The 1,043,529-nt window shown below is 41.5% G+C and overlaps 14 protein-coding genes and 1 long non-coding RNA gene across 29 annotated transcripts; 9 read left to right on the top strand and 6 right to left on the bottom strand.

The window, feature by feature from the left end:
• Positions 1-11,620: 11,620 nt before the first annotated feature.
• On the bottom strand, positions 11,621-13,765 carry LOC134215112 (nuclear envelope integral membrane protein). The gene is made up of 2 exons (XM_062694366.1): positions 13,583-13,765; positions 11,621-13,521 (listed from the first exon to the last, which is right to left on the bottom strand). Exons 1-2 carry the CDS (start codon positions 13,650-13,652, stop codon positions 12,107-12,109), a joined length of 1,485 nt encoding a protein of 494 aa, XP_062550350.1. The 5' UTR covers positions 13,653-13,765; the 3' UTR covers positions 11,621-12,106.
• A 2,984-nt stretch (positions 13,766-16,749) lies between these two features.
• On the top strand, positions 16,750-17,754 carry LOC134215107 (uncharacterized). The gene is made up of 3 exons (XR_009980029.1): positions 16,750-17,122; positions 17,231-17,320; positions 17,388-17,754. It is a non-coding gene; the product is annotated as an uncharacterized LOC134215107 (long non-coding RNA).
• A 19,959-nt stretch (positions 17,755-37,713) lies between these two features.
• LOC134215097 (nose resistant to fluoxetine protein 6-like) lies at positions 37,714-40,521 on the top strand. Its single transcript, XM_062694349.1, has 6 exons — positions 37,714-37,889; positions 37,948-38,140; positions 38,201-38,377; positions 38,454-38,736; positions 38,795-39,881; positions 39,936-40,521. Exons 1-6 carry the CDS (start codon positions 37,748-37,750, stop codon positions 39,953-39,955), a joined length of 1,902 nt encoding a protein of 633 aa, XP_062550333.1. The 5' UTR covers positions 37,714-37,747; the 3' UTR covers positions 39,956-40,521.
• A 13,234-nt stretch (positions 40,522-53,755) lies between these two features.
• LOC134207663 (ATP synthase lipid-binding protein, mitochondrial) lies at positions 53,756-66,664 on the top strand. Its single transcript, XM_062683444.1, has 4 exons — positions 53,756-53,811; positions 54,567-54,668; positions 56,507-56,711; positions 65,318-66,664. Exons 2-4 carry the CDS (start codon positions 54,621-54,623, stop codon positions 65,479-65,481), a joined length of 417 nt encoding a protein of 138 aa, XP_062539428.1. The 5' UTR covers positions 53,756-53,811; positions 54,567-54,620; the 3' UTR covers positions 65,482-66,664.
• A 13,224-nt stretch (positions 66,665-79,888) lies between these two features.
• On the bottom strand, positions 79,889-80,988 carry LOC134207662 (large ribosomal subunit protein eL15). Its single transcript, XM_062683443.1, has 2 exons — positions 80,516-80,988; positions 79,889-80,314 (listed from the first exon to the last, which is right to left on the bottom strand). Exons 1-2 carry the CDS (start codon positions 80,822-80,824, stop codon positions 80,009-80,011), a joined length of 615 nt encoding a protein of 204 aa, XP_062539427.1. The 5' UTR covers positions 80,825-80,988; the 3' UTR covers positions 79,889-80,008.
• A 3,333-nt stretch (positions 80,989-84,321) lies between these two features.
• LOC134215070 (uncharacterized) lies at positions 84,322-87,661 on the top strand. Of its 2 annotated transcripts, none has more exons than XM_062694331.1 (3): positions 84,322-84,452; positions 84,593-86,091; positions 86,160-87,661. In XM_062694331.1, the coding sequence occupies exons 2-3, from the start codon at positions 84,672-84,674 to the stop codon at positions 86,285-86,287; spliced, it is 1,548 nt and encodes a 515-aa protein (XP_062550315.1). In that variant the 5' UTR covers positions 84,322-84,452; positions 84,593-84,671; the 3' UTR covers positions 86,288-87,661. The 2 variants fall into 2 exon arrangements, with proteins under 2 accessions (XP_062550315.1, XP_062550308.1); XM_062694324.1 differs by having other exon boundaries at positions 84,335-84,487.
• A 2,687-nt stretch (positions 87,662-90,348) lies between these two features.
• Positions 90,349-91,692, top strand: LOC134207392 (uncharacterized). The gene has a single exon (XM_062683117.1). It carries the CDS (start codon positions 90,349-90,351, stop codon positions 91,690-91,692), a length of 1,344 nt encoding a protein of 447 aa, XP_062539101.1.
• Positions 91,693-94,556: 2,864 nt separating this feature from the next.
• On the bottom strand, positions 94,557-156,691 carry LOC134207661 (uncharacterized). 5 transcript variants are annotated; one of them, XM_062683440.1, is made up of 5 exons: positions 155,581-156,691; positions 122,892-123,184; positions 122,430-122,740; positions 96,733-97,516; positions 94,557-95,680 (listed from the first exon to the last, which is right to left on the bottom strand). In XM_062683440.1, the coding sequence occupies exons 2-4, from the start codon at positions 122,960-122,962 to the stop codon at positions 96,753-96,755; spliced, it is 1,146 nt and encodes a 381-aa protein (XP_062539424.1). In that variant the 5' UTR covers positions 122,963-123,184; positions 155,581-156,691; the 3' UTR covers positions 94,557-95,680; positions 96,733-96,752. The 5 variants fall into 5 exon arrangements, with proteins under 5 accessions (XP_062539424.1, XP_062539421.1, XP_062539422.1 ...); XM_062683437.1 differs by having other exon boundaries at positions 94,557-97,516; positions 155,581-156,690; XM_062683438.1 differs by having other exon boundaries at positions 94,557-97,516; positions 155,606-156,690.
• A 21,096-nt stretch (positions 156,692-177,787) lies between these two features.
• Positions 177,788-270,255, bottom strand: LOC134207660 (TATA-box-binding protein-like). Of its 6 annotated transcripts, XM_062683431.1 has the most exons (5): positions 270,138-270,255; positions 269,234-270,054; positions 189,969-191,713; positions 189,650-189,902; positions 177,788-178,957 (listed from the first exon to the last, which is right to left on the bottom strand). In XM_062683431.1, exons 3-5 carry the CDS (start codon positions 191,070-191,072, stop codon positions 178,512-178,514), a joined length of 1,803 nt encoding a protein of 600 aa, XP_062539415.1. In that variant the 5' UTR covers positions 191,073-191,713; positions 269,234-270,054; positions 270,138-270,255; the 3' UTR covers positions 177,788-178,511. The 6 variants fall into 6 exon arrangements, with proteins under 6 accessions (XP_062539415.1, XP_062539416.1, XP_062539417.1 ...); XM_062683432.1 differs by having other exon boundaries at positions 189,969-191,450; positions 269,582-270,213; XM_062683433.1 differs by having other exon boundaries at positions 189,969-191,447; positions 269,582-270,213.
• Positions 270,256-278,147: 7,892 nt separating this feature from the next.
• On the top strand, positions 278,148-281,661 carry LOC134207656 (BTB/POZ domain-containing protein 9). The gene is made up of 4 exons (XM_062683424.1): positions 278,148-278,351; positions 278,608-279,543; positions 279,626-280,455; positions 280,536-281,661. Exons 2-4 carry the CDS (start codon positions 278,712-278,714, stop codon positions 280,782-280,784), a joined length of 1,911 nt encoding a protein of 636 aa, XP_062539408.1. The 5' UTR covers positions 278,148-278,351; positions 278,608-278,711; the 3' UTR covers positions 280,785-281,661.
• A 20,331-nt stretch (positions 281,662-301,992) lies between these two features.
• Positions 301,993-304,299, bottom strand: LOC134215059 (complex I assembly factor ACAD9, mitochondrial). The gene is made up of 4 exons (XM_062694317.1): positions 303,296-304,299; positions 303,011-303,173; positions 302,621-302,945; positions 301,993-302,562 (listed from the first exon to the last, which is right to left on the bottom strand). The coding sequence occupies exons 1-4, from the start codon at positions 304,179-304,181 to the stop codon at positions 302,038-302,040; spliced, it is 1,899 nt and encodes a 632-aa protein (XP_062550301.1). The 5' UTR covers positions 304,182-304,299; the 3' UTR covers positions 301,993-302,037.
• Positions 304,300-314,524: 10,225 nt separating this feature from the next.
• On the top strand, positions 314,525-316,989 carry LOC134207391 (uncharacterized). Its single transcript, XM_062683115.1, is given in 5 exon segments — positions 314,525-314,710; positions 314,765-314,947; positions 316,061-316,426; positions 316,429-316,649; positions 316,701-316,989. Coding segments are annotated over 5 exon segments (1,245 nt in total).
• A 44,302-nt stretch (positions 316,990-361,291) lies between these two features.
• LOC134207658 (protein tramtrack, beta isoform) lies at positions 361,292-1,016,911 on the bottom strand. Of its 5 annotated transcripts, none has more exons than XM_062683425.1 (8): positions 1,015,913-1,016,911; positions 629,137-629,297; positions 472,525-472,716; positions 471,539-472,460; positions 471,115-471,488; positions 470,837-470,917; positions 370,875-371,131; positions 361,292-363,443 (listed from the first exon to the last, which is right to left on the bottom strand). In XM_062683425.1, exons 2-8 carry the CDS (start codon positions 629,275-629,277, stop codon positions 362,009-362,011), a joined length of 3,402 nt encoding a protein of 1,133 aa, XP_062539409.1. In that variant the 5' UTR covers positions 629,278-629,297; positions 1,015,913-1,016,911; the 3' UTR covers positions 361,292-362,008. The 5 variants fall into 5 exon arrangements, with proteins under 5 accessions (XP_062539409.1, XP_062539411.1, XP_062539410.1 ...); XM_062683427.1 differs by having other exon boundaries at positions 471,115-471,470; XM_062683426.1 differs by having other exon boundaries at positions 629,137-629,294.
• Positions 659,623-661,297, top strand: LOC134215048 (NADH-ubiquinone oxidoreductase chain 5-like). The gene is made up of 2 exons (XM_062694308.1): positions 659,623-659,991; positions 660,022-661,297. The coding sequence occupies exon 2, from the start codon at positions 660,198-660,200 to the stop codon at positions 661,164-661,166; it is 969 nt and encodes a 322-aa protein (XP_062550292.1). The 5' UTR covers positions 659,623-659,991; positions 660,022-660,197; the 3' UTR covers positions 661,167-661,297.
• Positions 873,776-875,828, top strand: LOC134207655 (heterogeneous nuclear ribonucleoprotein A1-like). The gene has a single exon (XM_062683423.1). The coding sequence runs from the start codon at positions 873,870-873,872 to the stop codon at positions 875,730-875,732; it is 1,863 nt and encodes a 620-aa protein (XP_062539407.1). The 5' UTR covers positions 873,776-873,869; the 3' UTR covers positions 875,733-875,828.
• Positions 1,016,912-1,043,529: the final 26,618 nt, after the last annotated feature.

Here is a 1,043,529-nt window from a genome sequence, read left to right as displayed (position 1 = left end):
TACCTAGCCAGAACCCACGACGGGTTCGATACTGTATGTTTAAATCGCCATACTCAGAACCTGTTACTCTTCAGACAACATCGATCTCAAGAAGTGAAGACGGTAGAGTGGTATCAGAACGGGCTATCACTCTGCGGACCTGAGTTCGATTCTCATGTTAACCGATTATTTTTATTTATATGGCATAAAATAGAGCATGTAAATTTAAAACCACAGATGATAAGTGATGTAAAGATAAAATGAAATGTAAATTTCTATCGTTTATCATGCTCCAATTATGTGCATGATATTTGATGTAAATGTACATGATTCGTTCGAACAGTGTAGGCTTTCCTAGGCGCCGAGTCAGGTCCGGGGTATTGAGTCAGGTTCTACCCAACACCAATACTTGGGCTAGCGTACTTTAAGCGGTAGAAGGTCTCTTTAGTAGAGCCTACTTAAGGATACAATGTAGGTACTTGAACAGAGATCATTTTTCAAACCCAATCCCCATCCTAAACAATCCCCACAACTTGCAGTGACCAGAGGACGGTTTCTCAAGCACTTTACTTGTCATAAGACGAGTTTGCACAATTCCGTTTAATTCCACTTTAATTCCGTTTAATTGTACCTTTGACAGATACGTATTTCGACCTCAACAGTAAGGTCGTCTTCAGTGTCTCGTACTTGACTCGACTTCCGGAAATCCGCTAAGTTTCAAAGTAGTATTAATTTATTCAGGCCTCTTACTAGTATTAATAGCAGTTGTTGATGACATTATTTTAAGTTGTGGCCTTTTTCCGAAGAAACTACGAAATATTTTCCAAGAAAATTCTGAAGAGATTTCTGACGAAAATTCGAGGAGATTTCAAATAATTTCCCAAAAAAATTCGGAATGTTTTCCGAGCAAATTTTGAAACGTTTTTTGAGAAAATTCTGAAGTTTTTCGATGAAATTTCGAAGTGTTTCCTGAAGATATTCCGAATTGTTTGTCGAGGAAATTTTGAAGCGTTTTCCCAAAGAAATCTGAAGAGATTTTTGAATAAACCAATAAACTCTGAAATGTTTTCCGATCGAATTTTGAAGCGTTTTTCGAAAACACTGAAAAGTTTTTTGAAGAAATTTAGAAGCGTTTCCCGAGAGATTTTTCGACGAAATATCGAGGAGATATCAAATAATTTTCTGAAGAAAATGCTTTCCGAGCAAATTTTCAAGCGCTTTTTGAGAAAATTCTGAAGTTTTTCGAAATGGAAATTTTCGGTGTGGAAAACTTTCTGTAGTCCGTAACTTTTATTGCGTGACTCAAAAGTTAGTATTCTTTTTAGTTCGCAATTAGCTGGCTATCATAGGGAGGAGGTAAAGTTCGAGGTTAGGTGCACCGAGGTTATGTGCTGTACAGTAGATGTGAAATTATTTCAGATTTTACAGGATCGATGTGCCTTAGTTAGTTGAATCAACGAGTTTGAAAAGGTTTTTTCCTCACTTGATAAACATAAAGATAACAATAAATAGTCCAACTCGCGATACTTCAATCTTAGGCTAATAGTTTAACTAATCGGTTAACTTGTTTTAATTATAGAGAATTTCTTAGTCAATCAACGTGAAAAATATGACTCCACGCTTTCTGTTGTAGTTTGACAGATGCAGCGATGTGGAAGTTACACAAAGGGCCTAGGCTCACTTCTCGCAACATCCCCGCCCGTAATGCCACTCCATTAATCGGCTTTACCATTACTATCCAGTATATCCAGAAGAGCGACCTTTGTGGCAGGACGTTGCATCACTCCGGAGTTCGTTTGGACATCCACTTTTCGTACCTGCCCGTCTTTACTTGGGTAGACCTTTATTACTTTTCCTCTAAGCCATCCGTTCCTCACCTGCTCGTCTACAATAACTACCAGTTCATCAACCTGTAAAGGACGTACTTCCGAAAACCATTTCGTTCTTCTCGCGATTGTGGGTAGGTATGCTTGAATCCAGCGTTTCCAGAATTGATTGAGGAGGTGTTGCATCAATTTCCAGTTGGTATTGAGTGATAGTTGATCGTTGACTGCAATTCTCGATGCACTGTTTGACCCATCTGAGCTCATGAGGAGAAAACTATTGGGCGTGATGACTTGTTGATCTGGAGACTCCAACGGTACAAACGTTAACGGATGGGAATTTACAATCAACTCGACTTCTGTGAGAAGTGTCACCAGCTTTTCATCGTCCAGGCGATCCTTATGCGAAAGTACTTTGAAAGCTTCTTTAACCGACCTCACTTTCCGCTCCCACACTCCTCCCATGTGTGGGGCCGAGGGCGGGTTGAAAATCCATTCTGTATCCGCATCAGTAAACGTGCCAGCCACCTCTCGATTGATCGCTCTTATTTCCTCAGCGAGCTCGCGTGCAGCGCCCTTAAAATTAGTGCCATTGTCACTGTAAATTCGTTGGGGAGCCCCTCTTCGGGCTACGAATCGTCTAATGGCCATCTTACAAGATTCTGTAGTCAAGGAATGAACAACTTCCAAATGAATCGCGCGCACAGAGAAGCACGTAAAAAGAGCGACCCAACGTTTAACTTCACATCTTCCTCTTTTGATAGTTAGTGGGCCAAAATAATCCAATCCGGTAAATGTAAATGGACGTACGTACGGATTCACTCTATGTTGGGGAAGAGATGCCATCTTCGGTTCGCTTGGTTTGGCTCGATATACACGGCACCACATACAGCGACGTACTACTTTTCCGACGACTGACCGCATCTTGGGAATGTAGTACCTACGACGCATTTCATTCAATACAGTATCTGTATTAGCATGTCCAAAGCGTTGATGAAAACGGCTAATCAATAGTGTTGTCACGTGGCTCTCCTTTGGAAGTATTACCGGGTTCCGAAAATCGTACGCATAATACATAGCACCGGGATCGATTCTGCTTTGCATCCTGAGGAGTCCATCGCGGTCCACATATGGAGACAGCTTAGCTAATGGACTGGATTTCTTTATTTGCTTACGTGTTGGTGTTGTTCCTTTGATGTTTTGTTTCAGCAAATCGATTTCTTCGGGAAAATGCTTCGACTGAACCATACGCAAAATACTTGTCTCAGCCTGTTCATAATCCCTTTGAGACAGAACTAGTTTTGTGGCTTTGAGGTTAGTAGGATTGTTAGGTTTTGACTGACACCGGTGTATGAAGTGGTACAAAAAGGCTACTCTTCGAAGCAGGTCATGCCACAGTGAGAAATCCTCAATGTTTACGATTGGGCTATCATTCAGATGAAGATTCACGCGACCTGGTCGTAACTCCTCTCTAGCGTCCAACGATATAGGATTTACTATATCCCATTCGGTGTCGGGCTGATAAAGGAACTCTGGTCCTTTAAACCAAGAACTTTCAACATCAAAACAAGGTCCATTACCCCATTTCGTCGCCAGGTCAGCGACATTCACTTGAGATTTCACCTTACGCCACTCGTTTATGTTACTATCGTTGAGTATTTCCACTACTCTTAGTGCAACGTATTAACGATAACATCGTGGGTCAGCATGCAACCAAGCCAACACTGTTGTCGAATCGGTCCAGAAAAATCGTTTTGAGATCGGCAAAGTATGGTGCTCCATTATGCTTTTCATTAGACGCACACCAAGTACTCCAGCATTCAGCTCACATCGCGGAATCGATTGAGGCTTCAATGGAGTAACTCTAGATTTGGCAGCAATTAGCGTACACCGTGGGACTCCATGCTCGACAATGCGGAAAAAGGCTACACTGCAATAGGCTTGCTCACTCGCATCTACAAAGAGGTGTAACTGCAAATCGTTGTAACTTTCAATCGACCGGTTCGGGAAATAGCATCTGGGTATACGCAATTCATTCAGACTCCTACTTCGCATAATCCATCGCTGCCAATTCAAAAGTCCGCATCGTTTATTGGATCGTCCCACTTGACTGCAGATCGCCAGATATCCTGAATCATAATCTTTCCATGAATTGTATAGAATGAAATCAATCCCAGAGGGTCGAAGAAACTCATCACCACTCTAAGTACTTGTCGTTTCGTTGGAATAACTTCGCCGGATATCAATGGTTTTAGATCGTCCTTGAACTGTACATTGAAAGTGAGAACATCTTCGGATGGGTTCCAAGCGATGCCTAAGACGCGCTCTGTCACAGCTGTTTTATCGGCTGTGAAAGTCTTCACCAGTTCCTCACTTCTATCTCCCATGTACTGGAGGACTTCAGGTGCATTTGATTGCCAATTACGTATTTCAAATCCTGCATCGCTATGGATATTACGTACTTGGGGTCTTCCACGAAAGGCTGAATCACATAAGGCTGAAAACTCGTAAGGCTGAACACGAAAGGCTGAAAAGTAAAAATCTCACATAAGGCTGAAATAACAAAAGGCTGAAACTCGAAAGGCTGAAAATCGGGAGAAACCAATATTAGTGGAAGAATTCACATTTGACGTTAAAAGGGGCACATACTAAAATGATCCGCAACCTTCTTGTGACTTCTTGTTGTCTTTCAATTTTTATACGGAATTCTTATTTTTTAGTCTATACAGTTCATTAAATTTTGAGGTACCGTCGTCGGGGGTGACAATGGGTCAAATGGGGGTGAGAATGGGTCACTGAATGAATGCTTCTAGAATGCATTGGATATATCTGAGGGCAAGAAGACTAAAATATAAGAGACCTTTTGAACGATTTTTCTCTACGACCTCCGACCTCCGACCTAAGAGCGATGATCCATTCTCACCCAGAACCATTGTCACTCCTGATGGCGGTAACATAGAAGGGAACAAGACTTAATTATGATATGGAAATGCTAATATCATCTTCCAAACTTGAACGTACGTATGTTCATGATAGCATTAGAGCCGAAAGTATAGAATTGATAGTTCCGTTAGGATACGGCAGGCATGAAGAATGTTTTATAGAAGTCGATTTGAAAGCGAGCGGAGGGCAATATTTGTGATGGCACATATCACACGACCTTCCTTCTGCCAAGCTCCCGTATGAAGGGGGAGGGAAGAATATCAGTGTGGAAGCTGATATATCTCCACTGGCAAAAGGAAGGTGGTTTGACTTGCTCATATGCCATCGCGTGCGGAAGGATTTGCTATCGACGAGTACTGTCTCCAAAATCTCCTATGACATCAGCATTTAGTCGAATAGGATTTTTATTGCACAGTTCTGTTTTCTCATTGCGTCCTTAACTTACTTAATTGTTCTCGGTTCTTGTATTTGGTTTTTGATTATTGCTAGATTGCTTTCTGTTTTTTCTTTATTCTTCTCTTTTCTTCCTTCTTCTTTTTCCTTTTTTATTCTTCCTTCTTTCTTCCTACTCCTGTTTTCTTCTTCCTCCATTTTCCTTCCTTTTTCCTTCTTCTTTCTTTTTTCTTCATTCTTGTTCCTTCTTCTTTCTTCCTTCTTCATTCTTCCATCTTTATCCTTCCTTCTTCTTTGTTTCTTCTTGCATCATCATTATTTCTTCTTTCATCTTTATCTTACTTTTTCGTTCTTCCTTATTCTATGTTCTTTCTACAATCTTTCATCTTTTTTTCTTCTCCCTTCTTCCGTCTTCTTTCTCTCTTCTTCCATCTTCTTTCTTCTTCTTTCCTCCTTCCTTCATCTCTGTGAAATTTTTATTTTTTATTCTTCATACTTTATTCTTTATACTTTATTCTTTATTATTTATTCTTTATTATTTATTCTTTATTCTTTATTCTTCATTCTTTATTTTTTATTCTTTATTCTTCATTCTTTATTCTTCATTCTTTATTCTTTATTCTTTACTCTTTATTCTGCATTCTTTATTCTTTATTCGTTATTATTTATTCTTTATTCTTTATGCTTTATTCTTTATTCTTTTTTATTCTTTATTCTGTATTCTGTATTCTTTATTTTTTATTCTTTATTCTTTATTCTTTATTCTTTATTCTTTATTCTTTATTATTTATTCTGTATTCTGTATTCTTTATTCTTTATTCTTTATTCTTCATTCTTTATTCTTTATTATTTTTTATTCTTCTTTATTCATTATTATCTATTCTTTAACAATTATTCACTATCCAACCACTCAACATAGTTGGTACAACATATCTTATGGTTGGGATTCATTCCATCCCATCAATTTCTAGCCTTTCGATACGTTTCAGCCTTCTGATACTTTCAGCCTTTTGAGACTTTCAGCCTTTCAGGATTTCAGCCTTTTGAGTTCAGCCTTATGAGCATTCAGCCTTATGTGTTTCAGCCTTTCGTAGGACACCCACGTACTTGGGTGGCTAATTTCACTAGTTCATCGATCGTATCCCTACTATCCAAGTAGTCGTCAACATATGTGTTTTGTATAATAGCTTGTGCTGCTTCAGGGTACTCGGATGAATGTTCCAGGGCATTCCGATTTTTTACGTGTTGTGCAGAGCAAGGCGAGCATGTTGCTCCGAAGGTAACAACGTCTAACATGTAAATATCCGGCTCTGTCATTGATTCTCGACTGTACAAAAATAACTGTGATTGACGATCGATCGGTCTCATTTGCAACTGTAAAAACATCTGCCGAATATCTCCTGCGAATGCGTACATCTTTGACGGAACCGGAAAACAACCCCGAGCAGTGAAACCAACATATCGGGTCCCTTTAACAATTCAGAGTTCAGCGAAGTATCACCAACTCGGGCCGCCGCATCCCATACGATTCGTATTTTGCCTGGTTTGTGGTGATTGCGAACTATAGCGAGGGGGAGGTACCATATGCGATGCCGGTCAAATTGCTGGATTTCATCCTTGGTCACTTTATGCGCATAGCCATTGGCGACAAACTCGGCCACTTGTTCGTCAAATTTTGTTTTAAGTTCGGTATCTTTCGATAACTGCCTTTGAAGACATTTGAATCGCTGTAAAGCCATCGGATGGCTATTGGGTAAGATGACTTCATCGGACTTCCATAGTAACCCTGTTTCAAATTTACCATCCTTAGTACGTTTAGTCGTTTCTTCAAGGATTTTCCGAGCGCGTTGATCATCCGGTGATTCCGGAAGGACAACTGTATTAGTTCCAATTGTTTCAATGTCAAAGTAATCTTTAACCAAATCGTGTAAAGATCGTGACAAAGGCGGATTGCAAGCGTGCACGTGGATACGATTTGGCCCATTTTTGTCGATTTTTCCTCCACATACAGTCCATCCAAGTCTCGTTTTTGTTGCAATTGGTTCTCCTTTTCGACCTTCGCGTCTGGTGAGGGGAATCGTCAGTTTGACGTTATCCAAACCTATCAATAGCTTAGGATTTGCTTGAGCGTAACTTTCTATCGGTAGCCCATTCAAGTATGGGTACCGTCTCGATAGTTCCTCGTAATTCAAACTTTGCTTAGGTAAACCCAGACTTTTAACAGTACGCACGTCGGACAATGCGTATTTTACTCGGCTATTATTGCTCGAGATATGAAATTCAACCCGCCGAGAACTTTCCTCATTCCTTGTTACTTCACTGGTCCATTGGAGACACAGAGTACCATCTTCACCGTCTAATCCGAGTTCATCAGCAATGCAAGATTCCAAAAGCGTAAGCTCGGAGCCATCGTCTAGAAAAGCAAAAACGGTCATTGACTTTCCCTTAGCTTCTAGAGTTACTGGAAGTATCTTGAATATAGTTGATGATTGTTTGTAGCTATGTGTAGTGATTATTCCTGACACATCCTCTACCGCAGCTGTTCTAGTGTTTTCGGGCTTTCCGGGATGAAGTAACTTATGATGCATTTCTTCGAAATTGTCGACCTCGCAGCATTGCTTTGTCTGACAAGGCCATTACCCATGACCTGACAAACATCGTTGACAAAGATTATTCTCTTTCACGACCTTCCAACGTTCTTCAAGCGGACACGTTTTGAAAGTCTTACAGTCTCGGATTTTATGACCGTCTCGCTGACAGTAGATGCATGGTCGCGGTTTGTTCTTAGGCTGGGATCTAAATTCACGATTTCGCTCATCATCAGTAGAATGCGCATTGACGAATCCTCCCTTTTCCTTTTTGCCACTTTGTTTCATATGGTTTGGAGATACCGTGTCAGAAGCTATACGGACACTTGACAAGCTGCGTTTTTGATGACCGATACGAAGTCGCTGAAAGCTTTCAGGGTTGCTGAATGATTACATTGCAGATGTATACCCCAGTCCAATCGCAAGCTCGGTGGGAGCTTTCCGACCAATTCCGAAAGAAGCATTGGATTCGAAAGATGGTCATTTAGTTTCGCCGCTTCAATGTACGTCACCAGGTTTCGAACCTCTCGCCCAAACGTCACTAATGTTTCAAGTTTATTGACGTTAGGAGTGGGTGCGTTGCGAACCTTTGCTAGTAAACAATGTACAAGTTGGTCCGGTCGTCCACATTCGTCGCGTAAGGTTGCTATGATGTCCGGAATAGCTTCTGGGAGTGTGAGAATACTCAGTACTTTCTCTCTCGCATTTCCTTCTAGGCTTTTCTGTAACCTTGCAAGGTTTTCATCCGGTTGGATTCCGCACATCTCCGTTGTGGATTCAAATGCCTTCAGAAACATTGGCCATTCAAGAGGATCACCGGAGAATTTTGGCAGATCCCTAGTAGCATGCTGCATGAAACGATCTGGAGTGTTTACAACAGCGCGATTCGTTTCCGAGGTTTTGTGAAATTCTTCGCCCTGACATGTTTGATCTCTTATGCCAAATTGGACCGATGGCGGCGGGTGATTTATATTCGACGAAATTGCTATTGCACCGGCGACGGTGTGCTCACCGGTTTCAAAGTTCAGCCTGGAAATATCTGGCATTTGCTCGATATTTTGTTGGGCTACCCACTTTTGAACGTCTTCACGGCGTCGTGTCCGCATATTGGAGCTCGTGGAGCTAGCGTTGCTGATCTCGCTTTTCTCCTCAGCTTCGAGTTCGGCCTCCAACTGATGTTTTGTATTAAGGTATTGTCTCTCATTTTCAGCCTGTTCGTGGCGTAACCGATCTTCCAATGCCTTTGATTCTTCTAGCTGTTGCAATCGGAGTCGCGCACTTGTTCCCGTTGTCCGAGTGGTTCTTGACGAGGCAACTGAGCCGTACAAAGAAGGCTTATTGCAGCTGTTGCAGCGCCACGAACGGTTACCAACAGAGGCTCCTACTCCTGCGCAGCTGTAATGCCACCACTGGCTACAATTGTCACAAGCTATTATGCATCCCAAGATAAACACTCAGATCGTGATCATCTCAATCAGCCTCCGTTGAATTGCGCTGGAGCGCGCCCATTTACTTTACACACGGCGGCTATTCAACTATGGCAACCCCATTCGGCGGCTTATTCAATTAAACAGCACAGACTCACACCCTGTGTAAAAGCTTATGGGCGCGCTGCTGCGCAATCTTTGCTTGCGCGTTATCACCGCGAAGAGTTGAGCGTTTAAGAAGAGCGCGACAATACCATATCGTCAGCATCTTCCGGTCGAGTGCAACCTCGGCAACAATTATTCCCTTGAGAGCTCATAACTTTTGAGCTTGTGGAAAACTTTCTGTAGTCCGTAACTTTTATTGCGTGACTCAAAAGTTAGTTTTCTCTTCAGTTCGCAATTAGCTGGCAATCATAGGGAGGAGGTAAAGTTCGAGGTTAGGTGCACCGAGGTTATGTTATGTACAGTAGATGTGAAATTATTTCAGATTTTACAGGACCGATGTGCCTTAGTTAGTTGAATCAACGAGTTTGAAAAGGGTTTTTCCTCACTTGATAAACATAAAGATAACAATTAATAGTCCAACTCGCGATACTTCAATCTTAGGCTAATAGTTTAACTAATCGGTTAACTTGTTTTAATTATAGAGAATTTCTTAGTCAATCAACGTGAAAAATATGACTCCACGCTTTCTGTTGTAGTTTGACAGATGCAGCGATGTGGAAGTTACACAAAGGGCCTAGGCTCACTTCTCGCAACATTCGGTGTTTACTGAAGAAATTTCGAATTGTTTTCAGAGTAAATTTTGAAACGTTTTCCAAGAGAAATCTGAAGTGATTTTCGAGGAAATTCCGAAGTGTTTCTCGAATAAACTCCGAAATATTTTCCATGGAAATTTTGAGCCGTATCCCGAAGAATTTGCGAAATGTTTTCCAAGGAAATTTTGCATCATATTCTGAGAAAATTCTGAAGATTTTTTCTAGGAAAGTTGAATTGTTTCCCAAAGCAATTCCAAAGCGTTTCCCGAAGAAATTCCGAAATGTTTTCTAAGGAAATTTTGAAGCGTTTCTCGATAAAAATCTGAAGTGACTTTCAAAGAAATTCCGAAGTGTTTCTCGAACAAATTCCGAAATGTTTTCCGAAATTTTTAAGCGTTTTTTGAGAAATTCTGAAGCGTTTCCCTAAGAAACTCCGAACCGTTTCTTCGAGAATTCCCGAAATGATTTCCGAGGAAATTTTGAAGCGTTTTCTGAGAAAATTCTGAAGAGATTTTCGAGGAAATCTCGAAGAATTGCTTGAGAAATTTCCTAAGGGTTTCCTGAGGGAATTCCGAAGAGTTTTCCAAAGATATTCCGGAATTTTTGTCGATACCGTAAGAAACAAGTTCCTAGGGAGAGCTACGGAATATCCTGCAGTATAAGAGGAACCCGCTGACAGACGATACTACCAGGCTCGCAGTCTTCATTTGCTTCCTGAAAAGAGGAGAGCTGGATCGGCAAACTTTGAGTCTTCTTCTGTCATCATTATTATGGGCGCATCCACCACCCCGTCAACTTCTTCTCTTCCCACTCGTTTAGACCTAGAATCGGTAAATTTAATCGTTAGCACGATTTTGATTATTTGGTCCATGTCCTGATTCTTACGTCACCAGCTGTGTACGCGATCGCTTGTCTCGCTTCACTTTAGCAGAATTCTTCTTGAAAGTAAAAAAGATTCTGATTCCGCTCACCAGCAGACTTTATAATCATACTTAAAAGAGCAGTCCAATGATATACCCTATTTTCTAGGACCAAAGAAATTAGCCCTAATTAACATTCGGCCAGGAAGGCCTCTACCGTTTTTCAGTTCACATCTTGTCCCTTGTTTTGCCATCCACGTATATTAATGTGACCAGCAAGCGCCCTGCGAAACGCGGGACGCCTATCTGGATTGCGTCACTGGCTTGAAAATGGATCCTCCAAAAATGCGTCCCGCGAAACGCGTACATTAACCTATATCAATATTCTATAAGCTATGTTTTAACTTTATTCTCCGCTACAGAGCCTACCACTCGAGGAGTATCTCAAGAGGGGCCCAGGTTGGGCCCTAGGGAGGCCCTAGAGCTAATATGGCTTATAGTCTTTATGATGGGTGAAGCAATGACCCAAAATGACAAAATTCATAATAAGGCCGATACAAATATTTAAAATCTGTTTTGTCTCCCCCCCCCCCTCGGATTTTTTTTTTTCCAAAAAATAATATTTTGAAGGGGCAACAAAATAGAATTCGGATAATTTTGAGGATTTTCAATACATTCTTTAACAAATCCGAGGAGTTTTTTATTATTTTCATTTTAATATTTATTTTTATTATCCCCCCCTTGACCTTTCGGAGACCAGTAGGACAAAAAGTGAATTAAATATTTGTAACGGCCTAATTAAGAAAAAAACAAAGTATTGAAAAATGTAATGTAATAAAAAAAATGTAATCATTTTTCACAATAAGGATCTTTTTCATTTAAGTAATTTTTACGAGTTATCAAAAATTCATTATTATAAATTACCTAATTTTTATGAAATGTATCTCAATTTATGGAAGGATATCGGACACGTTTGTAGGAAATAATACTAACACAAACTGTTACAATTTACAAAACGTACGTTAGCTCTATTCCAAAAGCTCCTATTAGTATCAAGATCTCAAAAGTGCTTCTGTGCTTCCTTCGAGCTTCGAAACTAGATTATCGTTAAGAGAGAACACGCAGCACATTTCGAATGAATGCCTTAAATCTATATCTACGTTTGGTTAAGTTCGAGTAGCGACAGCGAGTGGTTGAATTTGAACAAAACTAGGCAAGAAAGAAATCAGAAAAGCAGCGGAACGAAAAACTTATTTACAAAAAAAGCCTTACTTGGAGAAAAAAAAGTTCCTATGTATTCATAAATAACCCTGCGATGCTTCTTCCTCATCGATATCACTCTTCATCTTCACTGAACTCATAATCGTTTGGCGGAGGAGCAGATGGCGCCGGTTGTCTGCTCCGGCTGCGACTGCTGCGGTTCCCATTCAGCATTCTCACCGAGGTATTCGTCGGTGTGCTGGTACTGGCCAGGCTTCGTCCATTCTGGACCATGGATCGTTGTTGAGCGAACTTCCTGTAGTTGGTTGGTCCTCGCGATGGGGTCACGCGAGCCTGTGGTCTTTCCGTCTCTTCTTCTTCGTCAGAATGATCGTCAGATAGGATGTGTGGCGAATCGCCCTGTCCCTTTTCCCCGTCCTCCTCGTCGTCACTAATTTCCTGATTGGCGTTGGATGTCTCGTACTCGAGGATTTCGTCGTCCATCAAATGGGATGTACCTTCCATGAAAGAGGCGAAGCGAGAAGGATCTCGCAGTTTCAAGACCGTGCTCCATTGTTTACAGTCAGGGCTGTTGCAATAAGCTCGCAATTCGTCAAGAGCCTTGGTAGTTTCCCGTACTCCCTGTTCGTAGTACTCTTCATTCGTCAGGAAACGACGCTTTGGTGGAAAACGTCGTCGATAGAATGATCTAATCCGCAATAGAACACTTCTAGGAAAATAGTAAAATACTAACATTGCGATACATAGTCCAGTAGTTGCTTCCCGATAGGCGGATGAGAAGAAAACTGCCCCCAGTGCAGCCAACTGCAAGCTCCACTTGATGAGATCCTTGCTGCGTTGATTCTTCGGTGGTCCCATCCGATAGCAGATAACGAAGCTGATGAAACCCGTGGTCAGAATATACCAAAACACGTACACCTGGTACGTTACAAAAATCAATCGCAGATTGTCCATCAACATCTGGGCGAAGTAAATTCCCAAGGTCCAGCCTCCCAGCATCACTCCGTACATCATCGGCTTCCGGGGAAACAACTTACTGGCCATGTAGACCACCACCAGGAAACTCGCAAACACCCCCAGGAAAATGCCACAAATGTAATAAAACAGCGCATTGTCACTCAACTTGGCCGACGACAAGAACACGAACACCCCCACGGCCAGCATGATCATCCGCCAGAAGTCGATCCGGATCAAGTTCAGTCGGACCGTGTACTCGTCCCCGGAGACCACCCCGATGCAGCTCTGATTGAATGGGTCCATTTTAATTACCTTTTTGCGACTATTCGACAACAGGTTGAACGAGAACAGACTCTGCTCCGTTTCGTGGTGGGCCCGCACTTCCTCCGGGGTTCCGCCCTCGTACTGACTGAAGTCATCGTGATCGCACTCGAAGTTCAGGAAAACCGTCTCGAACATATGCATCAGCTGTTTCTCCTTGCCGCGGTAGCAGTACGTTCGCAAACCCGGCCGGTAGATGTTGGACCGGTCCGGTTTGTACTGGATGACGCCATCCGGCAATAAGTAGTTGACTGTGGAGCAAAAAGGATAAAATCATCATCAGGGTCTGTTTACTTCGGTGAATTTACTTACTCGTTGCAGCTGAAGTTATCCCCAAACCTAAAGCTGTTAGCACAAAGAGACTTAACACTAGTTTTAACATATTTTATCGCATTTAATAAAAGATTTTGTTATGAAACTGGATGCATCCAACCGATGCCGATTATGCTGCGGTGCAATCACATAAACGTAAACAAACCGTTTTTGAAAATAAACGCATTTTGAGGTTATGTGTGGCTGACAGCTGAAGATATGGAACCGAACAACAGCAGAGCAGTGATGCCAAAAGTGATGAAAATTAAAAAGAGCGTTACTATTCCCACCTTTATAATGATCGTAATCAGTTTACATTATATTAATACCCAGCAAACAAGGTTACTCTAACTTGACCCTAACATGAGTGTAACCTGTTAGAAAGTTACTCTAATTTTCTCACTAACATTAGGGTAAAATGAGACTAAAATTAGACAGATCTGCAACACTTTTGTTAGATATGTTTATGTAAGTTGCATAATTTAATCTAACCTGTTAGCCTCACTTTAGTATAACGTTAGCAATGTTTCGCAGTGAGCGGTTAGGGAGTTGTGAGGGTTGTTTTGAAAGGGCTTTCATGCTGATTTATTTACATTCAGCTGTCATCCGAGGCAGAATGTACATAATATACATAACTGCCTCGAGTAACAGATGAATGTAAATAAATTATCAATAAAAATCGTCTTAGAAATTTTCTATATTTACCAAAATAATTGTTATACATTTAGATTAACCACATTTAGCTTAATTAAGGTAATGTATTATGAAATTATAATTTTATCTTAGATCCCTGCACAAGTTCCTGCGGAGATTCTTCCAGGGAGGAATCTTGGAACTAATTCGGAGATTCCTCCAGGAGTTCCATCGGAGATTCCTCCAGCAGTTCCTGTGGAGATTCTTCCAGGAATCCTTCCAGGGAGGCATCTTAGAATTACTTCGGAGATTCTTCCAGAAGTTTCTTTGAAGATTCCTTCAGGAAGTCCTTTAGAGATTCCTTCAGCAATTCTTTCAGAGATGCATCCAGGAATTCTTTCGGAGCTTCTTCCAGGCATTCTTATTGAGATTTTCCTAGCAGGTCTTTCAAAGCTTCATTCGGAATTTTTATCTTAATACTTTCAGTAGTTTCTTCGAAGATTCCTCTAGGAGTCCCTTGAGAGATTCCTCCAGGAATTCTTACTGAGATTTCTTCTGGAATAATTCTAGAGATTTCTTCAGGAGTTCCTTTGGAGATGCATCCAGCAATTCTTTGAAAGAAGCATTCAGGAATTACTTCTGAGATATCCCAAGAGTTCCTTCGAAGATTCCTCCAGAAGTTCTTTCGGAGTATCTTCCAGGAGATCTTTCGGATATCTCTGCACGAGTTTCTATGGAGATTCTTCCAGAAATCTTTCCAGGAATTCTTTTGGAGATTCCTCCGGGAATTCCTATTGAAATTCATCCTGCAGGTCTTTCTCCAGAAATTTCTTCCTTATACTTTCAGTAGTTCCCTCGAAGGAAGATTCCTCCAGGAATTCCTACTGAGATTTCTCCAGAATTCTCCAGGAGTTACTTAAAAGAAGCATTCAGGAATTACTTCTGAGATTTCGCAAGAGTTAAAATTAAATTAAAATTAAATTAAAATTAAATTAAAATTAAATTAAAATTAAATTAAAATTAAATTAAAATAAATTAAAATTAAATTAAAATTAAATTAAAATTAAATTAAAATTAAATTAAAATTAAATTAAAATTAAATTAAAATTAAATTAAAATTAAATTAAAATTAAATTAAAATTAAATTAAAATTAAATTAAAATTAAATTAAAATTAAATTAAAATTAAATTAAAATTAAATTAAAATTAAATTAAAATTAAATTAAAATTAAATTAAAATTAAATTAAAATTAAATTAAAATTAAATTAAAATTAAATTAAAATTAAATTAAAATTAAATTAAAATTAAATTAAATTAAAATTAAATTAAAATTAAAATTAAATTAAAATTAAATTAAAATTAAATTAAAATTAAATTAAAATTAAATTAAAATTAAATTAAAATTAAATTAAAATTAAATTAAAATTAAATTAAAATTAAATTAAAATTAAATTAAAATTAAATTAAAATTAAATTAAAATTAAATTAAAATTAAATTAAAATTAAATTAAAATTAAATTAAAATTAAATTAAAATTAAATTAAAATTAAATTAAAATTAAATTAAAATTAAATTAAAATTAAATTAAAATTAAATTAAAATTAAATTAAAATTAAATTAAAATTAAATTAAAATTAAATTAAAATTAAATTAAAATTAAATTAAAATTAAATTAAAATTAAATTAAAATTAAATTAAAATTAAATTAAAATTAAATTAAAATTAAATTAAAATTAAATTAAAATTAAATTAAAATTAAATTAAAATTAAATTAAAATTAAATTAAAATTAAATTAAAATTAAATTAAAATTAAATTAAAATTAAATTAAAATTAAATTAAAATTAAATTAAAATTAAATTAAAATTAAATTAAAATTAAATTAAAATTAAATTAAAATTAAATTAAAATTAAATTAAAATTAAATTAAAATTAAATTAAAATTAAATTAAAATTAAATTAAAATTAAATTAAAATTAAATTAAAATTAAATTAAAATTAAATTAAAATTAAATTAAAATTAAATTAAAATTAAATTAAAATTAAATTAAAATTAAATTAAAATTAAATTAAAATTAAATTAAAATTAAATTAAAATTAAATTAAAATTAAATTAAAATTAAATTAAAATTAAATTAAAATTAAATTAAAATTAAATTAAAATTAAATTAAAATTAAATTAAAATTAAATTAAAATTAAATTAAAATTAAATTAAAATTAAATTAAAATTAAATTAAAATTAAATTAAAATTAAATTAAAATTAAATTAAAATTAAATTAAAATTAAATTAAAATTAAATTAAAATTAAATTAAAATTAAATTAAAATTAAATTAAAATTAAATTAAAATTAAATTAAAATTAAATTATACGCGTATTAAAGTACTATGTAGTAAATAACTAGGGATCCTATTGACTTCTCCAAATGAATGGAGGTGTGCGTGACTTCGCAGTATTCCTGTCAATGTGTGCTGTCTTCCTCCAAAAGTATTTGTGATATTTTTGCCGCAACAAGATTACCACCCACCCCATAAAAAATTTGACAGCTCCGAAATTTCACCATCATCCGACGAAATCGGGTACCTTCCAAGTCGACCTATTTTTTCACCGACGACGTCGATTACCGTAGGCTACATATTTTCGTCGTCAGATTTATTGAACGATTAAGTCGCGAGCAATCGGTTGCCTATTTAATCGGTTAAATATTCGATTGATTGTTTATTTGGTGTTTATTTTGATCGTTTGATTGATATACAGATGAAATCGGATTCCTGTGTTCATAAACATAGAATAAACAAAGTAAGTATATGATATTTAATTATTGAAATATGACCTTATTTGTAAGATTTTCAGATCGAGACATATTCAAGAATGTTCCGGAACATCAAGGAAGACCGGATAATCAAGGTAAGTGATCAAATGTAGTTCTGTTCAAGTTCTGCAGGATAATTCATTTTAGGTCACCACCAATGAGCAAATCCGATATTCACAAAAATTATAATATTTCAATTTCAGGTGAAAGAAATGAAAATTTGTTTGGTGTGCTCATTTGTATCGGAATTGCCTACATTGGCATGTATGTAAAAAGAAAAATGGCTATCTAAGGTAAACTGTGGATTACTGTTTATAGAGCTGAATCATTTTCACTATGCTGTTCATTCATCATTTTCAGAAGTTGGAGAACGATGGTAACACAGGGGAGGTTAGAAATGCCGAATACCCTATATTGAAATTCCAAAAGAATCCGGTGCTATGATACCCAGTAGTCCTAGTAATGTAAGTCTTTCATATACTGCACTCAATCAAGTAAAATTTTATTAAATAATCAATTATTTTCAGCTACCAACCGATAATCTTCTAAACCAAAGTCCATTTAATATCTCGACCTGGACAGATTCAAGTACTGTCACACATGCCATCCGTTTTAATAAATCGATTAAACCCTCGATTTGGTTTGTTTTCATTATGTTCCATGCCGACTAATCTATGGATTTAGTCGGTTCTGCTCTATGATAAAATTCAATAAACAGATTAAACACCATATTTCGTCTATTATCATTATTTTTTACACCGATCAATCTATAGATTTAGTCTTATCTGCTCCATTATGAAATTCAATAAACCGATTAATCACCCTATTTCATCTGGTTTTGTCACACATCATTTAAAATGAAATTGACCTATTGTTCATTCGATTTAGTTGATGTTCGTCTAGCGATTTCGTTTGTCGTCGCGTCGGCTGCCTTCCCTGTAAAAGTCCCATAAGGCTCGGTGAAACAATTTATAAATTCGTCGGGAACAAAATCGGTCGACCCTACCGACGTGAACCGATTTAGTCTTGGGGAAAGTCGGGAGGATTTTTTATGGGGCACTTTTACTTTATATATTCTATACAGTGACGTTAGTGTACGAAAAACTGCGCTTGGAGAACTCAATAATGAGAGATCTCGCTTAACAATTGATTAGGGCCTACAATGAAAAGTAAACAATTTCAATTTTAACACCCTTCGATAGCATCCTCTAATAGCTACTAATAGTATAAAAATGTTTCGCATCTTCAATTAAATTACTTAGAAAAAACTAATTTTTGATTGGGCCTACAACGTGTTATTTTCAAAATATGTGTAGGTCCACCCTAAAAAACGGCCAAGCCACTCGTTTTTTTCTGTCTGGGATAAGCCTTCTCCAACTTCGGGCCGATAACGGGAATTTTTTCCGAACCGTCATCGGCCCGACCTCGGAGAGAGAAAATTTCCCCTCCCGAAAAGCCTTATTCCGTGTTTACTTTCGAAACAAGCCGTAAACAAAGGGTCTATGAATGACAAGCAAATGCAGAATGACTTATCAAGAAGGCCTATTCCGGAGAAAAAAAAATGAAAATAGACTTAAAATTTTAGTTTAACGATTTCGATACATTTTTGCATGCTTTCGATGCAATTAAGGTTATGGACGGATAGATAGTGTTGATTATGTGCTTTTAGGAGTTTTTGCTGCCTAAGACGATCCCCACCAATGTGCATCCAAATGAGTGTCTAGTATAGGAACGAAATGCGTTCATATTTTATTTATGCACTTGTTCTCGCACCGGTTGTTTCTATCAAGGTTGTTGAAGTGCAACACGGAGAAATGATAAAACTCAGAAATGGGTGATTTTTCACCCACCTTCGAGAAAAGTGGACTAACCCACAAGGTGGGTAAACCGTCGTTACCCATAAGTGAGTACGAACCTTGTACGTCAAAATGGATGTGCATTTTTTACCCACCTTCTCAAAGCAAAATTTCCGCCAGGTGGGTGAAAAATACCCACCTACATAAAAATAATATTGTGAAAATAATGTAAGATAATTCTCTCTATTATTTGAAACTGAAAATCACACGATATGCTAATCAATTGTTTTTTTTTTATTTAAATACATCTTTATCTTGAATACATCCTCATCTTTACCATAGTGTTTCCGATACATATATTCTTGTTCACGTTTTGTTGGATTGGTTTGTTCCTTGGAGGGGGAAAACTTCAAATCCTTTCGGTGGCGCAGGACGACAATCTGTGCACATTCGGGAGGGACCATATGCTATTCGCGGAGCAGCAGGGCTTGGACAGGATACCAATACGCTTCTTCTTTTCTCCATGACGAATGATAATCCCTCAGATCTTTAAATTTTGAAAATAAGAGAAATCTCATATAGAAATGGAAGAATTCATATTTAGAAAACGCTTACCTGTAAGCCGCTGATATTATATAAACGATTTTTAATTATTTTAAATAAAAAGCCGATATTTTTACGAAGTTTTCGAAAAATTACATTTGTTATGCCGCGACGATCTTTTGGCTTTTGTCAAAATTGTTAAGTTTTTTTTCAGCCAAAATAGAGTGGAAAAGACCCACATTCGTGACCACATACAACATCTTCAAGATGGGTGCTTTTAGCACATTTTCATAAATTTGAAATCACCCACCTTTTTGACAGCTCCATATATCTGTTCAAGGTGGGTGATTTTGAAACATAAAATGTGTAATCTCGAATCTCCGTGAATCATGCTTCGCACCGGTGGTGAATATCCGGTTGCTATTGAGGCAAACACGGAAATAAATAAAATCAGGAAAAAATATTATTTATTTTCAGATATTTCAGAACGCGCGAGCAACTTTTGTAATACAAATATGTGCGTAATACATTTTGTGACTATCAGATTACGGGCAGCAGGGACTATGTCCAAGGGCTTGACGATCCCTCCCCAGGCCATCTGCGAGTTGTGGGGCTTGCCTAGGATGTGGTGGGGTTTGACAGTGGGCCCTGTTAAACCTCTATAAAAGCTGCATGTATCCGCAAGTAGGCTCCACCAAAGCGACCGTGTGCCGCTCAAAGCGCACAAGCCCAAGTCCTGGTGTTAGGTGGGACGCTAAACAGCCCTGACACGACGGCCCTCCGACGAGACAGGAGGTTTGCGCAGGCCCAATAAGCCGCCTAGAAAACCAATCATTACGAACAATATAAGAGATAATGCGACTCGATATAATCGGCAAAGACCTAGGCGACGAATACAGGATCACGATTGGAAGCTTGGAACATGGAATTGCAAGTCGCTAGGTTTCGCAGGTTGCGACAGGATGATCTACGATGAATTACATCCCCGCAACTTCGACGTCGTGGCGCTGCAGGAGATTTGCTGGACAGGACAGAAAGTGTGGAAAAGCGGGCATCGAGCGGCTACCTTCTACCAAAGCTGTGGCACCACCAACGAGCTGGGAACCGGCTTCATAGTGCTGGGTAAGATGCGCCAACGCGTGATTGGGTGGCAGCCAATCAACGCAAGGATGTGCAAGCTGAGGATTAAAGGCCGTTTCTTCAACTATAGCATCATCAACGTGCACTGCCCACACGAAGGGAGACCCGACGACGAGAAAGAAGCGTTCTACGCACAGCTGGAGCAGACATACGATGGATGCCCACTGCGGGACGTTAAAATCGTCATCGGCGACATGAACGCACAGGTAGGAAGGAGGAAATGTATAGACCGGTCATCGGACCGGATAGTCTGCACACCGTATCGAATGACAACGGCCAACGATGCATAAACTTCGCAGCCTCCCGCGGAATGGTAGTCCGAAGCACCTTCTTTCCCCGCAAAAATATCCACAAGGCCACATGGAGATCACCTAACCAAGAAACGGAAAACCAAATCGATCACGTTCTAATCGACGGTAAATTCTTCTCCGACATCACGAATGTCCGCACTTACCGCAGTGCGAATATTGAATCCGACCACTACCTCGTTGCAGTATGCCTGCGCTCAAAACTCTCGACGGTGTACAACACGCGTCGAAGTCGGACGCCGCGGCTTAACATTAGGCGGCTACAAGACGGTAGACTAGCCCAAGAATACGCGCAGCAGCTGGAAGTGGCACTTCCAACGGAAGAGCAGCTAAGCGCAGCATCTCTTGAATATGGCTGGAGAGATATTCGATCCGCCATTGGTAGCACCGCAACCGCTGCACTTGGCACGGTGCCCCCGGATCAGAGAAACGACTGGTATGACGGCGAATGTGAGCAGTTAGTGGAAGAGAAGAATGCAGCATGGGCGAGATTGCTGCAACACCGCACGAGGGCGAACGAGGCACGATATAAACAGGCGCGGAACAGACAAAACTCGATTTTCCGGAGGAAAAAGCGCCAGCAGGAAGATCGAGACCGTGAAGAAACGGAGCAACTGTACCGCGCTAATAACACACGAAAGTTCTATGAGAAGTTAAACCGTTCACGTAAGGGCCACGTGCCACAGCCCGATATGTGTAAGGACATAAACGGGAACCTTCTTACGAACGAGCGTGAGGTGATCCAAAGGTGGCGGCAGCACTACGAAGAGCACCTGAATGGCGATGTGGCAGACGAAGATGGCGGTATGGTGATGGACCTGGGAGAACGCGCGCAGGACATAATTCTACCGGCTCCGGATCTCCAGGAAATCCAGGAGGAGATTGGCCGGCTCAAGAACAACAAAGCCCCTGGGGTTGACCAACTACCAGGAGAGCTATTTAAACACGGTGGTGAGGCACTGGCTAGAGCGCTGCACTGGGTCATTACCAAGATTTGGGAGGAGGAAGTTTTGCCGCAGGAGTGGATGGAAGGTGTCGTGTCCCATCTACAAAAGGGCGATAAGCTGGATTGTAGCAACTACCGCGCAATCACATTGCTGAACGCCGCCTACAAGGTACTCTCCCAAATTTTATGCCGTCGACTAGCACCAACTGCAAGGGAGTTCGTGGGGCAGTACCAGGCGGGTTTTATGGGCGAACGCTCCACCACGGACCAGGTGTTTGCCATTCGCCAAGTACTGCAGAAATGCCGCGAATACAACGTGCCCACACATCATCTATTCATCGACTTCAAAGCCGCATATGATACAATCGATCGGGACAAGCTATGGCAGCTAATGCACGAACACGGTTTTCCGGATAAACTGACACGGTTGATCAAAGCGACGATGGATCGGGTGATGTGCGTAGTTCGAGTTTCAGGGGCATTCTCGAGTCCCTTCGAAACCCGCAGAGGGTTACGGCAAGGTGATGGTCTTTCGTGTTTGCTATTCAACATCGCTTTGGAAGGTGTAATACGAAGAGCAGGGATTAACACGAGTGGTACAATTTTCAATAAGTCCGTCCAGCTATTTGGTTTCGCCGACGACATAGATATTATGGCACGTAACTTTGAGAAGATGGAGGAAGCCTACATCAGACTGAAGAGGGAAGCTAAGCGGATCGGACTAGTCATCAACACGTCGAAGACGAAGTACATGATAGGAAGAGGTTCAAGAGAAGACAATGTGAGCCACCCACCGCGAGTTTGCATCGGTGGTGACGAAATCGAGGTGGTAGAAGAATTTGTGTACTTGGGCTCACTGGTGACTGCCGAAAATGACACCAGCAGAGAAATTCGGAGACGCATAGTGGCTGGAAATCGTACGTACTTTGGACTCCGCAAGACGCTCCGATCGAATAGAGTTCGCCGCCGTACCAAACTGACAATCTACAAAACGCTAATTAGACCGGTAGTCCTCTACGGACACGAGACCTGGACGATGCTCGTGGAGGACCAACGCGCACTTGGAGTTTTTGAAAGGAAAGTGCTGCGTACCATCTATGGTGGGGTGCAGATGGCGGACGGTACGTGGAGGAGGCGAATGAACCACGAATTGCATCAGCTGTTGGGAGAACCATCCATCGTTCACACCGCGAAAATCGGACGACTGCGATGGGCCGGGCACGTAGCCAGAATGTCGGACAGTAACCCGGTGAAAATGGTTCTCGACAACGATCCGACGGGCACAAGAAGGCGAGGTGCGCAGCGGGCAAGGTGGATCGATCAGGTGGAAGATGACTTGCGGACCCTCCGTAGACTGCGTGGTTGGCGACGTGTAGCCATGGACCGAGCCGAATGGAGAAGACTCTTATATACCGCACAGGCCACTTCGGCCTTAGTCTGAATAAATAATAAATAAGACTATCAGATTAGCTAGACACACATCTGCTAGGTGGCGCTAGCTTATATGCAATAATTTAGTGAGGTGGATATCTCGAGATCTATAAGACTTAGAAAGATTTTGTCTTCTACAACGTTGTTCGTGTAACCATAACATTTATGATGGAGACTAGTTTAGTTTGGAATTCATACGCATAGCGGCGCTAGTATATGAGAAATAACATGTTAGGTTAAATATTTCTAAATCCGTTAGAGTTAGAAAGTGGCCATCTTCTACAAAGTTATCCGAATTATCTGTAAGGTTGGTTATTATGTAAGATTTAAAAGGGGAGTCAAAACCAGAAGTTTAGTTTGAAACCGCAATACTCGTTGGCGCTCGAGTTGAGTCGAATCGAGTCAAGTACGAGACACTGAAGATGGTCTTACTGTAGTATCTGTCAAAGGTACAACCAAGTGGTGGAATTAAATGGAATTGTACGAACTCGTCTTATGGCAAGTTACTTTGTAGAATACGGCAATATTCTGAAAATTCCAGATTTTGAGATATTTAACCTATCAGTTTTTTTTTATACACTAGCGCCGCTAAGCGATTGTGTTTAAAACTAAACTTGCTAGCATCATGACGGTTTTTACCATCCGAACAACTTTGTAGAAAACGGCAATATTTAAAAAAAATCAGTTTTCGAAATATCTAACCTTGCAGGTTATGTCTTATACACCAAGCGGTTAAATCTTAATCTAAACCTGCGTTGGTCATAATGGTTTTGACCACCCGAACAACTTTGTAGAAGGCGGCAATATTCTAAAAATTACATATTTTGAGATACCTGACCTATCAGGTTATTTCCAATACACTAGCGCCGCCAAGCGGTTGTATTACTAACTAAACTTGCTTTCGTCATGATAGTTTAAATCATCCGAACAATTTTGTAGAAGACGGCAATATTCTTAAGATTTCAACTATCGAAATATCTAACCTTTTAGGTTATTTCCAATTCACTAGCGCCGCCAAGCGGTTGTATTTCAAATTAAACTTGTTTTCGTCATGATGGTTTTGACCACCCGAACAACTTTGTAGAAGACGCCAATATTCTAAAAATTCCAGATTTCGAGATATCTAACCTATCAGGTTATTTCATATGCGCTAGCGCCGCCAATCAGTTGAAATCCAAACTAAACTGACCTCCATCACAATGGTTTTGATGATTCATACCCGAAACATTTTTCAGCAGACGGCAGATTTTTTATTTATGGGTTACTTTATATTTCCGTGTGATGGTTTGGCAACGGTTGGAGCGGGTCGCCAAATTTGCCAACTCGCTATTCACCGAAGGTTGCGTTTACATTTCCCAAACCCGTTTACCAACGACCGGTGCGCGTTCGCGTCATGATAGAGGTTGCTAGTTTGGCTTTATTTACGCACTGGTGGGCATCGTCTAAAATATCATAAACCTGGGAAATAGGAATAGAAATTGTGATGCATTTTTTTCGAACGGCATTTTCTCAGTATTTACGTTTTGGCTGTAGGCCCTTTTCAAATGTTACGCGAGAGATGTGCAAATACTTTTCCAGACGATTTAGCAACGCTGTTACTTTTGTTAGCAAACGCTTCCAGCACTTGCCGCAGCGCAAAATGTTGAAGCTTGTATATGACTTTGCATTTGATAACAATTTGGAATATGTTTGTCTGTGCACTAACAGCGTTCAAATAAGCATTATCACTAGAATAAGCGTGCAATACAAATAGACAAAACGCGATACATAAACTAGATTACTTCTACTCGCGAAAGTAAAACAAATTGTTTATTCGATGAAACTTTTCTTAAAATCTATCTCAATACCTCTCAACCTCGCCTCAATCTGCAACAATAACAATGTTCATTTGGCTCACGTTTTGACAGTTCTCAGGATCTGTCTCAATTGGATGATTAAACTCAAATTAAACTTAAAAGTGACAGTTCAATAATTATCGAATAACCCTGCTGGATGAGCAGGATTACTTTTGACAGATATCGAATCATTCTCGATCGATGTCTTATTGGAATTACTGGGTAGCACGCAGCCATTCTTATGGCCGGGTGATTTTTAAATTTTCGAACTGTCAGTTTTAAGTAAAATTAAATTTGATTCGGGAAATGAGACAGAGCCTCAATGCTCGATTGGCTTACAATGGCCGCTTTCGCATATCTCTCATTATAGGATCCCTAGTAGTAACTAACGAGCCTGGATTAATGCAGTGCAGCCTCTTTAGTAGTAACGAGCCTGGATTAAAAACAAAGAGACGCAATACTCCTACCTTTAACAACCTTGTGCTCGATTGGAACAACTGATTTGACAGCAAATGCGCTGTTCCAATTTTGACACTTCATCTCTTTGTTATGAGTGCAGCCTCTTTACTATGTAGTATTTATTACTAGAGGCCTGAATAATGCTACGTTTAGACCAGGTTTAGACAAGGCAAGTGAATTGGGTTGTTTAACAAAGAAAAATATGAGTTTTTTTTAATAGTTTTTTATAGTAGAGCATGCTTTTCTGATCTCCAACATATTTTTATTTTGTTTGTAAACCTTTTATTTACATTTTTATACAGCAAACAATAAGCCATTTCAATCGATAGAATGACACTAACATTCATAGAATGACAGGTAGCCCATGCAGCATAAGAACAAATTTTTAGTCCCATATAAATTTTAAATGCAAATTAAAAATAGTTCCGGGGTTCCAAAAATTCTGAAAAATTGGGGTTCGGCTCAGTTTTATATGTAGATTCAGAATATGTAAAAACATATATACCGCTAAACAACCCAATTGAGCAAGTTGCTTGAATCGAACGCGAACTGAACGTGTAAACACCTTAATTCAATTCAATTGAACGGAATGAAATTTGAACATGTTCAACTTTTGGCAAGCCAATGAATCGCCTGCTTTGAGCGTGCTTACAGCGGCACACTTGGAGTTAACTTTCTGAAATCAGTATGGCGAAAGGCATCTAATGTTCGATTTCTCAAAATTAAGCTCTTTCATCAAAAAAATATTTGGTAGGCATGGTAGCGGACACCTTCCTACATAATCGGTACCAAATAGTTTTTCATGAAAAGTTTCTTATTTTGAGAAAACCCGCATTAGATGACTTTCGCCATACAAATTCCAGGCGGTTAACTCTTGCTGGCTGTTTTGCGCATATACTATAGCGCCTGGTTGTGACAGCGGCGAGTAGAAAATCAGCTACTGCCAATAATTCATTGAATTCAACTGAGTTGTTCAATTCACTTGCCCTCACCCTATCAAAACGTAGCATAAGAGAAACGCGGATACACCTCGGGAATTTAGTCCGCGGATTTTTTCCCCATGCATTTTTGCATATGCGATGTTTTCGGGATGTGGGCACGGAAAATCAAAATCCCGGTCCCATTTAAAATGCACAACCAAAATCCGGCGGAAAATTATCCCGAGGTGTAAAGGCCACCTTATACCTCGGGAAAATTTTCCGCTGGATTTTGGTCTCCGTGCATTTTAAATGGGGCCGGGATTTTGATTTGTGTAAGGTGTAAGGTGGCCTTAAAGGCTGCCTTACACCTCGGGAAAATTTTCCGCCGGAATTTGGTCCCCGTGTATTTTAAAGGGGGCCGGGATTTTGATTTTCCGTGTCCAAATCCCGAAAACATCGCATATGCAAAAATGCATGGGGAAAAAATCCGCGGTTCAAATTCCCGAGGTGTGAGGCTACCTTAAAGGCTACCCGGATAAAAATGTACTATTGGTTCAATAGTGTAAACAATTGAATTACCATACAATGTACGGTATACAATGTGATACATTGTTTCTTAATGGTTATCAACACTGAGGATACAATACATCAACATATTTCTCTAATGTAACAATACTTGCAGGGGGGCCCTCCTTAGCCGTGCAGTCTAGGCAATTTTTGGATTGGAAATTGCCTCGACTTCCCTGGGCATAAAAGTATCATCGTGCTAGCCTCATGATATACGAATGCAAAAATGGTAACCTGGCTAAGAAGCCTCGCAGTTAAAAACTGTGGAAGTGCTTAATGAACACTAAGCTGCGAGGCGGCTCTGTCCCAGTGTGGGGATGTAATGCCAAGAAGAAGAAGAACAACACTTGCAATTGTTTTTGAAACGTTTTCGTACATAAGATTCATACATTGATAACTTTTGAAAAGTTTCATTACATTGCATATAAACTATTTAACAATATTTGCCTCATAGCGAAAAATATGCATTTTTCCCTTTAAATTGCATTGTTGAACAGTAAAGCTGTCTCAACTGAGAAATCAAAAATCGTATTGTTTTACTATACAAATACAATACAATTCATTGTATTTTGAACAGTTTTGTTCGGATATTTCAACAATATATTAACCATACACTCTATTGTGTGACGAAAAAAATGTATGGAAAAATCTTAGATTTTGTATAGTTACGATACTTAACAACCCGTACATTCTATTGCGAAAACTTCATTTACATTTGAGTAAATGGTTCATAATAATGCAGCTGTCATTGAGTCTGACATCAGTTTGAAGTTTAACGGTTCGATAACTGCAAAACTGTTGCAACTATCGAATTGCAGTTAAAAGGCATTGCAGTTAAATGACTTGCAGTTATCGAACGTCTACTGTATGTGAATAAAAATAAGTTTATCTATCATCTGTGACACACAAACACTAGTTTCAAATCGGGTCATGTTTACAACAAACCAGTCGAGCAGCTGCAAATCAGTTTCAAACAGTGCTCGAATAATAAAACTGCAAGTCTGCGTTGCGAACGGAGATTTTTAGTTTGTTTTATTTTCAAGATCCTAAGAGCCTAAGATCTTTGTATTGTTCACAAGAAATTCTTCAGAAAATGTACGGCAAAGGGTTGTTTGTTTATTCGGCGGAAAGCCATATGGCCAAATGCAACTTGGTCGAATAACACGTTAGGCCGAAAGTCAGCTAGCCGAATTCCATTTGGTCGAAAACGGTTTGGCAGAAAATGTCATTTGACCCAAATCGACATACGGAAATTTGGCTAAAATAGCCATTTATTTATGCCGTTTGGTTAAAATGGGTTGAAACGTGGCTGCAAATTCCATTCGGCAGAAAAGGCCATTTCGCTGAAAATGTCATTTGGCCGAAAGGGTATGACATTTTCGGCCAAATGGCACTTTCTGCCAAACGATCATTTCGGCCAAACATTTTTTCCGGCCAATAAACCAGTTCGTCCAAACGACGTTTTCGTTCGTATACTGCCGCTATCCGCAAGTCGAGCACATCTGTATAGGGAGCCGATAACTGCAAAATGTTTACTTTTCAGTTAACGAATGCCGTTCGAAAACTGCAACGCATTCTAGACGTCAAACGATTGTTGTGGTGACAGGTATCTCGTTGATATATACGCCATATCATGTTGATCTGCTCTAGGTAGTACCTATGAAGTACATCCACGTATGCCACACTATCGAAGTAGTAGTGCAACAGCAATTGCATGCTGGACAGTGCAATTGAAGAGAACTTAGTCTTGTATACACCTTCGTGCTTAACACACGCGGATACCACAAATGGCGACGAGGAGAAAAAACAAGTCACAAGTGTTTTGCTGGATAGAAGCATCATTGTTATAATATTGTTTAATACCGAAACAATTTTAAGAAATTTCATAAACTATTGTTTAGTTTGGTGGTTCATAGTGCAAGAAAACGCGTGATCCAAAATGTGCAATGCTCGCTATGGAGGTGATCATGTTCGCACAAAAGAAGGAAAAAAAATAGAATTGAAAAGAAAGCTTTCGCTTGCCGCGTGGTTCGTGGCTAATGGGCAGCAACAGGTGGAAGAGAAGTGCGGAAGAGCGCATTAATTTGTGTTTAGTGTTACCTATATCGATTGATGGTGACATTGAGACGGATGGGGATGTGATGAAGTTTTTAGTGTCTGATACTTGAAAGCGCAATTACATGTGATTGTATTGTCTTTTCTTGTTCAGTGGTTACAGGATGATGTATTTAGCAGCTGCTGCCGTAAGTGTTGAATCATTCGTTCTGGAATCAAGTAAGTCACGAATAGAGCATGACGAAACTAGAGCACAGTTTACACATTAATATATATCGAGAAAGGTCGAGCTCATGATTATTAATTATTTTATGTAGTTTGACGTGTTTATTTTGCAGTTCCGTGCTGCAATATGCACGGATTATAGACGTAGAATTTGGTTCACAATTTTCTTGAGCTCATCGTTATGAAGTATGTTTGATATCGTTGCTTTTGATCTCGAATAGAGAATCGTCATAAGTAGTCGGCGAATGTAAAAATAGTTACAAGTTATAAGTTATAGTTATAAATAGTTATAGTTACAGTTTTCCAATGATAGATGATTGCTCTCATTTGCGCCTGTTGGGTCCGGCTGGGACCATAACAAGTAATTATATAAGCATGAAAGATGATGGTTGTAGCCATGCATGATGGTTGCAGCCATGCGTGACATTAACGGGTCGTTTTTTGAGAGCATCTTCCAATAATGATTGGATGAAAAAAAAAACAGTAAAACGTTATGTAGAAATCATGGAAAACCCTGTCATATTCTTCAGCATTGAAAGGTGTTTTTAAACATGTATTTCGAATGATTCATTTGAATTCATGGCAATTAAAATACACGGTTAAGATTTATTTCTACGTTTCAATAAAAATATTGCAAACCAAAATAAAACAAAAAGTTTTAGTGATGAGAACAATTATATAACAATAATCATCGTCATCGTCATTTCTAACTAACGGCGTGGTCAATAATCGAATAAATATAACTGTGTCGGAAATGGTAATCTTCATCGTATGTAGCTGTGTTACAACATGTGGAACGTTGAAAATTTAAAACAAATGATAGTGTTACGCTAATTTATTCATCAGGTAATAAATGTGATTAGATTGTGAAGTGAGTTGATTCAATGATAAATGTGAAGTTAGATGCAAAACTGGTTTGTTAGATTGTGATTGATGTGGAAGATAACTCAGGGAAGTACTTTAAAAAAATATTGTGGTACAATTGATTTCACGTGTCGGTTTAAATTATAATAAATGTCTTTATTGTGTGAAATCTACACACTTAATTTTTTTTACCGGGATCTCAGCAAAATGTTGAACTTTTACCGAGAATCGCACAGCCGTGCCCCAGCTAACATGTTTTTTTGCCGAGATTTCTGTCAAAATTGCTAATAATCAGGAAATAATTTGCCGAAAATTAGTTAACAAACGCTATTTTTGCTGGAATATCAGTATTTATTTTGCTGGCGCACGGCTGTGCGGATTTTTGCCGAGCTGCAGAAATAAAAACTGAGTGTGTACTGATAGAAGCTGAGAGTGTTGTGATTAAATTCACTGAGAGTGCAAAATGCACTGTGATTGAATTCACTTGGAGTGCAAAAGCGCTGTGATTGAATTCACTGAAAGTGCAAGATGCACTGTGATTAAATTCACTAAGAGCGCAAAGGCGCTGTGATTAAATTCACTGAGAGTGCAAAATGCACTGTGATTAAATTCACTGAGAGCGCAAAAGCGCTGTGATTAAATTCACTGAGAGCGCAAAGGCGCTGTGATTAAATTCACTGAGAGTGCAAGATGCACTGTGATTAAATTCACTGAGAGCGCAAAAGCGCTGTGATTAAATTCACTGAGAGTGCAAAATGCACTGTGATTAAATTCACTGAGAGCTCAAAGGCGCTGTGATTAAATTCACTTAGAGTGCAAAAGCGCTGTGATTAAATTCACTGAGAGCGCAAAGGCGCTGTGATTAAATTCACTGAGAGTGCAACATGCACTGTGATTAAATTCACTGAGAGCGCAAAAGCACTGTGATTAAATTAACTGAGAGTGCAAAAGCGCTGTGATTAATTTCACAAAAAAAATGCAAGGCGCACTGTGATTAAGTTTACTAAGAACGCAAAGGTGCTGTGAATAAATTCACTGAGAGGTCATTGCCATTAAACCGAGTACTGAAATTCAGTATATAAAATGTGAATGATGTAGTTGTAGTCCATGGAAAAAAAGGTATACGTTAAAAATGAAATTCTAAAAATCAAGATTTGTCCACTAATACTCCAACTAGTCTTTAGGGGTACTGGGACCTGTTGAGGTTCTTTTTATATTACTGAACACGGTCAACTAAGTGTGCTCATATGTCAACTCCCGTAGCACATATATGTTACTGAGGTGGGCCCCACTGCTTACAATGGTAACCCATGGATCATATGCGACAACGGTGAACGGGTGAAGGTAAAACTTAATTATCGCAACACCACACTGCAGCTGTTGTTACAGTCAATCACAGAAATGATGAGTGAACTCTGAAGAAGAAGTTCGGGTTGACTTAAAACTACTAGCGTATATTAATGGTAGCATGTTCTTACGGCATCGAACGCATACACAATATTTATCATAGATTGCTGAATCTTTCGACGAATCTAATCTGTTGAGCTTGTTGTATGAAGCTTAGAACATAGTAATATTGTACTGGTACTACGACAGCATACCAAGTACTATCGAGTGGAATGCGAGAATTTATCTGTAGGTTTACTATTGATATTAGCTAGTCTAGTAGGTATTAATATCTTTTATAAACTATTTCTCAGTCTTAGAAACAATGTTACATCTACCTCTACCATGGACCCAGTTCATGTGAACAGCACATGTGCTATCTTAGGATATTCAAGATATCATCAGTTTACATTCACCAAAACTTAAGCAGTTAGAATAAGATAAATATAAATAACATATCAGTTATAGAGAAAAAGCAGGGGCAGCAGGGACTATGTCCAAGGGCTTGACGATCCCTCTCCAGGCCATCTGCGAGTTGTGGCGCCTGCCTAGGATGTGGTGGGGTTTGACAGTGGGCCCTGTTAAACCTCTATAAAAAGCTGCATGAATCCGCAAGTAGGCTCCGCCAAAGCGACCGTGTGCCGCTCAAAGCGCACAAGCCCAAGTCCTGGTGTTAGGTGGGACGCTAAACAGCCCTGACACGACGGCCCTCCGACGAGACAGGAGGTTTGCGCAGGCCCAATAAGCCGCCTTTAAAAACAACCATTACGAACAACATAGAAGATAATACGACTCGATACAATCGGCAACGACCTAGGCGACGAATAAAGGATCACGATTGGAAGCTTGGAACATGGAATTGCAAGTCGCTAGGCTTCGCAGGTTGCGACAGGATAATCTACGATGAATTACATCCCCGCAACTTCGATGTCGTAGCGCTGCAGGAAATCTGCTGGACAGGACAGAAAGTGTGGAAAAGCGGGCATCGAGCGGCTACCTTCTACCAAAGCTGTGGCACCACCAACGAGCTGGGAACCGGCTTCATAGTGCTGGGAAAGATGCGCCAACGCGTGATTGGTTGGCAGCCAATCAACGCAAGGATGTGCAAGCTGAGGATTAAAGGCCGTTTCTTCAACTATAGCATCATCAACGTGCACTGCCCACACGAAGGGAGATCCGACGACGAGAAAGAAGCGTTCTATGCGCAGCTGGAGCAGACATACGATGGATGCCCACTGCGGGACGTCAAAATCGTTATCGGTGACATGAACGCTCAGGTAGGAAGGGAGGAAATGTATAGACCGGTCATCGGACCGGATAGTCTGCATACCGTATCGAACGACAACGGCCAACGATGCATAAACTTTGCAGCCTCCCGCGGAATGGTAGTCCGAAGCACTTTCTTCCACCGTAAGAATATCCACAAGGCCACATGGAAATCACCTAATCAAGTAACGGAAAACCAAATCGACCACGTTCTAATCGACGGTAAATTCTTCTCCGACATCACGAACGTACGCACTTACCGCAGTGCGAATATTGAATCCGACCACTACCTCGTCGCAGTATGTCTGCGCTCAAAACTCTCGACGGTGATCAACACGCGTCGGAGTCGTCCGCCGCGGCTTAACATTGGGCGGCTACAAGACGGTAGACTAGCCCAAGACTACACGCAGCAGCTGGAAGTGGCACTCCCAACGGAAGAGCAGCTAGGCGCAGCATCTCTTGAAGATGGCTGGAGAGATATTCGATCCGCCATTGGAAGCACCGCAACCGCTGCACTAGGCACGGTGGCTCCGGATCAGAGAAACGACTGGTATGACGGCGAATGTGAGCAGTTAGTTGAGGAGAAGAATGCAGCATGGGCGAGATTGCTGCAACACCGCACGAGGGCGAACGAGGCACGATACAAACGGGCGCGGAACAGACAAAACCCGATTTTCCGGAGGAAAAGCGCCAGCAGGAAGATCGAGACCGTGAAGAGACGGAGGAACTGTACCGCGCTAATAACGCACGAAAGTTCTATGAGAAGTTGAACCGTTCACGTAAGGGCCACGTGCCACAGCCCGATATGTGTAAGGACATAAACGGGAACCTTCTTACGAACGAGCGTGAGGTGATCCAAAGGTGGCGGCAGCACTACGAAGAGCACCTGAATGGCGATATGGCAGACAACGGTGGCGGTATGGTAATGAACCTAGGAGCACGCGCGCAGGACATGCGACTTCCGGCTCCGAATCTCCAGGAAATCCAGGAGGAGATCGGCCGGCTGAAAAACAACAAAGCCCCTGGAGTTGACCAACTGCCAGGATAGCTGTTTAAACACGGTGGTGAAGCACTGGCTAGAGCACTGCTCTGTGTGATTACCAAGGTTTGGGAGGATGAAGTTCTGCCGCAGGAGTGGATGGAAGGTGTCGTGTGTCCCATCTACAAAAGGGCGATAAGCTGGATTGTAGCAACTACCGCGCAATCACATTGCTGAACGCCGCCTACAAGGTACTCTCCCAAATTTTATGCCGTCGACTAACACCAATTGCAAGAGAGTTCGTGGGGCAGTACCAGGCGGGATTTATGGGTGAACGCTCTACCACAGACCAGGTGTTCGCCATACGTCAGGTATTGCAGAAGTGCCGCGAATACAACGTGCCCACACATCATCTATTTATCGACTTCAAAGCCGCATATGATACAATCAATCGGGACCAGCTATGGCAGCTAATGCACGAAAACGGATTTCCGGATAAACTGATACGGTTGATCAAGGCGACGATGGATCGGGTGATGTGCGTAGTTCGAGTTTCAGGGGCATTCTCGAGTCCCTTCGAAACCCGTAGAGGGTTACGGCAAGGTGATGGTCTTTCGTGTCTGCTATTCAACATCGCTTTGGAGGGAGTAATACGAAGGGCAGGGATTGACACGAGTGGTACGATTTTCACGAAGTCCGTCCAGTTATTTGGCTTCGCCGACGACATTGATATCATGGCACGTAACTTTGAGAGGATGGAGGAAGCCTACATCAGACTGAAAAGCGAAGCTAAACGGATTGGACTAGTCATCAACACGTCGAAGACGAAGTACATGATAGGAAGAGGCTCAAGAGAGGTCAATGTGAGCCACCCACCACGAGTTTCTATCGGTGGTGACGAAATCGAGGTGGTTGAAGAATTCGTGTACTTGGGCTCACTGGTGACCGCCGATAACGATACCAGCAGAGAAATTCGGAGACGCACAGTGGCTGGAAATCGTACGTACTTTGGACTCCGCAAGACGCTCCGATCGAATAGAGTTCGCCGCCGTACCAAACTGACTATCTACAAAACGCTTATAAGACCGGTAGTTCTCTACGGACACGAGACCTGGACGATGCTCGTGGAGGACCAACGCGCACTGGGAGTTTTCGAAAGGAAAGTGTTGCGTACCATCTATGGTGGGGTGCAGATGGCGGACGGTACGTGGAGGAGGCGAATGAACCACGAGTTGCATCAGCTGTTGGGAGAACCATCTATCGTTCACATCAAAAATCGGAAGACTGCGGTGGGCCGGGCACGTAGCCAGAATGTCGGACAGTAATCCGGTGAAAATGGTTCTCGACAACGATCCGACGGGAACAAGAAGGCGAGGTGCACAGCGGGCAAGGTGGATCGATCAGGTGGAGGACGACTTGCGGACCCTCCGCAGACTGCGTGGTTGGCGAAGTGCAGCCTTGAACCGAGCTGAATGGAGAAGTCTTTTATGTGCAGCACAGGCCACTCCGGCCTTAGTCTGATGATAAATAAATAAATCAGTTATAAAGTATTTGGCACTATATGCTTATAAAAACTTTTGAATTGAGTTTGCTACTGTGATTTCAGCAATAAATATTCAAGATACTTGCTCACACATGTTATGTGCGATCAGAATTGTATCTATTTAAAAAAATATATATTCAAATACAGCTTAAAGACATAAATACGAATTTGTATAGTTTGTGACGTGGTTGGAATGGTTGAAGAGCTCGTGTACTTGGGCTAACTGGTGGACTCCGATTGCGGAGCTAGCGGAGAAGTTCGTTGTAGCAGGAAGTCGTACATACTTTGGACTCCGATCGAATTGAGTTCACCGCCGTACTAAGATGACTAGTTCCAAAACGGAGGTTAGACCGGTGACCATCTTCGGACACGGAACCTGAACGATGCTAATAGAGGATTAAGGAGAATTTGGAATTTTCGAAAGGACAGTGCTTAAGAAGGGCGAATGAAATACGAGTTCGGAGACGAGTCAGCCTAGGGCTGAAGATCTCCGTAATAAAAATATAAAAAAAATACGAGTTGCATCAAAGTTGGGAGAACCAGCCATCGTTCACACCGCGGCGGGTGGTCGGAGGACTGCGGTAGCCGTAGCCAGAATGTCGGATTGTCACCAGGTAAAAATGGTTCTCGACAGCGATCTGATGGGCACAAAAAGGCTGTTTGCGGACCCTCGGAAGACTGCGTGGCTGGCGACATACAGCCACGGACCGTGCTGAATTGAGGCGACTAAAGCCACCATGGAATGTACCAATGTTGAGGCAAGGCTTGGATATACAATAAACTAATTGTAATGCGTTGGGTATAATTATCAGACAAATGTTACTACCAATTGGAGATAAGCATCAAAGAAAGGTATGTTGGCCATACCTATTTTTAAGGGATATTTGGTATTAAAGCAGAGTAGAATAGTTAAAATAATTAATTAATCAATTTAAGTTGCAATACAAATATTAAACGAAACTGAGCCTAAAATTGCAATTATTTTCAGTTTGATTATCGAAACACCTGCGTCGAATTCTTTTAGTCAATATACCACGTATTTCTGGATACATCAATCTGCTTGAAAATGGTACAGGTGTTATCATCTATTTGAATTTTACTTGATTGCAATTTACCAATCAGTGAGCTACGCTTGAAATGTAATGTTTGAAGGTTCTAACGAAATATTATATCGATACTCTCGAGTATTTATCCTTATTATGGATTGTTAACGTGACTCAAACGAATGACGCACAAGCTGCTGAACGTTTAGTGTGTTATGAATGCTTTATTATATTTGACTGCTATTTGTTAATATATAATTTATAGAAAGGGGATGTGGTGACAGGTATCTCGTTGATATATACGCCATATCATGTTGATCTGCTCTAGGTAGTATCCATGAAGTACATCCACGTATGCCACACTATTTAAGTAGTAGTGCAACAGCAATTGCATGCTGGGCAGTGCAATTGAAGAGAAATTAGTCTTGTATACACCTTCGTGCTTAACACACGCGGATACCACAATTGTCAATCGACGTCAGATGCAATAAAAGTGCATCTAAATGTGCAGCGCAATGCAGCTGCCATTGAGTCTGACATCAGTTTGAAGTTTAGCGGTCCGTTAACTGCAAAACTGTTGCAACTATCGAATTGCAGTTAAAAAGCATTGCAGTCAAATGACTTGCAGTTATCGAACGTCTACTGTATTTCGGCCAAATGACATTTTTAGCCAAATGGGTTTTGGCTTAATGGTTTGTCAAATGACATATTCGGCCAAACATATTAAATTTTCTGCTTTGTGGCTTTCGGTCAAATGGTTTTAGGCCGGAGACCCTTCCCGTCGTTTGGTCAAAAGCCACTTGACCGAATAACGCGATGATCTGAAAGTCATCCAGCCGAATTCCATTTGGCCGAAACTTCGTATGGCTGAAAGCGACATACGGCCAAAAGGGACAAACAGCCTATTCTACTAAATGACCATTTCGGCCAAACAGTATTTTTAGCGTCATTTCGGACGAACGACATTTTCAGCCGTATGTCGCGGGTCAGGTATTAGCAAACTTTAAAACTGTTAATTATAATTACATCTGCTACGCTGATAGTTTTTCGCGTTGCGTTTTTCTTATCTATTCCGGAGCCACCTAAGAGACAAACTATTTTATTCTACTCAATACGATACGATGACGTCGATTGAACAATGAATGAGCATATACTCAACTGCGCTGATAAGGTTCTTATCATTCTTATCGCATGATCGCTATATAAATCAAATCCGCCACTCCATCCATCAATGTGACACGACAAGTGGAGCATTTTATCAATAATAGCCTATTTCGTATTTGCGATTGTTCTCGGTCAATGACCTACAAATCTTAATTTATTGGATGACTTTGAGTAAGTGCATCCAATTTGCTCAGTTGCAAGTCTACTTTCCGGGAAGTTTGTTCTCTTTCCGATTTTTATCGTTTCTTCAATGAACCAATCCGTGAAGTTCACGCTGATCGCGTTGTTGATCGTTGTAAATATGGTGAAAGCTCATGACGATGGCCTTTGCAGTCAACAGTTGCAGGCTTTTCTACATGGAGTAAATGCAAGTGAAATATGGGCTTTGCGACGTGAGATGTGTTACAAAGTAGCGACTACCCATGATAGATAATCAAACTTCATTTGCAGTGTTCGATTCCTGGGGAAGGTGGCCTTCGGGGCAGTTTTCCGGCAATCGATACGACTTCGGCGGATATGATCAGTGTGATGAGTATCGCTACCAGCATGCGGAAGTTGGATTAATCACTGGAAAATACTGTATGGCGATCGTGCCAAGACAGTTACCTGAGCCTGAAAATCGATTTTTCATCGACACAGGAGGGCAAGAATTTTTTAAACTTATTTAAATATAAGTTTATTTGAAGTACTTTGATTTTTTCAGGAACGACGGAGTGGTAGTGGGCTTATGTGTCCCACGTCACTGTAGTGAGCAGATTCTAAAAGAACCAGTAGCTTTATTGTTAAATACAATGTACCATGTTAATACTAATGATGTTCTTATTCAATGTGAAACGGATGAAGATATCTTCACCTTTAATGCAGCTAGAATAACAGCAATGTGAGTTTTAATTTCCTCATAACTTTTTATATTTATATTATACATAACTCATTATTTCATGATCTTTCAATTCCAGAACACTTTTTTCGGTAATCCTGGCGTTAGTTATTGCCAGCACTGTGTACGAAATATTTAGATTGGGAAAACCTGGAAAATCTAGTCCTGTTTTCATCGCATTTTCGATATACTCCAATTGGCTCAGCTTGATGAAAACGTCAGCAAGACCTGCGAACGGTAGATCAAACACAATTGATTGCATTCATGGTGTGCGAGTGTTGGCAATCACGTGGATCATATTTGCCCACACTTACCTGGTTTATAACTCTTCACCATTGATCAACCCGATAGACACTCTTAGAGTGAGTTCCGTAGCTCATTCCAACTATGTTCAAGTAATCTCTAAATTCTCTTTCGCAGTGGATCGATTCGTTTCACAGCACTCTCATCATTGCCGGACCCCTCTCCGTGGACACATTTTTCCTGTTGAGCGGACTGCTCATCGTTTGGAGTCAAATGAGGGAACTTGATCGGACTAGGTTTCTCAATGTTCCGGTGATGTATCTTCATCGGTACATACGGCTAACGCCGGTCTTCGCCGCGTTGATTCTGTTCACAGTAGGAATAATGCCTGGCATTAGTTCAGGTCCGCTGTGGAGCACTTCATTCGCGTTATCTGTTAATCAGTGTAACCAGTATTGGTGGTCGGCGTTGCTTTATGTGCAAAACTACGTAAACTCTGACCAAATATGCCTCGGGCATTCCTGGTACCTCTCCGTGGATATGCAGCTGTTTCTAATTTCACCATTGTTGATTTATCCTCTGTGGAAATGGGGGAAAATAATGTTTATACCGGTTGGATTGTTGATACTAACATCAGTGATCAGCAGCTTCGTAATGTTCATGGTGTACAATTTGCCCGGAAGTGTACTTATAACGGACATAAACCGTGATAGTCTCACATATGTGCCTACGCATACGCGGATGGGTGCATGGATGGTTGGAGTCATTACCGGATATATTTTTCATCGAAATAGATCAGCAACCGTTCGTTTGAGAAAGTCACGAGTTGTCCTCGGATGGACGCTTTCAATGGTGGCACTAGTTGGAATTATCGTTGGAACCCATTATGTCAATCAACCCGTCGCTGGAACACATCCTCAGATCTACGACGCACTATTTGAGTCCCTGAAGCACGTGGTCTGGGCTTGCGGTGTTGCGTGGATCATCTTCGCTTGCGCCAATGGATACGGCGGACCGGTGAACAGTGTTCTCTCGCTACGAGTTTGGCAGCCGCTGGGTAAACTATCGTACTGCTTGTATTTGTTGCACTTGCCAATGCAAACGGTGCTGACGGCTTCGACGCGAACCGTGCGTTCCTTCAGCGATTTTCGAGCCATACATACCTTCTGGGGAGAGTTCTGTTTGACGGTTTTGGCTGCTGTTGTGTGGACATTGTGCTTTGAAATTCCGTTTGGAAATTTAGATGCATTAATCGTGCGGAAAGGTGAGTCGATGCCAAGATGATTGGCTTTTTCACTTATGATTGTCATAATTTCAGATAAGAAGTCATCGTCGTAACATGAGATTTGCGCAACAAATGCATGGCAACAAACGGGAAAATCATATTTCTAAAAGAATAATGTAATAATTATTTGTTTATCTTCATTTATGTAATACCAAGCCTATTCAGATTACGCCATAATAAATATCATGTTAAAGTGGAGAAAGCAAATTAAATGTATGGGGATTGGTATCAAGTTATTCTTTAGCATGATATTTATTATCATAAATGGCGTAATCTGAATAGGTTATAAGCCATGTGATAGCAGTATAGGTCAATACTCCTAATTATTCACACACTAGATCTAGATATATTCTTGCTTCAAATTGAGTTTCCAAATATTGTAGATAATGTCCACATCAAGTGGCTAATACTGAGAAAAGTTGACAATTGACAAACATTTTCCGCTCAATTCTTGCGTAAACCGTGGTTACGGCTTAATTATCCAAAGGTAATCAAAGCTTTTCCTCACTGATTTGTGTGCGACATCTTACTGTAGACGAAAAATTGATTAGAAGTAAACGGCAGTAGATATGGCTGTGTTCTTTTGTAGAATAAGTAATTACTGTTAATTATGTATTGTATATACTGCCGCTAACCGCAAGTCAAACTTATCTGGATATGGCGTCCATATACAGATAAGTCTGACTTGCGGTTAGCGGCAGTATACCTGTTATTTAAATAAAGAGAACTGCAGTTGATGTTAGTATATAGCCTGTCCTGTCCTGAGTTACCGGAACTATAGTTTTTCTTTGTGAGTATAGGGTTCTCTTCTGTTCAATAGGTTATAGGCCCAATAACGGTACCGGATTAAAAACTTAGTGAAGGTGGATTGGTTGCATAAGACGTAATCGCAGTACGGGATTCAATACAAGTGATTTATACAGTGACGCGTCCTGTACAGCCTCAGTACAGCGCACTACCAGTATAGGTCAGTTCGATTTGTTTATGCTAGCTAGATTAAGCAGCACCACGTTCTGTACGCGCGCACCGAACCCATACGGCTGCTTGATGGGTGCGGGCAGAAAGGCAATACCCAAAAATTGTTAAAATTTAGAATAAGCAGTCCTGTATATATATCCTGAAGCATTATTAAAGTTCGAAGTTTTCGTTTTAGTCTGAAGATGGCTCTGATGATTGAAACCGAGAAATTTCCTGACATCCAGTAACACCGATTTCTGCAGCATAGACTTTCTGAGAAAAGTATACTAGCGGATAGATCAGGAAGGAATGTATTTCCACTCGGTAGTTCAGTCTTGATTTAGATGAAACTCTTTTCATGATTATATCGCATAGTATTGACCTTTCCCGTTAAAATTTGTATTTGCTCAATCGATTCTTTGGCTTATTTAAGGTCAACTTTTAAAAAGAACCCATATGTTTTGACGCCTCTAAGCATTTTTAAGGTCTGAGGAAAGGGTTTTCCGTTAAAAATGTACGTGGTAGCACTCTCTGAGAGAAAATTGCCCAATTCAGCCCGCCAAAATGACAAAAGACAGGATCACCGTCTTCGACCAGAGGTCTCACAGACTGAACACTTAACATCTAGCATGGGACAACGGACAGGACATTTACACAACACCCAGTGGACCAGTGGAGAACTTTTCGTTTTACGAAAAGTGTTGTGGAGAAGAAACGCTTTTCACCCTAAACTACATATTAAGGTCTGAGGGAAGGGTTTTCCGTTAAAAAAGCACGTGGTAGCACTCTCTGAGAGAGAAAATTGCCCAATTCAGCCCGCCAGAATGACGCTGTCAGTGTCGCCAAAATTATTTCATCATTATGCAGTTTACAATTGCTTGAGAATTTGCGTTAACGGAGAACAAAAGGAATTGGCAACAATGGAGAAGAAATTTATCACTCATGCAGTGGTTCGGCGCAGTGTTGCCACATATAAAGATTTATCTTATTTATAAAGATTTTTTAACATTTTTTGATAAAGATATCTTTATATAAAGATTAAAGATTTTTTGAAATTTTTGATCTTTTTAAATTATAGTTTTCTTTTTTTTCCTATCTTGGCCGTTAAGTTAGCTTTCACTCAGTCAAAATGTCGCTTTCAATTTCTGTTCAGTTACTTTGTACTTACCAGATTTGATTTATTTAGATATTTATTATTATGTGGGAGATTATTTCTACAAAGCGGTAGAACTTCACCTATCCAACAGTTGAACCATCTACAGTGTCGTTGTCCAACAGTTCCATGAAGGTTGATTTTTTTATAAGAAACATCTCGTCGGTTTCGGTTCGAATGGTGCAGTTATGATGAGGTCGAACAGGTCTGACATGCGACTGCTGAATAACGACTTACCTGCTTTGATTGTTCTTTGGCTTTCTGTGCAAGTTACGCGTTTGTAAAGCTGCCGTCGTATTCGGGGCAGTTGAGACACGGCACGACACGATATCTACAGCTACTTGTCATGCAGCCTAAAACGTTCGAAGGAGTATGCCATGATTCAAAGCATTCTGAAGGTCAGCCGATGGAACAATTGCATCCTTCAGCAACTAGATGGCAAACGCTTCAATCAGTATAGTCAAAAGGAAAGCCCTGAGTTCACGAACATGTTACCATCATTTTTGCTGATTCGCCTTTCCAACATCTGTGAAGATGGCTTTCTTAAAAACACCAAAGACAACTGTTTTCCAAACTTTGAACAATATTTCCGTGAGAAAACGAAGAAGAAGAAAACTTTCTATTCAATCGCATGTAATTTCTACGAGGACTTGGAGAAACAAATAACCAAACGCTTTAACTTGAATGCTTCGAGAGAGAAAGAAAAAGTTCTCAGGGCCGCAATCATTTGCAAAGTAATTCAGATTGAAGAGCAGGACGATATGATGACAAGATGGGCGAAATTGCTGGATAGTTAACGGTGAGATGGAAAGCTGGCATTTCCATTGTTAAGAAAGTTCATCAAAAATTTTCTGCTAATCCCTCATTTGTCAGCAGCTGTCGAAAGCACAGAAAAATTATCGAGTTCGACGAGCGAAATGATGAACGGATGAAATGCGCTTCAGCCTTAACTACATCAAGATTTTTTTTCAAGATTTTTTGCTCACATATAAAGATGAAAAAGATTTTTACGCCTGAAAATAAAGGTGAGGTTAGAAAAATATGTGGCAACACTGGTTCGGCGAGCGAACAGCAGCAGCGCCGACCAATCACGCAATGAGGAAATCAAAATAAACAAACTCCAGCTGGTTTTGAAAAATGAAAACATGAGCCGTTTCTAGAACAACATTAGAAAATATCGTGAGAGGATTTCTGTACAAGGTTTCCACACAAGCTTTGAAAAGTATTTGTGTGATAACAGTGGTGCTGGTGTAAGTAAGACAAATAAGAAAAATAAGACAAATTAGACAAATAAGACTAATAAGATAAATAAGACAAATAAGGCAAATATGACAAATAAGACAAATAAGATAGATAAGACTAAGAAGAAAAATAAAGTAAGTTTCTCCAAGCATTCCTTCGGAAGTTCCTCCAGGAATTCCTTCGGAAGTTCCTCCAGGAATTCCTTCGGAAGTTCCTCTAGGAATTCCTTCGGAAGTTCCTCTAGGAATTCCTTCGGAAGTTCCTCCAGGAATTCCTTCGGAAGTTCCTCCAAGAATTCCTTCGGAAGTTCCTCCAAGAATTCCTTCGGAAGTTCCTCCAGGAATTCCTTCGGAAGTTCCTCCAGGAATTCCTTCGGAAGTTCCTCCAGGAATTCCTTCGGAAGTTCCTCCAGGAATTCCTTCGGAAGTTCCTCCAGGAATTCCTTCGAAAGTTCCTCCAGGAATTCCTTCGGAAGTTCCTCCAGGAATTCCTTCGGAAGTTCCTCCAGGAATTCCTTCGGAAGTTCCTCCAGGAATTCCTTCGGAAGTTCCTCCAGGAATTCCTTCGGAAGTTCCTCCAGGAATTCCTTCGGAAGTTCCTCCAGGAATTCCTTCGGAAGTTCCTCCAGGAATTCCTTCGGAAGTTCCTCCAGGAATTCCTTCGGAAGTTCCTCCAGGAATTCCTTCGGAAGTTCCTCCAGGAGTTCCTTCGGAAGTTCCTCCAGGAGTTCCTTCGGAAGTTCCTCCAGGAATTCCTTCGGAAGTTCCTCCAGGAATTCCTTCGGAAGTTCCTCCAGGAATTCCTTCGGAAGTTCCTTCAGGATTTCCTTCGTATGTTCCTCCAGGAATTCCTTCGGAAGTTCCTCCAGAAATTCCTTCGAAAAGTCTTCCAGGAATTCCTTCGGAAGTTCCTCCAGCAATTCCTTCGGAAGTTCCTCCAAGAATTCCTTCGGAAGTTCCTCCAGGAATTCCTTCGGAAGTTTCTCCAGGAATTCCTTCGGAAGTTCCTCCAAGAATTCCTTCGGAAGTTCCTCCAGGAATTCCTTCGGAAGTTTCTCCAGGAATTCCTTCGGAAATTCCTCCTGGAATTCCTTCGGAAGTCCCTCCAGGAATTCCATCGGAAGTCCCTCCAGGAATTCCATCGGAAGTTCCTCCAGGAATTCCTTCGGAAGTTCCTCCAGGAATTCCTTCGGAAATTCCTCCTGGAATTCCTTCGGAAGTCCCTCCAGGAATTCCATCGGAAGTCCCTCCAGGAATTCCATCGGAAGTCCTTCGGAAGTTCCTCAAAAAATTCCTTCGGAAGTTCCTCCAGGAATTCCTTCGGAAGTTCCTCAAAAAATTCCTTCGAAAGTTCCTCCAGGAATTCCTTCGGTAGTTCCTCCAGGAATTCCTTCGTAAGTTCCTCCAGGAATTCCTTCGTAAGTTCCTCCAGGAATTCCTTCGTAAGTTCCTCCAGGATTTCCTTCGGAAGTTCCTCCAAGAATTCCTTTGGAACTTCCTCCAGGAATTCCTTCGGAACTTCCTCCATTAATTCCTTCGGAACTTCCTCCAGGAATTCCTTCGGAACTTCCTCCAGGATTTCCTTCGGAACTTCCTTCAGGAATTTCTTCGGAACTTCCTCCAGGAATTCCTTCGGAACTTCCTCCAGGAATTCCTTCGGCACTTCCTCCAAGAAATCCTTCGGAAGTTCCTCCAAGAATTCCTTCGGAAGTTCCTCTAGGAATTCCTTCGAAACTTCCTCCAGGAATTCCTTCGGAAGTTCCTCCAGAAATTCCTTCGGAAGTTCCACCAGAAATTCCTTCGGAAGTTCCTCCAGAAATTCCTTCGGAAGTTCCTCCAGGAATTAGATCAGAAGTTCCTCCAAAAATTCCTTCGGAAATTCATTCAGGAATTCCTGCGGAAGTTCCTCCAGGAATTCCTTCGGAAGTTCCTCCAGGAATTCCTTTGGAAGTTCCTCCAGGAATTCCTTCGGAAGTTCCTCCGGAAGTTCCCCCAGGAGTTCCTCCGGAAGTTCCTCCAGGAATTCCTCCGAAAGTTCCTCCAAGAATTCCTCTGGAAGTTCCTCCAGGAATTCCTCCGGAAGTTCCTCCAGGTATTCCTCCGGAAGCTCCACCAGGAATTCCTCCGAAAGTTTCTCCAGGAATTCCTCCGGAAGTTCCGAAAGAATTCCTGGAGGAAGTTCCGAAGGAATTCCTGGAGGAAGTTCCGAAAGAATTCCTGGAGGAAGTTCCGAAGGAATTCCTGGAGGAAATTCCGAAGAAATTCCTCCGGAAGTTCCTCCAGGAATTCCTCCGGAAGTTCCTCCAGGAATTCCTCCGGAAGTTCCTCCAGGAATTCCTCCGGAAGTTCCTCCAGGAATTCCTCCGGAAGTTCCTCCAGGAATTCCTCCGGAAGTTCCTCCAGGAATTCCTCCGGAAGTTCCTCCAGGAATTCCTCCGAAGTTCCTCCAGGAATTCCTCCGAGTTCCTCCAGGAATTCCTCCGGAAGTTCCTCCAGGAATTCCTCCGGAAGTTCCTCCAGGAATTCCTCCGAAGTTCCTCCAGGAATTCCTCCGGAAGTTCCTCCAGGAATTCCTCCGGAAGTTCCTCCAGGAATTCCTCGGAAGTTCCTCCAGGAATTCCTCCGGAAGTTCCTCCAGGAATTCCTCCGGAAGTTCCTCCAGGAATTCCTCCGGAAGTTCCTCCAGGAATTCCTCCGGAAGTTCCTCCAGGAATTCCTCCGGAAGTTCCTCCAGAATTCCTCCGGAGTTCCTCCAGGAATTCCTCCGGAAGTTCCTCCAGGAATTCCTCCGGAAGTTCCTCCAGGAATTCCTCCGGAAGTTCCTCCAGGAATTCCTCCGGAAGTTCCTCCAGGAATTCCTCCGGAAGTTCCTCCAGGAATTCCTCCGGAAGTTCCTCCAGGAATTCCTCCGGAAGTTCCTCCAGGAATTCCTCCGGAAGTTCCTCCAGGAATTCCTCCGGAAGTTCCTCCAGGAATTCCTCCGGAAGTTCCTCCAGGAATTCCTCCGGAAGTTCCTCCAGGAATTCCTCCGGAAGTTCCTCCAGGAATTCCTCCGGAAGTTCCTCCAGGAATTCCTCCGGAAGTTCCTCCAGGAATTCCTCCGGAAGTTCCTCCAGGAATTCCTCCGGAAGTTCCTCCAGGAATTCCTCCGGAAGTTCCTCCAGGAATTCCTCTGGAAGTTTTTCGAGGAATTCCACCGGAAGTTCTTCCAGGAATTCCTCCGGACGTTCCTCCAGGAATTCATCCGGAAGTTCTTCCAGGAATTCATCCGGAAGTTCCTCCAGGAATTTCTCCGGAGTTCCTCCAGGAATTCCTCCGGAAGTTCCTCCAGGAATTCCTCCGGAAGTTCCTCCAGAAATTCCTCCGGAAGTTCCTCCAGGAATTCCTCCGGAAGTTCCTCCAGGAATTCCTCCAGGAATTCCTCCGGAAGTTCCTCCAGGAATTCCTCCGGAAGTTCCTCCAGGAATTCCTCCGGAAGTTCCTCCAGGAATTCCTCCGGAAGTTCCTCCAGGAATTCCTCCTCCTCCTCCAGGAATTCCTCCGGAAGTTCCTCCAGGAATTCCTCCGGAAGTTCCTCCAGGAATTCCTCCGGAAGTTCCTCCAGGAATTCCTCCGGAAGTTCCTCCAGGAATTCCTCCGGAAGTTCCTCCAGGAATTCCTCCGGAAGTTCCTCCAGAAATTCCTCCGGAAGTTCCTCCAGAAATTCCTTCGAAAATTCCGGAAGTTCCTCCGGAAGTTCCTCCAAGAATTCCTTCGGAAGTTCCTCCGGGAGATCCTCCAGGAAATCCTCCGGAAGTTCCTCCGAAAGTTCCTTCGGGAATTTCTTCGGAATTTCCTCCAGGAATTCCTCTGGAAGTTACCCCAGGAATTCATCCGGAAGTTCCTCCAGGAATTCTTCCGGAAATTCCTCCAGGAATTCTTCCGGAAGTTCCTCCGGGAATTCCTCCGGAAGTTTTCAGACGAACTTCCTGGAGGAATTCCTCAGGAAGTTCTTCCGGAGGAATTCCTCGGAAGTTCCTCAGGAATTCCTCCAAGGTTCCTCCAGGAATTCCTCCGGAAGTTCCTCAGAAATTCCTCAAGGAACTTCCAGTGAAATTCCTGGGAAGTTCCGAGGATTTCCTGGGGAAGTTCCTCCAGGAATTCCCAGCATAACTTCCGGAGGAATTCCTCCGGAAGTTCTTCCAGGAATTCCTCGGAAGTTCCTCAGGAATTCCTCGGAAGTTCCTCAGGAATTCCTGAGGAACTTTCGGAAGAATTCCTCGAGGAACTTCCGTAGGAATTCCTGAGGAACTTCCGAGGAATTCCTCGGAAGTTCCTCGGAGGAATTCCGAATTCCTCGGAATTCCTCCAATTCTTCGGAGGAATTCCTGAGGAACTTCCGAGGAATTCCGAGAATTCCTTCGGAAGTTCCTGGAGGAACTTCCGGAGGAATTCGAGAACTTCCGAGGAAGTTCCTTCCGAGGAATTCAGGAACTTCCGGAGGAATTCCTCGAGGAATTCCGGAGGAATTCCTCCAGGAATTCTTCGGAGGAATTCCTCGAGGAATTCCTGGAGGAATTCCTCGAGGAATTCGGAGGAATTGGAGGAACTTCCGGAGGAATTCCCGAGGAACCGGAGGAATTCCAGGAACTTCCGGAGGAATTCCCGGAGGAACTTCCGGAGGAATTCCGGAGGAACTTCCGAGGAATTCCCGGAGGAACTTCCGGAGGAACTTCCGGAGGAATTCCTGAGGAACTTCCGGAGGAATTCCTGGAGGAACTTCGGGAGGAATTTGGAGGAACTTCCGGAGGAATTCCTGAGGAACTTCCGGAGGAATTCCTGGAGGAACTTCCGGAGGAATTCCTGAGGAACTTCCGAGGAATTCCTGGAGGAACTTCCGGAGGAATTCCTGGAGGAACTTCCGGAGGAATTCCTGGAGGAACTTCGGAGGAATTCCTGGAGGAACTTCGGAGGAATTCCCGGAGGAACTTCCGGAGGAATTCCCGGAGGAACTTCCGGAGGAATTGGAGGAACTCGGAGGAATTCGGAGGAACTTCCGGAGGAATTCCTGAGGAACTTCCGGAGGAATTCCCGGAGGAACTTCCGGAGGAATTCCCGGAGGAACTTCCGGAGGAATTCCTGGAGGAACTTCCGGAGGAATTCCCGAGGAACTTCCGGAGGAATTGGAGGAACTTCCGGAGGAATTGGAGGAACTTCGGAGGAATTGGAGGAACTTCCGGAGGAACTTCCGGAGGAATTCCGGAGGAACTTCCGGAGGAATTCCCGGAGGAACTTCCGGAGGAATTCCTGGAGGAACTTCCGGAGGAATTCGGAGGAACTTCCGGAGGAATTCCCGGAGGAACTTCCGGAGGAATTCCCGGAGGAACTTCCGGAGGAATTCCGGAGGAACTTCCGGAGGAATTCCCGGAGGAACTTCCGGAGGAATTCGGAGGAACTTCGGAGGAATTCCCGAGGAACTTCCGGAGGAATTCTGGAGGAACTTCCGAGGAATTCCCGGAGGAACTTCCGGAGGAATTCCCGGAGGAACTTCCGGAGGAATTGGGAGGAACTTCCGGAGGAATTCCGGAGGAACTTCCGGAGGAATTCCCGGAGGAACTTCCGGAGGCATACCAGGAGCAACTTCCGGAGGAATTCCCGGAGAAACTTCCGGAGGAATTCACGGAGGAACTTCCGGAGGCACTCCAGGAGGAACTTCCGGCGGCAATTCCGGAGGAACTCCCGGAGGAATTCGGAGGAACTGAAGAACTTCCGGAGGAATTCGGAGGAACTTCCGGAGGAATTCCGGAGGAACTTCCGGAGGAATTCGGAGGAGGAGCTTCCGGAGGAATTCCGGAGGAGCTTCTGGAGGAATTTCGGAGGAACTTCCGGAGGAATTCCCGGAGGAACTTCCGGAGGAATTCCCGGAGGAACTTCCGGAGGAATTCCCGGAGGAACTTCCGGAGGAATTCCCGGAGGAACTTCCGGAGGAATTCCTGGAGGAACTTTCTGAGGAATTTCTGGAGGAACTTCCGGAGAAACTTCCGGAGGAATTCCTGGAGGAACTTCCGGAGGAATTCCTGGAGGAACTTCCGGAGGAATTCCTGGAGGAACTTCCTGAGGAATTTCTGGAGGAACTTCCGGAGAAACTTCCGGAGGAATTCCTGGAGGAACTACTGAAGGAATTCCCGGAGGAACTTCCGAAGGAATTCTCGGAGGAACTTCCGGAGGTATTCCCGGAGGGGCTTTTGGAGGCAGTACTGGAGGCACTTCTGGAGGAATTCTCGGAGGAACTTCCGGAGGAATTCCCGGAGGAACTTCCGGAGGAATTCCCGGAGGAACTTCCGGAGGAATTCCCGGAGGAACTTCCGGAGGAATTTCCGGAGGAACTTCCGGAGGAATTTCCGGAGGAACTTCCGGAGGAATTTCCGGAGGAACTTCCGGAGGAATTTCCGGAGGAATTTCCGGAGGAACTTCCGGAGGAATTTTCGGAGGAACTTCCGGAGGAATTTCCGGAGGAACTTCCGGAGGAATTTCCGGAGGAACTTCCGGAGAAATCCAGGAGGAACTTCCAGAGGAATTTTCGGAGGAACTTCCGGAGGAATTCCCGGAAGAACTTCCGGAGATATTCGCGGAAAAACTTCCGGAGGAATTCCCGGAGGAACTTCCGGAGGAATTTGGAGGAGCTTCGGAGGAATTCCCGGAGGAGCTTCGGAGGAATTCCTGGAGGAACTTCCGGAGAAATTCCTGGAGGAACTTCCGGAGGAATTCCTGGAGGAACTTTCTGAGGAATTTCTGGAGGAACTTCCGGAGAAACTTCCGGAGGAACTTCCGGAGGAATTCCTGGAGGAACTTCCGGAGGAATTCCTGGAGGAACTTCCGGAGGAATTCCTGGAGGAACTTTCTGAGGAATTTCTGGAGGAACTTCCGGAGAAACTTCCGGAGGAATTCCTGGAGGAACTACTGAAGGAATTCCCGGAGGAACTTCCGAAGGAGTTCTCGGAGGAACTTCCGGAGGTATTCCCGGAGGGGCTTTTGGAGGCAGTACTGGAGGCACTTCTGGAGGAATTCCCGGAGGAACTTCCGGAGGAATTCCCGGAGGAACTTCCGGAGGAATTCCCGGAGGAACTTCCGGAGGAATTCCCGGAGGAACTTCCGGAGGAATTCCCGGAGGAACTTCCGAAGGAATTCCCGGAGGAACTTCCGGAGGAATTCCCGGAGGAACTTCCGGAGGAATTCCCGGAGGAACTTCCTGAGGAATTCCTGGAGGAACTTCCGGAGGAATTCCTGGAGGAACTTTCTGAGGAATTTCTGGAGGAACTTCCGGAGAAACTTCCGGAGGAATTCCTGGAGGAACTTCTGAAGGAATTCCCGGAGGAACTTCCGAAGAAATTGTTGGAGGAACTTCCGGAGGAATTCCCGGAGGGGCTTCTGGAGGCAGCACTGGAGGCACTTCTGGAGGAACACCTGGAGGGACTTCCGCAGGAATTTTTCTTGTCTGTCTTATTTGTCCTATTTGTTATATTTGCTTTATTTGTCTTAATTATTTTATTTTGCTTATTTGTTTTATTTTTTTATTTGTCTTATTTATTTTCAATTGTTTACCTCATCTCATTCCTATGTGAGATTTCAATTTATATATTTGGTATCCACGTGTTCACAAATAGGAATACGCTTTTTCCTTGTGTCACGCTAGATACAAAGTTGACGGACTTTCTATCGCTATCATCGCTCCTTTCCTGCCGTGCGCCACAAGAAAATATGCTGTTGGCTGCTCTCCCGAAATGGTAACTTTTGTATGGAATTTAAAAAACTTGGTTGAAGTAAAAAGAGCTTCCTGCAAAATTTATTGCGGTGACATATACTTTTTATTACATCAAAATGATCGTTGGAAAAATTCAAAACTTTTGTCAGTTTGGTTTTGCGAAAATCGGTTCCTTTGTGTCTCAAATCCTCGGAGAGAGGTACTGAGAAGCGAAAATTTCAATTCTACAATAGTTCAGTATTTAGAGCTTAAGTCAAATTTGGGAAATAGTAGGTCCATGAAATTATCTAGGAACATTCCTTGATAAATTTCAAAGAGATTGTCAGTTGGGATAAGCGAAATTCGTTCCCAATTCCGAGTTATAGACATTTTAGTACGAAAATAGCGCTCTACCGCGAGAGAGCTTCCCTCAGACCTTAACTACGAGCCTACATCTGTTGCTGCTGCTGGCAGAACAAAGGATTTCCTGCGGTCCAGCAAGCTATCATACGGCAGGTCAGCTATAGCTATATCTTTAGCAGGAATGGAGTGTGGATAGCAGGCGAAAGTGACCTGACAAGGTAAACAATCACCCGAGTCTATCAATACCTCCGGCAGGCGATGTGATGTAGGGAGAGCTCTGATCGTTACCTAAGAGAACGCAAGAGAGCGCGTCAATCCGGAACTGCAGTGGTGGCTGTTGTGGGTATGTTTGCGCGAGATTAGGGGTTTTTCGTTAGGAGCAACGGCTAATTCCTGAGATTCGTTGTTCATCTTTATTCCACTTTTGTAAACATAAGATTGAGTGTGGGTTCCCACACTAACGAGCCTGGATTAAAAACAAAGAGACGCAATACTCCTACCTTTAACAACTTTGTGCTCGATTGGAACAACCGATTTGACAGCAAATGCGCTGTTCCAATTTTGACACTTCATCTCTTTGTTATGAGTGCAGCCTCTTTATCCCACACTTTACTGCCCTTGTTGAGTGGTTTTGCTCTTTATTCTCTGAGAACAGAGGGAAGAGTAAGGAAGATGCAAGAGGTACAGTAGACGTTCGATAACTGCAAGTCGATTTAACTGCAATGCTTTTTAACTGCAATGCTTTTTAACTGCAATTCGATAGTTGCCACAGTTTTGCAGTTATCGGACCGCTAAACTTGAAACTGATATCAAACTCAATGACAGCTGCATTGCGCTGCGCATTGAGATGCACTTTTATTGCATCTGACGTCGATTGACAACCGTTTGACCTCTAGAATAGAGATGTCGCAAATTAATCGATTACTTCGATTAATCGATTCATCGTTGTGATAATCGATTAATTTTGAATCGATTATTACCCAACGATTAATCGATTCAATAATCGAGAGGAATCGTGAGTAATCGATTAGTTACTAATCGATTAATCAGAATTTACGACATCATAAGGATGTCGAAAATTAATTGATTATTTCGATTAATCGATTCATCGTTGTGATAATCGATTAATTTTGAATCGATTACTATACAATGATTAATCGATTCAATAATCGACAAGAATCAAGAGTAATCGATTAGTAACTAATCGATTAATCGGGATTTTACGACATCTCTACTCTAGAATGCGTTGCAGTTATCGAACGGCATTCGTTAACTGAAAAGTAAACATTTTGCAGTTATCGAACGGCTACTGTACTTTTTTCTAACCGTGTAGATGACACACTAGTGCCACACACACATGTACCATGGTATACAAATACCACCAGCACAGACAAACAGACATAACACTCGTCGAATTTCCATCGTTCACTGATTAACTGGTGAATTCAAATAATCATTAGTTGGCCAATCGATCACTCGTGGCGCGCGCATCGTTTTTGCTCGAGTTTGACGTTTGCTCACTACCGCCATCTGGTTCGTGATTTGCCCAACTAACTTAAATCAACAGATGTCGTTAGTGTTTGAACGACGATGAATTTGATGAGTAAATGTTCAATGTGTTATGTCTGTTTGTCTGTGCCACCAGTGTGTCATTACAATACCAAATTTTCAAAGCAACTTATCTGCTTTTGTAAACAAAGATTCAAACAACGATTTGTCGAATCTGAGAGCACTCCCACGCAAAATTACACCATCAACAGGTAGCAGAAATCTTCACCTGTGTTGATGGCGTTGGTTTGCGTGGGAGTGCTCTCAGATTCGACAAATCGACGTTTGAATCTTTGTTTACAAAATCAGATAAGTCGTTCTGAAAATTTGGTATTTAAGTATTATATATTTGCCATCATTTTCACATTTACTTCATGTGTGCTCTACTTTACCGATTACATGGCGCATATTCCCACCTCGAAGCTAAAATATGTACTAACCTTGAAAATAATCTGTCAAAAAGCCGGTTTGACAGCGAACTTTCTTCACCTCGGCGAAAAAGTTCTCTTGACCGCTGGAGAAAATTACCGCCATCTCTTGGAAGTTTTGAATCAATCATCGTTAATTTTGCAGCATTCGAAGGTAATTCAACTTAAAACTATAGATTAAACTAAATCTGACTACTTAAATTTTCATACGCATACCTCACTGGAACAGTTTTCCGCGAATTTCTTTCGCTTTTCCGCAAAAACACTCGCGTAAACAAAACAACGACGACGTCCCTCTCGCGTCAACGTAAACAAACTACTCGCGACAACTTCCGGTGAACTGTACGGCTGTGTGCGTTTCGCCACTCCGATTCGCCTATCGGTACACGTCCGCTGACACGCACACCCCCACAGCAGGGCCGGACCGGAGCCTCGAAGCTGCCGCAATTTTCCATCACCGTTCACTGTTCTTCGATAAGTTGTCCGACCGCATTGTAAAGTGAGTAGCTCCTGGTTGGCTCTCTGCGCTCTCTCTTCGTCTTTGACCCCCCTTTCGGTGCAAAGGCAGAAAAAAGTGTAGGGCAAGTCGGAAAAATTGAAGTCAATTTTCCATGAAATTTACGGAACCCGATCAGTGTTTGAGTTGTTTTTCCGGGTCCCCGGCGCCGGTGGCAATCGAAGCAGACTGGTAAACTGTTTGCGGCAAGTGAATTGTGCAACCGAGTAGGTGAAGACTCTCCAGTGGGAAAAAAATGACGAGGCAGCCATCTTATGCAACGACGAATCGATTTTGAGGGGCAAGTTCCGGCCGGGATAAATTTTCCGGTTGAATTTCGGCAGTGAAATTGATGGTGAACCGGACGGACCGATGCGGATGTTGGAAGATTTGGCCGATTGTTGGGACTTGATTTTTTTTCTCAGACGACCCGGTGCAACCCGGTTACGTATTCATCGCCTAGTATAGTGTTTCGTTACGTAACGACCTCCTTCGAGACAGAATCTTCTCTATACGAATGGGCTGCTTTAATGGGAGGATAGCCGGACAGCTCGGATGATTAAGAACCTACGGTGACGACAGCAGTCTTAGCGCCACTTCTGCTGAGGATAAATTTCGGAAAACAATTCACTTGCGGCAATCAGGGCGGACGGAAGGAACTAGTCTACTTTGATTCGGGGATCATCGGAACCTACTGTGAGACGGAAGCAGCAGGAAATCTAATACCATTTTTCGTTTCTCCTTCCAATCGATTGCAGATCCTTCGGAGGTACCAGACCAGGTCAATACATCAATACAAAAACAGCTTCAAAATGTTCGTCTCGTCAGCTGCCCGTATTGCTCCAGTCGCCCGCAACTTGGTGAGTATCCGCTGTTGGAACCGGGATGTGGATCGGCATATTCAGCTCCGGTGCGAAAATGTATTTTGTGTTCGTTGGTTTGTGCGTTACATAATGATAGTGAAAAAATAGTAGTGGCATGATTTTCATTCAGAGAAGGAATCGGAAGATTTTTCGCATTACATAATTGTGCCGTGCCAGAGCAATCGATTTTGCTTGAATATGAAAAATGTGTTAACGACTAAAGATTTCAAATTTGGAAATTTTTAGCAAAATTTTCCTCTCAATCTTGATCAATGTGTTGTTATGCAACTTTTGTTCATGTGAGCAAATTTCGCAGGGCTAGTACCTAACGAGTTGTTTTCTATATGATTTTATCAAGTCTGTTTTTTACCCTTTTATTGCCAAGAGAGCAAAAATCCATTAAAAAAATATTTTTTTCTTTTTTTAGTTTAATAGTTTATTGAATAGAGCACGCAAACCTTTTACAATATTTGTTTCAGTGAGGTCAAGGTCTTTTGCAATTGAGTTGTAATTAGTTTGAGTATGAAAATTATATAAATTAAACAAATCAAATTATTGAACTGAAAAATTTAGTTAACAGATAAGAGAGCATTATATTATGTTTGTATTATGTTTATTTCTACGATAGCCTGCTAGCTTATAATTTTATGTCAGGTCAAGGAGAATTAAAACTAGTAAAAGTTATATTTGATTCTATTCAACAAGCCCGAAAAAAATATGAATGATATAATAATTGATAATAGAATATTTTTTATGTTTACAAGGAGGCAAATGACTCAAGATCTACTTTACACATTTGCTATTTTATTACAAAGTAGACAATAGCCCTGTACAATGGAAGCCTGAGGCAGATTACATCGCTTTTAAAATTTAAATCATCTATGTAAATGGAGTCTCGAAACAGATTGAAAGTTCTGTCAATTTGAAGAAAAAAACGAGAAAGGCAGAACATTGGCATTCCTTGAAAATAGAACCTGAACTTTTAACTTGATTGTAATTGTTTATTTCTTTTTAACGATAACCAGTTAGCAGGCTTCGGAATTCTCACTCATATGAATAAAAACCCAGGATTGATCCCAACAGCGGAGTGCAATTTTTCCATATTCTCCTTTGAGCAAGTGTTCTCACACAATATTTTATCCGGATAGAAAGGCGGGCGATAAACTCGCGAGCAGCGGCTTGCCAGATAATTTAATTTTGGGCCTCCAAATTCTCCATCTCGCCACTTCTCCAGATAATTTTAACAAGCATATTCACAAAAATGTAGGTCCGCGACGGGTATTCGAACCCAAAACAATTTTAAAATGCATAGAGCGCCCACTATAACCACGCCACCACACGAACCGATTGAAAGCAAATAGAAAAACTGCTGTCTTGAACCTACTACTTATCGTGGCGCATAGTCGTATGCAATCAATTCGGAGAAGCAAAGTAAGCAGCATTTGATTTTCACGAAACATGGGAAGAGGGATAACAATTTTTCGCACCATCGCTTGTGCCGGAGTTTATCGCACTGTAATTTATCCGGATAAAATGGATGGTGGAGCGATCTGTTGTCGCGTGAGTGAGTGAGAAATCCGAACCCTGCCAGTTAGTATATACATACTTTTTATCGGGTCAAGGAAGCAACTGTCTTAAAATATAATTACATTTAGATATGTAGACTGATAGTTTAATAGAATTGCGGGTAAAGCAGGGATACTTGATACAAAAAGTGTCACATTTAAAAAAAAAACCGCTGTTGTAAACAAGTCAGAAATCAAATTTGTGTCTGTTTAACATATTTTGATAGTCATTTTAGCTAATACTTTTCATTCATGTTTCTTCAACCACAGGTCCTCAATGGAACAAAGGCCTACCTCCGACCATTGAGCTCCGCCGTCATCAGCCAGAGCCAGACCCTGGCCGCACAGAACAGCGCTCCAGTTGCTCTGCTGCCACAAGTCCGGTCATTCCAGACTTCCCAGGTCACTCGTGATATCGATTCGGCCGCGAAGTTCATCGGTGCTGGCGCCGCCACCGTCGGAGTTGCTGGATCCGGTAAGAAACGTTCATCATTTTATTGATCACTCCGCATTAATACCTACTAATCACCATCATGTTAATGATCATCAAATGCACAATTAACAAACCCTGCATGCCTCATCCCACCACCATCGCTTAGGTATCGGCATCGGTACCGTGTTCGCTGCACTCATCACCGGGTACGCCCGCAATCCATCCCTCAAGCAACAGATGTTTTCCTACGCGATCCTGGGCTTCGCCCTGGCCGAAGCCATGGGCTTGTTCTGTTTAATGATCGCCTTCCTGATGCTGTTTGCTTTCTAAATACTTCTAACCAAACCTGTCCCCATGTCGAATTCCAATCCACGGATCGATTCATCGAATCAAGCGCTCCAGTTTCATAAAAAAAATAAAACTCAAGAACAGTCATCCCATCATTCCTCAAGTTTCAAAAGCATGATTTAACCTGTACATACAAAATCGCATTTATTCGTTTTAAGTTAAGGTAAGCCAAATTAACTCAGTAACGGCGCTTCATCTAACGATCTCACATAATTTCTAGTGTTAAGTAATATACAGAAGAGAAGGTTGGTCCATTACGTAGTGCCAGTTGTGATCGATTCGAATCACGGACAAAAATAGACACATGCTTCTTGGATTCGATTCTGCTGCTCAATTAGCAAAAGCTGTTGTAGCCGAAACGACGATGACGAATTTCAGTCTCGTGCTTCACCCCCACGCGACTTCAGCTTCAAAATTTTGATTACATCGTTGTCAACAGGAGGGAGGGATTGCACAATCGATCTTATGACATTAGTGTCTGCTTCTTAGAAAAGAATAAAGTATACTCGGCTAGAAGAGGACGAATTTTAGAATTTGTCAAGCTCTATTTGGTAAAAAGAGGAACTTCGCTGGAGAAAACTATTTGTAGACCTTTTTGCCTCTTTTAAATAGGTAATAAGTGACAATGATTTTTTTTTTACGGGTCATCATGTGGGAATGGACGTTTCATTGTTTTCTATCGCTCTGAGGAGGCCAGGCGCAAGCAAATCTGCTGTTTGTCACTAAAGCGCGGTGTATAGAACATTTTCTTGCGACATTCGTCTTTATTCCAAATATAGCTTGATTTAGACTAATTTTAAATTTACTGCAGTCTGACAGAACTTTTCAACAGTTTGGTTTGGTCTCACAACTTTTAGATGGGCGTATCCGCGGCTCTATCGCACCACGAATGGCGTTCGACGATACACCTACAGCTCAAGAATCTTGATTATCATTCGAAACAAGTCCGCAAACCAGTAGTTTGTTTTATAGTGATAGGTGGTGATAGTCTAACAGGTTATGAGTTCAGCAAAAATAAATTCATACCTATTATAGTGGTTATCATAAAAAAAAATTAACCACCTAGTAGTGGTACTGCCTTCCTCGCATATAGCCAAGACGCCTATCTTTTTGGTTTGGTACACTATTTTCTTAATAACTTTTGAACGCAATGACGGATCGTTTTCAAATTCAATAGCAATCGACAAGGCTTTACCAACTTTCAAATGCAACTTGTTTGGAGAAAATCTACGGTTTACGAGCCTTCTAAAAAAGTTCGTTCTCGGAGTGAAATGATAGCCTTTCGGTACAACTTTGTTGGCAAAAAACAATGTAATTCATCTATTAGTGATGTGATACTACCTTTCTCGAATTTAGTCACGACACCAATCGTTTCTCCCATTACCTGGAAGTAGATTAATTTGGTGAAATTGTTTCAATATATTTTTGCCTTTCTCGTACAACAAAGTTGTACCGAAAGACTATCATTTCTGTCTGTGTGTATGTATGTGTGTGCACAAAAGCTAAGAAAAACATTAGACAACTTTTCATATAGTAATCCTTAACCGATTTCCTCGCAACAAGTTTCATTCGACAAGGTTTTTGATCACTATTAAATTTTAAAACGATTGACCGTTTCGTTTAAAAGTTATAAAGAAAATGGTAGCGCCGCACACTTGAATCATTTCACAGATTTCGGTGAATTTTGCTTCAATTCACCGAAATCTCAACAACAGAATGGTTCGGTAATTATTCCACCAAAATTTCTGCGATTTTTCCTTTGTTTTTTTTTTTTTTTTTTTTTGATTCTTTATTTAGGTGTTTTTTTAATTCTAGATTAAGTTCAACACCGGATTTTTCCTTTGTTCAACTGTCAAAACCCCCGGAAATCTGTAACATTATTCACGTTCTACTGTTGAGATCTCGGTGAAATTTCACAGAAATCTGCGATTTATTTTGAGTGTGCAGTTACAGCAAGTATGATATCAACCTCAAGCACTCGTCAGTCTAACTGGCCAATCTAGAAATTAGCCATAAGTGGTTTCCTGGAATTGAAAAATTTGTGGGAAACGGTGCGCCAAAAGCGTTCGAGGTTACCGGACTGACAAGGCGGGTTAGCTTATCACGACTAGCCTTGCGACATGTGATAGTGTGGACACTTATGTCCATCATCGGCACCTCACACCAGCTACATGGAGCAGGATTTGATATTCCTAAAGAGTAGGGCGATACTTTACTCCTCGTACGACTTCCAGAGTAATGTAAACCGATGATCATTGTTGGTTCATCACCTAGGACAACATCAAAACCAAAGTCAAAGCTCAGGCTAATAAACAGCTTTTTTGGACGTAAACAGTGCCCCCAAGACAGGGGAATTAATAGCGCAAACAAAAACTGACCTAAATGAAGTGCAAGCGATGCAGTAAGTACGGTCACATAGCCAAAAGGAGTGCGCGCGAAGGAAGGATCCTCCTTCTGTACAGTTCTTGCTACGGAAGGTGGTGTGACTGGCAACATGATTTTTTTGATTCAGGCGTCCCAGATCAAGCTTCAAGTTTGGTCATGACCGGCGTGGCGACAAACGAGCGATGCATATCGTTGCAACTCGTCCTGTGAGTTTAACGCCGAAGTGTTGGATCGATAATCCTATCGGCTTGAAGAACGTGATGCATTTTTTTATTGTGTCCCATACTTCTTTCGGAGGACACCGAGTGAAGTTCAACATTCAAGCCAAAAATGCGACAGGCTCGAAATAGTCGCGACCGATAGCCGTACCGTGAAGAACGAGTAAGTCTTGTTCCAGGGACACGAATTGCTACTCCCGTCTCCACCCGAAAATTATGTTCTCTGGCATAGGCGGATGGGTCACCTTGAACATGTTGAAGAATCGCCTCGCATCCGGTGCATACTTCAAAGAGTGCTAGGTGCGAATTGTCCCAAAGGGAAGCGGTTTCGTTTACTTTCATCGGCGAGCGATCAAAGTTTCGGAACTAGTTCACACAAACTTATGTGTAGCCCATGGATGAAGCAGATATTACGTTTCATTAACCGATGAGAAGACGCGGAGCACTCAGGCAAATTGGCTATCGAATATCATAATTCTGCCCAGGGGTGCGAATTCTCAATCTCAGTGACTGAAATTTGTTGGATATTGATACCATTCCCTCTTCACACTCACTTCCTAGCAGTGAAAACTGAAAATGGTTAGCAGCAACAATCAGAGATAAAGTAAACAAAAGACCTCTCTTCTCATTGCACACGCAGCCCGCACTGACAGTCTATTCAGTTCACTCGCTGCTGTGTGAATGTGACGGCCCTATATAAATGCATGGGTGAATACTATCACTTGAAAGACAATGACAGGAAATTTGTGCCGAATGATCATCAGCTTCAGCCCATTGTTGGCAAACCGAGTTGGCAATGCTATTTCTGCTTTGTCTTTCTGAATGAAAGGCTCCATTAAAAAGGAGCAGAGAAAAATACAAAACAAAAGGATCACACTCAGCGTCTCAGCAGGCATTGTTGATAAATTGCACCACTGATTCTGCCTATTAAAGTTAAATAAAAAAAGTTATTTCATTATTCTCAATACACGTAACATTATTACTTCCCGGTTGTACCGAAGACATCATGGGAATGTATCGTATTGACACCACTCTATCTTACAATATATCAGTTCCATGGACAGGACATGTATTAAGAAAAAAAAAAATTGCTAACACTAAAATTCATATCATATTTTCACAAGTTTTTCGTGAAGATCGTGAAGCCAAATTCGATCTTTCGTGTTATCCCGAGCGCTCCCGCTTCAAATATTAGGATAATTGTTAGCATATGCAAAAGTAATAATGAAAATTAGAGCGTAATATATTAATATGATTTCCGGGGCAGTGGTCTTTCCTGGTACTGGCGTTCGGGGTAGTGACATTCGTGTTAGTGGCATAGAGCCGAATAAATAACAGGTGTCGAACGTGTTCCAAATGTCTTCATGTCGTTGATTGCATGATTATTAGTTACACATTTTTAATAATAAAACTATAGTTCCAGTTACAACAGTCGCAGATTTCGCGATTTTCGCTTTTTTTTGCGAATTCCGCTGATTTGCTCTTCCAGTCGCAAAAATCGCGATTCCTTTAAACGTTGTGGCGAAAATGGCAGATTTATTTTTACACTCTGTCAGAAATTCAAAATTTCAATGTTTATTATATGAGTTTATGGAGAGTACGCAACACTTTGAGATCGGGACACATTATCCTAATAATATTTTAGTTATCGTATGGTTGATAACCGCACGATACTTGTTAAACCGTTTTTAATTGTGGATTGTCGGGACGCCGAATTGTCCTAGAAATTAGTTTTTGTTTTCAATATTTTTGAGAGTGGTTTCCATGAATAATGTTACAAATATCGTGGGTCATTATTACTCCCAGTACTCCAGGCTGCTTATTCCAACTATCCACTGCTTGCAATAGATGAGTAGTCAATAGACGACCCTGCGACTGGGTACTTGTACGTTCATGGGGAGCAGAATCGCGCAACTCATGTAACCCCTTCTATTCTAATATGAACTATGCAGTGATGATAACTCCATTCTTCACTTCGTGGAAAGCACACGATATATTGACAATTTGTTAAACACACTTATTTCTATTAGCCTCTGCATCTATTTATCAAAAAGTTCTTCAAGCTGTTTCGGGTGGATTTTAGGATTTCTCTCTGGAGAATCAGTTTGCCAAATCGAGGTCTTAAGAATTCTAGTCCTCTGGGTTTGTAAATAGTTAACGCATTTTAAGTTATTGCTCTCCAATTGTGATTTACATGTGATCCAACGCTATCTGAACAACCTACTTTTTTCCTGTTCCTGTTATTAGATCTATTTTAGCTTTACCCGTACCGTAGTGTTTAGGTGCATGTCGAATTACTCCATTACTATTGAGAAGCAATGCAGTACATATCGGTTTCGAGACAGTTATTGTGACATGACAAGGTCCCGCTATGTAGACTAGAGTGGAGCGCAGTTGTAAAGAAAAACGCAAACTTCGTCCGATCAAGGTTTTTCTGAATCGTTTTAGGACCCCAATCAACTATGCAAAATATGGACTCGATTGGTTGCGACCGCGCATGCCGCATCGCGTTTTAAATTTACATACATGGAGATTAGTATGGGAAAACGTACTTTTTTACATGATTGCTATTAGCGGCTTCAATTTATCGTCAATCACGTGACTCAATACGTTAGTATATAGTCTGAAAGATGCCGAAAGACTTTGCCGAAGAAGGTACGTAGCTGGAAGGTCTACAAAAAATGTTATTACGCTTCGAAAATTGATTGTTCAAACCATATGCAAGAAATTAATGTTTCAGCACTACCGGGCGGCCTATGGTTATCGAAGGGCAAAACGCATCTTCCTTTCTTGCCGGATTTTTTTTCTTTGTGAAATGAAGCCCTATAAGATCAATTATTTTGAATTAACACTCAGTTAAATTATTGGTCTACGTAGTTTGGCAGTACTGGCAGAATAAACGATTTTTTGCATATGGTTTGAACACGCAATCTTCCAAGCGTTTTAACTTTTTCGTGGACGTTCCAACAACGTACCTTCTTCAGCAAAGTTTTTTGGCATCCTTTGGGTTATATTTTGGCGCAATGTGCCACTTGGTTTACGATGAACTGAAACTCCTAGTAGTAGACCAAGACGCCCCACTCTAATGTAGACCCTTCACAGAGAGCGCCCCTTATCAATAGAAAATCAATTCTGGTTGAGAAAACAGAACAGTAATATTGTTTTTGGTCATGCATCGGAGACCTAGCCACATCCTTGTCTTGCTTTTAGAAAATCATCAGTAAAACTGTGAAAACGCGGTACTTAGCTCTGTCTACAAAACCATTTCAAGCTAGAGAATTCGTTCAGTAATAAGAACTTCCTCGTTTTCCTCTCCTTACCATTGTTCACCAGTTCGTTAAGAGTTAGTACGTATTTAAATACAGTTAGTTTTTTTTTAACTTTATTAATGTGTTTTTTAAATTCTAGGATTAAGTTCAACACAGCAAATACGGTTAGGGCCGACTTCTTCACCTTCGCTTAACTCTTAAGCGGTGCTTACCCATACGTTTAAACATGGTTTAAGGCTTAAGCGGAGGTGAAGAAATTGACCCTTAGTGATAAATCACTGAGCGGGTACCAAGGAAGCAACTTTTTAAATGCTTAAAAAGTTGCTTCCGCTGCAGACAGTTTAGCCTCAAACAAGAGGAATTCGAGTCTTTCAACTGTCTGCAAGGTAACATTAATTACGTTTTATTTCTGAGACTGCTGTTGGTAGCGGGGAGTAAATACGATGAATCCTTAATTACCACAACTTATTGCCCTAGCTAGAGAAATGGATTAAGATATGGCACTGTTTGGTAGATCTTACACCGTAACACACTACGTCAAAGTGATCTACCGTGTTACCGGGAAACAACCTGCATAGAAGTTAGAACCTCGTATCGATGTCAGTTGGATAGGCAGAGGCGTAGCCACGGGGGTAGTTTTGGGCATAAACCCCACCCCCCCTGAGACAAAATTTTTAGAAAAAAAATTTTTTCAAAAAAAAAATGTTCAGAAACCCCCCAAACTTCAACCCCTCCCCCCATCCGAACCAATTTTCTGGCTACGCCACTGAGTGTGTAGAATCCAAACTGGCGGCTTCTCACTTTGGTTCCACCATGAGTTCGGAGTCAGCTGTTCTTATCACACTAGATTCAAATTCATGCTATTACAGGCCTCGAAACCCTTCAAGTGACTTATAAATTGATTAATAAACCATGACATTATTTTTGCATTACCATTCCAAACATTATGCGGCATAAATTGTTCATTTTTTCTATCTATCTATCTAGTATCGATAGATTAAAAGCAACAGTATTAAAATTTTTCATTGAAATGTGTTTATCGCGGTTTTGTTTTTGTATTCGCATATTTCATTTTGTTAGTCGGATAAGAATGCGTAATGGCGAATGTATTACAATTCTAGTAAAAATTTCTCGAAACAGTTTTAATAATTGTGCTATTTTAAACAATAAAAATTGTACATAATATGCATGGCGATCAGTAAAGGCAAAGAAAGACTTTTGAACCCGGCCCACCCATGTGTGGGATATGGGACAAAAGATCAAAATGACCATAAGTTGAATAAACAAATTTTAAAAATCTTCGATGTACCTGGCCGAGACAAAATGTTGAAGATGTAATTGAATAAATGTAGGTAATAAGATGTAAAAATATGCTTCTGAACAAAAATCTAGAATCTAAAGGTTTCGGAAGTGTCAATTTGAGAGACATGAAGGTCCTTTTTCCGAAAAGCACAGTAGCTTCATTACAAGAAGCTTGGAAGCCTCCTTCTAAGTGTCTCGGAAGCCTGCTTCCATGCAGTTCAAAAGTTCCAAGAGGCTCCGAGGGGATCCGAAGCCTGTTTTTAAAAGCCATCCAAAGAGCTTTTCAAAATGCTACAAATCCGTCTTTCAAAAGGCTCGGAGAGGATCGAAAACCTCCTTTCTATAAGCTCGGAAGCCTCATTTAAAGAGGCTCGGAATCCGTATATCCCAAAGAGCTACATGTGTTGTAGGACATCCTCAGTTACGGGGTTGGGGGATATCCATTAAAATTGGTTATCAATTAAATCTGTTAATCAATTAAACTTGGGCTGAAAAATAGTTAATTTTTTGAAGGCGATTGGTTTGGTATGATTTACAGGTTAAAACAGGGGGTAGGTGTAGGTACATCAATGAATGCAAAAGCTCGAATGGCTAATAAAAACTATCTATACAAATGCGGATATCAATCACTGTCAGAGCACTTCCACGCTAGCACTGAATATGTGTAGCGAGACCCTTCACTGTATACAGAAGCTTTCTCCTAGTTTTGGCGGTAAATAATAAGTATTTGATGAATCATGGACTTGTAGTAACGGGCTTGATAGTTATATGGCTACCGCTTCTACATTATACGCAGGAGGGTTATCGATTCAAACAGTTGCTAAAACATCGGAATTACTATATGAAAAGTTGGCTTATATTTGGTTTTGCTATGAAGAAGGCCTAGTATGTAAAATCATTTTACGTAAACGTTGGAGTTATATCGTTAATAGCAATGAGATCTACCTTCTCTTTCTAAAAGAACATCAGAACGTATCAGAAGCATGCGTCTAATTTGAACTGACACGACCAACAAAAGAAACTTCTCTCCATCATTCCTATTTTTGCTTTACTAATCGAATCACGATATTTGTTCTATCTCTTCCCCTTTTCTTTCGTCGAATCCGAAAACAAACCAAAAAAACAGGTGCCGGTATCGGAACAGTATTCGGTTCCCTCATCATCGGTTACGCCAGAAACCCATCGCTCAAGCAGCAGCTCTTCTCGTACGCTATCCTGGGATTCGCCCTGTCTGAAGCCATGGGTCTGTTCTGTTTGATGATGGCCTTCTTGCTGCTCTTCGCTTTCTAAGCACCACCACCACCAACTACAACATCTTTAAAATAAAGCGTAATAAGAAACAAAAAATCTTTTTAATGCTCTTTAAAAGTAACATCCAATATAAATCCGTAATAAGTAAAATGAGAAATGTGTGTGTCGCTGTCTAGCAACTTCAAAGAAAAATTTCTTCGAATCAAAAACACCGAGAGAGAGGCAAACGAAAACAACAAAAGTCGCACGAGGATCGGAAGGTGTGCGCCTTTCTGCAATAATAATTATTGCGATCGGCCCCCTTCCCGCAGCAAGAAACAGTAAGAGAGAAAATGATTAGGAATTAGATACCACGCCCTGCCATCGAATAACACTTATTAGACCCTACGCGACTATACTACGACGACTAGCCATGAAACAATTATGCTGGAAGGTGGAAGTATTATCGAATGCGTTCGTCGTTCCCCATTTACGAGCAGCGTACTCCGAGCGTTAATTATTTCATGGAAATTCCTAGGCGAACCTCCGAAGATCTATCAACAGTCTGAATTGAGAGAAAAAAAATCGTGAAAAAAGTTAGGACAAAAAAAGGTAAAGCGAAGACGCTTGAGGGCTCTAGACGTTTGAACCGAAATTGAAACTGCTGGAAAAAGCATGCGAGAAAGGATTTGGGCAATCCACGAAACATCTGTGAGCAAGAATAAAAAGGGGAATCTTTTAACAACAACTTCGAGAAAGCAGTCACCTCCACGGACGCGGCCTGCAATCAGGAAAGCAACCCGCGCGCATAAGCTCCCCCATAACCGTCAGTTCATCCAACAAACCGGAACATTCCCCGCCCGGGACGCTTAATTTGGGAGGATTACGAATCGTGGCCGGATGTTCGGAATAGGACGAACCTGGCGAGTCGGGACCCAAGCGAATGTTCGACGACCGTTGTTTGCGTAAAGAGATAGGAACTGTGATAATAGGAACCCGAACAACAACCCGGGGATGCTTTCGTTGCTGCGTCCGTGGAGTGTTTCCAACTGAACAACACTATCTTACTAGAATAAACTAAGGGAAACGAAACATACACTACCATTATTCGTTCTGCTTTTCAAACAAACAGGCAAAAATTACCACAAACAGCGCCAGGGTAATTGTAAAAATAAGAATCGTTAATAATAATAAAAAACAAAATGAAGACTAGTTACTGGTACAAAAACCGAGGATAAGAAAATTGGCACTTTGTATTCGAAAGAACAAGAAAAGAAATAATTCCTTCGCCTTGTTTCGTTAGCAGAAGTTTTGAATTTAGTTCTTTCGTTTCCCAACTGAGCAAAGGAGCTATCAGCATCTGACGTGTTGATTCGTTTGCAACATCAACAGGCTCTGACCTCTAATTATGGTCTCAAAAATTAAAATACGTTTCGAACTGAACCCCAAATCGCAGTCAATACAAAATGAGTGTTGAAAAAGGAAAAAAAGATGCGACGTAGTATTTTGCGAGATTGTGCGACAAATAGCACATGCTATCAAAGTATTTACCGCCAGAAATCGCCACGAGGCGACTATCTGGCACTTATTTTCCGTTGCGACTAAAAATATGTGGAGGAGTAGACTTTGTTATAAGCGGTACAACACCCATGACAAAACGCGCTTGTTGTACACAACGCGAATGAGACTGCGTTCATGATCCTGGTCCTGCATGTCCCGGAAGGAAATATAGGTTGCTACCATACCATATGTGAAAGTGCTAATCGCAGGAATCGACGTTGCAACGATTCGATTCTTTCGGCAGAATTTGCTGTAAGCTTCAAACCGCAAAGAGGAGCGCTCCAAAGTGGAACCAAACGGGAGCAGTAATAAACATCGGAAAAATTCTTGGCAATCGTTAATGTGAGTCCCAATATCCGAGAAGTTTTATCAACAGCGTACGAGATGTGCTGCTCAAATGTTAGCTCTGAGTAGAAGGCCTTGAGCGTTGGAGCACTATTTACCAATCTTTTTGGGATCGCGACCCCCTTCACGATTAGCCAAGCGGCCCACGGTCCCTGAATATGTCATGCTGAAATCAAGAACAAGCGTACGCCCAACCAGTGATTGTTAGATGTTTTAACCATTCTGTATAAAAACCTACCGAAACAACTGGGCATATGCGAAAATGCTAAATTCTCATAGGGGGAATGACGGCTTTGGCAGGTTTTGTTCTATTATTGGCAGGGGGGTTTTTTATGTCTGACTAGGTTGTCCGACATTTCGCGGTAAAACATTCCGCGGTAAACCATTTCGCGGTGTACCATTTCGCGGTCTGTATCATTTGGCGGTAATCTGTTTCGCGGTTTATATAATTTGGCGGTATTCCGTTTCGCGGTTTACAATTTCGCGGTGATCCGTTTTGCGGTATTCAAACTTACCTTATCTTATTAACTTTTTTTTGTATTTTTAAGAGTTTGCCATTCTTTTCTACCAACTCCTAATTTTCTCTTCTTTATATGGCCGTTTCTTTCATTGCGTTTCCCTTTCAATTATTTTTCTCTTTTCTTTTACGCATTATTTTATGTTATTTCCAAAAGACATATACATTATTGTCAATATGATAATTAGATGTGTGAGCTTTGTCACCAAGATACACTATATCATATGATAAAGGTCGCTGTCTTAATATCTTAAAAGGCTATGGTATTCTGGTAGAACTTAGAAGATGAAAAAACTGAAAATTATTCATAAGGCAAAATGTATCTTCCTTAAATGTTAGCCGGCATTAGGCGAAATATCATGTGCTGTCTTCTTCAAATGTTCGCATTTGCCCGGTATAAGACAAAATGTGTTGTTTCGTCTTCTTTAAATGTTCGCATTTGCCCGGTATAAGGCAAATTGTGATGTTATGCCTTCTTTAAATATTTGCATTTACCCGGTATAAGGCAAAGTGTGGTGTTTTGTTTCTTCAAATGTTTGCATTTGCCCGGTATAAGGCGAAGTGTGTTGTTTCGCATTCTTTACATACCATCGTAGGGGGTGACAATGGGTCAAATGGGGTTGAGAATGGGTCACTATTTCAACCACTTAGAATGCAAAAAGACTAAAATATAAGAGACCTTTGGACGATTTTGCTCTTCGACCTCCAGACTGCCGGTGAAAGTGATGACCCATTCTCACCCCAGGACTGCTGGAATAATGTCAAAGCAGCCATTAACGACGCAGCGGAGAACAACGTCGGGTATATGGGTCGAAGTCGACGGAACGATTGGTTCGACGAAGAGTGCAGACAGATTCTGGAGGAGAAGGACGCAGCGCGGGCGGTCGCGCTGCAGCAAGGTACCCGGCAGAACGTGGAACGTTATAGACGGAAGCGGAGACAGCAGACCCGCCTTTTCAGGAGAAGAAACGCCGCCTGGAAGAAGCGGAGTGCGAGGAGATGGAACAGCTGTGCCGTTCTCAAGATACACGCAAGTTCTATCAGAAGCTCAACGCATCCCGCAAAGGCTTCGTGCCGCGAGCCGAAATGTGCCGGGATAAGGATGGGAGCATCTTGACGGACGAACGTGTGGTGATCGAAAGGTGGAAGCAGCACTACGAGGAACATCTGAATGGCGCTGAGAGTACAGGCAGTGAAAGTCAAGGCAGCGGAGGAGATGACTTCGTCAGTTCAGCGGACGATGGAAGCCAACCAGCCCCACCTTGAGGGAAGTTAAGGATGCCATTCAACAGCTAAAGACCAATAAAGCAGCTGGTAAGGATGGTATCGGAGCTGAGCTCATCAAGATGGGCCCGGAAAAGCTGGCCACGTGCCTGCACAAACTGATAGTCAGAATCTGGGAAACCGAACAGCTACCGGAGGAGTGGAAGGAAGGGTTATATGCCCCATCTACAAGAAAGGCGACAAACTGGAGTGTGAGAACTTTCGAGCGATCACCATCCTTAATGCCGCGTACAAAGTGATATCCCAGATCATCTTCCGTCGTCTGTCACCATTAGTGAACGAGTTCGTGGGAAGTTATCAAGCCGGCTTCGTTGACGGCCGCTCGACAACGGACCAGATCTTTACTGTACGGCAAATCCTTCAAAAATGCCGTGAATACCAGGTCCCAACGCACCATCTGTTCGTTGATTTCAAAGCGGCATACGACAGTATAGACCGCGTAGAGCTATGGAAAATTATGGACGAGAACAGCTTCCCTGGGAAGCTTACCAGACTGATCAAAGCAACGGTGGATGGTGTGCAAAACTGTGTGAAGATTTCGGGCGAACACTCCAGTTCGTTCGAATCGCGCCGGGGACTAAGACAAGGTGATGGACTTTCGTGCCTGTTGTTCAACATTGCGCTAGAAGGTGTCATGCGGAGAGCCGGGTGTAACAGCCGGGGTACGATTTTCAACAGATCCAGTCAATTTATTTGCTTCGCGGATGACATGGACATTGTCGGCCGAACATTTGCAAAGGTGGCAGAACTGTACACCCGCCTGAAACGTGAAGCAACAAAAGTTGGACTGGTGGTGAATGCGTCAAAGACAAAGTACATGCTTGTGGGCGGAACCGAGCGCGACAGGGCCCGCCTGGGAAGCAGTGTTACGATAGACGGGGATACCTTCGAGGTGGTCGAGGAATTCGTCTACCTCGGATCCTTGCTAACGGCTGACAACAACGTTAGTCGTGAAATACGAAGGCGCATCATCTGTGGAAGTCGGGCCTACTACGGGCTCCAGAAGAAACTGCGGTCGAAAAAGATTCGCCACCGCACCAAATGTGTCATGTACAAGACGCTTATAAGACCGGTTGTCCTCTACGGACACGAAACATGGACAATGCTCGAGGAGGACTTGCAAGCACTCGGAGTATTCGAGAGACGGGTGCTTAGGACCATCTTTGGCGGTGTGCAAGAAGACGGTGTGTGGCGGCGAAGAATGAACCATGAGCTCGCCCAACTCTACGGCGAACCCAGTATCCAGAAGGTAGCTAAAGCCGGAAGGGTACGATGGGCAGGACATGTTGCAAGAATGCCGGACAGCAACCCTGCAAAGATGGTGTTCGCTTCCGATCCGGCAGGTACGAGACGGCGTGGAGCGCAGCGAGCGAGATGGGCAGACCAGGTGCAGAACGACTTGGCGAGCGTGGGGCGTATCCGAGGATGGAGAGATGCGGCCTCGAACCGTGTATTGTGGCGTCAAATTGTTGATTCAGTGTTATCTGTTTAGATGTTAACTAAATAAATAAATAATACTCACCCCCAGACTCATTGTCACCCCCGTTGCGGTGCCGGTAGTCGTATTTGCAAATATGTTTTGCTTCAAAACATTGTTTTTGTTGGGATTTGAATTTATATAAGTCTAATGTAAACTGGCTGGGTTCGATTCCCGGTGCCGGTCTAGGCAATTTTCGGATTGGAAATTGTCTCGACTTCCCTGGGCATAAAAGTATCTATCATCGTGTCAGCCTCATGATATACGAATGCAAAAATGGTAACTTGGCTTAGAAACCTCGCAGATAATAACTGTGGAAGTGCTGAATGAACACCAAGCTGCGAGGCGGTGCCAATAAGAAGAAGAAGAAGAAGAAGAATGTAAACTCAATGATTATTCGCTTTACATAATAATTAGGTGAATTTTGAGGCTTTACAAAGCTAAAGAACACATTATTGAACTACTTGTAACATTAGTAAAATTAAACCTGCAAATTGGTATTGACCGCGAAAAGTTTCACCGCGGAATAGTACTAACCGCGGAATGGTAAACCGCCAAATGATATAAACCGCGAAATGATACTGAACGCGAAGTGGTAGACCGCGAACGGTTCTATGACACTAACCCGAATGTCACTACCCCGCATATTCCACTACCCCGAATACCCCACTACCCATAAAGGCCATTACCCCGAAAATCATATAAATATATTACGCAATAATTTTAATTATTACTTTTGTATATGCTAACAATTATCTTAATATTTGAGCCGGGAATGCTCGGGATAATGCAAAAGAGCGAATGCCAGAGACCAACAAAGAGAATGAAAGCACGACCTTGGCTTCACGACCTTCACGAGAAATTTGTGAAAACGTGATGTGACTTTCAGTATAAGCAACTTTTTCTTTAACACATGTCCTGTCTATGGAAGGGATATTAATATCTTCAGCAACAATTAATGTTAATGCGCTAAGTACAATACACGCACTTACCCGGGACAAGGCGAGAGAGTTAATTACTTTTTACTTTCGTACTTGCCCAGAATAATCCGAGGGAGTGCATGCCTCCTTCTTTTGAAGCACGCATCTGTCCGGAAAAAGAAGGGAGAATGAATGATACCTTCTTTTAAAGCACGCTCTTGCCTGGAATAATGCAAAAGAATGAATTTCTCCTTCTTTTAAAGCACGCATCTGCCCGGAATAAGATGGGAGAGTAAATGACACCCTTTGAAACACGTGCTTGCCCAGAATAAAGAGGCCTGTACATAGGATACGTTTGCGTTGCGTTTTGCACATTTCATATGGAAAAAATTGTAAAACGGAACGCAAACGAATCCTACGTGCGAGGCTCTAAATGCGAAACAGTGAACACTTCCTCCTTTTAAAACACGCATTTGCCCGAACTAATGCGAAAGAGTAAATGACACCTTCTTTGAAAGCATCCGCTTCTCCGGAATAATGCTTCCTTCTTTAAAACTAATGCTTCCTTCTTTAAAAGCACGCATCTGCCCGGAATAATGCGAAAGAGTGAATGCCTCCTTCTTTTAAAGCACGCATTTGCCCGGAATAAGGTGGAAGAGTAAATAACTTCTTTAAAAGAACGCATTTGGCCGGGATGCTTCGAAAAAGTAAATGTTTCCTTCTTTTAAACAACGCCCGGAATAAGACGGGTGAGTAAATGACATATACTGATTATTCTGAATGTTATTTTTGACTGATTAGTTTCTATTTTCAACTTCATTATTGAAACGCAATCTAATAAAGACATAAAGCGAGCAAGAATTTTTTTGACAAATTCGGGGTAATGGTCCTTCGGGGTAATGATAATTCGGGGTAGCGGGTTATTCGGGGCAATAGCCTTTCGGGGTACTGGCGTTCGGGTTAGTGACATTCGGGGCAGTGTCATAGAATCACCGCGAACTGGTACACCGCGAAAAGGTTAACCGCGGAATGTTTTACCGCGAAATGTCGTACAATCGTCTGACTATGCTCAAATTTGGCCTCAACATTCTTTGCATATCAAAGAACATTGAGGCCAAATTTCATAAAATTTGGTCGACAAAAACCCCCCTGCCAATAATAGAACAAAACCTGCCAAAGCCGTCTTTCCCCCTACTTATATTGTATGAGATCTTACAATTGTGCAAGCTCTCAATATTTGTTTGTTAGCTGACATTTTTTTTATCTTTTATCACTTTAATATTCTTCAGCGGTAACTCATTTAGTGCGATTTTTGTGCTTGCATATACGAGGTTGCGTGTCTGAAAAAGCCAATTTCAAATCCTCAATGTAAAATCTGTTTCTGCTTTGGTATTTTTATATACCAAAGTATGTTGAATTGTATATTGGTATATGTTAAAAATCCACTCTCGCAGTACGTGATGACACGTTCATGGATGGTACCTACTAAAGTGAAATTTTATTTCTAAATAATTAGTTTAGTTCAGACTATTCACATAGGTTTCTTCGATGTTCATCTACAGGCCTTCTCAACCTATTGAACTTGGAATTCCCATGGCGCATCGCTGGATTTCTATCTTCGGTTTCGGTAGTGGCCGTTCTTAGCAATAGATGTGGTACTTTGGTTGACATGATAGAGTTTCACTGCTTCATCGTAATCAAACATGGCTATTAGACGCTTCCACCACAAAGCTTCTTGGACAGCAGCAGAAAGTTTCATATACTCAGCATCGCATATTGAAAGTGCCACGGTCTACTGATGCTTGCAACCCCAGGAAACTGCACCTCCTTCTGCGATGAATACGAATCCGGTTATAGATCTGCGATCTTCACTGCTCGTAGCCCAATCTGCATCAGAGTATTCTGCTATTTTTGGTTCTAGGTACGTCTTTAGTGTAGGTTAAACGATACTGTGATATGTCTGAAACTCAATTATGCATATGCACAATATGTGATAGATTTAGTTCGGAAAAGGTTTTGTAGGGTAACCGCTCTTTTCGGTGGGGTTTGATCCCACGAAACCAGTACGCTAGACAGGTGCTTTCCCTACTAAGCTACGAAGGACCTCCGTCGTCCTCCGCAGCTTAGCGGGTACTGATGAAATCAAATTTCCAGCACCGGGCACGTAGCCGAACTCTCGCAATACATAGCTTACATAGCATAGTAGGGAGAGCACCTTTCTAGCGTACTGGTTTCGTGGAATCAAACCCCACCGGAGGGAGCGGTTACCCTCCAATACTTTCTCCGAACTGATAGTATAGTTACATTTTAATAGGACAAGTTAAAACACTGCGATGAAATGATTAAAAGACAGACTGAACTGTGCAGTGAAAATTGTTTTCAATTATTCTTCCCGGTACTGTGTAATCAGGTGCCCGAAATTTGAATCTTTGTGTTCGAAATATGAATACAACCCCTCCGGTGTCCGAGGTTTGAATCAAACAGAAGCCGGACATTTTCATAAATTGCAAACATTCTTCGCATATATTAAATACGTAGCTAAAAGATGAATACTGTACTTAGTGATTGCATGGGGAGATTTAAACGGTGTGATTTAAAATGTGAGTTAACAGGATGATTGTACATCAGAAGCGTCCGAAGTTTGAGTTTGCACGGTACTAGATCCAAAAAAGCTAATTGCGTTGAAAAGCTACAACAAAACAAAATGTCGTTTCCTGTTGTTGATGTGTTTGTTATTGTCCAAAGATGGTCTAGTAGCCTAAAAATTTGAACATATCGACATAAGGAGTGTGAATCCTGAACAAAATATGATCAGAAGAACACATCGAGATAGGGAGGTTATCGAGATATAGGAAGCTCAAATGTATGAAGATTGAAGGCAATGAGGAAACCATCGACATAGGGAGAGATATCGAGATGTAGAGAGTCGACTGTAGTTAAGTTATATCAAACAAACTAACATCATATTTTTCTATTCTGTTAATTCTTTATTCTTTATTGTTTGATTCATCAACAGACAACTTAGGTCCTAATGATGCTCATCCTAATTAATACTAATAAAAGTAATTATAATAAAATCATCGTTAATTATGAAACATGGCAGAGTAAGCCCATGCAAAATTACGACGAATCGTCTGTCGAGATAGATTAAAATCAAAACATGGGGCAACCTCGTTGAATGCCCGCTGTAGACCCACCATCGCTCCACGTTGTCCGTAATTCGTTTTTCAAAAAAATATCCTCAGCATTCCGTTATTTCGCAGTGCCCTAGGTCGAACGTTCAAGTTTACTGATTCCAGAATTTCAGGGCAGTCGATTCTGCCTTGGAGCGTATCAGCAACGACCATCTTGGTAACCGGAATGGGTTTCGTCATGGAAGCAACCGAAGAGCAAAACGAATGAAGCGGCGTTGAACAGATTCAATTCTTACTGATCCGTTCTGTTAATTAGGATGCCATACAGCGGAACAATATTCCAGCGTAGATCGAACCAGCGAACAGTACAGTGATTTCAAGCAATAAACATCGGTGAAACCCTTGGCGACGCGAAAGATGAATCCTAATGTTCTAGAAGCCTTCTCAATCACGTAAGAGGAATGATGCTTGAATGTTAGCTGCGTATCTAGAATAACACCAAGATCCTTTATACAGTTCACACGTTGCATCACAATTCCATTGAGCTCGTAGTTGTAAATTATTGGCTGATGTACACGAGTGAAAGAGATCACGGAACATTTGCTAGGATTGACAACCTTCCGGTTCAATGTGCACCAAGCCGCAAATGAATTAATATCTTGTTGTAGGTCCATTGCGTCAGAGATAGACCGAATTAGTGCATAGAGCTTCATATCATCCGCATACGACAGTCGCGGTCCTCGAAGCACATTGTTTACATCGTTGAAATACAAGAGGAATATCAAGGGGCCAAGATGTCTTCCCTGAGGAATGCCTGAGGTTGCCAAAAACTCAGTGGACTGAGAATTGCCTACCGTAACAGAAAGTCTCCGTCCGGTGAGATATGAATGGAACCAGCGCAAAAGATAACCAGCAATGCCAAGTCTTTCCAATTTCGCAACCGTGATAGCGTGGTTAATTTTATCGAAAGTTGCAGATAGGTCCGTATATACAATGTCCGTTTGTGCTTTCTGCAAAAAGCTGTCGGTAATGCTCGAAGTTAGGCACAAAAGATTAGTGGTCGTAGATCTGCCTGAGATGAACCCATGTTGATTGGCACTCAGATGTTGCTTACAGTGAGATATGAGTGGTTCCGTTATAACTAGCTCGAATAATTTGGATGCAGCGCACAAGGATGAGATGCCGCGATAATTGTTGACATCTTTTCGATCGCCCTTCTTGTACACGGGAAACATTGTAGCGGTTTTCCACACGGACGGAAAAAGTCCACTGGATAGCGATTTGTTGAAAATCAGTTGAAAGGGAGCGAGCAGAAGTTCGATGTGCCTTTTCAAGAACGCAGACGGAATGCCATCCGGACCTGGACTCATGGATGATTTTAACTGCGAGTTAGCTCTACGGATCATTTCTGCATCTACGAAAAACGTGGCCCAGGTGATCCCGACTGCAGGAACGTTGTTAGCAGCCTCAGCGATTGTGACATCAGAGATGACTTCGTTACAATAGGTGTTAATGGTAAAATATGTTATTCTTTTGCTATTTTTGTCTACCCGGGGCAACGACACTCTGTCTTCTTTAACATAAGATTAGGGCTTAAAACCTAAACGTAAGCAAAGCCCTTGTTTCGATGATTCTCAGCCCATGATGGCTCGTTCGCGCAAACTAACATCACTAGCAGAAAGATGAAGCCGATACATGATTGTCTCGTGGTACTTGGTAAACCAAAAAAAAATTGGCTCAAAATCACCGAGAGAAGGCTTTGTTTACCATTTGTCTACGCGAGGTTTACGCAATGTGGTGTGTTGCGTTAGTGCAACGAAGAACACGGCACTGTTTTCAAAGCAGATCTGAAGACAATATGTTTGTTATTGATCTGCTTTGAAAACAGTGCCGTGTTCTTCGTTGCACTAACGCAACATTCTTGAAAATCAACAGAGCTTGTATTCATTCCTTATTTTGGTTTCAAATCTATTACCGTGACCTGCCCTAATTCCGCGCATCGCCTAATACCGTGGTTTTCATAAAAAAAAATCAGAACCTGGCTACATTATTTGGTGAAATGTTCATTCACAGGGCGTCGACTCAAATTTGAGAATAAAATTCCCTGACTTTCCCTGACTTTCCAGACCATTTCTCGAAAAATTCCAGTTGTGAAAAATGTTTTTTCAATTCCTAGCAGTATATGAAAATATCTGCAAGTTTGAATCCCTGAAGTCCATACGAGTTTCTGTGTTACTGGAAGCCTAATCACTCCTAGAAGCAGTACCTTAAGAATTTATAGGAAATCGTAGGTAAATCTGGTCGTTCACAAAGACTCAAGAATGTGCACAGAACTCTATCATGTTATAGACCTCTGGGGCTTTCATCCACCTTCCGGAATTCTCATGGACTCCCTCGAGTCGCAATAGAGCTCCAAGACTACTGACGGACTTCTTCAAATCGTTGACGTTTCCATGATCATTTGGGAAACTTATGTGAAATCTTGCATAATTTGACAAGACTTTTGAAATCTTTCCAAACAATCGAAGGAGCTTCTAGCAATCCTTTGAATTCCCTTAAAATTGTTAAAAATTTGCAGATAGTATCGTGGACGTTAAGAAACCTCCATTGGCTTTCAAGTATACTTATGGAGTAAGAATTGTTGTTCACTCTCTGTGGGGTTTATGGGCTTTTAAAAATAGTCACGAACTGCTATTATTATTATAATCTTTATTAAAGAGGTTTTTAGCCCAAGGCTAGTTCACCTCCGTCACGAACTGCTAGCAATCCTCCAGATATTCAAGAACTCAGTACCTACAAGCTTCGATAAATCCATTCAGCACTTACAGTAGACCCAGGAAAACATTCTAACCACTGCGATTCTTCAAATATTTTGGTCAGTATACACTGGTCATGTTTGTAAGAAAGTGGCATAACTATCCTCAAATGCTAGGGGAAGCTACATCTACCCCATTTATTTTACCGATTTTTAATTGTTTGCCAAAAAATTCAAAAGTGAATCAATCGACTTGTAATTCCAACATTGTTTATTTATAGAAATTTCAATCTGCTATCTGCTATTAACTCGACGTCAGTCTTTTTCAACAATGAAACTTTATAATAATTATCTAATGGAATTTAGTGAACAATTCATGAAGAAATGTTTGAAGATTTCTTGGCATGGTTTCTGTATGAATCCCTTCATGAGGACATTTCAATTCTAATTTGAGTAAACACCATACAATGTACTAAGCTATTGGAGCGGTGTTTTTGAAAAAAATCTACTGAGCATCCATCGAGGAACGTTAGGTAAAAACTATCGAGAGAACTCTTGGAAATCCTGTTGGATTTTTTTTTGTTTCAGGGAGAATTCTGGAATAGTTTGGAAAATTTTATAAGGGAAATATTCTTCAGAAGATATCTTACAGCAACCTCACTGAAGTAATTTCTAAACAAAATTCTCAAACATCAATCAAAATTTTTACTGATAAAATTGGTTGAAAAACATCAAAAGCAACCAATGTAAAATTGAAACATTGCCCTCCTCCTGCAAATATCGGAACAAATTAAACTCGCAACAATCGATTATCCCTAACTGCAACTGAATATGTTCGTATGTCGCGCATCTAGGAAAGAAACAACTTGATGAATGATAACTAAATTAATTGAATTGCGTCCGAGTATGGTTACACTAGCAACCCTATAACCAGAGACCGGCGGAGTGAAAAACTGTCGAAATGGCAACGTATGAAAATGCATGATATCGTAAAAATAAGACTGGCAGCACTTGAACTTTTTGCTTGCTTCTTATGGAAGCAAAAAGTAAACAAGTCGAATTGGAACCGCTTTTGACGGTTCGATTGGAAACAAGATGGCGTCTTCGCCGATCTCTTATTCTAGTATTTCTAGGTTACACTACTAAACAGTACTTAAGTAAACAGTTTAAAGCAGGTAACATCAATTGGGCCCTAAAGCCCTGCATCATTGCAAACGATAAAGCACCGCTCAAGAATACATGAACCGATGTTATCTAAATTCTAATAATAGTCTAAGTCAGTAAAAATTATATTTTTGTGTTTGAGATTTTTTAAGACATTATTTGGGCTGAGCAACATCTGTTGCTGAAAAGGCGCATATCAGAACGATTAAACCATCAGGCCAAAACGTCAGGCCCATATATTAACTGTCAAAGGTTGAGTCAAGTGCCCTGCAGTGTTTTGCTAGTGCGCTTGAATCATATTATTTCGTGCGTCAAACAAGACCGAAAATGTCGAGGAAGCATTTTCCATCTATTTTTAATTTTCAAATTAAACAAAGTTTCTTTCGACTTCGATGATTAACTTCATCGTTCCCTGAAAGAAAATTGAATATCAATTCTTCATTTTTTTTACCCAATTACACAAAAATTCGTCTGATATTATGTGCCAAATTACAGAAAATATAATTAAACACTTGGTACATCATACCTCCATGCTAAATGATACGTAGAGATTATATCGCATGATCTAACAATATAAAACCACATTTTTATAAGAGCTATTTGGCCCCAACATTGACCATTTGAGAAACGTGGCTTAGGAACGTCTTATATTGATCTCAAATGGAGACTAATGGAAGCCAATTAGATTACCGTGGGGAAAATGGAATGGGTCCAGAATAGAATTTTAATCTCCAGACTGAAAAAAAAATCAGTGTTTGGGTTGCATTTTTTTCCCTGACCTCATTCAAAATTCCCTGACATTCCAGGTCCAAATTGAAATTCCCTGACTTTCCAGGTAGTCGACACCCTGATTCATAATATGTTTGAACATTTCACCAAATAATACGATGTACATGATAGCCAGGTTCTGATTTTTGATGAAAACCACGGTATTAGGCGATGCGCGGAATTAGGGCAGGTCACGGTATTTATTTATATTTAATTCAAATTCACTTCCAGTGACGTCGCATCTATCTCCTTTTCATTCTACCTCCTTTAATCTTCTCACTCACCACAACGGCTACGCTTGTATAGGGTTACCATCTCGTTGTTATCACGGCGCCAACATGGTGTCACTACTCACTAATCATTTGGCATGGATTTATAACCAATTAAATTTGTTGCCTCTTGGTAGAACAGGGTAGAACATTATCATCGTGTTTAAGATTATTGATCGCTGACCAGGTTAAATATTGAACAAAACGAAGATTCAGTGACCAACCTGCTGGCAAAAATATTTATCGAATTTCGGATACAATCAACCAATGGACGTTGTAGATTTTAGAGATTTTTGTATATTGTTATGATTATATACAAACAGTTTCCATTTGCACATTATATTACGGAAGTAATTACTAGGCCGCGGCAGCAGCCTCAGCAACAACCACACGCTTAACGGTAACGGCGCATGTGCAGACGGTTGCGACGGCGCCAGCACGCCCGTCGGGATCCTCCAATGGTCTGAGCGTAGCGGTAGCCTTTGCCCAGTCCACGGCTGCTCTTGCCAGCCGAGGTGAGACCGCGCAGTTCACGGTGCTTGTGCACGGCCCTTGTGATCCAGTTGACCTTGGCGTCACGACGGATGGCGTTGTGGGCGGTATCGACCATGATGACCTCGAAGTATTTGTAGGCGGCATCCTGGGCCACCCAGTAGGAGTTCAACACACGCAGACCTCCAACGCGACGGCCGACACGTTCCTGTAGGGATAAACAAGGCATAAAAGTTACACATTGGAAATAAAGAGGATTTGAGCGTACAGATCTACAGTAAAGGTAGAGATGTCAGACATCCAAGGAAGAAAAAGCCTTCATTGTAAAAACTCAGTGTGAAATTGTGAATAAACGTCATCATGGGAATCGATTTTAGAAGCTAAGTGCTTCCACAAACAAATAACTTACCTCAGCAACGGACTGTAGACAGCGGTATGGCTTCAGCTCGTTGACACCATGGCTCTTGGGCTTGCCGTAGGTGCATCCCTTGGCGACTGGGCGCTTGCGGCCACCACGGCGCACCCGAATACGGAAGATCGAGAATCCCTGCTTGGCCTTGTATCCAAGACGACGGGCCTTGTCTGGGCGAGATGGCCTGGGGGCGCGGTGGAACTTGGTCAGCTGGCGGTATTGCCAGACGCGGACACGCAGCAGGTAGCGCATCACATCGCTCTGCTTCTTGCGGTACAACTCCTGCACGTAACGGTAGGCTCCCATCTTGAGCTAGAAATGAGTGAGGATAGACCCTAGTAACGAAATCAACGCAATTGGTTTTGATCAGAAGTCACATCATCGGTCTATCTCACTGCCTCCCGGGGAAGTGTACCCCGGGGTAAGTAGCAGTATTGAAGCGGGCCGAGACGAAACCATCTTTTCCCCTATATCAAAACTGAAACGGAACCGGAAATTAATCTTAATCCAATTTAAAACTTATACAAAATTTCATTTCAATCTAGAAATTCTCTCGTGTTTGCTTCAGAAGCATGTTAGTTTCCGTTTCATTCCAGAGCACTTCGGAGGGGTGCATGGCCATGCTGAATTCATCATCAGTAAACACAGAGAACGTCTCAAATCTATTATCCCGTATTCCGATCCATCTCTCAATTCCGTTTCGGAATTTGCCATATACATACCTATCCTGAAATTAAAAAGAAAAGAACGCTATTAGTTTCACTCGTTCACTCCATATACAAATTACAAAAAATCACTACACACAACCGGTTGAATGTGGAAAATGTAACATGGCTGCCACTATTGAATTAATGAACACGCGGTTTTCCTGGTATTATGCATTTTTTTCCTCAAGATTTAAAAAATATCGCAAATTTCGATCAAGCTTATTATATTTCTATGTTACACACTATTGAATACTATTTTCAAAACACTCATTGCCTTTCTAAACGCAACAAAACTATTTTACTCGCCAGCCACAACTAAACACAACCTACCTTCTGAACGATTCGTTGACAAAAAGAAAGAGGAAGTTTGGTCGCTTCGGGAAAAGTCAACTCTCACATTCGGGTGCTGGATTCTGCATTTGCGAGATTGACATTGACGTTTACGCTCGTTATGTTGGCAACGTGTACCCAAGCACCCTTCAGAGAAATCTCGTTCAGATTAAGGGCATGTCCGCACGTACCGGTTAAAGGCTGCCTTATATGGGGGACACACTTGGGGTATTCATATACCATGGTACAAAAATCTTGAAATGAGTGTCATACCAATTATTGTCTTCATTAAAGATAGCCTTGAAATTATTTTCTTGTCGCCTCGTACCATGGTACGAATACCACAAGTGTGTGCCCCGTATTAAGGCTACTTTACACCTCGGGAAAATTTTCCGCCGGATTTTGATCCCCGTGTATTTTAAATGAGGCCGGGATTTTGATTTCCCGTGCCCAAATCGCAAATGTGGTAGGCGGATTTTTTCCCCATACGCTTATGCGATATAAATGGCGTATAATCTAAACAGGCTATCAATGAAGTCATCGAGAATGTTATGAATTACCGAGAAGTATGTAAACTTTTACAATTTACCAAAAATTATTGTGATATTGAGATTTTTGTTTTCAATAAATTAAGTGATTCAATCTGGATTTAATTCTTTTAATTTACTTTCTTTTATTTTACTCTATCATGATACCGTGGACCACCCATAATTTGAACGGTACCTCATTCTGGTTACTCTATTTGCATCACAAAAACTGGTTTCTGGCTGCTCTCTTTGCTGATTTGTTTTGATTCTGCGTTCCGGTTCCGTTTCACGATGTTCCATTTTTATTTTCTCGATTCCACGTGCTAAATGACGTTTGAACCATTTTTAATTTGAACGATGTTGGATTGGATTTGGATTGGATTTGGATTGGATTTGGATTGGATTTGGATTGGATTTGGATTGGATTTGGATTGGATTTGCATTGGATTTGGATTGGATTTGGATTGGATTTGGATTGGATTTGGATTGGATTTGGATTGGATTTGGATTGGATTGCATTGGTTTGGATTGGTTTGTATTGAATTTGGATTGGTTGGATTGGATTTTTATTGGTTTGGATTGGATTTGGATTGAATTTGGATTGGATTTGGATTCGATTTGGATTGGATTTGGATTGGATCTGGATTGCATTTGGATTGGATTTGGATTGGATTTTGATTGGATTTGGATTGGATTTTGATTGGATTTGGATTGGATTGGATTGGATTGGATTGGATTTGAATTGGATTTGGATTGGATTTGGATTGGATTTGGATTGGATTTGGATTGGATTTGGATTGGATTTGTATTGTGGGGAATAAAGTGAGTCCGAAGAATGCATTTGCATTTGTTGGTGACATTGATGGATAAAATGGAACGTATTTCTTATTTCATGATAAAAATAATGAAATAAACTAAAATATTTAAAAATGACATTAATAGAAAAAATGATAACGAATTTGAAATTCAATCGTAGTTGGCATTTGAAATGCCAGCATACTAAGAAGCTAATGAGAAGAAATTTGAAATTCAATCTCAGTAGGCTGACAGGAACGGTGAAAATAAACGATCATTCAGTGTTCTGTTTTTGAGGCGTGAACATGCGAATTATCCTTCGGTGTTCCGCGCTTGTTTTCGTTGGTGAGAGGCAAATCGGAAGACGGATTTGCTTGGCTACGACACGGGGATCAAATTAAAAAGTGTTCAGATTAAAAACGGTCATATTACCGGGGGTCCACAGTATTTATTAAATATATATATATATATATATATATATATATATATATATATATATATATATATATATTAAATATATTGTCAACGTAGCACCAACTTAGAATTCGGAAGTCGGAACTTCCGAACCGAACTTTCTTCCGAAGTTTTTTCTGTCAAACTAATTGATGCGTTGTTTAGCGCATCTTTAGGCGAATCCAGCGCACTACTTTCGAAGTTGGGTTTCTCAAAATTTAACGCGGCGTACCGGTCAGGAAAGGTATCGCCGCGCTTTCTGCATCCCTACCTTTCGACAGTCATTAGCCGCGTGAAGTTTTGTGCAAGTACCCATTTGGGAACATTATAGAAAAGCCGCGCAGTGTAATAGTACGTTCAGATTATGAGCTATATCACTTGATATAGCAAATCTTGACATGAGATGCCATATGCATTATTTCCAGTGAAAACTAGATGTACAAACACTGATGTCAAGATGCTCTATATCAAGTGATATAGCTCATAATCTGAACGTACTATAAATATCATATCCAGAAAATCTGACATTAATATCATACTAAATAGACTAACGCAAAATGAACTCCCCCAAGAAATTATGACGTTTGAGCGGGTCGCATAATGAACGCAAAATGAACTTTTGTTCGAGAAGACGAGGGAAGATCCATTAATTGCGTAACGCAAAAATTGGTCATTTTTACCCCCCTCCCCCCTATGTCACACTTTTTGTATGAACCATCCGAAAATTTTTGTATGAGTCGTCACATTTCGCTCAACCCCCTCCCCCTCTAAGCGTTACGTAATTTGTGAACGCTCCCCGACCCGCTCAAATGTCAAAATCCATCGGGTGAGTGAATTCGATGAACCGCTGCACATGTGTATGGCGTATAATCTAAACAGGCTATTATTTAGCTCGGCTATTAGCAACAAACAAACGCGTGTGAACCAGCTCTAAAAAAGAAACTCAATTTTTCTAAATAAATCCTTATTTTCTATTTTTCGTGTATGATCGCAACAAATGTGTTTACTATTTTGCGATTTTTGCAACAAAAGTCAATCTTTCCAGTGATAGAATGCATGTAGAACAGTGAAAAAATACGAATTATCAAATATTCATTGAATTTTGGCGATATTCTTGCAAAGGTAATTTGTGAAGTATACAAGTTTTTGTGTATTTTGTAAGTTTTCAGTGATAATTATCCCGGTTTGATCTCTCTAATCGATAACCGGGGAAAATGTTAGCGCCATATTTGATTACTTGAAAATATTTTAATGGTTTCTAGGACGGTCGTGCATTCATTTCGATTCTTACTTGCTGGAATAGATTATGTGGTGAACATTGTTGAACATTGAACATACGAAATGGATCTCTCGGAAGCGATGAAGATAGCCTTAGCAAAAAGTCATTCCGCACAACATGCCGTTGCTGCAGGCAACAACGGCAACGCCTCGGCCCATGGCAGCTCCGGTGGGGATCAAACTGGAGCCGGGTACGTGACGGAAAAATTGTACATGCTGCTGCAGTTGTATCTTCAGAACAAGGGTTGGAGTCCTTCGGTTGAGCTGCTGCAGTGTTTTGCTGAATTGAAGGATACGCCGGTGCTTCCGAATGCGGCTTATCTGCAGATGCTGGCCAGCCGTGTGGCACTGGATGCTCAGGGTCGGTTAGTTTTGCGGGAGTCCGGAAAAATCATCCTGCCTTTCGAGCATTTTGCTAATGCTGTTATGTTGAAACATATGTCCGGTCCGCACGGATTGCATCTAAGTGTCGAAGCCACAGTCAGGGCGGTTGTGGAATCCTACACAATCGGCCGGGAAAACTTGGGAATGGAGAAGGAGTTCATAGTGGAGGTGGTTCATTCGTGCCCTAGTCCAGCTTGTCGCTATTACAAAGGTCAGATGGGAGTAGGGCCTTTCATAGACCAGTCGTTTAATCCGGGATCCCACCTGAACTCGGACTATCTAGCCCATTTGCAGCAGATGGGTCAATCAGGATTGGATCTTGCTGCGGTGGAAGCAGCTGGAAAAGCCATTAATAATCAGGTAAAGATACCGAAAACCACTCCAACACAGCAACAGCAAATTACAGCGGCGATAATTCAACAACAAAATAGAGCTATGGCCCAGCAATCACTTGAAAAATTCGGAAATTTATCAAACATAGAAAAGCAACGAGTTCTCCAGCAGCTGGACAAAAAGCATTATGAAGTTGCCCAATCACAGGTTGCTAGCTTGCCACCACAATTGGTGCCTTCGGGGAACAGCACCCCGATTCCAGCTCAAGTGTCTGTAGGCAACCAACAAGCGGTGGCTGCCGCAGCGCTTTTACAACAACAACAACAGCAGCAGCAGCAACAACAACAACAGCAGCAAAGTCAAACAATAGATATGACCCGTACTCAGCAAACATCGACTCCAATCTTGGCTTCGCAAACAATCCAACAGCATCCAAGTGCATCATCGTCTCAAATTGCTCACTCGCACTTCTTAAACCAGCCGCCCTTACAAACGGTCAATATGGATACTGGGCACAAACTGTCCGATTACATGCGAGGGGCCGTTGATCCCCTCGAAAATGTGTCTACGAGCAAGGATTTGCTAACGCTACATAGCGGCGCTTGGCCAGGCCAGGATGGCCGCGGTGCCGATGGGCTAGCCGTTAGCCAGGATAAAATCATTCGAGCATTCAGCGAGCTGATGCGCAACATTGGCCGCATGAAAACGTTCATACGTCCGAGCATGTGCAAACCGTACGGGAAGCAATCCGAGAGTTTGCAGAAGAGTGAGTACCAGATACAAGTCCTCCCACACCCAATGAACAAAAAAAAATTGAACTTATTTTCGTTTCAGCCCTGTTTGACACTATCCAGTTGGTGCAGTCGCTGAGAAATTGCCTACCGGCATCACATATCCCGGTTACATCTTGGAAAAGTGAAACACATGGCCAGGGAGGGGCTAGTGAGGGCGAAACAGTTTAGAGAGTCAAAGGTTATCTTAATCCGGTGGCAAATTGATCATTTATTCACTCTGTCCTAGGTCGATGTCACCTAGAAGGAGAATAGAATAGACGTAACGAAGCAACAAAAAATCATAACTTGAAAGTATTTTTGAGATCGTTTTCATCTATTTGAGATTTGTGATTCTTCATTTTTTTGAGTAAATGCTAATAGAATACTAAGTTGAAAAACAGGCCAAGTTGCAGTTGGAATGTAGATCCATAGAAGAAAAAGATTATAAAATGCTCATTTTGCCCTTGGATTAAGGCAATAATGCATAGCATTATTAGTATTACTCGTCGCTCAAAAGAAACTCACAAATGCTATCGAGATTAACGATTTTCACTAAGTAACTCGAACCGATTAACAACAATAAATCTAAATACTCATTAACTCATATTATTCATCAGTAATCCTCATAGTTATCAACAACAATATTATACTCAAATTTAACTGCTTAAGAAAACTATTTGTCACTGTCGCAATGTGACAACTGCTCGTGTAAATCACAAAACCGTTCAACGTAATCTACCAGGATGTAAAGGATAAGCAAAGCGCTGCTATGCATTTAAAGTTGTCATTTGATTTGTTCCTTTGGTGCCATTTGGCAACCATACTCACTACATGAAAGTTAACTACATTATGTTTACTTACGTACAATATATATTAAATGTGATAGTTTAAACACAACAGCAATCTCACTGAACGTACTTATTATTTTAGCTTACTTTTAGTAGATGTATTCTAAATTTAATCAAGCTTGTAAAGTATCTATGAGTTATGCCTAACTTATGCACCCTCTTCATCTCGCTTTTATTTGTTAGGCAATGATAAAATTCGACAACATTTGATAATCCAAATTGTGAGAACTAAACAGAAAAAAAAAACAAATTATGGGAAAAACTGGCAATGAACCTGTGATAGCAAGTAAGAATCGGAAAGCAAATACATCGAGAAAGAGGAAAAAAATTTAATCGAATTTAATTAGCCAACAAGATAAAAACAAGTGCAAGTGTGTTTTGATTAATACTTATAGAACCAAATTGAAGATGAAAATTAGAGTAAATCTTTTAGAATAAGTTCTTTTGATATTTTATTGTTCCTTCTCTAAAGATCTATAAAAGTCAAGTTGTGTAGGCTTCAAGTTAGACACTTTAGAACACAATTAGATAAAGAAAAACTATAACTGTGCAATACCCTGAAAAAGCAAACTCTTTCAAAAACGCTATAAAAAGACTTGGAAATACCTATTCAAAGCAAGCAAATAAACTAAATGAATGCTTCATTGAAGCTGCACTAATTGCATTTGTGAAACTCAATAAAACATATTTTAACCGCTTAGGTGTTTTACTGGCACTTCCAATGAATAAATGAGAAAGCAAATCCATCTGTAACGTGAAAACCCGTGAAAAACTATCAATATACATAGCTACGTATGTACATTGTACTTACTAGCCTTACATATTAAATGTTAGTTGAGATCACTTTGTTGACAGATCTGTCTATCACCCTGTGCATACAAAAGTGCTATCCAATGAGAGCTTGAAGTAGCTCGAAGTTTCTCATGCCCATTTGTTGACAAAAAAGAACGAGCAGGACGGGAACAACTTCGAGCTGCTCATTAGACAGCACTAATTAGTCATCGGTTCATGTTTGTTATTGGTAAGGCGTTTTTCGGTGAGTATAATTTGTTATTTTGTTATTCTTGTTATAGTCAAAGCATCCCCGGGCCGTGGCCAATCCTAAACCAAAACCCTTTCGCCAGCCCGTATCCGAAGGCCCGCAATTAAGCAATACATTAGGGGAGGACTATTCAGAACGCTCACGCCTATGCTAAAGCACTCGACGTTATTACACATCGACTTCAATGGTGGTAACCTCACCACCCGTCGACCACAAGCTATGATAGTCACTTATTGGCAGATTGGCAGTGAGGTTAGAAACGAAGGATCATCATTCTATAAATTAATGATTGACGCGTCCTACGCAATGTTTGTTGTGATTAAAATGGAAGAAAATGCTTTCAAATGAAAACCCTGCTTTGCTTCTTACAATTGAACTGATAAAAAACGTAAATTTTGATTCCAGTTTTGAAATTTTTAGTAACCTAACCTCACTTTTAATTGCCAATCGGCCTGTATCATAAACTCGCGTAGGAGACGAGCACCCCGACAACAAACACCGCGCGGTAACCGCAATGACCTTGATATCTACGTACGAAGGTCACCGCATCCCACCCGCAACGTTTTTGTTGTCGGGTTGAGCATAATGTTCACTGCATCACAAAAGACTCTACTGCAGCTACTGGTTTTGTTCAAGACGCCACCAGCGCTGTAGTTTCGACATAATCTGTTGAGACGCTGTGTTCACCGCATTCCATATAACCTCTTCCCGACACATCCTCTCAACGAGGTTGTCTGGGGTTGTATCCATGCCGCTGACAAGCAGCATGGCATTGCGTTCAACAAAAGATATTTTAGTCACTAGATAAAGATTGTCGCTTCGGTTCCCTTTGTTCTGCTGTCCGGAACATGTTGGGTACCAAGCTGTCAAATCGTATGGATTTTCCTTCTTTGACATTTAGCTCCCATATCCTCGCCAGCAAAAGATGTTCCGAACAGCGACGACAGCGACAATCTTTATCTAGTAACTAAAATATCTTTTCGTTCAACATCACATGCTCTGCAGATTCTACCTCACCTACACATTCCGGGCACTCCGCAGAATCAGCGAACCCGAATCTATGCACGAACTTTTTAAAGCAGCCAGGTTCAGACAACACCTGTGATAGGTGGAAGTTGACCTGACCATGCTTCCTACTAACCTAATTCGACACATCCGAAATTAGCCTGTGGGACCAACGACCTTTGACTGCGGTGTCCCATGCTCTCTGCCATTTGAGCAACAAGACTGCTCTCTTGACACGTCGCACTTGTACCGAATCCTTTTCGTTAAAGCACTCCACATCTTTCTCTAGGAGTATGTCAATCGGCATCATCTCAGCTATCAGTACCGCTAGCTGCTTCCTGCCTACACACAATCGCACTGTTTCCTGCCATCACAGTCGTTCTGGCTCTGCAATCGAGTTTGGTGTAGGGGTCTCCCAACCACCTCAAGTTTTCGTTTCTCCGACGTCTGATGCCGATCCACTTTTCAGTATCCTGCGCTCGATAAATCTACGTGCTGATTTCCCTATATGGCTTACCTCTGGGAATCCGAAACGCGCCGTAGAGAGTCTCAAAAGAGCCCTCAACTTCTACGACTCAGTCAAGCCTCTTGCCATCTCCGCTCATCACAGTCCCTCCGGTCCTGCTGTCGAAAGCGGGGAGAGGGTCGTCCAACAACTTGAATACGTCGAAGAACATGATTATCCGTCAGCTCAACCAAGATATGATATCGCACACCTTGTACCCACCCGCGACGCACTCATGCCGCAAGCTCCGAGGAAGCCCCTAATCCTCCCAACTCAGTCGTGCCATTCCTGCCAGCGATCAGCAGACGTCCCGGTCCTGTGCTTGGGTCAAGAAATGGGGTCTTCCGAACTCTTTATGTCGGCAGGTACTCTCAGTCAATGAATTCTTCTTTGCCTGTCAGTGTTCCGATTTGCAGTGCTTCATCCGCTCCTCGCCACATGCAGTCCGACATATCCATCTACTACCAGAACGTTGGAGGAATTAACGGCCTTCTGGACGAATATCGACTAGCTGTTCTGGATCAGAACTACGACGTCATAGTGTTTACTGAAACCTGGCTTGATTCTCGAACTATTTCGAGCTACGTTTTTGGAGCCGGCTACGTTTTTCGCTGTGACCGCAATACGGAGAATAGCAGGAAAACTACCGGAGGTGGCGTAATTGTTGCAGTTAACTCCAGCTTGAAAGCAAAAATGGTTGAGGACGATTCTTGGAACACAGTTGAGCAAGTATGGGTTGTTATTCAGCTCGGTGACAGGCAACTATTCCTCTGTGCTGTGTACATCTGATCGGACTCGCGACTTGGATTTCATTGACACACACTGCCGATCTGTATCTTGTGCTTCAGATATGGTCGCGCCTTGTGATGAGGTTCTGATTTTGGGCGACTTCAACCTCACGAGCATTATATGGACTCCTATTCACAGCAGTTTCTTCCGTCTGGATCTTGAAAGCTTCATGTTCCACGCAGGTGCCGTTAAACTTCTGGATAACTCCAGTATCGCAACGCTATCTCAAATCAATGACGAGGTTAACGAGAATAATCGCTCTCTGGACCTCTGCTTCGTGAGTGGTCATACCACGGCACCTTCCATCTGTTTGGTTCCTGCACCCTTAGTTAAGGATGTTGCTCATCACCGCCCTCTAGTGATTGCTGTCGAAGATAATGTTATGCGTGATTTCTTCAACCCCCCAGCCGTGGTGTCGTACGATTTCCATAAGGCGGACCATCGCAGTATTACTGAAGTGCTATCAAATATGGATTGGGAACACATTCTCGATCCAGTGAACATTAATTCTGCTGCAGAAACTTTTTCTCACATCATGGTGTACATCATCGACAGGCATGTCCCAAAAAAGTCCGTTCGATCTGACTCTCGGATCCCGTGGATGACGAATGCTCTCCGGTCGCTGAAAAGGTGCAAGAAAGCTGCACTCAGAAGTTACACGAAACACCGTACGTTGCCACTCAAATTCCACTATGTCAGACTCAACAACGAGTATAAGCGGATCAGTCGTTATCATTTCCTACGCTACCAAAGAGGGATACAGCGACGACTAAGATCTCACCCAAAGTCCTTTTGGAGCTACGTAAATGAACAGCGCAAAGAGACTGGATTTCCATCGTCCATGGTATTCAATAGTGAATCTGCAAGCACCCAACAAGATATATGCAACCTGTTCTCATCTAAATTCCCCAGTGTGTTTGACGACGAACAACTACCTGTTGATGTCGTGACCACCGCTGCCAGCAACGACCCATTAGCGAATCAATCGCTCGGTGATATCGAGGTGAATGTCGAAGTCATCTCAAGAGCGATATCTAAGCTTAAGACATTATCTAAGCATGGTCCTGACGGTGTTCCATCGATGATTCTCAAAAAGAATATTACCTGTCTGCTTGAACCCCTCCTCCAATATCTATATCAATATCAACAATATCTCTGCGCTGACCAACATGGTTTTACAGCTGGCCGTTCAACATCCACTAACTTGTTGTGCCTAACGTCGTACGTCACGGATAGAATGATTGCAGGCCTTCAAACGGACGTGATTTACACGGAGCTTTCTGTAGCATTCGATAAGCTAAACCATAAAATTGCAATCGCCAAGCTTGACAGACTTGAAGTCGGTGGAAATCTTCTCGATTGGTTTCGATCATATCTGACCGGACGCCAGCTTGTGGTTGCTTAAGGCGATTGTCGCTCAGATAGTTTCCGCACTTCATCTGGTATAACGCAGGGCCACTTGGGGCCATTAATTTTCCTGCTTTACTTCAACGATGTTCACCATCCAATCGATGGACTACGTCTATCCTTTGCGGACGATCTGAAGATATTTCTTCGCATCTGGTCAATAGCCGATTGCCAATCCCTCCAAAACCAGATCACTGTGTTTGCCAACTGATGAACTCTGAGCCGACTTGTGGTCAATCCGGCGAAATGTTCAGTAATTACTTTTTCACAAAAGAAGGAGCCGATCCGGTTTAGTTACTCTCTACTCAACACGACCATGGGAGTTCTTCTGGATTCGCAATTTACATTTACCCAGCACATATCCTTTGTCGTCGATAAAGCGGCCAGAGCGCTTGGCTTTGTGTTCAGGGTGGCGAAAAATATCACCGACGTACATTGCTTGAAGGCACTCTATTGCTCTCTCGTCCGGTCGACGTTGGAATACTGCTCGGCGATCTGGTGTCCTTACTACAACAACGGATCGGAGCGCATCGAATCAATACAACGCCGCTTTGTTCGTTTTACATTGCGCAAACTACCATGGAGAGATCCATTTCGCATCCCTAATTACGAACACCGCTGCTGATCGACCTTCTTCCGTTGCGTATCCGTAGGGACTTAAGGAGAGCACTGACCATCGCTGATTTTATACAAGGAAGGATCGATTGTCCAGACATTCTGCAACAAATTAACATTAACGTGCAACATCGGCCATTGCGGAATAGCATAATGTTGAAACTTCCCCTTCGCCGCACCAACTATGGTTTGGGCAATCAGTATTTGACTACCACTTGACTTGTTTGTTAGGTTTACGAACAATCTGTTGATGTACACCATAAATAAACAAATAAACAAAACGCTCCGATCGAATAGAGATCGCCGCCGTACCATACTGACTATCTACAAAACGCTTATTAGACCGGTAGTTCTCTACGGACACGAGATCTGGACGATGCTCGTGGAGGACCAACGCGCAATGGCAGTTTTCGAAAGGAAAGTGCTGCGTACCATCTATGGGTGGGGTGCAGATGGCGGACGGTACGTGGAGGAGGCGAATGAACCACGAGTTGCATCAGCTGTTGGGATAACCATCCATCGTTCACACCGCGAAAACCGGAAGACTACGGTGGGCCGGGCACGTAGCCAGAATGTCCCGTAGCCAGTAGCCAGTAACCCGGTGAAAATTGTTCTCGACAATGATCCGACGGGAACAAGAAGGTGAGGTGCACAGCGTGCAAGGTGGATCGATCAGGTGGAGGACGATTTACGGACCCTCCACAACCCTTTTGTAATCATATTCTTTTCTTCGAACTTGACCTTCTCGGCTTCCAGCATCGGAGAGAACTTCCGCAACTTCTTTAGCTTTGAGAAATAACCGGACGTCATTGCTCCAGTCCAGGAAATATTCTCCTCTTCCTCACAGCAACGGTATGCTTTGTAAGTTAAATCATTCGTGGTAGTGCTTATAACCTCTTAAGTGCAGTAAAAGCGCGGTTTAACATTAGATACTAACAGTCACAAGCGCTGTTCAAAATCGGGCGTGATCTAGTTCGCATTTTTAATGGTTTACTGTTAGTAGCTAATTTGTATCATGATTATTTTTTTCAGGCCGGAGTGGCCTTTCCAGTATTTAGTAACTTATTTAACCAAGATGCAGTACAAAAAAGTCGTTGGTCCCTCACAAACGGCTTGCAGAGTCCAAAAAATATACTTTTTTCTGTCACAATCCGTTTCCGGATTTCCCTGCTGGTATTATTTTCGGCAGTCACCAGTGACCCCAAGTACACGAACCTCTCAAACATCTCGATTTCGTCACCACCGATATAAATTCGAGGTGGATGTCTAACATTGTTTTCTCTTGAGCATCTTCCCAACATGTACGTTATTCGTCTTCAACGTGTTAATGACAAGTCTCTTTCGCTTAGCACCCATTTTCAGTATGATGTAGACTTCTTACATTTTTTTAATGTTTACGTGCCATAATATATGTCGTTGGCGCGGCCAAAAAGTTGAAAGGACGTCATGAAAGCGTACCACTCGTGTCATTTACTGCTTTTCGTAGGTACCACCTCCAAATGGATGTTAAATAACAGACACGAAAGACCGTTACCGTCACTCGTGAATGCTCCTAAAACTACGCACATCCGATCCAACGTCTCCTTGACCAACCGAATCAGTTATCCAGAAATCCGTGTTTGGTCATGCTTGAAATATTAGAAGGACTTAACCACTACATATACTGCCGCTACTCGCATATCAGTCCCATTTCGGTTTTCGTCACTTTTGAGTTAACACCGTGAATAGCATTTAATTTTAGCATACTTCCACATAACATGATAAAAAATGAGACTTTGTTCGGGAAAAATGTGAAAAAATACCAAACCAACCTTGTCCCATATTAAAAGTATCCGCATACCAGTCCCATTAAGAATTTACATAATTGGATTGCTCACAATTCAATTATTTTTCCATTGATTTGAATCGTTTTGCATTAACTCATTGAATGAGGAATGACTTTACAAAATTTCAACCAGATCGCAGAATGTTTGAATTTATTAGATTTTTTTTAAAGTTTTGCATGGAAAATGCGTTTTGAGACTTTATCGGCTATTATCTCAGTATGCGAAAAACCAATATGGGACTGATATGAAAGTACCGGCAGTATATATGGTATCGATTTTCCACCCTTTGAAGCGCCAAATATGCAACGTTTTCTACTACAAATTACGTTAACAACAGCAATTGTCCTGGTAAAACAATTTAGCAAGGCATTTCTTTTTATTCTATATCATATTGCAGAACTCACGCGGCAAAATACCACCATTTCACTATTCCATTCATCACGAGTAGATGTTTATTCATTTACGTCACAATAGTCGTTACGGGTACACAATTTATGCATTTATGTATGTAGAGTATAGTAAAATCATATCACACACAGTAATATTATTTATAAATATTATTTTTCCTTATTTTCTTTAAGTTGTCCCGCCTACAATCACAATTCTCTTTGCAGTGTGCATGTCTTTTCTAATAATTCCTATATTTTATGACACTTGACGCATTTCTTTTCAACATTAGAAATATTTTCAGAGAACGTCCACACATAAGCAATACAGCGTTCAAGTAGTTCAGTTTTCAGTAAACTTAGCCTAACAATCAATTAATCAAACCAAAAAATCAAGGGAAAAACCCAAATAAAGTAACTAGGTATGTTAAAATTTAGATAGTCATATCCTATGATTGAATTTCAATCATTCGTAATATAACGTAAGTATGATTGCAAATTCTCAGATAAATTTAGGAAAGAAACACAGTTTTTTTTTTAATCAGATCAGGTCATTATAACTAATGTTTATAAGCAAGGAAAATTGACTGTTTTTACCGTGAAAATTGTAGTAATTTACTGCCTCCTGAACTGCCTACAATTAACTTAATATTCGTTTCTCTGGGGCGTGACAACTTTTTTTTTCAAATTCTTAGTGAATCAAATTCACCAATCATCATAGAAGACTTATAAAGCATGATTTCTAGGTAGCATTGTGGTTGGTGGTAGTTGAGTTTACACTATCGTAGTTTGCTCTACTTCTTCAGAGCACTCTAAACTGCCTATTACGGATTGGTGTAATGGTGGGCTGTGTACGATGCCAAAATCAATGTTCGCGATCTTCTGTTTTGTGGAATCGGTTAAAATCTAAAACATCGTAGGGACTAGTTCCGTTTTACTTTCTGTTTACTACAACATGCTGTGCTTCCTCCTTGATGGTAGCACATCGGTAGCAAGGTTTTGTTCTGATCTTCAGGTGTACAGGCCGGATGGTAAACTAACCAGAAATGCTATGATATCGTTTCATCGTTCGCTATGCGGGGTCTCTATACTATGAATGCTAAACACGTTCAACATTTCATTTCTACTTTTCTTTTGTCTAATTATTACTCAAATGGTACTGTAGATAGGGATAATGGTATACGGGAAGGTAATGGAAAACGTACATGATAAGGAAGGATATTGGACAATTATTTACATAAGTCAAAGTTGGTGATCATTTGCTGAGGCAGTGAATATATCAATGGAAAGTGAGCATCTGGTATGAAACAATTAGAAATAATCATCAAACACCATATAAGAGAAAATGACCTATCATTATTAATGTTTTTCAATTCAAACATTCTCAAATTCGGCCACAACATTCAATGACATACAAAGATTTTTCAGGCAAAATTTGAGCGTAATTGGTCATAAAAACCCACCTGGAAGAAATAGGACAAACCTAAAAAGGCTATTTTTACAAGTAACGTTGAGGGAACATTAATTAATTACGTCACAAAGCTGGGGAATTTATAGAACCGTAATTATTCATATAAACGTTTTAGATGCTTCTCATAAAAACCATTACGTAGCTAATAGATGTTCCTTATAAATAATCTAAATAGGAGCAATAGTCCCCAAAAGACAAATCTTTCCTCATTTAAGGAGCGTCACATATTTCTATTCGAAATAAGCTCGCAGTTCAATCTACTTTGCATCAATGCACTGAATTATCAACAATTAGATTTCAAAAATTGCATAGAATAAGTTCCACAGTACCGACGTGTTCACACAAAGTAACGTAACGTGGGTATACGGCATAACGCAATATACATTTTTTGGTTAATGAAAATAATCCAAACACATTAAAGTGCCGTACATTTAATTTGGCTAGATAATGGCCAAAGGGCTCCAAAAAGAAAGTCAAAAAGTATATGCGTCATTTTATTGTGCAACTCACTTTCAACAAAAACAAAACTAATATTTAAAAAATACGTTTTTACGCATTTAACAATAACGTCAATATTAAAGAAATAAACTCAAAATCAGAATTAGTTAATCATAACGTTGATCAACCCATTGATAATTGTGGTTTGATAATTTTATGAAACGAGGTAGGTATACATAAACAAATATAATTCACTGTCGCTCGAGTAAAAAGGATCACCTGTGAGGTTAATATAAAAGTACCTTGCATTTGCAACCACGCCTTATACGTTGTTTAGCTCGTCTGGATTCAGCATTTCAAAGTCGCTATCTTCGTCCTCGTCGGTCGAGTCCCCAATAGCACGTCTATCGCCACTTGTCGAGGAAACCGTCATTCGGTTGGGGTGCCTGCTGAGGCTCGGAGCCGGATGCGACTGGCTCATCGTCGAAGCGTTCGCCACGGCTGAGGTTAAATAACTAAGCACCCCGCCCGTCAGCAAACTCCCGGCTAAACTAGCGAGCTGATCCTGCTGCTGAGGTCGTTGCTCCAGCAGCTGATACTGCGGTTGCTGCGGGTGAGCGTGGGTTCGCTTCTTACTACCCGCCCTATCGGGTACGTCGTCGAAGCTCAAACCCCGCGAAATGCTGTCGTCAGAATCGGAGGAAGTGTTTGCATTGAAATGGCCACTCTTGAACCTGATCTCCCCACCGGATGAGGTACCGGCACTGGATTGGTTCTGTCGGTCGCCACTACCGAGCAACAACTCGTCGCTGCTGGACGCGTTGGACTGCTCTTCTTCGTCGGCTTCGTCTAACTCTTTAATACTGCTCTGTGGGATCAGCAAATCCGAATAGGTGTCATCGTCGTCATCATCATCCTTGTCACCGGGGCCCTTCCGCTCGCTGATGGTGCTGTCCGTCTTGTAGACGGCACTGATATCCGCTTCCTCGCCGATTTGTTTTAGCAGGGACTCGTTGGCTTCGTTGATCTCCGGAAGAAATTCTTCCACATCCTGGTCTAGTAAACCCGCCGACAGTGGGGTTGGAGCTGGAAAAGACAAATATTGAAGATTGTTAAACAGGTCACAAAAAAGGGTGAAAATGAAAATAAGGCCGAGTAACGAATATCTGATAAGCTATCATAAGCTAAGCAACGTAATTTAAAAAAGTGTGTGAAATCCGGTGGTATTAAAAACCTAAAAACTAATCAGCTTGCGAAAAAAAGCAAAATGTTTAATCGTTCGATCTCTATTTTTTTTTCAATTGAATTCTTCAATCCAAATATCACCCAATTCAAACTTTTCCTTAAAACTTCCAACATACATCTTCATTTAAGTTTTTGATCTAAATCTTCAATACCTCACATGCAATTCAGCTCGTCTTCTTTCCTAAGGTGGGGAGAATTGATTACTGACAAATAGATTAATTTAAAAATTACAACGTGTTCTATGGGCATTTAGGCAGCCATTCATATACTTTCCACAGCCTAGCGGTAATGCAACTACAATACAAGACCATGTTGAATTTCTTTGGCCAAAGATGCGAGTATTATCTGGTTAGGGGACGAGTATCATCGTGTTAGCCTCATGATATAAGAATGCAAGTTGATAACTGTGGAAGTGCTTAATGAACACTTAGATAGTCATATGCCTGTCCTCGGCATGACCATGTTGTGCGTTTTGTCGTCTGATCAATTCGTGGCACCAAATTATCGAATTCTTCTAACAGATGTTAAATGGTCAATTTTATATCAAATGCATCCCAGTAACAAGGGGGTTCTGCTATGATGATGATGATGGTGCAAAAATTATCATCCTTGACCGTCCCGTCAAGCAATCAACCACACATATGGTTAAGCTTTCAATGTAGATACCACTTACTGTCCATACGTAGGTATTTATCTGCTTTGCAAGTTTCCCGAATCATCCGACTCGAACCGGTTAAACTCACACATTAACTGTATCGGAAGACGCGTGATTCGGGGGTGGTAAATATAAATTAGGGGAATGTAGGCAATAGTGATTCGTCGATTTCGATCAAATATGTGTAAATGTTGATGTTCAATTTACGTTTAAGTCAAACGGCTTGCTCAAATCATCTGAACCGGTAAGGAGTTATTACAGTTACAGAGCTAAATTATTGCTACAAAGCTGATTCAATTGTGGGCAACATTGGGCGTTCAATCATGTTTGTTAATGCTCATGTTCATATGCATTGAATCGCATCGTGCTGCGGAGTGTGTTCGATTTCCATCTCAGTCGCAGAGGTTCTAATAAAGTTCTTGGCATGCTGATCCGTTGTCATTCAACATAATGCTCACTAGAAGAATGAAGAAAATCAATTGAATAAAAATGTTTGACACGTTCAATCCACATTCAAGTCTAGCGACGTGCTCAATTCGAACTTGAACCGTGTGCCGCTTAGGTGAAATCGATGTGGTTGGTTTGAGGTGATGAACAAAGTGTAGAGTGACCGTTCATTGAGGGCCGTCACAACAAAAACAAAATAGCACAGGCTGCTTGCTCACGCTAATGACTCATGAAAGTTGCTGAAAAGAAAATGTGTTTTGGTTTAGATCGTTCGATGTGTGACGACGTGTGTGGTCGGGCGACACTTAACTAAATGCGACGAAACAAAGCTTTGAACGTCGCGACGCCCAGAATCAATGGCTAGCAAACGTAATTGATTGTATGGACGACACGCGGCATTAGTTCGTTATACTTATAATTGGAGTTTTTAATAGTAGCAAAGGATGTTTGTCCTTGAACTTTCAGTATCATTTCTAAGACTTGATTTTAGTTTGGCTGTAGGTCACTATTCTTTGAACGAAGACAATCAATACTCAATGATTCAACTATTTAGGGAACATCCGCCAGTGAATGCCACCTAAGCCATTGACCGTGAAGCTCTACAACTTTCTGCGCGATTGACAATTCGTCTTCACGTTGCAAGCATCCACCTTCGAACCGTGTCCCAATTAATTTCGCACAATCTTTTTCGAAGGTAGGTTCAGAACCGTGAATTTGTGGTGGGTATTAGGATAAGTTGTGGTTAAAAACAGAATAATATTAGTAACTACAAATAAAGTAGGGCTCTTTCTGATTGGAACCATATGTTGAAATTCGAAATCGGACCAGAATTAAGTGAGATATGGCCGTTTGTTTAGAATCGGTGCCGATCGGGAGTTTTGAAAGGGACCAGGCCACAAATTCATTTGAATCAAGCTTTTTGACCGATCTTCCATTAGGATCACATTCCAAAAGTCTTCTGATACGTCAATAATGAAAAACCAATTAAAAAATAGGATCCTAAAGTCGCTGGGGTGCCCCGGGGAACCTGTAGAAGAGGATATTTCAGTTTTAGCGCCAATACTGGTCATTAGACGGTTCGTTTTTCATGGTTTTCTATCAGGGGGTGAGGTATGAATATAAAATGGAGCACTGACGGCTTTGACCGTTCCCGGGACCTACAAATTGTCCCCGGGGAACTTGTAGAAGAGGACATTTTAGTTTAAGCATCACAGCTAACACTATCCAACAAAATTGAGCTTTTTCTGGCTCCCTTCAACCATTTTTAATGTACTCAATAGATTTTTTTACGCTGAATTCAGGTACGTATTCAGATTTTCTGTAACACGTCCAGTTTTTGAGAAAAACGCATTTTAATTCACGAAAGTACATATTTTCATAGAAGTTTGGTTTCTCTCCCCTGCAAAGCTGAATTTTGGCTCCTCACTTTTAGAATAAAGTTTGAATTTTGTAGAATGGGCCTTGTAGAATGCATGCGGGTTGTTGGATTTCATTTGGCACGTACATTTGTTGTGAAAAACGGAATTTCATTCACAAAAGTACGTCTTTTCATAGAAATTTGGTTTCTCTCCTCTGCAAAGCTGAATTTCGGCTCCTCGCTTTTAGAATAAAGTTTGAATTTTGTAGAATGGGCCTTGTAGAATGCATGTGGGTTGTTGGATTTCATTTGGCACGTACATTTGTTGTGAAAAACAGAATTTCATTCACAAAAGTACGTCTTTTCATAGAAATTTGGTTTCTCTCCTCTGCAAAGCTGAATTTCGGCTCCTCACTTTTAGAATAAAGTTTGAATTTTGTAGAATGGGCCTTGTAGACTGCATGTGGGTTGTTGGATTTCATTTGGCACGTACATTTGTTGTGAAAAACGGAATTTCATTCACAAAAGTACGTCTTTTCATAGAAATTTGGTTTCTCTCCTCTGCAAAGCTGAATTTCGGCTCCTCACTTTTAGAATAAAGTTTGAATTTTGTAGAATGGGCCTTGTAGAATGCATGTGGGTTGTTGGATTTCATTTGGCACGTACATTTGTTGTGAAAAACAGAATTTCATTCACAAAAGTACGTCTTTTCATAGAAATTTGGTTTCTCTCCTCTGCAAAGCTGAATTTCGGCTCCTCACTTTTAGAATAAAGTTTGAATTTTGTAGAATGGGCCTTGTAGACTGCATGTGGGTTGTTGGATTTCATTTGGCACGTACATTTGTTGTGAGAACGGAATTTCATTCACAAAAGTACGTCTTTTCATAGAAATTTGGTTTCTCTCCTCTGCAAAGCTGAATTTCGGCTCCTCACTTTTAGAATAAAGTTTGAATTTTGTAGAATGGGCCTTGTAGACTGCATGTGGGTTGTTGGATTTCATTTGGCACGTACATTTGTTGTGAAAAACGGAATTTCATTCACAAAAGTACGTCTTTTCATAGAAATTTGGTTTCTCTCCTCTGCAAAGCTGAATTTCGGCTCCTCACTTTTAGAATAAAGTTTGAATTTTGGAGAATGGGCCTTGTAGACTGCATGTGGGTTGTTGGATTTCATTTCGCACGCAGATTTGTTGTGAAAAACGGAATTTCATTCACAAAAGTACGTCTTTTCATAGAAATTTGGTTTCTCTCCTCTGCAAAGCTGAATTTCGGCTCCTCACTTTTAGAATAAAGTTTGAATTTTGTAGAATGGGCCTTGTAGACTGCATGTGGGTTGTTGGATTTCATTTGGCACGTACATTTGTTGTGAAAAACGGAATTTCATTCACAAAAGTACGTCTTTTCATAGAAATTTGGTTTCTCTCCTCTGCAAAGCTGAATTTCGGCTCCTCACTTTTAGAATAAAGTTTGAATTTTGTAGAATGGGCCTTGTAGAATGCATGTGGGTTGTTGGATTTCATTTGGCACGTACATTTGTTGTGAAAACGGAATTTCATTCACAAAAGTACGTCTTTTCATAGAAATTTGGTTTCTCTCCTCTGCAAAGCTGAATTTCGGCTCCTCACTTTTAGAATAAAGTTTGAATTTTGTAGAATGGGCCTTGTAGACTGCATGTGGGTTGTTGGATTTCATTTGGCACGTACATTTGTTGTGAAAAACGGAATTTCATTCACAAAAGTACGTCTTTTCATAGAAATTTGGTTTCTCTCCTCTGCAAAGCTGAATTTCGGCTCCTCACTTTTAGAATAAAGTTTGAATTTTGTAGAATGGGCCTTGTAGACTGCATGTGGGTTGTTGGATTTCATTTGGCACGTACATTTGTTGTGAAAAACGGAATTTCATTCACAAAAGTACGTCTTTTCATAGAAATTTGGTTTCTCTCCTCTGCAAAGCTGAATTTCGGCTCCTCACTTTTAGAATAAAGTTTGAATTTTGTAGAATGGGCCTTGTAGACTGCATGTGGGTTGTTGGATTTCATTTGGCACGTACATTTGTTGTGAAAAACGGAATTTCATTCACAAAAGTACGTCTTTTCATAGAAATTTGGTTTCTCTCCTCTGCAAAGCTGAATTTCGGCTCCTCACTTTTAGAATAAAGTTTGAATTTTGTAGAATGGGCCTTGTAGAATGCATGTGGGTTGTTGGATTTCATTTGGCACGTTCATTTGTTGTGAAAAACGGAATTTCATTCACAAAAGTACGTCTTTTCATAGGAATTTGCTTTCTCTCCTCTGCAAAGCTGAATTTCGGCTCCTCACTTTCAGAATAAAGTTTGAATTTTGTAGAATGGGCCTTGTAGAATGCATGTGGGTTGTTGGATTTCATTTGGCACGCACATTTGTTGTTAAAAACGGAATTTCATTCACAAAAGTACGTATTTCCAATGAAATTTGATTTCTGTGCTTTGCAAAACTGTATTTAGGCTCCTCATTTTAAAAATAAAGTTTGAATTTTGTAGAATGTGCCTTGCAGAATGTATGTGGGTTGTTGGATTTCATTTGGCACGTACATTTGTTGTGAAAAACGGAATTTCATTCACAAAAGTACGTCTTTTCATATACATTTGGTTTCTCTCCTCTGCAAAGCTGAATTTCGACTCCTCACTTTTAGAATAAAGTTTGAATTTTGTAGAATGGGCCTTGTTGAAATGGGTTGTTGGATTTCATTTGGCTCGTACATTTGTTGTGAAAAACGGACTTGATTCACAAATATACGTATTTTCAATGAAATTTGGATTCTGTGCTCTGCAAAGCTGAATTTCGGCTCCTTGCTTTGGGAATAAAGTTTGAATTTTGTAGAATAGGCCTCGCAGAATGCATATGGTTGATTGGATGACATTTGGCGCATTGAGAAGTCGAATTTCTATGAAAATACGTACTTTTGTTAATTTCATTCCGTTTTTCACAACAAATGTACGTGCCAAATGAAATTCAGCAACCGATATGCATTCTACAAAGCCCATTCTACAAAATTCAAACTTTATTCTAAAAGTGAGGAGCCGAAATTCAACTTTGCATAGGAGAGATACCAAATTTTTATGAAAAGACGTACTTTTGTGAATGAAATTCCGTTTTTCACAACAAATGTACGTGCCAAAAGAAATTCAGCAACCGACATGCATTCTACAAGGCCCATTCTACAAAATTCAAACTTTATTCTGAAAGTGAGGAACCGAAATTCCGTTTTGCAGAGGAGAGATACCAAATTTCTATGAAAAGACGTACTTTTGTGAATTTTATTCCGTTTTTCACAACAAATTAACGTGCCAAATGGAATCCAACAATCCACATGTATTCTACAAGTCCCATTCTACAAAATTCAAACTTTATTCTGAAAGTGAGGAACCGAAATTCCGTTTTGCAGAGGAGAGATACCAAATTTCTATGAAAAGACGTACTTTTGTGAATGAAATTCCGTTTTTCACAACAAATGAACGTGCCAAATGAAATCCAACAACCCACATGTATTCTACAAGTCCCATTCTACAAAATTCAAACTTTATTCTAAAAGTGAGGAGCCGAAATTCAACTTTGCATAGGAGAGATACCAAATTTTTATGAAAAGACGTACTTTTGTGAATGAAATTCCGTTTTTCACAACAAATGTACGTGCCAAAAGAAATTCAGCAACCGACATGCATTCTACAAGGCCCATTCTACAAAATTCAAACTTTATTCTAAAAATGAGGAACCGAAATTCCGTTTTGCAGAGGAGAGAAACCAAATTTCTATGAAAAGACGTACTTTTGTGAATTTTATTCCGTTTTTCACAACAAATTAACGTGCCAAATGGAATCCAACAATCCACATGTATTCTACAAGTCCCATTCTACAAAATTCAAACTTTATTCTGAAAGTGAGGAACCGAAATTCCGTTTTGCAGAGGAGAGATACCAAATTTCTATGAAAAGACGTACTTTTGTGAATGAAATTCCGTTTTTCACAACAAATGTGCGTGCCAAATGAAATCCAACAACCCACATGCAGTCTACAAGGCCCATTCTACAAAATTCAAACTTTATTCTAAAAGTGAGGAGCCGAAATTCCGTTTTGCAGAGGAGAGAACCCAATTTCTATAAAAAGACGTACTTTTGTGAATTTAATTCCGTTTTTCACAACAATTGAACGTGCCGAATGAAATCCAACAACCCACATGCATTCTACAAGACCCATTTCACCAAATTCAAACTTTATTCTAAAAGAAAGGAGCCGAAATTCCGTTTTGCAGAAGAGAGAAACCAAATTTCTTTGAAAATACGTACTTTTGTGAAATAAATTCCGTTTTTCACAACAAATGAACGTGTCAAATGAAATTCAGCAACCGACATGCATTCTACAAGGCCCATTCTACAAAATTCAAACTTTATTCTAAAAGTGAGAAGCCGAAATTCAACTTTGCATAGGAGAGATACCAAATTTCTATGAAAAGACGTACTTTTGTGAATGAAATTCCGTTTTTCACAACAAATGAACGTGTCATATAAGATTCAACAACTTACATAGATCTTATACAATTTCTTCTATATAATTCAAACCTCTTTCTCAAAGTTATAAACCGAAAACCAGATTTACAGAACAGAGAAACCAAATTCCCATCAGAATACGTAGTTTTGTGAATTTAAACCCGTTTTTCTCAAAAACTGGACGTGTTACAAAAATCTGAATACATGACTGAATTCAGCGAAGAAAAATCTGTCAAGTACACTGAGAATGGTTGAAGGAGTAAAACACTGTTGACTAGTGTTACACTTGATGTAAAAAACGTGTTTAACAATGCTAGCTGGGCAGCTATTGCTGACTTCCTGCACCGATTGAGAGTTCCGGATTACTTGTGCAGGATACTGAAAAGTTATTTTCAGAACAGGGTGCTGATATACAGCACGGATGCTGGTCAAAAGTCGATCGTAGTGTTTGCGGGTGTTCCACAGGGATCGATCCTCGGATCGGTTTTATGGAATATTATGTATGACGGAGTATTACGCTTAAGTCTCCCGGCCGGTGTGAAGATTGAAGGCTTCGCGGATGACGTAATGCTAGAGGTAACAGGAGACACTCTCGACGAAGTCAGACTGAAGGCTTCATACGTGATTGGCAGAGTGGAGGAATGGCTCAACTCGAGGCGGTTGTCCCTTGCACATCACAATACGGAAGTCGTTGTGGTGCATAACCGCCATGGGTTACAGCAAGCGAGGATAAGAGTAGGGACCTGCAAAGTAAACTCCGTGAGGTCTCTTAAGCATCTGGGCGTGATGATCGACGATAAACTAAATTTTCGAGCCACGTCGATTATGCATGTCAGCGGGCTTCATTGGCGATAAAATCTTTATCACGAATGATGTCCAACAGATCGGCGGTGCATAGTCAAGTGCGTAGACTGATAGCTGGCGTAGCATTGTCTATCATCCGCTATGGCGTACCGTAGCACTAAAAGGCCAAGTACAATGTAAAGAAATTGATTGATCAGAGTTCACCGGCTGATGTGCCTACGTGTCGCGAGCGCATATCGCACCATATCATATGAGGCGGTGTGCGTTATAGCTGGGAAGATGCCGATTGACATACTCCTAGAGGAAGATGTGGAGTGCTACAACGAAAGGGACTCGGTGCAAGTGTGACGTGTCAAGAGAATAGCCTCGTTGCTCAAATGGCAAAGAGCATGGGACACCGCAGTCAAAGGTCGTTGGACCCACAGACTAATTCCGGATGTGTCCAACTGGGTCGATAGGAAACATGGTCAAGTCAACTTCCACCTAACACAGGTGTTGTCTGAACATGGTTCCTTCAAAAAATTCCTAAACAGGTTTGGCTTCGTAGATTCTGCGGAGTGTCCTTAATGTGTAGGTGAGGTAGAGTCGGCAGAGCATGTGATGTTCGCATGCCCGCGATTCGAGGTAGAACGCAATGCCATGCTGCTTGTTAACGGTATGGATACAACCCCGGACAACCTTGTCGAGAGGATGTGCCGGGAGGAAGTTATATGGAATGCGGTGAACACAGCATTTCAACAGATTATGTCTAAATTGCAGCGGTGGTGGCATCTTGAATAAAACCAACGAGTGCAGTAAAAGCATCTGTGATGCAGTGAAACTTTGCTCACCCCGACAACCAACATGTCGCGGGTGGGCTGCGGGGACCTCAGTATGTATGTAGATATAGAGGTCATTGCGGTTCATGCGCGGTGGTTGTTGCCGGGGTGCTCGTCTCCAACGTGGGATTATGATACGGACTGATAGGTTACTATCATAGCTTGCGATCGACGGGTGGTGAGGTTACCACCCTTGAAGTCGATGTGTATTAACGTCAAGTGCGTTAGCATAGGAGTGAGCGTTCTCAGTAGTCCCCCCTGAAGTATTGCTTAATTGCGGGCCAGGGGTACGGACTGGCGAAAGGGTTTTGGTTTTAGTGTGTCGGGTAAGAGTTACATGACATACCCATCCCCACACTACCTGAGTTACCTCCTCAGGTGTCTGGTTGCAGATTTCCGTTTACCCTTGCTCAAGAAAAAAAATATGTACATGGATGCTGAGAAGGAATCCAATCCCAGTGCCTTACAGCCAAAGTAATAGAGAGTTATTTTAGAACTTGTTTGGAAGATGTTCTATTTTTCATAAAACTGTAACTCTCAAAAAGCAATGTTGTTTTCAGTGTATCGTACCTTTGCTTGGAGCAAAATAAACGAAAATCTGCAACCAGACACCTGAGCCTGGCCTCACAACTGGATCTCAAACAATGAGCTCCATCGTCGTTGTCACCAGAGGCCGATAGCAACAGAAATTCGGGATCGGAAGTGGGGCTGGGTCGGCCACACTCTACGTAGGGGCGGAAACGAAATCTGTAAACAAGCATTAGACTGGAACCCAGCGGGACATCGCAGCAGAGGCAGACCCAGAGGCTCATGGCGGCGAAGCCTCAATAAAGAAATAAAAGAAGTCGACCGAAATCTAACCTGGCAACAGGTTAAAGCGATAGCCGGGCAACGCTCAGGATGGAGATCTTTCAAGTCGGCCCTTTGCACCACCGGAGGTGTACAGGATCCGTAAGTAAGTAAGTAAGACACCTGAGAAGACATCTCAGATCGTGTGGGGGTTGGCAAGCGCCCGCAGCAACCGCCGTGCATGAGCCAAAATGACCTCCTGACGACTATACAGAAACAACCGCATCTCATCTGCGCATGTTTCTTGCATGGGTGAGTTTAGCGTCCATTGCATCCTCTCTACGCGTTTGTCCGAAATCGTATCTAAGCCACTAACACGTGTCATGGCATTCCAATAATTTTAGGAATGAGGGCGTGCTTCACCGATTCTACTGCAGAACCTAAGCAAGAACTTCACAAAACAGCCATGTTTAGACAACACGACTATGATTTCAAAAGTACACATCTATAATTTCTATATTTCATCTATAAAGTACTTTTAAAATTTTGGTGTTACGGATTCAATAGTTCAGAGTCCATCAGCAAAAACAGGACTTTTCCAAAAAGAAAAAGACAAAATATTCTACAGAATTAAGTTCCAGTACTTTTTTTAATTAAAAATTTGTTTGTATAAATTATAAAAACTCACAACTCGCTGGATATTTAACAAATACACCCAATATTTTTTTACACGGTTGGTCAACCTGATTTTTCTTTTTTTTTTTTTTTTTTTTTTTTTGAGAGTTGACCAGCTGTAGTCTTAATAGACTGGTATCTCGGCTGGGCTCTCCATGTGATACACAATACTAGCAGACGACTCAAGCTATGTTGCTCACTAGGTCACTGCGGCCTGGGTTTGTATTGTGATCATACCGATACATTATTCTTTCTATCTACAGTCTGTCAATTATAAACCGAACAAATAATGGAAGCTCAACATGTACATAGATGTTTTCTGAATAAGTAGTTAACATGTAAATTTAATTATTAGTTACTTGGAGCCGACATCCAATACCTAACAGCAGTCTATGTTGACAACGGGTGGTACTGTTGCCATTTCCAAGTAACAATTTCGAATAAAGATGTAATTATATCATTCTGGTAGGGTAGTTTCAAAATAGATTAATTTAAGTACTATTGTAATAAATGGACACATTGAAGAGCTTCCCTTATTTTAACACGGTTGAGTATCGGATGTTTGTCAATACGTCGTCGAGTTAATTGTATCCTATCAGTCACAGTAATGTCATATGTTAAAGTTTCAGTAGTCTAATAGTGATCATTATACAAAATTTCTGTCCAGTTGTTCCGTAATTGCTTTTTTTGTCAAGTTCTATTCCCTTTTCTAATATTCAAACCTTTATTATTTATTAAAATAATGAGGTCTAAAATTCAGTTATTCAGATTCAGGGTATACAATATTCAACGCATCATATGGTCTATCCTCATTTCCGTAAGTGGTCAAGTTATTAGTCTTGTAGCAATAATAGTGGTACTAGTTATTCTCTATCTTGTGAGTGCAATGGTCTCAATTAACTATTCTAAACAGAACTCTGTCTCTTATCTTTCTGTCCACCGATGGTCATGTATTTATTTTCGTTTTTTATTATTTATTTGATATCTTTAAATTTCAGTCATTTATTTTACTATCGGTCATTTATTTTATTACTAGCAGACCCGACGAACTTCGTTTCGCCTAAAATTGATTTATTTTCTGATTAGATCTCGAGTTATGAAGAAATTGGTGTTTCATTTGTATGGGAGCCCCCCTTTCCAAAGCGGGGAGGGGTCTCGAACTATCTTAAGAACCTTCCCCGGCCCCAAAAACCTCTACATACAAATTTTCACGTCGATCGGTTCAGTAGTTTCCGAGTCTATAAGGCACAGACAGACAGAAATTCATTTTTATGTATATAGAAGAAGAAGAAGAAGATAAGGTAAAGGTCAGCGAATTTGTCTTAATACGAGAAACACTAAGTCATGTCCCCTATATATCCGCTAATTTTTCTAACTAACCTAATAGAAGGAAGAGAGAAACAGTTTTTTTGCGTTGATCCATGCAGCTAGAGAGACTAAAATAAAAAGATTATCGAGAAGATATAATAGATACATTCACTATCTCCAATGCCAAATTAGTAAATCTACAAATTCTACTTTTCACTACTAAAATTCTACTTCAGATACGGGTACAAAATGAATTATTGTTAGCTACTACTACAAGTATAAATAGATGTATGCTATTTGGATAAGCGTTTGTTTCAGGGTCTTGTTAGTATTATAGTTATGTTAGTTAGACCCCTACTGAGCCCTGCCGGCACCTCCAAATTTACCAATAGGCAGTTGTTGTTAGATCGTGCGACACTAACCATTAGTTAACTTGGAGGCATGGTACCTCAAGTGTTTGGTATAACTGTTGACCTTATTTAAGTAAGATGTGATAAAAGTTTCTCTACGGAGCTTATTTTCAAACCATTACCATTAAAATAACGATATTCTTGTGAAGGAGATATAAAAAATGGAAAAATATCTTAATTTTTTAATTTAGTGTTGAACTTAACCTTTGTTTGAAAAAAGCACTCTATTAAACAACAAAAATAAAAATAAAATAAAAATCTTTTTAAGACACTTGAAATATCAACGTCAAGCCCCTTATCCATGGACAGGGCGGTTGGTCAACCTGATTTTTCACAGTTTTTTAAATACCACCTGAATTTTCTTTGATTTTTTTGTGATTTTTTTCATGGGGTTAACTCATAGTTTCATCAACCCTGAAGGTTGTAATCGACTAAAACCCACCCGTGTAAAAAAAGAACCGGGTGTATTCATATTCTTTGCTTTCTATAAATATTTTTTGATATCATTTAACATTAAAATTTCAAATTCTCCATTGAATAATTGCATTTTGGATTTTTTTTCTTTTCCTTGTTATTTTTTTTATCCCCCCCCCCTCGTACCTTCCAAGAGCTGTCGGACATAAAATAAATTTAATATTTGTATTGGCCCAAACAAATAAAAAAAAGGCCGTCTTCAGTGTCTCGTACTTGACTCGACTCGATGTTAAGACATTCTACTAAAAGCTCAAAATAATTTTCTTAACAAAAGTAAACAAATGGAAAAATGGGAGATGACTAAATTCAATTCGCCCGCAGGTGTCAAAGCGTCCATGGTATAATAATGTAGAACAAGGTTTCATTTGCGTCTTTTCCGAGCGGAACCTTTTAAAGGAGAGTCTGTATTTGCGACGCAGATTCGGGTCCGAGAAAAAGTCTATTAGGGAAGTGTTGATCTCGATTATATGTGTTTTGTTCTCCAGTTCTTGGGTCTATCGATGTGCGGGTTTGACCTTTATTTGTTCAATTAGCAACGGCGCGACCCGCTTACGCCACAACCGGCTTATCAGCCAAATCCCACGTTCACATCATGCGACAGCTATCTCTTTGTTTACGTCATAATCAGCACTTTCTCGGAAACCATATAGATTGCCAAAACTCAGAACTGCAACGGACCACCCAAAAGCAGACTCAACATGATCAGCATAAACATAAACATCATCCGTTTGATACCTCTTATAAGTTCCCGTAAGGAACCTTCCTTTCAGCTATAAGCAGAATTGTAAATTAGTCTTAAGTGAACTGTCAATAAAGATGGAGCAAGCTCCAATAAAATCTTTTTGGTAGAACCTCAGGTAGGACTGTTCATTTCCTCTCTAACTCTGTTCCTCACGGATATGTTCCTCTAGTTGTTGTTTCCTAATAAATTGTTGTTTGTTCCGTTACAAAAATGAAACATTGTTCAACAACCTCATAAATTTGAACATATCCTCATAATTTAAGTACCTTACTATCCTTCCTCTTTATACTGTAAAATTGTGTTAACTAACTTCAACTAAACCTTGTCTTGCTTACTACTTACTTATGGATCCTGTACACCTCCGGTGGTGCAAAGGGCCGACTTGAAAGATCTCCATCCAGAGCGTTGCCCGGCTCTCGCTTTAACCTGTTGCCAGGTTAGATTTCGGTCGACTTCTTTTATTTACGGCGTGTGTATGGGGGACATTTATGACAAAAAAATGAGCATCGCCAAAACTTTCACTACGTGAAAATATAGCTCTTAAGCTTTCATTTCGTGACTATTTGAAAAAAATCTACCGAGGGGTCTCGAACAACTTTTTTTTTCTCCTTGAAACGGATCTTTGTAATTGGAAGTCCAACGATTATTATTTATCGCGTCCCATTTAAAATGAGATTCCTGGATTTTTTTATTCCAATAATCGTATATAAACTCAGGGGTACCGAAATTACCAAGTTATAGTCTAAATTAATAGTTTGTTGGAGCTCAAGCATCAAAGTGCATGACGAAGCCGAACTCGATATATTTATGTTATCCCCTGCAAACAGCTAAGAAAGGCTTGGATGGAGATTATGCTCTGCATCGTCATCTTATGCACATATACACCCAATTCTTTCCCAAATATATACCAAAATTGAAACTTTGGTGGTAAATTTGATGGTAAAAAATGGTAACTTGGCTTAGAAACCTCGCAGTTAATAACTGTGGAAGTGCTGATTGAACACTCAACTGTGAGGCGGCAATGCCTTAGTGGGGAATGTAATGCCAAAACGAAGAAGGAGAAGTAATGTAGATACACATAATTCACTTTTTACACTTTTTTTCTGTCGTATTTTTGATTGTGTAACTTCAATTTATCACTAAAAACTATCCAACATGCCCATAGAAATCCTTAATACCTCATTCAAATAGAAATCAGATTTCAATTGATATACGGTAAACAGATGAGCGCAAAAATGAGTCATGCTAAGTGCACAATAAAGGCAAAAATGGAAGTAAATATCTAGCTTTTAGTTTAAAATAAAATCTCTTCTGATTTCAACGAAAAGTAACATGGGTATAAAAAAACTTAAAAATATGTACTGTATTTTGGCCTAGCGATCATATCGCTGCGATGCATAGTTGATGAGAACGAGTGATTCATCCAGACAAGCAAATTCATTTTACTACAAATGTTGTGGCAAACATGAAACTTTCTATGATATGGCACTGCGTGAGCTTGGAGAAATACTCATTCGAAACGATTATTTTCACTCGAAATTCATTACCAATTTAAAAATTAGTCCACTTTTCATTGTGTTGTCGCATTATTGCTATTTTGCTTTTGGCAATCACTTTCACTTTCACGTTCAATTATTTGGTCAAGCCGAATACCACCAACATAAAACGTAAACACAAAACCTGGACGATCAGAACCAGGGTAGTTTTAGAAGTTTTGGGAGAAGAGTTTGAATTTTTAGACACAAAAATCGTGCTGAAGGGATGACTCTAATAAAATCTAAATTGCCTAAAGAGTTCAGAAAAGTTAACCAGTAAACGAAAATCAATCTCCTGCCCTATGCATCAAATGCATCTTCTTCTAAAAAGACACTTATTTTCATGACTCTTGGTACAACCACCAGACTTTGAAGTAATCGATGAGCTTTACTTTTATTCATCTATCTAGTGGAAAAAATCTAGCTCAACAATGATCAGAAGCGTAATTTAGAAAAGCTTTACTAATTATTAGGCCCCGTTGATATTTGTAAAAACTCCATTGAACAAATGTGTTCTTTTTTTTCAAAACCGAAAATACCTTCCTAAAACTATCCCACATAGAAATGCCGAGCAAATGTCCTACCTAAACATTTCCTAGACCGAACCGGGAATACAACTCAGCCACCTCAGCATGGTCTTGGCATGCTTATCTCGGTAGTTTAAAATAGTTTGATATTATCTTGCAAATGTTATAAAAAATCATTAGGTTTTCAGATATCGTTATGTCTTGAATGTCGGAATCCTGTCGTTTTTTGAGCTCAAACAATCAATTTGAAATTTCTCAATTATCTGGAATAATTTCTACGAATTTCGCTAATTTTCATTTAAATCCAAAAAGTATAAAATTGAAACTAAACAAACACTGTTAAAAATATTAGTGGGTTCAACCCTTGCGAAGCAGTATGTTTGCTAGCCAAATGCTGAACTTAATAATTGTGGCTCCGTCATGCTTATCCTTATTTGAGCTTTTTAAATGAGGCTCAAAATAAAAGATCATAAAGAATATTCATTCCTTGCATTTAATTCATGAAAAATAGTTTAAAAAAATAATAAATGACGAGTCAACTCGTGAGGGACTCGTGACTGGCAGCTGGTATTAGATTAGAATGCAGGTTCTATTTGGAAAGGAAAAAAAAAAGTTGTTCGGGACCCCTCGGTAGATTTTTTTTAAATACCCAGGGAATGAAAGATAAGAAGCTATATTTTCACGTAGTTGAAATTTTAGCCATGCTCATTTTTTTGTGATAATATTGTTCTACCAAACATGCCGTGATTTCTTTATTGAGGCTTCGAAGCCATGAGCCTCTGGGTCTGCCTCTGCTGCGATGTCCCGCTGGGTTCCAGTCTAATGCTTGCTTACAGATTTCGTTTCCGCCCCTACGTAGAGTGTGGCCGACCCAGCCCCACTTCCGATCCCGAATTTCTGTTGCTATCGGCCTCTAATGACAACGACGATGGAGCTCGTTGTTTGAGATCCAGTTGTGAGGCCACCAGGCCCGAATTATATACCGCAGGCATCTGTTAATGAACACCTGCAGCCGTTGAGTGTTCTCCACTGATACACACCATGTTTCGCTAACGTATAACAGCACAGATTTCACGTTAGAGTTGAAAATTCGTATTTTGGTGCGTTCACTTATCTGCCTGTTTTTCCAGATATTTCTTAAACTCGCAAAGGCAGCCCTTGCTTTCTTGATCCGTGCGCCTATGTCGATCTTGGTACCGCCGTCTAACGCCATTTGGCTACCAAGATATTGGAAGCTTTCAACATTCTCCACTGGTTGTCCGGCTACTGTGAAACTGGAAAGAGTCACCGTGTTTACATCCAACGATTTGGTTTTGTTGACGTTGATGACTAAACCTGCTGATGAGGAGCGCTCGGCAAGGTCGTTGAGCTTACTCTGCATATCAGAGCACCGTTGCGCAAGGAGTGCAACACGTCATCCGCCAATTCGAAGTCGTTTAGGTGCTCCATGGTTATAGGCTGCCATAAGAGCCCGCGGTTTGGTTCACGGTCAATCACATCTACCAGAATCTCATCGATTACGATGAGGAACAGTAACGGTGATAGAATACATCCTTCCCTCACACCAGCTACGACCCGGATAGGGTCGGACAGGACCCCATTGTGCAGCACTCTACACGAAAAGGCCTCGTACTGTGCTTCGATGAGGCCGATGATTTTCTCAGGAACCCCCTTGCGTCTCAGGGCGCCCCACATATTCTCGTGATTGAGACGGTCGAAAGCTTTGAGCGTGACAATATGGTCCACATAGGATCTTCCGGCACGGAATCCGGCCGGAGAGTCGCATCGATCTTGTCTTGAATCCGGGCTAGGATAATTTTGCACAGAACTTTGAGAACGGTACACAGCAACATAATGCCTCGCCAGTTATCGCATACAGTCAGGTCACCCTTTTTGGGCACCTTCATTAAGATAACCTTGTCTTGCAGTTCTTCAAAACTAACATTATTGTGTAAGGATCAAACTACAAAACTGTAAAACATAGACGAACGATTAAAAACCACGCTCGAAGTGTCATAAAGCTGCAAAATCATAGAGATTTTTTTTTATCAATACAAGCTTCTTTAACCGTTGTGTGACCGGCAAAAAAAACACCCTTAACACCTTAACACCCTTAACCCCTAACCCGGCAGGGTACCCGGGTACCCACGAAACTAAAATGCTAATATCTCTGGAAATTTACAACCGATTTCAACAGTTTTGGGCTTATTCGATTCAGAATTTTCTCTTCTATAAAGATGTTACCAGGATGAACCGATCCGGTCAATTCGATTCCTGGAAAATCCGGATTTCCAGGAACATGTCCTGCATAAATGATACTGATCGTGGATTTCGATAGCTAATCAGCTATACGGGTATCAAACTTCTAGAAATTTCATCAGTAGATTGATTCTTATCGATTTGGGTCCATCAGAAGTGCAGATTTTCGATTGGCCATTCCAGAACAGGTTCCTCGAGGGGTCATAGGTGGCAATGAACATTGTTCAATGGAACATCAACAATATGGGTATCAAACTTCATGAAATTAACTCTTGCGTATGTCCTTAATGATCCTAGGCTTACCAGACAAGTTGACTCAGGAGTGGCCATTCTGGAACAGGCTCCCCGGGCGCCGGGGTTTGGCCAAAATTATTTCTCATTGGAACCCCAACAATATGGGTGTCAAACTTCTTGAAATTGTCTCAAGCGTTTATTTCTGATCTATTTGGGTTCATCAAACAAGTTCACCCCGGATCTCCAATTCCGGAATAGGTTCCCTGTGAAGTCAAGAATATTCATTAACATTTTCAGAGCTTGTTTTAAATCAATTTATCTAGCAGTGTGAGTGCAAAATAAATGCAGGGACCACTCATTGACGCCGGGTGACCAGCAGGAGACCCACCATAAGATTCCGGACACTCGGAGATATGATCGATTCCAGAAATTCTTCTAAACAGATGTGACTTTTCATAAACCGTTTGTTTTAACATTGTCATATCAAAACCAATACATGCACTACTCTTCGATCCTAGGCGGCCTCTATCTGATACTACGCAAGTTTGTTCTAGAAATTTGCGCCTTTTCTTATAAACAATCCGTTGTAAAGTAATTTCCAGGGCCATTAATTGACTCCAGGTGGACACTAAGTTATCCTTGGGAAGCTCCGATTCATCCGGAGCAGTGGTTAATTCTTGAAATTCGTCATTTGTTGTGAGAGCAAAATTAATACAAGGGCTGCCTGGTGGTCCCCAAATGGTGCTTCAGAAGTGCAAAGGCATGCAGAGCTGTGGTCAATTATTGCAGTTCGTTCTAGAAACTTTCGAAAATCGTTTGTAATAGCAGTATAGAAGTAGAGTCTTTGCTCGTGCTTAGAGTCATAGGGGTGTAACTGTATTGATCGATTTCTCTTCATCGATTTTATATTTGCTTCAGGTAGAAGATGCAATCATCCTTCACTACAACCATGAACCATCGGCAAACTACCGCAATTCACTACATTGATAAAAAGAAAACATCGTCGCAGATAAATCGATCAATACAGTTACGCCCCTATGATTCTAAGCGCGAGATTGCGAATATCATCCATTGATTCCGAGTGGCCACCAAGAAGTCCTCCGAAAGTACCGGAATTCCCGATGCAATCGTCATTTCTTACATTTTGTTTTCAACAGTTGCATAATCGTGAACAATTTTTTTGTAACAAAGTAAAAAAAGAAGGAGAAGAAAGCGGGCTTGGTAGTCATAAGGCTACTGCTTCTGCCTCATACGCAGGTAGTCGTGGGTTCAATCCAAAGTCCGTTCCATTCTCCTACTTTGTACCTTTCTTTAAATTTATCTCTAGCAAACGCTAGAACTGGAAATGGACTTCCATACCATTTCCATTTCTTTTCCTATGCCTTCAACTTGATTATTATAGCCGTTTCTGCTTCCCTACATTGACTTGCATTCTGAATCCACTGATAATAGATAGATGATGATAGATGATCAGTAGATGAAGAAACTGGCTAGTCTAATCAGTTTCGTCGTTCCAGTTTCAAAATCTACCTGTCTGGCCGTGAAGGCCGATGAGATGTCGACGGATGAGATGTTTAGCCTGAAGATGATCCTTTATGAATTTCGGGAGTACAACTGGCAGACTCACCATCTGTCTATTGATTTCAAAGCAGCGTACGATTCAGTGAAGTGCTGAGGTAGTGCTTGATGGGGAAGTTGTTGAAGAATTTGTTTATATTTGAACACATGACATGTGACATGTGACAATGACGTTTCCTGTGAAGTGAAAAGACGTATTGCTGCTGCGAATAGGGGCTTCCTCTAATATTGGTAACGAAATTTTCTCTGATTCGTTAGGATGTAAAAAGAGGTGGACCGGAAAGCTATTGGGGTTTTCGAGCAAAAAGTGCTACGTTCAATTCTCGATGGGAAATTAGAAAAAAAAATGTGTGGCGCAGACGCATAAATCACGAGCTGTATCAAGTGTATAATGAAGAAAATATTGTGAATCGTATAAAATACGGCAAACTCCAGTGGGCTGGTCACTTAGTGCGAGTTCCGGAAGAAAGAATAGCAAAAACAATATGCACCAGAGATCCGGATAGAGGCCAGCGAATTCGTGGCTGCTGCACGCGGTGGAATCGGACCTGGGAACCCTAACGGTTTATGAAAACTGGAGGAACATCACCCAAGATTGACAATTATGGAGCTCTACAATACGTCAATCAAAGGTTGTTTAGAGCTTCTTGTGGAGTGTCTTCACTTGTCATAAGACGATTTAGAACTATCCCATTTTATTCAACCACTTGAAGTGAACGATTTATTGAAAGTCGCAGTATTATTGGATGCATTGTGGCCGTTTAGATTGCATCAATTATGCTCTCACATTTCTCAACAAGGACGACTTAAAATTAGCACATCTTCGAAAGTTCGAAGCTTCCAGATCTTCACCTAACGGCCACACGGTGTCAATGAATGATCCTCGAATTGATTTTGATCGCACACAACTACAAAAAAAGTCAACGTTGGTTCTTGAAATGATATTGCTCTCATTTTGATGCATAAATCGTTTTGTGAAACAGTACGGTTTATGAGAATGAATTTAAAATTTGGCCCTTTTCTCAGAATGTTCCGGAGTTCCCGGAGGACCATTTAGCGGAGTTTTGCACTTACATTCATACCAAACCACTGTATTCTAGGACGATTTTCAAACATTTGTCTTTACTATGGGTGTTCCGGACATTCAGCGCCAGATGACCAATGGTGGTCAATGCGTTGGTCATGCAATGATTTTACTCTCACAATGCTACAACAGGTAATAGTTTTTAGGATTTCCAGAATTGGCATTACGCCAACATTAGATTTATAAAAAAAAACGCAGCTTCAAAATATAATCTTCTACGGTGTTAGGCCATTTGGCCGAATGCCATTTGGCCGAACAGGTCGTTTGGCCGAATGCCGTTTGGCCGAATACTTAAACAAAATTACCTTAGTTTACGAGTGGTCCTACTCCCTATTTCCTTTTTCTTTCTTCTTTCTTCCTTCCTCCTTGTTCCCTCTTCCTTCTTTCTTCTTTCTTATTTTTCCGTCCTCTACCTTCCTTCTTCTTTCTTCCTTCTTTCTTCTTCTTTCTTTCCCTTTCTCAATTCTTCTTTCTTCTTCCTTCTTCCCTATTTCTTCCTCCTTCGTTTTCCTTCCTTCTTCATTCTTCTTTCTTCATTCTTCCTTTTTCTTTTTTCCTTCTTCCTTCTTCTTTCTTCGTTCGTCCTTCTTCCTTGGCCCTTCTTCTTCTTTTTTCCTTCTTCCTTTTCCCTTCTTTTTTATTTTTTATTCCTTCTTCCTTCGTTTTTGTTTTTTCTTCTTCCTTTTTCCTTTTTCCTTTTTCCTTCTCGCTTCTTTCTTCTACCTTCTTCATTCTTCATTTTTTCCTCTTCCTTCTTCCTTCCTCCATCTTCCTTCTTCTTTTTTTCCTTTTCCCTTCCTTCTTCCTGTTTCCTTCTTCCTTTTTCCTTCTTCCTTCTTCTTTCTTTTTTCTTCCTTCTTCTTTCTTCCTGCTTCCTTCGTCCTTCTTCCTTCTTCCATTTTCCTTCTTTCTTCTTCCTTCTTCATTTTTCCTTCTCACTACTCACTTCGTAAAGAAACGTATTTCAATTATTCGGTCAAACGGCCAAATGGCGTTCGGCCAAATGACCCTTTCGGCCAAATGGCGTTCGGCCAAATGACCCTTTCGGCCAAATGGCATTCGACAAACGGCATTCGGCCAAATGAACCTAAACCTCTTCTACACCTGGTCATTTCTCCTGATGTTCCAGAACAATCTAAAACCACTTAGTGGCCATCCGGGATGAATGAGTAGTCTTTGTATTGATTTTGTTCGCTCATTGCTACAACACTAAAATTCTAAAAAGTCTCAGTTTTCTAGAATAAACTTTCAGAATCGGCAACTTCTCCGGATGTTTCGGAGCTTTCAGTGGTCCACTTAGTTGCCTTCTGGTGTCATAGGGTAGTCCTTGTAATGATTTGGCTCTCAACACAAACGGATTACAAAAAAAACTGCAGCTTTCTATTTTTTTATTTATATTTATTTATATTGAAAAGTATTTATGGTCACTTAACACCCTACGGGGTCCTGTCCTGCAATAGAAACTATAAAGTCAGCACGTCTGGTGGCTCTAAAATAATCAGAAACACACTGCTGAGGCAATTTCAAGAAATTTGATGCCCATATTGTTGAGGTTCCATTGGAAAATGTCCATGGCCACCTATGACCCCTCGAGGCACCTGTTCTGGAATGGCCAATTGAAGATCTGCACGTCTGATGGACCCAAATCAATCAAAATCAATCTGCTGATGAAATATCAAGAAGTTTGATACCCATATTGCTATTTACCTATCGAAATCCACGATCAGTATAAATCTATGCAGGACCCTAGAAATCCGGATTTCCCGGTGATCCGAGGGTCCGGCCCGGTCCAATTCTAAAACAGCATGATAAAGGACAAAATTCTGAATCGAATGAGCCCAAAATGGTTGAAAACGGTTTAAAATTGCCTAAGATATAAGCATTTTAGTTTCATGGGTACCCGGGTACCCTGCCGGCCATTTAAAGGGTAAAAAAATGTCGGAACCCCTCCCTCCACCCCTCCTTAATCAAAATTTCAGTTAACCCGTACAATCGATTTTGGCCGTCATTATTGTGGAAATGACAGAGTTTCAACCTCCTACTATGAAAATTCATTTAGATATCGCGAATTTAATTCCAAAAAGGTACCCGGGTACCCAGCCGGCCACACAAGGGTTAAATGTGTCAATAATTTATCAACCATGCGGCTCTAATTCAACTATACAGCTATAAAGCAAAATATGCAAAGTTAATACAATCACACTGATGTTTCAGGAAGCGCAGAAACAAACCAGTTTATATGGAATGTGATCGCTAGAATCATTCTAAACTGAATTAGCATAATCTTTATTAAACTTCCTCATTCGGAAGAAAATAAATAGCATCTCATGAAATCTTGTTGGGTAACGGGATAGTCCTCAAAACCAGTTCAGACACATTATTTTACCTAAGCTCCTTATCTTTTCTGCATTGACGTGCATTTGAGATTCAGCCTACTATCAGACGATATCCCAAGGCAGAACTGCCGTAATCTAAAACAGTGACGTATACGCCATTTTCCAAAAATGGTGTTGACGAGTAGTACTTATCCAGCTCTTTAACAGAAAAATGGAAAACATGCATGTTATAATTTGGCGCTTACGTCACCTTCTCAGATTATGGCAGAGAAGGAGACCGTGTTTATATGAAAACCTAAGTAAAGCTAACTTGTTATTTTGCACCTGCTGTATGAATTAATTCTGAAATTTTTCTACACCACATCGCGTAAAACTTAAAATGCTAATATCGTAGAAGTTCGAGGCCAACTACTTTCTCTCATCGCCAGTAAACAGATTCTTGTCCGTAGCATTTAATTAGCTATTTTTCTAAGAACGTAAACAAGTTCTCCAACGTCTTTCTCAATCGAACAGTCTCACCCAAGTCGTAGTTGATGTGATTTGTGTCTTTTCGCACTGTTTCCCCGGTTTCCCCATTTCACTATGAAAAGGTGGGCGGATCAATGAAAACTAAACACAAAGACTAACAGATGCGCGTCAGATTAGCTTTGTTTGCACTCTAAGCATTCTACGTAGATAACATATTTAATTTCATAGATCACAGGCCCCTCAAGTCGTTCAATTAGGAATCTATCAATCATTACCTAGGCTGTAAATCAAGTTAAGCAGCTTCAAATAATAACTTCACAGATCAATAAACTGATTACGCTGATTACAACGAATTTATATTCTGCCTTTCCGATGCCAATAATGGAATCATACGGCCACATAAGTTGTTTTTTGTTTGACCCTCACGAGTTCAACTTGTTGTCAGAATAGGAAGTCATGGCCATTGCGGGTATTAAAGCTACCACGAGCTATCGCCTGATAGCCATTCATTTGTTGATGTTTGCGTAGTCGCGCCGCGGTCGAGCCCCCATCCGTTGCTTGAACGTACCGATGGGTATGCAGTGCGGAAGAGAAGCGCAGTGGAAGCAGAAATAAACAACCTCGTTGTCCCCTGCGCTTGACGCACTTCCAAAGCCCCAACACATGCGTGCGAAGTTGCTTCCAATACGTTTGTGTGTTGCCCGAGAGCTTTAGAAACGCTGCGGAAACATGTGACCGAGTGTTTATATTTTTACTATTCTCGCATATTCACTAAACTTGCCGGCTCGGGACGATGAGAAGGTATAGAGAGGGTGGTACAGCTACCGCTCCATTGTGAATACTAAACAAAAATCAATTCATCCAGTATGTTTAGTCAATTTATTCGTTGCTTATTGAGAAACGTTGATCAGCAATGGTTCATGGATTGCATGGAGGGTAATGTCTAAAAATATGTTATGATTGTGAACGAAAAACCTTTTTTAGTCTAGCTGTCATAATCAGATTTGCAATCTGTGGATGACTAGTCAGATCTTTCTTTGGAAGCGAATCCTAGTACGTACAGCATAGTCCTTCTGTTTAGCATTGTGGGTGAACAAAGGAAGGAATCAAATGAAGATGGGTTGAAAACCTGTAAATCTTCTTTGTTTTTCGCGAATAATTAGAGCATGCTGGAGAACGGCATCGTCATCGCTAGGTGGTAACTTTTTGCTATCAATGATAATATTCCTGCTCGTCAAATTGCAAGGTTGAAGTGTTATCGACCATTGTGACGAAGCATTTTTTTAAATTGTTTTTTGCATATTTGTCTTAAAGTATCACTTATACCTGCAACGAATGACTGCAGAACAACCAACATATGCCTAATCGGAATAATTATAAACGAACCACACTATTTTCCTACACACTTCAAAGAAACAGTAACCCGTTCAAGCATTTGACGTCGTTGCGAGCGTCAATAAGCAGCTGAGAAACGTGAAGGTCACACTGTGTTGCCACTACTGACACATGTATGTACGCGCCAAAACCCATTATTGGTAGCTGCTGTTTGGTATCAGGCCATTGCTAGTAGGTTCAGCAGGTAACACCTTAGTATGCAACTCACGATAATTTTATGGAAATTGAAGCCAAACCAAATGTGGAATTACAAGAAAGCAAGAACGAAAATCGAAGAAAAGCTCTAATAAGTGCTAACAAGGACCGCAAACAAGGTGTGTTTTTTATTACTATACTTACTTTGTCCCCGATCGGCAACGATTTTGATGTCATACTTGGTGGAAATCACGATGGACAGCACCAGCAGTGCGACCACGATGTACGCTCCGGAAACCACGTGACCGATGAAAGCCAACACAACCAAGAAGCCCGATATGAGCGCACAGAACATGCCAGGCTTCTCGTTCCGAAGTTCCAGCGCCCGGCGGCCCCACTGTCGAAGCCTATCCTCGACCAGTGGGGTCATCTGGAGGCGGAGATTGGCGTACTGCCGACACCAAAACACCACCAAACCAGAGAAGAAGAAGATTCCCAACGGTCGGAAGTTGAACCTGCGTCACAAACAAAGAATATTCACATTGTAGCGTTCGTCGAAGTAGTCCAAGTTCACACAGAAATCGCAGTCATGGTCGTACACAGTAGACCGAGAACGGTGCCATTTTCTGCGGGGATTTGGACCATTTGAAGCGTGCACAAACATACCATACGATTGTTCCAGATACAACGGAAACCAGGGCCGCATACGCCCCGGTTGTTTTGGTAACTTTAATCATGATCTCTTCTAGTATTTTCCTACTAGGATTGCACTTGCTTCCTTATCACTATAAACACTAAAATTTCACAAACGCAATTATTTGTTCACTTTTGCAGATTAGTGCGTCGTCGCAGGCGATTCGAACTTGTCACGTTCACATTCACTTTCGTTTTGACTCGTCGTTGCGCGGCGCGCCTTGCTGGTGGCGCTCAACGTTGGCTGTCTTTCTGCTACAATATGTCTGAAAAAATGGAGAGGAGCACAACAAAACAAAAAGATTAATAATAAACCAAAAAATGAGTACGTAATTCTCAATGAGGTAGACATCCGACTGCGTCCTAAATTGTGCCTTCAACAACAATTATTGTATTGGTGGCGGAGCAAACCGGCACGCAATAGGTTGGTCGGTAGTTATTCGGAAAAATGATCTCACACACCGACCGACCAGCTGCTGCTGCTGCAGGAGAACTCCTTGGCAATACGGGCAATACTGATCGACCGTGCCGTGGAAAAAGAAGGTCGACGCCGCATGTTCTAACGAGAGTCATATTTCTCCGTCTTGGGATCAATTCTGCGCCGTCGTTTATACGACCCGTAGCCGTGATATGGTCGTCGCTTTTAGTGGCGAAGGAATGCGTGGGAGATATTATTTTGTAGACTATTATTGTGATTGTGACGGAGCGTCATTCATGATGCATGTGTTTCGAACGTTACTGTTTTGAATATCGAACGATACGGATTGTTGAACGCTATTATATTTATCCGATCGATACCGAATGAATATGTATTCGATAATGGGTTGGTACCGAATCATGGTTTGAATTCAAAAACAAACCATGCGCTATGAATCTTTCGTGGAAATGGTTTAATTAAACGCTGGTTAACTTCGTTATAAGACGATGACAATGGATTCTTATAGAGAGATTGATTTTATATGAATAAAGGTTGCGTCAGAACTATGGTAAAATATTGTTCTTAATAGACTTGATAATATTTATGTTTAACTGCTTAGCCGTGCGGTAAGATGCGTGGCTACAATGCTGAGTGTGTCTGGGTTCTATCCCCGGTTTCAGTCTAGGCAATTTTTGGTTGTGAAATTTTCTCGACTCCCTGGGATAAAAGTATCATCATGTTAGTCTCATGATATACGAATGCAGAAATGGTAACTTTGGCTTAGAAACCTCGCAGTTAATAACTGTGGAAGTGCTTAATGAACAGCTGCGAGGCGGCCATGTCCAAGTGGAGGATGTAATGCCAATGGAGATGAAGAAGAATATTTATGTATTAGAGAATAATATTGACGGCGCCGGTAATGAGCGATAAGCAGACCAACTTCAATTGAATTTTATAAGCATGTCATTTTTCTACTTCATTTTAATTTTTTTTTGACTTTCAACGGGATATTTTGTTTTAATATCCAAGGAAGTTTCTTATGAATTTGGACCGGAAATTCTTTTGAATTTCCGCGGGAAATTGTTGTGTTTTTTGTGTACCCAAGTAACCAGTAAGCATTATATAAAGCATTTGAGTGGCATTATATGCGCCTTTACTGCAAAACATTAAATGCCAATAAGCCCTATAGTCGCCTTTAATGCTATTTTAATGCAGGTTTTGGCCCAATATATGGCTGCTTAAATGCTCAATCCTACTTTATCGATAAAGTAGAAATTTCGCTGAGTTGCATTTATTCAGCATCCGAAATGCTGAAAAATGCTTAATTTTAAAAACAAGAAAAAAGGTTTTTTTAATGGCATTTTTTCTAATTCTTTTTTATATTTTTTCATATTATATCGTTATTGCATTTTCATATTTGAAATGGAACACAATTTTTTACTTTCTTCGAGCGGGATTCGAACTCGCGCTCTTGCCACCTGACGCTGTAGTTGTCATCGCCCTTACCAGCTGGCCCATAAGAGAAAGATGGTAGTGGAAATATTTTTGCCAAATATAAACAAAATCCCTTTCAGGAACATTGAAACTTAATCTAACTCATCTCAGAATGTAACTGTCACAAACGTCATAGCCAGTTGCAATAAAACAGCTACAGTAGTGCTGCTTTAATGCATCCATCAAAAATAGTGCAATGGAATAATAAAATGTAGCGAAACTATGTAATTAGTGGTAGGGTTAGGTTAACGACAAGTACTCCTGTCAATGGTCGGAATGGAAAAAAACATTCTGCACGTACCGATTTCTATTTTCAAATGTAAGTTCATTGGACAAATAGTCCCCGCTTTATGGTTCCATATTGGAAAACGTTTGACGTATGAACACTACAGGCCTTAAAGTGGCACTAATGTAGCTGTTCCATTGCAAACGAAAAACAACATTGTGCATTCAGAATGCTATTTTAAAACTATGCCTCTCATGATGGCTTTGAGAATGCTTATTTAGAACAGCCAAGTTTTCGAAATGCTTATATACAGCAAGGAGCATATGCAATGCCAGTATAATGCTACTATAGTGCTTACTTTAATGCTTATTGGTTACCTGGGTAGTTTCGCCGAAAAATGTTTCTGAATTTATTCGTGTACTTCTCTTGATTTTTTTTTCCGGAAAATTCATCTTATTTTCATGGTAAATTATTCTGAAGGCACATTATTTCACAACATCGCACGGGTCCTTATTATTGTTCTACCTCGAGGCAATTAGCATAAGATAATCTGGCAAAAGCAAAGAGGAGGAGTAAATCTTGGATAAAAATTGACACGCCAACAGGATAATGGCAATAAACAAGAGATTTGCCTGTAGTTAACGATAACCAGGCACACATCACATTGTTTGAGTTAATTCATTCTCTGCTCTGCACTACTTATGATATTAAGTGGCATAGAAGGTAGGACAATAAATTTGTTCTCATCAGTTTTTAAGCCAAATTTCCTCGACAATTATAGCGATTATAGTTTAGGGATATTTCAGTGAGGTGTGAGAAATTAGGATTATCAGTTTATGCTTTATGTATTGAGTTTCGAGGGTAGTGAATCTGTAAGCTTTTGGTTAAGTGGTGTCCATAGTTTTTGTCGTAAAAGAAAAGTAAGAGATTGAGTGCACGGTTAGAAAAAAGTACCCAATACTAGGTACTTTTCACTCAAATCGGGGGTTTAGTGTGGGAACCCAAAATTAAGTATTTTTTTCTTGAAATTAAGTAGAATAAAATTAGGTTATGGTTGGAAGTTAAGGCACCCCAAGTAAAACGTGCGTGGAGCTAATACGGAAGAAGCAAACAGAAAGATTCTTAGCAGGTGATAGTAGAAAGGTGTTGGCCCATAAATTGCGACAGAAGAAAAAAAGATTTTGAAATTTGATCGGTGTAATCAGTGGAATAAGCTAATCAGAAGGTTGATAATCTCGAAAGGCGCAGAGTCGCAGAATAACAGTGGATCAAAAGAGAAGATCCCCGGATCGAATGAACTTGAAGCGACTTCGTCCAAAATGGAATCCACCTGCAATAAACCCGTGAACAGACATTATTTAAAATTGAAGTCATTCAATGGGTTGACTCGACTTCCAAAGCTCTATGCAGACAAACTTTTGTAATATCCTTGTCCTTTGTTAATGCATGTCTTTCTACTCAACTGAGAAGAAATAAAGTAGTCGTTTTGACGTAGAAACGTCTTTGTTTTTGATACAGATAAAGGGGTACATTTCACAAGTTTTAAAAATGAGTGCGTCAAGAAAAAATGATAGGTGTCAGTAGCCAATAAGTCGTACATTTTCAACCTATTTTCAATATTTTTCCACAAATTGTTTGGTAGTTTTTCGTTTGTAAATAAAATTGACCTCTCAGTTAATAAGTTCTAAATCAACAGTTGCGAGGTGGCAATGTTCCAATGGGGGATGTAATGATTGTAATACCAATAAGAAGATAATATCTACCTGTACCTAACGATCTCCCTGATATTCGATTTATTAGAAATTAAAAGAAAATGAGTTCGTTTTACAGTTTTTTTAATCAAAACTCAATTAACCACAATTAGGGGAACTGTTCCGTTTGCCATTTGAACATATATTCAACTCATCGCAAAACAAAGAAATACAGCACCAATCTCGTCGCTAACTCGTTTTTGCTAACAAGCGTGCTCACTGGTGAAAAAAAAACACAAAAATAAGAAACAATACAAATTCTTGTTCATTGCATTGTTTTTGATGGGATGTAAATAGGAGCTATGGGATGAAGTGCCGAACCGGTCCCCCAAATGTTTTCAACAATTGAATGTATGAATTCGTTGGTGTTCTAATAGAATAGGCCTCAAACTTCCTCAAATCCTATAATGGCTTCGTGTTCTACGTCCATAGTTCGTACTGCCTATCACTGGGCTGTCCATTTTTTATTCCGATATTTCTTAAACTAGATGTGAAGCCACTTGAGATTAAGGTAACGCTGTTTATACCCTTCAATAAATGGCGTCGGTGTCTCGAGGGTGCGCTTTTTATCAGTTTTGGATTCAACAAAAAGCTTCTCATGAGGTCCTAATTCGATTCTGTAAAGAGATCTGATTTTATTGATTTTGGAACGTTGTAATCTCACTTTTACACAGATCTCAAACCAGTTTAATTGATGAGCACTCTCGAGCTTGGAGATTCTTGTCACTGTTTTTATAATTTACTCCATGTACAAGGTGGAATGTGTGGATAAGCGGTCGTTGAAAAATGACGTCACAGGTTTTAGGGGGAGGTGTCTAAGATTGTGTGACAGTACACTAAGTATACAAAAAAGCGTGACAGAGGGAAGAGGGGGTCTAGAAATCTCAAAAAGTAGTGGACGTCGGTGTCAGGCCATTAGGCCGGAGGCCGTTAGGCCGAAGGCCATTTGGCCGAAGGTCATTAGGCCGAATGGACATTAGGCCGAACGGTCATTAGGCCGAATGGCCATTAGGCCGAATTAGCAAAAAGAAACAAGAAGTGAAAAATGAAAAGTTCTTTCTTCACCTCACCCCTTCTTCCTTTTCCTTTCTTGAATCTTCTTTCTTCTTTCTTCCTTCCTTCTTCCTCCTTTTTCTTCCTTTTTCCTTCTTCTTTTTTCCTTTTTTTTCTTCTTTCTTTCTCCTTCCCTCTTCCTTCTACTTTCTTTCTTCCTCCTTCTTTTTTCTTCCTTCCGTTTTCTACCTTCTTCCATCTTTATTCTTCCTTCTTTTTTATTTTTTATTCTTCCTTCTTTCTTCCTTCTTCCTTTTTTCTTCTTCTTTCTTCTCTCTTTCTGCTTCTTTCTTCATTCTTCTTTCCGTTTTCTTCTTTCTTCCTTCTTTCTTCTTCCTTTTTCCATCGTCCTTCTTCCTTCTTCTTTCTTCCCTCTTCCTTCTTCCTTCTTTCTTCTTCTTTCTTCCCTCTTCCTTCTTCTTTCTTCCCTCTTCCTTCTTCTTTCTTCCTTCTTTCTTCTTCTTTCTTCCCTCTTCCTTCTTCTTTCTTCCCTCTTCCTTCTTCTTTCTTCCTTCTTCCTTCTTCTTACTTTTTTCTGCTCTCTTCCTTCTTCCTTCTTTCTTCATTCTTCCTTCTTCTTTCTTCTCTAATCATCCTTCTTTTTTCTTTCATTTTCCTTTTTCCTTCTTTATTCTACATTCTTACTTCTTTCTTCTTCCTTCTTCTTTCTTCCTTCTTCCTTCTTCTTCCTTCCTTCTTCCTTCTCCCTTCTTTCTTCTCTCTTCGTCCTTCTTTCTTCTTCTTTCTTTCTTTTTCCTTCTTCCTTCTTCATTCTTAATTTTTCCTTCTTCCTTCTTTCTTCTTCCTTCTTCCTTCTTGCTTCTTCCTTCTCTCTTCTTCCTTATTCCTTCTTTCTTCTTTCTTTTTCCTTCTTCTTTCTTCTTTCTTTTTCCTTCTTCTTTCTTTCTTCTTCCTTTTTCATTCTTCCTTCTTCCTTCTTTCTTATTTATTCTTTATTCTTTCTTCTCTATTCTTCCTTCTTTCTTCTTCCTTCTTTATTTTTCCTTCTTCCTTCTTCATTCTTTCTTCTTTCTTCTTCCTTCTTCCTTCTTTCTTCTTCCTTCTTTATTTTTCCTTCTTCCTTCTTCATTCTTTCTTCTTTCTTCTTCCTTCTTGCTTCTTCCTTCCTCCTTCTTCCTTCTTTCTTCTTTATTCTTTCTTCTTTATTCTTCCTTCTTTCTTCTTCCTTCTTTATTTTTCCTTCTTCCTTCTTCCTTCTTTCTTCTATCTTCTTTCTTCTTCCTTCTTCCTTCTTCCTTCTTACTTCTTCCTCCTTTTTCCTTCTTCCTTTCTACTTCTTCCTCATTGCGCACTACTCACTTCTCACTCCCCAGTTCTCATTCGGCCTAATGGCCATTCGGCCTAATGACCGTTCGGCCTAATGACCATTCGGCCTAATGGCCTTCGGCCCAATGACCTTCGGCCTTCGGCCTAATGACCCAGCATCGTGGACGTCATATTTGAAACGCCCATAACCCAAAAGCAAATAATAGTCGATCCATACTCTTCCATCAATAAGCCATAACAAGAATTATAGTAACAACAAGAGCCAGAGTTGTGCTGAATCATTCTCATGCGATAATGATTGGAATTATCGTTTGATAACTTCTCAGCTGTGAAAAGTAGACGAGTTGTCGTTGGCGATAACTTTTCGAATTTTGAAATCAATTGATTATTCGTAATTCATAATTTATTGGTTCGTTGCTTAGGCATGATTTGATAAATTACGTTTACTGAGGTTTGGTGTACCGTTCAGCAGTAATATTGATTCTTTGTTATTGACATTATATTGGGTTTTAGTTAAAAATTTAGCATGTAAGAAAAAATGCTGAGAAAAAAACATTTGTAATTGCTTTTAGTAGATGGGATAGTTCAAAGAAAATGCTCTTAAAATATAATATCACAGTCAGCGAGGGATGCTGTGTAGCAGAGGATTTTCCGACAAATCACAGCTACTCCAGAATTTTTGTTCAACACAGTGGATCCAGTTGTCAGTTGTGTTGATTTTGGCTAATCTGTGTATCTGTTGGATAATAAGGGTCCAGAGCCAATATCATTTTCAGTACTCGATTCTGCTTCATTTGGAGTTTTCTTCGATGGGTCCTTGTGCGGTTGCTCCACGCTGGAAAGCCAAGGTAATGGTAGGACGAATTAGTGCTTTTGTTGGTGACGCTCAGGCGAGATCGATGACATATCAACGCCCAACGGATATATGTAGGGGAACAGACGGCTTTGGCAGGTTTTGTTCTATTATTGGCAGGGGCGTTTTTGTCGACCGAATTTTATGAAATTTGGCCACAATATTCTTTGATATGCAAAGAATGTTTTGGCCAAATTTGATCATAATCAGTCATAAAAAAGCCCCATGACAATAATAGAACAAAACCTGCCAAAGCCGTCATTACCCCTAGGTACTTTATGATTTTGTCACATTTTTTTTAGCGTTGTTTGTAAGTGCACTTTGAACTTCAGTTTCCGGTCTAGGTTCAAATCGATATTTAACTTCCGTGAACCAATCACTCCCATTTTTCATTTCCGTTGATATCTTTCTAGTGCATTTTGCGCTGCTTGCAATTTGGTGATCACGATTGCAGGATTCTGAATCTGTCGCTATGAGAGCAGTGTCATCAGCGAAGATGTAATAATTCACTCCATCAACCATTTTTATATCCGCTGTGAATATGTTATACAGAGTTGGGCTAAGGACTGAACTTTGAGAAACTCCATTAGAAATAGCTCTTTTAGTCGATGGTGCTCCGTTCACGCTGACTTGGGAGATCTGATTTTTAATGAAGGATTAATCGATTTTTATCAAATGTATCGGAAAAATTGGCACAACTCGTTTTATGCAGTATAGCATTTTGCCATACTGAATCGTATGCATTCTCGACGTCTAACATTAGTGCTGTCCAATGAGCAGCTCGAAGTAGCTCGAAGTTGTTCCCGTCCTGCTCGTTCTTTTTTGTCAACAAATGGGCATGAGCAGGACAGGGAGAAACTTGGAGCTACTTCGAGCTCTCATTGGACAGCACTATTATTCATTCCCGATGATTGTTTGTTGGAGAGATCAGTTTTGACATGAGAGATGGGAGCAAACTGATGAGTCGATAGTTTAACGGGTTTGTAGTGTCTTTACCGAGCTTCGGAATAGGTAAGGGTGCTTGGTGGCCTTGTGTCACTGCTTCTGCCTCATAAGCAGGAGATTAAGGGTTTGATCCCTGGCCCTTTCCAATTTCCTATAAGATAATTTCGTTAATCATATAACTCAATCTCTTTGCAAATCAAATTCTCATTGCTAGCAAGTATGATTCTAAATATAGAATTGTTATAAAAATAGATTGGTATTCATTTGTACCCGCATAAGAATGCTATATACGGTCGCTATGCTCGTGCAGGCCTCATGCAAGTAAGAATGTGTGAGGTTAATGTGCGGGTAGCGATGGTGTGGTAGACGTGTGCGTGGTATTAGAATCCAATAGCATTCAAATTCTAATTGTAAAAAATGAATCCCATTAGAATTCACTTTAATACTTTCTCATTACTCTAGTACTTCTAATTCTCATTCATATATTCCTATCCCATATATCGCATCACTTACCAAAGTGAATCCAGATAATATATCCCTTCATACTAACACAATATCCTATCCTAAGACTATCGTGGAGATGCAGAGGTATACTCGGTCTCTAGTAGCAACGAGAGTTGAACTAATAATCCTTCCTTCCCTTGATGACCGTAAGGACGTGGCCGGCGCCGTAATTGACTTAGTAAAATGCATTGAATTTCCGAAATTTGCACATTGAGAATGATAGCTAAACCCAAGCTCCATTCAATTGGTTCCCTGTGCAATTTCGCAAGTTCTAGTCAATCACGGAGTAGCAACTACGAATTGTACGGTTATCCTGCTCATGCTCATGCTCATGCTCTTTACCGAGCTTCGGAATAGGTACTACAGCAGCGTGTTTCCAAGCATTAGGAAAATAGTAGAGCTGTAAGCATGCTATAAAATCTTTAGCTAGTACAATAATAGCCTTTTGTGGTAGGTGTTTCAGCAGGTTATTTGCTCACAATTTGCTCACACCCAGGTGCATTTTTATTTTTTAATATTGCTATTAGTTGTTTCACTTCCTTCGGTCTGACTAGACGAGCTCCATCCGTATGATTATTATGTGCTGAAGCAAAGCTGTCGGCGAGTAATTCACCTTTAATGTACGAAGATGCAACTAGAACTTCACCGTTCCCCAGAGGGGGAGTGAACTTGCTATTATTACGAAGTGCTCTGCTAATTTTCCACAATTTATCTTCACCAGGAGCTAATTTATTTATAACATCACCGAGCTTATCAAAACATGACTGCGCGCATTCTTCCCGGATTCTGTTATATAGTGCTTCAACAATAAACTTGTAGATTGGATCTTTTGGTCTTTTCCATTGGCGCCGGCACACGTTACGAAGACGAATCAGATTTCTGGTATGGAGCGAAATTCGTGGACGGTCTGGTCGTTTTGGAATGGAAAGACTTTCAGTATCAAGAATGGTGTTGGTGAAAAAGGCTATTCAATCATCGACTGAGGCCGCACCGTTCATGTGCAGGATAAGTGGGGCTGTAAGGTTTATCGAATTGTTGATAATTCTTTGGAATCTTGACCAATTCGCTCAGACGTAATAATATCGGATATTTCTTGGCGCAACTGAAGGACTTGAATCGATTGAGAATACTACTGGCAGGTGATCGGAAGATAGTTCGTCGATAACTGTTGGTGCTAACATGTCTACCAAGTTGTTGGAACGGATAATGACCAGGGACCAGGGTAAACGGATTTCCTCGGCCGGTGGAATAAAATGTTAGGGATGCTGGGGCGTGAACGAAGAAGTTATCTGTAGAGTGTAGCTGCCATCTGACAAAGTTGAGTTCCTGCTTTGTTTTTTTGTTTCGACTGCGCGCATTGAGGTACCCAATCACGAATGTTGAAAAGTCTCCTGCTGTGAGAGACTGTACATCGTTTTTTGGAAACACTGCCAGTTAATTAAATGTCCTGCTCCCGGGAAACAAACTGCAACAACCTTGATCAGGGAGCCATTACATTCGACAATAATTCCAACTGCTTCGATGACGCGCATAGATAAATCGATTTGTTTGAAGACAATCCCCTTGCGGATCGACAGAATTACTCTACCACCTCTTTCGACATCTTCATTTTGTCTGTCTCTTCGAACGTTGGTAGAATTTGGATGAATGAAAGAGTTTGACGTTTTCAACTATGTTTCGAATATGACAGCAACATCGATTTCATGGCGGATCAAGAAATCGAAGAATTCATGTTGCTTGTGAAGAATGGATCTTACGTTCCAATTGAGAGTTCTTAGTTTAGCTTGATCAGGCATTATAGATGTATTTCAGCATCAGCTCAGATAGAGCTGTGAATTATTGTTCTTGCTTGTTTTTGCATGCTTGTAGTCGGTTAAGGGACCCTCTTTGGCCGTGCGGTAAGATGCGCGGCTACAAAGCAAGACCATGCTGAGGGTGGCTGGGTTCGATACCCGGTGCCGGTCTAGGCAATTTTCGGATTGGAAATTGTCTCGACTTCCCTGGACATAAAAGTATCATCGTGTTAGCCTAATGATATACGAATGCAAAAATGGTAACTTGGCTTAGAAACCTCGCAGTTAATAACTGTGGAAGTGAACACTAAGCTGTGAGGCGGCTCTGTTCCAGTGTGGGAATGTAATGCCAATAAGAAGAAGAAGTCGGTTAAACATGTTCCGGGCTCTCCGTTATTGAGAATAGGCTCGATTCCATAGCCTCGTTCATCGGTTCGCCACTACTGCGGGTCACTTTCGAGTAAAGAGGGCGGTTGGTCGGCGGTTGTTCACGAATGCTGAGCGGAACTAGAGTACATACTGATGTTGTACTCGGGTAGCCAGGGCGTGTAGCTTATGATTAGCACATGTACGTTCCTCAATCGATTTCAGGTATGATTTTCTGGCTGGGCATCCTTGGAAATTTGCAGAGTGATTTCCACTGCAGATTGCACACTTAACTTGAATGCGACCGACTGTCACTAAGCTTTGCTTTCACCGGTAATTAATGCTGATTAGGCTAGTGTCGTTCGCAACAATGGGATTCTATCCGAATCCCGAATGGGATTCCATCCGAGTCCCGAATGGGATTCCATCCGAATCCCGAATGGGATTCCATCCGAATCCCGAATGGGATTCCATCCGAATCCCGAATGGGATTCCATCCGAATCCCGAATGGGATTCCATCCGAGTCCCGAATGGGATTCCATCCGAATCCCGAATGGGATTCCATCCGAATCGAATGGGATTCCATCCGAATCCAGAATGGGATTCCATCCGAATGGAATGGGATTCCATCCGAATCCCGAATGGGATTCCTTCCGAATCCCGAATCGGATTCCATTCTAATCTCGAATGGGATTCCATCCGAATCCTGAATGGGATTCCATCCGAATCCAGAATGGGATTCCATCCGAATCCAGAATGGGATTCCATCCGAATCGAATGGGATTCCATCCGAATCCCGAATGGGATTACATCCGAATCCCGAATGGGATTCCTTCCGAATCCCGAATGGGATTCCATCCGAATTGAATGGGATTCCATCCGAATGGGATGGGATTCCATCCGAATCCCGAATGGGATTCCATCCGAATCCCGAATGGGATTCCATCCGAATCCCGAATGGGATTCCATCCGAATCCCGAATGGGATTCCATCCGAATCCCGAATGGGATTCCATCCGAATCCCGAATGGGATTCCATCCGAATCGCGAATTACAGCGTTACGGGTCAAGTTATTCAGAGTCGAGGTCGGACCTGACACCTGGAAAAGGCAGAAAAGGACATACAGTCAATGCTAGTTCTCTTCACTCACTCACCCTTTCAATGCCTGCTGCGGACGATTTACAGGCCAGGCGACAACATAGACCATGATTAACAATAATGAAGAGACTACGTGGTTCGAGTTTCAGGAGCATTCTATAGTCCGTTCTGAACGCGCAGAGGATGTTATTTATGCCTGCTATTCAACATCGCCTTGGAGGGGGTAACACGAAGAGCAGGGATTGACACGAGTGGAAAGATTTTTACGAAGTCCGTTCAGCTATTTGGTTTCTTCGATGACATCGATGACGATGACACGTCAGTTTAGAAAGATGAAGAAAGCCTATTTCAGATGGAAGAGGAAAGCTGAACGGATCGAACATTTTGAAGACAAAGTACATAACAGTGGTGACGAAATCGAGGTTGTCGAATTCGTGTATTCGGGTGCCGCCGGGGACGCATCGTGCAGGGAAACCGTACGTTCTTTGGACTCCGCAAAACGCTTCGATCGGATAAAGTTCGCCACCGTACCAAACAGATTATTTTGGTACAAAACGCTCATTAGACCGGTAGTCCTCAATGGACACGAGACCTGGACATTGCTTGTGGAGGACCAACGTGCACTTGGTTCGTTCGAAAGGAAAGTGTTGCGTACTATATCATTGGCAGGGTACAGATGAAAAACGGTACATGAAGGAGGCGAATGAACCATTAGTTTCATCAGCTGTTGGCACAAATAGCTAGAATGTCGGTCAACAAGCCGGTGAAATGATTCTCGATAAAGTTCCAACGGACACAAGAAGGCAAGGTGTGCTGTAAGCAAGGTAGATCGATCAGGTTAAAGACGACGTTACTGTGCCGTTTACTATATAAATCAAATATTAGGCCTAGTGTGAACAACAACTGAGAGTAACATCATTAGCAATCAAAGCATTCGGGCAATTTGTCGACAATCACATTCAGTGAATAATCAATGACATATGCGTTCCAAATGACTCCCGCTTGCCTACAGTCAGGAAATACTCAACAGTCACGTCCGTAGACTACTGCTGAATTTCCGCGGTAATTAGTTCTGAATTTTCATGGACCTAACGATCACTTCAATTCACATTTGTTGTCCTATTAGGCTATTACCGTTTCCACATGAAGTGAAGTTAATAGATTGTACTCTGTGAAGCGATAATAGAGGTGGAGTGGAAACCATAATAACAGTTTTTGTCACATGTTCAATCCGTAATAATGGATCGCTCATTCAACTTTACATGTGCTTCATTTCACCGTGCAGTGGAATTCGTAATAAGGGCCTTCTCGATTCAAAACTGTTCCAAGCGGAGACAAAATTCGATCATTTTGGTCAAAATAAAAAAAAATATATCCGTGAAACCTGTCGCAAATCTTTAATTTGTGTCTGTAGTATTGATGTTTTGAAAATAGTACGATACAAATAAATCTGTATATGGCAGTCAATTTTATATGCCAGTATTGTTTCTTAACTAAAGGGTAATCAACCGCTATTTAAGCCAAAACTATGACGTTTTCGTGTCAGCTGTTTCCCACTTCACACATCCGACGATGGATGGATGCAGGAAAAGGCACGACGCCCTTCGCTCATTCACGTGAGTTTCGGTCTTTCGTCACTTAATTTCAGCACCAGTTTTCCTCCTACACAGGAAATCGCCTTTCGAGTGATATAAATAGCAAAACTCTATTTTTGCTTCGAACTAATTTCTTTCACTCACATCCACTAATCTACGTATGATGCCTTGTCAACATTTTCCGTCGCAGCACAGGCAGTCAGTGGTGGGTTTGTTCCAATCATAGGTTCACATATTTGCATTCAGAGTTAATCACAATCAATGAGGGATCTTGAATGAAAAACATGCGAGCTAATTGACCCGACTGATTGTGTTATAGTCCAACAATGTCAATATCAACACAACCGCACTTATCCGATGCAGATATTCGGACCCGTTAGACTCTGCGCTCGAAAGTTCGACGACATGGGTGTGTACAAAACAAACGACAACGGCGCGATGCGATTTCCTGTTTTTTGAGGCAAGATGAAAATAATTTTTAGTCACCGTCCGCGTGCGACTGACGACGATAGCCGGTGGGAGTTGGGATGTGTGAATATAAAACTCACCGTTTTTTCGGTTCTACCCCGGTACATAGCAAGAATTTGCTATTAGATTGTAATCTGACACAGGCATACAGGTTTGTTAGCGATTTATAGATGATAAATTTGAGTTTTAGATGGCTGCTAAAAAGACAAAATTCCGAATGAATTGGCTGATGCAGGGACAGAAGAAATAATTTTTACTACACTCAAACAGATGACATCTAGTACACAATCAAGTCGCCAGTCCATTGCAATGTCAGCGGTGGATTGAATAGAACAGCATGTGCATGAAAGCCATGAACGGCAGCAAGCGTCGACTCTCGATATCAACATTGTTATGTGTTGGCATATTGATACTAATTAATTTTGAAATCTCAAAATATGAACATCATTTCATAACAGTGCATGGATTCAACAATTCGAAGTCAGATTTCTAAGATATATGTCTCTGTTGAGTATATAAAGTGATCTAATCATCAGAACAAGATGATAAAAATTCTAGAGGGTTTCACTAATCACTCGACTTATTAATCCTTATGCAGTAGACTTAAAAATTGAAGCGTTGAAAATATTGCTTTTACCGTCTTTTCGAATTCTAACACGCCAAAAAGACTAGATAACTAACAAACGAAAAGTGCGCGATTTGCGTTGTCTTTCTAGATACTGATTCAACAACGTCCGCCCGCCCGTCAGTGACGACTTTTGAAGCGTGGGATAAAATTAAACCCGGCGCAGTTTGTTTACGCGCGGAAAAACCGATGTGAATGCGACTTGTTTTGGCCCACATCCATGTGCTGCGCTATTTGCCCCACTGCCTGTAGGGTATAAGGCCACCACCGCATGCGATAAAATATTAGAACCGCGCTGTGTTGACGCTTGCCATACACACAGTTCAAAGTGTGGTTGATAAATGTTATCTTCTGCCAAGGCAACCTTCCGCATTCTCTGAAGATATCATTTACCAATTACGACTCGAGTAATTATTGCAGTTTTACAAGCCAAATAATTTGTATCAGGTGCTCATGATGTCACCCCTTAATTTTCTTCTCCAGAACAAACTGCCAATCGCGTATTAAGACTGCAAGTGTGCTACTCAAGACTTCAAGTGCTATAAGTTTCGTGTCGACCATGACCAGGAATTGTCGTTATTCGTGTCGCTTGATCGCGGCTGGCGCTCGCGCCGCAATCGTTTCGAATGTCCTTGTTACCGGTTCTGGCGTTTTTCATTTGAAGCACTACATCAGTAAGAAGACTATTTAGTACGCAGTATAGATGACTGTTGCAATTTATTTGTATTTTCCGTTTTTATCCGTCGAAATGGATAGAATTTATAGAAACAATGAAAAATCGTTATCATAAAACGAAACAAAACATATCGAAACGTTTTTATTTATTTGTAAAACGAGATTTGACCTTTCTCGTCGAAAATATTCGCTCAAACGATTCTCTCACTTATTTAAGTCATACTTCTAAAAACTATGTTCTGTTATAAGGCATCTAAATTAGATATATAAAAATAGAAAACAAAAAATATTTTGAGCTGTTGTAAAACGGACTGAACAATCAGATGAAAATCGATTATAATTCCAAAAGGTAGGTGTAGGTTCGAATTAGATTATGAATAAGTAGATGATTAAACTATTTTTTTTTAACGGGATGTATCGTATTGACGTAACTATTTGACGCCGTACTACTTAGTTCGGAGCTTCATCTCTCTATTCTAGGTTGCGCCGCTAGCATACGAAGTCGTTTTGCATGCTGCACTCCACGCATGCTTGTGACAATTCGATCTGGAACAAACATTATCTTTCCGCCATTCTTGCAACATGCCCTGCCAATTATATTTTTTCTAGCTTCTAGGCAAACCTTTTGGAACCTGGGTTCGCCGTAGAGTCGGGTCAAGGTTCATTCTTCGCCATCCTACACTGTTTTCTTCGAGTATGAGTCTTCATTCTTTGCTTAGTAAAAAAACACATGAGCATCTAACGGAAAGAAATGAAGCATGCTTTTATGATTTTGCATAGTTCCAAATCTAGGGAACCTTAGTTACCATGATCGTTTTTGCAAAGTTCAAAACTATGATCACCAAGGCATGCTCTTGGCCCATGTTCTGTTCAGAACCCATAGAACGCAGAAGAGACCTGAAAGCCTTCTTTCAAGAGGCATGGAAGCTTGCTTTCAAGAGGCTCGGAAGCCTCCTTTTAAGAGGGTTGGAAGCTTTTTCCAAAAAGCTCGCTAGGGTCCTTTCAAGAGGCTTGGAAGCCTCATTTCAATAGGTTTGGAGGACTACTTTCAAGAGGTTCGGAAGCCTTCCTTCAAAAGGTTCAGAAGCCTTTTTTCAAGAGGCTTGGAAGCCTCCTTTCAAAAGGCTCGGAAGCCTCCTTTCAAAAGGCTCGGAAGCCTCCTTTCAAAAGGCTCGGAAGCCTCCTTTCAAGAGGCTCGGAAGCCTCCTTTCAAAAGGCTCGGATACCTCCTTTCAAAAGGCTTGGAAGCCTGCTTTCAAGAGGCTCGGAAGCCAACTTTCAAGAGACTCGGAAGCCAACTTTCAAGAGAGCCTTCTTTCAAGAAGCTAGGATGGCTCCTTTCAAGAGGCTATTCAAGAGGCTTTGGGAGCCTCCTTTCAAAAGGCTTTGGAAGCCTCCTTTCAAGAGGCTTTGGAAGCCTCCTTTCAAGAGGCTTTGGAAGCCTCCTTTCAAGAGGCTTTGGAAGCCTCCTTTCAAGAGGCTTTGGAAGCCTCCTTTCAAGAGGCTTTGGAAGCCTCCTTTCAAGAGGCTTTGGAAGCCTCCTTTCAAGAGGCTTTGGAAGCCTCCTTTCAAGAGGCTTTGGAAGCCTCCTTTCAAGAGGCTTTGGAAGCCTCCTTTCAAGAGGCTTTGGAAGCCTCCTTTCAAGAGGCTTTGGAAGCCTCCTTTCAAGAGGCTTTGGAAGCCTCCTTTCAAGAGGCTTTGGAAGCCTCCTTTCAAGAGGCTTTGGAAGCCTCCTTTCAAGAGGTTTTGGAAACCTCTTTTTAAGAGGCTTTGGAAGCCTCTTTTTAAAAGGCTTTGGAAGCCTCTTTTTAAGAGGCTTTGGAAGCTTCTTTTTAAGAGGCTTTGGAAACCTCCTTTCAAGAGGCTTTGGAAGCCTCCTTTCAAGAGGCTTTGGAAGCCTCCTTTCAAGAAGCTTTGGAAACCTCCTTCCAAGAGGCTTTGGAAGCCTCCTTTCCAGAGGTTTTGGAAGCCTCCTTTCAAGAGGCTTTGGAAGCCTCCTTTCAAGAGGCTTTGGAAGCCTCCTTTCAAGAGGCTTTGGAAGCCTCCTTTCAAGAGGCTTTGGAAGCCTCCTTTCAAGAGGCTTTGGAAGCCTCTTTTTAAGAGGCTTTGGAAGCCTCTTTTTAAGAGGCTTTGGAAGCCTCTTTTTAAGAGGCTTTGGAAGCCTCTTTTTAAGAGGCTTTGGAAGCCTCTTTTTAAGAGGCTTTGGAAGCCTCCTTTCAAGAGGCTTTGGAAGCCTCCTTTCAAGAGTCTTTGGAAGCCTCCATTCAAGAGTCTTTGGAAGCCTCCTTTCAAGAGACTTTGGAAGCCTCCTTTCAAGAGGCTTTGGGAGCCTCCTTTCAAGAGGCTTTGGGAGCCTCCTTTCAAGAGGCTTTGGGAGCCTCCTTTCAAGAGGCTTTGGGAGCCTCCTTTCAAGAGGCTTTGGGAGCCTCCTTTCAAGAGGCTTTGGGAGCCTCCTTTCAAGAGGCTTTGGGAGCCTCCTTTCAAGAGGCTTTGGGAGCCTCCTTTCAAGAGGCTTTGGGAGCCTCCTTTCAAGAGGCTTTGGGAGCCTCCTTTCAAGAGGCTTTGGGAGCCTCCTTTCAAGAGGCTTTGGGAGCCTCCTTTCAAGAGGCTTTGGGAGCCTCCTTTCAAGAGGCTTTGGGAGCCTCCTTTCAAGAGGCTTTGGAAGCCTCCTTTCAAGAGGCTTTGGGAGCCTCCTTTCAAGAGGCTTTGGGAGCCTCCTTTCAAGAGGCTTTGGGAGCCTCCTTTCAAGAGGCTTTGGGAGCCTCCTTTCAAGAGGCTTTGGGAGCCTCCTTTCAAGAGGCTTTGGGAGCCTCCTTTCAAGAGGCTTTGGGAGCCTCCTTTCAAGAGGCTTTGGGAGCCTCCTTTCAAGAGGCTTTGGGAGCCTCCTTTCAAGAGGCTTTGGGAGCCTCCTTTCAAGAGGCTTTGGAAGCCTCCTTTCAAGAGGCTTTGGAAGCCTCCTTTCAAGAGGCTTTGGAAGCCTTCTTTCAAGAGGCTTTGGAAGCCTCCTTTCAAGAGGCTTTGGAAGCCTCCTTTCAAGAGGCTTTGGAAGCCTCCTTTCAAGAGGCTTTGGAAGCCTCCTTTCAAGAGGCTTTGGAAGCCTCCTTTCAAGAGGCTTTGGAAGCCTCCTTTCAAGAGGCTTTGGAAGCCTCCTTTCAAGAGGCTTTGGAAGTCTCCTTTCAAGAAGCCTCCTTTAAAGAGGCTTTGGAAGCCTCCTTCAAAGAGGCTTTGGAAACCTCCTTTCAAAAGGCTTTGGAAGCCTCCTTCCAAGAGGCTTTGGAAGCCTCCTTCCAAGAGGCTTTGGAAGCCTCCTTTCAAGAGGCTTTGGAAGCATGCGAAGTCAGTTTGCATGCTGTACTCCACGCATGCTTGTGACAATTCAATCTGGAACGAACATCATCTTTCCGCCATTCTTGCAACATGCCCTGCAAATTATATTCTTCTAGCTTCTAGGCAAACCTTTTTAAACCTGGGTTCGCCGTAGAGTCGGGCCAGCTCGAGGTTCAAGAGGCTTTGGAAGCCTCCTTTCAAGAAATTTACCTACTCCCTTGAAATTTACAGTGAAACAAATAAAATCAACAATTTGAAAAAAAAAACTGGAATCATTGACTACAACCAACTAGTTACCAACGATAATACCCTGCGATTTGTGAATTTTGCTGCAGCTCTAAGGACGGCAATATAGTGCCGAAATATCCGCAAACACACCTGGCAACACCCGAGTGGCTCACATGCAGACCATGTACTGATCGACGGACGGCATTTATCAGACCTTATAGATGAAGGGTCCTTCAACTGCATCTATCGATCCCCCAAATTATTCAATTAATAAGGGGGGAAGAAGAACAGACTACCGGCTGGTTTGTGGTGCAGACGCGAATAAATCACGAGCATGGGGGCCGTACACTAATTACGTAAGCGATTTTCCTGGGTTTTTCAACCCCCTCCCCCCATGTAAGATTTTTCCCATACTAATCATTTATTTATTTGGAGCGTAAGAAAATGGCAGGGGGGGTCTGCCCCCATAAATGCTTACGAAATTAGTGTACGACCCCATGGTTTGCGGAAATCGCTCTTAATAGATTGCGAACAACGATAGAAAAAGGCAAAAAAAATCATAGCAAGCCATGATAACAAATCTATCAAACTTGTATAATACAAGTGCGAAAGAACATAATCGATAAGACAGCTCCCACAGAGAAGTGATGATTCTCGATTTGTTCTCGATCATTTTCTGTAGGGGATCGCACAGCTGTGTAGAACAAATTAAAATGTATCATCAGAACACGTGCTCCCCGCGTTTGGAGCTTTTTGAAAAAAGAAATTTATCATGAGATATAGCCTCCCGAATTAGTTATTTATCAAGACAGCTTGCGAAAAAAAATCTCTCACGCTATGTTACATATCGTATGTGTATACAGAGATGATAAGTGAGAGACTTTTTCTCTTTTGGGTTCAATCCCTGATTACGAGCTGTATCATGAGCAATACTAGAATGTCTCAATATCAATGTCAGATGTCAGTTGCTCTCATTTTTATAGAAACGTGCAGCATGGAAAGCATGCCACAAAAATCTCAACATTTTTTTATTCTGTTACAAGGGCGAAAAATGTGAAATGTCTGCTTTATTATTGTGTTTATAGCCACTTTCAACTTTGTGTATTAAAGAAATGTGATTAACTTATCGTTTAGTCATTGTTTTTTGCACTCTATTAAAATAATTCAGTAACATTAATTCTAATATAAAGCACAACATCGTTTCATGATTGTTCATGAGAAAATGCGCTTTGCTCGCTGTCATAGTCATAGGTTTAATGATGCTGTAGCCAATCAGGTATCTAAAATAACCTTCCTTAGCCTTGTGGTAAGATGCGCGGGCGCGGCTATAAAGTAAGACCATGGTAAAGATGGTTGGGTTCAATTCCCGGTTCGGCCTTGAAAATTTTCTGGCTGGAAATTTTCACGACTCTTCCCTGGTCATAAAAAAGTATCATTGCGCTAGCCTCATGGTATACGACTCCAAAAATGCTTGGCTCAGAAACCTCGCAGTTGATAACTGTGGTAGTGCTTAAAACACTAAGCTGCGAGGCGACAATGTCCCTGTAGGGAATGTAATGCCAATAAGAAGAGGAAGAAGAAGAAGATGTAGTAGATACAATTTAAAACTTGAAAGATAGATCGAAATCGTTTTGAAAATATGCATTTGACTAGACTGCTTATGGTCTCATCTATCCTTCATAACATCCGCACGCTTGCCACTAAGCTCAATTTACCGTCAACAATGAGAATCCGAAACGATAAACGATTCCATCGTGATTGACAACTTACACCTCTGACCATCTCATCGGTGATATCAGCCGCTCGCTCGTCGATATTACCTAATCGTTAGTTCGCGCAGCAGTTCCGATCGCTCGACGAAAGTGAAATCATCAGATTATCAGTACACTGCACTGCATCGCACCAAAACAACATCAACCTCCAACCAACCAGTAAAGCTGTACACTTCTCCAATCATCTCCGTCATTGCAAACAATTAAAGTAGAAAATTTCCCTACCTCTTTATTTCCACAGCGATTTGCAGGCTAATTGCAGTGTTGTTTTGAATTTGCAGTCGTGCGCTCCGACACGGGCGCGGCGAGGTATCGCGACGTAAACAACGCGGCTCTTAACCAGTTAGCAATTACAGTTCAAATCACTTGGTCTTGCAATATAGTTTATACACCGTCGTCGTTCCGACGTGCAAGCTCTGATGGGGGATACACACTTGAGAGCACGTGGTGACGACGCGTTCCTTTAATTGCAATGCCGAATAGGTATGTGCTGACTGCCAGATCGAATCTCGAAAGTGAAACCGTTTTTCCAAATCGGCACGATAATTCACGTATGAATGTATATTTAAGCGACCATAATAGAACGTCTTCCAACTTCAAGAGATGAGCTAATGGAATTAGGTTCGTTGTTCGGTGCCTCATGCGCACGCGGCTGGCGATAAACTGAAACGGAACGGTAGCTGCAGTCACAGTTGCCGGCGTGTTGAGCTTGAGTTAGACTCGTGATGTCCAAGAATAACTACGTATACCCAGTTAGTATAACTTCTTGCACACCACTGCACAGTACTGCAATAGATATACGCTTTTGCATCGAAAACAAAATATGATATATCAACAACACTTCCTCTCTTCGTGTTGGTTCTCGTGCGAGCACATGGTCGTAACTATGCCCAACCAACGTTGAATGATTTGTATTTAAGAACTCAAAAGTTGTAGGAAGTAACGATACAGAAGTGTTCACAGATTTGAAGCATAGCAAGGAGTGAGGTTTGGCCAACTTGCGGTTAAGGCTTTTCGATCTACCCGGAAGTTGGCTTATAAAGCTAGTTCATCTATGTGTTTGGGTGGTTTGGGTAAAGTTGAGTTATACATGAGTTTATTTATATGTCCAATGCAGATAGAATTCTGATCGATTTAGATACTTTGAATGCGGTTAAACAAAACCACGATCGCATAATATTTGTCGTCGAAAATAAAATGTCTAGATTTGATATCATTCTAAAATAAATTCAGAACAAACTTAAATATCAGTCAATCACCTCCTACGCCGCTGACGGCAAATGTCGAACCATATACCATTATAGATCACACGATAGCGAACCGCTAGATATCTACCACTAAGCCTCATGTATTTGTTTGCAAATTCGCGAAAGCCGCGAAACTATAAACCACTAAATATACTTAACGCTATGAGCGAGAAAACGAGACAGCAATAACAGTATAGCAATAACAATAACAACCAGCAGAAGGCTGGATTTTTTTTCTGCTGAATCGTAAGATCTCCCAGCGAACACGCCATAATGATATTAGATTTATGTGTGCAAAAATGCGGTGAACTAAACTGGTTACTTCTCCGCCGCAACAACAAAAAACAGCTCTTATTTAGTTTGCTAGATGAATACATAGACAAACAGTAGGTATCGACCGTGATTTTTTGTTTGGGTTTCCGTTGGATGATTGTTTACCAATCGAATTTAAGTAGTTCCGATACCGGAAGAAGAGAGCCCTCCGTGGCTAATTGTGTTAAAAAATATTCTTGCTATCTTTCAATATCAATAATACTCATCTCAACGGATCTTCAAATGTATGTCAACTGAAACCTGTAAACTATAGCGTCAAGTCCGTTGGATAAACTTTGGAGACCAAACACTACCACCGGGACAGGTATTGTTATATTTCGGTATACGAGGGGATAATGCTACCCGCCACCAAGGAGTTGGTTGGCTACTTAGATTCAGAACACGTGCTAGGATTACCACACGGTAATTCAATGTCCACCCGACCGATGCTGCCGAGAAAGTGAACTGAATTCCGGCGTGGAAAAACTTTCGAAAAGTGGCATCAGGATCTAAATGGGGGTGACTTTAATGCGAAGATCGGCACAACAACAGGGACTATTAGTGTGTCGTGGGACCTCATGGTCTCAGAGAAATGAGCTGTTTGCATAGTAAGTGGATGTTTATTGTTTTCTTTCCACCAACAACCAGTCCGCAAAGTCACGTGGTTCTATCGTCACGGAAATACTGGAAATCAAACCAACCACATCTGCAACAGCTGAAAATGGAGACAGAGCTTTCATGCTGTCCGGAATTAAAGCAGCTCTGAGATCGTGTCTGGTCATAACCTTCTAATTGGCGCAATCCGACCAATGATCGGATTTAGCGACGGGAGAAGAGGCTCGAACAGTAATTTAGAACACACCGACTAAAAGATCCTGCTGTGAAGAGATCGTTCGTTGTAGAACTTGGAACTTGAGCAGCGGATGATTCGGCAAATTGGGTGAGCTGCACAACTAACTAAAAAAGTGGTTGGCGGAAAATCGAGAAGCGCAAAGAAACAAAGGTCGCGATAGAACGGTCAAGAATCAGAGTGGCCAAATACCTATCCAAAGTCCTATCAACTCCACTCGGCTATAGAAAATCAGAGTTTCTACTACCTGAAAAAAAAAACTGGAAAACCTGGAATTATCAGGGATTTTTTCCCCATCTGGAAAAATATTGGAATGATCAGGGAATTCCTTATACAATCAGGGAAAATTTCAAAAATACAAAAAATATCTCAAAAAACACGCCTTCATCTAAGATGAGAAGCAATGTCTAGAGCAGACTACAAGAAATCAGTAGTAAACACTATGTTTCTCATGATTTTTTGTACATATGAACATATTTTCAAAACATGTAGTGTTGTAAAGGCCCTTATTTTTTTTTAACATGTTCCACAAGTGACGTCTACTACTCAAGCTGAAGTGAACTAGAACTTGTTTTGTTTTTGTTCGACCTATTTACTCACCAAAGCACACTCGCCTATAGATCCAGGTCTGGTCATCTCAGACAAGGATCTAGCAATGAAAAGTGTGGATAAACTTCTGTTCATACTACTAACTTACTTTTTACTTATCGAGTCCTGAACACACCGAGTAGGGCAAAGGGCTGACTTAAAAGATCTTCATCCTGAGCGATGTCCAGCCTTACATTTATTATTTATTTATTCAGACTAAGGCCGAAGTGGCCTGTGCGGTATATAAGAGTCTTCTCCATTCGGCTCGGTCCATGGCTACACGTCGCCAACCACGCAGTCTACGGAGGGTCCGCAAGTCATCTTCCACCTGATCGATCCACCTTGCCCGCTGCGCACCTCGCCTTCTTGTGCCCGTCGGATCGTTGTCGAGAACCATTTTCACCGGGTTACTGTCCGACATTCTGGCTACGTGCCCGGCCCATCGCAGTCGTCCGATTTTCGCGGTGTGAACGATGGATGGTTCTTCCAACAGCTGATGCAATTCGTGGTTCATTCGCCTCCTCCACGTACCGTCCGCCATCTGCACCCCACCATAGATGGTACGCAGCACTTTCCTTTCGAAAACTCCAAGTGCGCGTTGGTCCTCCACGAGCATCGTCCAGGTCTCGTGTCCGTAGAGGACTACCGGTCTAATTAGCGTTTTGTAGATTGTCAGTTTGGTACGGCGGCGAACTCTATTCGATCGGAGCGTCTTGCGGAGTCCAAAGTACGTACGATTTCCAGCCACTATGCGTCTCCGAATTTCTCTGCTGGTGTCATTTTCGGCAGTCACCAGTGAGCCCAAGTACACAAATTCTTCTACCACCTCGATTTCGTCACCACCAATGCAAACTCGCGGTGGGTGGCTCACATTGTCTTCTCTTGAACCTCTGCCTATCATGTACTTCGTCTTCGACGTGTTGATGACAAGTCCGGTCCGCTTAGCTTCCCTCTTCAGTCTGATGTAGGCTTCCTCCATCTTCTCAAAGTTACGTGCCATAATATCTATGTCGTCGGCGAAACCAAATAGCTGGACGGACTTATTGAAAATTGTACCACTCGTGTTAATCCCTGCTCTTCGTATTACCCCTTCCAAAGCGATGTTGAATAGCAAACACGAAAGACCATCACCTTGCCGTAACCCTCTGCGGGTTTCGAAGGGACTCGAGAATGCCCCTGAAACTCGAACTACGCACATCACCCGATCCATCGTCGCTTTGATCAATCGTGTCAGTTTATCCGGAAAACCGTGTTCGTGCATTAGCTGCCATAGCTGGTCCCGATCGATTGTATCATATGCGGCTTTGAAGTCGATGAATAGATGATGTGTGGGCACGTTGTATTCGCGGCATTTCTGCAGTACTTGGCGAATGTTGAACACCTGGTCCGTGGTGGAGCGTTCGCCCATAAAACCCTTGCAATTGGTGCTAGTCGACGGCATAAAATTTGGGAGAGTAGCTTGTAGGCGGCGTTTAGCAATGTGATTGCGCGGTAGTTGCTACAATCCAGCTTATCGCCCTTTTTGTAGATGGGACACACGACACCTTCCATCCACTCCTGCGGCAAAACTTCCTCCTCCCAAATCTTGGTAATGACCCAGTGCAGCGCTCTAGCCAGTGCCTCACCACCGTGTTTAAATAGCTCTCCTGGTAGTTGGTCAACCCCAGGGGCTTTGTTGTTCTTCAGCCGGCCAATCTCCTCCTGGATTTCCTGGAGATCCGGAGCCGGTAGAATTATGTCCTGCGCGCGTTCTCCCAGGTCCATCACCATACCGCCATCTTCGTCTGCCACATCGCCATTCAGGTGCTCTTCGTAGTGCTGCCGCCACCTTTGGATCACCTCACGCTCGTTCGTAAGAAGGTTCCCGTTTATGTCCTTACACATATCAGGCTGTGGCACGTGGCCCTTACCCGTTCACTTAACTTCTCATAGAACTTTCGTGTGTTATTAGCGCGGTACAGTTGCTCCGTTTCTTCACGGTCTCGATCTTCCTGCTGGCGCTTTTTCCTCCGGAAAGTCGAGTTTTGTCTGTTCCGCGCCTGTTTATATCGTGCCTCGTTCGCCCTCGTGCGGTGTTGCAGCAATCTCGCCCATGCTGCATTCTTCTCTTCCACTAACTGCTCACATTCGCCGTCATACCAGTCGTTTCTCTGATCCGGGGCACCGTGCCAAGTGCAGCGGTTGCGGTGCTACCAATGGCGGATCGAATATCTCTCCAGCCATCTTCAAGAGACGCTGCGCCTAGCTGCTCTTCCGTTGGAAGTGCCACTTCCAGCTGCTGCGCGTATTCTTGGGCTAGTCTACCATCTTGTAGCCGCCCAATGTTAAGCCGCGGCGTCCGACTTCGACGCGTGTTGTACACCGTCGAGAGTTTTGAGCGCAGACATACTGCAACGAGGTAGTGGTCGGATTCAATATTCGCACTGCGGTAAGTGCGGACGTTCGTGATGTCGGAGAAGAATTTACCGTCGATTAGAACGTGGTCGATTTGGTTTTCCGTTTCTTGGTTAGGTGATCTCCATGTGGCCTTGTGGATATTTTTGCGGGGAAAGAAGGTGCTTCGGACTACCATTCCGCGTGAGGCTGCGAAGTTTATGCATCGTTGGCCGTTGTCATTCGATACGGTGTGCAGACTATCCGGTCCGATGACCGGTCTATACATTTCCTCCCTTCCTACCTGTGCGTTCATGTCACCGATGACGATTTTAACGTCCCGCAGTGGGCATCCATCGTATGTCTGCTCCAGCTGTGCGTAGAACGCTTCTTTCTCGTCGTCGGGTCTCCCTTCGTGTGGGCAGTGCACGTTGATGATGCTATAGTTGAAGAAACGGCCTTTAATCCTCAGCTTGCACATCCTTGCGTTGATTGGCTGCCACCCAATCACGCGTTGGCGCATCTTACCCAGCACTATGAAGCCGGTTCCCAGCTCGTTGGTGGTGCCACAGCTTTGGTAGAAGGTAGCCGCTCGATGCCCGCTTTTCCACACTTTCTGTCCTGTCCAGCAAATCTCCTGCAGCGCCACGACGTCGAAGTTGCGGGGATGTAATTCATCGTAGATCATCCTGTCGCAACCTGCGAAACCTAGCGACTTGCAATTCCATGTTCCAAGCTTCCAATCGTGATCCTGTATTCGTCGCCTAGGTCTTTGCCGATTATATCGAGTCTCATTATCTCTTATATTGTTCGTAATGATTGGTTTTCTAGGCGGCTTATTGGGCCTGCGCAAACCTCCTGTCTCGTCGGAGGGCCGTCGTGTCAGGGCTGTTTAGCGTCCCACCTAACACCAGGACTTGGGCTTGTGCGCTTTGAGCGGCACACGGTCGCTTTGGTGGGGCCTACTTGCGGATACATGCAGCTTTTTATAGAGGTTTAACAGGGCCCACTGTCAAACCCCACCACATCCTAGGCAAGCCCCACAACTCGCAGATGGCCTGGGGAGGTCCAGCCTTACATGTCGCCAAGATATATTTCACTCGACTTTTTAATTTGTGTATGGGGGCTACGAAAAGTGCTGCGTACAATACTCGGAGGGAAACTAGAAAATGATGTGTGGCGCAGACGCATGAATCATGAAGAAAATATTGTGAATCGTATAAAATACGGCAGACTTCAGTGGGCTGATCACTTAGTTCGAATGTCGGAAGAAAAAATAGTGAAAACAATATTCAACAGAGAACCAGTGTAACGTTTTACGTTCTTACGATCAATTCTGATTAAGTCAAAATAAAAATTTATGACGTTTTTATCTTTTAAGTAAAATCATAAATTAAAATTATTTGAAATTAATTAAATAATGAAACATTACATTACGTAAATAATTTGCAAACCGTACGAAAAGAAATTTGAATTTTTAGTTGTATGTCGATTACGAGGTTTGTGTCTTGACTAAATTATTATCCAAATAGAAATTGATCATGTACTGTTGTAGTGTTCTCATGTGCTCGTTTTTTATCGACTCACCGAAGGCGCGCACTCTTTGTCGCCATTTCAAATTTATTTGGCGCAAATTTAAAATGATTGACGACTTTTCAAAAGGATAAGTTTCTTTATAAAATTCAGACAAGAACTCGATCATTTCGCTAAGTGAACGGCTGGTGATCAGAAGTGTTTGCGAGTAGATTACAAAGTTTTTCATTATTTAAAGTTGATTTTGGCTAGTTTGACTAAAAGGTAAAGTGTGATTGGAGTGAATTGTTCTGTGTCTATTTTAATCAAATTTCTAAAATTAACAGTTAACGTAGCAGACGTCATTAGGACGTGTTTTTTGAATTCCGCGAACACCGAGTTAGTTAAGTGAAACGTACAAAAAGGTAAAACGAATTTTAATGTTTAATGTAAAGTTTTTTAATGAAACGAATTCGCGTTGGACTTTTCCAGCGCATCGCGCTTTTTGTAACGGGCTGGATTCGACTGGAGTCGGTTACGGAATACGTGTGGCGTCAACAGGACCCGCCTTTTCTTCCAACGGGCATCAAGAGCTCGAGCGTGCGTTAAGGCCCGCCTGTAAAGGTAGTCAAACGGAGGAGGAGTGAAGTCACTCGTCAAAAAGCGAAACTCGGCGGACAATAAACTGTCGAAGGTAAGATCCCTATTCCAATTCCCTTGGATCATTCCAGAGAGTGCGGCGTCCGTACGTCGTCAATAATTGTACCCAGGACCGAACCCGAACCAACGGTTAGTAGTTTTCCTTTTAGTCCTCGCTCGGTGAACCGGAAAGGTACGCGAAGCCGGGTCGTTAGGGAAAGGAAGCTACTAGCTTGAGGGAACGGTTATTCCGGACTCTCGTTTCCGAAATCGGAAGCCTTCCGTCCAGCCGCCACTCCCTCCGCATCTTTAGTTTCGGCCATATCGCTCGAGCTCGACCTCCATCGCTGCGCGCCAATCTGCAGCATCTGCGGCAAAGCCAATCGGCCGCCATCGCCACAACCTGGTCGGAGGACATCGTCGCCATCTTCTCGGCGGAGTACTTTCAACGCATCAGTGCATCGAGAAGCAAAAACCTGCGCAGGTATGTGAGCTTGTATTTTCATGGCCATGATTAGCTCTCTTTTTCCATTTTGTACCGATACGTCCAACCCGAATTAGAAAATAAATGCCGTTAAGTAATTTGAAGAAGTTAGCTTGAGTTTCAGTTCAGGAAAATTCACTCCCATTGCGTTTGCCGTGGCTACAGTTTAAAGTTGTCTTCGAAAGTTGCTTTCCGTTTTTTTTCAGTGGGTTGAGCGAGTTCAGGTAGGTGGGAAGTGGGGAAAGAATATTAAGCGTAAGTAATTTTGGAGCCAGCGACCGTTCGAGAGTCCCCAGAGGTAAAGGGTCTGTAAAGGTCGGGCAAATAGGGAACACGACCGGTGGTCTCTCTTCGGTTACACCAGATAGGGGCTGGCGACTTTGTGGAAGGCCACGAACACATTGACTGCACGCGGTGGAATCAGACCTGGGGACGCCCTAAACGTCCAGGGAAACTGGAGGAATATCGCCCAAGACCAACGATTATGGAGCTCTACAATACGCCAGGCAAAGGTGTATCGACGCTGTAGCCAACCAGCTATCAGGTAGGTAGGTAAGGAGGCTACACCGGGGGCAGCAGGGACTATGTCCAAGGGCTTGACGATCCCTCCCAGGCCATCTGCGAGTTGTGGTGCCTGCCTAGGATGTGGTGGGGTTTGACAGTTGGCTCTGTTAAACTTCTATAAAAAGCTGCATGTATCCGCAAGCAGGCTCCACCAAAACGACCGTGTGCCGCTCAAAGCGCACAAGCCCAAGTCCTGGTGTTAGGTTGGACGCTAAACAGACCTGACACGACGGCCCTCCGACGAGACAGGAGGTTTGCGCAGGCCCAATAAGCCGCCTTTAAAAACAACCATTACGCACGACATAGAAGATAATACGACTCGACGACCAAGACGACGAATAAAGGATCACGATTGGAAACTTGGAACATGAAACTGCAAGTCATTATGTTGCGCAGGTTGCGACAGGATAATCTACGATGAACTTCGACGTCGTAGCGCTGCAGAAAATCTGCTGGACAGGACAGAAAGTGTGGAAGAACGGGCATCGAGCAGCTATCTTCTACCAAAGCTGTGGCACCACCTACGAGCTGAGAACCGGCTTCATAGTTTTGGGCAAGATGCTCCACCGCGTGATTGGGTGGCAGCCGCTCAACGCAAGTATGTTCAAGCTGAGGATAAAAGGCCGTTTCTTCTACTAAAGCATCATCAACGTGCACTGCCCACACAAAGGGAGACCCGACGACGAGAAAGAAGCGTTCTATGCACAGCTGGAGCAGACATACGATGGATGCCCACTGCGGTACGTCAAAATCGTCATGAACGCTCAGGTAGGAAGGGAGGAAATGAGTCATCGGATCGGATAGTCTGCATACCGTATCGAACGACAACGGCCAATGATGCGTAAACTTTGCAGCCTCCCGCGGAATAGTAATCCGAAGCACAAGACCACATGAAAATCACCTAATCAAGGAACGGAAAACCAAATCGACCACGTTCTAATCGACGGTAAATTCCTCTCCGACATCACGAACGTCCGCACTTACCGCAGTGCGAATATTGAATCCGACCACTACCTCGTTGCAGTATGCCTGCACTCAAAACTCTCGACGGTGTACAACACGCGTCGAAGTCGGACGCCGCGGCTTAACATTGGGCGGCTACAAGACGGTAGACTAGCCCAAGGATACGCGCAGCAGCTGGAAGTGGCACTCCCAACGGAAGAGCAGCTAGGCGCAGCGTCTCTTGAAGATGGCTGGAGAGATATTCGATCCGCCATTGGTAGCAGCGCAACCGGTGCCTCCGGATCAGAGAAACGTCTGGTATAACGGCGAATGTGAGCAGTTAGTAGAAGTGAAGAATGCAGCATTGGGCGAGATTACTGCAATATCGCACGAGGGCGAACGAGGCACGATATAAACAGGCGCGGGACAGACAAAACTCGATTTTCCGGAGGAAAAAGCGTCAGCAGGAAGATCGAGACCGTGAAGAGACGGAGCAACTGAACCGCGCTAATAACACACGAAAGTTCTATGAGAAGTTAAACCGTTCACGTAAGGGCCACGTGCCACAGCCTGATATGTGTAAGGACATAAACGGGAACTTTCTTACGAACGGACGTGAGGTGATCCAAAGGTGACGGCAGCACTACGAAGAATACCTGAATGGTGATGTGGCAGACGAAGATGGTGGTATGGTGATGGACCTGGGAGAAAGCGCGCAGGACATAATTTTACCGGCTCCGGATCTCCAGGGAATCCAGGAGGAGATTGGCCGGCTGAAGAACAACAAAGTCCCTGGGGTTGACCAACTTCCAGGAGAGCTATTTAAACACGGTGGTGAGGCACTGACTAGAGCGCTGCACTGGGTCATTACCAAGATTTGGGAGGAAGAAGTTTTGCTGCAGGAGTGGATGGGACATCTATGTCTGTCCCATCTACAAAAAGGGCGATAAGCTGGATTGTAGCAACTAACGCGCAATCACATTGCTGAATGCCGCCTACAAGGTACTCTCCTAAATTTTATGCCGTCGACTAGCACCATTTACAAGGGATTTCGTGGGGCAGTACCAGGCGGGTTTTATGAGCGAACGCTCCACCACGGACCAGGTGTTCGCCATTCGTCAAGTACTGCAGACACTCCGCGAATACAACGTGCCGACACATCATCTGTTCATCGACATAAACTTTAATATGACATAATCGAACGGGACCAGCTTTGGCAGCTAATGCACGAACACGGATTTCCGGATATACTGACAAGGTGGGTCAAGGCGACAAAGGATCGGGTGATAGGCGTAGTTCGAGTTTCAGGGGCATTCTCGAGTCTCTTCGAAACGCGCAGAGGGTTACTGCAAGGTGATGGTCTGTTGTGTCTGCTATTCAACATCGCTTTGGAAGGGGTAATACGAAGAGCAGGGATTATCACGAGTGGTACAATTTTCAATAAGTCCGTCCTCCTGCTATTTGGCTTCGCCGACAACATAGTTATTATGGCACGTAACTTCGAGAAGATGAAGGAAGCCTACATCAGACTGAAGAGGGAAGCTAAGCGGATCGGACTAGTCATCAACACGTCGAAGACGAAGTACATGATAGGAAGAGGTTCAAGAGAAGACAATGTGAGCCACCCACCTCGAATTTGCATCGGTGTTGACGAAACAAGGTGGTAGAAGAATTTGTGTACTTGGGCTCAATGGTGACTGCCGAAAATGATACCAGCAGAGAAATTCGGGGACAAATAGTGGCTGGAAATCGTACATACTTTCGACTCCACAAGATGCTCCGATCGAATAGAGTTCGCCGCCGTACCAAACTGACAATCTACAAAACGCTCATTAGACCGGTAGTCCTCTAAGGACACGAGACCTGAACGATGCTCGTGGAGGACCAACGCGCACTTGGAGTTTTCGAAAGGAAAGTGCTGCGTGCCATCTATGGTGGGGTGCAGATGGCGGATGGTACGTGGAGGAATGAGCCACGAGTTGCATGAGCTGCTGGGAGAACCATCCATCGTTCACACCGCGAAAATCGGACGACTGCGGTGGGCTGGGCACGTAGCCAGAATGTCAAAATGGTTCTTGACAACGATCCAATGGGCACAAGAAGGCGAGGTGCACAAGCGGGTAAGGTGGATCGATCAGGTGGAAGACGATTTCCGAATCCTCCGTATACTGCGTGGTTGGCGACGTGTAGCCATGGAATTAGTCGAATGGAGAAGACTCTTATATACTCTTATTATTATACAGTAGAAAAAATCCAACCCTGTTTACCGTTTTTAATGAAATTGCTTTTAGAATTTTGAGAAGAGTTTTAAAAACTTCTATGTATACTTTCCTATTGAGATTTTTTAGATTATCATATTTCTGCTTCTTCTTCTTCTTTGTGCAAAACAAGTAATTTGGCTTCATATATTAAATTATGTAACGCCCACAAAATTATTTAAAAAAATCGAATTTCAACTAAACCATCTTAAAACTAATATTTCAAGAACAAGCGTTGAAGAATAAGTTGTATAGCCCTTTTACATCATTGTTAACAATCCCTCGTAATTATAAAATGTGAATATAATGCTCACTTAAGTCATAATCAACGTTGGCTGTCTTGCCCCACTTTCCCCTATCCAGGTTCAATACTGAAGAAAGTCGCAAATAGAAAGAAACAGTATATTCACTTACCAGTTGTAACTTGTACAGCACGTACCAATAATTTTTCGATCCACTGTACTTGCTCCACAGACCGTATTGGTGTGTCTTCGTTTGTTTTACATTCACAAATGCCTGCACCCAGTAGATCTATCGAAGCTTTGTTTATGTTGTACGGCTGTTATGGTTCACTATTTTCACCAACGAAAAGTTTGGCCACAGAAGTCAGCGACAAAGGACTATCCTTTCACAGCTGAACTCGATATCATCGTCCGTCTTTCAGTTTCACCAAAAACCACTTCAAACCTACTACCGGAAGTGGATCCACTACGCTACAATGTTTCGATGTCGACGACTACCTGGTCGTCGTCCTGATGCTTATAATATTTTCTTCGGTTCGTTGGTGTGCGTTTTGCTAGTTTGGCTGGTCAATAATCATCACAACAGTACTTTTGGATATACGACTTTTTCACAACATGCTATGACGACGGAACGGAGCTGTGCAAAAATATAACACACCACACTCGCGGGTCTGGTTCATTATAAATCCAAATCCGTGAATCTAATGCTCTAGGTGTGGGCACTTTCACTCAATGTTTATGATCTTATTATTACTCTCTACGTTTGATTGATTATAATGATCGAATGCAGCCGTAGGGCGGTCGAAAGGAACACCCTCTTGATGTTATCGATCGGAGTTTTATCAACAACCACTGACCACAGTAGAACTACTGACGGAAAGCGTACTAATGTTATCTTGATATCGCTATTACTTTTATATCTAGTGCTGTGTTTCGTTTTTTGTACAACAATCTCCGTGGCAAAAAATACAGCGTAATATATTCAATTTTCACGACGGACTTCTTCAAAGGATCGTTTCTATCACTTAAATTTGGGGTCGCGTGACTTCACATGCGCAACTACTATTCCACTGTTCGCGAATATCAGCATTCAATCAACTTGTATTCACTTGCCTGGCGATACCTGGAACCATCAGCAGATTTTCAAAATAAGAATTGAACGAAAATAAAACTGAAGTAGCTGAACTTTTTTCCTATCCATCAGGAGCAGAGTTGCAAACTTCCCATTGATGTCATCACCGTTCTCCAACTGTGCGAAGCGAGTCAAGTATCGGACCTATCCACTACCTCCACCACGGGCTGTTTCTCGCTTTCGCGTGCCTACCTCGGTTCAATACAAGCTCAACAACAGACATGTACACAGTGAACAGAGAAAGAAATACTGTGAGAGCGCACACGAATCGTCAAGAGAGAGGAACATGCAAAACATGTGCCGGAGAATTCACAGACAAACGGATTGCTTTTATATTGGGTCTAGTGGTTGAAAAATATTGCACAATGTCCATTTTTTTCATAATTACAATTTTGCAAGCTACTTCCATAATCGGCTTGTCGTTCGTTATATTTGTTTGTTACGGAGATCCTGAAATATTTTCCGTGCCAAATCCGCGCCGACTAAAATCAAATCCGCGCCATTTCCGCGCGACATGAAATCCATTCCGCGCCAAATCCGCGCGACTTAGAACTAAATTCTAAGCAAATACACGTGAAATATCATTTTTATTATTACAAATTACTCAACGTCTTCTCTATTCTTCAACGGCTATACATTCCAAATGGAACTCGGTCTGCTTTTCAACTTAGTATTATATTAGCAATTCCTCTATATACTAAGTATCCCGCAGTTAGTATTACAACCACTCTAGATGACCCTATTCACCATCACCACTAGAAGTACTGAAGCTGAACAAGTGAACAAGAACTAAATAGCCAAAACTATTGCAATATGCCCGGGCCCGCTTTTTAAATGAGATGATGGTTTTGGCATGATTTGTTCCGTTATTGTCAGTTGATTTTGTTGATAGAACTTTATAAAATTCGGCACAAGATATACAGATTGATTTGCAAAGAATGTTCAGGTCAGATTTGATCATACACTGGATTTTGTTTTTACGCGATTTACATTTTCTCAATTTTCCACTCATCCTAAATGTTTAACGTATATTAATTACCATGTGATTTTTCTTTGATTTATTCCGGATTTTTTGAAAAATGTTGCGAAGAATTTGGTGGCAAATTGAAGTCACACGATCAAAAATACGAGCGAAAAAAAATCGTGTGAAAACAAAATCCTGTGTACTTGATTATAGCAAAGATGGCAAGAAGCAACAAGATAACCGAGTTCAAAACTTTTCATACATCTCACCGGAGACACTGAAATCAATGAAAGTGCTTCCATCTGTTGCACAAAAACTCAAGCATTAATGCTATTTTTGAAGGTTTTTGTTTATCGTGTATCGAGAATGTGAATATAAAAAAGAACACAAACGTCAGTTACACGGCAACACCATCTGTGTTTTTTGTTTCTGCAACGAGATTGATTCGTGACTTCTGTTTAGACATATTTTTCTGATAGCCTCTTACTTTTTTCTTTAAAACTCTGTTCTCCTCCTACACAATAACAAGTCGCTCCATAGAATTGATAACTCGTTCCACATCCAATGCGTAATCATGATCATGGACCAAATGATTGTCGCGAGTTTTCCTTGTATTTTCGTTAGCTAGGTGTGTTTCCCGATCGATGTCAACATTTCCCAATTCAACTTCTCCAGCAACATCAATTTCATTATCCTCATTTTCGTGGCCTAAATCCATTGGAGTTGCTTCTTTGTTCGATGAAACATATTTCCATCGGAGTTGATATTACTGCTGCAGGATTAACTGGGGAAAGCGATGGAGTTGCGAAATGCCTTAAGCGAAAATGAATTTAATAGCTGCACACTCAACTCATTTCACCGTATTCGGTAAATTTTACCGAAATCTCAACAGCAGAACTGTTCGGTAATTTATTTTACAGATTTTTTGTAATTTTTTCCATTGCTCAGCTGTCAAAATCACCGAAAATCAGTTAAATTATTTACCGAACAGTTCTGCTGTTGAGATTTCGGTGAAATTTTACCGAATTCGGTGATTTATTTTAAGTGTGTGGATTTTGTTATCATTGTTATTTATGATCGTGCCCTTGAGATTCATTTCTGTGATTTATAAAAGAGCAGAGTTGGCAAAATGCTTCGAGCAGATTTGACTGCTCTTATTGATACCCGGGTTTTGACAAAACTCGATGCAGGGTCTCACATCCTTAAGCATAATTTAATATACGCACTTCATTAAATGAAAATGAGATTGGTGAACATCTTTGCCAGTCCACTTTCAAAGAAACTGTTTTTGGCCATCGCCTTGTATAAGTTGTTTGCATGGTGTAATGGCTCAGCTGTTTTTGTTTTATTTTATTGACATTTCTTCTAAAGATGATCGATTAAAATTAACATTGTACTAGTTCGGTTTTTGTTCACTTGGGGCGCTTATCGTGTCTCCGTAAAATCATAGAAGTCGGGTATCTTGTTGCTTCTTGCCATCTTTGATTAAAGATAAATTTGGCAAAAAGACAAATCTGCCAAATCCGTAATTTCTTCTGAAGTAATAAATTATGCAACTTCGGACAAGACAAACTTGCGTAGAGATTAAGGATTAGACAATGCAGAACCGGTTTTAAACAAAACTTCTGTAAAACAATTGTTTGAATTCGTAAAAACCGGCTCGAAACCGCTAGATTTTGAACGTTTATGTTAAGTTTAGATAAAGGCAAGTGAATTAAGCAAGTCGCACAATTTGAACATTTAAACAGGAACGTTCAATTCAATTGAATAAAAAGCAAGTAGAACATGTTCAACTTTTAGCAACTGAGTTGATCATTCACTTTCCCTGTCAAAGCGTATAGCATTATGGCGTTTGCATTCATTTATAGATTTCTTAGATTTCCATTTTAAGCGACTCGGAAACTAGTGTAGATCGGCTTTTCCAAAAATCCCAGATCGCAGAGCAAGATTAATTTTGACAGACATCGAATCGTCTTTGCCTTATTGGAAAGCACTTGTCACGGCCCGGTCTAGGATGTTTTCGGGTGGGAAACATTCTCGGCTCCCTGGGCATAGTGTATCCAATGTACTTGCCACACAAGATACATACTCATGCAATGGCGGGCATAGAAAAGCTTTCAATTAATAACTGAGGAAATGCTAATAGAATACAGTCGGGATTCGCTGGTTGGGTTGGGTTGGCCATGGCCCAACTAAAAAGCAACCGTAAGTCAAAATTCAATGTAAACACGGAAAACGGTATTGGGCGTCACTGGACATCATTTGTGATGTTCAAGTCGAAATACACGTGTTCAAATGGCTGTCAGTTGGCCCAACTAAAAAACTGAATTCGTTAGTTGGGCCGAGGTCGTGGCCCAACCAGCGAATCACGACTGTACTAATTTGAAAAGCAGGCCAAGTTCCAGTTGGAATGTAGAGCCATTGTAGAAAAAACAAGATCACTAGTGTCCATTCTACGAAGTATACCGTAACTATGCTATGCTTGGAAAGCACCTGCCCATTATGACTGAGTGATTTTGGATTCTCAAACTGTGTTGAGGCAAAGGGTAATGATCTAGAATTATTAGGAGAACTTTGATCATAATACCGACGGACATAAATTATATTAAACTTAAATTCTTGCATCAGAGCATCGCAGGATTTTTTACAGGAGTATTCGTGGCTAGTTATTTTTACTTTGCGCGCCAAGTCGAAAAGTTTGCTGAATAGAGTGGAGGACAACGGGAAGTACAGTACGCGGAGGCAATGTGGGCGAAAAAACATGTTGAAACAAAAATCAGTCTACTAGAAGACAGTCGATTAAAATGTCACTTTTCAGGAGAAAGTAAAATTGGCTACCAACAATTACGTGTTTCAAGTTGTTGTTTGCGCTTGGTGCTGCACTACCAGTTACAATTTTGCGGCAGATGGAAAGCGACAAACGGCCAACCGTCCATGGTGGTTCGATCGAAAACGTCTTTTCTCCGTCGATTTTGCGTGGATCGACCTTGCGTGGACCAAGTGTGCACGCAGCGTTACTCGGCGTTGAATCAGGCTAAGGGCCGATGTCCACGTAGCGGTTTTGAACTTGCGTGCACGCGGCGTCCACGCATTTGCGGTAGGAAGTACCCAATATCACATAGAATCATGCACACGCACTTGCGTTAACGCGGCGTCGACTCGCGTCTCATTTGCGGCGAAAGCTACCGCAAAGTCACCGCTTTTACCCACAGGAACGCAGCGTGCACGCGAGTATTTTTTTGACATTTCTCTATTCTTTTTCTTTCCAACAAGATTTCTAGTGGGAAAATCTGCAGAAAGAATCTGTCAGAGCGAAATCAAAACAAACAAAAATACTTCGCAAATCAGTTCATTTTGGTTTCGCAAATTAGTTTGCAAATAACAAAACGTTTCAAATCTAACTTCTTTAAATAATAGTGCTAGTAATAGTTCGGAGCAGCAAGTGTTTCTTTCGCTCCTATGGTAATACCAGCCGTGATCAACACACCTTAAGGAAAGAAGTGATAAGCAAACATCCTAGGGATCCTATAATGAGAGATATGCGAAAGCGGCCATTGTAAGCCAATCGAGCATTGAGAGCTGTCAAAACGTGAGCCAAATGAACGTTGTTATTGTTGCAGATTGAGATGAGGTTGAGAGGTATTGAGATAGATTTTAAGAAAAGTTTCATCGAATAAACAATTTGTTTTACTTTTGCGAGTAGAAGTAATCTAGTTTATGTATCGTGTTTCGCCTATTTGTATTGCACTTTTATTTTAGTGATAATGCTTATTTAGACACTGTTAGTGGACAGACAAACATATTCCAAATGGTTATTAAATGCAAAGTCATATACAAGCTTCAACATTATGCGCTGCGGCAAGTGCTGGAAGCGTTTGCCAACAAAAGTAACAGCGTTGCTAAATCGTCTGGAAAAGTATTTGCATATCTCTCATTATAGGATCCCTAAAACATCCCAGGCTGACGAATAGTGTTAAAGTCAACCGAAATATGTGCGCGATAGTGACGTTGATTGTACCAACTTTATCAGAATAAATTGATTTCCGAACAGACGGCGATGTGACAGTTTTGGACTGAATGACGGAGCAGGCAAAATTCAACCAACAAGGTGTATTCCGCGGGACCCTGTATACACCAAGGCAGACGATACCAGTTCCATGGGAAAAATAATAAATGTAAGTTCGATACCGAGATTCCTATATGTTAGCTTTTTTATTGCTGATAGATAAACATGTTTTTAGGAATGTTGACGGAAGGATGTCGTCAAACAATGTGGATTGCAATTGCAAAAAGAAATGGGACCACATGATGAGATGGTGGCGAGCCATAGTAAGACTCCGGGATCAGTGCGACTCTTCTAGTGTTGTGGGCAACGCTATTGCGATCGGTCCGTGTTGCAGTGGAGTGAAAATCGGCTGCAGTATCTGACCAAAATGTTTAATGAATTTTTATTCCAGAACAAAATGATTCGTCCCTATTTAGCCGATAAATTAAATTAATAAAGAATCGTACCCCAAAGACAACATATGATGGATTCAAGATAAGAACAATTAAATGTCTGGATCCACAATTATTCAAGATTAATCTACCCCTATGAAGTAAAAAATTTAAGTTGAAAATAAAGAATAAAGAACATTATGAAATTATAACAATCATTATTTATTATAATTGTAGAAAATATATTGGGATAAAGCAAAGCAATGTCAAATTTTTGCCTCTTTATTGAAAACGTGTTTTCGGATTGTGTGGCATGATTTCAATTTCACAGCTCTACAATTAATTTCGGAAGTTCGAACTTTTCATTTTAGAAGTAGATTATGGGTGACTTAAATCGACAGTGAATTGATTTTTTTACTCTCTACTAGATAGGTAGATAGTATCAATGGAACTTTTTATTTTGGGATAATACTGAGTTACTTGCTCTAGTCTGCCATTACATAGGCATGTAAAAGCTAATGACATGTTTTTAATAGCATTACCCATTGATTCTTGTTCGGGGGCAATGAGCTTCATACAAATCAAAATCAAACTTTTAAATTTGTAATTCTTTAAATATTTCACGTTTGATGTCTTTATGTGAATCGATAACTCGATTCATATTGGATCATAATGGAAAATGACAAACTGACAACAACTGGCAGGCGGATGACATGTGGCGTGACAGATTGGTTTGACGTTAGAAGATTTGCGGCAAATTACCGCTTGTCGTGTGCATTCATAGCCTGATTCAACGCCGAGTAACGCTGCGTCAACGCAGCTTGAAAAACCGCTACGTGGACATCGGCCTAAGGGTTGCGTTCTTAGTTGGTAGTGTAGCTCAAGTGAGGGGATTCGATCTGTGAGGCATGTGGTGGAGTTTGACATTACTTACTTATAGGTCCTGTACACCCCGAGTGGTGCAATGGGCCGACTTGAAAGAGCTCCATTCTGGGCGATGTCCAGCTACTGTTAACATTACATTTTGCCAAGTTAATTTTTTTTTATTTCTTTATTGAGGCGGCACCACCATGAACCTCTGCTACGATGTCCCGCTGGGTTATAGGCTAGTGCATTCTTTTTGTCTTCGGCAGATCAGCAACACCTTCTCGTTACGCTGGGGTATGGATACTCGGAAGAAGTACGTAACGGTTTAAATTCGGTCATATCGCCAGGCTCAGTACAAATTGAAGCTGACAATATCGCGTCCCTAAACTCGAATCCTAAGGTATCAAGCGACCCGTGCCGAGGGGATGAATGACCTGGGTGAAACAATTAGCCAGGTCGTTAACGGAGCCTGTGGAGGTTCCACAGAGTTAGGGCTGCTTCGGCGGCAAGCGGGTGGTACCCATACACCCCCAAGTGGTGCACATGTGGTGCAAGCGAATGGGAGCTGGGGGTATTACTCGTAATACCCCTACAGAGTGAGGGACCGAGTGTATGGGTGAGCACACAAGGCTTCGCGTGGTATGCATGGTCGGTAGTGTTAGAATGACTGAAGTCTGGTGAGGCAAGGCAGAAGTGTAGGGGGGCAGATACCTCTGCTGTAGCACCTCAGAATTAGGGGACAATAAATCTCGCTTTGCCTGGCAGGAGTGTCGGGGGGTTGATGCTTCTGCGGCACCTCAGAAATAGAAGACATGGAAGGGTCTCCCTCGTAGCTGAGGTAGGAGTGGCATAGGAGCCACCAATCTCGCCTCCGGCTTGGTAGACAAGTGGTGCCAACCTGTTGCAGGACGGGGTGATCACCATACTGAATGAGGACTGTCTGTGTTGTGAGATGGCAGCATGGGGTACCCCTGCAGGTTTCCGTAGTTTCTCTTGCTGTAACTCGAGCAACATAGGCAGGTGAGTGTTGGGGCACATGTGGTGCATGGGGAGTACCAGGAGAGTTGAGGTGCATACGTGCACTTGTGTACGTCATGTAGGAGGCGCAATGCTCAATAGTCATACCCCGAAGTATTGCTTAATTGCGGGCCGGGGGAATGACTGGAGAGGGAGGAGTTGGTTTTAGTGGGTCGGGAGTGGTGATCCCATCCCCACACTACCTGGGTACGCCTCCCCGGGTGTCTGGTTGCAGATTTACGTTACCTCTATGGATCCTTCGTTAAAAAAAGATCGGCAAAATCGGATGGCGCATAACATTGGATTATAGTAAGGTGTTCTAAATATGGCAACGATTATCATTTCATTTAAAGGTTCCCATTTCATAAGCGCAGAGGTGCACAGAATGTGTCTGGGCGCTTAGTAGGAAGTCAACTCCACGATGACGGGGAGCCTGTTCACCCCATACAGAATTTGTCCCACCAAATAAACGAACTTGAAAAAAAAAGAATTTGTCCCGACGGCATTCTGTGTTCTCCAAAGTTTGGCCAAGGGACTCCACTCAGTCCTAGGATATCAAGTGTCATGCGGTGTACCTCATTGGCAAGTTGTGTTGTTACCCGCTAGCTACCGGAGCTAGGAAACGAGACAATTACAGGGTCAATTATTCTTCTGACCGTAATACCTACCACTCACCAAAGAACTCACCTTCAGCAGGAGCATACACACCTCTGTGTGTTTCGCGACACTTGCCAATCAATGGAACAAAGTGGAAATATTGACAAACAACGTCGTAGAAAAGGGAGCTCAAAAGCTGTCCCGGGAGAGAATTCGCTCAGACCACAACGGGCGAGGCTTGGTGACTCCTTTTGAGTCCGGAAAGAGGTCGATAAGAGTGGAAAACTGTGGTGTACTAACCAAGGGAATGCTTGCTCTTAAGGAAAAGCGCTACTCAACGGTATATAATTTTACATACTATTTATTGCCCCGACCTGGGCGTTTCTAATCAGTGACGTCACAACATGCTTGGGGTACTTGCGGTTTGGCCTTTGGGGCTCTAGCTGGCGACGGCCGATGGACCTCGTCGATGGGGCTCCGTTGACAGTAGCGATGTCTTCGATAGGGGCACCAATTCTCTGTGCGGCATTTGAGCGTAACGACCGACTCACGGGATACCGACACCTTATCCCTCCGTGATTGACAGGGTTGGCCGCTAGCAGGTGGGATGACGGCTGCAACGCTTCTCGGCTTCTGGTGCACCGGATAACAACTATTCAGGCCCAGGTTCGGATGGCGCAAGAAGCTTCCAGCTTGGTGGAGGCGCGCGGGCTTGAAGTGGGACGAAATTCCGATGTTCGGCGACGGGTTCGACTCGATGTTGGACGGTACGAAGAGGCTTCGGCCTGGCAGAGGCGCTAGGGCTTGACGGTGGGCGAAATTCCGATGCTCGGTGACGGGTTCGACTCGATGTTGGACGGTACGAAGAGGCTTCGGCTTGGCAGAGGCGCTAGGGCTTGACGGTGGGCGAAATTCCGATGCTCGGTGACGGTTTAGGCTCGATTTCGGCTGGTACGAGCGGGACTTCTTCGTCGGCGGCGGGCAAGCTCGAATTTTGACGGAACAAGCTGGCTGGCCGTGTTCGGCGACGATTCCCGAATTGACTTCCTGGTGGTACGAGCTGGCTTGTGGCGTTGGCGACGGTCCCCGGCTTGATCTTGGACGAAGCACCCTGGCTTGTGGTGTACGCTGACTGTTTCCGGACTGCGAGCTGGCGTGGGGTTCGACGACGGTAAACGCTTGGCGAAAGCAATGGCCGACGGCTCGGAACAAAGGTGCGGTCCGGCCCGTTTCACAATGGCGGAACCTATCCACGTGGCTCGATCGGAACGCCGGCGATGTTGGAATGACCCCAATTCGGTCCGGAACTATCGTATGCGGCGGGAATTTGCGTGCGCTGGTTAGGGAATCGGTCCAACTTTCGCCCTGGGGAATGCCAAATCACCACCTGTATACGCCAAGGAATAGAAGAGCAGAAAAAGGCCCACTAGGACCTGCCCACGTGATTAGACCCCATGTGACGTCACTTTCTTGGCTCTCCTATTAAATATTCGATTGTCTAAAGACTAATTACCTTTTTGTTGAGTGTATATAATTCAAATACACTGGGTTTTTTGTTCTGCTTAAACACTCCTATCTCTATCAACAATAAGAAAAAAACCGAACAATAGTTTTACTACACTTTTGACGTAGGATTTTTCTAACAAAGATCACCGTACTCACAATCTATTCCGTACTAATTTCGTGCCACCACTATTTGCTACTACTATTAACTAAGCCTTTTAGCTAATGACTTTAGTTTTTTATCTTTCCTGAAAAGAACAAGCACAACTTATAGTTTATACACCACATGTGACTTTAAACGTCACTAACTTTTATGAAATATTGGGAAAAACACGGCGCGCACTACTACTCCCGCTTGTAGTCACGGACCGAATAATCTCCCTTGGCTAATAGCTGAGCTCAGCAGATCGAGAAATTACGACGAGGGTAACGATCATTGCCGAAGCTACCACTCATTTTGGCAACACTTCCGGTTCCATCTACTGGCAAGTGAGAGAACTAGGGTGGGCTCTCATATTTTGCCCACGCTCAAACCGCTGTAACGTGAGTTACCGGGTGTCGGAGTACACGGTGGTTTTGCAAGTGACCAAAATATACCTTGCGGCGGAAGCTGCAAGTTCAATTTGGAACCACTGGTTACAGTGTCAATTTACCCTGCTGGGCTAGGATTAAAACATTTCATGTTCTTATTCGTGTCCGTTGTTTTGCACTAAGAGTCGTTGCCGTGAATTCCGTCCGTATTCTTTCATTGGCGGATTCTTGAACAAATAAGGAACAGTAGGTTGTTGGCTCAAAGTTCCCTATGCCCTGGGATGGGCCTGTCATCTTAGATAGCTTCTCGGAAATAGCATTTCTCATTCACCCGCAGGATGCCAGAACAGATGCTGTTGGAGCCTTGGTCAGACGCTCGGTCAGTCGGGTCATTTTTTTTAATGTCTCAGTCGAAATCAGGACTAGGCAAGGGGCAACTAACTCTAAACTTTCTACAGTATCCAGAAATACTAACAAATACTAGCGAAAAACTACGTCGTATCTACGGTAAATTGATCGAAGAGCACTTGTTGGGAAAGCATGAAACACAACGCCACCCAGTCGATACAGTCCACCCAGTTTTAGGCATCGCACGATTTCAGTCTCCTTTAAATTCCTAAAAAATCACTGAACAACTATTTTTATTACTATTACTTTTTGAGCAATCTTTAGGGTCCATGCTTTCGATTGATGGCACTAGAATTATAACATGCGGTTTGAAAGTTTTCTAGAATCTGTAGAAGATAGAAGTCAGGTGTTTCTAATACGGGGGAGCACTGTGTTTCATCAACTAACTGACAAAAGCCATAACAACCGAACTAGCAACCGTTTTTTTTTGTTTGACGAAAATCATGGATACTAGAAATATAACGAAATACTATTGCGCGTCAATAAGTAATATTATTACAAAGTTTAGAGTTACTTGCCCCTTGGGACTAGGTCAATGCGCTTTGAGCGGCACACGGTCACTTTTACAGTGGGCTCAGTAGTTGCATGTATCCACATGGGCCTACGAGTGGCATCGAGCGTATGATGGCTTAATGATACATGTTTTTTCCATGGAAGCTGTACCTATTTTTTTAAATTCTTTATTAGGGTGTTTTTTCAATCTTAAAATTAAGTTCAACACCATAGCTATCCTGACCAGTAGATGGTAACAAATTTTTATCAGAACTTGTTATTCTGTTACAGAATTTTTTTATAAAACAGTTATCATTAATAGTTAAAATAACAAAAATTGTAACAAAATTTCTTCCAGTTTTAACAAAAACGTTACTAAATTTGTTCCGAGAAAAAAAATTCGAAAAAAAATTCTTCTAAAAATTTGGTCTCTGGGGGGTGGGGGTTATGTTCAAAACCACCCCCGTGGCTACGCCACTGGCACTAATATTATTAGCAGAATTTACAAGTAACTGTTGCATAAAGAAAATACAAGTACAAATTATTAGCGTTGGCTTGAAGTTTCGTTTACAAGTATGAATGGTGCTATAATTTAGTTTACAATTCATTTATCCATTTATTTAGTTTATATCTAAACAGATAGCACTGAATCAACAATTTGACGCTACGATACACGGTTTGAGGCCGCATCTCTCCATCCCATCCTCGATCTCACTGCGCCACGCGACTTATGCGGCCGATCCATGATCCCACTGCGATAACGTCGACGGACATAACATCCCACTAAGATGGAGAACGGGAATCGTTCCACGGCAGGCTACTGACTGATACTTCTGCCAGCAGCTGCAGTTCTCTTTATTCAACAATAGGTATATACAATAATCCATAACAAACTTCCAGCGGTTCTCAACCTTTTCCTTGATAGGTATCCCTTCGAATTTTTACATTCATTGAGGTACCTCCTATTGTTTTTTGTTGTAAATGAAAAAAACCTCAAAAGATATATGGAAAACGGACCTGAAAATTAACTCAATATATGGCTCTTCAAAATGTTGTATGAAATCTTCGTTATTCTGTAAAACTTTGCGATTCAAATTAAATTTGCACATCAAGCTTTCTATAAGACTTTGATGACCTTTGGAGGCTTCCGAGCTTCTTCGAAGTAAGCTTGAAAGGAGGCTTCCGAGCTTCTTCACAGTAAGCTTGAAAGGAGGCTTCCGAGCTTCCTCAAAGTAAGCTTGAAAGGAGGCTTCCAAGCATCATGAAAGGAGGCTTCAATACCTCTTGAAAGAAGGTTTCCAAGCTTCTTGAAAGAAGGTTTCCAAGCCTCTTGAAAGAAGGTTTCCAAGCCTCTTGAAAGAAAGTTTCCAAGCCTCTTGAAAGGAGGTTTCCAAACCTCTTAAAAGGAGGTTTCCAAACCTCTTAAAAGGAGGTTTCCAAACCTCTTAAAAGGAGGTTTCCAAACCTCTTAAAAGGAGGTTTCCAAACCTCTTAAAAGGAGGTTTCCAAACCTCTTAAAAGGAGGTTTCCAAACCTCTTAAAAGGAGGTTTCCAAACCTCTACAAAGGAGGCTCTACAAAGAGGCTTCCGAGCCTATTGAGAGGAGGCTTCCGAGCCTCTTGAAAGGAGGCTTCCGAGCCTTTTCTTATCCCGCTTCTTATCCATCTTCGATCTACAGCGAAGCGTCGCACACTACCTGATATTCCAACAACTATCAGCGGAGAACACTCAACGGGTGCAGGAGTTCATCAACTGATGCCTGACAAATGGAACTCAAAAAACGAACTTCATCACTGTATCCCGGGTATCAACAGGGGCCGATAGCTGAAATTCGGGACCGGAAGTAAAGCTGGGTTAGTCACATAGGGAAACGAAATAAACAAACAAACGTTAGATTAGAACCTGGCGAGATATGTACCACGTGTACAATTTAGGGGGAGGAGGTGTATGTCAAATGTCCACGGTTCACACAAATTTTTGAAAATTTATATGAGCAGTTGTCCACGCTGGGAGAGGGGGTATCTAAACCTGACCAAAACCGGTCCACGTGGTATATGGACATCGTGTGTAACGTGTAACGCAATCAAAATCCGGATAACGCGTATGTGACGTCAACGTCTTATCCATTCTTCAAAGGACATGTCATCAAACAAGCAGTTCCATATTTTGCTGATACTTTTTAAATTATTTATTCTTCCATCAATGATTTTTCAATTTATTTTTCGCTATACCATTGATTTTCAAATTTTCCTCATTTTTCCAGCTTGCTTCATTTGATTTTTTTATTTTATCTTTTTCTCTCTTTTCTAGTCTTAGGCATTTTATTTAGTTTTTGTTTTCGTACTACAAACACAATATATAAAATTATTATTTTTTTCCTACTTACAACGAAATTTGTTACTCTTTTGCTTTCTTCTTTTCTTCTTACGTGTATGTACGTGTTGTTTCTTTACAGTGTACGCATGTGTATGTGTTTACCTCTTTCTCTTTTCCACTTTATTATCTTATTCTGATTGCTCTCTTTCCTCGTACAAAAAGGAAACAAAATAATCTTTTATTTAAAAAAGTGAGAAGCTTCAATAAAGACACCAAATTCCTTCAATCACGACCATGTTGCGTTGCGACCTTATCCCACCTTAGCTCACCGAGTAGTATGTGTCCCTTCAAGGGAAAGTGGATACGTTGTTCCGTATTCACTACGCACACAGATTGTTTTCCCTTTCTTAATTTTTTTTTATCATTATATATGTTGTTCCCTATGTTTTAGAAACTTTCTATTTAGACGATTGATTTTTTTTCTATACAAGGAAGTTTCGTTAAAAAAAATTGAATGCTGAGTGAATTGTTAATGAAATATTTTTCATATCCTTGAACGTAATGCTGCATTGAACGGAAAGGGAAGGGGAGAGATCCTTCCATCATTTGGTTTGGTATTTTGGGTACAGAACCGATCTGTTTCCGGAGCCTCCGCACAGGGAAAGTGATATGGGCACTTTGAAAAGACATTCCGTTTTTTAATGCAATCGCACCGCACAGGCGCACACACTCGAATACAAGAGCCCACTTGTAACTAGTGGCGGTGGTGGCGGCAGCGTCGACTTATTCATTGTATATTGTTTGCTTTATTGTTTTTTTATTTATAAATATTATTCCGAATAAAACACATTGTCTATCACTTTCTTGCCGGAATCATGAGTATGTACATTTCTGTTGCAGAATTTTGATGGCGATAGACGTACTACACTGGACGAGTTATTGTACGTATTTAGATGTCGCTTGATCAGGTACTTAGATTATAGCTATCCTGCAGAAGAAATTGATTTTATTCCTAATTCATGATTTTAATTCAGTATTTATTTATATTCGTAAAATTTTATGACAGTAAAGAAACTGTAAATTATCTGTCATTTTCTCATAAATCATAAACTAACCACTAGTAAGAATATTAAAACTGAATTTCCAAATAAAGGCTTCAGAAAGAATAAAAAACTAACAATTTTATAGGAGAGTTACAGAGTCAAGTAACGGAAACTATCACAACATTTTAAAAAAAGTTTTATTGATCTTCGATTAGTTAAAATGCATCGATTGCGTCTTGCTAATTATACAGGATTTCTCACGCTGCACAAATAACTATACGTTATAGTTCATAATCTTATTTTTCTTCAGGCCAGCTATAATTCAAGTTCCTTAAAAGGCTATTTAGAGCCAATCTCTTTGTCTGCTGTAAAAATGTGCTGATGCTCTGACTAAAGGCATTTAATTTGGCGGAGATTTCATATCCGAGCTTTCTGGAGGAAGGGTGAAGGAATGGATGGATAGACATATAGGAGGGGCGATTATAGAAAATTGGTTCTATCTCTCTGTAAATGATACTTTGCTCCTTAGAAGCTATAGTCATTTTTTGTTGATTCTTATGGTTCGCAGTACAATTTAATTGATTATTATTTCATAGTGTTGTGTATTTGATCCTCTGTCGCTAATAGGTTTGTTTGCATTTTTTCACAATGTTTTTTGTTTTGTTTTCTTGGCTTTTTTGTTTTACTATAAATTACTTATAAGTCTTTGGTTTGTCACTTACACTCTTATGATTTTCATTTTTCTCACGTAGTTTTATTTGTTTTCATTAAAGATTTACTTTATTTCTGAACAATTATTATTTTTTAAACATTACCTCTTGTTGCATGTTTACGTGTTGTTGTTGTTGCTTAACATCATGTGTTTTTTTTCCATTATCTGGGATTTATTGTATTCAGCACTGCTGGGCACAACGAGAATGTTTTGCCTTTGGACGGGAAAGGAAAGTAGGGAAAGTAGGATTTTTTGGTTCGTTCGTCGCGCAAATTGGACATTCAAGTTTGTAGTGCATTTGTTAACACAATTGAATGAGTGTCCGTGTGATAGGGAAGAAGGCGTGTTATTATGTTGCTTATCGTTCTTATATGTTATTCTGCACCAATCATGGAGCAGTTATTTATAAACACATCTTACAGATTTCATCTTTATTACGAGTAAATCTATGTGTGTATTGAATAATTTACAAAAAAGCACTTTTGTTTTATCCGTTTCAAATTCCTTTGCTTTATTATATGTATTTACCTTTTCATCCAAATGTTAATGGCAGAATTGTTCCAATCTTTTGATTGTGTCTCCTATTTAGTACAGCTTAATTGTGTGACAATTGTGAGTCTAAGGACGCCTTTTTAATGCACACGCGTATGTGGAACAAAGCAGAGAAAAGTAGAAAAAAACTAGCTATAATTGCTTTTGCAATAAACGATAGAAAACTAGTATAAGAAATTGACGATCTGCCGCTCTATTTAATAGGGAATAATCGCACATTTCCTTCTTGAAAAGGTGGTATTAGTTTTTACGAAAATGTTTCGTTTTCTTTTTGATATTGACTTGGTTCACTTGTCCGATATATAATCGTTAACTGTTACTACACTTGAATGATAATCTCTCGAATTCGATTCCACTAGGAGACGAAGGGGATTGAGATGATAATTGATAACGATCTTTTCGATATGGTTGTTGGAGTGAAATGCGGTAACAGGGACTCGGCTTGAATCAGTACGATAATGAATTGAAGCTTTGGTTTCCGATTATATAAATTATAGTGTAGGAACAGATATGAACACATTTCGAATTAAATTGTCAAATTTCAGGAATTTGTCTATACCAATACAGTGAAATAAATACATATATGTATTGGTTCTGTTAAAAAAGTTTATACAACTCAATTTACAACAATAATACTCACCTTAAACTCCCGATTCTATTGCCCAGCTTAGCTTAGGCTGACTGCATCTTCTTCTTCAATGGCTTTACATTCCAATTGGAACTTGGCTTGCTTCTGAACTTAGTCTTCTATTAGCATTTTCAGTTATTAATTTAAAACTTGTCTAAACCCGCCAATTGCATGAGTACACTGTGCTCAGGAAGCCGTGAATGTTACTCCTTCTTCTTATTAGCATTACATAACCCATTGGGGTATTGTCGCCTCGCAGCTTAGTGTTCATTAAGCATTTCCACATTTATTAAGTGCGAGGTTTCTAAGCCAAGTTTCCATTTTTGCATTTGCATATCATGAGGCTAAAACGATCCGAAAATTTCCTAGAACGAATCGGTAATCGCCACCCAGCCACCTTCAGCATGGTCTTGCTTGGTAGCCATGCATCAAAGAAAGACCGAGAATGTTTGCCATCCGAAAACATGAACATCATCCGCAAACAGCCGAAGAGTGTATGATTCTTTCATCAACAGTACACATTTACACGGAATAAGGCAAAAGAGTAGATGACCGCTTCTTTAAAAGTACGCATTTGTTCGAAATAAGGCAAAAGAGTATAGGACCCCTTCTTTAAAAGTATGTATTTACCTGGAAGAAGTCAAAAGAGCAGATGACCCCATCTTCAAGAGAACGCATTTTTCCGGAATAAGGCAAAATAATAGATGACCCCTTCTATAAAAATATTTTTCTGGAATAAGGAGAAGCGTATGATTCCTTCTGTTGTTGTTAACCTCCCCATCATCGCACACGACCTTAAGACCTCGACAAGGCCGCAACTGTGTACATCCCTGGGTCTTTCAAATACATTTGCCTCGTCATTGTCGACGTTGTGGAGAGTTCTACAGTACTACATCGGAAACTCGTACAAGGCGACATACTCGGGAAACATTGATTTCAGCAAGTTGGCACACAAGATGTTGGGCCGTAACACAGATAAACCAGTCGTCACGATTTCAATGACAGATTGTTTTGCTGCATGTCAATTATGTGCAAGGGCTTCTCTATCACGTAAAACAGTCAGCCATCGAAATACAATTGTCAGTGTTATCCACAAGCAGATTCGTCGGTTTTTTGGTCTGGACTTCTTCTTCTTCTTCTTATTGGCATTACATCCCCACACTGGGACAGTGTTCATGAGGCACTTCCACAGTTATTAACTGCGAGGTTTCTAAGCCAGGTTACCATTTTTGCATTCGTATATCATGAGGCTAACACGATGATACTTTTATGCCCAGGGAAGTCGAGACAATTTCCAATCCGAAAATTGCCTAGACCGGCACCGGGAATCGAACCCAGTCACCCTCAGCATGGTCTTGCTTTGTAGCCGCACGTCTTACCGCACGGCTAAGGAGGGCCTCTTTTGGTCTGGACGGACCCAGCCAAACCCAAGAAGCCAGAGACCCTTGAAGACTACTTGTCGGATCTCGGAGTTAACGACCCACCAGACACACTCCAGGAATGGATGGCATTGTGTATTGACGTCGACAGGAAAATCAATGAGCATGAGATCGCGACCTGAGATGATTATGACCTATGTCAGCGGTTCTCAACCTGGCGTACATGTACCCCTTCGCTGGCCTCCATGGGGTACCTCGAACAAAAATGCGTAATGGCGGATGTATTACAATTCCACTGAAAACTTATTTAAAAAAATCTTATTCCAAAACTTTGTATTATACATAATATGCATGGCGGTCAGTAGTTCAAAGACTTTTGAATCCTGTCTACCCCAAGCAGAGCAGTGTATGAAGGGCTGTGTGGGACAAAAGATCGTAAGGACAAAACGTCAAATGAACAAATTTTAAAAATCTTCAATATAATCTACCTGATCGAGACAAAATATTGAATAATATGCTTCCAAACTAAAATCAAAAATTTAAAGGTTCTAAGGCATCCAGTTGAGAGACATGAAGCCTTTTTTTTCCGAAAAGATCAGTAGCTTCGTTGCAAAAAGCTTGGAAGCCTCCTTTCAAAAGGCTTCTTCCGAAGCAACTCGTAAGCCTCCTTTCAAGAAGCTCCTAAGGCTACTGCCAATAAGCTCAGAAGGCTACTGCCAATAAGCTGCTCGGAAGCCTCATTTCAATAATACTTCGGAATACATCTTTCCAGGGGCTTGGAATCCTCTTTTTTAAGAGGCTCAGAAGGCTAGTTTAAAATAAGCTCGGAAACCCTCCTTTCGAGAGACTCGAAAGCCTCCTTTCATGAATCTCGGTAGCTTCCTTTCAAGAGGCTTGGAAGCCTCCTTGCAAGAGTCTCGGAAGCCTCTTTGCAAGAGGCTCGAAAGCCTCCTTGCAAGAGGCTCGGAAGCCTCCTTGCAAGAGGCTCGGAAGCCTCCTTTCAAGAGGCTCGGAAGCCTCCTTGCAAGAGGCTCGGAAGCCTCCTTGCAAGAGGCTCGGAAGCCTCCTTGCAAGAGGCTCGGAAGCCTCCTTTCATGAATCTCGGGTACTTCCTTTCATGAATCTCGGTAGCTTCCTTTCAAGAGGCTCGAAAGCCTCCTTGCTAGAGGCTCGAAAGCCTCCTTGCAAGAGGCTCGGAAGCCTCCTTGCAAGAGGCTCGGAAGCCTCCTTGCAAGAGGCTCGGAAGCCTCCTTGCAAGAGGCTCGGAAGCCTCCTTGCAAGAGGCTCGGAAGCCTCCTTGCAAAAGGTTCGGAAGCCTCCTTGCAAGAGTCTCAGGCCTCCTTTCAAGAGGCTCAGAAGCCTCCTTGCAAGAGGCTCAGGCCTCCTTGCAAGAGGCTCGGAAGCCTCCTTGCAAGAGGCTCAGAAGCCTCCTTGCAAGAGGCTCAGAAACCTACTTGCAAGAGGCTCGGAAGCCTCCTTTCAACAGGCTCGGAAGCCTCCTTGCAAAAGGCTCGGAAGCCTCCTTGCAAGAGGCTCGGAAGCCTCCTTTCAAAGGCTCAGAAGCCTCCTTTCAAGAGGCTCAGGCCTCCTTTCAAGAGGCTCAGAGCCTCCTTTCAAGAGGCTCAGGAAGCCTCCTTTCAAGAGGCTCAGAAGCCTCCTTTCAAGAGGCTCAGGCCTCCTTTCAAGAGGCTAAGAAGCCTCCTTTCAAGAGGCTAAGAAGCCTCCTTTCAAGAGGCTCAGAAGCCTCCTTTCAAGAGGCTCAGGAAGCCTCCTTTCAAGAGGCTCAGGAAGCCTCCTTTCAAGAGGCTCAAGCCTCCTTTCAAGAGGCTCAGAAGCCTCCTTTCAAGAGGCTCAGAAGCCTCCTTTCAAGAGGCTCAGAAGCCTCCTTTCAAGAGGCTCAGAAGCCTCCTTTCAAGAGGCTCAGAGCCTCCTTTCAAGAGGCTCAGAAGCCTCCTTTCAAGAGGCTCAGAAGCCTCCTTTCAAGAGGCTCAGAAGCCTCCTTTCAAGAAGCTCAGAAGACTCCTGTCCAGAGGCTCGGAAGCCTCTTTTCAAGAGGTTTGAACTCCTTTTTTCAAGAAGCTCGGAAGCTTCCTTTCAAAAAGTTCGGAAGCCTCCTTTCCAAAGGCTCGGAAGCCTCCTTTCTAGAGGTTCGAAAACCTCCATTCAAGAGGCTCGGAAACCTTCTTTCAAGAGGCTCGGATGCCTCCTTTCAAAAGGCTCGGAAGCCTCCTTTCGAGAGGCTCGGAAGCCTCCTTTCAAGAGGCTCGGAAGCCTCCCCTCAAGAGGCTCGGAAGCCTCCTTTCTAGAGGCTCGGAAGCCTCCTTTCAAGAGGCTCGGAAGCCTCCTTTCAAGAGGCTTGGAAGCCTCCTTTCAAGAAGCTCCGAAGCCTGCTTTCAAGAGGCTCGGAAGCCTGCTTTCAAGAGGCTCGGAAGCCTCCTTTCAAGAGGCTCGGAAGCCTCCTTTCAAGAGGCTCGGAAGCCTCCTTCCAAGAGGCTCTGAAGGCTTTTGAGGATTTTACTTATGAAGCAGCCTCTCGTTAAGCCTTACATCAAAGCTTCCTACCCATATAAGGTACTAGTCACCAGAACCATGAACGTCCCCGAGAGAAATAGTTATCATGTTTTTGCCTTACATTGGAGTGCTGGTTACTGTACTGTACTCGAAAGATAATTGGCGAGAATGCATAATTGAAAATTAAGACAGACTCGCTTAACCTTTAAAAAAGAGCTAAGTAACGTTTTTTTCATGAATTTATTTGAGTATTGCAATCAACAGACAAATATGAAAGTTTTTGATTGCAGTACTCAAATTAGTTCATGGTGTTATTTATGTCATTTTGAAAAGTTAAGCGTGTATTACCAATTTATGATAAATCTGTTCTGATTAGCGATTTACCACAGGCATAACTACTTATTGAGTTAATGTGAGTTGAAGGTAAGCACAAACAAGGTCCTGAAAAATGACGTAATCTATACTTACAAATTGATTTACTTCCGCGCATTAAAAGGTGTGACACACACATTCCACTCCGCTTTCAACTGTCACCTTTGATAATTATAATTACATGATATAATTCGATTGATTCAGTTGTTTTTGCTAACCAAATAGTACTAATAAATGTAGATATAAAAAACAAAAATAAGGTACTCACTACTGTATAACAAAGTGTACCACTGGAAAGATATTGAAACGAAACAAAGTTATGAATTTTAACATTTCTCAACTGCACATTCTTTCACATACTACTGAACTGAGACGCAAAACGATATACACGCTTGTTGTAAAGGTTGTTCTTCTGCCGTGGTTTTCATCACGACTGCAACATAATATTCATTTACTACTTCCCCTATGGAATTGGCATATGCTTCATAACAAAAAAAAAAAATTAAAGACCAATAGAAAACAGATAGAATAACAAAACGGGAAACTAAAATCGAATCAAAGTATTGACGGAAAATAATAATAAATCAGAAAGCAATATTTCAGTAGAGTGGCGCATGAGCGCTCGACGTTTGCTTTGTCACTTGATCTAAAATAAATACAATATCTACAAGAATTTATTTGGATGATAAACAACCAACGCGATGGAAATATCAATCGTTTGTGGCTTATGGTCGGCTTCGGGAAACATGATATAGAGACCACCACCCGTCCAAAACGGTACCCCGCTGTCTTGGAATACAATACGACAGCGGGAAATAGTTGTTAGTATTTGATGTGATTAATGCCCGTGCTTATTCCACGTTGTTCAATCGATGATTGTTTCTATGTTTGATGTTGCAGTTTGTTTTAGGAACGCAGTTCTACTGACGTGGCATGGCCTGTATCGCCTGACATTAATTTGCAGGAACCCTTTATTTCATACGATTCATTTCTTGAGAGGTTAACTAAACGATGTGGTCTCAGATAATAAAACAAAGTCGATACACAGCTTTCGGTGTATAAGCAACAAAAAACCGTAAATATCTCAACGCTTTGGCGAACGAGGATCGTTTTCTTTACTATCTGATTCTGGTGCAAACTTGCCAGTAGATTAACAGTTAACATCCTAAATCGTGTCTTCAACTAACGGTGTCGAATGAGAGTATAATAGGATTGCTGTTGCACACCTTGAAGTTACGCAAGCGAAACTTCACTATAAAATAAGGCTACTCTATTTTGGCTCAAAACATTCACGAAACTGAACAATTTCGATTCCATGCTGATTATTTTTTATACATAATCGTAATTATTCACAGGATTTGTTGTAGTTTATAGGTAAATGTGTATCAAGGAGAGGCTTGTTCAATTGCTCAACGTTGTGTGTGCCTTTGTCTATGACCAGTGTTCCTCACATGAAACCACACTTTTTTCTATTAGAAAACAATAGAAAACAGACGGGTGAAACATACTAAAGATAACGTTGTTGAACAAGCGTATATATTTATGATAGTCCACTCGGGCCGGGATGTACCTTGGACACGATTGTGCACAAGATGAGTAAAGCGAGAGGAAATTAGGAAACTACGATTGAATAATTATCGGTCTACTCATCGTCACTTTCGATCACCTCCTCGATGACGTCTGCGTCGTCATCCGACACGAACATCGCGTCCTCGTTGGGATCATTATCCGCCTTGCCGGCAGGACGCCGCCGACCCCCATTCCTCGAACTGCTATAGCGAGACTTGCAAAATCGGCTGCGATTCCTCCGCAGGTGGTTTATTGCTTTGGTGTCGTTGCTGATGATGCAAACATCTTCGTCGTCGTCGAATGCGTCTGCATCGTCATCGTCGCCATCTTTGTTATTCTCCCCTTGGGGGAACGTGGTGGCCGACTCGATATCACATTCTTCCTCAATCAGCGACTCCGGATCGAATACAGGCAGCTTCATCATTTCCATCTTTTCCGCCGGGGTTCGTTTCTTACGAAATTCGTAGACCAGCGGGAATATGTGCTCGATGGCGGCTTGTACGTACGCAACGCTGGCGGCTGTGGATTGGATGAAGAAAAGTCGATTACTAATCAAACACATGTAGTAGGGGAAACCGCCAAATGTTGAACGGCTAATTTTGTCGCCTATTGTTGAACTCCCATAAGAAATGCACATGCGTTCAACAATAGGCGAAGAAATTTGCCGTTCAACATTTGACGAATTACCCTAATAGGCTTAAATGTATTTTATACTATTTCACATTTTTCTGAACTTTGCATTGTCCTGCAAACCAAAAACGAACTTTTTACAGGATGCACTGGGATCCATCATATATCATATACCCAACTACTACGTTAGACAAACCGTAGTAATGTCTGTATGTGTGTATGTGTAAACATTTTGTAAGCACATTTTTTGTAGCTTACCATTGACCCATTTATTCACAACAGGTTCCATTAGACGGGCAATCCTGTTCCTGCTATTAAAATTGACCAGTTCAGACTATGGGTTTAGAAGATATGATCAAAATGCTATTATTTATACGCAAAACATTCTGAAAACATCTCACTTTTATTTTTTGGTATCTCTGATGAACGAAAAGGGGTGCACCAGCGCTTGATTTTGAACCAGTTTTTCTACTTATTTTTTTGCCAATTTTTTTATATCTTTATTAACTCAGCCTAAGGCTGGCAAGGGGGCCTTCTTAGCCGTGCGGTAAGACGCGCGGCTACAAAGCAAGACCATGCTGAGGGTGGCTGGGTTCGATTCCCGGTGCTGGTCTAGGCAATTTTCGGATTGGAAATTGTCTCGACTTCCTTGGGCATAAAAGTATCATCGTGTTAGCCTCATGATATACGAATGCAAAAATGGTAACTTGGCTTTGAAACCTCGCAGTTAATAACTGTGGAAGTGCTTAATGAACACTAAGCTGCGAGGCGGCTCTGTCCCAGTGTGGGGATGTAATGCCAATAAGAAGAAGAAGGCTGGCTTGTCTGTTTTTTGCAAATTATTTAATACATACCTACATTCATTTCTAACACTAGGTTTTACATGTTTGATCAACACTATCAAATAAGAAATTTGCTATGATACCTACGGTAAACTCGTTATATTCTATTTCAACAAGCAGCAGCGTAAATTCTTGAGTGAGCCCAACGGGCTACGATGAAGTTTTCGAAAAATATTACTGTTATTTTGACTTTTGAGCATATGCCGGAAATATCTATTCTCTTCGTCGACTTCCCCTCTTTTAAATAAAAGTGACAAGCAGCAGATTTCTGTTTGGTTTATCACCCCAGAACGAAAGAAAACAATGCAAACTTGCATTCTGAGATGATAAAATGCAAAGAAATCCTCAGTTGGTCACTTTTATTCAAAACAAAGGAAGTCAACGAAGAGAATTGTAATACTGCAATGGGATTCACTTCTGCTTAAAAATAGCTATTCTTGCTACGTTTGGGGTCTGCCTAGGATGTGGTGGGGTTCGACAGTGGGCTCTGTTGAACTTCTATAAAAAGCTGCATGTGTCCCCAAGCAGGCCCTATCAAAGCGACCGTGTGCCGCTCAAAGCGCACTAGCCTAGTCCTGGTGTTGGGTAGGACTTTAAACAAATTTGACCCGACTGATCGAGCGTCTGTCCACCAAGGAGGTGCGGCTCCAACAGCGTCTGTTCTGGCATCCAGCGGCTGAGTATGAAATGCTATTCCCCGGAAGCTATACCTAAGATGGCAGCCCCATCCCGGTGGATAGGGAACCTTGGGCCAACAACCTACTGTTCCCGAAACATCAATTTGTTCGAGAATCCGATAATGAAAGAATACGGACTGATTTTACGGCGACGACTCTTAGCGCGAAACAACGGACACGAATAGGAACATGGAACGTTTTAACCCTAGCCCAGCAGGGTAAATTGGCACAACTTGCCAATGAGGCACGCCGCATGAAGCTTGAGATCCTGGGACTGAGTGAAGTCCGTTGGCCAAACTTTGGAGAACACATAACGCCGTCGGGACAAGTTCTGCTATACTCTGGTTTACGAGGTGAACACGCTCCCCGGCAACGCGGAGTTGGCTTCCTACTAAGCGCTCAGGCACACCCTGCGCTTATGAAGTGGGAACCTATAAGTGAAAGGATAATCGTTGCCAGATTTAGAACACGGGTCCGAAACCTTACTATAATCCAATGTTATGCGCCAACCGATGCTGCCGATCTGCAAGACAAAGAGAACTTTTACAGTCAACTCAATGCCGTCGTAGATAGAATTCCAAAGAGTGATATCAAGATCTGTTTGGGCGACTTCAATGCGAAGATCGGATCCGACAACTCGAACCATGAGCGCATTATGGGACGCCATGGTCTCGGAGAAATGAGCGAAAACGGAGAGCTGTTCGCAGAATTTTGTGGTAATAATGACATGGTGATCGGGGGATCGCTCTTCCCTCATCGACCGGTTCACAAGGTCACGTGGGTCTCCCGTGACGGCTTTACAGAAAATCAAATCGACCACATCTGCATCAGCCGAAAATGGAAACGGAGCCTTCTTGATGTACGGAATAAACGTAGTGCCGATATCGCGTCTGATCATCACCTCCTCATCGGCGAAATACGCCTGCGCATTGCGCGGATTCGTCGGCAGGAGGAAAGAGTTGGACGACGATTCAACACACGCCGACTGGAAGATGCCACGGTGAAACGGTCCTTCGTTGAAGAACTGGAGACGCGTGCTGCAGATATTCCGGAAGGTGGCAGCGTGGAAGACCAATGGACCGCCATCAAGAATGCCTTCATCGCTACCAGCGAGAACAATCTGGGCGAACTACGCACCCAGAGAAAACAATGGAGCACCGAGGAGACCTGGAGGAAGATAGAGGAGCGAAAAGAAGCCAAAGCCGCGATAGAGCGATCAAAAACCAGAGGAGCCAAAGTTCTAGCCCGCCAACGATACGCGGCTCTTGAGAAGGAAGTAAAACGCTCATGTCGACGGGACAAGCGAGCGTGGGCAGACTCTCTGGCCGACGAAGGAGAGAGAGCCGCCGCAACCGGGGACATTCGCCTCCTCTACGATATCTCACGACGCTTAAGCGGGGCGAAGATGAATGCAACGATGCCTGTGAAAGACGCGAATGATCAGTTATTGACCGATCCACTGAAACGCTGGTTTGAGCACTTCGAACAACTTTTGCCAGCCAGGCCATCACCACCTCGGCATGATCTGCCTAGGATCCGACGTATAACACGCGTCAATACCGAAGCTCCATCACTGCTAGAGATTCAAACAGCCATCCAAAGCATGAAATCGAATAAAGCCCCAGGGGTCGACCGCATATCAGCCGAGATGCTCAAAGCTGACCCCATGACATCCGCTCAACTACTGCATCGTTTATTTCATAATATCTGGGACACCGCAACTTTCCTGGTCGACTGGATGTAAGGTATCTTAGTAAAGGTGCCCAAAAAGGGTGACCTGACTGTATGCGATAACTGGCGAGGCATTATGTTGCTGTGTACCGTTCTCAAAGTTCTGTGCAAAATTATCCTAGCCCGGATTCAGGAGAAGATCGATGCGACTCTCCGGCGGCAGCAAGCCGGATTCCGTGCCGGAAGATCCTGTGTGGACCATATTGTCACGCTCCGCATCATTCTGGAGCAGGTCAACGAATTCCAAGAGTCCCTTTACTTGACTACGAAAAAGCTTTCGACCGTCTCAATCACGAGAATATGTGGGGCGCCCTGAGACGCAAGGGAGTTCCTGAGAAAATCATCGGCCTCATCGAAGCACAGTACGAGGCCTTTTCGTGTAGAGTGCTGCACAATGGGGTCCTGTTCGACCCTATCCGGGTCGTAGCTGGTGTGAGGCAAGGATGTATCCTATCACCGTTACTGTTCCTCATCGTAATCGATGAGATTCTGGTAGGTGCGATTGACCGTGAACCAAACCGCGGGCTGTTATGGCAGCCTATAACCATGGAGCATCTAAACGACTTCGAATTGGCTGATGACGTTGCACTCCTCGCGCAACGGCGCTCTGATATGCAGAGTAAGCTCAACGACCTTGCCGAGCGCTCCTCTTCGGCAGGTTTAGTCATCAACGTCAACAAAACCAAATCGTTGGATGTAAACACGGCGATTCCTTCCAGTTTCACAGTAGCCGGGCAACCAGTGGAGAATGTTGAAAGCTTCCAATATCTTGGTAGCCAAATGGCGTCGGACGGCGGTACCAAGATCGACATAGGCGCACGGATCAAGAAAGCAAGGGCTGCCTTTGTGAGTTTAAGAAATATCTGGAAAAACAGGCAGATAAGTGAACGCACCAAAATACGAATTTTCAACTCTAACGTGAAATCTGTGCTTTTATACGCTAGCGAAACATGGTGTGTATCAGTGGAGAACACTCAACGGCTGCAGGTGTTCATTAACAGATGCCTGCGGTATATAATTCGGGCCTGGTGGCCTCACAACTGGATCTCAAACAACGAGCTCCATCGTCGTTGTCACCAGAGGCCGATAGCAACAGAAATTCGGGATCGGAAGTGGGGCTGGGTCGGCCACACTCTACGTAGGGGCGGAAACGAAATCTGTAAACAAGCATTAGACTGGAACCCAGCGGGACATCGCAGCAGAGGCAGACCCAGAGGCTCATGGCGGCGAAGCCTCAATAAAGAAATAAAAGAAGTCGACCGAAATCTAACCTGGCAACAGGTTAAAGCGATAGCCGGGCAACGCTCAGGATGGAGATCTTTCAAGTCGGCCCTTTGCACCACCGGAGGTGTACAGGATCCGTAAGTAAGTTGCTACGTTTGAAAAAGCTTTTATTTGATTTAAATTAACGAGGTGTAGCACGTATTTTAGTCACAGCGCTTGCTTTTCCGGCATACTTCAATTCAATTCCCGGCATATGCGATTTTCACTCAATCTCTCCACATCTAAATCTCTCATTCTCTCTCGAGACGGTAGAAAATGCGACGTGAATAAAAATATGCGCGTTCCACGACAACGTGATGCCAGATGGTATTATTCATAATAACTTTTATATGGTTGAGAAGATATTTTCACTCATCCAAATTCCTTCCAAAAACTTAAAAACATTTTTTTTTCTCTATTTGAAATGGAGAGAATTATAAATAACATGATAGTGTCAACAAAAGATATTTTAGTTACCAGATAAAGATTGTCGCTTCGGTTCCCTTTGTTCTGTTGTCCGAAACATGTGTGGTCAAATCGTATGTATTTTTCCTTCATTGACATTTAGATCCCCTCGTCAGCAAAAGATGTTCCGGACAGCGACAATCTTTATCTGGTAACTAAAATATTGCTTTTTGCATTGAAACTTTTCGTTTCGTCACTGAAAGCATTGACACTTGTCTTCAGCGACTGCTTCCGCGATAGAGCATTTGCACATTTCATTCACTCATACATCTATATTGCTGTCAAAATGTACATTTGACAATTAAATTTTCAGCTAAAAGCTCTATTTTTTGACACCGGTGCACTCACACAACCAATCGACATCAGTTGTCAGAAAATCAGGAGTACCAACTTGACCACCATCTCCTTGTCGCCGAGTCTGGCGCTGAGTGCTCGGCGCGGAAACCCAAAGGTGGGAATAAAATTTTGGGGCTTATGCGCAATAGCGTCAACGTATTAGACAGTTTTCCTATTAACGATGAAGGATTATTTTCATACTAAAAAAGGCTTCTGGTCTTTTGGCAGCACGTTGCGGCTAGAAGTTCTTGAGCCGAGGTGATTTTTTGTTCGGTTTGAAGATACATTTTTGAATATACAGATGTACTGGACTTGCGGTTAGCGGCAGTATAGCAATGCTTGGTTAGGTGCATTCATGGTTAAGAAAACCCTGATTAATCCACCTAGCGGTGTTGATGCCTTACTCGTTCATTAGATTACCAAAAAAAATGAGTAAAATTTTGTAGCGTGTTTTATGTATAAAATAGTATTTTGGCCATAATTTCTGATCCAGATAATCCGATTTGGTCATTTTTTAATAGCAAACAACGGCTGCATACATACACACACGAACAGACGTTACAGTTCGTTGAGCTGTGTCGTTTTGTGAGTGACCCTATACTTTTGGGGCTATAGGCTTAAGGTCACTCCTGACGGAATCCAATTTTCAAAGTACTCGCGTTTTCAAGGGCACACTATTCGATTCGGAAGCAACGCAGAACTGTCATTTTTATTTTTTCACGCAGCAAAGACGCGACGCAGCAAAGCTGAAAAAATAAAAATTACAGTTGTGCGTTGCTTCAGTATCGAATGGTGTGCCCTTGAAAACGCGAGTACTTTGAAAATTGGATTCCGTCAGGAGTGACCTTAATGTACACTTACTGTTAGTATAAGAAAGGCAAAATCCTGATTTAAAAACATTGCACGATGAGCCACCACACCGGAAGATTAGGAAAAACATTATTTACACCTTGAAGCTGACATTTTAGCAACAAAGCAAATTTACAATGTTGTGAAAACTCATATGTGAATATGTACGTTATGTGGAAGATGTTGATTTGGAAAATGTTTTGGAGGTAACCAGGGGCAGGGGCAGCAGGGACTTTGTCCAAGGGCTTGACGATCCCTCCCCAGGCTATCTGCGAGTTGTGGGGCTTGCCCAGGATGTGGTGGGGTTTGACAGTGGGCCCTGCTAAACCTCTATAAAAAGCTGCATGTATCCGCAAGTAGGCCCCACCAAAGCGACCGTGTGCCGCTCAAAGCGCACAAGCCCAAGTCCTGGTGTTAGGTGGGACGCTAAACAGCCCTGACACGACGGCCCTCCGACGAGACAGGAGGTTTGCGCAGGCCCAATAAGCCGCCTAGAAAACCAATCATTACGAACAATATAAGAGATAATGCGACTCGATATAATCGGCAAAGACCTAGGCGACGAATACAGGATCATGATTGGAAGCTTGGAACATGGAATTGCAAGTCGCTAGGTTTCGCAGGTTGCGACAGGATGATCTACGATGAATTACATCCCCGCAACTTCGACGTCGTGGCGCTGCAGGAGATTTGCTGGACAGGACAGAAAGTGTGGAAAAGCGGGCATCGAGCGGCTACCTTCTACCAAAGCTGTGGCACCACCAACGAGCTGGGAACCGGCTTCATAGTGCTGGGTAAGATGCGCCAACGCGTGATTGAGTGGCAGCCAATCAACGCAAGGATGTGCAAGCTGAGGGGCATCGAGCGGCTACCTTCTACCAAAGCTGTGGCACCACCAACGAGCTGGGAACCGGCTTCATAGTGCTGGGTAAGGTGCGCCAACGCGTGATTGAGTGGCAGCCAATCAACGCAAGGATGTGCAAGCTGAGGATTAAAGGCCATTTCTTCAACTATAGCATCATCAACGTGCACTGCCCACACGAAGGGAGACCCGACGACGAGAAAGAAGCGTTCTACGCACAGCTGGAGCAGACATACGATGGATGCCCACTACGGGACGTTAAAATCGTCATCGGTGACATGAACGCACAGGTAGGAAGGGAGGAAATGTATAGACCGGTCATCGGACCGGATAGTCTGCACACCGTATCGAATGACAACGGCCAACGATGCATAAACTTCGCAGCCTCCCGCGGAATGGTAGTCCGAAGCACCTTCTTTCCCCGCAAAAATATCCACAAGGCCACAACATGGAGATCACCTAACCAAGAAACGGAAAACCAAATCGACCACGTTCTAATCGACGGTAAATTCTTCTACGACATCACGAACGTCCGCACTTACCACAGTGCGAATATTGAATCCGACCACTACCTCGTTGCAGTATGCCTGCGCTCAAAACTCTCGACGGTGTACAACACGCGTCGAAGTCGGACGCCGCGGCTTAACATTGGGCGGCTACAAGACGTTAGACTAGCCCAAGAATACGCGCAGCAGCTGGAAGTGGCACTTCCAACGGAAGAGCAGCTAGGCGTAGCGTCTCTTGAAGATGGCTGGAGAGATATTCGATCCGCCATTGGTAGCACCGCAACCGCTGCACTTGGCACGGTGCCCCCGGATCAGAGAAACGACTGGTATGACGGCGAATGTGAGCAGTTAGTGGAAGAGAAGAATGCAGCATGGGCGAGATTGATGCAACACCGCACGAGGGCGAACGAGGCACGATATAAACAGGCGCGGAACAGACAAAACTCGATTTTCCGGAGGAAAAAGCGCCAGCAGGAAGATCGACACCGTGAAGAAACGGAGCAACTGTACCGCGCTAATAACACACGAAAGTTCTATGAGAAGTTAAACCGTTCACGTAAGGGCCACGTGCCACAGCCTGATATGTGTAAGGACATAAACGGGAACCTTCTTACGAACGAGCGTGAGGTGATCCAAAGGTGGCGGCAGCACTACGAAGAACACCTGAATGGCGATGTGGCAGACGTAGATGGCGGTATGGTGATGGATCTGGGAGAGCGCGCGCAGGACATAATTTTACCGGCTCCGGATCTCCAGGAAATCAAGGAGGAGATTGGCCGATTGAAGAACAACAAAGCCTCTGGGGTTGACCAACTACCAGGAGAGCTGTTTAAACACGGTGGTGAGGCACTGGCTAGAGCGGTGCACTGGGTCATTACCAAGATTTGGGAGGAGGAAGTTTTGCCGCAGGAGTGGATGGAAGGTGTCGTGTGTCCCATCTACAAAAAGGGCGATAATCTGGATTGTAGCAACTACCGCGCAATCACATTGCTGAACGTCGCCTACAAGCTACTCTCCCAAATTTTATGCCGTCGACTAGCACCAACTGCAAGGGAGTTCGTGGGGCAGTACCAGGCGGAATTTATGAGCGAACGCTCCACCACGGACCAGGTGTTCGCCATTCGCCAAGTACTGCAGAAATGCCGCGAATACAACGTGCCCACACATCATCTATTCATCGACTTCAAAGCCGCATATGATACAATCGATCGGGACCAGCTATGGCAGCTAATGCACGAACACGGATTTCCGGATAAACTGACACGGTTGATCAAAGCGATGGATCGGGTGATGTGCGTAGTTCGAGTTTCAGGGGCATTCTCGAGTCCCTTCGAAACCCGCAGAGGGTTACGGCAAGGTGATGGTCTTTCGTGTCTGCTATTCAACATCGCTTTGGAAGGGGTAATACGAAGAGCAGGGATTAACACGAGTGGTACAATTTTCAATAAGTCCGTCCAGCTATTTGGCTTCGCCGACGACATAGATATTATGGCACGTAACTTTGAGAAGATGGATGAAGCCTACATCAGACTGAAGAGGGAAGCCAAGCGGATCGGACTAGTCGTCGACACCTCGAAGACGAACTACATGATCGGAAGAGGTTCAAGAGAAGACAATGTGAGCCACCAACCGCGAGTTTGCATTGGTGGTGACGAAATCGAGGTGGTAGATTGTGTACTTGGGCTCACTGGTGACTGCCGAAAATGATACCAGCAGAGAAATTCGGAGACGCATAGTGGCTGGAAATCGTACATACTTTGGACTCCGCAAGACTCGAATAGAGTTCGCCGCCGTACCAAACTGACAATCTACAAAACGCTCATTAGACCGGTAGCCCTCTAGGGACACGAGACCTGGACGATGCTCGTGGAGGACCAACGCGCACTGGGAGTTTTCAAAAGGAAAATGCTGCGTACCATCTATGGTGGGGTGCAGATGGCGGACGGTACGTGGAGGAGGCGAATGAACCACGAGTTGCATCAGCTATTGGGAGAATCATCCATCGTTCACACTACGAAAATCGGACGACTGCGGTGGGCCGGGCACGTAGCCAGAATATCGGACAGTAACCCGGTGAAAATGATTCTCGAAAACGATCCGACGGGCACAAGAAGGCGAGGTACGCAGCGGGCAAGGTGGATCGATCAGGTGGAAGATGACTTGCGGACCCTCCGTAGACTGCGTGGTTGGCGACGTGTAGGTGTAGCCATGGACCGAGCCGAATGGAGAAGACTCTTATATACCGCACAGGCCACTTCGGCCTTAGTCTGAATAAATAATAATAATAATAATTATAAAGATTTCCCCTTTTCCTTTCCTATAGGTATTCATTTAATCTTCAAATGTTTTCCGAAAAATTAAAATGTAAAATTTGCAAATAATTTGAATGTAAAGTTAAGTTGAATGCAAAGTTCATGGGAAGAAACGTCGCCTGGATGAAGCGGAGCCCGAGGAGATGGAACATCTATGCCGTTCTCAAGAAACACAAAAGCTCTATCAGTAGCGCAACGCATCCTGTAAAAGGCTTCGTGCCACGAGCCGTGCCGTGCAGGGGTGAGGATGGGAGCATATTGACGAACGAACGTATGCCGATCGAAAGGTGAAAGCAGCACTTCGAAGAACAATTTCGAGTGCGGATGAAGATAGCGGAGAAAACGACTACGTCAGTTCATCAGACGATGGAAACCAACCAGTCCCACCATGGGAAGCTGAGAATGCCTTCCAACAGCTAAAGAACAATTAACTGGTAAGGATGTTGTCGGTGCTGAGCGCATCGAGATGGCTTCGGAAAAGCAAGCCACTTGTCTGCATAGATTCTGACTATCAATCTGGGACATCAACGTCCCCTACAAAGTGATATCCCAGATCAGCTTCGGGTCGAAAACGGACCAGATCTTTACTGTACCACTTTACGGTGAATGCTTCAAAAATGTCGTGATATCACCATCAAGTCGTAATTCATCCCTGAGTAATTTCTCAGGATATATTTTATGGTGGAGTGCGAATGAAGCAATCTGCTCCATTCCTTTTTCTGTTCTTCGAATACTCACCCGTCACTGTAATGCTGCCGGTGGAAAAAATCTTCAGCGTCGCTTTCGGGTTGTACAGCTTGTAGGTAACACCCGGGTGCAATTCCGGTTCATAGCTGGCATCCTTCTTGTACTTTTCAGAAAAGTTCACGATCATTATGCCCCATGGCATACTGCACGTCCCCAGCACGTTCACGATTCGAAAATTCCTAAACCTAACATTAAAACCTAATTTTTGAAGGCATCGCGAGTAACGACGGGCCGCAACCTTTGCCTAAAAAATACGAAACGAAACGTTAGGTTCTGCTCTTGGCATCACTCTAAATAAGCAAACATTAACCTGATCTTCCGATGTAGCACCAGTGCAGGTAATCTTGCCTGAAGACCATATCGATGCGGTCGTATATGGACGCCGTAGTTTCATCGTGACCATTCCGTTCTCTCGACGAAACTCCACGTTGAAGCCTTTAAGGGCAATATCACGCAAGTTCAGATGGCAGCGCACGCTGAACGAACACACTACATTGTTGATAACAATGTCAATCTCGGGCTCCGCTTCCTGCTCTTGGTCCTCTTCCTTTTCACTGGCGGCGGTGACGACCACACCGGATTTCGCATCTAGGCTTCCGTCCGGGGCGGCTTCGGTGGCAGTGGCAGGCTTTTCGTCTGTCCCGTTTCCACATCCACCGTATCCGTCGGCGGAGGCCGCTGTGGACCGAACGGCGGAATCGGTGGTGTTGGCAGTCTGGCTCTCGGATACAGTCTGTTGATTATGAGAATGAAGCAGCAACGACGACGACTTGGATAGCACCGTCGTCGCACTCAGTTGGGATCCATTTATGTACACTAGGGAACTACTGTTGTTGTTTGTTAGATGTGGCAGGGGATGATGGGATGACGAGAAGGATTGTTGGTGCATTGTTGCAGAACTAGTGGTGGTGGGTGATGTTGCTGCTGGACGAAATATTGCATTGACGTCAACGTAGGCATTGTTGAACTGGCTTTGAAAGGAAGTGGTGGGAGTGGCAGTCGTGGTCACTATATGCGGTTGACTACTGCTAGTGCCAAAGATCTGTTGTGTTGAAAGATGGTGATTGCTCTGGAGATGACTGATGAATTGGCTATTGAAGTTGCTCGAGTTGGTTAGGCTGATCGAGCTGGAGGCAGACGAATGCGTCGAGGTGAATGAATTGTTGACTGATGTTTGTTGATGGATCAACGGTTGCTGATGGATCAAGGTGGCTGTCTCGTGTGGCAGAAGCATTCGACTTGCACTGCCGGGAACGGAGGCCATCGTGGTCCCCGCGGCTGCCACCATTGTCGTCGCCTGGTTCTCGTTGGTGCCATTTACGACCACCACGTTGTTTGTTCCATTGGTCAGATTTTTCATAAAACTTTTCTGCTGTAACAGAGTAGCCATACTACTCTGGTTACTGCAATACATAAATATGGGTGCTCTTCCGAGCGGCTAATATTTTTTCGTTGCTTCCTCCCGCACTCTCACTCTTGCGCTTCTTTCTTTTTACTGCAATCACTTTTCTTCGCCTTGCTGTCTTCCACTATCCGCTATAGTTATGGGTCGCTGTTTCTGTTTCCCAGCGTAAAGGTATTCAGAATTTATACAAAACACATACGAACACACCGCTGACTTACAGCAGAACACTGTCTTTCGACGCAACACTGTGATTTATTTTAGCCTGCTCGCTTTTATGCATACACTCACTAAGTCTAACACTACTTTTCTGTGGATATTTTCACCATATAACAACCGATAAAGCGATCATTGGAAAACGCGAAGGCAACTTGCTGCTCACTGCTGCTGCTAGAAAGGAAAACCCATACATAAAGGTATACGTTTCAGGTTGACGCGGATTTTCCCGATATTTCCGTGTGTCAATCGGGGGGCCTCTCTTTGTTTTCTGTTAATCATCCAGTGGTGGCTCCCGACAGATAGTGGTTGGAAGGCTGCTGCTCTTGCCTGACGATTCGGCCTGAAGAACACCGATGGTGCCGACGCTGATGCAAGGTGTTAATTTTATGATGTTGCTGATCTGGATAGCCACTGCAACTGAAGTGGCTCACATACTGTGAAAAGAGAAGAAAAGAAGTAGATGGGTTATTTCCTTGCAAACACTGAGCAATTATTTTCAATAAATTGATTATTTTATGGTAAAACTTGACTCAATTTAAACTAAGGTAAATTATTTTAGTTTTGTTTTGTGCCACTAATAAAATATGCATTGAAAAAAATAAATAAAAACTCAAAGGTACAGCCCAATCGGGTTGTACGCAAAGGTGACGTAGGACTACGTAGCTATACGAAATGGAGGGTATGTTTCATCATAATTTGTGTCAATTTATAAGCATTGCGCAAACTGCTCGGAGTTCAACCGAATCAAGAAACTGAAAGTAGCTCCCAGTTGGATGAACCAACCGTGGAAACCAACCAACCAACCAACCAACCGGCCGCATTGCCACTGAAGCCACTCGTCAATCTTTCAGTCGATATCATCAGAATCCTAGCAGACATTATGCTCAAAAATGCCCGGAATAAAGGAAAAATGAGCAGAATCGGAAGTGGCGTGAAACCAAACATAAATATATTAGTTTGTAACGTTCGACTTCCGCCCGCGATGGAAGCGTACATGCATCGTTTTCTATAGCGCTGGTGGCAAAGTGAGCAGGACTTCAAGAATAAATTACAAACAGTCCTTTTTAGGACTTAAACTATTTATCCAAGAAGAGGTTTTGACCGCAGGGAAAATTGTTTACCCAGATAAACAGACTCTTCGGCTGTTTAAACGACAATGACGATTTTGGAAAGATTTGTTGTTTTTAATAATGCGCCATTTGAAAAACTAAGGCAGCTAAACGACATTTTTCACTAAGGTGGCGTCTTCATCTATTTGGCCGTCGTCGACGGAAAGTGAAATTTTCTGGCAAGATTTTTTGGTTTTGTTTCGTTAGTCATTAGAAATGATATCGATTTTTTCCGGGTTACCATCGTTTGGCGACGACAGAAAGTTGCCCTTTGGTAGCACAACCACAAGCGCGCGTCGGAGGGAGATGATGCAATGAGTTTGTTCAAATGGATGGCGTCAGTAGCAGTCAAATGGAATTTTCTCACAAGATTTTGATTATGTTTTGTTGTAGTAAGTGTTGGTAAAATCATTCATAAATCTCAATCAACGAGCGCTCCTGTGGGATCGAAATCGTCTGCGATTTAAAAGGAATGAATCACGCTTGAATTTTTCATGCTAAAACGCATCATTTCACTCATTTGCCAAAAAAGCATTTTGGTTTGAAAACGCATTTGAAATCAATTGTGGGGCAATTTATTGCTTATACATAAAAGTGTGTCTAATATTTTATGCGACAAACGTCAATTCACTGTTTTTAACGGAGGAGAACAAAAGAAAACCTACGATGATTCAAATTGATGATTCAACTCATCCATGAGTTTTTAGGTGCTGAGTTGGGTGCGTTTCAACTCACGCTTGATTTGAATCATCCTTGAGTTTTGAGATTTTACCAACACTGGTTTTGTAGTTGAGGATTGAAAAGCTCCATTATTTGAAAAATATCGGTTCTTTACAGTACCATTATTTTACACAAGGGTGGATTAATCCGGGATGCAAGAATGTTTATCAAAGTCCAAAATTAATAGTTTGGCGTTAACAGAAAGTTACTCTTCGATAGCAGAATCATAAGCGTGCGTCGGTGAGTGACAACGCAACAAATTTGTTCGAATGAATGGAATCGCTTACAGCAACCGAACTATCATGCAAACGCCAATTCTACCGAAACAGTTTATTTTGCAATCATCCCTTTCTGTTCAGAAGATGCTGGCCCTGAGAAGGACCAATTTTGTGTCCACAATGCACGTTTCCAATAAATAACTGCAACCCAATGCTTGTCGAAACGTTAGGGTTAGAATTCCACTTCGTGCTGTTATTGTTCGACGACCACTCGATGAGTTTTCGCTAAGACGCCACCATTTGGAATAAATTTTCAGCATCGCCACTGCATCGCACGGGATCGAAACAGACGTCATTTTTGTAATCAACTCTTTCTTCACATAAAATGCTGGTTTGTTGAGGTTGAATGACGACCACCAACGCAGACTTCCACCACCAATTCGATGATTTTCCTTTGAAAATACTATCAGAGCGCCTTCGTGCTGCTGTGTTCGCTCCGCTGCGTCGGCTCTGCGTAAAATCTTATTTAACCGCTCTCTGCGAAATCCCGATCAAAATGGCTCGCGCGCGCTGGAAAGCAGCTTTCTTGTATTCAATAAATTAAGCCCGTTAGCTCCGCCCCTTTGTGGTCTGTTATAGGTGTAAATATAATGTGCACTCATAACGATTAATGAAGGGGCGGGGCGAGGAATGACAACAGAAATTTGACTCAAGACGAAGTTTCTCCATACTACAAAACATTTAGTAGTAAAATTCTTCTTTATTTAAAACATTTTTGGTTATACAATTAATTTTAACATGTACAGTGATCGGCCGGTTGGCCCTCCAACTTCAATTTCAATTATTGTTATTATTATAATTATAATGTTTGACTTAATTTTTAAAAAATAATGTATCATGACGGCCTTCAGGAGGCGCTAGTGTTTTTTTTTTTAAATTTGATAACCTAACTACTATGTACACTAATATTTACAATAAAAATTTGATAACCTAGATTGGAACTAGCGCCCTAAGCGCTTGTTGGTCCGAGTGCAAGCAACGGACCCTAAACTTTTCTTTACACTCACCAAAGCGTTCATGTAAGGTTTTTATTCCGGCCAGACGGTGGACCTCGGATGTTCTTGTCCTGGGAGGGGTGTTGAGGATCATCCTCAGGAATTTGTTTTGGACCCGTTGAAGTTTGAGGTGGTGGGTTTTAGCGCAGCTCTCCCAGACCGGCATGCCGTATTCGATCACAGGGAGGATGATTTGCTTGTAGACAGCAAGCTTATTTTTCAGGGACAATGACGACCGGCGGTTGATCAAAGGGTACAGTAGTTTCAACAAGACATTACACTTTGTCACCGTTTTGTCAACCTGCTGCCTGAAAATAAGCTTGCGGTCGAGGGTCAAGCCAAGGTAGTCGGCCTCATTGGCCCATTCCACAGTCGTGCCATTGAGGATGATTTTACAGTCCCCAGGCGGAACAAGTTTAGGGATTTGGAGTGGGGAAAATGATGACCTGGGTCTTCGCCGCGTTGATACAGATCTTCCAGCTGGTGAGGTACTCTGTCAGGGCATCCAGGCCTCGTTGGAGTTTTGCCACTAGCGCTCTGATCACTCTACCGTTGTAGACGATGGATGTGTCATCTGCGAACAGAGACAGAATGCCGCCTTCTGGAGGTTCTGGCATGTCGGAGGTGAACAGATTGAAAAGCAGGGGCCTGAGGATACTGCCCTGGGGAACGCCTGCGACGATGTTGTGCGCATTGGAACTCGCTCCGCTGATTGAGACCCGGAATGTCCTTGCCGACAGGTAATTGTTGATGATTTTCACCAGGTAGCTGGGAAGATTGTAGCGTTGTAGTTTGTACACCAGGCCATCATGCCATACATTGTCAAATGCCTTCTCGACATCGAGTAAGGCCATGGCGGATGTTTTCGAGACAAACTTGTTCCGTCTGAGGACGTTGGTAACTCAGGTCAGTTGGTGTACAGTTGACCGACCGCGTCAAAACCAAACTGTTCCTCGAGCAAGATGTTGAGATTTTCGGCAGACTCAAGTAACCGATGATGAATAGCTTTTTCGAATAGCTTGGATAACCCTGAGAGAAGGCTGATGGGTCGATAACTTTTGGAGGAGGAAGGATCCTTCCCAGGCTTCCGGATGGGGATGACTTTCGCTGACTTCCAGGACGATGGGAAGTAGCTAAGCCGGAGACACTGATTAAAGATCAGCGAGAGGTGCTCAAAGAACGGAGCACTCATGTGTTTGAGCTCGAGATTCAGGATGCTGTCGAAGCCTGGGGCCTTCATGTTCTTCGACGATTTGATATAGGCCGTCAATTCGTCAGCTGAGATCTCCAACTCCTCCGAGAAGTCGTTGGGAATCAAATGGATGTTGTTAGCATGCTCGTTGACGGCTGCTTCGTGTGGACTGACGATGTTCTGCCCAAGATTGTGTGAGCTGACGAAGTGACGACCTATTTCAGCGACCTTCTCTGCAGGAGTTATCAAGCGATCCTTAGAGCCATTATTGTCTAGTGGGATCAAAGGTGGAATGGGCCGAGGCTTGGATTTTAGAATTTTGGTCATTTTCCAGAACGGCTTAGCATAATCTGGGAGAGTGCGGATCTTATTCGAGAAGTCGTTATTTTTGAGGTCCACCATTCTGGCCTTGATAATTTTTGTGATTCGATTGCAGCGTGCCTTAAGCTCAGGCAGTCCAGTACGCTGAAACTGCCTGCGAGTGACATTCCGCAATCGAATCAAATCTTTGGTGAGTGTATCGATGTTTAAGGAGTTGCTTACCTGCCGAGCCGTCGGTACGTGTAGCTCTCGGGCCGCCGTGATTGCCTCCTCGATAGCGCACAGCTGGCGGTCGATTCTTTCCGGCGTGGCGATTTCAGCCGAGTGGGGGAATCCGGGCTCAGGATCGTGTAGTGGCCGTTTCGATTGCCGCGACTGTTGCCCCAGGCTTGATGTTTGGCATTCAAGTCGCCGGCAATGATATACTGGCCTTGCCTCCGCGTCAGCTTGACGATGTCCCTCCGAAGGGCAGCCGATGATCCATCGCCGGCTTTGGCTTGCGTTGGACAGTACGCCGCGATGAGCGCGATTGTGCCGACCGAAGTGGTGATTTCGACACCGATGGCCTCGATGACACTGAGCTGGAAGCTTGGAAGCAGACGACAGTTGATGTTGTAGCGAAGAGCGATGGCCACACCACCTCCCCTGGTCGGCCGGTCGAGTCGCACGATGCGGAAGTCCGGGATGTTGATGTTCACCTCCGGTTTTAGGTGCGTTTCGGTGATGAACGCCACGTCTATTTCCTTCTCCTCAAGGAAATCCTTCAGCTCGATTGTTTTGCTCTTTAGCGAGCAAGCGTTCCAGTTGACCAGGCCCACCCTAGCAGCCATTTTCAATGATGAACATGCCAAGTGTGAAGACCTGGTCGAATCGGGTTTTGCAGCCGCGCAGTCGAGTGGCGAGCTGCGCGAAGATCGGCATCAGTTGCTCCGGAGTGTACAGCGGGGCAGATTCTTCCGGTGGGACGGCTTCGTTCTCCGACTGCCGACGGAACCCAGGAGGAGGAAGCGGAGGCCATTCGCTGGTGGATGGTGCCGACGATGCTGGAGCTTGGACCGATGCAGCTGCCGCCGCCAGTCGCTTGTGCGGCTGTAGCGGTGGGAGTATTGGAATCACACGACGGGGAGCCGGGATAACTGGAAAGTTCACCTCGTTGATTACAGGAACACGGTTCTTCTTCGGAATGGTCCTGGTGGAAGCCTTCTTCCGGATTTCCAGGAACTCGGCTCGCTTTGGGCAGCCCTTTGTGGTGGCCCGATATTTGTCGCCACAGTTGGCGCACTTGGGATCGGCCACATCCATTTTGTCGCACTCGTCAGTCGGATGGGGTTCGCCACACTTGTTGCAGCGCGGCTTCATGCGGCAGTTCCTGGTGCCGTGCCCGAAATTGAAGCAGTTGGTGCATTGCGTGACATCGCGGTGCACTGGCCGATATCGCTCCCAGTCAACGACGGTGTAATTTATAACGCCAACCAGCTTCAGGTCCTTCCAGGTAGTGGAGCCGTGCTCCAGATGGATCAGATAAAGCTGGTCGCGATATTTCCTCGCCTTGTCGTGACGAGCGATCTTGTGGACGGCTACTGGCTTCAGTCCGCAACTTTCAAGCTCTGCTTGGAGCTCTTCCTCCTTCATGTCGTGAAGTCCTCGCAGCAAAGCCTTGAGCGGCTTCGTGCCGGGGTGGTCATGAGTGTAGTACTCATACTTGTGGACCTCGAGGAACTCCACGACGGATTGATGATGGTCCCTGTTGGCCGGCATCACTTTCACGCCCTCGCTGCAGAGCCGAAAAGTACATTTCAGCCCCTTAGCGATCAGCTGGCGAATTTTTGGGCGTAAATCCGGCGGATCGCCCTTCACAAACACGGGCGGGCACTTCTCCTTCCGCTCCGGTTGCACCTGCGGCAGCTGCGATTGCTGCTTCTTCCTCTTTTCGGCGGATTGCCGGCGTCATCAAGCTGCAAAGGCAAGAACACGTTGCTCTGTAAAAGTTGCTTGCCGAGGGTTACCCGCGCCGCCAAGAGCAGTGCGCTTAGGCACTTTTCCAGCGACCGAATCGGCCACCGAGTCTCCCATGACGGGTCCGGGAGAAAATAACGCCAACGCGACAAGCGAAAACGTAAACAGCGAAAGAACGAGAAAAAACACTTCGAAAAAATGCGCGAGCAAAAACACGTCCGTACGTGTTGCTGTCTCGAACTGGAATGAACTACAAAACATTATCTTTCGGCATCTGTCTGTCCGAGCGACGTTCACAGATGGGTGGTTGCTGTAGAAAGTTTCCACTGAGGTGGCGTCTTCATTGATTTTATACACCCAACCGGCGGTTGTTAGATTTTCTAACAATTCTGTATAAGAATTTACCAACACCTGTAAAAGAATTGGGCATATGCGAAATTGTTAGATTCTTATACAAAAAATGTAAGAAAAGCTTACAATATTCACTTGTCATTAATTTTCTTATCAAAACTTACAATATTGTTAGATTCTAATACAATATTTGTATAAGAATCTAACAATTTCGCATATGCCCAGTTCTTATACAGGTTTTGGTCGATTCTTATACAGAATTGTTAGAAAATCTAACAACCGCCGGTTGGGTGTACAAAAGCCACCATTTTATACAAAAGAAGGTTGATCCGACTATCCGAAATAAACTTTCTTCAAACTGAAAAACGAACAGTGGGTAATGTCTGTGACATAACCGCTAAGTGGACGTAGGACTTGACTTGACCATGCCTTTAAGATACATAATATGTCCAAATTTCTCACATTAACTATTTTGGATAAATAATCGGCGTTGCATACCATTCCTTGGCAAAATCTTCTCATCAAACCGACACAGAAATCAAATCTACCTCGAACAAGAATCATCAAAAAAATTCAGGAAGTATCTGTCCGGTCACGAAATATTAGCCTCGACAGTGGCAACCTTCCCACTTAAGGACTGCCTAAAATAAACCACAAGTTGGCTCAGCAGGGGATGTAGACTGTATATCAGCCCTTCCACTAAAGGGCCTTCTAATCCGTGCGATAGCGACTGAAGGAGAACATTATTTTTAACTCAGAGCCTTGAAAAAGGCTGATTGCTTCGGCTAAGTGCAAAATGTAAGAAAACGATCTTTTCAAATAACCGCGAATTTCTAGTGATGGTATAAAACAGACTGAATGCTCTGCGAGCGAATGCACTTTTCTTTTATACCTTATATTGAATCTTCTCTGCTTCCCATCATCATCATCATCAACGCGTTCGAGAAGGGTTTCTTCTTTTTTACGCTTGTTGCTCGCTGCTGGCGTCTATTTCCTAACGGGACTTTTCGCTAGATACAGGCCAATAAGCCGGGCAAGCGAGCTTAGAATTGCAGTTCAGGTGGGAAGTACGTGTTCTTTTCTGAGACAACATTGTTAGAAGTAGAAGGAAGGAAACACCCGGACATGGGATTTCGGGTGATAAGATTTAGAATTGGTAACATGGGACGATCATTCAGTCACGTTCGCTTTGTGTGCGGTCAGTAGCAAACAATGTTTATCTAGATATTTTTGATCAATGCCAAAAACCCAACATTTGATGAAAAATCGATTGATAGTTTATTAATGTTTTAGCTGTAATCGGTGTTTTCTTTATCCAAATAAGATTAAGTGAGAGATTTGGACATCTTATGAATCTTTAAAGGCATGGTCAAGCGAAGTCCTTCGTCCACTTCGCGGTTAAATCAGAAAAAATATCTACTGTTAGTTTTGACGCTATTTATGAAAATCACGCATAAAATTTTATCTCTAGAATATTGGATTTGGCACCCAAGTACAATTTCTATCCCGAAGGGTATTGAAAGCATTGATATTGATCTCTATTATTGGCTCTCTGAAGAACCGTTTGTTGTTTGGACATACATGCTGCATCATGTGGCTTTTCTTCAGCCTGTCTCGGCTCAGCACCGATGCCGGCCGGTCTCGGCTCGACTCTGCTGCTGCTGCCGGTATCTGCTCAGCATTGCTGCTTTGTCGGGTCTGTAGGGTGGACTGCTGATGTGCTGGCTAGGTGTCGGATGATGATGGTCGCTTCGATGATGACGAGCCGAAAAAGCGGTCGGTGCAGACTTCATTCCCTACTAAAAGTGCTGTTCCATCGATGACGCAGTTGCTCGCTTGTCCCGGTCAGAATGAAAGGAAAAAATCGCGTTGCGCTATTTTATGGCTTCTCGGCAGACCCAGCGGCTGCTCATTCGCTGGTGTCTGCACCAATCAGAACGTGGTAATGGAATGATGCAAGAATTATGCGGTACCCATATTTATAGGTTCCCTTGAGCTCAATGTTTTTCATTGAAAACAGTTTCATGCCTATTGAAACAAGTTTTTCGGGTCTTATCAAGCATGGACATGGAAGGCATACTTGAAATCTGTCGATTGAGGGGCTTACCGCAGAAATTCGTCCACTGAGACGAACGCTATTAACGTTTAAAATCTTTCAACACAGCGTAACGCGGTCGATTTGAATATTTTGAAATTACACCCGGTATAGTAAAGAGAGACGTAAGTCCTACGTCAAAACTCAATCGTAAATAGCGAATTTGATAGCGCGACGGAGGGAGATGATGTAGAAAATTTGAATGGATACGATCACTAACAGCAACCAAGCTACCACGCCAAACCCGATGCCACGGAAACAGTCCATTTTCGCAATTAACTTTTTCTTTTCATAAAATGTTGGTCCTGAGAAGAACCAATTTTCTTTTCCCAATTCCCATTCCAATAACTAACTGCATCCAATCGCTTGTCGACACCTTGCGTTACAACTGTCCGACCGCCACTTAATGATTTTTCGCTAAGCCTCCAAAGGTTGACAAAATTTTTCAGTATTTCCACACTGCCACCCACTCTTTCGTGCTGCTGTGTCCGCTCCGCTGCATCGAATGTCGAACCGCTCTCTGTGGAATCCCGATCAAAATGGTTGACGCGCGCCGAACAGCAGCTTTCTTGTATTTAATAAATTGCACCCGTAAGCCCCGCCCCTTTGTGAGCTGATATGGGTGTAAATGTAATGTGCACTTATAACGGTTAATGAAGGGGCGGGGCTAATGGAATTAATTCATTAGATATAAGAAAGCTGCTTTTCGGCGCGCGCGAGCCATTTCGATCGGGATACCGCAGACAACGTTCGGAGAATGACAAATTCTAAGAATCCTGAATTTGGTTATCACTAACAGCAACCAAACTACCACGCCAAACCCGATGCCACCGAAACAGTCCATTTTCGCAATTAACTCTTTCTTTTCATAAAATGTTGATCCTGAGAAGAACCAATTTTCTTTTCCCAATGTTCCTTTCCAATGCGATTGATTTCCTTTGAAAATGTTATTAGCGCCTCCATGATGCTGTGTCTGCTCCGCTGCGATCGCTTTGATGCGTCTGCTCTGCGTGAAACCTTGATCAAACTGAGGATTGGATCCAAACCCGCAAGTGATTGATTTTTGATGTCTGTGCTAGTGATGTATGTACGTGATTGGTTAGTTTACCTATTTCTAAACTTTTTATCAATTTTCGATAATAAATAGTTTAAATTCAGTATTTTCATATAAAAACAAAGAAGCGTTGACTCATCCTTGATCGAATGGTCAAAAAAAATTGAAAATCCATCGATAAACGGCTTAGATATTAAAGTTTAAAGTCTATCATATTTTCGTGACGGTCCCCGATTTTCGCAATCGTAAAGTGTACCCCAATATAGAAAACACAGACGTAGTCCTACGTCAAAAATAAATGAAAAGTGGAGCATTCAATCCAAAAGTTACATCTGTTTACAATAAAATACTTTAAGCATAATACACTTCACGTTGGAGGTTAAAGAAAAAACAACTACATAGCGGTGTTAGTGCCTTCCGCGTGCGATATAAAAGGTGAATTACGTTTAGGAAAAGTCTAAAGTAACACTATTAGGTGGATAGGCTCATTATTCACATTTAATTAAAACCATTTCAAATTTTCAAAAACCCTTGTCGAACGTAACTTGATTCGAACAAATCGGAGTATAAACGCCAGAACACTAAATTTTTGCGCTATAATGCAAGTTATAAAATAACTATTTTGACCATAACTTCTGACCCCTTTTGTTTTTGGAGTGAGCATTACTTGTACTTAGTGTTATACGAGAGAGGAAAAACTATGATCAATGTTTGGAAGAATATTGTGAATGGATAATGATTAATTTGCATACCTTCATTATCGTTGCAAAATATAACCAGTTATATACTGCTGTATCATTCAAGACAAGATTATTCATTTACGAAGATATTTCATCCAACAAAACAAAGCGTTGACGCAGTTACTTTTATGACCATAACAAACATATACAATAAATATTAGGAAAGAACGTATCCTCTTGGTCGATAGCACACCTAGTCATTTTTACATTATTCCAGTCGAGCCAGTGACGTGCAAATGACGAATCACGTTCCTAAGCGAAACAAATTAGTCCGGCGTAGCCTCAGTTCGAAGGGGCCTCCAGCAAATCTTCCGCCCCAATCTTTCCATTAACGAAAGAAGAATCTTGTTATCAGTTCAGTGTCAGTCATAGGAATTAGGCGTACAGATAGACATAAGTAAATACATTCCAAGCACAACTTTCCTTACTGAATTATCTAACAAAAGTAAGCAGAACGAGGTTTTTACTGTACCTAACTTTTTTAATGTACTATGATAATCAAACGCAACTCTGTAATGCATATCGAATTTAATGAATTTACATTCTACACCTTACTCAGATTAGATAAGTCCGTTATAAAAAAAACATACTTGATTTTTATGCGATTTATAATTTGAGCTAAGGTTTTTGAGTTAAGTCTTTCTTGAGATATTATTAATGTTGGCGGTAATAGCTTTAACTTTACACACACTTTTACTGATATCTCGGCAAAAGTTGGCACAAATGCTGCCGCCACATAAAGGTAACTAAAACATGAAAATCCTACAGAGCATGAGAAGGATTCGAAAGTATATCGAAAAAGTAGGTTAAACCGTCCGCTGGGACATAAAGCAAACAAATTACGAATCCACACGTATGGTCCTGACACCAGAACTCATCATCATCATCATTGTTGCTGTGTGGCAGGAGAAAACAGATTTCGGTACACCAAGATAGCACTGCTGTTGTGCACAGTCGGTGGTTTGTGATACGACGAAGTGCAACCGGCGACGTTGATTTCTTTGTTGAGGCAGGTTCTCGAACCAGACAGAGGGAAAAAAGGATAACAACAAGCGTGCAGCACAGCTGGCTACATTGCACGTTGTTCGTAGAAAGCAAACTATCCCTCTTGGCTCATTCGAAGAAAAGAAAAATCAACGTGAGCTGGAGAAAGCCTTTTAGGTGAAAAACAAAAAAAAATAACTGATTGATCGACCTAGTAATCGTACTGCTTTTCTTATGCTTAAACAAGACCAGGGATGGGAAGTGTCATGGCGTGACATTTGACTAATTTATTATTAATCTATATCGCTTGAATAATCGAAAAACATTGTTATCAATAAATATGCTTTTTATAGTGATGGTGTTTTATTATATGTATCTATTTATCAAAAACCCATTTCACAATTCAATCAATCTGAAAACTCATATGTGAATATGTACATTATGTGGAAGATATTGATTTGAAAAATGTATTGGAGGTAACCACTTTCCCTTCGATGGGACTCGAACCCACGACCCTCAGGCTAGAGTTTTAAGAACATTTCACAATAATAAAGCAATAATTTGAACTACAAATTTTGCTATTTATTATTCCACAAGTGAATTAGTAATTTGCTTTTGGAGTGATGTTATAACCTTTCAATTTACTTTAGGCAGAGAAAAAGGCATAAAAAGAAATCAAACTCTTGTCGTCTATGAAGAAGACTTTCATCATTCTTTTAGAAGGAAATTCATGGAAGGTTTCTTAATTCATTGTATTGGGGAGGTCACCCTTGCTTGCTGGTGAGTCTAGGTAATGTGATACACAGCCACATGAACTTTACTATGCAATGAATGAGAACAAAATGATTACATTTTTTGCTTTTTGTTTGCATACATTAACATCAACTTTTTTACTGGTGCAATGGTGCATCACTGTTACGGTGTTGAACTTTATTTTAGATTAAAAAAAAACACCTAAATAAAGTTAAAAAAATGTATCACTGTTGCAATTTTTGCATTTCCTTATCAAGAAGTAACAAACTCATCTAATTAATTATAACGTGATTGATGTTACAAACAATTGCTCTTGTCAATTCTTTAAAAAATGGCAAACAACATTTTTATTAAATTTCTATGCGAATCGACCTCATGACACTGTGATTACAAGCCGAACGCTCTACTAACTGAATGAGATACGCTTGCTGTTGCAGCATGATGTTACCGTTGAATGACATTCTACCAAGGCACAAATGATTACTTTGTCTCAACATCTCAGGTCTCAACCAAAAATATTTGATGAAGATATTATTTTTTTATACTTTATTTTCGTGATTTTTTTTTATTTTAGAGTATAAGTTCATCACGTTGACGATCATTCAAAAACAATGATAACTTGTTAGATGGAAATGCTTGCCAGCGTGCAAGCTTTTGTAATATCGCAATTAATTAAGCAAATTAAAATGTGATTCCCCTTCTAATTTTTCTACACTTTTTTATATTTAGATTTAATACCGGACTATACTAAGATGCAACTTCACGACAAATTCAATACAAACAAATATCTGGATGTAGATTTTATATTTATCATCAAAAAATGTTGATTTTTGGGTATCTCGAAGGGCGAGATCTATTGAAACACATAGAAGATCTGTTCCGATTATAAAAACAATGTTCTACAAAGTTGTCGACGATGGGCATGGCTTTCATTTATTTGTTTTCAGTACTGTAATTTCTCATTTCCAATGACCCATATCACGCGATGTTTACATAGCTACCCCTGTCAATATCTATATAAACGCGAAGGATGTAGGCATCCTACAAAAATCTAAAAAAATGTTTATTCCGTGACAGTGCATGAATAAAATGAAATAGTCAGACGACTACTCCACGAACTCATTCATTCGACTATCACTGAGTATGCTCACTATGTGCAGAAAAAACATAATTAGTATTGTTTATATTGATGTTTACCATTGAAAGTGCTTCACGGATGCAAATAGGATTCAGTTCTATGTGATAAGTTACTTCACTCATTTAAATCGTGTCTAAATTTCAGATAATTTATCAATTTGTAGAATGTGCATAAATATTCAATGACTAATATTCAATCGAATATTGACAGTCCAGAGCCGACTATGAATGCGTCTGAAAGTGAGCTGGCAAGTGAAGGGAGGTGAACTTCGCCAACAAATTTCGATTATTTTACACTCTGTCTACACCTGCTCTATGTACCGCCATCGGGGGTGACAATGGGTCTGGGGGGTGAGAATGGGTCATCGCTCTTACGGGCAACCTGTAGGTCGGATAGCAATATTGTTCAAAAAGGTCTCTTATATTTAAGTCTTCTTGCCCTCAGATACATTCAATCTATTCTACAAGCATTCTAAGTACTTGAAACAGTCACCCATTCTCACCCCCATTTGACCCATTGTCACCCCCGACGACGGTATTTTATCGATTTTTTAGTTTTTTTTAATGGTCTTGGAGTTCCAGCATTGTTTTATTTATAGAAAGTTCTACTAGATGTCAGACAGCTGCAACAACCAAGGGAACTTAATAAGGAACATCTAATAGAGTTTTTTGAAGAACTCGTGGAAATATGTTTGAATATTCCTTTGCATATTTTTATATGAATCCCTTTACGAAGACATTCTATTCAAGTTTGAGTAAATACCATACCAAGTTTTTTGAGCGGAGCTTTTGAAAAAATCTACTGAACATCCATCAAGGAGCTCCAGGATAAAAACTATCAAGACAGTTTTTTTTAAATCCTTTGAGATTTTTTTTATGTTTCAGTGAGAATTCTGAAGTAATTTCTAGACAAAATTCTCAAAGATCAATCACAACACTTCCTGATAAAATTGTTTTATAAAAATATATTATTTTTTTATATATTTTATATATAAAATATTTTTTTAAGCAATGACTCTCGCGATTCATGATTAAGTATTTGAAAGAACTTTCAGAACTACTTTTGTTTAATGGGAACATGACTCAAACGCTACTAATAAAGAAACTGCAAAAAAAACGAAACGACTCCGACACAAAACCATTCAAACTAAATAATCTAAAATATTAAAGGGGACTTTAAAAAAGACTATTTCGATCAGGTCTCAACAGTGATCATTTAAGCAACGTGGCTTTGGAGCTTCTGTTATTGCTTAGAGATCAATAGAAAAAAAAACTCGATTACCATGGGGAACATGAAAAGGGCCAGGAGTAGACTTTAAGTCTAGAGACTGCCAACGGCCACACAAAAAATAAGCTTTGTAGCTTGATAGTGGAAGTGGTTGTCGACTGTAACTGCCTCGGAGTATTGTTTACCGGCTGGATGACCAGCAGGTATATTAATTCTGATTCGACGTTTCAGTACCTTTATTGGTCCGTGGTTTCTCTAGTTTCGGACAGCAGAACGATCGCGCGATCTGCCGAAATATCGCGGTCGGTAATAAAGTTAATCAGTTCAGTGCGTGTTTTTTCGGAGTAGCCATCGAGCAAGCATTGTGCAGTGCGTGTTTTAGTCTTCGCCAAGTAGTTAAGATATCGAATCAGTCTTCAGGAAAATACGTCAGACACGCGTTGCTTATCCGTTTTGTATCATTATGTATATGGCGTCGTTCAAAAGAAATAATTAGTCGCTTACCAAGGCGATTTCCAATATATTTCCTTCTCAACTAACATACTATTCCTTACCAGTGCGCTCATGGAGATGCAGAGGATTCCGCGGTCTCTTGTAGCAATGAGTGAGCGGCATCGTTATTGGTCTTGGATTAAAGAAAATCCAAAGCATGTACACAGTGAGAATAGCTTTCTGGTCCCGAGAAAACTATTCAATTGGTGAGCTTATTTGTTGTTTCTCGGCCAATCACGACTAGCAACTACGATGGGTACAGTCAATCAAGCTAAGCTAAGCATAAGTGTCCTTAGTTTAGTATATTGCTCGAAATTTAAAAAAAAATCACTATAAAATTTCAATATTGGGTTTTGTGATTTTTTCCCCTGACTTCAAGCGAAATTCCCTGACTTTCCCTGACATTCCAGGTCCAAAATGAAATTCCCTGACTTTCCAGGGTTTTCCTGGTAGTCGACACCCTGTTAGTTGATGACTAGGGGTATTTTGGTAGGGGCTGCTCAAATATTGATTCCCTGATAATAGCATATCCTACGAAAATAAGTGCTCCAAACTATTTAACGGATTTATTAGTTTTGAAATGCATTATGTCTGCGCTCAAAACTCTCGACGGTGTACGACACGCGGCGAAGTCGGACGCCGCGGCTTAACATTGGGAGGCTACAAGACGGTAGACTAGCCCAAGGATACGCGCAGCAGCTGGAAGTGGCACTCCCACCGGAAGAGCGCTAGGCGCAGCGTCTCTTGAAGATGGCTGGAGAGATATTCGATCCACCATTGCACAGTGGTTCCATTCCCATAGAAGGGCGGCCATAAATATTAAATATTACAAACAACTAGTATTTTTTATGCTTCGCGTATATTTTGAATTGATAAATCTATTTTGCAACTAAATCACACATTTACAAGGCTCAGTCACGTATAACACTTTGCAGATTTCAGTATTGAATGAAAGAGATCAACTATTTTAATTCTGATATTTTGCAGCATATTTGTTAATAAACCTATCGCGAATCCAGCGTCGATACACCTTTTTCTAGCGTATTGTGGAGCTCTAAAATTCTCGGTCTTGAGCGGTGTTCCAACAATTTCCTTGAACGTTTAGGGTCCTCAAGTCTGATTCCATCATGTGCTGAAATACTTCCACGAAATCGCCGGCATCTATCCGGTTCTCTGTTGAATATTGCTTTCGTTATTCTTTCTTATGATAATCAATTCTTTGATCAGCCCACTGAAGTTTGCCGTATTTTATATGATCCACAACACTTATGGCAAAAAAGTGGTTGATGCCTTCTCTAATTACGAGAAAGGCAGGGTATTTTTTTCAGTTTCATTCTTATTCATTATTTTTGCAAAATAAACTACAGTATAGTCTTATAAAACATCCAGGAATATTTTTTGATTTTTTTTGTTCATTATCAGTTTTATTTAAATTTTTAACTATTTTAAAATCATGTGGTTCCTTGCCAGTTTGGTAATTTTGTTATTCATAACTTGTAATATAATAACATTATATTCAAAATGTGGTAATTATGTGTCCATTATTTTCTAAATAATATAAACTCAGTCTGTTTGAAAAAAAAAACATATATTAGGTTATTAAAATAAAAAAAACAATTCTTATTTATCTAAAACTATAAAATTATATTTATATATTTACAAGGTTTAGTACATCTTCTGATAGATTTTCCTTGTTTTCATAAGGAAGCTTTCTTAATCCAGATATTAATGGATCTGAATACAAAAGAAGCCTTTGCATCAGATCCTGATTTGTTGAAATACGAGAAAACTTTCTCGTAGTATCAATACGAGAAAACTTTCTCGTATTACTTCTTCGAAATTCTTTAATATTGTTGTTGTTAGCTTCTGCACTCTCTTCTGATAGTTCTCCAATTGGTAGTAATGCGTGTTCGATTATGTCAGGTCCGTGTATTAGAACTTTATGTACCGTAGCTGGCAGATAATACCAGGGGTACTCTTTTATCAACATTCTTGCAGTTGTTAAAGCATATTCTCTGAATTTTTCTATTTCAATGTCATAGCCTGAAGCCAAGCATTGCAACACAACTCCGCACCTAAAAGTGTAAGAAATAAAAATTTAGGAAGAAAATAATTGAAAGACAATTCCATCTCACCTGTCTATCAGTTCTTTCTTAAGCCCGGTTATCTCAGCAGATACAGTGCCCGTTCGATTATTGCAAGACCGATTATTGCAACGCTTTTTAATTGCAAGTTCGATTATTGCAACGTGTTGCAATTAAAAAGCAGATAACCGTCACTTTCAGATGTCAAAATATCGGTCTGTCATTTTAAGCGGGGGGCTTTCCAATGGTAATACGTAAAAGAATTTAAAAGCTAGTTGAAAAAACATCATTTTTTATTTCTATGAAAATTTGCATTAATAGCCACAAAAAACATCAAAAATAGATACAAAAATCAACTAATTAAGTATACCAATAGTATTGTATATCCGGTAATGTTGTAAGCAATAATTGGAGCAATGCCATAACTTCAAGGTAAACTTTTAACACTTTACTTCAATTATTAGCTTATTATTAGATTAGCCTTTACTTCAATTAGATATGTACAATGATATGTATAAAATATACAGTAGCCGTTCGATAGCTGCAAAATGTTTACTTTTCAGTTAACGAATGCCGTTCGATAACTGCAACGCATTCTAGACGTCAAACGGTTGTCATTCGGCGTCAGATGCAATAAAAGTGCATCTAAATGTGCAGCGGAATGCAGCTGTCATTGAGTTTGACATCAGTTTGAAGTTTAGCGGTCCGATAACTGCAAAACTGTTGCAACTATCGAATTGCAGTTAAAAAGCATTGCAGTTAAATGACTTGCAGTTATCGAACGTCTACTGTGTACAAAGTACATATGTATGTATACCTTTTCCGATACAAAAATGACCCCTAAATTAAAGAAATATAGAAACATCTGTTATTTTTTATTAAACAGCGCATTGCACTTTTTATTGAAACCATTCGATATTATCACAACAACATTTTCTTGGTGAACTGGGGCCGAAGCTGCGCCGGACACATGATTCGAGGCTGTTCCGGATGCCGTTGTTCCGAATGAAACAGTGCCGGATGCTTTGTTGTTTGCATCCATTTTCAAATGAGCTGAAAGTGAACCACATCTTATTGTTGCTGATCGTTTACCATTTTTGCTATCTAAGCCTAAGAAATCGTAAATCATTAAGGAATTATGCAATCTATTATTTACATACCTGCAATCCGTCGATTCGTTTAAACCACTTTGATGGGCACTGATAAAAATAAACATTGATATGCCCCTTCGCTTTTTTGACGTTCGATTTGGTATCTGTCAGTTGTTGCAATAATCGAATGCCATGTAAATATTTTGCAATAATCGAACGGGCACTGTATGTCAGAATTTCTGAAAAAGGATCTTGCCGTATTGCCATCATTTGAATTTCCGCTTCCTCCACTCCTCAGTTTGTCGATTATTAATCCTAGTTTTGCTCGGAAGTCAAGTTGCACTTGCTTTTTACGAACAGCAAAAAGTTCTTTATCTTTTTCACTTCTTACTTGCCAGGTCTTCACATCTTTCCGATAAGCGACATTTTTTAAATAATCAAAAAATCGAATTTTTGCGTGCAAAGGAGATATTCCAAACTGATATCGATCCTCATGAACGTGATTCTTAAGGCATTGCTCAATGTTGTTCATTTGTTTAGGGTTAGCACCACATATGAAGCACCTAAAATAATATAATTTGAAGTTCTTAAGCCTGCTTAAGGGAAAATCCATTAATTATGTCACACAGAAAAAGATCATTTTCAACCCTTCTCTCTGCCTCTATTTGTTACACTTTATGTGATAGACTTTTTTCAGAACCTTTTCCCTTTATCCTAGAATGTAACATTTTTAATCGATTGTCACTTTTTTAAAGTTGCTATTTTGTCATACTTAGTGGAGGATGTTTCTGTTAATGCGTTAAAAAATTTTCCATCCACCATAGTAAGATTAAGATTATGTTTAACGAATGTTCCTGTTTCGACTTCGGTTAGCTGTAGCTGATTTATCTTCTGCTTATAATATGATTCTTCAGCAATTGATAGTTCAGTTGTTTCTTTTAAGAACATGAGCCGGATGGGTCTGCAATACCGTGTGGATGACGGACGTGGGTTTTTCCATAAAACAACGGAATCATTCAGCACCATACGGAGAGGAACGTAAGACGTGACAAACAAATTTCCGTCTTCTCCTGTGGAATTGATGAACCTCTGCTTATATTCGCTGTATCCAGAACTTCCAACAAAGCCTCATTTCCCTAAAAGCACAATTTCTGCTTGATGATGATTACGTATTTCCTGTGAAATAACTGGATCTGACTTAAATATCCTGGACACAGTATGATCCAGTAAGCTTTGCAGCTCGATTTCAGCAGATGTCTCAGTAATTGTTTCATCCGCAGGATAACAGTATTTTTTGGCGTTAAGAACTACCTAAAAATTAGAAATAGTTTTATTCAGCCTTGGCTTTTAATCAACCATACCATACCTGATAAGATGGGAATACTGGTAAATTAGTTTTTTCATTTACAAAGCTTCGAATCAATAAATGCTGGTGCTTTGTCAACTTGGCTTCAACAAACAAAGAAAGGATTTCGTTCGGGTCGGGTTGACAAAACTCAGATTCACTTGCATAACGTAAAGAGCATAAAGCGGATTGATCATGTTTCGACAGTTCTGCTAACCGCCTTCTCTTTGAACGTTTGCTACAATCTTCAAACCTCTTTCTTGGACGACCACGTGAAGGATTTGGCTTACCTTCTTGGTTTGGAGTAGTTTGAATACTTTCACCTTGTAGAAGTACATTTTCTATGTTCTTCAACCAATTACCATGTCTCTTCATCATTCTTGTTTTGTTCCTGAAAGACGTCTTCCACATGACCGCCAGTTTTTTGCAAACATAAATAATTCTCTTTTTTAATTGAACTTTATTTTTTTCGGGAATTGTTTCAAGAATCGTTTCCAACACAATCTTCTTTTTTTTCAGAATCTGTACCATCTACCGATGTCCATATTTTGTAGATATCCATCCGAGAGAGAGAGAAATACAGTTATTTTGATGATCCATTGCTTACAAGTCTGATGACAATATTTCAGAACACGTGCACGTTCGAGAACTGACCATTTTAGATAGTTAGTAGAATCAATGTGATGGCCTACTGCGATGAACAGGAAAAGCAGTTTAAGCAGATGAATCGAGAGGGAACATAGTTTAGTGGGTAAAGATGGTCATATTCTGCAGAAACTAGTGTTTTGATCAGTGTTGGTAAAATCACTCATAAATCTCAATCAACGAGCGCTCCCGTGCGAACGAAATCGTCCGCGATTTTAAAGGAATGCATCACGCTCAGGGGCGACTCGTCCATACGTTCTACCTGTTCATGGAACAGGTAACCATTTTTAGGTCAGAAGTAAGAAATTAATGTCTTGGCAATTAATTATAAAATATAAATAATTTACTCAGTAAATTTTTTAAGCAAAGCTTCACGTAATATTTTCAATGATTTTAACATCTAAACATCTAAAGAAACAAAATATTTCGTAGGCAGATCAAGTTAACGCCACATGCTTGGCGTACAGTCAAATTGCAGCTAAATGTGTGTTTCTCTGAGAAACCACACCCCATCACATAGAAAGCTTGTGCCAGTCGTACGATCTATAATGAAGAACCAACCGCAGCGCTACCAGAAGTTTAAAGTTTTGCGCCATGACAAATGATTTGAAGTAATTTCCTCCTTGGTATGCTCACTCGTTCTCCGCGCGCAGAGAACCAGCGTGAGCGTTGCCAGCTTTCTCCGTTCTCTCACATCATCCTCTTTCGCATGCGAAGCAAGCACGTTTAGATTCAAGTTCTGCTATGCGCGCAAGAGTCAAACCCGTTCGACGCGCTGCGAGAACAATCAACGACGCGACGCCCCTCTTGGTTATCTTGGTGTCTGGCTGTGCTTTGCCGAAAGGCGCACCGCGCACGCTTTCGCGCCGATGATTGGAAACAGTTTGTTTTTCTTTTTTCTCGTGATGAATATGCAATGCATCAAGAACAATATTAGGTAAATTAATATTTGCGTTTTCAAAAGAGACATTAAATAATGCTTTTTTACGAATACTCAAAATCAATCAACATAGAGAAAAAGGTATAGTTTTAACTAAATTTGAAAAATTAAATAACTGGAACACATTTCAGCTTCTAAATGTGACTCATTGGTCGTCACAATCTGGGGTCGCATCAAACAATAATTGTATAATTATATACTAATTATATACTATAATTATTATACTAATAGTGGTTAATAACATTTCTTTCATAGCAACAAAATATGTGAGAGTTTAAATATTAGCGGCGATGGGACCCGTGTACCCTGAATGGTGGAATGAGCCGATCGATATGAAAGATCTCTATTCTGAGCAATATCCAGTTATTGCCCAACTGTTACCAAGTTACATTTTAGACGATTTCCGAGTCTAAAATTTTAAGTGCATCTAAATTTAAAACATTTTTGAAACAAAAGAGAAAAATAAGTCATTTATTGTTTTGTAAATCTTTTCTATTTAAATTGTTTTTTTTCCTAATATTTGGTTAAGTTGTACAAGAAAAGGTTGTAATATTAGATTAAATGCCCAACTTTCATTCGAAACCACTCAGCTTGATGAATATTTGTTTTTATCAGCGTGGTAGAACAGGTGTAGCAAAAGTCCACGAGACGCCCCTGATCACGCTTGAATTTTTCATGCTAAAACGCATCATTTCACTCATTTGCCAAAAAATCATTTTGGTTTGAGAACGCATTTGAAATCAATTTGGGGGTAATTTATTGCTTATACATAAAAGAGTGTCAAATATTTTATGCGACAAATGTCAAATCACTGTTTTTAACAAAAGAAAACCTACGGTGATTCAAAGTGAGTTGGGTGCGTTTCAACTCACGCTTGATTTGAATCATCCATGAGTTTTGAGATTTTGAGTTTTTACCAACACTGGTTTTGATCATCCATTTTACTGAAGTTGTTATCTTCACTTTTAACTTCGTCGTAGACGGTCGCAGCTGGAATTTTCCTCAAGTGACAGCTGATAGCCTTCATAATTACTCATGTTTCAACATGGAATTGAAGGAGGACGATAATTTATTGGTTGATGAAAATGACCATATTTTGCAGTAATTGGTATTTTTGAGCAACAATTTAACTGAAATTGTTTTGTTCACAATTATCTTGGTCGCAGACGGTCGGAGGTGGAATATCTCTCAAATGACGACTGAGAGGCTATATAATTGCTCACGGGGTGTTTCAGTAGGGGAATCGAGGGGGAAACATATTTTCTCTGTGGATAAAGATGGTCATATTCTGCAGAAATTATCGTCTTTGATCAACAACTTTACTGAAGTTCTTTTGTTCACTATCAAATTGGTCGCTGACGGTCGCAGCTGGATCACCTCTCAAATGACAGGTGAGAGCCATCATAATTACGCATGGGGTGTTTCCGCAGGGGAATCGAGGGGGAAAGATACTTTCTTAGTAAATAATAATGGCCATATTCTACTGAAATCGACGTTTTTGAACAATTATTTCACTGAAGATGTTTTGTTCACAATTATCTTGGTCGCAGACGGTTGCAGTTGGAATATCTCTCAAATGACGACTGAGAGACTATATAATTGCTCACGGGGTGTTTCAGGAGGAGAATCGAGGGGGAAAATATACTTTCTCGGTGAATAAATATTACTATTATTATCAAAAAGAACATGTTAATTTATCTAAATACAACGATGTACAACACCTTACTACAAAGTACTAATAACCCAAAAAGTTTGACGTAGAAACTTGTAGTAAAAGAAAAAAAAATACTCACGACAATATGATCTTGAAAAAAATAATGATAGCATGACGTGTGCAAATATTTTTGTATATGTATTTAAACTGAATATCTAAGATACAGTGCCATATAAAAACTATTTAGGACCAAACTCGATGGAAACGATGTTGGTATATCATAAAAAACATGATAAATCAACGAATCAGGGGTAACTAGTGAAGTTTTAACAATATCATTATTTTGGATTTATGACCTATGGGGGAACCACTGTGCATTGGTAGCACTGCAACCGCTGCACTTGGCATGGTGCCCCCAGATCAAAGAAACGACTGGCATGACGGCGAATGTGAGGAGTTAGTGGAAGAGAAGAATGCAGCATGGGTGAGATTGCTGCAACACCGCACGAGGGTGAACGAGGCACGATACAAACGGGCGTGGAACAGACAAAGCTCGATTTTCCGGAGGAAAAAGCGCCAGCAGGAAGATCGAGACCGTGAAGAGACGGAGCAACTGTATCGCGCTAATAACACACGAAAGTTCTATGAGAAGTTGAACCATTCACCTAAGGGCCACGTGTCACCGCCTGATATGTGTAAGGACATAAACGGGAACCTTCTTACGAACGAGCGTGAGGGGTGGAGGCAGCACGAAGATGTCGGTTAGTGATGGACCTGGAAAACGCGCGCAGGACATAATTTTACCAACTCCGGATCTCCAGGAAATCCAGGAAGAGATTGGCCGGCTGAAGAACATCAAAGCCCCTGGGGTTGACCAACTACCAGGAGAGCTTTTTAAACACGGTGGTGAGGCACTGGCTAGAGCGCTGCACTGGGTCATTACCAAGATTTGGGAGGAGGAAGTTTTGCCGCAGGAGTGGAAGGAAGGTGTCGTGTGTCCCATCTACAAAAAGGGCGATAAGCTGGATTTTAACAACTACCGCGCAATCACATTGCTAAACACCGTCTACAAGGTACTTTCCCAAATTTTATGCCGTCGACTAGCACCAATTGCCATAGAGTTCGTGGGGCAATATCAGGCGGGATATATGGGCGAACGCTCTACCACGGACCAGGTGTTTACCGTACGTCAGGTATTCCAGAAATGCCGCGAATACAACGTGTCCACACATCATCTATTCTTCGCTTTCTTAGCCCCATATGATACAATCGATCGGGACTAGAGTTTCCATCCCGGGACATCCCGGGACAAAAAAATCCCGGGATTTAGGAAAATTTGGGATGTTCCGATTCCCGGGATATTATTTTTGAAATCCCGAAACAATAAATACTGTTTCATTTCAGTGTAATTTTTCTTCTTACTACAAAAGTTATTTGTTTTGAACGCGAAACCCAACTTGGTGATAAACTTTTTATACCTCCCATCTAGAGATGTCGCAAATTAATCGATTACTTCGATTAATCGATTCATCGTTGTGATAATCGATTAATTTTGAATCGATTATTACCCAACGTTTAATCGATTCAATAATCGAGATGAATCGTGAGTAATCGATTAGTTACTAATCGATTAATCAGAATTTCACGACATCATAAGGATGTCGAAAATTAATTGATTATTTCGATTAATCGATTCATCGTTGTGATAATCGATTAATTTTAAATCGATTACTATACAAAGATTAATCGATTCAATAATCGACAAGAATCAAAAGTAATCGATTAGTAACTAATCGATTAATCGAGATTTTACGACATCTCTACTCCCATCAGACATGATTTTTTTCCCAAGTTCGTTTATTTGGTAGGCTCAGGCATGTATACGGCATATCAGGCATGTATAAGAAGAAGGCATGTATACGGAGCCAAGGTTCTTTGTGATGCACAATCGATATCATCTTATTATTAAATTAGTAAGAGAGGAACAGACATGAAAATATCGGAGATAGTTAATAGAACACCTTCACAAAAAATATTAGATACCACTCAATGGAGGGCTACTGACTGATACTTTTTCCAACAGCTATAGCTCTCTATTAATTAAACGACAAGTAGCTACATCTATTTGGTGCCTGCTTCCTACCCATCTCCAGTCTACAGCGAGGTTGTGTTTGTGTACACTAGCTGATATTCGCATTGCTAATCTCCTCGCGCCGCCCAACATTGAGTCAGTCTTCCTGAGCTTCTTGCCTCCAAAACAATTCTTGATCCAATTCATGTCCTTCCAATCGACGTTCGTACAACAAACTTTCCAGCACATGCGCAAGTAAAAGTGGTCCGCCCCGATGCTCTGCCTTATTTTTTTGGTGTATCGCTTCAATCAAAATTAACTCTGGTCAACAGGCTGCAAACAATTTGTCCAATTCTCGGCTTCTGTCAAAATTATATACCAACTTTAATCGCGTAATCTATTAACCCCATTATCGTTATATTATCGAGTTAACTTACGTGCTTTGAAAGTTGAGTTGATTCATCTTTATCACAGCAAGCGATTATGTTGAACACAATTAACTTTATCGGCGATAACGATAAATTAACGATTAACATCAAGATTAGGAAGCAACCTGTTCAAGATTGGGAAGAGCTGCAGCTCTTGGCAAAAGTATCAATTAGTAGCCTGCAATAGGCCCAGTGCGATTCTACTGCGCATCTTCCATCTTTCGTCACTACACACATAGTTTTTATTTCTGCAGCTCGGCAAAAAATCTGCACAGCCGTGCGCCAGCAAAATAAAAAAAAAACTGATATTTCGGCGAAAATGGCGTTTGTTAGCTGATTTTCGACAAATTCTTTTCTGATTTTCAGCAACTTTGACAGAAAACTCGGCAAAAAACATGTTTGCTGGGGCACGGCTGTGCGAAACTCGGTAAAAGTTCAACATTTTGCTGAGATCCCGGTAAAAAAAATTAAGTGTGTAGGGCTATTGAATGCAATCCCAGCAACTGTCTAAACCCAATGCATATTCAAAACAATGCAAACAGTCAAGCCGACTTCAACCGCCAGCGAACCCTTCTACTCGGACTTGGCAATCATATATTCCAAAAGGTAGAGACCTTCCGAGAAAAACGTGAATATTATTTGCTTGGACTTGCAACCCAACTTGGATCAAAGCCACGAGTTGCATCAGCTCTTGGGAGAACCATCCATCGTTCACACCGCGAAAATCGGAAGACTGCGGTGGGCCGGGCACGTAGCCAGAATGTCGGACAGTAATCCGGTGAAAATGGTTCTCGACAACGATCCGACGGGAACAAGAAGGGGAGGTGCACAGCGGGCAAGGTGGATCGATCAGGTGAAGGACGATTTGCGGACCCTCCGCAGACTGCGTGGTTGGCGAAGTGCAGCCATGGACCGAGCTGAATGGAGAAGACTTTTATGTGCAGCACAGGCCACTCCGGCCTTAGTTTGGTAATAAATAAAAATAATAAATTGAAAGAGGTAATACGAAGAGCCCCCCTTAGCCGTGCAGTAAGACGCGCGGCTACAAAGCAAGACCATGCTGAGGGTGTCTGGGTTCGATTCCCGGTGCCGGTCAAGGCAATTTTCGGATTGTAAATTGTCTCGACTTCCCTGGGCATAAAAGTATCATCTTGTTAGCCTCATGATATACGAATGCAAAAATGGTAACCTGGCTTAGAAACCTCGCAGTTAATAACTATGGAAGTGCTTAATGAACACTAAGCTGCGAGGCGGCTCTGTCCCAGTGTGGGGATGTAATGCCAATAATAAGAAGAAGAATACGAAGAGCAAGGAATTAACACGAGTGGCACAATTTTCAATAAGTCCGTCCAGCTATTTGGCTTCGCCGACGACATAGATATTATGGCACGTAACTTTGGGAAGATGGAGGAAGCCTACACCAGACTGAAGAGGGAAGCTAAACGGATCGGCTTAGTCATCAACACGTCGAAGGCGAGGTGGTCGAGGAATTCGTGTGCTTGGGCTCATGATACCAGCAGAGAAATTCGGAGACGCATCATGGCAGAAAATCGTATGTATGGACTCCGCAAAACGCTTCGATCGAATAGTAATGCTGGGAGGCAGTTCTGGGGGGAAACGATGAGCGGAGCCAAGGGAGTTTAGTCGGTATTACCTTCACTGGTCGAGTCCGACACTCCAGTATACTTCTTTACCCAAATAAAAAAAATTGAAAATGTGTTTTTGAGCCACCTTAATGGCAGGGCTGGTAGCGACCGAAGCCACTCAAAATAGTGACTTTAGTGACCAAAGCTGACGAAAAAAGGGACCAAATAGTGACTTTTAGTTACAGAAAAAGTGACCAAATAGTGACTTCCAATTTCAATTGCAGGTTCGATGAGACGAAATCAAGCGTTTTTGGGTCGAAGGAGAATTTTTTTTTTTGTAATTTGTGGCGGAAAACATCTTTCACTCGCCACTCTTTTCTCTTAGAACGAGCTCAGAAGAAAAATGAAAATCGTACTCGGTAACATTTATCTACTCAGTGACTAAGTAAAATTATTGCCCTCTCTTTTAACCCCACGGAAATTTTACTCAATATCAGTAAAAATCAGGACAACTTAAAACTATGAGTAGTCTGCAAGCAAATCAAATTTTTACGTTTTTACTCTTAACACCTGTTTTTCTTTCCTTAAAATTATTTCGGCGAATATCTGCGTGAATGAGCATTCTTTTCTCGTCAGAATAAGTGAAAATTACTATCATTGAACTAGCTGCCTACTTAAGAAAGATGCAGAGAACTCTAACGATTTGTCATAGGTGCCACGGATGTTTTTGGAATTTTTAGTGCGACAGGAACAACAGTAGGATCGTTTCGGCAGAAAACGATACAAAAATTATGAAGATTAATGTACAACGAGCTTGGGATTGAACGCTCGACCTTTTGCTTGTAATGAGGACCATGCTCTCTGAATTTTTAAATATTTTTACTCCAAAATACGCAGATTTTCCGAATTGAGGTGCGTATTCATGAACGATTTTTGCTATGGAATTCGACAGCGCATGCAATCTTCAAAATTGGGGAGACTTGATCGCCTTTCTATGATATCTACTCAATAAATATTTGTTTAGAGCAAACCGTTCATTACATCTGTCAAAATCTACAAAAAAGCCGCTTGAGAACAAATTATATTTTCTTGAATTTTTTAGAAAAATGTTTATATGGATGCCTAATGAGAGATAAAGTCTCCTCAAATTGAGGCAACAACTCAAAATTCAAATATCCTGAAGTTGTGGTGGAATGATGGCATTTTTATCAGTGAAGATCATTTAGCATATTTATGGTCACTCCTGACGGAATCCAATTTTCAAAGTACTCGCGTTTTGAAGGGCACACCATTCGATACGGAAGCAACGCAGAACTGTCATTTTTATTTTTCACGCATGCTGCGACGCAGCAAAGCTGAAAAAATAAAAATGACAGTTATGCGTTGCTTTAGTATCGAATGGTGTGCCCTTGAAAACTCGAGTACTTTGAAAATTGGATTCCGTCAGGAGTGACCTTATGGATCTGTGTGTGTGTGTGTGGGTCATCCTCTATCCCTCACCCAGCCGGGGGTGTTGATCAAGTAGTACTACGAATAATTTGATCATATCTCATGCTCCGTAATGGTGCCCTTTTTGTTATGGACACTAGCGCTGTAAAAAGGAATCACTGCTGAAGCAAAAAGGGTGTCTTCAAAGAGTGTAGGGGATGAGGATGCACTAGCTATCCATAACAGGTACAGCAAAACATCACAAGGACGCCCTTATTCGTACTGACTACTCAGGGAGTAGAAGGTCGAGAAGAGCCACCGTTGCCAACTAGAGCGTGAACCGGATACCTGGGACTCCCACAATATCCGCGGCAATAGTAGCAAACGATGCCCTGTACGTATTTAGTTTTCAATATACAAGAGGTATAAAACATCAATTTAAAAATATAATTAACCCTCTAATTCCCAAGACCGATATTAGACGGGGTATCGTATTTATTTATTAAGTTATCAAATAACCATAATTCATGACTCATTTTGATTTTGTTCAATAATATAGACTTAGATGCGTGATTCAAAGTAATTTAAAGCTAAATTGGAGAATCTAAGTAATAAAAAAAATGTTGAAAATTAGTTTGGTGTTTAAATTCCAATCGCTTTAGAAAGTAAATAATTATAAGCTTAGAATTCATCCACAACTAAATGTAATGGACATCTATATGGTTATACATGATACTTTCTTAGGTCTCGAATTTATTACAAGAAAATTTAAAAATTACAAAAAGACGGAAATTCGGAGATTATAAGCAGATTCAAAAAATTATGTCCGAGGATAAAAAAACAATTAAAAGAAAAAAGTGGTTTGGAGTAAATACGAACATTTGGGTCTTAGAGGGTAAATGGAAACAACTGGAACTTGCTCACCAAATTTTTGGGTCCGTTTTATACTACAGCTTATTTGGATCGTCAGTCATGAATTAAAATTTCTATCACGACATCACATTTGTTGGCTTGAGAAAGCGTCCTTCACTACCTCCTCGATAAATAAAACAGCGAGAGTTGAAGCCAGCGTTTTATGGAGTCATGAATTCTTGATGAAGACTCCCCTCCTCACTTCACACAAACTTCATTAGCACAATAATAATCACTCGAGTGACCTTATGGATCTGTGCTGTGAAAAAATGATAGCATTTGTAACATATGCACTTTGGTTGATTTTGTAAATCGTTTGTTAATCCTCCCCACAAACTCAATAATTTCCAGCTTACCACAGATAAGCAAGATAGTAAAGCCTGTTTTACTGTTGTGGAGTGTTACAAATATGCGATCATGGGCAGTTTTTTAGTTCTTGGTAAAACAGGGGAGAATCAAGTCCTCTCATAAAGTTTGAGTTAAAAAAAAACTCTAAATCGACAGGTCTCCTGCTTGCATTACTGTATACCAATTTATAAACTGTGAGGTGAAACACCTTCAATTAGCTACTGGTGAAATGAAAATAGGAGCAGCGAGTTAAATGGCTGGCGATGTTTCAGAGTGATCCTTTTTCCAAGATCCGTAATTTCATTTCCGCCATAAACAAAACAGCTTCCGATGGATAAAGCTTTATAAAAAAATCTTAGTCAATAGTTTCAAAATAGTTGAAAATAGTGACTTTTTGCGAGAAAAAGTGACTTTAGTGACTTGAAGTCGAAAAAAGAGACTTTTTAGTGACTAGCCCGAAAAAAGTGACCAAGTCACTAAAAAGTGACCCGCTACCAAGCCTGTAATGAACGCGTTATACTTTTGTCTCTACAATCCAATTGGAACTTGACTTGCTTTTACAACTAAGTGTTCTATTAGCATTTCCACAGTTAATAATTGAAAGCTTTCATATGCCCGCCACTGTAGAGTACATATGTATCTTGAGTGCCTACGCCTGCCCCAGCATTGACGAGGACCCCTTTCCGTCTTCGGTCTCGGAACCCGCCCGGTTGACCGACGCCGCGAAAGCGACGATACCATGTTGTTCTTCGCACGGCCACTTGTTCGATAAAAGGATCGAGTTCCATCACAGGGCACCGGTATGACCCATGAAGCCGACTCCGAACCCTTGGACCACCTCTTATTTGCGCCTGGACTAGCCATTCCTCGAGTCCACGCGCCACCTTCTGTGTAGCTCCGAGACGATTTGGACGATAGCCGATAAAACGGCGTTCCAGCCAACTTCATCTTTACACATCCTCCGGACTAGGTTGTCCGGGGTAGTGTCCAGACCACATGTGGCAAGCATGTGGTCACGCATTGTGCGAAAACGCAGCACAAAACCCTGTGACTGGGATCGAACCTATGTGTACTAACGTGAGAGGTAGACATGCTTACCGATGAACCACTTTTAATAGATATTCAATCCTTTTTTGGTTTACCTCATTCTAATAGATGAAATAGGTATCCACACCACTAGGTGGATTAATCAGAGTTTTTCATTCATTTTAAATACCCACTTGTTAATACTTCCTCAATTACTGGCGCGACGCCCGAGTTGTTGGATATACACACAAAAGACATTGACCTCTCGATTCTCGTCCGTTAACGGAAAGGAACCAAACCGAGTTCGAGCACACATCCTAAAGCTGTCTGCTAACCTAGTGCCCATCGCAGTTGCGGCCCAACGCAGACCCGTCATTGCCTTCAATAACTAACTACTTTCTATTCAATAAACTGGATGGAATGATTAAAAATAATAACAATAATAATAATGAACATAGAAGCAAAAAGGAAATCTACAAATGAATTCTCCAATGGTAGTGAGTTCTCACAACCGTGCCGTATGTGCAGTGTAAGTCCAAACTTCAAATCGAACCGCTTTGATTGCGCATGTATTGGGGGAGCGCAGAAGTTCGATTCTACGTGTAGATTAACGAACGTAGCGGCATGGAGAAAAATATTTAAAAAATCAGTGCCAGTCTTGCGAACGTAATGTAGTTTGTAGATGAAGCAGAACATATCTTCGGCTTTAATTACTGCTGGCGCTGGCATTCACGGGAACTATAGATTGAAAACATATCGCTCACTCTCACATTCTCCCCTTGAATAGGAAAGTCGAAACCCGGTAACTGTTGACCTTTTCGCACGTTTCGTCAGACACACCGGATATGAATGACTGCTCACAACATTGACTTTGAACTGAACCCCTAGCGCGATTGATGATCGACATCGTCTCAACAGGAAAAAAATGTGCAGCCGACCAACCAAACTGTAATGTGTTTTCTTTCAAGAATTCAACATGGATCCCACCGTGACGTCACTGAACGTTTCCGCTACATGGGATATGGTTATTCTCGGCATTAGATGCGACGAATAAAAACAAACACCCGGGGTTATGGATTGCAAAACAAAAGAAAATAGAATTTGTGGAAGTGCTGAACGAGACTGAAATCGGGTTGTGAAGGCACAGACAGGGGAAAGCAAAATTGATTGACCAACCGCCAACGACTGCACTGACTAGTGGCGGTAGCGGCGCCGCCGCACACCGACAGGAAACGATCTCCAAATTGGGCGAGCCTCATCGATTCCATCGAATTATCAGCGATCGTTTCGCATAGAAGACGAAATACAAATATGACTTCCTCTTTCGGGTGATGGATAGTTATTTGGCGAACGTTATTTGAATGAGTTATTTGCGCCTGTGCTTGAATTTAATATTTGCTGGTGGGCAATGGTCACGGTGTTCATTCGATGTGGCGATAAATCTGTATATTGAACGAAATCAGTGCCACATTTAGCAGCATGAGTTTGGAAGAATTTCTCAAATATAGTTTGATCAACAGAGGAGCGACCGGTTTTCCCATCCAGGGGTGTTATTTTCGGAACAATAATTAATGACAGCGATATTATTCTGAGAAACCTCCACAGAAATTCATCACTATAAGTTTCAATTCAAAACTGAATTTAACAATATAATTGCTAGTACTATGTAAAACGAACAAATGCTATAACAAAGAGACAGCTAAATTTCCATTTTCAAACTCCTGGCTTTCCTAGCCTATTTTAAAATTTTCTCCGCGTGTCAAGGAATGGTACTTTTTAGATTTAGGGCTTATTTTACGAATCTATCTGTGGAACAATTGTGCAGAGGTAAAAAATATCCAAAACGTTTCAACAAAGCGCTTCTAAAATATTCTGATGTCCTGTAAACGTGATACCTAAGCCTTTTGAACGGCAGTTGAACTTAAAAAATATGTTATCCTTGTCGTCTGCTGAATGGTTGATTTGACCCCTTGAACCATTTAGAACCAGTTCAATTAAACCGTGTTACAAATGACAAGCGATGACATCAGCTCACTCCCATCCACCGCTGCAGCTACTGAAGCATTCTACAGTCTTCAAGTTCGTTCGAATTCCTTTGTCATAGGACTCTTCTCGACGTCCTCCGGCTACACGGTGTGGTCGGTTGCATGGCGTCGCAATTAGTAGAACGAGCGCACCGATTTTACCTCCCAACTCCACACACCAAAAACAACAGTGCTATATTTTAAGCTTTCTAGCAAGAAAGTGTCGGATTTGAACTCAGTCTGCCATGCCGCCTATGCTGCGCATAACAACTTTGTATAGTTGGGTCAAAAAATGCTGACAAAATCGCGAAAGGAACTTGTGCTCGATTGCCGTCGACCGACATCGTCGTCACGTCACCACGAGTTACCTCTACCAAGCGACGGAGACATCGTCGCTCCACATCGCATGGTATCATCGCTTCGTGTGGATTGTTAATCAAGGAAAAATTCGGACTAATCCATCTAGCGGTGTGGGCGATTCAATATAATCATCAGCGTTTGAAAATACTTTGAACCCTTAGGGCAGGTGCGGAGCGAGATTAAATTTCGGATAATGTGAAGAATGCATAAGCGTGACGGAGGAGGATTCAAAACATGTTTTTTTCAGTACAAAAACTCAATCAAAAAAGCGAAAATATAGCCTTTCTGTACATCTTAATGTACGAGAACGGCCAAAGAGAAGCATAAAAACAAGAAAAACGACGACCGAAAAACGTCTAGTGATTCATTTTTGGGTCGACCGACGGAATCAGATGATGCGTCGTGACGGTATGAGGGGCACGAGGCGTTGAGGAAGCGGAGCGAAAAGGAGACGGTCGTCGATCTCAATGGGTGTGTGGGGTAATGGTCGAAAGTAATCTGAAAGAATCGCACAGCACCAGACAGAAAAGACCTTTTTTCGCAAATCTTGCAGCAGCGATGCATGATGGCGATTGTCGTCGTCGTCATCCCCGTGTGTCTGCTCTGCTGAGTTGTTGCTGCTGCTGCTGCGTAGTCTTCGTCATGAGTAGTGCGATTGAACTCATTCGTCGTCCTGCCTGCCTGCCTGCTGCTGCTGCTACAGCTGACAAAAAATAAAAGAAGCGCACTGAATCGGAGAATCGGACGAAACCGTAATAGAGTGTGTGGTATAAGAACGATCTCGCCCGCCCATCAGGATCAACAACCTGATATACGACCGTTTGGTTTCGAGACGAGATACGAAATCGATCGCTTTTTGCACATACACACCACCAAACACCAACAATAGGTAAGCAGACACTTTTAGATAGAGGGTCCAACTAAACGCAAGATGGTTTAGTGTTCGATATCGATACACACTGCATACTGCTTTTTTGGTGTTTGTTGTTTTGTTTCTTCCTTCTTACCTCTTGTCTTTCTTCGCTGCCAGTGCTGGCTGCGGCGAGCGATGATGACGATGTGTTTTGGTGTTTCCGTAAGTTCTCCACCGTCGTCGTACCTCTTTCGCCCATCTGCTGTACCGTCGTCTTTGAACGGGACGACGGTCGGTCGGTCGCCCAATCGGACAAAGCACAGCAAGTCGCAAAACAAGTGAGCAGCTGTTGTGTGTTGTTGCTGTGACTATTCTCTCCGCCGACAAGTTCGTAAAACGAATACCTTTGCATCTGACGAGTGTGTCGCAGAACGTAGCGGCGACGAACATGATGGGTTCAATTTTTGGATTCCCCTACAGCCGAGATATCTGCGCGGCGAGGTCTGATGATGGGCACCACAAGGCTGTGATGCTTACATAAAATTTGGTTATCATCATTGGTGAGTAAGAGGGGGGAGTACATAATAAGTACGTTGAATTGGGTACTTGCTGCAGATTGTACTGAAACCGGAATACCAGGTGCCTCGTGATAAGGTTTGTAATACAGTGTTGACCCGATTTTGTCACTCCCCGATTTTGTCTACCCCCGATTTTGTCTACCCCCGATTTTATCACGTTTTCGACCCGATTTTATCACGTCCCGATTTTGTCACGTTTTCGACCCGATTTTGTCACCCCAAAAAAATTTGTCATTCTTTTTATTTTCGTAAATAATACCAAAAATAACATTGATTTTCATGAAATAACTTTCACCGCCTGTAGTTTATGACGAACGACTTCTGAGTACCTGGGAAATATTCTGTAAGCAATTTCGACAAGAAATAACGGGTACCGTTCACGCATTTGGCCTTTCCAAGGCATAAAATGATTAATATTTGTGGAATGAATTAAAAAAAATGAAAATATTTTTTTTCCAATTTTGTCACATACCCTATTTTATCACCCCAAAATTCACCAGGGGGGTGATAAAATCGGGATATTACTGTATGGAATTATTCAAGCAATTTTATTTGACACGGACGACCCATTTGAATTTCGTACTGTTTGTAATATTTTATTGGTAGTAGTGTGTAGGCTTTCAAATTGTTCGATTTGAACAAAAACATAAACGTTGATTTTTTTCCCATAGATTTTTGGGGTTCCTGGTAATCAACAATTACTAACTTACTTATGAGTTTTTAGTACACTCCGAGTGGCGCAAAGGGCCGACTTAAAAGATTTCCATTCTGGGCGATGTCCAGTCTTATCCTGATGCCAAGTTAGGTTTTGACCGACTTTTTCTATATTTTCTTTATTGAGGCTGCGCCGCCATGAGCCTCTGGGTCTGCCTCTGCTGCGATGTCCAGCTGGGTTTCAGTCTAGTGCTTGTCTACAGATTTCGTCCCTACGTAATGTGTGGCCGGACCCAGCCCCACTTCCGATCCCGAATTTCAGTTGCCATCGGCGTCTGGTGAAAACGACGTCCTGTTGGGAGGCCACCAGGCACGAATTATGAACCGCAAGCATCTGTTGATAAATACCTGCAGTCGTTGAATGTTCTCCACTGATACATACCATGTTTCGCTAATGTATAATAGCATAGATTTTACGATATAATTAAAAATTCGGATTTTGGTGCGTTCATATATCTGCCTGTTTTCAAAATATGTCAGCCCTTGCCTTCATGATATGTAAGCGAATGTCGATCCTAATACCGCTGTCTGATGCCCTTTGTGTGTGTGTGTATGTCATCCTCTACCCTTCACCCAACCGGGGGCGTTGAACAAGTAGCACTACGAATAATTTAATCAGATCTCATGCTCCGTAATGGTGCCCTTTTTGTTATGAATACTAGTACTTTAAAAAAGGATTTTCTGGGATGGGGATGTACTAGCTATCCACAACAGGTGCAGCAAAACTTCACAAGGACGCCCTTATTCGTACTGACTACTCAGGGAATAGAAGGTCAAGAAGAGCCACCGTTGCTAACTAAAGCTTGAACCGGATACCTGGGACTCCCTCAATATCCGCGGCAAAAGCAGTAAACGATGCCCTGTACGTATTTAGTATTCAATAATATAAGCATAAAAGTAGGTGCTGGAACTATCCATCCTCCATTCAGATCCGCATTAGATGCCTTGTCATCGCAATTGCCTCGTAATAGTCTCCGAATGAAAGATGTTAATCTTGTTCTCCTTGCTGGTATCAATCCACCGGAATATTACGCACATGACCACATTCCTGGAAGCCAATCTTCGTACTGCAGTCGACTATGGTCTATTCCGTTACTTCCGAGTATGATGTCATCGTCGGAGTCTCTCAACGTAAAACGATTGCAATTTGAATCAGCTGTAGTTTCTTCTACCAAAACTATGACACTACTAACAAATTGGGAACCGGTTCCATACACCATTCACAATTTACGCCGCAAGCCATTTTTTCAGTCAGAGATGTCCAAATGCGATGATATTTACACATGTTACTAACGGTGCTTTCCATATTTTTGAAATCTAAAGAACGATTTCCATTTTCTTTTTATGGGATTTGAACACTATTTCGTTGAAAAAAATGCAACTGGAAAATTACACAAAAGAAACGTCAAAAAACCTTACCGATCGCTTTGGTTACTACGACCGAACTCCACCGCTGTCTGACGCCATTTGGAGACCAAAATATTGAAAGCTTTCAACATTCTCCACTGATCGCCCAGCTACAGTGAAGCTGGTAGGGATCGCTGTATTCACATCCAACGATTTGGTATTGTTGACGTTTACGACTAAGCCTATCCTAGAGGAGCGCTCGGTAAGGTCGTTGAGCATATCTGAATATCCGAGCACCGTTGCGCTAGAAGTGCAACGTCATCCGCCAATTCAATGTCGTTTAGTGCTCCATGGTTATAGGTTGCCATAGCAACCCGCGATTGGGTTCACAGTCAATCGCACCTACCAGAATCTCGTCGATTACGTGAGCAACATTAGCGGCGATGGTACACATCCTTGCCTCACACCGGCTACGACCCGGATGGAGTAGGACAAGACTCCGCTGTGCAGCACCATACACGCTAAAGGCCTCGTTCTGTGCTTCGATGAGATCGATGATTTTCTCAGGAACTCCGTCACAGGGCGCTTCACATATTCTTGTGATTGAGACCGTCGAAAGCTTTTTCGTAGTTAATGGAAACCAAATAAAGGGACTCTTGGAATTTGTTGACCTGCTCCAGAATGATGCGGAGCGTGACTTTTCTTGAATCCGGGCTAGGATAACTTTGCATAGGACTTCGAGTTGCAGTGCTGTTACAAAGTGAGCAAATTCCAACGATACCGCCAGTACCGCAGCGCTCATCAGCTTCCTGAAAAATGGGGGCTTGTATAGTATCTAGGCGGTTGTGACCTTTTGCGACTCCCGAGTACCAGATTTGATAGAAATGTCCTACTTGGGTGTAAGTACGTCCTCCCTCCCCTTGAGCGTGCAGCCCGGGAACGCCAATACAGGTCTTATGTAGCTTTCCGGTTCTTCAACACTGCATTATTTCAACAAGGCTATTTGAGAGGTTCCCACAAATAAGCCGCCTATAAAACCAATAATTACGAGCAATATACGTTTCTTCAACTATAGCATCATCAACGTGCACTATCCACACGAAGGGAGACCCGACGACGAGAAAGAAGCGTTCTACGCACAGCTGGACCAAACATACGATGGATGCCCACTGCGGGACGTCAAAATTGTCATCGGCGACATGAACGCACAGGTAGGAAGGGAGGAAATGTATCGAATGATAACGGCCAACGATGCATAAACTTCGCAGCCTCCCGCGGAATGGTAGTCCGAAGCACCTTCTCTCCCCGCAAAGATATCCACAAGGCCACATGGAGATCACCTAACCAAGAATTTTCCGTTGTTCGACCACGTTCAAATCGATGGTAAATTCTTCTCCGACATCACGAACGTGCGAATATTGAATCCGACCACTACCTCGTTGCAGTATGCCTGCGCTCAAAACTCTTGACGGTGTACAACACGCGTCGAAGTCTGACGCCGCGACCTAACATTGGGCGGCTACAAGACTAGACAAGACTAGCCCAAGAAAACGCGCAGCAGCTGGAAGTGGCACTCCCAACAGAAGAGCAGCTAGTCGCAGCGCCTCTTGAAGATGGCTAGAGAGATATTCGATCCGCCATTGGAAGCACCGCATCCGCTGCACTTGGAACGGTGCCCACGCATCAGAGAAACGACTGGTATGACGGCGAATGTGAGCAGTTAGTAGAAGAGAAGAATGCAGCATGGGCGAGATTGCTGCAACAACGCACGAGGGCGAACGAGGCACGATATAAACGGGCGCGGAACAGACAAAGCTCGATTTTCCGGAGGAAAAAGCGCCAACAGGAAGATCGAGACCGTGAAGAGACGGAGCAACTGTACCGCGCTAATAACGCACTACAGTTCTATGAGAAGTTAAACCATTCACGTAAGGGCCACGTGCCACAGCCGGATATGTGTAAGGACATAAACGGGAACCTTCTTACGAACGAGCGTGAGGTGATCTAAAGGTGGCGGCAGCACTACGAAGAACACCTGAACGGCGATGTGGCAGACGAAGATGGCGAACAAAGCCCCTGGGGTAGGAGAGCTATTTAAACACGGTGGTGATGCATTGGCTAGAGCGCTGCACTGGGTCATTACCAAGATTTGGGAGGAGAAAGTTTTGCTGCAGGAGTGGATGGAAGGTGTCGTGTGTCCCATCTACAAAAAGGGCGATAAGCTGGATTGTAGAAACTACCGCACAATCACATTGCTGAACGCCGCCTACAAGGTACTGTCCCAAATTTTATGCCGTCGACTAGCACCAATTGCAAGGAAGTTCGTGGGGCAGTACTAGGCGGGTTTTATGGGGAACGCTCCACCACGGATCAGGTATTCACCATTCGCCAAGTACTGCAGAAATGCCGCGAATACAACGTGCCCACACATCATCTATTCATCGACTTCAAAGCCGCATATGATACAATCGATCGGGACCAGGTATGGCAGATAATGCACGAACAAGGATTTCCGGATAAACTGACTCGGTTGATAAAAGCGACGATGCCTTTCGAAACGCGCAGAGGGTTACGGCAAGGTGATGGTCTTTCGTGTCTGCTATTCAACATCGCTTTGGAAGGGGTAATACGAAGAGCAGGGATTCCCACGAGTGGTACAATTAATTTCCAATAAGACCGTCCAGCTATTTGGCTTCGCCGACGACATAGATATTATGGCACGTAACTTTGAGAAGATGGAGGAAGCCTACATTAGACTGAAGAGGGAAGTTACGCGGATCGGACTAGTCACCAACACGTCGAAGACGAAGTACATGATAGGAACATGTTCAAGAGAAGACAATGTGAGCCACCCACCTCTAGTTTGCATCGGTGGTGACGAAATCGAGGTGGTAGAAGAATTTGTGTACTTGGGCTCACTGGTGACTGCCAAAAATGATACCAGCAGAGAAATTCGGAGACGCATAGTGGCTGGAAACAAATATACTCTATTACCAATATAGTCCACTCTGGCTGATTTGAAGAGACAATGCAGTAGCGCCGCGGTGTCACAAAAGGCAAGCAATGTAGTGAAGAGACATTCCGAGGGGTGCTTAAACGTATAATTCAATATGCAACATAACATTTCAAAATAATATGCTAGAAATTATCCCATAACCCTATTTTGATATCTGAGTTTAAAAATAAAATTTAAAAAAATGTAATTCAAAATTTCAAAAATCTTAAATTAGTGTAATTTTTGCAATTAACGCACCCCTTGGCTATCGTTTTTAGGCGTTAGTTGCCTTTTGTGACGCAAGATGGTGTTAATGTCCTGTCTTGTGCCTAATATATGGGGATTTACGAAGTGGACTATATTGTTAATATACTATATTTGCTGGAAATCGTACGTACTTTGGACTCCGCAAGACGCTCCGATCGAATAGAGTTCGCCGCCGTACCAAACTGACAATCTACGAAACGCTCATTAGACCGGTAGTCCTCTACGGACACGAGACCTGGACGATGCTCGTGGAGGACCAACGCGCACTTGGAGTTTTCGGAAGGAAAGTGCTGCGTACCATTTATGGTGGGGTGCAGATGGCGGACGGTAGTGGAGGAGCGAATGAACCACGAGTTTCATGAGCTGCTGGGAGAACCATTCATCGTTCATACTGCGAAAATCGGACGACTGCAGTGGGCCAGGCACTTAGCCAGAATGTCGGACAGTAACCCGGTGAAAATGGTTCTCGACAACGATCCGACTGGCACAAGAAGGCGAGGTGCGCAGCGGGCAAGGTGGATCGATCAGGTGACTGAAGCCATGGACCGAGCCGAATGGCCACTTCGGCCTTATTCTGAATAAATAAATAAATAATAATCGGAGGAGTTGCATCGTCTATCGACCACCCATTTATCACAAGTAGTGTTTGGTCGGATGTGCCAACAACAGTGGTTTCTCAGAAAGTCTCAATTTCTTAAACGACTGAGCAGGCATGAGGAAACGTATAACCAATTGTAGAAACGAGAAATTTTGGATCAAGAAATGGCAGCCCCGCTTGGAATAAATAGCTGACCAATCAATGACAGGCATAATTGATAGCACAAAAGATGGTCGGTGAGATAAAAAACACGACCCTCTCTATCTCTCAACCGAATTGAGAGTTTAAAAAAACAGCGTATTTGAGTGCGGCATCAGCTCAGTCCTGGTGGTATCATGTGCCAATTTCAATACGTTTGATTCGAATTTATTGTCAACCCTTGGAGAGCAAGTTACGCTTATTATCGTTACTCTAAACATAATAATAATCCACGATGGTTGTAACAACATTTAAGGGAATCACTGTCAATAGCTTCGGAAACGAAGACTAAGCCACAAACACAATTCGGCCTTCCGGCCATCTCGAACTGTAATATGATCAATCTGTTCAACAAACGGTCGGCCAAATATTGTTTAAATAACAACAAACATCCTTACGATAATTGGAACGTTATTCGCATATAACGTGTTCGGATCCCAAAGTATTGCTGATCCTTAAACACTTCTACATTAGCGTTTTGAATTTATCCAAACAAATATAGAAATCTGGAAAACCACGGTTACCGAGAGAGCCTAAATATAAATCCGCGAATATCGCGACTGAGAAGGCAAATCTGCGAAAATCGCTGTTGCAGTTGTCGTATATAGTCAGGTAACTCTTGAATCCAGTCGACCGGAAAAGTTGCGGTGTCCCAGACCAGCGTTTTAGCTGGTCATTTGGGTCGGTCAGTTGGTGACCAGTTCTGTCTTTCACAAGCATCATTGCATTCATCTTCGCCTCACTGAAGCGCCGTGAGATATCGTAGAGGAGGTGACTGTTCAGTTGCTGCGGATCTTTCTCCTTCGTCGGCCAGAGAGTCCACCTAGTCTCGTTTGTCGTGTTGAGGCATTGACATGAGCGTTTCACTTCCTTTTCTAGAGCCGAGTATTCGTTGTCGGGCTGGTTCCCCCGGTTTTTTGTCCGCTCTACCGCGTATTTGGCTTCTCTTCGCTCCTCTATCTTCTTCCAGGTCCATAAGTGATCTATTGTTTTCTCTAAGTGCGCAGTTAGCCCAGATTATTCTTGCTGGTGGCGATGAAGGCGTTTTTGATGGCGGTCCATTGGACTTCCACGCTGCCACCTTCCGGAATATCTGCAGCACGAGACTTCAGTTCTTCTGTGAAGGACCTTTTCACTGTGGCATCTTCCAGTCGGCGTGTATTTAACCGTCGTCCAACTCTCTCCTTCTGCTGACTAATCCGCGCAATGCGCAAGCGTATTTCGCAGATGAGGCGGTGATGATTAGACGAGATATCAGTACTACGATTATTCCGCACATCAAGAAGGCTCCGTTTCCATTTTTGGCTGACGCAGATGTGGTCGATTCGATTTTCTGTAAAGCCATCGTGGGAGATCCACATTACCTTGTGAACCAGTTGAGAGGGGGAGAAGCGACCCCCACCATGTCATTGTTACCACAGAATTCTGCGAACAACCTTCCGTTTTCGTTCATGTATCCGAGAAAATGGCGTCCATGCCGTAGAAGTTCTCTTCGTCTTGCAGATCGGCAGCATCGGTTGGTGCATAATAATGGATTACAATAAGGTTTCGTGTCCACCCAACAAACAATTTTAGCTGAATAAGCTAGTTTTCTAGCTGAAGAAAACAATTTTTAGTTGAATAAAGGCTCCATTAGCTTCCAATGTTTGTTGGGCATGATCTAAATCTTGCAACAATTATCCTTTTATTTATATGTTCCCACTTTATAAGCCCAGAGTGTGTCTGGACGCTTAGTAGGCAGCCAACTCCGCGTGGCCAGGGAGCGTGTTCCCCCATAGACCAGAGTATAGCAGAATTTGTTCCGACGGAATTCTGTGTTCTCCAAAGTTTGTGCGGGCGGACTTCACTCAGTCTCATGATCTCAAGATTCATGCGGCGTGCTTCATTGACAAGTTGTGCGTTCCATATTTCTATTCGTTCCCGTTGCTTCGCGCTAAGAATCGATGCCTTCAAATCCGTCTGTATTATTTTATTGTCGGATTCTCGAACAAAATCATGTTTCTGGAACAGTAGGTTGTTGAGATATAGAGAGATATTAGATATAGCTTCCGGGGAATAGCATTTCATACTCAGCCGCTGGATGCCAGAACATACGCTGTTGGAGCCGCACCTCTTCGGTGAACAGACGCCCGATTGCGATTGGTCGGGTCAAATTTGTTCAAAGTCCCAAGCCTTCGAGCTGCACACAGTTGCTTTGATGAGGCCTGCTGGCGGATACTTGCAGCTTTTTATAGAAGTTCAACAGAGCCCACTGTCAAACCCTCGAAAATATCCCATACCTGACTGCGAATCCAACTCGCTGTATCACAGAAATTTCAGTCCAACACCTCTAGTGGCATGCCTAATTGGAGATCCTATATATTATATACAGCAAAACATAAAAAAGACGTATCATGCAGCAGCAAGATAATCTTGTTTACGTTACTCTCAGTTTGCAACGATGCATTCTTGTCTTTTAATCCCACAATAGAAAATTACTATCGCTCTCTACGTTGGCCTGATATCCCGTACAGCTAGTCGCTGGCTTGCCTCGTCCGGCTTCTACGGGAGGAAACGAGAGATGCGAACAATTTATGCAAATAGCACACAGAAAATGGGAGCATGAGTTCTAATATTTCATTCCATCAGCAAGCACAAACCGGCGGTAACATGGAGGAACAAGTATAGCATCGTTTGATACGGCGCAATCCACAGCACATTATGGATGGATGTTGCCTGGGTAGAATCAACGCTGTGCTGGACCACCAGCCATCCCAATTTGCCCTGCCGCTCCAAACTGCAGCTGAGGATGGCAATACTGATGATGAAGTTGATGAGCGGAAGTCGCAACACACGACGGACGACGTTCTTCTCTTGTGTGCCTCAGTGCCGACGAAACATACTCCCCGTTTTGAAATTCCACTCGGTCGAACCGCACATAGCATCTATGTGTGACATTCTGTAGCTATTATTGAATGGGAACACAAACGCAAAAAAAATACATGGCTGGATAAAAATTATGCTTTTATTAGTGAAATATGAAGCGGACACTGTTTCGTATTAATAAAAATGCGATTCGGTTCCCAACATCTCAAACCGGGCATTACTGGTGTTGTTGTTGTTGTTTACTTGTCAGCAGAACGGGGAAATGTATTCCACGAAGCAAATCAACCGTCCGACAATGGTCGCCGAATACTGTGATTCAGATTGTCGGGGATTGCGGGGGCAAAATGAGTCACTGAAAATCCAAGAAACTGAAACTGTTAATAATTATATTTCACATTGGAATCCAATTGAAGACTTATTTGCAAAACTATATTTTTTCAGCACTCAACCAACACGGCATGTCTCGTTGGATAAATGCACCACTCGAGCTGCCGATCATCTTTTTGTATCATTGCATATGAAACTATTAATGCTACATACTCCAGATAATGTAAATATAATTTATTAGGTCATAGACAAAGTGTAATGCACATCGTACCCCAACCACCCCTACAAAAGTCTTTGTCCGTTTCGAGGTTTAATATTTCACCGAACACGCCATCGAAATTCGAACACCCTTTTGGCACCTTTGGCAAAGCAATTTACACTGTTCCACGGTGTGTAGACACAGGGTCCCATGCGGTCCCAATGCTACAACCCTGCCCGCCTCGTCGTGGATGACATTGATATGAAGGTCTTCGCTATTCACACGTGCGATAAGCTTCGTGAGCACAGCGCTAGATATGTTTGCCTCTTAAACCACAATAGAGAGCAGCGAGGAAACCGAGCAAACGGGCGTTCGCGCTCGTACATAACAGTGACGTGAAGTATTAGAACTTCCAATTATGTATGTGTGTACAGCGACGACGAACGTGCCTAGTCCGGTTGACCGACCGGCTTTTGCTCGGCTCTCAAAAGGGGAGCAGCAATTTTCAACATGTAAAATGCTTGTTATCACTACTAACCGACGTCATCCGCGCACCGCTGCGGTTTATTTCAAGTCTTGGGCATGTGCCCGGCCAACGATGGGACGTGCTTCATCCGCAGACAGAGTGGACTAACTAATCAACCACCCGACGGCGGGGGGTGTCATCTGAGGTTTTTTTTTTCGCTGGAGATCAGGGACAAGGCCAGCAACAAGTCGCAGTATTTGGAACTGTCGATTTGACGTAGATTTGTGTTTTTGGAAGATGAGTGAGTTAGATAAGATTTGTCGAAGGTCATTTTCTGGTTCAGCACTATAATAATACATAATAATGAACTTCGGTAGAGAAGTATACAAAAATATGTAAAAAACATAAATGCTGTTTTTACGAACAACTCAACGTGTGTATAGATGAATTGAATTAGATAATAATAATGGGATTCTATTCACAATGGGGCAAATGTTTTAGATTTGAGGATTTGACTGTTTAAAAAACAGAAGACATAGACATATGACATATGTAGTTTTAATTTGATCCCAAAATGATAAATTAAATTAAAAACCTTAACCAAATTAAGTTAAGGCAGCATTGAACAAGTTTACTATAATTATACTATAATATTGCTATAATTTCCAGTGGTGACGTAATAACCAATCAAAGTATGAATGGAAATTGTAAAAACTTCCTGAAAATTATTGCCTTATCCACGGTCGCATAGTGTCCGTGACTCATCTACTTTTGGCGAATGTTCCTCGTCACGGTGTTCAGTTCCCCTCTTTGTCGTCTTCAGCAAATCTGAGTCACTTGATCGTATCTTGCAAAAATCGATTCCCAATTTTTATTCAAAATATTAAAAACACCAACCAAACGAACGGAATGGGAACACTCTCACAATTTCAACAGCCCTCTCGTCGAGCCGGTTTGGAGAGCAAACGTCTCTCCGCTATTTAGGGGGGCCGAACGCAAACATACTACGCCGCCGACTGAGCTGCGGAATTGATTCGACAAAATAAAATCGACAGCGCCACACGAAGATGAAGTCAACAAAGCAGCGGCGCACACGCTGAGAAAAAAGGAACGAACGAAATACCAGACGGAGAGTGGGCAATAAGATAAATAGTTGGAGGAATCTACAGTTAATTAAAGAAGAAAAAAGCTCCTTAACGTAATAGCGATCTGCACCGATTTGTCTGTTGCCAGGAGAGTAAGATACATTATTTTTATGTGTGTTAGGTTTGCGATTGCGTCTATTAAATGCGGCATTCCCGGTCGGAATGTGTTGGGATTTCCTTTTGCGATCACTTATATAGCGAATCGTTATCTCTGTTTTGTGGATTGGTTTGAGTCATTCATGGCGATTCAACTCATTCGATGATAAATCAGTTTATCGTGTGGTGTAATTCAGATTTATTAGCATTGCTCGAAAAAAATACTAGTTGATGGGATCGACCGGGGCCTTCTTTAGTCTAGCGGTAAGACTCGCGACTACAAAGTGAGACTATGGCTGGTTGGAGGAAATTTTCTGGTTGGGACTCCTCTGGACGGATTTGCTGGACAGGACAGAAAATGTGGAACAGCGTGCATCGAGCGGCTACCTTTTACCAAAGTTGTGGCTTCATCAACGAGCTGGAAACCGGCTTCATAGTGCTAGGCAAGATGCACCAACGCGTGTTTGGGTGACAACCAATTCACGCTAGGATGTCCAAGCTGTTGATCGAATGCTGTTTCTACAACTACAACATCATCAACGTGCTCTGCCCACACGAGAGGCGACCCGACGAAAAGAGATAAGTCTTCTATGCACAGCTAGAGCAGACATACGAGGTTGCCCACGTCAAACGCTCAGGTCGGAATGGGGAAATGTAGAGACCGACAACCAATGACAACGGCTGCTGCACACTATTTGCATCACCAAAGCTCCGAAGGACTTTCTTACCCCCGGCAAGAATATCCACAAAGCCACCTTGAGATCACTTAACCAAGAAACATAGAACCAAATCGACCACGTTCTACTCGATGGAAAAATTTTCTCCGACATCTCGAACGTCCGCACTGCGAACATAGAACTCGACCACTAGAGCTCATTGCAATATCAGGATGGCTGCTCATCTGTAAAAACAAAATTCCCTTATTTTTCCAGGTACTTTACATTAATTTCCAGGTAGAAACAAACGTGCCATACCATAGATTCAAATCGAAAACGATGAATTCAGATTTTTTTTCAAAGTAGTAATTCTGAGAATTAACTTCGGAATTCGGAACAAACATTTCCTGAGAAAATCTCTCTTAAATACCCCCGTAAAATACTTTGAAGATTTCTTCAGATAATCTTTTAAAATTTCTTTAAGAATTCCTTCAGAAATTTATTTTAGAATTCTTTAGATTTTAGTTCGGTAATTTCTTTAGAGAAACATTAACAAACTTCTTAAGGAATTGCTCCGAAAATTTGTTTGGGAATGTCTTCGGGAATTCCTTCAGAACTTCTTACAAAAATTCTTCCAGAAAATTAATAAATTACTTAGAAATCCCTTTAGCAATTTCCTCGGAAATATTTTAAGGAATTCCTTCGAAAATTCCTTTATGTCGTTTTCGTTTTTGAGGTGTAGCAACACCGTTTAGTGCAGCATTTTGCACGGCAAAAAAGAACGTTTTGAGTGCAGTTAGGTTTGTTTGTTATGGATACCTGTTGGATACCATAAAAAGAAAACAATAACAACGGGAGAAACTTGACAACAAACTACACTACACGGCACACTCTGATTTTTTCTGGTGCTACACTGCATGTTTCAGTGCAACAAAAATGCTACACTGGTGTAGCACGAAAATAAAAAACGAAAATTTTTGGTGTAAAAGTGTAGCTACACCGCAAAAACGAAAACGACATTAGAAATTCGTTCGGAAATACAGATGACGCAGTATGATGTTGCTAATGTCGTTCCCATACGCCTTGTCAACATTAAGTTTGTGTGGACCAAAGTACCAGTACCGTTAGTATCAATCCAATGTTGGTGATGAAACCTAAACATGCACTTGAACATGATGGACAGCAAACGGTCTAAAAGCTAAACTTGCTTCTATTTTGGTAAAATTAATTAATTTGTTACAGCGCCACTAGCGTATTTCCTCTTGAAATTCCTTTTGAAAAACCTCCAAGATTTGTTTCAAGGACTTATCGTGACAATTCCTCCAGAAATAATTTAGAAAATTACGCTAATAACTTATATCGACACTTCTTCAGAGATTCCATTGGAAAACCCTCCAAAAGTTCCCTTGAAAATTGATCCAGAAATTTCTGCGGAAGTTCCTCCAGGAATTGCTTTGAAAAAAACTTAGATAATTTGTATATTTTAATACATTCCGAGGGAATTCTCAAAAGAATTTTCAAAGCAATCCCAAATTAGTTTCCTTAGATTTATCCAGGAATTCCTTTGAAGATGACAAAACCTTTTTTTTGCCCATAGATCGAAACAACGATCCAAAATGTTCAATACATTTTTAATTGTATGATTTGACATTGACATTTTACATTTATTCAAAGTTGTGGATCATTTTCATCTTTTGAAAAAGTTTCACTCATGATGTATTGATTACCTGTTTTCAGGTAGTAGACACGCTGAATATGTCGACGCTCAAAACTTTTGAGGGTGTATAGTACGCGTTTAATGCCAAGGTTAAACATTGGGCGGCAAAAAGGCAGCTAGGCGCATCGTCTTTTGACGATGGCTGGAGAGATATTTGATCCGCCAAAGGTAGCACCGCTACCGCTGCAATATGCACAGTGCCGTCGGATGAGAAAAACGCTTGGTATTACGGCGGATATGAGTCGTTAGTGGAAGAGAAGAATGCACGAACGAACGAGGCACGATATAAACGGGCGCCGAACAGACAAAACTCGATTTTCCGGAGGAAAAAGCGCCACCAGGACGATCGAGACCGTGAAGAGACGAAGCAACCGTATCGCGCTAATAACACACGAAATTTCTATGAGAAGTTTAACCGTTCACGTAAAGGCTACGTGCCACAGCCTCATATGTGTAGGGAAATGACATACTGACACGTCGAGCGATGCGGCGCGCGTTCAAGCACTCGTAAAGCAGAATATCAGCAAGACAAATTATTTTGTCCTGTACGCGTTCGCGCACGCAAACGCGTGAGTGTGTCATCGGCCTAAGGACATGAACGTTAACCTTCTTACGAACAAGCGTGAGGGGATCCAAAGGTGGCAACAGCTCTACGAAGAACACCTGAATGGCGATGTAGCAGCAGAAGATGGCGGTATGGTGATGAATCTGGGAAAACGCGCGCATCATATACGTTTACCGGCTCCCAATCTCCAGGAAATCCAGGAAAAATCCGGCTGAAGAACATCAAAGCCCCTGGGGCTGACCAACTACAAGGAGAGCTATTTAAACCAGAGGCGTGTGGAGAACCAGCGTGAGCGTTGTCAGCTTTCTCCGTTTCCTCACACCATCCGCTCTTGCATATGCGAATCAGGCACGTTCTGAGATGTTTCGAAGGAGTCCAACCCGTTCAATGTGCTGCGAGAACAATCAACGACGCGACGTACCTTCGGTTTGGACTCGGCCGGAGTGTCGCGCTTCCGCTCATAATCCGATGATATCAAACGGTTTGTTTTTACTTTTTTCTTCTGATGACCATGAATTAAAAACAATTCAGCATCAACAGCAATAATAAGTTTTAAAAAGACACAAATTATGCTTTTTTACGATTTTTTATCATCAGCTAAACATAAAAAAGGTATATTTTCCACTAAATTTCCAAAATTAAATAACTGGAAATCATTTCAGCTTCTAAATGTGACTCATTGGTAGTCACAATCTGGGGTCGTATCAAATGATGATGATACTGATGATGGTTTAAAACTTCTTCCATAACAATAAAATATGTGAGAGTTTAAATGTGCACTCCAAAGCCGATTTGAAGGACTCCATCATTAGCAATATCCAGCTATAGCCAACTGTTACCAAGTTAGATTTCGGAAGACTTGCGAGTTGCGAGAGTTTAAATTTTTAAATGCATCTCACTTCAAAACATTTTTGGGACAAAAGAGATCAAAAGGCTGTTCATTGTTTTGTAAATCCTTTCTATTTAAATTTCTTTTCTTTTTTAATATGTTGTTGAGTTGTCAGAAAAGGTTGTAATATTAGATTATATGAACAACTTTCATTTGAAACCACTCAGCATGTTCAAGCATATTTTTTAGCAGAATGGTAGAATAGGTGTACCAAAAGTCCACGAGACGCCCCTAAACACGGTGGTGAGGCATATGATACAATCGATCGGAATTTCAGATAGTAATCCGGTGAAATTGGTTCTCGACAACGATCCGACGGACACACGAAGACGAAGTGCGCAGCTAGCAAGGTAGAAGACGATTTGCGGATCCTCTGCAGACTGCGTGGCTAGCGACGTGTAGTCATGGATCGAGTTGAATAGAAAATACTTTTATTTACTGCACAGGCCACTCCGGCCTTAGTTTGAAAAATAAGTAAATAACGTTAACACAAAGCAGAACCCGATGCAGGATGAGGTTAGAGCGTGTGTTCAGTTACACGATACCGCCATGACCGCGTCGAAAGTAGATCCCAAACGAAACTCGGAGTGGTGGTGAGTCCATTCCTAAACGCTGAGGATGTATCACTGCCGTTAGAGCCCCGATTCCCAATAGTTCTACTGAAAAAGCATCCTGTGATCGACAAGCTTCTCGAATATTATTACCACTGAGTAGCCCATGGAAATAAGGAGTTTGCCGTCAACGAAATTCGGCAAAGATTCAGCATCCATAACCTGTGAGCAGAACTGACGCATATCGGCAAGTGTTGCGTACGATGTAAAATGAAGAAATGCCGGACGATAACAACGAGAATAAATGGATCCATTGCCGGAATCGTGCGTTATGCCATTCAGTCACACTGGCGTGGACTTCTGTGGGCCGGAGATAGTCACAGTAGTTGAAGATAAAACCTGTTTGTTAACCTGCATGACTACGTCCACCTTGAAGTCGCAAACAGCCTGACGACTGAAGCGTATTCGATGGCCAATCGGAGGTTCATGTGTCTCCGAGAGGAATCGTTGGAATTCTACTTCGCCAATGGCACGATCGTTCAAGCTACAAGAAAGGCGATTATCAAGAAAATTGGAGAAGAATATGAGGCTGAATCTACGAATCTCAGAACCCACAGGAATTTCAATCCTCTGTCATCATGTCATCCAACTTCAATGCTAAATCGTGGCTGCCTGCTTCTGCTGTACGGAAACCCACTTTTTCTTAATGTCTTCCTCAAATTTGACCTTTTCGGGATTGCTCCTTAGTGCCTGTTTCATAGTAGCCCAGTAGTTTTCGATGGGCCTTAGTTCCGGTGCCTTCGGAAGTTCATGTCTTTGGGTAGGAAAGTGACTCCGTTGGCTTTGTACCACTCCAGAACAACATTTCAATAGGGGCACGAAGCAAGATCCCACCAGAAGATCGTAAAGCCCTCGTGTTGCCTCAGCAGAGAAAGCAGACGCTTCCGGAGGTAGATCTTTGCGTTTGCAGTTTCGGTAGTCACGAACGGCGCACTCCGTTTGCCACGACATGGGCTGACGGTTTGCCAAATCATGTATTTCTTAGCAAACTTTGAAAGTTTCTGCTTCCTTTCTTTTTTCGGAACATGAAACTTGTGCTGGGTGGTAGAGAACAGTAGTCCCGGAAACTGCCGGAAGTCCGTCTTGACGTAAGTCTCATCATCGATGATGAGACAAGGAGCTTCTTTCGTTAGCATCTGGGTGTACAGTTTCCTGGCCCGTGAAACTCTGAACTACTTTTTTTTTTGGATATTCGGTTGGAGCTACCTGATAGCTTAGTTTGGAAATGCTGAACCCGTCCCTACGTTTCTCCTACTAGGACACAGACTGACAATGTACTAGTCTATGATGGCCACTTGAACATCGTGTACAGTAGTTAGATCTGGTGCACAAGTAGTTTTTTAAATTTGCATTTTCCCATTAATAGCGTTTGAATCATATTCCCAACTCCCATCAAGCAAAAGAAGCTCAAAAGATCGTTTAATTACCTAGATCAATACCAACTTCTTAAAACGACCCATCCGCTTCTGCAAGCAAAAACTCAAACGTCGATCGGACGATTCTAACAGCAGTTCCAAGCAGACCAACATCATCAACAGGTAACAGAAGCATTATACTACGTATTGATGACTCTGGTCCACGTAAAAGTACTATCAGACTCATCAAATCGACGTTTGCATCCCCACTCACAAAAACAGGGCCGGTTTGAAAAATTTGCGTTGAGATAATCGTCATTTACAAGAGTCACATTCACCAGGCAATAATCAAAAATTTTCAACTTACAGTTTTAATCATTACATATTCTGAAGCTCATTTCAAGAACACCCCGAATACTATCTTTATGGGTCTATGGTGGACTTTAGCGAATCAACATCGCTTCCAAATAAGATCTCACAGTTCATGAGTTTCCAAACATTACATGAGCTTCAATTTGATTATGGGCTTAAGAAGTCTTATTGTCGATCTTCACGTCTCTGGTAGAACCTCTTTATGGTACCGTTGCATAATTTCTTTCGAAGCAGTTTGCCCGCCTACACGGAACATGTTGGAACATAGATGGATCTGTGATGTTATTCTTGTGATTATTGGGGTGTGCGTTCGTTGAATTACTTTGTTTGCCTATGTTATTGATTCTTCATGGTTTTTGTTTTGTGTCAATACTATCAAACTCAATGTAAGTTATGTTTCGTAAAAAGTAAAAACTCTTCGTGCATTTAGTCTATGTTATTGTCATTTCTTTGTTACAAGGTAGTCTAAGCCTATTATTATGTTCTAACAAGTAGCCTAATCGTTTCCAAACAAACTGTTATTATCTAATGATTAGTTATGATTCAGCTATAGGATTCACATATTCATCACGCCTATTCCCTAGCTATTAGTAAACATTATCGAGAATGAAGACGTAATTAGATTATTCATATACAGGCCGCACTCGATTATCCGGAGTGTTGAAAAAAACTTCACTCCGGAAAATCGAACCTTCCTGATAATCGAGCCATTTTTTTGTTGTTGCTGAAAATTTAACTTTTGCTCAAATAATCTCTATTTTGGTTATATACCATCTAATAAAATATTCCGTTGGTCCGTTAATTGATTCTGACTACCGTTAGCGGTCAGCGCCGATCCGAAAATCGTGGGCGGCAACGTTTTTCATAATTTTGGTCGGCGATTTTTCTCAGGATATTTTAAGACATTATCGGGAGAATCCTTTTAATTTCCCCGGAAAAATCTTATGAGCTGTCCCAGGAGATTCTTCCAAGTTTTTCGAATTTTCAACAGGAATTGCTCCAAAAATTTTAACGGGAATTTCTTTGAAGTTGTCACGGAAAATTGTTTAGTAGTTTGCCTATGCCACCGGGCATGCATGCTTCGAATTTAACAGAATTTCCTTGTGATTTTTTTACGGAATTTCTTAGGATATGTTGTCTATTAGTAATTCTTCAGAAATTCGACGAGAAAATTATCGAAAGACGAATGGTCGTTTAGTTGAAAGTCATCTGACCGAATACCACATGGCCGGATAATACGTTAAGCCGAAAGCTATCTAGCCGAATTCCATTTGTCCGATACGGTTATTATGTGGAAAATGATTTGGCGGTACGACCAAACTAGGCAGCTCGGGCAAGCAACACCAATGTTCATTTCGGCCAAATGGCCCTTTTCTACCAAACGACCATCTAGGCCTTTTTGGCTAAATGACCTATTCGATTAGACGACTTTTCAGTCAAATGACCTGTTCGGCCGAACGACATTATCGACCATATGTCTATTTCGGCCAAACGATTTTATGCCATTCGAGTTTCGGAATAATGCCATATTCGGCTAAACAACAAACGGCCCTTCCTCGTCAAAACATTTGATATCAAAGTGAAATTTCGTAGATTTCAACAGAAAACCCTTGGAAATTCACGCAGATAATTCTTCGAGATTCCCAAAATTCTTTATAATTTACCCGGGAAATTTCTGGAATTTGCATTGTTAGTGGCGTCCTGGTGGAAATCCTGTCTTTCTTTCACAAGGGATATGGAAATGGATTTGAATAGCTGAATTGCTGAAAACTGAATTTCTGTGATCATATATGATGTTTTGTAAAATTTGAAAAAGTCTCAAGGGGGTGGGGGAGGGGTTTCGGAAAAGTCTACGAAAGTCTACAGGGGGGGAGGGGGTTTGAAAATGTGAAATTTCGGTCTACGTGGTTTGTGGATAGCCCCTAAGTGGGTTGTTTTGACTCAAAACCGTAGTTTGGCCCAATACCTCAAATTTGAGTAAAATGACTTTTCTGGCACTAGGTAGTTTGCCTTTAATCCCATGTAAACAATTTACCCAAAGCTGAGTTACTTTATCCAAAGCGGACCTTGATCAACTCAAAATTGAGAATATTGAATTCACTCAAATTTGGGTTATTGGGCTGAGCAACCGCGGTGAGGTGTTTGCATCTTGCTCTAGTTTTGACAACAATAATGGGAAATAAAGGCCCTTCGTTGGGAACTAATTTGGATGAAGTGAGATCTATTGCTAGAAAATTTAGAAATATGAAAGCCCTGGGTGATGATGGTATTTTCTACATACTTATCAAAAACTTCCTGAAAGCTCTTTATCCTTTTTGGTTAATTTAATTAACAAATGTTTTCAATTGGCATACTTCCCAGATAAATGGAAAAACGCCAAAGTTGTACCAGTTTTGGAGTCGGACAAAAATCCAGCTGAAGCTTCTAGTTATCCTTAATCAGTTTGCTTTCTTCAATAAGCAAACTGTTTGAAAAGATTATTTTAAATAGAATGATGATTCATATTAATGACAATTCTATTTTTGCTGATGAGCAATTTGGTTTTCGCCATGGGCATTCAACCACTCATCAGTTATTAAGAGTTGCGAACTTAATTCGGCTCAACAAATCTGAAGGATATTCGACTGGAGTTGCTCTTCTTGATATAGAGAAAGCATTTGACAGTGTTTGGCATGAAGGTTTGATTGTAAAATTGATGAATTTTAATTTTCCTCTGTACATTATTAAACTGATCCAAAATTATTTATCAGATCGCTCACTGCAGGTAAACTATCAGAATTCTAAATCTGATAGATTACCTGTAAGAGCGGGTGTTCCCCAAGGCAGCATACTGGGGCCCATTTTGTATAACATTTTTACTTCTGACTTACCTGATTTACCACCAGGGTGCCCAAAATTTTTGATTGCAGATGACACGGGCATCTCAGCCAAAGGGCGAAGCCTTCGTGTCATTTGTAGTAGATTGCAAAAAAGTTTGGATATTTTCTCCACTTACTTGCAAAAATGGAAAATTTCCCCGAATGCTTCCAAAACTCAGCTTATAATTTTTTCCACATAAGCCGAGAGCTTCTTATTTGAAACCTTCTAGCAGACATATTGTCACTATGAATGGGGTTCCAATTAAACGGTCTAGCGAAGCTAAATATTTAGGACTTCTGTTAGATCAAAATTTAACTTTTAAAAATCACATTGAAGGCCTTCAAGCCAAATGTAACAAATATATTAAGTGTCTATATCCACTTATAAACAGAAAATCAAAACTTTGTCTTAAGAACAAACTTTTGATTTACAAACAAATTTTTAGACCAGCCATGTTGTATGCTGTGCCAATATGGACTAGTTGCTGCAATACCAGAAAGAAGGCACTTCAGAGGATTCAAAATAAAATTTTTAAAATGATTCTGAAGTTGCCTCCGTGGTATAGTACCAATGAACTTCATAGAATTTCTAATATTGCGACATTGCAACAAATGTCCAACAAAATAATTTCCAATTTTAGACAAAAATCGTTGCAATCTTCTATTGCAACGATTAGCTCCTTGTACCCTTAGTATAAATTATGTTAAGTTTAGTTTAAGTAGAAAACATTGTAATTCCTACATGGTTTAATTCAACCAGAGGAAATATCCTAACTGCCAAAGGCAATTGAAATGTATTAATAACAACTAAAAGCGTAACATAGCAAATAAGGATGATAGTGTTAAGAAAACACGGAACACCTAGTCTAAGAGATGAATGCATGTATAAGATAATTAGCAAATAAAGCTAGCTAAAAAAAAAAATGGGAAATAAAGGGAAAAATACCCAAAATTGGGTAAATTTTTTCTACGATGTTCTCATCAGTGCGTATATTGAACTCAAAGTTTAGGTTGATTTATCTGTCCGTGTAGGGTTCTTTCACAAAATTCGTAACGCTGAATTTGATAATTTTGGTACCCCACTCTCCCTGTCGCAACCCTTTTCTGTGGAAGGTTTAATTTGTTTGTACGGACCGTATCGCTTGGTCTGACTTCCTACCTCCTCTAAAGCGTTACGTAATTTGTGAACAGTCCCTTAGGAAAACGAGAAAGGCACTATCATTATCATTATATTGGATACGTTACGGATACACACTGATAATACATATTTCTATTTTTGTAAGATGGGTAAAATTATTACTCCGAATAATCGAGCCATTTTCTCCGGATCATCGAGCTTCGGATAATCGAGCCTCCGGATAATCGAGTCCGGCCTGTACCATCATATACCGGACCCGTGAACCTCTAAACTAGGGTAAAATGCCCAATAGTGGACCCCCAACCAATAGTGGACCCTCCAGACATTTTTTTCATTATTACAGCACAATGGAAACATTTGGTTAAAATTCCTTCGGGAGAACCTACCTTACAGTCCTATGATTTGATTACATGCATTGAAAATGCTCTGGAAAGTAAAATTAGTTGATTTTTTACAATTCTATAAAAAATAAACACGAGAGGGTCCACTATAGGAATATTTTGGGGGTCCATAATAGGAAGAAGAACGTCCCGAAACGAAACATGAAAATCAAATGAAGTGTCGACTATAGGGAAGCAATTTCCTATTATGGACCCCCAGGGGGTCTACTATAGGGCAAATTTAGTCCAACTTTACAATGTAAATTCCAAAGAATAACGTCGAGTATTTGAGTGTTTTTTGTATGTATCGTGAACAGGAGATGCAGAGCTTGATATTAGATATGACGCAAAATTAATATTTTGAAAATTTCTCATCCTTATGCCAGGAAGAGCAAAATTTCGCTACTAGGGGATCCACTATTGGGCATTTTACCCTACTTCTACCAAAATTCTCTAGAGAAAATACCCAATGAGTAATTTTCTACAGCGGTTTTTCGGGATGCAATTTGATGTCGGACATTCTTTAGCGCTCGACACATGGGAGCGCTTCTTAGGCGAGCGGTAAAATGCGCGACTATGAAGCAAGACCATGCTGAGGGTGATTGGGTTCGATTCCCGGTGCGGTCTAGGAAATTTTCGGGTTAGAAATTTTCTCGACTTCCCTGGGCATAAAAGTATCATCGTGTTAGTCTCATGATATACGAATGCACTATTGGTATCTTGGCTTTAGAAACCTCGCAGTCAATAACTGTGGAAAAGCCTAATGTACACTAAGCTGCGGGGCGACAATATTCCAGTGGGGAATGTAATGCCAATGAAAAAGAAGAATACATAGGAGGCGTCTGAGAGCGACTGGCCCTCTCAGTTAAAGTGGCGCTGGCGGTGATGGATGATGAGCGATCTATAATTGACGAAGTTCACCTAATAGCCGAGGTCCCCATGAATTCGCTATCGCTGACCTGGAGTCAAAAGCTTAAATCTATTACAGGTTTAAAATGTGTTGTTTTTATAAATATTTTATCGCTTATAAATCGGAGTGCGAAATAGGTAGCCACTGAAGCAATATTGGGTAGAGGAATTTACGGGAAAATTAAAAATGTGAGTAGTAATAAAAACAGTAGAAAAGAAACTTATTTGTTTTGAAAATCGAATAAAATAGTTTCATACATTTAATTTTCGCTGGGAATAATGTATATATCAATTAATCCCAAGATAATAAACAATCGATTACGCTGTAACTAAGCGTATTTCTCCTACAACATTTCATTCAGATTCTCGGGGCGGTGCAACGCAAACTTTCAAGTAGCCGATCAACCCGATGAAGTAGGTCAGCCCCCATTACGGGGACAAAAAAGAATGAATCTTTTCAGCCCACCCGCCCATGTAGGCCACGTTACAGCGCGAACACGCGCACCACGCAAATACAACATCGCAAAACGACACTCTGCCAAACTGAGCGATCAACGTACCGAATATAATAAGCGAACGCGAACCCGACTGGCGCTGCGCGTGTTCCGTTTTCTTTGTTGTCCAAAAATTTGCCCCGATTCTTCGCGTCCCCCCGCGGCTGCTGACTCGATGGGTTAGGAAGAAAGAACGCGACTTGTGAGTATTGTGCGCCGGCGCCGTTATGCGGCGCTCTCACACTTGGATGTGAATAATTCCTACCAGATCCCGCTTTCGGCAGGCGATGATGCAAAGGCCAATGCGGTTCATGCGTGGTCACCGGTCGGTCAGATGCTGCACAATGTGGCAGTCAGTGGGATTATATTTAGCAGCATCCTCTCTGTCCAGTGTGCCTCGCGCGCGCGGCGCAAGGTCAAACGTTACAAGTGTGACTCTCAATGGTTCTTACTGGGGACTGACTGTAGGACCTTGTGCCGCCATGTAGTACAGTACAAATAGTCAGATGTTTACTTTCTATTAGATAACTAATCGACGATGGCAACAAACTGTGCCTGTGTGTGGCTCGCGAATCGGTGTGGCGGTTTCTGTTGTGATAAGTGTTGTGTGCGGAGCGATGAAGTTTTGACATGGTGCGCGCTGCGCGGGTCCGATTTCATGATCGGATGCCATTCCCACTTACGTCGTGTAGCAACAACAACTGTAGCGACCACAATCGCATCAGCAGCAGACGCCCGACACTTGGCCGCCCGCCCGATTGTGAATTATTAATGTGGGTGTGTGTGTTTGTGAGCTCGATCGCGCGGCTGCACATGAATGATTAGCAGCGCTTCTCATTAAAGGTATATGGAAATGCAATAAGCTAATCAAGAAAAAATTGCAAGGTACCATCACTCAATCACCTTCGAGGGTGGTTCAATGTGATTCCAGGAAAACATGGCGGTTTTGGGGTTTCGTTCAATTATCATAATAACTGATTTGATGGAGGAAGTATTCATTAAGCCGATTCTTGTGTCAACGAATTTCACTTTTCTCAATGAAAGTTAACTTTTTCGATACTGCATTGACTTTTTTAGTTATCTAAAGTTCGTTCGACAATTTCCAGGGGTGATTGCATACAAAATACTCAATACCGACAATAATGTAACGATCCGCATCATACTGACTATGAAACTTCTGGCGGACTCAATCACAAAAATATATCGGATGTCCTCATAGACGACAAAGTTATCTCTGAGGAAGACATCGGACTCATTGGGGAAATTGGCAAAATTTTCAAAGGCAAAATGCTGCAAGACTCCGCTCATCGGTACCTCCAAAATGCGATTGTTTACCAAAATTCATGAGATTTTGCAAAACTCTATGCAAGAAGAGAAACAGAAACTTAAATCAAACGATGCAGCAGCGACAGTTTTGGAAGCGCATGGCTTTGCAATTCCAATGTTTTTTTTTAAACTTTATTTAAGTTAAGAAAATTATTTTGAGCTTTTTAGTAGAATGTTTTCACCTGTCATAAGACGAGTTTATACAATCCCATTGAATTCCACCACTTAATTGTATCTTGACAGATACGTATTTCGACCTCAACAGTAAGGCCGTCTTCAGTGTCTCGTACTTGACTCGACGTCGCTCTCACACACGGAAATTTGACTCATTTGTCGATTGATTCACTCATATAACAGCGATTGCAGATGATGTAATAATTGTGGTATTTAAGTAACTTTATTATGATGCAATAAGATTTGCCTTTTGGTGCCTTTTGGATTCTTTGGAGATTTTCAGACAACTCAAGGTTTCTTAGGAACTTCGGAAGAGTCGCTGAACTGCCGTTATACGCGTATAGGGAAGAAATAGTAGCGTTGGCAATGCCCTTCGCAGATAGAAAAATCCACTGAAGTTTACGCTAAAAATAATGCACATAAATGGAACGCCATTTTTAGCGTAATTCCACACGGGATATAGCCTAAATGTATACAATATTTGACGTGAATCTTCGATATTGCATACAAGTTGTAAGCAACCTTGTTGGGAAGAGGACTATTTCAGCGTAGAATAGCGTAAATTTCCGCATGTTAAGTTTTACGCGCTGTTTATTTTTCATTATTTTTTCTGTTATTGTTATATGTTGTTATTATATGAATATTATATGGAAACTATTTGAACCTCACATACCGCCATCGGGGGTGACAATGGGTCTGGGGGTGAGAATGGGTCATCGCTCTCACCGGCAGCCTGGAGGTCGTAGAGCAAAATCGTTCGAAAAGGTCTCTTATATTTTAGTCTTCTTGCCCTCAGATACATTCAATCCATTCTACAAGCATTCTAAGTAGTTGAAACAGTGACCCATTCTCACCCCGACGACGGTACCTAAAACGAAGAGAAGTGTCCATGAAAGCAGCAAAGCAGGCTATTTGGTGCTTTGACGCAATGAAACGCATCCTACTCCTTCGGAAACATATTTCGAAAACAGACTGTGTACATATGAAGATCGAATCGGAAAATTTAATTGTGCTAGTTTTTACGAAAAAAGCGCCGAGGATTAAACTACTAAACAGTATAAAAATAGGATACTTGTGGATAAGCTCTGGCGTTAAGTTTCTTCTGAGTTGGAAGGCAATGTAACCAGTAAGTCGCAATAATAACTTATTTCATAATTATGATATATTTATTTATCATTGCTTAACAGCTGACGAAATGTAAAAGACATGGAAAAATCTCAGTAATACGTTTGGAAAGGAAATGGAAAAGATTCCAGAAGGGCGATGGCTATTTTGAAACTTACACCTGATGGCCCATTTTGAGTCGATGCTGTTTCCTAAAGACCAAATGAGACCAAGAAAATCTGGTAGCAATCTTCCGGTCGGTGGGGAAGAAAATAAGGGATTATTTTGAGGACACCCAGCAAAGTGCAGCTGAAATCGTAGTAGATGAGGCAAATACAGCAGAGAATTCAGAAGCTTTTGAGGTCCATTCCGTAACGGAAAACATTCCGCAACCGAGAAACAAGAATGGATAAAAAGGTGTCTAACAGCAACTTATCTATATTGAATTTCGAAAGTTAAGACTGCTCAAAAGGAAAGTGAAACGACCAAATACAGATGATAATGATGAGGACATAGCTTTTTTTGAAAGCTTGTTGTCGCATCTTCGTAAACTGGAATCGGAAGAAAAGATAGAGTTTCGAATGGAATTACAAATTGTTGTACAGAAGTTTGTTTACAAGAAACAGAAAGTGACGAATAATGACAGTATCAATACATATACAAATCTGAACCAGTACTCCAGTATCTCTGTTCCCAGTCAAAGGCGATATTACTCGTTTATAACGTCACCAATCTCTACTGTAGCATCACAAACTTAAGTATTTTTATAATAAATAATGCATATATTATAATACAATCATTTTTTGGTTAATTAAATACATGGATTCGAATAAAATCTTATAATTTATTCCTATCTGTGAATTCCTTGAAATAATTTCGTACAAAGCGACCAGTTTCCGTTCCTATTTTGCTGTATGTGGGATTTTGCTTCCTTGTGTACATTGTTATTTCCTGAGAAGCTTCAGTCAGTTGTGCTTCGAGTCCTTCATGATCTATGGTAACATTATGAAGAATACTAATCGCTTTTACAAAGTCGGCGACATCCGGGGATGTCTCGATTGATTTCTCCAAAATCCAGCACCTCGAAATCAAGATGCCGAGTGCATACTCGATACATTTTCTAGCTCTAGACAACCGTGCGTTGAAATATGCATGAGAGGCACTCAGTTGCGTCCCTGGGCATGGGCAAATCAAGTTTCGAATCAAAGGGTACGCTTCCTTTTTAACAAAAAACGCACCGCATTCCAGTTAATACAGATTATGATCAGGTTGTTGTGAACCATGAATATCCACACGATACGAAACTTCGGCAGCAAACGAAAATTCGTTCCAGTTTATCTCAACGGTGTCAGCATCAAGCTCTAGCACGAATCTGCTTCCGACATCACTGTCATCTCGGAGCAGACATTGAACATTTTCGGAAGACCAGCTGCTCAAGCTAATGAAGAGCAAGCAGTCACAGCTTCCGTTGACGGACTCAGCCCCATGGCAGGGTTCTGGACAGGCACCACAATTGATAACGTAACCAAGAGAGGACGAACTTTCGTTCGTAGATTTTTAATCCGTGCCGACAAGCAGCCCCGCCAGTAGTGTGGCTCACAAATGATACAACGAAACTGTGGAGCGACTCAAGGAACAATGTCCCGAAATCAACAACATGGTTGCTGGTATACCCGGAATAAAATCCTACTTGGGCGATATCCTTATCGCTGGTCGAACACGACCGAACGCTTCAATTACTAGGAAACTTTGTGCACGAGCCAGTAAAGACAAAAGTCACCTTTCGACCGGTTCAAATATATCCTTTTTTCGGATTTGGACTAGACCGGCGATCATGCCGGTGACGCTTCCAAGTACGGAATGGGAGCCGTGATAATAGATCTTTTTCTATCTTGAGAGGTTAGTTGACGCCCGCACAGGTCAATTACGGTCAGGTGGAGAAGGAGGCCCTGGCGCTGATTTTTACCGTCACGAAATTCCACAAAATGCTGTAAGGAAGACGCTTCGTTTAGCAAATCGATCACCAATCTCTTAAGATTTCCGGTTCCAAAAAGAGCATTCCAATTTTCACCGCGAACAGACTGCAGCGATGTTGCACTTTTTCGATGTACATACAACTTCGACATTCAGCACTTTTCAACAGTAAATACAGGTCACGATGACATCCTATCTGTTGGAGACAACTGGCAACCTTGCGAGAATTTCCACCTGGGCTCTCCGTTGGCAGCTGCGCCTGTCATCCGGTTGACGTCATCGAGTACTGCGCATATCCGGAGCAATTTGCGATTAGGGCGAATGTGCAAAATGTAAACAAACTGTTTTTTGAATGCAATTAATAAATTAAGCATTAAATTAATACTTTACAACCTTCTGATTCGAATCTATTTTAATTTTACTGAAAAACAAAATGTTTTAGCAAAGGGCGTAGTGTTATTATTTTCAAATCAAATACTTTTGCGGTTAACGCCATTTTGATTGTTGACATCTGTATTGGGCGAATTTTTTTATAAACACGAAGACAAACGGGCGAAATTGGTTTTGTTTTGTTTGCGATTCCCTTTAGTGGCCATCGTTGTGATCGTTGTCAACCCGGAAGATTTTATCTGTAAAATTATAATTAATTTGTAGTAGCTAGATTTATTCATCAATTCGATACCGGTTTGGCCGGTCTTTTTTCAATAAAAGTACTTTTTAATAAGTCGAAAAGACGTGAAAAGTGACGATTGCAATGGATTTTGCAAACCTTCAAATGTTACTAGGTAAGCAAACTTAGTGGTATTAGGTAAGCAAAGCAATATCATAAACTTGTTTATTTTATATTTTTAGACGCAGCCGAACTGTTGAGTGACCAACCTGACCAAACGCTATCAACTGTCACAGCAGATCATCCGTCGCTTCAATGCTTTAACTCCAGTTCCGATAGTTCGGTCATGGAAGCAGGCGAACTGTCGTCGGCCGAATACACCGGAACAACCATGTCTGCGATACACGACAGGTTTGCTGAATGCACTGGAGTAACACTACAGGAACAACACGAAGTGTCTCGGAACTCGGTCGATACGGTTGCAAAGCAACGAATAGCTGAGAAGTCGCATATTCAGTTTGCTAATCGCCAAACCACTGCCATCTCTCCGAGTGATTTCGCTGGTCAATTGGGTACGTCTGATGTTACGAGTATCAGTGTAAATATCATAAACTTGTTTATTTTATATTTTTAGACGCAGCCGAACTGTTGAGTGACCAACCTGACCAAACGCTATCAACTGTCACAGCAGATCATCCGTCGCTTCAATGCTTTAACTCCAGTTCCGATAGTTCGATCATGGAAGCAAGCGAACTGTCGTCGGCCGAATACACCGGAACAACCATGTCTGCGATACACGACAGGTTTGCTGAATGCACTGGAGTAACACTACAGGAACAACACGAAGTGTCTCGGAACTCGGGCGATAGGGTTGCAAAGCAACGAATAGCTGAGAAGTCGCATATTCAGTTTGCTAATCGCCAAACCACTGCCATCTCTCCGAGTGATTTCGCTGGTCAATTGGGTACGTCTGATGTTACGAGTATCAGTGTTATTGGATGTAGGCCAGTTTCGGTGCTTGCATCGACATCCCATGCCTGGAATGAACGGCTGCAAAAGACTCCTGGGCGCGAAATGCCAAGCAAAAGGATAAACATGTCGCTTCCAGCAGGCGTCCTCCGAGATTACTCAGGAGGAAACATTCTCGTCACACGCCAGCCGGATGAAGAAAGCTTTATGCCTCGGAAATCACGTAAGCTAAGCAAATCTCTCCCAGTAAACATCAATACATCAAACATCTCCAGTGGCAATGTGCTATTTCGCAAGCACCATAGAATAATGATGAAACATGAAACAGCGATCGTAGACAGGGAAGCAAGTTCGAAACACCGGTCCATGTGCATCACAGATGGAAGAGGTTTTGACGAGATTTCATTCAATACCTCAAACCTTTCCGAAGGCAATGTGCTGTTTTACAAGCACCGTGAAAGCGGAATGATGATGAAACAGGAAACAGCGATCGAATCAATATCGAAACATCAGTCTATGTCCACTACAGATGGGAAAGATTTTGGCGAAATTTCATTCAAAAATATCCAGAGCAGCACCCCAAAACGTAAATCAAATCACGAAAACATATTCGACAAGGATCAAGGAGATCGCACGATTATTGATCACAACCAACTTTCCCAAGAACAACAGGATTTAGCACATGATCATTTGGCTAGCGATGAACAGGATGGCGATGAAGATCCCGAGAATGATGTAGATGAAGAGGACCTAAGGGCGGACCCTACTTTATTAACAGAGTTCAATCTCACTGAGTACTTCGAAGAATTCCGCAACCGCACTAGCGATGATGACCTGACGGATGGCGAAGAGAACAACAATGGAAACGAAGGTATGATGTTGGATTTTTTTTTCAATAATAGATTGTTTTTAGAGATTTTATAGTGGATTTTTTTTTGTAATTTTCCACAATAATCCATGATCGCTTATATTTGTAACATTTGCATTTTTTATACTATAGGTAATTCTCTTACTGTCGGTGCAGAAATTCAATAGCTTTGACGTTTGTCAAAGCGCAATTAGTAAAGAAAATCGACAGTTAGGTGCTGTCGTTCTCCAATTAGCGAACGATCATTGTACCTGTAGCCGATCAGGTTTATGAAGTATTCAGTAAATATTCACTTTACTGTCTTGTGTTGCTGCGTCCCGACAGTACCTATCTGTCTAGTAACAAAGACTGTAATAAATACTAACTCATCTTGGGATTCGTTCCCAAATTACGTAACGATAAATTTGGCAATTTTGGAGCCCCACCCCACCCTTGTAACACTTTATGTATGGATGGTTATTTTTTTGTATGAATCGTAACGCTCGGCCCCCTTAACCCCCTTCTTCCCCTTACAGCTTTACGTAATTTGTGAACAGTCCCTTAAAGAAATAGCTCTTTTTCTTTTTTCTGAATAATTTGTTTTATTTTTTTATATTTTTGTTTCCAGCTGTTTTCGACCAACTTGGCTTCGAGGAGTTGGACAAACATGAAAATAGAATGAAGAAGAAGAAAACAGTATTGTGGAAGTTGAATAAATTGGCCAGAGAACGCGGTGAGAAATACACAAGGGCAGATGGAACGGTTGTGCCTCCAAGGACGATTCAGGAAGCATGCAGCTGTACTGTGTTGAAATGCCACGAGAAGTACAGTAACTTCATTCGGGAAAAGATTTTGGAATGCCTACTTCAGCTTACTAAGTCGGGGCAGAATCAGTTCATCAGTAGCCACATTTCAGTCAGCGCAACCGAACGATCAACGGTATATTTTTTCCTTGAACACAAATTTATGTTTACCGCACATGAAAACTAGGATTGATTTTTGTCAGTGTAGGGTTTCACAGTATTTAGGGAAGATCCATTAATTAGTTAATTAGTTTATTAATTAGGAAGTTAACCCACCAATTCCTCAAGAAGTTTCTCCAGAAATACCTTCGACAGTTACTACAGGAGCTTTTATAAATTCTCTAGAAGTTCCCACAGGAACTTCTTCGGAAACTCCGAAAGGTTTCTCTAGCAATTACTACATCAATTTCTTCGAAGGCTCCTTCAGAAAATTCTCCGGGTGTTTCTCCAGTAATTCATCAGGAAGTTCCTTCAGCAATTTCTCCAGAAGTAGCTACATCATTTTCTCCTAAAGCTCCTCCAGCAATTCCTCAGGAAGTTCCTCCACCAATTCTTCCGGAAATTCCTCCAGCAATTCCTCCTACAGTTACTCTAGAAATTCTTCCGGAAATTCCTTCAGAAGCTCATCCAGAAATTCCTTCGGAAGCTCATCCAGCAGTTCCTACGAAAGTTCCTCCAACAATTAATGCGGAAGTTCCTTCAGCAATTCCTCGTGGAAATCCTCCGGAAGCTCCTACATAGATTTCTCCGAAAGTTCATCCAGGAAATCTTTGAAAAATTCCTCAGGATTTCTTTTGAAATTTTCTCGGCAATTCTCTGGAATTTCATTGGAAAGTTCTACAGAAATTCCTTAGTAAATTTTCCGGAATTTAGGTGGGAAATGATCTAAAATTTTATTGATAAATTGTTCGCTTCTTCGTTTGCTTCCTTGGAAAATTAGGCGGAAAAGAAAACCCGGAGCAGATCTAAAATATCGTGCATATATTGTAATTAGCTGATCACAAAACTTGTTTTATCATTTCAGGTACTGAATTCTCGGCGAATGTATACTCGAAAATATTATCTACCTGCGGTCAACGGTAGGGTCAGAGTATGCAAAATGATGTTTTTGTCTACGTTGAACATTACAGACAAGAAAACGCGCATACTATCGGCAAAGATAGTTAAAAATTATGGAATTTCATTCGAAGATCGAAGGATTGAAAATGGTGGCCAGAATCGTATTCCGATTGAGCATATCAAATATATTGAAAACCATATAAACTCATTTCCGGCGTACACTTCACATTATGGAAGGGAAAAGTCATCAAAAATGTACCTAAGCAGTGATCTAACCATAGCTAGAATGTTCAGGTTATATGAAAAAAAGTGTGCTGAAGACAATCATGAGCCTGTCGAGTACGATGCTTACAGAAAAGTGTTCCGAACCTTCAAGCTGGGATTCCGGAGACCAAGTAAGGACACCTGCCCCGAATGCGACAAATTCTCAACACAAATAAAAGGCGAATCCAATTTAGAAGAAAAAAATAAACTTCAAGCTCTGCACGATGCACACCAAGCGAAAGCAAAAAGATTGTACGACGAGAAAAAAGCGGATGTTCAGGCTGCGAAAAAAATGGGTACTGTGAGAACTGCTTCCTTCGACTTGCAGAAGTGTCTGGCAACACCCCATCTTCAATGTGGAACTGCGTATTATTGCCGACAGATGTATACGTACAATTGTACTATATTCAGCACTGTGCAAAGTGGTAATGTTGCGGATTGTTATATATGGGATAAAACCAAAGCAAGCCGGGGTTCGCAGGAAGTGGGATCCTGCATTCTTCAAGATCTAGCGAAGATAGACCCAACAATTAAGTTTGTAAACTTTTGTTCGGATCGGTGTTCAGAGCAAAACTTAAATTTTGTTGTTTGCATGACATTCTCAAAGTACATTCAAGAGGCTCAGAAAGCAGGAAGACGAATAACTATTCGACATAAATTTATGGTATCTGGTCATAGCCATATGGAAGTGGACTCCGTCCACGCTTCGATAGAAAGGGCCAAACACAAGACAACAGTAAACATTGAGACGCCAAGAGACTGGGCAGTTTTTATTGGTGCAATAGAGAGAAAAGTTCCCTTCAAGGTTCACGAAATGGATCAGAAAGACTTTCTCGCTTTGAAGGAGCTTGAGAGCATCAATATACGTCCCACAAAAACACATGTGGAGACAAAATTAAGTTCCGCGTTTTTTGTATTTTCGATCATCGATCTCTTTAAGCTAACATTGTCTTTTTTAAATATGATATATGTGACGAAAATTTCCATTCTTTTCATGTTGCGACTTTTCCGGAAACGGTAGAACTAAAACCAATAGAGACGGAACCAATTCCGCTAGCCACTGAAAAATTGCACGATTTAAAGAAACTCATGAACTATGTGACGAACAAACAATATTACGAAACTTTTCTGAGAACGCTGGTTCCAAAAAAAAGAGGTCGACGTTCGCAAAAACCGGAAGACGACAATTTCGACGATGATATGGATTTGGATCATGATATGGATTAACAGTAGCCTCAGACCACAATTTGCCATGTTTTCTGTTTCTTTTTTGTTGAAATAAAATAAAATTGTTGAAATGTAACTACTTTTATTTTTATTCTATAAATTCTGAAATGCCCTTGTCTAACCATTGCGCTAAAACACCTTCTTCTTCTTCTTTAATGGCTCTATACTCCAACTGAAGCCGAGAATGTTTCCCACCCGGAAACATCCTAGGCCGGACCGAGAATCAAACTCCCATTTTCCGTCAATCCTACGCCTATCCTTTGCTCAGAAGGCTAACTAACTAACAAAGGAGACTGCACTAAAACACCTCAATAAATCAATTTCTAGTAGTTATTCTCATTTTTGTGTATACTTCGAACAATACTTCTATTAAAACATTGTATAATGATAGTGTTGTCACAGTTAGATGTAACATAAACAGCTAACTAATAAAACTAAGTTGAATATTAGGCCAAGTTCCAGTTGGAATGTAAAGCGATTGAAAAAAATTTGCAATAAAAAATCGAAATGGTGATAATCATCTTTTGCCATAAACGCGAAGGCACTGTATGGCGTTTTAAATCGGTATATCCTGTTATGTGATGTGGCTCGTAATATAAACATAATACACGTCGATTTTATGCTAAGGAGTACTTGTGGTACTGTGGTACTTGTACCATGGTACAAGAGGACAAGAAAATTATTACACGACTATCTTTGATAAAGACAATAATCGGTACGGTACTCATTTCAAGATTCTTGTACCATGGTACTTATACCACCAGTGTGTCATTAGTATTACTGGCGTAATCGAGAACGCGTAACAAGCTCGAACTGTGGACACTGCATAAAACATAGGTAGACATATAATTAAACATCTTGCTGCTTATATAGATTACTTTGGGCAGTAACTCTGTACCCGTTCTCTAGCTATATTAATACTTCATTCCATATCACTATGAGCACTACAATCACCTCACATGATTCTTATCAATTCAACTCATTTTTTTAATGCTGAGTGGTTAGAAATAGAAAAACCCTTATACGGTGAGACAAATTCGTCGAGATGTTCTTAACAATTCCTCAGCCTGTCTGCCTGTCCACAGTACCATTGTACAGTCCTTGAAGTAACATAAAACAGAAAATAATAGTGAATTCTTACTCTGTAAATGTTCCTTTTTTCTATTACCTGTTTGTGAAATCCTCGGTGAAAACTAATCGTTGAGAAATCAACCAAAGAAGTTTTTCTTCATTGCATAACCTGCCGCATAATATATTTCCACTATTTATAGCAATAAATATTATTGGGACATTTGAAACTTATAATATTACTCACAAGAGAATAATCAAAATTATTTCAAAAGTGAAAGGCTTAATTTGAATCAAAACATAAACTTGGCGTAAAGTAAAAGACGATACTGAATAAAAATGAAAACAATGGCGAAAAGCAGAAGGCGAAATTTAAAGAATATCAAAAAACAGGCGAAAAGTATTGGGCGATAGTTTTTCTCGAGTACTTGTGGTGCTAACATTGAAAAAGGCGTAACCAAACTTAATAACATTGGTGGGCGAATATTAAAAATGAGCATATTTTGATGGAAAACGAAAAAAATTGATCGGTGTTATATATGATTCAGTAGCTAGTTTTGCTCTCTGTTCGTATGGTAGATAACATTCAAATTTATAGCTCAATTTGTTAATTACGATTTGAAATTCTATTCGAAATATTACAATCATTATTTTCGTTTTGTTTACACTTTGCATGTTCGCCCTAATCGCAAATTGCTCCGGATATATTGTTGTTGTCATTTTGTATTCGATAAGGACCTACACGTTTTAAAAGTCAATAAAGTTTTTATTATTTGTACCGTGATTATCACTCGTTATTTCGGGTAATGAACACCTCGTTCACACGGTTGCAAAAGTGGCGACGATTTCGCGTGTGATTTCGTTAAATTCGCGAGAGTTCGATAAGTTTTCGCGCGATAAACGAAATTAAAAATAATAACCACGCCGCCGCCTAACAAAAGGCGAAAGCGCTCGTACAGTGCAATGGAGGAGCAACATCATGCAGCTCTGGCCCAAGGAATCAATGCACCTGGCCCAAATGATCTGCAGAACGGACACCCGCGACAGCACCAGCAAGTTCACCTACCAGCATCAATGCAGCAACAGCAACAGGCCGTTACCAATCAGCTTCTTCAACAGCAACGTGAGACTGTTCAACAGCAGCAAGGGTTCATGCAACAGCAGGAAACTCTATTCAGAAATGCTATGTCGGCAATCCAGGTGACTGTTCCTCCCAACCCGGAAGTGATTCTGGACTCATTAGCAGGAAACATCCGTGAGTTCCAGTACGATCCGGAAAACCACATTACGTTCGCTGCGTGGTACGCCAGATACGATGACCTTTTTGCGAAAGACGCAGAAAGGATCGATGACGAAGCAAAAGTGAGGTTATTACTTCGACGGCTGGGGACAAATGAGCACTTTACACAGTTTCGACACAGTGTCGAAGCTCAAAGGACAAGTCAAGAAGCGATACAGTACTCTCACCATCACCAAGGCCCCGACGGAAGACTATGTATCATTGCATGTTGAGTAAATAAAATGTGTGTTGAGTTCGAGCTATCTAAGCTCTCCGAAGAGCATTTCAAATGCCTTATATTTGTGTGTGGCTTAAAATCAAAATGTGATTCGGAGGTACGAACTAGGCTGTTGACAAAAATGGAAGACAACCATGACGTGACACTGGAAGCGCCTATGGAAGAATGTCAACGGATTATCAACCTCAGAAGCGACACAGCGATGATTGAAGGTCCCGCTGGTCAGGTTCAAGCCATCAAAGCGCCTGCATATCATTTCACCAGTCGACTATTCCGAGTGGGCTGCTCCAATAGTTGTAGTGCGCAAGGCCACCGGAAGCGTTAGAATTTGTGGCGACTATTCGACTTGTTTGAACGATCGCCTTCAGACTTCTTGCGCACTATGATCCTAGACAGGAAATTATCGTCTCAGCGGAAGCGTCATCTATCGGAATAGGCGCAACAATCAGCCACAAATATTCCAATAGTCACGTCAAAGTGATCCAGCGCGCATCTCGGGCGCTCACACCGGTTGAACAGCGTTACTCACAAATCGACCCTGGAAGGATTGGCGATAATATATGCCGTTAAGAAGTTCCATAAGTTCATCTTCGGCAGACGGTTGCGGCTTCAAACAGACCATGCACCACTGCTGAGGATTTTTGGGTCCAAAAAAGGAATTCCGACCTATACTGCTAATCGCCTCCAGCGGTAGGCATTAACGTTCCTCTCCTACGATTTTTCGATCGAGTATGTTTCGACCGATAAGTTTGGCAATGCTGATGTGTTGTCCCGTCTCATCGACCAGCGTAACAGGCCGGAAGAAGATGTCATCATCGCATGTACCACTCTAGAAGAAGAATTAAGGTCAGTAGCCATCGATCAATGGCGTTTCCCTAACCTCAATCTACCTGTGCACTGGACTTAAATTTAAGGAATTTTCGTGCGAAAATGTATAAAATAACTAGATTTTGATTAGTTTAAACGACTCTGATAATTATATTTTCCATTTGGGCTGTAGAAATATCCAAATTTTCATTTTTTGTATCAGTGCACAGGTAAAAAGTGAGGTTACGCGACGTCACTGCCATCGATAGCACAAAACAACTGCCCCTTAGTTTTAGCATGGTTGAAAAGGCAACAGCATCCGACCCTATACTACGAAAAATTTTCCGTTTCATCAATGCGAAACTGATCAGGTCACACGTCAACCAGCTTAAAGAACGATCTACTTCGGGGACAACAACGGAGGAGCAGGCGAAGAAACGTCTTCCACTGAATATATTGCTCGACGAGTGGGATCTGCCTTTGCCTATTCCAGTGGCACCTCTGCCCGCTCACTTGTCAGAAGCGACAAACTTCGAGCAATCACACTTCACATTGGTTCCACCATCAACCTCTACATCAGCGAATCAACATCCAACACCGAGGTCGTCTTCGTCGACACCATCGACGGCATTTGAGTCAACCTTCGAAAGCTCACCTACGGTTCAACTACCTCGGCATTCTTCACGGACCAGAAGACCGCCGGAATGGTTTCAAGCGTACCGAAGGTACTAGGAGGGAGATGTTGAAGACAACTGGCAACCTTGCGAGAATTTCCACCTGGGCTCTCCGTTGGCAGCTGCGTCTGTCATCCGGTTGACGTCATCGAGTGCTGCGCATATATTGTTGTTGTCATTTTGTATTCGATAAGGACCTACACGCTTTAAAAGTAAATAAAGTTTTTATTATTTGTACGATTGTCACTCGTTATTTCGGGTAATGAACACCTCGTTCACACGGTTGCAAAACTATCGCTGACATCGGTAGAAGGGAAGTCAAAGCAGACCGGATGAAGACTACGTGATTGGAGCCGTAAACATGCAAACCGAAGGTCAACAGATTCTCCGAGAAATCTTGCAAATTAACCCGAATGACTCGCGAAGCTTCACGAACATTTTATCTGGGTTCGTTTTTCTGTTTGCTCTGCAAGTAGTATGTAGGCAAGAAAAAGGAAAAGCAAGGCTTCCAGATTTCCACCACTGGTTCCTTCTATACGTTTGGCCATCGAACGGGATAGTCTCAAGCTCAAAGGTAACTGTGTGATGTTCGGCGATCGGATCGTCGTTGCTCAAAGGTACCGCAAGCACAGCTGCACTGCGGTCGTTCTGGTATGGACCATATGGAAACCGTTACCCGAAGTTACGTCTACAGACTGAACGTGGAAGATACCGTAAAGCAGGTACGTACAATAGTGCAGAGCCTGTGCTGCTGTAAAATCACCAAGGAATACCACTCTCAAATCCTTGTTGAAATCTACCACCTGACCATGGGCCGAATCATTGATTGTCAGAATGGCCAGAAATGTTTCGGGAACAATCAAATTTCAGTCGCCTCTCCACATTTCGATATTGAAGGGACCATCGAGATAGGGAGAGATTGAGGAATAGAAGGAAAACTGAAATGGGTACTAGCTCCAAAAAAAGCTCGTTGCTATGAAAAGCGACAACAAAACAAATGTCGTTTCCTGTTGTTGATTTGTTTTTATTTTCCAAATATGGTCTAGTAGCCTGAAAAATTGATCATACCGACATGAGGAGAATGAGTCCTGAACAAAATATGATCAGAACACATCGAGATAGAGAGGTTTTCGAGATGTAGAAATCCCAAATGTATGTAGATTGAGAGGACTGAGGAAAACATCGACATAGAGATAGATGTCGAAATTTAGAACATTTGTATGAACAGAGTCGACTGTACTTAGAGGGACGTTCGCCCACTAGATAGGTGACAACAGGAGCATAAAATATTCATCTTCACGAAGCAACTTCGGATCGAATTTTTGACAAACGTCGCATGGTCTATTCAAAACATAGAATGATTTACTCAGTTATCTTCTTCACAGATTAAGAATGGGCACTGCGTTCGAAGAAAACATAATTGGCCTTGATTATATTGACTTTTGCCGCTAAAAGTACCCCTCAGTTGAACGTCGCATCTATGTGAGCATTGTTTAAATCATCCTATAAGTGTTCAATTTTACAGAAATTTATTAGCTTACAAAATTGAAAAAATACTCACTGACTGATATTCGATCGAAAATTGACAGTTTTTGGCTGATTATGAATATGTTACGAAGTGAGCGTGACAAAGAAGGCCGCTGGGCTTTACAAAAAAAACATTCGATTATTTACAGCTCTGGTTACAACACTAGTGTCGGACAACGAAACATATTTCACTGGGAAGAAATTCCAACAGTTCTGCCGTAACCACGAAGTTACAAATCTTGAACCCCAAAATCCCTTCCGTAACTACGCCACTGACCAAGATAATTCAGCTGGCATGAAGCATTTCGGAGGTTCAGGAAATTCATCCGCCAGTTCCCGATCAGAACGAAGATGCAGCAACTGACAGTATTATTGCTCATCACGGAGAGCACTCTTTCCTGGTGGATGTTTCAGCTGAAGGTTCTCCGATAGAACTATTAATTTCGACTGTAGTTTAATGCTTCGGAGATGGCTTTTCAGTCTCGACAAAATTAAAACACTGTTATTTAATCTTGTCCAACGTTTCGGTCCGTTTGGGACCTTCCTCAAGCGACTTAATTCTTACAGGTTTATCCTCAACTGTGTTTCTGCTCAACCATTGATTGTCACGAGGTCAGGATTTTCCCTCTCGATAGCTCTTTCTTATGACAGCTTGCCTGGTTTACTCGTTTCGAGTCGAGGTGCGCAATGCCACCCCTGATTGAACCCGTACGATATGTTCTAAAAGGGAGATGTAGCAGAGCCATAACATTGCTATGCTGTAAGTCAAACATTTTTCTTATACTTAATAACCAACCCTCGTTCAATAAACACGAAATTTAACACTAAGTCTAAGTCTTGTTCTCCACTTCTAGTTGAATTCATTCGCAAAGCATTTTTCATCAGAAAAGATGATGGTCCGTTAAATTCTACAAATAGAAATTTATTTATTTAAAAAAAAACTTGAATTTCCGAAGTGAGTTTTATTTTGCAATTTCACTTTTTTTGTTGACATTACATTCTTAACTGGGACCTTGCCGCTTCGAAGGCTTAGTGCTTTTCAACCAGTTTCGTAGCTAATAGCTGCAAACTACTTAATTACCGGGCTCATTTTCAGCCACCCCCGATATGGTTTTGCTCTATAGCGGTGCATCTTACCGTTGGACCAAAGAAGGTTCCTTTATTTGGCAATTCGATTCGATAATCATCATAAACATAATTTACCCTAATCGATTTTCCGGGTGGTTTGTGATCGATGATCTTCATTCTTTCCCTATTCTATCGTGCACATTGATAAAAAAAAATGACAGCCATTGTCCGGTTTCATGGCCAAACTATTGCGTCAGCTTACCGATGATTCAGTAAAAATTGATTCGATAGCAAAATACGTTGTTATATAAGATTTTAAATTTAAACTAATAATTCAGATTGCATAAAAATATTTTTATCGATTGGCGTAGTATTACTAACAAGAGGGAATTACCAAAAAAATTGAAATCACAATTTTTTTCAACTTGATAAATCTTCAATAAGCCTTTTAAGCAAAGACATAGGACTGTCAATCCAAAGACAGAGAATGTGATTCTTTTTTGGGTCAGAAAAATTGAGAATACAGTCAAACCTCCATGAGTCGATGTTCTATGACTCGATATCGACTCATGGAAGCAAATTTTGCCATATTAAAAATATTTTTTGGGCTACTGTGATGGTCCCTTCAAACAGCTTTCCAATGATTTTATATTCCACATCTCGATATTTCCATGAGTCGTTGGTCCCTTCAATATCGACTCATGGAGGTTTGACTGTAGTTTATCAGTATCATTTGCATTGCGACAACCTGCCATATTACTGAACCATCTAAAAAGCCCAACATCATTTATTCCCATTCTAAATTAATCCTGCTTGTAACCGGGAATATCTTAACTCTCAAGCGCGACAAATTGTGACATAATCCGCTAATTGGTGATCGCCAAGTCGAAATAGAAATCTCACCAAAACACTTCGGGAGTAGACGACCTTATTTCTCCATTGCGTTATTCGTGGCTCTGCTCTGTTACAGGGCTGGTGGCGGCGACTAATGTTGTCGAATCATGCTTTTTACTTGTGGGAATGTAGAAATCATTCGAACTTCTAGACATTTCTAGGGTTCATTATAAATTTTATTTTTCTTCTGCATTAAGCAGAAGGGAATTATAGTCCACACACTGGGCGCTTTTCAAAGTATGGCATCCATAATGGACCAAAATATATAAAGTTGTGGTGAGTTTGGTTGGTTGACATCTTCTGGTACAAGAACAATATGCCATATTCAATCAAATATGCTAGACCCTCCTTAGCCGTGCGGTAAGACGCGCGGCTACAAAGCAAGACCATGCTGAGGGTGGCTGGGTTCGATTCCCGGTGCCGGTCTAGACAATTTTCGGATTGGAAATTGTCTCGACTTCCCTGGGCATAAAAGTATCATCGTGCTAGCCTCATGATATACGAATGCAAAAATGGTAACTTGGCTTAGAAACCTCGCAGTTAATAACTGTGGAAGTGCTTAATGAACACTGTGAGGCGGCTCTGTCCCAGTGTGTGGGGATGTAATGCCAATAAGAAGAAGAAGAAGAAGAAGATGCTAGACCAAATACGGAGTTTATGGTATTCGTCGTGATTTACGATTTGATCATTTGGCACCACTTGCCTTACCAGGCAGACCCAATGTAAAACAGCTGGCAATACAAGTTATTGTCTATCCGGAATAAATTTATACCGCTTTTTATACCGAAGTTGGATTTTTCTCCAGATACAGGCAACTTTCCCAACTTCGGAAGTAGTGCGCTGGATTCGCCTAAAAAAGCGCATCAATTAGTTTGACAAATAGAACTTCGTAAGAAAGTTCGGTTCGGAAGTCTCGACTTCCGAATTCTAACTTGGTGCTACGCCGACAATAGTACGTGGACGAAAGCCCACGGGCCGCACTGTAATTTTACTTTGATAAAATCGTAAGGAGTCATTTTAACACTTATATCTGTTCTAATACCTGAGAGATATTATATTTGAAAGCTTTCGTCTAAGTACTAACTTGTACAGCTTTAACATGTTTATTGTGTGAGAAACAATTTCAGAAATTTGACTTAAACTTTGTTAAAATTTTTAAAATTAAAATTTTCTTGAGATTTTCCTGATATACATGATCAGCTACCTTAGACCTAAACTCATAATTTAATCCGTTATCAGTTTCCCTCTTAGCCTTACTTACTTCTGCAATATGTTCAAATTTCAGAAAATAAACGCCCACTACTGCTCTAATTAACGTGTCCCATATTTTCGACGAGTACACAATTCATTCCATCGATCTTTACTATGCGTGAATTGTAAAGGTTTGCGTATGTTTTATGTAAAAATAGAGTGTACTCAATATTCAAGCGACCATCGACGTAAAATTTCGCAACTACAAGAAACTGATGTAGGGGAAATGACGGCTTTTGCAGGTTTTGTTCTATTATTGTCAGGGGGGTTTTCTATAACTAATTATTCTCAAATTTGGCCTAAACATTCTTTGCATATCAAAGAATAAATGTGGCCTAATTTCATAAAGTTAGGTCAACAAAAACCCCCTGACAATAATAGAACAAAATCTGCCAAAGTCGTCATTTCTCCTATACAATATCCGGATTTCGCAATTGACCTTTCCCGTCAAAACATTTAATAGCTCAATCGATTCTCATCGAGGTCAACTTTTCCAAAGAACCCATAAAACTGTGAAATCTGCTCTACCCGAGCGAAATACTTCTAAACTACAACTCTAAAATCAGGTATTACGATGCTAAAAATGAACTGAGAAACAAAAAACAGTAGAATGACTCACTACTAGCCCTGCGGTAACTATTTTACATGTTTTATATTGGGAAGCGAAATGAGGTCTCACTAATCTACATGTATGCAGAATTGTCGTGTTTGCTCTGGCCTGAATTGGATTGACTTGGGAAAAAAATCATTCACTGCTTTTGAACTGGATTCAAGCTCTGATTCATGACGGAGGAGGATCATCCATCCTCCGAATAAAATAAAACATGTGTAAATGGAATGGTCATTACTTACACTCTTGTCCTGGCCTCTCGGAAAAGTCTCCGCTGCGCAATTGACGGGATTACGTCCAGACACTTCCGGTCTTCGAGTTCCCCGGTCGGGGGCGGTCTCTTCCCTCGGCGGTGAGATCTCTGCTAGATCTGCTGGTCTTCCCTTTACTTCTGCTTTCGCACACAGGCGCGCGAGAACCGTCCGCGGACACACACACTCGGGGAGCCAACCAATAGTCTGGTGCTGCTGATCGCCAACCACCCGTCGTATTCTCTTTCGTCCGTCCAATGCAAGTAGATTCTCTTCTAGGTTGAATACTTTTCACTTTTTCTTCCTCGCTATTTATTACCTTTCTTCGCTCAACTTTACCTCTTTCCTTTAACGGACCACCCTTCCTTAACGACGGTGGGTTGCTAAGATAACTGCTTCTTGAACTACTGAAATACCTCTTGAGGCCACACTATCGGAAAAAATCTGATCCCTTACTTAAAATTTTTCATAACCTTCGAAAGGTTCACACAATTTATCGACTTCGTTTTTTTTCCTCGCGGAAAACTTACTTCCTTTACTTTTTCTGCACTTCACAATTTTCACTGCGAACGAATTTTTCTTTTCTCGGCACACACGGCCAACTTCAGGCACACGAACAGGCAACTTCCGTCGTCGTCGGGAACTAAACTATACCTCAATGACCCTTGGAAAAGTCCAAAAATCAGCGAATAACTTCCACCACACTAGGGAACTGGGGAAAACTGGCTAAAGAAAGGGCTGCAAAACTGCACACTCTGCGCTAACTTTGATATTGTGGACTGCTGCGATGAGCTCGATTTGCTCGACACTACCTACTCGGCCATTTTTGAAAAAACGAATGAAGGAAAAATCATCAGCAACCACATTCACGAGTGCATGACAATGTGCGTGTTACCACAGCAGCAACAGAGAGCACCAGCGCACGACACCACCGACCGAAGGCACACTACCGCGAAACACGGGATGGAAACTGATGAACGACGGACTTGAATTTTTGCGATCGACCGTCGCGGCGTTCTGCGCTGAAGTCGGTGCCAGTGCTTCCACTTCTGCTGTTACCTTTCAGATTAAATTTAATTCCTTTGTACATATAATAATAATATTATGTATACAATTTTATTTATGTAAAGCCTCGGTCAAATGGCCCAAGTGAATTGAACAATAGGCTTAATCAGAAAAAAATATTTTAAGCTTTTTTAGTGGAATGTATTCAACCGTCTAAGACGAGTTTAGTACTTTCCATTCAATTCCACTACGTTTTGTTATCTTTGCAGATACATATTTTGACCTCAACTGTAAAGCCGTCTTCAGTGTCTCGTACTTGATGTCGAGTAAAGTACGAGACACTGAAGACGGTCTCACAGTTGAGGTCAAAATACGTATCTGAAAAGATAACAAAAGGTAGTGGAATTAAATGGAAACTACTGAACTCGTCTTAGACGGTTGAATAGGCATATAAGTTTTGACAAGGCAAGTTAATTGAACAAGTCGCTTGCATAGAACGCGAATTGAACGTCTAAACACCTTGACACTTGAACGATAAAAAGTTAAACATGTTCAACTTTTGGCAAGTCAATTGAATTCTACTGAGCTGTTAAATTAATTTGCCCTGTCGAAACGATAGCATAATTCATAATATTGACAGGGTCGCGAATTGAATAATCTCCATCAATCTCACAAAGCACAAAAAAATGTCACTGTTTATTAAATTTTCTCCAATTCTAGTCGACCTGGCAGACGTTGTCCTGCATAGTAGACGAAAATGTGCGTTTTGAACTGTGTACATAGCCGTTCGATAACTGCAAAATGTTTACTTTGCAGTTAACGAATGCCGTTCGATAACTGCAACGCATCCTAGACGTCAAACGGTTGTCAATCGACGTCAGATGCAATAAAAGTGCATCTAAATGTGCATTCCAATGCAGCTGTCATTAAGTCTGACATCAGTTTGAAGTATAGCGGTCCGATAACTGCAAAACTGTTGCAACTATCGAATTGCAGTTAAAAAGCATTGCAGTTAAATGACTTGCAGTTATCGAACGTCTACTGTATATGCAAATTTCCCAAACTAATCTTAATTTTAGATTTCAATGATTTACTCAACCTTACAACCTTACCTGTCGGAAACTATAAAGAACATATCTGCTGAAGGAATGAATAAAATCCTTCCATCCATTTTAGAGTTATGCGGATCATGACTAGACATTGTATGAATAGGCCAAAAAAAAAAATTAATATTTATTTTAAAGAATGTAGTCACTCTTCTGGTGCAAAATAAAATTTATTGACTTCTGGCATCACTGAACCGTTCGCAACTTGAAAACTTCGTCATCGTCATCGTTGTGATGTGCTCTCTCAGTTACACGCGCTGATCTGAAGACGAAAGAGAGAGACAGACCGCGACCGAATAAACTGAACGAAAAGGGAAAAGTGGAAAAGCCAACACGCACACACATACTTCTTCTTAAATATTGCATTGGTGTGTGCAGTATTTTTCTTTTTCGATTTTCGGGCATCACACACACATTTGTTTTGACAGAACAAATTCGATGATGATGAGGTTTTGCTGTCAAATCATCGATGACAACAGAATGATGTCAAAGTTTGCGTTTTTGGAACGCAAACATCAACTCTAGAGTGCTTTTTGAATAGGTCCTATGGTGTCATACACATAAATCAACCATCGTAGCAACTCAGGGGACTGAAGAGAAGGCTAATACGCCTACCCACCATTCATTCAATATGGCGTACAATGTTTTTGTTTTAATTTTATTTAATTCATGATAACAAAACTTCGGAAGTATCGAGGAGCTATTTTTCGACATAAAGAAGGCTCGATGTACCTCAACTAATTGCAAGTTTTCGCCGGTAATTGGCACTAACTGCGTACGAACCAATCACCCAAAATGAGCGCTGCATTTGGGTATACTACCCAGAAACAGGGTACCAAAAACGATGTTGGGTAGAGTGCCATTGTACCGCGGATGACAGACGTTTCACCCTCCAGGAGCAACTTTCATCGCAGCTTAAAATTTTCAATTCGAAAAATTACTAGACCGGAACCATAAACCTTTTCTGCAGCATTTTAAAAACAATAATTATTTTCTCGTTTCAGTGGCGTTTGCGTTTCGGCCACCAACGAGCTGGGAACCGCCTTAATAGTGCTGGGTAAGATACGCCGTCGTGAGATTGGGTGGCAGCCAATCAACGCAAGGATGTGCAAGCTGAGGATTAAAGGCCATTTCTTCAACTATAACATCATCAACGTGCACTGCCCACACGAAGGGAGACCCTTCGTTTGACAGTGGGCCCTGTTAAATTCCTATAAAAAGCTGCATGTATCCGCAAGTAGGCCCCACCAAAGCGACCGTGTGTCGCTCAAAGCGTACAAGCCCAAGTCCTGATGTTAGGTGGGACGTTAAACAGCCCTTACACGACGGCCTCCGACGAGACAGGCCCAATAAGCCGCCTGGACAACCAATAATTACGAACAATATAAGAGATAATATGCGACTCGATATAATCGGCAAAGACATAGGCGACGAATAAAGGATCACGATTGGTAGCTTGGAACATGGAACAGCAAGTCGCTAGGTTTCGCAGGGTGCGACAGGATGATCTACGATGAATTACATCCCCGCAACTTCGACGTCGTGGTGCTGCAGGAGATTTGCTGGACAGGACAGAAAGTGCGGAATAGCGGGCATCGAGCTGTGGCACCACCAACGAGCTGGGAACCGGCTTCATAGTGCTGGGTAAGATGCACCATCGTGTGATTGTATGGCAGCCAATCAACGCAAGGATGTGCAAGCTGAGGATTAAAGGCCGTTTCTTCAACGTGCACTGCCCACACGAAGGGAGGCCTGACGTCGAGAAAGAAACGTTCTACGCACAGCTGGAGCAGACATACGATGGATGCCCACTGCGGGACGTCAAAATCGTCATCGGTGACATGAACGCACAGGTAGGAAGGGATGACACGAATGCATCCATGGCGGTATGAAGTGTCTCTAATAAACAAACAAACAAATCATGAATGTATAGACCGGTCATCGGACCGGATAGTCTGCACACCGTATCGAATGACAACGGCCAACGATGCATAAACTTCGCAGACTCCCGAGGAATGGTAGTCCGAAGCACCTTCTTTCCCCGCACATGGCCACATGGCGATCACCTAACCAAGAAACGGAAAATCAAATCGATCACGTTCTAATCGACGGTAAGTTCTTCTCTGACATCACGAACGTCCGGACTTTCCGCAGTGCGAATATTGAATCCGACCACTATTTTGTTGCAGCCTGCACTCAAAACTCTCGACGGTGTACAACACGCGTCGTAGTCAAACGCCGCGGCTTAACATTGGGCGGCTACAAGACAATAGACTAGCCCAAGACTATCCGCAGCAGCTGGAAGTGGCAGTCCCAACGGAAGAGCAGCTAGGTGCAGCGTTTCTTGAAGATGGCTGGAGAGATATTCGATCCGCCATTGGTAGCACCGCATCCGCTGCACTTGGAGCACCGTTCCGGATCAGAGAAACGACTGGTATGACGGCGAATGTGAGCAGTTAGTGGAAGAGAAGAATGCAGCATGGGCGAGATTGCTGCAACACCGCACGTGGGCGAACGAGGCAAACGGGCGCGGAACAGACAAAATTCGATTTTCCGGAAGAAAAAGCGCCAGCAGGAAGATCGATACCGTGAAGAGAAAGAGCAACTGTATCGCGCTACACAGCAAAAAAAGCTGTTGAATATTACATCGAAATCGATGCAATCGATCGATCGATTGAATCCATCGGTTGTTGAATATTACACTGCGCGATGTATTCGAAAGCTTGCTGTGTAATAAACAGAAGTGATGTAATTTTTTCCCGATGTAAAAATTATTCAACGGCATTGAGGCGATGTAGAATTAAGTAATGTAAAACAGTCCGTCGTACAAGGCGTTTTCTCATCATAGATTTCTTTCTTCCTTGCTTTCTTCACTATTAAAGAATTCGTAAATTTAAAATAATATTAATGATTCTATATATTTTCTCGCAATATCAGCAGGTCTATCACAAAAGCGCCAGTAGGTCGCATGCAACGGCGATACACGTTGAAGAATCATCGGGAATCCATTAACCAGTATCGATCTGCAAACCCAGGGTAGCTTATGTCTTGCTGGATTCCCTTAGAGTTCGGAGGCGCTCCAAAGCCGCTGAAAACAATGAAACATGTTTAGCATGCAGATCAGTTATGCGGGTGTATGACAATTTCAAATAACGAGGACGGAAATCCTATCAGAATGGCGAAAAAAAATCCCATCGTGATTCCGACGGAATATACCTTTCTGGATTCCGGCGGACATCATATAGGGATACCGACGAGAATTCAATTCCGACGGAAATCCTTTCTAGTTTCCAACGAGAATCCTTTCCAGTTTCCAACGAGACGGGACTCCTTTCAGGAATCTTTTCGAGATTCCGACGGGAATCCATTCGAGGTTCTGACGGAAATCCATTGAAGGTTCTTGGGAATCTACTTCGGGATTCCAAAGGGATTCCAACGCAAATACTTTCATGATTCCGACGGGATTTTTTCGGGGTTGCGGTGGGAATCTTTCCGGGATTCCGACGCGAATTCTTTCGAGGTTCTGACGGGAATCCTTCCAAGATTCCATCACGTATACTTTCGGAATTCCAATGCGAATACTTTCGAGATTACCGACGGGAATCATTTCGAGATTCTGATGTGAATCTTTTTAGGATTCCGGCAAGAATATTTTCGGGATTCCGACGGGAATCCAACGAGAATCCTTTCGGGATTTCGACGAGAATTCTTTGGGGTTTCTGACGGGAATCCTTCCGAGATTCCAACACGAATACTTTTGGGATTCCAACGGGAATAATTTAGGGATTCCAACGGAAATCCTTTCGAAATTCCAATGCGAATCCTTTCAGGATTCTACCGGGAATCTTTTCGGGATTCTGATGGGAATCTTCTTAGGATTCCGACGAGAATCCTTTTGGGGACGGGAATTCTCTTGGGATTCCGACGAGAACCGTCTCGGGATTCCGACAAATCCTCTCGGAATTCTAACGGGAATCCTCTCGAAATTCTGACAGGATCCTCTCGAGATACCGGCGGGAATCCTCTCGGCATTCCGACGGGAATCCTCTCGGGATTCTGACGTAAATCCTCTTTGGATTTCAAATGGAATCCTCTCGGGATTCTGACTGAAATCCTCTCGTAAATCTGACGCGAATTCTTTCGAGATTCTGACGGGAATCCTTCCGAGTTTCCAACACGAATACTTTAAGGATTCCTACGGGAATCTTTTCGGGATTCCGACGGGAATCCTTCCGAGATTCCTTCACGAATACTTTCGGGGTTCCAAAAAGAATACTGTCGGGATTCCAACAAGAATTCTATCGGGGTTCCAACGTGATTCGGGATTCCGACGGGAATCCTCTAGGGATGCTGACGGAGAATCTCCCGGGGTTCCGAAGGGAATCCTCTCGGGATTCCGAGGGGTATCCTCTCGGCATTCCGACTGGAATCCTCTCATGATTCCGACTGGAATCCTCTCATGATTCCGACGAGAATGCTCTCGGGATTCTGACGGGAATCTTCTAGGGATTCTGGCGGGAATCCTCTCGAGACTCGGGCGGGAATTCTTTCGGGATTCCGAAGGAAATTCTCTCGGGATTCCGACGGAAATTCTCTCGGGATTCCGACGGAAATCCTCTCTTGATTCCGACGAAAATCCTCCCGGGATTCCGACGAATCCTCTCGGTATTCCTACGAAAATCCTCTAGGGATTCCTATAGGAATCCTCTCGTCATTCCGACGGGAATCCTTTCGTGATTCTGACGTGAATGCTTTCGAGATTCTGACGGAAATCCTTTCGAGATTCCAACACGAATACTTTAAGGATTCCAACGGGAATCTTTTTGGGATTTTTACGAGAATCCTCTCGGGAATCCTTCCGAAATTCCTTCACGAATACTTTCGGGAGTCGGGGTTCCAACGTGATTCGGGATTCCGATGAGAATCCTCTCGGGATTCCAAAGGGAATCCCGTCGGAATCTCGGGATTCCTAAAGGGGAATCCTACAGTTCTATGAGAAGTTGAAGCTTTCACGTAAGGGCCACGTGCCACAGCCTGATATGTGTAAGGACATAAACGGGAACCTTCTTATGAACGAGCGTGAGGTGATTCAAAGGTGGCGGCAGCACTACGAAGAACACCTGAATGGCGATGTGGCAGACGAAGATGGCGGTATGGTGATTAACCTGGGAGAACGTGCGCAGAACATAATTTTACCGGCTCCGGATCTCCAGGAAATTTAGGAGGAGATTGACCGGCTAAAAACAACAAAGGCCCTGGGGTTGACCAACTACCAGGAGAGCTATTTAAATACCGTGGTGAGGCACTGGCTTGGTCATTACCAAGATTTGGGAGGAAATTTTGCCGCAGGAGTGGATGGAAGGTGTCGTGTGTCCCATCCACAAAAAGCTCCATCACGGACCAGGTGTTCGCCATTTGCCAAGTACTGCAGAAATGCCGCGAATACAACGTTCCCACACATCATCTATTCATCGACTTCAAAGCCGCATATGATACAATCGATCGGGATCAGCTATGGCAGCTAATGCATGAACACGGATTTCCGGATAAACTGACATGGTTGATCAAAGCGACGATGGATCGGGTGATGTGCGTAGTTCGAGTTTCAAAGGCATTCTCGAGTCCCTTCGAAACGCGCAGAGGGTTACGGCAAGGTGATGGTCTTTCGTGACTGCTGTTCAACATCGCTTTGGAAGGGGTAATACGAAGAGCAAGGATTAACACGAGTGGTACAATTTTCAATAAGTCCGTCCAGCTATTTGGCTTCGACGACGACATAGATATAATGGCACGTAACTTTGAGAAGATGGAGGAAGTCTACATCAGTCTGAAGAGGAAAGCTAAGCGTCGAAGACGAATTACACGATAGGAAGAGATTCAAGAGAAGACAATGTGAGCCATTCACTGCGAGTTGTCATCGGTGGTGACGAAATCGAGGTGGTAGTAGAATTTGTGTACTTGGGCTCACTGGTGACTGTCGAAAATGATGCCAGCAGAGAAATTCGGAGACGCATAGTGGCTAGAAATCGTACGTACTATGGACTCCGCCAGAATAGAGTTCGCCGCCGTACCAAACTGGCAATCTATAAAACGCTCATTAGACTGGTAAATCCCTACGGACACGAGACCTGGACTATGCTCGTGGAGGACCAACGCACTCTGGGAGTTTTCGAAAGGAAAGTGCTGCGTACCATCTATGGTGCGGTGCAGATGGCGTCGGTACGTGGAGGAGGCGAATGAACCACGAGTTGCATCAGCTGTTGGGAGAACACCGCGAAAATCGGAGACTGCGGTGGGCCGGGCACGTAGTTGCAGCAAAACTATCACAAACACTTTGAGAGGAATACTGCGGTATCACGAACACTTTTATTCATTTGGAGAAGTCAATACAGATTTACGAAAAATCATCTGACAGCCCTGATGCATGCTTTGCCATATGAAAGATTTTGTTGTTTCTCACCATCGCATGACTAAGTCAGAAGTCTTCTTTTTTCCTCTCGAACTCGTCAATACTTACAACCAAATTTGCTTTTTTTTGTCAGTGTACATAACTTACAGCATTATCAAAAATTCAATCATCATCATTGTTTTTGTCATCAACGTGCATGAAAAGTGGTGCGTGATTAGGGTCTCGCCGACATTTCTCACCAACACGAACGCAGGTTCGTGGTTGCAAACAATTCCATTTGATTTTGCCGTGACAGCTGCTCGTGGTTGCAAACAAACCGAGTAAAAGTGTGAGTGAAACGTGCGTGTACGTACACGATCGCTGAAAGCCTAATGGTCGACGAATCCGCGGAGGAAGAAAGTGCATGAAAACTTGACTGATGGGTGGTAAGTGACAGCAAAAGAAACGTCGCAGTTTGCTGTGCATCTGGTCTGTGTTGAGGAAAATTTCTTCCTGAAAGTTGATCAGAAGTAGACTGTTTTGCCAGTTTCGGTGCGTAACGATCGCGAATATAGCTCAAGATTTGGACGCCTGTGTTTTAATATTGTAGGTGAGTTGTGTATAATAATTGAAAATGGAATTCTGTTTAGCAAAAATGCCGTGAGTCATGATGAGGCGGCGAATTGATGATGATGGTGGCCGAACGCTACCAAGAGAAAGGCGACGCCATCATGACGTGATGATCTGATAGGTGTTTGATAATACAAAATTGAATTTTGATGTTATCGCAGGGCTGGTAGCGAATCACTTTTTTCGGTTACCATAATCAACCAACATTATACTCAATATTTTTATGTGTGTTTCAGACGCGTTGATCAAACTACCGGGCGACGAGATTGCTGCGGCCAGGCCTTTGGATGTGCTGTGTTGTTCGCTGTGCTGCGTCAACGGGCCATCGTCGTCACCAGCGATGAGCAGTCAGAGTCATAAGATGTCCGGTCCTCATGCCCCGTGCTCCAGCGTAAAATCCGCCGTCGAGGAAATTGAACTGACGGCACGATTCAGTGAACAAATGGCTCAGCTCTGTATGTCTTACGACTACTCGGACGTAACGTTCATCGTCGAGAACGAAAAATTGCCGGCGCATCGTGTGATACTGGCCGCCCGGAGTGAGTACTTCAGGGCGCTGCTCTACGGAGGGTTGGCGGAGTCAACCCAGAATGAGATCCATCTGAAGATACCGTTGAAGGCGTTCAAGGCACTGCTGAAGTACATCTACTCGGGCAACATGTCTCTGGCGCAAATGAAAGAGGAGAATATTTTAGATACGTTGGGCCTAGCCAATCAATATGGTTTTACGGATCTGGAGATCGCTATCTCCGATTACCTGCGCCAGGTTCTGTCGTTGAACAACGTTTGCGCTATTTTGGATGCTGCCAAGCTGTTCGGCTTGGAGAGCCTCACTAGTGTCTGCCATGCCTTCGTAGATCGAAACGCGGAAGCCATTCTGCAGCATGATTCGTTTAAGAACCTTTCACAGGATGCGATCTGCAGTTTACTAATGAGGGATTCGTTTTTTGCACCGGAAGTCCAAATTTTTCAGGCCGTACATGAATGGTGCAAGTGCAACTCGGAGGGCGAAAACATCGAATCGGTAGTATCTAAAGTGCGGTTCTCGTTGATGACATTGGAGCAACTGTTGCATGTGGTGAGACCTTCTGGAATACTGGATCCGGATCATCTGTTGGATGCCATCGCTGAAAAAACTGCGTCCACGCAATTGCCATACCGAGGTGCCTTGTGTGAGTATCAAATCCTTTCATAAAAAATTGACTTAGATTTATGGAAACAGAAATAGAAAATTATACATTTTAATCGTTTTAGGGCCGGAGGAAAATGTTGCGAACACTAAGTTCAATTCCCGTACAATCAACGGTGAGTTGCGTTCTGCCCTGTTAGACGGAGATACCATTTCGTACGACATGGAGAAAGGTTATACGCGACACTCAATTAGCGACAACGGCGACTCGCAGGGTATCATTGTGGAACTCGGTAAGCTGTTCATCATCAATCACATTAAAATACTGCTGTGGGATCGCGACACCCGGTCGTATTCGTATTACGTGGAGGTCTCTGTGAACCAAACCAACTGGGACCGGGTTGTGGATCATACGGATTACTATTGTCGATCGTGGCAGTATTTGTATTTTCCATCGAGAGCCGTGCGTTATATTCGCTTGGTGGGAACGCATAACACCGTCAATAAAGTTTTCCACGTAGTCGCACTGGAAGCTATGTTTACCGAAAAAACCGTTCCAGTGGTCAATGGTATCGTTGCTCCCAGCTACAATGTAGCAACAGTAGATCGGAGCGCGGCCGTGGTGGAAGGCGTTAGTCGTACTCGCAATGTACTGCTTAACGGGGATGTAAAGAATTACGACTGGGATTCAGGTTACACCTGTCATCAACTGGGTAGTGGCGTTATCTTGGTTCAATTGGGGCAGCCCTACTGGATCGGTTCGCTGCGATTGTTGCTCTGGGATTGCGATGATCGATCGTACAGCTTCTACATCGAAAGCTCGACCAACTTGAAACAATGGGACATGATCGTCGACAAGCGAAAAGATTTACTGAAATCATGGCAGCACTTTGCCTTCGATCCGAGAGTGGTGGTTTACATCAAAATCGTCGGCACCCACAATACAGCCAATGAGGTAAGTTGTTTCCTAAAAAAACACTGAAGTCGGTTTTTAAATCCGCTATATTTATTATCGAATATGTTTGATTTTTGCAGATTTTCCACTGCGTCCACTTTGAGTGTCCCTCGCAGGACCCCAAGTTTTTGAAGAGCGATGCACGCGACGGGTTGCTCTCGTTGGCTTTGACCGGCGGAAACAACGGCGGCAATTCCCTTGCTGGAGCTGGTCTGCTGGCCCAGGAAATGTTCGGCATAGGGGCTGACGGGGCGATCGGACCGGCACTGGAACCGCAGCCCAGCACTAGTCGAGAAAGCACCGTCAGCACCCGAGAGTTGGTTGACTAGATGAGGACTTCACATCACTTAGCGCGGAGGGTTTTCTCTTCATGCAAACAATTAACTACTTAGATAAGCTTCTATACCCCAGCAATAATTGTAGTTGCGCCACTAATTCAGCGTCCCTGTTTGCGGGGATACACGAGCAAATTGTAGATTATTTTACCATGGTTTGTTCTGCTGGTCGAATTGAGGTAAGGAATGTTGTTTTTTGGCATGAGTCACGTGAGATCATATCGGTAAAGATGCTCATTGCGCTTATGTCGGCATCAACATTTCTTACCACACCAAACTCGCAGAATATTTTAAAACGTTTGTATATTAACCGTGGTAGAATACCAAATTATTTATTTCGTTTTTAAAACGCTGTTCGAGCACCGATTGGAATCGTATTTGATTGAGTCAAACATGTAGGGCATATCGCTTTTGATATTATCTATTTTATATTGAACCCATAGAATATGCATATTATGCATGTGTGCAAATTTATATCAAAATGTCGAATAAAAGTATGATAGAAACTGCTGTTTTGTTCGCAGAAATAAAAAAAAAACATTGCTTGCCTCGTATGGATCCGCACAGCCCTATTCAGAGATTAGCATACAAATAAATGAAGTTTCATTTAAGCAACAGCGACGCAATGGAAAAACGTAAGTAAGAACTTAAACGGTTATTATCTCAACACGGCAGTGAATATTGGGTCTAACATCAATGTTTGATATGTTTTGGAAGTCAGAATTCGATACCAATCTAGCGGTTGATTTTATTACGTTCCAACTTGCTGCTCGAATTAAAATTCCAGTGTATGTTATTTTTTTTTTTGTTATTCAGAAGAAGCATATTAATAAATTGAATAATATATGATACGGAAGTTTTAACTAGTAAACATCTAGTGAGTTCAATTATTTGTATTCGAAACCCCTTATCTTCAGTTGAAGATCATATGAACAAACGGTCAGTGCGAGTAGGTAGTTAGCAAGTAGTAGAAAGATCTCCTTTCTGGGCGATTGCCTGCTCTATCGCCTTAACATGTAATTGGGTTAGATTAGATTTGTCTGCGAAATGGTGAGTTGACATCCGGGAAGGGGCGCCTAACATAGCTCTGGTCCTCACAAGTTCCAATACTCACGCTTCCACGGGTCTTCCGATGACAATTGACCGCCAGCTAAGGGTTGCGTACTTAGCTGGTAGTGCAGCCTGGGCACTGTTGTCCTTCTGACATCAGCTAGAGTGAGAGGGTGCGTACTATGGGGTCTGCCTAGGATGTGGTGGGGTTCGACAGTGGGCTCTGTTGAACTTCTATAAAAAGCTGCATGTGTCCCCAAGCAGGCCCTATCAAAGCGACCGTGTGCCGCTCAAAGCGCACTAGCCTAGTCCTGGTGTTGGGTGGGACTTTAAACAAATTTGACCCGACTGATCGAGCGTCTGTCCATCAAGGAGGTGCGGCTCCAACAGCGTCTGTTCTGGCATCCAGCGGCTGAGTATGAAATGCTATTCCCCGGAAGCTATACCTAAGATGGCAGCCCCATCCCGGTGGATAGGGAACCTTGGGCCAACAACCTACTGTTCCCGAAACATCAATTTGTTCGAGAATCCAAAAATGAAAGAATACGGACTGATTTTACGGCGACGACTCTTAGCGCGAAACAACGGACACGAATAGGAACATGGAACGTTTTAACCCTAGCCCAGCAGGGTAAATTGGCACAACTTGCCAATGAGGCACGCCGCATGAAGCTTGAGATCCTGGGACTGAGTGAAGGCCGTTGGCCAAACTTTGGAGAACACAGAACGCCGTCGGGACAAGTTCTGCTATACTCTGGTTTACGAGGTGAACACGCTCCCCGGCATCGCGGAGTTGGCTTCCTACTAAGCGCTCAGGCACACTCTGCGCTTATGAAGTGGGAACCTATAAGTGAAAGGATAATCGTTGCCAGATTTAGAACACGGGTCCGAAACCTTACTATAATCCAATGTTATGCGCCAACCGATGCTGCCGATGTGCAAGACAAAGAGAACTTCTACAGTCAACTCAATGCCGTCGTAGATAGAATTCCGAAGGGTGATATCAAGATCTGTTTGGGCGACTTCAATGCGAAGATCGGATCCGACAACTCGAACCATGAGCGCATTATGGGACGCCATGGTCTCGGAGAAATGAGCGAAAACGGAGAGCTCTTCGCAGAATTTTGTGGTAATAACGACATGGTGATGGGGGGATCGCACTTTCCCCATCGACCGGTTCACAAGGTCACGTGGGTCTCCCGTGGCGGCTTTACAGAAAATCAAATCGACCACATCTGCATCAGCCGAAAATGGAAACGGAGCCTTCTTGATGTACGGAATAAACGTAGTGCCGATATCGCGTCTGATCATCACCTCCTCATCGGCGAAATACGCCTGCGCATTGCGCGGATTCGTCGGCAGGAGGAAAGAGTTGGACGACGATTCAACACACGCCGACTGGAAGATGCCACGGTGAAACGGTCCTTCGTTGAAGAACTGGAGACGCGTGCTGCAGATATTACGGAAGGTGGCAGCGTGGAAGACCAATGGACCGCCATCAAGAATGCCTTCATCGCCACCAGCGAGAACAATCTGGGTGAACTACGCACCCAGAGAAAACAATGGATCACCGATGAGACCTGGAGGAAGATAGAGGAGCGAAGAGAAGCCAAAGCCGCGATAGAGCGATCGAAAACCAGAGGAGCCAAAGTCTTAGCCCGTCAACGATACACGGCTCTTGAGAAGGAAGTAAAACGCTCATGTCGACGGGACAAGCGAGCGTGGGCAGACTCTCTGGCCGACGAAGGAGAGAGAGCCGCCGCAACCGGGGACATTCGCCTCCTCTACGATATCTCACGACGCTTAAGCGGGGCGAAGATGAATGCAACGATGCCTGTGAAAGACGCGAATGATCAGTTATTGACCGACCCAACTGACCAGCTGAAACGCTGGTTCGAGCACTTTTTCAAGTGCCAGCCAGGCCATCACCACCTCAGCATGAACTGCCTAGGATCCGACGTGTAACACGTGTCAATACCGAAGCTCCATCACTGCTAGAGATTCAAACAGCCATTCAAAGCATGAAATCGAATAAAGCCCCAGGGGTTGACCGCATATCAGCCGAGATGCTCAAAGCTGACCCCATGACATCCGCTCAACTACTGCATCGTTTATTTCGTAATATCTGGGACACCGCAACTTTCCCGGTCGACTGGATGCAAGGTATCTTAGTGAAGGTGCCCAAAAAGGGTGACCTGACTGTATGCGATAACTGGCGAGGCATTATGTTGCTGTGTACCGTTCTCAAAGTTCTGTGCAAAATTATCCTAGCCCGGATTCAGGAGAAGATCGATGCGACTCTCCGGCGGCAGCAAGCCGGATTCCGTGCCGGAAGATCCTGTGTGGACCATATTGTCACGCTCCGCATCATTTTGGAGCAGGTCAACGAATTCCAAGAGTCCCTTTACTTGGTATTCATTGACTATGAAAAGCTTTCGACCATCTCAATCACGAGAATATGTGGGGCGCCCTGAAACGCAAGGGGGTTCCTGAGAAAATCATCGACCTCATCGAAGCACAGTACGAGGTCTTTTCGTGTAGAGTGCTGCACAATGGGGTCCTGTCCGACCCTATCCGGGTCGTAGCTGGTGTGAGGCAAGGATGTATTCTATCACCGTTACTGTTCCTCATCGTAATCGATGAGATTCTGGTAGATGCGATTGACCGTGAACCAAACCGCGGGCTGTTATGGCAGCCTATAACCATGGAGCACCTAAACGACTTCGAATTGGCGGATGACGTTGCACTACTCGCGCAACGGCGCTCTGATATGCAGAGTAAGCTCAACGACCTTGCCGATCGCTCCTCCTCGGCAGGTTTAGTCATCAACGTCAACAAAACCAAATCGTTGGATGTAAACACGGTGACTCCTTCCAGTTTCACAGTAGCCGGGCAACCAGTGGAGAATGTTGAAAGCTTCCAATATCTTGGTAGCCAAATGGCGTCAGACGGCGGTACCAAGATCGACATAGGCGCACGGATCAAGAAAGCAAGGGCTGCCTTTGCGAGTTTAAGAAATATCTGGAAAAACAGGCAGATAAGTGAACGCACCAAAATACGAATTTTCAACTCTAACGTGAAATCTGTGCTGTTATACGCTAGCGAAACATGGTGTGTATCAGTGGAGAACACTCAACGGCTGCAGGTGTTCATTAACAGATGCCTGCGGTATATAATTCGGGCCTGGTGGCCTCACAACTGGATCTCAAACAACGAGCTCCATCGTCGTTGTCACCAGAGGCCGATAGCAACAGAAATTCGGGATCGGAAGTGGGGCTGGGTCGGCCACACTCTACGTAGGGGCGGAAACGAAATCTGTAAGCAAGCATTAGACTGGAACCCAGCGGGACATCGCAGCAGAGGCAGACCCAGAGGCTCATGGCGGCGAAGCCTCAATAAAGAAATAAAAGAAGTCGACCGAAATCTAACCTGGCAACAGGTTAAAGCGATAGCCGGGCATCGCTCAGGATGGAGATCTTTCAAGTCGGCCCTTTGCACCACCGGAGGTGTACAGGATCCATAAGTAAGTAAGTAATTAGATTTGTCAGTTTTATTGAAACTCAAGATTATTTACGATAAACCATTGAAAATTTTAATACCTGTCATGGTTGTCCGACATTTCGCGGTAAAACATTCCGCGGTTAACCATTTCGCTGTGTACCAGTTCGCGGTCTGTATCATTTGGCGGTAATCTGTTTCGCGGTTTATACAATTTGGCGGTATTCCGTTTCGCGGTATATATTATTTCGCGGTTTACAATTTCGCGGTGCTCCGTTTCGCGGTATTCAAGCTTAGCTTATCATTTTAACTTTTTTTTTCTATTTTTAAGAGTTTGCCATTCTTTTCTACCAACTATTAATTATCTCTTCTTTATATGGCCGTTTTTTTCATTGCGTTTCCCTTTCAAGTATTTTTCTCTTTTCTTTTACGCATTATTTTATGTTATTTTCAAAAGACATATACTGCCTGTAATCGCATAACTGTCCCATATGAATAGGAAACCCAGGAAAGATGGGACAACTATGCGGTTACGGGCAGTATACATTATTGTCGATATTAGATGTGTGAACTTTGTCATCAAGATACACTATATCATATGATAAAGGTCGCTGTCTTAATACCCTAAAAGGCTATGGTATTCTGGTAGAATTCAGAAGAAGGAATGACAGAAAATTATTCATAAGGCAAAAAGTATCTTCCTTAAATGTTAGCCGGTATTAGGCTAAATGTCATGTGCTGTCTTCTTCAAATGTTCGCATTTGCCCGGTATAAGACAATATGTGCTGTTTCGTCTTCTTTAAATGTTCGCATTTGCCCGGTATAAGGCAAATTGCGATGTTTTGCCTTCTTTAAATATTTGCATTTGCCCGGTGTAAGGCAAAGTGTGTTGTTTTGCTTTCTTCAAATATTTGCATTTGCCCAGTATAATGAAAAATCTGTTGTTTCGTCTTCTTCAAATGTTTACATTTGACCGGTATAAAGCAAAATGTTATGTTTTGCTTTCTTTCAATGTTTACATTTGCCCGATATAAGGCGAAGTGTGTTGTTTCGCATTCTTTGCATACCGTCATCGGGGGTGACAATGGGTCAAATGGGGGTGAGAATGGGTCACTGTTTCAACCACTTAGAATGCTTGTAGATTGGATTGAATGCATCTGAGGGCAAGAAGATTAAAAAATAAGAGACCTTTTTAGACGATTTTGCTCTTGGCCTCCTGACTGTCGGCGAAAGCGATGACCCATTCTCACCCCCAGACCCATTGTCACTCCCGGTGCGGTGGCGGTAGTCGTATTTGCAAATATGTTTTGCTTCAAAACATTTTTTTTGTTGGGATTTGAATTTATATGAGTCTGGTGTAAACTCAATGATTATTCACTTTACATAATAATTTGGTGAATTTGAGGCTTTACAAAGCTAAAGAACACATTATTTAACTACTTGTAACATTAGTAAAATTAAACCTGCAAATTGGTATTGACCGCGAAAAGTTTCACCGCGGAATAGTACTAACCGCGGAATGGTATACCGCCAAATAATATAAACCGCGAAATGTTATACCGCGATATGATACTGAACGCGAAATGGTAGACCGCGAACTGGTACACCGCGAAATGGTTAACCGCGGAATGTTTTACCGCGAAATGTCGTACAATCCCTGTCATACCCAGTAAAAATCTCAGAACCAATCAATCCCGTTTATGCATTCCCAATACGGACATCAGTTCGATGTAAGCTACGGGCCTTTCATTGCACCGCAAGATTTTATTCGTGAACAAAAGAAGCAGTACCTGTCGCGTGCGAGCCATTTCCATGTTTGATCTCCGATCGGTGAGACGCGTTTTTTCCTAGTGTAATCGATTCTAGGAAATTTTCGAGCGCGTGTTTATCGGACGACGACGAGTAATTTTATTGCCTAGTACGTTAATTTTTTTTCGGTTTCGGCCGACGAAAGAGAGAGAGCCGCAGCAATCGGAGACATTTGCCTCCTCTACAATACCTCACGACGCTTAAGCGACGACACCAGCCAGGCCACCACCACCTCGACATGGATCCGACGTATAACACGCGAAAATACCGAAGCTCCATTACTGCTAGAGATTCAAACAGCTATACAAAGCATTGAAATCGGTCGATTGCATATCAGCCGAGATGCTTAAAGCTGACCCCATGGCATCCGTTCAACTACTGCATCGTTTATTTCGTAATATCTGAAACACCGCAACTTTCCTGGTCGACTGGGTGCAAGGTATTTTAGTGTAGGTACCCAAAAAGGGTAATCTGACTATATGCGATAACTGGCGAGGCATTATGTTGCTGTGTACCGTTCTCAAAGTTCTGTGCAAAGTTATCCTAGTGCGGATTCAGGAGAAGATCGATGCAACTCTCCTCATCACGAGAGTTTGTGGGGCACCCTGAGACGCAAGACGCAATTCTCGGTCTCATCGAGGCACAGTACAAGGCCTTCTCGTGTAGTGTGTTGCACAATGGTATCTTGTCCGACCATATCCGGGTCGTAGCTGGTGTGAGGCAAAGATGTATTCTATCACCGTTATACTTGTGACAGATATATGATGCGAAAATCACTGTACAGCATAAAATCATATATCTGTCACCCAGAATCACGTTGGTATTGTTGGCCGGAGAAGTGAACCCCCTCACAAAGAATAACAAATACTAGGGTTCCCTCTCACTCCACGGCAGGCTACTGACTGATACTTCTGCCAGTAGCTGCAGTTCTCTTTATTCAACAATAGGTATCTACAATACTCCATAACAAATTTCCTTAATCTATACCAAAGAGCAACTACAACTAACCGGCGCTCGCTTCTTATCCATCTTCGATCTACAGCGAAGCGTCGCACACTATTTGATATTCCAACAGGTATTACCCAAGCAATGATGATTCTACGCTGATACGTACCCTGCTCTGCGCCCGTTGTATACAACGTTACAGGTACAGCGCAAAGCAAATTTGAATGAAAGCAATGCTAGTAACGCATACAATGGCGCCATCTGGTTGCGGTCACTACCCATCACAGACGTTAAAACATAATAAGAAAAATGAGTTTTTTCTTGTTGGAATATGAAAACGACCAATGAACGTGTTCGTCACCGATATATTTGTCAGTGTTGAGAAACTCACTCATATGAGTAAAAATTCCTCACTCATTTCTCATTTTTTCCGTGAGTACTCACGCGTGAGTTACTCACGACCTGTGAGTACTCACAAGTGAGCAAACGTGGTTTTGCTCACTCACGAGTGAGGAATTTTTGCTCATATGAGTAATCCAATAAGATTGTTTCTTCCACAATGTAGATGTTAAGTTTTGGCCAATTCTGGTAGTTGCCAAGAAGTACGTAAAAATTTGTGGCATGAATTTATGAAAAAAAAACTGTCAAATTATACGAATAAGAAATTGCTAATATATTGGGAATTACTATCAACATGTTAATTAATTGCATAATAATAAATTTCGAAAGTATGTAGTGCAGGATTGTTACGACTGCGCGGATTTTGCGCATATGGCGCGGCTTTAGTTTCGGGTGAAAATTAAATAAATAAAATTATGGATCTAAAATAATTGAGAATAAATGTGTTGAAGTTAATGTTGAGATATAATTTACGTTTGAAATCAATGTTTATACATGTTTGCCTTTTTCGTACAGCGATATATTCACTTCAAAGACGATTTTTAATAGAAGGCCCCGAGACTCATTGTGGTTAACACCAATTGACGAATAGAGATAATGGTTGTGTGTGCGTGTGTGTTTTTGTGCATGTGCGTGTGTGCGTGTGTTCGTGTGTGCGTAGGTTTGAATTTGCGTGTGCGTGTGTTTGAGTGTGCGCGTGTGTGTTTATGCATGCGTGTGTTTGGGTATGTTTGTGTGTGCGTGTGTGTATGTGTTTGCGCGTGTGTATTTGTGTGTGCCGCGTGTGTGTTTGTTTGTGCGCGTATCTGTTTTTGCACGTGCGCTTGTGCTTAAACTCTATGCAAGTTTGTCTTTCAATTCATAATCTAGACAAATTACATAATGTATTGTTGTAGGGGAAAAGGATGGCTTAGGCATTAAATTTTAACTATAAATTTTAATAACAATAATATAAAGAACATGCAAAATAGTCACCATATCTTCAAAGCGAAGGGTTTCATACTAATGGCGATTTGTTCAGATTCATTCCACTTCATTTTGGTACAAGTGTGCATAGAGCGGCAAATTAGAATGGTATCAAGAATACTAAATTACCAATATCAAGCTATATCTGGAATAAGGGCGAATGTCACAAAAGAGGACTCTCTTCGTCGACTTCCCCTCATTTGAACAACAGTGACACACAGCGGACTTCTTTGTGTTTTATCACATCAGAACTAGCCATCCTATAACCAGAGACCGGCGGAGTGAAAAATTGTCGAAATGGCAACGTATGAAAATGCATGAAATAGTGAAAATAATACCGGCATCACTTGAACTTTTTGCTTGTTTCTTATGGATGCAAAAAGTAAACAAGTCGAATTGGAACCGCTTTTGACGGTTCGATTGGAAACAAGATGGCGTCTTCGCCGATCTCTTATTGTAGTATTTCTTATCAGAACGATAGAAAACAATGCAAACTTGCATTCTGAGGTGAAAACTGCAAAGAAACCCTCTGCTTGCCACCCCTATTCAAAAGAGAGGAAGTCGACGAAGAGAACTCTCTCTTGCGACATTCGCCCTTTTACCAGATAGAGCTTGATATAGTCCATTATGGCGCTACGGTGTCACAAAAGGTAAGCAACGTAGTAAAGAAACATTCTGAGAGGTATCTCAACGTATGATGTAATATGCAATAGACCATGTCGAAATAAGGTAATCGAACAATTTTGGGATAATTTAATTTGTCGTTTTAAGCACTGCTGAAAAAATCTCAAAAGTTCTTGGGTACAAGGAACGAATTCAAGGAGTGGTAATCCTAATATGCTAGAAATCGTGTTTTGATTTCTGAGTTTGGAAATAAAGTTTGGAAAAATGTAATTCAAATAGTTGACAACTGTTAAATTTGTGTAATTTTTCAATTATTGGACCTCTTGACTATCGCTTTTGCGCCTTTTGAGACGTAAGATGCTGTCCGTTGCGTAATGCAGAGAGATTCACCAAGTGAACTATATTGTTAATCTACTATACATATCTGATATTAAAAATCGTTTTTTATATAACGCACTTCAAGTGAAAATAGTCACAATTTTAGTGATAAAAAATGACATTTCACGTGTATTCGACACTAATTTAGTTCTGGGTCGTGCGTAAATGACGCGGATTTGATTTTGGCCGGCGTGGAAAATATTTCAAGGTCCCCGTAACAATCCTGAATGAATACATAAAAATATTATACAGGGTTACCGCTCCATGAATTCATAATTTGATGCGAATGTTATTGATATAGGAGCATGGTATTAAGAATGAAACGATTACTAAATAAAGGCATTTATTTGTTGTTTACAATTATTTTATTCATTAAATAAGGTGGTTTGAAGTATTATCTTTATTTATCAGGGTAACCGTACTTTTAGTGGAGGTAGCACCAATAGTGCACAGCAAATAGTTTTGAAAATTCAACGACGTGTAAAATATCAGCAAGTCCCAACAAACGAATAAACACTCGATGTTCAATTAAATTTAATTGAATTTTACAACCGAGCACGGTTTAAATTTATTTCGATTTAAAAGAACAGTAAGATCGATTGAATGTTACGTTTATTTGCATGCTCCAAATATGTGCATGAAAATACATTTAAAATCACAACATATTTTTATCTGTGTGGAGGTAGTGGGGTTTTAATGAGATTTATCATATTTATAGGCTTTACGATGGTTTCAGTTGATACGTCGTGCTTTAAATATCCTGATAAATGCAACTTGCCCTAAGATTTCGCTTGAAAAACTATCGAAGATAATGGTTCTCCTTAAGAAAATTTACTCCCTTGTACGTATTATAGTGGAGCAACTGAACCAATAGTGGCGAGTCTCATAAGAAATCAATAGATAGCACCCCTATAGGAACCAAAATTAATTTTTACAATCACAAAAGGAACAGTGTACCCATTAGTGGTGCAAACAATATTTGGTAATTATCAATTAATTATCAATTTTTAAAAAATATTTTCTTTTGAGGATCTACTAATACCTCCACTATTGGTACCGTTACCCTATATTTACTTTTAGCCATATTTTTAAACCCCTATACCGTAAAAATAAAAAAATTAACGATTTTTTACTATTCGAAAAACACTGTAGAAATGATCAATTAAGAGTCGAAATAGGGGAACAGACGGCCTTGGCAGGTTCTGCTCTATTATTGTCAGGGGGGTTTTTGTCGACCGAATTTTATGAAATTTGTCCACAATATTCTTTGATATGCTTTGAAAACCTGCCAAAGCCGTCATTTCCCCTACATATACATATCTTTATACGAAAATACATTGGCAAAACTAGAAAATATACAGATCTCATATTTTTAGAATTAACACATTAAAGGGAAGATCCATTAATTGGGTTGTTAAGCGAAGAAAAATATCAGACAAACCACAGACAAACAGACATAATACGTTGAACATTCATTCATCAAATCCATCGTCGTTCAAACACTAACGACATCTGTTAACTTCAGCTAGCTGGACTAATCACGAACTAGGTGGCGGTAGTGAGCAAACGTCAAAATAGAGTAAATTCGATGCACACGCCACGAGTGATCGATTGGCCAACTAATGATTATTTGACCAGTAAATCAGTGAACGATGGAAATTTGTCTAGTGTTATGTCTGTTTGTCTGTGCTTGAACTAAATGATCGAACCACGTCTGGTGGTACAGAAATTTATTGAAAAATTTAAATAATATTGAAAGCTTTGACTATAACGCATGTCCCTTCTAGCTATTTTTATATTCGTAGTCTACGCACCCCAAACACAAACACACCAAAATACAAACACGCAACTAAACACAAACACGCACCTAAACACAAACACGTACCCAAACACACAGCTAAACACAAACACGCACCAAAATATAAACACGCATCTAAACATAAACACGCAACTGAAAACAAACACGCATCCAAAACATGAACACGCAACTAAACACAAACACACACCTAAATACAAACACGCACCAAAATACAAACACGCAACTAAACACAAACCTTCATTCCTTTCACGAGTGGTTGACGAAGGCGGTTGTGTGTCGTTGCGCTCCGCAAGTATTTAATTTTATTTTATTTTCTCATCGTGTAGTCTCGTCGTCCCTAAATACAAACACGCACCTAAATACAAACACGCAACCAGTGTTGGGAAATGTACAGTAAAACACTGTGAATATGCGAATGTTTACATTTAATCCGGTCAAATTTCATGCACCGCACAAACCGAAACAGTTTTCCAAAAAAATGTACGCCTCATTGTGACATTTTTTTTGCCGATAAGGCAAACTGTTTGTTTACTGCTGCGTGAGAGTCGAGCCGTCGGTGCGGTCAGCATTTGCATGAGATTTCTTGTTTCGGTTCGTGCGCAGCGCAAACAGAACAGAATCGGGTTTTATTGCCTGTGGCGCAAAGCCTAGAAAGAATGCTAGCCGTTGGTACTAATTAATTAGTTTTAGTCTCTAAAATGAGCAAGGAGTAATGAAATAATCATTTACTACCAAAAACGGTCATACATCTTGAAATGAGCGTACAGAAACGTTAATTGTGGGGAGAGAAAATAATAAAATCATGTGCTGACTGTCGTCTGCTTGGTCGTGGCTGCTGCTGCGGCTGCCGTGGTTTTGTTTTTATTTTACTGCGTGGCAGAATGAATGATAAAAAGAAATGTCAACCGTTCCCATCCCTGCACGCAACTAAACACAAACACGCACCCAAAACACAAACACGCATCTAAATACAAACATGCGCCTAAATAGAACCACGCACCCAAAACACAAACACGCACCAAAACACAAACACGCAACTAAACACAAACACGCACCCAAAACACAAACACACAACTAAACACAAACACGCACCTAAATACAAACACGCAACTAAACACAAACACGCACCCAAAACATGAACACGCATCTAAATACAAACACGCGCCTAAATAGAAACACGCACCCAAAACACAAACACGCACCAAAATACAAACACGCAACTAAACACAAACACGCACCCAAAACATAAACACGCAACTAAACTCAAGCACGCACCTCAACACAAACATGTACACGTATATTTCATGATCTTCAATTGACTAAGGAAATTCGCATTTTCAATTATTGCTAACCTTACACGGAAGAAAAAAAGTACCCAAAATTGAGTACTTTTAAACTTACTTTTAAGTTATTTTTTCTCTTCGCTTTCATCCACTCTTTCTTTTGTTGTCAAAAACAAAAGAGCCAAACAATCCAACGACGCCAGTTCAATACGGGAAGCCAATGTTGAGTTTTATTACCTGAGGTCGAAATTGAGTGAATTAAACTTAAATTTGGGTCAATAAATTTTCCGTTGGGTACTTTTTTAACATGGGAGTAAAGGCAAACTACTTCGACCCTACTTACTCAATTTTGGCTTCCCGTACGGATGTTCGAGGTTGGGTGAATTAAACTCACTATTGGGTAGTTTATTTCTTCCGTGTACAGTATATTTTTAAATATGTACACCTATTTCCTCACTTACTCACCAAAAAAATCGAATGAGCAGTTTTACTCACTCAGGCGTGAGTTTACTCACGCGTGAGTGCTCACCATACCTGTGAGTACTCACGCGTGAGTAGAACTGGTTCAACTCATATGAGTGAGTGAGTGAGGATGGAACGAACCATGCTCACTCATTTCCCAACACTGATTTGTATATTCTATTTTAGTTCAAACTACTTATTTTACAAATTTATATGCCACGTCATATCACTGAATTTACTAAATGATTTGTTCAGTAGGCATACATTTATAAAAATATTGTAACTGTTTGTCCTGGTTATATTTGATGACCTTAAATAATTTTCTTTTGCTATTGTCAGCTTTTTTGAATTCTGAGTTTCAAACAAGTCTGGAACGCTGATCTAACAGCATGGATATCTCCATCAATCCTTTTACTAATTTTAAGGTGATTATACAATCAAGCCATGTGGTGAATTTCAAACTCACCACACGGTTTCCTACTCCTATTATCAACAGTTCAAATCTAGCGTAATAATTTTCGTACAATGCTGAAATTAAAGTCGATTGTTTAGCAAAAGTAAGCAAACGATATACGGATGTTTCATCCCCATAGGCGTTGTGGTTTTCTAAATTCGTGCTCTTGAAAAATCACCAGAAAAAGCACGTGGTTTCCAAGATGGCCGATATGTGACTTTGTTGTATAACCACCTTAACATTACAGTCCTGGATTCACTGAATCAGCCTGCTTGATCCGAATTGCCCGGAGAATGTCCCGCATTACCACATGATAAATCTGTAAATTCTGGATGAGCTATGGAATTCGTAAGAAATTGGATTTAAAAAAATGGTCCACATCCGAAAACCAGGAGAAAAAAGAAATCTTGGACACTCTAGAGGGTCTACTGAACTTGGAGAATGGAGGTTTAAATAATTTTGAGAATCTAGGCCATTTCCGTATATGTACTGAAAAATCAACGAAAATTGAAATAATTTGTCAAACTCTGAATAACGCAGGAATCTAAGGAATTTTAAGTATTTGATTACCCAGGACGGTTTAAAGAATGTGGGAATATTAAGAATTTGTATGATTCTCAGAGTTAAACGTGTCTGAAGATATTCTGTAAAGTTAAGATTATGATAATGATCCAATCGAAGCTCTAGAATCTAAGAAAATGGGATATCAGAAAAGGTGAGAGTATTGGAGTACCTATCCTTAAATTAGCAAAGATCTACAAAGTTAGGAAAACGCCTTCAAAATCCGAAGAATGAAAAAAATCACAGTGATTGTTCAGACTGAGCACTTACATTTTTTTAAATCACGATAATAAAGAATATAATAATAAATACTTACATATTTGTAAGACAACAGACAATGCCAGAAAATTTTGCATATCGAAGAGTTTCCACGATTGGAGGGGGAACAGTTTTAATAAAGTTTTTGTTAGGGCGTAAATAGGGATTTTACGTTTTTGTCAATCATAATAATCAAAATAGCTGTACATATTGTAATATAATAATTTTGATAACGACAAATTTACTTTTTAGCAGTTTTACAGATAGTAGTTTTTCTTTACATCAATCGAAAATACACCAAGTGTGTTTTGAATAATAATAAAAATGTTCAAAATAATCAGCAAAAGGTCGGATTTTAATATAGTATTTACAGGTCATGTAAAATGGAAAATCAATTTTATTATTTTGTAAAAAAATCTATATGTAACGCAAATAATACTATAGTAACACGGCGAATGGTAAAAAAATATGTGTGTCATCCTGCTGCTGTACGCGTACAACATGGTACGTATATCACTGTACAGAAATCATATGTCTGTCGATAGTATTACTGTTCCTCATCGTAATCGACGAGATTCGGATAGGTGCGATTGACCGTGAGCCAAACCGCGGGCTGCTATGGCAGCCTATAACCATGGAGCACCTACATTTTACATTTATTTAGTTTACATCTAAACAGATAACACTGGATCAACAATTTGACGCCACAATGCACGGTTCGAGGCCGCATCTCTCCATCCTCGGATACGCCCCACGCTCACCAAGTCGTTCTGCACCTGGTCTGCCCATCTCGCTCGCTGCGCTCCACGCCGTCTCGTACCTGCCGGATCGGAAGCGAACACCATATTTGCAGAATGCTGTCCGGCATTCTTGCAACATGTCCTGCCCATCGTACCCTTCCGGCTTTAGCTACCTTCTGGATACTGGGTTCGCCGTAGAGTTGGGCGAGCTCATGGTTCATTCTTCGCCGCCACACACCGTCTTTTTGCACACCGCCAAAGATGGTCCTAAGCACCCGTCTCTCGAATACTCCGAGTGCTTGCAAGTCCTCCTCGAGCTTTGTCCATGTTTCATGTCCGTAGAGGACTACCGACCGGTCTTATTAACGTCTTGTACATGACACCCTTAGCCGTGCGGTAAGATGCGCGGCTACAAAGCAAGACCATGCTGAGGGTGGCTGGGTTCGATTCCCGGTGCCGGTCTAGGCAATTTTCGGATTGGAAATTGTCTCGACTACCCTGGGCATAAAAGTATCATCGTGTTAGCCTCATGATATACGAATGCAGAAATGGTATCCTGGCTTAGAAACCTCGCAGTTAATAACTGTGGAAGTGCTTAATGAACACTAAGCTGCGAGGCGGCAATGTCCCAGTGTGGGGATGTAATGCCAATGAAGAAGAAGAGAAGAAGAAGAACATGACACATTTGGTGCGGTGGCGAATCTTTTTCGACCGCAGTTTCTTCTGGAGCCCGTAGTAGGCCCGACTTCCACAGATGATGCGCCTTCATATTTCACGACTAACGTTGTTGTCAGCCGTTAGCAAGGATCCGAGGTAGACGAATTCCTCGACCACCTCGAAGGTATCCCCGTCTATCGTAACACTGCTTCCCAGGCGGGCCCTGTCGCGCTCGGTTCCGCCCCACAAGCATGTACCTTGTCTTTGACGCATTCACCACCAGTCCAACTTTTGTTGCTTCACGTTTCAGGCGGGTGTACAGTTCTGCCACCTTTGCAAATGTTCGGCCGACAATGTCCATGTCATCCGCGAAGCAAATAAATTGACTGGATCTGTTGAAAATCGTACCCCGGCAGTTACACCCGGCTCTCCGCATGACACCTTCTAGCGCAATGTTGAATAACAGGCACGAAAGTCCATCACCTTGTCTTAGTCCCCGGCGCGATTCGAACGAACTGGAGTGTTCGCCCGAAATCTTCACACTTTATTGCTGCTTTATTGGTCTTTAGCTGTTGAATGGCATCCTTAACTTCCCTCAAGGTGGGGGCTGGTTAGCTTCCACCGTCCGCTGAAATGACGTAGTCATCTACTCCGCTGCCTTGACTTTCACTGCCTGTACTCTCAGCGCCATTCAGATGTTCCTCGTAGTGCTGCTCCCACCTTTCGATCACCACACGTTCGTCCGTCAAGATGCTCCCATCCTTATCCCGGCACATTTCGGCTCGCGCACGAAGCCTTTGCGGGATGCGTTGAGCTTCTGATAGAACTTGCGTGTATCTTGAGAACGGCACAGCTGTTCCATCTCCTCGCACTCTGCTTCTTCCAGGCGGCGTTTCTTCTCCTGAAAAAGGCGGATCTGCTGTCTCCGCTTCCGTCTATAACGTTCCACGTTCTGCCGGGTACCTTGCTGCAGCGCGACGGCCCGCGCTGCGTTCTTCTCCTCCAGAATCTGTCTGCACTCTTCGTCGAACCAATCGTTCCGTCGACTTCGTCTCATATACCCGAAGTTGTTCTCCGCTGCGTCGTTAATGGTTGCTTTGACTGTATTCCAGCAGTCCTCAAGAGGGGCCCCATCGAGCTCACCCTCTTCCGGCAACGCTGCCTCGAGATGCTGCGCGTGTGTAGTGGCCACATCAGGTTGCTTCAGTCGCTCTAGGTCGTACCGCGGCGGTCGTCGGTACCGAACATTGTTGATGACGGATAGTTTTGGGCGCAGTTTCACCATCGCCAGATAGTGGTCAGAGTCGATGTTAGCGCCACGATATGTCCTGACGTCGATAATGTCGGAGAAGTGCCGTCCATCAATCAGAACGTGGTCGATTTGTGATTCTGTCTGCAGTGGTGATCTCCAGGTGTACCGATACGGGAGGCTGTGTTGGAAGTAGGTGCTGCGAATGGCCATATTCTTGGAGGCGGCGAAATCAATTAGTCGTAGGCCGTTTTCGTTAGTCAGCCGGTGAGCGCTGAACTTTCCAATAGTCGGTCTAAACTCCTCCTCTTGGCCAACCTGAGCGTTCAAATCTCCTATGATGATTTTGACGTCGTCATCCGGAGACGAGCCAGCCTCGGGCTGAAAGTCTCCTTAATAAAGACAGAAAAAAAAGAAAAAATTTGACGTCGTGGCTTGGCTGCGTTCCAGCTGCGCGTAGAATGCGTCCTTATCATCATCAGTGCTTCCGGAGTGTGTCATCTGCATGTCAATTGACTAATTCGTTCATAACTTTCTTTAGAAGCCAAATTTATTCCATAATTTTAGATGTGCTCATAACGCTTGAGTAGGGCTATACTTTTGTCCAAGGGTACATTGCTCTAAGTATAACACCTGAGGCTGGAGAGTGAAAACTCTCCAAAATGTCACGTGTCATTTGACATAATATCATTTGAATGACATTTTGCTTCCCAAATTCCAGATAACATATTTACCTCAATGTCTCAATTGTAGGCAAGTTGTAGGCACATTTAAGCGCTATAAGTTTGTCATACCTCATGAATTGATAGCTATCTTCTAAAAAAAGTTCTGGTAAAATTATACAAACGAATGCAAATGACATTTTACAACACTGGTCTTCGCCGATGGTTCCGGTCCGTACTCTCTTGTTGATTGTTCGTTGCGTGAGTTTTTTTTGGATGGCTCGCAGGGCCTGACACCAAACCCCCTAAATTTCCGGAGGACCATTCCTCCTAATTTCCGGTGGACCATGGTGCACAGTTTCACTAAGAGTCCCTCGCTGGCACTCGGACGATGATCAGCCGCCCCTAACATGGAGAACAGACGCTGTTGTGAGCCGATCCTGACATGGAGAACAGACGCTCAATAAGATTTGCACCTCCGGAGAGGAGCAAACCCCCCCCTTCCCTGTCAGCATACGACCATAGTTCCCACCGGGGTTGGTTACCCGATCTTCCCTAAGGTTGCTCGTATCCCGGCCAGCACCGCGGGGAGGTAGGAATAGGAGTTGCTGGGTAAGAGGCTAAGGACCGCGAGATGGGGTCTATTTTATTCCTTCAGGTACGCGAAGTACCAATGGTACGCTTTACCCAGCATTTGCCGTGCCATGGAGCACCTATAAACGACTCGAATTGGCTGATGACGTTGCACTCCTCGCTCAACGGCGCTCTGATATGTAGAGTAAGCTCAACGACCTTGCCTCTTCTTCGGCAGGTTTGGTCATCAACGTCAACAAAACCAAATCATTGAATGCAAACACGGTGACCCCTTCCAGTTTCACAGTAGCCGGGCAATCAGTGGAACATGTAGAAAGCTTACAATATCTTGGTAACCAAATGGCGTCAGATGGAGGTACCAAAATCGACATAGGCGCACGGATCAAGAAAGCAAGGGCTGCCTTTGCGAGTTTAAGAAATATCTGGAAAAACAGGCAGATAAGTGAACGCACCAAAATACGAATTTTCAACTCTAACGTGAAATCTGTGCTGTTATACGCTAGCGAAACATGGTGTGTATCAGTGGAGAACACTCAACGGCTGCAGGTGTTCATTAACAGATGCCTGCGGTACATAATTCGGGCTTGGTGGCCTCACAACTGGATCTCAAACAACGAGCTCCATCGTCGTTGTCACCAGAGGCCGATAGCAACAGAAATTCGGGATCGGAAGTGGGGCTGGGTCGGCCACACTCTACGTAGGGGCGGAAACGAAATCTGTAAACAAGCATTAGACTGGAACCCAGCGGGACATCGCAGCAGAGGCAGACCCAGAGGCTCATGGCGGCGAAGCCTCAATAAAGAAATAAAAGAAGTCGACCGAAATCTAACCTGGCAACAGGTTAAAGCGATAGCCGGGCACCGCTCAGGATGGAGATCTTTCAAGTCGGCCCTTTGCACCACTGGAGGTGTACAGGATCCATAAGTAAGTAAATCAAGTATCTTGAACTTATCGCTGATGACGAGGGAATTCGACCTGATCCAGAAAAAGTTAAGCCAATCATTAACATGCCAGCGCCTCATGATGTTCAATCCCTACGTTCGTTTTTGGGTGCGATAAACTACTACAGTAAGTTTGTGAGGTTCATGCATGATTTACGTCAACCACTTGATGCCCTACTCAAGAAAAATACGAAATGGAACTGGAATCCTCGCTGGAATCAAGCATGTCAGAAATCATTTATCAAGTTTAAGCAGATCCTACAATCAGACCCAGTGAAGCCAGATCTACGGAAAGTTCCGTGAGATTTAGATTTAGAAAGATTTACGGAATTGAATGCTTTCTACGGATCCGTAGATAAAAAATACGGAAATTTTAAAATTTCTGCGGAAATCTACTAAAGCCTACTTTTAGTTTCAATTAGTAAGTATTTCTGTGAGTTAAACCACCAGTGTAGGGGCAGTAGGGGCAATATGAACATACGGGGCAATATGAGCCACCCTCATTTTGAGCTTATTGACAAGTTTTATCATGTAAAAGTTATATGATCTTTAAGAGGATGCTCCACATATGCATCAACGTGAAAACCGCATTAAAATTCAATTCAAACATGAAAATATACTTGAAAATGTAAATTTTCACTGCATAGGCAAAATTATTATAAGATTTCAAGTTTATAAATAAGGTTTTGACACAAAACTGATTAAAATACAGGTCAAAAATACATTACAATCAAAAGATATATTAAAATTGAATATTGTGCACACATGTTTATATTGATACACATCTGAATTTATCATAAAACTTTTTTTTTCCCCAAAACCAGTCTCTATGGGGCAATATGGGCATACCTGCATAGAACAAGATATCTGGCCTTAAAATGCGTATAAGTTCAAATTTCAGTATTCAAATACAAGAATATTATCATATATGTAAGATTCATTACGAAAAAATTACAACAGCGCATTACTGCGATAGAAACAGAAAAAATGACCATTGACCAATTGAAATGTGGCTGTTCAAACGGTGAAGAGTGGCAAATCAGTTCAGTCCGCTGTTGTGCATTTTTTTCATTTTATTTGATATAGAATACTCACAACTGTTGTAGGAATATCGATACTTTTTTCGCCTAAATAAAGGTTTTGGAAGGGTGGCCCATACTGCCCCAAATGGTGGCTCATATTGCCCCGTATAGTCGGGAACACACATTGAAATCAATACATTTTCAAAAGTGCATTCCAACAATTTCCAAACGCATTTTTCGTCATTCATCGACGAAATATGAATGGTAACATTCTCTAGTATAAGTCAACTACATTTGAACGATGCTTTTTTGAGCTTTTCAGCGCTTTTCGGAATGATTTCCATAGGTGGCCCATATTGCCCCGATCACCCCTATCATGTGTATGTTCCATGAAACTTATTTTAAAAAACCTTGTACTTAATTTATTCAGTGAAGTCGAACATTTTATTAAAATTCTTGAAGAACGCTTTTGGAGCTCAGTTTATCCACCTTTTCGCGCATGGTAATGGCGGATTCTGTGAGTTTCAAAGTGTATACGTCCCTGTATTTATTTGACAACTGTGTTGGGTTTGACATTCCGTTTTTCTCCTGTTCAACGCAGTCGAGTCAAGTACGAGACACTAAAGACGGTTTTACTGGTGAGGTCGAAATACGTATCTGTCAAGGTACAATCAAGTGGTGGAATTGAATGGGATAGTACAAACTAGTCTTATTCCAGATGAAGACATTACACTAAAAAGCTCACAATAATTTTCTTAACGATTTTCAACCAAAACATTGCAGTCTATGCACCAGACCATTTCGGATCTAATCTCAAAATAAATCAATTTGTTTGCACTAACATTCCATAACATTTATATTTTCCTTAATTGTATTCTAAAAATTCTTCGTCAGTGGATGTTCGAAGAAGTATCCCTTCTGCTTGAACAGATATTGCGAAAGTTCGATATAATCCTTATCGGTGGTAATGTACTGACCTTGTTCGAGCTGTTTGGCTAGCACCCGCACCTTTTCGCTGCTCTCCTTGCAGAAATTATTCGCCAGATAGATTTCCTGCTCGGCATGTCGCAGTCCTATGCAGTAGGAGCGGGATGCTCGTGACGCCGTAGCTAACATGGCGTAGATCAGCACCGCCATATCGGCCAACCGAATCAGCTCAATGTGCCGACAAATGATGTGGTTGCCGTGTCGCGAGAGGGCACATTCGGTGGCCAGTCGCAACCGTTGAATGGAAAACTCGATCCAGTGCCCAGCGGAATCCAGTGAAGGATGCAAATAGTGTTCCAGGTTGACAAACTGTTTCGGGTTGTCGATTGTATTTTTATCGAACATTTTCGATATCACATGTGCAGGGTTCATTGCCGGGTTGCGATCCTTGCGGATGTTGTCGTGGGTTGCCAACTATTAAATATACCTTCATCAATTACTAGTTTAAATAACGGATACAAATCAAACTTACCCCAGTGTGTTGTAAACCACTCAGAGCGACGAAAAGTTTGACCGAATCGACTGTTTCGGTTTGTCCGAAAAACTGCACCGAATTACGGAACAATGCCTCCAATGGGTGACCCTTGGTCAAAGCTTGCGGTCCGACGAATTTCAATGGCTTTATGGCTATCTCCATTAATTTTTCAGCAGTGAAAATTTTCGTGATGGCAGCTTCCATTTCAGCATCCTGTCCCACGAAATCATCCAGTAATCCAGTGGTCATATATATCATGCTTTCTGCGGCATATATGGCACAGGTTGATTTGGCCAGCTCTTCACCGACATTTTCAATGTCTCTGAAATAAGATCAAACAATCAAAGTTTCGTGAATTCTAGAATTTAATTATTTAACACTTCTTACATGATGTGTCCGTCGCCAGTTTTTGCTTCTGTGCAGTACTTTGTTAGGGAATTGAGGAACTGTTTCATCAGCTGAACTCCTAGAACGCTAGTTTGCACGCGAGTAGATTTCAAAAGTTCTACCAATACTTCTGCTCCGGTACCTTCTTGGCCGATGATATGTTCTACAAAAAGAAATCAATATTTCAAGCAGGAGATAAAGAATAGAATTGCTTTCGTCAATATGATTAATATTGAGAATAACGGTAGGGCAATTACTACCAAACCATCATATTATTTAACTCACCGTCTCCAATTTCAACATTATCGAAGCTCACCGTGACCTGCTTCACATCCTCCAGCCCAAATGTCGCGTTGGCTCCGGTCTTCCGAACCCCTTTCGAATTTGCATCGACCAGGAACGCCGTTATGGTGGTGTCTGAGGAGTTTATTTGCTGCGTCGTCTTGGTCGATGCCAACACCAGAAGCTGGCTAGCCTTATCACCGTTCAAGACAAACGATTTCGAACCATTTAACAACCACCGCCTTCCATCCACATCCCTCGAGGCAATCGTGCTGAACATCGTTCCACAGGGTGCTTCCTCCTCTAACAGAGCACTAGCCACAGTTATCTGACCACTGCTCAATGCTTCCATGGATCGTTCCTTCAGCTGGTCGGAACCAAACCGATTCAGCAAATCAACGATGGCGTTATGTTGGCCGGAAATCAGACCCGTCGCGAAGTCTTTTGCAATAATTTCATTGAAGTATGCCAGCTCCGTTTCGATGAGCTGCTTGCCGCCATGATTCAACGGAGACTGCAGGGCAAACACACCGGCTTGGCGCAACTTTTCCGGTAAATCATTTGAGTCGCTGTTCTCTTGGACCATCTTTTCGAGCGATTCTCGTTCCGAAACGACCCGAGACTGTTCGTCGCGGTTGAGTGATTCCGGGTATACCAGCAAATCGGTGTCCACCACACCGACGAACATGTTTTTCATCAGAGGCTTACGCTTCTCCATCCGTTGGTGTGTCGGTTTGGTATTGATTTTAATCCCACCATACTCGGAATTGAAATCATCTTCCTGTTTTTTGGATGGCACTGACGATTTCCATCGAACGGATAAGGCTTGAAGCATGTGGCGATATGGACTGAACTGTGGTAATAAACTACACTTCGGGATTAGCAACATATTTCTTAAAAGATAATCGAGGAAACGTGATTTTTAGAAGAAAAATAAACTCCTGTTATTCAATCGCCTCTAAACAAAACACCGATTATGCCGATTTCAGCTGCAGCTGATTTCTGATTCTGTCATCCTAGATTCTGTCAAACTAAAAACGTCAAAACAGAGCGGATCAAAAGATTTAAAACTACCTGAGGGGTAGGACAGAGTGTAATATAGGAAAGGAATAGGCCTTTTCATGTGACACTGCCGAGAAAAGATAATATTGTCGCGCTCTTCTCAAACGCTCAGTTCTTCGCGGTGATAACGCGCAAGCAAAGATTGCGCAGCAGCGCGCCCATAAGCTTTTACACAGGGTGCGAGTCTGAGCTGTTAAATTTAATAAGCCGCCGAATGGGGTTGCCATAGCTGAATAGCCGCCGTGTGTAAAGTAAATGGGTGCGCTCCGGCGCAATTCAACGGAGGCTGATTGAGATGATCACGATCTGAGTGTTTATCTTGGGATGCATCCAGCTTTCCACGCTCGGTAATGGCGGCTTGTCGGTGTGTAAAAATCAATCGGTCGCTGTACTGTTTGACACTAGCTGGAGTAAAACTCACTGTCGAAAAGGCCTTTTTTCCCTTCCCCTCACCCAGGAACGTCAGTGGGCTTTCCTCCAGCTAGTGTCAAACAGTACAGTGACCAATTGATTTTTACACACCGATAAGCCGCCATTACCGAGCGTGGAAAGCTGGATAATATTTTAGCAGTGATGGGCCAAACACAATTGATACGTTTGCGTGCGTTTTGACAGTTTTCCCATGGAAAAACTGTCAAAACGCACGCAAACGTACCAATTGTGTTTGACCCATGAAAAATACGACGCTAACGCCATCGCCAAGTGCGCGAATATTGTCTATCCGGAAATTTTTTTTACCGCTTTTTATACCGAAGTTGGATTTTTCTCCAGATACAGGACACTTTCCCAACTTCGGAAGTAGTGCGCTGGATTCGCCTAAAGATTAACAACGCATCAATTAGTTTGACAAATAAAACTTCGGAAGAAAGTTCGGTTCGGAAGTCCCGACTTCTGAATTCTAACTTGGTGCTACGCCGACAATAGTTTTCTCGAGTGATTTTTCCGTGAATTTAGTGGAAAGTGCTTCGATCCATTTAGATTTTGGATGAAGAGAAGTGGACGGCAGTATATAGAGTAGAGAAATTCAGAGGAAAAGCAGGAAATTAGCAGCAAAACAAGAAAGTCAGTAGCAGGCACAACAGAAACGGCAGTTTGTAAATAGAGCAGAGAGGCCACGAGTGGCGCCTGTTACACCCTATCATTATAATCACCTTGATCTCTTTATTAATAACCTCTAGAATGAGCCTTTTCTATTCTCCGTGTAAAAACGTCAGAAAGTAAAAACCCGTTACCGAACGAACGTAAGGAAAAAACATGGTCGCGTGCTTGAACGAATGTATATTTAGTGAATAAAGATAATTTGTTAGTTAGCTGTTGTGTGTTAATTTCTCTCGGCCGTCACAACAGTTCTGGCGACGAGGATGTCGGGTTCGGATGGAGAAAATGGTGCTTCTAGTCGTGCTCAGACTGGGCGCGTTGCTGCTACTAATCGTACCCGTGCTGGACGTGCTGCTGCTGGTGCTGGCGTTCCGCCACCAAGCTTTGCGATAGACCCCTTTGATCGGCGGAAGCTCAAATGGGGGCGGTGGGTGGAAAGACTGGAAAATGCGTTCACTATTTATGCAGTCGTCGACGAAGAAATGCGGAAAAGTTTGCTACTTCATCATATGGGTCCGGAGAGTTACGACATTATTTGTGACAAAATCGCACCGGAACTTCCCCGTGCGAAACACTCTGAAAAATCTTCACGTCATGTTTACCTGAAAACAAATGTGGTTCTCATCCACCACACTTTTCACGTAAGAGTGACCTGAATGACATGTAACCTGAACAAAACTTAGCTTCGGTGAGTTACGTGATTTATCAGGTGAATCCGACTGGATTTTCCAGTACTAATGACGTGAAGTTTGAAAGTAGTTACGTGTTTGATCAGGTGAACCTTACGTGATTGCTACGTACTGGTTACGTGAACTTTTAGTGAAAGCTACATGATACAGTGAACGTTCGCTAATTGGGGTTTTCCTAATTGGGGCGCTTTTTAGTTGGGGGTTCGCTAATTGGGGCGAAACCCAATTAAAAAGCAGCAAAACGTCAGAATGTGATGTCAAAAACGAGTTGACGTTTTGTTTCCGTGTTTGGCGGGATCGATATTTTCTGGCGCGTAAAATTTTCCTTTGTTCAATGCAAAAAGTAAACAACATTGACGCTTGTCAAAACGCCCCAATTAGCGAACTGCATTCGCTAGTTGGGGTGAGGTCGTGCCCCAATTAGCGAACGATCACTGTATCAGGTATGCTTTAAAATATATTACAAAATTGTTTTTTTTTTAAATGAATGCAAAATAAGTTAGTAACTGCCAGCAGCCGTAAATAGGAAACCTCTTCGCGATGCTGATGCGCTTGAAGCGTTGAAATGCATTTGATGCAAAATGATGTCTTTAATATTAGACAAGGAATGCTGTCATTCGGCAATTGCATTTCGGAGTTATCGCTAAAACACTGTTGGAGAACAAATCAACGAATGTCGAATGAAATTTATCAGATTTGGACAGCAATGTTGAAACTTTCACAAACATTGCTGCTATTTCCGATGTTGAACCAATCAAAAGGTAGTCCATCCTTGGACGTTGAAATCTGAAATAATTTTTTTATGCTAACGCTACCGAAAAACTGTAGTTCTAGACTTCATGTAGCTTAAACTTCTTCCAAATCACTTTTCTACGAATCTTCTAAATTTCATGCGACTTCCGTTGATATTTTTCCAAGGAGGGAACTGAAGGTTCGAAAAATTGTCGCCTAGTTGCACCTAAAATATCCTTTACCTCTGCGAAGCCTAACTATGTTTAGGTTATGTATCATTCATTCTTACGTGATTGTCAAGTCACTTCCACGTGAAAAGTATGGTGGATGATAACCACGTTTGTTTTCAGGTAAATCTGACGTGAAGATTGTTTACAATGCTGGTTTTCCGTAAATGCCGAAGCTGCAATCACACTAACACAATCTCACTTAAGTTGTTTACGAGTACATACAAACATATTCACCAAGATTTTTAATAAAAGTTACGTGAATTTCAGGTGAACATTACCAACGTCACGTAACAATCGTCGTTTGTTCAAGACAGTTCAGTTACGTGATTTTTCACGTGAATATGACGTGATGATTATTTAGAGTGAAACATATCAACAGATTGTTGACACCCTGGAAATGTTTTTCAATCCCCGTCCACTGGAAATAAGTGAAAATTTCCGGTGCCGTCGCCAAGGCGACAAAGATGCAGCATCGCCTTCGGTCAGTACTTGGACACTGCACCCCGTGACCAACTGGTGTTTGGCATCAAGAGGAACGACATCCGTAGCCGGCTGCTGGAAAAAAGTCAGCTCACATTGCAGGACGCTCGTGATATCGCTGTGAGTATGGAGTTGTCCAAAAAGGGTGAAGCTGAAATCGAAGGTAGTCAAGGAAAGCATGAGGTAAACAAACTGCAACATCAACCAGGTAAGCGGAACCATTCGAAGTTTCAAATAAACGAAGGGGAAAAGCGTTTCACTCAAAAAGCAAACAGTGGGGGTGGCATTAGTTGCTACCGTTGTGGTGAGAAGTCTCACCTTGCAAATGCTTGTAAGCACAAGCAAACGGAATGCCGGTTCTGCGGGATGAAAGGGCACCTGGAAAGAGTGTGCATGAAGAAATCCGGCTCAAAGCCAAGTGGTGCGCGATCGGGCGGCAAGCAAAACAAGGGGCAAACAAATTTCGTAGACAATTCCGATAATAACGATAATGCTTGCTACGATGTTCGTGAAGTGTGTTCGGTAAATAACATTTCGGACAATGACAAGTTTTGGATGAAAGTGCGGGTAGACGGAGTGGAGCTCCGGTTCGAAATAGATACGGGATCACCGGTAACTATCATGAGTGCGAACTGCTGGAAGAAACTTTTGCCGGGCGCGATCTTGCGGAAATGCGATACCAATCTCGTGAGCTATTGCAACACAAACATTGAAGTGCTCGGGATAACTGACACCTGTGTCGAATACGATGGACAAAGCACTCGTTTACCGTTGTACGTCGTGAAATCGGAAAAGCATCCACTAATCGGGCGCGAGTGGTTGAATCGTATGTCGGTCGATTGGAATGCGCTGCTGCGGAACAGAAGTGCGGTCAATGTAATACAAAACGGTATTTCGCGATCGGATCGAGCTAGTATGACCGATACGGGTACTTCTACTGCTGCGTTGAAGGAATTGCTGCAAATGTTTCCGAAGGTTTTCGATGAATCTATTGGAAAAATCTCGCTGGTACAAGCTCACCTGCCATTGAAGGACGGTGCCCGTCCTGTCTTCCTGAAGGCACGCAAAATTCCGTTCAATATGCAGAGTGTGGTCGAAGCAGAGCTTGACAAACTCGAGGCGGAAGGAGTTTTGACAAAGGTCAATCATAGTGATTGGGCGACACCGATAGTGCCTGTTAAGAAGTCCCACAATCGTGTGCGTATCTGCGGGGATTACAAGCAAACTGTCAACCCGAATCTCGTCGTGGATAAGCATCCGCTTCCAACGGTGGATGAGTTATTCGCCTCTCTTGCTGGTGGGAAGAAGTTTAGTAAAATTGACCTGGTACAAGCGTACTTGCAAATGGAGGTCGCTCCGGAAGACCGCGAAGTTCTCACACTGAGCACTCATCGAGGTCTGTATCGTCCGAATCGTCTTATGTACGGGATAGCATCTGCACCGGCTATCTGGCAACGTCAAATGGAGGCGCTGCTCCAAGGCATCGAGGGTGTCAGTGTATTTTTGGACGACATCAAAGTTACAGGACCCGACGACGAGACTCATTTACGTCGATTGGAAGAAGTATTGCGTCGTCTGGAAGAGCACAATATACGAGTCAACAAAAGCAAGTGCGAATTTTTCGTCGACGAGATAGACTACTACGGCTATCAAATTGATAGCGAAGGGATTCATAAAATCCAAGATAAAGTGGAAGCCATCCAAGAAATGCGGAGGCCAGCCAACAAAGATGAGGTGCGTTCCTTTGTGGGGCTGACAAACTACTACGGTAGATTTTTTCGAGATCTAAGCACGGTATTGTATCCCCTAAACAATCTTTTGAAGAACGATGTGCCGTTCAAGTGGAGCGAACAATGCGAGAAGTCATTTCGGGCAGTGAAGGAGCAGATGCAAGCGGAGACCTGCTTGGTCCACTATTCACCGGAGCTGCCTCTTTTGTTGGCTACCGATGCTTCACCATACGGAGTTGGCGCTGTGCTGAGCCACATTTTTCCTGACGGATCGGAGCGACCAATTCAGTTTGCGTCGCAAACGCTGAATCGTACCCAACAAGCATACCTGCACGTGGACAAAGAGGCGTACGCGATTATTTTCGGCGTCAAGAAATTTTTTCAATACTTGTACGGCAGAAGATTTGTTTTGGTTACGGACAACCAAGCGGTGACTAAAATATTTGGGGAACACAAAGGATTACCAGTTATGTCTGCTCTGAGGATGCAGCATTACGCAACGTATTTGCAGTCGTTCGATTACGAAATAAGGTTCCGGAAGTCAGCGGACAATGCCAATGCCGATGCTTTCTCTCGAATACCCCTTAAAACAAGTGATGCAGAAAATGTGATCGAAGAGTCAGACTTAGTGGAAGTGCACCAGATCGAAACACTCCCGCTCACAGTTGCGGAGCTGGCACAAGCAACTGCTGAGGATACAACCGTGAAGAATTTGATCCAAGGAGTTAAATACGGCGTCCAGGTCGAAGGCAAAGATCGTTTTGGAATTGACCAGAGTGAGTTTGCAATGCAAAAAGGGTGTCTGCTGCGAGGAATACGAGTGTATATACCACCCTCCCTACGGCAGCGAGTTCTGGCAGAGCTACATTCTACGCACTTCGGCACAACAAGGACGAAATCACTGGCAAGAGGATATTGCTGGTGGAACGGTTTGGACAAAGCAATAGAGGAGATGATCGCGAACTGTGTGGATTGCCAGTCGGCGAGACCAGAGCCGGCGAAGATGTCATTACATTGCTGGGAGACCCCTACTGCACCGTTTCAAAGGGTCCATGTGGATTTTGCGGGACCTTTCATGGATACATATTTCTTTATTTTGGTCGATGCGTATACAAAATGGATGGAGGTACGAGTGTGTAGTTCTATCACTGCTGACAGTACAATTCGGATGTGTCGTGAGATTTTTAGTACTTTTGGGATTCCGTCTGTACTTGTCAGTGACCATGGTGTACAGTTTACTGCTGAACAATTTCAGCAGTTCCTTCGAATGAATGGAGTGGTACACAAAATGGGTGCACCATACCACCCCGCCACTAACGGCCAAGCAGAACGGTATGTGCAAACGATCAAGCAGAAACTCAAGACGATGAAGTGTACGAAGGCACAGCTGAACGTGGAACTCTGCAACATTTTGTTGACGTACCGCAAAATGATACATCCTGCGACTGGACAGTCTCCTGCGATGATGATGTTCGGCCGGCAGATAAGATCGAGGATTGACCTGATGCTACCTAAGAACGAAGTCGTTGATACGAAGTTCCATGTAGTGCGAGAATTCAAAACCGGTGATCGTGTACGTGTTCGAGATTTTCTATCTGCTGATAAATGGAAGTTCGGGAAAATAGCTGAGAAGGTTGGAAAGCTTCGGTATGCTGTCCGCTTGGATGACGGGCGGTGTTGGGAGCGTCACATTGACCACATTGTTAATATAGGCGCTGAACTTCCGAACACTTCAACCAACATTGTAAGAGCGGGAGACCTGGAACACTACGCACAAGGTATGACTGCATCTACATCGGGAGCGGTGACTCCGGTACGTGCTAAGGTGCCATCAACGAGTACAGTTGTTCATACTCCGAAGATACGAAGTGATCAACTACCTGATCCTGAACCATCGACAGTTCCTTCCGTGATTAGAACTGTACCAGCTTCTACGACAGAAGCTGAACAACCTTTGAGGCGTTCTACTAGGGCAGTGAAAGCTCCAATTAGATTGGACTTATGATTTTTTTTTGCAAAATACTCAAAGAACTTTCGTTTTACAAAGGGGAGAGATGTTACACCCTATCATTATAATCACCTTGATCTCTTTATTAATAACCTCTAGAATGAGCCTTTTCTATTCTCCGTGTAAAAACGTCAGAAAGTAAAAACCCGTTACCGAACGAACGTAAGGAAAAAACATGTCCGCGGTCGCGTGCTTGAACGAATGTATATTTAGTGAATAAAGATAATTTGTTAGTTAGCTGTTGTGTGTTAATTTCACTCGGCCGTCACAACAGCGCCACCTAGAATAGACGAATCCAAGTAAAAATAAGAAGAAGACACACGACGGTGTTAACTTTGACAGATCCTACAGCGCAGCATAGGGAGATCATTTTAAAATGCTTATAATAAATTCTAGACAAATTGTAATTAAAATCTGATTGATGTACGGTACGGAAAAAGTTCTGAATTACATATCTGGAAGCTTATCTCAATTTTTTTAATATTTTCCAAAAATGTATCTATCATACAGTTCGGAACTTTTTCCGTATCATACATCAATCAGATTTTAATTACAATTTGTCTAGAATTTATTATAAGCATTTTAAAATGATCTCCCTATGCTGCGCTGTAGGATCTGTCAAAGTTAACACCGTCGTGTGTCTTCTTCTTATTTTTACTTGGATTCGTCTATAGTGTAGTGTAGTACATAGAAATACGGAGAGAAAAGTTTTGGTGAGATAAGTTATAGACAATAAAACCGTGAAAATGAATACACAAATTCAAACACGCAAACAGATCGCGACCATCAGACGTATTTTCATGACGCCCGATTTTTGCGCATTCCAAAAATAATTCAAATCCGCCAAAATATTTTTTTTTATTTTGCGCTAAAACAAAATGAGCGAATAAACTAAAAATCAAGCAAAATCTCCAAATTTCAGCGACTTTCGAAAGTTAGATCAAGTTCTGAGAGCAAATATCGAACCTTACCATATTGGAAAACTGGCCAAAGCTTCGCAATGCTATGCTTCGTCTAAGAAACGCTTCAAAAATGAACCAGTATTTAATCCTCATGGAACCTTGGAAGATGATCACGACAAATAAGTTTGAAGAATCTAATTTATTATTTTATCAAAATTCAAATGAAAAAATCTTCAATAAAATATGAATCGTTGGCTATAAGTCTGCCGATACGTGGATCAAGCAAGAGATCGAGAACTCAAGCTCAAAACGAACGACATATACTTTCGGTCGGCCTCTTTTGTACCACTCCTAAATATAACACTGGGAAACGATGCTGAAAAGTGTATCCGGAAATTACCTCAAAAAACCCTCAAAAAGTACCTGGATAGTGGCGATAGTGAACAGGATACTGAACATAGAAAATAGGGATGTTGTTTGATAAGTTTCAGGAGTCTATATCGGCCTGGTAGTCTCTTTATTGACTATACACCCGATTCTGTTTTTACACGGATTTTTTTTACACGGCCGTGTAAAAAAAATTCCATACAAAATTTTTGCAAAGTTGCTCCATTTTGCATGATTCGTCGAGAAATCATAAAACTTTTTTACACGGATTTTCGAATTTTGAACTGAAAACTTTTTTTACACGGAACGCATCCCCCGTGTAAAAAAAGAATCGGGTGTATATCATTGGAGATTCACGAAGGTAAGCATGCAGAAATAGTTAGGTGAGTTTGATCTGGTAGAACGATAGTTGTTCTGGAAGTTCTGGAAATACAGGTGAGTATTACTTTATTCTTAACATTATTTTTGATGACGGAAATTTTAACTTGTTTCGTGATGGACTACCCGTATTATCCTCTCATCGCAGTCCACGGTCCGATTGGCACGTACACGTTTTTAAGATTATGAGATCTAAACACACAGAATCCTTAAATACTATTTTATTGAACCCATGCACAATACACAGTTACAATACTATTTTGTTGTTTTGTTGATCTGCAAATCTTTGTAGTTGAAATAAACCAAGTTGCGCTTCACAGCAAGTTGTTGGTGCACAATCTTAGCAATTTTGTTTGGATGAGTCAGCTTAAGCTGTGCATATACTTTTATTCTTATTTAAGAAGGTATTGGTGGTGATTTATTACCCACAAAGGTTAAGGGTGGGGGGAAGATAATGAGATTTTACCTAATCATCAAGCTCCTTTTTTGTAATATTCATATTATTATTGTCAAAAATTATCATCCTGGTCCGCAGAACAAAACAAACTCATCATCAATTTTGGGGAGTCTATGTTAATCTTTTTTGTATTTAACATATTCCTTCCAGTCTTGAATAATAGTCCATCTAAATTTTAAATTCAGTAGGACTGTTCGCCTAATTGTATAGATTGTGTCGGTATTTACAATGACCATACAATTTTCTCTCTCTACAATTCTATTTCAGAATTTATCAAGGGTTTATGCTTTGCTATGCTATTTGTTAAGTATTGGATTTATTTCCGAAAATTGTCGAATAATGTTTCTATCCTCCATTTTTTTTGTGAAAAATCGGTAGTGAATGAAAACTTTTGGGTTTTTATTTGAGATTCTCCAAAAGTAAAAATCTGGCTCCAGAAAGAAAGCCAATTATTGTTTCTAATGGGAATTATTGTTTGATTTCTACAAACTGAATCATTACACAATGTTCGGTTGTTTATAATGTTGTTCGGTTGTTTACCTGCATTTGAATAGTGCGAACTAACGTTACGTCACAAAATTTATTGATTTGTATATATTTTAAAATCACTGTCAAAATCAAAATCAAAATCACACTTCCTGGAGAAACCTTTTTTGCTTCAGGAGTGAATCCTTTTTTTAGTACTAGTCTTCGTAACAATAAGGGCACCATCACGGAGCATGAGATATGATCAAATTATTCGTAGTACTACTTGAGGGGTAGAGGATGACACACACACACACACACACACACACACACACACACACACACACACACACACACACACACACACACACACACACACACACACACACACACACACACACACACACACACACACACACACACACACACACACACACACACACACACACACACACACACACACACACACACACACACACACACACACACACACACACACACACACACACACACAAATTCAAACACGCAAACAATATATGAAGACAAACGAAAAGACGACAGGAACTAAACCCAAAGCTAGCAGAAAAACCACAAACAGTCAACGAGCGGTGGAGATGGATAGGACGCAACAAAAGACAACCAGGGAGGCGGAGAATTGGACTGGAAACATGGTATATCTGGAACCGGTGGACTTCGACCAGCCGACTCAGCAGCACCCGGTGGATGTTGGAAAATGTCTGAAGCAGAACAACGTCACTGGGTACCAAGACATACAAGCGATCCGGAAATTCCGGTATAGAGTGACATTCCCGTCAGACTAGGAAGCCAGGAAACTCGCAGAGACATCGTTACAGAACCACAACCTGAAGTGCTATGTGCCGGTGATGCTGAAACAAACGGTGGGACTGATCAAAGGAGTGCCATTTAAATACGAGGACAGGGAACTATTGGAGGAGCTCGAAGCAGAAGTACCCATCATCAAAGTAGAAAGGGTTTTAAAAATGGACAGCGAAAAAAATTTGACCAAGACAAAGAACGTAAGACTAACATTCAAGGGGAAGGAATTGCCAAAAACTGTTGCAATCTACGGATACAGATTCGAAGTGGAGCTTTACCTGTTCCCTATTAAACAGTGCCAAAACTGTTGGGGATACGGCCACAAAGCTAGTAACTGTAAAAGGACAAAGAAATGCAACTTGTGTGATATCCAGCACGACACCAGCGAAGAACAATGTCGTATAAAATGCATAAACTGTCTAGTAAAGATAAACCAGTAAAGATTGTCCCGAAAGGCACAAGTAGAGACTGATCGCACAGAAAATGCAGCGGGAAAAGGTGTCCTACAAGGAGGCAAGAAGCAGCTTCTTGCAGAATAGGTTCCAATTACTGGAGGAATAATAGAAGACAATAGGTCGGTAGCAGAGACGAGCACCACGACAAGACGAGCATGGAGACCTAAACGAGATCAAACGAACAGACGAAACAGCAACAAACCAAAATCAAGCAAGGAGGCAGAAGGACAAAGCAGGACGGACCGGAGCGGACTGGAAGAAAACCCGTGCAAATCAACGGAGCGGGATGCGGGATATTAGAGCTTTCTGGAGGAACGTAGGTTTGGTAGGGAAGCTGAAGAAGTTGCAGGACGCTATAAGGGAAGAGATATATAACAAGCAATCAGACAGGAGCTACGAAGAACTAATAATAAGAACGAGCACAGTAATCAAAGATATCATCACAGAATTTGTAAACAACATGGCTACAGACGAAGAAAATAGCAGGAAGTCAACAGAAGAGGACAGCCAAGACAATGGAGAATAAAAAATAAGAATACTACAAAACAACATACAGTCAATAAGACCAACGGAAACAAGGGAAGAACTTTCTGTGTTTCTGAACAGAGAAAATATAACAGTAGCCAGCTTACAAGAAACATGGATGAAGCCAAAGGAAAAGTATAAAATTAAAGGATATAACTTGCTCACAGAATGCAGAGATGAAGGCTTTGGAGGAGTGGGACTGCTACTTAAGGAAGGAGTAACATACGACGAAATCCAATTATATAACCGGGAGCCCATAGAAGTACTGGCAGTAAAAACAAAAAATCTAGATATAAATTTCACGATAGTGTCGGTATACGTAAGACTGGATAGGGAATATACAAAGAGGACAGTAGACGGGACGGAGACGGAGTCGTAGACGGAGTCATAGAAAATTTGGCAGGAGAGATAATATTAACTGGCGACTTCAACGCTAGACACCCATTATGGGAAAGAAATGCACGACCATGTGACAGAGGAAAAACAATAGCAACAGAACTAGACGCATCAAAACTCATACTACTAAACCAGGGACAAGCAACAACAATTCCAAGAATTAATAGTTCACCGACAGCAATAGACCTATCGTTTGCCACACAAGGAATCGCAGCGAAGATGGAGTGGGCAGTAGTTGAGGAAGAGTTTGGTAGCGCCCACATGTGCATTGTCATGGAAATACAAACTACGATACCGATGGTAAGAAGGACGACAAAAAAAAAATAAACGTAACGAAAGCGATAGAAGGCTTAAACTCGATACAACCACAGTTTCTTGACAACCCTGAGGAGATGCAGGAAGTTTTCGAAGAAAAAATTGAAGAGGCCAGCTATGTAATAAGAAATCGCAAAGCCAACTTCCTAAAAAAATGGTGGACAGACACAATTCAGGCAGCATACAACATCAAAAGGGGGAAACTAAGGATGTTCAATAAAAACAATTCGCTGAACAATCAAATGGAACTACAGAAAGCCAGAGCTGAATTTAAAAGGATGGTAAGAAGAGAGAAAAGGAAATACGAACGAGAGCTGAAGGAAAAGATTGATGAACAGACACCACCAAAACAAATATGGAACATAATACGAGGAATAGACGTAGCACTAACGGGGAAAAAGAAAGGAGCTGACCACAACCCAAAGCAACAAATTGCAGAGGAGTTTGTGGCGGTTAACTATACGGAAATAACCAAGGACCTGATATGGCGGCCAGCGGTGTGCAGAGAAAACAATCAGGAAGCACAAGAAAGCCTAGGATATACTCAGTGAAGTATACAATCAGCTCAACACCGTTTGGAGAACGAAAAAGATACCCGAAAAATGGAGGACAAGCAAATTGGTATTAATCCAAAAACCAAATAAAGACCCAGACGACATAGACTCAAAACGAGGAATCGCCCTGATGAACGTGTTCCTAAAAATAATTAATACGTTTGTTAATGACTGGTTATACAACTGGATAGAAAACATCAACCTGCTTCCCACGCGGTCATTTGGTTTCCGAAAAGGACACTCAGCGATTAGTGATGTCAACTACTTAATAAATACGATAAAGGAAGCGAAAGGAAACAAACAGAATTGCATAGTGATATTTTTGGACATAAGCAAAGCATTCGACCAAGTAGACGGGCAAAAGCTGCTAGACGTTATAGGACAAGCAAGAATACCAGAGGATTGCAGAAGATGGATATTCGAGTACCTGAAAAGAAGACGAATCGTTATCACGGCCGAAGAAAAGTTAGTAGAAGCAACCGTTAACAGAGGTGTGCGGCAGGGCTGCCCCTTATCACCACTACTGTTTAACCTGTACACGGCAGACTTGCACCAGATAGAAGAGGAGGGGGTAATACTTAACCAATACGCCGACGACTTCACAATCGCAGTATTAGGAGAAGGGTTTGAAGTTATAGGCAAGGCAAACCGATTTCTACAAAAGCTAGCAACCAAAATGGAAGAAAAAGGGTTGATGATAAATTCAAAAAAATGCGCGGTAATCAACTTCAGCAAGATCCCAGATGACCGAATCAAACTAACAGTGAAGGGAGAACACATCGAACTACAAAACACGCACAAACACTTGGGATACACCATACAGAAGCTTAACACATAGGAAACACATAGAAGACATAAGAACCAATGCGACGAAAAGTATAAATATGTTGAAAATGCTTGCCAACAAAACAAGTCCATCGGACCCAGAAACGCTCATAAAAATCGGAAATGCAGTAGTCAGATCAAAGCTAGAATACGGAGCACAAATATTCGGAAATGCGGCGCAGACCCATAGGAAGAAATTAGAAACAACACTGAACGCATACGTCAGAGTAGCAATGAGGTACATAAGGAGCACACCCGTTAATGTGATGTTGGCGGACAGCGGACTTCCCCCAATGGCAAGCAGAGTGAAGTGGCTAACCCTGAAGGATGTCATCAAAACGCTACAAAGTAGAAACCCGAACAAAAGTTTTCTGGAGAAGGCATTACAGGAAAAGAAAGGCAACGGAACATATATTACACAACTAATAGTAGAACACGAGGACATCATAGCACAACTAGCAAACAGAACAGAGCAACGCACGACAAAAACGACAACCTGGAAACGAAAAAAGGACGCAGTACTTGATTCAATTCCAGGCATAAATGACAAGAAGACGGACGTCAACCAGCACAAATGGCAGCAGGCAGTAAGAGAGTTGATGAACACGAGATACTGTAATTCGAAAAAGATCTACACAGACGCAGCGAAGAATAAAGAAGGAACAGCAATTGCAGTGCTAGACACGAAAAAACAGAACACTTGACAGAGAAAATCAACCCAAATACAAGCATAACCAACGCAGAACTGATAGCAATAAGAGAAGCAGTAAAAATGTGCAGAAGGAATAACTAGGAATAACTATAATAGTCACAGACTCCAGAAGTGCATGCAAAATGCTGCAAGCTAAGAAGTACACAGAAACGAATCACATAGTCAGAGAGATCAGCAACGACATAGTCCAGGCAGAAAACACGAAGCAACAGATTTTTGTACAATGGGTACCTAGCCACGTAGGAATACGCTGGAACGAGGCAGTAGACCAACTAGCAGTGAAAGCAACAGAAGGACAACAAACCAACTTTGAAAAACTGACGATGGAAGACACGATAAGATTAGCAGAATACACTATTTGGAAGGAGTGGAGTGAACAGTACACACTGATATCGGAGACAAAAGGAAAACTAAATACATTTTGAATTTGCGAAGGTACCGGGACGAAAAATCTGGTTCAAAAACATGGCACTAACAACCGACGAGAAGATAACATTGAATAGAATTCGTTCAAAACATTGTATGACAAAGGACAGAAAAGGAAGCTGGGGATGGATTGCAGACACCAACTGTGACCTATGCCAAGAAGAAGAAACGTTAGACCATATCCTGTACTATCGCATCAAGTGGGCTGTCATCAGACCACAATATAGCATACTGGAATCATACAAACCGTTAGCCGAAATACTCAAAGACGGAAAAGAAGCAGAACTCAAAGCGATAACAGAATTCCTAAAGAAAACCAAAACGGAAATATAACGGCTTTCCGGACGACCACAGAAAGAAAAAACGGCAAAACCAAGAAGCAACCAAGCAAACACAGAACACATAGCAGCGGCAAGATGGACCAACACTGGTCTGAGCCAGACAAACAAGCAAAAAAAAGAAGATATTTTAGTTACTAGATAAAGATTATCGCTTCGGTTCCCTTAGTTCTGCTGTCCGGAACATGTTGGGTATCAAGCTGTCAAATCGTATGGTTTTTCCTTCTTTGACATTTAGCTCCCCTATCCTTGCCAGCAAAAGATGTTCCGGACAGCGACGACAGCGACAATCTTTATCTAGTAACTGAGCTAGTAACTAAAATATCTTTTCTGCCGAGACACCTGAGGAGGTTAAAGATTCCCCCAAACACACGCGACGCGACAGTCGCGACGCGATTCTATCGCTCGGCGGCAGCGATTCTGTCGCCGTTGGTATGGAAGCGTAAATAGAACATTGCCTGCAGCGACCTTACGATAGAATCGCGGCGACTAGTTGTCGCCGTCGCGGCGATGAAATCGCTTCGGTCTGAGGGAGCCTTAACTCAGGTAGTGTGGGAATGGGTATGTCATGTAACTATTACCCGACCCACTAAAACCAAAACCCTTTCGCCAGTCCGTAGCCCCGGCCCGCAATTAAGCAATACATCAGAGGGGGACTATTGAGAACGCTCACGCCTATGCTAACGCACTTGACGTTAATACACATCGACTTCAAGGGTGGTAACCTCACCACCCGTCGATCGCAAGCTATGATAGTAACCTAGCAGTCCGTATCATAATCTCACGTTGGAGACGAGCACCCCGACGACACCACCGCGCATGAGCCGCAATGACCTATATCCAGCTTTTCGCGCTCGGTAATGGCGGCTCTGTTGATCTAAAAGTGTATCCGCGTCCCTGTACTTCTTTGACATCTGGCTTGGGTTTGACATTCCGTTTTCCTCCTGTTCCAGGATGAGGGGAGAGGGTAATCGAAATGTCAAACCCAAGTCAGATGTCAAAGAAGTACGGGGACGGATACACTTTTAAATTAACGGAGCAGCCATTACCGTGCGCGAAAAGCTGGATATCTACATACGGAGTTCACGGCAGCCCACCCGCGACATGTTGGTTGTCGGGGTCAGCAAAGTGTTCACTGCATCACAGGTGCCCTTACTGCATTCGTTGGTTTTGTTCAAGACGCCACCACCGCTGCAGTTTCGACATAATCTGTTGAGATGCTGTGTTCACCGCATTCCATATGACTTCCTTCCGGCACATCCTCTCGACGAGGTTGTCCGGGGTTGTATCCATACCGCTAACAAGCAGCATGGCATTGCGTTCTACCTCGAGTCGCGGGCATGCGAACATCACATGCTCTGCCGACTCTACCTCACCTACACATTCTGGACACTTCGCAGGCTCGGCGAAGCCAACCCTGTGTAAGAAATTTTTAAAGCAACCATGTTCAGACAACACCTGTATTAGGTGGAAGTTGACCTGGCCATATTTTCTATCGACCCAGTTGGACACATCCGGAATCAGTCTGTAGGTCCAACGACCTTTGACTGCGGTGTCCCATGCTCTTTGCTATTTGAGCAGCGAAGCTGCTCTCTTGACACGTCGCACTTGCACCGAGTCCCTTTCGTTGTAGCACTCCACATCTTCCTCTACACACAAAGAACAAACATGGTTTTATAGAATATTATGCACTTTTATTTTGAAAAGTGTCTCATTTTCCTACAAATAAGAGTAAAATAATTTTCATTAAAAATTACTTTTTTATTTAAAAGTTGTTTTTATCCTATTCCCAAAGTAACATTAAAAGTTCTTTCTATCAACCTGAAAGTTGTTAAACTTTTAAAGCATATCAAACGATTAACAACAAGAAAAGGAAAATATCACTTCTCATCTCTTTTTTCCTCTCAGTGTCTATATATGACAGCGACGAAATTAGCAGCGCTCGTTAGGAGCAAAGTATAGCCACGTCATGGGTATAAAAAGTACATATTTTGTAATTTTTAACGAAATCTTGAGCCGAAGAAAAAAGAAGGACATCAGGCCATTTCCAGGTAAATCAATTTACATTCCTTTAATCTTAAACGTTAAAGGTATCGGAGTTATCTAAGCGCCCAATTTCTATGATTCAATGGCGTAGTGTAAATCAATACTTATGCGAGATTTTTTTTACAGATCACCTGTTTATTTCGGCGTTTCTGACTAAGAGAAATCCGTGGCGCAATGACCAAATATCTGCACGAAGCGCACCCCAAAGAGCTGAATCATTTTAAGTCGGTTAGCAGCTGTTCGGATGCTGGCCCTTTTGTGTGGAAATCTGACAAAGAATCTAATGTGATCTAACTCTGATAAATTTTAACAAAGCTAACTAATAAATAATGAAATAAACATGCTGAAACTGTATTCTCTGATTATATTATGATTTTGGAGGGAAAAAAATAAAAGTGAAGTGAGCTTTTCTGGAATTAAAAAAATTGCACTATATTTTCCATAATGTAACCATTTTTATTTGACAGTGCTACAATTTTATTTTGAAAGTATAAACTTTTATTTTTAGAGCGGCAAACAACTTTTGAACCATTGGTGTATTAAAAGTGTATGTACTTTTGCTTTGAACACACGCAACTCTCTACGAAAAAGAACCAACGAAACTTTTTATTTTAACCAACGATTTTTTTAATTTGATTAATGATTTTTCTTTCTGTGTAGGAGTATGTCTATCGGCATCATCCCAGCTATAACGCACACCGCCTCATATGATATGGTGCGATATGCGCTCGCGACACGTAGGCACATCAGCCGGTGTACTCTGATCAGTTTCTTTACATTGTACTCGGCCTTTAGTGCTACGGCCCATGCCGGTACGCCATAGCGGATGATAGACAATGCTACGCCCGCTATCAACTTACGCACTTGACTATGCACCGCCGATCTGTTGGACATCATTCGTGATAAAGATTTTATCGCCAATGAAGCCCGCTGACATGCATAATCGACGTGGCTCGTAAAATTGAGCTTATCGTCGATCATCACGCCCAGATGCTTAAGAGACCTCACGGAGTTAACTGTGCAGGTCCCTACTCTTATCCTTACTTGCTGCAACCCATGGCAGTTATGCACCACCACGACTTCCGTCTTGTGATGTGCAAGGGACAACCGCCTCGAGTTGAGCCATTCCTCCACTCTGCCAATCGCGTATGAAGCCTTCGAGAGTGTCTCCTGTTACCTCTAGCATTACGTCGTCCGCGAAGCCTTCTATCTTCACACCGGCCGGGAGACTTAAGCGTAATACTCCGTCGTACATAATATTCCACAGAACCGGTCCGAGGATCGATCCCTGTGGAACACCCGCAGACACTACGATCGACTTTTGACCAGCATCCGCCCAAGCAACCAGAAGTTCGGATAAGAAGGGCTATTTTGGCTTTAACTTTAAAGTTCCGTTAAGGATGCTTGGAACTTGATGTGAACCATAGTGAACCAATTAGTTCGGTTAAGAGTAAATTTAAGTAAAATCTGAACTTCTGGTTGCTTGGGCGTGTCATATACCAGCACCCTATTCTGAAAATAACTTTTCAGTATCCTGCACAGGTAATCCGGAACTCTCAATCGGTGCAGGGAGTCAGCAATAGCTGCCCAGCTAGCATTGTTAAACGCATTTCACCGATCGAATTGCTTCGGCGGTGGAACGACCTTTACGGAAGGCATACTGGTTGTTTGATAGCCCACCAGTATGCTCGGTATTGGTCGACATTCTGTTCAGAATAACCCTCTCAAGCAGCTTACCAGTTCCATCGAGGAGGCAAATCGGTCTGTATGCCGAAGGTTCTCCCGGGGATTTCCCAGGCTTGGGCAATAGCACCAATTTCTGTCGTTTCCAACGATCTGGGAAGTTTCCTTCATCCAGACAACGTTGGAGGCAGCTACTGAACATATCTGGAGCGGCAAGAATCGCGTGTTTAAGGGCCAGGTGCGGAATACCATCCGGACCCGGTGCCTTATTGAGCTGCAGAAGGTCACGTCGATGCATGATTCACCGTTCGATGCTCTGAATGTTGACAATTGGCTTCATTCAGTAGGACTACATTAAGTCCCGCTAGAGACTGTAGCAGAATATGACCTCTAGCATTGGTGAACCGGGATCCCCAGTCCACCGCCCACGCATTGAAGTCACCTGCCACTACTAACGGTTTAATTAATGGATTAATCAAGTGTGTGATTGGCGATAAACTTAAATACACCAATAAGAACTTCTGAGTTTTATTTTCAAAACAAGTTCATTTTGAAACTAAATGTTATAATATTTAAATGTTTTTTATTACAATAGTTTGAATTATCAAGAACACGAATTCGTACAGTTCTTTGAATGTGTTACAGAAATTTTCTAATTTGTTGATGGCTAGTGTTGGCTACGAGGTTGGCAAAGTTTCGAAAGATCGGGGTACTTTTTGAATGTTTTTCAACTATCCTTTGGGAAAATTTAAGGTGCAATTTGTGATGGGACTTGCGAAGGGAAAAGGTAATGTCATCTGCATTCAGCCGAACGCTACCACGAACTATCAGATGTATCTAGCATCTTGAATTCAATATTCTGAATTACCTTTGATTATCGAAGATTTTTCCCCTTTGAAGAGTATTCGAATATAACCGTGATGCCTGATATTCTATAGTTATGAATGTGTTTTACTCCGATATGAAAACCATTGTGAAACATGAAAACACTTTCGCGAATTGGAAACACTTATAGCGCTATGAAAAGTCGGTCAACTGTAATAAGAAGAAGAATAAAAGACAAAACTATGAAAAGGAAAAATCGTTTTCGCATGCGTTGTCTAGGGGAGCGACAGAGTTCAATAAAGAGAGCTTGATTGGTATAGCTGAAGATGAATCACAGTGCTGCGCGGTGAATGTTCGCATTCAAGTGTTTCTTCCTCTGCGTTGGTGGAACGCACTCAAGAAGAACGGTGATATTGTGAATTAGAATGATCACAATTCTGCGTGGTGGGACGCCGCATTCAAGAGTTTCTTCCTCTGCGTTGGTGGGACGCCCGCAAAAAGAACGGTGTTATTGTGGATCTGAGTGATCACAATTCTGCGTGTTGGGACGCCTGTGTTTCTTCCTCTGCGTTGGTGGGACGCCCGCAAGAAGAACGGTGATATTGTGAATTAGAATGATCACAATTCTGCGTGGTGGGACGCCCGCATTCAAAAGTTTCTTCCTTTGCGTTGGTGGGACGTCCGCAAGAAGAACGGTGTTATTGTTGATCGGAGTGATCACAGTTCAGCCAAGCAAGAGTCTCTTGCTTAGCGATGGTCGATGACCTACAAGTAGTTTGGTTTTGTGGATCCGAAATGTCACAGGTACACAAGAGGATTGATTTTACTGATATTAGATATTCGGCCATGATTTGGAGCTGTTCATCGACCTTTTTTTTTAGTTACGGTATCTGGTTTTTGTTGCTGGTTGTATCACAAATGTGAATACACAGTGCATTGGACGTGTGTTCGAAAAAGCAGAAGTAGTGGTAGTGATTTGAAGTACACGTGAAATGTTACTTCACGAGTTGTGAGTACAATTGCGAGTCGAGACGCCCACTGAATGGGAGTTCCTTGAGAGTGGTTTCCCATATGTGAGCCACCATTAGAGTGTGTTCTTCGATTATAAAATGAGATGCACGCAATACAATGGAGTGCCGGGAATGATTGTTTGCTGCAAGATGCTTTTGTATCATGATGAGAGCGTAACCGGATGATACATAATATGTCGTAGGTGTTATTTTTTTCATACAGAAGAAAAGTGTTAATGCATTTTTTTTTGGAGAAGAGGGGAGATGTGTGGCATTGGACAGGCCTATTATCATGAACAGGCCTAGCATGCATGTGTCAAATGACAGATCCTGTCAGTCATCGTGAGTATACACATTCGCGGGCAGTCGATTCCACCTTCCTCGCGAGTGCAGCAGTGCAAACATGATGGGTGGCAAATATGCGCGATGTTGAATTGCACACTACCCAGTTAGCATTGTTAAACGCATTTTTTACATCAAGTGTAATCAATGCGCAGTATCTAATACCTCGCCTGTTCAAACCTCTCGCTATCTTGGCCGTATCCGTTACCGATCGAATTGCTTCGACGGTGGAACGACCTTTACAGAAGCCGTACTGGTTGTTTGATAGCCCACCAGTACGCTCGGTATAGGTCGACAATCTGTTCAGAATAACCCTCTCAAGCAGCTTACCTGGCTGGATTATGCTCAACCTTCTTGGCATCAGCCAGAGGCACTTGGAATGTGACAACCTGCATCCCAGCAAAGCTATTAGGTAACCGAATCTCGGATTTCTGGAGTTGGACGTTGCACTGATCTCTCAGCGCGTCCACCAGGTTCGCAGCTTCGGTTGTTTCATACAGGCCGCGGCACTGGATGACCGATACTGGGCATAGGGCTCTCACTTGAACCCAGTGTTGGTAAAAACTCAAAATCTCAAAATTCATGGATGATTCAAATCAAGCGTGAGTTGAAACGCACCCAACTCAGCACCTAAAAACTCATGGATGAGTTGAATCATCCATTTGAATCATCGTAGGTTTTCTTTTTTTCTCCTTCGTTAAAAACAATGAATTGACGTTTGTCGCATAAAATATTAGACACACTTTTATTTATAAGCAATAAATTGCCCACAAATTGATTTCAAATGCGTTTTTCAACCAAAATGATTTTTTGGCAAATGAGTGAAATGATGCGTTTTAGCATGAAAAACTCAAGCGTGATGCATTCCTTCAAAATCGCAGACGATTTCGTTCGCACGGGAGCGCTCGTTGATTGAGTTTTATGAGTGATTTTACCAACACTGCTTGAACCCCATCACCCACTACCTCCTCTGTCAACTTTTTATACTCAGCACTCTTCTGAGCAGCATCCCGCTTTAGGACGAGAATTATCTCGCCTTTCCGCGTTCGACGTAGGGTTTTTAGTACCGACCCTTTTTGGCGAGTCCCGGTACTACGGTACTGAACCCCTCAGTACCGGGAGTACCGGGAAAATACCGGTACTGAAAGATTTTTTTTTTCGAAAATCATTTAAATCAATAAAAAGTCATAATTTAATGGTAACGATTCAAACTTTATTCATTGCTTTGTATGTATTCAACACTTGGGGCTTGTCCTTATCCTTGAAATATGCTTTCAAAACGCACAGCATATTCAATATTTCGTTAGGTATACGGGATCGTATTTTAGTAGCGAAGCTTCCAGAAACAGAGAAAGCCCTTTCTGAGTCTACAGAAGTAGGGCGAAATGTTTGCTAGTGTATCATGAAGCATTGACAAGTATTTTCCTTTCAGTTTTTTCTGAGTCGTTGTAAGTTAACTCTTGTCTTACACTCTTTACGAATCCTGGTGCAGTAATCGAACTTACAGAAACACTCTTGCCTCAAGCGGGGACGATTTGTAAAAATACTGATGAAGTGTGACGATTTTTTTGGGATGTGACGATGTCGTTGCGGTTTGATTGTCTTGAGGTACGTCATCGGACGCCTGACGTTTGTCCTAATTGATTGTCGCTGTCGTCACTGGCGAAACATCTTTTGTTGGCATGGATAGGACACTAAATGTCAACGAAGGAAAAATGAGTACGTTTTGACAGATAGGTAGCCTAGATGTTTGGGAACTATAACAAAGGGAACCGCAGCGACAATCGTCCTCTATAGTTTATTACCTCTATTGTCAGGTGTTTGAAATTTTAGTAAAAACAATTAATATCTTTCTTGCTAGCTGCTCCATAAAAATAATGTGATTTAAACCATCGGAAGTTTAACCAAAACTTTTTCCTTAGTACCGAAAATACCGGTACTTTCATTGAACCAGTACCGGTATTTCGGTACCGAAAATTGGTCGGTACTCCCGGGAATTCCGGTACCGGTACTCCCGGTACTAAAACCCTAGTTCGACGGATGCAGTTGATGTCGCCTCCTAGGCCAGTAAGCTTATCGTCGCTCCTCATGGCCTTCAAGACATCGGCATAGCTTTTATCGTCAGACTTGACAATGATCGCTTCGCCTCTGTCTTTCCGCTTACCGTTGCCATTGGAAGGCGCACCCTTTGCAACACGGGCTCTACCCTTTTAGCAGATGTAAGCTGCGTTCCACCTGCCTCCTTGCCTGCGGCTTCTTTCGCTCGTCTCTTCGCCTTCTTGGGATTCACAACCACAGTCCAGGGTTGTTCATCGTCTTGGCGTACTTCAGTTGCCCTCCTAGGTGGAGGCACTGACTTCCTCTGTTCCTTAGGGTTGGGAATTTGAACGACCCTCTCCCGGCGTGATACAGTTTCCTTCCTTGGTGGAGGAACTGGTTTCGATTTAGCTTCATTCAGGTCGGCCTGCACGACTTTACTTAGCACGACTTTACTGCCGAGACTGTACCGTTATTAAAAGATACAGTAACCCCCCGCTTATCCGGACCTCGCTAGTCCGACGACTCGTTAGTCCGGATCTCGCTAATTCGGAATTTTCCGGATTAAAAAGTATCAACATCCATTTAAATACATTATGCTGTCAGTTTTCAAATTTGTGCTGTGATTTTGTTTTGGTTCATTTGTATGGATTTGACAGTCGGATTAACGAGAGAAACCCCGGTAGTCCGGCCATACATTTGTCGGATCAGCAGGGGTATACTGTACATATTTTAGTTACTATTTAAATAGATAAAGATTAGTGCTTTGTGCATTTGTTGACAAAAAAGAACGAGCAGGACGGGAACAACTTCGAACTACTTCGAGCTGCTCATTGGACAGCATTATTGTCGCTTCGATTCCCTTTGTTCTGCTGTCCGAAACATGTGTGGTATCAAACTGTCAAATCGTATGTATTTTTCCTTCATTGACATTTAGATCCCCTATCCTCGCCAGCAAATGATGTTCCGGACAGCGACAATCTTTATCTAGTAACTAAAATAACTTTTGTACCGTTGAACAGGCCCGCAAACCTGAAGCTGTCACTTTCATAGAAGAACCACGTATGAATAGCTATAGATTGCTTTCCTTTGAACCGAACTATTTGATTGCGACTGGTCAGATATGCTTCAAGCCATTTAAGGAGTCTGTACATGTTCTTTATTTTACGACAATAAAATCACTACAACGGGAAAACGGAAGTTTTGTGATATTTTCGTAAAAAAACATAGATCGCCGCTACATTTTCATTATACTTTTCTTTTTATTTTCAATAAATATAACATTTATTACAACAAGAATTAAGAAGATTTTTCACACAATTTAATATAGCTTTTTTTCTGGTTGTGTTTTACTTTTTGTTTCATTACTTTTTTCGCAATTTTGCCTTCAAATCGGTTTTTATGCCACAATGTTATTTTGTTTTTGTCAGGAAAAAATTACACTCCTTCGCCGAATTGTTTCTCACCCATCATTTTTTTCGTTTGTTTTCTGTGTGGCGTTGTGTAATCTACCTTTGAAAATTATACTTTGACGAATTTTATGATTTTGAATTTTACTTTCTGTTTTTTCTCTAGCTGGACATTTACGATCGTGTTCTGATTGAAAAACGATAACACAAAGTTCGGAAATCAAATACACGGTGCTTGCATGTGTGAGTGGTTGTTAGTCGCGGGCTTGAAACGTTTCGTTATGTAGTTTGCTATAGAAGCTTGCTTTGCGACTTCCGACTAGTTTCTTTTTTTTATTTCATCTTCTCCATATGCTGTTATTCCACATGCTTCGGTGTATGTTCTCTGCTTGTTGTTCTGATTGCTTAAAAGTTTTGTAAAACACTTGTATCAAAAAATATTATTGTTTATTGTATTTATCCGACTGTAAAAGGTGTATGTGTGTGTGTTTGTCTGTTTGCGTGTGAGTGTGGTTGTCTTTCTGTTTGTCTGTCAGCTCACTCTGTTTTGTGTTTGTTTCTCAGTTTAGGTTTTCGGTGAGAATAGTGAGTATAGGAATAAAAATTCTGCTTAAAAATAAAAACAACAATAGCATTCGATACATTCCGATTTTGCTTTATTTACTCATCCCTTTTGTTTTTATATCCTAACGCTCTCCAAAAACTAGTTTATTTTACTCGCACGTTTTCTGTTCAGGTAACATCGCCTTTCGATTTCTTTCACTTCGTTTCGTTTCATTGCTTTGTTGTTTTGTTATGGAACCTAAACCTAAAGCATTTGATTTGAACTATTGCAAAGTAAAAAAAAAAACATTCGGAAGATTGTTGGAATTTTTCTGTTTCTTTCTTTTTCTTTTGTGTCTGTACGGGACATTGGGACTTGGATGAGTACTTAAAATGTCTGTTTACCATTTTGAAACACGTCGGATGTGGTTAAAAAAAGTGTTATCACTTTGCATTGTTTCTTGGTTATGTTGTTCTAGTGTTTCCCGTTTTAGTCAATGTAAAAATAGTTTGTTTTAATATTTCACTATTTGGTACGGTTTTCTTGTTCATCTATTTTTTATTGGCAGGCATTTTTCGTTTTTTTATTTATTCTTGTTTGTTTGTTTGCTTGGCTGAAGTAACTTAGTGGTTTAATAGTTCATTATGCTTTCCTATTAGACTTTTTTCAAATTTTCTAGTCGCTATTGGTAACTCAGTTGTTTTCCATTTGAGGAGCTGTGTTGTGTTGTTGCTTCTGGAGGGTCAATAAAAACAAATAAAAAAATAGGCTTCAAGAGTTTGTATGGTTTTTCAACTTGGATTCCATTGAAACAACTCTCGATTTTCGGTCTTTCGGGCATGGGTTTTAGGATTGTGTGCGAGTCATAAATTGGACATCGAAAGCTGCAATAGTGCGATTACAATTTGTGGTTTGTTTTCGTTTGTTTAAAATTTACCTAAACCTTTTCTTGTTCCGCATTTTCATCATGGAATCCTCCTAAAATGACTATAAATACTTCCTCACCGATTTCGTTTAATACATATTGCATTTCTCCGCATCCTTCCCGGCTTGGGAAGTTTGTAATACCGAGCTTCTGGTTCAGAGTTAAAATATATGTTATCTTGTAAGAGTTTCTTGTCTTTCGATGGAATATAAAATGTTTTACATATAAGTTTAATTGAATGGTAACACATTGTAGTATTTTGGGCGGAAAATATAAAACATTTCTGACGTGATTTGTTTACGTTTTGTTCTGCTTCCTATTCGCCATTGTTTTATTTTGGATTTGTGTTGTTTACTAATTTGTGATGAAACCGTCAAATCGACTTTCCTACGGAAACAGCGAACCACGCTTATTTGATGAGTTTTTGTTTTACATTAGTAGATTATTTCCTCCATTTGAGAATGAATGTGTAAGTGATTTGTGATTCTTCTATCGCTAAGACGTATGCGTAAGTGTCTCTCCCCTTGCTGGTCTTTACGAATGGCGTAAAATATCTTTTCATCGCAGTTCGCCCGTATAAATCAGTCTCCATTGGCCACTTCCGACTACTTATCCTACTTACTCGGTCCGCAAACATCGTTTCCGTCCGGTTTTTCAGTTTGTATCACAATCATTCGCAAGAAGTTGAATATTCCTATCACTCTGCTTTCGTTTTCTAGATCCTATCTCACAAGAGTTCTTCCTCCGCCATTCCTCAGCTGTCATCCTTTGTTTTAGGTTAGAATTGCTATAATTTTTTTCCTCATTGTATCAATAGTGCTATAATAGTGTATTTATTGTATATCAATGCTTCTTCATTATCAAGTAAGTCACAACACCAAATAATCTTGTTTTATTTTGTCTTAAGAGAATGTTTAACCATCACCCTAATCTCTCGAGTTACACGATCCGCTTTTTGCAACCTTTCACAAACTAATTGTTGCAAACCTATATAGACGAATAATATCGCACAACTGTATTTCTCGTTATACGAGCAGAGCTGTTCCTGGTTTCGCTCTGTGGTTTTGCGCTATAAAACTTTTCACTAATAATCATTTCATCAAATTCTTTTCGTCACTTTTTGCAATTGATTTAACTACTAAGTCTATTGCCCCTCCATAAAATTTTACATGTGGTTTCATTGTTTTTTTTGTTTCATTTTTGCTTAACTTAGGATTTATCAATGTGTTTACATTATATGATTTTGCTTTGAAAATTTTACGTTCCAAATTTAGAAACTATTTCTAATGATTAATAATATTTTTGTTTTAGTGTCAGATTTAAATTACAACGTGCCAATCATTATTTGGAGTCTGCCGTGGTTTTGTCCTGATTATTATAGTTTTATAAACGAACGTTTTTCGCGCAATTTCAAATTCCGTATTTCCAGATTATAAAGTATCCGTCATCATCATCTCCCATGCTCATTACCCTTATTTAACAACTTATTTCAAATGGACATTTTTATTTTCGATAGTTCAATCTTCAGCTGAGGTAAACGAGATTTCTTTTCTAAAATTATATAAACTAAATAAACTAACGTTACCTAACCTAACGGTCGCGTGAAGGAACAAAAGAAAAACGCAATCTTTGAAGCACCTTTGCTGTTCTGCACCTTCATTCAATGTACCTTGCTCGCGATTGCCTTATCAACCAATGATATCTAGTAGGGGCGAGTTTTGCTTCATTGTGTTTTCGTTTCGACGCAACGCGTTGCTACAAATATTACTCTGCTTATCGTGCCTATTCCCTGAACAAAATATATTATATATACTTTTTTGCTTGCTTCTATTTACTCACTACTTTTATGTTTTCTTTAAATAGTGATTTACACATCCAACTACCGTCTCTGCCTATATTTTTTTTTTCATTTTCGTTTCTCTATATTCGTTCCACGTTGTGTTTCTGTTCGTTTTGACCGACTTCTGCTCATTCCATCTATTATTGCTTTTGAATTGTAATGTGAGTTTTACTTGTGTTGGTTTTACGGGATGCTTGTTTCAAAATTTCACATGATTACACGGTTTTTGAAAGATTTACACCAAATAGAACGACTACACGACTGTGCTTACTACTTACAGATTTGAGTATTTTTCAAGGAAGAACACATGTTTTATGGGCTACAATTAATATATAAAACATCAAATCTAGAAACAAGCTTATAAGAAAGGAAAACATTTTACTTAGAACTTATAAAATTATTTATTGTGCCTTGTAATGAAATGACAGCATTTGTACCTGATAGTTTTTCGTAATACAAATGATGCGTGTTATCAAAGCATTCACTGCCTTACTCCACCACGTGGCGGCTTGATTTTCAAAAAATATCAAAGCTGCTTATTACTATAGATTTGCTTCTCTTAGGTGCCTGATAGTCGCCTATCTGATGATTCCACGAGCTTTTTTAAGCTTTATAAACTTTATAAAAATTCTTCACCCATTCTCTTATGACGTAATACAATCGGCAACGAAGGAAGGATCACGATTGGAAACTTGGAACTGCAAGTCACTCGACTTTGCAGGTTGCGACAGAACACCAAATCTCCGTAACTTCGATTCGGTGGGGCTGGGTGACATCTGCAAAACGGGACAAAATTGTTAAAGAACAGGAATCGGGCGGCTACCTTCTACCAAAGCTGTAGCGCCACCAGCTGTAGCGAACCGGCCTCAAAGTCCCGATCGAGATGCGTCAATGAGTGGTTGGGCGAGAGCCTATCAACGTTATAATATGCAAGGATAGGATCAAAGTAGGCCGTTCCTCCAACTATACGCATCACGAACGTGCACTGCCTACACGAAGAAAAAATCGAAAACTAGAATGAAGCGTTCTAGGTGCAGGTGGAGCAGCAACACGACGGTTGTCCACAGCGAGATTTAAAAATCGTTATCACTTACACGAAAGCTCAGATAGGAAGGGGAGGAATGTATAGACCGGTGACTCAGGACCACGAATTAAAAAAAATCCCCAAGAGATGACAAAAAATTCCAATGGAATGAATGAAAAAATCCGAAAAATTCATGAGTCAAATACCGAAGACTTTTTCAAAAATAAAATCCAAGAAAACTAAAAAAAATCCCGTGAAAATTTCGAATAATTTCTCAAAGAAGTTTCCAAACCAAATCCAGATTTTTACGGAGAAATCTCGAAAACTATTCCGAAAAGATTTCAAAGGGAAGGAATTTTCCGAGGAATTTCCGAAAAAGTCGATAAAAATTTGAAGAAATTCCCGAGAGATTTCCAAAGAATGTCCCGTGGAAATTCCGGCGAAATTTCGAAACTATTTCTCGAGAAATTTCCAAAGAATTTTCCGTTGAAATTTATGAGAGGTTATCGATGAAATTCAGCGGAGTTTCTCGCAGCAATACAAAAGAATTTCAAGAAGAAATTTCGACCAGCTTTGCGAGGAAACTTACAAATCTATTGTGAAGAATTTATTTAGGAAATCGTATGGAATTTCCAAAATATTTACCGTAATTCTAAATAAACTATTCACGGATCTCTTGAAGAAATTCCGAAAAGTTTTTTGAAAGATTTTTCTCAAAAAAATCCTTTTCAATAAATTAAGAAAAATTTCTCGAATGACAAATGCAATAAAAAGATTCACGCCGTTCACGTTTCAAGTATTTATCTGAGGCAAATTAGGATTAGTCTCAGAGGTTGTTTTTTAAGACGGTATTTCGGATGTTTTAGGAACAACATTTATGCCTGCATGCAAAGTGGTATTACCTGGGTTATGGGAGTCTAAGAACGCCATAGAGTCAACGTCTGAGGATCAACCTCCGAAATGTAGGCAGTTATCAAAAAATAAACAAGTTGTGTGACCCCTTCTTGGTATTCTTTTGCATTATAAGGCTCCCCCAGACCGAAGCGATTACATCGCCGCGACGGCGACAACTAGTCGCCGCGATTCTATCGTTCGGTCGCTGCCGGCAATGTTCTATTTACGCTTCCATATCAACGGCGACAGAATCGCTGTCGCCAAGCGATAGAATCGCGTCGCGACTATCGCATCGCGTGTGTTTGGGGGAACCTATAAGCAGTTCTTGTTGTTGTCGTGAGCTCCAGGTAGTCTACGAACTGCATAGATTCAAGGTCGGTGGTTCAACCTCCTTAATGGAGGCAGTTATTTGAAAATAAACAAGTTGTGTGACCCCTTCTTGGTATATGATTGTATTCTTTTGTTGTCGTGTGCTTCGTAATGGAGGTAGTTATTGAACACTAAATAATTTGTGTGACCTCTTCTTGGTACAGTAATATCCAGATTTTGTCTTGCCCCCATGTAAATTTTGGCGGTAACGGAATACGAAATTTATTTTCGAAGAGGCTTACAAAACTCTCGACAGGTACTCAGAAATGATTCATTATAAACCACAGGCGATGAACGTTATTTCATGAAAATCCCAACAAACAATTTGAGCTGAACACGCTAGTTTTTTAGCTGAATAAGCTTATTTATTTAGCTTCCAATGCTTGTTGGGATCATTGTTGTTTGCGGTATTGTTAAAAAAAAAACAATGACTAAAATTTTCAAAAATGGTCGGGGTGATAAAATCGGGGAGTGACAAAATTGGATCAATACTGTATATCTTTGCATTCCATGTAGTGCTTGTTATTGTCATGGGTTCCAAGTAGTCTACAAACTCCGTAGAGTGCAGATCAACATTCGAAATTAAGGCAGTTGTTGAGGAATAGACAAGTTGTGTGACCGCTTTTTGCTACATGATTACATTCCGAGTATTTCTTATTGTTATCACTGGTTCCATGTATGCAACGGACTTCATAGAGTCAAGTCCTACTGATCAACCTCCGTGGTGGAGCCAATAATTGAAGAAATAACACGTTGTGCAACCTCATGTGAGTAAACGTTTCCATTCCAAGTAGTTTTTGTTGTTGCCATCGGTTCTAGGTAGTCTATAAACTCCATACAGTAATGATCTGCAGATCAACCGCCGAACCTTTTCATTCATATCACAAATACGAAACTGTTTATTCTTTGGAAATGCAAAATGTGAATAAATTTGAACGAGATAACTTCAAGCCGAGAACGTAAGGGAATAAAAACGGGCTTATATCGCAAAGATCATGTACCATACTTAAAACTAAACAGGTTAAAGACGTTTTAGCTACTCGTGTAAGCCTAGAAGTCTTACTCCATAAATTTCTAGCATATGCAATGAACGCGTTTTATTATACGAACAACAAAGGAAAAGTACCAAATTTAAAACATCTCTGATCACTCGTGTAGATCTTGAGGCCTTTTCCAGTTTTTTTTATGACCATGAGCATATGCAATGGTTGCATTCTATCCTATGTATCACAAAACACAGTAAATAAGGTACACCGGGGCAAGTTGAAATGCGGGGTAAGTGGAAACGGAAGCTGTAATTTATAATGGAAATGACCGAATGATCTGATTATTTTTTCAACAAACTTCTCCTCTAAACACACCTTCTGACTGCCATTCCCGGAAGGTAGCAGCTATTAAAAGCAATCCTTGTCATTGTTTATTTTTCGCCTTTTGTAAAATCTAAACTAACTTTTTGAAGTGCTAATGAAACAGGTCTCAAAATGATGTTTGGAAGAGTTTTTTTTTTTAAATCAAATGTGCGATGCCAACCAGAATGTTTGGTGCATCACCTATGTATCACTAGAGCTACTGTTTCGGTTGAGATATAGGTACTTGTGAGTATACATCCCATGAGAATTCAGATATTCGACGGATGCCCTGAGATATTCGCTCGAAGGAGAATATGCAAGGAGACGCATAGGCTGGTGGCTGATGTGATAGTGACTTTCCGGAAGTACGAAGGAGGTGCACGGTACTTCCGGACGGTGCGAAATTTTCGTGCGTGGATGAATCGAACCTATTTCCCGCAGAAGTACGAAGGAGGTGCACGGTACCTCTCGGACCGGTGGAAAATGACTTGCGTAGTGGTAGAGCCATGGATACAAGTATCGAGATGTAAAAAGCAGTGAAAAATCAGCAGTGAGCAGTACCCAGTTATAAACAATCCTTGCTTTGTGCTGGAATTTATTTCAACTTTTCGCTGTCGCCATCTTATTTGTTTGTTTATATTTTTTCGGTGGTATTTATTAGTATTATTAATTTCTGTGTAACCTATTTTACTGAATCTTTTCACTATTGGTTTTGTCCATGCTTTGTCAAGAAGAGAAAACATTAATAGGTATCGTTGGTTACACGAAGTCTCAAAACAGCGACAACCTGATAATGGTACTATAATTAAAATCCTGACTCGTTTGCGGAAAGCTTTTTTTCTTCGTTAGAACATAATGATTTGCTTCTTTGACTCCGGAACAGTAACAGTATATAACACGCATGTACTTGTGAAGTTTTCAGCTTTTGCGCACTGGACATCTTTCTGGAATATAGGGTTTGTAGAGCCAGCTATCGCGATGCTCACTAAGGAAATATCGATGCACTTGAATATGCTTTCAATTGCTTTTGCGTTCTGAGGCTCAAGATTTACAAACTACTATAACGGTATGAATAGTTCCTACAATTCAAGATTGTGATGAGATACTTTTGCAATGCCTGACGGTCGTGTCGATCTCTGGTCATAACCAGATAGACGAGACTTTCTATTTGACTACTAACGGTACTTTTAAATACAGCCCCTGAATTGGTGGCTCCCTAAATATGTTGCTATCCAGTGTGGCAGAATCGGATGTCCTGATTAGTTGTACAATTATCAACATCTACTGAATATTTTTTAGGCTTTGGTCCGATTCGCGAATTAAAATCAAATTAAACTTAAAAGTAACTTGATTTTTGAACTGTCACTTTTAAGTTTAATTCAATTTTAATTCACGAATCGGACCAAAGCCTTAGGAAGTCCCCAGGGTTTTTCTTGCAAATGTTTAGTTATAATCCTTCATTCAATTTGAATGATTTGTCTATGAATTTCTAATAAAATTTCATAAAGTAAAATCGTTAAAAGTACTCTGAAAATTTCAGTCGGATGTTCACTAAGAATGGTTGTATTTCATGGATGTTCCCATCGCTCATCGCTCCTGTGTGGCCTGGTGCCATCGGAAAAGAACCAGCTGAATACGTAAGGCAATTCTCGCTTAACTTTTCAAAAGGACCTAAGTAACATTTTTTTCATGATTTAATTTGAATAGCGCAATCAACAGAAAAACATGAAAGCTTTTGATTGCAGTACTCAAATTAATTCATGAAAAAAATGTTACTTAGGACCTTTTGAAAAGTTATGCGAGAATTGTCGGAGACAAAATAGTACGTACGTGACGTCTGTAATGTAACTAATGAGGGGAAAAACTGATGGCTTTGTAAATGTGTTGCAAGTCACGGCGTACTGATGTTCAATTCAAATTGAGCGGTTGCGGTTGCGTAAGACGAGTCACGTGAGACGTAAAACCGATAACATAGATATCGGCAATGGATATTGTGCATATAACACACTGCTCTACAAGAATTCAATTAACCATAAATTGATGGCACACAGGTTGTTCACTGCGACACGGTGTGTCTATGGGAAAACATTATTTTTCAAAAATCAGTATCTCTGAAACACCCACCACATGAAAGTATATGCTCTCCTCTTTCATATAGTGGGTAAACTAAAATGTCGAATCGGAACAATTTATATTTTTTTCACTATTTTTGGTGCTAATTCCATAGAAATCTCAAATGATAGCCGATTTAACCCCCCCCCCCAAAATGTATGAAAAAATGACCCCCGATAGAACATTTTAAAAATGCACCTACGTGAAAGAGGAAAACCTATACTTTCGTGTAGTGAGTGTTTTAGAGATACTGATTTTTTTTGAAAATAAGCCTCTTCGGACAAACACACTGTAGCGAGATGTGAAAATCGTTATCCGTTACATGAAAGCTCAGATAGGAAGGTGAGGAATGTACAGACCGGTGGCTCAAGACTACGTATGGCAGCTGGAAGTGATAATTCCAACGTAAGAGCAGTTGGGCGTAGTTTCTTTTAGCGCTGATGGCCCCGAATTACTAAAATTCCGCATGAGGGAAGACAAGGCACGACACAAACGGGCGTGGAACGGACAGAATACGATTTCACGTAGAAAAAAGCGCCTGCAGGAAGATCGGACGATGGGGCAGCTGAGAAGTTAAATCGATCATGTGGAAACACAAACAGAATTAATCTTCTTAAGGAGGAGTATGAGGTGATGCAGAAGTAACAAATAGTACGTTCATGGTGAAATGGCAGACATACCTGGGAACCGTTCAGACAGAGCGGACATGTATTGAATTGGCTTTTTACACGCGGGTGTAGAAAGTGATTTCAGTGCATTTGGCTGACAAGTGGCGTTATTCGGACGGTCGAATCCAGCATTTGGCGGGGGAATTGTGAACAGCAGTGTAATGTGGTGGAAGGAGACGCATAGTACTTAATTTTGGCGGTCGAGATAATGACTTTCGCAGAGGGAGATACGTACTTTTCTAGGTATTGCGAAGGAGGCGCACGGTACTTCTTTCTGCTAGTAGTCATGGCTTACTTCATTTGGTGTACGGCATACATCCCTTTTAAAAAGAGATCGTACGGGGCCGCGTCATTCAAAAACAAGGCACTATCATCACGCACGTAAACAACAATTTTCGGAGTAAACAAATTTCGTCACTGGTATCGTTACAAAAGTCGAAGCAAGCCTTGAAGCAAGCCAATGTTTTGCGACTTCATTTGACTTTCCTTTGTACGTGCTCATAAGCCGATAGTAATCGCGTCACTTTTGAACTATCAGTTTCCCGATGAGCCTACCTTTATTATGTATATCGTGGTCAATCTGGGAGCCTACGTTGTCTTCTTTCTTGTCTTTGAATTTCAGATAGAGCATTTCCAACAACAGGTGCATCCAAGGCCACATCCGACATTCTCCTGGAGTGTATTATTTTGATTAGCAGTAAGTGGATCAAGTTCCAGAATAGGCGTTTCATTTTCTTGAACTGCTTCTGGTGGATTCTCCAGGACCAATGTTCCCGGAAGTTTGAATTCAGCAGAACTGCCAATGGAAGCCGATTGTTGACTGATGGATCAGATACGTTTTCGTTAGAATAGAACTGGGCCAGTAAACAAAACTTCTTGCAAGAGATTTTATTCGATCAGTTCCTTGATGGCCACTGGAGGTACTCAAAGTCAGAATATGTAGCTGGCCTATAAGTCAAAATGATGGCTACCCCAGGAAAGCGCAGTCGATTGCAACTTTGTTGCACTGTCGATCGAGGAAAACAACATAGATGCATATGGCGACAGAATTCCTGCTAAGAAGTCCCTAACGCAGCAGAAAATGTGCCCTCCGAGAATTGCCAGCGGACGGGCACCACCCAGCAACAAGTCGAGCGCATTGTTAGCAGGAAATGCGCACTCAACAATTTGAACTCGATCCAGAATTTACTTCGACCGTGCCGCAACAATGCAGTACCATTCTCACAGCAACGGCAACCAACTACAATGTGGCCATTTGAGGCGAGCTCCGATATCACCGTTGAGAACGAAATCTCCACTCACGAGGCAGCAGGCTACACCATAGACGGCCTGTTGTTGCTGGCGATCATCATCGTCATCATAATCTGGAGATGGCGGCGGAACGCGAGACGAATCCAGGAGCTGGGGGACACAACGAGGCGAATCCGCCTAAACCAAAGCACCGCTTAGCAGCCGAGACGTTGAGCGATGTCACCCGATGCCTGCCTAGTCAGCGATTCTGGTGCACCAGGCATCAAGAAGGACTGGGCAGAAACGGTGCACACGGCACCAGCAAATAAAATTCAAACAATCAAACTCTCTAAGTAAAATTCAATAAAGTTACTCAGTTCTAGGCTAAACGTGTTGGGGATCAGTTCTTTCGATGACAGTTCCCCTAAACCATGAAAGTCCGAACTACAGCCACGGTGTAGTTTTCGAATGATGAACTTGCGAAGTGTGTCAGGAACCACTACTTTTTCACAAAACATTACGCAGCCCTGAGTAATACTTGGAGACCATTTCTTCGGGAGTAGAATTGATGTACAGCTATCGTCGCCATGTACAATGGAATCCCTTTCTTGCTAACCAAAAACTTGAGGAGTGGCTTGTGATGCAGCACGAATTTTCGACCGAAAATCCTCTTATGAAAACGAGTTACCGCGAAAACCAACGCGAGCGCTTCCTTTGACTAAGCCATCTTGAAAACGATGCAGGATCACAGCCCCCAATCCATTCTTGGAAGCATCACCAGCAACGATGATTTCTGTTCTGGGATCGAAGTGTGTCAACAAAAGGTTGGATAGCAGAATCGATTTGAAACGATCGAAGGATTTCTGACAATCAACAGTCCATTTCCAAACAGCGTCCTTCTTCAGCAAACGGTCAAGTGGTTACGAAGTGGCGAACTACCACTATATAATAGGTGCAGACCTATCGGAGAACTGGACTGGAGAGAGGATGCAATTGTCCTGTAGTCCTGGTCTCTTGGGTCAGTATACTGGGCGTGGTTTTGGCTTCAGATAGAGCGTTACCTTTGCTTTGGTGCAGCATCCGATTGTAGACTGGAATACTTTAGGAAACTTAACTTGCAGCTTCTGCATCGTTGTATCTTGAAGTCTGACTTTTGCTTCGTCATCCAAATGCTTTCCGTCCTCCTTGAATACGTTCTCGTATCGAGCGTACGCGTACCACGACCACGAATCAAAGAAAATGCCACCGTCAGAATCGTTTTGAAATTCGTCGATTTCGCTGGACAGTGACTCAACAATCTTTTTGCTTCCAAATTTATTGCTGATACCCTGCTGAAGAGCCGCAATCTGCTGCTGTTGATTCACCATGAGATCCGTTAGCCGAAAAATCGCTTATTTCAAATCTTCGTCGGCCATTCTTAATTGTATAATGGTTTGAAGGATTCAGAAACTTGACGATAATAGTACTTTTCCTAATATAAATATGTTATGTTCTTGTAGAGAATAATAAGATAGTTTGAATTGAGAACCACATTTTCAGTATTCAGAACAAAACTGGAAAACTAAATCTGACATATTCATTTTTTGTTAGTAATCATGGCTTATACTTTATTTGGTGCTAGGCATACACCACCCAGAAAAAAGCGATTTCATCGCTGCGTGGGCGACAACTAGTCGCCACGATTCTACGGTTGGGTCGCTACAGGAAATGTTCCATTACCAACGGCGATAGAATCACATCAGTCGCTTAGGTCTGGGGGAGCCTTTAACTTGCGCGGATTAGTAAAGCGAACTTTTTCCGGAAGCGCGAAGCAGACGCACGGTGTCTCCTGTTAGTCCTGTTCGGTGTGAAAGTGATTTGTACGGTAGCATGAGCAAACTTTTTGTTCTTAAGTGCAAAGGAGTAGCACAGTACTTCTTGGATCGGTGAGAAGTGACTTGCGCGGTGGTGGACCGGCGAACATTTCCTTCGGTGTGAAGGGGACGCGTGGTGCTTAAACCTTTTCCGAATCGCACGTATACCAATTTCATTGCCCCGTCAGCTCCCGCATCTCTGCTGGTTGTGGGTTGCGGGATATTCCAGTTGCATTTACGTAGGTCCAGCTCCCGAAACATGACACTGATGCTCCAATAGAACGACAACAACAATTTCCAAAACAATCTCTGTGACCTGGAGTTGCTGGTGTCCAGTTCCAACCCAGTTGTGATTGCCCTCCAGGAGATCCACCGGAACATCGGTGGTAGGCACAAAGGATGTCATCCTGGGCGATATGAACGGCTACCATCACTCCTGGGGTATTTGTACAAACAACATCCGAGGCAACATTATCTTCAGTGCGGCAACCGACGACGCCGGTCTAATCATGCTGTTCGGCCCACCCGGCATCCCAGTCTACCGACAGAGATCTCTCGTAGATCATGGTGAATCTTTGACCTAGCAGACTGGGAAACTACTAACAGCAGATCGAATGAAAACTAGCCAAAAATCACCAACAAAGGCTATTGAGCTGTCTGCGGTGATACTTCGAGACGCCAATAACTCCATCCCCAAAACGATTCAATTATAATTTTCAAACAAAGCAATCTGTAAAACCTTAGAATAATAAATTACTCATCTAGTACATCAATTTGTTGACCTGTCATTTGACAAAATAAAAGAAAACAGGTTTGGATTTTCCGCAAAATCGGTAAAGTATCATTAAAATACCCCTTTTTTCGGCCTTGCACCAATAGTTGTGGTAGTGTTCCCATAGTTGCGAGTCCCATATGTAAACAATGGGATTTGCAACTATAGGAACAAGGATTAAAAAATATCGCAACTTTTGGAACACTGCACTAATAATTGGAGGTACCATTGTAGGTTGTAGGTAACAATGAAGTTTGCTGCTGCAATTGGAACACTTTTCGGATGAAATATAATTACCAAACTTTCATATGCACACTTGGGGTAAGTGAAATGAAGTATAGAGTGGGAGTGAACCATCAAATAGTGGAGAAAGGTGCTTAGTTCCTCTACTATTCGGTCTTTTACCCTAGTATATGCATTTGGGCCCTCCTTAGCCGTGCGGTAAGATGCGCGGCTACAAAGCAAGACCATGCTGAGGGTGGCTGGGTTCGATTCCCGGTGCCGGTCTAGGCAATTTTCGGATTGGAAATTGTCTCGACTACCCTGGGCATAAACGTATCATCGTGTTAGCCTCATGATATACGAGTGCAGAAATGGTATCCTGGCTTAGAAACCTCGCAGTTAATAACTGTGGAAGTGCTTAATGAACACTAAGCTGCGAGGCGGCAATGTCCCAGTGTGGGGATGTAATGCCAATGAAGAAGAAGAAGATATGCATTTTCTTGGATGGGCACAACATCTCCTCATCTATTCGTACCAACAGAATTCACATTGACTCCAAATGATATAAGCAATATTGTTGCTCGTGCTTTTTCGTCCCCTCCAGTTCACTTCTCCAGGGCAGCTGCGTCCGCTTCGGCGGACGGAACGTCAGGTTATGGGCCTTTAGCAAGTTTAAGTTTTATGGAAGTCTAAAAAAATTGGAGTCATACCTGCGATAGGATGGAACTGAAGAACTCCACGAAACTCAACAACTCCAACTATGAAGCTTGGAAGCTTCGTACCGAAGCGCTGCTGATCAGGGAGAGTTCATGGACGTATGTCAAGAATGATGCTCCAGCGGCAGAAGAGGAAGCAGCTGTCCTGGCGAAGTGAGCTGGAGGGGGGAACAACCTATTCGACGTAATCCGAGCGCAAAGGAAGCGTGGTCAGCGTTGGCCAAGCACCATGAAAAGACAACGCTGTCTACTAGGGTTTCATTGCTGCAACGGATCTGCAAGGATCTGTACACGAAGCTGTGCAGTGTAGGAAAGGACTTGGGAGAGGGTGCCCTCCTTCGGGGGCTGTCCAAATCATTCAATGCATTGACAACGGCCTTAGAGACACGCGCCGACGACAAACTCAAACCTGATTCGAAAGAAGCTGTTGCACGAGGTGAGCAAACAAAATAGAAATTCAAATCGAGGATCAGCACTGAAAGTCACTGGTAGAAACCCCATTGTGTGCCATTTTTGCAAGCAGCCTGGCCACAAACAACGGGACTGTAAGCTGCTCAGATAATCAAAAGGAGGATCGAAAAAAAGAAAGCAAATGTTGGTAGGAATGGTGGTATGTACGCTCTGAATATCGGAAACGGTAAAACGATTGACGATTGATTGATCATCGATTCTGGAGCGAGTTCGAACATGACATCCAACAAACATTACTTTGATGCGTTGGATCCGGTATCAGCTGAGGTTGAGTTAGCAGATTGTCGTGTAGTAGCTGTAGATGTAGATGGTACTGGAACCGGCGTGGTAGAATGCGTGGATAGTTCTGGAAGAACGAACAAAGTTCGATTGCATCACGTAATCTTTGTGCCGAAGCTGTCAGAAAATCTTTTGTCGGTGCTTACTATGACCACGGTTCTTATATCAGGGTTCACTTATTTCGTCAGTAGATGGGAGAGATCAAGATTAATACTCGCTTAACTTTTCAAAAGGTCCTAAGTAACATTTTTTTCATGAATTAATTTGAACAGCGCAATCAACAGAACAACATGAAAGCTATTGATTGCAGTATTCAAATTAGTTCATGAAAAAAATGTTACTTAGGTCCTTTTGAAAAGTTAAGCGAGAATACACTACTCGGTGCTCAATCCTAGGATGTGACAAATCAATTTTGACTGCCATGTTGTTTCCTCTGTCGATTGCTTGTGGTGGCCAGTGCTTCCAATTCACTCCGCCAAATAATTTGTTATTAATTTGATGTTTTCTCGTTCATTTATTCCATCATTCACCGTAAAAGATATTACGTACTAATAGAAAAAAGTTTTTATGTGGAATTATATGAGTTTCAGAGTAAAAATGTTTTAAATGTGATCAATAATGCTTTAAATCGAGTGTTGGTCCAAGGTTTCGCGGACTCGGGCAAGGTCGAATCGACCGAGGGCGTGCCAGCGAAGACGGTGGTGCCAGAGTCTACCCAGACTGAAGCTCTAGTATTCGCGGGCACGTTGGGGGTGACTGCTCCAACGGAGCAGACACAAAAACGGGGGAGACAGTCTCCAGGGAATGAGCTCCCTGGGGGCCGCTCCAAAACGCAGAGGGTTACTACCCCGAACAAGGGTAGTGGGACTGGGAAACTGAACCCCGGCCAGGTACCTCCAAAACCCGGGGAGGAAGGACCTGGAAAGGTCCGGGCGATGCCCTAGTCATCAAAACGGACGAGGCTAAGTACTCGGACGTCTTGAAGGCGATGAGGAGTGACGTCAAGCTCGGTGAACTCGGCGCCGACGTACGTCGAATAAGACGTACCCGGATGGGCGAGATGATCCTCGAGCTGAAGCGGGGCGTCTCGCAAAAAAGCGCCGCCTACAAGAAGTTGGCGGAGGAAGTCCTAGGCGAGACGGCCAAGGTGAAGGCACTCACAACGGAGGTGAATCTTAAGACCTGGACGAGATCACCGAAGTCGAAGAGCTCGTCACGGTACTGCGGCGACAGTGTGAAGTGGAGACGCCCACCGCAGCCGTTCGGCTACGGAAAGGTCCGCCAGGGACGCAGGTAGCATTGGTTCGGCTATCTGCAGCGGGCGCCTCCAAGGTAGTCAAGTTAGGGAGCGTCAAGGTGGGATGGTCGGTGTGCCCTGTGGGCATATACGAGCAACCCGAAGTGCCAAGTGCCACAAGCACTGGGGCTGCAAAGGCCCTGACAGAAGCAATCTCTGCTGACGCTGTGGATTGGAGGGACATAAGGCACAATGCTGCACGAACCCTCCCAATTGTTTGATTTGTTCCAGCAGTTCCTGTGAACAGCAAGCACCCCATGGGGGGTTCGAAGTGCCCGGCGTTTAAGCGTGCTGCAAAATCACAGTGCAGGTAACGCAGCTGGATTGATCGGCCTCGCCCAAGTGTTTGGTGTGCGCAGGTTTAGAGGAAACGGCGGAACACGTGTTGTTCGTGTGCCCACGTTTTCGCGCAATGCGTGACCACATGCTTGTGGTCTGGACACTACCCCGGACAACCTAGTTCGGAGGATGTGTAAAGATGAAGTTGGCTGTAACGCTGTTTTATCGGCTAGCGCCCAAATCGTCTCGAAGCTACACAGAAGTTGGCGCGTGGACTCAAGGATGGCTAGTTCAGGCGCAAATAAGAGGTGGTCCAAGGGTTCAGAGTAGGCTTCATGGGTCATACCGGTGGTCATGTCCTGTGGTCGAACTCGATCACATCGATCATTTATCGAACAAGTCGCCGCGCGAAGAACAACATGGTATTGTCGCTTTCGCGGCGTCTGTCAACCGGGCGGGTTCCGAGCCCGAGGACGGAAAGGGGTCCTCGTCAAGGCGGGGGCAGGCTTAGGCACCGCGTCGGCAAGTCCCTCTATGTGTTGGCGAACCTATCGCAGAGAGGTCAATTTGGGGTGCACGCGGCATCATCATTTTCGATACCAGTCGTGCAGAGGGAAGCAGGCGCGAAGTCGACCCTTCCCACCTTCCGAGGACATAGGGCGTGGTAAGGCCACCTGGAAAGCCGGCAATACGCTGGCACGATACAATGGTGTTCTTCTAAAAAAGCGAGTCACGATGTTCGGTGCTGCAAGGACACGCAGCTAACCTCGAGGGTGCGTTGTGCACTGGCCCCCCTTTGAAGCATTATTTTCTGGTTGTACCGAAGGGACTATGGGCTTGGCGGGTCAAGGGTGTTGTCCTGCCTCCCTTGTTTGCTGTTGGAGATGGTCCCTAACCCCGCACTTTCTGGACAACCCAGGATGTCTGTTGAGCAGATTCCCCCTCCATTGCTTAGGGAAAAAAAAAGACGCAGACTAACATATAGAAGTCGTTTTGTTTGATATCTCGAAAGCCTACACCACGTCCAGTTACGTTACACCGGGTATTCTAAAAAAGCTGGTGCTGGGATCTCCTGGAACCTTTCTTCAATTTGTTAAGAACTTCCTGCTCGACCGCTCGTTCCGAGTCCAACTCGGAGCACACTCCAAGGCAATGAAGGAGGAAACCGGGGTCTTTAAAGCATATGTGATTGTCGTAACACTATTACGCTATTACTGGTGGCCAAGGAAGAGGTGCTGACCAATCGAAGGGGATCTTTAACCTGGTCTACGTGGACAAGATCCTTCTCGTCGCTGTTAACATGCACCCCAAAACCGTTAGAAGGAAGGCTTAAAGACAATACTCACGGAATCCAAAACTAAATGTACTTGCGTTTACAAGAGCACAGCATTCAAAGCGGAAGCCACGTACAATTGTTATGTTTATTATTCCAGCTTCGCTGCTTCGCAACCAATGAGGTATTCCATCTCCCAAAAATCGTTGGTCTCCACCGCGGTGGTGGTGGCGGTGCACCGCCTCGGAGCAAGGAGCTGCAAAGGAGGCAAAAAGAGGTGAGGAAGAACCAAACAAGCAGCAAGCACAAAGCCTATGGGTTGACCCGACTCTTCCTATGCCGTAATGTCCCTACTGATAACGTTTAACTCTGGGCGGACTCATTTAAGATATACACTTTATTAAAGGTCACCAAACGCGTAAATTTCAAACTTCAGCTCACTTAAACTTTTTTCTATATATACATCATCCGAATCTATTTCTTGTAGGAACGAACAAAAAAGTGACAGCAAATTCAAAAGCAACCATCCGCGTAGATGGCTTGCTGCGATCCCGATGTCCCAATAGAGTAATGCCAAAATACCGAGCGTGATGAGCTGAATCATACCAAAGCGGATGCTGCTGGAAGTGAAATACTCTGGAGTTTAACTTGCTGTGTTACGATCAGTTTATTAATGGTCTGATTTTTACGGTTTCGGTCGATGTGCTCATTGCGTGCAGCAAATGGTTCGATAGTCGTCCTCCTGAAATATTGCTTCATTGACGGCCATAGGAAACTCATTCGCGCAAAGCGAGACCGTGTAATAATCAAATCTCGACCGAACTTGCGTGCCGACCGAAGATCAAATTGCCGCTGCAATGACGAAAGGACTTATTGTTCCGAGGTATGGTTAACTGCAAGCAATGCAATACTAGGATGAGGCGATTGATGAGACATTATGAAGGGTAATCGAAAGTCAAAGCTACTATTCAGTTGGTTTAAGGAGATGACCTCGCATATCGGATCATATCCAGCGGGTCGGTGAGAGACTGCGAATAGATGATTGTACAGGAAAGTGCATAGCAGGTCAGCAGTACCGCTCAGAAAGAATAAACTAAAAATACTTTGTTGTACGAGAAAGGCAAAAATACTAACTATACAATACTCAGCGATAGAATTGATTAAAACCATCAGATTGAGAGTAAAATGTTTTCCTTTTTTAAAGCAGTTCTTCGATATTCTTTCTGATTTTTTGATGAATCATTAAAAAATTATAAACCAAACAAATTCTAACATTAAATCCAACTTTCAGATGCAGCAGTACATCCGTACGAGGCTATTGTGCGTGTTTCAAGAAACTCAACTTGTTACTGGCGAAACCCAGAACCGAACTATTTTAACGCGGAACAATACTGTGTGTCTATGCACTAACAATAAATAAGCTTTAAAATGAACACACCACTTTTCGGAATCAAAAGCAAACCGTTCGATCGTGAACACGGCGCCACGGCTGTTGGCTGTTGTTTTTTCTTCTTCTAGTTTCACTTAAAATTATACGGAACGACACCTTAATTGTATAGTTTTGTCCTATTTACACACGCACATTCACAAGGATTTCAATTTCCAGTGGCTTGGTCAGACAGTTTGTTTTCTTGCTCGTTTCATCTGTCGGTGTGTGTGTGTGTGTAGAACTGTAGTATGTGTAGGTAATTTCCGAAAACGACACCAATTTTTACTTTGTTTTAGTAAGCATTTTCTATGCGTTTTTTTTTGTTGTTTTTATACTTCAAACTTCAATGCACGAATGATTCAAATCTAAAGTTGTTAAAATGCTTAGTTTTGTTTTTTTTACGCATCACACCGAGAATTTTTGTTTGTTTTTTTTTTGTTGCTGTAGCTTTTCGATTACACTTTACCACAAATTAAGTGAAATTTTGGGGGACAAGTAAGAAGTTTGTTTACACATCGCTCGAATAAGTTGCATTTGCTCTTGGTAGACATTTATACTTTTTTGCTTTATTTTTAAGTAACAAACCGATGAACTGTTTATAGTTGAGTGAGTTTTGTGTCAGTGTATGTGTTTGTTTGTGTTTCTATTCTGTGTAATAGTGTGAGTGTTGCTCTACACGCTATTTATCTCTTGTTTATTACTGAGGTACATTTAATTTGGCACAGTGAAATTGTTTTTTTTTATTATTATTTAAAATGTTTTACTTTGTTTGCGCTAGGAAGGAAAACGTCTATAAAATTGTTTCGGTTGTTTGAGTGTGTCTCTGCTTGCCGCTGTTGCACGATTTCTACATTATACGATGTGAGTTTATTTAAAAAGTAATATGCCTTAGACGAAACAACAAAACTATTTATTCCGCTTTCGTTGTATGTGGTTGTTGTGTGGGTTGTTTGTTTAGATTTATTCTTTGTCTTTGCTCACCTGCTGGTGGCAAACCCGTTGGGCTCGGAGAATTGAAAACCATTTTACGCCGTTTGGGGCGGCGACGTCTCGATCGGACGCGCTCCACTATTTGATTGTTGTTTTAAAACTTGGTTTCGTTATAAATATAGAGTAAAAAATTAACTAAAAACCTGATTCATTTACGGCTGTAAAAGTCTATTGTAAAACGCTATTGCATCTGTCTTTGTTGTATAAGTATAAATAGTTTAAATCTGTTGAATATATAGAAAACAATCACATTCAGTTTTTTTGCTACTATTACCTTTGCTTAAATATTTTCTTGTGTATATACTATAGTTTTCAGTATGTTTAGACAATCTTTTCCTTGAAACGTACAACTGAAGTGTTTATTTAAAAACTAATTCTATAAATCGAAGATTATAATTTAAGGAACCAAAACACACAGATTCAAAACCGAATAAAAATGTAATGCTCTGTCTTAAGCCGTTAGTACTATTCCAATTGATTCCATTAGGCAGATTTTTTTTAAATATCGTTTTCTTTCTGCGCTCCCCTTGGTTAAATTTTAGGAGGAGGAATTTAATGTTTTACCGATAAAGTGAAAACAGAAACATCATAGAAAATTCATTTAGAAAACTGATAAGTTTTTTTTTATTATATATTTCTTTTTTTGCATTTCCCACTTTCTGATTTTTAAAAGACCAATGCAATAGGACAGAAGAGAAGTACCGACGACGTCAAAGTGTCTTGATTTTGAATGAAGTGATACAAGAACGCAATATTTGAATAATGGAGAGGCAAGATGCCATAGCTTAAAAGTATCTTGAGTGCCTAGTTGTAACGATTTTTACGGGTATGTTTTACCTAATGCAATAGTTCTGATATGGGCAGTTCGTGGAGGCGCATAGTACATTGTAGTCCCACTAGAGCGTTTTACTTCGCCAAAATGTTAGATTCTTCATTCAAATGTGTAACATTTCGACACTTTTTGACCAACCTTCATAAGTTTAGGTTTAGCTTTATCACGTTCATCTGAACCACTATACAAAGGTGTAAAACCCGAAAGGCGTGTTTGCTTTATATGGCCTCTTACTCTAAAGCGGGTTGCTGCAACTCAATTGGACAAAATTGGTAATAGGCCATGTCAACGGCAGATACCAGATAAAGAAATTTGATTCTTGCAGTGCCCTATAGTATGTCATAGCTACTACGAAATCGAACGAAATTTTAAAACATAAAAAATAAATAGTTCGCAAATTTTTTTTTCAATATTTAAAAAAATTGTCCAAATATGATTTTTCTTCGGAAGTTCCAAAATTTCAAAGAAATTTAAAAAAATAGGAAATAGTAAAAAACTTCAAATTAAACATTACGTCGAAAAATTTAAAAAAAATCTCAAATTATTAAATCCAGAAAAGTTAATAAGTTCTGTCAAAACTTATTGACAGTGGAAAAAACTTTATCAAAAATGGGAGATGCTGTGCATCTTATCAATAGGACGAGAACATCTTGTCGGACGAACGTATGGTGATTGAAAGGAAGCAGCACTTCGAGGAACACTTAAATGGCGCTGAGAGCATAGGCAGGCAGTGAAGGTAAAGGCAACGGAGGAAAACAATAAACCAGAAGGTAAAGACGGAGCTTCACTCGTAAAGATGGGCATAGTAAAGCTGGCCACTTGTCTGGAGAGGTTGATAGTCAGAACCTGGGAAATGAGGAGTGAAAGGAAGAGGTCATATATCCTATCTGGACAGGTTGTAATGTGAGAACTTTCGAGCAATCGCCATTTTCAATTCTTTCTACAGAGTTATATCCCGGATCATATTCCGTCGTCTATCACCAATAGTGAATGAGTTCGTGGGAAGATATTAACGGCTTCGTTAACGGTCCAGATCTTTATTGTACGGCAAATCCCCAAAAAAAAGGTCCCCAAAATATCAGGTCCAAACACACAATCTGCTTATCGATTTCATCTAGGGTCTTGGAAAATCATAACCTTTTCGGACAAGCTTACAAGAGTCATAAAACTTGTGTAAAATTGAGTGAAATACGAAGACGCGTCATCATCGGTGCAAGTTGAGCCTACTACGGGCCCCAGAAGAAACTGAAGCATTCGAAAGACGCGTATCTTTGGTGGTGTGCAAGAGAACGGTGTGTTGCGATGAAGAACGAACCAACTCTACGGCGAAGGCAGCATCCAGAAGATGGCAAAAGCTGGGCCATGTAGCAAGAATGTTGAACAGCAACCCTGAAAAGATGCTGTCCGCTTCCCATCCAAAATTTAAAATGTAATTATATTGAACGTTCCATAAACCTAGTACAAGTATTAGAACGCTAGAGGCACTGTTATCCCATACTACAGCATTTGTGATCAACATGATTCAACCATAGTAACCCATAATAGTTCATGAAGGATTCGATAGAGTTCGATCGGAACCTTGAATGTCAAATTTATTGTTTTGGTTTGCTGTTTCTCAAGTATGAGAATTGGGCTACTGTGATGAAAAACATGGAAATTTGAAACATAAAGTACCGTCTTGAACAAAACATGTTGATCACAAAAAGCCCCACTAACAATCTAGGTAATACTTTTGCTATTGTACTGCTCATAAAAAATCTGCTACTCCGTTTATTTTCATTCGCAGCAAAAAATGAGCGCCGGATGTTCGTCTAAGAAAAGCATACCTCCAGGAAAAAAACTACTTTGATGTTTTTGAAAATTTTGTCGCCACGTGGTGGATTGCTTTGATAGCACGTGCTGTTTGTAAATACTGCGGATAAATTTTTTTCACATCTTTGAGAGCCTTGCAAAATGATCACGAAAGTTGTCATTTTGCTGCAAGGAATATACTGCCGCTAACCGCATGTCAGACTTATCTGTATATGACGCCCATATACAGATAAGTCTGACTTGTGGTTAGCAGCAGTATAGGTAAACTTCGACAAAAGTTTTGAAATTTTTGTCGAATGTTTTAAAAATGATGATCGCAGTAGACTAAAGTCGCCAGTTGATGCTTTTTCTCACTGCTCATTTCTTGATTCTTTCAAAAACAATTTTATTAATTTTTTGCTAAAACGCAAACTTAGTCATGGCAGAGAAATCTGTACTATCGTATCAAGATTTCAAGATGAATATCGGTAGTAGTCGGTCGTGACTGTCTACAGGTTCGCCTTATAAGCGGACGGTCATGGGTTCGATTTCCAGCCCCTCCACCAACCCCTTGTCAGTCGCCGGAGGTGCAGTCCAGACCACCCAGCTGCCCGATGAGAACTAACAAATTCTCGGAGGTATTCCTCTAAGGCACCCAAATAAATTGCAACCGACCAATGGAACGAGCAATTGGATTCACAATATGGACAAATGGATATAGTGGACTCACGATGAGATAGACCCGACAATGATAACAATAACGAATGTCTAAAAATAGATTATGTGTGGATTCTGTACAGCAGAATACCACAGTAGATCACGGCACAGTAGCGATTAAGTAACACATAGTGCCTACCAAATAAAGAAAGGAATAAAAAAACAGTAGCAAGAGACAGACGAGAACGAGGACGAGAAAGGCGTTCGATCGAGTAGTGAAGATTGGGACAACAACAGTATGGGAAGGTGGGGAGACTTGATTCCCCCTGTTTATCGAGATTCGAAGTAGTTTTGTTCTAGCATTTTTTTTAGTATATATCCTTTAGACAAATGGTCGTTATGTACCTAGTGAGTTATTTTTTGGATTAACAACCGTATTTATTCTACAGGACCGTTTGTCTGTTTTGACCCTCCAAAAGATTTTTTTAGTGGCCGCGTAAAATTGGAACAACTTCTCCTGGCAATGACCAAATGCTATCATTTTTGCACAGCACAAAGATATAAATATGCTAAATAAACTATACTGAAAGAAATGTCAACATTCTATCACAATTTTAGGTTATTTGGATTTTAAATTGCTGCCTCAAAATTGGGACACTTGAACCCTCATTATTCACCCATACAAAACTTCAACGAAAAAATAAAAAAAATTGTTCTCAGGCAGCTAATTTTTCGTAAATTTTACGGATTTGATGAAGGGTTGTCTCGAAAAAATATTTATCAAGTTGATATCATAAGAAGGGGAACAAATCTCCCCAAATTCTAAGATTGCATGCTCTGCCGAAATCCATAGCTAAACTCGTTCATGAATACGCACAGCAAGTCGAAAAATCAGCGTTCCTCGGGGGAAAATATTAAAAAAAAAATAAGAAAACAGCTTTCTACTTTTATCAAACCGAGTTCTTAGAAAGGGATCAATTCCCCCCGAATATTTTAAAATCCAAATAAACTGATTGTGTATCAATAACAACAACAAATAAACAGGCTGTCACACATCAGTAAAAATAGTTAAAATATATGTTTCTTAGGATTGGCGGATTATGCGGATAGATTAGATTGGAAAAGAATTTCAATTACCGTTTATACAACAGCCGCCCTTGCGAGAAACTGTTGCTTTCCCAGAAAAAAAAAATCAAATTCAAATCAAAAGTGGTACAGATGTTTGACAAAAAGGTTGATATGGGAAATTTTGTAGCTTAAACCGATGATGTTTGATACCGATATTCGTATGATTCCGATATATTATTGTTATTTCCTGGAACTGTTACGGAAATTGTCATATTTTGCTTTGTTCCTGACGAATTCTTGGTCTGCAGCCAGCACTGGATGTCAAATTGGATAAAGCATAAAACATGGCGAAAGTTCCTGTAACAAATAATTACAAATTTTTGATAGTGAAGAAGATCTGATGACACTGATACTCAAGCAGAAACTTCAAGTGAGTTCATGTGAGTGTTTCTAAATCTTCTGAATTAAAAAATTATCAACAAACTGCTGACAAGTGAAGAATCTTCTGTCTATTCAGATGTTCATTGAAGTTCTTTTATGGTCTGTTTCTAAAGCAAAAATACATGAGGCCTGATACTACGGTATTCTAAAAATCGGATTATTTTAGGCAAAGTTATGTTAATTTGAATTGCGTCAAAATGTTACCTATCTTATGTTGCTTTTTGTTTAACCCCTGCGCAGATTTTCAACAAAATTAAAAAAATAAGTCAAAAATTCTCTAAAATTGTCAAAAAACAATCTTTTTTGTAAGAGAAAATATCTAGAAATCTAAAAATCCAAATAATACATTTTTATTATATATGCGTAAATGCAAGGAGATCATGTTTTTCTTTTGCATATCTGCATATTTCGGAAAAGTTTTCTGGATGCTTCTACAGAAAACTAGTCTTTTTTGAATTCGTATTCCGAGCGTAACATTATTTTTCGAACTTCAAGTTGTCTTCATGGGCGTGGGTACAATGAGCATTTTTATCAATCTTTTGCGGAACATCTTGTTGGATCTTGGTTCTCTGAAGTATTCAAAAGTTTAGATCATAAGGAATGTCTACTCTGAGGAATTTGCACCTTTACTCAATGTTGAAGCGAGACTTTTTCATGAATCTGGTTGATTCTGGATATAAAATGTAATTTTTGTTTGTATTTTACAAATAGGTAGTTGGAAGCTCTGGATTATGTGTTCCTTGTAAAAGCTGATCACAATGATCAATTAAAATATTAACGGGAAAGGTTAATTCAGTTTTCATGATAAGTTCACGTAACATATCAAAAGATAAAAGATGTCGGACTAGTTGCTCTAAAGATGGTATCTTCAGAAACAAAATATTCAAAAGAAACCTTTCCTCTTTCCGGCTCAAATTATACACTACCGCAGCTGTCACTTCATACTTTTTCTTTGTTGTTTTGCATGGCATTCTACGATGACAACGCTAAACATCAGGTTTTTGTTTCAGTGTTTCGAATATTTTCATGCTTGCGGTAGAACTTTGACAGCTGTGGAAAAACTTCTGCAAAGTGGAAAATTTTGAAAAGATCCGCAATATAATAATAAATAATAATAAAAGTCGTCATACCAACACCATCCTCAGTAAGTGCATCATACGAGAATGGAGACGCATGGTTGCTCACCAAGGTGTTTATATCTCCATAGAACGTCATCGATAATTTGTGCTGTTGTGTCTTGCAATAAAATGACAGCATTTGTAATAATTTTCTAAAGCTTTCATAGATGACCAAAATTTCTCCGCAATACAAATAGCACGTGCAATCAAAGCATTCACAGTCTTGCTCCACCATATAACGGCTAAATTTACAAAAATATCAAAGTACAAGTCAAAAAGTAGCTTTTTCTTCTGGGTTTGTGTTTCTTAGATCACTATCTGATGCTTATTATAGGCTGCGATTGAAAGCAATCGGACGAGCAGATTTTCTATATGTGCTGTACCATATATTGTATAATATTGAAAATAAAATCAATCATTATATAAAAAACAAGGGCTCGTTGAAGTGTAGTGTAAATCAAGAAAACCAAATTGTTTTTGTTTAAAAGAGCATGAGAATGATGTCCGTACATTGCATAGTTGCTACTTCGTGATTGACCAGAACGAACAATTGCGCAGGGAATCAATGGTCGGGGGCACGGGATTTGCTTGTCACCTAATCTAAAAAAAAATCGGTTTTGATCCTTAGATTCAGTTTCATTCCAAATTTTTGACCAAGTTTAGTTTAGTTTAGTTTGAATCTGGAGCGAAATAGAACAAACTCACCACCAGGTTTCCCCAGCAGTGTTCAACTCATGTTTTTAAAATTTCCAATTAAATGATACAATTATACTGCTACCAAGAAAGGCACCGTAATTGCAAAGTGGGTTGATCCTTAGATAAAATGACGCATTCAAACAACAAAACAATTGCAAAATATTTGAATCTCGTTATTCATTCGTGGTTCAAATCCGCAGAAAATAGAACTGAGTGTTATACCAGTTTTAAGTTTTTGACAGTTGGCTAGATGCAACTTTTAAAGGGTCTGTATCAAGCTCAGCAAAATGGCTTTGAATAATGTTCTTATCCTTATATATGCTGATACATTAGCATAAATTGATAATATTTACGCAATTTTCTAACTGAAAATCCGAATTCCAAAAGAGTTCGGTTCCAAGGAGAGGCTCAGAAAGAATAAATCCGTTTGAAAACCAAAAGAAGAGAACGGGCATCTTTTGGGTTTACAAATGGGGACTTTCGAACTTTGTTGGGCTTTTGCATGGAACTCTTTTTGGTCTTTCGAACCTAAACCTTTTGTGCTTTCGGACAACACCATTTAGTCTTCCGAATCTGGAATCTGTTTAGGCTTCGGAATCCCTTGTACAGAAACAGAAAAATAATCCATTCAGAAGCCCAGATGCCTCCACTCGGAATTCCAAAAGTATTCCCTTCGAAATTCTGAAAGGCATCCGTTTGAAAGTAAAGTCCAAAATAATTTCGTATATTCGGAAACCCAAAAGAATTCTTTTTTGGAAGCCCAAAAGAATTTCGCCCAAAAATATAATAGAGTTCCTTTCAGAATCACAAATAATTTCATTCGAAAACCAAGATGAAGGACTTGATTGTGGTTTACGAACCAAGATTTTTTGGTTTTCTGAACGGAGCTCTTTCTGGCTATCCATAAGCAGAAAAAGATTCCGATCAGAAGCCCAGAACACCCCAATCAAAAGTCCAAAACGATTCCGTATTTCGTTCGGAGTTCGAGAAAGATTTTGCTCAGAATCCCATCAGAACAAAATCTATTTTGATTTTGGAAGTCCAAAATGGTTTCTTTGGGAAGCCCAGAGTGATTCCTGGAAAGCCCAAAAGAATTTCGTTCAGAAGCTCAAAGGGATTTCGCTAGTAAACTCAGAAGGATTACGTTCGGAAGTTCATGAAATTCTGAACGGAAATCCGTACGAACGGATATCTTTGGGTATCCTAATGAAACTCTTTTAAGGGTTCCGAATAGATTTATTTTGCTTTTCTGGATGGAATCTTTTTAGGTTTCCAAAAAAAAATCAAAGTTTTTTTCTGGTTGACTGGTATAAAAAATGAATCTAGCACACCTGCTAGGAAAATGAATGTTTCTGATTCATATTCAAACTGACTGGCCCGAACAATTTAAATCACTGCTGATTTTACTCTTAGACCCTTGGCAAAAAATAAAAACAATGTTTTGTCAGTAACAACTAGACCGCATTCCGCGTCGATTGCATTGCAATCGGTTGCGATCAAATCGAATGACGCTAAGTAGCAAAAAGTGTGCCTCACGCATATTTTTGTACACATACACACGCTGAGTGTTTTTCACATTTTTATAATGCGCGAGAAAGGTTCCACCAGTGTTGGGAAAAACTCAAATTCTTAAATCCCGTCCACGATTCAAATCAAGCGCGAGTCAAACCCAACCCGATTCGTGGCCCAGAGTATCGATCGTGATTCAACTCACGATTTGCATCACGGACGATTTCTACGTGATCTACCTCTTAATTCAACGAATTAACCTTCTTTGCTTAAAACAATAGATAATGAATACATACGGAGACATAAAACTTCGATTGGGCTTACACGCTTTTTGGAGTGAAATCATTTTTCGACAAATGAGCGAAACGATGCGATGCTCTAGCGCGATGTTTTTCTTGCTGAATCGCAAGCGAGTTAGCTCGCGCATGAGGTTTCGATCATTGAGATTTGAGCACGGTTTTACCAACACTATGTGGATTAATCTGTTTTTTTTTTCATTGCTGAGAATATGTAATACGGCACGTGAGATGCAAAATGTCATTCATATGGAATAATATCAAACGACACGTGACATTTTGGAAAGATTTCATTCTTTCGTCTCTGATTTTATACTCAGAGTAATGTACTTTGGACAAATATTTAGCATCGCTCAAGCGTGATGGGTTTATTAAAAACTAGCAGACCCGACGAACTTCGTTTCGCCTCAAATTGATTTATTCTCTGATTTATTCTCGAGTTTTGCAGAAATTTCTGTTTCATTTGTATGGGAAACCCCTTTTCCAGAAGGGAGAGGGGTCTCGAACCACCACAGAAACATTTCTCGCTTAACTTTTCAAAAGGACCCAAGTAATATTTTTTTCATGAATTAATTTGAATACTGAAATCAATAGCTTTCATGTTGTTCTGTTGATTGCAGTACTCAAATTAATTCATGATAAAAATGGTCCTTTTGAAAAGTTATGCGAGATTTGTTGCTTTCCAAAATCTCCACATGCCAAATGGAATCAATTGCTTGAATAATTTTTAAGTTATAACGAACTTTGTGTTTAATTTGTATAGGAGCCCCCCTTTCCAAAGGGGGGAGGGTCTCGAAACATCTTAAGAATGTTCCCCGGCCGAAAAAACCTCTGCATACAAATTTTCACGCCGGTCGGTTCAGTAGTTTCCGAGTCAAGGTTCAGGCAGACAGAAATTCATTTTCCACCCTATCCCCGTCACCAAGAGATGTTTCGACTAGTGTAAACAGTGACAATATTTTTCTTTAGTTCATATTCCCTCTTAATTTTGCACATATTATATTTTTTCTTGATTTCTCAATGCAGAAAAATCCAAGTTACAAAACGTAATTTTAATTATAATCTCCTATTTTTGAAAGTTTTTTTTATTGTCACACCCTCGTCTCGGAACGTCGACGCGCCTCTGACTGTTTGAATAGTCAAGTAGTATAGGACAGACGTCGGAAATGGTATGCAGTAAATATACAAAGCATGAGAATCGAACTGGTCTGGGATTGAATCCACGACCTCCTACATATCAGGCGGTGAAGTAGTTTAACAATTTGGATTGAAAATGAATTTTCTTTGAATTTTTTTTACTATCGTACCGCAAAATTGGTGAAGTCTAATTAATTGAGAGATTTCGCGCCAACTCGAACAAATGTTGGCCGCAACCTCTCAGATTTCAATGAAACTTTGCATACATAGCTTGTTTCTCAAAATTGATCTAGGCTATTTTTTAAAAAGGACCAAACTTTTAACCATTTTTTTAACAAATAAATCTAATCGAAAAACGACAAATCCTCCGATTGAAGTAGTAATATATAACTTTTTTCAAGATTGAAATCCTTTGTAAATGTTATTTTTGGCACTGAAAAAAAAATTCAATTCGGGCTAGAAAAAGTTTTTGTTAGAAAAACTTTTTTCTCCAAAAGTACACACCTTGTGATGTATGGACGGTTAGTAGGGAACAAAAATAGCTATCTTGTGACAAAATTTTGTCCAAATCGAAAGGATGGATTTTTTTATTTTGAATACAGTTGACTATATATCGGGACCAATTTGCGATTTGGGCGTAACTTATTTTGTATACAAACATTGGTTTGTGGATTCCGTAGACTGCAAGCATTTTTCTTCAAAACTAATTCCCTTACCCGCTAGAGGAAAGCCTATTCTATCGGATACATACCGGGGTTTTCTCAGGAAATGCTTGTTGTAGCTGAAATTTGCCTTTCAATGTTTGTTTACAAAATCAGTCGCAAATCAGTCCCGATATCTCGATGTTCTATATCTCGATATCTCTTCCTATGTCGATGGTTTTCTCGGTTCCTCCAATTTAAATATATTTGCGCTTTCTACATCTCAATCTAGGATAGGATGTGCCAAGTAGTCATCAAAATCGTACCGGTTGCTGATTGGTTGAAAATAACAATCGATTACTTCGATTGGCGGCGGCGTGTTTTTCGTAGGGCAGAATGTTGTTAGTTTGGCCGTGTTGCTGGTATGTAAAGTTGATATTAAGCAATATACTTGAATGTTTGAGTTCGAGTTTTTTTACACAAAATTAATGCATATTGAACTGCAAACGCCATATAAATTATGCTCAAGTGTTGTAGAGGTTTCAAACTGTTGATTTAAGGCATTATCATTCACTTTTCTGTCATTTTTGATATCAAAGTCATTTTCTCATTAGCGAAAACTTCCTTCTGTTAGTCTTCCGCTTCTCTTAGATAAATAATGGATGGAACGGAAAGAAAAACATCAACTTTTGATACATGATATTTGGAAGATTTTGTACCAAATTAATTTGGCTGCACTGGCGACCACTTCGTCAGAGCAACCGACTAAAAAACAACAAGGCAGTCTCAATTGAATTGTCACATCCTATCCAGATCTCAATACCCTCCCTATCTCGATATCTCTCTATCTCGGTGTCTTTTGATCATATTTCGTTTAGGATTATCTCTCCCTATGCCGATATATTCAAATTTCTAGGCTACTAGACCATTTTTGGACAATAACAAACACATCGAAAACAAGAGATGACATTTGTTTTATTGTCGGGCAACGAGCTTTTTTTCGATCAAACAATTTTGAAAATACTATCTATGAATAATTCGTTATTTGCATTAATTTGTGCGCGTTTAGGAGCCTCTTCCCCTAAACATGATCTGTAACTAATTGCGTAGACGTTACATTCGGAATAAGAATTATTACGTCTACAATTCGTCAGTGGTATAGTACAGGCCGGGCACGTAGCCAGAATGTCGGACAGTAACCCGGTGAAAATGGTTCTCGACAACGATCCGACGGGCACAAGAAGGCGAGGTGCGCAGCGGGCAAGGTGGATCGATCAGGTGGAAGATGATTTGCGGACCCTCCGTAGACTGCGTGGTTGGCGACGTGTAGCCATGGACCGAGCCGAATGGAGAAGACTCTTATATACCGCACAGGCCACTTCGGCCTTAGTCTGATTAAATAATAATAATAACAGTACAATAATTGGCATTCCTGCTTAGAAGTTGTCTAGATTTCTCTTGGCTTGAAACATCGCAGTTGGTAACTGTGGAAGTGCTTAATGAACACCAGTGAACTATAAAAAGAAAAGAAGACAAGAAATAAGTTTTCCAATGGATTTGTAATACGGCTTGACGTGTCCTTGATCATACCTTTACTCGGTTTTGAATCTACGTATGTTGGTTCAAATAATATGTCTAATTTTAAAGTCCGTGCAGTTAAACGCATTCAAACAACACAACAATAAAATCTCACTATAAAAAAAACATTTAAAACACAATCGGTAATAATATCTTTACGGTTACGTCGTCAACGGAAACTGAAACATCGCAGTGTGTCTGTGAGTCTGTGTACGTTCGCAGCACTGCTCTAAAGGTGTGGGTTAGTGTTGTGACAATGTGTTTGTGTGCATTTGTGTATGTGTGTGTGTGTTCTAAACATTCGCAATAGTTAATGACATAAAATCACAGACTTGTAATTGCGGATTATTCTTATTTTTCTCTGACATTGTTTGCAGATTTAAAACAATTCACACCCTATTGCGTGCGAGAGCGCACGTGTGTGTGCATGAGTGTTTCGTGAGGGCATTACTTGCTTTATTTGCTTTGCAATGCGTGACATCAACGGTGTGTGTGTTCATCTGTTTACGGTAAGTAGCATCGATTACGTTCACATTGAAACCAAAACTTGTTTCCATTGTTTGTCTAGCTTCATCTATTAATCTCCTTCAATACATGAGAAGCTGTCTGTAGGTGTGTTTGTGTGTATCTGTGTGTGATGAGTTTAGTACTGCTATCGCTGTGGTTTTCGTTACATATCTCTTTAGTTTTACTGAGGTAAAGTTGTTTTCTTTTATTTCTCTGCTCACAGCATGGAAGCTGTGTTGCATGACTTGCTTCGTTGAGTTTCATGATTCAGTGTTTGGTTTTGCTTTTGCGTTCACTATAGTTAGGTTATAATTCCATTTTTTTTCATTTGTTGCTGGTGTGAAATAAGACATCGATAAAAATCTACATTTGTTTCTTACTTTGTGTGCAGTCATTTCGGTGAATTATTGCTTTGTTTGCTGTCACTTTTGTAGTTTTGTGTGTGTATGAGTGTGAAGTTCCCCCAATTCCCTTACCGTCCCAAATCCCATTCCAGCATACGCCATGTGTCTCACTTCCGACAGAGGACCATCCGTCTCCTCCGCCGGCCCTCCTCTCAGCGTGGCGAAGTGTTGTGCACGTGGGTGGTCAGATGCTTGGACAGATAGTCCGCTCTGGCGAAGCACTTGCCGCACGCTTCGCAGTGGTACGGACGCTCGCCAGTATGGATTCGCAAATGTCTAGTCAGATCCGACTTGCCACCGAACGCTCGGCCGCAGAACAGACAAACGAACGGACGCTCGCCAGTGTGCTTTCGGACGTGTAGCTTGAGATTCTCCTTCGACCGAACGCACTTTCCACAAAACGGACAAGCGAAACGTCGATCGCGATTCTTCTCGGCCGCGTCTACGCGTAGAAAATTCAAAATAGACGCTTCCTGCGGATTCAACCCCAGCAAATGGTGATGTGGAATGGACTCAGCATTGATCAAACTGTTCAAAGTCTGATTCATCGAAGACGATGTAGACGGAATGCCACTGCTGCTGCTGCTACTGGACTCAGCCTCCATTCGATGGGCGGGTTGGTACTTCTTATACTCGAACTCTGACCCGGCACGTTCAATCATTGAACTACTGATCTTCCCATGACTTTCTTCCATAGCAAATTCTCTCACTCCTTCCAAGCTGGCTGACACGTTCATCGAATCAACTGTATCATCTTGATCTTCAGTATCACTCATGTTTTCATCATCCCGGATCAAGCCTCGCAAATCGACGCTATCACTTTCGTTAGTACTCGACACTTGCTCACTCTCACCTCCTTTATCCTTTTTACCGTGCAGTCTCTCCAACGCGTGATTCAACCGATGCTTCTTGAAGGACTTCAAATACCGGAATTGCATCCCGCAAACATCGCAGGTAAACAGCTTATCGCCTGGCACACGACTACGGCCGCCTTGATCCCGATGCTTCGCCAGAACCGTTCTGTACCTACAGCACGTGTACCGGCTCTTCTGTCCGCACAATCCGCACAAATACGGCTTGTCATCGTGGATCGTAAGATGGGGATGCTGCAGAGCGGAATGCTGCTCCAGAAGCCACACCGATGGAAAATTGGCCATGCATATGTGGCACTTTGTATCACCGCTTGCCTGATTTCCTAACGATTCTGCAACGGGCGAGGCCGAAGCCTTCATCAACGACGAATACAGCGAGAGATCTGCGGGACTGCACGGCGGTTCGTTATCTAGCGCGATCGTCGGGGGTTTTCGCAGCAGCAGCTCCAGTCCGTTGTGGAAGCCCTCCTTGGTGAGCCCTTCCCGTACCCGTATCATGTCGCCCTTCGGCGGTGGAGGGGATGTTATGGTAGTGGTGGTGCTGGCATTACTGGAAGAGCTTTCCGATCGGCGTGATGTGGAAGGTTGTTCGTCGTCCAGCTTGGTGGTGGTTCGGGGCGACATGGTCGCGGCAAGTGCCGCCTGTAGATTGAGGGGTTCACGCTCCGGCCCGGTCGGGGTTGCAGTTCCGGTTCCGAGCAGGAGATTGCGGTATCTGAGGAAATATAAAAGAATGATGAAAGTGGAATGAATTAATGTTGAAAGGTTGGTTAAATAGTAGCAGTGAAGTGTAATATTCCTTTCAATTTTCACAGGAGATTATTCTGATTTTCCACGGCAAATTTTTCATAAGATCTTCCGCAACAAATTCCACTGAATATCCATCGGAAATTATCCTGAATTTTGTTCAGATTTCCACGGGAATTTCTTCAGAATTTTAACGGGAAATTTTTCCTAATTTTCACGGAGAATTTTCCCTTCCGAATTATCTCGAAAAATTGTTTCGAATTTTCTTTGGTATTTCTTTTGAATTTCCACGGCGGTTTCATCCATTGGAAATTCTTTCAAGTTTTCACAGGAAGTTTTTCCGAATTTTCTTGAGAAATTCTTCCGAATTTTCTTGAGAAATGCTTCCGAATTTTCTTGAGAAATTCTTCCGAATTACCTTGATAAATTCGTTTATATTTATGATTTCAACCTTTAAAATTTCAATTTTCAATTTTACAAAAATTCTTCTTTATTTTCACAGAAAATTCGCGCGAATAAAAAAAAATCTTCCGGATTGCCATGGAAATTTTTTTGAACTTGCACTGAAAATGTTCCCGAATCTTCCGAAAATTCAGGGAATACTTAATTCAAATATGATATCTCAATTTCCAAGGGATGTTTCGCCGGATTTTTTTTTTCGAATTTTCATGAACAATTCTTACATTTTTTACTGGAGATTATTCCTTAATTTCCGGGTAAAATACGTACGAATTTACACCGACTATTTACCCGAATTTCCATGCAAAATTATTAAGGAATAAACAGAGGCGTCGCGTGATCAGTTCTCTAACCTGTATACTGTTTGATTAAATTAAATAATTCGAGAAAAACACGTTGAAAAGGATGAAACATCCAATATAAACGAGTCATGTTCTACGTGCTGTCTCTCGAATGTTTGCTGTTTGTGTTTCCTCTGTCTGCTTCTTATTTACGTCCTATTTTCCGAATTACATTAAAACTCAAGTTAAAAGTGACAGTTTGTAAAATAAATATTACCAATAAGAGAAAAAAATTACCAATCTCATCAAAGCTTTTTACGTGGTTTAACCACTTGAATTTTCTTTGATTTTTTGTGATTTATTTTGATGGGGTTGGCTTATTGTTTTATTGATTTTCCGTCAATAACTGAACGTCAGCTCAGGGTGCATCTTCACTGACTTTTTTTTTACATGTTGGAATAGGAAGTGAAAAATAGAAAGGAACAGGAAATAGAATGAAACAAGTTTCTGGGGAAGAAGCTCTAGATGAGGACTTCAATATGCCAAAGGCGAAACACAGAGTAGACTTTAAAAAAACGTGAGTAATGTTTGTTCGTGATCAAGAAATCTAAGCCGTTTTCAAATAATAGATACTCGGAGGAAGTGAGGTTTGTTTGAATTTGATATAAATTTTCTCATTTTTTACTGGCAACTATTTGAGGTTCAAAAACGGACCATAATGATCGGATTTGATCCGTGACATCCGTGACACTTGTATGATCATGAAAAAACAATCTGGTTTTTGTATTATAATTAGAGGTGGGCAAAACAGATCACTTCGCTGAACGGATCAGATCTGGATCATTCACTTTAATGATCCGGATCTTTGAACCGGATCGGATCTTTTGTACTAAACAATGCAAAATGGCGTAGTGGCTGTTATTCAGGCTCACTCTTTTGACACAATCATACAATATTTCCTCCCTCTTTCGCTAACAATCATATACACCCAGGTTTTTTTTTACACGGTTGGAATTCATTAATTTCTCGGTTAACCTAAACTTTCACACCTTTTTAAATACCCCCTGAATTTTCTTTGATTTTTTGTGAATTTTTGGGTGGGGTTAACTTATTGCTTTATGACGCTAAAGGTCTTAAACGACCAAAACCAAACCGTGTAAAAAAAAACCTGGGTGTATAACATGTAAAAAGCACTTACAATTTTCTTTTTCTTAATTTGTCATTCTTCTTTAAATGCTCACGAATTTTACTGATCTGGTGAACCGAGTCTTTCAAAAAGTGATCTACGAATCATTCACTCACATTGAAGATCCGGATCATTTGAACGGTTCCGGATCTGAACGCCAATATCTAATTATAATTCTATATAATCTGGTAAAGATTTAAAAGAGGCACTTATCTTAAGAGATGCAGAATACAAGAATATGCATTGAGGGATTTCAATAATGATGGCAACTGATCTTCTTCAAAGTTGAAATTTATTGGCCTAACCACATCAACTAATGCCACCAAACTACCGATCCAGGGATCCAGGGATTGATATATTTTGATACGTATAGGTATGGATTGGGTTTTTTCTTGATACGACTTGATACTAACGCTATTCCTACCTTCTACCAATTCTCTCCAAAATTGACTTTTATTTAAACTCCAGCAGGCTCGGAAGCCTCCTTTCAAGAGGCTCGGAAGCCTCCTTTCAAGAGGCTCGGAAGCCTCCTTTCAAGAGGCTCGGAAGCCTCCTTTCAAGAGGCTCGGAAGCCTCCTTTCAAGAGCTCAGAAGCCTCCTTCAAGAGGCTCAGAAGCCTCCTTTCAAGAGGCTCAAGCCTCCTTTCAAGAGGCTCAGGCCTCCTTTCAAGAGGCTCAGGAAGCCTCCTTTCAAGAGGCTCAGGAAGCCTCCTTTCAAGAGGCTCAGAAGCCTCCTTTCAAGAGGCTCAGGAAGCCTCCTTTCAAGAGGCTCGGAAGCCTCCTTTCAAGAGGCTCAGGAAGCCTCCTTTCAAGAGGCTCAGAAGCCTCCTTTCAAGAGGCTCAGAAGCCTCCTTTCAAGAGGCTCAAGCCTCCTTTCAAGAGGCTCGGAAGCCTCCTTTCAAGAGGCTCAGAAGCCTCCTTTCAAGAGGCCTGGAAGCCTCCTTTCAAGAGGCTCGGAAGCCTCCTTTCAAGAGGCTCAGGAAGCCTCCTTCCAAGAGGCTCAGAAGCCTCCTTTCAAGAGGCTCAGGAAGCCTCCTTTCAAGAGGCTCGGAAGCCTCCTTTCAAGAGGCTCAGGAAGCCTCCTTTCAAGAGGCTCAGGCCTCCTTTCAAGAGGCTCAGAAGCCTCCTTTCAAGAGGCTCAGAAGCCTCCTTTCAAGAGGCTCAGAAGCCTCCTTCAAGAGGCTCAGAAGCCTCCTTTCAAGAGGCTCAGAAGCCTCCTTTCAAGAGGCTCAGAAGCCTCCTTTCAAGAGGCTCAGAGCCTCCCTTTCAAGAGGCTCAGGAAGCCTCCTTTCAAGAGGCTCAGAAGCCTCCTTTCAAGAGGCTCAGGCCTCCTTTCAAGAGGCTCAAGCCTCCTTTCAAGAGGCTCAGAAGCCTCCTTTCAAGAGGCTCAGAAGCCTCCTTTCAAGAGGCTCCAGAAGCCTCCCTTTCAAGAGGCTCAGAAGCCTCCTTTCAAGAGGCTCAGGCCTCCCTTTCAAGAGGCTCTGGAAGCCTCCTTTCAAGAGGCTCAGAGCCTCCTTTCAAGAGCTCAGGAAGCCTCCTTTCAAGAGCTCAGAAGCCTCCTTTCAAGAGGCTCAAGCCTCCTTTCAAGAGGCTCAGGAAGCCTCCTTTCAAGAGGCTCAGAAGCCTCCTTTCAAGAGGCTCAGAAGCCTCCTTTCAAGAGGCTCGGAAGCCTCCTTTCAAGAGGCTCAGGCCTCCTTTCAAGAGGCTCAGAAGCCTCCTTTCAAGAGGCTCGGAAGCCTCCTTCAAGAGGCCTGGAAGCCTCCTTCAAGAGGCTCAAGCCTCCTTCAAGAGGCCCGGAAGCCTCCTTCAAGAGGCCTGGAAGCCTCCTTTCAAGAGGCTCGGAAGCCTCCTTTCAAGAGGCCTGGAAGCCTCCTTCAAGAGGCCTGGAAGCCTCCTTTCAAGAGGCTGGAAGCCTCCTTCAAGAGGCTCAGCCTCCTTCAAGAGGCCTGGAAGCCTCCTTCAAGAGGCTCAAGCCTCCTTCAAGAGGCTCGAAGCCTCCTTCAAGAGGCTCGGAAGCCTCCTTTCAAGAGGCCTGGAAGCCTCCTTCAAGAGCCTCCTTTCAAGAGGCTCAAGCCTCCTTTCAAGAGGCTCAAGCCTCCTTCAAGAGGCTCAGCCTCCTTTCAAGAGGCTCAGAGCCTCCTTTCAAGAGGCTCAGGAAGCCTCCTTTCAAGAGGCTCAGGCCTCCTTTCAAGAGGCTCAGAAGCCTCCTTTCAAGAGGCTCGGAAGCCTCCTTCAAGAGGCCTGGAAGCCTCCTTCAAGAGCTCAAAGCCTCCTTTCAAGAGGCCCGGAAGCTCCTTCAAGAGGCTCAAGCCTCCTTCAAGAGGCCCAGCCTCCTTTCAAGAGGCCTCAGAAGCCTCCTTTCAAGAGGCTCAGAGCCTCCTTTCAAGAGGCTCAGAAGCCTCCTTTCAAGAGGCTCCAGGAAGCCTCCTTTCAAGAGGCTCAGGAAGCCTCCTTTCAAGAGGCTCCAGAGCCTCCTTTCAAGAGGCTCAGGCCTCCTTTCAAGAGCTCAAGCCTCCTTCAAGAAGCCTCCTTTCAAGACTCAGAAGCCTCCTTTCAAGAGGCTCAAGCCTCCTTTCAGGGCTCAGAGCCTCCCTTTCAAGAGGCTCGGAAGCCTCCTTTCAAGAGGCTCGGAAGCCTCCTTTCAAGAGGCTCGGAAGCCTCCTTTCAGGAGGGTCGGAGGCCTCCTTTCAAGAGGCTCAGGCTCAGAAGCCTCCTTTCAAGAGGCTCGGAAGCCTCCTTTCAAGAGGCTCGGAAGCCTCCTTTCAAGAGGCCTGGAAGCCTCCTTTCAAGAGGCTCAGAGCCTCCTTTCAAGAGGCTCAGAAGCCTCCTTTCAAGAGGCTCAGAAGCCTCCTTTCAAGAGGCTCAGAAGCCTCCTTTCAAGAGGCTCAGAAGCCTCCTTCAAGAGGCTCAGAAGCCTCCTTTCAAGAGGCTCAGGAAGCCTCCTTTCAAGAGGCTCAGAGCCTCCTTTCAAGAGGCTCAGGCCTCCTTCAAGAGGCTCAGGAAGCCTCCTTTCAAGAGGCCTCAGAAGCCTCCTTTCAAGAGGCTGGAAGCCTCCTTTCAAGAGGCTCGGAAGCCTCCTTCAAGAGGCTCAAGCCTCCTTCAAGAGGCTCGGAAGCCTCCTTCAAGAGGCTCAAGCCTCCTTCAAGAGGCCTGGAAGCCTCTTCAAGAGGCTCAAGCCTCCTTCAAGAGGCCTGGAAGCCTCCTTCAAGAGGCTCAAGCCTCCTTTCAAGAGGCTGGAAGCCTCCTTCAAGAGGCTCGGAAGCCTCCTTCAAGAGGCTCGAAGCCTCCTTTCAAGAGGCTCAGAAGCCTCCTTCAAGAGGCCTGGAAGCCTCCTTCAAGAGGCTCAGAAGCCTCCTTTCAAGAGGCTCAAGCCTCCTTTCAAGAGGCTCGGAAGCCTCCTTTCAAGAGGCTGGAAGCCTCCTTTCAAGAGGCCTCAGAGCCTCCTTTCAAGAGGCCTGGAAGCCTCCTTTCAAGAGGCCTGGAAGCCTCCTTTCAAGAGGCTCAGAAGCCTCCTTTCAAGAGGCTGGAAGCCTCCTTTCAAGAGGCTCAGGAAGCCTCCTTTCAAGAGGCTCAAGCCTCCTTTCAAGAGGCTCAAGCCTCCTTTCAAGAGGCCTCAGAAGCCTCCTTTCAAGAGGCTCGGAAGCCTCCTTTCAAGAGGCCTGGAAGCCTCCTTTCAAGAGGCTCAGAGCCTCCTTTCAAGAGGCTCTGGAAACCTCCTTTCAAGAGGCTCGGAAGCCTCCTTTCAAGAGGCTCGGAAGCCTCCTTTCAAGAGGCTCGGAAGCCTCCTTTCAAGAGGCTCGGAAGCCTCCTTTCAATAGGCTCGGAAGCCTCCTTTCAAGAGGCTCGGAAGCTTCCTTTCAAGAGCCTCGGAAGTCTCCTTTCAAGAGGCTCGGAAGCCTCCTTTCAAGAGGCTCGGAAGCCTCCTTTCAAGAGACTCGGAAGCCTCCTTTCAAGAGGTACAGATTAGTTATTTTCAATTCTATTATCGACCGCGCGGTGTTTTATTCCTCAGTAGAAAACAACTATACAACAACAACAAAGCAAAAGCGTTCGTTAAATGCTGGATAATAATGGTTGACATATGGAGGTTGTGAGATGCAAACAACGTGTGTAAATATAAAATTTTGAAATAAAATTAATCGAAAGAAAAATAAATTTTTAATTAAAAAATAAAAGAAAAGAGTGATAAATGTTTTTTGATTTTGGTGCTGGAATGTTATTTTGAGCCTGGAAAACTCAACCCAAGTAGGCATAAGCAAGATCAGCCATTGCTTAGTATCGAGAGATAGAAATTGAGACTTGTGGGGAAAAGAATGATAAACATTTTCTGATTTTGGATTGGTCGATGGCCGGAATCGCCATTGGACCTAGCCGGGTTGAGGAAATCCAACTGTGGAGTGAGTTGGTCGATGGCCGGAATCGCCATTGGACCTAGTCGGGTAGTTCTAAATTTTGGAGTGGGCTGGTCGATGACCGGAATCGCCATCGGACCAGTCGGGTCGAGGAAATCTAACTCTGGAGAGGGTTGGGTATTAAATGGGTTGCTCGATGGCCTGGTTGTTTAGAACTTTCTAATTTTGTTCATTGAAGATATGGCATGCAACTCAACAAAACAACTTAAACCGAGGTAGTACAAACGGTTACCTAGTACTAGTCATCGAAATTATAACTTATGGTGTGAATAATTGTTGAGAGATGGAAAACTAAAATTATAACGTGAAAAATAAAGGATGTGAAATATTTTCTGATTAAGAGCCTGAAAAAAAAACTCAAGAAAGCACCAAAGAAAAAAGCAGTTATTATTAGTTATCGTGAGTTAAAATCTATAAATGGATATCCTGTTAAGAACGTTCATTTTTTTTTATTTTAATTAATTTTAATTAAGGCCTGAAATAATGTTTTCATCAATGAGAATTCGAATAAGGACATAATAAGTGCAGATAGAATTTGATTCACAAAATTCATTGCGAGAGTATATAGAGGTGAATGTGGGATAGCGTTATATATAGCAAAAAAAAATATCAAAAGAAATTCCTGAAGGAATTTTCGTAGGAATTTCAGAAGCAATTTTTTCAGGAACTCTCAAATACATTTTCAAAACTATTGCCTCAGAGTTTTTAAAGTTGTCGAAAATGGTTGGTCGTTTCTGTGGTCGTTTGATGATACAAAATTATTTAAAATGTTGAGCAAAATTGTCAACTTTGTTGGTGTGTTTGGTGGAAAGTTTGTATCGCGGATCGAAGCTAATGAAGCAAGTCATTCGAGTAATGGCACGGAGAGAAAAAAATCTATGGGTTCATATGAATTATGGTAAAAAAATTCTTTTGATAATTCTTGTAGAAGTTAAAAATATTGTATAGTGAAAACATGGAACTTTTCGGAAAACTTCCAAACAAAAGATATCAAACAGTAAGTCCTGGCAATTCTGTAATACTTTGCCATTGCTACTTTACTATACGAACTGAGATTCTCACCTCAACGCTTCCTCGGCCAGGGCCGACTGGTGGTGCAGCAGGTTCAGAATGCGCTTCGGGTCGGTGTCGAACAGGCCCAGCCCGAGCGGCGCGAACGGGAACACGAACGGTATGGCCCCCACAGCTGCGCCGGGGAATCCGATGATGCCGGTGGCAGCCGCGGCCGCCGCCGCTGCCGTTGCCGACGGAGCTGATTTGATTCCGGTTGCCCGGGAGTAGCTGCCGGATGGTGATGCACCGAAAAAGTGGTTCAGTGTCTGTGGGGATAAGGGAAAACGTTTATGAAGGTTGGTGTTTTTTGGGGATTCAAGATAGGTTTTAGACTTGAGGGGTAAGTTCTTTCCATCTCTTGCGTTGGATGAAGAGACAAATAAAACAATGGAAAATTAAATAGATAAAGTTTATTTTTCTTTTTTATTGTGTGTTTTCACTTGTTTTTCTTATCTTTTCATTCTTTTCGTCATCGATTCTAATAATTATAATATTTTTACAGCGTGTTTTCCTTATGTTTTTTTTTCTGGGTTTTTCTTCTTCACTTTCGTCAAAATTGGATTTTCTTTGTTTTATTTTTTTTATTTTCCGGTTTTCTTTTTTTACAACTATGATATGCATTTTAAATTTGTTTTGCTCTCCATGTTCTTGTGTTGTGTATTTATGTGGATTTTTGTTTTGTTTTACTCTGGGTTTGTTGTTTTAAAACGGTATCAAATTCTGCATTCTCATAATTTGCATCAAAACTGCACTGTGTTCACGTGTTTGTGTGTACTTCTTTATGTGTTTGCTTGGGTGAAAGTCATTTATTAAATTTCATCTGCTTACATGTCCATCAAGTTGTTTTTCGCGATGTATTTTTTCAAATTACTTACATAAAGAGAAATCATGCCATAACTCATGTGAGTGTGTGTGTATTGATTCAAGATTTTGGGTCTAAAGGCAGCTAAAAGTTTCTCATAATTTTACTTTTAATTTTTTATAACTTGTTTTTAGTTTTTTTTTCATATCGCTTCAAAGCAGTGTGGAAGTCAATTTTGGTCATTTCTAGGTGTTAAGATTATATATTTTGTGTGTGTGTGTTTTCCGGAAAGTTAAGACATCTCTCCTGAAAGATAATGAAATAAGTGTATCCAACTCAAATGGACATGCTATTGAAACCCAAAAACTTGTCTATTTTGCTGTTGCCTGTGGCCTGACTCCATTGTTGTCGGAGGCATCCACCGTGCAACGAAAACTAATTGAAACTGACGTTACGTTCGCCCAGCAACTGCGCATTATATGAATATTTATGTAAGTCTTCCGTTCAATTCTCGGTTCTGTTTTTTTGTTTCAGTGTCTGTTTGAGTTTAAGTGTGTATTGGTGTGCTGCATTGATGAGGGGGGAGGTTGTACCGCTCACGAACACATACGTAAGGCGAGCTAACAAGTAACGCCCGCTCGCTTTAGCGCCATGTGGCGTGATCTGTCGAACCGTGTCTATTTCAGGTTTTATTTCGGGTTTTGTTCGCCGTTTCTACTTCCTGTGGTGTAAATAAATCAATTTAATCAGAACTCTGTAAATAATCCAGTTTTGTATTGGTTGTTGCTTAACTCGACCTTACTTTAAAGAGAAAAACTTCAACATAACATCAATTTCAATTGTTTTTTTTTATTATTTATCTTTAATAGCTTTTCTTTTTTAGTTTCTATTTGAGTGTGTAAAATCAGAATAGTAGAACAAATCAACTTGTTTTGTTTGTCTCTGTTATCAGTTTTGAAAAATATATTGTTCAGTATTTTTTGTTTTCTTGCACTTTATCTACAATTTTCCATCAAAACGATGCTTTTTAAATTTTATATGTTTTACGATACTAAGTAAAATCGATTTCACTTCGTTCCGCTCTTGTTTTAATTCGGATTAAATATGCTTAAAGTAACAAAAGCGATGCTTCCTACTACAAGTATGTGTGTGTGTTTGTTATTTCGCATACCGTTCAATACGATTATTAACTGACGCAAGAGAATGAAAAAAATCCGAAGTTATTCGAATGGAAAACTAAAACGCCAGTGACGATTCTAATTCGGCTGTCTCATTTACGCCTCTCACTAAAAACTAACGTCTATTTATCAACCGTTTCTCTCTTTCCCAATAACTTTCTTCAATTACTCTTACAGCTTTTCTCAAACGGTCAGGATCATATATCCCAAACAATATTTAGCAATTTTTCATCGCTCAAATTCTTGCTTATTTATTTAATAACTTAAACAAGGGGACGAATAAACGAAGGCAAAGAAATTTGCAAACAACTCGCCTGCAATTCTATTCAATTCTATATGCTACTTAGCACTTAAACTTAGGCTCTATAAAATAGAAAGGAAAATTGAGGGGGGAAAACTCGAGGAGAAATGTTTCTGTTTTGTGTCGAACGTCGTCTCTGCAGAAATTATACGAAAACGAAACGAATGATCGGGTTTTGCTTTCGCTATTTGCTCGCTCTATCTCTGATTCGCTCATTGCCTACTATGCTGCTGAATTCAATCGCGTCCGATGCGTGAGTGTTCGTGTGTGACATTCATGAGCATCCATGGGTTCTCTTCTCCATACTTGTTTTGTTTCACTTTACTGTTTATATCTTTGAATTTTTTGGGAACAGGCACTACAGTGTGTGTTTTTTTTTTCTTTTATTCTCTTATCTCTTATTTCTGTTCATTACAATATTAAATTTATTTCTGTTTAATCGGTAATAATATACTTGTATGTGTTTATGTGATTCTTATGTTCCTTTTTCTTCTTCTTTGTTCTATTTGGTTTGTTCTCACGTGAGACCAAAATTCTGTATTTCGTCACCCTGATCCGTTTGTATCTGCGGACCATTTGTATCTGCGTATCCAGCGTAGGTTTTTGTTTTGTTTCAAACTTTCCGTTCTTTTAGAGAAATTCCTTAAGTCGCTCACTCACAGTACGGCGAATCCGTACTTTGCTAAGGTGTGTTTCGGTTGAGTTCGGGAGAAAACCTTCTGTTTGTTCATTTCGGATGAGTGTCAGCATTGATGTGTGTCAGTATGCGAATGTTGATGACGTCTGTAAGAATGTGTGTTTAGCTTGGCACTCAAATTATACAGTTATTTTATTTTATGTTTGTTTGTTGTGATAAAACAGATTGAGATTGGTTTGTTTTCTATTGAGGATATATTTGATAGGAAAGTAAGTATAATATCTCATATGCAATGTGGTAGGATGCAGACAAGTTGTAGATCTATTTCACATGTGGCATCAGAACGGTTCGGTCTTACGAGTGCTTTAGAATTTACAAAATTAATCAAAAATTGAACTCAAATGTGCTTCAAAGAGTTGCTGGCCTCAGTTTTAAAGTTTTGTACCAGAAGCTCATATTTTTTAATTCATAACAAAAAACGGTCCCTAAATGATACGAAAATTATTTTAAGCTTTTAGTGGAATGTATTCACTTGTCATAAGACGAGTTTGTACTATTCCATTTAATCCCACTACTTTCTTGTACCTTTGACAGATACGTATTTCGACCTCAACAGTAAGGCCGTCTTCAATGTCTCGTACTTATGACTATTGGGGGTCGAATAGCTTATTGACCCTTCCCGTAAACATAATATCTTGTCTCAGTCAAATCTTCGATTTATTTAAGGTCAACTTCTCCAAGAAATCTTTAAGCCTATGCCAATTTTAAAAATCGAACAAAAACTGAAAAGGTGCTGCACGTGTGAACCAGCCTGAAGAATTGGCCTGATGTTGGGTCAAAATCTGGCGTATGTAGGCCAAACTTAGAAAACGGGTCTCTTTTAATTTTTTATTTTAAATTTAAAAAATAGTTAGAGTCGTCAACACATATTGGTTCTTTTGGAAAGTTGACATCAAATAAACTAAAGAATCGATTGAGCGAGTAAAAAAATTTAACGGGAAAGGTCAATTGACATTTTTTTATTCGCTCAATCGATTCTTTATTTTATCTTTACCTCTGGAAAAGAGGCTTCCGATCCTTTTGAAAAGAGGCTTCCGAGCCTTTTGAAAAGAGGCTTCCTAGCCTCTTGAAAGGAGGCTTCCGAGCATCTTGAAAGAAGGCTTCCGAGCCTCTTGAAAGGGGGCTTCCGAGCCTTTTGAAAGAAGGTTTCCGAACATCTTGAAAGGAGGCTTCCAAGCCTATTCAAAGAAGGTTTCCGAGCATCTTGAAAGGAGGCTTCCAAGCCTATTGAAAGGAGGTTTCCGAGCATCTTGAAAGGAGGCTTCCGAGATTCTTGAAAGGAGGCTTCCGAGCATCTTAAAGGAGGCTTCCGAGCTTCTTGAAAGGAGGATTCCAGGATTCTGAGCAACTTGGAAGAAGGCTTCCGAGACTCTTGCAAGAAGGTTTCCGGCAATCTTGAAAGGAGGCTTCCGAGCTTCTTGAAAGGAGGCTTCCGAGCTTCTTGAATGGAGGCTTCCAAGCCTCTTGAAAGGAGGTTTCCGAACATCATGAAAGGAGGCTTCCGAGCATCTTGAAAGGAGGCCTCCGAGCCTCTAGAAAGGAGGATTACAAGCCTCTTGAAATGAGGATTCCAAGCCTCTTGAAACGAAGCTTCCGAGCCTGTTTAAAAAAGGCTTCCGAGCCTCTTGAAAGAAGGCTTCCGAGCCTCTTAAAAGGAGGCTTTCGAGCCTGTTTAAAAGAGGCTTCCGAGCCTTTTGAAAGGAGTCTTCCGAGCCTCTTGAAAGGAGTCTTCCGAGCCTCTTGAAAGAATGCTTCCGAGCCTCTTAAAAGGAGGCTTCCGAGCCTCTTGAAAAGAGGCTTCCGAGCCTCTTGAAAGGAGGCTTCCGAGACTCTTGGAAGGATGCTTCCGAGCCTCTTGAAAGGATGCTTGCGAGCCTCTTGAAAGGAGGCTTTCAAGCCTGTTGAAAAGAGGTTTCCGAGCCTCTTGAAATGAGGATTCCAAGCCCCTTTGAAACGAGGCTTCCGAGCCTGTTTAAAAGAGGCTTCCGAGCCTCTTGAAAGAAGGCTTCCGAGCCTCTTAAAAGGAGGCTTTCGAGCCTCTTGAAAGGAATCTTCCGAGCCTCTTGAAAGGAGTCTTCCGAGCCTCTTGAAAGGAGGCTTCCGAGCCTCTTGAAAGGAGGCTTCCGAGCCTCTTGGAAGGAGGCTTCCGAGCCTCTTGGAAGGAGGCTTCCGAGCCTCTTGAAATGAAGCTTCCGAGCCTCTTTAAAGGATGCTTCCGAGCCTCTTGAAAGGATGCTTCCGAGCCTCTTGAACGAAGGCTTTCGAGCCTGTTGAAAAGAGGTTTCCGAGCCTCTTGAAAGGAGGTTTCCGAGCCTCTTGAAAGGAGGTTTCCGAGCCTCTTGAAAGGAGGCTTTCAAGCCTATTGAAAGAAGGTTTCCGGGCATCTTGAAAGGAGGCTTCCGGGCATCTTGAAAGGAGGCTTCCGAGCTTCTTGAAAGGAGGATTCCAGGATTCCGAGCAACTTGGAAGAAGGCTTCCGAGCTTCTTGAATGGAGGCTTCCAAGCCTCTTGAAAGGAGGTTTCCGAGCATCATGAAAGGAGGCTTCCGAGCATATTGAAAGAAGGCCTCCGAGCCTCTAGAAAGGAGGATTCCAAGCCTGTTGAAAGGAGTCTTCTGAGCCTCTTGAAACGAGGCTTCTGGGCCTCTTAAAAGGAGGCTTTCGAGCCTGTTTAAAAGAGGCTTCCGAGTCTCTTAAAAGAAGGCTTCCAAGCCTCTTGAAAAGAGTCTTCCGAGCCTCTTGAATGGAGGCTTCCGAGCCCCTTGAAAGAGGCTTCCGTTCCTCTAGGAATGAGGATTCCAAGCCTCTTGAAAGGAGGCTTCCGAGCCTCTTAAAAGGAGGCTTTCGAGCCTGTTGAAAAGAGGCTTCCGAGCCTTTTGAAAAGAGGCTTCCAAGCCTATTGCAAGAAGGTTTCCGGGCATCTTGGAAGGAGGCTTCCGAGCTTCTTGAAAGGAGGATTCCAGAATTCCGAGCAACTTGGAAAAAGGCTTCCGAGCTTCTTGAATGGAGGCTTCCAAGACTCTTGAAAAGAGGTTTCCGAACATCATGAAAGGAGGCTTCTTGGCATCCTGAAAAAAGGCCTCCGAGCCTCTTGAAAGGAGGCTTCCGAGCCTCTTGAAAGGATGCTTCCGAGACTCTTAAAAGGAGACTTCCAAGCCTTTTGAAAGGAGGCTACCGAGCCTCTTGAAAGGAGGCTACCGAGACTCTTGAAAGGAGGTTACCGAACCTCTTGAAAGGAGGTTACCGAGCCTCTTGAAAGGAAGTTTCCAAGCATCTTGAAAGAAGGCTTCTGAGCATCTTGAAAGGAGGCTTCCGAGCTTCTTGGAAGGAGGCTTCCAAGCCTATTGAAAAGAGGCTTCCGAGGATCTTGGAAGAAGGCTTCCGAACCTCTTGAAAGAAGGCTTCCGAGCCTCTTGAAAGGAGGTTTCTGAGTATCTTGAAAGGAGGCTTCCGAGCATCTTGAAAGAAGGCTTCCAAGCCTATTGAAAGCAGGTTTCCGAGCATCTTGGAAGAAGGCTTCCGAGCCTCTTGAAAGAAGGCTTTCGAGCCTGTTGAAAATAGGATTCCATGCCTCTTGAAAGGAGGCTTACAAGCCTATTGAAAGGAGGTTTCCGAGCATCTTGAAAGGAGTCTTCCGACCCTCTTGAAAGGAGGCTTCCGAGCATCTTGAAAGGAGGCTTCCGAGCCTCTTAAAAGGAGGCTTCCGAGCCTCTTGAAAGGAGTCTTCTGAGCCTCTTAAAAGTAGGCTTCCGAGCCTCTTAAAAGGAGACTTCCGAGCCTCTTAAAAGGAGGCTTCCGAGCTTCTTGAAAGGAGTCTTCTGAGCCTTTTGAAAAGAAGCTTCCGAGCCTCTTGAAAGGAGGCTTGTAAGCCTCTTGAAAAGAGATTCCGGCCCTCTTGAAACTAGGCTTCCGAGCAGGAGATTGCAAAGCATATTGGCAATTAAAAGTAATGTTAGATTTAAAAAAATCAATATTGGAATCAATATTTACGCTCTTTTATCACATCAATTGCATGAATCAAAATAGGGTTTTCATTTTAAAACATTTTCTTCCATTTTAATTAAAAAAAAAACATTGCGTAGGACGCGTCAATCATTGATTTATCGAACGATGGTCATTCGTTTGTAACCTTTCTTTTTGCCGCCAATTGGCGGGAGGCTTTCGAACTTTTTGAAAGGAGGCTTACGAGTTGCTTCGGAAGGAGCCCCTTTGAAAGAAGGCTTCCAATCTTCTTGCAACTAAGCTACTGAGCTTTTCGGTAAAAAGTCCTTCATGTCTCTCAACTGGAGGCTTCCAAACCTTAAGATTCTTGATTTTAGTTCGGAAGCATATTATTCAATATTTTGTCTCGATCAGATAGATTACATGTTTTCGACCGAGGTATCGGTTTTGGAGTCTCTGGTCTAAACCTTACCAGATCGGACAGTCTAATCTATCAATGCAGCATTTTTTCAGCTGAAGCTGCTGCCATCTTCGTTGTGACTACACATCCGGAAAGTAAACCAATTGCCATTTTCCACCAATTCCACCAGTGCCATTGCAGCTCTCCAGAGCGAGCACCACAAGCATTCCTGGATCCAGGGAACTCTTTTCGGTAGGTGTGCAATTCAACAACGCACATATCAATCACCCATCATGTTTACATTGCTTACACTCGCGACTCACCTCGTGATGAAGGTAGGATTGTCTGACGACGAATGTGCATCTTGTATACGATGGCTGCTGCGATCTGTCATGTGACTGAGGAATAGAGGTATGTTAGGCTTGCTCATATTTATAGGCCTGCACAGTATGGTGCCTAACACCACGTGCTATGTCTTCGAAACATTCTTCGTTTCCTTGCAATAAGGTTGCTGATAAGAGTTTTCGATTCGAGCAAACTAGGCTTCTTAGAATTTGAAATTTGTCATTTAACATAAAATTCACAGGACAGGGAATCGAACCCATCCACCTTCAGCATGTTATATGCTGGAAAATATTAAACAATACTGATAAAATTGATTGAGAGAAGTTGTTTTTGTCAACAACATGGAAGTATCTCACCCGTTCCAAATTCAAACCACCAAATTTTTTGTGTCTTCTTCTAACACACCCGTAAGCCCCAACCGTTACACCACAAGCAATATGAACTGTCGCAAATAGTTTATTGTATTTACTAACTGTCGATTGAGTTTGAACGCAAGATTATGAAGTATAGGTGTTAGGTAGCCATCAACTTATCCCATGTGCTTGAAATCTATTGTTCTGCTGTCCCTGTGTTGGTACACATATGTATGTATAGGAAATAAAAACAATAAAACATGATTGCGCTGAACCTGTTTTCCGATGTAGAACATGATTACTCGTCGCTCGTGCGCCAGAGCTCACAATCAAAAAATGCTTATAACAACACTAACAGTCAAATTCATGCTTTGTTTGCTATTTCCGCTTAAGTGTGTATGTATGTATGTATATAAAAAAATCACCAGTTCTATTGTTTACGTTTTGTTTCTGTTTCTTTTGTATGTGGTTGTAAGGTTTATCGTATCTCACAGTTGTTTTCGCCTCCGTCAATTATGTTTCCTATAAGGATTTATCAGTATGTTATCAGTTCGTACAAGACTATTGCAAATAATTAAACTTGTTTGTTGTGTCTGAGAGATTTGAACAATAATGTTTGTTGTATAAATAACATACCGCCCTGCGGCCGTTATCCGTGAACGTCCGGCGAGGACACGGCTGTGTTAGCAACTGTAATCCTGTTTGTTTGTTTTTTATTCTGTTTAAAAATACGGTTAAAGAACACTTGATGTTGCATCATATTTTTTTCTGTTAATTTCTGCTTGTCTTCATCCTGCTAAACGTCATACGTCCGTTCCGTCCGACGCCATCGAATCTCCACCGTCATTGAAAACTAAGGATTTTGGGTTGTGTGTGTGGGGTAAATTCGATTTTCATCTGTTTGTTTATTCTCGCGGCTGTCAGTTTGTGGGTGTTTTGTTTGTATAACTATTGTTTCGCTATACTGCTCCAGTGTTTTGTTTCCTTTATAAGGTTTGCTATTGTTCTCGATTGGTATATATTTGACGTGCGCGATGTGGTACAAGCAGAGGAGATTGATTTGCTTGAATAAACACTTCTATAAAAGTCACGATGATTACAAGAACTTGGCAGATTGCATTGACATATTCATTAACTTGTGAATAACTATTGTATCCAGTTTTCCATTAATAGCCGCCGCTGGTAAGTAAGAAGATTTTATGATAATGAGGTGTATCCAAGCCTTATTTACTTACATTGATCAGATTTCGCGAAGTCGAAGCAAAATTCTTCACACAACCTATGACAGTTCTTTATGGGTTTTCACAGTAGATGAACAGAGGGGATGGCGGCCATGTTTCACTCAAACTCTGACAGATAGCAATGGGTTTTCCCCTTAGTAGAGAAGAACAGAATTTGCTTCGACCTCGCGAATGCTGGACACAGTAGGCGCAGTTTGTCTCTACAAACGTCAAATCTGAATCTAACTCACTGGCAAATAATTCTTACTGGCGGGCATTATCGCTCACCAAAACTGGAAAAACTAAAACTAACTTGAATGAAGTAATTCATCATTTATTTAGAATCCGAATTCATCATTTATTTAAAATCCGAATCCGATTTATTTAGAATTTTTCATATTCCCTTTCTTATTTAAAAAAAAAAAAAAAAAAAAAATCAAAGACAATGCTTTTTTAAACTGCAATTCGATAGTGACAACAATTCTGCATTGTTATCGGACTTCGAAACGATGTCAACGTTAATAAAAGCTGCATTGCGTTGCAAAATCTGATGCTCTGTCATTGTCACTAATGCTGTCCAATGAGCAGCTCGAAGTAGCTCGAAGTTATTCCCATCCCTATCATGTCCATTTGTTGACAAAAAAGAACGAGCAGGACGGGTACAACTTCGAGCTACTTTGAGCTGCTCATTGGGCAGCATATCTGCTCATTGGCTATCATATCGAATGGCATTCGAGAACTGAAACGAGAACATATGCAGTTATCGAACGGCTAGTGTACACATTTTCTCGTGACTGAGTAAAATTGTATTTCCCTCTTTTTCTTTCCCACGGAAACTTTATTCAATTTCCGCCAAAAGCCGGACTACTAAAAACTATGAGTAATCCTGTTTTTAACGGAAATTGAGTAAAATTTCCCTTGGAAAAAGAGAGACGGCAATACATTCTTACTCAGTCACTGAGTAGATGAAAGTTAGAGTGAGCTGGCATTGTTAACATAACAAAATCAGCTGGTGCTTCGATGTTTACATTCAGTTTCAATGTTCTAAACCGGCCACGTGCATCCTGATCATAGTAGTCCATTGTAGAGTTGACGATATTTGACAATATTGACAATGTAAAAGCCAACATTTCGAAGTAAATTTACTAAATTCTTCAAGTGAAACAAGTGTTTTTGATTTATTTAAGACAGAATTCAAGCTGTTCGACAAATCATCGGACTTTTATCGAAGTGCTTTATCCGTAGTATGTGACAGAAACTCGCAAACTCAAATCGCAACATTCAGACTAAAACACAAAGGAAAACAATCTATAACGGTGAGTGCTGCATCTAAGTAAGTAAAGAACCGTGCTGCTATAAGTGAGTGCTCTTCAACAATGTAAACATTCTCACTATTGTATCGGTAAAAAATATATTCTTTGTATTGCTCTCTGCTGACAAATCTGCTTGCCCCATGATGGTGTGCAAAGCAGCTGTCGGATTCGTCTATTTGTGGCTGCGCGCGCGTTTGTGTGTGTGTGGTTGTATGTGTGTGTGAGTGTCTTTCATATCAGCATTGCTGATCCGGTATTCGGTTTGTCTTGTTTCTCTATTGATATATTATGGAAGAATTTGAGTTGCCCTGAGCTATTATTTTCTTCATTAATCTGTTTGTCCTATGTTGTTGTTGTTGTTGTTCTGGTTGATGCTGTCAATACTTTGTGATTTGTGTTTGTGTGTATGTGAGTTTGAGTGTTTTGATTCATATCATACGGATACTTGTGTCTGAGAACAACTGAAACTTCAATTAACAACTACCGCTGGATTCGATCTATCAAAAAGCATTTTTTTTGTGGGTTGCTGCTTTTACTGTGGGTGGTTGCCATTGGAAACTAATTTCTATTACTCTATTCATTCATAAACTTAAACAACAATCGGGAGAAAGGTACGATTTAAGCCTCGCCGTGTATGAAGAAGAAACTTGGTTCCCATGCGTTTTGTTTGAGAAGCTATTTTAGTCACCCTGTGGAATTTCTCGCTTCTAGCATCGCTTTAGATACAATGTTTTAATTTACTTTTGTTTGTTTTTGTTGTGTCCATTACTACACTTACCATCCAAAATCGAACTAAGTGTTTTGCTTCTATTTGCCTAAACGTACAGACTTAACTAATGTTTGCTCTTCACGGTTACAAGCTACATTATTTAACCTTTTTGACATATTTGATATTTTTTTCAGTGTTCACCTAAAATCTACGTTCAATGCCGAAAATATACCCAGAAACTTATTTTTTCTTCTCATTTAACCTAAAAGGAAATTTGATTAAGATAACAACAATAAAGCTATAATTTTGGTAATGTAAATTTTGAATTTTGACTAGCGCCGTTTGCCGAAATAATAAATGCCAAATAAAGCTCAGTTCCAAAAGTGTTTTTTTTTCTCAGTTTTACAGCCAATTGTTATTGTTCGATAATTTTAATCAGTTCCGAAACGTTTCGATAAATTTTGAATTTTGTCATCCAAAATGAGTCTCTTTTTCTCCCACGCGCAGTTGCTAAAAAATTTCCAAACGTGAGTTTTCTTTTTTTCACCTTCTGCTGCCCGTCGTGTTGTTTTATTTTTTGTTATTATCAAAATCACAGATTATTGTGTATCTTCTTAAATATATTCGAATCGTGAACAGGGGTGAGAACCAAAAGAAGCTTCTATTTTGCAACTGTGTTGTTTTCACTACTTTCGTAAAGATGTACGTAAATTTGAAGTGTTTTTTTTTTTCTAAACTCGCTTATGAACGCTGAAGCAAATTTTTGGTTATCTTCTTCAAGACCATAATTGTGTTTGCTTTGGTTTGACCTAACGGCTTTGCAAAGCGTACATCCGTGTGTCTGTGAGAGAGTGTGTCTTAACGGTAGGGGTTGTGTGTGTGTATGTATGTGGGTATGTGCGAGTGCTTTCCGCTGGTCTCTCGGTATCAGTGTTGCTGTGATTTTGTGTCATTTACGCGGAAACGGTTCTCCTTGTAGTCTCTTTTACTAAAGTTGTGTGTCCGTATGTGTGTATGAGTGTTATTATTGTATCGGTAATATCATCAACCTTAACCGACTAAATGGTTTCTTTTGTGTTCATAGATTTTTTGTTTACTTTTTACACATTTTTCTCTTTTCCATTTATCTCGATCATAATATTGGTTTCAAAAGTAAATTAACTTGTTATATTTTTTTATTTCCATTTTTTTTATTATTTAGAGGCACTCTAAGCTACAAATCGACCAAAACTCGCAGACGCATAGTATTTTTAGGGCAGTATTTCCAATCACTTTTCACTATCTTTTGCAGCGGTCTCGAATTTCAGTCATATTTGCTTCAGTGTATGTATGTATGTGTTATCGGGTTTCATTTTTCAACGGTTTTCGACTTCGTAGATGTGTATGAATGTGTTTGTATTCTCGTGTATGAGGGAGTTTTTTTTTATAAAAATATTTTCACGCGTTTTTTCATCACTATGATACGTCGTTCCTTGAGGAGAAAAGCTGAAATTCTAAACGTGTTTGGATTTATCCATTGAGTCTGTGTACGTGTCCGCCTGAAGCGTGTTTTGAAAAGTCTGGAATGCCCGATTTAAGTGTATTGGTGTAGAGGTGCATTCAATAGCGTCGGCATTCCGTTGTTCAAGGGTGTAAGTGTAATTCTAATTACATTTTCTTTATGTACTTTTGTGTGTTTATGAAACTATTTCTAAACGTGTATCTGTGTGCTGATATATGTTTTGTTTCATGGATTTTCCTTCTTTCATATAAAAGGTATATTTTTCATATAAATACGATCTATGCTCTTATCGTCTAAATCCTAAGGTTTAATCATTCTTTACTTAACCTCTTCTTCTGCAAGATATTGTAAGTGATAATTATTGCTATACTTGTTTTTCTCCTCTTTGTTTTCCGCAACTTGCAGTTTTACTTTCTACTTCTTGTAATAGTACTAAAATATTTTCTAAGTATATGTATATAGAATTAGTATATTAATAATTGATTTTCCTTCCAGTAATATTATCTTATCTTTTTACATACGAAGAGTTACAACTCTCTCTATCTTGACACGTCCCTTACACGCTAGATCACTAATCATCATACTATAATAGCAATATAATGATCCAAAACGGTTAGAATCCGTTTTCTTAATTTTCTCCGTTCCGTTCTTCTAGGTCTGTGTGTGTGTATGTGTTCGCCGCGCTTGGTTCAATTTCTTTCCCGCTTACACAAACTCCTATTTTAGATAATAGCCTATTTTTTCCCCTTAATAAAAAAAGTGTCTCATCCCTTCCTGTTTGATGCTTTCTATTCTCTTCAATCGCTCAACCCAACACTTCTTGCTGTCTGTCGTTTATTTACAAACACACTCTTTACATTTTGCTACGAATGCTGCGATCGGAATCGGGAAATCAGCATGTAAATATATGAAAAAATAAATATATGTATATTTGTTTGTTTACGCCTGCCAAGCTTGTTTCGTCACCATTCAAGTGTGTCTGTGTGTGTGTGACGTGTTTCTCCTCGTACTGAAGTGTGTCCCGTAAGAAGCAACCACGAGCAACGTTTCGAGTGTGTTTGTTTGCTAGCCTGTTTGCGTGTGTTTTGTAAAGTAGTTTCACGGTATTTGTAGTAAAACAAGGGCAAAATAATTTAAGTTAAAAATTATACTAAACAACAGAATATTCATTAACAAAAAGGAACTTTTAGCTATGGTAAACAAATATTTCAGAAATATTTAGTCGCTTCCGGCTTTTGATTTCCTCTCGCAGTAGTAGTGTACGTTAATCTGTTACACGTATTCGTAAATAGTATAAATTAAAAATAAAGTTTGTAAAACAATATAGGTTTTTGCTACACAAATAAAAAGGAGTTTAGTTTTGTGGAACTTTGTTTCATTTCTAATGGTAATCAATTTCTGGTTAGTTTTTTTTGCGATTGATTTTTCTAATCTATGAAATTCGACTCGAAGGAGATTGTGCGGTGCCTCGGAAAGATGACAATTTAAAGTACTTAAGTAACGTAATAAACGGAATAAAGTCACGAATATAATACGTAAGAATCTTCCCAAAAAGAACATTAGCATGCTGCATATTTGAAGAAGCTTAGTCAATTCTTTTATTGGCGCCCTCCCGTTGGGCGCCAACTGTGTAGTTTCGTCTCTTGAGGCGTTGTTAAGCAGCTTTGGTTTGAAAGTCATTAGGCACTCAAAATGTGCCTGAATCTGATTTTAAAAGAACAGTCGACTTCCACTCGTCCTGTTATCTATATTGGAGAAATGATCTGATCATGCTTTTCGCTGGTTATCAACAGCCGACGCATTTCGCGCCCACTCGAATGAATGTTTGCAGCAAAATGGGCGAAAAGAGATCGAGAGTCACAAAATGAGTAAAAAAATCCCAAAAAAAAAAAAATTAGGAAAGAACAGCTACAGGCTGAGGCAGGTAGAAGATTTTTGAAATCAACAGTCGATTAACATTTTTAGTTTGGATGATATTTTGTCCTAAGATAGGTTATAATGTTCCCTAACAACCGTTTTTACATAGCAAGATGGGTATTTTTAAAGAAAAAAAGTATTTATAACAAAAATTTGTCTTGTCAAAGCTGAAATTTTGCTTTTATGGCCCTTTATCCTAAATCTAAATCATTGAGAATCATCTCAGAATAAAATCGTTTGTTGGTTGTTGCTAAGGGTCTGTCTCATTTGGAGAATTAAACTTAAAAGTGACAGTTCGAAAATTAAAAAATGACCCGATCATAAGAATGGCTGGTGCTACCCAGCAATTCCAATAAGACATCTATGAAAAATGTTTCGATATCTGTCAAAAGTAATCTTTCTCTGCGAGGAGGGTTCTTCGATAATTATTGAAATGTCGTTTTAAAGTTTAATTTCAGTTCAATTCTCCAATTGAGACAGACCCTAAGCGATTTATGGCTGAAAAATACGGAGGAGGGCCGTTTGGCCGAAAGCCATTTGCACGAAGGCCACTAAGCCGATAGTTTTATCATTTGGCCGAATAAACCATTAGCTCGAATCCTATCTGGCCGAAATGGACATTCGGCTGGTCAAAAGGGCCATTTGGATGAAAATGTCGTTTGGCCGAACAGGTCATATAGCCGAAAATGTTTTTTTTTGCCGAACAGGTGATTTGACCGAAAAGATAATTTGTTTGAATAGGCCATTTGGCGAAAAAAAAATTGGCCGAATATGTCATTTGGCAGACAGAGGCATTCACATGAAAATGTCATTAGGACGAGCAAGTCCAGTAGCCGACACATTCATTTGGCTGAATAGGTCATTTGGTCGAAAATGTCGTTTTGCCGAAATAGTCGTTTGGCGGACGCCTCACTTCACCATTTAGCCAAACTAATCATGTGGCCGAAAATGTCGTCTGGCCGAACTTGTCATATGGCGCATAATGTCGTTTGGCTAATCTGATCATTTGGCTGAAAATGTCGTTTGGTCGAAATGGTCGTTTGTCAGAAAGCGCCATTCCGCGGTTAATGACATTTAGCCAAACAGTTACTGTGTTCGATAATGTCGTTTGGCCGAATGAATCATATGACCGTAAATAGTGAACAATAGTGAATGTGAAAAATTTGAAGTATTTAATGATAATTGAGAAATGAGGAGTAAGAATTGTTAAGTGAAAAATGATGAGTAAGGGGTGAGAAGTAAGCCGTCTCACTAGTTACTCACATCACATTTCTCACTTCTGGCTCATCAGTTTTAACTTTTCATTTCTCACTTCTTACTTTTCACAGTGTGAAAAGAGAATTGAGAAATGAAAAGTGGAAAATGAAAAGTGTGAAGTGAGGCGTCACGCTTCTCACTACTCAATCCTCTTCTATAACTTCTTATTCCTCGCTTCTCACTTTTCAAAGTGAGAAGTGAAAAGTCACTTCACACTTTTCACATTCACTATTGTTCGGCTAAAAGCCAACGACATTTTCGACATTATGAGCTGTTTGGCCAATCGACATTTTCGAGCGTATGGTTTGTTCGGCCAAATGGCCCTTTCTGTTAAACGATCATTTCGGCTCAAAAGACCTATGGCTTTCGAATGGCTTTCGGCCGAATGAGTTTCGGCCAATCTTTTCCCAAATCTACAACAAAGAAAAGTAAACTATTCTTGAAAGAAAAATAAATCTAAAGCGGCCTTCCTGACAGCAGCGGACTTCAGTCCTTCTCATTCATTTGTGTTAGAACGCCGGATTTCTTCCCAATGAGGAAAAAACGATCATTAAATTGATTGTGCAAACAAACGACCGATACCCCGAGTTGAAAAGTGCAGTCGAATTAATTCGCTGAACGGTTTGTTGACCAACGATCTGGTTTGGCGTCACTAATTTGGTTGTAGCCCATTTAAATAAGACGTCAACATCCAAAAAATGGTTCGTTCGCTACTTTGAATAAGAGCGAAATTAGGGTTTTTGAAATTAAAATCGGCAAAAAATGGATTCATACGGCATTGGGGATCACAGATACACTGAAACAAAAACGTTTTACAAATAAGTTCTGCTAGTTTTTTTTTTAAATATTAAAGTCATCATCGGTGACCGCACAACCGGATTCGAGTCGAAAACTCTAGTGCTTTCAACGGAGACATGAGTGTGTAAAGATAATATTTGTCTTGAGAAGCAGTTGCGTGGTGAAAATAAGGAAATAAAAATGGGTGCAAGAAAATCAGTTGCCTGCAGAAACGGTACAGTTAGCAGTTAGATGATACATACAGTTTATCACAACGGTTCTAACGGAATAACAACATAGAAGAACAAAGGTTGAGGTTAAGATGTAAGCGTGTTTGAACTATTTAACTGTTTAACTATATATGAAAGTGTGTCTGTGCATCTGTAAGCGAGAAAATATTTGCTTCACGTGTAAAATAGTGTGTTGGTGTGTGTTCTATCAAATGGAATGTAACGCTTGAAAGAAAATTGTATTTGAACCAAACGAGTTTTTTTTTTCGATCATACTTAACAATTTTTAGCACTACAACTTAGCACTATTTCCTACTACCCAGTAGCAATTTTTTCTTAATCTTGGATTTTTTTTCTTATCTTTTTTTTTGCCTAAAATTATCAAATCTCGATTCATAAAGTGGAGGAGAAAACGTGTGTCAAACGCGTTGCGCTTTGTTTTTCCTAAGGTTAGAATTCATTTTTGTTGGATTTTAATAGATTTCATTCCGACTAGGGAAAAAATCGCGATACATATTTGCACGGTCGCGTCCGTGCCTTACTTGTTTGTCGTCAATCGCCAACACATTAAATAACTCAATTATGGATTGCCGAAATAATTTTGAATAATTAAGCCTAAATAAAATTTTGATTAGATTCGATAAAAGTTAAATTTTGACTTGATTGGTTGCTTTGTTTTGTTATTCTATCTAAAGCCGAAACGGAAGCCGTTTTCCATCACAATAAATTTTGAGATCCATGAAGTGTTTTCGAAACGAGTACGCCAATGCAGCGGAGGTGGTTTTCCCTATAATTAAGTTACTTAACATTACGTTTGTGTGTGTGTGCGCGCGCATGTTCAGTGAGTTGGGTGCAGCAACTCGCTTTCCACCAAACAAAAATAAAAACGTAAATTGTTCATCTCTATCACAGCCAATGGTTACGCAGAATCTTCTGGTTGCATTTCTTTCAGTGTTTTTCTCCATTGAGTTTTTTTTTGTGTGTTCGAAAAAAGTCGCCAATTTGCCATTTTTCCCGTCGCGTTTTTCTTTAACTAATCTTACTCAACAAATACTACGAAAGATTTGCTTAACTTAACAACGTAAATTTGAACTAGGTTTATCACAACACGTTTTTTTAGTCGTAGCTGGGTGCTACTTTGATTTGCCGAAACGATAATTTTGAACTTTGGTTTTTGGTTGCCGAAACAGTCAATTTTGATCATCTCCTCCACCTTCGATCAGTTGGTTTTCTGGTAAATCGAAAACTAAACCTAAATCGTTAATTTTGAACGAATTAAAAGTGTTTATAATGCTTAACTTAGTTTGTTTTGAATTAGTTCTGTTTTTTTTCTTTTTCAAAGAATGAAAGATTGAAGGTGTGTATGTGTGTAGGTGTGATTACTCTTCTCGTGTGATATGCAACTAGAGTTAATTTTGCCTAAATTTATACTACTTCCGCGCTCTTCCCTGCTTAACGATCTAAATGGTAATTTTTTTTTTTGTATCGACTTCTCCTTTGCCAAAAGCCTTCGAACGAACTCAGAAACTGTTGTTTTCCGGCAACGACCTTTTCGCTTTACACCAAATTGGAAGCTGTTTAAACATTCCCAGCACCGTTCGGTGTTGTTTTTGGGACCAAAGAAATCGCTCTTAAACTAAAATTCTTTACACATTAATAAGGAACGTAATGCTTTCGCTTCTAATCTGCCCTCTCGCTTTTCCTTCCCCATGTATTCGTTCTTCGTCCTCTTCCCGCGCATTTGTGTTTGTGTATGTGTTCAATTGTGTTTCTACGTCTGTGTGTGTGTTTAGTTTGAAATAAGAAAATATATGAATAATCTGTATTACATTAATAACGAGGAAAAATAATCAAGGATATGATTCGGTTTACCATTGATGGCAAACCTATAGAAAAACTATTGCGCTTTGTCCCCTATTTTGGGGGACTGCTTTGAGGAGGATTCAAACTACATGTATGCGAGTACACTGAAAAAAAAAGAAATATTATCGTAGCTTTCGTAATCACACGCGTACCGGTTTGATTTGTGGTTGTTACTACAGGAGGAAAAATGTCGATCTATTGTTAACGATTTTGCTTCACACAGCTTCATCTGCATTTGTCGGGGGGTAGGTAATAACTAACTCAATTAATTAATATTCAATAAGATCACAGATGTCTTTTTCTCAATTAATTATGTGTGTACTGTGTGTTTGTGTGTGGTTGTTGTAAGTAATAAATACATTTCATTTCTCATCGTGCTCTTCAAGCGATCTGATTGTAAGGCTCACGGAGCGAGTTAACGACCGTGCGTTTCCATCGAAACCGCACGCGCTGCCAACTGCGTTCCAGAGTGCCTGTCAATCAGCGAAGTAGTTCGCTCGTCGTTCTCGCGAAAGTGTGTAGTTCAAAAGATTTGAGTGTTTTGAATTCCGTCCTCCGAAAATTGACATTTTGACCGGTAATTTTGCGGTTTTTGTTTTCCTTTTTTTGTCTCGCCTGTTATTACGAAGAAATTTTAATTGGTATAGATAGCACCAATATATTTTAATTATATTATATGTGGTTGTGTCTGTGTTTTCTGTGTGGTGTGGTAGGTTGATTACTATATAAAATTACTCTTTATATGTATATATTGCTTCATTACTCGCGCGATTCATCCTAACTTTACCGTGTGTTTTGTTTACTTCAGGGGGAGGAAACGAAGGGTTCGCTACTAGGGGGGTGTTTTGTTAGTTTTTCTTAATAGCTTCTTTTGTTGTCCCGTAATGGTATATATGTGTGGGTATGTAAGTTATTTTTTAACTCTTAGTGTACGGAGGCTTCTCCTGTGCGTCGCTTCCCGCTATTGTTTGTTTTGTTTTGTTGATTCCCACTGCCATCTGCTGGTATCCTGCTTCATTAGTTTTGTGTTTTACAGTTTGGTTGGTCTTCCGCGATCTGCTTGTTGGTGCTGCTACGATAGTCGCACTATGGAGAGATGCTGAAGGTCGTTCAGGTGAAGCCGTACATATCACAATGATGCTGCAGGTTGTAGAGCAGGAGGAAGTTCAGCAGGTGCAGATCGTCGCACTATTGGGGCTCATCCTTCCCGTCGATCGGCGAGGGCGATAGGAACTTCCGCACGTACTTTGGGTAGTGCGTCTTCTCGTGCGCCTTCAGGATCGTCGATCGGGAGAACGTCTTGCCGCACATCCCGCAGCGAAATGGTCGCTCGCCTGGATAATTATGTGAAAAAAAGAGTTATTCAGGTTAATTTAAAATGATCTTTAAGGTTGCAATCCACATTCATAATCAAAACAGCGTTTTTCATGTTTCAGATTACACTTAACATAAAATTGAAAAGCCTGCATTACAGAAACAGGTTGAACAAATATGAACAATGTTTCAAAATGTTTGTATTTGGTCAAGGGAACAAATTTAATAGAAAATGACTCCAGATTGTCGTCGTACCAGAAGGAATCTACGTCACAAGGTGAGTATTTTATATCTGAGTTCAGGGCACCGTAGCAGCTCAAGGGAAGTAAAAATCTACTGCAAAGATGTTGATTCTGAATTCGACCAAAATCTGGTCTCAGTGTTCTATACCATTTTGTGACGTGTTTGGTCGAATAGGTCATACGGCCGAAAGTGCTGTTTGGTCGAAAGTGTCATCTGGCCAAATTGTTGCCGAAAAAGTCGTCGGCTATAGCGAATAGGCTATAGCCGAAGATGCCGTTTGGCAGAAAAGGCCATTTGGCCGAACGAATCGACTTTTTTGGTCATATCATTTGGCCGAAGGCTCCGAAGGCGAAATGAAGCAACGGCCTCAAGTGTTCGTTTGGCCTTGTAGATCAATGCCGATTGGCTGAAATGGCCGAAAATGCTGTTTGGCCGAAATGTTTGTTTGGCAGATAGGGCTAATTGGCCGAAGATGTAATTTTGCGAAAGGATCTACATTTTTGGCCATATTAATGGATCCAGCAAATGACATTTTCAACCCAATGTGTCCGAAAAAGTCCTTTGACTGAAGTAGTTGTTTGGCCTTGGTCATTTGGCGGAAATCGATGAACGGGTCGACAATTTTGACCATTGACGTTCAGCAAATAACAATTCTGTGCGCCGCTGACGATTTTCTTACTCCGCCGCCGCCGTCTAAAATGAATCGGTACAGAGCCGTATAAAAATTGACTACGCCGCCGAATATGTTTTACCACGTATTTCAAGGATTGAAGCAATGATTAACTATGGAAGTAGTAGGCTATTTAGTTTCGTACATTTTTAAAAGGAGCATTTCATTGTTGAGTACAATTCTTCTGTCAGAAAATCATATTTTCAGCCGAGTTTATAAGACATTTATCTATGTACAATTTGTACAGCACTCATTCGCATTTCTGATAAAATTTTAAAATTGCAAAATCCACGTGACATTTAATCTTTTAGAAAATTAGGAATTGCTCCTTCAGACTTTCCTATTGTAAAAGCTATGGGTTTTCGATAAATAATTTCATTATTCCAGGATTTCGTCATTCTAGAATTTCATTTTTGATTGCAATTCGATTGGAAATTCAACTTTTTTTTTAATTTCAAATAAACTCCCTCTGAAAATACTTCTACTTTAAGAATTTCTCCTGGAACATCTTCTAAACCTGCTTCAGCAATTCCTGCGAGAGTTTCTCCTGAAAGTCAAAAGGAAAATCCACTCAGATTTTCGAGAATTTACTCAAAAGTTTCTTCAGGGATTTAAACCAGGGATACCGTTGCGAATTTCTCCTGGAATTCCATCAATATCTCTTCCAGAATTTTTTTTCGAGAGTTCCTCTAGTCCATTGGGAAATCCACTCGGAATTTCGTCTGAACTTCTTTTCTGGAATTCATTTATAATTCCTCCAGGAATTTAAACCAGTAATTCCGTCGCGACTTTTCAGAAATTTCCTCCAAGAAATCATCCACAAATTACTTATCATTATTTACCAGGAGCTCCCGTGGAGCAGTTTCTAGAGAATGCCTTGAGAAATGTCTGGAAAATTTAAATACAAATGTCCAAAACAAATTTTTGGAAAATTATCGAGATGTTTTATAGAGGTACTTCTTGACATATTTCTGGAACATTCTTGCATTAATTTCCGTTGAAATTCGGGGAGGAATTTTGGGAATCATTTCTGGAAAATAATTTAGAGGAGTTCGCTAAGTAATTATCGGGATGAGTTCTGAAGGCATTTCCGGGGTAAGTTCTATCTGTTAGCAGGATCCTGAAGGGGTTTCTCGGTGAATTTTTGGACAAATTTCGGTAGGACTAACTGAAAACAGTCTTATGGAAATTCCGGTAGGCAATTTATATTAGAGCAATGCGCGTAAGGTGGTACAGGAAGGAATTTCTGGAAGAATTCCTAGGAGGAGAGTGTAAGCTGCATTTACAGGAATTCCATATGAATCTCGGAAGGAATTGAGAGTTAAGTTCTGGAGAGTTTTCGAAGTGTTTATCGTAGGGCTACTGAAATAATTTGTGAAGAGGTCTATCCAGGAAATAATCTAAAGAAATTTACCTAGAATTAACTTTTGGAGGAGTTCCTGGAGGAACTTTCAGAAGAATACCGTGAACAACATCGGAAGAAATTCCTGAAGGAACTTCTAGAGGAATTCCTGAATGAACCTCCAGAGGAAGAGAGTGATTTTAGGCCGAATTACTTCTGCCCAGACCAGCTTTCCCGGCTGAACGAAATGGCTGAAAATGTCATTTGACTGAAATTGTTACGACATTTCCGGCTGCAAGTCATTTTCGGCCAAACAACATTTTCTGCCAGCCAACCTTTTCGGACAAACGGCGTTTCCGGCAAAAAAAACCTTTTCGGCAACAATCCGAACGAATGACCCTATCTGCCAAATGATCGTTTCGACCAAACAGCACTTTCGGCCATATGACCGATTCGACCAAACAAATTTTTCGGCCTGTTGATGTATGTCCATTTTGGTCAAATGACTGCCAAATTGCTTTTTCTGCCAGACGAAAATGTCGGCCAAATGACCTATTCGGCCAAACGACTTTTCCGGCAGCAATTCGGCCGAATGGCCTTTTCTACCAAATGATCATTTCGACCAAACAGTACTGTCGGCCTTTTGACCTATTGAACCAAACGACTTGTTCGGGAAAATGAACGTACGACATTTCCGGCTGTATGTCCATTTCGGCCAGATGGGCTTCTGCCTATTGGTTTGTTCGGCTGAATTACACTTTTGGTCAAACAACATTTGGCTTTGTGGCCTTCAGCCAAATGGTTTTTGGTCAAACGGCCCTTGAGCTTCCGTGGGAATTCCTGGAGGATCTTCCGGAAGAATCTTTGGAGGAATTCCTGAAGGAACTTCCGAAGGAATTCCTTGAGGAATCTTTGGAGGAATTTATGGAGGAACTTCCGGCGGAATTCCTGGAGGAACTTCCGGAAGCATTCCTGGAGGAACTTCCGGAGGAATTTTTGGAGGAACTTCCGGAGGAATTCCTGGAGGATTTCCTTGAGCAACGCCCAGAGGAACTTCCGGAGGAATTCCTGGAGAACTTGAGGAGGAATCCCTGGAGAACTTCCGGAGGAATTTTTGGAGGAACTTTCAGACGAATTCCTGGAGGAACTTCCAGACGAATTCCTGGAGGAACTTCCAGACGAATTCCTGGAGGAACTTCCAGACGAATTCTTGGAGGAATTCCTGGAAAAAAATCCGGAGGAATTCCTGGAGGAACTTCCGGAGGAATTCCAGGAGGAACTTCCGGAGGAATTCCTGTAGGAACTTCCGGAGGCATTCCTAGAGGAACTTCCGGAGGAATTTCTGGAGGAACTTCCGGAGGAACTTCTGGAGGAACTTCCGGAGGAATTCCTGGAGGTTTTCCTTGAGCAACGCCCGGAGGAACTTCCGGAGGAATTCCTGGAGGAACTTCCGGGGGAATACCTGGAGGAACTTCCGGAGGAATTTTAGGAGGAACTTCCTGAGGAATTCCAGGAGGAACTTCAGGAGGAATTCTAGGAGGAATTTCCAGAGGAATTCTAGGGGGGATTTCCGGAGGAATTCCAGGAGGAACTTCCGGAGGAATTCTAGGAGGAACTTCCAGAGGAATTCCAGGAGGAACTTCCGGAGGAATTCTAGGAGGAATTTCCAGATGAATTCTAGGAGGAATTTCCGGAGGAATTCCAGGAGGAACTTCCGGAGGAATTCCAGGAGGAGCTTCCGGAGGAATTCCAGGAAGAACTTCCGGAGCAATTCCAGGAGTAACTTCCGGAGGAATTCCAGGAGGAATTTCCTGAAGAATTCCAGGAAGAACTTCCGGAGGAATTCCAAGAAGAACTTTCGGAGGAATTCCAGGAAGAACTTCCGGAGGAATTCCAGGAGGAACTTCCGGAGAAATTCGTGGAGGAACTTCTGGAGGAATTCCAGGAGGAGCTTCTGGAGGAATTCCTGGAGGAACTTCCGAAGGAATTCCAGGAAGAACTTCCGGAGGAATTCCAGGAAGAACTTCCGGAGGAATTCCAGGAAGAACTTGCGGAGGAATTCCAGGAGGAACTTCCGGAGGAATTCCAGAAGGAACTTCCGGAGAAATTCCAGGAGGAACCTCCGGAGGAATTCCAGGAGGAACTTCCGGAGGAATTCCAGGAAGAACTTCCGGAGGAATTCCAGGAGGAACTTCCGGAGGAATTCCAGGAGGAACTTCCAGAGGAATTCCTGGAGGAACATCCGGTGGAACTTCGGAGGAATTTCTGGAGGAACTTCCGGAGCAAATCCTGGAGGAACTTCCAGAGGAGTTCTTGGAGGAATATCCGGAGGAACTTCTGGAGGAAATCCTGGAGGAACTTCTGGAGGAACTCCTGGAAGAATTGGCAGAATTTCTGAAGGAAGTTTCGAAGGAATTTCTGAAACATCTTTCACATCAACTTCAAGTTGAAATTCCGAAGAAACGCAGTCGCCGACCAAAATTGTTACAAACGCCGCCGTCGAATATTTTCGGATTGGGCCTGATGACCATTCATCCATCCGACCATCAGATGGATCAAATACCGTCAGAACACATTCCCAGGAACTTATTTCGTAAGATCATAAAGTCTGACGAATCGCAAGTCAGGTTTCAATAAACCAGCATTCTAGGGTGTTCCGGAATGTGATCAGATGAATACAATGCCATCGGAGCATATTCCAATACCATTGTGTTGTAAAATCATGAAGTTTCACACGTCGCCTATCAGTTCTCAGAACTGATTAAAAAATGTCGTCTTCCCTAAGGGAACCAGCCGTCTTCTTATTCCATTTGATTTGTTGGCCTGTTGCTATGGACAAAATTTTATTGAAATCAGTCAACGGTTAGGCGATACTGGACTTATTTGGAAGTTTGTCTCCGTTTCAGCTATGACTGTACAGTAGGGTGCCAATTGCCATTGGAATGTATGCGAAAATAAAAAAATGGGTAGTGCTTAAAAGTTTCATCTTCTCGGAAAAGTCCCTATGCAAAAAATTCAGCTCAATCGTTTTTTCAAAGTTTGACTTTTTTTTATACACGAAAAAATGTTGTGGAAATGCATGAAACGTAGAGATCTGGTGTTAAAACGAAAACAAAATTTTGAAAACAATTTTTTTTTCGGACTTTCAAAATTTTTGGGACTTGGACATTTTTTGCCATTTTTGCTCCTACTGTACGGTCATAGCTGAAGTACAGTACTGATAAATTTCGTTTCATTCATATGAAAAGCGTATTGAAGGGAGGCTTCAAATTCGGTTGAAGGGAGGCTTATGGGTCTCTTGGAAGGCGGCCTCCGAGCCCTTGAGAGGGGACTTCAGAGCCTCTAAATAGGAGGCTCCAGGCTCTGATCCTCTTGAAGATAGGCTTCAGAGTCTCACGACAGCGGCTTTCGAGCCACTTAGAAGGCTTCTAAGTATCTTGAAAGTACGTTTCCAAGCCTCTTGGAATTTTTTTTTCATGCATCTTTAAGGGAAGCTTCCGAGCCCCATGAAAGGAGGCTTTCGTGCCTTTCGAAGGAATCTTTTCAAGCCTCTCGAACGGATGCTTCTAAGCCTCTTGGCAGAACAATTTCGTGCCTCTTGAAGGGAAGCTTACGAACCTCTTGAAAGGAGGCTTCCGTGCCTTTCGAAAAGATTCTTCCAAGCATCTCTAAGGAAGGCTTCAGAGCCTCTTGAAAGGTGGCTTTTGAGCCACTTGAAAGGAGGCTATCGAGCCTCTCAAAAAGAAGGTTCTGAGCCTCTTGAAAGTATGCTTCCAAGCGTCTTTAATGAAGAATTACGAGCCTCGTAAAGGGAAGCTTCCGAGCCTCTTAAAAGGAGGCTTCCGAGCATCTTGAATAGAGGCTTCAAAGCCTCTTGAAAGGCAACTTTCGAGCCACTTAAAAGGTGGCTCCTGAGCACCTTGAAAGTACGCTTCCAAGCCTCTTGAAAGAAGAATTCCGAGCTTATTGAAGGGAAGCTTCCGAGCCTCTTGAAAGGAGCCTTTCAAACATCTTGAAAATAGGCTACCGCACCTTTTCAAAAGAGGCTTCCGAGCATCTTGGAGGGAGATTTCCGAGCCTCTTGAAAGGCGGTTTTTGAGGCATTTAAAAGGAGGCTTCTGAGCATCTTGAAAGCACGCCTCTGAGCCTTTTGAAAGAAGGCTTCCGCGCCTCTTGAAAGGCGGCTTCCGAGAAGCGTAGAACGATGCCTCTAAGTCTCTTGCAACGGAGCAACTGAACTTTTTGAAAAAAGGCCTCTATGCCATGACTCAAGATTTTAGTTCGAAGCATGTTGTTAACATATTATTTAATATTATGTTCCAAATAGGTAGATTGCATTGAAGTGTTTTTTTTTCAATTTGTTCTTTCAACGATTTGTCCTTTTGATCTTTTTATCGCACAGCCCTTCATGCACTGTGGAGGTTTTCGAGGACAGGATTCAATAGGCTTTGATATACTAATCGCCATGCATATTTTGTACAAGACATAGTTTTTAAATAAAAAAAAACACAAATATCAAAACTTCATCAATACGTTTTGATTGGAATTGTTATACAGCTGCCATTACGCATTCTTGGCCAAGGTACCCCCCGGGGCCAGCGAAGGTACCCTCAGGTGTATGCACATGTACCCCAGGATGAGAATCGTTGCTATAAATCAATAAAATCGCAAAATTATGCAAGTGTGCGTGCATTTTGAAAAAAAAACGTCTCGTTCTCGTTGTTGCTGTTGCGGGGATGTTTTCTGGCACAACTCCATAAGGCGAGTTAATATGTTACTTATTACCTTTTCCTTGATTGATGACTTGTGAGGGAAGTCAGATTTTTTCTTTTTTTGGAAAAGATGTTTAATTTTGATACACATAGTTAAGTTTGCCATTTTAGGGTGTTTTTATGAGATATTGCGAAAAAAGATTCGGCTACCGGTGGGACTTGAACCCACACTATTCCATTTAGTACACGGACGTATTACCAGTTATACAACAGCTGCCCTTACTTATTACATTTGTAGTATTCTTGAAGAAAAATAGCACGAAAGATACCCTTCGCACTTTTTATAGCAAGCAACTGAAAACTGTGTATGGTTTGTTACACTTCTCATGATTGGGACCTCCTGACGATTGATAATGAGTTTTTCAGTTCTCGATTATTTGAACCCTAATGGTGGCAGCGCGTGGCAGCATTGTTTCTGAATATATGTGCTAGGAAAAAAAATTGGACGCGCGGGCATATGACGCGGATTGTAAAACGAAATTCGTCATTGCCGCCATTGCTAAAATCGTGTGTTTTTGCTAGTTTATTTAATAGCAGCTTTATTGTGTGATCTAGCGTAATGGCGTCTTCGAGATATTTTATCAGTAAGTCGATGCGCTTCTTTGGAGGTATTCAGTCTTATGAGTGAATTAGTGAAATAAAAAAAATATTTTTCCAACTTTACAACATGCAAGGTTTTTGTGAGAGTTGTAGCAGAAGTTCTCCTGAAAAACTTTGTCGAAGACACCAAGTTCGTAATTTCATTACTTTTGGAGATTTATCGCTTTTTATGCCAACAAACTTTCAACATGTTTGACGTATAAGCAGGTGTAGAAGAAAATGGAGACGCATGGTGCATTGGTTCATCAACTCCTTGTGTTGGGAGATTGATTTTTGCTTTGCATAGTAGGAAATGATTTTTGATGAAACATTCCTTACTACTCCACACTTTTTAGAAATTTCAATGTCTTATTTTCAAAGGTTGATTAATTTTTTTGGGAAGCATAACATTTCCCTTGAGTGTCATCGAAACATTTTCGTGAATATTTCAACTGAGGCATCCTTAAGTGGATGATGCACGAAAATTGACGCATGACATAGCTTGCAACCTTAAAGATCCTCTCAAATCAATGAAAAAAATATCCACTTACCTGTATGCACCCGACAGTGGTCCTTCATGTGATGCCGTAGCTTGAACGCCTTACCACAGAACTCGCACTTGAACGGCCGGTCCCCGGTGTGCACCGGCAGGTGCGTAATCAGCGACGTTACGTCCGGAAAGCTTTTACCACAGAACTTGCACAGCACCACGTTGCCCTGATCGGCGACGGCCGCATTGCCGGACGCCACGGCCGCTGCTTGCGCCGCAACGGCTGCCACATATTCCAGCTCCATCGGTGTGGCCCCGTCCGGCGACTCCAGCAGCTGTTCCAGCGGAGGGCCACCCCTGTGCGGTCCGAATTGCGACGACGATAGCTGCGAGGGCGACAGTGATGACTGTGATAGGGAAGCAGCTGCCGCAACGGCCGCCGCCTGGGCCTGCTGGTGTTGCGCCTGCTGCGTTAGTTCGTGGTGCTGGATCAGGGCCAAATGTGACGGGTGTATGTGCATCGATGCTTCGCGATATTTGAGCGTCTCCAGCGAGTGCGACAGTATGTGCCGGGTGAGTTTACTCTGGTGGGGAAACGTCGCTCCGCAATATATGCACGGATAGATAGCGGCACCCTGGTCGGGGCCGTCAGCACCACTACTTAATCGACCGCCGACACGGTCTCCAGAACTGCTACCGCTACCAAGCCCTAACGGTGGCCCCCCGAGAACACTCGAACAGAGGCTACTGCCGACGATACTACCGCCGGCGGAGTGCGGTTCTGATGTTTCCTGCAAACCAAACAAAAATCGGACATCAACTTCTTTTGCTACTTTTGTTTTGTTTAGCTATTTGTTCATATCTTCGAGAAAGTCGCTAACAGTCCTAATGTTATCGTAGGGAAACGAAAATCTGATTCGTACGACAAAGAATATAAGGCGAAAGAATCGTGCCGTGTCACAAAAGAGCACGTCACGAAGAATAGCGTTGGAAGGAGTCAGTTTGATGGCGAAGTGGCAACGAAGAGTTCAAAAGAAACTAATAAAGAAGGAATTAAGAAAAGGATCAAAAGTGCCGCGCACGTCAACAGCTTTCCCGGCTGACTTTTTTTGCAAATCGTTCACTCTATCTCTTTCTCTCCTGCTCAGTATCTTTCCCTCAAAATTTAATGAATGAGGTCCGAAGGTTCTCTTCACTTCCTTTTTACATGATTATGTACGTCCAAAATGTTGATAGTAGCTAGTTTCGGTTTTAACTAGTCCGTGACAGTTAGTTTCTCTCTTAATCCGACAGTAAAATGACTTTTGACTTCACTTTGACGCTTCACTTGGTCGACATTAGTGCTACTACTGACTGGTGTGACAACTGAACTCTGTTTCGTTTTCGTTTGTTTAGCAGGACAAATTTTCTTTTTTCAAAACTTTCATTTAGCTTCCAAAATCAAGCGAACTACGAAACAGAGTGACGGAAATGTGTGTCCATATAAAACCTCAATAAATTAACGAAGATAATATTATTTTTGTTTGATGTTTGCGTTCAAAGGAGGAGAGATAGAGGCAGAGTTGGAAAATATAACATTGTAAACGATAGAACTGAAAAACGTCAGGAGTCGGTAAAACAAAACAATGAGATAACGAAAGATAACTAATAAAGGGACCAAAAAGGAAACTCAAGACCAGTTAGTGGCGTCTGTTTTGGCCGGATGTTGGTTCCAAAAACAGTTTGAAAAACTACATTGTTTTAAAACCTATGGTTGGCAGTAGTTCCTCTAAGTTCTGAGTTGACGTTTGACTGTTTGTAATTAATCAAAAATATATCTTTTTTTTTTCAAGAAGTTGAAATTCGATTTTTGTCTGGTTGTATTGGGCATATTTTTTTGTTATTTTTTTTAGGATTTCAGAAGCGCAAGCGCAACGGCGTTTTTGGTTAGGCTCGATACGGTTGATTTTTTGGTTGACTTGACTGAATGACTGATTTGTGACCGATTCGGTTGATGTTTTTTTTGGGGAGGATAGGAATCGGGGTTGTGAAAGTTCCAAAGCAGAGAGAAGGTTCGTTTCGAATTGGTCTTTTGTTTGGGGTTTTAGAGCCTTCTCTCTTTTTTGAGAAACTTTGCGAGGGGCCGTGGATTGAATTTTGTCAAAAACGTATCAATAGTTCCCATTTGCAGAGAGAATTTGTTTTTTTTTGTTGTTTTGTTCTGCTTAGGTATATACACAAAAATTCGATATAAAAAACTTGATATATGAGAGAAAAACATCTGATAATAAATGGAAAATGCACTCGATGGTATGATAAAAAAATAAAAACGATACTTAAATTTTGAATTATTTGAAAATTGATTGCTTTTTTGAATGAGGTATGTTTTTACCAATTGAAACGAAAAATAAAAAGAAAATGTACTTCGATATGCACTTGGAATAAAAATATGTTTAGCACAGCCATGTTCAAAAAACGGAGATCAACTTCTTGACAGTTAATTAAAAATAAACAAATACTGAAAATTTGTTCCGAAAATAGTTCGCTATTTTTTGCTTTGTTTTTTTTTTGGTTTGCCAAAATGGTTTTGAAACAAAAGAAAGTTTTGCTTATCTTTTTGTTTTCAAAAGGAGAAACAAGTAAATCAAGTAATGAGTTAAAAACAAAACAAACTGCTCGTCACCATACTGGATTACGGAATAAATATAGGGAAATACACACATAAAATTACGTAAACGCTAATATATAAAATGTACACATAGAACACAGAAGAAATATTTACACAATTAGATAATGACATTTAAAGGTACACAGTAAAAGGGGTAATAGGAAAGTACATATTAGTTTATAAACACAGTTTATGCGTTCCTAAGTCGCGTAATTATTTGATGTTTGTTTTTCTAATAAGAACCCAACTTGGACGCCATGAGGTAGTGGTTTTGTATCGGTAAGGTAATCAATTTTTTATGCTTTATTTAGCTCTAGTTAGGTCGAGCATCATAGAGAACAGACGTGTTAGTTTAGTGTTCCGCGTTTGTCCTGTTTCAAAATTCATCGAAACGCCGCTGATAGTTGAGCCGTGTCGTCATGTATATGAACTCCAACAAGAATTATCTCAGAGGTGGCTGAGTAAAAATGATGTCCTTCAGTTCCTTTGAAACGTCCAAAACCGTTTTGAAGCGGGTAACACAAAAAGGAGAGATGTCCCTTAAGCTACTTGGCTACGTCAACGGCATTGTTATTTAGGAACGTAACTTTGAAAAGATCATTCTTAAGCGTGAAATCCACAAAAGTGGCTGAGAACATAGCAGGGATATCAAACTATGCGCTGTGGAAACGATTTTCAAAATAATTCGACGGGTACAAGAAGCAAGTTGGGCAGCTAGCAATGTAAGTCATCAGATGAAGGATAATTTGTGGACCTTGTGGGACTACGGATCACTTTTACGTATTGCACAACATATTTCAAACTTTAATTTGCATAACTAAATAATGTGCACCTATTATCAAAGTTTTTAAGTAGCTTTAACCCTTTAACCCTCTCAGAACAATCAGAGACATGGGAAAGACTAACAGAGAGACATTGATTGATATTTAGAATATTGATTGGTTTCAAATATGTAGCCCTCAACTATCAATTTAAAGTAGACACACAAAGAAACAAACATGCATTTGAATAGGACATAGGGTTTCTTACCCCATTCCCGGCCTAACATGCGTACGACTGCATTTTTCAATCGATACTTATGACAGGAAGCAACTTTTCCTGAATTTTGTGGGCTGTATAAGACTGTATTGGGGTTCACTTCTGCTTAAAAAATAGCTATTCGTGCTAAATATCGTTCAAAAAAGCTTTTATTTGATTTAATTTAACGAGGTGCAGCACTCATATCAGTCATAGCGATTGCCATTCCGGCATATCATAAAACCAGTTCCCGGCCTAAGCAAAATTTCACTCAATCTCTCAACATTTTACTCTCATTCTCTCTCGGGACGATAGAAAATGCGACGTAAACAAAAATATGCACGTTCCACGACAACAAGATGCCAGATGGTATTATTCATAATCATTTTTATTTGGTTGAGAAGATATATTTACTCATCCAAATTTCTTCCAAATACTTAAAAACAATATTTTTTTCACCTTTTGAAATCGAGAGAATTATAAATAACATGATAGCGTCAACGTATTAGACAGTTTTCCTATTAATGATGAAGGATCATTTTCATAATCCTGGCCTTTTGGCAGCACGGTGCAGCTAGAAGTTCTTGGGCCGAGGTGAATTTTTGTTCGGTTTGAGGATACATTTTTAAATGTATTCTAATATGTTTATAAAAGTCCTGGTGAAACAAACAAATAGGAAGGATTGAAGTGCGTTAGTTTAGAATTATTGTGTGGTGTTTAACAGCTTCAAGCAATGATTGTATCAAGAACTGTGACGATTTTCAGGTAGGTGTTTATATGATGATACCGTTTTGTAAAAGTGGAAAGAATCACTCCGGCTCAGTGGTGTGGCATCGGAGAGCGAAATTTTGAAATCTACATTTTTATTTTCTACAATTGGATCAATTAGGAGTAAAACAAGTGATTGAAAAATATTGAGTATTATAAAAAATAAATGGGAGACTTTTTTAAAATTATCAATCATAAACCTACGGCTTCCAAACAGTATAAATCATTAGTTTTTTGTGCAGTGAGCCGGGAACCGGGTCCATAGGCCCAAGTAGTGATTTACCCTACTTCGACGTGAAAGCACTGATGCGTAAACTAAGCCACATCACGAAGCATGCTCGCCAACCACACGTTCAACATGCCCACAGTGGGTGAAACAGTTGATGTCCTATCCAAACCATATCTACCTTGGAAGAGACTTTTATCTGTTGGTAGAGCTCCTTTTCCAGAATATTCGGTCGTTGCGTGCAGGAATAGAGTTATTTATTCTAAGATTTATCTCACTATTTTAAGCTCTGTCTCAATTTCCAAATTTGCTTTGCTTTTACTGACATCTACGAACATCTATGGCTGCTACTCCTCTATTCAGTGAAATTGCGCAATGAATCAACTGAATTTCTGACTGAGATTTGTTAAATATTGTCAGTGTCCAGAATTCAGTGACTCAAACGTTAAAATGATCAACAACTGCGCCGACCAAGCCCTCGTACACAATAAGGAATATAGAAATAATATTAGTAAATGATTTTTGCTGTTTGAAGATAAACACACCTCTGCTTCTCCACTACAAAACTATAGGATGGATCATAAGTTAGTTGTGACCGTGCCAGTTTTTTTTCTACACAATCATTTAACCGAACTACTTACAATACTTTTGCAAACTCTTAAGGATTGCGTTTCTTTCAACGAAGTGACTCGCAATACATGGGCACGATCCTTCAAGCACTAATCAATGACTTCAAGCACTAATCAAAGTTTCGTGAAGAGATAAAAATACACGAATTGGATACAAATCAGAATTTAAAAGAAGGCAGTTTCAATATTTCAAGCAAACTTTATTCGTCGATTAAGGCCACTCCTGACGGAATCCAAGTTTCAAAGTGCTCGCGTTTTCGGGGGCATACCACTTGATACGGGGGCGGCGCACAACTGTCATTTTTGTTGATTTAGCTTTGCTGCGGCGCAACATGCGTGAAAAAATAAAAATGACAGTTTTACGTTGCTTCCGTACCGAGTGCTGTGCCCCCGAAAACGCGAGCACTTTAAAACTTGGATTCCGTCAGGAGTGACCTTAAGGGATGTGCGTTGGTCCGAAAATCAACTGACGCGGCTTTTTCCACCGTCAGAAATGAACAGAGTTTTTTTTGTCACGTCGATGGCTCTTTTGTACATTTTGTTAAGCATTTTTACTAGTACGTTCATCCCATCGGGAACACACAGTTTCAATTAATTTTATAATACATTTATGTACTTCCAAGTTTTTTTTATCTTTATTTAGGTGTTTTTTTAATTTCAGATTAAGTTCAACATCAATTTTTTTAAAGGCAGCGTCTCATTTCCCGAATTAAACTCAAATTAAATGTAAAAGTGACACTTAAACAGTCCCGAATAACCCTGCCGAATGACTCCTGGAGGAACTCGCGGAAGAGAAGGCAGCAAAAGGCTAAGTTAGGGTGCCAGTACCAAGACTGGGGGACTTTCGAAAGGAACTTCTGTAAAAGTTTCTGCTTCATTTTTTCAAATACATAAATAATTATCAGAAAGATTTTCAATTGCATTCCACAGGAATTTGTTTAGGTACGTCCAGGAGAATATATGAAGGAATTACCGAAGAATTTCAAAACGATTTTCAAGAGATTTTTTGGAGGAATGTTTTGGGAAATACCCGGAGGGATTTCCGAGTAAATTTCTGGAGGAATTCATGGATTGTTCGAATTGTCTGGAGGAATTCGCAATTGAATTTCCACAAGTATTCCGAGAAAAACTCCTGGAGATATTTCTGGAAGAACTTCCGGAGGTTGAGTGGAGTTTGTATAGAAATTTTATGTGAGATTCGAAAGGAGTTCGATGGAAATTTCTGACGAGTTCCCGAAGTAATTTATGAAGAGTTCTTTGGGTAATTTCCAGAGGAGCTGTAGGGAGAATTTATGGACAAATACCTTGAGGAAAAACTGGTGAACATTCTAGGGCACCATCTTTAAAATCTAATTAATTCGCAGGTTTCTGGAGGAATTCACGGGGAAATTTCGAAATAACTCCCATGAAATTATCTGAGGGACTTCCAGATGAACTTTGAGGAGCTTCGAAAGGAATTCCTGAAAAAACTTCCGAAGAAATGATTGAAGAAGCTTCCTGAGGAATTCCGGTAAGAATTCTTGAAGGACCTTTCCGAGTAATTCCAATTTCTGAGAGAATCATAGGAAAAATTTCTGGAAGAACTTCCGGTAGAATTCTTGGAGCAACTTCTAAAGGAAATGATGGAGGAATTTCCGGACGAATTTCTGGAGCAACTTCCGAAGGAATTCTCGCATTCTTGGAGGAATTCGTGGAGAAGCGTTTGAAGAAATTCCTGAAGGAACTTCTGGAAGAATTCCTGGAAGAATTTCTAGAGGGAGTTACTTTTGAAGGAATTGTTTCAGAATTTTCCTGAGTTTTGACAGAAACTCTGGAAAGATTTCTTGGAGGAGCTTTTTGAGGAATTTCTGGAAGAACTTCTCAACTAACACCAGGTGGAAATTCGGAAAAATTCCTGGAGGAACTTCTGGAGGACTCTCCGGAGGAATTTTCTGATGGACTTCCGGGCGAACTCTGAGGAGCTTCGAAAGGAATTCCTGATGAAACTTTCAAAGAAATTATTGGGGAAACTTCCTGAGGAATTCTGGGAAGCATGCACGAAGGACCATTCCGAGGAATTCCTGAAAAAGCTTCCCGAAGAATTCCGGGAGGAACACCCCAACCAATTTTTGATGGAGCCTTCGGAAAAATTTATGGAAGAACATCCGGTGGAATTTTTGGAGCATCTTCTAAAGGAAATGATGGAAGAATTTCCGGGCAAATTTCTTGAGGAACTTCAGGAGAAATTCCTGAAGGATCTTCAAGAGGAATACTTGGAGTATTTCCTGAAGGAACTTTCGAAGGAAATCCTGAAATAACTTTCGAAGGAAATCCTGGAGGAACTTCCGAAGAAAACCTGGAGGAACTTCCGGAGGAATTCCTGAGGGAACGTACAAGACTGTCCTGAGTGTATCAATTTCTTGGATGATATTTTAGTAACTGATGCAACTGTAAGCATGGACTACATCACTTTCCTTGGTGTATCCTCCATCTATGCTTCAGTTTTTTGTGCGGTCGAAAGGTAATTTAATTATTGCAAGATCGGTCATGTTTCATATCTGACGCAGAATTTTTCGGGTTTTTATTTTTTGCGCGGTCTGAAAGTTAATTATTTAGTGCAAGATCGGTCGTGTTTCATATCGGACGCTGAATGCTTTCGACTATTTATTTTTATTTTGTGCGATCGAAAAGTAAATTAATTAGTGCAAGATTGGTTATGTTTAATATCGAACGCTGATTTTTTTCCGAGATCCGAGTGTTTATTTTTGTTTCGTGCGGTCGGAAAGCAAATTAATTAGTGCAACATCGATCATGTTTCATATCGGACGCAGATTTTTTCTCGGATTGCATGATTGAAAGCGTTCATAATAGAGCGCAAAATAGTCGCAAAATCCGGGTTTGTGCGATTGATGAGTAAATAAGTTAGTGTACGACTGGACGCGTTCTTATTACGTCGCAGAATAATCGTGAAATCCGGGTTTGTGCTTTGCGCGGACGATGAATAAATTAATGCATGATTGGATGAGTTTCATATGAGTTCGGTGATCTAGTTACTACCGCTTTTGCCTTACAAGCAGGAGGTCGTTGTTCTTGGAAGGAAGTGGAGAATCTAGAAACTCCAACTTATTCGTAATCCTCATGGTGAACTAAGGAGACGTGACCTGGTCAAAGTTTTTTTTTACCGATTTTTTTTTTCAAATGGATGTAATCGTAAAGTCAAGGCAGTCAAGTTTTTAAATAAAAATATTGGAGAAAATCCAAATTGAAAATCCCGCGAAACTTCCTGGAGGAACTTCCGGAGGAAATTCTGGAGGAACTTTATTTGTATCACGTTGGCAACCCGTTAACCAAGAAGAACCTATGCCATAGAGCCTAACCTTTAAATTACAATAAAATTCCACATAAACTCGTGGCGAGTGCAGAGGTATACTCGGCTTACAGTGGAGTGTGACTGCATCATCATTTCCTCCCCATTTCCGATGAACGTAAGGACGTGGCTGCAGATTAAGGTTGGAAAGCAACTCCCAGGCTCCATCCATTGTTTTCCTTGTGAATTACGATTCACGGAGTAGCAACTACGAAATAAACGGTCATTAAACTCAAGTTCAAAGTTGAATATTTGTAGAGGAAATTGTATAACGATCAAGAAGACAGGGAGGACTTCTTTCGTCGGGCAGCTCAGATCCATCGAAGGGGTGCTAGAGTAGATTGGTCACTTGGAAACACCGAGCTAGATCGGTGGCGGAACGGTGTCATGTGAAGCAATCCTGAGTTCCAAGTTCGTGTACAGTGTCTCTACTCAAGACTGGGAGCTTATTGATCCCACATCAGCAGACCCTTCTTACTGTGGACAGCTCATCCTTCACTATGGAAGAGAGGGACAAATGAAAAAGAGAAAAACCGAATTGTAGAAGTACGCAAGCACCAGCGCAGGTCAACAAAAATGTCATAACTATCAATACTGAATGATTTTATTCTGCCCAACTTTGTCTCAAATGCCGAACACCTGTAGTAAAAAATTTCTCAAATTCCGAACACCACCTTAAAAGCACTAGAACGCAAAATTTCAATGTTATCTCATTGTTAAGGTAGCCTCACACCTCGGGAATTTGGTCCGCGGATTTTTTCCCCATGTATTTTTACATATGCGATGTTTACGGGTTTTGAGCACGAAAAATCAAAATCCCGGTCCCATTTAAAATGCACGGGGATCAAAATCCGGCGGAAAATTTTCCCGAGGTGTAAGGTAGCCTTTAGGCAATTATAATTTTCGTAGTCTGTACGCTTGTCGAGAAAATTCGCTTATTTATGCTATAATAACGAAATGTTTTAAATAAATCTCCATGTGTTCGGAATAGCACTCGTACATTCGTCAGTATACAAATCATAGTAATCGTCGGCCTCGGCAACGTGGTAGCCTAGCAACGATGTTCTTGGATCCATCAACCTTCGCCGAATACCGTTTTGATTCATATTCCGAACCCGAACACTTAAGCACACTTTTCATTTCGGAGGTCTTTATGGCACATGAATTGAAATATTTTTATAAAACAATGGTTTTCATCGGGTCGCTACCTTTCGTTTGTTTAAGCGTTCGATAATCATATATTATTGGTTGTAACTATCAATACTGAATGATTTTATTCTGCCAAACTTTGTCTCAAATGCCGAACACGCATAGTAAAAGTTGTCTCAAATTCCGAACACTTTGATTCAAATTCCGAACACCACCTTAAACCTCCATGTATTGAGTGTTCGGGATATGAGTCTGTCCGCGATTTGAGTAAAAATGGTACGCGAAGTGATCCCGCCGATTACCAGAGCTACCAGAAAAAATCCATTTTGGCGATCCTGGTTCTGTATCTAATAACAGTCAAGGCCTCGTGATCGTATAACCATTTGGTTCAAAATGTCCACCTTAGTTAAAATCTGCCTTTTGTATCGTGCTTTCCGACTTTCTTGTTTCCGCCTTTCGAAGGACACCCCATCCACCATTGCTTTAATCCGTGCAAATGCCTAATTTTAAGGAATGGATCACATCCAAAATTGCCTTAAGGGCTACCCTCACGGAACCCAAATTTTTAATTACTCGCGTTTTCAAGGGCACACCATTCAAAACGAAAGCAAGGCACAACTGTCATTTTTAATATTCCAGATTTGCTGCGTCGCAGCATGCGTAAAGTAATCAAAATTACAGATGTGCATTGCTTCCGTATTGGGTGTGTGCCCTTGAAAACGTCAGTACTTTTAAATTTGAATTCCGTGAGGATTGTCCTTAAGCCGGGCAAACGCAAACCAATAGATACGTGATTTTTGAAGAAAAAAAAACACATTTATTGCTTTTCACATTGCTTAAAACAGCCCAATGGATTTCGTGATACTCCTTTATCTATAATAAAATATCCTTTGGCCTTTGATCGGCCAGATGCGTGCTTTCTTGTTGTTTAGTGGGGAGGAGACCTTCCGTAGCTCTGCAATAAGGCATATAGCTTTGCCCGAAGCATACCACGCTGAAGGTGACTGATATCGATACGGTCGAAGAAGTTTTTGAGTGGTAAATTTTCTCGCCATTCTGAATCATAGACTCTGGATGTGCTTAATGGATACTAAGCTAAGAGGCTGCTAGTGTATCAGTTGTGAGATGAGATTACAATAGATAGAAAGTAGAAAAATATGCGGAGGGGCGTGCTGTTAAAGAAGGAATCATATCCCCCTTTAACCTTGACGGGGCAAAGGAGAATAAAATATGTCCTCCCTTACCTCAAACAGATGCCTGTATAAAACTAAGAAATGACAAAATTTGCCTTTCAAAATTCCGCCTTTCGTATTTCCGCCTTTTCTATTTGCGCCTTATAATATATTTCGTCGTTTGTTATAAGTTTAAGAAGGTCTGCCTTTCGAGATTCTGCCTTTTGTGATTCCGCCTTCCGTGTTTCCGTTTTTCGCTAGAGTCCCGGTATATATGATCCTTTCTTAAAAAGTAGGTCTATGCCCGGATTAAGGCTATGGCACATGTGATCGGTTCTTCAAAAGTAAACGCTTGCTCGGTTAAGGCAATGGTGAAAGTGATTTTTTTTTAATAAGCCCGGATTAAAGGATTAGTGGATTTGATCTCTTCTTTAGCAAGAGTTTGCCCGGTTTAAGGAAATGGTGGATTTAATCCCTTTTTTAAAGTATGCGCTTGTCCGGTTTAAAGCAATGGTGGATGTGATCTTTTCGTTAAAAGTAAGCTCTTGACCGGTTGACGGCAATGGTGGATGTAAACCTTTCTCTAAAAGTAGGTGCTTGTCCGGTTTACGGCAATGGTGGACGTGACCCTTTATTTGAAAGAAGGTGTTTGCTCGGGATAAGGCAATAGTGGATACGAATCCTTCTTTAAAAGTAGGCGCTTGCTCGGGATAAGGCAATGGCGGATATTATCCCTTCTTTAAAAGTAAGCGCTTGCCCAGGTTAAGGCAATGAAGATTGCGATCCCTTCGTAAAATGAAGGCGCTTACCCGGATTAAGGTTTAAGATTAAGATTTAAGCAGGTGCTTGCCCGGTTTGAGGCAATGGTGGATTTGGGATTGTGGATTTTAATTCGCAATTTCATCATTTTCACATTTTGATTTTTTAGAATTTTGTTCTATTAGTTTTTCATCTAATAAAAGAATTACTTGATACTATTAATCTTTCTTGATTTTTCAACATACTCAGAGTTTGAAAATTCCCATTCAATACTGACTTATTGCATTTTTTTTAATTTTCAGGGTAGTTTTTTTTCCGTGTAAGAAGTTGAAGAAATATTTTATAGTGTATTTTTCATCACTAGCGCCTTCTATTGAACAATGTTTGTTCTGGAAAAATACTAAATTACAAATATTTCACTCTTCGCAATATTTCACTCTACGAGCAAAAGCACGGAAGAACAAAAAAACTAAATTTTGAATATTTTTTGCCTTTCTCGTATACTAAGTATACGGTAAAGGCTATATGATCGCTCCAAAAACAAGCTTTTTATAGAAGGCCCGGAGACCCATAGTGTTATATACCAATCGACTCAGTTCGACGAATCGAGGTGATGTCTGTGTGTGTGTGTGTGTGTGTGTGTGTGTGTGTGTGTGTGTGTGTGTGTGTGTGTGTGTGTGTGTGTGTGTGTGTGTGTGTGTGTGTGTGTGTGTGTGTGTGTGTGTGTGTGTGTGTGTGTATGGGCACGTACGGGCACTTATCCTCAACCGATTTGCTCGCAACAAGTTGCATTCGACGCAGAATCCTGTCCCATTGTTTCCTATTTGTAATTGGCCAGATCGAACTATGGGATCAGAAGTTATGGCCAAAATACAAATTCATACGAAAAAATCGCGTAAAAAATGTCACTCATTTTTCGGGCACTTATCCTCAACCGATTTGCTCGCAACAAGTTGCATTCGACGCAGAATCCTGTCCCATTGTTTCCTATTTGAAATTGGCTAGATCGAACTATGGGATCGAAAGTTATGGCCAAAATACAAATTCATACGAAAAAATCGCGTAAAAAATGTCACTCATTTTTCGGGCACTTATCCTCAACCGATTTGCTAGCAACAAGTTGCATTTGACGCAGAATCCTGTCCCATTGTTTCCTATTTGAAATTGGTCAGATCGGACTATGGGATCAGAAGTTATGGCCAAAATACAAATTCATACGAAAAAATCGCGTAAAAAATGTCACTCATTTTTCGGGCCCTTCTCTTTAACCGATTTGCTCGCAACAAGTTGCATTCGACGCAAAATCCTGTCCCATTGTTTCCTATTTGAAATTGGCTAGATCGGACTATGGGATCGAAAGTTATGGCCAAAATACAAATTCATACGAAAAAATCGCGTAAAAAATGTCACTCATTTTTCGGGCACTTATCCTCAACCGATTTGCTCGCAACAAAATGCATTCGACGCAAAATCCTGTCCCATTGTTTCCGATTTGAAATTTGTCAGATCGTACTATGGGATCAGAAGTTATGGCCAAAATACAAATTCATACGAAAAAATCGCGTAAAAGATGTCACTCATTTTTCGGGCACTTATCCTCAACCGATTTGCTCGCAACAAGTTGCATTCGACGCAGAATCCTGTCCCATTGTTTCCTATTTGAAATTGGTCAGATCTGACTATGGGATCAGAAGTTATGGCCAAAATGCAAATTCAAACGAAAAAATAGCCTAAAAAATGTCACTCATTTTTCGGGCACTTATCCTCAACCGATTTGCTCGCAACAAGTTGCATTCGACGCAGAATCCTGTCCCATTGTTTCCTATTTGAAATTGGCTAGATCGGACTATGGGATCGAAAGTTATGGCCAAAATACAAATTCATACGAAAAAATCGCGTAAAAAATGTCACTCATTTTTCGGGCACTTATCCTCAACCGATTTGCTAGCAACAAGTTGCATTCGACGCAGAATCCTGTCCCATTGTTTCCTATTTGAAATTGGTCAGATCGGACTATGGGATCAGAAGTTATGGCCAAAATACAAATTCATACGAAAAAATCGCGTAAAAAATGTCACTCATTTTTCGGGCCCTTCTCTTTAACCGATTTGCTCGCAACAAGTTGCATTCGACGCAAAATCCTGTCCCATTGTTTCCTATTTGAAATTGGCTAGATCGGACTATGGGATCGAAAGTTATGGCCAAAATACAAATTCATACGAAAAAATCGCGTAAAAAATGTCACTCATTTTTCGGGCACTTATCCTCAACCGATTTGCTCGCAACAAAATGCATTCGACGCAAAATCCTGTCCCATTGTTTCCGATTTGAAATTTGTCAGATCGTACTATGGGATCAGAAGTTATGGCCAAAATACAAATTCATACGAAAAAATCGCGTAAAAGATGTCACTCATTTTTCGGGCACTTATCCTCAACCGATTTGCTCGCAACAAGTTGCATTCGACGCAGAATCCTGTCCCATTGTTTCCTATTTGAAATTGGCTAGATCGGACTATGGGATCGAAAGTTATGGCCAAAATACAAATTCATACGAAAAAATCGCGTAAAAAATGTCACTCATTTTTCGGGCACTTATCCTCAACCGATTTGCTCGCAACAAAATGCATTCGACGCAAAATCCTGTCCCATTGTTTCCGATTTGAAATTTGTCAGATCGTACTATGGGATCAGAAGTTATGGCCAAAATACAAATTCATACGAAAAAATCGCGTAAAAGATGTCACTCATTTTTCGGGCACTTATCCTCAACCGATTTGCTCGCAACAAGTTGCATTCGACGCAGAATCCTGTCCCATTGTTTCCTATTTGAAATTGGTCAGATCTGACTATGGGATCAGAAGTTATGGCCAAAATACAATTTTTTTTTTTTTTTTTCCAAGTTCGTTTATTTGGCAGGCTCAGGCGTGTATAACACTTTACGGAGCCATGGTTCTTTGTGATATATACAATCAATATCATTTAATTTTTCAGTTAGTACGAGAGGGGTAGAAGCCAGCGTACTCGTGGTGACTCGAGGTTAGTTTACAATGTTTAAGGATGGACAGGGCTAAGGATTTGGGATCAGGGAATTTCAGCTTCTCATCCGGGTATTTGGCGTCAGGGACGATGTGGCGTGTCGTCGTGCTCGAGGAATGGTTCGACTGGGAGCATCTTCCGGATGGCAGAGCTATGGTGCTCTACGGAACAGAAAGCAGAGACTAAACACAAAAAAAAACTTTGAAGAAAGAAAAAAAAAACTATTAGATTTTGATATCAGAAGCACAAAGAAAACTATAAATGGCCTGCATATAGACCACATCACGATCTCCCAAAACACCTCGAACTTCTCTGAAGGGTTGTTTACCTCGAGCCACTAGGGTATCCAATAATTGCTCTCTGGAGGCGTCATTTTCCGAGCAGGACCAAACTACGTGATCGATGTCATCATAACCGGCTCCGCACCTACATAAGTTGCTATCGACAAGGTTTATTCTGTACAGATGTGCGTTTAGTGAATAGTGATTAGACATAAGTCTCGACATCATGCGAATGAAGCCTCGACTTAAGTCCTCACCTCTGAACCACGCTCGCCCAGAAACTTTTGGAACTATAGAAAATAGCCACCGTCCAAGTTCGTTGTGTGTCCAATTATTTTGCCAACTTTGAAGAGTACTCTGACGAACTAATGGGAAAAACTCGTTGCTCGAGAATTGTCTATCATAAACCTCACCTTCCTGTGCGCCCACCTTTGCCAGCGAGTCTGCCTTCTCATTGCCGTAGATTGAGCAGTGAGAAGGGACCCAAACAAAGGTAATCTTGAATGATCTTTCGACCAAAACACGCATCTGCTCTCTTATGTTTGTAAGAAAGTAAGATGCGTGCTTAACGGGTTTCATCGACCGGAGTGCCTCGATAGAACTAAGACTATCCGAGAAGATGAAATAATGGTCTACGGGCTGATTGGAAATTATCCCCAAAGCGAAGTTAATTGCTGCCAGCTCAGCAACATAAACCGAACACGGTTCCTGAAGTTTTTGGAAGGTGGTTGAAGTCACATTGAAAACACCGAAGCCAGTGGATCCGTTGATGCGAGAACCATCAGTGAAATATCTGTTGTTGCAATTGACATGTTCATATTTTTCAGAAAAAGTGAGGGAATAGATATTTGTCGAAGATGATCTGGTATTCCTTGAATAGCATGTTTCATGGACAGATCGTATACAATTGAGGAACTGTCGTTGGTGAAGTGAACTCGAGGTGGATTATAACACGGAAGACAAAGATCTGATGATATGTAGTTGAGATAAACTCTCAGGAATCTTGAATGACAAGTTAGTTCAAGCATATTATCGAAGTTATGTAAGACAAGTGTGTTACTTGTCCCACATTTGATGAGTATTCTAAGTGAGAGCTCCCAGTAACGGTGCTTTAAAGGAGTGACTCCAGCAAGCACCTCCAGGCCCATGTTATGCGTCGAATGCATGCAGCCAAGGGCAATACGCAAACAACGATACTGAATTCGTTCCAATTTGATCAGGTGGCAATCAGCTGCTGAGAGGAAGCAGAAAGAGCCATACTCTAAAACAGAGAGAATAGTCGTTCTATAGAGTTTGATGAGGTCTTCCGGGTGAGCACCCCACCATGTTCCGGAGATAGAACGTAGAAAATGGATCCTTTTCCGGCATTTTTGTATCAAATACTCAAAATGGAGTTTCCAAGTACATTTAGAATCAAACACGACCCCAAGGTATTTAGAAGATAAAGATTGGTTGATGTCATCATTCAACAGTTTTAGTTTCAGTTGAGCTGGGTACCGCTTCCTAGTAAACACAACCAACTGAGTTTTTTGCGGTGAAAACTCGATCCCTAGATGTCTGGCCCAAACAGTCAGATTATCTAGGGTACTTTGCAATGGTCCTTGCAAGACAGCTGCACATGGACCTCTTAGAGAGACCACGGCATCATCTGCAAGTTGTCTGAGCGTGCATTGTCCTTCCAAACAGTTGTCAATATCTTTAACATAGAAATTATAAAGCAAGGGACTTAAACACGATCCTTGGGGAAGGCCCATGTAGCTATTTCTGGAAGTTGTCAGAGTGCCGAGTGTGAAGTTCATTTGTTTTTCTGACAACAAATTATACAAGAAATTGTTCAAAATAACGGGTAATCCACTACTGTGCAGATTGTCTGACAGTACTTCTATGGAAACTGAATCAAAAGCGCCCTTAATATCCAAGAATACTGAAGCCAATTGCTCCTTGTGCGCAAAGGCCAGTTGTATATCTGAAGAAAGCAACGCTAGACAATCGTTTGTTCCTTTCCCTTTTCGAAATCCAAACTGAGTATTTGAAAGCAATGCATTTTCTTCGACCCAATGGTCGACTCTTGAAAGGATCATTTTCTCCAATAATTTTCTCATGCATGATAGCATGGCAATCGGTCGGTATGAATTGTGATTAGACGCTGGTTTCCCAGGCTTTTGAATAGCTATTACATTGACCTGTCGCCATTCAGGTGGCACAATGTTGTACTCCATGAAACAGTTGTACAGGTCAAGTAATCGTCTTTTTGCGATATCTGGGAGGTTTTTAAGAAGATTGAATTTGATGTTATCGCATCCCGGAGCAGAGTTATTCGATGAAAGAAGAGACATAGAAAGTTCCAGCATTGTGAATGGTCCACCCAAAGAACCGGGATCAGTGACTGATTCTCGAAATAGCGGTTCTGCTGGTACGGAATCTGGGCAGACCTTTTTTGCGAAGTTGAATATCCATCGATTGGAGTATTCTTCACTCTCATTGGTGGAAATGCGGTTCCGCATGTTGCGAGCCGTTTTCCAAAGTGTTGTCATTGAGGTTTCTCGTGATAGTCCCTCGACAAAACGTCGCCAGTAGCTACGTTTTTTTGCCTTGAGAAGATTTTGAGTTTTCTTTCGAGCCTCAAATACTCTTCAAAAAGCTCTGACCTTCCGTGTTTACGGAAGGCCTTGAAGGCATCAGATTTCTCAGAATACAACTTAGTACATTCATCATCCCATCCAGGAGTGGCTGGTCTTCTGATGACAGATGTACTTGGAACGCGTCGTTTCTGAGCTTCTAGTGCGCTTTTTGAATCAACTCAGTAAGGAATCGATATTCATCCAAAGGGGGAAGAGTATCAGTTGATTCAATACCAATTTTGACCGCCGATGCAAATTTTTGCCAGTCAATGTTCTTCGTGAGATCGAAAGGAACATTAACTGGCTCAGATTGTTGATAGCCACTCTTAATTGTGGTGACTATCGGCATATGGTCACTACCATGGGGATCTTGAATTACCTTCCACGTGCAATCTAATGATAGTGAATTTGAACATAAAGACAGATCAATACGGCTTTGTTGACCATTTGGTCCTATTCGAGTTACTTCACCAGTGTTCAAAATATTCAAATTGAAATCGTCACACAAATCATAGAAAATAGGCGCTCTATAATCGTCATACGTTTCGCCCCAACCAATACCATGTGCGTTCATATCACCCAATATCAATACTGGAGATGATAGGAGACTGCGCTCCAAAAATGTCGACGATTAATAGAGGCATTTGGAGGAATGTACACTGAAGCTATGCAAAGATCTTTATTCTTTACATTTATTTGGCAAGCGACGATCTCTAGGCCATTAACAGTCGGAATGGGAATTTTGTAGAAGGAGTAGCATTTTGATCCCCAAAAGAACGCCACCATAATGATCATCCCGATCTTGGCGAATAATATTAAAATCGTGGAAGTTGATTTCATCTTCAGAAGAAAGCCATGTTTCACAGAGTGCAAATATATCGCAATCGGAATTGCGAATCAAAACTTGAACACGTCTAATTTATTTTTCAGACTATGACAGTTCCACTGCAGCACAGTGATTGTATCTTGGGTATTGGCCGTATTATCCATCGAAAGATACAATTCCTGCAAGAAGGGCCATGAAACAGTCAATTGCTTCAGATAACTTTCCACTGTTGGTATGAAAAGGTCAATGATAGGCCTCAATGAATTCGGAATATTGAATAAATTCAAAAACGGTCCACAAGGTCCTTAAAGGAGATCAATCCTCGCTTGGACGGAATACTTTTACTAGAAGTGCGAATTACTTTTTTCTTTCGTTGATTCTTCTAGCCGGATGTTTCTTCGAAACATCGGATTTTGGCAATGGCGGGAATGCCTTACTGCAACTAGGATCAAAAGAAGCAGTAGGGACAGGTTGCTTCGGGATTTTAAATAAACCCCATTACCTTCAGATTTTGCCAAGCTTTTTATGGATGATTTTTGTTCTCTTGCGGCGCGATCCCGGGGAAGACGGTTGCTTCCTCTTTTCGGGCACGTGTACCTCCGCAGGATCATCCATATCGGCAGCGTCAGAGTCCAATTCATCAATGGATATGGAATCATAATAATCACTTACACGAACGGTGGCTGAAATAGCAGTCGATGCAGTGGCTGTGGCGGATGTGTCTTGCGACTTAACCATTTCCGCATACGACTGCTTGGAGCGCTGTACCAACGAGCGCTTCACTTTTGGGTGCGCTTTTGTACACCGGGCATTCCTGCAAACCATGGGGAGGATTCAAACCACAATAAGCACATTTTGTTGCCTGTTGCTGGCAGGACTCCTCCCTATGCCTTTCAGAACATTTGCCACAACGTGGTTTGTTGTCACAAAACTCGGCAGTGTGACCAAGTTGTTTGCAATTGGTACAATTAAATACCCTTGGCACAAAAAGACGCACCGGAAATAGCATGTTTTCAATATCAACATATTTTGGGAGCATCGAACCGGCGAACGTCACCCGAAGCGAACCTGACTTGAATATACCTTCTTTCCATCTACCGTGGCTGCTGAATGCAATTCCTTGCAGTCCAGAATATCCACGGTAGACTCCATTGCATTCTTTAGGCGGCCTTTTCCCGCAAGTACATCCTTGCAAGTCAGGCTCGCTGCGTTGATCACACCTTCAATTTCGACCTCTCGCGAGGGGACATAAACCATATATTCAACATTGTACGCCCTGTCGCCAGCAATTTCATTCGCCACCTGGTATGTAGGTGCGGTGATGCGTAGTTTGTTCCTGTTGATCTGGCTAAAATCAAGCTTCGGAAAACGACGCGTCAAATCTCGTTTAATGCCGAGAAAATCTAGGCTTTTACTTTCTGCCGAAAGTAAACAACCCAAGGCCCAGGCGAAGCCGCATGGTACAATCGAGTGCGCCCTCCATCTTTAGCAGGCACATTGCCTTCTCCAGTCCCCTCCTCCATTCTCACCCCGTAAGGTGGAAGGATAATTTTGCTTATACTAACTTAGAACTAATAGCAAATTAGAAAAAAAACTTAAAAAACTAATTCGATTAATTCTAAGCAGTCCCACTATGTATCAAACAGAAGGGAGAACAATAAAAGTTTTGCCACTTATCTGCCCCTGCTGCTGTAGGTAGCAGCAGTAACAATAGCCTGCTTCACTGGCGTCGCCAGAAGCAGCTACTTCACTCGCCGACAGCGATCGCCTTGGATCCGTAGGTAGGAGCACCACACAATAGCCTTTTCACTACCGAACACAATCCGCGATGAGACACAGCACACACGTCTGGCTCGTTCGAACTATCGGCACGGAATGAGAAAATACAAATTCAAACGAAAAAATCGCGTAAAAAATGTCACTCATTTTTCGGGCACTTATCCTCAACCGATTTACTCGCAACAAGTTGCATTCGACGTAGAATCCTGTCCCGTTATTTCCTATTGAAAATTGGCCATATCGGACAATGGGATCGAAAATTATACCATTTTTTGCCTTTCTCGTATACTAAGTATACGGTAAAGGCTATATGATCGCTCCAAAAACAAACTTTTTATAGAAGGCCCGGAGACCCATAGTGTTATATACCAATCGACTCAGTTCGACGAATCGAGGTGATGTCTGTGTGTGTGTGTATGTGTGTGTGTGCGCAAAACTACTCAAAAAATGTCACTCATTTTTCGGGCACTTATCCTCAACCGATTTGCTCGCAACAAGTTGCATTCGACGCAGAATCCTGTCCCATTGTTTCCTATTTGTAATTGGCCAGATCGAACTATGGGATCAGAAGTTATGGCCAAAATACAAATTCATACGAAAAAATCGCGTAAAAAATGTCACTCATTTTTCGGGCACTTATCCTCAACCGATTTGCTCACAACAAGTTGCATTCGACGCAGAATCCTGTCCCATTGTTTCCTATTTGAAATTGGTCAGATCGGACTATGGGATCAGAAGTTATGGCCAAAATACAAATTCATACGAAAAAATCGCGTAAAAAATGTCACTCATTTTTCGGGCCCTTCTCTTAAACCGATTTGCTCGCAACAAGTTGCATTCGACGCAAAATCCTGTCCCATTGTTTCCTATTTGAAATTGGCTAGATCGGACTATGGGATCGAAAGTTATGGCCAAAATACAAATTCATACGAAAAAATCGCGTAAAAAATGTCACTCATTTTTCGGGCACTTATCCTCAACCGATTTGCTCGCAACAAGTTGCATTCGACGCAGAATCCTGTCCCATTGTTTCCTATTTGAAATTGGCTAGATCGGACTATGGGATCGAAAGTTATGGCCAAAATACAAATTCATACGAAAAAATCGCGTAAAAAATGTCACTCATTTTTCGGGCACTTATCCTCAACCGATTTACTCGCAACAAGTTGCATTCGACGTAGAATCCTGTCCCGTTATTTCCTATTGAAAATTGGCCATATCGGACAATGGGATCGAAAATTATACCATTTTTTTTATGAAAAAATCGCTAAAAAAATGTCACTCATTTTTCAGGCACTTTTCCTCAACCGATTTGCTGGCATTTGCATTCGACGCAGAATGTCTCATATTTTCTTATTGAAAATTAGCCAGATCGGACTATGGGCTTAGATGTTATGGTCAAATTACTATTTATTGTGAAAAAGAGATCAAAAAAGTCTAGCTCACTTTCTTAGCACTTAGACTTCATCTATTCCCCAAGCAACACAATTTCGACAAATCTGGTTACAGTAACCATATTGTGACTGAATCCGGTCATATATAAGTTACTGTGATTGATGTGCAATATGTGTGCTTCTCAGGTCGCTCGCAACAGATTGCATTCGACGCAGAATCTTGTCCCATTGTTTCCTATAGAAACTTGGCCGGATATTGGGTCAAAAGTTATGGCGAAAATACTAATTTTAAAACTACTAAATAAAATGCCATTTTTTGCTCTTATGCTCATCCGATTTGTTTGCAACAAATTGCGTTTGGCGAGATTTTTTTTTATGCATATAAACAAATATGAAAAATAAGACCAATCCACATATTGGTGTTATTTGAGATTTTTCCAAACCTTTTGAACGAACGAGAAAGGCACCATCACCGCTAGGTGGATTAATCTGGGTTTTTTATAAATGTGTAGAATTTCAAAAATCAACTTTAAATCACGAGTTTATACAATCCCATTGAATTCCACCACTTAATTGTATCTTGACAGATACGTATTTCAACCTCAACAGTAAGGCCGTTTTCAGTGTCTTGTACTTGACTCGACTTGTCGAGTCGAGTTAAGTACAAGACACTGAAGACGGCCTTACTGTTGAAGTCGAAATACGTATCTGTCAAGATACAATTAAGTGGTGGAATTCAATGGGGTTGTATAAACTCGTCTTATGACAAGTGAAGACATTCCACTAAAAAGCTCAAAATAATTTTCTTATTTAAATCACGTTTAAACATGCATTGAACTTTATATTATTGATCGGCATAATAAACTTTTCGAAATCTGAACAATTGAAAATTACAAAAAAAAATCATCAAATTACCCCGTCTAAAGGCGGTCTTGGGCGTTACAGGTTTAAAGTAGGCACTTGCCTAGTTTAAGGCAAAGGTGGGTATGTACTTTTCTTTAAAGAAGGCGCTAACCCCAATTAAAGTAATGATAGAATTGATCATTTCTTTAAAAGTGAGCGTTTGTTCGGAAGCAAGTAAAGGTGAATGTAATTCCTTTTTAGGAAGTAGAAGTTGGCCCAGAATAAGGCAATGGTGAGTGTAGGCGGTTGTCTAAAATAAGGACGGGTTGAATCGAATTCCTTCTTTTAAAATGAGCGTTTTAAGGATAATACCGTTAAAATAACCGTTTGGGGATAATGTTGGGTTTGATCCCTTTTTCAAAAATGTTTGTTCAGCAACAGGAATTGAGATTCCTTTTTCGAAAGTAGCCGTTTGCCTGGAATAAGGCAATCGTGGATGTGATCCCTTCGTCGGTTCGGAAGTAGTTCTGTCGTTTCGTCTGCTCGTTCTTCCGAAAAATGTCACTGCGTATCTATACGAAAAAATAACCCTCCGTCTTTCACAGTTCTAAATTATGCCAAATGCGCGTTAAGTCAAATGGCCTTTATGCCAAATGACCTTATGCCAAATGCCCCAGAACCGTATTCAACCTTGAGTATTACATTCTTTGGAAGGTCAACTGACACAGGACGACAGTTTTGAAATAATTCTAGGTCATCCAAACTGTCTTTCTTCCTGTCATAGAATTAACGATTTTTAGCTTTCAAAGTTTCTAGTCACTCAATAGCTTGAAATATGTTCAAATCTGTTCATTTTAACTATTGGAAGGTAAAACAATACCGTTAAGTCTGAGTAATCCAAACTGTTCTCGAGTTCGAAACTATCGATCAAAAGTTGACAGTAGCTTTTTTACTTACACAACATTTTGATACGTGTTTAACCACACCTATTGCATCTTCTGGATGTATAACATACATAGCCAGATAGTTTGATTTTCTGTGCCACCAAAACTATCCTTGAGGTGCAATCAACAGTTGTAGCGGTTGTTTTTTCACTACTCAAACTTTTGATGCGTATTCAACTATATCTATTGCGTCTCCTGGAAATCTAAAGACATCGTAAGATAGTTTTAGATATTCTAGCTCATCCAAACTATACTTTTATGCGGTTCTACAAATCTACTGTTCCTAAGGCATATTTTCTCAAAGTTGCTGTATGTATGTGATTATTGAAGTAGCTTCAATATGTGCTTTGAGTGTCGAAAAAATCTACTGCTGTGGCTATAGATCGAAAGCCCTAAACTCAAGAACGGTTTGGATGACTCAGGATATCCCAAAACCATCTTACCATGTCTCCTGGTCTTCTGGAATATGTTATGGACATGATTGAATACATATCCAAGTTCGGAATGAAGGAAAAAGCTTGTGTCGTGGCTGTTGATCAAAAGTTCTGAACTCATAGACGGTTTGGGTGTCCCAAAAAATATTTTTCACAAAAATATAAAGCATACGGTTTTTGGCTTTCTCGTACAACAAAGTTGTATCTAAAAGCTATCATTGTTCTTGTCTGTCCGTATGTATGTATGTATGTATGTGTGTGCAGTGTGCACACAAAAGCAGAGAAAAACATTAGCTCAAATTTGTGAACATTCAGTTTTAGAAATTCCCTGACAACAGTAGAATAAGACTTGCCAGAGCCCCAATTCCCCAAACTATTTTTGTCCATTAAGTGCAAGTGCAAAACAAACTTTCAGTGTACAAGCAAATATCGTGATGGGAACAAAATGTATCCGTCATTTTCCAAGCCTAAAAGATGGAAAGGCACAAACCGAAGACGTGAAGTTACGTACATACGTAGGTGCTTTGTGTAAGCAGTAAACCGTTTTCTGGGAATTTTATGTGCGTGCACTACCGCATTTCGCGTGGGCTTCTTGCTGCTGCAGTTTGAATGTTTTGCGTTGCAAAGCGATGCAAAAAGAATGCTTTTTTGCCTGTATAACTATTTCTTGTACCATCGCCAAGGAAAGGTATAGGTGAATTCCTGGAATGTGTAACTCGCGGTTTGCAAGACGCTATAGTGCGTAGGTTTTAAATGAATTTCATAGTTAAGGGTTCTTGGTACTGATTTAAAGAAACTTCAATGCCTTAAATTATTAAAAAACTGGAGAATTGATGAATATTCAACACGCGAGATGGATTCAACTGATTGGACTATAGTTGAACGTGTTTTAATTATGTAGTTAAATGTCGATGTTTCTTATTCATGTTCATTTGAGTAACCTGTGCTTCACAGCTAACAGTTACTTACAAAGATAAGAAGCACACGTCCGATAATAAAGTACAATTGAATAGTAATACATTTTGATTGCAAGGATTGTTCAGAGTCCACTTTGACAATCGATTCCATATTTGAAATTCAACTAACAACTAACACGTCTTTCCATCGCTGTAAAAATCACAAAGCTTATTTGCTTTTCTTTGTTTTGAGGACCTTAGAAACCGGAACAGTTTATCTGATTACAAGATCTACAATCGTTGTTTATACCCAGAAAATCTTTTTGATCAGTTATTCTAAGTGCCCACAAAATATTTAAGCACGGAAACGGCAAACGTTTCTCACCATGTTTCCGTTGAACATATGTAATAAAAGCATTCTATCCTTTTCAGTTTTCAGTACGTTCAGCTCCCGAAGTGTCACACCTATCCGATCAGCCTCGTTAATAATTGATTCGCCTTAATGCGGGCAAATCCGCACAAATTGTTTGTGATTATACTCTCCCATCCGCATGTGTTATGCTTCTGCATCAAACTCCTAAACCGCAGAGCTCCCCTCCTGTCTGTGACTCGACAAAAGATTTGGAATCATGAATTATGGAAGCGCGTTCCATTTCCGAGACCGCACGACGACCGACGCTACTGCCGCGGTTATTGCTCCACCTCGCCATCGTCGTCAGCATCGAACATCCATCAGTTAGTATGTCACCTGGCTCGTTCGTCGTTGTCTCTATACCAGACGACCATCAGAAGCTCTCGGCAGTCAGTGGCATACGACACACGACATCAGGACTCTACACTGCGACCATGGTAGCGCACAGCGCAACACCACCATAACCTAGCCCAATCCAAACCCGCTGAAGACGGTCTGCCGAACATAAATAGGGATGGGACAAAAGGGAACCTGAAAAGTATGGTGCCTCACCCTTGCCTTTCCTTGGTGCAACTTTGTAGCGTAGGATTTTCCGGGTAGACCTGTTTGACGGAAAATTATTCGTGATTGAACTTGACATTACATTTGTTATATTTTCAGTAAGTAATCTACGATTTGAAGTCCATTGACTAAGTAGATTAATAGAATTAAGAATTCAAAAAAAAAGATTCAACACATTGCACAGGAACCAGTCTAGTGTTCCAGTGACTCTACATCGGAAATAATTCGTGTGTGAGCCAGACGGATCGATACTGTCGTTTTGCAGCCGGTGCCGTTCTCCTCATATTTCGTGTCGACTAGCCCCTGCTGAGGAGGCGGGTACACAAAAAGAATACACACTGTCATTGCTGTCCAATGTTTGGGTGGGATGATGCAAACGGTTTCAGGTGAAAATTAAACAATATCTACAATATGATTAGATCGACGAGGGAGGGAATGGAATGGAACTTCTGGCGGAATGTGACATTGGAAAATACGAAGCCTAAGTTTGTCATGGGCGCACACGTAGAGGTCACGTATGAACTATACGTTAAAGTAATAGTTTTTCGAAAATAGAGGTGAGCCAGTCAAGGGCTGAAAACCTCTTAGATAAAGACGATAATAATAATAATAGTTTTTCGAAAGTATTGAAAATTTTGTTGGTTCATAACAGCAATTGACTTTCCCATCAGAAACAAAAATTCGCCTAATCGATTATTTATTTATTTAAGGTCCAATTTCCTAAAGAACCCATGTTTTTTAAGCGTTGAACAATTTAAAAAATAAAAAACGAAAATGTGCTGCAATTTAGTGCCCAATTTTGGACCAATATCAGACCAATTATTCGGACCGGTTCACACTGCAGCACTTTTTTTTTTAATTTTTCGATTTTTAAAATAGTTTGAGTCTTTAAAAAATATGGGTTCTATGGAGAAGTTTACTGCCCACAATCGCATATTTGTCCCATATGAATAGGAAATCCAGCAAAAATGGGACTGATATGCGATCATAGGCAGTTTACCTTAAATAAGTAAAAGAATCGACTGCGACAATAAAACGAGATAGAATTTTCGACGTTAGGTCAATTATTCCTCCGAATTTGAGGTTTGAGATTTCAATATTGTTAACTTTGCTAGTTTAAGGGAGCCCAAGTACTCGGGACGATTCGAGACGAGAGCTGCCTGCGAGTTCTACAGAATTTAATTTAAAACAAAATCCGTTCGGAAGCCCAAAATACGCAAAAGGCGCAAAAGGAAAGGGAGCCTGTTGAGTTTCTGAACAGAATTCTTCTGGGTTACCGAACCTAGGGCTTCCATTTTTCCCGGGAATCAACTTCCCGGGAAACGGGAAATGAAACAATAAATTCCCGGGATTTCCCGGGATCCCGGGAAATAAAAAAACTCTCGAAGCTAATTCAAAATCGTAGTTTCAATTTTGTAGTAAAATATTTTGAAAATATACATTAGCCAACAGTCATGTGACCAGCAAGCGTCCTGCGAAACGCGGGACGCCTGTCTGGATTGCGTCACTGGCTTGAAAGTGGATCCTCCAAAAGTGCATTTCGCATAGATTTTGGGCCAAAAAAAATTGGAAAAATATTTGTAAGGCTGTATGAATTGTAATAAATTTGTAAAATGAAGTTGAAAAATCAGGAATGCTTGCTATTTTGCCCTCAAATTATGAAAGAGTTGTTGAAAGCAAAAGAATGTTTTTGTTCAGTTCGAAAAGCGTTAACTCCTTCTACAAAACGTTCGCCATGTCATAAGTATTAGCATCTGCTCTGGCTCGAGAGTAAGATCTACAGTGTCCTGATGAGCTCCGCTATGTGCTACTACTCCATATTTTTTTAAACTTTTTCAGGTTGTATCCGCATTTTTTTCCAGTTTTTGGACAACGACGGCTTCGAGAGATTCTCTTCTATTATTGCCAAAATATTCCTAACTTGAACTATTATTATACTCGACGACTTTTTTTTGTGTATAGAATCTTCAGGTCAACTTTGAAGGATAAACCATTTTTATTCATGTACGTCCACTTGAACACATTTTGTATTTAAAGCCGACGAATGAAATATTTGAAATGAAAATTCTTGATTGTGCTTGATTGTCGTACTTTAATGATCCTGACTATAACATTTTTTCAGTCAAACTATCCTTGTAATGCCGAACAGCACCTAAAAATGAAATGAAATGTTTCGGAAATATCTCAAAATACAAACGAGTCTTCGGAATATGAGTTTGTTCAGGAATTGAAGCAAAAAGGATTAAAGGTCTTAAAATTGTTTTGACAATAATAGGACAAACCTGCCAAAGCGGTCACTGCTATTGCCTGAATATCTGCGAACATTGGCAGCTCTGCTGTTTCACCACAGACACTCAATTTTAATTCGACTTCACAACACTTACCGATGTTTGAACCTACTAAATAAACGAACGATAGATACAAACTGATTCTTTGTCTCGCCTCTCTTCAACACGTGTTGGAATGCACCGTATGATTCTGTGGCATTTTCAGTTATAACTTAAATTCTTAAACTTCAAAAGTGAAATAAATAGTAAGATGATGCTTGTAAAAAAATGTAATTGATACCCCAAAATCCGTTATCATCAAATTTAAAAAAATAAGACAATTATTACAAAATATTTTAGTATGTTCATTTCCCGGGAAATTCGGGAAACTGATACATAAATCCCGGGAATCGGGAATCCCGGGAAATATGATTTCCCGGGAAATCGTTTCCGGGAATGGAAGCCCTAACCGAACCGAATCCTACTGGTTTACCAGGTGGAATATTTCTGGGAAGCCTAAAACAATCAACTCAGAAGCCCAAAAAGGATTCCATTCGGATGCCTAAAAGGATTTCGTTCGGAAACACAAAAGTATTCGATTCAGAAGTCCAAAAGAATTCCAATCCATTTAAAAGCCCAGAACGATTTCGTTTGACAGCTCAAGGCATCTGAAGAAAGGACTTCTTTTGAGTTTACAAACGCAATATTTTGGGCTTCCATACGGAATCCTTGTGGCCTGCTGAAAGAAATATTTTTGGACTTCCAAACTGAATCATTGTGGACTTCTGAGCGGAGATTTTTTGGGTTTTTAAACCGAAAACCTTTGTGCTTCCGAAAGAAATCCTTTTATGCAGGGAACGGGTCATTTGGCATAACGCCATTTGGCATAAAGGCAATTTGGCATACAGGTCATTTGGCATGACGGACATTTGACGTAATTGTGAGCAGCGTCAAAAGTGTAGGTAATTTGGCATAACGGACATTTGGCACTTTTTTGGTGTTGAATAAATTAGTTGCTTCACTAAGTGGTTCTGAAAAAAAAAATGGAATGGAGAATATCACACTGGTCGATAAAAATATTAAAAACACTTAATAATTTCGTAGAAAGTTTGCATAGTCGAGGATAAAGCAATGATAATTGTTACTCCTCTATTGCATTCATGATTTGCCCGGTGGAAAGCAATGTTTATCAATCAAGGCAATGGTAAATGTGATTTCTTCTTTGAAGGTAAACGTTTGCTCGGCATAAGGCAATGGTGAATGTTATCCTTTCTTTTAAAGCAGGCGCTACCCGGATTAAAGCAGTGGCGAATGTGCTTTCATCTTGAAAATTAGCCGTTTGTCCGGATTAAGGAAATGGCGGTTGTGATTCCTTATTTTAAAGTAGATGCTCGCCCAGATTAAGGCAATGGTGGATCCGTTTCTTGAAAAGTAGACGCTTGCCCGGAATAAGGAAATGTCGGATGTGAACCCTCCTTTTAAAGCAGGCACTTGCCCGGATAAGGGCAGTGGTGAATATGATTCCGTCTTGAAAATTAAGCGTTTTCCCGGATTAAGGACATGGCCGATGTTATACCTTCTTTTAAAGTAGGCGCTCGCCCGAAAATGTCAATGGATTATGTAGGCGCTGGTCCGGATTGAGGCACTGGTGGATGTAATGTCTTCTTTAAAGATAGGCGTTTGCTCGGAATAAGGCAATGGAGGATGTGATTCCTTCTTCAAAAGTGGGCGCTTGCCCGGATTAACGCAATGTTGGTTTTAACTTCTTCTTTAAAAGTAGGCGTTTTCTCGGAATACGGCAATGGTGGATGTGATCCCTCTTTGAATAGCAGACGCTTGCCCGGATTAAGGCAAAGGTGGATTTGATCTCTTCTTGAAAAGTAGACGCTTGCCCGCCCAAGTAACAATTTCCATGCTTGTTGGATTTATTTAATTCTTATAACGGATTTATGACAGTAATCACCATGGCTAGTTGCTCAGTTTTATTGGCACTCTTATTACCATCAATAAACCTCTCATAAATCTGCTGAAAAAGCCTCAAACGTCAAATTCCGATTGATTTTATGAGCTGCTCTACGGTTGTGATGAAGAGCGCAATAAGCCATATTTTCAAAGCTCGATAAAAGCCAAAATTTTTGGTCGTAATGTAGTCAAATGAATAACCGCAATAAGAATATTTGCATTGCAAAGAGTTTATAAGGGTGTGAAATAAGAGCGACATGTTTCTGATCGGAATTGATGAAGAAGCATTTTCAAATCAGTCAAATTTATCGCTGAAATCCATAATTAGATCATATTTTCGTCGCGTAGAACACTTTTCCTGGTAAATTATTAGAATTGGAAATATATCAGGGTGAAAATCTACAGATTAAGTGGATATTTGCAATGTTTTAATTGATTTCAATTTATTGCGCTGAACTACATTATTTTGCCGGCGCGTAGTATAGAATCTTATTATTTACCTAGCTTTCACCATAAAATCGAAAGCGCAACTTATTTCAATGATAGAATATTGCAGAATAAACCTGAATAAATATTACTGTGTTGACATCCTCATCATAATTTTCATCATCAGTCCATTTTGTTATTATTTCTCCGTAATTTTGTTTCCCTTTTTTTCAAACCAACATTTTTGACAGCAGCCGCAGCCAAATTCCCTTTTTTTGCGGGTGGTTTAAAAGGGATTTCCAAATACGCTTATAAGAGGCTTATAGTGGTCATCTAGAGAGGGCCACTTGGCCATATCTTACTCTTATAGTGGTCATCAGATGGTTGTCCTATAATAATGAGTTTTATTGTGAGTTCTTATAATTTGATCGTGAAAACCATTCCAAGAGTGGAATAAAACTTGAAATGTTACTTGGGCGGATTAAGTAAATGGCGGATGTGATCCCTTCTTATAAAGCAGGCGCTTGCTCGGATTTAAGTAATAGTGGATGAGATTTCTTTTTGAAAGCAAAGCGTTTGCCTGTATTATGGAAATTTCTTCATCAAAAGTAGGCGTTTGTCCAGAATAAGGCAATGACGGATTTGACCCCTTCTTTGAAGGTGAGCGTTTGCCCAAAATTAGGCAAGTAGGGATTTTCCCAGAATAGGACAATGGTGGATTTGATCCCTTCTTCAAAAGAAGGTGTTTGTCCGGCACCAAGCAAACGGTAAACGAAATTCCTTTTTCGGAAGTTACTGTTTGTTACCGTTAAATGTCTTCCATCAGTCTGAATTTATCAGAACGTATCCTCGATCTAATTCATCTATGTGAAAAAATACATCGATTAACCCTACTTTTACCTTACTACCAACCTACCTCGCTAGTTTCACTGTTCCAAATTATGCCATATGTCTGTTATGCCAAATGACTCACTTTTTTGTTGCAGTTCAAAATTATGCCAAATGACCGTTACGCCAAATGGTCTTTATGCCAAATGACCTTATGCCAAATGACCCAGACCCTTTTATGCATTATAAAGCTTTCGCGCTTTCGAACGGAAAAGTTCGGGCTTCCAAATGAAATCCCAAAAGTATTCCGCTCGGAAGCCCAAAAGGATTTTGTTGGGAAGTTCATAAGGATTTTCTACGGAAGCCCGAAAGGATTCGAAAGTCCAAAAAGGTTTCGTTCGGAATCTCGAAAGATCTCCGATGTTCCGCCGAGAAACTAAAAAAAATCATTCAGGGGTCCAACAAAATTTCACACGAAAACTAAAAAAAAGGTTTTGCAAGCCCAAAAGCATTCCGTTCGCAAGCCCTAAAAAATTACTATGTCTGAAAGCTAAATAATGCCGTTTGCAAAACCAGAAGAATTTCATTTAGAAGCCCTGAAGGCTTCTGAACCTAAAACTTTTGTGCTTTCGAACGAAATTCTTGCAATTCCAAACGGTTTTTGGGTTTCCGAATGCTATTCCAGAAGCATTCCGCTTGAAAGTCCAAAAGGATTCTGTTAGGAAGTTATGGATTCTGTTCAGAAGCCCAAAAGGCCTTTAGGAAGTCCAAGAGGACTCCCTTCAGTACGATCCGTTCGGAAGCCCAGAAGGATTCCGTTCGAAAACCCATAATGATTTTGTTTAGAAGCCCGAAGTATTCCGTTGGGAAATTAAAAAAAATCACAAAGAAGTCTTTCAAAATTTCACACGAAGCTAAAAAAATCTGTTTGTAAGTCCAATAAATCCGTTTGCGAGCCCAAAACATTCGTTCAGAATCCCAAAAGCATTCCATTCGGAAGCCCAAATTATTCCATTTGGAAGCCCAACTAATTATTCCGTTCAGATGCCCAAAATTCCATCCGAACAATCCGTTCAGATGCCAAAAGTTCCGGGTGCCTAAAAGGATGTCGATCGGAAGCACACATGTATTCGGTTCAGATGCCAAAGAGAACTCCGCCTGGAAGTCCAAACGGATTCCTTTTGAAAGGCCAGAAGGATTCTGTTTGGAAGCCCAATAGATCTCCGTTTGAAAGCTAAAAAAATCGCTTTTAAAGCCTTTGGTTGTTTAACGAAATCCTTCTAGGCTTGAAGATGGAATTCTTATGGGCTTCTGAACGAAAATTTGTGGGCATCCAATCGGAATTCTTTTGGGGTTGTAAACAGAATTATTTGGGCTTCTGAATGGCGATTTTAGGCTTCTGAATGGATTAATTGGTGACTCTGGGCGTAATAGTTTTGGACTTCCGAGCGGAGTTCTGCTCGGTTTTTGAACATTCTGAACGGATTGTTTTGGGCTTCCGAATGGACTCCCAGAAGTTTTCCGCTCGGATGCCCCAAAAGTATTCTGTTAGGAAGTTTAGAAGGATTATGTTCAGAAATCCAAGAGACCCAAAAAGGTCCATTCGGAGGCTCGAAAGGATTCTATTTAGATCCCTAAAAGGATTTCGTTCGTAATTTCAAAAGGATTTCATTCTGAAGTCCAAAAATGGACCAGAAGTATTCCGTTCAAAGCCCATAATGATTTCGCTTAGAAGATCAAAAGTCTCCAGTTGGAAAACTCGAAAAAAATCATTCAAAAGTTCAACAAAATTTCATTCGAAAACATAAAAAAAAACCCGCTCTCTAGTCCAAAAAAATCCGTTCTTAACCCCGTTCGGAAGCCTGAAGTCGCCATTCAGAAGCCCAAATAATTCTGTTGACAACCCCAAAAGAATTCCATTTACAAGCCTAGAGGGGTTGCGTTAAACAACCAAGGGCTTTAAAAGGGATTTTTTTGTTTCCAAACGGAGATCTATTGGGCTTCCAAACAGAGTTCTTCTGGCCTTCCGAAAGGAATCCGTTTGGACTTCCAGGCGGAGTTCTTTTGGGCTTCTGAAACGAATACTTTTGTGCTTCCGAACGAAATCCTTTTGGGATTCTGAACGGAATTTTTTGGCTTTCGATTAGAACCCCAAAAGTTTTCCGCTTGGAAGCCCAAAAGGATAATGTTCCGAAGCATAGAATTCGGGGAAGGGTCATTTGGCCGAAAGGGTCGTTTGACCGAAAGGGTCATTTGGCCGAAAGGGTCATTTGACCGAAAGAGTCGTTTGGCCGAAAGGGTCATTTGGCCGAAAGGATCGATCTCACTCTTCATTTTTCTCTTATCTCAGTGAGAAGCGCGAAATGAGTAGTGAGACGTCTGAATAGTGAGACGAAATGAGTAGTGAGACGTTCACTTTTCACATTGAGAAGTGAGAAATTAGGAGTGAGAAGTGAGTCGTCTCACTTCTCACTCCTCATTTATTACTTCTCGCTGTAAAAAGTGATAAGCGCGAAGTGAGTAGTGAGACGTCTCACTACTAACTTCGCGCTCCTAATTTTTTTTACAGTGAGAAGTGAGGAATGAGAACTGAGAAGTCTCTCTTCTTACTCCTAATTTCTCACTTTTCAAATGACCTATTCGGCCAAATGACCCTTTGGGCCCAATGACTCTTTCGGCCAAACGACCCTTTCGATCAAATGACCATTTCGGCCAAACGACCGTTTCGGCCAAACGACCCATTCGGCCAAACGACCCGTTCGGCCAAGTGGCCCTTTCGGCCAAATGACTTTCGGTCTAATGATCTGTTCGGCCAAATGGTATACTGGCCAAACAACTTTCGGCCTAATGGCATTCGGCCAAACGACCCTTTTCCGAAGAATTCTGTTCAGAAGCCCAAAAAGCTGCGCTCTCGAGTCCAAAAAGATTACGTTCGGAAGCCCAAAATGATTCCGATCTGAAGTCCAAAAGCATTCCATTCGGAAGCTCAAAATGGTTACAGCCCAAAAGAGAGCTCAAAACGATTACGTTCGGAAACCTGAAAATATTCCGTTCGAGAAATAATTCCCAAATAATTCCGTTGTAAACCTGAAAGAATTTCGTTTGGAAGCCAACAACAATTCCATTTAGAAGCCAGAAGGAGTTCGTTCAACAGCCCAGGGCTTTGGAAGGGTCTTCTTTTGAGTTCCGATATTCCGCTTGGAAGCCCCAAAAAATCTTCTCAGAAGCCCAAAAAGCTTCACTCGGAAGTCCAAAAGATTCTTAAAAAGAAGCTTAAAATGATTCCGTTCTCAAGAGAATTCCGTTCGAAAGCCCGAAAGGGTTTTGTTCGGAAGCTCAAAAGAATTTCCGGATTCCACACAGATAGAAAAATCCACTGAAATTTATGCTCAAAATCATGCACATAAATGGAACGCCATTATTAGCATAATTCCAGACGGGATATAGCCTAAATGTATACAATATTTGACGTGAATCATCAATCTTGAATGCAAGTTGTAAGCAAACTTGTTAGGAAGGGCACCATTTCTGCGTAGAAAAGCGTAAATTTCCGCACCTCAAGTTTTACGCGCTGTTTACTTTTCATTATTTCTTTCTGTGCAGAAGAATGGCTGTTCGGAAGTTTAGAAAGATTCCGTTTAAAAGTCCAAAAGCATTCGGTAGGAAAGCATAAGAAATTTCAGAAAAATTCTAAAATCCGTTCAGAAACCAAAAAATCCGTCTAGAAGAAATCCCAACTGCATTCCGTTCGAAATTGCAAAAACATTCCGTTTGGAATTTCGAAGCATTTGGTTCAACAGCCCAAGGCTTCAGAAGGGAAGTCCAAAAGAATTCAATTTGGAAGTCCAGAAGGATGCCGTTCAGATGCCCAAAAGTATTCCGTTAGGAAGCTCTAATATTTCGTTCGGAAGTCCAACAGAATTTCTTTCGAAAACTAAAAAGTCCGTTCGGAGGCCCTGAAATTCTGTTTAGAAGCCCAAGAGGATTTAGTTTAACAACCCAAGCCTTCGAAAGGGACTAATTTTGAGCTTACAAAAGGTGATCTATTGTGCTTCCAAGTGAAATCCTTCTGGCCTTCTAAATGGAATCCTTTTGAACGGAATCATTTTGGATTTCCGAGCGAATACTTCTGTTCTTCTGAACGAAATCCTTTTAAGCTTCTGAACGAAAATCATTTTGGGATCCCGAAAGGAATTCTCGAAGAATTATTTTCGGAATCCCTGAAGAATTTTCATCAGAATTCTAAAAGGACTCTTTTTATATAATAAAATACTATGAAATAATGACAAATTCACCTTTGGTAAATAATAATATCATAATAAATCTAAAATAAATAATTTTACTGCGGTGAAAAACAATTGTTTAGAAATAAATTTTATTATTTCGATCAAAAAGCTTAACAATCAGAAACTATAACAATAATTGTTTTATGTTCCAAATTAATTTTCTGTTGAATTACATTTGTGTTGTAAAACTTGTACGCGCACTGTTTGTTTTTGCCTTTCTCGAACAACGACGTTGTACCGAAAGGCTATCATTTCACTCCGAAAACGAACTTTTGATAGAAGCCTCTGCTCGACAAACTGAGCACATGTCTGTCTGTCCGTGTGTATGTATGTGTATATGTGTGTGTGTATGTGTATGTATGTGTGTGCACAAAAGCTAAAGAAAACATTAGACAATTTTTCGTACAGTAATCCGATTTTCTCGCAACAACTTTTATTTGACAGGGGACGAAGCCTTGTTGATCACTATCGGTCATTGCGTTTAAAAGTTATGAAGAAAATGGTACATCGGACCATTTAAACCCCATATAAGGTTGGTGTCTTAACTAAATGCGAGAAAGGCACCATCAACGCTAGGTGGATTAATCTGTTTTTTTTGCATTCTGTTCTCACTACATTTACAAACGAAGAACGGTAAAACAGTAAAAAATGCGTTCACTTTCAAACATATCTTTGATTTTGTGAATATTTCCCTATTCAACAATAACAATTTGTTTCACAATAAGAGATGAAACAAATTGTTATTGTTAAATAGTGAAATATTCACAAAATCATAGTAATGTTTAAAAGTGAACGCACTTTTTACTGTTTTACCGTTCTTCGTTTGTAAATGTAGTGAGAACAGAATGCAAAAAAAAAAGAACAAATAGTGCGCGTCGCAATATTCGAAAACGCGCGCCCGAGCGGTCCTTGTCCTTGTTGACTTCATTCCCAACGACCCTCAGCTACTACTGTACTGTGTGATGGATGTCAGCGTGATTCCACACCATGTAGACTAAATTTCACTTCACTTTGTTTGAATGCAGCACGCTGCTTGCTCCATTACCTATATCTAGGTACCTACCCTCACTTGCAACATTAGAACATGAATGTGGAAAACACTGCCGCCGCGAAAAAAAAGCACTGAAACTAAAATCACGGAAGGCGGCGGCATATGAAGGGTACTGTCATGCTCCCGTGTTCTTTTTTCGTCTTCATTTTCCCAGCTATCATTTTTCTCTGGCAAGTACCCCCACGGCGGTGGTAGGCAGGTAGGAGAAGAAGGAGTAAATATGCCGCGTTTGAACAAATCGCTATTGCAATTCCTACATTGTAACTGTTACATTAAACAAGGAATTTACCTTCGGCTGACTGAATTTTGGGATTCTATGTAAAAAATTAGTTTGGTTATGTATTTTGAAAATGGAAAACAATTAGGGACACGGCAGGTATTTCCGTCCATCGTCATAGGGGCTAAAACCATCGAAAGCAACATCCATTTGCTAGAGCTCCACTATAGCAGGACGTATCTCCTGAGCTTAAGATTTGAAACGAATGAGTTTGTCAAAAAAATATCTCTTTTATTGGTTTTCGAGACTATGACGAAAAGACGAAAATTACCGCCTTAACCCTATTTCATTGCGTTTCGAATTTCCCATACATGTGAGAACTGGCGATGGAGTGCATGGTACTTTGTAAACAGTAGTTCTTCAGAAAATCATATCTCTGATACAAATGTTCGTTTCTCTGGTTTGGAGTATCGCCTGCGGGGAGGGCGTCTTGGGGCATCTTCCCTACATGCAATCGATTCAGTGGCAACGTCGCGTCACGTCGCTTGTCGATGCAAGCGCCATCATTGTCGTCATCGGCGTCGCGCGAGTTCGCCATCGAGTCGAGGTTGAATGACTATCCGGACGAGTGACTATGACCTCGCCGGGCCCTATAAAGGTAGGTCGCTTTAGTGGAGGGAATAGATGCAACTAGCGGTTCTGGAATTTGGGGCTAGTGGGAGGGAATGCATTTGGGTTGTTCGGCACTCGGCGCAGTGGCGGGATGCCAAACAAATGATGATCAAAATACTGAATGGTGCTGAATGGAAATTCTAATGAAAACGGCATGGAAAGGAAATCTCCTCAATTGTATTTTCTCAATAAAACCAATGCAGTGTCGTTTGATTGAATAGCAAATCTCTTTATGTACAAATTGGTTTGCTTTTCCTGTGAGCAAGGAATGTAAAACAACAACATTTCCAATGACAGCAACATTGTAAATTGTAAATTGTAAATGTTGGGACAAACTCAACTTGTTTGTCCTAAACTGCAACAGAATAGGACAATGATCGCCTGCCGCGCATTTAGAGAAGTAGTCGGTTTTCGATGATGTTTTTGGTTAAATAAGTATCAGTTATCAATGTTTAGACATAAACATAACCATCTGTTGAAATGATTTTTGTTTTACTTTTGAAATATAGAAGTTATCGCAGTTTGAAAAGTTTACAACAATTACCTCTCCATATTTGTTGCAGATAAAATGGAACGCAACATTGTCTTTATCCTCTGCAGATGAGGACAAAGAGTTATCGCTATTCTCTTTTGTTGCTTGTTTTTTGCATTTTTCAGCGACAATTACATTCCTTGCCTGTGAGAATGTGAGATAATATAACTCCTGAACGGACGGACTGATTTGCAAGATTTTTTCACTAATCTGAAGTCAAATATTATGATATCATTAGAAATGTTGAGACACCCTAAAAGAGTCGTTTTCTCTTGAAAATTAACCCCGAATTTCTATGCTGTTGGGAGAACAATTGCAGTTTTAGAATGCTGAGGAATAACTCCATCATTTAACTCTGGAAAATTCAAGTCTTTTTTTTTTTTTCAATTTATAAGTTTACAATACGATTCTTCATATATTTATGTAAAATTTCAACAGAACTGTTTTCATTCGTTTTCCATTATTAGCAGTTTTCTGATTTACGATTGAACCTCACCATGTTATTATAAATAAATTATTTTGCTGTTTCAATAAGCTGAAACATTGTTCTAGGGCGAAGATGCTCCACAAGAGCAGAATATTGACTGTCACCGCTTCCAACTTAATTACACCCAGTTCTTTTTTTTACACGGATGGGTTTTAGTAGATTAAGACCTTCAGCGTTAATGAAACTTAGGTTTAAAAATCTGTGCAAGATTAGGTTTAATGGGAAATTAAAGAATACCAACCGTGTAAAAAAAAATTGGATGAGTCCATATTCTTATTTAAGGACGACAGCACCTTCCGGAACAATTCAATTCGTTCAAAACCTTTTCTCGTTTGGCCAGAATTTTTTAAATGCGATTTTTTCCAATTACTTTATGGTGATTTATCACTAAGGACTGCGACTAAATAAAGAAGAACGTTTTTTTTTTACCAATTTGATAGGCTCAGTCGTGTACAAAAAAAAACACTTTGCGGAGCCATGGGCATTATTGTTTGTTTTACAATATTATAATTACATTCAATTTGATAACCTACAATTATTACATTACAATGTGATTTGAAACTAATCATGATAGAACTGCATTTTATGTATCGGAATACCGAAAAGAAGAACGTTTATTGAAACACAACATCTTATACATACAAAAGAAACAAAAGGAGACGCATGGTAGATACTGCAGATAAGGTGTTGGCACCACTAGATTCCAATGACATTGATTGCGAATCTAGCGACCAAAGAACAGATAGAATAATGACAGGAGGAAAGGGAAGTATTGGGAAACAACTTTGTTTACTAAAGGCTAGGAAAGCATAGTTAAACAACGTGGAGTGTAGCTCATTTCATTTATTTAGTTAACATCTAAACAGATAACACTGAATCAACAATTTGACGCCACAATGCACGGTTCGAGGCCGCATCTCTCCATCCTCGGATACGCCCCACGCTCGCCAAGTCGTTCTGCACCTGGTCTGCCCATCTCGCTCGCTGCGCTCCACGCCGTCTCGTACCTGCCGGATCGGAAGCGAACACCATCTTTGCAGGGTTGCTGTCCGGCATTCTTGCAACATGTCCTGCCCATCGTACCCTTCCGGCTTTAGCTACCTTCTGGATACTGGGTTCGCCGTAGATCTGGGCGAGCTCATGGTTTATTCTTCGCCGCCCCACACCGTCTTCTTGCACACCGCCAAAGATGGTCCTAAGCATCCGCCTCTCGAATACTCCGAGTGCTTGCAAGTCCTCCTCGAGCATTGTCCATGTTTCATGTCCGTAGAGGACTACCGGTCTTATTAACGTCTTGTACATGACACATTTGGTGCGGTGGCGAATCTTTTTCGACCGCAGTTTCTTCTGGAGCCCGTAGTAGGCCCGACTTCCACAGATGATGCGCCTTCGTATTTCACGACTAACGTTATTGTCAGCCGTTAGCAAGGATCCGAGGTAGACGAATTCCTCGACCACCTCGAAGGTATCCCCGTCTATCGTAACACTGCTTCCCAGGCGGGCCCTGTCGCGCTCGGTTCCGCCCACAAGCATGTACTTTGTCTTTGACGCATTCACCACCAGTCCAACTTTTGTTGCTTCACGTTTCAGGAGGGTGTACAGTTCTGCCACCTTTGCAAATGTTCGGCCGACAATGTCCATGTCATCCGCGAAGCAAATAAATTGACTGGATCTGTTGAAAATCGTACCCCGGCTGTTACACCCGGCTCTCCGCATGACACCTTCTAGCGCAATGTTGAACAACAGGCACGAAAGTCCATCACCTTGTCTTAGTCCCCGGCGCGATTCAGACGAACTGGAGTGTTCGCCCGAAATCTTCACACAGTTTTGCACACCATCCACCGTTGCTTTGATCAGTCTGGTAAGCTTCCCAGGGAAGCTGTTCTCGTCCATAATTTTCCATAGCTCTACGCGGTCTATACTGTCGTATGCCACCTTGAAATCAACGAACAGATGGTGCGTTGGGACCTGGTATTCACGGCATTTTTGAAGGATTTGCCGTACAGTAAAGATCTGGTCCGTTGTCGAGCGGCCGTCAACGAAGCCGGCTTGATAACTTCCCACGAACTCGTTCACTAATGGTGACAGACGACGGAAGATGATCTGGGATATCACTTTGTAGGCGGCATTAAGGATGGTGGAGTGTAGCTATTAACTATTATATTATTTGCGGATTATTATAGTTGCTTGGTGAATTCTGTAGGATCCAGTAAGTAAGCAGTTGTAGTGGATTATTAGAACAAATAGTATACTGTTTTTCCTTCTATAATAGAGCTGATTGCGTCAAGACACCCACGCACTATTGACAGGTTGTTGCATTTGAGGTTCGATAGTGCAACTAGAAAAGTATTAATTGTACGTATAATTGAACTGTTATTATCAAGTGAACTAATTTACAATTGAACTTCCAGTTTGAGCTGAAAATAAACCGAGCTGCTTCAAGAATTACGAATTTCTCGCCTTTTCGAACCTTGTAACAACAAACTCAAAAATTAATAACCTCAAACCGAGATGCCTAGAGGTGAATGCAGTTTATGTGACGGCCAAGATACCAGCGAAATGGTAGGCTGCGACACCTGTTCAGCCTGGTTTCATTTTGGATGTGTTACATGGGAACATTTCCGCAGGCCTGGGGGAAATTTCCAAAACCCCACCCAGTGCCGTAAGTGCCAAAAGTGGGGTCATGGAACCAAACATTGTCACATGGATGCTAAATGCATGATTTGTGGTGGAACCTCTCACGCCAAGGACACATGTCCTGTGAGAGAAGATTCCAATAAATTTAAATGTGCAAATTGTGGGGGCAATCATAAATCCAATTTCTGGGAATGCCCTTCACGCAAAAAAGTTTTGAATTCCCGTGCAAAATTGATGACGGGAAATTCCAATCGGATCCCAGATTCGACGGGTAGAAATTTTTCAAACGCTCAAACTTCGAAACCAAGCACTTCAGTAAATTCCAATTTTTCGAATGTACCTACGTATGCAAACATCGCTGCTGGTAGACAAAATTTCTCTTCTCAAAATGAGGTTTATACCCATGTCCCAATGGAAAATAATGGTCATGTTGCCGATTCAGGTAGCATGACTGCTTCCGATTTTGATTTTTTAACTGAACAATTGCATCACATGATTGATGCAATGTTCAAAGCAAATACCGTACCAGAAGCTGTTCAGGTTGGTATAAAGTACACACAAAAAATTGTTATCGGACTCCGTTTTAATGGATCTAAATAATTGTGTGAAAGTTCTAAATTGGAATGAATTGAATGAATTATTCAGCTTCCTAACAGTTCATAATGTGCATATTGCCATTATAACTGAAACCTATTTAAAACCAGGACTCTCCATTAAAAGAGATCCAAATTATTTTATCTACAGAAATGATCGTCTTGACAGCGCCTGTGGTGGGGTCGCCATTGTCATTAATAGACGTATCAAACATAAATTATTTTCTTCGTTTGAAACCAAAGTTTTTGAAACCTTGGGAGTTTCTGTTGAAACAAATTTTTGTCAATTTTCCTTCATTGCAGCCTATTTGCCTTTTCAATGCAATGGGCAGCAAAAGAATTTGTTGAAAGCTGATCTTCAAATTCTGACTCGCAACAAATCAAAATTCTTCGTAATTGGTGACTTCAATGCCAAACACCGTTCATGGAATAATGCTCAAAGCAATTCCAATGGCAAAATTTTATTTGAAGATTGTTCTGCGGGATATTATACTATTCAATATCCCAATGGCCCTACTTGTTTTTCTTCCAGTCGAAATCCTTCTACAATTGATTTAGTTTTAACGGATTCAAGTCAGCTGTGTGGCCAATTGGTAACTCATGCTGACTTTGACTCTGATCACCTTCCTGTGACCTTTGAAATCTCACAAGAAGCCACTTATAATCCAATCAGCTCTACTTTTAATTATCATAGAGCTGATTGGGATTTATATAAAACATATATCGATAGGAATTTTGATGTTGATATTCCTCTCGATACCAAAAGTGATATTGATAATGCTCTCGTATCTTTGACAAATTTAATTGTCGAAGCCAGAGGCATTGCAATTCCGAAATGTGAAATTAAATTCAACTCCATTATTATTGACGACGATCTTCAGCTACTGATCCGTCTTAAAAATGTGAGGCGAAGGCAATACCAAAGAACTCGCGATCCCGCGTTGAAAAGTTATTTGGAGATTTGCAAACGAAATTAAAAACGTTTCGCTATTCTGAGAAATACCAACTTTGAGAATAATGTCTCGAAGTTGGATCCCAGTTCGAAACCCTTTTGGAAATTAACGAAAATTCTTAAAAACCTCAAACGTCAATTCCAGTGCTCATAGAGGTAAATAAAATTGTATTAACAAATGGCGAAAAGGTTCAACAACTTGCTCAGCAGTTCGAGAGAGCCCATAATTTTAGTCTAAGTCACTAGTCCAATTGAGGATCAGATTACACGCAGCTTCGTGGACATTCTCAACCAAGATTATGTTTTTGACCCTTCGTTGGGAACTAATTTGGATGAAGTGAGATCTATTACTAGAAAATTTAAAAATATGAAAGCCCCGGGTGATGATGGTATTTTCTACATACTTATCAAAAAACTTCCTGAGAGCTCTTTATCCTTTTTGGTTAATTTATTTAACAAATGTTTTCAATTGGCATACTTCCCAGATAAATGGAAAAACGCCAAAGTTGTTCCAATTTTGAAGCCGGACAAAAATCCAGCTGAGGCTTCTAGTTATCGCCCAATCAGTTTGCTTTCTTCAATAAGCAAACTGTTTGAAAAGATTATTTTAAATAGAATGATGGTTCATATTAATGACAATTCTATTTTGCTGATGAGCAATTTGGTTTTGCCATGGGCACTCAACCACTCATCAGTTATTAAGAGTTCCGAACTTAATTCGGCTCAACAAATCTGAAGGATATTCGACTGGAGTTGCTCTTCTTGATATAGAAAAAGCATTTGACAGTGTTTGGCATGAAGGTTTGATTGTAAAATTGATGAATTTTAATTTTCCTCTGTACATTATTAAACTGATCCAAAATTATTTATCTGATCGCTCACTGCAGGTAAACTATCAGAATTCTAAATCTGATAGATTACCTGTAAGAGCTGGTGTTCCCCAAGGCAGCATACTGGGGCCCATTTTGTATAACATTTTAACTTCTGACTTACCTGATTTACCACCAGGGTGTCAAAAATCTTTGTTTGCAGATGACACAGGTCTCTCAGCCAAAGGGCGTAGCCTTCGTGTCATTTGTAGTAGATTGCAAACAAGTTTGGATATTTTCTCCACTTACTTGTGAAAATGGAAAATTTCCCCGAATGCTTCCAAAACTCAGCTTATAATTCTCCCACATAAGCTGAGAGCTTCTTATTTGAAACCTTTTAGCAGTAATATTGTCACTATGAATGGGGTTCCAATTAATTGGTCTAGCGAAACTAAATATTTAGGACTTCTGCTAGATCAAACATTAACTTTTAATAATCACATTGAAGGCCTTCAAGCCAAATGTAACAAATATATTAAGTGTCTATATCCACTTATAAACAGAAAATCAAAACTTTGTCTTAAGAACAAACTTTTGATTTACAAACAAATTTTTAGACCAGCCATGTTGTATGCTGTGCCAATATGGACTAGTTGCTGCAATACCAGAAAGAAGGCACTTCAGAGGATTCAAAATAAAATTCTGAAAATGATTCTGAAGTTGCCTCCGTGGTATAGTACCAATGAACTTCATAGAATTTCTAATATTGAGACATTGCAACAAATGTCCAACAAAATAATTTCCAATTTTAGACAAAAATCGTTGCAATCTTCTATTGCAACGATTAACTCCTTGTACCCTTAGTATAAAATAGGTTAAGATTAGTTCAAGTTGAAAACATTGTAATTCCTACATGGTCCAATTCAACCAGAGGAAAAATTCTAACTGCCAGAGGCAATTGAAATGTATTAATAATAACTAAAAATGTAACATAGCAAATAAGGATGATAGTGTTAAGAACACCTAGTCTAAGAGATGAATGCATGTATTAGATAATTAGCAAATAAAATTAGTTTAAAAAAAAAAAAAAGCGGATTATTATCAACGACAGCAGGAGATGAGAAGGGACTTCGAACGCCGTAGGATCTCAATGACGTCCTTGCAGAATCCAGAGTTCAATAGATTCGGTGCTCAGGTGGATGTGAACCATAAACATCAATCAATCACTGGAGCCATACTGAAAGTTCGTTTGAAAAATCCTGTAGCTGGCAGTTCTCCTAAGCGAAATCCCGAAGAAAATGTGCAGTCTACATACAATTATGCAGCGCTAGGAGATAAACATGGATCGAGAAGATGGGAGCTAGAGCATAGTTCTGGAGAGGAAAGTGATTGCACGTTATTTGACGACCAAGAACAACAACATTACGCTCAACAGCAGTATCGGACACCTCAAGTCGAACAAGGACCTACTAAAGCCCAACGAGCGGCACGTCAAATTTTATCGAAACGGCTACCAGTATTCAGTGGAAGAACAGAGGAATGGCCACTGTTTTACAGTAGTTATGTGAACTCAACAGCGGCGTGTGGATTCTCGGATGTTGAGAACCTTATCAGATTGCAAGAATGTCTTAAAGGACCTGCTCTTGAGTCGGTCCGCAGTAGGTTATTATTGCCAGCAGGGGTGCCGCAGGTCATTGAGAACCTTCGCATGTTATACGGACGACCGGAGCAACTTATCTATGCACTGCAGCAGAAGGTACGGAAGACAGATCCACCTAGAGCCGACCGTCTCGAAACATTCATTCCGTTTGGAATGGCCGTGCAAGAATTGGTCGATCATTTAGAGGCAGCTGATTCGAAGGACCATTTGGTCAAGAGAGAATGGGTACAGTATAAGCGTTTTTCCGATAAAGTAACGCTCCGTACATTTGCCAAGTTTATCGCGGTGATAGTGAAGGAAGCAAGCGAGGTCACACTAATTGTTGACCACAAGACCTCGAGTAACCGTGTGGAACGAACCCGAGGGAAGGATCATGGACACGTGCATATGCATTACAGCGACGAGCAAGAAACTACTGGTCAGCACATTGCACAACGAAATTTCCCCCCTTGTCGTATCTGTGAAGGTGTCGGTCATCGTATCCGAAACCAAGATGAATACACCACTAGGTGTTCCAATCTGCCAAATTCACGATTCAGCCATCTTGGATTTTAGTATGGGAGAGCCAGCCGGTTTGTTGTCGTTTTGCACTGAAAATGAATTTTTCACCCCCGCCTTCTTCTCTTCCACAATTTGAGCACATTGCAACACCTAGCTGTGTATTCATCTTGTCCGAAACTGTGATACGTTCCGGCGCATGGAGCCGCAGCACCGAGTTAAAGCTATCGAGCAATGGAAGCTATGTGAGCGATGTCTAAATCAGCACGAAGGATGGTGCAAATTCAAGATAACGTGTAATGTAGGAAACTGTCGTCTAAATCACCACCCATTGGCCCATGCAGATTCTTCAGCTATCCCCAATTGCGCTCAACTGTCACCAGTAACGGGGAACCCCAGCACGAGCCACCACCACGCACATCTCACCTCGAAACTCTCAGTTATCTTCCGAATTGTTCCGGTTACGATTTCCTTCGGAACTAAATCGGTCTCAACGTGTGCATACTTGGACGAGGGTTCGGACATGACGCTAATCGAGGACAGTCTTGTACACGACCTTGGTGCAGTTGGTAAACCACAACCGTTGACACTAAAATGGACAGGTAATATGCTCCGTCAGGAACCTGCCTCTCAATGTCTGTCCTTAACGATTCAAGGAAGCACTGGCGGTCGTTCATTCGAGTTAGTTGACGCACACACAGTGAAAAGGCTGTTTCTACCACGACAGACGGTCAACTTCAAAGATGTGGTACATCAGTATCAGCACCTTCAAGGCTTATGCGCAGATAATCAATTTGGAGATGAACCACGGTTGTTGATTGGACTGAACAATATTTACTTGTTTGCGCCTCAAGAATCACGTGTCGGTGGAAAAGATGAACCAATTGCAGTGCGTTCACATTTGGGTTGGACAATATACGGTCCAAAAAGAGTTTCTCCGTCAGAAGGCTTTCTTGGGGTCCATGGTTGTCTCACCAATCAAGAATTACACGATACGATGCGGGAGTACTTCACTAGCGACGAAGGAACAGTTGTTGCAAGCAAGCTGCCCGAGTCAAATGCAGATCGACGAGCAAACGATATTTTGGAGAAAACAACGATTCGTATAGGTAACCGTTTTGAGACGGGCCTTTTGTGGAAGTGTGATGATATCCGGTTCCCAAACAGTTATCAAATGGCTCTGAAGCGTCTAAACAACCTTGAAAACCGCCTCAGCAAGAATCTATCACTCAAGCAGGCGGTCTACCAACAGATTCAGAGTTATCAAGAAAAGCAATACGCACACATAGCAACACCTACTGAGCTAGCTGAAGCAGATCCGAACAGGGTCTGGTATTTACCACTGAATATAGTGCTCAACCCCAAAAAACCGATCCAATTATTTCGGCAGCTACCCATAGCATTTGTTGGGGATATATGTGAGATGTATCATCAACTACGAATCAGGAAGCAAGACAAACATTCTCAAAGATTTCTTTACCGTACCGATCCGACAGCACCCCCGGATATATTTATGATGGATGTCGCCACATTCGGATCTGCTTGTTCGCCGTCATCAGCGCAATACATTAAAAACTTAAACGCAACCGAACACGCTGCAAGATTTCCGAAAGCAGCTAAAGCCATAATCTATAACCATTACGTAGATGACTATTTAGATAGCACTGCTACGGAAGAAGAAGCCATGTTCTAATAGTAGGGGAGACTGGGTAGACTTGATCCCCTTTTCTGATATCCGATGTATCACAGCCAAAAATAAATAAACATACGCGATTTCCACACAGACTCTCTAAGAAATATAGTATTTAACTTTACTGATGTATGACAGTCCTTAAATTATTGTTGTTATTGATACACAATCGATTTTTTAGAGTGCTGTCAAAAGTCTACTTTTAAAATATTTGGGGGAAATTGATCCCTCTTCAAGAACTTGCTTTGATAAAATTAGAAAGGTGCCCTCAGATTTTTAAAATATTTTTCCTTCAAAATACGCGCAATTTTTGAATTGCTGTACATGAACGATTTTTGTTATTGAATTCGACAGCACATGCAATTTTAAAAATTGGGGAGACTTGATCCCCTTTCTATGATATCTACGCAATAAATAATTTTTCCTGCCAACCCTTCATCAAATCTGTCAAATCTACCATAAATTAGAAACCTGAATACAGATTTATATTTTTTTGAATTTTTTCGCCAAATTGTTGTATGGGTGACTAATGGGGGATCAAGTGTCCCCATATTGAGGCAATAACTTCAAATCCAAATATCCTAAAACTTTGATGGAATGTTGACATTTTCATCAGTACAGATCATTAAGCATATTTATGGCTTTGTGCTGTGAAAAAACGAAAGCATTTGGTCATTGTTATGAAAAGTTGTTCAAATTTTGCGTGGCCAATAAATAAAACCAATAAATAATCTTTGGGAAGGTCAAAACGTACAAACCGCCCTGCAAAATAAATAAGGTTGTCAATCCAAAAAATAACGCACCACATGAGGGTCATTTGTTTTGAGGATCTATGCTAAAAAATACGCTAGAACAAAACTACCTTAGTTCTCGATAAAACAGGGGGTGATCAAGTCTCCCTGGGGATCAAGTCTACCCACCTTCCCCTACAGCATTGAACTTTTGCGTTTAATCTTCTTCTTCTTTGTTGGCATTACATACCCCTACTGGGACATTACCGCCTCGCAGCTTAGTGTTCATTAAGCACTTCCACAGTAATTAACTGCGAGGTTTCTAAGCCAATTACCATTTTTGGATTCGTATATCATGAGGCTAACACGATGAGACTTTATGCCCAGGGAAGTCGAGACAATTTTTAAACCGGAAATTGCCTAGACTGGCACCGAGAATCATACCCAGCCACCCTCAGTATGGTTTGCTTTGTAGCCGCGCGTCTTACCGCTAGACTATGGAGGGCCCATTTGCGTCCAATCTTTATACTTGTTTTACAGCACGTCTTTCTTGCCCAGAGTAAACTGTGAATAAATCAAACGCTATCTAAAATTTGTCTCTTGAAAGTGGGCTTCTGAGCCTCTTGAAAGAGGGCTTCCTATCTTTTTGAAAGGGGGCTTCCGTATCTCTTGAAAGGGGGCTTCCAACTCTCTTATAAAGGGAGCTCCCGACTCTTTTCAAAAGAGGCTACCGAGCTGGCTGAAAGAAAAATTCAAAAGTTTCCAAGCCTCTTAAAAGGGTGCTTCCGAGCCACATGAAAGGTGTCTTTCGAGCCTCTTGAAAGGAGGCATTGATCATGAAATGACGTTGCTGAGCAGTTTGAAAGCAGGCTTCCTAGTTTCTTGAAAGAATTCCGAGCCACTTGAAAGAAAGGCTTTCGAGCCACTTGAAAGTGGGCTACCGAATCTCTTAAAAGGGGGTTTCCAACCCTCTTGAAAAGGGAGCTTCCGAGCCTCCTGAAACTGGGCTTACGATCCTTTTGATATGAGGCTTCCGAGCCAATTTTGTGGTTTGGCTGAAAGATTTCTGAGCCCCTCGAAAGGAGGTTTCTGAGCCTTTTAAAAGGAGGCTTTCGAGTCTCTTGAAATGACGTTGCTGAGCCTTTCGAATCTAGGCTTCCAAGCTTATCGAAGGAAGATTTCCAAGGGGAAGGGTCGTTTGGCCGATACCCATTTGGCTGAAAGCCATTTGGCCAAGTGCCGCTAGGCCGAAAGGATCGTTTGGCCGAATGGGCCATGTTTCCGAAAGGGTCGTTTGGCCGAAAGGGTCGTTTGGTCGTAAGGGTCGTTTGGCCAATACGGTCATTCGGCCGAAAGGGTCATTTGGCCGAAAGGGTCATTATGCCGGAAGGGTCATTAGGCCGAAAGGGTCGTTTGACAGAAATGGTCTTTTGGCTGAATAGGACATTTGGCCGAATAGGCCATTTAGACGAATAGGTTATTTAAAAAGTGAGAAATTAGAAATGAGAAGAGAGACGTCTCACTTCTCACTCTTAATTTTTGTCTTCTCACTGTAAAAAGGGAAAAGCGCGAAATTAGTAGTGTGACGTGTCACTACCCACTTGACATATTATTCAATGTCAATTGCCTTTTTGTTTTATTTATTTCTTAAAATAAAAATATTTTCCACTTCTCGCGCTTAGTTTCATAGGGGCGTAACTGTATTGATCGATTTCTCTTAATCGATTTTATATTTTGTTAATAACTCAATTGTTTCAAAAGCTACAACCGTGATTATTGATTCTGGTGCAAAATACAATCATCCTTTATCACACCAAACCATTGAATCATCGACAAGCGCAATTCAGTACAATAATTAAAAGAAAACATCGACGAAGAGTAATCGATCAATACAGTTACGCCCCTATGAAACTAAGCGCGAGACTTCTGTTTTCCTACTTCCCACGTTTCAAATGTCATTAATCACTCCATAATTTACTATTGAACAAACAACATTTTTTTTCCATATGCTCAGTTGTGCGAAACGACATGTTCGTCCTCATGACCTGTTGTCGGCCAACTGAGCTTTTCGGCCAAACGACTATTTCGGCCAAACAACCATTTCGGCCAAATGGCCTTCGGTCTAATGATTTGTTCGACCAAAAGACATATACGGCCAAACAACCTTCGACCTATCGGTCGAATCCAGCTGAGGAGTTGGACATTCTGTGGGCGCAACTGCATGCAGTGGCTCAAAGAGGCTTGCCAATCAAAGAGCAGGGTATCAACCAAGAAACTAACCGGATTCCTTCAATGTAGAGTAAAGGTAATAGTACCTTCTCCATTCAAGTCCTTTGATCTATGAATGAAATCTGCCAAATCGAAAATAGGCCTGTCCAAAATCCACTTGAGGTACACCACTGTTCAGAAAATTATTTAGCGCTATGTAGTATGTTCTCCTCAACCAATGTCCAATTTCCGAAAGTTGTTCAAACTCTTTTGAGATATTGTGTTATGGTATTGTGTTGTGGTATCATCGAATGTACGAACAATTTCCCAATCCAAAATCGTCACTACTACTAGGCTCCAGTTGAGAGCTCTCACATTCCAACGTACAATTCCATGACGTGTAGCTGTCAACAAGTGAATTCCTTGAAGGTATTAATCAACTGAGTGCAAAATAGGTTTCAACTACAGATTCAAATTGCGTCGTTCGATAATTTCTTTTATGTAATTGCTATGGTCTTATTCTAAAGTATTGATTAAAAGCTGATTTTGATTAATACTGAATTGAAAGCTTTAAAACCTACTCAGTGGCGTAGCCAGTCTGTCCCTGGGAGGGGTTTATGCCCAAAACCACCCCCGTGGCTACGCAACTGAACCTACTAATCCAAAGCTTGGAAGGCGAATATTCAAATCTATTAGCTGGGTTTTACGAATATTTTTTCGCAGCTATCAGAACGCTAAACCAAACATTTTTATTTATTTTTCGATAATTTTCGGTTGGCCGTTCCATAAAAAATCAGAGATGGAGATAGATCGAGACCAGTGGCTATGAAGATCAGACTAAATTGGTGTGTTTCCGGGTGACGAGCGACGCATACAGCTTCTATATATGCGGATGCACGTGTGATTCAGATCTTCATGATTCGGTGAAGCATTGTTTGAAGGAAATTCCACTAATAAAGGAAGTCGAACGGGCCCTGGCAATCAAGGATGCTACAAATTGGCTTGATGGGAATCGTTTCAAATCGAACTGTTACGCTATGCTATGATAGAACCTTCGTCGGCGACCGCAACTGTGGGGTTTGAGTAAGTTGCTTTCAGCGTGTGATTATACATTAACATCTCAGCGTGTCAATTGGTGAGCAGCAAGCCATGACTCGGCCTTTACTCGTCATATCTCCGTGGCGTGCATACGCACTCGCGGAGGGTTGCTGTCATCGCAATTCGCTCCGGCCATTTGGGGCCATACATTTTGGCTATCCTGCCAGGTTATTTTTTGGATCCTAACGAAGATTCCAAAAGGTTCGTTGAATTCAGATGTTAATGTGCTAATTATTAAAATATGTGATGGTTTTAAAAAATCACAAGGTAAGGTGGTTCTTATTACTACGAAGCGCGTCTGAAGGACCATTGAAAATAGATTGTGGCTTGGAAAATCACAATGCGCTTCTGGACGACCGCTGGAAAACGGATTGTGCTTTGAAAAATCACAAAGCGCTTCTGAAAGACCGCTGGAAAACGGATTGTGGTTTGGAAAATCACAAAGCGCGTCAAAACGACCGCTGGAAAACGGACCGTGGTTTAGAAAATCACAAAGCGTTTCTGGAAGACCGCTGGAAAACGTTTTATGCTTTGGAAAATCACAAAGCGCGTCGGGACGACCGCTGAAAAACGGGTTGTGGTTTGGAAAGTCACAAAGCGCATCAGGAAGACCGCTCGAAAACGGGTTGTGGTTTGGAAAATCATAAAGCGCGACTGGGAGACCGCTGGAAAATGATTTGTGGTATGGAAAATCACAAAGCGTGTCTGGAAGACCGAAGTTTGGGAAATCACAAAACGCGTCGCATCAGGAAGACCATTGGAAAACGGATTGTGGAGAAGTTTGGGAAATCACAAAACGCGCGGCGTCAGGAAGACCGTTAAAAAACGGATTGTGGTTTGGAAAATCACAAAGCGTTTCTGGAAGACCGCTGAAAAACGGATTGTGGTTTGGAAAATCACAAAGCACGTCTGGAAGACCGCTGGAAAATTGGTTGTGGTATGGAAAATCACAAAGCGCGTTTGAAAGACTGATGAACATTGATTAGAATACCAAAAAAAGCGTCTGGGCGACTGCCGAGCACAGGCTTGACGATTTAGAAAATCCCAAGGTGAGTCCTGGTTTTGGTTGAAATAGATTTAGTTTTATATTTATACACTTGGCGGCTTTAGTGTACATGAAACTATCAGTTAAGCTACCTCTAACGAAATCTGAGAGATATGGAGAACTATAGTATGCTATAAAGTTGTTTGGAAGGAAAAGGATAATAGTTAAAGTTTATGTTGGAATTCAGCGTACTGAGGGTCGTGGGTTTGAGTCCCATCGAAAGGAAAGTGGTTACCTCCAATACATTTTTCAAATCAAAAATCTTCCACATACCTAATGTACACAGCCTAAAATATTCATCGTCATGAAGCAACTTCGCTCCGAATTTTGAAAAAAAAAAACGCATGAATATTCAAAACATAGAATGACATAGTCAGACGACTACTCCACCAATTCATTCATTCGACTGTCATTGAGTGTGCTTACCATGTGCAGAAAAAAACATAATTAGCATTGTTTATGTTGATGTTTACCGTTGAAAGTGCCTCACGGACGAAAATCAGATTCAGTTCTATGTGATAAATTACTTTACTCATTTGAAACGTGTTCAGATTTCAGATAATTTATCAATTTGTAAAATGTGCATAAATATTCAATGACTAATATTCAACCGAATATTGACAGTCTAGAGCCGACTATGAATGCGTCTGGAAGTGAACTGAGAAATGAAGAAAGGTAGACCTCACCAAAAATTTTCGATTATTTTACACTCTGATACGTACATTTTCACATCTGAGTTTTCAGAACATTGTGAAGAAAAATATTGTTTATCTTCCCACGGGTCTCGCCTTGGATTTTTTTTCAAAATCGATTTTTTACTAGAATAGTGGCAATGCAGATTAATTAATGTAAAAACATGCAAAACGATAAAAAATGCGAGCTATTCCTCTAAAGTTCTTTTTTTTACTTTTCTAATGTGATTTTTTCAATACATTTTATGATGCACAAGAAAATGATGCCTTTCTTGTGCGCCGCTAGGTGGATTAGTCTGAGTTTTTAAGAACCAGCTTTGCTATATGTTATAACTGACTGTCTGTGAATCTGTGTGGAAAATTTAAATAACAACAAACTAATGGCTTCAATTCTGGAGTTCTGCTATATTTTAGTCTTTTTTTCCATAAAAAATCTTTTCTAAACATCAGGTTTTCTGTTATCCATCCTGCTTCCGGTCACTGTGCGACACGCGAGAGCGTTTTCCTATTTTCGGTTATGAATAGAATTTGAAACCGACCCCCCTTGCATTGGAGGGGTAGGTACCTACAACAGGGAGGACTTGCCGGCAGAAGGTGGGTGAATGAAACTCGGTACCTGACTTCGAACGACGACGTTCGGCAGCAGCTTGCAACAACGTGTTCCAGAGCATGTACCTACCTCTACATTTCAGAGTGCGGCCGGTTGTTCGATTTTGTACGAGAGATATTATTTTACAATTTTTTCAGCAAACATGAAATATTTTTTTCAATAGTTGTTTTTCCAACTTACGGTACAGTTTCGAATCATGTTCGGTTGCTTCAATTTTGAATGGTTCACATTCGGATCGTGAGTGCATTTGGAATTAGAAATCGAACAAAGCAACCCACTGATGGATGTGATTGCGCCGGCAGTCGATACGTCGCCGGTCGGGAGGGGACGACGGAGAGGTCTGCGGACCTGGAAAGGAATGGTGACTGGGTAGGTTTGGTGGGTTTCCTGTTCGGATCGAGTGTGCCAAACTGTGTGACTTCGTCGTCGAGTTCAGGATCGGTAAACATTTACGGAACGCTGCTATTTTAAGTCCACTAAATGTGAATTTTATGTTCAAACAAAGTAGAAAATCGAATGTTATATAAATCATTAATTTGTATTAGATACAATTATTGGTTCATGGGCTATTATATTCAATTTTTCTTTCGCCATCGCCAGTAAAACACTTGTTGTCAAAGTTAATTGCGTATGAACCAAGAAACATCGATTCCTATATGAGAAAGCTCAGATTGTAGACGACAAAAACCCTTTCCTAAGCGTTTGCAAGGGTAATTAAAAATTTTCCACCCAGATAGTTTTCACTCCCTCATATCCTCGATAGGGAACTTCCCGAACGGTGAAAGGCGAGGCTTCGTATTTACTGCGGTAATTTTCTTTCTCCAGCTGTGAAAATGGGGAGTTGGTGGTGCAGCTACTGTGACAATGTCAGTCACCTTCTCCATGTAGATTATTATGTGGTATTTTTTTTAGCAGTGTTGGTTCATCAGCATTGGGGACATTGTCTGTGAGATGGGTTCTAACCTGCTGTGTGGGGTTATTGTTTACGGTTGAAACAAAAGGGAATTTTTAATCTGGCTGCAGAACGCTGGCGACGGAAGTGCCGTTTTTACGCATTCATTGGTAAGTAGCCCGAGTAAAAAAATCTCAATTTAAAATTCTGAGGTTTGGAATGAATGGCCTTTTTGACCTTAAAATTACCTTCCAATGGCATATCTACAGACTTTTTCAAATAACCGTAATTGATGGTGTTCTTAATTTCGACAGAGGTTACCGTTAGTTGAGCAATGGACTGAATAAAATGATTATTAGCCGTCTCGACATTTAAGCATAAAGATATGATACACTCAGTTTTTTATTTCTGCAGCTCGGCAAAATCCACACAGCCTTATTCTTAGCAAAAAAAAATAGCCGATATCTCGGCAAAAATTACGTTCCTTAGTTGGTTTTCGGCTAATTATTTGCTGATTTTCAGCAACAACATATTTGCTGGGGCTCGGCTGTGCGAATCTCGGTAAAAGTTCCTGGTAGATCCTGGTAAAAAATAAGTGTGTACTCCTAGACAGGTTTACCAGTCCGATAATCTTCGGCGGCGGCTATCCTTTAAAAGCAAATTTGGTCAGCGACGGTGTGAGGTTTTTTGTTTGTTCCACGGGGAATTTTTAAATAGAGTTCACCACTTTTTTGGAGAGACAACTTATGCTTACTCTTACGTTGGGTCTTGTAGTCATTATTGGAATATAGGATAAGCGAGAACAACATCCTTAGAAGATCCATAAGGAAAACCCGTTCCCATCTCATAAGGGACTTAAACCCGGACTGTAGTGTCCGGGCTTCATATGGTGGAAGCCGTATCAAATTGAGTAGAACAGCCTCACGTATTTTAAAACACAGAGGAGGTCTGATAAACTTGGTGTTGAATTTAACCTATGTTTGAAAAAGGGTAAGGTAAAACGAAAGATCTTCCAAACTGATCGCTTCATCGGTAAGAGCATTCTCAATGAAGGTTGGGTTCGAAGTTTTGAAAAGGTTTGCTGCTTCTTCAGTTTTTCCCTTTCGGTTTAGGGTGCAGTGGATCCTTCGTTCGACTTTCCGCAATTGCGTAGTATTGGATCTTGTCTTTTCAGAATCGCACATTTTTAATCTAGTTTTCGAGGTCCGCCAAAGCCTCGCCCTGGTAACCCCTGGTAACAATGTTTCCCGGAACTCAGAAGTGCCCGGGATTCAAGTAAAAGTGATGGAACAGGCCATACTTTCGATAGTGATTTTGATTCAGGGGCAGCAGAGTCCGACAGGATCAAATAGGATGAAAATCGCTGCAGGCTAGACAGGAAACACGCAGTATTGGGATAGTGGGCATTGGGATATTGGCACCGTGATGCGAAAAAAGACCCGTTTCGGTTTATTGGTGCTCATGCCCGGCAAATACTGTGTTAAACAAGCGTAGGACCTCGGTATTTCCTCCCCTTTTATGCGAGATGAATTTGTTTACTTTGGCCAGACAGGAGTGCCAGCTTACCGCTCCTGGCTACTGGTGAATTTACGAGGGTATTTGTTGAATTTAGGACTAATTATTGGAACGGTTAATTAAGATGCGGTTTTTGCTGAGTGAAAGCTCTTGAGTATTCCTTTTAGCTATGTAGGCTTTCTTTTATCCTACGTTTAATGACGAAGCGCCATAATCAGAATAATACTAATTTATAAAAAAAATACAGAATCACCGTCTTCGACCAGAGGTCGCACAGACTGAACACTTAACATCTAGCATGAGACAACGGACAGGACATTTACATAACACCCAGTGGACCAGTGGAGAGCTTTTCGCTTTACGAAAAGTTTTCTCCTTACCGGGGCGGGAATCGAACCCACACTCCACAGCACATGGGTCTAGACGATTGACGTCGCTAACCGCACGGCCACGAAGCCCACGTGCAATTCAAAGTAAGCATTTCTCTGTCCTTTGCATGCATGCAAACTTGAAACGGCTTGTGCTAAATCAGTTTTAATCCAAATGAGCTCAAAGAACATGAGACAGAATCAGATGAGCGTTGTGGAGCAACATTGTTTTTTTGAACCACGCTACTGGGTATGTAAACTCAAGCCCACTTTATCCGGCACTAGGTGAACCTGTTGTTTGCTCTGACAAACAGAAGTTTGACAGCCCTGAGTTGTGAAAGCAAGTCAGTTTAGTACCTAAGAAGTTAGCCTCCGGGAGATCGGATGAAGGTCGCTCCACAAATCAGTCCGGTGACGGTGAGGATCGCAGAAGTGTGCCAGTGCGAGAGGTGTGTAACGTGGATGCAAGATTCGGTAGTACTCTTTTCCTGTTGGACGGGAAAACGAAGTGAACTCTAGAATGTAAAACAGGGATCACCTGTCAGTTCCGTAAGGACAACATACCAGTACTGATATTTTTCCAGACTGCAAATGCGTAAAACTAGCACAAGTCTTATAAGCTACTGCGGAGCAAGTACCGAAGTACTCGACACGGGTCGAATATGGTGGTGCAAAAGTTACGTAACCGTTGTATGTTGTGGACTGCTAAAAACTCACTCGACGCGAGTGATTTAACGTGATTTCGATCGATTAGAACACCGTGTTTTACAATCACTGTGCGGTGAATGCGATTACGAATGTTGTTCCCTCTCGTCCTACTGCTTTTAAGCAAATACTGGGAAGTGTTCGGCGAATTATCGGGAAGATCTGTACTGTTCAAACCACTTTACCGTTCCAGTGAAGAAGTCCCTAGGCAGTGTAAGAATGTGCGGGTACTACAAATAGTCAATCTGAATCTGCTCGTGGAACGCCATACACTGCTTATGGTGGATCCAAACTGGAGGACAACAAATATCCAAAATTGATCTCTTATTGGCACATTTGCAGCTAGTAGGAGCCCCGGAGGACAGAGAAATGCTTACTATGAATACGCACCGTGCACGTACGCACGATACAAGATCGTCCAAACCAAGATGAATACACAGCTAGGTATTTCAATCTGCCAAATTTATGGGCGAGAAGAAGGCGGGGGTGAAAAAATCATTTTCGGTGCAAAACATAAACAAACTGGCTGGCTCTCCCATTCTGAAATCCAAGATGGTTGAATCGTGAACAGTGTTGTAAAATGTCATTTGCATTCGTTTGTATAATTTTCCCAGAACTTGTTTCAGAAGGTAGCTATCAATTCATGTTGTATGACGAACTTATAGCGGTTAAATGGGCCTACGACTTTGTCTAACGAGACTTTGCTGTAAATATGTAATCTGGGGCGTGGGAGGCAAAATGTCATTCAAATGACATTATGTCAAATGACACGTGACATTTTGGAGAGTTTTCACTCTCCAGCCTTTGATGTTATACTTAGAGCAATGTACCCTTGGACAAAAATATAACCCTACTCAAGCGTTATGAGTACATTCAAAATTATGGAAGAAATTTTGCTTCTAAAGAAAGTTATGAGCAAATTAGTCAAATGACATGCAGATGACATTTTACAAGCCTGCGTGAATTTGGCAGATTGGAACACCTCACGGTATACAGACAACAACGTATAGTACAAAAGTAAGCATGCTAAGACCGTAGACTAGCGTCTCAGTTCAGCTTGTGCGAAGATAGTACTTACGTCACATGTTTACATTCAAATTAAATGTTTACATGCGTGCTGAGCCTGCCTTGTTTGTTGTATGCCGTGAGAACACCTCGTGGTGTGTTCATCTTGGTCCAAACCGACTCATGTACGGCATCGCGTCGACGCCAGCAACCTGATTGCGTCAGATAGAAGTGATTCTGCAGAGAATCAAGGAAGCCAGAGTATTTCTTCACGATATAAAGGTCACGGGATCCAGCGATGAATTGCATCTTCGGCGATCAGAAGAGGATCAATAAAGAGAAGTACGTGATCTCTGTGGAGCAAATCGACTATTACGGATATGGCATCGACAATAAGGGAGGTATCCTCCTCAAAACACATGTTTCGGTCCTCAGTATCGTTTTTCACATGGTAAGATACAGAAGAAGGTTACAAAGATTTAGGATATGCGTCAGCTCAAGAACAAGAATTTGGTCCGGTCGTTCGTTGGTCTCGGAAGATTCTTCGAGAACCTTAGTACGGTTATTTATCCTCAGAATAACCTTCTGGAAAATAATGTGCTGTTCAAGTGGAAGAGGCAATGCGAATTATCTTTCAGAAATGTAAAGAAACAAATGCAGTCGAACAGTTGTCTCTTTCACTTTTCGTCGGATCTACCATAGCTGCTTGCGATCCGTTTCAGGAAGTCTTTCGACCATGCTAACGCGAATTCTCCTTGCCGAAGCGTATTCGGTAAAGTCAAAGGAGGCAGCTGACGTCATCGAATTCAACCAAATTGAAACACTGCCGCTTACTGCTGCCACAACTGAAGCTACGAATGCGGTTCGGAATCTCATCCAAGGGATCAAGTACGGACAATCAGTGGATGCCAACGAACGCTTCTGAGTAAACCAGACCCAGTTCTCGTTTCAGTTGCATGTTGCTTGGTACATGGGTCTATGTTCCGGATTTGTTAAGAAGAAACCATTTCGATTCGACACATATAAAGTCCTGAGCCAAAGTCTACGGTTGATGGATAGGAACAGATCACGATATCGAGCAGATGGTTTCCAACTGTGCCATGTGCCAATCGTTCAAACCCGGTATAGTGAACACCACAATGCATTGTTGAGAGATGCCGATGTTGCCGTTCCAGAGAATCCATGTGGGTTTTGCTGAACCTTATCAAGATACCTACTGCTTCGCACTACTGGTTGATGCATACCGAATATGGCCGCAGATAGAAGTATGCAAGTCTACTACTGTGGAGAGTAAGATGAAGTTGAGTCGATAAATATTTGCTAGATTCGGTGCTAGTTAGCGATCATGGAGTGCAATTCACTTCGGAGATGTTCCGTAAGTTTTTGTGGATGAACTCCGTAGTGTACAAAATCGACGAACGGGCGAGCGGAACGCTAACCGGTGGTCACTAAAAACGTGAATTTCAATACTTCAATACTTTTCTATGAGAATATTAATGTTTTCAGAGAAAAATTTCATTACGTAAATGAATTCTTAGAATATTCAAAAAATTGTTGCCCAGACACTTTTGCTCCAACATATTCAGTTGTTTCAAACATGCCGTTAAAACAGGAAGGATGGGCACGGCAAATGCTGGGTAAAGCGTACCATTGGTACTTCGCGTACCTGAAGGAATAAAATAGACCCCATCTCGCGGTCCTTAGCCTCTTACCCAGCAACTCCTATCTCTACCTCCCCGCGGTGCTGGCCGGGATACGAGCAACCTTAGGGAAGATCGGGTAACCAACCCCGGTGGGAACTATGGTCGTATGCTGACTGGGAAGGGGGGGTTTGCTCCTCTCCGGAGGTGCAAATCTTACTGAGCGTCTATTCTCCATGTCAGGATCGGCTCACAACAGCGTCTGTTCTCCATGTTAGGGGCGGCTGATCATCGTCCGAGTGCCAGCGAGGGACTCTAAGTGAAACTGTGCACCATGGTCCACTGGAAATAAGGAGGAATGGTCCTCCGGAAATTTAGGGGGTTTGGTGTCAGGCCCTGCAAGCCAGCCTTTAAAAAATCATAAGCAACGAACAATCAACAAGAGAGTACGGACCGGAACATCGGCGAAGACCACTGCGACGAAAAGGGACTAGCGATTGGAAACTCGGTTCGTGGAACTGCAAATCTCTCAACTTCATCGGGAGCACACGCATACTCGCCAATGTACTCAAGGACCATGGATTCGGCATTGTAGCGCTGCAGGAGGTTTGTTGGAAGGGATCACTGGTGCGAACGTTTAGAGGTAATCATACCATCTACCAGAGCTGCGGCAACACACACGAGCTGGGAACAGCTTTCATAGTGATGGGCGATATGCAAAGGCGCGTGATCGGGTGGTGGCCGATCAACGAGAGAATGTGCAGGTTGAGGATCAAAGGCCGGTTCTTCAACTTCAGCATAATCAACGTCCATAGCCTACACTCCGGATGATGATAAAGACGCATTCTACGCGCAGCCAGAACGTGAGTACGACAGCTGCCCAAGCCACGACGTCAAAATCATCATAGGAGATTTGAACGCTCAGGTTGGCCAAGAGGAGGAGTTTAGACCGACTATTGGAAAGTTCAGCGCTCACCGGCTAACGAACGAAAACGGCCTACGACTAATTGATTTCGCCGCCTCCAAGAATATGGCCATTCGCAGCACCTATTTCCAACTCAGCCTCCCGTATCGGTACACCTTGAGATCACCACTGCAGACAGAATCACAAATCGACCACGTTCTGATTGATGGACGGCACTTCTCCGACATTATCGACGTCAGGACATATCGTGGCGCTAACATCGACTCTGACCACTATCTGGTGATGGTTAAACTGCGCCCAAAACTATCCGTCATCAACAATGTTCGGTACCGACGACCGCCGCGGTACGACCTAGAGCGACTGAAGCAACCTGATGTCGCCACTGCATACGCGCAGCATCTCGAGGCAGCGTTGCCGGAAGAGGGTGAGCTCGATGGGGCCCCTCTTGAGGACTGCTGGAATACAGTCAAAGCAGCCATTAACGACGCAGCGGAGAACAACGTCGGGTATATGGGTCGAAGTCGACGGAACGATTGGTTCGACGAAGAGTGCAGACAGATTCTGGAGGAGAAGGACGCAGCGCGGGCGGTCGCGCTGCAGCAAGGTACCCGGCAGAACGTGGAACGTTATAGACGGAAGCGGAGACAGCAGACCCGCCTTTTTCAGGAGAAGAAACGCCGCCTGGAAGAAGCGGAGTGCGAGGAGATGGAACAGCTGTGCCGTTCTCAAGATACACGCAAGTTCTATCAGAAGCTCAACGCATCCCGCAAAGGCTTCGTGCCGCGAGCCGAAATGTGCCGGGATAAGGATGGGAGCATCTTGACGGACGAACGTGTGGTGATCGAAAGGTGGAAGCAGCACTACGAGGAACATCTGAATGGCGCTGAGAGTACAGGCAGTGAAAGTCAAGGCAGCGGAGGAGATGACTACGTCAGTTCAGCGGACGATGGAAGCCAACCAGCCCCCACCTTGAGGGAGGTTAAGGATGCCATTCAACAGCTAAAGACCAATAAAGCAGCTGGTAAGGATGGTGTGGTGAGCTGGAAGAACTAGATTGAGCATCACCACATGTCTATCTGCCTGAATAGATTATTTCCATGTTTCTTTTCAAAAAGATGTAATAAACTTTTATTACATCACCAACATTGCAAGGACCAACGGCAGGCAGTTGATCCTGCCTGTGAAGAAACATGGAAATGAGAAAACAGAGAGAACGATCGCTACCCACTTGAGGGTAAGCAATCGTATTCATGAGTTTAGGTTAAGTCGTTTTCATAATAATAAAGATTAGTCTCACCAGAACCATTGACGTGTACGTTAATGTATATCACAGCCACCGCGGACTGGCATCCTTTTGTGTGCTAGTCCGGCCACGTTTACTTCATTGGTGGCAGCGGTGGGATGCGTTGGACATCAGAGGAGCATAAGTTGCACCCAGGTCCACGCATCGAATTGACAGCAGTTTGTAAAGGTAGGTATTCTTGGCAGGATGTAATGATCCTTCTCGAGATGAGGGCGTTATTGCAATCCTTTGATCACTGCCGGTCCTCGAGAGGTACCTTCATAGCGCAGGATTGCCAAAACACCATTGTTGCATAATTATTTGCACACCGACACATCCTGCTGAAGAAGAAGCAGCTAATCCGAAAAAATAAATAATTTAAATAGTAAATCATTTATTTTCTCATAGGGGATGAGTAATGTGGTGATCTACCACTACATTGTCCTTTACCAACTACCCGTCGAGGTAGTTTAGGATGATAAAAACAGGCAGCTCATCGACGGGTAAATAATTATGAATATTTACCTCTCGATAGTTACCTGACAATGTATATATAGTACGTAATTAGAATTAATAAATTAGAGTTAAGGTAGAGCTTGTTCTTCTCTCCACCGACAATATCACATTCCCTAGGAGCTGGAGATGGCTGAGGCCACTCCAGAGAGGACGCGGCTTCGCTTCAATGGTATCGGAGCTGAGCTCATCAAGATGGGCCCGGAAAAGCTGGCCACTTGCCTGCACAAACTGATAGTCAGAATCTGGGAAACCGAACAGCTACCGGAGGAGTGGAAGGAAGGGGTTATATGCCCCATCTACAAGAAAGGCGACAAACTGGAGTGTGAGAACTTTCGAGCGATCACCATCCTTAATGCCGCCTACAAAGTGATATCCCAGATCATCTTCCGTCGTCTGTCATCATTAGTGAACGAGTTCGTGGGAAGTTATCAAGCCGGCTTCGTTGACGGCCGCTCGACAACGGACCAGATCTTTACTGTACGGCAAATCCTTCAAAAATGCCGTGAATACCAGGTCCCAACGCACCATCTGTTCGTTGATTTCAAGGCGGCATACGACAGTATAGACCGCGTAGAGCTATGGAAAATTATGGACGAGAACAGCTTCCCTGGGAAGCTTACCAGACTGAACAAAGCAACGGTGGATGGTGTGCAAAACTGTGTGAAGATTTCGGGCGAACACTCCAGTTCGTTCGAATCGCGCCGGGGACTAAGACAAGGTGATGGACTTTCGTGCCTGTTGTTCAACATTGCGCTAGAAGGTGTCATGCGGAGAGCCGGGTGTAACAGCCGGGGTACGATTTTCAACAGATCCAGTCAATTTATTTGCTTCGCGGATGACATGGACATTGTCGGCCGAACATTTGCAAAGGTGGCAGAACTGTACACCCGCCTGAAACGTGAAGCAACAAAAGTTGGACTGGTGGTGAATGCGTCAAAGACAAAGTACATGCTTGTGGGCGGAACCGAGCGCGACAGGGCCCGCCTGGGAAGCAGTGTTACGATAGACGGGGATACCTTCGAGGTGGTCGAGGAATTCGTCTACCTCGGATCCTTGCTAACGGCTGACAACAACGTTAGTCGTGAAATACGAAGGCGCATCATCTGTGGAAGTCGGGCCTACTACGGGCTCCAGAAGAAACTGCGGTCGAAAAAGATTCGCCACCGCCCCAAATGTGTCATGTACAAGACGCTTATAAGACCGGTTGTCCTCTACGGACATGAAACATGGACAATGCTCGAGGAGGACTTGCAAGCACTCGGAGTATTCGAGAGACGGGTGCTTAGGACCATCTTTGGTGGTGTGCAAGAAGACGGTATGTGGCGGCGAAGAATGAACCATGAGCTCGCCCAACTCTACGGCGAACCCAGTATCCAGAAGGTAGCTAAAGCCGGAAGGGTACGATGGGCAGGGCATGTTACAAGAATGCCGGACAGCAACCCTGCAAAGATGGTGTTCGCTTCCGATCCGGCAGGTACGAGACGGCGTGGAGCGCAGCGAGCGAGATGGGCAGACCAGGTGCAAAACGACTTGGCGAGCGTGGGGCGTATCCGAGGATGGAGAGATGCGGCCTCGAACCGTGCATTGTGGCGTCAAATTGTTGATTCAGTGTTATCTGTTTAGATGTTAACTAAATAAATGAAATGAATGAATGTGCACCGCGTAAAATATTTTTAAGCGAACAAAGATCGTGGGAAAAGTACACGGTGGAAATTTTGAACGCGAAAATATTTCGAAAACTCTTTATATAACGTATATCAGATTGAACTGTACTTCTTTGTAGTTTTCTTCCCTTCCCGAGCCATTATTTCTATTCCCGCGTTTTAGTGGTCACCTGTTATGTCCTAAAAAGCTTAGGCTCTGAAGTGCCCGAAAGACCAAATTCAAACCGAAGTCTACGAAGGATATCGCAGGCTTTTCAAGGATGGAGACCGTGTTCGAGTACTTTTGTCGCAAGACGAGAGGATGTTCGAGAAGATCGACGAGAAAGGTGGTAAACTGCGGTCCCAGGTCCGCCTGGATGACGGAAGAGTTTGATGGCAACTGGCATTGAGTCTGCTGGTGATGTGGCTGTTGGTGCGAATCCGGTAACGCACCCTCAGCCTGTTGCTGAGACGGCTTCGGGTTCTCCGGCAATCAGCACGCCCCAATCAGTGAATAGGTTGCCTCCGTAGACCCTGAGGTTTTCAAACCGAGTTGTTAAACCTCTCCAAAAACTAAATTTGTAATAGTAATGCTTATTTACTCAAAAAGAGGAAGAGTTGTTATACCTATGCTTAATTTACCGTTCACTCAATACACTACAGCTGCTTTGTAATACACCTTACTACATAACCTGACAATCCAAACACTATGATCCACCCTTTTGACAGTTTATTGTTTATTATTTGTTACATCAACAGATGGCTTAGGTCCTAATGATGCTTATCCTAATGAATACTAATAAAAGTCATGATAATAAGAACATCGTTAATTATTGAAAATGGCAGAAAATCCCTTGTAAAATTACGTCGAATCGTCTGTCGGGATAGATTTACATCAAAACCTGGGGCAACCTCGGTTTCAATTCTGCCTTGGAGCGTACCAACAACGACCATGGGCCCTGGGTAACCGGAATGGGTCTCGCCATGGAAGCAACCGAACAGCAAAACGAATGAAGCGGCGTTAAACAGATTCAATTCTTGCTGATCCGTTCTAGTAATTAAGATGCCAGACAGCCGAACAATATTCCAGCGTGGATCGAACCAGTACAGTGACTTTCAGCAATAAACATCGGTGAAGCCTTTGACGACGCGAAAGATAAATCCCAATGTTCTAGAGGCCTTCTCGATCACGTAAGAGATATGATGATTGAATGTTAGCTGCGTATCTACAATAATATCAAGATTTTTTATGCAATTCACACGCTGCATCACTGTTGCGTTGTGCTCGAGTTATAAATTATTGGCTGATCCTGATGTAGATTGATAACCATCCGGTTCATAGAGCTTACGACGCATACGACAAAAATTCAGTGGGCTGCGAATTCCCTACCGTAACAGACAGTTCTCGTCCTGTGAGATATGAATGGAACAAGCGCAAAAAATAGTCGGAAATACTAAGTCTTTTCAATTTCGAAACTGTGGTAGCTTGGTTCATTTGATCGAAAGCTGCAGATAGGTCCGTATAGACAACGTCCGTTTGTGCTTTCTGCACAAAGCTGTCGGAGGTCCATCGGTGGATGGCGCTGACAGCTTATTGGGTTTTTGCTGGTCCCGGGCAGACGAAAATAGCTCAATAATACCGTTTTGGTTCAAATTCCGAACGTGACTTAAATTCGTTTGTAATCTTGATCATAAGTGGGGAAAACCGATGAAAATGTCAGTATGAGGGCGCTAAACGCCAGTGTTCGGAATATGAGTCATGTTCGAGATTTGAGCCAAAACGGTATCAAATCTTGATAAAATAGCAAAATGAGATATGGATATGATTGATCTAAGAGATAGAAAATCATACGACAATATCAATATTTTGCACTGATATATCATGCGGACATCAAGTTATGTTATTTGTAAGAAGTTGTCTTGTTGGCTTGTTTTTATCCATAGCACATTTCGATATTTAAATGATATTTCGGTGCAAATTTTTGATATTGTTGCCTGTTCTTTTATCTCTTATATCGATCAAGTCCATATCATGCTTTGTTATATTCTGTTCGTGGTTTCTGGCCGGGGTGTGTCCTCGAAAACCACGAGTAGGATGTCGTCGGCATAGACAAAGATAGAATACATCTGGGGCAGCCTCTCACGGAGAACTTCGTTGCCGTAAGAACAGATCAGTCTCCGAGTCTTCTCCCGGCATGTCTTGGATCCGGAGTTTTCATTTCGAACCTGGAAGGACCGTACCGGAGAAAAAGTTCCGTATGAAAGCCAGAATGCTCCCCGAGAAAGCACAGAAACCGTAGCCTAGACACTAGGTTCAGGTGCGATTAAACGTCTTCGAGGTCAAGGTCCACTAAGACCACTAGGTACAGTGATCTAAGCAATCGCTAAATGCGGTAAGTAATGGGGAAAGTAAATGTGGCAGATGGCGAGTTGACTGGCTAATATGCTTGATAGAAATGATGAATGCAATCGTTCCTGAGTTGCATGTTTGCTTGAATTTTGCATTAAACAAACTGGCCGGCTTTCTCAACATGGCGGTTTTGCTTGTTTGACACATCAAACCACTTTCATTTAGGAGACCTTGTTCGAGATGTTCAGCAAAACGAGGACGGCTTCCTTTTCTCGAAGATGCTCTGGAGCACATTCTAAACATTGGCGAGCTTGCTCCATAGCTGGTGCGGAATGCGTGCTGCAGGAACCCCATCCTTTCGTTCCTCTCCAGCTTCACTCGTAGCCTCTTAATCACTTCAGACACACACGATGTTTGGAAAATCGACCTGAAGTTGGAGAGCTCCCAGCCAGGAAGCGTCCAGGAAAGTTTGCTGGTCACAAATCGGGTTGATAAGGCTCAAGAAGAATACTTTATTTGGGAGAGGGAGATGTTTTAGCATTTTTTAGAACCTAACTGGAACAAAGGTGAGCTCTGCGAACAAGAAACGCTTGTTGACGATCCGGTGGTATCCTGAATTCCAAGTTTTCTCGGGTATAGTCGCCTGGGAAATCCTTCCAAATCTCGGGGTATAGCCGTCTAGGGAGACTTGTGTCGCCAAATACTCACCGAGGGTGTCGGCAACTTCCGGTGCATTCCAAAACTGTATATTTTTTGAAAAAAAGCTATTAGCAAATTGGTAATAGCTTTCCCATGGAATTTTTTTTACATTTCCCATCACTTGCTGCAGCTATCTGGCGAGGAATTCGACGAATAAAGGAACGCTTCCCAATGATTACTTAGAGCGTCTCAAATAAGGTTCTGGCAGTGCTCATATCTCTCAGTAAAGCTTCAAAGTGCTCACCTTAAATGAATGGTTAGGGGGAAGCCTCCTGAGTGCTCGGAGGGCCTTTCTACAAGCTTTGCCAGTTCTGTGAGTTCCCTCATACAACGGACCCAGAATCAGGAATTGAAATTCATTGCAGTTTACTCGGATTTTTTTTCTTCCGAATTTCAAAGTTAAATATGACGGAACTGCTAAGAGAACTTCTTTGGACTTGTCAGAGGAAATTTGCCAGAACTTAAAATATTTTGACGTAGGACTATGTCTGTCTTTTCTATATTGAGGAACACTTTACGATTTCAAAACTCGGGGACCATCACGAAAATATGATAGACTTTGAACCTTGATATCTGCCACTTCTTGAAGGATTTTAATTTTTTGGACCATTCGATCAACGCTTCTTTGTGTTCTCCTGAAAATACTAAAGAAGAAGAACTAATAAATCAGCTTTTAATTATCTCTTCTTCTTCTTCTTATTGGCATTACTTCCCCCATTTTGACATTGCCGCCTCGCAGCTAGGCTAAGAAAGGCCCCTACTATTTATTATCGATAATTGGTCAAAAATACAAATAAAAATAGGTATAATCCCTTACATGCATCGCAAGCACAGACATCAAAATCAAGTAATTTTCCGGCTTTGGATCCAATCCTCAGTTCAAACAAAAGATTTTACGCAGAGCGGACACAGCAGCACGAAGGCGCTGGTAGCAGTCTCAACGGAAGACCATCGCTGGTGGTAGTCGTCGTGATCAACATCAGTATGGAAGCGATAGCTCTTTGGTCAGCAGCAGCGGCGAGTGGCCGTCGTCGCCGACATCCAGGGGACCACCATATTTAACAGAAAAAAGTTGATTCAAAATGAATTTTCTTCATATCGACAGAAAGTTCAATAACAATGATACCGTAGGTAGCGGTAATGGCCGTCAGCGATGGTTTCGAAGGAAAAGTTATTCGCTGCGATAGCTTCTGCAGCCATTTATGAGTAGGAAGTAAAGCTTGAAGTCTTACAAAATTTTGTCGTTTGATTATTTTTAATGTTTGGAAAAACGCAATAAATCTTACCTATATTATCAGGATCGCCACGACAAACTCGGGAAAGGCAAGGAAAAAATAATTTTCAAATTTCTGTTATTCTGAATTCATTTTCAATCCAGTAAACCCATTTTTCAGCTGTTCTGGTGTTTGCTAAAATTATGTACTTTCAAACATGCGTATTTCCAATCACAAGCGTCAACAAACCAAAAGTTGGAATCTTTGAGGAAACTTGATGCTTCAGTCTTTCGGAAAGAGAATGTGTAAATCCAATACAAACATATAAAAATCGATTTAAATCTCCGCGATGCAAACATTAGACATATCGTAACACTTACTGCTAAAGCCAGCCCCTAAGCCAGCGGTTCTCAACCTTTTTCTTGAGAGGTACCCCTTCGAACTTAGGCATTAATAGAGGTACCCCTATGTTTTTTTGCTGTAAATAAAAATAAGCTTAACTCATAACATATATGAAAAATGGACCTGGAAACTTACGGGATATATGGTTCTTCATAAAATTGGTTTAAACTTTCATTATTCCGTAAGTTTATAGATCAAGCTTCCTTCAGGACTTTCATGACTATTGGAGCTTTCCGAGCCTCTTGAAAAGAGGCTTCCGATCCTCTTGAATGGTAACTTTTGCGTCACGTGAAGGAGCATTTTGATAGGCCGCTTGCAAGCCTCTTGAAATAAGAATTCCGAGCCACTCGAAGGGAGGTTTTCGAGTCTCTTGGAAGGAGGCTGCTGAGATAGGGGATTTTAAACCACAAGAAAAGAGACTTTCGAGCCAATTGAAAAGATGTTTAGGAGCCTCTTGAAAGAAGGCCTCCAAGACTCCAAGAAAAAACTTTTTGAGCATCTTGAATGGAGCCATCCAAGCCTTTGGAACGAAGGCTTCGGAGCCTCTTAAATGGAGCCTTTAGAGCCTCTTTGAAGAATGTTTCAGACCTCTTAAAAATAGCCTCTTAAATGGAGGCTCCTGAGCCTCTTTGAAGAATGTTTTAGAGCCTCTCAAAAAAACCTCTCGAATGTAGGTTCCCAAGCCTCTTTAAAAGAGACTTCCGGGCCTCCTTAAAGGAGACTTATGGGCCACTTGAAAGGAGACTTATGGGCCACTTGAAAGGAGACTTCCGGGCATCTTGAAAGAAGGCTTCCGGGCCTCTTGAAAGGAGGCTTCCAGGCCTCTTGAAAGGAGGCTTCCAGGCCTCTTGAAAGGAGGCTTCCAGGCCTCTTGAAAGGAGGCTTCCAGGCCTCTTGAAAGGAGGCTTCCGGGCCTCTTGAAAGGAAGCTTCCGGGCCTCTTGAAAGGAGGCTTCCGGGCCTCTTGAAAGGAGGCTTCCGGGCCTCTTGAAAGGAGGCTTCCGGGCCTCTTGAAAGGAGGCTTCCGGGCCTCTTGAAAGGAGGCTTCCGGGCCTCTTGAAAGGAGGCTTCCGGGCCTCTTGAAAGGAGGCTTCCGGGCCTCTTGAAAGGAGGCACTCTTGCAAAAAAGCAACTGAGCTTATCCATAAAAAAAGCCTTCAAGCCTCTTAAATGGTGGCTTACGGACCTTTTGACTCAAGTTAGTTCAGAAGCATATTCTACATTATCAACTCGGACATATTATTCAACATTTTGTTTCGATCAGGTAGATTGCACTGAAATATTTAAACTGTGTTTTTTACTGTGTCCTGTGTAGTTTTGTCCTTTTGATTGTCCACAGCCCATCATTCTCTGAGCGGGTTGTGAGGGACAGGATTCAATAAGCGTTGATTTACTGATCGCCATACATATTATTCACAAAACAATGTTTTGAAATAAAATAAAATTACACTCCATAAATAAGTTTTGATTGGAATTGTAACACATCCGCCATTACGCATTTTTGTCCGAGGTACCCCCTAGGGCCAGCGAAGGTACCCCCAGGGGTACATGTACCCCAGGTTGAGAACCGCTGTCCTAAGCAATACAGGGTCCATTCTGGCACTACATATAAAATCCATTACATGAGGTTGCGTAGTCCTATGTCACCTTTGTGTACAACCCGACTGGGCTGTTCCTTTTTATTTTTTTTTCCGATTATTTTAATTTTCACCGGAAAAGCTTCAGGAAGTATACGGAATTTCCACGCGAAATTTTTCGGATTTTTTAGGGAAAATTCTTAATTTAACACTTCATGCGCCAGATGGCGGTAGTATGTAATAGACCTGTTCATCACATTCAATGTTATGAATTATATAAAACACAAATTCAAATTCACCCACTCAAAGGATGTGAAAAAAAGTCCGTTTTGAGTTCATTTTACGTCTAACTCAAATATCATATTTTCTTGGGGAGTTCATTTACTTAGACCATTACGAGCAAGGTCGATAGCGCCGTAAGTCGTTGCCCAATCAAATGATGAATATTTGGATGGATCGATGAACTAATGCACGATCAAATCAAATATTATCAACGCATAAAATTCAGTCAATTTCTGTTGCCATATTCGTTAAAATGAGCTTTTCTCGGGTGTACAAAAAATCACATAAAGTGTATGATATTTACGCAGGTATTTACTGTCTGTAACCGCATATTGGTCCCATCTTTGCTGGGCTTTCTATTCATATGGGACAAAAATGCGATTACAGTCAGTTTAGTTGCATCGTAGCGACAATAATAACAACGGCAGCAAGAGCAGTAGTAGCAATTATTATTATTTAGATAGAGAGCTGTATTTCAAAGGGATGAAAGAACATAAACGAAACAATTGGAAATGTCGCTTCGATGAGCACACGTGGGTAGAAAACAGAACAACAATAATTAAAAAAAGGAAAAATTACACTGAGATAGTAGGACGAATAAAAATGGCAGCCGACGACCGAGCGTACGACTTGTACGGTCCGGTAAGAACTTCATCGCTTGCCACCCACCACGGATTGATATACAAATAAAGAAATACATACAGCCACAACATCAACACAACATCGTACACACCAGTAGTAGCAGTAGTACACATATTCTCAAGGTACGACAACAAAACAACAATAATAGCAACAACACCGAAAACAAAATGCACAAATGGTGGAAATCTCTTCTTCTCCCTTCGGCAGATGTCGTACGCATTGACGACCCTAATGAACATTCAGTGGCCCCTCGCGTGGTTTCACAAAATCTTTCAATTTCTTTTGCCTGTCATCTCGGGACTTATTATTTGTCACTCTTAGATATTTTTCAATTACATACACATTGAGAGCTGGACAAGAAGATTCAAAGGCGAGCAAAGATGTGCAGGGCGCGTATTGCAAACTTACCGAGTCGTGCGGGTGTCGAAAGTCCAGCGAACTGTCACCAGATCCGTCCCCTCGGTCCCAGTCGGCTTCCTTTTTCAATGACTGTTCGAGATGGGAGTAGACGGAACAATAGTATCCGAATTAGATTTTGGTTTAAAATTTTCCCTTTTTTTTTAAACAGTAGTAAGAAATGGTCAAAGTGATTCGATTCCAACTGTATAGTTTGGATAATGCTAATAATACGATCGAATCGAATCGATCCAGCTCTTCCCAAATCACAAACAAATGTTGCTACCCACCAGTGGAACTTGCTGCACCGGTCCCATCCCCGACGGTCCGGCGATGGGCTCCGACAGCGGGCTCGGTATCCCGCCGCTGCCGAACGCACTCCGTTCGCTTCGATCCCGCTGCGAGCGGGGCGAGCTTCGGTCCAGTCCACTGCTAAGAGTATTTCCATTGCCACCACCGCCACTGTTGGCCACCGTTGTCGAGCTACACGCCACCGGAGTGCCGCCACCTCGGCCGCTATCCCGCGACGAAGGCCTCAGATCGGTGGCACCCAGTAGGCTACCGGCCGCAGAAGAGTTCACCAGCCCGCTGCTGGTGGCTGTGGAGTTGGCTAGGCACGCTGGCGAGTTCATCGTCATGTTCAACCCTGAGAGAGGTGAAAATTCTACCGGTTAGTGTGAGCGATTTGTTCGGGGAGATTGTACAGCTACTTACCGACTTCACTCTTGATCTTGATCGGAGGCTCATACTCGTCATCCGAATTGTTGTTGTTGTTATTGTGGATGTTGGAGATCATAGAACTGCTGCGGCGGTCATCGTCGTCGACGCTGGATCGCTGCTGACAGTGGTGCAACATCGGATGATCCTGCTCGCTGTTAATTTGCCTCGACTCGTTTGCCAGCATGCTTCCATTTTCATCGTGGTCTTCTTCTTCGTCGTCATCGTTCCCGCTTCCGGTATTCGGACCGCTGTTGTTGTTGTTGCTAAGTCCTTCGGAAGTACTGTTGAGGCTACTGCTGAAGGCGTTGCCACTGTTCGAGCGGGGTCGCTTCTGGTGTTGGTGATGCTGGTGCTCTGGCAGTTCTCGTTCTTCTGAGAAACGCTCCGTAGCTGCCATTGTGATGGTGGTAGTTGCCGACGAGGTCACCGAACTGCTATGAGTGTGGTCACGATTCTTCCTAAGGGGTGGATATAGGGCCATGGGAGTCCCTGGCGGTGATGACGACCGGTCCAGTCGCGACGGCGAAGGGTTTCTCCCGTCTGGATCTAGTGCGCGGGATTTTCCTAACGTCGACAGATCGGTGATGCCGAGGGAGGCCGCCGCAGCGGCCACCGCTGCTGCCGTGGCCGCATTGCTCGTCGGTGATCCAAGGGCGGGGTGGTGGTGCTGATGGTGATGGTTGTGCGGGGACACGGCTGCTGCACTGTTGTTACCTCCGGTGGTGTTGTTCGCTGCCGTTTGCTGTCGGTCCGACGGTGCCGTTGAGGAAGCCGACGTCAGACTGGTGGCGGTAGCGGTGGCGGCAGTTGCTGCTGCACTACTACTGTGACTCTGAGGCCGCTGTAGACGTTCCGGTTCACGTTTCGTTTCCGCCAGTGCACTATTCTGGTTGGTCATCTCGGCCAGACCTTTGACCTGTTATAGAAGGGATAATTTCGTAAATTCAAGACTAGGCGGATGTTTCAAGCGATATTCATACCTTTAGCGACTCGGCCGTCTGGAGCAGCGCCGGTAGCTGGCAGTACTCGACATTCACCTCGCCCTTGTACATGAAGTCGACCAGCGTGCGGAGCTCGGTGAACGGGACGTCCTTCAGGATCACGATTGGGTGCTGGGTGGGATGGTCGAGAAACAGCGTCTGGAAGTACGAGGAACAGGCCGAGAGAACAACCTGCAATTGGAGAAAAGAAGCAGAGAATTTAATGATTAGTAGTTGATCGGTACTGGCTACAGCTGGTCCCTGTATAGTAAATGGAAATCAAAAATTGAAATCGTTTCACTATTTTCCAAGAGCGAGGATTAAATGCGGACTATATCCACCCACCGCTTTGCATTGCATTTTCCATAGAAACGTTTGTCAATTTGTATATCTCATACTTGATAGAGTTATCCATGTTTCACAGATATTTGTTTGGTGTATTTCAAGTTCTTAGGTAAATTTATCTTATTTCTTTTAGTTTTCTTCTTTCGAATATAATTGCTTTTGGATCGATCAATATTGCTACCGTGTTGATGTTTCATGAAAAAAAAAACAGTTTTGCGAGAATCATCATGAACATCCAGTGGCACTCGCGTGCCACTCATAATCCCCATTGAATGGGACCGCTCGATCGGACGGGCCACCATCATCGTTGGCCGTCGTACATCATCATATGGTAGTAATCGAAAAATTAAATAAAAAAGAAATACCAGGAAGATCAAGAGTCCCTGCATAATAGTGCATCATCGGGGAGCAAATAAAAGAGCGAGTTGATACCGTTGGGGGTGTTTCGGACAGCGAGGAAAGGTAGCTTAGCTTCATTTGCTTGCTTTATTAATTCATACATGGGGTTTAGTTTTTTTTTCGCTCTGCTCTGCACCACACGGAATGCACGTTGCACTTGATTTTTTTGCTCCGCTGTCTTCCCTGAATTCAACGGCGGTGAAGCAAAATGTATTCGCTTACATATGAAAATCATTTTCTATAAAAAAACTTTGCGAGAAGAAAAACATTTAAAAAAAATGTTCTACCAAAAATTTAAATCTTTTCAATTTTCTGTTAGAACCGGTCACAATTTAAGATTTTTTTATTTAGGTATGTATATTTTTTCTTTAAAATATTCGAAAGCCATATTTTCCTTGGAGAAATGCTCTAAATAATCGAGTTAAGTTTTAAAAATTCCTTGGAATTTCAAAGATTAAAATTAGTCAAAAAATATTTGTATTATCACGGCGATTAGTTTTAGCTGTCCAGTTGAGGCGACCGTGATTCCTGGCTTTGGTCCTCGTTTACATACGAACCGATTGCCGGACAGCCAGCCAGCCGTCCAGTCGCAGTGAGTGTTCGGTTTTTGCGCCCCCGTACCAGAAGAAGGCTTCCAGGAGCACAGGTTAATAAAAAGTGTTGACTGGACAAACGTGGTGAAGTCGACCGATCGACGATGACTAGGCAACGAACGCAATAGGTAGATGGATGGTGGCGAGAACCCGAGGAGCAGATGAACAACAAGAGCTTCGACATTGGAGCGCGTGGCGTCGAAGACCGAGGAGGATTATTATTGTTCATACTGGACCGGATGGAAGAGAGAGAAAGAGAGGTGTCTTCATATGCCTTATGCACAGATAAATGACGGCAATGTGTTGACATAATTTGTCACAAATTAAGTGTCCGTAATTTTTATTGAGCGAATCGAAGACTGGTGTCGCCTTACAGGTGAGATGATCCGAGTGCAGTTCGTACGGTGGTGTCAATTTCAGAAGACTGCTGTCAGTGTCATTATCTTTTGTGGGTGTGGAATCTGAAATGGGTTATTACGAACATAATGCCAATGGCACACGTTCTGCAAAATATGAATAAATTTTGGTAATTAATTTTTAAGCTTTCAGAAAGTTTGTTAAAAGTAGATGCTTTCGACGAAATTGCCCTCTACACGAAAAGCATACACATATTAAGTAAATTCCAAATTTTCGAAAAAAAATCTTGAACTTATTTTCAAAAAGTTATTGAATTGAGCGATGAAATGTGTGAAAATCTTTTTGGAATTCAGGATTTGACAGAATATTCATTGCGTTGCCAGTTTTAACCTTTGCTTGCAAATTGTCTCTGAACTGAATCAGATTGGTTTTCTTACCCTGTAACTTCGAGTGCTGCGAGTTCACCTGATGTCTTAAAGGCGAGCGGGACGTTTCTGCCGTTCTTCTTCATTGAGATTGACAAGCAAAAAATGTCTATCCAGGCTTTCCAAGAAAATTAATTTCATCCCTCAATTCAAAACCGTTAATAATATTGCCTTTTGATAACCAACAAAACGGCAGTACAGAAAAGAACTACCTAGTGATCTGCATTCATTTATTTGCAGAGTTTTTCGTTCAAACATGTGTTGGGAGTTTCAGATTGGATTCACAATTATGATAACAGATTCCAGTTCTTTTTCTAATTGATGGAGAAGTGTCTTATTGGTGAATCATGCAATTAACACCTTTGGTATGTCAAGCAAACTATTTTCTCTGTTCTGAAATCCTGATTTTGATCCTAGCCTGGTGCACCACCTGTACGAACTCCCCCAGCTTTTTACCATTGCTTGCCACCAGATCCAAAAAAAAGGTATTTGTTGCTGCAAGGCTGTCGAAGCTTTTGATTGTAGTTTTCAAATCACTACAGAAAAGAAACTCTACTACAGAAAAGAAAATCTTCTGATTCTGAGTAAACTTAATAAATAGATATTTGTACAAATTTAATGATACATAAAAACGGCCCCTCACACGGCCCCCTTAAAACGGTCTCGCGGCCCCCTAGGGGGTTGCGGACCACCGGTTAGGAAACACTAATCTAAGTTGTTACGATATCTAAATGTACCCATGAGTGTTTTCAGGCAAAAATGGGCCTCTCTTAGGAAACGTAAGGTAGCGATTTTGAAAACTGTTCAGCAGCATAATAAGCAAAAAAGCATATGGAGACGCATGGTACATTTGTGCGTTGATTCATCTTGTGACTAAACTTTTTACGCAAATGTCATCTCATCCGTTTTATTAAATGAATGATCAAGTGTGCAAGCATTTGTATGGAGCTTGTATTATGGGAAACATGAACCTAATTGCATGTTGGGAATGGTCCTGGTTAACATGTCAAATACTGCGATCAAGAAATCTTTAGAATAATGATTCTTTCACGGTTGTCATCTCTCAACTAGTTTCTTGTAGTGTTAGTTTGTTGTGTTTCTAGAGATCATATTTTTTTTTTGCTAGATGAGCTGGATGCTGTCATTCAAAATGTAAAAAAAATCGATTCATCCAATTACATATGAATAAAATTGACTAATTAAGAAGAATTTCAAAACGGAAATCAACTCACCATGTCCGTACGAGTCCCAAAAGTTCTTGCGATTAATGTACAGTCCAAATTAGTTTGATGCAGATGTTCCAGGTGCTTCAAATTGTTCTGGAGTTCAGATCATTTGGTCTAGCAGGTCAACTACGCCTGGTTTCAAACCGAAATCAACCCAGCATGTCCAAACAAGTTTCCAGAGCTCTTGCGTGTTATGTGCAGTCCAAATTAGTTTGATGCAGATGTTCTAGGTTCTGCAAATTGTTCCAATAGGTATTTGTTCAGGAAATCCCTATTTGAGCGTGCTTACAGCGGCACACTAGAAGAAGTAACTTTCTGAAATCGGTATGGCGAAATGCATCTAAGGTTTGATTTCTCAAAATTAAGCCCCATCATCGAAAAAATATTTGGCAGGCATAGTAGTGGACACCTTCCTACATAACCGGTTCCAAATAGTTTATAAATCCCACGTTAGATGTATTTCGCCAAACACATTTCTTGCGGTTAATTCACGTTGGCTATTTGCGCATATACGACAGCGCCTGGTTGCTGGCAGTGGCGGGTAGAAAACCAGCCACTGACAATAATTCATTCCTTTAAAAATCCTTTAGCAGTTTCTTCAGAAATTAATTTCAATTTTTTTTTCCGAAGGTCTATTCAGGTTGTTCTTTTGTAAATTCTTTTAATTCCTTCTTTTAATGAACTCGGAAATTCCCCCTGTAAAACATTCGCAAACGTCTTCAGGAATTTCTTATAAAATTACTTCAGAAATTTATCTACAACTTCTTCCTAGAACTTCTCCAGGAATAATTTATAAAATTCCACCAGTAGTTTCTTTGAACACACCTCCAGGTATCCTTTCGGATAACCTCCCGAAAGGCCTTTAGTAATACAATATAAGATTCCTTAGAAAAATCCGGCAGGAATAATTTTGGAAATATTGTTGAAAGCATTCTTCCGGAAAATTATTGAAGAATGAAATAGGAAATCCAAAGGAATTTTCGGAGGAGTTTCTTACGAAAATTTCAAAGAATCTATTAACGGAATTTCCGAAGGATTCCTAAAAGAATTTCTAAATGATTTTCTGAAGAGATTCCCGAAAGAATGCTCAATGGAAATTCGAACTGAAATTTAAAAGAACTCTCAGAAGGTCTTAAAGAATTTTTGGACGAGTTGCCAAGAAAAACCGGATGAATAAACGAAGAAATTCCTAAAAGAATTCTCGAACGAATTCCTGGGGGAAGTTTTGAAGAAATTCCTGTCAGAAATTTCGAAGAAATTCTAAAAACTTTTACAAAAGCTTTCGAAGGGATTTCTAGAGAAATTACTGAAAGAAAGTGCGAAAGTGGTTGTATTAAGAAAGACAGGAAATACAATATGTGAAGAATGTAAAAACAGTTAAAAACGAGCCTTGCACGAGCTTTGGAAATATTCGCGAAGTGTAAGGAAGAGTAACTTGACATCAGAAAGATTGAAGGAACCGGTTAAGTGAGCCGCGAACTATTTAAATCAGAAACTTCCTTCCGGCCACTATATTTTCCATACTGCCTAGCCAGTAATACACACCCCAGATGCAGACTAAAAAAACATAAAAAATTTGTTTGAAATTGAAGAAAATCAGCGGAGAAAATCAATATCGGCGGAGAAAAATCCTTCCTTCAATGCCTACTCTGTTACTATCGAAGCGGTCAGAGTAATTAAACGAACAGCATAACATCAAATTCCCTCATTCATCATGCATTCTCAGATTCTAGAACTCTATCAATCCTTCTAAAGGCACAAGTCCAGACAATCTGCCTCTCGTGTTCAATCTTGTAAATTCAGACGGAAATAACTTCGGAGCTCCCTTTTCCTTCCAGTGTCATCATACAATATTCCTTCTTAAATTCCATCAAGAATTATTACAAAAATTTAGTTGGAAGATTTGTTTTCGGATATTTTTAAATGAAATCCTGAAGAAATTTTCGGAAAAAGATTTCCGGAAAAATGGACCCAAAGGTTATCCTAAAGAAATTTCTGGAGGAATTTTTCTAATGGAATTTCCGAAGGTATTTTTAAACCAATTACCGTGGGTATGCCTGAAAAAAAATCCGAAGAAAATTTTTATTTCCAAAAAAAATGCCAAAGATATTCCTAAAAGAGTAGAGGAATGTGCGGATAGAATTTTCGATTAAATACTGAAGGAATTTCCAACATTCAATTTCATTTTCGAATTTTTCCTGGAATTTCTTCTAAAATTCTTTTAGCTAATCTTAAGGTAATTGTTCTAGGTAATTGTTCGGAAATTATTTTAGAAATCTTTCCATAATTTACTTAGGAATGCCATTGAATATTCCTTTAAATATTTCTTCGAGATGTATTTTAAGAATTCTTTCGATAATTTCACAACAAATTCCTTCGAAAACTCTAGAAAGATTTTTATAGAATTTCTTCGAAAGATTTTTTTTTCAGGTTTTTTTTTCAGAACTTCCTCCAGGAATTATTTCAAAAATTCTTTTAAGAATTTCTTCCTAGAGTTTTCGAAGGGATTTCTTGAGAAATGACTGAAAAAAATACTTAAATGTATTTATTTTTTACACGAAATGGGTTTATAGGTACGCGTTTTTTTTGGTAAATCTCTTACATAATAGCGAATAACTGTTCGATGAATATGATTTTAAACACAGATGCATGAAAATATTTCTTTTGTCTCATATACGTCAAGATCCGATTGAAAAAAAAAAAATAACCCAAAGATTCTTTCGAAAAATGGAGAATCACCATCAGTTCCAAAAAATATGTTTCAATGGAGAAAAAGAGAGCTCGAAATATTTTTTTATATTTTTTGGCGCTAGCCCCTATACATTTGAAATGATTCTATTTCTCGTCCGAATGCAATTATTTAAGTTATAGCATCTGTAATGCTTGATAGATATCCCAAAAACCATGTAAAAAATCGATTTTCGAGGTTTTCTCGAATTTCCGATTATTTTGAAAAACGGCGTGAAAAACGTCTTTTTCGTAAAATTCGCGTAAATTCTGTGTAGCACTTATATTGATGATTTTTCTAGTACTAGCTGAAAACGTGTTGTGCAGAAACTTCGTTGTGAAAAAAATGGCTTATCTTCAAAACATTATGGAAACTCGATGATTTATGAAATTAAACATAATAATAATATATGAATATATGAAACCATAAATAGAAAGACAACTTTTAAAAATGTGAAATTACACTTCACGCCAACTTGGGTCCTCCGCCATAACTCCGCACTTTTTGCGGGTGTTCAACCAATGTGGAGGAAGAAACTTTTGAATGCGGGCGTCGTACCAGGCAGAATTGTGATCCATCTGACCCCATCTGATCCCACCAACGCAAAGCAAGACATTTTTGAATGCGGCGTCCCAGCACGCACAATTGTGATCCATCCGTTCCACAGTAACACTATTCTAGGTAGGGTAAGACACCCAACTAACGCAGAGTAAGAAACTCTCGAATGCAGATGTCCCACCAATCTCATTATTTTTTTTAAAATCATAACAGATCATAAATTTTCAATTGTTTCATCTAAGTGCCGCGCGCTGCCAATAGCACTGTAAAATAGGTTTCCAGTCGCGAAAGAGTAAACTTAGTTTCACAATGATTTTCATATCGGGAATATAAGACGTATTTATAAAAAAATCCCAGTTATTCTGAAATAATCTAAAGTGTAGAAATCTTCGTTAAACGTAGGTCATCCAAAATATTTCATTTAAAATATCAATACTTTCAAACAAAAATCTGCTGGATGCATCCAGCAGTTCGTGACAGCGATGCAAATGACGTTAGATTTATTTATCATTTTTGCTTATTCCGTCTCAGAACGTTCCTATACCGTCGTCCGGAGTGACAAATGGGTCAAATGGGGGTGAGAATGGATTGTAAAATAGATTGAATGTCTCTATGGGCAAGAAAACTAAATTATAAGAGACCTTTTTGAACGATTTTGATATCTGGCCACCAGACTATCGGTGAGAGCCTCCCTCACCCCCGATCCATTGTCACCCTTGACGCCGGTATTATTTTTTCAAAAGATAGAACCGAAACATTCGAAAAGTATCTAAATCATTTGGAGCTTAGCAACACTAGTCATCAACAACAGTGATCTGGTCGAAATATTGCTTCCTAACTACAATTCACTGATGATGTTTTGTTCACAAATCCTGCAGATTTTCGTCCAGATTCCAAAGATCCGTCTAGAACCCTTTTTGGAGATTCATCCATAATTCTCTTTTGGATACTCATGAAAAATCCTTTATGTTAACTCGTCCAGAATCCTTATTTAAGATTTGTCCAAATCTCTTCGAAAATTCGCTCAGAACCACTTATTTAAATATAAGATATATATTTGATAATGTATTTATAGTTTAAGTAAAAAATTGTATCCAGTTAGAATCGCACCACATTTAATATACAAGTTTTGTTAATGATCTTCATTTCATACGTCAAAGAATGCAATTTTTCCTGCGAAACGATCCGAACCAAACGGACTACAATATACCTTTTGTCTTCCCGAATTCATATCTATCCCAACAGAACACCCAGAATCGGCTTGCAAAATACAGAAATGACCTCTGAACGTTTCATTCCGCACACTCACATTTCCCGGTCCAAATTGAAAATGTTCGCTTTAATGTTGATTTTTATGGTCGCTTCTCAAATTTAAATTATTCCCTTCACTTGTAATTGCTTCATAAATAAATACTTTTCGGATGAGTGAAGCTGGCGGGAAGCGAAGGTGGGTACTGTACATGGATGCGTTTTCCCTCACTACTAAAGCCCGCTTAAGTAGCACCAGCAGCCACAGTACATGCCGTCGTCGTCGTCGTCAATTCGGTTCGGCGATGATGGATCGCGGGTGAGCGATCGTAAAATTTTCCACTCTTCATCAAAAGCTCATGTCTTATGTGAGGTGATGGTCGGGGACAGACCTACCGGTATTTTGATGTTCCCTGGTGGAAGCTGGATTCTGGTTTTATGGGAATTTCGCTAACTCATGTCGGGCGAGCTACCGTTGGGTTGTTGTTGTTGTTGTTGCGTTCGGATCCGGCGATGATGGATCGAGAGTGCGGGTGGCTCTCGGGTAAGTTCAAATTGAGTTTGACTTGCACTTATTCCGTGCACAGCGATGTGCGCTACGCGCTTCTTCCGTTCGGGTCATCGGGAAGGCGCGCCGCCGTTTTTTTTTTCTGTCGAGTTGCAACATAAAATAATTTGATTTATCGCTGCTCGTCTGTCCATCAGGTAATACGCGGAACGAGCGAATTTGATGGCATGTGAGGTCCTCCATGCTGAGAGTGCCGTACGGAGACAACGGTGTGACTTATGGGTCATGAAACGGATTAACTCGAGCCACAGCTAGATGGGTGCCGATTACCCCAAGGGCTACTGAAATTGAATTTTTACATTTCAGTCGCTTTCTATTTTTCAATTCATTTTTTGTTTGGAAGACTCCGGCGAAATCGCTTTCTTCGTAGCATTTAAGGGTGTCCGTAATTCAACTCCAACAAACTCATCCCCGAAGGCATTCTGAACGAATTACCGAAGGGGTTCACAATGAATTGGGATATTCGATAATTGTTTTCACCGGTTTTCTTATCTACTTTCGATGAGCTATTACTCGAAAAACAGACCAAATTGCAAAAATAAATTTGTTTTTTTTTCAATATAAGTTCTTTGTGGAATAAAAAAGCGTAATATATGGACTTAAATTTGGTACAATCTAATATTGAAAGAATTCTAAAGCACTATTATTTTTAATATTTTTATAATATTTTTTTTAAATACAGGCATACCTTGATAGTACGTACACTCGCGTTATTTTTGTGTAAAAAAAGTCTAAACAAAATATATTTTTTTGCCTTTTTGTTTTTGTTTATTTAGGAGTAGCAGAATGTTAATAAAACCACCCAGAAGCCAAAATTTTGATAAAAGGCTCTGTACTCTAATCATATTTGTAGTTTATGTGGTACACAACGGACCAACAGGTACCAGATTTGTCTTGAAACAAATTGAGAAAAATTATAGTCTTTGTAAATGTGAGGTTATTTTTTTCGAAATGTTATATTTTAATGATTGGTTTATCGGCTTCGTCGGTCAGTTCTACTCAAAGTATGAGGGAGTAGGTAATCGAAAGATAATTTAAAATCATTAGATTGAAAAGGCGTTCGCTAGAGCGCGAACAAGTATGAAACTATAGAGTATGAAAGGGAGGTATGAAGAACCATCTATTGAACAGCACAACAATCGAAGCGTGAATCTTCCTGCCCTATCTTCCTGGTTGTTTGTCTTTGTTTGAATAATTTGTTTGAAGAAATCCTAACGTGTAAATTTATGACAAATGTTCAGCTTCTGATTTTTAAAAAATTAACGGTAAATCGCACATTATTATATCACTCAAATGTCCAGGAGAAAAAGACGAATCATAACATAATAAATTAGCGATGATTTGTAATAAATTCAAGATTTTTGTAAAACAACCACTTTTAAAGGAAACAGTAATTTTATGCACCTAAAAGCTTGGAAATCACTTTAACATGGTCTAAACGTGAACGGAACGAATAGCTAAAGCCTGTCTATGTTAAATATCGGACACCCATCATACAATGCGATTTTTTAAATTTTTCACAAACCACCGAGAATATCAATTTACATGACAGATGAATCTCTCCGCTTTACTTTATGCTTTCAGCATGTTTTCATTCTCGTCCAAATTGATAAAATGGCCAAAAATTTTATTAATTAGTATAACAAGAAAACAGATTTAGGAGATGTAAAAAAGGGATTGTGGGGAATATTGTTATAATGAAACAGCCCTCGAAAGTGTAAAGGCAGCGTATTCATAATGAATTAATAAAACAACCAAAGTTGTATTATTGCAAGTAAAAATAATAAACAATGTTGAAATATTTGAAATTTAATCGCAGTAGGCAAGTGAAGTTTTAGCATGCCTAAGAAAGTGATTGTGTACAAATATGAAATTCAATCGCAGTGGGCTGAGATAGGATTGCACTTCATAAAAAAATCAGTGTTCGTTTCTTAAAGCGTAAACACGCAAGTTGAATTTCTGCGTCCAACGCGAGTAGATTCGGAGGATCATTTTGTTTGGCTACGACAATGGCGTGGTAGCTCTCCCAGAGGTAAGAAAATACTCCTAGTGGCTGAAGAAAATCAAATATAGCAAAAAATGCGATAAGTCATAATACATGTAAGGCAAAAGAAATTGATAAGCCTAGAATAGGAAAACAAAATGGCAAAAAAATAAGGTAAGTCATTTTAGATTTCAGGCAAAAAAAAACCAGATTAATCCACCTAGCGGTGATGATGCCTTTCTCGTGCGGTAAAAAAATAGTATTTTGGGCATTACTTCTGAGCCCATCGTCCGATCGGGCCAATTTTCAATAGAAAATAATGAGACAAGATTCTGCGTCGAATGCAACCTGCGAGGAAATCGGTTCAGGGTAAGTGCATTGAAAGTGAGCTAGATTTTTTACGCGCTTTTTTCTGATAAAAAGTATTTTGGATATAACTACCAAGCCCATTGTCCGATCCGTCCAATTTTCAATAGAAAATAATGGGGCAGGATACTGCGTCGAATGCAGCCTGTTGTGAGGGAATCCGTTTAGGGTAAGTGCATTAAAAGTGAGCTAGACTTTTTTACGCGCTGTTTTATGAGAAAGAGTATTTTGGCCATAACTACCAATCCCATTGTCCGATCCGTCCAATTTTCAATAGAAAATAATGGGGCAGGATACTGCGTCGAATGCAGCCTGTTGTGAGGGAATCCGTTTAAGGTAAGCACATTAAAAGTGAGCTAGACTTTTTTACGTGCTTTTTTATGGGAAAAAGACATTTCGGCCATAACTTCCAAGCCCATAGTCCGATCCGGTATACGAGAAAGGGAAAAACATTCAGTGTTCGTTTCTTAGAGCGTAAACACGAAAGTTATATTTTAACATTGTTTATTATTTTTACTTGAAATTCTACAATTTTAGTTATTTTATTAATTCATTATGAATACGCTGCTTTTACATTTTCGATGGCTGTTTCAGGATAGCTATATCCCGATTTAAGAATCGATTTTCCCTTTTTCGTACACCAAGGTGTAACGAATAGCCACTCCAAAAACTTTTGATAGGAGGCCCGATCAACTTAGCTCGACGAATTTAGGTCAGTCTGTCGATAAAATCTCTAAATCTAAATCATTGGATGGCGATCTACTCTCAACTGCAACTAGCGTGGAGCTGATCTCTAACTAAAAAGTGCGACGTGGGAAAATATCTTTAGCAACATAGCCACTAGATCCTTTTTTTCATCATATTCTCAGTCGAGCAAAAGATACTTTTTCAGAAAATTCGTTTGGAACTTCATTTGAATAAACTTTTAATTTTAGAATATCTCCTAAATTTGTTTCAGAAACTCTTCTAGGAATTCCTCAGAGAATTTCTCCTGGAAATCCATCGGAAAATTCATCAAGAATGTATCCAAAAAAACCTCTTGGGACTCAAACCAGGAATTCCATCGCGATTTTCTTCAGGAATTACTTTGGAAAATTCTCCAGGAAATCCTTTGGGAACTCCTTCGGATACTCCCGAAAGAATTTCTTCGGAAATTTTTCCTGAAAAAGGAACTTCCCGAAGTAGTTCTTGGATGAATTTTCTGCAGAATATCTTTAGAAATTTCTGTGGGAATCGGGGAAAACGAATTATCGGGGACTTCTTGAGGAAATTTTCGGGGGAACTTATAAAGGGATCTCTGGAGGAGCTCTTGAATTAATTTTCGGGAAAATTCCTGACGGATTTTTTGGGAGAATTCATGGATGGATTTCTGGAAGAAAAAATGGGAGAGTTTCTGGGAGGAGGAATTTCTGGCGTTACTCCAGAGAGAATATCAGGAGGAGTTTACATGGGACATTTCGAAGGGTATTCCTAAGTGAATTGCTGAAAAAATCACCTAGGAAATAGGGAATGTTTGGGGTATTTTTGAAAGAATTAACAAAGAAATATTTTTCAATAATTTAAAATAAGTGTTCGGATAAATTTTTGAAAGAATTCATGGAGAAAATGACTGGAGTAACTCCAATGAGTCCTGGTCGAATTTTTGGAGAAACTTCTGGAGAAATTCCTGAAGAAACTTCCGGAAGAATTTTCGGAGGTACTATCGGAGGAATTCTTGGAGAAACTACCGGAAGAATTTCTGGAGGAGCTTCCGGAAGGTTTTTTGAAGGAGTTTCCAGAAGAATTCCTGGAAGAGCTTCAGTAACTGACTGGGGGGCATGGAGTGCGATCCTCTCGTTTAATATGCACAGCCAAGATATTTAACAAAAAAAATAAGATCTGTTCAAACCAGAAATCTTAAGTACTCCAAATCATTTTGGAGACCAAGTAAATTGAGGTCGGTACAAAATCAATGGCAAGCTATATTCTCCTAGGCCAGGATTTACGATTTAGATATGTCTAAATCGGATGATCTATGTTCTCCAAATCACGCAGGAGTTAAGACCAATTGATCTACTAAGTCAACTGGGCTCGTCACAAAATAAATAGCAACCCATGGAGACCATATAGACCCATGGAAGCCATGCGAATGATTTCCGATTATGTTATGTCCAACTTGATTATTCGAAGTTCTCCAAATCTGGGCCTGTATGAGTTGCTATTGGCTTTGTATTGAGCCTAGTTGGCATGGTAGTTCAATTGATCTGAGCTCCAGAATGATTCGGAGAACTTAGAACATCCGGTTTCGTCATATCTAAATAAATCATGCACATGGCCTCTAAGGGCTTGTATGGACACCATAGGTTATTATTGTCTTTGTATCGAGCCCATTTGACTTGATAGATCAATTCGTCTGAAATCCCGAATGATTTGGAGAGCTTAGAACATCAGGTTTGGACAAATCCAGATGGTAAATCATGCACATGCCCTCTAAGGGCTTGTATGGACACCATTGGTTACTTTTGGATTGGTATCGAGCTCTGGACTCCGGAATGATTTGGAAAACTTAGAACATTCGGTTTAGACATATCTAGATCGTGAATCGTGGCCTCTAAGGGCCTGTATGGACACTAAGGTGGACCACTCTTTATGAAACAATTCCAAATGGTTTTTTAAGACGTATTATTTTTTTGCCTTTCTCGTATACTAAGTATACGGAAAGGCTATAGAACTGCTCCAAAACCAATCTTTTTATAGAAGGCTCGGAGACCCATAGTGTTATATACCAATCGACTCAGCTCGACGAATTGAGGTGATGTCTGTATGTGTGTATGTATGTGTGTGTGTGTGTGTGTATGTGTACAAAAATGTGAGACACGTTTTTGGGCATTTAGCATCATCCGATTTGCTCGCAACAAGTTGCATTCGACGCGGAATGCAGTCCCATTGGTTCCTATTTAAAATTAGATCGATCGAACTTTGCGTTTTGGAGTTATGGCCAAAAAACTGTTTTAACGTGCAAAAAAAAAGCAAAATGCCTAGCTCTGGATTCGAACTCGTGACCTCTGGAACGGGAAGCGGTTACTACACCACTGTACCATCGATACACATAACATGTGAGAAGATACGTACAAATATAAATCATCGAATTGGGCACATATTCATTGCCTCTATAAGCAACAGAACTCATCCTGCTAGGGTATTGTTTCCTATACTGGAAGTATTAATGGGATGAGAAAAGAAAATATTAATTTTTTTCGTTGGTTATTAAAATATACAGTTTCAATACATTAACTTAGAACAAGATGCCGTGGTGAGTATAAGCCGTTTTGCAGCGCAGTATCATTATTTCACACTTCACCGGTCGCTACTAAACGCGCTGCTAAAACAGTATCGCATCTGACAGGTGACCAAATTTGGAAGCGCGATAACAGCGTTGCTATTTGATGAACTATTAAACGTCACCGGTATGGAACGCAGCCACCAAAATGTTAACCGAAAATAGCGACTGGTGCGAAAAAGAGTGACTAAACTAAAATGACAGTGCAGCGAGGTTGATCAAAACACTCGCACCCAGTAATGATGCTCTAATAGATAAACTATTGAAACCGCTTGGATACGCTGTTCATTTATTGGAGATAAAAGTAGATTCACTATGATGCGAGGAAATCAATGCAAAATTGCATTGGTATAATAACATAATTTCATCCAAACTTAAATAAACATATGTGTATAATAATGTGAAATATCAATAAGAACCCCTCAGGTTACGGGTGCCCTATGGAAATTACTAACAGTAAACTTTTTGGATAGGTTATCCGTTCATTAATTGAAAATCATCTTCTCTGCTAAACGTTAGACATAACTTTTCTCATGCCTTTTTGCTATCAAGCGCTAAGAAAAGCACAAATACCCTATATAACAGCCTGTAAATAATCCTCATGTAGCAATTTCAAAAAGCATCGTGCTTTGTTCAACACGTTCAACGCTCTCCCGTACGAATGCACCCTAAAGGAGGAATGGCAATGTGCCTCGCGCAGTGGTGGTCCCCCATACAAATGCTCGACTAAACCTACGATTGCGCTTGAAATTTAGCAACAGTAATTTTGTAACGCTGAATTCATTTTGAAATTTAAATAGTTATCCGACATATGCTATGCTATCCAAAGACTTACGGAAGCCCATGACTTAAGATCTGCAGCCACAGTAGCGTCTCAATTCTAACCTTGAAACAGTAAATTTTCCGCTTTGGTGCAGCAAGGCGCAATTCGCCAAACTAACCACTGTTAAGTAGACAAAATATATATTTCAATGCATGATATCAGTTCTTTCCGAATCTTTCCCGATAAAAAATTTAGTCAAATTTAATTTTTCCATGCATATATGTTTAGGAGATACTTTACAGCATCAACTTGAACCAGGTCACCAAAAATTAAATTTACCAACTACAATTAACAAATTGAGGAATTATCCTTGACTAAATGTACAAAATTAAAATAATATCAGCTTCAAGAAAGAACGATTTGTTTTAGGTTTTGTCTGGGTTTCCGCCACTGTGGATCGGTCGGCTTAACAATCGTAGCATCAGCGGCAAGCCGTGCTTCTGTTCTATTTTTACGCATATGCATGCATCATTCTTTGTGGCGTTCAATCAGCATATGGGTGCGCAGCTGGTGTGCGGGAAGACGCGGGACGCATGCGCATTCGCTTCAGTCTCTTGCCGTCGGATGATTATTTCCAAAGGAAGCATCACCAACACACATCGCATTGCGTGCGGCAATGTTCTATTTTTAGCTCAGCTGGGTTGAATGTTGATCCGAGCAAATGAGATTTGGGGAAATTGGTTCATGAGTATTACGGAAAAAGAGAAACATTTTGATAGGTCCGCGTTAATAACGCGCAGAGGGAAATCCCCGGTCCTAATTCATTGGATATAGCGTCTGCTGCCCCATAAACTCGCAAGCTTCTGATTTTATTGAATAATTATGTCTTTTCTATTCACTAAGGCATCTTTTCTTTGTGCATTGTGAAGCAATCGAATATAATTTTCCACTTATGTTTACTCTCTATTGAAACTCGGTGGGAAAGTTTGATTACTACCAAGGTAAATCAAAAGCTATTTTGTTTCTGCTTACAATTATTAAAGAAAACTGTTGAGTACATATTGATTCTCAATTTATGCATTTATGTTTCATTTATGTTTCCTTCTTCATCTAAAGTTCAGACCTGAATTCTTTCAAATACCCCAAATAATCAGATGGATTCAATTATAGAAATGTCATGAATATAAATATAAACAATACACAGCATTAGGTTCCATAGATTATTAGCATGGAAGATATTAAATACAAAAAATTTTATTGGAGGCGCTTTGAATTTTGTAGTATTCAAAATTTATCTTGCAATGCGTAATATTATACCACACTCCTAGAAAATATGAGTTTTTAAAAAAAAGATGGCTAGCACGAGGATCAAACATAAACCCTCCGATTGAAAGCCTATCACGTTACCACTGAGCTATCTTCGTTTTTTGGGAGAAGAGTGTTCGAAGAACAAGAGGTTACGCGATATGCAATAAATAACTATTTCACTGCATCAAGACATCGGCTGCTTGTGCATACGTGCGGTAACGCACCGGGTGCTGTGCTTTGGTTCGGTGGCATATACCCAAGTAACATTTTAAGTTTTATGACGCTCTTAAAGACCATAATTTACTCTTCATGAGTGTTATAAAACCAGCATAAAACCAAAATGTTACTAGGGATAATCTGATGTTGAAAAATATAAACCGTTTTGACTCAAGTCCCGAAAATGACTCATATTCCGAACACTCGCATTTAAATGGCTATATAAACCTTATTCGCGTGGTATTTTCCAAAGGATATTCATTTCGTTTGCAAAGCACTCGGATTATGTAGGCGAAACTGAGTTTTGGAGGGATTTGGAGAAAATTTTCTATTTTTGGAAGTCAGAAGAAAAAATATCCAAACTTTTCTATAATCCGAGTATGTTTTAGGTAATTTAATAGTCTTAGTTCGATCAAACTACAATTACTTATTCCAGAGGTTAAAAATCAAAACGTGTTACAGTGGAGTTCTAGTGCGAATATTTTTCTACAGCTCTCCCTAATAGTTTGTTGTTTTAATTCAACTAATAACAGAGTTAAAGCACTAGTTACTAATACTAAATGATAACAAAATTTCGATCAGTCTGTATAATAAGTTACTGCAACTAGCGCTATTACTTTGTTATTAGTGCAATAGAAACAACAATTAGGCAGAGTTGTAAAACCTTCGCTCTAGAAGTCCTCCACATATCACGTTTGTAATTCAGCCTCTGGAATGAGTAATTGACAAACTACTAAATTATCGAACACATATTATTAAATGATCGATGACATCCTTGCTACAATCCATAACAAATTGCACGAAGGCAAGCTATATATCAGGTATTTTATCATTACGATATAAAGTATTGCACAATATGAGCTCAAGAATGCTGATTTCGGTAACACTAGCTCTGTCACGCGTAATCTATTAGATTTTGTACTTGGATAGATTACTTGTAAAGAGTGATCTGATAAATAATTTTGGATCAGTTTAGAAATTAAAATAATCAATTTTAACCATGCATTCATACCAATAACTGCGAAATGCTTTCCATATAAAGAAAAGCAACCCCAGTAGAATTCTCTTCAGATTTTTTTAAAAGTCGGATCAAATTCATAAATCTTGTTGAAAAGTATTTGAATGATAATGACAAAACGGAACTGCTTATCAGCAAAATTGACCTTTCACGTCAAAAATTTTATTCGCTTAATCGATTGTTTGGCTTATTTAAGGTCAACATTCCCAATTAACCTACATTTTTTAACGCCTCTAAGTATTTTTTAAATTTAAAACAAAAATCGAAAAAGTGCTGTTTTTAAGATTGGCCCGATTTTGAACGAACATCGAGTGAATTTTTTTCAGGCCGGTTCACAAGTGCACACGTTTTCGGGTTTTGTTTTCCATTTAATAGTTAGAGGCTTCAAAGAACCTATATTTTCTTTGGGAAAGTTGACCTTAAATAAGCCAAAGAATCGACTGAAACAATGAAACGAAATACAATTTTTGACGGGAAAGGTCAACTAAATTTTTATCTATATGAAGAATCATATTGTACAAAACAACAATTTCAAAAAAGCTTACTTATTGATTGGATGATAGAAGTCTAAGCTGGATTCTGGATTCAAAACGGAAAGCACTCGAAACCTTGACAACTGGAAACATTTGTTGTTTCTCACCACCGTTTTTTGCTTTTCTCGTATACAAAGCATACGATACGAGCTTTTTCCGAAGACCCATATGTCTGAAACTCTATTTGTGCAATTGCACAACCTCACATTTTCCGGGCACTTAACCTCATCCGATTTGCTTGCAACAAATTGCATCCAGCAGCAATTATAACAATGTGTATAAACAAATGTGAATTTTCAATTCAATCTATCTTTATTTATCTATCTTTATTCACGAGATTTTCGACCCTTATTCACCAATTGTTATTTTAGACTTTTCATATATGTTTATCAACCATTTTGAACAAGCGAGAAAGGCATCATCACCGCTAGGTGGATTAATCAGGGTTTTTTTTGTTTCTTGACGTATATAATTTTTGAATAATATGTGATAATGCATAAGAAAAAAATATTTTACTGAAAAGAGACGATTTTCTGCGAAAATAATCGAAAAAAAATCTTTTTTATGGTATTTAAATGGTACTAGAGGTCCTATAATTCCATTATACCATCCGAATTACCATGTAGGATACTGATTATGGTCCACGGAAAAAACGAAAAGTATGTAACGATTGGAAAAGAGATTAAAATAGGCAGATATAGCCAATATAAGTCAACAAGTGCGAAAAAATAGCTCTGTCGGAACCTCTAAACTATTTTTTAGAAATTCGGGTTATTCTCCAGAAATGCTCCAGATGCGAAAATCTTTCATTTAAGGCTTGAGCACCATTTCTTTTCTGACATAGTGTTTTTTGGGACACGCTATTCCGGATATTCCTCCAGGAATTCGTCCGAATATTCCTCCAGAAGTGCCTCCGGATATTGTTCCACATGTTTCTTCGGATATGCCTCCAGGAGTTTTCCCGGATACTCCTCCAGGGATTCGTCCGGATATTCCTCCGAATATTCCTTCGGATATTCTTCCAGGAATTCGTCCTGTTGTTCGTCCAACTCCTTATGATATTTCTTCAAAAATTCCTCCGGATATTTTTCCAGAAACTTTCCGGCCATTCTTTCTGGATTTCTTCCGAAAATTCATTGAAGAAAATCTTCCGAATATCCCTCCAGATATTCCTTCGGATATTCCTCCGGATATTATTCCAGATGTTCTCCAGGAATTCCACTGGATATTAGTTTAGGAATTTTATTGGATATTCATCCGAGAATTCGTGTAGATATTATTCCAGGAGTACTTACGGATATCCCTGCAGACATTTCTTCTGATAAACCTCAAAAAAAAAAAAAAAAAATCTGAATATTTCTCCATAAATTCCTTCGGATATTCTTCCAAATATTCCCTCTGATAGTCCCTCAGGAATTCGTCAGGATTTTCGTCCAAGAGCTCTTACGGATATTTCTCCAGGAGTTCCACCGAACATTCCTCCAGGAATTCCTCCAGATATTTATCAATGAATTTGTCCGGTTGTTCCTCTAGGACAGGCCTGCCCAACCTTTTCAAGCCACGGGCCAATTTTTAGAATTCTCGCTTAACTTTTCAAAAGGACCTAAGTAACATTTTTTCATGAATTAATTTGAGTACTGCAATCGAAAGCTTTCATGTTTTTCTGTTGATTGCGCTATTCAAATTAATTCATGAAAAAAATGTTACTTAGGTCCTTTTGAAAAGTTAAGCGAGAATTCACACTTGCTGGCGGGCCAGAAAATATTCGGTACATAACTTTTTGAATATTTTCAAAATTATCAGTGTTTTTTTATTCTTTAAAAAAACGAAACACGATTTTAATGTTTTCAAACAACCGTTTTTGTTTTTTTTTCGTCGTTGCATTAGGGATCCATTTGAAACATTTCACATCGGTAAACTGTGTTGAAAAATGGGAATTTCGTTACGTTACCAGCCAGCCTTTACCTTTGCCAGTTAGTTACTCCCTGTATAGTACCGTCCCAAGCATAGTTTTCCCATGTCGTTTTTAGTTGATGGCCTTCTTGCTCCCTCTTGGCCAACAAAAGAATTCATCAACGGATTTAAGATCTGGAAAGGATTCCTGGCAAGCCTAGCCATGAAGTCTGATAGAGAAATAACTTATCTGAGAAAATGCGACAGCGCCAGCATAGAGGGAATGGCATCGTGAAAAACGACATGGGACAACTATGCTTGGCACGGCAGTATAGGGATCAAAGCTGCCAATTTATCTGTCATTCGAAGATGACCATCAATTCCTCTTATTAAGACAGCCACCTTTGCCACGTTCACGTCAGTATTTTCATCGTTTGTTTGTGAGAACTTATACTCTTCAACGTGTTCCGCGCAAACTAGTGCTACTGAAGGAGGCTATTTCCTTAGGGCACAGAAATGCTTTCCTTAACAAGCGCTTCGTCCTGGATAGGTTTCACCCGTTTTGCCAAAATATTACCAACAGCAAAGTTGGCCCGTACTGCATTTTCTGACTGCGTATTCACTGTATCATTTTTGGAATCAATTAATGGAGATTTAAATTGATTGAGCACTCTACCTTTTAAGCTCTACCAACTTTTTTTCTCTACCTGAGCCACATATCATATTTCATAGAATGCTTGGATTCAGATTTTATTCGTTGAATAAAGCAAAACTTTCTGAGCAAGTTCAGCAAACCGGCCTTCCTGTTTTCCAACTTAAACGTAAACTACTCGTGCAAATCTTTAGGGAGCGTTCACAAATTACGTAATGCTTAGACGGGGGTGGCCTAAATGTGCCGATCCATACAAAAATTTCAGATATTTCATAATTAATGGTTCTTCCTTTATTCAAAAAGCGATGTTCTACATCAATCTTTTGTGTCTTGAGATCGCTCTACGCAATCATTTCAAATTAAATATAATAAAATTTTTCGTTTCGAGATTTGATTTAAAACTTACGTATTTAATAATGAATAATAAAAAAATAGTTTCCCGAGCCAGCTAGAAAAGCTGACGGGCCGAATCTGAGTTAATTTTTCTTACGCGCTGCGGGCCACAAAAAATGGAGCCGAGGGCCGCATCCGGCCCGCGGGTCGTACGTTGGGCAGCCCTGCTCTAGGAATTCCTCCAGGATTTTTTCCGGGTATTCCTGCAGGAATTCCACTGGACATTCACCCTAGCAGCACAATATATTTCTCCAGGTATTTCTTCAGATACACCTCTAGGGATTCCTCCAACAAATGCTTCGGATATTCCTCAGGAAATTTGTCTGGATATTCCTCCAGGCATTTCTTTTGATATTTCTGCAGGAACTTCTCCCGAATTTTTTCCAGGAATTCTTTCGGATATTCTTTCAGATATTTCTTTGGAAATTCCTCAACGCATTTCTTCGGATATATCTCCAGAAATTCCTCCGAATACTGCTCCAGAGATTCCTCCGGATATTCCTCCAGGGACTTTTCTGGATATTCATCCAGCAAGTCCTCCAGTCCTTCCTGCAGGAATTCTTCCAGATTTTGCTCTCGGAAATCCTGCGATAATTCCTCCAAAAATTCATCCTGATATTCCTCCAGAAATTTCTCCGGTTATTTCTCAAAGAATTCTTCCGGATATTCCTCCAGGAGTGTCTCCGAATATTCCTCCAGGAATTCTATCGGATATTCCTTCAGCAATTCCTTTGGATTTTTCTCCAGGCATGCTTCCTGATCATTCTCCAGGGATTCCTCCAAATACCCCTCAAGATATTCCTTCGGATATTTCTCGAGGACTTCGTCCGGATATTTCTCCAGGAACTCTTCCAGATTTTCGTCCAGGAGTTGCTCCAGATATTCATCCAAGAATTCCAGGAATCTTGGAGGAATTTCCAAAGGAACCTGTAATCCTGAGAAGTAATCCTGTAGGAATATCTGGAAGATTTCCGGAGGAACATCCGGGGGAATTCTGAAGAAATATCCCGAGGTATTCCTCAGGTATATCAAGACAAATTCCTGAAGGCAAACCCGAAGGAATTTCTGAAGGAATATCCGGAGGAATATTCAAGAGCAGGGTTCGTAAGGCTTACTTAATCTCAGGAGCACAGGATGCTCCCTCACGAAAATGTTCGGGAAGAAATCGCTTTTCGCGAAAGTAAAGTAGCTTGGAGAGTGAAAACAATTTTTCGATCATTTCGATTGCCGCCAAACGTTGGTTTGCTCTTTTTCTTTAAAAATTCGAGTCTTTCCGTGGCATCATCAATGCAAATGGAGGTAGCTTATGTGGAACAAATAGTTAAGGCTTTCATACAGATGGCGTGGTGGTGTAGCTAGAATAAGCGAATCCCAGCGCGGGCATACAATTTTGTAATTGTTCTGCGATAATTCTCGCGAAAGTGAGTGAGAGGCAAATATGATGAAACGAGAGAGGATTTTCATCAAATAGGCAAGATTTTCGTTTATCTTCTATGGTTGATTCTAGATGAAAGATTGATAGGTGAGAGATGATCCTCAACGTAAACAACGCAAAAAGATTCTCCCTTTGCCCGAAAAACGCCTGCTTTGGTCTCATTGAAGCGAAAAGTCAAAACTCTGTTCAGGAGAGTTTCTGGAGGAATATCTGAAGGAATATCTGGCCGAAATCCTAGACAAAAATCTGGTGGAATCCCTGAAGAAATATCCGGAGGGATTCCTGGAGGAATATCTGAAGGACTTCCTGTAAGAATATTTGGAGGAATTTCTGGAGGAATATTTGGATGAATTCCTGAAGAAATGTCGGAGTGAATTCCTGGAGGAACATCTGGAGAATTTTCTAAGCCAATATCCGGAGGATTTCCTTGAGAAGATTTCAGGAAGGAATTTCTGAAGGAATATCCAGAGGTTTTCCTGACAATACATACGGAATTGATGGAATTGATGAAGGAATTTATCTTTTTTTCAAATAATTGTTGTGTTTGTCTTAATTGTTTTATTTGTCTTATTTGTCTTAATTGTCTTATTGAACTTATTTGTATTATTTGTCTTATTTGTCGTGTTTGTCTTATTTGTGTTATTTGTCTTATTTGTCGTGTTTGTCTTATTTGTGTTATTTGTCTTATTTGTCTTATTGTCTTTTCTATCTTATTTATCTTATTTTTTTTTATTTGTCTTATTTATCTTATTTGCCTTCTTTTTCTTCTTTGTCTTATTTGTCTTATTTTTCTTATTTATCTTATTTGTTTTATTTGTCTTATTGTATTATCTATCTTCATTTTATATTTTTATATTTGTGTCTTATTCATTTTATTTGCCTTATTTTTCTTCATTGTGCTATTTGCGTTATTTATGTTATTTGTCTTATTTGTCATATTTGTCTTAATTGTCTTATTTGTCTTGTTTGTCTTATTTGACGTGTTTGTCTTATTTGTCTTACTTGTCTTATTTGTCTTACTTGTCTTATTTGTCTTACTTGTCTTATTTGTATTGGGCCGATACAAATATTTAAAATCTATTTTGTCTCCCCCCCTCGGATTTTTTTTGCCAAAATATAATATTTTTAGGGGGCAACAAAATAAAATTCAGATAATTTTGAGGATTTTCAAAACATTCTCTAATAAATCCGAGGAGTTTTTTGATTTTTTTCATTTTAATATTTATTTTTTATTATCCCCACCCCACCCTTGACCTTTCGGAGACCAGTAGGACAAAAAGTTAATTAAATATTTGTAACGGCCTTATTTGTTTCATTTGTCTTATTGTATTATCTATCTTATTTATCTTATTTATTTTCTTATTTATTTGTCTTATTTATCTTATCTTATAATATTTACCTTATTTTTCTTCTTTATCTTATTTGTGTTTTTTGTCTTATTTGTCTAATTTTTCTTCTTTGTTTTATTTGTTTTACTTGTCTTATTTGCCATATTGTCTTTTTTATTATATTTGTTTTATTTGTCTTATTTGTTTTATTTATCTTATTTGCCTTATTTGTCTTATTTGTCTTATTTGTCTTATTTGTCTTATTTGTCTTATTTGTCTTATTTGTCTTATTTGTCTTATTTGTCTTATTTGTCTTATTTGTCTTATTTGTCTTATTTGTCTTATTTGTCTTATTTGTTTATTTGTAATACTTGTCTTTTTTGTCTTATTTGTCGTGTTTGTCTTATTTTTCTTATTGGTCATATTTGTCTTATTGTATTATCTATCTTATTTATCTTATTTGTTTTTTATTTATTTGTCTTATTTATCTTATTTGCCTTAGTTTTCTTCTTTGTCTTATTTGTGTTATTTGATTTATTTTACTTATTTGTCTTATTTGTCTTAATTGTCTTATTTGTCTTAATTGTCTTATTTGTCTTAATTGTCTTATTTGTCTTATTTGTCTTATTTGTCTTATTTGTCTTATTTGTCTTATTTGTCTTATTTGTCTTATTTGTCTTATTTGTCTTATTTGTCTTATTTGTCTTGTTTGTCTTATTTGTCTTATTTGTCTTATTTGTCTTATTTGTCTTATTTGTCTTATTTGTCTTATTTGTCTTATTTGTCTTATTTGTCTTATTTGTCTTATTTGTCTTATTTGTCTTATTTGTCTTATTTGTCTTATTTGTCTTATTTGTCTTATTTGTCTTATTTGTCTTATTTGTCTTATTTGTCTTAATTGTCTTATTTGTCTTATTTGTTTATTTGTAATACTTGTCTTTTTTGTCTTATTTGTCGTGTTTGTCTTATTTTTTTTATTGGTCATATTTGTCTTATTGTATTATCTATCTTATTTATCTTACATATTTGTTTTTTATTTATTTGTCTTATTTATCTTATTTGCCTTAGTTTTCTTCTTTGTCTTATTTGTTTTATTTGTCTTATTTTACTTATTTGTCTTATTTGTCTTGTGTATTTCACACCTTTGCTTCATCAGCACTTAAATCATCACTCGAATTCTTATTATTTGTAACCTTCGTAGCTACTTTATAGCTTCCTAATCTATGAAGCAATTTTTCGGTCTAGAATTTTATTACAAGCATTCATTTCATTCATTTATTTAGTCTACATCTATACAGATAACACTGAATCAACAATTTGACGCCACAATACACGGTTCGAGGCCGCATCTCTCCATCCTCGAATACGCCCCACGCTCGCCAAGTCGTTCTGCACCTGGTCTGCCCATCTCGCTCGCTGCGCTCCACGTCGTCTCGTACCTGCCGGATCGGAAGCGAACACCATCTTTGCAGGGTTGCTGTCCGGCATTCTTGCAACATGCCCTGCCCATCGTACCCTTCCGGCTTTAGCTACCTTCTGGATACTGGGTTCGCCGTAGAGCTGGGCGAGCTCATGGTTCATTCTTCGCCGCCACACACCGTCTTCTTGTACACCGCCAAAGATGGTCCTAAGCACCCGTCTCTCGAATACTCCGAGTGCTTGCAAGTCCTCCTCGAGCATTGTCCATGTTTCATGTCCGTAGAGGACTACCGGTCTTATTAACGTCTTGTACATGACACATTTGGTGCGGTGGCGAATCTTTTCGACCGCAGTTTCTTCTGGAGCCCGTAGTAGGCCCGACTTCCACAGATGATGCGCCTTCGTATTTCACGACTAACGTTGTTGTCAGCCGTTAGCAAGGATCCGAGGTAGACGAATTCCTCGACCACCTCGAAGGTATCCCCGTCTATCGTAACACTGCTTCCCAGGCGGACCCTGTCGCGCTCGGTTCCACCCACAAGCATGTACTTTGTCTTTGACGCATTCACCACCAGTCCAACTTTTGTTGCTTCACGTTTCAGGCGGGTGTACAGTTCTGCCACCTTTGCAAATGTTCGGCCGACAATGTCCATGTCATCCGCGAAGCAAATAAATTGACTGGATCTGTTGAAAATCGTTCCCCGGCTGTTACACCCGGCTCTCCGCATGACACCTTCTAGCGCAATGTTGAACAACAGGCACGAAAGTCCATCACCTTGTCTTAGTCCCCGGCGCGATTCGAACGAACTGGAGTGTTCGCCCGAGATCTTCACACAGTTTTGCACACCATCCACCGTTGCTTTGATCAGTCTGGTAAGCTTTCCAGGGAAGCTGTTCTCGTCCATAATTTTCCATAGCTCTACGCGGTCTATACTGTCGTATGCCGCCTTGAAATCCATGAACAGATTCTGCGTTGGGACCTGGCGTTCACGTCATTTTTGCCGAACGATTTGCCGCACAGTAAAGATCTGGTCTGTTGTCGAGCGACCGTTAACGAAGCCGGTTTAATAACTTCCTACGAACTCGTTCACTAATGGTGACAGACGACGGAAGATGATCTGGGATATCACTTTGTAGGCGGCATTAAGGATGGTGATCGCTCGAAAGTTCTCACACTCCAGTTTGTCACCTTTCTTGTAGATGGGGCATATAACCCCTTCCTTCCACTCCTCCGGTAGCTGTTCGTTTTCCCAGATTCTGACTATCAGTTTGTGCAGGCAAGTGGCCAGCTTTTCCGGGCCCATCTTGATGAGCTCAGCTCCGATACCATCCTTACCAGCTGCTTTATTGGTCTTTAGCTGTTGAATGGCATCCTTAACTTCCCTCAAGGTGGGGGCTGGTTGGCTTCCATCGTCCGCTGAACTGACGTAGTCATCTCCTCCGCTGCCTTGACTTTCATTGCCTGTACTCTCAGCGCCATTCAGATGTTCCTCGTAGTGCTGCTTCCACCTTTCGATCACCACACGTTCGTCCGTCAAGATGCTCCCATCCAAGCAAGCATACTTTGGCCCTTTATGAATCAGTCCATAGGGTGTTACGATAATATTTCTTGATAGAATTTGATTTCTGATGAAACGTGAACAGTCCATCTTTAATCTGAACCGGCTGGGGTGCGTTTGTGTTAGATTTAAACCTCCACGAGTCGATGTTCTATGACTCGATTTCGACTCATGGAAGCAAAACATGCCATATTAAAAAATATTTTCTGAGTTGCTGTGATGGTCCCTTTAAACAGATATCCATGGCACTCGAATATCGAGTAAATTCCAATGTACCCAGTTGATTATTTTTTTAAATAATGAATTCCCAGTCCTTTCCATTACTAGCAACACTGTTCCGCACCTCTTGGTCATATTCCAATTCACAATTTCCACAATCCGACTCCGTATGAATATTGTTCGCATTTGTATGCTGTTAAACGGTTAGCGTACAAGCAACCTCCAGTGGAGATTGTACAAAGCGTCCGCTCATTTATATTTTTATTCATTTATGCGAAATCCTCGCCCTGGACATTTTTCTCCGCGTCGTCGCTTCCCTGAGGGCTACTGGCCAGACTGGCGACGCAACTTGAATACACGCAGCCTCTCACTGGCCGCCACCGTAATCGGACAATAATACTTGTTTACATTGCGACAATTTATTGCTCCAATTAGGAGCGTGGTGGTGGCTACGGTGCGACGTGATTAGTCGCCACCTCCGACACGATAGCCTCTGGAGGTGGCGACGCGATGGAACCACCAGCTGCTCACCAATCCCGTCCGAATTTTTCTAATCTGCCGAAACTTCAAACGTTCCGCCAATACGATCAGTTTACTGCGGCCACTGTGGGGCATGATTCCGAAAGGACTAATCAACACCGCCGTGTGGTGTCGTGACTAAACACACGTATCAGAACGCGGATCTTCTACGGGATGCCATTCAAATGTTACCGGGCTGACGAGAAGCGACATCTCGGGGCATCTCGCACACTTGGTGTTGGAGGCGGCGGCCCGTTAACATCTCAATAGGGCCTTAGGAATTCTGATTGGCAATCCTCCGTCCGTGTGCGGCGCGTGAAGAATCTGTCACCGTAGGCTTGGTACCGTATAATGTCGGATATGGACAACAGGGGCGCGATTCCTTTTTTGCCAGGTGAAGATCTGCCGAGCGCGCGCTGAGCCAATTTGAATATCGCCTCGCTCTATAGAGATGTTGAATAGCTGCTCCATGCGGTCGTGATTCTTTCTGAGACGTAGAGAGGGAGGCTCACTTCGACGGAGGTGATTGACGTGTGAATTTGGTGCCATTTTGCATACGAAGCCTATTACGAACTGGGGAAGATATACGAGTGGATGCGCACCCACTTTTGCCTAGTTTGGAAATATGGAACGGTTGTCTATGCTCATAAACTCCCGAATAGGATCGATGACAAATGAGGAAAGATATTTGTTCCAGTTGGGGAAGGCTTTTTTTTTCTGATGCAGAACCCGAGTATATTTATAGTTAGCGATCAATAATAACGACCATCACTATGGAAACCGTAGTCACGCCAATCAGCGATCCACCCAGAGCTGCCTGACACAAAAGAAAGCACGCCTAATTAAGTCAGAACTTGATCGATTGATCCTCCTCACTCAGCCCTGCCGGAGGCGAAGCTTTTCATAATAGAAAGAATGCGCAGATAATCAAGGCCTACATCAAGGCTGGGTCTCACAACTTTGTAGTTTTAGCATGGAAGAAAAGCGTCTGTTTCCATTCCCACATTAATATCGTTTCCCAGCGCGAGTGCGCGGAAAAACTGCGGCACCTGAAGTTACACGCATCACAAAGGACCCAGACGGACAACCACCGGCAACAACGATGGTCCTTCCGCGCAATCACCCCGTGGCTGCATTCGATCATTATTATAATTCACAGCTCTTAACAAATGAGATCAGTGCGGACGCGGCGCGAGGAGGCGCGGAGAATGATCGCCAGTGAATGGTCGGTCGGGTGAGTGCCCTGGTCCCCGTCATTATCGCGTTTGCTGCCTCATCACTGTCGGCTCGGGCTCCTCCAGGAAAGCATCTCAGAAGGGGCGAAAAATATGCAGCATTTCGAAAGAAAACAGAAGCCTGATGGGGAAAATCATCATCATTATCATTAAATGCAATCCGAGGAAGCAGGAGGGCTTCTTAAGTAAACGAACAAGGATCCTGAGGCAGTGGCTTAAATTGAGAAATAAATGCGATTTATATAAGTAAGTTGAAGAAACATATGCTTCTGATGAATTTGAAACAAAAAGTAATCCGAAGAAATAACTATGTGAATGAAAATTTTTGGAATTTGTTTGCAATTTGGGAAAAAATAATCGAAATGATGATTCTTACAAATTGATTCATTGCTCTTAATAATTCTCATGGTAAATCGAAAAGAAACTTTTAGACAACCTCAAAAGTAATTTGGTACTCATGCCATAAGGGATTTTGAAAGAATCCCAAAAAAGATCGATAATATTTGTTCCTAAAATTTGTAGAAGTTTTGGATCTATTCAGAAGCTCCAACTCTACAAACGACAGCAACGCTCATCCGACGACGAACTCACATCGACGCATGCCCATCTCTCCATAATAACAACTTTGTTACACAAATTACGATTTCATTAAAGACCGCGTGCACAACTTTTCTTTCTCCTTTCGTCTACTGCCTTCAGTGGCCTTCTGCGGAAACATTCCCTTTTTTTTTGCGCCAGATTCTCCCAGGCAGCACAATCTCATCTCATCGACACATGCTGCCACTGCTTAACCAGCGCGTATCGTGGTCCTGTCGCCGTCGTTGTCGTCGTCGTCGCCGCAGTAGGTATATGTCCCCGTGCGCAAATGGACTGTCATCATCGTCGTCGTCGTAGTCTTCATTTGCAGGATTGGAGTAAAAAGTGCAAAAGCCACCACCAAAGAAGTGGCAATAATTACAGACATTTATTATCAATTTTGTGCATTAGCGCTTGTACACTCCTCGTTCGGGTGCTGTAAGTTTGGAGAGAGGAAACGTAGTTTGCGTGGTTGTCGTTTCTGGTGGTGGTCGCGTGTGGTTGGTGCTTGTCCGGAAGAATCAGCGATGCCTCACATTCTTGGATGCAGTGGCGTGGCAAATTACTCCAGAACATAGTAAGAATTTTTCTCTGGATGAAAATATTGCATTTTTGCATTCTGAACGAATCTCAGGAGGGATTCTGAACGAATCCCAGAAGAGATTGTGAATGAGTCCCAGAAGGAATTCTGACTGAATCTCAAAAGGGATTCTGGCCAAATCTAAGAAGGGACTCTGACCAAATCCCAGAAGGGATTCTAAACGGATTCTGAAGGGGATTTTGACCAAATCCCTGAGAGGATTCTAATTCTGAACAAATCTCGGGAGGGATTCTGAACGTATCCCTGAGGGAATTATGAACAAATTCCGGAAAGGATTCTAAACGAATCCCGGAGGATATTCTAAAGAAATCCCGGAGGGGATTCTGAACGAATCCCGGAGGGGATTCTGAACGAATCCCGGAGGGGATTCTGAACGAATCCCGGAAGGGATTCTGAACGAATCCCGGAGGGGATTCTGAACGAATCCTGGAGGGGATTCTGAACGAATCCCGGAGGGGATTCTGAACGAATCCCGGAGGGGATTCTGAACGAATCCCGGAGGGGATTCTGAACGAATCAAGGAGGAGTTACTGAACGAATCCCGGAGGGGATTCTGAACGAATCCCGGAGGGGATTCTGAACGAATCCCGAAGGGGATTCTGAACGAATCCCGAAGGGGATTCTGAACGAATCCCGAAGGGGATTCTGAACGAATCCCGAAGGGGATTCTGAACGAATCCCGAAGGGGATTCTGAACGAAACCCGGAGGGGATTCTAAACGAAACCCGGAGGGGATTCTAAACGAATCCCGGAGGGGATTCTAAACGAATCCCGGAGGGGATTCTAAACGAATCCCGGAGGGGATTCTAAACGATTCTAAACGAATCCCGGAGGGGATTCTAAACGAATCCCGGAGGGGATTCTAAACGAATCCCGGAGGGGATTCTAAACGAATCCCGGAGGGGATTCTAAACGAATCCCGGAGGGGATTCTAAACGAATCCCGGAGGGGATTCTAAACGAATCCCAGAGGGGATTCTAAACGAATCCCGGAAGGGAATCCAAACGAAACCCGGAAGGGATTCTGAACGAATCTCGGAGGGGATTCTGAACGAATCCCGGAGGGGATTCTGAACGAATCCCGGAGGGGATTCTAAACGAATCTCGGAGGGGATTCTAAACGAATCCCGGAGGGGTTCTGAACAGATCCCGGAGGATTCTGAACGAATCCCGGAGGGGTGCTGAACAGATCCCGGAGGGATTCTGAACGAATCCCGGAGGATTCTGAACAGATCGGAGGATTCTGAACGAATCCGGAGGGATTCTGAACGAATCGGAGGATTCTGAACGAATCGGAGGATTCTGAACGAATCCCGGAGGATTCTGAACGAATCCGGAGGGATTCTGAACGAATCCCGGAGGGATTCTGAACGAATCCCGGAGGATTCTGAACGAATCCCGGAGAGTTCTGAACGAATCCCGGAGGAGTTCTGAACAGATCGGAGGATTCTGAACGAATCCCGGAGGATTCTGATCGAATCCGGAGGGTTCTGAACAGATCGGAGGTTCTGAACGAATCCGGAGGATTCTGAACGAATCCCAGAGGGGATTCTGAACGACAGATCCCGGAGGATTCTGAACGAATCCCGGAGGATTCTGAACGAATCGGAGGGATTCTGAACGAATCGGAGGGATTCTGAACAGATCCCGGAGGATTCTGAACGAATCCCGGAGGATTCTGAACGAATCGGAGGATTCTGAACGAATCCCGGAGGGATTCTGAACGAATCCCGGAGGATTCTGAACGAATCGGAGGGATTCTGAACGAATCGGAGGATTCTGAACGAACGAATCCCGGAGGATTCTGAACGAATCCCGGAGGGATTCTAAACGAATCCCGAAGGATTCTAAACGAATCCCGAAGGAGTTCTAAACGAATCCCGAAGGGATTCTAAACAGATCGAAGGAGTTCTAAACGAATCCCGAAGGATTCTAAACAGATCGAAGGATTCTAAACGAATCCGAAGGATTCTAAACGAATCCCGAAGGATTCTAAACGAATCGAAGGAGTTCTAAACGAATCCCGAAGGATTCTAAACGAATCGAAGGGGATTCTAAACGAATCGAAGGGGATTCTAAACGAATCGAAGGAGTTCTAAACAGATCCCGAAGGGATTCTAAACGAATCCCGAAGGATTCTAAACGAATCCCGAAGGGATTCTAAACGAATCGAAGGAGTTCTAAACGAATCCCGAAGGGGATTCTAAACGAATCCCGAAGGGGATTCTACACGAATCCCGAAGGGGATTCTAAACGAATCCCGAAGGGGATTCTAAACGAATCCCGAAGGGGATTCTAAACGAATCCCGAAGGGGATTCTACACGAATCCCGAAGGGGATTCTAAACGAATCCCGAAGGGGATTCTAAACGAATCCCGAAGGGGATTCTAAACGAATCCCGAAGGGGATTCTAAACGAATCGAAGGAGTTCTAAACGAATCCCGAAGGGATTCTAAACGAATCCCGAAGGGATTCTAAACGAATCGAAGGAGTTCTAAACGAATCCCGAAGGATTCTAAACGAATCCCGAAGGGATTCTAAACGAATCGAAGGGAGTTCTAAACGAATCCCGAAGGAGTTCTAAACGAATCCCGAAGGGATTCTAAACGAATCGAAGGGGATTCTAAACGAATCGAAGGGATTCTAAACGAATCGAAGGAGTTCTAAACGAATCCGAAGGAGTTCTAAACAGATCCCGAAGGATTCTAAACGAATCCCGAAGGATTCTAAACGAATCGAAGGGATTCTAAACGAATCCCGAAGGAGTTCTAAACGAATCGAAGGGGATTCTAAACGAATCCCGAAGGAGTTCTAAACGAATCCCGAAGGAGTTCTAAACGAATCCCGAAGGGATTCTAAACGAATCCCGAAGGATTCTAAACAGATCGAAGGATTCTAAACGAATCGAAGGATTCTAAACGAATCGAAGGGGATTCTAAACGAATCCCGAAGGATTCTAAACGAATCGAAGGATTCTAAACAGATCGAAGGATTCTAAACGAATCCCGAAGGATTCTAAACGAATCGAAGGATTCTAAACGAATCGAAGGATTCTAAACGAATCCCGAAGGATTCTAAACGAATCCCGAAGGATTCTAAACGAATCGAAGGATTCTAAACGAATCCCGAAGGGGATTCTAAACGAATCCCGAAGGGGATTCTAAACGAATCCCGAAGGGGATTCTAAACGAATCCCGAAGGGGATTCTAAACGAATCCCGAAGGGGATTCTAAACGAATCCCGAAGGGGATTCTAAACGAATCCCGAAGGGGATTCTAAACGAATCCCGAAGGGGATTCTAAACGAATCCCGAAGGGGATTCTAAACGAATCCCGAAGGGGATTCTAAACGAATCCCGAAGGGGATTCTAAACGAATCCCGAAGGGGATTCTAAACGAATCCCGATGGGGATTCTAAACGAATCGAAGGAGTTCTAAACGAATCGAAGGGGATTCTAAACAGATCGAAGGATTCTAAACGAATCCCGAAGGATTCTAAACGAATCGAAGGGGATTCTAAACGAATTCGAAGGATTCTAAACGAATCCCGAAGGGATTCTAAACGAATCCGAAGGATTCTAAACGAATCGAAGGATTCTAAACGATCCCGAAGGATTCTAAACGAATCCCGAAGGGATTCTAAACGATCGAAGGGATTCTAAACGATCCCGAAGGGGATTCTAAACGAATCCCGAAGGGATTCTAAACGAATCGAAGGAGTTCTAAACGAATCCCGAAGGAGTTCTAAACGAATCCCGAAGGAGTTCTAAACGAATCCGAAGGATTCTAAACGAATCCCGAAGGAGTTCTAAACGAATCGAAGGATTCTAAACGAATCCCGAAGGGGATTCTAAACGAATCGAAGGATTCTAAACAGATCCCGAAGGGATTCTAAACGAATCCCGAAGGAGTTCTAAACGAATCCCGAAGGGGATTCTAAACGAATCCCGAAGGGGATTCTAAACGAATCCCGAAGGGGATTCTAAACGAATCCCGAAGGGGATTCTAAACGAATCCCGAAGGGGATTCTAAACGAATCCCGAAGGGGATTCTAAACGAATCCCGAAGGGGATTCTAAACGAATCCCGAAGGGGATTCTAAACGAATCCCGAAGGGGATTCTAAACGAATCCCGGAGGGGATTCTAAACGAATCCCGGAGGGGATTCTAAACGAATCCCGGAGGGGATTCTAAACGAATCCCGGAGGGGATTCTAAACGAATCCCGGAGGGGATTCTAAACGAATCCCGGAGGGGATTCTAAACGAATCCCGGAGGGGATTCTAAACGAATCCCGGAGGGGATTCTAAACGAATCCCGGAGGGGATTCTAAACGAATCCCGGAGGGGATTCTAAACGAATCCCGGAGGGGATTCTAAACGAATCCCGGAGGGGATTCTAAACGAATCCCGGAGGGGATTCTAAACGAATCCCGGAGGGGATTCTAAACGAATTCGGCCAAACGTCCTTTTCGGCCAAATGACATATTCGCCCAAATGTCCTATTCAGCCTGACTCGTTGACCCGTTCGGCCAAATGACTTTCGGCCAGATGAATTTTGGCTTAATGGTTTGTTCGGCCTAGTGGCATTCAGCCAAATGGGTTTCGGCCAAACTACCCTTCCCCGTTTGTATAGACTTTTGTAAACCCCTCCGTCCCTTGAGGATCTACGTGGTTTATTGACAACGCCCTTGCGGTTAGTCGAAAACTTTGATAGAACTAAAAATTGGTGTTAATTGTTTAATTTTTTTTGAAACATTTAACAATTTGAAGTGCAGCTAATCAAACAGTATTTTATATGGGTAGTTCTGTTCCTAGTGAAAGACAATTCATAGACCCATTAATTACCTTTATTTCTAAATTATAAAATAGGTGTTTTCAACTAATCAACGATTGTTACCTGAACCCCATCTTTTCCCTCTTTTTACCCCACCCTTACCCGTCGCCAACATTTTCGCATATCAGCTCGGCCTGATTTATCCACTTCTAATTTGCCCACTGGAGTCGCTCGCATGTCTCAATATTGACACCTTTCATGTGGTTCAGATCGCTTTCTTACTGACCCTCACCGCACCGACCGGTGGTGCGCCATGGCAGTCATATTTCTTCCGAATGCCGCTTGGGACCGGACTGGATGGGCAACCCCAGACAGACAGCCAACACGGATTACTGCTTAGTGGCCTACCTCGTACTTCATCGGGTTAACCGCTGCGCTGCTGTTCGGGACTCTACTTGTGTCTATTTGAATCTACGATGTGGACTACTGACACGGGCCCACCGACCGCAGTAAAGTGAGTAGCACCTTGGGTGTTGGTCAATCTGTCAATTTGTCGGTCTGCTCGAGACTTGGACCTGGGGAGATCATGCATTGCCTCGAGGATGAGTTGACGAAAATCAGCTTCGTTATGACGCGGGGGTTTATAGAAGCAAGTAGGACGTGTATAAGGCAATGAATTCATTTTCAATCTGTCAGTTGTGAGCATGACAGAATCGTTTGCGTACCGTTTGATAAACTTGGTGGAATATTCATAGCAAGAAGTAACGGAGATGAGGAGAATATAAAAAAGAGTATAGGTATTTTCGGAATAAATTGAAAACTGAACACTATCATTCATAGGCAATTTTAAAATAATAAAATTTATAAAATAAAATTAATTTTAATAAAAATGAAAGCAAAATTACTCGATTTTATTTTTTTTGTCTCGTTTTTCTAAAACGAGACAATATATGATGATTACCCATGTAGTAATTATAAACTGCATAACAAAACACTACTTGGATTTCATTAAGGTCACTCCTGACGGAATCCAAGTTTCAAAGTGCGCGCGTTTTCGGGGGCACACCACTCGATACGGAAGCAATGCACAACTGTCATTTTTATTATTTCACGCATGCTGCGACGCAGCAAAGTTAAATCAACAAAAATGACAATTGTGTGCCGCCTCCGTATCGAGTGGTGTGCCCCCGAAAACGCGAGCACTTTGAAACTTGGATTCCGTCAGGAGTGACCTTAAATAAGAGCTGTAAGAACAGTATCAAAAATTTGCACCAAAATATCATTTGAATATCAAGATGTACTTTAGGATCTGAAACATCATAATCTAGGCATTGACATAGCAGTCGATCAATTTCTTTTTCACCAGTGGAGATCTCAATTTTTGATAAGAACAAAAAGCGGTGTTGAACTAAATTTTAAGGATAAGATCCCGGGAATTTGGCAGAAAGGAGCGAAAATGTCCAAATGAGGTTAAGGAAAGTATTTCAAAATTTCCACTGGAAAGTTTTCAGAGGTTCCATAAGAATTTCTTTCTTAATTTCCGCGGGAAACAATATAGAAACAGCAAGAAGAATTTAATAACTGTGAAGACGTTGATAAAAAAATATTTTAAGTATTCTCTACGATTCATTTTTACAATCACTCACCAAAACAGTATTCGGAAACCTCAAATGAATTCCATCCATCTGGCATTTCGAAACCACCTCTCAATATTCCAGCAACCATAAAATATGCCATTTTTAAACAAGTGTCACATACTTCGTTATGCTAACCTTTTTTCCGCTGCGCAGAATTTGAATATAAAACCTGCCAATTGCCGCCGCCGCCATCTCCCCATGCTCACGAACGATGATGGACAGATGCTGCGCGAAACGGGTGTCCCCTGCAGGCATGCAAACATTTATTAGTGAGGGACCCATCTCCACGGTGCTGTGGTGGCCAAGGAGGTGGTGGGTGAACCGCGCTTGTGTTTTTCTCCAACTTTACATCTCTATACTATTGACACCCAAGGAAAAAGGCTAGGCTTGCAATTGGCGAGAGATCGTGCGGTGATCGGTAAACAGGCGGGAGGCAACCTTCGCCCGGAATCCAAACGCGGAAAACAATCAAACTCTTGCTCGCTTGCTCGCATGACCCACAACGCCGACTGACAGCGCCGAACGAACGGGTTGCGTTGGGTCGTTCGTTTGTGGAAATTGACAGGCGACACTGTAGGACGACGCACCGTGGCCGAATGTTGGTTTCATCAGGTTTGTGGGCATGAGGTCATACATCGGATTCTTTTTCTACGTAAATCAATCACGTTGGAGGTCAATAAAATCATATTACTTCGGGTAATCTTGTAAAAAATATGAATTTTTCAACGCAGGTTTCCTTCCAAAATCGAGTAAAAATTAATCGTGATGTCTAGAAAAAATCGCGCATAAATAAACGAGTTATCAATCCTAATTCTTTTCAACAAATGCGTCAAACAAAACGGAAACGTTTCTATAGTTGTTTAACGCAAAGGTACTTTACTGCTTTTACCAAATTTCATTCTAAAATTCTCCACTATTTCGCAGCAGCAGCAGCAACCATTTATGGGAATTAGAATGCGCGTACTGTTGCAACCTGTCCGCGTCCATCCATCCCTTGGCAGCATCAGCAGCGACGGCGCAGCGCAGTGCAAATGCGAACGCCTAATCGCGATCGTGGATTAACGCACATTGCGCATTCATTTCTGATGTGCATCTCGAGAGAGAGAGCGAGGTCTGCCCGCGCACATGCGTCCAATGATGGTCAGGAGTGGAGGAAGGACCAGAAGATAGGACCACTCGGTGCGGTGTAATGCATTCAGATATTCAGATGTTGGGGTACCTGCGGCGCAACATGCAGAGATATTAATCCGCAATAGGTCGTTATTAGGTTGCGTATTATAACAAACAACCGTCACTGAATGGTGGGATGGGAGCTCGGAAGGGGTGGCAGAAAAAGTACACAGCTTCCTACTAGCAGAGCCTGGGCCACGTTGACCGAAGGCAAACCGCGATTCAGGTTGTAATCGTTTGTGAACGCATAGGGCAATCGCATCTCGGGACATGTGGTATTGAATTGTTTGTGATCAGTTATGTCCAGTGTTGCCAGGATTAACTTTTTATGCCCAATATTCCTAAAAGTAAACCTAATTTAGTCTCTCCCTACTATTGTCAGCAACTTCATAAATTTTTCTTATTGTTGTTCTTATTCTAAACTCCACCATGACTAGCAATCGAGCGAGGACAACAACAAACTAACAAGCGTAGGAACAGCAGTTAGCCTTGCGTGCAAAGGCGTAGAATTACCAACCCGGAGATAACGAATTCGATTCTTAGTTCAGTCTAAGACATAGAAAGCTTTTAATTAATAACTGTGGAAATGCTAATAGAACACTAAGTTGAAAAGCAGGCCATGTTCCAGTTGGGATGTAGAGCCGTTCATCCAATCGCATTTTAAAGCAGCCTAATAACAGCATAAACTAGGTATAATGATCCCCATAAATTATTTTCTTGGAGATATGTTTATCAGATAGGCAAAGTATCGAAATATTTCAGTTTATAATCCATCTTGAATTTTTTCATTAAAAAATAATTGTAAATTGGCAGATAGAAATCAAAAAACTATTTTCTTGAACATAAAAGTACCTCACCAGTAAAACCAGAAATTTTAATCAGCAGTTAAAATAGCACGCTCTCTCCAGAGTAGTCCTACGGACTTAACAAAGAACGAATTTTCATCATCCCCAAGGAATTCCGCCGGGCCGGTTAAATGAAAATGGAAATAATTGAAATTTTATTTGTTCCCACCGCCCAACCCGAATGCGAAGACGATGACCGCGAATTGCGGTGCTCCCGCACCGCAGTTTTCCTTTCAACGCATTTCCCCCCATAGGAACATTTATTGCACATACATATGTGTGAATCGAATGGGAAGCGCGGTCAATGCTGCTGCTACCCGACTCGTTGTTATTGGCACGTAACGAAGTGATAATAATGTCATTAAAATAGTTGAGCGCGCCTCGTTACAAGGCGGTGATCGCCTTCTTCTTGAGGTTTTTTTTTATACGATCGGTCAGTTCTGCGTTTCTTGGACTGAAAATTGCACGGTGGTTTCGATATGCTCGGTGTAAAAAAGGCAGACTTATTTTTTATTGTCGATATTAACTAGGCAGGTGTAGGATCAGCCGACAAAATTTTAAATAATAACTACGCGATGGTTGTGAACTGCATAACATGTTCGATGCCAGTGAGTTTTATTGGGGACGACTGCTGATTTTCTTTTCTGAACGGATCGCGGAGGGAATCCGAATGAATCCCGAGAGGGGGCTCTGAACGAATCCCGGAGAGTATTCTGAACGAATGTTCTGAACGAATCCCGGAGGGGATTCTGAACGACTCTACGACACTACCCATAATTCCATTACTCATAATGCCATTACCGAAGGCCACTACCCCGAATGTCACTACCATGAATGCCTTTACCCCATATGGCCATATGGGACAATACCCCAAATGAACCAGTACCCTGAACCAGTCATTATTTCAAGTTTATACCCCATTTCAATGAAAAAAATGTTACTCAATCATATGAATGAACAATAATTGGAACTGAAACTGTTTTAATGCAATATGGAACTAAGTATTCTTACTCCGTAAGATCCCGTTCCACTTCGTATAGCACTCTTGAAGATTCCTGAATGGCAGGGGGAGATTATGCAGCAAGTTTTCATGCACAACGCAGAGAGTTGGAGGCAATTGCGGTCCACGTCAGAATGGCTACTAGGGCAACAAGGTAGAAGTTGTTCCTTGGTCGCTGTGGTAAAAGCAACGGATTCTGGATGAAGCGTGGTCTAAATCTCAAAATCGACGAGGGGGTGAATGGTTGAGTAAGAGTGAGTGAGTGAGTAAGAGTGAATGTATAAGTAAGCGAGTAAGAGTTAGTGAGTGAGCGAGTAATAGTAAACGAGTAAGAGTGAGTGAGTAAGAGTGAGCGAGAAAGAGAGAGCGAACGATTGAATGTAAATGAATGAGTAAAGTGGATGAGTGAGTAAGAGTGGTTAAGTGAGTAAAAGTGGGTGAATGAATGAGAGGGGGTGAATGAGTAATAATTAGTAAGACAGAGGAAGTGAGTGAGTGAGAGTTTGTGTACGAGAGTGAGAGAGAGGGGGCTATTGTTCGTCTTCGGGAAGTTGCGTTGACTTAAAGAAGGCATCTTCTCCCCTTCTATCGAGCAGACGTTCCTTTTAAAAAGGCAGTATTTCCTCTGTGTGCCTTATCAAGGTATAAGCACGTTCATCTAAAGGTGGTATCATCTCCTCTGTCTGCCTTATACCGGGCAAACCCGTCCATTTAAAGAAGGCATTATCTCCTCTGTCTGCCTTATACCGGGCAAACGCGTCTTTTTAAAGAAGGTATCATCTCTTCTGTCTGCCTTATACCGGGCAAACGCGTCCATTTAAAGAAGGCATTATCTCCTCTGTCTGCCTTATACCGGGCAAACGCGTCTTTTTAAAGAAGGGATCATCTTCTCTCTCTGCCTTATACCGGGCAAACGCGTCCATTTATCGAAAGAACCATCTCCTCTGTCTGCCATATACCGGGAAAACGCGTCCATTTAAAGAAGGCATCATCTCCTCTGTCTGCCTTATACCGGGCAAACGCGTCTTTTTAAAGAAGGGATCATCTTCTCTCTCTGCCTTATACCGGGCAAACGCGTCCATTTAAAGAAGGTATCATCTCCTCTGTCTGCCATATACCGGGAAAACGCGTCCATTTAAAGAAGGCATCATCTCCTCTGTCTGCCGTTCATTTAAACGAGGAATAATTTCCTCCGTATGCCTTATACCGGGCAAACCCGTCCATTTAGAGAAGGCGTCATCTCCTCTGTCTGTCTTATACCAGGCAAACGCGTTCATTTAAACAAGGCATTATTTCCTCGGCGTGCCTTATACCGGGCAAACCCGTCCATTTAAAGAAGGCATCATCTCCTCTATCTGCCTTATACCGGGCAAACACGTCCATTTAAAGAAGTCATCATCTCCCTTTCTGTCTTATACCGGGCAGACGCGTTTATTAAAAAAAAGTTCATATTTGCTCTGTATGCCTTATACCGGGCAAACTCGTTCATTAAAACAAGGCATCATCCCTCTGTTCGCCTTATACCGGGAAAACGCGTTCTGTTGGAAAAAGGATCTCTTACTCCATTTCGTAGAATAGTACTTTTCAGGTCATAATGATAGGAATGACAGTTAAAGCTAATTAGAAGAAAAATCAAAACCGTTGGTTAATCTGGTTGGTTAAAAACTGTTGCGATTAATCGATATATGTTGGTGTTAAATATAATAATAGAATACTATAGATTCTAAATGTTTTCAGGGGTAATTGCCTTTCAGGGTAATGGATTTCGGGGTAGTATCCCATTCGGGGTAATGACTTTCGGGGCACTGTCCCATTCGGGGTAGTGGCCTTCGGGGTAATGGCATTCGGGGTACTGGGATTCGGGGTACTGGGGTGGAGCCATTCTGAACGAATCTCGGCGGGGATGCTGAACGAGTCCCGGAGGGGATTCTGAACGAATCCCGGAGGATTCTGAACGAATCCCGGAGGATTCTGAACGAATCCCGGAGGATTCTGAACGAATCCCGGAGGATTCTGAACGAATCCGGAGGGGATTCTGAACAGATCCCGGAGGATTCTGAACGAATCCCGGAGGATTCTGAACGAATCCCGGAGGCGATTCTGAACGAATCCCGGAGGATTCTGAACGAATCCCGGAGGCGATTCTGAACGAATCCCGGAGGGAATTCTGAACGAATCCCGGAGGGGATTCTGAACGAATCCCGGAGGGAATTCTGAACGAATCCCGGAGGGAATTCCGAACGAATCGGAGGATTCTGAACGAATCCCGGAGGGATTCTGAACGAATCCCTGCAGAGATTCTGAACGAATCCGGAGGATTCTGAACGAATCCCGGAGGGATTCTGAACGAATCCCGGAGGATTCTGAACGAATCCGGAGGATTCTGAACGAATCGGAGTTCTGAACGATCCCGGAGGGATTCTGAACGAATCCCGGAGGGGATTCTGAACGAATCCCGGAGGATTCTGAACGAATCCCCGGAGGAATTCTGAACGAATCCCCGGAGGGATTTTGAACGCGTCCTCAAAGGGATTCTGAACGAATCTCCGGAGGGATTCTGAACGAATCTCCGGAGGAATTCTCAACGAATCCCCGGAGGGGTTTTGAATGAATCCCCGGAGGGATTCTGAACGAATCCCCTGAGGGGCTCTGAACGAATCCCCGGAGGGATTCTGAACGAATCCCCGAAGGGATTCTGAACGAATCCCCGAAGGGATTCTGAACGAATCCCGCAAGGGATTCTGAACGAATCCCGGCGGGGATTTTGAACGAATCCCGGCGGGGATTCTGAACGAATGCCGGCGGGGATTCTGAACGAATCCCGGAGGATTCTGAGATTCTGAACGATCCGGAGGATTCTGAACGAATCCCGGAGGGATTCCGAACGAATCCCGGAGGGGATTCTGAACGAATCCCGGAGGGGATTCTGAACGAATCCCGGAGGGGATTCTGAACGAATCCCAGAGAAGATTCTGAACAAATCCCTGAGTGGATTCTTAACGAATCCCGGATGGGATACTGAACGAAACTCGGAGGGGATTCTGAACGAATCCCAGAGGGGATTCCGAACGAATCCCGGAGGGGATTCCGAACGAATCCCAGAGGGGATTCCGAACGAATCCCGGAGGGGATTCCGAACGAATCCCGGAGGATTCTGAACGAATCCCGGAGGGATTCTGAACGAATCCCGGAGGATTCTGAACGATCGGGGAGGATTCTGAACGAATCCCGGAGGGATTCTGAACAGATCGGAGGATTCTGAACGAATCCCGGAGGGATTCTGAACGAATCCCGGAGGATTCTGAACGAATCCCTGAGGGTATTCTGAACAAATCCCTGGGAGGATTCTGAACGAATCCCGGAGGGGATTCTGAACGAATCCCGGAGGGGATTCTGAACGAATCCCGGAGGGGATTCTGAACGAATCCCGGAGGGGATTCTGAACGAATCCCGGAGGGGATTCTGAACGAATCCCGGAGGGGATTCTGAACGAATCCCAGAGGGGATTCTGAACGAATCCCGGAGGGGATTCCAAACGAATCCCGGAGGGGATTCCAAACGAATCCCGGAGGGGATTCTGAACGAAACCCGGAGGGGATTCTGAACGAATCCCGGAGGGGATTCTAAACGAATCCCGGAGGGGATTCTGAACGAATCCCGGAGGGGATTCTGAACGAATCCCGGAGGGGATTCTGAACGAATCCCGGAGGGGATTCTGAACGAATCCCGGAGGGGATTCTGAACGAATCCCGGAGGGGATTCTGAACGAATCCCGGAGGGGATTCTGAACGAATCCCGGAGGGGATTCTGAACGAATCCCGGAGGGGATTCTGAACGAATCCCGGAGGGGATTCTGAACGAATCCCGGAGGGGATTCTGAACGAATCCCGGAGGGGATTCTGAACGAATCCCGGAGGGGATTCTGAACGAATCCCGGAGGGGATTCTGAACGAATCCCGGAGGGGATTCTGAACGAATCCCGGAGGGGATTCTGAACGAATCCCGGAGGGAATTCCGAACGAATCCCGGAGGGAATTCCGAACGAATCCCGGAGGGAATTCCGAACGAATCCCGGAGGGGATTCCGAACGAATCCCGGAGGGGATTCTGAACGAATCCCGGAGGGAATTTTGAACGAATCCCGGCGGGGATTTTGAACGAATACCGGCAGGGATTCTGAACGAATCCCTGCGGAGATGCTGAACGAATCCCAGCGAAGATTTTGAACGAAACCCTGCAAAGATTCTGAACGAATCCCTGCGAAAATTCTGAACGAATCCCGGAGGATTCTGAACGAATCCCGGAGGATTCTGAACGAAACCCGGAGGATTCTGAACGAATCCCGGAGGATTCTGAACGAATCCCGGAGCGGATTCTGAACGAATCCCGGAGGGGATTCTGAACGAATCCCGGAGGGGATTCTGAACGAATCCCGGAGGGGATTCTGAACGAATTCCGGACGAATCCCGGAGGGGATTCCGAACGAATCCCGGAGGGGATTCCGAACGAATCCCGGAGGGGAATGTGAACGAATCCTGGAGGGGATTCTGAACGAATTCCGGATGGGATTCTGAACAAATCCCGGAGCGGATCCAGAACAAATCTCGGAGCGCATCCTGAACAAATTCCGGAGGGGATTCTGGACGAATCCCGCAGGGGATTCTGGACGGGATCCCGGAGGGGATTGTGAACGAATCCCGGAGGGGATTCTTAACGAGTCCCGTAAGGGATTCTGAACGAATCCCGGCGGAGATGCTGAACGAATCCCAGCGAAGATTCTGAACGAATCCCTGCGAAGATTCTGAACAAACCCCTGAGGAGATTTTGAACGAATCCCTGCAGAGATTCTGAACGAATCCCTGCGAAGATTCTGAACGAATCCCTGCGGAGATTCTGAACGAATCCCTGCGGAGATTCTGAACGAATCCCTGCGGAGATTCTGAACGAATCCCTGCGGAGATTCTGAACGAATCCCTGCGGAGATTCTGAACGAATCCCGGAGGAGATTCTGAACGAATCCCGGAGGAGATTCTGAACGAATCCCGGAGGGGATTCTGAACGAATCCCGGAGGATTCTGAACAAATTCCGGAGGATTCTGAACCAATCCCAGAAGAGATTCTGAACGAATCTCGGATGGGATATTGAACGAATCCCGAAGGAGATTCTAAACGAATCCCTGCGAAAATTTTGAACAATTCCCGGAGGGAATTCTGAACAAATTCCGGAGGGGATTCTTAACGAATCCCGGAGGGGAGTCTTAACGAATCCCGGAGGGGATTCTTAACGAATCCCGGCTGGGATACTGAACGAATCCCGGAGGGGATTCTGAACGAATCCCGGAGGAGATTCTGAACGAATCCCGGAGAGGATTCTGAACGAATCCCGGCGGGGATTCTGAACGAATCCCGGCTGGGATACTGAACGAATCCCGGAGGATTCTGAACCAATCCCAGAGGATTCTGAACGAATCCCGGATGGGATACTGAACGAATCCCGGAGGAGATTCTGAACGAATCCCGGAGGGGATTCTGAACAAATTCCGGAGGGGATTCTGAACAAATCCCGGAGGGGATTCTGAACAAATCCCGGCTGGGATTCTGAACGAATCCCGGAGGGGATTCTGAACGAATCCCGGAGGGGATTCTGAACGAATCCCGGAGGGGATTCTTAACGAATCTCGGCTGGGATACTGAACGAATCCCGGAGGGGATTCTGAACTAATCCCAGAGGAGATTCTGAACGAATCCCGGAGGGGATTCTGAACAAATTCCGGAGGGTATTCTGAACGAATCCCAGAGGGAATTCTGAACGAAAACCGGAGGGGATTATGAACGGTTGTGTCATTAGTTTTGATTCGTCGGAATAGTTGACATTGAAAGAAAATTTAAATCGGTTAAGTAAAAAAGAGATCAAAACTAGGTCGGGAAAGATCAATTGGTCGAAATGGATGTAAGGCCAAAAACGGTTTGTCCGGAAATGTCATTTAGCTGAAAGCGACATACCACCGAACGGGTGATACGATCGAAAATATCCTTTGATCGAATAGCTGATATGTCCGAATATGTCGTTCGACCAAACCGATCATTTGCTTAGCTTGATTGACTGTACACTCCGTATTTGCTAATCGTTATTGCTCAAGAAACAACAAATATGCACAACTCACCAATTGAATAATCTTCTTGGGATTAGAAAATTATTCTCGCTGAACATGTGTTGGAGTTTCATTGATTAAATACCAATAACTATACGTTCGACACTCATTGCCGCCTTAGTAAGCGACTAAATAATTATTTTGTACCATGTAAAACTAATTCACTCATCCGCACAAAGCAGAACTAAACATTCCAATGATCGCGCGATCGTTCTGCGTCTGATTGAAACCACGAGCAAACCAGTACTGAAGCTTTTACTTCATAATAAATTTAATCTCCAGCGCAAAGCAGAACTTGAAACACGTTTAATTGAGAACTAATTGATTTGATTTTCGCCCGAGAGAGTGAGAGAGAGAGGGGAGAGAGAGAGTGAGAAAGAGAGAGTGGGGGAGAGAGAGTGAGAGAGAGGGGGTGAGAGAGAGTGAGAGAGAGAGGGGGGGAAAGAGAGAGGGGGATGAGAGAGTGAGAGAGAGAGGGGAGGAGAGAGAGAGAGAGAGAGGGGGAGAGAGTGAGAGAGAGGGGGGGGGGGAGAGAGAGTGAGAGAGAGGGAGGGAGAGAGAGTGAGAGAGAGAGTGGGGGAGAGAGAGGGAGAGAGAGGGTGGAGAGAGAGGGAGAGAGAGGGGAGGAGAGAGGGAGAGAGAGGGAGAGAGTGATAGAGGGGGGGAGTGAGAGAGTGGGGGGGAGAGAGAGAAAGAGAAAGATTCACTTTTCACAGTGAGAAGGGAGTAATGAGGAGTGCGAAATGAGACGTCTCACCGTAAAAAATGAGAAGCGCGAAGTGAGTAATGAGACGTTTCACTACTCACTTTGCGCTTCTATCTTTTTACAGTGAGAAGAAAAAAAGAGTGAGAATTGAGACTTTTTTTCACTCCTTATTTCTCACTTTTAAAATGACCTATTTGGCCAAATAACCCTTTCGGCCAAACGACCCTTTCGGCCAAATGACCCTTTTGGTCAAATGACTCTTTCGGTCAAATGACCCTTAGGTCTAATGACCCTTTCGGCCAATCGACCCTTTCGACCAAACGACCCTTTCGGCCAAATGACCCTTTCGGTCAAATGACCCTTTCGGAACAAGGGGCAGTGGCGTAGCCACGGGGGTGGTTTTGGACATAAACCTCCCCCCCCCCAGAGTCATCATTTTCAGAAGAAATTTTTATTTTCCAAAAAAAAAATCTTCAGAAAACCCCCTCCAGACCACTACGCCACTGACAAGGGGAAGGCTCGTTTGGCCGAAACCCATTCAGCCGAAAGCTCAATGCAGTTAGGTTAAATTTGACTTATTTCAGTGCTTTGGAATTTGAAATCTAAGTGAGGATCTACAAAAGGTTTCCTCATAGCTTGGAAAAATTAGCTCTTCACTGACTTCCACGCTGTCCCTTCCTTGGGCACTTTACCCTATATCATCACAAATATTGCCCTCCGCTCGGTTTCAAAATCACTTCCACAAAACATTCTTCATGTCTGCTGTATCCTAACGGAACTACAAAATCTGTACTTTCGCCTCTAATTCTATGATGTGTGTATGTCTAAGTTTGGAAGATGATATTAGCATTTTCATATCATAGTAAATCTTCATATGTTTAAAATTGTTGATAAATATTTTCCAAAGGTTCGAGCTCCAGAGACATACTGGACGGAGTTCTGTTTTAAGCAGAAAAACATCGAAAAGCATTCGTGGGAACTTGGGGCGTGACATCCGAACTCCACCGTTGCCACTTGAAAGCTTCCGAAGAACCACTTAATGATAGTTATAGCCTCTAGACTTCTAACCGCGAGAAATGATATAAAAAAAAAACGACATCCTCGCACAAAAGAACACAACTTCGCAGAACACTGCTCGGCTGTTGCCTCCCCGCCAGGCAAAAAGGCAATAACAATAATGATAATTACTACGCGAAACAAATTTTTCAACTCATCATTGAATATAATTTTCAATCATTGTTGCACAAGCCTCCAAAGCTCGCGCACCGGACTGCAAGAATGCACCCGCCTGCAGCCTCGCTGGACAACAGCCCGACGTTTTTGCCCTCTTGCGTGAATGATGCACGCCGGTAACCGCGGGGCCGTCATTCGTCGTCGTCGTCGTCGATGAGCGCTAGGCTTGCGGTCATTCTTTCACACACTCTCTTCATTAACGCCATCGTATCGCGGTCCGATTGAAGCGCGCGGCCAGCCGCACTTTGCGAATATGCAGTAAAATAAGTGTAGTGACTTCATTATTTTACGGAAAAGTATTTGCAACAGCAATGGTAATGTGAAAAAACATTTTTCTAAAAATGCATTCAATTTCATAAAATATTTACATCAGATATTGTTCACCGATTAATATTTGCTTTAAATCTGCAAATATTCTAAGCTCTAACGGCAAATAATACCAAGAGGACGCAAAAATTGTCCCATAGTGGGCCGGTCAAAGCCCATCCATCCATCGATTTATCGTTCCTATCGTCCACGGTGTCGTCCGTCCGGGTGCATCGCTCAACACTCGCACAAGTTGTTGTGGTTATGCGCTTTTATGTTTTTGCGCCAAACGAAGAAGCAACGCAGATCCCTGGCGGTCTATGTTTCCATTTCTTTTAATCTGCACCACAAAACCGACGTCATCGTCATGTGTATGGCTACGTGTTGAGTGGCCAGCGGTTCTGTTACTGGGCTCGACTGACTTATCGAAGAACATCAGGACCAAACCGGGGTGTCGCTACCGTATGTACGTACGATGATCGGTTTGGCTGCGGCGAGGAAGAGTTAATCTCAGCTTGAGACACACAGAAGTAGCTACTTGCATTGAAGTCCATTCCGCTCGCACCTCTCTTACGTCACACCTCAGCCCTTTCCGTATAGACTTGAATGATGAGTTGCGACTTTTTCTCATCGTCCTTCCCGTCCGTGGTCGTCGTTCCAGCAGCGAAGGCTGGTAGCAACGTGAAGTGCCATTTGTCAGCCGACGACACGGACGTGGGAGCCGAGCCCGGAGCCATGCCATGGGAGTTTTCCCTTCGAAAAACTTCATCAATTTGCGTAAGGATCGGCTTGTTTGGGCCTTTTTTGTGCTGCGTTTAATCCTTCGATTGAGGTTCGGTTTGATGAGCGTTGTGGCGTCCTGTCCTGGGCCCATTGTATTCCCGGAGTCAATGAGTTACGGTTGGTTCTCGTCCAATTTGTTCAATGCGTCTCGGAATCGGGTTTGCTCTGACGAGGACATGGACGGGAAGGAAAGCCGTGCGTTCGTGCAAATTCATTATTATCGATGAATAAAGAAGACGAATCAGAGCAAGTGCTGTCGGGTCGGTACACGGCGACGTGGGTAAGAGTGATGTTCAAAGAAGCGATGGAAAAAAGAAAGGATACCAGCAGCAGCCACCGTACCGCCATCGTGTGAAGATGATTCATTGCAGTTTTCAGTTGATTGGAGAAGCGATTTTGCTCTTTTTGTCGCACATTTTCTACGAAGATTCTTTCGCTGACGAAAATAGTACGTAAAGTAAGTTGATCTGGATTGAAGCAATATTAATAGAGTTTTCTTATTTGTAATGTTTTTCAAAACAGATTTTATTTTTAATTTCAATTCATTGTATAGATATTATCAAATTTTCTGAATAACAGTAGCAAATTTTTAATTTTAAACCCGAATTAAGAGTGTTAAGATCTCGATTTATACATTTAGGAAACTTGAAAACTTCAATGATTCAGCTAGTGGTAATACCTCCTTTCTCGTACGATAGTCAGGATCAAGTATCGCATTTAGCAACAAAAAAAGTAACATTCCCCGGCACCTGGGGATAGACGAAATCGGGACGTTTTTCCCTTGCATGAAAACAGTCAAGCGCAAGGTATCTAGCTGCTGCTTCTCGTGGAAAGGCAAACGTTTCCTTGGTGATATAGGGACGTTTAAATTTTTCCCGATGATCGGCGATGGATTTAAAGTACCAGAAGCCTTTGTGGGCACCCCGGAACGTCTTTTCCGGGAGGTATGTCTCACCCTTTCATGACGCTTTCGGGCAACCTGGGCAATAAGTCTTATTTTTTCCAGTAATACACTGTCTGCTCTGGAAATTCTTTTGCGAGAAACTCCAGCATCAATTCAGCTTCACTTGCTGATCCTATTCCAAACCTGACATCTCAAGAAACTTTTGGCGGCAGTAGCACCACTCGGGACACATCCGGGGACCCAGTTCCTTTGTCCATTTTTTTCCCGTTTAACATGCCTTTCACAACTGCCGAACTGTCCTTCGCCCTCTGTCTGTCTGTCAGAGTAGTGGAAAATTCTACGACCCACGGCTACGATCCTGTTTCGCGATCTGCCATGGCAAAATAAGCCCGATCTGATCAAACCTTCTCGAACCAATAGTGGTGGGGTGATGTTTCGTCATCCCAATCCCGAAAACAGTGTCTCTTCTCGGGATCACGCACCAGACTATGCATCGGGCTACTACTTTACTCACGTTCGGACACATTTGAAGAGGACAAACATGCGAACTTACATACAGAGGACACATTACAGAGGACAAACATGCGAAGTACGCGCTCTGATTTTCGCGAATTACGAAATTTACTTTTGGATTAATATATCTACACCAGATTCTCTGTTCCTTTTCGCTTCTTCAGGAATTCCTCCGCAAGTTCTTGCAGGCATTTACTCGGAGTTTCTTTCCGGAATTCCTCCGGATGTTTCTTCAGGTATTCCTTCGGAAATTTCTTCAGGAATCTATTCAGAAGTTCCTCTTCTTCCTGAAGTTACGTTTGGAGCTCGGGAGTTCGTTAGGAAAGTTCCGAAGTTCCTTGAAAATTTCCTTCGGAAGTTCCTTCAGAAAATCTTTGGAACATTCCTTCAGGAAATCCTTTGAAATTTTTTTCAGGTATTCCTCACAAAAATACTTCAAAACTTCTTCCGGAAGTTCCTTCGGTAAATCATTTGGAAATTCATACACAAAATCCTACACAAATTCGTTTAGGAATTCCTCCAGAAGTATCGTCAGGAATCTCTGCGGAAGTTACTCCTGAATTTCCTCCAGGTATTCCTCCGGTAGTTTCTCCGGAAATTCCTTCAAAAATTTCTCAGGAAGTTCATCCAGGAATTCCTCCGGAAGCTCCACCATAAATTCCTCTAGAACTTCCTCCAAAAATTTCTCAGGAAGTTCCTCCAGGAATTCCTCCGGAAGTTCCTCCAGAAATTCCTCCGCAAATTCCTCCAGAAATTCCTCCGGTAGTTCCTCCAGGAATTCCTCCAGAAGTTCTCCCAGGAATTCCTCCGGAAGGTCCTCCAGGAATTGCTCCAGCTGTTCCTCCAAGAATTCTTCCGGTGGTTCCTCCAGAAATTCCTCCAGAAGTTCCTCTAGCAGTTCCTCCGAAAGTTCCTCCAGGAATACCTCCAGAAGTCCCTCCAAAAATTCCTTCGGAAGTCCCTCCCGAAATTTCTCAAGAAGTCCCTCCAGAAATACCTCCGAAGAAATTCGTGGAGGAGCTTTCGGAGAAATTCCTGGAAGAGCTTCTGAAAGAACATCCGGGAAAATTATTGGAGGAACATCCGAAGAATTCCTGATGTAATTTCGGGAAAATTTTCCGGAGGAATTTCTGAAAGAACTTCCAGAAAAATTTCTGGATGGACTTCCGGAGGTACTTCTGAAGGATGTTCCGGAGGAACTTCCGTAGGAATTTCTGGAGGAACTTCCGGAGGAATAGCTGGAAGAATAGCTGGTGGGATTCCTGGATTAGCTTCCGGAGGAATTCCTGGAGGAACTTCGGGAGGAATTCCTGGAGGAACTTCCATAGAAATTCTTGGAAGAAATTTCGTAGGAACTCTTGGAGGAATTTCCAGATGAACTTCTGGAAAAAAAATTACGAAGGGATGCCGGAAATATTGCTCTATAATTCTTGGAAGAATTCGCAATGGAATGCATACAAGACTTCAAGGAGGAATACCTGAAAGAATTATAAGAATTCTTTGAAGAATTTCCGTACGATTTTTTAAAGAACTATTTAAATAAATAATTAAAGGGGGAATTTTAGAACAAATTGCAATTTGAATTATCGAAGGCTCATAATATTTCCGTTTAAAACAAATTATCCTGAGATTACTGAAAAAAGTCCTAAGGGAATTTAAATATAATGCAAATGTAGACAAATATCATAGGGAATAAAAAAAATCCTGTAAAACGGCTTTCGATGCGCATTCTTTATTAAATGCACAAACAGTTTCGTTTTTATTCTGGTTTGTATTTCCTTTCGGCTCTTCCATATCAAGTTGGCGGGAGAACACAACACAGTCAACCTCCAACGAGAGTGTGGAATGTTCAACACTGACTATAGGGTAAGACGGTATAATATGCCCCCCCTAAGGCAAAACCTCGATAACTTTTTACTTTTCATCGCAATTTATGCAAACTTTGTGTTATTTAGTAGTGCAAGAAGTCGCAAATGCATTGCCCGTGAGTAGTCATATAAAATATTACAGATAACACGTAATAATGCTTTTTGAAAAGTCGTGAAAAATGGATTTCAAAAAGTGCCTGGGCAATACGCCCCACCTTAGCCAGAGACGTTCCACAACCCTTCATTAGTATTTTATCCACCCCATAATAAAAGGTTACAAATCCTTATGTGCTCGACATTAAAAACCAACATAAGTCCATTTAATCAGGTTTTATTTACATTTCAAAATTTCCATACAATTTGAAGCAACTGGAGCAAGCTCGCCGCGCTTGTGTCCAGTTGGTAAGGGCATATCGTCCTGCCTACACTGGGGTGTTTTGGCCAGTAAAACATATTTTCGAAAATCGTTACGTTTTTGAAGATGGAAGCAATTTTATATCATATTAACCACTGAGAAAAGTTATTTTGTTGCCCAACTGAGTGTTCCCGTGCAAGTTTTGCGGACAGTATGCTAGCGTCGCTCCAGAATGTTGAGCAAACAAACATAAAAAGTTACATCAAAACTGTCACTTTTTGTATTTTGCTATTATTTTCAATATGTAATACAAAAATACTTCCACATTCACATAGTACGATGGTTTTACAAATATTTATAGGTACCAACTGATTTTGACCCTTAGTTAGTTATAGTTTTCTAGAAATCAAAGAGGGGCGTTTTGGCCAGGTGGGGCGCATTATACCGTCTTACCCTAATGCGTTAGTGGTTAAGCTACGAGATCTGACGAATGACGAAAGACGACGCAGAGAGAAAGATAGACGACAAACACCACAGCTGCAACCCCACTTGCCAGTGGTAAGTGATCGCCCAGCAGAAAACGAGGTGGTAATCGCTGCGGTGATCGATATGTGAGTTATGGTGGAAAAAAGTGTTTTGTTTAAATGTGAAGTTTTGTTCCAAGTTATTTTAATCTAATTTATGTTTATTTTTCTTTGTTTAATTTTTTGAATTTAAAAAATAAAAAAAGGCGTCTGAAGATGGTCGAGGCAAAGCAGTAGACCGAAACGTCACGCAGAAATAATTGTGTTTAGTTTTTGTTCACCGAGAAAAATCAACAAAACGACTCCATACTCATCCTTTTTTGTACGGGTGCAAGATCTCTGCGTTCAACATGACATGGATATTTTGTGTTCTCACTTCCTTATCCCACCGTAATTTCATCGAAACTATGTTGCCGATCTTCAACCAGTTTATCAGAGCCGCTTCTAGGTTATATCCTTCCGAGTCTGCCTGTGCTACGGTAAGCCGCTGCATCCACATTCAGATATCATAATATCCCTCTTCTTGTCCAAAGGAATGGGTCCGTAGGTCTCCGTAGGAGTGAGGAAATATAGGCACAATAAACAGCTCCATGGCTCAACACCTCCGCCGAAGTGACAACTCAGAGGTTCTTTGACAATAAATTGCAGTTATTTAGACTTTTGGTGGAATTATTCCCCATAATTCCTGAATGGGCAAGTTCTGAGACCTCATGAGGAAGGAAATCCCCAGAATTCCTCGAGATGAAAGAACCAAGAATGAATGGAAAATCAGTTTCCTAGAGTCCATGGAGCAGGAATTTCCTAGTGTTCTAGAGAAATTGTTTAAAATAAAAAAAATGTAGTCTGCAGGAGCACAAAGTCCTGAAATCCTTGGGGGAAAATTCCCATAATTTTTGAAGCTATACATGCTCTGAACTCATGGGTAGGAGTTCTCAAGAGCTTTTATAGAAAGTATAACCCTGTATTCTTGAAATACGAGTCCCCCCCGATTTGCTAAAGAAGGAATTTCGCAAAATTTATAGGTGGAAATTTTCTCAGAATTAAAGAGTCCAAAATTCTTAACGGAGCATCTCCTCGAAATTCTTAGTGTGGGAACTCCCGAATTCTTGGAAGAGTCTTGAATCTCCAGAGCTTCTGGAAAAAGATCGCTGATGGCGGAGTTCCCAGAATTTCATAAGCATAGCATAGCATAGTTACGGTGTACATCGTAGATTGGACACTAGTGATACTCATGTTTTTCTTTTGAAACCCCTATCCAGATTGCTATCAGAAATCAAGGTGGGTGTGGTCCTTGATTTTAATCTTAGGGGGCGCCGAAATCCAGAATTGCTCAATGGGAAATGATGACAAATCTCATCAAGGGTTTTTACGCGATTGGATACCACTTAAATTTTCTTGGATTTTTGGTAAATTTTTTGGTGAGGTTAACTCATTATATCATTGATGCTGAGGGTCTCATTAGGCTAAAATCAAACCGTGTAAAAAACCTTAGTATATTCTCAAATTTACCGGTTCAAAGTGTTTAAGATTCCAGCTTTAAACAGACGATTCCATCGAGGACTACATCCGTAATCAATCGTTTGACTAATTTCCGAAAGGATCTTTTCGTCAATAACTGATACAAGTGTCAGAACATCGGCAGCATCTTCATTGACTTTTTTATCATTTATCTGATGAAAAAGAAAGTGAAAAATATAAAGGAACATGAAATACAAATGAAATGAAGAATGGAACAAGTTTCTGGGAGAAGAAGCCCTAGATGAGGACTTCAATTAGATTCTGCAGCATTACGTCAGGAATGAATTCAGTCCTTGTCGAATGAACTTTTTTGACAGTTCGGTAGTACTATCCACTGACTCCGACCGCGTTCGTGATTGGTAGGCTGCTCTCTGGAACTTGAATTTTACCTCCTAAGTTTCGACCATAATGATTCTTAGAGTAAACTAATATTGCGGTAATACCGAAACGATTTTTTTTGGCGAAAAAAGATTTTTAAATACAATTATTTACGATAGACAATAGACTATACGATCCTTGAAAAAAGTCACAACTCATCGGCCAACGGCCAAAAAACAACGTCTTGATTCTTCAGACATAGAAAGTCAACTTCCGATTAAATCTACTTGACTTTAAATGAAATTCAACTTTGGGGAGAATTGGTAGAAGGTAGGAATAGCGATTGGACCAAGTCGTATCAAGAACCATCCAAAAACTAGTTCGGGACCTATTCTGATCAAGATATATCAATTCCTAGAGTGGGTTTATCGGTAGTTTGGTGGCATTGGTTGACTTGGTTAGGCCAATAAATTTTAACAACTTCCTATTCATATTATCCAGTCGAAAGCATCCTACCTAGCACCAAGTCCAATAGTTCTTTCAAACCACCGACCTGTCATTCCGAAGGTCATTCGATCCACTCCAAAGCGGGGATCTTTTTGATGCGGCTTCGCCCGATAGTGACCCAACCACTGACCGGCACACCTGAGAGATGGATTTTATTGGCCTAGCTATATCCACTAGTGTGTGAATTCACAACAAGCAATTCTGGATTTTTTTTTGTCGGTAACACACTCTCTACTGGATATATTTTTTCATTTTGGTAGGTTTATATACTCTTTAAGAAATTTGTTGACATCCTTCAATCCCTTTAATCAGCTTCAATCCCAGGTCCGTTCCATTCTTCTACTTTGCAATCGCTAGAACTGGGAATGAACTTCCTCCATACCGTTTCCATTTCTATTCTATACCCTTCAACTTGACTATTCTAGAAGTAGCTGCTTGAATTGGAAATGAACCAAAAAACTCGTAAGGTACACCGGGGCAAGTTGAAATGCGGGGTAAGTTGAAACGGAAGCTGTAATTTAGATAAGAAATGACCGAATGCCCTGATTATTTTTTCCAACAAACTGTTCCCCTAAACGCACCTTCTGACTGCCATTCCCGGAAGATTGCAGCTTTCAAAAGCAATCCCTGGCATTGTTTATTTTTCGCCCTTTGCAAAATCCAAACCAACTATTTGACGTGCCAATGAAACAGGTATCAAATTGATGTTTGGAAGAGTTTTTTCATCAAATTTTCACGGTAGGTAATCATTCAATGTTGAATAAGCATAATGTTCAGGTAATATCGATGAAAGACCCGTTGTAATTTTTGTATTTCGTTTGTTTGAAATTGCTCCGCATTTTCAACCCATCGGGGCAAATAGAAATGCGTGGTGTGGGGCAAGTTGAAACAACGATTCAAAACGTCACACTCGCAATTAAAAGTAATATTTTTTCAGAATTCAACATGGACATACATTCGAAAAACATAAATTTATAAAACCATGCAAATTTCTAAAAATAAGTTTAATAAATTTCCGCCATCCCTTCATGAATGCAGCCCTCCTACAATCTCTATTAGAATGAAAAGGGGCCATGTTTAAACTGCAGTTTTGAAATCCTTAATCTACTGAGCATTGAATTGACTTTCAAAAAAATAAAACATAGAGCATGTAAACATTTCGTTAACTCCACCTTTCACTTCCTCCGTCCCCTGTTTCTCCAATCGAGGAGTTTATGAGAGATACGCTGGTTAATTAATGTGAATTTATAAAGAAGCCTCAACCGATCTAATCAAGTGCACAATATTCAAGTGAACCAAATAATGAACCATCCTGAATAGTGCTTTGAGTGGTCACCAGTAGGAGGTAATCAATTTGATCAATTTTCAGCGTAGTGCGTTCTCTAGAATTTGGTTTCTGAAAATTCGCTTGTGACTTTGTTGTATACTGCCCTTATTCGCATATGAGTCCCATGTAATTTTCTCCGACTTGAGTAATTTGCCGTTGAAATTTTCAAACATTTTCAAACTACTCCTCGTGCCGTCACCATGTAGAATTTTTGGCTAGGAAGCTGTCCGAAATCCATTTTGACGTAGGTTCCATCGTCGATGAGCAGGATTATCAACTTGGATGTGCAAACTTTTTTCTCTCCTTTCGGTTTCTATCTGGAATAATTTTTGACACGCTGCACGAAACTTCGTGAAATTTATACCACAGCAAGTGGGCGCCTAGGTAGACAAACCGCTGTAAAAGAATTCTTGCAGCGGTCACTTTCCGTGCCGCTGCAATACAATAAATGATTCCGGATTCTAAATGGACATGTCTTTACATGGAGAAATACAAAAAAAAATCTAATAATTGAAAAAAATGCTATCTTTAAAAAAATAGACATAATATTCTTTATCTGTATATATTGCTGTGGGACAATTGAATGGACCATATTTAAGTTTATTTTTGTGTAAAAGAGTATCAAAATCTGGATTGTGAATTTCATGCGAGTAAATATCAAAATGAGACATCAAAAGTGGCATTTGAATTTCAAATTTCTAGAACAAAGCCTTCTATTTTTCCAGTTTTCTTAAACAGGAGACAATTTTAGCTAATTTCTGAAAGAAAATCAAAATCGTCAAAAACTTACATGGGACTCTTATGTGAATTCTGACAGTATTATAGTCACCTTTACAACCTCGTGCTTCTTGAGTATCACTGAGTACATACATTTTGTTTTTAATACGGCAAAATTAGCTTATGTCTGTATATAGCGCAGTGTTTCAACTTGCCCCGATACGCGGGGCAAGATGAAACGATGCACATAAAAAATAATTTTTAGTATACAAAATATTTATAAAAAAGTTTAGTAAGGTTGCTTATTTTTTATGAATAATTTTTGGCCCGAACTAGCAAACACCGCAAACGGATTCAAAATTTATCAAAGGTTGATTTTTTAACAGCACTTCGAAATTCAACTTTGAAAAAACCGTTTCAACTTGCCCCGGTGTACCTTACCCTACATCCAATAAAAAAATCCATCAGTCGCTTTCTTCTATCTGTAACATTGGCAGCTCGTTAATCAAGACGAACCTCTGCCTCTCGAACCTAACCCAAAAATTCCAATAAATTCCGTAAACACTCGTGGTAAGAGCAGAGGTATATTCGGCTTGCAGTGGGCGAGTGACTATATCATCATTTCTTCCCCTTTCCCTACATTGACTTGCATTCTGACGTGGCAAGTGCCAGTATGACCTAACAAATGGGATCACCAGTACATTGTACATTGAAGATGAGTGCTAGTCCCAAGCAAACATTTGTTGGTTCTCTGTGCAGGAACAGCAGAACTGGTCATAATGGAGTAGTAACTACGGACAGTCAATTAAGCTTTTTAAGCAATTCGTTGACATTTTTAGAAAAGAGGTTTTTAGAAATTCTGGCCTTTCTAATAATCCTCACACATATTGGAACATATGCAGTATATGAGGGCTTAGTTAATCAAATCCACCACGCAAAAAATGGTTTATTTTAACAATATCCCAGTTCATATCCTGCTATTTGATTCGAATGCATGCAAGTAAAGGGCACCCAATAACGGTTTCGCCAAGAGTACTGAGAGTCCACGCTACGGCTCTGTATACCCCGTAAAATATTAGTTTAATCGTGGAGATCTGAAAGCCTTAACTCCAAGAAATTATTGGAAGACCAGAAACGAACCTGGCAATAACATATTTAATTAATAAATTTCATTTGGGTCTTTGGATTGCTATGTATCATATTGAAAAGATTTGTTTATTTATTCATTACCAGACTAATGCCGGAGTGGCCTGTGCTGTACATAAAAGTCTAATATTGGAAAAAATTCAAAGATCAATTAAATGAAAAACGAGAAAACATAAATTCTTTTTGCATCCTAACAACAGATTGACATAAAAAGAGGTTTGAGTGTACATGTTCTTTCAGCGGCGCAGCTGAAATTTTTCAAACGTACAAGGGTTTGAACGGAATTATTCTTTTAACAAATTGGGAGAGGAGGATGAACTCCCAAAACTACCCTAGGCTACGGCACTTAAATTATTTCAAACCAATACTCACCGGCGGCGCGGTAAAAAAAAATGCAGCGGAGCGCCGGTCAAAAATGGTAGCGGCGGCGGCGCATAAAAATAGTCGGCGGCCGCGGCGCGGCGGCGCACGGCTCTAATCCGTGCCAGAATCAAATGAGTTCAATTTTGACTCTGGAAGTTTGAATTAACTTCATGTATCTCTTTGATACGTGGGCTTATTGTAAACGACTGAAGCTTCGGAATGTATGCGTTCTTAAAATATCATCTTCTAGCTCCCGGATCTAAGATACTTGCAATTATATGAAAAAAATTGTTGCACGAATTTTCTATTCATAATGCCACTGCCAGACAGTGGGGGTAAGGGGGAAGGGTCGTTTGGCCTAAACCCATTCGGGCGAATGCCACTAGGCAGAACGACCCATTAGGCCGAAACCCATTTGGCCGAAAGGGTCGTTTGGCCGAAAAGGTCATTTGGCCGAAAGCCTCATTTGATCGAAAGGGTCATTTGACTGAAGGGGTCATTTGGTCGAAAGGGTCATTTGGCCGAAAGGGTCATTTGGCCGAAGAGTCTTTTGGCCGAAAGAGTTGTTTGGCCGAAAGGGTCCTTTGGGCGAATAGGTAATTTGAAAAGTTAGAAATTAGGAGAAGTGCGAAATTAGCACTACACACTACTCATTTTTTACAGTGAGATGTGAGAAATTAGGAGTAAGATGTCTCACTTCTTACTCTTCATTTTTATCTTCTCAGTGTAAAAAGTGAGTAGTGAGCAGAGCGTTAATGAATAAAGCTTCCAATGAATGATTAAATTTTTTATGATTAAACCATTCAACTCTATGATTAAAGATTATGATTAATGATTTATTTATTTTTGACAATGATTAATGATTATGATTAACGATTAAGATAATTTTTGACAATGATTAACGATTATGATTAAAGAATAAAACGATTGAAGTATGATTAACGATTACCGATCGTGATTAAATGTTGACACAATATGTGTATGATTAATGATTAACGATCGATATGATTAATGATTATGAATAATCAAATTGATTGATTTGCATAGCGATCAATAATCAAGTAACCTCTCTTCCAAATTATGTTGTTAAAGGTATAAAAATTGTATGATTATGATTAAAGAATAATGAATAAAAGCAATGTATGCAATGATTAAAATTGATGATTAATGAATAAACTCAAAACAATCATGAATACGATTAGTGATTAATGATTAAATGCAAAAATCTATGATTAACGATTAGTGATTAATGATTGAATCGTATTTTTTGTATGATTATGATTAATGAATAATGATTAAATAACCCATTATTCATTAATCATGATTAAATCTATGATTAATCACTAATGTTCTGGTAGTGAGACGTCTTATTACTAACAAATTAAATAAATGTAAGCCTATATGGTTCACATTACTTTTAACAGATTAATTGTTTTGCCTTCAACATTTTTCAAATAACATTACCACTACTCACTTCGCGCTCCATTTTCTGTACAGTGAGAAGTGAGAAATGAGGAGTGCGAAGTGAGAAGTCCTATTTGGCCAAATGACCTATTCGGCCAAATGACCCTTTCGGCACATAACATATAGGCATCATTGCAATGAAATGTGGTCCTTCCAGGATTTTGAAACGCTAGCGAACCTAGCGATGGAAGTCAAGCTTTACTGAACAACGTGCATAAGATAGAGCAGCATCGCATGCTTTGTTGTCTCTTTCTTTCGCCTTGGATACACGGGAGAGCCGTTCGTCCATTGTTGATGACCGATTCGGCCAAATTAGTCTTTCGGCCTAATGACCCTTTCTACCAAATTAACCTTTCGGCCTAATGACACATTCCTCCAAATGACTATTCGGCCAAATGACCCTTTCGGCCAAACGACCCTTTCGGCCAAATGAACTTTTCGGCCAAACGACCCTTTCGGCCAAATGACCCTTTCGGCCAATGGAAATTTGAATTAATTCCGATGTAGATTTGGATGAATGTCCGACGGAAATTCGGATGTATTTCCGATGGAAAAAAGGATGTTTTTTTGAAGGAAATTCCGATGGAAAATTGGACTAATTTCCGACTGGAATTCGGATCAACTTTCGATGGAAATTCGGATGATCTTCCGAAGGAAGTTCAGATGAATTGGCGATAGAAATTCGGATGTATTTCCGGATTTCGGATGAAATTACGATGGAAAGTTGGATGAATTTCCGATCCAGATTTGGATGAATTTCCGATGGAAACTCAGATGCATTTCCGATGGAAATTAGGAAAATTTTCTGAAGGAAATTTCGGTGGAAAATCGGACGAATTTTAAATGGGAATTTCGTGTAATTTCTGGATTTTGGATGAATTTCCAATGAAAATTCGGATACATGTCTGACTGAAATCGGAAAGAACTCCCGATGGAATATAATTGGTGGAATTAAATGGAGTTACTTAACTCGTCTTAGATGATTGAATACATTCCACTAAAAATAGCTTAACATATTTTTTTTTCTGAACATATTTTATTTTGATGAATTTTCGATGGAAATTAGGAAGAATTTTTCAGGGAAATTTCGATGGAAATTTGGATAAATGTTTGAAATTCGGATGACTTCCGTTGGAAATTTGGATGAATTTCCGCTGGAAATTTTGATGAATTTTCCATGGAAAGTTAATCCGAATTTCAATCGGAATTTTCTTCAAAAATTCTTCACAATTTCCATCGGAAGTTCTTCCCAATTTCTCAAGGAAAGTTCGAGTGAATTTCCGAGGGAAGTTCGTGTGAATTTCCAATGAAGATTTTGATGAATTTCCATTGGGTTCGAAATAATTTTCTATGGCAATTGGGATAATTTTCCGAAGAAAATTCGGATGGATTTCCGATACACATTCGAAATGAATTTCACAAGGAAATTCGGATGATTTTCAATGAAAATTCAGAACGGATCTCTGTACTCGAAAGCAGATAAATATATTTTGTGATTTTAAATGTATTTTTGTGCACATATTTGGAGCATACATCTTAACGCAATATTCAATCAATCTTACTGTTTTGTTAAATCAAAATATACTTGAACGGTTCTTGCCTGTACAATTCCGTCAAATTTAGTTGAATATTGAAAATTAATTCGTCTATTGGGATTAGATGCAGTTTTACACGTTCAGTTTCCAAAACTATCACAACAAAAGTCAACCAGCTGAATATAACAAAAAATGAAGCGCTTCTGGTATGTAGGGCGACGCCAATGCGGACGTCGTCCATCGCCGGAACTGTTTGAGCACCTTTGCAACTCGAAGGCGTTCCAATGAGTGAAAGCGTTCCGTGCGATAGACGCCGGTAGTCGAATGAATTTCCTATGAAAGTTCGAATAGATTTCCGATGCAAATTCTATTGATTTTCCGATGGAAATTCGAATGCATTTTATATGGAAGCTTGAATGAATTTCTATTTTTGAATGTTTTTCGATGGAAATTCGAATGAATTTCCGAAGGAAGCTTGTATGAATTTTCAAAGGAAATTCAGATGAAATTTTCCTTAACTGCTCTGGTTATGATCAGCGTAAGCAAGCTGAACGATAAGTAATCTCGAAGTGTAACCACTATTTGCATGTGGTTCCACTTTTCATGTGAGCAACCACAATGTAATTTCTAAAACATCCGCAATCCTTGAAGCCCGAATGCCTACACTTTCATGGGAACCGCCAATCCAACCACAACGTCACGACCAGGAAGATTATCACGCAGAAGACGTTGACGCACCAAAACAATAACACATCACACGCATTTCAGCATTGCGATAGGTCCGGGTTTTATCCAGTCAGTGTACCATCGCTATCAACAATCCGTTCCTCGTTCGGATGCTGCTGGCTGCCGGCGTGACGAACGCCAGCCGAATGAAGGGCGAGAGAGGAACAACAACTGCGAGCAAGCAGCCAGGAAACATTGGTGCGACCACCATACCACCACGACGGACGGCTGTTGTGTAGACTGGCCAGTATCTCACGTCCGCAACCGTGGTGACTGGAACGACCGGCGGGGTCCTCGTGACGGAAGGGGCAGCACAATCATGCGAGGTGGAAAACGTGTGTAATAATTTTCCTATACAACAAGTCCCCCGCAGATATTGTGCAACGCAATCGACGACGACTATATGACGTTGACCCAGAACGTGTGGGCCAAACGGAGTCAGATCGGAGTCTTGGAGTGAGGCTGCATATAGGCTGCGGAAGGAGAGACGGCAATCTAAATAAATCTCACAACTTGCAAAACGGAGCACTGTTCTGTATTCTGCATGCAGTAGTAGGTCTTGCAGGCACTTGCTCGAGGATCGGCTCAAAGAAGGGAGTTAAAAGATTTTTTCCTGTGTGAAAAAATGTTTGTTCTTGCTAGCAACAAGTCTGCAGCTTGTTGTGGGTTAAGACGAACGCAAAATCAAATTCACGTACAGTTAACAACTTTATAATGGAGTCATGCTTGCTCGAGGTTTTCTAGCATCATCGCCTTGCTCCCTGCCATCTTGAGTGTACACAATCAAACACACGAATTTCTCGGTAAACTATTTCGTTTTCAATCGACTGCACTGCAGCGCCCATCCTCCCGATTCCGCGAGCCCTACTGCTGCTCTTCAAAGAGCAACAGGGAAACAAATTTATTGATTGTTGCAGTCTGCTGCGGTTATCTCTTGGAATAGGGTCGTCATCCAATTTAGCAAAGCTTGACGGAAGGTGTCAAGCGCCATGATATAAATGAACGTAGTTCAACAAAACTGTCACTTTGAAAAGTGAAATGACCCTCACGATTGTGAATGGGAACCCTATCATCGCACGCAAGTTGCAAATAAGAAAAAAAAAACGGAATCGTGAGAAGCATCCCGATCCCGAGAAGCGCCTGTTTCCTATGTGGAGGCTGCATCTACAGCAGGCGAATCGGCGCGCGGTCGATTGGAACGGAACCAGCCTAGCCGCTCTCGCTCGCTTGCTCGAATCGGCCACACAGTTGTCAGATGCTAAATACCACTTAATATCAGCATATTTGCAAGGTCTCGGTAGACACGAATTTTATTTGTTTTCCCTTGCGTCGTCAACGGCGCCGCCACCGCCGTATTCGATTTCCTCCGTTTATTGAGCGATTGAACTTTAGAGAGTTTTAGACTACACCAGAAAACGGCTGTGCGCTTCGACTTGGAGGACCTATTAGCATTTTCCCGTGCACATAGCTGTGTGGCGTTGCAGTTGCTGAGGTGGTTTTTATCGCGATTTTGCTGTGAAATTTAATTTCGGTGTAGATACCGCGCAGCATTGAGCAACCTCCACTGGGTGTGCATATTTAACATGGCTTGTCTATTGTTGAGTGGTGAATATTGAGACCGCTGGGTTGACGAGGTATTAAGAAATTTTTATCGTAATTGCATAGAACGATTGCGATCCATTTTCATTGATACCATCTCAAAAAATCATAATTTTTATTGGCTAGCACGCGGGCTCACTTCTGAAAGAAATAGCAAAAAATTATAAATTCATGGATATTCAAATGAATTTCTTTCGGAAATTCAGGAGATTTTCCCGTGGAAAATCAAAAGCATTTCCAGTTAAAATTCAATCTTGTTGAAATTCGAAGGAATTGCTCATGAAAATTTGGAGGAATTTCTCGTGGAAATGTGAGACAACCCCTCGTCACTGAAAGTGTAGATAACTTGAGAGCAGCCTCGGCCATAGACGATCGCCGGGACAATTCGCAAAAGTGAGCATTAATAATTTCCGGTTATGGCATACATAAGTTGGTGAAATATTTCCGCTCTCCACAAGAGTAGACGAATGTGGAAGTGTAGGTGCCTTTGGCAACATTCGTTGAAGCTACATCCACTCCAGGACTGACATGGCCATGGTCCGAGGCTGTTTAGACAGGTGTGACAGTCTTTTCTACTGAACCAGCTTCCACAACGCCAGAAATTGCTGACATTCTGCCACTCAATGACCTGCCCACCATCATGCTGTGACCTCACCGCCAGTTTAATGGGCTTGGAGCATTCCGCTACTCCTTTTTGGTTTGTTGCTACATTAGTCAGGTTGCCCTGAGTGTTTCTGATCTCCGCTGAATTCAAGGAATGTGAAAGATTTTTTTTTGCTAATTATCTAATACATGCATTCATCTCTTAGACTAGGTGTTCCATGTTTTCTTAACACTATCACCCTTTTTAGCTATGTTACTTTTTAGTTATTATTAATACATTTCAATTGCCTCTGGCAGATTTTTCCTCTGGTTTAATTGAATCATGTAGGAATTACAATATTTTTAACTTAAACTAAACCTAACCTAATTTATACTAAGGGTACAAGGAGTTAATCGTTGCTATAGAAGATTGCAACGATTTTTGTCTAAAATTGGAAATTATTTTGTTGGACATTTGTTGCAATGTCTCAATATTAGAAATTCTATGAAGTTCATTGGTACTATACCACAGAGGCAACTTCAGAATCATTTTCAAAATTTTATTTTGAATCCTCTGAAGTGCCTTCTTTCTGGTATTGCAGCAACTAGTCCATATTGGCACAGCATACAACATGGCAGGTCTAAAAATTTGTTTGTAAATCAAAAGTTTGTTCTTAAGACAAAGTTTTGATTTTCTGTTTATAAGTGGATATAGACAATTAATATATTTGTTACATTTGGCTTGAAGGCCTTCAATGTGATTTTTAAAAGTTAATTTTTGATCTAGCAGAAGTCCTAAATATTTAGCTTCGCTAGACCAATTAATTGGAACCCCATTCATAGTGACAATATGTCTGCTAGAAGGTTTCAAATAAGAAGCTCTCGGCTTATGTGAGAAAATTATAAGCTGAGTTTTGGTAGCATTCGGGGAAATTTTCCATTTTTGCAAGTAAGTGGAGAAAATATCCAAACTTTTTTGCAATCTACTACAAATGATACGAAGGCTTCGCCCTTTGGCTGAGAGACCTGTGTCATCTGCAAACAAAGATTTTTGACACCCTGGTGGTAAATCAGGTAAGTCAGAAGTAAAAATGTTATACAATATGGGCCCCAGTATGCAGCCTTGGGGGACACCAGCCCTTACAGGTAATCTATCAGATTTGGAATTCTGATAGTTTACCTGAAGTGAGCGATTTGATAAATAATTTTGGATCAGTTTAATGATGTACAGAGGAAAATTAAAATTCATCAGTTTTACAATCAAACCTTCATGCCAAACACTGTCAAATGCTTTCTCTATATCAAGAAGAGCAACTCCAGTCGAATATCCTTCAGATTTGTTGAGCCGAATTAAATTCGTAACTCTTAATAACTGATGAGTGGTTGAATGCCCATGGCGAAAACCAAATTGCTCATCAGCAAATATAGAATTGTCATTAATATGAACCATCATTCTATTTAAAATAATCTTTTCAAGCAGTTTGCTTATTGAAGAAAGCAAACTGATTGGGCGATAACTAGAAGCCTCAGCTGGATTTTTGTCCGGCTTCAAAATTGGAACAACTTTGGCATTTTTCCATTTATCTGGAAAGTATGCCAATTGAAAACATTTGTTAAATAAATTAACCAAAAAGAATAAAGGACTCTCAGGAAGTTTTTTGATAAGTATGTAGAAAATACCATCATCACCCGGGGCTTTCATATTTTTAAATTTACTAGTAATAGATCTTCGAAGCTCCGTGTAACCTGATCCTCAATTGGACTAGTGAGACCTAGACTAAAATTATGGGTACTCTCGAACTGCTGAGCAAGTTTTTAAGCCTTTTCGCCATTTGTTAATAAAACTTTATTTCCCTCTTTAAGCACTGGAATTGGCTTTTGAGGTTTTTTAAGAATTTTCGTTAATTTCCAAAAGGGTTTCGAACAGGGATCCAACTTCCGAGACATTATTCTCAAAGTTGGTATTTCTCAGAATAGCGAAACGTTTTTTAATTTCATTTTGCAAATCACGCCAAATAACTTTCAACGCGGGATCGCGAGTTCTTTGGTATTGCCTTCGCCTCACATTTTTAAGACGGATCAGTAGCTGAAGATCGTCGTCAATAATAATGGAGTTGAATTTAATTTCATATTTAGGAATTGCAATGCCTCTGGCTTCGACAATTAAATTTGTCAAAGATACGAGAGCATTATCAATATCACTTTTGGTATCGAGAGGTATATCAACATCAAAATTCCTATCGATATACGTTTTATATAAATCCCAATCAGCTCTATGATAATTGAAAGTAGAGCTGATTGGATTATAAATGGCTTCTTGTGAGATTTCAAATGTCACAGGAAGGTGATCAGAGTCAAAGTCAGCATGAGTTACCAATTGGCCACACAGCTGACTTGAATCCGTTAAAACCAAATCAATTGTCGAAGGATTTCGAGTGGATGAAAAACAAGTTGCGCCATTGGGATATTGAATAGTATAATATCCCGCAGAACAATCTTCAAATAAAATTTTGCCATTGGAATTGCTTTGAGCATTATTCCATGAACGGTGTTTGGCATTGAAGTCACCAATTACGAAGAAATTTGATTCGTTGCGAGTCAGAATTTGAAGATCAGCTTTCAACAAATTCTTTTGCTGCCCATTGCATTGAAAAGGCAAGTAGGCTGCAATATAAGAGAATTGTCCAAAATTTGTTTCAACAGAAACTCCCAAGGTTTCGAAAACTTTGATTTCAAACGAAGAATATAATTTATGTTTGATACGTCTATTAATGACAATGGCGACCCCACCACAGGCGCTGTCAAGACGATCATTCCGGTAAATAAAATAATTTGGATCTCTTTTGATGAAAAGACCAGGTTTTAAATATGTTTCAGTTATAATGGCAATGTGCACATTGTGAACTGATAGGAAGTTGAGCATTCCAATTTAAAATTTTCAAATAATTATTTGGATCCATTAAAACGAAGTCCAATAACAATTCTTTGAGTAAATTTGATACCAACCTGAACTGCTTCAGTTTTGGTATTTGCTTTGAACATTGCATCAATCATGTGATGCAATTGTTCATTAAGAAAATCAAAGTCGGAAGCAGACATGCTACCTGAGTCATCAAAACGAACGTTATTTCCCGTTGAAGAATGGGTATGAAAGTCATTCATCGTCGGTAAATTTTCGGAAATAAAATTTTGCCTGGCTGCAGCGATGCTAGCATAGGAGGGCGTGTTTGAAAAATTAGAATTCGACGAACTGCTCGTTACCCGTTGAGAGGTAGGAGCAAAATTTGTTCGTTGATTGTGGTGGGTATGAATTACTCGACCGGCAAATGATTGCGGATTTTGAGCGTTTGAAATATGATTACCCGGCGAATCTGGGATCCTATTGGAATTTCCCGTCATCAAATTTTGCACGGGAAGTCAAAACTTTTTTGCGTGAAGGGCATTCCCAGAAATTGGATTTATGATTGCCCCCACAATTAGCACATTTAAATTTATTGGAATCTTCTCTCACAGGACAGGCGTCCTTGGCGTGAGAGGTTCCACCACAAATCATGCATTTCGCATCCATGTAGCAATGTTTAGTTCCGTGACCCCACTTTTGGCACTTACGGCACTGAGTGGGGTTTTGGAAATTTCCCCCAGGCCTGCGGAAATGTTCCCATGTAACACGGACATGGGACATAATACAGGCCCTTTCCAAACTTTTAATAGTATTTAGTTCATTATTGTTAAAGTGAACTAAATAAAATTCTTGAGAAATGCCCTTCTGGGAAGTACCAGAGCGAGATTTCTTTTTCATCTTAATTACATGGACTGGTGAAAATCCAAGTAATTCAGAAATTTCAATTTTAATCTCATCCATTGATTTGTCGTCACTAGGGAGACCTTTCAAAACGACTTTGAACAATCGTTCAGTTTTGTCGTCGTATGTGAAGAATTTATGGCGCTTCTCAGTTAAATACTGAAGAAGACGTTTGCGATCGTCAAAGGATCCCGGCAAAACGCGAAATGTGAAAGATACTTCGCTGGTTGCAGTAACCACTCCCGTTTCTAGGGTTGGCGGATGACGTTCGGTTTTGAAAATGGCCTAGTCCAACTGTAACGATTCGGGCAGCTTCTATACGAGTTCTTGCATGAGTACAGAATTCTTCATTTGATTGTATTGATTCGATGCCTTCAGACACGAGTCCGTGATAGTTGAATACATATTTTTGACTGGAGACGAAGTACCACGATTGCTTTGATTGATATTTTTGTGGCTCTCCGTTGTTATTCATATCAAGCTTACTTTGATGCTTTCAAATCAATTAGATCGACATTGTTGTTTCAAAAGGGCGAAAATCGCAAACGTAAACATTGACTTCTTCTGCTGATTTCAGGAAGATTAGAGACTTCTGGCGGTATTTTCCACTTTCGTTCGATAGAAGGCGCGGAGCGCCACCAGTTCCAAGTGGTTGTTAGCTGGGAGCGGTCCTAGTTGTCGAGGAATTTGCAGGAAAAGGCATTGTTTACGTTTGCGACATTGGCCCTTATGAAACAACCGTGTCGAGATATTGCCTTTTCATATTTAAAACCAAGCGCAATTTAACTACCACAGAGGAATCTTTCTCAGCAATGAGAAACAAGCTCATTTATCTTCCACTCATTTCATTATGATAGGGTAAATATGGGAAATAACTCTTTTTAGCATTAGCATTAGCTTTAGCATTTAACAGTTCGCACAAATTCGTAGGTGGTACAAGCCAAGACTATTGTACGAGAGTAGCATCACTTTCATCCGTTACCACAGATATTGATTTGGGACTAATCAATAACTCTTTGATGGAAGCTATGTACTCTCCAATAGTCGTGATCTGTCAACCTCCTTGCGAATGCTGAGGAATGGGAAGGATGGTTTGTTGGACACCTACTTAAGAAAGATGCAGAGAACTCTACGACCTCTGATAGGCGCCACGGGAGGTTTTGGGGTTTGTGTGGAAGGTTATAACAGTAGGAATCGTTTTGGTATAGCGTGGAACACAGAAAGAACTAAGATAGAAATACAAAGTAGGAAGATACGAGCCTGGAATTGAATCTACGACCTCCTACTTATAAGGCAGAAGCGATAGCCACTAGACCACCGAGCTCGTCAAATATGGGAAATAACTCTTTTGTCTTCAATTTTTTTCAGTAATTCATTATGCTATAGTATGACCCATGAAAAATATGCGACGTCGTTTTCAACTTATTTTTGGGTAGAATTGATTTTTTTTTCACTACTGTTATATATGTGTGTACTCGTTGGAATCTCTACTGTCAATTGACGTAAACAAAACAGTGAGTTTCTTTAAAAAAAAATGCAAAAATGTTCGCAAAAGATTTAATCACAAGTTTACTTGTCGCCCAAAAGCCGATAAAGAGATAACGGAGATCGTGAATTGCCACTGGGCCACTGTTCATCGGATTAAACGTTCTCTTCTTGATGGACCACATCCACGGAAGGCAGGAAGTGGACGTCCGCGCTCGGCACGCACTCCAAAAGTCATCAAATCCGTTAAAAGGAAAATTACATTGAATCCTATTAGATCGATCCGGAAATTAGCAAAAGCAGCTAATATCTCCAACACCTCGATGCAACGTTTGGTCAAAGATGACTTGAAGGCTTCGTTTAGGGCTAGGGTGAAGCGCCACCTGATAACGAACCGGAAGGAACTGCGGCTCGAGAGAAGCAAGCGGCTTCTCTCGAACTTAAAAAAGGGAAAATCAATAATCGTGTACTCTGACGAAAAACTATTCAACATTGATGCGGCGTCCAACACGCGCACTGACCGGTTTATTTCGCCGAAGAAGGTCGAGCACATAAAGTTTAAGTTTACCACCAAACACCCTGCAGGAGTTATGGTGTTAGGGGCAGTCGCATCCAATGGATTGGCAATACCCCCGATATTCATCAAAGATTGTCTAAAAGTGAATACGGAGGTCTACATCGGCATCTTGAAGGACCATCTATTGTCATGGATCAAGGCCAACTTTGGAAAAGACCAATTTGTAGTTTTCCAGCAGGATGGAGCGCCCTGTCATACATCCAAGAGGACTCAAGCTTGGCTGGCTGAAAACCTGAATTTTTGGTCGAAGGAGTTTTGGCCCCCCAGCAGCCCGGACTTGAATCCACTGGATTATTCAATATGGGCCAATATTCAGGCTGAAGCATGTGAAACCTCTCATCCCAGTTTGGATTCACTCAAATCATCCATTCGCAAGGCATGGGCCTCAATGTAAGCCTCGTATATTACGACCGTGTGTTCCAGATTCAGACCCCGTTTGGAGCAGGTGATTGAAAATCAGGGTGGACACATTGGATAAATGTATTCAAAAAATGTCACATAAACCTGGGTGTTGCAACTGTCAACTGTCATCAAAACTGTTTTCCGGTTTCTTGAACGACGTTTATTGTGACGAACGCCGTTCAAGAAACCGGAAAACAGTCTCTGTTTTCGTTGCAGTTGCAACATTCTAAAAAATCCGTTTAATCGCGATCGGGAGGCTGTCATTATGTCTAATCGTCGAGGAGATGTGCCAAGGGTGAATGTGAGTTGTGGTGTATGCAAAGATCCGGACGATAGCCGGATGGTGTGCTGTGATGACTGTGGCGGATGGTTCCACTATAAGTGCGTGGGCGTCGATGAAGGGATCGAAGAAGTTGACTGGAGCTGCTCATCGTGTGAAGCAAGGCGGGCAACTCAGGGCACTCTGTCCCATCTGACGGTTCCTGTACAGAGTGGAGCGGCCAAGACATCGATCGACAACCAGGAGCAGCAGAGCAATCAACTCGCAGAGTTCCAGAAGCGGCTCGAGCATATGCAGCGTAGCTTCGAAGTGCAGCAGCAATCGTACGAGAAACTACTTGCTCAGAAAGACCAGGAGTTGAAGAACGCAGTGAACGATTTGCAGCACCAGTTTCAGCGCCGGCTGGAAAAGAGAGAGGCAGAAATCCGAACCGAGCTGACTGCTCCATTAACTGTGGCTCCTCCTAGTGCAAATTCTACCACGTTAGGGAGCGAAAGTCGTTCAGCGACAGACGTGAGCAAGGTGATCGAACGGATCGAAATGCAGCTTCAAGAGATGGCGACGAAACAGGAACTGGAGACGAAGCGCCTTGAAGGACGGTTAAGGGCGATGGAGATTGGTAACAGTAACCCAGCGGAAGCCAATTCCAGCGGCTTGAACGCCAACGCGAACCCATTTGACCCGAATCATCATTCTGGTTCTTCGTCGCTGAATGGTTCACACGAACTTAGCAGGAGTCAACTTGCTGCACGGCAAGCAGTGGCGAAGGAGCTTCCCATATTCACCGGCAATCCAGAAGAGTGGCCGCTGTTTATTGCCACCTATGAAAGCACCACCAGAATGTGCGGTTTCAGCGACGAGGAGAATCTACTTCGGCTTCAGCGGAGTCTGAAAGGAAAGGCTCTTGAGGTGGTAAGGAGTAGGCTACTGTATCCAGCTGGACTTGGAGGAGTGATCAGCACGCTACGTACCCTGTTTGGTCGCCCGGAAGTGATCGTCCACTCGCTGATATGCAAGATTCGGGAAATGCCTGCACCGAAGACGGAGAAACTTGGAACTCTAATCGATTTCGGAGTAGCAGTCCAGAACATGTGTGCGACGATCGTTGCCTGCGGCCTGAATGAGCATCTGTGCAATGTAGCGCTTCTTCAGGAGCTGGTGGAAAGATTGCCGCCAACTATCAAACTCGACTGGGCGAAGCATCGGCAAACATCGCAAGCGGTTACGCTGGCGGATTTCAGTACCTGGCTGGGTACGCTCGTGGAGGCAGCATGCGTAGTAACGGTTCCATCGTATATCAGTGCGAACATAGGCAAGCCGGAAAAGCGGGGTCGAAAGGAGGAAGTATACTTTCATCACGAATCCAGCTCAAACCAGACATCAACCTCAACGAGTACGCCGAATATTTCGCCGAAGCCAATCAGTAAGCAATGCACCATTTGCCAAGGAGGCTGCAGTGGCGTGGGATCGTGCAAGGCATTCCGTGGAATGACTGTTAGTGCACGCTGGACCGCGCTGAAGCAGAACAAGCTGTGCCGAAAGTGTCTGACAAAACATTTTGGAGCCTGTTCAGTGAAGCAAGCCTGCGGAAGGAATGGTTGCACGTACATGCATCACGAGCTTTTACACGATGACACCAGATACCAGCGACAGGAGAATGCTCAACCGTCGGCTCCTCACACCACTGTGGTATCGCATACTGAGACGTGCAACACTCATGTGAGCAAAAGCAGCAAACTTCTTTTCCAATACGTCCCGGTGCTCCTTCACGGAAGAGGGAAGTCCGTACGCACCTTCGCCTTTTTGGACAACGGCTCATCAGCAACGATGATGGAGAACAGTTTGCTGAAAGAATTGGATCTCGAAGGTGAATCGTACCCCTTGTGCTTAGAATGGACCGCGGACCATCAGCGTCAAGAAACGAATTCTGTAAGGCTGGCGCTGGCTATTTCCGGAGCGCACGAGTCGAATAGCCATTGGATTCCCAAGGTGCACACTGTGAACAGTCTCTCTCCCACGACAAAGTCTCGCGATGGAGGAATTAGCGCAACGGTATCACCACCTGCAAGATGTACCAGCTGATTCTTACCGCAACGTTCGGCCACGTATGCTCATTGGAATGGACAATATTCGTCTGGGTCATGCGCTGGATAGCAGAGAAGGAGGAATCAACGAACCGATCGCCACTAGAACTCGACTAGGCTGGATAGTGTTCGGGCCTTGCTCAACATCAACACAATCAGCGGCGGACTTCACGGGACACCATAGCTTCCATCTGTGCCAGTGCTGTGAGCGGAACGATACCGACCTTCACAATGCCGTGAAGGCATATTTTTCGCTGGACAGCCAAGGAATAATGAGCCCCATCAAATCGTTGTTATCTAAAGACGACGAGCGAGCTAATCGGCTGATGGTATCCCTAACTCACCTGAAGGACAAGCGATATGAAACGGGTCTGCTGTGGCGTTACGATGATGTGCGACTTCCGGACAGCAAGCCAATGGCCATGCGGCGGCTGCTATGCTTGGAGAAGCGGATGCAGCGTGAACCTCAACTAGCTGAAGCGCTGAAGAATAAGATCCGGGAGTACGTGCGCAACGGGTACATCGAGAAGCTAACAGAAAGTCAACTATCAGAGCATTTCCCCCGCGTATGGTATCTTCCCATCTTCCCCGTGGTGAATCCTAACAAGCCGGGAAAACTACGGATCGTATGGGACGCGGCAGCCAAAGTGGCGGGAACGTCACTGAACTCTTTCCTGCTCACCGGTCCAGATCAACTCACATCTCTTCCATCGGTGCTACGACGTTTCCGAGAGTTCCGGATTGCCGTCACCGGCGACATTCGGGAAATGTTCCACCAAGTGATGGTGAACAAGGACGACCAGCAGTGCCAGCGATTCCTGTGGCGTGACGGCGAGCAACGAAGTCCAGATGTCTACGCGATGAAGGTGATGACGTTCGGGGCTACGTGTTCGCCAAGCTGCGCGCAATATGTGAAAAATCACAACGCGCGAAGATTTCAGGAACGGTATCCGAGAGCTGCTGAAGCAATAATCAACGAGCACTACGTCGACGACATGCTGTCAAGCGAGGAGACGGAAGAAGATGCTGCGAAGCTGGCGAAAGACGTTCGTTTCGTTCACGCTGAGGCGGGATTCGAAATACGCAACTGGCTGTCTAACTCGAAACGCGTGCTACAAGAATTGGAAGCGAAGCCCGGCGAGAAAAGCTTGAACCTTTCAAGCGAGATGGGAACTGAGAAAGTTCTCGGCATGTGGTGGTGTACCGCCTCCGATACGTTCACCTACAAGGTATCGCCACGGATTAGTGCGGATCTACTACAGGGTCACATCGTGCCGACTAAACGACAGATCTTGAGTACGCTGATGATGATCTATGATCCACTGGGACTGCTGGCGAACTTTCTTATGTTCCTGAAAATGCTACTGCAGGAGATTTGGCGAAGTCGCGTCGATTGGGACGACCAGATCAAGGACGAACAGCTCAAGAAATGGAAGAAGTGGCTGCAAGTTCTGCCACAGGTGGAAATTGTTAGCGTGCCAAGGTGTTACCGGATGAAGACCAGCATCGGACAACAGAATGTGATCCAGCTTCATGTGTTCGTGGATGCGTCGGAAAACGGATATGCGGCGGTTGCGTATCTGCGATTTGAAGAGAATGGCGTAGTGGAATGCGCACTTGTCGGCGCGAAGGCACGAGTAGCTCCATTGCGGTTCGTGTCGATCCCTAAGCTAGAACTTCAGGCAGCGATAACCGGAGCTCGTTTGGCGAACGACATCATGGAGACCCACAAGCTGAAGCCTGCGCAAAGGTTCTTCTGGTCGGATGCTCGAGACGTTCTCTGCTGGCTTAATTCGGACCACCGAAAATACAGTCAGTTCGTAGGAGTGCGTGTCGGTGAACTGATGGAACTGACGGAGACGAAAGAGTGGAACTGGATATCGACCAAACTGAACGTCGCCGATGACGCTACCAAGTGGCAAAAATCACCGGATCTGTCACCTTCAACCCGTTGGTTCCGAGCACCAGAATTCTTGTGGAAGTCGAGCGAACAGTGGCCAGCGCAACCGTCGGAGTTCGAAGAAACCGCCGAAGAGATGCGGCCGCGGGTACTCCATCACTTTGCGCAGTCTGCAGTCTTTCGGTGGGAGGACTTTTCATCGTGGAAGGATCTGCTGCGTCGCGTGGCATACGTGCGAAGGTATCCGGCGAATCTGCGAAGGAGGCAAGCGAAAAAACCAATCGTCACCGGTCCGCTAACGCAGGAGGAGTTGAAGGAATCCGAATCGTTGATCTTCAAGATGGTGCAGGATGCTGAATTCGCTTCTGAAATAGGTCTACTGAAGAAGCCGAGGTGTAAGCCGCTGCCGAAGAATAGCTCGCTGTACAAGCTTAGTCCGTACCTGGACGGTTATGGAGTACTACGTATGAGGGGCCGTATAGACGCCTGCGAAGTTGTGGACGAGAATACAAAGCACCCAATACTGCTGCCCAAGCGTCACGCGGTAACGGACATGATAATAGCCAGTGTTCATCAGCGGTACTGCCACATAAACCACCAGACTGCTCTTAACGACATCCGACGCAGATTTTACGTGCCTCAACTCCGCTCTACGTACAATCGTGTACGAAACCGATGTCAGCTCTGCAAGAACCGCCAGGCGAAGCCAGCTGTACCGGAAATGTCTGCTCTCCCACCTGCACGACTGAAAGCTTTCTGCCGCCCATTCTCCTACATCGGAATCGACTACTTTGGCCCGATGAACGTGGTCGTTGGCCGGAGGGCCGAGAAACGTTGGGGAGTCTTGATAACCTGCCTCACAGTACGAGCCGTACATATTGAGGTCGCCCACAGCCTCACGACGGACTCATGCATCCTAGCTCTTCGAAACTTCATTGCCAGAAGAGGCGCCCCTCTGGAGATAGTCAGCGATCGAGGCACTAACTTCATCGGAACCAGCCGGGAGCTGAAGGAAGCGCTGCAGCAAGTTAATCAGGACAAGTTGATGAAGCACTTCATCACCACCGATACCAAGTGGTCGTTCAACCCACCTGCTTCTCCACACTTCAGCGGAGCCTGGGAACGACTTGTCCAGACCGTGAAGAAGGCTCTCAAGCACACCCAACTCACACGCACACCCACAGACGAGATACTCCGGAACATGTTGACTGAAATAGAGCTGATCGTCAACTCACGCCCGTTAACCGAACTGCCCTTGGACGACGAGCATACTCAGTCACTCACACCGAACCACTTTCTGCTCGGGTCATCAGACGGTTCAAAGCCCCGATCGCGTTTGATGACAGTAGCTACGCCCTCAAGCACACCTGGAAAACGTCTCAGGTTTATGCCAACCGATTCTGGCGACGCTGGGTATCAGAGTACCTACCAACACTCACCCGAAGGACGAAATGGTTTACCAGTGTCAAGCCCGTAGCAGAAGGGAACATCGTCATCATCGTAGACGAGACAATGCCGAGGAACTGCTGGCCGAAAGGCCGTGTGGTTCGTGCCATCCGATCGAAGGATGGACAGGTTCGTCGAGCTCTGGTGAAGACAGCAACCGGACTCCTTGAGAGACCAGCCGCGAAGTTAGCAGTGTTGGACGTTGGAGCAATCGTGAGTACATCGGACCAGTAACTCCGAGTACTGGGGGGGAGTGTCGCAACATTCGTTGCGCCGCACCACATCCAATCACCATTAGAACCACACCTTACATCACACTACATTTATTTACGCCGAAGCGCTGCTGCGCTACTACAATAACGCGCCGCTGCGCGTCAACGTCACTGTCAGAATAATAGTATGTAAGGAAGGTGGGAGAAACGTCAACGAGATTGAGGGAGAAGAAATCGTGATATAGCAAAAGTGGTTGGCGAATATAAACATAAAATCTGATTGATTCTTCCAATTTCTAACTAAAATTAAATGAGTTGCTATTTGAATCGTTAGTAGTGTTAGTAGATTAGTAAATCATAGTAAAACAAAAACGTGAATTAAAGTGGTTTAGCTAAATATTAGTACGTTTCTATGCGAAGCTGTTATCGGAAATCATAAAAGGGGCATGCAAAACAGTTAAACATAAGACAAACACGTTAAAAACAGCATTTCCACCGCCACCGATCAATGAGATTAAACGAAGAACACACTGAAACGAGACACTAAACGGATTTTTTAGAATGTTGCAACTGCAACGAAAACAGAGACTGTTTTCCGGTTTCTTGAACGACGTTCGTCACAATAAACGTCGTTCAAGAAACCGGAAAACAGTCTCTGTTTTCGTTGCAGTTGCAACACTGGGAAACCATAAAAAATATTTGCTTTCATAATTATTTTTTCAGGAATCACACTTATTTAAAAAACTGTCACATGTCGTATTTTTTATGGGTCATACTGTATGTTGAAAATTGATATCACTGCTTACTAACTTTTCAAATCCTGGGGGCGGGGGCTAATTTTTTTTTCTAGATAGGGCTAAGAACCCCCCTAGCCCCCCCTCCGATTATTTACGCCAATGGGTGTACTGTCTATACTGGAAGTTGGCAGTGCCTTTATGCTCCCCCTGTGGGACTGCCCCGTTGGTTCGAGGGCTTAAAGGTATGCCCTATCTTGGAAGTATGTATTATAACCACACCCCTATCTTATGAAAACTCGGCAATACCAGCGCTCGGCAATATAGGTCCATTGTCGCTCTGGATTATATAATGAGTAGACCGCAGGTATGATAACTCTTGCAGATAGCGATATTTATGATTTCTGCATCAGTAGACTTCATTTAAACGGCGTTTCGGTACCTAAAATGTGTATAGGCCAAAATCAAGAAGCTGGGAGCTGATCCGATTTAAGGTTCAGCAATTCATGCACTTTTTATTGCTGTTAGGCGAAGCCATTAGGCCACAGACACAGAATTTAGTTGAGATATATGTACAATTTATGTCGCAATTTGCTTAGGACTTTGAATTGACCCAACTTGCTTCGAATACCATTGTTTTTTTTTTCATTTTCACTACACTTATGATTGACATTAAGTTTTTGGAAGATATTTAAAAGCCAGACACCTCTTGTTCTTGATTTCACACCTCACTATGTCTCATCCATTACTACATACTTGATACTTGATGGGCTACAGCTCTTCGATGAACCTACGCCGAATGGAGTATCCTTCTCCACTGGACTCGATCCTGGGCCAATCGATTCCAGTCGCCCTGAACCTTGAGCGCCCTCAGGTCCTCTTCAACTGCAAAAATCCATCGTGTACGCTGCCTTCCACGAAGCCTGCGGCCTCTTCCGGGTTCTCTACTAAATATTATCTTCGCTTGTCGTTGTTCCGGCATACGAACAACGTGACCAGCCCACCGTAGTCTGCCGTGTTGTATAAGCTTAATAATATCCACCCCTTTATACACCTGGTACAATTCGGGATTCATGCGACGCCGCCAGATACCGTTCTCCTGTTTACCGCCGATTATTGTCCGCGGCACCTTACGCTCAAACACTCCGAAAGCTCTCCGATCAGCCTCCTTTAACGTCCATGTCTCATGGCCGTATAAAGCCACCGGAAGAATCAGAGTAGTATACAGCGCGAGTTTTGTTTTCGTTTGCAGACTACGGGACTTAAGCTGGTTACGAAGTCCGTAATAAGCTCTATTTGCAGCTGCAATACGCCTTTTCACCTCGCGGGTAACATCATTATCGCACGTCACTAATGTTCCAAGATACACAAATTCTTCTACCAGTTCAAATTTTTCACCATCCAGCACCATTTCACTACCACCACCACTAATGAACCCACGTTGATTGCCAGTGACCATGTACTTCGTTTTGCTGGTATTGATCGTGAGTCCAATCCTCGCTGTCTCCCTCTTACATATCAATATTTTTTAGTACTTTCCCTTTGTCCTGTTAAGAAAATCCTTTTAAATAAGAAAACATTTGTTGTGTTTACTTAATCTCCTATTTTCTATCTTGGCCTCCAACATAATGTCGGTGTCCAATCGGCTAAAGAACAATTCAAGGATGTTATCGATCATTTAGTAATCTGCCTCCGATAATTTAGTAGTTTGTCAATAACTCATTCCAGAGGCTAAATTTCAAAATGTGTTGTATGGTGGACTTCTAGTGCAAAGGTTTATCTACAACTCTCCCTAACAGTTCGTTGTTTGAATTTCGACAATCGACAAAATTAGGCATGGGAGAAATGGAACGATGGAGTTTGTGATATACAGTATATATACAGTTAAGTATGCAAATCACAATGATTTCCTAAAAAATCCCAAAAAATTCATAAACACTTCGGAATCTTCGGTAGAAACATTTTCATTACTTGGTATTTAAATGCAAACTAATTGCAAAAAAATTGTACACACCCCATGGCATGACGGCAATCAAGTTTTTCAGTGTAACGGTTATGCGATCAGTTTGCTTAATGTTCCAAAACAACTTGGTAGTTTTTTCGAGTTTTTTGGAACAACCCGGGTAGAAGCCGTGATATTGATAACAAAACATGATATTAACTTGTTTGAAATAAGAGTAAAAATAACAAGCGAAAATAACAAAAATGTGCAACGAAATATCATAAAAAAAATCAGGTTTTGCCATTAACAAGAACTTATTAATATCTTGAGCCATTAGTTTGTTCTTGTTAATAGCAAAACCTGATATTTTCATGATATTTCGGTGCAAATTTTTGTTATTTTTACTCTTATTTCAAACAAGTTAATATCATGTTTTGTTATCAATATCACGTTTTACCGTTAATGAGCAATTTTCGTCTACACGGGAAACTTTTTTATTTCATCTGGGCAGCTGGAACTTAACTTTTTTTTGTTATTTGACAAGCGCCACATCTTCAGTGAACAAAAAATATTATCGAAGTGTCTCTACTCTTGTATCTACTCCTGTTGCGAAGCTCCTATAACAATATTGGCAAAAGGGATGCTTTTGCTTAGTTTATGACATTTTTTATTACTATCATTGCCATTGAGGTTCCCATGAGGAAATGATCAATTTTTTATCAGTTCTGGAGCCTGACTTGTGACATGATTTGGCAAAACAATCAGGGATACAAGATTCCGAGGCGTACCGGAATGTGACCAGATGGGGCATATACCCTAAGAACAAATTCCTATGAACTTGTTTTGCAAAATCATGAAGTTTGATACGTCGCAAGCCAGGTTTTAGTATTGATCAAAAAGTGGCCACTTCCCCATGGAATACACATTTCAGGGCATTCCGGAATGTGACCAGATGGACCAAATCCTTTTTTTCCGGGACGGAAGGTTATCCCAGAAATCTCAACAATATCTGCGGAACAATGTCCATTTTGAAAACGATGACCAAGGTCCATTTTTTTATTACTTTATTAGAGTGATTTTTAAGTTTTTTACAAAGTTCATCACTTGACCAATGTCCATGAAACTATAGAAATTTTGTGATCAATTTTCTGAACCAATGCAGAACTACTGAGATCATCATGAAAATTTAGTTTTCCGTGAAATTGGGGGTCAGGTACGTAAGTGTTAGTTTTTGAAAGTTGTTCGATTTTACTCATTATTTTTCAAATGGAGTTTGCCCCTTTTCATAACCAATATTTTAACTTCCATGAAATAGTTTTGCTGAAAACCAGTGTTCATTAAGCACTTCCACAGTTATTAACTGCGAGGCTTCTAAGCCAAATTACCATTTTTGCATTCGTATATCATGAGCAAATTCCTACGAAAATTTTAGTATTCGAATGGAAACCAAAAACCAAGATGCGCTGCCACTGGAACTATCATCAGCACTTAGAGAGTATGGGGAATTTGAACGTGTAATTTGGAAAAAAATCAGGCACATTTAGCTTTCACCAAATGCTAGAGAAATTATTTTGTTTGCCAAGATTCTCGGCTTCGTATAGATTTGAAGTGAATGAATAAGCCTAATGAAGGAACAATATAAAAAAAATGTACGCAAACCGTTTTTTTTTTGCTTTTTTTGCTTACTAAATATGTACAAAGTAAAAAAAAATCATTATGTAATCCGTGCCACGAGCACTGCTATTTGAGCGCTTACGGAAGACAAGCTAGTTTTCTATTTAAATTCGTTTTCTCGTGAAACATAATAAGTTTCTATTTTTCTATTTTTAATTAGAAAATATTGTTTTCTTTGCAGATTTTTTCTAACGAAAATACTTCAGGATTTTGAGAAAAAACTTACCATCATAGCAACTTTCAGTCTTAACTTGAATAACAGTTCCGATATAATTTATCATCTGTTCATTACCTGTAAAGACAAAAGAAGAGAAATCGGCTTAAGCATGTAAAATCGTTTAACAGAAAATTAACACCAACTGATCGAAAACTCTAGAAAGGTAATCATATCGCAGATGAAAGTTAACCCACATGCGCGCGCGGTCAGCGAGAGCAGGCAAAGTGGCATATCTGTTTCTCCCCTTTTCCTAGATCTGGCTGACTTCGGTACACATACGAGTGATAGGGCGCCTGCACAGGTTGCAAATTGCCCTCTCGCAGGCGAAGGCTATAAATTTTATTTCCTCTTTGGTCCAGATTGCTAACAACCCTCCGCGTCCAGCCCTCTTCGGACTTCGGGACGTTTGGCCCTGCTGCTGCTACGATTGCAATGGGGGAGAATACAGATGTACGAGGGAATGTTCGTGGCAAGTGTGGGGACAGTATCGGACAATCTACCGGCACTACATGGGTGTCTCACATCACATGTAGGGATCCTAGAAGGTGAATTACAACCGAACGGTGTTGCGGAGAAGAAAAATGAGAAATCTGAGAAGTTTATGATTCAAGTGCAATACGCGCAAAGACTTCATATGCAGGAGATGGGAAAACTTTCGAAGCGTTTTCAAAGATTTCAGATATCTAGGTGCTTATGCTTTCTCATGTCAATTCGGGGTTGTTTCTCTTGTGCACATGGTGTTTTCGATTAAAATGATGCTGATTTCTAATCAAAGATTTGAAAAATTGCCTTAGCCTTTATAAGTGTATTTTTTTTCAATTTTCGGAGTTATGTTTCATGTCAGCACTTTAGCTTAATGTGAATCTTGATACTCTAAATTAAAGAGGTTCAATTCACCATCATCTAAACTCTCTGCCTCCGGTAATAACGATTGGGAAACTCTACTTGACAGAATGCGATTTCCTGCATTGCGAATCGGTTCTCATACAGCGATCTTTACCCGTGAAGGACACCTCTTAGCCGGCCGTAAAGTTGCCCTCCGTAGCACTCTAGCGCAGTCAGGCAGCCAGCGGTCCAGCTTTGCACCAGAGGCATTAGTCACTTTTATTGTTATATGTAGCGATGAATCGGTGGACCCCCTCTGGCTTCTGCGCGGCTGGTGTATGGAGTGGAGGCGGGTACTGCTTGTCCCTCTCTGTCGAGCGAGCATAATTAGTCGTGTTTTGTAATCGAATACTGTCTATATACGTTTGGCCATTGGCGTAGCTAGAGAGGGGATAAACATCAGATATCCAAAAGTCTCTGATAGTCTGACTGACAGCAGTAAAATTTGATTATGTGGAGAGAGTTTTACAGCCGCGAACCGCAAGTCGAGCACATCTGTATATGGACGCCCATATACAGATGTGCTCGACTTGTGGTTAGCGGCAGTTTAGTACTGACACAAATAATTTTCAAAACCAGCAAAAATAATAAATTTGATGATGGGTTCATTTATTTCAAACCCCAAAATTCAAAGAAATTGAATGTAAATCTGTGATATAATTTTGCATTATACAACATGTAAGTTAACTGATAGTAATTGCCTGGTGCTCAAAGAGTTCCAACTACGCCATTGTATTTTACGTATTTTCTATGCACCTCGAATGCATCGTGCCGTGCGGGATATTGCATGCAGCATGCACAATCGCTACCGCTGCTGCTGGCCACCACATTGCGGCACCACCGCAGCTAAAACAGGTGAAAGGTAAGCACCCAGGTCTCGACGTGTTGCGCCCGTACTTTTTTTTTATTATTGAATCCTTGTACGGAATGCACCGCCACTCTTGCCGCTCGTACGGAAAGATCGAAGCTTAAAGCCCAACGCCGCTCGAGCGCGCTCGCTTCTGGTCACTAATCGATCGCGACTTAGAAGTCGAGTCCCCTTCCTCCTTGGGTTGAATGGATGCAGCTTCTCGCAGTTCGGAGGAGTAAAAACAACGGCATCAAACGCGAACAGCAGCAGCAGCTGACAGGTGCGCGGATTGCTACATTCCACTGCTAGGATTACCCAGCCTCCGATCGGTAATCCGCAGAACAGATTCTAATGGGCCGAACAACCCGTATGTGTTCAGCGCGATGACGACGACGATGGCGGTGTGACGTGTTTCTCCAACCCGGAGCTCTATAAATCAATCGTCGGAGTTTGACGGAGTGGCGGATACGAGGCCGCGGCGGTTGCTCTGCTATAGCGTGACGTTGCGTCGTCGCGGAGATCTAGGTGGCCTTGAATGGGATGATTTGACAGCTTGATTCGATCTCACGGCATCCTGCGATTGCTTCTTCGTGTGTAGCTTGGCTTCGAAGAATCAAACGGAATGGGGTTCGCAGTATTGGAGCATTTATTATCTTTATCAGATTAAGCCGAACGACTGTCACATTTGTTGTGCATAGTATGGTTTAATCCAGGTATTTATGAGCGTGAATGATCAACGCAATCTGTCATTGTTACTTGCAGATAGGAAGGATGATATCAATTGGTCTGAAGTGGTTCACCGTGCAAGTGATGAATTTTTAGTGACGAGTTTTGGACCTTGGACCTAAGGATAACCAGAAGAAGTCGGTATTCAGATTTCTTAGGTAAATATGCAATAATTAGTAATTGGTTGTACCGGACATCTAATAAGCATTTACCATTCAATTATTATATCTATGATTCAACGCGAGATTCAACGTTTGTTTTTCATTTTTGTTTACAAAGTCACATACGTCCTTTTGAATAAGTACCCGAGAATTCTTTCAAAATAAGTCGGGTGATTGATCAACCGAGTGATATTTCAACAACATCGGTTTTGTCAAAATTTGTATCGATAATGACGGTGATTATTTTAGTTCTGGCTTCAAACAGTTTCTTAACGCCTTCCAGTCCGGACTAAAACTTTGAATTGAAATAATTTTTTTTCTTCTTTATTAAAGAGGCTTTCAGCTTTTGGCTGGTTCACCTCTGCATTGAATTGAAATAATCGGTCTTGGCCCATTTTCGTCCGACTTTCATGACAATTCTGAGAAGAAGCGCCTCCACTAACGGTTACATGTACCCATGTCAATAACAATAAAAAAATGATGTGCAAATTGTGAATGTTATTGTTATGGAAACATGTTGTTAATAATTGAACAAATTCTCTATAAATTAGCTTCATGCTTCGTCATTGTGCCAATCCAAATCCCGATGAAGTCTTTCTTAGCCAATCGAAAATATATACGACAACAAAGAAAGACCATTTTGAAGACCATTGTTGATGACTGTGTTCGAAACCCGGTCAGGTATGGGACATTTTCGGGATGGACAATTTCTTAATAACTGTGGAAGTACTCGAAAGGAACAATGAGCTACGAGGCGACAATGCAATGTCTACAAAGAAATAAGAAAACACTCAGCAAAAGTCATGTAATTTTATATGCTTCGAAATTGAGTGTTGGGTGCGTTTGCTGGCGTTTCAAATGCTCATTGTTGTGTTTTAATTTCGAAGTATGTAAATTTGAGTTCTTTTCCATTACAACTATGACGTTTGTGCTATAACTTCCGTTTGGATCCAAGTTGTCTGTAACACACATTTCAATTCTTGCAATGAAAAGCAGGCCGATCAAAGCGCTTGAGGCTTTGCACCACGTGCTACCATTGTATCAATTAATTCAATTAGAAGCAGAGAAGTGCTTTGAAGATCAGAGGAGATTCAAACCTCATCGGAGGTGACCTGAAAGGACATCTTAGAACTCTAAGCAAAATGAGTATCAACTGACTGATCACAAACATTGACGACTGGATGAGAAATGATACAAATTTTATTGATGTTACGATGTAATTAAACTTGAACGAAGTGAATGGACAAATGGTGGACCAAATCTTCGCTCCGGATCAATTGTATTTTGCACCGATGGTTCAAAGCTGAATAATCAAGTTGGATCACAGAGGACGTTTACTATTTTCGAGCACATTGCAGCCGAATCCACCCAGCCGCGAGATTCAGGCCGGCGTCCGCCTCCTGTTGCTGAACAAGCTGGCCAAGCACGCCGTTTGAGGGAATCGAAGCCGTCACCAAGTAGGTACACCAGCTCCAGCTGAACACCAAAACGGCTTTTTTTAGGGCTATAGCCACACTCGCAGATGAAAGGGTTTTCGTACACGCACCACAAGCCAGGTATGATATGCGGACATTAAAGTAATTTGTGTGACGATGATATGTGAAACCAAGTTTGGCGGAAGGGTTTTAGTGATGGGTCGTCAAATGGAATTTCTATAATGCGTCCGCTATTCATTCCAACTTGGTTGCTGTTAGTTATTGGGAAGGCGAAATATTAAAAAAAAACTTTTCAGGATGAGAGAGAAGTTTGAGCCGAAACTAAATTTCTTTGATAACGGCAGAAAATTGCCGCCTGTAGTAAAAGCCCAAGAGCGCGTCGGAGGGAGACGCTGCACACATTTATTTGCATGGATGGTGTCAGTAGCCGTGAAGTAAAAATTTCTCACAAGATTCTGATTTGGTTTTTTTTTGCTGTTTATGATTGGGAAAGCGCATTATTGAAAATAAATCGGTTCTTTTCAGAACCACAATTTACTGGAAGCGAAAGTTGATGCCGGACAAATTTTCTTCAAAGTGCATATCAGAAAGTTGCCGTCGGTAGCAGAATTACGAGTGCGCATCAGAAGGAGACGTTGCAAAAATTTATTCGCATAGATAGCGTCTTTAGCATTTCAGCGGCTGGCTGATATTGGTATCAATAGCAATCGTTTGTGATTCAAACGTACATTATCGAATATAAATCGGTTCTTTTCAAGACCACTATTTGATACTAAAGAAAGCTGATCCAAGAAGAAACTTCTCCAAGGTACAAAATTTCGCTTGGTGATGCCAGAAAGAATAATTGCAACGATGGCCTTACGTTGTCCAACGTGTCTTGTACACAACCATCCTGATTTTTTTTAGCATGAAGACGGAACCGTTATCTATGTTAAATTTCAATTCACTTGTTCATAAAAAAGCGTTTCCGGTGGAATTCCTTATGAACTTTCAGAGCGACTTCTGCAGGTACGATCGATGGAATTTTTTCAAAAATCTAGGCAACATTCGGTTGGCGATTTATTTTTAGAGCTGATGAAAATACGGGAATAAACAGAAGCTTCTCGGTCGTGGTGAAGGAAATTATGCCTAGACCAGAATCAAATTACGCCCCCAGAATCATGCCCGAGGCTCTGATAGTGCTTACGAACGTCACTCAGTTTTTTAAGCATAAAACAGAAATTTGAAGTTGTTGAATCTGGAGCAAATTTACTAGGCATCAGCTTCTAAAACATAATTAGTGTATTTGATTTTGTGTTTTTTGCTAACGTAAAAACAGCACGACACGTTTAGTTACACAATTAGTAACAAAATTAGTGTAAGGATAGCAGTCAATAGGGTTTAATTCCACCCAGGAGAAACCCCAACGTAATAAAAGGAATGGGAAAATAGGTGAGTGTTTTGATATGTCCCAACGCATTCAACGTGTTCGATGCCTAGAACGGCATGTCAATGGTGTCGAGCCAATGCGAAGTCTGTGTGTGGCCTCGTTCCATCGGAAAGGGACCAGCTGAATGCGTTGGGTAACTGTCGGGGACAAAATAGTACTTACGTGTCATTCGTAACTAATCAGGAGAAAAAGTGATTGCTTTGCAAACGTGTTGTAATTCATGGCCTCCTCCTTCTTCTTCTTCTTATTGGCATTACATCCCCACACTGGGATAGAGCCGCCTCGACGCTTAGTGCTCATTAAGCACTTCCACTGTTATTAACAGCGAGGTTTCTAAGCCAGGTTACCATTTTTGCATTCGTATATCATGAGGCTAACACGATGATACTTTTATGCTTAGGGAAGTCGAGACAATTTCCAATCCGAAAATTGCCTAGACCGGCACCGGGAATCGAACCCAGCCACCCTTAACTGTGTCTTGCTTTGTAGCCGCGCGTCTTACCACACGGCTAAGGAGGGCGCTCGTGGCCTACTGATGCTCAATTCAAATTGTGCCGAGTTGGCGCGGTTGCATATGGCGAGTTACGTAAGATCGACAAGATAGATATCGGCAATGGATATTATACATATAACACACTGCCAAACGAGAATTCAAATAACTATAAATTCATGGGACGCAGTCAGTATCACTTTTTCGTAGTTTTTGAGAGACGAGTTCTCTCCTATTGGCCCTCTGTGCATCCCTTCGGTGTCAGGGTATTTGGCTGAACGTTTTGTCGTTTTGTCGAATACTGTTTGGCAGAATAGTTAAAAAAATTTTAACTTAGTTCACGAGTGGTCCTTCTTCCTACTTCCTTCTTTTTTCTTCTTTCTTCATTTTTCCTTTTTCCTTCTTAATTCTGCCCTCTTCCTTCTTCCATCGATTTTCTTCCTTCTTCCTGTTTCCTTCTGCCTTCTTTCATCTTCCTTATGCCATCTTCCTTTTTCCTTCTTCATTCTTCTTTCTCCCTTCTTCCTTTTTTTGCTCCCTTCTTCCTCATCCTTCCTTCTTTCTTCTTCTTTTCCTTCTTTCTTTCTTATTCCTTCTTCCTCCGTTTTAGTTCCTTCTTTCTTTTCACTCCTTCCTTCTTCCTTCTACTATCTTTCTTCTTCTTTCTTCCTTATCCTTCTTTCTCCCTTCTTGCTTTTTCCTTCTTCATTTTTCCTTATTCTTCCTTGGCGTTCGGCCAAATGACATCCGGTCAAATGACCCTAAACCAGAGCGTTAATGAATAAAGCTTCCAATGAATGATTAAATTTGTTATGATTAAATCATTCAACTCTATGATTAATGATTATGATTAACGATTAAAATAATTTTTGACAATGATTAACGATTATGATTAAAGAATAACACGTTTGAAGTATGATTAACGATTACCGATCGTGATTAAATGTTGACACAATATGTGTATGATTAATGATTAACGATCGATATGATTAATGATTAATGATTATGAATAATCAAATTAAATGTTTTGCATAGCGATCAAGAATCAAGTAACCTTTCTACCAAATTATGTTATTAAAGGTATAAAAATTGTATGATTATGATTGAAGAATAATGAATAAAAGTAATGTATGCAATGATTAAAATTGATGAATAATGAATAAACTCAAAACAATCATGAATACGATTAGTGATTAATGATTAAATGCAAAAATCTATGATTAACGATTAGTGATTAATGATTGAATCGTATTTTTGTATGATTATGATTAATGAATTATGATTAAATAACCCATTATTCATTAATCATGATTAAATCTATGATTAATCACTAATGCTCTGCCCTAAACCATCCCTTCATATTACCTCATAATCGGGAAAGAGTCGAAAGCCATTTGGTTGAATGCCACTTGGTCGAAACCCATATGGCCGAATGAGTGATTTGGCCGAAAGGGTCATTTGGCCGAAAAAGTCGTTTGGCCGAAAGGGTCATTTGATCATTGGGCCGGGTCAAAAGGGTCAAAAGGGTCATTGGGCCGAAAGTTATTTGCCCGAACAGACCATTAGGCCGAAAGGGTCGTTTGGCCGAATGGGTAATTTGGTCGAAAGGGTCATTAGGCCCGAAAAAGTCATTTGGCCGAATAGGTCATTTGAAAAGTGAGAAATGAGCAGTGAGAAGTGAAACGTCCTACTTCTCACTCTCAAAAGTGAGAAGCTTGAAGTGAGTAGTAAGACGTCTCACTTCTCACTCCTCATTTCTCACTTCTCGCTGTAAAAAGTGAGAAATAAGGAATGAGAAGTGAGACGTCTCACTACTCACTTCGCGCTTCTCACTTTTGACAGCGAGAAGTGGGAAATGAGGAGCTAGAAGTGAGACGTCATTTGACCCTTTTGGTCAAATGATCATTTCGGCCAAATGACCCTATCGGCCTAACGACCCTTTCGACCAAATGACCCTTTGAGAGAAATGACCTTTTCGGCCAAACGACCTTTTCGGCCAAATGACCCTTTCGGCCAAACTAACCTTAGGTAACCTTTCGGCGAAACGGCCCCTTCGTCCTAATACCCTTCCGGCCAAATTACCTTTCCGGCCAAATGACCCTTTCGGCCAAATGACCCTTTTGGCCAAATTACCCATTCGGCCAAACGACCCTTTCGGTTCGGCCTAATGGTCTGTTCAACCAAATGACCCATTCGGCCGAATCTGTGTCAAAAGGTCGAAGGTCAAAAAGTCGAAGGTCAAAAGGTCGAAGGACAAAAGGTCGAAAGGACAAAAGGTCGAAGGGTCAAAAGGTCGAAAGGACAAAAGGTCGAAAGGACAAAATGTCGAAGGGTCAAAAGGTCGAATATGTGTCATAACGTCAAAAGTCAAAAGGTCGAAGGACATAAGGTCGAAAGAACAAAAATACAAGAAATGAGATGGGAGTTGTGAGTAGTGACAAGTGATATGCCAGTTGAAAGTAGTGAACATAGATAAATGAGAAGTGAGAAATGAAAAACGAGAAGTAAGAAGTGAGAAGTGAGAAGTGGAAAAGAAGAAATCAGAAGTAAGAAGTGACAAGTGAGAAATGTGATGTGAGAACTGAGGAACGGAGAAGTGAGAAGGGAGATGTAAATAAGAAGTGAAAGGAAGAAAGAAGAAAGGAGGAAATATATATAGTAAGAAAGAAAAAGAACAGATGAGGAATCAAGAACAAAGACAGAAAGAAGAAGGAAGATGGAAGAAGAACAAAAAGTAAGAAGGAAGAAAGAAAGAGGAAAGAAAAAAGGAAAATAGAAGAAGGAAGAAAAAAGGAAAATAGAAGAAGGAAGAAAAAAGGAAAATAGAAGAAGGAAGAAAAAAGGAAAATAGAAGAAGGAAGAAAAAAGGAAAATAGAAGAAGGAAGAAAAAAGGAAAATAGAAGAAGGAAGAAGAAAGAGAGAAGACACAATGAAGCAAAACAAAAGAAAGAAGGAGGAAGCAAGATGGAAGAAATGAGGAACAAAGAAGAGAGAAATAAATAAGAAGAAAGAAGTAATAAAGAAGAAAGATGGAAGAAATAAGGAACAAAGAAAAGAGAAATAAGGAAGAAAGAAGAAAGAAAGAAGGACAAAAGAAGGAAGAAAGGAAGAAGGAAGAAAGAAGGATGAAAGAAGGAAAAAAGAAGAAAAGAATGAAGTAAGAAAAAAGAAAGTAGGAAGTAAAACAGGAAACAAAAAGGAAGAAGAAAGAAAGAAGAGAGAATGAAGGAAGAAAGAGAGAAAGAAGGAAGAAAGGAAAAAAAGAAGAGAGAAGGTAGGAAGAAAGAAAGAAGGATAAAAGAAGAAAGAAGGATGAAAGAAGGAGAAAAGAAGAGAAGAATGAAGTAAGAAAAAAGAAAGTAGGAAGTAAAACAGGAAACAAGAAGGAATAAGATAGAAAAAAGGGAGAATGTAGGAAGAAAGAGAGAAGGAAGAGAGAGGAAAGAAGGAAGAAAGGAAAAAAAGAAGAAAGAAAGTAGGAAGAAAGAAGGAATTAAAAGAAGGAGAAAAGGAGGAAGAAAGAAGGAGGAAAAAAGGAATGAAGACGGAAGAAAGAAAGAAAAAAAACGGAAGAAAGACAGAAAGAAGAACAAAGAAAGAAATAAGGAAGGAAGGAAGAAAAAAGAAAGAAGGAAAAAAGAAAGAAGGAAAAAGGAAAGAAGGAAAAAAGAAAGAAGGAAAAAAAAGAAGGAAAAAATAAAGAAGAAAAACGGAAGAAAGGGAGAAGAAAGGAAGAAAGAAGGATGAAATAGGGAATAAAAAAGAAAAACGGTAGAGAGAAGCAAAAAACAAGGAGTAAAGAAGGAAAAAAAAGGAAGAAAGTAAAAAAAAGAAGTAAGAAAAACAGGAAAAAATAAGGAAGAATAAAGGGGAGAGAGAGAAAGAAGAAAGAGAAAAGAAATAAGAAAAAAAGAAGGGAGAAGGGAGGAAAAAAAAGAAAAAGAGAAGAAAAAAAGGTAAGCAAGTAGGAATAAAGAAGGCAAAAAGAGGTAAGAAATAAGGAAGAAAAAAGGTGTAAAGATGAAGAAAAAAAGGAAGAAAAAGGAAAAAAAAAGAAAGAAGTTAGAAATAAATAAAATTAAATATGGCAGGAAGAAGGAAGAAAAAAGTAAGAAAGGAAGGAAATATATTAAATAAGAAGGAAAAGAATACAAAGTAAAAGAAAGAAGAAATAAGAAAGAGGGAAGAAAAAAGAAAGACCTTTCGTCCTTTCGACCTTTCGTCCTTTCGACCTTTCGTCCTTTCGACCTTTTGTCCTTCGACCTTTTGACGCAGTTTTTTTGTTTCGACCTTTTGACCCTTCGACCTTTTGTCCTTTCGACCTTTTGACCTTCGACCTTTTGTCCTTCGACCTTTTGACCTTCGACCTTTTGTCCTACAGCCCATTCGGTCAAATGACTTTCGGCCCAATGGTCTGTTCGGCCAAATGGTATATTCGACCAAACAACTTTCGGCCTAGTGGCACTTGGCCAAATGGCTTAAACGACCCTTGCCCCTTATAATCATCTGGTCTCGTCACACGCAATAGAAACCTGGGGAGGTGTTGGCATTTAGGTAAGAAAAGGTATCAAAGCGGTGGTAACCTGAAGCCGTGTTTCAATCCGGTACCCTACTATCGATCTATTGATGACGGATTATACACAACTCATCTGAAAGTCCAAAGCTGCCAGGGCAGAGCGCTAGTTCTATATCAGACCATACAGCGATCTTCATGACAGATGATGTACGTATCGCGGAAGCATCTCCACGATGCAATTTCCGCAAGTTCGATCTTCTACGGTTACAGGCCGATTAACATGCAAAAAATTCCCATGGTTTCTTGCTACAAGACAACATCAATAACAAAACATTAGCTCTAGATAATGAGTTCCGCTCGTTGCTCTCGACTTTCTCTTGTAGAGCGGATTCCGAAGGCAGTGCAGTCTAATAATGATTTTCCAGCCTAACAACTGTGATGTGATCTAAAAAGACAAGGAGTACATAATAAGTTTTTGTCGAATTCTGAAGACTTCGATGTAAAGCAGCTGAGTCAGTCAAGCACAAACATTTCCTTCTCTTTGGTATCACGCTGCGATAACTCCCACACCTAAAACATCTCTAACCTTAGTGAATTAGTTCATACCCATTAGCGTTCTACAGTCTAAAATAATTGATCTACTTGGGTCGGCTAATAGTGGCCTGTGTTTCGAAACACATCCATGACCAGTGAAATAACAAAGAAGAAAATTGACAAATAATAACTTGGCCCGCAATCGATAAGGATGAAGAGGATTTGATCTTCCGTTATTCAGTTCTCGGAAATTTTCTCCAAATCGACTTTTGGCTCCGTCGGTTTTGCAACAACTTCGTTCGAAGTAAAAAGGAGCAACTATTAAAAATTATTAATTATTTCTCCGATTCGTTAGGTTCAGAAGGACAATATTATGGAGTAATATCATCTGCCTAGGCCAAGTTGACCAGTGTGCCATCAGTCAAAGCTTCACTCCCTTCTCCCCAAAATGGGTAACGAGAAGCATCCCATCGTTCTGCCGATCCAGAATCGATTAGAGATGATTGTTAGGATGATGCATCTTAAGATTCTCCACAGCTCAAATTTGTTGCTGAGCATTATCTATCAACGATATTGGCTGAAGGAATTTCGTAGGTGGTATTGTACGCAGATGTATGGCGTGCCCTCAAGCGAAACCCAGAACTCTTGAGCAGTTAGGAGCAATCAGATATATCTATTTGAGAACATTGGAATATATGTCACAGGCACAATCTACGACCACAGTACGTTACAAAGTTCCCGAAACCTTTTATTGAAGGCCTACATCGTCGCGTACGTCTCCACGACACCGAAGGCGGTCCACCCCAACCTTATGATAGACTTGACCAGTGAAGCATTCATCGCCACCCGGTTCACCGGACGAAGAGGGTGTTCCACACATATCTAAAATACTGCGACGAGACAACAACGAGACGAACTTTGTTGGGGCTCATCAGGTTCATTCGGAACTGAAGTTGCCTCGAATGCCTTTTTTTAGACAACAACATGGAGAAGCGGTATCAAAGCATTCGACTTACTTAATGAAGATTGAACTTCGATCGGCAATAGAACGGATTGAGACCCACTTATACTCGCGTTCGATTACACTCAGGGCCGAATTTAGCCGGAAGGGGGCCCCGGGGCCGACAGTATGTGGGGGCCCCAAAATGTACAAAATAGGTTGGTTTTGGTACATAAGATTTGTGGGGGCCCGGGGCCCCTGTTTATAATGCTTCAAGGTTTTACAAATAGTTCTACTTCAACTGGATTGATCCACTGTTCAACGGATGGTATCATGTAGTGCTTTCAATTATTTCAATCCGCCAAAACCCCGTCATGTATTAGCCCGTTTTACTTTTCAACTTCTGGCAGCAATTATAATCATCGCAACGAAGCACATTAATTCATTACTCAATTGAAGCAGCGACGCGTGACAACTTTGTGACATTATGTTCCTTTGTAAGCGCGCTTTTGGACCGCAGCCGCCGTCGCTTGTTGCACTAAGGTTGCTCTCTTACGGTATAATAGCGCATAATATTTATCATAAGCTGACAATAAATCAAAATCCTTTTGCGCGCGCACGCGCTTTCCCGGTGCTGCGGTGTTTCGATTCTTGGAACGTCTCTCCAAGCTTTTGAAGCGACTTGGTTTGCGGTAGTTTCCTTCAAATATCCCATGGATAGTGGCAGGCTTTCCGCGGTTGCCGTTGTTTTGTCGTTGGATTGCACCGCACTCTGTGCGATTATTTTCCATTCAATTAAAGTGCTATACTTTTCCGCTCTATCTGAGCCTATTTTTCGCTCAATGACATATTCCGTGCTCGGCGGAGCGGGACATAGTGGCACGGAGTCGCACTAAAATTCGATTTCGGGAAAAAAGTCTGTTGCATGAGTATTGTTGCATAATTCGATTAGGAAATCCTAAACTTGTTTATCGAAAATTCATATCTTCGTAAATTAAATGGAGACGCTTGGTGATTTATAAGAAGCAGGTGTTGCTAGAAATGTCTAAACCAAGAAACTGCTAAGGCTGATTGTGAACGCTTGATATGAAAATAGAAGGAATTACTTAATTGGAACTAATGTGAGTGTTTGGCATTTTCCGAATGAATCTGTGACTATGACTATTACTGTGACTGTGACTGTGACTATGACTGTGACTATCAATTTTAAGCTAACGTAAAAGAAGTCCAAAAAAGGTACGCCATGATAAACGACAACTCGATTCATATTCATATTTAGTAAAACTTGGCCACTTTTCGTCAATTCATATAAAATCAGACGAGTTTGTACCAATTTTATGACAGATGCATCGAACCTCAAGATAGTGTCACATTCGTAAAACTTTCAGTTTCCATTTAACCCATTCCTTGCATGAAAGTCCACCACGCTGTTGCTGGTGGCGCGATCGATGTCGCACATTGGCGCGCGGTGGCAGTGGCAAATGACTCCCAAAGGAGATGTATGTTTCTGACCATTATTGGGCCAGTGTTTAGCCGCCCCCCAGAGGTGGGTTCGCGAGTGCTCCAGCAAGCAAGGCTCCCCACAAATCATAATAGAGTGCAACCTGTGGAGTATCGGATTGCAACCGACCCCCCATCCTCCATTCCAACCGCAGTCGCAGATGCGATGCCATCATGCTGTTAAGTCGCTCTTTATGGGCTCTATTGGTTCTTTCTGATAAAATAGAGGTACTTGTTGTCTCCACTACGAGAGCAACCAACCAACGTAGCCAATTCAGTAGGAATGAGGAAGCTGCGGCCGAGTACGAATGTTGCTGCTCCTGCTGGCTCTGGTGTCTATTGCGCTGTCGGACGACGAGCCCAACGGAGTCGCGTGAGTCACAAGGAGCAGCCAAGTCTAAGCTCTTTCCAGGCTCGTGGATGGTGTGCAAATCGTACACGGTTAGACCCCCGGACATAAATATGTGGTAATTGGACTTCGTGGGAATCGATTAATAATGGGGATTGATTTCAGGTGAGGTGTGCGATCTTTGTTTTTTTGTGCTTGTTTCAGTGGAGAGGTTTCTTATATACCGTTGGACCACAGCGCGTTTAATGTTGGCTACGAAAATAAACTTCCACTTTAGGTTGAAAATTAATTTCAGATTATGTGCGAAATCAATGTTTGAATATATCTTTGGCTTCAATAAGTTGTTAAACTGTATTAAAAAGGTATTTTTTTGCTGCTACTAGAATTGGAAATTCATAGATCCTTATTATCTAGCTCTCGTGGTGGTTTTCAATTACCATCGTTTCTACAATTCTACGTTCCAATCGACGTAGATAAATCGAGATCTATATTATTATCCCTATAATTATCCAGAAAGCCAAGTGAGGCTACTCCCAGAAATAGAATTAGGCTTTCCGGGAAATAGGTTTTTTTTTTCAAGAATAAAAACGATTTGAATTATCGGAAGAGGATTCTCCTATAATTTCGAGAAAAGATATTTAACGAAGTCAAACAAGATGTCTCTTGAAGTAGCAAAAGTTACGTTTCCTATCAATAAAAGAAGATGTCTTAAGAAATTCGAAGAATTTATGTTCAGATCTACACAAAGGTTTCTAAAAAAGCAGATCTCAGATAGACGGTTAGAATATGGCACATTTAATTATCAGAGAAAAACTATACAGGTTTAAGAGGTAGTTTTTAGTTAGTCAGCGGAAGCTTTCACAGCTTTCAGCGAAAGCTTTGACAGATCCAGGGGAAGCTTTCACAACTTGCAGGGCATGCTTTCACAGCTTTTTAGGCCTTTCAAAAATTCCTCCTTTAGCAGAGTCAGGAACCTCCATTGTTGGTACTTTCGCAGCTTCCGGCAGAATCTCTCGCAGCTACCAATAGAAGCTTTTGGGGCTTCCAGAAATTTCTAACTGAATCTTTCGTGGCTTCTGGAAGAAGCTTTCGCAGCTTTCGGCAGAAATTTTTGAAGCTTCCGGAAGAAGTTTTCCCAACTTCGAGTAGCAGGGTTTGCAGCTTCATGTAGAAGCTTTCACAATTTCCGACAGAAGGTTTCACAACTCTGGCAGCTTCCGGCAGAAGCTTTTGCAGCCTCCGGTAGCAGCTTTTGCAGGTTCGAGCCGAAGCTTACTCAACTTCGGGCAGAAGCTTTCGCAGCTTCTGGCAGAGCCTTTTGAAGTTTCTAGAAGAAGCTTCTGCAGCTGCCAGCAGAAGCTTTTTCAGCTGCCAGCAGGAGCTTTTTCAGCTTCCAGCAGAAGGTTTTACAGCTTCCAGCAAAAGCTTTTGCAGCTTTTAGCAAAAGCTTTTGCAGATTCTCGCAAAAGCTTTTGCAGCTTCCAGCAGAAGCTTTTGCATCTTTCGGCACAAGCTTACACTACTTTGAGCAGAAGCTTTCGCAGCTTCCGACAAAAGCTTTTGCAGCTTTCGTCAGAAGCTTCCCATCATAAGCTTTTGCAGCTTCCGTCAGAAGCTTTTGCAGCTTCCGTCAGAAGCTTTTGCAGCCTGCAGTAGAAGCTTTCACAGCTTCCTGTAGAGGCATTTGCAGCTTCCAGCAGAAGCTTTTGAAGCTTCCAGCAGAAGCTTTTGCAGTTTCCAGCAGAAGCTTTTGCAGCTTCCCGCAGAAGCTTTTGCAGTTTCCAGCAGAAGTTTTGGAGCTTCCAGAAGAAGCTTCTACAGCTTCCGACATAAGCTTGCGTCAGAAGCTCTCGCAGCTACCAGTAAAGGCTTTTGAAGCGTCTAATAGAAGCTTTTGCAGCTTCCAGAAAATTGTTGCTGAATCTTCGGTGGTTTCTGGCAGAAGATTTTGCAGCTTTCGGCAGAAACTTTTGAAGCTTCTGGAAGCTTCGAGCAGAGGGTTTTGCAGCTTTATGTAAAAGCTCTCACAGCTTTGGACAGAAGGTTTCACAACTTCTGGAAGAAGATTTCGCAGCTTATAGCAGAAGCTTTTGTTAATGCAGCTTCCGGTCGAAGCCATCACAGCTTCCAGCAGAAGCTTTTGTGGCTTCCAGCAAAAGCTTTCGCAGCTTCCGGCAAAGGATTTTGAAGCTTTTGCAGCTTGCAGCAGAAGCTTTCGCAGCTTCCGCTCGAAGCTTTCACAGCTTCCGGCAGAAGCTTACACAGCTTTCGGCAGAAGCTTTCGCAGCTTCCAGCAGAAGCTTTCGCAACTTTCATAAGAAACTTTTATAGTTTCCAGCAGAAGCTTTCGCAGTTTCCGGCAGAAGCTTTCGCAGCTTCCGGCAGAAGCTTCAACAGCTTTCGTAAGAAGCTTTTGCAGCTTCCGTAAGAAGCTTTCGCAGCTTCCGTCAGAAGCTTTCGCAGCTACCAGTAAAAGCTTTTGAAGCGTCTAATAGAAGCTTTTGCAGCTTCCAGAAATTTGTTGCTGAATCTTCGGTGGTTTCCGGCAGAAGATTTTGCAGCTTTCGGCACAAACTTTTGAAGCAGAAGCTTTCGCAGCTTCCGTAAAACTTTTATAGTTTCCAGCAGAAGCTTTCACAGCTTCCGTCAGAAACTTTCGCAGCTTCCAGCAGAAGCTAACGCAGCTTCTGACAGAAGTTTACACAACGCAGCTTCTTCGTTGGCAGCTTCCGGCAGAAGCATCTGCAGCATCCAGCAGAAGCATCTGCAGCATCCAGCAGAACATTTCGCAGCTTCCAGCAGAAACTTTTTTGGTTCCAGTAGAAGCTTACACAGCTTCCGGCAGAAGCTAATGCAGCTTTCGGCAGAAGCTAATGCAGCTTCGTGCAAAAACTTCCCCAACTTCGGGCAGAAGCATCCGCAGTTTCCGGCAGAAGCTTTCGCAGCTTCCGGCAGAAGCTTTCGCAGCTTCCGGCAGAAGCTTTCGCAGCTTTAGAGAGAAGCTTTCGCAGCTTCAGAGAGAAGCTTTTGCAGCTTTTGTCGGAAGCTTTGGCAGCTTCCGTCAGAAGCTTTCGCGCCTTCCGTCAGAAGCTTTCGCAGCTTCCGTAAAAAGCTTTTGCAGCTTCCGTCAGAAGCTTTTGCAGCTTTCGTCAGAAGCTTTTGCAGCTTCCGTCAGAAGCTTTTGCAGCTTCCGTCAGAAGCTTTTGCAGCTTCCGTCAGAAGCTTTTGCAGCTTCCGTCAGAAGCTTTTGCAGCTTCCGTCAGAAGCTTTTGCAGCTTCCGTCAGAAGCTTTTGCAGCTTCCGTCAGAAGTATTTGCAGCTTCCGTCAGAAGTTTTTGCAGCTTCCGTCAGAAGCTTTTGCAGCTTCCGTCAGAAGCTTTTGCAGCTTCCGTCAGAAGCTTTTGCAGCTTCCGTCACAAGCTTTTGCAGCTTCCGTCAGAAGCTTTTGCAGCTTCCAGCAGAAGCTTTCGCAGCTTCCGTTAGAAGCTTTTGCAGCTTCCATCAGAAGCTTTTGCAGCTTCCGTCAGAAGCTTTTGCAGCTTCCGTCAGAAGCTTTTGCAGCTTCCGTCAGAAGCTTTTGCAGCTTCCGTCAGAAGCTTTTGCAGCTTCCGTCAGAAGCTTTTGCAGCTTCCGTCAGAAGCTTTTGCAGCTTCCGTCAGAAGCTTTTGCAGCTTCCGTCAGAAGCTTTCGCAGCTTCCGGCAGAAGCTTTCGCAGCTTCCGTCAGAAGCTTTTGCAGCTTCCGTCAGAAGCTTTTGCAGCTTCCGTCAGAAGCTTTTGCAGCTTCCGTCAGAAGCTTTTGCAGCTTCCGTCAGAAGCTTTTGCAGCTTCCGTCAGAAGCTTTTGCAGCTTCCGTCAGAAGCTTTTGCAGCTTCCGTCAGAAGCTTTCGCAGCTTCCAGCAGAAGCTTTTGCAGCTTCCGTCAGAAGCTTTTGCAGCTTCCGCCAGAAGCTTCTGCAGCTTCCGTCAGAAGCTTTCTCAGCTTCCGTCAGAATTTTTTGCAGCTTCCGTCAGAAGCTTTTGCAGCTTCCGTCGGGAGCTTTTGCAGCTTCCGTCAAAAGCTTTTGCAGCTTCCGTCAGAAGCTTTTGCAGCTTCCGTCAAAGCTTTTGCAGCCTCCGTCAGAAGCTTTGCAGCTTCCGTCAGAAGCTTTGCAGCTTCCGTTAGAAGCTTTTGCAGCTTCCGTCAGAAGCTTTGCAGCCTGTCAGAAGCTTTTGCAGCTTCCGTCAGAAGCTTTTGCAGCTTCCGTCAGAAGCTTTTGCAGCTTCCGTCAGAAGCTTTTGCAGCTTCCATCAGAAGCTTTTGCAGCTTCCGTCAGAAGCTTTTGCAGCTTCCGTCAGAAGCTTTTGCAGCTTCCGTCAGAAGCTTTTGCAGCTTCCGTCAGAAGCTTTTGCAGCTTCCGTCAGAAGCTTTTGCAGCTTCCGTCAGAAGCTTTTGCAGCTTCCGTCAGAAGCTTTTGCAGCTTCCGTCAGAAGCTTTTGCAGCTTCCGTCAGAAGCTTTTGCAGCTTCCGTCAGAAGCTTTTGCAGCTTCCAGCAGAAGCTTTTGCAGCTTCCAGCAGAAGCTTTTGCAGCTTCCAGCAGAAGCTTTTGCAGCTTCCAGCAGAAGCTTTTGCAGCTTCCAGCAGAAGCTTTTGCAGCTTCCAGCAGAAGCTTTTGCAGCTTCCAGCAAAAGCTTTTGTAGCTTCCAGCAGAAGCTTTTGCAGCTTCCAGCAGAAGCTTTTGCAGCTTCCAGCAGAAGCTTTTGCAGCTTCCAGCAGAAGCTTTTGCAGCTTCCAGCAGAAGCTTTTGCAGCTTCCAGCAGAAGCTTTTGCAGCTTCCAGCAGAAGCTTTTGCAGCTTCCAGCAGAAGCTTTTGCAGCTTCCAGCAGAAGCTTTTGCAGCTTATAGCAGAAGCTTTTGCAGCTTATAGCAGAAGCTTTTGCAGCTTCCAGCAGAAGCTTTTGCAGCTTCCAGCAGAAGCTTTTGCAGCTTCCAGCAGAAGCTTTTGCAGCTTCCAGCAGAAGCTTTTGCAGCTTCCAGCAGAAGCTTTTGCAGCTTCCAGCAGAAGCTTTTGCAGCTTCCATCAGAAGCTTTTGCAGCTTCCAGCAGAAGCTTTTGCAGCTTCCAGCAGAAGCTTTTGCGGTTTCCAGCAGAAGCTTCTGCAGCTTCCAGCAGAAGCTTTTGCAGCTTTCAGCAGAAGCTTTTGCAGCTTCTAGCAGAAGCTTTTGCAGCTTCCAGCAGAAGCTTTTGCAGCTTCCAGCAAAAGCTTTTGTAGCTTCCAGCAGAAGCTTTTGCAGCTTCCAGCAGAAGCTTTTGCAGCTTCCAGCAGAAGCTTTTGCAGCTTATAGCAGAAGCTTTTGCAGCTTCCAGCAGAAGCTTTTGCAGCTTCCAGCAGAAGCTTTTGCAGCTTCCAGCAGAAGCTTTTGCAGCTTCCAGCAGAAGCTTTTGCAGCTTCCAGCAGAAGCTTTTGCAGCTTCCAGCAGAAGCTTTTGCAGCTTCCAGCAGAAGCTTTTGCAGCTTCCAGCAGAAGCTTTTGCAGCTTCCAGCAGAAGCTTTTGCAGCTTCCAGCAGAAGCTTTTGCAGCTTCCAGCAGAAGCTTTTGCAGCTTCCAGCAGAAGCTTTTGCAGCTTCCAGCAGAAGCTTTTGCAGCTTCCAGCAGAAGCTTTTGCAGCTTCCAGCAGAAGCTTTTGCAGCTTCCAGCAGAAGCTTTTGCAGCTTCCAGCAGAAGCTTTTGCAGCTTCCAGCAGAAGCTTTTGCAGCTTCCAGCAGAAGCTTTTGCAGCTTCCAGCAGAAGCTTTTGCAGCTTCCAGCAGAAGGTTTTGTAGCTTTCGGCAGAAGATTTCGCAGCTTCCGGCAGAAACTTTTGTAGCTTCCGAAAGAACTTTCATATTTATTGTATATAAGAAGCATTCGTAGCTTCCGTAAGAAGCTTTCGTAGCTTCCGTAAGAAGCTTTCGCAGCTTCTAGTAAAAGCTTTTGAAGCGTCCAGAAGAAGCTTATGCAGCTTCCAGACATTTGTTGCTGAATCTTCTTCCATCAAAGGATTTTGAAACTTCTGCAGAAGGTTTTCTGGCTTCCGGTGGAACCTTCTACAGATTCCGACAGAAGCTGACACAACTTTTGGCAGAAGCTTTCACAGCTTTCGGCAGAAGCTTTCGCCTTTTCCTTCAGCAGCTTTCGCAGCTTCTAGCTTTCGCTGTGTCCGGCAGAAACTTTTTCAATTCCCAGCAGGAGCTTGTACAGCTTCCGTTAGAAGCTAACGCAGCTTCCTGCAGAAACTTACACGACTTCACGCGTAAGCTACTCCACCTTCTGTCAAAATCATCCGCAGCTTCCGCCAGAAGCTTTTGCAGCTTCCGTCAGAAGCTTTTGCAGCTTCAGTCAGAAGCTTTTGCAGCTTCCGTCCGAAGCTTTTGCAGCTTCCAGCAGAAGCTTTCGCAGTTTCCGTCAGAACTTTCGCAGCTTCCATCAGAAACTTTCACAGCTTCCGTCAGAATCTTTCGCAGCTTTCGCAGCTTCCGTCAGAAGCTTTCGCAGCTTCCGTCAGAAGCTTTTGCAGCTTCCGTCAGAAGCTTTCGCAGCTTCCGTCAGAAGCTTTCGCAGCTTCCGTCAGAAGCTTTCGCAGCTTCCGTCAGAAGCTTTCGCAGCTTCCGTCAGAAGCTTTCGCAGCTTCCGACAGAAGCTTTCGCAGCTTACGACAGAAGCTTTCGCAGCTTCCGACAGAAGCTTTCGCGGCTTCCGACAGAAACTTTCGCAGCTTTCGCAGCTTTCAGCAGAACCTTTGGCAGCTTCCAGCAGAAGCTAACGCAGTTCCCGGCGTAAGTTTTTGCAGCTTCCAGAAGAAGCTTTTGCAGCTTCCAGAATAAGCTTTTGCAGCTTCCAGCACAAGTTTTCGCAGCTTCTGTCAGAATCTCTTGCAGCTTCCAGCAGAAGCTAACGCAATTTTGGGCAGAATTTTCCGCAGCTTCCATCAGAAATTTTTGCAGCATCTAGCAGAAGCTTTCGTAGCTTCCGGCAGAAGCTCTTGTAGTTTCCAGATGAAGCTTTATAACTTACACAACTTCGGGCAGAAGCTTCCGCAACTTCGGACAGAAGCATCCTCAGCTTCCGGCTGAAGCTTTTGTCCAAGATTGTGTAGCTTCGAGAGATATCTTCCACAGCTTCCGAAAAAGCTCCAAGGAAGTGTGCGTAGCTCCTAGCTGTCAACTTCGGTAGCTTTTTTAAGTGTATAGATAGAAGGTTTTTGCTTTTTTCTTGCACAAAATGAACGTATAATACCGATGAAAAAACCTTTTTATTATAACCCTTCTATGTTGCAAAGCCGATATTGAATGTGGCGAAGTTTGTATTTGTGTGAAAAAATGTGAGACATTTGGCGATGGTCAATTTTCATTAGAAACTTATTTAGAACTTTTTAGTTGAAAATGTTCACTTATTCACTCATCTTACTTCATTCAATTACGTGTCATATTTAAATATACTAGATCTGTCTTTGCGCTTCGGTACAAAACCTTATTTGACTTACCAGTAGAAAAAATGTGTGTCAAATTTATTTCGTAAATTATTCTACATTTTTCAGAATAACTTTAAATTTAATCCTAATTTCTAGAAAATCCCAATTAGTTGGCTTTGTATTCACATCAGTTCAACTCATCAACTCACTTTATCAATGTTTGGACTACCTTTCCTGCATTATCTCAATCAGAGTCAATTCACGATTCCAGAGTGGCAAACGGTGTCTAATCGCTTTTACAACTGTAGACTAAGCAAAACAAACGATGCCAAACAACAACCAGAAGAGACAACAACTCTCCACTTTGCCCCATCACGCACCGCACCTCATCATCACCGCCGTCGTGAAAATACAAACTGTTCTAAATAAAACAACGATGATGAGCTGGCCGGGCCGGTGTGATGACTTTCTGAGAAACATCAGCAGGCAAAAATATTGCATCCTGAGACCCTGAGAATAACGTTTCGCGTTCGCACTTCGTGCTAACCTTCCCACCTTCTTGCAGCAAACCCCGTTCCCACTGGGTGCTGATCCAACCGCGATGGAGCGTCATCCAGCCGTTGGAATTGACTACGTAGGAGATTCAAGCTGAAATGTCAGCTTGTTACCGTTTTTTTCTTTTCTAGAACAGCAACAACAACAATTCCTTCGAATGAGCCCAAAGACGCGCATGGGGCGAACGGGTAGGAGTTGGTGAGTGATGTTTTGATGTTTATGTGGGAATCATAGAAAAAGGTGAAATCCGAGCATAAGCCGCATCCCTTCGACTCGGTTGACTTAAGTCTGGATTCGGGGGACGTTGGTTTGCGAAGTCAGAGGTGTGCGCAGGGAAGCAACTACAACGAAACACGGCGCGCGTGTTTTTGCAATGTTCTTGTTTGCAAGCCCTCCAGTTAGATTATGCGTAGATTTCATTATGTGCACGGTGCAATCCGGCAGGGTGGATGGGTGAAAGGAAACGAATGCAGTTCACGAAGTCTATGATTTATCCCTTTTGGCGCTGAAATCCCGTTCCCGGTTCAGCGTGGTTTTTATTATTATTTCGAAACCAGCATATCTGTTCTGCACAGGACAGAAAGTGGCCTGGAATCGGTGCAATATGCAGCACCCAGGCGAAGCGTCCGTCGATGTCGTCGGTGCATAAAATTTCGATTTTATTTTTAGAGAGAGAAAAATTATGCCAACAGCTCGATCCCACGCGAGGGCGACCCCATGCCGGGCAGGTTCGTCGCTTCTATCGGACAAGTCCCTGGAATAAAAGTGAAGCGTGATTCCCTCGCCGCTGCTCCCGAATGAGGTTTCCCCGGTTGGAGTACGCCGCCCGGTCTACCGGTGCGCCTCACCAGGGTTCAGGTTGCTTGGTTGCCACTGCTGCGAAATCGTGATCTGCATCGGTAATATAATGGCCAAACAGCGTGCACTCACTCACACACGTAGTGCCACCCCCGCGAATATGCTGTTGGGAAAAGAACATGTTGCCCGATTTACGGTAGGGAAACGCCAAGTGAACCGCGCAGCATCCTACTCCTTCCTAGTTGGAGGGATCCCGAGTAAACGTTTTCATAACTAGGCAATCAATTCTGCTACAGAAGTCAAGGAATTGCGTTAAGAGGCAAGAATGGGTTGCTGTTTGTTTTGAAAATATTTAAATACAAATTAACAATCATAGTTGCAAATTGCTTTCAAAACAAATTTTTATTCCAGAATCTTAGCAACAAGAAACAAAATTTTCATCGGGACTGTGTAACCAGTTCGCGCTTTGCATATAGTTCACGCGCATTCGCCGCCCCCGCCACTGCGCGCTACGATCGCAACGCCAAAATCGCGCGAGTCGCGCGCGTTGATAGAGTCAAGTCAAGCCGAGAATTTGCCCTCCAGGACCCCGGCTTGACTGGCAACATGAACGCGGAGCTTCCAAAGCCAAAGCCGAGAGCCGAAGACGTGAGATCGATTTCCAAAGATTTCGTCTCATGTTTCTGCTGCCTCGGCTCGGCCCGGGTACAGCAACATGCGCGCGCTGTTACCTAGTTCTGGGCAAATAGGAAAACAGAAGGATGATGGGGTTGATGAGGACGATGATGACGATGCTGCTAGCCAGCAGGGACTCCCAGGTTGTTCTGGTGGTGGAGAAGAAAATGTTCCGGAAAGATTGTGGGATCGAGATGGGAGCGAATCATCTGTACGTCGTCGTCGTCGTCGTCTTTCCCGTCGACGATGTTTTGCGCCCGCGTCGTGTGACCCCGTGGGGAGTGCATCCATCGGGTCTACGGCGAACATCGTGCACATTGCACTTGAAAATGTGTGAGAACGATGGCAATTTGGACGAATTGATATTGGAAGGATGTCTTGTTTGGATAGTTGAAGAGACTTCTTAATTTCTGTCGACAGGAATTACTTTAATGTTCTCCATTGACGAATATAATCGTTTACTTTGTGACTCGCTTGTCCATTTTCTCAAATCTCCTGAGTGCGCTGCACTTCCCCTTCATCGTCTACTCTCGAATGACATAAATGCCGAGCCTAACGCGAACTATGTGAGTTCCTACCACTTGCAGTGATCAAGGCACGCACTCCCAAAAACTCCTTGACGTGGTCGTTTGACGCGTGGAAGCCCGAAAATGTGCTGATTGGAGAGAGCTGAGATTCCGCTCACGCTCTATGCGCAACCAGCCCACGTTTCGCTCTCCCCTTCTTTGAACATGAACACTAAATCCAGCCGAATTTTGCAGATACTTCTTCAAGGTCAAGTTTATTGGCAAAAATGTGATCGGAATGGATGCAACCGTCGTCGTTGCCGTTGCGACTCATGAAAAATTTCGCACAAAAGCGCGTTTGTCGTAAAACTGTGAAAAATGGTCTAACGCGTTTGTGGAGGCCCCGATGGCCTCGAAGGCAGACAGAAACAAACCTTTAGGTACTTGAGTCCATTAAATTAGATGTGTGTGCGCGTCACTTCTATTATATTTGTGATCTAAGCATGCGATGCGAACGAGTGTGCGGAGGCAACAAAAAGCACTAAATAAAAGTGCCAAAAACAAGAAGCAAATTCGCAATAACGTTTTCTTCCTTCTGCCACCACACCGCTTTATACGGCAGTGGTGCCGGATTTCAATAAGTTTGAAGCTAAGGACCTCTTCCAGGTCTAGGCCGATTTTTTATTCGTACCTTTGAGTAGAAAAGTTCAATCACTTAAAAGGTTGTAGTAGTAGTTGAAGATAAATTGTGAGTAGATGCACAATTGGGCATTCAAATATCAAAAATGATCGAAAATGTCAGCTCTCGTATGTATATTAGCATCGTTTAAATAATTTAGGAGTCTTGGCAGAACTACAGGCTATTTTGAGGGTGGCGCAAAGGCAATTTATGTTCATATAGGAGTTTGTATAAAAAAAAAATCCCATCAAAATGAGATCCAAACTTTTCATACTCAATCCAAGTCATATTATAGCCAAATTAGGTTCAAATTCAACTCATGTTCAATCCGTATCTAAACCCAATGCGCCTGCTCTCCAAATCTATCCAATCCCCATTCAGTTTCAATCCAAATCTTTGCAAATCCAATTCTCGCTTAACTTTTCAAAAGGACCTAAGTAACATTTTTTCATGAATTAATTTGAATAGCGCAATCAACAGAACAGCGTGAAAGCTTTCGATTGCAATACTCAAATTAAATTATGAAAAAAATGTTACTTAGGTCCTTTTGAAAAGTTAAGCGAGAATTCATACCAGGGCCCAAAAAATGTGGATCCAAATTCAAATCTAATTTCAGAAGGCAATTAAAATCTATTCTAATTGCAATGCATATCTAAATAATATTCAGCTCAAACTTTAAGTTTTAAAGTCTAAATCAAATTTAACTCTAGTCCAAATACAATTTAATTCTCAATCCTTATTTCGAATTGAATAGACGTCAATACGATTTTGTTTTTATTTCAAGAGTCTTTTTGTCAGTTGAAGCGTAATAAATGTAGGCACCCATGTCCTGTAGGCCGCCTCGAACATTTTACATTGTGTTGTTTTTGTGACGCACCCCGGGCAGAAGCCATAAACAGAATAGCAAAACATGATATGGATTTGATTGATATAATAGATAAAAGAACAGACAACAATATCAAAAATTTGCACCGAAATATCATTTAAATATCAAGATATGCTATGGATAAGAACAAACTAATGGCACATGATATTGATCACTTATTACAAATAGCATAACTTGATCTCCTCATGATATTTTAGTGCAAAATATTGATATTGTCGTCTGATCTTTTATCTCTTATATCAATCATGTTCATATCTCATTTTGCTATCTTATCAACATTTGATATTATTGAGCTATTTTCGTCTACTCGGGACATAACGAAACCGTTTCTTGTGCAGGCTTGTTTCTTCGGAAATCTTTTCATTTACTCACACTTTATGTTCGATTGCTGCTAAAAGGGTCTTTTGTAGAACAACACATAGATGAGCGGAAGTTAGATTAGAGAGCACATCGCCCTGCTTTAATCCATCTAACGTCACGAACGAATTGGATGTCTCACCTGATATTCTAACGCTTCATTTGGATCCATCCAGCGTCGCACGAGTCAGCCTAATAAGTTTTGCCGGAAACCCATGTTCTAGCATTATATGTCACAGTTCGTTCGGTTTCACTGAGTCGTACGCTGCCTTGAAATCTACATCAGATGATGAGTCCGCAAGTTGTATTCCCGGAATTTATCAAGGATTTGTCACAGAGTAAGCATCTGGTTCGTTGTTGATTGTCTTGATCGAAAACCGCTTTAATATTCGCCGACAAAGGTCTCAGTAAACGGACGCAGTCTGCTAAACAGAATTCGGCAGATTATCTTGTAGGCGGTATTGAGGAGCGTTATTCTTCGATTAATTAGTCTTTCCCTTTTGTTGTTGATAGGTCATCAAGCCAGCTCGAAGGCATTTCTTCTTCTTCTTCCTTCCTTCTTCTACTTCTTATTGCCTCGCAGCTTAGTGTTCATCAAGCACTTCCACAGCTTAACTGCGAAGTTTCTAAGCCAGGTTACCATTTTTGCATTCATATATCATGAGGCTAGCACGATAATACTTTTATGCCCAGGGAAGTCGAAACAATTTCCAATCCGAAAATTGCCTCGACCGGCACCGGGAATCGAACCCTGCCACCCTCAGCATGGTCTTGCTTTGTATGTAGCCGCGCGTCTTACCGCACGGCTAAGGAGGGCCTTCTTCCTCCCAAATCATTTCAATCACTTGGCGGATTCTTTTGTTCAGACGATAACTTCCAATTTTTTGAAGTTGGCCGGGACTCCGTCCTTCCTAACGGTCTTGCCGTTCTTTAACTCTTGAAAAGTTTTTCTCACTTCGTCTAGTGTTTGTTTCTCAATGGCTTGTCCATCATCCTCAATCCTGATTGTGTTTGTGCTCGCTCTGTCCGACTGCCCATTCAACAATACCTCAAAGTGCTTCTTCCTTTTAGTAGTCACCCCTGCTTGATCGGTCAATAGATTTCCGGAGCTGCCATTGATCATGACTGGCGCCGCCTCCTCCACGTACCGTCCGCCATCTGCACCCCACCATAGATGGTACGCAGCACTTTCTTTTCGAAAACTCCAAGTGCGCGTTGGTCCTCCACGAGCATCGTCCAGGTCTCGTGTACGTAGAGGACTACCGGTCTAATGAGCGTTTTGTAGATTGCCAGTTTGGTACGGCGGCGAACTCTATTCGATCAGAGCGTCTTGCGGAGTCCAAAGTATGTACGATTTCCAGCCACTATGCGTCTCCGAATTTCTCTGCTGGTATCATTTTCGGCGGACACCAGTGAGCCCAAGTACACAAATTCTTCAACCACCTCGATTTCGTCACCACCGATGCAAACTCGCAGTGGGTAGCTCACATTGTCTTCTCTTGAACCTCTTCCTATCATGTACTTCGTCTTCGACGTGTTGATGACTAGTCCGATCCGCTTGGCTTCGCTCTTCAGTCTGATGTAGGCTTCCTCCATCTTCTCAAAGTTACGTGCCATAATATCTATGTCGTCGGCGAAGCCAAATAGCTGGACGGACTTATTAAAAATTGTGCCACTCGTGTTAATCCCTGCTCTTCGTATTACCCCTTCCAAAGCGATGTTGAATAGCAGACACGAAAGACTATCACCTTGCCGTAACCCTCTGCGCGTTTCGAAGGGACTCGAGAATGCCCCTGAAACTCGAACTACGCTCATCACCCGATCCATCGTCGCTTTGATCAACCGTGTCAGTTTATCCGGAAATCCGTGTTCGTGCATTAGCTGCCATAACTGGTCCCGATCGATTGTATCATATGCGGCTTTGAAGTCGATGAATAGATGATGTGTGGGCACGTTGTATTCGCGGCATTTCTGCAGTACTTGGCGAATGGCGAACACCTGGTCCGTGGTGGAGCGTTCGCCCATAAAACCCGCTTGGTACTGCCCCACAAACTCCCTTGCAATTGGTGCTAGTCGACGGCATAAAATTTGGGAGAGTACCTTGTAGGCGGCGTTCAGCAATGTGATTGCGCGGTAGTTGCTAAAATCCAGCTTATCGCCCTTTTTGTAGATGGGACACACGACACCTTCCATCCACTCCTGCGGCAAAACTTCCTCCTCCCAAATCTTCGTAATGACCCAGTGCAGCACTCTAGCCGGTGCCTCACCACCGTGTTTAAACAGCTCTCCTGGTAGTTGGTCAACTCCAGGGGCTTTGTTGTTTTTCAGCCGGCCGATCTCCTCCTGGATTTCCTGGAGATTCGGAACCGGAAGTCGCATGTCCTGCGCGCGTGCTCCTAGGTTCATTACCATACCGCCACCGTTGTCTGCCATATCGCCATTCAGGTGCTCTTCGTAGTGCTGCCGCCACCTTTGGATCACTTCACGCTCGTTTGTAAGAAGGTTCCCGTTTATGTCCTTGCACATATCGGGCTGTGGCACGTGGCCCTTACGGCGGACCAACTTCTCATAGAACTTGCGTGCGTTATTAGCGCGGTACAGTTCCTCCGTCTCTTCACGGTCTCGATCTTCCTGCTGGCGCTTTTCCTCCGGAAAATCGAGTTTTGTCTGTTCCGCGCCCGTTTGTATCGTGCATCGTTCGCCCTCGTGCAGTGTTGCAGCAATCTCGCCCATGCTGCATTCTTCTCCTCAACTAACTGCTCACATTCGCCGTCATTCCAGTCGTTTCTCCTGATCCGGAGCCACCGTGCCTAGTGCGGCGGTTGCGGTGCTTCCAATGGCGGATCGAATATCTCTCCAGCCATCTTCAAGAGATGCTGCGCCTAGCTGCTCTTCCGTTGGGAGTGCCGCTTCCAGCTGCTGCGCGTAGTCTTGGGCTAGTCTACCGTCTTGCAGCCGCCCAATGTTTATCCGCGGCGGACGACTCCGACGCGTGTTGATCACCGTCGAGAGTTTTGAGCGCAGACATACTGCAACGAGGTAGTGGTCGGATTCAATATTCGCACTGCGGTAAGTGCGTACGTTCGTGATGTCGGAGAAGAATTTACCGTCGATTAGAACGTGGTCGATTTGGTTTTCCGTTACTTGATTAGGTGATTTCCATGTGGCCTTGTGGATATTCTTGCGGGGGAAGAAAGTGCTTCGGACTACCATTCCGCGGGAGGCTGCAAAGTTTATGCATCGTTGGCCGTTGTCGTTCGATACGGTATGCAGACTATCCGGTCCGATGACCGGTCTATACATTTCCTCCCTTCCTACCTGTGCGTTCATGTCTTCTTCTTCTTCTTCTTCTTATTGGCATTACATCCCCACCCTGGGACAGAGCCGCCTCGCAGCTTAGTGTTCATTAAGCACTTCCACAGTTATTAACTGCGAGGTTTCTAAGCCAAGTTACCATTTTTGCATTTGTATATCATGCGGCTAACACGATGATACTTTTATGCCCAGGGAAGTCGAGACAATTTCCAATCCGAAAATTGCCTAGACTGGCACCGGGAATCGAACCCAGCCACCCTCAGCATGGTCTAGCTTTGTAGCCGCGCGTCTTACCGCACGGCTAAAGAGGGTTCATGTCACCGATGACGATTTTGACGTCCCGCAGTGGGCATCCATCGTATGTCTGCTCCAGCTGTGTGTAGAACGCTTCTTTCTCGTCGTCGGGTCTCCCTTCGTGTGGGCAGTGCACGTTGATGATGCTATAGTTGAAGAAACGGCCTTTAATCCTCAGCTTGCACATCCTTGCGTTGATTAGATGACACCCAATCACGCGTTGGCGCATCTTACCCAGCACTATGAAGCCGGTTCCCAACTTGTTGGTGGTGCCACAGCTTTGGTAGAAGGTAGCCGCTCGATGCCCGCTTTTCCACACTTTTTGTCCTGTCCAGCAGATTTCCTGCAGCGCTACGACATCGAAGTTGCGGGGATGTAATTCATCGTAGATTATCCTGTCGCAACCTGCAATTCCATGTTCCAAGCTTCCAATCGTGATCCTTTATTCGTCACCTAGGTCGTTACCGATTGTATCGAGTCGTATTATCTTCTATGTCGTTCGTAATAGTTGTTTTGAAAGGCGGCTTATTGGGCCTGCGCAAACCTCCTGTCTCGTCGGAGGGCCGTCGTGTCAGGGCTGTTTAGCGTCCCACCTAACACCAGGACTTGAGCTTGTGCGCTTTGAGCGGCACACGGTCGCTTTGGCGGAGCCTACTTGCGGATACATGCAGTTTTTTATAGAGGTTTAACAGGGCCCACTGTCAAACCCCACCACATCCTAGGCAGGCGCCCCAACTCGCAGATGGCCTGGGGAGGGATCGTCAAGCCCTTGGACATAGTCCCTGCTGCCCCCCCCCTCATTCATAGACGAACTGTAAACCAGGTATTATGATCAGGAATTGCAAAAAATAGATTAACAATCTCAAAACTAGACCATGCAGTTTAAACATGATGACCTTTTATAATTCTATTCCTTAGCGGAGATTGTAGGAGGGTTGCATTCATGACGGGATGGGTGGAAATTTATTAAATTCATTTTCAAAAGTTTGGAGCTTTTGTAAAATTTATATTTTAAGGACCATGTTGAATTCTGGAAAAAATATTACTTTTAATCGCGAGGGTGACGTTTTGAATCGCTGTTTCAACTTGCCCCGCACCACGCATTTCTATTTGTTCCGATGCGATGGGTTGAAAATGCGGAGCAATTTCTAACGACCAAAATACAAAATTTGAAACGGGTTTCAATCGACTTTTTAGAATCATTATGCATATTCAACATTGAGGGAGATCTTAGTAATCTGTGTATGAAGAAAGACGTCACATTTTTTCGTCCTTTCGAGTTTAATTGCTCTTATTAGTGTATTCGGCTGAAAGTATTTCTCGATTAATCAAAGATATTTGAGATATTCAGTAAGTGAAATTGCCACGTATGAAGATGAATATTAAGGACCAACAGTTACCGTATTTCAAATGCGTCATGATTGAGATAAGAAAAAGAATTTTGAAGAAAATATCAAGAGGCAACGGAATGATACCACGGACGAAACGGATTTCAACGCTTTCTCTTCGAATGTGTCCGTTAAGGTAACAAAAAGGTTCTCCGCTACACGCTAAGCACTTTTAAACGATGTTTTAATTTATAATTAACTTATTTGTGGGATTCGTATAGGATCAATAGAACATTTATGTTTAACATAGAGGGAGATGAGGAGACTTATGAAGTGACCCGTTTGTTAGATTGACAGCCGTACTAATTTTACAGGACGATTTATTTTTTTGAACCCTTATAGAAATCTTTTTGGAGGCCACGCATAATATGATTTTTTTTTAAAAACAATGACCAAATGCTATCATGCTATCATACAAAATGAATTGATAAAAATGCCAATATTCCATAACAATTTAAGGAAATTTAGATTTGAAGTTGTACACTCAATGTGTGGACAATGACAATTAATTATTTACATACTGTCACACATCAGTTAAGTTAACTTAATTGTTTTCAGAGAGTCTGTGCGGAAACCGCTTAAATTAATTTTGTTTGGCTGTTAACATTGAAAATTAGAAAAGGGGATCATAAATACTGATGCATTGTTTATATGAAAGGGCGAAAATTAAACAATGGCTAGGATGCAATCTTTCGGGAGTGGGAGTCAAAAGGTGCGTCTAGGGGAGTAGTTTGTTGAAAAAAAAAAAAAAATAATCAGGGCATTCGGTCATTTCCGATCAAAATGACAGCTTCCGTTTCAACTTATCCCGCATTTCAATTATCCCCGTACTTCTGTGGCTGTTGAATTGACCACCTTGTGGACTTGTTATCACAACATGCGTTCAAATTTTCACCAGTTGGGTGTCCTTCGATTTCTTCGTTGGGCATATGAGCGAATTGCTCCGCAACGCCCTCGCCCGACAGTCGCTGTATGTTGTACAGTAGGGTGGTTCAAAAAATCGATTTTGCTCCACAGTGCTCATCTAATTCTTTACTATGTTCTGAGTGTCCTCTGAAAATTTGAGCTCATTTGGATTAAAACTGATTTAGCACAAGCCGTTTCAAGTTGGCATGCAAATTAGTATGGGGAAATTTATTTGTTTATTATACTGTTAATGACGTTCCCCCATTAAGCGCAGGTTAAAAGAAAACCTACATAGTAGACCTCTTCATGTTTTCAAAAAGTATCAAAAATTCAACCGGTCAGCCCAGAATCACAATTCTTATGCTAAAATAAGCCTCCTGTCAAATTTTCAGCTAATTCGGATAAAATTTCGATGTGGCTCAAGTCGATTTAGTGTTTTTCGGCTATTTTTAATTTTGAAAAAAATCTAACGAGAGATATAAACGCCGAAAACCATCGCAACAACCTCTATATGGAAGTTTTTGGTGTGCTCTACAACTCTTGTGAATATTGCGATTCGTTCCGTTCACGTTTTGGCCATGTTAAAGTGATTTTCAAGCTTTAAAGTGCATAAAAACACTCTTCCCTCTTAAAGTCGTTGTTCTACAAAATTCTTGAATTTATGACAAATCATTATTAATTTATTATATTTATATTTCTCTTTTTTCCCTGGACATTTGAGTATTACAATTGCTAATGTTTGATTTACCGTTAAATTCTTAAAAATCAGAAGCTGAACATTTGTCATAAATTTGCACGTTGGGATTTCGTCAAACAAGTTGTTCGAACAAAGAAGCTTTAATTTCACTTGTTACTATGACGCACTAAATGGTAAAAGCATACAGACATATGATAAAGCGAACCAAATTTGGAAATCGTTTGTTGTTAGCATCAAATATCATATAATTTGATTTATGTTTTGTTCGAATAACTTGTTTAAGGAAATCCTAGCGTGCAAATTTATGACAATGTTCAGCTTCTGATTTTTAAGAATTTAACGGTAAATCGGACATCAGAAGTTATATTACTCAAATATCCAGGGAAAAAAGAGGAAGATAAATTTTTTAAATTAGCAATGATTTGTCATAAATTTAAGAATTTTGTAGGACAACGACTGTTAGTGGAAACAATGTTTTTATGCACTTATAAGCCTAAAAATCACTTTAACATGGTTAAAACATGAACGGAACGAATCGCAATGTTCACAAGACTTGTAGATCACACAAAAATCTTCCATATAGAGGTTGTTGCGATGGTTTTCGGCGTTTATATCTCTTGTTAGATTTTTTTCAAAATTGGAAATAGCCCAAAAACACTAAATCGACATGAGCCACCTCGAAATTTTATCCGAATTAGCTGAAAATTTGACAGGAGGCTTATTTTAGCATAAGAATTGTGATTCTGGGCTGACCGGTTGAATTTTTGATACTTTTTGAAAACATGAAGAGGTCTACTACATAGCTAAAAGGAATACTCAACAGCTTTCACCCAACGAAAATCGCATGTTGATTAATCACCTCAATAATTAGTAATCGATTTTAAGACAGGTTGCGAATCTTTAGTCATGATCGTTAAACTTCTTTGAGGGCATCACTGAAATGTGCAGTGCAACATAGTAGCCTGAATTTGTGTGTGCTATCTTTCGCGCCACGAGCCGCAATGTTGCCTGTTGATGAGTTATGCAATTAGCTCCAGAAAACTATGGTATAGATTAAATTCGATTACTAATTATTGGGGCGATTAATCAACATGCGATTTTCGTTGGGTGAAAGCTGTTGAGTATTCCTTTTAGCTGTGTAGGTTTTCTTTTAACCTGCGCTTAATAAGGGAACGTCATTACCAGTATAATAAACAAATAAATTTCTCCATACTAACTTGCATGCAAACTTGAAACGGCTTGTGCTAAATCAGTTTTAATCCAAATGAGCTCAAATTTTCAGAGGACACTCAGAACATGGCAAAGAATCAGATGAGCACTGTGGAGCAAAATCGATTTTTTGAACCACCCTATTGTACAGCCTTGCGCGAATCTTACATGCCACAAGATAGTGGTCGGAGTCGATATTTGGGCCTCGGAAGATCCTCACATCTATGCCATCTGAGAAAAACCGACCGTCTAGAAAAACATGATCGATTTAAGAACACGTATCACCATTTGGGTGTCTCCAGATGTGCTTTCGAAGATAATTGTGTGCAAAATAGGTGTACAGATATTCCAATAACAGCCGATTTAACAGCGGGTGAAACGAATAATAAGCAAAACAAGATATTTAGGAAGTAATGAGTCTTGCCAACCAGGAAAGTTTATTAGTTGAATTCAATTTCAACCAGCAACTGTTCCTTAAGGAGAATTTCCAGAATAGCAAATAGAACTTCGAGCAGAAGCTACGAATGGTTACAATAATAGCATTTTATCACGCAAAAAAAAGCGTTCCTGAATTCGTGAGCTAGCAAAAATACACCGTGATTTAATTCATGGATTCGGGAACACCAGTCACGTTTTCCAGAACGGTCCAGAAAACATGACTGTATTCCCGAATCCGTGACTGTTGTTCCCGAAAAAATACACCGTGAACTCGTTAGTTCACGAATTCATAAACGCTTTTTTTGCGTGATAAATTAATCGAAAATAGGGGAAATGAAGGCTTTGGCAGGTTTTGTTCTATTATTGTCAGGGGGTTTTTGTTGACCAAATCTCATGAAATTTGGCCACAATATTCTTCGATATGCAAAGAATTTTTAGGCCAGATTTGAGTATAATCAGTTATAGAAAGCCCCCCTGACAATAATAGAAGAAAACCTGCCAAAGGTGCAAAAAAAAAAAACAGAGGTCCAACAGATGTTTGTTTGGGACTAGCACTCATCTTCAATGTACAAATACCGGTGACCTCATTTCTTAGGTCACACTGGCGCCTGCCACGTCAGAATGCAAGTCAATGTAGGGAAGGGGGAGGAAATGATGATGTAATCACTCGCCCACTGCAAGCTGAATATACCTCTGTACCACGAGTTTATGCGGAATTTGTTGGAATTGTTGGGTTAGGTTCGAGGGGCAGAGGTTCGTATTGGTTAACGAGTTGCCAATGTGACAGATAGGAGAAAGCAACTGATAGAATTTCTTATTGGGAGTAGGAAACGAGCTTTTTGGTTCATTTCCAATTCTAGCAGTTTCTACTAGAATGGTTAAGTTGAAGGTACGCTACGCAACACCGTTCACGACATTGAATACCTGGATGAGCAGCTGGAATAGCCTAAACGAGGTATTTTAGTGATACTTTGCCGATTTTTATGCAAGTCTCAACATTTTTTTTATATCTTTGTTAAAGAGACTTTCAGCCCAAGGCTGCGGCTGGCTCGTCTCGTGAACGTCTCAACCTGTTTTCTTTTATTTCGTGTAATAGCAGGTCACCTAATTGATAGATTAAATGGGTTGCTGCGTTTAATACATAGATTGTGTAAAAACAAAGCTACACCGAAACTATAGGAACACCCACGACTATCGAAACTTGTACCCTACCCTATAGCAACAACGTATTAATTATATTTTATCATATGAGCAATATTTAAATTCAGACCCATTTACAAAAGGTGGAAAGATTGATTTAGTTCAAGAACTGGAATATTTTTCCCAAAAGGTAAATGATGAGATTTTAAATGCTACTTAAATTCTACAACAGTTGTCCTACGAAACAGTCGTCCTCTAACAGGGAACGTGGTGGAACTCAAAATTGGAGAAACTGCGGAAGACTTCTCGTAATTTTTTTAATAAAGCAAAAAGAACCTCGAATTGGACTCCGTATAGGAGTGCACTTACTGAGTACAATAACGAAATAAGAAAGACCAAAAGAAGATCGTGGGTTCAAACGTGTGAAAATATTAGCAATAGTCCAGAAGTCGCGATACTTCAGAGGGCACTAGCAAAAGATCATACTAATGAACTAGGGAATCTAAAAAAAAGGATGGATTTTCCACACAAACTTCTGGTGAAACATTAAAGTTGATTATGGAAACCCATTTTCCTGGATCGATTATGTGTGTAGACCCAACAACAAGTGGTTCGTTTGAAAGCCAAAAATGTTCAGCAAGAACAACTAAAATGTCTGATGAATCGAAAAATGTTGCACAAGCCTTGGCTGACGATATATTTATGAAAGCCAGGGTAGAGAATGCAGTGAGATCTTTTGAGCCTTATAAATCTGCCGGACCGGACGGAATAATTCCAGCAATGCTTCAAAACGGAGAATCAGTGCTGATTCCGCCGTTAATTGAGATTTTCAAGGCAAGTCTAGGACTCAATTATATTCCATCTTCATGGAGGAAAGTAAAAGTTATTTTCATACCAAAAGTAGGAAAGCGAGATAAGACACATCCTAAATCATTCAGGCCCATTAGTCTTTCATCAGTTCTGTTGAAAACAATGAAAAAGGTGTTGAGTGATTATATCAACTCAAATTACGTGATTAAACATCCACTGTCTAAGTTCCAGTTTGCTTACCAGTCCGGTAAGTCAACAAATACGGCACTTCATACAGTGGTATCTAAAGTGGAAAAAGCGCTTTTGGTAAAAGAAATAGCACTTTGTTCTTTCTTGTACATTGAAGGAGCTTTCGATAACGCTTCTTATCCGTCAATGGATCGTGCCATGAAGAAAAGAAACTTCGACATGAACATTATCAAATGGATTTACACCATGCTTGCAAAAAGAGAAATCTCTTCAGAGCTGGGAAGTTCGTATCTTACAGTATGGGCAACAAAAGGTTGCCCTCAAGAAGGGGTCCTCTCACCACTAATGTGGTCCTTAGTTGTAGACGATCTTCTAGGAAGCTTAGAAGAAAAAGGTTTCGAGGTTGTAGGCTTTGCTGACGATATTGTCATCGTAGTGAGGGGGAAATTCGACAATATCATTTCTGGAAGAATGCAATGGGCTCTAAATTTTACCCAATCGTGGTGTATTCAGGAAGGCCTTAGCATTAATCCGTCAAAAATTATAATTGTACCATTCACTAGGAAAAGGAAACTTGATCTAAAAGCTCTAAAGCTTGAAGGACTAGAAATTCAGCTTAATGAACAGGTCAAATACCTGGTAGTCATTCTGGATGCTAAACTAAACTGGAATGCTCATATTGAGTGTGCGATCGGAAAGGCAACTAGTGCCTTCTGGATATGCTCTAAAACATTTGGAAGAAAGGTGGGCTTAAGACCAAAAATGATAAAGTGGATTTATACTTTCATTATTCGTCCAAAACTGACATATGCTGCTCTTGTATGGTGGCCAAAAACATAAGAGGCTACTGCACAGAAGAAGCTAACAAAACCGCAAAGGTTAGTGTCCATTGCTATAACGGGAGCGATGCGTAGCACTCCTTCAAAATCGTTAGATGCAATTCTAAATCTGCTGCCATTGTATGAATTCGTGCAGTTAGAAGCGGAAAAGAATAGGGTAATTGATCCGATAGTCGTGGGTGTTCCTATAGTTGCGGTAGTGTAGTTTCTGCCAAATATACGCAATAAACGCAGCAACCCACATTGTATAACTATTTGTTGACCTGTCATTACGTGAAAGAGACGAAACAATTTGGGATTTCTCAAATAATCGGTAAAGTATCATTGAAATACTATAATTTCATCTTAGCTGTGTGCCTATAGTTGCGGTAGTGTTCCTATAGTTACGAGTCCCGTATGAAAACAATGGGATTCGCAACTATAGGAACACGAATTAGAAAATATCGCGACTATTGGAACATTGCACCAATAATTGGAGGATTCGTTTTAGGTGATAATGACTTGAGCCACTGCTATTGGAATACTCCATAATCAAAATACAAATTCAGAGCTTTCGATTGCACCATTGAAGTAAGCGAAATAATGTATAGTTTTTGTGAAAGCGAACAAATAGTGGTGGAACGTGCTTAGATCCTCCACTATCCACTCTGACAGATAACATCACATCCTCGATTGGCAGAATTAAACCAATAGGTGGGGCTGAAGAGCGAGTAAGCATTATAGTGAATGAAGAACCCTGGAGTAGAACCAACCATAATTATATCTATGGTAGAACGTGCAGTTGACGTTGTACCGGGAGTAACAAAAGCGGAGCTTATCAAAGGGTCTGAAAAGCAGAAGGTAGTCAAGGTCCCATTTGTACCGTTATGACCAGTATTTAGATCCATGGTGATTTATCTTATTTGTCGTAAGTTCCTATGCACAACATCTATCACAAGAACATATTTTTCATATTTTTATGTATTTATCTCGCAATAATCTAACCGAACTTTCTGCCACTCTGGCACTGCTGCACAGCGGCGATTGTATGTGCTGTACGATTTGTGCAAATTTGCCATCTCCTCATTAGGAGCGCCGACCGGCGTTCCTTCCTGGTATTTTTTGAAGGTTACGTAAAAAAATCGAACCGGTTCCATTCATGGGTTCGCTGCGGCACGTTGCGTGGATAGATGAATTGGACTCATCGTGGAGCACGCGGGTGCAACATAAACGGTTCGTCGCATCGTTAGCTGGCTATATCAAAGTACGCGGCTGTTGGTAGCAACCCACAGACACATCTATTTCTCGGTGGTACATTGCCGTTGGAGGCACGCTTTTTACGCTTAATTAGCCCCGTAGGCGAACGCAGTAAATCCTCCTTAGAGAGGCGTCACCCACGCACTCAACGTTCACAGCTGGCAGCAACCGAAACAGCCTTAGATAGTTAAATAGGAATTGCGGCAGAGAGTTTGAAGACAATCGCCTCTGGTTCTTCGAATGGGAAGACAGTCTCTTTCGATTTTTCAACTTCGGCGGCTTCAATTTCAAAACTTTTAGCTCATTTTTCTGCTACCTGGGCAACTGTGATGATGCAGTTTGCGAGCTTCTTGACTATCCTAAGTTTCTACTGCGAGTACGAGTCGATTACAGTCAGCCACTAAATTTGAGCTTAATTTGCATGAAAATCAAGACTTAGCGAATAGTAAAACGAACGAAATACCCACAACGTTTGATCCGTATGATCTATCTTATTTATAACATATCTATGAGTACCTCGTTAATTTGTTTAAGGGCTGCGAACTCCACTTTCTAAACAAGTAGCCATGCAACAAAGTCCGTACCTATACACTTTTTCTGGGGAGGTCCTCACTGAAGGAGATCACTTCCATTGGTCATTTGCCAGAACCCCGACGTCCGACCATTTCCCAATCAATGGGAAATTATGCACATTAACATCCCCCCCGGTCCCCTCATTCGTTTGTGCGGTGCAGTGGCGCAAATGACTAATCGCGTGTGGCCAACCGACCGACCGCGACCGCCCGCCCGAGCATCGATTGGCTCTGTGACTTCCTTGTGTGGAACGCAACAAAACATCTAACTGAAGGCTGAAATAAAGGTGCCGTAAAACGGGGTAGCTTTGATAATGACATGGGTAACAAGGGCAGCTGGTGATTTTTGAATGATTCTTCTCAATTTCCGAAGAGAAATGTGTCTGAACTTTTTTTTATCCAAATTTTTTGAATTTCTGAAGGGAAATTCTATCGAATTTCCGAAGGGAAATTCTTTCGAATTTCTGAAGGGAAATTCATTCGAATTTCCGAAGGGAAATTCTTTCGAATTTCCGAAGGGAAATTCTTTCGAATTTCCGAAGGGAAATTCTTTCGAATTTCCGAAGGGAAATTCTTTCGAATTTCCGAAGGGAAATTCTTTCGAATTTCCGAAGGAAAATTCTTTCGAATTTCCGAAGGGAAATTCTTTCGAATTTCCGAAGGGAAATTCTTTCGAATTTCCGAAGGGAAATTCTTTCGAATTTCCGAAGGGAAATTCTTTCGAATTTCCGAAGGGAAATTCTTTCGAATTTCCGAAGGGAAATTCTTTCGAATTTCCGAAGGGAAATTCTTTCGAATTTCTAAGGAAATTCTTTCGAATTTCGAAGGAAATTCTTTCGAATTTCGAAGGAAATTCTTTCGAATTTCGAAGGAAATTCTTTCGAATTTCGAAGGAAATTCTTTCGAATTTCCGAAGGAAATTCTTTCGAATTTCCGAAGGAAATTCTTTCGAATTTCGAAGGAAATTCTTTCGATTTTCGGAAGGAAATTCTTTCGAATTTCGAAGGAAATTCTTTCGAATTTCGAAGGAAATTCTTTCAATTTCCGAAGGAAATTCTTTCGAATTTCGAAGGAAATTCTTTCAATTTCCGAAGGAAATTCTTCGAATTTCGAAGGAAATTCTTCGAATTTCGAAGGAAATTCTTTCGAATTTCGAAGGAAATTCTTTCAATTTCCGAAGGAAATTCTTTCGAATTTCGAAGGAAATTCTTTCAATTTCCGAAGGAAATTCTTTCAATTTCCGAAGGAAATTCTTTCGAATTTCGAAGGAAATTCTTTCGAATTTCCGAAGGAAATTCTTTCAATTTCGAAGGAAATTCTTTCAATTTCGAAGGAAATTCTTTCAATTTCGAAGGAAATTCTTTCGAATTTCCGAAGGAAATTCTTTCGAATTTCGAAGGAAATTCTTTCGAATTTCCGAAGGAAATTCTTTCGATTTCGAAGGAAATTCTTTCGAATTTCGAAGGAAATTCTTCGAATTTCCGAAGGGAAATTCTTTCAATTTCGAAGGAAATTCTTTCGAATTTCCGAAGGAAATTCTTTCGAATTTCCGAAGGAAATTCTTTCGAATTTCGAAGGAAATTCTTTCGATTTCGAAGGAAATTCTTTCGAATTTCGAAGGAAATTCTTTCGAATTTCGAAGGAAATTCTTTCAATTTCGAAGGAAATTCTTTCGAATTTCGAAGGAAAATTCTTCGAATTTCGAAGGAAATTCTTTCGAATTTCGAAGGAAATTCTTTCGATTTCCGAAGGAAATTCTTTCGAATTTCCGAAGGAAATTCTTTCGAATTTCCGAAGGAAATTCTTTCAATTTCGAAGGAAATTCTTTCGAATTTCGAAGGAAATTCTTTCCAATTTCGAAGGAAATTCTTTCAATTTCGAAGGAAATTCTTTCGAATTTCCGAAGGAAATTCTTTCGAATTTCGAAGGAAATTCTTTCGAATTTCCGAAGGAAATTCTTTCGATTTCCGAAGGGAAATTCTTTCGAATTTCGAAGGAAATTCTTTCAATTTCGAAGGAAATTCCTTAGAATTTCCGAAGGAAATTCTTTCGAATTCCGAAGGAAATTCTTTCAATTTCGAAGGAAATTCTTTCGAATTTCGAAGGAAATTCTTCGAATTTCGAAGGAAATTCTTTCGAATTTCGAAGGAAATTCTTTCGATTTCCGAAGGAAATTCTTTCGAATTTCGAAGGAAATTCTTTCAATTTCGAAGGAAATTCTTTCGAATTTCGAAGGAAATTCTTTCGAATTCGAAGGAAATTCTTTCGAATTTCGAAGGAAATTCTTTCGAATTTCCGAAGGAAATTCTTTCGAATTTCGAAGGGAAATTCTTCGAATTTCCGAAGGAAATTCTTTCGAATTTCCGAAGGAAATTCTTTCGAATTTCGAAGGAAATTCTTTCGATTTCGAAGGAAATTCTTTCGAATTTCCGAAGGAAATTCTTTCGAATTTCGAAGGAAATTCTTTCAATTTCCGAAGGAAATTCTTTCGAATTTCCGAAGGAAATTCTTCGAATTTCGAAGGAAATTCTTCGAATTTCGAAGGAAATTCTTCGAATTTCGAAGGAAATTCTTTCGAATTTCGAAGGAAATTCTTTCAATTTCGAAGGAAATTCTTCGAATTTCGAAGGAAATTCTTTCGATTTCGAAGGAAATTCTTTCGAATTCGAAGGAAATTCTTTCAATTTCCGAAGGGAAATTCTTTCGAATTTCGAAGGAAATTCTTTCGAATTTCGAAGGAAATTCTTTCGAATTTCCGAAGGAAATTCTTTCGAATTTCCGAAGGAAATTCTTCGAATTTCGAAGGAAATTCTTTCGATTTCCGAAGGAAATTCTTTCGAATTTCGAAGGAAATTCTTTCGAATTCGAAGGAAATTCTTTCAATTTCCGAAGGAAATTCTTTCAATTTCGAAGGAAATTCTTTCGAATTTCGAAGGAAATTCTTTCGAATTTCGAAGGAAATTCTTTCAATTTCCGAAGGAAATTCTTTCGAATTTCCGAAGGAAATTCTTTCAATTTCGAAGGAAATTCTTTCGAATTTCGAAGGAAATTCTTTCGAATTTCGAAGGAAATTCTTCGAATTCCGAAGGAAATTCTTTCGAATTTCCGAAGGAAATTCTTTCGAATTTCGAAGGAAATTCTTCGAATTTCCGAAGGAAATTCTTTCAATTTCGAAGGAAATTCTTTCGAATTTCGAAGGAAATTCTTTCGAATTTCCGAAGGAAATTCTTTCGATTCGAAGGAAATTCTTTCGAATTTCGAAGGAAATTCTTTCGAATTTCCGAAGGAAATTCTTTCGAATTTTCCGAAGGAAATTCTTTCGATTTCGAAGGAAATTCTTCGAATTCGAAGGAAATTCTTTCGAATTCGAAGGAAATTCTTTCAATTTCGAAGGAAATTCTTTCGAATTTCCGAAGGAAATTCTTCGAATTTCGAAGGAAATTCTTTCAATTTCGAAGGAAATTCTTCGAATTTCGAAGGAAATTCTTTCGAATTTCGAAGGAAATTCTTTCGATTTCGAAGGAAATTCTTCGAATTTCGAAGGAAATTCTTTCAATTTCGAAGGAAATTCTTTCGAATTTCGAAGGAAATTCTTTCGAATTTCGAAGGAAATTCTTCGAATTTCGAAGGAAATTCTTTCGACTTTCGAAGGGAAATTCTTTCGATTTTCCGAAGGAAATTCTTTCGAATTTCCGAAGTGAAATTCTTTCGAATTTCCCAAGGAACGTTCTTTCCGAAGGGAAATTCTTTCGAATTTCCGAAAGGAAATTCTTTCGAATTTCCGAAAGGAAATTCTTTCGAATTTCAGAAGGGAAATTCTTTCGAATTTCCGAAGGGAAATTCTATCGAATTTCCGAAGGGAATTTTTCGAATTTCGAAGGAAATTCTTTCGAATTTCGAAGGAAATTCTTTCAATTTCGAAGGAAATTCTTCGAATTTCCGAAGGAAATTCTTTCGATTTCGAAGGAAATTCTTCGATTTCGAAGGAAATTCTTTCGATTTCCGAAGGAAATTCTCGAATTTCCGAAGGAAATTCTTTCGAATTTCGAAGGAAATTCTTTCAATTTCCGAAGGAAATTCTTTCGAATTTCCGAAGGAAATTCTTTCAATTTCGAAGGAAATTCTTTCGAACTTCCGAAAGGAAATTCTCTCTAGTTTCTTGAAGAAAATTCTTTCAATTTCCGTAGGGAAATTCTTTCGAATTCCGTAGGAAATTCATTCGAATTTCCGATAGGGATTTTTTTTCGAATTTCCGAAGTGAAATTCTTTCGAATTTCCGAAGGCAAATTTTTTCGAATTTCCGAAGGGAAATTCATTCGAATTTCCAAATGGATATTTTTTAAAATTTTCAAAGGGAAATTCTTTTGAATTTCCAAAGGGAAATTCTTTCGATTTTCCGAAAGAAAATTCTTTCGTATTTCCGAAGGGAAATTCTTTCGAATTTCCGAAGGGAAAATCTTTCAAATTTCCGAAGGGAAATTCTTTCGAATTTACGAAGGGAAATTCATTCGAATTTCAAAAGGGAAATTCATTCGAATTTCCGAAGGGAAATTCATTCGAATTTCCAAGGAAATTCTTTAGAATTTCCGAATAGGAAATTCTTTCGAATTTCCGAATAGGAATTTCTTTCGAATTTCCGAAAAGGTAATTCTTTCGAATTTCCGAAGGAAATTCTTTCAATTTCGAAGGAAATTCTTTCAATTTCGAAGGAAATTCTTCGAATTTCGAAGGAAATTCTTTCAATTTCCGAAGGAAATACTTTCGAATTTCGAAGGAAATTCTTTCGAATTTCGAAGGAAATTCTTTCGAATTCGAAGGAAATTCTTTCGAATTTCCGAAGGAAATTCTTTCGAATTTCCGAAGGAAATTCTTTCGAATTTTCAAAGGAAATTCTTTTGAGTTTCGAAGGAAATTCTTTTGAGTTTCGAAGGAAATTCTTTAGATTTCGAAGGAAATTCTTTCGAATTTCCGAAGGAAATTCTTTCGAATTTCGAAGGAAATTCTTTCAATTTCGAAGGAAATTCTTTCGAATTTCGAAGGAAATTCTTTCGAATTTCGAAGGAAATTCTTTCGAATTTCGAAGGAAATTCTTTCGAATTTCGAAGGAAATTCTTTCGAATTTCGAAGGAAATTCTTTCAATTTCGAAGGAAATTCTTTCGAATTTCGAAGGAAATTCTTTCGAATTTCGAAGGAAATTCTTTCAATTTCGAAGGAAATTCTTTCGAATTTCGAAGGAAATTCTTTCAATTTCGAAGGAAATTCTTTCGAATTTCGAAGGAAATTCTTTCAATTTCGAAGGAAATTCTTTCGAATTTCGAAGGAAATTCTTTCAATTTCGAAGGAAATTCTTTCAATTTCGAAGGAAATTCTTTGAATTTCCGAAGGAAAATTCTTTCGAATTTCCGAAGGAAATTCTTTCAATTTCCGAAGGAAATTCTTTCGAATTTCGAAGGAAATTCTTTCAATTTCGAAGGAAATCCTTTCGAATTTCCGAACGGAAATTCTTTCGAATTTCCGAACGGAAATTCTTTCGAATTTCCGAAGGGAAATTCTTTCGAATTTCCGAAGGGAATTTCTTCGAATTTCCGAAGGGAAATTCTTCGAATTTCCGAAGGAAAAATCTTTCGAATTTCCGAAGGGAAATTCTTTCGAATTTCCGAAGGGAAATTCTTTTGTATTTCGGAAGGGAAATTCTTTCGAATTTCGGAAGGGAAATTCTTTCGAATTTCCAAATGGAAATTCTTTCCAATCTCCGACGGGAAATTCATCCGAATTTCCGAAGGAAATTTCTTCCGAATTTCCGAGGGAAAAATTCTTTCGAATTTCCGAGGAAAAAAATCTTTCGGTCATTAAAACTTCCATTACCAGAGGAACCTCTTCTAACGGTACCAATATCTCCTACCTGTAGATACAACGACGCAAGGCGCCGTTACAAGTGAAGGCTCTTTTTTACGCGTCGCCGTCATCGTACGGCATGCATGCATAGTTGGCTCTAATGATGCAATAATAAAGCAACAGTTACCGCCAGTACCAGCCAGTGAATGCAATAGCCGTTTGCTCTCGCGATCTCTTCAATGTCAGCATCGCGATTCGTTCTATGTTGCAACACACGTTCACGGGGAGTTCGGGTTTGCTGCGTTGTTGGGTCCTTTTGTGCTGCCCCCTATCTCAGCCGTCGTCGTCGGGGTGGCAAATCCAATCAACCACAATAGAGGAGAGCCGAACGACGTCGGAGCAGCAGCAGCAGCAGCAGCAACAACAGTCGATGGATGTTGAATGGAAGTCTTGACAGCCGTGACCTGGTCGCCCAGCATCAACTGCAGCAACAATCGCGCAAAGTCAGAGCCTGAGCGCCACCATCGTCCCTGCTGTACTCGCGTTCACCTCTCAGTCCCGTATTGTGTATCCATTCCAAGTGATTGTGGTATGAGGAAATTGAAAATAAAAATGTGTACGAACGACAGCGATGCCTTGAAGGAAGGTGCAGCTCCACGGATCGGCTGCCAGCTGAAGCCATTGTCAAGTGCCGCCGCTGCTGCAGGGATGCAAAATTGATTTTGCTGCGGTCTGATGGAGGTCCGTGGGAGATTTAATAAGTTCGCATAGAGTTAGGACGTTGGCGCCCCAAGATATCAAATGGGGGAATTTGCTAATTCCCATAATTATCGGTTGAAGGGTGCCAGATTAAATGCTTTCGAGTTTATCGAGCTGTTTGTGATTTCACCTCTCTGTTGAAAAGCTCGTTCATTATCTGAATGATAATTATGCATTCCGTTCATAATAATGGAGAAATAATTTTCTAAAAACTCATAAACGAGATTTACGGCAGCTTAGTTTAAGTTTGCCATTAGCTTTTACTTCATGCTGACCCAAGCATTCTCCATGCCCCAACCGAAATAGTTCTTCACTTGCATGATACCAATTTTGGATTTATCTAATAAAGATACCAGCAAAAAAACATTCATGACCAATTCCATTCTGGATATCAAAATAGTGAAACTTAGCAACGGCCGAACACACTAGACTAGATAGAGGTGAACACGAGCGAACCAGGAACAAGTCCGTGCCCTGCAGCGAACACTACCTCCGGGCATCGCCGATTCAGCGCACATAAAACAGTCCTCAAAACTTGCCGCTCCATTAGAACCATAGCTCAAAAAATTGCAACAATAAAATCGAAACACAACCAGCGTGCACAACGACGAGACTCAACGAAAACAACAAAAAAAATCAAAAGCGACGCTCTCGACGACCCCGCGGAATCATGAAAGCACCGGCGATGTTTACTCACTTGCATCGTCGTTGTTGGTAGTCGAGTCCGAGAGCGCGCCTCGCCAGCGTAGCCCAGGTCTATGATTCCGTAGAATTTTTCGGCAACTATCACACACGGAGGCGGAATGCACGCGGCCGGTCTCCGCTGGGTTAACGACCTGGCGAGCAGCGCGTTGACATTTTGCATAATTCACCTTGTCCGTTCTAGTGGCGATCAAAATATGAAGCCCCCGTAATAGGATACATTTTTTTTTGAAGAAATGTAGAAAGAAAACGCGTAGGAAGCTCGTTGAGCGGAATGTCTTCATAAATCTTGTGTGATACACGTTCTTGATAATTATTTTGAAATTATTTCGAATATCAAATGGAGTGGCAAATAAAAAATATCATGGAAATTTGAATGTTTGAGAAATAATTTCATATAGATTTCCCGCATTGAGTTTGTTCATTGTTCATTGCTTTTTATTTGGCATTTGGTTGAGTTCCCTTATATGGATAATGCTTTATAATGAAGCATTTATTTGACTGTCTCCTCGTCCTCTTCCCACCTAGATCCTAGCTGAAAACCATCCGTGAGTGTTTGTTCCACTAGATTTGGATTCATACATATATGTCGCGACGCGACTCGGAACCAGCCTGGCACTCACCCCGAAAAACACGAGCTCGCGAACAGTTTAGGAGCCTATAGGATAAAGATTAGTGTTCGCTGCTCGACTGGTGGCGACGATGCTGCAGGCAGGGTGACCTCGATTCAAGAGCACCGGGTTCAAATCTAGTTCAGCCCGGAGGCGGCGGGGAGTTTGAATAATGACTGCATACGTGATGCTGGGGGGAGAGTCTAGCAACGGCATCGAGCGGTGAGGAGGGGCACAGTTAAAGGATCATAAAAGATTCGAAACGAGCGAATCACGGTCATTGGACTCCTCCGACGTCGTTGTCGTCGTTTTCGCATGGTTGATTTATTATTCGCGAGTGAGTGATGCTCACGAAGTCGTTTTAGAAGATGCAAGAGTTTTATTGGGTTCGGAACGTTTCACTAGATGCGGAAGATTGCAGAATAGGGAGATCTTTGCCCTTACGGTGGGATGCTTTTTGCGATTTTTTGACAAATAAATCATCTCCTAATGTTTTACTCGTAAAATGTTTTTTTTATCATTTTTTTTTCTAATGCTTATCAATCTTGAACGGCCTTTTTCCGTTTTTAGCTCGTTGTTTACCACCAAACAAAACCTATTCAAATAGAAGAGTTGGGACTGTTTTATTAATTTAATTTAGACAGGAATGGATTTGTATCCGGCGTCACTCGGGTCATAATGAGATGCACTGGTTCAGCTTCATACGAGCATATTCCTAAAAAAAAATGATCTTTGATATGGTCCAATGCACCGAATGAACACAATGACGTTTGAGACGGGCGCTGTTTACTAAGAATGAATACTTTTTCATTCATCGAGTTCATGCAAGTGTTCATTTTTAGTAAACAGCGCCCGTCTCAAACGTCATTGTGTTCATTCAGTGCATTGGACCATTCTCTTTTTTGAAATTTTTAGCCCGATTAAATAAGTAGGCATAGGTATTTGCTTCTATTCCAAATGTAGCTTCAGAAAAGAAATGATCGTAACTAGGTATGTCAATTTTAAACCAATTCATAATCGATTTCTACCGTACTCTTTAGGATTTAATTTATCAAATCTTTGTAGAACATTAAACTCTTCTAAATGCAAGGCTATTGAAAGATTGGGATTAGTTTCAAAATGTTTTGCTAAATTTTATGCGGCCTAATTTTGCCGAACGAGCTATCCGATGGCTAGTTGGTTCGGTCGCTTGTGTGTTATATGGAGCGTGCAACTCCGTTCGTTGCCCGACGTGGAAAGAGGCAAAGTCATAGCCTGCTATTCGAACCGTTAACCGGATGATATTTGCATATCTGTCATCAATGCACGCTGGAAGTGGTTTGCCCATTTTCTAATATATCTCACCCTCACATTCCCCTTCATCTCTCCCTAAAAAAGAGAAAAAACATTGGCCTGGGATTTTTATAAACAACTATTTACATCGCATTCTTTCTTTTTTTTAAATTACAGCCAAGTATAGGAATAGGATGGACAAAACCACTTGGTGTATAGCGAGCATCAGTTGGGATGTTGTCGCCTCGCCGCTCAGTATTTATTAAAGTTATTTAATTGAAACGTCATGCAGCTTCAAACATTTCGAAATTTTAATTTTATTTTATTGTCTTGAAATTGTTACTTTATTGTAAAAGTTCTAGGAAATGTTTCTTTAAATACTTCCAATTCCTGGAATTCCTGAAAATATTCGAAGAAGTATCGTTTCGATATTTAGGGTAGAATACGGCTTTGGCAGGGTGCGACATTTGTTGGCACCCTCAACAATATTTGCGTTTTCCAGCAAACATACACTATTTATGAACATAAATTTGATTCAATCACACAATTTCAAGTATAGGCTTTCATTTGAATAAGTTGTTTGTGTAAAAGTAGCAAGATTTGACGAATTAATCATCGAAACAAATTTGCACCTACGAAATCCTTGACATTATTGCATCGCCCAAGAAAGCAGCAGACGAAAAGCAAACTGTTACTTACTTTTTGGATCGCCTGTTTCTTCTCTTTATCGTGTATGATACGACAAATTAGGTACGTAAACTACTTTTTACACTTTATTACCACTTCATTATCACCACAAATAGCAAATTTATCCAATATTTGCTCTATGTTTCACTAAATAAAATCGGGACTGTTCGTTTTCTTTGACAGCAGTGCACATCGGAATAGAGCGAGAGAATGTGTTTGTGAGCATATCAAACACACGCTAAAAAAAATACCACGCACAATTCCATGTGATTTGATTTTAGCAAAACTACGAACAAAATATCCGGCGTTTGCATTTATTTTAGAAAAGTGTTAGAATACAAATGCTTCATTTCAGATTTTTACTCAGACCATGAATAATATCAAAAGTGATAGCCACACTGTAGTATTTTAAGCCTTATGTGCCTGACAGAACCGTTTTCCTTTTGCAACTTTAACACTTTCCAAGCTCATCAAAAAAATCATAACCATTCCCGTTCCTACATAGCGCATTTCAACCATAAATAATTGCCTACATTTAGGGTATTATCAATTATTCAACTGTGAAACGTAGTGTACGAATGAGGTGGCTCCAGCTCAACCTTATGTGTATAGATTTGGTTTTACATATGTCGAATTCGTTTTTAAACCTGGGTCAGTGCCAACCCGAACCCTGAATAAAAAAACATTTTCAGTTCCATCTGTCATTGGATATGTTGGTGTGCGTAGCATCGTGTTTGTTTTGATTCGAAACATATGATCCAGGACATCCATCAGTGCACTGGCAGTGCGTTGGCCTTGACTAATCAGATCATGATAAAAAAATATGTTTAAGTGCGTGTACTGATTTTTGCGGATAGGGAAATTTACTTTTGGGTGGATATAAATAGGGAAACTGCTCCTGCAATTCATCTCATAGCTCGGATATTCATCCCATCGAAAACAAAGCAATGGAAAGGAATTTGGATTGTTTATTATTTTTGTGATTTTTCTCAGCAGTGAGCACGCATGTTGACAAAAAGAAGGCGACGAAATTGGTGCTGCATTTCTTTGTTTCCCGATGCGATGAATATATGTTCAGTGAGATGGAGATCGGAACAGTTCCCCTATTTAATTATTACAATAATCCCGTGCACAGTTTTACACCAAGAATTCCGTATAGAATTCATGTAAAAGAGATTTTCAATTTTACAAAAATTCATCTATTTCTGCAAAAGTGTTTTTTTCGGAGAACTCTCAGAAGCATGTAATAAAAATTCTCCAGGATTCGCTATTTTTTTTCCTCGCTACCTCTCCTGATAAAGGTAGCCCTCACACATCGGGAAAATTTTCCGCCGGATTTTGGGCCCCGTGCATTTTCAATTTTCAAGAATCTTCCGGAGGAATTGCACAAGGTACTTCCGGGGAAATTTATGTACGAAACTTGCGGAGCAATTCCTGAAGGAAACTTCGAGTAAGTTCCTGTATTCCAGAAGGATTTCCTGAAGGAATTATATTGTAGGAATTTCCAAATTAATTCCTGGAGCACATTCCAGAGAAAATCCTGGAACAGTAGTCAAAGATATTCCTAGAAGAATTTCCAAAGGAATTCATCTGGAAAGGATCCCTTGGAAAAAAATGGAGGAATGCCAGAAAGATATCGCCAAAAATTCAAGAACGAATTACTGAACGAATTACTGAAAGAATTTCTGAAGTAATTTCTGGCAGAATTATCGAAGAAAATTCCGAAACCCACGAAAGAGTTTTTGGAAGAATTTCAAAAGAAATTCTGCATAAGAAATAATTCTATTCGGTATTCCTCAAATAAATTTTTCTGATAATTCTTAGCGGATTTTGTGAACCGGTTTCAAGGGGAATTCCCAAACTACATAATTCTATCCACCGACCTAATTTAGGACACCATCTGTCAGGAAAACCTGAATGAACTTATGAATACATAACTTCCCTAACAATTATTTTTAAAATTGAATCTAGACAACAGTACCGGATTAATTTCATTTAAAACTACAATAACAAATATCACAAAACTCCCGGAAAAAAAGATTTTCAGCGCGCATTTTATTTTAATAAACAGACACTTTCGTTTCTCCCTTCTGCTTGTTTATTCCGCCCAGTCCCACCCACCCACGTGATTTTGACAGTTGATGTACAGATGTATTGGTGAACCCGGTGCGAAACCGTGAAACAACACAGTGCGAACCCGGCAGCTTTGGGGTTGGAACTAGTGCGAACCTAGTTCCAACCTGAGCGAATAAAAAAACACTTTGACAGCACTTAGGTTGGAACTGGTTCCAACCTAGGTTGGAACTTTTTAAAAACGAATTCGACAATAGTTTACGTCGTTGTACACAACCCCCATGATTATGTTGATGAAACAAACATATCATGTAAGGACCTTCAAATCTAAGGACCGCAAAGAGCAAGTTGTATATTTGAAACTGGTTGATAGACTTTTGCTTACGCGTGAAGACTCTAAGGAATTACAAAAGACAAAAGATGTAAATCTTGGCAGCGGACGAAAAGTATGTAAGTTCTCTTCTCCAAAATGGAAAACATTATTCAAATAGGTAGAAAATAGTAAAAGTTATGACATTGTCAATATCTGGGTACACGGGTACCCTATCTGCCATTCACGTCTGTTTTTTGTTGGCCGCATAAGGGGTAAAATTTGTTTTACAATGTGTTTAAATGTTTTTGCCTATCTTCCACATGACATAAAATTGATGCCAAGGCTAAAATTCATGTTTTGTTTTAAGCCAGTTTTGATAATTAATAAAATTTCTTTCAAAATTGAGTGAAGCGAGATGAGCGTGCGGCCGATTATTATGAATGAATTTTACTACTAGAGGATATAAACAACCAGCATCTGGCACCAATACATTGCTAGTTTTCTACTTCCATGTCTAGTTGCTGAAGGGAGCAAAATCATTGCTGATAATAGAAATTGCTATGCCAATAGAAGAAACTTTGACCTGTTACTTTATATTAAATTTACTAAGTTTGTGGTAAAAGATATTATATTAAGTGAACACCAATCATCAAAGGAAGAGCTTACAAATGTATACCAGTTGAACTATACCTGTGTATTAGTGTAATTATTCATTTTTTTTATCATTCAATTTGGCGAATGTCTTAGACTGCCAAGAATAGGTATTTTCCCCTATTTAAGATTTCCTTCAGAATTTCTTCCAGGGAATCCTTTGGAAAATACTCCAGAAAATACTTAGGAGATAAATCAACAAATTTCATTGGAAATTCCTCCAGATATTTCTCTGAAAAGTTTCCTTCATCAAAACCTAGAAAATTACTTCAGAAATTGTTCAGGAAGTTTATGTATTTCTTTGGAAATTCCTTAAGAAAGTTGCTCCGAAGATTCCTTCAGAATTTCAATTACCGATTTCTTCAGAAAATCTTTTACGAATTTCATTCGGGATTCGCTAATGAATGCATACGAAAATTGTTGCAGGAATTCCTACGAAAATTCCGTTGGGAATTCCTTCAGAGACAACTCCGTTGGGAATTCTTTCTGAAGTTCTCCAAAAAATGCATAGGAAATCCTTCATTGTTTTAAAGCAAAACCTTTGGAATTTTTTTTAAGATAATCTTTCAGTTATCTATGGTTATACATTCGGATTTTTCCAACAATTCTTTCCATAGGTTTTTTAGTGTTTTTTTTAGGAACTCTTTCAAAAATTCAATTAGTAACGGAAGTAATTTTTAGATAGTATGAAAAAAAATCTGGATGAGTTAAAGGAGTTTTCCATGGTGAAATCCATGGAGAGTTTTGTGCAGGGATTTTCAACTGAATTTTTGAAGGCATTTCTAAAAGAGAATGAGAAATGATTTTCGAAAATAATTCCTGAAAGCACTGCTAATAGAGTTTTTGAAGGTATTTTTAAAAGACCTCCTAAAAATCCTAAAGGAATTTCCAGAGGAATCCATAAAAAAATTTGAAGAAATTTTTCAAGAAATTTACGAAGAAATTCCTAATGCAAGGAGGAAATGCTTACTGGTATTTTTAAAGTAATTCCTAGATTTCTTCAGGAATTCCTTCTGATTTTTTCCAGTAATCTATTCGTAATTTCCTCCAGAGATTCCTTTGGAAATGTATCCGGTAATTCCCTCGGAGATTGCCTCAAGGAGTTTACAAAAACCCCTACAGAAACGAATTCCAGAAGGTCTTTCGGAAATAATATCGAGTATTGCTTGGAATTTTCCTAAGGAATTAGTTCAGAATATTTTTCACGTATTCCATCTGAAATTTCTATGGAAAAATCTTGGGAAATTTGTTAAGGTATTCTTAAAAAAAAAACCTTCAGAAATTGCTTTTCTGGAATTCTTTGTTCCAAGATCTAGGACGAAATTCTAGGAAATTCTTTAAGAATTCATGAGAAAGAGTTCCTGAAAGAATATCCTGAACAACTCCTGAAGGAGCTTCCAACAACCTTAGATTTCTCCAAGAATTTCTTTGGACATTCCGTCAAGACTTCGTTCAGAAATTCCTCTAGGGATTTCTTCGAAAAATCTTAGAAAACAAATCCCAATATATTCCTCCAAAAATTCAAAGAAGGGTTTCTAAGAACTATTTCAGAACTTCCTCCAGGAATTCTTTAGGAAATTCCTTTGCAATTGATCAGGAATTCCTCAGCAAATTCCATCAGGAATTGATGCGTAAAATCCTTTAGAAATTATTTTAAAATTTACTTCGAGAATATATCTTTCCGCAAATTCTTCGCAAAGCTCCTCCAAAAATTCCTTCTGAAATTCATTCACGGATTCCTTCGGAAATATCTTCAGGCGTTGGAAATTTGCTTAGAAATTTCTTCGGAAATTAATTTAGAAATTTCTTCGGAAGATTGTTTAAGGAATGCCTTCGGATTTTTTTTAGGAATTACTACGGAAATTTCTTAGAAATTCCTCTAGGGGTTCCTAAGCAAGTTCCTCGTCATTTTTTTTTTTTTTTTTTTTTTTTTTTTTTTTTAAATTTCCATAGGAATTCGGACACGAATGTCATCGAAGTGATAAAGTGTCTTTAATAAACTAAACTAACTAACTCCATAGGAATTCTTTCAGAGCTAACTAAATTGTTATGTAAATTCTCCTGGTAATCTTTAGAAAATTCCTCCAGTATGTTTGGTAACTTTAGGAAGAATTTTTTGGCCATTTCCATCAGGAATTCCTTTAAAATATTCTCCTTTTCTTTTGATTTTTTTGGGGATCTCTTCAGAAATGCATTCAAAACCTTTAGAACATTTTTCGCACATTTCTTTGAAAATTCCTTCGATAATTGCCTTTGGGTTGCATTCGGAAATTCTTCAAGGAATATCTTCGGAATTATTTCATTCATTCATTTCCGAATGATTTCCATTAGGAATATTATATGATTCTACTAAAGAAATTTCCCAAAGAGAACCTGAATTGATTTGCGAAAAAATACCTCTATGAATTTCCGCACAAATTCTCATAGGATTTTACCAAGACGAGGTCGGTGGTCTAGTGGCTATCGCTTCTGCCTTATAAGCAGGAGGTCGTGGCTCGTCCCTTTCCTACCTTGTAATCCCATCTTAATTTTTTCTGTGTTTCACGTTCTACCAAAAAGATTCCTAATGTTATACCTTTTATATGACCGGCGCATAGGCCACGCCGCGTCGAAGATCTGTTGCTTTTATCTCAGTTCTATCATACAATAATGGATCAATATGTTACAATATTTCCGGGAGGAAGCTCTCAATACTACACATAAAAATAAATCTTCGATACATCCAAGAGGAAGGCTCGGATACAGGGTGTTCCATAAAAACTTCTAAAATTGGTGATCGTCACAAAATTATGTAAAATTTTGAACGTTATCTCTCCACCAATTTGCCAACTGCAGTGACGGGAAATGTCATTTCGATGTCATGAGACGAATTTGCTAATAACTTTTTTCACAATTTATTCACAATTATGTTTCCATATAAACATGTAGCCCTTAAAGAACCCGAAAACTTTTTCTATAAGGCCATTTCACTGAATATGATATTAGCGGCGTGAGAGCAGATTTAGTGTCAAATGACGTTAATGTCATGATATTCCATGACATTTTTCAAATTTCGGTCTTATGGCTCACACTTTGTATTTAGAACAATGATCTATTTGACAAAGCACTTGTATCCTTTAAGCATAAAAAGTTATTAGCAAATTAGTAATAGCAATCCTATGACATTTCCCATCACTGGCCAGTTGTTTTGAAACTTTTGATGATTATCGTCGAACTATTGAAAATTTCAATTCTTTCCAAACATTCCAAAGTACATATTTTATAATCAGTCGCATCAGTGGTGTAAGATGCGGGTCTACCAAATCATAATCGGTTGGTGACAGCAAAAAGTTGTCATAGGTAGAGAAATCAAAGTCGAGCTCTCGCGATGCAATAAATTTATTCAAATGGATGGTGTCTATATCGTTTCAGCGGCAAAGCATCGGGTAGCTGACGTAGGCGTCAGTAGAAGCCGGATAAAATATTCTCACATGACACAAAACTTCTCATTGCACCAAAATATTTAACGTACTTTACATAAGGCGGTCCTGTCTTGTTTTTCCCCTTCTGATTTTTTTCTTTTCAGATCTTTGTCCATTCACAGTGTTGGAATAAAAAAAAGGAAAAAAAAGTCGTTTCAAGCGAATTATTCAGTACAAATTGTAGATTCTGCACACGTCTAAAACATTTGTGAGCATCCCTAAATAAGAACAATGTGTTATTTACATCTTATAACCACCAATGTGCTGGTTATTCAATTTAGTTTTTGTCTTTTTGACGTGTTTCTGTGATCATGCCATAGAGGACTTGGAAATAAAAAAGTGAACAACATAGTTTCACCAACACCTTGTGAGGTAACACAGCTATTTCGACCGATCAAGTAAGTATAAACTAATCTCGTGTTCAAAAGGTTGATATTAAGTAGAGTTTTCATTTCCCGGCCATTTTCGTTGTCCCGGGATTCGGGATGAACTTGTTCGTATATCCCGGGAAATCCCGGGATCCCGGGATTTTTCGATATTTCCTTAGAAAACTTATTTTTTGATTTAAAAACGATTTTAAAACGAATGTTCAGGGGTAAAGTTCATATTTGAGAAAGGCCAGATAATACAGATTTCAAATTGGAACTCAATTCTATTCTAATTTGAATCGGTTCTTTCAAAAAAAAAAAACGACTTCAAGAAGCAAATAATATTCACGTTTTTGTCGGAAGATAGAGTACCCTTTTGGAATATATGATCGCCGAGTCCGAGAAAAAGGGTTCGCTGGCGGTTGAAGTCGGCTTGACTATTTGCATTGTTTTGAATATGAATTGGGTTTAGACAATTGCTGGGATTGCATTCAATACCCTAGTGACGAAAGATGGAAGATGCGCAGTAGAATCGTAGTGGGCCCATAACCTATTGGATATATGGGAACCCCCTCACAAAGAAAACTAGAGAAATACTAGAGTATCCTCCAACCCATGGCAGGCTACTTATTGATACTTTTGCCAAGAGCTGCAGCTCTTCCTAATCTTGAACAGATCGCTTCCTAATCTTGATGTTAATCGTTAATTTATCGTTATCGCCGATAAAGTTAATTGTGTTCAACGTAATCGCTTGCTGCGATGAAGATGAATCAACTCAATTATTATCGGAGTTCGATAATTTAACGTAAGTTAACTTGATAATTTAACGATAATGGGGTTAATAGATTACGCGATTAAAGTTGGTATACAATTTTGACAGAAGCCGATAATTGGACAAATTGACTGCAGCCTGTTGCCCAGAGTTGATTTTGATCGGAGCGATACATCAAAAAAATAGGCAGAGCATCGGAGTCGGAACATTTGTAATTGCGCATGTGCTGGAAAGTTTGTTGTAAGAACGTCGTTTGGAAGGACACGAATTGGATCAAGAATTGTTTTGGAGGCAAGAAGCTCAGGAAGACTGACTCAAGAGGAGATTAGCAAGACGAATATCAGCTAGTGTACACAACCTCGCTGTAGACGGGAGATGGGTAGGAAGCAGGCGCCAAATAGATGTAGCTGATCTTGTACTGTAGATACTTGTCGTTTAATTGATAGAGAGCTGTAGCTGCTGGAAAAAGTATCAGTCAGTAGCCCTCCATTTAGTGGTATAGGGGAATCTAATATTTTTTGTGAAGGTGTGCTATTAACTAACTACGATATTTTCATGTCTGTTCCTCTCTTACTAATTTAATAATATGATGATATCGATTGTGCATCACAAAGAACCTTGGCTCCGTTTACATGCTTGAGCCTACCAAATAAACGAACTTGGAAAAAAAATCATGTCTATGGGAGGTATGAAAATATGGTATGAGTTTATCACCAAGTTATCAAGTTGGGTTTCGTGTTCAAAACAAATAACTTTTGTAAGAAGAAAAATTACAATGTTTGCGAACCGGAAATGAAACAGTATTTTTTGTCCCGGGTATCCCGGGATTTTCGGGACTTCAAAAATAATATCCCGGGAATCGGGAAATCCCGAATTTTCCTAAATCCCGGGATTTTTTGTCCCGGGATGTCCCGGGATGGAAACTCTAATATTAAGCTGTTATCAATTTCAAAATCGAGTTAAATTCCTCTCCTTATTTTTGATTTCATTAGTATCTAAAAACTAGGTCAACAATAGTAAAAATCCTTAAAATTTAATCAAGCAACCGCTAAGCTTGAAAGTGGTGTGGGCAGAGTCTATTATATATAATCGCGCAAAGAGTGAAGCCAAATCTTTCAATCGAACCATCAAACCGTCTACCTATCGAGCAATGTAAACAAGTACTTCTTGGTATTGAGGGCGTATTGTTATCGCCAGAAAATTATGATGGCGAATTAATATGCGAGACCTACAATGTATGAGATTTGTTATGGAAAACCACCTCCCAATAAAGTAGCAACAAGAAACTCACTTGATTACAATTTGTGGATAATTTTGGTAACGGATTTGAACGCTTCTGAAGAGAACTCGAACATGAAGTCACTTTAAGGGTTGATCAAAGATGAAAGTTGCCAAAATAATAACATGAGGTTTTATCGTCCAGAATCAGTGTTAGAAGATCCTTTTTGTGTATAGTATTACTAAAAGAAACTTCGGAGCGGGGATGTTTATCTTGGAAAAGAGATAGTAACAAATAGTAATATTGACTGAATTGATGGTAAAAAAAATGGGGAATCTAAAGAAGAGTTCTACTTGCGAGTATGCACGAGAATTTGCGACCAACGATCAAACGGGTGAAATGTTGATGTTAATTTTTCAACATGAAATGAGTGAAAACCAAAATTTAAAAGTCATAACCAATATTTCAGTTCATACACAGTATATAGGAAACAAGGTAGGATTGTAAAAAAAAATTACACCTCATTAATGGTTACGCATATTTTATCGTCACATGTTAGGGTATAAAAGTAGGCATGCTGAAACCGTATAGAGCATCATCTCTGTTCAGCTTGCGCGAAGATAGCAGTGACGTCACATGTTTACATTCAAACTGAGGCTTTGCTCCGATTCGTGAATCAAAATCGAATTAAACTTAAAAGTGACAGTTCAAAAATTTCCAAATAACCCTGCTCGCAGAGCAAGATTACTTTTGACAGATATTGAATCATTTTTGATAGATGTTTTGTTGGTCTTGCTGGGTAGCACCAGCCATTCTTACGAGCGGGGGATTTCATAATTTTCGAACTGTTATTTTTAAGTTTAATTCGATTTTAATTCGCGAATCGGACCAAAGCCTGAATGTTCACATAGGGGAACTGGGGGTAGGACGCCCACGTTAGGGAAAATGTCGTTTTTATCAATGAAAGCCACCAGTTCAGCCAGTTTTCACCAGCGCAAACTGAAGAACAGCTAATCTGCTACTGATTTCCGATGGCAGTTATCCATTTTATTATGTTATTGTAAAGAAAATTGATTTTTAAATAGCACCCGCAAAAAATGATTTTGAAACCATGCGGGGTGAGATGCGCCCGTGGATGAGTTAAAACGCGCATCTGATCAGCGTTCTGAATTTCTTTTTAATTGCCTACATTAAGTCACCGAATGTTTCAGATGTTTCGGTCATACGAAATGAGCATGGGCGTACTGCCCCACACCGACCTCAGAAGTTTGAGGGCAAATAAATTCGTATTAAGACCAATTTTGACGACGATTTTTTGTGGAACATAAAGAATACGAGTAAGCAGCATGTCTCATGGCTTAATTTTCAATGTAGGGGAAGAGGCCCAAAAACGCCCCCCTGGGGCAAAACGCCTATTGGGTATTCCCTCATATTTACCGTTTTTGGCATGGCCGTAATAAAACTACACCAAAAATTATGTAGGTTAGACAAAGAAGTGATAAAATAAAAGATTGGGAGGTTGGAAAAACCGAAATTTTCCACATTTTGATGAAACATCTAACATTTCGGCGAGGCAAAACGCCCTAGGGGGACTAAACTACAATGTACTACGCGTCTCCACGCACTGTCCATACCAGAATGCTGATTCGCCGATGCGTTACACTTTGTTCCCTAAGAGCTGCCGGCTAAAAGGTGTTTTGCCTCATGAGTTTTGCGGCAACGAAATATCACCACTCTTTTAATCAATGTGATTGAGATTTTCTACATTTTTTTAATGGCATCAGTTAGCTATATTGTTTAACTGTTGCATGAGGTAGAAATACCCATGAAAATCGTTATCGCTAAGACGTTAAGGCAGTCTATGCTTAGCTGGAGCATATTGCCCCTTCTTCCCCTATGAATGTATAACAGTGATAGAAAGACTAAATGCCACCGAGCCAAAATTGCATCAAAACATGCAAAAATCGTTTTTTTTTTCGAGATTTTCATGTATAATTAGAGTAAAATCATGAAATGTATGTATCCAATAGCAATATTTTCCATTGCTTTATCGTATGGACTATTGAAAATAATCACAATGGGGATATTTAGCCTTATTCAAGGGTGGCGCGTTCTGACCCCTATGGGCGTGCTACCCGCACTTCCCCTACGTACTGAGCCTACCTTGGTTTTTGTTTGCCGTACAGTGCAGAGTTCAGTACCTTCCAAACACCAAGTGTCATTTCACATAATGCAATTGAAACGACGTTTTGCTTCTCACGCTTCAGCTAACAAATTTTTAGATCTTCAGGCCGTGAATCTAAAATTGGTTTAATATCGCGTGACGTTCCTCCAAGTCGTCTGACCATCCGAAATTCTGGGATAGCAGTACATGCGGACATGCTCGTAGCTCGCGTGCGAATAATAGGAAAGTTTCATTTGTTCGCTCGTTTCTTGTGCGTTGTGTTGCGCGTTGGCATATTCATCTGCCATCGAGCAGCTCGCTTGCGAATTTAACGCAAAATCGTACATCGGATTAGGTTGCTGCAGATGGGTTTCTCAAGCAACAAGTTCTTTTTGTTGAAGGACGGAAACGCTGGCAGTCTATTGCAAACAGAGAAAGTAGCAGCCGCAGTTCCAACAAAAATCACCGTAGCATAAGAAGAATTGTCCGCCCGTTTTTGTGAAGGGTGGCCCAACGTACTTGCGAAAACCGAGTGCACGAGGTCTAAAGTGGATTTGTGAAACTAGTGACCGAGGGGAGGTCTAACTACGAAAAAAGCTAAATACCGAACGCCAAGCCTTTCCAATTTTACACCCACAATGTCCTAGGCACAATAAGCCCCCAAAATCGAGACGACGACGACGTGGGTGAGAGGCAACTGAAGAAAGATCTGGAGGACGGCGTTCTGAAGCCTTTCAATATATTCTAAATCCGCCATTATGATACATTCCGGATCTACCGTAATCAGCTGTACATGGTGCGCTTGGAGCACGGTACAAGCATCATAGATGTTACCCAATGCATAAACTATTTGTGATTCGGTCATGGACGCCGAACGAACTCTCGATGCACTCGGTGCAGTGGAGCCCACAGCGCCATCTCGACGAATTTAAGCAGATGAAGAAAGCAGACCCCAAGTGCGTCAACTGTAGGGACAACCTTCGGGCCAACATAAAGGACTGCCCGAAGCGTTGGGAGTTCTGTGAAGTCCGCAAGAAAGCCTCTACTAGAAACCGTTAAAACCAGAGCTCTACTCCACCGCTAGACGAAACAACTTTTCTACTATTCCACTATACACCCAGTTTTTTTTTGCACGGTAGGAATTTGTTAATTTCTCGGTTAACCCGAACTTTTACAGCTTTTTAAATACCACCTGAATTTCCTTTGATTTTTTGTGAATTTTTGCGTGGGGTTAACTCATTGTTTCATTGACGCTGAAGGTCTTAAACGACTAAAACCAAACCGTGTAAAAAAAAACCTGGGTGTAACTGGTTTGGTGAACTAGAACGGCTCGCTCATGCGAAAAATAATGGAGCTCAATGGTATTCTTGATGAGAAGAAGACCGGAGTGGCGTTCATCACCGAAACCCACTTGAAAAGCGAGGTAGGGGAAGATCCATAAAGTACGTCACGCAGAAACTGGTGATCATCAACCAGCCCTCCCCCTTCGTCACAATTTTTGTATTAAACCTCTAATTTTTTTTGTATGGATCGTCACGCTGCTCGGAACCCCCTTGTGGATGGCCCCAACCATTCCGAATTTCTGGAGGTTGATCCGACAAATTGCGAATAAAGAGAAGTGGTCATCGCCTTATGGAACAACATAACCGGCCACCTGCTGTCAAGTTCCAAGCTTAAGTTCATCAAAGCCGTTGAAGTGGAAGCTACCACCTCCGTCGGCGTCATCACGCTCATCACCGGGGATCTGCGGTGCTAAATGCAAAAAGTCGAGAGCATCCAGTTAACCTTAAGTTTATCGTGGTTCATCGCCTCACTCAAGCCAAAATTGGCGATGGAACTTCGGATAATATGCAAAGAAACATTGCCAAGCTCACACGGTGTCAGGGATAGTTCATCATCGTAGGACGCAACGCTGCACATCAAACATACAACAAGTCTCGCTCGAAATTGCGTGATCTGACTAGCGTCAGCTGGCCACACCTAGAGACGTCGACGAGCAGCATCCAAGATGCGATTTTCTAGGCCCGTGAACGGCTCGACAGGTAAGCAACACTCAAACTATTGATACACTGACACACGATTTGATTTGTCTGTAAAAAGTCACTCACAGGCCTGCGCTTAAGACACGTTGCAGTCGCACGACAAAAAATATTATATTAATATTAGCATTGTTACGGTGTAATTCGTAGATTGGACACTAGTGATACTCATGTTTTACTTTTGAGATCCTTATCTAGAATGCTATCAGAAATCAAGAAAGGGAGTGGTCCTTGATTCCAGCCTTGAACAAAAATAACAAAAGCATGAGGATTACTACTCCTGGCCACGCTTATTTTCACCGTAACTAGGCACAGGAAGGAAGTGTTGATGTGGTACTTACTTAACGAGAGGCCACTGACTTAGCGACACCCTCATAAATACCACGGAGTTGGATAATGAGGAAGGTATTCGTTGGGTCGGGATTTGCCTGTAGCTGGCAATGTAACCGTGATAGATCTTACCCCGTAACACACCACGTAAAGGTGTCTACCCAGGGAGTTTTTCCGCATGAATGATTACGATCAGCATACTTTTTGTTAGTACCACAGAAATCATTCACCTTCCGACCTATATCAATTAATCGAAAAAACAGTCTTCGGCTCAGCTGCTTCCCATCGTCCTGGAAGTCAGAAAAACTCATTCGCATCCGGAAGCCTGGGAAGGATCATTCCCCCCAAAAAGCTATTGTCCCATTGGCTTTCTCTCAGGGTTGTCAAGCTGTTTGAAAACCCTAGCAGCATAGATCTAGCAGATTTGCAGCAACTGCTATGTGACTCGATTTGGTCGTATACAAGTTTAAATAACTCTTCTGTGAGACGTGTGCTGCACGGGAGTCTGCATGTTTGAGTCTGTCGAACTCCACAACATCTTACTCGAGGAATAGTTTAATTTCCGATACTTTCGATCAACCGTATATCAACTGACCTGAGTTACCAACATCCGCAGACGGTCTTACTCGATATCGAGGAGGCGTTCGACAATGTTTGACATGATGGCGTTGTGTATAAACTACAACGCTACAATTCTTCCATATACCTACCTGATGAAAATCATCAACAAGTATCTGTTGGGGAGGACATTTCGGGTCCTAATCAGCAGAGCAAGTTCCGATGTGCACCTAAGACCATTCAAATTCCGCCAGGTTGGTTCCGGTTGAGTATTTTAAGCCCACTCTCAATGGCACGACACTTTCAGACAACAGACAACAGTTACAAATTGCAATGTTTTGCTCAAACTACACTGAGCGAAATGAAAATAGCACCACTATCTTATTTACTAATATTTTTTCAAATTATGAACAGATGATGGTATTGTACCGGTCATAAAAAATCTACTCCTTCGCTTATTTATAATCGCAACAAAAAATGAGCGCCAGATAGTCACCTAAGAAAACCATATCTCCAGAATAAAAAAAAGCTACTGTGATATTTTTGAAAAAAAAACGGCCACCATGTGGTAGATTGTGGCGATGAATGCTTTGATAGCACGTGCTATTTGTACTGCGGATAAATTTTCCACATCTATGATAGCATTGGAAAATGATCACAAAAGTTTTCATTTTGTTGCAAGGCACAAAAATTTCAGTTCAGAATGTAAGTAATTCGCAACTTTTCAGTACATTTCTTTGATATTAAGGCGGACCATTTACATTTAAGCTAAAACATTCATGAAAAAACGGTGCGAAATAAAAATAGCACCACTCCAGTTTTTGATCAATGCTTGATAATAATTAGGCAAAAACGATCTTAAAATTCATGATAAAGAACTTTGTGATGACAGTAGGAGTCATTCTCTAGAATTACTTAAAAAATGTTGTTTGATGGACAGAATTATTTACCAAAAGTGTTCAGCTCGAAATGCTCCCAATAATCACGAAAACGTTTTTTTTTTCTCATTTATTTTGACTCGTTTTGTATAAAAGTAACGAGTAATTACAACACAAAGGTTTTCTAAGGAATTAGGGCCTGGAGAACAGGCTAGTCTCTCAAAACTCTCTATATTTTCCCTAAAAATCTTGTTTTAGTCAACTCAGAGTTGTGAATTGCTGCAATATCAAGCTGGAAAGTTAGTTATGGGCCCATGAATGACGCATTGTTCTTGGCTCTAGCACTTCGAAGTGATCCTCCGATGCAATCCTCGTCGATACTCACAGCGATGAAAGATTTACTCGAATTTAAAAAAAATATATAAACATAATTTTTATTTCGCCCCTTTTTTATGAATTTTTTGGTTTAAATGTGAATGGTCCGCAATAATATCAATGTAATGCACTGAAAAGTTGTGAAACAGAATGTGTTTACATTCTGTACTGAAATAATCGTCATCTGTTTATAATTTAAGAAGATATTATTAAAGAACATGGTGGTGCTATTTTTATTTCGCTCAGTATATTGTATTTACTGACCAACTATAATAGGTCGTCATTGCCCCTGAGAAATAAGCTTGCTGTCGAAAGCAAATTATCCTCGCTGTGATTGAATACGGCACGCTGATCTGGGAGGGCTGCACCAAAACCCATCACTTTAACCTTCCAAGGGCCCTGAATAATTTTCTGCAGATGATTCTCAACACCCCTTCCAGGTCAAGGACATCTGAGGTTCATCGTCTGGCCTTTATGAAAACACTGCAGGAGCGCTTTGGTAAGTATAAACATTTTGTTGTTAGAAGTGTTTTAACTTAGAGTCATTGTTACCACTGAAAATGTCCACCAATAATAGTACAGTCGCCTCTCCACATCTCGATATTGAAGGGACCATCGAGATAGGGAGAGATCGAGGAATGGAAGGAAAATTGAAATGGGTACTAGATCCAAAAAAGCTCGTTGCTTTGAAAAAACGCCAACAAAATAAATGTCGTTTCCTGTTGTTGATGTGTTTGTTATTGTACAAAGATGGTCTAGTAGCCTAAAAATTTGAACATATCGACATAAGGAGAGTGAATCCTGAACAAAATATGATCAGAACACATATAAAGGGATATCGAGATACGGAGGTTATCGAGATATAGAAACTTCAAATGTGTGTAAATTGAAGGGACTGAGGAAACCATCGACATAGGGAGAGATATCGAGATGTAGAACATCGAGATGTAGATAGTCGACTGTATTTGCTATCTTTAAAAAAAGGAAAGAATAAGGTACCCGAGCAGCACAAGTCAGACAAAAATGGTTGCTGCAACTTAATTGTGACTTAAATAATATGAGTTGCAATAACCTGTGTGGACTAAGGATCTGAGAACAAACTTTTTTTTGTCTTTATTTGAGAGGTTTTCAGCTCTAGGCTGGCTCACCTTTAAAGAACAAACTTCTATTATTGCTGTTCCAGAGAAAACTTTCCTCTTTCCGATTCAATTTATAAAATTCCACAGCTGTCACTTTATACTTTTCCTTTGCAGTTTGACATGGCATGCTACGATGACAACACCCAATGGCAGGTTTTATTTCAGTGTTTCGAAGATTTTTAGGCTTGCGGTAGAACTTTGACTGCTGCGGAAGAACTTTACGGAATCAGCAAATTGGATGATTTTGAAAATCTCCGCAAATTAACAAATCCATCAACATCCTCATGAAAAGACAATGGCATCATACGTAATTCCACCAAACTATTCGTTAAAAGAAGAAATGTAAATTCATTTTAAGAAAATTATCATATTTTTAGATACACAATTTTTAAATCTGACTTTTACAATTCTCTTGACGATCAACGATGCGATTCACAGTTTTATTCCAACGTATCTAGCTTAATTTTATTACAAGCGTGCCACATTATTGCTATTGTTATCGTTACCAGTAAGAGTAGTGATTGATCGTATCCATTTCAACTTCGCCTAGCGGTTGAATAGCTGAAAACGTGTACTTCTTTTAAAGCAAAACAACATCGCACCATTTAGAGGAGATAACTCCTTTGCTCTCCACTCTCGCCAACAAGACCATCGTGAATTTCCCCCCACCGCACCACGCACCCAGCTCCTGTGGGATAGGTGCCCTTCACACCCTGCTCCTACCATTCACTGATGAGAACCGCATCAACCTTCCGATTGAGCTTGCGTCGTCGTTCCCAGCGTTCAAACCAGCTTCTGGCGGTTGGCTGTGAAATTTTACTTGGAAATTGATCCACGGTTCATCAGCGCTCGGAAACATATTCCCTTCATTAGCAAAACACATAAAACCGAAGGTACGTTTCTCGTCGACGTCGTCGTCGATCGATCGCGCGGTCCACGAAACAAAGACCACCAGACCGAACGAACGCGGAAATCGCCCTCAATTAATTTAAATCCTGCGCGAACGGAACTCTCCTCGGTGAGAATTATTGAAATACATGGTAACGCACTTTCCTTGCCAAACAGATTTAGTGGAACTTTCACGAAGTTGCTGCACCCTCTTCTCTTTCCTAGGATCGGTCTTCGAACTATACAACCCATTTGGTTGAATTTGCACCCACGCCTAAGTTGAAATATAAGCTAATATTGGTCGATTTAACCACGCAAAACGTATTGCCTTCTGATGCTTAGAAACAAATTCGAACTGATCATGTTGGAGCAGTGTTGTATTTTGAGCATTAGATTTTTTTTATATTTTATTTATTTTACTTGAGCTCAAAAAAAAATATATTTTTTTACAGGGTAAAATTTGATAGATTCCTCATCTCATGAATTTCACAATTATTTTAATCTACGGATTTTTGTGTTCCAAATTGACGTATAGGGCTTTGACCTTAAAATGTGAGATATAAATTCGTCTAACCTTTGAGCTACGGAAGACTTTAATTCGTATTGATTGTGAAAAAAAATTAAACCAGAGCTAGACAGCAGACAACAGTGCGTCTGATACTACTTGCCATTTATCTACTACACTTCGTTGTTATCTACCCGAAAAAATCGATTATCAGCCAGCAGCAGTGCGCAATGCTTATCGCAGTAACCCCACGCACAATACGACCAACCCTTGCGATTAGCCCGAAGAAACGAACGGAACGGCAAGCGGTCAATTATAAAAACTCAATTTCGATAAATAATTTACGATCATCAATTAAACTGATAACAACCGGCCACAGAGTCAACCAACGCAAATATAATAACATGTGTGTGTATGTCTGCGCGCGGTAGCCAGTTGTGACCAGTTGTTGGCTCGTGCCCACCTTCGTCGTTCGGTGTCGGTCTTGGTTGCGTCTTCTTCGTCGTCCTCGTCGCCCAGTTCTGCTGGCTGCGGCGACTCCGAAATGATTTAAAGTAAGCGCAGATAACAGCACCGACCGCCGCCGCGCCGCGCCTCGGTGACTGACTGACCAACTAACTGCGGAAGAACGTGTGCGCGAGTGCTCAATTTATTAATTTTATTCGGATTGCAGAATACTGGTTCCTGTCTCCGGGAGATGAAGAAGAGTGCTGCTGGTGGGCTGTTTGCTTACAGGTTACATGTGTTTCAGTAATTTGCGATGTCCGTCCACAGGACAACATCAGCGGTACCGAGTGAGAGTAAAATTGAGGTACACTACACTTGGTGGGTAGTGGAGTTGATTTCCAATTAGTGCAAAATATGCTTTATGGGTGGGAGTGCGGAATTCTTGTTGGAGGCCAGTGCTGAACTGGAACAACCGGGCAGCATTGAGAAGTGAAATGGCAATGCTGCGACCAAAAGATGTCTCCTGCGGCGATACAGTTCAAGTCGTACCTGTGCTATTATTTTTTTTAAATCAATTTCTTTTACTATTGGATATGTAATATTTAGGGAATAATTATTTATATTATAATATTTAATGAAGAACTGAACTTTTTCTAATGTCTCCTCGTTGCTCACTCGCACTCTGGAGGAATGGATAATTTCCTAATCCAAATAATTTAAAAAGAGTGCCTATACAGTCTTCTTGTGAAGCACGAATTTTCTCATTAATCGTGAATATTTGGATTACTCTTTCGGTGATCATCTCATTGCTTATCATTTAAAATACAAAGGAATGAAATGCAAATTGTTTTTTTTTTAATTTTGCCAGCAAGTGGCACGCATGTTATAAACGTTATCTTTCTATTAGCTTCATGGTTTGCCCTACGAAAAGCAGTTTTTAATGAGTTTCATGCTTCAAAAATAACGCATAACAATGGTGGATGTGATACCTTCTTTAAAAATGGGCGTTTGCCCCAAATAATGCAAAGGTGGATGTGATCCCAGCTTTTTAATTAGGCTTTTGGCCGAAATAAGGCAATGTGGGTGTGAATCCTTCTTCAAAAGTAGTCGCTTATCCCGATTAAGGCTATGGTTGATACCACAGAGAAAAAGCAGTCTCACCAAATGCAATCAAAATCATCGTCACAAAAACATTATCGCCCTTTGCTAAATGCACTGTGTGTGGACAAGGGGCAACCATTTGGCTGTAGTGTGCAAAGGTCAAACACCGATTGACCACCTACACAAAAAATAATCCACTATTAAAAAGGTGAATGATGAAACATGTGTTGAACAAGACGCCTGTTTCTCTGTGGTGATCTTCTTTTTCTTCATATTGGCATTACATCTCCCACTGGGACATTACCGCCTCGCAGCTTAGTGTTCATTCAGTGTTTGCATTCGTATAGCATATGATACATTCTTTTAAAAATAGGCGTTTGTCTGGATCAAGGCAATGGTGGATGTGATCTCTTTTTTTGAAAATGAGGCAATGATGAATTTAATCGCTTTTTTTAAGTGGGTGTTTGTCCGTCAAAAGGCAACGGTAATTGTGATTCCTTTTTTGGAAGGAGGAATTTGCTTGAAATAAGCCAACTCTTTTTCTTTACCAATTATATCAAATGACCCACTCTTTTCTTGCAGTTTAAAATTATGCCAAATGTCCGTTTTGTCGAAAGACCGTTATGCCAAATGACCTTATGGCAAAAAACGTTTGAACTGTGAAAAGTAAGGTTTATTAGATTTTTTTATTTCCCATAGATAAAGTAGATCGAGGGTATGTTATGATAATTTGAGACTGATGGTTGACATTTTTCGGAAGCACAGACAATCGAAACGGCAAAACAACTTCCGAGGCAGGGATCACATCCGTCATTGACTTATGACGAACGAACGCCTACTTTAAACGAAGGAATCACGTCCACTATGCCATCTTAGTCTAGCAACTAATATAGCGAACACAGAAAAAATATGCCATATGTTCATTATACCACATGAACCTCACTTTTGATGCTGTTCATATTTAAGCCAAATGGCCTTTATGCCAAATGATCTTATGCCAAATGGTCTCTTCTCCTGAATCTCTTCGTATCAAATTCACATTACACAAATAACTTGAGAGCTTAAAACCAGGAGTTAAAATGCTAGAAGCCTTACTACCAGAAGCAGGAAAGTTCTATGTCAGAATATGAAAGACCTTTTCAGATTCTGCCAGCAGAAGATGGCGAAGGTTGCTTTCTGACAGAGTAGAAAAGCTTCCTGCCAGAAGCTGAAAAGCCTCCTGCTTGATGCTGATAAGCTTCCTGCCAGAAACTGAAAAGCTAACTGACAGAAGCTAAAAAGACTCCGGACAGAATCTTAAAAGCTTCCTGGAAGGAGTTAAGGAAGTTTCGAAGAAACTAAAAAGCTTTCAGCCAGAAGCTGAAAAGCTTCATGCTATAAGATGAAAAAATTTCTTCCAGATACTAAAAAGCTGCTGTAAAGCTCGGCTTCCTGACAGAAGCTTAAAAGCTTCCTGACAGAAGCTTAAAAGTTCCCTGACAGAAGCTTAAAAGCTTCCTGGCAGAAGCTTCAAAGCTTCCTGACAGAAGCTAAAAAGCTTCCTGACAGAAGCTTAAAGCTTCCTGACAGAAGCTTAAAAGCTTCCTGACAGAAGCTTAAAAGCTTCCTGACAGAAGCAAAAAGCTTCCTGACAGAAGCTTAAAAGCTACTTGACAGAAGCTTAAAAGCTACCTGACAGAAGCTTAAAAGCTTTCTGACAGAAGCTTAAAAGCTTCCTGACAGAAGCTTAAAAGCTTCCTGACAGAAGCTTAAAAGCTGCATGACAGAAGCTTAAAAGCTGCATGACAGAAGCTTAAAAGCTTCCTGAAAGAAGCTTAAAGCTTTCTGACAGAAGCTTAAAACTTTCTGACAGAAGCTTAAAGCTTTCTGACAGAAGCTTAAAGTTTTCTGACAGAAACTCAAAAGCTTCCTGACAGAAGCTTAAAAGCTTCCTGAAAGAAGCTTAAAAGCTTCCTGACAGAAGCTTAAAAGCTTCCTGACAGAAGCTTAAAAGCTTACTGACAGAAGCTTAAAAGCTTCCTGACAGAAGCTTAAAAGCTTCCTGACAGAAGCTCAAAAGCTTCCTGACAGAAGCTCAAAGGCTTCCTGACAGAAGTCTAAAAGCTTCCTGACAGAAGCTTAAAAGCTTCTTGACAGAAGCCTTAAAGCTTCTTGACAGAAGCTTAAAAGCTTCCTGTCAGAAGCTTAAAAGCTTCCTGTCAGAAGCTTAAAAGCTTCCTGTCAGAAGCTTAAAAGCTTCCTGTCAGAAGCTTAAAAGCTTCCTGACAGAAGCTTAAAAGCTTCCTGACAGAAGCTTCAAAGCTTCCTGACAGAAGCTTTAAAGCTTCCTGACAAAAGCTTCAAAGCTTCCTGACAGAAGCTGAAGAGCTTCTTGACAGAAGTTGAAGAACTTCCTGACAGAAGCTGAAGAGCTTCCTGACAGAAGCTGAAGAGCTTCCTGACAGAAGCTGAAGAGCTTCCTGACAGAAGCTGAAGAGCTTCCTGACAGAAGCTGAAGAGCTTCCTGACAGAAGCTGAAGAGCTTCCTGATAGAAGCTGAAGAGCTTCCTGACAGAAGCTGAAGAGCTTCCTGACAGAAGCTGAAGAGCTTCCTGACAGAAGCTAAAGAGCTTTCTGACATAAGCTGAAAAGTTTCCTGACAGAAACTGAAAAGATTCCTGTCAGAAGCTGAAGAGCTTCCTGACAGAAGCTTAAAACCTTACTGTCAGAAGTTGAAAGCTTCCTACCGTAAGCTGAATAGATTCCTGTGTAAGGCTGGAAAGCTTTCTGACAGAAGCTGAAGAGCTTCCTGACAAAAGCTGAAAAGCTTTCTGACAGAAGCCTTCAAAGCATCTTGACAGAAGCCTTCAAAGCTTTCTGACAGGAGCTTAAAAGCTTCCCGACAAAGGCTTAGAAGCTTCCCGACAGAAGCTTAAAAGCTTCCAGACAGAAGCTTAAAAACTTCCTGACAGAAGCTGAAAAGCTTCCTGACAGAAGCTGAAAAGCTTCCTGACAGAAGCTGAAAAGCTTCCTGACAGAAGCTGAAAAGCTTCCTGACAGAAGCTGAAGAGCTTTCTGCCAGAAGCTAAAGAGCTTTCTGACATAAGCTGAAAAGTTTCCTGACAGAAACTGAAAAGATTCCTGTCAGATGAAGAGCTTCCTGACAGAAGCTTAAAACCTTACTGTCAGAAGTTGAAAACTTCCTACCGTAAGCTGAATAGATTCCTGTGTAAGGCTGGAAAGCTTTCTGACAGAAGCTGAAGAGCTTCCTGACAAAAGCTGAAAAGCTTTCTGACAGAAGCCTTCAAAGCATCTCGACAGAAGCCTTCAAAGCTTCCTGACAGGAGCTTAAAAGCTTCCCGACAAAGGCTTAGAAGCTTCCCGACAGAAGCTTAAAAGCTTCCAGACAGAAGCTTAGAAACTTCCTGACAGAAGCTTAAAAGCTTTCTGACAGAAGCTTGAAAGCTTCCTGACAGAAGCTTGAAAGCTTCCTGACAGAAGCTTGAAAGCTTCCTGACAGAAGCTTGAAAGCTTCCTGACAGAAGCTTGAAAGCTTCCTGACAGAAGCTTGAAAGCTTCCTGACAGAAGCTTGAAAGCTTCCTGACAGAAGCTTGAAAGCTTCCTGACAGAAGCTTGAAAGCTTCCTGACAGAAGCTTGAAAGCTTCCTGACAGAAGCTTGAAAGCTTCCTGACAGAAGCTTGAAAGCTTCCTGACAGAAGCTTAAAAGCTTCCTGACAGAAGCTTAAAAGCTTCCTGACAGAAGCTTAAAAGCTTCCTGACAGAAGCTTAAAAGCTTCCTGACAGAAGCTTAAAAGCTTCCTGACAGAAGCTTAAAAGCTTCCTGACAGAAGCTTAAAAGCTTCCTGACAGAAGCTTAAAAGCTTCCTGACAGAAGCTTAAAAGCTTCCTGACAGAAGCTTAAAAGCTTCCTGACAGAAGCTTAAAAGCTTCCTGACAGAAGCTTAAAAGCTTCCTGACAGAAGCTTAACAGCTTCCTGACAGAAGCTTAAAAGCTTCCTGACAGAAGCTTAAAAGCTTCCTGACAGAAGCTTAAAAGCTTCCTGACAGAAGCTTAAAAGCTTCCTGACAGAAGCTTAAAAGCTTCCTGACAGAAGCTGAAAAGCTTCCTGACAGAAGCTGAAAAGCTTCCTGACAGAAGCTGAAAAGCTTCCTGACAGAAGCTGAAAAGCTTCCTGACAGAAGCTGAAAAGCTTCCTGACAGAAGCTGAAAAGCTTCCTGACAGAAGCTGAAAAGCTTCCTGACAGAAGCTGAAAAGCTTCCTGACAGAAGCTGAAAAGCTTCTTGACAGAAGCTGAAAAGCTTCTTGACAGAAGCTGAAAAGCTTCTTGACAGAAGCTGAAAAGCTTCTTGACAGAAGCTGAAAAGCTTCTTGACAGAAGCTGAAAAGCTTCTTGACAGAAGCTGAAAAGCTTCCTGACAGTGACTGAAAAGCTTCCTGATAGAAGCTGAAAAGCTTCCTGACAGAAGCTGAAAAGCTTCCTGACAGAAGCTAAAAAGCTTCCTTACAGAAGCTGAAAAGCTTCCTGACAGAAGCTGAAAAGCTTTCTTACAGAAGCTGAAAAGCTTCCTGACAGAAGCTGAAAAGCTTCCTGACAGAAGCTGAAAAGCTTCCTGACAGAAGCTGAAAAGCTTCCTGACAGAAGCTGAAAAGCTTCCTGACAGAGGCTGAAAAGCTTCCTGACAGAAGCTGAAAAGCTTCCTGGCAGAAGCTGAAAAGCTTCCTTACAGAAGCTGAAAAGCTTCCTGACAGAACATGAAAAGCTTTCTGACAGAAGGTGGAAAGCTTTCTGACAGAAGCTGAAAAGCTTCCTGACAGAAGCTGAAAAGCTTCCTGGCAGAAGCTGAAAAGCTTCCTGGCAGAAGCTGAAAAGCTTCCTGGCAGAAGCTGAAAAGCTTCCTGGCAGAAGCTGAAAAGCTTCCTGGCAGAAGCTGAAAAGCTTCCTGACAGAAGCTGAAAATCTTCCTGACAGAGGCTGAAAAGCTTCCTGACAGAAACTGAAAAGCTTCCTGACAGAAGCTAAAAAGCTTCCTGACAGAAGCTGAAAAGCTTTCTTCATGACATGACAGAAGCTAAAGAGCTTTCTGACAGAAACTGAAGAGTTTCCTGACAGAAGCTGAAGAGCTTTTTGACAGAAACTGAAGAGCTTTTTGACAGAAGCTGAAGAGCTTCCGGACAGAAGCTGAAGAGCTTCCTGACAGAAGCTGAAGAGCTTTCTGACAGAAGCTGAAAAGTTTTTTAACAGAAGCTGAAAAGCTTACTGACAGAAGCTCTGAAGCTTTCTGACAGAAGCTGAGAAGCTTTTCAACAGAAACCGAGAAACTTCTTGGCAGAAACTAAAGAGTTTCCTGCCAGAAGCAGATAAGCTTTCAAGATGAAGCTGGAAAAGTCGAGTCAAGTACGAGACACTGAAGACGGCCTTACTGTTGAGGTCGAAATACGTATCTGTCAAGATACAATTAAGTGGTGGAATTCAATGGGATTGTACAAACTCGTCTTATGACAACTGGAAAAGTTATTGCGCGAAAGCTTCCTACAGGAAACTTAAAAGCTTCTTACTACGAATTAAGAAAAAACAGGCCAGAAGGTGAAAAGCAGCACTCAACTAGCTGAAATAGTTTCTGTCAGAAGCTGGAGGCGCTTAAGGCGTTTTCTTCTTCGATCCACCTTGCTCGGTGCGCGCCTCTCCTTATTATTCTCGTCGTATTGCTATCAAGAACCATTTTCACCGGGTAATTGACCAACATTCTGATTACTTGTCCGATCCACTACCGATTTTCACAGTGTGAATGATTTTTCCAATGATCAATTTGATGTTCACCAGTGAAACAACGGCTTAAAAAATTAGAACCTGAAAAACTATTTCAATTTTTCAAAATTAGTTATAAAAATTAGTTTACGCAGAATTTGTTTAATAATCGAATAATCATATATGCTCCAGAAATTGGTTTGTCAAACAGATCTAGTACACATGATCAAACATTTAACTTATGTTTAATTTTATGTATATCTTGGCTAAAGTGTAGAACATTGATCATGAATATTATTTGCAACGCCAGACTTGGTCCTATATGGATTAAGCTGGATTATTTATGAGCTGGATCAAGCTGGATTATTCATGCTCAGTAACTCAGATTTCGTTAAAACCAAGCTCAAAAAGTGGAACCTATTACAAGTGACGGAGGTCTCGGACTGAACATGAGATACCAGTCTGTCCACATGAGCAGCAGGAGAGCCTACGCCTTGATTATTACTGTTGTTACAATTTTCAATTGATCTGGTTTGTAATATTAATCATTCTGATTACTTGCATTTCAGTTCTAATTTATTTTGAATAGCTTCGACTTCTTCCCACGCATTCTGTATCGTATGCTGTCGCAGAAGTCAACTAGAGCCCGCTCCACAAGAGATGTCCCTTGCTTCATGCATCCAAAGCTTCAATAAATTCTTCCGCCTCTCATCTTTTCAGCACCGTGTACGCAGCATGCGAAAACGCAACAAAAGCACCCTGCGCTGTGCTGAAGCAACTGAGCAGCAATGCCGATCGGGGTTTGCTCGCGCCTCGCGGAAGCGCTTCGGGATGATGATGGTTGGGATACTGTTCCCCACCAGTCCGTGAGAGGGGCCCACCAGCTTATGTTTACGTTGCGTTGTGGAATGAGAACAAACGCGACAGCGTACAACCAAACAACACGACAGGCGACGACAGCGAAATTGAGACCATCCGAGTAACCGTTGTTGGCATTACCAACAGAAGCAGCAGCAACAGCAGCATCTATAGAGAGAATACGAAGAAAGGAACAGGAATGCGTTTGTTTGTTTGTTGAGACAAGTTTCAGTAATACGTGTTGATTTAAATCGCCTCCAAAGTTCTTGGAATTGAAGTAATTTTTAATAGTTTTTTTAAACCATATTATAAAAGCAATTTTAATATAAAATATAATTTAAAATGATTTTATAAAATGTTTGAAACTAAGCAGTTTCTGCAATATATATTCTCTTTAAGTTAATTTTGTTCTAATGATTCCATCAACTATTGCATCATCGAAGTGATGCGCCAAGGTTAATCATACCAATGATCCCATCAAGACCACCGCCAGCCAAACGGCTACGACGACTTCGGTGAGCCAGGTTCACCGCACGAGTATCATAAATCATTTCGGTGCGATTCGCCGAGAAAAAAGTACCCAAGCGTTGCGCCGGAGAACTGCAATCGTACATAATCGCATATTCGCACCACGGGGAGGGAGTCAAAAGTCACACGGGGCGGCCTCTTTGAACGGGCTGCTTCTCGCAGATTGCACTCACTTGGACAACGATCGTCGTCAGCGTCGTCATCTGATGCAGTCGCCGGTGTGGTGCCCGGTTATGATATCGAATCGGACGGATGAAGCCCAACTGAAAGGAAAGGGATCCCCGCTGAGAGTGACCACCCGACGCGGGTCGAAGCGCTTGTTTTGGCTACCGGTTGTGGTGGCACGGGATGCAGTCCGACGTTTCGCGATTGCATCGCACAGACTTCCGCACAGTTAAAGGGTAAGTGATCGCCTGGTAAATGTCCTGGGACACGGTGATTGATTTTCGATCAAATTGGTCGGTAGGTGATGCTCGGTTCGGACTTACCTTGTGGGCTCGGATGAAGGCGCCCTCTGAGCAAGCTAGTGTTACGTCCACCAGACTCTCGTCCTGCAGCAATTGGCTAAACACCCCTAACAGGTTGGATTGATGATTGTGCCACCTCAAGCAGTAATGCTCACTGCCCATGTCGGTGACAGCTTACGCTGCTGGTTTTTGGAAGAGAAGAAACAAATAAATTGATGAGTACAATTGTAGAAACAAACTAAGTAGTAATACTAAACAGTAGTAAGACAAAACTAAACTAAAGTTGAAAGAAACGAAGTACGAATGTAGTTCCATGAACAAGAATAAGATAAAGGACCAACTATTTTTCACATTCAAGCACCATTCCTGCTGATTACCTGACCACACATATAACGGGCACGTGCTCCTGAAACCTCGACCATCCGTCGATTTCTTCCTCAAACGCCCACAAAAAAAAACTAAATCTAACCAACCGGTGCAATCTACTTTGTAAATTGCCAGTGCCTTCGGAAGCGAGGATTGCCAACTTGTTCAGCGCCAACCAGCCAGCAGCAACGCGCAGTATGCCTTCCGAGCCAGAACCCGAAGAACAACACTCTGTGGCAGCATATTTGCCGCCTTCCAAACTCGAGTGAAACGCGCCAAAACAAAAAGCACTCCGTCCGGTCGGACCAGCAGCCCATAGCGATGGATCTCGGTGGTCAGTTCCAGCTCAACAACAACGTACCAAGTGAACTCGCGCCAACGAGAACGACGACGAGATGTTTGTTAGTTTTTGGTTGCGCCTGGCTCGACCCGCAGTGGCGGGACGACGAACGAAATCTAATTATTGAATGAAAAAAAGTAAAACGCAAATATTTATATGAGAATTTGATTTGGAAACACAAGCTTAAGAAACGCGATAACAAAATGCGGATTTCTCACCAACGCGCATCCCGAACGGATCCCAAACGGGGTCCTAACGGATCCCACATGGCGTCCTAAGGGATCCCAAACGGGATCCTATGGGATCTCAAACGGGATCCTATGGGATCTCGAAGAGGGTCCTAACAAATCCTAACGATCCTAGTGCATCCCTAATGGAGTCCTAATGGATCCCTAACGGGGTCCTAATGGATCCCGAACGGGGTCCTAACGGATCCCGAACGGGGTCCTAACGGATGCCGAACGGGGTCCTAACGGATCCCGAACGGGGTCCTAACGGATCCCGAACGGGGTCCTAACGGATCCCGAACGGAGTCCTAACAGATCCCGAACGGGGTCTTAACAGATCCCGAACGGGGTCCTAACAGATCCCGAACGGGGTCCTAACGGATCCCGAACGGAGTCCTAACCCCAAGCAGCACAATTCAGACCGATTTGGTTGCAGTAACTCATATATGACTGAATTTGGTCGTATATGAGTAATAGAAACTTGTTTACAACATGTGTGCTACTCGGGAACCCGAACGGGGTCCTAACGGATCCCGAACGGGGTCCTGACGGATCCCGAACGGGGTCCTAACGGATCCCGAACGGGGTCCTAACGGATCCCGAACGGGGTCCTAACGGATCCCGAACGGGGTCCTAACGGATCCCGAACGGGGTCCTAACGGATCCCGAACGGGGTCCTAACGGATCCCGAACGGGGTCCTAACGGATCCCGAACGGGGTCCTAACGGATCCCGAACGGGGTCCTAACGGATCCCGGACGGGGTCCTAACGGATCCCGAACGGGGTCCTAACGGATCCCGGACGGGGTCCTAACGGATCCCGAACGGGGTCCTAACGGATCCCGAACGGGGTCCTAACGGATCCCGAACGGGGTCCTAACGGATCCCGAACGGGGTCCTAACGGATCCCGAACGGGGTCCTAATGGATCGAATTGTAAATTGTTTGCACGAATTGCAAACGGAGCTCCGGAGGATCTACGCCGAATCTTCGATGCATTCCAGGTAGATCCCCATAAGATCTCCAGCTGATCCTCAGAGGATCTCCGGTGGATCTCTAAAGGAACACCGGCGTATCCCATGCGGATCCCAGGCGACCGCCTGGAATCCCCGAATGATGATTTCAGAATCCATGGTGGATTCCAGTAGGATCACCGGAAAATCTCCGAACGATCTCCGGAGGATATCCGAAGAATCAAAAGAGGATTCCCGAAGGATGCTCGAATTTCGTTGGGAAATATTGCCGAATTTCTTCGGAAAATGCTACCGGCGTGGATGCAAAAATGTCTATGGTGACGCAATGCCAAGAACTATGGGTGGTTACCGTAAAGAACTTTCTTCATACTCATATTTTAAATTCGTTTTAAATACATGAAAATCAGCTACTTGAAATTGGGGAAAAATCATATTTCCCTTTAGCTGTCGGCCACTGCTTCACCGTGGTCCTGATTCCCAATTTTCCACTGCACCATCAAAGGCCGAACCAGAAGCAGAGAGAGCGCGCGCGAGAAGGAAGAACCCCGAGGCCGAACTGGACAAGCGTCGTCGCCGCTGCAGTGTGCGTTTGTGTTGCGGCGAGCGACAACGGTGGCGGCGGCGGTGGCAGTGGGCACATGTAAGCAAAAAGCGTGAACACATCGAGCGAGCTAATCCGATCGAGATCGATATGCCGCGATTATTGGAAATACACGTAGCCGGGGAGGCAAACGAATGCAATGGTGAGCAGTGAGTGAGTGTGGCTGCCGTCCGTCGAAGCAGCTCGGAAGTGGCGTGGAGCGTAGGTTGTGCCTTCGGGCTGCTGTTGCTGCTGCTGCTGCCGATGATGATGGGACTGGCTGCGAACGCGTGCTCTTGCCGGAGTGCACCACACCACGGCCCAAAAGACATGGATGGACTGCTTGCGGAGGGAGGTGGCGAACTAATTTATATGCATTATAATGTGAAAATCTACATTTTTAATTCGATAATGAATTGAAGCATAACACGGGTTTGATTTTTGTGTTCGGACTTGAATTAAACAATATTGGAATTAAATTATGGGCAATGAAAGACGATTGCGAAGAGGTGAATGCAGATTCCATTGGAGGTGATAGTAAGGGCCTTTGTTCCTGCTGTTCAACGAAATTTTGAAGACGAAATTTTTGGAGTTAACACTGATTAGAAATTGGGTGGAAGATTTATTTTAAAAGTATTGTTCTATGTTATATTGAAACTGTTGGTGGGAGCGATGACCCCCGACAACGGTATTAAAGTAAAACAGCACTTGCACTACAAAAATAACATACAACTTCGTTTGATTTAGAGCGATAAAATGAACAACCGTTTACTATATTTTTATTCACAATATTCAAAAAGTTCAATACTTTCATAATTATGATTCCAATGAGCTTGGAAAGGCTACTTTTTTGTATTTTTCATTACAATATGGTCGAAAAAACGAAATGGTCGAAAAAGGTGGCATAATTTCGTCACATCATTTTACAGATTTACGATTCCCCTTTTCTATGTGACCAAATTTATTAGCGTCAGTTTTCGCCCATTGCAAGTAGTATATTCATAAAAAAAGCTTCTCGCAGAAAAAGACTTTTCGTCTAATAAATCCCGCTCGGTTGCACTCTTCGTAGCACGGCTAGACTTTACAGCATCTCAAGCAATTAAATAGCCACTAGGAGGCACATGTGTGTGAACCTGTGCAATCAAACCTTCTCTTTCGTTTTCCTCGATTGCATTCCGTCATCCAGCTGCAATGCAACAGGTCTAGAGGCTACAGAGCAGCCAGGCTGATTGTAATCAGCGATTGAGTAAATATTTTCACGATTTTGATATTTAACCGTCACATCCCCGCACCATCATCTTCGACGTCGTTTAACGACAGATTTAATTTGTGTGAAGGAATGGGATTTTTAGAAAGTAGACCCCTTAATAGACTCGGCACGCGTTCGCTCTTCGGTTAAACAAATATATATCCTCCATTAAAATAAATTTATGACGAAAAATAAAAGCTTAAGCGGAAAATTAGACGAGCCATGAGCGATCAACAAATTTTGGTAGAAAAGTGAATGTATATAAATATATCCGTTCCTTATTAAATGTGTCATCCTTTAGTAAATAAAAATCAATATGAACTTACCAAAAAAGAACAGTGTGTAATGTATGTGACATACCGTGAAGGACCGAAATCCGTCCACTTTATGATTTATAATTAAATTTATTATTGCTTATCAGAAAAATAGAATTATGCAAGTTCGTCTCCTACATTATAAGTTTTTCGTATTGGATCAATCTGAGAAACGAGAGCGTGTTTGTATTATTTTTTGTACGAACAGAAGAAAGGAAGGAGATTCTCTATTCATCCCGTGGATTTCGCATAAGTGTATCTGCTTATGGAACCACCCCACCCATTTTTGGACCTTCATACAAGAGTTTTTCGTGGCACTAATCCATCTATCAGTGTACCTGGTACATCGGGCAGATCATCGGATAGTGCGGCTAGCAAATTTTGATTATATTTATCAAAAATTCCACCAGAGGCAACCGAAGATGACATAGTCGATCTAACCAAACAATATTTGCAGTTGGATGATGTTGTAGTCGAATCGCTAATACCAAAAGGGCTATCGACGTTATCGTTCGCCTCCTTCAAGGTTGGTGTCAGTCAAGAATGGTTCTGTTTGGCCTTCTGAAATCGAATTTCGGGAGTTTGTATAAACTAGCTACAGTGTTCGACATTTTTGGAAGCCGGGCCAGAGAACCGACCCCGGTACATCGAACAGTTTAGAAGATCATCAACATCCAGCATCAAACATTAGCACAGATCGACCAATAACAGCCAGCACAAATTCGAATCCAGTCCTTTCATCCCCTGTGATTGCCTCAGATACTTCAACCTCGGTTGCAGTGCCCTCATCGGAACCGAATCGACCCGCTTCTTTTCCACTGAATGTGTACTATCAGAACGTTCGTGGGCTGAGAACAAAAACGAATATTCTGCTTCTGTCGTTACTCGATTGCGATCTTGACATTGTTGTTTTGACAGAAACATGGCTTCACTGTGACATCGCTTCCTCTGAATTTGCCAGTAACTATGTTATTTACTCTTGCAATCGTAAAGCTTCCATACTAGTAATCTTCGTAGAGGCAGCGGCGTACTAATTGCTGTCAAATCGGAACTGCAGTATATTTCGGTAAACCTCGTCGATTGTGATTGCCTGGAACAAGCCACTGTTCGCATTATTCTGCCTCAGTTCTCGCTGTACGTTAGCTGCATCTTCATTCGCCCAAACAGCTGCCCTGATATCTACACGAAAAACGCGGATTCTATTAGCCAGATACTGAATCGTGTCGATTCCTGCGACGTCATTGTTTGCCTTGGAGATTACAATCTAGTCTGGCATTTCGATGATGAAGTTAACGGATACTTGTCTATCAACGCGTCAACTGAGCAGGAGCTTGTCCTATCAGAGTCCTTGCTATCCTCCGGTATGCATCTGATCAATGATCTTCTGAACGCGAACGGCAAACTTCTTGACTTGGTGTTCGTAAAGCGAACCATGCATAAAAGATCTCTTCGAATCGCCATCTGCTCTTTGCCGTGCCGGTCAAAATTTGCCGACCATCTAAGAAGTACTATCAACTCTGGTGGACGCCACAGCTCCGGAATCTCCGCAATCGTCTACGGAAATGTAGGAAGAAGTTCTTCCGAAACAGGATTCCGCGGCTAATCAACGGTTAGCTGAAGAAGAATATACTCGTATGCAGCATTGTCGGTTGTGAGTGTTACATCCTATACGACGAACTTAGGAATCGAATTCAATCAGAGAAACACACGCGTCCTTGTTATTTGACCCACATTTATTAACTGCCAGTTCTCTTACATTTCATCACTGTGTCCAGTTTTTATATAACATTAAACAATCTAACAATCTCTCTTTTCTACGGATTAGTCGCTTAGCAACTAAATATTTGAGATATTATATTTAGGCATCCATATTATAATCTTCAAAACGCAGAGGGCGTTTCGTTTCCCTTTTTGGTCTGCCCAACGATTACAAATTCCGGACCACAGGAACCGGTGTACTAGTAATTGTTGCTTGCGGCGTTTCTCAACTTGAGCTTTGCGATTCTTCTTGACTTTCCTGCGTTGCATGGTGTTGTTCTTCCACATCTGGAAGCCGCTTCAGGTGTGATGAATTTCTCCTGTATCGCCTCCCATCAGATGTTTTAACTAATAAGCTGTTTCCGTGTTTCTCCAGAACAGTAGCTGGTTCTGCGAGATATGGTGTAGACAGCTTGTTTTGCGGTACCAGATTCCGCATAAGAACTCTATCAAGTAGACGCAAACTAGACTCGGTTGATTTGAGTTTCGCTTTTTGTCGGTAGCAAGTATTTCAGAAGGCAAATGTCCTGTGGCAGGATGTTGAATCAACGAATAGACGTAATTCGCTTCTTCCAAATCAGCCTTGCAGTCACTACCATTCACTCGGGCAATTCTCAGAATTTTCAGGATGGAGCGATTCTGACGCTCCACTTCCCCATTTGCCTGTGGCCAGTATGGGGTAGTGTGCTGAAGCTTGATGCCCAAATCCATGCAAAATTCTTCCATCTGACTAATCGAAAAGTTTTTTGCATTATCCGAAACCAGTACTGCTGGTATTCCCATTCTTAAGAACGTGCGTCTCAACCGCTTGATTATGTCTCCGGATTTCGTGGTTTGCATTACTTCCGTTAATCGAAACCGACTATATAGGTCAATTATAATTCGCTAGAAGGCAGGGGACCTAACATATCCATCGATAGTGTGTACCATGGTTGTGATGGCAAATTTCTAACGGACATCGGCTTCGGTGGATTAAAAGAACTCACAAGCTGACAGTCCATACATGAATTCTCGCTTAACTTTTCAAAAGGACCTAAGAAACATTTTTTTCATGAATTAATTTGAATAGCAAAAAATGTTATTTAGGTCCTTTTGAAAAATTAAGCGAGAATTCACTGTTTGTTCTGCATCGACATCAACCTTCTTCTACCAGACTTTACCTCTAAGACGTTGTTTGGTTTTCATCTTCTCCTCCCAACGGCCGGTGTTGATAGCTTCCTTTAGTTTGACCATTTTGGAATCATTCAGGGTTTCTCTATGATCTCCTCCAGAGTAATTGCACTGGGTTTGACAGACTCGACGATACTGTTGCTACTCACTTCACCATCCTGATCGTATGTTGAGCATTCTTAAAATCGAGCTAGCCTTGACAACGGATCGGCTATGTTAACTTTGCCAGATACATGAATAATCTTAAAACGAAAAGACTGCAACATTAATGCCCATCTTTCAATCCTGTGACATTGTTTGCGTTTTGTGCCAAACATAACTTTCAATGGTTCATAGACGAGCTCGGTGGTCTAGTGGCTTCCGCTTCTGCCTTGTAAGCAGGAGGTCATGGGTTCAATTCCAGGCTCGTCCCTTTCCTACGTTCTACCAAAACGATTCCTACTGTTATAACCTTCCACACAATCCCAAAAATCTTTCGTGGCACCTATGAGAAGTCGTAGACTTCTCTGCATCTTTCTTAAGTAGGTGTCCATCTAACCATCCTTCCCCTTCCTCAGCATTCGCAAGGACGTGGCCAGGACAGATCTCGACTATTGGAAGATGCATTGCTTTCATCTAAGAGAATAGTGATTAGTCCCAAATCAATATCTGTGGTAACGGATGAAAGTGATGCTACTCTCGTACAATAGTCTTGGCTTGTACCACCTACGAATTTGTGCGAAATGCTCAATGCTAATGCTAATGCTAACATAACTTTCAATGGTTCATGATCAGTGATTAGCTTAAACTCTAAGCCCTTTAGATACGTTTCAAACCGTTCTGTCGCCCATACTAGTGCCAATGCTTCTGGCTCGTTCTGCGCATAAGCCCGTTCTGCTGTAGACAACGCTTTGCTAATATAACATTTGCTCTTTTTTCTTTTTTCAATTGTAGGGAGTGAATGATGCTGTGGCACGATAGCTTGATTAGCGCCACGCATGTCGACGCATAGGCGTACCTCATCGTTGTTTCCTTGCTTCGACAACTACATGTGAGATCCACGGCGAATCCCTTGGAGCTACTTCGATGACGTCTTGTTGTAACACCTTAGCTATTTCCTGCTCAACTTTCGGTTGCAGTGCAATTGAAATTCAATTGCTGGACCGGTTTAACAGTTGGATTGATATGAACCGATACCACGACTCTTTCTCAGCTTCCCAATATTCTCATCTCCTGGTTGCACAGTACAGAGTGTCGTATCGATTTTGAGTATTCCTAAATCGGTAGCTGTTTTACGTCCCAACAAGTTGGATCCAGTTTCCTTGACCACGAAGACTTCATCGCTAGTAGAAGATTTCTTCGTCGCTATATCAGCCATTCCCAGAACACAGAGCTGGTTGTTTTCATACGCCAAAAGCTTCTTCTTCACCTTGTCCGTTTGATATTGAACTTTCACATTTTGATTTTTCAAATACTTCCAGGCAGCCTCGCTTATTACATTAACACCAGCTCCGGAGTCCACCATCCATTTCAGTTTAACACCACCCACTCTGCAAGAGACTTTATCTTCGCCATCCGGAGTTACCGAGAAGACATAGTTGACACTTTGTTCCTAATCATCACACGAATCATCTTCATCATAAGAATCTTCCTCCGCTTCTGAAATATGCTTTCCAATCTGCCTTGCTGTATTTTTTTCCGTGACTCTTTCCTGTTGTGCGTAGCGTTCCGAGCTTCTTTGGTTTTACAGCATTTCTTGAAGTGGCATTTCTCGCACTTCTTATCGCGATCCGGGCACTCGTTATCGTTGACATAATGCCAGAAACTAGATTGATACGTTCACCTTTATTCAGATTCCTACGATGCTTTTCGATGGTTTCTAACGAACGCGCCATTTCAAGCGTTTGACCCAAGTTCGGCTTCGTGAGAATTTTAGCTCTCAATTCGTCCGAATATCCTTTCTCAAATATCTGCTCTTTCATATTTTCCTCCAACTAGTTTCTGTATTCGTATTATTTTGTATTCTGTATATGGACTCATCAGGGTTTTGCGCGAGATTCCTAAAAATATGCCTTTCCCATGGCAAGGCAGTGGCAGAAAGTAGTCATCGAGCAATTTCACGCAATTTTTCCTTATATACATCCGATCCATCCGGTACAGGTATCTCATTTTCACCACACAGATTGAAAAATATATCCTGTACATCACTGCCCGCATAGTGAAGCATATACGAGCGCTTTCGTGTGGGTATCGTCACATTATTTACTTCTAGGAAAATCTCGAAGCAGCGTTTCCATTTTTTCCAGCGGTTGGATACGGTGGATGTGTCACTAGTATCGAACCTTGGGAGTGTGGACGTAGTAGAATTTGCCATTTCCTGAACTTGCAGACCGTTTCGCGCACTAATAACTTCTCTTCTTTGTGTTGACAATTCGCTACAATAAAACGTAACGACTCACATCCCTTGACCCTTTTTTTCTGTAGCTTCTTTCGAGGTTACTTCATTTCTTCTTCTTCCGGAATTCTTTTACAATAGCACCAGAATTCTTCAAAGCTACTTTTATATTCGAATTCATTCATTATAAGTTTTAAGGTTCACCATACCGGTTCCACCGCGCGATGTCTTTCATGTTTTTCTTCGTCGCCAAGTGTTACATTTTGTACGACAAACTTAGGAATCGAATTTAATCAAAGAAACACACGCGTCCTTGTTATTTGACCCACCTTTATTAATTGCCAGTTCTCTTACATTTCATCAGTGTGCCCAGTTTTTATATAATATTAAACAATCTAACAGTGAGTACAAGGAAAGCCTTCAAGCAAATTTGAATAATAATCCTTCATCGTTCTGGGCCTACATTGAAAACGAAAGGGATCGAATAATATCTCTGATGACGTCACTTATCGCTTCCCTCCCGAACACCTAACGCAACAGCAAATTTGTTTGTCAGCTTCTTCCGCTCAGTACATGACGATAATCATCCTCAATTGGATCAAAGCTACATCGAAAGTCTCCCGTCGTATTCCGTCCTGCTTCCTCAAGTCACTTTCAGCAATGCGGATATTTTTTAAGCTCGCTCGACACATCAAAAGGACGGGGACCCGATAGCTTAACGCCCACCGTCATCAAACAATGTGCTTCATCGCTGGCAATGCCCATTGCTTCAAATTTTCAATCGATCTATAAGCGATAGTGTTTTCCCGGAAGCTTGGAAGCTTGCTTCTATCGTTCCCGTGTACACATCCGGTAACATTCATAGTGTATATCAATCTTGAACTGTTTCGCCAAAGTTTTTGAGAGTCTTTTGCACGAAGTGTTATACTCAGCAGTATACTCTATCATCTCCGAGTATCAACATGGATTCATGAAAAAGCGCTCGACGACATCCAATCTAATGGCATTCACTCATACAGTGCTAGAAGACAAATTGGAGAACCGTAGCCAGATCGACGCTATTTGTTTTGACTTTTCAAAGGCGTTTGGCAAGGTGCCACATGCACTAGCGATAGAAACACTTGACCGACTTGTCTTACCTACTTGGATCATTCGGTGGTTAAAATCGTTCTTATCCTCGCGCAAGGCTTTCGTCAAAGTACATGGCGCCAAGTCTGATGCCTATGACATTCTCTCTGGAGTACCGCAGGGCAGTATTCTCATCTTCATTCTTTCTGGTGCAAGATCAATGGTATGCAGATGAACCTGACTAAATGGAAAGCCATAACATTGACTCGTTGCCGATCTTATTCTATAACCTATGACTATTGTCTGAGTCACACAGCGCTTCAGAGAGTTACATCGATCAAAGACCTTGGAATCGTTCTCGTCAGTAAGCTTCGTTTTACGGAACATTTATCATTTACCATCGCTAAGGCCAATGCTATGCTTAGATTCTTACGGCGAAACACAGCACAGTTCGATGATGTCCATGCTCTCAAATCATTATATTGTGCATTATTTCGGAGCATACCAGGGTATTGAGTGCAAATCTGGGCTCCGTATCATTGCGTTCACATTGAACGCATCGATAGAATACAAAAATGCTTCATAAACTACGCCTTGCGCCGCTTACCATGGAACGAATCAAACCTGCCTCCATACCGAAATCGTTGTGCTTTGATTGACTTGCAACCATTGGCAGACTGTCGAGTTATGTTTCAGAAGATGTTTATTTTGGACGTCATAACGTGCAACATCGACTGCCGTTACATCCTTGAGAATGGTCGATTTCATGCACCGTGCACTCGGCAACTCAGGAATCGTAAACTGTTATGGATCCGTGGCCATCGCACACATTACGGTCAAAATAATCCATTAGACGCTGCTGACTATTCAACGAAATGTGTTGTTTTTCGACTTTAATGTTAGCAAATTAGTTTCTAAAAATAGGATTTAGTCAAACAATCAGTCTGTGCAATTTATAAGTTGAAGGCGATACAATAAATAAATAAATAACGAAATGCAAACAATAATATAAACATGGTCAATTTGTTTGTCATATACGGCAAGTGCTATCAGCAGGTGCCTTGCTACAAAAGATGGTAGTATCATCATCATCATCACTATGAAGTTTCACCAACTCAAATTTATGTTTTTTTTTCTCACCCGAGACTATGGTGAAAACAACTCAAATTTTGCTTCTTCCACGGAACAGCACGCGTTGGGTCGATGCAGTTCTCTTTAGTAACATTCATGAGAGGCAGTGGGAAGACTGCTTACATTTGAGTTAAAAATTTGAACTTTGTACTCAAAGTTGAGTACTCTAAACTTTATTTTTTCTGTGTGATACTATATTTTTCCCTCTTGTAAATATAAAGTAGGCCTTGAACTTTAAATGACAAAAATCATAGAAAACATGACGTAACCCCGCGAACACCATATTTCAAGTTCAATTTAGTATACCGACATAGTTGTTTCATAAGGGCCGAAGTCGCAAATGTAAACAATGTCATAAATCGAACCTCCTGGAAATGTACTATATGTAGCATATTCAAAATGGCACAAAGTGTTTTTTTTTACTGTAAAACAGAAATGAAGATGGGCGATATTACATTTCCGTTGGAATTTTTTTCTTGGTGCGATTGCGCCCCGTTTTCTCCATGGCAGCAAAAGGGCTAAACTGTGTTTCATTTTTGCATTATGACACTTCGTTCTTGCATCAAAAACACATGTGAGCAAAAGGGCTAAACGGTACTTTGAAAACACAACGGGGCGATGCAAACAGGCGATACTGACAAACAGGTTGACAGCCGGGCGTGGAATTTGGGCGAAAAGGATGTTGTCAAAAACATTATGGCGCATTTCTGAAGGGCGCAAGTGTACACTGTTAGAAAAAAAGGACGACTAATTCTTTAATCATATTTTCAAATCGAAATAAATCCGAAGTAAATTTTATTTATATGTGGATTCAATGATTAGATATGGATGAACTTCATGCAAACTATTAACATTTAAAATAACATCTACTCTTTGAAATATAATTGAAAATATGTCATGGAACATTCCAACCCATTTTTCTCCATTCGAGCTCATTGCGACATTGGCCCTTATGAAACAACTGTGTCGATACATGATTTTATTTTACTGTTCTAAAAATGTGTGTTGCGAACTGAGCCAATAAAGCGAAACATATGTGATCTGCCTGTCCGAAACACACATCAAGAATGGCTTTTTAAGGTACGTGTTGAACGAACTCCAGTGTTAGATAGTATTTTAATTGTGGCTCAATTAAGATATCAAGCAATTAAATAGGTGTACGGATTTGGATTCCATGAACCAAAGTTCTTAAGCTATGAACGGTTTTCGTTTCAAGAGGAGTTCATTTTATTCGTATTTTTAAAAAGCTTTGCATAACAAATAGTTGATGAATGTGTCACCTCAGGAAAATAGAGACCCGTATCAAGCAGAACACGTCGCCTGGAAGAAGCGGAGTGCGAGGAGATGGAACAGCTGTGCCGTTCTCAAGAAACGCGCAAGTTCTATCAGAAGCTCAACGCAAAGGTTTCGTGCCGCGAGCCGAGATGTGCAGGGATAAGGATGGGATGGGACGGACGAACGTGTGGTGTTCGAAAGGTGGAAGCAACACTACGAAGAACATTTGAATGGCGCTGAGAGTACAGGCAGTGAAAGTCAAGGCAGCGCAGGAGATGACCACGTTAGTTCAGCGGACGATGGAAGTCAACCAGCCCCCACATTGAGGGAAGTTGAGGATGCCATCCAACAGCTAAAGACCAATAAAGCAGCTGGTAGAATGTTATCGGATCTGAGCTTATCAAGATTGACCCGGAAAAGCTGGTTACTTTCCTGCATAAACTGATAGTCAGAATCTATGACAATGAACAGCTACCGGAGGAGTGGAAGGAAGGGGTTATATGCCCCATCTACAAGAAAGTCGACATGCTAGAGTGTGAGAACTTTCGAGCGATCATCATCCTTAATGCCGCCTACAAAGTGATATCCCAGATCATCTACCGTCGTCTGTCACCATTAGCGAATGAGTTCGTGGGAAGTTATCAAGGCGACAACGGACCAGATATTTACTGTACGGCAAATCCTTCAAAAATGCCGTGAATATCAGGTCCCAACGCATCATCTGTTCATTGATTTCAAGGCAGTATAGACGACAGTATAGACCGCGTAGAGCTATGGAAAATTATGGACGAGAACAGCTTCCCTGGGAAGCTTACCAGACTGATCAAAGCAACGGTGGATGGTGTGCAAAACTGTGTGAAGATTTCGGGCAAACACTCCAGTTTGTTCGAATCACGCCGGGACTAAGACAAGGTGATGGACTTTCGTGCCTGTTGTTCAACATTGCACTAGAAGGTGTCATGCAGAGAGCCGGGTGTAACAGCCGGGGTACGATTTTCAACAGATCCAGTCAATTTATTTGTTTCGCGGATGACATGGACATTGTCGGCCGAACATTTGCAAAGGTGGCAGAACTGTACACCCGCCTGAAACGTGAAGCAACAAAAGTTGGACTGGTGGTGAATGCGTCAAAGACAAAGTACATGCTTGTGGGCGGAACCGAGCGCGACAGGGCCCACGTGGGAAGCAGTGTTACGATAGACGGGGATACCTTCGAGGTGGTCGAGGAATTCGTCTACTTCGGATCCTTGCTAACGGCTGACAACAATGTTAGTCGTGAAATACGAAGGCGCATCATCTGTGAAAGTCGGGCCTACTACGGGCTCCAGAAGAAACTGCGGTCAAAAAAGATTCGCCACCGCACCAAATGTGTCATGTACAAAACGTTAATAAGACCGGTTGTCCTCTACGGACATGAAACATGGACAATGCTCGAGGAGGACTTGCAAGCACTCGGAGTATTCGAGAGACGGATGCTTAGGACCATATTTGGCGGTGTGCAAGAAGACGGTGTGTGGCGGCGAAGAATGAACCATGAGCTCGCCCAGCTCTACGGCGAACCCAGTATCCAGAAGGTAGCTAAAGCCGGAAGGGCAGGGCATGTTGCAAGAATGCCGGACAGCAACCCTGCAAAGATGGTGTTCGCTTCTGATCCGGCAGGTACGAGATGGCGTGGACTTGGCGAGCGTGGGGCGCATTCGAGGATGGAGAGATGCGGCCTCGAACCGTGTATTGTGGTGGCAAATTGTTGATTCAGTGTTATCTGTTTAGGTGTAAACTAAATAAATAAAAAAAAATGAATGCATTCAAACAAAAAGTAATGGTAACATAAGCTACCGAATTCCTATAGTCTTCTATAAACATAAGATCAAATCTGGATTAACTTCATGTAATGAGATGATATCACATAACTGTTTATTACTGAAATAATAATGGTCTTCATTTACACCACGATAAAGAATCTACAGTGGTTCAGTAAAAGGAAAATAACAGATTAACAACTCGCAGAGCCCCACAAACAACCAAATAAAATAAATGCCCAACCGCACCCGGTCCCTTCCCTAATGCGGCCACGCAATGCGCTTGCCCGTCCGGAATGCGGAATGCCCATTCGGTCACTAATAACAATATCATAGCACCCCGAAGTCGTGGTCTAGGAGGGCAGATTTTAAGTGCATTTATTTTGCAAATGGAACCCATAAATATATGCACGCGCGGGTTCGTGTCTTGTCTATCCCGTCCAGCACCCCCGTTTGCGCAACGAGAGGGAGAAGAACTGCGCACGCGGGTGTCGGAGGGTTTAGAGCATTTAGCACATTCCCGTGCACTATCTCACCCCACCGTTGTTGTTAGCCAGGCCAGCAGAAACAACAACAGCTTGCCGGAGCAGCAAAAGTCAAACCAAGCCTCGCGGAGAGCATAAACAAGCATTATCGCCCTGCTGACTGGGCTGCTGCTGCCGTTTGTTCCCACTGCACTTCCACTTCAACCCAGCCCAGTCAGTGTATTAGACTCGGGTGACTCGGGTGGAAGAGAAATTAAGTTAAATTAAATTAAGTGCGGAATTGTGTCACGCACTGCTGACCGGGTGATTGGGTTGTAAAGTTTGCATTGCGAAATACATGCTGGCGCTGGTGGGCTCGATGACGGTGACGATTGGCGGCTGCAGTTGCCCGAGGGGAGATTTATTGGGATCATAAATGCACGACTCGATAGCCGGTTGATGTTTCTGGGGCGGAAAGACAGCAATAAGGAAGAGAGAATGTGGACTAACCATACTGGAAAGCATTTGAATAAAACTAATCTAATGAAATCTGAAATATTGTGAAGCAATCTGAGATAATCTGAAGTTTTTTTTTCAAATGCTTATTGCAAAAGTAGCCACCCGATCAGCTTAATTTTAATTGACGAATCAAATCTCAAAACAGTCAGCTGCTCGTGAAATTATTTGTTTAAAAAACTATTTTATTAATTCTTAACCCAGGGTAGGAATGAGAATCAATTAAACTTAATGGGCACCACCATTAATAAATCAACGAATCCACGAAATGAATTGTTCCTAAATAGTATTCGTCCAGTTTTGACAGTAATTTTATTTTAATTTCTATTAGTTCTATATTACAAGATTGTAAAGATATCCATATAGGTATGATGTACTTCATTTGCATTCCATTGAGTCTGTTCTTACTAAGTCCTTCTAACAGTTCCGGCTTTACAATAGCATGTCTCGCGATAACCACAATCGGCTTAGAAATGACGCCCGTGACAGAAAAAAAAATGAAACAGCCGCAACGACCCACACTTCACAGCTTGACATACCACGTGTCAAACCGCGAAATTCCACACGCCCTAATCCTTTCGCATTAGAGGAAGATGACAAACTGCCGCAGTCTGATGCCCATTGGCCACCATCTGCATCATATCCAATGAGGTCAACTATGATGATGCTGACTGCTGCTGCTGCCGACCGACCGATTTCCTAAACGTCCGTTCAGTGTATGACGCACTCTTTGCCGTCTGATGGGGTTATCCCTTTCACAACGCTGCGTCTACATCCAGTCTGGACTAGCCGTGCGTCCTGTTCCGGAGAGAGCGTCATCTGTGCCGGGAGACAGCAGAGGTCCGGTTGTCCATCTGTTCTGCTGGCTGCCGTTTTGTGCGACGCACAGCACGACCAGCCCGATACCGTCACAGAGCTTTGCGCCAGAATCCAGAACGATACACACGATACGATGCAGTCGTCCAGCCGGCCCACGGGACGCGATAATTGAGGTTAGGAGGTTAATTGGTGCATTGATAGGATAATGACTCTCCTGGTTCCCGGTGCTCCGCTCTAGGTGAACGAATAGTTCGAGTTTCGATTTGTAGGATTCGCATTGGTCTGGATGTGTGACTGTCGGGCATATCACCTGATTAAAAGCGTGCGGTGGTTGTGGCTCTTGGAAATTTAGAGGCATTTTGTGCGACCACAGGTCATCGTAAAATGCGTGTTCCCATCCATCCTCTTGCGGTTGAAGGTAGGAAACGGAATCATCGAGACCAGCAACCGAAACGGGTTCCTTGCTGCGAAATTGAGCCGTTTTAATACGCGCCATCCTTTACACGAGTCGTTCGTAGGGTAATATGAATGACCACTTCGTTTGGTTTATCGACTTTTTTGAAGTTTGTTCTAGATCAGAAGCGGTAAAGTTTAGTGTTTAGTGTTATGAAACACGGTAGAAATAATTTGAAATCTCTTGTTCAGATTGATCAGATCTTTCAACAAAAATTTGAATGATCATCCAAAATCAATCAATAAAATTTTTATTCTTGTTCTTTATAAAAACAAAAATATGTGGACATTTCCGAGGAAGACTTCTATTTCCATTCATATAACACCGCATAGCTCAAACCAAAATTTCTGTTAGAAAGTTATTCTTGCCATTATTCTTGGCAAGTGTTATTCAGTAAGATGGATCTATAAAATCGTAATGTATAGAGATAGAGGGTTTGACGGCGTATAGTGACGTTCCCCTATACAAATGCCGGACAAAATTTGATATGTTGCTCGAATTTTTCACCAAAGACTAATTTTGGAACGTTGAATTCATTTTGAGGTTAGATTTGCTATTTAACATATCCTATGCTACTCAAGTACTTACGAAAGCCCTTTCCTTAAGGGCTGGAGCATTAACAGAGTTCTCATTCTAACATTGAAACAGTCCATTTTCAGCTTTGGAGCAGCTAGGAGCAAATCCACACACTAACTGCAGGAAAGCATTCAAAAATAGATTTTTAATACATGATACCAGATGATTGTATGACATTTGCCAGAATTATTTTTGCCAGAAACCCATTTTCTAGAACGGATCATATGTCAGAAAGCCATTCCGCAGAATAAACCATTGGCTAGAATGCAATTTGCTAGAATGTACCATTCCCCAGAAATAGTTAAACTGGAAATACGATTATTCCACTAATAATAAAAAAAAGAAAAAGAATTATATAAAGAAGGTAATTTTGTATAACGGAGATTTGGCATTATTTACTAATAAAGGGATCCTCTATTTAATCAATTTTCATAAAAGGGATTATTTAATATATTAGATAGTTTTCAGAAAGATGGATCCCGAGCAGCACACATATGGTGTAAAGGTGGTGTAAAGGCAACTGAATTCTGTCACATTTAAGTTGCTGCAACCAAATCGGTCTGACTTGTGCTGCTAGGGATATTATTTATCAAAAAATACATGTGTAAGGAATCGACTGTGATTGAGGTTATAAAGACAGTTCTCGGCTTTCAGTCTTAATAGGATCATTAACGGATATCCCTTCTAAACCTGGCGTTTCGGTCACATTTATTGTGCCTTTTTCAAAGGATAGAAAACACTCCGTTCACTCGTTTGATCGATGCCCTTAGCATAATCGTTCGTCGATGTCACCTGTGTTGCCGATCCGTTTTGCTTTGGCGGTCTTTCCGAGTTCGTTTTAAAAATATTTAATTACCTCCTAAACTACTTCTGCAACGTCATTTGCGCGCCAAATAATCAAAAAATGAAATACTTTCATATTTGCCTAATACCAAACAAACTGTTTACGAATGGATATCATATTTCTTCGCCTCATTCCAGACGCAGACTTCATTTCAAAAATTGAATCATATCTACGATTGGAAAATATCACTTTAAGTCATACTAGACAGCTACTTGCTTTCATCGAAGTTATAGTCTAGGCGAAAAGTCTACCTCTAAAAGAGGAATAATATCCACTATTGCCTTATTCAAACACGGGACCGGGCAAACACCTACTTCTAGAGAAGGGATAAAATCTACTTTTGTCTTAATCGGAGCAATCGAATTCTTTTGAAAAAATAGATCATATCCACAATTGCTTCATTTCAAACGCCTTTATTTAAAGAAGGGATCACATCCACCACATCCAAGCGCCTACTATTAATGAAGGAATTACATAAACCATTGCCTTAATCCGGGCAAGCGCCTTATTTGATAGAAGGAATCATTTGCACTATTGCTTTAATCCTGGCAAACGTTTATTTTTCTACAAATGATCACATCCGACGACATTATTGCTTTAATCTGGCCAAGCGCCTTCTTTTAAAGAAGGGATTACATCACCATTGCCTTAATCGTCCACTTGTATTCCACTTGATCGATCCACCTTGCTCGTTATGCACCTCGCCTTCTTGACCCTCCGCAGAGTGCGTGGTTGGTGACGTGCAACCATGGACCAAGCTGAATGGAGAAGACTTTTATGCACTGTACAGGCCACTTCGGCCATAGTCTGATAATAAATAAATAAATTGCCTTAATCCGGAAAAGCGTCTTCTTATGAAGAAGGAATCATATCCACTATTGCTTTGATCCTGGCAAACGCCTACTTTTAAAAAAGGGATCACATCCACCATTGCTTCATTTGTGACAAACGCTTATTTTAAAGAAAGGTATCACATCCTTGCCTTAATACGGGATAGCACCAACTTATAAAGAAGGAATTACTTCCATCATTGCCTTATTTTGCAGAAGAGATCATATCCACAATTGATTGAACTCTGGCGAACGCCTATTTTTATAGAAGGGATCACATCCACCATTGCCTTAATCTGGGCAAATACCTATTTGAAAGAAATGACCACATCCGCAATTGCATTTTTTTGGATAAGCGGCTATACCCGGCTTATGTATGCGAAAGAATTACGTCTTTTCAATTATAGTATCGACCGGCGCGGTGTTTTATTCCTCCCTAGAAAACCATTTAAAAACAACAACAAAATATGGAAAATGTCCCTTGCTTACTGATCCCCCCCGCCCTTTTGACGCTGTTCACAGTTATGCCAAAAGTTCATGGCGTTATGAATTATTGCGCAAACTGGGCAAACGCGTGCATGGCAAATAGGAGATGACCAATTCTGGGGAATGGTGCATTCTGGCAAATGGTTTTCTGGCGAATGTGAATGCATCAACTTCAACAAGCCACCAAAATTTTAATTTACAAGCCAAATTATCAAATTTTGGAATAAGTTAATTTAATATATGTGTGAAATTTGAAAACTAAAAGGTTCGCAAAACGAACGAAAAACGCCGTTCCAAAAACTCCGGACGGCATTCCAGGATGAACTTTGAACGGTGTTCCAAGAGCAATTTTTTAATGGTGTTCCAGAAGGAACTCCAGTCAGGCGGCAGTGGCGGTGTGGAGATTTTTTTACATTTGTGTCATACAGTTTTTTTTCTGCATTTTTCCAGGATGTTTTCAAAACTTAGACAAAAGATACTTTTGAATTTCGTTGGAAAAATCTGATGAACTTCTCCCGAAAAATCTCAGAGCTTTTCCAAAATATTCATTTCGGATTTTCCACGGAAGCTTTGAGAATTATGTATTTGAAATTTCTAAGGGAGCACTTTGGACTTCCAAGAAAAACTGTTTGGTATTACCGAGGAAAATTCTTTGGAATTTAAATGAAAAATTCTTCATAATTTTCACGAAAAATTGTTTCAAGTTCCTGCAGGAAATTGTTCTGAAAAGTCACGGAAAGGTTTTGTTGAGTATTCTTCGAAATTTACACAGAGAATTCTTCAGATTTCCCGCGGGAGATTGTTCCAAATTTAGACATCAACAAAAAAATTGATTTGAACGGCAAATTGTCCGAAATTTTCATATTTTTTTTCATAATTCTTAAATAGACATAAATAGACAAAAATCGAAATTTTGAAGGAATTTCTTTGGATTTCTACAGGGAATTCTTTGAAAGAGGAAGAGTCGAAAATCATCTGCCGGAAAGCCATTTGTCCGAAAATATGAAAATACGAAAATGCAAAAATTATCGAAAATTACCAAGCCGCATTGCATTAGTTTGAAATGAACGTTTGGGTGAAACGGTTATACAACGGAAAACAAATTGGCCAAAAATTTCATTTGGCCAAAGCCACATACGACCGAGTTGGAAATTTGTCCGAAAAAGCACTCTTCCCTAACACGTCGTTTGACTGAAATGGATGTTTGGCCGAATAGGTTATAAGGCCGAAAATGTCGAGCATCCATTAATTACGTAACGCTTAGAGGAAAAAAAACGTTGCCAGAAGTGTGACAGTTCATACAACATTTTTGGATGCTTTATACGAAAAGTGTGTCATGGGAGGGAGGGGGGATTGAAAATGTCCCATTTTTGCGCAACGTAATTAGTTGATCTTCCCTTTGATCAAAAAGGTCATTTGGTCCAACGCCCAAATATTGATTATTGAACGGGTCAAAAACATCCATCTGTTTGGCCAAGTAACATTTTCAGCCAAATGTTTTTTTTTTGCCAAACGACCATTTCGGCAAAAAAAAACAACCTTTTATGCCAAACGACTTTTTCGGCCAAATGGCCAATGGGAAGAACGACACTTTCGGACGTATATCCATTTCGGCTAGATGGGTTTTTGCCTAGAGGTTTGCTCGGCCAAATGGCATATTTGACCAAACACCTTTCTGCCAAATGACCCTACCTGTCGTCTGGCCGATAGTCATTCGACGAAAAGTGAATTGAACGGTATTAGGTCGAAAATGGTTTGACCGAAAATGATATTTGGTCGAAAGCGATAAGTAGCCGAAAGGCACATTCGGCCGAACTGGTAATATGATTGAGAAGTTGTTTGCTCTAACAGTTCATTAGGCTGAGAATGTAATTTGGCCGAAAAAATCCTTTGATCGAATAGATCTCTTATCCGAAAATGTCTTTTGGTAGAAATCGTATTTTGGCAGAAAGAACCATTTGACACGAAAATGTATTTTCTGTGAAACAACCATTTCGGCCAAACGGCATTTTCTGCCAAATGACCAATTACCAATTCAGCAGAACAACACTTTCGGCCGAATGTCCATCTTGTCCAAATGATCCTTTCTGCCACACTACCATTTCAGCCAATTGGGCTATTCGACCAACTGTTTTTTTTTCAGCCAAAGGAACTGTTCGACCAAATGACATTTTTGGCAAAATAATTTTAGACTAGTTTGGTCAAGCGACATATTAGGCATGTTTGGCCTGTTTACAGCCTTACCAACCAATTTTTTTTAGCTATATTAGCTATAGAAGACTATTTCGAGTCATATAAGCGCTTTATACACCTCCAATGTTTGTCGGGTTGTGGTCTTCGATAAAATGGTTTTCTGCCAAAAGACTCTTCTCCGTTCAAAATTTCTAAGAGCTTAGATTATTTTGAGATTTTTTTTATGGATTTCAACGGGAAATCCTTTGAAATTTATACTCGACGTTTTCTAACGAGAAATTGTATTGAATTTTAAAGGAAATCATTGGTATTTCCACTAAAAAAAATCTCTGGAGTTCTGACATGATATATTTAGGATCAATTGGAAAAATCTACGGAAATTTAATTTTTCAAATTTGAATCAGCGTGGAAAATTATAGACAACCGGCGTTAAAAATTTTAAAAGGCGGCGCGCCGATGCAAAAAATGTCGGCGGAGATCCACATTTTAACTCCAGACGGGCTTCATGGAGGAGTTCCGAACAGCGTTCCAGAAGCAAACTTCGGTTGGCGTTCCGCAAGAAACTCCGGACGGGGTTTAATGGTGTTCCATTACTCAAAAAGAAACTCCGGACGGTGCTTCAGGAGAAAGCTTCGGACAGCGTCCCACGAGGAACTTCGGACGGCATTCCAGGGGGAACTTTGGATGATGTTCCAGGAGGAACTCCAGACGGGCTTCCAGGAGTAACTCCAGGTGGGCTTCCAGGAGGAGCTCCGGACGTAGCTCCGGGAGTAACTCCGGAAGGCGATCCAAGAGAAAACTCTGGACGGCGTTCCACGTGGAACTCCGGGCAGGGTTTTGGGAGGGATTTTGAGTGGCGTTCCAGGAAAGAATCCAGAAGGGCCCCAGGAGGAACTATGGACGGTGTTTTAATAGGAACTTCGGACGGCCTTTCAGGAGGAACTTCAGACGGCATTCCAGCGTTCCGGATGGTGTTCCAGAAATAATTCCAAATGGAGTTCCAGGAGGGACGCTGAAAACTCAGGACCAGAAGGTCCAGAAGGAACCCTGGATGGTATTCCAGGAAGAACTCCAGACGTGCTTCCAGGAGGAGCTCCGAACGTCGTTCCAGGAAGAACTCCGGACGGCGTTACAGGAGAAACTTTGAATGGCGTTCAAGGAAGAAATCCAGACGGGGCTCTAGGAGGAACTATGGACCTTCGGGCGGCCTTTCAGCAGCAGCTCCAAACGACTTTCCAGAAAGAACTCCGAAAGGAGTTCCAGGAAGACCTTTGAAAGGCGTTTCAAAAGGAACACCCGATGACGCTTAAGGAGTAACTCCGGACGGCGTTCCAGGAGGAGCTGCGGACGGTTTTTCAGGAGGAACTCCGGATGGCGTTTATGGAGAAACTCTGGATGGGGCATTCCAGGAGAAACTCCGGATGGAGCGTTCCAGGGGAAACGCTGGACAGCATTCCAGGAGAAGCACGGCGTTCCAGGAGGAAATCCGGATTGCGTTCCATAAGGAATTGCAGACGGCGTTCCAGGAGGAACTCCGGACGGCTTTTCAGACGGGCTTCCAGGAGGAACTCTGGACGGTGTTTTAGTAGGAGCTCTGGATGGCGTTTATGGAGGAACTCCGGACGGCCTTTCAGGAGGAACTACAGATGGCGTTCCAGGAGGAGCTCCGGACGGCCTTTCAGGAGGAGCTCCAGAGGGCGTTCCAGTAGGAACTCCGGATGGCCTTCCAGGAGAAATTCTTGACGGCGTTCCAGGTGGACACCCGATGTCATTCTCAGGAGAAAATCTACACGGCGTTCCAAAAGAAACTCCGAACGGTTTTTCAGACGGGCTTCCAGGAGGAACTCTAGACGGTGTCTTGGTGGGAGCTCTGGAGGGCCTTTCAGGAGGAACTCCAAACGGCGTTCCAGCAGGAACTCCGGATGGCGTTCCAGGAATAATTCCGGACGGCGTTCAAGTAGGAGCTCCGGACGGCCTTTCAGGAGAAACTGCAGACGGCGTTTTAGGAGAAACTCCGGGCAGCGGCGTCTCAGAAGGTATTCCGGGATGACGTTCTAGAAAGACCTTCAGACGGCGTTGCAGGAGAAATTCGAGACAACGTTCTAGGAGAAACTCCAGACGACATCCCTGAAGAAGCTCTGGACGGCGTTCCAAGAAGAACCCGAGAAGGTGTTCTAATCTAATCTAATCTAATCTCATACTTGCGTAGCCAATACTTGAAAGCATCCTGGAAAACGACGGTTTCTATATTCCGTCATTTTTCTTTTCATACGGTCAGACCAACTACGCAGCATGTACCGCAGAGATGACTCCTAAATACCAAGCGGTTTGACATAAAACCCTCCCCAGAGGTATTTTTTTAAAAGAAAATTTTTGTTCGAACCCTCTCAAATTGAAAAAAAATCGCCGCTTAGATCATTTTTATTCGAGAACCAAAAGACCAAAAAAATTTCTGGCTACGCCACTGCTCCGGGGGATCCGTTGGATGCGTTTAAGGAGGAAGTCCGGACAGTGTTCCAAAAGGAATTTCAAAGGCGTTTTCAGTAGGAACTCCAAACGACGTTTCCGAAGGATCTCTTCACAACTTTCCAGTAAGAACTCGAGGAAGTGCTTTTTAAAGACCTCCGGAAGCTTCTCTTAGAAGAGCTTCTGGATGAAATTTCGGAGGCATTTCACGAGGGACTCCGGAAGATGTTCCAGGAGGAGCCCCGTTAACAAAAACTTCACCGTAATTTGTCGAATCTGACACTAGACCCACGCAAGCTAATATAAACTAAATGTAGGGACAAGATTCTGTTGGCTGTGTTGCTATCAGATTTGTCAAATGGACGTTTGAATATCAGCGATGTTTACTGGATTCTGAAATATTTTACGCACCAAATCCGCGATGACTTAAACAAAGTCCACGCGGCCTGGAATTCAATCCTAGATATGATAACGTATCCAACAAAAGTATATTTTGTCCGGGTCACAACATTTTCTTGTCCAAAGTTTTATCAAAATTGGACAAATGGTCTTCTCAACGTAGCGAACATACATACACGATACTAAAATATAGCTTTATACATGTTTGTACCTATTTTGATAAATCTCATAGCTCCTTATGTTAGCATGTTAGCAAACAGAAACGATACAATTTGAGCATTACTTCTTCGTCTCAATATGAGATTTTTTACAGTGCGATGGGAATGGGGTCTCCAGTAGCCTTGCGAGCAAAGGCGTAGGATTGCCAATCCGGAGATAGCGAGTTCGATTCTCGGTCCGGTCTACGATGTTTTCGGGATTGGGAATAGTCCCTCTAATACAATCCTTCTGCGTTTCTACATGCACCGATTTACAGGGGAAATGACGGTTTTAGCATGAGCTATTCCATACAAGTAGTATTATCCCCCGTAAGTAGCCCTGATGCATAGGGGGGATAGCCCCTTCATCTATTTTCTCTATTTTGAGCTTCCTTTCAAAAATTCTTGAACATGTTACCACCTCATTGAGTTATCTTGGTAAATACGGTCCAGCCACCTAAGGCAATTGCGGATCAATCGCACTCATCCATATTTATTATCTTTTCTCAAGCACGTGCTTTCTTTCCACAGTATTGAAGTGTGTTTGTTTACTAACCGATGATTGCTACAACGACTCTAATTGATAGCGAATGACTATTGCGTCTAAGTGTAGTAGCTTTCGGCTTTGTCCAACACACTCAAAGGACAATATGTGACGGATCAGGGTTTCGTAGGCAATGTTCCATGGAGGTAGACGCAAATCGTAGAAGAATTCCAAAGCAATCTGTCGAGGGATCCTGAAGCCCGAAGTGATCCCGTCGAGAGGAGCTTCGAATTAGTCCTCCAGGGATTCCGAAAAAAAATCCTCCAGCAATTCCGAAAAGAATCCTCCAGCGATTCCGAAGGGGATGTTGAAGGATCCTCCAGGCATGTTGAAGCAAATCGTTGAGGGATTCCGAAGCAAATCATCGAATGGTTCCGAAGCAATTCGTCGAATGATTCCGAAGCAATTCGTCAAGGGACTCCGAAGTAAATCGTCGTGGGAGTCCGAACTGAATCTCTGAGGAATTCCGAAGCAAACCGTCGATGTATTTCGAAGCAAATCATCGAATGATTCCGAAGCAATTCGTCGAGGGATTCCGAGGTAAATCGTTGAAGTATTCTGAAACAAATCATTAAGGAATTCCGAAGTAAATCTTTGAAGGATTCCGAAACAAATCTTTGAACGATTCCGGAAGAATTCCGAAGCAAATCCACGAGAGATTCTGAAGCAAATCCTCAATGGATTATGAATGGTATCCCCCATAGATTTCCAAGGGTATCCCTCAACGAAGTCGAAAGGAATCCAGTGTGAATTCTTTTAGATTTCATTTGGATTGCTTCAATGATTCTGAAAGGAATTCTTCAGAGATTCCAATGAGCATTCTTCTCGGATTCGGTTGGGAATTCCTCTCGGATTCTGATGAGAATCCTTCCCGGATGCTGATGGAATTGTGGAGATTATCATGCTGCTAGGCAAGCGGAAGTCTGCTGGAAAACTGTCACTCCCGTCCGTGATGGATGGCCACATGTCTTTGACTGCTGGCGAAGTACCACGATTGCTTTGATTGATATTTTGGTGGCTCTCCTTTGTTGTTCATATCAAGCTTACTATGATGCTTTCAAATCAATTAGATATTGCCTTTTTATAATTAACACCAAGGCTTCTCGGTCCGATTCACGAATTAAAATAAAATAAACTTAAAAGTGACAGTTCGGAAATTATGAAATACTCTGGTCATAAGAATGACTGGTGCTACCCAGTAAGACCAACAACATATCTATCAAAAATGATTCAATATCTGTCAAAAGTAATCTTGCTCTGCGAGTAGGGTTATTTGAAAAATATTGATCGATTCGAATTATCATCGGAAGATATTTCATGTTGTTTCTTTCCCTTCCTTTTCACCCCTCTTATTTTAGTATTAAGAGACGAGCCATCCTCTTCTCCAGAAGTTTCAAATTAATCCTAAAACTAGTATCTTTTCTTATTTTTGTCCATCATTTTCCGAAGCCCTTGTGTAGAAAACTCATGCCAGTGTCTTTTTGGGGGGCCTCTTCTCAAAATCCACCAGAAAGATCTTTCGTATGATAATCCGAGATTTATCTATAAAGAACTTGATTAACATTCTTAACAAAAACCTTCAGAATTATTTTGTCTTTTATTTTTATACCCGTTGAAGGAATAAATCCGCGTTAGATGTGTTTATGAGTATCATAGAAATCCTCGCGAACCTCTGAAAAACTGGCGCAACTTGAATATATTGCTTAAAAGCCTACCTATGCTGTCTAAGATTTATCCATCGCCATAAAACCACGCACACATGACGACGATACGTCCCATCAAAGCCCATTCGATCCACTCCATCACCGAGCGAACGCATCATTAGCCAAACCGTTGAAATACTTCAGAAAAACTGCATTAGTTCCGATATGATCAACAACTACCGCTACGTGCATCAAACCTCCCATTCTCTCTCTATCTCTCTCTAACGCGATGGACAGGCGCCCGCACACCCGCATTTTCCCGCTCATTTAATAGCATTAACGACTCTAATCTCTGATCTCATTTACCGGCTTATCTACATTGGGGTTCGGTTTTAATCCGTGCTGGCTGACTGCAGCAGCCGCCACAACAGCAGCAAGTTCTTTACGATGGCGACGACGCAGTATAACGCATCCGAGTGAGTAGGACTCGCAATGAAGGGTGTACTGCACAGCAACGCAACGGCACCTTTCAACATATCTTCACAGCGCAGTCTTCAAGCAACCACTCCGGGAAGGGTCGGATCGCGCGGATCGTCGTAATAGCACTTTATAAATTAGCTTCATTTTCCGCCTGGACACATGTGGACCGACTGACTGGCCGCCGCGTGCTGTGATATGAAGACTTGAGCTGCGAGAGCTTGCGATGGGAACGGAAAGCGATCGTAGGGCTGCTAAGAGCCACTCGTGATCGTCATGCGTCCATCGTTGCATCGCACCCAATTCGCTCTGTTTGTTGACCGTCATCGGGGAAGGAAACTCGCCACTCACTCACCGGCATACATATATCAACATTTGCTTAAGAATGCTTGCGCATATTTATTAGCGTCGGCTGTAAATTAGCCTAGATTAGGTTCCGAGCTCCCGCTTTCGTGGAGCTGCTACTAGAAGCTGTTACGGCGCGCTGTCCGATCCTTGTTGAACAGATTGTGGGTCGCTGTTTTCTATTTCTGCTGAACTAAATTCGAAGCTTTCGAGATCCTTCAAAGCAACAATGTTTTCGAACAATAATTTGAATTTCAAGTAACAAAATATCATAATCAGAAACTATCAATAATGGTTCCAGCTAACAACATTTTGAAAGAATAAAAACCACAAACAATATAGTCACATAAAAAAACTAGTTCGATGTTTCCATCGATCGACCTCACGGATGCTGCACCAATCGCTGAAAAAAGACTACGGCTACCCTCAATTTGCATATCGAAGTGAATGCGACTGTCCATCAGCCAGCTGCACAGGGTGCCAACTACGCCGTTCGCGGCCGCATTGCGTAGGCTAATGTCGTAGCTATCGCGCGAAAACGCAACGAGTACCCATTTCGCGATAAATACCCGCGTGAATGTTTATATTAATTTACAGATCATTAGGAGGCGTTTCTTCTCTTCAAGTCGGGCGCAATCGCCCCCCCCCCTCCGAGTAGGGGGCTGTCATTTTCGTGATTCACGAGGATGGGGGGGAGGGGGTGGAGCTGCAGTGCAGATTTCAGCTAGGTGTGGGTGTCGTTGCAGCTAACGGATAACATTCAAGTCTTCCCTTTCCGTAAGCTCTTGGACAGCGTGAAAGTTCAATCTGTGAATCGCCGCATGTGTCGATATCGAGTCGACGACGTTTGATGCTCCCGTTCGCGTTCCGGGAGGTGATGTTTGTTTTATGATGGCGAATCTTGGCATCGTGGAACACTGAGAGAAATCGTCCGTTGGTTTTATATGTGATACGATTTCCAATTTTAAAATCAGTATCAACTTTTCGAAACGACTTATTTTTCAATATTTTGAATAAAAATAGAATTTAAACGCCACTTTGATAGCATATCCACACGAACCGACACCATCAAGAGCAGAATACTTTCCAAATCTGTCGATGTAAAATTATTCGAAAAGTTATGGCTGAGTTTTAGTTTACATAAACGTTTTTAAATATTTGTCCTTAAAATCGCCCTCGAAGTGAAAAAAAATCGGCTTAAAAGAGCAGATAATTAATCAAACTCTACTTTGAAGAGCAGACAACTAATCAGTGGGCGATTGAACGTGTTATCGTTCGAAATGCTGGGTCGTCCGCGAAGTGAAAAAATCGGCTTTTAACAGCATCAGTGCGCGATCGAACGGGTTATCGTTCAAAACGCTGGTTCGTCCGCAAAATGAAAAATTCTGTTTCGAAGAACACATAATTAATCAGTGCGCGATCGAACGTGTTATCATGATGTAGAGGGTTCGACTGATGTTGGTGATGTGTTGGCTCCTTTGAACGGCGTTGCAGTCTTGGATCATCAGAACGAATGTTTCAGATTTTTACCGACGACTCTATTTCGAGTCTTCTTCAAATGGGAGAAGGAAAGAAATTCGAAATAGAGTCGAAACGTCGGGAAAAATCTAAAACATTCGTTTTGATTATCCAAGCAAGACTGTAACACCGTTAGAAGTAGCTCCGAATCGTGTTATCGATCAAAACTTTGGGCCACCTGCGAAGTGAAAATAAAATCTGCTTCGAAAAGCAAATAATTAATCAGTGCGTGATCGAACGTGTTATCGTTTCGAGCGAGAAGTGAAAAAATCTGTTTCCAAAAACAGATGATTAATTGGTGCGCGAGGGATCGTGACTATTAAATGTATTGTGTATTAACGTATTCCATTTCATTGATCAACATATCAAAGGGAAGCCAGATAAAATATCCATAAACACAACTAGCACAACAATTCCCCAACTTCGCTAACATCGTCTCCTCATCTTGATACCAATCGACCAAGTGTAGCAGGAATTCGAAAGTTGTCGCTCTCCGTGTGGGCCACGCTTTCTGCGTTTTTTCTTTCTTTTTTTTAGATTCGATCTGAATATCGTCATCGTTTAACTGACGTTCTGATCAGTTTATTACGGAAATCCTTCGCTCCGAATAGTCCGATTTTTTTTGCGGAAGTCCTTCGCTCTGAAAAGTTTCCTCTTTCGGTTAGTTTTATGGATTGATGTTATGAGCTAAGGTTGGGTTTACTATCTACTCAAAGAACAGTCTCAGAAGTTCCTCCAAAAACCCCTTCCAGCTCTCCCAAGAACATTGTCCTTCAGGAATGATGGCAAGGGTTTCCACCAGGAATGCCTTCGAGAGTTCATCCGATAACACCTTTCAAGGTTCCTCCATAAACTCCGTACGCAGTTGTTCCAGGAAAGCTGTTTGAAGTTCTTTATTCAGGAACGCGGTCCACAGTTCTTCGAAGAACACCGTTCAAAGCTCCGCGATCCAGAGCTCCACGTTGAAACCCCCCCCCCCCCTCCCGCTTTGAAATTTCTGGAAGCACACCGTCAAGATTTTTAGGAGCAGCGCTGCTTATAATTCCTGCAGGAACGCTTTTCGGAGGTTCTCTAAGAGCAACTTCCAAAATTCTCCAAGTTGAATCTCCCCAACCCGTTTTGAAGTTTCTGGAAGAACGTCGTCAGCATTCTTAGGAGCAGTGCTGCTTATAATTCCTCCAGGAACGCTTTTCGGAGGTCCTCCAAGAGCACCTTCCAAAATTCCTTCAAAAACGCTGTCCGCAGTTCCTATAGAACGCCACCCAGAATTCTTCCAGGAACGCCGCCGAATGTTCCACAGAAACGCCATTCAAAGTTCCTCTAAATACGCCGTCCGTGATCCTTCAAGAACGTCGTCCGCAACGAAGCGCCTCCTAGTGTTCTAGTGTTTCTAGAGGAACGCCGTTCAAAGTTCCTGGAGGAACGTCGTCGACCTACGCTCTTAGAGAAACGGTTGTAGGACAAAAGGTCGAAGGTCAAAAGGTCGAAAGACAAAAGGTCAAAGGTCAAAAGGTCGAAAGGACAAAAGGTCTAAGGGTCAAAAGGCTGAAGGGACAAAAGTCGAAACAAAGGTCGAGGGGCAAAAGGTCGAAAGGACGAAAGGTTTTTCTTTTTTCTTCCTTCTTTCTTATTTCTTCTTCCCTTTCCCTTCTATTCTTTTCCTTCTTCATTTCTCCTTCTTACTTCATATGTTTCCTACCTTCAATTCTTTTTCCTCCTTTCTTCTTTCTTACTTCTTTCTTCCTTCTTCCTTCCATATTTCATCTTGTTTATTTCTAACTTCTTCCATTTTATTTTTTTGTTCCTTCTTTCCTTCATCTGTCTTCCTTCTTTCCACGGTTTTTTCTTCCTTCTTTTTCCTTTCTTCCTTCCTACTTGTTTTCTTCTTTCTTTCTTCTTTTCTCCTTCTTTCTTCCTTATTTCTTTCTTCTTTCTCTCTCTCTCTTTTTTTTCTTCCTTTTTGTTCCTTGTTTTTCTTCCTTTTTTCGTTTTACTCTCTTCCTTTTTTTGCTTCTTCAATCCTTCTTTTTTGCTTGTCTCTTCCTTTGTTTTTCCTTCCTGCTTTCTTAATTGCTTTCGTTTTTCTTCTTACTTTTTTTTCTTTCTTTTTCCTTTCTTCCTTCCTTCTTTCCACCTTCTTTCTTCCTTTCTTTTTCCTTCTTTCTTTCTTCTTTTCCTCCTTTCTTCCTTCTTTCTTCTCTCCTCCTTTTTTTTCCTTCTTTCTTCCTATTTTCTTTCTTCTTTTTTCCTCCTTTCTACCTTCTTTCTTCCTTCTCTCTTTCTCCCTTCTTACTTTCTTCTTCCTTCTTGTTTTCTGTTTTTCTTCCTACTTTCATTGTTTTTTCTTCATTTCTTCTTTCTTCCTTCTTTCACCCTCCTTTCTTCCTTCTTGCTTCATTCTTTCTTCCTTCTTCCTTTTTTTCCTTCTTTCATCCTTCTTCTTTCTTTTTTCTTCCATCTTTCTTCTCTTTTCCTGTTACTTGCTTCCTCCTTCTTTCTTTTGTTTTGCTTCATTATGCCTTCTCTCCTTCTTTCTATCTCCCTTCTTTTATTTTCCTTTTTCTTCCTTCTTTTTCCTTCTTCCATCTTCCTTCTGCTTTCTTCCTTTATTCATTTTTCCTCTTCTATTTTTTTTCTTTCTTACCATATATGTTTAATCCTTTTTTATTTCTTCCTTTCCACTTCTGATTTACATCTCACTTCTTACTTCTTCGTTCCTTACTTCTCACATCACATTTCACGCTTCTCATTTTTTACTTCTTATTTCTCGCTTAACTTTTCAAAAGGACCTAAGTAACATTTTTTTCATGAATTAATTTGAATAGCGCAATCAACAGAACAACATGAAAGCTATTGATTGCACTATTCAAATTAATTCATGAAAAAAATGTTACTTAGGACCTTTTGAAAAGTTAAGCGAGATTTCTTCCTTTCCTCTTCTCACTTTTCACTTTTCACTTCTCATTTATCTATGCTCACTACTTCCATCTTGCATCTCACTTGTCACTATCCACAACTCCCATCTCATTTCTTGTCTTTTTGTTCTTTCGACCTTTTGTCCTTCGACCTTTTGACCTTCGACGTTATGACACATATTCGAATTTTTGACTCTTCGACTTTTTGTCCATTCGACCTTTTGAATATTCGACCTTTTGACCCTTCGACCTTTTGTCCTTTCGACCTTTTGTCCTTTGACCTTTTGACCTTCGACCTTTTGACCTTCGACCTTTTGACACAGATTCTAGAGAAACACCTCCCGAAGTTCAAGGAGGAATGTTGCCAGGAGATCATTGAGGAACGTTTTTAATTTTTTCAATCATTTATATTGTTTATTTCGATTTTTTCAGTTCTTCGCCATAGTGAACTCTCCCTTACTCGATATTGAAGGGACCATCGAGCTAGGGAGGAATCGAGATAGGGAACACATTTATATTTGACCGAATATCGTTTGGCCGAATAGTTGAAATTTGTTTCATTATACAGTGGAGCGAAAAGTGAGATGTTCGAAGTGAAGAGTGAACAGCGAGAACTGAGAAGTGAGAAATAGGATGCTCGAAATGAGCACAGAATAATGAGAAGTGAGTACTGGGAAACGGAAAAGAGCATTGAGTAGTGAGTTGTGTGTAGTAACATGTGAGTAGTGGAAAGTAAGAAATGAGAAGTGGGTAGTAAAAAGTGAGTAGTGACAAGTAAGATGTGAAGGTTGTGAAGTGAGAAGTACTATGTGACTAGTGAAACAAAGAGAAGCAAGGAGTGAGAAGTGGAAAACAATAATCGGGAAGGGAAAAGCGAGATGTTGAGTAATGAGAAGTGAGTGGAGAGATGTAAGATAGAAAGAAGAAAAAAGGCAGAAGAAGGAAGAAGAAAAAAAAGAAAAATAAAGAATCCCGTCTCTTACCTCTCATTCTTCGGTCCTCACTTCTCTTACTACTTTCTTCTCACTTCTCACTACTTACTTCTCACTTCTTCGTACATCTCGCTTCTCTCAGTGGACGATCACACCTTGTTATGAACAGCGGTTACGCATTTGAAAAAAGTGTGTCCGGTGTTACAAAAGCGACGGAATGAAAATATAATTCAACAGAAGGCAACAATGAAGATCGGTAGCGTTGTGCTGGAGAAAACAAAAGAAGCCGTAACAGCAATCGAAAGAAAAAGCGAACAGAACGAAAAAGAAGCGACTACAAGTACTGGATTTTAATACAGCAAATAATGCAGCCAAGTCTTTGTCAAACGATATGGACGGTATCGTCACCACATCGCCAGCAGACTCGCCTACGGAGAAGAGAAGGTTTAGAGTGTCAACTCATGAAACGATCGTCAACAGATTATAGAGGAGGATAAAATCAGGATAGCTTTCGCTTATAATATTACCGTTGATAAAATTTATCATGACCAGTTTATTTTTAATTCTAAATAGCGTAATTGAATTCAATTTTGTTAAACCATCAAAACACTTAATACTGGCCCTGTAGCCCTGTAAGGTGTTATACACGACTGGGCCTTCCAAATAAACAAATTAAAAAAAAACATCCCGCTTCTCATCTCTCTCTTCCCATTACTCACTTCTCATTTCTCAATTATCACTTCACACATGTCACTTCTCACTTCGCACTTCTCACTTCCCATTTTTCACTTTTCGTTTCTCATTTCACTTATAATTTCTTATATCTCCCTTCTGACTTCTCATTTCGCACTTACCACTTTTCACATCTAACTTCTTATTACTACTTTGCATTTCGAATTTCTCGATTCTTACTTCTCGCCCATTATTTCTCACTTTCCTGTACTCACTTCTCACTTTTTATTTTGCACATCTCACTTTTCTTTTTTCAATTTTCACTTCTCACTTATTACTTCTTATATCTCACTTCTGACTTCTCATTTCTCACTTATCACTTTTCACATCTAACTTCTAACTTTTCTCTTTTCACTTCGCGTTTCGAATTTCTTAATTCTTACTCCTCAATTCTTATTTCTCACTCTCCTCTACTCACTTTTCACTTCTTATTTCGCACTTCTCACTTCTCGTTTCTTACCTCGAAATTCCCCCTTTTTTCTTTTTACTTTTCACTTCTCATTATTCATTTCTCACTTCGCATCCCGTTTTTCAATTCTCACTTCTTACTTCTCAGTTATAACGTCCTATAGCTCACTTCTGACTTCTCATTTCTCACTGATCATTTTTCACTTCTAACTTCTATCTTTTCGCTTCTTACTTTTCAATTCTTAATACTCACTTTGAACTTCAAATTTCGCACTTCTAACGCCTCAATTCTAATTTCTCACTTTCCACTACCCACTTCTCACTGCTTATTTTTCACTTTTCGCTTTGAATTTCTAACTTCCCACTTTTAACTTTCACTTCTCATTTCTCACTTCAAACATCTTATTTCTCACTTCTCATTTCTCACTTCTCGCTTGTCATTTTTCACTTCTAACTTCTAACTGTATCGTGCATGTGAACTAATTGTGACAACATCGTCATCACTGCGACTTAAAGAATATCGAGTAAGGGAAATATCGGGTTACGGAAGGAACGCAGTATGCAAGATTGAATAGGCTTTGAATTTCATCGAGTAAGGGAAAATATCGAGTTACAGAACATCGAGTTAGGGAGAGTTCACTGTAATAAATAGGAGGAGACTGGTCCCCGGAGTTTTTCCAAGAAAGCCACCTGGAGCTAATAGAAGAACACCACAGGAGTTACAGGTGGAACGCCATTTGAAGTTCCTCCAGAAGCACCTTCCGGAATTCCTGTAAAAGCGCCTTTAGAAGCTCTGCCCGCTGTTTCTCGGGAAAGCCGCGTGCATTTGCTCCAGGAACGAACTCCTCATTCCCGAAGTTTCTTCAAGAGCACCTTCCGAAGCTCCTCCAAGAAAAGTTTCCTTCAGGAACACGCTCAGAGTTCCTGGAAGAACGCCTCCTGGAACTCCAGGAGAAACTTTTTTTTTTATAAAAGTGAATTTTGCATTTTTGGTTCTTCACCATCAAATAACGCCCCCGGAGTTCTTCCAAGAACGTTGCCGGGAGTTTTTTAAGGAATGTCACCCAGAGTTCCTGGAAGAACGCCGCCAGCAGTTCTAGAGAAAAACGCCGCTTGGAGTTCCTTCAGGAACATCTTCTAAGAACAGCTTCAGAAGTTCCTCCAAAAACGCCGTCCACCGTTTCATCAGGAACACCGTTTAGAGTTCCTTCAGGAACGCCGCGAGGAGGAAGAAGGAAGGATGAAGAAAACGGGAGGGAAAAGTAAGAAGGGAAAATGAAGGGAGAAGGAAAAAGGAAGAAGCAAGAAAGAAAAAGGAAGAAACAAGGAAGAAAGACAGAAAAAGGTAGTAAGAAGATGGAAGAATAATGAAGGAGAAAGCTGGAAGAAGGAGAAAAAAGAAGTAAAGAAGTAGCTGTAGGAAGAAAAAAAAGGAGAAGGAAGAAAGAAGAAGAAGGAAGGAAGAAGGAAGAAGGAAGAAAAAAGATAGAAGAAGGAAATAGGGAGATTCTTCCTAAAAAGGAAATAGGAAGGAAGAATGAGGAAATGGGAAGAAGAAAGAGAGAAGGAGAAAGAAGGAAGAAAGAAGAAGGGAGAAGGAAACGATAAGAAGGAATAAGGAAGAAGAAAAAAGCAAAAAGAGAGGAGGAAGAAGGTAGAAGGAAAAAGGAAGAAGAAAGAAGGAAGAAAGAAAAAGGAAGAAGGAAGAAGGAAGAAGGAAGAGGGAAGAAGGAAGAAGGAAGAGGGAAGAAGGAAGAAGGAAGAAGGAAGAAGGAAGAAGGAAGAAGGGAGAAGGAAGAAAGAAGAAGGAAGAAGGAAGAAGGAAGATGTAAGAAGGAAGAAGGAAGAAGGAAGAAGGTAAAAGGAGGAAGGAAGAAGGAAGAAAGAAGAAGGAAGAAGGAAGAAGGAAGAAGGAAGATGTAAGAAGGAAGAAGGAAGAAGGAAGGAGGAAAAAGGAGGAAGGAAGAAGGAAGAAAGAAGAAGGAAGAAGGAAGAAGGAAGAAGGAAGAAGAAAAAAGGAAGAAAGAAGAAGAAAGAAGAAAGAAGAAAGAAGGAAGAAGGAAGAAGGAAGAAGGAAGAAGAAAGAAAAAAGAAGGAAGATGGAAGAAGGTGGAAAAAAGAAGGAAGAAGGAAGAAGGAAGAAAGAAGAAGGAAAGGGGAAAAATGAAGAAGGAAGAAGAAAGAAGGAAGAAGGAAGAAGGAAGAAAAAAGAAGGAAGAAGGAAGAAGGAAGAAGGAAGAAGGAAGAAGGAAGAAGGAAGAAGGAAGAAAGAAGTAGGAAGAAAGAAGAAGGAAAGGGGAAGAATGAAGAAGGAAGAAGAAAGAAGGAAGGAGGAAAAGAAAAAGGAAGAAAGAAGAAAGAAGAAGGTAGAAGGAAGAAAGGAGAAGGAAGTAAGAAGATGGAGGAATAATGAAGAAGGAAGCTGGAAGAAAGAAGAAAAGTAGGGAAACTGAAGAAAGATGCAGGTAGAAAAAAGAAGGAAGAAGGAAGATAGAAGAATAAGGAAGAAAGTTACAGGAAGAAAATAGAAGGAAGAAGGAAGACATAAGAAGGAGGAATGGATAGGGAAAAAGAAGAAGAAAGAAGGAGCAAGGAAAAAGGAAAAAGAAGAAGGAAGAAGGAAGAAATAAAAATCAGTTGGAGATTCAGAAGGATTTCCTTTGAAAAATCGGAGAAATTTCCTTTGGAAATTTGTTACAGGCAACATTCAAAAGATCCCGAGAAAGTTCTACAAAACTACTTGGGTAAATCTATAAAAAATATAGAGAAACAAACGCAATTAAAAATCGTCACACCGAATTACACTGCTTAATCACATTTTAATAAGTCGATGATCCTAGAAATTCAGGTAAGTTGTACTACGATTATCGGTAATTATTTTCATAATAGATAAATTATGAGTTGTACTCATTGACTACTGTTTCTTCCATTAATCATAGTTTAAATCGAAAGATGCCTTTTACTTGTGTACGAAATTATTTTCAACAAATAGTCATGATTTAAAATTCAGTAGGATTCAAGTAAGGGCAGCTTTTGAATTTCGCTTCGACAGTGAATTACTTACCCAAAACAACGGTCTAGTGCGATGATTGGTTCGACCAGTAATCAAGCCACCAGAAAGCTACAACACTCATCGGCTGCGGCAGAACAGTAGCTGTTCCTGTCAATTTTCATTTGCTTTCCTCCGGATTATCCGATGTCCTACAACCAGACATGCTGGTGAACTTTCCCTCCGCTTTCAACACACACCTCCCCGCCGCGACATGATGTGTGCAATATGAATAATGCACTTCTTCGGACAAGGATTGCTATAAGAATAACGCAGCGACTCCCGATGATGGGGGCACTAAAGAACCTTTCAAGGGCCGACGACCACAATAATCGCAGTTGCAGCAGCCAGCCGCCGACAGTGCCGCCGTCACCGCACACCACACCACGAGTGTCAGTAACGAATTACACGGCAAGTGTCGATAACGATGCCGCTGCCTCCCGGTCCGTCTGTGTATGTGAGCCTAATTTAAATAATTTATTTCGGTTCGAGATTCGCGCGAATTAAGTGCGGTGGCGGTAGCGGTGCAAGCACACGACAATTTCAGCCGATCACCGATGCCGCCGCCACCATGTCGAATGCAATGGAACTGAGGTAGCGCAGACCAACCAAATGAACAGGCGAGGAAAAAAAATCAATCCGCGAATCGAGTGTGAATGGCATGGATGGAGCAGAAATATTAATTAAAATACATCGTAAATGTTGTTAATTTACATGCTCCCGCTTCCTTGATCTAGTCACTGATTGTGTTCAGTGAACTCGTGTAGATGCTGGTTGAAGGCGAAAATGCATTTGTCCGATATAAATTACTGCGTACAACGTGGGGAAAAAAAGTTTACACTTGGATTTGAACTCAGCATCCAGACATCAAAAGTGTCGCCTTTCATCACACAGCTCCAGTTGTATTTGCGACGAGAAGTCAAGCAAACTGTTTAGACCGGACTGGGCCTCGAACCGTCAGCATGGTCTGCTTTGTAACCTAGCGTCTCGCTGTTGTGCCACTAAAGACCTCATAAGGCTCTGAGCAACATATTTCTGTACGCAATTTCAGCGCTTTTTACCACAAAAATTCACTTAACAATCGCACGGGGGCAAACACAAATGAGCACACACACTTTAATTGTCGCCGGTGGCACATTTTTGATCAGCTTTACCGTTTGAAAAACGTGCAAAATTCTTGCTCCACACCGCTGCGCTGCTGCTGCCGCGACACGGCAAAACAAGACGAATCGCGAACGGGAATGGGAGCAAAAGGTGTGATCTATGTGTGTCCCCGCCTCCTCCCTTTCCTTCGGTCAAACTCCGCGACCAACCCCGTTTGTTTGGGTTGCTACAGGGGATTCCATGACGACCGGGCGGGCGGCCCCGGCCAGCCCAACAAATGAAAAATGGTTCTCTAATTTAATCGTTTGCGCAGCATCGCGCGCGCGCAGGCGCTGTTTCGCTGGACTCTAAGCTCGTAAGTTCGCGGTCCGCCACCCCATTATTGGTGGCTGGATGCAAATGCACAAAGTGTAGCAACAACAGAGGCAGAGGGTCCCCGACTTAGAAGGAGGGCTCAATAGGGGAGAGTGGGTAATTTTGGATAGCCTTTTCGGCTTGTGTCGTTGGTAAATCGCAATGAAAAACGGAATATGCATTTAAAATTTACTACGAAAAAATAATTTAGTCTTAAAACAATCTTACATTATTGGAACAATTTAGACCACTTTCCGCTAATTGAGCGCAAGCGCATATGCGGATACATGAGCAGCGCGGCAAATAGTGAAAAATGCAAAGGTCCAGTAATGTGTGCGCCCATGGAAATGGATCCCTCTTCCGAGTGGTCCAGGGAGTGGCAGAGGGACATCAGAAAGAATGGAGGGTGGCCGGTGGGTTAATATAAATTAAGCGCAGGTTTTTGCATCATTAATTATTCTATTTATCTCGCGGAGCGGAATGTCCGGGTGCGTTACTTATGCGGAAATCTTCGGAGGTACATGCTGAAGTGTTGGTCTGGTATTGAAAGCGAAATAACGGCACCTTTGGGATCTGACGATGTAACGATTTGCTCTGGTATGATTCAGATGAAGTGCCGGCTTGGACGGAATGAAAATTCGTAAGACACGAAGGCAAAATTGTTTAGAGAAATCATGGACGAGATTCAAGTGAAATTCCAGAGAACTATACCATAATCGTTCGAAAGCCTGTTTAGTTACGACTTCATTGCTAGGCTGAAATTCTGTGAGGATTTGAGTTCTCGAAGATTTGGTTGTAATCCAGGGTGAGTTCAACTAAAATTTCGCTATGAACTCTTGGGAGGTGTGAAATGAAGTTTCAATTCACCACTTAATTGTATCTAGACAGATACGTATTTCGACCTCAACAGTAAGGCCGTCTTCAGTGCCTCGTACTTGACTCGATTCAATTGAAATTATGGGAGATTTTGACTGATCAATTTTATTCCTAAAAATGCTTTATTGTTTAACTTCATAGGGCTGGATAGTTTCTGAAGAAGATTTGAGTTGCCTTTTAGGTCTTTTGAAATCTAACACTTGTTGATGGTATATTTGTTCGTCAATGAATACGGATTAGACTGGCCCAGGAAACAAAAAGTTGTCTAATTCCACGGGGCACCCCCCAGGATTGTGTCTTTGGGTGAGAAAATCAATCTCTGAAAATTTCAGCTCAATCGCTTGTTGCATAAGCTGGCGCATTTGATTTGAAGTTTGTATGGGGATTTCAGCCAAAATGTAAAGGAAAATACACCTCCGTCATTCATTCGATCTGGAAATTGGTTCTGATTGCTCGATTGACCTCAGAATTGCAAAAACGGCAGTTGGTATGCTACAGAAAAATTTCACAGAACATTGTATGATGATTAAATAAACTTTTATATGGATTTCGGCTGATGCGATTCGATCAAAAAACCCAAAAATACACAAATCAGCTCCTAATAATTCAGCCGAAAATTAAATAAAAGTTCATTTAATCATCATGCAATGTTCTGTGAAATTGTTCTGTAGCATACCAACTGCCGTTTTTGCAATTCTGAGGTCAATCGAGCAATCAGAACCAATTTCCAGATCGAATGAGTGACGGAGGTGTATTTTCCTATACATTTTTGCTGAAATCCCCATACAAACTTCAAATCAAATGCGCCAGCTTATGCACAAGCGATTGAGCTGAAATTTTCAGAGATTGTTTTTCTCACCCTAAGACACAATTCTGGGGGGTGCCCCGTGGAATTCGACAACATTTTTTTCTCCCCATAGTAATCTGGGCCAGTCTAATACGGATGCATATTTCTCACAAATGTAACATACAGGTGGAATGTAGAAGCTTGTTTCTTGTTCAAATACATCTTATACGGAGACCATTTTCTTTTCGTTGTTCATCGATGAAGTACGGGAACTGTTTAGGATTATTTTTTAGACTACACTACGATTAATAAGTGCAGATATATTTTCAAAGTGCATATAATAACGCTGATGACACGGCTAGTCAACATCAAAACCATTGTGATGAAGGTCAGTTTAGAATAGATTTCAACCGCTTGACTGCGCTAGTGTATAAGAGTTAGATTCGATATTTCGGATTCTGATTTTTTTTAGATTGTTGATGTCTTTGACAAAGTTTTTCGGGTGGCCCGAGCCATGGCAGTGCATAGGTTCGTTATTTGACGATTGAGCAGTGCCGGCAACTATTTTGAATGAACTTGAAATAATTAAAAGTGTTCATTTTTAGTAAACACTCCTTCGCTCAATCGTCATTGTGTTCATTCGGTGCACGTCCCAATTATGATGAAAGTAACATAGACAAACAGACACAACACTCGAAAAATTCTCATCTTTCACTGATTTACTGATCAATTCAAATAATTTTTAGTTGGACAATCAATAACTCGTGGCACACGCATAGGATTTAACGTTTGCTCACTACCCCCATCTGATTCATGATTTACCCAATTTAGTGAAAAAACAGTTGTCGTTAGTGTGCACAAAGTATCAAATGAAAAAATCCATCCGATTCAGGTTAGGAGAGCCAGGAGGCCATTCTGCGTTCTTCAGAAAATCCGGTTAATGCTCAAATATGTGAAAGCTTGGGCTATATCATGCTGAAATATGTAATGATTACACTGGACAACAAAATCAGAAAAAAAAAGTTTGTGTTCGCAATGCTGATGTGTTGCATTTGTAGTTCTCAATCTCTAAAATCGACTGGTTACTGGCGTTTTTCGTTCGATTGGGAAAATCCCGAGATTATTTGGTCGCAACGTAGTTTTCATGATTGCATGTTTAGTTAAAATACTAAGTTGTTACGATATCTTAATGACCCTATGAGTGTTTTTCATGCTAAAATGTGAAAACTGTTCAGCAGCATGTAAGTATAAAAGCATATGGAGACGCATGGTTCATTTGTACGATGACTCATCTAGTGACTAAACTTTTTACGCTAATTTTATCTCATTCGTTTTATTAATTAAATAAACAAGTGTGCAAGCATTTGTATGGAATTTGTATTATGGGAAACTTGAACCTAATTGCAAGTTGGGACCTACATGTTCTTGGTTTACATGTCGAATCATGATTTCAAACACCAGGCTCCCGGACGTCTTATAAGCGATTTTTACAATATTTTTCCACGATTGTTTTATCCACCTCATCTAGTTTCCTGTAGTTCGCTAGTTTGTTGTATTTCTAGGGACCCTATTTTTTGTAGTATGGATGCTGTCAGGGTTTGAATCCAAAGGATAATGAGAGAATCTACGTATCATATATGTATACACTAGGGTGGTTCAAAAAATCGATTTTGCTCCACAGTGCTCATCTGATTCTTTACCATGTTCTGAGTGTCCTCTGAAAATTTGAGCTCATTTGGATTAAAACTGATTTAGCACAAGCCGTTTCAAGTTTGCATGCAAATTAGTATGGGGAAATTTATTTTTTCATTATACTGTTAATGACGTTTCCCCATTGAGCGCAGGTTAAAAGAAAACCTACATAGCTAAAAGGGATACTCAACAGCTTTCACCCAACGAAAACCGCATGTTGATTAATCGTCCCAATAATTAATAATCGATTTTAAGACAGGTTGCGAATCTTTAGTCATGATCATAAAACTTCTTTGAGGGCATCACTGAAATGTGCAGTGCAACATAGTAGCCTGAATTTGTGTGTGCTATCTTTCGCGCCACGAGCAGCAATGTTGCCTGTTGATGAGTTATGCAATTAGCTCCAGAAAACCACGGTATAGATTAAATTCGATTACTAATTATTGGAACGATTAATTAAGACGCGGTTTTCACTGAGTGAAAGCTGTTGAGTATTCCTTTTAGCTATGTAGGTTTTCTTTTAACATGCGCTTGATGGGGAAGCGTCATTAACAGTATAATGAAAAAATAAATTTCCCCATACTAATTTGCATGCAAACTTGCAACGGCTTGTGCTAAATCAGTTTTAATCCAAATGAGCTCAAATTTTCAGAGGACACTCAGAACATGGTAAAGAATCAGATGAGCACTGTGGAGCGAAATCGATTTTTTGAACCACCCTAGTATACACTCTCGATAGGTAGCATACCGTGAGAGACGTTTTTCGGTAGCTGTTACGATAATGAACTGATTCGTGGGGCTACAACCCATGATAAATTTCTTTCAATAAGCCCCAATTGTGGGGGGGCCGGTTCTGTGCGAAAAAAATATGGTCCCCAACATGAAATGTGCGAGAACAAAGCGTTTTATCAAACCCCACCGGTGGGGGCCGCCTATCCGAATCAGTTTTTTTCCAACTTGTTTACAAGTGCGATAGTTTTGTTTTCATGGCTTGTTATGATTCGAAAAGGTTTTTGCCTCTCTTTTATCGTTGTTCGTTATCTATTGAGAGCGATTTCGGCAAACCCTGGATGCTGTCATTTAAAATATTCAATATGAGTAAAATTTACCGATTAAGACGAACTTCACAACGAAATACAACCCAGCTTGTTCGTGCAAGACCCTAAAGCCGTTGCGTTTTTTGTGCAGTCCAAATTAGTTTGAAGACCCTAGAACGTCTGATTCAAACTAATTTGGATTGCACATAACATGCAAGGGCTCTAGGAACTTGTACATGCTAGGTTGCCGTTGGCTTGAAACTAGACGTTGTTGACCTTGTAGATGAATCAAAGATCTAAATTTCCAAATAGTTTGGATAGCCTACAATATCTGCATCAAACTTTTAAATGCACGTAATTCGCAAGGACTCGAGGGACTTGTATGGACATGCTGAGCTGATTCCAATTTGATACCAGGCGTAGTTGACCTGCTAGACCAAATGATCTGAACTCTAGAGCAATTTGGAGAACACAGAACATCTGCATCAAACTAATTTTGATTGCACATAAAATGCAAGGGCTCTAGAAACTTGTTTGGACATGCTGGGCTGCCTCCGATTACCTACCAGGCGCAGTTGACCTTGTAGACCAATTGATCTGAGCTCCAGAACAATTAGGAGAACCTAGAAAATCTGCATCAAACTAATTTGGACTGCACAAAAATCGCAACGGTTTTAGGGTTTTGCACGGACAAGCTGGGTTGTATTTCGTTGTGAAATTTGTTTTGATCGGTAAATTTTATTCATATTGAATTTGGTAAATCGATATTTTCTACATTTTAAATGGCAGCATATGTTCGGAATTTCCAGAGGAAGAACTAGGTTTTTGTAGCAGTCGATTTGCGATCAGCTCAAACTGTAATTATATTTTAATTATTTCTCTTCCAGTATAAGTGTCACCTAACTTACAAGAAATAGTGTCTCCTCTAACTCTTACGATGATCTACGAGCAATCTTTCCGTTCTCTCGAACAATCTAGTGACGTCTTTTACAAATCTAGTCCGTACAACTTGAACACCCCTAGTTTTCTCCTTCCGCTCTCCAAACAGAATTCGTATTGTATTGCTCTTCAGAACTGTAACCGTAAATCTATCGATCTCTTCTTCTACCGGTTTTAAAACGCTTTCCATTCAATTAGAATTTCACAATTTTGGTTCGTTTATTTCTCCACTCCTTATCATCGAAAAATGTAAACAATCAACGAGCTCAAATGCTGTTGTAGACTGGTCACACATACTTCATCATCATCTCACGTCTCATCGTCGTCTCACGGATTGGCGTTGGTACAGTAATCACTGGAGATTATCAACAGCATCCGTACTCCATATGATACAGCAAAAAAAGAAAGGTTCCTTAGAAACATAACAAACTAGTTAACAACAGAAACTAGATGAGATGGCCTTATCTTATATTATAGCCGTGGAAAAAAATGTGAAAATCGCTTAGAAGACGCCCAGGAACCTGCTGTTCATGTAGGTCCCAACATGCAATTAGGATCAAGTATACCATAATACAAGTTCCATACGTGTTCATTTATTTAATAAAACGTATGAGATGAAATTTGCGTAAAAGGTTTAGTCACAAGATGAGTCATCGTACACACATGGGGTCATTAAGATATCGTAATAACTTGGATTATCGAGATAACTTAGTATTTTAACTTATCTAAACATGCAAGTGACTTCAACGTCGTTAAAGCGATGATCCCCTTCCTACTTTGTGACCAAATAATCTCAGAATTTTTTCAATCAAACGGAAAACGCCAGTAACCAGTCGATTTTAGAAGCCGAGAACTACAAATGCAACACATGAGCATCGCGAATGCAAATTTACTGTTGACCAGTGATTGATGCAGGTATGTGATATGTTTGATTTTAATTTTTTTAAACTTGTCTTCAAAAATATTATTAAGATACTTTAGTCTGTATAGTATTGAACCAAAAATGATAAAAATGAAAATAAAATCAAGCAACTAATGGACACAGAATAAACGGTAAAGTAATTCAAATTTAGGTAATTTTCGGGTTGGAAATTTCTCGATTTCCCTTGGCATAAAAGTGTCATCGTGTTAGGCTCATGACGAATGCAAAAATGGTAACTTGGCTTAGCAACCTCGCAGTTAATAACTGGAAGTGCATAGCGAAAAATAAGCTGTGAGGCGGCAATGTCTGTAATGAGAATAAGAAGAAGAAGATGAAGATACCCGTTTTAAAACGTTTGCAATTCTCGTGCACTTATGATGGTAAGCAGCAATGAAAATAATATTTGAAGGATCTCAGAAAATCAGAGTTTTAAATTTAGTACTTAATTCGGCAATCACCTAATTGATATAAGGCAGTCAATTTTATAAACATCTCACTGCGTAATGTGGCGAGAAAGTATGACATTTCTTCGAAATTCTGTATAATTGTATTCTGCAGAACTTCTTCAAGAATTTCTTTGATAATTCCTGCAGACATTTCTTCAAGAATCCTCCGAGGTCTACAATAAACTGCAATAATTTATTCAGAAATTCCTTAACAACTTGCACCAGAGATTTTTATGGGTTTCTATGGAAGATTCCTTCAAAAGCCTATGTGGCTACAAAGTAAGACCATGCTTAAGGTCACTCCTGACGGAATCCAAGTTTCAAAGTGCTCGCGTTTTCGGGGGCACACCACTCGATACAGAGGCGGTGCACAACTGTCATTTTTGTTGATTTAGCTTTGCTGCGTCGCAGCATGCGTGAAAAAATAAAAATGACAGTTGTGCGTTGCTTCCGTATCGAGTGGTGTGGCCCCGAAAACGCAAGCACTTTGAAACTTGGATTCCGTCAGGAGTGACCTTAAGATGACTGGATTCTTATGACAAAGTAATTTAAAAGTTTTTGATAGACGCAGAATCCTACGAAATTGCTCGTTCTAAAGTTCTGGAAAAATTCCCATTCATTCCGCGAAACTCCTGTATGAGGAAAGCCCCAAAATTCCGAGATAAGGAATTTATGGAGAATTTTTTATTATAGAAAAATGAAAAAAGAAATCATTGTAGAGAAGGAAATTCCCACGAAGTTCAGTAAAAGTAATTCATGGAGAAAGCATTTCCCAAAATTAGTAAAGAAGATGTCCCCTTTATTTAATTGGGAGAAATTTCCCAAAATTCTCGATAGAGGACTGGTTGAGAATATTTGCCATGGGGTAAGCGATTCGCCCGGATTCCAAATTTTATAAGGAGGGAATTGTTCTTAACGTCTGTGGAAAGGGATTCCCCAAAATGCGTGCCTGAGGAATTGCTTTGAGCTCCTGGAGGAGTATTTCTCAAAAATTCTTGAAAGAGTATTCCCGAAAGTTCCCGAATTATCCATAACTCTTGAAGGGGTAGGTCATAATTCTTGGAGTTTGTGTTTCTCAAAGTTTGTTTGTTAAGCAAATGAAAATATTAAGCTTTCAATCAAAATATGGAGCACATCTTACCAATTTCCAAAGTATTTTTTTTTTCTAAATAGACGTAGTTTACGTCAAAAATTGTTTTAATGAAAAATAAGACATATATCAAAGAATGTTAGTAACATTCATAGGATGCCAGTATATGCAGCATAGAAGTGATTTGTTAGTCTCAAATAATTTCTGAAAGCCAATTAATTCTAATAGATTTTGAGAGAAAATAATATCTAGATTGGGTATCATTTTGATAAATAAGTATTCAGAATTCTTGATAGAGAATTTTCCAGAAAATCTGGAACGAGGAGAGCAATTCCCTAGAATTTGTGAAGGAGGAACTCCCCATAATTCTTTGAGGAGGAATTCTCCAAATTTTCAGAAGAGTAATCCCCCCAAATTCTTGCAGAAGGAATTACTTTTGAGTTTCCAGAAATACTGTGGATGAATTAAACCAGATTACTTGGAGAAAAAAGTTCCCATTGTTTTCTAGAAAAAGGATTTCACCATAATGGTACCAACAATATTTTAAGGTTTTAGAAGTAATCATGTACCAAGATGTACGATAATATGTACAGCTCTTTTTTGTGATGTACCTCAATGATGGCTACTTCCTGTGTAGAAACCAAGCTTACTTCTTTGTGGTTTGAACACATATATATCAAACCAACTATTCATTACTTTAAATGAAACAAAATTTCAAAATTGGGCAAAAAAATGAAAAAAAAAAACATGTACGGTGAACAATTCATCGGTGCGCTTAAAATTGATCGGTGGCGCGGTTAAAAAAATGCAGCAGCGCTCAATAGGGAATCCTGTTTCATTATTTCCTGTTAAAAATTGACTCGGAGGTTATGGTCAAAATACGACTTTTGCTTTTCTCGTAAACTACGTATACGTAAAGGCTATATGTACGCCCCAAAGACAAACTTTTTATAGAAAGCCCGCAGACCCTCAGTGTTGTATATAGATCGACAAAGTGACGTGATGTCTTTTTTTTTTTTTTTTTTTTACAAGGGAGAATGCATTTACACACTAACCCAGTACACGTGCATTGTAGTTGCCAAACTACCACACGGAAGTGTACTGGAGTGTCGGACTCGACCATACCGGTAATACCGACTAAACTCCCTTGGCTCCACCATCGTTTCCCCAGGAACTACCTCGCAGTACTACTTCTGGGGACGGCAGTACTAAGCGTACTCACTCATTATCGCTCACACAGGCACTCGTCCCACGCGAGACTGACTCGCACCCCATTCACTCCATTTGAGTCTTACTTGGATGCTCTCCCGGACGCTCCGCTGCCATGCCTCGAGGTGTCAATAGCGGTAACTGCCTGGGCCTACAGATATTGCGCTACGACACTCTGCCTCAGCACGAGCAGATCAATCACACCACTGCCGAAGCAGACCATACGCTACCCTGCCGAAGCAGGGACACTCCCCATGCACCACATGTGCACAACTGTAGGTGTGTGGGTACAACCCACTGCTACCCTGCCGCCGAAGCAGCTTCTCCAAAGACCATTCGCTCCATGTGACCCTTTTTCAGGTGCTCACTCTAACACTCCACTGCAATGCCTCGAGGTGTCGATGGGATACTCCTGCCTCAGCATGTGCAGCGACTCCTGCCTCAGCATGTGCAGTCCATACTCAGACTTCTGCTGCGCTTTGAGGTGACAATAGCGGCGGAGACACGCTATGACACTCCTGCCTCAGCACAACCAGATCACTCACTCCCTGCCGAAGCAGCTCACGCGCTACCCTACCGAAGTAGGTACACTCCACAACTTATTCTAACACTCCACTGCCATGCCTCGAGGTGTCGATAGCGGTAGCAACGCTACGACACTCTTACCTTAGCATGTGCAGTCCATACTCAGACTTCTGCTGCGCTTCGAGGCTGCCATAGCGGCGGCGACTCGCTATGACACTCCTGCCTCAGCACAAACAGATCACTCACTCCCTGCCAAAGCAGCTCACGCACTACCCTACCGAAGTAGGGACACTCCACATGCCAGTTGGCACTCCCTCCCTGGGCTTGTGCTTTTGAAGCGGCACACAGTCGCTTTGATAGAGTCCGCTTACGGGCACTTGTGGTTTTTTGGGAGGGATTTTAGCAGAGCCCACTGCTAAATCCCACCACGCCCTAGGCAGTTCTCCCTGACTCGCAGACAGCTGGGGAGGGGTCGTCAAGCCCTTGGACATGGTCCCTGCTGCCCCCTGAGGTGATGTCTGTGTGTGCGTGTGAGTATGTCTGTGCGTAAAAAAACTCTCTCTCGATTTTCGGACACTAAGCCTCAATCGATTTGTTTGCGACAAGTTACTTTCGACAGGAAATTTTACAATAAGTATAAGCAAATGTGAATAGTAAGACTTTTATTACATTAAGGCATACCCTTTTGAAAAAACGAGAAAGGCATCATCGTCGCTAGATGGATTGGTAGGGTTTTGCGTAAATGTGGTACAAAATACAACAGTGTACGAATGTTTTCAAGAATATCCGAAACGTCGATTGAAAAAGTGAAATTCGTTTTTGGCCATGAACCGATTGAAAGTCAGATTCATACTTGAAAGTTTTGCTTCATTGACGATAAAAATCCTTCAATTCCTATTAGTAATCATCGATGATTTGAGTCACGGCTAAGTTACTAATATCAAGGAGCATTGGAATAGAAGTTGTTTGGATTTAAACGAATTCAAGAGATATTCTACTCTTTCTCTGTTGGTTTCAATTATTACATTTCATGCGAATTATAATTTCGGTATTCGAGTTGTGAATTTTAGCAACAAAAGTCTTCACGTACAGCAGTGCTGCCAGCAAACCTTATTCCAACAGATCTACCCATCCCCAGACAGTCATTTCCAAAGCTGTCAGTCCCCACTTACGACAGTACAATAGATTTCTTCCGAGGAAATCAAGGCAGCTAAATTCCATCGACCAATCCAATGGCAACAACTTGTTACTTCGACATATCAGCGGAAAATTAAGAGGAGACAAACATGACACAAATCTGAACAATAACGCCCGGTGACGTACCGGAGCAGCTTCCAGGGAGCAAGAAAAGAAAAATAAGCGATGTAATGTCAACTGATTTCTTCCTTCTTCTTGTCGTTGTCATTAATGCTGTTATAAGTTGGTCTTGTTGTGGTAAACGAAGGAAAATCATGCTTTGCCACCGTCATCGCCGTCCTCGTCGTTGTTGTTGTGGTCGTTCTCGCTCGTCGACGACCACACACTTGTGTCACCGGGCAGCGTGTTCGCTGTCAGGTAACTTGCCAAGGAACAACGAGCACAACTCGGCTTCTGGGATTACCTCGAGGCTGCATGTTGAATGCCTCTCGGTGCCGCGTTCGGTGTGCAATATTGGGCCTCAACACATAACACAGCGAGCGTCGGGAAATGATTTAAGGCGAAGGAATTCGCACCCTGAGTGGGTGTCGGTTTGGAACGCGGCCTGCAAGTGCTTTCGGGAGTAACAACCGGGCGGCTCGGAACGGTACACCGTACTGGAACGACTTACTTTCACAGAAAAATGCAGTGCGGGAAAAAGATAAGCCCTTCGGGTCGAACGGTTCAGGGCTGGTTGGTTGTGGTATGCGCTTGAAAGGGAACCACGACCGGACCACTCTCGCTCGGCCATCTCATGCACATAATCGTGTTAATTCATAAATCAGGCGTGGGTTACTAATTTCCTTAATTAACGCATGCCCTCTGTGCGGTTTGGAGAGTGCGATTTTCATTACGGACTTACGGGATTGTGCGGTTCGTATTTCATAATCTACGACGCTGTTACTGTTGGAAATATTTTTGAATTCGAAGTGCTTTTGAATTTATTTTAATTTTTCGGGTCTAGGTATTAAATAATGAACATTCCTGTAAAATTATTCAGGCGTGAAAAATTTAGGATTATGTCACACCAGATTTTGCATTCTGATTCACGTATTGAACAACATCGACACCCAATACCGGTTTGATGTTTGCAGGCAATGCGAGATTCCCCAAAGATGAAATCTAAAAACCATTCTGGAGAAGATCTGTTAATTGTTATGTCATGAAATTATTTTCCTCGTTTTGTGAGAAGATAGTAACTAGATATGTTTTAGAATATATGTTGACTAGTTAAAGTGATCACTAGACTAGTGATCACAACAATATGATTATTAGTATAGATTTAAAAAGAGTGCTGAAACGTTTCAATTATGCGACAGATATCATTAAAGGTGAAATCGATCAAAATTGATGAAAATACGAGCTAGTTACTATGATGAATTAAAATCTACTAAAGCTGTTATTTTTCATTATCCGACCTCTTACGATGATCTGCGATCTTTATGTAGGCAGCATCGCTACCAACTTTCTCTGGCACCAGTACAATACCATCCCAGCAATGCCCAGAAGCTCACTACAAAATCTTCCAGTTCGTCTTTTGCCGATACCTCTCGCACCCGTCAAGCCCGACCCGCAATGTCAGCCGTGTGGACAATTGACTGCCGGGTCTCCCCGTTTGGCGGGTGAAATACGGCGCATGGCAACGCAACTTCAGTCCAGAAAGCTCGTGCGCGCCGCTACATTGCGCGAGAAATTGTAATTTACAAGATTATCACTAGTAGGTAGGTTCGGCTCGACGTCGTCGTCGTCGTCGTCTTGGTCGCGCACGCACTCGCAGGCAGGCATGTGATACCGACTGCGATCCAACCTACCCGCAATATAGGATTTGGTTTATGGGTCTGCATGATTACTTAATATAAATAATTCCGCAGACCGAACTCTCGCAGCCGTTACTTATGGGAACGTTACACTCGGGTGAACGGAATTGCTGCCCTCAGTCGGTACAATCGCCGGGGCCCAAGTTGTGAGCACACGAGAACCAGAAGGAGCGAGAGCCGAAGCCGGGCGGATAGATAAATAAATAAATAGCCATAGATCAATAAATAGTTCAAATCAGCTTGGAAGGGGGACACTAAGGGAGGGAGGGGAAGTTGGGCGGTCGACCCTGATTCGCGAGAATGCGTTCCGCGCTTGTGCGGAGGTGGTTGGGAAATCGACTTCCTCGAAGTGGACCGTATGCGAGCTATGGCCATGCTGCTGCACCACCGACGACCGTTGCTTCTGGTTGCGTTGGGTTGCAACCAGAAGTGACATTACTGTGTGAGATATCCCGAGCAAAGTGAGGCGACTTGTAATAAGTTTGAAGCTGCATGCATAATTGTTAGAAGACATATCGAGACATATTCATTCATTGGAGAAGTTTAATTTAGATTTCCAAATTTTGAGAGAAGCGTGGAAATATGAACACCAACTTTGTTTTACTTACATAGACTTGCATAAGAATATATCAGTCCAATAAATTTCGCCGGAAAACCTTGTTCAGACATTATCTGCCACAGTTAATTTGTTTTCATTGAATCGTACGCCGTCTCCGGGAAGCCATTACATGTTTCTGCGGCCGTGGTGGAACAAAAGCGGTACCATGGTGAGGCCCCGAGATTAAAGGTGGCAAACTGCCCTTAGATCTCTTCTGCGGCTACACAGGCAGAAGCTTTACCGACCCGAGATGTATCGGTAAGCAAGGTCAACTGAGCGATCACATGTGGCATGTTCATAAACTAGTTGTTATGTGGGACTTAAAGACAAGCGTAGGGTAAGGTGGGGAGACTTGGGGGTTACCGCGAATCAAAATAGTGTTGTTCTAGGGTATTTTTAGTATAGATCCTCTAGACAAATGATCGTTATGTAGTGAGTAATATTTTGGATCAGCAACCGTATTTATTCCGCAGGGCAGTTTGTTTGTTTTGACCCTCCTAAAGATTTTTTTCGTTGTCACGAAAAACTTGAACAATTTCTGTGGAAATCTAACATAATGCTGTGAAAAGGAACCACTTGACTAAGCACGTCTTACCTGTCAGTTTGCTTGGAGCTCAATGAGGAAGAGATATTCTGGGTTGCTACGATGCGTGTATACTTGCAATGAATGCAAGTGCGTATAATTGTCATATGACAGGTACAACGTGGCATGCTCTGTTTATGTTTATCATGTAGTACCACACATCTTCCCTCTTCTCCAGAAAAAAAAAAAATCGATTCGATTAGTTCCATTAGCTCCATTCTATTAGCAATTGGCACCACTACCAACTAGGTGATATGTTAAAATTCATTTTTTTTTATTTCTACATTGTCAAATAAAACTAACTTCTTAGAAGTTTTTATAAATATCATAATTGATGACATAACTAATTCACAATCCACGAAGTATTTCATGGCTGAATTAATATGTTATACAAAAAAAAGTTTAATAATAATGCTAGATGCATCTATGCTTTGGCATCTATCAGCAATCCATTTTCGAAATCTAATAATGAAAACAATATGACTCATAATAATTTTCATGTATCACTATCAGACCCGACGAACTTCGTTTCTCCTAAAATTGGTTTATTTTCTAGTTAGTTCTCGAGTTTGTAGAAATTTCTCTCTTATTTGTATGGGAGCCCCCTTTCCAGAAGAGGGAGGGGTTTCGAACCTCTACAAAAACATATCTCTATAAACATAACTCTATAAACATAGCCCTCTTTCCAAAGAAGGAGGGGTCTCGAACTATCTTAATAACCTTTCCCGGCCCCGGAAACCTCTGCATACAAATTTTTACGCCTATCGGCTTAGTAGTTTTCGAGTCTATAAGGGTCAGACAGACAGAAATTTATTTTTATGTATATAGAATATAAATTTCCTCTACAAATAATCACCTAAAGCTGGTAGCTTTCGGTTATTTTGCAGGATTCATTGTACAAACTTTGAGTCTTGGAGCTAGAACTTCTCTGAACCAGGCTTGTAAAAATAGAAGTTTTACCAAACATGTACCTTTTATTCGTTCAATTCAAGACAATTTGCTTAATAAATATGCGACATTTTTCAGCTAGTATTCTTATGCTGACAATTTGTTTGCTTTTGTTTGAGAACATCTTGCCAACCGTTCCATTGCACGAATGTTCTTGTTTTTGCTCATATGCAACGCAAGCAACAAGAAATCGAGTTCAACTACCTGTAAATCAAAGCTTTGAAAGTGTGCTAGCCGAAGGCACTGATTCTTTGATCTAGAACTCTAAATTAAGCGAGGAATAGTAAATCTAATGTTTTCTTTCTAAAATCAATCATTCTTTGTGAAATTAAAGTACGAAAACATGAATCTGTTTTTTTCTCTCTGATTAGTTGGTTTTCCGAACGGCTAAGAGACATGTCTACGATCCATCTCTGACCGGAATGAAACACAATCTATATCCAAGCAATTATTTATATTTTGACATAAATTCAGTTACATCAATATATACAGGGTCGAGAGAATCATTCGTGCGAGCAATCAATTTACATTTACACCCGCTCTGCGCGGTCCCCTTGACCCGCTCTACGCGGTCCACTTGACCTGCTCTGCGCGGTCCACTTGACCCGCTCTGCGCGGTCCACTTGACCCGCTCTGCGCGGTCCACTTGACCAGTGTTGGGAAATGTACAGTAAAACACTGTGATTATGCGAATGTTTACATTTTATCCGGTCAAATTTCATGCACCGCACAAACCGAAACAGTTTTCCAAAAAAAATGTACGCCTCATTGTGACATTTTTTTTGCCGATAAGGCAAACTGTTTGTTTACTGCTGCGTGAGAGTCGAGCCGTCGGTGCGGTCAGCATTTGCATGAGATTTCTTGTTTCGGTTCGTGCGCAGCGCAAACAGAACAAAATCGGGTTTTATTGCCTGTGGCGCAAAGCTTAGAAAGAATGCTAGCCGTTGGTACTAATTAATTAGTTCTAGTCTCTAAAATGAGCAAGGAGTAATGAAATAATCATTTACTACCAAAAACGGTCATACATCTTGAAATGAGCGTACAGAAACGTTAATTGTGGGGAGAGAAAATAATAAAATCATGTGCTGACTGTCATCTGCTTGGTCGTGGCTGCTGCTGCGGCTGCCGTGGTTTTTATTTTATTTTACTGCGTGGCAGAATGAATGATAAAAAGAAATGTCAACCGTTCCCATCCCTGCACTTGACCCGCTCTGCGCGGTCCACTTGACCCGCTCTGCGCGGTCCACTTGACCCGCTCTGCGCGGTCCACTTGACCCGCTCTGCGCGGCCCACTTGACCCGCTCTACGCGGTCCACTTGACCTGCTCTGCGCGGTCCACTTGACCCGCTCTGCGCGGTCCACTTGACCCGCTCTGCGCGGTCCACTTGACCAGTGTTGGGAAATGTACAGTAAAACACTGTGATTATGCGAATGTTTACATTTTATCCGGTCAAATTTCATGCACCGCACAAACCGAAACAGTTTTCCAAAAAAATGTACGCCTCATTGTGACATTTTTTTGCCGATAAGGCAAACTGTTTGTTTACTGCTGCGTGAGAGTCGAGCCGTCGGTGCGGTCAGCATTTGCATGAGATTTCTTGTTTCGGTTCGTGCGCAGCGCAAACAGAACAAAATCGGGTTTTATTGCCTGTGGCGCAAAGCTTAGAAAGAATGCTAGCCGTTGGTACTAATTAATTAGTTCTAGTCTCTAAAATGAGCAAGGAGTAATGAAATAATCATTTACTACCAAAAACGGTCATACATCTTGAAATGAGCGTACAGGAACGTTAATTGTGGGAGAGAAAATAATAAAATCATGTGCTGACTGTCATCTGCTTGGTCGTGGCTGCTGCTGCGGCTGCCGTGGTTTTATTTTATTTTACTGCGTGGCAGAATGAATGATAAAAAGAAATGTCAACCGTTCCCATCCCTGCACTTGACCCGCTCTGCGCGGTCCACTTGACCCGCTCTGCGCGGTCCACTTGACCCGCTCTGCGCGGTCCACTTGACCCGCTCTGCGCGGTCCACTTGACCCGCTCTGCGCGGTCCACTTGACCCGCTCTGCGCGGTCCACTTGACCCGCTCTGCGCGGTCCACTTGACCCGCTCTGCGCGGTCCACTTGACCCGCTCTGCGCGGTCCACTTGACCCGCTCTGCGAGGTACACTTCACCCGCTCTGCATGGTCTATGTGGCCCACTCTGCGCGATCTTGAAGATCCGCTCAGTGACAGTGCTATACACTTTTCCTCTGCTGTTTCACTTCGCTAACAGTTTTTTTTCTCACCTGAACAGCAAGTAATCTGTTGTCTTCTATTGGTTTAGCAATTCTGATAAGAATAAACTCCAAATGGTTCCTTTTCAACAAAATCACTTTATTAGGTCCCTCTTAGCGTTGCAACGATGAAATTGCAACTCCTGGCAGGATCGTCATTGTGGAAATCTAACATAATGCTGTGAAAAGGAACCACTTGACTAAGCACGTCTTACCTGTCAGTTTGCTTGGAGCTCAATGAGGAAGAGATATTCTGGGTTGCTACGATGCGTGAATACTTGCAATGAATGCAAGTGCGTATAATTGTCATATGACAGGTACAACGTGGCATGCTCTGTTTATGTTTATCATGTAGTACCACACAACTTCTCCTTACAATGACGAAATGCTATAATTTTTGGTCAGGCTCCATACAAAGTGACGGCCAAAACTATTAAAACATGATTTTGCAGATTGTATACTTTTATTGATCTTATTAAAAAGTAAATAAACTATATGTTTGTGCGTACTGATTGAAAACTAATTTGAAAATGGTTTTCAATGTTGTTAGAGGCATCAAGGTGGCCCTAGAGAATAATATGGAAAGATTTTTATTAAAAAAATGCGTATAATACATATCTACACCTATTTTATTATTAACTTTGATAATCATACTAAAACCTTCCCATCGTACATTTTACAATCATAAAAATGAACTTTTGTTGTTTTTAGCCAATTGATAGAAAATTTCTTGAAAATTCGACGATTTTGACAAAGAAAACGTCTTTTGTCGCTGCATGTCGCCACTACTTTACATATCAGACTTTTCAGGGAGCGTCTAGAAAGTTTGCACAAAAAAAAAAATGGAAAAAATGTATGATTCGAGGTAATTTCTTATCAGAAAATTGCAAAAGAGCACTGATAGGTGGATATATCTCAAAATAATTTTTGAACGCGTTAACCTACTAGACTCATTTTCCAAGGAAAACACTAGAAGAAGGTCATCCGCTGAATACATCTTCTTTTGTGAGGCACATGCAAACAAAACTACGCACACCAAGACACAGTGTATACATACATACACACAGACATACATTATCTCAATTTTCCGATTGATATTCAGCCGTTAGCTTCCCGGTCTTTCTATCAAAAATTTAATATCGTAGGGAACCCAATGATGTCTCTCCAATTGGATCGAAATGTGTCCCACATTTCTTCGTTAGATCAGTTTAATAAAATCTTCAGTTTTAGCAATTCTACTGTTTTTGCCTTTCTCGTATACAAAGTATACGTAAAGGCTATATGTTCGCTCCAAAAACGAACTTTTTATAGGAGGCCCGGAGACCCATAGTGTTATATACCGATCGACTCAGCTCGACGAATTGGAGTGATGTCTGTGTGTGTGTATGTGTGTGTGTGTATGTGTGTGTGTATGTGTGTGTGTATGTGTGTGTGCGCAAAAAGTCTAGCTCACTTTTTGGGCACTTATTCTCAACCGATTTGCTTGCAACAAGTTGCATTCGACGCAGAATCTTGTCCCATTGTTTCCTATTGAAAACTGACCCGATCGGACTATGGGCTTAGAAGTTATGGCCAAAATACTTTTTTTCATAAAAAAGCACATTAAAAAGTCTAGCTCACTTTTTGGGCACTTATTCTCAACCGATTTGCTCGCAACAAGTTGCATTCGACGCAGAATCCTGTCCCATTGTTTCCTATTGAAAACTGACCCGATCGGACTATGGGCTTAGAAGTTATGGCCAAAATACTTTTTTTCATAAAAAAGCACATTAAAAAGTCTAGCTCACTTTTTGGGCACTTATTCTTAACCAATTTGCTCGCAACAAGTTGTATTCGACGCAGAATCCTGTCCCATATTTTCCTATTGAAAACTGACCCGATCGGACTATGGGCTTAGAAGTTATGGCCAAAATACTTTTTTTCATAAAAAAGCACATTAAAAAGTCTAGCTCACTTTTTGGGCACTTATCCTCAACCGATTTGCATTCGACGCAGAATCCTGTCCCATTGTTTCTTATTGAAAATTGACCCGATCGGACTATGGGCTTAGAAGTTATGGCCAAAATTCTTTTTGCCTTTCTTGTATACAAAGTATACGTAAAGGCTATATGTTCGCTCCAGAAACGAACTTTTTATAGGAGGCCCGGAGACCCATAGTGTTATATACCGATCGACTCAGCTCGACGAATTGGAGTGATGTCTGTGTGTGTGTATGTGTGTGTATGTGTGTGTGTATGTGTGTGTGTATGTGTGTGTGTGCGCAAAAAGTCTAGCTCACTTTTTGGGCATTTATCCTCAACCGATTTGCTCGCAACAAGTTGCATTCGACGCAGAATCCTGTCCCATTGTTTCCTATTGAAAATTGACCCGCTTAGAAGTTATGGCCAAAATACTTTTTTTCATATTAAAGCACGTTAAAAAGTCTAGCTCATTTTTTAGGCACTTATCCTTAACCGATTTCCTCGCAACAAGTTGCATTCGACACAGAATTCTTTCCCATTGTTTCCTATTGAGAATTGACCCGATCGGACTATAGGCTTTGAAGTTATGACCAAAATTCTTTTTGCCTTTTCCGACAAAGTATACTTAAAGGCTATATGTTCGCTCCAAAAACGAACTTTTTATAGGAGGCCCGTAGACCCATAGTGTTATATACCGATCGACTCAGTTCGACGAATTGAAGTGATGTCTGTGTGTGCGCAAAATAATCTCACTGATTTTTCAGGCACTTATCCTTAACCATTTCATTTCTTAGGCACTTATCCTTAACAGATTTGCTCGCATCAAGTTGCATTCGACGCGGAATCTTGTCCCATTGTTTTGTATCAAAAACCGGCCCAATCGGACTATGGGCTTCGGAGTTATGGCCAGTTTTAACAAGAAAAATTCTTACTCTCTATTTAGGCACTTACTCTCGACCGATTTGCTCGCAACATTCGACGCAGAATCATGTCCCATTGTTTCCTATTAAAAAATGGCCGGATCGGACTATGGGCTCAGAAGTTATGGCCAAAATACTTTTTTTCATACCAAAAGTGCGAAGAAATTACTCACTCGCAAGAGAAAGAACGCAACGAGAAAGGCACTATCACCGCTAGGTGGATTAATCTGGGTTTTTTTTTTAAATATTCCAAAATAATTCACTCACACTTTCCATGAAGCAGGAGGTTCATGGAATACCAGACTTCCTTCGTGCGGAGGCCATACCTCCATTATTTGCAAGCAAATACGGGCACGCCAGCGAGGAGAGAAGCTTTTTTACAGACGTTTCAAAAATGTGTTTTTAACGTTTTCCATAGCGCCTACTTTAAGCTGAAAGAGCCTAGTTCCGTGTATATCGCTGAGCTAGCAGCTGTACACTATTCAATTGAGCATATTGAATCCCTACCTCCTGACCACTTCTTTATCTTCACCGACAGTCTAAGTACCCTGGAGGCTGTTCGGTCCATGAAATCTGTAAAGCACTCAATGTATCTTCTAACCGGGATACGGAAAGTTTTAAGTGCTTTATCAAAACGGTCATTCACAATCACCATGGTTTGGGTCCCTTCTCATTGCTCGATCCCGGGAAATGAGAAAGCGGACTCTTTGGACTCTTTGGTAGGCGCTGTGGAAGGTGATACATTAACGATCGGCAAATCACCTTCGATGAATTTCTCTCATTAGTTCGTCAGGAAACCTTGATTAGCTGGCAGCAGAAATGGACAAATGGGGAATTGCGTTTTTAATTCGCCCGCAGATGTCGAAGCATCCGTGGTTGAAAAAATTGAATATGGGACGAGACTTCATTCGAACCATGTGTCGTCTAATGTCCATTCACTACACTTTAAACGCACATCTTTTCAGAGTCGGGCTCTCGGAAAGCAATCTCTGTGTTTGCGGCGAGGATTATCAGGACTTTGATCATGTTGTGTGGGCGTGATCTAGAATACATGTCCCTCATCCACCAAATTGTGAAAGTTGCTGATGTAAGACTGTAATCCATCCCCTTATCTGTCGTACTCCATAACGAATGTCTTCCTCTTGGTGTCCATTTCAATGTCTGTCGTTAACCCCTTTCGTATGTCTTTCTCTCATTGTTGTCTCACAAGAAAATGTTTGTTTGTCCCGTTACAGATGTGAAATATCGCCAAGAATGTCAACTATGTGAACATCAGCATCGTAATTACTTAAGGTCACTCCTCACGGAATTCAAAGTTTCAAAGTGGTCGCGTTTTCGGGCAACGCACAACTGTCATTTTTATTATTTCACGCATGCTGCGACGCAGCAAAGCTAAATCAATAAAAATGACAGTCGTGCGCCGCCTCCGTATCGAGTGGTGTGCCCCCGAAAACGCGAGCACTTTAAAACTTGGATTCCGTCAGGAGTGACCTTAAGCACCCTAAATTCCGTTCCTTTCCTACTGTATTATTGCATTCCCTAACCTCGACCAAACCGCGAGTTCGGTTCCCCAAAGCTAACACTTTGTATAAGAATTAAGTAATGAATTGTTAAACTTGATTTCGACTCCGTAACGATTCACGGCAGTTGAGCCTCCAAAATGAACGAAAGATTTAAAACAAAAACACAGCCGACGACCATCACTGTGCCATTCGGACCGCTACCAACGTGAAAATTGCTTTGATTTTTTATGTCACTTTTTTGGCCTCAAATCAACTCTCTTCCGTTTAATTTAGTGGTCCTGACAAGAAAGAATGATTTTCGTTCATGCTACATTCTAATCACTAACAACAGCATAATTTTAAAAGAAAAGTTTTCTCATCAAAAGACGCCGTGCCTCCCCGTGTGAGGAAGGTTCTTTTGGACGAAATTCATTCGACTGAAAGAAAGACAAAGTTGTTATTATAAGAACGATTTAGACAAACTTGTCATTAGCTGAAAGCGACACAAGGGCGAACTGGTAATTTGGCCGAAAATGCCATAAGTCGGGAAAGTCATCTGGCAGAAAGAGGCATTTGTCCGAAAATGTTACTTGGTCGAACGCATCATACAACCGTAAATGTAATTTGATTAACGAAACATATTTTTATAATTCAAGTAACATTTTTGGCCTTCAAAACCATAATGTGTTCTTCATGGCTACCATAAAACCAGCATAAAACTAAAATGTTACTGAGGAAATGCCGTTTGGTCAAACAATAAAGGCGTGAGAAGTAAGAAATGAGAAATGAGACTTCTATCTTCGTGATGCTCATCATTCATGCATATTTTTGTGCAAAATATTGATATTGTCGTCTGATCTTTTACCTCTCATATCAATCATGTCTATATCTCATTTCGTTATCTTATCAAGATTTGATATTATTCAGCTATTTTCATCTGCTCGGGTTTCGGCCAAACTACTTTGACGACCAAATGATCAGTTCGTTGAAGGACTTTTTCGGCCGTATGTCTACATCGGCCAAATGCTAGTTTTGGCCGAAAGCTTTCGGTCAGATGGGTTTCGGCCTAATAGTTTGCTCGTACAAACAACTTTCGTCCTAGTGGCCTTCAGCACAATGGCTTTCAGCCGAATGATTTTCGAACAAACGTCCCTTATCCATGGACAAATTTTGAATAGTCAACATTTTGTTGAAATTTAAATTAGCATAATTTTGTTGGAGATAATCCGATTTTAATAAAACTGGAACCATTAGACGCAGAAGTTCTTCTAGTCTTTTACTCTGAACCTAAACATTTCAGTCAGTCCATGTTCTCGGGTTTTTCGAGGGTATATTGAGAATGCATGTATTCCTCTCCCTGTCAGTGTTTATAATGTGAAATATCATATTTTTTTTCCACAGAAACTGGAACTTTTTTTTATCAAATAATGGTGGCTTCAAATCTAGAATTCGTTAAAAGTATGCAAAGATATAGTAAAACGATTATATCTTTGCGTACTTTTAATGAATTCTAACGTAAAAACGGTTCCGGAAAAATTATCAAACGATAACAGATCGTTATTAAGCAAACATGGGTATCACACTTCATGTTTTCGCAAGACGATGATTGCAGAAGCATTTGCTGGATCGTTGTGGCCATTGTGACTGGCATTGTAGTCTCGTACCAGGGTTGAGGTGTTCCAGAGAAGCTGCCAGTTTTGGAACCAACTAGAACTATGTAAATATAAATATCACATTTCATGTTTCTGCAAGACGATGGCTATAAATAAATTTTTAAGACTGCAAGACTCACTGGTCAATTATTAACAGGTACCTAATGATCTGTGAAAGTGACTTCGTCTCAAGGTGTATGATCAAATTTCCGGAATAATTTTCTTGGAAATGAACATATCTTTTCGTATTTTTTGTGGGTCCTCGATCTGCAGCCTGCATTGATCGGAAAATGAGTTCTGCTTTCTGGGAAATGCTTGATAAAAGATAAAGTTCACGCCACAAACAATGTCAAGCACAGGAAAAACTGCATACCCTCATGCAGTGCAACTTACTATACTAATTGGTTACTTAATTACAGCTACAGTCTATTCTCTTGATAGTTTACCATAAAATTTTTATATTCGCTTAGTAAGAGACCAATTGTAATTATTGAAAAAAAAGTTTGTTATGCACCTACTAATTAATAAAAAAAATTACAGCTTTGAACTGATTCCACCGGGAACATTGACGAAATTTGCTACAAAGAGCTTGGAATCCAAATTTAAAAGTATACGCGTTTTCAAGGGCACACCATTCGAAATGGAGTTGCGTGAAATTATAAAAATGACAATTGTGCGTTGCTTCCGTATTGAGTAGTGTGTCTTTGAAAACACGGTTACTGCTAAATTTGGATTCCGTGAGAATTGTTCTTATAGCATGAACAATATTTCATGATGGAAAATCACTTTTCAACTTAATCGGCTTTTTCTCTGTTTGTACTTTTTTCATATGGGATATGGGACCGATATATATCAGGGGCCCTCCTTAGCCGTGCAGTAAGATGCGCGGCTACAAGGTTAGACCATGCTGAAGGTGGCTGGGTTCGAACCCCGGTACGATTTCTTCCCTGGGCATAAAGGTATCATCGTGTTAGCCTCATTATATACAAATGCAAGAATGATAATCTGGCTTAGATACCTCGCTGGTAAGAACTGTTGAAGTGCTGAATGAATACTGCGATTGAAGCTGCGAGGCGGCAATGTCCCAGTGGGAGATGTAATGCCAACAAGGAGAAGAACTAATTCGGAGTACAATACTCCCAGTCGCTTCATGATTCAGATATTTTCTATGTATCTTAGTTAAATATGCTATTTTTCGATACATTTCACGGTACCTGCATAAAAATGCACTTTCTAATAGACAAAATTGAGTAATTACTTCGAAAACATTATATGAATGGTACACAACATAAAGCTTATTTATAAATAGGTAATATGCTTTGCTTCGATTTGAATTCATCAATACGCACGTGACACGAGGCAGAAATGTAAAACAAGGACTATTGTCTGCAAGTTTCCTGCCTAGATATCAGCTGTCTCTCTTAGCGCAGCGGCGATGCGCGCGATATCATCGGCGCAGTAGCGGTGGCTGTGCGAGTGATCAAAACAAAAAGAGCGATAGTCCAAATTGGATTTTCGCATTCCTTTGCTCAACTGCAAATGCGGATGTAGTCGGATACTCGCGTGTTATGAAGGTAGGGTAACGGCAAGTTGGTTTGGGTAACGACGTTTGTTTGTTAGCTCGAAGTTCAATGGAAGTAGCATTCTTCTGCTATAAAACCGTATTACAACGGCACTTCAACGTGTTGATGCGGTATAGGCAAAGTATTTAACTCCAAATGACTTCCGAGTCCATGATAGAAAAGGGACTACTGCTTAAATTACCCGCCGTCACCCAATCTGCTCCTCCTGTCTGTTCGTTCTCAAAGTGCGGCGATCGCTGGCTGCCAGCCTCAATCTAAATTTAGTGCCACGTGCATCAGTGAGAGCGCTGCATCATTTGCGTTGCCGTTGCGAATTTTTCGAACAAGAGCGTCGTCCCACCTTTCAAGAAACACTTTTTGGCAACCGATAGTGATGACGACGCCCGACGATGATCATGATGGTGCGATGATTGTTTTCGATGCGTCGTCGTCGTTGTCGATGGGCACAACTACTGAGTTATGGAGACGCATGGTTTCTGATTTCCCTTGGAAGATTCCTCCTATTTTTTGAACCAATAACCGTTTCCGATTTATCAATAGATTTTCATCGCATGCAAATCAAAATCGATTTCTACAACTACCTTGACTAGACCATTGCGGACAAAAACGCACTCATGCCACACTTCCATTGAACTCCAGTGCACACAGTGCCGCCGAACTGCTGCCCAGCAGCAGCCGTTCTAAGCAAAGCGGCGGACGGTCGGTGGTCACCGCAACGCTAATTCCCATTCGCTTCCAGTGAATATAATTTATTTACTTATTGTTGTGAAACAGCTCTGCTTGCCTCAACCCATAAAGCAGGGGAGCGCGAAACAACCGTTGCGTGTGGCACCGACCGTCGCGGGGAAACTTAATTGTATCGGTTCTGGCTGGAACTCTTGAGAGTCGGTCGGTCGGTCGAGTTGTCGTTGGACAATTGAATCGAATAAATAGCCACACGGGAGTTGTTTGAATACGGTGGACCCCCCGACGACGTGGGACGAAACGAAACAACGACCGCGGTGCAGTCGGAAATCAGCTGTGAGTTTCGCACTCGGTTCCGAAGATCGTCGCAAATTTGCTATTTCTGGGATGTTTTCCTCCCGATGCGATTCCCTTCCTTTCGCGGGTGTTTCAACTAGTTTGCGTTTTTCACCCTCAGGATTGGGAAAATTCCGGACGAGGGGGACTTGAGGAGGGATGTCTATTTTGGCTGCACATTCAAGGTTTTGTCCGAACCGTGTGTCCTGTTACGACACCAACCGGTGACGACGGCGACGGCGACGTTGAGAGGTGCGAGCACATGTGAATCGTAGCTACATGTGTATGATCCCGGTCGTCGTCTGTTGGCCGGGTTTTTCTTGGCATCGAATCTGCGTTTGCCATTTTGTATCGTGTCCCCGTTCCCCTTTCTGTTGTCGACGACCGTTGCATCGAAATGGGTTTGTTTTTGTGTTCCATTTCGGTGCATTCCATGGTGTTAACCACTTTGTATCCGTTGCGTCAGGTGACCTGTTGTGGCCTAATTTTGGCATAATGCAGAAACGATTTCCGATTGAATAGAAGCTGTGTTCACTGCCGGTTTCAGAACAGCAGATTGGAAAGGTCAAATTAGGATACATATTGTTTTGTATGTAGTAATAGAGATTTATCGATCAATAAATATTAGTCTTCCGAATACATGACCTGTTTAGAGACTGCAGAATGATGCTTTATTGTTTTAAACCGTATTTTTTAACCGTAAATAACAATTAAAATAAAATTATGATTTTCGATATGTATGCAATGTGTATGTATCAGAAAAATGCACCGGTTTAAAATCGTCGGCAACGTCGTTTTCGACATCACGCAGAAAGCAATGTGAATCGGTAGCCGCTTTATTTAAATTGTTGGATGTATCAGGACATTAGTTATAATTTCAGTATTTACCTGACTCTACTCAAAACAATATAGATGGTAAATTGTCAATCCATTGAACAAACCTGCAATAAGAAAGAAAATAGGAAAATGTTTAATATAATGCAGGAAGATCTTATTTTTTTAATAAGAAATAAATGGATGAGGTTCTAGGTTAGAGGCCCTCCTTAGCCGTGCGGCAAGACGCGCGACTACAGAGCAAAACCATGCTGAAGGTGGGTGGGTTCGATTCCCGGTGTCGGTCTAGGCAATTTTCGGATTGGAAATTGTCTCGACGTCCCTGGGTATAAAAGTATCATCGTGTTAGCCTCATGATATACGAATGCAAAAATTGTAACTTAGCTCAGAAACCTCGAAGTTAATAACTGTTGAAGTGCTTAATGAACACTAAGCCGCGAGGCGGCTCTGTCCCCGTGTGCACGCAAAAAAAAAGCGTTCTCGAATTCGTGAACCAGCAAAAATACACCGTGATTTAATTAATGGATTCGGGAACACCAGAAAACGTGACTGTTGTTCCCGAAAAAATACACCGTGAACTCGTTAGTTCACGAATTAATGAACGCTTTTTTTGCGTGTGGGGATTAAATGCCAATAAGAAGAAGAAGAAGGATGAGCTTCTTTAAGGGCATTTTAGTCTTTGTATCTTATTTTTTTAGTAACACGAAGAGCGAACAAACACTCATTTTATCACTGTCACCGTTATGCGCTGTTCTCCGATGGCATTTCTGTTGTAGGGAAAATTCGGTTCAAATAATTTTCGGGGAAATTTAGCTTGACAGTAAAGCAATACCAAATATTATTCAAAGCGTTGGCCTTACACAACCGACTTGATGTGACAGAAAAACATTCAGAACGCTTACGGAAAACAGTCACATAACGTGTTTAATGTTCTGAGAGCGACGTTCCAGTATTTCTATTTTATAGGAAAACGGACGGCAACACAAAAGGCAGGATAGAGTTAAGGATGCTGAGTGACAATTAGGTGAGATGTAATTTGCGTCTTGGGGAAGAAATGGGTTTTAGAATTCCGGAGGAACCAGCAAAGACCTGTTCGCCTCCAATTATGGGACTACAATTTCAAGTTTGCAGCTTAGAAGAACAATGATGAGAGCAACGATTAGATTAAGGGATTCAAGCCATCTTTTAAAAAAGATATGAGTGCTACAAGGGTTTCTGGATCTTTCACGATCGCGAGTGAATGCCGAAATACTGATCGAGATCCCGCATGCTTTTTGGGGACTTGGTATTAGAGACAGAGGAATACGAAGTGTTCAGCAGTATTGAAGCACCCACAGGTTTCGCAGTTTTTCGGAAAGGCCTAGCACCAAAATTGTGTGAGAGCCGATTATGATCGGTCCACGGACTAGAACCTGCTAGTCCTTCTGGTTAGGCAGGTAGTTCCATGCCTCGATAGTTCCCTTAGCTTTCAGTAGTTGTGGGGTAGTAGAGGTCCTTTAAGTGCGATCCCAATCTGCCCCAATGGTTTTCTTGATCCAGGTCCACCAGGAAGACAGTCATTGCAAAGTTCTGTCCTTGACGACCAACATCATCGAGGCGATCAACAATGGTGTTGCCAGGAACTCTGCAGTGCCCTGGGATCTAGGCAAACGTTATGTTCCGGTGCTTGTTCGCAAGGATCCAGCATCGGTAAGCTGCTCGCTCAGCAGCGCGAAGATGACACTTGCTGTGCCTGTAAAGACTTAAAACGGCTTCCTCAAAGGCGTCAATGAAAGCTGCGGCGGCTTCAGCGGATAAAATGCAAGAAAGACTGGCTGATATCGTAAGTTTGGGACCTCTGGGGCCCCAATTTCAACTCCACGGTTCGAAACCGATCAATAAGATATCGTCAGTACAAATAAAAACATGGACGTTAGACGACAGGAAACGAAACACCCCGTGCATTGCGACCGGAAATTAGGGTGACCGCCAAGACACCTGTTTCCTCCCTTGTAGATTCTCGATGCCCGGTTTCTGATAAGTACTTGGAAAGAACGCCCCAAGAGGAAGTTTCAGCCAAATGCCAAAAGGCCATGTACAAAACACGTCCAGCTGCGATTGACCGTCTTCGAGATATTAAGGGAATCAATATCGGCGTGGTTTCCCTGCTCCAGGAGAACATCCACTGAACTACTGAAATTCTTCGGGTTTTAAAGAACTTTCTTTGAAATTTCTGAGGATTTTATTTGGGGAACAATCCTTGGCATTTCATGAGCTTGAGCTTGAGCTTGATTGACTGCTCGTAGTTGCTACTCCATTATGACCAGATCAGCTGTTCTTGCACAGGGAACCAACAGATGTTTGCTTGGGACTAGCACACATCTTCAATGTACAAGTACTGGTGATCTCATTTTTTAGGTCATACTGGCGCCTGCCACGTCAGAATGCAAGTCAATGTAGGGAAGGGGGAGGAAATGATGATGCAATCACTCGCCCACTGCAAGCCGAATATACCTCTGCACTTGCCACGAGTTCATGCGGAATTTGTTGGAATTTCTGGGTTAGGTTGGAGAGGCAGAGGTCCGTCTTGGTTAACGAGCTGCCAATGTGATAGATAGGAGAAGGTAACTGATGGAATTTCTAATTGGATGTAGGAAACGAGCTCTATAGTTCATTTCCAATTCTAGCAGATTATTGATAGAATACTCAAGTTGAAGGTATAGGAATAGTAATGGAAACGGTATGGAAGTCCATTTCCAGTTCTAGCGATTGCTAGAACATGAGAAATAAAGAGAAAGATACAAAGTAGGAGAATGGAACGGACCTGGGATTGAACCCACGACCTCCTGCGTATGAGGTAGAAGCAGTAGCCATATGACTACCAAGCCCGCTTCTTGGGTACAATCCTTGGCATTTTCTCAAAAAATTCTTAGGAACTTTCCTTTGATAATTTTTGAGATTTTTTTTTCAGAATTTTCTCGGAAATTTTTTGGGAGCTTTGTCGGGGAATTCTAAGGAAACTCTTCTGGATTTTATTTTTAATTTTCTCTGGAAATTATTCGAAATGTCCTCATGAAATTTTTGCTCTACGCATAGGGTAGACGAAGGGAACTGGATTAAAGGTGAACTGCTTTACGTGTTAGAAATGATCTCCAGGGTTGGTGTGCCCGGGATGCCCGGAAAGTTGTCTTAGGGTTCCAGTGTGGAAAAGAGCCGACTACCGGGGAGTCTGAACTGGCTCTTCTCGTTATGTTCGTCCCTGGATGCCGGAGTGAACCGGTCGTTCTGGTGGGTTCTTGTCGTTCGGTCTATCGGCTCCCGGACTACTCAAGGCGCCATATTTCATTCTTCATCTGGGGCCTTCCCCGGGGGCCTAAGTGGTCCAAAGATTCCGAGTTAGGCTTCCAGTCCTAAGGCGTCTCGACTACTCAGAACAGCCGTTGTCTCAAAGGTAGATGTTAGCATAATTATTTTTTGACGGGATTAAGGCTGTGGAGGCGGGGTAACTGGCGATGGGGTTGAATATTATGAGTTTACGCAGAATTGCCAATTACCAGATGGATGACCTCTCTGAGAAGAAGAAGCGACTAAAGCAAGTATGAATCCTCAACGAATTAATGCTTGACGACTGTGTATAAATAACGGAACGTGTAGTTTTCCGGCTGTAGCAGTCTTGTAACGCAGCAAAAACAAGTTTACTTCTGCATCCGATGGTTTCGGTAATTTATTTTGTACATTGTAAAATAAATTACCGAACCGTCGGAGGTAGAAGTAGACTTGTTTTTGCTGCGTTACAAGACTGCTACAGCCGGAATATTACACGTTCCGCAAGTATGAATAGCAGAGAATTATCTGCAGTGTTCCTTGAAAAGGATATTTTCCTCAGTAAAGTCGGTAATTTGAGGCCATTATCTTTTCCCGCTGCTTTTCTATCGATGCGATGCCATGCGCTTCATCCGGGAAGTTCGGCCTAATACCGTGCGGGCCAAACCGTTTGGCTCAATGCCATTTGACCGAAGGCTACTAGGCTGGAAGGTGTTTGGCCGAATATATCATTTGGCCGAACAGATCATTAAGCCGAAGGTCATTTGGCCTTAACGAACATTTTGCCGAATTAGACATTTGGCCGAATATGACATTTGACCTAATAGAACATTTGGGACATTTGGCCGAATAGGACATTTAGCCGAATAATTAATTTAAAAAGTGAGAAACATGGAGTGAAAAGTGAGACGTCTCACTTCTCACACCTCATTTCTCATTACTCACTGTAGCAGTGATACGTCTCTCTTCTCACTCCTCATTTCTTACTTCTCACTGCAAAACGTGAGTAGTGCAAAGTGATAAGCGAGATGTCTCACTACTCACTTTTCACATTGAGAAGTGAGAAATGAGGAATGAGAAGTGAGACGAGTTACTTCTCACTCCTCATTTCTCCCTTCTCACTGTAAAAAGTGAGAAGTGATATGTCTCACTTCTTACTTCGCGCTTCCAACTTTTTACAGTGAGAAATGAGAAACGAGGAGTGAGAGGTGAGACTGTCTCACTACTTACTTCTTATTTCTCACTGCTCATTGTGAAAAGTGTGAAGTTAGGAGTGAGACGTCTCACTTGTCATTCCGCACTACTCACTTTACACATTTAAAATTGAGAAATTAAGAGTGAGAAGTGAGACATCTCACTTCTCATTTATCACTTCTCACTGTGAAAAGTGAGTAGTGCGAAGTGGGTGATGAGACGTCTCACTACTCACTTCGCGCTTCTCACTTTTCACAGTGAGAAATGAGAAATGACGAGTGAGAAGGGAGGCGTCTCACTTCTCACTCCTCATTTTTCACTTTTCACTGTGAGAAGTGCAAAGTGAGAACTCAGACGTCTCACTACTCACTTCTCACTCCTCATTTCTCATTTTTCAAATGTCCTAGTCGGCCGATCGTCCTATTCGACCAAATGTCCCATTCGGCCAAATGTCATATTCGGCCAAATGTCCTATTCGGCCAAACGTCCTTGTTAACGCTTAAGTAATGCCTGGTACACAGGCTACCCGATTAAGGAATATAAACCCGGCCAACTGGTCGGGGTATGAGAAAACGATCCGATCTACTTGACGATTTATTACAGACTCTTATTTCTACATAGTACGGTCCCCTATTTATAGTCAGCTCTACCCTATAGAATGTTCCAGATTGTATTCAAGCATTATTCGGTTCTATTGTATGCAAGCTCTATTATAGTACTAAAGATATTGTGTTTAGTGTGTGCCTGGCTGAATGTTCTGCGAGTGTTAATAACAATACATGATGGTTTACATAAACAAATGACTATCGTGTTTGGGATCTGGAAGAACGGAGCCCCTGCATGAGGCATGTCGTCCACTGGTGCAGTGTGCTTGAAACACCCCGGTGACTTGTCGATGGCTTCAATAGTCCTATTCGGCCAAATGTTCTATTCGACCAAATGTCTTATTCAGCCAAATGACCTATTCGGCCAAATAACCTGTTCAACCACATGACCTGTTCGGTCAAATGACTTATCCGGCCAAATGACTTTTGGCCAGATTGGGTTCGGCCTAATGATTTGTTCGGCATAGTGGCATTCGGCCAAACGACCCTTCCCCACGGAAGCCTTCTTTTCTGCTGGAGCATTCTCCTGACTTCTGGATGGAAAAAAATGGATTGTACGACAATTCCCCGTGTACAATTTCTCAGAATGTAATTTCCCCGAATGTAACAATTCCCCGAATGTAAAATTTCCCCGAATGGAACAATTTCCCGAAGATTGTACGACAATTCCCCGAAAACCAATTCCCCGAATGCAATTTCCCCGAATGAAATTTCCCCGAATAACAATTCCCCGAACGTAACATTTCTCCGAATGTAACAATTCCCCGAATGCAACATTTCCCCGAATGCAACATTTCCCCGAAATGTTTCCACAGTGCAGATAAAACTAAAACTAAAAAAGAAATCTGCGTCGTTTAACATATACCTAGTCACATAATTGGCTTTTGACATAATTTTGAGCTGCAACAAAATTGAGGGTCGCGGGACAATTCACTTAAAAATTGTAAAAAAATAAAATGCTGGGTCTTTGGGCCGAAGACCCTTATGCCGAACCGTCATTAGGCCAAGTGAGAAATGATTAGTGAGAAGTGAAAAGTGAGACGTGAGAAGTGAGAAGAGCGTAATGAGAAGTGAGAAATGAGAAGTGAGTAATGAGAAGTGATAAATGAGATGTGAAAAGTGAGAAGTTAGAAGTGAGAATTTAGAAGTGAGTAGTGAATAGTGAGTAGTGGGAAGTGAGAAGTGAGACATAAGAAGTAAGAAGTGGAAAATGAGAACTGAGAAGGAAGTACATGGTAAGAAGTGAGAAGTGTGGAGTAAGAAGTGAGAAGTGGAAAATATGATACGAGACGTGTGATGTGAGGAGCGAGAAAGGGTGAAATACGACGGGAGATGTAGGAAGAGAGAATGGAAAAATAAGGAAGGAGGATAGAGATAAAGGAAGAAAATAATACGTTTTCCGGTATAAGGAAAGGGATAATGTTTTTTTGATAATCGTTTCGCCCGGTATTGGGGAAATACGAGTTATAATGCCTTATTAAAATGAACACTTTTGCCCGATATAAGACAAAGAGGGTAGATGGGCCCTTCTTCAATTGAACACGTTTGCCTGGAGTAAAGCGAAGGAAGGAGATAATGCCTTCCTTGAATGATCGCGTCTAAGCAATGTTAGAACAATGTAGGAGATATTGCCTTCTTTAAATGAACACGTCGATGAATTCGATATTTTTTTTTCGGTGTATATAATTGATATTTATTGCTAGATGAGATCTCATATATTATATCTATTCCGGGCCAACTTGTCTACATCAAAAGAAGAGCCTACATTTATCATTACCTTATTGCAGGCAATCTCCTGCTTCTGAAAAGTTAATTTCATTCTACTTTGGCTTATTTCGAACTAACGTCTAACTTTAATGAATAGATCATATCTACCGTTTTCTTATACCAGGTAGATACAAATTTTCAAAGAAGGAATAACATTCACTTCTTCATTATCCTGGGGAAACTTCCAAAGTAGATATCAAATTAATCCATTGCGTTATTCCGAGTAGATGCATTATTTTTAAAGAAGGGATCACATTCACCATTGCCTTATTCCGGGCATACGCATTATTTTTTTAAGGATTCATATCCACGATTACAGTAACTTCCTAAGAAGGGATAGACCTTACATAGGACAGAAGTTTGATTTCACATATTTTTACCATGATGCTTTCAATCGGAATTTCCGTTCGCAATTCTACTCCACCAAAGAAATTCAGCCTTTGTTCGACTATTTTATAAAAAAAATGAATAGGAAAAAACTTTAATCTAATATCTTTATAATTTAACAATAAGGAAGATCAAGGACATACAATACTATCGAAAAATTTGATCATGTTCGGCATCTCCAAAGAGACACTCTGGAACAAATCTTTGAACGCTTCTCTGTTCGGGCGTTTATAGTCGATGACAATTATGCGTTTGCAAAAAATACTTTATTTTCGGGGATTTGTTACATTCGGGGAAATGTTACATTCGGGGAATTGTTACGTTCGGGGAAATTGCATTCGGGGAATTGTTACATTCGGGGAAATTGCATTCGGGAAAATTGCATTCGGGGAATTGGTTTTCGGGGAATTGTCGTACAATCTTTCCCGAAACAAAGTACCTCTTGCAAACACATCTTCGCAATCGACTGCATGCGGCCGAAGAAAACAGCGTTTAAAGGTTAGTTCAAGAGTGTTTTATTGGAGGTTATCAGCTGAGTTTTAGATGTTCTTGATCCTCCAAGATGTGTTGTTGAGATTGTACGACAATTCCCTGAATGCAATTTTCCCGAATGCAATTTCCCCGAATGTAACAATTCCCGAATGTAACAATTCCCCGAATGTAACATTTCCCCGAATGTAACAAATTCCCGAAAATAAAGTATTTTTTGCAAACGCATAATTGTCATCGACTATAAACGCCCGAACAGAGAAGCGTTCAAATATTTGTTCCAGAATGTCTCTTTGGAGATGCCGAACATGATCAAATTTTTCGATAGTATCGTATGTCCTTGATCTTCCTTATTGTTAAATTATAAAGATATTAGATTAAAGTGTTTTCCTATTCATTTTTTTTCTAAAATAATCGAACAAAGGCTGAATTTCTTTGGTGGAGTAGAATCGCGAACGGAAATTCCGATTGAAAGCATCATGGTAAAAAATTGTGAAATCAAACTTCTGTCCTATGTAAGGTCTATCCCTTCTTAGGAAGTCGTGGATATGAATCCTTAAAAAAAATAATGCGTATGCCCGGAATAAGGAAATGGTGAATGTGACCCCTTATTTAAAAATAATGCATCTACTCGGAATAACGCAATGGATTAATTTGATATCTACTTTGGAAGTAGATAATGATAATGGATAATGAAGAAGTGAATGTTATTCCTTCTTTGAAAATTTGTATCTACCTGGTAAAAGAAAACGGTAGATATGATCTATTCATTAGCGTTAGGCGTTAGTTCGAAATAAGCAAAAGTAGAATGAAATTACCTTTTTAGAAGTAGGAGATTGCCTGCAATAAGGTAATGATAAATGTAGTCTCTTCTTTTGATGTAGACGAGTTGGCCCGGAATAGATATAATATATGAGATCGCATCTAGCAATAAATATCAATTATATATACCGAAAAAAAAAATCGAATTCATTGACGTGTTCATTTAAAGAAGGCAATATCTCCTACATTGCCCTTACATTGCTTAGACGCGATCATTCAAGGAAGGTATTGTCTCCTTCCTTCGCTTTACTCCAGGCAAACGTGTTCAATTGAAGAAGGGTCCATCTACCCTCTTTGTCTTATATCGGGCAAAAGTGTTCATTTTAATAAGGCATTATAACTAGTATTCCCCCAATACCGGGCGAAACGATTATAAAAAAAAATATCCCTTTTCTACGCCTTATACCGGAAAACGTATTAATTTTCTTCCTTTATCTCTATCCTCCTTCCTTGTTTTTCCATTCTCTCTTCCTACATCTCCCGTCGTATTTCACCCTTTCTTGCTCCTCACATCACACGTCTCGCATCATATTTTCCACTTCTCATTTCTTACTCCACACTTCTCACTTCTTACTATGTACTTCCTTCCCATTTCTCATTTTACACTTCTTACTTCCCATGTCTCACTTCTCACTTCCCACTACTCACTGCTCACTATTCACTTCTAAATTCTCACTTCTAACTTCTCACATTTCGTTTATCACTTCTCACTTCTCACTTCTCATTTCTCATTACTCACTTCTCATTTCTCACTTCTCATTACGCTCTTCTCACTTCTCACGTCTCACTTTTCTTTTCTCACTAATCATTTCTCACTTATTACTTCTCACTTGGCCTAATGACGGTTCGGCATAAGGGTCTTTGGCCCAATGACCCAGCATCTTATTTTTGTACAATTTTTAAGTGAATTGTCCCGCGACCCTCAATTTTGTTGCAGCTCAAAATTATGTGAAAAGCCAATTATGTGACTAGGTATATGTTAAACGACGCAGATTTCTTTTTCAGTTTTAGTTTTATCTGCACTGTGGAAACAATTCGGGGAAATGTTGCATTCGGGGAATTGTTACATTCGGGGAAATGTTACGTTCGGGGAATTGTTATTCGGGGAAATTTCATTCGGGGAAATTGCATTCGGGGAATTGGTTTTCGGGGAATTGTCGTACAATCGTTGTTGAATTATAAAAATATCAGCGTACAGCGTTTTCCAAAGGAATTATTATTCAAAAATAGATGAACAACGGTTATATTGTAAAATGAGTAGAATCTAAAACTGCAATTCCGATTGAAAGCGTTTAGGTAAATATTTTTTCTATCTTCGAAATTTAACTCCTGTATATAACTTCTTAAGAAATATAAGGCAATGGTGGATGTGAATCCTCGTAAACAAAAATAATGCATTAGCCCAGAATGAGGCAACGGTGAATGTGATTCCTTCTTTAAAAATAATGCATTACTCGGAATACTGTTATAGTAAATGTGTCCCTTCTTTATTGGGTGTTTCACCAAATAATGAATGTTATTATTCGTTCTTCAATAACATGTATCTGCCCGCAAAATGATAATGGGGTCCATTCTTTAAAAGAGACATTTGGTGGGTTATATCTTTTTCAAAATGATCTTTGGTGGAATTCTGTTTTCCAGAATGTTCTATTAAACAAATTAGCATTTTCTTAGATAAGTTGTAGTAAAGTAACAGTTTTGAAACATATAATTGCCCCATATTAATCCTTTATTATACCTGATAAGCACGATAAGCAAAATTATGTAGGATAGGCAAAGAAAGTTTCAAAATAGTTCATGGGAAGGTCGGAAAAACCGAAAATTTCCACATTTTGAAGAAACATCTAGCATTTTGGCGAGGCAAAACGCCATAGTGGCAATAACCTACAAAGTACTTGCGTTTCCACGGACTATCCATACTAGAATGCTGATTCGCCGACGCGTGGTACTTTGTTCCCTAGGAGCCGCCAGCTGAAAGGCGTTTTGCCTCATGAGTTTTCCGGCAACTAAATATCACCACTTTTTTGAAATGTGAATATTATCAATATGATTGAGATTTTTGACAATTTTTGAATGGCATCAACTAGCTATCTTGTTTAACTGATGCATAATGTAAAAATACCCATGAATAGCGTTACAAATAAGACAATAGAGCAGTGTTTGCTTGGCTAGGGCATATTGCCCCCCCTTCCCCTACAATGGATACACTGTGCACAAGTTCTTGGTCGACCTTTTGTCCTTTCAACCTTCTGTTCCTTTCGACGTTTTGTTTCTTCGACCTTTTGTAATTTCGACTTTTTGTCTTTAGATCTTTTGTCCTAGATTCGCTTCCAACGGTTCAAGGATCAACAAGAGAGCGTTGACCATGACGTTGCCTTTCTTCTTCATGATATGATAAATGTCATTGAACTGTTTGAGGAGTTGCAGCTTTTCAAACACTAAGTGGTTCTGTAAGCGGAATCGCTGTCACTATCCGAAATTGCTAGGCCAAATTAATAATTAAATACGGCTTGACGTGGAGGGGGATTCCTTCGATTCCCTGGACCCGGAAGCTCGCAATGATCGTTCCCTGAATCCATAAAAATTGGCATAGTCGGACCCGTGTAATGCAGGTTTTGCTCTTCCTGTACAGTAAGTGTAGGTAAAGGCTATATGTTCGCTAAAAACAAACGCTTCAACAATAAACTAATACAGCATTGCAAGATTTCAATACAATGTTTGTATCAAAGTCTTCTAAATTTGTATATGCCAAAATTTTATACAGTTTTTTAAGGTTTTAATTCAGAACTGTTTTAAAGTCTGTCATCAGCTGGCTAGGTGTAAAAATTAAAATTCCTTCCTCATTAACTTTCTATGAAAAATAATCGATGTACATGCCACTTCGATAGCAATCGAGATTTAGACACCATGTAAAGTCAGCCATCATGCGATATCTCCGTTGCCCGCCCGGCTACAATTGATATCTCCACCGTGCGCAATACTCATAGCGCATTGCAACCTGTCATTTTCCTCGCACGAACTCCAGAATTTATTTCTAATAAAGGAATATCTCAGACCCACTGACGACCTCGCTGCAATCGGCGTACCTTCGGTGTACGCGCTTTCTCATTCATTCGTGCCCACTCTGCCGTGAAAAATATGTGACTGTCAGCTGACCGACCGTCCACCACCGTCACCCTTCGGTGGTCGATTGTGGTCCAACTGCACAGGCCACTGACTGCTCGCGCGACGTTTGTGTGTCTCCGTGTCATATTTTTAATCACAATCGGATCGGAGGCCCAACCAAACCAGGGACTACGACGCGTGAGTATCGGCCATTAGATTCCGATCGTGGTCCTTTCGTCGTCGTTGCCGTCATTACCGTCGCGTCGCACAGCAGCCGAAAAAGCCACTTAAATATCTTTCTGAACAATTTCAAATAATAAAACATTTTTATTTGAATATTAAAAACAATTTATTGAAATATAACTTGCACAAAATGAGTGACGTACCTATTCTGTACGATGTGATTAGATAAGGGTATCTCCTAATTTCGGTTGAACGAACCCCACTGTGGCACCGCGTACCCCACCGCGGACGCGAAACCTAATAACAATAATAAAACAAATAAATAAATAAACGCACACGCACACTCGTTGCTGGTTCGGCAGCACAGAGACTCTCGGGCCGGAGGTCCCACCAGGAAGGGACCAACGGCAAATGAAACTGCATTCAGTTCTCCCCGTTTGAACGGTATAGGAGCCCCAAGGTGGAACTGTTGCTGCGAGCACGTTTATAACCATAAACTACCAATTGCTGGCTGACAGTTTTAATGCCCCCCAGGTACCCCACCTCCACCACCACAGCCTAGCTCCGGGCGTCCCACGGACCGATACGGTCCGCAGACGAAACGTGGCAGGTGCGGCGCAGAGCCCCAAGAATGCTATTATTTTTTATAGCAAATGCATGACACATAATTCGCATCTTGTAATTACGAAATGTGCTCGCACACAGCAGCAGCAGCGGAGAAAAAACGCTCACCCGCGGAAAGTCACGCGGCTGCCAAGTGTCCCGTTTGTTCCTAGCCGAGCGAATGGAAGGCCATCTCACGCTCGCAGGGAAAAAAAAGCCGCACGCGGGACTGCAACCAACCATACGTGACGTACGCCGCGCTTTGGTGCATTCGTTCGTGATTGATCTTATCACCAAATGCAATGACGCTGAAATATGACACGTACGTCTCGTTCCATCCGTGCGCGGCCTCGCCGATTCTCGAACAAGTGGCCTCACCGGCGCGCGGCGTAGTAAGTCCCGAGATGGCCACCACAAAAGCGAGCCTAATGAACATCTTTTTGAGCGCAACTGGCATCGTTTCGCTCTTTGATTGATCAATCGGCGGGAAAACTGCGTGCCCGTTTCTGACAGTTATCTGCCTCAATCCGCCGTTTGACAACAATGCCAACGAAAAATGCGTCAATTATGAGCCTATACCTCCATCGATGTGCTGTCAAATCCGGGGAAGTGCATCAATCCTGCTGCTGCTGGTAGTCGAGTTTGTCGGATCCGTCATCGCTCGACGGTGACGACGACAACGAATAGAATGATGATCCGTTTCGGGAAACTCTCACGCCCGTGAATTTATGTGCGATGAATGGCGGTTGTGGGCCGTACACTTATTACGTAAGCATTTGTTGGTGGGCATTTGCTTATGGCCCATATACCCAAATAAAAAATATTTTGAATGAAAAAAAAACCTTTCATGCGGGGAAGGGGTGTTGAAAATCATGCCTTACGTAATTGCCCTCAAGACGCAACAGAGTCAGCATTTTATCAAATATCATTCAGTCGCTTTCGATGTCTATACTATAGGGATAACTTGGCATACTTGTTGTAACCCTTTCAATTTATATGGATCTAGAAACATGTAGAACAATGTGTAGACTTAAGGACCGATACTTAAAGTCTTCATTCTTGAAAACGTTCAAAACGTATGTAATTTGATTTGATTTCATAATAAGATTATGTTGCATTAGATTTTAAAAATGTCTTTTCTGCAGACCTAATACTTATTTTACCTTACTATTCGGTCTTCGCCGCTCGTAGGAAAAAGTGAATGAAAAAAACAGTTAGGCCTCTTTACTAACCGAAATGGGTATTGGATACCAATATACATTCGTCTCCAGGCGTTATTGAGTCACGATATGTTCCGCGAAAATCAAAACCGCATTAAATCAGATATCTAAATAGAAAAAAACTGCATGGTTTTCAAAATCCTCGTAAACATAATTTCGTAAAAACCGTTTGGCGTAAAAACATGTAAAAAGATACTCCAGTGTTTACAATGGAGAATTTATGGGTTCCGACACCGATGGATATCTGCAGTAGCACGCAAATCACTTTCGTCTTGAGAATTCTCATTTATGCGGGTAAAACCTATGGTCCCCAACACAAAATGAGGGAGAACAAAGCGTTTTATCATCACTTCTCGGTGGTGGCTGCCTACCCGCACTATTTTTTTTCGTACTTGCAGTACGATAAACTTGCTGTCATACCTTGCCATGATTCGAAACATTTTTTGCCCGTTGCAGGAAGAATCCCATACATTCTTTTGGTGCGTGATTGAATGAGAGATCTGAACACTTATTATTTATGAGAACCTTAAAAAATCATAATGCACAATCGCTGAAACTCTTACAAATTTCCAAAAATGTTTTTGCGGAATACTAGGAAACGATGTTCAGGTTCGAATCTCGATGTGGTCATACGATTTTTGCAATTGTTCAACGAGAATTATCGCGAAAAATGAGTGCGGAGCTATCTCTAAGAGAAAAGAAGAGATTAGTCAATCACCAAATCCTAGAGAAAAAGATACGTTATTGGCCTGAAAATCATCTATTTTAGTCACATGGAAATCAAAATTAGAAACACTGTTTATAATTTTTATGACCTTTACGGGCGCACAATATTTTGCTTTGATCATTTCGTACGGAGTGATTTTTACACCATTGTCCGTTCTCAGCTCATAGATATATTTGAAAGCTTTCTTCCAAGTACTAGCTTGTACGGTCAAAGAAGATGTGAAAGAGAAGCTGTGAAAAAATAAGAAGAGAGCTAGGTTCCCATTTTCTACAAGCAAACATGTTAATCGGGATGTTGGCTTCACAGAAAAAAATATCGGAGGTCAAGTTTGACTTTACCCTGGAGACTCATATATCCAAAACTTTGGGAAGCCTTCGCTTTGAGAAAAAATATGTAAGCTCTTTACGTGGTATGTCTTCAAATGTCTAAGACGAGTTTAGTACTTATTTAATTCCACCATGTTTTGTTATCTTTTCCAGATACGTATTTCGACCACAACTGTGAGGCCATCCTCAGTGTCTCGTACTTGACTCGACCGCACAAAGCACAATGTTACGCAAAGTTCTCCCACAGCTGTCAAAGTTCTACCGCAAGCCTGAAAATGAATTAAAAACCTGATGTTTGGAGTTATCCTTTTAGAATGCCAGCCAAACAGTATAGAAAAAGTATGAAGTGGCAGTTGCGGTAGTTTGTAAATTGAACCGGAAAAAGGAAAGTTTTATCTGGAACAGCAATAAAGAACCCTTTTGAACATTTCGATCAGAATTTTTACCATTTAATCATTTTATGTTGTCAATAACTTATAGAATTTCTAAGAAGGCTGTCCGAAGCATATCATCACCTGAAAATTAACGAAATTTTCAAAACTCTCATAATATTGTAAAAACCTTCACCAACAAAATTGCGAAATTATTCAAAAAATTTCGTAAAAAATCCGTGAAATTTTAAACAAATTTAAGAAAATTTGTATTTTTTTTTTATTTTGTCTAAAATTTTCAAAAATATCTACAAAAATCTCATTGAACCACATTATAATTCTAAACACTCAATCAAGTTCAGTCAAGACAGTGATCAATTTTCCGGAATACGAGATACTCATGGTGCTCCAAAACGTTCTCAAGTTAAACCCAAATTATCTATTAGATCAGCGGTTCTCAACCTTTTTCTTGGTAGGTACCCCTTCAAACTTTTGCATTAATTGAGATACCCTCTCTTACAGTAGGCTTCCAAGCCTCTTGCAAGAATAATTTCGAAAGTATAATTTGAAAGGAGGCTTCTGGGCCTCTTAAAGAGGCTTCAGAATCTCTTAAAAGCAGGCTTCCGCAGCTCTTGATAAAAGGCTTCTAAGCCTCTTGAATGGTGGCTCCCGAGCCACTTAAAAGGAGGCTTATTGGCATATTAAAAGGACGCTTCTGAGCCTCTTGAAAGTATGCTTTCAAGCCTCTTGCTGTTTTAAGCTGTTTAAAAGGAGGCTTCTGATTCACTTGAAAGGAGTCGTCCGAGCTTTTTGAAAGAAGGCTTCTGGTTCTCTTGAAAGGAGGCTTCCGACCCTCTTGTAAGGAGCTTCAGAATCTCTTGAAAGTAAAGCACAAGCAAAGATGATATCATGCGCTTAGATGATATTGCAATGCCTGCTTCCGAGCCTCTTGAAAGGAGGCTTCCGAGCCTCTTGAAAGGAGGCTTCCGAGCCTCTTGAAAGGAGGCTTCCGAGCCTCTTGAAAGGAGGCTTCCGAGCCGCTTGAAAGGAGGCTTCCGAGCCGCTTGAAAGGAGGCTTCCGAGCCGCTTGAAAGGAGGCTTCCGAGCCTCTTGAAAGGAGGCTTCCGAGCCTCTTGAAAGGAGGCTTCCGAGCCTCTTGAAAGGAGGCTTCCGAGCCTCTTGAAAGGAGGCTTTCGAGCCTCTTAAAAGGAGGCTTCCGAGCCTCTTGAAAAAAGGCTTCCGAGTCTCTTGAGGGGAGGCTTCCGAGTCCCTTGGAAGGATACATCCCTAGCAGCACAATTCGGACCGATTATATTGCTGCAACTCAAATGTGACCAAATTCAGTTGCACATACAGATACAGATAAAGGCCTCTTGAAAGAAGGCTTTCGAACCTTTTGAAAAAAAGGCATTTGAACTGCTTGGAAGAAGGCTTCTGAGTTGCGTTAAAGGATGCTTCTAATCCTCTTGCAACCGGGTTTTTCAAACCGGGCTTTTCTGATAAAAAAGCCTTCATGCGTCTCAAACGGAGGCCTTTGAACCTTAAATTCTAGATTTTGGTTCAAAAGCATGTTTCTAACATATTATTCAACATTTTGTTTAGATCAGGTACAGAGTACGGACAAAATAAGTAGGATAGGCAAATTTTTTGGGTAAAATTAGTAGTGTTGTAATAATGGGGCCGTACACATATTACGTAAGCACTTATGGGGGGAGAGAGGGGTTCTGTCGTTTTCTTATGCACCATATAAATAAAAATCATTTGTATGAAAAAAATCATACATGGAGGGAGGGGGAGTCGAAAAACCCAGAAAAAATGCTTACGTAATATGTGTACGATCCCTATGTCAATTATCATCCGATTTTGACAATTAAGGCATACCTGAACCAGAAAACTAATGCAGGCCACTAGATTCCGGAGATATTGTCGGTTTTTTTGGAGGCAGATTCAAAACCGTAGATTTGAGGTGGATATTAGGATAAGTTGTGGTTCAAAATTGAATAATATTAGTAACCACAAATGAAGTAGGGCCGTTGGAGTCATATATTGGGATTTGACCATCCCTAGTAACATTTTGGTTTTATATTGGTTTTATAACACTCTTGTAGAGTAAATTATGGTCTTCAAGAGCGTTATAAAACTTAAAATGTTACTTGGGCATTTCTTTAGAATCGATTCCGATCGATACTTATTAAAGGGGTCGGGCCACAAATTCATTTGAATCTCGCTTTTTGATAGATCCCCTATGATTTTATTCTATAAGATTTCTAGTGTGTCAAGAATGAAAAACCAATTGAATAAACGGACCCTGCAGTAGCTGGGATGCCCCCTGAGGAACCTATGAATGGAGCTCTTCATTCTTTTTTCAGGGTTTCCGATCAGGAAGCGAAGTATGAATATAAAATGGACTATTGACGGATCTGACCGCTTCCAGGACCTACGAATTGCCCCCGATGATCCTGTGGATGGGGACATTTTAGTTTCACCATCAAAATCAGTCATTCGACAGCTCTTCTTTCATGGTTTTCGATCAGGAAGCAGAGTATTAATATATAATAAAAAACATTGACGGCCTTGACCGCTTCCAGGACCTACTGATTGCCCCCGAGGAAACTGTGAATTGGGATATTTTAGTTTTAACAAAACCAGTCATTCGACGGCTCTTTTGCAATAGTTTTCGATCAGGAAGCGAAGAATGAATATAAAATGGCCCAGTGACGGCTCTGACCGCTTCCAGGACCTACGGATTGGTCCCGGGGAACCTGTGGAAGGGTACCTTTTAGTCATTCGACGGCTCTTTTTCATGGTTTTCGACCAGGAAGCGAAGTATGAATATAAAACGGTCTATTGCCGGCTATGACGGCTTCCAGGACCTGAAGAACCTATGGAAAGGGACATTTTAATCTTAGCACCAAAGTCAGTCATTCCACTGCTGTTTTTTCATGGCTTTAGATCAGGATGCGTAGTATGAATATAAAAATGGGTCATTGACGTATTTGACCGCTTGCAGGACTTTTGGACTCCAGGGTCCGTTTATTCAATTGGTTTTTCATTCTTGACACATTAGAAATCTTCTGGTATAAAATCATAGTGGACGATCTATCAAAAACCGAGATTCAAATAATTTTGTGGCCTGACCCCTTTGATAAGTATTGATCGGAACCGATTGTAAAGAAGTGGCCTTATCTCACTTGATTCTGGATTCGATTTCAAATCCCATTACATTGTTCCAATCGACAGAAGCCCTACCTCAGTTGTGGTTACTAATATTATTCAATTTTTGACCACAACTTATCCAAATATCCACCTCAAATTTACGGTGTTAAACCTGCCTCGGAAAAATCCGGAATATTTCCGGCATCCGATGGCTATAATCGGCTCCATAGACATACCGTGAAACTGCATTAATTTTCTAGATCAGGTATGCCTGAATTGTCAAAATCGGATGATAAATGACATAGTTACAACACTACTAATTTTACCCAAAATTTGTCTATCCTACTGACTTTGTCCATCCCATGTAGATTGCATTGAAGATTATTTAAATTTGCTCATTAGACGTTTTGTCCGTTTGATCTACTGTTACGCAGCCCTTCATACGCTGTTCTGGTTGAGGAGGGCAAGGTTCAATTCTGCCGTAATCTGAGAAAGTAACGTAAGCGCCAAATTACAACATGCATGTTTTCCATTTTTCTGTTAAAGAGCTCGATGAGTACTGCACGTTAACAGCATTTTTGGATTACGGCAGAATTGGCTTTGATTTACTGATCGTCATGCATATTATGTACAAGGCAAAGTTTTGAAATAATAAAAAATACACAATTATCAAAATTTTATGAATAAGCTCCGATTTGAATTGTAATTCGTCCGCCATTATCCATTTTTGTCCGAGGTACCCCCTAGGGCCAGCGAAGGTACCCCTTGGGGTACATGTACCCCAGGTTGAGAACCACTGTATTAGATCATCCAAGGTTTTTGCAATATTTTCATCGTCAGAAAGTACCCAGTTCAGTCCAAAAAGCATATGATCCTAATTTACAATGTTCTGAAAACTCCGATGTGAATATGCATATTATGTGGAAGGTTTTGATTTGAAAAATGTATTGGATTAAACCACTTTCCTTCAATGGGGCTCGAATTCACGACCCTCAGTACGCTAGACCAGGGCTGGCATACTTCTCCTCGAAATGTGCGTTTCTTTCGCACTCCTCAAAAAGACCGGAGAGAGTATGTTTCGATTATCGCTCAGTTTTTCCCTTCCAAAACGCAGTGAGGCCTCTTTGTGTTTCTACTCCGCAGCGAATGCATTTGTCAGACACAAAGAGTCGAGGATAAATGATGAAATAAACGCACCGTGCTCCTCAATGAGTAGAATGAAAGCAAACATTGCTCAAGTTAAACGTAGCTTTTGATGCTATTTATATGTATCCATTGTATTACTAACATTATTACGCCCCACCTGTCGCTTTAAAATGTGTTACTGGCGATTTCTAAATACAATTTGCGTCAGGTAATCTTGGTAAATGCAACGGTTCTAAAATCGGAACAAAAACAGAAAAATGGAACTTATATAAAGTAACATTATTTCATTGCAGTGATATATTTTTTCTTGATTGTTGCATCATGCCCAAAATGTTCCTGTTCTGATAACGGGTTTTTATTCGTTTGTTTACTGACCCGACTATGTCCAGAAGTCCCAAAAAACAACTGACAGACCCGCTCCATAGTTTGATTTTTCTCAACTGAATAGGTTTGATACCGATTTCAATCACCAACTGACTCACTCCAGAATTGATCCGACTAGGTATGATGGCGATTCTGAACATCAAACATCAACAAGAGCTGGGTTTCATGGACCCAACTAGGTTACCAGGTGTCTCTAAACCATTGACCTACCCGGGGAAGGGCAATTTGACCGAATACTGTTCGGCCGAATGTCATTTGGCCAAAGGCCACAAGGCCGAAAGTTGTTTGGCCGAATATGCCCTTTGGCCGAAAGTCATTTGGCCGAAAGGGTAATATGGCTGAATGGGATATTTGGCCGAATAGGACATTTGGTCGAAAGAGTAATATGGCCGAAAGTGTAATGTGGTCGAAAAAGACATTTGACCGGATAGGACATTTGAAAAGAGAAAAACGAGGTGTGAAAAGTGCGACTTTTCATTTCTCGCTACTTATTTCCCACTTCTCACTGTGAAAAGTGAGTAGTGCGAAGTGAGAAATGACGTCTCACTACTCACTTCTCGCTTCTCTTTTTTTACAGTGAGAAGTGAGAAATTAGTAGTGAGCAGTGAGACGCCTCAATTCTCACTCCTCATTTCTCAAAATTAGGAAGGTTTCTCACTCCTTATTTCACATTTCTCACTGTAAAAAGTGAGCAGTGCGAAGTGAGAAGTGAAACATGTTACTACTCACTTCTCACTTTTCATATCTCATTTCTCATTCTTCATTTCTCACTTCTCACTCTTCATTTCTCACTTTTCAAATGACATGTTCGGTCAAATGTCCTATCCGACCAAATGTCTCATTCGGCAAAATGTTCTATTTGGTTAAATATCCTATTCAGCCAAATGTTCTCTTCGGTCAAATGTCCTATTCGGCCAAATGTCCTATTCAACCAAATGTCCTATTCGGCCAAATGTCCTCTTCGGCCAAATGTCCTCTTCGGCCAAATGTCCTCTTCGGCCAAATGTCCTATTCGGCCAAAAGTCCTATTCGGCCAAAAGTCCTATTCGGCCAAATGTCCTCTTCGGCCAAATGTCCTTTTCGGCCAAATGTCCTTTTCGGCCAAATGACCTCTTCGGCCAAATATCCTATTCGGCCAAATGTCCTATTCGGCCAAATGTCTTTCGATCGAATGGGTTTCGGCCAAACGACCCTTCCCATTCCTTCAAACCACCGATCAAGCCACACCATCGTCGGATTTCTCTTTATTCGAACAAGTCCAATGGCGATCATCAACCAACCCGCTCTAAAATCAAGTTTTTCTTGATTTGATTCTGGTCATGATCAACAACCATCTTTCTCCATGCACTTATTGACCCAAGTAGTGGCGTCAAACCACCGATAGGCACACTCTAGGATTGTTTTTTCCTTGATTGGAATGATTCGAATAGATATTATTGACCCGTTTGACTAGTAGTAGCAAGACGATGGTTTTTTTAAAACCTGAATATATTTCGGATCTTTGGCTATATTGGTAATATTGCTACATAAAAGTAATAAAACATTTTTTTGTGATACATGCTAAGCAGATTTCTGATCACTAGTGTTTTTGAGAAAGTTTCATCAATAATACACAAAATGTAGCCAAAGGTTTAAAGATATTATGATGTTCATCCAAAATACATAATTTATTCTAGTACGTGGATCCACACATATCTATTTTTTTAATTTTTACTGTTTTATTATTCATTAGTTTATTGAACTTTCCCTAAATTTGTCAGAATTCAACCTTTGTTTTAGGAATTGTATAGATCTTTACCAATCTTTACTACTTTGATCATATTGACCATATAGGTCATATGAGCTTACAGGAATTATAAAGCATTGATAAACTTCTATGAACTTCTTGCCTGACTCTGTGAGGATCGTTAGTAGTTACATATTTTAACACGATGATACGTTTATGCCCAGGGAAGTCGAGATAATTTCCAATCCGAAAATTGCCTAAGACCGGCACCGGGAATCGAACCCAGCCACCCTCAGCATAGTTTTGCTTTGTAGCCGCACGGCTAAGGAGGGCCCCTAGTAAGTAAGGGACGCCAAATAAAGGTTTCGCCAAGGGCGCTGAGACCTCACGCTACGTCTCTGAGTGCTAGACATGTTCCGCTATCAGCGAATGTTCTACTGAGCAGAGCACTCTCTAACACAGGGAATAGTTTTGAAAATTCATCGACGTGTAAAATTACGATGATCCAAATAAACGAATTGACATTCAATATGAAATTATATTCGACTGAATTTCACAACATATAATTAAACAACAATAATATCCTTGTAAATGGCAGGACAAACTAATTTCGCAACCAACAGTTGTCCCAAACTGCAACATTATTAATATTAGACATACATAAACATAGCTTGAGCTTGAGCTTGAGCTTGATTGACTGCTCGTAGTTGCTACTCCATTATGACCAGATCAGCTGTTCTTGCACAGGGAACCAACAGATGTTTGCTTGGGACTAGCACACATCTTCAATGTACAAGTACTGGTGATCTCATTTGTTAGGTCATACTGGCGCCTGCCACGTCAGAATGCAAGTCAATGTAGGGAAGGGGAGGAAATGATGATGCAATCACTCGCCCACTGCAAGCCGAATATACCTCTGCACTTGCTACGAGTTCATGCGGAATTTGTTGGAATTTCTGGGTTAGGTTGGAGAGGCAGAGGTCCGTCTTGGTTAACGAGCTGCCAATGTGATAGATAGGAGAAGGTAACTGATGGAATTTCTAATTGGATGTAGGAAACGAGCTCTATAGTTCTTTTCCAATTCTAGCAGATTACTGATAGAATACTCAAGTTGAAGGCATAGGAATAGTAATGGAAACGGTATGGAAGTCCATTTCCAGTTCTAGCGATTGCTAGAACATGAGAAATGAAGAGAAAGATACAAAGTAGGAGAATGGAACGGACCTGGGATTGAACCCACGACCTCCTGCGTATGCGGCAGAAGCAGTAGTCATATGACTACCAAGCCCGCTCTTAATATTAGACACACATAAACATAGTAAAAAAAGTTGTTTTGTCAAACGCAATACAAATAAGGAGCATTATTTTAATTGCATACAAAATAGCAAAAAATAAGCGATGTGAAATCATCTTCAAATCAATCGCAAAAGAAATCCCACAAACGAAAGGAAAAAGTGCGAGCTGATTCACGCAATGCGTAAATCATGCCGCCAAACCACCCCAGCAACGAGCGAGAGCGACCATAAAATTTGGAACTGTGTCAAGGCCGAATCCCAAATTAAATTCAGTCTGCTCCGTGTTGAAGCAGGTTTGGTAGAGTAAATTCGCGATAACAGGCACGACGCAACGGGCAACGCACTCGTGTACGCATATTTCATGAGTCACGACTGAGACAACAAAAACGCTTCTATACGCAATGACCGCGGATGACTAGAACAAAGCGGAATGCGCACATCGGATATCTGCGAGATAGAGCGGGAGAGCCGAAATGCGCGCGTGCGGGATTTGGGTACTCACTCACACGCACAAAATGCGTGAGCGAGGTACTCAAGAGGAGAAATTGGGCGAGCCCATGCGTAGCTACTCACGCACGTGCGTGAGTGCTCTCTGTTTATGTTTATAATATATGCGTCTGGAAGTGAGACTACAATGAAAGAGTATGAACGAGTAAAATATTGAGTGACTTGAGCAAAGCTCATGTCTATCAAGTTTTTAACGCTTTGCCAGTTCCACATTCAAAGCGGTCTCTCCCCAATAAATAGGTATGTGATTGGAAGTGAATAAATTCTTTAAAAGAAATAAATCTAAATTTCTGCGATAAACATTGTGTAAATTTAACACAGCGCAAATTTACACAAATTTTCACCTTATTTATCCCCTAATTGTACGAAATCGTATAATTGTCAGGCGAACTTGTTGAAAAAGAATCAAGTCTGTCTGAGATTCTATAACTCGCGTCTCATAAATTTCCATGATGATTATAACTCATTAGTTACATTGTTGGGCAATGTTAATTAATGTTTTATAACCTTAACTTTGAATTTGCATTAAGTCCATTTTACTTAAAGTCCCGTAAATCCAATGAATCGATTTGTTTTTTTTTATTCACACAGTAATCGATTTCCTTTCAGGTAATGTTTCTCCAATTTGCCAAGTCCTCTACAAGTGATAGTACTGATCTGATGACAGTGATTACAATCATCAAGGGCTCACTTCGTTCTCGCCCTATTCTCTTAAGCCCGGACTCGTTGTGTGATTGTTTTCCCATCTTCTGTGTACGATTTGCAACGATTCATCACCATCTCGGTAGCTAGGTGTTATCGATTCGCTGTTGCGGCCCCGAAGAGTATCGGACAACGATGACCAACACCGTCCTCGCTCCTGACGGCGAAGATCAAGATTGCAGCCCGAGAAAAAAAAGTGAATTAAGCCTCCTTCCCGCCTGGCTCGATGACTCGCACAATGCAGTGGAGTTCGGTTCAGTTGCATGAAATAAATCATCTCTATTATTATGTGCTAATAGCCGTGGAGAAGGGTTGCTTTCACGAAGCAACATTGTTGACTTGTTGACTCATGAGAAAAAATAAACTTAATGCAACATCAGAATGGGCGAGGAGGAGACTCGATTGGCTTGATTGAATTCTCACCAAGAAGTTGGTAGTCGGTGGTAGGCAATCAAACAAAAAACCTAACAAATTGAACTACCATGTTTCTCCCCGGTACGAGAAACATGCACGACGACCTGCTTTTCCGGATTCCTCAAACTGCCAAGTGGCCTAGTGCTTAGGAAAATGTCATCCTAGAGGCGGGCCGGGATGAGAAAAAAAAAAACGCTCGACACAAAATTGAGAATTGTTTGCCATGTCACGACGGCGGCGACGACGACGTGAGTGAGTCGGCCAGCAGGCAGCGGTAGCGCCTTATCTCGCAACGACTCATCTTTCGGCGTGTTCTTCAATTTTTGCAGGCACTACTGGGTAGTGAGCTGTAGGGTGATGGAGACCAAAACCAACCCCAGTGTAATCGTAAAAATAAATACAGATAATTGGATGATTTAAAATGTATTGCAGATACACTTAAGATTAGCCTTGAAAGGAAACATGCAAACATTTCGGCAAGAATTAAAAAAATTAAAATATGAAAATGACAGATTTTATATATTTAATGAATATGTTTTACAGATTGCGCAAATCTCGCTAAATTTTCATTAGACCCTAAGTTCAGGCGCCCCTACCCTACCACTTGAAGCTCGATTCACGACTTTTATAACAACAGCCTGTACTCCCAGTTGCAACTGAAGCTGCAACTGCTGCAGCAGAAGCATCATTGCGCCGATAGAAAGTCGTGTTCTTGGCGTGTTCTTGTTCGGGCTCCTCTGGTACAACACGCGTTCGGCCTCAAGTGCCAACCTTCTGGGAGAGAACAAAGTTGTTGGAACACGGTTCGAAAATGTGCACCACCAGCGGTGAGTTGGCTACATTTTCAATTCGGATAGGGACCTACATGAGCAGGTTTTAAGTTTCGGGTTCGATTTTTCTTCCCGTATCATTAGAAGTAAAATCATGAGACACGTTAAGTGACATTTGAACACTGCTTCCAATATCTAGATATAAAACAGTAATCAGATCACCAAAATCAAATAAACTCATCCAAGTCTCTTAATCCAATCTAAATTTAATCTGAATCCAATCCCAATCTAATGCAAATCCAATGCAAGTCCAATCCAAAATCAATCGAAATTTTAATTCAAATTCAGGTCCAATCGGAATCTTATCCCAATTCAATCCAAATCCAATTCAAATCCAATCCAAATTCAATCCAACATTAGTCAAAATCAAATCCAATCCAAATCCAATCCAAATCTAATACAAATTTAATCTGAAACCATTGAAAATCCAATGCAAATCCAATCTAAGTCCAATCCAAACTCTATCAAAATTCCAATTCAAATCCAAGTAAAATCTAAATCTTATCCGAATTCAATTCAAATGCAATCCAATTTCAATTACTCATTCAAATCTAATCTTCATCCAATCCAAATTGAAACTGAATCTAATCATCTTTTTCTTCTTCATTGGACCGGGACATTGCCGCTTCGCAGCTTAGTGTTCATTAAGCACTTCCATTGTTATTACCTGCGAGATTTCCAAGCCAAGTTACCATTTCTGCATTCGTATACCATGAGGCTAACATGATGATACTTTTATGCCCAGGGAAGTCGAGACAATTTCCAATCCGAAAATTGTCTAGACCTGCACCGGGAATCGAACCCAGCCACCCTCAGCATGGTCTTGCTTCTAATCATAATTCAGTCCAAATCCCAACTCAAATCCAGGTCCAATGGAAATTTCATCCCAATCCAATCCAAGTTTAATTCAAATCCAATCCAAATTTAATAACAATACAATCCAACCAAATCTATCCAAATTCAAACACTCATTCAAATTTAATCTTTATCCAATCCAAGTTCAATCTGAATCCAATCCAATTCAAATCCAATTTAATACGAATTCATGCCAAATCCACTTCAAGTCCAATCAAAATTTAATCCAAATCCAAAACCAATCAAAATCTAGCCAAATCAAAATGAATACTCATCCAGATCTAATCGTAATCCATTTCAAATTTAAGCTGAATTCCATCCAATTCAAATGTAATTTAATCCAAATACAATTCAAATCCAATCCAAATTTAAACCAAATCCAGTGCGAATGAAATCCAATCCAAATCTAGCCAAATCCAAATAAATACTCATCCAGATCTAATCTTAATCCGATCGATATTTTATCTGATCCCAAATTTAATGCATGTCCAATTTAAATTAAAAAAAATTAGTCCAAATCAAATCCAATCCAAATCCAAATACAATTCAAATTCAATCCAAATCTAGCCAAATCCAATGAAATGAATAAAATCTAATCATAGCCAATGAAATATTGCCCATAGATTCCAAAATTTGAATCCTAATTTGGGTTTCCGCGCCGAGCACTCAGCGCCAGACTCGGCAACAAGGGTAGAGTAATCGAATCCTACCGACTGCGCCATTGTCGTGACCCGACCGATATTTTTAGTCTCGACCGTTCAACACAACAATACTCAGCAAACTGATTCTTATTTCGCTCTGACACGATCATCCCGGAAAGTTTCTTGCTGGGTGGTATATCTTACAACCTAATGTAGTGACCTTACACGTTTAAACGAAATACACTATAAAAGAGTATATTCTAATTGTATAATAACTGAATACCAATAACACAATGTAGTAAAGTGAAAAACAAATTCTGACACTTTATAGACTTGATCTTATCTACTACACAAAGCTTTAATGCAATTAATGTACGATCGCTTAGATTTTGGAGGTTTAAAGAAGAAACTAAGCAGTTTGAAAGATTCGTAAGTGGAAATATCCACAGACTGAAATAATAAAAGGTAAATGGATTGAATCAAAGATTATCGGAATAAAATTAAATACTTTGTTTGGAAGCTCGATATGCGTAGATTCACAACATAGGTTATCGGCAGGTTTTCCCGACAGACTATTGCGCTTCGGCGCACCCATCTAAAGCCGCAATTGTATCTTTAAGTTCAATTTCAACTAATGTTTCTATCTTTGGCCGAGAATGTCATCACTAACTCTACAATTCGAAAAATGTATCATAGGTACGCATTTCCTTCGGCGGGTTTTGAACCTAAGACTACAGTGTGGGGAATAAAGTCAGCCTAACTTTTTTCCCCCGAATATTTTTTTTGTATTTGGATATAAGGAACATGTATATTTGGTCTCACCGCACCATCTTTTATCGATTTAAAGGCTGCATACGATACTATAAAGAACTTACTGTAGACTTGATTATGGCGAAGGAACGGATTTCGTAATATTCTCGAAAACTTTGTTGAGGACAACAGTAACTGAGTTGAAACAATTGTTGCAGGAAGATGGCGTCGGCGGAATCGAGCTACTATCTAGTTTAGCTAATACATTTTATTTGAATAATTAGGGCAAACAATCGTGTTTAGATCTCCAGCGGGAAGTTTTCATCATTTGGAGATAAGGAACATGTATGAACTCCGTCGTGATGCAGTCAAACATTTGATTATAAGCAAGTCATTTAAACTACGCTCTTGCCAGCTCGGTCAGTATTGATGACCCACGATTACACATTCAGCTTGAAATCAGATCACTTTCAGATCACAGATCACAGGTAGGTATATAAAACTGATGGAAGTTTTGGAAATAGTTCAACAAGATTTCATGTAGTTAACACATTTTATCTTTTCTTTCCAGTTCGTCCTTATTGCTCTAGGCTATATAATCAGTGTTTGCTTCATTGAATCTTCTTCTTATATACATAAAAATGAATTTCTGTCTGTCTGAACCTTATAGACTCGGATACTACTGAACCGATCGGCGTGAAAATTTGTATGGTGGGGTTTTTGGGCCCGGGGAAGGTTCTTAAGATGGTTCGAGACCCCTCCCCGCTCTAGAAGGAGGGGCTTCCACACAAATGGAACATAACTTTTTGCATAACTGTCTCTGATCATAAATCAATTTTAGGCGAAACGTAGTTCGTCGGGTCTGCTAGTATACCATAAAGCTATGTCCATTTAGAATCCGGAATCATTTATTGTATTGCAGCGGCACGGAAAGTGACCGCTGCAAGAATTCTTTTACAGCGGTTTGTCTATCTAGGCGCCCACTTGCTGTGGTAAAAATTTCACGAAGTTTCGTGCAGCGTGTCAAAAATTATTCCAGATGGAAGCCGAAAGGTGAGAAAAAAGTCTGCACACCCACGTTGATAATCCTGCTCATCGACGATGGAACCTACGTCAAAATGGATTTCGGACAGCTTCCTAGCAAAAAATTCCACATGGTGACGGCACGAGGAGTAGTTCCTGTGAAGTTTAAGTTTGCTTTTTGGACAAACTTGCAAAAAAACGGATGATTTTGGCAAGGGATATGCAACTGTGGGGCAAAGACCTAAGTGATTGTGACGAATAAGACGATGAACTCGAAGCTGTACAAGGAGGAATGTATCAAAAACCGCGGTCGACCTTCCATAAAGCCCATAAAGGTCCCGTGAAGTTTTGGCCAGATTTGGCGAGTTGCCACTACAGCCGGGAAGTCATCCAGTGGTACCGCGATAATAACGAAGATTTCATCGATAAAAATATAAATCCACGCAACTGCCCACAGCTCCGGCCCATCGAGACATGTTGGGCAGTAATGAAGCGGAAGCTTAAGGAAGTGGAAAAAGTGGAAAAACAGCTCGGGACGCGACTCATATGACCAAAATGTGGAACAAATGTGCCAAGGAAGTTGACTCCGGAGGTGTTCAACTTTTGATGAGAGGAACAAAGAAGAAGATGCAAATTTTCACTACAAACAAGAAGAAGTTATTTGTATCAATAATTTTTCCTTAAAGTACAGTGAATTACCCTTGTTTTGATGTATTAACCTTATTTGTACGTCAATCCGTTACCGAGATACAGATGATTTTATTATTCCGGATTCTAAATGGACATAGCTTTAGATAAAATCATTATGAAACCTTTTGGGTTTTTTGATTTTTAGTTATGAAGCCCTAGTGGCATATGTTTCATTTCTCCTGTTCCAGTGTCTCCGCTAGAATCAAATGTGGTTGGATTATATGATGTTGGGGAACAAGGGACTGAGTACCATTAGCGTTTACTACTACCATTTTTGAACCATCTTGAGCTACATTTGTGTATCGCTCCGAGGAAAATGTAGAGTCAGTCTTCGATTCCCTTTGTTGGTTCACAAAAACGACATCTCCGACACGAATATACGATGGCTTGCTCTATCTTATACTATCAGCATTTTTGGAACTTATTATCTTTTCTTCTGCATCCGTCTAACAAACGTATTTCCTATCCAACTTTTTTTTTGTTATGATTGTTCCAAAGACTTGGAAACGTTTCGTGGAATTTTCAACCAGTTAATAGTTAAAATAGTTACTTTGAGTCTGGCATGAGGTATCAGAGTATTGTGGCCGTGCACAAATACAAAATTATGCACAAAAACAAATGATTGTGGGGAATAAAGTAGGCCTGAATAAAGCATTCGTCTTTTTTAGAACATATTTGTCTTATTTTATTTCAGCATAATAAGAAGCTAATGAGCAGAAATTTGAAATTCAATCTCAGTAGGCTGACAGGGAATTCGAGATTGTTCGAAGGTTGACATAGAAAAATAAATGAAGATTATTCAGTGTTCGTTTCTTGAGGCAGAAGGACGCTGACTGTTTATCGGCGCTCAAAGCCAGTTTTCCACGGAGAAGGTAGACAAATGTGCCTTAGAGTAAAATACAAGTTGGAGAAAACACGGATTTGGCACATTTTGTTCTATGGCCAATTATTTTTAAAACCAATTAATAATTTTTTCTAATTTTAGAACAAAACCTGCCAAAACGTTATTTGTCCAACTTATTGCAATTTTCTCTAAAAAGATCAATATAATTAATGAAGACTGATTTATTGTAATCTCTTGTTTAGACACACGCAGGGTTGTTACGACTACGCGGATTTCGCGGATTTGGCGCGGATTTTACATAACGATTTTTAGGGTTTCGCGCGGATTTAGTTTTAGTTGGAAATTTAATAAATAAAATGCTAAATCTAAAGAAGTTTATTTTAAAATAAGTTTGATGTCTATCTAGATGGGCTAAATTTTAAATAGCAAATGTTGTGGAAAATAAATTTACGTTTCAAGGTTATTAACATTGTTTTTCGGATATATCCAAGTCCTTATTTAATGGCATGCATTACACTCTCAAGCATTATTTAAAAAAATGTTTTGAGGAGAGATACGCCACTTGTTGTCATTTTTAATCCATTCTAAAATATCAGTCAGTTTCTGATTGGTTGTTTTTTTTTACGATGAACCACTCAGCATGATATATTATATCATAATATTGGAACATTTTATATTTTCTTTACATTCATCTAGGACGAATAAGGGTTTATAAAACAATTGAAAACATAAAAATTTTCTGTGATTTAATGCAGATGCTTCATTTTAATAAGTTCTTCCGCAGAAAGTTGATCAAAAATTAGAAGATGATGAAGTCATGATGAAGATGATCAAAAGTTATTTCTGTCGGGTTTTTTATGATATTTTCGACTAACTCCGGTTTTACCGGATTATCAACAGAAAACGAAGAAGCTTCCTAAAGAAGTTTCCACAAGGACCCTATGATGATCCTTGTATAAATTCCTTGCAAATAAATTTCCACAGCGTAAAGAAGATTTCTGCAGCATTAAAACCCGAAAAATATAAAGACATTTTTGGATGAATTTCCTGGAGCGGTGACCGCAGGTATGACTATAGAAAATCGAAAAGAATGCCGCCTAGAATTTATAAAAGAGTTATAGCGATGATCACAGAAATTGCTTTAATAAGTGTTCAAAAACAGAACCGGGAGTTTTTTTCCGCAGGAAGTCACCAATCAATTTCTGCAAGAATTTCTAAAGCGATTTCCGTAGGAATTCATGAAGGGATTTCTGCAAGTAAGCACCGAAGATTTTCCGCAGGTTATTCGAATTCACGACAAAATTCCCAAATGAATTACAAAATAATTTCCCAGGGGAATTTTTGTAAGAATACTCGGAGGAACTTCTGCACTTCAGAAGATTCAAGGGCAGTTGGATTTCTGCAAACATTTCCATGAAAATTTTCGGGAGAATTTCCGGAGGATGACCCGCAGAAATTTCTGGGATGAATCTGTGCACGAAAGATGGATTTCTACAGGAGTTCTCGGAGTTTTTAAATGAAATTCCAGTAAGAATGGTCAAAAAAATTTCTGCATGAACTTTTAAAAAAGCTTGTTACAAAAATTGAAGGAGAAATAACGGACTTAATGTCTGTTTTAGTTTAAGCAAATTATTCTGCCGTATTTCAAAAGAAATTTCTTCTGAAATTTCTAAAAATATTCCTCTGGAATTTTTGACGGAATTTACGCTTGATTCCGACTTAAAAATCTTGAGCAACTATGTTAGATTTTGTATTATTTGTTTCTTGATATGAATTCAAATATTTGTTTTACAGAAGTTTTGTTTAAAAAACGGAGCTTTATTGTCTAATTCCTTAATATCTACGCAAGTTTGTCTTGTGATTAATAACTACAACAAAGCTGCATAATTAATTACTTCAAAAGAAATTGCGGTTTTGGCAGATTTTTCAATATTTGCCACGTTTATCTTTAATCAATTATGATCAAATCTGGCCTTATCATTCATTTGTATATCAATGTACCTTGTGCCGAATTTTATAAAGTTCTATCAACAATAAAACACCCTGACAATAACGGAACAAAACATGCCAAAGCCATCATCTAATTCAAAAAGCGGTGCTTATGCAAATAGTTTTGACTGTTTAGTTCTTGTTCTCTTAGATTCAGTACTTCTAGTGGTGAGTAGTGGTAACCGTCACATTTAAATTCGAAATTAAGCTGCATACACCTGTCGTTGGGATATGTCCCACCTGTCGTTATGATGCTTCCCACACCCATCAAAACGGAAGATGTCCTCAATATCTGCATCGGCCTTACGGAGCTTTAGGAAAATAAAGCTCATCTGAAGACATGAAAAAGTGTGTTAAGTTATAGATCAATTATTCTTTTTTGGAAACTCTGGTAGAAAAAATATTAGAAAAAAAACACAATAAAGAGGGGCTTTATAATAGTGTTCAGTGCTTTTAATGAATGCTCGGTAAATTTTCATTTTTACCGGCGGTGCGGTACTGATGTTATGTGCTGTTCTATAATTTGCTGATTTGTTCATCACCGCCAACCACCTTCTCAGTATGACATTCTACCGCCAGAGGACCAAGAAAGGGTATTTTGAACGGCTATTGAGGGATGGCCTAATGGGGCTAATGGATTAGATGAGAGACCACTGAACTCTCTAAACATGACCTAATCGTCTCCCTGTCCACAGAACTCTTTACTAACAAAAAAGTCATAGATCGAAAAATTGGAAATCCAGCACTAGTAATTATTAAAGTTATTTGAAGTGGACAGTGGACGTAGAGAAGGTGTAGTGCACATAAAGTGACCACAATTTTGTAACTGCGATTATTAGAACCCCGCCGTATTAGGATTTGGAGTCCCAACCAAAGCCGTCTTGTACCGCCCTCAACTAATACTGGAAACGTATTCGCCGGAGGTTAATCCGTTAATCCAAGACACTACGGTTATGATATGAAGAAAAACAAATGTTTATTTATTTTAGAAGCATTCACTGGCTAAAACCACAAAATAATGACTCCTAATGACAAAATGAAAGAGATTCTTCCTGTACGTGTAATAGCTGTTTTTCATGCCAACGTACTTTAAACGCACCGGATGATCGCAACTATTGCAATACAATTGCAGCGGCCTACATTTAGATACATTTTGGGGAAGGGTCGTTTGGCCGAATGCCATAAGGCCGAACAAACCATTTGTTCGAAACCCATCTGGCCGAAAGTGTCGTTTGGTCGAAAGGGTCATTAGGCCAAAAGGGTCATTATGCCGAAAGGGTAATTTATTTGGCCGAAAGAGTCATTTGGCTGAAAGGGTCATTTGGTCGAAAGGGTTATTTGGTCGAAAGAGAAACTAGGAATGAGAATAGAGACGTCTCACTTCTCACTCTTCATTTTTCTCTTCTCATTGTAAAAAAATGAGGAGCGTGACGTAGTGAGACGTCTCACTACTCATTTCGCGCTTCTCTTTTTTTACAGTGAAAAACGAGTAGTGCGAAGTGGGTAGTGAGACGTTTCACTACTCATTTCGCGCTTCTCACTTTTAACAGTGAGAAGTGAGAAATGATGAGTGGAAAGTGGGACGTTTCACTTCTAACTTCTCATTGCTCACTTCTGACGTCTCACTACTCACTTCGCGCTCCTCATTTTTTTACAGTGGGTAGTAAGAAATGAGGAATGAGAATGGAGACGTCTCTCTTTCTACTTCTTCTTCTTCTCACTTTTTCTTCTACTTCTTCTCACTTTTTAAATGACCTATTCGGCCAAATGACCATTGCGGTCAAACTACCCTTTCGGCCAAATTACCGTTTAAGCCAAATGACCGTTTCGGCCAAATGACCCTTTCGGCCAAATGAACCCTTTCGGCGAAACGACCCTTTCGGTTAAATGAGCCTTTCGGCCAAATGATTCTTTCGGCTTTATGGCCCTTTCGGCTAAACGACCCTTTCGGACAAATGACCCTTTCGGCCTAATGACCCTTTCGGCCAAACGACCATTTCGGCCAAATGAGACTTCTGACCAAATGAATTGCGGCCTAATGGTCTATTGGGCCAAACGATTCTTTCCCGTTAAAGTATTTGTAAATAACATAATGACTGCTGGTAATCTAGTAGTGGTAGTTTTTACAATTGGATAGTTTATGTGAGCAAGATTGATTTATGATGAGCCAGTACAGCTACTGAGTTAAACATCCTGTATCGTTTTCAGTACTCACGCAGGTTTGATTAAAATCTTATTTCTGGGAATGTCCAGTGAGCTGGGACAGCTGCTGAGCTTTCAACATTATATTGTGTCCGGTAAATAAATGTACCTTAATGACGTTTGGGACGTTTTGCGTAGTGGGACGTCCGCATTCAACAAATTCTTCCATTGTGTTGGTGGAACACCCTCAAGAAGAATGGTGTTATTAGAAGAAGAAGAACAGTGTTGTTGTGGACCGTAATGATCACAATTTTGCGTTGCGGGAAAAAACAACAGTGTTATTGTGATTTGGAATAAAAAAAAACAGGATCACTGTATTCGACTGAAGGTTGCAAAGACTTAATACTTAACACCTAGCTTCAGACAACAGACGGACATTCACACAGCACCCAGTGAACCAGTGAAGATTTTTTTTAGAACACTTCATTCGTGATTTTTCAGTACATCGAGTTCATCACTTCATTGGAAAATGTTCCGTGCTACGAAAAGTTTTCTCTTTACTGGAGCAGGAATCGAACTAACACTCTACGGCTCGCAAATATGCTTAGACGACTGATGCCGCTAAACGCACGGCCACGAAGCCTATAATGGTTACTATTCTGCGTTGGTAGGAATCCTGCAAGAAGAATGGTGTTATTATGGATTGGAATGATCACCATTTAATTTGCGTGGCGGGACGCCCGCATTCATAAGTTTCTTTTTCTGAGTTGATTATTGTGTTATTGTCGATTGTAATGGTCAGAATTCTGCGTGGAGGGACACCTGCAAGAAGAATACTGTTATTGTGGATAGCAATGATCACAATTTTGCGTAGTGGGACGCCCGTATTTTTGAATTTCTTCTTCTGCGTTGGTGGGACACCCGCAAGAAAAATTGTAATATTACAGACTGGAATTATCCGAATTGGAATGCAAGTTTTTTTTTTCCGTTTACGATCATCAAACGCCAACAAGAAGTACGATCGTGGACCCGAACGCTCACAAGTGCTCGAGAAGTTTGATTTTGTTGGTAATAAATATCCGCCCATGATTTAAAAGTTGTTCATCGATATTTATTTCGATTATGGATTCTTTCGTTTTTGCTGGATGTTTAATACTTACAGTTAACATGAGCTGATACGCCACTGTACGGGAGCACCTTTGAGGTATTTTCCACATTCAGGTGTCAAACCTGAGTCACAATGGTGTTCCAATGTGTTTTTCGATCACAAAATGAGACGCACGCAGTACAATAAGATGCCGGAAGTAATCGACGGACGGAACTGACGACGGAATCGACGGAAGTATTGCAAGATGCTTTTGTATCATTGTGAGAGAGTATAATCCCATTATACATTAAAAGTCGGAAGTGTTTTTTTTTCCTTACAGAAGTATAAAGTACTAGCCATTTTTTTAGAGAAGGGGGGAGATGTGTGGCATAGGACAAGCCTAACAAGCTATGGGCCCACCCAAACAGGAACAAGGATCGAATAAGTATCATCTCATTGGTTAGTAGTAACTGGAATGGAAATCTCTATGTTCATTTATAAACACGGCCGCATCGACGTTCATCCAGCCTTTTTATAAGGTAGACTATCGGATGGGTAAGCTACATCACCTTGGTCCTCATATCGACCGAACGCCGTGCGATCCCTAGCGAGTGAAATATGGAATTGCACAGAAAGCAATCTTAATAAATTTCCAATAAAAAATCCTGCAAAATTAATAAAATACCTTTGAATTAAAAAATCTGAATTTACAATTTCTCTAAATTTTGAAGTAAATGTTTCAAAAATGCCATTTTCCACCAAAATTTATCGGAAATATAAATGGGAAGGAATAAACGTTTCCACGAAGATTTTTTTTTATTTTAATAGTGAGCCCTTGAAAAATTTCACAGCACATTCGGGATATTCTTTGGGAATAGAAAGTACGAATCAAATGCAAATAAAATGTTCGTCGGTTCGTCGGTAAACAACAAAATAAGCACCTTCTGAATTGAAATCCGTTCACCGTGAGCGGATTTCGAACCAAAAGATCAAAATCGGAATAGCTATTTTTGGACTGAATGATACATAGCTCAATAGGCACCTTGAGAAAAGATCCCTCCGATTTATATTTAGCTGACTTACTTTATTCATTGCACTTTTAAATTTAAATACAGTCACTTTTGGTGCAATTATGGTCAACACGCGAACAAATGCCTCCGGAAACTTCGCGTTTACTGAGTGCCAATTTGTCATTGATTTATGTTTTTTTTTCAGTTTCAAAGCCTACTTTGCTTTTCAAAAAATGGTCAAAAGTGTACTGTGAAGCAAATGAACATGATTTGATTAATCGTTTGTTAAATAACTACACTTATAAAAATCCACACATTTTTATTGTAAAAAATCCAAAGAAATTTACAATCAAATTTTATGTGTGTGTTGTTAGTTAATGAGGGTTATGTGTGTTTCCACATATTTGCTATGCGAATTCACATAGCCGTTATGTAGGAAATGCTATAGTAAAAATTTATGTGTGCCACACATAATGAATATGATTAGATTTTTGTCAGTGTACCGTAAAACTCTTTTAATTCAACGATATCTCACGATAGATGTAGATATGAGGCTGCAACAGGATGATTATAAGAACCAATTATACAAAAATTGGTATGAAATAATCACAGTAATGAATGATTTCAAATTTTATTTATATTGAAGGTTAGACCACATTGGAATACATATGCATTTTCAAAATATTAGTATTATAAAATTGCACTGAAATGAATAAAACAATATCGAAATGGACATTCACTGTCATACAGTCACCAGCTGTCTTAATAAAGTGATCTACGTTAAATGTAAGAATCAAACTGCATCATTCTGCAGTGCAATACCTGGATGAGTAAGTTCAAGGTGGATTATGAATCTATCATCACATAGCCGAACAACTATGAAACCAATCAGTGCCCAATCCAATCAAGCAAGTCTCGACTTCCCTATGAATGAATCCCCCCATCCACTCACTCACTAGCTCAACCTCTCCATTCCAAATCACGATTCGCCCCCACCACCGCCATCACCCACGCAGATTCACTTTGTATGTGACCGAATCCACTATTCATATGGAGACCTGGAAAAATAAAACCCACTCTTGGGATTGCGTGCTCCCCCGAGCGTATTCCCCGCGACGTTACGGCCTGCGGGCACCGGCGGCGTCGGCGGCGGGAAACCGTTCTGTTTGAGGAGGAGAAAGGGACATCGATTCACGAGGCCTATTGTTTTGTCGTGACCGAATCCAGCGACATCGACGACGACGGCGACGGACGTGAATGCTATTTTGTGTCCGGTCGTCGGTATTTTAGTATCGATTTTTCGCTAAACTGGCACACGCTCTGTCCCGCTTCCCATTCCGCTTCTTCGGGGCCGTTGCCCGCCCCAACAACGCCGAGAACAGACTCAGGTAGTTTCAATAACATAAAATTGATATCAAATCGAATCGGCTCTCCGTAGCCGCACGCTCTGGTTGATGGTTCTAGTGGTGAATTTTTAATTCGACCGCTTCGACGGCTTTTCCGCATGATTGAAGTACGTCATTTTTTCCCCCGCAAACAAATGCCGTGTTCTTACAAGTCGGCGATGGAGCTGGAGAGTTACGTCAGTCACATTGAATTACGCGCACGGTTTCGCAACTGAACGGTGGATGACGGCCGACGGTGCCATATGTTTGGCCCCCCTTCCCAACCCACCTCCCGAACAAAACGCATCATTCCCAGAGAGTAGTGTCGTGATGCTGTATGAATGGCAATCGGCAACCCAACCTACGAAGGTAGGAGCATCACCGACTGCACCGGACTGCATTATCTATTTATCATCTCTCGTTGACCAAACAAGCAAACCTAAGGCTAAGGCTACATATATTCATATCTGGGCCCATTCGTCCAGAGTTGATGCAGCTGCCGTTGCTGCCGAGAGCAAATGCATAAATGACTTTGATGATGACTGGTGAAGCTGCTGCGCCACGAATTGTCACGTACCTATCGTCGTCGTATCGGCAGTCAACTGCACGCGCACCGAACCGCTCACCATCTGTGTGTCGACTCCGCATTTGCTGCGGCTCTGTGAGGTATGCGTAAGTACGTGACCTTCCCTGCGCGTTTTCCCTCTCCAGGCCGGCACTGACTGCTGCCTGCGGCCGGCGGGCGGGCGGCGGGATGGCCTTCGGGAAGGTTTTTCTAATCAGCACTGGAGAGGCCGACCACATATGCATAGCTCCATTACCTATATTCGTTCGCAGTGTAGATATCGGAGGGAACAACGTGATTTCGATGCGGCCCGGCTGCAGCTCTGCGTCAGCAGATAGTCGCAGTTTTTGTCGTGCTGGCTAACGCAGGAATTGCGTGATTTACTCCACTATTGTGTCGTGGTGGGTGAGGCGAGATGACACAAACGTCGAGATGCTATGGGAAATGAGGCAGCGAGTGGTGGCACGTTTTTGTAGCGTAGACCTAGACATATAGGAGCGGAATCGGCGATGGCTTTTGTTTAGTAACAATCCACAATTAAACTGCATGTATGCTGCTGATTCATTTCCGCAGGTAAGTTAGGCAAGGTTAGATAACAATTACATAGAATCGGTTATCTGTGTGTCACTTAGTTATTATTTATTCCGAAAAATTTGTATATTTTCTACAAATAAAAACTAGCAATGACATAACCGCGAACCTCGAATCTTCGTTGAGGTTCATTATTTCGGAAGACATTCCCACCAGGCACGACCAACATATTAGGACTTCGATAATCTCGACAAGTGTTGTTGGAATCAGGTATGGATTTTGATAACAGAACTAAGTATACCACCGGTATATGGCAACCATCTCCTTCCAGTTCAATTCAGTAAATAATGCTTCCAGTCATTGGAGATAATTAGCTATTGCATTTCATGTTCGATCAAATTGCTAACTTACGACTAAATACTAAATCAAATCAATCATGTAAAAAATCTCCAAAATTGCTATTTAGATCTATTAATGACTAACTGTTACAAAGATTTTTGCGTTAGTGAAATATGAAGCATTCCACACTGCACTTGAATTTTCTCTGATTGTATACTTTAATTGTATACCTATCGAGTGTGTGTTCAGTGTGTGTTAAAAGAAACCTTTGATTATCATTCCGCCAACTATGAGAGCAAAAACCAAAAATTGAAAAATATCGACTAGCAAGCAGTTTTAAAGAATAAACTGAATGTAGATAGAGCGACAGAAATATTTTATAGCACATTGTGAAAAATAATAATGAAAGAAGTTTCGGTTTACAAGAAAAATTCAAAATCTTCAAAATCGTAAGCAGAAACCACGTAAAAACTATAAGAAACAAAATGATAATCAACTTTTGAAAGAGTATCTTTATATTTGTGAAGAGTTGAACTCTTCTATAAGCACCGCATACAATGAATACAATTTAAAAACGGAGCGTAAAATAAAAACTAGTTCAAAACATTTTTTCTGCTATGTGAACACTAAATTAAAATCAGTTAATTTCCCATCATTTATTCAGATGGTAGAATAGGTAACAATTGAGAGAAAACATGTAATTTGTTTGCTGATTTCTTCCAAGAAGTTACTACACACTCAGAAGCTGAACGAGATCGAAGCTTTTTTGTTTTTTATCATGAGTTCTCGAATAACGTTGCCGTCAATCACATAAATGTGCATGACATTTTTGATACCTTGAAACATTCAGCAGCAAGGGCTCCGGGCCCGAAGGAATACCTCCAGTGTTTGGTATAACTCTAGCAATTGAATTCATAGCCCAATTATTTACGGATTTTCAATAAGTCGCTGTAATCTGGATGTTTGCCTAAAAAATGCTGAAACTCATTTCTAGTCCCAATATTCAAATCGGGTACAAAATCCAACGTCCAAATTGTTCAAAGCGGTTGTTAATGAAAAACCCTGATTAATCCACCTAGCGGTGATGAAGCCTTTCTTGTGCATTATTAAAATAGTATTTTGACCATAACTAACGAGCCCATAGTCCGATCTGGCCAATTTTCAATAGGAAACAATGGTAGAGTATCCTGCGTCGAATGCAACTTGTTGCGAGTAAATCGGTTAAAGATAAGTGCCTGAAAAATGAGTGACATTTTTTTGGGTGGGTGCGCACAGACACACACAGTTCAAATCTCACGCTTCCACGGGTCTTGCATGGCCAGGGGGTGAAATAATGAGCTAGGCCTTTAACGGAGCCTGTGGGGTACCTGGGCACCCGCCACAGTAATTGTCCCTTACCGCGTCATGCTGAGCTCTGGCGTGGTGGACCTCTTTACCGAGCAACTCGTGGGACCAAAATGGAAAACCAAGTCAATTCTTCTATTAGTGGTAGTAGTGTAGGCGACAACCCCCTGGCAAGAGGTGGGTTGTTCAGGTATCCGCATAGGAGGCCAGAGGCAATAGTCGGCAACTCGCTGCGCAGCGCCAGCGTGGGTCACTTAACCTTCTCCTCGGATACGCCGGTCGAGGTTATGGACGGCCCATGGCTTGTGGGGGCGATGAACCGCAAACCCGATGGGCTTTTGGTCTTCGCGGTGGCGACGGAACAGCTGGACACCATCATCAATTTGCGTCATCGAAGCATAATATCAATAAGGACCTCAAGAGGAGCTTGCTGAAACTTCGAAAGTCGATGTTGGACGGCAAGCTGGAGAAGGCGGTCGGGACGGCCAAGTGTAAACCCGTGAAATCCGTGAAGCCGAGGTCTACCCAGACTGAGGCCCAAGGATTCGCGGACTCGGGCAAGGTCGAATCGACCGAGGGCACGCCAGCGAAAACGGTGGTGCCAAAGTCTATCCTGCTCCAGAGCTCTCAGCCGCACCAGACCAGGGAAATAGAGGGGGATGACGCCTCCTGGACCCTGGTCAAGAACAAGAGGAAACCGAAGACGTCAAGGGCCGAAAAGAAGGCCCAGGCGAATTAGGGTAGCAAGAAGTCTAGGGTAGGCGCCAATCGCTCCAGGGGCGATGCCCTAGCCATCAAAACGGACGAGGCTAAGTACTCGGACGTCTTGAAGGCGATGAGTAGTGACGTCAATCTCGTTGAACTCGGCGCCGACGTACATCGAATAAGACGTACCCGGATGGGCGAGATGATCCTCGAGCTGAAGCGGGGCGTCTCGCAAAAGGGCGCCGTCTACAAGAAGTTGACGGAGGAAGTCCTAGGCGAGACGGTCAAGGTAAGGGCACTAACGACGGAGGTGAATCTAAAGGTTAAAGACCTGGACGAGATCACCGAAGTCGAAGAGCTCGTCACGGCACTGCGGCGACAGTGCGAAGTGGAGACGTCCATCGCAGCCGGTCGGCTACAGAAAGCATTGGTTCGGCTATCTGCAGCGGACGTCTCCAAGATAGTCAAGTTAGGGAGCGTCAAGGGGGGATGGTCGGTGTGCCTTGTGGGCCAAAGCTGTGAACAGTAAGCACCCCATGGGGGGTTAGAAGTGCCCGGCGTTTAAGCGTGCTGTAAAATCACAGTGCAGCTAATGCAGCTGGCTTTCTCAACCTCGCCCGAGTATTTGGTGTGCGCAGGTTTAGATCAGGGCTGCCCAACGTACGGCCCGCGGGCCGGATGCGGCCCTCGGCTCCATTTTGTGTGGCCCGCGGCATGTAAGGAAAATAACCTCTTAATCGGCCCGCCAGGCTTTTTATCTGGCTCCAGTTTTTTTTTATTCAATTATTTCATTATTCAATATGTAAGCTTTAAATCAAAGTTCACGCTGCGAAACCATTAATTTGAGTTGAAACGAAAAATAATATTTTACTTAATTTGAAACCAAAAGGTTGATGGTGGAATATCACGTTTTCAGTAAAGATTGGTCAAAGTAGTTTATCTTCACGTTGAACAAAGGAAGGCTGGTTTGTTCGGAAATTTTTGCTATATTGGCGGAATAAAATCTGAATCCAAGCATTCTATGAAATATGATATTTGAAAAGGCCCAGGTAGGAAACAAAAGTTGATAGAATTTCAAAGGTTTCAATCCAAATTTCCATTTATTGATTCAAATTATTGGTACAATATGGATTATAAAAGCTACAAACTCTTTTCAAGCATATACGAAGTCAGAAAATGCAGTACGGGCCAGTTTTGCTGTTAGTAAGATTTTGGCAAAACGGGTGAAACCTTTCCAGGACGGAGAACTTAAGGAATGCATGTCGGCTGTTGTTGACATCGTGTCCTAAGGAAACAGCCTTCTTCAGTAGCATTAGTTTGTGCGGAACACGGTGAAAGTTCTCGCAGAAGATTTGAAAGCTACTTTACGTGAAAAAGCCGCCAGCTTCATATTCTACTCTCTCGCAAACGATGAAAATACTGACGTGAAAAACGTGAGAAAGGTGGCATTTTCCATGGTCATTTTCGAATGGCAGAGAAATTGGCAGCTTTATTCCCAATGCAGGGAACAACTAACGGGGAAATCCTGAGGGTTGTTAAAACCTGTGTAAAAGAACTTTTTTTTCTCGAGAATTCTTCTTTTCTCGACAACTTAAGTGACCTTACGATTGATGGAGCACCAGCAATGACAGGAAAGAACAATGGCGTTGTGACAATTCTAAGCAAGGAAAAGCAATTACGATCTATAATCCTCAACTATTGACGCTCGTCATTAAGACAATCGACTTTAACAACGTTAGGAAACCAACTATAAATTATGTTAACGGAAATGAAAGTCGAATACGGAGACTTGCTGTATTATTGCAAATTTAATGCTTGGGAGATTTTATTCTTCTCTGGCACTATTTCTACAAGATAAAGGAAAACCACTGCGCGAGCTGAATGATCCTGAATAGATGAATGAATTGGCTTCTCTAGCAGATATCGCTAAGCATCTCAATGACTTATATTAAATCGTGTTAAGTTTTTCTAGAACATAAAAAACAATAATTAGGTATTTTGAAAATATTTAAAAAGTTTGAAAATATTTAAAATATTTTCTGGCCCGCTAGCAAGTGTGAATTCTAAAAATTGGCCCGTGGCTTGAAAAGGTTGGGCAGGCCTGGTTTAGATGAAACGGCGGAACACGTGTTGTTCGTGTGCACACGTTTTCGCGTAATGCGTGACCACATGCTTGCCACATGTAGTCTGGACACTACCCCGGACAACCTAGTTCGGAGGATGTGTAAAGATGAAGTTGGCTGGAACGCCGTTTTATCGGCTATTGCCCAAATCGTCTCGGAGCTACACAGAAGGTGGCGCGTGGACTCAAGGATAGCTAGTCGGCTTCATGGTCATACCAGTGGTTATGCCCTGTGGTTGAACTCGATCCTTTTATCGAACAAGTGGCCGCGCGAAGAACAACATGGTATCGTCGCTTTGCGGCGTCGGTCAACCGGGTGCGTTCCGAGCCCGAGGACGGGAAAGGGGTCATCGTCAAGGCTGGGGCAGGCGTAGGCACCGCGTCGGCAAGTCCCTCTGTGTGTTGGCGAATAGACCCTGTCGTAGAAAGGTCAATTTGGGGTGCACGCGGCATCATCATTCTTGATACCAGTTGTGCAGAGGGAAGCAGGCGCGAAGTCGACCCTTCCCACCTTCCGAGGACATGGGGCGTGTTCTTCTAAAAAAGCGAGTTACTATGTTCGGTACTGCAAGGACACGATGCTAACCTCGAGGGTGCGTTGTGACCTGGCCCCCCTTTGAAGCATTACTTTCTGGTTGTTCCGAAGGGACTATGGGCTTGGCGGCAATGGAAACGGTTTAGCGGGTCGGGGATGTAGTCCTGCCACCCTCGTTTGCTGATGTAGGTGGTCCCTAACCCCGCACTTCCTGGACAACATAGGATGTCTGTTGAGCAGATTCCCCCTCCATTGCTTAGGAAAAAAAACACACACACACACACACAGACAATTCGTCGAGCTGAGTCGATCGGTATATAACACTATGGGTCTCCGGGCCTTCTATGAAAAGTTTGTTTTTGGAGCGATCATATAGCCTTTACGTATACTTAGTAAAATTCGTAATTTTTTTTAAAAAAACATGATTTTAGTAAATTTGGTAAAACTTGAGATAAAAAAATAACATATCTCCAATTTTTTGACATAATAAGGTATATGAATTTCCCTTTCAAATGCCGTGTAAACATATTCCCTTGGTCTGCCCTAACCGGAGATATCAACTTATGAAACAAATGTAATTTTGACAGAAAAACGATTATAACTTTTAATCGGTAGAAGATATTAAGCATATTTACCCATCAAAAGATGCATTTTTTGAGCTCTAAAAGTCACCTGAAGACGAATTTTTTGAGAAATCCAAAACAAAAAAAGTAGATCAAAAATACTGTTTTTGTGAGGTACACCCTAATCCAATTAGGTAAAATTGCTCCAAATCAGCCAACTTAAGAGCTACAGAAAAAGTTTTTTTTAGCAAAATTGATTGGAATAAGCTGCGCTACAACTTTGTAGAACATAATATGTCAATATTCCAAAAAATAAAAAAAATATTCTAATTTTTTTTTATATGGTGGGCCACCCTATTTTTAGGTTGCACCATAATGATGTCCCTACTATTTCGAACAATTTTGTAGAACAACAGTTTTTTCTAAAAAATATAGTTTTGGCGTAAAATGCATCTTTCCGCGTAAATCTGTATCCTGGACCATCATATAAACCCGGAAATATCATATAAACCCGTCGGAAACTATAATGAACGTTTTTGCTGAAGGAATGAAAAAAAATCCATCCAGCCGTTTTCGAGTTATGCGGATATGAACACAGACCATTTCATTCTTATTATATAGATTTTAGGACCCAATTATGCAGAATTATTTCATATTTCCAACTCCAACTCGTTGTACAACAAGGGAACTCTAGATAACCACTATATCCCTTGTTGTACAACGTATGCTCAGTCAAGCAAAACGATATTATCCTCAGAAATTCAAGGAAATGCTCCTAGAACTCCTTCGGCAGTTCGTACCAAAATATTTAAAGGTCTGAAAAATTCTACAAATCTAAAATTTCTTTAGAAACTCTTTTAGTAAATCCTTGGAAAATTTCTCTTGTAAGTCTATGGGGAAATCCACACAAGTATTGCGTCATGAATCAAATATTCCGTCATGAATTGCGTCAAATATTCCGTCATGAATACTTCATGGAAGAGAATTTTCCCGGAGCAGTTCCTTGTGGAATTTTCTAGAGAAATTTCTAGGGGCATTTACAAAGATATTTCTGGAAGAGTTCTTGTAACCGTTTGGCAGATTTCTTGAGGGTACAGCAAAACTTGGTGACTTAAGCGCGACTCGCGCGTACAAGTGACCACCAGTTCAATTCGTGTATTTGTCCGACTTGTGCAGACTCTTTCCCTCAGGGGATTCTTGAACGGTCGCTGACTCGAATGCTAAAACGGACGCAAAATACTTCCCCAGTACTTGCTACTCCGTTTCGAAAATTAAGCACGTTCAACCCAAAGAGTAAATCGGACAGTACCGAACTTTTTCATGATAATAAAACTGAAAACGAAACGGTAAACGCAATAGAGGTGGAGTTTTCCAGCACCGAGAAACGTAGCAAAACTTAAACTCTAAACCAAAATTCCCAAAAGGGTACAATTTATATTTTTTTCCATCATTCGGGTTGGACTGTAATTTATTTCGATTCGGAATGGAAAAAAAGGTTAACTTATCATTGCCATGTTAGAATCAAAAGCTCATGTACCTGAGCAGGCTTTGTCTGAAGCGACGTATCGATGACTACCTGATCCGGTGATTGATTTCCGTCGGGAAGATGTCGGCGTTTGTCCTCCACAAAAGTGAACGCAATGGCAGCAAGATGACGTAGCCGTCAGCGCTGCTGTTTGGCGACAGCGATGGAGGGATGAACTCGTGCAACATTGGCCGTATCTATAGTTGCGAAGGGAAAACGGCGGCTGGACGGAAAGCCTCCGATTTTGGGCCGAGAGCGTCCGGATGACCTTTCTCTCTATTTGGAAACCCATGTTTTACTACGACCCGGAACTATCATCGGGAGCTTTCGCTACTTCTGACGAGCGACTCCTTAGCCGTGCGATAAGAGGTGCGGCTACAAAGCAAGACCATGCTGAGGGTGGCTGGATTCGATTCCCGGTGCCGGTTTAGACAATTTTCGGATTGGAAATTGTCTCGACTTCCCTGGGCATAAAAGTATCATCGTGTTAGCTTCATGATATACGAATGCAAAAATGGTAACTTGGCTTAGAAACCTCGCAGTTAATAACTGTGGAAGTGCTTAATGAACACTAAGCTGCGAGGAGGCTCTGTCCCAGTGTGGGGATGTAATGCCAATAAGAAGAAGAAGAAGAAGAAGAAGAAGAAGAAGAAGAAGAAGAAGAAGAAGAAGAAGAAGAAGAAGAAGAAGAAGAAGAAGAAGACGAGCGACTTCGCTCCCCTCCGTTTAGCTATTAAAAAGGCGGGTCTTTCGGATAAATTCCGGGAGAAACTTCCAAAAGAATTCCTAGAGAAACTTCTGGAGTAATTCTTGGCGGAACTTTCGGAGGAATTTTTGGATGATCCTCCGATGGAACTCATGAAGGAATTCTTGGGGGAACTTCCGGAGGAATTCGTGGAGGAACTTTTGGAGGAATTCCTGAAGGAACTTCCGGAAAAATTCCTGGAAAAATTTCCGGAAGAACTTCCGGTGTTATTCCTGGCGGAACTTCCGGTGGAATTCGTAGAGGAACTTCCGGAGAATTTCCTGGAGGAACTTCCGGAGGAATTCCTGGAGGAACTTGAGGAGAAATTCCTGGAGGAACTTCCGGAGGAATTCCTGGAGGAACTTCCGGAGCAATTCCTGGAGGAACTTCCGGAGGAATTCATGGAAGAACTTCCGGAGGAATTCCTGGAGGAACTTCCGGTGGGATTCCTGGAGGATTTTTTTAATGGACTGAGGAATTCCTGGAGGAGGAGGAACTGCTCCCACCTTTTTCAAAAAAAAAAAATGTTTTGTTCGGCCAAACATAGCAAGGCATCTGGTGGCCAAATTGATCTTGAAAAACCCCTTACAAAAGCATATTCCCACGACGTTTTTCGCACTTTTTTTAGCTAGCCCCTAGCTGCTTTCTAGTTGTATTCGATAGCGGTGACGTCAGAAATTCATCGGTTGCGGTAACGGCGTGGCGCGGCAGCCTACAGGTCTACTTTAAAATGGGCAGCATTGCTTGTTTTAGGCTTGTTAAGATGGATGATCTTTGCGAAACACATGAAGCTTGTTGCAAGAACAAGAAGACCATTGGAGTCCGTTGAAACTTGCCGGAAGTTGAAATAGATTTATGAAAGCCTATTAGAAAGGACGACAAAGATTTCAGGAAGTCTAGACGAATGTTTGAAAGACCGTAAGATTTTTTTTTGTGTTCGCATACGGAGATTATCTTACGGATAAAATTTATGGCAACCTGATGGTTTTTAAATGTTCTTAGAAGCCGTTAGAATTTGCAAAATTTTGTGAGTTTTCAGACCTGTCATAAGACGAGTTTGAACAATCCCATTGAATTCCACCACTTAATTGTATCCTGACAGATACGTATTTCGACCTCAACAGTAAGGCCGTCTTCAGTGTCTTGTACTTGACTCGACTTGAAGAAAATGATCGCAGCTTACACTATTTATACTATGCGTAGGTATAATAATTTATCTAGGTACTTATCTTACTACGGTGCTTATTTCTACTCGCTTGTTGCAGCTTAATGTAGGTATAAACTTGAAGAGCCAGGAGCTACCATTTCCTTGATCTTTATTCAACAACCGCGTTTGTACCTGTCGGTAGATTTCCAAGCTCTCAGCAACATCAAGTTTCCACGGAGAAGAGACATTTCTTAAAATTTTAATGTTTGATGTCGTAATTGAATGATTTTCCTGATATACATGTTCAGCTACCTTAGACCTAAACTCATAATTTAATCCCTTATCAGTTTCCCTCTTAGCCTTACTTACTTCTGCAATATGTTCTTTGAACCTTACATCTAACGATCTTTTGTTTGACCTACATATACTTTATCACACTGTGAACAATTAATTTGATAAACCCCGGCCTTATTTAACATTTCTACTCTATCCTTTGTGGAGCCTAACAGTGTCTTCAGTTGATTGCTTCTGCTGGAGAATACTAAATCGATGCCGAATTTCCTCAGTCGATGGCGTAGCTGGTGGGTGATGTGTCGATCATAGGGGACCGATACCCTCTTCAGCGGTTCATCGATCGGTGTTAGTGTTGTCAGTTCGTTTTCCGTAGGTTCCTCTGCTTCTTGTTGATGATTGCTTGTATTGTTCTTTCCTTGTATCCATTGATCCTCGCTGTTTCCAAGATGTGTTGTAGCTCCTTCGTTTTCCTTCTTCGCTCAGAATCGTCTGCATCCTGTGGATCATGTGATGAAAAGCTGCCATTTGTGCTGATACGAATGATTTGATGTGTATGGGATGACTCTCATGGTGTTGGTGGGCTTCCTGTAGATTTCGAAGTCTAATGTTGCATTTGTTCCTTGATAACCAGTAGATCCAAGAAAGGTAATTTACCTTCCTTTTCCTCCTCGTGGGTGAATTTGATGTCTTTATGCGTTGTTTATCCTTCCAAAATCCTGGGTAGATCTTTCCGGTTGATGATGCTGAAAATGTCGTCCACGTATCTCCACCACTTCTCGGGTAGTACTCCTTGTTCCTCTAGGTTGTCCTCCAAATTCGCCATGAATAATTCGCACAAAAACGGTGATAGCGGATTCCCCATAGGTGCACCCTTCGTTTGTTTGTAGAAGCTTCCACGGAATGTAAAGTAGTTCTCATTCATGCATAATCTTGCAAGCTTGAGATACATCTTTACCTTTCCTCGCCATGTTGTATCCGTCCGTTGTCCTAGTAGCCAATCCTCCAAAAGGTTCAGAGCATCCTTCACTGGAACGCTTGGGAACAATGCCGCTACGTCGAATGATACCATGATGTCCTCTTCTCCGATGTTTCCTGATTCCAATATCCTCTTGGTGAACTCCTGGGTGTTTACAACTGATCTGCTGGGGAACGGCTTCGGCATACTCTGGAACTCCTTGACTAACCACTTGGCCAAGTTTTTGTGTAGGGGATCCCACTGATGAAACTATTTCACGCATCTCTGTACCTGGCTTATGTATCTTTGGTAGTCCTTTGATCCTTGGTAAAACAGGGTTCGTCATTTTAACGCAGGCTTCTCCGATGATCGTCTTGCATTCCTTTATCGTTTATCCGACTTGCAGATAAAACGATAAAGAACGAAATCCAAAGGAAAAAATGAAAGGAGATGAAAAAAAAGACAAGGTATCTGAGAAAAACATTCAGTGATGAACAGTACTAAAAAGCTCAAAATAATTTGCTTATCAAGTTTTCAGAATCAAGTGCATACAATTCTACAAAACCTCGAAAACCCCGTTTGAGCTTGTGTAACTATGCAACTATTCCTGGTGGTCAGTTTGGTTTCTGGTATGGTTTCAGTTGAGAAGTAGCGTCATGAATGCAAACTAATGGCGCCAATGCTAGATTTGTATTCAATAAATAGCCATTTTCAAATCAATCAAATGCCCAAGACACCTTTCACTCGCGATTTGAATCAATTAGAAAATTGTTGGTCACACACCTCATTTATCCATTACTGCCACCGCCCAACAAGTGGATCCTCCTGCTCCCACACCTACGTGTCTATTAGCCAGTCCACCTAACCCATCGATACGGGCATTGCACACCTCGCACCCAATGACACATGTCAGCAGCCACATTCTGGTGAACTTGTCATCCTTTCGAGAGAACAATACGGACCGGACAGTCAGACGCAAAAACAAACACACTCGGACTGACATCCGATCCTCCACCGTTCCATTCCATTCTCCACATCATCATCGCAATCTCCATCATCCCCGTCGTCAGGACACACGAAACGCATAAAGCACTTACAATCACCATCCTCATCATCGCCTGCCACACCACCGGCTTCCGTCGCCGTCGTCGTCGTTGCATCGCATTCAGCATCATCACGATTCACGATCGCATATATGTGCCGTTCGGTTCGCTGCTTTACCACACTTGGACGGGGCTCGTCAGCCGCCGGCGATATAGTTTGATGCGCTTCACTTATGTAAATTTGATGTAAAAATATGCGTCAACTGTCCCGAGCCGGTACTTACACACGTCACCCCACCTCTGGAGTTGTCTCTGACTGGAGGCAGGGAGGCACTTACTGACCTCACTCGCATCCTCCCCCCTTCACTACGTCGGGTTTTGTTGTTCTCTTGTTGGTTATAATTATTGATCGATGGAGTGAGTGCCGCGCGGCCGCCGCTGCTGGTGCTGGTACAAATGATGTTCATTATTGCAAGGTAGGGCCCTGCACAGGGTGAGGTAAGCCGCGCAAGCCCTGTGAAAATTATACTTGGCAATGTGTAAGCGGATCTGGGCTGAGGGGGATTTTCACACGCGGATACACGCGGTGGAAATGTAAACGGGGCATAAATACTGGGCATTGCTTTTATTCAAATCGAAACTAAAGGCTCATTAAGCTGGTTTACGGAAACATTTTCTAATTTACACTCTTTTTGCGATTACTAATTCATCCAAATCGGTATCAAATAAAGGTGAAACACGGACTAAACTTTTTGAAACATTCCGTGCGTAACAATCCTTCACGATTCACTTTTTCGACTTTCTACGTGTACTCCACCCAGTTCCCGAGATGCAAACACCTCCATCTGCCCTTTTCCGATGCCACTCCTGTTTCGGCTTCTAATTGAATGATAATCACAGTCATTTTTGCGTGAAGCTGTGGGAATACGATAATTGATTGTTGAACGACCGGTCGACCGGTGGCATCCCCTCCGGTTCCGACTCGACGGCTCGTCGCCATCGTGTTCGGACGTAATCGCAACCGTGATCCTGCTGACTGATGGGATGGGCATTTCGCAATTCAATTTCCGCGCCGTAATCTGGCCATCATCCGGCACTACCGGCTGATTATCATCACGCCACCGTGAAGCCAGATTTCCCAAACCCCACTCGAACGTCATTCGACCTACTGCTCCAGATATCGATCGACCCTGCCAGAAGTTGAGTCCCCAATTTATGGAGTGTTCTGCATCCTTCGGCCGGGGTGCATTCGAGGCGCAAAGTTGCTATCGTTGCAAAACTTTTCATGCGATACAGTGCTGCGCTAGAATAAAACGACGACGAAGAAGAAGAAGAAGCTGAGAGGCTCATCATGGATGCAGCTTCAAAGTGCATGTCACGCGCGTTCGTCCCCCCGTTCGCTCAACTCGATGGCACCAAATTAGTACACACACTCTCTTTCGTATACACATGAGCGAACATCGTACCTTATAGTGAGGCAATCAGCCGTCTTCGCACCACGTTGTAGGGGGTGGAAGTGGGCGGATGCGATGTCGTTTAAGTGCGTCACATCCTCGGCCGCCGCAGAACTGTGTTCGCTGGTTGTAAAGCAAAAGTTGCCTCCGGCAATCGATTATGAAGTACGCACCTAACCTATCGATGCCGATGATGCAGCCAATGCCAAGATGATGGGAAGACAAGAAAAAAAAATGCCGCTCTCACTAATGAAGTGGGACGGGATAATCTATTATGCACGCGGATTGTCGTGATCCACCTGGTTGGCGCCGCCATCATTTTCAACCCGTGGGTACAGGACCGGAGCCTTACCAGGGGCTTAATCGGATGTGTTTGCATAGCTATTTTTATGTAGCGGTGAAGAATTGATGCAATGAAAACGATTAAACTTTGAATAAGAATCTAGGTATTGAGCCTTAGGGGAAGATTTCATCAGTACACCCAACCGGGGGTTGTAAGATTTTCTAACAATAATGTATAAGAATCTACCAAAACCTGTATGAGGACTGGGCATATGCGAAATTGTTAGATTCTTATACAAAAAATGTAAGTAAAGCTTACAAAATTGTTAGATTCTTATACAATATTTGTATAAGAATCTAGCAATTTCGCATATGCCCAATTCTTATACAGGTTTTGGTAGATTCTTATACAGAATTGTTGGAAAATCTAACAACCGCCGGTTGGGAGTACATACACTCAGAATAGTCACTTGGGAGAATCGGATTACCCATAATTGACTTTGTGAAACACCCCGTATTCCAGTATAACCAATACTGCGTGCAATTTCGCATTACTCACCGGGATTACAGCATCAATCTGGAATTAACTACCGTATTCGAAGAAGGTAGTCATTTTGGAAAATCCCCCTATCGAAGTCATTTTCCGGATTTTGCATTCGATCAAGTTTCCCACACACACACACAAGGGGTTGATTGGAATCCGAACCTGTCCCAATCAGGAACTAGATATCAGCACTCATATCCACTCGAACGTACATGTAGGCACATATTTCCATCCGACACGAATCGGGACGTCGCGTCGTCGTCGTCGATTTCTGTCGAAATCCGCGAGCGCGCGTGAGATATTAATTTCAGATAAACCGCTGCCACCCGACAAGGCTGGCCAATCCACACTTTGTTCCTCCGTCAAATGGGCTGAATTAAAATTGAGCAAAATCGATTATCTGTAATCCGCGTGCACCCGCGAACGGACGGTCGGTGGTGTGGCCACTCACTTTTTTTTCCCGCGTGGTGCACAGTGGTCGGTGGTGGAACAGAATTTTAAATTTTGATTACCACTACGATTATGAGGAGGATTTAGAATGATAAGGTTTTGTCGGATAAGATTTCAATAAAGTTCCAGGATCTATCATTTATTCTAGCGGAGTAGCTTTCGACTTAGTTACTAAATCACAGAAAAAATTTTCGGCTTCGCAGTCTCGACGCAATTAAACAATAACTTATTTTCCATTTACCGACGTTTAGATTTTTATTACATCTTCTTCAGGGATTTCTACAAAAAGCGAGACATCATAAATTTAATAAACAAATCCTTAGCTAAAGTCTTACAGAAATTTGTAGCTATTATCGTTTGAAAGCACTGTTTGATCATAGTCCGTCTGAATTTCAAATTCATGGTTCTCAGATGCACACAAGGACTTCAAGTTTTCATTACGCATTTTTAGGATCACTTTAGATTTTCAGCACAGCTTATGAACACAAAATCCCAATATTAAACAATAAGTTTTGTACAGTTTTATGAAAGTCATGAATTGAGTATTTCAAAAATATCACAGCAGATTTTCTTACGGCAGGTTTTGTTGAGTTCAAGAATTGCGAAAAGATTGTTCTAGGTAGTTCATTGGGAACTTCAGGAAGCCGTCAAAACCCAGGATTTTCTCAAAATAACGAACACTTTTCAACATGATTCTGAATTATTTTTGTATGTTTGAATCGTAATAAAAAGGATGGAATGCACCCGTAACGCTGGGTAGACACATGGTGTGTCACGGGGTAAGATCTACCACGGTTACATTGCCAGCTACAGGCAAATCCTGACCCAACGAATGCCTTCCTTATTATCCAACTCCGTGATATTTATGAGGGTGTCGCTAAGTCGGTGGCCCCTCGTTAAGTAAGTACCACATCAACACTTCCTTCCTCTCCTTAGTTACGGTGAAGATGGGCGTGGCCAGGAGTAGTGATCCTCATGCTTTTGTTATTTTTGTTTAAGACTGGAATCTAGGACCACTCCCCTTCTTGATTTCTGATAGCATTCTAGATAAGGATCTCAAAAGTAAAACATGAGTATCACTAGTGTCCAATCTACGAATTACACCGTAACAATGCTAATGCTAATGCTAATGCTAGTAATTTAAAGGATGGAATGCGGAATGTGTGATGTTTTTAGTAGTAGAAGGCACCATGCGTCTCCATTTGTCTAAAAAGAAACAAATAGAGCATCAATTTTGTCGGTTTTTCCTGTGTGTCCGCTTATGAAAAAATGACAGAAATGAGAAACGAGTTCATTTTTCATTCCTCTGTTTTCAAAAGGAACCATCCTAACTCATTTTCTGCACACTGGCGTTTTTACACTCTAATAAAGCTTAAAATTGTGCACGGAATAAGAGTTATCTACAAAACGACCAAAAAACTTCTACGCACACGTGATTTGGTTACAAACTAAAAACTGTGCTGAACAGTCAACATCTCATCTCGAATTGAGTTCAGCATTGGAAAAAAAGTAGGAACAATAGATTCAAGAAAAATAAAAGGTTATCCAGAGTATTTTGCGCTTTGTAATGGCGACGTAAGATTCATCCTTTTTGTCAGTAGTACAACATATTGGAACTCATCTCATTTGTATTGATTGGGAAACGTCATTTTTCGGCAAATCGAAACGAGTTTGATATACATAGATTAAACAATTTCATTAATAGTTTTATTACAGAATTTAAAAATCAAGAAAATTTGTATTCAAATCATATGTCGTAAACTGACCGTTAAAGCCTTAGCGATCGAGAGTTTTGTTTAGGATGCCGAGGAAGTGCAACTACGTACAAAGTTTGATAATGGTTCTTATTTACTACTCACGATGGCAGTCTCTGTTTTCACCCAAATTTAATGTTTAATAATAACTTTTAAAATACGGAACAGATTAGAGCAGCAACTTTGTATCTTTAGAGCTCTGTCCACCACAACCAGTACAGTATATGAAGGGCTGTGGGACAAAAGAACAAAAGGACAAAACGTCGAGTGAAGTAATTAAAAAAAAACTTCAATGTAATCTACCTGACTAAGACAACATATTTAATGATATGATGAAAATATGCTTCTGCATCGAATAGGATTTAAAGATTTGGAATACTCTATTTGAGAGACATGGAGGGCTTTACCGAAAAGCTCTTTAGCTTCATTACGAGCAGTCTGGAAGCCTTCTTCTACGCTTCCGAGCCTTTTGACAGAAGACTTCCGAGCCTCTTGAAAGGAGGCTTCTGAGACACGTAAAAGGAGGCTTCCGAGCCTCTTCGAAGGAAATTTTCGAGCCACTTGAAAGGAATTTTTAAAGCGTCTTGAAGGAGGCTTCCAAACCTTTTGAAAGGAGGCTTCCGAGTCTTTTAATAAGAGGCTTTCGAGCCTTTTAATGGGAGGCTTTCGAACCTCTTCAAAGGAAGCTATCAATCCTCTTGGAAGGAGGCTTCCGAGCCTCTTGAAAGGAGGCTTCCGATTCTCTCGAAAGGATGCTTCCGATCCTCTCACGATGAGTCTTTACTGCTTGTAATCGAATATTTGTCCCATATTTGCTGGATTTCTTATTTATATGGGATAGATATGCTATAACAGGCAGTTGAGCTGAAACATGTAGATGAAAATTATTCGAGATTTTTCATACAAACAGCAAAATTTGAAATACCGAAAATACCGGTATTTTCCGTCTATAATACCGGTATTTTCGATACCCAAAATTGGCCGGTAATACCGGTATTACCGGTTTCGGTACTACCGGTTAGACCACCATACTTCCGAGCCTCTTGAGAGGAGGCTTCCGAGCCTCTTGGAAGGAGGCTTCCGATCCTCTTGAAAGGATGCTTCCGAGCCTCTCGGAAGAAGGCTTCCGAGAATTTTGAAAGGAGGCTTCCGAGTCTCTTGAAAAGAGGCTCCCGAGCCTTTTAATAGGAGGCTTTCGAGCATTTTAATAGGAGGCTTTCGAGCCCCTTCAAAGGAAGCTTTCCAGCTACTTGCAAGGAAGTTTTCAAGCCACTAGAAAGAAAGCTGCGGAGCATCTTGAAAGGAAGCTTCTAAGCTTCTTGAAGGGAGACATCCGAACCTCGGAAGCCTCCTTTCAAGAGGCTTGGAAGCCTCCTTTCAAGAGGCTCGGAAGCCTCCTTTCAAGAGGCTCGGAAGCCTCCTTTCAAGAGGCTCGGAAGCCTCCTTTCAAGAGGCTCGGAAGCCTCCTTTCAAGAGCTCAGAGCCTCCTTTCAAGAGGCTCGGAAGCCTCCTTTCAAGAGGCTCAGAGCCTCCTTTCAAGAGGCTCAAGCCTCCTTTCAAGAGGCTCAGAAGCCTCCTTTCAAGAGGCTCAGGAAGCCTCCTTTCAAGAGGCTCAGGCCTCCTTTCAAGAGGCTCGGAAGCCTCCTTTCAAGAGGCTCGGAAGCCTCCTTTCAAGAGGCTCGGAAGCCTCCTTTCAAGAGGCTCGGAAGCCTCCTTTCAAGAGGCTCGGAAGCCTCCTTTCAAGAGGCTCGATAGCCTCCTTTCAAGAGGCTCGATAGCCTCCTTTCAAGAGGCTCGATAGCCTCCTTTCAAGAGGCTCGGAAGCCTCCTTTCAAGAGGCTCGATAGCCTCCTTTCAAGAGGCTCGGAAGCCTCCTTTCAAGAGGCTCGGAAGCCTCCTTTCAAGAGGCTCGGAAGCCTCCTTTCAAGAGGCTCGGAAGCCTCCTTTCAAGAGGCTCGGAAGCCTCCTTTCAAGAGGCTCGGAAGCCTCCTTTCAAGAGGCTCAGGCCTCCTTTCAAGAGGCTCAGAAGCCTCCTTTCAAGAGGCTCAGAGCCTCCTTTCAAGAGGCTCAGGCCTCCTTTCAAGAGGCTCAGAAGCCTCCTTTCAAGAGGCTCAGAAGCCTCCTTTCAAGAGGCTCAGGAAGCCTCCTTTCAAGAGGCTCAGGAAGCCTCCTTTCAAGAGGCTCGAAGCCTCCTTTCAAGAGGCTCCAGCCTCCTTTCAAGAGGCTCAGAGCCTCCTTTCAAGAGGCTCAGGAAGCCTCCTTTCAAGAGGCTCCAGGAAGCCTCCTTTCAAGAGGCTCAGAAGCCTCCTTTCAAGAGGCTCAGAAGCCTCCTTTCAAGAGGCTCAGAAGCCTCCTTTCAAGAGGCTCAGGAAGCCTCCTTTCAAGAGGCTCAAGCCTCCTTTCAAGAGGCTCAGAAGCCTCCTTTCAAGAGGCTCAGAAGCCTCCTTTCAAGAGGCTCAGAAGCCTCCTTTCAAGAGGCTCAGAGCCTCCTTTCAAGAGGCTCTGGAAGCCTCCTTTCAAGAGGCTCAGAAGCCTCCTTTCAAGAGGCTCAGGAAGCCTCCTTTCAAGAGGCTCAGAAGCCTCCTTCAAGAGGCTCAGGAAGCCTCCTTTCAAGAGGCTCAGGAAGCCTCCTTCAAGAGGCTCAGAAGCCTCCTTTCAAGAGGCTCAGGCCTCCTTCCAAGAGGCTCAGGAAGCCTCCTTCCAAGAGGCTCAGAGCCTCCTTCCAAGAGGCTCAAGCCTCCTTCCAAGAGGCTCAGAAGCCTCCTTCCAAGAGGCTCAGGAAGCCTCCTTCAAGAGGCTCAGGAAGCCTCCTTCCAAGAGGCTCAGAAGCCTCCTTCCAAGAGGCTCAGAAGCCTCCTTCCAAGAGGCTCAGAAGCCTCCTTCCAAGAGGCTCAGAGCCTCCTTCCAAGAGGCTCAGAAGCCTCCTTCCAAGAGGCTCAGAAGCCTCCTTCCAAGAGGCTCAGGAAGCCTCCTTCCAAGAGGCTCAGAAGCCTCCTTCCAAGAGGCTCAGAAGCCTCCTCCTTCAAGAGGCTCAGGCCTCCTTCCAAGAGGCTCAGAAGCCTCCTTCCAAGAGGCTCAGAAGCCTCCTTCCAAGAGGCTCAAGCCTCCTTCCAAGAGGCTCAGGCCTCCTTCCAAGAGGCTCAGGAAGCCTCCTTCCAAGAGGCTCAGAAGCCTCCTTCCAAGAGGCTCAGAGCCTCCTTCCAAGAGGCTCAGAAGCCTCCTTCCAAGAGGCCTCAGAAGCCTCCTTCCAAGAGCTCAGAAGCCTCCTTCCAAGAGGCTCAGAGCCTCCTTCCAAGAGGCTTAGAAGCCTCCTTCCAAGAGGCTCGGAAGCCTCCTTCCAAGAGGCTCAGAAGCCTCCTTCCAAGAGGCTCGGAAGCCTCCTTCCAAGAGGCTCGGAGGCCTCCTTCCAAGAGGCTCGGAAGCCTCCTTTCAAGAGGCTACGAAGCTTCCTTCCAAGAGGCTCGGAAGCCTCCTTCCAAGAGGCTCGGAAGCCTCCTTCCAAGAGGCTCGGAAGCCTCCTTCCAAGAGGCCGGGAGGCCTCCTTCCAAGAGGCTCGCGAGCCTCCTTCCAAGCGGCTCGGAAGCCTCCTTCCAAGAGGCTCGGAAGCCACCCTCCAGGCGGCACACAAGCCTCCTTCCAGGAAGCGCAGAAGCCTCCTTCCAAGAGGCGCGGAAGCCTCCTTCCAAGAGGCTCGGAAGCCTCCTTCCAAGAGGCTCGGAAGCCTCCTTCCAAGAGGCCTCAGAAGCCTCCTTCCAAGAGGCTCAGGAAGCCTCCTTCCAAGAGGCTCAGGAAGCCTCCTTCCAAGAGGCTCAAGCCTCCTTCCAAGAGGCTCGGAAGCCTCCTTCCAAGAGGCTCGGAAGCCTCCTTCCAAGAGCTCAGGAAGCCTCCTTCCAAGAGGCTCAGGCCTCCTTCCAAGAGGCTCAGAAGCCTCCTTCCAAGAGGCTCGGAAGCCTCCTTCCAAGAGGCTCAGAAGCCTCCTTCCAAGAGGCTCAGAGCCTCCTTCCAAGAGGCTCAGAAGCCTCCTTCCAAGAGGCTCAGAAGCCTCCTTCCAAGAGGCTCGAGCCTCCTTCCAAGAGGCTCAGAAGCCTCCTTCCAAGAGGCTCAGGCCTCCTTCCAAGAGGCTCAGAAGCCTCCTTCCAAGAGGCTCGGAAGCCTCCTTCCAAGAGGCTCGGAAGCCTCCTTCCAAGAGGCTCAGAAGCCTCCTTCCAAGAGGCTCGGAAGCCTCCTTCCAAGAGGCTCAGAAGCCTCCTTCCAAGAGGCTCAGGCCTCCTTCCAAGAGGCTCGGAAGCCTCCTTCCAAGAGGCTCAGGAAGCCTCCTTCCAAGAGGCTAGGAAGCCTCCTTCCAAGAGGCTCAAGCCTCCTTCCAAGAGGCTCAGAGCCTCCTTCCAAGAGGCTCAGGAAGCCTCCTTCCAAGAGGCTCAGAGCCTCCTTCCAAGAGGCTCAGAAGCCTCCTTCCAAGAGGCTCAGGAAGCCTCCTTCCAAGAGGCTCAGGAAGCCTCCTTCCAAGAGCTCAGGAAGCCTCCTTCCAAGAGGCTCAGGCCTCCTTCCAAGAGGCTCAGAAGCCTCCTTCCAAGAGGCTCGGAAGCCTCCTTCCAAGAGGCTCAGGAAGCCTCCTTCAAGAGGCTCAGGCCTCCTTCCAAGAGGCTCGGAAGCCTCCTTCCAAGAGGCTCAGGAAGCCTCCTTCCAAGAGGCTCAGAGCCTCCTTCCAAGAGGCTCGGAAGCCTCCTTCCAAGAGGCTCAGAGCCTCCTTCCAAGAGGCTCAGGAAGCCTCCTTCCAAGAGGCTCGGAAGCCTCCTTCCAAGAGGCTCAGAAGCCTCCTTCCAAGAGGCTCAGGCCTCCTTCCAAGAGGCTCAAGCCTCCTTCCAAGAGGCTCAGAAGCCTCCTTCCAAGAGGCTCAGGAAGCCTCCTTCCAAGAGGCTCAGAGCCTCCTTCCAAGAGGCTCAGGAAGCCTCCTTCCAAGAGGCTCAGGAAGCCTCCTTCCAAGAGCTCAGAAGCCTCCTTCCAAGAGGCTCAGAAGCCTCCTTCCAAGAGGCTCAGAAGCCTCCTTCCAAGAGGCTCAGGAAGCCTCCTTCAAGAGGCTCAAGCTTCCTTCCAAGAGGCTCGGAAGCCTCCTTCCAAGAGGCTCGAAAGCCTCCTTCCAAGAGGCTCAGAAGCCTCCTTCCAAGAGGCTCAGGAAGCCTCCTTCCAAGAGGCTCGGAAGCCTCCTTCCAACAGGCTCGGAAGCCTCCTTCCAAGAGGCTCGGAAGCCTCCTTCCAAGAGGCTCGGAAGCCTCCTTCCAAGAGGCTCGGAAGCCTCCTTCCAAGAGGCTCGGAAGCCTCCTTCCAAGAGGCTCGGAAGCCTCCTTCCAAGAGGCTCAGAAGCTACCTTCCAAGAGGCTCGGAAGCCTCCTTCCAAGAGGCTCGGAAGCCTCCTTCCAAGAGGCTCGGAAGCCTCCTTCCAAGAGGCACGTTTGCCGGACATTATCGCCAGCCGCTCTCGTCCACGGCATTTGTCTCCTGAAGTCGCCGTGGCAATCGAGCTGCATTCATTATCACCCTTACTTTCTCGAGCAGCCACCGCCGGCCATACTTCATTGGCATTGGCCAGTGGCAATCACCGGTGGGACCACACTAAAAGGGCACTATCGCCAGCCACCCTCGTCCGCGGCATTCGTGAGGCGCATTTGGTCCGCTGTTACCATCACCGGTGTTACGGTGTTACGTTAAATATGTAGTAAGTCGTTATTGTTTGTTAGTGATCGAAAGGGCGCTTTTTTTAAAATAATTCGGTCATTTTTAAGGACCACTATTTTGATCAGAAGAAGGTTCCCGAGCATCACAAGTTAGATAAATATGGTTGCATAAAACTTGATTGGGACTTAATTTGTTCACATATGAGCTGCAGTAACCGTTGTGGAACATGTATGCGGCTACCGTTTTATTGTGAGGAATTTTCGGTACACTACAAAGCACACTCTCATGGTGACTACAGTAAACTGGACCGCATCCAAATCGGCCCTAATGGCGGCCATCGGCGGGTAATTGCTGTACCAACTTATTCATAGGGATGGCATCTGTAGCAATTCGGCGGTAAATCATCGAGCGGCTGTCGTTGGCGTCAGCAAAATCCAAGTGAAATTTTCTGAAACGATTCCAACTTTGGTTTTGTGGACGTATGTGATAGCTATTTTATTATGAAACCAGGCTCTACCAAATATAGCGCAGAGTTGATTTTCTTTGCTGTGAACGATAGCAGTAATCCATGAGATGTTCGTTTATCAGTCGCTATCAGATGGTCAGGATAAAAGATGGCAAGAAGCAACTTGCTTCTTGCCATCTTTGTCAGGATGGACGAACGTTTACCAAATCGACGTCTTCCGTGTATTATCCAGCGACTTAATGTGTCTTCCCAACATTAACAACAGCCAAATGTCTGAATTATGCAAGAAAATTACACTTTCCACCCTTGAATGGCTACAGTCGCTTCTGCGGCGAATAATTTTCTGCAGCCAGCACCTCGGATGGCTATCACTGATAGCGCTATTGACGCCATCATTGCCATTACTTTTTCTGTCCCTGCAAAAAATATTTGTGCCAAAATTATTATCTTCCACTTGAAATGGTGGTCCTGAAAAGCAACGAGTTCCACGTCTTGATGCGCCTTTGTTGGCATCTTGTGAGCATATTTCACGTATTGTCTACAATGGTCACTCGATTGCTGTAGCACGATTTTCAGATATTTTAACTTGAGTACTGCAGATGCTGATGACGGCCACGCGCAATAAACACGCTACCCACGTTATCGGTGGGAATAAATATTCTGCCGTACAATTAGAAATGATGTCATTGGAGGTTATTCCCTTGGCATTAGTTATGGCCTTAGGTGGTGGGTACTGCAGAAAATTTATTCGCCACGATATAGCGTCTATAGCCATTCAGCGATAGAATGTGAAATTTTCTCGCATGATTCAGACGTTTGGTTTTTGAGAGTGTTTGAAAAGGCATATTATTGAAAATAAATCTAATGGACGTACTCAATAACATACAAGAAAACAGCTCTAGAGTCATCGTGTGGTCGTCGTCAGCATTAAATTCAGTACTAGGTTGGCTGCTATTGAGTTAGTGATAGGGAAGAGGTATGCATAAGAGTAAATCGGTGCTTTTCAGGGCAGAAACAAAAAAGGGAGTTATTGTGCCTGATAGATTTTTTTTTCGAAGAAACAAGTTCAGAAAGTGGCGTCGATAGCGTCCCATTCGTTTGGCTGAGAAAAGTCAGAAAACTCAACGACTGTAAGTTTGTGTTGTCGGCTTTTGCAAATGTCTCTCTGGTGGAAAATTTTCGTTAGCTGTGAATAACTTTTTTCTCTTCCAATTCGATAGTTTACAACGCAATATCATATTCCTATTTTAATCAATAAAAAATTACTCAGGAAAACAATATAATTAGAACCGGAGTCAAGTGATTTATGTTACATTAATCAGCATTTTGTTTGCTATCATGTTCCGTACACAACCTTCTGATTTTTTTCCATGGGCTAATTTCAAATTTTAAGGATGTATAAACTTATTTAATCTATCAGAAACGCAGTCAATACAAAGAAAATATCCTGGAAAATAGATGGGTTGGATTACGCCCGTAAGCTGTGAAACTTTCAGGATAATAAAACCACGTTTCTACGAAATACCATTTTGACTTGATTTAATATCACTGACAAGTCATAATTTCGCCACTTTTCTCGATCTACTTTGTTAAGATTTCATTAAAACAATATGTTTTGATGTTTTAACTATTTTAGCTTGTTTACATGGTTCCTGCATCGCAATGGTGTAATGGGAAACACTCTTAGCATGCAAGTTTTAGTGACTCAATCGTTTTTAAGAAATTGTATGCAGTTTAACCATCCCATTAGATCGAATAATATTGGTACAAATTGAAAACGGCATTTAATTTGTGAACTCTCTTACACCTTCGGATACGATCAAAAAGAACGAGCTGAGCTCTTCCGCAGTAATTGTGGTGCAGCTGATCAAGTCAAAAATTAGATAATTCAAAGATCAGAATCAAACATTATGGGTGAAAATATTAATATTTCACTATTTCAACAATCTCAGTATCAACTATCTTACAACTCTTAAAAAACACTATTGTATGAAATGGCTATCCTTTATAGGACCTATGTACTTTGAATAAAGCCACTAATAGTAACTAAACAATAGTCTGAGTCTTGGGAAACCAAATTACTTGCTTGCTACTACCGTCGATGACGACGTCAACTCAATGATCTACCTCCAAATCGCTGCCGACGCGATCGTTGCAAATATTTTTTTCTGCACTCGGCTGTGTTTTAAGCTTCATAGAAAACTCAACTCTCTTCAGTACAATATCCTGTTTCTGAAAAGGTCCGACTTACTTTTGATAATGCATCGTCCCCATTACTGATAGCAACCAATGATAGAATCTTGAAGATTTTTTTTTATTTAAACGGATGAAACACCATTAAAGTTGTTGTGTTGTTGTTTATGTTGGGACTTCAATCTCTGGGATAATTTTATTTCCTATTATAATACGCCACCCCAGAGAATATTCTGCAGTGACCATCGCGTCTGATGCTAATGGGATTACGTTGACAGCGCAACTAACACTATCGTTGGTAAAATATTTTCTGTAACAATCACCCCGACCAGCACAATGAATGCTGATACCGGTCGTTTGGCCGAAAGTCGTATGAGGGAATGCCATTTGGCGAATAACACGTAAGACTAAAAGTCATCTTACCATATTCCATTTCACCTAACTGATCGTTTGGCCAAAGAAGCCATTGAGCAGAACAGGTTTCATGTTCTGCTCATACGGCCGAAAATATTGCTCGGCTGAACTGGTCATGTGACTGCTAATGTCATTTGACCAAAAAAAAATTTATTAAAGTGTTTTTTTAATCTACAGATTAAGTTCAACACAGTTTGGCCAAAACTGTTGTTTGGTTAAAATGGTCGCCTTATGGTAGGAAAAGATAGATTACTTCTGGCCAAGCATCACGAAAAATCAAAAAGTTTAAATAGTGAAATGAGACACTTTTTAATCTTTTTTATTTTTCGTTTCTCACTTCTCAATCCTTTCGTCTTGCTTTTCACTAATCACATCTCACTTCTCACTCCTCACATATCTCACTTGTTGGCTGGCGAGGTACTTGGCAGAGGATGTGTACTAACGACATAGCCTCTCTCAGGTCCAACCAAGGGATCTTCAATGGAAAACAAATTAAAAATTATCTAAGGAAACAGAAATTAAATCTAGTAGACGCATTAAAAATGGATAGAATTTGTTCAGAATGGAAAACTGGTCAAATAAAACGTCACTAATACTAGAAAATGGTAAAAAAAGATGATTGAGAAGCGTGCGGCAAAAAGTCACAATAACCAGTCAAGAGCACACAAAAAATTGAAATAGGATCTACTCTGATATTTCTGCATCATTTGTTTTGTAATGGCTCAATTTTCATGAAGATAATTCAAGGTTTAAAGATCTGTTTGGTCGAATGTTTTTTTGGTCTTTTCATTTGTTTGTCTAAACGAAATTTTCGGCCGTATGACCAAATGACCATTTCAGCCAAGTGATTATTTAAATCGAATGACCCTTTCTACCACACGACCGTTTTGGCCGAACGGCATTTTTTTTCCCAAATAAGCTGTTTGACTAAACGACATTTTAGACCGAATGACTCTTGGTCAAATGACTTTCTGCCAAACAACCCTTCTCCGATTTACCCCTGGGAACACTTTCCATTAAGTCGCTAACTAAATAAGGGGGTGAGGCGGGGGTGATCGCAGTTTTAGTAAACGCTATTGTTGCTCATCTTCATCTCATCCGCATACTCTAAGATGCATAGGACGGTGATTGGATTTGGTGATGAATAGCATTAGACGTGGAGGTCGAATTTAAATGAATCCTGAAAAAGACCCTATAAACGGGCCGAAGCGTCGGGCCATGCAAATGTGAACTCGTTTGAATAATTTTCAGACTAAAAAACTAAGAAGACAAGAACAAATATCTCAGTCGAACTATATTCAATTAAAATAGAAGAAAAATTTAGCAGCTTAGTGTTCATTTAGCACTTACACAATTATTAACTGCGAAATTTCTAAGCCAAGGCATATTTTTGCATTCGCATATCATGAGGCTAACACGATGGTACTTTTATGCCCAGGGAAATCGAGACAACTGCCTAGACCGGCACCGAGAATCGAACTCAGGCACCCTCAGCATGGTCTTGCTTTGTAGCCACACGTCTTACCGCTAGGATAAGGAGGGCCCCGGCTTGAATATTCTGAAACATCGCACCATAAATCAATTTCTGGCACATCAATCCTTCATGTTTTGTTCGACTACATGCCACTGTGTCGTCCCTTCTCGCTCCCGGTACAATACCAGTTACCGAGGCTCTTGTGGTCGACCGGCGACGGTGGCTTCTCCGGAAGCGTCGCGTCGTCAACTGTGTCCGGTTCGACAGAGATTGTCGATTCCCGGTTAACCACACAGTCGTCGTCGCGTCGTTGCAATATCGCGTGGGACAGCGCGCGGAGGCGTAGGCGGTTTAATTAAAAGTGAAACGCAGGGACTACCAAGACGAAGCGGAAAAACTATCGCGCGATGCGAACGCCGCCCGCACCCGGCTTCAATTATTAATGCACCGCCGCCGACGACGACGACGGCGACGGTTCGAACAGTAACTGTCACGGTGTGTGCGGAGTGTGTATCGCTTCAATTAACTTTGGCGTAAAGTGCCCCTAACCGCAGGCGATAGCAGCGCGGTGTGGTTGCGAAGGTGCAGATATGCGAGTCGGTAACGGATAGCGTTAACCGCTCGCAGCCAATGGACTAATGAAAGGCGGAGGCCTTTTCTAACGAGAAACTGAAGAATGGGTTCGGCCAGTTGACTTGGTAGTTGATCCGGGTCAATATATAGATCAAAATGCTTGTAGTAAATCTTGCATTTTTTTGTATCGTAGATTGCAAACAACCATTTTTATTAATTCCCATACAACGTGCTGCTGTAAATCAAAGGGACTACATATGTTATAGGAATTAGTTCTCTTCATTACAGTTTTTGGCGAGGCCAATGTTTTTGGAACTTGAGTTTGATTACCAAAAAATGAATCGGGAGGCAGGTGGCAGGCATTCCAGTCACTTACTTTTATGTGACTGAATTCGATCCCGATCGACGTCGATTGCATTTACAAACATGAAAATAAAAATATTTTCTCTGGACAAGTCTCTTTTGTTGTAAATCATGCGATGCACTAGGTAGTCATTTTATAATCCATTGAAGGCCTGTTTGCATTCAGATCGTTTGATTACAAATTTATACTGGAATGCGAGAAGCTTCTTGAAGCGTTCAAAAATACTGCTACCCGTTCTGAATCCGTCCAATTGGAACGACATATTTTCCACCAACCTTCAACTTATCCCGCTGAATCCTTCGATGGCTTCGGAAACTTGTTAAACTTCTCACGTTTATCAATGATTCAGCTTTCCGATAATAATGCTTCCTATTGAACACGCACTTTTATCGAGGGCGTGCGGGTGAGCTGGCGGCCTATTCTCCCCACCACTGCCAAGCCGCGGAGCATTCACGCGATGTTGTGGTTTGCGGAATAATCGTCACTGCAATTTGCCTGTCTGTCTCCTGTTGCCGGTGACCCTTCACAATCGATACCGTATTGTCGCCACCGACCACGTTGACAAGAACCGCTAGGACCGATGGTTCCCACAATTTTTAATAATTCGCGCGGACCACGTACACGTACGCCCGGATCAATATCCGATCGTCAACTACTTATCGGAGGATGTCCACTTGTTTTTGTTTTGATTGTTTCAAAATGCGCATCCAATCGCAATGCACAAACTAACCGCGGTTTCGGTGCGCGCGGTTGTGTAGGTTTCCCTTTCGTTTTCGGCGAAAGTAAATGCGACGACGACGGTCAAAGGCGTCCACCGGCGGACAAATGACGGCCGCGGTCAACAACGGTGGCGGCGGTGGTGGCAGTTGCGGCGTCGCACAAAGGAACTACTGAAAGGGTTTTCAGAACGATTGCCAAACGGGAGTGGATGACCCATCGCCCGCCGTGCGCTGCTGTTTGTTGTCATGTGTCGGTTCTGTAAGCTGTGTAATGTGGCCGCGCCGCAGCCGGATGGGATTTGCCAAATTTAGAGACGCGCGTCGACTTTTTCGCTCTGAACATTGCTGGTGGTGGTGTTGAATTGACGGATGGTTCTGATGGTTGCACTTAGATAACTAGTTGGTACGGTGTTCGGGTGCGCGTAGTTTGACCTTGAAATTGTTGCGAGGAGAGTGGGCGACACATACGAAACAACAGGAATTTTTTTACTAACGGATAACAATGTTGCGTTACTTAAGACGCACCTTCAAACATTATACTTAAGTTATTTCAACATTATTCAACCATGTTAATGGGTATAACGAAAGACAGCCAAATAAAGTAACTAAAGAATAAAAAATCATGTAAATTAAAACAAATTGTCAATAAAGGAATTATGGTCGGAGAAATTATTAGATACAAAAATGCCATGAAGAGGAGTGTTATTTTTTTAGTTTTAATGACAAATTGATATAATAAAAAATTTCCATAAGTATCAATTATATGGAAGGTAATAAAAATAATTCTTCATTTGCAAATAGAAGAATGCAATGAACGGCCTTGTGCATAAATAAACTAATGCTTGATGGGAAGGGAGGGGGACCGTTACTTATTGTGAGACAGGGAGAGGGGGGGATTTTGCATCGTGGCTTTACAAAACAATAAAAAAAAAAAAAAAAAAACTGATTCGCACTTTGGATTATTACAATGACCTACTTAAAATGAAGATAAAATAAGGATTGTGGTATTTTTATAACAATTGAGGGGGTTAGAAGAAGAGGAGTGTAAGTGACATTTTGGTAAACTTTAAGTTGACCACAGCAAAAAATGCTTTGGTTTTAGATCTTTGCGGCAATATGTTAATATAGATTGTACGTTGTTTGTAATAAATGTAATAATATCTTCTCGATGGAAAGCCTCAACCCGTATTCATTTATTAGCTATTTCTTAATATATTCATTTTCATAAGGCATTTTAAATTTAATTATACCTATAGACTCGTTGAATTAAAATAATAATCTCCTGGGGATTTATAATTCTTATCAGCTCATGAAAACTTGTTACCTTTTCATTCAATACGATGTGCGGTGAAGAATAAAAGGCCAAGATATCGTTGTTCATCAGTCATACCTGTAACAAAAAAAAAAAACAATTATATTTTATATATATTTGTAGTTCATTACGAGAATAATTTGATTTTGTAATTGGCTTAAATAAAATTTACATTAGAAGGGTGATAAAGCAACAGAGGAAATACGAACTTACAACCCAGGAGGCCTACGAGCTTTTAAAGGAGGCTTCCGAGCCTCTTGAAAGGAGGCCCTGGAGCGTCTTGTAAGGAAGCCTTCGATACTCTTGAAATGAAGTTTCGGAGCATTTTGAAAGGAGGTTTCCGTGCCTTTTGAAAGGAGACTTCCGTGCTTTTTCAAAGGATGCTTTCGAGCCTCTTGAAAGGAGGCTTTCGAACCTCCTGGAAGGAGGTTCCCGAACTTCTTGATAGGAGGCTTCCGAGTATCTTGAAAGGAGAACTTCGAGTCCTTTAAAAGGGCTTTCGAGCCTCTTGAAAGGAGGTTTCCGAGCTTCTTGAAAGGAGGCTTCTGAGCTTCTCGAAAGGAGACTTTTGAGCATCTTAAAAGGAGGGTTTCGAACCGCTGTTAATGAAGATATATGAAAAAAGGCCTTTAAAACTAACGGAATATATGGCTCTCCAAAAGTTACCTGAAATCTTCATTATTTGGTGAAACTTTGCAATTCAATTCAAATTAATTTTATACATCAAGCCTTCTATAGGACTTTGAGGACTTTTGGAGACTTTGGAGTCTCTTGAAAGGCGTCCTTCAAACCTCTTGAAAGAGGGCCATGGAGCCTCTTAAAATGAAGCCTCTTTAAAGGAGGCTGGCGATCTTCTTGAAAAGAGGTTTTCGATCCTCTTAAAATAAGGTTTCTGAGCATCTTAGAAGGAGGTTTCCGGACCTCTTGAAAGAGGCATTCGAGCTTCTTTAAATGGAGACTTCCGAGCCTATTGAAAGGAGGCTTCCAAGCCTCTTGAAAGGAGGCATTCGAGCCTCTTGAAAAGAGGCTTGCGAGACTCTTGAAAGGAGGCTTTCGAGGACCTTGTAAGGAGGCTTCTGAACCTCTTAAACTAAGATTTCTGAGCATCTTATAACGAGGTTTGCTAGCTTTTTGAAAGAAGACTTTCGAACCTCTTGGAAGTAGGCCTTCCAGCCTCTTGTGAGGGAGCCTTGGAGCTTCTCGAAAGGAGGCCTTTGAGCCTCTTGAAATGAGGCTTTAGAGCCTCTTGAAAGGAGGTTCCAGAGCTTCATGAAGAGGCTTCTGACCTTCTAGAAAGGAGGCTTTTGAGCATTTTGAAAGAAGGACTTGGAGCCTCTTGAAAGGGAGCCTTTGAGCTTCTTGAAAGGAGGCCTTTGAGCCTCTTGAAAAGAGGTTTCCGAGCTACTTGAAAGGAGGCTTCTGAGCTACTTGAAAGGAGGCTTTTGAGCCTACTGTAAGGGAGCCTTGGAGCTTTTGAAAAGCGGCCTTTGAGCCTCTTGAAAGTAGGGTTTCGAACCTCTTAAAAGGAGGTTCCAGAGCTTCTTGAAAGAAGGCTTTCGAGATTCTTGAAAGGAGGCCTTTGAGCCTCTTGTAAGGGAGTCTTGGAGCTTCTTGAAAAGAGGCCTTTGAGCCTCTTGAAAGGAGGGTTTCGAGCCTCTTGAAAGGAGGTTCCAGAGCTTTTTGAAAGGTGGCTTTTGAGCATCGATAAAGAATGACTTTGAGCCTCTGACAGGAGGCTTCCGTACCTCTTAAAGTAAAAATTCAGAGCATCTTGGACGGAGATTTCTGAGCCTCTTGAAAGGAGGCCTTCGAGTCCCTTGAAGGGGGCCTTGAAGCCTCTTGAAAAGAGGCCTTTGAGCTCCTTGAAAGGAAGCTTTCGAGTCTCTTGAAAGGAAATTTCCGAGCCTCTTGAAAGGAGACTTTCAAGCCTCTTGAAAAGAGGGCTTTGAGCCTCTTGAAAGGAAGCTTTCGAGCCTTTTGAAAGGAGGCTTCCGAACCTCTTGAAAGGAGGCTTTTGAGCATCTTAAAGGGAGGCTTCCGAGCCTCTTGAAATGAGGTTTCCAACCGTCTCGAAAGGAGCCTTCCGAGTCTCTTAATAGGAGGCTTTTGAGCCTCTTGAATGGAGGCTTCACATTTTCTTTAAAGGAGGCTTCCGAGCCTCTTTATAGGAGGCCAGGGCCAGAGCCTCTTGTAAGGAAGGCTTCAGTGCTTTTTATAAGAAGTTTCGGAGCAACCTGGAAGGAGGCTTTTGAGCATCTATAAAGAATGACTTTGAGCTTCTTAAAAGGAGGCTTGTAACGAAGCCTTTAAGGTTTTTGAAAGGAAGTTTCGGAGAATCTTCGAACAAGCCTCTTGAAAGGAGGCTTCTGAGCTTCTTAAAAGGAGGATTTTGAGCATCTTGAAAGGAAGTCTCCGAACTTATTATAAACAATTGACTTTTCCCGTTGAAAAAGTATTTCGTTTTATTGCCTCTATCGATTCTTTTTTTCAGTTTTCTCGAAGAGCCGATATTTTGAATCCTTTAACTTTAAAAAAAAATCTAAACCAAACATGACATAGTGTGAAGTTGGTCTGAAGTTGGTCAGAAATTGGGCAAATGTTAGGCAAAAACAACAGCTCCTTTTGTAAAACATAGTTAGAGGCGTCAACAAAAATGGGTTCTTCAGGAAAGCTAACTTCAAAGTCAATAAACCGATTGAGCGAACGTGTTTTTACGGGGTAGGTTATGAGCCTCCCGGAATCAAAATTAATTTTTTTTTCGCGTTTTCATAGGGACACTACTAACTATGGAAGGAACGCAATAACTGTCATTTTTGACATGACAGTTGTGCATTGCTTCCGTATTGAGTGGTGTGCCCTTGAAAATGTGAATGAATTTAGTTTTGGATTCTGAAAGACTTGTCCTTAAAGGAAGTATTGTCCGTCAACCGTTCGACGCAGCAGTTTACGGAAGTACAATTGGCACACTCAATCCAATCCAATTTATAAGGAAGTGCGATTACGGGGAAAGGTCGTTTGGCCGAAACACATTCGGCCGAGACATTTGACCGAATGTCACCTAGTCGAACAAACCATTAGTCCGAAACCCAACTGGCCGAATAGGTTATTTGGCTGAACAGGTCATTTGTCCGAATAGGTCGTTTGGCCGACTAGTTTGTTTGGTCGAATAGGTCATTAGACCGGATGGGTCATTCGGCCGTATAGGTCATTGGGCAGAATGGGCCATTTGGCCGAATCGGTCATTTGTTCGAACAGATCATTTGGCCGAATAGGTCAATTGGTCAAATAGGTCTTTTGGGCGAACAGGTCGTTTTGCCGAATAGGTCATTGGGCAGAGAGGGCCATTTGGCCGAACAGGTTATTTTGCCGGATAGTTTTCGGCACCAGTATTTCAAAATGAAGAATCTGCTTTTGTAAACAAGAGCTGGTGGTCGAACTAATTTTTCTCCCCTTATCCTACTTGACTTGACTTGGTCTTGAATTAAAGAAACTCCGAAGCATGTACAGCGAGAATAGCTTTCCAGTCCCGAGAAAACTATTCAATTGGTGAGCTGTGCATTATTTGTTGTTTCTCGGCCAATCACGACATGCATTTACGATGGGTACAGTCAATCAAGCTAAGCTGAGCTAAGCTAAGTGAAAAGTGAGAAATTGAAATTAAGTTTATTCACACTTGTCACATTCACTATTGTTCGACCCAATAACATTAACGGCCATACGACTCATTCGGCCAAATGACATTTTCGGCCGTGCGACGACCTATTCGGCCAAACCGCCGAAAGGCCATTCCGGCCAAACAGCATTTTCGGCGAAATGACTTATTCGGCTAATCAACTTTTTTGGCCGAACGATATTTTTTGGTCAAATTGCCTATTCTGCCAATTGAACATTTCGGCAAAACCCCTAGCAACACACATGTTCCGTATCAGTCCATGCAACTTATATGTGACCAGACCAGAAAATGTAATTTGGCCGAACGGATGATTTAGCATATGAAAAACAAATTTAATGAACAAGATGAAATTGCCAGAGCAGCAGTTAGAAGAACAAAAGAACTCAAGCGACGGGAAACAGAAGACTCGGAGCACCAGCTACAAAAAAAAAGCAGAAGTTCCCAAAAAAAACGAAAAAAAATGCAGCATCAGAAGATTGGCCGTAAGTCTCTAGAGAACCGGAACGAAACCATTCGTCAACTCAATCGATTCAAGGCTTCAACGTGAAGGTAGAGGGTTTACTGAAAGAACAGGAAAAACTTAACAAACATAATTCCGGAAACACAATCAGAACTGGGGTGTGTCCTAAATCTTCAGTTGTCACCTTGTTGCAGTTTGGACATATTGTGCAAGCGATCGGATTCGACCATTTTGATGCAGGATTGGTTGCCCTTCCACACAACTTTCGAAGATGCAGATTGCTCGTCTAGTTCTCCCAGAAGCTTTCGCCTCCACAGCAGTTCCTTACCTTCGGTCAGGGCCACGAATTCGGCTTCTGTGGTAGATAGTGCGACGCATGTTTGCTTGCGAGAGCCTCAACTTACCAGTTCACCACCGAACTTGATCAGGAAGCCGGAGTTAGTTTTTCGGTCGCCTTCATCTCCAGCCCAATCTCCGCAAAACACTCCAGATCTTCGTTTCCGGATCCCAAGTGGAGGCACAAGACCCTTGTCGATTTGAGGTATATCAGTACTCGCTTTGCCTTGGTTCAGTCCTGGTTGATGAGCTTCGATACTTTTCTGTCGCGCAATGATTTACTGAGGTAAATGTCCAGTCGTGTGTAGACCGCAACGTATTGTGCACCAAGCTGGGGTTTCATTCATTGGTTGGCAGCTCTTCCTTCTTCGTTTGCTTTACGTAAGCTGGGTCGATTGGAATTTTGTATGGCGTCATGCTTTTCGATGCGTATTCCCAGGAACAATTGTAGCTTCCCCAGGCTCGAAAACCTGTACTGTTTCGCCAGTCAGTGCGCTGGTGATCGCTTTAAATTCCCATTTTTAGTGCCAACAAACGAGACTGTCGTCGACATATGTCAAAATGTTCGCTTACCATTTTCTTCTTTCGTGTACAGGAATCCCATTTTTTGAAGGTGTCGTCTACTTTCCGGTTCCAGACAAGTGCCAACTGCTTCAGCCCATACCTAGATGCTGCGTTTTACCCGCCAACTTTTTTGGTTGTATTGAATCCTGGGGGTGGTCGCATGTACACTTGTTCTTGAAGATCGCCGTACAGGTAGACGGTCTCGATGTCCAAGTGTTGCACCAACATGTCGTCTCGACTGGCGATGGTCTGCAGCGTGCGAAGGGTGGTTTGCCGCGCGACAGGTGCAAATACCTCGTCGTAGTCCGTACCATACTGTTGAGTGCGACCAACCTGCCCTTGTACCGCCCGTCTTTCCACTTTCGTCTAGCTTCTTCTTATATGTCCACTTGCATCCACAGGTCTTCCTCTCGGGTGGCAGTAGTACCAGCTCCCATGTCTGGTACTCCTCCAATGACTGGATCCCTTCCTCCATCTGCTTCCTTCTACATTAGATTACTTCGAAATAATTTCGTGGCTCAGTCACGGAATTGATTGTCACGCTGCACATAGGAGTACAAAGTGTAAAAGCGTGGCCAAAACTATGTCAATCATTTTCTCCCTCGAGAACAATAGCGTGCTTGCGACGAGTGGTGCCCACCTCTGGATCCGTCATTGAGTCTTTATTGTTTGATTATTATTACTTACTGAATGTTTCACCTCCCTCTTTCTGGAAGCGAAACTCAGAAGCGCTCAAATAAGTCACTAATTAGGAAAGCTTTTATCACCGCGTGACTTTATCGAAATTAATTTATTGGCTTTTTTCGGTGATAATTCTTCTTCTTCTTCTTATTGGCATTACATCCCCACACCGGGACAGAGCCGCCTCGAAGCATAGTGTTCATTAAGCTGATAATCGGTGATAATTATACTACTCAAAGCGAAAGGGAAAGGAAGTTAATTCCGACAAATAAGTCACGATTGCGTGAGGATGCGTGAAATATTTTTCGTGGAGCTTATTAGGGAAACTCCAATATTTCCAACGCTGACAATTTTGTTGCTTGGACTGGTTTGGAACTTAATCAAAAGTTTTATTTTGTAAAACACATTATTGTAAAAAAGTAGAAAAGAGCTAGTCTATATCATGATTATGGATCACCTTAAAACCGGTTCAGATCGAAACATGCTTGGAAACGTTCTGCATACCCTCATCATTGATACCTATATTGATTTTCATCTTCAAAATCACTAAAAACCAAGAAAAACACAAAAAAAAGGGTGAGCATTTTTTCATGCACAGTTGCGGTTAAACTAGCATTGAAATTATGGTGAAATTTTGACAGTCAGCATTGCTTATAAGTAAACAATATTGTTTCTAAAAGCCCTTGGCAAATCAGTAACACTATTTGAGAGTTTAAACACAAATAATTTTATGAAATTATCAAAAAAAAATTTTTTGGCTTTTGGCCAGTATTTGGGCTGAAATACTCCTCAGTGCGCTGGTTACTCCTCGGTAACAATCAGGTAGGATTCCCTTCGTACTTCTTTTGAATATTCGTAGTTCAATCAGTGGTTCAACGTTCTCGGTGGCTTCGTTATCGCTGTCAGTGAAATCTTCGACTGTCAAACCGTCAGCCGAATCGTACCCGTCATCTTCATCGTCTTTATGTGGATCGCGACCGATGACCTCGTTCGCTGGTATGTTGTCTCAATGTTTTCGGCGGACTCTTCTGGCTTGCTCTCGACAAACTTTGCATCCCGACTGATGAAGACCAACCGTGATGACTTGTCCGGGAATCGATACGCTTTATGCTCTTGGGAGTATCCAACGGATATCAACTTCTGAGCCGTCGCGTCGGATGAGCTTCTTCCTCTTTTTATTCAAAATTTGCACCTCTGCACGGGATTCAAACACTTGAAGGTGGCTAACGTCCGGCTTCCGGTTGTGTCACAACTCGTTCGGAGTTACTTCAACAGATCTTGCTAATGAAACTGCCGTGTTTAGCGCTTTCGCTTAGTAGCACTGTTCCAGCCCAGCGTCGAATAGTAGGCACCTACACATCTCGATGCAGCTACATTCGCAGGCTTCGTTCACATCGCATTGATGGATCTTTAAACCATCGACTAGGGGTGGAATTGCGCACCTCGACTAGAAACGAGCAAACCATGCAAACTATCATACGAAAGAGCCGTCGAAAGAAGATGCGCAATGAGGCCCCAGGTTTCGGTTTTCCATTTTGACAATCGTTTTGGGATCACGGTCCAAACTTGCGATGCCACTCGTGCTTGCAGCCCTTCGGATGGTTTCCGTCAGCCAGGAGGATGACTTTGCTTGGTTGTTTTAGCTAATGCAGACCTTGTTTGAATGTTGCCATGGCAGCAGTTTAGTTTTCATGCATCACCCGGCAACCGTTGATGTCGAAAATAATAGTTGCGTTTTTTCTGCGCCAACGATGGAACGAACAAAAGGTTCATCGCCAACGTGGGTGTGAACAGAACTTTGGATAACCTCATCTTGGTTTGCTTCTGTGTGCCGTCGTAGCACTAGATCACGCAGGGACCATCTCCTTCTTCGCTTTCTTCCCGTCGGCCAAAATGACGTGCTTGACTCCGCTCTCGTACAGTTTCAGGAAAAAATCTCGGCTCGCGAATGTATGGCTTGTCGCAACCGCGTTCCAAGGCTTTATTCCGTCTTCAGTTTTGCTTCCGCAGACGTCACAGCAGCGTCAGAAATGCAAAACGACATGGTGCGCTCCTGTTTCGGTACAGGCTTTCCCGGTTTACTTGATTTCGCTTCCTACTCGTTGTCCCGTTGATACTGGCTGCACCCTTCTGAATGTGGCCCACTTTCTTCCCACTTCTTCTTCTTCCCTGGTCCAACTTTAATCGCGGAATCTGATCCAGATCCTTGCTTCTTTACTGCTTCTGCTTGACTAGTTCCAGGGTGAGTTCGTCGCCGGAGGGATTTCGAGGGCGGTAGTTAGGGTGTCGAACGAGCTTTGCAGGCTTCTCAGGATGATCGGGACCATGAGATTGTCCTCCAGTACGGTGTTCGCGAGGCTAATAGCTCATCCATGCGGAAGATGTGCTCCGCAATATCCTCTCCTGCCGAGAAATGTTTGTCACAGATTCGCTTTAGCAACGAGACCTTCGACGTCAGACTGACCTTTTGGTGGTGGTTTTGAGGCACCGTCCAAGCTTTCTTCGCTGTTTTCGACGACCGGATCAACGTGTTTTAATCGTCCTCGATCAACAACCCGATGGTTGCCCTGGCCTTGGCGTCTGCTGCGGCCCAAACTGCATCTGCTTCCGTTGTCGGTTTCTCACCTGGTGTTACGTAGCGCCACAGTTCTTCCCGAAACAGTAAAAGTTCTACCTTAAAGCGTCATCATGAGTAATTGGCGTTGTTCAGCTTTTGCAGGCTTGTGGAAAATTATCCGTGCAGGCCCATAGCCTGTTGCAGGTTGTTAGCCAAAATAATTATTGAACACTAGCAGACCCGACGAACTTTGTTTCGCCTAAAATTGATTTATTATCTAATTAATTCTCGAGTTATGATGAAATTTGTGTTCCATTTGTATGGGAGCCCCCCTTTCCAACGAGGGGAGGAGTCTCGAACCATCTTAAGAACCTCTGCATACAAATGTTCACGCCGATCGAAGATTTAAACATGATTGCTTTGATTAACATAATATATTATGGCACGGTATACAGACAACAAAGTAGGCTAGTAAGAAAAATGACACTTTAAGAGTGACGCATATAGGGCACTGCACGGAAAGATCTCTTTCTCTTTCGTTCTTCATAAATTTTGACGTTTACTGGCCTTGTTGTTTTCTAATTTCTTTACAGCGAAAAAAGAGACAAAGCAGTCCGTGCAGTGCCCTATTTTATCTTCTTTTTACTATATTGAGTAGTAACGACACATGTTTACATTCAAATTGAATGTTTACATACGTGCTGAGCATGCTTTGTTTTTTTTTTTGTATGCCGTGCATTATAGGTTGCTTTGTTGCACGTGACATTCTGTTGGATGTTTGCCTTGATTGATGACTTGTGAAGGAAGTTAGATTTTTACTTTTCATGGAAAAGATGTTAAATTTTGATACACATAGTTAAGTTTGCCATATCTCATAAAAACACCTGAAAATGGCAAACTTAACTATGTGTATCGAAATTAAACATCTTTTCCAAACAAAAAATGTTGCATTTGAAAGCAAATTTCAAGGAGCTACGCATTTCGTGAGTCGTGAATAAAAGTGTGCGCCGCCGCCGACATTTTTACGTTGGCGCGCCGCCGTTTAAAATTTTAAAAATTCAGTGGAATTTCCGTATATTTTACTGATAGATTTCTACAACATTACGTTGAAACTCCAGAGGCTTTTTTGTAAAGATACCAATTACCATACAATTTCTTGTTAAAATTTCGAAAGGCTCTCCGTAAAAACTAAGCAAAGCTTCGTATGACAACTGCGAGGGATTTTCCGTTGAAGTCCAAAAAAAATCTCATTGGAATTGAATATTTGAACGGAAAAGAGTCGTTCGGCAAAAAGCCATTTGGCAGAAGACTGAAAGCTGTTTGGCCGAATATGTCGCTTAACCGAAAAGACTATTTGGTAAAAGCCTACCTGCGCAAAGCTTGAGAGCAAATCGATTGTTGAAGTTTTATAATTTTGAGATTGTGTTTGGAAAATTAAGGTGAACGGAATAATTTTCGCGAAACGGTTTAGGACTCACGGCTATGCCGACGAGTTACCGGAAAACATAATCAGAAGTTTGGCAATCCTTATTATGGATTGGCGCTTAAACCAAGTTTTTATAACGAGATTTTTTTGATTCGGTTCACTGAGTAGTTGGTTTAATTCATTGTTAATTTGTGGTCCACCGGAGAAACCGTTACAACAGGTCGTCTGGCTGAAACGATCGTTGGCCGAAAATGCCGTTTAGCCGAAATGGATTTTTGACAGAATGGGCCATTTAGCCAAATGTCAATGACTGAACGGGTAATATGGTCAAAAATGGCCACTCGTTTGGCTAAATGGCCTTTTTGTCAATTGACCATTGAACAAAACTTCGTAGCGCCTCTCTACTTTCAAGTCGATACTGGCCTTTAGACCAAAAGACATCTAGCCAAGTACCACTTAGCAAACCAAACTTTTAACGGAAACTGTTATCAGGTCAAAACTGATTTGACCGAAAATGTAGTTTGGTCGAAAGCGACGTACAGCCAAAAGGAACATTTGGCCGGACTTGTAGAAAGTTGTTTGCCCTAACAGGTAATTTGGCTGAAAACGCCGTTCGGCCGAAAAAGTCGTTTGACCGAATAGATCATTTGACCAAAAATGTCTTTTGGTAAGAATTGTCATTTGGCAAAAAGAGCCATTTGGCCCAAAAATGTCCTTTCTGCGACCTTTCTTCTGCCACAATGACGTTTAGCCGAATAGGTTATTTGGCAGAAAATGCCGTTTTACCGTGAGGGTTGTTTTGCAAAAGGATATTTGTGAGCCAAATGACCATTCCTACATAGAGGTGTGCGCCGCCGCGCCGCCGCCGCCGCCAGTAGTTTTGGCACGCCGCCGCCGCCGACATTTTGCATCGGCGCGCCGCTGTTTAAAATTTGCAAGGCCACTGACCTATAATTTTCCACGCCGATTGAAATTTTCAGTGGAAACTCCTAAGATTCATTGGATTTTCCGTATAATTTGTTGACAGATCTCTACAACATTACGTTGAAACTTCAGATAATTTTTCGTGAGGATACTTGTTAAAACTTCGAAGAGCTTTCCGTAAAAACTAAGCGTGTGAAAATTGCGAAAAATGAAAAAATGAAAATCTAATTGAAATTGAATTTTTGAACAGAAAAGAAACAGAAAAGAGTTGTTCTGCAGAAAGTCACAAGACTGAAAGTTGTTAGGCCGACTCGTTTAACCGAAAAGACTAATTGGTATAAGCCTACCCGAGCAAAGCGTAAAAGCAAATCGATAACTTGTTTTAATGTTGTGAAATCATCGATTATGTTTACTTAATTTGATATCTTTTTGATCGTTTTAACGGTTAAAATAACAAAACGTATAGCAGAATTAGCTTACCGTGACATCAAATCAAAAACTATTCTGCTGTCGATGAGAGCAAATCGGAAGCTAAATTTGATTTTGGTTTCCGATAGCAAAATAAGTACACAGTTTGATGTCATATCATTCAATTTAGTAATCTACAGCAACATGAGATCAAAATATGTAATCAATCATGATGATTTATACATATTTGAAAACAAAATATTCTTTATGCTCTCATTATGTTTCCAGACTTTAATAGGATATGTAGCCCACAGATATTTGGCCGAGAATCTCATTTTGTCGAACAGTTCCTGAGGCTAAAAAAATCGTGAACTTGTCCTTCGGCTGAAATAGTCGTTTGGTAGAAAGGGCAATTTGGTCAAAATGGACATTCGGACGAAAGTGTCATTCGGCTGAATTGGTCATTTAGGATATTTTCACGACAATAACAAGAGAATCTTTTGAATTTCGCCTTAAAAAAATTGATGAACTGCCCCAGAAATACTTCAAGTTTTTCCAGAATATTCATTTGAAAATTATTTTCAGATTTTCCACGGGAACTACTTTCACGTTTCGAGAACTCTTTGTAATTACCAAGGGAAATCGTTTGGGTTTTACATGAGAATCTCTACAGAGTTTGTAAGGAAAGTTGTTCCTAATTTCTACAGGAAAATATTCGGAATATTCACGGAAAGTTCCTATTGAGTCTCTGTTGAGTATTCTTCAAAATTCACACAGAAAATTTTGACTAGTGAAAGAGATGCTTTAACGTTGACTTCCCCAATCGACATTAATCAAGCCGGTTAGTTTTTTATCCTTTATTAGAGCGATTTTTTTTTTCGCAGGTAGAAGTTCATCATTAAACGGCTAGTTTAGCATAGCCAAAATGCTCGGAGTTTTTCAGGATTGTTTTTGGTTTCTTCAGAAAATTCATTCTAATTTCGATTAAAAATTATTGGTAAGTTTCATTCCATTTAAATAAGACAGAACGTAACAGTAAGTCGCTGGTAATTTGGCCGAAAAAGCCGTTTGCCCTATCAGGTCGTCTGGTCGAAACCATCGTTGGCAATAAATGCCATTTAGCAGAAATAGTTTTTTGACAGAATGGGTCCTTTGGCCAAAAATGTCATTTGGTCAAACGAGGTCATACGACCAAACTTCAATGACTGAACCTCGTACTGAACGGGTAATATGGTCAGAAATGGCCACTTATTTGGCGAAATGGTCTTTTTGACTATTGACCATTGAACAAGATTTCGTATCCTCTCTATTTTTAGGTCAATACTAGACTTTAGACCAAAAGATATATAGCCATGTAGCATTTAGCAAAACAGAAACTGATATCGGATCAAAACTGATTTGACCGAAAATTTAGTTTGACCGAAAGCGATGTACAGCTAAAAGGAATATTTGGATGGACTTGTACAAAGTTTTTTACCCTAACAGGTCATTTGGCTGAAAATGCCGTTCGGATGAAAAAGTCATTTGACCGAATATACATCATTTGACCAAAAATACCATTTGGTAAAAAATGTCATTTGACAGAAAGAGACATTTGACTCTTAAATGTCCTTTCTGCAACTTTCTTTGAAAAGTGTCGTTCGGCTGAATTGGTAATTTTGCCAAAGAAGACGTTTATCCGAATTGGTCATTTGACAGAAAATGCCGTTCGGCCAGAAGGGTTCTTTTGCAGAAAGGGAATTTTTGGGCCAAATTACCATTCCTACCAAATACCATTTTCGGGCAAATGATCTATTTGGTAAAACGATTTTTTCGGCCAAATTACCAGTTCGGCTGTATGTCGTTTTCGGTAAAAATACATTTTTGGTCAGACCATTTTTGACCTGATAACAGTTTCGGATAAACGTTCAATTCGGCTTAATGGAATTTGGTTAGATGGCTTTTGGCTTAAATGCCAGGATCGACTCAAAAGTAGAGAGGTGCGAAATTTCGTTCAACAGTCTTTTCAACGTAAATGTCATTAGGTCAAACGGATGGATATTATGGACTAAATTAACCATTCAATTATTGGCATTTGGCCGTAAGACCTGTTGGCCTAAACGATATTTTGGCCAATCGGCATTTTTGGAGTGATGACCTATTCGGCAAAACGACTTTTTCGGCCAAATTACCAGTTCGGACAAACGGCTTTCGGCCAATGGAATTTCCCAAGAATTTCTTACGGACAATACACTAGTCGTTCGATAACTGTAACATGACGCATTCTAGACGTCAAACATTTGTCAGACGTCGTCAAAATAGAAGTGCGTCTGATTGTTCACCCCTATGCAGTGATCATCGACTTTGACATAGTTTTGAAGCTCAGCTGTTCGATAACTGCAAAACTGATGTAATTTTCGAGTTTCGAACAATTTTTTGTTGAATCGTTTTGAACAATCCTCCGCGGAAATTATAAAGAAGTTTCCGTTAAGGTTCCCCCAAACACACGCGATGCGACAGTCGCGACGCGATTCTATCGCTTGGCGACAGCGAATATGTCGCCATTGGTATGGAAGCGTAAATAGAACATTGCCGGCAGCGACCGAACGATAGAATCGCGGCGACAAGTTGTCGCCGTCGCGGCGATTAAATCGCTTAGGTCTGGGGGAGCCTTTAAACTTACGGAGAATTTCTCCTGAACAGTCCAGAGAATTTTTTGGAAAACTCCTTAGAGTCTCCCGCGGAAATTCTTAAGAATTGACTGTTTTATCGTTGGCCATGCCAAACAAGCCGTCTTTATTATTCTAGACTGAGAAAGCCAACGGTAGAACACCCATTCAACCAGCCGCACTCTACTACAATTATCAATAATGTTTTGTACAAATTTGGAAGAATACTCAACAGAAACTCAACAAGAGCTTTTCATAAATTTCCGAAGTTTTTCCTGTAGAAGTTAAGAAATTTTTGTTTGTAAAAATTCTGAAGTTTCTCATGTAAATTGCAACAAATTTTCTGCTGAAATTCCAAACAATTTTATTTGGGAATTCAAAAGAGCTTCTCTTGGTAATTCCAAAGATTTCTGGAGAAGTTCATTAGATTTTTCATGCGAAAATAAAAAAAATCTTCTTTTAATGTCTTGAATATGCCGAAAAAATGCAAAAAAAATCTTAGAAAAACGTAATAAAAAAAACCCCACGCCGCTTCACGCCGCCGCCGCCGCCGGGTAAAATGGCTTTCGGCGTGGCGCCGAAAACGCCGCCGCCGCCGCCGGCTAAAATTCTGACAAACGCCGCCGCCGACGAATATCGGACCGGCGCACACCTCTATTCCTACAAAAGGGCATTTTCGGTCAAATGATTTTTTCGGCCAAATTCCCGGTCGACTGAATGTCCATTTCAACTGTATGTTTCTTTAGGTCAAACTACATTCTTGGTTAAATCATTTTCGACATGATAACAGTTTTGCTCAGTTCGGTTTAATGAGATTTGGTTAGATGACTTTTGGCTTGAAAGACAGTATCGACTTAAAAAGTAGAGAGGTTACGAAATTTCGTTCAACGGTCGTTTGACAAAAAGGCCTTTTGCCGTAAATGTCATTAGGCCAAACAGATGGATATTTTTGACATTTGGCCTTATGACCTGTTGGCCCAAGCGATATTTTCGGACAAATGGCCCATTCTGTCAAACGATCATTTCGATCAAACGGCATTTTCGGGCTGAAGACCTATTCGGCCAAACGGGGCAATTGACTTGTTCGACCAAATTACCAGTTCAGCTGTATGTCGATTTCGTTCAATGAAATTTCCTAAGATTTATTTATAGACAATACACTAGTCTTTCGATAACTGCAACATATTTTTGTTTCACTTAGCGAATGCCATTCGATAACTGCGACACATTCTAGACGTCAAACGATTGTCAGACGACGTCAAATGAAATGCACCCGATTGTGCAGCGCAATGCAACTATCATCGACTTTTAAATCGTTTTGAAGTTCAGCTGTCCGAGAACTGCAAAACTGATGTAACTATCGAATTGCAGTTAAAAGCATTGCATTTAAATGACTTTCAGTTATCGAACGTCTACTGTACAAAGAAATTCCCGTAGAAATCCAATAATTCCGAACAATTTTCCATTGAAATCCAATTTTTTTTTTCATTGAGATCTACATTTTGAACAATCCTTCACACAAAATTCTAAAGAAATTTTCGTTCAAATGCCGTGAATATTCCAGAAATTTTTCCTTGAAAACTTCTTGGAGTGTCCTGTGGAACAAAATTATCCGTCTTAATTATTCTAGACTGAGAAAGCAAACGTTAAAACACCCATTCTACCAGCCGTACTCTTCTACAAATATGAAGAATTGTCTGAGTGAATTTCGAAGAATACTAAACAATAATTTCCGAAGATTTTCCTGTAGAAGTTAAGAGCAATTTCTCGTGGAAACTCTGAAGTTTCTCATGTAAATTGCTACGAATTTGATGCTGAAATTACAAACAATTTTATTTGTTAATTCTAAAGAGCTTCTCTTGGTAATTCCGAAGATTTCTCGAAACTTCAAAGTAGTTCCCGTGGAAAATCAGAAAAATATTTCCAATTTTAGGAAAAACTTATAGAATTTTAAGAAGAAGTTCATTAGATTTTTCATGCGAAATTTAAAAGATTTTTCCTTTGTAAATAAAAGTCTATCGAAAAATGTATTTTTTTTTAAGATGCGTAATTAAAAAATCGCCACGCCGATTCACGCCGCCGCCACCGTCGACCAAAATTGTGGCAAACGCCGCCGCCGATGAATATCGGACCGGCGCACACCTCTAGTCGTGAAGACGTGGTGTGGAGACGCGTGGTATATTGTAAAGGTTAGTGTCGCGGAAGTATATGTTTAGAAAAATCCATCTAGCCATTCGATCGAAGTGTTATTATCGAATAATGAGCGGTGATAGACATAATAACGAACGGAGCAAAGAGATACATTAAAACACCGTAGCTCAGTTGCTTGTCGCAAATCAGCTGCGATCATGGCTTATTTAATAGAGCTAAGGATTAACCTTTATCTCTCTTCGTTTTTCGAGTGCGATAATAGGCCTCACTAAAGAAGTATCAGTCTGATATTTGTATACTTAAACCATCTACATAATCAAACACGAGAGAATACCAGAAATGCGCTGTATAACGACACTTTTTCGCATCCCAGTATAATGTTTTAAACGCAGGAATTCTTTTTCATTTCAAGTCTATACCTAAATGTTAAGTATCTAATTTGCCCAATTCGTTTCAAATCTAATTACCGGACATTGTTTGAAAAGAAATCCAGGTTTTTGCATATTCTGAATCTGCGTTATAAAATAAACACATCTCCAATTTATCAGAAATTGTAGTGTTCTGTAAAATTTTTCCAATTGCATTTCAAAGTTGTACGGCATAATGAGTTTACTTCCGGCTGTTGATTCATATGATAATTCATGGTTTAAGGTTGTAAGTTGCAAAATGATACCGCAATTCAATTCAGATTTTGCCCAGCACCTGGAATTTCATTCAAACTTCATTACCCGATCAAGGTTCATCTATTCCCTCGCACTGCTCTAAGCTACATCAAATGCCAAAATAACCCACACAGCCACCATCAAAATACAGCGATCGAAAATCGGTCGTGGGAACCACTGCACACATGTGTGCGCACCGATCTGTATAATATCTTGGCAATCGTACCACTGACTGACTTATTTCTCTGTGTTGCTGCACTTTACGACCGCGCCAACGAACGACAACGCGGAATAGCAACCACACTGCATCCTCCACACACAGCTGCTGCTGTTGCTGCTTCTGGCTGGTGACAAGATGATGAACGTGTAAAACGCATTTCGTTCGCCGCCCGTTGGCACGCAGCAGCGAGATTCGCGATCACTGCCAAGGTCGCGTCTCGTTCGTTTAGTTTCGAGCCGGAGAATGATGCAGCCGCGCGCACATATTTGCGTTCTTCCTTTTCGTGGTTCCTCCGGCTTCGTGGTACGGTTAGTCACCAGCGCAGCGCAGTGCAGCAAATATTGCGCCGCCCGCCACCACACGCGCAGTTTCCACTGCATTCTACTCGTGCGATCGTATACTGATTGAATCATGGGCGGATCTCGAGAGGGAGTATGAGGCAACGTCAGCGTTTATTTTTATGCGTTTGAGATCGTTCGGTGGTCAGGAAGCGGAGCCAAGAAGGATGCTGATTTTGATGATCTGCAACGAACGAGCACATGGATTTGCACTGCATTAGGGTGGTCCAGCGAAGGGATTCGAATTTGCGATGAATTCTTGAAAACATATTCTCATCAGACAAATCGGGCGATATGAACTATCGAACGACGAATTAAGGCCACCCTATCGGTGCACTGTGCACATCATCAGCTGCGGAACCAGAACCCAATCACAGGGGCTCATAACGGGGTAAACAAGGGAATTCTGAGCGATGACAGTGGAGTGAAGGAGGGTTTTAATATGTGTGTCAGTGTGTTAGTTCGTTAACGAGACCGACTTCTCCGTCGATTGGTCGCAGTCGGGGAAGTCGCGGAAGTTCTGCTCTCCTCAGTCCTCTGTTGAAATTTGCCTGCGCGTCCACAAATGCACGGAACTCAGCACCGAGTGTTATGATGGGCTGTTTGATATCGGTTACATAACCGATTTGCTGCTGGCGTTGTTTTTGTTGTTATTTTTTCACTGACGATGGAGGCAGAGATTACGGGAATTTTGGGAACTACGGTGCGGTTAACGTAATCGATTAAAGCAGGTACAGTAAACAAGTAGATTTTATAAGCACCTTACACAAAAGAGATGATTTTGTAGAAGTGACTTGAAAATCCCCATGATTAAAAAACAGGTTAGTGAGATTAGATCGAACACACTGAAGATGAGAGTGTACTTGAAGACCTCAAAAACCATTATCTTATCACCAATCAGATCCTTCGGAACTGCTAGGATGTAGATTTTGACTTTTGACTGCAAATTGTGTGCGTTTATAAATTTACCGGAACTGTCTCGCTGTTGTGGACATCCATGTAAGCTCTTGTTGTTTAAAACGCTTCAGCACTTATCAGGCCATTACCGGTACAAACAGTTCTCGAAAAAGTAAATATATGTTGGATTAGATTCTCATTAAACTTTTAGAAAATTGCACACGAGCTGAAGTGACTTAAATTAATTGAATCCTAATTTACAGTAAACACCCAATTCTGTTGTTGTACCTAACATTAAAATCTATTTTGTTAAGCTTTAAGCCCCGCAGTCTGTGGACGGTCCGCAAATCGTCTTTCACCTGATCAAGAATAATTTCACCGAGTTCGACATTCTGGATATGTGCCCGGCCCATCGTAGTCTTCCGAATTTCGCGGTGTGGACGATGGACGGTTCTCCCAACAGATGTTGCCACTCGTAATTCATACGTCTGCTCCATGTACCGTCTTCCATCTGTTCTCCGCTGTAGATAGTGCGCATCACTTTCCTTTCGAAAACTCCAAGTGCGCGATGATCCTCCATGAGCATTCTCCAGGTCTTGTGTCCGTAGAAGACTGCCGGTCTAATGAGCGTTTTGTAGATAGTCCATTAGGTATGGTGGCAAACCCTATTCAATCGGAGCGTTTTGCGGAAAGTACGTACGATTTCTGACCATGATGCGTCTCCGAACTTCTCTGGTGGTATCGTTATCGGAGTTCATCAGTGAGTCTGAGTACACGAATTCTGCAACCACCTCGATTTCGTCTACACCGTTTACACAAACTTGTGGTGGGTGGATTACATTGTCCTTTCTTGAGCCTCTTTCTATCATATACTTCTTCTTCGATGTGTTGATGATTAGTCCAATCCGCTTATCTTCCCATTTCAGTCTGATGTAGACGTATTACAGACGTATTACTAGACGTATTATTATCGTATTACACCCTCCAAAGCGATGTTGAATAGCAGGCACGAAAGACCATCACCTTGTCGTAACCTTCTGCGCGTTTCGGGGCTCGAGAATGCCCCTCAAACTCCAACTACGCACATTACCCAATCCATCGGGGCCTTGATCAACCGTATCAGTATATTCGGAAATCCGTGTGTGAGCATTAGTTGACATAGCTGGTCTCAATCGACCAAAACTGCGGCTTTGAAGTCAATGAATAGATAAAATTTGAGAGAGTACATTGTAAGCGGCGTTCAGCAATGTGATTGAGTGATAGTTACTTCAATCCAGCTTATCACCCTTTTTGTGGATGGGACACACGATATCTTCCATCCTCCTCTCGTGGTGCAGAGCACCATGCTCCCAACCAGGCTTGTAAAATGTCATCTGCATGTCATTTGACTAATTTGTCAATAACTTTCTTTAGAAATAAAATTCACATCATAATTTTAGATGTACTCATAACGCTTGAGCAGTGCTATATTTTTGTTCAAGGGTACATTGCTCTAAATATAACATCTAAGGCTAGAGAGTTAAAACTCTCCAAAATGTCACGTGTCATTTGACATAATGTCATTTGAATGACATTTTGCCTCCCACGCCCCAGATTACATATTTACAGCAATGTCTTGTTAGACAAAGTTGTAGGCACATTTATGCGCTATAAGTTCGTCATACATCAAGAATCAATAGCTAACTTCTGAAAAAAGTTCTGGGAAAATTATACAAACGAATGCAAATGACATTTCACAACACTGCTCCCAACAACACAACTCTTGTCAGCGCCTCACCACCAAGTAGCTCTCCTGGTAGTTTATCAACCCCAAGGGCATTATTGGTTTACATCCGGCCAATCTCCTCCTAAATCTTCTAGAGAAACGGAGCTGGAAAACATATGTCCTGTGTACGAACTCCCAGGCTCGTCATCATACCGTCATACTACCGTTGTCGGTAACCGTTGTCTGTCACATCGTCATTTAGGTGTTCTTGGTAGTGCTCTTACCACCTCTAAATCATCTCACGGTCGTACGGTAGAAGGTTCCCGTGCAGCACAAGTCAGGTGAAAAAGGTTTCGTGGGATAAAACCCCACCGAAGGAAGTGGTTACCCTTAAATACATTTTTCCAACTAAATCTTTCACATGTTGTGCAATTGCACAAATTGAGTTTCAGGCATAGTAACAAAAATAGTTGCAGCTACTAAATTGTGACTGAATCTGGTCACATTTGGGTTGCAGTTATTTATGTGAAACATGTGTGCTGCTTGGGTTCCCGCTAATTTCCTTACACATGACAGGCTGTGGCACAAAGCTCTTACTGAGCGGTTTAACTTCTCATAGAACTTTCGTGTGTTATAAGCGTGGTACAGTTGCTCCGTCTCTTCACGGTTTTGATCTTTCTGAAAACCGCCAATCGCCAAAAAATGAGCGAAAATTTATATCTAGATTTTAAAATCTCTGTCGAAATATAGAGTCCCTTAAAGCTTTACACATCAGAAGTCCGAAAATAAGTTTTGTTTGAATAGATAAATATGTATTTCTGAATAACGAACACTTCGGATATATTTTTGGACTGCATTTTGCTTTTGCATTTTGCTGGGGGGCACCACAGGCAATGCCAAAGTCTAAAGGGGTACTTCTCATCAGAAAGGGTGAGAACTGCACTGCCGCTAACCGCAAGTCAGACTTATCTGGATATGGCGTCCATATAAACATAAGTCTGACTTGCGGTTAGCAGCAGTGCAGATCTGGTGTATTCAATTCTTGCTGAGTGTAAAGATCGGTGTACAGTACTAGCTCGCTACCACGGTTGGCGCACTGCGTACTGACTCCGATGCCTGTGTGCGTTGTTCCATTTGCATATCTGTCCCATGTTTGCTGGGTTTCCTATTCTTATGAGACAAATATGCGATTCACGGCAGTATAGATACGACGATCGCTTGCAGCAGGTTCTTATCCCACTCACGGTGGTTTTCAACCAGGAGAATCCGTGATCAGCACGCGGTTTACTCTTTCGGCATTGTTCACTTGTACTTGGAGATTAAAGCTTCGAAAGCTGTCGATAGAAACTGCTTTCCATTATATGAGAGAGTGATCCGTTGTCACGAGTACCGCAAGTAGACGTGTTTTTTTTTCTTAATTTTCACCATTTTTAGCGAGTCTGCTGACTTCATTGGATGAATGATGACGAATTTTGTTACTCAATCCACCACTACGACCATCACTGTGTTCCCAGCGCGTGAGAGAGTGAATGGACCGACCAGGTCAATGACCACTAACTCCCACTACTAGCTTCACTAGTAGCATTTTGGTTTAATAGAGTGTGACTACTGACTCTTGTAGAGTAAATTATGGTCTTCAAGAGCGCTATAAAACTTAAAACGTTACTTACAAGTGTCACAGTTTCCGACGTATCGAGCTATGTTATCAATTATCTTTGGCCAGTAAAAGTGGTTTTGGATTTTCTGCCATGTTTTGTAAAAGCTCCTCCTCCCTTTCTGGAGCAGCGGTCACAGAGCATTATCTTCCCAGTCAACATTTTGATATGTATTGCAAGTGGAGGCCATATACGTACTGAACAACGACTTTCTTGAGTTTTTGTAAGCATTAATACGATCCAGTGAACTGTGAACATGAAAAAAAATATGAATATAACAAGCCCAGTTTCGAACATTCGACCTCTGGATCTAAAGGCCGATACCCTACCATCGGTGCTACTTAGCATCTCTTGAAAAGCAACACAATTTTGACAATCATAATGTAGTTGAAAGTTTAGTATTGATAAGTGCTTCGATATTATAAATTACGATACATACTACATTTATACGATTTGAGTACTTCATTGTTGCATGTATAAAGATGAGTTGAATCATATATGGAAACTGCATATGATTTTCCCGATAATTTTCATGCATAACAACGATTACGCAGGATTTCAAATGATTCTGCACTCATATGTATACGATGTTGAAATGTCTACAACAGTCATGTTTTATATCGCTGTTTTTACCTCCGGGATATTTTTATTTAGATTCTAATTATAATTAATATTAGCGCATATGAAGTGATAATACGTAGTGGAATAGAATGTCATCGATAATTGGCTTTTAAGCACATCGAAGGAATGAAGTAAGTGAAAATAAATTATTTGTATCTGTAAGGTTCAGTGGGCTTCGATACACGCAGAAGGAAGAACTTTTATACGTGCAACGCTCATCAATATGCGATTTGCATAACAACGCGCGTCTGTATAAACGACATTTGAGATCTAATCCGATTACACTGATATTGTTTATATTGATTTAAGACTTTTTCGAATACAATCGTAAAAATTCCATTCTAAGCTATTTTATACGATAGTAATCATATTTTGGCTTTCTTTATCAGTGCTAATATACGATTGTGATATTAAGTGACATCATATGCGATGGAATTTCTCTTTTTAAATACGATCTGTGGTTGACTGGGTTGACAGGATTGCATGACATTTGCGAGAAAACCATTTGCCAGAATCAATTTGCGAGAATAATTTTTGGAAGAGTGGATCATATGCCAGAAAGCCATTTCTCAGAACAGAACATTTGCAAGAATGTAATTTGCCAGAACGTACCATTCCCCAGAAATAGTAAAATTGGATATTCGGGTTATTATTGACGGCTAAGTAAAGAATAGAAAAAGAATTATATAAAGAAGGTAATATTGGGGTAATGGGGATTTGATTTTATTCACCAATGAAGGGATTTTCGGTATTATTAATTGTTATGAAAGGGATTATTTAACATATTTAACATAATTTTCAGAAAGATGGATACTATTTATCAAAAACAAAAAACCTTCATATTTGTCTAATACCAAACAAACTGTTTACAAATGGATATCATATTTATTTTCCTTATTCCAGACGCAGACTTCATTTTAAAAATTGATTCATATCTATAATTGGATAATATCACTTTCAGTCATACTAGATAGCTATTTTATTTCATTTAAGAAGTTATATCTACAAGTCTAGGCAAAATGTCTCCTTATTTCTAAAGAAGGAATTATTTCCACAATTGCCAGTGTTGCCAGGGCACGGGCTAACAACTGCTTTTAAAGAAAGGATAACATCTACCTTTCCTTAATCGGAGAAAGCTTTTCTCTTTAATAAAATGGATCATATCCACTATAGCTTAATTTCTGACAAACGCCTACTTTTAAAGATGGGATCACATCCATGATTGCTTCAATTGTGGAAAACGCCTACTTTTAAAGATGGGATCACATCCATGATTGCCTTAATCCAGGCAAGCGCCTACTTTTAAAGAAGGGATCACATTCACCATTGCCTTAATCCGGGCAAGCGCCTTCTTTTGAAGAAGGGATCATACCCACCATTGCTTTAATCCTGGCAAACGTTTATTTTTAAAGAAGGGATCATATTTACCATTGCCTTAATCCGGACAAGAGTTACATCTTCCATTATATTATTCCAAGCAAACGCCTACTTTTAAAGAAGAGATCACATCCACCATCCTGGCAAGCACATACTTTTAAAGAAGGAATTACATCCACCATTGCCTTGATCCGGGCAAACGCCTACTTTTAAAGAAGGAGTCACATCTGCCATTATCTTAATACGGACAAGCATCTATTTTTTTGAGAAGGGATCCACCATTTTATAATCCAGGCAAACACCTATTTGAAAGAAAGGATCACATCCGCCATTGCCTCAATCCGGCAAGCAGCTGTCCCCGGCTTATGTATGCTTTCTTCGAGAGAATTCCATCTTTTCATTTCGAACGGTGTCGTCCCAACAAACATTAGAAGCTAGTAGAGCGCTTATTCAATCAAAAATTATCTTCTTCAGCTAGAAAACTAGCTTATTCAGCTGAAATTGATTGTTGGGGTGCTATATTCCTCACTATAAAACAACTAAAAAACAACAGCAAAGCAAAATTATCTAGGGAATGGTCCATTCTGACAAAAAGCCTTCTGGCAAATGACTGTCTGGCGAATGTCGTACAACCCTTGAAAACCTTGGTTTCAATACGGAGCGTGGTTTTGTCATCGTTAATTCAGGTTGCGCAGCAACTTATTGCGGAGCTGTTGGTTCTCTTGGTGATAAAAGTCCTCTCTTACGTTTGATTCGACTGCTTCCGTTCTCGACTCATTGGTCGAGTTGAGTCTGGTCAGGTTGAGCAAAGCTACTGAATGTTGGCTTACGCGTGCTAGACTGTTAATGTAGGCTGTATCTGTAACTCTGGACTGTTCGACGTTGAATTGCATCCCTGTAACCTCTTCATCGATTGACTCGTTGTACTTCTGAAGATTCTGCTCTATGTTGAAGGTCCTGGACTATTGAACTATTACGCGTTGGAAGCGCTGCTAACGGAACGGTCATCCTAAGCGTCGATTTGGATTGTTGCCCAACTTCCTCGGTTTGGATGACGAAATATTGGTCTTCTACACTTGACTGCTCCTGTCCTGTCCTCGACCGAATGGGTCATTTCCGAAAGGGATATTTGGCCGAAAAGGTCATTTGGCCGGAAGGGTCATTCGGCCGAATATGTCATTTATCACTTCTCGCTGTAAAAAGTGAGAAGCGCGAGATGAGTAGTGATTACCTTTTTTTTTTTGATAAAAAAGACATGAACACCGTCTTTGACCAGAGGTCGTACAGACTGAAACACTTAACAGCTAGAAAACAGACAGGACATATAACACCCAGTGAACCGGGGGAGATTTCTTCGATCACGAAAATTTTCCTCTTACTAGGGCGGGAATCGAACCCACACTCCATTGCACATGCGTCCAGAAGATTGACGTCGCTAGCCGCACGACCACGAAGCCCACTTTTTCAATGATCTATTCGTCCAAATGACCTAAATGGATGGGGCCCTCCTTAGCCATGCGGTAAGACGCGCGGCTACAAAGCAAGACCATGCTGAGGGTGGCTGGGTTCGATTCTCGGTGCCGGTCTAGCCGATTTTCGGATTGGAAATACCCACAATCATGAATAAAAAATCATGAAATCATGAATCATGCCAGTTCATGAAATCATGAATATAATTCATGATTTCAGGAACATTATTCATGGTACTGCGCAATCTTCAACAGTCGACAAAATGCATAACCGGTTATACTTCAAACACTCCCTTCCCAAAAAGTGAGAACGGCTGAAAGGTAGCACTCGGTGTATTCGAGTTCAAAACACCTGTTGAACTTTTTTTTTTCGATCTCAACAACCAAATCGTAACGCATTGGTTGCGTTACGCGAAAATAAATCATGAAATCATGATTTATATTCATGGTGTATTTTCATAACATGAAAACACGTTGGATTCATGAATTATTTTCTCATTTCCGGGAACGGATTTTTACCCGTGTAGGCAATTTTCGGATCGCAAATTGTCTTGACTTCTCTGGACATAACCCGATCAATAATGCGTAACAAAATTATAACAAGGGGAGTTATTTATTTCAGAAAAATATTGTAACAAAATGTGTTATAAATTTTGCTGATTAGTTGTTAATATAACAAAAAATATATCAAAAATACCTCTAGTCATAACATAATTAAAACAGAGGTTGATACATTCATATCAACATTATAACAAACGTTGAAATAATTTTCTGTACAAAAATCTACTTTCAAGGTAACTGCCTACATCACGGGTAGAAATCTGGTACGCTACAACGACGAATTTCCATCCATAATGTAGACAATTAACTTTGTTCCAGCTATGCATTAATATCGAGCAGGTTCAAGTTATACTGAAGGTGATTACCTCTGATTTTGTTTCCAATGTATACAAAAAATGTAGGCAATTATTTTGTGAAAATAATCATAACTGATGTTGTTATGATTTTGATATGAAATAAAACTGGCCGAAGACACATTTTTATCGAATTATCTAATTACAACTCACGTTGTTTTAAATAACAACCATTGATATAATTGAGATATAATTTTGTTATGCATTCCTGATCGGGAAAAGGATCATCGTGTTAGCCTCATGATATACGAAAGCAAAAAATGGTAATTTGGCTTAGAAACCTTGCAGTTAATAACTGTGGAAGTGCATAATGAACACTAGGCTGCGAGGCGGCTCTGTCCCAGTGTGGGGATGTGATGCCAATAACAAGAAGAAGATGACCTAAATGGGCAAATGACCCTTTCGACTCTTATTCAGCCTAGTGGCATTCAGCCAAATGGCTTTCGACCGAATGGGTCTCGGCCAAATGAACCTTCCCCGTTTTTTCTTCCTGTGGTGGGATCGCTTTTCGGCTGTTCTTGCTTTCTTGTGTGATCTCAACACCAATACCGGCTCTGGCTATGTTTTTCGCATCGGTTAATCTCTGACACTTTACATCGAATCAACCCGTCCTTGGTCTCCCAACCGATCCATGGATCCTCTCCAATAGATAGTTGATGTTGCCGCTGACGTTGATTGCACTTATCCTTTCGTTGAGCTTTTAGCGGTACTCATCCTCCGAATTTCTATAGGACCTCTTCCGGAAACGTTTTTCCCTGAAATTCCTCAAGGGATCCCTTCGGACTCTAGAAATTACTTCGAAAGCTCCTCCGAAAATTCTCCAAATAATATCCCTAGATTCCAACCATGAAATTTTTCGGGCATTAATTTAGGAAATCTAGTAGAATTTCTCTAGCAATTGCCACTTATTTTTTCAGGAACTTCTCCTATAAATTTTCTGGATATTATTCATTGAATTCCTGCAGAAATGTCCGCAGCGACGTGGCGGCGTGGATCGGTGTGGACTAATTTCAAGCGTCATAAACTCTCCGGACTTTCTTAAAAAGTTCCTAAAAGAATTCATCAAGACTTTTTTCCACGAGTCGATGGGAAGTTTATTAATTTCGGAAGTTCCTCCAAGATTTCATCTGGAAGTTTCTCCAGGATTTCGTTCGGAAGTTCCTCCGGAATTTCGTCCGAAAGTTCCTCCAGGAATTCCTCTGGAAGTTCATCCAGGAATTCTTTCGGAAGTTTCTCCAGGATTTCGTCTGTAAGTTTCTTCAGTATTTCATCCGGAAATTCCTCCAGAATGGCGTCCGGAAGATTCTCCAGAATTTCTTTCGTAAGTTCCTTCAAGATTTCGTCCGGAAATTTCTCCAGGATTTCGTCCGGAAGTTCCTCCAGGATGTCGTCCAGAAGTTCCTTCAGGATTTCGTCCGAAAATTTCTCCAGGATTTCGTCCAGAAGTTTCTCCAGGATTTCGTCCTTAAGTTCCTCCAGGATTTCGTTCAGAAGTTTCTCCAGGATTTCGTCCGGAAGTTCCTCCAGGATTTTGTCCGAAAGTTTTTCAGGATTTCATCCGAAAATTTCTCCAGGATTTCATCCAGAAGTTTCTGCACGATGTCATCCGCAAGTTCATCAAGGATTTCGTTCGAAAGTTTCACCAGTATTTCGTCCAAAAATTTCTCCAGGATTTCGTCCGGAAGTTACTCCAAGATTTCGTCCGTAAGTTTCTCCAGGATTTCGTACGGAAGTTCCTCCATGATGTCATCCAGAAGTTCCTCAAGGATTTCGTCCGGAATTTTATCCAGGGTTTTGTCCAAAATTCCTCCAGAATTTAGTCCAGTAGTTCCTCCAGGATTTCGTTCGAAAGTTTCTTTAGGATTATGGCCGAAAATTCCTCCAGGATTTCGTCCGGAAGTTACTCCAAGATTTAGTCCGGAAGTTCCTCCAGGATTTCGTCCGGAATTTCCTCCAAGGTTTTGTCCGAAATTCCTCCAGAATTTAGTCCATAAATTCCTCCAGGATTTCGTTCGAAAGTTTCTTGAGGATTTCGTCCGAAAATGTCTCCAGGATTTCGTCCGGAAGTTTCTCCAGGATTTCGTCCGAAAGTTCCTCCAGCATTTCGTCCTGAAGTTTCTCCAGGATTTTGTCCGGAATTTCCTCCAAGGTTTTGTCCGAAATTCCTCCAGGAGTTCCTCCGGAAGTTGCTCCAGGATTTCGTACAGGATTTTTTTCCAGGAAGCCTCTTTTATGAATTTTCTCGAAACTTTCTCCATGAATTCCTTCATAAGTCCTTCAGTGAGTTCGTCCGGAAGCCCTTAAGATATTTTATCCGTGGATTCCTGCAGGAATTCCACCGGAGGTTCCTAAAATAATTCCACCAAAATCCCTTTAAAAAAATTTTTTAACTTCAGAAACTATTACGAAATTTTACCGTGAATTCCTCCAGAAACTTACGTGCGGATTGTTTAGATTTTTAAAAAAACTAAAATGTCCACCAGTTTTTCCTCTAAGAATTTATTCGGAAATTTTCCATGGAGGTTCTCCAGAAATTCCTTCATTTTTTTCGAGAACTATTTCTAACGCAACTTCCATCCACCCGGAAATATCTCTTGAAGTTCTTTTCTTAGGTGTACTTATGGAAATTCAACTTCAAATTCTCCAGAAATAAATGAAGAAACCCCTTCATCCTGAAGTATTTCTCCCTCCATTCTGAAGTATTTCTTGAAGAAGTTCTTGAAGAAATTCGCAAAGGAATTTCTGTTTCAAATCCCTATCCCTATAAATTTTATAAACTTTAGGATGAATTTATGAGGGAGTTGTCGATGAAACTTTTAATTAAATTCTTTATGGACTTCCTGGAGTTATTCTCCAAAGCAAAAATCTTGAAGAGTTGCAGAAAATCCATGAGAAATTTGAAAAAGAAATCCGTTTTGAATAACTGTAATTTTTTTGGACCATTTCTTGAAATAATTTCGGGTGGATTTGGCAGCGTGGAAAATTTCCATGAGGCGGCGCGCCGGTTTATTTTTTACGGCGGCGGCGGAAAACCACAGATGGCGGTGACGCACATGTCTACACGGAAATACCACAAAATATTCCAAAGGAAATTTCCAATACCTGTTAGTTTCCAACGCATTTTCTGGAAAAAATCATAAATAAATTCCTGGAGAAGTTTGCAATGGAATTTATTAAGATATCTACAAAGAAGTTCGTGAATTCCAGGGTAAATACCTAGATATGTTTTTGGCTGGATGTGTGTTTCTTAAGGTAATTCCTGCATAAACTCTCGAAGAAACTCCTAAGGAGTGCCAGACAAACTCCGGTACAAAATTTTAGGAAAAAACCTAGAAGGAATTTTCTTCGGAATTCTAAAAAATGTTTTGAGTCAATGACCCTCAATGATCATTCTTTAGACTATTAGAAAGAATTTCGTATTCCCTGAAAAGATAAATTAAGCGTCACGTCATGCGAGTTGCAGTTGGGAATAGAACACTAGCCAATTGATTTTGAGAAGTAGTTCTTAAAGAATTCACTTAAAGGGGTTTTTCCCTCTTCCAATTTTTTTGTTCAAAATAAAAATAAATAAAAAATAAATAAATAAAATGGTAAAATATTATGTAGATCATTCGCAAACAGGACGAAAACAAATTTGAATTTTTATTTGCATGTCGATTACGAGGTTTGTGTCTTGACTAAATTATTATCCAAATAGAAATTGACCATAAACGCACCATCGCGCACTCTTTGTCGCTATTTCAAATTTATTTGGCGCAAATTTGAAATAATTGACGATTTTTCAAAGGATAAGTTTCTTTATAAAATTCAGGCAAGAACTCGATCATTTTGGTAAGTGAACGGCTGGTGATTAGAAGTGTTTGCGAGTAGACTACGAAGTTTTTTAGTTTTTGAAGATGAGTCAAGCTAGTTTTGACTAAGAGGATTGCGCGGCCGGTAATAAAGGTTATCAGCTCAGTGCATGTTTTCTCGTTTTTCGGACAGCGGTGATTTTCCAGTAAGCAGAGCGATGTCGGTCGTCGAAATTTAGTTTTGCTTTGTGCGAAAAGCAAAACATTAGACTAGTCACCAAAATTTTGTTTTGCATTGTGCCAATAAGTTAATCATAAAGTGAAAATTTAGTTCGCATCCATCCAATTACAGCTGACCTGGCAATAACGGAGTAGAAACCGTGGGCGGTCAATCATGCTCATGCTCATGAGTTAAGCTAATTTTGACTAAGAGGTAAGTGAATTATTCTGTGTCTATTTTAATTATATTTATAAATTAACAGTTAACGTAGCAGACGTCATTAGGACGTATTTTTTCAATGCCGCGAAAACCGTGTTATTGAGTGAAACGTACAAAAAGGTAAAACAAATTATAACGTTAAATGTAAAGTTGTTTCAATGAAACGAATTCGCGTTGGACTTTTCCAGCACATTGCGCTTTTTGGTACTGGCTGGAGTTTGTGTATTCGACTGGAGTCCGGTACGGGAATACGTGTGGCGTCTACAGGGCCCGCCATTTCGTCCAACGGACATCAAGAGCTCGAGCGTATGTTAAAGCCCGCCTGTAAAGGTAGTCAAACGGGTGACTAGGTAGTCAAAAGTGAAGTCGCTCGTCAAAAAGCGAAAACTCGGCGGTCACCAATCAACCGTCGAAAGTATAATCCTCAAGCCAATTCTCGTGGATCCATCCCCGTACGTCGTCAATAATCGTGCGCAGGAACATACACGGGCTGACGGTTAGTAGTTTTTCTTTTAGTCCTCGCTCGGTCAACTGGAAAGGTTCGCGAAGCCGGGTCGTTAGGGGAAGGAAGCTAACAGCTTAAGGGAACGGTTATTCGACCTCCATAGCCAATCTGCCGCCATCGCCACCAGCTGGTCGGAGGACATCGTCGCCATCTTCTCGGCGGAGTAATTTCAACAAAAACCAAATGCGCATGTATGTGAGATTGTTATTTCATGACCATGATTAGCTCTTTTTCCATTCCGTACCGATACGTCCAACCCGAATTAGAGAATAAATGTCGTTAAAATGGGGAAATGGGGAAGTAACCATTAAGCGTAAGTAATTTTGGAGCCAACGACCGTTCAAGAGTCCCCAGAGGTAAAGGGTCTGTAAAAGGCGGGCAAATAGAGAATACGACCGGTGGTCTCTCTACAGAAGTGGCACTTAAGCCACAGTCTTTCAAAATCACCTCGAGAACAATTCGCGAAGGTTTACATGTTATCTCCCCATAAAAATCGAGTATATGGGCAGCAAAAAGCATGGTGCGTCGTTTCCTGTAAGGAGCGCCGCGTGTACTTTTGGGCAAATGAGTTGATATCGTGCGTTCCATATGTACAGCTACTGTATAAATTGCCAAAGGGTTTTCATTCAATAATATATTTGGACTAGCGAAAGAATTCTTCAAATAGCAAGATGTTTTTCACGGATTAATTCGTCCTGGGATCAGCAAGAGAAGATTATCTTCACCGACTTTCCCTTTTTTGAATTAAAGTGACAAGCAGCGGATTTTTTTGCGATTTATCACCTTTGAACAATAGAAAAAAATGGGAACTTTTTTTGCATTCTGAGCTGGAAAACCTCTGCTTGTCAATTTTATTTTAAAAAGAGGAAGTCGACGAACAGTACCCTCTTTTGCGACATTCGCCCTTTCACCAGATAGAGCTTGATCTACATAAAATGGTCATGGTATAATGATTTGGCTATAAACAGTTTTTAGTAAATGTAAAATTTTAGAAAGGGCAGCTCTCTTCTCTTCTACTCCTCAAGAGAGCTTAATTGGATGGGTGCCTATAGCGACGGAGCATACAATCACTTGATTCGAGTTCGAATCCCAGTGTATGCCAACATTTTTTTCAAGTCGGCAAAGAAGATTTAACGATTTCAGTCGATAAAACAGTGATGACTGATAACTAAATGAGTTATTTGGTTAAATAACATGTATAACTAAAAGTGTTATCAACTTGGTATCAGTTATAACTTAATTTGATTTCATTTCGTTATTTGAGGAACAAAATTCTGGTATCATTTTTGTTATGTTGGCTGTTAATGCAACAAAAAATGATAACTGAAGTTCAGTTATCAAAATGTTAGATAACCGCATAATGGCATTTGTTATCAATAAGTCAGTCAACTTTTCTCGGCATTTAGTTTGACAAAGAATGAAAAGGATTTACTTACGAGAAGCACACAATATTCATTCACATTCAACAATAAGCATTGACGGAAACTGACTTCCACCCAAACGAAGATCTTCAACGACCCCCGGAATAAGGCTGAAGGAACCGAAGACCATAATTCATGAGATCAATGCAACGGAGGAGCGAAGATAAATTATTTGCTCAAGAATGACAATTAAACTGGTGACGATATCCGAACTTATCAACCAATAAATTGTACTTCAATGGGTTATCTGAAAAGCTTAAGATAGCTAAACCCTTCTCAAGGCTTCCCGTCCAATCCATAATGTGTACCCTTTCAACCAGGAAATTACGCACTTTATCACTAATTACCTCTTGAACTTCCACTCCATTAGTGTAATGATACTAATTGGCGCACACTTCGACTTGCATTCACTCGGATTCCATCCCTTCAATTTTGTCCGACTGTTGCCACAGCAAAAACACACATTACAATCAAAAGAGACATGGAAGAATCCATCAAAATGCATTGCAATGCGTCCGTCGTTTGGTCGGTCCTGGTGCGGAAAGCGCAGCAGGGGCCTACAACAGCGAGCGAAAGGAACCAACCAGCCAGCACCAACTCGCCGCTCGCTGACAACAAACCTCGCTCTCATCGCTCACGCGTGTCGTCCTCGTTCCCTCACTTTTCCATCCCGTCCGTGTCCATCGCGACGCAACATCGCCCGCCGCAGAGTGAATGTGAAGTTCGCGAAAATGAAATATTGCTAATTACTTGGCGGCTCGCGGTTTTGCGCGCATTACGCCCGTGCACTTGTAAGCTGCAATTGCAACGCGCACACGGATGTCACGGGCTGAAGAGGAGCTCGGGTGGAATGGGGGAGCAGATGCAGTTTTGTTCAACTCGACCCCTTACAAGTTGTGAAACAGTGCAGCGCACAAGTGTTATTAGTAATCCAGCGCTTCTCGCGGGTACACAAAAAAATATATGGAAGGGCAGCTGCTCCCGCAACCCCTGCCCGGCGTCTTCGTTCGCAGCCGTGGGTGCTTTACCGCGTAAAGACTTGTCATATTCCTGTATAATCTGACCCGAATAGAGGGACCTGATAAAATGATGACATATTCAGTAAACGGAATATCTCATGTTCCGGACAGCAGCAAATTTGGGAACTTCAATACTAAGGATAGGACATTATTTTCATCTCTAAGTCCATTCGATTTGTCGTACATAATTCATGAGATCTACAGGCAAAATAAGGAATGCTCATAATATGATGTTCTGAACTACTTTAGATGCAATGTAGAATCTCGACAGTATTTTCCGCTTCGATAGATATGCGTCAGATTTTGGAATTTTGTTTTTAACCCGCTACTGCTCGGAGGTTTCTCTGTTTTGACGGTATGACAGATGATGGGAGAACCGGGCGACGGCGCGTACGTAAACATAAATAAGTAATTATTATGTTGTTAAATTATTGATTGCTCGTGTTTGCCTGGCGTTTATTATTATGAATGTTTTTTTTCTCGATTTTTGCATTACTTTTTCCCTCTGGCGTTCGTCTGGTTTTGCCAACGTATATCAGACGCAGTTGTGTTTACAAAACGGTATTCGCTACTCTCCACAGAAACAGAGGGGCGACGCGACACGGCGTAAATCGTGAGTACTCGCGAGAAATGCGAAAATGTGCAATGAGGGCAAAAATGAGTGCGCTAATTGAATTTTCACGCTGCCGTTGACGTTGATGCGTTCCGGAGATAACAACTGTGGGCAGTGCGCGCGTCCCCGACGACGACCACCCCAGCGTCCGATGCACATCATCAGTGTCAGCAACTGGCATTCATCCATTACCGCGTGCGGTCGGAGATCAACACGCGATTGTGAAATGTCCCATAATTTCAATCCATAATCACCTTGATTACACTTACCATCCCACAAGCAATCAAATGAGAATTACGGTAGTCATTGACGGCACCATCATATTGACTGGCTTCGATCGCACTCCGCAGAACACTCGCCGGATCAAAACCATTCAACGATCAATTTTACGAGCGATCTTTTTTTTAACCACCGCGCGCAGATTTCTTGTTTTCTCGCTTACTGTGCAGGGGGAGGTCGGCAAGTGCAAATCTTAACGATAATGTCCTGGTCCAAGTGGGAAGCCCGTTGTGGTCGCGCCGCCAGCCCGGTTGGGGAATCTCTCCTCGATATCTCGAAAAGGAAAAACGGAATACGGAAGGCGTTGTTGTTGGGAAGTGTTCGGCCTTTTTCTTATTACGTGTGCCACGATGAAGGAATTTATCGCTTCATTAGAGATGGGGTTGGGGCGGGTGCTGCTCTTAGTTTGTGTGTTCACAAGATTAAAAGTTTTCAGCTGAGCAAACAGGACATTGTCGGTGGATCCCAATCTGCACTAGATTTAATCGAAAGCTTAATCCGGCCGACGATGTATTAGGTGAATAATTGCATATATTTAAATTGTTAACGTAATTCAATTCTCAAGGCAATTTTAAACATCTCTACTAAGCTCTTGAACGGAGATTACCTACACGCTAATACGAGATTTCGTATTATTGGAAATTTGGATGATTTTTGGTGTAAAATCGGATTATTGTTTTGGATATCATCTCCAGTTATTGGAGTTCGTTTCCAGAGTAGTTTCTCGACTTCACCCAAACCGTCCACGCATCATGTGGTTAAAGCGAGAACGAATGCTCTCCGAGTGCTAGCGGAGACTTCCCGTTTTTCATCATGACAAGATAAGAGCCCTTAAATAAAGAAAAGCGCTATTTATGTAGGTCAGTAATACTTGAAGCCAAGAAGCCAACCCGATTCCATCCGCTGCCTAACTCTGGGGAAAGTCAACACGCTTAGTGACAAGCGAAGACCTTGCCCTTTCTTACCGATGCACCGTCCGCATCATTTCCGATCCACCGGTAGTAGCCAACACGCTTGGGGAGTTCTATTGCCGGGCTAGTGTCAGTGCCAAGTTCCAGCGAACAATCACTGGTAATTTTTCGTCCCTTACTACCATCCAAGTTCCCCGGATTCACAACATTTAGGCTTCAATCTTCCGTTCGCTCTCTCCAATAGCTCTCCTTCCCTCACTGAGGAGATTAAGTGCTCAAAAACCTTTTTCTGGCAATATCCCGTTCCTTATGTGGGTCAACCAAACATTGTGTGACCACGCTTTTTCGCATAAGTGATGAGAAAGCTTGGTCATTCTCATTCCAAAGTACTGCATCTCCTACAGGGATGTCACGAAGTACCTGCCCATCTCGCTGACATCTTATGTGTCCAAGGTCGTCGAGAGGTTGGTGATACGGCGGCTGCGAGAGAAACTAGAAGCAGAAGGTAGACTAAGAGCACGTGAACACGTCTGCAATCCAACAACAACATGACTCTCCGGTTACTCTGTCGCCGACCCTCACCTCTTACTGTCGAGCCGCTTTTGTAGCTTTGTAGCCATCCTGTGTTTGTTTTATAGAGGGATGAAGGCAAATCTGCATATAGACACCTGAAATTATCACTCAGGGAGTGGGGATGGCGCAGAAGGCAGGGAGCAAGACCGCCGGACCCACTAAATCTAACTCAAGTAACGGAGGGTTACTTGAGTTACCCTCCCTTCAAATGCCCTGTACCCCCGGGACTACCTTACAGTATTACTTCTGTTACGACACCTTTCACAGTGCCTCTCATCCTCATCATCATCCTCTCAATGTTTTGTTCTACGTTTGAGCCCTTTGGCTCCTTTGTTGGTGCCCGCAAGCACACAAAAGCGTTGAGCCCTTGAGCCCTTTATTTTTTCCTTGTGCCTTTCAGCACCACATCTATTTTTCTTTTTCTTCTTAGAGCCATTTAGCTCTCAACGTACTCGCAAGCTACTCAGATAGTCCCCGGCGGCGGATCTATCCTACTCCGACGGGGAGTACCCCGGTGGTGGAAGCTCCCCCGATACCTACGACCCGCATTCGTGGAAGGCTGTTACATTACAACACTTTCACCTGGTCAGCATGTTCATAGATCCGCTCAAGTCCTACGCACATTCTCACTTCAACGGGTGACCGGACGATAGCTTCCGGTTCAGTCGTGCCCCGACGATCCGAAGCCGGTGCATTCGCGCACCACGATCTACTCAACTGGTCCCGGCGGAGGACCTAGCCTTCTCCGATTGACCGATTTCCCATACACTGCGCCTTTTAGCTTCTTGCTTAACCGCTGAGCCATTTAGCTAACGTCTTGGTAGCGAACAACTTGGATAGTCCCCGGTGGTAGATCAATCCTGGTCCGACGGGGAGTTCCCCGACGTCGGAATGACCCGTCTCAACGGGTGACCGGACGAGTGCCGAGGTGGAGATAGCTTCCGGTTCAATGGTGCCCCGACGACCCGGAGCCGGTGCATTCGCACGCCACGATCTACTCAGCTGGTCCCCGGCGGTGGGCCTAGCCTACTCCGATAACCGAGTTTCTATTGCCTTGAGCCATTCAGATCTCACCTTATTCTTTGAGCCATTTAGCTCCCGCTTCGGTCGCGATCGCGAATGACTCGGATAGTACCCGACGGCGGATCTAACCTACTCCTACAAGAAGTTCCCGAAAGCGGGAGTTCCTCCGAAACCGGTCGTTTCGTCACGTTCTGAGGCTACGCTACGCTACGTTATATTCATGACTTCCGCGGCGGAGTATTCATGGTCCGCTATCCGTAAAGGCTGCCTGCTGCTGCTCTATGTGCAATGAGGGCGTAGCACTCTTCATCTTCCTTCATCAACAGTTTGATAGGCATCATGCCCGCGAGTGCACATGCTGCTTCGCGAGATACGGTGCGATATGCGCTGATGACTCTCAGGCACATTAGCCTATGAGTACTCTCCAGCTTTCGCACGTTGCAGTTTACGCTCAACGCCGATCCCCAGGCTGGACCTCCGTATCGTAGTATTGAAACCGCCACGCTTGCCAGCAACCTGCGCTTGCTGGAGCACACCCTAGAGCTGTTCGCCATCATCCTCGATAGTGCCGCTATCGCCGTCGAAGCGCTTGCCGGCGTAGTCGACGTGACTTTTAAAGCTCAACTTATCATCGTGCATCACCCCCAATTGTCGCTTCTTGAACCGATTTCCGGTTGTTAACGACTATCATCTCCGTTTTATGATGCGCCAGCTGAAGCTTCTTGCTTCGCAACCATTCCTGCACTAAACTGATCGAATAGGCTGCAGTCAATTCGACCTCCTCGATGGATTCTTCGTACACGGTCATGGTTACGTCATCGGCGAATCCCACTAACTTGACTCCTGGTGGGAGCTTTAACCTCAGTACGCCATCGTACATCACGTTCCACAGCAATGGACCCAAAATTGATCCCTGTGGGACACCTGCCGTGATGGGGGCGCTAACCAAGCCTCGTAGATCAATACTCGATTCTGAAAATAACTTCCCACAATCTTGTACAGCCTTACCGGTACTCCCAGCCGAAGCAACGAGTTTGCAATCTTCATCCAGCACGCACTGTTGAATGCATTCTGCACATCGAGTGTTATTACTGCGCAGTAACGTATACCACGCCGCTTGCACTCGATGACGACCTTTGCAGTGTCAACCACCGGTTCAATGGGACCCAGAGTTCTTCTTCTTCTTCTTCGAAAGCCTTATTGCTCGTTCGATAATCCTCCTACCTCCTCCACGTACGGCGACAGCTTGTTCAGGATCAACTTCCCTAGTAGCTTCCCTACCGTATCTATTAGTCGGATTGGTCTGTAATCTGAGAGGTCTCCTGGTGGCTTACCAGGTTTCGGTAACAGGACCAAACGCTGTCTCTTCCATATATCCAGGAATGTCCGCTCGTCCAGACACATCTGCATGGGCAACCTAAACATGTCCGGATTAGTCATTATGGCTGCCTTCAACACCATGTTCGGGATCTCGCCTCGCTGCTGGCGGCTAATCAGTTGGGCCGTGGTGCAGGAATAGTGCTTCGATTATCGTCTTCAGTCTCGTTGGACATTGCTTCAGGTTTCAGTGCTCCTCTTGTTTTGGCCATCACCACCATATGGGCGTCTCCCCATGGGTACGAGTTGGCACTCTGGCACAATCTGTCGAAGCAGGCTTTCTTGCTTTCTACGATGGCCTTGTTTAGAGCTAGTCTCGCTGCTTTGAATTGCTCGATGCGTTCCTCCCTCACTTCCACCGAGTATGTCCATGTGCGTTTTTCTTCTAGCCCGGAGGCAGGCTGCTGAAGGGCTGCAATATGCTCGCTCCACCAGTATACCTTTTTTTTTTTTTTTTTTCTTGAGCAAGGGTAAACGGAAATCTGCAACCAGACACCTGAGGAGGTACTCAGGTAGTGTGGGGATGGGTATGTCATGTAACTCCTACCCGACCCACTAAAACCAAAAGCCTTTCGCCAGTCCGTACCCCCGGCCCGCAATTAAGCAATACATCAGGGGGGGACTATTGAGAACGCTCACGCCTATGCTAACGCACTTGATGTCAATACACACAACATCGACTTCAAGGGTGGCTACCTCACCACCCGTCGATCACAAGCTATGATAGTAACCTAGCGGTCCGTATCATAATCTCACGTTGAGACGAGCACCCGACAACAACCACCGCGCGTGAACCGCAATGACCTCTATATCTACATACTGAGGTCCCCGCAGCCCACCCGCGACATGTTGGTTGTCGGGGTGAGCAAATGTTCACTGCATCACAGGTGCCCTTACTGCACTCGTTGGTTTTGTTCAAGACGCCACCACCGCTGCAGTTTCGACATGATCTGTTGAGATGCTGTGTTCACCGCATTCCATATAGCTTCTTCCCGGCACATCCTCTCGACGAGGTTGTCCGGGGTTGTATCCATACCACTAATAAGCAGCATGGTATTGCGTTCTACCTCGAATCGCGGGCATGCGAACATCACATGCTCTGCCGATTCTACCTCACCTACACATTCAGGACACTCCGCAGAATCTGCGAAGCCAAACCTGTGTAGGAATTTCTTAAAGCAGCCATGTTCAGACAACACCTGTGTTAGGTGGAAGTTGACTTGACCATGCTTCCTATCAACCCAGTTGGACACATCTGGAATCAGTCTGTGGGTCCAACGACCTTTGACTGCGGTGTCCCATGCTCTTTGCCATTTGAGCAACGAAGCTGCTCTCTTGACACGTCGCACTTGCACCGAGTCCCTTTCGTTGTAGCACTCCACATCCTCCTCTAGGAGTGTGTCTATCGGCATCATTCCAGCTATAACGCACACCGCCTCATATGATATGGTGCGATATGCGCTCGCGACACGTAAGCACATCAGCCGGTGTACTCTGATCAATTTCTTTACATTGTACTCGGCTTTTAGTGCTACGGCCCATGCCGGCACGCCATAACGGATGATAGACAATGCTACGCCAGCTATCAGCCTACGCACTTGACTATGCACCGCCGATCTGTTGGACATCATTCGTGATAATCGACATAATCGACGACGGCATAATCGACGTGGCTCGTAAAATTGAGCTTATCATCGATCATCACGCCCAGATGCTTGAGAGACCTCACGGAGTTAACTGTGCAGGTCCCTACTCTTATCCTCGCCTGTTGCAGCCCATGACGGTTATGCACTACCACAACTTCTGTCTTGTGTTGTTCAAGGGACAACCGCCTCGAGTTGAGCCATTCCTCCACTCTGCCAATCGCGTATGAAGCCTTCAGTTCGACTTCGACGAGAGTGTCACCTGCTACTTCTAGCATTACGTCATCCGCGAAGCCTTCTATCTTCACTCCGGCCGGAAGACTTAGGCGTAATACTCCATCGTACATAATATTCCACAGAACCGGTCCGAGGATCGATCCCTGTGGAACACCCGCAGACACTACGATCGACTTTTGACCGGCATCAGTGTTGTATAACAGCACCCTATTCTGAAAATAGCTTTCAGTATCCTGCACAGGTAATCCGGAACTCTCAATCGGTGCAGGGAGTCAGCAATTGCTGCCCAGCTAGCATTGTTGAACGCGTTTTTTACATCGAGTGTAATCAACGCGCAGTACCTAATACCTCTTCTGTTTAGACCTCTCGCTATCTTGGCCGTATCCGTTACCGCTCGAATTGCTTCGATGGTAGAACGGCCCTTACGGAAGCCATACTGGTTGCTAGATAACCCACCAGCACACTCTGTATAGGCCGACAATCTATTCAGAATGACCCTCTCTAGCAGCTTTCCAGCTGTGTCGAGTAGGCAAATTGGTCTGTATGCCGAAGGATCCCCCGGCTGTTTGCCAGGCTTCGGTAATAGCACCAATTTCTGCCGTTTCCATCGATCTGGGAAGTTTCCTTCGTCCATGCATCTCTGGAGGCAGCTCCTGAACATATCTGGATTGGCAAGAATGGCGTGTTTAAGGGCCAGGTTTGGAATACCATCCGGGCCTGGCGCCTTATTGAGCTTAAGTTTTCTTGCGGCTACGATAAGCTCTTCGTTAGTCACTAGCGGTACCACGTCGACTGACTCGTACGGTGTAGCGGGCCAGTCCGATGGTTCATGTGTCGGAAACAGTCCCTCTACTATACTGGCTAACAGCTCTGGGGATCTTTCAGGAGGTGTGCTATTGGTCCTAGACATCACTATCCTGTATGCATCGCCCCATGGGGTGTCATTCGCCATCCTGCACAGCTGTTCGAAGCAGGCTCGCTTGCTACATTTAATCTCGTAGTTCAGGGCTCTGCTCGCTGTCCGGAATACCCCTCGTCTATCGAGTCGCTCAGCGTCTGTTCTAGCACGTCGCAACCTTCTTTTAGCTTTAAGACAGGTTCTACGAAGATCTGCAATCGTGTCAGACCACCAGTACACTGGTTGTCGATTTCCTGGGGGCTGGGTCTTCCTTGGCATCGCCACGTCGCAAGCACGTGTAAGTACTTCCGTCAGGTCGTTACCGCTTAGTCCTGTAGTCCTACTCTCCCAGCGCAGTGCCTCCACCAACAGCTCTTGGTTGAACTGTGACGTGCGCCATCCGGGATCCGTTGCACCACCTCTTCTCGTCGTAGTTCTCCGGGTATACTCGACCATAAAACGTACTTCCTGATGGTCGCTAGAAGTATGACCCTCGTGGACCATCCATCTCGGTTCTTCAGTCCATCCTGCGCTGCAGAAGGTGACATCGATACATGAATCACCGCTCGGTCCTCTGAACGTTGGCACTTGACCTTCGTTCAGCAGAACTACGTTCAATACCGCTAGTGACTCTAACAGGATATGACCTCTAGCGTTAGTAAACCGGGAACCCCAGTCCACTGCCCACGCATTGAAGTCACCTGCTACAACTACTGGTTTAAGGCCAGTTAGCTTCGCCGCAAGAGTATCAACTACCCTAGTGTACTGCTCTATACTCCATCTAGGAGGACAGTAGCAGCTACAAAAGTAAACATCGTTTACCTTTGCTATGACGAAACCCTCATCGTTAGGCGAAGATATTATCTTCTGGATGGGGTAGCGCCCACAAGTCCAGATTCCCACCATACCGGACTTGTCCGCAATCCAGCTGCCGTTTCCAGCAGGGATGCGGTATGGGTCGGACAGCAAGGCAACATCAGCTTTACACTCGATAACCGACTGTTGTAGCAGCAGCTGGGCCGCCTCGCAGTGGTTCAAGTTTAGCTGTGTTACTTGCATGTCTGGACCCTTCTAGAGGCCGGACAGGCTCTGCGCACCGGTGAGATGCCTGTTGTCTGCCCCGTAGGACAGATCAGGCATCTCGGTGCAGCCTGGCAGGTGCGAGCCTGGTGGTTTTCGGCTCCGCACCTACGGCACAGCTTACTACGGTCAGGTCCCTTACAGTCATAGGACTTATGACCGTGGCCAAGGCACCTGTAGCAGGCCTGATTGGGTTGGCTTGTGCTCAGCGAGCACACCGACCAACCCACCTTCAGTTTTACCTTATCCAGCACCTTCTTGGCCTCAGCCATAGGTACTTGGAATAAGGCAACCTGCTTTCCCGCAAAGCCTTTGCGTAACCGAATCGCGGATTCCTGGATCTCGACATTACACTGATCCTTCAGTGCGTCTACCAGGTCTCCGGCTTCGGTTATTTCATCCATGCCCTTGCACTGGATGTTCAGGACTGGGCACAGGGCTCTAACCTGGACCCTGTCACCCAGGACCTCTTCCGTCAACTTTTTATACTCGGAACTCTTCCGAGTAGCATCCCGCTTCAAGACGAGAATCATCTCGCCTTTGCGCGTTCTTCGGATGCAGTTGACATCCCCTCCTAGACTAGAGAGCTTCTCAGTGCCTCTCATAGTCTTATGGACTTCGGCGTAGCTTTTATCGTCAGCCTTGACAATGATCGCTTCACCTCTATCCTTCCGCTTGCCACTCCCACTTGAAGGCGTACCCTTTTCCTCACGGGCTCTACCCTTCTTGGCGGTGGCTGGATTCTTTCCCTTGGTCGCACTCCTTGCGACCTGCTGGCGGCTTCTTTTCACCTTTTTAGGATTCACTACCTTTGTCCATGGTAGATCTTCCTCCCGGCGGTCCTCTGGTATCTTCCTAGGTGGAGGTACCATTTTCCTCTCGGTCACCACTCGGACCTTTTCTGCGGTCCGTGCCGAGGCTTTATTAGCTACTTTCAGGTCCGCCTCCTGCGTGACCCTACTAAGCTTAGGAGTTGCTCCGCTGTTAGCCATACGCCGTTTAAGTTCTGCAGTCTGGCTCTCCGCCAGCTGCTTCCCTTCTGCAAGGAGCCGAATCTTCGATTCGGCCTCCTTCGAGGCCTTCTTGGCTTGGCTAACCGCCAATTCCTTTTCTTCAGTAAGAAGACGGATCTTGTGCTCCGCCTCCTTACTGGCTTCCAGCAAGGACTTCCACTCCGACTTCGCCTCCACGACTAGAGCGCAGAGGGTTAGTACGGCCTGTTTTAAGTCCTTACTATAATTCACTCGGTTGTCCAGGAAGGACATGATTACGTCCGAAACGTCCGTAATCACCTCCATCGTCTGGACTCCATCCTCACCGTGGTTAGTCATCACCGAGTTAATGACTTTGGTCAGAGTGGGGCCGTCCATCTTAACATCCACCGGCACCTCTTCCGACCCACCACGTGCTCCGCCATCGCCTCCCCGGCGATCTTTGGGGTGACCGATCAAGGCCACTGCGCCTGGCGAAAGGGTTCTCCTTGTCGCCATTCGCCTCACCTCCTTCCTTCGTCGTTTTGAAATTTTTAATGGGAAACTCATGTTTGTTGGGTCCCCTTGCGGCTGCTGTCGAATCCTGTTGGTGTAGTCGCCTTCGCGATCCCATGGTTATCTATACATACCTTGCGGCATGCAGGGAGGCCATGCGAGGGTTGACACTTTCGTGTTCAGAGCCAGATCAGCGCTAGTCAGGAAGGAGCATCTGAGCCTACTCCCACTCAGCTACCAGCTGAGCCACAGGATTGTACCGCGTGCCACAAGGCCTGCCACGGTTTTAGGGGACGGAAGACAGCCTGGCCATTAGCCCATTCGCCGTTTCAGGTCGGTGTCACCCGGCCTTACTAAGAGAATAGAATAACCAGACTACCAGCCCTTGCGTTCACAATATCTCAATATCCAAAACAAGACCAATAACATGCAACCAGTATACCATAATCAGGATCTTACTGGGATCAATCCTGATGTGCCAATGGCACTCCCTGGGCTTGTGCTTTTGAAGCGGCACACAGTCGCTTTGATAGAGTCTGCTTACGGGCACTTGTGGTTTTTGGGAGGGATTTTAGCAGAGCCCACTGCTAAATCCCACCACGCCCTAGGCAGTTCTCCCTGACTCGCAGACAGCTGGGGAGGGGTCGTCAAGCCCTTGGACATGGTCCATGCTGTCCCTACTGTCCCTGCTGCCCCCCACCAGTATACCTGTGATCGACAATTCCGCGGTCGTGCCTTCCTCGGCATGATAGCGTCGCACGCTCGTGACAGAATCGCAGCCAGTTCATACCCACCCAAACTTTCCATGTTTTCCTCCTCGAACTGGGCGACCTTCCACGCTCTGGTTGTAGGAGGAGTGGCTCTCCGACACCCTCTCTCTGGCTCGCTGCTTATCCTGTACCGGATAGCCAGATGGTCTCTATGGGTGTAGCCGTCGTCGACCCTCCACTGCAGGACACCGGCCAAACTTGGACTGCAGAATGTTACATCTATTATCGATTCCATTCCGTTTCGCTGGATGGTACTACGGGAGCCGGCGTTTCTTAGTACGACGTCCAGCTTAGCTGAGGCCTCTAGCAGCGTTTGCCCTCTCCGGTTAGTAAAGCGGCTTCCCCACTCCGTCGCCCAAGCATTGAAGTCCCCTGCAATGACTACTGGCCTGTGCGACCTGCCAGGTCTGATGTCAGCCGATCGACCATCTGGGTGAATGGCTCTATCGGCCACCTTGGCAGCGCATAGCAGCTGCAGTAGTATACTCCATTTATCTTAGCTATAACTGCACCTTTCGCTCTTGTATTTACCACTTCCTGGATCGGATATCTTCCCGTCGTACAAATCGCCGCTGATCTGGATCCGTCTGCTACCCAGATTCCGTTATCCGCGGGGATGCGGTACGGGTCCGACAGGATAGCTACGTCTGTTCTCGCTTCTGCTACCGACTGACACAGCAACTGCTGGGCGATTTCTCAATGGTTGAGGTTATGCTGCGTTACTGGAACGGCTTCCTCGTACTAACACTTAACGGGCAAGCATGCCCAGCAATGACGTGATTATGTATCTGGTTCCAGCTCGCGCAGAGGGTGCACGATGCGCCTTATGACCCTCTTCGCCGCATCGCCTACATAGGTTACTCTTATCCGGCCCTTTGCACGCCCACGATTTGTGTTCCGCTTCGAGGCAGCGGAAGCACTTATATACTACCGGTGGTTGGTAGAGGCTGACTGGACATACTGACCAGCAAATTTTCAGCTTACCAATTTTGATTACCTTGTAAGCGTTGGTGGCCGGTAACTTCACCGTGAAAATCTGCGTCCCCTGTGGTACTCTCCGCAGGCCGACTGGCTCGTTTCGTCCTTGCCTTGTCCTTAGTCCTTTTTACGCAGTTCGCCCATGTTTGCAGCTTCCGTAGGCCTGCTCTCCCTGATTTGCGCTCTCCCGACGCCTTTTTTTGCGTTCTGTTTATGGCGCTTAATGCCAAGGGAGTCCCTGGATCGCGCGTCTGTCCTCCTTTCTGCGTCTCTGTCGCTGAGTGCAGTCTAACGCCTGCTGTGCCATGGTTGTGGTACTATGGAAGATAAAAGCAGAAGTCTGTGTGCTCTTCTCGGCTTTACCACAACCTTCCAGCCTAACCGCAAGTACTTTCTGTTCCTGCTTCGCAGCAAGAACCAAATTACGAAGCTTGAGCAAGTTCAGCTTCTGATCCCTCGACATATTGCCCCGTTCATTGGTGAAGTCGACAATGTCATCGAGTTGCACCATGACTACGGTCAAGCTCGGCAGGACGCCACTCAACCCTATCTCCACTGTATTGTGCTGCTGCTTGTCAACTGTTGGCATATCGTTATCGCTCTCCACGACAACTACTTCGCTACTCGTGTCCTTTCCGTTGCTTTGTTGGTTAGTTTAGCCTTATTCATGTTTGTTGGGTAGGGCTGCCCTCGAACCCAACTGGAATAGTCGCCTTCCTGATCCCATGGTTATCTTTGCTGATGCAGTGAGGCCATGTGGGAGTTGACACCTCGGTGTTCAGAGCCGGATCGGCGTAAGCCAGGAAGGAATCAACTGGTCCTACTCCCATTTGGTTGGTTAAGCCAGACGGCTGGATTGGGACGGCGTTCCCCAAGGCCTGCCACGGTTTTACGGGATGGAAGGCAGCTGTGACCTGCCGTTGATAGGACCTGCTTAAGGATACATGCAGCTTTTTGTAGAGGTTTAACATAGCCTACTGTCAAACCCCACCACATCCTAGGCAGGCCCCCTAACTCGCAGTGGACATGGGGAGGGGTCGTCAAGCCCTTGGACATAATCCCTGCTGCCCAGATGTAGCCATCCTGTGCGTGCGATAATCTGTCGCAAAGCCGCCTCGCTCGCCGCAGCTACCTCCTGGAGAATCATCTGTTTATCGAAAGAGGCATAAATTTTGCGCATGATGGCCGGCAACAGTGGTAATAGTTTACTGGCAGGGAGTGAAGAACTGGCACTGCTCTATAGCCAATATCAACAGCTTCGTAGTGCAAAATTCCCGTGACTACCCTTAAGGCCGAGTTTTAAAACAAAGAATTAAGCAATAACGGCTTGATCAGTTTCAGACCGTGGAATCGCCAATCCATCTACCCGTCCTCTTTCCATTCGATTCTGCTAGCGTTATTTTCGCACATTACAAGGCGAAATACTTAGGCATCCCTAGATCCAAAGATTTCGGAATAATTTCCGATGAAAAATCGTATTAATTTACAAATTCAAAAAAAATATGCTGAGATAATTCAGATGAATATGCTATGAAAAATCGGATCAATTTACGATGAAAGTTAAAAAAAAATTGAATAAGATTTTGATTAATATCCAATGGAAATTTGGATGAATTTCTGAAGGAAATTTTGATGAATTTGTGATGGTAGTTCGGATGAATCTTGCTTGAAATTTGGATAAATTTTTAAATATAAATTGAATGAATTCCCGATGGAAATTTCCGATAAAAAGTCGAAAGAATTTTCAACGGAAGTTTAAATGAATATTTAATAGAAATTTGGATGTGTTTTTGATGGAAATTCACAAAATTTAAATTGAAAAACATCAAAAAACTCCTCGGATTTGTTAAAGAATGTTTTGAAAATCTTCAAAATTATTCGAATTTTATTTTGTTGCCCCCTCAAAATATTAAATAGTTTTTAAATATTTGTATCGGCCTAAATAATATTCGCACGAAATTCTGCTGGAAATTAGGTTGATTTTTTTTATTGAAAATATAATCGGATTAATGTCCGATGTAAACTCTGACGAATTTTTTAATAAAATCTGGTTGGATTTATGAAAGAATTTTTGATAAATTATCTATAGAAATTGGGATAAATGTTCAATTGAAATTCGGATGAATTTACTATGGAAAATTAAAATTAATTTCCTATGGACAAACAGAAGAAACTTCGACGGAAATGTGGATGAATGTTTGATGGAAGTTTTGATGAATTTCTGATAGATATTCGAATGAATTTCCGAATTAAAATCTCATTTATTTTTAAAGATAGTTCGTACGAATTTTTTATGGAAATTAGGAAGAATTTGCAAAGGATTTTTTGGATGAAACTTCGACTAAAATTCGGATGAATTTCCGATGGAAATTCGTATGAATTTTCGATGGGAATTCGGATGAATTTCCAATGGAAATTCGGATGAACTTCCGATTGAAATTCAAATGAATTTCCTATGGAAACTCGAATGAATTTCCGATTCGGTTGAATTTTCAATTCTGATTGAATTTCCGATGGAAATGTGGATGAATTTCTTATTAAAAAAAGGATTTTATTTCCGATGAAAATTTGAATAATTTTTACGACGGAAAATTGAATGAATTTCCGAAGGAGATTTGAATGAATTTCCGTTAAAACTTTTGATGAGTTGTCGTTGGATATTCGGACAAATTTCGAACGAAAATTTAGATTAATTTTGATTACAACATGGATGAACTTCCGATTTAAATTTGAACGAATTTGTCATGCTAAGTTGGGATAAATTTTCGATAGAAGTTCGTATGAATTTCCGATGGAAATTCGGATGAATTACCGATGAAAATTCGGATGAATTACCGATGAAAATTCGGATGAATTTCCGATGGATATTCGGATGAATTTCCGATGGATATTCGGATGAATTTCCGATGGAAATTTGGATGAATTTCCGATAGAAATTCGGTTGAATTTCCTATGGAAAGTTAGATGAATTTCCGATGGAAATTCGGAAAAATTTCTGATGGAAATTCGGATAAATTTCCGATGAAATTTCGGATGAATTTCCGATGAAACTTCGGATGAATTTCCGATGGAATTTCGGATGTATTTCCTATGGAAAGTCGGATAATTTCCGATGGAAATTCGAATGAATTCCCGATGGAAATTCGGATGAATTTCCGATGGACATTCGGATGAATTTCCGATGGAAATTCGGATGAATTTCCGATGGAAATTCGGATGAATTTCCGATGGAAATTCGGATGATTTTCCGATGGAAATTTGGATGAATTTCCGATGGAAATTCGGATGAATTTCCGATTTAACTTCGGATGAATTTCCGATGAAAATTATGATGAATTTCCGATTTAACTTCAGATGAATTTCCGATGAAAATTATGATGAATTTCCGATGAAAAGTCGGATGAATGTCCGATGGAAATTCGGATGAATTTCCGATTTAACTTCGGATGAATTTCCGATGAAAATTATGATGAATTTCCGATGAAAAGTCGGATGAATGTCCGATGGAAATTCGGATGAATTTCCGATGGAAATTCGGATGAATTTCCGATGGAAATTCGGATGAATTTCCAATGGAAATTCGAATGAATTTCCGATGGAAATTCGAATGAATTTCCGATGGAAATACGGATGAATTTCCTATGAAAATTTGGATGAATTTCCTATTAAAATTTGGATAAATTTCCGATGGAAATTCGGATGAGTTTCCGATGGAAATTCGGATGAATTTCCAATCAAGATTCGGATGAATATCCAATCAAGATTCGGATGAATTTCCGTTGGAAATTCGGATGAATTTCCGTTGGAAATTCGGATGAATTTCCGTTGGAAATTCGGATGAATTTCCGTTGGAAATTCGGATGAATTTCCGTTGGAAATTCGGATGAATTTCCGTTGGAAATTCGGATGGATTTCCGTTGGAAATTCGGATGAATTTCCGTTGGAAATTCGGATGAATTTCCGTTGGAAATTCGGATGAATTTCCGTTGGAAATTTGGATGAATTTCCGTTGGAAATTCGGATGAATTTCCGTTGGAAATTCGGATGAATTTCCGTTGGAAATTCGGATGAATTTCCGTTGGAAATTCGGATGAATTTCCGTTGGAAATTCGGATGAATTTCCGTTGGAAATTCGGATGAATTTCCGTTGGAAATTCGGATGAATTTCCGTTGGAAATTCGGATGAATTTCCGTTGGAAATTCGGATGAATTTCCGTTGGAAATTCGGATGAATTTCCGTTGGAAATTCGGATGAATTTCCGTTGGAAATTCGTATGAATTTCCGTTGGAAATTCGGATGAATTTCCGTTGGAAATTCGGATGAATTTCCGATGAAAATTCGGATGAATTTCCGATGAAAATTCGGATGAATTTCCAATGGAAATTCGGATGAATTTCCGATGGAAATTCGGATGAATTTCCAATGGAAATTTGAATGAATCTCCGATGAAAATTCAAAAATGAATTCTCGATGTAAATTCAGATGAGATCCGATGGATATCTGAATGAATTTACGATTGAAATTCGGGTGAATTTTCGATGGAAATTCAGATGAATTTCTGATGGAAGTTCGGATGAATTACCTATGGTAATTTGGATGAATTTCCGAAGGAGCTTTGGATGAATTTCCGTTAAAATTGTTGATGAGTTGTCGTTGGATTTTCGGATAAATTTCGAACGGACGTTCAGATAAATTCTCGTTTCACATGAAATTCCTCTGCCTTACGAACTTTTGGTGGCGATTAATGAAGAAAATTTTCATATAATTATTTGGAGTTTCCAAAGTGAACTCTTTTTTATTTATACCCCTCTACTCCCAAATTGTTCAAAATGTCCAAAAAAATATTTCCAAAATTCAATTCAAATTCTTTCTGATAAATTCACGCAATGCGTCTTACTGTGTACAAGAAGTTCATCTTTCTGAATATCTAACATTTTTTTAATTCCAATGAAAACTCATCCAAACTAAATAAAAAATCAATAAAATTTAGATGAAAGTTCATTTCAATAAACACAATAAATCAATCAACCTTTCCATGGAAAATTCTTTCACTGCGCAAAATTCTTTTTCAAATATTTTCACTGAAATTCATTTTAATTTTTACATGAGACATTTATCAGAAGTTTCAATCGAAACAACACACTGAAGAAAATTTATCCCAGCTTTGCTTGACAAATTTGTTCAAATTCAAATCGAAAATTCATCCGAATTTTAATTGGAGATTCATCCATGTTCTCATCGAGAATTTATCTGAACGTCCGTTCGAAATTTGTCCGAAAATCCAACGACAACTAATCAACGGAATAACGGAAATTCATCCAAAGCTCCATCGGAAATTCATCCAAAGCTCCATAGGTAATTCATCCGAATTTGAAATGAATCTCCAATTAAAATTCGGATGAATTTCCGATTTTAGTTTGAACGAAATTGTCATGAAAATTTGGGATAAATTTTCGATGGAAATTTAAACAAAATTCCAATGGAAGTTTGGATGAATTTCCTAAGGAATTTCAAATTAATTTTCGATTGAAAATATCTTATGTAAAAATTCAAATGAATCTCAATGAAAATTTAAACAAGAATTTTGCGCAATAGTTCAAATGAATTTTCCGTGGAAAGGTTGATTAATTTATTGTGTTTATTGAAATGAACTCTCATCCAAATTGGATTGATTTTTTTTTTAAATTGGGATGAATTGGAATTAAAAAAATGTTAGTGATTCAGAAAGATGAATTTCTTGTACACAGTAAGACGCACATTGCGTGAATTTATCAGAAAAAAATTGAATTGAATTTTGGAAATATTTTTTTTTGACATTTTGAACAATTTGGGAGTAGGGGGTATAATTGAAAAAGAGTTCATTTTGGGAACTCAAAATAATTATATGATTTTTTTTTTCATGAATCATCATCAAAAGGTCGTAAGGCAGAGGAATTTCATGTGGAATGTCAAAAGGATTTTGATTGATGATGCAGATGGTTTTCACGTTAAAATTGTATACGAACTGTTCTTTTGGACAACAGTAAATGAATGATTCTTTTAAAAAATATTTGTGTTGCTTGCGATGTGTCATTCTATTTCACCACCGGACTAATCTAATTAAATCGTTTCAGATTTCTTCGTATGTTGCTCCAACCAACCTGAATTATCTACCCCATAAATCCAAACATTGCTGCAGGCAACAATCCCAACCAATCATCATCCCGTGGAATTCAAATTGGCCCATTCCGTTAAACGGAAACTGATTCCGCACCACAAATCAACGCAAAACAAGCTATCATGAATCAACCGAACGCGCCCGGGCAGCAATTGCAACAGGTGCAATCTCGTTAATCCAAATTTTACAAGGTGTCCGTATCTTCCGTCCGTCCTACGCAAATGCGACCAAACCGAACCGAACCAACCCAACAGGTGGTCCATCCTCTCCTGCCTGTCTGCCTCACTACGACGGTGGCACTCATCTCTCGACGCAGATCGGAGGCAACGGCTCCAGTCAGCGTGGCATGTGCCACTGACACTGCACCACGCCGACCGTCGTCGTCGATGACATCGGACCGAGTTCGTCGCCGTCGTTGGTGTAATTATTGTTATTTTTATTATCATCGCCGCAATAACGATAATTATACGCTTCTTGCCCGGTGGGGTTGCTTTCGTTCGATTCGGTGGAGGGCTGGGACGGGACGGGAAAATGGATTCGAGTGCGCGCACAGGTTGGCAGATTGGAAGCTGCGTTGATGGCGACGCCCTGGCATTAAGCAAGAAGTGGCAATTTTGTCACCCTGTCGGTATAATTGAAGAGTTGATGTACGAGTTTCGGGTTCGGTTGGATGGGATGCGATCGCGAGGAATCTGGAGCAGTTGTGAGAGTTGTTTTAAACTTGTATGAATTTAAACAATGATGAAAAACTTTATATGCATGCAGTAGTGACATGAAGATGACTCCATATCATTTGAAGTTAAAAAACAAATCAAAACGGAAGCCACCGTATGTACCTACTGCATTCATTAGAGCCCCATCTATTACACATCGTTATAATTTATATTGTTGACCTTAGTAGTATAAGCAGCAACACTTTGGAGAAAAATTTCCATCTCCCTTACTTTTGTTAGCCACTAAATATTGCTAATCGCGATATATTTATTCCAACAGACAACTGTTCGAACAAGTCGTATTTTAAAACCAATTAGCATCAATCCTAAATGCAACGAAAAACCCCATTCCTTCAAAGAGCCTATCTGTTTGAATTATTTCCTCATAGCAGAAACACAATATCTGTCAGTTAATCTCGCATGTTAAGTCATTATCATTAAACGCTGAATACTTCATAGCCTGGAGAGACCACGACATGCACTATGCGAGAGTGTGACTCGTAAAATTACTTGCGTATGATGCTTTCCTGCCGGATCCAATCCTTTCTAACGTATGTCCATATCTCACCTGAAAAGAAAACCAAAAGTAGTTTTTAAAGGTTTGTTACTGAGGGAAAGTTTAGTTATGTTGATAAATTGCGCAAAAAAGCAGTTCCTAACGTTCAAAAACTAAGTTTTTTTTTCATATTAGCTCTAGTCATTCATACATCATTTAAAAGCTATGCGAAATTCAATATTTATAGTGCTCAAACTTTTATGAATGAATATAACACAATTTTCTGCAATTTGAGAAGTTAGAAAACAGCGACGGCGGACGGCTCCAATGTAATGGATATAGGGACTTTCCATCACGAACCTACTAACTAGTGACTGACTGACTGAGTGTAGAAAAATAAACAATTATGTGCAATACCCTCTCGCGGTAAGTCACTTCGAAAGGCACAGTCACAGTGGGACCGGGAACGTCTGTGGAGGGTGCGCGTGTGCGCAGGTGTGATTGCATAATACGTTTTTTATTAATTAATCATACATTTACGACGAACGGGCAAACACGCGGCCCGATTAGCATTTATTGCGTTGCACCACACCACACACTTGGTTTTGCTCTGCGCGCAGGACTGAAGCACCAAACAGTCGGAGCCGGACGAAAGTAAAGGCTATTTATGGCCAGCAGGGCTAATGGGACCTCCCCGTTCAACGATTTTCAGTTGCGTGAATGGGTTTTGGCGGAAAAATGCGGAAGCTATGATGGGGCGACTTAGTTGCAGTGGAAAAATTAGCCTCCACGAATCAGTAGAAAATGAAGAAATTAGTTTGGCCTGAAAGTGGTCTAAATGCCGAAGAAATGCAGTTCAAAGCTGAAAGGACAAGAAATCCATCCGAATGGAATTCGCATGAATGCTATAGGAATTTGTCTGGATTTCAAGGGAATTCGATCGAATTCCAGGGAAATTTTTGGAATTCATCTCAATTCCATAGACATTAGTTTGGATTCCTTTTTTTACTGGTTATTGGAGAAGTTTTTCAAGCTTATTAAAAAAAACTCTCGAATTTTTCTGGAGAAATGTTCAAATGTCCATGTAAATGCTTCCAAGTTTTTTTCTAAAGATTCTTATAATGATGTTGAATCTGATCCCGTTGCTCCTAAGTCTTTACATTATTCTGTATCATGGTTCGTATTTTATTATTTTCGATTGTGATTCCGACACTGACTTTGATTCTGATTTTGTTTCAAATTCCGACTATGATTTTTTATCTGCTTCTTATTTATTTTTTTATTCTGATTTCGAATCGAATTCTGAGCTTGATACTGATTCTAGTTCCGACTTCGAAGTCGCCTATAAATTGACATTTGTACGAGAAAAAACGCGTGATTAGAACCAGGAGGGAAATTTTGGACTCTGTCGTGATTGTTCTTAAGCATCCGAATACCAATGAAATTTGTCTGAATTCCAGAAGTATTCGTCTGAAACCCATTGAAATACGACTGAATTCCAAAGGAATCGTTTGAATTCCAGATAAATTCTTGGAAACTGGATTCAGAAGAAATTCATTCAAGATTTAATTCAACAAAGGCATTCATCCAAATTCCAAAATAATCCGAAATCTAGAAAGGAATTCATCCGAATTGCACATAGGAAGTCATCCGAAATCAACGCGTTCAATCTTGCACTTTTGAATTCCACAGAGAAATTCATTCACACTCCACAGAGGATTTTATTTGAATTCCACAGAGCAATTCATTGAAGTTCCACAAAGGAAATAATGCAAATTCCACAGCGAATTTCACAAAAAAACATCATCAGAATTGCATAGAGGAGTTTATTCGAATTTCACAGACAAATTCTAGATTCCAAAGAGGAATTCATCCGAGTTCCACAGATAAACCAATTTAGATCCCACTGAGGCAGGGGTTCTCAACTTTTTTGATAAAATGTGTTCCGAGTCTATTTTGTCCACGCCACAGAATCGACATGAATCATCTAGTATTTTTTTTTTTTCAGTTCCTTCGAGTGATAACGGCACGGACAATGACCTGTTATTACGCCCGCATATTTTCTAAGATCTTTTTTGGAAAGCTCTAAGATTTTACGGGTCACAGAAATATTAGGTGTGATGAACCTTTCGGACTGCCTCGCATTAGGAGTGTGTTTCCAATTTGTTTCTATGTACGATGTTATCCACATTTTTAGCTCCATTTTCAAAGCACATCGTTCCCATCAATTCCACAGTGGCCAGGAACCCAACATAAAGTAACTTGGTTACAACAAGACAAGTTTTGAAGAGAATTTATACATTTCCAGACGTGTTTTGATGTGTATGTCGCTGACTTCAAGGCATTCAAAGGGGCTTGACTGTCCGACATAATGCAGATGTTTGAATGCCTGTATTTGCTTCGCAAACACAAATTAGAGCATTCCAAAATAGCATGTACTGTGCGGGAGCGAAATCCGTACAGCACCGAAATCCGTCCACCTCATGAGATATCAATAAATTAAAGAGGGTTAAATGTAATTAATGTTAAAATTTTTTATCTTGTCCTGTTCAGATACTGGGCAGTAAACTTTTATGGTATTGACATGGAAAAAAGGCATTGAAATTAAAACAACAGAAATCAAAAACAATTTGCTGCCATTTTGTTTTTGGGTAGAGCATTTGCACCAGAAATAACTGTGCTTTAATTGCTAATTGGAAATCATTACACAGAAAAAAATAATGAAAAATAAACAGCGCGTAAAACTAGACATGCGGAAATTTACGCTATTCTACGCTGAAATGGTCCTCTTCCTAACAAGATTGCTTACAGCTTGTATGCAATAATGACGATTTACGTCAAATATTGTATACATTTAGGCTATATCCTGCGTGGAATTACGCTAATAATGGCGTTCCATTAATGTGCATGATTTTAGTGTAATTTTCAGTGGATTTTTCTATCTGTGTACATAAGATAAGCGGAATACAAATCGATCGCTTCTCAAGGTGCGTATCGAACTATTCACAGTGTTACTTTAGTCAATCAGACTTCTTCAATTTAAATATTTAGGGTAAAAAATAGCTGTACGGATTTTGATCCTTTGATTCGAAATCCGTCCACGGTGAACGAATTTTGAGTTTTCCGTAGTTTTTAATGAGTAAATGTGAAACACATTAAAAGTAGAAGCCATCATGCTCCTGTGTCAATGACAAATGTTTTACTTACATTCTATTCCTATTTTCTAATGACTTTTTCATATACTAAGGTGCTTAAGTGTACGGATTTCGATGCCCCATGGTGTTTCAGCTTGAAACACAGTAGGCCACTTGCCCATGGGGATTGAGATTTCTACCCCTGAGCCAGCTCTTGCTTGATTGTTCAGTCTCGAACCATCTGTGTAGAAAACTATTGATCCTGATCGCAGATTTGGACCGCCGTTTTCCCAAACATTACGCCCAGGATTTATTACCTGGAATAAACGTTCAAAGTTATATTTTTTACCCATCCAGTCTTCGTTGTTTATTACAGTCGCCTCTCCACATCTCAATATTGAAGGGACCATCGAGATAGGGAGAGTTCGAGGAATGGAAGGAAAATTGGAATGGGTACTGGGTATCCAAAAAAGCTCGTTGCTATGTAAAACGACAACAAAAGATATGTCGTTTCCTGTTGTTGATGCAGTGGCGTAGCCAGGGGGTGGTTTTGGGCATAAAACCCCCCCAAAGACAAAATTTTATGAAGAAATTTTTTTTTTCGATAAAAAATATGTTCAGAAAACCCCCCCCAGACCAATTTTCTGGCTACGCCACTGTGTTGATGTGTTTGTTATTGTCCAAAGATGGTCTAGTAGCCTAAAAATCTGACCATATCGACATAAGGAGAGTGAATCCTGAACAAAATATGATCAGAACCCATCGAGATAGAGAGATATCGAGATAGGGAGGTTATCGAGATGTAGAAAGCCCAAATATATGTAGATCGAAGGGACTGAGGAAATCATCGACATAGGGAGAGATATCGAGATATAGAACATCGAGATGTGGAGAGTCGACTGTACTAGTGGGTTTATTCTTATCATATTTAGAATACTCAGATGACCTGTAAGGTCCCCTTCCAATAGGTTCGTTGATCACCGGATCTTTAAGGCACTCTTCTTGGCTTCTAAATGTATGAATTGATGTAAAGGGAGTACAAAGCAAGTAAGTAAGCAATCCAACGCCTTCGATGGTGTACTTCTCATTGCACCAGTTGCTGAAATAGTTGCTAATGTTGAACTCTCTTCATTTTTTTTGTGCTGTTTTCTCTTTTGTTTTTGACCACCATACCACGAAGCACAGGTAATTCTGGGTCTTACAATTGCCGAGTAAATCCAGTGAATCATCTTCGGCTTTAGGCCCCATTGCTTACCAAAACGTCTGTTTACATAACCAAAGAGCATTTATCGCTTTGTTAATAGCTTGCTCAAGATGTGCATTCCAGTTGAGCTTCCTGTCAAGCATAACTTCAACATACTTAAGGTGGTTATACAACAAAGCCACAAATCGGCCATCTTGGAAACCACGTGCTTTTTCTAGTGATTTTTCAAGAGCACGAATTGAAAGAACCACAACGCCCATGAGGATGAAACATCCGTAGAACGTTTGCGTGCTTATGCTAAACAATCGACTTTAATTTCAGCATTGTACGAATATTATTTCGCTAGATTTGAGCTTTTGACAATAGGAGTAGAAAACCGTGTGGTGAATTTGAAATTCACCACATGGCCCGATTGTATAATCACCTTAACCTTATTCGAAAGTTTCAAAAGAGTTCCTTCCATTTTTGAATTTTCTAATCGAAATTTTTTCCTCCTAGTGAAGGGTATGATAGTCGTTTTACATGGATTGATATTCAATCCCTCCCTATCACACTACATAGCAACAAAATTTAGTGCTATTTGCATTCTGTTTTTGACAATACTGTCATATTTTCCTCGAACTATTATGACAATATCATCCGCAAAACCGATTATCTCGAAACCTTGGTTCGATAAGCAACTACTAATGACCACAATAGAGGTGACAGTACGCCTCCTTGAGGGCACCCTTTGACAGCTGTGATAGTGATAGATGAGCATCCTAAGGTAGCTGATATTTCGCGGTTTATCAACATAGCCTTTATCCATTCGATAATGTATTTGTGGAAGCCACGCTTCGCCTTTGCTTTTGTTTTAGAATTGTGTAAAGTGTTGTCAAACGCTCCTTCAATGTCTAGGAAAGCAGCAAATGAAATTTCTTCTTCAAAAGATCTTTCTATTTTTGTAACTAAATAATGTAATGCAGTCACTGACGATTTACCCTCCTGATAAGCAAGCTGATGTTTACTTAAGGGATTCCAGATTAAATATGATGATTTTAAATGTTCATCAATTATTCTTTCCATAGTTTTCAGCATAATAGACGACAGACTTATCGGCCTAAAAGATTTAGGTGATAATTTATCTTTTTTATTGGGTTTTGGAATAAAAATTACCCTTACTTGCCTCCAAACCTGTTTGAAATAGTTTAGTGAGAATGGGTGTTAAAGTCTCTTTCGCCTTCTGTAACAGGGCCGGATAGATTCCATCCATACCAGGTGACTTAAAAGGTTCGAAAGAGTCAATCGCCCATTCAACTTTTTGTTTTGTAAACATTGTATTGATCAAAGTGCTTGCATCCCTGGTTTCAAGATGGCGGCGAATGTAAACAATGCCATTTTAATGCAAATATTAGCCACAAATTCATTCATACCGCCAATGTTATTGCTGCAATATAACACTAACTTACAATTATTGCTTACGATCGTGGAATTCGATACAAACAATGATTGAGAAGCGATTTATACAGGAAATACTAAACTGTTCCATAACTGTGGGAAAATTTTGCCGTGGTCACAATTATGGAACACTGATCAATTCAATTGTTTTTGAATAAATCAAATTTTGAGCATGTCAAGCAGATGAATGAAAGCAGATCATGATGGATAGCTATAGGTAGATATCTAACATTGCTGATAGAAACTCATTTTCCATTGGAAATAGTGAATTTGATTGTGAAATTATTGCTTTTTGGCAAAAGTGTTCCATAATTGTGGGGGGAGTGTATCATGAAATTTATAAGAACTTCTTATGAAATCAGTTTTTTTTTTTCAAAGTTCCTTCTGGTATTATAAATTATTCATGAAGAATCTATTAGATATCCTTTCAATATTTATCAAAATGATCGTCCGAAATTTTCTTTAGGGCACATCTCTACGTAGGGGCGGAAACGAAATCGTGAACAAGCATTAGACTGGAACCCAGCGGGACATCGCAGCAGAGGCAGACCCAGAGGCTCATGGCGGCGAAGCCTCAATAAAGAAATGAAAGAAGTCGACCGATATCTAACCTGGCAACAGGTTAAAGCGATAGCTGGGCAACGCTCAGGATGGAGATCTTTCAAGTCGGCCCTTTGTACTACCGGAGGTGTACAGGATCCATAAGTTAGTAAGTAAGCACATCTCTTTGTAACGCTAGAAAAGAGACATTTCTACCTATTTTGATCTGAAGATTTTTTTCTGGTTCCTTTGAATACATCATTTTCTCTTCTCCCCAAGATTGATTTGTAATATTAAACATTTCAACAACCAAACCTTCTGTAACGAGATTTGACACAGAGCTATTTCCCTAAAGTATTCGGAGATGGCGAGTTCGATTCTCGGTCCAGTGTAGAATGAATGCTAAGAAAATCTTACTCAAGTCTTTTTAGTATACATAATGCACGAGGCAGGCACAAACACCGCTACGTGGGTGAACCAGTTATTTTTTAATCAAAGCTGTTCTCTGCCATTTGCAAAGTAAATCACTTCAGATTTTGTTACAAGAAGTGTATGAATGTGTTCACTGGCGGAGACAGAGGTGGGGCACCAAACGATGCAATCACACCATTGTTCTCATAGGCTATTGTTCTTGCGCTAAGCGGTGCCCCACCAAATAACAATAGCTGGCGCCGCCAGTGAATGTGTTATCAAATCGTGTCTAAAGAATATTCTATATGGAATTCTACGAAGCTTGTTAGTCAATATGACAACCCATTATACCCACATTATGCCACCAACTATAAATATATTACTTTTCCTATTACTTTTGTAAATTGTAATGGATTAGGACTCCGCTGGTTGAGCCACGATCCACCAAAAAGCATTTTCTGTAAAAATGAAATAAGAATAATAGAGAGCTATAGTATAGCATCTGTTACTCTCGTAAAGCACAAATCAAACATAGTAAGAGAGCACCAAACGTCACTTGCCAATTCTCTGCTCGATTATAGGAAGGGCGATCTGATCCGGAATCATAAAAAAGTTCCATAGTTTCGATGCCCTTTACGGATTGTATAACATTTCACCGAAAATTATTTCGCGGAATTCATTTTCGGGGTTGAACATTTCACGGAGTAACATTTGGCGGTTTGTACCTTTTCGCCGAATGACTTTTGGCGGAATGTACCATTTCGCGGAATATTAATAATAATAGCCTTTGTTCATTTAGCATTCCCACAATTGTTACCTGCGAGGTTTCAAAGCCAAGTTAGCATTTTTTTGAATTCGTTAAACACGATATTAACACGTTGAAACTTTTATACCTAAAAAGCCGAAATTTTTTTCGATAAATTTCCTATACCGGTCCAGAAGTTGAATCCAGCCTCTTTCAGCATAGTCTTGCTTGGCAGTCACGCATCTTCCCGCATGGCCTCATAGAATATTTAGAAGAAGTTTTCAATATTTCAATTGCCCTTTATACTGGGCAGATACATCCATTTAAAGAAGACGTTACTCACCTTTCGCCTTATACTGGGCAGACGCGTTCATTTAGAAAAGGCATTATCCTCAGCCTCATACCAGGCAGATGCATCCATTTAAAGAAGGCGTTACTCCTCCCTTCGCCTTATATCGGGCAAATGCATCCATTTAAAGAAGGCGTTACTCCTCCCTTCGCCTTATACCGGGAAGACGTATTCTTTGAAAGAAGACATTAGCAACTCCTTTCGCCTTATACCGGGCAGTAGATATGGTTGGGTTTCAGGTTTTAAAACCCGCACCCCGAATCGAACCCGAATCAGATGGGCCAACTCCGAGTACAGGTTTACGAATGCAAAAATTCTCGGGTACGGGTCGGGTTCGTGTTTGCATTGAATCGAAAAAAAGCCCGGATTTTATGTAATTAATCGAGTAATCCGTTAAATATTTGAATGATAATTATTCTAACTGAATTCCGCCAAATGGCATTCCGCGGAATGGTTTTCGGTGAAAAGGTACATTCCGCGAAATGTCTTTCGAAAAAAAGGTTCATTCCGCGAAATGTGTTTCGGAAAAATGATACATTCCGCGGAAAAAAAATTCCGCGAAATGTTTTTCGGCGAAATAGTATACAACCTCCTTTCCTTTCAACGGATTGTTTCGAAAAAAAAAAACGTTTTGCCCATTTAGTCAACATGCTTAAAACTGTGTGAAGATTTTTTTGCTGCTTTTATATTTTAACATCCGCTATTACGCATCTCTCTCATATGTACCCCTGGAAGCAGCGAAGGGGGGAATGGCCATTTGGCCGAATACCGTTCGGCCGAATGCTATTTGGCCGAAGGCCACTAGGCCGAAAATTGTTTGGCCGAATAGGTCATTTGGCTGAAAAAGTAATTTGACCGAACAGGGCATTTGGCCGAACATGTCATTTGACCGAATAGGCCATTTGGCAGAACAAGTAATTTGGCCGAATAGCTATTTGGCCAAAAAGGTCATTTGGCCGAAAAAATCATTTGCCCGAATAGATTATTTGGCCAAATAGGGTCATTTGGCAGAATAGGTCATTGGCTAAATAGGTCGTTCGGTCGATTGTGTCATTTGACGTCGCACATCTCACTTCTCACTGTAAAAAGTGAAAAATAGGAAGATATAAGTAATAAATGAGAAGAAAGGCATCCCCCTTCTCACTTTGCTGAGACATCTCACTTCTCACTCCTCATTAATCACGTTTAACTGTTAAAAGGGGTTTTAGTGCGAAGTGAGTCGTAAATAAGGAATGAGAAGTGAGACGTCTCACTTTTCACAGTACATTTCTCGCTTTTCAAATGACCTATTCGGTCAAATAACTTGTGTGGTCAAATGACCTGTTCGGCAAAATGGCATGTCCGGTCAAATGACCTATACAGCCAAATGAACTTTTCGGTCGAATAACATATTCGTCCGAATGTCCTATTCCACCAAATGTTCTATTCGGTCCAATGTCCTATTTGGCCAAATGTCCTATTCGGCCAAATGATCTATTCGGCCGAATGACCGAATGAATTACTTTCGGCCAGATGGGTTTCGGCCCAATAGTTTGTTCGGCCTAGTGGCATTCGACCATATGACTTTCAGCTGAATGGGTTTCGGCCAAACGACCCTTCCCTCAGCGAAGGTATCATCAGAGGGGTACATGTACCCCAGGCTGAGGTTCAACAGAGGGATTCATCCGAATTTCAAAAAAAAATTCATTTGAAGCCAACAGAGTAATTCATTCAAATTCCTCAAATAAATCCAAAATCAATACAAAAATGCATCCGAATTTTACAGATAAATTAATCCGCATTTCACAGAAGATTACATTCTCATTCAACTGAGGGCTCCCACAAAGTTTTTTTTATTTTGACTTCAACAGAAGAATTCTTCTGGATTTGCTCGGATGAATTCTTCCAAATTCCACGAACAAATTCATCCGAGCTTCTCAGAAGAAATCATCCAAATTCAACAAAGGAATTCATGTTAATTCTGCTGATGAATAGTAAGTCGGTGTAGTCAACCCATACTCACACTACCTTGGGTTGACTACCACACTACTTACTATTCAGAATCATAAAACTCTTTCGAACATGTTTAAATAATCACCAATTTGAAAACTTTCATGCTATGAACCACTAAATGGAAATTCTCGACCGCGACTAAACTGTGCTAACATACATATAAAAATTCGTCAGTCCGCGAACACGACCTTTTCGTTTTGCCCAAAAACAACATTTCCCAAAAAAAAAACATTTCCTCAAAGAAAACATAACATTTCATTCAAAATTAAAAAAAATCCAAAACGACGTTGTTCAAAATGACCAGTCACAAAAGAAGAGTTCATACACACGCTTATTCATTATACCGGAAAGCTATCAAATAACCTTTTGTTTGCCACCAACATGCTACTAATACATGCTCCTCGGCGAACAATTTTAATAATTTAATTAGCGTTTACTTGAAGGTACAAGGACGGAACCGATACTCAATAGAAATGTTATTACATTTCATAATGTTCGTCTTAGACCTATATGCTAGTGTTGTGGAGCCGAAAGACTCGCGGCTTGGCCGAGGTTAAGGAGTACAGCAAGAACAAAATCGGCGCATAATTGTGTATGAAGAAAAAGTATTTGGGAAATCGTCGTACAATGATTTGAACGGATGTCCAACCGTGCAGGATTTTTAGGAGATGAGTCAACTTGTTCTTGATTTGAAGCATCCTAGAGTTTCAATATTTGCAGAAAAATCTAGAAAAAATATTTGGAAGGCAACAACAATGTTTTTTATCATCAGACTAAGTCCGGAGTGGCCTGTGCTGCACATAAAAGACTTCTCCATTCAGCTCGGTCCATGGCTGCACTACGCCAACTACGCAGTCTGCGGAGGGTCCGCAAGTCGTCCTCCACCTGATCGATCCACCTTGCCCGCTGTGCACCTCACCTTCTTGTTCCCGTCGGATCGTTGTCGAGAACCATTTTCACCGGATTACTGTCCTACATTCTGGCTACGTGCCCGGCCCACCGCAGTCTTCCGATTTTCGCGGTGTGAACGATGGATGGTTCTCCCAACAGCTGGCACCTGCCTAGGATGTGATGGGGTTTGACAGTGGGCCCTGTTAAACCTCTATAAAAAGCTGCATGTATCCGCAAGTAGACTCCGCCAAAGCGACCGTGTGCCGCTCAAAGCACACAAGCCCAAGTCCTGGTGTTAGGTGGGACGCTAAACAGCCCTGACACGACGGCCTTCCGACGAGACAGGAGGTTTGCGCAGGCCCAATAAGCCGCCTTTAAAAACAACTATTACGAACGACATAGAAGATAATACGGCAAAAACAATGTGATGGTCACCTGTCATAAGACGAGTTTAAACAATCCCATTGAATTCCACCACTTAATTGTATCTTGACAGATACGTATTTCGACCTCAACAGTAAGGCCGTCTTCAGTGTCTCGTACTTGACTCGACTTCGAGACTCGACTACGAGACACTGAAGACGGCCTTACTGTTGAGGTCGAAATACGTATCTGTCAAGATACAATTAAGTGGTGGAATTCAATGGGATTGTTTGAACTCGTCTTATGACAGGTGAAAACATTCCACTAAAAAGCTCAAAATAATTTTCTTATCAATGTGATGGTATTTGAATTCGTCTGACAGCCAATAATAAAGTTCAGGTTCAAATTGCTTACGTAATAAGTGTACGACCCCTTACTTTGCAAATAGAAGCCGTTGGTATAAAAAAACTCAAAATTGACAAAAATGGTTTATGTACCACTTTCGCTGGCACCGGTTCAAATGTCCTTCAAAAAATTATATGAGTGATTTAAGGTGGTTATACAACAACGCCACAAATCGGCCATCTTGGGAACCACGTGCTTTTTCTAGTGATTTTTCAAGGGCACGAATTGAGAGAACTACAATGCCCATGGGGATGAAACATCAGTAGATCTTATGCTAAACAATCGACTTTGATTTCAGAATCATACGAAAATTATTACGCTTGATTTGAACTTTTGATAGTAGGAGTAGAAAACCGTGTGGTGAATTTGAAATTCACCACATGGCTTGATTGTATAATCACCTTAATGAGTTAGGTCATTTTGCCTCGTGGGTGCGTTATGCACTGTTCGCCCTTACACAACTCCTGAATTCGATGGATTCTCCTTCGCTTAATCGCCTGCCGTCCATTTACCTAATTCCATTTTCGGCTATTTCAGAATTTACCAAAAGAAAGCCTTTCGATAGACGTTTGATTTCGCTCGACCGAGTCGAGGAAACGCGACGCCGAAACCTCGGGCTACTAAGTGGATGGTATTTTCTAATTGGAACCGGGAGCGCTGCCGAGCGGCCATCATTCGAGCAATATTCTAAACAAATGCTGCATCGCAGCAGCTGGGATGCAAAAGGTAGGCAGTTACGCGCTTATCGCACAGCTCCACGTCGACTGTTTCCATTGCAAGGCGCTGTTGCCATTTCGCACACTTCTCGACGCAGCTTAAGCACCACCGAGTACCTTACCTTTGTGTGAGCGTTCCGCTCTGCATGCACTAATTTGCATGTGCGTACTAAAATCAACTCCCGCGGGAAGGGAACGAAGCTGCGAACGATGGAGACGAGAGCGGTGGCGGTAGTGTAAACAGCGAGATAAGAAGCCAGGCCGCTGATCGTTTGCATACGTGAGTATTTTCTGGTTCTGGGGTTTTACGTCCCAGAACGGGCACAGAATTACTGGCATCGATGGAGGTGTTACTGCATTCTGGTCGCAGATCTGTTTCGCTAGATTTCAGAATACACCATATCGCACTCGCCGTCATCATCGTCAACAGCATCCGGTTTCGGTGGAGGCTCATAACCTTTCGCGAGTAGCGGCTATATTGGTAGAGACCGACATAGATTCGCTCGACAAATAAAATGAATATCCATTTGGAGTCTTTTAGCTATAGGACTGTAAACATCAGCTTAACCTATTTATAATAGGCATCGGACTTGCAACCAGAAGGGAGTGGCGGTAAGTGAAAAACGTTCAACTTGCACCGATAAGTCACCCTTAACAGTCTCATACTTGAACTTGAAATGCGAACGCCACGCTGCCCGGAGATGATTAAAATACATAATCGAGGGCCGGGGTTGAAACTCAGTTCAATGCGCTTATCGAGTTGCATCTGAGCAACAATTCGAATTCAAAACTCGAATGACACAGGTGACAGATTGACAGAATGTGATACTGCCAGATAAGTTATCACTCGCTTCCAGTCGAGAAGAAGCCCCCGGATCCAGCCCTGACCGTTATCATGCGAACACTTGCATCTCACGCAACACCCTGCTGCCTGCAATCGTCCCGAATCGGATGCACTCACATCAAGAAGGCGGGAGAGAAAGCCGGGCTTAACTTTGGCCATGACTTTGATAATGAAATCGGAATTATGAAAGCGCAGTCCCGGCACACAATGAGCGAACTGCACGCCGCAACCGCCGTCACACCACCCGACCCGTCAGAGATAAGAAAAGTGCAGCCAAACACATCGCGCGGTTACATCCACATGATGACAGAATGGAGCTTGCATTGCGGGGCAGCTCTGAACAATAACAATAACAAAAACAACAACCACGACAAAACACAGTCGCAGTCGGATTCGCTTCTAAAACACAAAGAAAAGCGGACGCGAACGCGCGGTCTTGTAACCAGCTGATTTGCTCCTCCCCGTTGTCTGCGCTTGTTGCCCTCCACCACCGTCAGCTACTCTACCGCCCTGCCTTGCTGAATGGCGGCGTGCCATTCGAATTCGCTCCGTTTATTTTCGATGCTTCTTAAATTAAGTAACATCGCAAATTTTCGCGCACACCAACACATTTGGCCGCAAACCGATATAAACATCGGCACACCGCGTCGCTGTCGTTCTCGCCGTTGATTTTTGTTGCTTGTTGCTGTTTTGGTTGCTAACCAAAATGCTACGGTCGCATCGATATGTCTGCGAGAGTCGTAGCTTCTGATTTAGTGTTAGAAAAAGGGACGATGTGCATCTCACACCAATGACCGCTGTTGATGCATTTTTTTATCATTACTATCTGCCTCACACCGCTGTGAGTTGACTGGACCGCCTGAGAAATTGTTTGTGTGGGACAATAATGAGCTCTTCACGATCACGAAAATAAGTGTTATGGTTTAAATTGCTAATTAAAAGAAAAATTAGATAGAACGCTATTTTTAGAACTGCTACCGTTAGATTTGAACTGCCAGCATAAAAATATAAATAGTGATCAGTTCGATAAAGGAAGAGGCTCCATAACGGGGGGAAGAGCCCTTGCCCAGGCAAAACGCTTTTTGGGTATTCTTTCTAATTTATCGTGATTAAGATGGACTTAACAAAACTATACTCCAATGTACGTTGGGCGAAAAAAGTGTCAACCAAAATTTTCAACATTTTGATGAAGCATCTAACATTTTGGCGAGGCAAAACGCCCTAGTGGGGCCAACCTACAATGTGCAATGCGCCTCCACGCACTGTTTATTTTACCAGAATGCTGTTTCGCCGACGCGTGGTGCGTTGCTCCCTAAGAGCTACCAACTAAAAAACGTTTTACAATGTGGCCATGCACTTATTACGTAATATGCCTATTAGTCCTTCATGAGTTTTCCCGTAAGATAATATTACCAACTTTAAAAGTGTGAATATTATCGAGAAGAATGACTTTGCCCTAGCTAAATATTGTCCTTTTTACCCTACACGTGTGAAGTTGTTTTGATAGTTTCTTATCATGGAACAGATGCTAAGGGAGCACATTCTCTCACGTGTTTTTACGCATGCAATTTGCATGCACGAGCGGTTTTCATGACTGACGAAGACCGATTAGCGGAAATAATGGAGACTGCGTGACGCCCATACGCATTGGAATGTTGCGTTCGAAGATCCATGGGTAAGCGTTGTCTTATTTACTATGCATCAATGGTTATCAAATTATAGTGTTGTTACTGGAAATTATTTTGTAAGGGAAATTTTTCCGAGAATCCACGGCAGATTCTGCAATTTCAATTGTAAATTCGACGGATGATTTAGCTAAATATTCATTCATTCGTGACCCTTGCGATTTTGATTTCGATCTTGAATGCTTCGTGAGTTCTGCAGATCTCTCTTCATCTATGAATAAACGTCCAAAAAATATCGTCCTGCATCCAACACTATAGGCCCCATATCAAGCCAAAGTCTGCGTTATACTTTTTTTTTTAGCACTGAGGAGTCTCGATGAAATAAACATCAACAATTTGGAAGAAGATCTGAAGAAAGCGGTCCTTAAGCCTGAGAAGATTAGTCGCCACAACGTAAACAAGAAGTACCCAGAGCAGCTGTTCATTATCCACTTCCCTGATAATTCTACTTCAATGATAAAGCTGCAGATTCCGTGCACTATTGCTTCACTTCGGCGAGTGTAAATCCGTGTACCAAGCCAGCCCAAGTAACATTTCAAGTTTTATTCCACTCTTGAATTGGTTTTCACGATCAAATTATAAGAACTAACAATAATACCCATTATTACACGAAAACCATCTGATGACCTCTATAAGAGTAAGGTATGACCAAGTGGCCCTCTCTAGATGACCACTATAAACCTCTTATAAGCGTATTTGGAAACCCCTTTTAAACCAACCGCAGAAAAGGGAATTTGGCTGCGGCAGCTGTCAAAAATAATGGTTTGAAAAAAAGGGAAACAAAATTACGGAAAAATAATAACAAAATGGACTGATGATGCAAATTATGATGAGCATATAAACACAATAATATTTATTCAACTTTGTTTTGCAATATACTGTCGTTAAAAATAGTTGCGCTTTCAATTTTATGGTGAAAGCTAGGTAAAGAATAAGACTCTATACCACGCGCCGGCAAAATGATGTTGTTTAGTGCAATAAATTAAAATCAATTATAATACCAACATCGCAAATATCCACTTAATCTGTAGATTTTTCATCCTGATATATTTCCAATTTTTATAATTTACTAGGAGAAGTGTTCTATGCGACGAAAATATTATCTAATTATGGATTTCAGCGATAAATTTCACTGACTTGACAGTGCCTCATTTTTTCCAATATGGCCATCATGAAATTCGATCAGAAAAATGTTGCTCTTATTTTACACCCTGATAAACTCTTTGCAATGCAAATATCCTTATTGCGGTTATTCATTTGACCACATTACGACCAGAAATTGTGGCTTTTATCGAGCTTTAAAAATACGACTTATTGCGCTCTTCATAACAACCGTAGAGCAGCTCATAAAATCAAATGGCATTTGACATTTGAAGCTTTTTCAGCAGATTTATGAGAGGTTTATTGATAGTAATAAGAGTGCCAATAAAACTGAGCAACTAGCCATGGTGATTGCTATAATAAATCCGCTATAAGAATTAAATAAATCCAACAAGCTTGGGAATTGTTACTTGGGAGTGGCCACTTCCAGAGTATCCACCGACATCACCTTCCCCGCAAGTTATTAACCAGTTGAGTAATTCTCGTTGCGACCGGGCCACTATTTGCATGTCGTTCTTGAACATTCCTAAATTTATGTACATTTGAAAGTAAGGCGAGTAAGGATCCGAGTTAAATTCTTCAGAAAGATGGAACCCTCGTTAGTTATATACAAAATCTCTTTTATGGAACTCTCGAATTTGGTCAATTTTCGACTCACCAAAACTGTCATAAAAGGAAGAGTATGTCCTCAATTTGCAATAATAAAATGGAGGCGGTCATATTGAATTTGGCTGCCATCTTGGATTTATTTTATGAAAACCATTTTTCCGCTGCGTTCGCAACCACTTATGTTGAATATTAATACATCGATGGAAAGCTTAGCTTATATTAAGCTTTGTGTTCAAAGATCTCAGATGTATGTTCTTCTATCAAAAGTTATGAACGATTTATCAAATTATTTTTTCAAGGCTTATCTGACCAAAAAACATTATTTGTATGGTTAATGATACTACGACGTCAGTTCCTCGATTTCATACACTATTTTATGACAAATACGTTTTGAAAATGAAGAACATATCTACAAAAGTATTTTATTTGAAGGGCCTAAACGTTTTGAACATAACGGAGCCGTATTTGAGTTATTATATTAAGAAGTTCAAGAATTTTGGTATTGTTGATTAAAAAAGAAAATTAATTTCGATTATTCTAAACTAATTTTTCCAAACATGTCATCAATGAAAAATGCAAAAATAGTGATCTTGGTTATTTGTATTGGTATAAACAAATTGAGTAGCAAAAAATCGTTCTTCTCCATTACTATAGCGTTTATTTGCAATAATGAAAATAGTTCTTTTGCCATGTAATAATATTAGTAGAATAGAAAAATCTTGTGTTAGATTGTTTGTTTTCTCGTGTTATGTTTTGATTAAAATTATATAGGGGAACTGTCCCTATCTCCATCTCACTGAACATATATTCATCTCATCGCTAAACAAAGATATTCGGCTTCAGTTTTTATCGCTTTTCTTGTCAACATGCGTGCACACTGCTGAAAAAATCACAAAAATTAGAAACAAATCAAATACCTTTCCGTTGCTTTGTTTTTGATGGGATGAACATCGGTGCAATGAGATGAATTCCAGGAGCACTTCCCCTAGTTTTAACTCAATTAAACTCTTATATTCCAAGGAAGTATAAAAAAGTGACAAAAAAGTGCAAAATAAATGTTCATAATTTTTTTTTCTATGAGAACTATTTTCGGATTGCTCTGTTGTTTGTTTCATATTTCAAAAAACTTTACACAGTTACGTATTTTTTCTCTAACAGTAAAGTAAGTTTTCCTTGAAGATTAAATATTTTGAAGCTCGGCTACAACATTCTTTTACGTAAAAAACATTTTGAACCAAATTCGAGTGCAATAAGTATTAATACCTTTTGTCAATAATAATTAAAAAGGCCACCTATTGAATCAACGTTGCTTCAACGAATTTGTATAAAACATAATTTCCCATCGTGCTGGAAAAATATCCTCCTACAAACTTAATTTTTTCGCCGAGGCCGGCAAAATAAATTGCCGAGAACCCAACAGCTGACATCTCGGTAAAAATCTCTGTGAAAGTTCAAATTGCCGATCGGTCGTTGAATGTTTAACATCACCCAGCTGTCAAAATTTGCCGTTCCGTTCGGTAATGTGCTGCCGAATTGATCGGTAATGTTCTTTGCCGAAATTCAGTAAATAATTATTTTTGTTCATTTTCAGATGAACCAAAACAAAAATCAAACGCGTCAATAATATGACAGTAGGATTTACTGCAGGTCGCATTTCTGGTGTTGTACAAATAACTTATTGAATGCAAAACAAAGTGCATGAAATTTCTATGCGCTCTGGCAGCCGTCTATTCACATTCAAACTAAATGAATGGAATTATTATTTATATTGGCTTCTTCTCGCAAGGAAAGCGATGTCCATATTTCTTATTGTGTTTGTAACAAATTTTCGCTGTGAAATACAGCTGGAGCTGGAATTAAATACGTACATGTTTTATTATTTTCAATGTTGAAGTCAACGTAAATAAATATAGTGTGAATTTTCAACAGATTTTAAATAAGATTGAATGCTAACCAAAAAAATGTAAAGATGATTTTTTTATTTTTCAATTAGGTACTTTGTTTTTCTTCACAAGTTTTTGAACAGCGATAGAGCACGCTAGAGGTAATGCGTTTGACAGATGGGGTTACCGGAACTTCGTGAAATTACGAACTACCTATCACTATGGCAAACTTGACTGCCGATTTTCAGTAAATTGTACAAACGTCATATTTATTAACGAGATATCAGCTAAAATAAGATTTAGTGGTCATGCTCGTCAATTTATTTTACCGAGAATAAAATTGTCGATTAAGTGTGTATGTACTTTAGCTTAAACCTTCGATTACTTGGGTTTCTACCTTAAATAAAACTTTTGGTTATATTTGTCATAAGATTACAGTTCCCAATCAACGATGAACAATGCCGTCAAAAAAGTTTTATTTTTTTTATTCAGATTGAATTATCGGCTATAACATTTTTTTTATATTCGTTAATTTGAATAATTGAGTTGAGCAAAAACAGTAATAATAAAAAAACGTTTCAGTAACCCGTGCCGTCCTTTTAATCATAGATATGATATACAAAAAAAATCAGTTAGAATATGTTTCATCTCCCAGGAAATAAATATCTCGACTATGGAAAAGGTAGAATTTTTGCTTCTTCTTTTATATCAATAAAAACAAGCAAGCGAAACTAAAAACCCTTTTCAATTTTCTCGTATTTTCAAAAGGTAACATGTTGAGATAAATAAATGCATAATAATAAAAATCAGAACGGTTGTGTACAAGACACGACCGCATGGTAGACGTTGGACAATATTTCGGTTTTACCTTTTCCTTTAAAAAGTAGTGGTTCTGGAAAGAACCGGATTATTTTCCGTAATGCGCCTTTCCAGAAATAAAACCAATTCAGAATCTTGATATCAAATTTCATATTACTGATACTGTATAGAATGTTGGTCCTGAAAATAAGCGATTTATTTTCAATAATGAGCCTTCCCAATTAACTGCAACAAAACCAGATCCAGAATCACGCGTGAAATTTTTACTAGAGTGCCGCTGACGTCGGCAATAACCACTCACTACACGCTGAAAATCATCTACTCAGTGCCGGAGCACGTGACAATTTTTTGAGTAAATCAGTTCTAGGCGTTTGAGATTATTCTACTCAATCTATTGAGTGTACCCAATTTTGAGTAAAATTGTGTTGTTCGAATGTTAGCTTCGAAGAAATGTCAAAAGAAATTCAAAGCATTTTACTTGTTTACGAGCGAACATCTCATCAAATGGGACGAATAAAAAGTTCAAAAAGATAACTGTCTGTAGCAAGGTGCTGCTTATTGGCCACGTAACTGCATACATTTCCGGAATCGAATTTAAAAAATGTTTTTCGTGGGAAAGAATAATATTTGTGATTTATTTGGCGTTTCAGTCTCGCTTTGGATGAGAAACAACCATGTGTAGAAAGAAATCATATATTTGATTTATATCCAAAACGAGATGGAAATAAACCACCGTGAATAATGCAATATTGTAGGACGTAATTAGCTAAATTAGCTCAACCAGTGGGTTAAATGTAAGCTAATCGATTCCATATTTCCTTGAGCATGATTTGCTTATTATGACTCAATTTTAAGTAGCTGAGGCCTAGCGTGTAGTTTGCCGCTGGACCGCTACAGAAACCGCCGTTATCGATGCTGGAACTGCTGCCAATGCCAGCGTTCTGTCCGCTCTCCATGCCCGCACACCGTGGATCCTTTAAATTTTCAATACTTTGTCGTAGATAATCAAAAGTTTTGATGAAATTGAAAAATTGCTGGAGAGTTTCCGAGTCGATTGATATATAAATCAAGAAAATCCGTCAAAAGATAAAGGGCCTATTAACGTTCAAAACCTTACATGATTTCGTGACGGTCCCCAATTTAAGATTCTAATTTGACACTTAGGGTGGCTCAAATTAGTATGGGAAAACAGTTTTTAATTTTTTTTTTTTTGATGGGCCGCCCTTTTTATTCGATTCTTTTTGATGCCTTGATGCTCTGAACAAAATTTCAGCCAAATCGGTCAACGTTTGGGCGGTGCTAAACTCGTTGGAAGTTTATATGGAAAAATGTATGCAGAAACATCCAAAAACAGTGAATTGTAGTTGGACGGCACAACTTACGATAAAGGATTATGATACTCATTCAGATCTTGAAGAATTTAATACATAATGTTATGCCGAAAACCGCGAGAAGATTAGAGTTTGCCCGGCTAAGTTATTAGCATTTCTCTGAAGTGGGGTTTGAGCAAATATCGTTTCTTTTACCTTTGAAAAGAAATAAATTCACCCCTGCAACAGTCCAGTATATAAATTCACCCCTACCCAGTCTAAAATCGTCTTCCTTAGATAAAGAATATTTGTTACATATTTGGTTGAATTCGGTCAAGGGGTTCATAAGTCACACTGAGTTTATTTATTTATTTTATTGTTACCTCCATCTGAATTATAGTCTTAATGAAGTTTGATGGGGGAAAGCCAGCTTGAGTTGGTCATAAAACAGCTCCCTCAAGCTCATGCCAGCTCCATATCTTTTCAAGTTGATTTGAGTTGATCAAAAACTAAACAATACCCCTCCCCCACACGCCCCCGTTCCTTTATAGAACCATAGATTTTTTTTTGCAATAGTCAACTCAATTTTGATAAAAATATCACTTACATCCCACTGCTTTTAACCCCCTCAAATAGAAGATAGATGAGGGATGAGAAAATAGAGATGGATATATTGAAACTTCGCTGAAGCCACCTACGGTCGATTTCGTCTTTCCCATGGCTGAGAGGTTATTTCCATGTTTGCGGAATATTTAATCGCAAAGACGCCTCGATAACATTTTGATTTTATAATAGTTTTAAGGCACTCTTGTCTACAAGAGTAAATAAAAGACCAAGAGCGTTATAAAACTGTAACTGAAAAGTGTATCGGTCCTATAAAGGTTCATCATTTTACACAAAAGAGGATTGGTTTGTCAGAAGTTTTCATCAAAGTGCAAACCACAACCGCCTGATCACTGCAGTTCTATTGCATCAATGGTATCGGTAGCGGTCACAGTAGCTTACCGTCAGTAAACATATTCAATATTTCAAAATATGTATTGGAAAATTTGGTCACCCGTTGAGCTGCGGAAGAGGACACCAATCTAGCGTACTGGGTAACATTTTTTGGAATAAATCTTTCACATGTTTTTCATGTGAACATCGACTTTCAATAATCCTACGTCCGATTTACGGTCGTGTCTTGGATACAACTGTCGTATCCGCGACGTAGAACTACGTCCTTTGGGAAGATAGGGTGTTATTTAGCAGATTTTCGAGATTTTGGTACCAATCGATCGACAAACTCTATGAGATTGTGTTTGAAAACAATGGATTCAAGGCGATAGAATATTGAAAATTGAAGTTTACCAAAGACTGTAAAAATCAGTAAACCAACCAATCCCGTTCGTGCATCGCAAGCACAGGCATCAAAATCGTGCAACTTACGGGCTCTGATCCCCAGTTCAATCAAGGCTTCACGGAGTTGGGACACAAAAACTGCACAGCAGCACTCAGCAGAAAATAAATCATCCAATGGCCGTCGCCGACAGCAGAAGCACTTGAAATTTCCATGTTATTGATTGGAAAGGCGCAATGTGAAAATTAAAGCGATTTTTTCCCGGGCCAGCATTTTATAAAAAAAAGGGTTGATTGCAAAAATGGCGTCAGCCGTGATTCCGCGACTTCAGTAACGATGCCGAAAATTGGTTCTAAATTGTCGCGTCTTATGGGCCCCATACATGCTCCGACATGTTGTACAACTTTGACTCCGCCCCCACGAAATTTAGTTCGGTCGGAGTAAAGTCGGAGCGTCTGTGGGAAAGTTGTACGACTGTTGGACTGTACAACTTGCCCACAAACGGTCCGACTTTACTCTGACCGAACTAAATTTCGTGGGGGCGGAGTCAAAGTTGTTCAACGAGTTGGAGCGTGTATGGGACCCCTTATAGAGTGTACACACGTTAAAGCAGTTTCACCAACATCGACTCCACCTCTCGTTTATTCAAACAGCCATCAAGTTTTACCAACAGCGGCACGAACCGAAGCGCCAACTTGAGCAACAACCATCAAAAAATATATGGGGGTTTGTGCAACTTCACTACAAATGCTCAAACATGTTTGGCGAACCTTGACTCCGCCCCGACAACTCAAACCAAAATCAAAACCGTTGTAGTTTTTTCCAACCGAGCCGCCAACTGTCAAATGGTTGTTCAAACAACTTCACACACGTTCAAACAAAGCAGCAACCGAAGCGTTTTCTTAGGGGCGGAGTCAATGTTCGTCAAACTGCTTGACTGGTGTGTACGTTGCATCAGAGGACAGCAGTCAAGAGAAATTTTTACGCAAGGTTTGTGAGTAGGAAAGCGTATTGTTGAAAGAAAATTGGCATGTTGTCGGATCAGGATTTCATGAAAAGAAAGGGCTTGATAGTTTGATTAAATTTTTATTCTGAAGATTCTGATTTTGGTTTTGTTGCTGTTATTGATTGGAAAGGCGCATTATGGAAAATAATTTAGTTCTTTCCAGAACCACAATTTTATCCAAGAGAAAGTTGGGACGAATTGTGTTGGAAGTTCCAAACATTATCGTTTGCCGATAGCAGAAAATAGCCGTCGGTAGCAGATTCATAAGCGCTCGTCCAGAGGAACGCTGCAAAACATTATTAGCGTGGATGGGGTTTATAGCGTTTCAGCGGCCGATCATCCAGTGGCTGGCGTTGGCGTCAGTAGCAGTGAATTTAATTTTCCTTTCGAGATTCTGATTTTGAGTTCGCTACTTTCAGTAACGACGCACTATTGGAAATAATTTGATCGTTGTTCGGGTTTCAATAATATACAAGAGAAAGCTAAAAGGATTATCTCCACATTACAAAACACAACCGTAGAGAATTTATGACGTCAAGTAAAAATAACATCTTCATTCTTTAATAATAATTCATGCAGAAGACCCGCATGGAACGCCTGTTGACCACAGTTCAATCACAACGATATCATCAGTAGCGGTCTTAGATTACGTCAGAAATTCAGAATTTCAAAATCAATGTTTGACACTTCTTAATCGTGTTTAAGATACAACCTTCTACTTTTTTTTTCATTTACGTGACGTCTCGATACGGGAATTGTGTTTGAAACCCCGTAACAAAAAGTCGGTGGTCTTTCAAAGTTTCCGAGCGTAAGAAGCTGCGAAATCATATTACAATATAAATATTCGTATCGAGTATTTCAGATGAAAGTTTCCAGAATTCAAATAAATTTTGCCTCGCATTTTCAGAGGCATCCATTTCTACAAAGAAGCAACGAATAACTGTCATCTTTTTTTTCACCGCAGCAAGTAGAGAATAAAAACATAGCTACTGCAGTTTTGATAGTGGTGCCCTTGAAAACGCGAGGTGAAAAAACATTGGATTCCGGAAAGTTCGTCCTTATAACGGATCGTTTTGCATAACTAACTTGAAGTGAAATATCTTTCGTGCATAACCGCTTCACAGTTGTGATATCCCTCAGAATCGGGGAACAAGTTCGAGAAACAATTGTCATAAGTTTGCATGAACAATTTAACCACTGCTAATTTGATATTTTGGTTCATCAGGGTCGCTAACTTCATATATAAAAATGGGAGCGATTTGTGTTTAGAACATATAGAGAACTGCTCCCCATACCTAACGATTTAGCAGTCGAGATCGAATTCAAACGATGCAAACCGCCATACCGTATGCCCTATTGCATCATTCCACACCGGCTGGGTGGAATAAAAATAAACGACTGAATGACTGACCGACTAATCCGACTCCATATGTTAATGTGTTTGTCTCCACGGGCAGTGGAGCACGCTGCTGCACGGCTCGGTGATTTAGGTGAGATCGTAAAAATTGCGTTAATGAGAAACGTGGAGTTCGACTGATGACCCATCCGCGTAGCAATCGGATCCACATCTGGGTGACAAATGTGCAATGGCGAGGTCACGGCCATCCGAGCGGTCACAACGGGCAACGTGCATCCGAGTTACATTATGGTCTATTTACTGTACTGTGCCTGATAGAATGGATGGATAGAAATGCAAATAAACTGTCATTTTTAGATAAAAGTTTGCGGGAATCACTTATGGTTTAAAAATGACATGGAAGATTAACATACGTTACGGCAGTTACAAATATTTATATTAATCATTTGGTCGAACCTGACCAATGCAACGCTCCATCACTGAAGTAGTGCTGTTTACAATCAACCTGACTTGATGGTACACTCGGATGATTAGATTGCATCGTTGCAAAACAGCACGCTGGCTCCGTTAAGCGAACGCATGCTTTTTAAGCCAACCGCCACCCCTGTTTGCGAGCCTAATGTGATCCGTTACGATAACAAACTCGCTGATCGGTGCAGTTTTGAGCCTATATAGGCTCTGACGTACGGCGATCGCATGGATTATGGGTCAAAACGTCGGACGATGATTCCTGCCAAGTATAGCAACAATAATTACAATTATTGTTATTTTAATCGCATTAAACGTCGCCCATACTGAAGTAGGGAGTTCGCTATCGCATTTCTTTTCTATACTGCTCTCCACTAGGGAGACAAGCGTAAGCAGCACTAATCCCGCACTAGCCGCTGGAATCAGCTGTTTGCGTTTGGTAGGTACTTCGCCAATAGCTACAAAGTTGTTTTGTTTGTTGTTCACAAGTGCCTGTAAATATCTTTATTTACTCGTGCGAAGCTGACGGTTGGATGGGAAAACCACTACAATTTTTTAATGTGATGATCTGCGGAGGTTCGTTTCCTAAAGTTACTGAAAATGATAATAGCATATGTATGGGTCAAATGCGAGCCAGATATCCAAATGCTATTTCAGTACACCATCTTTAGTAATGTGACGAGTTGCACATTATATAACTGCCAAAAAAATAAATTGGGAATGGAATCTTCAGTAGAAGATTAAACTGCACATAATTTATACTGATAACAAAAAAAAAATCCGAGAAATATTTAAATGTCTGTTATGGTGTCGATGAAATAGTATTTTTAGAAGTTAACGAAAAAATACAACTGAGCTTTCAGATATAAATTTTGTAACAAAATTGTTCGATTTTTTTAAAACTACAACTCCTGTTAAAGATGGCATATTAGAGTGAAATTTAGTTTCGAGCGATTTAGTTTCTTTGCATATTTTTCAACACTATTCTAGTTTGAATCTGCAGCAAAGTAGTACAAACTAGCTGGCTTCCTCATTAATGTTCCATTCCAGTTTGATTTTTTTTCTATTATATGCAGGAAATCATTTTTTTTGGAGTGCGCATACGAAACAAGCGACAAAAGAGGACTAACGACAAAGCTTTGTTTTTGTCGGAGATAATAATGACAAAGATCCGAAAAACTTTGTCAGCAACAAAAAAGAAGACAATCTTGTTGCTAACTTTTCATCCCGTTATTTTGCATTATTTTTAGAGCAAATTTCGCTTTTATGCTCTCATAGCTTCTGCTATTATGGAAATATTCTAAAATCAATCAATGATTACAAAATTAGCATCGTATTTTCGGAAATATTAGAGCATGCAAGGCAAATGATTCTTGTCATATTGTGTTCGGTTTCTGATAAAGGTTTGTCGCTAGGTGCGTTTGTCAGTAACAAACTCAGTTGATGACAAAGAGTATATTGTTAGGCGTTGCTCGAATATTGATTCCCTGATTATATGAAATAATTATGTTGCTCCCAGAAAGGGACCATAATTGCAAAGTGGATTGATCCTTAAATTTTATTTTAATTTTTACACCAAAACAATTGAAAAATATTTGAATCCCGTGATTCATTCGTGGTTCAAATCTGCAGAAAATAGAACTGAGTGGAATAAAAGTTTTAGATTTTTTATAAAAAACTAGCTGACCCGGCGAACTTTGTCTCGCCGAAAATTGGTCAATTTTCTGATACAATTTTTTGCGTCTACAATTTATCTAGAAAACAAATCGGTTCATCAGAATGATCTCTCATTTTTTTACAACTTTGTGCAATATATATATAGATGACCAAAATTTTAAAATTCCATGCAAATTGTACGAAAAACCATTTCATCGTAAAGATTGAGTTTTGATTTTGAAAGCATTCCAATTTCATCATAACGTTTTTCCTCGTTAAAAGAAGAAGAAAACGAATATAAATTAGCAAAAATTGGGCTGTCTACTTATTCCTGTGTGATACGCGGTCGTACAAATGCCAACTTTGTTTTATATATATAGATGAATCTAGAACTGAAAAAAATCATAACTCAGAATTATCTTCCAAATGCACGCCTCAAACGATTTGAATCACTAGTGATTTAGTTTTTTTCTTCCTTCTTCATTATTTGCGCTCCCTATTTACTTTAAGATTTAGATATTCATCTCCCTTTTTTTACTTATTTTCTTTCTGTCTTATATCTCACTACTCTCGCCTCTCTTTTTCTCACTTGTTCCTTCTACTTCCCAAATCTCACTTGTTATTGTCCACTACTCACTTCTCACTTATTACTACACGCATCTCAGTACTCAGTTCTCATTTTTATTTCTCATTACTCTTTTCTCACTACTCTGTACTTATTTCGAACATCTTATTTCTCGCTTGTCAGCTTATTTTTTTTCACCATTCACTTCGAACATTTCTTCTCATTTCACTTAATAAAGAGACAAATTTAATCTGTAAAAAAATATGCTTGTCGTCCTATGTTTTGTCTAAATTGAATTTTAAACTCTTTTTAAAATTGTAATACTGGGTAACTGTTGTATCCTGTTCTATAAAATGCTCTCCGTGTTCGCATGGAATGTGAAATATGTTTCACAGCGTAATAAAATGCATAGAACATGATTCACGTAACGCATATATTGTCAATTTTCAATCTATGGGGGATACCCTTCATAAGCCATGGAGGATTTACTTCAGAATCTCTCGTTGGCTCGGAAGCCTTCTTTCAGGAGGCTCGGAAGCCTCCTTTCAGGAGGCTCGGAAGCCTCCTTTCAAGAGTCTCGGAAGCCTCCTTCCAAGAGGCTCGGAAGCCTCCTTCCAAGAGGCTCGGAAGCCTCCTTCCAAGAGGCTCGGAAGCCTCCTTCCAAGAGGCTCGGAAGCCTCCTTCCAAGAGGCTCGGAAGCCTCCTTCCAAGAGGCTCGGAAGCCTCCTTCCAAGAGGCTCGGAAGCCTCCTTCCAAGAGGCTCGGAAGCCTCCTTCCAAGAGGCCTGGAAGCCTCCTCCAAGAGGCTCGGAAGCCTCCTTCCAAGAGGCTCGGAAGCCTCCTTCCAAGAGGCTCGGAAGCCTCCTCCAAGAGGCCTCGAAGCCTCCTCCAAGAGGCTCGGAAGCCTCCTTCCAAGAGGCTCAGAAGCCTCCTTCCAAGAGGCCTGGAAGCCTCCTTCCAAGAGGCTCGGAAGCCTCCTTCCAAGAGGCTCAGAAGCCTCCTTCCAAGAGGCCTGGAAGCCTCCTTCCAAGAGGCTCGGAAGCCTCCTCCAAGAGGCCTGGAAGCCTCCTTCCAAGAGGCTCGGAAGCCCTCCCTTCCACGAGGCCCGGAAGCCTCCTTCCAAGAGGCTCGGAAGCCTCTCCTTCCAAGAGGCTCGGAAGCCTCTCCTTCCAAGAGGCTCGGAAGCCTCTCCTTCCAAGAGGCCTGGAAGCCTCCTCCAAGAGGCTCCGGAAGCCTCCTTCCAAGAGGCTCGGAAGCCTCCTTCCAAGAGGCCTGGAAGCCTCCTTCCAAGAGGCCTGGAAGCCTCCTTCCAAGAGGCCTGGAAGCCTCCTCCAAGAGGCCTGGAAGCCTCCTTCCAAGAGGGCTCGGAAGCCTCCTTCCAAGAGGCTCAGCCTCCTTCCAAGAGGCCCGGAAGCCTCCTTCCAAGAGGCTCTGGAAGCCCTCCTTCCAAGAGGCCTGGAAGCCTCCTTCCAAGAGGCCTGGAAGCCTCCTTCCAAGAGGCTCGGAAGCCTCCTTCCAAGAGGCTCAGGAAGCCTCCTTCCAAGAGGCTCGGAAGCCTCCTCCAAGAGGCTCGGAAGCCTCCTTCCAAGAGGCCTGGAAGCCTCCTTCCAAGAGGCTCGGAAGCCTCCTTCCAAGAGGCCTGGAAGCCTCCTTCCAAGAGGCCTGGAAGCCTCCTTCCAAGAGGCCTCAGAAGCCTCCTTCCAAGAGGGCCTGGAAGCCTCCTTCCAAGAGGCCTGGAAGCCTCCTCCAAGAGGCCTGGAAGCCTCCTTCCAAGAGGCCTCGGAAGCCTCCTTCCAAGAGGCCTGGAAGCCTCCTTCCAAGAGGCCTGGAAGCCTCCTTCCAAGAGGCTCGGAAGCCTCCTTCCAAGAGGCTCCGGAAGCCTCCTTCCAAGAGGCTCGGAAGCCTCCTTCCAAGAGGCTGGAAGCCTCCTTCCAAGAGGCCTGGAAGCCTCCTTCCAAGAGGCCCGGAAGCCTCCTTCCAAGAGGCCTCAGCCTCCTTCCAAGAGGCTCGGAAGCCTCCTCCAAGAGGCCTGGAAGCCTCCTTCCAAGAGGCCTGGAAGCCTCCTTCCAAGAGGCTGGAAGCCTCCTTCCAAGAGGCCTGGAAGCCTCCTTCCAAGAGGCTCGGAAGCCTCCTTCCAAGAGGCCTGGAAGCCTCCTTCCAAGAGGCCTGGAAGCCTCCTTCCAAGAGGCTCGGAAGCCTCCCTTCCAAGAGGCTCAAGCCTCCTTCCAAGAGGCCTGGAAGCCTCCTCCAAGAGGCTCCGGAAGCCTCCTCCAAGAGGCCTGGAAGCCTCCTTCCAAGAGGCTCAAGCCTCCTCCAAGAGGCCCGGAAGCCTCCTCCAAGAGGCTTGGAAGCCTCCTTCCAAGAGGCTCAGGCCTCCTTCCAAGAGGCCTGGAAGCCTCCTTCCAAGAGGGCTCGGAAGCCTCCTTCCAAGAGGCCTGGAAGCCTCCTTCCAAGAGGCTCGGAAGCCTCCTCCAAGAGGCCTGGAAGCCTCCTTCCAAGAGGCTCGGAAGCCTCCTTCCAAGAGGCTCGGAAGCCTCCTCCAAGAGGCCTGGAAGCCTCCTTCCAAGAGGCCCGGAAGCCTCCTTCCAAGAGGCTCTGGAAGCCTCCTTCCAAGAGGCCTGGAAGCCTCCTTCCAAGAGGCCTGGAAGCCTCCTTCCAAGAGGCTCGGAAGCCTCCTTCCAAGAGGCCTGGAAGCCCTCCAAGAGGCCTGGAAGCCTCCTTCCAAGAGGCCTGGAAGCCTCCTCCAAGAGGCCTGGAAGCCTCCTTCCAAGAGGCCTGGAAGCCTCCTTCCAAGAGGCTCGGAAGCCTCCTTCCAAGAGGCTCGGAAGCCTCCTTCCAAGAGGCTCGGAAGCCTCCTTCCAAGAGGCTCTGGAAGCCTCCTTCCAAGAGGCCTGGAAGCCTCCTCCAAGAGGCCTCGGAAGCCTCCTTCCAAGAGGCCTGGAAGCCCTTCCAAGAGGCCTGGAAGCCTCCTTCCAAGAGGCCTGGAAGCCTCCTCCAAGAGGCTCGGAAGCCTCCTTCCAAGAGGCCTGGAAGCCTCCTTCCAAGAGGCCTGGAAGCCTCCTCCAAGAGGCTCGGAAGCCTCCTTCCAAGAGGCTCAGCCTACTTCCAAGCGGCCTGGAAGCCTCCTTCCAAGAGGCTCGGAAGCCTCCTTCCAAGAGGCTCGGAAGCCTCCTTCCAAGAGGCTCGGAAGCCTCCTTCCAAGAGGCTCGGAAGCCTCCTTCCAAGAGGCTCGGAAGCCTCCTTCCAAGAGGCTCGGAAGCCTCCTTTCAAGAAGCTCAAAAGCCTCCTTTTAAGAGGCTCAGAAGCCTTTCAGATCAGATTAAGAATGTATAATTGAACATGTGAAATGAACCAATGCACAATGGTCCCAGAGTCGAATCTAGCAAGACAAAAATGATTGCGCCAAAACTATTAGTTTTAGATATATAGTGTCTTTGGGTAAAAAATTTCATATTTTTTGACGATTTTTTTCCATGTAGTGAAATTAGGGTGGTACTTATATTTCAGAAGTTCATAATATCAACTTTTTTATTTTTCGGTAAAGACTTGTGCAATGTTCCACAAAGTTGTAGAGCAATTAATTTTGAGCAACTTTGCCGAAGAAACCATTTTTCTATCACTTATGGTTCACAAGTTATGAGCTTTTTAATAAATACGTTAGGGCGGTCCCTAAAAATCGGTATTCTTCACATAACTTTTTATAGATTCATTTCTCGCATAAACTTTGTTCCGAGCACTTTTAGGACTATTGAAGATGCACATTTTTGTTAAAGAACCATGGATCTATCTCTTATAACAAAAAAGTTATTCTAGTTTTTGTATGAAAAACATGTTTTTTTCATAGCGTATATTTCAAAATGGAGCAAACCGATTTCCAATCTATTGGTTCTATTCGAAAGCTCACACTTTTCTGCGTTTATGGTGGGAAAACTGAGAGAGCGTTTTTTGTTTAAAGCGTTTTATTTCATTTTGAAAAAAATATGTTTTTAATCGAAAAACGGTTATAACTTGATAAATAAACGAGATAGGTCCATGGGTCTTCAACAAAAAGATGTGTCTTTAGAAGTTCTAAATGTGGTCCATACAAAGTATCCCTCAAAAATCAATACAGGAAGTTTTCGTAAGGAAATAAACGTTAGATCGATCAAAGTAGGCTGAACTAGAGAGCGCATTTTCTCGGTTCACCGGTTCATTCATACTGAATGTTTACATACGCGTTGAGACTGCCATGTCTTTTGTGTGCCATGCTAAACATCAAACAGAAAATCAGGCTCCTATGCATATTAATGGTAGTAGCTTGGTTTTCTGTTGGATATGTAGCGTAAAAAATACGTCACTTTTGAAGTATAGCCTTTGTTACAAGCCTATCTTGTTTTGATTAGATTTTTTTCGGTGTCGCCAGTGGGAGAAAGCGAAGATGACCAGTGGTTAGCTACTGAAATGTTTTTATTACTATTACGTAAAATCAAATCTTCACATTTGGCCGCCACGTGGTGCATCCTAGCGGTGAATGCTTGGATAGCACGTGCTATTTGTACTGCGGAGAAATTTTTCACATCTATGAGAGCTTTGGAAAATTATCACGAAAGTTGTAATTTTTGTTGCAAGGCACAATAACGTCAAAAAAAATCATACGCTCTGTCGACCAGCCTACTTTGATCTAACTAACGTTTATTTCCTTACGAAAACCGTTTTTTATAAATATATTTTTATGTATTGATTTTTGAGGGATACTTTGTATGGACCACATTTAGAACTTCTAAAGGCACATCTTTTTGTTGAAGACCCATGGACCTATCTCGTTTATTTATCAAGTTATAGCCGTTTTTCGATTAAAAACATATTTTTTTCAAAATGAAATAAAACGCTTTAAACAAAAAACGCTCTCTCAGTTTTTCCACCATAAACGCAGGAAAGTGCGAGCTTTCGAATAGAACCAATAGATTGGAAATCGGTTTGCTCCATTTTGAAATATACGCATATGAAAAAAACATGTTTTTCATACAAAAACTAGAATAACTTTTTTGTTATAAGTGATAGATCCATGGTTCTTTAACAAAAATGTGCGTCTTCAATAGTCCTAAAAGTGCTCGGAACAAAGTTTATGCGAGAAATGAATCTATAAAAAGTTATGTGAAGAATACCGATTTTTAGGGACCGCCCTAACGTATTTATTAAAAAGCTCATAACTTGTGAACCATAAGTGATAGAAAAATGGTTTCTTCGGCAAAGTTGCTCAAAATAATTGCTCTACAACTTTGTGGAACATTGCACAAGTCTTTACCGAAAAATAAAAAAGTTGATATTATGAACTTCTGAAATATAGGTACCACCCTAATTTCACTACATGGAAAAAAATCGTCAAAAAATATGAAATTTTTTACCCAAAGACACTATATATCTAAAACTAATAGTTTTGGCGCAAACATTTTTGTCTTGCTAGATTCGACTCTGGGACCATTGTGCAATGGTTCATCGTCGCGTGAATTATTCGGTAAAAATATTTTAGTCAGTTTTGGTGTGCATTATTCGAACCTTTCCCAAAGTCGTGTTCTGAGCTTTCTAAATGCCAATTCCGTTTTTTTCTACATAACTATGCAAGATTTAATTTGAAACACATCTCCAGATAAAGTCCAAAGCAAGAAACAGATTCAACATTGAGGACGATTTGAGATTGGCTTTATCAGACGCACAACCCCGTATATCGAAGCTGGTATTATAAATACCAAGTACAAATATCACACATAGCAAATATTAATGCTGAAGAATGAAATATCAGAATTAACTATATTGAAATAAAATTATTTAAGAACATATGTTTGTTCTTCATTTCAGCATGGCAAATCAGGGGGGCGTGCTCCATTCTATCAACTATTCATTCCATAAGTGCATCCAAATCAAACCACATTCTAATGAAAATCAAATCCAATATAAACGCAAACGCATCCGAATTTCATGAAAATTTTGATTTTGATTCTATAATCAAGTTATAAAAATGTAGGAATATGGAATTGTTGTTGATACAAAAGTTTGCACGACATCATTCGCACCAAAAACCATTTCACTGTCTCCGAAAGCAAAATAAAACAAGTGAAAATTTGTTAGCATACATTTTATATCGCACCAAAACAAACACACACCATGTCGCTCGTGCACCAGAAACAGAATGACTTTGCATTGAATTGGGGTGAGGTGACAAACGATGCGAGAGAGTAGATTGTCCCCAAAAAGGTCGTTGCACCGCAGAGCTTGTAGACTGTATCGGCCCTATAGATGTGGGCAGTACAAGACTTTCATAGACGGAATAAATGAACTACTTTTCAAATAATAATTTTTTGAAGATTTGATTCAAACAATAATTTTATTCAAAACCGAATTTATTCACAATTTTCGAGTATGAATATCTACTCGCCCTCATTTGAAGATCTTTCGTTGTTGAATAAATAAAATCTCGTGATTTATTCATTCAATATATTCTTATCATTAGTGTATTATAATTATTATTAATATGTATTATTCGTCTTCGGCCATGTCCTTACCAAAGTCTCATAAATTTAGCTGAATTCAATAATAAAAGGAACGAAACACTTAGTCCATGCCTTTCGTTCAATTATCTCCTGATATCTATGTCGATCCAAATTGACGAGTCGCTACGATTCAAGGTCAAAACCAGCCCGATGTGGAACCAACGAACATACACAGATTAGATACACACTGCCATCGTGCCTGGTTTGGGTGACTGTTGATTGGTCGAATGCGTTCGCCGTTATCTGTCCCAGCGAAATGCAATTCGGGTGCGTTGTTCACCCATTTCGGTTCGCTTTTTTGCGTTTTGTTGTGGTGCAGCAGACGATAGCGATCATGTCGTAATATATCATTTTCTGTATCTCCAGGTATTTCGCATGTCGCAGGTGCGAGGCCACGACGGCCCCTTCATATGACCGATAAGAGAATCTTTTCGTGGCTTTGTTGCACCGAAAACGCAGCTCATTGCAACCACATGTCATCGTGTTCGATGCCGAAAAGTTACATACAGAAGAAAAGTTGAAAGCCTTGCCCACGTGATGGCACCGACGGAACGGATTTCCATTTGACGCTCCTCGGCCTTATCATTAGTCATCGTTGGCCGCACTCTAATGACACTTTTTTTCCTGTTCCCTCTTCCCACGAGACCCTGGTAGATCAAAAAGCGTACAATTGCACACGTACTTATTCGGAATCGTCATCTTCGCCGCCATCAGCATTGAATCTTACGACTTCGCACTTTTATTGTTATGATTACAAGACGACACAGAACATGACGACTTGCTGGTAATCCACTTTCAGATCCACTTGGATCGCGCTCTGATTTGTGTTCTGCGGCACCGTGGCACGATGATTCAAAAGTGCAAAAATGTAGAACTTTTTTATTCTTCTGTGTAGCTATGAACAAGGTTTTTGACTAGTTTTTAGGCTAACAATGTCTTTTTTAAATTGCGGATCGTCAGCGAGATGCTATTTTGAATTTGTTTAACTCGATTGACAAACTCTGTGGTGGTTGATGGTGATGATCCACTTATTGCTCTTCGGGATCACCGTGCGCCAATGATGACACTCGGTGGCTCCAGATGGTGGCCGTTCCAGTAATCAAAGAGCGCACGGCTCTTACTCCACTTATGATGGCGGTATGATCTGGGACAGCGAAAGGGATCTTTCCCGGGGCTGAGTGCAATGCTTCCAATTCCTACGGCGACGCTGACGAGTCCGAATGGCGTAAAAAAAAAGCAGAACACGGGTGACGGGTAAGAAGCTTCGGCTTCCGATGGCTGTACAGCCGGGGATCTGTTATAATAACGATGACGGCGAGGATGCGTAGTCATAATATTTAATGAATTTCAATTTAATTGCAATAAAAAATGCATTATGTATGTCGGATTGCAATTCACTTTTTGTTTGCCGTCCAGAAGATAAACGACTCTCACCCGGTTGGGTTTCGCTTTCGACTGGTTTTCAGTTGGGCGCTTTTCTTGATTGCGTAATTATCATAAAATGGATCAAGAGCAAAGCCTGACAATGATGCTTTTCACTGAAAAGGCGTTTCTAAAGATCTCAAAAAGTACGTCCGTTCGCAACCTTGATTTGCTTGGAGATAGTCGATAAATGTATAGTTTTGATAATCCCAGCACGAGATGGAACTAAATCATAGAGTAAACCGTCACCAGCAGAAAATGGCTAGATATTCCGAAGGATTTCCCTTAAAAATTCAGAGGATTTTCCTGAGAAATTTTGCGTGACCAATCCGAAAAAAATCTCGTGAAAAGATGTCGAAGAATTTCCATTAAAAAGGTTTACTTCTTAATTCGAAGGTTGGATAAAGAATGTACGAATATTTATTAATCTGTAAAATAACATTTTATAGGAACAGGAGCATCGTGGTGCTCCTCATGCACTTTTATTCCACGCACAGGTACTGGGGAAACTAATACAGCAGGTTTGTCTTCGAAAACATTTTTTCAGTCAGCTGGTTCCTCGGTTTAGTAGGTTAGAGCACAGATCGTATTACCTTGCTTGAAACATCTCGAAATCTGTTGCCGGCCATTTTTCCTGGGGTTAACTCGTTGGTTGTTCATTGTAGGTTTCAACAGTACTGCTATTATCCGCATTGGTCTTCTAAACATCTTTTCAGCTGGCGATTACCCATCGAGATGGATCTTTGAAGTGGAACGTTAAACATCAAAAAACGTTTGCAGGGCATTAATATTGCAATATTTCTTCCCCCGAACACAGCTCAGCCAGCGGGTCTTTTATTTGGAACAGCTAAATCAGGCATATTAGATCTTAAACCACTCTGTGTTACTTAACCGCTACTGTGCCGAGATCTACTGTGGTATTCTGCTGCCAGAATCCATACAGAATGTATTTCTAGACTTTCCATTATTCATTGTTGTTGTCGTTGCTGGTCCATTGGGTCCATCTGTCCGTGTGGTGAATCCAATGATCGTTGCGCATTGTTCGGTTGCCATTTCTCCGGGTACGTTGGAGGAATGCCTCCGAGAAGAACAATTTGTCAGTCGTCATCAGGCGTAACGTAACGCTAATGGTGATCCCCAATACGCCACCGTATAGGCTGTGCATCCGGCGACTGACGAGGGTTTGGTGAAGGGGCTGGGAAACGAACCAATGACCATTCGCTTGTAAGGCGAACGTGTAGCCAACTACGCTACGAGACCCCCCCTCCTTCATATTAGATCTTCTACATGGACGTAGTAACGTTTGATGCGACTTTCCTTCCGTGCTCCGCACAATATGTCAAGAACATGAGCGCATCACAATTTCCCAAAGCTGCCGCAGAGATCTTCAACACCCACTACGTCGACGATTACTGACAGCGTAGATGGTTGATAAACTGATTCATCACTGGTGCAAGAAATGAAATATGTAGATTAATTTTTCTTCTATTCAATGAACAAAGTTACCATGATTTATGAGATGTTGTCATCCACTATTTTCGACCCACCGGTATGACCAGATTGGGCTATGGTGTCAGGCTCTGCAGATCAAGAGGTCGACGGTTCGAGGCGCCGAGTAGATAAAGATTTTTTTTGTCAAGACTTATGGAATATGCCATGTTTTCAATGACCTTTTGGGGACGTTAACTATATTTGAATGTGATTGATTCTATACCCTGTCCTAGTTTTTGCATCACTCATGCCACTGACTAATTTCAAACATCTTTCACTGATTGAGATTATAATAAGTTCATGTCCATCATTGCAGTCATCAATTGTGAAGTAATGGTTTGTTAATGGGAGGGATCGATCAGGTTTTGTTTGTGCCATGAGTGTGGTACAATAACTAAGGAAAGGATAACCAATAAATCAAGATGTTTTTTAAACTTTATAAGATTTTTTTATCACGTTCAATTTGAAGTATGTTTCCGACCGCGACAGATTATCGACAAAATGGAATTAGCCACCTGGCTTGATAAATATTTTTTTTTTAGCTGCTAGGCGCCTCGAACCGTGGACCTTTTGATCTGCAGGCCCTGACACTACCACATAGCCCACTCTAGATCCATACCAGTGGGTCGAAAATAGTGGATGACATTGCTCATAAATCATGGTCAACTTTGTTTTAGCATGGGGGGAATGGTCTTGCTTGACTAGTAGTCAATGACTACCCTATTCAAATGTTGAGTATTTCATGAAAACTGCATTATTACATGCCGAAGCTTATTTTTCAGAATAAAGTGATGTATGGACAAAACTTCCGCAACACTCGAAGGAAATGAAAGGAAAAATTGAATTGGGCACATATTGAAAATTTATACTACCCCCAGAAGCACCTAAAATTATTTTTCTGGTTTTCAGGCATTTTTTTCAGCTAAATCTAATAAAAAGTCATAGAATAAGCCCTATAAACATCCTAGTATCAATGACAAAGTGGTAGATAATAGTCTAAAGAAGCTATCAATGACTAATCCTTTTATTATGTGGAGTTAAATTGATGCATTCAGACGACATTTCTACGAAAAAGTCTTAAAAATCACAAATCTCGTTTAATGCACCTCTAAATCTTCATGGATTTGGCTGAAAATTGGTCAGAAGACTCCATGTAAGATACTCATTGAAATAGAGGGGTGGCACTTTGAATCTGGAATACTTTTGAAAATGGTGAACAGGTCTAATGTGCAGGCTCAAGGAGCATTCTACATCAAAAGCTAATCGTTCAGCTCTTTCGATGTTCTGCGGAAGTTCCTCCGGGAATTCCTCCGGGAAGTTCCTCCGGGAATTTCAAAGGAAGTTCCTCCGGAAGTTCCTCCGGAAGTTCCTCCGGGAATTCCAAAGGAAGTTCCTCCAGGAATTCCTCCGAAGTTCCTCCGAATTCCTCCGGAAGTTCCTCCGAATTCCTCCGAAGTTCCTCCGAATTCCTCCGAAGTTCCTCCGGGAATTCCTCCGGAAGTTCCTCCGAATTCCTCCGAAGTTCCTCCGGGAATTCCTCCGGAAGTTCCTCCGGAATTCCTCCGAAGTTCCTCCGAATTCCTCCGAAGTTCCTCCGAATTCCTCCGAAGTTCCTCCGAATTCCTCCGGAAGTTCCTCCTGGAATTCCTCCGAAGTTCCTCCGAATTCCTCCGAAGTTCCTCCGAATTCCTCCGAAGTTCCTCCGGAATTCCTCCGGAAGTTCCTCCTGGAATTCCTCCGAAGTTCCTCCGGAATTCCTCCGAAGTTCCTCCGGGAATTCCTCCGAAGTTCCTCCGGAATTCCTCCGGAAGTTCCTCCGGAATTCCTCCGAAGTTCCTCCGAATTCCTCCGGAAGTTCCTCCGGAATTCCTCCGAAGTTCCTCCGGAATTCCTCCGAAGTTCCTCCGGAATTCCTCCGGAAGTTCCTCCAGGAATTCCTCCGAAGTTCCTCCTGGAATTCCTCCGAAGTTCCTCCGAATTCCTCCGAAGTTCCTCCGAATTCCTCCGAAGTTCCTCCGGGAATTCCTCCGGAAGTTCCTCCGGGAATTCCTCCGGAAGTTCCTCCGGGAATTCCTCCGGAAGTTCCTCCGGGAGTTCCTCCGGAAGTTCCTCCGGGAGGCTTTCAAGAGGCTTTCAAGAGGCTCGGAAGCCTCCTTTCAAGAGGCTCGGAAGCCTCCTTTCAAGAGGCTCGGAAGCCTCCTTTCAAGAGGCTCAGGAAGCCTCCTCCTTCAGAGGCTCAGGAAGCCTCCTTTCAAGAGGCTCGGAGGCCTCCTTCAAGAGGCCTGGAAGCCTCCTTCAAGAGGCTCGGAAGCCTCCTTTCAAGAGGCTCAAGCCTCCTTCAAGAGGCCTGGAAGCCTCCTTTCAAGAGGCTCAGCCTCCTTTCAAGAGGCCTGGAAGCCTCCTTCAAGAGGCCTGGCCTCCTTCAAGAGGCCTGGAAGCCTCCTTCAAGAGGCCTGGAAGCCTCCTTCAAGAGGCCTGGAAGCCTCCTTCAAGAGGCCTGGAAGCCTCCTTCAAGAGGCCTGGAAGCCTCCTTCAAGAGGCCCGGAAGCCTCCTTTCAAGAGGCTGGAAGCCTCCTTTCAAGAGGCCCGGAAGCCTCCTTTCAAGAGGCCCGGAAGCCTCCTTTCAAGAGGCCCGGAAGCCTCCTCAAGAGGCCCGGAAGCCTCCTTTCAAGAGGCCCACAAGCCTCCTTTCAAGAGGCCCGGAAGCCTCCTTTCAAGAGGCCCGGAAGCCTCCTTCAAGACGGCCGGAAGCCTCCTTTCAAGAGCCCCGGAAGCCTCCTTTCAAGGGGCCCGGAAGCCTCCTTTCAAGAGGCCCGGAAGCCTCCTTCAAGAGGCCCAGCCTCCTTTCAAGAGGCCTGGAAGCCTTTCAAGAGGCTCAGGAAGCCTCCTTTCAAGAGGCCTGGAAGCCTCCTTCAAGAGGCCTCAAGCCTCCTTTCAAGAGGCTCAGGCCTCCTTTCAAGAGGCCTGGAAGCCCTTCAAGAGGCCCAGCCTCCTTCAAGAGGCCTGGAAGCCTCCTTTCAAGAGGCCTGGAAGCCTCCTTTCAAGAGGCCCGGCCTCCTTTCAAGAGGCTCTGGAAGCCTCCTTTCAAGAGGCCTCAAGCCTCCTTTCAAGAGGCTCAAAGCCTCCTTTCAAGAGGCCTGGAAGCCTCCTTCAAGAGGCTCAGGAAGCCTCCTTCAAGAGTCCTGAAGCCTCCTTCAAGAGGCCTGGAAGCCTGGGAATTCCTCCGGAAGTTCCTCCGGGAGTTCCTCCGGAAGTTCCTCCTGGGAGGCTTTCAAGAGGCTTTCAAGAGGCCCGGAAGCCTCCTTTCAAGAGGCCTGGAAGCCTCCTTCAAGAGGCCTGGAAGCCTCCTTTCAAGAGCTCAAGCCTCCTTCAAGAGGCTCAGAGCCTCCTTTCAAGAGGCCCAGAAGCCTCCTTTCAAGAGCTCAGCCTCCTTTCAAGAGGCCTGGAAGCCTCCTTTCAAGAGGCCTCAAGCCTCCTTCAAGAGGCCTCGGAAGCCTCCTTTCAAGAGGCCTGGAAGCCTCCTTTCAAGAGGCCTGGAAGCCTCCTTCAAGAGGCTCAGCCTCCTCAAGAGGCTCAGGAAGCCTCCTTTCAAGAGGCCTGGAAGCCTCCTTTCAAGAGGCTCAGGCCTCCTTTCAAGAGGCTCAGAGCCTCCTTTCAAGAGGCCTGGAAGCCTCCTTCAAGAGGCCTGGAAGCCTCCTTCAAGAGGCTCAAGCCTCCTTTCAAGAGGCCCAGAAGCCTCCTTTCAAGAGGCCTGGAAGCCTCCTTTCAAGAGGCCTGGAAGCCTCCTTTCAAGAGGCCTGGAAGCCTCCTTCAAGAGGCCTGGAAGCCTCCTTCAAGAGGCCTGGAAGCCTCCTTTCAAGAGGCCTGGAAGCCTCCTTTCAAGAGGCCTGGAAGCCTCCTTCAAGAGGCCTGGAAGCCTCCTTCAAGAGGCTCAGAGCCTCCTTTCAAGAGGCTCAGGAAGCCTCCTTTCAAGAGGCCTGGAAGCCTCCTTCAAGAGGCCTGGAAGCCTCCTTTCAAGAGGCCTGGAAGCCTCCTTTCAAGAGGCTCAGAGCCTCCTTTCAAGAGGCTCAGGAGCCTCCTTTCAAGAGGCCTGGGAGCGTCCTCAAGAGGCCCGGAAGCCTCCTTTCAAGAGGCCTGGAGCCTCCTTTCAAGAGGCTCAGGAGCCTCCTTTCAAGAGGCCTGGAAGCCTCCTTTCAAGAGGCTCAGAAGCCTCCTTTCAAGAGGCCTGGAAGCCTCCTTTCAAGAGCTCCAGCCTCCTTTCAAGAGGCCTGGAAGCCTCCTTTCAAGAGGCCTGGAAGCCTCCTTTCAAGACTCAAGCCTCCTTTCAAGAGGCTCAAGCCTCCTTTCAAGAGGCCTGGAAGCCTCCTTTCAAGAGGCTCAGCCTCCTTTCAAGAGGCTCAGGCCTCCTTTCAAGAGGCCTGGAAGCCTCCTTTCAAGAGGCTCGGAAGCCTCCTTTCAAGAGGCTCGGAAGCCTCCTTTCAAGAGGCCGAAAGCCTCCTTTCAAGAGGCTCGGAAGCCTCCTTTCAAGAGGCCGAAAGCCTCCTTTCAAGAGGCCCGGAAGCATCCGTTCAAGAGGCCCAGAGCCTCCTTTCAAGAGGCCCGGAAGCCTCCTTTCAAGAGGCCCGAAGCCTCCTTTCAAGAGGCCCGGAAGCCTCCTTTCAAGAGGCCAGAAGCCTCCTTTCAAGAGGCCCGGAAGCCTCCTTTCAAGAGGCCCGGAAGCTTCCTTTCAAGAGGCCCGGAAGCCTCCTTTCTAGAGGCCCGGAAGCCTCCTTTCTAGAGGCCCGAAAGCCTCCTTTCAAGAGGACCGGAAACCTCTTTTCAAGAGGCTCAGAAGCCTCCTTTCAGAAGGCTCGGAAGCCTCCTTTCAAGAGGCTCAGGAAGCCTCCTTTCAAGAGGCCTCAGGCCTCCTTTCAAGAGGCTCAGGAAGCCTCCTTTCAAGAGGCTCGGAAGCCTCCTTTCAAGAGGCTCAGAAGCCTCCTTTCAAGAGGCTCAGAAGCCTCCTTTCAAGAGGCCTGGAAGCCTCCTTTCAAGAGGCTCAGAAGCCTCCTTTCAAGAGGCCTCGGAAGCCTCCTTTCAAAGGCTCGAAGCCTCCTTTCAAGAGGCTCGGAAGCCTCCTTTCAAGAGGCTTGGAAGCCTCCTTTCAAGAGGCTCGAAGCCTCCTTTCCATAGGCCTGGAAGCCTCCTTTCAAGAGGCTCGGACGCCTTCTTTCAAGAGGCTCGGAAGCCTCCTTTCAAGAGGCTCGGAAGCCTCCTTTCAAGAGGCTCGGAAGCCTTCTTTCAAGAGGATCGGAAGGCTTCTTTGGAGAGACTCGGAAGCCTTCTTTCAAGAGGCTCGGTAACCTCTTTAAAAGAGGCTCGGAAGCCTCTTATATAGATGGTCAGATGTCAAAAATCGTATGAAATGTACGAAACACCATTTTTTCGAAACGATTGGTTTTTGATTTTCAATTTTTTCAGTTTCATCATAACATTTTTGCTCGTAAATAGAAGAAGAAGACGGATATAAATCAACAGAAATTGGTCTGCCCATTCTTGCATGATGCGCGGTCGTACAAATGCCAACTTTTTGCCTTTCTCGTACAACTAAGTTGTACCGAAAGGCTATCATTTCACTCCAAATTCGAACTTTTGATAAAAGTCCCGGAGACCCATAGTGTTATATACCATTCGACTCAGCTCGATGAGCTGAACAAATGTCTGTCTGTCCGTGTGTGTGTGTGTGTGTATGTGTGTGCTTATGTGTGTGCACGAAATGCCATAAAAACATTAGCCAAATTTTCACATAGAAACTCTTAACCGATTTTCTTGCAACAAGTTGCATCCGACAGAGCCTAAAACGCTGTTGATCACTATTGAATTTCATAATAATTGCAAATTGCAAAAAATAGATAATATTAAAATAGTGATGAGACATAGTCACATAGAACAATAATGTGTTATGAAAAATGCCTTGCATCTATGAATATTTTATCCGTGGCTTCCCATCGCACTATAAAGATGCTCGTGTTGCACGCATTTAGGCGTAAGTATGCTCTTCGTTCAGTTTCATAGTACTATGAAATTGTCCGAAAGTCAAAATTCGAACATAGGAAATTCGAGAAACTTTTGGCAGCGCCATCTGTCGTCTACTAGTGTAAATTTTCTATCATAACATTAGACGGTGTAACTGTTTTGCCTTTCTTGTACATCATCGAGGTGTAAGGGTAAAGGCTACATTTATTACCTTTTTGCGCAAGAAAGGCACCATCACCGTTAGGTGGATTAATCTGGGTTTTTTATATATATTTAGATTAGATTAGATTAGATTAGATTAGAAGATTTCTAATTCTTCATGGAAATTTTATTTTGCTACCATGTACGTAGAGTCTACCGAGGAAGTCGAATAACCTGCAGTCCATTCCATGACAGCCGTCGCGGCAACGCCCGAAAGGAAACCAATTTATTGAACTTTACGAAAGACGTACCAATTTATTAAACTTAACGACACTTGGTATAACAACTGGGCAACCTATTTATTCCTATTGATTTAAACTGCGCGCGAATTAAGAACATGTCGGTTGGACAACGAGTCTCAAGGACTATTACTGACTAATGACAAAGATTTCTGTATAGACAATAAGCTAAGTAATTTGTATAAGTATTGGATAACAAAGGTTCACAACATTTTGACCCGCAATACATATACGCATACCCCATTGGTCAGTTATGTCGACGATTGTTATGAGCAAGCTACTTTAGCTGCAACCAATGTTCTACAGTACAACCTCTCTAATCCGATATTCAATTTATACGTAAACAGCACGAAAATCCTACCTTCCGAAGTGGTACTGAAAGGTAGTTTTGGAAGCACCTAGACTGAAGCCCAATGTGCTCCTTGAATATTTCCTGTCATGACGAGAGACAACCTTCCAAATACGGGAGCTGGGCTAGTGTATAAAGGAGTTCCATCTTGTAAAATAAAATAAAAGTGCATTTGTGCTTTCCATTCCTATGAAGCTCGCGGAAACGATCAACTCTTATTACAATATCGTCGTAATGGACTTGGAATGTAAGAACATAAATTATTTACTTGCCTTCGCCTATATTTTGAACAGTTTATAAAAAATCTTTGTTCGGAATGGCATACCATTGATCAAACTGATCTGTTCTAAAATTGATCATGGAAATAAATGGAGATGGTAATGTTCAAAAAAAGAAGAAAAAACGAACAAGAGAATTTTTGCTAGAGCCTTACATCCATGTTCCTACAAGCAAGAACTGGTGATTTATTAAGATTGGAAAAAATGTATTCCCATCTGTTCTTACAGAAGTGGAAGAAATGTCTCGGTCTAAGATGTGGCCATCACAAGTATAACCAAATAACAACCGAAATAGATCTTCGGGTGTTCCCTTGAAATAATTTACAAAACCTACATCACACCTTGACCTTTGAAAATAGTTTTACCTCCGCATGCTTTCACAGCTCACGCAACAATCCCTATTGACCTTCCTTTTTACGACTTGAAACCTATGCTAAAAGCCGCCCGGCCCATCCTTCTACATCATTCTGCGCACTCGGTAATCCAAGATCATCCGAGCGTGTAATTCTCCGGCACCAAACACCTAAGCCAGGAGATGCGTTTCAACGATTTCACACGCATTGAATTCTGTGTATACGCGCAAGAGGCGAGCGTAACGCAAACCCAACTGACAATAAGCGACCCGGCTCGGAAGTGCATCCATCAGCTGGAACTGCCACCAAAGAGCGAGCGCGCGCGCATGCAACCAGCAGCAGCGCACGAAGATAGGAAATGCAGCGCAACGACGAAGATGGCGACGGACGGCGACGACCGAGCATTAATAATAATGATATTAAATAATGATATATAATAAGAAAACGGTGCACGAAGAAACCACGGACCACGGAAAACCACCACCTCGGCGTCGCAGAAGCGTTGAGCGTTGAACGTTGCGTAGTCGGCCTCGCTCGGTGGCGGCGGCAGCGGCAGTGCGAGAGCGCTTATGGAAAATTGCGCACTGCAGCGCGGAATGCGATGAGGGGACCTGGTGCGTGGCGTGGCGTGGAAAAGCAGAAACAGACGGATCCGGTGCGGTCACATCGAGTTATGGGCATGGCCTGCGAAAGGCAAGCAGCGGAGGGCAGAGGTCTCAGGTGCAATGCGTTGATTTTTCTGCAACGCTCCAAGAACGCGTGAAAGTCAATTGAATTACACTTGAGATTGTTGGTTACAATAATGGCAGGGGGAGTGTTGGGTAGGGTGGTATCAGAATGGATTACTGAATAACAATTGAAAATAGTTAGGAAAATGGATAAAAGACAATTAGGTATTATATGAATAACTTAATGAAAATCAAAGCTGTTGTACAAAAGATCAACTTTTGTGAGATGTTTGAATTATCAAACAACCTCATCAGACCCTAAGCGAGACTAAAACACAAAGCGTCGAAAGGCTCGCACTTTGCCGAATGACTCCCCGGGGACCACTTGTCCGCTGGACCTCGCCTCCATATCTCCACTCCGAACGCTTGCAGTACGCAAAAGGGCACACACAAATGGGCTGTGCGAGACTCTGCGTCACGCTGTACGGAAGGAAAGGTAGAATACGCGCCAAGCCGAGCAGGAAATGGAGAAACGAGATTGAAAGAAATCAGATAACCACAACGATTAGTGGTGTGGCGGCAGTGGTCGTTCGGTCGGTGGCAACGCACATGCACTTGCACTTACAGATCCGTCGTCGTCGTCGTCGCTGCTCTTTGCTGCACCTGGGTTGTGGGTGGGACGACAACGGACGTAATTGAAACCCAGTGTGCGTGGCCGCCGTTGCTCGTGGAAAATTGCTAATTTCGCTCGGTTCGCGGAGAAAATTTTAGTACGTGTCGAAATTGCTGCACTTTGAAGGAGTTCGCAGAGTGGTCAGCTGCGCGAGTTGGTGCTGATACGGCCGAGAGCGATGAGAACCGAGTTTTGATCTGATAAGTACCGAAACATATTCGTTCGTGATTCGACGGGGCACGGAATTATCTGGCCGACTCGGAACGGGATGTGCGGGAGGGCTTTCTAATCTTTCGTTCGGAGTGCAGGCACATTAAGGCTGTGCGGAATGTGTGAGGGTGTGGATGTTTGTCTGAACTAAATGTAACGGGAGTTGGCATATTGCATCGATATCAACATGGGCTTGGACATGGACTTAAATTACCTTTCGCTGATCATGTAGGTACGTAATGATCAAGATATCAAGACCTCCTGACATTAAAGTAATTAAACGTTGGAAACAAGGGCATAACAATAATATTTACTTTGGGGTGATCAAGACTGGATATCTCTTATAAGTACAAATTGTCTCACAATATTTTCAATAAAATTCCTCCGGATATTAAAAAAAAATCCTTCAAATTTCGTCTTTTTCAAACATACACGGGAATAATGTTTCAATCCAAAATTGAAGGCATTTTTTTACTTCCACGAGAAACACTTTGAGCTGTCATGAAACATCAAACATTGACCTTCCGAGGACATAGAACGTTTAGACATGTCCTCGGAAGGTCAACATACAGATGTTGAGTTAGAGAGATGTTGGGAAAAGATAGTGACCTTCGACACATACAGATATTTTTTTTTTAGATTTTCACCACTGCGACCATTAAGTTGAACCTTTGTGATATACTTCTCATTACTGTTGGATCTTCTCAGAAAAGCTAGTTACCATTGTGTGCTGCTGCGAAGAATTCCTATCTGTTGTATCGATTTCAATAAAGTCCACCATCACATTAGAATTTACTGTCCAGATTTCATTTTTTTCAGCACTTTGAAGAAAAAAAAATCTTTCTTCGCAGGAATAGAGATGATTTTTTTTACGTTTGGGCAAAACAATATAGTTACTCCGGAAAAAAGTTAGCTGAGGTCTCTAGCTTTCCGTTGATGTTCACATAACTGCACAATATTGACCTGAAAAACAAGTGTTGGCTTGAGAAATGGATTGCGAGTGATTTGACTATGCGTCCAATTTGGGAATCTCGAGCTTCTTTCGGAGGTCCTTCGTAGCTTAGTTGGTTAAAGCACGAGTAGGGTCATGGGTTCGAGTCCCATCGAAGGAAAAGTGGTAACCTCCAATACATTTTCCAAATCAATATCTTCCACATAACGTACATATTCACATATGAGTTTTCACAACATTGTAAACATCCATGCTTGTCTAATTTAAATCACAGAGTCAAATGCCGTTGAATTCTTATATATACATGTGGGGTAAAACCATCATAAATATTTCGATAATTTGAGTATATCAGCAAAGATTTTTGGTCATATATGAAGGCTTACCACTGGAATACAATTCTGCAGCAGTTGAGAGACGCTTACCTGTAATGATGGAAAAGAAAAAGGAAATTTAATATTCAGCACTTCAGTTAGAAAATATTCAGCGCGTATTGTAATCAGTAATCGTAATCGTAATTTTCATGGATTATCTTTTCATAATTAATATCCTGTATACAATGCTATGAAAATGGTAATATCATCGTCCAAACTTAGACTACATGTTCATGATAGAATTAAGGGCGAAAGTACAGATTTGACGGTTCCGTTAGGATATGACAGACACAAAGATTATTTTTATAGAATGGGTTTGAAAACGAATAGAGGGCAATTTTTATAAAATAAAATCACACGACCTTCCTTCTGCCAAGCTTCCGTATGAAAAGAAAAGGAAGGGTGTATCATAGCGGAACTATCAAACCTGTACCTTTGCCTCTGCTTTAATGCTATCATGAACATGTAGTCTAAGTTTGGAAGATGATATTGGCATTTCCATACAATTGTAAACACATTTAATTCACGCTCATTAATTATAATTAATATTCGTCAATAATTAGTGCAAAATATCATGTTGTACATAACATGCATGGCGATCAGTAACTCAGAGACTAATGAAGCCTTCCTTTTACAAACAGCATAGTGGGTGAAGGGCTGTGGGACAAAATATCAAAAGGACAGGAAGACGAATTAAAATTTTTTTAAAATCAACTTGTAATCTACTTGATTGTAACACAATATTGAATGTTATCTTACGACTATGCTTCTGAACTAAAATTTAGAATCTACACGTTCGGAAGCCTCCATTTGAGAGACATGCAGGTTTTTTTTTCTGAAAAGCTCAGTTGCTTCGTCGCAAGAGGATTGGAAGCATCTTTCTACACTTCTCGAAAGCCTCCTTCTAAGCACCTCGAAGTACTCCTTTCATGAAGATTGGAAGCCTCCTTTCCAAAGTTTCAGAAATTTACTTTCAAGAGGTACAGAGGCCCCTTTCAAGTGACCAGTAAGCTCCCCTTCAAGAGGCCCAAAAGCCCCCTTTTAAGAAGCCTGGAAGCCTCCTGTTAAAAGGTTAGGAAACCTCCTTTCAAGAGGCCCGGAAGCCTTTTTTCAAGAGGCCCGGAAGCCTCCTTTCAAGAGGCCCGCAAGCCTCCTTTCAAGAGGCGCGGAGGCCTCCTTTCAAGAGGCCTGGAAGCCTCCTTTCAAGAGGCCCGGAAGTTATTTAATTTTTATCAACAGTTGATTACAGAGACGTCAGAGATTTGGTAATTGCATGTGATAAATAGACTTCTTCAGTGATTAGAGTTGTGGTGTTGTTGGCGTTTAGCCTTTCAAGAGGCTCGGAAGCCTCCTTTCAAGAGGCGCGGAAGCCTCCTTTCAAGAGGCCTGGAAGCCTACTTTCAAGAGGCCCGGAAGTTATTTAATTTTTATCAACAGTTTATTACAGAGACGTCAGAGATTTGGTAATTGCATGTGATAAATAGACGTCTTCAGTGATTAGAGTTGTGGTGTTGTTGGCGTTTAGCCTTTCAAGAGGCTCGGAAGCCTCCTTTCAAGAGGCGCGGAAGCCTCCTTTCAAGAGGCCTGGAAGCCTACTTTCAAGAGGCCCGGAAGTTATTTAATTTTTATCAACAGTTTATTACAGAGACGTCAGAGCTTTGGCAATTGCATGTGATAAATAGACTTCTTCAGTGATTAGAGTTGTGGTGTTGTTGGCGTTTAGCCTTTCAAGAGACCCGGATGCTTCCTTTCAAGAGGCTCAGGCCTCCTTTCAAGAGGCCAGGAAGCCTCCTTTCAAGAGGCCAGAAGCCTCCTTTCAAGAGGCCCGGAAGCCTCCTTTCAAGAGGCCCAGAAGCCTCCTTTCAAGAGGCTCAGAAGCCTCCTTTCAAGAGGCCCAGAAGCCTCCTTTCAAGATGGACCCGAAGCCTCCTTTCAAGAGGCCCGGAAGCCTCCTTTCAAGAGGCCCGGAAGCCTCCTTTCAAGAGGCCCGGAAGCCTCGTTTCAAGAAGCCAGGAAGCCTCCTTTCAAAAAGTCCTTTCAAGAGGCCCGGAAGCCTCCTTTCAAGAGGCCCAGAAGCCTCCTTTCAAGAGGCCCGGAAGCCTCCTTTCAAGAGGCCCGGAAGCCTCCTTTCAAGAGGCGCGGAAGCCTCATTTCAAGAGGCCCGGAAGCCTCCTTTCAAAAGGCCCGGAAGTTATCTCATTTTATCAACAGTTTATTACAGAGACGTCAGAGATTTGGTAATTGCATGTGATAAATAGACTTCTTCAGTGATTAGAGTTGTGGTGTTGTTGGCGTTTAGCCTTTCAAGAGGCTCAGGAAGCCTCCTTTCAAGAGGCCCGGAAGCCTCCTTTCAAGAGGCCCGGAAGCCTCCTTTCAAGAGGCCCGGAAGCCTCCTTTCAAGAGGCCCGAAGCCTCCTTTCAAGAGGCCAGAAGCCTCCTTTCAAGAGGCCAGGAAGCCTCCTTTCAAGAGGCCAGAAGCCTCCTTTCAAGAGGCCCAGAAGCCTCCTTTCAAGAGGCCCGGAAGCCTCCTTTCAAACGGCATGGAAGCATCCTTTCAAGAGGGCAGGAAGCCTGCTTTCAAGAGGCCCGGAAGCCTGCTTTCAAGAGGCCCGGACGCCTGCTTTCAAGAGGCCCAGAAGCCTCCTTTCAAGAGGCCAGGAAGCCTCCTTTCAAGAGGCTCAGAAGCCTCCTTTCAAGAGGCTCAGAAGCCTCCTTTCAAGAGCCCTGAAGCCTCCTTTCAAGAGGCCCGGAAGCCTCCTTTCAAGAGGCCCGGAAGCCTCCTTTCAAGAGGCCCGGAAGCCCCCTTTCAAGAGGCTCGGAAGCCTCCTTCCAAGAGGCCACGAAGCCTCCTTCCAAGAGGCCAGGAAGCCTCCTTTCAAGAGGCCCGGAAGCCTCCTTTCAAGAGGCCCGGAAGCCTCCTTTCAAGAGGCCCGGAAGCCTCCTTTCAAGAGGCCCGGAAGCCTCCTTTCAAGAGGCCCGGAAGCCTCCTTTCAAGAGGCCCGGAAGCCTCCTTTCAAGAGGCGCGGAAGCCTCCTTTCAAGAGGCCTGGAAGCCTACTTTCAAGAGGCCCGGAAGTTATCTCATTTTTATCAACAGTTTATTACAGAGACGTCAGAGATTTGGTAATTGCATGTGATAAATAGACTTCTTCAGTGATTAGAGTTGTGGTGTTGTTGGCGTTTATCCTTTCAAGAGGCTCGGAAGCCTCTTTTCAAGAGGCCCGGAAGCCTCCTTTCAAGAGGCCCGGAAGCCTCCTTTCAAGAGGCCCGGAAGCCTCCTTTCAAGAGGCCCGGAAGCCTCCTTTCAAGAGGCCCGGAAGCCTCCTTTCAAGAGGCCCGGAAGCCTCCTTTCAAGAGGCCCGGAAGCCTCCTTTCAAGAGGCCCGGAAGCCTCCTTTCAAGAGGCCCGGAAGCCTCCTTTCAAGAGGCCCGGAAGCCTCCTTTCAAGAGGCGCGGAAGCCTCCTTTCAAGAGGCCTGGAAGCCTCCTTTCGAGAGGCCCGGAAGTTATCTCATTTTTATCAACAGTTTATTACAGAGACGTCAGAGATTTGGTAATTGCATGTGATAAATAGACTTCTTCAGTGATTAGAGTTGTGGTGTTGTTGGCGTTTAGCCTTTCAAGAGGCTCGGAAGCCTCCTTTCAAGAGGCCCGGAAGCCTCCTTTCAAGAGACCCGGAAGCCTCCTTTCAAGAGGCCCGGAAGCCTCCTTTCAAGAGGCCCGGAAGCCTCCTTTCAAGAGGCCCGGAAGCCTCCTTTCAAGAGGCCCGGAAGCCTCCTTTCAAGAGGCCCGGAAGCCTCCTTTCAAGAGGCCCGGCAGCCTCCTTTCAAGAGGCCAGGGAGCCTCCTTTCCAGAGGCCAGAAGCCTCCTTCCAAGCGGCCCGAAGCCTCCTTTCAAGAGGCCCGGACGCCTCCTTTCAAGAGGCCCGGAAGCCTCCTTTCAAGAGGCCCGGAAGCCTCCTTTCAAGAGGCCCGGAAGCCTCCTTTCAAGAGGCTCGGAAGCCTCCTTTCAAGAGGCCGGGAAGCCTCCTTTCAAGAGGCCCGGAAGCCTCCTTTCAAGAGATCCGGAAGCCTCCTTTCAAGAGGCCCGGAAGCCTCCTTTCAAGAGGCCCGGAAGCCTCCTTTCAAGAGGCCCGGAAGCCTCCTTTCAAGAGGCCCGGAAGCCTCCTTTCAAGAGGCCCGGAAGCCTCCTTTCAAGATGCCCGGAAGCCTCCTTTCAAGAGGCCGGAAGCCTCCTTTCAAGAGGCCCGGAAGCCTCCTTTCAAGAGGCCCGGAAGCCTCCTTTCAAGAGGCCAGGAAGCCTCCTTTCAAGAGGCCCGGAAGCCTCCTTTCAAGAGGCCCGGAAGCCTCCTTTCAAGAGGCCCGGAAGCCTCCTTTCAAGAGGCCCGGAAGCCTCCTTTCAAGAGGCCCGGAAGCCTCCTTTCAAGAGGCCCGGAAGCCTCCTTTCAAGAGGCCCGGAAGCCTCCTTTCCAGAGGCCCAGGAAGCCTCCTTTCAAGAGGCCCGGAAGCCTCCTTTCAAGAGGCTCAGGAAGCCTCCTTTCAAGAGGCTCGGAAGCCTCCTTTCAAGAGGCTCAAGCCTCCTTTCAAGAGGCTCGGAAGCCTCCTTTCAAGAGGCTCGAAGCCTCCTTTCAAGAGGCTCAGGAAGCCTCCTTTCAAGAGGCCTGGAAGCCTCCTTTCAAGAGGCCTGGAAGCCTCCTTTCAAGAGGCCTCGAAGCCTCCTTTCAAGAGGCTCAGAAGCCTCCTTCAAGAGGCCCGGAAGCCTCCTCTCAAGAGGCCCGGAAGCCTCCTTTCAAGATGCGCGAGCCTCCTTTCAAGAGGCCCGGAAGCCTCCTTTCAAGAGGCCCGGAAGCCTCCTTTCAAAACGCCCGGAAGCCTCCTTTCAAGAGGCCCGGAAGCCTCCTTTCAAGAGGCCCGGAAGCCTCCTTTCAAGAGGCCCGGAAGCCTCCTTTCAAGAGGCCCGGAAGCCTCCTTTCAAGAGGCCCGGAAGCCTCCTTTCAAGAGGCCCGGAAGCCTCCTTTCAAGAGGCAGGGAAGCCTCCTTTCAAGAGGCCCGGAAGCCTCCTTTCAAGAGGCCCGGAAGCTATCTCATTTTTATCAACAGTTTATTACAGAGACGTCAGAGATTTGGTAATTGCATGTGATAAATAGACTTCTTCAGTGATTAGAGTTGTGGTGTTGTTGGCGTTTAGCCTTTCAAGAGGCTCGGAAGCCTCCTTTCAAGAGGCCCGGAAGCCTCCTTTCAAGAGACCCGGAAGCCTCCTTCCAAGAGGCCCGGAAGCCTCCTTTCAAGAGGCCCGGAAGCCTCCTTTCAAGAGGCGGAAGCCTCCTTTCAAGAGGCCCGGAAGCCTCCTTTCAAGAGGCCAGGAAGCCTCCTTTCAAGAGGCCCGGAAGCCTCCTTTCAAGAGGCCAGGAAGCCTCCTTTCAAGAGGCCCGGAAGCCTCCTTTCAAGAGGCCCGGAAGCCTCCTTTCAAGAGGCCCGGAAGCCTCCTTTCAAGAGGCCCGGAAGCCTCCTTTCAAGAGGCCCGGAAGCCTCCTTTCAAGAGGCCCGGAAGCCTCCTTTCAAGAGGCCCGGAAGCCTCCTTTCAAGAGGCGCGGAAACCTCCTTTCAAGAGGCCCGGAAGCCTACTTTCAAGAGGCCCGGAAGTTATCTCATTTTTATCAACAGTTTATTACAGAGACGTCAGAGATTTGGTAATTGCATGTGATAAATAGACTTCTTCAGTGATTAGAGTTGTGGTGTTGTTGGCGTTTAGCCTTTCAAGAGGCCCGGAAGCCTCCTTTCAAGAGGCCCGGAAGCCTCCTTTCAAAAGGCCCGGAAGCCTCCTTTCAAGAGGCCCGGAAGCCTCCTTTCAAGAGGCCCGGAAGCCTCCTTTCAAGAGGCCCGGAAGCCTCCTTTCAAGAGGCCCGGAAGCCTCCTTTCAAGAGGCCCAGAAGCCTCCTTTCAAGAGGCGCGGAAGCCTCCTTTCAAGAGGCCTGGAAGCCTACTTTCAAGAGGCCCGGAAGTTATCTCATTTTTATCAACAGTTTATTACAGAGACGTCAGAGATTTGGTAATTGCATGTGATAAATAGACTTCTTCAGTGATTAGAGTTGTGGTGTTGTTGGCGTTTAGCCTTTCAAGAGGCCCGGAAGCCTCCTTTCAAGAGGCCCGGAAGCCTCCTTTCAAGAGGCCCGGAAGCCTCCTTTCAAGAGGCCCGGAAGCCTCCTTTCAAGAGGCCCGGAAGCCTCCTTTCAAGAGGCCCGGAAGCCTCCTTTCAAGAGGCCCGGAAGCCCCCTTTCAAGAGGCCATGGAGCCTCCCTCCAAGAGGCCAGGAAGCCTCCGTTCAAGAGGCCCAGAAGCCTCCTTTCAAGAGGCCCGGAAGCCTCCTTTCAAGAGGCCTGGAAGCCTCCTTTCAAGAGGCCCGGAAGCCTCCTTTCAAGAGGCCCGGAAGCCTCCTTTCAAGAGGCCCGGAAGCCTCCTTTCAAGAGGCCAGGAAGCCTCCTTTCAAGAGGCCCGGAAGCCTCCTTTCAAGAGGCCCGGAAGCCTCTTTCCAAGAGGCCCGGAAGCCTCCTTTCAAGAGGCCCGGAAGCCTCCTTTCAAGAGGCCCGGAAGCCTCCTTTCAAGAGGCCCGGAAGCCTCCTTTCAAGAGGCCCGGAAGCCTCCTTTCAAGAGGCGCGGAAGCCTCCTTTCAAGAGGCCCGGAAGTTATCTCATTTTTATCAACAGTTTATTACAGAGACGTCAGAGATTTGGTAATTGCATGTGATAAATAGACTTCTTCAGTGATTAGAGTTGTGGTGTTGTTGGCGTTTAGCCTTTCAAGAGGCCCGGAAGCCTCCTTTCAAGAGGCCCGGAAGCCTCCTTTCAAGAGGCCCGGAAGCCTCCTTTCAAGAGGCCCGGAAGCCTCCTTTCAAGAGGCCCGGAAGCCTCCTTTCAAGAGGCCCGGAAGCCTCCTTTCAAGAGGCGCAGAAGCCTCCTTTCACGAGGCCCGGAAGCCTCCTTTCAAGAGGCCCGGAAGCCTCCTTTCAAGAGGCCCGGAAGCCTCCTTTCAAGAGGCCCGGAAGCCTCCTTTCAAGAGGCCCGGAAGCCTCCTTTCAAGAGGCCCGGAAGCCTCCTTTCAAGAGGACTGGAAGTCTTATTTCAAGAGGCCTGGAAGTCTCCTCTTAAGAGGCCCGGAAGCCTGCTTTCAAGAGGCCTGGAAGCCTCCTTTCAAGAGCCTGGAAGCCTCCTTTCAAGAGGCCTGAAAGCCTCCTTTCAAGAGGCCTTTCAAGAGGCCCGGAAGCCTCCTTTCAAGAGGCCCGGAAGCCTCCTTTCAAGAGGCCCGGAAGCCTCCTTTCAAGAGGCCCGGAAGCCTCCTTTCAAGAGGCCCGGAAGCCTCCTTTCAAGAGGCCCGGAAGGCTCCTTTCAAGAGGCCCGGAAGCCTCCTTTCAAGAGGCCCGGAAGCCTCCTTTCAAGAGGCCCGGAAGCCTCCTTTCAAGAGGCCCGGAAGCCTCCATTCAAGAGGCCCGGAAGCCTCCTTTCAAGAGGCCCGAAGCCTCCTTTCAAGAGGCCCGGAAGCCTCCTTTCAAGAGGCCCGGAAGCCTCCTTTCAAGAGGCCCAGAAGCCTCCTTTCAAGAGGCCCAGGAAGCCTCCTTTCAAGAGGCCCAGAAGCCTCCTTTCAAGAGGCCAGAAGCCTCCTTTCAAGAGGCCCGGAAGCCTCCTTTCAAGAGGCCCGGAAGCCTCCTTTCAAGAGGTCCGGAAGCCTCCTTTCAAGAGGCCCGGAAGCCTCCTTTCAAGAGGCCCGGAAGCCTCCTTTCAAGAGGCCCGGAAGCCTCCTTTCAAGAGGCCCGGAAGCCTCCTTTCAAGAGGCCCGGAAGCCTCATTTTAAGAGGCCCGGAAGTTTTCCAATTCAAATTTCTGTTGTTCTGTCAGGGTTATTCTCCTCAAATAATAGGCTACCACCAAAGTTATCTCATTTTTATTAAGGATTTATTACAAAGACGTCACAGATTTGGTAATTGCATGCGATAAATAGACTTCTTCAGTGGTTAGAGTTGTAGTGTTGTTGGCGTTTTATACATTTCGGCAGCGGGTTTGACTCCTTGAGCGACGCACAGTGGCGGCCCCTATACAAATTCCGGACAAAACCTAATATGTTGCTCTAATCTTTCACCAAAAAGTAATTTTGGGACGCTAAATTCATTTTGAGGTTAGAAATCTTATCGAACTAATACTATGCTACTCAAGTACTTTTGGAAACCCAAGCCTTTAGTTCTGAAGCATTAACAGCATCCTCATTCTAGCATTGAAGCAATCAATTTCCAGCCTGGAGCAACTATGTATGAGCAAATCACCACACTAACCAACGAAAAGTAGACCAAAAATAGGTTTCAATACATGATGCCAGTTCCGAATCGTTCCCGACAAAACTTTAGCCAAATTTTCTTTTTCCATACAAATTTGTTCGGGATGCTTTACATAATTAACTTCAACAAGCCATTAAAATTGAATTTACAAGCTACAATCATCAAATTTTGGAATCAGTTCATTTATTATATGTGTGAAATTAAAAAATACAGGTTTTGCGAAACGAGCGAAAAAAAATTGAGTTTGTTTGAGTTTGAGTTTGTAATCGGTTTTCATGGCCACTGCGATTCCCAGGAAGAAACGATTGAACACGGGCTACGGGTGTACGCCTCAGCGTTGAAGCAGCCGTGACCGCAAGGTCCCGGTCGGGAATAAGATGAATGTTACGATACAGCGTGTCTATCTTGGCTCGATGGTCCAACTTTGGGCCTGTGTGTGAGTGTGGGTTATGGATTGGGCGAATACCGCAGGCACTAGCCGTTGTGGACAGTAGTGTGCTGACGCAACGCCGGTGGAACGATTATTGTCCACGAATTCGGGAAACGGATTGTTGATCAAAGCTCTCGATATTCAAAGATGGCGACTAAATCAAGGTATGATGCATTGTAGTATAACAACGGAGCGCTGGAGGCACGATACTCAGCCATCAACGCGCTGAATTGTCTCTCAAACGACACTCCCACACGATCACTACTTGGGCCAGACCTGTTGCACTTGGATACACAATACAAAAGAAAAAGGACCTTGGACCTATTTACTAGGAGTTAGTGCGTAACCTCACTTTCTCTTTCCTTTCAATCACTTTATATTTACCTTTTTTTAATGTTAACTCGTTTTTCCACAACTATTTTAACATCGTATGTAAATCGTGGCATATAGATTTCCTAGTGTATATAATCTTAACGTAACTGCAAAATAATGTTGTTTATGGGGGTGATTTCAAAATATCCCTCTACTCGCTTGAGAGCAGAAAAGCGGTTCTATCCGCAGCAGCACCCAGTTTCTAACTGCTCGAATTTGGTCTGTCATTCGTGTGCCCAGTTCCTGTGGTAGCGGAACAGCTCACACACTTGCAGGACAACAGTGAATGCCCATGTTTGTATATTTTAAGGGATTTATTCGGTATGGGAATGTAAGAAGGACTTGTGGTAGAGCCAACAGGTAGTTAAATGGAACCGAACGGTTACATTAATATTGAGTTATTTAATCATTAATCATATTCATAAATGTTTTGCGTTTAATTATTAATCAATCTTACACAAAACATATTTTAATCGTGTCCATTCATTAATCGTTGATCATAAACATATATGCAACTTATTTTCTTTTTTGACGTCACGCCGAAAGTCATTTTCGCATTTTTTTTTATTGTGTTTGCTTCTTTTTTTTTCTGGATTTTTTTTTGATGTCTTAATTGCTAATGCTAATTGTTAATGCTAACGAGAAAACGAGTTTTCGAGTTTTCCTAAATTTGGAAATTATTTTCGGATTTTCGTTGAGAGCTACTTTCAAGTTTCCACGAGAAATTCTTTGAAATTTCTAGGAGAAACCTTTTGAAATTTGTTTAGATTGTCCTCGGAAGAATCGTTTGATTTTACATGAGAAATTCTTCAGAATTTCCAAAGGAAGTTCTTCAAAATTTCTACAGGAAATTATTCGGAATAAGCACTGGAAAAAAAAAAAAAAATCAATACAAAACAATCTATAGATTTCGGAATTTGCATAGGATTTTTTGAGGAATTTGCGAGCGATTATTCAAAAATGTCTATGAAAAAATCTTTGGAAAGTTTACTTGGAATTTTCCGGAATTCCTTCCAACGAAACAGTCTTAAATTTCCTTAAATACTTCGATTTTTCAGTGGATTTTTTTCTGGGAATTTCTTTGCGTTTCTACGGGTAATTTTTTGTACTGTCCATAAATAATTCATTGGAAAATCCACGGGAAAATATTTAAAAAGGGAAGGGTCGTTTGATCGACAATCATTCAGCAAATAACCACTTTCCGAGTAACACTTCAAGCTGAAAGTCGTTGAGCCGAATTTCAGTTGGCCAAAATGAGCGTTTGGACGAAACGGTTATTAGATCGGAAACGATTATGTCGAAAATTTCCATTGGTTAAAGCAAAATACAGTCGAACTGGCAAATTGGCTAGAAAAGCCGTTTGCCCTAATTGGTCGTTTGGCCGAAATGGTCGTTTAGCAGAAAGGGCCATTTAACCGAAAATGTCATTTGATGAATGGGTAATGTGGACAAAATGTTGACCCATTTGGTCAAGTAACATTTTCGGCCAAATGGCCTTTCTTCCAAACGACTCTTTCGGTCAAATGCACGAGCAGCACAAGTCAGACAAAAATAGTTGCAGCAACCTGATTGGGACTGAATCTGGTCACAAGTGAGTTGCAATAACCTAGGTGGAATATGTGTGCTACTAACCAAATGACATTTTCGGTCAAATTGTTTTTAATTTATTAGCCAACGGTTAGGTCGTACGATAGTGGAGCATCAACTACGGGCGGTCAATTAAGTGAAGCTGAGCAAAGGAACTGTTCGGTCATATGACATTTTCAGCCGTAAGTCCCTTCCAACCAAACGACATTTTCGGCCGAATAACTATAGGCTAGATGGCCTTCGGTCGAATGGTTTGCAAGGTCAAATAACATGCTTGACCAAACAACTTTCAGTTTTACGGGCATTCAACCAGAAAGTGATTTTTCTGCCAAACGAGAAATTCTTTGGATTTCAACGGGAAATTCTTCGGCAACTTCCACTTCTGCTAAGTTTTTAATTGTTATTGGAAATTGTATGGAATTTTCAAGGAAATCATTGACATTTCCATGAAAATTTTCTGCAGTTTGAACGTGGTTTTGTAGAGATGTCAATCGGGATATTCCATGTGTTGTTTTGTGTGATTATTCGAAATAATGGGCGAACTTTTGAATTTCTGATAGCAAAATTAGTTGTTCCGAACATTTGTCATAAAAGTATTCCTTTATTATACCATCGCAAACCATGGTTTGTGGTTTCACAACGCTCCACTTTCCATTCCAAAAAAAGTTTGAGAAGGATAACTACCGTTGCATCTTTAACTGAAATTATAGAATTGTAGTTCAATAGCAAGAAAGTTTTAATCGGATATGATTTATATTAAGTTTCACAATTGATTCCTCTTTAGAATCATTGCTTGTTTCTCGATGAGATTTCTTGATTGTTTAAAACATTTTATTATTCATAATCATTAATCATACACATATTGTTTCAATATTTAATCATGATCATTAATCATAATCCAATCGTTTTATTCATTGATAATAAAGGCACCTAATTCCATACAAATTTTCCATAAAAATAGGAATTAGAAATTTTCCATAAAAATAGGGAATTGCCAATAAAGATATCAGGGTAGAAGCAATAAATAGTTTTAACATGTCTCTGAATAATAAAAAATTGCATACAAAATTAAGAGTTTTCCCCAAACAAAAATAATTTAGCACTTCAAAATAAAAAAAATTGTAATTGTTAAAGTAGAATTTTCCACCAAATATATTTTAATTTCCATAAATGAAAAACTCTCCACCAATTAATAAATAAAAAGCAATAAAAAAAATAAAATTTTCATAAAAAATACAAAAATGTTATACCCTGATTCCTTCAATAGCAATTTGCTGATTGTTGATGAAAAAATCACTTTATTAGGGGGAGTTTTCATTTCAGTCGATAATAATTTTCAATCATTGTCAAAAAGTAATTTAATCTCTAATCATTATCATCAATCATTCTAAAATTGAATCAATCATCATATCATAGCATTGAATGATTTAATCAAAATGAATTCAATCATTCCTTGGAAGCTTTATTCATTAACACTCTGACACATATATTTGTCACTTTGTAACAATAATTTGTCACTCAATTTGACATGTTGATTAAATGGAAATGACTCATATTAGTGTGTGAACCTTAATTGTGCATTATGTGTATTTATTGACCTGTAGTAAAAAAATGCGATATTTTATTAATGTTCAAAACCGGAGCTCGACATTTGTTTTTGTGATTGTTGCAATGATTTATTTGCAGCTTTTACAGATGACCTGGACCGAAAAAAAATCCTTCGACAAAGAATCTACAGTAAAACAATTTAATTGAACCATGCTTTTATTTGATTTGTGTGTTATAGCATTTCAATTAAAACTCGGGAACAAATTGAAATGGACAAAAACAGAATTTAATCATCTTTTCTGTTGGATTGAACATTATTAGGAATTTAAGAAGCTTTCGATTTTTTGTTTATTAACTCATGTCGATTGCTTAGGTATGTCAGGATTTGATTAAATTGCATCTTACGGGCTTATTAATATTGTTCAGAATCCTACCATTTGAAAATTAATTTGGGATCTCAGAAGGCGCTTCAGTTACAAAACAGGCGGAAGTGTCCCACCCCTTAACTCGAACAGAAAACCATCTTCCTCATGTTCAGGTAAACTTCATTGTCTTTCAACGCTAGAGGTAATCTTTTTAAAAACATGCGTTCAAATGTCTACGCTGCTACCCTTTCATCTAAATCTACCCGCACAGCAAATGAGCCACTCGATATGTACCTATCAGAGTTTAAATTACGTCCGATGTGAATGAATAATTCAGTCGTAGCAGCTTATAGACAGTGTGACTATTATTTAGAAGTAGTTCTTCCGGGACAACAATAAACCACATATTTCAACCAGTGATAATGAGTACTCCAACTAATGATAAGTCAGCCACGGAACAGCAGGTCCCGACTGTCGATGATAAACAGAACACATCAGTTTCGGAGGAAAAGGCACCAGCGACAGAGTCTTCCACGGAAACAAAGCCATCAGCAATGGAAGTGGAATCCTCGCAGACCGACACAAAACCGGAAGTTGCTTCTAGCGACGAGAAGAAACCCGAAGCCGCCTCCAGCGAAGAAACGAAACCCGCAGATGCTAATGCTACAAGCGAGGAATCAAAATCCGCAAAACCAACGGAAAATAAGCGAAAGCAACTGCGAGGCATTGGCGCAAGGAAGCGCTTCAAGTGGCTCCTGGAACAGGGCTACTCACAGGATGAAGCCTTCGAATTGGCTAAAAAGCGGCTGGAGAAGGGAGAACTACTCGACCGGTACCTTGCCGACAAGGGTAGGAAGCCAATGAATCCCAAAGTCATTGATGCCGAGGTTAAAAAGTTGAATCCCGCTGATAAGAAGCTCTACACTTATCTGTTGCAGAGCGGTCATAGCGAAGAAGAAGCCCTTCAGGCGCTCAAAAAGAAGCGAAAAACGACCGCCGCACCCAACCGTCAAGCGAATAGTGGTGGTGGTGCACAGAACAAAATGACCAAATCCACTCCAAACGATTCCTCCGGGATAGTGATGGTAGTCGCTGCCAAGGACTATCCAGCGAAGACCCTCACTAACGCACAATCAAACGAGGTTAAGGCAGCGATCCTGAAGGAAGTGGTCCAGCAAAAGGACTCTGAAACGAAGCCACGGTTTGAGAGTTGCACCCACGTCAAAGCCGGTTATCTGAGGGTCAACTGCAGCGATGGCAACACTCGTCAGTGGCTTCACAAAATCGTCGGAAAACTGACCGTACCGGAAGGCGTTCCGCTGAAGCTACTCTCTGAGAAAAATTTGATCAAAGGTGATGTGTACACAGGCGTCTTTGCCGATAGTAAGAAGGAGGACAACGCAGCAATATTGGAATTCATCAACAGCCAGAACGATGGTCTGGATACGTCGAAGTGGAAGGTCCTGTCTCGTAAAGAAGTTCCCAACAAACAGTCTGTGGAAATGATATTCTCGGTAGACCAGGCGTCAAGCAAAACCATCGCAACATTGGAGAACGAGCTGAATTACAAGTTCAACAAGGTGCAGCTCCGCAAGCAAGTCAATCCTAACAATCCACCCCAGCAAGCAAACAGAAATAACGCCGGTAGAACCGGAGGACGCATGGGACCTCCTCAGCGAAGAATGCAGAATCAAGTCATGCCAAGACAGATGAACTCGATCGTACCAGTTTGGGACAACAACCAGAGGCAGCAGAACAACTTCAATCAATTTTCAAATGGGAATAACTTTGGCAATGGTTTGAATCTATCCAGCAGCAATGGAAACAACGGATTTGGAATGGCCAGCAACCTATTTGGGGGTAACAACTTCTTCGGCAGTTCTTCAAACTCAAACGGAGGATCGAACAATTACGGAAATAACCAACAGTACCGAGGAAACAACTCCTTTGGCAACTCCTCGCGCAACTCTTCCGGCAGAAGCGGTAACAACAGTAGCATGCAGTCGAACACCAGAAATCGCCCGTTCAATTTGTCCGAAAGCCTGTACGATCAACTGAAACTCATCGGCAACAGTGTTGGCAATGGCAATGGAGGGGCAAACTACGGATCGCCACAGCGACGCAATGCGGGCGGTAGTGGGCAAATGCGCCGAACTGGAGGTGGAGGCAATAATAATAGTTCCCAGGGTGGTCGTAATAGCGGAGGCAATTCGAATTCTTTCAATCGAGGCAATGTCATGGGAAAGCGGAACTTTTTTACAACTACCAGGACAGGATTCTTCTGAGGAAGATCCGGCACTCGTAAACCTGCAAACATAAAAATGTAATATTCATTAACAGCAATTGAAATACAAATAAAACTTAACAAATTGAAAACAAAATCTTATCAAAATTTAATTGAAAACGAATCCGAACAAATTCCATTCTATCAAATCAAAATCAAATCAAAATCAAATCAAATCAAAATCAAATCAAAATCAAATCAAAATCAAATCAAAATCAAAATCAAATCAAAATCAAATCAAAATCAAATCAAATCAAAATCAAATCAAAATCAAATCAAAATCAAATCAAAATCAAATCAAAATCAAATCAAAATCAAATCAAAATCAAATCAAAATCAAATCAAAATCAAATCAAAATCAAATCAAAATCAAATCAAAATCAAATCAAAATCAAATCAAAATCAAATCAAAATCAAATCAAAATCAAATCAAAATCAAATCAAAATCAAATCAAAATCAAATCAAAATCAAATCAAAATCAAATCAAAATCAAATCAAAATCAAATCAAAATCAAATCAAAATCAAATCAAAATCAAATCAAAATCAAATCAAAATCAAATCAAAATCAAATCAAAATCAAATCAAAATCCAAATCCAATCCAAATCCAAGTTGAATCCAAATCAAAGTTGAATCCAAATCAAAATCAAATCCAAATCAAATCAAATCAAATCAAAATCAAATCAAAATCAAATCAAAATCAAATCAAATCAAAATCAAATCAAAATCAAATCAAAATCAAATCAAATCGAATCAAATCAAAATCAAATCAAAATCAAATCAAAATCAAATCAAAATCAAATCAAAATCAAATCAAAATCAAATCAAAATCAAATCAAAATCAAATCAAAATCAAATCAAAATCAAATCAAAATCAAATCAAAATCAAATCAAAATCAAATCAAAATCAAATCAAAATCAAATCAAATCAAAATCAAATCAAAATCAAATCAAAATCAAATCAAAATCAAATCAAAATCAAATCAAAATCAAATCAAATCAAATCAAAATCAAATCAAAATCAAATCAAAATCAAATCAAAATCAAATCAAAATCAAATCAAAATCAAATCAAAATCAAATCAAAATCAAATCAAAATCAAATCAAAATCAAATCAAAATCAAATCAAAATCAAATCAAAATCAAATCAAAATCAAATCAAAATCAAATCAAAATCAAATCAAAATCAAATCAAAATCAAATCAAAATCAAATCAAAATCAAATCAAAATCAAATCAAAATCAAATCAAAATCAAATCAAAATCAAATCAAAATCAAATCAAAATCAAATCAAATCAAATCAAAATCAAATCAAAATCAAATCAAAATCAAATCAAAATCAAATCAAAATCAAATCAAAATCAAATCAAAATCAAATCAAAATCAAATCAAAATCAAATCAAAATCAAATCAAAATCAAATCAAAATCAAATCAAAATCAAATCAAAATCAAATCAAAATCAAATCAAAAATCAAATCAAAATCAAATCAAAATCAAATCAGAGTCAAATCAAAATCAAATCAAAATCAAATCAAAATCAAATCAAAATCAAATCAAAATCAAATCAAAATCAAATCAAAATCAAATCAAAATCAAATCAAAATCAAATCAAAATCAAATCAAAATCAAATCAAAATCAAATCAAAATCAAATCAAAATCAAATCAAAATCAAATCAAAATCAAATCAAAATCAAATCAAAATCAAATCAAAATCAAATCAAAATCAAATCAAATCAAAATCAAATCAAAATCAAATCAAAATCAAATCAAAATCAAATCAAAATCAAATCAAAATCAAATCAAAATCAAATCAAAATCAAATCAAAATCAAATCAAAATCAAAATCAAATCAAATCAAAATCAAATCAAAATCAAATCAAAATCAAATCAAAATCAAATCAATATCAAATCAAAATCGAATACAAATCAAATCAAAATCAAATCAAAATCAAATCAAAATCAAATCAAAATCAAATCAAAATCAAATCAAAATCAAATCAAAATCAAATCAAAATCAAATCAAAATCAAATCAAAATCAAATCAAAATCAAATCAAAATCAAATCAAAATCAAATCAAAATCAAATCAAAATCAAATCAAAATCAAATCAAAATCAAATCAAAATCAAATCAAAATCAAATCAAAATCAAATCAAAATCAAATCAAAATCAAATCAAAATCAAATCAAAATCAAATCAAAATCAAATCAAAATCAAATCAAAATCAAATCAAAATCAAATCAAAATCAAATCAAAATCAAATCAAAATCACATCAAAAAACAATAAAAATCAAATCAAAATCAAATCAAAATCAAATCAAAATCAAATCAAAATCAAATCAAAATCAAATCAAAATCAAATCAAAATCAAATCAAAATCAAATCAAAATCAAATCAAAATCAAATCAAAATCAAATCAAAATCAAATCAAAATCAAATCAAAATCAAATCAAAATCAAATCAAAATCAAATCAAAATCAAATCAAAATCAAATCAAAATCAAATCAAAATCAAATCAAAATCAAATCAAAATCAAATCAAAATCAAATCAAAATCAAATCAAAATCAAATCAAAATCAAATCAAAATCAAATCAAAATCAAATCAAAATCAAATCAAAATTAAATCAAAATCAAATCAAAATCAAATCAAAATCAAATCAAAATCAAATCAAAATCAAATCAAATCAAAATCAAATCAAAATCAAATCAAAATCAAATCAAAATCAAATCAAAATCAAATCAAAATCAAATCAAAATCAAATCAAAATCAAATCAAAATCAAATCAAAATCAAATCAAAATCAAATCAAAATCAAATCAAAATCAAATCAAAATCAAATCAAAATCAAATCAAAATCAAATCAAAATCAAATCAAAATCAAATCAAAATCAAATCAAAATCAAATCAAAATCAAATCAAAATCAAATCAAAATCAAATCAAATCAAATCAAAATCAAATCAAAATCAAATCAAAATCAAATCAAAATCAAATCAAAATCAAATCAAAATCAAATCAAAATCAAATCAAAATCAAATCAAAATCAAATCAAATCAAATCAAAATCAAATCAAAATCAAATCAAAATCAAATCAAAATCAAATCAAAATCAAATCAAAATCAAATCAAAATCAAATCAAATCAAAATCAAATCAAATCAAATCAAATCAAAATCAAATCAAAATCAAATCAAAATCAAATCAAAATCAAATCAAAATCAAATCAAAATCAAATCAAAATCAAATCAAAATCAAATCAAAATCAAATCAAAATCAAATCAAAATCAAATCAAATCAAATCAAAATCAAATCAAATCAAATCAAAATCAAATCAAAATCAAATCAAAATCAAATCAAAATCAAATCAAAATCAAATCAAAATCAAATCAAAATCAAATCAAAATCAAATCAAAATCAAATCAAAATCAAATCAAAATCAAAACCATATAAAATCGAGAAAAATTTCTATTCAAATAAATTCCCAAAGTTTAATCAAAACCAAACGAAATCGAAAAAAAATTATATTAAAATTATTTCCAATACAAATCTTAATCAATGTGAAATCAAATCCAAATCAAATCACGGTCAAAAACTAATTCAAATCAAATCTAAATTGAATCTCAATTAAATTTAAAAAAAATCTAAATTCTATTCAAATCAAATTCAAATCGATTCCACATCAAAACCAAATAATTTCCAATTCAAATGCAAGCCAAATTCAAACAAATCACGATCAAATACAAATTCATTATAAATCAAATCCAAAAAAATTGAAGTCCAATCCAAACCGAATCCAAATCAAATCAAAATCTAATTCAAACCAAATCCAAATTAAATTGGGATCAAATCCAAATCAAAATCAAATCATTTTTAAAACAAATCCCAACAAAATTCAAATAGAATTAAAATTAATCATGATCAAATATAGAACCATTAAAAGTTCAAACAAAATCGAATCAAAATCAGAACTAAATCAAATCAAAATCAAAATTAAGTCAAATTCAAATCATATCCAAATCAAACCCAAATTGAATCCGAATGAGATTCAAAAAGAATCAAAATCCAATCCAATTTGAATCTACAACAAATAGAAATCAAATCCAAATGGAACTCAAATCATTCTTCTTCTTCTTCTTCTTCTTATTGGCATTACATCCCCCACTGGGACAGAGCCGCCTCGCAGCTTAGTGTTCATTAAGCACTTCCACAGTTATTAACTGCGAGGTTTCTAAGCCAGGTTACCATTTTTGCATTCGTATATCACGAGGCTAGCACGATGATACTTTTATGCCCAGCGAAGTCGAGACAATTTCCAATCCGAAAATTGCCTAGACCGGCACCGGGAATCGAACCCAGCCACCCTCAGCATGGTCTTGCTTTGTAGCCGCGCGTCTTACCGCACGGCTAGGGAGGGCCGAACTCAAATCCAAATCTAATCCAAATGAAATTCAGATGGGATCAAATTCTGAATTTAATCCGATTGAAATCGAAATCAGATGGATCATATCCAAACCCAAACAATTAGAATCAAATCAAAATCAAATCACGATCAAGACCAAATCATAGCAAAATCCAAATCAAATTCAAATCGAATGCAAATGAAATTTAAATATGTAGAATCTAAATCCAATACAAATCAAATCGAGATCAATTCCAAATCAAAATCAAATCATTTCCAAATTAAATCCAAGCCAAATTTAAACGAAATCAACTTCAAATTACGATCACAAACAAAGCCATTACAAATGAAATCCAAAACAAATCGAAGTCAAATCCAAATCAAATCCAAATCGAATCCAAATCGAAAACGTATGAATTTCCAATAGAAACAAAATCCAATTTAAATTAAATCTAAATCAATTCAAATTCAAATCTTGAACAAAATCAAATCATCTTAACATCAAATCCAAATCCAAGCCAAATAACGATCGAATACAAATCCAATCCAAATTAAATTTAAATCAAATTTAAGTCAAACCCAAATCAAATCCAAATTCAAATATAATCAAAATTCATTTTAAATCAGTTCGAAACCAAATCCAAAACAAATAAATGTCAAATCCGACTTAAATATAAATCAAATGCAAATCATTCAAAAATAAAATCTAAACCGAACTCAAATCAAATTCTAATCAAATCAAATCCAAATCCAAACTAAACTCAAATCAAAACAAACTAAAAGCAAATCCAAATCAAATCACAATCAAATACAAATTCAATCCAAATCTAATCCAAATCGAAAAATCAAATTCAAATCAAATATAAATCCGAACCAACTCAAAATCCAATCCGAATCATATCCAAATAAAATCCAAATTAAATGCAAATCAAATCCAAATCTAATTCAAATCAAAACTAAATAATTTCCAATTCAAATCTAATCCAAATTCAAATCAAATCACGATCAAATTCATATCAAATCCAAGTCAAATCAAAATCAAATCCAAAATTAGATTTCAGCATACTGCTTTCCACTTTTAGGGTTATATGATATGACTTAAAAAGTATCTCTTTGATTTGGTACTTTATACGAGGCTCGGTCCATTTGCAACAGAACCATCGAACCATTGAAGCAATAACGCCGACAGTTGCAGCCTAAAAGCAAATTTTCCTGGAATCGTGGAAAGGTTTGCGCCGGAACCGGATATCATCGACCCGTTCCAAAGCTCTGCAATAATGCTTTCTATTTATACATTTTCGGGATTTCCACAAAATGGCTCACTTGCCAGAAAGGAATTTCCATCACCCCATATGTCTGCTTCCTATCATCGGTAGTGCACGGTAATTGCTGTCCACAGCAACGGTTGGCCGGCAGCCCGAGAAATCTGTTACGCAATCTCGCCTCTTCGCTAGAAAGCGCGGTTGCTGCTACACCTAAAATCGCAATTTGCATAGCGATGCACCGTTTTCCCCCTTCTGCACAACAACGGGAGCGCATCACACAAAGATCGGTCCGTACATCATCGTGTGTCGTGTCATGACTAAAGTCGCGGATTCGCACATGATCTTCGAGCAAACAACGCGCAAATTCGCGCTACTTGGTACCAGGCCAAGAATTCATATGCGCACACGCCTAATTCTGGCTGGATGCCGACCCACACCCGGCACTGACTGCGCGAGGGGATGCGGGGACAAAGTACGGTGCGTTTGCGAAAATGGTCACCCTACGCAGGCAGCCCCGACCCGACCGAGGAGCGCAGCGACCGCATCTAATTGTCAATGTCAGTGTCAAGTACACACGATCTGAACGACGACGACGCAGAAAAGGCCACAACCACCAAAGTGATGAATGCATTCGTTAGGATAGGGTTGGTGGTCGTTAGAATTTGTTAACAGCAGACACACATGCGGTGACAGCGCGGTGCGGCGCTCTGAGTCTCTCGCTATGCACATATGCACTAAGTCGGTGGCGTTCGGTGGTTGCACAATTACACTTTTAGTATCACCAACCACCATCACCATCAACGACGACAGTCGGTGGCAGAGAACATGAGCATTTTGAGTGTGGAAATGTGTGCAGTGCGAATTGAATTCGTTCAACTGCACTCGCGCAATCGCACTGCCACTGCGTTCGGTGGTGGTCGTCGCCGTTGCAGTCAGTTGATTTGTTCCGATCTCGCATCGTCGAGCCGCCACGAGCAGCGCATGCTTGCCATACTACTTGCGGGACCGATTCTGGATGTTGCGAAATCGCAGGAACGAATTCAAAATATGGGAATAGCGCACCGAGTAACTGAGCTCTGTCGTGTCGGTTTGGTCTATGATTAGATGATGTATGTTTCTGTTCGCGCTCTGCTACATTGGAACTGAACTAAAGGGACAGCGCATGGGTGGTGATAAACTGTGCCGTCGAATTTCCTAGAAGTTGCACTAGTTGACAAGTTTTGATTAAATGGAGTCAAAATAATCCAACCAGTCATCGGTTTGACGCCGTTGGCTTCACTACTGTCTTGCTGGGCATAGATTGCAAGCTTACTATAGTCTGACAAACATAGCTCATCTGTTTTACCTGGATTCAGCGATAACACTAAGAACAATTCCGGATCGCATTTATGATCAAGGAGACTTAAACGTCATATGCTGCTTGTTGTGTATTTTGCCAAGGAGAAATCAAAAATTGAACGATACTGAATAATCGAACAATTACAATACCCCTTCAAAGCTTGAACGATAGGAAAATCATATATGTTGCATTCGCTTGTATGTGGTGAAGGAAAACATTTGTCATATTTTTTCTGATTTCTTTGATAAGCAGCATGTGCTTTATTCGTGTGCTCCGCACGTAATTTACTTATTTTATCCGAGAATCGTTTGCTGTTTGTTGCTCATAAACTTTTATTCAAATCTGTTTCCGTCAACATTCCTCCAAAGTGAGCCAACTTTACTTCCTACTCAGAATCGCCGATCCTAACCTTAACCTTAATGGCCTAACCTTAATGTTGACAAAACATCACTTTGATACATTCTTCTACTTCTAGGATTTTGGCGAGCTTATTGCTCATTGGTACGTGCTCATAACTGACTCTCATCTGAGAGTCCTGGAAGCACTTCCAAAGTTATTAATTGAAGGCTTTTGGTTCCAAACAAGTGCAAGAACAATTTCAACTCGAAATATTCTCTCGACCGGAGCGGGAATAGAGCCCGCTTCTTCAGGCTTGGTAATGCGTGCCTTTATGGAATCAGGTTAGGGTTTTGGAACATGACTGAAGTTGGATTTGATTTGGATTTGATTTGGATTTGATTTTGATTTGATTTGGATTTGATTTGGATTTGATTTGGATTTTATTTGGATTTGATTTGGATTTGATTTGGATTTGATTTGCATTTGATTTGGATTTGATTTGGATTTGATTTGGATTTGATTTGGATTAGATTTGTATTTGATTTGAATTTGAATTGGATTTGATTTGGCTTTGATTTGGATTTTTTAAAATATTATTTGAATTCGATTTGGATTGGATTTGGCTTGGCTATAACCTGAATTTGATTTGGATTTAATTTGGATTTGATTTTGATTTGATTTGGATTTGATTTGGATTTGATTTGGATTTGATTTGGATTTTATTTGCATTTGAATTAGATTTCATTTGGATTTGATTTGGATTTGATTCGAATTTAATTTGGATTTGATTTAAATATGAGTTGTATTCGAATTTAAATTCGATCTGGATTGGATTTGGCTTGGCTATGACCTGAATTTGATTTGGATTTGATTTGATTTGGTTTTGATTGAGATTTGACTTGGATTTGATTTGGAATGGATTCAGATTCGATTTGGTTTTGTTTGGTATTTGATTTGGATTTGATATTGATTTGATTTGGATTTGATTTGGATTTGGATTTGATTTGGATTGGATTTGGATTTGATTTGGATTTGATTTGGATTTGATTTGGATTTGATTTGGATTTGATTTGGATTTGATTTGGATTTGATTTGTATTTGGATTTGACTTGGATATGATTTGGATTTGATTTGGAATGGATTTTGATTTGATTTGAATTTTATTTGAATATGATTTGGATATGATTTGAATTGAATTTCGATTTGATTTGGATTTGATTGGGATTTGATTTGGATATGATTTGGGTTTGATTTGGATTTGATTTGGTTTTGATTGAGATTTGACTAGGATTTGGATTTGTTCTGTATTTGGATTTGACTTGGATATGATTTTGATTTGATTTGGAATGGATTTTGATTTGATTTGATATGAATTGGATTTGGATTTAATTTGATTTGGATTTGATTTGGATTTGATTTGGATTTGATATGATTGATTTGATTTAATTTTGTTTGGGATTTGATTTGGATTTGATTTTGATTTGATTTGGATTTGATTCGGATTCGATTTTGATTTGGATTTGGATTTAATTTGGATTTGATTTGGATTTGATTTGGATTTGGATTTGGATTTGGATTTGATTTGGATTTGATTTGGATTTGATTCGGATTTAATTTGGATTTATTTGGATTTTATTTGGGTTTGATTTGGATTTGGTTTGGATTTGATTTGGATTTAGTATGATTTGATTCGATTTGGTTTCAATTGGGATTTGATTTGGTTTTGATTTGGGCTCGATTTGGATTTAATTTGGATTTGATTTAAATGTGATTTGTATTTGGATTTGAATTCGATTTGGATTGGATTTGGATTGGATCGAAGTCGAGTCAAGTACGAGACACTACAGGCGGCCTTACTGTTGAGGTCGAAATACTTATCTGACAAGATACAATTAAGTGGTGGAATTCAATGGGATTTTACAAACTCGTCTATGACAAATGATTTGATTTGATTTGGTTTTAATTGAGATTTATTTTGGATTTGATTTAAATATGATTTGTATTCGGATTTGAATTCGATTTGGATTTCGATTGGATTTAATCAGAATTTGATTTTGATTTGATTTTGATTTGATTTTGATTTGATTTTGATTTGATTTTGATTTGATTTTGATTTGATTTTGATTTGATTTTGATTTGATTTTGATTTGATTTTGATTTGATTTTGATTTGATTTTGATTTGATTTTGATTTGATTTTGATTTGATTTTGATTTGATTTTGATTTGATTTTGATTTGATTTTGATTTGATTTTGATTTGATTTTGATTTGATTTTGATTTGATTTTGATTTGATTTTGATTTGATTTTGATTTGATTTTGATTTGATTTTGATTTGATTTTGATTTGATTTTGATTTGATTTTGATTTGATTTTGATTTGATTTTGATTTGATTTTGATTTGATTTTGATTTGATTTTGATTTGATTTTGATTTGATTTTGATTTGATTTTGATTTGATTTTGATTTGATTTTGATTTGATTTTGATTTGATTTTGATTTGATTTTGATTTGATTTTGATTTGATTTTGATTTGATTTTGATTTGATTTTGATTTGATTTTGATTTGATTTTGATTTGATTTTGATTTGATTTTGATTTGATTTTGATTTGATTTTGATTTGATTTTGATTTGATTTTGATTTGATTTTGATTTGATTTTGATTTGATTTTGATTTGATTTTGATTTGATTTTGATTTGATTTGATTTGATTTTGATTTGATTTTGATTTGATTTTGATTTGATTTTGATTTGATTTTGATTTGATTTTGATTTGATTTTGATTTGATTTTGATTTGATTTTGATTTGATTTTGATTTGATTTTGATTTGATTTTGATTTGATTTTGATTTGATTTTGATTTGATTTTGATTTGATTTTGATTTGATTTTGATTTGATTTTGATTTGATTTTGATTTGATTTTGATTTGATTTTGATTTGATTTTGATTTGATTTTGATTTGATTTTGGTTTGATTTTGATTTGATTTTGATTTGATTTTGATTTGATTTTGATTTGATTTTGATTTGATTTTGATTTGATTTTGATTTGATTTTGATTTGATTTTGATTTGATTTTGATTTGATTTTGATTTGATTTTGATTTGATTTTGATTTGATTTTGATTTGATTTTGATTTGATTTTGATTTGATTTTGATTTGATTTTGATTTGATTTTGATTTGATTTTGATTTGATTTTGATTTGATTTTGATTTGATTTTGATTTGATTTTGATTTGATTTTGATTTGATTTTGATTTGATTTTGATTTGATTTTGATTTGATTTTGATTTGATTTGATTTGATTTGATTTTGATTTGATTTTGATTTGATTTTGATTTGATTTTGATTTGATTTTGATTTGATTTTGATTTGATTTTGATTTGATTTTGATTTGATTTTGATTTGATTTTGATTTGATTTTGATTTGATTTTGATTTGATTTTGATTTGATTTTGATTTGATTTTGATTTGATTTTGATTTGATTTTGATTTGATTTTGATTTGATTTTGATTTGATTTTGATTTGATTTTGATTTGATTTTGATTTGATTTTGATTTGATTTTGATTTGATTTGATTTGATTTTGATTTGATTTTGATTTGATTTTGATTTGATTTTGATTTGATTTTGATTTGATTTTGATTTGATTTTGATTTGATTTTGATTTGATTTTGATTTGATTTTGATTTGATTTGATTTGATTTGATTTTGATTTGATTTGATTTGATTTTGATTTGATTTTGATTTGATTTTGATTTGATTTTGATTTGATTTTGATTTGATTTTGTATTTGATTTGGATTGGATTTGGATTGGATTTGGATTGGATTTGGATTGGATTTGGATTGGATTTGGATTGGATTTTGATTTGATTTTGATTTGATTTTGATTTGATTTTGATTTGATTTTGATTTGATTTTGATTTGATTTTGATTTGATTTTGATTTGATTTTGATTTGATTTTGATTTGATTTTGATTTGATTTTGATTTGATTTTGATTTGATTTTGATTTGATTTTGATTTGATTTTGATTTGATTTTGATTTGATTTTGATTTGATTTTGATTTGATTTGATTTGATTTTGATTTGATTTTGATTTGATTTTGATTTGATTTTGATTTGATTTTGATTTGATTTTGATTTGATTTTGATTTGATTTTGATTTGATTTTGATTTGATTTTAAATTTTTTTTAATTTGATTTTGATTTGAATTGGATTTGATTTGGAATTTATTTGGAATCAAGTTTAATTTGGATTTGATTTGAAATTTATTTAAATATGATTTGGATGTGATTTGGTTTGGATTTAATTTGGATTTGAATTGGATTTGGATTTGATTTGGATTTAATTTGGATTTGATTTGAATTTGATTTGGATTTGATTTGGATTTGATTTGAATTTGATTTGGATTTGATTTTAATTTGATTTGGATATGATTTGGATTTGATTTGGTTTTGTCTGGGATTTGATTTGGATTTGATGTAATTTGAATTGGTTTTGATCTGGTTTTAATTTGGATTTGTATTGGATTTATTTTTGGTTTGCATTGGATTTGATTTGAGTTTGATTTGATTTTGATTCGATTTTGATTTTGATTTGGATTTGGATTTGATTTGGATTTTTTCGATTTGGATTTGGATTTGATTTTAAATTTATTTTAATTTGATTTGGATTTAATTTTGATTTGAATTGGATTTGATTTGGATTCGATTTGGATTTGGATTTGATTTGGATTTGATTTGGAATTTATTTAAATATGATTTGGTTATGATTTGATTTGGATTTAGTTTGGATTTGAATGGATTTGGATTTGATTGGGATTTAATTTGGATTTGATTTGAATTTGATTTGGATTTGATTTGGATTTGATTTGGATTTGATTTTAATTTGATTTGGATTTGATTTGCATTTGATTTGGATTTGATTTGGTTTTGTCTGGGATTTGATTTGGATTTGATGTAATTTGAATTGGTTATGATCTGGTTTTAATTTGGATTTGTATTGGATTTGTTTTTGGTTTGCATTGGATTTGATTTGAGTTTGATTTGATGGGGAAGGGTCATTTGGCCGAAAGCCATTTAGCTGAATGGGTCATTTGGCCGAAAGAGTCGTTTGGCCGAAAGGATCATTTGAGCGAAAGGATCGTTTGGCCGAAAGGGTCGTTTGGCCGAAAGGGTCATTTGACCGAAAGGGTCGTTTGACCGAAAGGGCCGTTTGACCCAAAGGGCCGTTTGGCCGAAAGGGTCATTTGACCGAAAGGGTCGTTTGACCGAAAGAGTCGTTTTGGCGAAAGGGTCGTTTGGGCGTGAGGATCATTTGGCCGAAAGGGTCGTTTGGCCGAAAGGGTCATTTGACCGAAAGTGTCGTTTGGTCGAAAGGGTCGTTTGGCCGAAAGAGTCATTCAGCCGAAATGGTCGTTTGGCCGAAAGGGTCATTCAGCCGAAAGGGTCATTTGTCCGAAAGGGTCATTTGGCCAAAAGGGTCATTAGGACGAAAGGGCCATTAGGCTGAATAGTTCATTTGATAAATGAGAAATTAGGAATGAGAAGAGAGACGTCTCACTTCTCACTCTTCATTTTGCTCTTCTAACTGTTAAAAAAGAGAAGTGCGAAGTGAGCAGTAAGAGGCCTCACTACTCACTTTGCCCTTTTCACTTTTTACAGCGAGAAGTTATAAATTAGGAGTGAGAAGAAAGACGTCTCATTTATCACTCTTCATTCTTCCCTTCTCACTGTCAAAAGTGAAAAGAGAGAAATGAGGAGTGAGAAGAGATACATCTCATTTCTCACTACCCATTTCTCACTTCTCGCTGTGAAAAGTGAGCAGTGCGAAGTGGGTAGTGATACGTCTCACTTCTGATTTCGCGCTTCTCTCTTTTTACATTGAGAAGAGAAAAATGAAGAGTGAAACCTCTGACCTTTTCGGTCAAATGACCCTTTCGGCCTAATGACCCTTTCGGCCAAATGATCCTTTCGGCCAAATGACCCTTTCGACAAAATGACCCTTTCGGCCAAATGACCCATTCGGCCAAACGACCCTTCCATCCAAACGACCCTTTCATCCAAATGACCCTTTCGCCCAAATGACCCTTTCGGCCAAATGACCCATTCGGCCAAACGACCCTTTCGGTCAAACGACCCTTTCGGCCAAATGACCCTTTCGGCTAAACGACCCTTTCGGCTAAATGATCCTTTCGGCCAGATGGGTTTCGACCTAGTGGCATTCGGTCAAATGGCTTTCGGCCGAATGGGTTTCGGCCAAATGATCCTTCCCCTGATTTTAATATGATTTGTATTTGATTTGGATTTGATTCGAGATATGATTTGAATTGGATTTGGATTTGATATGTGTTTAATTGGATTTGATTTGGGTTTGATTTCATTTTGATTTGATAATAAAGCGGTTAGGGTTTGGGTTCGATTTGATTTGGATTTGTTTTTTATTTCGTTTGATTATCATTTGAACATGACTTGAATTCGGTTTGGACTTCATTTGATAAAAATGTTTGGATTTGATTCGAGTTTGATTTGGGAATGATTTGGATTTGATGAGGATTTCATTTATATTTGCTTTCGATTTGGATTTAATTTGGATTGTATTAAGAATAGATTAGAAAATATTTGGTTTCAAGGTGGTTTTGATGATGGTTTGGATTTGGGTAAGATTTGGATTTGATTTGAATTTGACTTCATTTAAATTGGATTTGGATTTGTTTTGTATTTTATGTGAATTTTTTTTGGTTTTGATTTGACTTTGATTTTGATTTGTTATGGATTGGATTTGGGTGTGATTTTGTTTTGATGAGGTTGATTTGTTTTTTTTTATTTGGATTTGACTTAGATTTGATTAGCATTTGATTCAAATTTGATTAGGTTTTTATTACGATTCGATTTGAATTTGGCTTTTATAAGGATTTGATTTGTTTTTGATGTAGTTTTAGTTTGGTTTGAATTTGGATTTTATTTGGTTTTGATGTGGTTTGGATTTCGTTCGGAATTAAATTTGATTTGGATTCAATTTTGTTTAGATTAGGATTATACTCAGTTGAATTTATTTACGATTTTATTTGGATTTGAATAAACATTTGGTTTCAATTTGGATTGGTTTAGAAACTTCGATAGGCATCAATAAATTTCGAAAAAAATTCTCAGAATATTCCGAAAGATTACGTGAGGAGTAACAGAAATATTGAAATGGGTTTCCAAAAGGTTTGCAAATTTTTGTAATACTGAAACATAAGAATCTAGGGATGAAAATTGCAGAAAAATTTAAATGAACTTCGAATAAAATCCTCCAAAATTTTAGAAATTTTTCTTGGGAATTCGAAAAAACACTCCATTCCGGCAGAAATTGTTTCAATAAATCTCAAAAGCTGCGGAAGGTATTTCAAAATTTAGGACGGAATTTTAGAAACTTCCTGAGGAGTTCTCAAATTTCCGGCAGATTTTTTTTTCTGGAGGATTCATGATTTATGAAAGCTACGAAAATAATGAATCAAATTTTGAAAGGATTTCGCTAAATTCCGCAAGAAACTCTTCCAATTCGGTAAGTAATTTTCAAAGTTCAAAAAATAATTTCTAAAAAACGCTTTACAATTCCGGAAACAATTGCCACATGTCGAGAAGAACTTTCGTAATTCCGGAAGAAAATCTTAGAATTCGGAAGGAATTTCGGAAGATCGTTTAAGTATAATTTAAAATTTAATCGTTGGAATAATATTTCAGAATGGGGGTTAATATTTTATAAATAAAAAAAAGCTCTTCAACAATCAACGTCACTTTTCTGCATGAATTCATTCACATTGTTGCATGAAATCAGTCACCGTCACAGAAGTCAAATTCCCCGACTGGTGAGCCTCACATCGGCGTCGTCAACAACGTCTGAATAACCCCCTTCGGCGCGTCCCTAGCCCCACCTTAATCCATTCCCAAATGGCATTAATGAGAAAAGGCAACGCACCGAAAAACGAATAAATAGAGTCGGATAAAACTTTCCCAGACCAGACGCACCACACCAGACTAAACACACCCCGCCCGTCCACTAGCCCCGGTAGCAGTCGGTCGGCAGTAAGCACCATAGCGAGGCAAAATACGAAAAAGGTCTATCGTGCTTAGCGCTCTAAGTATATACAGGAATCCCCACTTCCGACCCATTCAAACCGCAATCCTCCTTCGAATGCCTACTTGACTGTGCTACTCCTCCCCCGCAGACGATCCAGAACACCCAGCTGGCAGTAGTGTGGTCCGGGAAGTCATTGAAGAGACCCAGACGTTTTACCCCGCGCGCCCGCCAGCTCCGGCACCCACCACCAAGTCACGAAAAAAGCAAAAATCCAGACACGCACTATAAAAAAGAACGTCGTTAGCCAACCGTTCCCCCATCCCCCAGCCTACAACCGCAACCAACTGACTCATTTCCGAAACGGTAGCCAGACTACCGCGACACCGTCCAGCTCCATCCAGCCACCACGGTCGACATCCACCGTGGAAAGGTCACCCCAAAAAGCTCCACCACCCAAACCGGCAGCAGCAGCAACACATGCCCCGCTGAGGCTTGTCGTCAACATGGATGTGGTGCGGTGGCGAGCAATGAAGACGACGAGGCAACGGGCGCGAAAATAAGGAGGCCTATTTCGGGGAGCTATCACCAACCAGACATCACAAGAAAAAACATCAACATCATCAACGGCAGCGACTGTCGAACGACGACGACGATATCACACCGCGCGCCCCAACAAGTTAAGAAGGGTTCAACCGATGTCAAGTTCAAAAACGCAGCCGACGACGACGACGACGCGGCGCGTTAATGTGCGTGCATGTGTACTAAGCTTGTGAGTGTGTGTATGTGTGCGTGTGTGTGTATGTAATCGAGACGAGTGGTGTGCGAACGTTGTCACGCGTGTAATTCGGCGGAATGAATCCGCCTCGGTAGACACATGCGGCGACAGCTGACGACGACGGCGACGATGACGACGGTCGAAGACTGTTGGTGAAGGATTGTCGGGCGTCGTTTTTCCTTTGTTTGGTTTCCAAAGTTTCTGGGGAGTTAGGTGATGGATGTAATGAGGCTTTGACGATTTTGAAGAGCTTCGGTGGTTTGGGAATCGACTGGTGAAATGTTTTGCGGTGGGTTGTTCTGAGATTCGGTGATGAAAAGCGGCGAACGAATTCTCTTGAATTCGAAACTGAATGTAGATTGGTGTAGGATTAATTCGGAATGATATTGGCCCGTATGTACTTATCACATTAAGGAAATTTAAAGATGCAATATATCAGGATAAAATATAATGGAGATGGAAATGAAAACACATCGAGTAAGAGAAAAAGAAAAGTTTTATAAGAGGCCTCGGGTTGAAAGTCTTTAATTATGATGAAAAATGTCTTGTAGGAGGATGCATTTTTGTAGGCTCAAGGCGAGTACCATATCCTAGAAGTCGTCAATCTAGCCCTTATTTCCCTCTGGTCGAATGGTAGGTTTAGTACTTTAGTACTCCGCAGTGCCCCGGGATCCAGGCAAAGATCATGTTCGAGAGCATGTTCTCTAGGGCGCCTTGGATCCAGGGGTGATAAGCGTTTCGCTCTGAAGTGCGGAGATAACACTAGCAGAGTCAGATAGGACAAGGACGAGCTTCCTGGATGGATATGTGGCGGCGATGAAAGCCGCAGCTACTTCGGCTGAGAAGATGGTACAGATTTCAGGAAGACTATTCGAGATAGTCACCCGAGTAGTACGCAAGTTCCACATAGTGCACAGCAACTTATATGTGATCAGATTTCATCACAATTAAGTTGCTGCAACCAAATTCACTTTACTAGTGCTGCCTGGGCATGTAGGTCCCGGTGACCTCGATGCCAACTCCACGGCCTGAAACGGATCCATCCGTATACCTGTGTCCGTAAATGGTAAATTCTCTGTTTAATAGCTCGGCCACCGACCTTCTGAGTGCCAATAAGTTGTCACCCCTTCGGAAATTATGAGCTATGGAGCTATTACTGTTTTCGGGGAGGGGTTTTCGGCTTTCGGGGAGTGCCATCTCCTAGCTCCATGCCAGTGGACTCGCTTCACTGGGGTGATACCGACGCCGGCCATCGCGTGAAGAATCCGGTCTCTTTCGATAAGTAGATGGAACCGGTATTCTTCGGAAGTTACGGCGGCGAATGAGGCGGCTTTGCGGCAAATGGCCGCTTGCACACGATGGCTAAATGGCAAGATGTCTGCCTCGGCACAGGCAGACTCAGCTGGTGTAGAGGGTAGCAAGCTCCAACGTATGAGTTGAAGGTCGGTGACCAGAGTTTCAATAAGGCTACGATGGGCGATACAGGTAAGTTCCAAGACGTAGGGTAGGCGGGGTACCCCAGGTTCCCTCAGGAAAGTCCTCGAGCCTTGGTAACCGATTAGAACTTTAATGAAGCGCCCTATAAGGACGTTTCGAACAAACGCAAGGATGTTGCCGGAAGATCCCCATTCGATCAACTCTTGAAGGACGAAGGGAAATCCAGAGATACCAGGTCGGCGTGTTTGCCCTCGTTGTAAGCGTCCTCTAGAACCTCACCCAGGTTTGCCAATCGAGAAATTGTTCTGAATCCCCATGGTAAATAGTTTGGCATTACAGGTTGGACTCGATTATCCAGAGCATCGAAACAAACATTTATCTCCGGATAATCGAGCAATTTTTTTGTTGCTGAAAATATAACTTTTGCTCAAATAATCTTCATTCCAGTTAAATAAAAGCTTAGAAAACATCCCATCGGTTGTGACCACCGTCAGCCAAACAACATTTTCGGTCAGATGGATTAGTGGTCTTTCGTTCTTTCCGGTCGTTTGAGTCATTCGGTGGAGCCTTTTTTCGAATGCCCCTTGGCCGAATAACATACCGAGGCGAGAGTCATCTTGCCGACTTCCATTTGGGTTAACGGTTAGAAGGGCGAAAACGGTTTTTACCGCAAAAGTCGTTTGGCATTTGTCCGAAAATAAAATGTCGTTAGGTCCTATGGTCAAAAATATCACCTCGTTCGACTAAATGGCTCTTTCTGCCAAACGAGCATTTCGACCAAGCGGCATTTTTGGCCAAATGACCTATTCGCCCAAACGAAATTTTCGGCCGTGTAACCAATAATTAATTAAGACGTAACTGTAGAGCTCATTCGATAGACCACTTCTAGTACTGCATTTGGATCCTCGGTACCCAAGTTTGACATTTGAGAGGTTCACTCATTTAGGATCTACCTTGCGATGAATTTGCATCATTAGTAGTCTATGGCAACAACGAATAGTTGTTTGAATAAAAAATAGTTTGGTTGTTTTGCTTGTCGTATAAAATTTAGTTTGAAATATTCTGAAGTATGAAATAAATTTATCATAAACTACGCATAAAATTTCGTCAGAACAATATTGAAATATGTAGGAAGGTGTAATGGACCAATCAAGGTAACTCATTTTACACTCATCGCATTAAAACAATGCAACGGCGGCACTTTATACGCATATTTCTATTCGTGTGATTGTGATGATAAATCATGTCTACGGTGGCACAACCTACCCATTTCATGGCGGTACTTTTTGCTTATTGATTTATCCATTATTGACGTCCAGTGCACTTGGAGAGGTTTATTCCTCATGGAACATAAGGCTTGATCTGTGGTTTTTAACTCGAATTAGTTTTTATATTTGCATGCTAAATATCTTATAATTGCAATAGTTTGAAACAATATATCGCATTCTATTATATTTATAATAGAAATGGCAAAGTATATGCAAGTAAAACTTCCAAATCTAAGACTCATTCTTGAAAAAAATTGCCCATGATTGGAAAAGAATATCTACAACAATAACAGGCAAAATGTTTTTTTTTTTTATTTTAAAGCTACCGACCAACCCATACCACAGATAACAAATATTTAAGCATGAACAAAATTTATAGAAAATCTTGTGTAAACTTTTGATCTGATTTACGTTGATTTACTACCGCCATCTACTCAACTGATTGCGGAAGTACACGAACGCAACTGATCAGCAACCATCGACCGCAGCCAATACGTTCAAATGCTGCGTTTTACACTGAATTGATTGTCGTTCCATCTCCAAGTGATTGCCAATTGTATTCCGAATGTTAATATACACTATGTCCAGTTCACCCGCATACTTTTAAATCGAGATTTTTTCATCCTGATTTTCATTGTCAAAAAAATCCGATTGTTTTCCACTAAATTGGCTTCAAGCCATCGTAGTGCTTCTATTTAACATTAACGTAAATGGTTTAGGTCCCCAATTTTACGACGTTTTCCTTGTGAAAATGACGCGATTCTTTAGCATGTCCCCCAGCCGACAATATGTGGAAATATTTGCAAGATTTCTCCAACCTAAGCATATTCAAAAACAATTGGAAATGGGAACATTCAGATTTAATTTTTTTATAATCTTTCCCTAGTCACACAGGACTAACCGGGGCTTGGTGCTAGACGCACCGAATGTTAATCATAATCACAGAGTGTCCGTTCTGGCTTCCCTGACTGGTGTGACCTCATATCGATGGGCGATACCTGTTCGGTGAACAAGAAGAAAATCTACCTTTAGTGGGTCGTTCCAAACATTCGTGAAAAATGATATAGATCAGCGGTTCACAACCTTTTCCTTGATAGTAGGGTGGTCGGTATTGGCCATTTTTGACAAATACCGGTATTCGGTATTTTGTGGAGTCAATACCGGTAATACCGGTAAAAACCGGTTTTGTGAAAATTCCAGGAAATAAATGAAAAACATTTGATTTGGACTTTTGGGTAAAAAACAATATTTGTTGCAAACTTCAAGTGTTAAAATCATTGTTTGTTGAGCTGGGCAAAGCGAAACTTAAATGGACTTAACATATTGAGTGACTCATCTTCTAATCCGCATTGGATTTTATTGGCAATGTTGCTAAATACTGAGAATCCTTTCTCAGGTTCAACCGAAATTGGACGAACGGTTTCAAGGCCGTCGAAAGTCAGTGTCAAGTACTTAGCCCAGGGATCGCAGAAATCGCTCTCAATAGAAAACAAACAACGATAAAAGAGAGGCAAAAGCCTCTTCGAATCATAACAAGCCATGAAAATAAAACTATCGCACTTGTATACAAGTTGGAAAAAAAACTAATTCGGATAGGCGGCCCCCACCGAGGGGGTTTGATAAAACGCGTTGTTCTTGCTCATTTCGTGTTGGGGACAATATTTTTTTCGCCCAGCTGTGTAAAACAAGTTGAAATGCAACTTCAGAACCGGTGCCCCCTCAATTGGGACTTATTAAAAGAAATTTATCATGGGTTGTACCCCCTCAAATCGGTTCACTATCGTGATAGCTACCGAAAAACGTCTCTCACGGTATGCTACCTATCGAGAGTGTATACAGACATATAAGTGAGAGATTTTCTCATTCTCCTTTGGATTCAAACCCTGACTTAGCCTCAATCCCTTCATAGGCATCTTCTTCGTACCGATCGTCAGGAATGGTCATTGTTTCTGTTTCCAGGATCGCATCTGGAATACGCTTGCTGATCGACGCTTCAAAATCTCGTCCGCTTGCTTCGTCAAGGTAGCTATGGATGTATTGAAGTAAATCGTTTCTGATCAAAAAGATCATGCAGAACTCACGGCTGAGTAGTTCCACAGCAGCTTGCATAGGTTCTAGGGCTTAAATTATTGTCTAAACCGCCTAAAAATCATCAATGAAGTTCAATTCGAATTAAAGCTTCAACTCATAGATCCGTTTGAGCATAAATAGCATGATATTCCAGCGTGCTTTGGGGTCAGCCACTAATTCAAATTATTTTTCGAAACCAGAACGGAAATATTTTTGCAGCAAATCGTTTTTCACAGGTGATCTCCGGAGAAGAACTACTATGGCTTAGTGATGAACTCTAGTAATGAGAAAAATCACTTCAATAAATCAGCTTTTAAAAAATACTGTGGTACGTACCTTTTTCACAATTTCATATATTGCGAGAAAATTCTCGACGATGTGAACAATGTTAATTGAAGAAAAAAGCCATTAATAGATGGCTAAGAGAATGAAGCAACACGTACGATTAATGACAATGATGATCTTTTTTTTTGCTGTAGGTGAACATCGTCATTGATGCTTACTTGTGCAACGCTTCATTCATGCGCGCATTCAAATGTTGTATTTTTTGCACAATGAGTCCTTACTGCTTGTAACCGAATATTTCTTCCATCTTTACTGCATTTATATAGGACAGATATGCGATTACAGGTTTTGCTGATATATGTGGGTGAGAACTATTCAAGATTTTTCATTCTTGCAGCAACATTTGAAATACCGAAAATACCGGTATTTTCCGTCTCTAAAACCGGTATTTTCGGTACCCAAAATTGGCCGGTAATACCGGTATTACCGGTTTCGGTACTACCGGTTAGACCACCCTATGATAGGTACCCCTTCGAATTTTTACATTCATTCAGGTACCCCCTATTGTTTTTTGTTGTAAATGAAAATAAGCTCATAAGATATATGAAAAACGGACCTGAAAATTAACGCAATATAAAAAGACAGGAACACCGTCTTCGACCAGAGGTCGTATAGACTGAATACTTAACACCTAGACAACGGACAGTGCACATAACCCCCAGTGTTCTGGTGGAGAATTTTCCGATCTCGAAAAAGTTTCTCCATACCGAGGCGGGAATCGAACCCACGCTCCATAACCCGTGCGTCTAGACGATTGACGCCACTAACCACATGACCACGAAGCCCACAAATATATGGCTCTCCAAAAATGTTGTATCAAATCTTCGTTATTCTGTGGAACTTTGCTATTCAAATTAAGTTTACACATCAAGATTTCTATAAGACTTTGATGACCTTTGGAGAATTCCGAGCTTCTGGAAAATTAGCTTGATAGGAGGCTTCCGAGCCTCTCAGAAGGAAGCTTCCAAACCTCTTGAAAGAAGGCTTCCATGCCTCTTGAAAGGAGGCTTCCGAGCCTCTTGAAAGGAGGATACCGAGCCTCTTGAAAATAGGCTTCCAAGTCTCTTAAAATGAGGCTTCCGAGCGTCTTGAAAGGAGGCTTCCGAGCCTCTTGAAAGGAGGCTTCCGAGCCTCTTGAAAGGAGGCTTCCGAGCCTCTTGAAAGGAGGCTTCCGAGCCTCTTGAAAGGAGGCTTCCGAGCCTCTTGAAAGGAGGCTTCCGAGCCTCTTGAAAGGAGGCTTCTGAGCCTCTCGAAAGGAGGCTTCCGCTCGAAAGGAGGCTTCTGAGCCTCTTGAAAGGAGGCTTCTGAGCCTCTTGAAAGGAGGCTTCTGAGCCTCTTGAAAGGATGCCTGAGCCTCTTGAAAGGATGCTTCTGAGCCTCTCGAAAGGAGGCCTGAGCCTCTTGAAAGGAGGCTTGAGCCTCTTGAAAGGAGGCTTCTGAGGCTTTGAAAGGAGGCTTCCTAGCCTCATGAAAGGAGCTTCTGAGCATCTGGAAAGGAGGCCTGAGCCTCTTGAAAGGAGGCTTCTGAGCCTCTTGAAAGGAGGCCTGAGCCTCTTGAAAGGAGGCTTCTGAGCTCTTGAAAGGAGGCTTCTGAGCCACTTGAAGGGAGGCTTCTGAGCCCATTGCAAGGAGCCTTCCGAGCCCCTTGAAAGGAGACTTCTGAGCCTCTTGAAAGGAGGCCTGAACCTCTTGAAAGGAGGCTTCTGAGCCTCTTGAAAGGAGGCTTCTGAGCCTCTTGAAAGGAGGCTTGAGGCCTCTTGAAAGGAGGCTTCTGAGCCTCTTGAAAGGAGGCTTCTGAGCCTCTTGAAAGGAGGCTTCTGAGCCTCTTGAAAGGAGGCTTCTGAGCCTCTTGAAAGGAGGCTTCTGAGCCTCTTGAAAGGAGGCTTCTGAGCCTCTTGAAAGGAGGCTTCTGAGCCTCTTGAAAGGAGGCTTCTGAGCCTCTTGAAAGGAGGCTCTGAGCCTCTTGAAAGGAGGCCTGAGCCTCTTGAAAGGATGCTTCTGAGCCTCTTGAAAGGATGCTTCCTGAGCCTCTCGAAAGGAGGCTCTGAGCCTCTTGAAAGGAGGCTTCTGAGCCTCTTGAAAGGAGGCTTCTGAGGCTTTGAAAGGAGGCTTCCTAGCCTCTTGAAAGGAGGCTTCTGAGCCTCTTGAAAGGAGGCTTCTGAGCCTCTTGAAAGGAGGCTTCCTGAGCCTCTTGAAAGGAGGCTTCTGAGCCTCTTGAAAGGAGGCTTGAGCCTCTTGAAAGGAGGCTTCTGAGCCTCTTGAAAGGAGGCTTCTGAGCCTCTTGAAAGGAGGCTTCTGAGCCTCTTGAAAGGAGGCTTCTGAACCTCTTGAAAGGAGGCTTCTGAGCCTCTTGAAAGGAGGCTTCTGAGCCTCTTGAAAGGAGGCTTCTGAGCCTCTTGAAAGGAGGCTTCTGAGCCTCTTGAAAGGAGGCCTGAGCCTCTTGAAAGGAGGCTTGAGCCTCTTGAAAGGAGGCTTCTGAGCCTCTTGAAAGGAGGCCTGAGCCTCTTGAAAGGAGGCTCTGAGCCTCTTGAAAGGAGGCTTCTGAGCCTCTTGAAAGGAGGCCTGAGCCTCTTGAAAGGAGGCCTGAGCCTCTTGAAAGGAGGCTTCCAAGCCTCTTGAAAGGAGGCTTCCAAGCCTCTTGAAAGGAGGCTTCCAAGCCTCTTGAAAGGAGGCTTCCAAGCCTCTTGAAAGGAGGCTTCCAAGCCTCTTGAAAGGAGGCTTCCCAGCTTCTTGAAAGGAGGCTTCCAAGCCTCTTAAAAGGAGGCTTCCAAGCCTCTTGAAAGAAGGCTTCCAAGCCTCTTGAAAGGAGGCTTCCGAGCCTCTTGAAAGGAGGATACCGAGCCTCTTGAAAATAGGCTTCCAAGTCTCTTAAAATGAGGCTTCCGGGCCTCTTGAAAGGCGGCTTCCGAGCCTATTGAAAGGAGGCTTCTGAGCCTCTTGAAAGGAGGCTTCTGAGCCTCTTGAAAGGAGGCTTCCGAGCCTCTTGAAAGGAGGCTTCCGAGCCTCTTGAAAGGAGGCTTCCGAGCCTCTTGAAAGGAGGCTTCCGAGCCTCTTGAAAGGAGGCCTGAGGCCTCTTGAAAGGAGGCTTCTGAGCCTCTTGAAAGGAGGCCTGAGCCTCTTGAAAGGAGGCCCTGAGCCTCTTGAAAGGAGGCCTGAGCCTCTTGAAAGGATGCTTCTGAGCCTCTTGAAAGGATGCTTCCTGAGCCTCTCGAAAGGAGGCTTCTGAGCCTCTTGAAAGGAGGCCTGAGCCTCTTGAAAGGAGGCCTGAGCCTCTTGAAAGGAGGCTTCTGAGGCTTTGAAAGGAGGCTTCCTAGCCTCTTGAAAGGAGGCTTCTGAGCCTCTTGAAAGGAGGCTTCTGAGCCTCTTGAAAGGAGGCTTCTGAGCCTCTTGAAAGGAGGCCTGAGCCTCTTGAAAGGAGGCTTCTGAGCCTCTTGAAAGGAGGCTTCTGAGCCTCTTGAAAGGAGGCTCTGAGCCTCTTGAAAGGAGGCTTCTGAGCTCTTGAAAGGAGGCTTCTGAGCCTCTTGAAAGGAGGCTTCTGAACCTCTTGAAAGGAGGCCTGAGCCTCTTGAAAGGAGGCCTGAGCCTCTTGAAAGGAGGCCTGAGCCTCTTGAAAGGAGGCTTCTGAGCCTCTTGAAAGGAGGCTTCTGAGCTCTTGAAAGGAGGCCTGAGCCTCTTGAAAGGAGGCTTCTGAGCCTCTTGAAAGGAGGCTCTGAGCCTCTTGAAAGGAGGCTCTGAGCCTCTTGAAAGGAGGCTTCTGAGCCTCTTGAAAGGAGGCTCTGAGCCTCTTGAAAGGAGGCCTGAGCCTCTTGAAAGGAGGCTTCCGAGCCTCTTGAAAGGAGGCTTCCAAGCCTCTTGAAAGGAGGCTTCCGAGCCTCTTGAAAGGAGGCTTCCGAGCCTCTTGAAAGGAGGCTTCCAAGCCTCTTGAAAGGAGGCTTCCCAGCTTCTTGAAAGGAGGCTTCCAAGCCTCTTAAAAGGAGGCTTCCAAGCCTCTTGAAAGGAGGCTTCCAAGCCTCTTGAAAGGAGGCTTCCGAGCCTCTTGAAAGGAGGCTTCCAAGCCTCTTGTAAGGAGGTAAAGGTACCCCAGGGGTACATATACCCCAGGTTGAGAACCGCTGATATAGATAATGAAATAGCATCGAGTCGTTCTATTCTTTTTAATCCTCTCAAATTACGCCGGAGAGTCTTCACTAACAGTTATGTATAGAAAATTGACGATTTTCGACAACTGGGCAGAACAAACTCCTAACGAAATAAACTTGAAACGAACACTTGATCTAGCATGCTTGCTTTATCATCGCCTGTTGATAATACTGGTTTACTAATAACTGATTCCTTCTTTTTTACCCTGAAATAATAAAAAAAAACTATCCAGATTTTACACAAATGACATGAAAGTCATTTTTTGAACCAACCCTGTTTTTAACTGTGCATTGATGTTTTGATTTTCCAAACATTTATCAAGTCGTCTCAACAAACATGATAAAGTAATAGTTGCTTAGTTTTTTTTAAGCAAGGCTATTTGAGATACGAGTATGAAAGTTTCTACGCTAGTACTTCATGTGGCTAATTGTATGGGACACGAACGTCCGAATTGTGTAACCATTTAAGCTAAATGACAGTTTTAGCCATATGACCCTTCCTGGCCAAAGACCATTTTGGCTAAACGGCATTTTTGGCAAAATGGCCTATTCGACCAGATCAGATAACTTTTTCGGCCAAATGACTTGTTCGGCAGAATGACATATGTCTATTTCAAACAAATGATTTTCGGTCAGACGAGTTTCGTTCTAAGGCTCCGATGTGTTGTACAACAACCCCCATGAAATTTCGTTCAGTTGTAGAAAAGGCGGACCGTCTGTGGGCAAGTTGTACTGTAAAACAGTCGTACAACATGCCCACAGATGGTCCGACCTTACTGCGATCGAATTTCAATTCATCGTCAAACTACACAAAATAACAAAGCTTTTCGTAAAATTTTATCTGAACCTAATAAAACCATTGGCGTAAATAAGGGTGAGGGGGCTAGGGGGCTTCCTAGAAAAAATTAGCCCCCCCCCCCTAGGATTTGAAAAGTTATTAAGCAGTGATCAATTTTCAACATATAGGTATGTAGCATAATGAATTACCGAACAAGTTTGAAGACAAAAGAGTTATCTCCCATGTTCACCCTATCATACTTAATGAAATCAGTGGAAGACAAATGAGCTTGTTTCTCATTTCTGAGAAAGATTCTCATCAGCCTCCGAGAAGGATTCTCATCAGAACTCGAGAGCAATTCCCATTAGAACCCGAGAAGAATTCTCACTGGAATCTCTAAAGAATTCCTTTCAGAATTATCGAAGTATTCCAGGGAAGGGATACCCTAGGGAATCTGTAGAGTATATCCTTCATAATCCATGGAGGATTTGTTCCAGAATCTCTCGTTGATTTGCTCCGGAATTTCTCCAGAATCGTTCGAAGATTTGTTTCGGAATCGTACGGAGATTTGCTTAGGATTTCCTTAAAGATTTGTTTCAGAATCCTTCGACGATTTGCTTCGTAATCCTTTGAAGATTTAATTCGGAGTCTCTCGACGTTTTGCCTCGAATCCCTCAATGATTTGCTTTGGGATCCCTAGACGATCGGAATCCCTCTGACGATTAGCTTCGGAATCCCGCAAAGAATTGCTTCAAAATAATTCGACGATTCGTTTCGGAATACATCGATGGTTTGCTTCGGGATTTCTCGCAGATTTAATGCGGAGTCCCTCGGTGATCTATTCCGGAATCCCTCGACAAATTTCTTCGGGGAATCTTGGGGGATTCCCTTTGGGATCGCTGGAGGATTCTTTTCGGAATCCCTCGAGAATTAATCCGGAGTCGCTCGACGATTTGCTTCGGGATCCTTCGACGGATTGTTTCGGAATCCTTCGACGACGTGCTTCTGCATTGCTGAAAAATTGCTCACGAAATACCTGGAACAATCATTTTGGAATTCTTGAAGGATTTTCGATGGAATCCCTAGAACATTGCGGTGGGAATCCCTGGAATATTTCCGTTCAAATTCATGCAGGGTGGATGATCCCTGGTATATTCCCGTTCTTCTTCTTCTTCTTATTGGCATTACATCCCCACACTGGGACAGAGCCGCCTCGCAGCTTAGTGCTCATTAAGCACTTCCACAGTTATTAACTGCGAGGTTTCTAAGCCAGGTTACCATTTTTGCATTCGTATATCATGAGGCTAGCACGATGATACTTTTATGCCCAGGAAAGTCGAGACAATTTCCAATCCGAAAAGCGTCTAGACCGACACCGGGAATCGAACCCAGCCACCCTCAGCATGGTCTTGCTTTGTAGCCGAGCGTCTTACCACACGGCTAAGGAGGGCCCCGTTAGAATTCCCGTTAGAATTCATGAAACATTCCCATCGGAATCCCAAGCGGATTCCCATTGACATCCCGGGAGGACTTGGAATTCCTGTAGTACTTCTGTTGAAATCCCTGGTGGATTCCCTTCATGACCACAGGAGGTTCCCTTGCTTGGAGGATTCCCGTCAAAATCTCTAGAGATTCCCGTCGGAATCCCTGGAACATTCCAGTCAGAATCACTAAAAGGTTCGCGTCGGAATCCATTGAGGAATGTTGCATTTATTTTCATTTAAGAGACAGAATATTTATGAAATATGCAAAAATATCTACCGCCTACCGCCGAATAAAACCTTGTGCTCTCCACGGAAAAAACACTGGAAGCGAAATTCTATTGTTCAATGGCGAACCAGCTTTCTGCCACTGGAGCTTTCGGATAAAGATGCACTTGGATGTGGTCATTGAATCGGGAAGTTGGAAAGTAGAATCGCTGAGCACTTCAAATCAGTTTGCCAACTACACCTTAACTCCTGTTATGATACAGTACTTGAGATGTAATTGTGGATTAATTGATTGAGAGGGGTGAAGACACTAAGCTACCTGATTCAACAGTTTTCTAATCACAGCACTTTAGAGATTCTATTTTCCAATGCATTGTCAATAAGAACTTCATGGAATAGATGGGGAAGAGCCGTTTAGCCGGAAATCATTCAACCGAGGGTCACTAGGCCGAAAGTTATTTGGTCGAATATGATAATTCGCCGAGCTAACCCTCAGGCCCAAACCCATCTGGCCAAAATGTGAACAAACGGTTGAAAACGTAGTTCGGCCGAATGGGTCATTTGGCACAATACATTTGGCCGAAATGGTCGTTTGGCAAAAAGGGCCAAGTTAACAGAAATGGTCGTATGACAGAAAATGAGTCTTTTGGCAATAGTGACAATAGTGAAAATCAAAAGTGTGAGTGGATCAATGATCATTCAGAAGCACGAAATAAGAAATGAGAAGTGAGGAGTGAAAAGTGAGAAGTGAGAAATAAGGAGAGAATAGTAACATAGATATAATGATAATAATAATCAAGATGTTGGAGTTAGAGCAAATTAGTACACATTCTATGGTTCCATGTACCAATATTTCGGTACCCAGCGAAACAAAGCAACGCTTCAACATAAATTTGAATTGTTCTAAGCTGTTCTAGTTTTGTACTGTTCCTAAGGTTATCATTATAGCTGTTGGTTGCATATTTTCCTATAGGTTTTTGATATTCTGGGAATAGGATGAGTTTGGTTTTCCTCTACTAAATATAATGTTTTCAGATCTGGATGTTTCTCTGGATTTTCTGCTTTTGTTTGTTATTGAGAAACTGCATTGCTAAACTACAGCCGGTGGTCAACAACGGCGGTGGTGGTTCCAATGGTTCTATGAGATGTCCAACCCGAAAATCCACGAAACACGTCTGCAGCAGTGTACTGCATCCCATCCGAAAACTTGTGCCGTTTTTCTGGCGGCTCACCATGTCCACAATGTTTCGAATTCTTCGATTCCGAATTAAGTTCTTATGGGTTCCCCACTTAAGTCTGATCGAAATTGTTCAGGGGTTTCGATAAGAATTCTATTTCAGATTCACAGCGGTTTTTTTTAGGATTGTGAAAGGAATCGTATTGTTATTTCTAATCAAATCCTTTCAAAATTCCGAAGAGAATTCGTTTGGGATTCAAAAGGGATTTTTTTTGGGACGCCGAATCCACTTAGAATTCGGAAAGGAATTCAGGATATAAATAGTTTTGGGTTTGAAATTTAATTTATTACTTTTCGGATTCAGAAAGGAATCTTTTTAGGATTCAGAAAGGAAACCGTTTGAGAATCCGAAGAATATCTTTTTTGGAACTCCGAATTGTATTCGGATATAAAAGGGATTCTTTTATGAACCCATAGGAGTGCGTTTTGGTATTTTGAAAATATCGTTTTTTAAGTCTTTTTGAATCTCTTTAAGTTTCAGAAAAAGACTTTTTTGTGATTCCAAGTCGAATCGTATTCAGATATCAATGAGGATTCTTTACTTAATCCGAAGGGAATGTTTTTGGGCATTTCAAAGGGAATCGTTTTGGGATTTTAAAGGGATTCGAATTGAGATTCCGAAAAGAATCTTTTCTGAAAGTCGAAGTTTATTCTTTTGAAAATCCGAAGGTAAGCTTCTCATGGAATTCTATTACAATTTCGAAAGGAATGTTATTGATATGAAATCCTTTAAAACTTAAATGAGAAAACTTTTGGAATTCCGGTAAGATTCTTTTTAGGATTTTGAAAGTTGAAGAAATGGTTCAATTCTGATATAACAGAATATTGTCGATGCGATAGGTCTTGTCGTTATTCTAGGCGAGAATGAAAGCTTCCTGCAGGGTTTTAGTAGACTTTTTTTGCAATCTTGAATTCTCGTAGATATCTCTCTACGGCTCTCTAAGGAATTTTTGCTCGCTTCCGAACCCGGTCAGTCATTTATGTCCTGAATTAGCGGTGATATTTGACTCCCAACGTCAAGATCAAATTCAAAACTTACGTGAAGCGATGGTTTTCTCTCTCCTCGAATGTCACGCGATCTGCAAAACGTTGGTCGAAATCACGAAAGACGCATTATCAGACACCACGAAAGGTTTTAATGTAAGCAATTTACTAAACTGAACTCGTCAACGCCAATTGGCCGCGTCCAATATCTTCCCGCTATAGTAGAGGTGCAAAATTAAAAGTTAACGGTTCTCATTCTCATTTAGCAATCTAACTTTCACAATGAGAAGTGGGAAGTAAAAAACAAAAAGTGAGAAGTATCACTTCTCAATTTTAACTTCGCATATTTTTGATCACACTTCTCATTGTGAAAGATGCGAAGTGGGAAGTGAGATATAAGTGAGAAGTCTCACTTCTCATAAGAAAACGGAATGAAAAGTAAAATGCCGCACTTCTGTCATCTCATTTTACATTTCTTACTCTAGTCTAAGAAGTAATAAATGAGAAGTGAGAAGTAACACGTAAGAAGTAAGGAGTTGGATGTAAGGTGTGATAAGTGAGAAGTGATGAATGAAAAGTGAGAATTAAGGAGTAAGAAATTAGCCTTATTCCTTATTTCTCACTCTCACTGCTCATTTGTCGGCTGAACGATATTTTTGGCCTTATGACCCATTCAGCAAACAACACTTTTGGACGTATGTTCCTAACGGTCAAATGGTCCTTTCTACCAAACGATCATTTCGACCAAACAGTATTCTCAGCTAAATAGCTTTTTCGACCAAAGGACTTTTCTAACAAAATGATTTGTTGGTCAAACGGCTTTTCGTCTAAATGATCAGATCGACCATATGTTCTTTTCGGCCATGGTTTGATCACAAACGCTCGAAAAGGCAATTTGCCGGAGTGAATCAATCTCAAAAATTAAAACTATTCGTTCGGTCAGGTTGGGTTGTTCTTCGATTGGCATACTGAAGAATGTGAAAGAATACTTATTCCATTCCATACTATGCCATCCATTCCATCCTGGCCGATGGAAGGAAGAAAGTCGCAATAACCAATCAAACTTGAGTAGAGCAAAGATGAATCGGAAGATATCAGTGAAAAACGCAACAGAACAGGTACTGATCAGCTAATTTGTAGATTCGAGAGCTTCTAACACATCTCCAAGTTAAGGCGCACGGCCGCAACCATACTCTGTCACTACAGAAGATTGAAGAAGTCATCCGTAGCACAACTTTTCCGGTCGACTTATTGAAGGTCTCAAAGAAGGAAATATGACTACGTGCGACAACAAGCGGTTCTTCATGTTACTTCGCATTGTTCCCAATATGTTTTACAAAGCTATCATAAACTGGATAAGTACATCAGAGGATAGATCCGATTCTTCGATGGCAGGGTACCGTACTAGAAGATGGTGTGTGGTCAACGTATTGAAGAATCTTGACAGCCCGATAGCATAGAACGATGGAACTGAGAATGACATGGAGAGCATGGATCAAGAAGGAGAAGACTACCTACGAATTAACTGAATATTTAGAGGTCCAATCAGATTAATCAAAGCACACAATTCAGATATCAAGCTCTAACGTGGTATCTGTGCCGATTTGAGCCAGCGAGACGTGATGTGTATCAACTGAGAACACGCAGAAGTTTCAGGTTTTTACCTTCTGATGTCTATGGTTTACATCTTGAACATAGTGGCCTCACAAGTGGATATCGAATACTGAGCCCTGGATTGTAATCCGACTGGACATCGCAGCCGAGGTAGACTCAGGGGAACGTGGTGACGAGGTCTCTGGGACATAAAAAAATCGGGTTTAGTCTAAGAAGGAAGTAAAATTGGCAACCAACTACCAGGTGTTCTAAAAGAATGTTTGTGCTGCCGGTGGATTTGCACTACCACAGTTATAATTTTGTGGAGGACGGGAAGAGACAAACGACACACCGTCGGATGGTGGTTCGATCGGAAACCTTTTTTTCGTTGGATTTTTCTAGCTCATTGAGGAAAAAGCAAAGAGTCACTAATGCTCAGGATAAATAAGTTGGTAAGTAATAAGCAGTCTTCAAATAATGCTTACGATGTAAGAAAAATGGAACAACGTAATGCCAATCATAAGAAGATTAAATTGTCATAAGAAGAGATTGTATTATTCCATTTAATTCCACTTTTTTAATGTACCTTTGACAGATACGTATTTCGACCTCAACAATAGGCCGTCTTCAGTGTCTCGTACTTGACTCGACAATCTTACTTCCTCCCACAATCTCTCGACAATTAATGCTTTGTTTAAAATGTTTTTGACAAGACCAAGACCTCGACCTTTCATTCACGATGACTTCTTATGGCTCTTCTGACCTATGCTTTAAATTTAGATTACTGCAGAAATTCGTTAAGGTATTTACAAGACCGATGTATGGAATATTCAGGGTTGGATTTATGGAGGGGGGGGGCGTGGCCCCGGGCCCCCATAAATATTGTGTACCAAAACCAACCTGTTTTGTACAAGCTGTCGGCCCCGGGGCCCCCTTCCGGCTAAATCCGGCCCTGGGAATATTCTTCGAAACTCTTGACTGTTCCAAAAGATATTTTAGTTACTAGATAAAGATTGTCGCTTCGGTTCCCTTTGTTCTGCTGTCCGGAACATGTTGGGTACCAAGCTGTCAAATTGTTTGGATTTTCCTTCTTTGACATTTAGCTCCCCTATCCTCACCAGCAAAAGATGTTCCGGACAGCGACGACAGCGACAATCTTTATTTAGTAACTAAAATATCTTTTACTGTTCCACATAAAGGTCTTAACGACGGCTTGGCACCGTAGATATGAAACTCCTTCAAAAATGTTAACCAAAGCATTACACATCTAATCGAAATTGGAAATATTGTTTGGGTGTAAGCGATTGCAAACATTTTATAGGCTATAACTAAATTTAACTGATTAATTTTTTCTCGAAAAAAATCTTCCTAATCACGCATCGCCACGCCACCGCAATCAACAAGCTCATTTTTCCCATTATTGTCGCGCTGCCGATTGCAGGAGTCATATTTTCCATTTCTCGCACGCACCACCCGTAATGTGTCTGGCCCACCTGATTCGGAGACCGATTCCTAAACCGTCTGGCCGGGGAACACCCCTGCCCCAATTGCCAAAAGGAAAACAATAACCCCCAACCAGCACCGCCGCCCGGTCCTGTGTCACCTCACCGGAGAACCAGACGGGTACGACGAACACATAAGTACGAGACGGCTCCTCGGTGGTGTACATAAATTCAGGCGCACTGGAAGGACGAGACACCGCACCGGCAGGGGGGTACCTGGACCCAAGAGAGTGGTGCGTGTGAGGGGTGGGTCGGGGGAGAGCGAGGGTGGTTTTATTTTGGTCGTCCTCGCACACGCACTTGACGCGTCGCGTCGACGATGGCAGCCAGTCTCTTGACTGCGACCGAAGAAGCCTTCTCAAGGATGTCTCGATGGATGATGATGAACGAGATATCGGAACGAAGGGATGGGGTGCGAAGGGAGGACCGAGGGTAACAAGCGTGACACATCAATAATTTGCCATCCGTCTAGACGGTCCTTTATTTACATGGATCCTGTCTGGGTCCCCCGACAGTCAGCTGCAGTAAACACGGTGAGTGAGTGAGTGAGTGGTGATCATCAGGAGCGGGGGTAGATTGGGAGAATGTCAGAGAGATAGGGAGAGAGTGCGTAGCGGTCACCCAACCACCAATACGTGCGTAGCGTTACGCATGTTGATCGGTGCGTGAGGCATGAGTGACCATAGAGAGTGAGAGTGGAGTTGTCCAAATGTAAACAAAAGATGCGTTTCGCAGATGAGGGAGAATGCGTGAGATTCATGTGTGGAGAAAACGTGCGTACAGGTCGGTCAGTGTTTTGTTTTGCGAAATGTGGATGGGTGTGTGCGAGTGCGAGAGCAGTGAATGCAGTTTGAAGTAAATAAGTGCGTAGAAATGCGACAACGTGTTGCTAAGTTAGTGCAAGCGTTCGCTGGTTCGGTTTGTTTGCGGAGAAGTAGGGCCGGGAAGGGGAGACAAGCAGAATCAGTTTGTAAACAAGGAATTCGCCGATGTCGCTCGCTGGTGCTTAGTTCTTTGTTCTTCGTTGGGGGAACGGTGGCTGGTGAACCAGTGCGTGTTGGATTCGGCAGGAAGAGACAATATTCAGTGCTTGCTTTTTTGTTTCGCACGCATTCGGTGCTGCGAAACCGGTTCGACGGGTTGCTGCAAAATTTGCGAGTTCGCAAATTTTTTTTCCTCTTACTGAATGGCACCGCTCGTTTAGATTAGTTTTAGAGGCCTCTGTCTGCGTTTTGTTCGCAGACGAGTGGGGGATTTTGCTGTCGGTTGAAGGCCAACACAAACTTGTTCCTGATGGAACGCGATACTTACGTATTAGAAAGGATGTGTGTGGAATGAAATTACCTGTGAAGGAAAAGAAAGAAAATGTGAATCAGTTAAAAATTCTGTCAATTAGGTTAAATCTGTCAATGTCAATAAAAATGTCCCTCTCCGGTGCTGTTTCACTGGAAAAGCAAGACATACACGAATGTGACCTGCATTGATCATATGCTTGATTGGACACTGTCAGACCTTCCAGCATACAAGTTCAATGCAAACATAAACTCAACAGCAGCTTGGAAGCGATCATTTGCAGCAATTGACCACGGGCAGCTGCTGCCCCATCCTACTCGTTTCATGCCGGTCAAACAAGATCCAATAAAACTGAAATCGTCTAATGCTGCTCTACTCATTCACTTCTTTCTCCTCTTCGTTGTCCCACCAAACACAATGAACTCGACTGCGTATCTCTTCGTTCTGAAGTGATCTACCCCTTCTGCCCTCGCCACTCGACCCACGATCTATCATCACGCAGCAACACGCGCTTGATGAGGAGCAGAAAACGCTTCATCCAAGCGGAACGCACACACTCACATTCACGCACCATCGACTGGCGAGTGGCCGCGAACGTGAACGAAAAAAAATCGCACATATGCCGGTGCCGTCACCGTCCATACGAACACCAAAATCCATAGATAAAAATACACATAATTCGCGAATTTCGTTTATGTGTCAAGGTTGTTTCGCTTTACACGCGCTCTTCTCGGCCACACTTTTTCCCGCAACACCCATGGCTCTCCCATTCCGCCGAGCGTAACTCTCGCACCGATGCCACACGCGGACGGGATGGGGCTCTGATTTTTACCCGCGGGTCGTGGATCAGCAACCAAAGCGAACGAACAGCAACAGCGAAGAGGATGCAAAAATTAGCGAATCGAATTTTTTATTTCGCCAAGCAAGACGATGATGATGGACGCATTGTGAACGCATTTGTTAGAGAAAAAATCACTTCGGCAGCCTACTCAACTGCCCGTGTTTGAACTGTGCGCGAGGGCAAACACAGATAAGCTATTTCCTACCTCACTGTCCCCACACAGACTCGGCGTGCTTCCTGAAATTGTCATCTTATTGGGCCCATTCAGCGTGTCGCGTCGCAACGAATTTTAATCGATGACGTTATTCGAATGCAGATTTGGCCTTTCGAACAAGTGGACGCTCACTTCACTCTGACAGCCGCCGGCCTCCATTCGGAGCGGCCATTGGATCGGCTAGAAATCGCGCCCCAGAAGATGGCGACACCTGTTCGCCTCGCACAATGGAAAACATGAAAAAGTTAGCCGAAATCTGACATGCTTGAAGAATTGGCTTGTAACATGGCAGGGCGGACATTGAACCGGTTCGGTTCGGTTTTGGTGAATTCCCGCACTCCGAACCCGTTCGCATAGCTCCCAAACCAGGAGGGAAACGGATTCCGATTGTGTGTGAGCCGGATACGATGACGTCAAACAGGCGGCTGCTGGGCAGCCCTCTGGCCAAACATTTTCGTGGATAATGGGAGCCTCTCGTGTTGTGATCTGTGCGTGGATGGGTGCGGTGGTGGGATGTTATTCTGTTGCGTTTGAATTGTTGGAGAAAGCATTCCCATCAAATGGGGTGGGGGGGAGGTAGAAAACGGTGGAGGGCGTGCAAGGGGTGATATCAGCAAGATGACGATGATGCGCTTTATTGAGAAGTTGGATGGGTTTGTCATATTTGGAAAATAATGGCATCGTGTGAGTTTGAAGAAAGATTAATCGGTTTAATTGAGGTGTATTTTTTTGCGAAGAAGCAAATGTCCATCAAACATAAAGAAATAAAACAGGATTTTTCGATCAGTGTACCGCCTTAAGACATTCGTTTGACGCATGCATTTCCAATCTTCTGTTCAACGTGCTGCAGTTTCTAGACAATACTAAGCCAAGTTGACGCAAGGAGTTCAATCTAAAGCACGACCATCAAAATATTACCATCCAAGAGACGAGCCAGCCAAGGGCTGCAAGTCTCTTTAATAAAGACATAAACAAAAAAATACCATCCAAGAGAGGATCATTTTTACCAAAGTTTAGTTAAAACGAATAAGGGCGTCGTTGCGTAGTTTTGCAGTACCTGCTATGAACAATTAGTACATCCCGTTCCTTATACTTTCTGAGGAAACCTTTCTTGCTTCAATGCTTAATAAGGAGCATGCGAAATGATCAAATTATTCGTAGTACTACTTAAATAATGTCCCCGGATGAGTGGGTCGGGTAGAGGCTGACACACACATAAGTAATTCTTATTGCCTTTCTCTCGAGCATGCAAAAGTATCATTATGTACTTACAGTTTTGCATTTATGGAGAGGCTCTCAGACCATCAACATACTCCGATAGACTAAAGGAGTCTTATCCGAGTTCGCTCCGCCAAAACAGGATTTTGCATAGGACCGCTTTGAACGACTGGAAGAATTATTCTTGAACTAGAGGTAACATAAGGGGCGATTCAAGTATGACGTCCACTACTTTTTGGGATTTCTAGACCCCCTCCCCCTCTGTCACGCTTTTTGTATACCTAGTATATGTACTGTCACAAAGTCTCAGACCCCCTCCCCCCCTTGAACCTGTGACATCATTATTGAACGACCCCTAAGTTATAACGACCTCACGACCTTTATCCAGTGAAGAGTGGCGGTGTTGCCACGTGTTGCAGTCAATCAACAAATCGGTATAGTATGTTCCACGTCCGAGTGCCGACAAATCGACAAATAATATGTTCCACGTCCTAGTCATTTGGCCGAATAGGTCATTTTGACAAACAAATCATTTTGCCAAACAAATTCATTTGGCCGGATAGGTCATAGGGGAACTGTCTCGATCTCCATATTACTGGTCATATATTCATCTCATCGCGAAAAAGAATGAGTTTCGGGCAAACAACCCTTGCCCTTACGACACTACCACTACGTAAATGATGTTTGTATCATTGGACAAAGTCAAAATAAAAAACCCTGATTAATCCACCTAGCGGTGATGGTGCCTTTCTCGTGCATTATAAAAATAGTATTTTGGCCATTACTCTTGAGCCCATAGTCCGATCTGGCCAATTTTCAATAGGAAACAATGGTAGAGTATCCTGCGTCGAATGCAACTTGTTGCGAGTAAATCGGTTAAGGATAAATGCCTGAAAAATGAGTGACATTTTTTTTGGGTGGGTGCGCACAGACACACACACATACACACACACACACACACACACACACACACACACACACACAGACATCACAGACATTCGACTGCCCGAGGTTTGCGGAGGCACGTAGGAGAATGCCTGCCATAAGGGCGGACAACATCGCAGAGCGAATGTGTCGCGATGAAGGTACGTGGCATGCGGTAACCAGAGTCGTGACACAAATAATGTCAGAGCTGCAGCGTCGATGGAGAAGGGACCAGCAAGTAAGCGTCGGTTTGGAGCAAAATCCAGCACAGTGAGCAGTGTTGGGTCTCGAGTCGTCGGGGCGCCAGCGAACCGGAAGTCTTCTGCCAACCGGAATCGTCGGACCGACCTCGGCACTCAAACCGTCAACCTGCTGAAGAAAGAAGAAAGAAGAAGGAAGTGCTTCGGGTATGTAGGGCACCGCCAGTGCGGACGTTATCCACCACCGGAACTGTCGGACCACCTCTGCAACCCGAAGACGAAGTCGGCGCAATGCGCGAAAGCGTCCCCTGCGATAGCCGCCGGTAGTCGGGGCACCATCAGTGCGGAAGTTTCCTTCACCGGAACTGGTGGACCACCCTCGACGCCGGGGGAAGTCAGGAGGATTCGAGTGAGGAAGTTTGCGGCACAACCGCCGAGGGATCGAGACGTAGCAGTGGATCTCAGCAAGCCAGTCGGCGAACTAGCCTAAGCTAGGGGCCGGAATTTTAAGAAGAAGTGCATGAGCACAGCCCCCCCCGAAGTAGTCGCAGCATCCAGAGGCAAGGAGGATAAGGGACCCGGTTTATCCGGGAGGCACATTTTTAGCAGGTCGGGAGGAGCCCATTCCTGTTCGCCTTCGAGCATATTGTGGATGCTCGAGGTGTCAGTGGCGCAGATTTTACCAATGCCTTAAACCCTTGTAAACAAAAACACACACAGACATCACCTCAATTCGTCGAACTGAGTCGATTGGTTTATAACACTATGGGTCTCCGGGCCTCTTATAAAAAGTTCCTTTTTTTAGCGAACATATAGCCTTTACGTATACTTTGTATACGAGAAAGGCAAAACTAAAAATTCTGAAGGATTCTGGTAAGAATTTATTATCATATGGGGTGTGTTTCTCTGTGTCTTAAACTATGTTAATCATCAAACGAGTTTCCAATTTCTGCTATTAAGGCCATTACACGTTTCCGGGGAAGAACCAGTCTCGTGAATGAAGAATTTAAAAAAAGCTGCAAATCCCAGATGTTATGGTTAGGCTCATCTATCGTAATCGTTCCCCGTGCAAGTGTGGTAGGAAGAAGAAGTTCCTATCAATGGACGCTTCGAACACCTTGACGATTTATTGTTGGGGATGGGATGTGTGCACAACTTAATACTAGGCACGTACAACTGCAACCCCGATCTGTATACATGTCCTTCGACACATTTGCCGGTAGTCGAGCTGACTCAATGAAGAATGGAACTGATGACGGATTGCGTTCTTATCTATATGCAGGCTGGAGCGTTGCAAGCATCTACCAGCAGGATGTTGTCAGCTTGGACGAAGAGATGAATGTTCACGGGAAGTGGACGGAACACAAGTTTCCTGGCGTTGAAAAATCTCCATCCGCTCAACTGCTGGAGGACGAAGCGGATCCAAGTCCTGTTGAAGGCGAGTTTGGTCTCGTTGTAATCGTCCTGCGAAACGTCCCACAAGTTTGCAAAGTATGGGCCCGTACCGCATCCTGGTGGGAACGCGTGCTGTGTTACGGTTCATTTGATCTTACTTGTAAGTGACATTTGTTTGAGTGGATTTGTGTATGTTGCATTCCTGAATCTTCTGTGTTTGGGCCTGAAGACAGGCAATTAAAATTATAAATATGAGAAGTCCCAGACGCAGACTTTATATTGCTGATGCCACATGGTACAAATTAATTCAAGGTGCCCAAATAGGATCTGAATCCTACACCAAATCGAGCTATGAATATAGCGACCAAATCGCTGTAGACAAAAAGCAATGCGCAAATTAAATACATTTGCGGGATTTGACTGATGGACCAAACCTTTCTTTCAGTTCTTTTAATTTGTTGATTGTTGTGATAATTGTTTATTTTGTATGTTTGTATTTTTTTTATGTATGGAATAGCTGCCAGAATCTTGGTCTGTCTTCTGCTTCTAGTTTGTCACGCAGCTGCCGATTTAAGTATCAACCTCTCGACTACTTTGGACAAACGAGAGATCAGCGAGATAGGCCAGTTGTATGCATTCCTGGAGGAGATGCTGCTCTAAGAAATGATGATGACGCTTTGCGCTTCAAGCTACCTGTTTGGTTCAACGACGCTCCAATAATTAAACGACTGGTTTTATCGGAGGCCAGCCGCCTATTTGATCAGTTTCGATTGCTACTGAAATTGAATTTTATCGACCTTGTGGTCATATGGATTCCGCTTCTGCCTGATACACAGGAGGTTGTGGGTTCAATCTCATACCTATTCCATTCTGTTACTTTGTACCTTTCCATATACTTCACATATTCTAGCAAAGAACTAAAAATATGTAGTCCAACCCGTTCCCATCTTGCATCCCAAGGCAGGCTTCTATCTTAGCACAAACTTAACCGAAATTATGCTTTCGGCATGCCTACTGTTGTACTCCAACATGCGGCGATAAAATATGCGTAACTATTGAATCAGATCAGAGAATGCTAGGTATATTTTTTCAGTCAGCTCATTGCATTGAGTTGGTTTATTTGAGTTTGCTCAGTACATCTAAACTACTCACGATAATACCTCCAGGAACAAGTATATGAGTCATTCACAGCAATGTAGCTTTGACTTACACAATATTCCCGATTCCGTTCAGCTAGATGACGGAAAAGGACACAATATACATCATGATAGTGCTTTACTAGCAACATCCATTGTTATCTCTGTTATCCATCTACTTGAGATTATTTGATAATTATCACATTCACATAACATATAACGTATATTATGATTGTCTTTGGTCTCTGATGGCCAGCGCATCAGTCAAGAAATGCTAACCGTGGTAGAGGGTCTAGGTTCAACACTCGTCTCGGGTAATTTTTTTTTGTAAGCAAGTTAAGGTTGGCAAATAAACAGGGATTCATTTCTCGGTGCGAGTACACAAATAGATTCAATATAGACACAATGACATAACTAGTTTCTATTTCCTTGTGACAGGGGATCTAATGCGGGCTTGCGATATTGATTAAATGCAATCTGTGCATATGCCTACAAATAGGGCAAACTGTGTATGGAATTGATGCAAGATAGCATAGAAAGCTTGCACTCTCTGGTTGGGTGTAGTGAAAATATGATAAAAAGTCTCCAGCATCAAAACGTAAACAACCGCTGGGTTGTTGGTGGTGATTAGCAGAAAACAGCACAGATTAGAAAAATTGTATCTGAAGGTGTTGAGGATTCTCTAATTAATTTTTCGGAGGATGTTTGAAGGTTTTTCTAAATGGAATTTTGAAAGAATTCCTGGATGAAGTTTTGAATCAATTCCAATCAATCAAGTGAAATGGCAAAGAAATTTCAAGGATTTCTTCCTACAGTTATGGAAAGGATTTCTTAAGGAATTAGTAAAAGTATTTGTTTGATAAAAACCTAAATATTTACTGGTGCAATTTCTTTTACAAAAAATTGAAAGGGTTCCCAATCCACTTTCCGCAGGAATTCATAAAGAAATTCATAAAAGGAATTCTCCTGAAAGGTTTTCCGTTGGAATTCCAAACAAATTTCCAAAAAAAATGCCGAAGAAATTCCAAAGCGAATTTTTAAATGGATTCTCGAAGGAATCCCTAGAAAAATTTCCGAATGCATTTCTGAAGGAATTATCGAGATTATTTCAAAAGGTATTTCCGAAAGAAAAATTGAAAAAAGGGAATTCCGGAAATAAATTGGAGGATTCTATTGGATATTCCTGATAACATTCTTCGAAAATTTAAGGATTGGAATTATAAGAAAATTTTGAAAGTCATTACGAAATTCCTTTACGACTTCTTTTCGGAATATGTTTTAAGCATTCTTCCAGTACTTAATTAAGAAATCTCTTCGGAAACGCTAGGAATATTTTTTGGAGTTGCTTCGAAATTTCCTTCAAGAATTTCTTCAGATTTCCAGGAAATCTTTTGTAAATTCTTATAGAAATTCTTTCGCACATTCATCCGGATTTTTTAGCAACCCTTGTAGGAATAACTTTACACCTTCGGAGATTTCTTTTGATTTTTTTTTTGGAATTCCTTTTGAGAATCCTTTCTTTCAGGAATTCTTTCAGAAAATCCTTTAATTTTTTTTTTCAGGAAACCTTCGGAAATTTAATTCAAAAATCCTTTTGAGAACTCCTTCCAGAAATCTTTACAAATTTCTTACGAAATTCCTTCAGAAAATCCTTTTAAATATCCACCGGAAATTCCATTCGAAAAAAATCCTTTCATGCTACAAGATTTTTTTCTTTAGAATTCTTTTAACAAAATTTCTGCAGGATTTTTGAAAGGAAGATTACATTGTTTTACTGAAGGAATTTTTGAAGAAATTTACAAAGGCCTTTTGGGAGGTTTTAGGAAAGAATCCCTGGAAGAGTATTCAAATGAGCTCCTGGGGGAATTTTATAAATTATTCCTGGAGGAGTTCTCGAACGAATATCTGAATAATTATTATAGGAATACTCGAAAAAAATTCAAATGGAATTTTTAGCAAACACCTATTGGAATTTTCATTTAAATTTTTGGATTTCTACAGGAACTCATTCGGAAATTACTTCAGAAACTCCTGCAAGAATTCCCTTCGGGAATTCTTCTAGGAATTTATTCCTTTGAAAATCCGGACAATTCCATAGTAAGATAAAACACTGTTTCGAGTCTGAAAATAAAACTTTATGCCAAAAAGAAAAACCATCATACTTCTTCGAATATTCTCAATAATTCCTTAGAAATTTACTTCAGGAGTTGCTTCGGAAATTTCTCCAGTGTTCATCCAGGTGATATTTCATGAATTTAACCAAACAGTTAGTTTGAAAAGTCCTCCACACACTTTTTCGTAAAATTAATTCGATTAATCATCCAGAGGTTCTTTCAAGCATACCTTCAAAAGATCCTCCAGGAATTTCATCGATTTCATTTTCAAAAATCATCCGCAAATAAATGTAGAAATACCTTCAGAAATTCCCTTAGGAATTCTTTTGGAAACTCCTGCGGTTTTTCTTCAGCAATTCCTTTAGCAAATTTTCAGAAATTATGAAATTCTTCCAGTTGTTCCATTCCTTCGGCTTCCGTAATTCCTGTCAGGAATTTCCGAACAAATTTTCGAATGTACTCCTGTAGGAATTTTTGAAATTCTTGAATTTCTCTGTACACTCCTCCAAAAAATCTTCGGAGTTCCCTGCAGGAATTAGTTGAGAAATTCCCTCGAACTTATTCAAGAATTTCTCAACGAATTTCTTCCTGTAATTCCTTAAGAAATCCCTCTGGAATTCTTTCATTTTTTTAGGAATTCCTTCCGACATTCCTCTTGAAATTCGAAAAGTCTCAATCCCTCGGAAATCACTTCATAAATTCTTTAAGAAATAGTTCGGAAATTACTATAAGAGCTCTTTTGAAAATTTCATCTGGAGATTTCTTTGAAATTTTCGTTAGAAAATCTTTCTAAAATTCCTTTACTACTTCCTATTTCATTCTTTTGTGGGTTTACTATAAGGATTTTCTGGATGAAGTTTCTAAGGAATTTTCGGAGAAATTTACAAAAGCCTTTCCAGAGAATTTTCAGAAGGAATTCCTGGACGAATGTCAAAAGGAATTCCTAACGTAATTTCCTTAATTACTTCTGGAATTAATAACTGAACGTTTTCTCAAAAGAATGTATGATAGTAATTCACGAAATAAACATATCCCGAACTAATTCATAAAGGAATTTCCATAGAAATTGCTGAAGAAATTTACGAAGGATTTGTCCTAAAGCAATTTTCGAAGGTATTCCTAAAACAATTTATGTAGATATTCCTAAAGGAATATCCGAAGGATTTTCTTAAGGAATTTCCGAAGATATTTTCAAAGGGATTTGATAGGAATTCTTAGAGGAATTTCCAAAGGAATGTCTAAAAGAATTTCCGAAGCAATAATCGTGAAAAACTCCTTGAGAAAATTCCGAAGGCGTTTTTAGAGAAATTTCCGTAGGAACTTCTGAAGAACTTTTCAGAGGAAGAATTCCAGGAGGAATTGTCGAATGAACTCCTGGAGGAATTTTCGAAGGAACTCCTGGAGGAATTGCTGGAACAATTCCTGGAAGAATTTCCTGAAAAATTTATGGAGGAATTTCCGAAGAAACTTCTGGAGGAATTCCTGGAAGTACTGGCCGAGGTATTTCGGAACAAGTTTCTGGAGGTACTTCTGGGGAAACTCCTTGAGGAATTTCCAAAAAAAACAACTGGAAGATTTTCAGGAGGAACTCCTGAAATAATTCTTGAAAGTACTCCTGGAGGAATTTCCGGAACAATCTTTTGAAGAGTTTCCGGAAGAACTTCTGCAGGTATTTCTGGAGGAATACCCGAAAGAGCTCCTAGAGGAATTTCCAGAGCAGTTCGAGAAGGAATTTACGGGGAAGTTCCTGCCAAATTTTCCGGCAATTCTCATATACAATTCTTGGAGGAATTTCCGAAGGAACTCTTGAAGGAATTTCCGTTAGAAGCTACTGAATGAATATTCGAAGGAGCTACTGGAGCTATTTCCGAAGAAACTCCTGAAAGATTTTCAAAAGGAACTTCTGGAATAATTCTTGAATGACCTTCTGGAGAAAGTTTTCAGAGGAACATCTGCAGGTATTTCTGGAGAAATATACAAAAGACCTTCTGGAGGAATTTCTGGAAAAAATCCAAAAGGAATTTCCAGTGGAGTCGCTGCCGAGTTTTCCGGAGAAACTCGTAGGTAACTCTTGAAAGAATTTCCGAAGGATCTCTTGAAGGTATTTCCGTAGAAGCTACTGAAAGAATTTTCGGAGCAATTCTTAGAGGTACTTTCGGAGGAATTTCTGAAGAACTCCTGGACGAATTATGGAAGAACTCCTTAAGGATATTCAGATGGAATTTTCAAATAAATTTCCGTAGGAACTTCTGAAGAACTTTTCGGAGGATCTCCTAGAGGAAGTCCATGAGAAATTGTCGAATGAACTCTTGGGGTAATTTCCAAAGGAACTCCTAGAGGAATTTCCGGAAGAACTCCTGGAGGAATAACTGGAAAAATTCTTGAAAGAATTTCTTAAAAACTTCTGGAGAAATTTCCGAAAAACATCTGGAGGAATTCCTGGAGGCACTTGCCGAAGTATATCGAAAAAAGTTTCTGAAGCAACTTCGGGAGGAATTAGTTTCCAAAGAAACTCCTGGAGGAATTGGCAAAGGAGTTTCTGTAGGAATTTCTGTAGAAACTCGTTGAGATATTCCTGAAAGAATTTTCGGAGGTATTTTCAGGCAGGTTTTGTAGTACCTACCGCAGTAATTCCTGGAAGAAGTTCGGGAGGAATTTTTGGAAGATCTCTTGATTGACTTTGCGTCGGAACTCATAGGGCTTTTCCGGAGGAATCGCTGGAAAAATTTCCGAAGGAACTCTTGGAGGGATATTCGAAGAAATTCCTGGAGTACTCTATATGGAGAAACTCCTGAAGGAATTATGGGAGTAACTGCTAAGGAATTTAGCGGAGGAATTTCTGGAAGTGTTTTTGAAGGAATTTCTGAATGATCTTCTGAAGGAATTTGCGGTGGAACTTCCGAAGGTGTTTTTGGAGGAATTTCCAGCAAATCTAACACTGTGCAGTAAATCTAACACTGTCAAAAATTCTATGTATACAATAAGTCCACGCCAACTGGAAATGATCTATCATGCCATGGCGACAATATTTTTATCGGCGCACAGGTCCACTAAAAATCCAAATATCTTAAAATACTAAACCTAAACGTTAAGCCTTAGGAACTGAAAATCTTAGAATAAAAACCTTAAAAAACAAAGTTATTGCTATTTTTTCAAACTTTTTACAAAAAATCGATGTGTCAAAATGCCGCAAATTAAAACAAAAATCAATAATTTGTATTATATTGTATATTTACGTGCAAAATTATGAGAAATAAAATATAACATTTTTTACAAGTCAAGACATAATTTTCTAAACGACTTATCTGCTTTTATAAACAAAGATTCAAACGACGATTTGACGAACCTGATATATCTCCCACGCAAACCAACATTATCAACAGGTAGCATAAACCTTCACCTACCTATTGGTGGTGTTGGTTTGCGTGGGAGAGCTATCAGATTCGTCAAATCGTTGTTTGAATCTTTGTTTACAAAAGCAGATAAGTCGTTTTGAAAATTTTGTCTTGAAGTGTATTTTGGAAGCATTAAAGAAAATTCCCGAACACCCCTAAACCCAGCTGCCCGAAGCAAGGATTCTGCTGGCAGATTATTACGTCGTTTTTATCATTACGTCGAACATATTACGTTTTACACAGTTCAATTTTGGTGAAAAAATGCCAATTACGTCACTTTTTGTTACACAAAACAGATGTAATAATACATGCGATTTACGACGACGATGATGTGTATCAAATCTGATGTGATATTACAATTTTTTTTGCTGTGTAGGGTAGAGAGCTAATGTCCGTCGTAGTTGGCGCTGTTTGTTCTTCAAATCTTATTTAAACGACGGATTGTAACAAAATTATTTATAACATGTTCCTATCTTAGATTGTCTGTTTCCTATTGCATATTTTAGACACAATAAATAATTCCCGGTTTATTGAGAAACCGTAATCGAAAATTTTTTGAATTTCTCTAACGAAAATCTGTTTTTGTCTACGGGAGCTTTAGTTCTTCTATTCCAATAGTCGATGGTTTGTTGTGAAATATTTGTGTTGGTATTGGTTTTTTTTTACGCGGCATTTATGTGCCTTGTTACATTAAAACGGCCTAAAATCATAATGTTTTTGGTCATGCAAGACATTCCAAAAGTGAATGCCTTCATATCTACACACGTAAACAAAGATTTTTTAGAGTGCGGATCTGAAAACCGTTTTCCAGGTATTTCTTGGGTGACCAAAAGATTCACATGAACACATTCTATTCTTTGCCCCACTAAGAGCAAGATCCATAATAAAAAATCAATGATTACGCATGTAGACCTAAAGACGTTTTTCCGCGAATTTCTTGGATGACCATGAAGATATGTTCTGAACATATTCTACTCTTCATACCATTACGAGCAATAGGTGTATCATTCGGGTGTAGATGTAAAGACCTTTTTCCAGGTATTTCTTGGATGACCAAAAAGTACTAACATTCTATTCTTTGCACCACTAAGAGCAATACCCATAATAAAAATCATTGATTACGCATATAGATCTAAAGACCTTTTTCCACGAATTTGTTGGATGGCAAAGAAAATATGATCTGCACACATTCTGTTCTTCATACCACCAAGAGCATGTTTCATATATAAAACGAACCAATTGGTCATTTATTACGCGTGTAGATCTTGAGACTTTTTCCAGAATTTTTTGGATGACCAAGCAGATATGATCTTAACACATTCTATTATTTGATCCGCTAAGATCATGTACCATTATAAAAACGGATTAATACGTAATTTGTCAGACGTGTAAAAAAAAATTCTAGGTGCGCATAAGAACGTCTTGGCTGAACGTCTTTGCAATTACAAAAACAAAAACAGTGTCCACATACGTGGGTAGTGATGCCATTGGCTTTGCATCATGGAACTATTCCAAATCGTTCAAAGTCTCTGATCGATGATAAAATATTGGTATGTTTATTGTTTTTGGACAAATGAAAGAGTTTAAAAAAGTGTTACTTTTCACGCCTTTCGATATCTTCCGAGAAATAAAATAAATTAAAATAAAATCGGTTTTCAGTTAGTGCGTAGTGACAAAACAATGGGATAAAGTGTAGTGGAGGTTGTTGAAATTAGGTGATTTTTTGCACGATGAAAAGTGCAATTTGTCGTACGGATAAGGTAGGAAATATGCAGAGAATCGTACTGGCAAAATAATAATGAAGTTTATTTCGATAAAGCTGCATGGACACTTGATTTGAATGAGGTCGAAATGTAGCATACACTTTTCATTATCTGTACAGTCTATTAGATCATTGATCATGTGTGAACATTTGTATAATTAAGCGCATGCCCCTAATATGGTTTTAAATGCACTTGCGAGAATCGCAGGGCACTTCACTCCAATTTTCGACAATTAATACATGTTCGTAACGTTTCAGACTGATGGCTTATTCGTTCTGAAATGTTGCTTAGCTATTCGAAATTGATGGTATATGCCATAATTTGTGTCTCTTTGGAGCAAGGATAAGCTTTGAGCAAGGATAATTGAATCAAGAAGTCGAATGGTTGCTCCCAGTTAGATGGACTTTCAGTCTCCAACATGACTCATCGGCCTCATCGCCGCTGAAGCCACTCGACTGGTTTTCATTGGAGGACATTGCAATCCTAGAAGACACCATCCTCAAAAATGTCCGGAATAAAGGAGAAATAAGCAGAATCAAAAGTAGCGTGAAACCAAACGCAAATATATTTATTTGAAACGTTTGGTTTTCGCCCGCGATGGAAGCGTACGTGGCAAACTTCCAGAATTAATTACACACAGCTCTCGATGATTTTTCGCTAAGCCTCCACCATTTGGAATAAATTTTCAGCATTGCCACTGCTACCCACGCCTTCGTGCTGCTGTGTCCGCTCCGCTGCATCAAATTTTGTCGAACCGCTCTTTGCGGAATCCCGATCAAAATGGCTCGCGCGCGCCGGAAAGCAGCTTTCTTGTATTCAATAAATTAAGCTCGTTAGCCCCGCCCCTTTGTGATCTGATATGGGTGTAAATATAATGTGCACTCATAACGATTAATGGAATTACTTCATTAGATATAAGAAAGCCGCTTTCCGGCGCGCGCGAGCCATTTTGATCGGGATTTGCCACTGTCTTGCAAGCGGGAGAAAAGGCAACAACAAAAATAAATAAAAGATTTAGGTTTTACGTAAAACATTTTTAAACGAAGAGTTCTGGTTGGAAAACGCATTATAAGTGAACAAACAATTCTTTTGCATTTTTTTCTTAAGCAATTTCGTCAAAAATCTAAAAACCAAATATACAAGAAAAGCAAAGCATTCTTCACGCTAATCACGCCATAATCTAACGCATGAGATTCGAAATAATTATTACCAATGGGAAAAAGTGTATCTTTGTCGTCTTTTTCCAACGACCTATAACTGAAAATCCTTCTTCCACTCCTAATCCTTACCACTTACGTTCGTAAAAAAAAACCGTTCTCAAACTGACATTTCATTTGTTTGGCTCAAATTCATCTTACTAGGTAGCAAATATAACCACTACATTGAAAATAATAAGTAGAGCTCTTGTCAATAAACAGAAAAACATATAATTCATTGGTGGCAATATAGTTGCCACTGCCCTATAAATGGTTAAACCGCTCTTTGCGGAATCCCGATCAAAATGGCTCGCGCGCCGTAAAGCAGCTTTGTTGTATTCAATAAATTATGCCCGTAAATTTGAATGGATGGAATCACTAACAGAAACCAATTCATTTTTTAAATCATTTTTACAATGAAAAGCAAAAGGAAAATTGATTTTGACTAACCTTTTTTTATGCTTAAATTCAGCGAATGTCGTCGAGTGCAAATAACGTTGCTCCAACATGCGAACAAGTTTCCAGCAAACCAATTGCACAGTTACAGTGCGCTGATAGTATTTTTCCATTTCGATCGACAATTATCCATGGTTTGAGTGAGAGGTGTTTTCCTCAAATTGAGTGCCAAACTCTTCCATGGACCACAAACACATTTTGCACCTGTTTTCCTCCAACGTACTGGACCCAATCCGGTGAACGGATTTGTCTTGACCACCGCCTGCGTAGCTGACATTTATCGGCACTTCCGCAGATAAAGAGTTTGTACAAGTTTACCATGCCAATTGAATTTATTTACGATCAGCAAATAAGAACAGCTGATTTGAGAGCTGACCGATAGACACTCATCGTACAAATTTGACATTTCGACAAAAACCCAGTGAAAATTAAATGGATTTTGATAGTTTTATGATGCTCAGTTAAATACGTATTGCATCATTGCAAATTAACGGTTAAATAGGGAGCGGGATCATTTGGGCAGCACCTCCTATTCCCGTCCGCAACGTTAATAACTCGACCGCGTTCAAACCAAATGGCTTGATTTTTTGTACATCACTAGATATTGACAGAAACTAATCATGTACTAAAAAACAAGTAATTCGGTTGTAATGCGCTTGAGTAATGAACGTTGCGGACGGGAATAGGGGGTGCTGCCCAAATGGTTCTCTACCCTATTTTAAACGATCTTTCACTCAAAATAATTTTCACTTAGAAGCTACTTGAAAACATATGCAGATATTTTCCATGTAGTTTCGGGTGTAAAAGTTAAATGATTCATTAGTGGTGGCTAGAGATGTCGTAAATTAATCGATTACTTCGATTAATCGATTAATCGTTGTAATAATCGATTAATTTTGAATCGATCATTACCTAACGATTAATCGATTCAATAATCGAGAGAGATCGAGAGTAATCGATTTGTTACTAATCGATTAATCAGGATTTTACGACATCATAAGGATGTCGCAAATTAATTGATTACTTCGATTAATCGATTCATCGTTGTAATAATCGATTAATTTTGAATCGATTATTATCCAACGATCAATCGATTCAATAATCGACAGGAATCGAGAGTAATCGATTAGTTACTAATCGATTAATCGGGATTTTACGACATCTCTAGATGTGTCTAACAAGAAATAATTTATTATATGGAAAGTGGGCTTATGCTTTTCTTATCTTCAGACACATACAGACAGACAGACAGACATATTAGGGGCCTTTCACACTTTCCATAACGCTGAAGGGGAAGTAGGTGGTCAAGCCGAGCGTTACGATCCACGAACTCTTAGGGTTGCTGACAGCTCACTTCATTCATTTATTTAGTTTACATCTAAACAGATAACACTGAATCAACAATTTGACGCCACAATACACGGTTCGAGGCCGCATCTCTCCATCCTCGGATATGCCCCACGCTCGCCAAGTCGTTTTGCACCTGGTCTGCCCATCTCGCTCGCTGCGCTCCACGCCGTCTCGTACCTGCCGGATCGGAAGCGAACACCATCTTTTCAGGGTTGCTGTCCGGCATTCTTGCAACATGTCCTGTCCATCGTACCCTTCCGGCTTTAGCTACCTTCCGGATACTGGGTTCGCCGTAGAGTTGGGCGAGCTCGTGGTTTATTCTTCGCCGCCACACACCGTCTTCTTGCACACCGCCAAAGATGGTCCTAAGCACCCGTCTCTCGAATACTCCGAGTGCTTGCAAGTCCTCCTCGAGCATTGTCCATGTTTCATGTCCGTAGAGGACAACCGGTCTTATTAGCGTCTTGTACATGACACATTTGGTGCGGTGGCGAATCTTTTTCGACCGCAGTTTCTTCTGGAGCCCGTAGTAGGCCCGACTTCCACAGATGATGCGCCTTCGTATTTCACGACTAACGTTGTTGTCAGCCGTTAGCAAGGATCCAAGGTAGACGAATTCCTCGACCACCTCGAAGGTATCCCCGTCTATCGTAACACTGCTTCCCAGGCGGGCCCTGTCGCGCTCGGTTCCGCCCACAAGCATGTACTTTGTCTTTGACGCATTCACCACCAGTGCAACTTTTGTTGCTTCACGTTTCAGGCGTGTGTACAGTTCTGCCACCTTTGCAAATGTTCGGCCAACAATGTCCATGTCATCCGCTAAGCAAATAAATTGACTGGATCTGTTGGAAATCGTACCCCGGCTGTTACACCCGGCTCTCCGCATGACAGCTTCTAGCGCAATGTTGAACAACAGGCACGAAAGTCCATCACCTTGTCTTAGTCCCCGGCGCGATTCGAACGAACTGGAGTGTTCGCCCGAAATCTGCACACAGTTTTGCACACCATCCACCGTTGCTTTGATCAGTCTGGTAAGCTTCCCAGGGAAGCTGTTCTCGTCCATAATTTTCCATAGCTCTAAGCGGTCTATACTGTCGTATGCCGCCTTGAAATCAACGACCAGATGATGCGTTGGGACCTGGTATTCACTGCATTTTTGAAGGATTTGCCGTACAGTAAAGATCTGCTCCGTTGTCGAGCGGCCGTCAACGAAGCCGGCTTGATAACTTCCCAAGAACTCATTAACTAATGGTGACAGATGACGGAAGATGATCTGGGATATCACTTTGTAGGCGGCATTAAGGATGGTGATCGCTCGAAAGTTCTCACACTCCAGTTTGTCAACTTTCTTGTAGATGGGGCATATAACCCCTTCCTTCCACTCCTCCGGTAGCTGTTCGGTTTCCCAGATTCTGGCTATCAGTTTGTGCAGGCAAGTGGCCAGCTTTTCCGGGCCCATCTTGATGAGCTCAGCTCCGATACCATCCTTACCAGCTGCTTTATTGGTCTTTAGCTGTTGAATGGCATCCTTAACTTCCCTCAAAGTGGGGGCTGGTTGGCTTCCATCGTCCGCTTAACTGGCGTATTCATCTCCTCCGCTGCCTTGACTTTCACTGCCTATACTCAGCGCCATTTAAATGTTCCTCGTAGTGCTGCTTCCACCTTTCGACCACCACACGTTCGTCCGTCAAGATGCTCCCATCCTTATCCCTGCACACTTCGGCTCGCTGCACGAAGCCTTTGCGGCATGCGTCGAACTTCTGATAGAACTTGCGTGTTTCTTGAGAACGGTACAGCTGTTCCACCTCCTCGCTTCTTCCAGGCGGCGTTTCTTCTCCTGAAAAAGGCGGGTCTGCTGTCTAAGCTTCAGTCAATAAGGTTCCACGTTCTGCCGGGTACCTTGCTGCAGCGCGACCGCCCGCGCTGCGTCCTTCTCCTCCAGAATCTGTCTCCACTCTTCGTCGAACCAATCGTTCCGTCGACTTCATCCCACATACCCGACGTTGTTCTCCGCTGCGTCGTTAATGGCTGCTTTGACTGTATTCCAGCAGTTCTCAAGAGGGGCCCCATCGAGCACACCCTCTTCCGGCAACGCTGCCTCGAGATGCTGCGCGTGTGCAGTGGCGACATCAGGTTGCTTCAGTCGCTCTAGGTCGTACCGCGGCGGTCGTCGGTACCGAACATTGTTGAGGACGGATAGTTTTGAGCGCAGTTTAACCATCACCAAATAGTGGTCAGAGTCGATGTTAGCGCCACGATATGTCCATCAATCAAAACGTGGTCGATTTGTGATTCTGTCTGCAGTGGTGATCTCCAGGTGTAACGATACGGGAGGCCGAAGACTCAACTCTCAGTCACGACTTTAGCAATCAGACACAGACATGGGCGTAGCCAGGATTTCGAGAAGGGGGGGGCCAACTTTTTCGGTCTTCTAAATCGTAGTTTTATAAAAACACATGAATAATAACACATGAAACCAAATCGAAACAATAATGATTAAAACAATAATGGATTTAAAAATGCGTGATTCATTGCTCATCAGATATTTTTAAATAAAATGAGAAAAATATTAACGAACTTAGTATTCAGAAAGAATATAAAATCAGCTATAACAATTATTATAAAAATCCTGCATTCTTCCATAAGTCTTGTCTTATGCATTCTTCCATAAGTTTAAGAAAACTAGAACCATACATCTGAATTTCTAAACAAATCCTCTCTGAAATAATATTTATTATAAAATAGACAGAAAAATCAATATGTAAGCTTTCTCCAGGAATTCCTTCGACAATTGCTCCTGGCATTATATCCAAAATTCTATCAGGGATTCTTTAGGAATGCCTCCAGCAACTTATTCGGCAGTGTCTTCAGGAATTCCACCATAAATTTTGCCGGGAATTGATCCGAAAATTCCACCATTATTTACTCCAAGAAAATCTTCACGAACTTCTTTATAAGTTCTGCAGAATTCCCTGCAATAATTCAAATATTTTCGTGCTGTTTCCCATAATTTTTAAGAATAAGAATATTCAGTGGAAATTCTGCAGAATTGCCACTAAACATTCCTGAGAATTTAACGAAAGATCTTCGAATTTCTTGTGGAAATTCCATAAAATTTTCCGTGAATTGTTTCGAATAATTTCTTGTGAAAATTTCAAAGAATTTCTCCAGGAATTCCACCGGAAGTTTATACAGAAATTATACCGAAAATGAAATCAACAATGGAATTTTCGGAGGAATTCCTAGATTAATTCGCAATGAAATCCTGAAAGAATTCCAGTGGAAATTTCAAGATTTCCACTGGGAGATCCTCCAGGAGTTTCTCCGAAAATTCCTCCTGGAATTCTTCCAGGAGTTCCACCGGCATTTCCAATTTCTCTAGGATTTCCTTCGAGAAATAATTCCGGTAGTTCTATCGGCAGTTCTTCTGAAAATTCTTCCGGGAATTTCGGCAGAATTGGAATTTATTTAGGCTTCTTCAGGAATTTATATAGATTTTCCACCAGAAGCTCCTCTGAGAATTTCTCTGCGAGCTCCTCAGGGAATTCTCCGGGAGGTCCTCTGATGATGAGGATGTTGTTTTGTTTGTTTGTGTATTTACGACACGTTACACCGGAAGGGTGCATGATGATTATGATGGCCCAGCTACAAACCCCAACAAAGGTTTCAGCTAGACGAGATTTGTCTATAAGATGAATTCTCTTGTTTCCGAGAATGCTTCTGGTAGTTTCCCCGGGGTTCCTTTGAAAATTCTCCCAGGAGTTTCTTCAGAAATTCTTCCAGAGAATTCCTTCGAGAGTTCCTCCGGGAATTCCATCAGCAATCCGGGAGTTTCTCCGGAAATTCCTCCGGGAGTTCCTATTCCACTATTCCAGGAAATTATTCAGGCTTTTTCAGGAAATCATTTAGGCTTTCTTCAGAAATTAAGCTGGAAATTCCTCCAGAAGTTCTTCCGATAGTTTCTCTGGGAGCTCATCCGGGAGGTCCTCTAGGAATTCTTCTAGGAGTTCCTCCTGAAATTCCTCCGGGAGTTCTTACGGGAGCTCCTCCGGCAGTTCCTTCGGGAATTCCTCCGGGATATCCACCAGCAGTTTCTACGAGAATCCCTCCGGGAGTTTCACCAGCAGTTTCTCCGGGTGTTTCTCTGAAAAGGAACTCCCAGAGTAATTTCCGGAGGAACTCCCGGGGGATTTTCTATAAGAATTTCCGGAGAAATTATCAGAGGAATTCTCGGAGGAACTTCCGGTGGAACTTCTGGAGGAATTTATTGAAGAACTACAGGAAGAATTTCCGATTTCCGAGGAACTCTCGTAAGAATTCTAGGATGAACTCCCAAAGGAACTTCCGTAAGAATTCCAGGAGGAACTCCTGGAAGAATTCTTGAAAGAACCTCCCGGAGGAATTCCCGTAAGAACTCCCAGAGAAATTCTTCGAGGAACTTCTGGAGGAATTTGTAGATAAATGCCTGAAGAAATGCTAAATGAATTCCTGGAAGAAAGCCTGATTGAATTCCCGAAGGAACTACTGGTGGAACTTCAGAGGAATATCCGGTGGAATACCCTAGAGAAAAAGAGAAAATATTTCTGAAGGAACTTCCGAAATTCCATTTCCCGTGAAATTCCTGCCAAATATCGTCCAGGAATTCCTTGTAAAGTTCTTGGAGGTATTACCGGAGAATTTCTTGGAAAAACTCCTGGAAGAACTCCCACAAGCACTTCCGAAGGAATTCCCACATGGAAGTCCTGAAATAATTCTTAGAAAAGTTCCTAAAGGAATTTCCGAAAAAATATCTGAAGGAATTCCCAGAAAAATAGCAGGAGGAATTAATGCAGAAATTCCCAGATGAAATCCTGAAAGTATTCCTAGATGAATTGCTGAAGAAAATCCCTGCGGATTGTTCCGAAGAAATTTCTGGAAGAACTCTTAGCAGATATCCGAGTAAATTCCGAATGAAGTCCGGAAGGAATTCTAGTACACTTCCGCGGAAAATCTCCCAGGAAAATTCCTGGAGAAGTACCTGAAGAAACTCCCGAAAAAATACCTGTAAGAATTTCTGGGGAAATACTTGGACGAATTCCAGGAGAAATTCATGAAGATATTTCTAGAGGATTTCTTGAAGGATATTCTGAAGTAATTGCGAAAAGAATTCCAGATTGGAATGCTAGATGATTTCGCTATTGAATGTTTGGAGGTATTCCCGGAAATTTCCTGGAAGTAATCCCGGAGGAATTAAAGGAAGAGTTCCGAGAGGAATGCCCGGAGAAGTTCCTAGAAGAATTTCTAAAGGAATTTCTTATAGATTTACAAGTGAAATTATGGAGCTAAATCGGAGGATTTCCGTCATAAATTTTTGAAGAAACTTCTGGTAGAATTTTGGGAAGAAATTCCGTATGTATTCTTGACGGAACTCTCGAATGCATTCCTGAAGGAAATGCCTGATTCTTCCTGAAGAGAGAATAGCCGAAGAAATATCTAGAAGTAAATCTTGGAGAGAAGAAAAGAAATCTTCAAGGAATTTCCTCGTGAATTTCCTAAAAAAAATTTAGTGGGGGTTTCTAGATAAGGAGGAATTACAATTACATGAGAAGGATTTTTGATCGATTTTCAGAGGAATTTGTGGATAACTTTCCGGAGGAATTCAGAAGTTCCCAGGGGAGCTTCTAGAAGGATTTCAAGGAGAATTTTTGAGTCCGAAATGTTTCGAGTTGTTTTGAACTTTCATATATTATGGATCCTGGATGCCCTAATAAGTTTTGGGAATCTTTTGAATTTCAACCACCAATTTCTGTATATGATTGGATCGAAAAGTGCACATGTTTAAGGGAATTCATTTCAGTACCCGTGCAATCTTTCCACAATTTAGGGGGGGCGACGGCCCCCCCTGCACCCCCTTGGCTACGCCCATGGACACAGATAGTTTCTAGAAATAGAGATTTTGAAAATTAAAATAGATTCATGACGTTTGAAGCATTTTTATTTGTCTTCCTTGAAATTTTCAACACTACATCTTCAAGCATTTCGAATTCTCCATATTAGATCAACGTGTGAATAGGTTTAAAAGTTGAATGATTTTTTGCAACCTATAAAATTGATTCAGAATCAGAACTACTTCTAACGGTGCAGCGGCTTTAAAAATGTCTTTTAGTCTAATTTACTTATAGATCAAAGAAGTTCAATAAAACAATTGGCTGGACTATTGCCAAAACGTTAACCTGTTCAAAAGAATACAAAAACACAGTATTTGAAAAAAAAACTATGTCTGACCAAACGAAGCTCTCAGTGCTTAAAGTAACTCTTCTGAAACGCCCATCCAAAATGAGTCAATTAGAGAAATAAAAGCTTCTGACGATAGCTAGGTACGGTTTCGAATATATTCGCCTAGTTTACTGTCTTTCGAAAGCACGTGAGGTTGGAATTGACACCCAAACTACAGTAGGTTCCTTGAGTAATCTTCCTAGCAGAGTATTCGCAGATTTGGATTACTATCCTTATATAGCGATACACAAATGCACACAGTCATTCATTTGAACAATTTGTCGATACAAATTGGTAACATAGCCTTTCAAAATGTACAACAAACAAGGTGCAAAGAAAGGCAAAAACGCGGAATCTATCAATCAGTTGGCCCAAAAAAATGGACTATTAGCACAAACCCGTTTCCAAACTATCAGGAGAAAACAAGCATTTAATTAATGCAACAGAAACTAATCGCCTGCCACAGAATACCGCCCTCCTATAGCTATCCGTATCCATCGTCACGGGAAAGTCGGATTATTACTTAATCCCTCTACTGTGGCGCGTTCAGGCGGCGCTCACCCACCACTATCTGTGGCCGCTCGCCACCTTCGTGGCAGCTCCACAATTCCGCGCATTTTTATTTTTTTTATTTTCCAAATTCGAGTTCCACCGCGAATTGCAAACTACGGCGCGACTTCCATCCATCTATGCCTATGCGCGCCCGTCTGCGTTGTTGCGGCACGGCGCGGCTGCTCGTCAAGGAGACAACAACGAAATCATTTGCCAAATTTTCGTCTTCATCTTTGTCGCCTAATGCTGCCAACCGCGCGACGACTCGGACGGGCCCGACCACCACCGACCGCGACCGGTGCGCGATCGCGCTATTTGGCGATGACGGCGTGGTGGCGGCGGCGATCGCAACGCAAAAACGCATTCAGGCGTAGTCCGCTCACGCACACGAGGGTTGCGATTCTGCCAAAAAAAAAATTCGGTGGACCCGTTTGCACTTAGAAAACTAAAAACTTCGCACATGAAATCCACCATCCGGAGAACGCACGTTGTGTCATTTTTAGAATTATTTTGCAATAATTTGCGTTTGCAAATTGGTTGGCAAGGGTGAGGGCAACACGGGGAGCGTGGCGGTCCCTCACACTCGCGCCAACGGGATCGACACCCCGCATACCGCACCGAACTAGAATATTTTAGTGTGTAGGATAGTGGAGCAGCAGCGCCGCTTGCGGATGGTGGTATGCGTGATGGATTTTGTGTTTTATTTTTTATTCACTCGGGTACCTCTATGCAGCAAAAAAAAAGAAACGGTCGAATTTTGTAGAAATGCTGCCAAAAAAGGGACCAGCGCAGCTAGCGTGCTGCGTGTTCCGAAGAAGTGGATTTTTTGTTTTTATAAATTTCGGGGCTTTTTTTTTTTGCTTCAGTCAAGAGCTGAAACAAAACCCTTTTTCCCGAATCGAAGTAGGCTATGCGAACCGAGGGGGACGGACATCCCAGAGGAAAGGGAAGCCTTGCGTTTTCGCACAACCGACAAATTAATGAACCGCACCAACTATGACGAGATGAGAATGTGTGTATAATAAATGTGCGAGTTCTTGCTTTTTTTTCCACTGCGAGTTTGTTTTTGACAAACGAACGATAGAAGGGGGATTGCGAAATTTTGTCCGAAATTTGGACGATGAAGTTTTGCGGGAAGCACAAGAATAGGAGAATAGCATTCTATAGTGACAAAAGAAGGGTGGAGGGAGCGATGGGTTTTTTTTCGGGACTAAAGGTAGGACTTTAAAAAATTAGAAGGGTAAAGATGGAAGTTCTGCAGAAATGTTTTAAATTTAGGGACGGATTAGTCTTTGTGGGACTTGCCCTGTTATGGAATGGTTTAGCTTTGCATAAGACCGGATTTTGAAGGTCACGGTTCCAACCAAAATACGGGCGGACATGAAATAACTGAATCATTGATCATGCGAATGGTTTGATAGATTCAAAAGATCGTTAAATATCGTTGTTAATTAGCTATAAAGCAATATATAACTGAGCACCATATGTCTGTCTGTGTGTATACACACATATATGCGTTTGAAGACAAGAAAAACATGAGTCCACTTTCAATAAAATGATGTTCAATCTTGTTAGACACATCAAGTTGCATTCGAACAATTATTGATTCTTATTGAATTTGATCATACTCTATATCGAGTAGACCTACGAATTCCACCAGAAAAGCTCCGAAAGTTGCTCCAGGAATTCCTCAGGAAGTTCCTCCAGGATTTCCTCCCAAAGTTCCTCCCGGAATTCCTCCTATAGTTTATTTATTTATTACCAGACTAAGGCCGGAGTGGCCTGTGCTGCACATATAAGTCTTCTCCATTCACCTCGGTCCATGGCTGCACTTCGCCAACCATGCAGTCTGCGGAGAGTCCGCAAATCGTCCTCCACCTGATCGATCCACCTTGCCCGCTGTGCACCTCGCCTTCTTGTTCCCATCGGATCGTTGTCGAGAACCATTTTCACCGGATTACTGTCCGACATTCTGGCTACGTGCCCGGTCCACCACAGTCTTCCGATTTTCGCCGTGTGAACGATGGATGGTTCTCCCAACAGCTGATGCAACTCGTGGTTCATTCGCCTCCTCCACGTACCGTCCGCCATCTGCACCCCACCATAGATGGTACGCAAAACTTTCCTTTCGAAAACTCCCAGTGCGCGTTGGCCCTCCACGAGCATCGTTCAGGTATCGTGTCCGTAGAGAACTACCGGTCTAATAAGCGTTTTGTAGATAGTCAGTTTGGTACGGCGGCGAACTCTATTCGATCGGAGCGTCTTGCGGAGTCCAAAGTACGTACGATTTCCAGCCACTATGCGTCTTCGAATTTCTCTGCTGGTATCGTTATCGGCGGTCACCAGTGAGCCCAAGTACACGAATTCTTCAACCACCTCGATTTCGTCACCACCGATAGAAACTCATGGTGGGTGGCTTACATTGACCTCTCTTGAGCCTCTTCCTATCATGTACTTCGTCTTCGAATCGTATTATCTTCTATGTCGTTCGTAATGGTTGTTTTTAAAGGCGGCTTATTGGGCCTGCGCAAACCTCCTGTCTCGTCGGAGGGCCGTCGTGTCAGGGCTGTTTAGCGTCCCACCTAACACCAGGACTTGGGCTTGCGCGCTTTGAGCGGCACACGGTCGCTTTGGCGGAACCTACTTGCGGATACATGCAGCTTTTTATAGAGACATGGCCCACGGTCAAACCCCACCACATCCTAGGCAGGCGCCACAACTCGCAGATGGCCTGGGGAGGGATCGTCAAGCCCTTGGACATAGTCCCTGCTGCCCACAATTCCTCCTATAGGGCCGTATACATATTACGTAAGCACTTTTGGGGGGAGGGGGGCTTGCTGTTTTCTTACGTGCCATATAAATAAAAAAATCATTTGTATGGGAAAAATCTTACATGGGGGAGGTGGCGGTCGAAAAACCCAGAAAAATTGCTTACGTAATAAGTGTACGACCCCTAAAGCTGCTCCAGGAATTTCTCTTGAAGATCCTTCAAGAATTTCTTCGGAAATTGCGCTGGAACAGTTACTAGATTGCCAGAAGGATCGTTTTCGAATTGCCAGAGGGATCGTTTTCGAATTGCCGGAGGTGTCGCTCCCGGATTGCAAGAGAAATCGTTCGTACATTGCCGAAGTAAGAGGAATCGTTCGCGTATTTTCGGAAAAAAAATCCTTCAAGGATTGCAGAAGGAGTCGTTCGCTGGTTGCCGGAGAAATCATTTTTGAATTTCTGAAAGAATCGTCCTTGAATTGCCACAAATTGATTCGCTGGAGGAGTAGTTCCCGTATTACCGGAGGAATAATTCCCGCATTGAGGGGGTCCCGTAGCGTAGTTGGCTACACGTTCGCCTTACAAGCGGATGATCATGGGTTCGATTCCCAGCCCCTCCACCAAACCCTCGTCAGTCGCCAGATCCGCAGCCCATACGATGGCGTTTTAGTGTACGCGCCTTACCGTCACGGCTGCCTGATGTGACGACTGACAACTTGTTCTTCTTGGAGGCATTCCTCCAACGTAACCCGGATAAATGGCAACCGAAAAATGCAACGATCATTGGATATACGACATGGACAAACGGACACAATGGACTCACGATGAGATGGACTGGCGAACGACAACAATAATTAATAATGGAAAATCTGAAAATAGATTCTGTGTGGATTCTGTACAGCAGAATACCACAGTAGATATCGACACAGTAGCGATTAAGTAACACAGAGTGCCTATCAAATAAATGAAGGAGTAAAAAAAATTCCCACATTGTACCTGGATTGTCAGCTGAATCATACGCTGACTGCCGGAGAAATAGTTCCCGGATTGCTTGAGGAATTGTTTTTGGATTGCAGGAGTAGTCGTTCAAGGAAAGGATTCCTACACGAATACGGGGAGAATTCGTTTGATAATCCAGGGAGTATTCGTTCAAAAATCCAGAGCAAAATCGTTGGAAAACCCAGTGTGGAGTCGTTTGAGAATTCAGGGTGGATTCCTTCGGGAGCATTTTGGGAAAGATTCCTCCGGCAATCTCTAGAATTTCATAAATGATCGTTACGTTAATTTGAGAACGATTCATTCTGTAATCCGCCAACTATTCCTCCGACAATCCGGAAACAATGCCTTCGGCAATTCATGAAGCATTCCTCCGGTAATCCGCGAACGATTCCTCCGGCAATTCGATGAGGGTTCGGAAAGTCGAAAACGATTCCGCTGGCAATTTGGAAGAGATTCCTCCAGCGATTCGCGGACGATTTCTCGGAAATTCACGAACGAATCCTATGGTAATTCGATAAGGATTCCTCCCGCAATTAGAAAACGTTTCTTCCGACAATCCGCGAACGATTCCTCTGGTAATCCGGGAGCGATTTTCCGGCAATGAGGTACCGACTGTTTACTTCGATGAAAATCACTTCCAGTTGGCAGCAATAGTAAAAAGCCTCAACAACAACCTTGTGCTCGGCATGTTTACGGCGTTCGTCACTGAGTGGCAATATAGACGTTTCTTTTTGTTGTATTAAACCTGCTACTTCATGGTTTAAAAGTTTTACTATGAGCTCATGGAAAAATGGTAGTTGAAAATCACCAAAATGTATGGGGAAACACAAATTTATCGAAATTGGGGGTGATTTGGAGAAAAGTAATGATAATGTGTAAGGTCGAAAGTTTGTCTTGTACTGATTTGTGGTTTCATAGTGCATTAAATTCGATTTTACTACCACTGAATCAGAGCTATCTCTTGCATAGAAAGTTTCAATTGGTATCCCATCACGAACGATTCCACCGGCAATCTGGGATTCCTTCGGTAATCTACGAATGATTCCTCCGAAAATTTTGGCAAGATTCCTCCGGAAATCCGCGAACGATTTATCCGGCAACGATTCTCTGGAAATCTGCAAACTATTTCTCCGGCATTATACGAACGATTCTTCCGGCGATTTGGGAACGACTTCTCCGGAAATCCGCTAATGGTTCCTCCGGCAATTCACGACCGATTCCTCCGGCAATTCGGGAAAGACTCCTCCGGCAATTCGATGAAAATTCCTCCGGCAATTCAGGAAAGATTCTACAGGCAATTCAGGAAAGATTCCTCCGGCACCTCATGACAGATTCCTCCGGCAATTCCGAAAAGATTGCTTCGGCTATTCGAAGAAGATTCCTTCGGCACTTCATGACAGATTCCTCCGGAAATTCGGGAAAGATTCCTCCGGCTATTCGATGAATATTCCCCCGGCACTTCATGACAGATTCCTCTGGCTATTCGATGAAGATTCTTCCGGTACTTCATAACAGATTCCTCCGGCAATTCCGAAAAGATTGCTTCGGCTATTCGAAGAAGATTCCTTCGGCACTTCATGACAGATTCCTCTGGAAATTCGGGAAAGATTCCTCCGGCTATTCGTTGAATATTTCTCCGGCACTTCATGACAGATTCCTCCGGCAATTTCGAAAAGATTGCTTCGGCTATTCGAAGAAGATTCCTCCGGAAATGCGGCAATTCCGAAAAGATTGCTCCGGATATTCGAAAAAGATTCCTGCAGCACTTCATGACAGATTCCTCCGGAAATTCGGGAAAGATTCCTCCGGCACTTTATGACAGACTCCTCCGGCTATTCGATGAAGATTCTTCCGGTGGCGGCAATTCATGTTTTTTTCGTTTTTGACAGCTGTGACGACATTAATGCTAAAGAACTATGGCGATTTATAATGATGCCCAGGGGTGTACAAAGATGTGAGAAGATTTTGGAAAATTCGAGAAGATTTATAAAGCTGTGCACAAAAAAAGATAGTGCGCTGTGAAGAAGATTTATAAAAATCGATAAAAATGATAACGGATAACGTAAAAATTAACCAAATCTAGATGTGTCGCACCCCTCGCCTCTCTCTGACAACTCTGGGGAACTTCTCCCGCACGATTTGTGCGAAAATCTTCTCTCATGAATCAGAATCAGTAACAATTAAGTTGCTGCAACCATATTCGATTAATTTGTGCTGCTTGTCAGTAATTCTCTTCTCCTTCTTTCGACAGAACTTCCAAAAAGTTCGTTTCACAAGAATTTCGTAGAAATTCTTATCCACGAATTCAGGAGAGGGACTCCCAGATTTTTAGTACACTCAAAAAATTTCGTGTCTATGAGTTTCATGGATTTCTTTATAGTTTCTAGGTTTCTGAATTTTTAGAAGAGTTTTTTGGAAGTCCCGAAAGATTTTTTTTAAATTCATGTGGGATTTCTGCAGAATTTTATGAGATCTACAAAAGAGCCTCATTCCGAACCAAGCCACTTCAAAAGGAATAATAATTAAAGCAAACAATAACACACTTCCTCGCCACATTGCAGTGTAAAAATTAAGAGCGTTATTATATATTATCCCAAGTAACATTTTAAGTTTTATAACGCTCTTGAAAACCATAATTTACTCTACAAGAGTGTTATAAATCCAGCATAAAACCAAAATGTTCCTAGGGATGCTTTTAGTACACGAAAAAAAGCAAACATTTAAATTAAGCTTGTTTGAAAGAAAAATCTTGGGCCACGTCGATCCGAGCCACCGCAGCTGAAAGCAACCGCGGCGTGATGCCGGCTAAGCCGTTAGAAAAATGCATTTACGCCGAAGCCGGTTCAAAGCAGATCGGCGCACAGGTCTATTTGGGTTTTTTTGCCTTTCTCGTACAACAAAGTTGCACCGAAAGGCAATCATTTCACTCCAAAATCGAACTTTCTATAGAAGTCTCGGAGACCTGTGATGTTATATACCAATCGACTCAGCTCGTCGAACTGAACAAATGTCTGTCTGTCCGTGTGTATGTGTGTGTGTGTGTGCACACGAAAACCGAAAAACAAACAAAAATAACAAAAAAACAGGGTATAAAACCTAGTTGATCACTATTGAATTTGATAACGATCGACCATTGCGTTCAAAAATTTAATAATAAAATGGAATCGAACTATATAAGCGCCATATAAGGTTGGTGTCTTAGCTAAATGCGAGAAAGGCAGTATCACCACTCGGTGAATTAAGTTGGTTTTTTTTTATTTTGCCACGAGACAATGCATTTCATATCTATGCATTTAATATCTAAACAAATTCTCATGAATGTTTTACGATTTCGATAATTATAGTCGTTAACAATGAAATTAACAATTATTTACGATTTATGCGTCACCTGTGTTGACCACAAAAAGTATTCACACCTATTCAAATCTATGCAATGTTCAAATTCAAGATCATGAACATTCACTCACTGCAGTCATGAATGTCGATTAGTTCAAACCATTGAAACGATTGGAACGCACCACACGCACACGCATTTGTGTGCTTTCGGCTCCATTCGTATCGCGTCATCAAATAAAAAAGTAATTAAGTCACTGTGTCAAACGTGAAGCCGAATCCCATCGTCGCAGCCTCTCCTAAGCTGCGTGCCGTCATGTCAGTTCCACTCCACGCACCGTTCGCATTTTTTACGCAAACGAAAGCGAAAGTGCGTGTGTATAGAATACGGGATGGAGCAGACCACCACAAATAAACCGGTACGCAACAAAAAACCGTACGAAAAAAAATCGCAACCCAAACATAACCTTGGCATCAGATTTTTCGGCGAAGGCAACCTTACGCAATTCCGCGTGGACGCACTTTTTTATGTGCGCGAAATCGAACCATCACCGCGCGGCGGCTGGCCCGCAGACTCGCGAACTGGTTGCAAAGCGACGACCCTGAAAGTTGGCGAAAAAAAAAAATTCGCAACCGAAAAGCGAAGAAGCGGGCCAGGAAGGCGAAACACACGCTTTTTCTAATCGCACCGGTTTGTGGCACGCACACAAGCAAAAGCAAACACGCGCGCGCGGACTGTGGTGGAGTCCGCGCCGCGAGAGGAACGTGCTTAGGTGCGTACACGGCGCGGCGCACTCAGTTCCACAACGCGACTGCGTGCGTGTGCGTTTCGGTGCGAAGCGCGAACGAATATTTGCCAAGAGGGGGCGCGAACGGAGAACGCGTCTTTTCGCGTTTGAATGTTAGATTTGGCGCTGGTGGGTCCACCAAAGTAGGCACAGGCGCGGGGTTGGATTGTTTTTTTTTGGGCGGAAGGAGACGCGCGAGGCAGTTGAGGATCACATATTTTTTTGTTCGTTTTGATTCGTACTCGCAGATAAAAGCCTCATTCTTTTTCGCTCGTCTTTTGGCTGACTGCGCGTTGAATTGGAAGTTTTGGTGTGTGAGGAATGGCACAACTGTGCGGATTTTTTTCCCGGCGGTCGGTGGATGGCATTAGGAAGGAGAACTACACTCTAGGATGGTGAATAAAAAGAAGTTACGCGGGTTTTTTGGCAAGCGTAATCGGGGAAAATTGGCTCGTGATGCGCCAGGCGGGTAAAATAGGCAGAAGCAAACTTCCATGCAGAGTTTTCGTGATCACTCGAAGAGGTGAAAATTAAAAAAGGTTCGAATCATAAAATTTATCCTCGAAAATTAAAAAAAAATCTATTCTCTTCCCTCGTAATTAAAAAAAAAATGTGAGGATAAAGTGGACATTTTTTTTCTAATCTAGCATGTTTTTTGGAATAATCTCAAGTCGTGTTAGAGGCTCTTTTTTCGTTTCATGCTCTTTTTTGTGAAATCCAGACTAGTTGTCCATTTTTGTTACATTTCAAATTTTTAATATTTGTCTTGGCGCAATATGTTTTCACTGAGTTGCGCATTTCATCTCTCTTCCCCGTAGTCTTCATATAGCTAACGACGGTTGTTGCGCCAGGAAGAAGACCTGCTCCGCATTGTTGCCGCTGAATTAGAAGATGGTCGGTCCAAAAACTCTAGGCTCCCGGCTCCCTGTGTGTCTCTCTCTCTATCGCGCACTCCGTCTATAGAGCTAAAAGGTTGCGTGGTGCCGTGCGGATGTAGTGGTGTGCGGCGTTTTGCCGGTTGCGTTTCGCGGATATTGAAGGACAAGCGAACGCGTGGACGCCGCTGGAGTGAGGCTGACGGCGCTGGAGGACGTTGGAGCAACGGGATGTGTGCAAATTTTATGCTGCTTATTAAAATTCGGCGTCGGTTCGATCGGGTGAAGATCGTCTGTCCTTTTTTTTGTGTTTGCCTGTCGTTGATGTTGCTCTCCGAGGCTGAACTCGTTTGTATTCTAGGCGGGATTGAGCAATTGACGACAAAGTGGATGGAAAATGAGTTAATGGTGGCGGCTATTTGGATCGTTCAGGGCCACACGGGGCTCGGTGGGATCGTCGAATCAATGCCGGCGCACAACTTGTCAGTTTGGAGTGATAAAATCCGCTTGGGAACTTGTTTTTTCTGCAGTAGAAATCACAGGTTTGTTCGGATTCCAAATTAATAAGTTGAACGAACTCGCCACTACTTGATCTCCGATTTCCGCAATCCGATCCCCATACAGATGTTAATGAGAAAGCTTCCATTTCGTTTCATTCGGTATAATTAATTCCGTGTCCAATTCAATCGATGAAATCCAGAAATATCAAAGCTGTCAAACATTATCACTAAAATATCCCACATGCCCTCTCGAATCCAGCCTCTACTGTAGCGTTGACCCAGTTCTCACGCAGTCGTCGTCGTACACACGCATCCCCATTACGCAATAATCCGATCCATTTCGACCGCACGCACCCGACCGCGAAGCGTAAAATAGAAACTGTGTCAAGGCCGCGTCCAATCTCGGTAAGTAGACAAAAACCCGCAGACATCCAAGAGGACGCGTGGTTTTTTTTTTGGGGAACCCGTACGCACGCAAAAAATTCGCACCACACGCACAATCTCAGGGTCGAACTGAGTCTGCTCGCTCTCCCTCTCTCATTGTTCGACGAATCACAACATGCCCCGGGAGGAGTGTCGGAGAGAATGCGTGAGAGCATTAATACAGGTGGCGTGCGAGATGCGTACACGCACTATCATAACCGGCGTGGTCAGAGTTTTGAGAGTGCGTAGATCGATGCGTCGTCCGTCACTCAGTCAGTGGATGTTTGGATAGGTCACTTTTTGGGGGGGTCTGCTGCGTAAGCTTCTTTGGACTTGTTGATCTTGGTTCGGGTAATGAATGAAGCTGCGTTATGTTACAGTCAGAAATAGGAAAACAGAAGAAGTTATATTTGTTTATGTCTCTCAACTATTTTGAGAATCAAAAACAAAAATTGTTAAAAGTGCTACAGTGCTACTGCATTATAAGGTGAATATCAGGTCAAATTTAGACTGAAGTACTTTTTCGAATTTTTGTTTTAAATACATTTTTGGACAGAATAAAATCGAACTTGTGACAAACATCGTTAAAAGATACACAATTCAAAACAATTATTGTAGTCAAGGTTTGTTATGTGAAAAGGGATCACAAATAACGGTGAGCTACGAAATCTGCGTGAGGGAATATTCCAACGTACGATCGCCAATAGGTTGGGGCAATGAAGATTCCCAGTCGAAGGTAACTATCTCTGCATTTTTAGGCGCCTGGCGGAAAGAGTTTCAATCAGCATGCAACGACTTGGATTGGTTCGGGAGGTTAAATGGGTCGTTCCAAGGTAGCTGTCTCAAAGCAAACCTAATGAAGATCTTTTGAATTCGTTCGAGTGGCCAGCGTATAAAACAGGTAGCATGGAGACCAGACCGATGAAGCAAACAAGCAAACGATTAATATCGTCCTGAATAACATCACTTTCAGCACGAGATGGAATTACTCGGAAAAAATTCAGGTCGTTAGCATATGAATTCTTGCTTGATGAAATCACTAAACCGAGGTCGTTAACGTAGATGACAAATATTAGACGACCGAGTACTCCAGATGTCATTGAAAAGGTGAACGCCTGCAGTTCACCATCACAGAAGCCTTGCAATCAGATAGTTAAGAGTGCAGTCATTCTGTGATCCACGATGGGAATCCTATGTGATTTAGTGTGTCGATAATAATATCGTGGGGTGCAGTGTCGAAGGCTTCTATAAAATCGGCATACATGGAATCAACTTGTCGCTTGGCTCCAAACCCTCGAGATATGACTGACACGCAGGGGTGCGAATTCTCAATCTCAGTGACTGAAATTTGTAGGATATTGAAACCATTGCCTCTTCACACTCACTTCCTAGAAGTGAAAACTGAAAATGGTTAGCAGCAACAATCAAAGCAAATGGAAACACTCTGTCTTGGAGCGAGCGGTTGCAGCTGCTCTTTTGCAGCAATTGGGGTCGTCAACGTAGCGGCACAATTCTTAAAACATGCAGGAGGAAGATTGTCTGCTCCTGGATCTTTAGATACGCCAAGATCATTCAGAGCTGTTCGAATCTCATCAGGAGAAAACTGAAAGGATGGCAAGCTGATGTTATAGGACGGTATTTAACCAGTTCTGGTGACGGACAGGAGATGCTATATGGAAAACATTTTCGAAATACGTTCCAAAAAGGTTAGCTGCTTCATTGCTTGTTCCATTAAATTCAACCAAACTAGGGATGCCGTCGTCATGCTTCCTCTTTTTGATGTATTTCCAGAACCGGGGAGGATCCTTCTTGACGCATGAACGTTGTGCACATAGTTTTCGTCAGTAGAAGAATGAATTGCTTTATATTCTAGCGCGAAATAACGAAGTCTGTCCCTGTCAGAAACGTTCTTTGTTTCGAAGTATCGGCTACGCAGCTAGCGGAGGTTGTTACGAAGGTTATGTAGCTCAGGAGGCCACCGAGATTGATTAAAATGAGACTTTATAGCACGCTTCTTCCGAGAAACGTGTCTGTTTGTTGATAATCTTAAAAAGAAATTCGTAGGGGGCGATAACCTTCCGTCCACTGTATCAGAACGAAGAAATGGTATCCAATCGATGTTGTCAGAAATAGAATTAATCATATCATAGAGTTTGGCGGAAGATACACAGCAATTACGAAAAGCGAACGAGGCTTCGAACTAATGCAGATTCACTTTCCAGTGAATATCCGACTGCGACCAAAACGCCTCAACTTCGTGAATGATGACCGATTAAATCGTTGCGATCAAGTAGGAACAAATGAGTAATCGGAAGAAATTTCAGTACTTTTGATATCTACTCGTAGCCACATTTCCTGGAAAACAAGTACGTCATAGTCAGAGCTGGATAACGCCAAACGAAGTTGAGTAATTTTTGTGCGCAACCCTCTCACGTTCTGGTAATACATAGATCATGTGGTTTGACGGACGCCGAGCTTCTCATTCCTAATTTCTCACTTTTCAAATGAGCTATTCGGCCAAATGACCCTTTCGGCTAAATGACCCTTTCATTTCATTCATTTCATTCATTTTATTCATTTCATTCATTTTATTCATTTCATTCATTTTATTCATTTCATTCATTTCATTCATTTCATTCATTTCATTCATTTCATTCATTTCATTCATTTCATTCATTTCATTCATTTCATTCATTTCATTCATTTCATTCATTTCATTCATTTCATTAATTTCATTAATTTCATTAATTTCATTAATTTCATTAATTTCATTAATTTCATTAATTTCATTAATTTCATTAATTTCATTAATTTCATTAATTTCATTAATTTCATTAATTTCATTAATTTCATTAATTTCATTAATTTCATTAATTTCATTAATTTCATTAATTTCATTAATTTCATTAATTTCATTAATTTCATTAATTTCATTAATTTCATTAATTTCATTAATTTCATTAATTTCATTAATTTCATTAATTTCATTAATTTCATTAATTTCATTAATTTCATTAATTTCATTAATTTCATTAATTTCATTAATTTCATTAATTTCATTAATTTCATTAATTTCATTAATTTCATTAATTTCATTAATTTCATTAATTTCATTAATTTCATTAATTTCATTAATTTCATTAATTTCATTAATTTCATTAATTTCATTAATTTCATTAATTTCATTAATTTCATTAATTTCATTAATTTCATTAATTTCATTAATTTCATTAATTTCATTAATTTCATTAATTTCATTAATTTAATTAATTTAATTAATTTCATTAATTTCATTAATTTCATTAATTTCATTAATTTCATTAATTTCATTAATTTCATTAATTTCATTAATTTCATTAATTTCATTAATTTCATTAATTTCATTAATTTCATTAATTTCATTAATTTCATTAATTTCATTAATTTCATTAATTTCATTAATTTCATTAATTTCATTCATTTAATTCATTTAATTCATTTAATTCATTTAATTCATTTAATTCATTTAATTCATTTAATTCATTTAATTCATTTAATTCATTTAATTCATTTAATTCATTTAATTCATTTAATTCATTTAATTCATTTAATTCATTTAATTCATTTAATTCATTTAATTCATTTAATTCATTTAATTCATTTAATTCATTTAATTCATTTAATTCATTTAATTCATTTAATTCATTTAATTCATTTAATTCATTTAATTCATTTAATTCATTTAATTCATTTAATTCATTTAATTCATTTAATTCATTTAATTCATTTAATTCATTTAATTCATTTAATTCATTTAATTCATTTAATTCATTTAATTCATTTAATTCATTTCATTCATTTCATTCATTTCATTCATTTCATTCATTTCATTCATTTCATTCATTTCATTCATTTCATTCATTTCATTCATTTCATTCATTTCATTCATTTCATTCATTTCATTCATTTCATTCATTTCATTCATTTCATTCATTTCATTCATTTCATTCATTTCATTCATTTCATTCATTCATTCATTCATTTCATTCATTTCATTCATTTCATTCATTTCATTCATTTCATTCATTTCATTCATTTCATTCATTTCATTCATTTCATTCATTTCATTCATTTCATTCATTTCATTCATTTCATTCATTTCATTCATTTCATTCATTTCATTCATTTCATTCATTTCATTCATTTCATTCATTTCATTCATTTCATTCATTTCATTCATTATTTCTCACTTTTAAAATGAACTTTTCAACCAAATGACCCTTTCGGCTAAATGATGCTTTCGGCCAAATGACCCTTTCGGCCAAATTACCCTTTCGGCTAAATTACCCTTTCGGCTAAATGATCTTTCAGCCAAATCACACATTCGGCCAAACGACCCTTTCGGTCAAACGACTCTTTCGGCCAAATGACCCTATCGGCCAAATGGCCCTTTCGACCAAATGACCCTTTCGGGTCCGGTGATGTGTTTGTCAGTTCGTGATTAGCGGAAAACGTGGCGAAGTAAGATGTCAGGTTAAAAGTTTCAACTGATCGCTATGTTGAAAATCTATACGTTGGCGAGCAGATTTGAGACACTTGACAAAGATGGGACAGGCGATACTCCAGGAAGAATAACTCACATCTGATTGTGGGATGACGGTTAACGTAGCAGCGGATAGTTTTGATTGGGGTTGGTCACCATTACCATGGCCGGCGTTCTAACACTTCGGTGCTCCTGGCTGACACCATATCTTGGATTAAGAGAATCGTCAGTCAGGATTGGGAGAAACAGTTGGTGGCTTCCAACGCCACTCAGCTAAGGAAGGCTAGGGGAACAACAGCATCCGGGATCGATATGCCATTGCCACACGGATCAGCAGATCGTTTCCCGTCTTCTCACTGGCAATACTAAAGTTTCTTATTATTTCGGTGGTAATGCAATCCGGACTGTTTGTGAAACCTGTAGGGTCGAATACATGATTTTTTGGTACGAAGGGCCGATGCCGTTCAGTATCCGAGACTCCTAGGCTGATGATATTTTCAGTTTATGAGCCGTCGTCTGTTTCCTTAAAGATGAAGAGCTTCATCAGAAAAATCAGTCGCAAACAGGGGCCTCCCGTATGATACTTTTATTCTTGCTTTTGGAAAATCTCTTAGCTGAACCTGAGGGTAGTCCTCTGTTTTTCTTTTATGCTTTTTTTAAAACCCTCGGAAGACTCTTTTGAAGAGGCTCGAAAGGGTCCTTTCAACAGGCTTCGAAGCCTCCTTTTAAGATACTCGGAAAGCCTGAAAGCCTAATTTCAATGGGTCTGGAAGTCTCCTTTCAAGAGGTTCGGAAGTCTTCTTTTAAGCTTTTTCTTTAAACTTTATATCATCTTTTAAAATCATCAAAAGGGTCTTTTCAAAAGGCTCGGAAGGCTCCTATCAACCTGATTGAAAGCCTCTTCGGAAGCCTACTTTCAACAAGCTTGAAGGCCTCCTTTCAAGAGGTCCTGAAGCCTCCTTTCAACAAGCTTAGAAGCCTTAATTAAAAAGTTCCGGGAGCCTCCTTTCAAGAGGCCCGGAAGCCTCCTTTCAAGGGCCCGGAAGCCTCCTTTCAAGTGGCCCGGAAGCCTCCTTTCAAGAGGTCCGGAAGCCTCCTTTCAAGAGGCCCGGAAGCCTCCTTTCAAGAGGCCCTGGAAGCCTCCTTTCAAGAGGCCCTGGAAGCCTCCGTTCAAGAGGCCCTGGAAGCCTCCGTTCAAGAGGCCCTGGAAGCCTCCTTTCAAGAGGCCCTGGAAGCCTCCTTTCAAGAGGCTCTGGAAGCCTCCTTTCAAGAGGCCCTGGAAGCCTCCTTTCAAGAGGCCCTGGAAGCCTCCTTTCAAGAGGCCCTGGAAGCCTCCTTTCAAGAGGCCCTGGAAGCCTCCTTTCAAGAGGCCCTGGAAGCCTCCTTTCAAGAGGCCCTGGAAGCCTCCTTTCAAGAGGCCCTGGAAGCCTCCTTTCAAGAGGCCCTGGAAGCCTCCTTTCAAGAGGCCCTGGAAGCCTCCTTTCAAGAGGCCCTGGAAGCCTCCTTTCAAGAGGCCCGGAAGCCTCCTTTCAAGAGGCCCGGAAGCCTCCTTTCAAGAGGCCCTGGAAGCCTCCTTTCAAGAGGCCCTGGAAGCCTCCTTTCAAGAGGCCCTGGAAGCCTCCTTTCAAGAGGCCCTGGAAGCCTCCTTTCAAGAGGCCCTGGAAGCCTCCTTTCAAGAGGCCCTGGAAGCCTCCTTTCAAGAGGCCCTGGAAGCCTCCTTTCAAGAGGCCCTGGAAGCCTCCTTTCAAGAGGCCCTGGAAGCCTCCTTTCAAGAGGCCCTGGAAGCCTCCTTTCAAGAGGCCCTGGAAGCCTCCTTTCAAGAGGCCCTGGAAGCCTCCTTTCAAGAGGCCCTGGAAGCCTCCTTTCAAGAGGCCCTGGAAGCCTCCTTTCAAGAGGCCCTGGAAGCCTCCTTTCAAGAGGCCCTGGAAGCCTCCTTTCAAGAGGCCCTGGAAGCCTCCTTTCAAGAGGCCCTGGAAGCCTCCTTTCAAGAGGCCCTGGAAGCCTCCTTTCAAGAGGCCCTGGAAGCCTCCTTTCAAGAGGCCCTGGAAGCCTCCTTTCAAGAGGCCCTGGAAGCCTCCTTTCAAGAGGCCCTGGAAGCCTCCTTTCAAGAGGCCCTGGAAGCCTCCTTTCAAGAGGCCCTGGAAGCCTCCTTTCAAGAGGCCCTGGAAGCCTCCTTTCAAGAGGCCCTGGAAGCCTCCTTTCAAGAGGCCCTGGAAGCCTCCTTTCAAGAGGCCCTGGAAGCCTCCTTTCAAGAGGCCCTGGAAGCCTCCTTTCAAGAGGCCCTGGAAGCCTCCTTTCAAGAGGCCCTGGAAGCCTCCTTTCAAGAGGCCCTGGAAGCCTCCTTTCAAGAGGCCCAAAAGCCTCCTTTCAAGAGTCCCTGGAAGCCTCCTTTCAAGAGGCGCGGAAGCCTCCTTTCAAGAGGCCCGGAAGCCTCCTTTCAAGAGGCCCGGAAGCCTCCTTTCAAGAGGCCCGGAAGCCTCCTTTCAAGAGGCCCGGAAGCCTCCTTTCAAGAGGCCCGGAAGCCTCCTTTCAAGAGGCCCGGAAGCCTCCTTTCAAGAGGCCCGGAAGCCTCCTTTCAAGAGGCCCGGAAGCCTCCTTTCAAGAGGCCAGGAAGCCTCCTTTCAAGAGGCACGGAAGCCTCCTTTCAAGAGGCACGGAAGCCTCCTTTCAAGAGGCACGGAAGCCTCCTTTCAAGAGGCCCGGAAGCCTCCTTTCAAGAGGCCCGGAAGCCTCCTTTCAAGAGGCCTGGAAGCCTCCTTTCAAGAGGCCTGGAATTCTCCTTTCAAGTGGCCTGGAATTCTCCTTTCAAGAAGCCCGGAAGCCTCCTTTCAAGAGGCCCGGAAGCCTCCTTTCAAGAGGCCCGGAAGCATCTTTTCAAGAGGTCCGTAAGCCTCCTTTCAAGAAGCTCGGAAGCCCCCTTTAAAAAGCCCCGGAAGCCTCCTTTCAAGAGGCCCGGAAGAATCCTTTCAAGTGCCCGGAAGCCTCCTTTCAAGAGGCCCGGAAGCCTCCTTTCAAGAGGCCCGGAAACCTCTATCCAAGAAGCCCGCAAGCCTCCTTTCAAGAGACCCGGAAGCCTCCTTTCAAGAGGCCCGGAAGCCTCCTTTCTAAAGGTCCGGAAGCCTCCTTTCTAGAGGTCCGGAAGCCTCCTTTCAAGAGGCCCGGAAGCCTCCTTTCAAGAGGCCCGGAAGCTTGCTTTCAAGAGGCCCGGGAGCCTCATTTCAAGAGGCCCGGAAGCCTCATTTCAAGAGGCCCGGAAGCCTCCTTTCGAGAGGCCCGGAAGTCTCCTTTCAAGAGGCCCTCCTTTCAAGCGGCCCGAAAGCCTCCTTTCAAGAGGCCCGGAAGCCTCCTTTCAAGAGGCCCGGAAGCCTCCTTTCAAGAGGCCCGGAAGCCTCCTTTCAAGAGGCCCGGAAGCCTCCTTTCAAGAGGCCCGGAAGCCTCCTTTCAAGAGGCCCGGAAGCCTCCTTTCAAGAGGCCAGGAAGCCTCCTTTCAAGAGGCCCGGAAGCCTCCTTTCAAGAGGCCAGGAAGCCTCCTTTCAAGAGGCCCGGAAGCCTCCTTTCAAGAGGCCAGAAGCCTCCTTTCAAGAGGCCCGGAAGCCTCCTTTCAAGAGTCAAATGAAAATGGTTGGAGCGGTTTGAGATGATCGACAGCAGCTGGTGTAGCAGGCAGCTCCTGGGCATGACGATCGAGTGGGATTTGGTGGCAGGCATCGTAAGAATCACTCAGCCAGACTCTGGAGATGTGTCGGTTTGAACGAATGCAAGTCGATGTCAACACCAATTGAGAACCGGCTGAATCAGAGAACCGTAAACTGTATCGAAAGCTTGTCGGCTGTTATAGAGACGATATGTTGTTTAATACAAGACCGAACCTTACGGCGGTCATCAAACGTTTTCCGATTCTGATTTGGCCAATAGCAACGAAAACAGATTATCTGATAGCGAGTTTTTGTACACACGTGTAAGCTATATTGTGGTACATCGTAAGCTGGACGAGTCGGAATCAAATGAGTCGTCGAATGAGGAATGATTATCATGATTCAAAATAAGAGCGGAATAACACCAAATTGTGAAGACCGTGGCCTGTCCTCTCATTAAATTAGTTCGGATGCTAATTGCTACTGTGATACTAAGTAAAAGATAATAACAAAAATCAGGAAGCATAAATTAAATAAATACATTACTCGAGTAACCTCACTTAACCGAAACACCAACTATCACATGATCAGAACGCAAGAACAACATTAGCGACGCAACGCTGCATGTTTTGTTGTGATCTTTTGCACTCCATCTGCAGACGGACGCGATGGTGTCAGTGCGAAGAACGAACAGTGCAGAAGCGATCCGCCGGCAACAGTTGCCTAAGCAATCCAATGCATCGGTGTATTTTGGGGTGGTCCTTGATTAAGAATCGCTACAAGTCACTTTTTGTGAGAAAAAAAGACACCGGTACATAAACTCAACAATCACTGACCAAAAACCCCAAAACCAGTGCAGCATTACGCATACCCTTGGTGTTTGTTGTTGCTGCTGTCGGAAACCGCGTGTTTGTCCAGTCGAGGTTGCGTTGCGGCAGCAGCGCAGCGGAACCAACAACGGACAATGAAAACGCGCATTCGTCTAAGAAAAAATAAATCACTGACGTCGTCAAGTGGCTGTGGGGGACTGGACATTGTGCGACTGCTCTCCCCGACCGACGACGCAAACAATGAAGTCTGACTGGAAATACGCGCGGGGGCGTAACCATCCCCAGAACTCTTGGCAACGCGTTCAAGGTCTCCGTTGCTGGTTGCGAATTCCGTGGTAGACGTTCCCGAGCAAAGTCTAACAGCATAATGAGTGCAAAATCGTACTTTGATTCCAAAAATCGCTAATTGGTTATCGATGATGAAAAATATGTCTACTTTCAATGACACAATAATAAATTTCAACATATTTTGGACACCAAAATCAATGACAGAAAAAATGGTTATCAATTTTTATGACCCAGAGAGACTTTTCTGCATTCGATTGGAATATTTCAATTGTGAAAGGACAAAACTAAAACTTAAAAATTTTGTTTTCACAGAATCAATAAAAGTTTTCATTTTGTTTTCAAACATTCTTCGGATTGTGGTCAGAGTTCACCAACAGATCCAGCGGAGGCATCAGGGAAGCAGGAAGACCCCCACGAAAGCCAACAACAACAAGAGTAGGCCGTGAGCCGTCCAAGAATCAACAAATCAGTGCATCGTAGAAGCCTACTTTGAGCGGTGTAGATTTGCTCCTGCGTTGCGCCGCAACGCAGCGCAACAAAAAAGCTCATTAAAAATTATTGATGCGTTACTGGCGAGGTGGTTGAGCGAGAAGTAAAAAAAATCCACTATAAATAAATTCTGGTCGACAATGAAAACATTGGAAACACACAGCTATTGGAAAGGCACGGCTGAATTAACGAAAACGAGTTAGAAGGAAAGACGGAGAAGGTGACGTTGCGGCGAGCCACGGAGTGACGACGATGACGGCGACGACCAAACCGACTTTGACTCATATGGATAGAAAGTAAAATAACGAAAAGCCCAAAACCAACGGGGGCGATGAATGACCGACGGAGCAAGGCAAGAAGGAAATTTTTGCGGAAAATGCACATGCACCGGTTGTTTGGCTGCAATCGCACGCAGTAAGGAAACGAATACGAAAAACGGAAAACCAAATTAAAAGTGATTGTGCATTCACGCAACTAATTAGCAGCGGGAGGGATTTCGAGTGGATATAATTGTCATGAGCTTTTAACATTTTGCGAATCAGATTTTATTTCGGCTTGGAACGTTTACCATCATCATAGGGGTCCAATTTATATCAGCTGATTGCTTATTTATTGACCCAAAATTCCAACGTGATCAAAGTTGATCTACTACCCTTAGCGGTAGGCAGTAATTGGAGCTGCGTGTCGTGCATCGAAAACGATATCGAAATAAACTGATGGAAGTGCTGAATTTTGTGCCTCAACAGGGTCAGTTGCCCGCGTATAGACCGGTGGGTTCTGGATTTCTAGGAAGTCCGTCGGTTTCTCTACACCTTGATCGGTCAGCAAATTTTCGACGGTAACTGTAAAAGTTGAATTTATGTTGTGATTGCAGAATCGATCGGCTGTGGCACCGTGTGGAAATGAATTCGGCGGGCGTAGCTGTGTTGAAATTTGATAGCCCGTGCTCGACTGCACAGTGGCGCGAGACGCTGATGGAGAATGGTCTTCGTTTTTGGTTCATTAAAAAAGATTCTGCGGCAATTAGAGTAAACGTCATCTATCTATCTATTCAGCGGTTCTCAACCTGGGGTACATGTACCCTTGGGGGTACCTTTGCCGGACACAGGGAGTACCTCGGGCAAAAATGCGCAATGACGAATGCATTAAAACAAAATTCTAAGAGGTTCGGAAACTTTCTTCCAAGAAGCGCAGTAGCCTTCTTTTGAGCTTTTTTTTTATTTTTTTTTATTTTATCCTTTTTTAAAAACCCTCGGAAGACTCTTTTTAATATGCTCGAAAGGCTCCTTTCAAGGCTTCAAATCCTCCTTTTAAGAGACTCGGAAAACCTGAAAGCCTCCTTTCAATGGGTCTGGAAGCCTTCTTTCAAGAGGTTCGGAAGCCTTCTTTTAAGCTTTTTCTTTAAACTTTATTTCTTCTTTTAAAATCATCAAAAGGGTCTTTTCAAGAGGCTCGGAAGGCTCCTTTCAACAGGCTTCAAAGCCTCCTTTTAAGAGACTCGGAAAGCCTGAAAGCCTCCTTTCAATGGGTCTGGAAGCCTCCTTTCAAGAGGTTCGGAAGTCTTCTTTCAAGCTTTTTCTTTAAACTTTATTTCTTCTTTTAAAATCATCAAAAGGGTCTTTTCAAGAGGCTCGGAAGGCTGCTATCAACATGCTTGAAAGCCTCCTCGGAAACCTTCTTTCAACAAGCTTGATAGCCCCCTTTCAAGATGTTTGGAAGCCTCATTTCAAGAGGCCCGGAAGCCTCCATTTAAGAGACCCGGAAGCTTCCTTTCAAGAGGCGAGGTCCGGAAGCCTCCTTTCAAGAGGCGAGGTCTGGAAGCCTCCTTTCAAGAGGCGAGGTCCGGAAGCCTCCTTTCAAGAGGCGAGGTCCGGAAGCCTCCTTTCAAGAGGCGAGGTCTGGAAGCCTCCTTTCAAGAGGCGAGGTCCGGAAGCCTACTTTCAAAAGGCAAAGTCCGGAAGCCTCCTTTCAAGAGACCAGAAAGCCTCCTTTCAAAAGGCAAGGTCCGGAAGCCTCCTTTCAAAAGGCAAGGTCCGGAAGCCTCCTTTCAAAAGGCAAGGTCCGGAAGCCTCCTTTCAAAAGGCAAGGTCCGGAAGCCTCCTTTCAAGCGGCCCGAAAGCCTCCTTTCAAGAGGCCCGAAAGCCTCCTTTCAAGAGGCCGGGATGCCTGCTTTCAAGAGGCCCGGAAGCCTCCTTTCAAGAGGCCTGGAAGCCTGCTTTCAAGAGGCCAGAAGCCTCCTTTCAAGAGGCCCAGGAAGCCTCCTTTCAAGAGGCCCGGAAGCCTCGTTTTAAGAGGCCCGAAGGCCTCCTTTCAAAAGGCTAAGAAGCCTCCTTACAAGAGGCCCGGAAGCCTCCTTTCAAGAGGCCAGGAAGCCTCCTTTCAAGAGGCCCGGAAGCCTCCTTTCAAGAGGCCCGGAAGCCTCCTTTCAAGAGGCCCGGAAGCCTCCTTTCAAGAGGCCCGGAAGCCTCCTTTCAAGAGGCCCGGAAGCCTCCTTTCAAGAGGCCTGGAAGCCTCCTTTCAAGAGGCCCGGAAGCCTCCTTTCAAGAGGCCCGGAAGCCTCCTTTCAAGAGGCCCGGAAGCCTCCTTTCAAGAGGCTCGGAAACTTCATTCAAGAGGCCTGGAAGCCTCTTTTCAAGAGGCTCGGAAGCCTCCTTTCAAGAGGCTCAGGCCTCCTTTCAAGAGGCTCAGGCCTCCTTTCAAGAGGCTCGGAAGCCCTCCTTTCAAGAGGCCCGAAAGCCTCCTTTCAAGAGGCCTGGAAGCCTCCTTTCAAGAGGCCCGGAAGATTCCTTTCAAGAGGCTCGGAAGCCTCCTTTCAAGAGGCCCGGAAGCCTCCTTTCAAGAGGCCCGGAAGCCTCCTTTCAAGAGGCCCGGACGCCTCCTTTCAAGAGGCCCGGAAGCCTCCTTTCAAGAGGCCCGGAAGCCTCCTTTCAAGAGGCTCGAAACCTCCTTTCAAGAGGCTCGGAAGCCTCCTTTCAAGAGGCTCGGAAGCCTCCTTTCAAGAGGCCCGGAAGCCTCCTTTCAAGAGGCCCGGAAGCCTCCTTTCCGGAGGAAGGCCCGGAAGCTTCCTTTCAAGAGGCCCGGAAGCCTCCTTTCAAGAGGGCCGGAAGCCTCCTTTCAAGAGGCCCGGAAGCCTCCTTTCAAGAGGCCCGGAAGCCTCCTTTCAAGAGGCCCGGAAGCCTCCTTTCAAGAGGCCCGGAAGCCTCCTTTCAAGAGGCCCGGAAGCCTCCTTCAAGAGGCCCGGAAGCCTCCTTTCAAGAGGCCCGGAAGCCTCCTTTCAAGAGGCCCGGAAGCCTCCTTTCAAGAGGCCCGGAAGCCTCCTTTCAAGAGGCCCGGAAGCCTCCTTTCAAGAGGCCCGGAAGCCTCCTTTCAAGAGGCCCGGAAGCCTCCTTCAAGAGGCCCGGAAGCCTCCTTCCAAGCGGCTCTGAAGCCTCCTTTCAAGAGGCCCGGAAGCCTCCTTTCAAGAGGCCCGGAAGCCTCCTTTCAAGAGGGCCAAGAGCCTCCTTTCATAAGAGCCGGAAGCCTCCTTTCAAGAGGTCTGGAAGCCTCCTTTCAAGAAACCCAGAAGCCTTCTTCCAAGAGGCCCGGAAGCCTCCTTTCAAGAGGCCCGAAAGCCTCCTTTCAAGAGGCCCAGAAGCCTCCTTTCAAGAGGCCCGGAAGCCTCCTTTCAAGAGGCCCGGAAGCCTCCTTTCAAGAGGCCCGGAAGCCTCCTTTCAAGAGGCCCGGAAGCCTCCTTTCAAGAGGCCTGGAAGCCTCCTTTCAAGAGGCCCGGAAGCCTCCTTTCAAGAGGCCCGGAAGCCTCCTTTCAAGAGGCCCGGAAGCCTCCTTTCAAGAGGCCCGGAAGCCTCCTTTCAAGAGGCCCGGAAGCCCCCTTTCAAGAGGCCAAGAAGCCTTGTTTCAAGAGGCCAAGAAGCCTCCTTTCAAGAGGCCGGGAAGCCTCCTTTCAACAGGCCCGGAAGCCTCCTCTTAAGAGGCCCGGAAGCCTCCTTTCAAGAGGCCCGGAAGCCTCCTTTCAAGAGGCCCGGAAGCCTCCATTCAAGAGCCCGGAAGCCTCCTTTCAAGAGGCCCGGAAGCCTCCTTTCAAGAGGCCTGAAGCCTCCTTTCAAGAGGCCCGGAAGCCTCCTTTCAAGAGGCCCGGAAGCCTCCTTTCAAGAGGCCAGAAGCCTCCTTTCAAGAGGCCCGGAAGCCTCCTTTCAAGAGGCCCGGAAGCCTCGTTTCAAGAGGCACGGAAGCCTCCTTCCAAGAGGCCCGGAAGCCTCCTTTCAAGAGGCCCGAAGCCTCCTTTCAAGAGGCCCTGCAAGCCTCCTTTCAAGAGGCCCGCAAGCCTCCTTTCAAGAGGCCAGAAGCCTCCTTTCAAGAGGCCCGGAAGCCTCCTTTCAAGAGGCCCGGAAGCCTCCTTTCAAGAGGCCCGGAAGCGTCCTTTCAAGAGGCCCGGAAGCCTCCTGTCTCGCCCATCACTGTTAATGACACGTCTTCCGCAAAACCCACGATTTTCACTTTCATGGGCAGCCGCAGTGTCTCAGTGCAGCCGCAGGACTCCATCATACATCTTGTTCCAGAGGGTTGGGCCACAGGGCAGCAGGGACTTTGTCCAAGGGCTTGACGACCCCTCCCCATGGCCACTGCGAGTTAGACCGGGACCATCGTCCCTAACCCCTAATCCCAAGGCGTCAAGCGACCCGTGCCGAGGGGATGCATGGCCAGGGGGTGAAATAATAAGCTAGGCCTTTAACGGAGCCTGTGGGGTACCTGGGCACCCTCCACAGTAATTGTCCCTTACCGCGTCATGCTGGGCTCTGGCGTGGTGGACCTCTTTTCCCGAGCAACTCGTGGGACCAAAATGGAAAACCAAGTCAATTCTTCAATTAGTGGTAGTAGTGTAGGCGACAACCCCTTCGCAAGAGGTGGGTTGTTCAGGTCTCCGCCTAGGAGGCCAGAGGCAATAGTCGGCAGCTCAGTGCGCAGCGCCAGCGTGGGTCACTCAACCTTCCTCTCGGCTATAAAAACGCCGGTAGGGGTTATTGACGGCCCATGGCTTGTGGAGGCGATAAACCGCAAACGCGATGGGCTTTCGGCCTTCGAGGTGGCGACGGAACAGCTGGACGCCATCATCGACTTTGCGTCATCGAAGCATAATATCAGCAAGGATCTCAAGAGGAGCTTGCAGAAACTTCGAAAGTCGATGCTGGACGCCAAGCTGGAGAGGGCGGTCGGGACGGCCAAGTGTAAACCCGTGAAATCGGTGGAGTCGAGGTCTACCCAGACTGAGGCCCAAGGATTCGCGGACTCGGGCAAGGTCGAATCGACCGAAGGCGTGCCAGCGAAGACGGTGGTGCCAAAGTCTACCCAGACTGAGGCTCAAGTATTTGAGGGTACGTCGGGGGTGACTGCTCCAACGGAGCAGACACAAAAACGGGGGAGACAGTCTCTGGGGGCCGCTCCAAAACGCGGAGGGTTACTACCCCGAACAAGGGTAGTGGGGCTGGGAAGCTGAACCCCGGCCAGGTACCTCCAAAACCGGGGGAGGAAGGACCTGGAAAGGTCCGTCCACTCAGGAAAGACGGTGATAAGGGGTTACGGCAGGCTGAAAGTTCTCAGCCGCACCAGACCAGGGAAATAGAGGGGGGTGACGCCTCCTGGACCCTGGTCAAGAACAAGAGGAAACCGAAGACGTCAAGGGCCGAAAAGAAGGCCCAGGCGAATGAGGGTAGCAAGAAGTCTAAGGTAGGCGCCAATCGCTCCAGGGGCGATGGCCTAGTCATCACGGCGGACGAGGCTAAGTACTCGGATGTTTTGAAGGCGATGAGGAGTGACGTCAAGCTCGGTGAACTCGGCGCCGACGTACGTCGAATAAGACGTACCCGGATGGGCGAGATGATACTCGAGCTGAAGCGGGGCGTCTCGCAAAAGGGCGCCGCCTACAAGAAGTTGGCGGAGGATGTCCTAGGCGAGACGGTCAAGGTGAGGGCACTCACGACGGAGGTGAATCTAAGGGTTAAAGACCTGGACGAGATCACTGAAGTCGAAGAGCTCGTCATGGCACTGCGGCGACAGTGTGAAGTGGAGACGACCACCGCAGCCGTTCGGCTACGGAAAGGTCCGGCAGGGACGCAGGTAGCATTGGTTCGGCTATCTGCAGCGGACGCCTCCAAGGTAGTCAAGTTAGGGAGCGTCAAGGTGGGATGGTCGGTATGCCCTGTGCGCATATACGAGCAACCCGAAGTTTGCTTCAAGTGCCTGGAACCGGGGCACAAGCAATGGGACTGCAAAGGCCCTGACAGAAGCAATCTCTGCCGACGCTGCGGATTGGAGGGACATAAGGCACAATGCTGCACGAACCCTCCCAATTGTTTGATTTGTTCCAGCAAAGCTGTGAACAGCAAGCACCCCATGGGGGGTTCGATGTGCCCGGCGTTTAAGCGTGTTGCAAAATCAAAGTGCAGGTAACGCAGCTGGCTTGCTCGGCCTCGCCCGAGTGTTTGGTGTGCGCAGGTTTAGAGGAAACGGCGGAACACGTGTTGTTCGTGTGCTCACGTTTTCGCGCAATGCGTGACCACATGCTTGCCACATGTGGTCTGGACACTACCCCGGACAACCTAGTTCGGAGGATGTGTAAAGATGAAGTTTGCTGGAACGCCGTTTTATCGGCTATCGCCCAAATCGTCTCGGAGCTACACAGAAGGTGGCGCGTGGACTCAAGGATGGCTAGTTCAGGCGCAAATAAGAGGTGGTCCAAGGGATCGGAGTCGGCTTCATGGGTCATACCGGTGGTCATGCTCTGTGGTCGAACTCGATACTTTTATCGAACAAGTGGCCGCGCGAAGAACAACATGGTATCGTCGCTTTCGCGGCGTCGGTCAACCGGGCGGGTTCCGAGCCCGAGGACGGAAAGGGGTCCTCGTCAAGGCTGGGGCAGGCGTAGGCCTCGCGTCGGCAAGTCCCTCTGTGTGCTGGCGAATAGGCCCTATCGCAGAAAGGTCAATTTGGGGTGCACGCGGCATCATCATTCTTGATACCAGTCGTGCAGAGGGAAGCAGGCGCGAAGTCGACCCTTCCCACCTTCCGAGGACATAGGGCGTGGTAAGGCCACCTGGAAAGCCGGAAACGCGCTGGCACGATACCATGGTGTTCTTCTAGAAAAGCGAGTTACGATGTTCGGTGCTGCAAGGACACGCAGCTAACCTCGAGGGTGCGTTATGCACTGGCCCCCCTTTGAAGCATTACTTTCTGGTTGTACCGAAGGGACTATGGGCTTGGCGGCAATGGAAACGGTTTAGCGGGTCGGGAATGTAGTCCTGCCTCCCTCGGTGATCCCTAACCCCGCACTTCCTGGTCAACCCAGGATGTCTGTTGAGCAGATTCCCCCTCCATTGTTTAGGAAGAAAAAAAAAAAAAAAAAAGAGGGTTGGGCCGAGTATGGAACCCTGGGGAACACCCGCTGTAACACGCATCAGACCAGGACTCTGTTCTCAAAGTAGCTCTTTAGGAGGTGGCAAAGATATTCGGGAACCCGCATTTTGTGCAGCGCAGCGGCAATGACTTCAAAGCTGACACTGTTGAACGCGTTCTTAACGTCTATCGTAACCACTGCGCAGTATCGATCTCCTCTCCAAACAGAAGCGGAGAGGACGCTTTCTCAGCACTCTCGAGCATTGTCCGAATTTCATCCACTGTCGATACTTCTTTGTGGAATCCAAGCTGCATGTTTGACAGTCCACGCTCACCCTCCATACACTTCGTCAGCCTGTTGAGGACGATCCTCTACAGTAGTTTCCGAACTGTGTCAACTGTGTCTATCAGGCATATAGGCCTGTACGAAGCCCGATTTCCCGGCGGCTTCTCTGGTTTTGGCAGCAGCACCAGCTTCTGGATCTTCCACAATTCTGTAAAGTTACCCGCGTATAGGCACTTCCAGAGTACCGCTCTGAACATATCCGGATATGCCAAAATCGCAGCTTTCAGAGCCACGTTTGGTATTCCATCTGGACTTCTTCGCCGTACGGTATCGGTGGTCACGTAGTCGGATCGTAGTTCGGGAAGAGACCCTCCACGATTTCCTTTATCATAGCTGGGCCCATTTTAGCTGGCGTCGACGGCGGGCCTTTGATCTTCGCCATTATAACCCTAGGGATTGGCATAGCTTTTTGCAGCAATCTGACTTGCTAATCTTGGTTTCCCATTTCAATGCGGCTCTAACTTCCTGGAACGCCGCCTCACGCTCCTCTCTCTCTCTGGTTCCGTCCTCGCTCTCTGTGCCCGCCTCCTGGATCTGAGACAAGCAGCGCGTAGCGCACTGAGCCTCTCGTTCCACTAGTAGGCTGGACGCCGATTGCTCCTAGGCACCAGTTTTCGCGGCATTGCGACACCACAAGCCATTACCATCCTTCTTATCAGTTAGGCCGCATCATCGTTCTCGAAACTGTTGTCCGGTCGAAGTGCCTCAAAAAAGAGGTCCTTGTCAAAGGCTTTCGTCTTCCACTTCTGGTCAACGGTCACTCTTACTACCGCCATCCACCCCCCCCCCCCTCCCCAACAAAGCAGGTAAAGTTTTGAAGAATTTCCGGTAAAACTTCAACAGAATTTTTGTGTGGAAAACGGAATAAATTTTCGATTGAAAATTTTAAAATTCATTCGTTGATAATTCAAAAGAATTTCCCGTGAAAGTCTGAAGAATTTCCCATCGAAGTAACCCGATTTTGTCACGTTTTCGACCAGATTTTATCACGCCCCGATTTTGTCACGTTTTCGACCCGATTTTGTCACCCCAAAAAAAATTTGAAAATTTTAGTCGTTCTCTTTATTTTTGTGAATAATACCGCAAACAACATAGATTTTCATGAAAAAAAACCTTCACCGCATGTGGTTTATTATAAATCATTTCTGAGTACCTGTCAATGATTCTTAACGCTTTTCGACAAGAAATAACGGGTGCCAATCACGCATTTTACCTTTCCAAGGCATAAACTTATTCATATTTAAAAAATTGAATTCCGATTTTGTCACATTTCCTATTTTATCACCCAAAATTCACCAGGGGGTGATAAAATCGGGATATTACTGTAGTTACAATTATTAAAAAAAAAAAACAAAATAATCCACATAGCAATGTTGATGCCTTTCTCGTGCATTATAAAATATAATGGAAAAATCACATAAGAAAGGTCAAAAAAGCTTTTTAGGGGAATAGATCACATTTTTTCGATCATTTTGCATGTTTCTGCATTGTTAAAATGCATTGCCACCATCTTTGAAACAAAATTTCGGTTGTTATTTTTTTCCGAGCTGAAAACAGTAAAGCTGCTGAGAAGGACGGACGAGATCCCGGTCGAGCTTCACAAATACGGTAGTGGGCAGCTGCATCAATCGATTCACCACATTATCCAGAAAATATGGCAAGATAAACAACTGGTTAGATGGTTGGATAGCCTCATATGCCCAATCTATAAGAAAGGGCACATTACAGAGGGATCGCCCTTCTGAACTCGGCGTACAAAATTCTGTCGCGTATCCTGTTTAACAGACTGAGACCGCTTGAGGAGTCCTTCGTCGGCGAATACCAGGCAGGTTTTCGTGAGGGACGATCAACGACGGATCGGATGTTCATCCTGCGGATGATCCTTGATAAATTCCGGGAGTACAACTTGCAGACTCACCATCTGTTCATTGATTTCAAAGCAGCGTACGATTCAGTGAAAAGAAATGAGCTGTGGCAGATAATGTCCGAACATGGTTTTCCGGCGAAACTGATTGGACTGATACGTGCAACGCTGGATGGCTCGAAATCAAGTATTCGGACGAAGACGAAGGAAGAGGAAGACGAAGTGTCAACCTCGTTTGTGACCTTAGATGGATTGAAGCATGGTGATGCACTTTCGAATTTTTTGTTCAACATTGCACTCGAGGGCTGGAGATCTGGCGTGCAGAGGAACGGCACTATCATCATACGGTCGCATATGCTCCGGGGCTTTGCGGACGACATCGACCTCATTGGAGTCGATCGCAGGGCAGTAGAGGAGGCTTTTGTCCCACTTAAAAGGGAAACGGTGAGGATAGGCTTAACCATTAACTCTACCAAAACGAAGTACATGGTGACAGGTAGAGATAGAGGAAGACCTAGTGGTGTTGGTGCTGAGGTTGTGCTTGATGCGAATGTGTTTGAAGTTGTTGAAGAAATTGTTTACCTTGCAACGCTTGTGACATGTGACAATGACGTTTCCCGTGAAGTGGAAAGACGTATTGCTGCTGTGAATAGGGCATTTTACGTATTACATAACCAGGTTAGGTCCCTCAGCATGCAGACGGAAACGAAATTTGCTCTATACAAAACTCTGATTCTACCAGTGGCCCTTTATGGACATGAAGCATGGACGTTAAAAGAGGCGGACTGGAGAGCTTTTGGGGTTTTCGAGCGAAAAGTGCTCGAATCGGACCTTCACCCAAGACCGACGATTATGAAGCTCTACAAAACGCCAGGCACAGGTGTATCGACGCTCTAGCCAACCAGGTTGGTAGGTACACAATATTTGTATTTAAATCTAGCAATTTAGCAATCCCTGTTCTTATACATAATTTGGCAGGTTCTTATACAGAATTCTCGGGTACTTATTCAAAAGGACGTATGTGATTTTGTAAACAAATATTAAAACGTCGATTTGTCCAATCTAATAGCACTCCCACGCAAACCATCACCACAGACAGGTAGGGGAAGCCTTCGGCTACCTGTTAGTGGTGTTGGTTTGCGTGGGAGTGCCATCAGATTGGACAAATCGACGTTTGAATTTTTGTTTACAAAATCACATACGTCCTTTTGAATAAGTAACCGAGAATTGTTAGAAAATCTGACATTGGTTGGTTGTACGGTGTGGCCTATGCAGAGAAGCTTATATGTCCTCTCCATTCTCGAATCATTGTGTGTTTGCAGGAAACAACTAAGTTGAATTGTCTTTATTTGAGAGGCTTTCAGCCCTTGGCTGGTTCACCTCTAGAACAGGAAACAAAAACAATCCGGATGATAGTTCGAAGCTTCATGAAGGCATCAGTTGCGCTACCACGATTCAACTGACCATGTTCCAAACTGCGGATGAATTTGAGTAAACTGTTAAAATGTGCGATTGGTTATGATTTTTATGTCTGTTAGTTTGTGATCTCGTATGACCCGCTTGGGCAAACTATGTTTTCACCCATATCTTGCAGCTCCGCCGCAAGAGATATTTGACAGTTTCTCCATTTCGGCTAAATTATATTATCGACCAAATTGTTTCCGGAAAACGTTCCAAAATTCTATAAAAAATCCGTGAAAAATAAAAAAAACTGAAAAAATCGAAGAAATTGTTCAAGAAGTTCGAAAGAATAAATTTTACGTGAAATTTAAAGAAAATAAAGAGAAGAAGAAATTGAAAAAAAAACTTCTTGTGGGAATTGTAAAGAGCTCTCTGGATTAGCAATCCTACGCCTTTGCTCGCTAGGCTAGTGGAGACCCCATCTAACGCCTTTACACAACAGTAATTTCGGCACCCGGCACCATACATCGCAGTTTCATCAGTGAAAAATGATAAGAATTTTGCGCACTAAGGAAAACCGTTGAAAACCACAAACCCCTCGCTAATCGCTCGGAAATTGAACGAGCAAATTTGACTTCGGAACGTGAGTGCCCTGAAGCCAAATACCTTCCTTACTATCGCACGTACGCGCAATGCTGATGCGGTACTGGCAGAAGATTTTCAGCTCAACTGCAGGCAATAATGACGAGACGATGCAGGCGCAGACTACAAACCGAACGCACGAGCAAACTGTCAGCGCCGATGAAATATTAAAAGGCAGACGAGAAGTGCGAAGACTTTTGAAAATGCGGCTTTTACTTTCCGAAGACGACGACGGCGACCATCGTGCTGCCAGGTGCTGTTTGCATTCTGGTTGGAACGCATTATGCACCACTGGATAGGGATGGCAGATAATCTTTTCTAATTGCTTTGGCTGAATAAATCCTCCGAACAACGGTGTTCTAACACAATGAAACATAATTTACATATAAACGTCTCCATGTAGTGCAATTGATCTCCGCCAATATTAGCGACATAGTCGTATATATGGCATCCCTGCGGAAGGGTCCCAAAAATAAACTGCCGACCCACCGACGAAATTATGCAATTTTCGCATGTTTTCACCCACTTTTCGATTCGGAGCAGCGTTTCGTTACTTCAACAAATTATCCGCATACAGGGCGGGAGGAGGTATGTAGGTCACACGCAATAATCGCCCGTTAGAATCAGTTACAGTGGCAGACGATAAAAAGCTCAAATCTCTTCAAACTGATTTTTACGTTCGATGGAATCATATTATATTTAATTGAGATTGGTTGTAAAAATTTTAAACTTCTTACTTGCTCGCCTTCAAGATCAATCCTACAAATTTTCATCAAAAAGACACATAAAAGAAGGGAATATATTTACATATTGTGTAAAAAAATTAATTGTGCGCACTCTATTGGCCGCTACTGCATTCGAAAGATAATCTCCATCTTTACAAACTCTTCCCCATAACCGCAAGCCATTATTGATTCACAATAAATAACAGTGCATCCAGAAAATCAAAAACAATCCCTCCACAGGGTTTTTGCATTTTCTTGCACCGGTAAGGCGGTTCGCATCTTGCATTCATCGTGCTGCAGGCCGCAAGCGGTTCAATCAAAAGTCAAAAACAAAACAAAGTAGCCCTGCGTTGCTGCTGCCGGTCGTCGTCGTCGTCATCGGTGGTGCTCCTTCGAAACGGGCCAAACCCCGCCCACACGGCCGCGCACCGCTTCGCCGTCGTCGGTGTGTGGAGGCTCGCGCGCGCTATCAATCTCCGGCTCCGGGTTCTTTCTTTTTCATTCGCTCCGCCCACTCTCGCTCAACGAGCTGCTCGCGTAGAGTTCGAGTCCAGCTGGCTGCAGGCAGGCAAACATCGCAACGCTACGCTGGCTGTGGGGCTGGCATGGGCTGCATGCAGGCAGTCAGCAACAGCACAAAACCTTCCTACCTAGCCAAGCAAGCAAACGACGACGGCGACGACGACCGGAGGAGAGTGCAGCAACGACGACGTCGTCGTCGTGAGCTCCCTCATCGTTGCGTCTCCATTGCACTATTGGAAGGTAATGTGCAGCGTGCGGCGTGTGTGAATCTAAGTAGGGTGGAGCATAGTTGCATAATACGTTGAGAATTTGTGGCAATCAAATGATAAGAATTTTATTGCTTCATGGATTTATTTACAGTATTGGACAACTTATTTGCCAATTGCCGAATATAGTAATTGATCTGTTTAAAGAATGCAATAATAGAACAAACGAAAGTGTAAATCACGCGAATTAAAAACACAAAATAAAAATAAAACAGCAATTTGCTTTTGGATCGTTATTTTGCAGAAATATAAACTTAATGCGAAATACTATTCAGCGTAAGGCAGAATTGACTGAAGCAAAACCACGTTCATAAGCGTCGAAAAACATGCCCGACAAATGATTGCTCATCTGGTAAGGATAATTCAATCTAGTTTTTTGAAAATAAATGTTTTGTAGAGATTTAAATTTTGATTTGACTGTTAGGAGATTGGAATTGCAAATGTTTTGTCCAAAACATTAGTGTAAATTAAGGAATGCCGAAAAATTAAAAACACATATCAGCGTAAAAAGCGACCTCAGTATAGAAGTAGTAATGCAGCAATCATCAAGGTTAATTAATATGATTCATTAGCACACTATCACTAAACCTCATTCAAATCATCTGAAAACCAATCTCCAATGTGAGGAAGATTGTAATAAATTAAATCTATTATCGTAATAAGACTTTTGGTTTTGAAAAGCTTCAAAATGAATTTCAAAGCTCAATACTTTTAGATTGGTGATTAATTGATGCCTTCAAGAGCATTCTTAAACCGTAATTGTTACTTGGGATAACAAACATGTTGGAAGTGTTGCTGAGGGCAGTGTTGAGACATATTATCGAAATTGCATAAGATTGCTATTGCTACTTTTTTTTTCAAAGTCGTTCGATCTAACAAGTTATTTTGTTGAAAATGCTGTTTGGCCGAATAGGTTAACAAAAGCAGTTTGACCGAGCGCTCCTCCTCGGCAGGCTTAGTCATCAACGTCAACAAAACCAAATCGTTGGATGTAAACACGGTGACCCTTCCAGTTTCACAGCAGCTGGGCAACCAGTGGATAATGTTGAAAGCTTCCAATATCTTGGTAGCCAAATGGCGTCAGACGGCGGTACCAAGATCGACATAGGCGCAACGGATCAAGAAAGCAAGAACTGCCTTTGCGAGTTTAAGAAATATCTGGAAAAAAACAGGCAGATAAGTGAACGCACCAAAATACGAATTTTCAACTCTAACGTGAAATGTGTGCTGTTATACGCTAGCGAAACATGGTGCGTAACAGTGGAGAACACCTAACGGCTGCAGGTGTTCATCAACAGATGCCTGCGGTACACAATTTGGGCCTGGTAACCTTACAACTGGATCTCAAACAGCGAACTTCATCGTCTTTGTCACCAGAGGCCGATAGCAACAGAAATTCAGGGTCGGAAGTGGAGCTGGGTCGGCCACACCCTACGTAGGGGCGGAAACGAAATCTTTAAACAAGCATTGGATTGGAACACAGCAGGACGTCGCAGCAGAGGCAGACCCAGAGGCTCATGGCGGCGAAGCCTCAATAAAGAAATAAAAGAAATCGAAAGAAGAATAATCTAACCTGGCAACAGGTTCAAACGTTAGCTGAACAACGCTCAGGATAGAGATCTTTGAAGTCGGCCCTTTGCACCACCGGAGGTGTACAGGATCCATAAGTAAAGTAAGTAAGTTTGACCGAATTTATCGTTTGGCCAAACGGTTATTTGCTCAAAAAAGTCATTTGGCCGGAAATGTCGCATTGTGAAAATGGTAGCTTGGCAGATAAAGCTATTTGGCCCAAAATGTCGTTCGTTCAGTTTGTCATTTGGCTGAATGAATCATACGATCGTGAATGTCGTTTTCTGAACGGAAATGTCGTGATATGTGATTAATGATAATTAAGCTTTTCGGTCATACTTTTTCGGCCAAATGACTTGTACGTCACGACGCTGAGACAGCCTTCCCGCCATTTCACCATCTTGTGCTGGCGGCCATCTGCTACAAAGTCAACTCTTTCTCCGCAGTATCATCCGGAGAACACCGGCTCCCTCTTCTTGACGAGAATCGGGTCCTTTGCACGATGGCCAAAGTCGTTGTCCCTCCGTGGCGCAGAACGAGAAGCTGGTACCACCATCAATAGCTCCACAGCTCTCCGCTTCAGGTGGGATTTTTCAAATGCTGAATACTGGGACCGATGTCACTGGGCACAACTTGATGGTTTCGGACGTTTTCCCCGACGACGCAGTTGCTGTTTTTGTTGCGGCCACGCGCCTGCCCTTTCAGGCCCAAATTTTTCTAAGCAGTATTACTCAGTAAATTTGATATGTTCCATTTGTTTTCGTGATTAATAATGGGGAACTGACAAAACAAGTTAAAACATATTTTTTCAGGATGTACTAACTAGATCATCAAACTGTCCTTGAGTCTAGAACTTGCGATCTACAGCTAACATGCGAGCTTTTTTGTCACTCTAAGATTGGTTATGTATTCAACCATATCCATAACATATTCCTAAATATCAAGAGACATGGTCAGATAGTTTTGGGATATCCTGGGTCATCCAAACTGTCTTTGAGTTTAGAGCTTGCGATCTACAGCCACCACTTTTTTCGTCGCTTCAAGCTTGGATATGTATTTAACCATATCCATAACATATTCATGAAGATCAGGAAACATGGGCAGATGGTTTTGGGACATCTTGGACTATCCAAACCGTATTTGAGTTCAGAACTTGCGATGTACAGCCGACACTCTAGCTTTTTTCGTATTTAACTATATCCATAATATATTTGTGAAGATCAAGAGACATGGTTAGATGGTTTTGGGATATCCTGGGTCATCCAAACTGTCCTTGAGTTTAGAATTTGCAATCTACAACCACCAACTTTCGTTGCTCCAAGCTTGGATATGTATTCAACCATATTCATAACTGATTACAGTACGACTGGGGTGTTTATTGAAATATTTTGGCTTTTTCAGTCTGATATATTCAAACGGGTTTATATTTGCATTGCCCGACGTTGCGGCCCGTTTATTGGGTCTTTTTCAACTATGTTTATAGTTGTTAAGTGTACGAAGAACGGCAGACAGCTTTTCCCTTGAAAAAGATCCAATAAACGGGCCGAAACGTCGGGCAATGCAAATATAAACCCGTTTGAATATATCAGACTGAAAAAGCCAAAAATTTTCATATTCATAACTTATTCATGAAGATCACGAGGCATGCTTAGATGGTTTTGGGATATGCTGAGTCATCGAAACCGTCATTTAGTTCAGAATTTGCGATCTACAGCAGTGGTGCTCAGCTCTTTGGGCGTTTTTTCCTCAATTTGCTTCTCACACAGTAAAAATGAGCTTTGACCATACAAATTAGCACATGGTCGAAAGCTTTCAAATACATCTATCTACTGAGGGTAATAAAACGGATATTGGTGTTAAATTTACTCCGTACGAAACGACCAAAGTAAAACAAAAGTGCGGCCCGCGGGCCGCAATGTAATTTTACTTTGATCAAATCGTACGGAGTGATTTCAACAGCAATATTCGTTTTAATACCCTCAGCTGAGAGATATTTTTTAAAGCTTTCGTCCAAGTACTAACTTGATAGAAGAAAAATCTTTTTTTTATTTTATGACAAGCAAATAAATGGGAAAAACACCCAAAATGCTGAGCACCACTGATCTACAGCCACTCTAGCTTTTTTCGGCGCTTCAGGCGTGGATAGGTATTCAACTATATTCATAAAATCCTGGATCATAACATCCTGGACCGTCTTAGAGTTCAGAACTTGCGATCTACAGGCAAAATCCGTACGAGCGAGTATAACGCTGTCACAGTGCAAATATGTTGTATACTGGCTTATAGAGCCTGACTTATACAGCTTTATATTGCCGAAAAGGTGAAATATATTGCTGATGGTTACTTTGGGTTTCCGTCACTTAAAGCTCCTGTATATCGGCACTAACATTTTAAAGTTTCAAGAGTTCCTAAGCAGCAGTAGATCTCATCTCACGAACTCAAAGACAGTTTGGATTGCCCAGAATGTCTCAAAACTTTCTTACCATATCCGTTGACCTCCCGGGAGGTATAATGGATAAAATTGAACCGATATTGAAGCTTTCAGTACTGAAAAACGATTTTCTTTGAGCTGTAGATTTCAAGTCCTGAACTCAAGGAATGTTTGGATGGCCTAGGACGTCCAAGGAAGTTAAAAAATAGTTCATTGTACATCACAGTAACTCTACGAAAACGTTTGAATAAAAATCTTATTCTGAAACAATACAATCCGCTGCCAATACACCTACAATTTTCTCTTTCATAATTTAATTGTGTTCATGACGTTCTTGGTTGTCGTAGGGCCTTGAGCATCCCAATCACCCCTGGATCTAGAGTGGCCTTGCCAATAAGCTCTAGAGTAAGACTTTCGCGTGAATCCCGGACCAATGCGAAGTACTGGGGAACATCCCCGTCGATCTTCTGACGGGTGTCGGTTTGCCGGCATTTTGTAACGTCCTGGATTAGAGAGCCCAGTAATTCGTTTTGCGACAACATGTTGAGGGCATCTTGCCAATTGTGGAAGATTGGGGAGACTCTCGGTTCTTGGATCGACCTATCCAATGGGAAGGTCCAGCAGATAGCATCCGTACTACGAACTGGATATATCCGGCACTCACATAACTCCACTCGGTGTCCTTTCCGATGCGAAAATGTCATGCAGTGCGGGCGACATCGCCAGTCTAACAACCGTCATCTCCTTATTGAAATGATAATTATGATCTATCTGCTATTATGGACCTAGTAAGTTTCTCAACCTGTACTCAGCTCCCATATTCAAAGATGATCGAGCCTCTTTTGGTTTCACCAGAGTTGTAAGTCACTTCCCATCATGTTTGTGCACCTCGGCACCAAAATCCTGGTTGAAAGACCGTTTTTACGACAAGTTCCTTGATCCTCTCCTTTCCACTCGGCTACATCGACCAATTTATTATTTCAATGTTCAAGAGTTCAACTCTCCTCCAAAGGTAAGATATATTTTCTGGTAGTTGCTTCAAAGTCCTGGATTTTTTTGTGTAACACAAAATACTCTCTAAAAAAAGGAGACAGGAATACCGTCTTCGACCAGCGGTCGCACCGACTGAATACTTAACACGTAGCATTAGACAACGGACAGGACATTCACACTACACACTAGAGCGGGAATCGAACCCACACTCCACAGCAGGCAAATGCGCTGCTATCTCGACGGCCACGTAGCCAACCTAGAGCCCAGATGGCGTCCTGATCTTCCACCAAGTTCTAAACTCGCTTATTTTGAGCCAACAATTCAGTCGTTGAAAGCAGGGTTAGGACAGGAATGTATCCAGGGGATGATCTTTGATAAATACAGTCCTTCACCTCAAGATCGCCATGCTATACCATACGTGATCGCGTCGAAGTTGTGAAATTAGGGATTCTATTCAGCCAAGCCATTACTTGGCCCCTACACTATACGTCGGGTATCATCCGACTTTCGCGGTCATCACAAGCTTCGGTTTGTGCAGTTTCATTACCCTCAACTTGTTTTTGTGTCCGTGTTAGTTCTTCAATATTATTTTAATATTGAATTTGAAAGGTTTGGTTTGAAAGGTCCCTAGGTTTTACCTGAGGAGAGCCTAAACAAAGCCCCTTCCCATAGCCAGGTGCCTATCTGGCCCTGGTATCCTTTACCTGACAACGAAAACACCACAAAATAAAACACACGGAAATAAACTTACTCATTTGTACACCCCGAGTGGTGTGAAAAGCTAACTTGAAAGATTTTCATCCTGAGTGATGTCCAGCGCTCGCCCTAACCTGTTTCCAGATGAGCCTCCCGGGCTGCTTTTGAAATCAACTGGGTTTCAGTCTAATGCCTGTTGACATATTGCGCTTCTGCCCCTACGTAAGGTGTGGCCGACCCAAATCTCGGTTGCTACATCGTTGAAACCTATTTGTGTTCGGGAACATTCTCCATTGGTACACACCATGTTTCACTAGCGTATAGCGGCAAATATGAATTAAAAATTCGAATATTTGTGCGTTGACTTATCTGCTTGATTATCCAGAAGCTTCTCAAGCGCGCAAAGGTAGCCCTTGCTTTCTTGGTCCGTGCTGCTGTGTCGATCTTAGTATCGCCGTCTGACGCCACTTAAAAAATATTGGGAGCTTTGAATATTCATCACTGATCACGTGGCTACAGTTCCATAATGATGTGTTCGAACAGTTTCATAAAGGCACCCATTTATGTAACTTTTTGCTAGCTACTAAAATCGTATTTTTTGTTTTATTTTCTTTTTTTGAGGACTGTAAGACTGTGATTGAGCCTCACAAAGTGGTTTCTCAGAGGTAGCGTCCGATGTTTCGAGAAAATTCTGGAAGCTGCTACCTTTGTGGACTTCAACGTGCTTGGTGGTCATATGGCTATCGCTTTTGCCTCATACACAGGAGGTCGTGGGTTCAATCCCAGGCCCGTTCTATTCCTCCTACTTTGTCTTGCATATATTTCTCAAGTTCTAGCAATCGCTAGAACTGGCAATGGTCTTTCATACCGTTTCCATCTTCTATCCCTATATCTAACTTGATTAGTTCTAGTAGCGAGTGCAGAGGTGTTCTCGGCTTGCAGTGGGCGTGTGATTGCATCATCAATTCCTTTCCATCCACGATAGACCGTGAGAACCGTACACACTTAATTTTGTTTACCGAGATTCCAGCGAAATGGTCAACTTTTACCGAGATTCGCACAGCCGAAAATCGCTAACAAACATCATTTTTGCCGGAATATCAGTTTTTTTAATTTGCTGGCGCACGGCTGTGCGGATTTTTGCCGAGCTGCAGAAATAAAAACTAAGTGTGTAATCCTCAATATTACCAAACAAAAATTGGGCGTCATCTAACGCAATGGCTGGAAGCTCAACACAGATAAAAATATGTTGTGATTTTAAATGTATTTTCATGCACATATTTGGAGCATGCAAATAAACGTAACATTCAATCGATCTTACTATTCTTTTAAATCGAAATAAATTTAAACGGTGCTTGCTTGTAAAATTCAATCAAATTTAATTGAATATCAAATGTTAATTCGTTTGATGGGATGAGATGCAATTTTACACGTCGTTGAATTTTCAAAATTATTTGCTGTGAATGGAAGCTTTTTTGTACAGGCTGCGTTTGTCTTCGATTAGATTAGAATAGATTGAAATACTTATTCCGATTGCTATTAGAAATCAAGGTGATTGTGGTCCTTGACTTCAATCTAGGATAAAAATCACAAAAGCATGAGGATTACTATTCCTGGCCACGCCCATCTTCACCGTAACTTGAGAGGGGAAGGAAGTGTTGATGTAGTACTTATTTAATGAAAGGCCCCCGACTCAGCGACATCCTCATAAGTACCACGGATACAACCTTCCATACAAAAAGTGTTACCAAGGGGGAGGGTGGAGGTTCAAAATCTTCAAATTTAGCGTTACGTAATTTGTTGAAGAACCCTAAAGCTAAAATCTGCGACGCCATATCGACGTGCTTGATCTATGTCAGCGAAGTAGACGCCAAACATTTTACGTATGAATACGCCTTTCCGACCTTCAAACTGGCCGAGCATTCATGTTAGCCAGTTCAACTAGAATCAGTGCGGGACAGCTTAACAGTTGTTACCTTCGTTATAACGAAAGTCTATGGTGTATATTCTTCTGTAACTGATATGATCCCTGTACCCAACCGCTTCTGGTAACCATGTTATGTGTGGAAAGGCCAGCTGATGCAGCTAATGGTTCGAAGAATGTTTATTGTTTATATTATTTATCTAAATGTCTAAGTGAATAATAATCCTTTGTTTCCACATGTTTGTGTTTAATTATAATGTTTATTTTGTGCTTAGTAGCTTAAGGTGCCTTTATCTATTACTAGCAGACCCGACGAACTTCGTTTCGTCAAAACATCATTTATTCCCTGCTTAAATCTCGAGTTATGCAGAAATTTTCGTTTCATTCGTATGGGAGCTCCCCTTTCCAAAAGAGGGAAGGGGCTCGAACCATCTTAAGAACCTTCCCCGGCCCCAAAAACCCCTGCATACAAGTTTTCACGATTCAGTAGTTTCGGAGTCTTGAAGGTTCAGACAGGCAGGAATTCATTTTTATGTAAATAGATTTGTTCTTTTTGTTATGTATTTCGATTGCAGATTTTCGTTATTTATTCAGATGCTTTATTTATTTATATTGAGATAGATTATTTATTTATTTACTATTCGTTTATTTATTCTATTATTTTTTCAAACTATTTATTGAAATGCTTTATTTACATTTATATAAAAAAAAATATTTAGAAGAACTGAAAAAAAATGAAAAATAAGTGTCCAGTTAGGATTGTAAAGGTTTTGCATGTAGCCAACAATAGGAATTTAAATATTAGAAGTTTGACACGACACCTACTTGTAATTAATTCGATTTTGTTTAGTCTGTAAGAAAACCAGCGTTTCACCGATTCACGACTCTTTCCATGTGAAGAATGGCTTGCAGATGTTTCTAAAAGCCATGATGAAAAAGATGAAAAGGAATTCTCTAGAAGCAATCGGGTTCTTCTAATGAGAAGTTTGGTCCGGAGTAGTGAAGAAAGACGGACCGGTGACGTCCGCTACATAAACGTACCGGAAAAATTCGCGTGTTAGTGATAATTTTGTAACAACTAGTCTTAACAAAAGGCTTCATAAACAGCTGAAACGTCACAATTAATTTAAAATCCTTAAAACTAATATGGCGGATCTTTGCTTGGCATCGTTGTGGTAATTTAGCACAATTTTTATAAAAGTTAGTACCAACCGAGCTAGGCCGAGCTCTTAGATCGAAGAACGTACAAATAATCCAAGCGAGTGTGGTAGAAAGATAAATAACTGCAGTGGGTAGTGGTCGGAAGTGACAAAGGTGTTTTCGTGACGTTCCGTAAAGACTGTACCTTGCCAGGGAAGAATGGTGTCAGCTCGCTCGGATCCCGACCAGAAGATAGTGCGCGCTTCAGAACCACTCTCCGGACCCGCGAAACAATGGCCGTTCACTATTTAGGCCTAACCGTCGAAACCCTCCTCCCCTTCTGTTGTATACCTGTGAAGAAGATGCCAGTGAAGCGATCCAGTAAAACAATATCCAGTGCTGGCAGCCGTGGTAATGGCCGGAGCAGCTGCTCCCAAAGCCGGCGATAATCCAGCAGCACCTGGAGTTCCGAATGTAAAACTCATAGCTGAAGATTAAGCTGATTTTTATAAGCTTGGTGCACTCAACAGCAAAACGAGCGAGCAAACGATGTGATTTCGCGGATATCAAGCTCTATCTGGTAAAAGGGCGAATGTCGCAAGAGAGAATTCTCTTCATCGACTTCCCCTCATTTGAATAAAAGCGACAAGCAGAGGATTTCTTTGCAGTTTATCACCTCAGAATACAGGTTCGCATTGTTTTCTATCGTTCTGATATGATAAACCACAAAGAAATCAGCTGCTTGTCACTTTTATTTAAAAGAGGGGAAGTCGACGAAGAGAATCCTCTCTTGCGACATTCGCCCTTATTCCAGATAGAGCTTGATATTCGTATATCGTAATATCGGGAGCATCAAATAGCATCAGCATAAGAAGCAATCACCGATTACCAGCAGCAGTAACGGTTTTTAAATAAAACATGAAAAAAATATTCATGTATGACCTTCCGAACCACAGTTGTCCATTTAGTATAGAGTCTAGAAATCTTGTTTTCCGTTGTCAAAGTCCACTTTGTAGGTGTCCGCCTTTCCACCGCATAAAACTAATTAGAATCACAAAAGGAAACAGACCGAAAGTAAGTAAATCGACCCTGAGGACCAGAGTGAATAATAAAAGAAGGCCTTGTGTGCCCACCCGGAAGTTGCCATTGCTCTAGACCAGCAGCTTGGGGCTTTGGTGGTCTTCTTCTAGGACCTGAATTCAACTCCCTGGGAAAGGTTTCATCCCCCATGATAGGCGATCGAACTGTATAGTAGGAGCATCAGCAAAGCTAACCGGTTTCACACCGGATCTCATAAAGGGAGATTTTAGCGCTTGAGCTGTTGACAGGGGCAGACGCCTTACCAACCCTTACTTTAATATTCCGATAGAGACTCCAGCGCGTCTAGGATTGGTCTTGTTGAACGATGGTCGAGCGCCGACATTCAGACGATGAAACGGCAAGTAGTATATCGACGTAGTAATCTGCAGCACAAGATGGATGATCAAACCTGGATGGAGGGTTAAGAGGTATATACGTCTAGCGATCACCGATATTTTTATTTCTGTGTAGACTGTACCTTCCGAGGAAGACTGATAAGTACATTTGATCAGGCATGGAAGACGTCAGCAAGCTACTCAGCATCAGCTTTCCTGATTCTGCTTGTTTTACTATGCTCGACTGATCGATCAATAGCAGTTCAAAATATTGTTTTCGCATGACAATTACTTCTGTTCGATAGGTCTTTGATATTTGTTATTGATTGTCAAATATATAATTAATTGCATATTATTCGGCAACTCGGCCGTACGAAAACCATTTTTTTGTTAAATATTTGTATGTCATCCAGGCATAAATTTATTGGAAGGTGGGCTCTTCATCCGGAGTTCTTCGTTCCAAATCCAAAACAAAATCAAACGATTTCTCCGATCCAATTCAAAAGAATTCCATGGTGGAATTTGAACGAATTTCTCAAATTAAATTCATAAGGAAATTCAAACTATTTAACTGAGCGAATTTAAACGAAACTCGTAACAGTATGCAGTGTAAATTTCAACTGATTTTCGGAAAAAATTGAAATAATTTCCCAAGGAGCTTCAAACGTTTTTTTTCAAAATCGAATATTTTTTACATAGGAATTTTATGAATATGGGTAGAATAGTTCTGGAAAAATGGAGTGACGTAATTTCGGACGCATCACAACCAAACTTCGAATCAAGAGCTCTAGATCGATTAGCTTTATTGCAAACATCAACACTTAACAACCATCCGGGCCCACCCTATTCAGATCGACCAACCAATCGACCGGCCGGCGGCGGCGGTGTGACGTTCCGCGCCGCCTTTCCCTATGCGGGGTTGTCTAGCATTTAGTGCCGGGAGAGCAGCTAGGGAGCTAGCTGGTCTGGTACTGCACCGCAGAACCGAACGAAGAGGTGCCTACCACCGACAGCCAGCAATGCAACCAGCAACGATGGGTCCTTATCAGCCAATCAGCAAGAGCGGGCACCCCCTGCACCGAACGCAGCTCTATGGAACTACAGCAATAAGTGAGTTTCTTTCGCGTCTTTTTTCATCGCTTTTGATCCGGACGTTCTGAATGGTTTTAGGTGGGGGGAAAACTCATAGAACATCGGCGCGGCACGGCGGTGCATTGGTTGCCGTGTCGTCGGCGAAGGACGCACGGGGAGGTTTCCGAGGAAGAAACGCGTGCACGATTTCCGAACGACGACGACGACGAGAAGCAACGCCATCTTACATGCTTTTTTTGTTGCCTATTTCGGATACAAGGATGGAGGTCCTGGGACAAGGACGAAGCAGAATGCATATTATGGTATGGCATGCAGTCCGAACTTCAGTTCAGAGGGAGCGAGTGTGAGAGAGTGTGCGATGATGTGACTGGGAATAGAAAAATGGAAAATGGCAGCGAAACCTGGGTGGGACACCTAGCGATAGCGGTAGGATGGTGGATCTCATCTATGAGGCATCTCGAAAAGCATAATTTTCGGAAATGGTAGCAGTTTTGGAGAACATAGATATCAGTTAATTTAATTCTAAAAATTAGTCGTTTTTCTGCAAATTTTAGTGGAAAAACAATAAAAACAATGGTTTACAAGTTCCTTATTTTCAAATTTTGCGCATTACTCAGAAAACAAAGTAAAGGATCTAGGAAGATCGCAGCAGGCCATGCGCGCGGATAGTTGCGTTTGAATTTTCTGTCACAACTTTGTGACAGATGAAAAAAGTTTAACTGATCTGAAGATTGAAATTTAAGCCTTTGGTGACCTTTAAGAGTGAAATCAGTAGTGATTCAGTTTCATTCCAAATTTTCGGCCACTATTCTAGTTTGAATCTGGAGCAATATAGAACGAACTCGCTGGTTTACCCAGCAGTGTTCTATTCATGTTTTTCAAATTTTCAATTAAATGAAATCATTATGTTGTTACCAAAAAAGGCGCTGTAATTGCAAAGTGGATTGATCCGTAGATAAAATGACGCATTCATACACCAAAACAATTGAAAAATATTTGAATCTCGTGATTCATTCGTGGTTCAAATTTGCAGAAAATAAAATTGAACGTCACACCAGTTTTATTTTTTTGACAGTTGACTTGTATAAAAAATGAATCTAGAACAGTTGCTGGGAAAATTGATGTTTCAGATTCATATTCAAACTGACAGCCCCGAACGATTTGAATCACTGCTAATTTTACTCTTAAGATAGTTGTAGATAAGTAGTGTATACGGGATTTCTTTGGTGAAATATGTGTGGCTGGATAATGTAATAAATGGTAATAAATGGATCGAAAACGAATTGCTCAAAATAGCTCTGGAGAAGTGAAGTGAATTGTTCGTGGACAATGGAAGTGATGTTCGGTTCCTCAGTTTATTTGTCCGGTATTCGATCAATTTGGTGAGATTGTTTCAATATTTTTTTTATATGATTCCAAAACTAAATGCGTGCTGGATTTAAAAATCCGGAAGTTTGTTTATGGATCCATTATCAAATTATTGCAAGTGAATGTAACGTCGGACTGGACGTGAGCTGCAGTAGAGCTAACACCTTCTAACTCCCGGGCTAAAGCTGACTTTATTACTACATACAGCTTTCTTCTATAATATCACTGCCGGACAGTGGGAGTTGGATTGAAGATAATACACACACAACTCAGAGAAAAAAGTGAAGGGTTTTCCTACTTGTCATAAGGCGAGTTTGCACTATTCCATTTAATTTCACTACTTTATTGTACCTTTGACAGATACTTATTTCGACCTCAACAGTAAGGCCGTCTTCAGTATTTCGTACTTGAGTCGAGTCAACCTTTATTCTTTTTCGATGAACCAAATTTATATCTGATTTATTTTTATTTGAAGAGCTGTCATGAGCTTGAAGATTGATATTGTCAGCTAAAATTTACAAAACATGATTATTTAATTTTTTTTATAAATAACTCTATTGTCATTCTCAAGAGGAAGTCTACAAAAAAATGGGTGAGTCATTTAAAAACAAATTATAGTCGTTCCATACTTTTCCGACCATCACTCATAAGTATAGACAAGGAGTAGTAGGAACAAAAGTACAGTGTGGTTGATCATACCCCGTAGCACATCACTTTTCAGTCACAAAACTCGGCTTTACTCGTAAATTTACGTCCTGACACAAAGTGCATTGTCACTCAATGTGCGAAACGTATTTTAATATTGGGTTGAACTCATTATCCCTTTTCTTGTATTGTTAAATGTCAATGTCCGAAAATCCCATTCTTCTTGAAGTACGGGCTCTATTAAGTGTTTGTCACTATTTCTTAAGAGCAGTCCGGATCAGTTCCAGATTATAGTGCTTTTCATATTCGTCGATTTATATCCTCCGAGTGAAAATCATCGACATCAGGAAGACATATCTAACCCATCATCACATGGGCTCGAGATTAGACATCTTTGTTTAAGATCGGTGCCGTCAGGATACCCCAAGAACCGTCATCCCTTTTTCTATTCGTGATGAAAGTTGAATCTGGTCGCGTCACTCGGACCAATATTTCAGAGTGGTCCAGGGAATCAATTTTTCTTGGATAACGAAAGAGAACTAAGGACAAAGCTTTGTTTTTTTCGGAGATAACAATGACAAAGATCTGATTTTTTTTGTCAATACCAAAAAGGAAAACAATTTTGTGAGTGCATGTTCTGCATTGCGCGGCCGGTAATAACAGTAGCCATCGAACAAGTAAGTGCAGTGCGTGTTTTAGTCGTCGGGAAAGAAATAAAATATCTATCTTGTGTTCGGTGGCTCATGCGCATGTCGTGCACGGTCGAAAAAAGGCGCGTTCTTCAATAGTTTGCTGTAGCCATCAAGCAAGTGAGTACAGAGTGCTGCGCTTCCGTGCGGTCGTCGTGAATCTCCTCAGCGTGCATGTTTTAACTTTTAACTCGTATTAGTGTTATTTCCCATCCCACAGATCGCATCGGTTCCCAAAGTGAATCCAGATAAATTATCCTTTGTAACTAAAACGATATCCTATCCCAAGACAATCGTGGAGATACAGAGGAATACTCGGTCTCTAGTAGCAACGAGAGTCGGACTAACAATCCTTCCATTCCTATATGACCGTAAGGACGTGGCCGGCGCCGTTAGTAACTTTAAAAATAGAAGAAATAAATATTCGAATGAACAACATAAAAAACCTTCAATATGACAAACATGATGATTGAGAACTGAGATAGTATTTTCAATAATAATTTTGGACACATTCTCCTAAAGCGAAATGTAGTTTACAACATTTCTCAGATTTTTTTCTTCCTCATTTCTCTAGCCCCGAGACAATGAAGTTCAATAATTACTGCTTGACTGATCGAGCACTTGTAGTACGCGTCGTTTCTGTCGAAGAAATCGTGATTATTTACAAGCCACTGGAGTACCATCTATGGTGGGGTGCAGATGGCAGACGGGACGTGGAGGAGACCACGAGTTGCATTAGCTGTTGGGAGAACCATCCATCGTCCACATCGCGAAAATCCGAAGACTGTGGTGGACCGGGCACGTAGACAGAATTTCGGACAGTAATCCAGTGAAAATGGTTCTCGACAACGATCCGACGGGATCAAAAAGGCGAGGTGCACAGCGGGCAAGGTGGATCGATCAGGTATAGGACGATTTGCGGACCCTCCGCAGAGTGTGTGGTTGGCGACGTGCAGCCATGGACCGAGCTGAATGTAGAAGACTTTTATGACTGCACAGGCCATTTCGCCCTTCCTGAGATCATTTCACGGAATTGCCGAAAAGAGGTGCGAAGGCCTACTTCAAGGATGGAAGGATTTTTTCTCCGCTGTCAATTTTTTTATTTAATTTAATTTCAGACCAGCATTTTTATGGATTTTTTTTAGTCTGCTTCTGGAGTTCATTTTGAAAACTGGCTAGGTGCGGTGAAAAATAAAGTAGCCATCAAATCCGTAAGGAACTTCCTGATTCAAAGAGTTCGCGGTTTATTGATCTGGTACGAATTAGTAATGCCGTTGGTATCCTATTGAAAATCGAAGCTCTTACTGCAGTCGTTCTGATGTCAAGTTCCTCGTCCTCACACTTCACGAATATTCGTTTTCGATCATTTTTAAATTTCCTTACATTCTTAACATATTGTTTTAACAGTCTAACTTACCACAACCACTTTCGCACCTTCTCTAGCCAGAACTCTGAAGTGCTCCGGCAGAAAAGTTGAATCCATTTTGGGACGTTTCAAGCAAGCCTAGGGTCTAGGGTAACAGCAAGGCGTGAGTGGAGAACCAGTGCAGTGTTTTATGGCGAGGTAATACTCATGAACTGGGCCCTCCTTAGCCGTGCGGTAAGACGCGCGGCTACAAAGCAAGACCATGCTGAGGGTGGCTGGGTTCGATTCCCGGTGCCGGTCTAGGCAATTTTCGGAATGGAAATTGTCTCGACTTCTCTGGGCATAAAAGTATCATCGTGCTAGCCTCATGATATACGAATGCAAAAATGGTAACTTGGCTTAGAAACCTCGCAGTAAATAACTGTGGAAGTGAATAATGAACAATAAGCTGCGAGGCGGCTCTGTCCAAGTGTGGGGATGTAATGCCAACAAGAAGAAGAAGAATACTCCTGAAGAACATGACCCCAGTTTCTACTGTCTATCCTGGAAGCTGACAATGCCTTTATGCTCCTCTGGTTCGACTGCCCCATTGATTCAAGCTCTAAGAGGTGTGCCCTATATTATGTCATCACCCCTAGTTTTTGAAAACTCGGTACTAAGGGTCTAAAAACCCTTGCAGATGGCGATATTTATGATTTCTACGTCTGTAGAAATTCATTTCGACGGCATTCTTTCTTTCAACATTTCATCAGACTTTTCCAGTTTGAATTAGATTCAGAACTGCATCTTTAAAACAGCATCTATGTGAAGTTTTATATTCTGCAAATCTATTGTGATTATCAACTGGGAGTTGATCCGGTTTAAGATTCAGCAATTTATATACTTTTGTTGCTGTTAAGACACCTCTCGATCTTGATTTCGCACCTCACTATATCTCATCCATTACTACATATCAATATTTTTAGTATTTTCCCTTTGCCATGTTAAGAAAATCCTTTTAAATAAGACAACAATCTTGGAGTCTGATTGGGTGAAGAACTGGTTGCAGTCAAAACCATACAGAAATAAACATTTTTTGGAATTGAGTCTGTTTAGAAACGCATTTAACCGATCCGCCATATTAATATTAAGAAAAAATTGAACAAAGATGTAGATCCTTTTGTTTATTTTGGCAACTATGTTCGTTATAATCTCTCACGGTTTTTTAGAGATTTTTTTTCGTTAAAATATCATGAGTTAAATTATGAAATTAATAAGCAAGTAACAGTTTAGTGCGCCTCCGATCGTGTTTTTTTTCAACATGCAGAACGATCGCGCGATCATCGTAATAATTTGTTCTGTATTGTGCGGTAGAGTAAACTGATAAACAAGTAAAAGTTTAGTTTGCGTCCGATCGTGTGTCTTCCAACACACAGAACGATCGCGCGATCATCGGAATATTCTGCATTGTGCGGGTGAGTAAATTATTAAGCAAGTAACAGTTTAGTGGACGTCCGATCATGTGTCTTCCAGTACGCAGAACTATCGCGCGATCATCGGAATAGGTTGTTCTGCGTTGTACGGGTGATTAAATTAAATTAATAAGCAAGTAAAAGTTTAGTGCACGTCCGATCGTTTTTTCTCCAATACTCAGAACGATCGCGCGATCATCGGAATATTTTGTTCTACTTTGTGCAATTCGTAAGTCAGTTAGTGCGCGTTCGATTGCGTCAACCATACTACACGCTACACCTGGGATACCGTTTAACAGAACTAATCCAGAATTCTTAGAAGAGTAATTCCCCAGAATTTCTGCAGAAATAATCGCTGGTGCGGAGATATCCGGAGATTTTCTTTCGTTCCATTTATATAGCTTACATCTAAACAGATAACACTGAATCAACAATTCAACGCCACAATACACGGTTTGAGGTCGCATTTCTCCAAACTCAAATATGCGCACCAACCTCGCTCGCTAGAATTTTCTTTCAAATTTGTCCTAAAAATTTCTTCAACAACACTTCTAAAAAATTTCGAGAATTCCACCAGAAAGTCTATTGGGCAATAATTTAGAAATCCCATCGAAAATTCTTCCATATAATTATTCTATAACTTCTGAGGCGATTTTAGCCAAAAAATTCTTGCTTAACTTTTCAAAAGGACCTAAGTAACATTTTTTTCATGAATTAATTTGAATAGCGCAATCAACAGAACAACATGAGAACTATCGATTGCAGTACCCAAATTAATTCATGAAAAAATGTTACTGATCCTTTTGAAAAGTTTAACGAGAATTCTTCATGATTTCTTCAGGAATTTCTTGAAGAAATCCTTCAGGACTTGTTTCAAGAAATTTTTAAAAAGCACCTTTGAATAATCCCCCCAAAAATTCCGCCAAGAGCTCCGTATACCGGAGCAGCTCTTGGAGGATTTTTTGGATTAAGCCTTAAGAAATTCATGGAGAAATTCCGAAATATATTTTCGAAGAAATTTTTCGCGAAATAGAGGGATTTTTAGAAGTAAAACTGAAACTGTATAGAAAAACTTCGATGATTTTTTAATAATTCACAGAAAACTGTAAAAAATATAATCGATGAATATGTAAAAGAGCTTTAATACCTATCTGTCCCGCAGTCAATGGCATTGTCTGCACGAAATTACCTGGTAGATCGCAGCAGGCCATGCGCGCGGATGGTTGCTTTTGAATTTTCTGTCACAGCTTTGTGACAGATGAAAAAAGTTTAACTGATCTGAAGATTGAAATTTAAGCCTTTGGTGACATTTAAGAGTGAAATCAGTAGTGATTCAGTTTCATTCCAAATTTTCGTCCACTATTCTAGTTTGAATCTGGAGCAATATAGAACGAACTCGCTGGTTTACAGCAGTGTTCTATTCATGTTTTTCAAAATTTCAATTAAATGAAATCATTATGTTGTTACCAAAAAAGGCGCTGTAATTGCAAAGTGGATTGATCCGTAGATAAAATGACGCATTCATACACCAAAACAATTGAAAAATATTTGAATCTCGTGATTCATTCGTGGTTCAAATTTGCAGAAAATAAAATTGAACGTCACACCAGTTTTATTTTTGACAGTTGACTTGTATAAAAATGAATCTAGAACAGTTGCTGGGAAAATTGATGTTTCAGATTCATATTCAAACTGACAGCCGCGAACGATTTGAATCACTGCTAATTTTACTCTTAAGATAGTTGTAGATAAGTAGTTTGTATAAGGGATTTCTTTGGTGAAATATGTGTGGCTGTGTGATAATATCAGACATAAATGGATCAAAAACGAATTGCTCAAAATAACTCTGGAGAAGTGAAGTGAATTGTTCGTGGACAATGGAAGTGATGTTTAGTTCCTCAGTTCATTTGTCCGGTATTCGATCAATTTGGTGAGATTGTTTCAATATATTTTTTATATGATTCCAAAACTAAATGCGCGCTGGATTTTAAAATCCGGAAGTTTGTTTATGGATCCATTATCAAATTATTGCAAGTGAATGTAACGTCGGACTGGACGTGAGCTGCAGTAGAGCTAACACCTTCTAACTCCCGGGCTAAAGCTGACTTTATTACATACAGCTTTCTTCTATAATATAACTGCCGGACAGTGAGAGTTGGATTGAAGATAATACACACACAACTCAGAAAACAAAGTAAAGGTTTTTCCTACTTCTCATAAGGCGAGTTTGCACTATTCCATTTAATTTCACTACTTTATTGTACCTTTGACAGATACTTATTTCGACCTCAACAGTAAGGCCGTCTTCAGTATCTCTTGCTTGACTCGATTCAAGTCGATGAACCAGATTTATATCTGATTTATTTTTATTTGAAGAGCTGTCATGAGCTTGAAGATTGATATTGTCAGCTAAAATTTACAAAACTTGATTATTTAACTTTTTTTTATAAATAACTCTATTGTCATTCTCAAGAGGAAGTCTAGAAAAAAATGGGCGAGTCATTCAAAAACAAATTATAGTCGTTCCATACTTTTCCGAATATCACTCATAATTATAGACAAGGACTAGTAGGAACAACAGTATAGTGTGGTTGATTATACTTCGTAACCCATCACTTTTCAGTCGCAAAACTCGGCTTTACTCGTAAATTTACGTCCTGACACAAAGTGCATTGTCACTCAATGTGCGAAACGTATTTTAATATTGGGTTGAACTCATTATCCCTTTTCTTGTATTGTTAAATGTCAATGTCCGAAAATCCCATTCTTCTTGAAGTACGGGCTCTATTAAGTGTTTGTCACTATTTCTTAAGAGCAGTCCGGATCAGTTCCAGATTATAGTGCTTTTCATATTCGTCGATTTATATCCTCCCGAGTGAAAATCATCGACATCAGGAAGACATATCTAACCCATCATCACATGGGCTCGAGATTAGACATCTTTGTTTAAGATCGGTGCCGTCAGGATACCCCAAGAACCGTCATCCCTTTTTCTATTCGTGATGAAAGTTGAATCTGGTCGCGTCACTCGGACCAATATTTCAGAGTGGTCCAGGGAATCAATTTTTCTTGGATAACGAAAGAGAACTAAGGACAAAGCTTTGTTTTTTTCGGAGATAACAATGACAAAGATCTGATTTTTTTTGTCAATACCAAAAAGGAAAACAATTTTGTGAGTGCATGTTCTGCATTGCGCGGCCGGTAATAAGAGTAGCCATCGAACAAGTAAGTGCAGTGCGTATTTTAGTCGTCGGGAAAGAAATAAAATACCTATCTTATGTTCGGTGGCTCATGCGCATGTCGTGCACGGTCGAAAAAAGTGCGTTCTTCAATAGTTTGCTGTAGCTATCGAGCAAGTGAGTACAGAGTGCTGTGCTTCCGTGCGGTCGTCTAAAACGCGAATCTCCTCAGTTCGCGCATGTTTTAACTTTTAACTCGTATTAGTGTTATTTCCCATCCCACAGATCGCATCGGTTCCCAAAGTGAATCCAGATAAATTATCCTTTGTAACTAAAACGATATCCTATCCTAAGACAATCGTGGAGATACAGAGGAATACTCGGTCTTTAGTAGCAACGAGAGTCAGACTAACAATCCTTCCATTCCTATATGACCGTAAGGACGTGGCCGGCGCCGTTAGTAACTTTAAAAAATAGAAGAAATAAATATTCGAATGAACAACATAAAAAACCTTCAATATGACAAACATGATGATTGAGAACTGAGATAGTATTTTCAATAATAATTTTGGACACATTCTCCTAAAGCGAAATGTAGTTTACAACATTTCTCAGATTTTTTTCTTTCTCATTTCCCTAGCCCCGAGCCAATGAAGCTCAATAATTAATGCTTGACTGATCGAGCACTTGTAGTACGCGTCGTTTCTGTCGAAAAAATCGCGATTATTTACAAGCCACTGGAGTACCATCTATGGTGGGGTGCAGATGGCGGACGGTACGTGAAGGAGACCACGAGTTGCATCCGCTGTTGGGAGTACCATCAATTGTTCACACCGCGAAAATCCGATGACTGTGGTGGACCGGGTACGTAGGCAGAATGTCGGACAGTAATCCGGTGAAAATGGTTCTCGACAACGATCCGACGGGAACAAGAAGGCGAGGTGCACAGCGAACAAGGTTAATCGATCAGGTGGAGGACGATTTGCGGACCCTCCGCAGACTGCGTGGAGAAGACTTTTATGCACTGCACAGGCCACTCCGCCCTTCCTGAGATTATTTGACAGAAAAACATGCCGAAAAAATGTGCGAAGGCCTACTTCGAGGATGGAAGGATTTTTTCTCCGCTGTCAATTTTTTAATTTAATTTAATTTCAGACCAGCATTTTTATGGATTTTTTTAGTCTGCTTCTGGAGTTCATTTTGAAAACTGGCTAGGTGCTGTGAAATCAAATCCGGAAGGAAGTTCCTGATTCAAAGAGTTTGCGGTTTATTGATCTGGTGCGAATTAGTAATGCCGTTGGTATCCTATTGAAAATCGAAGTTCTAACTGCAGTCGTTCTGATGTCAAGTTCCTCGTCCTCACACTTCACGAATATTCGTTTTCGATCATTTTTAAATTTCCTTACATTCTTAACATATTGTTTTAACAGTCTAACTTACCACAACCACTTTCGCACCTTCTCTAACCAGAGCTCTGAAGTGCTCCGGCAGAAAAGTTGAATCCATTTTGGGACGTTTCAAGCAAGCCTAGGGTCTAGGGTAACAGCAAGGCGTGAGTGGAGAACCAGTGCAGTGTTTTATGGCGAGGTAATACTCATGAACTGGGCCCTCCTTAGCCGTGCGGTAAGACGCGCGGCTACAAAGCAAGACCATGCTGAGGGTGGCTGGGTTCGATTCCCGGTGCCGGTCTAGGCAATTTTCGGAATGGAAATTGTCTCGACTTCCTGGGCATAAAAGTATCATCGTGCTAGCCTCATGATATACGAATGCAAAATGGTAACTTGGCTTAGAAACCTCGCAGTAAATAACTGTGGAAGTGAATAATGAACAATAAGCTGCGAGGCGGCTCTGTCCAAGTGTGGGGATGTAATGCCAACAAGAAGAAGAAGAATACTCATGAAGAACATGACCCCAGTTTCTACTGTCTATCCTGGAAGCTGACAGTGCCTTTATGCTCCTCTGGTTCGACTGCCCCATTGATTCAAGCTCTAAGAGGTATGCCCTATCTTATAGGTATGTATTATGTCAACACCCCTAGTTTTTGAAAACTCGGTACTAAGGGTCTAAAAACCCTTGCAGATGGCGATATTTATGATTTCTACGTCTGTAGAAATTCATTTCGACGGCATTCTTTCTTTCAACATTTCATCAGACTTTTCCAGTTTGAATTAGATTCAGAACTGCATCTTTAAAAAATCATCTATCTGAAGTTTTATGTTCTGCAAATCCATTATGATCATCAACTGGGAGCTGATGCGGTTTAAGATGCAGCAATTTATATACTTTTGTTGCTGTTAAGACACCTCTTGATCTCGATTTCGCTCCTCACTTTGTCTCATCCATTACTACATATACATATTTTTAGTATTTTCCCTTTGCTATGTTAAGAAAATCCTTTTAAATAAGACAACAATCTTGGAGTCTGATTGGGTGAAGAACTGGTTGCAGTCAAAACCATACAGAAATAAACATTTTTTGAAACTGAGTCTGTTCAGAAACGCATTTAACCGATCCGCCATATTAATATTAAGAAAAAATTGTACAAAGCTGTAGATCCTTTTGTTTATAACTATGATCGTTATAATCTCTCACGGTTTTTTAGAGATTGTTTTTTCGTTAAAATATCATAAGTTAAACTATGAAATTAATAAGCAAGTAACAATTTAGTGCGCGTCCGATCGTGTTTTTTTTTCAACATGCAGAACGATCGCGCGATCATCGATATAATTTGTCCTGTATTGTGCGGGAGAGTAAATTAATGAACAAGTAAAAGTTTAGTTTGCGTCCGATCGTGTGTCTTCCAACACGCAGAACGATCGCGTGATCATCGGAATATTCTGCATTGTGCGGGTGAGTAAATTATTAAGCAAGTAACAGTTTAGTGGACGTCCGATCGTGTTTCTTCCAATACGCAGAACGATCGCGCGATCATCGGAATAGGTTGTTCTGCATTGTGCGGGTGATTAAATTAAATTAATAAGCAAGTAAAAGTTTAGTGCACGTCCGATCGTGTTTCTTCCAATACTCAGAACGATCGCGCGATCATCGGAATATTTTGTTCTACTTTGTGCGATCCGTAAGTCAGTTAGTGCGCGTTCGATTGTGTCAACCATACTACATGCTACTCCTGGGATACCGTTTAACAGAACTAATCCAGAATTCTGGGAAGAGTAATTCCCCAGAGTTTCTGCAGAAAGAATCGCTGGTGCGGAGATATCCGGGAGATTTTCTTTCGTTCCATTTATATAGCTTACATCTAAACAGATAACACTGAATCAACAATTCAACGCCACAATACACGGTTTGAGGTCGCATTTCTCCAAACTCGAATATGCGCCCCAAGCTCGCCCACCTCGCTCGCTAGAATTCCTTTTCAAATTTCTCCTAAAAATTTCTTCAACAACTCTTCCAGAAAATTTCGAGAATTCCACCAGAAAGTCTATTGGGCAATAATTTAGAAATTCCATCGAAAATTCATCCATGAATTTATTCTATAATTTCTAAGGCGATTTTAGCCAAAAAATTCTCGCTTAACTTTTCAAAAGGACCTAAGTAACATTTTTTTCATGAATTAATTTGAATAGCGCAATCAACAGAACAACATGAGAACTTTCGATTGCAGTACTCAAATTAATTCATGAAAAAAATGTTACTGAGGTCCTTTTGAAAAGTTTAGCGAGAATTCTTCGCGAGTTTCTTCAGGAATTTCTTGAAGAAATACTTCAGGACTTGTTTCAAGAAATTTTTGAAAAGCACCTTTGAGTAATTCCCCAAAAATTCCACCAAGAGCTCCGTATACCGGAGCAGCTCTTGGAGGATTTTTTGGATTAAGCCTTAAGAAATTGCGGGAGAAATTCCGAAATATATTTTCGAAGAAATTTTTCGCGAAATAGAGGGATTTTTAGAAGTAAAACTGAAACTGTATAGAAAAATTTCGATGATTTTTTAATAATTCACAGAAAACTGTGAAAAATATAACCGATGAATATGTAAAAGAGCTTTAATACTTATCTGTCCCGCAGTCAATGGCATTGTCTGCACGAAATTACCTGAATTACCGGACCCCCGGAAGAATTCCCTGAGGAACTTCGGAATGAGTTCATGGAGAAAATTCCGAAGAAATTTTTGAAGAAATTTGATGGATCTTTTGTAGGATTTCCGGGAAGAATTTTTGGAGAAATTTTCCGAGGTATGCCTGGAGAAGCTTTCTGAAGAATTCTAGGAGGAACTTCCCAACTAATTTCTGGTGGAACATTCGGAAGAATTCCTGGAGGAACATCAGAAGGAATTGCTTAGAGAACTTCTAGAGGAAATCTTGAAGGAAATTTTGGAGGATTTTCTAGAGGAACTTCCGGATCAATTCTTGAAGGAACTTCCAAAGGAATTTTTGAAGAAACTTCTTGAGGAATTGCTGGAGGAATTTCGATGGAGTTTGTGAGGAATTCTGAGTAGAATTCTTGAGGGAAACTTTGGGAGAAATTCCTGGAGGAACTTCAGAAGATATTCTTGAAGAAACTTTCTGAGGAATTGTTGGAAGAATTCGGATGGATTTCTTTTAGAAATTCCAGAAAGAATTCTTCTTTCTTTTTCTTCATTGGCATTACATCCCACACTGGGACATTGCCGCCTCGCAGCTTAGTGTTCATTAAGCACTTCCACAGTTATTAACTGCGAGGTTTCTAAGCCAAGTTACCATTTCTGCATTCGTATATCATGAGGCTAACATGATGATACTTTTATGCCCAGGGAAGTCGAGACAATTTCCAATTCGAAAATTGTCTAGACCGGCACCGGGAATCGAACCCAGCCACCCTCAGCATGGTCTTGCTTTGTAGCCGCGCATCTTACCGCACAGCTAAGGAGGGCCCCAAGGGCCCCAGAAAGAATGCTTGGAGAAACTTTCCAAAGAATCCCGGAGAAGCTTCCCGAAGAATTCCTGTAGAAAATTCCAAACTAATTTTTAGAGGAACTTACGAAGGAATTTCTTGAGGACTTTTGGTTGGAATTCCTTGAAGACCTTCCGGAAAAATTCTTGGAGGAACTACAGGAGGAATTCCTAGAGGAACTTCCGGAGGAATCCCTGGAGGAACTTCCGGAGGTATTCCTGGAGGAACTTTCCGAGGAATGTTTGGAGGAACTTCCGGAGGAATGCTTGGAGGTACTTCCGGAGAAAGTCCTGGAGAAACTTCCGGAGAAATTCCTGGAAGAACTTCCGGAGACATTCGTCGAAGAATTTCCGTAGAAATTCCAGGAGGAACTTCCGGAGCGGTTGCTGGAGTAATTACCGGAGGAACTTCCGGAAGAATTCCTGAAGGAACTTCCGAGAGAAATCCTGAACGAACGTCCGAATGAAGTACTGAACGAACTTCCGAAGGAATTACTGAAGGCACTTCCGAAGGAATGCCTGGAAGAATTTCAGGAGGAATTCCTGGAGAAACTTGAGGAGGAATTGCTGGAGGACCTTCCGTAGGAATTTTTGGAGGAGTTTTCTAGAGGTATTTCCAGAGGAATTTCTTGATGAACTATCCAACGAACTTGTGGAGGAACATCTTGAAGGATTCGTGGAAGAACTTCTGAAGAAATTCGGTGTGACGCTGCAACGCTATCGCCGTTGGCGCTGGCTAAAAATGATCTATCACACCGCCGCCAGTAACATTTTGGCTGACCCAGAATACCCCAAAACTATCTTATACGTCTGTTTGCCTTACAGGAGATGTGATGGATGTTATTGAATGAGTATGGAAGCTTTGAGTAACAACAAAAAAAAACATTTTTGTGCGGCTGTTGATATAAAGTCCTGATCTCAAGGATAGTTTGGATGGCCTAGGACGCCCAAAGAAGATTCAACATAGGTTTATGTATATCACGATAACTTTTTGGATATGTTTGAATAAAAATCTGCCAATATCTTTTTCTTCCTAGAGGTGAGCCATCCCAGGACTGTATTGCAAGCCACTCTGTCCAACAGTTGTACAACTTGCCCACAGATGGTTCGACTTTACTCCGACCTAAACAAATTTCCTGGGGGCGGAGTAAAAGTTGTACAACATGTCGGAGCGTGTATGGGGCCCCTAATAAAAACAAAAAAATCCTTTTCTCTTTCTTCTTCTTCTTATTCTATGGCTTCCAACTGGAACTTGGCCTGCTTTTCAACTTTGTATTCTATTAGCATATGTACAAAATTTTTCACCAAATGAATATTTATTTTCCATAAAAAAATAATATTTTTAAGACAAAAAATCAATGAAGAGCAATAAAAGGAAATGCAAATTTCCGTGGAAAATATGATTTTGTTTTCACTGATGACCTCTTTTGCAAAAACGTTTATTGTTCATTAAAAGATTGTATTTTTTCAAATGAATGTTTTGATATCGTGTTGGTTTTGAAAATTTTTCTCTTGTTTATGGAACCTTTGGATTATTTTGCGATATTTTAAATTAATTTATTGTTTCTACCCTGATTTCTTTATTGGCTATTTCCTATTTTTTATGGAACAGTTCTATTTCTTTATGGAATGTTTATTTTATAATCAATTGTAATAAGTACAGAATGCAAAATGGTTCGCATTTTTTCATATTTCATTGTGCGGCACAACGATACATAAAACCAAATTGTCAAGAACCATCCCTATCAGAAAAATAAGGTTCAGACCCCAAAATCAAACACGCTATCAACGGGCGGGTAGAAACAATCAAAACTGAGTCAGCATGCACGGAAAATGGAAAACAAACTCGAATAATTCTTATGTCGAGTACGATTAAACCGGCAGCGTATGACCAGATGTTTGAACCTAACACATATTTAGTTTGATAGTTCCGGTAGGAACCACCGACAACCTCAACTCAACCGCATGAAAAAATACCATACATACGTGATTCCATGGAACTAGAAGCAGTTAGCCAGCGCAAAAGTGCATTCAACGGGTTTTCGATTAGATTAGATTAGATTTGTGTCGGTGGCAGGCTCTTGGTTCGCCTTCGTCCCCGTGTCTATCTCGTTCGCTTTTCTCAGCTTGGTGCTTCCTCTCTGTCACCTCACACTAGACTTATGGTCTCTTTGATCTTCGTGCGGATCCGGCACTGTAAATCAGCAGCGCGGTGCGCTGTGCTGCAGCTGCAGCAACAACACCTTCGCGTTTGCCGTTCTTATCAGTTACGTAAGAGACGCGATGCTGCATTTATTCTCGACGCTGGCTGTTGCGCCTGCCAATATCGAAAAATTTCTAAATCCTGCATCGCAACACGCACGTATTGCGAAATTATGGCCAGCACGGCGCACTGTGCCAAGAGATTCACGCGTTGGCTGCGCGTTCAAGCGCACCAGCAGCAATTGCCGCTCCTAATCGCTCCCTCTCGTTCTCGTGCCGTTCCGAGCAACTACCAGATGATGGATATCAATCTATTTTTGACCTGACCGATGATTACTTCGAAGGGTAGTGGCGGCAGTTGTAATAATAGACATTCCATTTGAAGTTTTGCATTCTCTACTTAATCCCTCTGAGTTTAAGAAATTTACGCATCGTAGTTTAGCTTTCATAAGGCATAAGTCATCAATTGTGATGTTCAAAAGACAGGTCACAATCTAATAAATACAGTACTCATAGAGGACATTGACATGGCTGAAATAGTTTGTAAAATGTATCAATCGTCAATCAATAAGACTAAACTTACTCAAATTTTATATTAATTGGAAAATATCATAATAAGGAACACAGTTTGGAGAATGTTATTTGAATACACAGCAAAAGTAACCCAGAAATTTAAATTTGTTGCCATGTGTTGATGTTGAGTCATAGAGCCATCGATTTATGAAGCTGTGTCTTTATGTTTTGAACAAGAAGCCTCCAAAATCATGCTGTCTTCTACTACCGGTGCATCCACCCTATCAACTATAGTTGCCTGATCCGTCGCTGGGAGGAAAAAAAACGCATGTGTGAACGCGCCTTTTCTCGCCCCCTTCCTTCTTTGACGGACGATGTTTTCGCACATTTCGTAGGTTTTTTGAACCTACTAACCGACTTTGGGTGATGAATATCGCATCGAGCCGAAAAGGATGCGACAGAGCAAGTGTATGAGGGGAAAAGATGCATTTTAATGAGCCCCGAGGAGGGGACCAATTTGCGAAGTTTATTTTTATCGCAAAATAATAATTTTGGCTCCGACTGTTGGACTCTTGTCGTTGCTATTTGGGTGGTGGTGACCATCAAATACATTACAGAGGGAATATGGGCTGGGTGCAGTTGCGCGTGATAGAGAGAAAAAAAATTGGCGCACACGATCGTTTCTTGGGAGCCAAGCAGGCAAGGGTGCAGCACCACGCCGAAAAAGCGGTGATGTGCGCGGTGTCAAGAATCGGGATGTGTAGTTGGCTTTGGCGATTACCTTATTGCGTTGTCGAGCGATGAGATACAACACTGATGCGCTAAAAGATAACGCACTTTTTCTTATTTTTGACTTAGTCCTTTTATTCTTATGCCTTTTCACTGTTACTACATTTTTTGTGATGCTATCTCTAGGTGGTAAATAGTGGAAGGTTTCTGTGCCACGTTTATCTTCTAGGCATTTGGTGTTGGGACGATGGTGTTCTAACCCAGGAATATGAACAGTAGCCGTTGGGAATTTTTTTCAGAATATTCCTAACCGAGTTTTGCTGGAAACTGATCACAAGAGTTTCAAGACATGCTTTCCAAAATGTCCCCAAGAGTTTATCATCATGAATTTGTCGTCTAGACTCCTATAGGAGTTACTTTCACAGCTATAGAAAACCCCATCTAGGATATAGGCAGGCATTATTTTAAATTTCGTCTAGATATTCTGCCAATTTTAAAACAATTTCTACATATTAGGACCTTTCATTTTTTTTAGATCTCTTCGAAGTTTTTCGATAAAAGCTCTTATAAAAACCTCTGTGTATGCTGTTCTACAGCCAACACCGTGAACTCCTGTAGATTATTACAATTAGGTTTTACAAACGATTTTACAATTCCAAAAATCCATCCCAGAGCTCCCTGATTTTTCGTAGCAATCCATCCTGGCAAATTGTTGGTGCAATCAACACCAAAAGTCTTCAGGGGCCCTCAAATTCTTATGAAATGCCTCTTCGGAAGATCCGGAGCATCTGTAGAGGTGGCCAATTCTAAAAGTTCATTCCTGAGTTTCACGATTTTTTTTCGTAACCATCCATTCTGGCAAATTGTGGGTGCAATCAATTGTGAAAGTCTTCTGTGACCTCCAAATGCTCAAGAAACGGTCCTCCGGAAGATCCGGAACATCCGTAAAAGTGGTCAATTCCAAAAGGAATTCACGGAGGAACTTCCGGATGAATTCCAGGAACCACTGCTGGAGGAGTTCCCGGAGGTGCTTCCTTTAGAACTTCTGGTGGAATTCCCGGATGAACTTCCGGAAGAACTTTCAGAGGAGTTCCCGGAGCAACTTTCGGAATAAAACTCGAAGGAATGCCTTTAGGAACTTCCCGAGGAATCACTTGATGAACTTCTGCAGGAATTTGCGGAGGAATTTTCAGAGGAATCCACGGAACAGCATCCGGATGAACTTCCAGTTGAATTCTCGGAAGAACTTTTAGAGGAATGCCTTTGGGGAACTTTCCGAGGAACTACTAATGATGAATTTGAGTAATTCTCGCTGAAACCGGGCCACTATTTACACGAGGTTCATAAAAATGCCTAAATTTATATTCTTTCGAAAGCTTTCGGTGAATATATTAAGGGTCCGAGTTAAATTCTTCAGAAAGATGAACCCCTCGTTAGTTATACACGAAATCATTTTAATGGACCCCTCGATTTTTGTCAATTCTTGACTCACCAAACCTATCATAACTCCAACATTTCTCAACCGATCGTAGAGATCAGCATATCGTTGGAAAGAGGAAGAGTGGATCTTCAATTTGCAATATTTAAAATAGAAGCAGCCATATTGAATTTAGCCGCCATCTTGGATTTCTTTTTGAAAACTATTTTTCCGCCAGATTCGCAACCATCGATCTTAAATATTAATACATCGATGAAAAGCTTTGCTTATATTGTGCATTATGTCCGAAAATCTCAGGTGTATGATTTTTCTATCAAAAGTTATGTACAATTTAACAGTACCAAAATTCTTGAATTATTAATTACAATAACTTGAATACGGCTCCGTTATGCTCAAAACTTTTGAGCCCTTTAAATAAAATACTGTTGTAGATATGCTTTTCATTTTTGAAACATATTTGGCTTAGAATAGTGTATGAAATCAAGGAACTGACGTCGTAGTACCATATTAACCATAAAAATAATGTTCGTTGGTCAGATGGCGCTTGAACAAATAATTTGGTAAATCGTACATAACTTTTGATAAGAAAAAACATGATGAACTGAGATTTTTGGACACAAAGCACAATATAAGCTAAGCTTTTCATCGATGTCTTATTATTCCAAATCGGTGATTGCAAACCTAGCGGAAAATAGTTTTCAAAAACAAATCCAGGATGGCGGCCAAATTCAACGTGGCTGCTCCATTTTTATTATTGCAAATTGAGGACACACTCTTCCTCTTTCCAACGATATGCTGATCTTTGAGATCGGTTGAAAAATGTTGATGTTATGACAGTTTTGGTGGAGTCAAGAATTGACAAAAATCGAGGGGTCTTTTAAAATGATTTCGTGTATAACTCACGAGGGGTTCATCTTTCTGAAGAATTTAACTCGGATCCTTAATATATTCACCGAAAGCTTTCGAAAGAGTATAAATTTAGGCATTTTTAAGAACCTCGTGTAAACAGTGGCCCAGTTTCAGCGAGAATTACTCATTTCTGAAGCGATCACCGGATGAACTCCTGGACGAACTTCCAGAGGAACTTCTTGAGAAGTTTTGAAGGAATTCGAGGAGACGCCGCCGCGCCGTCTTCGTTGGCTGATAATGATCTATTAGGCTAACTTTTGGAATTGGCCACTTCTACGGATGTTCCAGATTTTACTTTTTATTATTGATAAGAAAATTATTTTGAGCTTTTAGTGGAATGTCTTTACTTGGCATAAGACAAGTTTGTACAATTCCATTTATTTCCACCACTTGATTGTACCTTTGACAGATACGTATTTTGACCTCAACAGTAAGGCCGTCTTCAGTGTCTCGTACTTGACTCGACTTTTATCATTGTCATTGAATATCGCGGAGGATTTTTACAATTGATTGCATACATAATTCACCCATATGAATGGAAGCGAAAATGAGCAATGCTGTGGGATGACTTATGGAGTTGACCATTTTCACTTATTTTCTTGATCTCCCGGAGGACCGTTTAGTGGACATTCAGACGTCACAGAAAGTTCCCACTGTTGATTGCACAATTACTTCCCCGCTATGGATGGTATCGAAATAAAATGTGGAGCTCTGACATAAATTGTCGATGAAAGAGGACTTTCACTGTCGATTGCAGACGTAACATGCCGTTAACAATGTTTTTTTTTTAAATCGATTGTGATTAACTTTTGGTGTCACAGAGGACTTATAATTCACCGTTATGAATGTTAACAAAAATGCGCAGCTCTGGGATGAACTTTTAGGATTAACCTATTTTACTGATGTTTTTATTTTCTGAGAAGCTGTTTTGGGAGCATTTGCCGATCGCAGAAGACTTTCACAATTGATTGCACAGGCATTTCGCCGGTAGGATTGGTTATGAAAAAATCGCGAAGCTCTGTATTCTCGTAATTTGCCACTCTTAAGGATGTTCCGGATTTTCCAGAGGGCTTTCCGATGACCGCTCAAGGGTTAGAATTGCCAAGAAATGGCGTATACAAGATAACAAATACTGTTGGAATCATCAGAGCACATATTTGCCAGCAATTTTATGTTTCATAACACGAAACTCGAAAATTAGGTGCCAAATTGAGAAGCTCAAACAGTACCTCTTTAGCACAGGTTCCCCGGGAACTAGAGAGGTTCAATTGGATGAATCACCACAAGGTCTTATGTCTTATTCTAGAAATCTATAGCTTTCGTTTGGTGTCTAAAGATCGGAAAACGGTTGAAATTTGAGTTTTTGTGATCGTGATGAAATCTTGGGTCCAAGTGGACCCTAATGCAGAATGTGTAAGTTTTTTCTAATGCATTAGGAAGGTTAACTAAAATGTTCTATGGAGGGATCTCAAACAATTTTTTTTCGGTATTTTTAGTGCAAACTCCATATAAATCTCACTCATGAACAACTCACCTCCAACCAAAATGTATGGAAAAATGACCCCCGATAGAACATTTTATAATTGCACTTACGAGAAAAAGGAAAGCCTATACTATCGTGTAGTTCAGCGATTCTCAACCTTTCTAATGAGAGGTGCCCCTTCGAACTTCTGCATTAATTGAGGTACCACTGTGTTTTGCTGTAAATGAAAGTAAGCGTAACTGAAAATAAACCTTAAAACTAACGGCATATAGCCCATTGTTAATTAACAGTTTATATCCCTAACAGCTCTCCATAAAATGAGCTGAAATGTTTATTATTCTTTCCAATTCATATTAAATTTCACCATCAGGCTTCCTACATGACTATTGGAGGCTTGTGAGCCCCGCACCACTTGAAAGTGGGCTACTGCGGTAGGCTTCCGAGCCTTTTGAAGGGAGGATTCCGAGCCTCTTGAAAGGAGGCTTCCGGGCCTCTTGAAAGGAGGCTTGCGGGCCTCTTGAAAGGAGGCTTCCGAGCCTCTTGAAAGGAGGCTTCCGGGCCTCTTGAAAGGAGGCTTCCGGGCCTCTTGAAAGGAGGCTTCTGGGCCTCTTGAAAAGAGCCTTCAGGGCCTCTTGAAAAAATGCTTCCGGGCCTCTTGAAAGGAGGCTTCCGGCCCTTTTGGAAGGAAGCTTCCGGGCCTCTTGAAAGGAGGCTTCCGGGCCTCTTGAAAGGAGGCTTCCGGGCCTCTTGAAAGGAGGCTTCCGGGCCTCTTGAAACGGGCCTCTTGAAAGGAGGCTTCCGGGCCTCTTGAAAGGAGGCTTCCGGGCCTCTTGAAAGGAGGCTTCCGGGCCTCTTGAAAGGAGGCTTCCGGGCCTCTTGAAAGGAGGCTTCCGGGCCTCTTGAAAGGAGGCTTCCGGGCCTCTTGAAAGGAGGCTTCCGGGCCTCTTGAAAGGAGGCTTCCGGGCCTCTTGAAAGGAGGCTTCCGGGCCTCTTGAAAGGAGGCTTCCGGGCCTCTTGGAAGGATGCTCTCGGGCCTCTTGAAAGGAGGCTTCCTTGCCTCTCGAGAGGAGGCTTACGGGCCTCTTGAAAGTAGGCTCTTAGAAGTAGGCTCACGATCCCCTTAAGGGCCTTTTGAAAGGAACCTTTTCGAATGATTTTTTTTTTATTTTCTTTAATCGATCGATTTTTTGTTACCGTAGCCCTTGGTTGCAGAGGTCAGGATTCAGTTGGTTTTGAATTACTGATTGCCATGCATTTTATGTACAAGAAATAAAAATATACGCAATTATAACATTATCAATATGTTTTGATTGGAATTGTACGCAGTCCGCCATTACGCATTTTTATCCGAGGTACCCCCTGCGGCTAGCAAAGGTATCCTCAAGGGTACATGTACCCCAGGTTGAGAACCGCTGGTGTAATGGGTGTTTCGGATATATTGTTTTTTTTTGAAAATTAAATTCGTTTTTTGTTTTTATTTCTTTATTTATGACTTATGAGGGAACCCAGTTTTTTTCTTTTTTGGAAAATATTTTTGATTTCGATACACATAATTAAGTTCGCCATAGAAGGTGTTTTTACGGGATATTGTGAAAAAATATCCAGTTGTTCTTGGGGTGCACGTAGGTCCCTGAGTTCCTAGAAACTTACATCCGTTCTTAAAGTAGATCAGTAAGAATTTGTAGAAGTTCGGAAGTAATTCTGGATGTCGGTAAAGATGGCAATGGGTGGAGTTTGCAGCGGTCTACATTTAGGTACATTTAGTGGCCTGCTGCCAGGAATGATTGACATTTTTCTTTTGTTCAGCAAATTTGTACGACACAAACATCTCACCGGAATTTGATATCACATCATAAATAACACTTAATGTACTAAAAATGATTAATGTGTAACGTTAACCTTTTCCCAATGACCGGGGCCGGCCCACAAACTGAGACTATGGTCGCAGGAGGGGCTCCAGGAAATTAATCGGAGTTCAACGTTATTCACATCTTTCCATCATTGGCTTCCTTAAATCTTATAACTTTCCGGAGCTCTTATTTACTTTCGGAAAACTCATGGAGTCACAGGTAGACCTTTAGAATTACTCACGAATTGTTACAAATCCTTGAAAACTTTTGGAATATTGTCATGAATATTCTTTTTAATCTCAAGAAAGAACCTGTGGATTTCTAAAGATCCTTAGAGTAATATTCGAAAATTCCGATTTGATTTGCAGGAATCGTCAAGAACGTCGAGGAACCTCAACAAGATCCCAGCATCACTTGCGGGTCAAGTGCTTTAAGGGTCTTGATAAAAATAGTCACAGACTGCTAGCGATTCTCCGGCCATCCAGAAAATCCATTATGAAATTCAAACTTCACAAACTCACAGTAATCTGTAACACACTGACAGTCAGTTCAGCAAAAGTTTTAGAGCCACTACGATGTTGTGGTGCCTTATCGCGTCAGGATAGGCTAAAACTGTTTAATTTTACGATAATGGCCTTTGCTTCGCGGTTTAAATAAAACAATGACCTCAGGTAAAAAAATACTACGAAATCAGGTATTATTCGTATAGCTAGCTTTGATTGTTTGGGTAGACTGGGAAACATTGTCGTAACTAGCCTAGTGGACTAAAACTTATCCGTCTTTTTAATTTATTTCTAGCTATTTACAAAAACAAATCCAATATGCGCATATAAATCAATCATCTTGATATTCCAGCATTGTTTAATTGATGAAAATTGCGATTACTGCGTACCAATCCAATGTAAAAGTTTTCTTCATTAACAACAATAATAAAGATATTAGACAAATGTAGGGGAGACCGGGGCTGGTTGGTCGAGTTCTGCTTTCGGAATGTCTGTACTCATTCTGGTTCGATTTTTCGAAAAAGGTCTTGAGCACACTTGTGACATACTTTCATCGATGAAAACAAATTTAACCTGTCATAAGACGAGTTTATACAATCCCATTGAAAGTGGTGGAATTCAATGGGATTGTATAAACTCGTCTTATGACAGGTGAAAACATTCCACTAAAAAGCTCAAAATAATTTTCTTATCAACAAATTTAAGAAAACGCTTGAGAAAACGTTATAAACAAACAAATGTAGTGGAAAAATTCGGCCAACCTACCCTTTGGCTAGGGTACGTTGGCCAGATTTGTTCATATTTATTTCACTTATGAAACACATCAAATCAATCAGTGGCCAATGTTTAGAAGTAAGAGATAGAAAGTGATTATAATTTTATAAAATATAGCCACGTAAAAAGCCTTAACTCTTTTAAAACATTTAAACATTTTTAAGACGAGTCAAGAACGATACACTGAAGACGACCACATAGTCGAAATACGTATCTGCAAAGATAACAAAACGTAGTGGAATTAAATGGAGAGTACTAAACTCGTCTTAGACGGTTAATTTTTAGAGAGCTTCTTGCAATTCTCATACAATTGAGGCAGTAACTTATTTGCTGATTTCTTTCAAGACGTTAACACAACACACGATGGCCATGACCGTGATTACTTTTATTTTTCTTACCTTCCTGAGTTAGAAAAACACGTTACAGTCGATAACATATCTACACGCTTTTAAATCTCTTCGAAAGGTGCTGGTCCTTACTGCTTACCACCTGCACTGTTTAAATAGCTTCCAAAATTATTTGCTAAACCTTTATTCTGGTTATTTAATTCATCCCTGAAACACAATACACACATTTGAATTCATTATTAACGATTTTTATAAATGGTGTAAGAAAAATCTGTTACAACTGAATGTGAAAAAGTGTAATTCAATATCGTTTACATGAAAGATCAATACGGCGCAAGAGCCAATATACTTGATGATGCATATTAATTAGAGATTTAGATGTCATACTGGACTTCAAATTTTCATTCATTGACCATTTTTTGACCATTGACTAATAACGAACCATTAGGGAGAGTTGTAGAAAAACCTTCGCACAAGAAGTTCACCATACAACATAATTTGAAATTCAGCTTCTGGAATGTGTTATTGACAAACAACTAAATGATCGAACGCAAATTACTGAATGATCGTTAACATCCTTGTTTATAATCATTATTTAGAAATAGTTTTAACTCTTTGTGCTTGGAAAATGAGGGTGGACGTCTCTACCATTGCCTTCTTATGAAAAAGCGCTGGGGATTCTCAATGATAGCTTTCTTAAACGATATTATCGCACAAAGAGGGAATAGTACTGAAATGTTGTCAAAAAGTATAAAAAATATGTTCTCTGATCAGTCCACTATTTCATATCAATAATCAAAGAACAAACTATGGCAGAAATGGTCCAATAAAAAGAATGATGTCATGTTACAATGCGCGTTCCGAAACAATTTTTTTTTATCTAACTTTTATTTGGGAGGCTCATTTGCCGAAACAATTGATGTAACAATGAGTAGAAATGCTCTATGAAGTGTTCTTCTCTATACAAGTTAAGTAATGACAGGACTACACCATGACTAGATAATAAGCATTTATTGTGCTAATAATAATTGGTCTGCATTTGATTGACGGCAAATAAAACAAATTGAGTTTTTTCACCTGTTGGGTATATTCATCACAAGTGGCTAGTGGCTAGTTTGTTGATCAATTGTGGTATATTTCCCTTTTCTAGTTGAATCTCGCCATTATCTAAAAGGTCTACCGTCTTGACTCATATTAAGAACACATTTTTACTTCTGAAGTCTTTAAGGCAAATGAACAAAAATATATTATTAGATCTATTGTTCCCATCAGGTAGTACAAGAATAAAAGTTTCATATAAGTGCTTGATTATCATGCTTTATTGATTGTAACTACCAATACTTGATGATTTCATTCCGACAAATTTTGTTTCTAATGCCGAACACCCATAGTAAAAATTGTCACAAATTTCGAACACTTTGATTCGAATTCCGAACACCACATTAATTGCACTTATATTTAAAATTTAAACGTGTTCGGAGTATGAGTCTTTTCGGGATTTGAGTCAAAACGGTATGATGTTGTGAGTCACTGATTTGTTCGGACTTACAAATTTCTAGCAATAATGAATGTGTGAAGTAGCACTTTTACCATTTCCGAAACTTTCATGCTTTCAAATGTGCTCTAAGAGATGAGATGAGTATTATCCGAGTATTGCTAATTTATTGGCTATTCGTTTCCACAATTTTCATGGTGATCAGGAACTTTATCACCACAAGCCAAATTCCACTTCTTACAAAACATCATTCGATTAGGTTTAAAAGTTAATTAAGCTTTTCCCAAGTTTTATTCAAAAGCTTGAGCCAATTGTAAAAGGTTTCCCTCCAGCTTCTAGTTCTAGGTTGTATACCTCCCAGTTTGTTTTCCCTTAAGGACATAGTTGGAAGAGTACCACGATGGCAGTCAATATGACACCGGACCTTCCACGGGTCAACTCCACACCTCTCGCACTCTTCTCCCACCAACATTCGAATGGATCGAACAGCATCAATCAAAAGTTTAATATTCAGATTACTAACCTGTTCACAGTATATTTATGTACTTCCCGTGATAATTAACATGTTTCTTCAAAAAGTCCTATGCATTTCGGCTCGAAATATAGCCTAAACCAGCAGTTTCGTGCCAATTTAACTGCCGTCCGCGGTTTTTTGGTTTATCACTGCACTCCACTTCTTCTCAAAGGGCATTGAAAAAATCATATTTTTACACACTTCTCCGCACATGAGCAGCCCGAAATGTTGATGGAATGCAAATGAAACATCACTTTATGAAATCAGTCACTTATTTGACGCGAAAACTTAATAAAAACTGCTATTTTTGTTCGAAAAAAACGACTAAAAACTGATCGCGGAGCAAATGTAAACACTGGTACCGATAGCAGAAAACTTATAATTAGGGTGGCTCAAAACTGATTTTGCTCTGCCGCGCTCAGTCGATTATGTTTCATATTTTGGGTGTCGTTCGCTGGTTTCGGTTGGTTTGAATAGGGGCTTACCGTGCTCAGGTCGTTTCAGGTTTGTATGGCAGTTGATATGGCGAGGTTGAATTTTACATTATTCTGATTGTGGCACTCCGTGATTGGGCGCTGGATAGGGGAAGACCATATGACCGGAGGAAATTCACGAGCTTTAACTCCTGCATATTGAATGGACGTTCCAATAGTTGGGAGTCGATTTTAATCGAGATTGCAAATCTTTAGCATGATAATAAAGCCCCAAATATAATGTCGGCGGAACAGAAACGGAAACGGCAAATTTAACAGTTAGCCCATATATTTTCCGTCAAATTTGCCGTTTCCGTTCCGCTGACATTGTGTTTGTGTAATTCAACAAAATAACCAGATTTTTTTTGTGATACATATCTATCTCACCAGGAGTAGATACTTCATACAAAAAGTGTGACATGGGGGTGAGCGGAGTATAAAATGCTATTTCAACGGATCTTCGCTAAGGTGCGTTCAGTGAAGTCTCTGGAATGTTGCTTTCAGCTATGTGGGTTCTCTATTCGCCAGCGTTTGGAGGGGAGGAGCTGTAGCCAGTGTAATGAATGATTTAGTTTCCCATAATAGTTTTCATACAAACTTAAATCGGCTTGTTCTCAATCAGTTTTTGTTCAAATCGGCTTTTGGAGGACACTCGCAGCATGGGACAGAATCAAGTGAGCGTGGTGGAGCTGGGTCGTTTTTTGAACCACCCTACTAATATTCTTTGTTTTTTCATAAATACGACACCAATACTACTACAGTATATGACAGTTTGTATTGTACCAGTATTTTCAAAGCTTTGTTTTGGTACTCAACCCACCTTCACCTTAAAGTTGACCAGCTTCATATTCGAATAGAATTCGACTGCGATTAGATCAGGGCCGTATCTAAGGGGGTCCTGGGGGCCGTGGCTCTGGGCCCCCACAAAACCTTAGTACCAAAACCAACTTTTTTGTACATTTTGAAGCACCTGCAAAAAAAATATTTTAATTACAAGATAAAGATTGTCGCTGTCGTCGCTATCCGGAACATCTTTTGCTGGCGAGGATAGGGTGCTAAATGTCAATGAAGGAAAAATACATACGATTTGACAGTTCGGTACCCAACATGTTTCGGACAGCAGAACAAATGGAACCGAAGCGACAATCTTTATCTTGTAACTAAAATATCTTTTCTCGCAAACTATCGGCCCCAGGACCCCTTCGCGTTATTATGTTATTATGCTTGTTATTGTGTGATTTAGCGTAATGGCGTTCATTACTTATACTTTGTTCTGCGTATGGGATTGACTACCACAATTTGCTCGTTGTCAATCTGCAGTTAAATCAAATATGACTAAAAAATCAAATAAAACTGTTATAATTTTTTTATTATTAAATTTTTTAAGAAACTGTTCTTTTCGGAGGCATTCCTTAAACGATCTTCGATTAATGGTAACCGAACAATGGACCACATGGACAAATGAACACAATGGACTCACGATGATATGGACTGGCAACGACAACAATAACGAATTATGGACATCTAAAAATAGATTATGTGTGGACTCTGTACAGCAGAGTACCACAGTAGATCACGGCACAGTAGCGGTTAAGAACACAGAGTTTCTACCGAATAAATATACGAATAAAAAAGTCACCAAATGGCGTATTTTAATATTATCCAAAACTTTTTACAACATGCAAAAAATGTAGAAATGGTAATAAAAAACCATTCTATATGTGTTATCAGCATAAAACGTAAACAAAAATCCAAAAGCAACAAAATTACGAACTTGGTGTCCTCGACAAAGTTTTTCAGGAGAACTTTTGCTGCTGTGAAGTGGAAAAAAAATCCATCTCACTTTTAGGGGGATTGATCAGTATGCTGAATACAGCTGAATGTCTCGGAGACACCAATACGCCAGGGCAGATGCCTACTTCCAAAGGAGGATTCACGTTTACTGTTACCCTATTCCGAACAGACGCCCACGTTTAGAAGGTATCTATTTTACAATTGCGTTATTTTCTGGGAAACGTTTTTTTCTTAAAAAGGGAAGTTTTTCAACATAGAGCACTGCATGGACGAGCTTTATCTCTTTCTCACTGCATAGAAATTAGAAAACAACAAGGCCAATTGTCAAAATTGACATTTACTGGCATTGTTGTTTTCTAACTATCATGAATCCAAGATTTACTCAATACTGAAGCATTGGGCAGCTTTCATCTTTTTATTCTACGCTGCGACGCAGCAAAGCCTTAATCAAAAGATGGCAGTCTTTCGTTGCTTCTTTGTTGAGATTGGTGTCTCTGAAAATGTGAGCTAAAATTTATTTGGATTCTGGACAGATTTATCTTACGGTCACTCCGCACGGAATCCAAGTTTCAAAGTGCTCGCGTTTTCGGGGACACACCACTCGATACGGAGGCGGCGCACAACTGTCATTTTTGTTGATTTAGTTTTGCTGCGTCGCATCATGCGTGAAATAATAAAAATAACAGCTGTGTATTGCTTCCGTATCGAGTGGTGTGCTCCCGAAAACGCGAGCACATTGAAACTTGAATTCCGTGAGGAGTGCCACATTCAGCAAACGCCTACTTTAAAAAAAAAGGGGATCACATCCACCATTATTTTTAAATCAATAAAAGTTCAGTCAAGGTAGGGAATGAATTTATCAGTTTGCGCATCTGACAAGCGTCGACGACGCTGACGTAGGTTTGAAAAGGCTTAAGGACATAGTTGGAGGAGTACCACGATGGCCGTCAATATGGCACCGGACCTTCCACGGGTCAACCCCACACCTCCCGCACTCCTCTCCCACCAACATTCGAATGCATCGAACAGCATCGAACAAAAGTATAATATTCAAATTACTAACCTGTTCACAGCATATTTATTCACTTCCCGTGATAATGAACATGTTTCTTCAAAGAGTCTTATGAATTTCGGCTCGAATTTTATCGTAAATCAGCAGTTTCGTGCCAATTCAATAGCCGTTCGCGATTCGGTGGGCTTATCACTGCGCTTCACTTCTTCTCAAAGGGCATAGAAAAATCAAGTTTTTACTCACTTCTCCGCACATGAGCGGCCCGAAATGTTGATAGAATGCAAATTAAACATCACTTTTTGATATAAGTCACTCGTTTGAACCGAAAACCTAATATAAACTGCTATTTTTGCCCAAAAAAACGATTAAAAACTGACCGCGGAGCGAATGTAAACACCGGCAGCGGCAGCAGCAAACTAATACATAGGGTGGTTCAAAAAATGATTTTGCTCCGCCGCGCTCAGTCGATTATGATTCATAATTTGGGTGTCAACCGATTGTTTGGGTTGGTTTGAATAGAGGCTTATGGGCCAAACACAATGGATACGTTTGCCTGCGTTTTGACAGTTTTTCCATGGGAAAACTGTCAAAACGCACGCAAACGTATCAATTGTGTTTGGCCCATTACCGTGCACAGGTCGTTTTAGGTTTGTATGACGGTTGATATGGCGAGGTTGAATTTTACATTATTTTGATTGTGGCACTCCGTCATTGGGCGCTGGCGAGGGGGAAGACCATGTGACTGGATGGAATATTCAAGAGCTTTAATTCCATAGGCAATGGACATTGAATGGTGGCTTCAATGGTTGGGAGTCGATTTTAATTGAGGTTGCGAATCTTTAGCATGATAATTAGGCTTATTTTTTGCGTTACATAATCAATGGATCTTACCTGCGGTGCGGTTTTCGTTCAGTGAAGTTTCCGGAATGTTGCTTTAAGCTATGTGGATTCTCTTTTCGCACGCGTTTGGAGGGAAGGCGCTGTAGCCAGTGTAATGAAAAGTTTAGTTTCTCATACTAGTTTTCATACAAACATAAACCGGCTAGTGTTCAACCAGTTTTTGTTCAAATCGGTTTTTGGAGGACACTCGGAGCATGGGACGGAATCGAGTGAGCGTGGTGGAGCTGGGTCGTTTTTTGAACCACCCTACTAATATTCTTTGCTTTTTATAAATACGACACCAATACTACTACAGTATATGACAGTTTTTATTGTACCAATACTTTCAAAGCTTTGTTTTGGTACTCAACCCACCTTCACCTTAATCTACTCTACGGCAAGACATCTCAGGCGAGTCAATATTTCCAGTGCTTAGCTAATACTTTTTTTTCAATACTATACTGGGGCCCTCCTTAGCCGTGCGGTAAGATGCGCGGCTACAAAGCAAGATCATGCTGAGGGTGGCTGGGTTCGATTCCCGGTGCCAGTCTAGGCAATTTTAGGATTGGAAATTGTCTCGACTTCTCTGGGCATAAAAAGTATCATCGTGTTAGCCTCGTGATATACGAATGCAAAAATGGTAACCTGGCTTAGAAACCTCGCAGTTAATAACTGTGGAAGTGCTTAAATGAACACTAAGCTGCGAGGCGGATCTGTCCCAGTGTGGGGATGTAATGCCAATAAGTAGAAGAAGAAGAAGAAGAAGACTGAGTCCAGCATCATTCAAAGTTAGATAACTAATTTTGCGAATAGAAAAAAAAATATACTAAATATTCATCATGCCAAATGGCCCTAAACTTTTGACAAATGACCTTGTGTTAAACGAACTTGTGTCAAATAACCCACTCCTGTTTTCAACAATCCAAATCTTCAATCAGTTAATCATTACTACCCATTATCGGGTCAAAAACGTGATATAATCTGTTGAAAATTACAACCGAGTAGCCCCTACATCATGACAAAATTTAAAAAAATATCAATTTCTTGGAATATTTCGAAGTCATTTTGGAATCTTCTTGACTCCTTGACTTGCAACTCCGTAGTTTTTCAAAACGTTGGATTTTTGATTAATTATTTTAGAGCGTCTTAGGGGAAATGCTACAAGGTTAAACGACTATTATTCTTCCATTTACTTCCACTATTGGAAGTAAATGGAAGAATAATAGTAATAATAATAGTATAATAATAGTCTTTTAACGTTGGATTTTTTCTAATCTCATAACGATTTGTTCAAGAAAGGATTTTTTTGGCGTCAATTTTTTTCACTCTCGTTTTCTAGATTTTACTTTTTTTGTGATCAAAGTTTAATAGAAAAAGTGATCAAACAAATGGAAAGTGAAAACTCTGAGTCCCCGCCCCAGCACATTTTGAAAGTTGATTGGTTGATTTGGATGCATATTGAGCCATCACACCGCTCAAGGTACAGAGTAACACAGTAATGTGTGTGAAGAGAGATCGGGATGGATTATAAGGACAAGGGCAGTAAGTTCATTCAAGTCAGTAAGAGGTAATTCCCCTTAGGGCACGCGGAAAGGTGAGTGCAATTTTCTTTTAGCTTTTTTTGTAGTACGGTATCAAGTCCAGGAACTTTCAATTGGCCTTAATTGTGTTTGTCTTCAGATTTTGAAATGTTATTTTGTACTATTGACATTACTTCCGAATAAAACAGAATGCATGCTTTCTGTTGTGCATGTAAATTGACGAAAATAGTATGAATTAAGAGCACATTTTCCGTTCTTTCAAGGTCAGAATCAATAACGTTCATCTGATAAAAAGTTCTTAGATTATTGGCTGCATAGGCAGAACAACGATGATTATACTATTGCTCTATATGACGAATATTCATAGATTGAAACAACCTAAGACAAGATACATAAAGTACGTCACGCAAATATCGGCAGTTTCCAACCCCCTTCCCAAAGTGACAAATGGACTTTTTGTATTAATCCTATAAAACTTTTGTATGGATCGTCATACTGTTCGAACCACCACTTCACCCCTAACCCTTGAAGCGTGACGTACTTTGTGGATGACCCCTAATTAGATTTTGCATCACACATCTTCATATAAAAAGATAGCTGCTACTCAATAAATATTTGAAGCATAGAGTTTTGCATTTTTAATACGCCGTTCTCAAAATTAGAATTATTGGAAAATTTAAAAGGCACTTTCAATCATTTTTATACACCTTTAAAGGCACATTCCTGGCATTTTTATACAGTCCTTACTTCCATTTTTTATTGGATTGAGTATTTCAGCCATTATGTCGCGTTCGACGCATTCGAGGGGTGGACGTGTTTTTGTCTCCGCCAAAAGTTTCTTCTGTCCAAAACATTTGAAAATTAGCAAAAAAAAAAAGTGTTCTAAAGAGATAGAAAATGGAAGTTTATAGTTATTTATAAAAGTACCCGAAAAATGGATGATTCCATTTCACTGGATCTGGATCTTACCCATTCAACTACGGATAAACTACGACGTTAGATTCCGCATCTACCTCCGGAAAATTGTTCTAAATTTCAGGGTTAATTTTTTGGTAAGATTTTAGTCAGATGCAGGTACGTAATGATTATTCCCAATTCAGTAGAACCTAGTGATTTTGATAACAAAAAAAAAATACAAAAACTAGTCATCGTTCAGTTTTCTGCGTTAAACATGAATTCGGAAGTATTTCGCCAAACTTCTGTAATATAATATGACGTGAAATGGTTCCAGCACTTGTTTCAGCATCACTAGTAGACTCTCAAGCTTATATTGAAATTATACATATTTTGATCAGGTAATTTGACACAAATATCAAAAAAGCAAAGGAAATTTCGGGTTTTCCGGAAATCATTTGCCTGCCACGAAATTCAATCTATTCCACCTAGCAAGAGCAGCGTTGCCCTAGTATCTTAAAATATAGAAGGTACACCCAACCAGCAGGTGTAAGATTTTCTATTTGATTCAGTATGAAAGCCTGTTGGAATCTGTTTGAAATTGTGGCTTGTGCAAGATTGCTAGTTTTTTGCACTAGGAATGTACGTTTAGTTAGGTATTTATTGCAAGAAATACTTGTGAGGTATTATACAATTTTTGTCTTTGTGCAGACTTCAGTGTGTTCCTGTAGAGTTATAGGAAGGTCTGACATATGCTGGTTGAGTGTAATTGGAAAGGACATCGAAAAGGACTAAATTGGTTCTTCACCTAGATAGATTTTATTATAGCCTTTGCCTCACATTATCATATGTATTATTCTTTTTTCAGAAATGTTTTTTTCTCTTCGAGAACTTTTCCAATCCATTTTATATTTTAAATTTGAGTGATTTTTTGAATTTGAATTAAGTTCATTTAGGTTACACAATTAGATTATTCGACAATTGATTATTCAATACAATTTCATTTTGTTCCTATCAACGGACTTGATAAACGATCCTTCATAGAGAAAACAATTAGACATGGATTTTATTACTAAACGCGTGCCTAAATTTGATAACTTTAAATTCCCTTGACAATCTGTTAGATCTAAAACTTTGTTGGTAGTTTTTCACGTACTGTACACTTTAAAAAATTCTTTAGCGCATTTGAAACCTCGAATTTCATATTACCCCATTATCTTCTGAAGTTTCACATTTTTTTGTCGCTCAACATTTCTTTCTCTATGACTTCTTTATAGCGTAGTGTACACTATATTCAAAAAGTGTAATTTAACATATGCTCTAGCAATGCTAGAGCTGGAAATGAGTCTGATACTTGTTCCTATTCAACATAAAATTGTGACCTAATATCGTGCCGATTGAATCGTATTTTCGGAGTTCGCGTCCGATCGTGTTTCTATCAGCCCACAAGACGATCGCGGGATCATCGAAAGATTTATTCTGCGTTACGTGAATAAATTATTAAGCGCAGGTGAATCAATTATTTAACGAGAAAGCTCAGCTAGTGTTTCCTTCAGCACGCAGAATGCTCGCGCGGTCATCGAAAAATTTGTTCTGCGTTGTGCGGGTGAATAAAATAAAATACAAGTCTTGTCCACGTCCGATCGTATTTCTTTTAGCAGAATGATTGCGCGGTCTTCAAATTTTTTTTCTGCGTTTTGCAAATGAATAAATTAATTTACAAGAAAAAATAGTTTGCATCCGATCGTGTTTCATTTTGCAAGCAGAACGAACGCGCGTTCATAGAAATTATCGAAACTATTTTTCGCTTGCGATCGGAAAGTCGTACAATTAATGCGCGTTTGAATGTTTTTTGTTTAACCTCGATCAAACTACACGCTACACCCGGCATGCCGTTTACCAAAACGAACCCAGCTACACTCCCTACCCCATATATCCAACATCCCAGTGATTTCTCGTGGAAGTGCAGATGACTCGTCGGCTTCCATCAAAGCGAGTATCACGTCAACAATTTCCTACCTATTCCTTTATTGACCTGCATTCGGACACGGCCGGCGCTGGTATTGCTTAAATTTGTGGTCACCAGTTCTTACACATTGAGGATGATGTTAGTCCCAAACATCATCTGTTGGTTCTCTGTGTAATTACAGCTGACCTGGCAATAACGGAGTAGCAACCGTGGGCGGTCAATCATGCTCATGCTCATGCTCTCATAACGATTTGTTCAAGAAAGTATATTATAATTTTAAATGTTTTGCATAGTTTTTCATAATTAACCCTAATTTAAATGCCCTGACTTTCCTTCACGTAGCAAAACCTAATTAGAGTTCCCCACCTTCCCCAGCCTTTTTTTTTAATTTTTTTAACCATTTCCTACATGGTTATAAACCTTACCTTATGTTGTAGGAACTTTTTGAGTGGTTCAATCATGGTTTGTTAGTATCTACTTAGCGATCACTAGATCGGTGTGATTGCTACATGTGTGTGGTGGAAAGTGTGGTAAAACGCTAATGACAATAATTTGCTTGATTTCCAAGAGTCCCATTCAGAACCTCCTCATCAACATACTATGTACGAAGAACACAAGTCCTCCTGGTTGGAATATGGAAAGCTTTGAGTGCTTTATCAGAACGGTCTTACACAATCACCATGGCCTGGGTCCCTTCTCATTGCACGATTCCGGGAAATGAGGAAGCGGACTCTTTGGCTAAGGTGGGTGCTATGGAAGGTGATATTTATGATCGACAAATCACCTTCGATGGATTTTTTCTCATTAGTTCGTCAGGAAACCTTGATCAGCTGTCAACAAAAATGGATAAATGGGGAGATGGGTAGATGGTTGTATTCAATTTGTCAACAGGTATCGAGGCGGCCATGGTTCAAAAAATTGAATTTGGGACGAGATTTAATTCGAACCATGTGTCGTCTAATGTCCAATCACTACTCTTTAAATGCACATATTTTACGAGTGGGGCACTCAGAAGGCAATCTCTGTGCTGGCGGCGCAGATTACCAAGACATTGACCATGTCGTGTCCCCCTTTCGTTGTCGTGTAGTCCTTTAAGAATGTCTCCCTCTTGTTGTCTACCGTAAAATCCCACTCGTATGTCTTCCTCTCGCTGTTGTCTTCTAAAAAATGTTTTTCTCGTTACAGATGTGAAACATCGCCAATGATATCAACTATGTGAATATCAACATCATATGTAATTAATTTAAGCACCCTAAATTCCCTTCCTTTCCTTCAATATTATTGTATTCCCTAACCTCGACCAAACCGCGAGTCTAACTAACATTAGTGTATAAGAGTCATAATAAACTGTATTTGAAAAAAAAAACATGATTCCGGCTCCGTAACGCTTCACGGCAAATGAGCCTTCCAAATAAATAAATAATAGATTAAGAAATAAACACAAGTCTCGAAACGTTGGCCATGATTATTAAAATTATCAACACCTTAATGTGTCGGAAACTTGATTATCAATGACATCATGGTAAAAGGCATTTTGGAGAGATTTCTTCTCTGATTCAATATTTGAAGCAATGTACCTTTTGTGGTTCAGGATATACCTGTAATAAAAAAAATATGTTAAGACTCAAACACCAGTGTAAATATGAGTAATAAGAAAAATAAAGCATACTGATACTGAAGACGGCAAAGTTGCATTTTCCAAAAAAGGATCAAGCACATTAAGAGAAATATGATTCTAATCTTTCGAAGAAATTCGCCACGTTGAGTAACGCTCCACGTGTTGGTATTCAATTTATTCGGATGAGTATGACACAGCCTTTAAAGTTTTGATTGATCTTTTATTTGAGATGCAAACAAAGATCTAGCAATATTACGTGTATGACGACTCCTGTGGAGCCAGGCACAATGGGTACGTTTGCGTACGTTTTGATAGTTTCCCCATTGCATAAACTGTCAAAACGCACGACATCTTTACACGGATCTTTAGGATGCTTGGGACTAAGGATGGCGTCCGTGGGTCAACACAGTTGCAAGCTGTTAAAAGTACAGTATGAACCACTGACCACTTTAAATATGATTTAATGTGGGAAATCTACAATAATATTCCAATAAACGAGAATGTATTTGTGGAGATTATCATGCTGCTATTCAAGCGGAAGTCTGCTGGTACCACGATTACTTTGATTAACATTTTTGTGGCTCTACGTTGTAGTCCATGTCAAGCCTACTTTGATGCTTTCAAATCAATTACATATTGCCTTTTCATAATTCACACCAAGTACAATTTCACTGCCACACAGTATTATCTTCTTGTATGGAGCCAAAATAGAAACAAATAGAATTATACTTATGATTTCCGATTCAAATTCTTCGTAAACAGCCGCCCCACACATCACTCCTAGCTAGATATCCATGGATATCATCATATTCTCACGTTCTACATTTTTCGAAAAAAAAAAAATAATTCCTGCGAAAAAATAATGACGCACAGGAAAAAAATGCCTTGCTTAGTCAAGGCCTACTTCAGCCATCATTGCTCGATTTGCTCTAGATGGCCTTTTGTCTGAGTATGAATATGGAGTTCGTTAAAATCTGAGACATCGAATATAGAGTCCGATTCTGACGTCTCCTCGACGAATCATTTGCATGCAACTCCAACAATATTACAAAAAAGCGATTTCGATATATGCCTCCCTATGATTATAAACAAAATATGTTTTCAGAAAAATTGGGGCCAAGTAAAATCCCTAGACTTACGTCAATTTATAGCAAACACTATTTTGTCAAGTGAAAACCATTTCAATCATATGACACAAACTTTTATTGCGTCAGGTCCTTTCGATTTTGCAACAAAATTACGGCGGATCAAATCAGTTAAAAAATCCCTCGATTCCATTGCAATGCATATTAATTTTTGAGATCACTTCAATCATTCAATGTTAGTCAATTGCATTATGAGTCTGGTGGCTGACATTTATCAACCAAATTTTTGAGATCACTTCAATCATTCAATGTTAGTCAATTGGAATATGAATCTGGTGGCTGACATTTATCAACCAAATTTTACGCGAACGAAGCTTGATTATAACCTTGAGAAGTTGTTTGTTACAGTTCCGAATAAGTCCATTGCTATTTACGAATTATTTTCATTTCCAATGAATCATTTCACCAATGCAATCTTGCGAGAAATGTGGGCTTTTGGTAGGAAGCCCAAGTCTGTTGTTGTTTTCCGTTTCGGCAGCTTGTTCGTTCGAAACATCCATTTGCAAATCCAAGAAATTTTCCTGAGCTCGTGAGAAAGGATAAGTTTCTAAAAGACTTACTGAATGGCATTCTTTGCACGAGTTGATGATAGATTTATTTTAAGTAGCAAGAAAATTCAACAGAATTAAAAGGATAACGATGTCTTGAATATTTACTCTTTGATTTTTTGTGTGTGCATTGTTTCATTAAAACAAACTAATTTAAATAATTTCATCAGTTTTATAATATAAAATTTGTAATATTGCAAATGTTTTCCAAAGTTTAGTAGGGATGAACATTCCAGACTTCTGATTTATCATCAACAAGTATGCACATTAAGCACATTAATTTAATTTTGTGTATTCGCATTGTTGAATTGATTCCAGCTGCCCATTTTTGTCTCATTTCTTTAAAAAAAAATGTCAAAATACCATGTTTGTCCCATATAAAAATTTTGTATAAAATAATTGAAAAACAAAATTGTTTACGTAATTCTGAATTGCGATTTGAAACTTCCAAAAGCTTTCATCTCGGTTTGCCACTCTTGAGCTAAAGTAGCACCAAAATCTCTCAAAAACCGTTCTTCAAATATTCTATCGAGAAAACATGGATTTACACGCCAGTAAAACTTACCTTAATCGCAAAATCTCGCCAAGCGGGCGTCACCCGTCCAGCACTCCATAAAAAAGGTTCGAGGTGGTGTGTTGTTCGCTTGGGATTACTGTTCTGATCGGTTAAAAACTTTGTGCGCAAGCCGCCACCGCCGTCGTCCAGAACGAACAACCGTCCCGTCCCGTCCCGGCCTGGGGCTGCTGCAGCAACAACACTGCGTTGCTGCCCGCTAAACAAATCACGGTATTGCCACCTGCACCGTTCCAGTTGATGTCGTCGTCGACGTCGTCAACGTTGATGATGATCGACGTTTCAATGCAGGTGATCACATAGAAAGCCGCTCACTCATACGCACGAACGCACGCACGCACGACCGAACGGAACGGACGAACAATGAAAGTGCAACAATCGCAATCCGATGACGTACGAAGATCTTCCGCACCGGGCTCAATTTGTGTTTGTTTACTGCGGATGTAACTTTTCTGTTTTCGATGCAATTAGGTGGTAGGTGAGTTCACTGCAATCGTTTTTAAGCACGCACGCACGAACGATCATACACACTTACACAAACGCACACGTTCCGACTACGAAGGCGATCTGCACGCACTCGCGACGACCCGACTACAATCGATCACACCAAACACAACCCGAACGTAGCTGGCGTTGTTTTTGCACACCCGAACGAAAACGGTAAAAAAAAAACAGTGTGGCTAAAATACTCGGAAAAGATAAACTGTGCGATCGGGGAACGAACGGATCCAAAGTCACACCATCCGATCTCACTTGCAGCGATCGATAATAATTCACTTGAAACACAAAAATGTGACTTCCTTTCGCTACACGCACTTATTCAGCCTTCTTTGTTGTTGTTGTTTGTTCTTATTTTAGGGTTTTCCGAAAACTTTTCTTCACTAGTGAGTCAGCACCAGAAAAAAAGGACGATCGATCACAATCAGACTGAAGGAGTTTCAGGGAGGAGTGTTCACCATTATTGGCTCTTGTTGTAGTAATCCATCGTCGGTGTTCGTCACCGCACCCGTTATTCTTTGTTGGTGTTTTGTTTGATGTTGATGACGTTGGAGGCGGAGTTTGACCGCTGCGACATTGCTCGAAGTGTGTAGTGTCTTCCGCTTTGCGTTGGTGGCGTTCCGGATTTTCCTCTCCCCTTTGCTTGACGAGTGCTGTCAATTGATTTTTTGCTTTATCGATGCACTTTTGGTCAGAGTCACACTTTCTAATTCGCTCCGAGAAAAAAGGCGATGATTGGATTTTGTTCTCCTCCACTTTTGTTTTTGTTCTCTTCTGTGTTTGTGTTTCAAAGAAGAAAGCAAGGGTTTCTCGATGACGGAACGAAAAGTGAGATTAATGACGTTGATCGAACTTTTTGTTGTTGACAATGAATTATGACACTCACTCAAATAAACTTTTATGTTTTTGTTTACCGATCAAGAATTCGAATTACCGCAATTTTCTTCAAATATGGCTCCTTGATTTTTGTTTTGTTTTAGATTGACGACTTTGTTACATTACTTTTGTTTTTGAAATTTAGGGAAAAACTGAAAAGATTTTGTGTAACTGCGGAAGAGGGTTGAAATGCAAGGTTAAAGAACTGGGTTAGCGTTCATTTTTTTTCTGCGACGACCACCGTCGCTAACGATCCATACACAAATTATTCTGCGAGAAAAAAAAATAAAACATCAACGACTGACAGTGAGATTTAAATCTGAGTCGTAGAAACGAGGGGAGACACCGGAATTTATTGGTGGGAAAATGTTGAAGCCCAAACAGAACAAAGCAGTCGACGAGATCTGTGGTTATGCGATCGGCCTACAACGCGATGCAACGCGAATCGTTAGCGACGGTTCTTCCGACGCACCACACACACTGCCCATCAATTAATCCAAATTTATTTCCAAAATGGTTCGAAAGCGGAACATGAGCTCAAAAGCTTTTCCGGACGTCGTGCACTAGTCACTTCCTGCTGTGAAGCCGCGCGCGTGTGTCTTCTTCACTGTCTAATTTTTTAATAAACGTCAGTGGCCACTGTAATGGTAGTCCTAGGCTTAGAAGTTGGAAAGTCTCCTCCACCGCCGTCGCTGCGACAAAAAAAAGTCCAGATCCAAGAATCCGACTAGAAGAAAACTAGCCGTGACATACACGCTCACATGACGCCACCGCGCGCGCTCTTCGGTTATCGGAAGGCCCACTCCTCCGATTGCTTCCTCCGTGTCACACACACGCTAGCTTCCGCACACCGTCGTCAACTTCCGCAAGAGCTCACCGACCAGATCAGAATTCCCGAAAAAAAAACAACAGAAGAACTACAGCAATAGTTTACTGGACACACACTTCTTCGGCCTTCGGGTAGTTCGGTTCGCGCGGAGGCTCCGGAGCCATGTACCACACACGTCCTAGAGTCCGCCTGATCTGATCTGAACTGGTCGGTGGTCGGTTGGTCCAACGCCAGCCCAAGAACTCCTCCACTGTGTGTGACGTGTGTGTGATGAGAGATCGTCGTAGAGCCTCCTCCGTCTCTACCGTCGTTCTTCGGATCGTCGTCATCCACACATCTCGTCGCATCTCCGGATCACACACAAAAGTCCTGGGCGAAGAAGCCTTCGGCCTCCCAAAAAAGTAAACCCACCACCGGGGCGACGGAGAAGAAATAGTCGCACGAGAAGGCACAAGAAGGTTCAGGAGGAACACTCCAATAGAAAAAAAAAACACTTCTAATTAATCCGCTCCGCTCTCGAATCTCTATGGCAGACACGGCAGCGGCGGTGTATTGCTGCACTTACGATGCGGCCGAACAGCGACTTGTATTGAACTGACGTTTGAACACAGAACGCAGCGCTGCGTTTCTGTGCTAGGGAAAAATCGCACTCGGCTGCGGCCAACACACATAGGCGCGCACATAGAGACTCTCCGTCGAACAACCACATAGAACCACCACCACGGCAGGGAACGGCGGAACCTACTACTAGAGGCGCAGTACATAACAAAAACCCCACCGCGTCCGCCGTCTATGCATTCAAACATCCATCCGAGCTTCCCTCGTTCCGGCGATCCTCAGCGTGCGGCCGCTGCCACCGCCTGCACATACGGTTTGCAAAGTGCACACAGGGAGAGCTACGGACCGCAGATCCGCACGGATGCGAGGACCGTGCGCGGTTAGTGTCCTGGGAGAATGCGCACGTGAGCGGGGATCCAGCAACGAACGTGACTACGCGATGCACACACATCTATCTGCCACTCGCTCCCTTGCCGAAAAATATGCACGCTCGCACACTCTCTCGTTCTCTCTCCTTCTCAACGCTCACCCACAGTACATAATCACGCACACACACAAACCCCCTGTTCGCACCCGCCAAAGAACGCATTCTCTCACGAACGTTTCGCACGCGCTCCCCACAGTACATAAACTCAATCCGCTGCTAACGCTTCAACACTGACAAGCCCGACCACTCACTTCCCCTCCTTTTGCATACAACATTGCGTTAGCGTTCTCTCACTGCTCTCATCGCATCTCGCACTCCAACCGCACACGCCACATCGGGAACTCACGCCTAATGCTCTCGTTCTCCCACGTTTCGAGGGGGGTGCGAGAAAAACATTCCCCCTCTCAACCGCCGACTACCGCCTCCTAACAAAACAAAAAGAAAAACGCATCGCCTGCCGTGGTGGCCGCAGCGAGCAAGCACAACACTCACGTTTCATCAAGTCGAAGATTTTTCCTCCACATCGCAGAAAGTAAATAAGCGTCGTCGACGACGACGCCGCTCTCTTTCGCACTCTCGCTCGCCCTTTGAACTGTTGTCCTGTCCTGGTTGTCGTCGTCGTCGTAAGAAGGGCAAAAGCAAAACAAAAACTTTTTCCAGGCTGGAAAACTTTCCTCCGCTGCGAGCGGCGCCTTCTTCGATCTTCGCCACCAACGACTCACCGGCAACGACGACGCCTGCTGTGTTTGTTGCGGAGCTTTTTTTTTGTTTCTGCCGATTAGGGCAGACCAAAGTTTTCGGTTGCCTCCGCCCTCCGCTTCCCGACGTTGCCGTTCGCTTTTGGGGACTGTACCGTTTGGTACTTTTGGCTCAAGTTTTACAACAAAACGATGAGATGCGTGCGACTTTCTTCAAAACTAACGGCGGAAAGTTTTAATTAACCCCTGCGTCGTTCGCATGGCTTGTTGGTCCTGCTTGCCATTTGAATATACATTTGTGGCGCTTGATTTATGACGTCTTACCTATGTGGGGAACTTGGTATGGAGAGGGGTTGAAGAATGTGGGGGAATCCAAACATGGGGTCAGTTGGTGGAAAAGTTTTCCGACGGGATTTAGTTCTACAGTGAACTGAGTGGCGGACTGTGTATGAAGGTTAGTGTAGTTAACTCAAATTACATAAATATGTGTGGGAGTTCTATTCCAGGCGATTGTTTGGAGCCGTCGGTATCTGGTTTGTCAGAAGCCGACGGGACAAATTTGAATGCAAGAAGTAGCCTTGTGATGAAGTAATATGTTGTCAGTGAGGATGAGCAAATCGATTGCATACAGTAAGGATAGAAATGCGATAATTTTGTCTTCCGCTGACTAAAGAATAACTTTCGTAACATTTTTGTAATTTTGTGAGAAAAATAGGCTGTAGAATTTTGTGCGATTATAACAAAAATTTAAATGGTTGAATTCAACAATCAGCCTATAATTGTATCTAAAAGATTTTATTGTTGATTCTACGATATTTTCTTATTGAATCATCAATATACATAATTTTAATTTCAACAATATTTATTATTGATCATGGCTTACTTCAATTACAATCGGCGTGTATTTTTTATTCGTATTCAACAAGTGTCTCCGTGAAGCAAACTACAAATCTACTTATTGCTAACAAGCGTGCTTACTGCTGAAACATCACAAAATAAAGGAGGTTCTGCTAACACGTCAATGAAAAATTATTCATTGTGTGGCTCCAAACTTCGAGTCTGAGTCAGATTTAATGATATAATTTCTCAGAAAATTAAGACCAAAGTATAAAATAATGTTTATTTAAATATCCTACTAAAATTATTTTTACGGACTTTTTAAACGTTTAACGCCGATTGCATCGCGAAATTTTATAATCTAAAATGAATGTCACACCATTGCTGATTGTGTATAATTTAATTCCAATGCCTTCTGCGGATGAATGAAAGTAATTATTTTAATCAATTTTTATTTTCATCACTGTAGTTGATTTTCATGCTGGGGAATCAGAATTACGTGTGTTTTGGTACCAACCACAAGGCTTCTCCGATTCGAATTAAAATGAAATTAAACTTAAAAAGCACAGTTAAGTATGAAATCCCCGGTCATAAGATGGCTGGTGCTACCAGTAAGACTAACAAAACATCTGCCGGATGGGTGCGACCGATGCCGCTCAAAATAGTGACTGGTGACCAAAGCTGACGAAAAAGGACCAATAAGTGACTTTCAATTGCAGAAATAGTGATCAAATATTGTTCTAGTTGCAAGTTCGTTTAGACGAAATCAAGCGTTTTGGTCGAATGATGAGCATTTTCACTCACCACTTTTTGCCTTAGAATGAACTTAGAAGATATGAAATCGTACACGCTAACTTTTATCTACTCAGTAACTAAGTAAAATTGTATTGTCCTTTATTTTAATCTGACGATTTTATTAAATACTAGTCGAGCCGCAGACGTTGTCCTGCATAGTAGGCGAAAATGCGCGTTTAAACTGCCCATGTACTAATTTCCCATACAGAATCTTAGTTTAAGTTTTCACGATTTACTCACCTAATTCGTGAATTTCGCATGAGAAATATCAAATAAACCGTCGGAAACGATAACGAACAAACTTGCTGAAGAAATGAAAAAATCCATCCAGCCGTTTTTGAGTTATGCGGATACGAACGAACCATTCTTTTTTATTATATAGATCAGTCAAAAACAGTACTCAAAACTGTAAGTAGTCGGAGCAAATCAAATTTTACGCCACTGGTAGGCGAAACATAGTTATCACTCAAAGACCTGTTTTCTTTTCCGAGAAATAATTTCTAGGCAAAAATCTGGGCAAATGAGCATTCTCTTCTTTGAGAATGAGTGAATAAGTTCACTAAACTAGCTGAACACATGCTTAAGAAAGATGCAGAGAACGATTTATCATAGGTGCCACAGGTATTAGAATTTTCAGTGCAAAAGAAATAACAGTACGGATCGTTTTAGTAGAAAACGAACAAAAATTTGAAGATTCAAGTACAACGAGCCTGGGATTGAACGCTCGACCTCCTGCTTATAATGCGGGAAATGCTCTCTGAGCTTTTGAAAATTTTTCTTGTAAAATACGCCGATTTTCCAACATGCTGTGCGTATTCATGAACGAATTAAGGAATTCGATAGCGCATGCAATCTAAAATTCGGAAGACTTGATTCTCTTCAATTATATCTACTCAATAAATATTTTTAGAGAACAACAAACCCTTCATTACATCTGTCAAATCTACAAAAAATTAGCCGCTTGAGAATTTATATTTTCTTGAATTTGTTTGCCAAACCTCACAAGTCTTTTGGGCTAAACACAATGGATACTTTTGCGCAGGGCTGTCAGATGATTTTTTCGTAAATCTGTATTGGCATGCGTAAAAATCTGTATTGTCTGTATTTGAGGAAAAATAGACTTTTAGAACTATGCAAAATAGCGATTCTGATGATTGTAATGTGATGTAGTTAGATAACATTTTCATTGATTTCTTTAAAACCAGGTAAATTGAAATCCCAGAGATCTTTAGAATCTTTTAAGGCTCCTTGCAATCATGTAGATGCATCACATCGCTTAAATACTCTTGGTTGTTATGATTCTCGTTAAATCTTTTCCCAAATTCATGTCGTTTTTTGAATGCCGCATCTCAATTATTATTCTATCCCAGCAAACATTTCATCATGACTCCACAAGTGATGTTTTTAGATATTTTTGCTGGCCTTTTCAATATTCCACTGAAATTAATTCGGAAACAATGACTTTTGTCAATGCCTAAATATCGATTACTAAACCGATTTCGCAACAATTGATTATAAATTCAGTAGAAAATCGAATTATAGCCGATAGAAATTGGATTTTTCTCAATCCACGTTAAACCTAATTTCGGAAGTAGTGCGCTGTATAGCATACAACCAAATGAAAACAGCGCACCCTTCGAAGTTGTTTAACGTACAGATATGAGAAAATCCAACTTTGTTGCGGCTATAATTCGGATTGCACTAATTGATAATAATCTGCCATTATGCATGCCAAATCACTGGTGCTCATAACACAGGTAGGAATATTTTCTTATGTAGTCAATAAATATGTTTTAAACCTTTCCCAAGTAACCATGAAGCTATATATGCTTGCAAAATTAATGCTTGATGGTTCGGTTTTCTATTACTCGTGGTTCTGTCAAATCGCACCAAGCGCCAAAACAATTACCCGTTTTCTGTCCAAGCTTTCGTTTGGCAGATTTATTTGATCAGAAATCCTCAACCGTAACTTAGGATATCCGATAAAAATTTCGTATGAATTGATATGAATGATTTCCTTTGCTTGTTTGGACAAAATATCACAAGGCAGTCAAAAGCCGTTTTGCGCGGTTTGGTAGCACCCAACCATTTATAGCAAGGCAATATATTGAGTACTTTGCACTTTATTAGACAACTGAGCAAAATTATATTGCTCAATAGATTCCTCAGCGCAATCTAAATACATGCATGCTTCGATTTTTCCTGGGTTGATTTGATAATTTTCCGATTTTTCGTTGTCAAATGAAAATTTCATTTCATTTTTAGTTAACATCTACAGATAACACTAGATCAACAATTTGACGCCACAATGCACGGTTCGAGGCCGCATCTCTCCATCCTCGGATACGCCCCGCTCGCCAAGTCGTTTTGCACCTGGTCTGATCTCGCTCGCTGCGCTCCACGCCGTCTCGTACCTGCCGGATCGGAAGCGAACACCATCTTTGCAGGGTTGCTGTCCGGCATTCTTGCAACATGTCCTGCCCATCGTACCCTTCCGGCTTTAGCTACCTTCTGAATACTGGGTTCACCGTAGAGTTGGCGAGCTCGTGGTTCATTCTCCGCCGCCACACACCGTCTTCTTGCACACCGCCAAAGATGGTCCTAAGCACCGTCTCTCGAATACTCCGAGTGCTTAGTCCTCCTCGAGCATTGCCCATGTTTCATGTCCGTAGAGGACAACCGGTCTTATAAGCGTCTTGTACAGACATTTTGGTGCGTGGCGAATCTTTTCGACCGCAGTTTCTTCTGGCCGTAGGCCAGACTTCCAGAGATGATGCGCCTTCGTATTTCACGACTAACGTTGTTTCAGCCGTTAGCAAGAATCCGAGGTGAACAATTCCTCGATCACCTCGAAGGTATCCCGTCTACCTAACACGCTTCCCAGGCGGCCCTGTCACGCTCGGATCCGCACAAGCATGTATCTGTCTTTGACGCATTCACCACCAGTCCAACTTTTGTTGCTTCACGTTTCAGGCGGGTGTACAGTTCTGCCACCTTTGCAAATGTTCAGCCGACAATGTCCATTCATCCGCGAAGCAAATAAATTGACTGGATCTGTGAAAATCGTACCCCGGCTGTTACACCGGCTCTCCGCATGACACCTTCTGCGCAATGTTGAACAACGGCGAAAGTCCATCACCTTCTTAGTCTCCGGCGTGCTTCGAACGAACTGGAGTGTTCGCCCGAAATCTTCCACGGTTTTACACCATCCACCATTGCTTTGATCAGTCTGGTAAGCTTCCCAGGGAAGCTGTTCTCGTTCATAATTTTCCAGCTCTACGCGGTCTATACTGTCGTATGCCGCCTTGAAATTAACGAACAGATGGTGAGTTGGGACCTGGTATTCACGGCATTTTGAAAGATTTGCCGTACAGTAAAGATCTGGTCCGTTGTCGAGCGCCGTCAACGAAGCCGGCTTGATAACTTCCCACGCTCGTTCACTAATGGTGACGACGACGGAAGATGATCGGATATCACTTTGTAGGCGGCTGGGATGGTGATCGCTCGAAAGTTCTCCACCTCCAGTTTGTCGCCTTTCTTGTAGATGGACATAACCCTTCCACTCCTCCGTAGCTGTTCGTTTCCCAGATTCTGACTATCAGTTTGTGCAGGCAAGTGCCAGCTGGGCCCATCTGAGCTCAGCTCCGATACCATCCTTAAGCTCTTTATTGGTCTTAGCTGTTGAATGGCATCTAACTTCTCTCAAGATGAGGGCTGGTTGGCTTCCATCGTCCGCTGAATTGACGTAGTCATCTCCTCCGCTGCCTTGACTTTCCTGCCTGTACTCTCAGCGCCATTCAGATGTTCCTCGTAGTGCTGCTTCCACCTTTCGATCACCACGTTCGTTCGTCAAGATGCTCCCATCTATCCCGGCACTTTCGGCTCGCGGCATGAAGCCTTTGCGGATGCGTTGAGCTTCTGATAGAACTTGCTTCTTGAGAACGACACTGCTGTTCCATCTCCCTCACCTCCGCTTCTTCCAGGCGGCGTTTCTTCTCCTGAAAAGGCGGGTCTGCTGTCTCCGCTTCCGTCATAACGTTCCACGTTCTGCCGGGTACTTCGACCCATATACCCGACGTTGTTCTCCGCTGCGTCGTTATGGCTGCTTGACTGTATTCCAGCAGTCCTCAAGAGGGGCCCCATCAGCTCACCTCTTCCGGCAACGCTGCCTCAGATGATGCGCGTATGCAGTGGCGACATCAGGTTGCTTCTAGTCGCTCTAGGTCGTACCGCGGCGGTCGTCGGTACCGAACATTTTGATGACGAATAATTTTGGGCGCAGTTCCATCACCAGATAGTGGTCAGAGTCGATGTTAGCGCCACGTATGTCCCGACGTCGATATGTCGGAAGTCCGTCCATCAATCAGAACGTGGTCGTTGTGATTCTGTCTGCAGTGGTGATCTCCAGGTGTACCGATACGGGAGGCTATGATGGAAGGGTGCTGCGAATGGCCATATTCTTGAAGGGCGAAATCAATTAGCCGTAGGCCGTTTTCGTTCGTCAGCCGGTGAGCGCTGAACTTTCCAATAGTCGGTCTAAACTCCTCCTCTTGGCCAACCTGAGCGTTCAAATCTCCTGGATGATTTTGACGTCGTGGCTTGCGCAGCTGTCGTACTCGCGTTCCAGCTGCGCGTAGAATGCGTCTATCATCATCAGTGCTTCCGGAGTGTGGGCTATGGACGTTGATTATGCTGAAGTTGAAGAACCGGCCTTGATCCTCAACCTGCACATTCTTTCATTGATCGGCCACCACCCGATCACGCGCCTTTCATATCGCCCATCACTATGAAGCTGTTCCCAGCTCGTGTGTGTTGCCGCAGCTCTGGTAGATGGTATGACTACCTCTGATTACCTCCGTTCGCACCATTGAACCCTTCCACAAAACTCCTGCAGCGCTACGATGCCGAATCACGGTCGAGCACATCGGCGAGTATGCGTGTGCTCCGATGAAGTTGAGAGATTTGCAGTTCCACGAACCGAGTTTCCAATCGCTAGTCCCTTTTCGTCGCATTGATCTTCGCCGATGGTTCCGGTCCGTACTCTCTTGTTGATTGTTCGTTGCTTATGATTTTTAGGCTGGCTTGCAGGGCCTGACACCACCCCTAAATTTCCGGAGGACCATTCCTCCTTATTTCCGGTGGACCATGGTGCACAGTTTCACTTAGAGTCCCTCGCTGGTCTCGGACGATGATCACCGCTCCTAACATGGAGAACAGACGCTGATGTGAGGATCCTGACATGGAGAACAGACGCTCAATAAGATTTGCACCTCCGGAAGACAAACCCCCTTCCCTGTCGCAGCGACCAAGTTCCCACCGTTGGTTACCCTATCTTCCCTAAGGTTGCTCATGTGCCAGCACCGCGAGGAGGTAGGGATAGGAGTTGCTGGGTAGAGGCTAAGGACCGCGAGATGGGGTCTATTTTATTCCTTCAGGTACGCGAAGTACCAATGGTACGCTTTACCCAGCATTTGCCGTGCCCAAATGAAAAATGCTTGTTGATTTGTTGATGTATTACGTTTATTAGAGGATGCTGCAAAATATACTGTCGAAAAAATGCGAGATAGAGATTTCAACAACAGTTCAACCTACTCGTCTGTTCAAATACGATTGTTTATTTTACTTCGTGACGAGATCCGGGGTTCATTTCGCTTAGAAATCCACAAATCCCACTAAAAAGTGCTGCAGGTTTTGGTGGATAGCTATTTCCGTCCTATAAGGATGCCTTCACAATTGATTCGTGCTTTGGTAATAAATATGAACTAAACTTGATGGAGGATCAATCGTGGAATCGATAATACATGCAGAGGAACAATTGACGTAAATTAAAATTGAAATATATCTATCCAAAATAGCCCTTTATCGTCGCTCAATATCCACAATTCGATCGTGTATAGAGACTGATTAGAAGCTCTGCATCTATGCGTAGTACCTTCAATGCCAATTGTTGACGCATAAGATATCAAAATTTACAAAAGTACTAAGTAATAGAGTTTTTGCTAACAAGTAGTGTTAGCTTAGGAAAACCATTCAGGACAGATCAGCAAGGGTCCCAGACGCAACATCAGATGCTCACCTCTGCTGACAAGTGTTTGGAAGATCAAATCCCTTACAAGACCTGGTAACAACAGATTACTATGATGAGGAGATATGACATGTCAATAACAATTTTCAAAGATCTAAACAATCACACATAAGCAATAGATTTGAAAGCATCAAAGTAATCTTTATATGAACCACAACGGAGAGCTACCAAAATATTAATCAAAGAATCGTGGCAATTCCCGTCAGCCAAATATGTACATATGGTGAACCATCAAAGACAGGAGTGATAGTTTTCCAGCAAACCGTATTGATTTTATAGGACGATTATTAAATCTACAATCTGTACAAAACTGTATTGTTTTTGAAAAATCTGTACCTATAAAATCTGTAATCTGTATCAAGTCTGTATTGACGTTAAAAAATCTGTAAATATAGATTAATCTGTATATATGCAGCCTGCTTTTGCGTGCATTTTGACGATTATCTTATAGGAAAACTGTCAAAACGCACGCAAACGTATCCATTGTGTTTGGCCCATTAAGGATCAAGTATCCTCATATTGTGACAACAACTCAAAATCCAATTATCCTGAAATTGTGGTGGAATGTTGGCATTTTGATCAGTGAAGATCATTTAGCATATTTACGGTTTGTGCTGCGAAAAAATGATAGCATTTTGTCAATATTAGGACAAGTTGTTCAAATTTTGCGTGTGTGTGTGTTAACACACATACTAATGTGGGGCTTATTGTAAACAATTATAGCTTCGGAATGCTCGCATTCTTGAAATGGGCAATAGGGTTGCAATAAAGCTATCACCTTCAGCTCCGATCTAAGATTCTTGCAATTATATAAATAAAATGGTTGCACGAATATTCTATCATAATGCCACTGCCGGGCAGTGGGGTTAGATATAATAATTATGCTGGCATTATGGATAGAATATTATGCCCATTTCAAGAATGAGAGCATTCGAAGCTATAGTCGTTTACAATAACCCCATGAGTACACCCATATATCATAGAGATATCTGTGTATTCAAACTTCCTGAATTAAACTCAATCCGCTTGATTCTGTCACGTATATAGTGGTAAAATTCATTATTGACACAGGTTATGGAGATCGCTTACCATTTATTCCAATTTATCCTGATGGATTGTAAGACAATTCCCGAATGCAATTTCTCCGAATGTAATTTCCCGAACAACAATTTCCCGAAAGTAACAATTCCCGAATTAACATTTCCTCAGATATTCTCTTTTCTTTTCAGTGCAGCACAAAGCGATGGGTAGCAGCGATGGTGGTGACAAGTTGAAGAACAACTCATGTTTCTGATAGAATTGTAGAGCTATTAAATATAGAACAATGCGCTGAAGAAAGGCAATGCTTCTTAGAATGAACGCATTTGGTCGGTATAAGGTGAAATGGGGAGATAATCCTTCCTTTAAAAGAAAAAGTTTACTCGAATGAACGCATTTGCCGTTTTAAGCGAAGGAAAGATAATGTCTTCTTAAAATGAATTCATCTGCTCGGTATAAGAAGACGGTAGTAGATAATGCCTTCTTTAAGAGATAGCATTGCTAAGTATTAGCGGAAAGAAAGTGATATTGCCTTCCTCAAATGATTATATTGGCCGTATGAGGCAAGAGGATAGATAATCCCTTTTCAAATGAACTCGTTTGTCTGGAATAAAGTGAAAGAATCAGACAATGCCTTCTTTAAATGATCGCGTTTGCCGTGTTATGCGAATGGAGGAGATAATGTCTTCTTTAAAAAACTCGTCTATCCGGTATAATGCGTCTCGAGAGGGAACGTCTATCCCAATAAGGCAAGAAGAGGAGAAATTCGTTCACTAAAAGAGCACGCTTGCCAGGTATACTAAAGGTTAGATATGGAAGCATATGTTTAAAATTTGCTGCTATACACACATACTGCTATACTACCATATCTAAGAAAATGTCAATTTAATATAACATTCAGAAAACAGCAAATCATTCTGAAAGAGTATAATCCATTAAATTTCATACCATGAAAGTTTACATACCTCGTAATGCTATTCTGAGAAAATGGATTCGGCAAAATGTTTTCGGTGAAATAAAGCTCGATCCCTTAGTATTTGGCCGTTTCTTTCCAATTACTTCTGCGCCTCTGTGCCGTACCAAAGTAAAATACATCACGTCGTTGTGGAAGGTTTGTTTAATTTATGGTGAAAGTTTCATCAGTATTGATCTCACGTTCAAAAGTTATCGAAAATGGAACCGAGAGATGAACAAATTTTTACACTCACGTTGGAAATCCAACAAGGTCAGGAAGAATGATTTCAAAGAATCTAAAATTACAGAAATTGACTATGAAAACTGTCAAACGTGATCGGGAAACCTATTGCTGGATCAGAACGAACAAATCATAGATGTGGAACATACGACCAGAAACTACAAGTGAAAGTCTGCAGAGCAGTTCGGTACCATTTGAGATTTCCTTGCGTGATTTAGCGAGAAGGTTCACTGCGCCTCACATCTCAAATAATTTGTTGGCGAAGGTTTCATGTCGTATGATGTCAGTAAGCGTCCCAACAGGACCCTGAAACGATCCTGGTTGCCAAACATCACGCAAAAATGATGATCGAGCAAGTTCTGACGAAATACAATTGATGTATTTTGATGGAGATGAAATTAATTTTAAATGACTTTCAATTCGGGATACAGTTTTACCTTGCCAAACGGAAGGGTTATGCCCCAGAAAATTCAAATATGTCTATGCAGGCAAGATTGCACACAAATTGATGGTATGTCAAAGCATCACAGTTTTGGAAGAAACTAAAGTTTCATCACTGGAGCGACCATAAATGGGCAAATATACAGGAGATGTCTTCAGAAACGATTTTGCTATCTATTCAATCACACGACTGTCCGGTGTTGCTTTGGCCACAATAAGCTATAATTACAAACGGGATGTAATGAAATAGTATGAACAGATGATAATGACGTTATTGAAAAACTATTAACTCACAAAATCAAATTTTGTCAACGAAAAATATTAGGCAATTATCATAGGAAACTTTAGAAATGGTGCAAAACAAGAAAACCCTCTTATATGGAGATGGTGTGAAAAATGGCAGATTAAGTTGACCGTTCTAATGTGCAAAAATAACGAGTGGTATTGAGAGAAAAGTCCGAGAATTCATCCGAAATGCCAATGAATAATTTTCGATATTTTTCCTTCAAAGTTTATGTACTTTTTGGCAAAGAAATGTCTGATTTCGTGCGGCCAAATACTAAGTGGATCAAGCTTTATTATACATTCAATGCATATTGCTTAAGAAGGATTATATTTTTTCTAGATCACTTAACTTACGATATGGAAATGCTAATATCATTTTCCAAACTTAGACGTACATGTTCATGATAGAATTGGGGCGAAATGTAGAATTGATAGTTCCGTTAGGATACGGCGAGCATGATAGAAGGCGATTTGAAAGCGAGCGGAGGGCAATATTTGTGATGGCACATATCGCACGACCTTCCTTCTGCCAAGCTCCCTATGAAGGGGGAGGGAAGAATATCACTGTGGAAGCTGATATATCTCCACCACAAACTTTAAGATAGGGCCACGCAAAACATAATATACAGAGTTAAAACTGTAGTTTTTGTACATAAAAACAATGTATTTTCGTATTGTAACTGTTATAAAACGCACCTCTCTTACACTGGCAACGCTGCTCAAGGCACACTTATAGAGACGAAGATGCGATCGCACCTTCACGCTAGGCTATACGATGATAAAATCTGTCAGCGGGATGACGTTGTCGATGGTAATCAAAAATAGAGACATAATGGGATGAGGAGTAAATGTGCTCGAATAATTAAAAGAAAACACATGAATTTGTTAGTATCTCCCTGTAGAAATCACAACTGAAGCAGGAGACGTAGTTCTCCCGGGTCAGTTATCAAGATATGCAGAGAGCCAGATAACAACGACATGGTTCAATGCGACATACCTGATTGGTACCACTACATATGTGTTGGGGTGACAGAAGAGATTGAGAACAAGAGCTGGAGATGTCTCAAGTGCAAAGGTGCAAACGAGGTCCAGCAAAAACTTCAACAGATGATCTTCAAAACCTCTCAACAAGTGAAGCTGGATAGTCAAGATGTGCCCTTTCTACAAAATAACCACCAGGAGCAATCTACAACATCAAGAGTACCAGGAGCTCTAAGAAAATAAAGCCCTCGTAATCACTGAACAGCAAGTCGCGTCAGACTACCATCAATCATGTGGAACAACCGTCAGTAATTCCAACGCCAACGATGGTTAACCACAGTAAACCGTTAGAAAAAGGCACCTTCTAAATATTCGAACTGTTCTCGTCGGTCATTGCTGAAACTTCAACTGCAAAGCTGGAGGAAGAAAATGCTCTTCAGCGGGAGTTCATTCAAAGAAGTATAGCATCTTAGAACAAATGAGCGAGCACGGAGGATCATCCTATGGTGGAGGTAGCAGAGTTAACGAGTGGGTGAAGAAACAATACGCTACGCGGAGAAGGTGGACTGGATGCAGTCCACAAATGTTGCCATAGTTGCAAAAATGCAATATCTTCCGGTCATCGAGCTGCGTTGTTTAGGCAGAGCCAATGTCCACTTCCACAGGTACCTGCTACTCACGCTAGTTGTTTCACTGTAGCCAACATCTCGCCAGCCAACGGCTATCACCTGAATCAGCTTAGTGAGCGTCTCTTTCATGTTCCAACGAGGTTCCAAGGCCTGATGCCCCACATTCTGCTGCATTGCACAACCAGGCGGTACAATTCGGACAGTTCTATCCGATAATCAACAACTCGCAGCTCGACAGGCAATAACGCGGCCCAGAAGATTGGCCAGTTTTCTTCTCAACGTTCAACAATACCACTACGATGTGCGGATTTGTAACGACGAAAATATTATTCGTTACAAAAGTGCCTGAAGGGAAGGCGTATGAGTCAGTAAAAGTTTACTTTTGCATCCATCAAACGTCCGCGCGGTGATGGATACCTACGGTTATTTTTGACAGCCGGAAGCAATTGTGCACTGTTTGATTTCTAGAATAAATCGTTTGTCTTCATTGTCTTCTGGAAGACAAGTTCAGTCCATCGTCGACTTTGCTGTCAATTTCGAAATTTTGCGCGACGGTAGATGCATGCGGCATGGAGGAGTATCTGCAATGTTTCGTTGTTACCAGCTCGTCGCTAAGCTTCCCCCACGATAAAATTGGACTGGCGCGTTACAGACTAACTATTCAATGCAAATTTGGCTGCGTTCGGACACTGGGTCTATTCGTTAGCCGAGGCCTAGCACACTAGCTGAACCGCCTCAAGAACGAAATTTAGTCGTAATGACTCACGTGGATCCAAAAGGGAATGCTTTCCTAAACGCCCATTCAGAGACGTCTGTTGAAACAGAGCCAGGCACACAAGCAACAGTCGTGCCTAATATGTAGAGGCGGATGTAAAATGGTCGAGAAATCAAGCGTTTTCTTGAATTCTCACGAGATTTGCGATGGGCCGTGGTTAAACAATTTGCCCTTTGCCGAAGATGTCTTTGAAGCCACACAGGAGTATGTAAAGCAAAACTATGTGGAAAAGAGGATGTACATTGAAGCATCACGAACTACTTCACAACGAAGGAAGTTGGCATCGCCGACTACGACCGCTTCTGCAGACTCAGGATTCACGGGCCCATCAACCAGGAACAAATGACAGACACATGACTGTAATGTTCACCGTACAAAATCTAGCACCGTTCTATTCCTCCTTCCGGTGGTGCTACATGGAAAACTATAAGCTCAAACCTACGCATTCTTCGATGAAGGATCGGAGCTAACGCATTGACCAAGAACTGGCAACGAACTGGAGCTTGGAGGCATCGACCAACCGCTCTGCCTCCGATGGACCGGAGACCCAGCACAATGGAAGACTTCTCGTATTGTCAATCTAGGAATCGCTGGTGTCCACCATCAGGAAAGATATTTCCACTCACAGCTGTACGCAGTGAACGAACTATTGCTCCACTTCAAACTCTGGATGCCGTCGAACTAGGGGGCATCTACCCACACCTTCGCGGTTGCCAATTGATTCATACAGGGATGCTCGACCACGCATTCTGATCGGCAAGATGTCTTGTTTGGAATGGCTCTAAAATGCAAAGAAGGAAAGTTTGAGGAACCGTTAGCAGTCAAGACTCGGATTGGTTGGACGATTTGGGGAGGACTGAATAACAACGAATCCGTGCCTTCACTGCGTGTATGGTACACATGAGCACTGAATATCCCAATCCAGACGAACTACTATACCAAGCGATGAAGTCGTATTTCGCTGTCCAGAGCGAGTGTCGGTTGGCAAAACCAGAAAGATTCTTGTGTCTGCCGGGATCAACGTGCTCAACAACTCCTCCAATCATTAACAACATATGATGGAAGCCATACAGTGGGACTGCTTTGGCGTCATGACAACATCCGGATGCCAGACAACCGATCAACGGCTTTGCGCCGGCATCAACATCTCCAGAAACGTATGGAAAGAAATCCAGAACTCGCGAAAGCGCTCAACGACATGATTGCCGATTATGTGGCGAAAGGATACGCCAGAAAGCTCACGTCAGAAGAGATCGACCAAAAATACGACCAGTTTGGTACCTGCCTGTTTTTCCGGTAGTAAATCCCAATAAACCAGGCAAGCTCAGGCTGGTTTGGATGCACTGCCAAAACATTTGGCATTTCTCTAACTCCGTTCTCCTGAAAGGACCAGATCTGCTTTGCTCGTTGTTTGAATCCTGCTGCAGTTTCGTCAGAGACGTTGGGGCTAACAGGAGACGTTCCGAAATGTTTCATCAGGTGGCAATGAGAAGACGATCAGCAATGTCGAATATTCTTCTGGGCGGAAAAAAATGAGGAGCTGTCGGTCTACGTATTGCAAGTCATGAGTTTCGGTGCATGCTGCTCTCCATCATGCGCCCAATATGTAAAAAACCTCAACGCAACGCGGTTCGAAGTGACTCATCCAACCGCCGTGAAGCACCAAAAACGGCACTATGTTGACGACATGCTGGTGAGTGAAAAAATGAAGCAGTTCGTTAGCAGAAGAAGTCAAATACGTACATTGGGTGGCTCAAAAAACTTTTCAAATTTTGATGGGCCGCCTCTTATTACTCTATTTGATGCCTGATGCTCTGGACAATTTCAGCCAAATCGTAACGTTTGGGCTCTAAACTCGTTGAAGTTATTGGAAAATGTTGCAAAACATATAAAAACAGCGATTTGCAGTTGTACGGCACAATTTACGATCAAGAACAATGATACTCACCCAGTTCTTGTGGAACTAAATACAGAAAGTTATGCTGAAAACCGCGAGAAGATTAGAGTTAATTAGGCAAAGATATTAGCATTTTACTGGAGCGTTGTAGGGCGAATTTATTTCTTTTCAAAGGTAAAAGAACGAAATTTGCTCAAACTCCACTTCAGAGAAGTAATGTATATAACCGGCAAACTCTAATCTTCTCAGCGATTTCTCATTATGTTGGTCTAACAACTGAATAGTATCATTGTTGTGATAGGATAAAATTGGGAAAGTACATTAACCATTATTTCTGTGGCTGGATAGCAACACTCCAAGCGGGTGCTTACTGCTCTAAAAGAAGCTTCCATTGTAGAGAAGGACTTAGACCTCTCGCCGGAGTAACCATAGAGAAAGTACTCGGCATGTGGTGGCAGACGGAAAAAGATGAATTCATGTTTAAAGTCGGATGGACGCGCTACGATCCATCCTCCTGACTGGACAACGACCACCGACGAAGCGAAATGCTCCGAGTCTTAATGACGATCTTTGATCCTTTGGGACTTGTGGCTCATTTCCTATTTTTTTAAAAATCCTGCTCCAAGATGTCTGGCGCAGACGTTCAGTGGGATGAAGAGATTTCTGGGGCCTATACAAGAAGAACATTGGACGAAAATCCTGCCACAAGTAGAAACAGTGCGGGTACCTCGATGTCACAGTTCCTCACACACTATTAGCAGCTGCATGGACTTCAATTACACACATTCGTCGACGCTAGTGAAGGAGGATTTGCTGCTGTGGAATTTCTTCGCTTTGGATTCAAAGATCACAAAGTGTACCATAGTCGCTGAAAACCAGGGTAGCTCCGTTGAAGATGCTCTCCATCCCAAGGTTGGAGCTTCAGGCTGCGGTCATCGCATCGGTGCAAGGCTTGCCCAAACATTATCACTTCCCTCGCCCTACGAATTTCCCCAGTATCGACAGATTCCAGAGATGCTTAACTGGATAAACTCAGATCATCGTCGCTACTCACAATTTGTAGCCTTTCAAGTAGCGAGCTTCAAAACCTCTGAGCAAGAAGAATGGCGTTGGGTTCCTTCAAAGCAATGTAGCCGACGATGGGGCAAAATAAACAGGGCTACCAGATCTTACTCCGGAAAGCAGGTGGTTTAACGGTCCAGACTCTGGCACCGGAATCAGAGTGGCCTCAAACGCCCCCATACGCGCGCCAATGACATTGAGCTTCGTCCCCATTTGTTAATACATGGCAAGGGAGCTGTCGCCGGGGTGCCATGTAGCCCATTTGTGTACGTGACAAACTTCTCAAACTGGAAACGGCTAAGGAACTGTATGGCTTTTGTTTATCGCTACATAGACATTCTGCGGATGAAGGTAAAAGCTTAAGAAAGCCGAAGACCACCTTTTCCGCATAGCCCAGCACGATGATTTTCCTGCAGACATAGCGACTCTAGAAGAGCGAGAAGAAATAACATGAAGAACCTACCGAAAACAGTCAGCTTACAAGTTAGGACCTTGGCTAGACAGCGAGGTGTACTCCGTATGAGAACGAGAATGAGCGCATGCAAGTTTGCGAACGATGCCATAAACCCCATTATTCGGCCCTTCACATATGTTGGAGTCGATTACTTCGGCCCGATGGAGGCAGTCATGGCAGGCGGACGGAAAAACGCTGGGGATGCTAATTACCTGCTTAACAGTACGCGCTATACACATCGAACTGGTCTGTACCCTAAGCACGACTCATGTATTATGGGTCTACGTACTTTATTTCCGTCGGTGTACACCAAGAAAAATCTACAGCGACCGCGGCACGAACTTCATCGGCAAATCGCGAACAAGAGGCCATGACAGCACTCGATGAAGAAAAGTTCGCACGAATTTGTGACACCAGATACGAAATGGCAGTTCAACCCCCGGCTGCACCACGTGGGCGGTTCCTGGGAACGGTTAATTCGCACGATCAGACCAACCTAATGGCGATCCAACCTGTTCACAAACCTACCGACGAAGTGTTGCGGAACCTGCTTATTGAAGTCGAAGGTATCATCAATTTCGCCATTGACACGTCCCTCTGATAATGATTGGGAACCAGCTCTTACACCCAACCATTTCATCGGTCGTCCGACGGAATGAAGCCACTTACGACCCTGCGCATTGCGATTACGAATGGCGGGCATCTCAAGTTCTTGCCAATCAATTCTGTAGACGTTGGATCTCCGACTACCTTCCTGAAATTACCAAACAGTGGTTCGAAAACAAAGCCAACAGCGTCGGAGACATAGTAGTCGTTGATTCCAAGCTACCAAGGAACTGCTGGCCGAAAGGACGGGTGATCAACACTAGTGTGGGAAAGGACGGGCGCATACGATCTGCAACAGTTCAAACGATGAATGGGATATACGAGAGACCAGTAACAAAACTGGCGATCATGGACGTTCGGCGCGATGAGGAGTAACTACATGGCTCACTTGGGGAGTGTTATAAACACCCTCACACTGGCAACGCTGCTCAAGGCACCTTATAGAGACGAAGATGCGATCGCACCTTCACGCTAGGCTATACGATGATAAAATCTGTCATGGATGACGTTGTCGATGGTAATCAAAATAGAGACATAATTGGATAGAGGAGTAAATGTGCTCGAATAATTAAAAGAAAAACACATGAATTTGTTAGTATCTCTTTAAATCTACCTTAAACGTTAAATAATTGGTTCGTATTTACGTAAATCTATCGCATTATGCTAATTTCTTTATATATCGGTAAGAAGTGAACTCAAATATTTAACATGCATTATATCCAAACCTATTCAGTAAATAGCTTAACCTGAATTGAATTCTGTGGCTCTACGAGGCTCAACTGACACAAGCTTAAATACCTTAGCATTTCAAGACAAACCAGAACGACGAGAGGTTCGCATTCTGTTCAACTTAGGTAATCAGTAAGACAAGTTATCACTCATAAGAAAATAAGAAAGAAAAATAATTCTCCGTATACGCCCACAGGAATTTTATCATCAATAAAGTGATTTATAAAACGGAATCAAGTCCATGTCTTGGAGTGTTAACAGTAACCGTTTGTAACTTCAGCTCGAGCTCAATAATAACCGGTGGCTTAAGCGGTGGCTCCGGAATCGAAAGACCACCGTCAGTGTTTTGCCCGACTAATTCTCGACTTCTCTCCTCAGGGTCACTCAACGGTCGTTGGCTGAAACCTAAATACGGTTTCGCCAAGTGCTTTCCCCAACTTGAAACTTTCCAGTACTTTACTTTCCCTTGAACTATCAAACTCTTCACCCCGCCAACAAATTTCAGTCGAAATTCTGCGAAGTGGATAATCGATGTAGAAAACGGAACGAAACGGAAAGCAACCGGAGCGATGGAAACGTTTTAGAAGCGACAGAAGAATCGCAAGCTGCAGGATGACTCACAATGGACGAGCCATAGCAAATTTTTTTATGGAGGGTTGAGAGCAAATCTGCATACAGACACCTGAAATTATCACTCAGGGAGTGGGGTTGGCGCGGAAGGCAACAGAAGGTTAGAGGTTACCTCTCTACTAATACCCTGGGTGACATTGCGATCTCGAATCGAATCACTCGATTCGTAAGTTTTTCGATTCGTTTCGAAAAATGGTGGCATTATGTATTTCGCAGGGGAGAAGGTGGAGCACTGAATCCCTACCCATGTGCGACATCTGGATTTGGTTCTAAATGTAAACAACAGTGTTATTTCTCTACCACCTTTTTTTTGTTATGGCGAGGCAATTTTATGCACACTTTTTTCGATGTTTTATCAAAACCAAACACTCAATCATGCAGCAATATAACGATGCGGTATGCTTGAGATACCTTGATTATAGGGACTCGAAAAATTTATTTGCAGTAAATAACCGAATATAAAAATTGTTCACATTAACGATTGCGCCCTAACACCGGTGCTAAGCTTCGATGCAGAGTACACGAGCTTTGTTCGCCAGTGACAGGCGTATAGGCCCTTGATTTCGTTCGACTTCATTCAGTCGCAGTACAAGATTTCGAATGGTGTTGTACTAGTTCAATCAGTATGTTCTGTCAAAGGAATGTAAAAGAGAGAATAAAGATAGCTGTCTCCGTGTTTAGTATGCCGACTACAGGAGAGACTCCTTCAGCGCATGGCGAATTGAGAGTAAACAGAGAATAAGAGTAATTTCATCTGCGTAGTATGTTTGCTTGGAAGGCTCCTCATGGCGAATTTATAAACAAGCAAATTGTGTCGATGACTTTAAAAGCAATATAATTTATTGAGCGTTGCAACCCATAAACATTATGCCGATACGACTGTTTTGTAAATTGAGATATTGTTACGCCACAAATTAGAAGTTTTATGTTTATTCGAATTTATGCCACAGATCCAATTTTGAGCTAAATAATTTAAAGCTAAAGAAGGATTCGATAATAAATACTTTGATGTTTCTATGTTTTAATTAAATGCCTTGAGTCATCTCATGCGCGTTTTTTTATTCAGCTCATTTATTTGTACGTAGATTTTGGAACACGTTTTGCAGATTTTCCTCATGGATTTTCACGCGGTTTATCGAAATCGTCAAGAAATACGTGAAAACTTCGAAAAATCGATTTTAGTTGAAGTCGTTTTAAGCGGATTTCGGGATAATTAGAGATTGCATATTGTCAGGAACTGTAATGTAGGTATACTTATGACATTGTTTCCTCAAGAAACAATAATAAAAATTTATAACAAATAATAACAAATTATAATTAAAAACTTTCAGAAAGAAATGACTCTTGAACAACATTCGAAAGCTAAAAAGGTGACAGTGTTTTTCATTCGACTTGAGTCGTTTTTCAGTGTGCTATCGAGCATCCATAGCCAAAACATCTCGTTATTCTTGTACCTCCTCGATCATACTCGAACGATGAGTCGTTTTCGAGATCGAATCGAAACCCGTAATGCCAAACATATTTCGACTCGATAGAATTACGTTTGAATTGAGATGCACAATGCCACCCTGATTCCCCAGGAACTGCCTCGGCATTATTTCTGGGGATGGGCAGTACTTAATGTACTCGCTCATTCACACTCACACTGGCACTCATCCGTAGAGTTTTACTTGGGTGCTCTCTCTAACACACCGCCTCTTTCTGACGCACCATATGAGTCTTACTTGGATCTTACCCTGGCATACCATGAGGTGCTCACCTTTATGCACCATGAGACTAACGATGCTCACCCACCACCTGATTCACGCTCCTGCACAATCTGAGACTTATTTTGGTGCTCACTCTAGCACACCCTGCCACTCCTGACACACCATGTGGGACACTTAGTTTCTCAGGGTCCCCACACGCTCCGATATGTTGTACAACTTTGACTCCGCCTTCAGGAAGTTTGTTTCGGTCGGAGTAAAGGCGGACCGTCTATGGGCTAGTTGTACGACTGTCGGACGGACGGTTTCAAAGTTGTAAATTGGTCGGATGAAATCAAACAGTTTGATTTTGCCCGACTTGTGAGTACAGTCAAATGTTGTACAACTAATTGCATTGTGTGTGGTGATGTTGCAACATTGTTGCTTTCAATTCTTCTGGTGGAATACCAGGTGCAGAAAGTGATTTTCGCGATAATACAGAAAATAAGATAATGGGGAACTGTACCGGTTTTGGCCATGTTCCTAATTTGGCCAATTTTGCAATAACTCCAAAATAAAGCAATTTGCGAGGGTTTTATTAAAATCAAAAGATATATCCTCGCGTTCAACGCTGCTTTCAACTGATCGATTATTTTGGAAAATATGTATTTTCCAGGGTTGCCAAATTAGGCACTAAGTTGGCCCAAACCATGCACTTCCCTATATAATAATAATTATAATAATAATCACCGCCGCCGCCGTATATAAATTGAAAGCTTCCCGGATAAAATTTACAGTAACTTGTATGACATAACCATTGAAATACAATAGATTTGTGAAACAATACAAACTATTGTATGCTTATTGTAAAATGTTCACGTTGTAAAAGATCTTTATTGTACGTACATTAAAATAACAATATATTTAAATGTTTCCGATAAATTCTATATATTTTTTATTGTTCGCTTATGTTTGTATTGCTTATCCAAAAACTAAACAATTTTTAAAAATTTGGGTTGGATGATCTGAAATCGTCTAATGTTATTGAATTAAAATTCTAATATTTCATGGATTTATTATATTGATGAAATAACAATTGAAAACAATAAAATTACAATAGATGTGTTTGTTAAATAAATAAAATGTCATACGGTTCTCAAGTATATATTTTCATATTTCAGGTCTAGTTGCAGGTCTAGAACTGTTTTGCAATAAAACTTTGATTTCAAAAAAAAATGAAAGGAACAAAACTTTTGCTTATAATTTTACTCGGAGAATGGCTGGATTCATTTGATGTACAGTTTTGTTTATAATTAGTGAAGAGATGAAAATAATGAAACTGTATGGTGCAGAAAGTGTTTTTTCATTGCAGTTTCTGCTGCTGGGAAAGCGTACACGTAAAAAATTTAATGTTATTTATTATTAATATTTCTATTACTTTTTGCCAAAGAGGCGCTTAAAGACATGTATAAGAAAAACTTATACATCGCATTAGTCACATACATTCGAAACTTATACTCTCATTAACCTATAGATATTAGCTTTTGATATGGGATCATTCATTAGGTGGCATAATGAAGATATAGTATTTTCGAATGTTTTTCCATAACATATAAGGTTATTTTTGTACCGTGGTGAGTATCTAAAGTGTTGAAGCGCGTTACAGCATCATTACTGGGCAGTATTTCGATCACTCTCACTGTACTGTTATTTAGATTAGTCACTCTTTCCGCATCGGTCACTATTTTCGGTTATCTTTGGTGGCTGCATTCCGTTTTGGTGACGTTCGACGTTTGATAGTTCATCAAATAAGGCCTGTTACTTGCATTTGGTCACCTGTCTGCTGCGCTACTGTTTTAAGCGCGTTTAAGCGACCGGTAAAGTGTCAAATAATGATACTGCCTGACAAACGGTTTATACAATAATACAATAGAGGTAATAAACTATAGAGGACGATTGTCGCTGCGGTTCCCTTTGTTATCGTTCCCAAACATGTTGGGTACCTATCTGTCAAAACGTTCAGATTTTTCCTTTGTTGACATTTAGTGCCCTATCCTCGCCAGCAAAAGATGTTTCGCCAGTGACGAAGCGACAATCTTCCTCTATAGTTTATTACCTCTTGTTTATACTCACCACCGGTAATCGAATCTTATACTACAAAAGTTCAATGTAAATTATGAACGCAGTGGTTCATCCGAACATAAAATAAATAAAATTTTATCATCATAATACCTGATGACATGCCTGGTAACATGTATCCTTGTTCCTTTACAGAAATGAAGCTTATGATAATAAAATACTGCTGCTTCTGGTCACTGATTGAAGATCGTTCAGTGGCTACCATTAGCCAATCTCACCAACGGAATATAATAAGAACTGATGCAGGTAATTTTTCTTTCTTCTCGACGTATTTTTCTAATAAAACTGACATTCTTTTATAATTTACATTTTCACAGGTTTATATCTATATGTATATCAATATATACACTACACGCCAAAAGTATAGAAGCGCAAAATAAGTATTGCAACACCTACTTTGAATGCAACACCCCAAAAAGTTTAGCATCACTTCAGAACTCCCATATTCCCATCGGATCTTTTCCATTTAGAATAATGGACCTTCAACAAAATTGTTCACGACGATAAGTGCATTACCCTAGCAGCACATATTTCATAGGTTACTGCAACTCGTATATGACCAGATTCAGTCACAATCAGTTGCTGCAACCATTTTTCTGACTTTGCTGCTTGAGCCGGACTCAATTTAGCTCCTGGTGCCTTGCCGGGTGGACATCCGGATGCTCGGATTCTGGAACACGTGTGAAGTCACAATTTAATAAATGCATTCATTCCAGCGAGATGCGGTTTCATCATCTTCCGTAATCGCAATATGACAGGAAAATCAATGCTGACTGACGTTTGCTTGACCAGTTATGGTAGCCTCCACTGATTCTCCGGGAGTTCGGAACATCCGGTAAAGTGGTAAATTAATATTCGTCCCAGAAACTGCGATTTTTTCTAAACGGTTTGTGGAGGCATTGTGAGAGAAAAATCAATGAAAGCATCACTAATTGACCCCAGGTGGTCTCCAGTATTCCTCCGGAAGATCCGGAAACATCCGGTAAAGTGGTCAATTATTTAAATTCGTCCCAGAAAGCTGCGAGTTTTCTAAACGGTTTGTGAAAGCATTGTGAGGAGAAAATCAATGAAAGCATAATAATTGATCCCAGGTGGTCTGTTATTCCTCCGGAAGATCGAAACATCCGGTAAAGTGGTCAATTATTTAAATTCGTCCCAGAAAGCTGCGAGTTTTCTAAACGGTTTGTGAAAGCATTGTAGGGAAAATCAATGAAAGCAAACTAATTGATCCCAGGTGGTCTAGTATTCCTCCGGAAGATCCGGAAACATCCGGTAAAGTGTCAATTATTTAAATTCGTCCCAGAAAGCTGCGATTTTTCTAAACGGTTTTAGGTGAGGGAGGAAAATCAATGGAAGCATCACTAATTGACTAGGTGGTCTCCAGTATTCCTCGAAGATCCGGAAACATCCGGTAAAGTGGTCAATTATTTAAATTCGTCCCAGAAAGCTGCGAGTTTTC

This window comes from Armigeres subalbatus, chromosome 1 (assembly GCF_024139115.2).
Source record: "Armigeres subalbatus isolate Guangzhou_Male chromosome 1, GZ_Asu_2, whole genome shotgun sequence".
Classification (NCBI taxonomy): Eukaryota; Metazoa; Arthropoda; class Insecta; order Diptera; family Culicidae; genus Armigeres; species Armigeres subalbatus.
The sequence above is the reverse complement of the archived record's forward strand: the minus strand, read 5'-3'. Positions and strand labels throughout refer to the sequence as shown.

Bases quoted from the DNA above. Each gene is read 5' to 3' on its own strand.
- LOC134215112 (XM_062694366.1), bottom strand. From the start codon at position 13,652: ATGTTAAAACTAGTGTTAAGTCTCTTTGTGCTAACAGCTTTAGGTTTG. The intron at 13,522-13,582 runs GTAAGTAAATTC...TTTGCTCCACAG, and splicing joins GATAACTTCAGCTGCAACGA to TCAACTACTTATTGCCGGAT.
- LOC134215097 (XM_062694349.1), top strand. From the start codon at position 37,748: ATGAACCAATCCGTGAAGTTCACGCTGATCGCGTTGTTGATCGTTGTA. The intron at 38,141-38,200 runs GCAAGAATTTTT...TGATTTTTTCAG, and splicing joins TTTTTCATCGACACAGGAGG to GAACGACGGAGTGGTAGTGG. The intron at 38,737-38,794 runs GTGAGTTCCGTA...TCTCTTTCGCAG, and splicing joins ACCCGATAGACACTCTTAGA to TGGATCGATTCGTTTCACAG.
- LOC134207663 (XM_062683444.1), top strand. From the start codon at position 54,621: ATGTTCGTCTCGTCAGCTGCCCGTATTGCTCCAGTCGCCCGCAACTTG. The intron at 54,669-56,506 runs GTGAGTATCCGC...CTTCAACCACAG, and splicing joins CTCCAGTCGCCCGCAACTTG to GTCCTCAATGGAACAAAGGC. The intron at 56,712-65,317 runs GTAAGAAACGTT...CCAAAAAAACAG, and splicing joins CGTCGGAGTTGCTGGATCCG to GTGCCGGTATCGGAACAGTA.
- LOC134207662 (XM_062683443.1), bottom strand. From the start codon at position 80,824: ATGGGAGCCTACCGTTACGTGCAGGAGTTGTACCGCAAGAAGCAGAGC. The intron at 80,315-80,515 runs GTAAGTTATTTG...TTATCCCTACAG, and splicing joins GTCTACAGTCCGTTGCTGAG to GAACGTGTCGGCCGTCGCGT.
- LOC134215070 (XM_062694331.1), top strand. From the start codon at position 84,672: ATGGATCTCTCGGAAGCGATGAAGATAGCCTTAGCAAAAAGTCATTCC. The intron at 86,092-86,159 runs GTGAGTACCAGA...TTTTCGTTTCAG, and splicing joins ATCCGAGAGTTTGCAGAAGA to CCCTGTTTGACACTATCCAG.
- LOC134207392 (XM_062683117.1), top strand. From the start codon at position 90,349: ATGGTCGCGCCTTGTGATGAGGTTCTGATTTTGGGCGACTTCAACCTC.
- LOC134207661 (XM_062683440.1), bottom strand. From the start codon at position 122,962: ATGATTAAAGTTACCAAAACAACCGGGGCGTATGCGGCCCTGGTTTCC. The intron at 122,741-122,891 runs GTATGTTTGTGC...TTTGTGACGCAG, and splicing joins GTATCTGGAACAATCGTATG to GTTCAACTTCCGACCGTTGG. The intron at 97,517-122,429 runs GTAAGTATAGTA...TGTCTTTTCCAG, and splicing joins CGTTGCCGATCGGGGACAAA to CTCCAACCCCACTGTCGGCG.
- LOC134207660 (XM_062683431.1), bottom strand. From the start codon at position 191,072: ATGTATTGCAGTAACCAGAGTAGTATGGCTACTCTGTTACAGCAGAAA. The intron at 189,903-189,968 runs GTTAATGTTTGC...CGTATTTTTTAG, and splicing joins GTGCTACATCGGAAGATCAG to GCAAAGGTTGCGGCCCGTCG. The intron at 178,958-189,649 runs GTGAGTATTCGA...TCCAATCCACAG, and splicing joins CGGCAGCATTACAGTGACGG to CCGCCAGCGTTGCGTACGTA.
- LOC134207656 (XM_062683424.1), top strand. From the start codon at position 278,712: ATGAGCAGTCAGAGTCATAAGATGTCCGGTCCTCATGCCCCGTGCTCC. The intron at 279,544-279,625 runs GTGAGTATCAAA...TAATCGTTTTAG, and splicing joins GCCATACCGAGGTGCCTTGT to GGCCGGAGGAAAATGTTGCG. The intron at 280,456-280,535 runs GTAAGTTGTTTC...TGATTTTTGCAG, and splicing joins CCCACAATACAGCCAATGAG to ATTTTCCACTGCGTCCACTT.
- LOC134215059 (XM_062694317.1), bottom strand. From the start codon at position 304,181: ATGTTGCTAATCCCGAAGTGTAGTTTATTACCACAGTTCAGTCCATAT. The intron at 302,946-303,010 runs GTAAGAAGTGTT...ATCTTATTTCAG, and splicing joins ACTGGCGACGGACACATCAT to AGACATTGAAAATGTCGGTG. The intron at 302,563-302,620 runs GTAAGTTTGATT...TATATTTAATAG, and splicing joins GTGGTTTACAACACACTGGG to TTGGCAACCCACGACAACAT.
- LOC134207658 (XM_062683425.1), bottom strand. From the start codon at position 629,277: ATGGGCAGTGAGCATTACTGCTTGAGGTGGCACAATCATCAATCCAAC. The intron at 471,489-471,538 runs GTAAGTAGCTGT...ACTAACCGGTAG, and splicing joins CAAGATCAAGAGTGAAGTCG to AATTTTCACCTCTCTCAGGG. The intron at 470,918-471,114 runs GTGGGTAGCAAC...CATCTCGAACAG, and splicing joins CGGTGCAGCAAGTTCCACTG to TCATTGAAAAAGGAAGCCGA.
- LOC134215048 (XM_062694308.1), top strand. From the start codon at position 660,198: ATGTTTCCTACCTTCAATTCTTTTTCCTCCTTTCTTCTTTCTTACTTC.
- LOC134207655 (XM_062683423.1), top strand. From the start codon at position 873,870: ATGAGTACTCCAACTAATGATAAGTCAGCCACGGAACAGCAGGTCCCG.